The sequence below is a fragment of the Anser brachyrhynchus genome (genome assembly GCF_964034855.1).
Source record: "Anser brachyrhynchus genome assembly, chromosome: 5".
In the NCBI taxonomy this organism is placed as follows: Eukaryota; Metazoa; Chordata; class Aves; order Anseriformes; family Anatidae; genus Anser; species Anser brachyrhynchus.
The window spans coordinates 37,199,319-38,336,307 of record NC_137699.1 but is presented as its reverse complement, the minus strand read 5'-3'; the positions used below and the strand labels follow the sequence as shown (position 1 = coordinate 38,336,307).

The following is a 1,136,989-nucleotide window of genomic DNA, read 5'->3' as shown; positions in this document are numbered from 1 at the left end:
ATGGTCTTGGAGCAGCCCCAGGGATGAGTCCAGCACGGGGTGATGGGAAGGAGCCCAGCCCACGACGAGGCGAAGTCGCGACGGAGGCAGCAGACGGTGTCTGGGCTCCTGGGGAAGGGCAGCGTTAAGCCCCTGGGACTAGGCTGACCCTCCCGGGGCGCATGGTACAGGGCGTGTTTCACACCGTGGTGCAGACGGGGTTCCTCTTCCCTTCCCCTCATGTCTCCTCCTGGCACAATGTTCCCCTTCCAGTCACCCCAAAATCTCTAAGCTGTGTAAGGATGGGGATAAAAAAACAAGGACTGGGCTCTGCCTGCTTGCGGCACCCTGGTTTATCAGTCCCAGGCGGAGGGAGGCCACTTGAGACAGAAAGACCCAGGGCACCTTGCTGGGACAGAGCACCAGAGCTGAGCGGGGCCTTGGCAAACCCTCTGACCCACACCCCGCACCCCTCCGGGTGAAGCTGCAGCCTTGAGGTGCAGCCAGAGAAGAAGGCGAGAGGACCACGAGCTGGAGGGAGCTGCCTCGGTGAGCTGGATGCTCCTCGAAGCTAACACTTGAACCATTTCACCAGGTAACTCCCCGTCCTTGGTGCCGGCGGGTTCCTGCCCCTTGCAGACAGGCAGCAGAGTGGGGGAGAGGAGCCGCGGGAGGGAAGGGAAGAGTTAAGAGAATGGGTCTGCCCTGGGTTTGGGTGTCTGTATACCCTTGGGACGCATCCTGCTCCAAACCCTCCGACGAGGGTCTGTCGGGGCAGCGTTTGCCTCCTCTGGCTTGGGAGCAGAGAGAAGGTGTGATGGGGCCTTGCGTTTATTCACAACAGAGAAACAAGGAGCAACATACAAAGAGTAAGAAGCAAAAAAGTACAGAATCATAACCGTAATAATCATAATAATAATCATAAATACTCAAATCTATCATTCATAGATTGCAATGACAACACTGATAGCTTATTATCATTAGTATTAAGAGTGGTAGGGGGAACAGGACAGCGGGAGGGGGTTCTGTGGGGCACAGTCTCCTAAGGGGCAGACGTAACGGGGATGAAGGTCCAAAGAAAAAAAGAGAAGGGCTGGGAAGGCAGCAGGGGCTGGGGACACTGCTGCCGAGGCTAGGGACGAGCCTGCTCCAACCCAAGCCTCTGGCTCGGTGTTGCCGACCTGGTCTCTGCCCTCCTTCCATCTGTGCTCAGCCTTCAAGCTGCGGGTGGGAAGGGTCCTGCCATGGGGCTCAGCCCCGGGGGCAGGCTGGGGCTGGAGGGAAGGGAGCCATGTCCCTCCTAGCCTAAAGGAAAGCTGAGGGTTGGTCCGGAGGGACCTTTCCTCTCCTCTGCCCTCACTCCTGCCACCGCAAGAGCATCCACCCTCATCGGATCGGGGTGGAGCGCCCGTAAAAAGGCTTGGCCACAAGATGATGGGGCGGGCGACCAGCCCGCACGTCCATCCTCACAGTAACTCTCTGGTTCATGGACAAAGTGGTCCACCAGGCAGAGCCTGATTTAAAAAAACATTGAAGTTAATTGCAAGCCCCTTGGTGACCCTCATGGCTTTGGGTCAGCACTGGCACTAGACGATCAGGCAGAGCTGCCCCTTCAAGGGGTGTTTTCTGGATGCAGCCTTAAAATATTGCACATGAGAGGGCTTCTGGCGCACACACCCAGCATCAAGGGGAAGAATGAATATGAAATACGTCAAAGGAAGGCTGCAGAGGTGGGTGGTGAATGTCTCCTGGCAGCTATGATCTATCTATGAGTCTTAAAAGGTTTCTCTGTGCTCTGGTTTCCGAGGAGAGAGCAGCCCACAGTGCCTAAAGCCTCAAACGCAGCTGAGGAGCATCCAGGGGTACGGCAGGGTGGAGATGACAAAACGCGAATCACATATCTGCTTCTTTGCAGACATTCAGTGTCTCATCTACAGCACTCTCCCCTTCCTCCTTGACTTAGTCCAGCTGCTTTTTTGCTCCTGTAGCACACCACGTCTGCTAACGGGATGAGTTGCTGCTGCCTCCTGTCATCCTCCCACCTGGCCGTGCCAACCTGTCCTCCTTTTCCTATTAAATCACTTGAGAAGTCCCTTACTCCTCCCTTCACCGGCCAAAGCTCCACCTAACGGATTCCTGCCAACAATTTGTCTGACCTGAGCTGGTACTGACCCTCAAGGACCACAGGATGGGCAGGAACTGGGCGATGCAGAGCAGCGAGCAACAGCCCCGCTGTGCTTGGGAAGAGGTGCCACCACCCAGGGCAGCAGGAGGTGATGGGCAGAGAATGACTTCATGTACCTTTTGTGGCCAGGAGGGAGAAATTTTTTAAGTTCCAATGAGAACACAGCACAAATGACGGGCAGAAAGGGTAGATTGTAAATGAGGTTGATGAGGTTGTCATCAGGATGAGGTTGGCAGAGCAGGCAACAACTAGCAGGGTGTGAGGGGCTGAAAACTGAGCAGGCGAAGGCTGAAAAGCCCTGGCACTACCTTTCCAGCATCGTCATTCTCTCAAGCCATCAGGCTAACTTGTGGCCACACGGCCGGGAGGAGGAACGCTCTTTCTACTTACTCCAAGGTTCAGGTCAGCAAGACTGAGCTGGTTTGAGGCGTTTGCTGGAGTCAATGATGGATGGTGGTGTGCTCTCAAGGGAGCTCGGGGGACCAGGCGGGAGCACATAGGGGCTCCCCAGCACAGCCCCATTGAAAAAACAGGAAAAATAAAGCCAAGCTGAGGACAGCAAGGAGCCTCCAGGGAGGCTCACCTCAGCTGTGGACATGCACACAGAGGCAGAGGAGGTCAGGGAGCAGACAGCTGGAGCGAGCTGCCCCTCTGCACGTCATTGCAGCCCCGTGCGCCTCTGGGCTGTGTTCACTTTTAAACCTGAGATTGCTTGTTTTTGTCATGTGTAGCTTGATCTAGAGAGAGAAATGAACAACGAGAGGAGGAACCAGGGGAAGGGAGAAAAAAACTGTGTGGATGCAGAAAAGAAAAATTGCTCAAAGGATGACACAGGACACGGACACGCACAAACGGAGACCCCTGAGGTATTAGCTTTGCAAACTAGCGCGAGACAAGGGAGAAAGCAAAGACAGCCACAGGGAGAGATGTGCTTTGCAGCAGAGGCAGCTCAGTGCCTACAGCTCCAGAAAGCAGCTTCTCAGCAAGCCTGAAGTCGGGCTTTGGAGGGGCAAGGGCTTGGCTCCCCACGGGTATGGGCAGCTGGGAAGGGGGGAAGCACCCGCAAACACATTCCCCGAGAAAAACTCAGCCCAGGAGTTTCAGGGCTGGGGACAGCAGGCAAAACACCCCCACCATGAAATCCCAACCATCAGTGACCTCCCCTCCTGATGCTGCGGTGGCATTGGATGCCTTCCCCTTCCCCGTGCATCCCCAGGGATGCCCAGTGCCCTTCCCTCCATTTCGGGTGACTCCCTCCTCTTCCTCTCCTGCCAGGAAGGGCAGCCCAGGGGAGGGAAGGGGGTGGCAGCTGGGATGGGGACAATGGCTGGGATGGGGACGATGGTCAGGATGGGAACGATGTCTGGGATGGGAACGATGGCCGGGATGGGGATGGGGAGAAGCAAACAGGGACTAAGGAGAGGGGAAGAAGCAGCAGCAGCTTCCAGAAAGGGACATTTTCTGGCTCAGTTTGTGTTGCAAGAAGATTTTACGGCTTGCTTGTTCACTTGTTCATTTCTAGAAAAAGTGCTCAGAAGAGTTTTCTGTCCCCTTTTCGCTGCACCCAGAGGGAATGGGGGAAAATCTTTGTCGTCGACATGAGCTATAGAAGGAGCCACAGGCCTCAGATATTGCTTAGAAACTCGTATTTCAGATTTAAATACCATACACAGTAAAAATAGAGCTGAAAGTACCGCCCCACATTGTCTGCAAATCATTGCCAGAATGAAACAGCTTCAATAAATTAAAAACAAAACAAAAAAATTGAAATATTATTTACGTCTCAATAAAAATCGCAGTAAAACCATTTACCTTTTTTTTTCTTTGTGTGTGTGTGTGTGTTTTCTTTATATTATATATAATATATATTTATATATGTATAGGGCTGCTCTAGTGCAGCATCTTTAGGATACTCAGCCAGAGAAACACGGGGGCGCATGCTTAGTGCACCGGGGTGCAGGGAGGGGGTGGCTGGGGTGCCCCTTCCCCACCTCGACGGAGCGGTGCTGTGCCCTGTCCCCATGGGACCACGTCCCCCCCCCAAGTCAGGAGCAGGCTCTGCTCACCCTCCAGACCCCAAATTGTAATTCCTGCCCCTTCCCTCTTGAATTTTACACCCCAAATTTGAGCACGGGGCTCTGAGGGCTGCTCTCCTGTCACCGCTCCATGTGCAAAAGCCCAGGGTGATGTCCCCAGGGGCTGGGGCAGGGGAGAGGGACCAGGATGGGCATGGGGGGGACACTAAGCATTCACCATGATGTTTCCTGACTGTGGATTCATTCCTCTTTGCTTTCGTTTTGGCATGTGCGCTCCCGAAAATGCACACACGGGTATAAATACTCCCCACCCGCCCTCCCCACATCTCTCCCCATCTTAAATATCCCCCCCCCCCGTTGCTCTCCAAGCACCCGTGATGGGTGTCAGGACACCTCGATGATCTCCATGCTGCCCGAAAAGCTTGACTGTTTGCCTATTTTGCCCAGCTCTTCCCGGGACCTGCCCTCGGACATGGTCTCCTCGAACTCCATCTGGCAGCTCCTCCTCTTGAACTGCTTCTCAGCACCGGCCTCCTCGTGCCAGCTGTGCCTCCCGTCCCGCGCCTCTGCCCGCTGCTTGTCCCTCAGTCTGATCTCGCAGCCCCCCGGCACCCCGTTGCACCCGAACGGGGGATATGGGCTGGCGCTGGTGAACAACGTCCCACCGCTGGTGCTACCGCCGCCACCACCGCCGCCACCACCGGCTGAGTCCGTGCCAAAGTACCAGCCTCCCTCGGAGGACGGGGTGCTGGGGGACTCCAGGTGGGCCCCCCCCCAGGAGCCGTTGGAGGATGGCGGTGGGCCAGGAAGGCTGAGCCTCGGCGGCTGCTGGAGGCTGTCCTCTGTCCCAGGGCTCTTGCGGGCCGTGCCGACGTTGAGGCTGAGCCCATGGGCCGGCGAGCCCGCCGTGTGCCGGTGTTTGCGCCGCTGCCTCACCTTGGCCTCCAGCAGGAGGTCGGGCCCGCTGGGCCGGTCGGGGCTGTCGGGCACCGGGGAGAACTGGCCGTTTGGCCCCGAGGGGCTGTCCAGCTTGCAGAGCTTGGGGGCCTCCCCGGTGCTGGGAGGGCCCGGGGGGTCCTGCCGCAGGCCAGGGGAGTAGGCGGATTTGATGTCCAGGGAGAAGGAGCGTTTCAGGCGGTTGGTGTCCTGGATGCGCTCCGAGGAGAGGTGCAAGCCGTTGAGTCCCTGCTGCAGCGCCGTGGGCGACAAGATCTTGGGAGGCCCACCTTGCCTCTCGGGGTCACTGGGTGGGGGTGCGGAGGTTGTGCTTCTTGGTGCCTCCTCGACCTTCTCTGAGGTAGACGGTGCGGGGTGCCTGCCGCCCTCGGACACCTCGGCTGGGTCCTGCAGAGTCTCTCCTTCGCCCCGGTCACCCTGGGCTTTCAGGGCCTTGAGGAGCTTCAGGCTCCTCTCGTACTCCAGGAGCTGGCCCAGGAAGTTAAAGTTGGGTGAGATCGATGGGCGGCGGTCCTTAACGAACCTGCCAAGAGGTGCAGACAACCCTGGTTGGTGTTTGGTCCTTCAGTGGGTCACCCCTACCCTCTCGGTCTCTTTGGGGCATCATCCAGGACCTTCTACCAGACCGCCCGAAGAAAGGACTTTTGGGGAACCTTTAGCCCTTGGGCCTCGGGATGATCTAGCGTAAAGCTGGCACCGCTCAGACTCTGGGGGTTTTACTCCTCCCCACCTCATTTTACTGCTCCCAACCTTCCCCCATGCATGCACTATGTGAAGGGAAGGTTTGGTTTGGTTTCACCAAGACACAGCCAAGGCAAGACAAAACTTCAGGGAGCTCCCACTCTCTTCTTCTGGGCTGAGATGGCTTTCCTTCCCTGGGCTGAAGCACACCAGCACAACCCCTCCCCGTCCTCCAGGGAACGCTCACCTGTAAGCATCGTCTGACGACATACCCATGGTCTTCATGATGTAGGCGATGGCAATGGTGGCTGACCGGGAGATCCCTGCCAAGCAGTGCACAATCACCTGGCAGCTCGACACCTTGGCCTTGTCTGGAGCAAGGCAGAGGAAACAGAGAGAAAAGTGTTGATGAGGTGAGCAAAATGGCTCTAGCCTCTCTTCCCAGCTCTCAACCCCCCGTGTGTGAAAGGACAAGGGTTGCTGGGAATAAGACCGTGGAGGAGGCCGGAAGAAAAGCCCAGGTTTTGAGGGCCAACTGAAGGGTCTGTAAGCATTATAATGAAAGCTCACCAATGAATTCAATGGATTTATCCAGCCAGGGAAGCAGCTTCTCACAGTAGTTGTCATTGACAGGAATGCGCATGAAGTGACTATCACAGATGAAGTCTGGCTTGGGACAGGAGTTGCTGGCATTGAGGACATAGCTTATCCCGTTCTGCGTCATCAGGTCCTGGTGAGAAAGAGGGGATTGAACAATTGGCTGAGTTCAGCTGCCACAGAGTGCTGCATACCTGTCTCTCCACACACTCCCTGCTGTTACCCATCCCAATATTTTTTCCCCTGTGTCTCCTGCTGCTTCTTGGCCTACCTGAAGCAGCATCAGCCCGTTGATGCTACCTGGCTGATGCTCAGCACAGACTGGAGAAGAAGGATGTGCCCATTTAGATGACACTCAGTGCCCATTTAGATGAAACTCAGTAGATCTTTACTTTGGCCCATTGGCATGACCAAAGAGCCTTGGAAGAGGGTCCTGGAGGGGAAAGCCCAAGCACCCCAGTATGAGAGAAAGAACCAATGAAAACTCTCACTGAAAGCTCAGGAAGTATCAGTTCAGAGAGAGAGGAGGCACCTCACCAGCAGAGTGGGGTGAGTTATCGGTGGCACCCTATGTTAACAAATGTTGACCCATTTCTTTGCTCTTGACCCGTACAGAAACATACCGGGAGTTCTCACAGGTTTGCTAGATGTTCACAGTTCTTCACTAACTCATGCTGAATTCGGCTCAGAAGAGGCTCACATAAACCACTGACTTCAGGCTCTAGCCACCGATAACTCAGAACACACGCTCTTCTCTGGTTCACAGGAGGAACTGACTTTTCCTTCTTTCTGACTCTGGAGTGAACCCAGACCCGTTTTCTGTGACTTTTCTGCTTCAACCACTCAATGGCCACCATCACTTCCCTTGTTTTTGACTCAATAAAATGCCATGGCACAGGCGAGATGTTAGATAATGAGGATCAGACAAAAAATTGCAAGGAGGGGGTGACCCACGGACCACCCCTCAGGGAACTGACTTGTGGGGTGCTGCACCCACACCAAACTCAGTTCCTTCCCTCCTGGGGCAACGCCAGCTTTGCCTGTATGTGTTGCTGACAGAAAATTCATAGCTGTCCTCCCCCTTCCCATCAGATCACTTATCATCTGTATAACCAAGGGCAGATTGCACATAAAAATGGGGAACATCTGTGCCAGCTGCCTGGCCTGCACTACTTCAGGGAAGACCCAGAATTAAACAGGAGGAGGAAAGAAATATGGGGATAAAGGAGTCCTCCCACACGTCAGGGGAGTGCGTGGAGCTGCCACCTGGGACCTCTGCCTTGCGACATGCTGGAGAGGAGAAGCGTCGCCCATGTCACCATCTGCACTTGACCCTGCTCTGCTGCCTATTGACGGAGCATCTTCTGGCCACCTCACTGCCAAGCTGGCAGAAAACACGGCTCCAAAAGATGAACAGAACCCTCTGAGGAGTTGGGGAGGAAAGGAAACCATCAATTTTCTTGCCTAATGTTGGCTCCTCAGGACATTTCGGCTGCGGCTCTCTGGTGGCCAGTCCCTGCCCGCCCCAGCTCGCGGTGGGGCCGTCCCCAGCAGGCTCTGAAGAGCCCAACCTCAGCTCGATGGAGCCAGCCCAGCTCCCAGGCTCACATTCTTGGCATTTTTCTCTTTCATTTCCTTCTGCTCCCTGTATATGATTTCTCTCTCCCTCCTTTCTCTTTCCACCCCCCTCCATTGCCCCGGTCCCTCTCCCTGCTCCTGCCTGGGGTGAGGACGCCTGCCTGGCTCCCTCCTGCCTGCAGTAGGTGCCCAGTGGCATTTTAACTATGATTTCTCCTTTCTTCTCACTGTTACTATTTTTCCTCTAAACAAAATTCCTTCCCTGCCATGCCATCACAGCGCTGCCCTTCCAGCACTGTTAAAAGGGCAGCGTCCCTCTGTTCTTCTCTCTCCCCGTGGCCAAACGTTGCCCACTTTTGGGTCCCCGAACAGAGCCCTCTCCCAGACGTGTCCCCTCAGTGGGGCTGTACCTTGTTCAGGACATCCTTCTGGGAGCCCAGGTAGAGATGCGGCAGGATGCGCGTGGGGCCGACATTGGCCACGGGCAAGCACGGCTGGGAGATGCTCATCGGCAGGATGGCAGCGGGCTTCCCCTCGCAGAGCCCCGGGAAGCAGGACGAGAAGGTGGCAAAGCCTCCTGCAGAGAAAACAGGGACATTGAGCTTGCAGCAGCCAGGCTGGGACCATCAAGACCTGCACCCAGAGGGCTGGGGGTGAAATGGTGATAATCCCTGACAACGAGAGCAGAGCTTTGCAGAGCAAAAAGCCAACAACCATCATTACCCTGGGGACTCCACCACTTTGATAGGCACTCCATTCCAATGCTTGGCCAACCTCTCCATGAAAAATTTCTTCCTCATGCCCCATTAAAACCTCCCCTGGTGCAACTTGAGGCTGTCTTGTACCACCTCCTGCTCTTCATGACTTCATCCAGACAAATGACAAAGACAGAAAGTCCTTGAGGACAATGAGGATCACTTTTGGATAGCAAAACCCACCAAGACAGGATGACTTGCTGAGCTTGTGCTGAGCAAGCCCAAGCCTGGGACTTCTGAGCAGACCACCACATGGGGACCTGCAGGCCATTGCACTCAAGCTGGGAATATCACCCTCACGCAATCTGGCAGCGACACCGCTCACAGATTTCCTGCCTTTCTAATGGCCAAATGCTGGCCTGCTTTGTACAGCGGCGCTAATTAGAAAAGGAAGCCTGAAAAAACGGAGAGGGGGACGCGGCGTAGGTTTTGCCAGAAGGGGAGAAATTTAATTTTTCTTGAACAGATTTCCTTGTCGTTTTTCATGGTCTGACCTTACTGAACGTGACAGCAAGCCTCATCCAATGTACTACACCAAGCAGTGGGTGGCAGCTTGGTGCAATGGAGAGCACCTGGGTTGTATCAGCCCAGGCAGCCTCCCCAGAGGTTTTCCCTGTCACGCAGGTGAGTAGATGCAGCTGGACAGAGGCCAGAGAAGACTTTGGGGTTTGACTGCCTTCAACTGTTATAGGGACCTGGACACCTCTGTGAGATCCTTCTGAAAGTCCCAGCCTCAGGATCCAGCACCACAGGAATCCCTGCCCATCTCTGCAGCTGAACAAGACCTTTTAACAAGCCTTCACTAACGACCTTTCCATTCAGTCTCTCCCCTTGGAGACAGATGAGCCTTGGCACACTCAGTTTACCTTCTCCAGGCCCTTGCAGCATTTCTCTGACCCTCCTGGAGCACCTCCCTGGCTGCTGCTGTGGCGCCCAGGCTCGGGCAGGGTCTGGCCCTGCAGACAACCTACCCGCCACATTTGGGAGGTGAAGGTGATGGAGAGGCCAGAGCAGTGCACGAAATCATGCTCATGCTGTCCTCCATCACAATCTCTTTGCATCTTGCAAGCCACAGCCTCCTCCAGGGGAGCAGCTCCTGTGTCAGCCCCAGGAGAAGATGTCCTCCAACCGACCTCTTCCTCCCTCGCTTATGTCTTCCTGGTGGCTAACACCAGCCGCAGCATCCGAACCTGGCCCAGCCAGGCGGCAAAGAGTTAAAGCACCTTATCATCTTCTCCAGCACTTCCTTTTCCCTGGCTCCCTCCGAAATGACATCACCTCTCAATTGGGGCATTAAATCAGAGCAAAGGAAGGAGGCCCAGCGCAGGTGCAGTGCAGCTCCGGTTACCGCTCGCCCCTGTGCCGCGTCCCCGTGGCCAAGGAGCGTAAATCACCACCCCACACACATTTGGGTGACATCCCCAGCTCGAGCTGCCACACGTGGAGCTGCTGGGGCAGACTGCAGGATGGGGAAGCAGGGGTAGGAAGGTTTGCATGGTGGGGAAGGGGTCTAATGGGATGCACATTTGACTTGCACACAACAACGTGGAGGGTTTGGAAAAGAAATCCAACGTGCTCATGGGGAGCGGGGTGCACGTACAGCCTGAGAACGGTGCCTCCTCTGTTCCCCAGCCTCTCGCCCTCATTCATACCCATCAAGAGCCGCCTGGGGCTGCCTACGGCTTCAAATCCCTCTTCCAAAGCCAGGAGTGGGGTGACATCATAGCTGCAGCAGGCCAGGACATGCTGCCGCTTGCTGGCGTCGCCATCTCCCCCTCGCCCGCCTCTGCCCAGGGAAGCACCAGCAGGGGCACAGGGGCTTGCTGGCCCCAAGCAAACCTCCCCGGGCCGTGCCCCCGTCCCTCCTGTCCTCATTTCCCCCACGCTCACCACCCCGCTGCTGGCAGCTGCTTGGGGGAAACCCTAGAGTCAGGCGCCTGCCGCCAGTCCAACCTCGCCGCGGCTCTCACCCCACCCGCGCCGGCTGCTCCAGCATGCCTCGCATTTTTAGAAAGCGAAGCAGCTCTCCCAAACAATCCCAAAGGCGGTGAGTGTCCCTGGCAGGGCTCCCACCGATACCTGGGCTTTCCCCTCCATAGCCTGGGCCACGGCTTTGTTCGGAGAGAGCAGCAGCGCCCAGAGGTCTTCCTTTCTCTGGGCACGTTGGGAATTAGGCTCAGGAAGGATTTCCAGAGGTGAAGTGGGTGCTTAAGGGTCTCCAGTACCTTCCTGATGCTCCCCTCCAGCCTGGCTTGCTGGTGAGGAGCTGCTTCCAGTGCAGCATGGACACACAGGCTGCTGATGGCTCCTCAGGGCTTCGAAAACAATTCCCAGCAAAAGAAAACAGTGTTTTCTTGGCAAAACTCGGCATTTCTGTGTCTCCTACAGTCACACGTGTCAGGTGGAGGTGAGGGATGGGGACAATAGGACAAGTGGGAGATGTCTGGGTGCAGATGCTCCTGCTGGAGATGAAGGAAGGAGCCAAAAAACAGCATTAGGCAGGTGCTGGGGAAGGCTGGGGGATGAAAACAACCCCCCAGATTTTGGGGGCTCATTCAGCAAAGCCCCTGGAGAAATAACCCTTAGCAGCATCACCCCCAGCCTTGCTCTGCACAGCCCTGGGGATGAGGTGGTCCCTGGTGGCAAACAGAGGAGGGGGAAAACCCCATCTTCCCACTTCCATCCTCCCCTTCACCAGGCTCCCCCCAGGGCACGTCAGTGATGAAACCGGATTTGTTGGGGACCTGCCTGGGACATGGAAGGTGACCAGAAGGTGGGAGAGGCACTGGGGACCCCTCCGCTGCCTTGGCTGTCACCTTCTGGTGGTCTCTGGGGATATCCAGCTCATGTAATGGGCAACGCCACAGACATTGCCCCTCACCTGCAGGTGCCCAGCCCCACGGAGTGTCCCCAGCCCCATGGAGTGTCCCCAGCCCCACAAGTCTTCTCAATACCTCTCAGAGAGCAAGCTCTGCATGTGCAGTGCCCCACTGAGCCTCTGGGACATGTCCTTGCCACCAGCCTCCCGTGCGCACGGCCAGCCTGAAGGCTCCCCATAAGGAAGGGGGAGAGGTGACACGTCACCCCGCTGTGCCACCAGCCTTCATCAGCAAGGAGGAGGGAAGCAGGCACAGCCAGAGCTGCAAAACCCATTAAAGAGGTGCTTTATAGCCCACCCTCGTTGTTCCCTCAACGGGTGTTAAGAAGCTGCGTGAGGCTTCCCGGGCAGGTGCTGGAGCTTTCTCAGCAGCCTGGCACAGCCCCAAGAGCCTGCCAGATAAAAACCCAGCAAGTCCAGGGATGCTGCCATCCCCATGCTGGAGCCACCCCCCCCCCCCCCCCCCCCGCCAGCTTGTCCCCCTTAAACCTCCTGAGAGGAGGCTGAGAGAGGCTGGCCTCTGCCCGGCTCTCATTAAAATGCCTGCGGTGGCTGGCAGCCGCTGCCAGGGCGGCACGTGGCGAGGGGCAGCGGGCACGCGAGCCAGCACGCGTCTCAGCTGCTCCAGCGGCGCCGGCTCCCCCCCGGCCGTGCCGGCTCGGCAGCCGGGCTGCTAAGCTGCTGAGCAGCCCCAGAGGTGGGCAGGGGGCTTCTGGAGAGGGTTTCCAAGAGCTGGGGGCATTAAGGATTTCTGGAGCGACACGGAGGTGGCTGCTCTCCTCCGTGGTTTTTGTTCAGCTGCTGTGACTGCTCCTGAAGGCGAGGACGTACACCTAAAGTGATGCATTAACGTGCTTCATTGGACCGAAGCATGGCAGGGGATGATGAGGACTGGGGGGGGGAATGCAGAACCCCAGCCCTTGACCGCGTTGTGCCCGGCATCTTGGCGGCAGGTTAAATGGAAGGAAGGGTGGTGGCGGGGCCAGGCACTGCACACGTCATCCCCAGAGCTGCTGGGAAAATCCCTCTCTGCAAAACGCCGGCTCCCTGCCTCTCGTGCTGGGTGGGAGCCTGCTCACGCCGGCGGCATGATGCAATGCTGCTTACTGTCACCCTTACTCACCGCACTCCAGGAAGCTCCTGGGTTTTCTCAGAGCTTCCCAATGCTTAGGAAATACTGAGTTTTCCCTCTGCTGTCGTCTTGCTGTTTCCCCCACTGGCAATGACCAGTGCGGTCCCACCGGGTGAAATCCCGGTGTTCTGCAGCCTGGTCAACTCGCCCTCTCCTGGCTGATGCTCTCCTGGCTGCAGCAAGGGATAAACTGCCTCCCTGTTACACCCTCCGTCAGTGCAAAGCAGGCTTTCTGCACTAATCACTGCTAAGCCAAATTCTGCAACGTCCCCCTATGTCTACTCCAGCCAGCCATGAGCAAGGGCCCTCTCCAGCTTTTTCTGCTTCCACCCATCTCCATGCAATGGAGGGAGACACCCCCTGCTCATCCATCTCCCTGCTCACACTGCATCCCCCTGCTTCCTCCTCTCCATCCTGCTCAGCCTTTGTGCCTGGGCTCTGCTTTCACCCTCCCTTCATTTGGCACCGAATTTCATCACCCCCATTGCCAGCTCCTTCTTTCTTTTTCCTTTTTTTTTTTTTTCTTTTTTTTTTTCCCCAAGCGGTTGGGATGAGAGAGCCGATGAATCAGCCCTGTTCCTGATTCACGTGAATTCCCCATTTCCTGAAGCGTCACCCCCAGCAGCTTTGGGGTGACCTCACAGACCGGTCCCAGACCCCCACCCTGCCCGCTCCCACTGCCTGTCCCTCTCCCTGCTCCCAAACGAGTGGAGAACTTCCTTAAAAAAAAGGAAAAATGGCAGAAAGGCAGAAAGGAAGCCCTCCACCCACACAAACACAGACACGCTCCCAGAGCTGCTGGGCTTGATTTTCCTCCGGTGACTGTGTCTGCTTTGGACCAGCCTTACTCGTTCTAAGTAAAGGAAAACGTGTCATTTCCAGGAGTGACTTATTACTAATGACACCATCACTGGGTTATGTGGTTCGTGCCACAAAAACCTGTCAAGCACTTTTAGCAGGCTCCCATTTTAAGTGGTGATGGAGGGGAAGTTTCTTGATTCAACCATTCGGTAATCTAGGTCATCCCAGGCTCGGCGTATTTTTAAGCCGCTCCAGTTAATATCTCCTTCTTCCGCTTGCCCTTCACCCTGGCACTGCAAAACGTTGCCGAGCCCGTCTCCGAAAGCAATCCCTCTGCAGCCGGGCATGCAGCAATCGCGCTAGTGAAGCGAAATGGCTCCGTTGGGCAGCCGCAGCGCCGCAGCGCTGTTTTATTCAATTGCTCCTCGCACACCTCTCTGCCCTCGCCCATCCTCGTCCCCGCGCGCTCCCCTCGCACCGGTGCCCTCCTCCGGGGATGAGGATGCAGCACCCTTGGTGAGCCCTGCCGAGGAGGTGCCGCGGGACAGAGCCTGCCCCGGTGCCCGCGGAGCAGCACCGCGCAGCGCCCGGACGTGGCGCCCGCATCCTGCTCGCCTCCAGCTGCCTCCCAAATGGCTCCTGCCCATCTCCCGTGGCTGGAAGTGCGTGCTCTCGCCCCCTCCGAACGCTCGCCGATCGCCTCCATCTCCCTGCTCGCCGGCCGCCTGCTCTCTTTGTATGGCCAGCCATCGCGCTCCGCTCCCCGTCGGCCACTCTCCGTCCCCCGGGTGAAGCAGGGACAGGCTGCGTGTCCCCCCTCTTCCCCCTCCGTCCCCATCGGAAGGAAAGGAGCCGGCCGGCTGACAAACCTCGCATGTCCCTGCTCTCCTTCATCCTCCGCACCCTTATTTTCAGCTTCATCTGCCCCTCGTGCATGTCTGTCCAGAACTGGTCCTCGGCCGGGGCGAGCATTACGTCCACAGGCATCCAGGCAGCTGGGCTGCGGCTCGCGGGGGCACCTCTTGCCCTAGCAAAACAACAGCTGGCGGGCAAAAAAAACCCTGAAGCCACCTCGCCAAAAAAGCAGCCCCCGCAGCAAAGCACTGAAAGCCTCCCCCCTGCGCCAGTTTTCGGAAAAAAAAAAAAAACACACACAAAAAAAAAACCTAAAAAGATGGGAGTGGGGCTAGGGGGGGGGACGGCTTTGCCCCTTCCCCTGCCTGCTCTGCGCTGGCTCCCTGCGCGTGCGGCTCCCGCTCCAGCCTGAATGAGCTCAGCACATGAGCAGCAGCCCTGCTGATCCATCCACCACGGCGGCTCATAGCTAACGGGTCAGGCATGCAACCGCATTCCTTACTCAGCACACAGACACGCAGGATAACTCAGGGGCTGCGCGCCTGACATATGCTTCGCTCGCTGCTTAAAGGCGCAACAGCTCTTTTCCCTCCTGCCCTGGCCGATGGAAAGGCTGATGGAGAGCGGCAGGATGCGGCCATGCTTCCCCCCCCCCACACCCCCAGCTGCTGCGGGAGGACCTGTGCGTCCCGCTGGATTAGGTCCCGTCGGGTTAATTTGGGGACAGGGGGTTGGAAGGAGGAAGCGCTGGGGCTAGTGACAAAAGGGACATGTCAACAGGGTGGCCGTGCTGCCCCTCGACATCCCTGCGGGACCCCGCAGGTGATGGGCACCCCACGGCTGTGCCCCTTCCCCGTGCTGCGGGCACAACATGGTCCCACGGGGGCAGTCAGCTCTGAACCCCAACACAAGGAAGGAAAATGCTCCCACCTCCGTACCAAGGGGGAAACTGAGGCAGAAAGGTTAAAACTACTTCTCCGGTGTATACCAGGAGATGGAGCAGGGCGCAGCCTGGGACCTGACCGTCAGCTCATCCTTATCCTCAGACCTTGGTGGTGTCTCCACCAAGCGTGGCACCCTCGGTGGACACCAGTCCTGGAGTGGTCTCAAACAGCTGGAGACCCTTGAGCCTCAACAACTGGAGGTGAAAGGTTCTTGCGATGGGTTGCTCATGGCTCCATCCCACCCAGACCTATCTGCCTGGTCCTGGAGGAGCAAGAGCATGGGTTGGAGGAGATGCACCCTCCCGTCCAAAAGTATGAGAGGAGGCATTTATGAATGGCCTTCCCCAGTCGCACTGGGGTCTGTCCCCGCACGGCGACTTCAGAAGCAGGTGAGGGCTGGTGAGTGCTCTGCTCTGCATGTGTACAGGGGGAAAATTACTTACACCCGCTTTTCCCACCTGTGGGACCCCTTAATATGTCTCCTCGCTGCTCCTTGCAAGTTTATGGGTCTGAGCCCAGGCCTCCAGAAAATCATTCAGGATTATAGTAAGCGGAGGAGGCGGGGGGGCACGCATTGTGCCTTTGAAAATCTGCAGCTTTACGGGCTGAAAAAGCCCAGGCTGAGCCATATGTGAGTGACTTCAGTGTTTTTCCTTTGAATGACATCACATGAGATGAGGTCATCGGCATTAACTAAGAGCTCTCCCCTCCCCCCCACCCGCCTTCCCACCCCGCGCGGAGCCAGCCTCCTAACGAGCCAGCCTCCTAACGAGCCTTGTTGTTGTAACAAATACGGTTTGATGATTATCAGATGTGGGGCAGAGGTTGGGGAAAATTTGAAGCATGCTCCAGCAGGACTGGGAGAGAGGGGAGCCGCGTTCCCCCCAAAGCAACACCGGGTGATCGGCTCCTGCCGCAGCTCCCCTGGGTGTGCAGGGTGCCACCACTCTCGGTGGTGGCCCCGTGTATGCCACCCCCGTCCTCGCAGTGGAGGATGCAGAGGGCAATGTGAGATGCTGGTGGGCAGCGTGGACGGCTACCGGTGCTGGAGATGCCTTTGCTACTGCTGGGCCACAGCAGTGGAGGCATTTCTGTCACAATCACCATCACCATCTCCATAGCCAACTCCATCGCCATCTCCATCGCCAACTGCATCGTCATTTCCAAAGTCAACTCCATTGCCATCTCCATCACCATTTCCATCATCATCCCCATCGACAACTCCTTTGCCATCCCCACCACTATTTCCATCGCCATCTCCACCACCATCTCCACCACCATCTCCATCACCATCTCCATCGCCATCTCCATTACCATCTCCACTGGCACCTCTATGCCAGTGGGCAGTTTGGCTCTGACCCATTGCTTTTGGAGCTCTTCTGGGGTGGAAACCATCAACAGACCACGCAGGGGAGGTGATGCAGGAAGCAGGTGGTGAAATCGGGAGTGTCGTCCTCAACCTGACCCCCTAGCAGCCCACAGGCATGTATCTGCCTTCCCTTGCTCCCCTCTGGTTGCCGGTGGGAACTGACTCACTCAGGCTTGCAGAAGCCCAAGGCACAAGTTATTTTGGCATGGGCAGATGCCTTCAGGTTGTGTTTGGACCCAGTTTTCTGCACAGAGCTGCTGGGAGCCCCAGCCAGGGAGCTGAGCATGGCACTTCCAGGAGGAGGTAGTCAACCACGTGGAGATGCCACCTGCAGCCACCTTTCCCCAGGCAGAGCCTTCCTCCCTGTTCCCTCCTGCCTATGGTCTTCTGGGCAGTGGCCAGCGTTTCCTCTCCCCACCCAGCACCAGGACCTTGCCAGAATCGCGATCGCCAGCCTTCACACATGGTAGGCCAGGGCCTCAGGAAAAGGGGAGGCAGGTTTCTCCAAAGGAAGGAAATCATAACTGGGCATGGGTTCCTGCCCATCAGGATCTCCTCCTGGGGAAGTTTCCTTCCTCCCTCCCTCCTGCTTTCCAGAAATGGGAAATTAAATTACACGATGACTTTTGAAGCCTTGGCAACTGGCAGGCTGCTCTTCCACGGCCCCCATCTCCTCCCTCTGCCCCATCCCTCTGTGCCGTTTCGCTCGCCTTTTCTGGGTCCGATTGTTAAAAACGCGGCTGGGGAGGGGGAAGGGAAGCTCCACGGGGTAATTATAGAATCGGGAAAACAAGTTGTCTGACGACAGCGTTGCTAAACAGGGAGGTTTAGAGCATAGGTCTGGAATACAATCAGCTCACACATACGTGACCTGGCTTAACCCCTCCCAGGGATGCAGCCACTGGTTCCTCTGGGGCTGAAACCCTCGCAGACATCTCCTGGCCATGGTGGAGGGGTGGGAAGAGGCCACCTTGCTCCTCTGCAGAGATGCAGGGCCACATCTGGGCTGGGTGGCCAGGGCTGGACACCGGTACCTGCCGGGATGGGGCTGGAGGGCGAGAGTGCGGTGTGGCAGCATCCCAAAGGCAGCCAGCACCGCAGCATCCCTGCCCTGCCCCGGCCACCGCGGTCCCCCACGGATCTCACTCTACGTCCATCCCTCTGAGTATCTGGGCATTTACAGACAGCCTCATACTTCACCTCCATGAGCATCCTCAGCCCTGTGTACCCCACAGAGGCTCTGCTGGAGCCCAAGGACCAAATCCATCAGCTAGCACGGAATAAAGCACTTTCCGCAGCAGGGAGCTGCTCCTGCCACATTTTGTCATCTGAACTAAACTCAAAAGTATGGGTGTTTGGGGTACTTTTTTTCTTTGGATTTTAGACTATGTTTTTCGAGCTCCTTTTCAGGACTGTCCCTACGCAGAAAAAAAAAAAAAAAGAATAAAGAAGTGTGTTTTTTTTTCTCTTTAATCATCTTCCCCCACGTCCTTGTTCCTAGAGTAATTCTAGCCAGCGCTGAGCCCAGTCAGTACTGAGCAGCTCAGCTCTTGCAATGGAAATTCCCTTTTCTTTTTCACTACTTGTTTCATCTGCTCTGAAGTCACCTGGCTTTGGAAGATTCCCTTGAAATTCCCCGATTCTCAAATCTCATAAATAACTGCTCCAGGTTTGCAAATGAGATCAGCCTCCTCCAGATCAAGCCCACTGAATGGTTACAACTCTGTGGCCACTGTTGTCCTTCAGTCTTGATAATGATGATGATGATGATGATGGGAGTGAGCCTTCTCTCCTCTCTGCTCCCCAGCTCCCTGGGGAGGGCAGGGCTTACCCCATAGGAAGAGGAGGGACCTCACCAAAAAGCAGATGGAGTTTCCAGTATAACTCATCCCATCGTGCTCCCAACTCCACCGTCTCCCTGACAGCAAAATTTCCAATTTCCAACTGCTTCTCCCAGTTGAGCCATCTCCCCAACGTTGGGCAAAAATCGGACACCCACAAGCTTTTAGCTCCACTGGAGAGGTTCTTCAAGAGACCTCCTCCAGCAGGGAAGACCAATGGGTTGAAACCAAACGCCACCACTGTTCCTGGCCATGGCACTGCTGGGCTGGAGAAGACCTGGGCCAGGGCCAGCATGGCCAAGGAGCCTGGCGGGAGGAGGATGGAGAGCGGAGGGCTGGGAGGGATTTCTCACTGATGATATTGTTACATTCTTTCCGAATCCTGGGAGTAAACAGCCGCTCCAAATTTAGAAAGAACAGGGCTGGAAAATTTAAACATTCCTTGAAGAATTGGTACAAACGGCGAGGGGGGCGGGGGGCTGAAGATGATCTCACACGCGCTCCCGAGCCAGATGAAAAGCTCATGACTGGAGCTCAGAAAGCAAGCAAGGGGCCTGTTTCAGGTCGGTGCGCGACACTGCATGGATAAAGCACGGATAAACCTGGACCGAAGAGAGCCCACGCAATGCGGTGGGACCGGCACTGCCCCCACCCTCCAGGTGAGCAGCCGAGGGCTCCCCACCAGTTTCCTCCTTGCTCCGTACTGGGACCAGTGGCTGCACGTGGCTAAGCAGCGCAGCAAAGAGCTCCACCATCCCCAGAGCCCTGCTTGGTCCCAGCATCATCCCGAGGAGCATCCCTCGCCCACCGCTTCACTCGGCTGTGGAGGAGGCTGGGGAGATTTGGCTCTGCTTGCTGCCATTCAGCAAGGAGCTGGGGATGCTCAGCACCCGGCAGCTCAGCACCGTGCCGCGGCTCTGGCCGGGCTCCAGCACAAGAGCTGGCATCTCTGGAGCCATCAGTGGCCGATGGAGCCAGACTGCTGCCGCTTCATAAACAGATAATGGCTGTTAATAAAAACAAAGTGGGAGCTCGCAAAGGGAAAAAAAAAAAAAAGCAAAGCAAAAAAAAAAAAAAGGAAAAAAAAAAAGCAAGGGTTTGTGCTGAAATAAACAAAGGTTAAAGAACAGTCAGGCTCCTGAAGGAATAGCAAAGCTGGGCTGGAGGGAGGGAGGGGGCATTACGTAATGCAGGAAAAATGTTGGCTCCATTCAGTTTTCCACCACTTCATGTGATGTCAGGAAAACCATATAAATCAACAGGCTTTCTGCTCCCACGGATGGAGGGCAGCAAGCAGCACTATTTATACTTACACGATTAAAAAAAAAAAATGTAAGGGGGGGGGGGGAGAGATGATGATGATTTGCAAGACTGGGAATAATTGACTCAGATTCCTCCTTCCGAGCCCCCGCTGGAATTGCTGCTCCGGGGTTGTTAACCCTTGAGGAGCCCCTGCCCTCACTCCTGCCACCCCCAGCAACCCGGGCTCTGGCCTCCAGCCTCCACCAACTGTTCTGGGGCAGGTTCATCCGAAAAACGGCGCAGAAACAAGCAAGGGCCAAGCATGAAGTTTGGGGACACTGAGGCATGAAAAACTAAAAACGATGCGCCTAAAGCAAGCTGGTTGGGACTCCTAGGTCCTGACCCTGCTGGGGATGATGTGAGATGGGGACTTGAACGGCTCAGTTTTGAGGGTGATTGGGGTGGGCACACTGGTCTGGGGATGCTCAGGAGTCAGTTCGCAGCACCTTTTAGCATTGGGAACCCCATCTGTGGGGGTAATGAAGGCTTGTAGGTAGCAGATCTAATATTTGTATGCGGAAAAGGAGTGAAGCCAAACTTAAGGTTGATTTTTAGCAACAAAATTTGTGATAATGGTCTAAAACCACAGTATGAAGTGAGGGACAGAGATCAGCTCGTTAGCCCATAAATACATAGTCCGCTTGCACTGGACCCAGAGCAATGAAGAGGTCTCTGGATTCCTCCATGTGCACGTACGTCACACCTGATGCCATGGAGGGGGTGGGGCAGAAAGGGTGGCACTGGGAGCAGCCTGGGCGGGATGAGGTGCCTGGGCCAGGATGGGTCGGGTTGAGGTCGGACCTGATGCCCTGGTGGGGTGCTGGGGTCCTCAGCAAACCCTCCCAGGCTGGCGCACCGTGCTCGCGAGGCAGGGAGGGTCCTGGCAAGGGATTGGGATCCAGCCCCGTGTACACATCCTCTCCTCAGACCTCCCAAGCGCCACAAACCCGGGTCAAAAATAACCCGGCTGCTGCCCACATTACAGGAAGGAGGAAACTGCGTGTGTCAGAAAGCGCACCCAGCCTCCCTCTGGATGCTTTCAGCAGTGTTTTTGAGTCATGATTTCCATATAAAACTCAGCAGCCATGACCCAGTGTGCTACATTTCAGTTCCCCTTTTTTTTTTTTCTCTCCACGCATTAGCAGCCTGTGTTCCCCATTAGCAGGCTCCGGGCCGCGCGGCTCACGACGCCGCGGCACAAGGAGCAGGGGATGCTTTGCCAAAACCTCAGCAATTACCAGCCGGGAACGCGGCTCTTTGAGGACTTCTGCAGGGAAAAGGCAGGGTGGAAGGGAAGGGCTGAGAAACCTGTTAACAGGTTTTAACTGGGGGGGTTTAAAACATCACCTAGCACCTTGTGCAGGCGGATGTGCTCCTGCCTGGGGGTCTTTGGTGCAGCGGCTGGGGAGGATGGAGATGGTAGCCAAAAAATGAGGGTGCTTGTTTGCTTGCATGGGCTGGGCATTGGTGGCAGTGACGGTGACACCATCCTAACAACACACCAGAGTGTGGGTTTTTTTTCAGGTCCACTGCAATGGCTGCTTTCTGACCCATCCCGGTGACCCAGTCTGCCTTCACCTTTTCGGCATCATGCACCAAGCTGTGCCCTTGGTTATGCCACGAAGACCTTGGGCAAGCTCACAGCATCTTCGCCAAGCGGTGGCCTCAGCAGAGCTCCACGCTAATTCTCTTTATCGTGACTTCAAGTAGTCCTTGCTTGCTTTTGAAACCCTCACCCTGTCAGACCTGGGTGCTTTATTCCCATTATTTCTCTGCTCTCCCCATCACAGCTCCAGTTCAAAGCTGGGAGGTGGACAGCCAGCCAGGCAGCTGTCCCAGCTGCCAGGAATTAAAAGCAGCTTTCACTTTCCCTTCAAGGTGATGTGCTCATCACACGCGCTGCATGGCCACAACACCATAAATCCAGAATAATTGCACAAGCACCAAGTGAAATGGTAACCCAGAGCCCCAGACAGCTGTAGGAAGTGGTCTGGATGCACCACGGGGCCCATCACCCTACAACGCTTCTGGTGCCAGCAGCAGCACCATCACCACCACAGTCATCATCACCATTACCACCACCATCATCGTCACCACTGCCTGCCCTCGAGCAGCTCCGTTCCTACCTGTGAGGATGGAGACGCTGTGGAAACAGCTGTCCAGCTTGCCCAGGAGGATGGAGAGGAAACTGTCGGCAGCCAAGCCGGTCACGTCCCGCGTGCTCTGGTCATAGACCACGACGTCCTGGTGCTCCTCTGCCTCCACCTGCAGGGAACGGCAAAAAAACGGGCGCTGGAGAAACTGAGGACTTGCTTCTGCCCATGGAGCATTTCCATCAACCACAGCCAGAGGACTGGTCGGGGTACTACATGGCCGAGACTGCCCCGCAGGTACAAATGGGTATTTCAGCACCAACGCCAGTTGCAGCATCCATGCCAATAGCGAGCAAATCTGAGTGCCTTACCTAAAATCCTGCTCCCGCACAGCGCCCACCATTGGTTTGCCATTATTTATCCAGAAGTCACCCATGCCCCCATCCTCTGCAGTCATCCCATCAGCCGTGCTCATCCACCATCCTGTCCGATGGGCAGGTCCATGCAGGAGAACAAAATGCACGGCTCAGCACACCTGCTGAGCAGCCTGATGGATGGCAAACACGTCCATCACGCTGCGGGAGGAGTGGGCAGTGGCTGGAAAGCCAGGGGGATCCAGCAGCTGGATAATGCCCAGCCCTGCGGGCACAGGGAGTCCTTCTGGTGCAATGCCCTGCCACGTGCTGTGCTCCCATTAAAATGCGAGGGTTGGAGCTGCTGCCTCCCATCGTGGTGATCAGTGCAACCTTTCCCATGCATACCTGATCAGCAGGGACTGAAACCTCGTTAGGAGACTCCTCAAGCTAAGCACCACTCATAGACACTCTCCTCCTTTTGCTCTTGCACTTGCATGCCCTATCTCACCACCCTTGGGTTACTATAGATATTAAAGCAACCACAAACGCAACGCTTGGAATCAATCCCCCCATCCCTTGAGAAGGTTTCCGCAGCAGCCAGAGGTGTGCAGACGTCTTCCCAAGGCAGATCCAGCCCAAGGCACAGCGAAGCAGCAGCTGGGCTGCTTTGACACCCCGCTGCAGGTGCTTCCCTGCTCTGAAACGTGAGCTACATCCCAATAAAACTGCAGCGTGCACGGATTTAGCTGAGGTCATTGTGGCCGCTCACCGCAGGGCTGAGGACAGCCTCGTGCCCTCGGAAGTCACTGCTGCTTTCACGGGGCACTGGGAAGTGAGTTTGGCCATGCAGGTCAGTGGGATGAAGGGAGGGAAGAAAAGGAAGCGTCAAGAGGAGAGGGAGGAGGAAAGGATGGGGGAATTTTAAAATAAGGCATTGAGAATTGCCCAAGGTGCCCTGGGTAAAATCAGCGGCCGTTTCTCTAAGCGTCATCAATATTCTTTACATTATTAATAATAAGCCATGCTGTTTTTATAAGGGTAGCTCAGCGTGGGTGAAACTCCTCACGAGAAGCAGAGGTGACCCAGGGAAGCTACCTGGGGGTGAACCAGCCAAGGACATACCTTTAGGAACATCTCATCCCAAGAAAACCTCTGCTCCTGCCATCCAGTGAGGCACAGCGTCCTGAAAACCCAGCCTGAAGCATCTCCCCAAAAGCAAGGCAAGGAGGGGACTGAGCAGGGGCTCGCACCTCAGCCAGAGGGGCAAGCAGGGGAGATAACAGTTCTGGCCAAGCAGAATTATCCCACAATAGGATTTAGTGTTCCCTCTGCACGGGGAGGCTTTGTTTTGGCCATTACTGCAGGGTTGCTGAGCAACGGCAGATATGTGTGACACGGTTTACATCTTATTAAAGTTATAAGGTTTCACTCAATGTAAATGCCAAACAAGCACTGGCCTTGCGTGGCCCGGCTGCAGAAAATAAATATCCTGCTCGGTGGGGCAAGGGCTGCGGAAATGGGCTGAGAGGAGAGAGAGGCTTGAAGAAAAATACACTTTGCATGGGAAGGGTTCATTTTTCTAGTGGCACATCACACGTGGCAGTGCTGGCATTCCAAGTCCCAAGGGTCAGATGGAGCAGGGACAGCAGGGATTTCATCCAACCCTAGAAACACCTTGGTTGGAAAAGACCTTCAAGATCATCCAGTCCAACCATCGCCATCAAGTCCAACCATCATCATAAAGTCCAACCAACATCATCAAGTCCAACCATCGCCAAGTCCAATCATCAAGTCCCATCCCCAAACATTTCCCTCCTCTGCTGCCCGAGCCCCACCTGTGAACACCTCCATGAGCCACTGCACAAGAAAGGAAGGATGCTGAAGGGCTGCTGGTGGGATGCAGCATTTGGAAAGGATGACACACAGCTTGCCACGAGGCACAGCTGGCCTTGATGGTGCTACTTTGGACTTGATGATCTTGAAAGTCTTTTCCAACCTAGAGGATTCTGCTTCAGGTGTTATGGTCCCACCAAGACACCCATGTCTCTGCCCCCAAGCCTTGCAGGAGCATCCTTGGGGAGCCCATGGGACATTGCTGGGGGGCCCATCACCCCCCCGGAGGTATCTCCCCACGGACATTTTGTCCTGGGCACCGGGTGGTTTGATACACCCCGGTGTTGGCTCTGCCTGCTCCGCGCTCCCCGGCTGCTAAGCGGGGATGATGCCACTTGTGTGAAGTGCTCTGAGCCCTCCAGGTGATCTGGGCTAAGAGTGAAGTATTCTTATTTTCCCAATTACCCCGGACATCGCAGCCACATTTTGTTTCAAAACACGGTGAATCACCCCACTGAAATAACATCGCTTCCATAAACATCAAGAGCAGCCGGGCACATGGCTCAGAACTAAGCCCCAGCTATCCCTTGAGCAAGGCAGCTGCTTCCAGGGCCAGGTTCCTCCAGTAAATAAATAAATGTCCCCACAGCCCCAGTAGAACGTTGTCATGCCTCTAGCTGCTGCTGTAGCCATTCCCAGAGACAGCTGCATTTCAGGAAATGAGAACAGGTCAAGATGTGGGAAGACTTTCCAAAGAGATCTTAAAAAAGTGAGCTTCTCAGCATTTCCCTCCAGAAATCAAAATAAACCCCCAAGCAGGAATTTCCCACAACCTCTTCCCCTGAAACGGCACCAAGGAGCTGAATTATTCCAGCTGATAGCGGGAGAAAGGTTTAAAAACAAAGATGGAACAGGTAGCACAGCACATTTTTGTGCTGAGGGCAACTATTGCTGTAATAACTGGAATTCCTGGGAATAAAATAAAAGCAATCTGTTGGAAAATGGATTACTGCTGCAGTTTCCTAGCCCGGACCATGGGCAGCGATGGAGTTCAGCATCTCTGTGCCCAGCGGGGATGCAGTGCACAAGAGGGCTCGGGGAGAGGTGGCTTAGCTGTGCCCACATTTCCAGGGCAGATGAAAGGCAGATTGCGACGAAAGAAGAAAGGGTGATATATTTTTCCCCATTTCTTCTTTCCCAGCAAAAGGTCCTTGACCAAGACTTGCTGTTATCCCGCAGCATTGCCCCAAAGCAGCGCACCTAGGAGGGTTGCCAGTGGTGCCCTCCCTTCACATTGGGGCGGAAGACTGCCCTGCGTTACCCTCTGCCCAGCCAGGCGACGGGCAAAACATGACTGGTGCCTGGTGGGGGCTGGGATGCGCAGGTCTGGGGTTTTTTGGGCAATGCAAGCGAGGCAGGAGCGCGTTGAGGTGGGCTGCCAGCAGTGCCCCTTCCTTCTGGGCAGCACCGCGGTGCTCCCGGCCGCCTTTGTCTCGGCAGCCCCGGCCGGGAGCAGGAAGCGGGAGGAGGGCGGGAGGCCCGTCAGGAGGAATAATGGGGCTGGACAATCGCGCCACTGATGTCACCCTTCCTGCCATCTGCTCCTAGCGCCAGCCGTGCCCCTGTCCCCCCCTGTCCCCACCACTTTGCTGATCACCCTTTGGCAGGTGCACTGGCGAGCCCTGAAAATAAAGGCTCCCCCTCTCCATGTTGCCCAAAGCAGCACGTTTTTCCCCAGATCCTGACCCGCCTTCTTGCCCCAGGGGATGTGCCCATGTCTCCGTCCTCCCGCTGCCACCGCTCAGCCTCCTGCCACCCACCACATGGGGACAGCGGCACAAAAGGCTTGAACACCCCAAACCACAGCCAGCACCCTGCTTTGTGCCAGCTGAGGATACGGCCGTGACCCCCCCCCTTTTCCCCCCAGCTTCCCGGGGGCAATTGGCTTAACCTCATAAGAACACCCTGAAGCTTAATTAATTCCTGGGCTGAGCGTCCCCAAAACACCCACGGGGTTCGCGTTGCATCCCTGCTTGGTACCCGGAGCACTGCTTAATGACACGGGACCGGGAGGAGGTGACTGCTCCTTGCACGGGGATGCCAGCAGCCCCCAGGTGACCGTGAAGGTTGGGGACAACCTTTAGCAGGGCAGAGCAGGGGCGGGAGCCACCTGTGCTGGCGCAGGAACATCCTTTGGGAGCCGCTGCCGCCCGCTGCGGCATCTCTGCGGCTGCGAGCTGCAGCGCTGCAGGCGGACCTGCATCAGCTGACGTTAACTCTTGGCGCTCCCCATCCTCCTCTTCCTCCCCCCACCCCAAAGTCGCATCGCTTGTGCTGCTGCTGCTGCTGCTGCTGCTGCTCCACGTGACGGCGGCCACTGCAGAGGTGACCCTGGCCGGGAGGAGGGCGGCCGTGCTGCGCCGGCTCCCGGCTCGCCAAAACTGATTATTCTTTGCTTTATTCACTCAGGGGATTGACGAAGGGCTCAAGCCGCTGGGGAATCGTTTCCCGCAATCCCCTCCGAAGTGCCCAGCCCGCAGCATGGCTGGAGCAGCTTGGAGCAAGGCTGGGCCCCCCCTCCCCGGCTCCTTGATCCCGGCAGGGTGATGTCACTGGCAGCCAATGCGGGCCGCGGTGGCTTCGCGGGGTGGCGGGGGGGGGGGACACGCCGCAGATGGCTCCAGCTGGGCCCAGCATTTGATTAATCGCCTGAATTACCCTCGTTTTGCCATAAAATTACGGGGATGGGGGGGGGTGCCGGGGAATGGTAAAAGCAGGAGTGCATCGGCAAAGGAGCAGGCTGCCGTGGGGGTGCAGCACCCCAAAATGCGAGGCAGGGGGAGGCAGGGGGTCCCCTTGCCAAAACCGTGCTGCGGAGGGGATGTGACACTTCGGGGATGCGTGGCGGATGGGGTGACGGGTCCCTGGGGAGCCAGGAGAGGAGAGGGGCCAGGCCACCCTCCCCATGGTCACTGACAGAGGGCAGGACCCTGCCTGAGCCACCGCGGGGGCACCCAGCCCTATTTCGGCCAGCCAGCCGTGGCTCGGAGCCACCTCTATTATTTAACCAGGAGAGATAGAGAGAGGAGCCCGGGAGAGATAATATGCCATGACACCGGATAAGAGCTCCTGGCGTCACAAGGGAGGAGGATTACATGTCCCTGAATGGAGTTAGAGATGACAGAGGGGAGGGGAAGAGTTTTTAGCAAGGGATTAAGCTTACAGCTCCAGGAAGGCTTTGGGGGGCTGTTTGCCAGTGCAGGGCAAGCCCTGAGGCTGACATACCTGTTCGACTGGCCTGGGGAGGGGGGTCCTGCATCACTGGGGTGGGGGCAATGAGCAGGTCCCCGAGGACAGCCCTGTGGGCTTGTGCTCCAGCTCCCAGAGGGGTGGATGGGGTGCCAGAGGGAAGCCGGCAGGTAACGGGGTGCAAGGAGGGAAGAGCGGGTCGCATGAACCAGGCATGGCCGGATGGAAATGCATCCCCCCACCCTGTATCTTTCTACTGGGGGAGAGGTTTCCACAAGGACAGGCGAGGGCCAGATCCCGTACCTTCATCTTGGAGGCGGGCTGGATGAGCTCCGTGATGGAGACCTTGTCCTGCTGGAGCCGCCTCTTGACCAGCTTGGAGCAGCAGATGTTGACGGAGCTGAGGACGTGCCAGGAGTTGTACTCCACGAAGGAGCGGCTGTCGATGACCAGGGTGCCCTCTGCCCCGTTCCTCAGGAGGCTGGCCAGCTTCTTCGGATCCATCACTTTGCGTGGGAGCCTGTCCCCGGCCATACCGGGCCCGTCCCCTCTGCGGTGAGCGGGGGCAAGGGGCGCGAGGGCAGGGCAGGGGCCGGCACCCGTCTCCCCGAGGGGAAGCAGCGGTGGGGCGAGGTGCGAGCAGGGCAGCTCCTGTCCCGGGCTCTTCACGCTGCTAATGCCCAGGGTGCCGACTCATTGTGCTGAACCTGGAGGGAGAGGGAAGGGGGAAAACGGCGGTCAGGTGGCAGGAAAACCAGGTGCTCACCTGGGGCTGAGTCCTTGAGGAGGACCTCAGGAGGGCACAAGGATGCAGACACACTTCCCAGGCATGTCCTCGCATCTGTGGCTCAAGAGCTTCCCAGGCCAAAGGTTTTCTCTTTGTGTTTAATAGCCCTCGGTGGAGCTTTCCTCCAAGAATTTGTCTAATAGCTTCTGGAAGCCATGTCAGATTTAACAGGCAGGGAGCAGCCTTTTTCCTGTTTTTCCCCAAGCCTGCTGGCTCAGGGCTCCTCCAGGGGACCCTGGTCTCTTCCGCTGGGAGAAGCCACCCATGCCTGCTCCGTATTTGCCCTCCCCGTGCACCTCACAACTCGGAAGCCCCTTGGGTCACAGCACCCGCAGAGCCGCTCCTCACACAGGCACCTTTTGGCAGTCCTTATGTTTTAATGGCACACGTCATTGCAGGCCAGTTTTAATGGCATTAGGTTTTAATGCTGCAGCGGCCATTCAGAAAATAAGCAGGGCTATTACCAGGCTCCTCTTGTTCCTGCCAGACGGTGTTTTAGAGCGAACCCACAAGCTGTTGCATGGGAGCTTTAATGCATCTGAATTAGGAGGACTATGACTACCGTGCCTGAAAAGGCTAGCGTAAAGACCTTCATTGGCTTCTGCAGGACTGAGATTTGGTCTGTGGACTGGAGGAGGCTTATGAGGCACCCTGATCAGTGTAAGCCAGCAGTTCTTGGAAGCTCCCACACTGTTAGCCCTTGTGGTGCAGGCCCCAAAGGAGGCCACGGAGATGCCGGTGGAGGGCACGGTACTGCAGCAACAAGGCTACACGGTGCCTGGTGCCGTCCCTCTTGTACAGGGAAAGGTGCTGCATGCCTCAGCCTCATGAGGACTTTTACACCAAGGAAACAAAAGGTCCTTACACCAAGCCCAACACTCATTTCTACTGCACCATATCTCTGTGTGAAATGACAGGGACCTCTGCTCCCCATCACCAGACCTGGAGGACTGAGCCAGCTCGCAGGGAAAGGACACAGGGCTGCAGAATATGAGGATGGGGGCTTCAGCATCCGCAGGTCTCTGGCCCACGACCCTGGCATTAGCAGCCCCGCCACGTCCCTGGACAGCTCCCCAAAGCAGGGGGTAGATGTCCCTGCATCACACGCATGCTGTTTGCACATCTATTCAACTTAAGGGGAAAAAAAAAATCCCCTAAATGCTGCGACAGCGCTGGCCCCTCCTGGCACAAAGTCCTTCACAGCCCCGTTGCACGGCGGCACCGCTGCCCCCGGCCCCACGGCGGGCGGCTCGCGGTCCCCCCTCGCCTCTCCCCTCCCTGCAGCACTCCTCCAGGGGGGGCTTAAAAATTGAAACAGTTCTAATTAGGGGGTGATAGGGGGAGCGAGGCTGGCTCCTGCTGGGATATGACACACCTCATTACGTCGCTGCCGCCTTGCCAGAAGACCCCCTGCTGTACCTTGGCTATAGAGCCAGGGCACTCAGAAAGGATGCAAATTAGCCAGCTTTTCCCCTCCGTCTTTCTTTCACACCCCACTCCCCAAATCGCTTTCTGCTTCCCATCCCCATCAGGACACCAGGCTGCGAATTCTTCTCAGCTCTTCCAATTACATCCAAGAAATAAAAGGGAGCAGAGGGAGGCGACAGACTAAAAGATGGGGATAATGCCGAGGCAGAGGGATAAGAATGAGAGGCTGAAGTGGGAGGAAGGAGTGATCCGATGCATCGGACACGTCGCACAGTATCTGCAAGATAACAGGATATCTGCTCCCCAGATAACGAGTGAGGGTGAACCTTGGGGGGGTCAGACACAATTAGAGGGGCTTGGGAAAGCCAGAAGATCCCTGATCTCCCAACAGGTCTGGGAGAAGCCTGTTTGGAAGAGGCTTTCCACGCACCGAGTTCTGACAGGTGACCGGCAGATCAGGGGGATGAAGTCAGGGAAGGCACAAGAGGTTCCCCACCTCCGCTAACAGCCACCCAAACAACTGCACAGACGTCCGTTTGCTCCAGCACGGCCAGTTAGAGCTCGTGGCAGAGACAGGCGACGCAAGCGAGCCTGCTCTGACATCCAGCTCCAGCAGGGAGATGCAGAGCAAGGCAGGCCCATGCTGCCCCCCCCGCCCCTTCCTGGAGCCTTTCCCGGGGGGGAGATGTCCGACAGAGTGTGGCCATAGGCAGCTGTAACCTTGGTGGTAGACCCAAGATTGAGAAGGAACCGGGTCCTTCCAAGCTTGCACGTCACCCTCTTGTAGGCCAACCCAAATGCAAATGCCAAGGGATTGGGAAGGAGGAGGCACGGACAGGGAGCACCACGAAGTAAGAGGTCTCCTGCCACCCCACCGCGGTGACCGGGGACTTGTCTCCAGCACAGGGGAAAAGGTTAACCTGGGACCTAAATCGGGGTTTCAGAAGCATAGCTGTGTCCCTCGCTTATCAGTTTATTAAAGCCATCTTAATCTTCTTGAGTGTTCCCAAAGAACATTACCATAATCCTTTAATCCCACCTCTCCCTGGAGTGCCTGTAATGAGGGAGATGGGCGCAAGGCTTAGCTGAATGGGGACAGCAAGGCAGGAGGGGCCACGCTGGGTGGAAGGACGGGCAGAGAGCCTAACACACAGCCTGGGCAACCACCGGCACTCTGTCCCTGCTGTTACCTCCACGAACACACGTGCTTTGTGAAGGGTGCCACCAGGAGCTTGGCACAGATGGGTGCTGTGAGCCAGGCTAAGGGCAAACGCCCTCTCCATCCTCTTCTGGTCAGCCAGAAGGAAGAAAACCCCAAACACACCCTGACCTGAGTCTGGCCCTGTGGCAGGACGGACCACGGGAGCTCGGCCCTGCGCAGGTCCAGCAGTCACGAGGGGGAGGCCACTTCCTCAATTACTTCTCTTGCATAAGGCCCCAGCAGAGGTACGTGGTTATGGGATGGGCACGGATCTGGTTTCTCTTGTACCAGAGATGTTAACAGGAAGGCCAGCACATTTCTGAAGCAACCATAAACCTCACCAACCGGTGTGTCTACTCGTCTCACCAAGCTCATAGCTGTGTCCTGGAGATCTCTACCCTCCACCCGTGGTCCAGTTCAGGAGCTGCTCCTAGCTTCCTACTCTTCCACGCTTTCCTCTTCTCCTAGCCCTTTCCCACTTCTTTTCACTGCTGTTTTCCATTTCCATTCAAAATAAATAGGGGCAGAAGTGACCAAAGTGAAGAGGAAAGGGAAAAACACCTCCAGGAGAACAGCCACAGTGCAGACAACAATTCAGCGGTGCTTCCCAGCCTGCAGGGACACGCAGCAAAGGACCTCAGATGCACTGCTGCTCATCTCCCAAGGTATTTTGGAGACCTGGACCTGCTTCTAGCAAAGAAGAACTTGCAAAATGAAGAAGCTGAAGAGCAGAAGTAGGGTAGGGCTGACTGCTGGTGGAGGATGCAGAGGTGCTGCGATCTGCCCCACGAGCCGGCCTGCGCAGAGGTGAAGACATGGGAAGGGTCAAATCTGGCAACGGGGGTGCTGGAAGAAGCACCCACATGCCTGAGCACAGAGCTAAGGGATCAGTGACGCCCTGGGGACAGGCAGCTGCGAGCCCACCAACCTCCCAAGGAGCTGTGGGTGCCCCGTGCCTGGAGGTGCCCAAGGCCAGGCTGGATGGGGCTGGGGGCAGCCTGGGCTGGTGGGAGGTGTCTCTGCCCGTGGCAGGGGGTTGGGACTGGGTGGGCTGTAAGGTCCCTTCCAACCCAAACCCTTCTCAGTCCCATTTCCAGTGTGAAACGTGGCACCTCTGCCAAGCTCTCCACCCTTTCCCCATCCCCATCCCCATTTTTTCCAAGTCCTTCGGCACTTAGCAAGCTCCCCTCGGCAGGCTCGTGCCGTTTGAGGGATTCCTAAATCACGGGCCTACGGCTAATTATTATTATTTCGCAGCAGCAATCAGGGACGCGGGGCTCATTAACAAGTTAGCACCTCTGGTTTCCCTGGAAACCCGCAGCTGCCAGGCAACGGCTGTGGCTCCGGCCCGAGGCGATGCCACCGCGGTGCCTTCGGCTCTGTCCCAGCCCCAGAGGGATGCTCGCTCCGTGTGCCTCCAGCTCAGCGGGACGGGGCACGACCAGCCTTTAGGAAACCCTGGGGTGCCTCCCCTTGCTCCATCCCATCTGCTTCTAAGCTCGGCCCACCCATCGACGCCCTTCTGCTTCGCACAGCGCATCCTGAACGGCGCAGCCGCCTCTCCCTCCTAGCGAGGGGTGCGGGATTTCTCCCACGGAGGGGGATTTGGAGCACGAATGATCCCCTGGGGTGGCAGCGGGACAAAGCCGTGAGGTGCCTGCAGTAGCCGCATTGGAAGTGATGTAACCACTGCCAATCCCTTAGCAGCTGATCAAGATCCCTTTAAAAAGCAGCACAAAAGATTTCTCTGCTGGAGATGGGAAAATGGAGTGTTTTTTTCCTCCTCCTCCTCCAAACGAGGTTAAAAAACACCGCTAACCACATTCACTAAGCCAGACACAAAGTCTGCTTGCCCACGTCTCCCCGGAGAAGCTAAAGGGTGGGGAGGAAGGACATTTCGTGACCCCCAAGGAGCATGGAGACGAGACAGCAGCACTGGGCTGTCCGTCCGTGGCTGCTGCCCTCTTCTCACCCTCCGAGACCCACAGTGGCTTTCCCAGGACAGACCAGCACCACACAGCCTCATCGACACTCATCTCGCTTCCCCATTCTCCACTTCTTACACACCACGGGTGCCTTCTCCCCAGGACAAGAGGCCCTCCCCGGAGGAGAGCCCCCGCACAACCCCTCCGTGCAGAGCAGCTTTGGGAAGGGGCAGCCTCTGCACAGAGGATGCTGGAAGGAAGGAGCTCCTCCATCAGAGGACGTGGCTGAAAGTTGTACCAGCAACCTTGGGTGGGCTTGGGTTCTGCTCCCAGAACGATTTCTGGAGACCTGAGTGCCGCTGGGTCAGGAAAAGCCAATGGGGAAGCACAGCAGGCTAAACTGCCAGAGTCTAGGTGACAAAGCCACCATCTCCTCCTCTTAGACTCGTACTTTTAAGATGATTTATGTGTTTTTCCCCCATAGCATAAGCACAAGCTTCCATTTTAAAGCCTACAACAGCCAAGACTGAAGGTTATCCCTGACCAGCCAGCCATTTGCCCATGCTGAGGACGGAGTGCCCAGGCATGCTGCTTTCTAATACCAAAGCTATCCCATTTCCACCCTCCTCCTGCCAAGCTGAGAGGCGGCCAGGCTCATGCCTCCGAGCCGAAAGCACCTTCCCCTTTGAGCAGCCTGGCACACATCACGGCGGGCTGGAAGGCGGAGGACACGAGGTGTAGGATGAGGGGAACCCAGTCCCAGTGATGCTTTAAGGGCCCTCAATCCCCACCGCCTGATATCCCCACCTTCGCTGCATCTCTGCTGGATAGGGCCAGCAGAGACTGCTCCGTGGGCTTATCTTGGGATCTCCAGTAGCTTGTTTGCCTTTTTGCAATAAGAACAGACCGAGGCAGCCCAGAAAGGTATGCAGCTGGATGCTTCAGGAGGGCTGGTCCGGCTGCCTTGTCCCAGGACAGCAGACACCATAAATACCTGCTGTGTGCAGGGTGGGTTTCCTGGAGAAAGGCTTCCCACTATTTCCCACAACCCCTACATGCTGAGGGGAAGAAAGACAGGGTCAGGCTGTGGTTCTTCAAGGAAGCAGGTCAAAACATCAGCAGCTACGCCACTCTGTGCCCACTGAAACTCTGGCTCTTCTTAGGAGACCCAAAATTCAACCAAAATGCTGATTTTCCGTGGGGTGACACATCCACTAGGGCGGTAACACGTGCTTTGCAAGGCTTTCCTGACCTGGCCCAAGGCTTGCTAAATTTCCTACACGCACACAATAGCTGAATTGTTTGGGATGAATTAGCACTTGTCAGCTGGGGCTCTACGTCTTGTCAAGACACAATGAGAAAGCACCAACTTGGGGTTGAAAAGGATTACCTTCATCAAGAAAAGGCACCCAGGACAGGCAATGACCAAGCTAGCATCCCTACCCCACTCCCTCCTCCTGCCCTGGGGGCTGTGGTTTGTCACCAGCTGGTTTCGTTTGTTTAATCTGAGGTGACATGGGGGTCAGACAAAGGGTTTGGCAGCTCTCCCTCCATCCTCACCACACCAGACAAGCACAAGCCTATTGACCACATTGCCCTGCAGCCCCTACAGCTCCTGGTGCAAGAAGTCCCACAGGCCAGCCTGTTGGGCTGGGCATCACGGCGTTGTGTACCACGGGATTTTCTCAGTTTCAAAAAGAATAAATAAATAAAGTGATGCATCAGGACATAAACCCAAAGCTCCCCCATCCTCCTGCCAGCTTCCACACCAGAAGATCCAACTGATCACTGGTGGGGCTCCCACGACTGTAAGTGTGTGTGAGCACACCCAGCCTTGCCCGCGTAGGGCTGACCCCAGCGAGGTGCCACCAGCTCAGCCCTCCTCACCTTCCCACCTGCCTGGCACGACTCCAGCGGAGCTCGCACTTATCTCTGTATCAGTTACTGCTGAATGAACCCTGCTCAGGTGCCAGACAAAGAGGCAGCCAAGCTCAAAGCAGGAGGGATTGCGAGGATGACACAGAATTACAGGCATCAGCATTCAGCAAGCAAGCGGAGAATGCACCGATCTATTTTTAATGGTACAATGCAAATGCTCGACAAAAGGATGTGTCTAGGGAGATTCTGCCCGGTCAGAGATTTGCATTCTTTTTTTTCCCCCTCATTTTTTTTTCCTTTTTTTCCATCAGCCAACTTCACTCGGCGTGCTGGAGGCGCTTTGTCCCTCTAGCACCCTGCAGAATAATTTGGAGTGCCACCTGGGACATCCCTACAGGGTCCGCTGAGCATTAGATGGGCGTTAGATGGGGATGGCCATTCACTGCTCAGCTTTCCTGCCCCACGTACACGCAGTGAATGTATTTTCCATGGGCCAGCTCGCCTGTCAGCAGTGCTGGCACCCTCTCGGCACCAGCTCTCCGTTCATCAGCCGCCGGTGCCAAGCGAGGCTGGGGATGCGCCCGCCTGATCCCCATGCAAGGCTCGCAGCCAAGCAGCAGGAGATGGCATGAATAACTCCACTCGAGATACAGCTCGAGCAGGACCAGGCTGCCATCACAAGCTCGGAGTCTGGGGTTGTTGGTGGCAAGGTGAAGACAGTTGGGGATGCTGCATTTCAAAAGAAGGAGAGCGAGGGACCCTCGGTGTTTGGATGGCCTGGATTTACCCAGCAGAGGCTGGGTTTCAAGGGGAGGTGTGTAATTGAAGCAGATACAGGTTTAATGCGTGGGGATGGCTTGACTTGCTTGAAGAAAAAAACCTGCAAGCACCTAATAAGCAGTCTGTTCCCACCAGGACTTCTGCTGCATCAGCTGAATTACTGCTTGCTCGCTTTAGACAGCAGTGCTCCTCAAAGAACTAAATCCCCTGCTATATAAAAGAAAAACAAAAAAAACAGGCAGATGAAAAGCTGTGGATGTGGGCACACCGCGCACCTATGTGCCAGCTGAGTAAGGCCGGGAGGCAGGGACAGAGCAGAAGCGCGGCTTTAGCAGCGCGGGAGGACAGGCTATGGGGGCTGGATGCCAGGGCCGTGCTGTCACTGCAATCTCCATACGGGATCAAAGCAGTGGTCTGCCGCGTTTCAGGTCCCCTTGCCATCACCGCCTAACCACAGGCATTTTACAACAGCCTGGGAGCAGCAGGAAGGCAGGCAGCTACGGAACAGTCATAGCATCATTTAGGTTGGAAAAGGCCTCAGGAGCAAACCCAGTCCAACCTCTGTCCCTCAAAGCAGGCCTGACTTCAACACCAGAATGGGTCGTCTTGTCCTTCTGGTCACCAAATGACCCGTTCCCAGTCATCAGCAGGCTCAGAAAGGAGGCTCCCCATAACTCACCCTACAGAAATGCCACCCGGCAAACCTTCTCTGGAAATTGTGAGGGCACCCTGAAGTGCTCCAGAGAAATTCCTGAACGACACGAGGTCTCTGCCCTGAGAAACCCGAAGGCTTGGTTTAAAAGCAAAGTTACAACGAATGCAGGCAAGTCGTGCACATGCACGCCAAGGTGGGCGAATGGGGATCACGAGGGCTTTCCATGCACACCAAGCAGCATGGAATAAATACATGAGAGAAATAGGACAAAAAGAGAGAATCGAGGAAAGGTTTCTAGCCCTGTATACATTGCTGGTATGCTCTTAATTAAATGAAGTCAGTGCAAAGCACATCGCTTATTTCATACAGCACAGCCCCTGCACCACTCCTTGCACTACCAGACTCTGCATGCAGGGAACCAGCTTCCCGTGAGCACCTCCAGGTTCTCACCCAGTCCCTGGGCTCACACTGCACCTATCTGCTGAAATGCCAGTCCTACAAACAAGCACCACTTGGCACTGATGGAAACCAGAGGTCCTGAGCAGCAGCAAAACCCCCGGGAGCGTTCCTTGCAGCACCCACAGGCTCCCTCCATGCAGGGGATTCTCCTCTCCCTGCTCTGCCTGGCTCTGCGGGCAGCCTCAGCCTCCATTTCCCATTGGCACGGTGGGTTTTACAACCCCCCCGTTCCCTCGGCTGTGCTGTAAGCTTGCTCGCCACGCATGCGCAGGGCTCCCCGAGCAAGCTTGAGAAAAATCTTGAGCAGAGAGCTTGTTTAGCTCCTTATCTGATGGACGATCCCAGGCCACTCGCCTGCCTTCCCCAAGCATGTCAGGTGCCTCCTTCCCACTCGGCTTCAGGTGGGACAGGTGTATCTTCAGAGACGAAATTTTAAGGCTTGAAAAACAGGTTTTAAAACCCAGAGGGCAGCAGGATGCCGAGGAGCGCTCGCCAGCTTTCCCCACTGGGTGAGGACGGCGCTGAAGGTCTGGCTGCAGGAGCTCCCTCTGCATAGCAGCAAGGAGAGGAGCAGGGTGAGAAGAGGAACGGGAGCAGGTCCCCGCAGCCAGCTCTCCCAGATGCTGCCATTCATCCCACGGTGGAGGGGAAAAGGACCCACACCTCCTAGGCTGGTCTTCCAGCTGCCCTGCCAGGCAGAGGTGCCGGCATTTGCAAGCTGCTTTTCTTTTATCACCCCAGCAGATTGAGTTTGCTGTAGCTGTTTGAGGATGACGGCGGTGTCCTACAAGCCAGGGCCATAAATTAAGGCTGCAAAGCACTGGAGCACCTCCTTTTCCTGCTCCCATCCCAGATACTGTGAACGTGCTCTGCACCTGCGCACAGCCAGGGCTTTGGGATCCGAGCCTGAACAGAGCTGCGCCACAGAGAAACTAACCTCTGATCCCTACCAGCAGCCTCACTTACGGGCAATGGAACAAAGCAGAAGAGGAAGGCACCTTTAGCATACCCCGTGTTTGTTACGTGGATTAACACAGCTGGTGCAGGGAGAAGGGGTAGCGATGGATGGAGTAGGACCTTGTTCAATCCATCCCCGTGCCGACAGAAGTCATTTGGAGAAATCCTGCTGAGCCGCAGCCCCCTTTGGGGAGGTTTTTTTGGGCAGGAGGTCGCAGGGGGAACCCCGGTTTTCTGTGGGCCACACGCTATGAGAAGCCTTACCCGGCCCTCTCAGGCTTTTGGGCAATCATAATTGCGTTGTGCTGAATTTTAGAGGACAAACTCTCCAAATGCAGGCACCTCAGTGGCTTTCTCGGCAAGGTGCCTGGCACCCAGCAAAAACATGCAGGGCATACAAACCCTGTGCTATATTTGCCATAATCTCCACGCAGTGAGTCTCCCGCTGTGAATGCTTTTGAGGAGCTCGGCCAGCTTGCTCGGGTCTCCCAATCCTAGCTGAAGCTGGATTCCAAAAAGCAGTGCTGGATCCAGGGCTTCCTCCCCTGTTCCCTTACCTTGCGTCAAGGCAGGGACAGCCGCAAGCCAGGGTGGGCTGAAGCTCCGCGTGAAAACCCCTTTGGTGTGCACCGCTGCCATCTCGGCAGCAGCGCTCGCAGACCACCCGCAGCCAGGTTTGTGCTGTTCGAACCAATTCCGAGCGATGCAAGCAGCACAATTCAAGAGCGATTCAGAGGCTCTGCCATTGCAGAGAGGCATCCCAGCATCCAGCTGCTGCTCGGCAGCCCCAAATGTCCCCTCTGGTCCCAGCCGCTCGGGCAGCCCTCCCCAAACACACCCTGCCAGCATGGCTGTGCCCGTCACAGCCGGGGAGAAGACATCCGCATAGCCCTCGTGGCTATTCTAGCCAGAAATCCCCCATCCATCCAGCTATAGGTAGGTGGGTTTTCTTGCTGCAGCAGCTCATTTTGCTTTGGGAGCCATCGCAAGGAAAAACAAAGCAAGCCAAAGCCAACAAAGTCTCTTCTGCAGCGCGGAGCATTCTCCCGGCACAGCTGCCCTCCACCAGCTGACAGAGGCCGAACCTGTATGCGCCAGCCCCCGAGCATCCAGCCCCCGAGCATCCAGCCCCCGAGCATCCAGCCCCCGAGCATCCAGCCCCCGAGCATCCAGCCCCCGAGCATCCAGCCCCAGAGCATCCAGCCCTTTGGAAAACAAAGCTCCCTGCAGCCCCGCTTCTGCCATGCCCTGAGCCTTTCGCCCTCGCGGAGGACCAGACAATACGAGCCAGCCTCAGACACTGCTCCACGGGCAGGCTGCTTTCAAGGTTAACATGGCCCCTGGGCTGCCAGGCACGATCCTCAGCATCGCCTGCTGCTCCCTAGGCTTCTCGACCATTCCCTGAGGGGTCCCTGTCTTTGCACCCCAAGTTAGAGGGGGTCACTTGTCCCTGCTAGCTGCTTGGGACAGGGACGGGCTCTTTGACACATGCTCATGCGGAGCTGCGCTGCCCACCGGGGAGCTGCTGACACCGCTGCAGTGCAAACGACAAATGCATCCGTGCCCTGAAAATCCAAATATCCTTAACAAAACAGCACCGCACCGCGTCCTTCCCTCCACCAAAACCGCAAATTACTGACCTGTGCACAGAGCTCCCCCAATGTGAGCTGAAGCACTGACATCAGCTTTTGCTGTTGCTCAGGAATTTAATTCTGGGGGAGGAGAAAGGGGTGGGGGGCAGAGCAGGAAGGAGAAGGAACTTATTTATCAATAAGGGAAATAATCACGGATCTTGTAAAAACAACCAGCGCTGCACACAGAAACCAACGTTTATCACTATGTGATAACTTGGGGGGAAGGTCAACTGCTCCCCGCACATCAGGGGAGGTCAAGGGGATGATTTCCAAGGGGCAGCTCAACTCGTCAGTCGCTCGGAGCCGCAGCAGCGAAGCAGTGCCGAACCCATGCCGGCTGCGTTTCAAAGCCAAGGACACGGGGTGCCCCTCTGAGCTCCTTCATCCTCCCCAAACCCAAACGCTCCCCCCAGCACCAAGCAGAAACACCTTCCCACCCCATCCCCTCCCACCCCATGCCACCCTAACACCTCCCCACCCACCCCATACCCTTGGGGACACCCACCTCCCCACCTCCCCACCCTCTCCCCCTACAATGCTGCCCCCCAAACCCCCCCAGACTCCCCATTTCGATGCTTTCCGACCTCATTTTTTTTTCCTTGCGCGCAAACACCCCTCCCCGTTTTTCCCCTCCGGGCACCCAGAGGGGATGGAGAGCCCCCCCCCTCCGCCCCGGCCGCCCCCCCCGGCCCGCACTGACCCTGGCGGGGCCAGCCGCGCCGCTCCGCGGGTTTTCCGCTGGCGCGGCCGCTGGCGGTGCCGCGGGGCCCGCATCCCGCACCGGGGCGCGCACCGGGTGCGCACAGCTCCGCGCTGCTCCGCGCCGCTCCGCGCCGCCGGGAATGCGCCGGCGATGAGGTCATGCCTCGGGAGGGAGGGAGGAGGGGGGGGGGGGGAAGGAAAAAAAAAAAAGGAAAAAAAAAAAAAGAAAAAAAAAAGCGTTGACGTCACCCGCAGCCAATCAGCGCGGGAGGAGCTGGGCAGGGTGACGGCAGCCCCGCGGGCGCGGAGAGGCGCGGAGAGGATGCTGAGGGGGGTGCGCGGAGGTGGGGTGCCCCCACCCCCCGAAGTGGAGGGCAGGTGGAGGTGCTTTGAGGGAGGCCGGCCTTCCCGCTGCCGAAATCTGGGTGTTAACATCCACCCCGCAGGCTTTTTCGGGGTCCGGCCTCCGGTCCCCGCTGCCAGCCTCACCCAGCACTCCGCTGGTGGCCACCAAAGGCGGACTCGATGGAGACCAACACAACACGAGGCCGATGGAGGCACGAGGATGGAGGCCGATATGGTGTGAAGGCTTCGGCCTCAGCCCGGCCTCCGTCATCCCACACCTCAGCAGGACGTGGAGGCCACGCGGCCCATGTGCAGGTGGAGGACGGAGCTGGGGGTTTGTCCTTGGACGTGGCCCGGCAGCTCCAGCTTAGCGAGGGATTAGGGTTTAGAAGCTTTGCTGGCGCTTAGGAAATCAAGGGAACCTTCCTCCCTGCTGCTGATACGGATGCCGGGCGTTTTGGAATTAACTCTCTTCTCTCCAAACACACGGTGTCATTTTTTTTTTGTAGAGCACCAAGGGTGTAGAGCCCCAGCTGCTGGGACACACCGTGATGCTAAAAATCTCACTGTCTTCTCTTCTGCTGGCACAAAAATCAGTCCAAAGCGTGTTGGTGGGGAAAATTCTGCAAAACCAGGGTTACTCCACCTCGTGCCTCTAAACTGTGTGGGTTTAGGTCCTGGTAGCATAACTGGTGGGAAGGTGCTGTGCTAGCACGGGGCCTTGCTTCTCTACCTGCTCTGGAGCACTCGTGGGCTAAAAAAAATAAGAAAGACCCCTTTTCAGGGACAAAAGAAGGAAAAAGAAGGGATAGGTTGAGCTGCTAACTCCCGCTGAGATCTGACCTGCAGAGCAAGCAGCAAACAGGAGAGGGGGAGATGTTCCTCCGGCCAGGGGATGGGGGGGACGTGGCTCTCACGGGACGCTCAGGCCCACGGCTGGGCAGCTCTCCCACACCCACTGCTGCTGTGCCGGGCTGGGGGGAGAAAGCAAAACAAATGATTCACGGGCACTAAACCACTGCCAGGATTGCAGGGGCCAGGAGCAGGTGGCGAGGGAGGCTTGCAAAACTTCACCTGACTCCCAAAGCCTCAAGCGAACCCGATTTAGATCCCGACCCCGTCCGACCTGAAAGTCGTGGTTCTGGCTATGCCGAGAAGGGCTCCCCGCTCTCTGCGGTGCTATCAGCGCGGCGTTCAGCCGAGGGCAGGGCTCGTGGGTGCTCATCCACGCTCACCAGACCCTCAGCATCCCTACGTTACACATGGGAAACGAAGCAGGGAGAGCTGGGATGGTGCTGTGATGGTCACACGGGCAGAACAAAGCAGCGTCGTGCTCCCGGCTCCCATGTACCAGATGTGAAGCCATTGTCACCGCCAGGGGCCGGGTCCCCCCTCCCCAGCACGCTCGGAATGAGCAAAAACACTGCAGCCAGTTGCTCGTTGCTCACGGGGAGTGCTTTATTTCGGATAAAAAGCACTTCAAAAAGAATTCGCCCTCTTCGCCTCACTCTGCTTTTTCCTCTTCCCCAGATTTCAGGCGCATCTGAAGATTGATTGCATCCCAGCTACGTGGTTTGAATGCAAGTTGCGCTAGCACACGTAATAGTTTTTGCTAAAACGTTTTCCAAGACCCGTAATTGCCATCGCAGGCCAAGTGAGAAACTAAAAACCGAGAGAAAGAAACTGCTGCCAAACCGACGAGTCCATCAAAAAGGAGAGACTTGTTCACCAACCTGCAATTGCTTTAAATGCACAAATATGTGTATTTTTTACTCTCGGCTGGTGCTCTGTGCCGGGCTATTGGTGCAGCCTGTGAGGAGGAGCGCTGCCTGGGGGAGCCCTGCTCGCTGCCTGCCTCCCGCAAAGCCCCAAATGGTGTCACCGCGCTCTGTACAGTGCGTGAGCAGGAGAAAGCCCCGAGCAGCATCACGAGGCAGCCTCGTTTCTCGCAGGGAGGGCTGCACAGCATATCTCTCTTTCTTGGTTTCCCTGAGAAGAAAAATATCTGCCTGCGCCCGGCGTGGCTCAGCACTTCCAGCTGCAGAGCGTGCATGTAGCAGAAGCAGCGAGCGCGCAGCGGGTTGACTGCAGCAGTGCGAGGCTGGGGGTCTGCACGCCGTGCCGCTCCTCTTCGTGCTGCAGCAGCGCTCCTTCTGCAGCCCTGGCTCTGTGCTGCCAGGCGTTCCTGCCGAAGGGAGAAGGGGAAAGCAGCACAAAGTCGTGCGTTGAGTAAATTCACTTGGCACGGAGCACAGGTCAAAGGCAGGGGATGGGAGGAGCGGGACCTTTGTACCGGGCACGGAGCGAGCACACTGTGGGATGCAAAGCCGGTGGTGGCAGCTAGCTCTCCTAGAGGCTTTGCAGTGACAACCCTTAGCACAGCTGGCCTTTCTCCCTGCAGGCTGAAATGCTGTGGTCATGCACGTGGCTTTGCCCTGGAAAGCGAGGCTGAGTGAGGAATTCACTTTTTGGTGTGCCAGTAGCTGCCTGGGGTCACGCTCACACCTCTAAGGGCAGCAGGAGGGAGAGGACGGGGCCAGGGGAAGGAGAGAGGTGCTAAACGGTTTGGTTTCTGTACAGCCAGGCCTTAAAAAAAGGATCCTTGCCCCATGCTTCTTGGGGGCAAGGCATGGTCTTCCCTCTTTCTTCTCCCACTGCTCCTTGCTGCATATGAACCAGCCCGGCTCAGCGCAGGGGTGAGGGCTCTGTCAGCTCCAGACCCTTTTTCCCTGCCCCTCTGCAGGTTTTTGTTCAGCTGCTCACCAGTTGCTAGGATTTTGTTGTTGTTGTTTCCTACGTCGCTTAAACCGTTTTCACTGATGAGAGCATCTGCTGCCATCTGTGCCTCCCCCTCCTTCCCCGCACCGGTCCGGGCGGCGAGCTGGGTGCCACAGGATCTGTGCAGCCCTATCCTGCCCCGAATACCGGCACAGAGAGTGGGGCAGAGGCAGCTCCATCAGCACCCCACTTCTCCCCCTGCATCTGCAGGTCTGCAGCTCCAGCGGTGCTGCGGTGCCCAGCTCCCATGCCAGACCAGGACCCAGTGGCACTTGGCAAGGCTGCAGCTTAGCAAGGCCCGATGAGACACCTTTGAAAATACAGTGGTGAAGGGACTTTGGGAAGGCCCCCCCTACTGTAATTTGGGTATCGATGCAAAATCGGGGGCTGGCAGCTCTCCCCCTGTGGGACCGCGGAGCTGCTGGGCCGGGCTGGGAGGTCGCTACCCGAATTAGCCGCCAGCGCCGCGCTGCAGCTTGCCCTATTTATCACAGCCAACCCGTGTAGACGTAGGAGAGCCACGGGGTCACGTTTGCTGCCGGGAGGAAATCCAAACCAGTTTAACCCAGCTGGGATTTGCCTGCAAACTGGCTCGGCAGCCTTCGCACGGAGGTGGCATCACCCAGCCTGGGGCTTGCGTAAGCACGGCGGTGTTTGCTCACACGCCAGGGCACCCACACCCCTCTGCTCTGCACGGCCTCGCAAGGTGATTTCGAGAGGTTCCTGGTGCCCAAAGCCACCTTCTTGTCCTCCTCGGCTTGCTGGTGGTGCTGGGCAGCAGGGACCACGGCGGAGCGGTGTGCGGGGGCCCTCTGCCTGCATCCCGCAGCACGGCTGCAGGCGGGCAGGAGCTGCAGCTCCTCGAGCTGCTGGCGGGGCCGTCGGTCTGCAGAGACCACAAAGAGCAGATGTTGGTCCGGGAAGGACCTCGTGATGTGTAAAAATTCAGCTCCGTGTCTCCATCAGCCTCTGCTGATGCTCCGAGGTCCCCCCCGAAGCCGTTTCTTCTCCAGGCTCAGCCTCTCCTCCCATCACCAGCCTTGGCAGCCTTTCCTGAGCCCCCACCAAAAGCCTGTCATGTATGGGGGCCCCAAACCAGGAGCAATATTTTAGACACCACCTAACGATACTGACTAGTGGCAAATAATCCCCACCCCCCCGCCTTCCCGTTTCCCCCCTCTGGAGCTAAAGAAAAAGAAAAAAAAGAAATCCTCATCAACCTGCCAAGCTAAATTTCCTGGAGGAATACAATTAAATCTTCATGTGGCAATGCGACCATCACTCCCGATATCAAATGGCTTCCCAAGCCAAGACGGTTCCTCTCTTCCACCCCCTCCGCTCGGTTTTCGCTCCTGCTGCTGAATGCAACAGAGGCTGCGGCTTCGCAGCCAAAAAAAGGTGCGAGCTGGAGAGCGCCCAGTGAAGTTGTGAGTGGCAGAAGTGAAAAGGCAGAGAAGCAGCCCTTGAAATCCTCCCTTCTGTTATGTTGGGTGGCAGCCTTGGCAAACCCTGAAATTCCAGAATTTTCCTGTACAATTGGGAAAAAAGAAAAAAAAAAAGCGATGAGAGTACCTGTTGTATTTGGCTGCTGCTTTTCTTTCCTTTGTTCCCTCAAAGATTAAAATAAAATAAAATCAGAAAATAAAATAAAATAAAATAAAATAAAATAAAATAAAATAAAATAAAATAAAATAAAATAAAATAAAATAAAATAAAATAAAATAAAATAAAATAAAATAAAATAAAATAAAATAGAGATGCGCCCGATCAATTTGCAGGGTTGCTGTGCACCTCAGCCCCTCCACAGCACACTTCAGCCTTGGCACGGAGATGCCTCGTACAAGGTGGGTGCTGCCAGCAACAAATAATAAACGTGAGGGTTGCTGATAATAGTCCACCCTGTCTGTCCCTGACAGTTTGTGCATGCAGAAATGCTGCGGAGTCAGTGCAGTGTTCCCCCTGGTTCATTAAAGAGGCAGTCCGTCAGGGGAAGATGCTGGCAGCCCATTTGTCACGCCAGTTAAAGGCAGGAGAGGCTGCCTTTGGGTTGCTCCTGATTTTTGCCAGCTCTGATTTTTTATATATATATAATTTTTTATTTTTTTTTTGTGTGTGTTCTGAGCAGGGCGAGAAGTTGGGGCTGGCTCCCCGGAATACCACCCGCAGGGTGGCCACGGGGCGTGCGGGCTCACAGAGGGCGATGCGCTTCCCGGATTTTTGGTAGTTCAGGAGGTGCCTCCCACTTCAGTCCTGCGGTGACATCTAAATCTGCCCCATACATTTTGGGTTTTAGGCCAATTCTTGCCATTCATTTGAGGCATTTTTCTCTTTCTCTTCATGCACAGAGTGGGAGAGGGGAGGACAACCCGAAGAGTCAGCGCAGCAGACCAGACATCAGAGGTATCTTTATTGACCGTCTTACAGAAATACAGCAGCACTCGGTTTGGGGGGGGGGGGGGTGTGACTTCCCCAGAAGGTGCCTTCCTTCTCAGCACTGCTGGGCCATCCCGAGGAGAAATCTGCCCTTTAACACACTGGGGTTCATCTGGAGGCTTTGGGGCTCTCTGGGGACAGTAAGTTATTTCAACTGGCGGGTGAAATTCAACAGAAATGCATCAGAAAAGGAAAATAAAAGGTGTGTGGAAGGGTGGTGGGCGGCCTGATCACACCTGACGTGCTCTGAGCCTTGCCATCCCACTGGCCTCAGTGGTGGGCGGCCTGATCACACCTGACGTGCTCTGAGCCTTGCCATCCCACTGGCCTCAGGGTCTCAGGCACGTTGCTTTCCTCCCACCACCCCGCACCCCAACCATGCCCCCAGCCCTGGCTGCACCCCACAGACCCCCAGGGCCATACTTGCAGCTGCGAGTCACACTCAGCTCTCAGCTCCGCATGCCCTCATCACATAGCTTTATTTGCCATAAAATAAGCTTTTCTTGGTCTGCCTTCCTCCCTGCACTGCTGTACAAGTGAAACCCTTTCCTACAACAGCCCAAATACTGTCTACGGCCAGGAAGAGTAGGCTCAGCTGGGCTGATAAACTCATTTAACTTTTATTTATGTGTTTACTTTTTTTTTTTTTTTATCAAGGTGGAGTTGTTTTATTTTTTTGCGTCCTTGCTACAGGAAACAACTGCAGACACTTCTGGCATAGAGGCATCCTGGCGGTGGCCGCTGCTGCTGGCCTGGCGCTAGTAGTCGGTGAGGGGGTACCGCAGGAAGATGAAGATGAGGATGATGCAGAAGGTGGCGAGGGCTGAGCTGGTGATGTTAAAAAGCCGGGCAGTCTTGGCATCTTCCACTGCCCCGTTTAAGTCATTGAGGAGCTTCTTATCCCGGACCTGAGACAGGAAAAAAAAAAAAAAGAGAAGTAATAGGGAGATGTATTGTGCTACTATGTAATACATGAATTAAAGTACTAAAAAATAATAGTGCATCCCCAGGGAGAGCTGGGTGCTGCCGCATCCTCCTCATCGTGCCATGCCATCCTAGCAGCTCTGGGACTTGCATCATCTGGGCCGTAAGGCTGGTGTCTTGGGGTGTTTGGGTGCCCCCTGCTGCACCAAGGCACCCAGCGTGCAAAGCCGGTGCAGGATCCGACCACAGCTCGAGGGCTGGGCTGGCAGCCCTGGGGTACCAAGCTCCTTCTGCAGCTCTCCTGCAGCTGGGGGCATCTCCACTGTTGACTTCCAGCCCTAAAGCACGGGTGCCATCTTGTTATCCTGCAGGCTGGGACACCCGTGGGCTCGTCTCGGGGTGGGTCTCCAGCTGGGTCAGGAGCTTGCGTGTGTCCACACCTCCTCCGGGCTGCCAGGCAGCAGCAGTGGCACTAGCAGGCAGGGGATGGTGTCACCAGGCAGGGGACGGGGTCACCAGGTAGGGGATAGCACCACCAGGCAGGGGATGGAGATGCCCGGCAGCAGACCCCAGACCAGGGGTGCTGTCCATGCCTTCCTAGCAGGGCTCTGTGCCCCTCTCCAAACCCGCAGCCGGCCCTCGGCAGCTGGAGCCCAGAGGCCGTGGGGTGGAAGGACCAGGGCCTTTTGCCCCTTTTTGCCTTTCCCGCAGCAGGGTGGGAGCATCCTCAGGACTGTGCAGGGCTGTGCCTCGCTGCGTGCTCAGAGGCCCCAGGGCCGTGCTGCTCTCACACCCCGCGCTTGCTGTGGAGCAGGAGCGAGTTGAACGCTAGGTGTCGGTGGCAGGCTGTGAAATCCCGCAGCCAGCCCCAGAGTCCTCCTAGAAACATTGAAAGCCTTTTATCGACCGGGAGCTTTCTGAAAACATCCTGCGATGCATTCAGACCACGTCTCAGCCACTTCTTTTTTTTTTTCTCCCTCCCTCCCGCAGTGCTGTCCTGAAAGCCTGGTGCCGCTTGCCCAGCATGGGGACGGGCAGCAGAGCCCCTCAGTCCCGCTGGGCCGTGCTGCTTCGAGGGACCGAGTCCTCAAGACGGTGCTTCCAGCGATGGAGATGGCCCGAGGGACAGCAGCAAGCCCGTGGCGGCCCCTTTTTGGCAGCCGTGTGTCCAGGATGACTCGCCTTGGGAACATTTCTGGGGATTTCGCATCCTCCTGGAAGCCTGGGGAGATGCTGGGAGACGTGGGGCTCTGCCTTGGGGCAGCAGGCCCTGTGGTGCAGGGCAGCCTCGGGGAACCTTGCTCTGCGTCCTGCCGGGGAACCCAAAGACAAACCCCGCGGAGTGGTGCGGCTGGTGCCTGCTGCTGGCCCCCTTGCTGTGGGACCAGCTCCTCCTACCAGCTCCAGACGAGTGCCAGAGCCCCTGCAGCACACGAGCATAAAGAAGAGGTGTTTCTTGCTCCAAATTGCTCGTGGTCAAAGCCTGGAAGCTGTCTCCTCCCTTCCCAAGGTGGGGACAGGTCCCCAGGGTCACAACCCCTCCTCTCTGAGCCCAGATGTGGTGTTTCCTTAGTCACAGTTACTTTTCTCATTGTCATTTTGACCTTACCACCTTGCCAGAAATTATTAGGGGATTTCGGCCCACGTAATAATAATTTCGGAGAAGGCTCGGGATGCTTATCCTGCACCTGCTGACCTCAGAGCACTGCACGCTCCCCCAGAGCACTGCACGGTGGCTTTCTGGAGACACCGCCAAGGTAGAGCTTAGCTCTGACCCAGCTTGGCAGTTTCTACTTCCCTCCTCCATGTCACCAGCACAAGGTGGCGGTGGCCTTTCCTCCACCCCTGCTCGCCTACCACCTCCCTGCTGCTCACCTTCTCTTCCTCCACCTCCAGCAGGCTGGTCCCCAAGGGCTCTTTCTCTCTGCTCTCCCACCTGCATCCCCTGCCCTTCATCCCCTTGTAGTTTTGCCTTCACCTCCCTCTCCAAGTGCTCTCCTCAGCTCCCACCACCCCGCTTCTCACCTCAGCTCCTTCAACCCCACTCCACGCCTGCACCCACCCACCTCTCTTCCACTGCATGCGATGTGCAAGCCCCCTTTTCCATCCCTGCTGCTTCCCGCTCCCTTTCCACCTCCTTTCCTGCTCCCAGGCTCAGCCCCTCTCATTTTTAGGAGCTGAGAGCTTGCCGGGTGGGTGCAAAGTGCTGCGTCAGCTTCCCGGAGGAGACAAATGGTTTGTTGATAACGAGTCTAAAGAGGCCGTATTTAAGGCAGCCTGGCGCTTAGTATTCAGCCAGCAGCTGGTTGGATGGATGCTTTGGGAAGAGGCTGGTTTGCCTGTAAACCCATTCCCAAGCAGGGCTCTGCTTCCCTCTGCATCAGGAGCTTCTTGCTCCGGAGGGCACCCTCAGGTTTGTTTGCTCTGTGGATTGCCTGGGACCTCTCCAGCCCACGTTTCGCCCTTGTGCCATCCATCACCTGGCTCTTGCCATCAGTTTCTCCCCACCAAAAAACCTTTGCTCCTCCTGAAGAGCGGACTGAGAGCCCGCCTGGGAGGCACTCCCTGCTCCTCGGGGTTAATAAACACCGGGGATTTCTGCCGGTCCGCTTCCACTCGAGAAGGTCAGCGGGCAGCAAGAGGGGGCAGCAAACAGCAGCACCCAAGGCAGGGTGCTGAGGGGCAGGCAAGGAGAGCTCAGGGGGCTGTGCCGGGCCACCCTGCATCTCCTGGTGGCAGGAAAGCTCCAAGAGCAGCTTCACGGGCTGAAGGGGCCGCGAGAGCTTCTCGCTGCCTTGATCTCCTCACAGCCCAAGCGAAGCTCCCTGATCTGCTTCCAGAGTGTGCTGAAACGGGTGGGAAGGCGGCTGCGTGCTGAGGCACCCGCTGGAACACCTCTGGGGCCTGGGGCACAGAGGAGCCCCTGATTTATTAGCAGCATCAGCCTGGCAAGAGCAGGTGACGTTCATGGCAGCGTGCTGTTTGCGATAACAAAAGCAGTCGCTCCTGAGGTCTCTAGATGTGTGAGTTATTTAAGGGAAATGGAAAAGCCCTCACCGGGGAGCCGTGCGGTGCCACCAGCGTACAGACTGCAGCTCGACCAGGAAACCTGGGCTTTGCCAGCCACGGGCTCTGCCTTCAGAGGTCCCAGGGAGGGCTCGGGGAGGGGAAGCCCTATCAGCACCCTGCTCGGGCCCTACGAAGCACAGAAATCCCCCAGGAGCTGGGGTGCAGCTCGCTGCTGCCCCACCGCCCTCGCACCTGGCTGCAGAGGGACCTGCAAAGCCTGGCTGGCTGCAGAAGAGAAAAACAGGCTTCAGGAGAAGTGCCCCTAACATCCCACCTGGTGGGGACAGCGTTACGGGAAGGTCCCCGATGCCTTCCCCAGCACCCCAGGGGCTCCCCAGCCCAAACCTTTTGCTGCCACCTCCGTGTCCCCGTTTCGTCCCAGCCCCGCAGCAGCCTGAGAGGCACCAAGCTCTTGCCAGCCCTCCTGCCGTGTGCCAGCTCTGACCTGTGTCCCCGAGGGACATTTTCCTGGTGTTTTCCCCTCTGGCAAGGAGTCCCAGCCACTGGAGAGCTCTCCGAGCAGAGCAGGACAGCTTCTACATGCTCAGCTCGGCTCCGTGCCATGTCCGTGCGGGGACCACCACGTCCACCCCGCAGTTACCGCTTCCCAAAAGAGCCTGCCACAGCCATCTTCTATTTTTCTCTCCCCGATTCAGGGCAAACTTGCCCATTTCTGTTCCCTTTCACCAGTTATTTATTTTCACACCAGATTTTTATGCCCTCTAGACTTTTTGCATACCGATGCTCTGTCCCAGCGCGATGCTCCAGCCCCGGCTTACTTCTGGGCTCACTTTGGGGTGAATCGATCTGTTTCTGTGGCGAAGCCGCCCTGCACGCTGGCCTCCCACTAAGTGCTGCTGCCAGCAGGCACCAGCTAGCCGCTGTCCCCGAGCTGACACGAGCGGGGCCGCCCCGCAGCCCCCGGGCTCTGTGTGCACATTCGGGTGGTTTGGGGCAGGGCAGGGCAGCCCCGGGCCCTTTCCCATAGCCACCGGGTGCTCTGGTGCCCCAATACCACATCCCGGCCGGGCTGCTCCCCCTGCAGCTTTCCCCTTTTGGGGTTTTTTAACAAGAGAAAGGGCAGGAAGCAACGAGGCAGGGTTACTCTGTGCTTTGCCAACCTGTCCCCCTGCCGCTTGCTGGCAGCTGGGTGATGCTGGCCAGCAGCTTCCCCTCCTGCCCCACGACACGATGCTGCCGGACCGGGGCCCGTCCTGCTGAGCTCTCTGACCCCCCCCAAGAGGGGACCGAGCACATCCAGCACGAGCGGAGCCCCCCTGCAGGGAGCCCCCTGCAGCTTTATGTGCCCCTGGGGACACTGGGGCCGGCCCAAACACCCCTTCCCCACCCAAACCAACACCCCCAGCTCCAACACACGTCCCCATCCCAGCACCCAGAGGGAGCATCCCCTCCCGTTGGTGGCAGGGATGTGAGGGACATCCCAAAGCGCTCCCCCCCCCGGTCCCCGTCCCCCCTCCCCGGGGCGCTCGGCACTCACTTTGAGCGAATAGGCCAGGGCGATGAAGCCGAGGCAGCAGAAGTTGAGGTACACAAAGTTGAAGATGGACCAGAGATAGTAGTCGTTGACCTCGGTGGTGTCGGGGTAGATCTCGATGACGGTGGTGGGGTTGGTCATGGTCTTCTTCTCCACCGAGTGCTTGCACGGGACCGCCGGCCGCAGGCTGTCCCCTTTGCAGCCCTTGCTCTCCATCAGCTGCGCGGCGGACGAAGGGGACAGGACGGGGGACGCCTGCCGGAGAGCCGGGGGCTTGGCGATGCAGGCGAAGCAGCCCTGGGGGGGACCCTGGGGGGGCCGGGGGGGCCAGGCCACCCCCTCGAAGGGGCACGGGGGGCCCAGGGGGGGGTCCTGTGTCCTCTCCGTGGTGGCGGCCGCCGCGGCGTCACCGCGCTCTGCCCTGGCGGAGGGAAAAAGGGGGGTGAGGGGAAGGGGAGACGGGGTGACGGGGTGCGGGGGGCAGAGCGGAGGGGGGGACAGAAAGGGGGGACGTGGGGGGGAGGCGGGAGGCAGAGAGAGGGAGCGGGTGGCGGAGGAGAGAGCGGGCAGAGGAGCGAGGGAGCGGGCAGAGGAGAGGATGGGGAGGGCAGGAGGAAGGGGAGGGGAGAGCAGGGGACCACAGAGCTGTGGCTGCATCTCAGAAAGGGAGAAATTGGTGAGGGGAGAGGGGAAAATTACGGGGCAGCACAGAAAGAAGGGAACAAATCGAGGCACGGGGAAGCGCTCGGGAAGAGTGGGGGGGCGGCGGTGCTGCAGGGAGAGTTGCCAGACAGCCGCGCAGCCCCCCGCTCCTGCCCGCAGCCCTCCAGCTGTCCGGCTGTCTGTCCGTCCGTCCATCCAGGCCTTCTGCTCCCCGTCCCATGCCGGGATGGGAGCGGGTTGCTGGAGGCCGCCGCGGGGCTTTGCCAGGCTGTGCGGCGGAGCTGGCTCGGTGCGGCACAGCAGCCGCGTCCTCCCTGCTCCCCCTCGCTCTCTCCTGCTTTGGTTTTATTATTATTATTACTATTAATTGTTATTATTATTTGCTGAGCCCTCATCTCTGTGGGATTCCTGACGGGGTTGCGTTTCCCAATCCCTTTCACCTGCCAGCAGTTCCCCCCCCCCCCCCTCCCTTTTGGAGAATATCGTGGCCGGAGACGAAGAGGAAGAGGAGGAGGAAGAGGGGGAAGAGGGGACGAGGACAGAGAATGGGGAGGGGGGGGGGGGGTGGGAAGAGGTTACCCGCCCCTCTAAGCCCCCTTGTAGCCGTGCAATTAGGAGAGAGCAGTCCACCTCTCGCCACCCGTCCGTCCGTCCATCCGTCTCCTCGGAAGGCATGGGGAGGAGAGGCAGGGATACTCACGGGGAGGGATGCGGGGAGCCGCAGCATATCCGGCTCAGCACTGCCTCTTCCTCGCTGCTGGAGCCAGGGGAGGAGGGGACGGCAGCGCCGGGGGGGCTCCCCAGCAAGGGGGGGCATGCAGGGGTGGGGTGGGTCAACGGGCAGCACCCCCAAATGTGCTCCATGTGGTAGGGCGACGAGGACGTGGCGTGGCAGAAGCGAGGTGGGGCAAAAAGTGCCATCCGTGCCCTTGTGTGGATGGAGAAGGGATAAATCCTGCAGGCACCGAGCACCTCATGGTGTTGGCTGCGGGATGCAGGGCGCGTGGCCGCATTAGGGGAGGGCGGTGGGGATGCCACGAAGGCCGGAGTCGCCCAGGAGGACCTGGCCATGCCCGGGCTTGGCACGGGATCAGCAAAAGGGTTTCTGCCTCCAGTTGCCAACCGTCCCAGGAGCCAAAACCTGGGGTGCTGAGGCTGCTTCCCCTGGGGATGCAGTGTCGGAGAGCAGCGAGTGTGGTGCAGGGACAGCGTGCAGGACATCGGGAGGACGTGGTGGTGGCACAGGGACACAACATGCCACCCCACAGCCCAGCCCCGTGCAGGTGGATTTGCGGTGGCAGCTAGGGTGCCAGGGAAGGGCGGCAGAGAAATCCCAGAGAAATCCTACAAATGGATTTTTTTTTTTTTTTTGCAGGATTTTGCAAGGCTTGTAAAGAAGCCGGGTAAAATAAAAGTCTACATGAGCATTACCTGCAGGCAAAGGGAAATCCTCTGTAAGTGCTTTAAGCCTACCCTCAAAGTGCTGAGCTAAGAAATAGTAACTGATTCACTTGGCTTTTTGCAACCTGCAGCTGTGCAAAGCATCCTTCCTCCAGGAGGAATGGTGAAACCCCTGGCAGGCAGATTGCTGACTGCCCGAGGAGATGCTGCTGTCCCATGCAAGCAAGGAGAAGGTCCTAAACACCACGCTGCTGTGTGTGTGTGTCAGAGGAGAAACCAGCTGGACAGCCAACATCCTGAGAAGCAGTCCTGGCTGTGAACTTGGGGATAAACCCTTTAAATGAGCGGGATTGCACTGAATTTCAGATTGTACCATTAATTCCCCTCCTAATGGTAATGAATTGCAAGGTCCTGGGTATTGGCTAACCATTCAGGGCCCCAGAATGAAAAGTCAATCTTCAGCACGGTGAAAAATGATCATCAGGGAGCCATGAGGTCCCCCAGAAAATTAGTGTCTTTAACAGTCACTAATGAACTGGAAAATAAGGTAAATGATGAAGGGAAAACATCAGCGGATGGCATTTATTTGGTGTAGTCAAGCCTGGAGAAGGCTGTGGGGACATCAGCGAGGTCAAAGCCAGGTGGCTAAGGGGCAAGACCTCAGCGTGGGTGACTCCCAGCATTGATCAGAAGGAAGGAACAAAGCTTCCTTTCGCTCCGTGATCCCCCGAACCTCAAATTCCATTCATGGCTTTCCCCTGAAGTGTGCAGCGCCACTGGCAGGACTGCCGGCCCGGATGGGGCACAGCCCCACCTGTGTCTCCGGTCCTCCTCCCTCATCGGCTCCTCCACCTGCAAACAACAGGTTTGCATCAGCTGAAGATGAGCCTGTTGTTTATTTGTCTTGCCAGCGTTGTGTACTGCTCCTCTTCTTAGCGTCAGGCAGGGACGGAGGGCGAGGACAGGAGGAGACGTCAAAGAGGGGACCTGGAGGAGGTAGGAGGAGGTGGCAGGGTGGTGCTGGGGAATGTGGCATGTCCTGATGTGAATGGGATGCTTTAAAAAAATGATGTGAAGAATAAATATATATATATATATATAATTCTGCATTATTTGAACACTGCTCCTATTTTCTATGGGTCTTTAAAGTTCACATGTACAAGCCCTCCACCTTAAGGGCTCTGCAACAGAAAGATGTTTCCTGTCCCCAAAATAGTTCTCCTGTAATCGAGCCCCTCAGGACTCATTCCTACCCTCCCTAGGATATTCCTCAGTGGGTTGCTGAGCCTCGGCAGCAGCAAGGTGGTCTGCAGCCTGGGAGGGTGAATCCCATCTCCCTGCTCTCCCTTGATTTCTCTCTCCTGTCCTCTGGTTTCAGTCTGTGCTGCATTCCTTTTCCCCTCCCAAAGGAACCTAAAAATAAACAGATCAAAAAAAAGAGCATAAAAAGGAAAAGTCACCAGTCCCAAACAACGTGCTTAGTCATTCGCAGTTATTAAAATAGTTTCTAAAAGCAACAAATTGCTGTGCCAGCCAGAGGAGCACATTACCTCCACCAACAAGGGGCCCGATCCTTCCTTTCCTCATGGTCTGCGGTGAGGGCAGGTCCCGTGGGAGCAAGCTATCAAGTTGTCAGAGATGGGTTTCTGCAGGGATGTTGCAGTAACCGAGGGGGGGCTGATGAAAACCCGAGCATTGGCTGGGCAAGATAACACAGGGCTGAGGCCGGGCTGCCTGTGGGGTTGTGTGCCCTGCTGGAAAAGCACAGGAGGACAGTCCTGGCTCTTGGCTTCTCCAGCTCTTGGCCAAGATCGAGCCTGTGATTGTTCCTGCTGAGGTGCAACATTCAACACTCACGGTGTGATTAAATGCGTAGGCACAATCCGCATCCTCCTATTTCTATCAGTGACATCTCCACCCCTTGGGCTACTGAGGAACAGCAGACAGCATGATTGGTTTTTGGGACCCAGCTAGCCCCTTTGGGGTTAGATCCATCCCTTTAACATAGGACAATGACTGATTGGGGTATTAAGGCATCCTGGGGGAATAGAGGCTTGGGACTGTCAGTAAGGAAATCAGTTAAGCTCTCCGCATGCTTAGATCTGCGCTCAGAAAATAGGATGGTACTTGGCTGCATCTGCCTTGCTTATGTAGATGATGTTTTTTTTCAGAGCAGGGATTAGCTCTTATCTTGCACCTGGCATATGGGGCCTTCGTTCTGCATTAGAGACTCCAGATCCCATACAGCAGCGCTAGGACTCAAAAATCACTCAGACAAGAGGAAGGGATTTTTGCTGTGTTTTGAAAAAAAAAACACCACGAAACAACCCTGTTTGTCATCCCAGACTCTCGGAGTGTGAACTCCACATCCTAGTGTGTTTCAGGCTGGAATCAGAAACTGGGTTCCTGCTTTGCCCCCTTTAGGGCCACATGTTGTCCCAAGCTCAGCAGGAGCTTGTCCTACCTGGCCCAGACAACCAGGGAACCAACCAGTGGAGTTGTCACATCACCCTACAGATGCTGGGCTGCTTTCATCACTTTGAAACAGAGAACAGCCTCCCAGCATGTTCCCTGGTCAAAGAGAAGGAAAGGATATATAGAAGTCCACCCAAGAGAGGCACCGGACATACTGACCCAACAGAACTGGGGAGGCAGGCCCCTGACATCAAGAAAGGATTTGGCCCCTCCAATTACTCAAGGAAAGACCAGACTGAGTTAAGGGGGAAAATACTGTATTTCCTTTTCAATTTCCTAGGATGAGACAGTAATTCTGACAGCAAATTAGATTAAAAAAAGTCACACAGTTAGAGTTTGGTTTTAAAATGCAGATAAAAGAACAAGGGGAGGAGACCCAGCTCAGTGAAGGCTATGATTTGTACAGCAAACGCAGTCGCATCAAATGAACTGCTCCTCCAGCCTACCCTATGATATGCCACCCCCGACATGGTTTTGGGCCACGCTCCTCCCTCAGGCAGTCACCGTGGCTGAGGACAGACACCAGCCCAGAGCCAGGTTCCCCTGGAGGCTACCCTGTGGGCAGCACGAGGCATTGCACACCCCCCAGGACTGCTGGCACGTTCTGCACTTCCCGCTGGGATCTGATGCGGAACACATCCCAAACCCACCGCCCACACCACATCAGCTCTGATTAACAGGTACCCAGATGCCATCTCACTGTGCTGGATAAATCCTGCAGCTCAGGGATTATTCAGCAGGACCTCGAGGTGCTCAGGGCACTTAATGTGAAGAGTGTGCTCTCTGGAGAAGTGCCAGAATAGCTGTAGATTTTACAGCATCTATCTTTTTTTTCCAGTAGCACGCTGTTCTCAGTCTGCAACAGATGTCCTCAGGCATCCAGATCCAGGGTTACAGGTCTAAGAGCAGGCGAAAGCAAGCTTTGGAAGCAGCAGACATCATACCCAGGGTTACATGGGACAACGGATGCATTAGGAGTGTGCTCAGGTCTGTCCCTACTGCCCATGCCAGACCCCTCCACAGCATGAGCTCTGGTTATAAAGCCAAACCAACCAGCTGCAGCAGGTGGGGACAAGGGACATCTGCAGGCTAGGTCCCCCTAGGAAATCCCTAGCTGGGATTTCACCAGCTGTTCTGTCCAGTCTGGGGTCATCTCTTGTGGTGATCTGGTTCTCTTGCAACCCTCAGCTTTCTCTCACCTCCCTAACCTCAGGACCTGATCCAAAGCACTGGGAAACCAACATGACTACGTTCTCTTCCTCAGCATGGACTGGGAGCCTTGTGAAACTCTGTTCTGTTCTCTGTGACTTAGGACACCCGATCATCTTCACAGCTACTTGTCTCCTTGCTCACCCAATGTATGCCTACTGATGCCAGCCCTGTGAAGCAAGCCGCTCTATACATGCAGATCTTGGATCTTCATAATGAAGGAAGGCATGAACATGAGCGCAGCTTCAGCTCCCACCTCTCCAAAGCAGGAACGCACCTCACTTGGTCTGCAGCACAGAAGGTAAATGAACAGAGCTCTCACTATTAGTTACATGGGAGTGACATACCAGGTACGGGGGTGTTAAACCCTGGGTTTTGGAACCGGGCAGTGGAAGAAGGAGCAAATGCAAGCCCACAGCCTCCATGGCACCCTAGTGCCTGGAAGCCTCGCTGCCTCTGCCAACTGTCTCTCAAGTCTGGGGCAGTTCAAAACACTGAGGATAATGTTTCCAAGTCTCATGTGATTTAAGCTTGTAGATCACTTAGCTGCTTTGGGAAACATTACCTTCAGCTCGCTGGCTCCAGATGAAGTTAAGGAGGAAAAACTGGAAGAAATTCACCAGACCCAAGAGAACTTGGGTCAAGTGGTTTCGCTCAGCCTCCAGAAGAAAGCTGAGCTTTCAGGGACATGAAATCAAGTGACTTTTATTAAATACTACTGTGACCCCCCCCCCTTGTATTCTTACTCCCTGAAGAGTCCCATTGGCTGGAGCCCCCTACAAATCCCTGCCCTGTTAGGTCTAATAGGCTCAAGCCAGGCATGCTCGCATCACATCCCCAGCTCTCGCTAGTGTCATCACAACACAAAAGACACACTAACAGAGCCCCTGGGCTCCAAAACTCAACTCCTGTGCATGCTACATGATCCCCCACTGCTCCAGCCCAGGACATGCTCTCTCAGGACCAAGCCAGCACCAACTCATTGAGAAGAGGTCTAGCGATTGCTTCCTCACCTGTCAGAGGGGTGAGGGACTCCTTCCCCTTCCACTCCCCCACTTCAGTGACAAACCAGAAGTACAACCTAACATGTGGGATAGCTGTCTCCATCCTTCTCCCCCAGTGAAAAACCCCACAGCTCCTCTGCAGGAGCAGGGCCAGCCAGCTGCCTCCCCAGGAGCAAGACCAGTGCTGGGAGACATTGATTCTTAAAGCTGAACAATTTTTCTCAATCTTAAATACCGGGAGATACAACAGTAAGGAGAGGGGCTACTCCAGCTGGCATTATCAACTCAAGATGTCCCAGCACCACTTACTCAGAGGGGGAAAAGTAGCTAGCAGGGCACTAACAATGACTATTTTCCTGATAACTTTAAATCTAGTTCAATTTTTTCTCTTCCACTGACTGGGTTTCTAATCCTGGTAAGCTTTCTCTACAGCTCCTGTGTGTGCAAGTGTGTGTATGGCGGAGGCAGTGGGGGGGGTCAGGCGCTTAGACACATTTGGCAAAGCCAACAGAGTCATTATCACGGTCAAAGACAGTGTAGTAGGGACCAATGAAGACATCCCCCAGGATCCAGAGCGGGCCACCAGGAGGTGGGACGTCCAGGCCTGAAAACCCACTCAGGCAGATGGTCTCTCCTTGTGCAGAAACCTGGGGAGAAGAATGAGAGCTTCAGCCAAAGATCCCCACCTCTCCCCAACCTCAGGAGCTTGGGAATAACACCTACCAACCCCAGCTGCTTTTCAGCTGCACAGCCCAGGATCTGTAGCTTGTGAAAGCTGTGAAATCTAAGAGACACTGCTGAAATTCTGCGCTAGAAGTTGATCCCATATCATCTGATGGCTGACATGCCAGACCAGTAGCCCCTGTGAGAAGGCTAGCCTAATGCTACCAGAACTCAACAGAAAAGGGCAGAGGGTTTGTAGAAAGCTCCATAACTGCCTGCCCTTCTTTCCTCCCCACAACAGAGAGCGCATCGTGCAGGGGATCTTGATCCTGCAGGACCTTACATAGGTTTCCTGGACCCAGCAGCCACTGCCACAACCACAATCTTTCATGCTTTCCCCTCCCTACCATTAAGTGCCTGTTCTGGCTTTGCTTTTGGGTTTTAGATTTCTTGGTTTAGCTCCAAGCAAAGAAGGCAAAAGTTAGGCCTTAGGGAGAAGAACAGGCTGGCAGAATTTGCCCTGGACGCACCTTGAAGACATACTGCTCTCCGGTGAGCTGGTAGGGCTTCCCTCCTAGCGTGAGCGTGACGACAGGCAGAGATGACACCTTCTCACAGGGGATCACATACTGAAATAGAAACAGCAAAGGCTTCAGATGGCAGCTCCCAAGTCCTCAGGAAACAGAACGATCTTCCCCAGGCAGAACCACATCTTTCCCATCCTCCCCAAATACTCATCTCAGGGTGCAGAAAAAGCTTGAGCTGGGGCAAGCACACTGCTCCCACTCCAGGCTCCAAGCAGGGGACAGAGGGTTTTAAGGACAGTTCAGGGCTGTGGGGATGGAGCCATAGGATGCCAGGTTCAGCTCCCAGCTCTGCTGAGTCCCTAGGATCCTTCCTAGGGGCTCCCTGTCCCTCCAGGATTTCAGGGAGGAGAGACGACCTTGGGAGATTAAGTACGACAGTTAAAAACTTGGCAGGGAAGGGCTGTCATTTGCATCAAATGCATTTGTATTAAAGTGCCTCTGGACTCTCATTAACATGAATCCTTGGCCTCAGCCACAACTTGCACCCCTCTCCCCCACCTTCCAGAGGGGTGGCAGAGGTGACCCAAAGCCTCCCAAGGTTCACAAGACCCAGGCCCTGCTATTTGTCTTATCTCCATCCCAAAGGACAGAGGAGTCCCTGCTATGCAGGGAGCTTTTCCAGGAGTACAGGCTGGGATCAGAAACCAGGGGAAGCAGGAGACCAGTGTCTCTAGAAGCACCTGGGTGCAAGACACCCAAAAAGCAGGGAGTTTGCAGATGCCACAATGGCCACAGACTCATGCTGTGCCCCTCCCCAGCCTCACCTGGCCCTTGATGAGTGGTTTCGCACCAATTGCTGTCTGCAGCTCCTTCACTTCCTTGGTGGGGCCGGTGATGAGCGAGGTGCCCGTGTCCACGATGGCCTCACAGCCCCCCTTACACAGAGTCAGCCCATTGGCAACATCCACCCTAGGGAGAGATGCCCAGAGAGGAGACAACCCTTAGAGATGTCCCAGCAAAAGTGGCAGCAAAAGAAGAGCTGAAAAGGGGAAAACTGAGCCTGGGCAGAAGGGACACACATGGAAGGCTGCACCAGATACTTATGGAAGGTCCAGGGGAAGGATGAGCGCTCAGAATTTTGATGCAGCATGTTTGTTTCTCTACCGTGCACAGCCCCTCCGTGCCTCCAATTAAACAGAGGCCTTGCTACATGACTCTGTTTCTGCAGACACCCTGGGACTGCTATCTGCATGCTGGTGCAAGCACCGCAGCTGATGGGCACACGGACAAGCTAAGGGTGATGCATTAGGGGCTCTCAAATCCTGGTGCTTCTCATAAGTTTGTGCTACTGCTAAAAGCAAAGGGTTAACCAGGTGCTGAGACAGCTTGGGGGGTTGTGGGCAAGGGAAGGATTCACATACATTAAAAAGGCAGGAGAGGAGCTGCTTGGCTTCCTTGCCTGCATCACATTTCACAGCAGTGCAGACAGATAAAGCCCTCCAGCCTTGATCTCTGCAGACATTGCCAACACAGCATGGCTTGGGGAAGATGAGAACTAAGACCCTGCGCCAGGAAGGGCAGCAGTCCTTGGGAAAGAGGCACGCACTGATCACAGGCTGCTTCTCAGCTCCCATCACGTGGGAGAGCTCAGAATAGACAGCGGGGCTCGCCGGCCGGCAGCCCGCTCCCCTTCCCCCTGCCTCCAACAATGCATGCTGATTGCTGCGCCGTGCCCTTCAGGCAAGGGCTGCCTTCCTGGGGCCTCATCCTGCTCCTCCGCAGCTGCTGGCAAGCAGCTCAGCAACATTTAACACATGGGAGGCCTTCAGCCCTGCACCAGGCATGAGGAACGCAGGGCTGTCTGCACACACAACAGGACTTACGCATCCATGTGGACCTGCCAGTAGGCTTTGCGTGTGACGTTCACCCAGCTGAAGTCGCCGCTGTAGTATTTGGGGTCAGTGCCCCCAAGCAGCAGCTCGCCGCCTGGCTGAGCTGTGGGGTCTCTGAAAGAAAAACCGAAAAATCACCAACATCAGAGGCAAGGTGAGGAAAACCCCTCCAGGTGTCCCTGAAATACACACCAGGACATTTGGGGGTTTATAGTACTGTGCTCATAGTGTTGGAGAGAGACAACTGGTATTGAACTGTGTTGTATCAGTGTAAGGACAGGTACTCTGAGATAGGCTGAGGTGAGGAAGGGGAAACTGGAATATTTTCCAAAGCACACTGCATAGGTTAACTGTGCCCAACTCTGCTGCAGCCAGCGGCCTCAGAGCCGGATCCTCAAGGTTGCTGTCAGATAAAAGATTGCTGCTGAGCAGATGGGAAGAAATATGGTGATAGGGGAGGGATGGCGCTGGAGCTGCCAAAAGCAGCCCTCTGTCCTCCCCTCTCCAGATCTGCTACTTTTTTGGCTGAAGTGGGTGCTCAGAGTGCCCTGGGGTGGGCAGCACTAGGGGGAAGGCACTACAGAGCTTTCCCAGGGCAGGAAGAAGAATCAGCCCCATCAACAGCGTTTGTATGAGAAGACAAGGCCACGTTGCTTGTGGATTCTGGCTGCAGGCTAGGACTGCATTCAACCCTCTAACTCGTGCTGCTTTAGCTGCACGCAATCTTGTGATCACAACCCTCTTTGTTTTTATTTCCTCTGGAAAGATCCTCCCTCTCTTCATCAGAAGCAGCAATCACGTAGCAGATCTACCCAGCTTTTTGATCAGTAGAATGGCTGCTTTTCTGCTCCTTTTCCTTACTTCACACTGACACAGAAAAGGGTTTGGCCCTCCTGCTCCAACGACTGACTGGCTGACTGACACCTCCCCAACAGTGCTGGCACAGGTGGGGCTTGTCCTGGCAATGGGATGTGGTACAACCAAACCCAACAGTACCTGTTCAGGTAGAAGGAGAAGATGTTTTTCTCAATCAGCTTCTGCTGCATGACGTTATCAAAAAAAGGAGTGACCTTGTCCACAGAGATCCTGGGGAATGCCATGCCCAGGATGCCATCGAACTTGGCAGCAATGAAGGTGATGCCCGGCTGCTTCACGGCCTCCCCAAAGATCTGGTTCTTGATTTTCAAGTTCCCAAGCTGCATGGAGATGGGGACAGAAAAAGAAACATGAAAAAACCTGATCCACAGGACCAGGGTGGAAACGGGGCCTTGCTGAACACAAGCGCAACACACCACCATGCTTTTGCCCTTGCATCTGATGCCCTTGCATCAAAAGCAGACATCCTGGTGCCACTCTGCTTGGTGGGGAGAGTCCACTCTGGTCACCCAGTGGCACCTTGAGTCCCTGCAAAGTCCAGCATGTCCCCACGGGCAGGAACTCTGCTCACTGTCCACCTCAGTCAGCCCTTCCAGCCTCCTGCTGGGTCCTGGCATTGGCCATGCCATTTTGCAGCTCTTCCTCGTTGCACAGATGGCACTGTATCACCTCACATTCCCCTACAGCCCTTCCCTTATTGGCTACTGCATCCTTTCCCCCCAATTTGAGCAGCTCTTGTGCTGCATCATTCCTCAACCTGGGCTTTTTCTAACTCATCTGTGTCCCACCTCCTTGGGTGCCACATCCATACCTAGTTGGGACCACAAGTTCTCCTCACCTCTGCCAGACTCACAACCATCCCAGTATAATAAATATGCTCAGGGTATTACTTTATTTCCAGAAAGATGACCAACTTGCAGAGACCTCCCATGGCAAGGGAAGACCCAGCCCAGAAAGTGAGGTTGGCACAAAAGCAGTAATCAGAGCAAGGTGAATGCAAAGGTTGTGTCTGTCACCAGCCATGAGAAGGACTGATGTTCTCCACTGGAAAGCTGAAACACCTCTCCCCCCTCACTGGGTGCAGATCCCCAGGAAGAAGGAAATTGCAGAAAGCTGTCCTGTTGGCAAAGCCACCCAGCTTCTGGCTCACCACAGGCAATTTTAGCGTCTGTGCTAGGACTCCAGCAATTGGCCCTGTAGTAAACAAGGCTGGACTGAAAAGCTTGGTCTCTCCCACCTGATGGCAGATAACGATCCCTGTAAATGACAAACATCCCCTCAGGGTTTGACAGCCTGTGACCAGGCAGGCAGCACTGGCTTTAATGGCATCTGCAGCTTCGAAAGGGCAATTCAGCCTTGCAATAGCTAAAGCCACACGGCAGGATGTGGTCCAGAACAGCTCACAGTAATACATCCGCTCACAAGTCCTAGAGATCTCAAAAGCTATTTCAAAAGGTTCTGCCTCTTGAAGCTGAAATGCAGAGAGACCACTCTCTACCTAGGGCAGCCACTCAAAGCTGGTCCTGCAGCAGCTCAGAAAGCTCAATAAGGCTTCCACTGAAGGAAAATAGACGATAAGACTGGGTTTGTTTGAAGTCCTCCTCAAGAATGCAGAGAAATTGAAGAGGGAGGCAAATAACAGCCTGGCAGTGAGGTCTCAGCAGGCTTGTTTAAACTCTGCCCATGCTCAGTCCTGAGCAGGACTGAAATCCAAGTGCATAATAAGTGGAGTGCTGGTGCCAGATGACAGATCTGCTGTCTCCATCACTCAGCTGGCTCTCAGCCAGACACAGTGGCCACAAGTTTTTATCAGTTGAAGCATGAGGTGAGCAGTGAAGACAGATGAAGGTGAAGGCACCCAGAGGCACTAAGAGAGGTGGGGAGGGCTCCTCCTGCACCCATGGGCATTACCTCTGCTGTCCTTGAAGGACACCCTAAGGTTGGGCTTCAACCACAGCCAAGACTCCCCGTCAGCAGAGGTCTGACTGGACCTGCTCTTCGTGGGCGGGCAAGCAGAGCAGTGCCATGGAGCATCACTCCTCCACAGAGCTGGAGCTCAGCACCATCTTTGAACAAAAGTCAGGGCTGAGTGGCAGAGGGACTCAGGGCCACCCACCAAGCAGTGCCTTTCAGCAGGGTGGCAGTGCTACCACATGCTTCTGCAGCTCTTTCCACCCATCTGGACAGCAACCCCAAAGGTTGTTTCAAGGTGTCTGCACTTCAGAACTCCACCAGACTGTGAACTTGCCTATGGAAAGGAAAGCAAGGTGCCAGCACTGGAAACATCTTGGCATCCAAGCTGAAGGTCCCTGAACCCACCTTGCTCCCCTGCACCAGAAGAGTGATGCTGCCCAGGACCCGTGCGAGAGGTTTCTTTTGCTCCTGCCCAGACAGAAACCAAATGCTACCAGCCGTGCTGTTTGCCGACAGCCATCCCCACTCCCCCAACAAGCTCAGGCACAAAATCCTTCCTCTGTGCTGCTGGGAAGCAGAGAGCTAATTAGCAGGCAGGCATTAGGGTGATAATTACAGAAAAAAAGCTGCAATTTGCCTTCTGACTCACTTCAGCCCCTGCATTAAGCCGGAAAGTGCCTAAACCAGCCCACACTTTCACAGGACAATAAAGCCTGCTGTTCGCCTCGCTGCCCCGCTCCATGACCGCAGGAGCAACTTCCAGACCTTGTCCCAGAGCACCCAGCCACTCTGCCACCAACCCTGCTGGCAACAGCCAGCAGCACAGGGCCCAAGGCAACATCTCTGCCTGTGTTTTATAAGGCTGGCATAAGAAACCATTACTGCTACTTGCAAAATGTCTTTGTGCAGCAAGAGGCATGGAAAAGCTTGGGCGGAAGGCCATTGTCTTGTTTTTCGCTAAGTTAAACAAAGAATGCAGGAAACAAATTGCACAAGGTGAAACTGAAAGGGTTTCAAACTGGGAGGGCTGCAGGAGGTAGAGAGCAGGCGTGAAAAGCTACTGGTGGCCCCCATGGCTCTCCCTCACAGCCCCCACTGATTTTCAAGATTCAGTGAGCCCATGAAAAATCCTCTCCCCCAGAGATGGACCTGTACCAAAGGTGGTAACTTTCAAGCTGGTGGCAACTTCATATGCAACACACGAGCCACATCCGGTGTTTCAAGGCTAGCTTCAAGTTTTCCTGCTCTAAGGACAAGCTATAGAGTGCTTGCTCCTTGCTTGCCCCCAGCTCCAGGCTCTTCTTTAGCTTGGATGCTTTTCCTCCAATCCTTATGAAATCGGTAAGCCTACACTTTCCAGCTGAAACTAACAAAACCAGAAATACCTAGATTTCTGTGCCTACTCAAAACGCTTGGTCTCCCCACCCTAAACAAACATAGGCTTTTATTATCCCAGCAAGGAGTGCCAAGTAACCTTGGAGCACATGCCATGCACTTTCAGCAGCTGACACACTTGAGTTCACTTGTCCCTGGGAATACCCAGAGTCCCACGGGCAGGGTACCCACCCTTCACAGGGCAGAAAGTTCAGCCTTGTTCACTGAAAAGGAAATTGAGACAAGAAACTACTAGCAAACCAGCTACCACCAGCCAGTCCAGCAAAGAGAACGCCCAAGACATCTGAACATATGAGCACCACTCCACATGGAAAGAGGATGGGGCTGGCTCCACGGTGGCAGAGCCCATTTCTGCTTGGTGTGGCCATCAGCTGCCCACAGGGATGTCTGCTGCCATGACAGCAGCCAGCAGCAAGGTGGGCATCCCCAGCAACCCACAGGGTTGACATGCACTGAGGCTGGGAACTTTCCAGGGTCAGGAAGAAGAGGACAGCCAGAGCACATCTGCAGTACACTGTATGTATGGCTCAGGCTCAGTTCTGCTTTTTCTGACCCTCCGGTTAACCCCTTCCCTGCCTGCCTTTGCTGTAGTCACCTCCTCACTTCAAAGCACTTAAAAACACTGGGCTGAAGCATGCTTGATAGGAGTGGGGCACTCCAGAAGTGAGACCCATTGAAGTCAAACTGCTTTGAGTGCTTTTACCAAAAGCTGGCCGGGGCAGCTGGGAGAAATGCAGCCATTACTCACCGTGACTGTGTCCTGGCTCAGGTATCCTGAGAGGCTCCCTGTCCCATAGTGGATGGCAAACTCCGTGCCGTTCTCCACGTAGGTGCTGGATTTGGAGGCATCGTACTTGTGGTGTAGCACTGCAGCCCGGGAGTGGGAAAGATGGACATATGGCATTAATTCTCCTTTACACATCAAACGAGCGTCAGTCACAAGTGAAAGCCAACCCCAGAAGTAACACTGGAAACACCTGCACTGCTGTTTGCCTTCCCCACACCAGCCACAAAACTTTTGCTCCTCAGTACCCAGCCCCACAACCCGCCTGGGGCACCAGGACAAGCAGAGGCTTAGCAATAAGAAAGCAGGTTTGTCTACAACGAGAAGGTCTGGGGATCAGGCGGGGTGATCTAATTTGGCACTTCAATAGGATTTGGCCACAGCACGTTAAGAGCTTGGAGTGGCTAGTGCATCAGGGCACATCAGGCAGCAGAGAGGCAGATGTCCCCATGGCTGCCCACAACACCATGGAGAGCTGGGGGGCTTCAAACAGTCTGCTCCACACACACAAACATCTTCAGTTTATGGATTTGCGGTTTTTTTTTTTGGCTAAGGCTAGCTAGAATTTTTATACAGTCATTGATTTTCTGCACACAACACAAAATATTTTCTCAGAGAGCTGGGGCTTCCCCCTGCCCAGGGGGCCTGTCCCTGTGAAGGGGGTGGAAACTAACATATCCCTGTTTTGGGGCCTGGCAAGGCATGATAGAGCTGTACAAGGAGGGCACAGGTCCAGGTTTCCTCCCTGCCCTTGACAGCCGCCGGAGGTCACCTCTCCTGCTCACATTTGTTGGCTCCACAGGGTTCTCCACTCTGCTTAAGCTGCACAGCTGGGGGCTTTTAAGGGGCACTTTGCCATAGCCACATTTGACACCTGCATCTGTGGAGGTTTATCACATAGTAACACCACAGAAGAGGAAAAGAGAGAAAGCATGTGATTCCTTAGATGTTCTCATCCCAGAAAAGAGCATCTACCTGGTTCTCATTAATTATAAAATCCATGAACATGTAGGCACATGCTCCATGCAGCAATAAAACAGAAACTAGGACAGTTTCTATCAGATCTGGCAAGAAGCTGTTTTTTTTTCCCCCAGCATTGCGCAATGGGACAACAGTCTATAATTTGGGGAGAAACCCTGCGACCTGTGGAAGTGCTCATTGGTTCCTGGCTGCAGGACTGAGGCTGCTCAGGAAGGCTGGAGCTTGTGCGTGGGTGATGATGAGAGGAGAAGAGAAGCTTTTGGAGACAGGGCGTGAACCGGAGAGACAGGGAGGGCTTGGCACCATCTCAAACCTCTCCTCCCAGTACAGATCCTCCCTCCAGGTGGATCAGCAGGGTCTACCATCTGCACAAGCTACTCTGCACTAGCCAAGCTGTCCCCTCAACAGGCAGGCATGATAACGATGCAAGCCAGGGGCTTTCAGCTAATCATTGGGGTGTGGGATCTGCATTTTGGTCCTGATGTTGATGCCTACATCGTGCATGGAAGGATAAGCCATCCCACTTACAGCAGGCAATGTCCAGCAGGTGACAGTGCACAGACGGCACCCACAGGTTGGAGGAGCCAGTGTCGAAGACCACAGTGAACTTCTGCGGAGGGGTCCCGATGCCAATCTCGCCATAATACTGGGCCTGCAAAAAAGAGAAAGGGGCCTGTGAGCAGAGGTGCCCACTGATAACAGGGCGTGCCCTGCAGAGCTGCTCTGAGCTAGGGAGATAACCGCTGCGGTGGCAAGGGACAGGCACCAGGAGCCCCAGCCAGTACCCGCACACAAGGGCGGTGGGTGTCCTGGTGGTTTGGAGGCTCCCAGGGAACACAAAAGCATGTAACAGCAAGAGGAAAAATCACAGATGTCTCCCAGAGCTTTTTGGAACAAAAATGGGGATTGCTTCTTACGTAAACATTGTCCTCCTCTCACCCATGGCAGTGACATGCTCCATAAGGGAGGCTCCCTCAGATGTTCAAATCTGATTACAGCAGGTGGGAAAAGGATAATCAGGGAGAAGCAGGACAGGCCTTTGTAGGGAACACTTTTAGGGCATGAAGACACAGCAGAAATAGGAAGGTGGGCAGGCAGAAACATGGTTCACAGCAGGGAAGAACAAGACAGGAGGAGGCCAGGGCAAAGCACCTGCATTGTTGAAAAGCCAGAACAGCACAAGCTTGCCGGGAAGCTGCTGTGCTGGCAAGTCTGGGGGAAGAACTGCAAGTCACAAGCAGCTGGGCCTGCCGCAGCCACAGGGGTTTTCAGTGCTGGCTGGTGAGCCCCTGGGGTGTGTGGGAACTGAGTTTTTATCTGGGTGTACTCAGTTAAAGGGGAAAAATCCCAAGACAGGATTATCAGAGCTGCCTGCTCGGAGCTCACCTCCTGAACGGTTAGCCCTTTGGGGTTGCTCCCTGAGTAATTAATAACCCATTGCCATTAACCGCAACAGGGAGCCAGCGCTTGCTTCCACTACCTCTGGAGTCACCCCACCTAAAAATAACCTGCTACAAGTTTCCACTCCGCCACCAACAGCTACCATCAAGGTCAAACCCCTTCCAAGTGACAGGATGTTTAAACTCACAGGCTGCTGCCAAACAAAAATGGCCAAACCATTGCATGGCCAGGCTGCAGTGGCCCCATAAATCCCATACATAGACCTGTTGGGGAACATATGGGGTGGGCAAGGTGTAGCTGTGCCTTTTCTCTAACTAGGAGGGCTCCTCAGGCTTTGCTGGGTGTGCAGGGTCCCAGCAGTCCCTTATCTCATGTCACAGGCTCACTTTGTTGCCAGCAACATTTCAGGATGCCCTACTTCGGCGTGGGAGCTTTCCCATCCCTCCTACACTTAAGACAGCATTTTTGCTGGGCATGCTCTGGGGCAGCACCTGAATTTTTGGCAAGGTTCCCCAGCAGCCCTCACCTGGAGCATCTCCGGCGCGCTAGAGTACAAGGCAAACATCCCAGCTCTGACAGCACGGGGCTCGGCAGCCCCACGCCGTGGTGCAACAGGCTTTCGACATCGCTGGTTAAACACTCGCAGCCCTTCCCCAGCAAGGTGCCCGGTGGGGACAAGGCCAGCCACATGACGAGTGCAAGGAGCAGGGCCAGCACCTTCCCTTTCCCCAGGCAAGGGCTGTGCGTGGGACGCCTGCCCAGGCAGCAGCACCTGCGCCGTGGGGAAAATCTCATCTTTATTACCTGGGTATTATGGGATGGATGATTTTCCATGCAGAAGAGGATGGGGGGGACAGATTTTACACCTCCACGTGACAATGCACAGTGTGGCATTGCCAAAACCAGCCAGAAGAGGCTAGGAACACCAGCAAGCACACAGGCCCCTACTTACAACCATTATACACAGCAATTAGGGAAAAAGGAAAAGAAAATAGGTCACAGGAGCTGCAAACACAGCAGCTCCGTGGCACCAAGCTTATTATTTTTAACTTCTTAATGATGTTAAGCAACTGCAAAAGGCTTGGAGTGGCCCTACAAGTCAAAGCAAGAGGATAAAGCTCTGTGCACAAAGTTTCTCTCCCTCCTTCAGCTTTCGGCAAGGCCAGGCGCCCTGCTGGGGTACTCACATCCATGTAGTTCTTCAGGATCTCCGGTGTGGGCTCAGCCAGGTCAGCAAAGCCCAGCTTAAACTTGAGGAACTGGGTGACAGCATTCATGTCAGGGATCTCACTGCCCACCTCAGTCAGGACACGGCGCATGGAGGGGAATTTGGTCAGGGGGATCCTGCAGGATGAAACAGCTGGTTAACAGGGGCTTCTATAAGGGTGTGATTATGGGATTTACACACTCACACTGCCTCCCTCCCTATAACCCCCTTGGGAACACCACCCAAGTGCAGGGTGCACACACAACACAGGGACCCCCAAGCCCCTACAGCCCTCTCCTCCCTCACCCACCCCAAAACCAGAGGGGAGGTGGGGAGCCCTAAAACCCCACTCACAACCAGATACACGTGGGGGGGGAACCCAAATGGGGGCACCCCCCAGGGGGCAGAAACCCCAATAGCAGCAGCCCCCAGCTCCACTATTCGGATCCCCCAGCACAAGCCCAGGCAGGACCCCGACTCCCATCCCACAACAGCACAAACCAGGGCCCCCACCCCACTCCAACACGAACCAGCACCCCCCGCCCCACGCGTGCCCCCCCCTCACGGGAGCACTCCGCAGCCCTCCGCCCCCTCGCAGCCCCCCTTCCCCCGGCCCCCCGCGGCCCCTCACCGTATGAGGGCGGCGCAGGGCCCCAGCAGGGCGGCGAGGAGCAGCAGCAGCAGGACGCGGGGCCCCATGGCGGCCGCAGCACGGAGCCGTCCCCTCACAGAGCCGCGACGCCCGCCCCACCCCGCCCGCGCCCCCCCCTTTGTAGCCGCGGCCCCGGGCCCGGTCAGCTGACGGGGAGGGGCTGCGCACGTGTCACGTGACGGGGGGGGGGCACAGCCCCGGCCCCCCCCTCGCTGTCTGCTCCCCCCGCCGTGACTCAGCCCGCACGGAAAAGGGGAATAAACACCGGGAGGCTGTCACGAGCGGCCTGATCTTGGTTTTAGTGCTTTTTTTTTTTTTTTCCCCATTTTGTTCTTTTTTTTTTTTTTCCCCCCATTTTTCTATTTTTTTCCCCCAGTTTTTATTTTCCTTCCGTGTTTTTGCTCCTGACCCCCCCCCGTCCCCCAGCACACAGAGCACCCCCTGACACCTTGCACTGGGTCCGCCCATCCCTCCAGGCTGCTTTAATTGTATTTTTTAAAAATATTTTAATTTTACATTATATTCTGATTTATTTTCATTTATTTGTTTTTATTTTCATTTATTAGTTTTTAATTTGTTTTTATTTTATTTTGCTTTTATTTATTTTTAATTTATTTTGCTTTGTTTTGCTTCATTTTGTCATGTTTAGCTTTACTTCATTCCGTTTCATTTTACTTCATTTTGCTTTTTTTTACTTCATCTTATGTTGTTTTACTTAATTTCATTTTACTTTGTTTTAGTTCAGAGGGGGGTTCACGGGGTCCTTTCACGCCCTGGATCACCCACCCAGAAGGAAACCCCCAAAATTTGCGTGTTCCTCCCCAAAACGCCGCCTCCCCCCCGGGTTTTGTGCCGGATGCTCCATCCCCAGCTTGCCCCCATCGCTCCGTGCCACTTTTGGGAAGTGATTTTGGGAAGTGCCCCCCTGGGACCCCTCCTGCTCTCCCTCCCCACCACTGCCGTCCCCAGTTTGGGTCTGTGCCACAAGTGCCACCAAAAGCTTCTCATCCAGGAGCACCCACCGCAGCCCCACACCCAGCTGGCTTAACTTTTTGGGGCACTAAATCACACCATTGCCTCCCCCCCCCGAACAAACAAACAAACAAACAAAAAAAAACTCCGTAAGCTCCTTTTGGAGAAAACAAAAGGGGCCAGGATGGCGTCTCGGGGCCAAAAATAAAACAAAGCTGCTCCCAGCAAATCCTCCCGCGAGCCTGGCCACGAGGTCCCGTTAGTCCGGCCTGGGCGCTGGCCAGGGCCCGCTTCCCTCCTGCCCCGCGGGCACGTGGCCGGGGCGAGCGGCTGACCATGAGTCAGCAGAGCCAGCACCCGTGACTCAGCAAACCCTGCTCGGATAGGATTTGGGGACCTGGGGCTGAGGGTCCCGGTGGCCCCGGTCCCTGTTGCGTGGGTCCCGAGGCAGCGGGAGGTGTCGCGCCTGCCCCCCACGGCCTGCTGCCTGTCACGGGGTGGGTGGGTGAAGGGCCTGATCCTGATCGCTCACAACACAGGGGTGGCACTGGGCTGCAGCCCCTTGGGGCGCTCCCAGCGTCTTGTGACGAGTGGGAGAGGCACAAACCCTCCTGTGGAGCTGGAGGGGAAAGGCGCTGGCGCCCCGCATGCTCCTCTGCATGCGTTTCCCATCCAACCGGCCCGGCCCTGCATCGCGTGGCTGTGGACTGGGGGTACAACGATGCTGGGGCTGCACCAAGTGTTTTTTGGGGTGTCCCCACGGCGTTTAATCCAGCTCCAGGCCTCGGCACCCATGGGTTCAGAGTTGCCACGGCTGCACCCACATGCACCTGTCCCCGGTGTCACTTTGGTGCCACTCAGCATCTCTACGAGGGATGCAAATGTGAAAGGTTTTGCTCCCCCCGCGACGTTTCCCTTCTCGATGCCGTCCGAAAGCGAGCGGTGTGCAGGCACCGCCGCGGGACGTGGGTGGCGGGTGACGCGCCCCTGGCAGCGGGCCACCATTTTGCAACCTTTTGCGATTCCCAAGTCAAATGACTCAGCCCCGGCGCGGGATGGAGGAGCGCCTGCTCCTGCGCACCGGGGTCCCCTCCACAGGTGACACCGGCAAGACCGGGTGGGTCTTGTGCTTTGGGCAGGCGTGGGGCGAAACGGTTAAAAACACCGTGCCTCCACATCAGCGGGTGCCAATGTTAATGGATGCTGCTAATTAGCAGCGCCTGATTCACCAGCCCCAAGCACAGAGAGGAGCCATGGTAACTTTTTCCCGGCACGGTGCCAGGACCTCGCCCGTCCCCAGCGCCATCTCCTAAACCTGTGGGAAACCCACAAAAATTCACTTTTTGACACAAAGGCGAGGGAGAAGGGCTGAGGAAGAACCACCCATGATGGAGCTGGCTGATGTACCCATGTGCCATCGGTGCTGACTGGCTGGGGCTGCTTTGGCTGCAGGGCACACACATTAACACCCTTCTGCTGCCAGCAGGGGCTGCGGTGACCCAGGGGAGATGCTAAGTATGGCTGCCACAGAGCTAGCCTGGGTGGCAGTTGTTCCTTTGGTGTCTTGCTGCAAACCCTAATCCCAGTGGTAGGTGAAGATAGTTCACTAGTGGCCACAGCTCGGAGACTTGAGCTTTTGCATGCCTTCCCTGAGTTATTTCCCCTGAAAAAATGGTTTTATGCAGCAAAATGCTTAGGGAAATGCCTGTCTTCGAGCCCATGAGCGACCCTGGTGCCTTCACCCACGCTGGGCTGCAGCCAAACCTCGCATCTCCTGTCCCCATTTCCTCCATGTCCGTGGCCCTGCCCAAAGCCCCTCCACCCCCGCGGGCGCTCGAGCATCCTTCCCCACCCCTGTCCCACCGCCCCCGCAGCCACCAGCTCCGGGGCCACGCCTGGCACCCACCATGGGGACGCATCCTCTCCTCGGGGCAGGGAGCTCGCTGTATTTGCCTCGCCCCGATTTTTTTTATTTATTTATTTTGGCAGGAGCTGCGTGTATGTACGGGTGACAAGAAGCCCGGCGGGCAGCTGACGGGATGGGTGGCAGCGGCAATGATGGAGTCGATTCATTGCCTCCCACGCCAGGAAGCGATGGGCACCCCATGCGCCCGCATTGCATACCTTGAGCAATGCCCCTGCGGGCACCTGGCGAGAAAAGCTGCCGTGGGACAGAGCCGGGCAGGGGTGCAATCAGCATGGGCACCCCCTGACCCCAGACAGGAAGCCCCAACCCAAATGAGACGTGCCTCCAAGCAGGCATAACGAGGGTTATCCCTCTGATTTTTCTCACCAGCATTATTTTTAATGATTTCCTTTAATTTCTAACCCAGTCAGTCCCCCAAAAGCCCATAGGTTATGCAATTAGAGCACCTTTGTGTGACAAAACACTAAATCCCTTTGGTTTGGGGAGGAGGGTTGGCTTGGAAGGGTGAGGGTCGCTTGGGAGGGATACGGGTGGAAATAAAAGAAAAAGTGGAAGACGCTGTTGATAGCTTTCTCCTTTTCTGGGGGTTTGCGTGGCTGATTGGAGCTACATCAGCATGGAGGGAGCTGAGTCTTTGGCTTAGAGTTAGGGTCCCAGGGGTGTCCCAAGCAGTGTCGGGTCAGTGACTGGGGGGACAGTAACATGAAGCAGCTCTGGCTGGGGCTATGTGGGGTGCCAAAGCACTTGCTGGAAAGCAACAGCCAAAATTAAGTGCAGGAACCTCCTTCTGCACCCCTCTGCACCCCTTGCACCCTTGCAAATGCCTTGGAAAGTCAAGACCCAAGGAATGTCCCAAGCAATGATGATGGCGTTATTGTCCCAACCTTTAATGAATTTATTGCAGGTGTCTGTAAGATGGAAGCAAGAAGTTTCCCCACACGACAGGTGGCTAAGCTGCAGCAGTGCTTGCTGGAGGCTGTTTCTGACGCTCCACCTTCGGAGCAGGGCAGGGAAAGCCACAGGGTGACAAGCCTGAAGCAGCAGCACTTGGTTCTGCGTGAAGCAATCCCCCGAACCCCGTGCTTCCTTCCTTTTTTCCCCATTTTGGGCACATGTTGCCTTGTCACCCCCCTCCTGCCGTGCTGACAGTGCTGGAGGAAGGCACGCGGCCCATTCCCCTTGCCTCAGCACCTCGCGGCCTGCCACCGCTCACGTGCTCCCGTCCCCAGCCGTCTTGACTCAGCTAATCCCCCTCACCCAAGGCATTGACCGAGCCAGCCTCAAATGTAGCTTCATCTCGGGGTGAGGGATTGCCTCATGGCCATTGGCAAAGGTCAGAGCAGCTCAGGGTGGCCGGGATATCTGCGACCACCTGCAGGTCCCCACCGTGAGGTGCCACCAGGCCGGATGCAGGCACTCGGCTGCCAAGCCCCAAAATATCTGACCTCCATACAAGTGGGACGAACATCTGCCCCCGCTTGTTTGGAGCATCCCATAATTAATGTTTGCTCAGTGACTGAGGCTGACAGGTACTTAGCGTTATTAGCAAATCATTAGGAGCTGATGTTGTTGATGTCACTACTTTTAGACATCTCATTTCAGCACCTGGACTTGGCAGAAAGGTTTTTTTTTGGAGGTGGTTCCCTCTGGAAGATCCCCTTGCCGGGGCGAGACCTGCCCCAAAACCGGGACAGTAGGGACCTACATGGGAACACGGCACCCACCCCATATCCCACGATGGGGACAGCTGCCTCACCCACGGTCCCGTGCTCTGGGTGGAGAAAATCCCCTGGGTGGGTGCGTGTGGGAGCTAGCATGGAGCTTTGTGGGGTGGGGGGAAAACTGCTTTAAATTAAAGATTTTGGCATTTTCTGAGGTTTGTGTGTGGATTTTGATGGCCTTTGCTCTGCAAGGAGCTAATCCAAAACCCACTGAAGGTTTCCTGTGCTCACAGCAGCATCAAGCCCAGCCTGACATGCTTACTATCCAGTAAGGCCTGGATAAAAAACCTCCATGTCTGCAAAGCAGCTCCAAGATATTGCACCCCTCTTCCCAAGCACACTCAATCAGGGGCACCAGCAAATCACACCAAGTGTCGTTTACTTATTTATTGGGGGAAAAAGCATTGGTGAGAGTGATGAAACCTTAAAAAAAATCTGATTATTTCTCTCTGTTCTGCCATAAAATTTGCATTTCATTCTTTTTTTTTTTTCTTCTTTTTTTTTTTATTTAAAAAAATGGAAAATTAATGCAGCAAAGAGAACTTGTAGTTTCAGGATGGGCTGGGGACAAGAGTGGTTTTCATGGCTGCTTTTACGTGTTAGATTTGGGGGAATGGTCCTGTTCCCCCACAGCATGGGTGGCAGCAGGGCAGCACAGTGGCCTCTAGTGGCAATCACTGACATCCAGCCCTGGGGAGAGAAACCTCCAAGTGAAGTTTTGGGGCTGTTTTCTGCCTGGTAAAATTAGGAGCAGAGTCATAAAGGGCCAGAGGAGGGGCATCCCTGCATAGGGGTGGCTTTGAACCGGGTAGGCACGGTGGTCCTGGGCTTGCTCAGGACCACATCTGCCCTGAGCAGCTTCACCTGGGGCCCCCACCCACACCCTCCACTCTCAGCCCTATTTAAGCTCAGGCTTTGGCACCCAGGGCTGTTTAGAGGTTTGGGTGATGGTCTGCAGCCCTGAGCCCTGTCCCCCTGCATGGCTTGTGCTGCAGGTGGCCGCCTCTAGTGCCCTCACCTGGAGGAACCCCAGAGCTACATCCGTCTCCTGGATGGACCTATCTTGCAGCCTTGTCCTCATCTCTGGTCCATCTCCTGCTGCTCCAGGAGCTGTGTCCTACAGATCTGGGCCTCCTAAGGGCACTCTCTGTGAGCAATGCCTAAAAGAGGGTATTTGTGCTCTAATACATATGGGGCTACAGTTTGGGCTTTCTTTCCTCAACCTACTCATTGGTTTCTAAAAGCTTATAGGTGCTTTACAGCTTTGGGGTCTATCCTTGTGCTGAATTTGTTGGTCAGAGCTGCATGAGGGGCTTGGTGACGCGTCATTCTTCTTAGGAAGCTGTGCTGAGTGTGTCCACCAAGACAGGGTCTTGGGGGCTTGCTTTGAGCAGAGCTCCTGAGATTAAATCTTGGAGGCTAAGTACCACTGAGCTTTGCATTTTTAGTGCTTACTTCCATGCTTCCTTCCCTACATGTGTGGGGCAGTAGCTTTGTTTATCCTTGTAGAAGAAGGAAGCCCCCAGGCCCTACAAGACAGGTAGGTGGCAGTCCCTGGAGTCACAGCAGAGGTGTCTGTCTTTCCTAGAGAAGCTACATCTTTGGCCTAAAGGACCTTGTCTCAGAAGCATTCAGTCTTGCTTGGTGGTCAGTGCCCTCAGGCAATGCCCTCACGCTGTTTCCCTGAGGTTTGCTTGCTGCAGGTTAATAAGTCTTTCCTATTCCACCAAGCTGGCCTTCAGCTGGACCAGTCCTGAGAGCTGCTGGTCCTTAGTCCATCAGCAGCACGAGGGGACCCAGGCAGAGGGCACCCCCACATCTTGAGCCCCCTGGATGTTATGAAGACCATCATCAAAGAAAATATGGGGCTGGATCTGGGCGAGGATTGGGCCTTTGGGAGCCCCATCCATGAAGAAGGCCTCGTCAATGGCCAGACCCCATTCCCGGAGTGTCTTGATGGCTCGGATGCCCATGTCCCGGCCGCTGCGGGCGGTCACCAGGTAGGTGCGGATGGGGCACTCCTCACGGTTGAACTTCTTGTGTATCTTCCCCAGGTGCATGGCAAAGGCTTTCATGGGACCCTGGAAGCACAGCAAGACACTTGAGAGTGGGTAGGAAGCATCTGTTCAATCCACTTTTTCCCCTTTCAAGGTCTTCTAGGCCTCTGCAGTGCACAGAAATGCCTGTTGGGTGTAGGTTTGGGCAGTGCTGGGACTGGTGCTGTGTACTGGCCACACACATGCCCTGGGGTGCACAGCAGGAAGGTGAGCCTTTTGGTGCTCATGCTAATTCTGAGGGAACCAAGAAGGTGCAGCACCCCTGGGAGAGGGTATCGGCACAGCAAGCTGTCCCAGCCTACAAAAGGCCACAGGAACACTCTGGGTAACCATAGCCCCAAATTTTGGGAGCAGATGCTTGCTTACAGAAGACAGCATGCCAGGTCCATCTCCGGAGGGACTCCAGATCAGCCCCCCCGGGACAGAGCAGTGCTAAATGCAAAGGGAACCCATAAAAATTTGTGCTTTTTTGGCCACCCACAGCAAAGCTCTAGCAGGGGTGATGCTGATGGTGGGCGTGGGGCCTGCAGCCGCCTCGCTCACCTCTCCCATGGGCACGGCCTCCATCGCCCGCTCGTACTGCATCGCTCCCTCCAGGCCCTGCTCCCGGAAGACCTGGTCGGTCTCGTCAGAGAAGAGCACAGCGTCCCCATCGAAGGCCACGCGCAGTGGGGTGCTGGGGGCCTGCACCTCCTGCTGGAAGACGAGCGCTGCCGAGACCCCTGTGGGATGGAACAAGATGGGTTTGGTGGGGGAATGAGGGAACCACCATGTCCTGGGGGCACCTTGTGCATGGGCAGCTCTTCTCCATGCCTCCACGGCCCCATCCAACACTACAAATATCTCCAGAAAAAAAGTCTCCAGAAAAGGCACTGTCTGTTGTTGGGCTCTCCAAGCAAGGAGGGTTTCCATGGAGGTCATCCCGGCCTTTCTAAGGCCGGATTGTTTGGGGAGCACAAGGCAATGCTGCTGATCAGGGACTGGATGGACACTGAGGGCTGCTAGGAGAACTGCTGGGTTGTTGTTAATGCATGGGCAGCACTCCTCCTGGTGCCCGGTCCCTCTGCCAAGCCTGGTGTTAATGCCCAGACTTAGCACTCTGTGCTGTGAGTAATAGGGCCTGGCACCTCCGCTTGATTGGGGTAATTGGCTTAATTACAGGTCTTTTCCTACAAGCTGCTCCCTGCCTGCTCTCATCCATGGGTTGGGGCCCCCAGATGAGACACCTGTTAGAGCAGTGATGATCTTCAGGGAGACTTCAGGATTGGGCTTTGTAGCTGAGGGAAGTCTGGGCTGTGGCTGGCTTGCTCCTGACCTGAAGGACCTTGGCCAGCTGATGTGCTCATACCCAAGCAAATTAACAAGGAGGAGATTAACCCCATTAGAACTGTCAGGGGCTGCATGCACTCAAATCCAGGTCAAGCATGTGCTTACATTTATCATTAAGGTCTCTGCATGTACCAAGAAAGCAAGTTTCCACAGCATCCTCACAAAGCCCTGGAAGTTGATGATGCTCCCTCACTGATCCAGGGAGCAGCATTTTGGGTTAGAAAGGTTTAAATGTTCTGCAGGGAAGGACCAGTGCATAGCAGAGCTGCAGCCAGATTTACACATAAAACATTCTGTTGTGAAGCAGTCTGTAAACCCCTGCTCTTTGAGGGCTACCGGTGGGGACAGAAGGATTCAGGACTACAGTGGTGGCCAGGGTGCCATTCATCCCCTCTCACCCATGACAGAATGAGCTCTGGCACTGCTGCTTGGGAAAAGCGTGGTGTGCTTGGGGAGGTGGGATGGAGGGGGAGACGCACCTCTCCGGAGGGCATTGCAGACGTCTGTCCTGTCAGCTGAGAGGAAGAGCTTGACCCCATGGGACTTCAGGTACTGCGTGGAGTCCTCATCACTGACGAAGCAGAACTTGGAAATCTCTAGGCCTTTGGGTCAGGGAATGTAAGCAAAGTCTGTTACAGGGCTAATTTGTCTTTATGAACCCCTTTCATCTCCCCAGGTTTTTGTGTGCTTTCCCCTGGCCCTGTCTCTGCCCCTGATGCACCACCACTGCCTTATCTGCTCCTCAGCCCCCGTGGGGAGAGGATACCCACCCTCAGGGGTGTGCCCCCTTACCGTAGTGCTTAGCACTGTTAATGATGCGCACACCGCTCTCTGGGCTGTTGTTGGAGAGCAGCAGGATGTCAAAGAGGTCCTCCTCTGCTGGGTTGCTCTCCAGGATCTTCTTGTTCACATACTGCACTGCCTGACAGGAACAGAGGAGACTCTTCTGCAAGGGGCATGACTGTGAGGGTTATTCTGCAATCCTGTGGTTAGTGGCTGGGGGGAGGATGTGAGCAGTGCGGACATTGCGCTGCAGCTGCCACCAATGGCAGGACAAGCATGGGGTGGAGAGCAGCCATCCTGTGCAAAGCACGGCTGGGAGGGCAGGGAGCAGGGCACCAGCAAGGAGGTGGAGATGTGGGACTGGTGAGGAGCACAGGTCTCAGGAGTGTTGTACCTGCACCCTGGGTAGGGTTTGAGACCTACAGCCAGGAAGGCTGAGCCTTCAGCCTGCCCTGTGAGTGCTGACATATGCCCCCAGCCCGGTGCGGGGCTCACCTGGATGAAGGCAAAGGCTGTGCCTGGTGGCAGGGGCCTGTCCTGGTTGGCCTGCTGATGCCTCACGTACTCCTCCTTGCCCTTCTCCAGGTAGAGCTGGTGCTCCTCCTCCAGGTTGAAGATGGCTCTGGTGGTCACCGCAATGACCAGTGCCTTGCTGGGGTCTCTCTGCAGGGGAAAGAGGAAAAGAAGGGTTGGGGGAACACAACGGAGGAGCTTGGGGTGGTGGGGTAAGCATGGGCTAGTGGGGCTGGGCATTGGAGGCATCACCCATGCGTCATGCTTCTTGGCTCTGCTGATGCCAGAGAGCCTTTGAAGGAGAGGTATCAAGCTTGATCTTCATCTTCAGGTCACCGAGGATGGAAGCAAGCAGTTGTGAAACCCCAACCTGTTTGGTAAGCGCAATATGCTCCAAGGACAGCCCACACAGGAGGGGATTGCTTCATCATTTGTGCATCTGTGGGCACAGCACAGCTGTAGTCAACTGCTTGGGCTGAGCTGGGCATGTCCTGGTGTCTTTATTCTTTCTTTATCTCTCTTCTGGAGAGACTGATGAAGTAGAAACTGCTGCTTTCTCCTTGGCCACTCCAAAATTAAGTGTGAGCAAATGCATTAGTCCTGTCCATGCAACTGAGGCACCAACAATTTGGGCCACCACAGTTCCAGGCTGTGGTGTCATCTCCTACAGTGACATTTCAAAATGTACTTGAGACTGAGGATCTGCATTTTGAAACAAGCAACTCTTACCTGTTTCACACTGGGGTTTATAACCGTGCTTTCAGGCTCTGCCATCTTCCAGTTTCAGCATCAAACAAGAGAAAATGTACAATTAAATTGATGCATTATAATACAACCAGTCTAAAGGGGGAAGAATAGAGAAGAAAAATGGCAAAGAGGGTTGAGTATCCTGCCCAAACAAAATGAGCCTGCTTCTGCTGACAACAGCTTTGCTGTGAGAAAACCTGGCCTGAGAGTTCTAATTAAATATAATGGAAGAGTGGCTTTTCAAGCAGTGATCACCTTTCCCCCCCTCCCAAAGAATATTTTTCCCTTGGGAATTTCTGAAGGAGTTTGTGGAGCTCTTTTCTCAGCAAACTTTTTTTCTCAGCAAACTAAATCTTTATGTACCCTAAATGAGGCTTGGGGATTGAGTGAATCTAAAAAGCCTGTAAAAGATCTTACAGGTAGGCTTCTAGCTTGCATTCTTACTGCAATTCTTGCTACTTTTTGTCCGAATAGAGAATTCCTATCCCCGGATAAGCAAATTCACTGCATGAGGAGCTCATTTGCGGGTGTAAAAGGCCTAAGTAAGTCGAGATGTGTGGTGAATGCTTGGGTGCAGGATGCCATAAGCCGCAGGCATATGTGCAGGCAGACCAAAGTCCTGGGGAGTTGTATGGTCTGCCTGTGCCTAGTAGCCAAGGAAGAAATTCCACTTTTGCATGCCCAGGTCCTGTGGTTTCCATAACCACCTTGCTGTACACTTCATCTCTCTGTACTAGTTAGTGCTATAAGTGGACATCGGGATTCAGCCTGTGGGATGGGGCTGGCTCGGGTTCCCACAGGGGTTATTTCCATCCCACAGCTCCTAAAAATATGCTGTGGGGTTTCTCTGGAGAGCAGAGGAGGCAAGGACGGCTCTGCCTGGAAGTGCTGGGAATGGCAAGGGAATTAAAACTTTGTTCCCCCTTTAATGTGCTGCCTGATTAATGGGGTGAGAGGCTGGGCTAGCATAGACCAGAAAGAGCATACAGGGTGAAGAGTCTGGGTCTGCATGGGGAAAATCTCACTGACAAATGTCTTATTGCCGGGGACTTCACCCTCCTTGCTGTCCTGCCATGCTTGCTGCTGGAGGACTTCAGATACTCATCTAGTGGTCCCTTTGGAGGTACGGATGAAAGGACTTCATATATAATCTATATAGGGGCATGCTCTTGCATATGTGCTCCCCCATTTCTCCCTGGGGTGCAAATCCCATCAGCAGGGCTGCTCCCCTAGGAGGTGCTGAGTATCTCTATGCTTCTTCCACTTGCACCCTGCGTGGGGAAGGACCTCATCCTGCCAAGCCCTCAGGGTGACAGCTGCCAGCCTGTCTGACCAGGGAGAATTCCCCTGAAGGGATTTCACCCAGGCAGGAGCGCTTAAAATATGCAATATTTTGGGGCCTCTTTTCTTAAAGCGAAAGTGAAAGAGGTGACAGGAGTCGAGATCCGCTTCGCAGAGGGAGAGCAACCTTTTTAATTTCTGCTCTGTCCCTTGAAACCTGGCAAATCAAGCCTGATTCTCCCCCCTCTCTCTTCCTATAGTAGTTGAAGCGTTGTTTACATACAGCCCTTACACAGACACGTATGTAACACATACACCTACATGTGCACACAGCTCCTGCAAGCACCACACATGCACGCAATGCCATACACACAAATAGTTAAGGCAGATGCTTGCTGGACCCCACAGCTTAGCAAAGAGTGTGCACCGCATACCTCCAGCTGGGAAAGAGTGTCGAGGCTTTGCTAGAGACAAAAGCCCAAACTCACCTCTAGCGCTGCCTCCCTTCCCCGGTGTGGTGTCCAAACCTCTGCCCAGCTTCACCCGAGATGCTGCTGTTGATATCTCCCTGGAGCTGGCAGGAAGCAGGCAGGAGCTGTGCTGGGGCTCAGCCCTGCTGCCGGTGTGCTGGGATTTGTAGGCAGCCCCGTGGGCTGGCTTCGTGCCCAGCCTGGGCGGCATTTCCCGAATCAGCCCCGGACGGCCTCCCGGGGAGCTTTTTTTTCTCAACTTCTGCTTGCAAGCACTGTAATTCAGTTTATTTTTGTAGGTGGGTTATTTGAAATGTGCCTCTGGACCTCTCATTTCCTAGCCCTCGCTTGCATAGCTGTCATGCTTTTGACCAAAAATACAGGAGTACCTCTTCAAGAGTGTGCACAGGGCAGCCTCTTCACATTTGTAATTTTACTGCACCAATTTTGGGTCCTTTTTCCTTTCTTTTCTGAAAGCTGGGGTTATTGCCATGCGTTACCAGATCTCCTCCCACATCACAGGCTGCAAGCAGGGTCCTGCTGCCATGCAGCTGTTTCTCTGAGATGCTTGACTTCAGCAGACAGCCAGCTGAAAGTGCTGGTGATGAGCTCAGCATTCAGCATGTGCGTGTGAACCCCCTTTCCCTGAGTAATTTCATTGGATGTGTTCCCTTTCCCCCCCCTCAGTTTCCTCTGTATGTTTCTCCTGTACATCCTCCAGGTCTGCCAATTCAGGAAAAAAGGTATTTTGGCATCTGTGTGTCCCCTCTCCAAAATCTTGCTGCAGCATCGCTCCTGCAGCATCTCTTGCTCCTGGGGATGATGTTTCTCCATGCAGCAGGATCTCAGGGTGCTTGTGAGCAGGGTTGTGTTGTGGGGGCTAAGGATATCCCTGGCACCTCTCTAGGGTGTGGCAATGCCTCAGTGGCTTCAGGAAAATCCAGAGGGACGGGTGACCCAGCATGGTTTCTGGGGCCTCTCCTTACTTTTTGGGTGTGCTGCTGCTTTTGGGCATCGGGCGCTCATGATATTGCTCCCCACTTCCAACAGCAGCCCTAAATATCTGCAGGGACAAGGCAGTTTTTAGGCTGAATTGACAGCTGGGGAAGAAACGAGGATCAGTTTGAGGGGGAGATGCTGCTGAAATCACTCCTGACCCATCCCCTTGCACTAAGTGCACGGAGCCTCGTGCTGTGCCCCGTCCTGGCACTGCTGCCAGGCTGGCCTGGAGGTTTGGATTTGTCCCCAGCAGCGATGCTGGCCGGCTCGCTGCAGCCAGGAGCGCAGGTTGTGCTTCCTGCTCGGGCAGGGAGTTCCCCGCTGGCTTTTCGCCTGCGTGAGCACCGCTTGGGTCAGCGGCAAGGTGGGGCTGGCCGAGGAGCTCGGTTCCTGGGCTGGCAAAGCAGACTTTCCAGTTTTGGCTGTGCTGTGCGTGGGGAAGTCACCGTCCCTGCTGTGCCCCCAGCCCCGTGCCTGTAGGGAACCCGTCTTGTCCCACAGCATGTCCCTGCCACGTGCCGTGGCTGGACCAGGAGCCCAAGCAGAGGGGAAGGGAGACTGAGGCTGGGAAGGAGACACTGCGGTAAGTTTGGTTTTGGGACCCCGGTCCGCATGGGATGGGGGAGAAGGGCAGGGCTCCCCAAGTCCTTTTGCAGAAGCAGGGATGCTTGGTGCTCCCAGGGGGTGGCTGGGTTGTCCCGATTGTCCCCAAAACGGTGGCTTAGGTCACCTCACAGGGCTGGGCTGGGCTTTTTCCTTTTAACTGGGACTGAAACCAGACAGCATGGGGCTCTGTTGGGAAAAATGTGATGAAACATCTCAACCCATGCGGGGTGGGCATCTGCTTGCCAACGCTGCCACTACCCAAAGCTGGAGCCTCCTGAATAATGAAGGTGCATCACCAGGCTGCTGCTACTTTCTGCATGTGGGGACAGGAGAAAAAGACCACTAAAACTTGATGGGGAGGCTGTGAGCTGAGCGTGAGTTTCCAATGACACCGATGTCCCAGATGGTCCTGGGCAAGTCATTTAACCTGCATCCCGCTGCCCCAGCAGGGATAAAGAGCTCTTCTTCACCCCTCTGCCAGCAAGCAGAAGAGCCCTATTGTCTTAAAAAATAATAAAATAAAATTAAAGAGCATCCCTGTGCAAGGAGCCCTGCAGTGCTGGTGTGGCCAAGGTAAACACATGCATACTTGCCGGCCCTCGTCACCGTACTGGGAGGAACACGCCCCGGGCCACGGTTCCTTAGAGGCTGGCCTCCAGGAGGCTGTGGAGAGTGTTTTCTGGTCCCTTTGGAGGCTTCTAGCATGAGATGTGCTCTTCAGCTGGCTCCTTCAACCCCAAGTCGTAGCAGCCCTGCTGCTGCTCATCATCCAAAGCAGGGAGAGAAGAAAGCCCATCAATTAAAATAATAATAATAAAAAAACAACACCAGTTTTGGTTTAAACGTGAAGCCTGCCCTTAATGCACGTCAGCGTTGCCATGTGCACCAGCCAGGCTGACGCAGTTTCCAAGCTGGCATGGTGGCACTGCTGGCACCCATCGTGTGGCCACCAGCTGCGAGCGGTGGAGCAAACCCCGAGCCCTGCGAGAGGGGAGGGAAGGGCTGCAATGAAGTAAAGGAATTGGCCACAGAGGGGAGATGGGGATTAAATGAAAAAACAGCTCGAGCAGAGACTGTCCTGCCTGTGGAGGCTGCTCTGCTCCATTTCACATCTCATTTCCAAAGCAGCCGAGCCCTAAATGCTTACTCTGGTCTTTATCTTAGGATTTTAATTGTGTTTACTCATTAAATCTCTGCGCCACCAGCAGCACATGTGCTTCTGGAAAGGAAATCCCCACCCTGTTCATTTTGTTTGCCTCCCCAGGTCACCCGCACTTCTCCATGGCCAAGGCATCGAGGATCAGTGGGGCCACAGCCTCCCCACTCCCCGGTAGCCCTGTGGCCACCACGGCTCCGCCGGGCTTCCTCAGTGGCTTCGTTGGCCACATCCCATGTGAGTACAGCTGGGGCTGCTCTTGCCCTACTCCCTTGGGAAGTGTTATCCTAGGGGCCCTGCCTCTGTCCCAGGTTTCATCCCTTCTTCTCCCCCCTTCCAAATCCTTTTTTCCAAAGGGGTGTGAAGCCCACCATGGCCAGGCATGCTGCAGAGCAGCCCCACACCTGCCCAAGAGAGATCCTTGTTACCCGTGTCAGGCATGGTCTCTACCTGCAGCTTCCTAGCGCTGGGCCTTTTCAGAATTTTAGGGTCAAGCCCCCCAAATGCAACTTTGTAATGCTGTAACACCAGGAGGGGAATATAAATGCACTCTGCATGTTTTTGTTTGGTTTTAACTCTTCTGTCCGCCTCGTTGCACCAGTACCCAGATGGGCGCTCATTGCCGTGGCGCTGGCGGTGGCTGTTCTCCTCCTCCTCTTCCTCATCTGCATCATCAGGTGCTGCTGTGCCAAGAAGAAGCCCAAGAAGAAGGAGAAAGTCACCCTGCATGCCCTCAGCAGCTCCACCACAGCCAGCCTTGTGCGTCCTGCTTTCCCCTCTTCCCCACCACCCTCCTAGCAGGGAGGTTTGCCCTGCACTGCCCGTCTCTCCCCCTGGTCCCCAGAGCAGTGGGACTGGTTGTAGATGGGATTTCCTGGGGGGATGGCTCCTTTAAACCTCATCTTTGGAGCATCTTGGTCTGCACAGTGCATTGTGCCTGGACAGACAGCGGGGACGTAAGCACTCAGCCTGGTCCCCATGGGCTGGGAACAGAGCTGGGGGTCCCATCCATGCATGGGGACACACCTGGGCATTCGAGGCCCCACCCTGAGGGTTGTGCTGCTCTCTGCCGCAGGTCCAGCCCGAGATGGAGGACCTGGAGCTGGGCCCGGAGCAGATGGGGCGAGGAAAGCTGCAGTACTCGCTGGAGTACAACTTCCACGCACAGGAGGTGGGGCTGCTGTGAGGCTGGGCTCTTGCATGGTACTTCCGTGGCCCATCAGGACCCAGACATCCATCCCTGCTGTACCTTCTGTCCCTACCCTGCTGGCTTTCACGCTGACATGGCGTGGTGACATCTTCCCTGTGCGCTTGCTTGCTTTTCACCTGTCCCCATCCTCCTCCGCGCGGTGACCTCGTGCGTCGTTCCTTTCAAGCTGAAGGTCGGCGTGAGGCAAGCAGCTGATCTGAAGGCCATGGACAAGGGGGGCACGTCTGACCCTTATGTTATCGTCTACCTGACGTCTGATATGAGGAAGAAGTATGAGACCAAGGTTTACCGCAAGACCCTGAGCCCTGTCTTCAATGAGAGCTTCACTTTCCAGGTAGGATGCCCTGGCTGATGATGGTTCCTTCATCCCATCGGGAGCAGTGCATGGGTGCTGCTCTCCAGGCAGGGAGATACCTTTGCTGTCATTGTGTCTGTCACCCCATCCTGCGTGGGTCCTCCCCTGCAGCTGCCCCAGGCGGAGGTGTCCGAGTCCACGCTGGTGATGCAGATCCATGACTTCAACCGCTTTGCCAAGCACGACACCATCGGCGAGGTCCGCCTGCCACTGGCCAGCGTCAACCTGCAGCATGTCATCGAGCAGTGGAGCGACCTGGCAGTGGCCAGCAAAGTTGAGGTTGGTGGGAAAAGCCCCTGGGAGGGACACGTTGTTGTTTCTCTTGCCAGCCTCTAAGGAGGTAAAGCTTTGGGTCTCGTCCGCCTCGAGAGCACCTCCTGTGCCCGCTACCCCCGCTCATTGCCCATGTCTCCATCAGCAAGAGCAGCTGGGAGACATCTGCTTCTCGCTGCGCTACGTCCCCAGCACCGGCAAGCTGACGGTGCTCATACTGGAAGCCAAGAAGCTGAAACGGATGGACTCCCATGGGCTGGCAGGTTGGCAGGAGCTGCTCGTGCTCACGGCTCCCTACCTGGTGCTAATGATAGCACCGAGAGCTCTCAGGGCTTTGCAGATCTTGGTGTGGAACTGTGTCCTCTCTCTCCTCAGATCCCTTTGTCAAGGTGCATCTCATTCTGAACAGGAAGAAATGGAAGAAGAAGACAACAAGTGTGAAGAAAAACACCTTGACCCCTTACTTCAATGAGGTGTTTGTCTTTGAGGTGCCTTTCAATCAGATTCAGGTGGGTTTCCCTGCAGCACCTATCTCTGAGCAGGTCCCTGGGCAGATGCGGGTCCAACTGATGCTCTTTCTTCTGTCCCCACCAGAACGTGGATGTTGTCATCTCCGTCTGGGACTACGACAGAGTGACCAAGAACGAGCCCATCGGCAAACTCTTCCTGGGCTGCCGGGCCACGGGCAACCAGCTGCGGCACTGGTCCGACATGCTGGCCAACCCGCGCCGGCCCCTGGCCCAGTGGCACAGCCTGCAGCCCGCCGACGTGGTGGACAAAGCCCTGGGGCTGAAGTCCCACCTCAAGCTGCCCCTGGCCACCAGATAGAGGGGGTGAGAGCCCCAAATGGGTTGAGGGCTCTTCTTGGCCAAGAGGGGAGCTGGCTGCTGGTGCAGCTCATGCCCTGGGCAATGCCAGAGCAGGGCAGCTCTGCACCGGGGGGATGCTGGAGGGGATGGTGTGGATGCGGATCCAGCTTGTCCCAGCCCCTCTCAGGCTAGGGGGACAAATACAGAAAGACTCATGGAAAAACAGAGTCCCTTGGCATTTTTGAAGTTTTTAACTTAAATTTTGAGTGTTTTTAACTGAGACCAAGATCTTGAAGCACCCTAAGAGGCTTGCGGGGAGAGGAAGAGGATGGGCTGGTGAGGAAAGCATTGGAGACATGGGACTATTTACTGATTCTGTGATAAGTACACTTTGTGTCCTGGCAAGCGGCTAAAAGAAACAGCAAAATCAGCCCCTAGTTGTCCATACAGCTTCACTCTTAGCCTCTTCCTGGCCTCATTTTGGCCCGTGCTGGGTTGTGCACCCTGAGGTGTGTCCCAGGGGTGGGACTCACCAGCAACCATCCCTATGGACCCTGCAGATGGAGCTGCAGTGCTGGCTCCACCCACCCCATGTGGTCCTACAGAGCCAAGTCCATGGGGTTTTAACCCCAAACCTGGAGGTGCTGCTGGGGTGGGGTGGTGCTGAGCGTGCACCTTGTCCTCTTGCTTTCATGCTTTGAGCACCCTACACTGATGAAGGCTGGGCTGCAGCCCTCATCTCAGTTCAGGGTGGGTTTCACACAGTCCGCTTGTGCCCCCCTGTCCTGCCTCGTGGGGCCTTGAGATACACGGGGGATATGGAAGGAAAGATCCCTGCTGGGACAGGGTGGCTCCTCTGAGCCCCCTGCAGGTGGAAGCTCCCTGCGTTGGCCTAACTCCAAAGCCCAGGAGCCTCCTAGCTCCCCGAATTAGTATTTCAAGGAGCTAATAAGGAAGAGCCTCTTTGCTTCAGATGAGAAGAGTTAAGCCAGATTGGCTCAGATACTGCCTGACCCCTTCCCGTTCCCACCCGAGCACCAGCACACCGGAGGGGATTGCTCCTGCTCTGAAATGAGCTTGGAAAAAACCTTCTCTCTCCTGGCCTTCTGCATCAAAGCAGCCACAGCACGGTGGAGATTTGGGCTTGTATCACCGTATGGGGCCTCGAAAGACAAAAGGAAAGTAATTTGCACCGGGCAGCCTGTGGGAAGCCGTGGGCTCTGGAGGGGGAGAGCCCCAAGCATTAATGAAGAGCCATTAATATTGAAAAGCGGTTAATCTGCAATTATCCCCAGCTCCACAGAGTGACTATGAGAGAGTTAAACAAATACGGTGATGCTGGAGAAGATTATGGAAGCTCTTGATAGAGATTAATGACCTGAGCTTAACTATAAAAAGCCGCCATGTCTGCTGTTTAATAAATGTTACCCGGGCTTCGCTACGGCCGTGGTGAGGGGAGAGATGACAGGGTTGTTTTGGGATGGCTATGACAAGGAGAGGGGGGCTTCTACTGGGAAAACAGCATCAGCTGGCTGCCCTTAAGGAAATGGAGGAGGAAATCAGTCACCTGAGAAATGCTTGCAAAAGGACGCTGGGTGAATTAAACCGTCAGCCTTAAACCAAGCTAGGAGGGGCTGTGCAAAAGGGAGCAGCTCTAGGGGAGATTTTTGGGACAGCTGGGGACCCCAGGCATGAGCACCCAGCTGGGCAGGCTCCGTGCTGCCCCAGGTGAGCCTCGGGGAGGTACAGAGCCACCGGCTGAGGTGTTTGCTCAAGAGGGAAAGGTGCCTGGGTGGGGATAGTATCCACCCAGCTCTGGCTTTTAATGCCCTGCCAGGGCTGCTTTCTAGCTCTGGTGTTGCTTTTCGCTCTCCTTGTATCCCCACCAGCATGTCCCCACGGCCCGCTGTCCCCCTGCCCGCCCCGCGTCTCCTGTCCAAGCGATGTTCCTTGGGGGGCTGAGTGTGGAAATGAGCCTCACGAGCAGGGTGCCCTGGTGGAAGGTGCAATGGGAAGCGCTGTTGGGTGAGAGGGAAACCAGCCTCAGCTCGTGTCTGCGCTGGATTCCCGTGTCTGCATCTAGAGGGCAGGGCAGGTACGTGCTGTGATCTGGGTCTCTGTGTCATCTGTGCTCCCAGCCGGAGCTCTGCCTCCTCACGAGGTCTCCTTCCTCTACAAACGAGCACGGGTGCGGGGCAGAACGGCCTGGTCCTGCACTGCCGGGGCAGAGGGGGTTTTGCTGGTGGGTTTGGGGGAGGAAGGAAGAGATCCGAAGCCAGGAGGCTCAGCCTGTGGGGTGGCAGGTCGGGAGGCTGTGGACCCAAATTATAAAGGAAATAAAATTAGTTATGAGAGGGCAATCACCCTGAGGGGTCAAACCTTGGGAGGGGTGTGGGATCTCCATCCCCGAGGATGTTCACACCTCGACGAGATGCTGCCCCTGGCTCTGAGCAGGACCTCGCCCCGGACCTAACCCCACTGGTGGCCCTGCCCTGGGCTGGGGCTGCAGCAGGCGACCTCCAGGAGTCCCTCCCAAATGAATTATTCTCTCGCTCAGTGATTTTATGATTACTTGTCCCTGTGCTTCAGGAAACCAGCCTGGAGAGCTGCACCAGGCGAATGCTGAGCATTATACATGCTTGTCACCATTCGTCTGCCGTGAGACAAAAATGATTATGGGCTGTCATCGTTCAGCCTGGCTATGTGCTGGCTGTCCTCCAGCCTCAGATTTTTTTTGGCTGGTCTCACAGTTTTTGTGCACTGGAGACTATCTAAGCTTCTCTCACAAGGAGTGTGCACATTTTATAATGATGTTACTTAATGAATATTTATCTCACAATCCTATGGTGAAACTTTGCCATGCAAAGCATTCCTCTTCTGAAACTCCAGAGCTCCTGGGTTTACAGGGCCTTATGCAGGCTGTAGCTTTTTTTCTTTTACAGTGTACATTTTTTATGTGGTTTCAGAGGGAAAGAAAGTTGATTTAAAAATAAATAAATAAATAAAAGTGCCGAGAGCGGGATGCTTCCCGAAACTACATCTCCCAGGCTGCCCCGCTGCTGCTGCTCCCTGGGGTGCGAGACGGGGGTCCCGGCCCCACAGGCGCTGGCATTGTGCCCCTGCCCACGGTAAATCCCCGGGGCTGGGTGTGGGGGGATGTTTTAGGGCAGGGTCCCAAACCGTGCGGGGCGGTTGCTGTGGGGAAGGGGGATTGGAAAGGGCCGGGGGGCACAGGAAGGAGCGGGGGTCTTTGTGCTGGACTGCGAGCGGGGGGAGCGGGCCTGCCGTGGGTGAGGCTGCTGGTTTCTCGGAGGGGCAAGGAGCCTTTTCCTGACCCCCTTCACTTTTTCCCATCCTCTGCCGTTTCCTCATCCCCTTCCCTTCCGGGTGCTTCTGATAGCTGGGTGCTGTGCTGCCGGCACCCTGTTGTGGCTCCTAGTTTGTGCCTCGAGGCAAGCAGGTAATCTGAAGAAAGGGATGGAAGGATCTGTGAGGTGTAAAGGTTTTACGCCCAGATTCTGGGGGACAGCTAGCTTGGCTCACGTGCAAAGGTTTCTCTAAGGTTCTACATTCAAGGGAATTAAAAGACTGAGTGCCGGGACAGCAAATATTTGTGTTAATAAAACTAACCTCTTTGGAGGTGCTGAATAATCACTGTTCTGCTGGCTTCTGTAAGCTGTCACCTTCTCATCCCACTTACAGAAATACTTGCTTTTAAATTGCAGATAATGAAGGTTTTTTAAGTCTCCTATCCCCTGCCCCTCCTCCTATCCCTACTCCCACTCTTTTTCCCACTCTTACTACCTGCTGCTGGGGCTCTGGTATCTGGGGCTACTCCTGCCCCAGCCTGGGCTCACGTTGCTCCTGGATCGCTCATGGCACGGAGGTGTCCCCAGGAGCACTGCCACCACAGGATGACTCCATCCTGAACACCCCAGGGCTGATAACGGGGGTGCAGAGATAACCCCAGCTCCTCAGCAGCTCCTTCTATCTCAGCTTTGTAGGCAGACAGAAAGAAACCCAAACCTCCTGCTTCTCCATATTTCAGGCTTGGCAGCATGGAGCCGCTGGAGAAGCAGCACAAAGACTCTGTGGCTGTCATGCTGGAGGGCACAAAGTGCCCCCCGAAGAAGAAGGGCGTCACGGGTGAGTGGGTGCCTGCCTCCGGTGACTTCTCGCAGGCCGGCAGGGTGGGCATTGCTCAGCTGGGCACTCAGCTGGGTGCGGAGTTTTTCAGCAGTCTGTGCTCATCCCTTCCCTCCCCAGGCCGAATCATGGAGCACCTCCAGAGGACCTTGCAGAGGCCCATCTCCTGGCGGCTGACTTCTCCCATGGCTCTCCCGCAGTGCTGCACAGGTGGGTGAGGCCGCCGAGGGGCTTCACCACTACTGGTTTTCCTAAAATGTGATTTCTTGGCTCACGTGGTGCTTGGGGGAAAAAATAAAAAACACCAAACAATAACAAAACTACATGTAAAAAACAACAGTGGGGTTGAAATGGATAATTTCTAAAGGATCGTAACTGATGTGGCCACTGGTTTGCAGGGCAGTCACTAACCTTGGGGAGGGAAGTGCTTTGCGCTTTATCGGCTTTGTTTTTGATCTCAGTTGCCACTTCTCATTACGTTATTATTTTCACTCTAAAAAAGTATTCTCTCTGCAGCCTCATTTTGGCATGGAGAGCCTGAAAAACATTTTGGTTGCAGAGGCGTGCTGAAACCTTACTCATTTAATCACACGGAGGTCTCGGTCTGCTCTCCAGACACGTCCTGGCTCCTGCTCTGGTCTCTAGCAGGGTCTGAGGTCGTGCAGCCATACAGAGGACCGTGCCCAGGTGTCAGGTCGCTGCAGTAATTCTACCCCGGGGCAGGCTCGGTGGGAATGCCGGATGGATCACCTCCTGGGTACACTAGCGCTGGTCCAAGGGGTTGGCTGTCGGCTTTTCCAAGGGCAGGGGCTAAGGCACCTTCTGCCGAAGTGCACGTGTTGGCAGTGGGAAAAGCTCCAGCGAAGAGTGAGCCCTGAGCTCAAGGCCCCTCGCTTTGGCTCTCAATGTGTCCTCTCCATCGCTGGAGGCAGGTTCAGAGGGCAGATGTCGCTGCTGCTCATGAAAGCCCTTGTGTGTCAGTACTTGTGTGCCTGTGCTGACTTGTTCTGTTCCTCCAGGCTCTTGCCCAAACCTGATGACGAGTAGCAGTGAGGCACGAGGAGAGAAGCCCGGGGAGGAGGTGTCTGCAGCCCCACAGCCTGGCAGGATGCCCCAGTCACCCCGCTGGTCACCGTCAGCAGGAAGGGATGGCCCCAAAAGCACAGCATACCAGGGCTGGAGGAGTGGTCTGGGGGTCCAGGTGGGCACCTGCCGCACACCCGTACCTCTGTGCGGGGCACTGGGGTGGGTGTTTGGGTACTGGGGACGTGCAAGGCCCTCGGGGGCTCTAGTATCTGTGGGTGGGTTGGGGTCCCAATGCCTGCTCACGTCTCCTCGCTCGAGCAGCCGAGAGCTGAGTTTCTGCACTCTCACCGGTCCTTCCCTGTCCTGCAGGTGGAGGAGGCTGACAGCAGAGGACCAGCGCACAGCTTGGGCTCCCCGGTGTTGGTGTCCCTTCCTTGTGCCCTCAGACCTGGTCCCTCCCCTCCTCCTCTCCTGCCTCATCCATTACCCTCTCCTTCTGAGGCCAAGCTTGCCAGCTGCTTCCCCCTCTTCTCACCGCTGTCACAGGGCTCCAAGCCTGGCTCCATCCCTCTGCCCTGCGCTGGCCCCAAGAAAACTCAGAGAGGGAGCTGGAAGAAGAAGAACCTGAATCCCGAAGAGCACCCTGGCCCCAACCCAGAGGAACCTGCATGTTTCCCCTTCGCAGGACCCATCATCGCTCGGATAACTGACTGCATCTACCTGGGGAACCTCAACGCCGCCTACAGCGGGCGGGCGCTGTGCACGAATGGCATTGACAGCATCATCGACGTGAGCTCCCTGCCCAGGGACCGCAGCCTGAGCATCATCCCCTGCACCTGTGGCCGGGCAGGCTTCAGGCACAGCTGGCCACGGCTCAGGGTTGACATCAGGGCTTCCCTGCACGGGGGTCATCACGAAATAGGGCAGCCCTGCTTCCTGGACATCAATGAGTGTATCGAAGCCTCGATGGAGAAAGGGAAGCGTGTCCTCATCCACTGCAGGGATGGTTACTCTTTAGGTCCTACTTGTGTCATCCAGTACCTGATGGTCAAGCACAGCATGGGACTCCTGGCAGCCTACGGGTTTGTGAGGGCACGGTACCCGCTGAACATCCAGGAGCACCATCAGGACCTGCTGGTGGCTTTGGAGATGTCCCTGCAGCCTGGCACCGCCAGCTTGGTGTGCCTGAAGCACTCCCTGTCAAGGAAGGTGGCGTGGAGCTAAAAGGGGCACGGTGGCTGTGCTGTTTGCCAGCAGCCCCGAAGAAGAGGAGACAAAAGGAAAATAACCTGAACCCCATCTCCTGGGGAAAGAGAAAACTGTAGCTGGGGTGTGTGTAGGACAGTGCTGGCACAGGATGCAAAGGTGATGGCTTTGCTTTGCAGCAGCTCCTAGAGGCTGGTGCTGGCAGAAGTAGAGCTTGGGGAGCTCCTGGGGACACGCCAGAGGGAGAGGGGACGTCCTGGGCAGGGTGGGAGCTATGTGCCTTGGTCTGATGTGATCTGGGGAAAAGGCAGTCAGCCACCCCATTCCTCAGTCATCCTGCTGAGCTTTTACCGTGAGCACTACTGCTGTTGGGCTGCTAGTGTTTTTTTTTTCTTCTTTCTGACAATATCATCCTTGGAAACAAGGCTTAATGTCCCCTGGTGTCATGCCAGCCAAGTCACCGCATGGCCCCTGCCCACTTGATGGTACTAGCGTGCTGAAGAGGAGACAACCCAGCTCCTTGGGCATGGGGACTTCTTGAACCCATCACCCCCTGGCTTTGATCTCTCCTCCAAGAGCTGCTGTCTGGTGGGCCAGCAGGGGCGAGGACGTAGTTCTGTGGGGAGCTGAAGAAAATGGCTGCAGACGCTTTGGAAAGAGTAATAAAGAGTTGGTTTAACTTTTTAGGGTCACGCGTGGCTGTCCTGGAGTAAGTACTGAAGGAAAAGTGAAGTGGCTAAGCGGTGCCTCGCTGGGTGACCTCTGCTGCTGAATGTTTGGGGTGGCTGCTGTCTGTTTCCCAAATGCACTCACTGTAGTCTCTGTTCTTTATTTTTTTCTGAGAAGCCGTCTTGAGCTGGGCCAAGCAGACACCCCAGGAGGGCTTGCAGGTATCTCCCAGCTACAGGCCAGCACGAAGTGACACCGAGACTCCTGCCCCATGTCAGGGTTGTGACGATTTCACTACCTGAGCCATCTAGCTCTCCATGTTTGAGGGACTAATCCTGAGCAGACCCGTCCTTGCCCACACAGGACCCCGAAGCAAGACCCCAGCCCCATCTCAAGAACTTGGTCTTCTTTGTCAGCACCTGCAGCACTGCTCGTGTGATGCTACAGGAAGGCTGCAGCAGCAGATTTGCTGCTATTTGTATGATATCTGAGAGGAAAATTTGTCCTGACCGTGTCTGAATCAGCTCAAAATCCCTTGGCTGACAGGGGAGGGAGCGCCTGGTCTGTGGGAGGAGGGCAGGAGCTATTTGGGCTCTTGTCTCCATGGGATCCCCTACACACACACACACAGACAACATGTGCTCTGGATGGGGCTGGTGAATATTTCCAGTGCCATTTCCATCTGCTTCTTGCTTGGGCCGTGGAGATGTGGGTGTGGGGTGCCCCTCAGCAGACTTGGGGTTGCCTTTCTTGCTGGTAGCGTGAGGCTGCTCCCCACGTGCTGCAGCAGATTTTGGGTTTTGTTTTTAAATAAATACGTAGTTGTGTTGAAATATTTCTCACAGGGAGGAGCTGCAAACATTTCCCTGTGTGGTAGTCTAAAAGAAGATGCCAGTGCTGGATGGCTCCCTCAGGGATGGCTCTTCCACACACTGCCACTGTTTGGTTTCTGGGGGGGCGATGCACGATCCGCAGCCTCCTTCCTGCGACGTTCCCCAAGGGCAGGCAGAGCTGCTCCTCTCCCGCGGGGCTGCCTCGTCTGCCCCAGCCAAGGGAGGTGCACCGGGGACTCTTGCACATCATTGGTCTGAGAAGGTCTCCATGCCCTTAAAGAGAAGGTGGATTTTCTGCTGAGCCACCCGAGAAGCCCTTTTATACCTCCTTACTCAGCCAGCTGCTTCGGCTCGCCAGTCAGTCCTGGCCGGCCAGCGGGGCTCTCTGTCTTTCTCCTGCGGATTTGGGTGAGCTGCTTTGCATGTCTCTTACTGACCGGCTTGCTCTTCAAGGGGTGGCGGGGAAGCAGGTTCACTCACCTGAGTTTCGGGGAGGTGAAGGCCGGGTGGGGTGACCTGCTGGGGGGATTAGGGGTGCTGACAAAGCCATCTCCGTCCTCTGCCTGTTGGAGAGGGTCTGGCAGCGGGGAGCCTCCCTCTGTCTTTCCCAGCTGCCTTTTCTTTTTGCTTTCATCCTCACTTGGTTTTGCTCTCTGCCCTAAGCCCCCTAACAATGACTTCCCTGGGACCATAGGATAAAGCATCCTCGGCTGCGGCACCCCGCAACAATCCCCACTCACACCCCTCCGCTCCGTGCAGCCCTTTTCTCCCCCAAAATCACCCTCACCACTGGGAGACCCCCAAAACATGGACTGTCATCCAGACTGGCAGCGCCGTGGGGGTGATTTCAGCCCAGCCTGGCATTGCCTCCTCCCGTCCTTGGTGCTCACAGCACGGGGTGCAGGAACGTCGGCAAAAATAGCTCCTGCTCCTCGTCCACCTGCGGCGGTGGCTGTCGCCCTGCGTCGCCCCGACCTCCCCGAGTCACGGGGCCTGGCACCGGGGCCAGGCTGCCGTCTGAGGAGACAGCTGCAGCTCCTTGTGCAGCTCCCCAGCCATTTTTAGAAGCACTTTTCTCTCCCCCCTCCGCCCCTTCCCAGTAATGTGATGGGCCCGCACATTTTCCAGGATAAAGTTTCCTGGGGGAGCTTGGCCCTGCAGCCTGTACCTCCTCCCTCGGGCACCGACCCCGTTAACGCTTCACCTCCCAGGCCTGCAGATTGCAGTGTTTTGGGGGATTGTCCCTCTGCAAGGGAGCAGCTTCATTTGGGCTTGGCCAATGCTCCTGCGTCCTTCCCTCAGCAGACAAAAGCAGGAAATATTGCCCTGATAGAAAGGGACAATTGCATTTACCGGGAAAAAATGACAGCACGACATTCAAAGGTGCTTTTCCCTCTCTTCCCTAAGATGCTGAGTTGTGCCTGTAAAATTTCCACTTCCAGCAAATACAAAAAATCATCTGATGAAGCTGTTCATACCTTCACCAGCTCAGCAAGAGCTCTCAGCCCTGTGTCCCATTATCTGTGCATGTTTCATCATCCAATGCATATGTGTGCTGGCAGCAGCATCCTCCGACGTCCTTGTCACCTGCGGCTGCTGCCTGGCTCCATTCCCAGTGCCCAAAGCCTTCATGGTCTTTGGGGTATGTCTCCTCCATGAAGCGTGGCAGTGCTGTTTTCCCCATTTGTAGACAGGGAGGTTGAAGCTCAGAATATTTGCATTTAGTTTGCTACAGCCCTATGCGATGAGAACTGTATGACAGAGTCAAGCGGCAGACATAAAATAGTTTTTTCCCCTCTTCCTGCATTGCATAAAGTGGCATCTTGGGGTCCAAGGAAGAATCACCCCTGCAGGGCTCGCTGTCACAATCTGTTTTTCTGGCCTGGCACCATTTGTCCCAGTGCAAATGTGGCCGTGAGCTGGCACGTGCTTGCCTCTCGTCTACAAACCTCAGCCTAGTTCCCCTTGAGATGGGAATTTGGAGAAGTTGGGACATGCGAGCAAACCCCTTCCTCTTTTTCTTTCTTTGTCTCGGGTAATCTTGCTTTGTTTCTCAACCCAAGAAAGCGAACACCAGCATGAATAATTGTAAATTATTTTTTGGTTTTCGTTGCAGGCTCACAACCATCTAAAGCAAGATGTCTGAGTAAGTTCCCATTTTCTCTCTCTACTGTGTCGCTGGCCTTTAAACACTTTCATCCAGCTGCCAGCTTTTTACACTTGTTAAGATTCCTCTGCTTGTTTCCGATTGGGATGCTAACTGCCTTTTCTCCCCTCTCTTCCTCCCTGTCCTTGTCTGCCTGCCCTACCCGACCAGTGAAGAGGTAAGTGCATCCTGCTGGGGCTTTGCCTTCAGCGGTGCTCACCCCTTGCCTTGCAGATCCTCCACCGGGAAGGCAGCTGCAACTCCTCCGCCAGCAGGAGGATGCCGAGGGGTCACTGGGGCAGGGATGGCCTTGAAGTCCGGGGATGGCCGTGGAAACGCAGGGCAAGGGCTTTGTCATGGCAGAAGGAGGGGTTCCTGCACCAGGCTGCCTCCAAGTCAGCACTAGACCCCAAACTCCCCTCAGGTTGCTGCAGGAGCCATAGCAATGAATACCAGGTGCTGGGTCACCCAGCATGGCTCCATAGCTCCTCTGAGCAAGCTGCTCCATCCTCCATCTCCCCACACATCCAAAACAGCACGAGGTAGAGCTTGTCCTCACCTAGAGAAGAGGATTTCAGGGCAGCACACAAACCCTATGCCACGGTGCTGATGTCCAGCAGGTGCTGTGATTGCCCACTAAGCCCAGTGGGAAGGCCAGGAGGGCACTCTTTGCTAAGGTAGCACTTTTCAGATGGAATATAAGGCCTGCGCTTGGAGTCCTCAAGGGCTCTGATCTCCTGTGGCCCATGCCCAGAACCTTATGAGCAAGGTCCTGCTGTCCGTGGTGCATTGCCTCTCTGCACTGGATGCCTTTTATTTGCAGAGCCCTTGGCTTCTGTCAGGAGGGCCTTAGCACCATCTGTACATGCAAAACCTGTCAGATTTGGTTACAGTTCGCTCCACAGATCCTTATCCACTTCCTCCTGTACATAGCAGACTGACACCCAAGCGCTGCTTTCTACTCGCCCACATCTGCACGTCGGATGCAGGGTGCGTTTCCCCTGCCCCGGCCACACGCAGGCTCGCTCTCCTCTGGCTGAAGGGCTGAGGACACAGCTGCAGTGCCGTGGTGGACCGAGGCTGCGGTTTCTTCTCTGAGCAGGAGAACTGCTGATGCTGATCTACTGCACCGCGGGTGCAGAAAGGCAGGAGAGCTCTCCCAGGCTCACCAAATCGTGAGGGTTTCATGCAGCTGAGAGTGCATTGTATTTCTTACCCGGTATCACAGGGAAGATGAAGCTGGTTTGGGGACCAAATATGTGTCAAGCTGCGGGGTTGTATGGGGAAAGGAAACTCATGGGGGAATGTACGCACTGTAACCTTCTTTTCTATCATTTTTCCCTCCCGCAGAAAAAGAGGAGGGCAGCCACTGCCCGGCGGCAGCACCTGAAGGTAGGTGACACTGCTGAGCTGGGCGAGCTGTGTCCTGACTGTCCCATCTCCTACCCTGAGCCAGCTCCCCTTGGCGCTCTCCTGCCTGGGAAAGGCCATGATGCACGACGTGGGGTCCCCTGTGCACTTTTCTGCCCCTTAACAGGGAGCCTTCTGCACAGTGGGACTCTGGTGCTGGGGGAGGCTGGAGCCAGCATCCCCCTGAACTTCTCAGAAGTCCCCCTAAATCCCCACTGCGTGGAGATGTAGGTGGTTTGGCCATGGGGAGCTCCCTTTTGCCCCAACCCCATGCTCACCTTCCTGCTGCTTTGCAGAGTGCTATGCTCCAGCTCGCTGCCACCGAAATAGAAAAAGAAGCAGCTGCTAAGGAAGTGGAAAAGCAAAACTACCTGGCAGAGCATTGCCCTCCTCTGTCCCTCCCAGGATCCATGCAGGAACTTCAGGTAAACACCTCTTTCACCCTTACACCTGCAGGCCACCCTTCACCATCCGGGATCAGATGGTCTTGAATGATGGCCTGGTCCTCCTCCAGCCTTTGGGATTTTCGGAGGCAGAGGGGTCTTTCAGAGACAGAGGAGAAGGAAGAGGTCTGGGGAGACGAACAACCTGCATGTCCTAGTACTCAACATCCCTCTCTGTTTTTCCTCCCAGGAGCTGTGCAAAAAGCTGCATGCCAAGATAGAGTCAGTGGATGAGGAAAGGTACGACACAGAGGTGAAGCTACAGAAGACTACCAAGGAGGTGAGCGTCCCCCGGGGCCATCCCGCAGCTGCCTTGGCAGAGCCTCCGGCTCATCCTTCATTCCTCCCCGTGCCTCTTGCCAGTGCATGAAACTCACACCGGGCTGTCTCTGCCCCTTCTTCTCCTCCCCGCAGCTGGAGGACTTGAGCCAGAAGCTGTTTGACCTGAGGGGCAAGTTCAAGAGGCCACCCTTGCGTCGGGTGCGCATGTCGGCAGATGCCATGCTGCGCGCCCTGCTGGGCTCCAAGCACAAGGTCTGCATGGACCTCCGGGCCAACCTCAAGCAAGTCAAGAAGGAGGACACGGAGAAGGTATCCCTTCCCTCTCCCACACAGGCATCAGCCCCTGATTTTGGGGACTGACGCCTCCTTGTGTGATAGACAAGGTGGGGGGGTGAGGGTCCTTCCTGCTCCATAATTCCTCCTCCAGCTCCCAGTGTAAAAATGTGGCATGTGGCCCCAAAAGACATACAGAAGGGGTGGAATTGGGCTCCTCTAGCTGACATGGGTTTCTCCAGGGGAGATGAAATGTTAGAGAACCTGTGGTGAGGTTTCCATGGCCGGAGGGGTGAAGGGGCTGTGCTTGGGGGATATTTCACCCCGCGGAGCCATCCCACCATGTGCCCATCCCTCCTGCAGGAGAAGGACCTCCGCGATGTGGGCGACTGGAGGAAGAACATCGAGGAGAAGTCTGGCATGGAGGGCAGGAAGAAGATGTTCGAGGCCGGCGAGTCCTAAGCACTGCTCTCTCCACGCCTGCCGTTCCCACCCTCCTCCATCCCCTCCTGACACGGCCATGGCCATGGCCACCTTCCCCTACTCCTGGCCCCAACACGTCCTTGCCACGCATGGAGCCCACTGGCCGGGTGCTGTTTCCCTGGTTTTGTGCAGAGCTGCAGTCTGGAAGCAGCGGTGTAAATAAAGCTTTGGTGGGAGAGGGGGATGTCACCTGCCGTGCTAGGGACGGGGAGGCTCCGTGCTGTGGTGATGGTGGGACCACCCTGGGGATGCTCATCTCCAGCAGGAGGCTGCCTTGGCCTGGTGTGCTCGGTGGGCAGCAGCACGGGATGCTCCTCTGCCACCCTCCTCTTGGCCTCCATCTCGTGGTGATGGGGTAGGACCTGATGGGGCATTTCTTCTATGCTCTGTCCTCTGACCCGTGGCCTGCCCTGTCACAGGAGCTGCCATGCCTGGGCACTGCTTGGGCAGGCAGAGGAGAGGGCTGGAGATTTTGGGGTGGTGAGGAACCATCCGCCAGAGGAAGGAAGCGGGTGAGGCCACAGCATGATACCATCGCCTGCTCTACCTCCTCCTGCTTCTGCTGCTTCCCCAGCGGGGGCCGAGTGGGGGTCAGGAGGTGGTAGCCCTGTGCTGGGTGTTTCTTGGTAGCCTCTTGGTGGCTCTGGTCAGTCCTTGCACCGGTGTTCACGGCTGTGGTGCTGTGCTGTGGCTCCTCTCCGTGTGAGGTGATGGATGGGGGGCAGGAGCTTTAAGCCCAGGCACCGGGGACATGCAGCCTGCATTGGTGGTGCAAAGCAGCCATCCCCAGGGCTGCAGGGCCCAGGAGGGGCAGCAGACGCTCAGCACCCGGAGAGGAGCAGGCTATTGCTATGAGAGGTGTCAAATCCAGACCACCTCCGTGTCATGACGATGGTGCCCCATGCACCACGGGGCGCTGCGGTTCAGGGCTGCAGGATGTCCCCATATGAGCCGTGCCAGCACCAGGGGTGGCCCTGGGGAGCAGCGGGTTGCCCTTCTCCCTGCTGGGGGGGATGTCCATGCTCCTCCCTTTCCCTTCAGTTTTTCTTAGTGCTTCCCTCTTTCGAGGCTGCCGACAGAGGCGAAACCTTAAAATAATCTGAACTTTTTTAAAAAAAATAATAATTTGCCTTCTCCCATCCCCCCTAAACCCACAAAGTTTCCGGCACAGCTCACTTCTGCCCAGCGCAGGAAGAGAGAAGCGGCGGCGGTGGCGGCACCCTCGCGCGCCGTGCCCCCAGCCCCTAGCCGTCCCCGGGGACACTGTGCTGGCCGGGAGGGAGATGTCGGACTCGGAGGAGTGCCACCAGGGTGCAGGAGGAGAGGACCAAGTGGGAGATGAATCCCACCAGGAGAGCGAGAGGTGAAGCCTGGGGACTGGGGAGCCCAGCGGCAATGAATCTGGGAGGATGGGGAGCTGGGAGGGGAGGTGTTGGGGGGAAAGAAGGATAGTGGGGCCAATATGAAGAGGATCCATGGGACATGAAGGTGATCAGATGCCCTGGCAGGGCTTTGGTGAGGCCCTCCAGCTAGGGAGAGCCTTAGATTTCTTAAAGGTCCTACCTATCTCCTTCGAACTTCAAAGCCACTGGGGGGGTTGATCCAGCAGGAAACCTGGACTCCAGCCCCATGCAAGCTCAGCGAGGGGTCTGGCTCCAAGACCTGGGCCTGCGTGGTGCTCCACAGCTGAAATCAGCCCTGTCTTTAAGGTGAATTGGGGCAGACCCTGCTGCAGAATGTGTCCTCTCTGTGTATGCACTGGTGGGTTACTTTGGTGGGAAGGAGATGGGAGGCAGGAGGAATGCCCAGACCCCTCGTAGGAGGGATATCCAGACCCCTTTTTCTCTCACCTGCTGCCTTTGCCGCCGCTTGGAGGACCTTGCTCAGGATCTGTGACACCAGGAGCTAACGTGGCTGTGGGATGGGGCTGGGAGGTGGCGCTGCCTTGGCGGTCTGACTTCTTTTTGTGTCCACTACACCTCTAAACTGAATTAACTTGGACATTTTTCAGGCTGGCTGCTGTCTTTTGTCAGCTTACACATCTCCCCGTTCCTCCGGTCTGCTTTGTTGCTTTATCAACAGATTGTAAAATTTGTACTCTGGTCACTCCACAGCAGGCATTTTTACATAGGGGATAAGGGGAAAAAGACCAGCAGCAGAGACCATACTGCAGCTGTCTGCAATAGGGGGAGGCAGTGATAGTCTTGGCCGAGGAATCCCACAGAAATATTCAGATTTGGATGCAGCCAGGTTCAGGCTGAGCATCCCTGGAGCTTGGGGGTTGCCTGATTTTCTCCTCCAGCTTCAAAGCTCACATTAGCATTTCTCCGCAAGGCTGCTGAAAGGCAGCACACTTCACGTCGAGAGAAAAAAACAGCCCTGAGTGACAAGGAGAGGGGAAAGGTGTGTCATCTCCTATTGCTAACGGCTGCACTGAGTGTTTGGGCTGACACCTGACAGCAATTAGCCCTGGCTGAAGGCTTGACTGGAGGCTTCAAAAAGGTGCTGGAGCCTCAGTGCCTGGCTGCCTGCAGAAACAAAGGGGAAAGCTTTACTGCTGGGGGGTGCTGAGGTGTAATTCCAGGCAGTGCTCATTTGCCTTGCAGGGGAAGGAGCCTTTTTGGGGTGGCCGAGCCCCTTCAATGGGTGCATGTATATTGGCTCAGCCAGGGCCATGCAGCAGGAGTCCCTGGTGGGGCAGGGCTAGGTGTTTCCTTTCTCTGTTTTCTCCTGGAGCTTCAGATAAACAAGATACGAAGGCACCTGTTTTATAACATTGAAACTCTTCTTGAAACTTGCTGATAAAGTGTGTGCATGGATGTTGATTAAAGGTGGTGCAGCCCTTTCCTTTCAGATGAATTTTAATGAAATATTAAATGGATGGAAAAAAATAGAGAACAAAAGTAGTTTTTGGTTTAAGAAAATGGAGAATCGCTTTCCCTCCTGATTTGTGTACTGGTTTCATGTGCAGCTCTGAACTCCTCCTTTTGCTTGCGCTATTTACATGTTTGCCAAGCTCTCAAAATTTCCACCCCCCAAATGGAGGAAGGAAGTGTGTGTTTGCTGCCTGGGGCTACCTCTTCTCTGCCTGTGGTTAACTCAGCTCTCTGCTCTCCTCACCTCAGGCAGGAGCTCTTCTCAAGGCCATCAGTGTATGGATGGGTAGATGGAGTCAGGGCAGTGCACCTAAGACAGCGTGAGGAGTGCTGGAGGAGGGAGCAGTGGGATGGAGCTGCCAGGGAGGCCAGTCCCAAGGCTTTCTGGTGGCAATGTATGAATACATTGGAGATATGGGGGAGGAAAAAAGAAGTTGGGTTTGCTTAATGAGCCTTGAAATCTGCCCAGCGTATATAGAGGAGGAATTTACAGTAGGGAAGGCTTATACTTGTATAACTGTTGAGGCAATCCCAGCCTGGATGCAGTTTACCCCTTGTACCCGTGTGACTGGAGGCATGCTGGCAGAACCTTGCTTGTGCTGGTGTAACACCACCAAAAGCCAGCTGGAGTTACACTTTTCCATGAGCTGCCCTTGCTCTCTGGGGAGGCTCGGGGCCGTGCACCTGACATGAAGCCTGCCCTGCAGGACATGGCCACCTGAGCGCGGCTCACGAAGCAGGTCCAGCTGCAGAGCAAGGGGCTCAGAGATGAGAAGCCAGCTTCTCCCGAGTCCCCTGCCACCTTCCCTGTGGGGCTGCCCTCCCGGGAGCTGCAGGAAGCCCTCAGCAGCCCTTGTATGGTCAGCACCCAGGGAAGGGCTCCACCGTGCCACCAAGCCCCGGGCTTTGCTCGGCCACGTCTGTCCCCAGCTGTCTCAAATTCTCCAGATCCTTAGAGGAGTCTCGAGGGTCCCTGCAAAGATGAGTCTTGTTGCTAAGTATACCCGTGGCTGGAAGGAGGTTGGCCGGGAAAGCTGATATGGGGAGAGCCCTCGGCACATGGGATTCCTTGGGGGAGGGATGGCTGAGCCCCGCACGGGGTGACCGCTCCGAGTTTGACCCAGCTGGGAGCATCGGAGTGAAGAAGAGTAGGGGAACACACAGGGGAGGGCCAGCAGACTCCAGCTGGAGGCTCTAATGAAGCTGGGCAATATTGCAGCATTTCCATATTAGATGTAGGTGCTCTGGCAGGGGCATAAGGGATGAAGAGCTGCCTCTAAATATAGGGATGTATCAGGTGCCTTCGCTGCCCCTTTCTCCTTGCAGGAAACCCTGGCTTGTCTTGCCTATTTTGCAATGTAAAGCTAGGGGTTTAGGGGTGTGAGTGTTAATAGGGGATTGCCCAGGAGCTTTTATTTGATTTTTTTTAACCACTGAAGGATGTGCTAGCCAGCGGGTTAGCTGAGCATGGACTGCCAAAAACAAACAAAAAATACAACTGTGTATTTTAAAACAGTTTAAAAACTCTTGGGGTGAAATCTGGCTCTGAAGCCTGTGGGATTCCCTTCTCTGTGGGTTCTGGAGGCAGCTTGCTGTGGAGCTGGGTGTCCTGGGGCCAATCCAGGAGGTTTTGCCAGCCCCCCTACTGCTGGCTGGTGCTGGAGCCCATGCCATGGGGTCACCCAGCCCCTCCAGCATCCTGTGGCCGCACCCCAGGAGGGGGTGAGCTCTGCTCGGCCTTTGTCCAGCATCACTAAAGCACGTCCCTCCGTGCCACGAGGAGCACCAGGAGTCTGGGCTGAGCTTTGGCCTCCCATAGCTGTGGCTGAGGTTTCTGCTCTCTTAACCCGAGTCTGACATGCTCCTCCCAGGACTGAGGCTTTGGACCCCCTGGGGAGGTGTTTCGGCATCCTTTGAAGGATGCCATTTGCTTGGGAAGGGAAAGAGGTGCCTTAACCATGAGATTTGCCCTCTGTTGGGTGCCAGCTACAGGTAGTTTCTTATCGGACCCGTGTGACACCTGCCAGGCCTTGAGCAGGTGCTTTACACAGCTTGAGTCATCTCCAATGGCACTGCACATACGTTTAGGCACCTGAATTGCTGAGTTCCCAAATCACCTAGCGAGCATGGACCACTGCGGAGATCTGGGTTGAGGCTTAGCAGGTATCCCTGTCCTCGGGCTGCCTGGGTGCTCCGAGGAGGCTCAGCTACCAAGGGGTTAACCAGCTCTGCTTGGCGCCCGTGTGTGCTTTCCTTGCCATGTATCTCTCCTAACACGCACCAGATGTGCGAGGCAGCTGCCGGAGTGCCTTAATCCCAGGTTTCGGCACTCGGGGCTGCCTTTCTCACGGGCAGGTCCGCAGCGGGGTCTCTGGGGGCTCGCAGCACGCGGGCAGGGTGGCTGGCAGCACCCATCCTCATCCTCTGCCGGGCTGGGCATCTTCTGCTATCGGCTGTGTTCAGTCACCTGCGGGGTGTGCTGCTGGCATGGAGGCAGGGCTGGTGCTGACGGTGCAATATTGGGTTGTATGGGATGAGCAGCGGCGTCTGGAGATGGAGCTACGTGGATTTGCCCTGCCGCAGAGGAGCTTCACACCAGCCCCGTGTCTGAGAGCTGTCCAGGGACTACGTGGGCAGAGAAACACGTGGGCTGAATTTATTAACGAACCCAAAGGGAACCCCATTCAGGGACTGGTGACCCACTGGCACCGGGGGGCTGAAAGCTTGCAGCCACCCAGGAGCACCTGGTCTGAGATGTGCAAGAGTTGGTTCACTTGGAGCTGGATTTATTTGGATTTCTCTTGTTATTGCACGGAAATACAGGCCCGATGTTTTGGTTAGCGTGCATCAACACCACCCCACTGTCTGCGGTGAAGCTGTGCCAGTTTGCATCAGCTGGAAGTCTTCGGTTCTTTCCCTTACAAGCTCATTTTGCAAACGAACCCTTTGCTAGGGATTTTTTCTGCATTACCAAGCAACCCCTCTCCCAGCCCTAGGTATCTGTTGCTTGCTGCTGCTAAATAGACACTATGTGCAATTTGTTTTATCAAGCTCCTGCCAGACGGGGTGGAAAATATGATCTCTCCTTCGGTGCATGCGCATGCATGTGCTTTTTTCTGCTGCAAAAGCAGTTTCCTTTCCAACGAAAGGTTGCTCTGGAGCCATTAACATTGACAAACCCTGAGCTATTGACACATCCCAAGCAACCACAACTGCCATCCATTTGTGAAGGGCGAAGTTCCCCCCCCCGCAATAAAATCGGAAGCAATAATTGAACCAGCTGCTGGAACGGTTTCAAAGCAGGCGCCTCCTTGCAGTTGCCACTTACCTTCCGTAAGGGAGCTGACAGCAGCGGGCCCGAGCTCAGCTATGCCCGAGGAAAGTCTCATGCGTTATCCACTGTGTGCTCCCCTGCTCTGAGGGGCTTCTCCTTGCTCAGGCTGGCATTTCTCGCTCCTCTTTTCCTCTCCAGTTGACGTGGTCCTGCATACAGCTTCAGCTTGTGTTTGCCCCAATCCATCTTTCTGGATCCATCCATCTTTAATGGCAGAAAGGCTCCTTTCAGCTCCGTGTGAGGTCTGGCTCTGCAGAATTAATCACCATTTTCCCACTTGGTGGAGGCATGTGCTGGCCTTCAGGCTTTTTGGATGCACCCCAGCACTTTTCCCTGCCCCTCCATGGCGGCTCCCATCTTTTTGCCCGGCTCCAGCAGGGGAGGCATGGATGGATGCTGGCTTTCTGTGAGCTGGGATAAGCTGTCTTCCCGTGAGGCTTGGAAGTGGGAATTGCCAGATGATGCTTGGGGCTTCCTTCCTATCCCTTACCCCACCTAACCCTAGCAGGAGAACCAGCCTGGCAGTGTAAGGCAGGGATTAGTGGCTGCTAGAAGTGCCTGTGTTGCATGGGGCAGCGCCACACCATGGGAGAGTCACTTGGCCACCTCTGCTCTTAATGGTGCTGCCCTGGCTCATGCTTGCACCCCCAGTGCTTGCTGCCCTCCTTCTCCCTTTTTAAACCCATCTTTCATTTTCCTTTTGCGCCCATCTCCCTCGGTCCCCTCATTCCTTTTCCTCATTTGTATTGCTCCTGGAGCATCACACCGTCTCTCACCATGCTTGCAGGCTCCCATATCCCCTCTCACTGGGAGATGAAGCAAAGCCATGGGACTTTGGGCTTATGATCTGCCCATAAAATGCTCCAAGGGGACAGAACAGGATGGGTCGCTCCTCTGTCCTGCATGGGGGTGAGAGGGCAGCGGTGGGATGAGGGATGAGGGCTGCTCCTTCCAGCTCCAGCTCTCTCTCCTTTTTGTTTCTGCTTCTCTGGATGTCATAGGAAGAAAGTCATCGTTGTTCCCGAGCCAAGCTCCTCAGACTCCTGACATGGTGTTTGTTGACTCTTTGGACTCGGCCCACAATCATACGTGCTCCTCCTTGGGAGCCAGACCCCCTGCAGCCCCTGACATCTCTCGCCTGCAGTGCCGCCCCATGTGGCTGCGGGGTGAGCCCGGGGCCAGGCGCCCTGCTGCGGAGCCTTTCCCGAGCGCCTCCTGCCTCCTCTGCCCCGCTGCCCCTTGGGGCATGTGGGCTGGGAGAAAGCCCCTTGCCAGGGCAGCCCCTGCCCGCTGCATCCCCTCCCTGCCTGCCCCTGGGGTCACGCCTTGGCTCGGGAGCATCCTCGTGCCGCTGCCAGGGGCAGCTGCGGGTGCAGGCAGGGCAGGTTGATCCCACCTCCAAGGGCTTGCTCTGCCTTCTGGTGGCACCTTCAGCATGGCTGTACATCCCCTGCTTCACCCCAGGGTGTTTTCTAGTGCCGCCAGACCTGGCAGGTCCTCAGCGCTCCGACCCTGCTCTTCCCTCCCCAGAAATAGCAGCACCCCAGCTAACCGTGCCGACGAGACGCACGGCCCTCTTGACAGCACGCTTCTGGAGCTTGCAACTGGCTGCTCCTGCTGAGAAGGAGATAATGTGCTGCTCTTGGCTGCTAGACGCCCAATTTCCTTGGGATTATCTCTGCCTGCCTGTTCTGGCCTCTGCGCTTGGCTGCCCGAAAATGAGTGCTGACGGAGCGTGCCGAGTGGGAACTGGGGATGGAGGGGACACAGGCAAACCCTCTCCATCAGGCTGTTGGCTGCCTGCACCAGCTGGTGGCCCCTTCTCGCTGAAATGGGGCTCCTGGGAGGCTGGGCAGCTGCTGGTTTCAAAGTGCCCATGGTGAAGAGGTCTGGGAGGTGTCAGGATGGGCAGAGAGGGTTGGGTGGCAGGGAGAAGGCTGCGGGGTTTTGGGCCCTAAAGCCGCCCTTGCTGGGGCAGGGCTTAACCCACGCTGGAGCAGCAGAGGCTGTTCCTGCAAGGGGGTCTGCTCTGGGTGGGATCCCCCCTCTGACATACGGGCATGGCTGCTGGGGACCATGCTGGCCCTACAAAGGGCCAGTCCTCAGCACGGCTGCCTGTTGGAGCCCATGCTGCTGCTTGGCCTGGCTGGTACCGCTTTGCATCGCCGAGTATTTGGGGAAAACTGCTTTGGGTGCATTTCTTTGTTAGCAATGGAGTCTTTTCTCCTAGTTTTTCCTCCCCCCCCACCAGACCATGTGTTATCCTCTGACTGATTTTGCAACCAGCCCTACATAGCAGAGTGGTTGTGTAATTAACGGGAACTGGTGCGGCGCTATCTCCTGGGGACTCCCGCCTCCTTCCCGCAGCAGCCCGGCCCGCCTTGCTCCCTCCTGGCCTCTCACCTCTCCGCTGACCCTGCTGCTGGGAGCAGCCCTGGGAAGCTCCCTGGTGGCTGTCAGCGGCTGTCGGGGTGCTTGGGGCATCCCAGTTCCCATATTGGGGTGCAGGTTTCCTGCGGGGATTTGTGGTGCATGTCTAAGTGCGTGTCACGCACCCCCACCGAAAAGTAATAAAAAAGGAGATGAATTAATTCCTTGTTTTTCTTCCTGTGTCCGCTGTGCTCTTGCCCGCTTCCTGGTGGGACCAGGAGGTTTGCTGCTGCGAAAGGAGGCGTGCAGCTGTGGGGTTGGGGCTGTTCTTGGCGGTGTGGTGGGATGCAGGCTGCTGCACCTGGGCTGGGCGGCGAGCGCGGGAGGAGAGGGGACAGAAGTGCCTCTGTTCTGCGGGATGGTGCTGTGGGACTGCTCTTCCTCCAGCTGCGATGTGGGGGGCTCTTCCTTGCTTCCCTCCTGGTGTTTCCCAGCAGACGGGTCCTGTCCTGAAAAGCAAAGCCCTGAGGTGCGTGTGCCATTCGGAGTGTGGGGGCAGTGGCGATGAAGCCCAGAGGAACATCCTCTGGCTTGAACCTAATTACCCTGTAAGTACTTGCAGGGCTGGGACGTGCTCCTTTTGAGCAACAGAGGCCTTTTGTGGTGACTCTCTTGCATCGTCTCCCCAGCCCCGAGCTCGGAAATAGCAAACGCAGTGTGACAGCGTCAGAGGGGCCACAGAGTGAGGCTGGGATCAGTGTCTGTGCTCACTTGGTTTGTGATCGCTTAGGGGAAGTTTGGTAAATACCTGCAGAAAAAAATAATGAACTGTTTCGAAATGAAGCCGAGGAGAGGCACATCTTTCTGATCTGGGCTCAACGCACTTCCTTTTTATTGAGATTTCTGGGTGTATTTCACGGGCAGCTTCCCCATTTCAAGAAGCACTTCTGCAGAAGTGATTGAAATGTTTAAGTAAGGTGAGAGGGGGCTGAGAGCAGAAGGAAGGTGAGGGTGAGAGCAGGGGGGTCCCCCCTGACAGACATGAGGAGGAGGAGGTGGGCAGGCTGTGCCATGCACACCGCTGCCTGTGGGGCTAACATAGGGCTGGGACTTGGTAGGTGCAGTCCAGGTACCCGCTGCTCTGGTATAGAAGAAACTTCCCCCCAAAGTCACACGTGGGCCAGGGGATGCAGGTGAGGGACTAAAGGCTGATTTTGTTATTTTTTCCAACATAGCTCCCATGATGAGGCAGCATTAAGGCGTGAGCGGTCACCTGTATCTGACGGCTTGGCAGGCGGGCAGGCGGTGTTGGCAGGTGACATCGTTCCCGGTCCTTCACCGGCCACTCACATGCTTCTTTATCCTCCTGAAGTGCTGGTGCTTCGTGAAGGCAAGCCAGGTTATTTTTTGCTCTCCCTCTGGTTGATGCTTGGGGAAACTGAGGCACGGCAGAGTCGGTCACTTGAGCAGGCAAGGAGTGGAGAGTGCAGAAGCAGGGTGCGTGCCCCCTGCTGCCCGATGGCAGCCCCCAAAATCCAGCTGCTAGCCTCATCTCCTGAGAAGAGCTTCCCCTGGCGCCGAGTTTCCCAGTGCTAAAGCCCCTCTGGCATTAACCTGGCTCTGGGTCTGTCTTTGGGCACATGGGGACGGCGGGGAGGTGAGACTTCTCCCGATGTGAACGGAGCGGGGCTGCCTGAGTGCAAGCTGCAACCCGAGGGCACAAACCCAGGCTGGCTTTGTTCCCAATTTTTGTAATAGGGAAAGCAGTGCTGGAGGTAAGGGGGGGAAAGGAAAAAAATGAAAAGGAAAAAAAATGAAAAGAAAAAAAGGAAAAGGAAAAAAAGGAAAAGGAAAAAAAGGAACTGAAAAAAGGGAAAAAAAAGAAAAAAAAGGAAAAAGGGGTAAATGGGGAGGGAGAAGAGCTGGAGAAGACGAACGAGGGAGGGATAGAAGTGAGAGGGAAGCAGCCCGGGGGGGGAGCGCTGGGCTTTGTGCTGCGCTCGCAGGCAGCATCCAGCCTCGCATCCAGCGCTGCTCTCGGCAAGCTTTCTCCCTGACATTTCCAGCAGGCAGAGGAGGAGGAGGTGGAGGTGGAGGAGACAAGAGGGGGTGGGCCGGGGGGGGCTCGCAGAAACAAAAGGAAACCAGCTGCAGAACTTCCTGAAGACGGGGCCGGGGGGAGAAGCGAGGGCGTGCGGCGCCGGGCGGGAGCTGCGGGAAGGGGAGCCGCCAGCCTTGGCCACCATGACCAGCGCGATCCTGAGGAGGAACTCCAGCAAGCAGGGCCTGCAGAACCTCATCAGGTGAGCGCCCACCTGCCCGCGGCCCGGGGGGCCGGGTGGGCGCGGGGCGGGCGGAGGGGACGCCTGTGCCGGGAGCCGTCTCCGCGCCCCTCGAAATCAGCTGGGTTTGGTCCCCAGCCCCGACCGCTCGCGGTGCGCTGGAGGGAAGGCAAATGGATCCCCCCCCCCCCCCCCTTCCCGAGCAATATGAGAAAAGCAGATCTGAACTTACTGATGGCTTTTCCAGGAGCACACAACTGGAATAACTAAGCGCGGCCGGGCTGTGACACTCACCTGAGCCGGCTGCTTTTTTTTTTTTTTTTCCCCCCCCCCCGCCCCCCTAAATGTGCATTGTGCCGTGCCTGCTGTGATGTGCATTCTTAATTCTGCGAGGGGCCAGGTCCTCCCGGGGCTGCGAGCTGGCGCTGTGCCCTTGATTCAATTAATCGCGATAGTGCTTGGAACCTTTCTTCCTTACCGGGGCAGGGAGGAGGATGGCAGCGTTGGGTTTTTTTCCTTTTCTCAGCCCAGGCTGAGCGGAGGAGCATGGCCACATTGTCTGCTGGTGCTGGGATTCCCTCTCATGCGCTCACTCTGGTTTTGAGCCGGGGCTGGAAATACCCCCCCGAGACCAGCAGCAGCTGGTGCTGGGGCAGCTCGCGCTGTCCCTTGCGTCCCTCCCTGGCAGGAGAGACAAGCTGCTCCCCTCTTTATATTTAACTGAGCCCCCGAGCAAGGGGAGGGTGGAATTAGGGAGCGCCGGGCTCACATCCTGTGTGCTGGGCACCTCCAGGCTCCCTCATGCTGCTGCTGGTGGAAGACGGGGCTGGTGGGACAGATGTTCCCAGGCGGTTTGGGATTTCCCTGGTAATGCAGGCTGCGAACCTCACCCTCCAAGTGAATTCCTTGCTGTGTGGGGGAGGTTGGGACCAAGAGCCACCGCACCCCGTCCCTGCCACCTCCTGGTCTGGGCACAGGGGTTGTGGCAGGGAAACTGCTGTCCCCTGGGGTGGGAAAGGGGCATGAGGAGGGAGGCGTGCATGCTTCGTACATGCACAAGGGGCATCCAAAGTTGGCACAGCCCAACCAGAGGTGTTTTCCCCTCTGTAACCGTGTCCCCGAGTTCCTCCTGCTTCAAGTAGGGACTTTTTTGTGTCCCGGAGACGCACAGGGGCTTTTACCAGAGGAACTTTGGGATGGCTTTTGTCGTGAGCGGGGTTTCTATGCTTCATCTGGCTAGGTCTGGCTCTGGGGCTGTGTATTCCAGTCCTGTTTATAGAGGAGGAGGAAGGAGCTAGGGCGTGAAGATGTGCAAGGGATTTAACCCGCTGTTTACGCCCAAATAACTCCACTAACACTCGCAGGAATCAACAGGAGAGCAGGCAGGCTCTGCTCCGCTCACAGCCTGTCTTGCAGCTGTATTTTCTCCCTCTTAAGCTGTCCAGGGAGCTTGTACCCTTGTGCAAGCTCCTTCAGTCTGTGATTGCCTCGAGGCTCCTGGCTTCAAGATACATCCCTGTGAAGATTGTGCTCCTGCTCTGCTTTTATCTGTCCCAAGGTGACCGCAGGCTACGTGGTTATGCTTCATAGGTCTGAAGCTCTTCTGACGTGCAGGAGTGCGTAGCTGACCTGGAGATGAGTACAAAAGGCTGTTTGGAGCATCAGGGATTTCCCTGCGGTGCCAGATGTACCCTTCGCTCCTCCATGCCAAGCATCGTGCTCCCTTCTGAGCCTGGTGCGAGGCTCTCCAGCATCTTTGCTGGGGTGACCTGTTGGCTTGCACTGTGCTCACCAAAATTCGGGAGGACATACCTTTTGTGTTGCTTACAGGGAGCTGTGGGTCTGTCAGGGCTAACCAGGGACTTGCCTTCCCTGAGGCTTGTTTTGGGGTGGGTCGATGTGCTAGAGAGCCAAGTGGGACAAAGTGCTGTGACAGCACCCTGGGAGCATCCTTCACCTCTCGGCAGGCTGGAAAAAAAAATGAACCCGTCCTGTGCCTTGCTTCCTCCCAGGCACAGGGTACGGGTGGCTTTGCAGGGGGTGCTTGGCAGGGATGGGCCGCACAGTGCTATCTGCCTCCCTCCTTCCCCTGCACGTCCCCCCTCAGACGTAATCTCTCTGCTGGGACCTCCCTGGGGAAATATTTGTCCCTTTGTAGCAAGGTAATGGCACCAACCCCTCGTGCTTGCCAGAGACTTTATATTTTTGAAGTCCTCTACAAACACAAGCCTCCCTATCTCGTTATCGCGGTCTGTTCTCCCCTTATCCTTCTAATGAATTCCTATAAATAAGATAGGGATCCAGCGCCTGTCATGTCGATCCATTCAGTTCATTATCAGTTCCTGCCGGAATTTCTCTCCCTCTATTTATCGAGTCTCAAGTGTTTCACAAAAGAAGATGGCTGTTTAATTAACCCACAAATCAGCCTCTTTGTAAATCGGCAGCGGCGGCTGCGCCACTCCCCGAAACTGGGCAATGCGGGCTCCGTGCGTGCAGCGTGCTGGACATGGTCACGATCCCATAGCCACGCTGGGTGTGGGGCAGCTTTAAAATACCCTCAGCTCCTTGAATTTCCATGTATGTCGTGACTGTAATGCTCGGTGCAATGGGAATCCGGGCGTTTGCTTTCCCTTCTGTCCGTGCGTGATGTCTCCTGGAGGTGGCCAGGATGTGTCTCAGCAGGGAAGATGCTGCTCTGGTGTCTATTTCTGCTTGACCTCCAGAGCAAGGAGCTGGCTGGGGCCGAGCTGGGAATGAGGAGCTCAAAGGGCTTGGGAAAGAGCAAGGGCTGGATGGCGCTTGGAAGGGGAAGGAGATTTTTTTGGGGGGGTTGATGCCAGGCCACAGTTCATTGAAAGGGAGGTGGTGGTATCATGGGGGCTATTGCAGCTTCTCTGGGCTCATGTTCACCTCTGTGTTCCCTGGGTAGATGTGGGGAGCAGATCCTTCCCTCTCCATGGCAGTGGCTGAGCCAGCCCCCTGCATACCATGGGGATGCTTTCCCAGCTTTTCCTGGCCCTGGGGCTTGCTTTGCCAGGAGCACCACATCTGCCATGCGGTGTAATGTTCCTTTTCTGGAAGGAAAGAGGAGCTTGGCAGCCCAGCTGATGCTTTTTGCTTCTTTTTAGACCAATTGTGCCTCACTTGTCTCTGGCTTCTCCTCACCCAAAATCAAGTGGATGTTTAGGGCCTGACCTTGAGGTGATGGAATTTTTGGGGAGCTGCAGGGGGTGAAGGTGGGGTGAAGCCCCACCATGCGTATCTGCAGGTGGTTCGGCCAGCAAGGGCCATGGATGGGATGCTGGGGTGCTGTGTGACAACAGACTTCCCACTTCCCGAGGCTTTTTTTCCCCCTTTCTCCCACCTTTCGTGTCTTGGCTAAGAACAAGAGTTGCAATCAGTGTTTTGGGGCAAAACCTGTTGTTTTTTCTCGAAGGCACAGCAGAGGCTGAGGGCTTGTTGAGGGCCCTGGTTCCTGTTGCAGCTCAACTCATCAGCACTAGCCATAAACAAATTGAGCCTCAGCTCTCCCATGGAACTGCACAGCGCGTTCCCACGGCCTCCCTGCTGCCTCCTGTCACTGCTCCGTCAGGAAACTCCCTCCTGCTGCTCTGGGCGGCAGGGCTTCGGGGGAATCGCATCGCCCCGAGGACCCTACAACAAATGCCTTGTGGTCGAACCGGTGGGTCCTCGAGGCTCAGCCCCGCTGTAAGCAGCAGCACGCCTGGTATGAATCTTGCTTGAAATCACAGCTTCAAGCAGGGGCAAAGCATTGTTATCCTCCATCCTTTGCAGCATGAGTGTATAGAGGAGGTAGTCAAGGCAGCGAGGCTGGGGAGGCTTGCTTTCCTCATCGAGAGACAAAAAAAATACACAGGCTTAGTAAGCCAATCTGACCCTCCCTGACAAGCCTGCTTTCTCCTCTGGCGTGCCTCTCCCTTCCAAAAACAGAGCCCAGACTTCTTCCTCTTTAGGCAGACGGCGATTTCTCGAACCTTGCAGCTGAGATAGAGGGAGCGTGAGAAAAGGCCACGGTTCGGGGTCGTACGCGGCACCGATTTCTCACACCTCTTGAGCGCTGCAGCCTGCGCAGGGTGCTGGGAGGGCTCCAGCCCCAGCCCTTTCTCTCCCCCCTCCGCCTCCAAATTCCAGACCGGTGATGTTAATGCATTACCGCACCAGCATATCTGTGTGCTAAGGACCCACGGTCCTGGGGGTGCAATCCATCATCTTGTAAAGGAGTTGTTGGGAGTCTGTCTGCTGTGGTTAAAAACAATTAAAAAATACATAAAAATGGGTTATTAAAGGTGCTGGCCTCAGGCTTGCTCCATCAGGCTTGGAGCGCTGCTGGTGGGATGCTTCCCAGCCCGTGGCATAGGTAGGGGAGGGACCCACTGCTTCTCCGTGGCGTGGCTTTGTGTCCAGGTTTGGGGTGTTGGTGATGAGATGCTGTAACTCCAACAGCAGCATCTATTTCTGCTCTTGTCTTCTGTATGGTCCATCTTTGTGCAGGCTTTTTCCCTCCCAGGGACCTTGCACGCTGGGGCTGGTCCCACCTGCACCTTCTGGGTGGCGCCAGGAATACCTGGCACGTGTGGCTGTGTAGCTGCATATTTTTTACTTTGGGCAGAAAACAGGTATGCTGCTGCGAGGAAAGATCCGGATTCACTTAAGAAAAAAAAAAAAAAGAGTTGCTTTAATTTTCAAGGGGAAGCTAGGTCTCTGCCATGCTGGCTAGGGTTTTCTTCCATTTCTGCTTCATGAAAGCGCAGGCTGTATCTTACTCGGCTCAGATGCCTTGGCGTGTCCTTATCAGCCCCTGCGTGACGCCTTTCCGCACCCCAGCTCCCGCGGGTCAGCGGGGACGGGAGCCGAGCTGCCTGCCGTGATTTACAGGAGTGGGAAGCGCTGAGGCTGCGGGGCTGCGGATGGGGCGGGGAGGTCTGGTATGAGAAAAAGGCTTAGGGTGAAGCATCTATGCATTTTTCGCCTCTCTTCTCCCCTCGCTGCACCCCCTCTCTTGCTCAAACCCTGCAGCCTGGGCTCTGGCCGGAGCGATGCAGCTGAGGAATTACATGAATGTTTGGGAGGGAGAGGCTCGTGCAGCGTCGCAGGCTGCCTTCGGATGACACGGCGATCCTTCAGAGATGGAATCACCATATCCCCCGGGACTGGGCTGAAATAAACTACAGGCTGTGACATCGTAGCTTCTGGTTTTATTTCTTTCCCAGTCCCCTCGTATCGTGCCGATATCCACACCCCCTTCCTTACCCAGGCAGATGGATGATTACCCCCTTTTTGCTATCAAGCCACATTACCTCTAAGCCCCAGAAACATGTCCATCAAGAAACCGAACTGCTGTTTGCCATCTGACTGGGGGATTTCCACATCACAGACATTTGGCCAGCCTGAAAGTGAGCCTTGTGTCACAGAGGCCACTTGTGCTTGCGGTTGATCAGCAGCAGCCCCTTGGAGGGGAGGTCAGGATGCTGCTTGGACCTCTGCTGAGTTCCCAGCATCTTCGTGGCAACCTTGGATGAGCCCTTGGGCTTGGGGTCAGATTTCTGAAGGTGTCTTGGTACGTGGAAATAAACCTGGGTCCTAGGTCTTTGGAAAGGGCAGAGATGCTGAACTCTGTGTTGCTCCTCTGTAGCCTCTTGAGGGTGTCCTCTTCCATTTCAGGTGACAAGGGTGAGCTGTACACTTTGGGACCCCTGCAGTCACGCCTGGATGCTTTACAAACCGCAGATAAATGCGGTATGAAATGAAGCCCAGCAGCTCTACCTGGCAGCAGGATGAACCTGGGGACAGTCCTAGCCCATGTTCAGTTTTATAAGGGTGGGCAGCTTCTGTAGGTGTTTGCCAGATGGTAGTGAAGTAGTTTTGCTTTGAGCATGCCATCCTCTCTCCATGATGGGCCACGGGGCACCGAGGTTGTGGCTGGCCCCGTGACAGGGCAACAGGGGCTGAAATGGATGATGTGGGAAGGGAAAGGGCCCTTGCGTAGGTTTCTGCATCTTCCTCTCCCTTTCCTTGAAATTCAACAGAAGAGGATGATGTGATGGCTGCTGGGGGACGCAGGGCACCTTCTCCCCTTAATGCAGCCCTATTTCTCACACGGGACATTTCCAGAGGTGAAAGCACAGCAGCTTTTGCAGGTGATGGTGGTGTTACCCTTGGCAGCAGTAGGGCTTGCGCCGAGTTGCCCTTTGAGAAGTGTCAGGGGTTGGACATGACTCCTCCTAAATCCCTTTCCCAAAGCCTCTTTCCCCACGAACCCTGGGTATGCGGGGGCAGCCGGCGCGACAGGGGCACCCACCAAAGTCAACAGTGGCCTGGCCTGGGACCTGGCGAGCTCAGGAGACAGGAATGTCGAGTGTGCTGGTGGAGGGTTGCTGGGTTCTGGCACAGGTCTGCAAAGCCTGAAGGCTCCGGGAGGCATTTCGCTTTCCTTTCTGGAATTAGCTTTAGTGCTGAAGGTTGGTTTGGGGCCAGCAAAACTTCCTCTGAGCTGCGAGCCGTGCAAAAGACTCCTCGAGTCTGCAGCATTTCCCTTAAACAGAGCTTGGCTGGTGCCAGAAATTTCCCTCGCCTGTGTATTATCAGCTCCTCGAGTGCCCATGAGGAATGGCCCAGAGGAAATGTGACCTTCCTAGAGATGCTGGCTTGTCTGGAGCAGGCGTTAGTGGCCACGTGGAGCATGGATGCCCGTATCTGTTCTGCAGGGGTTGTTTGGTAGGGCGAATGGAATCAAAACTCCTCCCTGGGCTGGGGGTCCAGCGGGAGGTGAGGTCAAGAGCTGGATCTGAACCTGGCAGCCAGCCCCAGGCAGAGGACTCTGAGCATCCCAGAGGTTTGGCCAGCTGTGGCTGTGTGGCCAGACCTGGACCTGGGTGCTTTGAGCCCGGCCCTAGGTCTGCAGGCTTTCCTCACCTGCCCAGGAAGAGAAATCCCCCTCTACTTAGGCAGTTTGCTTGGGTTGGAGCACACTGTAAATTCACCTTGTGAGCCCAGCACTGTCGGTTTCCTTGTCCCGTGTCAGGTGAAATGACAAGGGCAGCTCTTAGTCCCACCAGCAGCTATGAGCCTGGTTCTTCCCATATCCGCCCAATTTTGGGGAAATGCCATCTGGAGCAGAGCTACGCGCCGCCAGCCTGTCCAGGCCTCCCGAAGCACTGGGTGATGGCTTCTAGAAATGGCAAAGATGGTTGTGTAACAAGGAGAAAAAAACAGGAGGCCATGCCTCCTCGTGAAGAAAACCGAACCGTTTTGAAATGAAATCTTCCCACCTTCTTGCTTTGAGAGGAAATTTCACAGCCAACCCCCTCCGCACAGAGGGGGCTGATGAAGGCATGGGCTTGTCCAAGCTGAGATGGCACGGTCAGTTTGCAGCTCAGCAAACCGCTGTAGCTGACCCGAACGTGAGCACTTCGCCAAGGTTTTGTTTGTTAACTTGTTTGCTTATTTTTCATTGAAAACAAATATTTGTGCTGCTAGGTCAGCTGGAAAGGAGTAATCACTTTCCCTCTCCTTGTTGGCTTGAGCACTGAGCCCCAGAGCATCACTTTCTAAACCTTGCTCTGGTGCCAGCCTGTTTGAGCACAAAAGAGAGCTCTGAATCTGCTGATAAAGTGGTTTTAGGTGTTTGCTGGCATTTCTGAACCCAGGGCGAGGAGGGGCTCGGTGGGGACTTGTTTGTGCCCAAAGGGTATGAGAAGCACCCAGTGTCCTCGTGTCCGAGCCGCGTGCCCTATGGCTGTGGGCACTCGGATGCCAGCTTGCTGTTTGGCATTGGGAGCTGAGACATTCCCCCACCCTGCAGAAAACTGCATCTCCCCGAAACAGTCGCCCCGGCGTTGTCCTTGGCCCGTTCAGAAGATGCAGCGACAGAATAGCGAGCCGGTGAGGTCATGGGGAGAGAATTAGTCACATCCAAGTGGGAAACGCAGAGGGCTGCAGACCAATGCTGGTGTGGGAAGCTGGCGTGATGCAGATGGGACCCCCCCAGGTCACCACAATCCCCTACAACAGCTTTCTGGGGAGTTGGAATTGCATGAAAATCTGGTTTGCTCGGGGAGAAACGTGGGCCTCGCTTCTCGTAAGCGGGGCGATCCAGGCGAGAGGGGGTTAAGGGCCTTTCGGAATCGGAGACTCTCTGGAGCTGTCATACAGGGGAGGGAGATCGTGGCAGAGTTTAATGAATGACTTCATTTAGATATTAAAAAAAAAAAAGCGTGCACACAAAAAAATAAAACAACAACACGGTGGCTTCCTGCCAGGCCCACAGACAAGGGTTTCTATGGGAACAGAGGGGGGAAAACAATAAATATGAGTGGGGGACGAGGAGGGGCAGAGGGGACCTGGCCGCCCCTCGCGTGGCTTCCGGCTCTTTGTTCCCATCGAGGGAGAGGGGCAATGTGGGGGGGAGAGGAAAGTGTGGCCGGAGGCACCTGATGGCATTTAGGAGAAGACCCCACCCAAGATGAGTGAGGCAAGGGCAAGTTTTCTGCTCTCAAGGGGCAACCGTGGCATCCTCACTGTGTTCCCCCCATCACGCTGCCCTGCTCAGGCTGTCAGAGCTGGGCTCAGCTGGAAAATGCCCCACACTCACTCAAGATGGGCCTTTAAAAAAAAAAAATTCCTTTCCATTAGATTTTTGCCCCGGTCCGAATTGACATCGCTGACATTGTGTCCTACCAAATGGGTTTGTTCTACAGGGAGAGCAGCCCCCTGGGGTGCCCGCACCGGGCAGGAGGCTGCAGATCTCCATCCTTGCTGCCGTCTGCACACCTTGTACAGGAGCATCTTGGCAAGCAGGCTCGCAGACATGGGGAGATAGCCCTCCCAGTCTGCTGTGGACCTGGGTGAGTGGGACGGGGTGAGCAGCATCAGGAGTGGGTGCCCCGGCACAGACCTGCCGCTCGCAGGCATCATTTTGCAGTGCCCCGCACCAAGGCTGCTGCCCATAGGCACGATGCTGTCTCTTCCTGTGCATCCCATAACTTGCACACCAGTCTGTTCCAGGCACCCAGTCCTTTCCACCAAGGGTCTGGTGTGCTCCTGGAATTGCTCTCCTTGGAAAAGGAGCACAAAGGCTGCAGCGGGATGGCCACCGTCACAGCCATGCTGGGAGCACTCACCCAGCGAAGCCCCTGGCCCGCACAGAGGGGTGTCTGAGCAGCTCGGGGGGTTATCACCAGTATGTTCAAGCTCTCACAGTGGCACTGAGATGGGTTTCCCTCTGTTTTGGCAAGGCTGACGGCGCAGTGGAGCGTGGAAGACGAGGAGGAAGCAGCCAGAGAGCGGCGGCGGCGGGAGCGGGAGAAGCAGCTGAGGTCCCAGGCAGAGGAAGGCTTCAACGGCACTGGCTCCTGCTCAGAGAGCGCAGGCTCAGCGCAGGAAAACCAGTAAGAAATACCCCCATATATACATCCCGGCAGCAAAACCCTCCAGCCACGGGGTGGGCATCTGTTGTTTGAAGCAGTTTGGGGGCTGGAGGGGCTCCTGAGCAGGTCTGGGGGGATTTAGCCCAGGTTAAACAAGGATCGTGCTTCCAGTTTGGGCAGTGAAAGCCAAATGGCTGAAGGTGTGATGCACAGCCCCTCGGTAGCTCATGGGCTGGGGGCGAGGGCCTCCCCTGGCCGGGTCCCTGCTCTTCCATCGAGGATACTGCACCGGCAGTGGGAGAGCATCTGCAAGAGGGCAGGGTTTGTGATCACAAAGCACCCACCAAAGAGGAGCAACAACTTCATTTCACTAGGAAACCAGTAAAAAAGCACATTTTTTTTTCCCATGAAAAGATTTGTTGTTTTCTTTTTTTTCCTCAGGTATTTTGCAAATTATTCAGGACTTTTGTTGTTGTTGTTCTTGTACAGAAGCTTCAAAATCTTTTATGGCAATGCACCCAGTGATGTTCTGCAGGCAAAACCACTGTGATCTGCCCTAAAAGCAAACAACGTATCTGGAAAGTAATAATTATTATTCACTCTCCCCACCCCCCCAGCCCCGGCCCCTTTCACACAGGGGCTGGAAAACAGTTTGTGGAGGTCTTTGAAGCAGCTGATAAGATGCTCTGATTTACTGGGGGGTGCTGTGAGCGGCCCCAGACACAAAGTGCTGGCAGTGCCTGAATTTAATTGAGTGCCCGAGCGCCTGCCTTAGCCGCACGTGTACCTTTGGTGTCAGTGGGAAGGATGCTGCTGCCTCTCCGGCTGTCCCCTGGTTCCTTCTGCAGCTGCTGACAGCCACCTGGGCTTGCTCAGGCAGCCAGGGTCAGCCTGCTGGCAATCTGCGCTCTCTCCCATATAAACACCGTCCCCTCCTTCCCCTGGAGCTTCCTGCACCGGGACTCACCCCATCTGCATCGCTGCTCTCTTCCCTTCCCCCCATTAAAAAATAAAATAAAAGGAAATAACCAGCAAACTGCTGGGGCTGAGCAGCAGTTTTGGGTGCCCACTCCCTGCTACCCTTCCGGGTGAGCCTGGCGAGGGTGCGTGTTTTTTGGAGAACTTCAGTTCCTGTGGTCAGTTGACTCCTGAATCTCACAGAAATCACAGAATCATAGGAGCTTTGGGGTTGGGAAAGGCCTTCAGGATCATCAGCCTGACCTACTGAGTCCCACCACTAATGACACGTGTCTAAAGCCACAAGGGTTACGGAGAAGGCAAAGCATATCCTGACACCTCCTAAGAGCCCAGAAAGGCAAAGAAAACAATAGTAATAATAAAGGCTTGTTCATGCCTATTGTGCATTTCAAATCTGCGAATTTTAGACTAATCCGTGGGCTCCACACCCTGCTTGCCATTCCCAGGGGATGTGACCACCCTGTGTCCCGTGAAGCCACCTCCTCCAGCTGATGCTTGCTACGTGGGCACCCACCCTGCAGCCCCACCTGGGTGGCAGTTCTTGTTGTGAATGCAAGGAAAGAAATAGGAAAACCCCAACAATCCCCGTGCCCAGCTGGTGCTGGCAGCTGTGTGACCCCAGAGGGCTGCTGCTCCATCTGTCCGTCTGTCTGTCTGTCTGTGGGCCGGGGCTGTGTGCTAGCAGAGGGCTGTCATCACAGCCTGGGAACGCGCTCCCAGGGCCGGAGGGCAGCGGGCTGCAGGATGGACATGTTTCCTCCTCTCTCCTTTCCTATTTAGGAAAGATGGGGGTAGTTTTCCCCTCCAGCACACAGAGCCATTCCCTCTGAGCCGGGAGCAAAGCGGCTTTTGATGCAGTTGGGTTTCAGCCTGGCCCATGGGGGGCTGCTGAGCATGCTGATAGCTTGAACTGCAGCCAGCAGAGAGGGGCTGGGGAGGATGTGAGGTGGAGCAAGGCTGGGCTGTGGTCCCCTGCTCAACCCCGAATCATCAGCATGAGGAATGCCCACCTAGATATTTGGGTGTGCAGCAAGGCAGGGCCCCAGTTTCAAAGCCACGCCTGCAGCACTCATCCTCACCCTTTATTTCATGCCGCTTTCAGATGGGGCAGGACCAGCACTGGTATTTCACAGATGCGGAGCCAGCATCTTGGAAGCACATTTGACTGCTTCAAAGCTCTATGGGAACGTGAGGATCAGCCCAGGACTCGAGCCTGTGCCCAAACGCTGAGTTTTCCTGCCCTCCCAATGCAGCGCTCTGCTCAGGCTGCCTCCTGCTGGTTCCTTTTGCTGGGGGCCGCGTGCAGGCACAGGGCAAGCAGGAACCACACCTGAAACACCTCTGGTCCAAATGAGCTCCAGTGCAGAAGAAAACCATGAGACTTCTTCATTTTGCTGTGCCTCTTATTTCTGCTCACCTGTCCCAGAGACTGGGCAGCAGGGTGCTTCTGCTGGACACACTGAGCTGGCCGGGTCCTTTGTGTCACTTTCATCCTGATTTTCCTCCTTGCTATGTTTCAGCTATGACTTTAAGCCCTCCGGGCCCTCAGAGCTGGAGGAGGATGAGGGGTTCAGCGACTGGTCCCAGAAGCTTGAGCAGCGCAAACAGAGGTGGGTAGGGCAGAGCTGGAGCCACCAACGTCCCCAGGATGAGGTGACCAAGGCCAGGTCCTGCTGTACATGCCAAGACGGGAGGCTGGAGCATTGGTGGGATGGGGACGGACGCTCTCTGCCTGTGATTTGGGCTACCTGGGAGGAAGGGATGCGGGGCTGCCCCGGGCTTTGGGGATGTTTGGCTTCAGCTTCGCGCTCCGAGCAATGGCAGCCAGCCAGGACGCCTGGGCTTGGAGGAGTGACAACAGCGGATCTAAGCCACCTGAGCTGCTGCAGGGGCTGAAATGGCCCCTAACATAATGCAGGCAGCCTAAAAAAGCTGCTCTAAGTTATTGCTGCTTCCTGGCTCATGTCAGCAGAGTGGGTGTCGTGGCCCCAGCCCACCTCGTGCTCGACTCCTCTCTCAGTGGTGGAAAACAGAGCCCAGATGGACGCTTGTGTCCCTGCCCAAGAGCTGAGGGCCAGATCCATCTTCCATCCCTCTCCCCTGGCTGAGCTGAGCAGTGCTCCTGATTAACTCCTGCCCTGGACACCGTGTACCTGCACGTGAACTCTGTGACTCAGCTGCCCCAGCAGCGTAGTTTTATGGGGAACTTTGTCCCGCGATGACACAACCCCTTCTTTACCCGTGGGATTGAAAAAAAAAAAAAGGCATAATATTAATATTTACTGCTGCGCAAACAAATCACCTCTTCCTTTACCCAAACACTGCAAGCTGCACCTACCCCTCCGCAGCCCCATGAGCACCTCCCAGCAGAGCTGATGATCACAGCTGGGGGAGCAATGAGAAATCAGCCCCAGCTGCTTTTCTGCACCCTCCCCTCCCTATTTTTTCCCCCCTTGTAAACAGTTTGTCCCCAGGGAGAGGCTGCTGCTGTTGGCTGGAGGGGGTCTCTGTAAAAGGTGGGCTTCCCAGCTGGTGTCTGTGCCCTATAAAGTCTGTTCAGCTGCTTTGTCTTTTCCTCCTGGGCTATCTGCCTTGCCTGAGGACAGGCTTGGAGTGCAAGTGAAGGTAGGAGGTGTGTCTGGCCAGAATGCCCTGTGCTGAGTCAAGTGGTGCTGCGGGGTTTCCCAAACCTTCTCTTTTTCTTAACTGAATGTGGAGCAAGCCATATTTTTTCCATCTGAAGAATATTTAGGCTCTGGTCCCCAAACAAGGGAGGGGAGATGGTTGTTCTCTGGTGGATGGAGCTAAACAGCTTGTGCATCCCCTGAGGGCTTGTGCAAGCCTGTAGTTTCTTTTGGGGTCAGGTTTCCCGCTTTGCAGGGGAGATCTGTGCCCTAGCCAGCCATACAGGAGGGTGGGAGCTGGATGCCCCTCTGCTGTGGTGCAGTGGGGTCAGGCTCGCTGCCTCCCATACAAAATTGCTCTGTGCAAGAAGCATCCAGTATGCTGTGTTGTGTCTAGTGGCATAAAATTCTTAAAACGAGCTTGCTCTTTAGCTGGAGCTGTTGTTGGCTGAGGCATCTTGGCTAAAAACTAGTCGCCTGGGCTGCAAAACCTTTAGAGCCTGTTTGTTGGTGGTGACCGTGCAGTCGTGGGAGGATGATCAGTAGCGAGCCAGCATACACATCAGCCTTTTTTCCAGAGGGGTCAGCGAGGAGTGCTGGAAGGTGGCTGTTCTGCGAGCTGCCTTCCCAGCTGCAGGGAGGTGGGTGGAAACGCCGAGCTGGAGCCGCTGGCTAGTGAGGCAGGAGCAGTGAGTCACCCTGGGCTCTGGCAGCAGCCTGCTAGCCAGCTCTCTAGCCTGCAACCCAGGCAATTTTCTAAGAAATAGGTGGGAGGAGAAAGCTGGCCTCCAGCCCGGGGCCATAAGATGGCAATAGCACCTTGGCGTGTGTCTGTGAGGGCTCAGGGGTTTAAGTGCTCCTGCTGGCTCTGTGCACTCAGCATGGGCTGCTCTGCTTTGGCAAAATGGGTTGCTCAAACACTGCTGGGTCTCTTCTCTGCAGCCCCTGAGAGCTGTAGGAATCCTCACGTGAAACTGCTATGACTTATTGTTTTATTTACTATTTTTATTTTTTTAACCCCTCTTTGCTTTGGGACTGCTTTGGTTTGCTGGGCTCCCCTTAGGGACGTGAGTAGAGGTGTCATTTATTTGCTTGGGTAAAACTGAGGTTTGGGACTGACACAGATTTACCGCTGCCTGCGAAGGCGCCTGATGGCGTCTGTAGGCTCGTAACAACATGTTGCTTCTTTAACCTCTCCCCCTGCCCCTAGGTCCCCGCGGCAGTCGTATGAAGAAGAGGACAGCGGTGTGAGGGAAGCAGAGGTCAAACTGGAGCAGATCCAGCTGGACCGGGAAAGCCTGGAGGAGACCCAGGAGGAGAATGTGGCTATTAGGGAGGAAGAGAGGCTGTGCCAGGAGGAAGAACATATCCAAGAGCAGCATGAGGAGGAGAGAGTTGAGCAGGAGGTGAGATCAGGAGGAGCTGGGCTCTGATGGGATGGCTGAGGTGGGGAGGGACCCCTGGGTCCATCTGGTCCCAGCCCTGCTCCAACAGGGTGCCCAGGGCCACGTCCACGTGGCTTTGAAGATCCCCAAGGAGGGAAACTCAGCAGCCTCTGGCTAGTCTGTGCCAGGCCTTGCTCCTGTGCCAGCCCATGTAGGTGGTGCTGGCCCGGCACAATGTGGGATGGAGCTGTCATTGCCAAGTTGCCTTTCTGGGGCCTGAGAATTGCAATTTAGAATAAAGACAGATGCTTTCCCTCCTGATGGCCTGAAATGAGAAACTCCTGTTCTCCTATCTCAGTAGTAGTAAGAAACCCTTAACTGATGCAAGGGCCCCTTTTTGCATCATTCTGGAACCTTGAACCTGCAAAAGTCCTCTGAATTTGTTTATTTTTTTCAAATGCACACAAGCCTCTTCCTGGATGTTCCAGAATGAGGTAATGTTAACATAGTTTCTGTGTCACAGTATTCATTTAGTGTAAAGCAGGAAGCCTGGGAGACGGGGGGTGGTGGGAAAAAAATCATTTTTTTGCATTCTAAGCATTTTGACCAGCTCGCTTCCTGGCTTGCTCATTTTCTGCACTCAGGAAAAGAAGAGAAGGAGAAATGAAGAGGAAGAAGCACCAGAAAAACGCCAGAAGGCCCCAAGCCCCACCAGCCTGGAGGAGGAGGAGCTGTGCTCTGACCACACCACAGTGTGCTCCACTAAGGTCTATGTTTGGGACCCCTCTGGCACCTAGTGACAGGGAAAAATGTCCCAGGGCTTATGGCAAAACAGGGTGTGAATTCTGCTACGGGCTGGGGCAAATCACTTCATCTGTTTCCCTCATCTTTGGTTGTTGACCTCCTGCTTTGTCTGCTTATGCTGTTGGAGTCTGTAACTGTGCCTTCCTGTGTATGCTTTGCCAATCAGTGTGAATCTTTAAGTCTTCATTGAGGATGCTAGGGAACAGAGTAAAACAAATAACCAAAGCTTAAAGCAGACCTCTTTAAAAATGACACGTTAACTTAATCAGAAAATAAAATTTCCATTTAAAAAAAAAAAAAGGGAAACTCAAAGCATTGAAGCACTGGAATTTCCCTATCTTACAATAAAATAGAAAATATCACTTAACCATTCTAAAGTTAACTCTCTTAAAGCAATCTGGGATTCCTGATCTCTGAAACACCTTGCCTTGCCCTGTTCCCATCTATGTGAATTGATGCTCTTGTGAAACTTCCATTTCTAATGCCGCTCGAATCGATCTCGTGGCTTGTGTTGCATTTAGCACAAATCCTCAGTTTGGCGTGTGTGCTCTTACATACAATAGACACAGATAAGTGGTTTCTGTAGCAATGGGCTTTTTGTCTCTCTAAGCCCTGGGCTTGCTGATTATTGCTCTTAGGGAAGTGGTGGAGAGCCTGGGTAGCCTATTAACCTGCTGTTGGTGTTATCCTTGCTTTTCTGTTTGGCATTCAGATCTGTGCTGTTTGCTTCTTAGTCAATATTTCCTGGGCAGGGAGGATTGTACGAGCACTTCCTCTTGCAACAGTAAATAGCAGCAAGTGGAAGATTTCATCATCTACAATCATCAGATTCTTGCTGTTTGCAGAGAAACCTTTTAAAATCAATTAAAAAAAAAGAGGAGGAAAAGTGGGTTTCGGTGCAGGCCATGTGATAATGTCAGGTTTGAAAAGCGGGCTGGGGGTGGCCTAGGTGGATACCAAGAGTGGGACCAGTGGGGAAATGTGAGAAGCACTTCAGTGCCTGTTATGTGCTGAAAGTCCTCTCTCTGCAGCCTCCAAACACGCAGCTTCCTGACCTGAGCTTCACTGCTGTTGCTAGGATTAGCCCAGGGAAAGGTTTAGAAATCTAGTTGCTGTTTTTTATATTGGCGATGTCAGAGCTCACCAATACACAAAGCCGAAAATAAAGCTGTTTTGGAAAAAATAAGAGCTTGGGATCTTTTCAAAGGAAGGAGGATCTTTACACCCCAGCTAGCAGAGTTTTATGTGAATCCGAAGAATTGCACAGATTGACCACCAAGAAGGTGTTTTGGCATAGGGTTGCTCAGCAGAGATCCTGGTTATAGGATGAGAACATTCCCAGTGGGCTGGGAGCTCCCCTGCCAGCAGTGGCTGGTGGCGGCCAGGGACAAGTCTGGGACAGCTGGATGTTGGGGTGCAGTATAGCGGGGTGTTTGGGGCTCAGAGGGCTGAAGTGGGTGTGTGGGAGCAAGGTGGAAGCCTTGTACCAGCACCATTTAGCCCCAGGCTGCTTGTGAGCTGAATTTTTGAGGTTGGTAAGTGAGCAAGTGTGGTTTCTTCTGGCCTTTAGAAAGTGATTGGAACTAGAGAAATGCATGGCTCTTGTTGCAAGGAATTGCCCGAATGGGCAGAGGGAGATGGTCCGCAAATAGTCTAGATGGAAACAAGCCTTCCCTCATCTGTCATGCTGAGATCTCCTGTCACCTGCAGCCTGTTCCTAGGCCCCTCTGTGTTTAAGTTGGTGCTTGGTTTTGACCTGTGGATGACTTGCATCTGCACAGCTTCTCTGTGGAAGGGCTGGCCAGGTTTTTCCTGCTGATAAATACTTGTGATCAAGAAGCTGAGACATGGGAAGGGAATCTGAGTGCCCATTTAGATGCTGTTGTGCCCCATGAGGTGCCACCTTGCCTACCAGTGTCCCAGAGGGATGGGCAAGACAATCTTTTGAAGCTGTGGCTTGGAGGCAAGCTTCAATTCCTCCAGCACTGAGCTGAGAAGCAAGCTGGCAGCAAGCGGACAGCCTGAACAGAAGGAGCTGCTGGGATATTTGTCATGCTGCTGTGCTGGAACCCTGCAGGGTGACTCTTCGGTACATCTCTATTAGCAAGGGTTGTGCTATTTATTGGTGGCTGAGCTCTTCGGTATGGGTGTTAAGTGTGTCCTTCCTGTGATAATGTCTTCTGGTTAGTTAAAACTTAGCACTAGTATCTTTGAAGCAAGCACTTAATGCTGCTTTTTACCTGCTGCCTTGGTAGGTGATGTTTCCTGCAGGCAGCATACAGGGTTTGGCTTCTTGTTATCTGGTTGCTGCTCCTTTCTGTAAGAACTACCCTTTGACTTGAAAGTGATTGTCTCCATTCTTGTTTTCTGGGGCACAAAAGAGCTGGGAAGTTTAGCAATACTCTTTTCCTTTATTCCGTGTCTGAAGTGTTTGCTTGCCTTCCTGTCTTAGCCAAAGCGCTCTTGCACAGGAGGCTCTTGTGCAAAGCTCTCTTCCCTGATGGCCTGACCTGAAGGGTTGCCTTGCAGGTGGCTCCATGTGCTGAACTGCCCTGTCTGTGTGCTTCTCTGGTATGGATGAGCTAGTGTCACTCGTGGCTATGCTGCTGTGGTGCTTGGCTCCTCTTCTGCAGCAGTGGCTGGTGATAACTGCAATTTCCCCCTCTCTTTCTGTGCTTGCCACCCGCTTTCCTGGCAAGGAAACCAAGTGCCTGAGAAAGATAAGTCCTCGAGCAGAGGGAGTAAGGAGAAGGGATGCTTGCTGTTTCTGAGCATCATGAGAATGTGGGATTGAGTGCCCCAAATCTGGGGGAGAGAGCAGGGAAGGGGAATGTTTGAAATACGGTCAGCCAAGGTGACCTACATCCACCTGAGGCCCATATAGAAACCTAATATTTGTCTGTTCTCTCCCCCTTTAGATTACGGACAGAACCGAGTCTCTGAACCGCTCGATAAAGAAAAGGTACTTCTAGGGTTGTGCGAGGCTCAGGGTGAAGCAGGTCCCTGTTCTGCTTGGGGGGTGCCAGAGGGCCCTGCTGCCAGGGTGGGCAGGAGCAGGCTGCTCGTGGCCCTCATCTCCTCCCGCCGCCCTGAGGCACCAGGGCATCGCCTCATTCTTCTTCTCCTCTCTCCAGTAACAGCATCAAGAAGAGCCAGCCTCCCCTCCCCGTGTCGAAGATTGATGACAGGCTGGAGCAGTACACGCAAGCCATCGAGGTGAGGTGCTGCGCTCTCTGTCCGTGGCCTACAAGGAGCCCCCCATGCAGTGTGTAGCTCTACCACCGTGTCTCAGCCTCACCTTCTGGGAGGTGGCAACTGAGACTTCTCCCCTTGGATAGGAGCAGCTGTTTCTCCTGTCTGTCTCCTTCCAGAGCATGAAAGCTTCTTTAATGAGCTGCCCTATCCTTGTTTCCTCGTGTTCCCTGTTTGTGGGGTGAGAGCCTCCGGCAGGAACCACCATCATCTCCTTTTAAAGCCCTTCATCCCTGAGAACCTCCAATTAGAGGGGAAAAAACAAAAAACAACATGCTCAGAGCTGTTAAGTTCCCCAGTTGTGATCTCTTTTCATCTCTCTTCTAGACATCCACAAAGGCTCCAAAGCCTGTCCGACAGCCCTCTCTCGATCTTCCCACCACCAGCATGATGGTGGCCAGCACGAAAAGCCTCTGGGAGACTGGAGAGGTTGCAGCTCAGTCTGCTGTGAAGACCCCGGCCTGTAAGGTAAGGCAACTGTGGGATGTGTCGTGCTTTGTGCAGGAGAGAAACTCTGCTAGGGTGCCGAATTGTTCCTCAGTGGTGCAGCTAGGAAAGCCTCTGTGATGCTGGTTGAGGCCCTCCTTTGAAATAGGGGTAAATTCACTGGGGGGGAAACCATACATCTATTCTGCAGGAGATAGGGCTCAACTCCAGTTGTTGAGAGCAATATTGGGTCTATCACTGTGATGATAAATCTTGTAAATTTGGAAAATGCAATGGATATTATGGATTGCTCTTAATAACCTTACTTCTTGGTTGTTGTGAGCAAGGGTGGTTCTGTAACACATGGGTTGTAAGCCTGTGTTTATATGAGTAAAATTCCTTCCGCCCAAAAAAGCCTTGATGTTAACATGTCTTAAATAGTTAACAAACTTAAGAAAATAAACATCTGGGATCTCTGGTCCAGGCTCTTGTTGGAGACAGTGAGAGAGAGGAAAACACAGGATATACAGGGAATAGGAAGAAGTTTTCATAGTCTTGGGTTTTAGCTGCAGCTGCTGTAGGTCAGACAATGTGATACTGTAGCTGTAAAAGGAGGTCAGATACGTGGGGCTGGAGATGTGAACACAGGCACGTCCAGCACCACTGGTGGTGGAGGGTAATGAGAACCTCATCTTCTCAGGATATCGTGGCTGGGGACATCGTGAGTAAAAGAAGCCTTTGGGAACAGAAAGGCAATCCCAAACCTGAGACCAATATCAAGGTAAGTTGGTACCTGTGTGGGGGCAGGAGTCCTTTCCTTTTCACAGCAGGGAAAGGGCTCTTAACTGGGTTGGAAGCACTGAGAAGACAGTGACACATAGAGACAAAGGCTGCCTGTAACTATCAATGCAATTGCATGCATGAGGTCACTGTTAGGAAGAGCTCTTATAGCTCCAGTCCTAGCAAAAATGTGGGCAAAAAATCCACGATAACCAGTAATACTGACGGGTCTTCTGAATGGCTTGTTCTTCTTAGACAATGGGCTGGTAGCTCAAGCCTTCTAAGCTAAAATTGAACTGCAAACATGAGTTACTTAGCTCTTGTTATGCTTTTTAGGCCTGAGAGTAAAGAAAAACATCTGCAGTTAGGCCTAAAGTATTATCAATACTTGTAGATGGATCTGGGGTGTTGTGCCTACTGGTACCTCTGTGGGAAGGGCTATTAAATTCAGCAAGCAGCTGCTGTTCAAACTGTCCAGCCTGAGAGAAGATGGAAGTATGTTGTCTGTTCCTGGATCTGTATTGCTGCCAGTGTGCAGGGAATGAAAATGGCTTTTGCCATGGGTGAAACCAACCCTGTAGAGCACCAGGATCCCTAAGCCCTCTGGGATTACAGACAGCTATCACGTTCCTCTAGCTTTGGTTATTTGAGGGAGAAAGCTGCTGACTCTGGCTATTTCTTTCTCTCCTGTCCAGTCCACTCCTTCTGGCAAGAAGTACAAATTTGTTGCAACAGGCCATGGCCAGTACAAGAAGGTGTTGATAGACGATGCTGCAGAGCAATAGCATGCCTGGAGGACTCCTTAACCAGGTAGGTGGGGTGTGACCTTGCTCTGCACAACCAACTCCTGGTGCTGCTTTGGTGGGACACTTGGGTTATTTCTGCCAGCTAAACTTTGGGCAAGTTGGAAGATAAAATGCAATAACAGCTGGAGCCTTGCTTCTTGGGCAAATGCCTGGCTTTGGGCTGGAAGGAGCACAGCAGGAGCGTGTGCTTTTTTCTGATTTTTCCTGATGCTTCTAGGGAGCTGGGTACCTGTGTTTAACCTGCAAAACAAGTCTCTTAGTTATTTGTTGTTCTGGTGAAGGTGTTTGCCTTTGCAAGCTCAAATGGAGTATCCCTGCTGGATTTATTTACACTCTCTTCTGTTGCAAGGAGAAATACATAGCTGGAGGTCACTGACTGAGCATGGGGACTGATAGTCCTGAGATTCAAATAATTCAAATGATTCTGGGCTTTAATTCCAGTTATTTACTGGGGTGGGGTGGGGGAACTTGCAATGACTTCAGTGACCTCTTGGAACCAGCCCATGGTAGGGTTGTGGTGGGGAGGACATGAACATCTGCTGTGCTGGGTAGACCAACAGAGCAGACTGTCCTTGGGTGTGCAGCAAGCAGGGGGGACAGAGCTGGGATGTGTGACTTCTTGAAATGGTGTTTGCAGCTCAGGAATTCTTGCTCATGTTGTGTTTGGTAATAGATCTCCTGGTGTTATCTTGAGTGGATGATGGTAGAGGGATGTGGCAATAAGGAGGGATGGCACAGAGGGAGGTGATAACTGGCTGGATCCAACCAGGCAGCATCTGGCATTGAATGGAGAGGATGTTGCTGGGGGTGAAAACAAGCTCATTTTTTCCTTCTACTATGAAAAAGAAGCTTTATTTCATAGCCAAGCTTATAAATAGCGCTGTCTGCTACAAAACACCTTTGTTTCTGAGTTCTGCTTGGGGGTTTGCTATTTTTTTTCCGTCTTCAAGGAGCTGACTTCTGAATGTTGCTTTTTTCCCCTACTTTTGTGGTTTTCCCTGCTTTTGTGGTGCCCATTTAGAAGAGAACCTCTCTTGAATGCCAATTTGAGGTGGGCAGTAGTACAAACCCAAGCCTGCCCATAGCTACCTTTTCCTTTATAAGGGAGAAGGAGCCGACAGGACTTGTGTCCTCTACTTGCTTCTCTGCCCATGGCTTCCAGAAACCCATTAAGGTCTCCTCTTTGATCTGTTGTCGTCTTTCTCCTGAAGTCTCTTTTGATGCACCAGGTAGATCCTACTGGGCTTCAATTTTTAACAGCAACATCTTGGCAGGTTTTGTTTGCCCCACCTAGTTTCTGCAAGCAGTTCAAAGGAAGGTGCCCTCAGGTTCGCTTTCTTCCAGCAGCCTTTCTTAAAAGGTTGGTGACTGTCTTGGTAAGTCCTCTAGGATCCATTTGAACAGCCACTGAGCAGCACTGCTGTCCTATGGGCTTACTTGCATAAATGTGGTTTTTTGATTTTTTTTTTTTTCTTCTCTATGAATAGCAAAAGGACTGCAGCAGCTGAAGGATCTTGGCTAGTTGATGTTCTTGAGCTTTTAGCTGGTTATTTTATGTGCTGAGAGGTCCCTGCTCCTCAGATTCTCTTCCCCATGACTATGTTCATCCTTTTTTTCCCTACTGCATGATCCCCTCATGACTTTCTGCTCCCAAACCTTTCTGTTCTACCTGCATATCCCTCACTCAACACTATCTCATCAGCTTCCTAGTCACTTGAGTGCAGGTACAGTTTTTCCTCTACTCTCCTGAGCTGCGGGACCTCTGAGCCAGCTGCCGAGTAAAAGGTTTTCTCTAAGTGGCAATCTGGGCTCTTAGCAACAGCCTGAGGCTGTTTGACATTGACACTGAACTTCATGCCCAGTGGTGCTCCCCTTCCCTCGCTCATGACGGCAGCTCAGGCTGTGATGTGCTGTAAAGGCTCTGAAATAGGAGGTGGTGGAGATCTCCTGTTGCCTCTGGGCATCTGTTCTCCTGTCTGCAATGCTCTTGTGCCAGGGTTTGTCTCTGCAGGGCCCTTTTCTCTCAGGGAGGAAGGACCAAATGTTCAGGAATCAGACTTGCCTACCTCTAATTCCCCGTAGAAGCAGAGGTTCTCCATCCTTGTGCACCGAGGTTGGGCTGCAGATGCAGCCTGGTGGGAAGCCCAGCAGATGTAGGGCACAAGCCTCTCCTCTTTGCCTTGTGTGAGAGCTGCTCATTGTTCTGGATTGTTCTGGGTCACTGGTGATGTAGGATAAAGTGGGTTAAAGCATAGCTGCTTCTGAAATAGTGTTCTCTGTCCCAATACAGTTAATCTCCCAACTCTAATCAATGTTTGTTTTGCCTTTGAATGCAGACTTGTGCATAGGTGTCCATCTATTTGCGCTACAGCAAGGTGCCACTTCATCACTGTGATAAGGTCATCTTTATCTGCCTTTAACGTTAAACATTTTACGTGTTTTAAGCTGTGGTCTGTTTGATTTCTGTTCCTATGTGAATCTTTCTCTATAATCTTGTCTTGCAGCACGTTGAATTATCCTGCAAAGCTGATCTAGGATCCACTTGTGATTACAGAGGTGTTTCCAAACTACCTCTTTTCAGCTTTTTCTTGTGAAACTGGAGGTCAGAGGGAGGAGAAATCTAAGCTTTAGATACCTGGGCTTTTGCTTTCTTCTATTTTTCCTCTTGAAATAAGGAAGAGGATACAAAACAGAGGATAAGACTAGCAGAGCGAAAACTTCACTGAGCTCTCCTGATAGCATCATCACAAAATTGGAAGTCTGCAAAGCAGTAAAAAGGGCTTTTATTCCCCCTCCCCCCCCCCCCCCCCCACGTCTATTTCCAGTGAGGCTTGGGGAAATTGTGCTCAGCTCCATATCCTCTGTATGCGAAGAGAATGTCAAGAGCCCTGTATCCAATTTCCTATAGGGCTAAACATAGCAATCCTATATCAGCTGTGTAGGAACATCCCAGCATATGACAAAGTCCCTTGAGAGACAGAAATAGCTGGTCACCAGCTTTCTTGCTTATAAGCCTGGTGGTGATGGAGATGCAAAGGGGTGGCTATAATGCTGGATAGGACAGTTGTCTCTGTGGATGGCTGGTGTCAGGGAATTTGTTTTAATTAGCTCTTTTTCAGGACATCAGGCACCAGTAAGTTTGCAACTGTCATAATATGGCCCCTGAAAACAAGACTACATGGGCTTAGCAGGATCCCCCAGAAAACAGCACCTTGTTAAATACACCAACTTGGATACTCACATGCTGAAGCAGGCTCTTGCTGATTATCATGAAAACACCAAACCCAGCTGTACTTAAAAAAAAAAAAAGTAAAATACATAGTAGAACTTGATTATTGCAAAGAAGCTGGTCTTCTGTGTGCTGCAACTTACTAGACTGACCTAGAAGGGTGTGAAATGATAATGCCCAATTATTTTTGCAGTGGAACTGCTGTGTGAGAGTAGGATGGATTAGACTTCATGCTGTCCCTTTCTTGTGTCTCAGGTGAAGGGTTGTGTTTCCACCTTGCTTTAGTGTATTGCTGCAGGGTGCAGTGTTTGTAGTAGAGAGGCTAAGGAGGTGTTTGCTCTTAGAGTTCAGTTTCTAAGACTCCCTAGGCAAGATGTGGAGCAATGCAGATTCCTTCATGTCATCTCATCTACCACAACTCTTGTTTCTAGGATTTTTCTTGCTCTTAAGCAGAGTAAAATAAATTTAGATTCCATCCTCCTCCTCTAAAATCCTCCAAAACAGACTTTTTCTACAGGCAATTCCTCCTCTTTGCTGTGTCACCTCTCCCTGCCACATATTACTGCATAGTGTTTGTTGTTGTCTCTTTCTAAACCAAGTGTGCTTATTTTCCTGACTCATGACCTGTGGATGTGGTATGTTAGGCATTTGAGCTTATGTACATGTACAGAATAACCCTTAAACCCTCAGTGTGAGGCTGCTGGCTTGGAGGGGTTTTATTTTATTTTTATTTTTTCCTGATACTAGGCTCTGTCAGGCAGAAAACCTAGCGGTAGGTGCTCTCTTTACTGGTAGGTGCTCTTGTGCTTGGCACCCCACAGGAACCTCCGGAGGATGGCTCTGGTCAAGCAGCTTGCCTTCAGTTGACTGACCACCCCGACGCTGTTCGGTTAAAGCTCCTGGTGTGCTCCTTGGCTGCTTGGGGTCCATACCGGCCCACCTCGAACATGGTGCTGATCCTCGCCATGGGTTTGGCAGCCAGCTCTCTCAGTTTCCGGGCATCGAAGCGTGGTTTGTGTAGAAGGATGGGCAGGCGGCGGGGAAGGAAGAAGCTTGCTTCCTTCTGCGCTTTCTTCTCGTCTGCTTTCTGCTTCTTCTCCTTGTTGACTGTCATCTGGTATAAAATAGCATCCCACATCCTCGTGGCCCTCGATTTAAATGGTCTGATGTCTCGACTGATGACTTCTTGAGAGCTGTCCTTCTTGTTCCCTTCGTCCTGCCCCTGCTTTTCTGGCTCAGGCTCAGGGAAGCTGGGTGTTTCTGGCTGCACCATCAAGTGCTTCCTAAGGCGATGCCAGCCATCAGCCCCAGGTCTTGCTGCTTCCCCTGATGCTACTGCTGGCTCTGTTTTGAGGGGAGGGCTGGTGTTTGGTAAGCTGGGGTCTGGCTGAGGGTGCATGACGTGTTCTGCCTTCATGTCTGCAGACACGGCCCCTGTGCTGTCAGCTCGGGCAGGGCTTGCTGTTTCTGGGTGTGCTGGCCTCCAGGGAGTGCTGGGTGTTGGTGGTTTTAAGCTCTCACCATTTGCCTCGGGCAATTCAGGAGCTCTCTCTGATCCGGGTATTTCTGTGTCACTTCCATGGGCTGTAACTTTATGGGAGTGGGCATCAGAGGTGCTGGGTTTGGGCAAGGGGGCTGTGGTGGGCTCTTGAGGAGAGGCAGGCCTGGGAGTGTGGTTAGGGGGCTCTGCCTCTGCAGCAGCAGGAAGGGGAGGCTCCAGTGTGGGAGCTGGGGCCTTGCTGTCATCAAGTGGTGCAGGTATCTGCCCTGGAGATGGTTCAGGTGCTGGAGAAGATCTTTTTTCTTCAATGCTGGTGGTTGCTTGGGTCTGGCTTGTTGGTGTCTTGGCCCTGGGCGCCTTGACGCTGCGGAAATAAGTGTGCACCTTGGTGATGTAGGTAACCTCTGGTGCCCTTTCTTTGCTGGGTGTGCTGGAAGGAGGAGGCTGGGGGACAATGAGTATCGAAGGGTTTTCTGGGGCAGGAAGGTGGGCATCTGGGCCTCCGGTCTGCTGTGGGGTCTGGGGAGCACCTGGCCTGTGTGGAGGGGGCTCAGCTGGCGGGGTTGTGAACCTGAGGTGCTCAGCGATGCGCCTCTGCTCGGTGACCTTCAGGGCGAAAGGCTTGCCCCTCCGGATCGGGGAGGGGACGCGGTGCTGGGTGACGGGCCTGACGGAGAGGTGGCCTGTGAGGCTGGCACATGCGGGAGCTGCAGCTTTGGGTGTCTCTGTAGGGGGAAGGCTCTCATTGTGCTCCAGGTCAGAGCTGGCCTCGTTCACGGGGGAGAGGCTGGACCGAAAGGACTTGGCTTGCTCTGCAGCTAGCACGGCGTTCTTCTTGGCTGCCTTCTTCAGCAGCTGCTGGAGCCTCAGGTTGTCCTTGCGGGGCTTTGGGAGTGTGGGAGGGGGGGAGAGGTGGTGGTGGGTGGGAGCGGGCTGGACGGAGGATGAGACCGTGATCAGCATTGTCATCTCCTGGAAGGAAGCACAAAGCTTAGGGTAGATGTGGGCTCACCCCTGGGCTAACACTTCCAAGGGTGCAAGTTAGGAATGTCTCATAGTTTTCCAAATTCCAGCTATTAATACTCTGACACCGTGCTGTGTGCAGCAGGGCAGCCATAAACTGCGTGTGTCACTTGAGGCCAAGTCAATACCAGCTTTGATTTCAGCTGGCAGAAGGGCATCCCTGCGAAAGGCAGGATTTAAAAAGCTGTGCTTATCTGGTGGTAAAGTGCCTTGTCGTTGTCGTAATGCTAGCTCTGGTGTTGCCTTTCTGTGTCGAGCTCAGTGGCAGCCTCCTTTATTTGCACTCGTTAGTCTTCAAGACAAAACCTAGCTTTCCCTTTCTGTTAAGGAGCACTGCTGCTGTTGTCCCAGTACAACACATTCTCCAGCAAAACAGAAATAGGCTGTGGTCTGGACAGGGTCTCCTTTCCAGCGGCAATCACACCTGGAACCCCTTCAGCTGAAACTGCTGCTCATGGCAGGATGCACAGCGGCTCTCCCAGCTTTCTGCCACCAGCTCACTGGAGCAGCACTTTGCTGCTGCCACCAATCCCTTTCTGCTGAGCCCTGTGCAGACTCCCTGTGCCGGGGGCAGCAAGGTAAACCTAGTCCCAGTTCTCCTCTTTCTCCTCCTCAGCAAGGCTGGGGAACACCAACCACCAAGCCACAACTATTTGGCAGCTCCCAGAAAGAAATGTGACTCTGCCCTGGCTCTCGCTCAGTGTAGAGTTGCTGAGTTTTGCTGTGAAATGAGGCATAAATCACTGAGCCCCCTAATCCCCAGCGCTGGATGCAGCCGAGCATCCTGAAACGAGGAAGAGGAGATGGGGCGAGGAAGAGGAGACGGGGTGATATCAGGGTTGCCCAGAGGGCTATTGCATGTGCTCTGCTTAGTGGGATTTCAGCCCGAGCATCAATCCAGAGGCAAGGGGTGTAGCATGATACCACAGTGCAGGAGAACTACCCCTAAATAAAGCTCTCAGAAGAGCAGAACGGATATTTGTGCTTGAGCACCTGGCATTGCCGTTGGGCTCATGGAAGCTCGTCCACACTGAGCAGACAGTGTATTTGCCAACTGTTCATGGAGGAGGTGAAAGGAGGATGACTCTTCCAAAGAAAAAAAAAAAAGAATGAGGGAGGGGAAAAAAGGGGAAGAGCAGCACCAAAGAGGTGTCATGTGGGTGAGCTGCCATCCAAAGCAGAAGTTGTGCTGGGCATGGTCTGGGCAGTGCCTAGCAAGTGGTGTGCTGCTCCCAGCTGGTGCGTTTATTTCAGCTGCAGCTATGAGAAACCTCCCAGCATTTTGGCGAGGGGGCTCGAGGGGATTTGGGCGAGCTGGGGTGACAACTGTTGAGCATTCCCAGCAGCTTATCAGCTTTGTGCCTTAGGCACAAGGCTGGGATTAGGACCTGCTCTATTCCAAGAGCTACTCCTGGAAACAAGTGTGTGATGGCCCCCAAAAAAACCACTGAGAGCCCACTCTATCATATACCTGCTGTTTTCCCCAGCACTGTAGGAATGCACTGTTTTTTTTCTGGATCAGAAAGCCAAAAAGCCTCAGTTGGAGAGGACGTACTTGCTGTTCAATGCTATTCTGGTTCTGTTTGCACAGGAATTGAAAACTGCTTGGGTCATTTTTATCTGCTGCAGCGTGAACTAGTACACTTGCCTGATGTTAGGATTGATTGTGGAATGATTTCATCCATCCCAGGTTAATGTGGTCCCACGGACAGCATACATTACAAGATGATCTGTGATCTAGCAGCATTGCTGAGCCAGAATTTTAAGGTTGAACTGCTCAGGCTCATTGTGTTGTGAATACTAAAGAGGTAGGGTGATGAAGTTCCCAATAACTAATCAGCTCCGAGTGCTCTTGTCTTATGGACTGCTGCATCCCAGAAAAATGTGGCTTCCCACAAGGGTAAAAGGGCAGAATCTGGGTCTTGCTGCAAACTGTGCCATATCCTACAGAGGAAGGCATGGGGCAGGGCGGGGAGGGGAAGGTTGTAGAGAAACTTAGGTGTAGTCTGCATGCACCGGGAAAACTCTTCCTCTGTTAGAAGTTAGACTCGTTTGTGCCCTGTGACCTCAGAATCTGTGGTCTGTGCTCTTAAGATCACTCTTGCTCCTGTCTCAGCATCCCTCTGGCTTGGCACCTGCTGTGCTGTGGGTATTAGAGTGCCCTAATGGTTGGTAACGTCCATGGCATGTCTGTGTGTTTGGATAGAGAAGCAGCGAGATGTGATGAGGCAGCAGAAGTAAGCCAGCTCTTAATTTGTTTGCCTCTCCTGTCATGCTTGGCTTTGTCTGAGTCTCCTTCAGAGCTTTGTGCGCTAGGGAGAAATCCTGCAACCAGCAAGGCTTGTGAGCGGCTTCCCCCTGGCTGCACAATGAAGCAAATGCGAAGGGAAAGACAGCTTTGCTTTCTTGCCAGCAGAAAGGACAGAGCTGAAAACCTGGGGATGGAGGGGAAACACTGCTTGAGAAGCTTGGGTGGGCTTGTGATGAGCTGGGAAGAAACAGAGCTGGAAACTGAGTCAAGAGGCTTTTAAAGGGTTAAGCTGGTCTGCTCTTGGTCACCCACCCTGGGACCCCAACTTGGGATCAGAAGGGAGTGTTTCGGAGTGGAGGAGCCATCCATCACTGGCAGACAAGGCATTTGTGTGCCGGGTCCCTCGGCAGTGCCAGCTGTCCCACGCGGAGCAGACCGGGAGCTGCAGGAACCCGATATGGCCACAGATGGTCCTGGGCGGAGCTGCGGCTGCCCGGGGCTGCAGGAACATGCTCCGTGCTCCACTGGCTTTGGGCTTGGAAGGGAACCTGCTAATGGCCTCCTGGGGTGGAGGAGGCTGGTGGGAGTGTGTCCTTCCCTCTGCCTGGGCAGCTGTGACCTCTGCCGGGCATCAGCTGGGGCGGCCAAGCCCTGGATGCAGGGATGCTCAGGGCTGCAGCTCTGCCACCCTGCTCAGCTCCTGCCCTGCTGTGTAGTACAGCTGGCTGCCCTGCAGTGCAGAAGCTTGTATGGGCAGCGAAGTGGTTCACAGGGCTCTGAAAACAAGTGGGAGAAAGCCACCTTCAATTGCTAGACAAAACACAGCCCAGGGTATTACTTCTTGCCCTGCCACAAGTATGCTTAAACTTTTTGTTCTCTTGTCTTACAGCTGAGCTTGGTCCTGGCTCGATGCAATCTTCAATGCCACTATTTCCTTTGCTCCACAGAAGATAATGAAAGGATGTTTCTCTTCTCCTGCCTGATGTCAGTCTGCCTCGGTATAGCCTGACTCTCCTCTTGGGGTGTGAGCAATGCCCTGTGCTGCCTCCGGCTGGGTGCAAGGAACGAGATCAGCTGGCAAAACCTAATCCCTGTTTTAACCTCCTACATGACTCTTTGGCTTTTTTTATTTTTGTTATTGTTAAATCTGGCTCCCCTATGGAGAAAGGAGGCTGTGGCTCTGCTCCCTCTTTCTCACATGCTGGAAGAGGAGGAGCTGCTGTCCTGCCCAGCTGGCAAGGCTCCTGCTGTATGGTGAACCACTTCTGACTCTTGGTGGCTGGGTGCTGGGAGAGAGGGGGGAGCTCACGAGAAACCCAGTGAGAACTGGTGCTTGAAAGGCTTTTGATGGGTGAGGACCCCATGTCACCCCATGGGTGAAGCTTTCCCCCGTTTACAGCACAGCCTCTGCAACATCTGCTTTGAAGATCTTCCATCTGTGTGTATGTCAAATTATATTTGACTTAATCCTTTTTTTAAGATTGTCCTTTAATCACAGTTAAGTAGCCATGCTGCAATGTTCCTGCCACTTTTCCACCTCAACAGTGGCAATAGCAGCTTTGTCTCAAAAAGCTGAGCCTTCTCTCCATGTCTGTCATGGGTGTGAGGTCTCCTTGTCCAGGTGAGGAGCGTTGGTTGCTGGCATCATCTCCCTCCTCTCGGAAAAGGATTTGCTTGAGCCCCCACGTTAGGGAACAAACAACTGAAATCTTTCTTCTGAATGTCAAAGGTGTCAGGCACACTGATAACCTGCACGTTGTCCTCCTGTGGGTGGGCAGGAGATATGGGAAATGACAGCTTCTCTTATGCTGGGGGCCACCAAGGTGAAATGGCATCCTCGCGAGTTGTTGGCAGAGGTCCGGGCTTGCTGTAGATGTGGGGAAAACACGCCCCTGAAGCGTGGCACTCTGATTTCCAGGCCACAGCTCTGTAAGCCAGCTCCTGAGCTCTCCCATGTCTTCATACTTCATGGTGTTAGCATGCCCCTGACCCCTTCTTTAAAGTCTTATTCCTGTCCTCTTCTCACAAAGGCTCTCAACATAACTTTGCAATTTGCTTCTGCCCTCCTGGAGGAAGGGCAGCCTCTCCTCCTGCATCAGTTTGCTTTCTGCTTAAATTCATGGCGTGTCCTGGATTATTTTTTTTGTAAGCATTTAATAAAATTTGAGGAAGATGTTGTAACAATGGTAACTCTGAGGATTTTGTTGATGTAGGAATTCCTGCAGCAAAGCTGGTCTCAAAAAGCCCTGCAACTCCCTGCCTGAGCAGAAATTGGAGGAAAAGAAACATCAGGCTGAGTAACAAGATGAAATGAGCTTGATATATGCTGGAAAAACATGCTTTTCCTAGGCCTGTTCTGTTTAAGGGATTCTTGTCTTGCTGTTTTCCCTATTACTGGGGGGGGTGACAGGCTGGGATGAGTGGTGTTTGGGTGAGAGGTGGAGTGGCATGCAGAAGGCTTTCCAGAGCCATCAGCAAGGAGAAGCAGAAAGCTCAGCTGCCCAGCTAATAGACCTGAGAAATCAGGCTTCAACCAAAGTCACCGGAGAAGTCAGCTATAAAAATCCTCTACAGCCTGCTCACATGGCTGAGATGCAGCCGATGTAGCTGTCTGCGTGGGCGCTCAGCCCTTCAGTGAGCTGCCTGCCCTATCTGCAACCATCTAATGAAAAACCTTTTACGGAGGTGACCTTCTAGGTAATAGCACTTCTGTCATGTAGGGACAGTGCATAGCCTGCACTACCCTTGCCTGTGCTTTCTGAAAGTGTTTAGAGCAGGAAAGGTCCCTGCCTTCACTTCTTTAAGTTTTTTTTTTTTTCCATACAAGAAAGCTTTCTTCTTGCTGTCACCTTGTTGCCTACTGATATCCCCCATCCCCCTCTGTCCTCTGCTTCAGCTCCTCAGGGAGGCAGAAATTTGAGGAGCCATGGCCAGCGTCTGGCCACATCTTCGTTCCTTCCACACATCCTCTGCTGAGCTGTGATTTCCAAGCGAGGCCAGAGCAGTAGCAGTGTGGGGTATGAAGATGTCCCCGCCTGAGGTGAAAGCAGCCCTGTGCGGCCTGCTGGGGTGCAAAGGGCTCACAGCATTTTGTTTTGACTCCATCCTGCAGCTGGCAGGAGGGAAGAACAGCCAGAAACTGATTCTCCTGCCAGTGTGGAGAGTGTGGAAAAGCCCTGGGGTGTGCTTGTGTGAGATCGCTCCCAAATGAAGCTGCAGCAATGTGCTACTTGTCTTGTTCTGCAGCAGGCTTCAGGGCTGCTTTTTTTCAGTTTGCTTTACCAGATGATTCTGCATGAGAGATGGGACTGAAAAGCACTACCCATAACGGTTGCGATGCCTATTTCCTGCAGCATTTGAACTTGGGGAAAGCTTAGCTGATGGAAAACTGAAGTCTCTTTTGGACGTAATGTCTTCATTGTGCTTGTTCTGCCTCGAAACCAGAGGCTTGACTACTTCTGCTTCTCTTTCCAGGTATAAGATAATCATAGGCCGGTTTTATGACTGTCCTTATGAGTATATGCTGTCTAGTTAACAGATCTCTGCTCACCACTTGCTTGCAGCTCTGCATTGGGCTCCCGGTGAGGTGGCGGACACCAGGGTCTAAAGTTTCCTTGAAATGTGCCTGCTCTCTGAAGGAAAGGTCAGGGTCCGAGGCACCTGGGCCTGAATGTCAGAGCTTTACCTCCCACCACCACCTTGGGGAAGGGAAATAAACAAGCCCGAAGAGCAGGGCGTCTATAAATAATGAGGTGGCAGCTGATCGGCTGCGGAAAAAGACTCTGAGGTGGCTTATTCCTATCTCTTGCCAGCTCAACACACTTTCCCTAATGCCTTTTTTTTTTTAAGTAAATAAAGAATGGATCTGACAGTGACAAAATCAATTAGATTTAGCACTTGCTTAAAAATGATGGACCTCCTACAAGGATCCTGATGATGTTAACAAGACAGACCATGGGTGATTTCCCTGTGATTTTTGCATTGGGTCCCCAGAGGGTTTTGGTTGTAGCGGAGCAGTTTGTTTTAGATCATAAATTTCGGAAAGGTGCTGGAAAGCACTTAATCTCTTCATAACTTGAAGTGACAGTGGTTTAGTGATGCTAACAATGTGCACTTTTTGTCCTTCAAAGAAAGACTTGGGGCTTTCAGGAGTGAGGGGAAGAACAGAGGGAGGCTGGAAATACCTCAGGGGAAAATTTAATTGGATTTCTGTGAGTAAGCGCTTTAAAGCATGAAAGCAGCAAAGTGTGAGTGTAATTACTAAACTGAAGGTGCTTGGCTGGGCTGGGAGTCTCGCTTGCCTCCTCTAGGGATGGCCCAAAACAGCAGCTGCAGGCGCTGGTCCTGGCCCTCACCCTGCTGCTTGGGCCTCATCCTTGCAATCAGACTGCCTCCTCCACTTAAGGGTAAATATCCTGAAACCAAGACCCTGGATATGTCTCAGATTGCCCAGCCTCTTTCTTTGTCTTCAGAAAGACATCTAGCCTGGCTTTAGGGCATGCATGGAGGATCTACTGAATCCAACAGGGGTGTCCAAAGCAGACGGAGTGAGCACACCTCCCAGAGCAAACAGCTGAGTGATGGAACAACAGATTGCTGCAAAAATTGGGAATCAACATCACGTGAGGAGAGATGAAATTCAGTACTTACTGATGTGTAACTTTTTTCCATCTGCAATCACTTGCATGTTGGGTGCCTCATGTTTGGTGTACAGGACTAACAGGTCATCATTCCTTCAAGATCATTTCAGGTGCTGTCTTCTTGCAATTTTCAGAGCCCTGTAAGTAAGTTCAAAACATCATATGAAAAGAGTATTTACAGTAGCCAATAAGTACAGGAGGTTTCTCAAAAATAAAATTAGTCCTTTTTGAAAGCATGAAAGGTTTCATTGCCTAAAATAAGCATGAAGATGGGCTATCGAGTAACACCATTGCATGCTTCCAGCTTTGGATCTGCGAAGTTTGGCATCGGAGGCACCAGAGAGGTGAAGGGCAGATGATGGTGATGGTGCCAGGATAGATATTCTAGCAGGATAGCTCCAGGCAGTGAAACCAGTTGGAGGTTTTTCAAGTTTGCTGGTCAGATTCACAGTTTTGCAAAAGTCAGGGTTGCAAAATGCAAATTTGAAGCTGTGCTTTGATTGTTACCGTGCCTGGAGAGGGAGAGCATGAATCGTGGCTATGTCCGCCCTTGATCCTGGCATGATTTGTGCTGTATTAAGGGGTGCAAGCATGGAAAGTGCAGTGCTGGGAGCGGAGGAGAGGTGGTTTGGAGTTGGTGGATTGGGCAGGCAGCAAAGAATTTTGGTTGCAGGACTAGGGGAGCTTTTCTGTCACTTGTATCAGCTGTATCAACACAGATTTGGGGTTAAACCAGTCCTTAAGAGCCACTTTCAACCCTGACACTTCTGCAGGTGTTGAAGGTGCTTGTTGGTGAATAGGATCAAACATCACATGGACTCGGAAAGCTGTGGCCCAGGCTGGCTCCTCTCTTGTTGGAGGTGAGCTCTCCATTTGCATTTTCCATCTCTACCTCTCTAATGAACGGTGAAATCGTGCCTGGCTCTGCTCTGACCCATGGAAGGATTTGGGGTGGATGCTCAGTCCTGTATGCAAATACCCTAATGCACTTAATTCCTCCTTGGCTGACAACTTTAACATCTCAAAACTGCTACTGTCTTTTAGGAATGCTAATGACTTTGTGCATCTCTAACACTGAAAATATTGCTAGGAAAAACAAACAAATGAGAAAACCAATAACAACCAGAGGCAATCCAACTGGAAACTTAGGAAAACAAACAAACAAAACAACAACAAAAATCAACAAAAAACACTTTATGAATAAGAAAACTTAAATAGAATTTAAAAATGCCTAAGGACATGTTGTACCGTGCTCTGCTACTGTCACCACTGAAACCAGATGACCCTAATGAGTGCATTCACAGCAGGCGCCGTATGAACAATGCGCAAGGTTGGTTTGCATTTGCATCTGATGCTGAAGTAAGAGGTCTTTGGATTCATCCCTATTTATTTTGCAAGCCTGCAGAGTTTCCCTCTCTGGCAGGCTTAGAGGGGGGATAAGATGGGGCAGATTCTCCTACTGATGGGGTTTTGCAGAGGGGATGACACGCTGGTGTCCTCTATGGAAGTGTTGGTTGAATCTCTCCCTCCTGATGCTGCAGGGAAAACCGTGGTATCAGGAAGATGGATGCAGACATACATAGGTAGTTTGCTCATTAATATGAGATAGTTTTTTTGCCTTTTATTCTCCTTTTCATACCCTGGAGACATAGAGATGTTATGGAGCTACCATCAGGAGAAGGTGTTGGCAGCCTGCAGCCACCCTCCAGGATTCAGGTAGGTGAACCCATGCCATTGCAAATACTTGTTCCATCTTCTCTTAAGGAAGGCCCTTGTTTTGTGTGAACGCTCATGAGTTCCTGTAGCCTGAAACCTCCCTCACACCACATAAAGATGCTGCCCTCATCCTTGTGCTTTCCTGACTGCTACAGTCACTCCTCCTAGATGAAAGTATCAGGTGGGATTTGGGGGCTGGCCTCTGGATCTCTGCTCTCAGCTCTATCTTCACTTTCGCTTCTCCTGCAGAAACAGATCTGAATGACTTCTCTCTGAGACACTTGGGATGGGGTTTGGGCATGGCTGTGGAAAGGGCTGGGTATTGGAATGGATTCCTCAAGAGTCACGAGCACTGCCCCAAGGCCTTTCTGGCTAGGATAAAGGAGAGACAAGCAACCAAACATCGACTACTGAGATCCCGACCCCAAACACCAAGCATGGGTGTTAGACGAGCCCGGGGGAGCCTGGTCTTTGTTTATTCCCTCTGAGTTGTGTTTCACATTCCCCAGGATCCCGTCATCGCCAGTAAAATGGCAGCGGTCTGCTGAGACTTAAATAGAGGAGGCAATTTTAAAGTTTAAGGCTATTCTGATCTCTGCTTGACCTGCTGCGCAAAACAGGTTACTGGATTTTACCCAGGAACAGAAAATAATTAATTATATATATATATTCTGTCCTTCCTCTGAGGCTACTTACTTAGTCTCTATCTGATCTGCCTTTTTATTGGCAGCTACTTCAATTAAATTGGAAAGTGTTTCATGCATACAGGGCACCTACTGTAACCTTGAGCTGCTGATCAAAGCCCCATGCAGAAATGCTTTCTTGAGGGTGTGAGAAAGAAGAAAGGGAGGAAACCTGGATAAGAATTTAGTTTTCCGTCCCACTTTTCTGACTCCCGTTTCTCACCTGCCTTAAACCATGGTAAAAGGTTGATAATTGCAAGTGTCGCCAACCGGAAAAACAAACTTCTCACCCCTTCCCCAGTCAGATCTACAGGTTTTCCTGGATAACTTTAAGTGCTACAGTGCCTGTGTAAGTGGACAAGTGTGCCAAAAATGGAAAAAAAAATCTAAATATTTTGGTTTGAAAATATTCAGATAGGACTTCAGGGGGGAAAACTAAACCCACCAAAGAAACATTCAGACTGCGAATGATAGAAGCACGCAAGTAAAACCCATTTTCCTCGCAAGCAGTTTCACTTTGGGTAACAACCCATTCTGGATGAACGAACGTGTCCCTGCAAGGTCCTCTGCAGCTGCAGCGTGAGGGTGCAAGTGCAGAACCAGGGGCCAGCTTGGCTTGGGAAGGACCTCGGGAGATCCTCTGGCCAAGCGGGATCAGCTTTGATACTGGATCACTTTGCTCAGGGTCAGCAGCTGGTGAATAAGAGATTAATTTCAGGAGTTAGGTCTCTCCTGTGCAATTACCTGTTTCATAGGAAGGATGTGGCTGACTTTGTTTGCAAACTCTGCAGTCCCTAATGAACGTGCAGCTGCCCATTGACCGATGCGCAAGGAGCACGGGGGCTGGCAGGATTAAGGAAAGATGCAAGCGTTTGGCTGAGCCGTGAGCCTTTCTGAGAGCTGTAAAGTTATCGGGGCTAGTGTGCATGCACGAGCGTGTTGAAGTGTATGAGGGGCCCTGGGATCTCTCCCCCCTCCGAGTGCCTGGGGCCGCTGCAATAGGTCAGCCAACAGCCACAAAAGATGAGAAGGGCTGATTTCAGCTCTCGTGCAAGCGGCCCTGCTATGCTGCATATTCCTGTGGCCTGTCTCAAGTAACCAGCCTGGGTGCTCCTACCTACTCAAAAGAAATGAGATATTTGGGTAGGTTTCCTCATGGAAACTTCTCCAGGTCTCTGTCCCAGCCTCTGGTCCCTACCTGAGGAGGAAAACTGTTTTTTTTGTATCCTCTCCCAGGTGGAGATGCTGTCACTGTAAAAGCACGTCAGGCTGTGGCTTGTGGTCAGCAGATGGATGGATTTGGTGCACTTTGGTTCATGCCTGTGACCTGCTCTGCGTGGCCTCAGTGCTGTCTCCTAGCCTGGGTGCTGCCTCTGGTGGGTGAGAGGGGGTTCTCTAAAGAGAGGTGCTCACTGCACCCTCACCCAGCAACATCAGTAGGTTTGGGTAGAAATGAGGATACAGCTGGACTTGAGCAGTCATTTCTCCCTTGTCGGGTTGATGCTGAGAGTAGGGAACATGAGGCAGGTGGTGGTGGTTTCTTTGCTGGCGTGGCTGCATGGCAGCAGCTCAAAGGCACACGTGCTTTTTGCTGCTGGTGCAGGGAGAAGATGCTCAGAGATGATGTGTGAAGTGCATATCCTGGGGCAGGAGGATCTGCAGTAAACCAAGGCAAAGCTGGCAATAGAAATGTCGTGGGCTGTGGGTGGAACTGGTGTATGGCATCAAGAGGTGAGTAAAGGATGAGGCGTATATAGTTTGTGTGGGTAGCAAGGGGTGTGTGGCTAAGGCGTGAAACAAATGCTGGAGAGGATTATGGTTATGCGCTAAAGCTGATGGAGAGACCCACAAAGGGAAGAAAAGGCAAAGCATTGGAGTGGGCTATGGGGAACAAGCCTTGCTTGTGAGGCAGATGATGGCAAAGCAAAGAAAGGATGTGTGCATCAGACAAGCCACCTTTCCGAGGGATGGCACAGGTCCCCTGCTCCAGTGGGAAGAGAGAGCCAGACCAGCTGGGACTGGAAACACAACGCCCAGCTCAGGGCAGCCTGAACGAGACATGGGACATGGACATGAGTGCTCCCAATGGAGGCAACCCGAGGACAGTACTGAGCAGCCAGGTGGGGGGAAGACAGAGCATGGAAATGCTGCGTTACACCACGATGAGAGTTAGTCTGGAGCAACTTGTCCAGATCAGGAATGGAGCTCAGCACAGACATGTGCATGTGGGAGCTAAGGGGATGCTGCAGGGAGCAATGTTTGCATCTGGTTGATTTTCTGTCAGAGGCAGCAGACTGTCTCCTGCATCTCCATCCCCAGGATGCTGTGCCCTATAAAACAGGGCACCGAGACCAGATGTCTACACATGAGCAATACCATGGAAAGCAAAGAGCTGCAGCAGGTCAAAAGAGCTGGCTACCTGTCTGTCCCTCCTGTAACCTGTGTCAACACCTATTTTGCCCTTTGCATGGCTCTGCCAACACCTGTTGGTGTGGGGCATCTGAGCTGAGATGTCCCATCAGCAGCAAGGACAATCTATGAAGGACAGGCAGGTGAAGGAGGCTGGGGAAGACCTCTGCCAAACAGACCTGAAGGCAAACATAAAAGGGGAAATAGGCAGGGGACTCCCCTCTGGTACATTTCCACTCTGCTGCTCGTTTGGGCAAATACAGTATTTCTTGGAGACGTGCCCAGCCGGTGGAGTGCTGATGAAACCGAGCCAGTGGAAGATGGCAAAAATGCTGAATGATGCCCAAAATGCAGCCTGAAAGCTGCTCTGCTCTGTTGGTACTTTCAGGGAGCTGGGGCTGGGGAGAGAAAAGGCTGTGACGCCTGGTCCGGCCCCGCGTTCCCTGGCACCCAGAGTAGCTCTGCCACCCATCCAGCTCTAGGATGGTGCAAACCTGGCTGCACCGTCCTCTTCCCACCCAGTGAGTAACAAGAGCATCGCCTCAAGCCGGGTTTCAGGAGGCAGGTGAGGGGATAAGCTACCGGCCAGCCAGAAAGCACAAGCTGCAGAAGGGGATTTTTGCTCATGCACGTTACCTGGTGCATGGGAGGCTGCAGCGCCGTGCTCCGCGTCTTTTAAAGCTCTTCTCTACATCCTCGCTGGGGGACCCTTTCCTGCAAGTGGCAGGGAAAGAGTGGACAGGAATCGATCTGCGACCCAGGCCAAAAATATCGCCTGCCCTGCAGCTCCTAAAGGTTTCCTCTGCTCCTACAGGCTGGGAGAAAGGGGGTGCCCGCGCTGCCAGGCACACCGGCGGGCACGCTCTGCAGCATGGGATGCCTGCCAAAGGGGGACGGAGGGAGGGGACGGGGAGATGAAGCCTGCGAGGTCTGGTGAAATGGGAACTGTGATCTGCTGTGATCCTCTGCCGGCACAGCCCTGCAACTGCCGAGGGTGGCTGGGGGGTGAAAGCCTCCCGGGCTCCTCAGCTGCCTGCGTGGGTCCCCCCTCACACCGAAAGGCTCCTGACCAGGAGTTCAGGTGACGGGGGGGCGGGGGGGGTTCAGCCACCTGCGGCTTGCCCTCTCTGAGATGTCCTTACTTAAACAGGGCTTTCTTGTCACACTGAGAAGGGCTCTGAGTGTGGCTCAAGGTTGGGCACGCTGTCTTGCTGTGCTCCTGCTCTGCTCTTGCATCTTAGCAAGAGGTGGCCCCACGCTGCACGCAACACACACACAAATGCCGTGCTGCTGACTTCTTGCACGCCCTTTGGCAACCCGTTTTAAAGAGCATTGGGCAGCAGCAGGTCCCTGAGCTCCAGCACAACATGCAAACACAGCCGACTGCATTTTGAGAGCAGCAGGGGAGATCTCTGCCCGGCCAGGAGAGTGGAGGCAGCTGCTGTGCGTTCATACCAGGGGAAGCAGCGTGCCAGGACCGTGTTTTAAGCAACACCATGGAGCTCCAGAGGCTCCACATTTCGTTTCCTAGCTGCCTTTGCCTCAGATACCCCTCTTCAAGCTTCGCTTGCCTGGTGGCAGTGTAAATATAGAAACACAAGCCCTGCGTTTTTTTTCACCAAACATGTCCCTCCCATTTAAGCATCGTCTGTGCAAGTCCTCCAGCTGCTCCTATACATGGTATGACCTTTTTCCCCCCCCTTCCCCTTGCTCCTCTCCCCTCTCAAGCCCCGCTCCCTTCCCTTCCCTGCCCATCGTGGGGTCCCAGGGCCAATTGGCTCCTCCAGCCGATCGAATGTCACTATAACTTGAGGGCTGCATCACCTTGGGACGCTCGCAGATCCCAGTCCGTGCTGAAGGAAGCTCGGTGCTTCTCTCCTCTCCTCCCAGGTAAGCGGCAGGTTTGAATGGAGGAGGATCGAGGGGAGGGCTGGGGTTTTGTGGGATCTGGGTTCCTGCACGGCTCTGAGCATCTCTGCTGAAGACAAGGCACTTCTCCTTCCTCTATTTGGTTGGGCATCACACAAGGCTACTGTCACCTGTGGAGATTTGGGTGCTGTGGACTTGCAAGGATCACCTGGGGGGGGGGGGAGAGACCCTTCCAAAGCCCAAGGCTGGGGATGAAGTCGTGCCTCTTGGGGTCAAGGAGGCATACATCGTACTCAGGAAAACCCCTGATGGGAAAAAGGGATGGCTATGGTGGGAGGGATGAAGGGCAGGACAACCAGGCAAGGAAGTGTGGGGCTGAGAAACACCGACACAGTAACGGAAAACTGCCCCCCTCCCATAGGAAAAGAAGAAAATTAGGGAAGGAACCCCTCCAGGAGGAAGGGGGTGGGGGATTCATAGGGGCTATGGGATGCTCCCCACGTGTGGCTTCAAACCCCTGTGCATTGCTGGCCTGACCCCCAGTGCAGTGACATGGAGGAGCTGCGGTGTGCTGGGGAGGCTGTAAGCGATGGCCAGGGCTGGCGGCCTGCCGGCACGGGACAAGAAAAGACAGGAGGCATACACCAAGCAGGCTGCTACCTCTTAGTCCACTTCTTTCTCTCAGCCAACCCCACACAGGGATCCGAAAAGACCCAAAAACAGGGTTAAAGGGCACGTTTTGGGGCAAAGAACTGACATTTTGCTTTGTGTTGGTGGAGTGTGTGGTAGCAATTGAGTCCCACTACCCCACTGCAGTGAGAAACGCTTTCTGCTGGAAAATACCAAGCAGTTCAGAAACAAAGGGAGGAGGCAGAGGGATGGAAGAAATATGCCTTTTATATAAATATATATATATATGAATTATATGTGTTGGGCTTGCAGCAGCTCCTGCTAGGAAAGCACAGCCATCTGGGGCTTGGTGCATGGAACCCGTGCCCCACGCCCGATCGCCGCCCCTGCCGGCTCCCACTGCTTTCTTCCTCCCCACTTTCCATAGGGCTCTTGCCAGCTCCCCTCCCTTGTATGGCCGCAGAGCCTGGCTCAGGAGGGGCCAGCCGGTGGGTGGGTAATTTCCAGGGCTGGTCCCAGGGCGCGAGGCAGCCCGTTCCCCCTCTGGGCGGGCGCATTCTCAGCTGCTAAGATGCTTCTTGGGGCGTGAGGTCTCCGCGCCTCCAGCCAAGGACAGAAGTGTTTGAGGTCGAAGGGGACGAGCTGACAACGTGCCCAACATTGTGGCGGCCCCTGGCTATTTGGGGTTGATGAGGAAGAGGGTATTTGCCCCACCAGCCAAGAGGGCATGCAATAAAACTGCCACATCCCTGCCCTTGTTGGAAAGGGAAGTGAGCGTGCGTGGCTTTATTTCATTTCTGGATAGAACCAGGACTTGAGGATCTTCAGCAAATAAAATCAGAAATGAAAGAGTTTGGGGTTTTCAGCTTGAATTAAATGCGGAAAATAACCTTTGCCTTCACCTGAAGGGTGGGAGGAGGCAGGAAGCTTGGGCTGGCAATACCGTGTTTTGATTTCCTCCCGAATGGTGGGCGTTATTAACTAATTGATTTTATTACATCCTTAAACCTCAGTCAAGACCAGACGCCCTTTTTTTTCTGGCACTGTACAAACAAAAGCCAGTTATTGCCTCAAGGTGCTAACAGCCTTAATCTCAGGCTGCGTTTGCTGTGTGTAATGCAATTTCCACCGAAGGGCAATCCTGAGCCAGCTGGAGACTTTCCATTGCCTTCAGTGAACAAAAATAAATAAATAAATAAATTGCTCTTAGTGGATTGCTTTCTTCAGCACCTCTTGGAGGCAAAAATGGTTTTGTTTTATTTGCTTCTTTGATGACAGGATTAGCTATGTGGCCAGTGCAGGAATCGAGGAGCCGTTTTTGCTCTCGGGTGGCCTGGGGTCTTTCTGTTGCTAGCTGGTTTTGCCCTTGGCTTCAAGGCACCATCTGGCTTATTATTGACTCACTTTATCCAGGGCTCTGAAAGCTCCTCTGGGCTGGGGTCGCTGGGTGTCAGAGATTTTGGCATTCTTGCCCAGCTCCTCCAGCAGGCGGGCAGATTCCTTGCAAAACCCCCCTCGCTTTCACCACGCTCGGATTAACAAATATGGAAGGGCGCAGGGGAGCAGCCAACGTGACAACCCTCGGCAAGATGTCCTTAGAGCTAAATTGGAGGCTGGATGAGCTCATTCCAATAGCTGTTAATGGCAAGCCTGATTGCCAAGGCTCCCGTTGGCTTCAGCTGCCCTGCAAAGAGCAGCACGCCCTGCGTTATGTGCCCGCCCCGCACCAGGCAGGCGCTGGGCTCTGCGTGCTCGTGGAGGGCTCTCAGGCTATTTTCTTCTCCAGCACGGAGCAGCATTACTCTTCCTGTCCGGGGGGGGGGGTGTGTGTGAAATCAAGAGTTTAGCCCTGAGCCCTTTAAAAGTCCTCTTGTTTTGGCTTTACCTTGGGAAAGATGAAATCTGGCTTTACAAATTAAGGGCAGAAACCACACGAGGGTTTGGCCACTGCCCCCAGTCTCACAGATTGCGGGTTTTGGAAGGAGGCAGTAGCTGGGCATCTGGAATCTTCCCTTTGTGGGCTTCTGCCAGGACAAGCTCTGCTGTCCCACTGCATAAAACAACATGCTGTCAAGCTTTAGTGCTATTAGCTTGAGCAGTTTTTGGAGGCTGGGATGAGGTGGCAAAGCACTCGTACTGCTAGCCACGAGCAGACAGCGAGTGGAAGCCTTCATACTGAGGATTTGATGATCTAGCTAAAGATGAGGGGAGAGAGACGAGAGGTGTTACATCCAAACAAGCAGCAGAAAAGTCTTTTGCAAAGCCTTCTGCTGCTCACAAACAGGAATCCTGCCTTTCCTCCTGCACGGGGAGGTGTGGGCGATCACAGGTACCCACTTAAAGGCAGCCCCAGACTAAGCGACCACAGGACCCAGACCTCGTGTGTCCTAGCAGGAGATCGACCTCCTGTTTGTAACGTGGTCATTGCTGGCAGAACTCCCCGGGCAATGCTGAGTTACAGAAAAAGGATAAATGAGGAGACTAAAAGCACAGCCTGTTTAGAACGTGGGTTTTTAAAACCTTGCTGGTGCTGACGTGTGGTGTCCAGGGTCACTGCTGGGGAATGGAGAGGATCCCTTATAGGGCAGAGCTGGAGCCTCTGGGATTACTGCCTTCCTCTGAAATAGAAAGCCTCTGAGCTGCAGTTGTTCCTTTTGAACCTAAATCGGTCCACCTGCTCCTTCAAGACATCTCTCATATATCAGCTGAGTAATGAAGTCCTGAAAGTCACGCTTTGGGTTTCCCAGCCAGGAGGAGCCTGGCTTTCTAATTTAAGACCTGCTGCTGGTTTGGAGGAAGTTTGGGGGGCCCTTCCCCACCTCTTCCCCCTGCTCTTGGGGCAGACAAGGCTTTTAGGAGAGCCTTAGCTCTGCGTCGCTGCCATCTCTGGACCTGTTCGAGCTCAGAAATGCAAGCCAAAAAAGTGCCGCGGAGGCATTTATCTCTGCCACGCGCTGCGAGGATGTGTTGTAATAAATACAACTGGTTGTATTGATGTGAATTGCCTCACTATGCATTTGGCCAGTTTTCATCCTGAATTAATCAGCAGACCATTGTTCATTTATTAATCAGCTGTGTAAGCCAGACGCTATTACTTAAGGTACTCAGTGACAGTTTCTGCGTGCTGACAAGTAAATAGTAATCTCTGGGTATATCTGCAGGGATTTTATTTTATTTTATTTAGCTCTGACATGCTTTGGAGCTGGCATCTTCCCACTTGTAGTAGCATAAAAGAAGGAAACATTTCTCTAGGGAACTTGCTTTGGCAGGATTTTGGTCCCGATGATCTCCTGAGGTCCCTTCCAACCCCTACGATTCTGAGATTTCCCTTGTCTTGCTGGAGTGATGGAAATGTCAGCAGGGTGGCAGAGGACATCCTGGCCTCTGCCCGTCTCCCTGAGCTTTGGGGCTTTGGTAACCCAAAGCCAGGTCCAGGCTTCACCCCCTGGGGTCATCTGCGCTAAGCGGCTGAGTTGACGGGGCATGCCTTGCCAGCTGATCTTTTCCTTTTTCCACCTCTCCTTCTCATCTGACCTGGCTGGCAGGGGGCAGCGCTGCTCCGAAAATGGCAGTGTTGGTGGGGGATTGGCTGCTGTGCGGGGAAGCAGGTGCCTGCCTTTTTTTGTCTTCAAATGTCAACCCATCTGCTCCTGCCTTGGCATTTTTTTAGGAGGCTCTCTCACTAATAACACTTTTTTCTTTTTTTCTTTTTCTTCCTCTTCTTCTTTTCATCTTTTGTCTAGAAACTCGCTGCCAACATGTCTGATACCGAGGAAGTGTAAGTAGAGGGAGCCGCCCGCACGTTCATCTGTTCGCTGGGCTCCACGCGGCGCCCGAGGGCATCCCCGTGGGGCTTGGCGGATGGGGACCACCTCCTGCACAGCCCCAAGCCCCCCGGGGCACTGCAGAAGGGCCTTTGGGTGCCACGGGGCCCATCGAAGTTCATCCGACTAGGGAAGTCCTCCTGACACCTCGACCCAGCTCGGCTTGTCCTCGGTAGTCATGGTGCCACATGTGGTAGGGGCTGAATAAAACACGGTGGAGTGGAGGAGACAATTTCTTCCCTTTTTAACAAATCCAGAGAAATGTGGCCAAACTCTTTTGGCACTTATACACCAGGAGGTACAGAGGGAGATTTAGGGCAGTCAGAGGATCAGAGGCATTAAGGACAGACCTGCAGAGGTCGTTTACCCTCCTCTCCTGCTATGAGGAGGAGGCTAAATGGCGTTTTGTCCAGTTAACCCTTACACAAAACAAAACAAAAAATCCAAAGTTGAGATTCAGCACATTTTTGGCCAATCTCAAAATAACACGTCCCTTGCTCAGTCTCTTTTCGCTGTGCCTTGCCCTGCTCTGCAGCCTGCGCCTGCTCCGGGGCTTGGGTTTTGTGCGAGGTGGCGGCAGAGCAGGAGAGGCTGGCAAGGAGGGGTGAGGAACAGGAACTGAGCATAAAGTTAAAGGTGTTACAGCCATGGGATAAACGCCTCTAGGGGTCAGGGAGCCTGCAGCATGGCTGGGCATCCTCACAGGCTTGCCCCGTGCACCAGGGCTGGAGTCCAGCTTCACCAGCCCTGCACAGTGCTGGCTTCTAGGTATCACGGGGTGGTAGGATTATTCCTGGCTGAGGTTCCATTTGCAACCAGGAACATCATTAAAAATAAAAGTTAAACATCCAAAGCAGCTACTTTACTAATCTAAAAACCAGATGACTCTTCCAAGAGCAGGGAGGAAAGAAGAAACAACACAGATTTTAAACAAAATTGCATTGGGTTACTTCAGTATAGTCTGGCCATAATACAGAGTGGAAGAAATATTTATTTAGTCTCAATAACTTTTTTTCCTCTCTCGCAGGGAGCAAGGAGAGGGTAAGTCTGAAATCTGTCTCTAATTGCTTCCACGCCAGTCTGCAGCATTCACTGGCCATGTGCATCTTCTCCTGTCTGCCTGTTGTTGGTCTGCTAACAAAATCTGCTGGCACAGTTAGCCTTGTCTGATGGATAAATAGGTGTCAGTGCACCTACCTCCTTGTGTGTCTGCCTGTCTGCCTACCTGTCACCGGCTTCTGGTATCTGTACGCTATTTGTAGCACCGGGGCTGTCTCTGTGCTGTGGGCAGCCTTTGGGATTTCAGCCCAAAACTGATGTCCTGTTTGCAGGGGACGCTGCCGGTTTTTGTAGGGGCACTGCCATCTGCTGGCAATTTATATTGAAGGTTTCATATACATAATTTCTGTTTTTAAACATAAAAACACAATGCGTACAAGCAATGTATGTAGAAACGAACATATTTTTTCTTTGTTGTTCTTCCTTATGCTCATTTGCCACCTTTCTTTCTAATGTGCTTGTATGCCTGAGCCCCTGTTGCCCAAGAAAATATCCAATATAATATAGTCTTCCTCCCCTTTTATACCTCTTTATTTTTTTCTCTAAGTCATGTGGTTTGCTATTTTTCTTGCTGATTTGGAAGTGGCTGCTCTGAGGGCATCTTGCCCCAAGTCCATGTGAGTGTAAAGGGCTCTGTCGTGGGTGATGTCCTACTGATGTGCCACCCGTCGCAGGCTGTGTGCTGGGCGCTGAGGCTGGTGGTTGATTTGTCTGCCTTTTTTTTCCTCCCCTCTATATCAATGCAGAGGAATACGAAGAAGAAGGTAACAAAACACTTGGAACGTAGTTTATCTTTCCTGGATTCTTGGTCCTGCCTTTCCCTTGTCTGTATTTGACCCTTCTCTTTGGTGCTTGCCGCTAAAGGTGATCTGAAACACTTGATTGATCACCAGTCGAAACAAGAAAACCAGCCAAACTGGGACCACAACCTGCAGAGACTTCACGTTACAGTGAAGCACGGGATTTGTAGGAGCCACAGGGGCTGGTTATAAAGCTGGGAGCTGAAATTTGCAATTGGAGAGTGGGTTGTCTAGCACCAGACAGGGTGCTGAGAGGGTTGGAGAAGGGGAGGCAGGGGACCGGCTGGCAAAGATGAAGTTTTTTTAGCATGCCTTTAGCTGGCAAGCGGTGATTTGACAAGCTGCTGGAGACACAGAGGAGATTTTTGGAAAGATGGAGGATGAAAAGCCCTTCATACCCCTCAGTTTTTTCACCTGAGTTGCTTCAGAGCAGGGAGGGGAAGGATTTGGAGCTGTACCAGTGTCTTTGCTGGGCACCTTTGACATGTTCATGCAAGCGTAGCTCTCACTTGTCGTCCTTTGTTTTCCCAAGGTATCTGGAACTGAAGTGAGGGCCAAGCTCTGGGGTACATCCACAGGAGCTTTGCTTTCTCCCAGGATCTGACCTTAGTGTCTGAGAGACCTTCTAAAGGGCCAGGAAATGAAGCCTTGCCAGGGGGGAGGGATGTTTGCCCACTGAAGGTGTGAGACCAGCTCTGATGTTTCCCCTGTGCAGAAATGTCCCACCTGACCATTTCATATGCAGCAGCAGCTTTTTATTTGCCATGGGTTCCCCCAAATTGCTGCAACCAATTCCCATCATTGGTAATGGGAACAGAGGTGAGAATGTGGGCTTGCTCAGAGTAGTTTCAGCCCTAAGACACACCAGTGTCTCGTGTCTCTGATTCTCCCAGTATTGCTGCCAGGGGCATCGAGGACTCAAAAAAAGCCAAATACATTGCAGAGGTGCCTCCAGGTCTGTAGTGGCCACCTGCCTGGAGGGGCAGAGCCGGGGAGGTGAAGGTGCTGCTCATGCTCCATCCTTCTTCACATCTTGTCAAACATCCAAAGAGCGAGCAAAGGGCGTCATTCCTACAGACAAACCTTCCTAAAAGGAGAAGTGTTTCTTCTTGCCCCTCTCCTTCCTTCTCTGACTGTCTCCTTTTGGGTTTCAAGGATGATATGAAATTAAAAGGCAGGTGGCTATTTTGCTTTTTTTTTTTAAAAAAAAAATAAAATCTGCATGCCCATGTCCTCTGAGTTGTGTCTTCTCATTGCTCTCCACTTTTGCTTGACCTCTGTGTTATCTTCCAAAGCCACCCATCTCCTTTCATATAACTTCTCTCCATCACTTTCTAACAAATTCTCCAGGCCTTAGCTCACTCGATTACCACTTTCTAACAGTTTTCTGTTTTCATTTTCCTGTTTGCTGCTGCTTCTTGTTCCATGACACTTGCCCCCTGAAGCTCAGGAAGAAGGTATGTGACATGGCTTCTGCTTTCTTTCTCTGGGTGCAGAGGAAGAATGTGGGTGAAGAAATCCAGAGCAAACAGTTCACACTTGGTGGCCAGAACTCGGTCCTGAGCCGCAGACATCAATGCAATGACAGCCATTGATGTCACTTATTGAGCTGGTAGGAAATTGGACCCATTTTTGGGTAGAAGATCCATATATAACTACACATCTATAGCATGCATATACATGTGTGAGTTTATATATCTGTATGGAAACAAACATATGATTGTTTGGGCTTACCTTTTCCACTGAACTGTGACTTTCTTGTCACAAAGGTGTTAAATCCCCTCCTTTCACTCCCTAAACTTAGATTTTAAAAAAAGGGATGTGGGGATAGACCCTGCAAAGTTGATATCCATCTCTTGGCATTCAGGAATGAATTTCTGTGACATTTCAAAATCTGATGACTGTTGGCCAAAATTTTTACCCATTCAAGAAACACAGATTTAAAAAAAAAAATAGAATGGAGCAATTTTATTTTTGATTAAAATGTCATCAAAAGACAGCTTTAGGAAATTTCAACCAGCTCTAATAAAGAATGAAGTAGTGGATGACTTTTTAATGTGGTTTTCATTTGTGGTCATATTCTCATATTTCAGTAACATTTATAACCCCATAATATGCCCATAAAAATGTTATTTTTATTTCTCTCTCATCCTGTAATTCCATCATTGTGTATTTCTACCCATAACGGCCTGGGAGCTTGGGAAACCTCAAGAACGTTTAAATAAGATATTTCTTGTTTTAATTTTCTTCTCCCCTTCCCTTCGCTGCCTGCCGTTTCCCACCCACAGAAGAGGTCCAAGAGGAAGGTAGGTGAAAACACTTCTCAGCCCCGCTCTTTCCTGCAGCAGGGCTCAGAGCTGATGCTCGCCTCGTTTTGCAAGGAGGTAGAAGAAAACAAGAGGCAAGAGACGGGTGCTGTGGCAAAGGATTCCTCACCTGACAACATTTGCTTCCCTAAACTGCTGGTTTAGCAGGGTGTCTGCAGAAGTTTGGGGACTCCATTGCGGGTGCCCCATACCTACCTGTATCCATGCGGTTTTGGGGAGGCAGCAGCATGGGAAATGAGGGCACCAGCCCCTCCTGCAGGCCACAGCAGGCTCCCAGGCTGATTTTGAGCCCTGGGTGTTTGTAAGGCCTGCTGTGGGGGTCTGGCTATAAAGGTTTATATCCCATGTCCACTGGTTTCTCCTGAATAGCTTGGTAGATAATAATCAGATGGATTTTAAAACCAAAATCCATCTGGGGTAAGGTATGCTTGTAGCCATGTTGCACAGTACATATGTGATAATATGTAATATTATATATAGTATACTGTATATATTATGAGTTATAGACTATAATATATAATATTATATATAATATAAATAATAACACTGCAGAATGCAGGTGTTATTAATCATACCTATGCAGAGGCTGGCAAGCAACCCCAGCTGGCTCCCCGCATTGCGCACGGTATTTGCAGGGCACAAGAGGGGCTGGAACAGAAACCCACCCATTGCACGTGAGAGGTTTGGGCCTTGGTGCTCCGAGTATGAGGAGCCAAAGGGTGTGTCGATTCCCTTCACATTTGCAAAGTTTTCTGCTATGGGCATATTTGAAACCCCAGTAATCCTGTTTATAGTGGGGGTAGCAGCTGGCAGGTTTTTTGCAGAACACAAGTCCAGAAGGATTTACATTTCTTCTGTCTGTTCGTGCTTTGGTTGCCTGTCTCCATTTCATCTCTGTTTCCCTATTTCATCCCCCCCATGTTTTTTAGACTCCCCTGTTGTGTTCACACACCCTTTAGTCTAACACTTCTCGTTTTCCATCTCATTGCTCTTGCTCCCTGCCGCATCCCAGCTGCCGAAGTTCACGAAGCAGGTACGTGCTGTGACCTTCCTGAATCCTCCCCATCCTCCCCTTAGCACTGGGAGGAATTCGAGGGTGGTGCAAGAGAAGCAAGACGTGGTTACGTGGCGTTGCCTTTGCTTTCCACATTTCCTCCATAACCTCCTCCTTTGTAGGCTAACACATTCCTGCCTGACCAAACCTGACTGCCTGAATGCCCACTTTAAGTTGCAAATCTGCTCTGGTCCGTGTCTCCGGAAGCCAGATGCTGGACCTTCAGTTTTTCCCCCATCTGTGCTTTGGAGGAGCTGTCTGCTGCCGTAGCAAGCTCCCTTTCCGACCAGAGCAGGCAAAGCTCCGGGCACAAGGTCCTGGACATTGGCGTGGGTGCTGCACTGCTGGCACCCCAGGCTCTGCCCTCTCACTCCGTGCACAGTCTGCCATAAAGCCAATCTGCATGATGGCAGAAGGCTGTTACCATGAAACTGAACTCAGAGGAAAAGTCCAGCCTGTACCTGAGCACCCAAGCAATATGTTTTTGTCCATTCATTTCACACAGTGCAGTTATTTTCCACTCACCTACATCTCAAATTCCTGCTCCTCCTGGCCATTAGTGCATCCCTTACTGGGATTAAACTTTTCTCTCCGGCCTGATAGAGTTTTCAACCTGTGCAATATCAGCCTACGTATTAACGTGTCTCTCCCAATGTTCCTTTGCATCCTGTCCTGTGGCACCTCCCACCTAAAGAAGCTCATGAGGAAGGTATGTGAGATGACCCCTGAATCCCCATTGTTCAGAGTAAGCTCTGCTGTGGCCACGAGGTCATAAGGTAGTAAAAGAAGCAGGAGTTAAAGCCAGGCACCTCAGTGTGGAATTGCACTTGCCGCTGTGTTGGTTTTTGTACTCTCTTCCTTCATGTTCTGTTCTGATGTTTGATGTCCTGGTGATGCTACATGGCAATTGCTGCATGAAAAATTAAAAAGAAACTTCTGTAAAGTAGTTTACAGAAGGGAAATGTAAACCTCTTGCAAGGATTGAAAAGCCTCTGCTTTGAGATGGGTTGGGTCTGGCTGTGAGGCTTGTCCTGGTCCTCCATTTGGGGAGGGTCGGGCCTCCGGGCAACCTGCAGGTGTGCCCCGCTGGGTGTGCTGTTCTTACAGCAGCCTCCCCATGTGCCCACGGCTAAGGTTAAAGCCTGCTGTGTAAAGCAACAGGTGATGATTCTGTGTTTTAGCTTTGCAAATGGTTAAAGACGGCTTTCTTCATGTTCGTGCAACGGCGTTTCTAGGCTGCTGTGTCATGGTGGCAAGTGCAGCCGTGTGCCACCAGGAGGGTGCTGGCCTCAGGCTGTAAATCTGCTCCAAGCCTGGGCAGGCAGCAGCCCTGTGAGGGTGCACGCTTCATCCAAAACGGCAGCAGTGTGAGTTTAAGACAAATGCCACTGATATGGCCACTTAAATCAGTTTTATGTTCTTAATACCTCAAACTATCTGCACCCTCCCTTTCAGTAGTGCTTTCTGTATCTGTGTTCATTTTATTTCCCTGCAATATATCCTCAGACTTTTCCTCCCCGCTATTTGGTACGAGTGCAAGGTTGTTCTGATGTCTCTAACGCTCTTGTCTTCCTTTGCATTTTGCTCTGTGACTCTTCCCACCCGCCAAAGCTCATGAGGAAGGTATGTGCCGTCATTTGCAAATCCCCCTAGCTCTGTCCAGAGTGGTAATGTGCGCAGGAGTCCTGGCGGTGGCCGAAGAGGAGAGGATGTGAAAGCATCCTCTGGGCACTTGCCGAGAGCTGCTTCGCTTGGTGATGGGCTGCATCAGTTCCCACTGCTGCTCTCGATGCGGCTCCAGTTGGCCTTCCCTGCTGCATGCAGCACTTTTATTTCCCCCCGTGCTCTGATTTTCCCGGCCAGGCTGTCCGTAGGGGTACCGGTTGGTATGGGGATAATGCTCCCCAAAGTGTCTCCTCCCAGCTGGCCCCAGTGCCACATCCGTCGGCCTCCCACCCCATCACTGCATGGATACAACACCCAGTTTTGCAGAAGCGTGTGCTGACCTGGAGGTGTTTTTTTTGTTTTTTTTTTTTTTTGTTTGTTTGTTTTTTTTTTGTTTTTTTTTTTTTTTTCTGGTTTAATGTGCATTATGCAAATATGGGGATAGCAGGGTTGCAGTTCTGCTTGATTTTACAATGTGCATTAAATCCCAGATCTGGCAAGGCGGTCTGTGCGATTAGCAAAACAGTACAACATGCTTACCTGAGCATCCTCCCACCACCCAAAAACACCTTACCTTTAAACTGCCCTCCCAGCCCTTCCTTGCATGCCCAGCTAGGCTGTGACCCCATGCTCGGTCCCACGGATCGGGGAGCAGAAATGTGCTCGTGCTCTCCTTCCCATCCCCGTGCGTGCTCCACGCACCAGGGTGGAAATCCTGGCTGCTGGGGAAATCAACGCCTGCTCCCCCGAGCCTGCTGGTTTCTGCAGTGGCTGGGATTTCTATGCACATGAATAAGGACAGGTTGCCTAGGCCCTTTTCACACGTTCAAACCTGTGGACCTGATTTAAACACAAGTTATTCTTTATGTCCGCTGATGGTAGTGGTTTATAACATGAGTATACGTCATTCTCCTGCATTTCTCATCTCCCAGCACCCTCTCTCCTTTCTTTCCATGATTTTGATTGACATCCATTTTCCCCTCGACTTCTCTTTTAATCTTATTAATGTTTTTTTATCCCTTTAACCCCTCCACCCTAGCTAAAAAAAAGTGCATTTTTTGGTTTGTTTTTTTAATGATCCTCTCTTTCTTGCTCTAATTCTATTATCTTTCTTTGCATCTCCTTCCCTGCTACTTCCCTCTTAAAGAAGTCCATGAACCAGGTATGTGACTTCTGAATTCCTCTGCGTCAATCTGAAGGGTTATTGTGTGCTGGAAATACAGTTGTTTGGCAATTTCACAGTTGGGTTTTATTCTCAATTGGGACTAAGTGGAAAATTTGCAAACAAAAACCAAAACATTAAAAACAAACAAACAAACAAACAAACAAACAAAAAGAAAATGAAAGCCTTCTTTGGCAGATATTGAAATTTATTTTTATTTGGGTGAAACTAAACATTTTGATCCAACATTTTAGATTTTTTTTTTCTTTCCTCTTGGGAAGAGTTCCAACTTTTGAAATGAAAATTCATTTGGAAATAGTTCTGAAGCATTGGCTTTATGGATAACGTGGACTATATATAGTGCAACACAAGAACAAGAATTTGGAATGAGAGATTGTCACAAGGCAAAAAAAATGAGATAATTTTGCTTCAGAATGTTAATATCAATGCAAGCTTTGGTTGTGAAACTGTTTCAATTTTTTTTATTTTTTTTTTGACCAAAATCTTAGCTGAATTTACATGAGTTTTGAAATATTGAAATGTATTTGGAGCTGTGATTTTGGACACAAAACGATACCAGTAACTCTAATATTATACTCAGGAATTCGAAGATGGTGGAAGGAACTAGATAAAAATACAAAACATTAACGATAAACTGTAACTTGCAGCTTCCTTACACCTTCCATCAATAATACTTTCCTCTGCCCTGTGGTGCATAATAATGAGGATGAGCTAACTGTTGCATGAAAGATGTAATAACGTTTTTGTGAACAAATATTTCCGTGCGTGCACTGTGATGACAGCTGCTGAGTGGCCTCAGAGCCGTCCTCATGCTGAGAGTGGGAACGTTAGGATGTTTATTGTGTGGAAAAGCAGAAATCGAACTCGCAGCACCCTCTGAGCTGTGAAAATGGTTTTGTGCCATTTCGGGCAGCTTTCTTAAATCAGCCATCTCTCAGAGCCGTCCACCCCAGCTGTTCCTCTCCGCAGTCCGCAGAGGGAGACCAACCTCTTGGTTTCGAGCAGAGCAGCACTGCTCCTGCAGCAGGCAGGGATTGATTTGGTGTGACTTAATGCTTCAACACTTCAACACTGCTCGCACAGCTTCTTGCTTCCCATACTGCCCTTCCCACATTAATGATATTAATTCCTCATTACATGTGGCTACATCATCATTCCTGAGCTGGGTTTGCACGAGCTGGAGCTCCTTGCTGCCATCCCAGCTGCCCCGTATGTCTCTGCCCCCTGCATGCCTTCCAAAGTCCTGGGCGTTGGTCTCAAGCTCAGGCACACGTATCGGCTTGAAATTTGTGCAAATTAACAACGAAATCCAATTAACAGTCAAGCCATACCTACAGCCTTTCCGTGCTTTCTTTTCCCTGTAACCATCTGTCTGCAACACGAGCAAAAAGGAAGGTTTATAAAGATGTAAGCAGAAGGAGAGCCTCTCGCAGCTCTTCGTCCTGCCTTGTTATTTAGTTTCTGTGCTGTTAATGCCGTCTTTGTCTAATACATCTCGTGAGTCCCAGCCTGGTCCTGCACAAGGTCAGAGCTATTGCTGTTGTGTTTCTTCCTCTAATTCCTTTACTTTTCTTTGCTTTCCACCTAACCAAATGCACGTGTGTGACATCTAAATTCCTATGTATTAATCTGAAGTGTTCCTGTGCATAGGAATTTGAAGATGTTGAAGAAAACCAGAGTCACAAAGAATCAATCCATTCTTACAATTCCCTAAAATGTATTCTCCCTGTAGGAAACACAGATAACTATTTGTAACTGGGGTGGCACCTTGTAGGAAGCTTAGAAGAGACATTTTAGTGCCCGTGCAAGATTTTAGGGTTGTGACTACACAGCAGCTTTGGGCAGAAAGCATTCAAATTCCTTTCATCTTCCTCTCTCTGGCATCCCCTCCCTGTTTACTTCACACTCCACTGTCACTGTTCTCCTCTTCCCCTCTTATTAACGTCCCCTCCCCATAATCTAGTATGCAAATGACACCCTCTTCAGCCTGGTCTTACCAAAGTTTGAGGTGATCCCCTCCTGAATAACTTCTAATTCTCTTATCTTCCTTTCGGATGCTTTTCCCCTGACACTTCCTACTAAATGAAGCCCCCCCTCCAGGTATGTGATTTAACCTCTAAACTCCCCAGTGTCTGTCTGCTGGGACAGCCTGCATGGAGCCAAATACACGCTGACAGGAGATCATGACCAAGCTGTTAATCAGAGCTTGTGCCTCGCATGCATTTGGGGTTGTGGATTTCTCTCCTTGTTTTGCATTGTTTTAGTTTCTTCTTTGAAAATGTTACTAAAAGCCACGGAACACGTATACTATTGTGAAAGAGCAGATCAGCAGAATGCATCCTTGTGGAATGGGTTAAATCCTGTGCCGTAGTATGTGAAGGAGTATTTTTTCCTACAGCAAAAGCTTCGTTTCAAATCTTGGGGCAGAATTTGACCCATTAACTATACACAGTGAATATAAATACAGTGCAATTTTGCATTATTTTTATGCCTGCTTTGCAAAATATTCAGCAGCGTGTGTACGGCTGAAAAGCAAAATCTGTCCCTCAAATCTGCACTGCTAATCGATTCTTGCTTTGCCAAAACCAGAAGAATGAAATGCAGGCCTGCACAGACTTTTAATCAACATTTTCTTCCTCTGAAGTAATCCATTTGTAAATCTACATTGCAAATGGATGTGAAGACGAGCAATAGATTTATACAGACATCCAGATTGTCTTCAAGGAAGAAAATGCCACGAGCCATAGATCCAGAAAAGAGAACCGAGCTTCTCTAGAAGTTAGCTGCTGCTGCTGCTGAGTTACAGCAGGTATTTCAGGAGGTTTCCAGACCACATCACGTTTATCTCAAATGGCTGGAATGCTGCTGTAGTAAAGGATGGATCCAATGCTTTGAGAGTGCTGACGATGTTCATGTGCATATTTCAAATCGAGGTAGACCTTGGCACATTGTGCTGCCAAGTTGTGCTTTATGCATATAATGCTCCTAAGCTGTTTTATGTATTTATTTATTTATTTAACCATTGCACTATTATCATGAAGCTGCCTGTTTCACCCGACTGAATTCCAATCCCACCCTGTGACTTCTGTTTATATGCTGTTTCAAATGTAATCGATTTATTTCATCTCAGGTTTACTTCTCAACCTCGTTCCCCTCTCCCTTTTTCCTCTCTACCCCTCCTCCCCTTTGGCTCGAAAGCTCTCTTGCTGTGTGAAATAACAGGTTTCTCGTTCTCATTCTCTTATTTTCCATCGCACCTTGTTCCATGACACTTCACACCTGAAGTTCATGAGCCAGGTATGTGATATGACTTCTGATTTACTGTGTGTAGTTGCAACATGAGTGTGCGCGTGTTGAACAGGAGTCCTGGGTTGGTAGAAGAGAACAAAACAAGAGAAACAAATATTAACCACAATGATCAATTGCAGCCCTCTTCTCCTTTAATCTCCATGCTTACTACTACTTTAACCTTACAGCACCTTTAACTCCCTACAGCCTCTCCAGATACCTCTTCTCCTTGCCTTAATTCACTAATTCCTTTATTTTTCCCCCCCTTCACGCATTCCCTGGTCTCTTCCTCAGGCTTCCAAGAGCTTTAAATATCTGTTCTTTTTTCTTCTTCTTCCTATCTCCTGTCTTTCCATCGCTGCTCACACCTCGACACCTGCAGAAGAAGCCCCTGAAGAAGGTACGTGGTGCCTCTAAAGACCCTCACCCTTCTTCTCTTTCAGTGCTGGGGAACCCGTGTTAAAAACACCGACCTTTTTCAAGAGCACAGATAGCACGGGAGGGAAATGGCCTCTCTGGACGGCTTTGGGTGAACATGGAGAAAAGGGTTGTCTGCTAGCCAAATCAAACCTCCAAAATGCACGGGAGCTTCATGAAACAGGCAGGGCACTGCAGATGCTGCAGGTCTCAGCCTCACTGCAGTGCCCTCAGGCTTTTTGTTGTTTGAAGCTTGTGGGTCAGTACGTCCCTTGGGATATATGGTGGTCCTGACTAGATAACAGCCCACAACGTGTGGTTGAGAAGGGCTCAGAACTCCTTCTGTTGTGTGTTCTAGGCTGTTTTCAGAAAGGGCTGACGTAGTTTGTTGTCGTGGACAGACAGAAGTGAGCGACAAAGAGAGAGAAGTGAGAGTCCCTAGCTGATGGCCTAGGGACCTGAATGCTTTGTTCCCACGCACATGAGAGTTTTGCTCTTTGGATACACAAGTCCAGACAGTTTGGGGTTTGGTTATGAGGCTGAATCTGCATCTATTGCTTTGTCCTTAGTTCCACATAACTAAAGCTGCAGCTTTCATAGCAGACGTTCAGGAAAGTCTTCGGAAGGATGGTTAATTTTTATCATGTTCTCATAAAACCTGCTATTGACTCCTTACAGGATGACTTTAGTGATCAGAACTGCAAACTGCAGAATCAGCTAGAAAATCAAAACTTTTGTCAGGTACAAAGCTGAGTTTGGCTTATAACTTGATATGCCCATGTGTGCTGGGCAATGTGGGATGGTGTAAATTATAGGACACACCTTTACGTGCTGCAAACTGGTAGACCTGTAATTCAGCTCTGGACCTACCCAAATTTCATGATTTTGATAGTTCATGATCTGGCATTTTTGTATCAGGATGTTACACTGTTTTAAGTCCACTTGTTTCCAGCTAAAACTTCACAGCTGGCAAATGTACTGCCTCTTATCACTCCTTCATATTGTTGTGTTGCTGTTGTAAGGAGCTAGACACCCTTCTCTTTATGTTCCTCCCCATTATCCCATCTCCAGAGAGCCCCAGGTTCCCAGCGTAGCGGGGAGGGAGTGAGGAGAGTTGCTCTCAGGACAACAGCTCTGGTTGTGTATTGACTACTGTGCTTCTTTTCTTTTGCTTTCATCCTTCAACCTACAGCTGATGAAGAAGGCGGATACTACGATGGTAGCTCGGTGTTGTCGTAGGACAACAGAGTCATCTTTCTAACATCTCACTCTTTTTCTTCGTTTGTTTGTTTTTGCTCCTCACCTCATTTTAAACTCAGGAACTGGGCCAAAACATCTCTGCCGCAAAGAATCGCTCACTGTGTATATCCAGTCACTCCCGGGGGGATCCCTGTCATGTTGAGAAGCCTACACATCCCCACTAGGAGGGCAGATTGTGAAAACCCAGCTCTAGAAGCTTGTTCTTCTTTTTTTGTAGATAGATCCTGTTGTATCATACCTTTCATTAGCAAAATGTCCCTATCCAAATAACCAGGAAAGTCTCTCAAATCCCAGAGGCATGATTAAAAACAGAAGCTGGGCACTGTGTGGACATGCCTTTCCCACCCAGCCTGGAAAGTCATGCTCTCCAGGCTTGAATTTGCAGATATTTAAACTTCTGCTCCAGTCATGCACTTAAAATTGGGCTTAACATGGAGCATCTGAATAAATTTATTCAGACTGATGTGTCGTAATTTTTACATTTTGCTTAAAAGAGTGTGCTCTTCAACACTGGGTCAAATAGGCCCTGGAACACATGGGTGGGAACAAGACTTGTGGAAGGACCGAATCTAAATGTACATGGGGTCAGTTTTGCTCTGGTGTGTGGGCAGATAAATTACTGTCCCTGGGCCAAATCCAAAATCATTTTCAAGGTATAGAAAGCTCTCGTGGACTTTGAAGGCTTTGAGGTAGCTCAGTTGTGTTCAGATGACCCCAACCCCTAGAACACCTGGCCAGCTGTTTCCAAAGACAAAGCCCAACACCCCTTGAAACTACCTTGCTTTTTCTGTATTTTCAGGCTTTTTTTTTTTTTTTGTTTTTGTTTTCTTTTTCAGTTTTAGGGAAATCCTCTGAGGACCTTTCAGAGACCCTGATGCAATTTTCACTTCAGAATGGGATCTTTCCCTCTCTTTCTTTCTCTTGTTTTTCTCTTTCTTTCCTTTTATTTTTTTCAATAGTGTATTGATTTTCAAGGACAGACTGTGAGTTAGAGAAGCTGCTTGTCAGAAGTGGGATGGAGGAGGAGGGTGTTTAGGGATTTCTGGATGAAGCAAAGGCAGGTCAGATGGATTCACAGAAAGGGGAGCATTTGCGGGAATGTCTCACAGACTGGGCAGGAGAAGTGGGTATATTTTTGGTGGTGTGTGTTCTCCAGGAGCCAACCCTTTCGGAAACCAGAAACTAAGAGACTCTCTCTAATTGCCATGTCAGTGAACTTGGATTTCCAGTGGTTCTTGCCTTGTTTTGGCAGGGTTGTATGTGGGGATTTTGTCACAGCCCCATGCTTCATGGGCAGAATGCGCAGAATATCAGTCAAAATCCACCAACAAGAGCAGGAATTTGCTACAACAATTCCTATGCGTCAACAAATTTTGGCCCAGTTCCTTGACTAAGTGTCTTGAAAGATGGGGCATCTCAAAACAAATCACATCCCTGGGCTCCTTTTGGTGCATACAGTATGGACCATGCTGGATCATGCACTGCAAAGGACAGGTTTATTACTCTTCCTTTTTTTTTAATAAATGCTTCTGTTTCTTTGTTATCCTCTTTTCTGGTTTTCTGGAGGTACCTGTAAATATCATAGCTACAATTTCTTTTTCTCAAGAAAACTAACTAATCTTAATTTTATTTTGGCAATTGTTTGTTGGTTTAATTATGTGTAAAATGCTGATTTGTTAGCGGCTGAAGCCAACTTCACCCAGTCATTGTCAGACAGGTGTCAATCCTGGCAGCCAAGGTCAACAAACAAAATCCGTCATTTCCTGTGTTCTTTTTCTCTCTGTGAAGTGTTACTAATTGACAGCTTTAAGTTAAACAGGAGTGTTTCTGAAAATTATCTGGGTATGGCGTGAGGGAAGGGAATCCTGTGTGAATAACATCCCTGGTAGACTGGTTAATCGTGACTACTTTTCCTCTTTCCAGATCTAAAACAAAACAATTCAACTTATATTTTAAGAAGCTCACTGGTTATTTTGAAAAGCAAAACAATTAAAAAAATAACCAGAGAAATATAGAAGTGCATTTTTGCCTAATAGTATTTTTCTTCAGGAGCGATTCATGGTTTCCTTTATATGAGTGCTCTAAAACACTTTTCTAATTACTTGCTGTTTATTTTATTAGCATTACTTTGGCATTTAGAGGCCTCAGCTGAGATATGTTTTGGTAGGCAGTGGTCTTGCAGTAAATGAGGAAAGTGTCTACTTCCAAAATTTCATTACTGAAATTGATATGGGAAAGTGTGAGACAAAGGAAAGCTTGGTTTCTGATCTCTTTTATTCAACTCTCCCATCTTTTCTCTTAATTATTCCAGTTGCCTATTTCCAGTCATCTCCTCCAGTTTTGATTATCCAACATCCTTGCAAGCATCTCCCCTAAATATTTTTCAGTTCCAGTTTTTCTGTTTATTCCCTTATAATATTTGATTTTATTTTATTCTACTCTGTTCCACTCGCTATTCCCAATTTCCTCCATCAGTCCCAAAATAGATGGATGCAAATAAGCACTTGAAAAAATCTAATAGCATTCTGTATCATGATATGGATAACCAGGCTCATGCAGCCGCTCCTGAGGGAGGCTGGTTTTAATTTTCCTTTACTAAGCTGCCTGTTTTTACCAGATTCAATAGGCTGTGAGCTTTTTATTTCAGTTCCTCCCACTGAACCAACACAGGGAGAGTCTTGTACAGCAAAATCCAGCATCTCTGAAAGTTCAAACGTAGCGTGTGGTTATGAAAGTCGACCTGAGTCCCTGTGAGACGGGGCCAGAATAAACACGTAGGTTTAATTCACTTCTGTTTGTGAGACCGACAGTGCTGAACTTAGCGGCATTACACTAGGGCTAACAGCTGAAGTTCAAAAAGCAGAGCAGGGAGGGGGACTGATCGCAAGCACAAATGTTAAGCAAGTAGCTCATAGGGCAGCACATTTCTGAGAGCCATGGAAAGGTCACTTGTGGCAGGGGGACACCTCTGACTGCCGCCGGGCCCAGAGCTGGCAGCCCGTGATGGTTTAGTCTTCCTACCAGGCCATTATACCTTTCCTGGAGATGCGGAGAGCATCACGATTAACATTTACAGGAATTTGACATGTACCTCAGCAGGAGAGGATGCTCACTAAGAGAGGACTGTCTTGGCAGGCTGGGTTTGAGGGCCACCACACCGTACGGAAGAAACATCCTCCCTGTGGCACCAAGATATCTCAGGGTTACGTGCCCTAAGCTATCTTACGAGCCAGTGGGCATAGAGAAAATGTGTGGCATCAGGCTTTTTCCCTCCTGGCCCCCAAGTGAGGCACTTAAGCCAAACCTATTTATCGTTGACGCCACTCTGAATTCAGGTTAACTTCAGCGAGGGAAGTGCTGATTGAAAAAGGCAATGTTTTCTTCCACCCTCCAGCCCAGCTGTCCTCCTTGGAGCTTTGGTCAGGACGGTTTGAGAAAAATAATTCAGCATTTACATGAAACCATTGCCTACCAGATGCTACGTTTGGGATTTTTATACAATCTCTTGATTCTTTTCTGCCTAATTCTGTTTTAAGGGTAAAAAAGACATTCTCTCCTAGCAGAAAGGGTTGTGTGAGTGTGTGTGTTTCTTTTGGAAGTATGTGCGATTTAACCAGTTTCTTTGGGATGTTTCCCCTAAGATTGAATTTCCCTTCCCTCCTTTTACTTTAGCAGCTGGCATGATCTCTGTTGTTCTAACTGTTCTCCCTCTTTTTCCCTTCCTGTTTTGCTCCATGCTTCCAAATACAGAGGAGAAGCCCAGAATAAAGTAAGTATGAAAGGCAGGGGGTTTCAGAACCCTGGGATCGTTTTTATCAGATCTAGCAGAAGCACGTACAGTTTCTGTTAGGCAAATGGCCATTAACCTTTGTGCAACCCTCCCTCGTGCAACATCCAGGCGTTCCTGCATGCCTTTCCAGGCTGTCTGCTCCTGCCAGAGGACGCCTTAGCAGTAGTTACTGGCCAGGGTCTTAAGATCAATTCCTGATGGAGTTGATGAAATTGTCCAAGTCTCACAGCTTTGTATGGAAAGGAGGTGGCTCTGCAGTAAATTCTTTGTGAGAGCCCATGGCTGGGAAGCTGCCCATCCATCCAGGGCTGTGGACAACAGGAAGGATGGCAAATGTTGGGCAGGGCTGGCTAGAGCTTAACGGAGGTTTCCTAAGGACCTTCCTTTCCCACTGCCCTAAATGCCCAGAACTAAGCATGCAGCACTGCACCGACAGCCTTGGGGGCCACCATGTACCTGTGTGGAAGGGAATGACCACAGATTTTGGGAATGGAAAGGGTTTTTAGGGGCATCTCCCCGTCCTGCACAACCTTCCATGAAGTTCACAGGTCCCTAGTGCTTTCTGGAGTAGTTTTCAGTTGACTTGCTGATTCACACCTCTGCATCTCCATTAACATTTCTCCTTGTCAGCATCATTCCCAAGGGCAGATCAGTTCAGAACCTGCTCTTTAAAAAGCTGACTACTTTTTAACAAGAAAATTCTTTTTTTTTTTTTTTTTTCCTTGTCTCTCTGCAGACTAACTGCTCCTAAAATACCCGAGGGTGAGAAAGTAGATTTTGATGTAAGTATTCCTGAGGCTGTGTGTGTTTGTCTGTCCATACCTGTCATACACATGTGGAAACCCACATAACTCCTCCTGTATTAGACATAGCTGAGGACAAAGCCAAGGACAGAAAGATGGCTGCTTTGCTGCCTGTTTTCAGTGAAAGGCTACCCTCTGCTTCCTGAAGCCCTCTGGATATATTTGTTAATAGGATCAAGCTAAAATACTATTTATTTATTTATTTATTTATTTTTCCCTCCTCAAATCTTTGAAGCTAACACATGAAAAACAGAGAAAGAGTTTTAGGAGCTCTCATATCCCCTGTCCCACTACTGTAAATGGTTTGAGACTTACAGGGCAGATTGAAATAAAGCAGGTCTATGCTTAGCTGTTGCTGAGAAACTCTACCTGAAATGACAACAAAAGTTAACAATAAACAGAGATCCAAATGATTTTATAGGAAGCTGATAGAAAAATGAAGAACTTCTGGTGTCAAAAGTCTCCGCAGAAATGTCTGTTGTACCCAAAATGCAGGGATGTTTTCTCAGTAAGATTCATATCCCAGCCCTCAAGCTGAGCTCTGTACCTACAAAGAGGAGGCAGCTAAGCAAAGCCAGGGATAAAATTCAGTGTAGGGAAATAGAAGATGTGGATCCTGCTCCCTGCTGGTCTCCTGACTGTCACTTGGATGAGTCTCTGTCTCTGACCTGCACCAAGAGCCACTTAAGCTAATCCATGGATAACCACAGACACTTCCTGCCTTTGTTTCTGTGCATGAAGGTGGGGTGCTGGGAGTCTCCAGGGCACAGTCCTGGAGCAATATGGGCTTGCCTAAAGCTTTCTCCTGTTCTTCTAGGACATCCAAAAGAAAAGGCAGAACAAAGATCTGATTGAACTGCAGGCCTTGATCGACAGCCACTTTGAAGCCAGGAGAAAGGAAGAGGAAGAGCTGGTTGCCCTCAAGGAGAGAATTGTGAGTTCTTGTACTGCTTGTTCACTGTGCTAGACTGAGAGATCTGGATGAGAAGTTGAATCCATTCATCCAGTCACTTCGGTAGAAAACTGAGTTGTCATGCATAGAAATGATAGTTCATGCCATCCCTAAATGGTTTCTTCCCACCTCTGCCCCCTCTCTCTGCCCAGTTTTACAGCTGGGAATTGCAGGTTAGCCCCATCCTCCATGTCCTGGCAGGGGAGCAAGTGGCTCACTCCCTGCATACCAAAACTCTCGGTGCTGGTGGGGTAATATGGGAGGTAGATGAAGCCACAGTGATGGCTCCATGCCTCTGTCACCACTTCTTGCAGGAGAAGCGCAGAGCTGAAAGAGCAGAGCAACAGAGAATCCGGGCTGAGAAGGAGAAGGAGCGTCAGGCGAGGCTTGCGGTAAGTGTCTTTGTGTTTGTCTCTTTGACTCAGCATCACACTGGAGGAGATCTGATGCTGAGATCTGCATCTCAGAGAAGAAATGACCACCCTCTTAAAGCAAGGGTGGGACATGGGAGTTGCCAGTTCCCCTCAACACCTTATCCGATCACGTTCCCTGCTGTGACTCTGGTTGCTGGAGGAGCTGTGGGTCTCCCCTCGAGTAACGTGTTTCTGTGTGCTGCACTCCACAGGAGGAAAAGGCACGCAGAGAGGAGGAAGATGCCAAGAGAAAGGCTGAGGATGATCTCAAGAAGAAGAAGGCTCTGTCCTCCATGGGTGCCACATACAGCAGCTATCTGGCAAAGGTAAAAAGCATGGATCAGTGGAAGAAATATGAAAGCGCTAAACCACCGTGTTGACAGGGGACTGTCTTACAAGTCAAGAAAAAAGCTTGACTTTCCTTCTTCTGGATCCCTAGTGGCTTGTCTTATATTCTCCATCACTGAATTTACTTCATTCAGCCTGAATGCAGTCTGACATTAATTATGTTCTGAGAACAGGCTGACCAGAAGAGAGGGAAGAAGCAAACAGCTAGAGAGACGAAGAAGAAGGTCCTGGCTGAGAGGCGCAAGCCCTTGAACATCGATCACCTGAATGAAGACAAGCTGAGGTAACATGCCTAAACGCACTCACTGTAATGTAATCCACTGAAATTTGCTCTTACTGTCCTGGGGTTTTCTCTAGTGAAAGAACGAGGGAGAGGAGGGGGCCTTCCTTGAAATTCATCAAGCGACAACATTAAGTTCTGCCTTTCCTTGATCTGGAGAACAGAGGGAAATGGGATGGGGTATTATTGAAATGGCTTGGTAGCCATCTAGCCATGCTGTTGGTATAGCTCCATTAGCCTCTCCTTCTAATTAAGATAAGCCATCTACTGGACTAGGTACAAACTCTAAACCCAGCTCTGAGATAGCTGAACAAACCCTCAGACTGGGATCTGTATTACAACAGCATTCCCATGGTGAGTTAGAGCTGCTAAGGTACTGGTACGGATATCCACTGAGGCTGAAGGCTTGGGGGCCAAGTGATCTGGTGCAGAGCAGTCTTCAGATGACAGCCTGGACTCTACACCCTGGAGTTTACATGTGACTGAAGGACCAGGCTGGCTCACCTTGTCCCTGGAATGGATGAGATTACACAATGGCAGCTGCTCTGCTCATCTCTGGGGCATTCAGCCTTTATTCCTTCTCATCTAATTCCCCTGGACTCTTCCTTTCATTAAGAATTAGGGGGAAAATTAAATCTGTCAGAAATACATTAGTGCGTGGTACACGCAAGAGTGCAAGGCTAAAAGGTTCTCAGGTGAGAAGGTGAGAAACGTGCCCTTGACTAGCTTTCAGAGGTCAGTAGCTTTCAGAGGACAGAAGAGGTTTGCAGGATAACATGTGAACTGCACTGAATAAAATGCAAAAAGTGACGTGAAAACTAGAAAATACAGGATGTGATGTGTTTCTCCTATTGCCTTCTCCCCATAAACACACAGGGACAAGGCTAAGGAACTGTGGGACTGGTTATACCAGCTGGAGACTGAAAAGTATGACTTTACAGAGCAGATCAAGAGGAAAAAATATGAGGTGAGTTAAAAAGCCATTTTTCTAGTGGCACTAGGTCCAAAATGTAAGAATCTCTGAGATTGTTCTGGCAAAAGCCATGCAATGGCAATAAGATTTGGTTCTCAAGCGCACCTTTTGGAATATTTAAGCAGAAGGCACCTGGAACTACAGTTCCCCTAATGTACTTGGTCTGGATTTCACGTTTTAGGCTGAAATTGTATAGACCACTCTCAAGGCTTTCAGTCCTTCATAGAAAGCCAATCCTTATGGAAAATGAACCCACTCAAACACTTCTTGCTCATTCTTGTTTATCTGTAGGTAACCGTGTTACAAAAAAAAAAAAAAAAAAAAAAAATCACACTCTCAATTCGTTCATCTCCATTGCAAAGTAATATTTTTAAACCTATCTTCAACTTCACATTTGAACGTTTTAAGTTTTATTCCTGTCCCAGACAGATTCCCTGTGGACTGAGCTCTCTGGAGTTACTGAAACCTGTCTCCAGACAGGAGCACCTGACTGCAGTGTCATAGGGTAACACAAAGTGGATGGCTTTCCTTCACAGTCACAGTCTGCAATCCTCTACACCAGGTTCCAGTGGCTGAGAAATCCTACTGGATCTCTCTCCGTCTTACTCTCCTTTCAATTCCCAATCCCACAGACACACTGACAGGGAATGAGCAACACCAACGTAACTATCTCAATCTCTCTTAGATTTTAACAATGCGTTGCAGGCTGCAGGAGCTTTCCAAGTTGTAAGTACAATGAACTTGCCTGTGTAACAGCAGCAGCAAAGGCTACCAAATGCATGAGCCTGCCGCATGGTCAGAGGCCAGGTGCCAGAAAGAAACTGGCACTTGGCTCCAAGTGCAGAGGGAAAAGAGAAAATGAATCTTGTACGTCTCCCTTCACTTCCTTTTTCTCTCCCTTTCTGTTCTTTGAAAAGAGATGAAGTGATTTAGGAGAAGAGTCAGGGTCCAACAGGGATGCAGGTAAAGAAATGCAACCCACGCAGGCCACCACTGAAAATAATTCTCTATCCAAATGTCCGGTTGTATTTGCATAGGAGAGCCACCCTGATGCACCTGAGATACATGCAGAAGCTTAGGGATGCACAAGTAGCATCTTGGGCTCCAAGAAAAGAATAATATGGGGTGTGGAAGATTCTCCACCTTGTGGCCACATGCTAACTCAGACCTAAAATACTGGAGAAGGCTAGTTTAAGGATAACATGAGGCACAGCAGGAATTAAGGCAGTGGCAGGGGAGACATACATGCTGTGGCATGAGGCCTCTATAAAGACAAAGAGATTGGTGGCTGATGAAGAGAATCAAGGACACAAAGTGCAAAGAATTGCAACGTAGAAGGAAAATGCACAGCTGAGATGTGAGAAGAAAAATTGGAGAACAAAGGGAAGATGACAGCAGGAAAGGAAAGTGAGGGGAAAGGTAAGTGCAAGCAGCAAAGGGAATGAAGGAGACAAGCAAGGACACAAGGGAGAGACAAAGGAAGGAATTGGGACACGCAGGAATGGAGCTGTTCTTCAGCTCTAGTGTCTGCTGCTCTTTGGTGCTTCCTTGAAGAGTGTGTTATGGTCACTATGGCAAGGTTGTCAGTGAAGGTAAGTCTTAGTCTCTGGGTCAAGCTGAAGACACAGCTGGTTCTCCTCCACACCTGGGAAAAATACTGAGTTGCAATAAACAATTTAAAACTGCTGCAGCAGATAAAACTTCCACGAGTAAGTACAAAAGCAACCGATCTGCTGATCTTTCCTCCTTGTGTTGTCTTGTTCCTGCTAATGTTTCAGTCTCTCGTTTCTGTTTGCCATGGAAAGACATGAGATAGGAAATACCAACTGTTGGGCCAGCCTGGGTGTATGACTTTTTTTTTCTCATTTCGCATGTGGGGAATGTCAAATGCCACTTAAAATATTGAAATGTTGGGTCATCAGTTCTTGGACATGCAGAGGCAGTGGAGAATTTTGAATTACACCAACAGCAGAAGCAAAGCATACGTTCTGGCAAGTGCATTTTCTCACCCAAGGAAAACTAGGTAGAACCTAGGTAGAGCCTTCACTTGGATACAAACAAGAAGGTGAAGGGAAAAAGAACCCTACTTCTTCGGGGCTTGTCTGCTATCTGGAAGTCCTGGGATTTCAGGAGGGAGTCCAGGGCTATGGGTCAGGATTGAGATGCTAAGTCAGGCCACAATATGCAGTGAAAGGTAGGTGTTTGCTTTTCCATGCTTCAGGTTGAAAGCTACAGTTTATCCATGGTAAGCCACATCTTTGCTTCATCTTGTCAGGAGCATAGTGGCTGGAAGTCACCACCAGAGCTTGAGAAGATGTTCAGAGCCCCCACTCCAACCTTTTCCTCTGTGGTTGCTGAAGCTCTCCTTGAATATTGCCATCTTCAGCCCCTTTAAAAGTCTTCCTCTCTTATTAGATGAGTGGCTAGGAAGATGGTGACTGCTGCAAGCTCCTCACCTCCTGCTCTGACAGCCAACAAAGGCACTCTGGCAAAATGTGTGACCTGCATTCTTGAGGTCCCCATCCAAAGTCCACCGAAGCTCTTTAAGCTTACACTTTTCCTAATGTGTAGTAGGGGAAAAGTAAGATGAGGTCAATGCATATGGGGAGATGAGGCCATCCAACAGCTTTCCAGCTGGCCAAGGTGAGAGTCATTTGAGTTCACTTGTCTGCAGTTTGACATGTGAGTTCACAATAAATTAATTCATATGGATTGGGATTCTACTAATAAGGGTTATAAAATTCTAGCTCATCTTTCCCTTGAAATGTGAAATTAGTTCGAAGATTTATTGCCAAGGAGCAACATTTTTCTCCTTCAAGCAAGGGTGAGCTTTTATTTCAAAGGAAGTATAAATTCCTATCGCAGGCACCTGTTTCCAGCTGTTCAGCAGGTAAAACTCTTCTCTCAGTGAGGGAACAAGGTTTCTTTATCTCTAAAAACCCTGGTCATGTATGTTGTTTTCAGATTGTCACCCTCAGGAACCGGATTGATCAGGCTCAGAAACAGTAAGTACCCATATCCCCTCCTAGCTCCTGGCTGGGGATATCTTCTCAGTGTTCAAAGTAGTCACTTCAGCCTCAACACCAACATTTTCTTGCTGCAATGAAATGAGGCTAAAGATAGAAGGGTAACTCCCATCCTGCCTCATGTTGAGAAAATGAAGGGGAAAATGAAGTGAACATAACAGCTAGTAAAGAAAAATTGTGTTTCTTCACACCATGTCTGCAAAATCTCCATCTGCTAATTGCTGGGGTTTTCAAACACCTGACTGAGGTGCTTTGAAAACACAAGGGGAGACAACCCTTGTTTATGAAGGGTAAACAAGTGGTTGCTGAGAATGGTGTGTAACAAGACTAACATCATGTTGTGAGTTCTTTCCACTCATCTCTCTTCTCCCACTTTCCTTCTCCATATGACTTCTATTTAATTAGTTTTTTTTCCAAGTCTTATATCTTTTACTATTCCACATCTTTGCAGTGAACTTGGGTGGTGTCATGGTTTGTATGGGTGTTGCTGCGCTTTTGAGGGGCACTGCCACACCACCCACAACAAGCTGTACCATTAATGCATATTTGTTCCCCCAAAAGACATGGCGCAGTCTTAGTGCAATAGGAGAACATTTGAAAAGGTTGCACTGGGAAGCCCGCAGCTCATGAGATTTCTGCGTATTTGCATTTCTATCCAAAACAGACTGTAGCATTCCAAAGCAACGTCTGCTGATGTGTTATACAAGGATCAAGTGATCCTTTTGCTTCACACTGTTATTAAGTCTCCTTAAGCACATTCTAAAGGTTAGGCATAACATCAAACATCACAGGCGTTTGTGGAGATAAAAGGACTCTGCCTTCGTTTGAGGAGCTATACAGTTCCTCTACTGGATTTCGAACTTGTGGGAAGTCTGCCAAAAAGGGACACTGAGGTGAATTTTAAATAAGCGGAAAACATTCGACCATCTCTAATGCAAAGGGTCAATTTTTCAAATAGATCAAGTCTAACTTGGTCAAAAGGTAAAGTATCCACTATGTGTACGTCTGTGTCACTGTGTTACATCCTCGCATAAACACGGCTAGTGCTCTTGAACAAATGGGGCAGCACTACAAAACCCTCCCCAGATGTGTCTTCGTCATCTTTCTCTGCTCTCTGGAGGAATCAGTGGTTCCAAAGCAGGCCTCCTTGTTGATGGCAAGGCCCCAACATGTCATGCCTGTCCCCCCAACCCCATGCTCTTCTGTGTCAAAGACATGCCTGCAGTTTGCATGCGCTGTTGTTCAAGAAGCAGCCTCTTCATCCTATGTGTGAGATGGAAGGGTTTGGTGGTGTGCTGTGCCAAGGTTTTACCTATGGGAGCCAGTTCAGAATCTAACCTGACTAACTTCACGCCTGGCCCCTCTCTGGCTCCAGGCGTGCCAGTTTCTCAGACAGAAGGTAAGTGGCTTGCATGCAGGATTGCCCTTCTGTGTGCAAGAAGATACTGTTTGGAGAAAGTTTGCTTTGCGTGGGGACTATAGCTGGACTGCTCCCACACATGCTATAAGCAGGATGGGAATACTGATGTGAGGGGTGACCTAAAAAGTCCGCACAGTTTTGGTGACTCTTGCTCTCATGACGCAAGGAAGTAGTCACTCTGGCTGTGCTAGAGCAAAGCAGTTCTTAGTTGTATATAAATTACTGTTCAGCGTTTTGTCCCCACATCCACTTTTTTGACTAGGGCATCTAGGGGACTTGACTAAAGCTCTCTGATGAGGAGGAAGTTTTCTCCAGAAACAGATCTAAATCCTAAAATCCAGATCAGAGCAAATTTGAATTCCGGAAACATCAAATCTGTGCTTGGATAGGTTTGTCACTTAGTTTTGAGATCACACAGACTTGTGTCCTATTAATGCAGGAATCTGGAAGGGTCCACCTTTCAGGAATGCACATCCTAGCCTTTCGCTAAGAGCCTGAGGTGGAACCTCTTTCTACAACATCTGCAATGTTTTTCTCAGGATGTGCTCTATAATGGATGTGCCCAACATGTGAAAAGTAAAAGCTTGATGCTAAGATGAGAGTCAGAAATGAGTAGTGGTCACAGTGGACCAATTCTTTCACACTGACATGTTTTTCTTTCATTTTGTATTGTAGCAGCAAGAAGGCAGGAGCCAAGGGGAAGGTTGGTGGGCGCTGGAAGTAAAGAACCAGGCAGGATGGCCCCTAGAGACGTGCCGAAACACTGCTGGTCTCCTCTTTCTTCCTTCACAAACCACTTGTGTTCCCGTGCCTCAGCGATAACAAAAATTGCAACATCAGCCTGGGTTGGCTATTGCTGCTGCTTTTCTTCCTTTTCTTCCTGGAGGGGTCTGGTGGCTTCCTCAGCCAAAAGGAAGCAAGTTCCCTGTGGAACTGAGGTGACTCCTTGCTGGCATCTTCAATTCCTGCTGAGCGTGTCCTTTACCCTCCTGATACCAGCCCTATGCTGTCCTGTAGATTGCTGTGTACAAATCTCTGGATTTTGTAAATAAAGCGCAACCAGTACCTACTTCAATGACAGCTTTCTGGAATGGTGTTTTGAAATTTTTTTTTTAAATGGCATTTGGGAGTTGGACCTTAGCTATCCTTATTTAATATTTAATGCAGCCCTACAAGTGGAAATGAGGTTTGGCATCATTAACAAAAAAACAGGACTGGAGGCCAGTTTTACAGGCCCCATACAGGCAAATAAGGAAAGCCAACTCTGTTCTGGGGGATCTCATAATCTGTGGGACAGTCTGGATGCCAAAAGTACTTGAAACAAACTTAGAAGTTCGAGTGATGAATGGAATCAAAGAATTGGGTGTAAAGGAATGAATTCACAGGTGGCATAGTTTTCAGTATGCAACATTTCTTAAAAGCAGATGTTACAGCACAACACAGAGCACCGTTAATTCAAATATTACACTAAAATGTTTATTGAAACACCTAACCTACATATAGTATTAAAATCCAATGCGAAGCCTGAATTACTGTTATTTCTATGTAGATGTCAAATGGGGCCAGGGACACAAAATGGCTGCCACCAAACTCAGGCTGTGAGCTGTTGGTTGCATGGGGTCTGCTGTTCACTTTGCTGACCTTAGAAGCCCCTGGTTGGAAAGAAGCCTACTGGAGGCTTCCCATCAGGCTTCCTACCAAACTTCTGGCCTTCCCTGGTGCCAGCTTACACACTCTGGTTCACCAGTCAATGAGGAAAAGAAAATCATGGTGGCGTCCCACCCAACAACATGAAGTCAAGATAGCAGCACAGGCAGTCAGGTGCTCAGAGATGGCTTCCACAGCTCTTGCAGAGCTGCCACCCTGCGCCCCCGACACCTCCTGTCCCTCCCACCCCTGGCTTGTCGCTGTCCCACACTTTGGGGCTGCGTTTCCCGAACTGCCTCAACGACGCCATTTCGCAGCCACGATTCCCACCCCTTGCCCCGTGCCTAGCGCACCCCAAGCACCACATCCCCTCGTGGCGACGGCGAGACCCGGCTGCCCCCTCCAGGGGCCAATGAGGCGGAGACCACCACCCAAAAAAAAAAAAAAATAAAAACACAAAAACCACCCTCGTCGCCCCTCCGCTCCAGCAGAGGGCGAGAGCGGGAGCCCCTCCATGGCGGCGGCGCTTCCGGGCCGGGCCGCGGCCATGGCGGCGGGCGGCAGGCGGGCTGTGTGAGCGGGGCTGGGCGGCCGGGGAGGGACGGGGACGGGGTCGGTGGTCGTCGGGCCGCCGGTCGGTGGTTGACGGGCGTCCTCTCCCCGCAGGTACCCGCTGTTCCAGCTGGGCGGCCCCCAGCTGCGGATCTTCCGCCCCAGCTTCTTCATGCTGGCGGTGCGGCCCGGCGTGCCGCAGCCCGAGGACACGGTGCAGTTCCGCGTCTCCATGGAGTGAGTGCACGGGGAGGGCGGCCGGAGCCTGGCCGCGGGGTGCCCAGGGGTCCTCGCCGCTTCTGGAGCATCCCCCTGCGCCCAAAGGCCCTCCCCGTGGCTGAAGGAAGGGTATTGTGCAGCAGGGAGAGCTTTCAGGGCGCTGGTTTAAGTAGGAGCTGTGCTTGGCTCCTCTCGGGGTGCTGTGAGGCTCTGCCTGCCGCGAGGTGGGGTTAGGAAGAAGGGAGAGGTGGTGGAGGTGACCTGGAGGAAAAGAGGTGGTGTCCAGGTGCTAGTTTTGCAGGACTCCTTCGTCCTGTCTGCTCTGCTTCTACACATAAAGGCCCACATGCCTGCAGCAGGTCCCAAAAACGTTAGAAATTAGGTTCAGAAGCTTAGAACTGATTTTTAGCATGGGCAGTCAGAAAGCTGACCCTGGCTCGCTGAGTACAGCAGATACCTCATGTTTTGACTGCTGAGGTGCCAGAGAATAAAATGTTTAGCATTATTTCAATTTATGGGCTATGAATTGCTGTAACAGCATATGATCTATGTTGGGTTTATACATTTGTGCGGTGAAGCTACCTTGTTTGAAAGGGGAAGATGTATCTATTCCAGACTATCAACTTGTCTATAAATACTGTGGCTCTGTTCTGAACTTAGTTAAGTATTTCTACATTTCTTTCTTTATTTCCCCAAAATGTTTTCTTGTTGCCTAGAATGACAAAAGTGGATATCAAGAATTACCTTGAAAAAATATATAATGTGCCAGTAGCTGCTGTGAGGACCAGAATACAGTATGGTAAGTGCAGTTGAGTAATTCAAAGGGATAAATGCAGTTTACCTTTTCAGCCAGAAGAGGCTTTTCATGTCAAAAGGTCCGGTAGCATTCTACAAACTTTAGTTCCAGGTTTGTTGCTGGTGGCAACTTCCAGCTCAGTTCTTTTTATTATTGTTCCTTAAAACAAGTACATACCACTTTGTATGTACTGCTTCATATTTGAATACTTTAATTAGGTTACAACATAAGTTTATTTTTAAAAACAAAATAATGAATTAAAAAAGTCTTAAAATTTTGACCCGTATCTAACCAATGCCAAATGCTTTGGTAGTTGGTACCATTTCTCCTTGAAGACCGGTGGATGTCTCACTTCAAAAGGAACTACTTCATGTATTTTAATAAAATTAGTAATTAAACTTATTTTTTAAGTTTATGAAATAATAAGAGTTGAGATTACCTAGCATGCCCAGAGAGGAGGTGTTATGGTCTAACTGAAGTCAAAACTTGTAGAGAGAAAAAATTATTCAGTTAGACAAGTACAAAATACCAGAAATACGTCTTGACACACTTTCAGTTTTTCATAACCTGTAGTTACCACATTTCTGCTACAGACTCGTATGCTTCCACTTACTGTGTTTCTTCCTTGCACTACCCTTGTGCAAAAAACCTCACACCACCACCACCACCAAAAGAACCATTAAAAAATCATTCTTAATTGAAGTTATGTTGAACTCAGACTTGGAACAGAGGGACCCATCTCTGATTGAACTAGGCTAGAATTCTACAAAGTCACATTTACGTGTGAATGCCTCCCTTCCCAGAGTTTCTCTGAATGTATTTTGGATGTAGTGCAAAGTCAGGAATATATTTTTACGTCATGCACATTTTTGATCACCAGGCAGTGCATTAATCAAATGGAGAGTGACTTGTTTGATGGGACATCTTTGGTTGGATTTCTCTTTTTCATGTACTAATTCTAGCAAAGGAATTGATTGATGTGTTTATAATGGTAAGAGTAGGGACAAATTTGAAAGGGCATAGGGAAAAAGAGCTGTCATAGTGAAAAATGGAGAATGAAAGAAAAAGCTTCAAGAGAAGGTTGTAAAAGTCAGAGCATATAAAAGAAGAGAAGGAAAACATCATCTGCAATGTGTCTATGTAAAAATAAAATTAAATGAAATCCTAAGAGCAAACACGTTATTTCATACAGCACTGAAAAATAATTGCTTTTGTCCTTAAAACTGTCCAGTCCCTCAGTACTTACAGAAGTGGTGGTAGAATATGTATGGTCAGGGAATAAAAGAGGAAAGGGGCTTAGAACGTCTCATAGTTCAAGAGCTTTAATGTTTGCCTAACATGCAAGGAGTAAATTGAACTTCCCACTCAGTTGTGCCCAGCATACTTGCAGGAAGTGAAGGTGCTTTGATTTTTTGGGGTGTAGAGTGTAATTTTCTGATATATAAAGCGTAGAGCCTGCTCATTAGCTGGGCAGTAAAAATTGACAAGTTTGAAGCTTTTTAGTGGTCATTTTCTCCTTGTCTTTCTGAAGCAGTTAATGTTGGCAGGACAGTTTATTTCTCCTGCCCCCTACTCAGAAGGCTTGCCTCCTTGCTTCTTTGCAAAATTTGTGTTGTGACCATGAAGGCACAACAGCTGTCAGCAGCCCGCGTCTGGTGATGCCTCCTCTCCTTACATGTAAGCAGTTTACCAACTTCAGTACATTTTAGTAATTTTGGTACTGCTGTGTGGTATCTATGTTTGTACTGAAGAAGTAATCATCTTAACAATAAATCAAAACTGGTGAGCCCCCCTCCCCACCCCTCCCCCCTTTCAGCTTTGCCTTGCTTTGGGGTACTTGGAAGTCCTGGAAAGTTAAAAATTGGACTGTTCATTTCTGCAGGTGCGAACAACAAGAAGAACCACAAGAATCAGAGAGTGAAGAAGCCAGATTACAAGGTCGCCTATGTACAGCTGGTGAGTTAATATGGATGCTTGCAGGGAAAGAAGGGGCTGTTTGTCAGCCAAGGTACAAGTAATGCTTGGTGAATTGTCCAATTAGCTGACGGTTTCTTCCACTCCTCTAATGAAGGCATTTTCTTTAATACATTCCAGAACATATAAAGGGATTCACTAATTTAAATGACTTCGTTTGAAAAACAGATTTAAACAAATTGTTAGTTTTCTAGTACCATTTGTGTCTGAGGCCTGTATGTAAGTTAGGGCCTCGTGTCATATGGTGCTGCTTTGTCAGCGAATTTCATGCTGACCCTGTACTCTCTGTGTTGGAAGGTTCATGGCTTGTGTGGTTGATTGCTGAAATGTCCAGTAAGTGAAAGAATATATTGTAAGGGTGGGGAACTTTTTATTAAAGCTCTTTGGATCTCCAAGAAGACTTAAGGCGTATTCCCTGGAGAGCTTTTAGTCATGTCTAACAAGTGTGCTTTGTGGCTAAACTGGGTTCTGAAACGTATATTGGTTGCCCAGTGGAAAAGGTGCTTCATGTTCTTACAAGTTTCTTTCATAACAGGAGCACATTATAGTTCGGTCTTCTCTTGGGCTTACCTGTCTACAAGTAAGAAAGAAATACCACCAGTGATAGAAAAGCCCTTCAGGTACCAAAATTACTTTAAAGGAATGCTATTTATGGTTGTAAAACCAAAAGTTCAAAGTTGCTGTTGGCAACACAAGCTCAATGTTACTCTGTCCCGGGACAAGGAGTCAGTGTGGGGGAACATTGCATGATCTTACAGTATAAAGATTGCGTAAGAATTTGTAAGGACTTGGGGTCAAATTAAAGATGCGTAGACAATGGGAAATCTGATTTATTTTTTTTTAATTTTCGATTTTAAATGAGCTTAGAAAAATTTTCTTTAAGCCCTTTCTAGGGAAGGGAGTGGAAAGAAAAGTGAGGACTCTGTTTTTGTAGACAGCCCTTATTTTTAAAAGAACGATATAAAATACAGTGTTAAGAAGAAGTAACAGTTTTTTATTTAGATGAGGACTAAGCTTGATTCACTGTGCTGAAGTTAAAGAAAACGTCATCTTCACAAGGATTTACATTATGATAGCAAAAAATTGCATGCCTTTTTCAAGGAATAGGCACTGTTTCAGTAGACAAATTCTCCCTGGCGGAAGGAAGGCTATTGCCTGTGCAGTGTTTTTGTCTGCGAAAGTTCAGGTATGACTGACTTATTAAGAACACAGCTGAAGAATTGAATGTCAGGAGTGATTTTGTATTGTACAAGTTGCTTTCTCTGGGTGTTGTTCCTTAGTAGGTGATTGCAGGCACTTTACAATGCCATAGCCTCTTGCTAGTGATGGCTGGTTTTGGAGACTTGTTTCCCAAGATAGAAGCAGGCATGCATCTCTAGTGAACCTTGGTCAGTTCTCAACTTCTATTTTACTACGTTTAATGCAGTCTTGTTTCTGTGTCTGCTGAGTTGCGAAGGGAAGCAGTCCGCAACCCACAGAGAAATTCAGTGGAAAGCCAAATGCTGCTGTTCTATGTAGGAAGCCACTCATTTAAGGCAGTGCCTTTGAATGTTTATTTCAAATCAAACTTCTGAACCTAGAATAGTTGCCATCTCCTTGTGGGTGACTGCAGTGGAATGGAGAATGCACAAAGCCATGTGGTACTGTGGCTGTGGAGTGTTTCTGGTACCTGAGAGAGCAGGTGTCTTTTACTGTGTTGTCCTATCCAGTGATATCATCCTCCATTTCTAAAGAATGCCACGTTTTCATCTCTCCCATGGATGGGGTCAGGGGACTGCATTTTAGTTTTCGTTGTACAGCATCCCAAGTGAGGGAATTCTGACCATTTATATAGATTTTGTCAGTGAAACTTGGTCTGCCTGTTTTCCTTTCACTTCATCCTGTGCCTCTTTGCTCTCTTTTCTCTTACTGTTGCTGTCTGTGAGCTCTAACATTAAGGTTTGTCTTTTTTTTCCCCTCTTTTGTTCTTTGCTTTTCATCACTAGTTCTGTTGTCTCAGACAATGAGCTCCCAGTTCTGTGTTCACACCAGCTTTAAACAGTGGGTGAGGCCAGAAACCCAGTGTTATTTCTGAAACTGAAGGTTTTCCCTTCATTCATGGTGTGATTCAGGCCAAAACAGGCCCCATGCAGTCCATTGTTAATATCTGCCTAATTTAGGAAAGTTTGGTAACCACTGTAAAAACCATTTTTTCATTAGAATTATTTTGCATCTGCCGTGAGTCAGAGTAGCAGGGCTTTCCCACCATTTTTACCAGCTGTGTTTTCCCTCATTAATCCAGTTTCAAGTTAAAACTGCTTATGGCTGGAAAAATAAGTGTGTTTTTGGAAGGTCTTGGGTTGATCTTTCTCTTGCCCACTAGGTGGAAGTATTGCTCTTCCCAGTGCGACTTGGAAGCAGTCCTGGTGTGGTTTACCTGAATGAAATTGAGTGTATTTCTTATGACTAGTTATGCTTGCCTGCTTCATAAAACATCATCTTATGTGTCCCAGCACAACATACGTATCCATAACTTACCACAAGTGTCTCAAAGGTGGAAGGTACGTGAAGTCATAAGCCAATACACCCTTAGGTGTCAGTGCCTCAGCTGCTCCATATGTAAGAATTGTTGTCCTTTCTTTTCCAAATACTATTTCTTGGAGATTCAGAGCTGTTTACTTTATTCTCAGGCTGTAACTGGACAAATACATGACCAGTCCAACCATAATATTTTCACACTAAAAAAATACCTCAAATCATAGAAGGCTGTGGATCAACAATATCTTACCATTCCAGACCCTGCCTGCCTTTTTTCCCCTTCTGGAATGTGGTGAGAAATGTTTAAGTTTGAGGCTTATCAAATACTGCTTTTTAATGCTATTTGATTTTTTAATTAAAAGCAAAAGTATGCATCTTTTCCAAGTAACTAAAATGAAAGTAATAAAGCAGCTTTTCTCTTTACTCAGATAGAATTGTAATTATGCTAATATTACTAAAAAAAAAAAAAAAGCCAGTGGGAAACTTTACAGTTGCATCAACATCAGGGAAATTAAAAAAAACAACATCCCCTCCTCCTCCTTCACTGTTCTCACTCTTTAGCTCAACAGGTGTTAGCACCCGTGGGAGCCCAACTGTAGACAAGCCTCTGGAATCCAGACCTATTTTTAATTAAACCTGTTTTGAGAAATCTAATGGAGATGGCTGTAAAAAGGAGTCTGACCTTGTCAACATTAGGACTAACACCTATTTAGCTGCATGAATGATGGCACCGCTGGGAACATTTTTGCAAATGTTTTCTCCTCAAACCCTGCTTAGCGTGTCCTGTATGTTCATATTAATTAACCCATTTGCACATCAGATGTGACAGCAGTTTTCGTTTGACATGTAATGAATTTAGAGGAAACTTGGATGCCCTGTGCGCTGTGTCATTCCTGTGTGGGTTTTACAGTTGCTTTCTGTGCTGTTCTGCCATGCGTTTTAACATCAGATGTTACCAAGTGCAATAGGAGGAGAATTGTTGAAATGCACTGGATTATTAAACTTAGCTGCATTTGCTGCTACTGCTGGACTGAATCCCGTGCTGTTGGGAGTCCAACATTTTTTTAGTTAACGATACTATAAACATCACTTTTCTCCTAATTCTAAAGGACAGTAGTAAGTGCTTCAATTATCTAAATAATCAGAAGACCTCACAGTTGTTTACATGATCAGTGTTTGCTGCGTCATTCCTACACAATAATATCTTTGCTGACCTTCCATTCCTAAACTTTTCAGAGGACGCAAAGGTCAGAAAGTACAAGTGAGTTTGTGCTGGATAATCCTCCTAGCAATTCTCTGACATGAGGCTCAGCAGTGGAAAGGCTAACACTTGACTTCATAGGCCTAATTGTGGTCACTTAACCTCCCATTAAAATGAATGGAGGCAATTTGTACCACTTCATGTTGTAACTCCTTCTGCAAACTCAGAGAAACAAGGTGCGTTTTCAACCTTTATAACCAAAAGGACTTGACATCTAAGATGAAAATATATGTTTGGTGCTTAGGTCTCTTGTTATCTTGAAGGATTTTAGTATTTAATAAAGGAATCCTCATAAGACTATGTATATAAATCAGCTTTACATTTGGGTAAGGCTGAAACGAGGATTAGATTTGTGCAGGAGTAGAAGTTTAATGGCTCCCATTTCTGTAATCTAAACACTGGACCACACATCTTACTTATACATAACCTTAGAATTTGTAGAAAGAAGGGAGGTCTCTGGGAAGGCCCTAAATTTAGAATACCAACATGTAAAATCATCACAATGACTTTATTTTTAGGTGCTTTAATAATGCTTCTATGACTTCATTGCTCCATTTATTTATTTATCCTTCTTTGTCTAACATTATAAGAGCTCATTTAGATATTAGAGGATATGGAGGGAGAGCTTATCCTGACAAACTCCAGAGGTATCACCTCGCGTTGCGGTACTGCCAGTAAAACAACTTTTTCACCATCCAATTCCAAGACAGACTAAATTATTCGAGCAAAATGGCCTTTTTTTTTTTTTTTTTGCCAGCGTCTGTCTTTTTTACAGTGCTTTCTTTTAGCACAACTGTGAGGTAGGAGGCTATTCTCATCTTCTCCACTTTTCTCTGTGTTTCTGACTAAGGTAACTGTGCTGGCAGAAGTTCTAAACAAAAAACAAATCCTAGTTTTTTTGGAGGCCATTTCAGCTTATGAATTTCGATAAATCAGTGATGAAAGGGGAGACTGGTTAAATGGCTTGCAAAAGGTAAAACACTGAATAAATGTACGGTTTAGGAATAAGAATGCAAAATTTTGCTTTCTAGTTGAATATGCTAGCAGTTCATGCTCTAGCGGTTTGGAAACCAGGTAAAACACACTTATGAACAAAGTAGAAATTCAGTTGTTTGCTTTATTTTGGTTAGGATTTCATTTGAAGGAGGCATTTATTTTAGCTGGCACATGGTTGCTGTAGAGAAGGGAAAACTTTTACAAAGAAAAAAGTCTACTTTAAACAGGACTGCGTAAGGGAGTGATGATCCCTCTATTCCTTTGGTAGGCATTGTTTTAAGAAGGTGGCATATGAGCTAAAACACTGGTAGCCTCTGGCATCACGTTGAAGATGCACCGAATGTAAATATGCCTGGATAGACTCTCAGCCTTTTATGTAAGTTGATGCCTTTTGGTATTTCTGAAATTTTGAAATACCCAAGATGAAAACTAGCTACTGAGCATGCACAACAGCTATTTTTCATACAGCTTTCATCACTCCAGAGTCTTACAGTGCAGTGTTACTGCATAGTATTGTTACTTAAGATTTATCAACCTTCAGTTCTCAGGGTGTAATGTCTTGGCTGTTTCGAATCGTGTCTGGCTGCCAGCCAAAATCAGAATTTCTTCACAAAACAAGAGCTGGAAAAAGCCAACTTGTCTGTGCTGATTTTGATTTATTAAAAGACTCCAGATACAGATTGACATTTTCAGCTCAATATTTGACTTTCACCAGCCTTGAAATGGGAACTGTGAGCACTTTGATAAACAGCTGAAAGGTTTGCCTGGTTTCACTACAGTTTCTGTGCATATCCTTTTTATTTTTTTTCCTCTTTTAAAAATAATAACTGTTTTGCAATGCTTAGTGAATTAACCATGAACGTTGTTAGTATGCTTTAGGGACAGCTTTCCTTCACTCTCCAATAAGAGAAGTGCTTTGGTGCTGGAAGCATACCAGAATGGAAGTGCTGCATAACAAGAACAGCCCCTTACTACACTGTTACCAATATAAATAGTTCTCAAATTTTCAGTGTAGGTGGTATGCCTACCATGTTAGCCTGAATTGTTTTCCAACTTGTTTAACTAAAATGGCTTCCTCTCCAGGATGGATGAGTCCTTAGAATCAGCCTCCTCTGTCCTATGGGTCCCACAGGGCTGAGCGACCTGCCTGCAGTGCAGTTAAAATGCAGTAATTTTTTGTAATGTAAACAAATTCTTTTCCAAATGCTTCAGCGTGCCAAACTCTTGGGCAGCCCTTTGCCTTAAGGGTGCTTGCTGCTGATCCTACTACAGGAAGAGCATCAGTAGGCTATGGCGTTGGGATTGTTCAAGGCCATCAATAAGGCCTGTTGCTGTGCCTCAAAATGGAGCTATGCTTCAGTTGTCATAGGACAGCTATTATAAGCATACGTGGTGGTAATTTAAAGGTACAAAAGAGTTGAAATCCCCGAGTGTATGGTGTGGAAAGGAAAACCATGATTTGTTCCACTTGATCTTATCCAGGCTAGAATCTAGGAAAGCACAATGTACACAGCAGCTCCCTTGTTGTTTTTGTAGTATGGTCAGGCTCTTAGGAAACCCCCAAGAAGTATGCACTACAAAAACAACCGGAGCATTGCTGGGTATGAGTTGATATTTCCTAGATTCTAGTCTGGATAAGCTCAACTGGGATAAGTCATGGTTTTTCTTTCCAAAGTGTATGCTTGAGGTTTAAATTCTTTCACACCTGTAAATGACCCTGTTGAGTGTATATGGCTAAATGGAACATAGCACACATTCAGCTGGGTTAGGGACATGGTGGCAGGGTAGGTTTTTTTTTTTAATTATGTCACATTTCTTATCTCAAAATGCAGTATAGGTAGCCGTGTTGTGGAAGGCTTATTTTATCTCTTTTGCAGAACCATTTTGTAACTGGGCCTCTGGTTCAGTTATCTTTATTGCACAAATAGAAAGAGTGGCTGACCTGAAAAAACTGTTTTAATCTGAAGCAATTACATGCTTTTGTTGAGATTTCTATATGTAGTATTCTGCTAGAGAAGTTAATGTATGATAAGATTTGTAACTATTCTGGAGAATAATTTTAAGAGTTATGAGCTATCAGTTATGAGTTTTATTATGTAGAGTCCCATATGGAATGCAAAGGAATGGAAGGGGCTGATACTGTTGAGTTTAATGAAGTTGTGCTTAGTGCAAACACCACTAAAAAGTAAGTAGATAATGTTAATGGGATAGAACATTTCCACAGAATAATGGTTTCCTGCTGTTAGATAAAAACCAGAGACCAAGCAAATGTTTATTTTCCAAGTGGGAGACATAGATCTGATGATGATGTTATACTAAAATGACTTGTCTGTTAGGCAGAATGACTGATGCAGATGTAATCACTTTAATCTCATCAGTGATGTATTAGACAGATTGTTCCCACTAATTATTTTACACTGCAGACTTTATTCCTGTTGATAAGAGACCTCTGATATCTGTTACTATGTATTCCCATATTACACCCCATAATAACAGCTGCTAGGTATGTTCTTTCTGATCCTTAGACAAGATTTAAACAGCTATAGCTGCGACTCATATCCTAACTATTAACATAATGAATGCTTGCCCTGCCTGCATTTTCTCCGATGGTGTGACTTTAACAAAATCACTTACTTTGCTCATCTTGCTTTTACGGTGTGGCTCCTAACAACATCTCTGAGGTGGTTCAGCATCTTGAAGAGGTGTCCATCTCCCGACCATTCGTTCTGTAAAGAAAGATGCCAGTGTCTTAATTTGCACACAGAAGAGGCTGAAAGTTAGCTTGTGGAGGAGGGTTATATGTGTATCTTGGGGAGAGCAGTGGAAAGAGATCTTGGGAGTTAAGAGACATCATTTTGACCATTTGTTTTCTCTTTAGGGCAAAGGACAAACCTTTCAGTTTCCCAACCTGTTTCCAGAGAAAGAACAAGATGAAGAAGCTCGCTCTTTTGATGACTTCAGGAAGAAATATCTAGAGAAAGAGCAGCAGATCCAGAAGGGTGACCCCAGACGAGGTGGAGTTCCCGATTGGTTTGGACTTTGATGCAACAAGCCAGCTGCCTTTCTGTAGGCTTAGAGGAATTTTGGTCAGCAGAACTTGAACTCTTCTCTTCTTGTAATGACCAAGGGTTTATTCTTGAGCAGCCCTTGCTAGAGTGTTTTTTTTCCTGGCTATTTATGCACTACTACAACAAAATGGCCCTAAAGAAATAAAAAGGTAAAATAAATCTGACTGCATCAGATCTTCCCTGTGAACTTGTGGACCATTTCTGAAATTGGAATTGCTTCTTGTTTCTGAATGAGAGTGTCACTGTGCTTACCTTGTTCCTGCTTCTGCAGGTCATTTGAGTGGAAGTAGGAGGCATTTCGTTTCTCAGGTTAAGTGTGGTTGGCATTGAATGTTACGTAAAAACGTCAGGGTAAGACAGCTGGAGGTGGACAAGAACTTGTAGGTTATTAGACTGTAGGCTCAGGATGTAGGGTTCCCTTATTATCAGTTATGGTGTCTTTTACTATCCTGTGCATTGCCTTCCTTCCAAAGTGACCCCCTTTCCTGGGGATGTGTATGTAGCCTGATTTTACTCCTTTGTTAATGGCCGTGTGGCATTTTGGGGCAGGTTTTATTGGATAGGCTTGTGGCTGGGCATGTGTGTGATCCCCAGAAGCTTCAGGGAATGGACAGACATGGTGCAGTCTCTGCTGGCTGTTGTGCAATGCAGGTAGTTGCCTTCTGTGACTGCTCTGCCCCAGGAACGTTTCAGGGCACAGTTGTGCTAGTATTCCTTCCCCTGCCCACAGCTACCTTGCAGTGCTGGCAAGAGTCCTGTGTAGACACAGTTGTATTGGCATAAAAATGCTTCTGCAAGTGTAGACTGTTTTGTGCTCCGGACTAGTAAAAAGAGTCTTTTTACTTCTGGTGCAACTCCCTTTACTTCCAAGTTGCTGATGCCAGGGCAGTGGTAGAGCTTTTCTAGGCCTTCAGGGCTGCCACGTTTAGGATTTTTGTTTCTTGGCTCCGCAGCTGTTTTTCCTTGCTTTGATGAGGATATTTCCTCTTTGCCTTTGTCAAGGAACGTGCTTTGCCAGTGTGTCAGAAACAGTGGGGGGGGGGGGGGGGGAGGAGGGCTAGGAAGGACTTTGCTGTGGATAGAAGGAAGGATGCGTTTCTGCAGGGCATTGGCCACAGTGCCAGCATGTGCAGGGTTAAACACGCAGCTGAAGTTTCCCTTGCTTCTGAATGCTGCCACTCAATTGGCAGGGTAGTGAATGAGCCATAGCCTTGCCTTGAATGCTTCTACCGGGTGCTCTCCATTATTGTTCTGTGTCTGAACTTCTTGTTTGGACAGCTAGCAAGATGTTTACAAGGAAACAGCTGTTCCCCAGAGAGGCAATCCAAGTAGGATTTTACGCACCCCCTTCTGTTCATTAGTCGCCTCTTTCCCCCTGCTACTTCCCCTCTGCGCGACAGTCCATCTCCTTCTGCGGTTTGTTGCTTACAGCTTCAGTGATTCTCCCACCCCCCTCTTTGTCCAGCTTCCAGGGGGGATCTGCATGATGATCTGTGTAAGTTAGCTGGTGCTTAAACAGAGAGATGCTCTCAGAGAGGAGGGAGATAAGGGAGGATTTGCTACTCCTAGCCTGCCAGCAGAGTTACAATAGTAGATGTGGAAAAATACTGAGTTCCCTGAAAACAGTCTGTGTGTTTGGCATATCTGCAAAGCCAACACTTCCAGAGTTTTGTAGCGACATGTAAAACTCCAGGTTAAATCAGGAGCTGACCTGCAGTTTTAAAGCAGGAGGACTGAACTTGCCTAGATAAAAGGGTTTCTCTCCTGCGGTACACCGCTTTCCCCCCAGACCTCCTTCCTTTATTTTTGTTTTTGTTTTTTAATGAGGTTGTTTTTCAAACTCCCACCTCAGTTTAGAGTAATGGGTCTGGGGCTTTGCTCCGACAGTATAATATTACAGAGTTTGATATTTTTTCATCACTTTCCTTTGTGGTGACTTCCAATGTAGGTAACTCCATCTTCACCATGGTGATGATAAAATGAAAAGAATTCATCTAGTGCTGCCATATATCTTCCTAGCTGGCTGGTCAGCCTTGAGCAAGAAAACAGTCAGGTATGTGATAGTTCTGGATGAATGAGGCCGTGCTCCATGTGGTAGGTGTAACAGCAAGTAATATATTAACCATCAGCCTCTCTGCCTTCCCTGTTGTGGTCCTCAGGAGAGGTTGGAGTCACCAGCTCCTGTACTGGCATTGAGAACCCAAGCTGAGAGGAGTTTATTTGCAGTACCAAATATGCGCTAGGCTGAGTGAGTATCAAAAGTCACAGGGCAGGTCTACCATGCTTTGCTGCTCTGATTTCTCCATGGGTGATTAATGTTTAGCTCATGTTCAAAACAGGTTTCTGACTGGAGTGACACAAAAGGAAAGAAATAGAGAGATGAGTGTACCCGTATCTATATGAAGTTGCTGCAACCAAATTCTGGCAGATATTCAAGCTACTTGAGAGAGAACTTTTGTTACCAGCTACCTCTAAGCTAGTATACCTGTGAAATTAAGGTAAGATTTAAAAAAGAAAATTCAAAGCCCTATTTGCTTTGATGCTCCAGATTTCTATGGAAGCAGGATTATGAAGATGCCAACTCCTTCCAGGCCCTTGTTGGCCAGTATTTTAGAGGAAGTGCCAGTTCTTATTATAATATGGCGCTTCACCGGTCCTGTCCCCCAACCTGTACAGGTAGATTAGAAGATAATGCAGACAATGCTTGAATATGGAGTCAGTGTTTGTGTCACGTACCAGAGAAGCACAGCAGATGAGTGACAAAGTGAGGAGAACAAGGGATCACGTTCTGTAGCTGTGTTGACTGAATCGTGCTCATTCCAGCACATCCCGATGTTTTGGGTGATGCAAGGGTTCGGCAGATCCTGCAAGTAGCCCCGCTTCAGAGGTGTTGAGCTGTCCTTGGCAATGTCCACAGCTGTACCTGCGGGCTGGGGGTTCATATAGATGTATGAGTAACTTCTCCAAGGACCAAAGTAATGACTTGGTTGAAGAGGCTGATGTTCGCTGTGATGCAGGAGAAGCCACGTCCTGCACTTGGCATGCACGGCTCTGCAGCTGCTGGCTGCGGTGACGTGCAAGGGAGGTGCTGAGCGCAGTTTCGTTCCCCTCTGTACGTGTGCAACCCCCCTAAGAGAGCAATGTGCTGGAACAGTCAGCAGATGCGCAGTTGTCTGCGTAGGCCACTCCAGCGGAGAAAGACACCCAGCTATGATGAGGGTTGTCTCAGCAATACCAGTATGCTTCAGAGGGAACATGCAGTTGCTTTTTTGTTTGCTTGTATTTATTATTTTTTAAATCAAACTGAAATGAGTTGCAGAGACATTGACTTCATAAACTGGTTTTATAAATATTACAGTTTTGAAATGAGTTTTCCTTTGTAGCTCCTGCTGAGGTCCTGCTGATAGGTTCTTTGTGGATCATGTTAAGAACATGTGGGTGTGTACAGGTGACAAAATTCCCGTGTCTTCTAACCTCTTGTTACCTCAGCCTTACCATATGACCTCAGAGAGCGCAAATTGATTATTTTCACAGCTAACTTGAAGTAGGAAGACATATAGTGCAGCTCAGCCGGTAAGTCGCAGTTTCATCTTTTGTGTATAAGCACCCCGTGTCAGAAATGGTGTATATCCTGCAGTTCAGTCTTACGCATCATTCCCCCTCTGGTAGGCTGCTGGGTGGCTAAGAGAAGAGAAAAGGCTAAATAAAATAAATGATGGGGAAAAAAGTAAATACAACCTTGTGGTGTATTCCAGGGAAGGGATATTGTAATCTATTTAGCAAATATTCCTGCTCTGTATAATGGAAAGCCACATCGCTGAGAGGGTAAGTGACCCCTCTTTTGAGGGTGAATATGACTGAAAATGGATAATTTAGAGCTTCAGATACCTGCTTCCATACTGGGACTCCCTAAGTATGGATCTGCTGACAGAAAAGTATTCAACAGTCTATTGGGCCCACTGTTGGTAGCACTTCTGAATGAATGGAACAGTGGGAAAATTATGCTTACTTTATCCAAAGTGGTCTTGCTGTGGAAACTGTTCATGGCTGGAAAATTTCTGGTCCATCCAGGTTATCCCAATTATAAAAAAAAAGATTGAAGAAAATAATTTTACTTGTTTTAGTTTTCAGGTTGTAAGAGACTATTGCTTCTTCAGTGCTGGCCTGTTTGTGGAATGGCTTGCAGAGAGCGGGAAGGGCTGGGTAGAGGACATCTGCTTACTGTGTGAAACAGGGCAAGGTACACAAAGCAAGCACTATTTTTGCTAGAAGGACTGAAAGCCATAAAACCGTTATCTTGACAATGCTGCTTTCTACTAAAGTGGAGTTCAAGGACTGCTCGGAGTCCAATTTAAAACAGTTGTCTGAGAATGGCTTTCCAGACATGAGCCTTTGCTTATATGCCAAGGCTCACAGGCACCATGGCTAAAAAGGAACATTGTGATAATCCTTTTTGACCTCCTGAATAACACAGACCATAAAATTTCATGCCGTAGTTTCTGTGCGTAGGCTAGAAGCTTGCGGTTGAATGTTACCTGGAATGGATTTCAGTGCTTGAACTTGACAAGTGTTGCAGGACCAAGTTTCTTGAACAAGCTGGGCCCAAGCAGCCTGAAAGTCAGCAACGTGTTGTCATCTGACCTGTGAATTTCTTAAAGTGGTTGTAATGGGGAAAAATGAGCATTGCTGTTTAGGATTCATGTGTTTGTGGAGAAGAGAGGTAATTTTTATAAATATTATTTCCTTTAAATGTGAAAGGCTTTAGAGTAGCTAAGATGACATCCTTGCCGAGCCATTTCTTTTAGCGACTTATGGCTGTTTAGACAGATTTTAGCTCTTTGTATACAGTATGGCTTATCAAAGTGTGCGCTGATGTTGTGGGCACACCCAGCTTGCAGAACGCAGGAGATACCTCATCTTCATTTATTCTGGGGCCTGAGAACACTGGAACCGGGGCCTGGTGCAAAACTGGTTGTTGTAATTACAAAACATAAGTAATTATCAGTCTCTTAACCTTTCCTGCCTTCAGCTGTTCTAAGGGCAATGAATGGAAAGTAATTACCATTTTGCAGTATTCGCGCCGTCCCCAATTAGGCATTTCATTTTCTTCTGTGGTGACTGGGACTTCAGAAAGCATCTTTAGGCCACACATGGTATTCTAGGTAGGTAGGTCTTGCTTGGGATCTGGCCCTTACTTAATGCTGTCTGTGCTTCATTTTTGCAAAGTTTTGGGCTTAGGAGTCAGACCAATGTCAGTGATTCAGGGTTTGGAAAAGTTCCTTTCCTAAAAAAAAGGCTGGGGAAACTCCCTCTGTTGAAGCGGTGTGGTTTAGAAGCACTTGGACTGTTGTCCATGTGTATGTACCTGGAAATAAAAATGCCTGAGAGGCAAAACGTAATTCAGCGTAGCAAGTAAAGGTGCAGCAAAGGAAGCAAAACAAGTCTTCTAGGAGGGGGATGGCTGTGGGGTTGGCAAGTGGAGGGAGAGGGCAGGGAATTGCTCTGGGTCGGGTGGTGTGTTTGCGATGAGCCTGTGCTGGAAATGGAGAGCTGGTGAAGGCCTCTTAGGTCATGCAGTCCATCTCCTCAGGCAGGCTGCTGCAGACGGGGCTGTGCCAATGCTCGCACACATGGCAAACCCAGTGTGTGGTGTGTCACAACAGCTGTCAGAGACCGGTCGTCATACCCAGAGTCTCTAAACATCCTGTTTATCCCTGCAAGGAGGAACACTTGATTGAAAGATAAATACCAAAAAAAAAAAAACACCCAACAACCAAAACTGGTGCTAGGAACAACATTTGCCCTTGGGCTAACAAACCTGAAAACAAAAGAAAATAAACAGAGGATGGAGGCAAACAGATTTCCACACAAGGCCAGATTCTAAAAGGGATTTAGGAGCTTAGCTTGTTTTGGCATGCCTGAAAAAGAAAAAGCCGTCTGGGTGCCAGGACTCTTCGGGCTCCGTGTGCGTGCGCCTGCATCCAGGGAAGGACGGAGTGGCTGCAGCAGTGCGAGGGGGACTGGAGGAAGCTCTGTGCAGGGTCACCCCCAGGGCATAGCTTGCACATTTTTTTTTTTGAAAAATTAAACATGCCGAAAAAAAATCTCCAAGTTGGCAGTGAGACTTTTTTCTTTCTTTCTTCCCCCTCTGTTTGTTTGTTGTTCATTTGTCGCTGCACGGGAGGTCTGTTTACTTTGCTCAAGAGAATGAGGGACCCAAGAGACGCAGCTCTGCATGCAAAGCTTTTATGGAGGGGCTAGAGGAAGAGGAGGGGAGGAGCTTTCCAGGCCCTTATGAAACAGAGCTGCAAGAGCTTGTGGACCGTTTTGTTTGCTGCTTTGCCCCCATGTTGGGCCTGATACTGCTACTGCTTGTGCAGAAGTAGTTGTGCCGTGGGCTTCCAAGGTGGGCCCCACTGTTAAGGGCTGCTCAGGCAAACCTCGACAGGGGGAGCACGAGGAGGCCTGAGAAGCCCTTGGGCCTGCCTGGCGTTGGTGCTCTGAGCAGTTACCTAACACTACTAATCCCCCCTCTGCCTGCAGGATCCTCTGGTGGGTTGCTTTCAAGCCAGACGTGCAGCTCTCTCCAACCCCCCTCGCCTTTAACCCTTCTGAATGAATTGGGCCTGGAGCTTGAGGTGGCTTCACCTGTGCCATTATTGCTAGAGATAGTGTCCCAACTGCACGAGGGGAGTGGGGATCTGTGTTACTGTTCCCTTCCTTTTGAGTTGGCATCTCAGGGGGTGAGGCAGTTTTGTCTAGCTGCCCTTCCTTGTGTCTTACAAGGCTAGGAGCTCAAACAGCAGGAAGAAAACTAAGGGTGCTGAGCAAGGGAGGTGAATGTCTTTAGGTTAACAACCGGGCATGTCCCTTGGGGTGCTTCTTTCACATGTGTTCTCGTTTCTGAGTGCTGAGAGTGACAGCATGCAGCGGGCAGCTTACTGCAGTGTGCAGTAGAAAGAAATGTGCCTGATGAAAGTGATGGATAATTCAGTTGGAACAGACTTGAGAGCAACACAGCGTTCTGCCATTTGTAGGTTTTTTTTTACCCTTCTTTACCCTTCTGGCTTGTAAGATGCCAGAAACTGATGGGTCTGCCTGTAACCTCAGTCTTGTTCTCAAAGCAGCTCTTTTGTAGCACTGCTTTGTTCTTCTGTACGGCCTTGGTGCACAACAGAAAGGAGAAACTTTGACTGGTAGGAGCTGAGTGCTTTTATCCGTTTCCTGTTGTAACCAATAAGAAAATTGCTCAACAGTCCTGGGACATCTTTCTTTGTTGTAAAGGATCCTTTTCATACTGGGCCACACCATGTTATCTTGCCAACTCTGTTTCCAAATGGAGGGAGAGCTGAGGAACCAGCTGTGACTGTAGTTGAGGAAAGAAAAAAAGACCTCGTGTGGAAAGCGACTGAAAACCCCGTAAGTGCTCATTCTAGAAGTAGAGGGAACGTGATTAGAGATGAGCTATCCAGAAGTACCTCCCTTTGCAATGTATGTGAGTGGGGACTGTCAGAGAAACAAAAAAGAGGGCAAGATAGAAACTGTCACAGAAATATTTTCACTCGACACTGGGTTAGGTTAGTGTTGTGCAATTCCTTGCCACAGAATTTCAGGGCCAAGAACTTTGCTGGATGCCGACACACTCTGGCTGTTTCTGTGGATAACCAAGATATCAAAGAGCTAATGGTAATACTAAAAGAACAAGAGCTTTGGGAAGTCGTCAGTGCCACATGCGTCAAGGCATAAGCTGACTCCAGCAGATGGAGGTGGGGATAGGAAGAGACTTATTTCCTCGGGAAGCAAAATAGCCTGTGAGCTGTCTTTTGCAGGGTTTCTTTTTCTGACCTTTGGGTCAGCCTGCCGCATTGCAGAATCCCAGCCAAGATGGAGCTTGGGAAGGTTGACAAGTTTGGCAGCTGGCTCACCTATGGTACGTCTAAGTTGTGTGTTGGACCCTGTGGGAAGGTGTAGTGCCTTCTGTTGTGAACACCTAGGTTTCCCTCAAAGGAGAGGTCACTTCAGTGGTTTGTGAATCAGAAGAGTCAACTTCACATCCAGACTACTCGGCTGAGTTTGGATCAATTCCTTAACCTCCCTTGCTGCCTTGGTTTACTGTTGCAGAAATTATTTACGGGTAGTCACTTCCCCAGCGTCCCTGCTCTGTCTGTCAGGGAACCACTTAGGGGTCTGCAGTGAAAAGTGCCCCCTCCATTCCCTCTCTGTTTGAGCATGAGGCAGTACACAAAATACCAATAAACTGAGGTTGAGGTGTGGTTTTTCTAGTTTGCTTTTTCTATCTCTCTTTGAACTGTCTGGAACAAGTAGTGTTGGAGCTTTGAACACCTTAGTTGTGGAGACGTGCGGTTCAGTAATAGCTCCTCAATAGACGAGCTGTTTATTTTTATTGCATTTTCTTTTCGCTGCTTTTAATAGCTATAAACAACCTCTGTGCAGGGTGTATCTTGAAACTCGCAACCAGCTGGGTGAGGGGCCTTCGTATCGATTTCAGGCCTGTGGAGAGGAGAGCATAACAGGTCCCTGACTGCTCCAGCCACTTCCTGCCTGCCAAGGAATGCTGGAAACAGAGGTCGTTATTGCACAAGTAATTAAAGGTTCATCAGCCCTACCTCTCTGATTGCTTAAGGCCATTGTAGTAAGGGAGAAATACTCCTGCTTGCCCACTGTTATTTGTTTTCTGCTTGCTCTGTTTTTCTTGGCTTGAAAAGAGGAATTATGAAGACTCTTGAGTAGGATCTGGGAGTGCTGCGGTCTAATGCGTTTGGCTGTGGCCCTGGGCATGTTGTGGAATACGCTAGTACTGAGAAGTGTCATGTCTTCAGGGCCCTTGCTCTTCCTGCTTCTTCCCCAAATGCACACGTGAGAGAAGAGCTTTGATGGTGCTCAAAAAGCAGGCACAGGTTGCCCAGTCCCTGGCCCAGGGTGGGTGAAGAAGCCAGGCTTGGGAATGTCTTTAGAGCAGGGCATCTGGGTGGCCAAAGTGTCTTCTGCCCTCACATAGCAGGATTGTAGTGTAGCTGAGTTGGACTCAAAAATGTGAGATTGGCTTGTTAAGGGAGAGTTTCCTATGGATTTTCTTAGAGCTTCTTTTCTTTTTCTGTGGATTGAACTCTGAGGTTCAGATTTTTGTATATTTTCTCTCCACTACAGACAAGAAATTACTTTCTTTGTCTTTTAAATAGATGCTGAGATTCGCATATGGGCATGGGCCTCAAAAAAAAAAAAAAGTACCAAATATTGTGAGCCTTCGACAGAATCACAAGAGCAGGGCAGACTGAGCCACCCTTCAACCATCTGTCCCTTGAGATCTGGAGAGTCTTTTTTTTCTCTGGGGAGCAGAGGGCACAGGCACGAGAAGTCATGTTGCTGCCCTCCAGTTTTTCTTCCCATGGATCAATGATCACCAGCACCACCAAAGAAGCGAGCCCCCATTGCTCTGACTGTCCTTGTGCCTCAAGATCAGCAGAAGAAACAGCTGAGGAACGAGAAGGAAAAGAGAGCTGGCTTTCAGGCACCTTGGTCTGGTAACGTTGTGAGTCTGGGATTATGGCTGGCACAGGGTGGGCATTTCATTCCCTCCTGGGAGCGTAAAAGGGGGCTGAGATTGGACTGCGCTTCCTGCCTGCACCCCTAAAGCCTCCTTGTTGCTGAAGGCTGCCCCAGAGAGCCTGCAGGGGCTTGGCTGTAGCTCAGGAACAGCTTGAAGGGCACATGTTGGGTAGGCAGATGGAGCGGGTGATGGAGATGATCTGCTGAAGAAGGGGAAGTGCGGAGTGAGAAGGGGAATGACAAAAGGGCAGCCGTGTGGGCGACCCAGTGGGAGCGGAGGAGGGCAATAACTCATCTCAAGAGGAGCAAGAGGCCAGCAGCGAAATTGCCTGGAATAGCTGGCTGAGGCAGAAGAGGGCTGGTGGAATGATGAGGTCTGGCAGACCTGAGGTTATTCTCCATGAGTGTCTGTGGGGGAGTCGAACAGCTTCTCGGTCAGCCTGCAAGGGCTGCTAATCTGCAGCCCCCGTGCCGGTCAGCCCAGGATGCTCCAAGGTATCGCTCTCCCCGCCGCAGAGCAGAGGGGCATCTCCGGAGGTCCCAGGGGCACCGCGTCCCGACACATGAACGCGGCCCCCGACGCAGCAGCCTTACAACAGACACTGCGTAATGGCCTGTTTTGCATTTGTATTTCATTTGCCTCCCATATGGGATCAGTTTTTCCCTTTTCTTTATTTTTTTTAATAGCGTTTTTCCTAGTCATAATAATCAGCGTTTCCCTGCCCCCCCTTCGTTTTACACAGCTGGCTTTGATTGGCTTCAGTCCTGCAGATGCTCCTTCGAACTGAGAAGAAGGGGCAAAGGTTCCCTTCCTTTTCAGCTCGAGGCAGACGGCCTTGCCGGAGCGATGGGGGAGGCCCCCGTGCTCCCGGACCGGTCGGCTCTTCGTTGTGGCCCCAGCCGGCCTCTTGTGCATCTGGTGAGGTTTGCCAAATTGCGAGATAATTTCTCTGCTGAAGGCCTGGAGAAGATCACAAGTCACTGATGGCGTGCATGCCCCTGTGCTGCTTGAAAACAACCGTTCTGGTAAGCGAGAGGGGCAGGATCCCCAAACGCCTCGTGCTCGCAGGCTGTGGGTACAAAGGGCCAGAGTGCATCTGTGAGCTGGTCTGGCGAAGAGACCTCGGAGCGCTCTGGGACTGACTCAGATTTCTGTGTCTGTGTGCCATCAGGCTTACGGCAACTGCAGCCCCACGTGGCTGACTGTGCAAGGTACGTGGTAATCCGTGCAGGGCACGCTTAACTTGTGTAACCCCGCGTAGCACACCACCAGAATCTTTTCCTCTTGGCAAGTGCGCAAGCAGAAAGCACCCTGAGTGCACGAATCGGCATGGGAAAAGAATTGGAGGACGGACAGACAGCCTTTGCTGATTTTTAGGGCGTGAGTCAAGCACAAATTGCGTGGCAGAAAGAAGAAACTTCCCTCAGAGGCCACCTAATGCACAATTGCCCAGTGTGGGGTTTCTAGCAACTTCCTTCAAAGCAGCTTGTGCTGGTCACTGTCGGAGACGGACAGCTCAGTCGCTGGTTGCTCGGCCGCTGTGTTATGGCTATTCCTGCATTCCAGGCACCATCCAAGAGAATGAGACATAGCATTGCACAAGACTGAAAGAAAGTAAATGTTTACAGGCACAACGCACATTTCAGCTTGTTACATGTTCCTGAGCAGTGAAAGAAATGAAACAATAATTAAAACAGGTCCCAAGTCTCAGTGTGTATCTTGGCTCACGGCGTAGTCCTCTTGGAGCGCTGCCTCTGCCTCTCTCTGATCCCAGCCTGAGCAGTACCACTGGGCCCTTGCATCCAGGTCAAGGTCTTTCCAGTTACTCCAAGTACATTGGCTTTCTGAGAACTGCAAAAGCATTTAGGTGAGGTGCCTTTATGGCTTGCAGGAGATTTGGGTGCTTTCACCTTTGACGGGAGCAGGAAATGTCTGCCTTGGGTATCCAAAGTGTCAGTGCAAGGAAAATTACAGATGGATTTATTACCGTGGGAGGGGAGTAGAGAAACTAGAAGAACAGAATGGGAGAGAAGCGGGCCCTTTTAAATAGTTTATTTCCTGAATTATCACTTTTGAATGGTCTAGTTTGGCTCTTTGTGCCTTCAGCGGAGCTCCGAGTGTGATGGAGCAGATGTGGCAATGGACTGTATCGGCACACCTGACAGCTGTGCTGGGAAGCAGGTATGAGCAATGGCCTCTGCTTTCCTGCTCCGAGCACGACATCAGTCCTGGCACGGCTCGGAGGCTGGGATGTCTCCCCGTGGTGAGTCAGTGGGGTGAAGGAGAGAAGAGGGCCTCTGCTGTGCCCCGTTTTTCCAAGGAGAGCAGCGAAGGGCTGTGGAGGTTTAGTTGTGCGTGGAGTGCTCCTCACTTCATCCTTTCTGCTTAGCACAAGGAAATAGAGAGCAGAGAGGTGACTGAAGCACCCCAGCGAATGCTCTATGGGTGGCAGTCCCCATGTATCCCGACCTCCTCCCAGGCTGTGAAGCTGACAGCTTTGCCTCGGCCTTCACACGGAGAGGAGAACTTAGGTCACCCTGAAGGTTAGTTCTTGGCGAGGAAAAAGGCCTCTTTAGTAATGATCAGCCCACTGTGCACGTGGCACAGGAAGACAGACCTCCGTGCATGTGTTACGCTGGTCTGAGATGTAAGCTCGGTATCCACTTATGAGCAATAGCCCGAGCTGCTGACTCACCCCCATCACTTTGCTTGGTTCTCTTGGCTGAGCAGTGAGCTGGCCAGATATTATTCATTCTGCTTGAAATAATAACCGAGAAAGTGTCTATTGGAGGTACAAATGTCTAGGCTTCCTGTAAGGAGCAGAGCAAAATCCAAAAAGCACACAGTAAGTCATGCAGCAGAATGTCTCCAGGAGCACGCCTACGCCACTAGCTAGTGCCCATATATCAGGCAGGGCAAGTGGCCACGGTCATTGCTGAGTCTGCAAATGGGCTGGATTTGTTCTTCAGCTTGTAAAATAAAGGGTAATTTTAAGAGGCAACAGCTACATGGCCTCTTGTCTTATGTGACTGAGTTATTTGAAGTTCTTGTTGTTATGGAGAAATGCTGACTTTTCTATAAGGCAAGTCACAACCTGCTTTATGCAGTGTTCCGTTACACCTTTCTGCTAACCTTGAATAAGCGCCGATTGTTGTAGGGCATGTAGGGAGCCTAGCATGGGAATTAAGGTCCCAAGCCTCAGTCCTGTTACTGGTGTTGGGATGTTGTGCCGTCTTCCTTCTTCCACTGGAGTTTCTGTGGATATAGTACAGAGCAAAACAGATGGGCGTGATGACATTTTTCTAAGAGCTATCAAAAATCTTCCTGTAAAGATTATCTGCTTTGGTCATACTGGGGTAGTAAAGGCTTGTGTTTGTAGAGAGGAAGAGCCAGTTTTTCAGAAGTCTGGTATTTTACAGATTGCTTGACACAAAAGCCATAATTCTGGGATTTGGGTTCCCTTGTTAAGTCCTCATGCTTTCAAATTCTTGGAGCTAATTTTCATTGACAATAGGAACATTCCTTGAAAAATGCTGATGTAATGAAGTACGTGCTACTTGAGATTAAAAGATTTATTCAGTGACTCCTTTTTGAAACTTTTGCGAAGTGTCTTAACATTTTTATGTTTCTCCTACTGCCAACAAAATCACATTGCACCACACGGTTTGCAACATTAGTCAGATTTTGACACTGGCTCACGCAAGAGGCAGTTTTCACAGTAAGGAATCATAAAATGTTAAAGAAATTGCCATTATTTGAAAACTAGACACAGTTCAGTGAAGCAGATGGACTTGCTAACAGTGACTTAGGAGGTCTGTAGCACAGCTGTGTTGACACGGATTATAGACAATCAAAATTGTATATAAAGTGCATGCCATAGCTTTAGTCTTAAGCATATTGCTAACATTTAATGAAGTATGTAACCTTATATGGTTTATGTATTTTTGTACTGTAGCTGCAAGTTATGCTAAGGCCTTGGCTAAACCTTCCCAGAAATCTCGATTGCTATTTGTAATGCAGGAGCACAGACCTAGAGTGCCAATAAGCCTTTGATTGAATCTTGATTAATGTAAATACGTTAAGCCTGTAGGTGCCATTCCAGTCTAGGAAGCTTCTTACAGTTTTTAACCATGTCCGCATCAGAGTTCGAGTCCCTTTGCTTCAGCTAATTTCCAAAGACCAACTGAAGAATGTTTTGGGCTTGTTTGTGAGGGATCAGGGATAGAGACATTTCCTGAAGCCCCTAGCTGGCTTGTTTGCAACACCATCCCAATAAAAATTAAGCCCTCAGACAGAAGGAAAGAAGAAAACAGAATTCTGATATGTTTCACAACTGTCCCCTCTGATCCCAGGAGAAAGGTTGGGTAAGAAATGCTGTGATCTTTCTTACATCTCTGTCTGTCTTCAAAGTTTTCAGCTCATTCCGTTGTACTGGTCGGGGCTCTTGGGTTAGGTGAACAAGTTGCCTAATTGTTTCAGCTCATTGCTTTAACTAATTGGTTCCTTGTCTAGCCAAGCAAGAGAGGGCATGCAGCAGCAGAGCGTGCAGCCAAGCAGAAAATGGGATGTTCTGTGGGAAGGAAGGCATCACAAAGTGTGGTACGTGTCATTGGGATCTGGAGGGGTGGGACAGATCAAAGCACTGAGTTCTTGTCCTGACTCTTCTGGTGCCTGGGAGTGTCTGGTGCCTTTGTACCTGTTCTGCTGTAGACAAGGGAATGTGCTGAACATCCATAGTGACATCCGTGTGGAATGGGACGAGGCTCTCCAGCACAGCACAGCAGCTGCCTTCTTTCAGAGTAAATCTGTGTGACTATAACCACCCTGCTCTACGTCACTGCCAGCACTGGCCAGGAATTCTGCCACGGGGAAAATTGTAACTGCGGTGGCACGTGGTGAGAAAGGATGAGTAATGAAAGGAAACAGCTCACGGCTTTTGTCCTTCCTGCTACGGTAATGCCCTGCAGTGTCTTCTCCTTGAAGATGGCTTCTTCAGAGTTTGCTTGCAAGATAGGTTGCTTATGTCCCCTCCCATTGCCTTTCTGTCTAGACTACAAATAACCATAGGCTGGTGTTGCTACTGCTAACAAAGAGTCTGCCATAACTGACCATGTTACGTGCCAGGTAGCTGTACCGAGTAGCCTGAGGTTACTAGAGGCTTTAAAAGCACTTCAGAAATAGCTGTGGGGAGGTTACCTTTCTTCCTTGGCAAGGCTCTGAGGAGAGACATTTTTTTAATTAGACAAGTTGATATAACTGGATTAAAGAAGCCGTAGAACAGACCCTGACATCCTCTTGATTTGCATGAATGGGCAGATACTTTGGAAGGCCCTGTGCAGACCTCTGTTTTTCCAGAAGGCTTTTAAAAATGTATTTGCTCCAATCTTCATTCCATTTATCCTGACTTTTTTTTCCAACCCTCCTATCACATGTCATTCGGTGTCACTTGGAGTCCAGGAGCCTGGGAGAGTCTGTTTTTGCTGCTTGTCTTGTCAAGAATTCCAGACCAGTCCTGTGCAACGCAAACCTCTCTATTTACAATGGGACCTCTCCAAGGTACGGTTTCCTATCGTCATTTGGCCTAAGTGGGTCACTGTTACACCTACTGCTATAACACTGCTGCAAAACACTTGTAGGCTGATGCCATTACTGCGTGATGACATTTCTCTGGCTGTCCAAATATTTCCTCTGACTTGTATTTTCTGTAACATCATTTTTCTCCTGTTTTCTATGGCTTACTGTACATTTCTTTGGTTTCTTTTTTTTCCCGTTTTCTTCAACTATTCTTGCAACACATGCAAAAAAAAAAGTGCACAACTGTCAAGTATTATTGTAGGGACTCGCTGTGACTACGTAACCATTTTGCTGCAGACATGATGGTTCTCTTCACTTTTCTTTGCAAATAAAGACTATTTAATCAAAGAAGAAATCTTATTAGAAAAAAAAATACTGTCAGCCTTTAAAACATGCAGAGCCTTGATTTGTGGTTCCCATAAAATTGTGTGTCTTCAGCTAGAGTTAAGAAATGAATTATTGCCTTAAGTGTCAGATGAAGTGAAACGTGGAGGAACCTTGTCTGCTTGTAACGCACGTGCTCAGGAGGCTACCAGTGATGTCATATACGCGGCCATGTCCTCGTAGACCAGCTCTTTATTTTTAATTAGAATATTATTTCCTAATCTCGATAAAACAATCCAGGCAGTGCGTTATGATGTGATTACTGTATCTTTCCCTTGGCTGCAGTTGCTGGAGCTCTGGCGCTGTGCATTGAAGGACCACCTGGATTGTTTTACCCTCGCTGGGTTACGCCTGGAGATCCAGCTCGTTGTGGTGCCTGTGGAGGTTGATGTGCGCATTTTTGCATATTGATGCTAATGCAGGCATGTCTGTTTTATTTGTTTTTTGAGGGGAAAAAAAGCACGTGTACCAACAGCCTTAGACTATAGGAAAGCTGGGCTGCTGCAGCTGGCGAAGTGGCCGATCATATGTGGGCTAAAATCCTAGCAGAGCTAGCTCAGTGTGCCTCAGTGGCAAAGTACAGGACAAGCAACAGTGTCTTCAATGCCCTCGTGTGTGTAGCTTGTACCAGGCATCCTTAAAGAGCAGTCATCTCTGGATCAGCTCAATTAACGTCCTGTCTCGTCTCCTCTCATTCCTTTATCTCCACCCCTAGAATGGTAACACAAAAATTAGCAGTGCTGGTTAAGTGAATTGTCCTGCACGTGATCTGTTCTTTGCCTTTTCTTCCTCATTCAATGTAACTTGAGAATTTGATCCGATCTCCTCTGTGGCCTATAAAATCATAATAAGAGCTTTAGTGACGCCTCTATAATTAAAGTTGAATTGAATTTTGCACTTCAAGCATGACTTAAACATTTATTACTTGTGAAAAATTATACCATATCCTCCTCAACTTACGCCAAGCATTCTTTGAGTACCAAATGATATTTCTATGAGATTTCTGCTGTTGTATTTGCAAGTAGGAATTAAAAAAGGATCCACTACACAATCCATGCGTGAAGGGACAAATTTTAAAAACCGTTTGCCTTAAGCTGCTATGAAAATGCATCTCTAGACCTCTTACTGTGGCATCTGTCCACTTCCTGGATTCAGTTCAAAGCTTGTTGACTGTGATGGGAATGCTCCCAGCTACTTCACAAACTTCTGGTTCGGGATTCTTTTGCACTGTCCTTCTAGCTTTCAGCTTTCCTTTGCTGAAAGTAATGAAAACTACTGACACGGAAAGAAGAGAAAAGGTCCTTCTCCCTGAAAATTTCTCTTCCTGGCATGTCCTCGGTCTGTGGTTTGACTATAGGAACAGACGTTGGAGATGAAGCAGTAGGAGAGATGACATTAGCTGGAAACATAAAACTCATTAAAACTGCTCAAGGCTGTAGGTGAGACTTGTAGGTGAGACTCATGTGTGTTTTTTACTATTTATCTTATTGATGAGATTCATCCATGTTTCTCTTCAGGTGTTGCTTTAGTGGTAGGGAGGTGTGAAAGGACTTCCTTGACAGGAATGGGTGGTCCTGGAGGCAGCAGAGAAGCAGGTTATGAAAGCGTCCATGAATTTAGTGTGGCTGAGAAAATGCAGGGTTAATCTGCAGACCTTAAGATGAGCTTCTGTTATTATTCTGATATTATTTCTGTTATTTCACTTTGTTCTCACTGAGTGCTCTTCTTGCATTTGACTTCTCTTTTTCAAAAACTTGTAAATTTTTTTTAGTGATCTGGAAAGTTCTTTTTTTTTTTTAAAGAAAATGGTCTGCAGAATTATCTTCTCTCCTAGGCAAACAAATGTCGTCTTCAGAATAAAACACACATACACAAGAAAATTCCATTGAAGGGGGGGGGGGGGGGGGGGGGAGGGAGAAAAGCATACTTGGCTCGGGCCCCTCTCGGCATTATCTGATATACAGTATTATGTTATCCTTAGATGGTCTGTTATTGTCTTCCTCCTCCTGAGCAACGTGCCAGCAACCATATGTGTGCGAGTGGCTTAGGTTGTGTATTGAGCTCCCTGCTGGCAGGCTGACAGTGTGGTCAAGTGGACAGCGCGCTTGAGTCGGGTGCAGTACCTGGCTCCACAGCAGACCAGCTGTGTAACCTCAGGCGAATTACTTCATGTCTCTCTTCCCTTTCCTGTCCTTTCTCTGTTTAGACTGTGCTCCCTTGGAGCGCGCCTGCCCGGCGTGATGCAGCACCCCGCGGAGATGCCCAAGGTGGCTCCAGCGCTTGGGGGGACATGGTTATGTCAGTGTGAGTCTGCAGCCGAGCCAAGTAGCTCAGGCAGCTGGCCGGGCTTGGCTGTGGGCCATGCTAATGTGGCTATCCTGTTCTTCAGTATAATCTAGCCTCTCTTTTCGGCCCTCCAAAGCACTGGCTGGATGTCCCAGCTTGTGTGGAGTCAGCTCAGGGAACCTCTGGGAGGAACTGGTGCTCCTGTGAGCTGAGCACGAGAACCCACGGTGGCCAGGAGGTGGTAAATGCTCTTCCTGGGCTGTTTGTTTCTCAGCTCAGGCTTCCAGACACAGGTCTGTGCTAGGTGTCACACACCTGGGCCCATCTTTGCTGCATCTGCATGACAGAGAGCAACATCAGAAGGGGGGGCCCTCTTTATCCTTATGGTAACTATAAAACATACCTGAGCTTTCTCTGTCTGCTGTGCAGACTCGAGCAGCTACTTGTACAGAATACAGACAGCCTCTGTCCATAGAATCATAGAATATCCAAGCTGGAAGGGACCTACAGGGATCATCAAGTCCAACTCCTGGGATCTCCTGTTGATGGAGATTGGCACCAGTAATGATGGAACAGCACCAATTGCCCCTAGTCAGACATTGGGTAAAATGCATGTGTTAAGTCACAAAGTGTAGCTAGTGGGTAAGCATTCAAGTCACCTAAAATCTCTTAAAATTATTTTGCCTCTATTTCCGTGGTATCCGTGCAAGGTGATTAACAGACAAGCACATGTTCTTAGTGTTTTGAGATGAGCCTGGGCTGAGTGTCTATCCCTCAGAAGCCATTCCTTTTACTGGTACCAAATCATAATGCTGGGACTTTGCAAACACAAAGTCGTGCATAATAGGTTCTATGTTGGGGAATAATCTCTTTGAAGTAGACTCTCTGCTGTGCAGACCACAGCAAAGCTTCCCCACTTTCAGCTAGCTAAGGACTGTATGAAGTTACATTTATGAGTGCATTTGCTTCTTTGTGGACTCCTGTAAAGCCACGCTTCTCAGACTGGTGAAGTCTTTCCATGGTGGCTGCAGATCTGAATCTGCAAAGGCCTTGCTGGCCTTCCCCAGACATTTTTGTTAGTTTCCTGCTTCAGAGCAGACCCACAGAACAGGCCCAGTAAAATCTCTGCTAATTACTCAGCAATGAAAATATGCTGTTTTTTATGTCAGTAAATTAACTGGAAAGACAATTTGGCATTTTTAACAAATGGTAAAAATGCCCTAGGTACTGGATTGCCTTCACTGGCCTAGCTTGAATGCAGCATTTTCCAGAAAGCAAAGTGAAATCATCCAGTGCTGCTGGTGTATGGTTGTTTTAGTTCAAATGTAACCATTGTCCCCTGCTTTCTGAGAGTTTATGGAAAAAAAAATAAAAATTATAGCACTGTATTTGGGCTACTGCTTTTAAAGCCATACAGCTCCTCGTTGTGATGAGGTAACACAGGTATCTCTGTGCAGGTAAGGATGTGATCTGTGCTTGGGATGTCATCATTATACTGGAAATGCATCCATACCAGCTCGTGCAATATACAAGATATCTGTCTAGTCCAGATCAAGCACAAGTTAGGATTGACATACACACAAAGATGCATTTGTTAAATGGAAGTTATTGTTTTAAAAAAAACTAAAATTTGGTTAAGTCAGTGTGCGATATGATGTGAGCGAATGGTGAGGTAGCTCAGGCCAAACTGACCCTGTTCAAATAGGTTTTTGCCCCAGTTTAACTGAATTCAGATAAAATTATGCATTAAATAATATTTAAATTGGTGGCTAGACCAGCATGTGTGTGTGTGACCAGGTTTGAACCTGGTTGGAAAAGCGATGAAGAAAACATGGTACGATGCAAATTTCCAAAGGTTTTCGACCCCTCTGTTTTTTTGCCTGCTGTGGATTTGCCACGCTGGGCCTTCAGCACCGGTGGCTTTGCTTTGGAGCAAGGGCGGGGGTTGAATTCGGGCTGCAACGTGTGTGTGGGGCTGCGAAGCTGAGCGTTCCCTGCGGCCCAGGGCTGCCAGACAGAGCTGGGAGCGGCGCGGCCCAGTTCAGCGAGGACAGAGACGTTGTGGGCAGGGGAGGTGACCGTTCCTGGTATGCTGGGAATGTGAGGGAAGAGCCCTCTGTGACACAACTCCATCTGCTTTTACTTATTTCTCCCTTTCATATTCCACGGAGTTTTGGTTGCTGCTTGTTGTTCTCGTCGCCTGGGCCTTCCTCTAGGCTTTGTGAGCACCGGAGACGCCCCTCTCTCTGGAGACATTTCACTCCCTCCAGCTGGGAGCGTGGCATGCCCCATCTGCTGCCGCTGTGGAGAGGAACTCACAGGTCCGCCGAGGCCCAGCGTTTCACCCCATCCCCAGGAGGGCAGCCGGCTCTTCAGGGTGTCTGGGGAGGGGAGGTGGCTCCCAAACCCGCAGAGCGCTGCAGTTTGGTCTGCTGTGCCTTCTGCATGGCTCCCAGCGTAACGTCCCTCCACTTGTGTTTCAGGGTTTTCCCCCTGCTCCAAAATCCGGTGAGTCACTTGTGGAAGCCATGGGCTCCTCACTTCTCGTTCCCATTGCATTGTCTGAGGTCCTGTTCGGGCCCCACTGAAACCAGCTCTCTGTCAATGGCAGCCTCTTGCGCTGACGGCAATAGGCGTTGAGTCAGGCGGCTGTGGAGCCGTGCCAGAGCCAGGGACGGTCGGTGGGTGCTTCTCACAAACAGGATTGTCCGCGTGCCTTGGTGAAACAAGAAGAGACCAGTGAGGGGATGGAAACATTTTTGTAGTGAATACTAAAGGTCTTCCCCAGACACCAGCTCCCTCATCTGGGATGAGGAGACCATCCAGGAATGAGGAAGCTCTCACACGTTGCCAGAAGCAGAGCTGAAATGTGAAGAGCGGCCTGTTTCCAATCAAGGTCTCACACGCACTCAGGCCTGGCTGCTCTCGCAGGATGCAGAGCCTGCCTTCCACTGGGACTTCTGGATGGGCTGGGGAAGGCGAAGGCTATCAGTAGCTCATGCTCTTTGCCAGCAGCCGCCAAAAGTTCTTGCTCATGCCGTGGTCTCTACTGAACCACCCTCCCGAAGCTCATGCTGATGACCTTCTGCATGTTTCCGAGGATGAGGTTGTCCAGTACCCAGGAAAGGCAGGTGGGACTTCCACAAATCCAAGGACTGTTGCTGTGTCCTGCCTCCTGAGGAGTTTCTCTTTTAAGATGAACAACCCCAGTTTGTCCAAAGCTCTTGCAGGTTGGGTTTTCTTTGATAGTTCCTGTAGCTTTCATCCTGACTATTTCCAGGTGGCCCACATCTTTTCTGAAGTTCACTGCCCCAAGACTAGATGGGATGCTCTAGATAAGGCCTTTCCATGCTGACCGGAGCAGAAGGGTTGCTCCGTATGGTTTACAGGTTGGTCTCATGTTTGTACAACCTAGCACAATATCCACCCTTTCTTTGTAGTAATAAGCTGTAGCTGACTCATGTCCATCTCAACTCCCTCCATATTTTTCTGAAGGATTGTGGACAGTCCTTATCTCTACTGAATGTGATCCAATTTTTTTCAGACAATTTTCCGATTTTGCCAAGATGAGAATTTAAACCTGTCTTCAGGCAGTCCTTCCCAGCTCCATAGCAGCTGCATATTTTACAAGCATGTGATGTATTTCATGGCCCATGTTGTTAGAGAAAACTTTGAAGAAAGCTGGATTCACAACAAACACAGCGCAACTCCACTGGGTTAATCCCTCCGTTTTGACACTGACCCATTGATATTTAGTGTCCAAGTATTATATTTCCAGTCAGTTTTGCATCTACTCTGTGAGGGTCTGTTTGAGCCCATTTATTTGATGTCTTATGAGGATGTTTTGCATTTGAAGCTTTACAAGTCAAGGCATGTAACATCAACAGCCTCTCTGCTATCCACAAGGTCTGTCACAGAGGGAAGTTAGCTTGGTTGGATGCAAGTTGTTTCTGATTAAATCCATATTAGCTTAAGTCTCTGCTTTGTTATCTTCTGTGCTTACGAATGTTTGTGGTATTTATTCATTTCTTATTTATGTTGCAGACTTTTTTCTGGGAATTGTAGCTAACCTGACTTTTCCTCCTCCTGCAATCCAAAAGCTAGCTTAATTTAGGCACGAAGGTTGCTTTGTTCTCTCTGTTGTGTACCTCAGCCATGCTGACAGGTAATTCCTCATAGTTTCAGCCAATTCTGTAAATCTTCTAAGCTAAAGTTCATCAGGTCATGCTCCTTCCCCATTTTAGGTTGAGATACCCCTCAAGTATTTTGGCTTTAGCTGTGCCTCTTGTGATAACTGCTGCTAGAAGGTTGTGCATGTTTCAGTGTCTCATGGATGAGGAGAAGAGAGTAACGCCTTTGTCTGTGCCCCCAGTGGCTACACATCACCCACGCTCAGTTGCACTCCCATTTTCAGCCCTGGGCAGCTGAAGAACCAAGTGGGTTTTCACGCATAGAAAAGCTGAATCAAAGTCAGTGATAGTGCTTCATGCGTGAGCAGCAGCTGAGCATTTAAAGACACGAGCCTTGGACTTGTGGAGGAGATCAGCTGCATGAAAAATAGCATTGAGACAGTGCAGTGCCGCTCCTTGTAAAAGCACGGAAGTCAGACAGCAATAATGGACTGAAAAACCTCTCGTGGAGAAAGTGTATATAAACAGTGAGTAGCGGCCTCTTCTTCCAGGCTGGAATGTAGTAAGTAAACAAAGGAAAGGCAGGTTAAACAGGCAACCTGCAGCAGTCTTTTAGCTGAATGCACTTGGACATGCTAATGACCCAAGAGGCTGTCTAGGGTTCTTGCTGCAGTCCAGAGAAGGAAGGTGAGTCCAGATAGGGGGGGATGGACCAACAGAGGTGACCTTGATGTCTCTTGTAGTAAAGCTGTAATGGCTTTTCTGAAACTTTCCCCGGGGAAAAGATTGTCCCTGAGAACTTTTTTGAGAGCTGCAGTGGTCAGAGGTCCTGTCCAGCCTGGAGATCATGGTTCATGCAAAGGAAGGGATTGTTAACCACTGGGGCAGCAAAGATCACCTCTTTGAATTGTCTTGCCATCTCAATTTGCCTGCAGTTCCCCCCTGCCTTTGTTACCCAGGTCATGTTAACTGGAGCCAGAGCTTTTATTCAACAAGGGATACTTGCAGGGCCAAAAACTGGATCTAGAAGAGACAAGGATACGTCTACAGAGTTCCAGCTCAAAAGGTTGTCTGGGAGTTTGCACCGCACCCACTCTTTTAGGAGCTGCAATAATATATAGCCTGGCAGGCTGCAAATCAGAGTCCTGCATGGAGAGAATCCTGCCACGCGCTGTCTATTTCTCTTTGTTGATGTAAGGACTTCTGGCTTCCTTCTTGCCTTCTCACACTTTCTTACTCTTCAGGCCAGTTGGTGATTCCTGGCCGCACTCTTTCCGTCTACCGCCACGTCCCAAAGCCATCACTACCTGTGCTGCGGCCAAGCGAAGAGCGGCTCCAGCTGTAAGGTGTAGGGCAGCCTTTCGTGGGCTGCCATCTCACAGAGCTGTTCTTGAGAATTTGAGATCCGTCCACAGTCTCACTTCCAGTTTTTGGCCCAGCTTCAGGCCCCATGGGGAGGGACCAGAAGTGTAGCTGTTGCAAAGCCCCGGGCCAGATAAGCCAATAAAAAGAGATAACAATTTAGGAAAAAAAATAAACAGAAAACAACTCAGTCCCCTGATTCATTTTGCTCTGGGAATCCCCATAGTCTTAGGTTTCTAGGCCTGGCCTTGTTTCCACTTCATCCTCCCTCTCTGAAGAGCCTTTTTGTCCCTAATTGCAACTATAAATAAATCATCATAGCTAGAAGTAGTATTTTTCCAAGTCTACAACTCTAGTGTCCAAGCCCTTCAGTTTCCAGGAATTCACTTCATCTTACCCAGAACTTGGGACAAAGAAGTGAAAACTGCATTCAGCCTTTATAGTGCTAGCTCCAGGCTTGAGAACTTTCCCTCCATCTATTTCTGTCCTAGATCCAGACCCGACCTGCAAAATAAGATGAAGAATTGTGCGTTAACACCAACTTGCCTCCCTGGACCGGCGGGGTTCTTTGGAGCCCTTACTGTGTTCCTTGGTGCCCGAGGGTCAGTAAAGAGAGCCTCCGTGTCCTTGTGCCGCTGGCCGAGCTCTGCTTGGACATTAGCCTTCCCCAGCCCAAGGGAGAGTGGTGGGTAGCTGTTGTGGGCCAGACACAGCCGAGTACCCTCAGACGTGCTGGAAGCTGGGGAGGGGATCAAAACCATTGTGTGTGTGGTGGGCGAGTGGATATGTATCTCCGGGACATGGAATGAGCTGGGCTGGTAGCTTAAAATGAGTGTTTTTGTATTTTTTTTTTCCTGCTGGTGAAATACTTCATTGATAGAAGGAGTTTTCTTGCTTGTGTAAGTCTTTAAGTAAAGGGAGGGGCAAACTGGGAGTGAAAACTGGCTTGTAAGGATAGAGTATTAGTCTTTGTTTCGGTCCAATTCCTTCATTGTCACAGGAACATGTGTGATGGTGGTAGTCATCCTTGTGGATTGTTCTCTAGCTCTTCAGAGATCATTAAACACAATTACAGGAAAAGAGATCTTTGTGAGCTACAGTCAGCTTTTATATGTATTCCACATTTTCTTCAAAACACTTTACCGATGGTGGCTAATTTTAACCATTTGGTTGGCATGAATATAAGCCAGCCCACTTCTGCATACTGATTCCCATTTGTTTTCATGAAATTTGGGTGTCTGCATCCAGAAGGCACCTTTAAATATGCCAACCTCAGACCGCATTTGCTTCGTATGACTTTCTCTCTGCTTAGCGTCTCGGGGTGAAAACCTCCCATTTTGGATAGTGATGGTAAATTCCTAGGGGCCTCCGTGAGGGCTGAATTGCGCACATCTAAGTGCAGAGAGGCTCTGTGTCAAGGAGATGCAGAGCTCTCAGCACGATGCTGCTGCCAGCATCTCGGTTGATCATGGACACGCAGTTGCTCCTCCATAGACCACACCTGGGCCATGTGAGAAGGGGAGTGGGACAACGGGGCTTCCAGAGCCAAAAGAGAAATGTGTTTCAGAAAGGATGGGGCATGGTGGCACAATAAATAGAACAAAACGGGAGTGGCAGAGGCATGGTCTGGGCAGGGGCTAGATGAGCAGAACCTGGAGCAGCTGAATCTAACTTGTGTTTGGGCCTGCAGCTTACTCGTGTTGAGGCAGGGACTTGTTGTCTGTCCTGTAATCATTTGTAAGGTACCTGGCTTTTTGGTGATGGTAGTGTTGTCCATCAAAGGCCTCTGTTTAGAAGGTGCAGGATTTCTAAGCCAACAGAGGCTACGAAAAATAATAGTAATAATAATAATGTCTTTGCCAGCCAGAACTGGTTGGAAAGTGGAAAGTATTGCCCACGATGAATTATGAATGAAAAGAAACATTCCTGTGCTTTGAAATTTCTGCAGGTTTTTTTCCCCCTATCAGAACACTAAAACCTGAAAGAAGTTAAGTGAAAAAGAAATAAATAAGATCTTAAGCGTCTCCTCCCTACAGGAAATGAGCTCCTCCATCTCCCTTTTCTATGAAAATGTATATTTAGAAAATAAACTGTTTTTCTGTTTGAAAATAAAACAAACTATCAAATATAAAAGGTTGACCAGCTCTAGGAAAGTCTGGTCTTGCGCTTAAGGCACTGATCTTGGACCGAGAGACCTGGGTTTAATTTCCACTTCTGCTACAAACTTTTCCTGCGTGACCTTGGGCTAATCCTTTAATCTCGCTTTGCCTCTGTTCCTCATCTGTCAGATGGGGCTCTGACTTCCCCACCTCACAGGGGTGTTATGAGAGTAAACACATCCTCTGTGCCCTGCGCCTCACCTTGCAGGCAGCTCCTCTCCTGGGGAAGCAGGGTGGGAGGGACGTGCCCTCGGCTCCCTCCTCGGCCATCGCAGCGCCGGCAGCTCCTAAGCATCCTTGTGGAGCGAGGAATGAGGGAGAGGAACCGCTAAACATGTGCGAACCATGTGAAGGAGCGATTTCTTGTTTGTCTCTCTTCCCCCCCCACACCCAAGATTTCCCTGTGCTTTTTTTCTGCCCTTCCACCCAGCCTTCACCAAGCGTCCGCAACCTTCTGACAGCGACTGAACCAGCCCCGTGTAGGGCTGGCTGCTTCCTCACTTAGCCTCCATTTGCAGCAATTACCCTCTTTCCTCTCTCGCCAAATGTTTCTCTGAGCCTGAGGCCCAGCTAATTTTTTTCGTTAGCTCTGGTTGCGCTGGGCGGCCCTCCCTTCCATACGGGAAATATAGAGATGCCATTCAGGCACCTCTAATCCCGCTTTCACTGCTGCCCTCGTTAAAACATTCCTTTATTTATTTTAATTTCATTCTCTCCTCCCCGCCACCTTTTCTAAACAACCGCTCGCATTATGCTTTTAATTGCCTTTAGATTTCCCTTGTGTGACTTCTCCGGCGGCCGCAGAGCCGTAGGCAGAGCAGGCAGCGCCGGCAGCCTCGCACGTGCTCTGTGGGCTCGCTGTTGACTCAGTGGCGTGCTGCGAGTGACTCAAGGATCCGCAGGGGTGGAAGGGGGGGACGAGGGGGAAGGCTAGGGCGCACCGCCGTCCCCGCGTGTCGGCGGCGTGCCTTCCTTCTCGAAGGAGTCGAGCCCGAGGCCGCGAAGGGGAGCGGGAGGCCGGGCATCTCTGCCAGCTCTGTCTGCATCATGGCTCCACGAGCACGAGCCCTAATGCGGCATTGTACAGGCATGACTTCATCTGTTTCCATAAGATTGCTTTCTCCCTCTCCCTTTCTTTGGCTGGTAATTGAGAAACGCATGAGCTCACCTCCTAGGAGCGGGAAATGAGAACCGCAAGAGGAAACGAGCTGGAAAGTATACATGGGGCCGGAAAAAAAACAGAGATTAGGTGGGGGGGTCGGAGATGGTATGGAGAAAGAAAGGGATTCCTCTGGCACGGGATCGTGGCCACACAGGGCCCAAGGCCTGAGGGCCTGGCGGTGAGGAGGTTGCTCGCAGGTGGGAGAGGGCACAGGGGATGAGCACAGCTGGGCGCCTGGGGAGGAGGAGTGGTGTTTTACGGGGAGCTGGTCCTTGGATGAGGCTTCCCTGGGCTGGCAGATGTCGTGGTGAGAGCTGCTTGGTCAGGCCATGCTCTGCCCTCGGAGCTTGCTCACGGGCAGGTAAGCACAGTCTGTTGCCCCCTCCGTCTCTTTGTTTCTGGTCTCCGTTTTTACCTAGAACAATCTCTAGCATGAGGAGAGGAAATCCCCTTAGAGGCCGGGGTTCCACCTCGTTTCTTGTGGCTCTCTTGGCTTTTTTGGAGGACATCACTAAAATGAATGATTTACCCTGCCTGAGGAAGGCGCCCCCAATTCATTAGTTTTCAGCCAAACAAAAATTATTGTGCCCGAGACACAAAAGAAGGAAAAGAGGGACGTAAAACGAAAGTTCCTAATTATCTCCAGGAAGCTGGGTGGTCGGGAGTCCTGCGTGCAGCTGGGGATGGATAAAGCTAACGAACCACCGGCGGGACCCATGGGGAATTAGCAACGTGTCCTGATGCCACGTGGCACCCGAGGTGGTCTGGGGGGCTTGCAGCTTTGCAAGGTAGCTCTGTTCTTCAGCTACACAGCGCCGATTTAAGGGTGTAAATGGACACAGGGCACGTGTCACTGGCATGTGCGCTCATCTCTTCTGACCTGTTCCACCTCTCTTTGGTGATTCATTTTTTTAAAAATCTTTTTCTTTGAAGTATTTTAAAGGAACTTGTAGCTGAAGGGAAGTCTGTGCAATGTGTTAGGGCTTAGAAGGTCTGTGCTGGCACAAGTGGGTGCCCCATATACGTTATACTCTATTTATGTTTCCGTTGGATTTTTTTCCTTCTCTTCACCTTTTTTTTTTTTCACAGTTTTTCCTAAGTGAAACACTAATGCAGTAATGTTCAAACCCACAATGTTTGAATGGCCTCTAAATTAGGCAAAACAAGCTTGCCCAACCCTAGTTGAACAGACTGGACTCACTTTCTAATTCATACACACTCTGTTCATTTTGCCCTAATAAATGCATTTCTGTCCTGGACTAGGAACACTGGGGGACCTTGGAAAGTTTGACGTTAGCAGGAGAGGGGCAGGTGACCAGGGGAGAAGAGGAGAGACTGGATCAATGTCCGTGATGCATCCCGATGCATGGTAGGAAAGGCCATATGTCCCACGCAGGTGTTGCACTTGGAGAAACCTGTGCTGGAGATTCAGTAACAGCGAAGTTCCTTGGATGTCACTCTTGTTTTTCAAGGGCTTGCCTTTTCCTGGAGAAATCCAGGAGGTATCTGAATGAGCAGAAGAGAGGTCTGGTGGGGCTTCTGAGAACTTGTTGAAGGTGGGCTAAGTTTTGACCCGATTTCAGGTGTCAGAGCACAGATCTAGTTTGCATTTCAAACATTTCTTGCAGTGCACGTCACTCTGATTCTTACGTGGGGTTTCTGGGGATGCTGAAAATGATGGAAGTGTACAGACTGCTGTTACTTGCTGCTGATCCTAAACATGGGCACCATTGTAATAAGGTTTGTAGCTGTGGCTTGCGGCCGTGGCTGAGATTACGAAGCTTGTATCCCTGACAAGGCTTGACATCCCTGTCCCGGTTTGCACACCTAAACTGACCTACAGATGCCATTAGAGCCATTTACATTTGCCGTTCTGCTTCATGCGGGTTGCTTGGAGTTTGGGAAGGCCTGTGGCCCAGACCCCGCAGTCTTCTCTCCTGCTGTTAGCTTGGGAACGGGCCATGAACAAGACAAATGATTCTGGCAGTGGGAGATCCCTCCTGACTGACATCTAGCCCGGGGAGAGAGCAGACTGCGCATCTGGTGCGCTGGGGAAGCGCCCCGAGTTCATGTACGCACCGAATGACCCGGCCGCCAGCACATTCAGTCCCGGCACGGAGCGTCCGTGAGGTCTGCGCCAGTTTTCTGCCACAGGGAGAACTTACAGGGTTCACCTAACCAAAAGGTTCAGCCCTCGTCATAAGGTAGGGGTTTTCAATTTTTTTAGGGCTCAGCTGCATTAATTGCAGATATCCAGGCCTCCAAGAAGGGAATGGAAAGGCTCTGTCCCCCTGGACTTGGAAAGTTAATGCTGGTGGGTTGATGCTGGGCAGCTTTGTATCCTCTGGTGGCTTTTTTTGGGGACTGTTGATGGAGATAGCAGGTTGGCACGGCCTCAGTGCTGGGCAGGAACAGTAGGTTCACTCTGGTGCTGTTTTCCCCGGTGGCCTCCCAAGGAAGCAAACACAGGTTCAGCGTTGGGTACAGGTCTGTGGTGGAGTCACTGCTCACTTTTACCAGGTCTAGACTAATGGTGAACCTATTTGCCTCCGTCTGGGCTCGTAGTGAACACCCAACCTTTTCCATGAAACACACCAAATGATAGCGTGGCCTAAAATAAATATTTTTTTCTGACTTCCCTGCCTGTTCACCCTGCCTTTTTACCTTCAGGCCGTAGAGTATGAATCAGAACCTGTTTGCCTGGCATTTAAGTCTTTGCTTTTCTGACCAGTGTCTCGTTACCTTTGCTTTTGCCCTGCTTTCCTCTTCTTCCCAGCCCTGCACGTCTCCTTTTTTTTTTTTTTTTTTTGTCAGGCTCTCTGCCTGGAAAAAGCAGGCTGTGCCTTCTCCCTTACACACCTGCCTTCATCTGCGTTGGCCACTTTGGTATTTTAGTTTTTTTTTTCATTGGCCCATCGCACACGTGTTGATCGGCTTCGCAGCTGAGGTCAAGGAATTTCCATGTCGTACTTGGAGAGAGGGTTTCCCCTTCACAGCCTCTGCCTCAAGCAGGCACCAGTTCATGTAGAAATAGCTTGGCCACTCTTGGAAATAGCTCTGTGTGAAATAATATTGTCTTTTTGAGGTCAGGAAAAAAAAATGTTCTTTTATACAGTCATACATACGCTCTTAAAAAGAATTCCACAAAGCTTGGTCTGTTCCCCCCTCTCACACTTTCCCCCCGCCCTACCTTTTTCCTAAAACACTGGAGAATTCAGCCCCAGAGCCCGACGGCACCGAGCATACAGCATGTACTGTGCCTTTGGAAATGCTGGCCGCACATGAAAGCCCTACTTAACGCTGGCCCCCGTGGCTTTATGATGGTGCCTGCGCATATGGTGGTGGCGGGGTTCCCTGCTGGCAGAAGTTTTGGGGGAAGGAGGGCAGGTGGGGTTTGGGGGCTTGGGGGTGTGGAGAGGAGCGGTTTGGGTGGCGGGCAAGGAGAGGGTCGCTGTGCTTCCCGGGCTGGGGATCGGCCGCAAGCAGGCGGCGTGATGGTGGAGGTTGTCCACGTGTTGGTGGCTGTGGGGTTGTTTGGCGGGTTTGTGTCACCGATGGTGTTTTTTTTCTCATTATTTTTGCTGGTTGCGGCACTCTGTGTTTCTTGGGAGCTGGGTAGATGGAGGGAAGAAGGAAAAAGACCTATAGTCTGCTGTCCCTGGCCTGTGCAGCAAGTTCCCTTGAAGGGGAGGGATGGATGAGAGGCACCGCTCTGGTGGCATTATCTCACCCAAGGACCAGGACCATTGCTTGATGTGCACATCCTTGTAAATCCACTGCCACATGTCACTGTGGTGGCATGCCTGGTGGCACATCTTGAGTTCAGGTGTGCCTGTGTGGACATCCACATCACCAGTGAAGCAGAAAGCCCAGTGCCAGCCCCCCACATGAGCTCAGGGAAGCCCTGCCACGAGCATCCCGCAGGCACGCTGATGGGCAGAGGAGCAGACAGCCTTGTGCTCTGTTATATGTGTGGGCAGGGTGGCTGGGGCTAAGTGCTGTGTGGTGTCACGCTTTAATGCTTCCCAGGTGTTCATAGGATCGCCAGGACCACTCTCTATTGCAGCTGGGGAGAACCTGGGGACAGTCCCTGAACACTAAGGAGAAAATTCTCAATTTCAGTGGCCATAAGGGTGTTTATGCCATCCTTGCCTATACGGTTGGTCTTGAAAAGCACGTTTTCTTCCTTTAACCTCTCCCTGCAGCCTTGCTGGTCCCCCTGCCTTTCTTCATTGCCTTTGGTTGCCCATCATCACCTCTTCCTGGCCCCAGGTGTTCAGTGACTGCCCAGGCACATATGTATCGCACACCTTTTGTTTGGTTTCATGGCATGGCAGCAGGGCAAAAGGTGGCAGATCCCTCCCTGGGTGCCAGCTGAAATCAGCCTGGCATCTTGTGGCAGCAAGGTCCACGTGGTGGCTGGGCAAACTGCAAAACACCGGCCACCTTTTCTTCCTGTTTTAATAATATTTTGGGGGATGTCTTAAGCAGACGCTGTTTCTTTCAAAGGAAAACCTTTGCTGCGTTATTTGTTTTGTGCACTTCTAGCATAACCTACTTTGAACCAATGGTACTTTAATCTCTCCTTCTGATGACCTTGGAAACCTCTCTGTGCCTCTAACGATTTTTGGCAACCCCCTCTGGACTCCGTTTCTGCTCTCCCCACTCTGAAATAGGGTGAGCAGCCTTCAGCTCTCTCCTCAAAGTGTGAACACGTCCCTGATTTATGTGGTGGCATTTATAACATTGTTGGTATTGTTCTTTATCCTATTCAACCTAACATTTTGGGGCTCTTTTTTTTTGATGGCCTCTGTGCATGGAGCAGATGTTTTCATTGAGCTGTCCGCAGTGACGCCTAGATCTTTTTCCTGAGTGGTTACAGTTAATTTAAAACCCATCAGTGTATTACCTCAGCAATCCCTTGATGTCACTGGTTAGAAGATCCCAGCTGGCTGCTGCTCTTAATTCTATTGCCTGTCTGTTTCCTATTATTTTTTATTATGCTTACATTTACTTGCATGCTGGGCCAGTTTTTAAAGCGAGGTGGGCAGTCATTTACAAGTGGCTAACGCAGGCTCTCAAATTCTTCTGCTCATGTACACAAATGTAATGTTTGTGCTTAGGTGTTTTCACAGCATATAAATGCTTTTCCCGCAGCAGATACTACTGAGTATTGCCTGCGGAAGAAAACAAACAAACGTGGCATGTGTTTGCACATGCCCGTCTTTGACAGCAAGCTGCAGAGAGACGCGGGTCCCTGCATGAAAGAGCAGCTTGTGTAGCGTGCCCTTCTGCTCTGTGCCAGCGGGCAGCCCGTCCTCAGGATTTATTTGGCCCTGGGCTCTTCTGCGTAAAATCGCGTGGCTGCAATGAACTACCGGCGAAGGGGAGGGATCCCAGGTGCACAGCAGGTGGAAAACGCTTGGCGCAGGCTCGGGCAACATAACGGTGCACTTTGAGGTTTCTGTCCGAGCGGTTTCATTGTTTGTCCTTTGCATGGGTTTGAAGATCTTTAAAATATTGCACGATACTTTCCGACCTGTGAAGTAACCGAAGTGATGCGTGGAGTCCTGCGGAGCTAAAAGCAGCACTCCCAAGGGGTGCTGTGGTCTCTGGGGATGTCACATAGCAGGGAATGGGACACACAGGGACGTTGCACAGGGTTTGCATTAGAAAGCTCCATCCTCCGTCCTGGAAGCTGGTGGAAATTTCGCTCTCGACTCCCAGAAGAGCAGTAGTAAACCGGTGTTAATGAGAGATACTGGGAGCCTGCAGAAAGGAGCCAAATGCTGTAACTCTGCTTAATGACTGGAAACTTTGCGAAGTCCCATCTTGCTTTGAACAGCTTCGCACACAACCTTTGGCAACAGCCATTTTATCTCCTGTTTTGGAAGCCATGTGCCTCAGCTACGCTGCCACTGAGGGCAGAGCTTCAGGAAGATGGGACTGTTTAAACAGGAAAACAGAAAGACAGCTGCAGTATGTCCAGTTTCCTACTGCGAGGAAGATGAAACCAGTCGAATTTTGCTGAACTATGACTCAGTTCAGTCCAGAGATTCCAATACCATGCAGTAAATGTTACAAGCTCCTTTGAGGGAGAAGAAAAACTCCAATTCAAAGGCACGGGGAGGAAGTGCCCAGCAAGAGACAGATGAAATTGCCAGGAATGATGGATGAGGAAAGCCCGGGAGGGTACTGCTGAGCAGGACCTGAGAGCAAAAGAGATGAATGGCCCTCGATGACCAGGGCCCGCCAAAAGCCTTGTGATGTGGGTAAGAACAAAAGCGAGCTCCACTCGGTTCTGCGTGGTGGGGAGGGGATGATGATGTGCTGTTGCCTCACTCAGCAGAGCTCCTGGGTGGGTGACGGATGGTGTTCTCGAAGGACGAAGCCACAGTAGATTCTTCAGTTCCTGAAAGGAAAACTCAGCTGGTTCCTCCCAGCTAAGGACAGGCAGCTTGGCTGGCTGCATCACTGCAGCTCGTGCCAAAAATGATTGGGAGCAGCATGCTACGCCCATTAACCTCGGTGGAGAACCTCGCCCATTAATCTTCAGCTAGAGCAAGAGCAGCACGTCTGATAGGGCAGTGTGCGAAGGAGGTGAGCTGGCCTTGTGAGTACATGTAAGCAAAGCAGTGCCATGGCAGGGCTGTGCGATGCAGCTGAGCGTTCCAGTGGGGCTAAGCAAACCAGAAGCAGAAGCAGATGCAAGGGTTTTTGCAAGCACTTCAGTCCTTAGGGTGCTCCGGCACATTGCTGGGGATTGCAGCAAGTTCTGCTGATTCATAACAGCAACCAAGAAGAGTGGGAAATGCTTTCCCAGTGCACTTACTGCTGGTAAACCTGACAGGAGGGTCTGTGGTGGGTGCCGTGAGGACGAACAGAAGCCTATTACCCGCGCCAAGTCTTGGACGTCAAAAAGCAGGAAATGGGGCAGAAAAAAAAAGCAGGGGAATGCCTCCTGCGACAAAGGGTATAGGATTACAAGGAGGGGGTAGAGAAGGTCAAGGTATTCTGAAGTGTTAGTGATGTGGCAAGAAAGTTGCTGAAGAGCCATACTAGAGAGGTTGAGATACCCCAGCCTTCTGCAAGGAAGGAACAAGAGTGACTGTGCCTGGCAGGTAAAGGAAGGAGGGAGCCTGGCTTTGGCAACAAGCAGGAGGACCAGAGAGCACAGGAACATGCAGCAGAACTCCTCTTGCACTATTTTTACCGTCACTTTTCCCACTTTTTCGCTGCCCAAGGAAAACTGGGCTAAGGTTCCAGTGCCCCACGCCAGCCAGGCTGTCCGTCATCAGGGATAGGGGAGGAACAGATATGCAGTAAGGCCAACTGTATTTGGGAAGATAAAAGGCAGTGCAGAAACTTGGAGTCAGTGCTGACTTGTAACTGCACTGGAGGGAATAAATTGGCTTCCTTGCTGCAAAAAAAGGCCTATAGCAGACCAACCAAACCTTTGCAGGAGATGTCAGACCAGCCCTGGCAGTGATGAGGCTGAACTATGTGGGGTCACACTGCTGAAACTCTTATTCAGGTCTGCAGTGTGTGGTGGGAAGCACTCCTCTTGCTTCCAGTCTGAAGTCTCTGTTGTTACTGGAATAAATCAATAGTCCTTTATCAGCCTTCCCTTTCCCATAAGACGTAACTGATTTTGCTGGGGCAGTTGTTTCACAGATATTACTCTACCAGAGCAAGGTTTCCTCCTCCCCCTGTTAAAACATGGCCTTGTTTCTCTGTGAATCAGCTCTTTCCCAACTTCTTTGTAAACTGCAATTGAGCAAAATATTCCTAGTGCAGAGCTAGACTCCTCATGCATTTTTTTTGGTAGATAACCAAATTCAGAGGCTATTCTTTTCTGGAGCAATCAACACTGTGATATTTATGGCTGTTTTCTTGCTGGACACTGCCCACTCATCCACAGTGGGGTGGCAGCAGCCATTTCCCGTCTGCATCAAAAAGGTAACGTAGTGAAGGATTTGGTGCGCTCGTCGTTGATGCAATTTGCCTTTTTAGGATTTCTTTCTGAACCCAAATCCACAGGAGCCTTTCTTCCTTATGCACCTTTGCCTGCCTACTTTGATGGGGGCCCTCGGCCTCAGAGCCGTGTGTGTGTGCTTAGCAAACGAGGGCTCACAGATGCAATACCACAGGGAACAATGTGAACCAGGAATGTACTAAAGCCAGAGGCATTGTAACCTAGAGCCTAGCTGAACAATGTGGAAGAAATGCTGTCAAATCTGTGTCTGTGGGAGCTATTATATCCCCAGCTAGCCCCCTCCAAAAGTTTGCTCAGCATGCTGACTTTCCAGGAGCTTTCTTAGTGCTTGGAACAAGTTACCTATCTCCTGCCAGAATCGAGAGAGGAACACGACTGGCTGACGAATACCATATGTTCCAGGCTGGCCAAAGGAAACCTAATTGTATTTTGTTTAGCTTGCCTATTTAGCTGGGTTGCTGTAATAAGGCTGGGTAGGTTTTGTGTGTTGTCTGTGTGTCTTTCCAGAGAAACGGGACTGATCTCTTCTTCTACATGGGAACTGTCGTGGGACTGGTCTGTGTTTTGCTCTGGAAGTGCAGGGCACAACCTTTTGCCTCTTGCCTTGCCGTGGAAGAGATCAGGAGAGAGCTGAGTGAAAGGAAGGCAGTTGCCAACAGGAGTGATCAGAAATTGCGGCGCTGAAATCTCATTCTAGGTGGGGAACATCCAGTTCTGAGAATGCAACAGAAACACTTACGCTGACCGAAAGAATCCCCTCGCCCCCCCTTTTATTTTATTTTACCGATTGCTAGTGCATCAGAAAAGCGTGTGTTTGGGAATGGGAGCACAAAACTGGATGCTGAATATCTAAACGTAGATTTGCTGCGTTTAAAATGGCTTGAAATTAGAGCTGCAGCAGGCTGCAGAAGTTAGAAACTGATCCGTGTCCTGAGGTCACCAGGGTAGAATAATGCCCTCAGGGGACGTAGATCTGAGTTTGCAGAAGTCGAGGTCGGACTGATCAGCTCCAAAGTTCAGTTCCTAGAGGCACTGGATCCTGCATGGAGCTGGAAGAGGGCCTGTTTCCTCTCATCCCCTCTGTTCCACTGTGCAACATCACATAGAGCTGGTCACCTCTCCCTGATGTGCTTCGTTGTCCCTAAACAGCCAAAATACTTAGGTATTTGCATCGCCTGCTTGTGCAGCATCTAGCCCAACAAACCTCCACTTAGGGGGGCAGCTCACTGGGCATCGTGATGTTGCATACAACAGCTTTGGCTCACCTAAGGCACGAGCTCATCTTCTCTTTCATGTTGTTGGAGCATGTAGACACATTCTCCCCAGTTTCCTGGGCAGCCTCAGCAGTGGGGTTAACAGTCGTCTGCTGCAAGTTTTGCATCGGCTAGGAAAGAGTTGTAAGTAGTAAGCGTATGCTGTCTTGGCAGGCAAGCAGAAAAGGGTGGGGGCCTTCATTTCTAGCTGAGCAGAAGAGGGGAACCAGAGCTAAAACGCAGCTGTCACTTTAAATGGCTCTCTTTCCTCACCGTCTCTTATTTATCTCATGCCTTCCTGTTTACAGCGTCATTTCCAGCAGCTCCCATTCTGCTCATGTGGAGGTCAGGTCAACAGGAGGCCTACCCTGTTTCTGAACACCAGGTCAGTGCAAGTGTCTCCACCAGATGCCACCCAGGAGAAACAGGCTGTGGGCCGCTGCCCCCTCCGGTACCTTGGTGCTGTCATGCCAGAGCAATGGGTGTGCCAGGTTTAATGGAAGCCAGAATTTGGCACGGCCCTTGACTCACTTCTCTAAGCAAGCCCCCTGCCCTGCCATGTCCTTTCACTCCTGCCATGCTTGTTTATCCGCGGGCTGCCTGCGCCCCGTTCTGCCATGTGCTGTGCTGCCCACACAAGCACACTCAGCTGCGTGCTCAGCGACCCACCTATCGAGATACTCATGCAGCTGAATCACCCTTCGGTGTACACTCATAGCCACGCTCACAGATGGACTCTGATCCTCGTGAGCCAGCCTGAAGTTCTCTTCCAATCTGCCATCCCCGTGTCCTCAAGGCAGGGGGAAGCTCTTCCCTCCTGGATGAAACATAGGCCCTCGCAGCGTGTTTGATCAACCACAACCAAGCCTTGTGTTAGTTCAGGGCTATGGGGAGAAGAGGATGATGCCTGCAGCCCTGTGGTGAGAACTGGTGAATGTCGCCACGTCATTTCTCCAGCCCACACGTGCTCCGAGGTCTGCTATGGAAGGATGCTGGCATGCCGAACGCAGTTGCCTCCTTTTGGTGGGGTGAAAGACTTTCTCAACATCATTTCATGGCTGAATTCCCAGTGCCCTTCCTTGGCCCGTCCCTGCCTGACTCTCATCCTAATGTTTGGGATGGCCACCCTAAGAAATTTTGAGGCCAAGCCCTTGTTGGAGGCCATCTGTCCCACAAATGCGTGTAGGCCTACGCACGGTCCTGCTGATGCTATGATGTGCGCATGTTGGATAAAACGATCCCTGAAATCAGAAACATCTTCAAAATAAAAAAGCCTGAGCATCTCCCATGACTGCCCCATTCAGTCTGCAGCACTTCAGCTCCCCTCCCTCCGTCACTCCGATTCCTCTACCCACGTTGGACCATTTAAGCATTAATGAAGGCCAGATGCATGTTCTGCAAATGCAAGATCGCTGCATTTTGTAGTAGGCTCTGGCTTGGTGCCTCCTTGTCCTTCGAATCCTCAGTACAGCTAATAACAACCAGAGGCAGCCCTCCTCGGTCTGAGGTAGAGCCCACCTCAGCGGTGACGTCTCTGCGACCGCAAAGGATTTCTCGGGGACGTGGAGGGCGACCAGCTTTCGGCTGTCGAGCCCCAGGATCTGGTTTCGTCTCTCACCAGCATTGGCAGGGACGAGCTCGGCATGACTGAGCTGTCCAACAGGGAGGCGGCGAGCTAGGCCAGCGCTAGATTTCTAAGGGAGAAGGAAGGAATTCGGTGTATTTTGGTGCCTGGAAAAATAAGGGATGGATCGTACTAGCAGGAGCTGTCCATGCGGAGAGATAACAGGAGTGCTGGATAACTACTGTAGCTCGAGGTCTCATCAGCAGCTAACCCTCAGGGCAAGGATGGCTGGAAGTGAGACTGTGCCTTGCTTTTGTGCCATCGTCACAGCAACTTGTGCTTCCTTGCACAGAGCTGTTCTTCTTGGCCATCCCTGCTGCATCCAGCAGGTCATTGCAGGGCTCTTTGGCTGTCTACTTGCAGACACATGATGTGTGCCGGGGCTTCTCGAGCTCGACGTGGATGTGTGTGTGCAGGGCTAGAAAGGGACCGCTGGAACCTGCCAAACCGATTGTTGCTGTTTCTTGGAGTGAGAGAGCCCATAAATCAAGTTTTTAGGCTGAAAACTCATTTTTATTCCCTTGGGGAACAGTGTGGGGTTTTGCACATGGTGACTGTTTTCCGTAGAGCATTGTCCCTTTACGGAAAGCTGGGGCTGTTCTGGGAGCTGGTGGGCATACATAACCTACGGCAAGGTGTCGTGTGTTACTCCTCACCGCTCTGCCATGGGCATGGAGAAAGGGCTGGGCCATTACTGTCATGTTCCTGACCCTAATTTGAGTTTGCAGTGATTTCTGGGGAGGCCCTGTAGTTACCTGTGGGGGGTTCATGGTGGATATTTCCATCACCCATCAGTCTCTGGCATTCTGGGTCTTGCGCAGCTCCCTAGCAGTGGGTGGGATTTCTGCAAAAAAAGACCCCCTCACCCCCAAACAGGCCCAGAGTTCTCAGATGTTCAGCACAGACCCTTCTCTCTTTTCCCCTTCTCTCCCCATCTCCTTCAAGCATACCTGTGGGTAGAGGTGGTGTTATTGGAGCAGCCTATTTGACTGCTATAATATTTTCCACTCGGATCCATTGACTTCTATTTCATGTTTTTGTTGGATCGACACCTTTTGAGAGCAGTTAAAGCTGCTTGTATTTGAATACTTGGCGACAGTGTGTCACTCTGCTATCTTTTCTTGATTTCACCTCTAGAAGGCAGCGATGATATGTCTATATGCAGTCACCCAAACGAAGTGTGTGTCTCTGTGGCCCCCTCGGTGGCTTTCCTTTACCAGTAAGTCTCTGTATACTGCCAGATGCACCCTAAAGCAACACAGCATGATTTTATAATGTGTTTAGGGCACATGCATAAAGGAGGTAGGGATTGCCATTTGTTAAGCCCTGCTCTCTTCTAAGGGAGAAGAGGTTTTGCTGCTGTGATTACAGAAGCAAAGTAAGGTCTTTGTTCTAAATGTGTTTCTTTTTTCCTTATCTGTGATGGCCTGGCATAAAATAAAATGAAAAAAAAAAAAAGTCAAAAGAGCTCCTCTGAGAGCTAATCTTCCTGAGTCTTCCTGCTAAACCCACTCACTGTCTTGTTTTGAACCCCCAAAGGTGGCACTGAGCCTGCAGTCCCTTCCTCCCAGGGTCTCTGGTTTGGTCAGGGGGACGTTCAGCTCCTGTGGGTCTGCCCCCCAGAGCTCTGGCCCCATATCCATCACCCTCTGGCTGAGGAAAAAGCAACCTGGGGGCAAACTAGAACTGCCTGACCAGTAGCAAACTAACAGAAAGGATAAATGTAGAACTTGTGATGCAGCTTTTCTCATTAAGATCATTACTTGTGTTTTATTTCCCTTTTTTCCCCCTCTCTGTTGAACCATTGGTATTCATGTAACTTCCAGGACTGAAGAATTTTAAAAGCAATTGACAGATAGATAGGGTTACACCCTCTGCTGTATGGTAGGAAATCATTTCATTTGCCCAGAAATGGAGTCCCTATAGGAAGAGAAAAATAGCTACATGAGCTGAGGTGAGAAAAAGAAAATAAAACCAGATCCAGCGAGGTGGGAATTATCATTTTGTGCTCACTGAACGTTGCCATCTCTTGTTGAATGTCAACATGAAGCTTGTGATGTTTGTGGATTTTATTTGAGACTTGTGGTCTTTATTTGAGCTCCTGGAATCAAGAGGCTGAATGAGATTCTCAGCTTTCTATTTATTTTTATTTTTTTTAGACTAGCATTTCTAGCTCTCTTGATCCTGGAAGAAAACAACTTCACTTGAAAATATGAAGCCTCGAGGGTCCAAATAAGAAAACAGATGAAAAATACTCCAAATACTTTTGGGTTGGTTAAGTCTTATTATTTTGAAGGCTATATCATTCTGTTCTAGGGCCACACACAACATTTTTGAAAGATTAAAACTGGCAACACTCATGCTTTTTATCCAAGGGATTTTACAAAGTGCGTGAATTTTAGTGGCTATTGTGAATGTGGGTGTGGGGGGGTGATATTGCAAGTAGCCCCTTGCAGGCCTGTGGACTTCTTGGGCAAGGCAGCACGCAGTCCCTGCCTCGCAGAGTTCATGAACCAGGCATGATAGGAGTCTGCAGCACTGCTTTCCCCTCTTCTGTTTTCTGTTACCCATCTATAAGGAAGGGAGGGAGTGAATTGCCTGTGAAGTGCGGGAGAGAGGCAGGAATTTAAATCCAATTTGCTGCAGCTCTTCCCGTGACCCACCTACAGAGCAGCACTGCGGCGGTGGGAGAAGCAGCAAGGCGTTTAGCGACACGATGGTACCCTGCCCGTGGGACAGCAAGCCCAGACGGGTGTCGTGTGGGGTAGAGCAAGGGTGAGAAGAGCTCCTGCAAACAGAAAAACAGGGGCTAGGCAACACCAGTCACAGACACTCCCCCTGACCATGGTGGTTGCTGTTGTTGTTTCTGCATTTAAAACAATATGCAAGGAACCATCCAGTATCCTAGGGCTTTTGTTTATCTAGATTTTTACAAGGAAAAAAAAAAGAGAGAAAAAGAAATGAGAGGGGAAACACAAGCATTCCTTCCAACCAGAAAGTCATGAGTTTTGATTCAGTCTAATTACACAAGTGATATTTTTATAACCTCTGTGAAGTCTCCTTGCCTTCTTGGTGTGTCTCCATTGTTTATGTGAAAGTGGCCAGGTAGCCAAGGCAAAGCAACGTTGCGAGAAAAATTCCCTTTGGCCTTGGAATACGCTGCATTCTCTTTTTGGCTTCATAAACAAGCCTGTTTTCCTGCTTTCATACCTCTCAGGTTCTTTTTTTTGTTGCTTCTTCCTCTAAAGCAGAGTTACTCACACTGTGCCCAGCTCTGGGCCCTGCTGGCAGCTTGGTGGCATCCCTTAGGCGTGCACGAAATAACGGCTCCAGGTCTCCAGTGTATGAAATCACTACTGCTCCTCCCTTTTGGTTTGCAATGAGGAAGTGTGACCTGTGGGGTAAGGGGTCCCCAGCCTTGGTTGTGCCCAGAGCGCACACAGATATGTGTAAATGGGATAACTAACGGGCAGGGGTGTCTCTAGGAAGGGAACGCCCAATTTTCTCATTGGTTTTACAGCATTAGGAAGGATCCCTCTGTAGCTTCAGCTGGCAAGTGTTCTGCAGTTGCTGGGCCCTGCTCGGCCTTGGATGAACACAGGCAGTGCTCAGCGTGCTTGCAAACCGGCCTCCTTGCAGTTGTCACAGGTGACGGCTGGCCTTCACATCCCTCTCCTTGTACTGTTATCAGTCTGAAGTGCTGATCCTTTTGGACCCGTTTTATGCTATGTTGACTCAGACTGCAACACTAATTTTCTGCCAGGCCAGATGTGGGATGCTCCTTGCATCCCGCTGCTGAATGCTCTCCCCAGCTCGTGCTGCTGCCCCTTGCTTATGCTGCCCTAGGGCAGTAGGGCACAGCCCGGGCTCTTGGCACTAGGACCCACCTGCAATAAGATCATCAGGATCGTTGTGTCCCCTCTCTGCCTCTCAATCTACCTTTGCAGAGTGCAAGATATTTGAGAGAGGCTTCAAGAACTGGCCTTGACTTTGCTTGCTCACTTACTAATACAGTGCCAATAGCTATCGCAGATGCTTGTTGCCTCATGCTTGTTGCTCTTAAGCTATTTCCTGTTGCGTTATTAAAACAAGAACTCACTCAGAGATGCATTGCCCCTTGGTTAGTCCCTTCCTCAAGTATTTGAGCACCACGGTCACTTTAAAGGGATGCTGCTTGGACCTCCCTGTCCAGGTAACCACCGTGCTGCTGAGAAATTTGGAGAGCCCCAGGGTGAAATAGAAATCCTGTGAATGGGTCTGACTGGTTGCTTTGGGTAGCAGCAGCTCGAAAGCAAGCCTCTCTGCCCCTTCCAGCCTTGGGAGAAATGAGCCGAGCTCCCAGCTGGTGAGCGATTAGCGCCGGGCTCTTGCACGGCGGCCGTCAGCTCCAGTCTGACACTTGTGTGCTCTTCCCACATCGACTGATGTCACTCCGTGTTTATGGTGAGCTGTCATCCATACATCGCATGTTTGGAACAAGCGGTCCTAACTCTCCTCCTGGGTGGTGGTTTGGATGATGTGGAAATAAGTGGATGTTCTCCAAGTGTGATTTTGTCAGGGGACTGCCTGGGGAATGACCCAAAGCTTTTAGCAGAGCCACAGGGAGCGGTGAAGGGTAGGCTCAGGAAAGAGAAAAACACAGAAGAGAAGAGAAAAGAGATTGGTAAAGCTTCAAAGATGGCACTTGGGTTCCTGGGCTTGGACGTGGAGCTGAGGGTGCATGTGAAGGAAGGCAAAGACTCGCTTAGGAATACGGGAGAAGCAGGCTGTTCACCTGGGAGGAGTGCACACCTTGAGGAGTCCACCAACAGGAAGATTCAAGAGAGGCCATGGTGGGAAGAGGTGGAAAGCTGGTATGAGTCAGGGGTGAGGAGAGCCAAATTCGGCACTGCTTTTAAGCAGAGGAAACTCCGCTGACATCTTATAGCTTCAGGCAAGTACCAGCAAAAACATCTGGGCTGGATCTTGATCGGTATAAATCTGCTCGGGGGCCACTGGCTTCAGCAGTGCCACACCGATTTACGCATGTGAAAGGTTCAGCCCTCTGCTTGCTTCCCTGCTTTCAGCCCTGCCTGCTTTTGGGGTCCCATGGAGCACTCTGGCTGAATTTGTGGGGGTCAAGGCAGAGGGTTTCCTGGTAAATGAGAAAAACACTGTCCTTCCATCCCGCTTCATCTGCCTGGGATTTCCGACTGAAAGGCACTGACTAATTCCATCTGGCAGGCTGACCACGCTTCAAAGGCTGCAAATCCTGAGACTTTTAACTTACAAACAAAACCATGCATTAGAAAAAAAAAAAAAAAGAGAGAGAGAGAGAGAGAAAGAAAAAAAAAAAGAAAGACAGCTCTCCCGAGGGACAGTCTCTGCGAAATCCAAAACAAGGTCTCAGCGCCTGCCCTGGTGCTCCGGCTGACGCCAGTGTTTTTTCTGCCCCTTTTAAAAGCGAGCTGGAGCGTTCCTGACTCCTCCGTTCGACACCTCTGGCTCCCTTATTCCCCTCGGTGAGTGGGGCGGGGGGAGGAGGCTGGAAGGGAACGGCCAGAGCAGAGGAGGAAAGAAATGCCTGGTATTGATCCACCAGGGCTGGCCAGACTGCAAGAAATTCCGGTTCGTGAAAAATGTTGCGGTTGAGAACATTTGTTTTCGTTCCACGGTGGGATGAAACCAAGGCTTTCTGGAAGGGAGGGAGAGGAGAGGAGCAGGAGAAGAAAAGTGACCCTTTTTTTATTGTTGTAGGGATGGGACGGCCTCGACAGCCTCCCCGTGGTACGGGTGCCCGCAGCACGGGGCTGGGGTGCCAGCCCTCAGCCGTTAGCCTCCCGCATGGAGGCCGTGTTCCTCCAGGTGGGCAAGGCAGAGGCTGGGGTGAAGCCCCCCTAAAGATAAGGAGAGAGCCCTCCTTCCATCTCTAGCCCGTCATACGCTCATGGCAGGGCGGAACCTGCAGGAGACCTAGGAGACCTCCAGGGCTGTGACCTGCCCCGTGCCACTCGTGGCAGTGCCCGTGCTTTGTGACCTTGCTGAATTTTTGCCTGCTGAACTGGGCAAGGACTCCCCAGCAGGTGTGAGGGGCCAGCGCTGCAGCTGCGGGGAGGTGACGAGGGTCCCCTGCCCTCAGCACTGTGAAGGAGGGAGGCCCTGACCCAGGGTTTGTACAAAGAGGAGTTTGGAGCGATTACAAAAAAATAATGGACTTAGACGTTGCTCTTCCCTTTAAAAATGAGCTCGCTGTCTTTTTGCACAGCCCCTCCGGTCATGGGTAATGGGAATTCCTTGCAGGAAAGAGTAGGAGGAGGTGAAAACCAGAGCAGGACCGGGCCTGGAAGGCTTGAAGGTGTCAAAGAGTAGGACACAGATGTAGCAGACAGCTCTTGTGCCTTCCAGGCAACTCCTGCAGCAGGGTGAAGGAAGATGTGGGTGATTAAACACCATCTTTGGGCATGGTAGTGTGATCTAGCTCTTGTGCATCTCTCCCGAAGTCAGGGAGCGAATCCCATGGGGAATGGGATGGGGCAGTCCTGCCTCCCACCTCCTGCCCGGCCCCTTGGCAGCTCTGCCCCCTTCTGCCCTCAGGAGCTGCCTCGTTTGTTTTCCAGGAGGTAAAAATCCTTTCTGGACGTCAGCAAGCGAACTATGCAGGGAAAAATAGAGGGGAAAAAAAAAAAGTGTCTGCCGTGAGTCAGAGGGCTCCTCCGGGGGGCTGTGGGATTGCGGGGAGAGGTGGAGGAGTGTGGCTGCTATAGGCAGGCCTATGTACCACTAAGCCACAGGCATGAGGTTTTGGAGCTCGCAGGCCTAGGAGCACAATGGGACCTTCATCAGCTCTTTCCAGGGCAGGAGGGCTTGCAATAAAACCTGAAGTGTCTGGTATTTTGATTGTCAAAGGCCACATCTTCCAAAAGGGGAACGCCTCGGAGCAGCCGAGGAAGGTAGAGCCGAGGCTGCCGCGTGGAGGCTGCTAACAGAACAGGCTTATTTCTCCAAAGGGGATTTCCTGGCAACAGCTGCAGCCTATATCCAAAGCTTTTTCATAAAAGAAGAGGCCTGGCCTCTTCATCTTCCCCTGGAATGGCACTGGGGGGCATCCCTTCTTACCGAGGAGGATTTCCTACCAAATGGGACCAACCATGGCTGCTGCATGGAGTAGGCAGGCTGGGAGCAGCTCTTGGGCATCTTCTCCTGAAGATCTGGGCTGTCTCAGCTTGGCAAGGTGTTCGTAATGCCAGCCGGTGCGGTTTGGGAGCATCCGGAAGCGTACAGCATGTTGTGGGCTTCCCAGGTTATGTACAGCTTCTTGTGCTCTGTATCCTGCTGATAATAGACAGGCACTGGTTGTCTCCAGTGAGGACCCAGATGGGACTCACCACCAGGGCTAGGTGTTTACTGTGCTGTCCCTGGTGCCTTCACCATGTGTAAAAGGGCACCAAAGTAGGCTTCCTTGCTCTTTTTTTTCGCATTGCCTTTAGTAGTAGGTCCCCCCTGGCTCGTCCCTGTGGTGCAGATGAGCCAAAGGGTAGGGGAATGTCATTTCCCTGGTCTTACTGTTTTCCTACACAGCTCAAAGCTCACTCTCCTCCCCACACCCAAGTCTGCAGATGCGCATCTCCGTGGGCTGCCCTGGAAGGAGTCGCTGTGATCTGTTTTAACCACTTGACAGCCCCCTCGTTATTTATGGGAAAGCCAGGCCTGGAGCCTGCAGAATGTTACAGTGAGGGATACGTATCTGTGTGTCCTATAGTGCTGGAAGGCTTGGTGGAGTTCCTGCAAAGCTCTTGGCTTCAGAAAGCCGCTTTTCAGGCACATTTTTCCTTGTAACCCAATTCCAAGTTAGCTAGCGACTCCCTTCCTCCCTCACTCTTTCTCCTCAAGAGGGACGGTCATTTTGACAAAAACACACACTTGTCTTCATGCCACATTCCCCTCTTAAAGGGAAAGGGAGGTGACATACTGCACCTTGAAGAGCAAAAGCAAGTCAAGGCAAGGTGGAGTTGCCTCCTTGCATCCTGGGTGAGGTGTAAATAGGACGAGTAATACTCGGAAGTTGTTCAGCATTTCCTAAAACCCCGTGTTCAGTTTCTTATGACTTTGCCAGCCTCTAACCCTTCTTCTTGGTGCTATGCATGTGAATTTTGGGGAGGATGGTGTCAGCTGAAACGGCTCAGCCATTCACAAGAACGAAATAGGGGAAAATAGGTTTGTTTGTTTGTTTGGTTTTGTCTGAGATGAGCTTCCTCCATCCTCTCCAGAGAATGTTCATGTTCAATCATGTTCCAGAGGATGTTCCATGTTCAATCAGTTCATTCAAAACGTAGGTACCCAATGGAGGAGAAATGAATTGCACCCATGACAGAGTTTAGAAAAGTTGGTTGAAGAGGACTCCTCATTCGTAGGGCTAAGGAAGAACCTGCTGCTATTCCTGTGAAGACACGACTGTGTTCAGCCATGTTATATGTTTTAAAGGAAAAAAAAAATAAAAAAATCTTGGTTTGTTTGCGGTGGTGAGTTTGGTAAATCCTCTGTTGGGTCCATTCGAATTGTGATTGTTGCAGTGCTTGTCCCAAAAGCAGGAGGGTGCATTTCATCCATGAACCTTCCCAGCGATGCTCACGGTCCTGTGAAGCCAGAGAGGAGGTTAAAAGGCTGTCTGACCCTCCGCTGATCTTGGTGGCTCCAGTTTGGCTGGTGTCTAGGAGGCAGAGAGGAGATACACAACCAGGTGGCTGGTGGGGCAAGAGACATCGGGCTGCTCGGAAGAGGTTCAAAATTCAGGAAAGACCAAGCACAAGAGGACTGGAAGTTACTTGTGGAGGCAGCAGCGCAGAAGGAAGCAGAACAAGGACAGGCTTTGGGAGACGGGCAGAAAACTTCAGGCTTGGATGGGGACCAGGGAAGAATGATCTGGGTTGTCCTGTGGAAAAAACTGGCTGTGTCACAATGACCATGTTCAGGGGAAGCAGTTACTGCTGCGTGAATGACCTGGATTTTGGCACTGGCAGGGCTTCCAGCTCCTGGCATATAACATCCTTTGTGGGTATAACACTGTATGGAGTGAATGTATTTTTTCATCTGGATTTTTCTCTCTGCTCTATTTCTTGTGCTAACCTTTCCTTGGTGTTTTTTTCTCTGCTGCTTTTTCCAGCCTTTCATGTGCAGATTTGGGCCCAAGAAGGTTTCTGTTGAGCTCCCAAACATATGCTGTTCAAGCGGTTTGAAATATCGAGTGAAATGTGTTCATCTTTCACTAGCTGGAGTAAAGATACAGAAGAAGAAGGTTTCCAGGAAAAATACCCTTACGTCTGAGGAATAGCCTATCATCTGTTTACCAGGACATAGTCGTTTCCTCCTGGCTGCTAGCCACTGAATTGCGTATCCGCATCATGCCTGGATCTTTGTCTCCATGATAATCCAGCAAACGGTTAAAATATAGGGGGCTTCAACAGCAGAAGGTCCGTCCCTGATCTTCTAGCTCAGTGAGACCAAGAACAGTCTGTTTTAAGGTCCAAGGGAGCTTGACTTCCAACACCTGCCTAAGTGCTGTTGTGCTTTCAGTTGCAGAGGAAGTCTTCCCTCCACAGGAGGTATTTCTGGGTGGGATTCTGTAATTCCACAACTGTGGGATTCTCTAATTCATGTGCCCTCTGCAAGAGCTGGGCAGAAAGTGGCCTTGTGCTTCTGCTGGCCTCCGAGTCTGTAACTTGATTTTTGTCTCTATCCGGCACCGCCTTTCAAAGCTGGGCTGATACCACATGTAGCTCTTGGACAACCTCGCCTTTTTACGCACTTGCTGTTCCGTGACCCTCTGGCAGAACCGTCTGCCCCCATTATTCATCCTGACACGGTCTGTAACAGACAGAGCTAACCTGTGGGAGCCAGCTTGCAAATTTCCCTGAGGCTGTCAAAGAAAAAGCTGTGTGCAAGCATAAGCACATGCGTGCAAACACCTTTTCCATGTGTTTTCACATGCTGTGTGTGCACGGGTGTATTTATGCACGCTCATCTGCAAACACACGCGTTTTTTGAATACTTGTTTTGTGTCCTACTGGGTGAAAAGCTGAGAATGGAAAATGCGTCGATAAACATAAGGGAGCTTTTCAGAATGTTTTATTTGACGTTTCAGCTTGCAGCTGCTTTCCAGTGTTAGGACAGGATAGGGAATGGAAGAGGGAAGGTAAATGGGAAAGCAAGGGGAATGGGGAAGAGAAAATGGAAAAGAAGGAAAAAGAGAAAGGGAGGGGGAAAAAAGTGGAGTGGAGAGGGAGAGGAGAGGAAAGTAAAAAGGGAAGGAAGGGAAAAGAAAACGGGAGAAAAGAAATGAAAAAGAAAAAGAAAAGGCCCGGATAGCAATGATCCAGAGCTTGTATACCTTAAAATCTGAGAGGTCCAAGAGTTCTTGACCTGCATTCCCCGTTTCAGAAGCAGAGTGCAATAACACACCATGGTTTGTTTAAAACATGGCAACTCAAATCTAATGTTTCAGAGAAATGTTTCGCAATGGTGCTGAGGAGAGAAAGCTAAAAGATTTAAGCTGTTCCCCGTTACTATCTCCCTCCCTCTGCCTTTTGGCATGCTTGGAATCAAACCCACTCGCTTCTGAAACAGCCAGTAACATTGCTGTTTTGATGGAGTAAGGCTTGAATTAAAACATCAGTAAAAAAAAAAAAATCCTCAAATCCGCTGAGACAGGATGCTGGGATTTATAATACAGCAGGGTTTGCAGGCTGCCTGGCTTGACATCTCCTGTGCAGAGTGATGGGAGCGCGTGCTGCAGAGTGGCTGCAGGGGGACAGTCGTCACGTGGGGCTCCGTCTCGTTCCGAGGGGGTTTGATTTCTGTTTGACTTTTCTTTCCTTTCGTTTCGAAGGAGCAGAGTCAAGTGCTCCAGTGCAGGGTCTGGTGCATTAACGGAATAAACAGTATTGTGGACATGCTGGCAGACTCTCAGTTTGACTTGGCTTCACTGGTCTCCAAAGAGTGATATTATTGGTTATTTATGAGTATTCGGATGACCTTTGAGCAGTGGGGAAAATGTTTATGAATCTAAAAGCTTCACAAACTTTAGCACAAAAGCTTGTTTTGTCCAAAAAAATGTGAACTGTAAGCGACTTCTTCATTATTCAGCTGTGCTTATCCTCCTTCTTTAAAAGCCTTTGGTCATCATTTGAGATGTAGGATCAAACCGTGTAGTGCAGATGAGCAGTGACGTGCCGTGAACAACTAAAAGTGAAAATCCAAGTGGGAAGCACGCGAGGAACTCCAAGAGAGCAGCTGGTTTTGTTCAATGGGCTGGTGAAGGCTGAGTTATTCAAAGAAGTCAAAGGGAGTTAGGTACTGCTGACCCATTATGCTTGTGGACTTCCTCGCCCGCAGGGGTGTACTTTTGAAAGTTGTAGATTCACTTGGGAAAAATTAGGATCCGTTTGTGAACAATTTGTAAGTGGAAGGAAAAAAAAAAAACACAACCAAGCCGGCGGCTGAATTTCCAATCAGTCCTACTGATAATGAATAACTTCTGCAGTTCTGCTTTTTGAAACAAACTTGGTGTTGTCCATTTCGTGGCGTGTCATTTCAGGAAATTGAAAATACATGGGGGAAAAAAAACCCTCATTTGCTTCAGTTTGCAAGTCAAAAATTAATTGTTTTCTGTCTTTATTTTTTTTCCTGTACTTTTTATATTTCTGTTACTGAAGTCTCAGCATGATTTGAGTGCTGTTCCAGGGTCAGTGTTTGCAGCTAGATAAAAGGTTCACCACTAGTGATTGGTGCATCCTACCTGCAAAAAGACTGATCCCTTTTTACATGCTGTCTTAATGTTAAGTCGTGCTCCCTTTGCCCATTGCAGACAAAGCCTAAAAAATGTCACACGGGGGATTTGTAATGTTTAGTGTGTCACTCCCCCAGAGAAAGCCAAGAAATGCTGGCTATTTAACTTCCTTGCACCTGGCTTCAGCTCCCGGAATAAATCAGAGCAGCCTAAAGCTTATTATAAATTACTCCTGCTTCTCGGTGACTCCTGGGGAGTCAGGCAAGGATCAAAGGAGAATACAAACAGCCCAGCCTCAGCTCCTTTCCCTTTTTTTTGCAGCTGATGCTAAGGTTAGGTGTCACTGTGGTGGCTCTGTGCCAGTATGGTTGCTTTTCCTGGGGAAGATCCTTCACCTGTGATGTAAGACAGCCTCGCCTGGCTGTTTCATGCTGCCAGGGGCTTGTTCCAACACTCTGCCTCTACGTTTCTGAAGATGGACTGCAAAGTTCAAACAACGCTAATCCTGTTTAAGGCACTCTGGGGTCCTGTTTGTGGCCCACAGTGTTTAGCAGAGTTTCCTAGGGCAGGATGGATTTGATGCTCGTTATGCCAGTGTATGGCAGGACAGTTCTACTCCCCTGGTGGAGCTGGCTGGTAGGACAGTACCCAGAGGGACAGCAGACCCTGGCTTGATGTTCCTCTTATCAGTGGTGCAATTGCAGTGCTAGTGGAAATTAGGCACAGCCAGGTACCACGAGGATGGATGCAGTGTCCGTGCTCTTAATCATGCATTATGTAGCTAAAAGAAGGGGAAGGAAAGACAGTCTTGGGTGAACATGTCCACTTTGTTATTCTGATGTATGTGCATGAGTGTTCCTCTTCAAAGCCCTGTCCCAAATACTTGTCCCTTTTAGGTGCCAGTGGCCGTAGGGTTTGAGCAACCTGTGACCTGCCATCAGAAAGATGCAAAATAGTTTCTTGGGAAATTCAGGGTTGTCAGTTCCAGGGTAATTTTCCCATGTTTGGTGTTTCTTTTCTCCAATGACTGAACTCTTGGAGTCATGGGATTTATATAAGACCTGTAAGTCTGAGCTGAAGAAAACACACCAAGCCCCACCCTTATACATGCAGTTTGATGGCATAAACCTGAAAACCTCAGAAAAACAGAGGGAAGAGAAAGAAAGGTCTGTCTGTTGGGTTTTTTAATAATAAAAGGCTTGTGATTATTTAAAGCTAGTCTCTCAATATTTTGAGCATGCCTCGTCATCTTTGGGTGCGTGGAGCTGGCAAGGCCAACCAGGCACCTATAAAATGTCTGGAACGCTCCCTAGCACAGCCCTCGCTATAGGCAATTTAATAAAACCTGGGGTATGACTCTCAGCTACCTTTCATAGCAAGGTTCAAAAACCTCTCCAAAAAGACCCCTTTCTGTTACATTCAAGTCGTGCTTTCCACGAGGGACTCTTGCCATGGAGTTATTCATGCACTGCTGTGGTTTGATCTCCCTCTCTTTCAATGCCCCATCCACTGACTTCTGCACGGGTGTCCAAACGAGCTCTAAGAACTAGAGTGAGGAAAACAAACTGGGAACTGATAAAAAGAGGGAAGACCCTGCGTTTCTGGGTGTCTGCAAAAAAAGGGGGACTAGAGGGGGGGAAATGCCATTTCCAGTGTGTCTCAAGGCTTGTCCCACAGGATGAGAAGCTGGTTGGAGGATTTGGTTTGGTTCACAGCTGCTGGGATTTGCTTGTTGGTGCAGAGGGGGAAGAGATGGGGGAAGAGAAGCAGAAAAGGATGGGAAGGAAGAGAGGGAAGGCTGTGATGGTTTTCTGGTGGTGCCCGGGCTCCCCACAGCCTCTGTGGTCGGGCTGCCCCAACTCTCTCAGCCTCTCTCTCAGCCTCTGCCAGCCATGGCTGGACTGTGCCCACAGCATCAGAGCAGATTGCCTGGTACATATTTAAGAAGAGAAGTTTAGATAGATGGAGGTAGTTTAGTTTAATTTCCAGAGATTCTGGACTCTTTATATGTCAGGAAGAACTGTTTCATGATGAGAGTGGTGCTGGAACAGGCTGCCCAGAGGAGCTGTGGATGCTCCATCATGGAAGTGCCCAAGGCCAGGCTGGATGGGGCTTTGAGCAGCCTGGGCTGGTGGGAGGTGTCCCTGCCTGTGGCAGGGGGCTGGACTAGATGATCTTTAAGGTCCCTTCCAACCCAAACCATCCTATAATTCTATGAATTTAGGCTGGATTTGGTACTGTTTGGCACTGCCATTATCGTGCACACAAGTCGCTGCCCCTTCTGGCTACCATCCCCACCTCCACGCCATGGGCACCTACTTCTCTGCTGGTGGCACTCGAGGACTAGGAACCGCAGGCTGAACAAGAAGACACAGCTCCTTCCTCCTCCTCTGTCCATGAGTCTGTCCCCGTGCAGCTGGCATTCGCCTTGGGAGCGTCTCCCTTGTGTTGCTCTACCCCCGTTAGTGACAGGAGAGAACAAACAGCCTTGGGCTGCCAGCGGTGCCTAGGAGCACTGCCAAGTTTCCCTGCTACTTGCCGCTGTCTGCGAGGGAAGTCTCGTGCCACTTGGCTCTCTTGTTCCTCGTTGGCGTGCCATGGTGTTACAAAGAATTCAGAGGCTGTTCTCTGCCTCGCTGGTTCACTGCCGTGCCTTGCAGTGGCAGAGGGTCTGCATTCGGTGGGTTTTGTTCCTCTCCTCTCCCCTGGCAGACGCTGCCGGACAGCTTTCAGAAGTTACACCCTTGCTACAGACTTGTAGCATGGTGGAAATGGCTGTTGTCAAGGTTTTTAGTCTCTCTGACTGTCAAAGCTCTTCCACTGGTAGTTACTCAGGACAGCTGTGGAGGAAACCATCCCTTACTTTCCTTTCAGGCCCTTTGTATTTGTGTATAATAAACATGTTGGCTAACTGGGGCCTGAGAAGCACAACGTGGTAAGTGCTGAACCCAACGAAGCCCACTTAAAGCACTGGCAAGGTCTGGCTGCACCTTTCGGGGTGACTTCCAGGCGCCACATGGATGCCAGTGAAGCTACCTGGGCTTGATGCTGCCGTAGCTGCGGGGGCGCTCGGGCAAAGTCCATTCAAATGTCAGAGGCTGGAACTGAAATCCTGGTGTCCATGAAGAGCTTTCACAGGCCAAGAGGCATCAGGACTTGGGATATGCAAAGGCACGTAGCTCTGCAAGTATGCCCTTCCAGATCACCTTGCATACGGCGCTAGGACACGGGAGGAGAGAGGTTTCTTCCCCAGCAGCTTGGGATTCACATGCGGCAGCTGAGAAAGCGATCTGCCTTGTTTACAGGCAAGGGATTTGTGTATGCATGCATCTGACTACATGCTGGCATCAGTGTGACTGCTCGCCGGGTCCGTCTTTGTGCAACGTGCTTTTCAGGTGTTGTTTTGCTTTTTATTAGAACAAACTGGCAGTGAAGGAGATGGGGATGGTGTGTGATGTGTAACTGGGGCAAGGGAACTGGTGGTAATTCCTTCTTTAATCAAAACCAGCCTCAGGAGAGGCAGAAAAGACCTTGATATACCTCTCTTGCCCGCAGAGTACTCTGCACTGCCCCCTTCTTGGATCAAACCCCAGGTTTTGTCGCAGTCAAAAATGCTTGAAGACTGTTTTCCCCTGCATCTGCCAGGTATCTAGCCTCGTTCTCCACCACTGGGAGCCACGCTGAGGGAAATTTTATCTAGCCCTACCTTTGTTGTTTGACCTGCAGAGCAAGGGATTTGTTATTTGAGGATTTCTCAGGGCGGTTTTCTGCCTGTGAAGTCTCGGGGAATTGCAAGTCAGTTATCTTCAGGCTTTGCAAGCTTCCTGCACGAGCTCCCATCACTAACCTTGGTGCTGCCCAGACCTTTAGATGCTTGTGGCCAGAAGCAGCCAGGAAAGTCACTTGGTCTGATGCAGCGCGGCACTGAGCACAGAGCAAGGCACATCTCCACAGGGGTCACGCAGTCTCTTCCTCTGTTTGTCCTCGGCATCTGCGCAGCGGGGCCAGGCAGAAAAACATCCCTGTCTGGCGTGCTGGGGGAAGGATGCTGTGCTGTGGTAAGGTGAAGGGAGCTGGGGGACATGGCTGGGTAGGGTGCTGCTGCAGAGGGGCTGAGATGACTCTAGGGACAGCAGACAGCTCCCCACTCCAGCATCGGCACAGTGAGGGCTTTTCCCAATGCTGCCTTCTCCTAGGGGTGCGTCTCCCTGCTTCGCCGGCTCATTTCTTAACCTGCTCCCAAAGCCTCTCCCTTTTCCTTTCTCTTCCCCCCACGGCATTGTTTCTCCTCCCCTCCCTGGGAGCCCGTTACAGCTTTAGGAGCCAGTGCAGCGGCCGTGCCTCCGCTCTGCGCTCAGGCGGGCAGGGGCCAGTGCAGGCAGGTGAGCCGGGGAAGGGGGGTAATAGGGTTGTTTAGTCTGGATTACTGAGGATTTTTTTTTCCCCTGGGAGGTAGCTGAAGGCAAAAGGATCTCAGTGGAGAGGGGAAAAGGGGGAGCGACGTGTCTCCTGTTGAGAAGAGCTCCCGTGGGGCTGCCACAGAGCTCTCTGCCTTCCTCGGTCCGTAGCCACTTTGGTGGGAAATGAGGGTTAACAGCACACCCAGGGACAGCACAGGGGGGAACAGCCCATCCCATGGAGTGGAGACACTCATCCAGACCTGCCAGCTTCCTCAAAGGCAGGGCAGGCAGCCTGCTCAGTAAGGACAGCTGGGTGGAGAGAAGCAGAGTCAAGCAGGGCAGAGACAGCGGGGCCGGAGCTTAGGAGGAGAGAAGCAGGCAAGCTGTGAGCTAACCCCAGCTCCACCACTGGCTGCCTGGGGGATATTGGGTAAGTCACCTGTGTGCCTTCCTAGCCTCTCCTCCCTTGCCTGCCAGCAGAGCAAATTCTGCTCCGAGTGTTGCTGGGTGCTTTGGGCTTTTCTGTATGCTGGTCCTTTAGCGCTGGCTTTGGGCTGTGCTGCAAACGCCCCTGCGCCGAGGCTTTTGGCAGCACCACGATGCCGAGAGCGGTAGCAGCACCTGCCTGCCCTCGGTCGTGTCCATGCAATGGTGGGGGGGGGGGCTTCTGGAGGTGCCTGGCCAGGGACGCAGCCCTTGGTGTGCTGGGGGAGAGGAGGAGGCAGTTGGTGCAGACCTTAAAGCAGAGCCTGTGCCCTGAGGTTCGGGGTCACACGGGGACTAATTAGTTCTAATTGGCCAGGGGGTCGCGGTCATTTTCGTGCAGTTTCACCTGCTCCTTGCACCCAAGCTCTGTCCGCATTAAGAGATTAAATACAAGTCCTGGCTCCCTGTCTTGAGCGCTCTGTGCCTGAGCTGCAGCTGGGCGAGGGGAGCGTACAGATGCGGGGTACCACCAGGCTGGCTGCAGGCAGGGCAGCGGCCCGCAGAGGAGAAATGTCTCCTGTGCTCTGTCCTTACTCTCCTTCCTCCACTTCTCTTGCTGGCCACCGCAGGAGCCGGATAAGGAGGCGGATGGACCTTTACTGTGAGTTGGTCTGGCCGTCCTTGTATTGCCACCTTAGCGATGCAGCTGTGAAAGTCCCGAGCATCTTCGACCCTGTTTGCTCCAAATCTCTCAGAGGGAGCCCACAGCCATTGAAGAGTTCTGGCAGCCTGACGTGGAAGTGTGGGTTTTAATACCCAAAGCCGCCCCCCGAGGTGTGTTGCACAACTCCCCTTGCTTTCCCAACGCCCTGCTAGCCCTACCAGTGGTCTCACACGCACGATATCCCCCCTGGCCGAGCAGCTGAGACGAACGGGCCACCCATGGCTGGCTGGAAGAGGCTTCGCAGGTCTGTCTTCCCTCCCCTGAGCTTGCAGCATCCATGCTGACCTTCCCAAGGGTGCTGTGTACGTGTGGGGCTCTGGCTGCCCAGGGACAGAGGTTGGAAGAGGATCATTTGGGGAAGGAAATCCCAGGACTGCAAAGGGTTTGCTGCCCCCCTATGGATTTGACCGGCGCGGCTTGGGCCAGGGCACCAGGGTGGAGGAGGTGGTGGCTGGGGGAGCTCCACCGGCCCCTCGTGTCCTCCTCGTTCAGGCTCTCCCTGTGCTCTCGTGTGGCTGGATAGGTTGGGGTCTGGGCTCCCATTCAACCAATTGCATAAACCCAGCAGAACAACAAGGGTTCCCCAAAGCGGCTCCGTCTGTGTAGGGCGCGTGTTCCTCAGGACTCCTTTGGTCGTGCTGTGCTTTGCCGGAGTTTGTGCCAAACCCAGCCCGGTGGTTTATAAATAACATTTGGGTGGGACAGCTCCATTATTTACCTAGGAGGCAACATTGTCTGGTAGGCAGAGACAAATGGCTGGATGTCTGGGGCGAGGTGTTCTCCTCTCCTCTACCGCTGCATTGTGTAGTACCTCCTGCTGCCTCAGTTTCCCTGCTGGTGAATCAGGAGTAATGAAAAACAGCTCATGATAACTTCTGCAAGGCTTCGTTACTTTAAGGATCTCAGTAAGGACTTTCCTCCAGAGTCCTTGAGCAATATAATTCTAAAGCAGACCAAATATTTGCAGCTCTTGGTTGGTGACCAGACCTTGAGAAGCTATTGACACAGAAATCTGTAGTAAAGGGCATTCTGGAAGACATACGGTGGTGGCACTGATACGTTGCTGGCTCACCCGTTACTCCTTGAAAAAAATATTGCACACTCCATTCCCCTGCATTTTCAACCCTGCTGGCTCAGTCAGTGCTTTTCGTTTCAATGACAGCTCAGTGCCAGGTGTCTTTGCTTCCTGGCTCTGTACATTAATGATTTCTTAACCTACACAAACAACTGTAACACATAAGGAGAGTCACCTCGCATAGTTCTGCTTTTTAAAAAGAAGTCAAACCTTAGAGATTTTCTTCAGCTTTTGGGAATCCGCATTCAAATAATCCTGCACATCACGGACTAGTGTGGGCTAGGAGACATGCAAGCTGTGACAGTCTCATCTGGAACAGCACAAACTTCAGGGGATGTGAAAAAAAAAAGTGGCATCAAAACGCTTCAACCTCTGACTGCAACTGGAAGCAGCATGGTGTGACGGAGCACTGTACTGGCATAAGGATAGCAGCCTCCAAACCTTCCTTTTCTTTCCACATTCCCCATAGGAGGGAATGGTTTAATACCTTGGGCAAAGACTGTCTGATAGGCTGTCAAGTACCACAACTGTGTTTTAATTTGCTCCTTTAGGATGAACAAGAAAATGACCAGAAAACTGGGGTTCAGAAAACTAGGAACTCTCTGCAGGAGAAGATCACCTTTTTGCCATCTGCCTGAGCCATCCCAGGCCCAACAGGGGTGGTGTTCCCAGATGACGTGCTGCACCGAGCAATGCAGGTGTCAGGAACCTCAGCTTGCTGGGGGACTCCTTGGACTTCTCTGATGGGTACTGGAAATGTCCTCCCACCCTAAGCTGAAGGCCTAGAGCCATTGCATTTCAGTCAATGACAAGTTTTATATCAGCTGCCCATTAAAACTTGGAGTTCCATGTTTTTTTTTCTTTCTTTGTTTTTTAAAGGCTAGATCCTTGGTTGGTGTGAATCCCTGTGGTTGCACTGACTGTCTTGCAGCTAAGCTAGGTTTCTTCCATTAGGGAAACCAGCCTGAAGAACTTAAAGGAGCTTGCCTAGAATTCACCCTCTTCTTCCCCGTGTTTTGATGACAGGTTTCAACTCCTATTTCCATGCTGCAGATAGCCAACAAGTCCTGGGCCAGGCAAAACTGGAATTTCTAGGATAGCTCAGATCACAGCTTGACTTGGAGCCAAACTCTCCAGATGTTTGGGGCTTTGGTTTGGGCCATCCAATAACAGAAATACTTACTGAATCTGGAGTGAGCAGCAGTATTTAAGGTGGTTTCCCATCGGACACCTGATGGGCATCTAGTAGGAGACAAGACCAGCCTGCCTCATCCATTGAATCATGCGTTTGGGGGGCCGGACAGGCCCCTCACACAGGACAAAACATTCTCTGTGGAGTAATTTTCTTCCCTCTTTTTTTTTTTTCCTGACACTTTGTTCTTCTTGTTACTGAGGCAGGGAAAAAAAAAAAAAAAGAAGAAAAAAGAAATTCCAGGGTGAGAATAAGGCAGGGAGTAAAATTAACTGAGGAACTTCCAAACAAACGTGTGGGTTACACTTAGGAGAGCTTGCTTTTGTTTACTATTTGTTTTGAATTTCCACTCTTTGCCCTCAGATCAAGCTCCAGAAGAAGGGGGAGTCTGGAATGAGGCCTCAGATGTCTGTGCAGCTCTTAAATGCTGTGAAAGGAACCCTGATGAAAGGCTGTAGCAGCGGGATGGATGGCACCCAAAGAGAGGCGTGTACAACACTTTCGATGGCTTTTTGCTGTAGAATCCTTGTTTCCAGAGAGTTTAACCCCCATTGCGATGGCTGGGAAAGGCAGTCACCAGGGGAAGGCCAGTCTCTGTTAACCTCTTCAGTGCTGTGTTTCCAAATGATAGTTGTCACCTGCATCGCAGGAGAGCCTGCAGGCTGAGACCCAGCGCTCCATACGTCATAGGAGAGAATTACTTCTCATCTAACAGGCATGACAGAAGCAAAGCAAAGTGCAAAAGCTCTCTCACTTTTATTAAGTAAAATCCAGCCTGGGTGATTCCTTAGCAATGAATCGATAAACGTTTCAGCATGCTAATGCTGCAGTTGGAGCTGGCTGTATATGTAAAATTAACCATAATCTTGGTAAGAGCTTTGCTAGGCTGAATGAGGAACTGATGTCTTAAGGCACAAGACAACTCTGAGAAGACTTAGAAATAAACAGCCTGTGTGATTAAAATTTTCTCTTAACTACCACAACCAGAGAATTTTTGCATCCTTTTTGTTTGCAGACTCCTTTTTTTCTGGTCCTGGTGGCTGCTGAAACCAGGTTCCTTGTGGAGATCGCTCCCTGGTTTGAAGCCATGTGGTTGTTCCAATATTCTCTGTCCTGTAAACATCTCCTAGAACATGGCACACCACTTCATCTGTCTCTTGTTAAGCAGAGAATGTGATTATTATTATGCACAGAGTTGTCAAACCAATCTGGTGTCTCCAGACTTCACCAAGGATCAGGCAGTTTCACCAAGATGCCGTCCTCCTCTTGACAGCTTCCATGGAGAAGTCTAAGGAACATTTTAAAAAATAAAGTCAAATATACTGTACACAAGCGAAAGTGCCAAAATGCAGGCGGAGCGCATGTCGGGGAATTATTTACAGTGGCTGAAGTTTGAAATCTATTGAGGCTGAAGTTAAAATATCAGCTGGGATCCCAGCCCAAGTTTGGTCACAAACGGAACGCGTCAAAAAGTGCTCAGGAAATGAGCAGAGGCCCTGCTAAGCAAAGCCAGCTCTTCTGTGGCTGTTTCTTCCCGCCTGGAGCTCCAGCAGAGAAAGAAAAACCCTGCTAAGAGAATTAGAGCAGCTGAAGGGAACAAGTGTCATGTCAGTGCGGTGTCTTCTGGAGAGCCAGGGAGCTGCTGGGCTGGTGTGCTTCGGGCAGCGATGCCCCTGGAAGCTGAGGGTGCGCACAGCAGAGGCGAGGAGGAAGTTTTGCAGCAGACCCAATGTCTATCTCACAGCTACTGTGGCTAGCAATAGGCTCAGAGGGTGTTAAAGCATCAGGGTTGTTTTGCAGCTGGTGTGAATTGGTGGTTCTCCACCAGTTTTGGTAGTTCTGTGGTGGGAGAGGCTTGACGAGGACCTGGCTTGTTGGCGGAGTGCTGCAGAGCACCTCAGGCCTGGTGGGAGGCCCTGAGCACAGACGATGGAGGAACAGGGCTGAGAAGGGCCTGCCATCCCCGTGGCCATGCCTTTGGCACCATGGATGGCGAGTGGTGTGGTTTTATGAAGACCATAGGACCACAGAACAGTCTGGGTTGGAAGGGACCCTTGAATCCCATCCAGTTCCAACCCCTGCTGTGGGCACAGACACCTTTCTTTGGATCAGGATGCTCAAAGCCCCGTCCAACCTGAGTTTGAATGCTTCCAGTGGGGCATCCACAACCTCAATGGGCAACCTGTTCCAGCGTCTCACTGCCCTCAGTGTGAAAAACATCTTCGTTATATCCAACCTAAATCCACATTAAGATGGGGAATGGCCGTACACCAGCGGAGCAGCTTACATCGATATCAACTCCCGGGTGGGAGGATTCTGTAACTACTGCTTGTGTGAGACCATGAAGCGAAGGGAGAAGAGGGTTAGCTCTGTGGAAGCCCATCCTCTGTTAAATTCCTCCCCGTCTTGGTCTGGAATGCTTCCCCTGCCATCTCTCAGCTCTTTGGTGTCTCTCCTGAGACAGGCAACAGCAGCACCGTGTGTTCGTCTCCTGCCGCTGCCCGGGCCTCTCTGCTGTCACTCTGCCCACACGCCCACCTTTCCTTGAGGGGAAGGTGGAGAGTGCTGTGGAGCACAGACCTGCCCTTGCTCCTTGGGGTGAAGCAGAGCAGCTCATCTCACAGACCCCGATAAATGCCGATGCCTTTCAACCTGCCGCTGTCCTACCTCAGAGCTGGATACAGACAGCAAAATCTCAGCCCTACCACAGCTCCTCTGATCCATCCAGCAGCTTTTCTTCTACCGTCCTCACCTGGAGCTTGAGAACACGTGGGAGAACCCCTCTGGAGATTCCTCCCCACCCACGGGCAAGGCGCCCCCCGGGCGGCAGTAGGAGGGAGGCCGTGCGGAGCAATGCTGTGTGATCTGGCGTGGAGCACGGCAAGCTGAACGAAGCCTTTCTCCTCCCCAGGGAGCACTCACATGCTCTGAGCAGCAGCAGCAGCAGTGTGAGGATAACCCCAGCGTGGGCAGGGGGCTGACTCATCTCTCCAGAAGAGGCAACACTGTTTATTAATTACTGCTCCTTTGAAGTGGGAAAATGGAGAAAACCTCTCATGGCCAACGTTGAGATTAACCATCTAATTGTTCTGCTGGTATGTTTGCTTAAGGGGTTTCCTTTGCTCTGTGTGCATTAAGAAATAGTTTCTCATCCTACCGTTGTTGCACCCAGATGATAGTCATTAGCAGTGTACCAGACAGGGCCATTGTATATGCCTTGTTCTGATGCTTTTTTTTTAATTATTTTTTTTATATCCCTGGGTCCATCTCTGCTGAAGTGACTTCAGCGTTGGAGGGAGAATGACAGCTCTTCGGAGCAAAGGCTTTTGTTCCCAGAACACACAGAGGGGCTCTTCATGGACAAAGCAATTCTTTGTCCCTGCCAACAGATTCCCCGGTTGTCTTTTCCATCGCAGGAGATGGTGCCACAGGTGTGGGAGGTGCTCCACATCCTGCCGGGGAACAAGACCCCTCAGGCTGGGCTGCTGGCGCGGGCTGTGTGCCCAGAACCACCGCCTGTCTCGCCAGCTCTGAGCATGCACGTCCCAAATGCTGCTGCCGTGGAGCACGGGGTTTTGGAGGGAGACGGCACACCCAGCCCAACCTGTGAGATTGTCTCCTCTTTACTGTGTGGATGTAAATGGGTTTACACGAGGGCTTAAACTCTGCTGCTGCTCTGTGCCTCCTCCTAGACTTTGCCTGTCTTTGCTTGAACATAGGAGTGGGTTTAAATCTTGGGGTTGGCAGGTGATGCACAGGTGAGCTTCATCTGCAGGATGGGGAAGAAGGGAGAGAAGATTGCTTTGTCTTTGCCTGAATTATCATCTCTGAGTCTGATTATGGGAAACCAGGAGTGCACCTCAGCAAGCTAAACACGAAGGAAAATGGTACGAGTGGAAGACAGCTGGAGCTGGAAATCTTCTGATCCTCCATTCAGGCCAGGTCCCACCAAACGTTCCGTTTCAGGTACAGTTCCTGCAGAAATGTCTCTCAGAACCATATCAAACCATTTTTTACTAGGTCCAACAAACCAGACAAGAACTTTTGAAAGGACAAGTAGCTTAAAGCCAGGGGAGAGTTACTTGCACTCGCTCAGTCTCGCTGCCATTGCTGTTCCTTCCCGTGACACGGCACACGTGGCGAGCCTTGCAAAAGCACATGTTCCCTTAACGCTGCTCACGTGGAAGCTCAGGCAAGTTTTACTGTTTGTCTCCAGACTCTGGAAAGCCTCAGCTGTCCCCCTGCATCATGCACAATGGCAGAAGGGTACTTCTCCTGCCCCGGGCAGCTGCTGCCTTGTAGCCGAAGTGTGGTGACCGGCTCCTGCGCTGCAAGGCTGCGGGCTGCAGCTAGAGGGGGTGAGCAGGCAGAAGATGGTTGCAGCAAAAAGTCCACATCTGAAACTTTTCATTTTGCCCCCGTCTCTTCTCCTTCCCCGGATCTCAGGGCCACCTGCCTTGCTTACAGGTATATGTCCATCCCCAGGAGACTCGTATGTGCCCGTGCATTTCTGATACACGTGCGGGTACAGGTGCTGCACCCGTACACATTTGTGCGTCTGCAGCCGTGCGTGCGCGGTGTGTCTGACCGTTATCATTAGGTGCTGTCGTTATTTGTGGGGACACTGCTGGCTGAGGCTGGAGTGCCCAAAGTACACGTCACAGCAAATGGCCCTCTCTCCCGAGATCTCGCAGTCCAAGTATATGATTAGGAACAACAGATGGATACCACAAACAGACAGGCGGCGTGGGTGGGGGAGGAGCACAAAATACCACCGAGATAATTAGGATGAATGATTAATGACTCGAATGGGGAAGAAGGGGCCAAAATACACTAGCTGAATATTCACTGGTGATGCTTCGCAGGAACCTCAGCAGAGGTGGACACCGACTGTATCCTATTTTGTACTCGCTTGTTATCCAGGCTGCTAAATTCGCCCCCAGCCCGTGTTTGGAGACGTTGGGCTCTAGCATTACACTGTAGCTACACTGTAAGGATGCTGTAACTACAGTGTATTCTGGCTGGAATGCAGCCCCGACCACACTGAAACACTAGTCCTTACAGGAATTTTGATCTCGTAGGATCAGATCCAACACCCACTGGAGTCAGCAAGCTCTTGACCCGTATGGGATTTGGGACAGTCCCAGAATGTTCAAGTGGGCTCCAAACTGGTCTGAACAATCGGGATATGTATTTAAAATGATAAGAAGAAATGCTTTGTATGAAATGCATTTAATGTATTTCTGTTTTCATGTACACATTTTTCCTGTGTGAAATCAGACTGATTTTTTATCTGCTGCGTCTATCTTAACATGTGGTGTATGTTACAGTGGACCAATCAGTTACATGATTAAAATACATGGTAAACAAATTCACAGCATGCTTAGCACTAGCAGTTTCATGTTTTTGTGATGATTTTAACCCCAGTCTTTTCTCTCTTGATCTGTGATTGTGTTGTTTCTTCTTTGTTTTCCCTTGAGACTGCCCAGTGGTGCCCTAAACCAGCTGAATTTGCCTCCTGCAGCTCCTTCCATTGGTTTTAGGGTAGCCGAGTGGCTACCACAGAGGCTAGTCCTTGAGGCTGCTGAGCTTTCTCCCCTCTCAAGCAGGTCGGAGTGATGCTTATAGAAGAGGATGACGTCCTCCCCATGGCAAGGATCAGCACAAGACCTCAGTGCTGCTGGGCTGGCAGCATCCACTAGCATGGCACTCCTCGAAGGGCACATCCCGAAGTAACTGCAGGGAGGCAGGGGGAAGGAGGTGGAAGGTGCCAAGTCAAGGTTTCTTTGTGTTGGGATCACGCAGGGCTCGGTTCTGGCTCTGATCTGTGAAAAAGCTTGCACAGATAGGTGGCCAGGTGGAATTTCAGATCATCCGACTCCGCACTGAAGAGGGCTGTGTGTGCACAACTTCAGGCCGCTCCCCGGGGTGAGCTCAAATAATTACCAAGTCATTTCCAGTAAGTCCCTGCCTCGAAGGCCAGGGTTGCTCTGACAACCACTCTGGGTGGATCATCTGTGGGAGCTGAACCTGGAGCCGAAAGGACAAGCCTTCATTGTCAGAGCTAGGAGCTGCAGTCCCTTCCCGTGACAGCAGTGGCAGCTTGGAAGCGCACCCCTGCACCGCTCGGAAGGATGCACGCCCCACCTGGGCGCTGCACGTCATGCTGCAACACAGCTCACCGGGCTGACGTCCAGCCTGGCATCCACAAACACTGCGTGCGAGCACACCTAGTCAACTGCCAGCTGGATGCAAGGCGAAAGCTGTGTCTGTTCATGGGTGCATGTCTTCGCAGGGAGGTGCTGTGGACCTACCCACCTTGGTGCCCAGGTGCTTGTTGCAGCTCTTACCATGGCTTCTATTTCCATGTTGCTGGGGGTTCACCAGAGCTTGGATTTGTGTGCATGTGATAGACCAAAGGGAAATATTTACAGCTGTTGTCATAGGCATGTGAAGAAATCTTACGCTACTTTTCAAGCCGAGCTTTTCAGACAGCCAGACTCGGCGTGAGGATTCAGAGAAGGATGCTGGCTCTGATGCCAAACTTGTGGTTTTCTCTAACTCATTTTGCAGGGCCTCCTTTTGCTGGCTAGAAAACCTTTGCTTGAAATGCAATTACCCTAATGTAGAGAAGAGAACAGGCATAACCGTACCAGAAGAGAGGAAATTTCCTCACATCTTCCCTTCCCCATAAGCAGTGGCACATTTTCTGGACTTTCCAGATAAAGAGGGAAAGATTTGAGCTGGATCCTCATGTAAAGGTATAGCTGCACAGCCCTACTGCTTTTGGCAGAGCTTAGCCAGTAAATCTTAGATCATAAGAAGAGGTAGGTAGGTATAGGGCCAGGTATAATCTCAGCAGGAGTGCAAACTGTTACAGTTTGTGGAGTCAGTGAAGCAGTATCAGTGGAGAGTCTGACCTTTCGGTGCATCCCTTTGATGGCAGCATGGCAGTGAACTTCCTCCTAAAAACTGCCTTGGTTTTGTTAACTCCTACATTGTTTCTGAACTGCCATCCTTTTTTAAATGTATTTTTGTCCCTCTGACACCTACTGATACCTTTAATCAAGTCTCAGCTTGGAAGAGGCCTGCTGACCATGGTGGGCTATTCCAGGAGTCTGGAGCCAGGATATCTTCTTTCTCCTTTTACAGCTGGAGGTACTAGGAAGAAGTGCTGACTGTGATCATGGTATTGAATTCTGAATGTAAGTCAAGACCATGGAGCTGGGAGAAGTCATTTCCCTTCATCCCTATAAAGAAGGTCCAGCTAACTGAACTTCTGGATGGTGGAAGGGACCTGAGCTGGTGACTGTGCTGGATAAAGGTGCTGTATTCTCTGGTCCACATAGAGCAGCTGCTAGCAGAGGTAGAGCTGCTGTCACTTGCCCTTGTTCATTCAGAGAACCAGCTCTGAAACCCATGTAGAGACCTGGCATGCACCAGAGCTGTGTCTGTTTGCTCAGAAACCCAGAGAGGCTGTAGAGGAGGTGCCCTATCACGTACCACGTAGGCCAGAAACAGCTTGTGTGTCTGGAAGAGATTTGAAGCCTGGAGCTGCAGCTGAGGCCACTTCAGCAGGCGTGCTTGAGCAGAGGGAGGGCACAGGTGTGGTGGAGTTCTCCTAACAAGCAGAAGACTACAAAGGGCAGATGTCCAGCTGGGGGGAAAGGATTTGAGTTTGTGTGTGCCTATGAGGGCAGAATGGAGGAAGGGAGTTGCTAGCGGATGGGAGCTGAAAGTAAAGGTTAGTTTTGGTGAAGCAAAGAAAGAAACAAAAGAGATCTCATAAAAGAAAAGAGTAATTAGTCCCTGCAGGAAGAGAGGTGTAGCTCGTGGTGAGAGCTGAGAAGTGGAGCTTAAGAAGGATCAATGACAGAGATAAACTTGGACAGTATATACAGGAGAATATCTACACTGAAAAGGTATGGAAAGTCAGGTAAATAATCATGTAATGATGGATAAACATCAGTGGGTAGATGGATGGGTAGGAGAAAGAAAATGTTGATGCTGCGAAAGTGTATTTGAGTGGATGATATGTGAGTTGTAAGGTAGCACCTAGTCTGGAGTATGAAGCTGGATTGGTATGTTTGAAAATACCTATGTAAAATATCGTGAGCCTGGTTAACAAGATGTAGGAGCTTCAGTTAATCATCCTGTGTGTGGAAGCGAGCATCTTGGGGGAACTGAAAGAACAGCAAAATGTAAGTATTGTTGAATGTGACCAGCTGCTCAGGAAGGGGCTGGAACATAACTTTGTCTATACATGTAGAAATCTTATTGCATTTCTCTTAAGAAATTGGTAAGGGTAGCAAGGGTCAAAATAGAATGTGTGGTAGCCAAAATAATCTTGGTTATGAGTTTCTAGAAGTGGGGCTCTTCCATAGGCTCCCCAGACTCATTTAGTGTGTTGTAGTGGCTTTGATTTCTCAGGTATAGATCAAAAAACCTCCGGAAAACATTAGTAACAGTGGCTGATGGATTGTTGTTTCAGATGGTACTTCCTACTTCAGTCACTTTTAGCATTACTTCTTCAGAAGAAGAAACCAGCAAGCTGTAGAAGGGCTGGTGATCCTAGTTGGTAAATTTTTAAATGAAACAGCAGGATAAATAAATATATACCTGTAGCTCAGATGTACCTCTGCTGGGTAGGTGTGAAGAGTCTTAAGACCCAAGACTGAAGGATATGCATGGATTTCCTAAACAGTCAAGCAATCAGCTTCTGGAGCTGTTAGTTAACAGCAAAAATCAGTTGTGTTTTTTTGTTTGTTTGTTTTTGTTTGTTTTTTGGTGTGGTGGGGAATCATATGGTGTTAGGCTCATACAATGAGATGGAATTTAATGATCCAAGAGCAAGCTCCTGGTCTCATGGCCCTAAGATGAGATGTTTGCAGCTGTGCAAGTTGTATGGTGAGGATGGAGGCAGTGTTCATACTGCTGTGTATGATGGGGGAGATGAAAGCAGAGATGCACAACTAAAATCCGCTGGGGGGCTTGGCTAAATGTTGCATGCTGCAGTCATTCCCTAGCCTCAGGCAGTGGGGCAAGCTCAGAAGTGTCTCTGACTAGCAGCTGTTTTGTAAATACATGGGGCCTGCAGCTCTACTGTAGCTCTTCTCAAGCCCCTGTTTGTCTCAGTTTGCTGTGTGACTTGGTACCCCACATCTGAGATGGCTGTACGTGCCCCCAACATGCAGCGGCTGTTTGAAGTTGGTCTCATCAGGTCATACGAAGATGAAGGCGCTTCTTACAGAGAGCGCTTTGTTCCCCCTTGGCTCACTGCGGTGGGACTTTCCCTCGGGGAGGGGGTCTAGGAAAGCAGTCCCTGCTGGGGGAATTGGGGGAAGGTGTCTGGCATTTGCGGTATCTTCTGGGTTTTGCTGAGGAAAGTCTTTGCTTCAGTGCGATGCAGAATGCTAGAGGGAGCCATTAGCAAGTCACTTTTTGGGCTTGTGGTCCATGTTGATGTCATTGTTTATTCACATATCAACTCATTTGGGGTGAAGAAAGATCTCACTCATGCGAGTGCAGCATGCTCCGACCAAGGAGCGGTCTGCTATGTGTTTGTGCTGTGTTTGCATTTTAACTTCTTGCACTAATTTTTCTTAAGAGGTTTCTATTCTTCTCTGCTCCATTTCCTCGTTCCTCGAGGAACGGCTTTAATAAAATGCATGACCCAGAGTCAGTCCTAGATAGAGTGACTCTGGCTGCACTCCATGGAGGCCTTCATTCCTCATGGACTGTTAGCGTGGAGCGTGACAAAGATGTCTGTCACAGTGGACTGGTATGCTCCTGGCAGCTGCTGCTGGTGGCTGCCATGGCTTGGATCAAGTGCTTGTTCTGCTGTCTTTGTGCATCTGTGTCTATTGTGAAAGTGTCTTCTGCGTACTTGAGTGACAGTCAAACCGCTCATTAACATGTCCTAAAGAGTTATGGCAAGGGGAAGACATTTCGTGGGAGCATCCATCTTTTGGGGGTTTTCCTGAGCTCAGCTTGTAGCATTGCATCACTTGTGATTGTCTTGTAGCATTATTATATCCCCACATCGATTCATCAGAGTCTCTCTTGGTGTGAGTGCTTGGTTCATGGTCAGCCTTCTGCTGGAAACCGCTTTGAAGGTGGACAGAAAGCATGTGCCAAGTATCCAACTCTATCAGTTATCGCTGATGGGCTGAGAGGGGCTGCTGTGTAATTTTCCTACTGTACCTAAAGCTGTTGTGGATTTCTGGCTTAGCCTTGAGTGAGGAGGGTGTTCTCAAGCACATGCCCTGAGATAGGGCAGGACCTACTGGCTTGAAATATGCACCAAGTTCCTCAGTACCAAGGAACCAAACAGACATCGCAGAAGACATGGGGTGTTCTACCAGCTTGTTCAGCTAACAGCTGGGACTGCATTGCCTACAAGTAGGTTGTGATTATGTCCAATGGCTTGAGGTTTCAAATGAACTTAGCTTTTATGCTGTTGGTCTCCAAAGAGATATGATCATATGCCCTATGTTTTTTTTGGGGGGACAGTGGTCATTCCTAATGCATATCACAGTGCTGAAATCCAGGCATGCTGGTGGGAATTCCAAAACCTGCTGCTTCTCACCAGGTCAGCAGCAAGTCACAGGAGCATGCTTCTGGTCCCCCCTCTTACACACACAGAGTGGTGTTCTCCAAACCAGATTATTTTGGGCATTTTCCTTCCAGGTCACTACAGGCTGCTTTTGATGCAGTTCTCTTCTTGCTTTTCAGCTTTGGCTTTGAATAACATCAAGTTCGCAATTTTCATGGTCTTTGTAGGATGTCACATTACTGCTTGGCCCTTTTTACACTAATAAATAATTTCCTCAATGTTTTTTTCCCCTTAATTGAATTTTACCTGAAAGTTAGCAGTTGAAAAAAGTGGGTGTGTATACTTATACAAGGACAGCAAAAGATATTATCGATAAACTTGCTAACTGTTCTCCTCGTGCTGAGGCTGTGTGAGCAATACTCTGCTTTCAACAATGAGGGTTTGAGTATAAAGTCCCAGAACAGACTGTGTTCTGCCAAAACACTGAAATGTGGAATCTGCTCCTGCCAGTTACTTAAAACATACAATATTTCTTTCTGCGTCTTTGAGCTTTATACTATCACTCATTGTCATGATGTGGGATCTGATTCAATCCCAAATAGCTTGGCAGGTCTGGAATCCCTGGCTTTTCTTCACTCTCAGGTTATAGTGATGCTGCTTGGGGAATGTGCTACATGGAGTAAAAGTCGCCTACTGCCTCCTGTAAATCTGTCTTCAGTTGTGATGAGAGAGATGCTTTCATTTTAAGTTCCTGTTTAATAAAGCTACTCTGTCGTGGTACTACGTGGGACACCGCTGAAAGAGTTAAGCAGCTTTGAGAACTCACTGAGATCTGAATTCTAGGTTGTTCTAAGTCACTAATTCTAGGCCACTAAAAATGGCAATTGTTCTGAATAATCTGATAATGTTCTCTTCATTTGTGTTTCTTTGTTTCAGGGTGTTGTCACTCCTCCATATCTGTCTGGAAGTGAGGTAGTGGAAGGACTTCTGGAATAATTCAAAACTTTTCCTTTGTTCTTTATCCTACATCTTTGGCCCATGTGGGTATATGCTTGAATGCCCAACCCTCTCGGAATGCAATGGGAATTATTCTCCTCTTCCCTCCTCCCACTCACAGAACTTGGGCATCTAAGGCTGGGAATTGAAATTTTACTGAACTTTCTTTTTAGCAGCATACATCTGGGCTCTCAAAATAGGATGAGCAGAACAGGCTGATGTTCTCGGTGCCAGGGAAACATTGTCTCTGGGAAGGAACATAAAGCATGTGGTAAGTGCCACAAGCAGCTAGTAGATCAGATGGTTCCTATGGCATTCTCTTAGGAAATACTTCTCATAACTTGATTCAAAGGAATATGTCTTTGTTACTTGGAGCAATCTGATATCTCTTCTGACCTGTCTGGGTCTTTAAAAGCTCTGATATTCCACCTGTGTGTGAGGGATGGGAGGTTGTTAACCACTTTTGGTTTGTGCAGCATTCAAGCACAGTCAACCCTTTTTCTCTTTAGTTTCTCTCTGAAACCACTGCCTCCACCAGATGTGCCTCAAGTCCTCTGTTTTTATTCCATGTGCCCTTGGGCTTCATGTTGGTCAAAGGTTTCGGAGTTCAAAAGGCAGACCTGTGTCTAGAAAACAAACTTGTTAGCTGGAACCAGGATTTTCCCCTGCCTTAGATCAGTTTTGCACGGTAGTCCCTTGCTATGGATTTATGCTGGAGGACTGGGTTTGGGGAACCTTTTGGCCTTTGCACTCGCATCACTAAGAATTTCCTTGTGGAGTGCTTTCAGGAGACATAACTGCTTTTTGGTGTTCTTACCTGATTGTGCGACTGGAACACAGAGTTTTTGTAGAAGGGGGGAAATATAAGAGGAGCACTCTGATTTACAAGTGCTCTTGGCTCTTCTGGACATGAATTTGGAGTTACTGCATCCAAACACTTCACTGCTTGTCGGTGGAGCAAAGGTAGCTGAACCCCAGCTGTGAGGATGTGTGCATTAGCTTAGCTCCCACCAAAGCCCCTTTCCTCATAGTCCTCTGCAGCTTTGCACTAGGCCGGGAAGATGTTAGAGCTCCTATCTGGTTCCCTTGCTTTATGGGACTGAGAAACTCTGCCACTGATGCTATATGTCAGCTCACTGCAAACCTGAGACTCTTTTTAGCTTTGCTAGATGAAGGAGAAGGCAGTCTACAACCTGCCAAGAGACAGTGTGAGCTGTCTTCAGAGTTTTGACTGTTTCTCCTCACTCAGGAAAACATACAGTATGGACAGACAAGGGGGAGACATGGATCTCATAAAATATATCTCCCCTTTGGCTTGGATTATAATAACAAAATGTCTGAGTCACCACATGGTACATTGATATGAAGCAACTGCCTGCAGAAAAACCAAAGCCATGCATTTTTTGAAAAACGAGGGGGAAAGAAGAAGGAAAAAAAAACATTTATTTTCATTCTTTTGGCTAGCCTAATTTTCTTCTATTTCTCATTAACCTTTAGAAAATAAAGCTAGCTTTCTTGAGGGAAAATAACACTTCTTTGCCTTACCCCACTAGAGCTGCCCTTCAGCAGCCAAATTTAGCTAAAGGCATGCAGTGGTTTCTTGGCCTACTGAGTTAAGTCTTACTTCTGGTCTGCAGGGGACCTGCCTTTAGGTCCCACAAAAGCTATTGCTGAGACTATGGAAAATTGTCCATCGTTTGGGCCGGATGCAAAGCCCCCTGGAGGCCACTGTAGCCACTAGAAATGCTGATGAACTGTGGCATAACCCTCTTGTTCGTGTTGATTGTTGTTCAGATCCCAAGACCATGAAGAGATACCAGATCCCTTCCAAAACAAAAAGTGTGGAGTTCCTCTCTAACCTCAACCTTTGAAGTTGTTTATATAAGCTCTCTGCCCCCTAAGGAGAAGGGGATGGGTATCCCCAGAGGTTCATTTGCCCCAGCTTACACAAAGTGTCCAAGATAACTTCCTTCCATAGGCACTGTAATTTCTCCAGAGGTTATAAAGAAGACTAGCTGACTAGCATCGATGCGTACTTCTGTCAGCTAGAGATAGATATCAGGAATGCCTTACAAATGTGGTGGCTTCTGTAAGTGGTTTCTCTTGTATTTTACAGATCGCAGGTCTCCTTATCTTGGATGTTGACAAACGAATATGGATTTTGAAACTCCGGCTCCTTTATCTCCAGCTAACCACAGATTTGTGTAATGTGTGGCTGGATTTTCATCTTGGGCTATACAAAGTCAGTGGATTAATGCCAGCTGCTCACGCTGAGGCTTCAAGTAGGCTTAAAGCTTTAAAGGAAGCCATTAGAAATGTGAAGTATAACTGAAACTGTATAAAGGAGTGTGTATAAGTCTATAGCTCGTGCTCCAGACTGTCTGTTTAGAGAATTTCTATTCTCACCAGAGCAAAGCAGCATGGTTTTTGACATGTATAACCTGGAAAATTGGGAACATGGTAAGGTGTGCCAAAATGGCACTTCAGTTATATCACTTGACACTAGTACTAAGCAACTGTATTGGCATAGCAAGAACATAGTGGGCCACTTCTGGGGAGGCCCTGGAGGATGCAGTCTAGAACCAAGATGTGACCTCTGTTAGCTTCAAATCTGGCCTTGTCTGGTGGCCGTCAGTGTTACAAAAACAAATGGTCTGTGCATGTGTAGTACTTAATCCTTCAGATGTGTTCCTGAAGTAAATGTCTGCATGGCCAACCGAAGATGTGAAGAAACATTTGGGCTAGCTCATGTACTAGGACCATCAGTCATGTTAATGTAAAACCCTCCCTGAGTCCAGTAGGGCTTTAGAGAGGCAACTATAATGATGGCTGTCCCCATCTTTTCTCAAAGAACAAGGAGCAGAGCTAATTAGGACTCTTTCAGTGAAACAAGTTTTGTCAGGAGTCACAGATCTTCTTTCCTGCAAGGGAAAATTTTGACCTGAAGGATTTTAGAGAGAGGCAAATGGAAAAGGGCTGGCATAAGTTATCCCATCCCATGGGCAGCTCACCAGCCAAGCCTTCTGTGTTTGCTAGGTAACTTTTTCCAGGCTGTGGAATTTCATAAACAGGATTCATCCTATCTGCCTTTCCCCCTCAGGTGTTTGGCAACTAGCCTAGACTAATTGTCTGAAGCCCATCTGTAGTCAGTGGGGTTGTCTCAGTGTGCTTTGTCCCACACAAAAGGATGGGGTGCATCAACCTCTGTTTGTATCTGACTCATTGTATTAAATATTTTATGGAATTTGACTAGTTTACACTAGATACCTAACTTTTGTGCCTTCAAGTAAGATGCATCCCCCTTACTGTGTGCCCAGATCCTATTTAGGGGAAGTTGAGGAAAATGGTGATGGGGGTGGGGGGTCAGGGTTTGTTCTGGGGGGGACGGATGAATGTCAGCTTTCTGTGGGCCAGAAACTTGTCCATGTCTGTGTCTGCATACATACCTAGCTAGCTGAAGAGATGAATGCAGGTGTCATTAGTAATATGTTGTAACAACAACTTTATTGGTCATCAGAGTTGCGGACATATAACAGATGGTATCATGCCTATAAGCCACTAGATGGTGATCTTTATATATATATTAGCCACGTGCCCAGGTAGGTGAAGACACCACTTTTTTTCTATAAAACTTCCCCCTGCCCCCCTCCATCCCAAAGAGACCTTCCAGCAAAGAAGGTGAGTGTGGGCCCACTTGGTTGGGACTGAAGCAATTTGCTCTTACTGTAGGAACAGAGTTGTCATTGAGAAAGCGAGATTGCCTTTGGTCAAGGCTTGGGTGAAGAGGAAACTGGTAATCTTGTTCTTCATCTGCACAGCTGCACCTGTTTGGGGTGGCAGGGCCACCTGAAGCATGCTGGTGCCTGTCTGTGGGGCTCAGCCATTGGGGCTCCCCTCTGCAGGGTCGGGATGGGGATAAGGATGGGGCTGTGGGCTCACAGGTTCAACACCTGGAGGCTTAGTGCGCTCAGATCCCTCATTTCAGCTTGGCTGTGTGGTTACCCTTGCGCAGCAGACAAGTAGCACTGGGTTTGTTTTAATCAAAAGGTAACCACGGCAATATTTGTATTGGAAACCCCACAACGGGGGGGCCTCCGTGCTGATGTTTGTACTTGGATGTGAGGTCCTGGGCAGGTTCTGACGTGGCCTTGGGGTCAGGCTAACGTCAGGTGGGAAGGACCTCCGCAGGCTGTCTGGTTCAAGCCCCTTCAGAGCAGGGCCAAATAAGTTCAGGTTGTTCAGGGCCTTGTCCAGTCCAATTTTGACTCCCCCGGGGATGGAGACCTCAGCCTCCCTGAACTGCCAGTTCTGGTGTTTGGCTAACCATAAATGTAATTTTTTTTCCTAGTATCTAACCAGGTTTTTCCCCTGTTGTAGCTTGCATCATTCAAGCACAAAACTACCTGTGAGTAACACGTGCATGATCAATGGAGGGTGTGTGGCAGCAAACTGGTATCTCAGTACCATCAGCCAGTTATTTCTAGAGGGAATGTTAAGCTGGTGGCCATTACAATTAGGATGCTAAGGATCTCATTCCTCATCAGCCTGTACTTGGAGAGGTTGTTATAGCTCCTGAAATTTTTGCAGGTAGCAGATTTGATGTCCATTTTATTGTACCTTGTGTCGAGGACGGGGTAAGAAGTCCTTGAAGAAGCTGCCAGAGCAGTGGTATCCACACCAAATCTTCATGAGGACTCAGGGCAAAGGGAACTGAGGAAAGCTTTGCAGACAAGATACACATTGCCTCACTTCAGAGGAGCAGCACATGAAGCAGTAAGCACCCCAGGTTTATGGTACTTAACCAACCTGTCCCACCAAGTGCCACCAAGCATGCTGGAGCTCAGCCAGAGCCAGCTGTCGGGCTGCTCGCCCCTGTGAGGGGCCTACAGCTGCTGCTTTCAAGTTTGGGCTGTTTCTGGGAGAGGAGGGTATCACTGGAGCACTTCAGAGGACATGTCAACCTGCAGGATGCCTGACTCCTCCTGGTGGGCAAGGTAGCAGAAAGCTGGATGGGCAACCCAAAGAACAGGCTGGCCTGGTCCTTTTAAGGTACACTGCCTCTCTCCAGAGACTTTCCAAATGCATGTCTGCCAAGGTCCACATATAGACATCTATAAAGGAGGGCTTGTTAGCCTTTCCCTGTTCCAAAAAGCTTGCCTCTCCCTTCCCCATGCGAAGATGACTAACCTCATTCCAGTGAGATCACGGTCAACATGACCAGAGAAGATCGAACATAGCCAGACCTATTCTGGAAGGTGAGGACAGGGCCTCAGCCGGCATCCAGGGCCTGTCTGCACGAGGAGGGCTTCCACATGCTTGTGCAGGCTGGGCCCAAACAGCATCTAGCTTGTGCCCTGTGCTGTAAACACCAAGCACCACCCAGCCGTGACTCTGCATTTTCTCCCATACTGTCAAAGCAAAACGCTCGAGAAAGGCACCAGCTTAGCATGAAACTGCCTTGAGCTGAGCGTGATTCCCAGAGCCAGCCAAAAGCCAAGTGTAGCCCAAATCTGAGTTGTGCCAACCCAGAGAGCATCGGCCACTAGATCTGTCCAGACCTCCCTGCTCCTTGCTCGTTCCTCTTGGTTTTGAGGATGCCAGGAGGTGACAAGGCTGGGACTGTTTCTGGACCCTGTGGGTTTTTCTCCTCTCATCATTCCTGAGGTAAACAGCTGTGCTTTGCCAGCTTGATGAGAAATGCCTGTAGCTGCATTTATGCTGGGGACAATGACTGTGCCTGCTGCAAGCTGTTTTGCTCCCCGGTGGACCCCCGGAGATGACTCCCGAAACCTCTGCCTGCGACCTCAGCCCTTCGCGCGCTCTCCGCCGCTGCCTGATGTGCGCGCGCACACAGCGTGTCTCCGCACACACCCCTCTGTTTTTCTTTCCTTTTTGGCTTCCTCTCGCTGTATTGTTTTAAGTTGGTGGCTGGGCTGGGCGCCAGTTTAAATTTCATCTGACTCTCCTCTCCTCCTCCTCCTCTGCCCCCCTGCTCGTCTCCCCCTCCAACCCCAGAAGTGATACTGTTTACTTTCTCTGCTGCTTTCCCAATGCCTTTGTAGGCACTGCGAGGGATATAATCACCAGCTGTTTGGAGCTTTCTGAAACTCCAGCTTCTTCCTCGGTGCCCCCGGGCTAGCGACCTCGCCATTAGAAATAAAGAAATGCAGCAATGCTCATCTTTAATGACAAGAAAATGCATTTTTCAACATCCTGGGCTGGGGCTCAAACAATCGTGCCTGTTTGTTTCCCTCCCTCATGTGCAGTCACAGGGCTTATATATAGATGGATGGATATCTAGCTGGAAATAATGTATCAAAATAAAAAGAAGTGTTTTTCCCTTTCTTCATTTTGTGGTGCTGCTGGTTTTATTTCCTCGGAGAGGAGGAAGAGCCCACCGTGGAAGTGTCAGCCTCTGAAGGGCACTTTGTCTGCTGGACAAAGCCTCTGCAGCTCCAAGGCGAAGAAAGATTAGAGGATAAAAGTGTTTGCCAGGATCTCGTCTTCCTTTTCTTCTCCTTCCTCTGTGTGTGTGCGTCTCTCCCTTTTGGGGAGGAGGTGAAAGGGAGGTCAAACCGTGCCTACTGACCTCTGCCCCTTGCCCCCTGTGAACCAGGGGGAAGCCTTTGAAGTTGTAAAGTGCCCACAAAAACAGCAAAACCAAACACGCCACTGGCTTTTCCCTCCCCTTGTCCCTGCTGCCAGCTGCCTAATGGAAGGTGACAGTATGGAGGCAGTGAGACGGGGCCTCAGTGTGCAACCCCTCTGCCCTGGCCTGCGCTTAATTGGCACTGGGAAAAGCCCACACAGCTGGCCTGAGCCAGGGGGGCACTGGGGAAGGGCGAAAACGAGCCCCTGCCCCCATCTCTAGGTGTCACTGGGTATCTGCAGGGGATGCCCAGCATCTCTGTGGGTGGCTCCAAGGCGGCCAGCGGAGACCCCCCTTCCTGGCTGGCATGGGGTTGAGATGGCTGGAGCGGGCTGAAGGTCACCAGGGTGGCTGGCGAGAGGTGGCAGAGGTTCTCCGAGTCACTGGTGGCCCTGGTGTGGCTCCTGCTGGCAGCTCGTGGGCCAACACCTGCAGCACCCTAGTGGGGTCCCTCCATCCCTCCTGTAATGTCACAGCTGCAATGGGAGCATCAGAAGTGCTTGCCTCTCCTTCCCTTGAGATGTGGGCTGTTCTGAAAAGCAGCCCCGAAGCCTGCTGCAGGTTAAATTTTATTTATTGTCTCATCTGGCAGTAGCTAGGGCCCCCCAACAGGGTAGGATGTTAGCATTGAAAAGAGGTGGATCTTTTACTTAAGCACTGACAGCATGGTACCTATAGAATTTCTCCTGCTGTCTCTGGGGTTGGCATCGTACCGCTGTCAAGCATAGCTTGTGGTGTTTTGAACACGCTGAAAGGACAAGGAGGTTGTCCTCATTCCTGTGGGAGCTCCTCTGTTGCTGTGGGGCAGAAGGTTGTCCCTGGCTGCGTGGTGGCAGAGCCTCCACCTGCAGGGTGCAGGGCTACGGTCTGATCCTGTTCGCTGCTTCCTTCCAGCAAGCCAGTGCCTTGTGGAAGATGGCAGGCTTCGGCTTGTTTTCTTCGTTTTGTTCGCAGTTTAACAGCTCTTTTCTCTTGGTGTATCTCTGGGGTTGGACACTGCCTTCATTTACACCCTGGGGATTCCTGCCCCCAGGGCTGGAGAGCCCTGGGTCATCCCAGGGCCCCTTGGACAGCAGATGAGCTGTGACTTGGGGTTCAGCTTCATCACTTCATGCACAGGAGAACATCCTGGCTTACCAAAACTGGCCTTCAGCCCCCCAAAAGCCTGACCCTAAACCCCAGAAAACTAGCCCAAGCCGAGCACAAGCAGCCATCCTTCTCAGCTAGCAGGTAGGCTCATGCCGGCCTTGAAAGCAGCGCAGTCGGGAGCTGTGGGGGTGTTTGGGACTTTCTGCTGTCTGTTTCCTGTGTTTAGCATGGTTTTTACACTTGGATGCTGAGCAGGAAATCCCAGCCCAAATGAAGTCAAACCGAGATTTGTCATTGACTTAGAGGAACCTGGGACTTCGCTCCTTATCTACAATGGCAGCATTCATGGATTCATATAGAATAAAACTCCTCTGGCTCTCGTTCTTCCTACACTTCTGAGTGCCCAGATAAGCCCTGTGGGTTCCAGCTGGCATTTCTGATCTCATGTGTCTGGGGCCTGATAAGATGTTACAATGTCCCATGTACAAAATCCCGCTCGGCAGTTTTACCTCTGCTGTTCCTGTGTGGGTTTTTTATGCTTGCAGAGAATGAGGCTTTCCTGGCTAATAACCTGTCAGGAACACAATAGTTAACTATGGCTAAATAACTAATGAGCTGCATGGCGGTGGCAAGTGATGCTCATTGCATCCAAACTGCTTTTTTTTGTAAGTTCAGTTTCGACCAGGACTACCTCAACTGTTTGTATAGCTTTAGTCAACTTTTAGTCTTTCAGTGATCAGTAAATTGTTTTGTTCCCGATTTCCACTTACGGATGCTCTCTGTAGCACCTCTATAGAAGATCTGATTTTATTCTGTCCTAGTTGGCTTTTACTGTCTCTCCCACCAAGAGCAGCACTGTTTTGTATGCATGCCTAGTGATAGTTGGTTATCATTCTTCCATTTTTCATGTGCCAGACTTCACCAGTGTACTAATAAATAAATAAAATGTAGAGCTTGCCCCAGCTCTGTCATTCTGGCATGCGAGGCAGCCTCAGGTTCCCCATCTCAGGTAGCTTCCCTGGGCTCATACCATGCTTGCTACATACAGGAGATGTCAGGGATTTCTGTCATTGTGTAATATTTGCCATTTAGCGCAGCAGCCTGCCTGAGCACTGGGTGGACTAAGAAGAGGGGAAGGCACCTCAGGGCAGTGGTTTGGACCACATAAGTAGAACGGGAGCTAGGTTCCTACCCTCTGGGCTCTGAATCATGTTCAAAAAATGTGTGCCCGTCTCTAGAGCTTGCAGGGAGTCTCAGTTTCTGATGTGGACATCTTAGTGAGGTCCACATGGTGAAATAGTGTGAGCCCCCCCAAGTGTTTGCTTGAACATCCATTAGAGTAAAGCTGTGCTCCCAGTGTCCTCAGGCTCTTCCTCGAGGAGAGCTTCTCAAGGAATGGCTGCTGCTTACTGCGTTTCTGGCAGTCCAACCCAAGGTAGGACTGACTTTGGCAGATATTTTTAGGGAGACCTCTTTTCTGTCTCGTCTTCAAGTTTGGTGTCCTTGTGCGTGTTGAAGAAAACTTTACTGTGTGCGTGTCACTGCTGTAGTTCCTGTGAGTGCCTGCCCGCTGCAGCACTGCTGGGAGCCTGACCTCCAAGCTTCACTGGTCTCTGCCCTGGGTTTGTAGGCGCCTCGGAGAACATCCTTTGTGCTTTAGATCCCTCCCTGCTTGCTGGCCCCTTGAGGAGGGCAGTCAGTGCTGGCTCCCAGGTGGTTCTGCCCATCATGAAGACAGCTCCATCTTCTGCTGTAACTTGGTTTGAGCCCAGCTGAGTAACAGAATGTGTTCCTGGGTTTCTGAAGAGCCTGTGTTGAGTGTTCACCCTCCTGTGACCCAGAATTTGTGGGCTAGGATGCAAAGCATGAAATGGGACTGAATAGCCACATCTTGCTCCATGACCAAAATATCAAAGCTCTTTAATACTTGGCTCTGTCACTGATTTGGCTGGGTCCTCTTAAATAAAACATACTCACCTCTCCCTGTCTCTGTGTGCGTGTCTGCAGTGCAAAACAATGGAACTTTCTTTGCAAAATTCTCTGTGGACTACAGCAATGTAAGGATTTTCCCTTTAAAGAGTTTTCTTTAATATTATTTCTTAGCTTTTCCTGCTGTGTCCATATTAGAAGGTGAGCACTCCTGTGAGTGGGCTAATTCCATGTAAAGAAAATGGACCAGCTCCAGTGTGGCCAGAAGCTTTTTCAACTGTCTTTTTTTAGCAGCTTGTGGTCCCCTCAATACTGCCACTGTGTGGGGCCCCTGGAGCCCAGCACCTTGAGGTTTAACACCCATCTCTGTTGCAGTCCACATGGCTTCACACCGTACATCCTTCAGTTTGCTGCCCTTTTTCCTCCCAGCCATTTAGGCAGCTTTTTGTCAAGCACTGATTTCTTCTTTGTAGCCCCCATAATAAACAGAATTGCCGTAAAAGCTCTGCACTTTTTTTTTTTTCTTTTTCTTTTTGACCCAGCATTAAGTTACAGGATACTCATTTCATCTGAAATCCCCAAACCATCTCCTTTGCATCATCTGATGCAATGATCAATACCTCTTGATTCCAAAAGCCTGTGAATAGTCTCTTCTTTTTTTTTTTTTTGATACCTGTGAAGCTTTTGGGAAATGTAAGACAAGCCCCCAAACCCTTTCTGTTCTTAGCTCCTTCAGGTACATCTAGTGTCCTACAGGTGGTGAGATGCACAGCAATGTGTTCTGAGATCATCCTAAAACATGACGGCCGTGTGTTTGGGCAAGCACTATGCTGAACCATGGTGCAGAGGCGTTTTGTCATGGTATTATTCCAGCAGGTGCTTTTCAGCTGCTTCTTGCTTCCTACTTTAGTGCATATGGTGTCCTGAGAACATAACCGGTGAAATGTTGGCTATGCATAATATGAACACAAGAATTTGTGAACACCAGAGGCTTCATCTTGGTGGGCTAATGTGACCCCAGGCAAACATTTATCTGGTTGTCTGTTTGCCCTGCCAGATACTCCTGCTTTGGTGTAGAGTCTCAGTGCTGTCGTAGGACTGTGTAATTTGTTTTCCTCTAAGCTTGCAGCTGGAACCTAAACCAAAAAAAGCGGATTTATCTCTGCCTTGGATTTTCTCCTGTGAATGACACTGAAATCACCATTGCCAACTTAGAGAAACAGATTTATTAAGCACCAGATCTGTCTTCCTTTTCGTTATCTCTATCACCGTCACGGGATTGGGTTGTAGCCCTGGCAGAGCAAGAGCTTATATTTAGGTATATAGCAGAGGAATTCATGTGTGCTGGGGAAACAGTGCAAGCCCCAGGACCAGAAGGAGCGAGTGCAGTTTGGGGAGGCACCGACGGCACCGTTTCCAATGTCCTTGCTTTTAAAGGGCAGGTTGGCTTCTGCTGCTTGGCGTCTATCAACATGTAACGCGGTCAGCCCCTTCTTTTCTGAAAAGTAGGTTTCCATTTCAGGGGTCTGTTCATCCTGCATCACGCCCCGGGCTCTGCCTCCCTCTCCAGGAGGGCCCTTGGCTGGCCAGAGCCCTGTTGTCGCACAGCCATCCGCACACGGCCTGAAACAAGCCATCAAGGATTATTCCTGGAGTGATTAGGGACAAGTTCTAACAAGCCTTCATAATAATGCAGACTATTTAAAGCTGCTGAGGGCTGGGATCGGATGGCAAAGGGCAGGGTAAATGAAAACAGGGTAATTTCTGGGGCCGTGGACGTGCTAAAACGGGAGGTGGGGAATGCGTCTGTGGGTCTGTGGGGGGAGTTGATTGGAAGGAGGGGAACATTATAATAATAGTTAGCATTTATATAATGCTTCATGTATTTAAAACACTGCACAAACAGTGACCGGAGAGGAGCTGGAATGCACTGCCCAATGCCCAAGGGAGATGTTTTAATTTTTTTTTTGGTATTGATGTAGGGTAGCAAGTAGCGCCAGTCAGGGGAGCAGCAGCGTGGCGTGCCTGCCATGGGAATGGGTGTCACTTATTGCAGCAGGGCCAGAGGGATGCGGGAAGAAATGGGCATGGCTGTGGTGAGTAGAGTTCCCTGGGGGCCAGCGGGGAGGTCTGGCTCTGTCACGCCTTCTCCTTTGCCCTTGTGAAGGTGTGAGAGTGTTAAAGTGCTATCCAGGGCTTCCTTCAAGTGACAGAGCTTTGCCCTTGGTGCATTGTTAGCTTGGCAAAATGTGAACAATTAGGTGCTGTGCCCAGCAGCTGTGACTTTTCTCCCCATGGGGTCAAGACCAGCTTGGAAGAGTTCAAAGTCAGATGGGAAAACACATTTCCCCAGAGCCTTGACACAATGAGGTGAGAACAACTGCCAGTTCAGCTGCTGCCCATCGCAGGCCTACAGGAGAGCAGTGGGGTCCTTACCTGCTCCTTGGAAACCCTTGGTTTGGGGATGCACATCTTCCAGCACCTTGTTCCCTCTGAGCTGATGGAGAGCACATATGGATTGATACAACCAGAGCAGCAGCGGTTTGTGGTAGCTACAAGAGACCTTGCTTGTTCCTGTCTTCGTAGCATTAACTCTGGTTTCTGAGAGGTCCTGGAGCTGCCTGCAGCCCCTTAGGCTTTTGTTAGAGGGTTTTTATCCCGTGGCCGACAGACCCCTGGGGGTGCCTTAGTTCCAGGATGTGTGGGAAGCAGGCATAACCTCTTCAGAAATAAGTGGAGGTTGTGTTTGGTGCGTTACTGAAATGGCAGGGAAGGTGGGATGAATCCTGGCTTCCTTGCTGAATTAAAAATGGGGGATTTTTTTTTCTGCATTGAATGAAGCACTTGAGGTCAATACTTTAACCAACAGGTCTCTATCAGGATAGAATCTGATTTCAAACCAAAAACTCAGTTTTTTTCCGGCAAAACAAAATGGCTTGAGTTTTGCCCATTCTTCTTAATATTCTGTCAGAAAGAACCAAAGCACTAAACCCAGCAGGAGTGTGATGATTGTTTTCATCCCCTCTAAAAAAAAACATTGCTTGCTGAAAGTGTTTCCTTGACACATTTCCTTTTGCATCCATTCTGGGCATCTGAGCACACCACTCTTCATGCAGGATGTATGACTGGGTTCATGGTACACCCTGTTTCCAAGCTGCTGCTTTTATTTTTGATTTTTTCTAAAACAAAATATTAGCCAAAGACTGCAGAAGGAGTTGGGAAATCTGAGCACCCTCTCAGCCCCACTTCCTCCAAAAAAAGGGAGGGGAAAACATCTATTTAACCTTTTGGTTAGAGCTTCCATTTCTAAGGTGCCTGCAGAGTGGAGGTGGTTTGGCTGTGAGGGAGCTGCTCTGGCCCTGAAGGTTCCCGTATCCAACGTGCACGGGTTTACAGCATAGCTTGCGTGTTCTTCCTGAGTAATGTCAGACTGCTATTTTGTGAGATGTTTCATCTTCTAATTCAGGCTGTTCTGCAGCGTTTTGCCATCCCTGCTGACTCTTGATGCAGAAATACCTCCCTCTCCCTGAATGAGAAGGCCTTGGTGGTTCCTGAGAGCTTCATGGGACGGTCCTCCTCATGGGTGTCAAGAGCTGTGTGGAGCACTTCTGCTTTCTTTGGGGTGCTTCTTGCATCCCAAAGGACTACGTGCCTTGCGACTTACACTGCCATTGCTGGCTGTTGGCAGAGATGGGAAGAGCCAACCTGTGCCTTGAGTAAGTTCTTGTGCCGGCACCCTCAGCTGTTACCTGTACAAACTAAATACTTGAGGACGACCTTTTCCTGACTTCCCCTGCGTGCTCCGGTGTATGGTGCCCACCCATACAGCTTGGAAGCCGCACAAGAAGTGCCTTTGTCTTGATGGCAGACTTGGGTCAGGTTGCTAAATGCCGACCCAAGGAGTCATTGAGTCAATGCGAGCACACGCGTGCAGCTCTGGAGCATTTTCCATGCAACGTGGTGAAGTCACTAACAGAAAGTGTCGTGAATCACTGGGGCTACCGGCCGGGGAAGGCCCAGGCTGTGAAATCAACTCAGGTAATCATCTATAACGATGTGGATATAAAACAAATTAATAATGGGAACTGGCATATGCTTTGTACTCGCTTTGCCCCAGCTGGCCCACGAGTGTTTTGCTCGTGCTGATGGTGCTGTTAGGAAGCCACTGCTTTTGAGGAGTAAGTGCATGAGTCTGTGCCCCGTAAGGGAGATGCCAATGACTCTAGCTCCAGGCAGGTAAATAGTGAGCAGCAAGACCTAGTGTTAACTCTGCTCTGTCCCCCTCTCATTCTTCCTCATTTCTTCCTTTTTTTTGCATCAATTTCTTAATCTGTACTCTGTTTTTGTGTCCCTTCTCTTTCACCATTCCCTTACTCCCCCACTTTTCCTCCTCTGTTTCCTCCCCACTTTGTTCTGCACAGAAAATAATTGTGATGGATAGTTTTCTCCTTCGCCAGCCAAAATTCTGCGCTCTCTTCCTGTAAATAGTTCAATATCATCATGAGACAGCATTAATTTGTTAGCATTTTTTTTATTGAATGGGCAGCATATTCTTATGTTTGTTTCTTCTGGGAGATTTTTCTTGGTGTTTTTTAGTGTCTTAGTCTTTTATTAGCGTTTCCTCTTGCCAATATTTTGCTGCGGAGCGCTGCCTGGTCTTACTATGAATGTTTTGGTATGAGGCAAAGAGAATTCATATTTCTGGAAGAATCATTCCCTTGGTATGTGCTTTGGGCAAGACCCTGTCTCCCTGAATACACCAAAGGCAGAAATTCTCATTAATTCCTATGAAGAGGAGGACTGGACCTTGCTTCTGCACCCACAGAGGATTGCCCTACACCGTGTGTGTCCTCGAGGGAGAGGTCTGGCTTGGGCAAGAGAGGGTAAGACGAGACTTGTGCGTGCTGTCTCCGTGGGAGAGGATGCAGCCAAGATGCACGACAGACTTGACTCGCAGTGCTGAAAAGCGTCAGCATCACGAGCTCTAGTCCCCAGTTCCCTTTCAGTAAACTGGCAAAACCTCTCCAAGTTCACTGTCAGGATTGCCAGCCTCAGCGGCGTTCAAAAATCATGAGTCAATTGTCGACAAACCATGACTCTGGATTAAAAGCCACGAGGCTGGAATACGTACCTGTTTTTCTTTTACCACTTTGTGGGCCTGTAACTACCTTCAGGTGTTGCCTTCAAGTTTTCCTGTGCAAGCATAGAGGCTAGGAAACATTTTTATTAATAACAATTATACATTTCACTTTGATTGGGTTATAAATAGTGCAGGGAAGTGATGGGGAATGCAATACCTTGTCTTCAGCTGGTGAAGTCGAGGTCCACAGGCTGTATTTTTGCTGCTCATAAGTGAAAGCAACGATGACTGTGGAGCTGAGGAGGCTGCAGACTGGAGGCTCAAGGCTATGAACGTGCTCTGCTGCTGATTTTTTACCCTGGGTAGCTATGGCAGAGGCAGGTCTGGTAATGAGAGGTTGCAGCCACATGTTACTTGCGGCTCCTCTGCCATCTGCTTTCCCAGAAAAGCAGCTAGTGTGTGGTGGCCGGTGTGCTGAGCTATTGTGCTTCACCTGGCTGCATCTGAGAGCTGTGCGTGCCTGCAGACAGCAAGAACGCTTCTTGCGTGGATAGGATGCATGAAGGAAGGCAGGAGCAGTACAGATCACATCCTAAGAGCATCTCCTGGTAGTGTTTGGAAGGTGCTTTTAAGCAACACTCCCAAAAAGTTCACTTTACTGATTTGACAGTAAAAATGCAAGCAGGGAAAAAATTGGAATTGATCTCAAGGAAATAGAAAAAGTCTCAGAACTTCAGTTTTCAAGATATAAATGAACATGTGGAATTCTTTATTATCCCCCTCACCTTCTCATCTGTTTTTATTCTGTTTTGCCATGAAAAGGGAGGCAACAGAGGAGGAATGAAGAAAAACAAGGCTAAAACCAAAGCTGAAAAAGTTTCTTGTTTTCTGTTTTTTTCTACTGAAAAATTAGAAAAATTTGAGGGAGGGGAGAAGAAAATGCTCATAAATTAATTTTCTTTTGAAGAAAAACCACTTTTTGTTTAAAGAAAAACATTGCTTTGACCAATTCTGTTCTTGTTTGAGCAATTCCACGCATGAAGAAAGAAGTCTGGTTTCAGAATTCAAGTTCTGGATCCATGGTTTGGCTCGGTGCCTTCTTTTTTAAACGCTAGTGTAGGTAAACATATATGAGCTAGAACAGTTCCTGCAGAATAATGAGGCTATTTATTTGGAGTAGCCCTTTCCCTCCACCTCCTTATGACGTGTTTAATTTTCAATGACTAACTGGAATGATGATTAAGACCTCTGGGCAGCAGCCACTTGTCTTCAAGGGTAGTCTAACTTCCATCTCCACCATAAATAGCTATATACAGTTTGCCACATTTCTTCGAAGAAGGTTTTTGGACCGTCTTAACCAGATTTTCCAGGAATCTCTTCTCCCTCACACTTGGAAGGCGTTATTAAGTAGTGCCTTTCTCTTTCCATCCTTGTAACGCGTCCCAAGGGCCCAGATGAAAGGCTAGGTCCAATGATTCACATAAGCATAGCAAAGTAACATCAAAGGGGGGGGGGGGGGGGGGGGGGAAGGGTTGTGACCACGAGACTGTTGGACAATGTGGACTCATTTATGTGCATCTAGCTGTGGTGTCTTCCTAGATTGCTTTGGCTTGGAGGTGAAGGATGAATCCTGCTGTCCGTGAGCCTGGGCTTTCCATGTGGTGCCAGCGTGGTGGGCTGCTCTTCAGGGCACCCAAATTTCAGGGTCAGGGGAAAGAGAAGCTGAAGTACACACGGCTCTTGGGCATATCTGTATGTGATCAAGCCGCTCAGAGGAGCATCTTCTTTTGAGGCCCTCAAATAATTGTCTTCTCCTCAACAATTCTCGACTAATAACGCTTTTCTTTCTGTCCCAGTGGGGTGCACTGTGCCGTTTCTCAACAATGCATGATTTTTTTTTCTATTGAAATAGTATGGGGTTTCAGTTTTTTAAATTAAAAACTGAATGTTTTTGAAAATATTTTTCCCACACGAACATTTCTGGTGACTTGCAAAATCCTTTTCTGTTAAGTGTCAGTAGTAGATTTTTAACCCGTTCTAAGAAACTTCCTCCTGGTAAAAAGGACTAGTGTCCTAAACCCTTTTAGGAACTGCATCTCTCCCCTTCCCTTGCTGAAGAATGGTGATCTCAAAATTCTGTTTCTCCCCTTTTCTCCCCCTGGTGTTCTCCGTGTCTCCATAATTTTTCCCCACCCGTGCACAGTACTAAATGTTGGTAAGAATGATATTTCTGAACATGGGAAGTAACAGAAATGGCACAAATATTTTAGACGGGATTAAAGAAGTGATTTAAGCCAAGCCTGATCTATAAGGATAGGTTTTCTGGAACCGAAAGCTGTCCTGCTCCTGCAGCATTTTCAAGCCCTGGTGTATGATTTAATAGCTTTGTAAGCCCAATGTACAGTTCTACGAGAACTTCCAAACGGATCTCATTTGCTAATAAATTCCAAATTATTCTTGCCGACTCTTGGGTTTCTTCTCTATTAGATTTTATTATAGGACTTTTTACATAATGGGAGAACACAAACAGGAGACTTGGAGCCACAGTTTCAGAGCTCTTTGTTCTGGGGTTGGGAAATCAGTTTCCAGATGTTGACCATGTTGGCAGTTTTTCATTCTTTTTTTCCTTCTCTTTTTCTTTTGTGTGTGTATATGTGTTTGTATGTCTTTCTCTTTTGACCAGGAGTGAGAGAGGGAAATTAAGATGATGAATGAAATAATGAAAATAATAAAATAACAATGGTCAAAATCCCCTTTGTTCGTGAGTCATGACTCAGCTGAGGGCAGCAGCAGGAGTGCTGCTGTGAGTCTGCTCCGATGTCAACAGCAGCCATCACTGTAGGGACACGTTTAGGTACTTCTGGTGGAAGAGGTGGAGTCTGGGGGATGCACAGAGAAGTTTGCTAGGGACTTAGGAGGATTCTTGGGTCCATACTCTCTCCCACGCTCCCATTTCTTTGCGCTGCTCTGGAAAGTCTGCACATCTCCCCAGCTGAGGCTTTTCCCAGCATGGGGTAGTCCACAGATGGCAAAGCTGGCTTCTAAATTAGCTTCCCACAGCACAGAGTGTGGAGGGGGTGGCCCTTCACCCGCTGATGGGGAAGAGAGCCACCCTGAGAACGACTCCCTAAACCAGGGGTGAACCCTTCTTGTGTCGGAGGTGCTCAGGCGATGGAGCAAGTGCTCCAGATGCTCACGTGAGCCAGGCTTGCTCCTTTCTCCCTCCCCTTTCTGTCCTCTTCAAGGGAAAATCCAAAGCTTGCAGTACCCCACAGAAGTAACATTGTGCTCCTGCTGATCCCGATCCCCTTGATCAGCCACTGAAAGGGACCCCCGCTCTGGCTATTGAAGGGTTGGAGATGTCTGCAGGACAGAGCTCGAGCCTTTTGCCAGGGTTGCGTGAGTGAGAACAGTAGGATTAAGATATATTAATGTTGTACGTGCTGTTGCATCCATCCAGGCAATCTAGCCCTAGTGAGTGCCATCATTTCCATTGTTTTGCAGACATCCGTTTCATTCCAGCACGGGGAAGGACACCAAACGAGTTTCTTGTTAGATATCTGCTGGTGGAGCTTTAGCCAGAGATCTCTAGGAGTGAATTCTGAGACAGTGAGGTGAAGAAGAGGGTTTAAGTATGACGAGGAGAGGAAAAGTCACTTTATGTCTCTAATCCTTCCACGTGTGGCGAATGTGGAGTCCCCTTGAACAATTTGGTGTTGACTGTGTAGACAGCCCAGGCAGATGCTGAAGGAAAAGGAGGGAGGGGAAGGGGGATTCAGCTCCTCCAGCTCTAAATGTTTTTTTTGGTTTTTTTTTTTCCTCTCAAATCACCGCTTTCAAGTTGTGGACACATCTGGAAGTAACAGCAAACACGTGTAGACTGTGGTTTTGGAGGAGGGGAGATGGGATTCATATGCAAGGGAGGGTGCCGTCCCTGTCCTGACAGCATGACCTTGGAGGCAATTGGAGACAAACTGGAGGTAGAGGAAGAACTCCCCAGATCAAAGGGGGATCTCCATCCATCTCTGCCATCCCCACTGGAGGAGCTGGGAGGTTATTCTTGAATGTAATGGACATGCACAGAAGTTGTAACACATGACTCGCTCTGGTGGTTATAATGAGATTTGCACCCCCTACTTAGATGACAGATGAGACACAAGGCTCAAGTCGGGTGGGTGATGGATGCTCAAAATAATCCTGACTGTGTCTTTACAGCTGTGGTTGCAGCAAGGATATCCATCATAGCCTGGGAATCATAAACTCTTTTACCTAAACTGGACATTTAAGAGTATGGTCACAAATAAAGTACAGCTCTGAGCCCCTTCACTGGCTGTAAAGACTGTTGAGTCGGAGAGCTCGGGAGGTATCAGGTAGCTCTGATATATCATTAGAGTTTTACTTCAGTCCTTTGCGGTTTTGGGTTTCCAGGGGTGGAATGAGATTTTGGCCATGGACCAGACTGCTGATGTATCTACCTTTACACTAGTTTTATGCTACTATCCATCTTCGTGGTGTGCGAGATGCTTTCAAACTCAACAGTGGGGTAAACCCCACGTTAGAGCCCGTGGAATCTTTTCTCCTGCTTTTGTGGATTTCAAGCTCTCTGTTTTGGGAATAGTTTTGTTATTAGGCTGATTTATTTATTTATTTATTTAAATATTTATCTTATGTTCTCTATAGGCTAATTTATTTCAGGGGGCCTTTTGAAGATTGTTTGGCTTTTTTTTTTTTGGATAGAGGGGGAGTGTGAAGAGGGCATCCCTGTTCTTACAACAGAAAGGTTCACTGAACAAGGAAGTTTTTCCTGGTGTTTTCTACTGATCACCAAATTAGGCTGATAGGATGAGGTGATAAGTGAAACAGAAGATAGTGCTTGGCCTTTCTGTCACAATCTTTTCTCCTGTGCAGGTAAACACTGTCATGTGGTATGACAGACAAGCGCCATAAAACAAAGGAAAAATTCCCAGTGAATGTTTGCCTTGAAACAGCAAGAGTATGCTTTAGGGTTTGGTATCTTAGTGCCTAGGGGAAGAAGGAGGAACCCAATTCTTGCTGTGTCAATGTCTGTGTTTTTTTGAGCGTTCTTTCCTTTTACGTGGCTTCCTCCTGACTTGACAATGCTGCAAGAGAAGTCAAAATAGCAAGAGAAACAGAAGTGGCAGTTCACGAGACCACTGCTGATTTCCAGCTAAGATCTCTGTGCCCAGTATTTCTTACTGCATAGGCACTTCTGAAGAGCCAGTGCCAGCAAACGGGAAACAGTGTGCGTGGAGTTTGGCAATAGGTAGGCAGGGCTGAGTCTGCATTTCCATTTGTAAGGACGAGCTGACTCCTGGAACTGGGCTACTTTGACTTTCAGAAGCTTTTGACAAAATTAAGACCTTGAAAAGCGGCGAGGCAGAGACGGTTTCCTTCTCTTGGTGTTCTTGCTGGTGCGGTAGTCAGAGGAAACAGGGGTGATGCTTGCAGATGTGAGCAGGTAGGAACAACACTTTTGTTGGCAGAAACCAGGAGATAGCTGACCAAAGATATACATGCTGCGTAGGACTCCTCGGAGCTGCAGCTAAAAAGGGATCATCTGCATTTCATTTTTCTCATTTGTATCCAATCAGGACACATTTGCTGAGGATCTGAATGGAGAATAATTTCTCAGAGGAACTACTATTCCCTAAGTCATATAAAACAGGACACACAGTCCGTGTCAGTGAGCAACCCAGCTTGGTCTTTGAGCGTTTTCATGAATCCTTTTTATCTTTGAGTTGAATAGCTCCAATTGCATGGCAAGATGGAATGCCAGAATGAATGAAGAGGAAAAAGGAGAAACAATAACCTAAACCAAGCACTTATATTGAAAACAGGACCCAGGGAGGAACAAGTAACTGCTGGCTGTGTTAGCCATGTCTCTCTCCTGGCATTTTCTTTCATCGCCCATACAATGTAGGAATAAAATGGGAGCACGTTTCAGATTGCAGACAGCATGTTGGCAGATGAGTGGATGTAGGTATCACAGATGACGTGGCCAATCTCAGCCCACAAATGCTACTCCAGGCTCACTTTCACGAGTAGACTTCTGGCAGTTTGGTACAGCAAGGAAAGTGAGTACAACTGTCACTCCAGCAGCAGTGCAGCTGTGCACAGCTTGCGTGGGGTAATTGTCCTAGCCTGCAAATCCTAGATGCTATCAAAGCCCTGCTTTACCCAGCAGAAGAATTAGTGTGTGGTAGCACTGCTTTAAAAAGAGAAAGAATAGAAAGAGAGAGAAAAAAGCCCTAAACCCAAAGAACAACCATCTAATTGTATTTAAAGAGAATCAGATTTGACTTCTGCATGACCAGCTGTGACATCCATCTGCTTTTCTCCTTCACAGCATGTCCAGTGCTGCTGAAGGTATGGGCGAGAAATCCATGTGGTGGTTTAAAATTCAGCATTTGAAATGTGCTTTGAAATGAGAATTCAGCTGGGCAACATCAGTGTGGTTGTAGAAGCATCGTTTCTTTAGCCTCAGTAATGGGAAGACCAAAACCTCAGTACATGTGTTTCAGTAACCAATTGTTATTTAACAACTACTCACAGTCTTATTTAATCCTCGAGTGCTAATAGAGGAGTGGCGACATGGTTGTTTAAAAATACAGTCTTTCATTAAAAATATTTTCTGAGGTTTATTAGTTAACAAACAAATGTATCTAATGGGTCATAAATAATATATCTGGGCAGACAACATAAGAAATAAAAGCAATGCATAGGCCAAATACCACCTCTGGTTATATTGTGTAAGCCAATGGCGAAGATAAGTGTAAATGAGAACAAGACTTAGTCCTATAATTGTAAATATATAGATTCATAGAGAGCTTTGACCACAAGAAAGTGACTGAAGCTGTCAAGCTGCTTGCTCTGTGCCAGATACCTTGGGGCTGAGCTTCACAGCCACTGTGATGTGTTGTTCGGGGAGCGGGCTCAAAGGAAGAAACATACCTCTGTCCTGAAAACCCCTGCCTTGAACCGGGCCAGCTGCCCAAAAGTGCTGTGCTGTATCGCAGCATCTGGCTGCCCCGCCACATTTGTCCCCCTGCGGTTCTTCTTGATCCTTCGCCCCTTTTCTTCCTCCCCTCAACGCCTCGGTTCTCACCCAGGCTTGAACCTACTGGGCTGGGGCTGGGGCCGCCTTTGAACTTGAAAGGCATTCTCCCTGCTGTCGGTGCTGGCGTTTGGTGCACAAGGCACCGCTGGCCTTCACACCAGGCCGGAGCTGCCCGTGGAACATGTTAGCAAACCGTGCATCGTCTGCTTGTTAGCCACTTGAAGTTTGGATCCCCAAAGCCACAACCTTTGCTCGTTTGGCTCAGCACAGTGGTAGGAAAAAATCTGTGGTGCTACTCCCTTGAAGGCTAATGCTGGCAATGAAGGGAAATTCCTGGATTTGAATGCTTGTCTGTTTACTTATTTATTTACTTCTGCATTCAACAGTGGGAAAATATTTTCATCTTCCTCCTTGTCTTGTCAAACCACTTTCTTCATCACAGCAGGCGCTGGCTTGCAAAACTGGCCTGTGATGATTTCTGCTCCGTCTTGGGTGCCTCTCAGTCCTCCGGCAGATGCTGGGAGAAGACCCACGAGGGTTTTGCTGGGAAGAAGCGCACACCCTCATCCTTTGAGGCCTCCCTTCGCAACCAGCTCCTTCCTCCCATCACCTTGGGACACGGGAGCGGTGTTCTGGTCTGCTGCACACCCGCTGCCATGCTGCCAAGGCTGGCGGTGCCTCCCCGAACGGAAAGGGCATGCCCTGCCACCCCGTCTCCTCGGCCTGCCTTGGCTTTATCCTGTCTGTGAACTCCTGACCTTGATTGCTCCCTCTCCTTCCCCGGCTCCCCTCCCTCTTCCAGCTCCAGGACTGTCTCGTGTTTCTTGGAATCCGGCAGCGCGAGGGCTTCTTGTTGATTGGTATAAACAATCCTAAAGGTCACATTTTTTCCCCCCTGTGGAGGGAGAGGGGGTGGGGAGAGGGGTGTCTAAAATAAAAGGCTTCTCTCAAATTAACAACCACAACGATATAAACATGGAAGTCGAAGGGAGCTGTTCACCAGCAACGTGAGCTGTGCCAAAGAAGCCCCTCGGGGCTTTCTTGGGAAAGAAAATGTGGGCACAAGATGCGGCATGCTCTTGCGGCTCGGTGGGAGGGAGAGGTCGGGGTGCCAGGGGACGATGACAATCACGCCTTGCTTGGATGGTGACATCTGATTTGAGTGGCTGTGTTTGTGCCAGGGCTGGTGCTGGTCATCCCGCTAAGCTGGAGGGGAATGCAGAAGTCCTGGCGGCTGGGAGCTGAGCAGGCCTGGTGCCGTGGGACAGCTGGTGGCGGTCCCCTCAGCCACCCTGGACGCCACCCGGTTCCTACGGCAGGTCAGCTGCCCACGTGGACTTCGGTGGAAGTTGGGGCAGGGCCCAGCTGGGGAGAGATTTTGGAAAACCAGCAGAAAGCTAACACAGGTGTTTGGTGGCCAGCTCAGAGCTGACATCGGCCTGGAGGCCGAATCGCAGCCAGAGCTCCGCGTGTCAGGTTTGCTCGCACCATTCGGCAAGTGCCAGAACTGCGGGGAATCGAGCTCTTGACTGCCTTGGTTGTGCCAGGAAACCCTCCATAAATGGGGTCTGCGCTGTGATGGGAGTCCTTTAACCAGCTTAGTTTTATCTTGGAGGCAGTTAAAGCACCAAAGGGCAAGCCCTCTTGTTGTCTAAATAAGTCCAGAGTCTCCAGGGCTTTGTGTTTCGTTCTTCCTAGCCCAGTCCGGCTCAAGGGTTGTTCACCCTCAGTCGCTCTCCTCCAGTACGCCTCCAGCGAGCAGGAGCAAGGTGGGACACAGTGTGGTGGCTGTTGTCGCCTTGCTGAGGCTTCAGAAGACCTTCCATGTCTTCAGCAAGCCCAAGCAAAACCTTGGATCCCAACAAATTTGCGACTTCCAAGTATACACAAGCTCAAGGGGAGAAGTTTATTGTAGAGAAAGCTGTAGAGATTAAGTGCATAGTGATTGCATTCTGCTTCAGAATTTTTTGAATAAAAATTGTTGGAAGAGGACACTGGAGGAAAGTATCAAATACGTTCACTGAATTTTATTCCTCCTAAATACTATCTATTGTGGCTGCTGTTGGAGACAAGATACTGGGTTATGAACTTTCAGCCTGATTTGGTAAGGCCGCTCTTCATTTTCTACACGTCCCTCAGCTTTTGGTGGCCTGATCTCATCTCTGAAGGAGAAAAAAAGACACAACTTCTCGTTGTGTGTGTTAGTGGGCATGTTCACAACCCTGCTGCCTTGGCTGGTGGATGTAGGCACGCTAGGCCAGATGTAATTCCAGCATCCTAGAGCTGAGAAAGGATTTCTGCATATTTTCTTAGCCGGTTTCCTAAAGAAATGAGCTTTATGCAAATGTGCTCTGTGTATGAATTTGTGCTCCTGCTTTGTGTATCTGTCCCTCCATCTCCTTCCTCAGGACTTTTTAGCTGTTTTCAACCTAATATGGGAAATGGGTACAGATCTCAAAAATAATCCAGTTCTTACACATACCATGCAAAATTTAGAGCTGATAAGGAGACATTTGCCATTAGTGGGCATCAATCTTGAGTACTTAGTAACCAAAAGTCACACAGGGATACCATCTTAGGAATATCCCCAGCCATCGGAGAAGCTTCTTGGACACAGCACATAGGTCAGATACTAAGTTCTGTTAGTTTTTTTCTGCTTGTTTTCTTTTTACTACGTTTCTTTATTTGTTCTATTTCTAGGGACCCCTGCTCATCCAGGTTCAAGCCTGGAATGGAAGCAGAGTCTCAGTGACAGCAAGAGAACATTAATTTTTGATTTGTATTGCAATAGGTTTAGATGCCCAAACAGAGATCAGGATCCTGCTGTCTTGGGTGCTTTCCATTTGACAGACCATAATAGACAATCCCTGATAGGAAGTGCTTAAAGCATCAAATGCAGGCTGAGAAGGGAAACTGGGTCACTGGTTCATGCGCCAGGTTAGCAGCCAGGCTCGAGGGCTTGCAGCTCGTTCTCTCCTGAGCAAGCATCTCTGGGGCCATGTGCTTCCAGCTGCCTCTTAAGAACTCCCAAAGGCTGGCCCAGGTTGTACCTGAGCTGGTGGTGATGCTGGAGATAGCCTCCTCCGATGCTGCGGTTAGTGCTTGCAAAATTAGGTGTTGACTGTTTGCCTCCATGGCTAAACCAGGAAATGACTGCTTATGTCCCTCCTCTTGCTTGCCAGAAGTATTAGAAATAATAGTGGTGTTATTAGAAATAATGGCAAATGGTCTATTTCTCTCTTCTGTGGGGCAGGAGAGGAAGGGAAGTGGCAGTTTTGAGAAGATTCGTTTGTGTTTCAAATGGTATGGGTATTTTAACTTTTGTCTGCTTTGTTGGGCTGTTGCTAAAGGGCAACAAACTTCATTCCTCTTGCCAAATGTTGAGCGGCTGAGAGATGAGATCACACTGTCTGAGGGTCATTTGCTGATACATCACCTTTGTTTAAATTCCTAGCATATTATGTTTTCTAACCAGAAAAGTGCCTGAAAGAACTACTGGTGGTCCAGAGTGACTGTGAGCATTGAGTTCGTCTCAACACAGGCCTGAAATCTAGGCAAAATTCCCCAAGTTTTGTTATAGTTTAAGGCCTGATAAGAACTTCAAGGAGGTTCATTGAATACTTAGTGAATGGCTGGGGTGGAAGAGCTCCAAAACAACTAAGAAAGAAATGACTTATTTAATAGCCTGGCCTTCAATGCAGATTATCCCAAACTGTTATTGCTGAAAATGGCAGTTTTATTTAAATAGAACACTTGAAGGAGAATGCTATTTTTCATACTCAATAAACTCATAGGAACTGAAATACTAACCCAAGTCGTATAAGCCACTTCTCAAACTTTGACTTAGTTCCAGCCAAGACTTCTGAAACATGTTTAATGCTTATCTCTTGTTAGATGCTCCAAAGTGAGATACATAAAATCAGATTTTTCCAAGAAAAAAAAAAAGAGGAGGAAAAAAGACCAAAGAATGGTTTTGTGAAGCACTAGTGTCTTTTAACAGATACACACCATGGAGGGCTGGTCTGGAATTTTTCTCCTGATGAAATGTTGACTCTATAGAAGAAAGAAGGAAAAACTTCATGCCTAACTGATATGACCCATTGAATTTTGGGCCATTATTTGAACCTTCAGTTTCTAGCAGTCAGGAGAGCTGGTCATTTCTGTGATCTGTCTTATCTCATCAAATACTTTTTCTTCTTCCTGCCAAACCATAACACTGTGTGATTCTTCCCTAACTTCCACTGCACTAATACTGCCTGAGCAGCAGGGGTACACCTATTTTTGCCACAACTCGGATTGTCACGGATAGGCTTTTCTGCCAGAGTAGAGCGGGAAGCGTGTCAGAGAAGTCTGCATGCATATTTTCATTAGAGATGTCATGCTCGGGGGGAAGTTTGGATCCACAGGATATGGAGGCAAGGCAGCCCACTTCCCCCATGGCAAAGTTTTCTCTTTTTCGGAAAGCGTCCCTCCCCTGTGTCCTGGCAGGACTTGGGTCATGCTCCAAATTCCATCCTGTCCCTCTGCTTCCTGCCCTTTCACCCATCATTAGACTGATAAAACACCCATCTGAAGGCATTGCGGAACTAATTGCCCTGCTATTATTTTGAAAAATAAAAAGTAATATTACAAAAGCTGGTTTTGCTCGCTGCTACTATGGAATGGGAATTTCAAAGGGGCCATATTGATGTAAGCTGCCCAGCATCTCGAGGGTTTCAGTTTCTGAAATCTTTTGTGCTCGGTTGAAAGTCTCAGCTTCAGTCCTTAGATTTTGTTTTTGCATAGGCTGCTATTTAGCAACATGAGAAATGTCATGTTTTTCCCAAGAAAAATGCTCTTCAAGGAACGGGTCACTCAGATTTGGGGTTTTGGATTGATAGCCTCAAGCTGAGAGGTTGGACCGCTGACTTCACAGGAGAAGAGGAAACTGCCCCAGGAACAGATTACCCCCCAGATACAAATGAAAATCTACCCAGCTGTGGATTTTCTGGCATTTTTGAAGCATCTGATGTTGATCACTGTTGGAGGCAGGATATTGGGTGAGAGAGATACAAGTCTGGTTGTTTTTATGTTCCCTTAAGTCCTGGATTCCTTAGGTAGTGCTCTTTTTTGGATCCAGTAGGAAAAGTTTTGTGCGATATTTCTGCTCATAGCCAAACTTGGGAGTGCTTTGATAAGCCAAATTGTCCTGGAATTGTTACTGCGGCTGTGATTGACTATGTGGAGAGGTTTGTATCGATGTCAGCAGTATCAACTGGTCTAAAAAAAGATGCTACCTTTGCCTTCAAACCTTGCCTCGCTTAATAAACCAAGATACTCCTAGGGCAAGCTAAACAACAAATAATGCTGAGCCTGGAAAAAAAAAGCTTGGTGTACATGTTTCAGCTCACATAAGGACACATGTAGTCTTCAAGCTGCTGAACACTGGGTAGGGAGAGAAAGAGGCTGTCCTGATGGTGATATCTGGTAGTCTTGAGTGTAAGGGTGCTGATTTGAGGTGGGGGGACGGGGGGGAGGGGGGGTTAATCAGCAAGGTGTGAATGTAGTAAAGTGCAAAGACATTTGCTGGTTGCGTTTCCTGCATTGACACCTTTCCCCACCTAGCCTGTGTGTGTTCTTAGGATCATGTGTTGGGGGTTGGATAGCTAAAGGTTTGGAGAGGCAACAAATGGGGGAATCTCAAGAAATGATGAAGGGGGTTGAATGTGCTTGTGTTCTACTTCTGGGACCATTGAGAGGAGGTTAGGGAGAGCCTTTTTTCCCTTTTGACTTCTTCCATGCTCTTTGAACACATGGCAGTGTCCCTGTTGCCCTCTTAGCCCGGAATGTATTTCTGAGCCTGCAGTGGGTTAATCTGGAGCCTGGAAGCAGTGTATCTCCAGCAGGACTGCGGAAGTGGCTTGTATTAATCTTCAGATGTTCTACCTAGCCCGTTTGTACATAATTTCAATGTTCTCTCACACTGTGCTCCGGTCTAGACCAACCTGTGGGTAGCAAAGCAGGGCTAGGAGATGATGTACCTGGTGCCCACCCCTTCCAGGTTGTCTCCGGAGCAGCTCCTGCCCATCCCTCGTTGCCTGCCTGCCCCTTGCCACCCTGTCTGTGGCCCTGGCCGGGCTCAGCATGCCAAAGGAGACAAAGCCTCCTCCCACATAGCTTGGGCATAGCTCAGCCGCATTCTTCAATGACTGTTTTTCCCCAGTGACCTTACTCTACAGCTCTGGTGGTCAGTTGGCTGTTATGCTGCGAGCTTGTCCGCATTCCTCCACCCACTCAGGCAAGCTCTGCCCGCCGGGAAGGGGCGGCGAGGCAGGGAGGAATCCACCCGTCTGGGGACTTATTCAAGGGAACCAGAAATGCCAGGCCTTTGGGACTGTTTTGTCCATCACTTCTCCAGCGACGGGGAGGTTGGAGCAGCTGCATGAAGAGGGTCTGACCGCTGCGGTTGCCACACACCCTGCTCTGACAGGCATTCCCAGAGCAAGCCAGCAGGCTCCCCTTGTTGCCACACTGCTGGCTCTTTCTTCATGTCAAGAGGAAACCCCAAGGAAAACAGCCTGGAGAAACCTTCTTCAGAGTGGTTGCCACTTGTCATGTTTGTGGGTGCCTTGCAATAACAGGTTTAGCTCTTCATCTCCTCTTTGAAGGCTGCTAAGCTAAGGTTCTTTAAACACTGTAAATCATGCAGCCTGTCGGTTTTGAGTCTTTTAATTTGGGCCACTTAATGTGCAACTTCTAAAATAACATTTATGAATATATACATGTGTGTGTGTTTGATAGAGACTGGACATGAGCTAGATAGGGAGTTGCAATGCAGCTGATTTTTTGGCTCCAGAGCCAACTCAGATTACAGTTCGTACAGTAAGAAGAGAAGGTTCGAATCCTGCTATTTTATTATTACCATGGTTAGATTAGAAATGTTAAGGATTTGTGAAGAAATGACTAAGTCAGGAAAATTTATGATTCTCATAGCTCGCTCAGCCACTCTGCACATCCTGTATATTTTCTGACATACTTCCAACGGCATAAATATTAATAGAGTAATACTGACATTTAGGGCCTGATCCAAGTCTCATTAAATTCAGTGGAAACACTCCCATTGTCTTCAGTGGAAGATGGATCATGATCTTGAAAAGGAACAAAGGAGGAGAAAATACCAAGTGGGGCTTCGTGGGGCTAAATAATGTTGTTATCAAATCAGAGCTCCTCCGCTTCCTGACTCTGAGCATTTCACTCTGTGACCTTTAACGTTAAATTATTGCCAAAACAGGAAGAAGAAATTAAGGCTTGATAAGGGTTGAGATGGTCACAGATTTTACCAGCCTCACTGATGGAATGTGACAATTTCTTCAATGGGAATGAGTTGGGCGTGAATTGTTCATCAGTCGTTTTGATTTATTCAACCTTTCAGCCCTGTAGTTTGCAGTGGCAGGGATTACTAGAAACTCTGCAGAAGAAATTCCTTCTCCCACTTAGTTTATAACCTCTGCAGGCACATAAAGAGTTACAGAGAGAGGATTAGCTGTTGTAAAATGGCTCCATTTACTTCATTGAAGAGGTAGCCCAGAATCAGCTCTGTGGATACCATGTGAGGATCTATTGCAAAAGCTTTTTTGGCATTGAAATCTCTCTCCTTTTCTAGATCAGAATCTTTTCCCCAAACCTTTCTGTGCAGCAATTAGTTACAGCTGTGTTTTGCAAAGCCACCTAGGGAATTTGGATGTCCAGTTCCCATAAAGTTTAATGTGAATTAGGTTTCCAAATCATTTAGGCAGCTTTGAAAGTTCAGCTGACTTAGAGCTGGAACCTCCTGGTTTTGATGCAGTTCTGCACGTGGAACCCCTGCATCTCTGGATGACAAAAAAGGGAAATTCAAGTTTTTGTCATCACCTTGCAGTGCACAGGACTCAATGGAAGAGAAACTGGAGCTCGTAGCACCTGCAAAAGTCACACTTAGTGAATGTCTGTACTGTCCCAGCCGTGGCCGCTCACAGAACTTCCAGTTCCTCCTCTCGTCTCCTTAGGAGGTTCTTGCCTGATCCATGAAGAACAAGTATATATAGGCAGCCCGTCATCTCTGTTGTTTGAGGGAAAACACAGGGAGAGCAACAACTGGAAGAGCCAAGTGAAATAACTCCAGAACTGCAAGAGTGAAAGTTGGCCTTGCTCTTTGGCTCCACCAGATGATGGATTGAGACAGCTCCTAGCTACCAGCCTCCTACAGAGGTGATACTTTTGCTACCTCCAAAATATGCCTCTAGGGAGGACAGAGGTGGAGAGGAGGGAAGAGACAGGGAAAGCACTTCTGGTGCAATGAGCTGTTGCAGAAGCCTCTTGGAAAGAGATGGTTATTATGCTGCAGACTTCTCAGAAGAGGAACACTTTAGAAATATTTCCTGTAGCCACACCAGGGGTCTACAGATCTTAGCCAACAATCTGGAGCCATGTTGGTAAACAAACACGTAGTGAAAAAAAGGCTCTGAGAGAGAGGTCCAAGGCAACTTAGACAACTAGCTTTCCAGTGCTAATATCCAGTAGCCACAACAGCAATAAACCAAAAAGTGTTCCCTCTTTAAAACGAACAAGCAAGAAACAGAAGTAGATGTTTATGATCAGGTCTGTTGGGAGCCTCCAGCATTGTAAAACTAAAGCTGCAGTGACCTGAGTGAATGTAAAGGTTTTACAGGGCTGCAAGGTATATGTGTGTTTGCAATGCTGTAATATAGAGAAGCCAACTAGAGGACTTGAATCATCCTCCCCACATTTTCTGTTTGAAAGCTAAGTTACCATTTTTATTATTTTTTTGTCCTACTGTTTGCAATATTTGTCTGCCAGGGGAGAGGGTCTTTTTACTTGGTTGCACCTCCACCACCTTAGTCCAGGAGAGTTCCTTGGGTTCCTCAGCTGTCGTGAAATGAGCAGGTGCTGGAGGAAGGAGTGTTAGCACTCAGGGGTGGCTTTCTATCCAGGTATGACCTGACTAAAGGGCTTTTATGCTGCTGGCTGGTCGAATGCAGTGCAACAGAGAAAGCAGAAGTCCTGGTTGCCCATGGTCATTACAAATCTGATGGACTTCATGTAATGATGATGGTTGGATGCTCTAGACCAAATCCTGCTTGCGTCACTCATGTTATCAAACACTGTTTTGCCCTTTAACTCCAATCGAATGCCTTTTTTTGCTCCCTACAAAAAAATAAAATTCAAAAATCTATTTTTCCCAAAGCTTTTTCAAAAAGGATTTTTTTTTCCAGTGTTGCAAAATGATACGGTCCAGATGTCATCAGGTGGGCGCAAGTGCTTGTAAGCCTTAACCTGCTCTGGGAAGAGGAGCAGCGTGGCTTAGGTAAACACGCTTGCCTTGTCTGAGGGACTTGGGTTTTGGTGGCTCTTTGTTCAGCTTTACTTGAAAGGCAAACTCCTTTAGTCCTTCGAAAGCTGGGAGAGAAGAAAGAAGAGGACTGGTCTGACCCAAAGGTTCTCAGTGAAGGCAAGGGCTGCTCTGCCCCATGCAGAAGTGACCCTCATTTCGTGTGCTATGCAGCCCTTTTCCTCCTGCCCGTGCAGTGCTCACATGAAACAAAAGTTCCCCCTCCCCACCCCCCCTTTGCATTGTTTCCTGTCCTCTCGTTTTTTTCTCTTCCTGTCAAATATTTAAGCAGAGATTTCCTTTCTGGTGGTGTGCCAAGCAGCATTCCAGCTCCTTTACTCTGCCCCTTTGAAAATAAAAAGGCTGACCCCCATTTCCATAACCAAGGAAGGGACAGGTAGCCTTTGTTTGTGTTCCAGAGCATGACTGTTTTTCTTAGATTCACACCAAAAGAAGAGAAACGATGCTGTTATTCAGAGAGGAATTAGCCAGTGACCCTGATGAATGCAGCAGCAACAGCAGCGAAATGGGTGGTACAAACTGACCGTTTTTGGGAGATGAACCTTTGGCTTCAGCCAATTTCTTCCCTCGCCCTCTTCCTCTCCCCTCTCTCCCCACAAGATTTCCCTTTTTTCTTGTGTTTGAGGCACGTCAAACCCTGGAATAGCCCTCACAGGCATTAGTCACCAGTGATTAAAATAGCCACTAAGCAGGCAAGAGCCTGCGATGATTTGTGCTAAATTGGGTGTATCTCTGCTTGTAACAAGGGTTGCTAATTTGCAAACCTCCCTTGTTATTATCTTTGTTTTTATTAATAGCACCAAAGGGCTCCAGCTGACATTAAAGTTGTTTTGGTTTTTTTTTTTTTTCATCCCTTGCTGTACAAAAGAGGGGAAGAGAAGAGTTTGTTGTCTAGATGTGTGACACAAAAACTGGGAGAAGTGAAGGACTGTCTGGTCCACACAGCTGGAGCAAGGCGGTGCCATTGGTGGCCACCCAGGAGAGGGAAATGGCAGCCAGGAGAAATGGGCTCAGGTCCTCCTGGGTGGGTGCTATACTGGGGATGAAGGTGGTGCTTCTGGGGAGCAACAGCATGCCAAGACAGAAATCAGCAGAACAAGACAAAAAGGCCACCTTGCTGGGGGTTTTGTGGTGACGAGCTGTACTGGCAAGGTGTGAATTTCACCTTGGTCCAAAGGAGAATCCAAAACAAATTGCAAGTGAGTGCCTGCATTTCCTCACCTGTAAAATGGGCACAATCGCCTGACCTCCCAGGGACCATGTATGTTTTATGGGTCCAATTCCATACATACACATGAGAACGCTCCCAATGACCTAAGCGAAAAGTCCATTTGTTGATGACTGATGTAATGTGACCAAATCCGCTAGTCAAATATGTTGGGTTGCCCTATAATCATTAGTCTCTGTGGTGGTTAAGAGTCTCATTTCTAGCACTTAAAGGAAGCTGAAAGGATTTACCCCATTTTTTAGCCCTTTAACTCCAAAAGCAAAAAAAAAAAAACAAAAAACAAACAACCCAACCCGACCCTGTGGTTTTCATTGCTCGAAGTCTTGGTTTCTGTCCCTGCTGATGGCTCATGGATAATACACGTCTTTGATCCAGAACAGAAATTGGAAATCTTGTAAGAACAACTTAGGTCAGGCTGTGAGAACATCAGAAGGGTTTTTCCCTTTGTGTGTCTGCTTCCAGCTGAGAGGAAGCAACAAAGAATGTGTTTAAAATCAATGGAATTAGTCAAACTTCTTTGACTCATAATAAAGATTTGGATTTTTGGAGATTTTAAGTGAAGTTTTGGCTCCGATTTTGTTTTGTCTGAAGTAGTGCGCATATATCTAACTGTATAATAAACGACAAGACCTAAGCAGGATTGCTGGAGGTCTACATTGCTCTGCAGCGTGCATTGGTCCCGCTGCGCACGCTGGCAGCGACAGGAATGGCTTTGCTGAGCAGCTAACGTGGCTGCAAGGAGAGGGCATGGCTCTGAGTACCGGCTACTAATTTGCATGTTCATGTGCAGTAAATTGAGCTAAGCAGAGCAATCAACCTGCCGTCGCTTTAATGCAGGGGTATGTCATTTGAGGCAGCTGCCACCAGATTATAACTGGAAGCGCTTTGCGTGGGGTCAAGGGGATCCCTGGGTCAGGAAAGCAGATAGTAATGTGTTGAGCACTGAGATGCAACTAGTCACCTTGCCATTGACAAGCCTTGAGTGTGGACTTCAAGCAAAGCATGTTTGGGAGTACACAGTGTGCAGGAAATGTTGTACCAACGCTTGAATGTGGAAAGCAGAGAAAGCTTAGTTATGAGGCTCGGGAAAACTTCGGAGTGGCTATGAATGGCTATGCAGGGGAAGAACTAAGTGAGGGTGAGCTGGGAAAATTAGTCAAAACATCTCTTGTCTTCAGGCAGTTTGTTTTGATTTGCCTGTGAAAAAGTCCTGGGGTAGAGAGAGGACATTTGGCTGCTGGCTCCCTCTGCAAGGAGCATGGAGGTTTGTTTGGGGGTCTGGTGATGCCTGGAGCCGGAGGTGAACAGGGGGTGGCCGAAGGACTCAGGGAGGTTGTCCTTGCCAGGGAGCTAGGCTGCTTTGCTGACACCGAACATCTCGCCTGTTTGCGCTATTGCAGCTTGGCCCATCTCTTTGGGGTTTTATCCTGCCTGGTGGTTTAGTTCTTACTTGATTACTGACAAGCAAGGATGTGAAGAATCTGTGAAGCAGCAAAAATACCTTTTTATTATATATTTCCCAAAAGACAACCTCAAAATATTCTGAGAATCTACCCCAGGGGAAGGAACTCCAAATCTCCTATTAAGATACCACCACAGCACCTCATTTTTGCAAGCTGAGAGCTCTTCTCAGATCCTTCCCAAGCCACGTCCCAGCTCTAGACTTTCTTCCTTGAATACCCTAGATGGGGGAAAAAGGAAAGAAACGAAAAAAAGCCCAGCCCACCTTCCAAATGCTGCTCAGTCTGCGACGATTATATAACATGATTGATAAAGTTGAGGAGTGAGCTGAGGTCAGTGCCTCGGGATGCCGGCTCCCCGTGTGATGAAGGAGCTTTTTGTGTGTGTGTAGAAGTGCATGGGGGAAGAGGCTTGTGTTTGTTTCTTGAAAATCCTCAGATGCTCTCCAAAGAATTCCAAATTTAAAGCAGTGTAAAATGCTCCATCAAACATGTTTTACAATACCTACCTCGCATCCTGTTACGTCTCCCCCAGTGGCTGTTTCTGGGAACTTTTGAACAACCTCCTGATAGCGCTTTTCTTGCTGCTGGGCAGAGGCTTCATGGAAACTGCGGACACTTGTTTTATTGGCCTGTCTGGATGGGGAGCCTTGGAGGAGGCTGCTTCACCCAAGGTCGTGCAAAACGTGTAAAATACATTCTGCCTCCACAAATAAACAAGATAAATAAGTATGGCTGTGCCGTGGAGCGAGGCAGGAATCAATGAAGTGCCTGGGGTGGGGATTTGCTCTCAAATTGAGCAGAGTTGGCAGCATAGCCTGCTTCTAGCTCAGAGATATTTTCTTCAACTCGTTCTTGTTTCTCCATAGTGCCCAGGAGCGGGACCAGGCGCAGTGGAAACCAGAAGAGGGACTTCTGTTCAGATTGGATGGGAAATCGCTCTCGTGGATGGATTCCCTCAGAACCGGTGAGCTCCTAGAGGTAGAGATCGTGCTGCTAGCTTGCATGGAGGCACCACCTCCTGCTCCCTTGCCGATGGTCTGCTCCTTCACGTAGTAAAGGAAGGCAGAGTTGGACGTTCTGCTGGTCTGTTTAGGGCAGCTCCATTGAGTATCAACCATTTATTCACTGCACCTACATTACACCTTATATGAAATACCTAAGTCCAGTTCTTTCAGACTTGGGGAGCTGGATTCCCACTGGTTGATTGGGTCTAGATGTGGTACTGGTGTAGGAAAGTTAAAATGCACCATGCTAGGACATGCACTCAGCATCACTGCACCCCGACAGGAAAATAAACGTCTCAGCTTTGTCTCGGTATTCGGTTTCCAGCAACATCTTGACTCTGCCTTGGCCTTTACACGCAGCACAAACCCATTATCCTGTGGCATTTCTTCCTTTCTACAAATAAACAGAATGGAGGGGAGAGGAAGTATGGCTAACTGCTATAACACTGGGAGCAATAGCACAAAATTAACCATGGCAAAACTGCACTTCAGTCTGAAGGAAGAGTTATGATGTGTAACATTTGAGCCATGGCTAGGACTTGACTGTGGTGGGGCTGTTGTAGTCAGAGAGAGACAGTTCCTGCCTCAAATCCATTTGCAGTCCGGACGGATGACAAGTGAGATATGACAAGTATTATAATCCTTTTTCTTCAGGGGGAGAATTTGGATACAGCCAGGTCCCTGTGCCAGTGAGCAGGCTCTGAACAGTGCAGCTGTTATCCAGGTTGTTTGGGACATTTTCTTGGAGATGCATCCAGTGGGGATATGGAAACTCAGATCTGGCCTTTCAGCACTAAGGCTCACTCCCGGGTTAGCTGGCTGGAGGTTAGAGCCAGGCAGCAATCACCCGAGTTATTTCTGCAATGAGGAATATGTGCAGAGTCAAGCAAAAACCCTCTCAGAAGAAATGAATTACCAGCCAAATATAGATTATTTCGTTTTGAGGGACATCATCCAATCTACTTAAGTTCTCAGTCATTCAGCAACTTTTATTGTATATTAATGCCTATATTTAAAATAACCATGCAAACTAAAAAAACAGCTGGTATGAGGTCCTTGTTGCTGACACACAGTGTTAGACAGGGCATGCCTTTTCTGTTTTCTGAACCACTGAGTGCACAAACATGTCATGTGTAAATATTCCGCTGTGGATTTTAGCCTTTTTTTTTTTTTTTTTTTTTTTTTTGAGTAATAGGCATGGTAGAGACGTAGCAGGGTAATTTTCATAGAGGGACAGTTTCTTTTAAATATGTCTTCTAGCACTGATTCAGTAAAATGTACAAATGCTTATTTGTGGAAGCTTTGATGTGATTTAAGCATCTGCTTAAACTTAAAGGTAAGCATAAGTACTTTGCAAGATAATTTTCTTAATGCCTTGTTTGAGGGTGCAACGGTGAAACTGTGCAATTGTGAAATGTTATGTGCCAAAGAAGTACAGCAGTTAATGACAGCTAAACACAGTTAATTACAAGCCCCAGGTAAGTACAGCAAAACTCGGAGACATGCTAATGGGCATCTTAGAAACCCCATTGAAAAACCATACTGAACAGGTGATAAAATATGGAAAGTTTTTCCTCTGATGAGGCTAAAAAGTGGTGATCTTTATTCTGAAATACTGTAGCAGAAGTACTAATGAGATAAATGTATTTATGCCATGAATAAAACGCCTGATGAAAACTAATACGAGAGACAGAATAACTGATTGAAGTGGGCCAGGATTGTCAGTACGCTCCATCTGCTTTGCATCATTGGGCCGGGCAAAACATCAGAGCATATTGGTGAATCTGGCACACGTCGTGTTATTTTTATGTCATCCTTATTCTTCCATGGCCTGATCCAAGTCCAACTGAAGCCCATAGAAATGAGTGGACTTTCCTTTACATCAGTGAGCTTTGAATTGGTTCCTTCCTCACTTGCTGGTTATGTCAGTAGTCCACAGCGCGTCTCGGCGGCTTTTTCACGGAGCAGTCGATCACAACTGTGCTTTGGATTTTAACACCACATTTCGCCTATCTTGTTGTTGATATATTGTGATGGCTGGAGTCCTGAGATAAAACGAAACGGGGAACATTACATACGGAAAAAAACGCGTACTGATTTAGAAGCTAATGAGAACGTTCCCAGAAGTGCTGAAATTCAATGGGATTTAGAATCCCAGGGACCCTATTATTTTGGAAAATGGGCCATATGCTTTCAAGGCATTTAGGCAGCTCTGAAAACTTCATCCATCATTTCTATGAAGAGCAGCGTAGACCTTATGTAATATTACAGAAGGCAGCCAGAACTGTTGAGAGTAAAACCCGCAAAATGGCCTGATCTTCTATTGTTTCTGAAGGTGTGAATTCCCTTTTTCCTGATGTTAAGTAATTTTTGGGTGTTGTCGTCTTCTGCTAAAAAAAGGAGTCTGCTGTATGCTTCAGAAAGATGTTTATAAATTCCCTGACACGCCTGTCAATCCAGGCATGCCTCCTTACTCCTGTTATGTTTATTTATATACACACGTATAAAAACAATAATCTTACGCTTGATTAATCAAGGTGATTCAGCCCATGCCTCCCACTGTCTTACTTGAACTCCAGTCATATTCCAAAAAACAACCCTAAATATCACCGGGGTTACTCATAAAACATGGTACTGCTCTGCATGAGTAAGACTCTTTGAATCTGGCCTGGAGTAAAGTTACTAATTCTCAGTGAGAAGCAGAGCTAGACAAAGATTGCAAAATATAGTCCATTAATCTGTTCTTGAATTTTTAAACACATTTTTTGGTCTCTGTTCACTCGTGGATCTCTGAGCTAATGAACTTGTTGACAGGAATGTTCACCATAACAACCCATTTACAGCAAATATTGCAAGATCTTTGCACTCTTTCCTTCATTCAAAATAACACCAGTCTCCCTCCCCGAGAAATGACCTTCCTGTTTTAGAGTTTTGTCATTAATGGTGAATATTCACATCGGTAATATGTTTTGTTTGTTTCTCTAAACCCTCCTCCAGCAAGAAAACAGAATTAAAGCACTTGAAGTAGAATTTAACAAAGCTCTAGGACCAAGGATAGACCTTGGAGGTCCGGTACCAAGAGAGAGGATGGCCCGGAGGCTGGAGCGGCAGGGAGAGGGGGAGGCCAGGCCTCGGCCCCACCAAAAGCTTCTTTGAGTAGGAAGTCAGTGGTGCTGTACCTCATGGAGGAGCACTCTACATTGCAGGACACTGAGATGTTAACAGCTTTGAGGACCTCCGATACACCAGGATATGTATAAGAGATGCATAATACTGATAAATCATCTGCTTGTGACCCAGCTATAAAAAAAAAAAAAAAAAAAAGTGTAGAAATGATTTAGTTACAAATTCTTTACCTAAAGATGTCCTTTCGTCTGCTCGTGAATATTTTCTTTGAGGAGATTATTCATGGAGCAAGGTTCTAAAATAAAAATTGAGGAGGATGGAGCAAAGCTGGGCTTTGGTGAATACATCCAAACCCTAGATACATTGCAAACAATCTGAGCCTGTTCCCAAGCAACTCCCAAGTAGAAAATAGGCACAACTGTTCCGAACAGTTCTTTTCTACAAATTGTTTGCCTACCTGTAGGGTGTTTGCCAGAGCCAGGCAGAATTAAGGGGGGTCAACAATGAGTTGTTGACCTCAGCTTGCTTTGGATCTGGCCTGTAATGAGAGCTATAGTCACACCATGCTTCAAATTTCAAGCAGTTTGATGTGGCCTTTTACAGAGAAAAAGAAATGGTTAGAATTTTTATTACAATAAGAAAATGCAATTTTTCATTCTCTCCTCGTTTCAGAAGGTCTGAAGGGATTTTACTCAACTTCCTCTTTTACCTTCAGGCAGAGACCAAATCTGAGAAATTGCAGGCCAATTTTGGAAAGTTCTCAGCATGTGCAAATAGGGGCTCATGATGGGAAGCTGCTGGTCAACACACTTTGTTGTCAGGAGCACTTCTGGGAAGCCACTGCAGACCAGGTGCCCTCCTCAGCCCCGATTCCTCCTGGTTCCTATCTGTCGATCAGAAAAAGTGCCTGACCAAAATGATGGGAGGTTTTGCCCTCTTGGGACCAAGATGGATAGAGATAGATAGGCAAGATCCAGCCTTGTGTAGATGGGAGTTATCTACCAGCTGCTAGAGTGCAATGTTCAGTGGAAAAATGTAATCTTTCTGTTACCCAAAGCATGGCAAGGTGAAACCCAGACTTCCCATTTATTCGGAGGGCTTTGTGGCTGAACTTATCAGCCCCAGACAAAGCTGCAGGGGAGGCTCAGGAAGGAGGAGAGGAATAACATCCGAATTCAGGAGTCCGGTCTTTGGCAAAGTCTTGTGACCTAGGACAGGCCGTAGCCTGGACCTTTGATACAAGACTTGGCAGAGTTGGCATTGATTTGTTTTTGCAGTATTCAGTGTTTGGTGGAGTGCGGTGTCCTTACCAAGAGCAAATGTCAGCCGTATGAGCAACTGAACGCAGTTGGTGTTCTTTTCAAGCCTGATTTAGACACCCATGTTAGACATTTTGGCAAAATACGCAAGCAGTGTGGAAAAAAAGTCCGTAGAACTGGAAAAAAACTGCTGTAAATTCGCTGTTGTTACATCCACTGATTTGGAAAACCCAGCGCGAAGGCGCGATCCCTGAAAAAAATGGCAGAAAATGTCTCGTAGCCGTCAGCAGGCGCTGGAGCTCCCCAGTGGAGGCTGCGTTGGGAGCATGGCGGTGGCCGCGCGCGACTCCCTCGGCCAGGGAAAACAGGGGCACGGCGGCGCTCGGGGAGAGGTGAGCTCTTTGCCATCGGTGTCGGGTGCTGATGCTTCGGTCTCTCGCTTGGCTATAGATACCTAGCCCTAATTCGGGATCCTGCTCTGCTCCAGGCAGAGCTGGAGGAGACAGAAGGCGTGAATGGACAGCCAAGACAGAGCGCAGCCAAGGGACTGGCTTGGCTCTGGAAGGCAAAACGCAAGCTGAGCCATTGGAGCCGGCTGTACACAGATGAGAAGGAAAATGCACAAAGTGATAAATAACTTTGCTCAGGCCGCCAGAAAGGGCTGCCAGAACATTCTCGCTTGGCTATGCTCTGACTTGGCTCGCCCTCCGCCGGCCCCCCTCCTGTGCAGACAAAGAGCCGGGCCAGAGCCACGCATGCATCTCGGGGACGGGGACGGGGACGGCTCGCCCCAGCCCCGGGCTGCCCGGCCACCTCTGCCTGCCCCGCATCCCTCTGTCCCGAGCCCAGCCGGCACCCAGCGGGAAGGCACGGTGGTGGGAGCTGGAGGCCTGCCGCTAGCCTCGCTTCTTGCTGGGGGAGGCCCAGCCTGACTCCCGGCCTTCAGCGTTGGTGAGCCTGACTGCCTCCACTGCCCTGCGGCAACCGGGGCGGCACATCCTCCCGTGGGGCGCACCACTCTTGGTGCCGAACCGGAGGGGAAGGAGAGGTGGATCTTTGCAAGGGTTTATCAGGGGAAAAGACAGACACTCATCTGTCCTTCTCGGTTTCGGCTGGCAGCTCCAGCTTGAGGGAAGCTATTGTTACAGTATTTCCAGTGTCTCATTGCCTTTCTGATCTGTGATGCACGTTGAACATATGTCTTTGTTTAGTTGCCCATTATTTAACCTAGATATCCTACCCCCCCCCCCCAAGAGATTACAGTGAATTCAGGGCATACGAATGGTTTAATTTATCATTTTCCAATATAGATTGTCTTGCACTCGTGTATAGTGAAAATAATTTGTTGTCAAGTTATCCAGTTACCACTTCATTTTATATGCTCCATAATGAGCTATTTGTAATGATCCATATTCGCAAGAAGTCTAAATAACCCAAATATTGCCATCTCACTGTAGATAACTACTAAAGATTTCCAACAGCACTGAATCATACTGATCCCTGGGAGAGCTATGTACACATTTTTATAGAAACAGTTTGCTACCAGAAAATCCCTTCTCAAGAGTACCCGCTTTGCTATTGAAACCCTATAGACTTTGGGAAAACTTCCCATTAAAAAATATGGAAATATATTTCAATTTGAGGGAAAAGTATAATTTTATTGGATTTTTTTTGTTGTTCCAAGTTACGTTTCTTTTCCTTTTTTCCTTCTTACTATCATGTATTCTTTTTCCAATGGGTACATCTTTCCGTGGGATGCTCCTCATGGCAGTATCATCTGAAGCTTACGTGGCATGTTGTTGTGCTAGCCGCAGGTGGTTTTTCCAGTCCATTAAAATGCCTACTGCTCTAATTAGTACGCATTCACCCCAGACTTGTTCCCCCTGCCCCTAAATGCCCAGAGGTTCATATAGTCACCCAAAAGAGATGGGTGCTCAAGGAGGTGGTTCATCCCACCCGAAAAACAAGTGAACCTCACCTGTAGCTGCCTCACCTCGTGGCAGCTGAGGCAAGATATTATTCTCCTACTTAAACAAGGCCCTGAATTAGGCAGAACACTTAGGTACCTGGGGTGACTGAGACTGAACCTGGCTCAGGCACTTCTTTTGTTCATTTGTTTGGCGGCAAACCGTTTCGCTGCAGTGCAAACAGGAGCCTCAAGCCCTGTTCCTGATGCTTTAGCATCTATTTTCTAATCAGTCAGTCTGATGCGGTAGCTGCCCTTGGGGATTTAAAATGTAAGTTATTTCTACTGTTATTTTATGGCATGACTTGGCATGAGGTGGCATACCCATTTGGCTTGGACGAGGCACCAGTGACTTGGCTGGGCTGACAGACTATAGTCGGAGACTAATGACTGGCTGCATACTGCTAGGAGGAACCCCCTGGGGTGTCAGGGGGACTGCTGCCAGCTCTGCTCTGTATTAACATCTTCACTAAGGAGCAGGCGGCTGGGGAAAGAAGGGCAAGGAACGGCGAAAAGCTATGCCTTCGAGCTGCTGAGAAACCAGCCTTTCGAAAATAGCTGGGCTGGGTTGTTTGGGTTGTTCGAATGGGTAAATAACCAGGACCCTGTGCTGTGCCCCAATGAGCTTTATCATTGGAGGTGGACACAAATGTGAGAAGTCGTGAGCGGCATTGAAACTGAGCTGAAATTGTTTGCACGCAGAAATTGTCTTAAGGCACAGGATATTTATAATGTGAGCTGCTAGCTGCAAGTTCTGCGCCTTCCTAAGAGAAATGATGAGCTTAGGTAGAGATATCACTGCCCTCCAGGTTCTCCAAATGCTAAAGTGAGGCTGCAGAATAAAATGGGGTCTCCTACGGTAGTAAAGAGACCATGGGGTTTTTCGGTAGCTGCTTGGAAGCACCTCTGTGGTGGATGAACACCTGAGAAAAAATCCCAAGTGAAAGAAGAGCAAGAGGTTAACACAAGATAAATTCTGAACATGAGACTTCTGGTTTTCTTGCTCTTTTATGACTACTGTATGTCCAAACTTGTAGTAAAAAAAAAAGTAATGCTTCGTACAATTAGAATAACATTGTTTTCCTTCTTTAACCTTGAGTGGGTTTTTGAAGGAATTCAGATAACTCTGGAAAGCACCAGGAACGCTCTATTTTTTTTTTCTTTTGAATATTTCTGAAACCAGAAATGCTTTAAAGGGTTTGACTTTGCAGAATACATCATTATTCAATTCTCTGAAACATGGGTCTGGTTCCTCATCTTTTGAAATTGCTGTTGTCTATTGTGTGGGGTTTTTTGTTTACTTTTTTTCTTCTATTTCTTGGTCAGAGCAGGCGCAGATATTACATTCAAATTATGTAATTTGGTGCTGGAGGGGGACCTGGTCCTCCAAGGGTTGGCTCTGGGAAACCTGGTCAACATTTTTAAAGAGTAGTAAATGGCAATAAAAATGGGCATAGGAGACAAAGCAGAAATCTCCTGTTCTCTAATAAGCTGTGCAGTGCTGGAATGCAGCGCCAGTTCAGGGGTGTCGTAGTTTTTTTGGGCATCGGTGCAGTCAGACAGGAAAGCAAACGCTGGTTGGAAGCATCACCAAGAAGAGCTATGATGAGGAGTCTTGGCTTGATGCAGGAAGCAGTGCAAATCCATGCTGACCCATTGCAATGTGGTAGCCTGGAAATTTGGGCTCTTTTTGTAATTTTGCTCCCTGTTTTTTCTCTGCCTGTGGTCAAGTTGCTCCAGTCCTCCAGAGCCATGGTTACCTCTGCCCTTCATTTGCACTGTCTCACCAGGGAGAGACAGGGTTCCTAAAACTACGTGTTTGCTTAGGGTTGATAGTGTCATAATGATTTCTCCATGACAGATGTGGGGTTAAGGATGCTGTAGTCCCCACTTGCTTCCCAGTACTTCCTTAGGAGGACAAGTTCTGCAGGTGGGATAAAGGAGAGAGCAGTTCTGGGCTATCATCTATCCCCCTGCTCGTATTTTAAAAGCGTGACCTTGCTTTATCTTGACTACATTTACAGGCAGATGTGCAGTTGACACCATCCCTGTTAAAACACATGTGGGTGTAATTGATATATCAAATTGCACTTGTTTAGTGAAATCACTATGAAATAATGCCCTGAGCAATAGATAGCAGGATGAACTGGGGTAGCCCTGAAGTGATGTGAAATAACCATGGCAATGGCTAGGGATTCAGGGCTGTTGCCGTGACTACTAGCCGTCTGACTTGCCGTCGCAGTGCAAGAGCATTCGCCAGGAGAAGACTCATTGCGGAGACTCCCACATGACAGCAGTGCTCTCTGCCAAACCTCCCTCCTCCCCACAGCACCGAAACGAGGCAGACGTCAAACTGTTACTATCGTCGATTCTTGCAGCATGGCCCAACTGGTAAATTAGCTTCTCAGATGTCATTAGAAGGGGTATCTGAAGACATGGTTTTAAGTTTTCCCGTAGGCTGCTTTTTCTCCCCACCAAAAAAAAAGTTTTTTAATGAAAGGATTGGGTGTCCATAAGAGAAAAAAATTCCGCTTTATCTAAAAATCCTTTACATTTTCCAAAAGATAAACTATCCCAAACTGAAGTGTTTTGAGTGAAAGCCTTGGTATATGTTCTGCAAAACAGCACTGTGATGCCTGTTAGGAGTTTGGGTTGAGCCTTCCCCTTCTTTCACATGGATCAGAGCAGGTGATGCGAGGAGCAATCCCAGCACGCCCCAAGACCCAGCAGGGCTATATTCACACCGTCAAAGGGCTCCTCTTGATGTAAGCCCCAGAAAGAAAACGTCCAGTATGCTGTAGTCATTCAGGACTCCTGATGCTTCTGGTCTTTCTCCACTCTTTGTTCAAGACACCTACCAGGAAGGCCGTTAGCAGAAAGGCACTCGTAGCATAACCTGCAAATAAAGCCCTTCAGATGTCCTTGCCTTGGATGTGTCACAGTGAACCCACCTGTATCGCTAGCTACTCTTGAAAATGCAGACTGGGGTATTTCACAGCATATTTGAAAGGACTTGCCTTCCAAGAAGAAAACAGCAATGCTTTGGACAACTGCTTCAAGGATTTCCTTGTGTGATACTTGTAGAGACGAAGTTGAAATGATTTTACATGTGCATCATTGCAGCTATAAAGCCTCACAAAACCTCAGGGTTGCGGTTCTCAGCAGTGACATTTTAGGGATCCGAAAGGAAGGGTAGAACAGCAAAGTGTCTTAGCATCCAAAACTTTGCACCGTGGATGCCAGTGTTGTGCTTTTGCTGTTCTGCTAGTTTGTGAACTGTGTATATACCACTGTAGAGCCCTGAGTCCCAGCACTGGGATGGATAGAGTTTGGAAAGAAATGCCACCAGCTCATGGGCATCTGCAGAGCGGTTGTTGGAAGGAGCAATGGTTTTCAGCCTTCCCCTCTGCTCCTTCCGTGGAGGCTTGTGACGGAGGTGCTCCCTGGCCTGAGCGAGGCTGAAGGGGCTGTCTGGCACGGTGACAGCAACAGCAGAAGGGGGCTGCAAGAAAGCCCCTAGACTAGCAGGTCGTCGGCATCTCTGCACATCTACGTGCAGCTCCGCAGGATGCCCAAAATGGGAGACAAAGGATGGTGAGTAAATTCAGATGACTCACCGAGGTGGGACAGGATGGAGAGGCTAATCCCTGTCAGCTCCTACAGAGCACAAAAAGGCACATCCAAAACAAGCACATCATCACCAACCTCCGAGGAGTCCAGGAGACGTGAGGAGACCTCGATAGCTGGCGTCTCATTCTCAGCATCCTCAGAAGGGATCCTGGGCCGGCCACCTGGAGACAAGCATCTTGGTGCCTGTGAGTATTCGGGGTATGTGAGCGCAAGGGAAATTATTTTGATTCTAAAATAAGATCTTCTCTCCTGCCTATAAGGCCCCACATTGAACTTCGACGCATCGTTGCAACATTATTTCCAACACCAGTTTAACGAGGAAAAAATAGTTCAGGACCCCGCTTCCATCGCGACGTGAGTCAGTGCTGTGTGTACACAACAGCGTGCAGCCTTGGTCACATCCAGCGGGGCATCCGCACCAGCACAGGGGGAGCCAAGAAGACGTGGTAGGAGGACAGAGCTGCCCCCAGTCCTTTAAGCGGCCGCGAGGAGGTGCGAAGGTGGGAGATGCTGAGCCCGAGCTCAGTGCTTGGTCCCAGCACTGGCCCTGCCAGAGAGAGCCGGGATGCAGGGGGTGGTCTCTGCTGCAGCGAAGTGCACGTTATTTGGAGCCGGCAAAGGGGAAAAGGCAGCCTGGGCGTAGATTTGTGGTGTTTTACAGTTGAATCAAAGCGTAACGCAGCTCTCCCCTTGCCCTGCCTCCCCTCCTCCTTTAATGTCCCTTAATACATAAAAATAAAGATCCTTTATGCGAATAAAAGCAGAAGGCGCCTCCCCTAAGCGTGTTTTAAAAAAGCCAAAAATAGTCCCAAAGTCTCAACCAAAAGCGAGCATAGCCAGGATTTCTGTGGAAAATGTCTGTAGCTGGAGGGGGCGGGGGGCAGGGATTCAAACAGGGGCTGCCCGGGTGTTTCACTGTGCCCCCAGCCCTGCTGCCCCCCATGCCCCACCACCCTGCCACAGTGTGGGGCTGGCCCCGCGGGGACTCGGTTGCGGGTCCCCCCCGGGAGGCAGCAGAGCCTCCGCCATGGGCTTCCCTGTCCTTCGTCTGACAGTTCTTGGCAGCTCTGGCGCAACGTGTTGTTAACAGCAGTCCTCCTAATTAATGGGGAACATGTGTGTGTTGCAGAAACCTTTTTTTTTCTTTTTTTTTTTCTCTTATTCTTCTGTTTGGTGGAAATACCGTAAAACTGTTTATATCCACTATAAAAGGGGGGTGGGGGGTGGGGGGGATGTTGAGGGTTACTATCTTCCTAACCCAAAGGTTTCCTTTACCTCAGATCAACCCATTTTGGGAACAGGCACTTCTCTAATCCCTGGGTGTCTTTTCCTAAATGCTTTCACACATCTGCACCCCTCTGTCCTGCATTCCTGCCATACCATCATCTTGTCCTAATGAGAAGTAGCAGCCTTCAGCCCTGCCAAGTTCCTCCTTTTTTTTTTTTTTTAAGACAAAATCCTGTTTATCAAAAAGAATTTCAGAAGTTTGTTGGTTTTTTTTTCCATTCATTAACTTAAATTTTTGCAAAAAAATGAAGAAACTTTTGCTTTCCCAACTGTTTTCCCTTCTTGAGTAATAAGAAAACACATGTTTATATACCATCTGCCACCAGCATGTTGTACAGATGAGCTGGCAGGCTCATATCTTCAGTTCACCTCTAGCTCAAAAATAAGGGTCCCCTGTCACAGGTGATCTGCTAAATCCTCTGCCACAGCCTCAGGTACAAAGACTGGGGGTTGGCTCAGGAGCAAGCACCAGGAGGGGAGAGCAAAGCGGTGCCTACATCTGTCCTCAGCTCGGGCTGAGCACCGAGAGCGTTAACTGAGCCCCGTGCAATGCCAAAGGCTCCATCTCCTTGTGAACATGCTGTTGCCCAGAGGATGTGCTGAGATAATCTGCTCCAAATGAGTCGGACCTGGCAGCCCTGCGTGCTGTGCTCTTATGCAGAGAATATATACCCATGCCATCTCTTGTAGGCACACCTCAACAAGGACCACTTTCAAACCTCCTTGGGTACGTAATGGTGATATGGAACACACCTACAATAATGTGCATGGCTCTTCTTTGAGACCTGAGCTAAACTGGCACCTGCAGGAATCCTTTCACATGGATGAATAAGCCTGAATCTAGCCCCCTTGAAGGGGGAACTCCTGTTCCCATTTTACCAACATTAAAATAGAAGGAGAGAGAGTGATAAAAGTATTGGTGGTGGAGAAAGCCATAATGCACACCAGCGCTTTGAAGTCTCCCACCGCTGGGATGAGGGGAAACTGCTCACATTCTGGATTTCCCCGAGACCTGTAGAGGCTTTCACAGTCTTACGTGCGTGGTTGGCATCTTATCTTCATCCTGTCTCATCTCGTGCTTGCCTTCCTTCCTCTGATACCCTCCAATACTGAACCATCATCCTGCAGCGGGCTCTTCTGCAGCTGTGTAGGTGTGGAAGGCCAAGGGCTCAACAAACAGCACAAGGGCTGCAGAGTTGTGCTTTGGACTTCAGGTTGCATGCATGCATTGGTAACTTGGAAAAAAACACTGGCATATCCTGACGAGTCTGGCAGGAAATGTTATCCTAGCCCAAATCCAGGTTCCCGAATGTGTTTGCTGAAAGTCCTGGGAGACTGGGTATCAACAAAGAGCAGCTGTCCAGTCTCTTCTAGGGAAGGATGATTGTGAACACGGAGCTGGGGAATTACCTACTCCAGAAGAAGTGACTTCTTCCAACTAGTCTTCGAACCTTGACTGCCGTGGGAAGGCTTTTGGAGATGTATAGAATGCATAGGAGGAGGGCAGAATGATGAATAGTGATCAGTATGTTATTTTGGCTTAGGGCAACATTAAATCTTAATTTTTCCAGGAGAATGTTATTTCTGGTGGTTTTGGTGTTTTGCATTAAAGAACAAGCTCTGAAATTCCACAGATAACACATTTTCCTACATTTCCCCCAAAAGGGGGAAAAAGAGAAGGCCATTCGTGAAACATTGTCCTTTGTTTCTTGTGGAAGACAGCAGAAAATTTGAGACCAAAGCATCAAATGTTTCACTTCTCATCAAACGCATGGAAATGTCATTTTTTCCAGGTCTACCAGAGCCGCAAATATGTTCACATAAGCTGATACTACCAGTACAGCTAATGGACCAGATCCACAGCCAGCATTAGTTGGCATTGCCCTGTGGTATACTTGTTACCTTAGCAGCTTGCCAACCGTGGTATCGTTTTCCAGATGATTTGTATGGAACTATGACAATTTATATCCGCTGAGGATCTAGCCAACCCGACTGACACCCACCCGAGAGGACTTGATTTTGCAGAGCTTTCCCCATACCTTATAAACCAACCTGGAGGAATGGCTAAAATGTCCCACCTTTATGTCACCCTTAGCATCCATGCCATTTCTCTCCGTGGCAATGCATTGCCACCTGGTGACTTTGTGACATAGAATCAATAAGGTTGGAAAGACCTCCAAGATCATCTGGTCCAACCGCCCCCCTACTACCAATGTCACCCACTAAACCATGTCCCTAAGCACCATGTCCAGCCTTTCCTTGAACACCCCCAGCATGGCAAAGCTCCATTGCAAGGGAGCAGGCTGGAGAAGCTGCACTGAAGGAGCACGGCAGCAGTGTTCTGTTTTGCAAGACAAACACGGAAAGGAAGACAAGGGAGCAAATGGATGAAATGAGAAGAATCCCTAAGATGAAAGAAGAGATGGGGTCATTTCTGAATGACTATAACAGACCTTGACTGAGGTTACTGATCTGTGACAACCTTGAAATTCTATAGACACTGTTTTTTCCCCACAGCCTGCCAAGACCTTGCTGACACATCCAGCATAAAAAAAGAAGCAGCATACGCTATATCCTGAGAGGTTTCTGGATAATCCTCTTCTAGCATGTTTAATGCTTCAGAGTGCACAAGCAGGGGGTTCCATCTTTTTCTGTTCCTTGAGGAACAAGTTAGTCCTTCTGCCTGCCATTTGGTTTTGTCTTGTCCCTCATTCAGCACTCCCTTCCCCCGGGGCAGCCAGCTTGTATTTGCATATGTCTGTGTACATCTCTAAAAGATATCCCCTTGTTAGAATAACGCACTCTTTTCGGGACACTGGTGTCTAAGCTAACTGTGTTGCCAGCTTCATGTAACACAAACTCCATCTGCTTTTAGACGAGCAAGCCCGTGCTCTGTTGTAGGGCTGGAAATTAGAGTAAGACGAATAAGGATAATGCCCAGAGCCAAGCTGAGGTTCACCCCAAAGGTGGGGAGCCACCCCAAATCCACACATTCAGGACTCTCCCAAGTTTGAGGGGGTATCAGGCTGTGTATGTCAGCTATGTACATGGCTGGCTTCTCATCACCATCCCACCTGGGCCTGCCTGGCTCCTCTGCAGCCCCGCAGGGCTCTGCTGTCCGCCCCAAGCACGCGCGGCCCAGGCTGTGCTCTACTGTTTGTCCCTCCAAGTCTTTGTTCTGGCTTGTTTTGGCCGTGTTTGCAGCTGCACACACTATGTGTTTTTTTTTTTTTTTTTGCTGGATGCTGGCTTTGAACTCCACGTTGCCTTTCGACTTCGATTCTCTTGACAAATGGCTCTGTTAGATCCGTGCCTCCCCATAGCCCCTCTCCGTTTCTTTCCCTCTTGGATCTTTACCACGCTTTGGGCTGCAACCAGGAGCTTTGACAGACATCTTCAAAGCAACCTGTTTTGGTTTTCAGCTTGAGATCGGTTGTAAGTTATTCTGTGGCTAGCCTTCTTTGTGCAATCTCTGATCTAGAGCACATCACTGATATGTTTCTTCTTTGTGGGTAGAGAAAAAGGCATTCCTCTGATTTCTGGCCTGCGGTATCAGTGCTAGCTTTTCTCCCTGCCAAGTAGCACCTCAGGACTAGCAGCTGTCAGACATAAGGCTGTCTGTCTGACTCGTCCTACAGATATCCTATAGCTTTCTAGGTAGAGCATGGAGTACTATAAAAGCTTTCTATATTTTTAGTACTTCATTGCTGGTAAAATATCCAACTGCTTTGTTCAGCCACCAACTATAACTTTTTTTTTTTTTTTCCTATTCTGGTGTTCAGCAACCACCCAACACTTGCACAGGCTTTAGAGAAACCTGCCTCAGATACACCTGATTCCAAGAGGAACAACAGCTCTTCTTTTGAAAATGTAGGTGCAGGGACACATCCCATCTGGACCTGGTTAGGGTGCTGTGGAGGGGTCACACCTGGTATTAATAAAAGGAGAAAGGAGCAGGGAGAAGGGTCTTTGGATACCTGCATGACCTCTAATAAAGGAGGGAGGTAGGGACAGAAGCAGATCTTTTCCAGGAAAAGGCTGAGGGATGGTGCTATGGCAGAGGAGCTTTTCTGAAAGCATCCATGAATCAGTGCTGAAGAAGGCTGTAGTTAGTAGCAGAATGTTGTCTTCTTAAGCTATATGAGTAAAGGGGAGGGGGGATGAGGTCTTCAGAAAGACGTCTGTTTTTTTCAATTAGATGAGAGAAGATATAGAGGGAGGCTGGAATATGTAGAGAATTGGAAGCAGGGGCTCTTCTGTGGTGTCTGATTAGTGTGAGTCTAGGCTTCAGGCTGAGCCACAGCAAGAGATCCGTGGGCAAAATACTTCGGGAGGCTTTTGCAGGGGAGAGCTGAAGTGGCTGATGGCATGAGAGCCTGCAGGAGAATTTGGGGAATAACAGGAGATGTGAGAAAAGTAGGGTGTGTATCTTAATACACTACAGTTAGGAGCTAAGCACTAGGAGGATGCTATTGAGGCACCTGACTGTATCTGCTTGGGGAAGCGGTGCTGGAGCTGGGCTCCCAGTGCTTCTCATCAGCCCAGGGGTAAATTGAGCTGTCTGATTCCCTGCGCTTAGAGGCAAACTTGGCAGATGGGCAGGAAGGTTGAGAATTGCAGCAGCTCTACAAGTTCTGGAGAACAAGTGACCTGGGAGAAGGGAAACTTCTAAGCATCTGAAAACATATGGGATTGCTGGTTCTTCTCCATGAGACCAATCCAAATCTTCTTGGTTTGTAAGCTCTACTTGACCTACCCAAAAAAAGGGGTGGGGAAGGAACTGACCCAAATCCACAGTGCTTCAAGTGGCCATGTAATAGCACATCCCAAATGAGTTCACCATGGGATTGCAGAGGACTTAATAATGTAGAATAGCCCACAATGCTCAAGTGACTCGCTGCCTTTGCTATATCTGTATATCTGTTCAAGCTCACCATGTCGAGTCAGAGAGATTTACCACCAAAAAACTCCAATAAGTTCTGTTTCTTTGAAATATCCCTGCTGCTAGTGAGAGAAGCATGGCCTAGCTTGTGTTCTGCAGTGATCTCAGCCCACTCCACAAGGCTGCGGTAGGACATGCAGGCAGGTGAGCCTCCTTCAAGCCAGCTGAAAACCTTACTGAGCCACAGGTGGTTTAAGGTAGCTCTTCCCAGCAGGAGCTAGGCAGATGATTTGGGGTAGGAGCATAGCCAGGTAAGGTGGATTTCTCACTTTCTCCCACTAGCCAGAGTACAGGAGATGCTGCATTTATTGATCCTGGGCATTGAGGAGGAAGCCACCAAGCTGTCCCCCGCCCCACCCATATCACCAACATCCAGCCTCTTCCCTCGAGGGGCTGCCATGCCGCTGCATTGTCTGTGCTTTTTGGACCTTGACTTTAGTAGAGATGTATTCATACAGCCCAGTGCAAACTGACATCCTAAATTCCCTACCTTCCCCTCTGCCTCCTAACTCCCTTTACCTGTATTTTTTTGGTACATAGCAGAAGCTAATTCATTAGTGTCGTTATCAGAAGCATTGCACCGATGACATTAGTGCAAGCAGTGCAAGTCTTGTTGAAGGCTCGGGGCATTACATACACATGCACGGAGGTAGAGCTGCTCTGATCTACAAGCTCTCGGCTGGGAAAGCAAATTGCTCTCATATGGAGTGCTTTATTTTTACAGCTCAGCCCAGACTCAGCCCTGTCAGCTTGCCTTTTTCCAGTGAACTCTTTGGATGCTCAGCTGAATTAAATTGTCACAGCCGACTCCAGGTTCTTCATTTTCACTAATTACCCAAATTAGCAATTTCCCTCTGACGTCAGCATGGGTGTTGCCTGAGGAGTGACTAAATGAGACCCTCAGGAGTTGGCCTCTCAGAGGTTTTAGGAGGGTTTTTTTTTTGTTGCTGTTTGTTTGTTGTTTTTCTTTTTTCTCTTGCTTTGATGAGGGTGTGAGGAAGGGTTTGATAGAAAACTTTCTAGCCTGGCTCTCTTTGGTTACTTTTTCCATGAAAGGTAACAGATGCTCATTGTGACGTGAATGTAATTTCAATATCTGCAGAGGAGAAATGACGACCGGAGCCATCTGAGCTTAGAGGTTAGTTTATTTCAAATGATTTTGACGTCAATAGGCGACGATATATATAGCAAAATATTTTTCCTCCTTACCACAGGGCCTTTAAAAGGATATCTTTGTTGTGTTAGTTGCCATAGCAGTGACTAGTGTGGATATATATACATATGTGGATGTGTATATACAAGGAGGGATTCCCCAGCCCTGGGGTTGATTGTGTTGGCTTCTGCGTGCTTCTGTGGTTGTATTTCCTCTTCCTTCCCCGACTCCACGCGCTCCAAGGTGCTCCGAGGCACTAAGATGGCTTGTGAAGCATTCCCCAGTTGGGAAAAAGAATATTTTCAGTCAACCATCTCGAAGCGTGGGCCTTATGGCGCTTGGCAGGGCTGGGTTATTTGGCAGTTATCTCTGAAAGCAGGTAGTGAAACCAGGGCAGGGCTCCCGCACCGCTCCCCTGGTGCCTGGGCCATTCGTGTGTGGAGCAGATGACAGAGATTGGCGAGGCAATGTGGCTCCATAAATAAATTAGGAGGCTGTTAGTAAATGTGTTGTTTACTATTTAGATCGCTTCACATGTGCCCGGCTTGTGCTGAAAGGCCTCTGACATATTTAGCTCATCCTCACCTTAGAATAGATTTTATCTCTGTGCTCGTGTTTCAAAACTGCTCCTCCCTTTCAGCAACCTACTAACATACTCCAGAGATCTTCCTGTCGGAGCTTTCTCTCATCTTCCTTCCCTGCCTTTTCCCTCGCTATCTGCCCTGGGCTCTGTGAACAGCGGGAATTTGATCTAGACCTGAAATGGCCCCTGAGCCACAGCCCTTGGGGAGTCAAATGCTCGCAGAGGGCTTCTTGGTCTCCTTTCAGCCACCTTGTCGTCTCAAGCCGAGCCCTCTTCTATCCTCATGCTGTACTGTAGGTGCTATTCTTGCGCTGGCCCCGAAATACTTAATAACACACTGAGCGGAATTATTACATCCATGCCGTGTGCTCTGTCTCTCTGGTGTCTGTAGCACTCCATTCAGCTGCCCTTCTTCCTGCTGGTGCCAGGTAAAGCACCTGGCAAAGTGCAGCCTGCACGAGGGATAGGGAGATGTTCTGTGTGTGCTTTGTTCCCACCTTGTTTTGTAGTGCTGTGCATGCAGGAGACCTGGCCTGTTCAGAGACATGGTGTAGAAAATTTTCTTGTCTCCGGAGCTCATTCCTCCTGGCTATCATCTGCTGCTTCGGTGCAGAGCTCCCTGGTCCATCAGGTACCACCTGTGCACGGGATGATGGTGCCTGCTCTGTTCCACAATTGCAAGCAGGAGCCTGGCTGGGTGCACCAGCAGGACTTGGGTAAGCAGGACAAGGGAAATGGAGCGGTCTGCACACAACTGCCCTTTCCTTCTAATGCTTCCCCATCTTTGTCCAGGTCTCCCTGCCTTCACTCAGCTTGCTGGGGGAGAAAGCTGCGGTGCTCTGGGGGTGGTTCTGGTGTAGAGGTGAAGCTGTCTGGTCCTTTTCTATCTGAATATCGTTTGCTTCGTAAGTGTCAATAAACCTCAGGGCAGTCCTGGGTGTGATGTGGGCTTCCTCCTCACTGCTCCTCAGTAAGAGGGAAGGGTTACTGCTATCTGAGAATACACTGGAGCACATCTTCAGCACTGCTTGCACATCTCGTGTCAAACTGGACCTGACTGGGTGCTGGTGAAGGAAGAGCATGTGTACACAGCTCTGCCCCAGAGAGCAAAGACTGGGAACCTAAACAAGCCAGCTATGTTGTGTTTAAACTCTTGCTTCCCTACAATAGTGTTTTTTCGTTTGTTTTTATTTTCCATATATTGGGCTTTTTTCACTTTTTACCTGTGCTTCTGTATCAATGCAGCCAGCTGAAATTCAGCTTTTTCTCTTTTTTGCCCCTGTTTGTTTGTTGCCAAGTAAGATGCTGGAATGAGAACTTGGCTGGCCATTGTGTTGATGACAAATGAAAGAGAAGCAAACACAGCTTGCTTGTCTGCAGCTACAGTGGTTCAGCAGGGCTGGCAGTAAAGACATGTTATTTGTTGATAAAACACAACGCCAAACTCTGAGAAGGAGCTGAGGTAGCATCTCAGTGTGATTGTCTGCCTGTCCCGCCTGCACCTTCAGAAATCCCAGCTTGTTGTGCTGGCTTAACCTGTAGGAGTTGAAACTGGGCACAGATTCTGGTGGTTAGACTGGGACGAGTGCTCTGCAAGTGGCTGTGAGCACTTGGAAGGGAGTGAGGAGCAAATAATGGCATGCCACTTACAGAGGTGACGTGCATGTGCTTGCACACTCATGCTTGGTCTGCCTAGTATGCATGTGCCCTGGTGTTAGATAATCTTTATATATGTAATGTATGCATGTATATCTATGTAAATGCATGGAAGTGCATTTTAAAAGAGTGAAGGCAGAGTGTCCCGGTGCAGTTGGTGCTCTCTGAGTTTGAATCCCAGCTCCCCCAGTTCCCTGCAGGCTCATCTCTCCAGCATTATACCACTTTTTTTTTTTCCCTTGTCTGACTCCTCTGCTGAGGCTGTGGGCTCTTTGTGCTTCAAGTGTGTGCCTTTGTATTGCTGTCCCCCCCCATTAAACCATGCTTCAGTTGACTGTAGTCCCTTTAGGGCAGGATGTTGGGGTGTTTCTGCTGGGTGATGGGGCCAGGTTGTCCCCTGCAGCACATGCATGTCCCAGGAAGGGATGGCAGAGAGCTGGTCCCGGCTGGGCACACACATGAACGAGGAGGAAGCAGTGTGAGCACACTCAACGATGAAGCTATGAGACTGCAAATGACCCTGAGGGGTGTTGGATGGGAATGAGAGTAACGGTGACAAAATGAGGATGTCCCCATGTGTGGGGTGAATGCAGGGGCCTGCTGAGAAGGGGGTGAGGATCCTCTGTGGAGAAAATGTCTGAGCTCGTGTCTCTGCCATGCTGCTCGTGAAAACAAAGGGAGCTGCTCTAACAAAGCTGTGTGGGAAGGGGTGCTGGAAAGCAGCATGTATCAAATTCTCATAATTACGGTGGTAGCTAGCATAGTAAGAGACAGACCTTGAACCATAAAGCTGGCAGCCTCAATAGCTGCGAGGCACGGGACGGCGAGGAACGTGGAGCCGCAGTGGGGAGACGTGACTTTCTGAGGTTACACGGTGGGGCAGCAGGGTAGCCAAGAACAGTGGCCCGGCTCCCAGGCCACTATCTTAGCAACATGACCACACTCGGCTCAGTAACAGGAGCCACGCTGAGCCTTTGCCAAGAGCCAGCTTGGCTCTGCTCTGAATGGTCACCATTTTTGAGGTTTTTTGGGGGAAAAAATACCAGTTGAACAGTAAATAAACCCATTCTTTTCTAGCTTTACACAGAAGCAGAGGTACTAAAAGCACTAATGCTGGGAAACCAAAAGTATTGTTGGCTTTCTTTGTTGCCCCAAACCTACCAGGAGGCAGAAAATCTTCGTCTTGGCTGGTATCTTTTAAGAGAAATGTTTCTTCTGAAGCTGCTGCCTCTGTTTTTGAAGGATGCCAGGTGCTGGGTGTTCCTCCAAGACTTCTTGAGGTTTGCTCACTACAGACACCATGGTGGGGAAGCAGGACCGTAACAAACCTGGCTTCTCACCTATGTAGAAGGTTGCTTTGATAAGTCAAAGCCCTGCACTAAATAGTCTTCATCTTATCCACTCATGCTTTTGAATTTAGTCATTTGATTTACTGATCATACACAGCAATGACCTCTCCCTTGACAATAAAGTAACTGACCCCCAGTTACTTTCTACATGGCAATAAATAGATTGGTGCAGAGTTTGTGGATGTTAGGGACACTGGTCCAGGCTCAGAACATCAGAGTCCGTTTAATTTCAAGAGCTGGATCTCCGCAAAATGTTCACAGCAAAGCCCCAAACTAGGTGCAATAAACCTAACACCAGCCAAGTTTGCAAACCTGGGCTGAATTGCAGGAAAGCCCTGGGCCAGCTTTTGAAGAAGCCCAGGGCCAGGTTTCCAGTTAGCTTGAAGCCACTTTTTTTTTTTTTAAAAAAAAAAAAGGGCTCCTGATCAGATTTTGATCTTCCTACAGGCTGTGCTTCAAGTGATTCCCACCAGCCAGGATTTGGGCTCGCTGCTGCCAGATCTCAAACCTGCTGGGGCTGCGTGGTGGCAATGTCCAGAGGCAAGTTTCAACCATGCCTGCGCCCTGGTCCACGCAGGGCTGGTGCCCCAGGAACGTGCTTGCAGCCTGGGCAGACAGCTTCCTCTATAGCTCACAGCGGTTTCATTTTCATTGGGTTTCAGCACTTGGCCTTTTGGGCTGAATTTCACGCCAAGTTTTCCAATCCAAGAGGCCCGCAGGCCTTGTGGACATGCAAAACCACCAATGTAACAAAAATTGGTTTAAAATTGATTTAGTTTGAAGAAAAAAAAAATCCAAGCCACCATGTGGAAACATTTAGAAGAGTCAGTTACCAAGTTTAGCTAAATGGAAGTAAATGCATTTAAATATGTCCATATAGAGCACTGGCACTGGAGAAAGTAAATCTATTTACCATGAGTTTTAATTAAACCAGTTGAGCTCTTGTTTTAATAACCAGTGGTGAGTAAAAATTGCCAAAACACTGACATCCCTGCTTAGACTCCCAGCAATGCGCACACTCTGTCACCTTTGTAAACTTTCCTGGACACTTAATTTTTCTTTAAGGCATTGGTGTTTAGGTCCAGAGCCTTGAGACACTTATTAAAATGTCTAAATACTACTGATTTCTAAGAGGATCTAATGCCTTTGAGGATCTTGGCTTGCAGACCTCATTCCTATTAACCTGAGGGGAGGTTTCTACCCTTCTTGGTCAGCTGAATAATTTTGACAGAGCTGTGGGATCCTAAATGACTGAAGCACAGTAGCAATTTATGGTATTTTTGGGGAATTGAAGCGACAGAGTAGCCGAAATCCCAAACTTTTCAGTTCCCTCACAGTGAAGAGGGTTTTGTGCCATGCTGTCACTGGCATTGTGGACTCTTGGAAACCATGTCCATGTGCACCCGCTTGGGGCTGAGTCGCATTTAGTGATGTGAGACCTGTTCAAGTCAAAGTGGCCCATTGGGTTGAGCGAAGGCCCTGAATTTGGCTTGTTTCAGTGTAGTCTGGGTGATTTCCAGCTGAATAAACAGCACTTGCAGTCCCGCAGGGGTCCAGGTAGCTCCATCCTGACAGCAGCACGGAGGAGACTTGCAGCTGATGTTGCTGAGCTCTCGTTGCAGAAATTAGCAGTATCAGGTCTTTGTCCTGCAGTTGTTTTGGTTTGGTTTTGTTGTTGTTTATTTCTGTTTTTTTCCCCTTTGGCACGGTGCTGGTATCCCCTTGTGAGCCTGCTGCGTGTGCCTGGAGCCTCTGCTCCCCGTCTTCCCCTTTCCCATCCGCCTCTGTGTGCAGCCACACGCACAGACACAGCAGCCTCAGAAGTGACGTGATCAAAAGGTTTCAGATGGGCTCTGTGTGTTATGAAATGATTCGAGGCTAAAAGCCCAAAGGGGGAACTCCATCATGAATTCCCCATGTATAACTAATTTGGGAAAAGGGATTAAAGCGGGACAGAGCCTCTCTCTTTTTCTCCCCCTCCTCCATGGCCCCTTTCAGAAAATTAGGGGGCCCCTCTCCAAGGAGAAACTGTTGAAAATTGCACACTGCTTTCCCTTCCCCTTCCTCCTGAACATAGCCAGAACAGCAATATACATTTCTGAGGTTTGGCAGCAGCATCTGAAAGCATGTTTTTTTGCCAGAGAAGGACTGGCTGATGGGGGCTGAAGTGCATGTGGGCTTGGGGGACGCTCAGGGCAGGGAAGGCATGGCACCTGTACCCTCTCCTCCAGCCACCACTATTAGGGATGGTATTCCCACTGTTTTCCTGAGGGTGCCCAATTATTGAGTTTATCTTCATTCCCTGGGCTATATCGTCGGCTGCTGGAACGAGACCCATCGGCTGTGATTTGTGCCTGAACTTCGGTTTCATAACAAATGCGGAGACGGTTGTTCTTGCGACAGACCTCTCTTGGATTGAACAAAACCATGTACGGCCCATGTGCAGTCCATACAGCCGAGAAATACGATGTTAGCTCAGCGAGTCCGGAGCTAGCAAGAATCCTGGTTTATGTTAAACTTCTCCCTGCTAGCATGTCAGGGCTTTTCTCCTCCCCATTCCTGTCTGCCCCCTGTCTGCCATGGCACCGACCCCATTTGCTTGTGAAGAGGAGGACCGCTGCGGTTCTTGTTGCTGCGATGTCTAGGCTCGTATCTTGTGCTCTAGTAGTAATACATGGTTTTTAGTTGAAGTCTAGTGATGTAAGTCTTCTCTTACAACACAGAGAAAGAATTTTCCATTTCATTTCAGAATTTTCATGGAAAGATTGAAAAGGTTTTTTGAGGAAATATGTTTTGCCCAATGAACTTGAAACCCAGAATATTTTCATAGCTCTGAAGCTGAAAAGTTTTTCCTGCATTTCATCCTCTGCTCCTTTTTTCCTTTAAAAGATGAAGGGAGAGTGAAAATGGAGAAGAAAAAAAAAAGGTATTCCCTCCTTTACAAAGATTGCAAAATGTCAACTCATTAATGAAGTTTCGTTTTGAGCATTTTGCTAGAGTTAAAAACAAAAAGGATGTTTTATTAGAAAAGTCTATTAAACAAAAATCCAGACTAGTTCCTGTTACTGAAAGTTTGTTTATGGGCCCAAACCTGTCTTTTCGGTCCATTTTTGAACAGCATCTAGGACATGGAGGTTCCAGGGTATGCCTCAAGCCTCTGGGTGCTGCAGCAATGTGGATAACACACTTCAATGTTTGCTTACAGATATTTCCTTATTGCTTATCACCATAATGCAGGGCATAAATACAGGCATTTAGCTTGCCACCTTCCCTGGCCTGGGATGCAAGGAGGCATTCATTTTGCCCTGTGGCTAAACTTTGCTCAACTTCTTCCGCAAGCCCATGGCAGCAGGGTAGACGGAGCTATTCCCGCTGCTCCTGAAGTTCAAGCCCCCATCAGAGGAGCTGCAGCCATCAGCGTGGGAGAGGAGAGAGGGGCTGCTGTTGTTCGTGTTTGTGCATGGCTGGGTTCCACTTTGGCAGACGGGAGAGACTGCAGTCTGAAAGCCATGGGCTGATAAGTGGCTTTTGAGAGATAAGATATGAAAGACTCTGTAATTCTGGACGAGAGTGTTGAGTAGTTTATATGTGTAAGTCCAGATGTTCAGTAAAAGGAGCTGTTCCAGCCCTTCAGCTGTGTACGTCTGCCTGCACGTGTATGGTCTGGTGTGCTTGTGGCCCTGGGCGAGTGATGGTCCCCAGGAGCAGCAGGCAGGGCACTGGGACTCGGGGGAGCCACGGGGCTAATATTCAGCTGTAGCCTCTTGTATTCTTCACTGACTCCCTCCTCAGTAATGAGCAAGGCAGAAAGTACCTCTCTGCTTGCATCCGATGGAGCTAAGGTGAAAGTAGTCGCTGCAAGGCAAAAAGAGGGATTGTCCCTGCCTCTAGTGTCAGGCTCCAGGGAACACAGTTCGTCCTGGGATTTTGGGATGTAACTTGCTTATCGGTGAAGCTGCACAAGTATACCTATTCCAGAAAGTGCTTTTCTTGCAAAAAGTAGGCTTCTGTCCAGAACAGCTGCACCAGTTAACTGTTCTTAAATGTGAATCATAGCTGAATGAGAGCTGCATTTAGCTAGAAGTGTATCTTATCAGCAGCCTGTGGCTCAAGCATGCAGTCACAGGGTAAGTGCTGTTTTAGGAAGAGGCAGACTAAGGGCCAGGTTCCAGGCATCTGTCAATTGGGGGTAGCTTCCCTAAAATGGATGTAGCTATATTGATTTAAATAGGGTTTAGCCCTGGATGCTCTGCAAGTATGTGAACTATCGATGTCCAGAATTTTTCCAAGCAAGCACATCGTTTTTTATTGTGAGCAAGATCACTGAAGACAGGCGAAGAGATACACAGTTGGATTTTTTTTCTCTAGTCTCCATGAGTTTTGGGCGGATGAGTTGGTTCATTGAACATGAGCTTGCTTAGATGATTTTTGAATAGAAACAGGTGAGCATCTGTACTTAGTGGAGGTGTTTCAGTACCAACTTTTCTTGATCTGTCTGTGTCCCCAGAGATGAATTGTATGTGGGACCCTTTGATGTTTTGGTCATTAAGATCACCAGGTTTCTCAGGTGTGCCCAGGGGAGGTTATTGTGGGCCTGAGGAGTCCAGGTGAGGTGGTGGGGACCCACCTGCAGGGTGGGATGTGTTCCTGGAAGGCCCTTCAGAGCCTCACGTGCTTGTGCCCTCCTCACTGGGAGGATGGTGACCCTGGCAGAGGGGTACAGCTTGTGGTGGTCTTGACTTCAAACTGGGGCACTCTGTGTGCTGGAGATGTGTGCGTTGTGCAGTGGCAAATATTTGCCAGTGGGAAAGGCCCATGAGAGACAAAAAAGACATGGTGGGCTTGTGCTGTCACAGTGTAGGAAAGAGATTTGGCTGGAAAAAGCTCATAGGCTAAGGAGGAGCAATAAACACAGGGTAGAAGAAAGACTTGCATAACTGAAGGGCTCTGTGTTGCTGGCTGCTACTGTGTGTGTCTACGCTTTGAGTGTGCGCACATATGGGTTCAGTGAGGAACGAGCTCAGCAGCTTAGAAAGCCAAGGAAAGCTGGAAAAGGGGCATGTGTCAGGTGTGAAGAAGGCCAAAACTGGACAGAAACTGAGGTGGAGAGATGGAGAGGAGTGGAGCCAGCCGGTGCTTGGTCCAGCTGGAGCTGCAGAAGCCCTCTGTCCCTCCAAGCTGGTGTCTCTGGCAGGTTCCTTGCTAGGGCCTTCACCAGGCCCACGTGGCCAGGAGGCCTAGATGTGGGAAAAGGGCATTGGGAGCTCTGGGTTCTGCACAGCCCTGACCATCTAACATTGTTCCAATCCAACCTCTAAGTGCAACAAGGAAAAGTGCTTAGGCACAGAAGCGGCCTGGCTGTTGGTGGCATGACCAGCTCAAGGTGCTGCATCAGCATGTCCTAGGTATGCCACCTACCTTCCCAAATCCTCCTGTCCCACTGGGGCTTTCAGACATCACCAGCAGCTCCTGCTGGACATGGTTGCAGAGGAACACAAGCACAGTGCTCTTCTGTTCCACATTACAGCCCAGGACCCGCCTCTGTTGCCATTAACACACATTCCTAGCTGTGATTCACAGTGGCATCTCTCTGTGCTTCTTATTCATTACCCAAACATCTTGGCTAGCAGGGGCCTGTTAGTGGCTTTGGCCATTTGGAACAAACGGCGGAATCTTATGGTAAACCCAGAGACACTTTACGGAGGTGTAATATCTTGGTTTTGGTTTCCATCACATTTTTATAGCGCAGAGGCCAAAAACACATCAAAGAAGCAAGTCTGGCAGTGAGCACCAACCCCAAATTCATTACACTCCAATTAGGCTGTTAAGAGGAGATAAAAGAAGCAGCAAAACTCTATGTCCTCCTCAACTGCTGTTTGCTGAGGTTCCTTCTCTCTTTTGTGGTGTGGGTCCCCAGGCATCTGAGTCCACCAGCACCAGCGGTGTTGTGTGCCTGGGGACAGCTGAGGCATCCTTCTCACTAAAGCTGTGATTGGATCAAAGAGCTCTGGCCAGCCCATGTGCAAGAAAAAAGTTTTTTTTGTGCATCTCCCTTCGTTACTGGGCACTTTTTCACCATTTCACTTCATTGTCCTCGTGTGTGGTTCGTAAGGGACTGAGCCGCAAACATGTTTCTCAGATGTAGGTTCCTTGCTGCGAAGTGTGAAGGCCCACACCTTAGGGAGATGATGGGCTTAGGGGCAATGGGTCTGGCCTCTGCAGCGCCCTTTGCTTGGGGGTCTCTGTAGCCCTCTCTTGCTCGGGTTCATTCCTGTAGAAACAGGAACGAAGCTACAATTGCTAAGCAAAAGGTATCGAGAAAGGAAATCAGCAGCTTGGTTGTGACTTGAATATTTGAGGGATACAACACTGCATTTCCGTGACTCCTCTCAGTGGCTTGTTAAAATGGCAAATGTTGAATTTTGTGCCATTACTTCCTGTGCTGCTGAGTGCAGAGGCTAGCAGGAGCAATGAGGCACCCACATAGCAAAAGCATCCACAGTGAAAACTGGTGTTGCAGTTAGCTACTGGCACCAGTAGTTCTAAATGAGTTAATCTTTCCTATATTTACCAACATTTTATTTGTGGTCTAGATGCCTAAATAATTGTTTAGTCTTGTAGAGAGAACCAAAACAGTTTTCCAAACCAACAGACAGGAATCGTATCTTTTAAATGACATTGGATTTGGTTGTTGTTTTTTAAAGTGGTGGCATCTTGAAACGTGTAAACTCCCTACAGTCAGTCAGAAAAATGGGGATTTCCTTCCCTGATCCATTCCCAAACAGCTTCAGGAGTGATCCCTTCTGCTTAGAATACCTGATAAAACCTGCAGAAAATCCTTGACAACTTTCTGGATAACACAGGGTCTATCCTCAAATGGATCTAGCTTTGATGGATAAAGAACACTTCTGCTAGTTGATATGTGCTAGGTGTGCCCTTTCATGGAAAGCAGACAATATTAGGACAGGGTGCTCTGTGGTGCCATCTGGGAAGCCCAGAACTTGGGTAGGATGGGCAGGGAGGTCATGAGTGACCCTTGAGAAGGTGCTGCATGTAAATGGTACATCCAGATAAACTCTGTCCTAGCTGGTGGATGGGGACTGTGCCTGAGCCCCCTGTCAAGGCACGCACCATCTCTTCTCCACGTGACCTCGTGGTCACGGGATGGAAACCTGGGCACATAAGTTGGGTCTCCTCCAGCCGTGTTCTGTCCCGCATGTCTGCAGTCACCGTGACTTCAGGATGCATCACAGCACGAGCCTGCCATGGCGTTCAGCTGCAGCCTCAAAACAGCCAGCTCTGAGTCAAGGGACAGCCTGTTCTTTCTGAGCACTGCATGACAAAAGAGGCAAAGACTCAGCGCATGAATGAAACATGTTGGGTAACAGTTTCTTTAAGGGCTGGGACCACTCACAGTTTGTCACATCTTATTAAACAAAGAAAATAAGTGATCTGTCTCTCTTTCTTGTCCCCTCCCTAACTGTAGCCTTAATGGCTAGAGCTGGCTTTGCCTAATTTTCCCTCATCAAGGTAGTGCTGCCTTTAGGTTGGCCTGAGAGCTCATCTGAAAATGTATAGACCATTCTGTCCTCCCAAGGCATTTACTTGGTCTCACCCATGCTAACAGGTTTTCATTAATCTGAGGGAATTCTCTTTTTTTCCTACTAAAGACCAATGTCTTCTGTCCTCCTGGCTGGAAGTGACAGCCAGAGAGACCCCGCTTCTGCCTGCGGACCTGCACAGCTCTTTCTTCTGCGTGGCTGTAGGTTTGTAGAGGAACCTGGGTCAGCTCCTGGTCACCAAGGAGAGGGAAAACCCCTACCCTGCTACCCCACCCCTCCCTGACCCCAGATAGCAGAGAGCAATCAATGTCTTGGGGGGTGAGCCAGCATCAAGAGGCCCCTCTCAGCTTTTTGCTGGGGAGGAAACGGCTGCGGGCGGGAAGTCTCAAAGGGATCCTTCAGCGCAGCCCGAAAAGAGTTTCCCAAGCTGTTATGTTTACGCTCGCCGCAAAGCCACGGGGGAGGACAACCTTTCAGATGCTTTTGATTCAGCACACTCTGGCACAAACCACGCTCCCTTCATCTGTTTTTTTGCAGGGGAGCATTGGGCTTGGATGCTTCTCCCCAGCATATAGAGCCTGCCGCAGCGCTGTACACGCAGGACTGACCTCTGTGGCAGTGCCAAGGAAGGATAAGGGCACCCCAGAGCCCCTGTCCTGCTCCCTGAGGAAGGAACAGTCCAAAAATGGACTGAATGCTTGCTTGGCAAAGGACAGCACTAATTTGCTTGAGATAAGACAAATATCCCAGGTAGGACAGGAGCAGGCGCCAGCTCACTTGTTCCTGATTGCTGGTTCAGTTATATGAACTAGGAGGAAAGGGAGAAAACGTACCACTCCTCCTTGTCTGTGTCTAGCTGCTGGGATGCAGTCCTGGGTCTCATATTGGATTGGGATCCAAATGCACAGCACTCCTCCCTCATGCCCTCGTCATCATTGTTGTGCAGGGGAAGGAGAGCTGGTGTGAAAGGACACCACAACGTGCACCCTCATGTGGTGTGGGGCATGTCCCCATCACATAGTCACTGTCTGGTTCTCTGAATGCTGCCTGCAGGATAGCCCCATCCATGATACAGTTTTCCCTCCTCCCCCCTTTACAGTTTTTAACTTTGAAGATTTCAACTTCTGTTTTTTAAAAGCTCGTCTCCCTCAAGGGTCCCCCCCTGCTTCACACACGCAAATGATCAATAAAAAGACTTCCAGAAGAAATTTGGTTTTGGCTGGAAATTGCATTCAAAAGCTTTCCCCATGGAGGAAGACAAAAAGATTCCTACAGAAGGTTTTTAACTCTTCTGCCAGTAACTGTCGTTCTTTGGACCCGCTTGAGTGACCCAGCAGCTGGCAGTGCAGCTTCCCGTACTCCCTGCTCAATCTGTGTCACCATTTTCCAGCTAACAGGCATCCAGCGCTCCAAGAAAATGTTGTCAGCTGGGTTAAAGCAATGTCAGGAACTAAGAACAACCCCTTATTGGTAAAGCATTTCGAAATCAGTGCCTCATGTGGTGATAGTCAGGAACTTCTTGATGGTCCCTGGATGCAGCACCTCTTGCACCGCACGTTTCTTGAAGTAGCCATGGCCATAGCTGGGGTGAGAGCTACTGGGTCGTCTCCTGCTGTGCCAACAACAGCCAGAGTTCTAGCCTCAGCAACGCACTTATCAAGCAGGTGGAAGCCTTGTTTCTTCCCATTTGTAATGTCTATGCTAAAATATTTTATTAGTGAAGTCACAGATGTTTATTACCTACTAAATTATCTCCCTCTCCAACAATCTCTGAGGGTTATTACCACAAAGACTTGCACAACAGATGTTAAAAGCCATCAGTTTAAATCAACATATACTTTTATTAAAAACAAAACCGAATGTTTTTTTCTAATCCCTGCATTCCAGTTGCTAAAGCTGAGATAATCTTCTGGAGAAGCTAATGGATATTGTTAATAGCTGGATTGAATTTATAAAGAGCTAGGAGAGAACAAACAGGAGAGCAGAGACAACCTTCAGCAGCAGCAATGAGGGCAATCCATGGTGTTTCACTAGCAGGACCTTCTTTGTGCCAGCTGTTTTATCCAGTCACGATGATGCACAAGATGAAGTTTGATATTTGGAGTTACTCCTCACGTTTCCTTTCTCCTGACTCAGGATCCCAGATTTAAAGGGTTTAGCAACTGTAATGTTGTGAGTGCATGTTTGTTGTCTCAGCTATTTCTCATTCCTTGTCATTCACTACAGAATCCTAGACAGGCTATTGTTTGTAGTCAATTTATTGCAATGTGATACTTCTGTGAAGGTGACTAAAGATCTGACATCTCCAGCCTAAGCTTCCTTTTTTTGCTCACGTGCTTACAAATGGAGCTAAGTCTAAGAATGCATAGTCTAGGCTCCAGTCTCCCTGAAGGGAGACTCATGGCTGAGGATGAAGGATTTGGTTAATTACATGAGTGACATGGGGAGCAAGTGAAAAGGTTTGGATCGTGATCGCATTGAGTATGTCTTGTGGTTACTAATGAGCCCTAAGAAAGTAGCAATACCTTACCAAATTGAAACGCTCTTACTTTACAGCACCACCAGTCATATATGATCCGTGCTGATGTGCATATTGATGGACTTGTTATCAATTTCCACAAAACCTCAGCTTTCAGCTCAGACTTATTTATATATCAGACTTCGTTAGAACATCCCCTGTGAGTTGACAGGTCTCCAGCTGATCTAAATTCAGAAATCAATTCTAGCATGAGAACTTCAGTGGAAAAATGTGTAATAAAACACTTCTTGCGACATTGCATCAGGTACTAGAGAAGGACTTTCTCCAAGAGACTATTTTCCTGATGTGTTTTTTTTTTTTTCTTCCTTCACTTTGGGTAATTCTGTTTTAAGACCTGCCGTGAGTCATGTCCATCGTAGTGGATTAGGAATGGTGCCTTTGGCATGTTTCAGAGTACTCGGTTTGGAAATAACAATGTTATGGTTTCTGCAAACAGTGTAAACTGAAGATGTGCAGAGTGCTCGTTCCTAGAGCTTCAGAGCGCCCCAAGGGATGGAAGGGCCAGCAGACATGTCTCCCAGATTTCAACACGGGGAGGAGGCCATCTGGAACAAGGGTGCTCATCCCACTGCCACCCCAGCGTCCATCCATAACTTTCTCCCTCTCTGGTTGTCCACTGTTTGCACTAGGCATCCAGTCCACCTCTGAAGGACCTCCTTGTGTGCCTTCACCTTCCTTAGATGAAGTAATAGCCAGGAGCCCCTGGCTTCCTCTCCTTTCTTTCCATTCCTTAGCAGCGCAGAGCCTGATGTCACTCTCTCACAGATATGCAGGAGGTTCTCGCTGGGATTTTCCTCCCCAGGATAAACGCATAGTGTTTACTGTCTGTAGCTTTTCCGGTGGTCTCCCAGCCTCCAGCGAGGGGAGTCACGAGGTCTTTCCCCCCCGCCTCACGGTCTGTGGTATCTGTTGTTTTCCGAGTGCTGGAATCTCTGTCCCCGTTACGTAGCCCCAAACCTGACCTTGTCGGAGACCACACACGGGTGTCTCTGGATGAGAGGGGAATGTATGGAATGTTTTTCAATGAGCAGTTTATGAAATTCCTTTGCTATATGTTTCGGAAATTCTTTAAGTTAAAGAGCACAAACATTTCTCCAAGGAAACTGGAGTTTGCAGCAGCTCGAATGCAGGCACTTGTTTTGAAAGACATTCTTCACAAAGAGCAGGGGGGTGGAAAAGATAAAAAGAGGAGGAGATGTAAACAAGGAAGCCTAATTCCCAGCTCCGTATACGCGCAGGCAGGGATAGTGGCGTGGTGGGGCTGGGTGCCTCTGCGGCCTAGCAGCAGGCTGTGTCCTCTCCCTAGGCTTACCAGCCAGCAAACACGATAGAGAGCTGAACTGCCCCTGCGTGTGCTGTGGAGTGCAAGGGCTGAGCCCCACAGGGCCTCATGCTGACCCACTGAAACAGGGGGAAAGATAGGAAACAGAGAGGCCAATGCTGGTTGTGGAGCTGCCCAAGACAGGCAAAAGGCAACACTGAGGGCACAAGGATGTCTTAAATCCGAAGACCTCTCATGAAGAGAAAACATGGCTCCAGGGTTTCTGAGAATGCTTTGTGTGTTTCCATGTTGAAAATAATGAGATCAGGTGTTGAAACAAAGCTTGGCAAGGGGCACCAAAGGACATCTCCCGGTTCTCTCTTGCATGCCAATGCAGTGCAGCAAGGAGGAGAGGGAGGGCTTTGGCCAGGCCCTTCAGAGAGGGGAAATCAGCCCAGCTCTGCCTGGGTGTGTGCTCTAAGCACCGAGCTATTGTACGATAAGGTGGTACCACCTCTTCCTCTGTTTGTATTTTTGGAAGAAAACGGACATGTTGCATATCTGAAGGGCCCTGGTTTTGGTGGGCATGCAACAGGGGAGCCTGGGAAGGGCCAGCGTGGGGTGAAGACAGAGGTGGGCATGGAGCTGCCTGTCTGGGCTGAGGTGCTCTGGGGTGTGCTCCAAAGCAGAATTAGTAATTTTGGAAACTTGGTGGTTTCCAGGGACTGAGGACCTTTGTCTGGGACTTGCATACCTCAGTCCCACTTTAAGTGCATAGGTCCCTTTTTGGATCTGGGCCTAATCTGCTAATTCAAACCCAGCTTGCATGCGTCAGAACTGTAAGCCAATATAGAGTTGGCAGGAAACGGCTTTCCTATCCTGTGAACATTTTCAACAATTTTTTTTAACCGAACCTGGGTTTTAAACTTGGGCCAACAGCCAAAATTTCAAAAATTTCTGCAAAATGAAAAACCCAGGTTTTGATTTTTTTTTCCTCTAGCATCAGCTAAAACATTTGATTTTGATATTGACTTCTTCTTTGTATTTTACTCTTTTACTGCCAGTGGTTTAATTTTAAAAACAAAAGTGGAATTTAAAGCTGGGGGGAGTTGGTTGAAATATGTCCCCCATCAGAAGTCTTGGGTTTGATGGATTGGCATATTCTGATCTGAAAAGCATTTTGTCAGAAACAACCGTGTACCGATTAGCTGCAGCTGTTGGCATCTGATGGCAGTGGTCTGTATTAAATAAGTATGTCAGTGTAATGGGACAGATGAAAAACACAACAGCTGGCACACACGGGCTATCTCACCAGAGTCACCACCTCATAGGCACAGGAGATCATTTTTCTTATTAGGCATGGTTCCTTATCTCCCGCTAAAGGAACGTGTGCAGTGACTTGTAGTATCAGTGTATGAATCATGGTGACGGAGAAGGTTTGGATCTAGGACCTTTCACCACTGCAGACCATTTGAACAATAGATCCATAACAGTATCTTTTAACAAATTGCTTGAAGAAGTCCTCATTCTTTGAAGTTAACGGAAAAAATGGTCTTTGACTTCAGTACGGCCAGGACTTCTTCCATCATAGTTAATCTTGAATTTGAATTTTATTTTTTGCGCCTTCTTTTATGTTGCCCTTTATGCTTGGCGCTAGTTCTTCCCTCCTTGGTTCTGCTCCAAAGACCATTGGAATCAATTGAAGTCATTCCATCAGCCTCAGTGGGCTTTGGAGCAAATCCCTTGCACACTAAACAATCTCTATCTCATCTTTCAAGTACTTCCTGCAAAATATACTTCTTTCACAAAGCTTTTAAGCACGGCAGACCCCATGTAACATTTGTAGTGCTTCATGATAGACTTTCGGACAGTAAATTGTACGTGGGTCGATTAAAGGATAAACAAGATTCATTGATCAGTTTGGCTCCACGTTTGCTCTGTAAGAACATGCAAGAAAATACATTGTTTATTAATACTGAGGACATGTAGCAAAATGTGATGATTCCATTTAGAAACAGGTCTTGTGTGGTAACTCTTTTACTGCCATGTAATATTCTCAAAGTGCTTTGTAGTATCTTTCCACATAGTTAGGAGACAGTTCTGGAAATAGGATATGGAATTATAACAAAAATAAGTGTGTGTGATGGTGATGTGTCTCTTGAATATTTTCTTGATTCCAGATGCTAATAAGTAAAGCATATCTCACAATTTAAAAAATGCTGTGGGCAGAGAAAGCCCAAGAGAAGTCAGATCCATATTCTAACATCATACCAGGTGTCATCTTTCCTTGGCGGATAGCGATCGCCGTTGGCTGGCCATATGGCAGCTCTCACCTGCCCCTGTATGACACTCACACAAGCTGTACAAACAGACCCGTTCAGGCTGTCCCGAGAGAGTTTTCCACCGCCCCTTTTCTGTTCTGCTTGTTTTCTCTCTTCTCTGCCTTTGTCCGTGCTTCATTTCAGGCGTGCTATCTGTGCCCTCTTTGTTCCCTCTCCTGCTTTCTGTCCTTCCCCTCTCCATGATGAACACCAGTACTACAGTAACATTTCCAGACTCAGAAATGCCTTTTGGGTTGCACAGATGATATACAAGTACACAATAATAGACAACACTTGCACTGAAAAGAACAGAAATGGGGAGAAGACACATCAGATGCACAAAGGTACTTGTTTGTGGATGAATAGCCAAACCCACTAAAACCTTTTTTCTTATCCCAAGAGCTAAATTGCATCATCCTCCTTTCTTCTCGGTCCCCCTGTTTTACTGTTACCCAAGTGGTAGCTCACTTTACTGTGCTGGGTAGAAATAGGAATTTAATGGATCCTGACCTCCAGGGCCAGCACCTTGCACCTTCACAGTGTGTTGGGCACATCTGACAGTCCTGCTGATAGCTGGTGGTCAGATCAGGTGGACCATAGCTGCTTGGATGGGCAGCAGGGCAGCCTTCAGGAGCTTGAAAGAGCAGATAGGTTTGGGTTAATTTTTCTTTCATACAAAATTATGGGTATCTGTTGAAGAGAAGGAGGCCATGGGAAAGCACAGAGAGAGGTGTTTTTTGGACTGAGAAGTGAAACCATTAGGAGGATGTGTAGGAATGGGTGGATGCTGCAAAGATGGTGGTGAGCCTGACCAAATGTACAGAAGTAATGGAAGGGGCAGAGAACATGCTGACAGTGTCTGGAACCATGGTGAGATTACGTTCCAAGAACAAAGCAGAACATCCTGGAGTTATTGAAATGAAATATTGCAACTGATCTAACTAGAATTTGCTGGCTTGCAAAACGTTTGGAGGTTTAGCACATCTCTCTTTCTCCACTGAAAAAACATAAGAGATTGAAAAAGAAAAAATACACTGATATCGGAGCATAACATCGTGTTTAAGGTGACAGAAATCTTTGTCACACAGTTCCTACCACGTCAAGCCTGTGGACACTTCAAGAGCAGGAAGTGAATCGAAAGGCTCTGTTCAGAGCCTCTCCTCCCCAGCCTAATCTGCTTTCGGATCCAGACTGCTGTATCCTGAGTACGACTTAAGTCACTGCAGTTGGTTTTGTTGCTTTTCTTTTTTTTTTTTTTTCTCTGTACAGTAAAGTTGTGAAGCTGGAGAGTAGTGACTCCAATCTTTTCCAAAAAAAAACAAAAAAAAAGAGTGAGCAAAACAGGACCCTCAGACTATCTAAGAGTAGTGAACACAACTTCACTTTGAAGCCATCTGTCAAACAGCTGGCTTCAGAAGAAAAATTTACCAGGCAAGAGTGTGGAGGAACTCAGGGTGTTTTTGTTTTTTGGATTTTTTTCTTTTTTCTCTCTTTCATCTGGCTAGGATTAAGTATTTGTTTTTCTCTTCTACATGCATCAACATGCCACCATGGGACTTTATTACTTCATACACAGATGATCAAAAATATGAATAATAAGTTACCAGTGCACAAGTGGAGCCTTAGCTGGGTTGATGTAGAAACTGCTCAGGGCTGAAGCAGAGGTGTGAGGAGCACAGCGCTGACTCCCAGGCAGGGGGGGAAGTCAGATGCTTTCCATTCAAGGGGTAAATGTAAAATTATGGATCATTCCAGAGGTGTGAGGGTAAATTTAGAGAAGACTTAAAGAATAAGGAAGGGAAATTTCACTAGCTGATTAAAGGTTGGCTTATTAAAAAATCATGGGAATCAGGGCTGGAAAAGAAAACATGTTGTATTAAGTCATCTTATCCGGTCCCTGCAACCAACCAGTGTAGGCTTCCTCCCATCGGCTTTCCAAGCAGGTTTAACCCTTAGAGAATAATGACTGACCATTGTTGCAGTACTAAATCAAGTTGGCTTGTGGTTGTTTTGCCCCCTCCCTTTTTTTCTTTTTCCAGCCAGAAAAGGCATCTTTTCCTCTTTCTGAGCCACATCTCCTCTGTCCTTCACACCCTACTGAGAGCCCCTAGACAAATACTCTCTTCTGACTTGAAAAGCAGATCAAAAATGGCAGTATCGGGAAGGGCAGAGATTTAGGAGGAGACTTCAAAGATGGGTGGTCAGAGAAGTTGTTAATCCCTTGGAAGAAAGGTTTCTTTCTTTTCCTGCTCTAAAAAAAAAATCCTTCTTCCTGCCCTCCTACCTGCCTTTGCAAATACTTAGCAAAGATGATGATTTACCAGTTGTTATCTAACTTGGAGCTGTCGGTTTCCTGAGGACAAAGGCCCAGTGCACAATATGACAACAAGGTCTTACATTTAACCGCAAAATCCCTTGACGCTGCAGCGTTCCAGCACAGCAGGCTGGAAAATGTGTTGCAGCTCCATATAAATTGGGGAAAAAAAAAAAAAAAGAAAAAAAGAGGAGAAACGTAATGAATTAAATATGGAAATGAATAATACACTCAAGTACAATCTCCTCTGTGTCGTCTTGGTATTCAATTCCATTTATTTCATGTTGTCCCTGCATGATCGACTTGCAGGGTCACACAGATTTATGTGTAGTGAATGTGGAACTGTTTTGTAGAGATTATCTGGAAGAAAGCTGGAGGCTCAGCCATGGCAAAAGAGAATAGGAAGGGCTTGGGAGGCTTAAGAAACAACAGAAAAGAAAAGGAAAGGATACAAAACTGCCATTTTTTTGATGGGGTAATTGTAAGGGCACCCCAATTGCCATCAAAATCAGTGCCCTTAGATTTTGCCAGACTTAGTTCAGACAAAGGACAGTTGTCATCCCTCAGAGCTGCTTCTTCAGACAAACGGTATTCAACTATTTATGAGGTATCTTCGATCCCAAATCGAAGTTTGGCAACCCAGGAGGGTTTTTCAGGACAGCGTGGAGCTCTTGAGGTGCAGAAGCCTTTAAGCCTCTAGTAATGGAGCTGTCCATCCTCACCCTCTGTGAGTGGCTCTTACTGCTTTGATATAAAGATGTGCAGCTTTTTTTTTTTTTTTTCTCTTTTCCTGATACTCCACTATTTCCAATTTAGACTTCTTTTTCTTTGATCCCTTGGTGAGAATAGACTATGGTGAGCCTCTGTGTTTTTCTCCTCTGGTATATAGATAGATTGCAGAATTTTTCTTGGGAGCTGCTACAAAGTGAATGTTTCATGATGTATATTGATTCAAGAGCAGGTTACCTTAAGATGATGACTTACCATGCATCAGCTGCTCTGGAGTGACTGTCCAGGCACGTGCTCTTAAACTTTAGCAGTCCTGCGTTATCATATCTGTCAAAGTGCTGAAATGTCCATTTGCACCTGACAAACTTGAAATGGCTTGTGATTTTTTTATATTTCTGATGTTAAACTATAGACACAGCTAGGAAATCATATTCTCCTTCAAAGTAGTTCGTTTGTCTGACATCGACTTAAAGTCTTTCTGAATCTTTTTATGTCTCTGGCTAAAAGACTGGAAAGTTTGGTAAGATGTCTTTTCCATACAGAAGTGCCTATATTTAAAAGTATCAAGTCATGTTTTGACTAAACTCAGTTAAAAGCTTTCACTCATTGCATTGCAAGACTTATTATTTCTCACAAGATCGTTTTTGTGTCTTGACTTCGAACTCGAAGACATCCATAAGCTGCCTGAATTGGGGATGCCAAGGCTGAAGATACAATTCTTCTAATGATTTTAATAGTGGCTGACCCAGGGACAAAACCAATTTCCTGTTTCTACTCAATAATTCAATTTTTTATACACCTGAGGATAGTATTAGTTATCAAAACACTGCTCTGAGATCTCATGCTGAGGTGGGCTGTTTTGATGTTCTTTATGCCCTTTGCTCAATATATGCTTTCCAAGAAAGAGGTTTACACCTGGAATGTAGGTCCTTGCCTACAGCCCTTCAAACTTCAGCCAGATTTTCCCCCAGTGGTGTCACCTTTTCTTCCCTGAGGAAGCCTAAGCCAACTAGCCTCTTAGTTTAGATGCCTCCGTTAGGGGCAAGAGATGGGTAGGGTGGGATCTCAGCCTTTATTGCCAGGTGCGATACATTTCATTTACCTACAGTGCAATGCACATGTCGGATTGTGGTAATTCAAGTGGGTAATTCATGTATCCCCCTAATGCAGCCTGTCCTTTTTGTCCCTTACTGTTTTAGTAATCTATACATCATCTGCAAATCCCACTATCATAGATTTTGTATTCTCTAAATTGCTGCTGAAAATTCTAAGCTTTATTAGACTAACAAGTAGTTTACCAAAGCATCTTGCTAATAATGATTCCCATTTATTATGCCTCCCCATTAATAGCTACATTATTTGTAGCTGAGATCTGTCACTGAAATAAATTTTGTTTAGTCTAATACACGCCTATTTCCACACAGTGCAAAGTATTTGTTTCTTAACTAAGATCTCATGGGATATCAAATTATATGCCTTGGAGAAAAACAAATATACTCTGCTAGTGCTGTCACCTTTATCAGATAGACCTTTGTCCAAACAAAGGTAGTAATCTGTGCTTCTCCTGAGTAGCGGAGCAGTTTCACATCTCTATAGGTCTATTTCTGAGAGACATTGAAATTACTGGCAACCAGGATTTAGCAAAAGTCCCATCACAAATCTGTGGAGCTCAGATTTACTGCTTTTACTCCCATCAAGAGATGTTGGCATGCATTTCCTGTTGTTATTGGCCAGCATCTCTGTAGTTGTCCATATCTTGCATTTCAAAGAATGTGACCCTTTCTTTGAGGAGGTATCAGATTTCTTTGAAATCAAAGACTATTCGTCTCTCATGGTCTTGAAAACTTCAGTCCACACTTCAGATGCTTGTAAGTACAACCTGCCACATTCCCCAATTCTGAGGGTTTAGGCTTATTTACTTTCAGATAGCCAATGGAGAATTGGGTTGGCAGTGGATGACCTGGAAGGGCAGCTTCCTCCCTCTATTCAGTGCTGGATGTGTTTTCCCTCCTCTGGACACATTACTGTTCTCCAACGTGATGCACAGGCACTATGGAGTTATCCATGTCTCACACCATGTGTTGCTGCTTCTGGAACCCACCTGCCCATTTTCTCTGGGTTTGCCTTCTTTGCTGTGTCACGTTTAGCTTCTCTTGCTAAGTGCTGTGGAGCAGGGACCTGTGATTTCTCTTTTTGCCTTTTTTTTTTCCCGTCTTTGTAATTGTAAAGGCCTGTAAAGTCACAGACCTCCGTAGCACTGAATAAATAACAAACAATGCTAATACTCTTCATTCCAAAAATGCAGCCTGCAGATTCTTAAGAGCGAGCTTAGTGTCAATGCAATCGCAAAAGTGCACATCATCACCAGATGGGAATCAATGCATGGCATCACTGCTAGAGTCCACATGGTAGCACTTGTCAGTAATTCTCCTCCAGTCTGTCAGCACAGCACTCCATCACACAAATAGGAGGAGCATGCTGTTTGTGTATTTGAACCTCTCTGGGGACACCACTAATATAAAAAGCATTGCCATCAGAGGCATCTACTGCACTTAACGAAAGGAAATACATTTTCCTTCATTCTCTCCTTGAGCGTGTGGAGGCCTGGATTCACAGAGCTGAGCCATGCTCATCTCCTGTGGATAGCAGCACTGCAAGAACTAGTGGCGACTGCGATAACACAGCCTCCTACCCCCTGAAGGCTGGCCTAGGACCAGCCTCTTGCTTCACATTGGCTGCATCTGTACCCAACTGTAATACGGAGTCTGCAAATCCAGGCGCTGAAGCAATGGGATGATGTTGCCCACTCATTGGCCTTTCATGGAGCTCCCACACTCCACCACTTAGAGGAGAAACAACAGCAATGTGTAGCAGCCCGTTCAGTTGCAGCAAGGGTACAAGCCCTTAGCTGGTGATGGGCTTGCAACAACGGGGAGGTGTCCGTGCAGCCCGCGATGGTGGCAGGAGAGCCACTACTTGCTAGTCAGCCATCTTTCTTTGTTCGTTTCCAGTGGGAGCTCTCCACCAGGTGGCAATGTAACACCATGCATTCCGTTGTCTCTTCTGGAAGATGTCCTCTGGTTGGAGTTTCCCTCATCCCAAGAGCGGTGTCCTTGGGTACACACGCTCATCATAGGTGGGAACGCAAGCCCGGCTCAGACTGAGGTGAATGCGGATGATCTGCCTGATGGCTCTCGGCCAAGGGGATATCAAGTCTCCAGAGAGAGAGCAAAGTCCCATTGTGTGGCTTTGCCACTCCTGGTTGGCCATGGGAAAAGACCTGCCATGGCCGTATGGAGTCACCAGGCCAGGAAAAGGGTGGTGGTGCTCTTTAGGGCAAGTGGTAGCCTTTTAAGAGACAGAACCTGTTGTCTTTGTAATGCTAAGTTGTACTTTATTGAACAAATTATCCTGCTGCAGTATATAGGACATCTGTGAAGCACAAGACCACCTTGACATGAATAAACATGCCAGAAGATGTCTGCTTTAGCTTATACCTGTGTCCTATTAATTTAAAAGCAGACAGGAAAGATGTTGGCTGAAAATGAGATGTGATCATCAATAGGTTGCTTTTATCTGTTTAAATCTAGTAGTAATAACAAAAAGTACAAATGAAAGATACATAACATTAGCTTCCTTCTGCACCACAGGCCAGGATTTTGTGAATTATCCCCAGATTTCAGTACCTCCCTTACGGCTTCTGTTCTGTCTCTTACAATAAAGATTTGCTTGCCAACTTCTTTGAGCAGGGGAAGGAAGCCAAGCCAGTCCTGGAAGGGGCTGAGCTGTGTTTGTTGTGCTATGTTTTGGGAAGCCCTCTTCTGATATGTGTCGATGTACTTTGCCCCCTTCAGTCTCTTTATCCTTGTGGGGGGTCTCTGCTTGCCCTTTAGTTGATTCTTTGAGGAACCCTCCCAGAAAATCTAGGGCAGTCGAGGGTGGAAGTGGGAGAATGCTTTAGCAGCTCCTCATCTATTCAGAGCAGGGACTGTGTCTAAAACTGAAGTGTCCTGTTGCCATTATAAAGTTGTGTTGTCTTCTGAAGCACCAGGTATTGGTCGTGGCTGGAAAGAGGAGAGCAGATTAGATGGATCCAATGGACTGATCTGGCATGGTAGGTTTTAAGCTCTTTGAAGCCTATGAGGGCATTTCCATTTCCAAACCACAAATTATTTCCAGAAACTGGGAAACAAGAGGAGGGAAACAAGAGGAAGGAAAGCTTGCACATGGCAAGCTCAACAGAGACAGAAAAAAAACCCTTTGCAATGAAGTCATTGGACAGAAAGTAAACTGCCCACAAGCCCTTTTACCAGAAGAGTTTGGATCGAGAGTCCAGTGAATAGGAGAATTATATGTAACACGTACTATATGAACTGTCAGGGCAATAAAGAGGTATTGTCCATGGGTTGGTCTCAGAACTTCCACTGAACCCTCTAGTGCATGAGTCAGTAACAGAGAAGATTGGCATATGTGGTCCCTGGTCCAGAGCCAGGTTAAAGGAAAGGTGGAACTTTTCACAGAAAATAGTTAAAGCTTTGCTTTATCAGGCTTGCTGTTCACTAAACTTTGCTTAACTTGTGCAATGGTTCCTGGCTCCTCCATATGGCCTTCACCTTTGAATACTATTGATTAACTAGTACCTAGCTTGCAATATGATCTGAGTTCCTCCTACAGCTTTCTCTTCTTTATCTAACGGACTTGGCTATTTTAACCCTTTGACTGGGAACTTGGTCACTTACTTGGTGACCAGTGCCTCTTCTGTACAGCTTTATGTCGAGGAAGCAAGCGAGAGGGACTGAAGATCCTGGGAGAGAAAGCCAAACTGCTGAGGCTCTGAATTCTTTGTGTTGCAGTAGCATCCAGTAGGCGCGCTCTAGCTAGGAAGGGGGCCTGCTGTGCGAGGCACAGGACCAGCATGTAATGAGAGGGCTGCTCCTGCCCTGAAGAACTTGCAGCCTGAATAGAAAACACAAAGAATGGGAGCAAAACTAGAGGCAGAAAGAAAAGAGATGACTTGGCCAAGATGACTGAGCAGTAAATCAGTGGCAGAACTTCGAAGAGTTCCCTTGAGTCCTAATCTGGTGACCTTTCTAGTGGGGCAGGCTGCCTCTGGCTTTTCACTGAAGTGTGCAAAGCATTGGCTTTTGATTTGCAAATAGATTAGAGCATACAGCATTGTATGCCAAAACCTTCAGCACGAAGTTAATGTTGCCTAATGGTGTCTCGTATTGTTCCAGAATGCATAAAGGATTTATCCCGAGCAGGAAATGAGAAATTAATGCAAATTTAAACTTCTGAAAAGTGGGAAGTGTAGAGGTTCATGCTACACTCTGAAAATAACCTTAACTCTGCTCTCTTCCAGCATTGTCACTATATATGTTCAGACACACAGAACCTCATGGAAAAATCAAGAAAAGAGGCACGTGAAAACAAGAAGTAAAGACTAATATTTTTTCTGTCTGAGCATATCCTATCAAGAGCAAGGGAACAGACAGCAGTATGTTCTCTTCAGTTTCTTCATACCCACTTCATATAATTTCATACTTTTTAAAACCAGAAGACCTCACTAGACAGTCTGACCTCTTCTATGCCAACCTGCAAACTTCTGATGCAGCTCTAGTGAGCCAAATGCAGTGAGATTGTCCACAGCATCTTCCACAGAGGCTGAAGTTCAAATCTTGAGTGCAGTAATTTCAGACAGTGAAGCTATTGTCTGGTTGTTTTCAGGGGGTCTTGGCTCCACTCCTCCCCTGCGCAGCCACTACAAAGTTGGCTTGCTAACCTTGGCATGCCTGGGAGAGAGGATGCATTTTGGGATGCTGAGGCATGCTGGTTTAGGAGCGCTTAGAATAGTCCACCTATAAACAGAAAGCAATGTTTGGTTTTATCTATAGCAGGACTGAGATTCCTCTGATACCTGGACAAATTTAATCTAGAGCCTCTTTTACTTTAGGGAAAAGGGGTCTAGCAGTGATGCTCAAAGCACTGAACCCCTGGGTGCACCTCAGCTCCTCTCTCGAAAACACTGCTCCCTTGTCCTCTTACTTATTCAGCGTGTAATCAATTTGGGCAAGGGCTGGTTCTCACTCCTTGCGTGTTACACTTCTGTGTAACATGCTTGAGAGCAATAAGGTAGACTAAGAAAAGCCCTATTCCCTGGTCTTAGTGAGCCTGGGCTGGGAAGGTGAAAAATCCACTTTTCCCATCTGCAGCACACCTAACTCGTTACCCGACGAACAAGGAGGCAAACTCAGGCTCTTGTATTACTTAATAACATTTGATATTAGAGCTGGGTGAAACATTTACAGGGATCCATTTATTAGATGTCTTTTCCCTTTAGGCCTTCATATGCTTTGAGGAACTTCCTAAATTTGCCCACTGTCCAACAACTTGATCGAATCATCCCTTCAGACAAGTTTCAGCCCCAGATTATTAGCGACTTGGGTGCCAACATGATTCACTCATTTTGACTGGATGCTGAAAGTCTTGTGTCCTTCTCTTGTCTGGACGAAGGCGGCTGTTTTTATCTTTCTTAAAAAGAAGAAATGATGACTAGGGGAGAGGAAATAATGTACAATGGATGGCAGTCACGAGTTATTTGTGTAATGAACAATGTCTTTGCAATGCTTCCACGTCACTGGGGCTAAAATCCAGATGCCGAAGGGAAAGTGACTGAAAGGGGACACCCGTGCAGCCTGCGCATCCGGAGCTGGCCCATCTGGTCCTCATCCCTCGCACCTCAGGACTTTTCAGTCATGACATGGTTTTATTGTCTCTGTCCTGTGGTGATGCAACGTCTTATCTCGCGGTGGGAACTGAGGCACAGGCTAGATGAAGCGCCTTGCCCCGTGGTTAGCTAGAGTCAGGCTCCAAGTTTTTTGTAATGTTTTCTTCGCTGCCACTGGGCACATTTCCCTTGGTGACTTGTTCTGTGGGGGAAGAGGAGGTTGCTGAATGGATCCTGATTTCTCTGAGGGACTCTACAACCATTTCTGCTTTGTCTCTGTACTGCTGTTTCCTAGAAGCTGAAAATCTGTCCATTTCCTGATCTTTATGTTCTTCCTTACATACCCGCTACTGGCTACTGTCAGACCCAAAACACTGCGCTACTTGGACATTTGGTCTTATGTAATATGGCATTTATGGTCTTATGAGGTTTTGGAACTTTCCTGTTTTTCATTGTGGTCTCCACTGAGCAGTCAACATGCAAAATGACCCCAGCAAATTTGGCGTTTCTGCCAAATGTGTCTCTTAAACACTTTCTCTTCCATGAAATCCTGCCTTCAGCAGGGCTGGCAGTTGACTGAGCACTCTACCACCCACCCAAAACGTGTCTGCTAGGTACGTGTTGTGAATTCAGCAGAGAGTTGCAAGGCTTGCTAGTGTAATTACGAGTTGTGCAAGTGAAACACGGCAGACTCTGAAATCATCCCGATCGCTTTTGGTGGCCAAAAGGAGCTGCTACAATCAGAGAATCAGATCTTCCATGTTAAAATAGACCTCCAAATTTCTTCTGCTAATTGTTGCTTTGATCCCAGCCACTTGTGATTGTGTTGGAGGGGATATGTGGATACCTCCTCCGCAAGGGTCAGGAGGTAGGTACAGGTCTCTGGCAAAGAAGAGGGCAATGGAGAGGGGAGCAGCAGGCTTTAGAGCTGGGGTGGTATAGCAATGGCCCAGCGACAGGGATGTGGTTTCCAGAACGTCTCCCTCTATTTCTGGCAGAAGATGTCAGGGCCAACGAATCCTGGAAGCTCTCATGTGCAAGTCTGGATATGTTCTGTCTCCGTTTGCCAGCTCTGCTGAAGGAGAAATGACTGCCACACCACTGTCCCATCCCTCGGCAGCTATTTGGCAACCTCCCCTTTACATCAACACTGCAGCTGGCTTGCATGCTATCTGCTGACCATTTTCTTTCTCTCAGCCCTTCTGCCCCAAACGGATCAATTTGTAGAATTTACGAAGTGTCAGATGTCCCGTCGAGAACTGAACACAGATGAAAACCGCTGGAAAGCTGGTGGAAATTGCTCGAAAGCAGCGTTATTTATCCACTGGAAAAGCACGCCATGGCCAGTGGCAGAGCAAGGCTCCTGGCTCCCCTGCTGGCCTCCGAGCCCCTGTCGAATCTGGTGCTTGTCCAACGTCCTTCGGGTGCTTGCCCAATGTCAGCTTGGCCACTCTCGGCTCCCCGCTCTGTGCTGTGTCCCCTTGCTGTTGGACCAGCCAGGATAAGAAAAGAAAGGGTGAATCTCCCTCACTGACTCGTGCATTTTTGCTCAGGTTCAGATCAGAGCACCAATTTTTCCCCAGTCAACCCGCTTGGGACCACCAGTTCCTTGGGGCCAGCCAACATCCCCAAATCCCACCGGTTTCAGGGGCTGGGCAAGGTCAGGAGTTTGTTTTGGTGCATCTCTCACCTTGAAAAGTGTTGCAAAACATGAAGTCGTTGCTAGAACTGGTTGGAAAAATTATTTTACATGTGTTTTTTTTCTGCCACAAAAGGCAAATATATTCAAACTGAAATTGTTTGTGGGAAAGGGGATGGTTTTAACAGATTTTCCAGCTTACGAAAAGGTTACAAGTCTTCTAAAACAATTTTCCTTTTTTTTAATGATTAGAGGTTTGTTGTTTTTTTGTTTTTGTTTTTGTTTTTTTTAACATTGAAATAACATCTCATTTGTAAATTTAAGTTAATTTTTACTAGAAAAGAGATTAAAGAAAGAGAAAAAGGTCCAGGTCAAATATTTGGAAATTATTTTTATCTGTACCAATTTTTGTTTTGCTTTGTTTTTGTTTTTGCCTAGTGGTCTGTGAGCATTTTCAGCATTTCCTTCCAATTTCTTTTTGATGTGGAGAGGAATGTTGCTTGAAATTTCAAAATCTTTTATGAGAAAGGGAAAGTCTTTCCTGCCAAGCTCTAGCTATGGCTAGAGTATGTCTTAAAACACTAACTGTCAAAAGCTGTGATCTGATTTACCAGGGAGGGTTTTCTTATGTTGTCACACCCCTGCATAGCCTCTGAAGAGGGAGTAACAGGGAGCTATTCCTGATGCTTGCCACCTGCGTGAGCTCTTAAACCTCTCTAAAATAAAGCCCATCATATTTTGGAGAGGGAGACGTGCGAGGAGCTCCGAGTCAGCCAGGAGGATTTGTAAACAGAATTATGTGAGATGGGAGTCAGCAAAGAAGAAGAACGCCGTGGAGGAAAAGATTGGGAAATTAAGAGCTAGGGATGGCTCAGTGGGAAGGTCCACGCTGAGCACTTGGCTGTGGCCAGCAGCAAGTGCCCGGGGCATTCTAAAGCAGAGGGTGAGCAGTGCAGAGCCCAGCCTCTGGAGGTTTGCAGCTCAGGGACTTCATGAGCCAGAAGTGGCACCTCTTGTTTGAAGGCACTCTAGCAAATCTGAAAAAACACTGATTGCAGATAAACAGATAAAAAGCTTATGTTTGTGACTTGCTCGGAGTCAAGTGGAGCTGCCTACTGGGGCTACCGGCTGCCTACAATGTCCTGTGGCATGTTGTTTGTTACAGCATCGTCCTGCTTCTCCCTGCCTTTCTCTGATGCCCAGCTTGCCTTCCAGACCAAACATGCCAGCCTCGGTTTTGACTTTTGACTGAAAAAAAAAAAAAGATTATTTTTTTCAAGTAAACATTCACCCTTTCTTCCACCAAAGTTTCAACCAAAATAATCACCAGCTGCAGCTTTTAATCATCCATTTGGCCTCCCTTTTAACCACAGCGGGGTTGAATGGATGAAATTCAGTGTGTCTTTGCCCCGTGAGAACATCATCTGCTCCTTCTGCTCCCATACAGAAACCTCATGGGTGCACCTTGCCCTCGGCAGTATGGTGCAGCTGAGTGACCAGCAGAGGAGAAGGGAGGCTGCAAGTCCAGATAGTTTCCAAGTGACCCCAGAGAAGTGTAGAAATCATGTTGTTAACAGCCATACTTTACGTGGCAGCTATCCAGAGCCATGTAATTAGATGCGAATATTACAGTTGGCTTCGAAACGATATAGAAATTAAAAATTGCTGTCTGTTGGGGAATTAGAGCATCCTTTTACTGGGGGGGGGGGGAAGCAGATTGGTGGTGGGCTCGTTTCATGTTTTTGTGTTCCAGGCAGTTGGCCTGCTTGAGAGGAAGCTATTTATTGATCTCCAACTGCGAGGGTTAATAAATCTCTGCTTGGGCTGGTTCAAACTCTGGCCAGGTCAGTCCAAGGCAGATGATGACTGCTGCTTAACCAGAGGCGAAGCAGCCAGGGGAGGCTGCCCAGGGCTGCTCTGCAGTAAGAACCCGGGGACGTGCGGACCCTTGACCTTCCCTCCGGCCCCTAGCTTTTTGGGGAGTTTAGGATTAATGCATGTGGCGTGGCAGTCCTTTAGTTAGAAGAACTGTCCGTTTTTCCATCCGTTTCCTCCTTATCCGTCCGTGCCACCTTTGGCTGGGGGGGGGGAAATGTCTGCTTGGCAAACAGGCTGGTTTCATTACCCTGTCTCCTCCCCTCGCCTCCTGAAGGACATCTTCATTAGGAGCCTCCTTGTGTGGAAATCAGCTTGCGCTCTAGACAATATGTGAAAGCCCCCTGGAAGGATTTTAGGAGAGGTCACAGACTGGAGTCTGCCTGTCACTGGCCACCCGGGGGTGGCCACCCCACCCACCTCCCTCCCCGGGACTGCCCTTTGATTCCTCACCCCGAGTGGCAAATGCCTCCCCTTCAATAGTCCTAATTTCCAATTGTCTCCATGCGCTTTGGAAGGCTCTCTATCACACCCTGAACAAATATGCCTTTTTTTTTTTATTTGTTCTTCTGCACTCGCTGCTGAATAATCGGTTCTTTCCTCACTGCCATATTTCTGCTCTAATCAAGGACAGATTCTTGTGAAAATAGGTTGGTCTCTTGCCCCCCACCTCCCTCTGTATGTGTTGTTGTGTTGGTTTTTTTTGTTGTTGTTGTTTGTTTTTTTTTTAAATAATTTCCTAGAACTGGTAGATTTGGCTGGCCCTCAGGTCTCTCCTGATGCAGTAGGGTTAAAGGCAGAGCTGAGTGGCCTGTTTGCTCTTGACTTTAACCATTTCATCATTTGCAGAGGAAACCCTTTCCCCTACTCCCCTTCCTTCAAAGGTGTACATGGTATAGGAAGCCCCAGCAAAACCCTACCTACAGTGTCGGGCTCAGGTAGCACTCCCTACCAGCCCTGATCCGATGGGTTGATCCTAAGAGGCGCTGGGCACATCCTACTGGGTGCTGAGCACCCTCAGCTCTCGCTAGTGGTCCCGGGACCTGAAGCATGTTGCATTTCACGGGGGCTCTCAGCCTTCTTCAGGGTCAGGCACCCACCCTGAAGCATCTCCTGCAGCCTGAAGGTCTTGACGGTGAAATCCATCGTTGAGTAAATCACCTTCCCTGGGTTTTGGGGCTCCCTCTCCTCCTGTCGGATGAGAAAAGGATCAATTCTCACCTTGCCACAAGGGTGCTGGGTGCCTGGCAGCCAGACGGCAGGACCAGATGCGGAGGCAGGTGAACTTCTGCAAAACCTGAGGAGGGCACTAGAGAAGTGCAGAAATGGTGAGAGGGGGCCCGGGGAGCCACTGCATGTGGCTGCCATCTGCAGAGCCCCCAACTCCCGGCACTGGGCTTCCCTGGGAGGCCGAGGTAAAGGATGGGGGAGAAAAAAAAAAGTTTTCAGACTTTAATTTTTTTCTTTCTTCGTGCTGTGGAGCAACTAAGGTCTTATCAACACTTCCCTCCCTGTCCGAGCTGTGATTGCTGAGCCTTCCCGTGTACGCACTGGGTGTATGTGTGTATAAAAATATATGGCTGTATAATTAGAACCAGCCAAGAATATTTGGCTGAAATGGTGCTGGAAGGGAGGGAGGGGGGTCAGGGGGCGTCCAAATACACCGATTCATTGGAGCCAGAGCTCTTCATGGGAAGTGTCAGGTTTGATGAATTTCCCATTTAAAAAAAAAAAAAAGAAAAGGAAAGAAAAGAAAAGAAAGAAAAAAGAAAAAAAGAAAAGGTTTTGACATATTTTAAACATTCCAGTGCAGTGTTTTTAAACCATCACCTCCCAGCCTCATTTTTTTTCTGCTCACAGAGGTTTTTGAGATCATTCTGAATCAGGCAGAGCAGGGATTTGAAGCGTGGCCAACATCCTAAACACCAGCAAAACAGCATCAGTCAGTCCTTTTCCCCAAGAAAAGCTTCCTGATAGAACTGGTTGAAGCTGAAATGTTCCACAGGGATGTGTCAACTTTAGCCAAACGGTACATTTGACTAGATGTGGCAGTAGCCACCTCTAATTAAAATGTTTCCATTGTCCCTGGACTTTAATGACTCTTCCCGTCCCCACGATGCACCTCCAGCCCTGCGTTGAAACAGCTCCTTGATCAGGTCCCTCAGCTGAACTTGGTCTTTTATTAGTCTCTGGGTTTCCCTGCGTCTTCCCATCTTCCCAGAAAGGCAGAGATGAGCAAATGTTGGGATGCGTAGGGAAGTCATGCAGCTCAGAGAGGCTTTGGAGAATCCAAACCCACCTGCCTGGAGCATCTAAGCTGTTAATTAGGCCCATGTCCTTTGGGGTTTCAGCCCTAGGGCCACGTGGCCAGTGCAGTTGCCCAAACTATTATTCATGCTTGTCTAGGTAGAAAGCCCTTGTGCTGGAGCCCAGATCCTCAAAGGTTTGGCTTGACTGGGGAGTCAAATGCCTAAATACCTTTGAGGATCGCAGCCTTAGTCACTGTATCCACAGCCAGCTTTAAATCCACTCTGGAGAACTTATAAATGCTTCTTTATGAGCTTTTCAAGCTGGACTCTGACCCTGACTGGCTTCGTCCTGGCGGCGCTAAGTGCCTCAGCCTCCCTCCTTGCTCCCCTTTCCCGGCATGGACGAGCACCGGCGGGGCAGCAGCAGCCCTGGGGCTGCAGCGGGGACCACCAAGGGCAATGCGAGGATGTTCCTGGTGCGGGAGCACCTCTGCTCTTCCTCTAAACCCGTTAGCTCAATGTTGACGTTAGCTGCTGCTTCAGCGGTGTTTCAATGAGTCAGGTGGGATGGGGAGGTTGGCAGTGTGAGCTAGAAGTGGAAAAAAAAGGGGGGGATCTAAAAAGATATATTCATATTTAAATGAGATGGATTTGTATATGTTTCTGTATATTTAAATACTTGTGTTATTCTTATCCTAGAGTTCATATACTTCAAATAAGTTTAAAGCTGAGCTGAAGAGCTGGGGAGAAAGAACCCATTCCTGGTGTCAGTCTATGATGGGTGCCACCTGCCTGGGTGACAGAGGCTTGTCACTGTACCAGCACATGATTTGGGGAGCAGTGGAAGGGATGCTAAACATCAGTTTTCTCTCTTGGGGTTCAGGAAAAGACTTTCCCCAGGGGTCCTGCACCTTTCTACCTACCATCAGGTAGAAGCTACTGCATTAAGCAGAACTCCAGCTTTGATCTAGCTTGAATGTATATCCCTTTTTCCTGTCCTATCCATGTTCCTCTTAAAGCATACTTCCCTTCCCCTCTTTTATATTAAATTACAAATGGCAACCTCTTTGTATATGGTACTGTGATAAATAACAGCAAAACATAACGTAGCACAAAATGATAAATGCAATGTTAAAAGGAACTTACACTATAAAGTATTCAAATGTTGGTGGAGTACTTTGAAGTGTTGATAACATTTTCCCAAACGTGGTGCACTTGGAATCCATGTTTGGATTTCTTGTTTTATATTAGTGACAAACTCAAGCCTAAACCCGGGCAGAGGTCAAAGTATTGGTCTGGGACCATACAAAGCTCGAAGCAAATTGAGGTGATACAGTGCTGAGAAGCCTTCCAGAGAGGCATGCAACAGAACCCCAATACATTGCTTGCATGAACCCCACCAACATCCAAACCTCTGTGATGCTTACAGGGGAGCCTGACGGTATGGATTCTGGTGGCCCTGCCACCCAGGTGGGCTCAGCACAGCTACTGGCGCTACGATGCCAGTGACTTGTGCCGCCATACATCCCCACAAAGCACTATCAGTCCCTGACCTACTTTTGTCTCCAACTCCTTTTAAACAAAACCTTTCCTATTCTTCTTTTTCCAGCTCCTTGCCCTGGTTTTCTGTTTGCTTTCCATGCCATGTCTCTGCATGTGCATTCAGGCCCTATACTCTTTTTATGGACATTTTCTTGTAAATGTTTTTTGGCTGCAACCCACCCTGTTATGCCTCCAAAGGATGCTTGATTGGAAGTCTCTCCAAATCAACAGGAAAATCGACTGCATGCTCCTCTTTTATTCTCTTCTTCAGAGATCCGCTCGGACTCCTGTTCTCCGAGCCAATGCTCAGACCTGCCCCCTCCCAACGGACATTTAGGGGTGCTTTAAGGATGCCCCACATTGATTTTAGGTCCCAGGGAGCCCTGCAAAGTCGAGCACTGTCGAAGTGCATTGAGCCTTATGAAGAACCGCTCCAGTGCTCTCACGCGAGCTCTGCGGGGTTGCTCGCTGGGCTGGGAACGCGCCTGCTCCCGCTCCGTAGCGGGCACGGATGCGGGCGAGCATCCCCTAAAAACCAGCGGAGGCAGCAGCTGCACGCCCTTACACTGCTGCCTCTCATTTATTCACCTGCTTTTGTTTTCCCCCTGTCTACCAGCCGGATTTCCCTCGGACCCGTCTGCGCCGAGCTCTAGGCACCGCGTAGGGGTGGGCTGGGGGTCGAGTTTGCCCGAAGGGCATTGCTTTGTACCTACCAGATGTGCTGAATTTCTCACTCTGCCTCTCTCTGAGCAGCCCCCTGCTTCCTCTTGACCTTGCTGTAATTTAGACTCGCAGCCTTTTGCCAGTCTCTGTAGTTGATTTATTCTCCTGATGTTTAATGTTGGATTTGCCTCTTTGGAGGAAGGTTATAGCCACCTTGGAAATATTTACACAGCAGAACTACTCTTTTCTTTTTTCTTTTTTTCTTTTTTTTTGTTTTTTTTTTTTTTTTTTATTTCTTTTTTTTTTTTTTCTCACTCCTTGAGAGCAAACTAGTGTTATGGTATGTGGCTAGCCTGCCATTCCCCAGCGAACAAATTCTCTACTGGTCAGGTCTCTATGTGAGCATTTGCCTTCTGTCATTAAGCCTTTAAAGATCTTGCCAGCCATTGGTTTGGCATCCAGTCCTTCTCAGCAGGACTGGTTGCCTGTATCCTGTCTTTAGCTAATGCTCTGTCAACCACAGGGGGAAACTCAGCCAACAAGATCTCTATCAGCCTTTCAAGGACCAGCAGTTCTGCCATGTGGACTGGAGTCCTGCACTCTGGCCTGATCTATTTTTTAAAGAGCTCTGCCAGTCAGTAGACCTTGTCAAAAATAATGTTTCCCCTTCTCCTCTCCCTCCTCCCTGGAAAATGTTGATGTCAATGATAAAATGTTTTCATTGACTTTTCCATGGAAATTTACAGGTTTCATCGGAAAGTGAGAGATGTGTTTTCAGCTGTTGAAGATCTTTCACTTTAAGGCTTTTCAGATTTCCAATAGAAGAAAAATAATGAAAAATTTTCAAGGAAGGTCAACAATCACTGTGAATACATGGATTTTGCTGAATGACCTGTTTCCCATCAAGTCTGCTCTTTGCTCACATTCGCTAGTGACAGAATGGTTTTCTTATCACGAAGGTGCTCCTGCAGGATGGCTGTAAGATCTGCTGTGCCGTGCATGCCATCTCCTCTTCTGGGCAGTGTTGGTTACCTCTTGCCACCCCCTCAGGACTTGTTGTTGTCCATTATTGCTGGCTGTCTCATCCAAAATTCCCTTCTTGCTGTATCAAGTCATCTCAAATGGTCACTGCTTCTTCTGTTCACCTCTCCTCTCTGCCTTCCTTCTTCCATCTCTTTGCACTTCACACAGATGAAAGCGGCCTCCCTCCTGGATGGGGTTTCCTGGCTGGCTGATCATCTGCATGGCCTTCAAGCACTGTTTCAGAAGGGGTGTTATCTATCTGGAAGACAGGTGGAATTGCAGGGCTTAACTTCTTCTCAGCAAAGACCTTGATCAGGCTGCCATCTCCTCCTTCCAGTGTGGACTGTGCTCTGGTCATGTAAGCCATGGCTGGATTCTTCACTCTGTTGTGTTTGCGAGACACTGAATGCAGAGGGAACCCTCCATGGCACTTGGGCCCTCAGCTCAGAGAGACCAAGTTCCCCCCTAAAGAGGCTGCACAGACACTTCACTTGCTCTGGAGATGTGCAGCAACCTGTGCCAAAGCCCAGAAGCGAATGCAGGTGACTGGTCTTGCACTCTGACCACAAAGTCATCCGTTCTTGCTCATCCAAGCACATCTGCTCCTGCCTCCCCCTCCCTTCAAGCCCTTGCCCGCTGTTACACTTCCAGTCACAAACACACCCCGGAGCGTGTCCTTTTCTTATCCAGGCCGTGGGCTTCCGACTTCATGGACCAGAACAGGAGGCATTGCATCACCTCCAGCTCCTGAGGCGCTGCACAAGCATGAGGGAAGGTGAGGAGGGCTGATCAGATAAAGCCTGGAACTGCTCCATTAGCGAGACGTGCTCACAAAGCCTCTGGGATCACTGGAATTAAGCTTTAAAATATTCTGAGCAAATATTGTCCTAGACCAGTTCTGAGAATTGCCTTTGTGTGTGTTTGTGTGTGTGTGTGTGTTTTAGCCAGATGCTCTGGCTCAGCCTCCTTGAGCTTGGCAGAGAGCTCTTTCCAGAAACTTGGACCCGTGGCTCCAGCACCTAGTAGCTGCCTCCGAGCTGCTCTCCAGCTCGGCTGGCAGAGGGCAGCCGGTGGTTTTACAGCGCTGGGAGCAGCTGCTACAGCAGGAGAAAGCTTTGGAAACCCAAAAGCCCTCCCTGGACCTTTCGGCTCTGGGAAATGCAGCTCTCCATCTTCCAGATTATTTTGCTTGCCCGGTTCTGGAGGTGCGGGCCTCAAGGAACAAAAAACCTCCTTCATGCTGCTCCTCGGCTCTATGTGCTGTGTGGCTGGTTGTCCCCAGGGCTCCTTGTTGTCCTGGGGCACCTGACCATCAGCTGTCTTCTGGTCTCCAGTACCTCTGAAGTGGCTTGACTCAAGTGGCTACAGGGCCGTAAACCAGATAACAGAGACTGGATGTACCAAAAGTAGAGATGACCAGCGTGTCTTCAGGTCCATGTCCTCTTCCAATCTCACGTGTCCACGTCCCTGTGACTGGCGCTAGTAATTGGCTGCATGCGTTGGTTTTGGGTGGTGTGAACCTTGGGGTGGTTGGTGCTTCACGCCGGCACCTCTCTTGTGCTGTGCGCTGAATCACAGAAGGGTCGGTAGCAGAAGCACAGGAAGACCAGGTCTTCCTTTAGAGAATGCAGTTCTGTTAAAACTCCAAATGTCCTGAAACATTTTTAGGATGAAAAGTCCTACTTTTTATAACCTGGAATAACTTTTAAAAATGTGGAGCATTAGATAGTCTAAAATACAAAGTAAAGATGTTCAACATGTCTTGACCAGATTTGAAATGAAGAATTCTTTTTTCGTAGAGAATTTAGTCATATTTGGGTTTTGTCCTGACTTTGAAGAAAAAGTCCTTCTGATCTTGATTGAGTCCAAATTACAGTGTGAGTCCTCGCTTCTTCTGGTAAAACAATGTCTGGGTCCACTGTGGAACTTAGTGGGAAGATTTTGCTTTAGGACTAAGCCCTATTGCTGCATCGTAACTGCTGTCATTCAGTGTGGTGCGGGTACAAAAGGATCAGTCCCCTGTCTGGAAAACAGGAAACGTGCCGTGTAGCTAATGTGACCTGTCACGCGATAGAGACCAAATCGAGTGTGGTGTTGGTTTGGAAGAGGAACGATCCTGTGCGTAGGGCAGTGCTCCGGGACGTGACATCTGGGGTCTCTGTTGCCTGCAAGCTGTCCCTGTGGCCACAGCCTGATCCCCTGAGACCATCCTTGTTAGATAGCGGTCCCCCACTGCTCTAATTGCCTGGGTAATGGCTTTCAACATGCCATTCATCCCAATTAAACGCGCTATGTACGCAAAGCCCCAGCCTGATGACGAAGGCAGCCAGTGGTGACGAAGGTGACTTGGTAGCAGCTATCAGTTCCTCAACAATAAGGAAACATGCAAGCCCTTTTCCTCTTGGCTCCTATTGCATTATTAATGCCTCAGGGGAGCCAGAAGTGCTACGGCTGGTAGCCTGCAGGGAGCTGGGGAGCTGGTGGGACATGAGATCTGATGGGCTTGGGGATGAAGAGGAGTAAATTCAGCAAGGGTTAGGTGAGGCCAGTGAGTTTTATTTTTGAAGCAGCATGGGGAGAGAAGGAAGAAGGGAAGGAGGAACAGCTGTAAGGACATTTTTGTTGCTGGCTGGTCCAAAGGAATGTGTATAAACAGCTTTAGATGTATGTTCCTGAGCATGCTAAGTATATTTACTGCCTGCTCTAATCGGTCCTGCCTCAAGTTAGCCAGGACTAAGAGTTCCCGTGGGAAGTACGCTTCACTGAGTCAATGCTCTGAAGACTGGCGTTCGCAGTGCAACCTGTGTTAATGATTGTCCCTGCACTGTCCCTTCTCACCGCCTGCTGCTGGAGCGCACGGGGCGAGCGCGGGTTTGGCCGTGCCAGAGGGGCCATCCACAAGCTGGGTTGTTTTATCACATCCGCCAGCTGGGTTGCTTTATCACAAGTACCAGTGCTGGAGCCAGCATCATCAGTGTCAACCTGAGCAAACTGCAGGTGAAGGTTCCCCTGTGTGCAGCACCTTTTCCCAGTGCAAAAACCAAAGGTGTTTTTGCACATGCAAACACCCGTGTGTGCACACCACGTGTTGTTCCCATTGTAACTCATGGCCACTTTTTTTTCTGAAGAGTTCAGCGCAAGCAGCCAGTGAAAGGGAGATAGAAAAAAAACCAGCATAAAACAGTTTCCCACTGCAAAATGTCATTTTGATGAAACTGACATTTTTTGGCAAAGCCAATGTAAATTCCAGTGTTTTGTTTTGTTTGTTAAAAAAAAAAAAAGCACAACAACATAGAAAATGTCCAAATATGTAATATTGACATTTTCAGAACCAAATGTTTTACTACTTCATTCTAGCACATTTCTTAAAATTGAAATTAACTTTTTCATAGACCTACTAAAAGGAGACTACCTGGAAAAGAAGTTCTAAGTTCTTCTAAAGTACTTGGGGTTTCCAAAGCTTTTAGCTTTTTACTCCAGCTTGGGACTTTAGCCTGTTCATCACCTAAGAGGCAATGAGATACCCTCTTTTGAGACACACCTGTTAGCCATTGGCTAACCTGGTTAGTTCTGAAAATGTTTCCAAAGAGCCCTATCCATGGCTTGTGATATTTTGGGCTGTTTTGAGTCTCCTTCCAGCTGAGCCATGCATGTGCCTATAAAATGCATCTTTAGCAGGGTACCGAATATTTGAGGCAAAACAGGCTACAACCCAGGTTGTAACATCATGTCTGAAAGTGAGATAAATCAAAAATATAGTCAGGCTTTGCTGGATTCCTAAGTACTGTTCTCCCTGAAAGTGCTCAAGGGCCAGAAGAGCTGAGGGAGGAAGGAATTTTAGGGTTTTTGCTGCTACTGTAGAAGCACACGGGGTGACGTAGGGATTATGGCTAAGGTGTGGGGCGTTGAGGAGCTGCTTCTGATGTTGTCGGTGGTGTTCTGGGGACAGATTTGGATCATCCAGTTCCTCCCAAGTGTCAGACGTGGCAGATAGGTAATGCAGCACATCTCCCAGGGGAGGCAGGGCAGTACAAGAGCATGGCTGGGGGACTGCTGCTGCCTCGCTTGTTGCCAAACCGTGGAGCCAACAGAAGATGTTGATAAGAAGCACCAGTGTGGCTCTTACTGTTTTTAAGCTCCTGTGCAAATACTGGCTCTAAGTATTGATCCCAAGGGATGCCATTCTCCCCTGTCAATTATATTGCTTTGGAAATACAAAGAAGCTGGGAGGAGTGAAAAGCTAAGCAGCGGGTTGGTTTTGGTGGCCCTGGGAGGCCAGTCTGGGTTCTTTTGCTTCACTGCAGCCCCAGAAGCCCCAACTCCACCCTTTCCCTGGGTGTCCCAGTTAGGAAAAGAAGAGGTAACTACGTGCCAGCTAGTACCTTCTTATCTAGTCACAGTATGTTCCCCGAAGGGAATTTTTGGCCTGGGTTTGTGTGTGTGTGTGTGTTTTTATATGCTTTATTTTTATCTCAGAAAGGATAGACAGTACATTATGTCTTCAGTCCAGGAGGTTACACATTAGATAAGAGACAGGCAGATACAATACAACTGCTCCGTGGAGTTATGTTCCTGAGACAGGCAGCACTGTGAATGTAGCAGGTAAATAAATTGCTTCCATCCCCCCGCATCCAGGCAGTTGATTTTGTGTCAACAAATCCAGATCCAAGCAGAGATGTCAATGTTCATGTTCTGGCAGCCAGAGAATAAAGTCCACGGTGCTCCCTCTGCCTCTGCTCACCCAGTGCCCCATCCCTTCTGCTCCTTCTCCTGCTTGCCCTCGCCCCTACCCGCCCGCCTCCAAGCTGCGGTCCAGCAGTCGCCCCGCACTCCTGCAGGTTGGTGCTGCTGTCACCAGGGCGAGGAGCCCCTGAAACCTCTCCCCTGTGCCTCACATGGGGCGGTGGGGCAGATAAAAGCGCCGCAGCGGTGGTGGTGCTAGCAGCACCGAGCTGGAGCCAGGGGTGCAGCTGGGTCCATGAAGGATGGGTGCCTGTGTGGGTAACAGTGGTGTCAACAGCTTCATGAGAGCACATTAACAGAAGTTGGAAAAGGGATGTTTTTATGGCCAAAAAATAAACAAGATATTTGGGCATTAACAGCTAGCATCAGAGCTGTTCTACCTCTGATCCTCCTTACCCCTTTCTTGAGCATCCCTCCTGGATGCTTCCTGAACTATGTGGGCTACTTAGTGCTGCAGACAGGATACTAAATTGTAAAGGGTGAGCCGCAGTGCGTCGACTCCTTCCTTTCCGTCCTTGAAATAGCAGCAGCAGCAGCAGGCTGCGGTCCCCCAGCATCACCTGGCAGCTCCCACCAGCCCCACAGCCTGCCCCGGGCAATACTGTGGAGCCATTTTGGCTCACCCCACGGCTCTGTGCCCTCCCTCACCGCCCCTAAAGGCTCCGTCCTGCACTGGGAAGATTAACAGCGCTTTGCAGCTCTGCCGTGCTGCGATGGGGATGGTGGTGCCGGGTTTATTTTTTCAGCAGAAACAGATAAAGGTGGCACCAGCTACTACCCCACACCGAAGCTAAATGAGTAAATTTATGATTCTTCTCCTGACAGACGTGACAGGGGGGCTTTTGGATTTTGAGCCCCAGCCTCACAAAGCCTGTGACCCCTGTATCAGCCTGACAATGAGCAATTGTGCCCATGCTGCCCCAGCATCCATCAAACGCAATGATTAAGTGACTTGACTGGCATGGCAGAGATAAAAGTCATTGTAAGTAAACATTGTCACAAGAGTGATGGCTCCCACTTAGAAAATGTTGTCTTAACTCAGGCTTTAGTTTCTGGGTGTTTCCACGATGCTCTCAACGTGCTGTCTGTGGGCTTTACAAATATTACCCGGCCTTTAATGAGTATGCCTTTGTGGTTTACCTGCGAGATAAGGTCTATCTCTTATCCTAATTTCGTAGTGGGGGAAATGAGGTACCAAGAGATTATCAGCAAAGTGTAACCATTCGTTTTAATACCAAGCATGAGTCATCCACATTTTAATTTTCCTCTTTAGCTTCTTTGTAGCCCTTTACACATCCTCAGCATGGTCTTAGCAGGCTCCAGGTCCAGTCCCAAAGGCTGACAACTGCTACACATCCAATCTCTGTTATCTTGCACTTGGCAACTTGAAATGAGGGATAAACAGACCACGTCTCAACTTTCCAACTCCCTAACCTGTCAGTGCTTGATATTGCCTTCTCGGTGTCCGGATGCTTCTGTTCATACCATAGTTGTTCAGGTTATGTTTATGTTCAGCATAAAGCTGGCATCATCACTGATCTGCCCTTTATTTTTGAAGACTCCGGTGGCAAGGCTGATTGGACCATTACACAAGTCTTGCTAGATTTGTAATAACTGAGAATATCAAACAAATCTCAGACCAAAGTATGCCTATGCTTCCCTTCCCCAGAACCCTGCGCCGACTGCTCCAGTGTATCCCCGTAACATGGATGTGGGAACCTTTGTTTCCTCTTTTGGAGTTTATTTGCTGTGAGGAAGCATGTGGGTGCTGCAGCCCAGGTCAGTAAAGTCCACCTGGTTCTTAAAGACTTCTGGTCTGCATCCATCAGAGGCATTATTTGTCTGGCTTTCCCAGGGATCCATATCCTGAAATCTCCTGGGATCAATGTCGACCTTCTCAACATTTCCATCACTTTTTGAAGCTACATCCACACAGTAGGTCAGCTTCTTTCTTCATGTAGGGTTGCCTCCCTCCACCACATCCATCATTAGAAGGGCTTCCTAATGCAGAGGATCTTCTGAAGTACATTGCTGGGACCTCAAGCTTTCCAGAACAAAAATTCATTTGTTGGAAGAGATTGAATCTGAAAAATCTCATCCCAAGAATGATAATTAGAAATTACAGAGTGGATGAATTATGTCAGGAAGAAACCCAGGGCTGGCTTGACCAAGTGCAGTAATATTTAATCGTTTCATAGGACTCAGCCAAACTCGAGGCAAGTTGTATCATCTAAAATCCTGTCTCTCTCTGAGAAAATATACCAGAAAACATACCATCTTTTCTCCCCTCACCAGCAAACATACCTTCCCTCCAGTGCTTGCACCAGGATTCCCAGGGGTTGTATCCCACCTTGTGGGTCTTCTCCTCCTGTCCAGCAGTTGGAGGAACAGCCAAAACTGGCACGGTCTGGAGCAACAAATGACATGTGAAGCCCCAAAGAGCTTGAATAACACCTGCAGGATGCGGCTGCAGGACCAGAGGCAACTGGGCAAGCAACAGCCAACGATTGATTAAGATTTGAAGATCTTTGGAAATTTTGATGGAGAAAACATTTGCCAATTTGCCAATTAGCAACACTAACAATGCACTTTGCCTATGCGACTTTTCCAGCAAGATGGGCACTGGTATCACATAATTGGTGGTGTTTTTGGCACTCTGTCCTGTGCCCTTATATGGAGCATCTTCCACCTCTTATCCCAGTCACTCATGAATTACTCCCTCATTCACCCATGTATTTAGGTGGACAAGAGCACAAATCAGTTGTACCTTGAAAATTAAGCCTTTTGTGTTCAATGTATTTCCACCTATGAGACAAGACACCGATAATGGTTGCAGGTGGATGCTTCCAAAGTGGTTCTCATCTCTTACAACTCCACAAAAGACCCCTACCCACCGTCTTTCAGAGCCTACTGTGTCCAGACCCTGGGCACTGAACAGACATAGTACTTGCAGCAACGCACAAAATATTATATTTCGGTGCACAAATAATAATAATAAAAATCACATCCAGAAAAGTTCCCTGAACATTCCTAAAATAGATTTTCCATCATTTGGGGTTGCATGCAGAACCCTTGCTGATGAGGTCTGGGAATCTGCTGTTAATTTGTTCATTAGGAGGTGTGCCTTCAGCACCTGTGAGTTTTGTGCTCTTTCTCAAACTCTCATGAAATTTCCAATAGCAGCCTTCACCAGGAGGGAATCGCCCTCCTGGGGTGTAGATCCCGTCCATCCCCTAAAATCAGACCTATATGTAAATGTCGCCCTGGGGCTCCCTTCTCCCAAGATGACGCCAATGCACAATTAATTCCCTGCCCAGACCTCCTGGGCTGAATAGGTCCGAACGAGTTTTTACCTATCCATCCCAGGAATGCATCCCCCTGCCTCTGACAGTGCATGTGCGGGGGGCCAGGAGTGCTGGGCAGTGACGTACAGGGAGAAGCAATGCGGCTGCGAGCACCGTGGGGAATGCCAAGGATGCCACAACAGGAAGCGCAGAGACATAACACGGCCAAGTGGGGGAACTGAGGCAGACGGAGCAGGAATGCGATTAAATTACCCCTGCGGGATTTGGCTGAGGCACCAGGGCTCGCTGAGCTCATTCCCCCGTCAGAGGGAGGAAGCGATTCGAGCAGCTCGTGCTGTTTGCATTTTGTTTATCAAGATCGGAGCAAACAGCAGCAGCGAACGGCGTGGTTTGGGGGAAAAGCGGTATTTCAGCTCATTCCCTGGCTTCTCCCCCCTGGCATGGAGCACGCTTAGTGAAGACAGAGGGTGAACACTGAGACTCTGCAGCAAGCACATCCTGCATCCCAGAGCATCCATCTGCAGGTGCTTCACGTCCGAAGGGACTGGTGTATGCCTCCTGTCTTGCGTGTGCTTCGTGCATGCAGCACAAAACCTGTCTGCTGTGGCCAAGGAAGGGGTCCCTCCATTGGGGGTTTGAGTAAGTCATAGGGATGGTGATGGGGCATGGCAAAAGGCTCTTGTACAGGCAGCTGAGCTCCTCCTTGCAGGCTATTTCAGTGTACAAGCTACAGGACCCTTGGCCGGTCTCATTCTTCATTGCAGTCAGGAGTTCTTCAAAGCAGTTTAATTTTTGAAGCCTGAAAATGCCAGTTACCCCAAAGCCAAACTACTGGTGGAAAAAATGCTGAGCTTCAATAGCAGTGAATGCAAACATTCTCAGTTGCTTCAGCTCTGGGGAATCCTGCACCGAAAGTATTTTAGGCTCAGTAATAGTATTATAAACAGAGTGAATGTGGAGTCAAAAAAGATAAAACAAGTTGGGAAAGGTCAACGCTGACACACAACATTTTGTTGCTGTTGATTTTTGCACATATTCATTGTAACTCAGACTTCGATAAAGTTATACGAGTCCTGGGTTTGTCCTGATTCAGGAAAGCAAAACAAACAAAGAAGAAAAAAAAGAAACACCACCATTTCTGGTTCTGGTGATTTTCACAGAATTGAAAAGCTGAGCTTCTCACTTAGTCTGCTGATTATTCTCCAAGCAGCAAGGCTCTTTGCATTGCATTGTAGCAGTGCACACACAGAGACGTGGGGACCGAAGTCTGGCCCCAAGCTGCAGTCGTTTTCCCCCAAGATCCAGCTGCTAAGCAGGCTGAGACCTGTGGGACGAAAACAGGGCATGTTTGCAGATGCCGCTTGAGAAACGCTAGATTTTACGCAAGGCATGAAGATTGTCTCCATGCTGATAAATGTTTTTAAAATGCAGTTGTATTTTGGGGTGTGGGGGGAAAGAGCTTGAGGCTGTTTTCTGTAATAATAAACCCTCTGCATATTCCTTTCTTGGGTTCTGCAGATACCCTCCCAAAGCAAGACCAGCAGTCTGTCAATGCAGCAGGGCTTGCACACTCCTTTTCTTTCTGAGCTCAGTTTGAGATAATTCCTACCGGAACCTTTGCGTTTTAAGTCCAACATCCCCAGTTCCATCAGTTCATGAGGATACGACCATGTCCATCAACAGTGAGCAGATCCAGGGATCACACAAAAGCTTCAAAAGCTTGGAACACAGGAAAACAATTCTGATAGCAACTGATGGGCCAGTGTCTACAGCATCCTTCACAGCAGGAGGCCAGAATCAATAATCAGCAAAACTGCTTTAAGTCCCAGATATATTTTCTTCAAAATACATATTCCCATATTCCTCCTGCCTTTTACCAAGTAGCACGCTATTTATAGTTTAAGCCAAGGTGGATTTTTCCCCTACCTGGCAATGCTGCAAGTCTCACATGGTATCTGAGCAAGCAGTAAGGTTGCTTCCAGTCTTCTATGCAATTCAGAAGTCAGGATGTTTATTTAAAAGTTTCCAGACTATATGGACCGTGTCAGAGCTCTGAACTTTGCTGGAATTTCTGAAACGGTTGATTATGGGTTTCAGCTCACGTCTGAGAGGAGGATTCAGGTGGCTCTTGGTGCATTCATACTCCTTTGCTCGTCCTTCCTGCTTTTAAGCTGTCACCTACCAAAAAGATGCTGAGGTGAGGATTCAGCTGGTGGCCTGTGGTTCCCTCTTGTAACATTGCACAAGCTTGGGAGTGCTGATGTGAGTGAAAACTTGTTTTTGTCAGTACTCAAAGCCACCTGCATGTTACTCCAGGGGCACAGAGGCGGTAGATCCCAACTGGTTAAAGTCATTTCTCTGACCGCAAACTCTGACCCACCCTCCCAATGCCAATTTTTAGTGACAACCCCAAAAGAGCTGCCCAGCTGCTGCCCCAACCCTTATCCCTGGCTATCACTAAGTGTTGGATATTCTGGCTTTTCTTCTTCTTTTTTAGGTCAATGAATCCGACATTCTCTCTGCTTTTGTTACCATATGACAACTAGCATCTCAAACACAATCCAGAGGCATATCAGAGCACCTTTTTTATTTCTTTTATAACCCTCTGAGGATCCTAAACAGACGACTGAGGAATGAAGCTAGGTTTTGGTGCCAATGTGTGCTGTTATATGGATCTTGTGATGTTACAAGATAGGTTTCTTTGAGAAGTGGAGGAAGTTCCATGGATGGTTTTGCTGTGAGCAGCCTTGCTGGTAGTCTTCTGCCCCATGTGGCCATGGCCAGGCAGCCAAAGATGAGACCCTCATGTGCCATGAGTACTGCAAAAACTGCGGGCTCAAAACACGGCCACGGAGGAGATGACTCTCCTGGCTCATTAACTCCCCAAAAGACTTTAGCCAGGGCCAGCTTGCCAGAAAACAACCCCAAACTCAATGACACAGAGACAAGAAGCAGGCTGGTTAGCTATAACCAGAGGACTTAGCTACCTCCCTAACCAATGTCCAACCTTACTAATAGTTAAGCTCTCTTTCTGACTTTGCTTGCTGTTTCTAGCCAATTCAGAGTCTCTGAAGTGAGAGGGTGAGTGAGGAAGGGAGAGAAAAAAAACCCAAAGTCCTGCTTGTATTCCTCCAGACATCTGTTTAAAACAGAACCCCAGGTTACCTCTAAGTGGCACTGGCCTTCCTGCTAAGGGATTTTTATATGAATTCGGAAGTGCAGGAATGAGCAGAGTCCTTAGCCTTGCCTCAAAATGGGTGAATGGTGAATCTGTGCATAACTTCCATCCTTCGTGCCTATGTGGCACCCTTCCCTGCCCTCCATGGTATCTCAGAGCCTCTTATTTATTCCTAGGGTCTCCTGAGGACTTCTTAAAAAATGACATCTTGCCGACTTGCCCCAAACCTCACAAGAAACCGGTGGCAGCACGGGAGATTGAGCTGAGGCTCTCAGATGCCCCACATGTGCCCTGCATGCGGCTGTTGGGTGGCCACAGAGACTTTCTGGAGCTCCCCAAATCTCAGGGCAGCCCTTTGGCCTTGAGCACCTGCCCTTCTTCTAGCACAGGGGAGGAGCAGCCGTACCAGCCCCATGGGCACCCGTGCATGATGCTGCTGGCATCATGGGGGCTTTGCTTGGCCATGGGGCTGCAGGAAGGTATCTTGTGCCCTGTCTCAGCCCTTCATTGAACTGAAAGTGCCGAGAGGGATGCATTTGTTAAACCAAGCATTTTTTCCTGTTGCTGTCAGATGTTGAGTGAGGATTTAGTTCAGGCCACTGCCTCACCATCCCTCTGGCCAATGGTCATGATGTTATGTTTGAACCAGGGACGTGTGAACCTGCTCCAGTAGGTGAAGATCCGTATCCGTTCTTTGCTTGAGACTTGAACCAAACTACACTTGACCCTTCTGTCAAGTTTGTAAAGTTCAGTCAACATTTTTTTCAACTTTCACATTCCTCTGCCCTCTTTGGGATTTGACTGGAGGTAGAGAAACCAAAATACCCTGAGGAATGCTGTCTTGCAGTATGCCTGACCCTGCTGAAACCAGTTTTTCCGATTCTGGTTAACTCTTGCCATTTCCAGGCCAAAGAAGCACTTGGGCAAGGTTCAAACAGGCATCCGGACCAGGAGCTCTCATTCACAGGTGATCAGTCAAAAACATCTCTGATGACTTGGGTGGCACCAGGCCAGTTTGTGCTGACAGAAGATTGTGGCCCCAGCACTCTCCATTGCCTGTCTACACAACGTAGCTGAACGTTCACGTTGCACATTAACCACACACTCACAGTGCTCTTGGCACTGCCGTCAGAGATGAGCTAACGGGGCCCGGAAACCTCACAGGCTAATCCAGAATTAAACCAAGAACCTTTAGGTACGCTCAGGTCTGACCTCAGAACACAGAGGGTCACCACATGCTTCAGGACTCTTTACAGAGTTGTGTGGATTTTCCAGTCCAATTTTCATGTGTTTTTCTCTCTTACAGTCAGATAATCAATTTATCAAAACCTGAGCTTTTGCTAGGATGGGATTATTTTTTTCTTTCTGTCTCTTTGATTCATGAAAGATGCTGGGATCTGTGCTTCACGTTCACATTTTGGGCTGAAGGAAAATATTGGACTTCCAAAGGCTGTCATAGGATGAAATGAATGGTTCCTGCCAACTTCTCTGCCTCTGTCTGAGCCTTCCCGGTGGCCAGGCAGTGTTGTTGTGGCCCCTCAGTAGATGGGACACCTGATGACCCAGCCTCCAGGAAAACCTCGAGGCTTTCTGGGAGTCCATTGCTGAACTGCTGTGCTACTTAATTAACTTTCTGTTTGCCTTTTTTTTTCCTTGCTCTTTTATCAGTCAGGCAGTCACATGGCAGTATGCTGGGAGCTGAAACAGGTGCTCTTCCACAAAGGCATACCACAGAGCATAACTGGGGACTTGTGGGCTATCTTCCCTATTCCTATGTTTTGCTACCATATGCTCATGCAGATGCTGCTGTGCTCCTTGTCTTGCCCTGAGAACCTCCTGAGCCTTGGATGGAGTGAGGGAGGTCTGAGGACATCAGGGCCACCCCAGGGCACAAGTGGCACATGTCCTCACAGCAGCTGAGCAATAAAACCTTACGCGGGAGATAATGAACCTTTTGCAGATAATTAACAACAGCAGTCGGTGACATTTCAGCCAGCCAGGATGGCTTGAGTGGCTCCCACTGCCTAGCCCTGCCATCAAGCAGATCAGGCCCTCCTTGCTCTGCAAGGAAATTAACTGGGGGCAGAAGGAGAAGGGGAGCTGGAAGGTCCTGTGTTTAACTTGTGCTAAGGAAAGATCATCCAATCCACTGAAAAAAAAAAAAAAAGAAAAAAAAAAAGAAAAACAACCAAGAACAGTCATTTCTCCAGCTTCCCAAACAGGTGTTTGCATGATGCTGCAGCTCTTCTCAGAAGCATGCTCCCTGAAGGATGGCAGCGCGGGGACAGGAGGGCGATCTGGTTTCGGGAAGGTTATTGCCTCATCGTGCAGGTGAGGCAAGGGTTCAGGGGCTTGAGCCCTGAACTTGATGGCCCCTCATGTGCACGTCAGAAGTCCTCATCCAGCCTCCAGCCCTCCCCACCGCGGCAGCGTAAAAACAAACCACCCCCAGTCTAATAAAAGGTAGTTGAAGAAAAAAATGCACGTAAGGATTATGCTAACATCTTGTGGTCTGAAGGAGTAAAGGGAGGGCTGGCTGATACTATTTTCATGGTGAGGTGTGTGCACTCGGATGGCTGCAGTGTACAGCAGGATCCTCGTTTTCCCTAGCAAGAGATGAAACATGAATTATGGAATGTGAAAGCAACAATGCCTCAACTGGTACTGAGAGCGCACCACGTGCAATAGTTCTGCTCCAGTCCTTCAGGAAGCTGCTTTGCTTCCTTGCTGGTGTTTCCTGCTTCTCAGGGGAGACAGGGGTTCCCGAGAGGGCCTTTTCCATGTGAGCAGCAGCCATGCCACCTCCACCAGGCTCTGAAACCAGACTGAGATGGTGCGATGCCTGGTCTCACTCACACAAAGCTCCTTGTTTGGGCCTTACCAGCTTGTTCCTGTCTTTTTGAAGGATGATGGAGCAGGGTTGGTTACTTGACTCACTGCACTCTTCCCTGTCTCCTCTCACAGCAGCCCAAGCACCTCCACGGCAGCCTTGGTGCCAGTGAGCAGCAGGAGGGAGTTTATCTCCATGAGCAGGGGCTTGGAACTAGACGATTTTTAAGTTCTCTTCCAACCCAAACCATCCTACAATTCTGTGACCTCCAAGCCACGCTGGCTGGGAGCTGGAGAGCAGTGCTTTCCTTGCAGCAGATAGCATCCATGCTCAGCACCCCACCAGATCAGCGACCCGAAGCAATGCTCTCTCTCCACTCTGGTACCTCTGCCCAGCCGATGGGTTAGTTTAGCTGGTAAAGAATTACTTAAAAAATAGTAAAGTTAACATTACTAATGTGGAGAAACAAAGACCTAGCAAACCAAAATACAACTGGTGCCCAGTTGCCTCTTTATCTGGCTGTGTTTTATTTGCACAAGCTGAAGAACTTCATGGTGCCAGGAGGAATGTGATAGAAGCTCTTTGTCTCATAAATTATTTTCACCCGGTCTTCCCCGGGGAGATAGGGCCTGAGAGCAGGAGCTGGCAGCGTGGGTTCTGCTCCCAGCTTTGGCACTGACCTGCTGCATGACCTTGGACAACTCACTTCACCTCCCCTGAGCTTCTGTTTCCCCTCCTCTCCTTTGTCTGCCTTGTTTATTTGGACTGTCAACTCCTAGAGAAAGGAATTCAGCCTCCCTGGCTGCTTGCGGCTTGCAGAGCACGACGGGAGCCCGACCGGCCTCGCTCCTGGGAGGCACTGCAGTAAAAAATTCATCACGGTGACTGAAAACTAGCATTTAGTAAACAACCGCACGTGAGCTTTTAATTATTGAGTGGCATCCATGGATTAGCAGGGCATCTCCGGCGCTTCACAGCTCGGGGGGCGGCGGCGGTGGCTCCTTCCCCTCACCATGGCCACTCACAAGGCCGTGGCCCTCAGCCTGACGGGCACCGCCATCTGCATGGTGGGAGGAGTGGGAAGCATCTGCCGGGGAAAGGAGAGATTCTTGTTGGAGGTGTCGGAGGAGGTGTCGGAGGAGGCTCCTCGCGGAGTCCTCCCCCTCCTGAACATCTGGACAGATAACAGCTCTTCGCAGAAGGATGCACGGAGCACGGCAGGCCTCCTGGGATGGGCAGGGGAGCGTTCGGCCTGGAGCACAGGGCAGGAGGGCCGCGAGAGGCCATGCGGGCTGTGCGGCCCCTGTCCCCTGCAGGTCGGGTGGGGGCGGATGAAACCAAGCCCACCGAAACCCTACGGGGCTGACACTCCATGGGTGAAGCCAGAAGAGCCTTGCTCCCCACACATAGCCTCTTCCAAACTTTGAAAGCCACATAACCGTGTGGATGGGATAAAAGGCTCATTGTTGCCTCGGAGGCTCTGTAGGTGGCTCCATGCTGGCTTTTCCTCTCAGTGAGTCCCCCCAGTGCTGTCCCTTGGACAAGACGGTGACACAGCAAGGGCACCAGGATGCAGGAACATATTACACATCAGCCCCAGTGATATGGTGGGGTCTGCTGGGAGCAGCACCAGTCCTCCCCACCCCAGCAAAGCATACACAAGCTTCTTCGTTCTCCCCATGCACCAGGTGGCACAAAGCAGGCACAGACACAGAAAGGACTAGCCAAGAGAAGAGACAGCACCTGACCTTAATTCCCTTCTTCCCACCCTAATAGGAGCTTAGGAGAGTCAAGAGAGGGATGAGCAGAGGTGGAAGAGCAACCAGGGGTGAGGAGTCCTGGTGCATTGCCATCAAGGGTGCTTAGAGGTCTGTCTTTTGCCATTGGATCCAGCTTGCTGCACACCACACGAAGCAGGTTAAGGGCAGTGGCTGAGTATTCAAAATAAATACGACAAAGTAAGAGAAAAAATCTGTTTTTCAAAGCTCACAGGTTGCTGTTAAGCAGCTGCTCCTTTCCATGGCAGGCGCTGGTGCTCAGAGACCACTGCAGACAGACAGTTGCCAGGGTCTGAAGGGCGAAATTCCTGCGTCTCAGTCTCCAAATTCCTCAAATAAGTCCCTCCAATTTTTATGTTTTCATAAAGACATGGCCTGCTGCCGGGTGACCTGGAAGAGGCATCGCAGTGCTTTGTCAGCACACTCGCCTCACTGCAGAAGCTAGGGACCAAATTGTCTTATTAATCATTTAGAAAGTGGGGAGGGGAAAAGAAAAGTAAAAATAAAAAACATGGTTCTAGCTAATTGTAAGGGGGAAAAATGAGGTCAGAGTTCATTTTCCTCTCCACTGCCGCTTCACAGTTCACTGGCTGACGAGGAAAAGAAGATAACAAGAGACGGGAGATAGTTCAGGGAACAGCCTCCCTCTCCCAAGGAGAAGTGGGGGAGTTCAGGTTTCTGACACGGATGGAGAGGCGGCCGCAGGGCTTGGTGGAGGGGATGCTGCCAGCTGCTCCAGGAGGGAACGGGGGGTTTTTTGGCACCAGCACATGTGGCGTGCGGGGGAACCATCTCGTTTGGTACCGCCCCATAAACGTACTGACATGGGTGCTCCTTGCAGCTGAGCTGGGAGTTCTCATGCAGAATTTCCATCAGACGCATTCAATGCAAGCTCAGCCTCAGTGGTTATCCTCTCTTTTTCTTTTTTTCTGGTTAAACATCTATATGAAAATATAGATTCAAGGGGAGAGCAGAGTCCCAATACTGTAACACAGGGGCGATGGTGGGGAGAAGCTTGCCAGCCCACCCTTGCCTCCCTCCATCCCCTATGGTCACTCCTGCTACGAGCAGTGAGGGCTGAAGTAAGCGAGACCTCCTCAGGAGCGTGAGATCCAGCACCATTCATTTTATGGGGCCCTCCTGTGAGAGCAAGGGATTTGTTACCCTGACTCCTGCTGGGGAAAGGCTCCCACAGCCAGAATGTGAAATACAATACAGCACGGGCTCTGACATTCAAGCTGGGTTATTTGAGGAGAGTTCGTTACACGGGGCCGACGCAGCACAATCCCAGCAGTAATTATGCGGGCTTGCACCATTCTGACTGGTTAAATGCTAACTCTAGCCTGAAATTACCGAGCTGCAGAGCAAAGTGACTGTGCCGTGGCTGGGTTTAGGGGTGTGGAGGGAAGGAAGGGGGTCAGGAAAAGGAATTGCAACCGGATAATGCTTGTTTAGTGAAGGTCCCTGCATGTAGGACGTGCTAGGATAGCCTTAGGAGGTTTGCTTCTGCAAGCATGAGGAGAGGACTATGGCAGGTGGCTTGGGACCTTCTTCGGCAGTGGCACTCACGGTAATTCCGGTGCTAAGACTAGTGTTAAGCTTTCTGCTAAGGAAAATGAAGTGATAGACGATCAACGCAACGTGCACCAAAATCATTAGGATTGTGTTCACAGGGCAGGAGAGTTTCAAGGGGATGTAAGCAGACAGTGCTAGCGAAGTGTCACAGGAATAATGTCTGGGTTGCTACAGGCAAACGGGGCTGTTGGGATTCACACGGGTAGCTTGCCGGCATTCGGTAGTGTCCTTACCAAGCCTAAAACTCCTGGCTGCAGGTCAGTGCTGGTTTTGAAAAGTCATTTCCACTTCTACCAAGGCAGACTCTCTCAGACAGGGAAGCAATGTCTCACTCTTTGATGGTGAAGGGTCTCTGGGTTACAACTGAATTTCTTCTGTGATGTTTTTAGTAGCACATTGGAAAACAAGGATATGCACGTTGAACACCAAGCACAGCTGCTCAGAAGGAGCAGGAGCCCTTTATAGAGCATCTTCCACCTGAAAGGTGCAGAGGCATCTTGGCAGACACACAGGTAGCCTGCAGAGCCAAAATGCTTCCGAGGAAGTGATGAGCTGAGCTGACTCCTGAACTTGCTCCCTGGCTGGTTGTACACAGGTGTTGGCCAACACCTTGGAAAAGCTCTGGTGAAAGGGAAGTGGAAAGTCCCATGTACAGCTACCATCACTTCTACAACTCGTGATTTCCCAGCACATGCCTCCATCTTCCTGCATCTTTGCTTTTCTTCCCTTCACCCTGAGTTGGGAATGCAATAAGAAGGAAAAAAGAGAAGGAGAGTTGGTCAAAGCACAGACCTGAAGGCTCATTGAGAAGGCTCTGTCTGCGGTGAGATCAAGGCAATGTGCTTGAACAGAGCAGGGATTACAGGCTCCTTGTACCTGCTCTGGATGCCAACAGTTATTCAGCAGGCTGTACTATAAAGGTCGAGCTGGGTGACCAGAAGAGCCTGGGGGTCTGTGTCTGTACCACCCCTCGTGCCATTTGGCCTCAGGACAGCTGTCTGGAATGTGTTGCCAAAAGGTGGGCTCAAAACCAAGGTCCTGAAAGGCTTTTTTTTTCTCAGCTGAGCATGTGCAGAGCAGGCAGAGATCAGAGAGGGCATGTGAGGTGTTGCTGTCTCCCATGAGAGACCAGCCCATCTCCCAAAGGCCACACGCTGGAAGGTGCCCATCGGCTTTGCAGCGCTGGGGGCTGAGCAGGTAACAGGCAGGTGGGTCATTTTGGCCAGACACCAGCTAAATGTGGACGACCCCCAGCACAGCCAGTTCCACCAGGCTCTAAAACACAAAATACCTTCCAAACCATCCTGAAACAGCAAGGCACATGAGAAGGAACAGTGTGTAACTATTTGCGATGCGAGGGCTGAGCAGCACATTATTCACATCTCCAAAGACCACTTCCCCCAGGCCTTCTGGACAGACAGCCCATCCCTGTCCTTCCCAACCCTTTTTTTTGTATTCCCATAATGCAGGATAATTCCCAATTGCTTTTGCCATGCAAGTAACAACATGTCACTTTTTCTTTTCTCCCCCACCCCCCTTTTTTTTTTCTGGCTGGGACATCAATAAGGACCTTTCTGCATTTAGATGTGAAGGAAGAGAAGGAAAACAGTCTTGTTTTCGATAAGGCAGGGTCTCTTCCTCCGTTGCTCAACCGCCCATTTGCACAAGGCTTTCTGGCCCCGCCGTATCACGTTTCCCTGGAGAGTTACCATCGACATGGGGAGGCGAGGCAGTCTTGGAAGGTAGCCTGAGGATAACAGGCGTTATAAAGAGGAATTTTTTTCCCTGCTGTTTTTGTTTGTTTTACCACAGAGGCTCAGAGGAGCTGGCCAAGAGCCTCACACAGCAGGTGCTGCCTGGGAATGCAAGGGGAGCAAAATTCCTACTAAATGGAAGCATTATTTGACACCACCGCCTTTCGCAATCTTTTTCTTTTGTTTCAGACAAACTCCAAGGCCTCCTGGGCTTTGTGGTCAAAGCTGCGTTGGACTCTTCTGCAGGGGAGGAAAGGGAAGTAGTAAGGGTGTCCCCAAACACGCCAAAGACTTGGGTGACAGAGACTGAGCCTTCTGGAAACAATACTGCTGGGTTCCCACAGAAGTAGCAAGAAGGCCAAGAAAAAAAAATAAAATCCCTTTTGGCTCCCTCGCAGCAGTTTTTTATCCATTTTTTAAAAATTATTATTTTTTGAAGAGGAGGTTGAGCCTGCACACCCACACCAAAATGCTTTCAACATTTGGAGACCTCTGAGCCTAGATCCGCAGCAGTGGGTCGCAGCTCTTCTTGGCTATTTCTCCCCCATGGCTGTTGCAAGACTAGAAGAGAAAGCAAGCATGGCCTGGGGGAAGCGAACAAATTCCTCCCTTCACCAGAGGCTTCCCCTGTGGCTGAAACCCTCAGCTCTTCTCTTTCACTTTTGTACACCAGCTCCCCGCCTGTAAAACTGGTAGGAGCCGTGTGGGGATCATATATTAGCAGCATGGGACATGCAACTATTTCATAAGTGGTGGATCTGCAGAAATAGCTAGCAAGGAGGAGGTCAGAATTTTCCAGAAATGACAGGCTTTGCCCCGGACTTCAAGTCCTGTCCGGTTTCACAGGCAGGCTGCCTCTGTCCGAGTGCTCTCCTCCCACCAGCAAAAGCAGGGGCTCAAGCAAAGCCTGTTTTTTCAGAGCCTTGGGTTTGGTTACCCTCAGCTCATGAAATGAACCTACAGGAGAGCCTGGAGACAGCTCGTTTCAGGAAGCTTGTGAGCATGAAATGAAAGCCAGGAGTGCTACAGCACCACGGCTAGGTGCTACCTGTGTTTTTGCCTGCCAGCGTGCACCTGCTGCATCCCTCGCCCGAGCAGCAGCTGTAAACTGTTTCCACCGCCTCTGCTTTCAGGCTGATCGGTCTGTGTGGAGCAGACCACGCTTTCCGCAAGGATACAGTGAGGAGATGGTTGCAGCCCTGAGCCTGGCTCTCCAAATGAGAATATCTGGATGTAAGCACCCCATACAGCTGGCTCGCCTAGGCCAGGTGATGCAGAGCTGCGGGTGCTTCCCAGGCTGACCTCTTAGCGGGGAGCCCAACAGCATCAGCCAAGAGATGCCAACTCAGGTCCGTCCTTTGCCCCCAGAGGCTTGAAGCCACACCTTCTGTTCCTTGGGAGAAAGAAGGGGATTTGAACGGAGGAACCCAATGCAAGTTTGTCAGTGAAATTCTGCAGCACAAGGGTGCTTTCTTGTGTGTCAAAGTCATAAGCTCCTTGGTGGGGAAGGACTCAAAAGTCACTCCCTCCCTTGCTGTCTCAGGCTGGCCACTTTTCCTTTCCATCTTGAGGAAATCCCATTAGAAGTCAGCCTCTGGACATCTGTTACGTGAGGAACGCCAGGGGCTTCCCCTCCAGCTCTGATTGCCACCGGTGTGTATACAAAATAAGCCTGGTAATGCCAAATCCTCCTGGGTGCCTCTGCCCCGCATCACCTATTCGCATCACTCTTCTTGGCACTGCTTGCCATTCATGGATGCAGAAACAGGCAGTCATGAAAAAGCATCTGCCTGTGAATGGAGATGGGAGGAATAAGTGGGTGGCTGCCTATCTAACCACTCTTTGCAAAGCTAGCATAATAAGTTTTACTGGTGAAGTCGGAGTGATTATCTGCATGTCAAAAGGCCAATGATAAATACACATGCTTCAGATGTTAACACCTAATCTAGCTCAAAAGCATCCTTCATCGGAGGTGGTGGAAACCTGTGCCTTGAGGTGGTGGTTACTGGCAGAGGCACGCAGTCATGGCACGTATTCAGGGACAAATGGAGGATATTTTTTCTTGGATTTCATGTACTGTAAAAGATGGAGAAATCAATGTGAGAGAAACATTTGCTTCCTCCCAGCTCTGCTGCTGTTATTTATTAAGCGCATTAAAAATAACGAATCCCAACGGATTCCAATAGATGGAGAGGAGAAAGTCATAGAGTTCAGAAAAATTAAATTGAAACGAGCCTCTTTCAGAAGGCCATTGATGTAGCATTAAAATGTCTGCCCATTCAGAAAGAAGGAAGGATAACACTGGGAAAAAAAAGAAAAAAGGAAAAAAAAAAGAATTAAAAAAAAAAGAAGAAAGAAAAAAAAAGAGAGAAAAAAAGCTTCTGGTGTAAATTGTCAATGGTGAGAAAAGTCTGTCCTTCACACATAGCCAGAAGGACAAATGGTGACAATGATCAAGCCCTTTTGGATCAGGAGTCCCAGAGAATGGTATAGCTGCTGAAAACCAGAAAAGATGCAGAATAAGATTGCACAACTAATTTCAAAGTTGGCACACGTCTTCTTGGTGTGAGAGACAGATCTAGCTCCATCTGCATGTCAGAATAGGATGGGGAGAGAGTAATGCCATACAGTGCGCGTGTACAGAAAGATGGGTGAGCCCTTTGGCAAGGCAAGTCACTACCCTTGTTTCAGCAAGAAATGTCAGTTTGTGTTTCACATCAGCAAATTCAATCAGCAAGTTCAATTTCTGTTCATTTTTAAAATGAAAGTATTCTGAACAATATTTTTTAAAATATCCCAAGTTCTCACAACAACATTTTCTTAAAGGCAAATTTCTGTTTTCTAATATGGAGTGAATGTCCTCTGTGTTACTTAGGAAGAAATAATAACACAAACACTGGTGCAATAAAATAGAATAAAATAGAATAAATGAAATAAAATAAAATAAAAATAAAAATAAAATAAAATAAAATAAAATAAAAATAAAATAGCAAAAACTAGTTGACTAAAGTTGACTAACAAATACTTTAGATAGATTGGTCTTTTGTCTAGATGACGGGCAAAAACCCTTCAAAGTTTGAGGACTGTAGCTTGCCAGGCAATGCTGATCAGTTATAAAGTGGGAGAAGATGAAGAACTGACGGCTAGATGGGAAGCCAAACAAAAATGCATTAGAAACAAGGCACATTTAATTACTGTGAGCTTCTAAATCAAGTAAGGTGGTGAGTCTCCAGCTTTTGATATGTTCATATCCCCTTATCTCAGTATGTCTGGAGCTGGATGTTTTTCTGGAAGATGCAGCAAAACTACTGGGCTCAATACTGGGCTAACTGGCTGCAATTGAATGGCTTTGAAATATAGGAAGTCATACCAGATGTTCTCATGGTTTCTTCTGGCCTTAAACTCTGTGAATCTATGAATGAGTTTCTGAATCTGTGAAATCCCAAATCCTAAGAATACAAACATATGAGTGGAGTTATATTTCTGGCCTCCAGATCAGAAGAAAGATATTGAATGTGCATTGTTGCGATAAATCAAAGAAGCAGCTGAATCTGAGCTGTAATAAAAGTTGACTGCAGATCTTTGTGCAGAAATTGGTCATATGTCATGTGAGGACAAGGTTCAGAGAAGTGATTTCTCAACATCTGCAATGATTGCTTTTTGGAACAGCCCCTTCCAAGCTCCACTGTGGTGGAGATCCTCCTCCAGACTGGGTCCTAAATGCCACACAGGAGCTCGTTTGACAAGTGACGATCAATGAGGCACTGAGCGCTGCTGACCACACTGTAATTGAGATGGGCATCCCTGCCATGAAAACCAGTAGTGAGACATTCAAGCGGAGAGAAAGGGTTTTTGTTTTGCTGGGCTCTTTTCAAGGGAAGCTCATCAAAACTGAGGAAATTGAAATCCATAGTCAGCAAGAAACCAAGCCATGGTATGGGCATGGTCACACCAAGCATCTGTCCAACCGCTCTCCTCCTCTCTCCTTTCCCCCAAAAAAGGAAGAGCCGCAACAACAACAACAACAACATGAATTATGACACTTTTGTATGGTTTAATAGCATTTTTAAGTAATCTGATTTGTTTCAAGATGAAGTCTTGCCTGTGGCCCAGAACCGGATTCAGGCAACCATGAGTTTGAGGCTCACTACTCAAATGCATCCTTGCCAAGCTCTGAGCAGCTCATTTTCCAGACTTTCTCAGCCATGTCTCCGGCTGGAGAAGTCACTGAAGCAGGCAGGAGCCACCCAGGACACCGTAATATGATTTATAAGAGGGTTGGTTGGCCACCACACTGCAAACCTCCCTTCTCCACATATGAGGGTGCTGAAACCTGGTGTGGTGGGCACATCTAGACAGCTGCTTTAAAGCAAACCTGGAACTGGACACCTCGTTCGAATGAAATCACCAGGAAAAAAGCATGCACCAACAAAACCCTCCAGGGAAGCACCCTCGTTATATAACGCCGAGCTACACGCACCCTGCGGAGCGCTGTGTGCCATTTGCAGAGGGCCCGCTGATGCTCCGACGCCACCGCCAATGTCACGCAACGCTGCGTGACAGAACGAGCACGGCAATGTTACCAAGCAGCACGTAATGCCCATGACAGTGGAACTAATGCAGAGGCGATTGCCTTTACATTATTCAACGCTTCCAATTGCTCTCAGTTTTAAGTGGCTATATGATGTAATAATATATAAATACTGTAATAGGGGGGTTATTTATAGCCATCCTCAGTGTCACCGCTGGAAGTATTAATGTGTTTTTCCCACGCTATGTTCATTGACTGCAGTAGAGCAACCCATTTTCAAGGGATTGTGTCAAAAGAGTGTTTAAGCCATTCCTCAGTTGCAGGAACAGGTGAATGGTTAATGTAGCAGGCAAAGTAATCACCTTGTAATATGGGAATCAAAAAAAAAAAAAAAAGGTGAAGGTGATGAGAGGACATGCTTCAAATGGAAAAGGAGGGTTAGAGCGTCTCGAAAGCCAGAAAGAGCTTCCCAGGCTGGAGCCCAAAGGGCTCCCAGAGCAGCACAAGCGTGCAGCTCCCAAATCTCAGTTAATCCATGAGCGTTGAGGGGGGAGCAATTAAACCTTGGGGCTGCATCAAACACGGGAGCAAAGGAGCGAAGGCAGGTTCGGGTCTCAGAAATCTGGAGTGACGCCATTCGCACTGTGGGAGTCGCTCCGGATTTCTAATGGCATTGGCCTTAATTGAGCTGGCATTCCTGTGTGATCCTATTCAACCCTCGGCTTTTCCCCTGCGTGGGGAATGAGCTTTCCCTGCCTGTGAATCCACCAGCACATGTGGCTCATCGATCCTCGCAGAGTGTATCACGGCTCTCCGTTAAACGCTCCGTGAGTGGTGAAGCCATGGGGAGACTTGTAGGGATGTGTCAAAGCTTCTCCACCCAAATTAGGACTTTCCCCATTCACCTTTCGTACGATTTGCTGATCTGAGGACACGAAAACCCGCATGGGTTTTTAGCGTGAGATCGAGCAAGATGTGGGACATGGCTTTTTGTGCAAGAGGACAGCAGGAGGGGCTGTACCTTCCTCTGCGGCACTGGTGTGCTGCAGAGAAGTGCAAGAAACTGCCTTTTTTCCCCGTTTCACAACAAACAGAGCTGCACTGTAAACAGCATTCATCACACAGGGAGTTCCACTTAGAACTGGGTGAACACTAGAAAAATGCTGTTTACAAGTACTCCCATGAATAAAAACCATGAGTTTATTTTGGCAGCAGCAGTGATTCTCCTAGTGATTGCCGCTGGCCAGCGATCAGGCAGGTACAACAACATTTGCTGAAATATTCGCGGGATGGGGTTGTGGTGCAGATACTTGCGCAAATATGAACCATCCGACAAATGCTCGTGCAAATCTGTGTCCATGTGTCTGTGAACAGAGGGGCTTGCACGACAGCTTCGAGAGCTGGTTGTGGGTCTGGGACTGCTTGAATCAAAGTGGAGAAGCAATGCCACGTGGTAGAGGCAAACCGTGGCACACGCTTCAGATCACCAAGAGAGCACAAATTTAAAAAAAGGCAAATATCAAATACTTGAAGTGTGGTCAGGCTGTGTGGTTTACAAGCAACCCCAAGATGTAGAAATGGCTGCAGAAACCATGCGTGCACTTGCTGAATGTCAGCCCCCTTCGTCAAGATCCTGCAGCCTTGCAAGCAGAGGCCCAAGCTCAACAAGGTTTTCTCAGATATGATTAAAATTAGTGAGTGTGTAAATGTCTTGGTGAGGGGGGATTCCAGCTGCATGGCTCATGGCGTTAGGTGAGTGGTCATCCAGCTGCATGTCCTCGGGCCCAACGTGTGAAGCAGAGGGACTGGTACTGAAGGAACGAGGGATGGTGATGGTGTGGAAGGGCAGAGCGATGGCAGAGCTGCCTGGTGGGGAGCTGCACCTATGGACTCACCTTCAGAAGGTGGTAGCCACAGGCAGGGACCCGGGGCAGGGTCTGGGAGGTGAGCACAAACCTGGGGGTCCCTGCGCTAAGGCTTTTAACCCCCGGTCGTGCATCCCCCGACGCAGCCGGAGAGTTAACCGTGTGTTGGCTGCACCCGGTGCAGCAGCATGTGAAAGCAATTGGGATGGCTGGAAAGACTTGGGTTCTGTTTTGTTTGCGTTGTTCATTTCCTACAAATGCAATTACCAAGGGATAAATTAAATTAGGTTGTAACGTTATTTTGAACATCTTTTCTGTTTTGCTTTACTTCAGATTTTCTGAGAGGCCAGTGTTTACAGTTGAAAATACAACTTGGCAGAAGTACAATCAGGAGTGAGCAACACGTACCACAAACAAAACCATTAAGACCGTTTAGTAAATTTTTGTAAAAGACAATCAAGTGTTACGGGACTAATTTCCCACTTGGTCATCATGGTCTTATGTCAACATTAACACCACTGGCTTCAGCTGAGCCCTACAGGCACAAGGCTTGTGTGATGGGCTGGAAAACTGGCCCACTTTATGATTATGTATATCGTATTATTTAAAGGACAAAGAAGCAGCTCCCAGGGGTAAGCACCCTGAAGTCTCTGAAAACAACCCTTTTCCCTGGGAAACCAAAGGCAGAGCAGGTGTTGGAGCCAGGTACCCCCAGCCGTTGCTGGGCACGACACGGCCACCAGCAATGCTCTTTTTTGGCTGGATGTGTAGATCAGGACAGGATGAACACTGGAGAATGGATGGATGAGGAGAGAGAGGTGTGTCATCCTCCCTACGCACATCATCTCCAAGCCACCAATACCTTCTAAATCCTTAATGTTTCTCCAGAATATTTAAAATATTCCTGGCAGACTAGGAACTAATTCCAATGGTTCCCAAACCAGTAATTATATACATATATATATATAATCTATACATATATACTTATATATATATATAAAAGAAAAGGCAGAAGGTGATTTTTACAAGGTTGAGCAGAGGGACATTATTTTTTTCCCTATTTTCAGTTTTTTTAGAAGAGGGATTTTATTGGAAATGCTGCATTGGCCACTAGGATGAGTAAAACTGTTTGAGAGACAAAAAAGTTTGTGAATATTTCAGGGTAATTACTAACAGTTAGTCCCAGAACCAGAGGAGAAAAAATGAAAAAATAGAAGAAAAAAAAAAAAAAGGGTGGGGGAGAAAAAGGAAAAAAAAAGAAAAAGAAAGAAAAGAACTAGAGAGAACAGCTTTCGCCTGTTACTGATTTCCTTTTTGGTTACAGGGGCCATTGTTTGTTTTAATGACAGGAAAAGAGAGCTGTCAGAAGACATTTGCATAGTGCAAATAGGGTCACAAGTCAGAGGGAATGTGTAGATTAGTTAGCATGGAGCAGGCAGCCATCGGTGTGCAAATGCAAGAATGGGATTTTTTTTTTCCTGGAATATAGTGAAAAGCTGATAGTTTTTCCACATGCCATTGAGGAGTTGAGCAAATTTCAGGGAGAAGAGTGTCCCTGCTTCCTCCTTGCAGCGGGGTCGGGCAGGCTCTCGTTAAAGCGTTGCTGTTTGTTTATTTTCATAGCTGCGTGCTTAAGATGCATTCTTTGAAAATGTAGCTGATACGTCTGTTTGTATAGACTGCGCTGCTGGTGAGTTAGACCAGGGGTTTGTGTTCATTTGGGAAAAGAGAAAGAATCCTGGCCATCAGAAATGTTTACTATATCAGGAAATGAATTCACTACTTGAGGGTTCCAGTGGACATAAAACAAAAATTAAAACAAGAGCCTTGTATAAACCCACTTTGTATTGTCTCCTCCATAAACAGCCCCATACGTGACAAAGCTCAGAGCGAGCGAGAGAGGTAGTTTTATTGGGGCATGTGGAGGGAAGTTAATTGCTGTTGTGTTTTGATTTTTTTTGCACATGTTGGTGAGTTCGAAGCGAAATCTGGTCTTCTTTTCTTCCTCCCGTTCCAGGGAGAGCTGAGCCTTCACTGAGAAATAACACTAGGCAAAATGACTTCAAGCTGTCACCATTACACAACCTAAACTTTATTTCTTCATTAATGCATTACAGAGCAAAAAAACAATGAGAGCATTCCTCTGGAATGTGTGTTTACTGAGCACAAAATGATATGTTTACTGAAATAGCAGTTGCTGCCGGGTTACCCAGTGGGAGAGAGCTTTCTCTTTCCGCACCGGTCCGGGACCCCGGTGCCGCTCTGCTCCTCAGCCTCCGGTGCCGGAGACGTCCCCATGCAAGGAGAGGTTTGGGGAGATGTCCCCCACGCTCCCACAGGGAAAAAGCAGTGGCGATGCCGAGCCGGGGCACCTTTCTGCTGGGAAGGAGGAAAGGGGAAAAAGGAGGGAGACTTGGAGTCATCAAATCAGGGAAGAAGCATGAGTCAGAGAAGGGGCTGACCCCAGCATCCCGGGTGGGCAGCGGCACTCATCCTGGCGCAGGAGCAGGAGGATGCTCAGGTGGTGGTGGCACGAGGGTGAGGGATGGGTGCCACCAGCTACCGAAGGCACCCGTAGGAAGGGAAAGGAAGAGAAGGGAAGGGAAGAGTCCGTTTCCCTCCCACCCCCTCCACGTCGCCCCTCCCGAAACCAGGGTGGAGGCAGTGCCCGAGGGCTGGAATTGCAGCTCCTGGGTTCGCAGAAGCAGTGCTGGGGGAAAAATGCCATGGGAGGAAGGGTGGGAGGGCTGGCGGCGTCCTTTGTGGTCACAACAATGAAAACATCATTCCTGACAGCCGGGATGTGATGGGCACGTTGCAAACACCCCAAAGAACAACAGCCAGGGGAGAGAAGAAAGGGAGGCAGAAAAACAAAGGGAAATAAAGCTGGTGATGGAGCTTCCTCCTCGCTCCCCAAAGTCGAAGCAGACCACGTGTCCGTCGGTGCGTGCATGCACACACAGGTGCGCGTGCACGTGTATGCGCACTGATGCATCCAGCCTCTGAAATTCAAAGGAAACAAAGGGTGTTTTTTTTCTCTCTTTATTCCACCAAGATTCAGACAGCAAAAACAGTAATTAAGGAGCTTGTGCTCAGCACAACTGCCAAGCAGACATCAGGTTGGCCACGGCGCTGTTTGGTGTGGATATGGCTCTCCAGTGATTCATAACCAGCCCGATCAGAACAGGGTTTATCGGTGCCCCAACCAACAAAAACACAACTGCAAAGTTTTCTGTTCATTCCCTTCTCCTTTAAAGAGAAATACACACACACACACCGAGGAAAAACAAAACCAGAGAGTGCTTTCTAACCTGGTACAGCATATTACACTAATTAAGGGATGCTGTTACTCATGCATCATTCACAACCCTGCCAAAACTGGGAACAAACAGTCCCTACAATCTGGATAGGACTGTCTGAGCTGAACTTTGCAGAGCTTTCTGATCTGAAAAAGCCCAAGTAGGAAACATCCTTCCCCCCACTAACTCCCGGCAGCTTGCAGTGCTGGGGCAGATGCTGCAGCAATGATGGAGAAGAGGGACGTGGAAATGCAATCAGAGAAATCAAACTGCAGAAATCAAGAAATCAGAGAAATGAAGCAGACGGGCTGGCAGTGACCTGTCTGCTGCGCATGCTTGGGGGGGGGCTCCCAGCAGTGTTAAGCAGCCCATTCTGCCTCTACTTGAGGCAAAAGTGCTATTATGGGAGGCTTCAGACATGCAGTGTACCTCCATGTCCTACCAAAGCGTCCTGCTGGCCAGCATGTAAGGGCTGCACCATGGGTTGTCCCAGCATGGTCATCCCAGCAATGAAAACATACACAGAAAGAAAACATACACAGTTTTCTTAAATTCCTGTCATTAACAAATCTGTCAAAGGAGGTTGAAGCCCCAGATCAGAGATGATGACTCAAGTCTCAAAATCATTCTCCTTTTCTTTCTTATCTGCCATCTTACATTTGGCTGCCTGAAGGCTGATACTTAGTCAGAGACAGTGGGTGCAGGAGTTTATAGCAAGGTAAAATTCCCCGTGGATGGAGAATGGGGCTTGTGTTTGCTCAAGAGCCCCTCCTGCTCTAGGTTTGCAGGTAAACCATAAATGGAAGAGAAAGCTTGGGAAGTCTGCGTGGTTGTCATCTCAGGAAATGTAATAGAAATTGTTTTATGAGGGGAAAAGATCCCGTAAGCGTCTTGCCTCTTCATCAGGCCGCTCAATCCACCAGCTTCAGAATGCTTTTGTCTCTGGTTCCCCTCCCCTGCCACAGGCCCGGTGATGCAGAAGGCATCCTTGTGACACAGGAGGTGACATGACGTGGCCTGGCCTACTGACAGCGGTTCATGGCCGGGACAAGGGTCAGGAGCTGAAGCACTTGGATGTGCTCAGACTGAAAGCCACGTGTGGGGTTTCTGGGGTTGCTCATGGCCGTGTACCGCCACAGCCCTCGTGACGAAGGGTTCCTGCGGTGACCCTGGGGCTGAAGGTGCATCCTGCTGGGCCGGGACCCCTATCCCACCTCGTCAAACGAGCAGAGTGCTGGGTCAGTTTGGGCTGGTTTGCAGATTTATACCTCCCTGAGCCTTACCCCCATTGTGTTCCTGTAACAGGGTTTAGAGAGGCAGCCAGGGAAGCCCATCGAGGTGTCTCCGGACACGGCTGCGAGGGCCCAGGGACACGTGCTATTTGTGTTCATGCCACGGGTGCGTCTCAGCACCGTGCTGAGAAGGATTGACAGGAGTTGCAGAAAGGCTGAGTAAAATTTTCCAAAATACCTAAGCGGAGTAGAAGCCTCCCGTCCTATTTTTAAAATGTGACTAAAGCACGTGAGGCCCAGAGCCTTAAAGGTGCCTCTGCAGAGAGCTTGCCTGGAGCCGGGGGGCGGCAGGCACCTCACCGGGCTCAGCTCCTCCGTCCGTGGTCCCAGCCATGGTTCCTCTGTTTTTTTCTCCCTTCTTTTCTTGATTCAGGTGCCACTGCCAAGAGGTGGCTTGTCTCCAGCCTGGCCAGCTTCCAGGCTGGGTGGCAAGGTGACTTTACCGATGGCTTGTCTGAAGCCACCAGTTTGGCGTGGCCTGAAATATCTCAGGTGGCTTCCACAACACCAAACTGCCACCTGTTTATTGCTGCTGATTATCGTAATGACAAAGGCAGGTGGCTGGGGCAGGCAAAAGGGGACTGGCAAGGAGATGGGAGAAGTCAAAAAGGTCAAAAAGTGGTTATTTTAGCTGCCGGCTTTGTGCGATTTGGGAAGCAAGGGACTGTTTGCGTTAGATGTAGCGTGCATGGGTTTCAGCTGCAACAGCACAGTCTTCCCACTCTATGTTTTTGCAAAACTTTCTGCCTATTTGTAGCACCTCCTGCTGTATTGCTCACACCAGCCCTTGCCCAAGAAAGATACCGGAGCCATACGTCGGAGCCGTATGTCTCATCGGCGCAGCAAGCCTCAAGCAGAAGCTATTGCCAGAGGCAGAAATACTCTCATGGATGCAGCCAGTAGAACAGGTGGAAATTTTCCAAATCGGTTTTTGCAGAGGGAACTTTTTTCCCCGTGAAAAATGTGGAGGGAATGAAGGGAAGGGTTGGTAACAGCTTTTATGGCATGTCCTTCCCCTTCTAACTTCTAATTGTCTTTCCTATCTTATGACACCCTTGCAGAGATCCGGGTCTCTTGCTGATGCCAAGGCAGGAATAGCAAGGAACCAAATACTGTGACCCAAAGCTTCTTCTTGTCAGTGCCCTGGTACAAATAAATGTAGACACCAGGCCATGCTCCTAGAGTTTCTCCTGCAGCACAGGAGCCCTTCTGGCCTCTCTTGAGCCTGTACATGAGTAGGACAAAGCAGAGCCTTGACCTTCGGGGTTGTCTTCTGGCACCAGTCACCTGCCGAGCCCCAGGGGCCACCGCGCATCCCCTGGGCTCCAACAGACTCTTCCCCTCCCGCATGAAGCAGCGCTGGCCCCCGTGCCAGGCAGGCCACAACTGCTCAGATGAGCGCCTTTGATAAATGAACACCCTCCCACTTCCCTGCTGCATGGAGCAGATAGCCGCAAGCCAAGGCCATTACTCAGAGTATCATCAGGTGTGTAGCTGTATCCTGCGCGCTCCGAATTGGCAGGGAGACGGCGATTGGAAGGAAGCTGAAGCCAAAAGGGCTGTGGCACCTGGCCAGCTCCGCCGTCGATTTTAAAGCTGATTCTGCTTTTCCTCCAGCGGAGCAAAACAACCATATTTTTCATTTTGCAAAGGACAAAGCTCAACGGGGCTTTTTGCTTTTTTTTTTTTTCCTTCTTCTTCCTTTTTTTTTTTTTTTTTGCTTTTGCTAGGAATTTATTGAACGATGTTACATTATTCTTCTTGCTGTCAGGAAACAGGCTGACTCCCCTCCCAAGTAGTAAAGTTTGGCTACTGAGCAATCAGGCTGCATGGGGCTTTTTGGCCACTGGTGAGGCTACTGTCTTAGCTGGTGGCCTGTGGATGTCTTTCAAACGCTTGGCATCAAAGACCTTTGGCATCGGAGTTTCCCTATCAATGGGCAGCAAGCGGGTAGCACAGCTCGTGGGCCCAAGGAGAGCAGAACCCCGCAGCTGTGCAATGTCTAATGAAGCATCTGGTTTGCTTTACGCTCTATGTGCACTGCATGTCATCCTGGGAGAGCAGCCCTGAGCCGCTTGGGACGCGGGATGCATGGTCCAGGGCCATCAGGGAAGGTCCCCCTGCACCCAATTCCCTGGGCGAGCTGAGGAATCCAAACCCCTGGTTATCCATCCTCACTGTGCACCTGAGCAATCCACCATCATCTATGCCAAAAACCTGGCACTTGGCCATCCCCAGACATCCTATTCCTGTGCTGGAGCAGGTCTCAATCGGGGGAAACTTCTCTGGCCATGGAGAAATGGGAGAGAGCAAGAGAGCTGCAGTTTCCCCGCTTCGCCGTTCCATTATTCATTGTTAGCCTCCCCTCGGGCCGCCCTGAACAATTTCCTTCCCCTCCCCTCCATGTACACCCTTCAAATGGTTTTAGAATACGGCACTGAAAAATAAAGTTTTTTTTTTTTAAAAAAAAAAAAGAAAACCCAAGGCATTGAAAACATTCAAATATATTGCTCGGCTCTTTCCTCCCTGCACCATTGTCTTAGGAGGGCTGGCGCGGGACCAGACTTCTTTCTTATTACCAATCTTAACTACTCCACTGGGCATCGAAAAATAAAGCCCTATAAAAGTCACTAATTAAATAAGTTCTCCCATCTGACCTAATACAAGCAACATGGGAGGTTGCACGATTTTTATTTTATTTTATTTTCTTCCCCTCTCTTTTGTCAAGCCCACCCTTCTGATGGGGATTCGTTGTTTTGCTGGTAAGGGAGAGGGATTTCAAGGTCACAGAATGAATAAATGATGATAATGCGCGGCCGCAGGGAGGAGCGGGCACAGCAGACACTTGGAGAGCGACCGAGCGAGCGTGGCGGGGGCCCGGGGACTCGGCTGCCTCCCCCGGCCGCATCCTGGGGGGGTGAAATGGGGCTGGGGTCCCCCCTCCCCGCGGTGGCTGCAGAGGCTCTCAGCATCACTGCTGTTGTTCGCCTCGCAGCAAAAAGCATTGGGGCTCCCACTGACACCAGGGCGGCCCCTTCTTCAACAACATCATCGTTATTTAAAGATAATAGTAATAATATCAATAATAATAATATCAATAATAATAATAGCAATAATAATAATAATAATATAATTTTTGCAACTCGCAGTTATCTCACACCCCTCCCCGCCTCTGTGGGGCTCCCCGGCTCTGAACTCCACAGGGTGTGTGCCTACCCGAAAACAGGCAAGACGGAAAATTAGCGGCTGGGTTTCCTGTTATTCTCGCAAATTTCTGATGGGTTCGTGCAGTCAGATATTTCGCTCCCTCCCTTCCCACCACCCAGCCTCCTTGGGCACCCATCTGGGCGAGCCCACAAGTGAGAGGAGTTGGGCGGTCTCAGCCCGCTGCCCCACTGGAGGGCAGGTGATGGGTGCAATCATGTCTCACACTGTCATTCTGCCCCCGATCCCCAGATCATCAGCACTGCTTTATAATAAACCCCTTGTTTTATTTAGGGATGAGCCCTTAAGCACAGCAGCAACCTCAGCAACGCAGTGCTGGGCCATTGCAAGCCCATCCCCGTCCCCATCCCTTGGCTGTTTGGGTCTGCTCCAAATCCAAGTAGAGAGAAAAAGGATGAAAATGCAAAATTCCCAATTCCAGATTGGCTCCCCAACATCTGTGTGCTGTATTCAACACAGCAACCCCAGCGTGGGTTGCTCCATAGCCCTACCCACAAGTCTGAGGCACCTGACAGGTGACAGGTAGCCCTGGATTTCCAGAGAAGATTGCATTTTACATGCTTTTTTTTTTCCTCTTTATTTTCTTTTCTCCCGACTCCTCTGTAATAAGACCGCCTCTTGCTGCAGCATCCCAGGGTTTTCTAATAACAGGAAGCCAGGGAAGCTGCACGCTGCCCGCCCTGGCCCCAGCCGCGTGTGGAAAGAGGTGTGGCTGCCTCCAATTTCGAGGAACAGCACCGTCAGGGGGGGCCTCGCTCTCACCTTCCTTAGTCCTCGGGCTGCTTTTCACCTGCTCCTGCACTATTTTATTTTTTATTTTATTTTGTTTTGTTTTGTTTTGTTTTGTTTTGTTTTGTTTTATTTTATTTTATTTTATTTTATTTTATTTTATTCTTTACATTCTAAATAACCAAAGCGATTGCAACTGAGAACGGACTCCTGCAGAGAAAGAAAACTCAGCGCATCCCTGCCACATTTTGGGACTGATGCAAATGGTTGGAGTGTGCACCATCAGGGGATTTCCCAACTTTCTTCCCCTTTTATTGCCAGGGGAAGGCAGTGCAGGGCATGTACCGAAGTGAAGGCTGGGTCTGCCTGGCTGTAAAAGCTCTCGGCTGCTGCTCCTGCCTCTGCATGCCAGCAGAGCGAGGCAGCACAGACCTCTGGGGACACTCCTGACCGCCCCGATTTAGCTTATTCTAGGCCATGCTGAGAATTATTACCTAGAGGAGTCTGCCTCTCTTCCCTCTTCACCGAGACTAGCTTTTCTTATTTTAGCTTGGTGCTGTGCTTTCCCCCAACAGGGCTCTTCAGGCTGCTCCTGCGCCCTGGCTAGGATGCAGAACCAGCAGCTGAGAGGGGACTGCGGCAGCAATGGTGGCAGCCTTGCCAGGCTGTTTTCCTACTAAAACCTCCCAAAATACAGTCCCTGGAGCAGGGGTCACAAAAAGCCACGCAGCACACGCTGGTCGTGGCTCCATCCTTGTTTGTCCTCTGCAAATTGGCACGATGGCCCAGCAAACCTGAGCAGCAGCACAGAGCAAGCAGGCTGGTGGCTCAATCCATAGAAAGACATCAAACGATTTGGTTTTCAGATTTTCCAGCAAATGCCCTCTGGCTGTTCGCATTATGCGAGTATTCCTGCATACTTGTTTATTAACGAGAACCCCGTGGAAATGACAAACCATAAACAAATGCAGGAGAATGTCCCTAGAACAATTAAATTTGCTTTGCACCAGCTTGTGGCCTGGAAAAACAGCCCTGAATTGGGCTCATGTCAATCTAGTCATGAGACAAATATGTTGTGTGACTTGGCTTAAGTGACCAGGCTCTTAGCTCGCTTTCCACACGGTCGTGAGCGCTTTCAGATAAGTTTCAATGCAGTTGACACATCAAGACAAGTTGCATTATTTTTCTGTGCATCATCTGTACTGTAAAGGCTTCCTACCTCATGTGTCTTGTGTTGCAAGTATGGAGGAGGAAAACATCAGAGATACCTGCCCAGGGCCCTTGGGAGCTGATTTCCAGCAAATAAACTGTGGAGCAAGAGTTTGTCAGGGTGAGATGAGCACAAAAAGCAGCAGTGATGGAGTGAGCTCATCTCCAAGCTCCACAAGACACCTTGGCCAACCTGTTAGCAAGCCTCCTCTCACGTCTTACCATGCAACTGAAGAAGGAAACCTTTAAAATGCACAAGTTCTTTGTACATTAGAAATGAGTTAGGTGTGCACTGTCACTGATTTATTGCCCACACAAGTGGGATTAGGAGAGAGGCCAAGTCTTGAGCTGGAGCACAGGGAGGAGCCACAGAAATGGTAGCAGAATATTGCAGGTGATGCCGAGCTGACACGGGACGTGGTCCTCTCTCTAATAACTTTGTCTGGGCCAATGAAGTCTCTCGTTGTCACATTGCTTTGCAAAAATCCCTGACAGTTCCTATTTTCCTGCAGGCTACTAAGCGGGAAAGACTTTGGTTTTTCCATGGGTAAGAAGTGATGGTAATTACAGGTGTTTGGGGCTGCTCTGGGAAAAGCTCGCCTCCCTGACACACAGGGGACAAGTCACAGTGCTTCTCCGACCAAGCAAGGCTGTGAATCAAAGGCTGCTTTATTGCAGGAACACATTGTTCCAGGGGAAAAATAAAACATCTTCTTCTGAACTGAGTGCAAGGGTCCTGAAAGGACCTTATGTGCCCTTAGTTTTGAAATGCAAGGGAGCCTTCCTGGAAGATGATCTGTGGAGAAAAAAGGGAGGAGCTGGTGTATTTTTTGTTGTTGTTGTTTGTTTGTTTTTTTCCACACATCTCCTCAGTGCTGGAGGGCAGGGGCAGAAATTTCATAAAATGGCAATGTAAAAATCATTTAGTCATTTGCAGACGCCTTTATTGGGAGGCATTGCCTGTTTCCTGCAACGTCTCATGTTTAATGGTCAATGCAATGCAAAAAGCACTTTTAGTGGGAAATCTGGCACCGCATGAGGTGGTAGGAATTAGTGTACGTGGATTAGGAACTGCTTATACAAGGTGCAGTACCTGTGGTCTTTTGGCCAGCCACATCCAGCCATTCACACTGAAAATCTTGGTGGTTTTCATTGCTGAACTCACCTCTGTATGCAGCTGGTGACCTTAGTAGTGATGGTGGTTGTGAGTTAAAGCAATACCACAACCAGAAAGTTGGAGATTTGTGCTTTGGAATAAATAGGGAATTAATTTTTCACTGATGAGTAAAGGTGATGGTAATTTCCACAAAGCTTCAGGTAGTTTCTGCAGGAAAAAAAACAAAAAACAAAAAACAAAAAAAAAAAAAAACAAAAACAAAAAAAAAAACAAAAAAAAAAACCATTGGCTTGTTAAGGATGGCCAGGTTTAATGGATGGCAGAGAAACAAAATGGATTGCAAATGTATTCTAGCTTAGGTTCCAGCAACAAACCTCTAGAAACACTTTGTGTTTCGTTGGTGCTTAGGGACTTTAAAAATTAAAACAACCAAGATCAGAAAGCACACAAATGTGCCACTGTGTACTGCAGAAATGTTAGAAGACATTAATACAGATCACAGAATATATGAGTGTTTTCCTGTAGTCACTCATACCTTAAATATAACAATTCAACTGTGCATTTACATCAAAATAAATCGCCATCGAAGACTTAGTGAAAAGGGCTTATCTTTTTATTTTATTTTAATTATGCTTCTATGGAAATAGCTGCATGTTTCTAGCTTGTTAGGACACTGTCAAGAAGGGAATAACCCATTACGTACTTCATTATTTTCCAGATAGCAGAGAAAATCTCTGAGGAATATTTGAAATGTAAAGGGTATTACAATACCTAAAATCAAATAGCATGAATTTTGATGATGTGTCAGACCTTGCAACTAGTAATGCTAATGTTGATTTTGGAGGAGCATTACTCAAACTGTACCTCTATAGCAAATGACACGAGTATTTCCTTACAAGAAGCTGATCTATTCGTTTTGTAAATAATACGACAATATAAGGTATAGGTGGATTTTATTTTATTTTTTTACCTTTCTTTATTTGCAAAACTAAAGCTTCGGAATTACTCCTGATATTTCATTACGTCAGCCTTCGAGACAGAAGCGTTGAGGCAAATCCCTACATATTCAGAGCTATGAGCAGCATTCAATGAGCTAAAATATGCTTTATGATAGTCTTAAAATCAGAATTGCCAGGTCTAGTATGTGCTGAAATTTATGGGAATGCATTAAAACTACTGCAAACTGCCTCTGACAAGTAATTTGCTCGTAACTCTGGCTTCAGCACACATCATGGCGATGCGGTGCAAGGGGAAGGGACGCTGCTCAGCAGCAAGCAGACCCTGGCTTTCAGTGCCAGGCTTTGGATTTTGATTTCAACAAGGAAAATTATCTTAACCTACTTTATCCATTTTTCTCTGAGAAAGGAACGCAGTTGTTGTTTCCAGAAACTCTCTTGATTTTATAAAATGTTTGAAACTTGAGAAGAGACTGAATATGCTTTGTCTCCATGAGAACTACTTCATCCTGATAGATTTAGTGGAGAATGTGTCTGTGCTCCATGAATCTTCCCCTAAGAAATAGCCGAATGTATTGTTTCCAAATACTAATTCTCTCAACTTCTCAAAATCCCTTGGCACTTATTATATTCATTCCTCGCAAGCAGTAGTGAAAACAAATGTTCTTTGTGTAAACAGACTTTGACAGAATGTGGGAACCTAAATAAATATGGTTATAATATGGCATAAAAATCAACTTCAAATCTGAAGCAAACTGAAATTGCATGTGTAGAGTCTTGTCGTTCAGCTTTGGAAAAATAAATAAATAAATAAATAAAATAAATGAATACTGAAACGTATTAAAATAGGTAAATATCAGCACCAGGGACAATCTGAAGCTCCTAACGGCACCATACGGTTGAAGATGCGAGAACTGAGTAAATATGCAATGTTAAGTAAAGCAATTTCTCCAAAATGTCCTTTTGCCTAAAAGATGATCTCGTATGTGTTGTTTCCCTCCAAGAAAACTGAGCGTCCTCCCGGTGCTGCCAGAGATGTGGGGCGTAGCTGTCCCTTCGGGTGGGCAATGACGTCTTAAGACCGATGGAAACCAAAGATATTTTGAAACATTTACGTGGCTTAGTTAAGTTAGAAAAAAAAAAAAAAGAAAGAAAGAAAGAAAGAAAAGAAAAAAAGCCCTTACTCCAGAAAACACGACTGGCCACAAAGCCTTTCTATGAGATTGGATACCCTGGGTGGTTTTCTGAGGCATGGGTCCAAAGGCCAAAAGAGCAAAACCACCCAAAAAGTGTAATAATTACCCTTCGGGGCAATAGCTGTATGAAATGGAACTTATGAATAAGAAGAAGGAAAACCCATTAAGTAATATTATTGACATGCGTCTGACGTCACCGATAGCCAACCAGCGCTCTCCCCCTGTACTCCGGATTTCTGAAACCATTTCTTAATGGAATAAGGGTTTTTAATTCATAGTGTCTTTCTACAGATGCTTGAGCATGCAGGTTTGCCAGCCATTCACAGTCCCAGCCTGCATGATGTTAATAAATCCAAGATTTAGTTGAAGCACAGTAGTAGTCCACTGTTGTATTAGTATGCAAACAAGTTTCAGCTTCACGCAGTAACGTGAAATTGCCATATATCAGCATTTCTTAAGCACCTGTCCACGGCAGTGCCAAGCCACTCCAAGAATTACAGGGGGAAGAAATGAGAGAGACCATTTTCCATGTGAGATGTACTGCTGCAGCAACAAATATACCTTTTGGTTACATAGTGCAAACAGACTTCGCTGCCAATTTCAGAGGCAAAATAAAGGAAAACAGGGCTCAGACGATGCTACAAGCCTGAAAAATGTGTCTGGACCACATAAGAAAGGCATAAATGGAAGATTTGTGACTCTTGAGGTTTTTAACTTTTAGGGTCCAAACAGCTGCTTTACTTCCTTGTTTTAATAGTAATGCAGCTTGAAGAAGTGAAATCAGAGCCGAGAGAGGATCAGCTGAACAAGGCAGTTGTAGGACCAAAGCTGGGTACCCACTTAAGGGAGGGTGAAAGGGTGGTCATGAAGATGGGGGCAGTCCCAAAGCCAGGCAGTACCTCCCTTCCCAATACCCATGTCTCTTCTCCTCAACTTATCTCAGCAGACACAGCTCCTGGCGAGTCAGGTGTGAAGAAGACATTTTTCTAGAGAAGGCATACCAGCAAGTTGTGCTTCATGCTGTCTGGGCTTAGGGAGAAAGTGAAGTCCTCTCTCTTTGTAGGTACACTGAGGCATGAAGATGCTGATTTCTCTAGAGTTGGTCCTTCCTTTGGATTTTTTTTTTCAGCATTACAACTTCACAGCTTTAATGGTGGTTCTCCTCACTGCTCAGGGCATTGGCCTTAATACACTTTACACTTCCCTACACTTAATATTGGCCTTAATACACTTTAAGGAAGTCGACTCCATTTTTGTGAAGCGACATAATATTTTGATGGGTAAAGAACGGGCAATTCGTACACCCAAATTCAAATATTAATAGTGGCTAAAAAGAAGGACTTTAGAAAGCACCTGGGTGTTAATTGTGTTAATCTTTTGAAGGTGTTCTGAATGCAGCAGCAATTGTCCATCTGCGGGGTGAGCGGCACTTGAGAGATTTTCTGTATGTTGGGATGGATGGTCAATTACTAATGCCATTTCTGAGACCTCGGGTGCCTGCAAATGCTTTTATGCTGTAGTCTTCCTTGTAGGTGTGCTGTACCCATCCTAGCATGTGCCCTGGTGCTTTTTCCAGCTCCCTTTGTTCGCTGAACCAGGCTGCAGTATGCAAAGATGCCCACGAAGGTGAGGAAGGCCAGCTCTGGGGCCACCCACCGGCAGGAGGTGGACTTGTGTATCAGCACAGCTCGCCTGCTGCCACCCCTTTTCATTTCAGACTGAGTCAACCCTCCAGACACCAATGAATGTGCTCTTGTAAACAAACGCCAGGGTTGGTTTGTTTTCTTGGTGCTGCTGCTGTTGGGTGTTTTCTTTCTCGTCCAGCTAAAGCAGCTTTCCCTTCAGAGAGCAAAGCAACACAACCTTTGCAGCCTCTTAAGCAACTTTTAAATGGTCCCTGTTGGGATGGGAGCCTTTGCTTTCCTGGGGAAATTGCAATGCTGAGCACAGCTCAGGACCCCATCCAGTGAGGGTGCCTACTGTAGTGCTTGGGGGGTGCCACTGAGGAAGGCAAAGGTTGCACTGAGGGCAGGAGAGCATTAAAAATACAGGGAGAAGCTCAGAACTCTTCCATGACACTTCCATGTCCCATCCTCCGTGGGACATGGGGAAAGATGTGGCAGAGATTGCCAGCAGAGCCCAGTGTCTCTTTTGCATCCCTCCTCTGTTTGCCTCCTGCAATTATTGTTTTTAATCTTGCTACCTTCAAGCTTGTTTGGCCTTAGCCACACTGACAGCTTCTCCTCATCCTGACTGAACGCTACCAGTTGGCAGCACAGCATAGCCCACCAGCTGGGGTCCCGTTAGCTCTGGAACCTACTGTTGGCTGTTGAGGGATGCAGCGTCCCCTTTCCCTGCCCTTGCCACCAAAGGGAACAGGGTGTCTCTAGCAGCAGCACTGATGTAGGTCTCTGTTGTCCCATTTTCTCTGCTCCTGCCCCCTCTGCCAGGCCTGGTTGCCCAAGAAAAGCCATTAATGTTAGATGCTGGACCATCCTTGCCTTTTGCTCGGGTGGTGGGAGCTGCCCCACTCTCCACGGGGAGGAAACATGACTCTTCCAAAATGCCCCGTTTGCTTGGCCACAGCAGCAAATGGGGAGCAGTGGGACCGTCCCTAAATCAGAGGGGATTCTGCCTCTGCACATCCCAGTTCGGACATTGAACGTTATGAAACCAAGGATGACTAAACTGGTCTCATGGGGATATTTCCTAAGGATGCTGCCAGCCTTCCCGTGGGTGAAGATGCTCCCATGGGTTTGTCATTCTTGTCTTAAGAGGAGCCACTTCAGTGCTGTTAACTGTAAAAAGGCATATTTTCTGAGCTTACCACAATAGCCCAGCCACAAACAGGGAGTTTTGGTAAAGAAAAAATTACACTTCACTTTAGGATCAGCCGGCAAAGTTTCTTTGCCACCAGCTTTTCTCTCTTCTTTTTGTTATTTTCCCCTTGAAGCCGTTGGAGACCAGTAACCCCAGTTCATCCAGCAGGCTCCTTCTCACGATGCATCTAACAAGCTTAAAGCTGTGGGGCCACGCTACATCCCAACACAGCTAGGTTTTGAGGCTTCGAGACACAGAGGAGAGCAGGCTGTGTCCCTTCCCTGAGCCTCACCTCTTCTACCGCTGCAAGACAGAGAAGTTGAAAGTAAAGCCTTTGAGTTACCAGCAATTTCCACTTTGGTGTGTTATTGGCTTTCCTGTAGTGCTTTTATAAGCCTGTTTATAAGACAATAGACAATGGGAGAAGTTGCTGAGGCTCCCAGTGGACACATGTTGACAATAAACCCGTGTAACAGAGGTCAAATGTGTGTTCCCAGAATAGCAGAGGGTAATGCTGCCTGAGGAACACAGCACTGCAAATGAACTGATACAGAAGAGATGTCTTATTGTCCAAGCCATTGAGTCAGCTTGGCCAAAGAAGGCTAATTTTCCAGAAGACCTGATCTCTCTCCTTACAGCAAGGATATGACATGTCTCCTCCACTGGTAATGCTTATGTCTATGCGAAGGTCCCTGTAGTCATAGATGTAAAGCTACTTAAAATGGTTTGACGTGTAAAGAGGCAACACCACCCTGAATGTTGTGTTCTTGACCAGGTGCCCCTGTCGGTGGAAAGCCTTTCTCTCCAAGCGAGACAGAGGAATGAGTCAGACAGCACTTCATGTGGGTGGGGTGGCTCTGCACAGCCATGGGGGGAGGGAAGGAATTATAAAACGCTAAGTCCTATTTTTAGGAAGTTGTAACTTAGCTTTACTTTTCCCTCGCATGAAGTCTCCTTGGGCAGGAAAGCATTTTTAACACATGGTTTGCAAAAAGTTCAAAAATAAAATAAAAATTAATGACCAAGTGGAGTTTTCCTCTTTTGCTGGTCACTTTTCAGCTTCTTGTGGGAACCAAAAAGCATTGAAAACTTCTTTTCCCATGTGTGTTTGCAGATGTGGTGATTGTGCTCTGATGGCTAGAAGATGACATTGACTGATGGAGAAGGACAACCCCACGATCATATGAGCCGAAGGTGAGCTGCTGGCACACAGACCACTTGGGTTGGGGTGTGAAAGCTAGCACACCAAGCTCCCCTTGGTGCTATGGGGGCTGCATTGACTACAAGATGGCATGAACGGCAACGCAAGCATGTTCATAAGCCCTTGGGTTGACAGGAAAATTTGCACAGGCTCCAGAAACATTTTTGCAAACAAAAACTTTCTTGGAAAACCATGTGTATCGCTCCAGTGAAAGTACACCTAGCCCACAAAGCGAACCAAGAAAGGCTGCGAGACAACCCAGGTCCCCTCTGTGCACCATCTCTGCAGCAGCAGAGAGGTGAGCTTGCTATCACGCAATGGCAACAGCTGTCCTGTGTTTAATGCCTATTTTTACTCATGCCTCCACTTTTCCTGGCACGCAAGGAGTGGAAGCAGAGGCACCGCACCCTGGAGCGGTGGGGGATATTATGGCAGGAGCGCGGTGCCAAGGTTAGGGTTAGCTCCAAGACTCCCCTTGATTGGCGTTGCAGCAATTTTATGACCAACTTTGTCATACAAATAGCAAAAGCCCTGGGCCTCCGGTTGAAAGCGGGCGTAGCCTGGGGTGTGGTGGGTGAGAGGGTTGATGGCACCTGGCAGAAACTCTGGATGTCTAGTGCTTCCAGCCAAGCCAGCAATCGGAAGTTTTCCCAACCACAATATTGGTTCTTCTTGGTTACTCAGCTTCTGCAGCCAAATTCTCAGCTCGCCCATCCTGCCCAGTGCATTCACGGCTTCACAGTGACTGGCTCGTTTTGAGCAAAGCTCCTTCAGGGTTTGTTTCGTATTATTTCCAACTGTCTGGCCTAGAATATAGAGGAGCTAAGATAACTGCTAGGTGTCCCTGGAAAGATGCATGTATTCCTGGAAATCCTCTTCTCCCTTCATGAATTCCTTTGCTAGTAGTAGGTTTTGCTTTAGGAATGGAAACTGGGTTTTGCTTTAGGAATGGAAACTGGCAATGAGAATCATGACCAGAACACCACTTTTCCGGTACACCTTGAAGGCCTTGCTCAAGGAACTATTTATTTTGCTCTTTTAAATGATGTTCATGTTGGCTTGATGGACACATTCACTTTCTTGAAATCGTAGAGTGCCCTTCTCCACTGAAGTGCAAAACCATTATGATGCTGTGCAATCTAGTACTACCAGGTAGTGGATGATTCTTCATATCCTTCCTAGTTTCTATATCAAAGTCTTCAAGAGAAGGAAAATTCTAGGAAGAATAGAAAAAGTACCATGTTAGAAACTTACACAAAGCAAACAAGTGAGAGCAGAAAGTAAACAAAATCTGAAAACCTAACTGAAATATTATCTTCATAGCAGATATCCAAATTCATGTTGTCTGAGTTGGAAATAAACTTAAGATATTTCTTCTAAACAGGTAGCAATTAAAATATTTGACAGGTATTTAGAAATTTATAATTAACAGAGTTTGGAATTTCTTTGCAACCATCTTGAAGAGGGGACAAAGTCAACCTTTTATCTTCATCATCAGCCACAAGCAAGCATTACAGTGCACTCATGGGTCTCTCATGTCGTTTCCAAAAGGGGCTGCAGAGACATTTTTATTTCTGGGACGCTGCTATGTGCAGTGGGTGTCCCACCAAAGCCGGTGGTTTAGTTGCCTCATTTGTTATACTGCTCTGTAAATAGGAAAAGCAAAATCTTCCTTGACCGCACCAATGCCTTACAAAGTTTCTCAGGAAAATTTGTAATGCATGAGGCATCAGCAGTCTCCCATATTAGCTTGCAGACTCCAGACATTATGCAACCTGAAGCTTTCCTAATTATGCTGTCCTCAACAATTCCTGCCCACACTTGAACATCCTCACACTCTTACAAGTGCGTGCAAAATCCAGGGTGATTTAACCTTTATGTTATCAGAATGGAATGTTTGATTTGCAGTCATTTAGGGGAAGAATTTAACAGTTTCTGATCTTAGCAAGGCAATTCATTCAAACCAAGGTCGTGGAGCTTTGACATTCAGCCTCTTGTAGAAGAGGCAAAGAGATGTGATGATGGTGGACACCTTGCTGAAAACCACCCTTGCCCATCAGTGCACAAGAGTCAACATAAGGGGGGGGGGGGGGGGGTCACTCATCAGGGACCAGCAACTGCATCATCAGGTGTCTATTTGAATTTTGCTCAAGAAAACACAGTCATTGGCTCGCTCAGCTTTAATGCTCCAAGTGCAAATGTAACTGAGTGAACCGAAATGCCTGTCTCCTAATTTGGTCTACTAAAAATGAGACCGTTTTTGAAGTAGCTTGGTTGATTTGCACCCAACTCTGGCAGATGATTGTCCCAAACTTGCCATAGCCGGTCATGATAAGGGGATGCCCCAACATGTTAGACTCTGCTGCTTCTCTTCCCTTCTCCTCCATTACATGTGGAGCAAGAGGAAGAAGTGAGGAAGAGGACGTAAAAACCTTTCTTGAACTAACCAGGCAGACCAGAAGTATTTCTTGAGAAGTTTTACAGCTGCTTTGAGCCTCCTAACTTCTGACCTAAGCTGGTTCTGCATTGCCTCTCATGGGACTAGCTAAACTTTGGTTTAAGCAGATTCTTCTTCCAGGAAGCTGAGCTGGCAACAGGGATTCCACAGATGGAAGCTGGAATACTTCATGGTCCACGAGCTGCGAGATATTTGGGTGAACTGGTTCCTACTGGTTCTCTTGCTGCTTCCTCCAAACTGTCTTCTCGCCTGCTGTTACTTGCCCTTCAGCTGAAGACACCAGCCCCTCCAGTCTGCACTTACCTGCATCTCACCATCGCCTGTTGGAAGTTGTTATCTTTTTTGCTCTGCTGTCTGAACTGCCTGGGCGGTTGCTTTCTCAGCTACTTTCAGTTCGTTGCCAACCAATCTGGAGGGGCAGCATCCTGCAGCAGGAGAGTGGTTGAAGATAGTAAGTTGTCCAGCTGGCTCACTTGCTTTTGGAAGATGTGTGATCAAGCCGTAAATAGAACCATTTCCTGCGCTTTTCTTCCCAGACTTTATCTTGTTTATTCATGTGAACGGTACCTGGGGAATAGCTGCGTCTGGCCTTGTTTTTAATTTGCCTGTATTTCAGCAGCGTCATGTCATTACATTGGTGCAATACCAGATTTGGAGGAAATTCATCTGGATGACCTGTTCTTGATAGCCCTTTAACTATAGCCAGATGGAGCGTGAGCCGCCTGTGGCCACACATTGCATGGCAAGGAGCACATGTTAGCATGTACAGCCGGGAAGACGTCAGAGCTCTCTTCACAGCACGCTTGATGGATGCTTTTACTCCACAAAGCACGAGCCAGAGCATCCAGCTGAAAAGGTATAGTCTGTTTCTTGGTGGTCTCCAACACCCTGGGCAGGTGAGGAGCTGCTCAGTGCCTCCTTCCTTCCAGAGAGGGATGGGGATGCTGGGGGGAGCACCAAGGAGCCTTGGGTCAAGCAGAAGAGACACAAGCAAAACCCATATACAGCAGCGGGTGTGACCATATGTTCATGGGATTTCCACTCTGCTCTCATGTCCCTGCTCAGTCAATGTGGTTTTGGAAAACTGCATTTCACTGTGTTGATCCCCCGTGTGTCACTCCTAACACTGTAACATGCAGAAACACTTAATAACACACAGGACTACACCATCTGCTTTGTTAGCATCTTCCCTGCAAGGATCTCAAAACACTTAAAACAGGGAAACATTTCTCTGTTTTTACCAAAGGACTATGTAGTGCCAAAGGATAAAGTGATCTTCGCAGGAATGCTTTCAAACCAAGCTTCCTGACTGCTTTTCCAAGGGCTGTTAAAGAATAGCGCTTTCATCCATCAGCCCTCACCAGTTCTGATTCCTGTGGCCGCCAGACTTTTTTCCAGCTTCCCTGTCTCCATGCATCACCAAGGGCCTTCCACTTTAGGACCTGGGAGGGCACTGCCTTAACTCAAGACTTCTTTTGAGGGTTTAGTCCCTTTGCATCACCACCAGCCTCAGGCTGACCCACTTTGGGAGATCTGAGCCGATGCAAGGAGAGGGTGAAGCTTCACCAAATATTTAGCTGGGGCAATCCAAAGAGCCTAAGGACTCTTAGCTTGGGGCTGCCACAGGGCTCACCAGCATCAGGGACCACAGGGATGCCTCCTCCTCTGCCTGAGGTCAGAGACACAGGGTTGGAAATAGGTTGGCTGGTGTCCACGTGGGCTGAGGAGCGAGGAAGATTCTGGACACCTTGTTTCCCATTTCATTACATGGTATGCCATACAACGTTTTTAAAGAAGATCATGCTTTTTCACCGCTCTTTAACAAAGAAAGAGAGAACATGTCCTGCAGCATGGAGGGGGAGATGGGTTTAGCCAATGCTCAGCCCCTCCAGCAATGCGCTTGGCTCAACACCCCTTGCAGCTTTCCGTGAGCTTCCACGCCTGAAGGTCTCCCACAGCTGGGCCCATCGCAGCAGTATGCAGTATGTCCCAGGTGATCGCAGCACAACGAAACTTCACTTTCTAGGATTAAACTCCAGGATTTCTCCACTCCTAAGCGAGTTCCAGCTCTCCAGAGTTAACAGCAGCTTGGCCAGATCCTGCTTTCAATTACATGCAGATGTAAAAGGCAGGGTAAGCACTGTGCTCTGCTATTCCCCCCAGGCCGAGCTGCTTGGTTGAATGCTGGGCCTCCTCACCTGCTGGGAGCTTGGAGGGATCCCCCCAAAACCGTGGGGGTGTCCCTCTCCCCGGCATCACCCTGGGACATCACGCGCCTCCTCACTGTCTGGCTCCTCCACGGCTGGGAAAGGGTTTGGATGCGATTCATTCATTGGAATCAAAACCCAACAAGTACTGGAAGAAAGTTCAAATGTATGCGAAATAGCTTGTCCAAAAAGCTGGCAAAGACAGCTTATTTTTCCTGTCTTACAAGAAGTTATGCAATCAAGTGATTAATTACCCATGGCACGGTCTGAGGGGTGAAAGATTAATATTCCTGGAGACTGCTGCTGTTGACCTTGTGCTATACCCGGGATGGGAATAGCCCAAGCTTCCCAGCAGAATAAACCTTGCCCAATGGCGAGACTATCTCCTCCATAGTTGAGTGAAGAGGTTAAAGTTTTATTTTTCTTCCCAATTCTGTCCCTCTGGCAGGAAATGGTACCATCAAAAGCCTCCCACCCATCTCCTGGATGAAAAGGAAGTTCAAATCTTTTATAATTCAAGGGCTGTGCCTCACACAGCCACAGCCGTGCAGCGGGAGCCCAGCCTCGGACTCATGTGCTGGTGGGAAGTGGCTGAGCAGTGGTGCATGTGTTAACCAGCGGGACACGAGCTGCAAAACCATCTCAGCTGGTTGCACTTAGCCCCAGGGGGCGAACCTCAAATTCAATCCCCATTTCAAATGGCGGTTCTTTGCCTGCTCATTAGTGCACATTGTAATATTATTTCTTTCCTGGGGAAAAAATAGCATTTCCCGGGATGCAGCGGAATTATTAATTCTGCATGCGGTTGCAGTGCTCACTCATTCATTCTGCTCATCACACAGAGCCAAGGGGTACCACATTTCCGAGGCACAGGATGACATGCTTTCTCAGGCCCCGAGCACATTGCTCATCCTACCTGTCTTTAACACAAGTCTGTTTGCAGCAGTGATTTTCTGCCGAAAATCCTGCACCAGCTTGCTGTCAGCAATGTCAGCTTAGAACAAAGGTTATAAGATTTTTTTTTTTAATTGCTTTTCAGTAGTTTTCAGCTTTTCCAGGCTAAGTGTTCAAGAAGAACTTATTTTCCAAGGGAAAGGTGCAGAAAAATTTCAGTCATTTCAGTCAATGAAAGGGTAAGGAATAATGCGTAGCTTTCCTTACATTTAAAACCTTGCCCATTCTATTGTTTAGCTTCTATTCCATTCTTTGGAGCATATCTTAGCATATCCAACCCCTCGTGGGTGACTTCGCAGCCTTAAATACTCTTTACAAGAAAAAAAAAAAAGCTCATTATTCAGTTTTAAGCTATACACAGTATAGGAAGAGGGAGTAGAAGAAAGGGCTTGTGCAATTTTTCTTTCTCAAGTAGTGGTTTCCATCAAAGTGACTTGGCATGTGAAAGTTCCTAGAGAAGGAGAGAACCAAACGTAAGAAAGGAAACCAGGAAAAACGGGGTGGGGGACAAGGGGTTACTTCATGTGCAATAAATAAAACCTCCTGTAATCTTCGGTCTTGTGAAAAGGTCAGCAGGGCTGGTGCCAAATAACTCCTCGCTGCGGGAACACTGGACGGCAGTGAGGCTGTGAGGCCGGTGGGCGCCTCTCTACTGAAGTGAATGGAAAGAACCAGACTGCTAAAATGGTGAGAAGCTGATTTGGGGTCTGAGCGGCTTGGGAACGGCCTGTGTTAGCAGCTTTCAAGTGCTGTAACAGACCTCTGCGTGAGGTGGGGCTCACAGCTCCTTGTGTAGTCATTGTTGGCATTGGCCGTGGGACTTGTGTCTGAGACCAGACTGGAGGAGCTCTGGAACCTCATTTGTTCCTGGGCCTCTTATCACAGCCTTGGGTTCAGAATAGCTCAGGTTGGAAGACACTTCATGAGACCTTATGTTCTTACAGCCCTGTTCAAGCAGGATCAGCTGGATCAGGTCATGCAGGACCCTGTCCTGCTGGGTTTTGAGTATCTCAGGAATGGAGTCTCAGCACCTCTTTGTGCAACGTGTGTTGGGGTTCAACCACCCTCACAGCACAAATAGATGTTTTTAATATTTAAATGGAAGTTCCTTTCTTTCCAGTTGTGCCCACCACCTCTCATCCTGCCACGGAGCATCACTGGGAGGAGTCTGACTCCATCTTTCCTTCCTCCAGTAAGGTATTGATTTATGCATAGGGGTAAGACCATTCCTGAGCCCTTTCTTCTCCAGGTTGAACAGTCTCAGCTCTCTCAGCCTCTCTTCATATGACAGATATTGCAATCTCTTAATGATCTTTCTGGGTCATTGCAGCACATCTATGTTTTTCATTGGGACACCCAAATCTGGACCCAGCTCTCTGGGCCAAGGAGAGGGGAAGGATCACCTCCTTCTACCTGCTGTTAATGCTTTTCCTAATGCAGCCCAGGACGCTCTTGGCCTTCTTTGCCATAGGGACACATTGCTAGTTCACAGTCAGCTCGTTGTCCACCAGGACAGCAAGGTCCATCTGAGCTATTAGAGCTACGCTCCAGTCAGGCAGTTGGCCCCAAGCTCATACTGGTGCCTGGGGTTATTCCTAGCCAGGCGAAGGGCGTTGTGTTTCCCTTTGAACTTTGTGGGGTTCCTCTTGACCCATCCCTCCAGCCTGCCGAGGTCCCTCTGAATGGCACCACCACAGCCATCTGCTCTATTAACCATTCCCAGTGCTGTTCAGCAGTGAATTTGCTGAGGGTGTCCTCAGTTCCATGATCCAAGTTATTAATGAAGATGTCAAACAGTTCTGGCCCCAGTATCAACCCCTGGGGTGCACCACCAGTGAATGGTCTCCAGATGGGCTTCGTGCTACTGATCACAACCATTTGAGCTCAATAGTTCAGCCAGCTTTCAAGCCACCTCACTGCTCATTTATGTCATATATATTTCATCAGTTCCTCTATGAGGATGCTATGGGAGACAGTGTTGAAAGCCTTGTTTTGTTAAAACTGGCATAAACAACATCCACTGCTCTCCCCTCATCCACTGCGTCAGTCAGCTCATTGCAGAAGGCTGGCGTGATGGTCAGGCATGATTTTAGCACACCGAGTTTACCAGAGTGTGAGGTTTTGAGAAATCGGAGAAAGGGAACCGCACCTTTTCTCCCTCAGGCCTTGGTTTTCATAATAGTTGGAGGGAAATTAGCATTTGGGCTTTTGTTGTAACTAAGAATGCCTGTCTCCCTTCTGGAGAGTTATGTATAAAAGGCAGAATTTACTGTAAAAGCTTAGTTACGTGTGCTAGAATTTTAGTCTCTGCTTTGGCGTGAACTTAGAAAAATAATAATCATTTAAAAATAAACCTAGCTATTGTATTTAACCTTGGCCCGTGCAGCCAGTGATATTTTGCGAGACGTTCCAGCTATCCACAGATTCTTTTCACCGAAGCTTCCCTTCAGGAAACAAAATAAATTAATGATACAAACAGGAAGCAGCTGTCTTTTCCTAAATAATAATTAAAATGGGGTCCCCTTAGAGGAGGGGGGAAATAAAGGGGAGGGAAAAGACCTGAAAAACTGTCGGTTTAACTTTGACCAGCCTTCAGAGGACAGGCTTAGAATAGCGACACAAGCTGTGAGGCTGGGAGGACTTATTTTCTTATGAGCCATTTTTGGATGCAAGAAAAGGAAAAGGTCTGTGAGAGGGGCAGATGAGCAAGACAAAGGAATGTTGCTCTCTCAAGGCACATGAGCTCTCCTCCTTCAGTAGTATTCACATGGAAAGAAACATTAATCATCGTAATCATTGACGCTGTTCTTCAGCGGCTTTCATCTTCTATCAGCAATCACTAGGAAATTCCAGGGTGTTCCTGATGTGCTTTTTTTTTTATTATTATTGTCTTTGTCCCAGACTGTTGACTTGACATAGTCACTTCAAATTCCACTTTAAGAAGGAAGAAGGACAAGAGAGCTGGAAACGCTTGGCTCCTTCCAGCCGGCGGGGAGGAGGAGGAGGTGGTGGCGAGGAGCGTGGCACTGGGCAGGGGTCCCGGAGGTGCAGGACCCTTGCCCCAGGGGCTTAGCACCTCTGCCTGCGGGTGACCACAAACATGCATTGGTCACGGGCGAGGAAACCAGGGGAGATAACCAAGGCCAGCGCAAGCCACAGGCAGCCGAAGAGCTAGGACGTTTTATCTTTTGTTAGGACTAGTTGATACAGCGTGGCGGTGCATTTCATAGCAGCATGGAATCACATTTTATTGAAAACCACAGTTTTGAGTTTTGAGCCTCTTGGGAGATAACACCAGTACGTAAATGTACGGCATGGCCCTGAGAAGCCTCGGGATGCTTCCTTGGTGAGTGCTCTACCATTTGCTTGTGTAACCTTTACCTGTGGCACAAGGTGATTTGTGCCACTACACATAATATGAGCATGAATGGAAGGGTTTTATGACTGCAATCTGAGAGCCCATGCAGGAAAACCTGTGCCATAAGGCCTGATGGGTTCGCCAGTGCCACCTCCCAAAACGTAGAGTCAGCGGGATGAACAAGGTTTGTGTTTAATTTGCAAGATTACAGGACTCTACTTGGCAAGAAAAGAGCCTTCTGTCAGCTCCCAAACATACCACCAAGTTGCTAAATGTGGTAGGGATTTACAGGTGAAAAAGGAGATGGCAGAAAAATTGGCGACAAGCTCTGTGACTCCTTCTGGTATTTGAGGGAATCGTCAGAATATCACAGATATTAGTTTCTATATCCTTTAAGTATGGAAACTCCAGGAGGACCTTATGGCGTAGTCTCTTGTCCATGAATCAGTTTTGTACCAATTTTGACTTGAATTTGTCTAGGACTGATTGTTTTAAAATAGAAAGACAATAAGGCATCCAGACCTGAAGAAGATTTTGACACAATCCCTTTCCTTTGCCCTCAGTGCCCCTATTACCTTTTTTCCCCCTTTCTCTCATTATATCTTGTCCTAAAAACTCTAGTTGGCATCCTCTGAGTGAAACGAGCAGTATTGGGTTTTCATTTTGAACTGGGCACAGCAGTCCTATATCTGTAGCACTAAAGGGGGAGTGCTAATCTAGTGGTAAAAATGCAAAGGCTTCTTTTAACAGCACAGGGCTTCGAAGCTTAACAAAGTTTGTGCAGAACTGTCTGAGACGCTTAGCAGCCTTCAGCAGGTCACAGACTTTTTTCCACACGTTTTATCTCGAGTTACCCTGAGATAAGGATGCTGTCTTCACAGTCACCATGGAAATTCCCATCCATGTCCTTTGTGTGAGAGGGAAGCATGTTATGGGTCTCTGAAGGAAAACAAAACATTTAAATGTGATGATTTTGCAATGTGCGTGCATTCCCTACTGGAAGCACGGTTTTGTCCTTGGTTCTATTTTTCTGTTGTCACCCATGCTCTCTGCTGTAATATCCACCAGCAGATAAGGTGTAGAGTTTGCATCCTTCGACCATGAGGTACACTGGATGAATACCACGAGCCAGAGTGTTCTCCTTCTGATAGCCAGGAATCAGTCAGGAGAGCTGATGAATTCTGGACAAGCACAGCAATTAAAACACTTCAAGAACAAAAAAAGGAGGTAATATTTCTCCAATGCCACAGAATCACCTCCAAGGGGTCCCAAGACCCCAAGTTTTGCATGCACTCGCTGCACTACGTGGAGCAAAACCAGCAGGGTTGCTTGTAGTGTTAAACTTGAAGCTAACATGCACGACTTTGCAGGATCCAACCTTGCTGAAATGCAAGAGCAGTAGGCATCCTTCACTTAGCATAACTTACCTTCCCAAAAGAAGACGGAACAGTAGTAAAATTTGGTGAAAATCAATTTTAATTGACATTTAGACTAGCCAAGCACAAAAGAAGGGAGAAAAAAAAAGGAAACATATGTCATTTGAGGCTTCTTGGCTCCTGACAGTACACGTGCCCTCATTTTTAGATCAAACTAAATTAATCTATTAAGGTACAGGAAACCTAATTTCATATCTGACTCTTCTCGAGCAGACACTGGAATACTGAAAAAGGCAGCTAGGTCTTTATCACAATGTACAATTCAAGGGAAGTGAGAGGTATTATTCATGTGGGTGTGACGTGATGGCCGTGCTGATTCATTCTTGCACTCCAAAGCCCTCCCTGTACTTCCTAAACCTTGCAGCACTCAGGGCTGCCTTGACAAGGGTCCTTATTTGGTGAAGAGGGCTACATATTTTGGCCAACCTTTTTTCCTCCCTGCCACAAGTTATTGTTGTGGAAATGGCTCACAGAGGGCTATTTTATTTTTTTTTCTTAAAGATTAGGCTCCCTGCAGCTAAGAATAACTTCCACAGTTATGTGAGCAGCGACAAAAAGTAAAAAAAGAGCATCAACAATGTGAATGTCAGCGGAGGCAAAAATCCCACTCCACCCGTTGCGACAGCAGTCCACTTCTGGAGGTCTTTGGGTGGCGCTTGGCTCATTTTGCAGCTTCCTCAGTGGGACCCACTGTTGGTGTGACAAAAGGGATAGCAAAGCGAGGATAAGCATCCTGCACCAAGTAATGCTTCTGGTACTGCAAACAGGCTGATAATCCAAGGTCGCCAACCCCAGAGAGCTTTGAACATTGACAGAGCTAGGTGTTTTGTTCCATGAGGGATGGCTTGCTGTGAAGTACCCAAAATCTTCAACTGATGAATATTTCAGAAGGTAGCTCTTGGTGTAGCCATGCATGCTTTGCCCTCTAGCTGGAGGAGAGAACAGGATGAAGGAGCTCAGGATATACATCTTTCCTTCTTTTCCTTTCTGTTTTTTTTTTTTTTTTTTTCCAGACAAGGTTTTTTTTGTGTTGTGTTGTGTTTTTTTTTTTCCTAACTTTCAGGGGTCACTGGCATCCTGATAGCTCTTGGTTTTCAGCAGTTTCTCAAAGCCAGAGGGAGAGACCCAGGACAGGAGACATCAAAGGACCAGCTGGAAAGATGCAAAGGGAAGGCTAACAAGGCTGCTCAGTTGTTATTCGGAGACTCATCTTTCAAATACTGTTTTCCAGGGAAGAGAAGGCTGAGAAAGGCTGAGAAAGGCTCTAACCGTTATCGCTACAAATAAACCCTTTAAAACACATACCAAGTAGGATGAATAAAGTCCCAAGTGCTTGTGTTTGCTGGGAAGCCAAAGCAGTTCATCTGAGCTACCTGCTGCCTCGGCAGCTTCAGGATTTTCTTGCACAGGTGGCAATAGGGATTCAGAAACCAAGTGGAAGTGAGCAAAACGATGACTAGAGCAGAATTATAACTTAATGCAAACGTCTAGAGCAGTTTCAGCATTGTCTGCTGGAGTGGGAACAAATGGGACAGCAAGGATGCAAGAGGGGTGGCAACGTCCGAAAGCAATCTTGTTGCCAAACACTTGCTAACATCAGACCCATAGAGTGATGGACTACTCGGGAATGATGCATAAAGCAGGCTTTGCAAATCTTAAACTGTCCAGCAGATTTTTTCTGCCACCAGTCAGCATCTCAGTCAACTGTGACCTGAATAAGGGTGGACTCGGTGCCTGAGCTGCAGTGAATGTGGTGGGTGAGGATGCTTGAAGACAATGACCTTTTGGAGGTGGTCATGCAAGAACAGGATAAAGCCATCCCTCATGAGTATGAAGGTACATAAAGACATAAAAACAGCCACGCTAGGTCAGACCAAAGGTCTATCCAACCTAACATCCGGCATCCATCAGAGCCCATGAGTGGAAGCCTAGGGAGAAGTAAGAACAAGGGCAAACATATACAGTACTTCCCCAGCCTCCAACTATTTTCAGCTCAGGAACTTCCTGAGCCAGATATGGCGTCTATGTATTTAGTAACTCTCAGTGGATTCCTTTTCCGTGAACTCTCCTTGAATCTCCATGTAAACTTCTATCCACAACACCCTTTGGTAAGAAGGTCCCGAGACCTGCTACCTGGTGCATGGAGAGCCATCTCCCTTTGTCGGTTTCTCAGGTAGCTGGCTTCAGGTAGCTCTGCCTGTTCCTGCACAGCACGAGACTGCAAAGGCTGCCCCGTCCCTGCTCCCACGCTGCTCACAGGCCTCTCACCCACCTCCCAGTCATTTCTTCTCCACCCTGAAGATACCTGCTTTACTTGGCATGGAAACCAAGCCATAAGGTGGATCTTATGAAGGCCTTGCACTATTTTTATTCTCAGCCTTGCTTGCCCTCAGAATCCGAAGGGTCTGATTGCATCTCGTAGGCATGAATGAAAGCCTCCAGCTTGCTCAGAGCTGGAGTTCCAGCTCCAAGGCTGCAGGCATCGAGCCTTGGCAGACCTGTGGGGATATAAATAATAGTCTACACTCAGAGCTCAGGGAGGAACAGTTCCTAACCATGCTGTACTCATGCACAAGCCATTCCTGGAAGCCTCTTCGCTTTCCCATCCTCCCTTACACCTCCCTAACTTTGCCAGTAACCCGTACTCCCTTCACTTCCAGAGGTCTTGTGAGGTTATTCATGTCTACAACTTGCTCTTTGCAGGCTAACTCATGGAGTTTCTGGCAGCAAGCAGCAGCTTAGCCTGATTTCTCGTTGTGCTGACATGTAAATCCGTTGCAAGTGCCCAGGGAAACCAGGAGCTGCCGCCTGCCCAGGCCTTGCAGAGCACCTACCAAAAGCCTAGCGTGCTCGCCACGCTGTGTTGGTGTCACTGTGACCTCTGCACAGACCATCTAAAATAACCCCATGCATGCAACCAGGAATAGAAAGAAAGGAAGGATGCATTTTATGTAAATGTAGCCAGAAAGTCTGCAAGATAAATTGCTTGAAGTGGCTCAAAAGACGAAGAAACATGACTCACTTCCAGAAGGAATTATTTCTCTGGGCTGGGCCGAGACAAGCATTGTGTCTCAGGCAGGTTCGTGGTTGCTACTGCGACCAGTACCTTCTGCCTGCCACCTGGATGGACTGGAGGTCCAAGAAACTGTGCAATGGGCACGCACATCAGGTGTGCTTTGCTAGCCCTGAGTGAGCTCTGCAAACAGACGATGCATCTAGTTATATGCAGCGTGGCTTCACACATAGCTTTTGCAGCCAGCATGACTATGCTCTCAGCAGAAAGTAAATCTACGTTTGTCCAGATCAGGAACCTCCCAAGCGGTTCAGAGCAGGAGCATATTTAATTAAACACTCTGCTTCCCATGAAGCCAGTGGGCAGCACTGCAGAGGATGGAGTGAAAGGGCTCAGCACAGGTCCTAGCAAGCTGCCAGCAGAAGTGTCCTCTGCCCTCAGGCCACCAGCCCTCAGCTCCTCGAAGCACGAGGATTTAGTGATGTTTATTGGCACTTCCCTGCAAACGCAGCTACACATACCCTTAGTCATCATGCAGGCAGCATTCTCTTACGAGTGTTTTTCTTTCCCTAGCTTCTTGATGCAATGAGCAACTTCACTGAATTAATCTAAGGCTGTTGACGAAGTCAGGTTGCCCAGGACCATGTCCGGACCCCTGCTAGAAGCTGGTTGTGGCCCATTTCTGAGAGGTCAGAAGCTATCCCAGCTATCGTTCCTTGCAGGTTTCATTGCAGCACTCTTGAATTTCCACGGATGCCAGGAATACAAGTTCACCCGGAAACCATCTTTCCCTTGTAAGCGAGTGCATTTCTGAGCAGGTTTGGTATTTCCCATCTCCAGCTACCACATTTTTTCCACTGACTCCGCAAGCAGCGCCAGGAGCCTCAGCGAGCGCCCAAACCCATCAGCACACCAGGAGGAAGCGCAGGAAGCCGGACACCGAAAACTTCCCCATCCCATTTTGCAGCCGAGGGGTCAGAGCTGCTTTCGCCCCACGTCGCGACGGCCGATTTACTGTCAGCCCCTTGCTGCCCGGACAGGAAGGCGCTCGCAGACCGGCTCCGGCCCTGGCGCCCCCGAGCCCTCCCGCGCCACCTCCCCATGGCCACCTCTTCCTCCGAAGACATGCCGCGGATGCCGGGGCTGGTGGCCGGGTGGCACAAAGCCTGCATTGTCCGCGCTCGCCGCCCGGAGAGGCGATCTAATTGTCTTCCCCGGCTTGCAGCAACAATTTGCTGGCAGCGAGGCTTGTGTCATTATATAACTGGAGATAGCCTGACTTGTAAACAGATCCCCAGAACATGTCCGTCTTGCCTTATTTTGGATAAACAATAAGCTCTGGGCTGGCTGACACCTTGATGCCGTCTGCAAGGGCACGGAAAGCAGCGGCAGAGCTGAGCGAAGCCTTCACAGGGGGCAGCTTGCCAGGGCATTGCCTCCTCCCCATGCACGGCTATAGGAAGTCAGGAGGGGAATTCCAGGAAACCCGGGGCTTTGACAACAGACCTGGAGATCTGCAGTGCTCCTTTAGCACATTTTGATTTCCATGCTCATATTTGTGTGCTTGCCTTTCCCTCTCCTCATTTTCCAACCCTAGTATATGCTACTGGGAAAGGCAAAAGCCATCCTCCCCTACTTCCATCTGTGAGCATTTCTTCCAAGCCAGCAAGGGACCACCTGCTCACAGAGGATGGCGGTGAGTCTGCCTCTTCCCCTCTTTTGGGGACAAACCCCACCGAGGAAACCAAAACCTGGGCCCTGCTGGCCAAGCTTCCACCTGCGCAAAGAGGGAGATGCCCAAAGGCATCTTCTCCTGATGCTCATTGGAGTTTTTGCTGCCTAGGCCTGAAACAGTGAATGAAGAAGGGGCATCAAAAGGAGAAATTAGTTCTCGGGCTGGTGTTTCAACACTTCCTGACTTTCCTCTATAAAGATCAAACAGGTTGAGAGCAAAAGGCTGCTCGAACCTGGTCACAGCCTGCCTGGAGGCCAGTGCCTGCAGCGCTGCCCTCCCTGGGGAAGGACTGAAGCTGAATACCCCAGCACCAAAAGGGGGCTATTTACCTCCTTTAGGCCATCCTCTTACTGCACCTTTCCTGCTAACTCGGCCTTTCCTGTTTTTCTTTTTTCTCCTTGCTTTTCCTGGGCCTCTGGAGCTGTGGGCACCGCATCCCTCCCACAGAAAGAGGGTAGGAAAATACTGGGAGGTTACAGCTCTGTTATAATTTGGCAGCTGCTGGCCCTGCGCGTCCATCTTCCTCTGCTCCTCTCTCCCCCACTGTTAGATTCGATTTCATAAATAAATACCCCGCATATTGACGTCACTGTAGGCCTTGAGAAATAATACTCCTGCAGCTTTCTTTGCTAAGCATGGGGAATGGAGGGCAGAGGGAGGAGGAACAGAAGCAACAACATCTTGGAAGATGAAGTCTTAATATTCTCCTAATCGCCTCCCTTCCTTTGCAGCTCTGCCCCAGCTGTGAAGAAAACAAAGATTGCCGTTATCAGTGTGCCCTTCTGGCTTGGGACAGGATAATCAAGTGTCAAAAATTCCTATTCCAGAAATATTTAGGGAGGGATGATGGGGAGATACTCTGGCCTAGAAGCTGGGGCGTACTCCCGCAGGTGCCCATGCTCCTGTCGTGGAGCTTAAGACAATTGTACCCAAAATGCACATACAGTTCACGGTTTTGGGGTCTGCTTAAGGAGCCGGGGATGTTTCCAGGCATGCCTCACTGTGAATCTGCTTCCCTCACTTCGTTACTGCAGGCTGAGTAGCTGCTTCGTAGACCAAACCGTGACAAGCCAAAAATATGGCCACTGAGTTCATGCCTTCTTCCCAGTTCTACCATCCCACCTTGTTCCTCCCCTGAAACAGGAAATAATTGGCTCTCTTGTTGGTTTATGTTTCTAGAAAAATAAAAACTTTGATATTTCAGCTTATCGTCCATGAACACAAATCTATGAGCTTCTTCAACAGGGTCAATGAGCAGTGCACAAAGAAAGCAAAGCTGGGCTTGAGTTTGCTACCCAGAGGTCCTCACCACAACTCGGGAAACACAGGGCTCTGAAACCCAGGAGAGGTTTGCTGTTGGCAGATACAAGGCAGGGAAAGAGGCTCTCACAGGGCTCCCTGCAAAGGCTGACCTGATCTTAATGAGCAAGTGCATTCCTCAGGGTGAGCACAGCTGGGAGCACAGAAACAAGGCAAGAGGGAGAAAAAGATACCAGGTGCCAGGAGCTTATTGTAACTGATTTGCTTTATTGATAATGCATTACAAATGGGAAGTACAATAGGTGCAGAATCCGGGCAGTCTGAGCCTTGCCTATTGCTGAGTGCAGACAAGTGAAATAATCCGTGATGCATCAACGCCTTGCCCAGGCTTCCCCACAGCCATATAAAACATCAGTGGACAATAACATACAAGAAAATTATTTAAAACAAAAACAAACACAGTTCTTTCCTTCATTTAGTGCAGCTAGGTACATCACCAAAAACAAACAAGCAAACAAACAATGAGCTTTTGAGAGCCAAAGAGTGAAATGGATGAAATTTTTAGGGGATATAGAGGTGGAGGAAGCAGCTTGGAGGCTGAGTCTGTCCTGATGGCACTAGCACTACTCATTGAATGCTAGGAAAACAGCTCAGCTGCTTCTGGATTGAAATAATAACAATAAACAGTACGTGTTGGTTGGTGTTTTGTGTGTGTGTGGTTTTTTTTTTCTCCCTGTATCTACTCATATCCAGATAAAGCCAAGACAGTGATTTATGCACCTTGCAAAGGCTGTGGCCACCTCAATACAGCAAGCTGCACACTCCCTCTTTCCCCATATCTCACCATGTATCCCACTGGAAAAATGCCCTGTGAAGTGTTGCCTCCTGCAGAGCTACCTGCTAACCCTGAGACCAAGGGGGTGACTTTCCCAGTCCTCCCTGGGGCACTCAACAACATTTCAGACTTTTCTGCTGGTGTTTTCCTTTGCCCCCTTGTCTTCTCGTGTGCCAGCAGAGCAGGAGGTTGCTGGGCCACCTGGGATGGATGTGGAGGTTTGCTGGGTGTCTGGACCCACACCAAGCTGTTCCTCCCCAGGGATTTCCAAGCTGTGCCTGCGATTTATCTGCTGACCCACAATAGCAATAGGAGGAACTTGAGCTGAAGTGAAGGTCCCATCTCACCCAGTCTCACCCACCCACGGGTCCTTGCTGGCCAGGATCAGGCTCAGAGCTCCCTGTGGCTGCTTGGATCTCTCCTTGCAAGCCAGTCAGCAGCTCACCGAGCCAAAGAGGGCACATTTTGAACAACTTCCTGGTTATCCAACAAATGGCCCCCAAATCACCACTCTGCTCTGGCCCCATGGCAGGATGAGGTGGAGAGGAGAGGTAAAAATGAGCCACTTTCTCCTGTGCAGGGGCATGATGTGCTCATGCTGCTCTTGCCAGCATCCCTGGCCTCGCTACCTAAACCCCACCATGGTTCTGCATTTTTGTCCCACCGATGCAATGATCCCACTGCAAATGTGGGGATGCATAAGGTGTCAAGCATGTCAACACCCCAGGAAGGAAGAGAACTCAGTACACCCATGCAAGCACCAAAGTCCATAATTTATTTTATTTTGCTCAACAGAGAGGACTTTTAGTGCTTTGCCCAGAACTGAGGCCACTTCCAGCAGCATCAATGTGGTGCTTGGAAACGGTATTAGCATCTTTACAGTGCTCCCAGCCACTTTGCTTTGCTCCCTGGAAGAAGCAAGCAAGAGATATTGCTGAGGTTTAACCTCTTTTTAAAACCATCTCTGAATGCCCAAAGGAAGCAGCCAGCCCCGTATCTGTGCGAAAACCCTCTTGACTAACCATAAAAAAAAAAAAAAAATCTGCTGTTTGGCTTACTGTAAACTTAAAAAAATACTGGTTTAATATATGCATTTTCAAGTGCCTAAATCTTTGACTCTGTTTTCAAGGTGGTAAAGCTTTTCCAACCCAGGTTGTCTGGGGTGGGGGGGTTTGGATCCAGCCAGGTCCCACAACAGGACCGGGATTTTGGCTGTGCCTGTGGGACTGCACAGACGGCATGACATCTGGCTGAATTTGAGGATTTGGGGGATGCCTTGGCACTACTTTGCCCAGCCATCGCTCTACATCAGTGGGAATTACTACCAAGCAGGATATCACAGCATTTTACCTCCTGTTTGCACCGGTGTGTGATGGTTTTAAGTGATGAAAAGCAGCTGAGCGGGACGGCTAAAAATTGAGAGGTGATATCTGCCTCGAGAAAGCAGAGAAAACAGGAAATCTGAATCTAGAAACGTCTTGTGATGAAGGTCCCTTGTCGCTTGGTGTGGCCTTCTCCACACCCAACTCCAACCCCGAGAGCAAAAATAAACCAAAATAAAGGAAAAAGTCAGGCTCCGTATTCTGGATGGATATTTATTTGCTTAACAGATTTTCTTTTCTTTTTTTTTTTTTTTTCATTTTTCTTGTTTTGGTACAAAGCATCCAGGAAAGCTTTTACTTCTCTTTTTAAAAAATAAAAACTAGGTTTCTTTTAAAAAAAGACACATGAAAAGGAAAAAAAAAAAAGTCAATTATTTGCAATTGCTCTGTTTTTATTCTGCCTTCCCCACCCCACCCACTTCCCTTCCCTCCCCCCCACGCCCCCCCCATGATTTGGACCAATTTTCATTCTTTTCCATATATATTTAATAAAATAAATAAAGGATTTTCTTTGTCGTGTATTGCAGTGCCATTTTTTTAAACAAAGGCTTCATGGCTCAACATTGCAAGGTAATAACAAACAAAAGGATTATACATTAAAATCCTCCCCCTCTCGAGACTCCCCCTAGCCCTCCCCTCAAAACCACGAGATAGAATACAATTCAAGTAGTCTTTTTTTTTATGTTTTAAATGTATGGATATATAAGACAAAGCAAGTACAGAACTGGTTAACAGAGTGTCCCCATTTTATTAGCAAGTGAGAGTATATCACAGGGAGATGTAATTGATTCCCCCCTCTTTATGGTTCCTAGACAGATAATATATATTATTTTAAAAACCAACCTATTTTACAGCCCTCTGCCCACCTCTCCAACCCATCTGCTTGTCGAGTCCTGAGCCTCAAAGCCAGAGAGTTGCCTCTCCTCCCTCCCGTCAACCCATCCCAGCCACCCAGCAGGTGGAGGCCACCGTGCTGACGGAGGCCACCGTGCCGGGGGGGAGGCCTGCCCCATGTTGGGGGGGTCCCCATCAGTCCCGGCTGCCATCCTCCGCGGCCCCAGCTCGTTGGGGCAAGGGGAGGAGAGCAAGGGGGTTCTGCGAGAAGGACATGAAGGGCAAGAGGAGGAAAAGGAGATGGTGGGGCTGGCGCTTCGGCAGGGCCTCGGCTCGCGCAAGCAAGCTGCCAGGGTCGGGAGGATGGAGGAGCCGAGCTCCGCGCAGAAGCAGGGCCTGGAGTTGTAACCTGGCAATACCTTCACCATTCAAAGCAGTTTGTCTCTAGAACAGTTCCCTTTTAGACTAAATCGTTGTGTTGTGTTTTGTTTTGTTTTTTTTCTACAAAAAAAAAATAAAGGATGCGTGTAGATGTATTTCTGTGTGTGCGTGCATCTGTGTACATGAGTGACAGCCAACTAGCTCATATGGTCATGACCAAGCTATATTTCAGAAGAGAAAAGAAACACATTTATCACACTTTTCCTAAAACGAAAAGCTAAAATTTCAAGTTCAGTATTCGCTATCTTGTCCTTCCCTCCCCACCCTCCCTTTCTATTTCTGGGTTTTTTCCCTTCCAACTTACTTTAGCACCATAACACATTTTAAACATTACAATCCCTCTTCAGATACTACACAAAATGTCCCATAAAAATAGTGCTTTTTTTGCCAAAAAAGTTATATAATATATTATATATATAAATCAACTAAATCCGTGGCAAATGTGCAATGCAGACGCCTCCTCCATTTAAAGTGAGCATCAGCTCACTTTTTTCTTTTTTTTTTCTCCCCTTTCCTTTTTCTTCTCTCTCTCTTTCTCTCTCTCTCTCTCCTCTTCCTCTCTTTCTCCCGTCAGCGATGATTTCAAAAAGGTGCAAGTCGATTTGGAATCTTGTAATTAAGCACACACACAAAAAATGCAGATGGGTCTCCTCGGAACTTCGTCTCAGTTACGTTTTCTTTTTAAAGGTGCAAAAGAAAGTTATAAAAATTAAGAAAAGTTACCAACGAAAACAAAATAAAAGGAGAAAAAAAAGTGGGGTGGGAATGAGGCAAAAAAGTTACATCCCTCAACATTTCTCCCCATTTGTTTCTGTTTTTCACTTTATTGTCAAGAAAGACACGGAATGGACTCCTCTTCTCGAGAAAAAATAAAAAATAAAAAAAAAAGTTAACTTCATATCCTTTTTCCCTCTTGCTCTTTCTTTTGTCTTCTGGTGTTGGCACCGGGGATGTCACGCAGCGCCCGGCAGCAAAAAAAAGTTCAAGTGCCCAACTGTCCCTTTGCAAGTACAAGGCTTGAAAAATACTGGGTGCGCGGGGGAAACGAGACAGGCCTGGGAAACGAAACAACCCTCCCCCCCACCCCGAAAGGAGGACGCCGCGTGCCGCCGCCACCATCCCCTCCTTGCTTGTGTCAGTTGTTTGGTTGGGGCCAGAGCGGCGTGATGGCGCCCCACCGCCCCGCTCCTCGGCTCGGGGACGGAGGGGCTCGGGGGGGGCCAGGTCTCGCCAGTCTCTCCCCGGGAGATCACAAATGGAGCCGGCCAGTCATGGTTCATTCCTGGGGGCCGGTGGCTTCGGGGGATGCTCGCGGCGCTGGGGGCCGCTGGCTGGGCAAGGAGATGAGGGGGCGATGCAGCACCCTGGCTTCCTCGGCTGCTTGCAGCCCCTCGGCTTGCCACCGGTACCGGCGGGCGCGTAGGATGCCGGGCACCTCCCGCTGCAGCCGCTGGGAGCTCTTCTTCTGCCACACGTCGTACTTGGAGTACTTGGCATGCGAGGGCTTCTGGAGGCTCTCCTGGAGAGGGGAAAAGCAACGTCAGTGTCAGCGTGAGGAACATGGCTGACCCTGCCCATGAGCTCTGTCTGCCCCACCCCACATTACTGGTTTTATGGGGCCCACAGCACAAGAAGGACTCGGGCCTGGTAGAGTGGGTCTGGAGGAGGGCCATGAGAATGATCAGGGGCTGGAGAACCTCTCCTGTGAGGAAAGACTGAGAACATTGGGGCTGTTCAGCCTGGAGAGGGCTCCAGGGGCTCCTTGCTGCAGCCTGTCAATATATAATGAAGCTGGAGAAAGGCTGTAGCAGGGCCTGTGGGGAGAGGAGAAGGGGCAATGGTTTCAGACCAGAAAAGATTGGATATAAGGAAGAATTTCTTCACAACGAGGGTGGTGAGGCACTGGCACAGGTTGCCCAGAGAAGCTGTGGATGCCCCATCCTTGGAGGTGTTCAAAGTTGGGTTGCATGGGGCTTTGGGCAATGTGATCTAGTGAAAGATGTCCCTGCCCATGGCCGGGGGGTTGGACTAGATGCTCCTCAGGGTTCCCGTCCAACACAAACCAATCTGTGATTAAAAGTTTGTTTTCTGCAAGTTATTTGACTCCCCCGTGGCCATAAACTCTTGAAGGCTCTGCACGCTGCCTTGGCTGCAGAAGCAGCGGATCCTAGAGCCAGCAATTGTCCTCTCCCCTCCAAGGCCTTCCTATCTTTTCCTCTCCTTCTTGTTTCAGAGAGACGCCAAACCCGGGGCCGTCCCTACCTTGTTGAGTGCCGGGAGGCCCACGAGGGAGGTGGCGGAGAGGTCGCGCTCAGACTTGACAGACTTGGCGCAGTAGGTTTCCAGCAGAGCCAGGTCGCAGCTCCGAAAGCAGCACTCCTCCACAATGCCGCGGTTGATCCTCCTGTTATTTCGTCCCACTGGCCTACCTGCAAGGGCAGAGGCCTCGGTGTTAGCCATCAATACAGACCAGACCTTGTCACCCTCTAGCCTCTGCCTTGGAGGCATCCCTCCAGCTGTGACCAGACTGGTGACCCCCACCATCATGTCCACCAGCTCCATCACCCCCCAGTCACTGCACGCACGCTTCCAAACCAGCAGCATTTCCCCTAAAACACTCATCTCCTTCAACACGTGCCTACAAAATGCCTGAGCTTCACATGAAGCCTTCCCCAGACAAATGCTCTCAATGCCGATGGGGCTACCCGCGTGCACACGATGCTAATTAAGGGCACTTTCTATTGCTGTAATTTATTCCCTTCCTATTGCTCCTTAGCGAGCCCGGCACGGACGGCAGTCCGGATGCAGACGCCGCACCGATTACCACGAACGTCTGTGATGTTGATCCTGGCAAGCGCGTTTTATTAGAAAGAAGCAGCGCAGCGCTGCGGCTGCCAGCCTCCCTCTGCCGTGTTGACGCTCGGGCAGGTGAAGCGAACCAACGCGGCTAAATTTTACCAGATGGGACAGCTCGGAGACAGCTGCAGAAAGAATACAGGCTCACAACGGCACGCCAAGAATAGCTATTAAACTTAATCTTTTAATAACGGTTCCTCTCCTGTTTCTCCCTGCAGAAGGATGTGAAAGCCAGTGTCCAGCGCGGCAACAACCGAGTGCATCTCGCGCCGGTGTTTAATTACAGCCAAACCACTCCGGGGGGAAGGCTCACACTGGTTTTGCTTTGTGCCTCCCCCTCTTGAAATAGAAGAGAGGAGCAAATTTGGATTTCAGATGCAAAACAAATTTGCTCGGGAACTGCAACTTCCTAAATGTATAGTGGCCCCAAACTAGAGGGTTTTCTCTGTGTTTTCATGTACAGAGTGGCGAGGTGAAGGGCTCAGGTAGAGGGGAGCACAGCCTACTCAGAGGCAGAGCAGCACATGTGAGGTTTGCAGATGGGATCCAGCGGGGCAGACGCTGCTTTGGCCCCATGCATGACCCATGGTCCCCACCACACGCTCCAGATGAAGCAGGCACTCAAATATTTGTACTGTTTAGATCTTATGGGCCTGGCTGATTTCCCTAAGGGGTACCCCACGTGGATGCCCACTCAAAGTGCCCCGGGACAACATGCAAAGCCCAGCAGCTTTCTGCATGTGCAATGCAGCCCCACACATTGCAGTGCAGCCCCCCACATTGCAATGCAGCCATGCACATCCAACGCAGCCCTGCGTGTGCAAAGCAACCCCAAATACACAATGCAGGCACGGATTTGCAGTGCAGCACTGCATGCACAACGCTGGCATGCAAAATGCTATGACCCAACCTCAACACACACCCTGCAATAGCAAAGCCCCTGGCAGCACAGCACCTGCTAGCTGTTAAACTTGCTCCGTTTGCAGTAAGCCCTCTGCTCAACACTGGAGCATCACCACTGTGCTCTGAGGTCGTGAGAGCAAGCGCGGCATCGGGTGCACCGCGATGGGACGGCTGACTCATAACATGCAGCCCACCTTCGGGAGGCAGCTCAAATGTTTCATTTTCCACATTCTTCCCCCTTGCATCACCCCCCTCTTATTTTTTTTCTTTTTCTCTGGGAAAAATTCAGAGATGACCCTTAGCCAGCTATTTGGGAAGGTGAGAAGGATAGCTCAGTCTCAGCCAGGGCTCAGTGAAGGGAGCACTGCTGGGAGTTTGTTTTTCTGTCTTTAAAATGCTCGTGGCCACAAGTATGCTGGATTGGGCCCTCCTTGTATAGGCAGGTGGATGAGTTGGTTGCCTGCTGCCATATACATGACCTCAGTGCAGGCACTCCAGGTGGTGATGCCCAAAGGAGAAGGGGGCCACGTGCATATAGTCTTCGTATGTATATGCAATATATATATGCAATATATATTTAAGCACATATACATATGGACCAGAGCATCTAAACCCATGCAAACACCCCACCATAAAGGGTACTTTTTGGGAGAGCCAGCCCTCAGCTATCCATGCCCCTTGCTTTGCCCACCTTATGGATACATCCCCAGCCCTCAAGCACTGCCCTTCGTGTGTTGCATGAAGTCCCTACATGCTGTTCCCCTTGCTTGCCGCCAGCATCGCGGCGAGGGGCTGGGGGTGCAGATCTCCCATTACATAATTGTCCATGCCCACAGTGCCAAATGCCATCCCCATCCTCTAGGGGAGTGCTGCTGCAGGGAAAACAACAAGAACAACAAAAGCTGGCAAACAACAAGCTGGGATTTAGCCCCAGAAAGCACCTGGAGATTAACAACCAGGGGAAAAGATGCCAGGAAATTTCTAGTTTACAGCGATATGGCCGCTGACCTGGATTAGGAAAAGGGGTTTGTTCCGTACTGCGATTTACGCATGGACTAAAGGTTGATTTTCCTGGCGTTCACCCATCAGTGGCATCTCACTTTAACGTCACCACCAAAGTCAGGGACATAGCAAAGCAGGAGGTGAAGCGCTTCTCCTCCCACGCTCCCCTTCCACTTCCCATTTCGGCAAATGCCACCTTCTCCCAAGGAAACGTACTTCCTCCCGGCCTTCCCAGGGGACTCGGAAAACAGCTATTCTCCCTTTTTCCCCAACCCGTTCTCCACCAAAAGCCTCTGCCAGCTGGTGCTGGGCGGCATCGCGCTATCCCGACGGCGATTGCCAGGCATCCTGATGGGGATTGCTGAGCATCCTAACAGTGTTCCAGGGACAGCCCGGGGGCGGTAGTTGAGTACCTGCAGCTCAGAGGTGGTGGCACCCAGGGTGGGGACATGAGGCTCCCTTCCCCGGCATCACTGCACCGAGGCGCCTCCCCACCCTCAGCTCCCCTCTCCTCCGGTCCATCAGGCGGCAAGCCGAGTGGAAGGGGACTTTGGGTGCAAACAGTACCCGCGCCCCTGACGCAGGAATGTTGGGAGCAACAAGGGGGCCTTTGTGCAGCTCCGGCCCCGTCCCAGTGCCCCCAGCCTGGCCCTCCCCCAGCCCCGGCACCGCGCTTTCCCCCCTGCTTTTTCCTAGTATTATTCGCAGGAGCAGCGGCGCACAAGAATGTGCCCCGTCAGCACAAGCGGCCGCAAAGAGCTAAATTCTTATCAGCTGTTGGAAAGGAGGAAACAGGAGCTGTTGTTTACAGAGAAGTTGGACGCCTCTCCCCCCGCAGCCCCTTCTCCCCTCCCCGCCGGCGGAGCATGACAGCAAATTCGCCACCAGGGCTTCCTCTTGACCTTTTTCTTTTTTTCTCTCTTTTTTTTTTTATTTTTTTTTCCCTCCTTGAGGCCATGCTGCGGGACGGCATCACCTTGCCGACACCTGCGTGCCGGCCCCAAAAGCCTTCAGTCATGGAAGGGGATTGCAGCAGAAAGAGGAGAGCAAGGCAGCGGCTGCAGCTGCAGGCTCCAGCCCCGTTGGAGCTGCTCCTTTGCAGCCCCAGCTCTTGGTGGCATCACTGCTGCAGGTCTCAGGTGCACCAGGGACATGTCAAGTGCTTGCCATGGGACCGGTGGCACTCGTCCCCACGGATGCGCCATGCAAAGTGTTGTCCCTTTCACAAACAGATCAGGTAAAGCAATGTATCTCCAGATGGTTGCTACATCCCTCAAAAAAAGTAGTGGAAATGGTAAAAGCCTGGTAGTGGGATGCCAAATAAAGCCAATGAAGTACCCGAGATAGGGGATTTGGGAGGCAGCTTCAACATCCTCAGTCCAAGCATCTGCCATCACGGTACCTCCATGGGCACCTCTCTGTGCCAATGGACAGACGGACATCATGGTCCTTGGGGTGCACCCTCCTGGGTCCAGGCTGCCTATGTCCCCACCATGGGACACCAGGGGTGTGAAACACTGCTGATGTGCTGGAGCTGGATGCAAACTGCTGCAGCTCAGAGCAGGGAAGGCATGCCTTAGCTAAAATCACCACTGCAGCAGAAAAACTGGTGGATTTTCATGCTATTTCCTTTTTTTTTTTCCCAAGATTACCAGGCAGCTGTTCAAAGCAAGCCCTTTCCAGCACATGGGGTCACCCATATCTGTAGGGTGAGGCCATCAAAGCCATCTACCTCCGGTATGAACCATGCTGTTAACACAGGTTGCTCATCAGGATGCATTTCTGACACCAACAGCAGGCCGAGAAGTGTTCAGGACAATCCCATACCCAGTTTCAGGACATAAACCACGATCATGCAACATAAGCATGCCCTATAGAGCCTACGCAGGGGCAGTAGTGTTAGCCATGAGGATCTAGAAGTGAAGACTAATGTAGGCAGAAGAATCAATCTCTTTATTGGATCAACTGATGGAGTTAGAGGGAAGAAAGAGGTGAACTGGGGATGCCCATGCCCTCGTCAAGTAGAGCTGGTACCCAAATGCGTGTTCAGTGCTGACTGGTCAAAGGCTGAAGAGGTTAAAATATGGGACTGGTGGGGCTTCCTTCATCCCTCGGCACCTGAGCTCTCCAGAAATATTCAACCAGAAGGGAGGGGACAGGTGAAAAATAAAAATAAAAAAGAGTGAGAATCCTCTTGCAATCACCAGACTGGCCACTTGGCACGAAGCTACTTGTCCGCCTTCAAAAGTGTTTTTATTTGGACTGGGAGGCCGGGTTATTCAAGGTGAAAGGAGGTCAATTTGTCTGTAAAACAAAAGCCCCATTCCGTTTCATCCCCAGAGAGGGGGAGGAGGGAATAGAGACACGGGGAGGGAGACGGATGCTCCTCTGTATAGAGAGGGATAGGAAGAGGCGTGAGAGCACGAGAGGAACTTGCCACAGATGGGAGGGAGAAACCTGTGTCCCTTGCCCCAGCTGAGCTCTGGAGTGGGCTCAGTGGTTTTAGAAAATGTGGAGGGCAAGATGAGAGGAAGGGCAGTTATGGTGCAGACCCCCCAGCTGGGCTCAGAGAGAAAGGAACGGTGTCCCCAAAAGCATCGCCACCTGCCCAAAAGCATCTTGTAGGGGACCTGGCTAGTGGAAAAGCCACCTGCAGTGCCACCACCCTTGGGACATCACATGGGCTAAGCCCTGGTGGCAGCTGGACCTGGCAGCCCCCTGCCCAGCCTCTGGATGGGGCAGACCTCAGCCAGGCTCAGCCCAGCCTGGTTGGGCACTGGCACCCAGGATCTTCTCCTGACCATGCAGCACCCCTTTCCCTGCAAAGGCCAGACTGGGAGGAGAGGCTCTCAGCACCACTGTTCCAAAAAACAACTCGCCACATTACTCAAGAGTGACCTTGCACATCGCTTTAATTCATTTTCCGCCAACCAGAGCAGAGGCAAGACTGCCAAGCACATGGTGCCCCGTGCAGCTGCTGTGTGCATCCTTTCCCTGCTGCTTGCCTTCACATCTCTCCTGTAGTTTGTTACAGGGTTCAGTCCCCATCAGGCTGCAGGACAGGGGGTCTTCACTCTCAGGGCCACTATAATGCCATCGTCACGCTGAAGGCACCCTCCCCTGCTCACGTACTGCTGAGCATCCATCGCTACCGCCTTACTCCTCCTCCTCCCCGCTCACCAGCTGAGCTCTTGTGCTGCCCATGTGAACGGTCCAGACCTCCAAAACACCACAAGGGAAAGCGTGCTCCAGGCAACTGTCCTCAAGGTCACTGCATTCTGCAGATGACAGCAACACCACGGTTTTTGGCACTAGCTGTGCTGGAAAAGGGTGCACCATCACTGTCATCAGGAGGTAGTCAGGAGGCCACCAGGAGTATTTGGGGAGCAACCAGAAGCTGTGGATACAGCCTGCCTGGGTTTTAAAAGAATCCAGAGCCCAAGCTCAGCAGAAACCTTCATTATTTTGATGACTTGCTCCCATTACCAGCAAACCAAACACCTATCGCCGCTCCCCAGCGATATCTGACTTCAGCACCCCGTTTCCCCACGGGACCGAGTCCACCAAAACAGTGCTCAGCATCACCTGAGCTTGTCGCTTGTCTCACTCCTCTCCTCGCCATGCACACTGCCATTAGGAAAAGCAACAGGGTGGAGAACCTGTCCTTTCCATCTCACCCCACCTCCCCCAGCACATTCTGCACCTGGCGTGGATGTCCCAGCACTGCACGGCGCGGGCACCGAGCATCCCGCGTGAGCACGTGAAACTTACTGAAGTAGAAGCCCCTGTCCCCGCAGACAAACTGCAGCGTGTCCACCAGCTCCCCGCCGCAGAGAGTCTCCGCTGTGCCGTACGCCGCAGCCGAATCCAACGCGTAGGCCAGGAAGGCCAGCAGCAGCAGCAGCAGCCGCCGGGCCACGCACATCCTCTGCACCTGGGGATGGAGGCACAGCGTTAGCGTGGCACCAGAGACCCCCCCTCTGCCACCACCACCGCCACCCTCATTATTTATTTTTCTTCCCTTATAAATGGGAAATCATTCAAGTGATTGTCAGGAGGTGGCTTGTTTTCGCTTTTGATGAAAGCTTCCCGTGCCCTACCCGAACGCACGCTTCCCCAAAGCCAGAGCGAATGAACTTTTCGCTTTTGAGGAAAGCTGGCTTCTACCGGGGAGTAGTGGCCTTCGCCCCAGGCATCCAAAAGGCACTGCTCAGGCAATCAGGGGGCTGATTGCACAATTCGTGTTTGCCTGGGAGGGACAGGACCAGAAAGACATCCCTCGGGAGCACAGCGGTCCCTGGGGAGACGCGGCTGGGGACCACAGGGGTGTCAGCACAGGGATGCTGTTGCCCCACTGGGTGATGCAACATCCCTGTGTCATCCCTCAGTGACGAGCATCGCTGCATGGCTACAAGCAACGGTGGTGGCCAAGAGCTCAGCTCAAAATGAAGGGGGGAATTGTGTCAAAACAGCAGCCCCCGTGGGCGAGTGCTAAATCTCCAGCAGAGCAGCCCTTCTCTCCACTAACGCTCAGCCGAGGCGCTGGGTTTCACCTCCAGCTTTCATCACCATAGCATCTGAGCAACTCGAGAATAATATCAGTTAATGAATATTACCTCACCCCCGCGGGATGCTCGGAGATGGAGCCGAAGCCCGGGATAGATTAAATGACTCGCCCAAGGTCACAGGGGAAGTCTGCAGCGCAGCCAGGAAATTAGCCCAGGTCCCCAGGGGCCCCACTACAGTCCTGCCAGCAACAAAGCCACCCTTATTACCAATTTCTATGGGCACGGCGTGCCAGTAGTGCTGGAAAGCTGCCGTGCTCATGAGCTGTGAGCTCTTCCGAGCAGCAGGTATCATCACCACAGCATCACCTGTGTTGCTTGAGGCACGGCAGCATCATGCTATAGATGCACTATCTGGTGCTGGGAAGATCTGATACGGTCTGCAGGGTTAAAAAAAAAAAAACTTCTCCTTTGCAAAGCACTGGCTACTGCAAAAGCCGAGCTGCAGGTGCAAGCCTTGCCTGCCTCCAGGTGCAAGCTCTTTTAGGGTGTCCAAGCCCAAAACACTGAGTGGGAAATCCTCCTGAAGCCATGTCGGCCAAAGCCATGAGGATGAGGATGGTCCAAATGCTGTCACCCCTCTGAAGACACCCAGCACAACCCTGTAAGCTCTTCCCTCCCAATTCAACCATCGGGTACCCAACACTCTGCATGTGGCTTCAGTCACCATGGCTTAATCCCTGCCCAACATCACACGTTGAAACCCTCGGAGCCTTCATTTGTACTGCAGAGCCTCCCTCATGCAACAGGTAACAGGAACGATGTGGTGACTGTTTTCCTAAAGGACTAGGGGAGATGCTATGCCCACCAGAGTTTCATCCTTGTAAAACAGGGCTAAATTGGTCATACTGACTGCGAACCCCCAGGCATGTGCATGGGGAGAGGTCAAACATCTCAGGGTGCAGTTTGAACCAGGGCAGAAAACAAGGAAAAATTAGAAAATAATCTCCTGTGCAGATGCAAGGCTCTTTCTTCTTCCCTTCTCCACACCAGTACGTGTGGGACCAGAAAACTGCCCTGGGTGGGTGGAGATGCTCCCTCACCATGGGGCTGCTACGTGAAGGATGCTCCATGCACTCAGGGAACCCCGAGCACCTCTCCGCAGCCTGGTGACAGCCAGGTCACCGGTGGTAGCAAGCCAACAGAGAAAGTCCCCTTGGACCAGCACCAGCGTGATGGGAGCGAGCCTGAAAGCAGGTCTGCAGCAGAGCGGAGCCGCCCTCCTGCGCAAGGCTGCCTGGAGGATTTTTTAAGGATTTGCTGCATGATCAGCTGGAGAGGCGATTTCTGTCCAGCTGCTGGGGATTCGGAGGCCAAGAGGCCACAATGTGCTAAAAAGGCCCGGTTGCCAAATCTCAGAGGAAGGCTCAGGCATCCCTTGCATCCAGGCTTGCGCGGAGCCAACCAAACCACGGTGCCTCTCTTGGGCAACATCTCCCAAAAAACGGATACTGAACCTCCTGTCTGACCTAATTCCTCCTTCAGTCTGGCCTTCATTACAATTTAATATGAACAGAACAACGTAGGAGGGAATTGACAGATGGCCCAGTCTGCAAAATTTGGATTTGGACAGAAATAAATAAATAAATAAATTACAAATCTCGCAGTTTGTGGAGCAGTGCAGCGTCTAAAAGGGCAAGAAAGTTGTCAGCCTAAACGAGTGCTGTGGGATGGGGGGGTGGGGGGTGGAAATCCACATTTTTGCAGCCCAGCCTCCATCACACCACCAAAAAAGCAGGCAGATCGGTGTATTGCTGCTGCAGGAGATGCCCAGTGCTCGTGCAGTGAGCAGCACCCGCTCCCAGAGAGAGCATCCTCATCCCAGCACAGGGGCTGGAGCCAAGGCATCCCTGCATCCCAAAATCCATGCACCCGTGTGCATGGGGAGCACACAGACATCGCCAACAACTGCGAGACGGAGCGTATTGCTGTGTTATTCCTCCTGAGAGCGGAGAGGGATGCACAGACAGCCCTTGGCAGGCACCTTTGGCAGCCAAAATCTCCCCCTGGGTGGAGGAGCTGGGGGGAGGCGCCCAGTGGTACCCGATGGAGAGCAGCCGTCGCGTGCCGTACCTCTGTCACGGGCACCCTGCATCCCTCCTGCCACCCTGGCCACGTGTTCCCTCCCCAAATCCTTATCCCTGGAGGCTCCTGGCTGCAGAAGAGCCTCCACTTTTGTTTAAAGGAGAAAGGATGAGACCTCGGACCCTCATCTTGGAGGAAGCAGGCTTCAAACTACAAAACTTTTGACCATCGAGGTGGATAAAATCCACCCAGGACCAGGGGTTTCGCTGCTCAGCTCTGATCTCTGGGCTTGACAGCAATAAAAAAAAAAAAAAACTCTCGATTCTTGGCACCTGGCTCGCATGACACTTATATGGCTGAGGTTGGCAGCGCTGCATCTATTTTTAGCCATCGCTTTTTTGTCTTCGCCGCTCGTCCCCATCAGCAGCCCCGTGCCGAGGGTCACCTTTCCTCCTGTCCCGCACCCCGCGGCGCTGCAGCAAGGGCTCCCGGAGCTACGGAAAAACCAAGCTCGGAAAGGTGAATGGGGTATTCAGTCCCATTTACTCACCCCACTGGGGAGTATTGCACAAATTTTGGTAGGCGGCCCAGAAACAGTTGATTTACGGCAGAAAAAAAAAAAAAAAAAAAAGGAAATGCAATCTTGCTTAACTCTTCTAAAGACAGCTGGCAGCAGGATCCAGGGAAGGGATTTAAGTCCGATTTAGTAGCCTCACTTAACTCCTTTCTTTATTGTTCCTCTCGCCTTTCTGCCTCCACGGCCGAAACCTGGAGCATAGCAGGGAAAGTTAACAGCAAGTTAAGCTGTTAAATCAGAAATTGTGGTGACTGGAGTTTACTGACAAGTGATATTCCCACAACACATTCAGATTGCTTTATGTCTTGGCAGAGCTGCGTTAACCCTGCCAGTGCCAGGCTGCGGCCCCAGCGCAGATTCCCTCCCCCCCGTGCCCCCCTGACTCCCTCCTTTTGCATCTCTTCACCCCCTTGGACACAGCAGCCTCGAAAAGTGAAGCCAGCCCGAAAACGGAGCCGAGAGGTCAGTCCCAGGACACGAGCAGGAGAGGGTGGGCCACTTCCAGTGCTCGTATGCAATTCTGGAAGCGCACCAGCTCCTCCGTCCCTCTAAAAATAAGACCTCACCTGCTGTGTTTGCTTTATTTAAAAAAAGAAAAGACGTACAGAAGTGCTTTGCTCTGCGAGGCAAGTAGGGCTCGCTCCAAAGCCTATAGGAATCAATGGCGAGACACGCACCGACACCTCTGGGTTGCTTGGTCAAAGCAGCAGCCCTGCAGGCAGGCTGCAAAAAGGATCACCTGTCAGGAGCAGCGCCGGGACACACACGCAGACGCATTTTGGCTCTCCAGTTTCATGCGGCGGTGGGAGGGGACCTGCGGTGTCAAATCTTTTATCCCTTAATGAATTTTCACAGGAGCTGGGATAGCCCCTTTGAAAGGCTGAGTGAACTCGTGTGGGTGTCGACAACGTGGAGCAAGATTTACAGCTCTGACCCGCTCACCCCCACCAAAATTGTCAAGTTGGGTCCAAAACAGTTCAGCAGAGCTCAAATCAGGAGTGTCAGTCAGTTTTATTCCTCCAGATGTCCTTAGCACAAAGTCACCCCTACAGAACCCACAACCCAGGCTCCTCAACTCCACTGTAAATCAAGCCAGGAGGAGGAGAAATAAACCCAACACACTGAACCCTGCTAAGCGAAAGAAGCCACACACACACACACAACCTGACAATAAATAAAAACAAAGAAAACTGAGCCCTCCCAAGCACACCCTGGCATTGGGAAGAAAACTGCAGGCTTCATGTAGGAAGCCTGGACCTGAGGGTTAAAGCAGAGCTTTTCCCGAGGCATCCCCCACCAACCTGATTTTCACGCGCGGTGGCCCCGTGGTGCCGGCGCGAGCCCCGGCGGGCCAGAAGCGCCTGCCGAGGCACCGCTGGCTGGAGGCAAGGCAGCCACATCTGCTGGTACAGTTACGCTAAGTCTGAGTTTCCTCATGTGCCCCAATTCCCCACTGCTCAACAGAGTGCTAAAACCCTTCCAAGTTGCTCTCTTAAAACAATTACTGTAGGGAAAAGCAATTGGGAAGGAAGCAAAAAAAAAAAAAAAATCACACAAAGTCGAAGGCTCGGTGCCAACCATTAACTCTCACTCCATTTTGGCTTCGCTCTCTTGTTTTTCCCTCTCTGTATTTTTATCCCTCCGGGACCCAACACGCCGCGGTGTTCTTTCGGATGAGAGCCCAGCAGCTCCTCGCTGCTCCCCGCCGGGTCCCCGCTCCCAAAGCCCGGGCGCAGAGCGCAGCGCGCCGGGCAGCCAGGGGCCGCCGTGACCTCGCATAGCCCCGGCCCCGCCGCCGGGGCCAGCCCGGCCCACGCACGATCGCGGCTGCCCGCACACGCGCCGTGCTGCCCCCGGCCCCCTCAGCCCACCCGGGACTGCCCCACGCCCCCTCTACGCCGCTCCCCCCCCCCCCCCGCCTTCTCCGCACCCTCTCCGCGCACGCCCCGCGCAAGGGGCGCGCAGGAGCCTCGCAGGGGGATGCGGGCAGCGCTGCGCGCCCCCCACCCACGCAAAAATAATAATAATAATTTTTTTAAAGCAAATAAAAAATAAATAATTATTAAAAAAAAAAAAAGGCGGAAAAACGCCCATCGCCAAAAGGCGCGCGGGTACCCTGGGGGTGCCCGGGGGGTCCCCGCACCGCACCGCACCCCCCGCCGCGCACAGCCCGCAAGTTGGCCGCGGGCAGCCCGGGCTGGGCCGGCTCTCGGGGTCCCTCTAGTGACAAGCGTGGGGAGGGCGGGCAGCGGAGCCGGCACGGCTCGGCTCGGCTCGGCTCGGCGCGGCGCGGCACAAGCATCCCGCGGCACAAGCATCGCGCGGCGTGGCACGGCTGGGCGCGGCGTGGCACGGCTCGGCGCGGCTCGGAGCGGCTCGGAGCGGCGCTTACCTTGGCGCTGCCGCTGCTACTCTCAACTTCTGGCGGCGGCGGGCCGGGGAGGAAGGCAGGCTGCCGGCAGCGCTCATCCGTGTGTGCCCCGGCGCTTGCCATGCTGCTGTCCGGCCCTGGCAGCGATCGCGGCTTTGGCTCGCCTTCCCCGCGCCCTGGCTTGCTCTCCTCGCTTTGCCTTTTTGGTATGTCAAGTCCCTGCTTGAATTTGTCTGGAGGATGTTATTTTGTTACGATTAGGTATTTTGTTATTCTAGAGAGCGAGCGAGCGCTTTCCTTCCTTCTCCTATTTTTTCCTTTTTTTTCTTTTCTTTTTTTTTTTCCTTTTCTTGTTCCTTTTTTTCTTTTGTTATTTTTTCTCCTTGTTCCCCCCTTTTTTTGCCTTTTTTTTTCCTCCTCCTCTTTCTCTCCTCCTGCTTTGGCTGCCCCTTGGGTGGCTCTCACTTTTTGTTGTGGTGGTGTTTACTGACTGCGTCCCCCTGGCCGGGGCGGAGGGGCCGGCTGCCTGGCTGCCCGCTGCTCCCGGCTGGCTGCCCCACGAGCGAGGAGACAGGCAAAGCGCTCCGGCTGCCCCCCTTTTATACCCCCCCAATGGGCATGCTCTGACTTCCCCAGCGAACACCAGCCCGGCCACGCAGCCAATAATGTTGCAGAGCGATCCCTCCCTCTTTCTCCCTCCCTTCTTCGTAACCCTGCGAAGTCCAGCTCGGGGAGCGACGGGAAGTTGCAGCCGCAGGCTTTCCCTGCCCGGGAGGGGTCTTTAGCCCACCCCGGCCGGCCCCCGGCCTGGGGGGGTCCGGGGGCTGCGCGCATCCTCCGCCTCGCCCCGCAGGTGAGGGGAGGAGATGGGGGCCTGCGCCGCCAGCCCCTGCCCGAGGTGCTGGGGCACCCCCTGCGCGCCCCTCCCGCCCTCCAGAGAGCCGAAAATCCCGGGGAGGGGGAGGCAGAGGGAGCAGCAGGATTTGCAGCGCCAGCTTTTGGGTCTCGCTCCAGGTGCGCACGTGGCCATGCCACCCCTCCCACCCCGCGCTGGACCCCAAAACCTCTCCTGAGGGCTCCCCACTGAAGGTGCAGACGTGGGGGTGCTGGCAGCACGGCCACCCCCGGCCTCAAGCCGTGGCCATGCCCTGCATTACACTACCCCCACATCATCAGATGTGAGCCCCCCACTCTGCCCGTGCGCATCCCTGGGGACAACATGGATGGTACCGCTCCGTGGGGCACGGGCGCTCGGGTTTTGCACCCCAAAGGGCACCTCCCGAAATCGGTGGCTGCTCGCTGGGTTGCCCCCGCTCCGCTTGAGCTTGTGCAAGCTGTTGCCTTTAAGCCAAGGGGACTTTTCCCAGGCTTCACCGTGAAGCGGTGCGCGATCCGAACGCGCACCTGTTGCGATCGCCACTCCGGTGGTGCTGCATGGCAGTCATGCCGTGCTGCACCCAGCAAAACTCCCCTTCTCCCAAAAACCTGTCCTGCTGGGGAAGCAGCTGCCTCAGAGGTGGGCTGTAAGGACCCTCCTTGCTTTCCACCAGCAGCAAAGGCAGCGCCGGAGTGCCTGCATCCTCGCCGCTGCCCGGGTGGGCGTCTGCTTGCAGGGATGCACAGCTCAAGTTGCACTGCAAGGCATGCACCCGCCGTGGCGCCGAGAGGGGCAGAGCTGCCCAAAATCGCGCCACAGGTTGTTGCATCTCAAGTGATGTTGGCGTGGTAGGGCAAGGGCTCAGCAGCCCTCACTCTGACATGCGCTAAGGAAACTCTTTTTTAAAGTTTTTTTCAAGTGTGCACCTGTTTCTTTCAAGAATGGGGGCTTGGTGCCTCTCTGGACGTCTGGAATTGCCATAAACATGCCAAAGAAAATGTGAGGTGTGAGCAGGACTGGTCCTTTCCTACTGGGCTCTGGAGGTCCTGCCCTGCCCAGCATCCTGCTCATCTCAGGGCTGTCCCCTGGGCTGTGTCGCTGCATAGCACACCCAGCAGGCAACCTGGGGTCGGGGCAGCAAGCACCGGCACACCTGGGGGAGGGATGTGATGTTGAAAAAGCATCGGTGTGCCCATCGTACTCAAACATAGGCATCAAATCTCAGCTCCTACATCCATAGCTAAGTATGTAAAGTGGCCTGGCTGTCAAAGAGAGTGAGCAGTTGAGGAGCCCCACTGGCACATTCTGGAACTCCAGGCTTCTCCATGGAGAGGCATCTCCATTGGCCTTAGTAGTTTCTCCAAGATGCCCAGGACTTAGAAAATCCATACCATGGGGTCTCGCCTTCTGTCCAGCCTGAACTGCTCATCAGAGCTGGTATCCTTAAGGAAGATCAAGCGCCTCTCCCCACTGCAAGCAGAACCCCATCAAAGGAAAGGAGCCAGTGAGCAGGGGGGTGAGCAGGGCTGTAAGCAGGCTGCGAGTAATAGCTGAAGGAGCCAGCTCCCTTCCCTTCCCCCAGCTCAGCACAAGGACCTCCTGAGAGGAGACAAAAGAAAGCTTGGAGGGGGTTAATCTCCTGAGAAAAACAAGTGATTTTCCAGTAAACAACTGCAATAGCAAACAATGGGGGTGAAAAATAGCGATCATAAAAAAGTCTGCTCTGAGGAAGAGGCGACCCAATAAGAGAGGTGTCCCTCTGGCTGGGGGAAAAAACAAGCCAGCATTTTGGTGCAGCTTCGGCGACAGCAGCAAAATACACCCCACAAGTTGCCAAGTTGGGTCTACTTGTGCTTGTGCCTTTTGATCTTTTAATTGCTTCTTAGTTATCCTTCAGTGCAAATAAATAGTGCATTGTGTCAAGAAAGAGGAGGGGGGCGGGGTAGGGAAGAAAGAGACACAAAAGAAAGAGCTGTCGCCCAGAAGAGAAAAGGAACAGGTTCTTTTCCTCCACCTTTAAAGGAGTGAATATATCTGTATTTGGGGGGGCGAAGGGGGAGAAGGGGATAGGATTAGAAATCAAAGCGAAATTGGAGAGAAGAGCATTAAGCCTCGGGCATCCTTACAGTAGGAAGAAAGGAGGGAGGTGGTAAAACCCTCTGGGAGTTTATTCCGTGAGTTATGAGAGAATCCACGAGTGTAATATTGTTAAAGGTCAGCCTAAACCTAATTTAAACTAGGGCTGTGTGACCTCCGCCCTTCATTTAATACAGTCATAAGGAACATTGCACTGCAGATAGCTGGAACAATAGCTGCCTCCACCCCAAACTCCAGCCCCTGGCATCACCTGCGACGAGGGCCTGCAACGGAGAGCTGGAGGAGGACCTGGAGAGCCAAGGGCATGGCTGAACCTGAGGCAGAAAGAGAGGGAGAGGAGGGCTGCTGGAGCGAAGGGGCTCGGAGCAGCTCGGCTTACAGCCCAGCAGCCCAGGAAGCATCGTGGCTTGGGAACTGGGTAGGGCTGCACCAACGCAATGCCTGAATCTCTTGGGATGTCCAGGGGATGCCCAGGGCTCGTGGGGAGAAGCTCGGCTGCTGGGGCCTGCACAGCCCCCTGACAGCACTGCCCAGCAGAGCTGGTCAAAGTGGCTCCTGGGTGGCCACCAATACGTGGCAGAGCTTTCTGGGAAAAGGGGGAAGGATGGGCCAGCTCCGGCCAGCCTGGACCTTGCGGGCAGAGATGTGAGCCTCAGTGAGGGCAGAGGAATGCAAGCAGCTGTGGAAATGCAGTGGTCATGGGCCAGGGTGGGCGCCAGCGACGTTGCTGGGGAGCCGAGCCTTGCAGACACCTTCAGGGGAGAGGACATTTGCATGGCTTTTCTCTCCCTCTCCACCCATAATCCACAGAGGGGAGAGGTCACCTAATCCCAGCTCAGCCGAGGCTCCCTGTGATGCTCATTTGGTTTATTTCCCAATTATCCTACAAATGAAAGGATGAGCAGGAAGGGGATTTCTCGTCATTTGGGTTGCACGGTTCATGCTCTGTGCCTACAGCTTCACAAAGGCACCCCAATTTGTAAAGCACCTTGCATTTTCATTAGTCACCAGTGAGGACAACCGGGAGAAATCGGACTGTGTTACTGACGTGCCCAACACGTCGGAGCAGGGAAACACAGGTCAGAACATTCACAATGAGAGCAAGGAAGGGTGAGGATGGCCCATGGGTTGGGATCTCCTGTCCTTGAAGGCTGGGAGAAAATGTCATCACTAGTAAGAAGAGACAGTGAACAGGAAGAGTCCTGAATGCAGCTGTTTAATGGCAGAGAAGTAATCTTAGTTGGCCCAGAGCGTTTTTCAGCGGCTTTAAGAAAGTGATACCTTCTGTTCTGTACAACCCAGGAAATTGGCAATAACACAGTGTCCTTGCACACTGCTAAAATATATTGATCCCGGGGCGCACTGAAATGTTTGAACAGGAGAGATTCATTGGCGACAGAGGATGTGATATATGTAAGGTCCCCGCACGAAATTGAAGTCAAAGAACTGGGAGTGGGAGAAATAATTCACCTGGGGCCCTCAGTCAGTGAGGAGCAAACAAGAGAGGAGGCAAGGCAGGTCTGCTCGGGGCTCCTGGTGTCTGCTGCAGGGCAGCTGGATGCGTAGGGGGAACGAAGGGTGGTCTAGGCATCAGCACAGGACCTCGTTTTGGCATCAGCAGGGTGAAAGGGAGGCTCTTGTAGCAACTCCTGCCCTGGTCTGCGGATGCCCTGAAGCACTCGTTGGACTCGGGTGCTTGGGAGGGATGTTGGCAGATGGACGCTAAGGACCCAGACGGTGCTGAGCACTGCAAAACTGGAGTTCTTCAGAGGTAAATTATTGCGTCGTGCCAGAGGAGTTTGTGACAGCGGTTAAAGGCACAGGTGTTTTCACCCGATTTATACAGAGGACAAACTTGCATTTTTGGCAGACTGGACAAGCTTGGTATTCCTATACATCATTTAAAACTCAACGCGCTGTCTGCATCTCGGCCAACGCCAGGAGGTTGGGGGCTGGGTGCAGCAGAGGGTCAGAGCATCCCAGGAAGGGAGAGAAGTGTCTCCTTTCTCCCTACCAGCTGGGGAAGGCCAAACATCTCTTGGTCTTCCCTGGTTGCCAAAGAGGATGCTGGCGTAGCTAAAGGCTTCCCAAAAGGGATGTTTGAGAAGGATGGTATAGGGTAGATAAGAAAAAATGCTTGCCCTCTCCCTAGCATTTCTGTGCAGTGGGAGTCTGGAAGGCTCCAAGTTTTGTCTGATTATTCATGTCAAAAATGTGCAACAAATACAGTAGCAGAGAAGGAAGATGGGTCTGTGCCTATATTAACAGCTAAGCACATCACAATTTCCTGTTTTCCTTTTTTTTTTTCCAAAGCATTTCCATGGAAATGCTCACTGGAATGTCATAGGGAGGAAGAAGTCCAAGCCCCTGAAGGACCAATAGAAGCTCCAGCAGGTACGATTAGCTCTTCCCAGCGCCAGGGGATGAAGTTGGCTCTCCATAGCACTGTGCAAACACGGGGAATTATGTATTTCCTTCTGGGTCTGTCTGCAGAGCAAGTCCATATGCTGTCCTTGCACCGATTGTGCCTTGGTGCAGCTCCTTAGAGAGCTTCCCCTCGGCCTCCCTGAAGGCTTTCAGCTCGGCCACATCCTCCTGCCTTCCCTGCCGGTGCAGCTCCCGTGCTCCCGTATTTCAGACCTGCTTTAGAGGCACGTGCTTTGGCTTCCCCTTCAATGCTCCCCAGAAAACCAGGCGGGGAATATCACCCTCCAGCGGGTTATTTTTCCAGGCGCTCAATGCAGGCGATGGCACTGGGTGCAGATGGTGGCACATTTTAGGGAACAGATGCAGGGCCCTCGTTGACTTTGAAGAGGTGGAGCGGTGCAGATACGTCTCTGTTGTGTAATTAATGGCCTTGGAAAAAAAAAAAAAGGAAAAAAAAAAACAGCCTGTTGGCTAAGCCCGAATACCTCTGAGGGGTTCAGGAATCCCAGCTATGTATCTTTCAGGCGTTTCTTCCTGTTTTTTTTTTTTTTTTTCCCTTTGCATTGCTGCTGTGATTCGGTGCAGGTCTTTGTTTGCAGCTCTCATTGTCTTGGGGCAAAGCATGGGGTGGGAGCATCCCAGGGCCTGGGTTTCCCATTTCAGGGACCCCCATGTCCACTAGCCCCAGCTGGGGCCACCCCACCACTCCTTCAGGCCCAGGGGCTTTTTGGGTAGAGAAATAGGTTGGAGGGGCAGTGAAGACCCCAGAAGGATGTCCTTGGGGTCAGGCTCCCATGGGCAAGTGGCTGTGGATTCAGGGAGAAGGAGCAGCAAGGGGATCATACACGGTTCCCACACCCCAAGTGCAGCCTCCCTCTGCCACCACCATGGGCAAGTCGCTTCGCTTCCCAGCATTTTGCATCCCCATCCATCAGATGGGGGCGAGAATACCTCTGCTTCCCTTTCCCTCTCTCCGTCAGGGGCTGGGACTGCCCTTGCTGAAGCCCACAGCTGGTAGCAGTCGCATGGGAGTTTGCAATAAGGTCCCCATGGCCAGTGACATGGGGGCACCCTGCTCCTACCCCCTCCAGACCCCGTTGCCCACGCCCTGGGTGATGGACACCCTCACGGGGAGGCGAGAGGTGAGCGCTGAGCAGGGCAGGTGATTTGTTTTCCAGCTCAACCAAAACATTCTCCCATAATCCTAACCCAGGAGGGGAGGCAACAGCACTTGGCAAACAAATTTACGCTAAGTGCACTCGGCTGGAAATGTTTATACACTCCGCTGCTGAAAAATACACCCGGCGTGGCGATAGTGCGGCGCGGCGCCGGCGGAGCAGGGGCGGCCGTGGTGGGGATGCTGCGATGAGCCAGGCCCCAGCCAGGGTGGGCTTGGGGCACGCAGAAAGGTGGCGGTGCTGGACGTCACCAGCACGGCCTGGCAGCCTCTGGATAGTGGGTTAAGGGACAGCGGTGTGCCCCTGAAGCTTGGAAGTGAGTGGGGATGGTCTGGGGAGAGCTGGGGGGAGCTTTGGGCACGTGGCAGCAGTTGGGACCACACGTCCCAAAAGCCTCACTGCTGTGGTCTGCTGGTGGCTATTTAACCTCCAAGGGCTTGTTTATAGATGGGGCTAGGATCTCCAAGGAGCATCATGGGGCAAATAGGTATGGTGTGATCCCGCAGGATGGGGGGAAGCTCTTTTGTGGTGCTGGTTGGGCTCCAGCAAGGAGGAAAGGTCTGTGGACAGAAAAGTGAGGGTTTTGTGGAGATGCCAGTGCTCCTGGAGCAGGAGACCTCACAGGGTGCTTACTCTCAGCTAATTGCTGATTACTAGGAGAGTAACCTCCCCCCCAAAACATACATATAGCTTTTACAAAGAGCACACAGTGGGCTTACATAGCACGTGCGTATGCACACATGTATTTTTGGGCTGAGGGGGTAGAGTGTGCTAGGCTAAGTAGGTAGAGCCAAATGGCAGGTGACTCAAATGCCACCCCTATTTCTGGCCCTGCTGTGGTGATGCCACTTGGGGTGACTCACTGGATCTCTCTGTCCCCATCTCTTCATCAGCTGGAGATAACTCCTACTGGGATATGTCGATCCTGGTGCGCTTCAGCATCTGGAAGATCCAAAGAGGAGCGATGCAAAGCACTTAGTGCTATGGTTTAGTGGAGGACTTGTTAAGTGTTAGGACAGAGGTTGGACTAGGTGATCTTGGAGGTCTCTTCCAACCTAGATGATTCTGTGATTCCGTGATTCTGTGAAAGCACAGGCATGATCCCAAACACCTCCATACCTGCTGTGGGGCATGAGCCGGCTTCCCAGGAGAGGGCTGGGAAAGGTCTAAAGAAGTTTATGTTCCCTGGGTGTGTTTATGGAGGTGCAGGCTCTGGACAGGGTGGGCTTTACTTTCCTGCAGCATTGGAGGTGCCAACCCCATCCCCAGCAGCCAGAGCATGTGTGGCCGACATTTTCCCAGCCCTCCATGAAGGCAAAGGGTTAACGGAGCTCCCGAGGCAGGTGGGAGCGCGGGTCAGGCTGGGTGATATTGCAGACATGTTATTTGAAAAGCTAAGAAATTGTGGAATTCCTCACCTAATCCAACTTCCCCACAGTTTAAAGAAAGCTGCGGTGCGAGATATGGCTACATCCAAGGGAGACCCCCCACGAGCCTTTCCCCGCGTGAGCCCCATGTGTATATACACACCGTGAGCCACCTCCGGTCCCGCTGGGCTTCCAGCTGGGGCCAGTTTTCTCCTGGGAAAGCCCAGGAGATGCAGTGCCATGGGGAACCAAGCCCTCCTCTCCAGGGCACCAGCGCTGTGGCCGTAAAATGCACAGAGCCGCGTCCTGCCCAGCGGTCCGAAGAGCTGAGCAGCCATTGGTGGTGTGTTCAATCGAAGCCGGGTTTAGCTGGGAAAAAAAAAAAAAAAAAAAAAAAAGTTAAGGTTTTAATCTGGAAATTTTTACAAATGGAAAAGAGGCAATGACTGAGAACACTTCCAGAAAAGCTTTTTTTTTTTTTCTTTTTTTTTTTCCATGACGTTTCCTATCAGTTCTTTGTAAAAACCTGTTGGATGAATCAGTTGGAAAAAGTGTTGCTTGCCAAAGGCAGGTGTTGGCAAAGAGGCTGGTCCTTTCCCAGGCACTGCTGCTGGGCCGCACTTTGTCCTCCCTTGACCGTGGTGTCCCTCACCTATCCTGAGCCATCCTGGGAGCCTCGGGGGGCACACAAAGATAAATGCGTTTGCTGCTGGGGGCCAGGCTGCCTGGTAGCTGAGGCTTGCTGGGGGGCATTGGGACCACGGTGTGCTCCTCCACCAGCCCCTGGATGTTCTCAGCTCCATGTAACGCAATCAGCAGCTCACTGTTACTGCCTTGTTAGAGGAATAAGCACAATAAAGGATGAGAAACTCAGTCGGTTTCCCCAATAGAGACGAAGAGATGAGCTCACTCTGGGAGTGGCTGGAGGGTTCCCAGGTATTTCGCACCCTACAGAGAGGTTGGCACACCTGAGGCAGGGAGCCCTCAGCCCATCCTCTTGCAGATGTGTCCCTCCAGGGCTGGGATGTGCCGCAGAGCTGCAGGATAGAGGCTGCAGGGCTAAATGTCACTTAACCCCACAAGAACCCCCCTTGATGCCTCAGCCTGCAAGAGCTGAAGGTGGTTCACCCATCTCGAGGAGGTTCATCCATCTCCAGGGGGTTCACCCACCCCTGTGACATTGTGTGCTGTGCTTGTCCCCACACCCTGCCTGGTCCCTCTGCCTTTGTTTGAGCTGAATGTGATGAGGGGTGTGCTGAAGGGTGTCCTTTTTGCGCTGTTTATCCACCAGCTCTCAAGCTTTCCTTCCAGCCCTGCCTTCAGCCCCACCTGGCAGATGCCAAAACTGGGGTCAGGAGCCATACATGACCAGGATGGAGGAAGCAAGTCCTCAGACCTCTTGTGTTAGCCAGAAAATAATCACAACACTTACACAAACAAACATTTGGTGAGACAATACGAAAACCAATGGCAATAATGCCCCTGATTCCCACAGGCCCCAGCTTAGGGCATCCCTAGCTATGGGAGGTGGCTGTGGTGAGCACCGCGAATACCTGAACATGATCACAGAGATTAACCAGAGTAATTACAGGCATGGCAATTGCATCCCTGTTGCAAATCTTCCTCTCTCTTTATTTTTTCCAGGTGGGTTTTGTGCTGAGCCATCCAAGTCCATCAGGTAGATCTTCATGAAGGAGAAGATTTTTTAATTTTTTGGCTCAGAATTGAATTGCTTAGATTTTTTTTCCTTTTGCATTAAAGGCAACCATTTCAAATATGTACAGATCACACGGGTGTTTTTTAGTCAAAACAAGCACAGTAACCACAAGAGGTGCCAGACTGGAACAACCTCTTCTGAACTAATCTAATCCAAAGGAAAGAAAGAAAGAAAGAAAAAAAAAAAAAGATGTTTTCCAGAGATAGACTGAATTCCATTGTCTCTACGTGTGATATAAGGAGAGAGAAAAATCTAGCAACAAATAGCAGGCATCCCCTAAAAGTCCCTTTTAGGGGAATTAACTTACAACCCTGAGTTTCATCATTAGAGGAAGATTTGCCTGAGTCACCAGGGTGTTTCAAGAGCTCCCATCCCAATTCCTGCTGAGCCCCCATCCCAGGTCCTGCCCCAAACCAGAGCCCTGCTGGTGAGGGCAGTATTCCCAGGGGGTCCCCTGCACACCTCAATGCCACTGGGGGCACAAACCCCGCTCTGGTATACGATGCCTGGTTTACAGCCACTTTCTCCCACCCGCCACCGCCCTCACCGTTTCCAGAGACCCACATGAAAGCAGCAACAGCACCGTCGGGGTGTACAAAGTAGGAGATGACTCACTTGAAGCCTTTGCTCCCACCCTCAGGATGCTCTTCCGTACCCAGATAGGGAGCGATCTCCTGGGGAAGGGGGGTGGAATATGTCAGATGGATTTTATTTTTATTTTTTTTTTCTCAAAAGCTTTCATTTAATCTAAACAACTGGCTTGGGATGTTGGTGCTCGGCTTTTAAATGAAGTAATTTTAAAACTAAAGTTTTCTGGGCGTGCTTCTGCCAGGTTCTGGTCTCAGGAGGGAAAACAGAGACAGGGGGAAACCTTGAGCATCAGTGATTGGTATGATGTGGATGAAGACACTGCAGCAGGGGAAGCAGTTTCCACCGAGTTAGAAGGGTTTAAGTGGTGGTTCCTGCCCTTAAGATACTGCAAAGCACAAGAGCATTTCTATTTCCCAAGTGCAGTGGGAGGACCGTGCAGGCTGCAGCATCCCTGCACCCCAAACCTGGCCATCCCTGGGAAGGGGGGCAGGAGGTGGGAATGCTGGACAAGAGAAAGCAAGTGTTGTCATCTCCATGCAAGAGAGAGCTTGAAGACACCTAAAAAGATACCTGCCTTTGGCTTTGTCACGAGCACAGGCTGTGGGGAAGCAGCCTCCCAGCCGCAGCCTTGTTTTTCAGTAGGAGCTGCTACCCCCAAAACCACTTCCCCCATGCTGCTTCTGTGCTCTGCAACCACCCTGCTGCAGTTTGCGACTTTGCCGGGGCAGAAATCGAGGCGTGCAAGCCCAGATCATGGCAGAGAGGGGAAGGAGGGCTCTGCAAGGGAGGCACAGGAGCCAGAGCCAGAGCTGCTGCACTGAGAGTGCTCCCGCAGGAACTCTGTCGGTGCGTGGTGTGAGCCTGGTGTCCACATCTCCCCCAGGCTGCCCAAGGGAGAGAGAGGAGCCATCAGGCAAATGGTTTGCGAGGCAGGTTTATTACACGGTGCAGGGAGGGGTGTCACCCCAGAGTGCCCACCGCCATGGAGGTGGAAGTCTTCTCCTGGACCTGCCCCAGTCATCGCACCTGGCCATCAGGTGTTCTTCAAACAGTTTGCAGAAGGTGTCAGCACATGCGGAGGTCAGTACAGGCTAAGACTGATGGAAACTTTAGAGGGCTGCTTGTATCCAAAATGGATTTGCTGGCAGCTTGGTTGCTGCTTCGGAGCCACCCATAACAAAAAGCCCAAATAAGTCCCTGCCTGATCCCTTTTGCACCAATTTCTTTTTTTCCCTGACTCTCTGAAAGCCTGCCAGGCTGCGGGTGAGACAGCCCCATGCTTTGGAGGAGTCACCCCCATCACAGGCAGGCTGCTGCTCCCCTCAGCTCTCGATGCAAGCAGTGCAAACCTTCTGTGTCGACAGCTGAACTGCCCCACTGGGTAGGTGCCTCTCACCCCATAGAAGCAATCCTGCCCAAGTGGGACTAAGCTCACCTTCCAGCTCCTGTAACACATTTGACCGCTGTGCACCACGAGGACCCTTCCCATGCTACCACCTCGGTTGTGACCAAGTCTCTCTGAACCTTTTTTTTTTGGATAAGTGCAGTGAGCTTCCTTGCTCCCCGGTAGAAAGGCAGGTTTCAGGCAGGTCAGGTCATTCCTGCTGTTCCTTTCTGCTCCTTCCCCGAGCTCCCTTTCATCCTTGATGTGCTTAGCGTTGAAAATGTGGCCCATTGTCTTTTATCAGGCTTTGCAACGGGTGTGTTAATCCACCCGGGGCTGTGCTCACTGTAACTGGAACAAACGTGGTGTCGGCAGGAAAATGCCCCACACACCTGGGGGAGAGATCCCCCGAATGCCCGGTGCTCCACTCTCCCTGCAGAGCCTCGCTCCACAGGCGGTTCCGTGACATTTATCTACTCCCCAGCAGGATCCCCTTGTGGGCTTGCCCTAACTCAATCCCACAGACACCTGGCTTTGTTACACAGCTCTCTAGCTCCTGGTTGGTGCAGAGACGAGTTTCCAAATTGCTCATTTGTGCTTGAGGAGCCTTTGTTTAAAAACCTGGGGGATCCACGTGGTTAGGAGAGGACCAAGCACGAGCCTTTGCCAATGTGCATTTGGGTAACTCATTATAATTCTATTATTGTACGTGAGCGGATAGGTCTCCCCACCACTGAGGCACTTCATGGAGAATAACTTAGACCCTTTTCCTAAAATGAGAGACTGTTACAGATCCAGCCAGCTCTTAAGTCTTTAAATTCACTCGAGTCAGACAAATTGGCCACGTGTTGCTCTGTTTGGCCTAAATTCAAATGAAGCTCTGCCTTAAGACACTGGTGGGCAGTTGTAAAAGCCCAAACACAGACCTAAATTAATGGGTAAGATTTCACCTGATGTCTTGGGGGATGCTCACCCATGTACCCGAGGTCTCTAGGGGGTTTTGTGGCAGATCCGTACCCCAACCTCCCACAGCTGAGCATCACCAGCCCAGACCCAGGGACAACCTTTGTTTCAGCTCCTATTGCTTAGGTCTGAGGTTTATGTATTTTCCTGGTGCTTTCCAAGCTGACACAGTCTGAAACTCTGAGCGCTCCCTCTGCTGGCTAAAATATCATTTCATAATCACTTACTAGGGCTCATTCACACTGGAAAGACATGGGAAGAGAGCAAACCCTCCCCAGGGCAGGTGCATCTTGGGGGACACGCTGCAGCGGGGATACCAGTGCCACTGTCCCTGATGGTGGGGCAGGACAGCACCAACAAAGGGTCCAACCTAGACCCGGCCTGAACCAAAGCTTCCTGACATGATTTCCAAATGCAAAGTGTATAACCCCAAATATCTGCACAATGGAGAACCAAAACAGCACGTTGCATTGCAGGATGGGTGCTGGTGGTCACCTGCCCTTCTTCGCCCTTTCAAGGTCCCAGGATTCGGGCACCTTGTGAGCAGTAGTACGGTGTGGGGAGATGACCCAGCTTTGTTTGACATGTTAGTATTCATATTCAAGATATATATCTATGCTCTGGAAGTCCTTCAGTGCCAGGGTGCGGTGGAAACACCCAGGGTTTTATTTGGGGCTGCTGTTATTGTGGATCTAAGCCTAGGTATGCCCAAAAGGGGATGACTGGCTCAGAACCACATGCCTATCCAGCCCAAAACATTCCATAGATATGTGTAGCATCCAAGGAAATACCAGGCAGGAAAAATTTCCCCAGAGCATATGATTTCTTGCGCTGCAGGGTGGCAAGTGAGCCAGCAGTTAGGGTGCTGGAAGTGCACACTGGAAAATGTGCTGCAGGGAGCACCTTGGCGTCAGGGCCATCCTCGCTTGGTGTTTCACCAAAATATGGGTTTATGCTGGAGCAGAGCTGATGGATTTTGCTTATAAACCTGAATTTCCTCTCTAGTAGAGAAAAAAACACCTTTACATAGAGACCAGAGCAAGAGCAGCAGCAACCCAACTCATCAGGGCTCAAGGTGCCTGCAAGGGCTGGTAGTCCACAGTGCCATCAGCCGTGCAATGTCAGGGCCAGCATCCCCACCAGGAGCAGCCTATGGGGCAATGGCCTTGATGCAACTTCTTGCTCCAACGTCACATACTGAGCCCCAGCAGGTTTTTCTCCAACACCTTGCATCGTCTGTATTCTTTCACCCCATAATTTGTGGGTGTCCCTGGTGCCCATGGCTGCTTGCCGTGTCCCAGGCAGGGATGCGGGCTCCGGATGCAGGCTGCCCTGTGCTCCATCCCCTGGCAGCCTCGGGGACTGCAGGAGGAGGGAAAACCATGGCAGGGATCCTGCTTTAACAGATTCCCAGCATTTTTGTGGTGCCCTATTTTGGTGACAAAGCCACGGGTAATTGCTGCGCTCTGGACAGATATGTGAAACCTCAGGATCTTTTCCAGGTCGTGAGGACTGTGAAGTCCAAGAGGACAGATGAATTCCTCGGGAAAGGCTCCAGAGACCAAAGCCACTTTAGGGAGAAATTGGGATGCAAATAGCCTTTTTGGAGGTGAAGAAGGTGCAGTGATGCAAGGTTAGCCAGGGCCAATGTAAATGGCTTGAAAGTCGCTCCCAGCCCTCCATTCTTAAATGGGATGCACAGCCAGAGCAATGACCCTGAGCATCTCTGCACAGGGTGAGGATTAAGGGGAAGCATCTCAAGAATGATATCTGGGGTCTGCAGTTAAAAGCATGAGGGAAAATCGGGCATGACATCAGCACTCAGTGTCACTTGGTGTCCCCCGGGTGAGGTCATGGATCTCAACAAAGCAGAGGAGATGCTGGAGAAGCGTTTCCCACTTGTTTTTCATTTTTCTTTTTGGGACTGAAATTTGTTATTTCAAGGCAAAGCGTCAGCATTTGGAAAGGCATGGCCACTCTTAGCTTGCAGATATTTTAAAAGTGACCAAAAAAAGCAATTTGACTGCAGTTTTCACAACACAGGTGGTTTTATTAGAAGTGGGTCAACCCTTGAGCTGCTTCACTGTGATTTAACTCACCACTGAAATCAGCAGAAGCCCAAGAGCCAAGAGATCATTTATCAGAGATAATTTTTAAAAATCTCACCCAACAATCAATGCCAAATAGGAAAAGCTGGAAGGTTGGGTGTGCAAATCCTGCCCGCAGGCACATCTGCAGCCTCCAAAGCAGATGAGCTTTCTGATTAGTGGAAAAAAGGGTAAAAAGGGTAGACATTTTTCCATTGAAACTTCCACAGAATGGTTTATCGTCAACATGGGGCGGGTGGTGTCATTTATATTTGATTTTCCGTTTTCTGATTAGAAAAGAGGAAGCCGTGCTGTTTTCCGACAAAAAGTTACATTTCAGAAGTTGGCAGTTCTGTAAAATAGCCTCCCCCACAAAAAAAATCCACCATTAAAAGGCCAAACGACAACAACCTGGAAATCAAAAGCCAAATTTGTTTCCGTTACCCATTTTCTTCCAAAATGGGAAAACATTTCATGGGAAGTTTTAGTGAGAGCAACCAGGCACATCCTGGAAATCCTGGCATTTGCCACGCATAAAAATAAGTTAAATAAAGTCATATTTTGGCCTGTTTTTTCAGGCAAAGAAAGGAGCTCAAGGGAGCCCTGTCCACCTCGCTGAAGCTGGCTAGGGATGGAGGGAAAGGATTAAGGCCCAGATCATTTCCTTGTGCGCTCCTATGGTCTTGCTTAGCTTCCCGTTATTGTCCCAGGTCTGCTCCCGCCTGTGCTGCCCAAGGGGTTTGGGGGGGGATGTGGGACCCAGCCTGGCATCGAGCTCGGAAAATACTGGCCGCCTTCCTTAGGAATCATTCACCCAGAGACAATGAGCTGGCAGCGGCTTTCCAGATCAATTTATAGCTGACCTAAAGCTTTCTTCCTGCGGGGGGTGAAAGGAGAAGGAGAGGTGCTTTTCTTTGGCCAGAATGGGTGTCTTTGGTGAGGTCAAGCTAAATCAGAGTGTATTTAGGTATAATCTAGCTATTTCTTATACTAAACGAATTTGTGAGTTTGCAGGGTGATAGAGAGTGTTCTTCTATCCCGGAAAAGGAAATAATACAGCCAGATTAGCTCCGGGAAAGTGGCAGCCTTGCCTTCCTCTCCAGATAAGCCGGAGCAGCGCAGCCCAGCCTGCCACCCGAAGAGTGCTGCCAGCCACCCGGGCACTGCCCCCGGCCACCATGCACCCACGCTCAGCCCGGATCCGTTCCCATTTCCAAGGGAATTGCTCCCATTTCCTTGAAACCAGAGCCCACATCAGGAAGGGTTCAGGAAAAAGGGGCAACTCTGGGCCTTTCTTTTCTGGGCAGCGTTAACAACACCGCAGCCCAAAGAATTTGTCTTGCAATCCCCTCTGCGGCTCAGCTTTCAATTCTCTATTCAACCAGCATGAATGAAGCGAAGCCTTTATTTGCATTCTCTTCAAATTGCCCTCCACCACTAGCATGAGACCTCTGGAAGTTTGTTGCAAGGAGCAGAGGAGCCAAGATATTTTAGCCGGGCATGATGCCCCACCACTAACGCAAAATAAAAAAATAAAAAAATAAATCACTTCAAAGCAACTGCTGAGTCAGAATAAACGGGGCTTGGATGTTTTCGCTTCCCAAAGATCACAATGCAAAGCCCCGGCGGGAGGAGCAGGGAGGGAGGTCAATGGAAGCGGCATTCCCTGTCCCTGAGTCACTTCTCCTTCAGGAATTCAGATCTGGCATCTCCCCAGCACGTCTGTGAGCAGGGAATTGCCTCCTTCCTAGCAGAGAGGGGCGTTATAAAGAAATCCTGCAGCGAGGGGCACCCCACGCTGTTGCCCATCCTCAGTTTTGGGGGTGAAGGGCTCTCGGCAGCCCAAGCCAGCCAGCAGCATCATGTTTTCAAGCTGTGTGCTCTGGTGCAGAACCTAGGGTTGCCTTCAGGCTTCCTTCCCTGGTGTGGCAGAAAAAAAAAAGGGAAAAAACACCTTTGTTCTCCTTTGGCCTTCACCTCACTGCCACTCTTAAAAAGCAAAGAGCAGGCCCTGTCCAAGCCCTTTATGTTATTTTCAGTTTTGGAAAGCAAGCTGTGCTCAGAAAGATTTTTTATTTGTGATCTTCTCTGGTTTTTAAATTCGTGCAGTATTTTCTCCTGCACCTCCCACCATACATCACACACAGGACAGCTCTTGCTTTGGGGATGAAGGAGCGAAAGACCTGCTGTCTCCTCCTCCCAGGATGCACAAAGGTTGGGGAACAGTGGGGAATGGCCACTGGCTGCCATCACAGGGGGATCACCAGGTGGGCACTCAGTGTATCCAAACCCAATCCCACCCAACATCCGAACCCGCTGAGAAAACATCAGGCAGCATCTTTCAGCTGGTCCTGCCTCATCTTCATATTTCGAAACAATTCCCACTCTGCATTTGCTCAAACCTCCTGCAGTTTTTCAGTGGAAGGAGAAGAGTCCACCCCGGGGTAGCCCAGAGCCTGGTGGTTTAGTGCATGGTCTTGGGCAATCAGGCACAGAGGATGAAATCCCCACAGTGATGCCAGCAGAGCAAGCACCTGCATCTCCCACGGTCCGGCTTGGTGCCCAAACCACCCTTCCTCCCGTCTAATCCAGCCTTGCTAAAACTGGTCCAGTCCTGCGGGAAGTGCTGATGTTGATGAATCAACATTTTCCAGCAAAAAACGTGGCATTTGCAGTTTCCCAACCAGCCCTAATTGAGAGCATTCAGAAAAAAAGCAAACAAACAAGCAAGAAAACCAAACAATGGCAGAGGGCAGGGAACGAGACGGGCATCTCCGACCAGCTGTCCTCGATGGGGCATCGCTTCTGGGGCCCCCACGGCAGCATCCAAAGCTCGTCCTTTTGCAATTTCTTTCTAGGGGAAGATATTTTTGACTTAGCAGAACCATTTGGCAAAAAGGGTGCTTAGAATTTTCTGTGCCTGTTTGTTGTTTTTTTTTTTAAGTGTGCAGGGCATAGGCTCATGCCATGGTCAGGGTCCCCACTACCTATTTTAGATGTGTCTCAATTTATCAGCAGTTTGTAGAGACAAATATTTCACTACAGTGGATAAGTTGTGGTGATTCTTGGCAGGTTTTCTGTCTGTCTGTAGCCAGCGTAGGTTTCTGAGCTTCCAAGCACTGTGTCTGCAGGCAGTTGGAGGCCCCAGGCTCTGGGGTCTGAGCCTCTTGCATAGACAGCTACCATCTGAAATGCAAAGTGTTGGTAGAAAGGAAGGCTCTCTTTTTGTCTTGTCCAGCCAAGTATTTGTGCTAGCAAGTCCCAGCCTTATTGTAGAAGAGCCTCTCTGCTTACCCATCTTCTACAGACCCTGGCTGCTGAGTCCAAGGTCTTGGTCCTAGGTGATGCAGGACAAGTCCAGGTGACTCCACCAAGCCTTGGGTTTTCAGCTGTGGTGGGGAGCAATGCCTCATGAGGAAGACCTTAGATCTGCTTCTCTTGGATGTGCTTTTCCCCCATACCATGCAAGTGGACCCAGCCACAGCTCCTCTTCCCTGCCTCTGGGCTCAAGGTGACTTCTCCCTGGGATGGATGTGCAAAAATTTGGGATTGTGGGTGCAAAAACAGGAGAGAAAGGCACTGGCCCAGCAGCATGTGTTAGCATCTCAATAATACTGCTGCTCTGACTGCCTGGAGGTGCTTTGGTTCTGGCAAATTTCAGGGCTGCTGCAAATATCTTATTAAATGAGAAATGAAAATCATGGTGTGAAGCGATTATTGGCAGCAAGGGAAAGCAGAAGGCAGTCAGGAAGGGCAAGCATCTGGTCCAGGACTGGTACACTCAAAGCACAGCCCTGAGCATCAATAGTGATGGATGCTGCACTGGCGGCAGACAGCTCAGGGAAACTCTTCTTGGCTAAAATCTGTTTTCTGCGACTGATTTGTCAAATACTTGTGAATAACAAGCACATCCCACAGTAAAAACTCCTCCTGGGCCTCTGACAAACAGCATGGAGAACGGGACACACTTTCTAAATTGGTTGTGGCACTCGGCCATGATTTTTCTGGGTACAGTTAATAGGTGACTTAATTCTTTACTTAATCGGGACTGTTTCCGTTACACAGCTGAGGAAGTTCAGTCTCCCGGCTGCCTCTCTATATTTGGACTGCAAACTGCAGGAAGCTGACCAGTGTGATGTTTCCACGCATATTACCCAGTAATGTTTCCCTAGAAAGAAAAGTCTTATTCAAGGCTTTCTGCCCCTTCCTCTTTGTCTGCCCAGGCACCGAGGGTGGGGATGCTCTGTGTACCCCCCTTGGATGCATAACCACTTTGCCTCCCTCACAGCCCCTTCATTTGAATGGCAGAAGCTGAGTGTTAAGTGATAGGTGGCTCTGGGACCTTTTAAAACTGCCTTTTCCAAGCACAGACCACCAACCCTGAAAGTAAATGGTTCGGCCCCTCCCCAGGACATGGACACATGAACCACTGACACAGTAATCATGGACACACAAACCATGGGCACACCAACTATGGACACACCAACCATGGACACACCAACCATGGACACATAGCGCAGCCCATGGACACACAAACTGACACAACAGATCCACAAGGTTTATTCAGTTGCTTTGAAGGTGCAATAGTGTAAGTGCGTGTCTCTGCCAGCCTCTCAGCTAGTTGCAGTAGTTTTCCAGTTGGTAGAGGGAGCATGGGTTTTCACAGCATTGCTCAACAATGCCTCGCTTGACTTTCTGGTATTCCTCATGTTGGAACGGCAGCTCTCCCACCTCGCCATGCAGGGGACCACTCACTGGCAGGGGAGAAAAAGATAAGCCACACATCATTCACCATACGTCAGCCCTGGCTGTTGAGCCCTGTGGAGACCCCTTTTTCAGACACCAGACCTGTAAGTGGAGAGCTGGCTGGGAAGTGGGGAGGCAGTTGCAAGTTTTTCCCCAAGCTGATGTGCTCAGAGCACCTTCAGGCTCTGAGTTTCCTCTCCTAAAGTAATCCCATGGTGCACAAAAGGAACCAAACGGAGTGGGTATTGGCGCTGTGACAGACCCAGGGGTACAGGGACTTTACTGAGGCAAGCACGTGGAGAGGAGGAAAAATCCTGCACCCTCTCTGGGGTGAGCAGCTAGTAAGTAAGCTGATGGTTGGTCTACTCCAAGTCACGAGCTTGAAAACCTGTGGGCGGAGCTGTCCAGAAGTCCAGTGAAAATACAGAAAATGGCAAATAAAACAGTGATTTTTCCTCTAGGAAGAAAAGAGCCCCTAACAGCCAGAAGAAAGTGCCTGGAAAGCGAGACTAAGATGTGGTTTCTAGGGCAGCATGAAAGTATAGCTCGAGACGCAAAATCCCCAAGTCCCCAAAGCGTGATACAATGAATGAGGCACAAGAGTAACAAGAAATCATTATGCTAGCTTGCTAAAGGGAAAACTTAGAAAAGATTTAGCCCAGCATTAAGTAGAAGAGGAAATAGCTAGTCAATGTTTTGTGATTTATCTGTCTTCATCCTTCAAGCCAGCTGCAAGCAGACTGTAAACACAACCAGCTCATGTGACAAAGAGGTGGTGGCTCAGGCAAGAGTCGTAGAAAAAGAGGTAGGAAGTCCTCAGATACTTTCAGACAGGTTGGACATGATGAAATTCTCCATACAATATTTAGGGAATTGGCTAACAAATCTTCTGACCCACTCATAATGGTCTTCAGTACCCATCTCCTCACACTACAGCTGTAGGATGATAGGTCCTGGCCTCTTCTAGGTACCAACATCATGTTCAGGGGCAGCTCTCCAGAGTGCCTCATCCCACCTGCTTGAGACCTTGCACATCTTGCCATTGCGCTTAACTGAATAAACCCAGGCTGTGTTGCTCTGTGCCTTCTGATTTCCATCTTCTGAAAGCAGCCTTTACAAAAGCTGGCTGGGTATGGGACAGGGCTGGTGGTGGCAGGTAGGTGCAGCAGGTGGTGGTGATCTCCTCTGCCCTGGGAGAAGCAGCTGTACTTCCCAGCCATGAGAAGGGCCATGCTCCCTGTGCAGTGCTCCCACTCCCAGCTCCCACCTCTGAAGCCCCACACCTGCACCTCTCAGCGGCCACAACACTGGGGAGAGGCAGCACTTCCAGCAGGTCCCTGCATGGCACACTGCTCCCCACACCATTCCTCAGTGTCATCTCAGGAAAGGGATTAGCAACAGACAGAGAGCAGAGGAGTTGTGTTTTTCAGTGATCTGCCTCTGTTTTGCAATCTGTTTCCAATTTTTCAGTTTAGCTGCTGATAGGAGTCATTTGCTCTCTGCTTGCAGCTCCTCTGACGCTCAGGCTGGATCACAAGTGAACATGAGAAGCACAGGACAGGCTGTTTCCCTGAAGCAAAAAGTTCAGACATAGTGTTTGAGACAAGTTTAGGAGTTTGCAGAGCTCGTTGAAGGCTGGTAGCTTCCAGAGCCAGATCAGAAACGTCTTCCTGGGTAGGAATGAGACCAGCTCGTCTGGGGGCAGGGCAGGTAGCAGGGAGCTGAGTAGCTCTGAGCTGATAAAAGTGTTTCCTGTGTTACCGATTTACAGAACAACTGCTCTGCTGAAACAAAAGGCAAAGCAAGGAAACCAACCTACCGCATTTCTGTGGGGGCTGCAGAATGTCAGTTTTTTGCCTTCTTAATCTGCTGTACAAAATAAGGTAAAGATGGACACTGGCTCCATCACAACCTGCTCTGGCTAATCCATTTACCACCGTGAAATACGAAACAATATAAAGCTGTGGGGGGGCTGCAAGCCTGTTGAAGGGCAAGATTAGTACTCAAAATTACCTTGGAAACTATAGAAACCCTCTGAAAAGAAGGGATACTGCTCAGCAAGAAATGGGGAAGATGCTAGAGGAAGGCAGGAAGGCTGCGTTGCACACCCAGGATGAGGAGTAGGCCGTGGTGGACCACCAGGCAGTGGTCCTTCAGGGACTGAAGATACATCTGACTGGTGGCCAAGGGGGACAATGGTCTCTATCAATCAACAGCACACTGCTGCTTTGGAAAAGACAACCCCTGTGTAAGAATGTGGTGTGGAAAACATGCAATATCGTTCTGCCCGCTTGCTCACTCTGCTTGGCGCTGACCAGGCCTCTCCTGGGGTCCTGTGTGCTTCTCCAGGCATCACCATTAAGTAAGGTTATGGACCAAATGCAGAACAATTTGCGTGACAGAGTTCTAGTATATATGCCCTGGGAAGGCAGTCTGGGGGTGTCAAAGGGTTTTGGCTCAGAGCAGGTTAAAACTAGACATGGAAATAGTCTTTAAATAGTTTGAAAAGCACCCATAAGTGAGTAGACTCTTCCCTTTGTCTGCTATGGAGAAGACAAGAAATAATAGACAGCAAGATACATTCAGGTTAGATATTAGGAAGCAATATTCAAGAAGGAAATCAGTTAAGCACGGGAATGGGCAGTTTCAGAAGACAGAAGGTTTTTATGACAATACTTGACAAGAGTGGGTCAGGAATAGGATGGAGACAAGTGCCCCATCTTGGTGCAGAAGGAGGAACCTTGGGTTCCTTCTGCCTTTATTTTCCACGGTCACTCCCAGGCCAGCGTAACACCCCACACGGGTTGGGATGTTGCTGTTCTCAGCCTCTCTCTTCCAAAAGAGAAGCAGAAAAGTTCGAGCTTTGACTGACAATTCCTTCTGCCTCATAAATCCTCTTCCCCTGCCTGCCCTGCCACCTGCCTTTTTAACCCGAAGATATTTTCATTGGCAATACGATGCTGCTGGTACATCAAAGGTATTCCTGGCATTCCCCATCAAGGACATTCCTGGTGTCACCATCAAAGATAGGTGGCTGCCTTTTGCATCACATAGCATACGGACACAGTCATGGTCAACCTGACTTACCTAGAGGCTGCTCAATGTCCCGTCGGGTTTTGGGGGAGTAGAAGAAACCCCGCTCTCCACACACCAGGTAGAGAGCCTCAACCAAGTGGGAGCCACAGAGGTGCTGGTTGGCAGCCGCGTGGCTGATCCCAGGGCCAGAAAGAGCGAGAAGGGCCAGGAGAGGCAGCGACCGGATCCAGAGAGCCATGGTGAGGAGAATGAGGCCTAGGGGTAAGAAGAAGAGCAGACGCAGGGTGGGCTACAAGGGAGAAATAAGCTGCCATCAACCATCTTATGCCCTTTAGCTCCTTTGGACCTCGTAAAGAGGGAAAGAGAGCTTTATGCATCAGGCTCAGAAAGTCAGAGTAAATGCTGATTACAACCAGAAGTCCATCTCCATCCACCTGCTCTCATCATTCCTGGCCTCCCTGCTGTCTCCTCCTAAACTGCCAAACTAGACCCCAACACCTATATATGGAGTGGCCTTTCATAACACAGCCTTTGTGGGCATTTAAATGTGTAGGGTTAAAATACGTGGGCTTTTTCTAGCCAATGCCTGTGTACACAGGCTCTGAGGCTGCAGTGCAAGCACCGATCTTGGACAGAAGAGCTCTGGAAAAACAGAGCTCAGCCCAGAGTAGGGGCATTTATTTTGGAAGAATCATCTTGCCGAGCCCTGTGGTGCACCTGCCCAGGAGAGCAGAGATCAGCAGACACCTTCAGAGGAGAAACCCATTCTGCCAAGTCAGAAAGGGCTGTTCTTTATGCTGTCCCAAAAACAACACAACATGCTCAAAGATCTGAGGAGACCTCATTTTCCTGGACTAGCAAGCCAGCACTTGTCACCGGCTGCTACATCCACTAAAGAAAACAGCTGCACACCCAGCTAGAAGCTAGACGGGAGGCAATCGGACTTACCTAAAGAAGAGGCAGCAAGCGATAGAGAGAAGTTTGCTCCTGGAGATGAAGACCTTTTGGTGGTAATTTCCCCATTCTTTCCCATATTTATATGCTTTACATTAGCCCAAGTGACACAGGGGCTAGTACAAGCCCCACCTTCTCAGTGACGCTCCCACCTAAATGTTTGCTGCTTGTGCACATTAATTTCCATCAATATGGCATCAACAGGCCTTGAGGTAAGTTAAGACAGAAGCAACAGTTTGCAGTTTCCATCTCATTTCAGCTGACCTGTTTTTGTTTCCCTGAAGCTCTGTGGTGAGCCATCAGCGACCCTTTTAGCGGGAGATAATGGCGCTATTACAGCTGCAATGATTACTAATGACACTAATGCTGGCAATAGGCACTGCTGGCATTGGGGTGGCCAACAGCTGTTTCTGAAATGTAAAATTAAAGGCAAACAGGTTAATATGTTTGATTAATATCCCCTTGGAAAGTATGCAGCGATGGGACCGAGTTGTTGGTGTGACCACGCTGCAGTCAGGTGCCGGAGGAAGGAAAACACATTATTGCACGAAGGCTATCTGAGGTTCATGTTGAGAGACACGTGTCCTCCGCTTGGGCCGGGGGAGGAACAACGCCTGCTTTTCACAGGAGATGGCAGATATTTGTTTTAGCTCAGGTGGGGGGCCCAAATCAGACCTCTTGAATTGTTGTGCTCCATGGTTGAGGGCAGCCAGAGCAGCCACCATGTTTAGTGTGAGCATTGCAGTGTGCCCCTGTTTTCTCATGTTTGTGCAAGTCAAAGCTGGCTCATCTGAGCTGGGCCTGTGATACTGATATATTTTCTGAGTGCACTTGCTGTGGTGGGCTATTGAAATTCAATATCCTGTAGGGGAAATTGGAGGTGGTTAACAGAAACCGGGAGATAGCTGGTCATCTCCACTCTGTCTGGTCCTTCTCAGGGAGACAAATTCTTATGGCCATGACCTCATAAATTCTCTGTCACTTCACTTTTCCTTCAGAAATTAAGTTACAAAAATACATTACATGGTCAGAACTCATCATTGAGAGGGAGAGCTTGGAAAAATGACTTGCATGTTAACCAGCGCAGGGGTGTCTCCTAATAGTAGACCGAAGAAGGGCTCCAGTGGAGTGAAGCCACTGGTTAGTCACGTCTCCAGTCCTGAAGGATGTGATTCCCAAATTCCAGAGGTGGGTTGTGGGAAGGGACCACTCTTTTCCTCTGCATTTCTGGTGATGGTGTGGTGAGTATGAAGAAAACAACAAAGCAGATCTGACTGGTACAGTACTCAGGTAGTGCCCACCGATCTAGCGGAGAGCCTGACACAGCTGAGATGTGTGATCCTTCACGATTCCAGTGTGTCCCAGCTCAGACACCATCTGCCTGAACTCTGTTGCCTGCTTAATTTAGAATACTCCCGATCCTCTGCACACAGTATAATTCAGAAGGAATTTCACCCAAATCAGCGGATAGCATGAGATTTGAACCAGACCCTCAATTTCTTGTGTTGCCAAAGCGATTCCTCCCAATGACTTCCACCTGCATGTAGGAAGTGGACCCCTGTCATGGCTTTGAGAGTGAAGTATCATATGTTTGCTAAAATGACTGTGACTGCAAAAAGGCTGGTGAAAAGTGTTAAATCTCCGGCGAGCACACATAAAGGGGACTCATTTGCTCAAATGGATGCGAGACAAGGTTATCGGTTACATCCCCTGCCATGTGGGTCTTTCATCCTCATGCTAATAAATCCAAGTTGTGATGCTCAACTACAGTTAATAGCATCTCTGCATGATGTGTAACACTATCTCTGTCTCCCTTCCCCTCAAAAAAAGATATTTGATGTACTTGAATGACCTAGTGCTCTATCCCTGAAGAGGGTCTCGGGTTTCAGGGAGACAGGAGTACTCAGACCTTCTCTCTACTAGGAAAAGATGAAGAATTAGTGGCTCCATAGGATAAAACCTGACATTTTATCACCTTGCCTCCAGAGCACTGAGCCCCCACCCAGCATCACACTAAGGGGCAATTTGCAAAGTTACCTAATGAATCCCCTTAGCGGTCATTTTTCTGTGTTCACAACATGCTGCGAGGCCCATTTCTGAAGACACCTCAGCCCAATGGCTGCCTTGGAAAGGCTCTGGAGCTACAGGTTCCCCAGGTTAATCACACATTGAGATTTGTCATTTAGGGTTTTCCTTCTTGCGCTTTTGAATGCTACCTGAGCTCATCCTAACTTGTATTTATTTTATTGATGGTGGGAGTTTGTAAGAAGGCTCCTTTATCCACTATCTTCTGCCTTGTAGGTAGCTTCCCTGTTGGGCTTCCCTGGGGCAGGGCTTACCTTGTTGACGTTAAAAAAAAAAAAAAAAAAAAAGTCTCTTTTGTGCTGGGAGGGCCAAATTATTAGTCTGTTGCTTTTATTACACTTGGCCAACCAAATCCTGAAGGCAGCTTCGAAAAGCTCAGCCCAATTCTACAACATGCTGAAACAGGTGAAGGGCTGCTGATGCCTGAGTGTTCAGAAACCCCTCTTGGCTTGCTATGGTGTGGGTGCAAAATTAAGCTAGAAGATTTATTGGAAGGAAAAAAGATATTGCATTGGCTCAGACTTCAACTTTTCTGCAGAAATTTCCTAGTAGGATTTTTTTTCCCTTCTAAAATATGATAACTTTGATTATTTATTGGAAAGCTTTTTTTTTTTTTTTTTTTAATACCATAAATGGACCTTTGGAATATGAAAAATGCTAGCAGTGATATAAACAGATATGAAATAGATATAAACTGTGGAAAGTTTTGTCTTAGGGTGGGAAAATCCCGTGTCAGCAGCCAATTGAGGGGGGCAAGAGGATCCCATTTCTCGATGGAAAATGTTTTTCTACAGCAAAATCTCAACGCACTCCTCCCAGACTGGACTTCCCCATGATTTCCACATGGTAAAGCAGAGATGGGACAAATATCCATCTGGCTGGATGACCTCCACTCAGCCCCAGCTCCTTAGCTCCACACTGGGCTAACTTGGCTGAAGGGTGGAAGCCTCTAGGTAGAAGTGGGTTGCTTCTGGCTCCTGCCCTTCGTGCTAAACCACCGCTGGACGTGACTTGAAGCCATCTCCCTTGCTCACATCCCCCCAACCCCAGGCAGTTGCATCAGTGGGAACCAGGTTTAGGCAATCCCTGGTGTCATGTAATCAAGTTTTACAGTCTGCTGCCAGCACAATAAAATCTTTACTACTGTAGATGTCTCGCATTTTCGAACCCTGTCCTGCAGAAATAACAAGCCCATTATGGGGGAACTAGTTAACGATTACAAGTTTGTGCAAGCTTTACTGAAAGCAAAGGTCAGCTTTGGAGGTGGACAGGTGCTCAGCAAGGAGCTGGGGTCCCCAAAACACTGGCCACCACTCCTGGGTGGCTTTGCCTTGTCCCTGTTGGTGGCTCCTTTGCAGTCCCCATCTGTAAGGTGAAGGAAAAGGAGGTGAAGGGCAGGGAGAGGAACCTGGCACCGAGGAGGGTGCTTAATTATGTGAATGCTTGCAACCAAATCCTACGATGCCTGCAGAGATACGTGGTGGCCCCATCATGCAGGTGGGGCAGCCGCTGTGGGCTCGGGGGGAGAAGAGGCTGCTATAGCAAAGGGTGAGGCTTATCTGGAGCCACACAATGAGAGATGCCCTTGCTTCAAAGAAACATTGTGCAAGCGGACAAGTGGGCTGCTCACTGGGATAAAAGTAATCCCAGCTCCTTCTATAAACTAATCTGGACAGCCATAATGGTGCAGGGCTCACGAGCTGTCCCCATCTCCCCTCCGGCCATGGGGCCCAAGGGAGATGCTCCTACCAGACTGCAGGTTTCACAATTTTCCAGGTTCTTCCAGGCCAGGGACGTTATCTCACAGCTTAGAGCACAAAGGGTTGATTCACGAAATGGAGGGTGTAACCCAAAGCCTAGTGTAACCAACCAGGCTTTTCCCATTGGCGTCCATCATCTTTGGGTTAACCTTTAACAGCCAAGGGGCTGCAGAAGAACTCAGAGAGGGTTGTGAGTACATCCTCACCTTTGGAGATGCATCTTGCTGGTAGAAGATGCTCCAGGGAGCCGCTCTGAAGCACCAGCAGCTTTCATTAGGAGACAGGAGTTTCCCATCTGTGATGCGGTTTTGAAGTCAGCTTCCTATAACTCAACCCTTCTGCCCACCCCACTATGCACCTCTCAGCAGTGAAACCCTGACTTTAGGCCAGCCTGGGACCCCCACCCAGGCAAAATGGTTTGGCTGCACCTCGCCAAGCCCCCTTGGCCTCTGCAAACCCAAACCTCACACAAGCACAGCCATCTGAGCAAAGCAGACTGAATTTAATGACCTTTAGTGTAAAGCTCTCAGAATCTTCCCAATCCATCTTGGGAAGGTTATATATAGAGATCAAAAACACAGGTACGCTCCTTTTAACCCTGTTAAAATATTACCGGACACAGACTTTTTGAGAAGGTAGAGGTGGAAATAGTTCCTAAGAGCTGCTAATAGTTCCTAGACACAGCTATTAGCAGAACAAATTGGTTTGTTTATCAATGAGGATGAGATGAAATCTGTGGCTATTAATGGCCCAAAAGTAATCCTTCGTGTAGATAGAGAAACATTAGAAGAGGTGATGACACCCTGCTAGAGGACAAGTAATGAAGAGCAAAAGCAGCAAATAAATTCCACAGAGCTGAGAAGGGCTGGATAAACAGCCTGATCAGCACCAATCCAAAAATACACATTTTCAGCACCATTACCACATCTGTCCTTCTTCGTGGATCAGAGTTGGGGAAGTCTGTGAGAGCAACCAAAAAGGATTTTGACTTGGTCCTCAGGAGATGACCATGAGAGGGGCCATGGAGTGCATCAGGGAGTTTTCTCCAGTGTCCACAGCTGTAGGCAGCAAAGTCTCGTGGTGCCACTGCCAGGGCATGCACAACAGACAGCAATAGGCAACACTTGTAAAGCAAAGACATGGACAACCTGGAGAAGCCTTTGATAAAACAGAGAAGGAGGAAAGCTGGTCCTCAGCCACCTTGCTGGAAAGCATGGGCAGGCCACCAGAGAGCAGCAGACATGGCAGAGAGTGATGGATGCTATAACCAGCCAACGCAGCAAGGTGGTAAAAGAGGAAAGAAAAAAAAATGAAGGGATGGTTTTGGATTTGTCCCCTGCTGTAAAGTGGTCCCACAGATTGAAAATAAAGTACCATGTCAGGTACGTCTGTGTTTTCTGCCACTGCTCATTTCTGCAGCTGTGAGTGCACCACAGACATCTGCCATAGCGTCCCTCATGATAAAATCGAGGTCTGTAAGTGATACTGTAAGAGGACATTTAGGGACAGTGTGCTCATTCTCGCACAGCATTTTCTGCTGGGTTTCAGTAGGAAGCTTTGAAACCCCATTTTCTGGAACAAACTTCCTCCTTTCCCCTCACTCCCGCTTTGGGGCTCCCAGCTCTGATGCTATTAATTATCCCCAGCTAAGTGGATCATTTGGAGCACTTAAAGCTACTTTCAGGATTTGGAGGCACACCGGTAACCGGTCCGCGGGTTTGCCTAGGGGTTCCTAGACAAGGAGGTGTAAATCCTACTGATAAGGCTTGTTAGTGTTATGGGGCTGGGGAAGGGGAGGGTTGGAGACAGGCACATGGATCGCCGGGGCTGGGAGGGGTGAGCGGCCCCCTCCTCCTGCGGGGAGCCCCGCGGGCAGCCAGGGTCACGCTGATTTACGGCAGCAGAGGAACCGGGGCCGTTAATTCAAAGATGCCGCTTATCGGTGTTTGGAAAGCAAGCTCCGATCTGTTCGTTAGCGATTTGGCCTTTGCTGTAAATAGAGGGGCCCCTGTGCTTTGCTCTGACATTTTTGTCCTTATTATCTTGTCTCGGCCTCAGAGGGAGGTGGGAGAGTTATTTAAGGCTGACCTTAGTGGAAGGAAAATGAACAACTCCCTCTCCCCACCCTGTTTTTCTCTCTAAAGTCCCGAGTAACAACTGTTGCACTGAGCTATCTGTGTGAGATACTTAATCCTTCACCGTCCCTACAAATATTTTGTAGATCAATTCACCCTGCTGTGCCCAGAGAGCTGACAGAGAAAATAATCACAAAGACACCCAGTAGAACTAATGCCAGGAGTGAAAAATGGATTTTGCTTCATTATCTGTCAGGAAAATCAATGAGAATGGACCGTGACTGCGTCAGGGGCAGGAGCTCACCTCTAAGCATGTCCAGTCTTGCATCCCCATGGCTGACATCGAACTCACACCTGTGTTTTAAATGAGCTCCAGAACCAGTTGCTCTGTCCTAAGAGCATCACCTGTAGGAGCGTGTGATAGAGCAGGGGGATGTATTGTGGATATGGGGTCTGTGTGCTTGAAATTTAGACTTCAGAATTTAGCTTTGTAAGGCTCTCCGTTCAGTGAGATTCAGTCCAAAATATCTCCCAGTCAGTTTTCAAGATATTTCTGATCCTTTCTGATTTTGGCCATGCCATTTCTGATTTTGGCCATGCTGTGAAAGTGTCAAAAGGTTGGCTTTCCTCGAGAAAACTGCATTCCTCCCCCCCCCTCCCGAAAAAAGAAAGAAAAAAGAAATAAATATAATTAACAAGTGTACAAAAAATTAAAATGAATTCTTTACAGTGGAAAGTGCAGTACCTTGTCCAATCTCTGGGGAAAAATAATTGATTTGAGCTGTATTAGGAATACAAATGACAGCTCAGGTCAGCCACAGTCTTATCCAAATCAATTCCCATCTCCGGGGAATGGGGACGTGTGCATACCTGCCACTATAGGAACTGTAAATAATTGAGTTCTTCAGAGCAGTAGCATCACGGCACAAGAAGAAGGATTGGGTCCTGAGAGGGCGGATAGAGGTTCAAGCCCCAGATCTGCCACTTAGACGCTTCTTCCCAAAGCTGTTTAGGCATGTAATTACTTTTCAGGCTCTGTGCCTGGTCTGAGTCTCTCTGATTCTCTGCCTCCTTTTATCTGTCAGCCTCTTACAGGGACAAGAGCACTCCTCTACCTCCCAGGCGTGTAATGAAGATGAATTCATTACAGCTGTAACACTTTAATGAGCGCTATGAAGATACAGGGCATCCTCACAAGTCCTAAATGAGGGAACTCCCCCTCAGACGGTGCTGGGGTGCCTGGATGCATGGTCCAGACCCATGTCAGCAGTGCATTAATCCACCTCTATCGCCTATTCTGGAAAGGATTTAACAGAAAAAGAGCCTGGCTTTCCTGTAAAAGCCAAGCTGGTAGCACTGTATGGAATTTGTTTCCTTAAACATAGGGATTACTCTGGAGTAGGAAATATTTATGTGGCCTTGGGCATCTCCTGTGGACTCCAGGGGCCATTCTGGTCCTTGGGTGCCCTGTGTCCCATCCACTACTCCCATGTGGATGCAGCAAAAAGTCATCTAAAATAGTTCCCATGCTTAAGCAAGCAGGATCCATCCCTAATGGCTTTTAGGAAGGTGTTCAGTATATTTAGGACCAAGGTTGCCTAGCCCGGTCACTTGCAATCCAGACTCTGTTTTATGCCTGGGGAAAACATGAGGATCCCTGCTACCAGAGGGTAAATCAGTTATGTATTTTGTGATCACAGTGGATTATCTTCAGTTTTACCCAGTTCTTTTCCTCGAGCAACTTTTTGCAGTGAGGCACATAAAGCAGTAGTTGCCCATAACTCTGCATCTCCCTCTACAATCTCCTGGAGCTGGGGTCCCCCTTGTCCAACATAAACTTCAAAGAGGGTTGCATTCAGTGAGCTGCACAGAGCGGGCTCTGGCATAGGCAGAGAACTCATTTGCAACCTTCACTAAAGGCATCTTCCCAGTGTTGAAATAAATACTCCACTATTCACATTACTGGAACTAAACAGAAATAGTGGGAAACGCTGGGAGAGAAAGCACGTAGTGAAGGCAAGACCCCTGTTGTGTTACTATTTAAGAAAAGACCTCCCAACTACTGTTCTGTGCATAATTGTGCAATTAGTAATATCCTGGCAAAGAAAGGCTTAGATCAGCTCGTCCACAAACAAGGGATCATTTTCCACCTCTGAGTTCACATTCTACATGAGAGCAAGTTGCAGCCCTCCGGCCCCAGTGGGCCCCAGGCTGTATTTCATGCCCTGCCTGCAGGCTGGATGGCAGGCCTGGAGCTGGGAAGCAGAAGGACACAAGAGCCAAACTCGGGATGCTAGACCAGAAATATATTCTTTATTCTTAATATCATGTCAGCAGCAGCACAATTCCAAAATGAAAAATAAATCTGTGTCGTATTTCTTTATGCAGAGAGACAGAAAGACAGATCCATCCACAGCAGCAGCAGTGACAACAGCAGAGACCGCTCAGCAAGGCACTGGGATGCACTGGGACACACTGGAAGGGTATACTGGGGCCTGGCTCAGAGGAGGGCTTTTGTCCTGTCTTCCTCCCTTGCCTGCCCAGCCCATGCTCCATCTACCATCCCCTCGGCTTTCTCCTGGTCACTTTTTCATAGAGCTCACAGCCACATTTGGTGAGGCCAGGGGGAACAGCATGAAGGCTCCCATAACCCAACCCAAAGGACTTTTGTTTGGCTCTAAGCAGCCACATAATCCTGCACATCCGCTCCACTGTCAGGAAAAGGGAATTCACATCATATTTTGGTGGAGTGTGTGACTGGGGGACACATATGTCCTCACTAAAATCTTGTCTTCGGAGTGTCCTTGCTTAACGCTCCCAAAGCAACTCTAAACTCAGCCAGCCTTGTGCACAATACATAAGGGATACCTTAAGATGAAATTGAAAGCTTGGGAAAATTCTAACAGGACCCAGGGAAAAAAATAAAACTGGGAATAGCAGAGGGCTACAGGAAATCCCAACAATATCAGAGATTACATCATGGGCTGTGGGTGCCTCTCCTGGTGCTGCTCCAGCCCACAGGAAGCCGATGGGTGATACAAGCCAAATGTTCCCTGATACGGGAGAGCAGGGAGCGAGACTCGAGGATACGCCATCCCTGTTAGTGGGGCTGTTATGGGAAGCAGTAACAATAATCTGAGCTGGCTGAGCCAAGGCAACACCAAAATATCAACTGCTCCAGCATGGAAAACATGCTTTTAAAAGGGTCTATCAAATAACTTATAATAACTTTTGTCTTTAGAAAAGGAATACCATCTAGTGGCCCAAGAAGGCAGTAAGGAGATGCAATGGCAATTAGAGAAGCAGATGAATTTAGAAAAAGAGAGAAACTGCAGAAGTGGATAGATTAACATATATAGTGCCGTGTTTCACCCTGGAGCAAGGGAGAGCTCAAAAGGGACCTGATCATAGAAAAAGCAAAGCTAAAATTAGACACTCGTAAAAGCAGATTGGGATGCAAAAATTAAAAATAACTGCTGTATCAGCAGGAAGTGATGGAGAGAACTAGACTGGGAACCATCACAGGAAGATGATTTCAGGGATGATGCAAACAAATGGGAAAAGAAAGAGAAGTTGAGAATAGCAGCATATCCCACAACAACTTTGACTGCCATCCTGGGACTGGCAGGTGCAGCAGAACCAGCTGCTGTAGCTATTACAATGACAGGAGTGACTCCAAGGCAGGTAGCTGCAGATATTAAGCCTCTGAAAGAAAGCCCAGCTGTAGCACTTAGAGAAACTGCTTCAAATTTTGAATTCAATGGGAATTAAGAGGTTGGCTGATAAGAGCATGTATTCAACCAACCTTTACTCAACATACACTGGGCACCTTGATAAGCGCGTTTAACTAACTTGCCCAGCAGACAGGTAGGACAGGGGTGCAAGCAGCAGCATTAGCATTAATCCATGAGCTGGGGAAGATGGAGAGCCTTTAATGAGCTGATGGGAAGTTGCTGGAATATCAGCACGACCTGAGACCATGTGCCCACCCCAGCAGAGCACAGGTCATTCCATCACCCCTGGCAGCCACGATGTTGAGTCAGGCTCCTTGGACAGGGGATGAATTAGGAGAACTAGCGGCAAAAATGCACCCCTGCAATTCACAGCTAACTCCCATACGGCAAAATGCAGGGGAAGAACCAAATTATAGAGCTGCTTTCACATTAAGAAACAAAAAATATACTTTTACTTCCACCCCACAGGGCCGAGCACCTGCCCTGCTGCAAATGCTTGTGTTAGGAAAGCATTTGAATGATAGTCTCCAGAGGACACAGAAAAGAAATTATCTTATCTGGATGATATTCTAGGGAGTGCAGCTACAGAAGAAGAGGTACAAGAAAGAAGTATCTGAGTTTTAAAATTAATAGACCAAACGGGATTTAAAGTCGATTTGAACATGGCACAATTAATGCAATCTCAGGGTAACTGCTGGGGAATTGGAAGTGGTAAAACAAAAGATCAATGCTAGGAAGCTTAGACTTTCTGTGAAATAAAGACTCCCATTACTCAGTCCCAACTCCTAAAAGTGCTGGGAAGATTTAATTTCTTGTGGTGCCATATCCATAACATTGCTAGTACTATCAAAACATTATGAAAATTACAGTAGAAGAATCAGGAATGGAGCTGAAGGAAGGATCATGATGACATTTTACATAAAGTGAAAGAAGCTGCTTGAAAATCTCCTGCACTAGACACCTGGCTGAAGGAAAGTCATTCCTAATAAGAATTTCAGCACGAGCTGATTCTGTGGGAGCAGTACTGTCACAAAAAATAGTGAAGGAAAATGGGTACTAATACCCTATAGGTACCAAAATTTCCCTGGCCATGAGCAAGCCTGGTTTGGGCTGTGATGGTCCTCGAACCTTTCATCGTTTTAGTTGCATACTCTGTTCTTAACCACAAAGAGAAGAAATGGATTAAAATGTGACTGTCCTTTGAAAGGAAACCAGTAATAAACCAACGGTATTGTACACTCATAGGAGTTCTAAGGTTGAACAAGGAGGAAAAATAATTCGGGATACTGCTACTAGTGGAATGAAGGGACAAATAGTAGGGAAACTAGAGCAAGGATCATGCCAAGGAGCAAAAGCACAGGCTGTCATCAAAGTCAGTAAAAGATATAAATCCAGTATGTCTCTACAGGTATCTACCATGTTGATAATGGCATAAGCTCCTGGATGCCTGATAGGGAGAAGGGTGATGGCAAGCAGTGGGACACCCACATAGAGAACTGGAGGTTTATTTTACGAGCCTAGAGGGAGGGTGGGAATCAAATATACATAAAGAATGTTAAAGCACATAAGAAGACTGAAATGAATGCTGAGAAATAATTTAATGAGCAAGCAGATAAATTGATTCCAAGTTTATTTACTGCAGCCCCAACCAGGAATCAGATAGAAGACAAAAAGGAATGAATACTGTGGCCAGCTGAATGACAGCAAATCATCTTAGACTGTCATAATTTTATATAAAGGGTACAGGGTACTCTAAAAAGAGTGCAAGGAATTTTTATTTGGCCCCAAACAAAGCAAGAGATGGAGGACATAAGTAAAAACTGCATAAGGTGTGCAATGATGTAATAGTGAACTAGTAAAAGAAAGCTGCCAACTCTACTGCATTAGCTAACAAAGGATGTTGGCAAATACTACAAATGGATCATGCAGTTAAGCTGTCAAACTAAAGGAAGGTATCAATATCTCTTTGTCACCATTAATATCTTTTCAGGAAGGTTTTGGGTTTTTCCCACTAAAAGGAATACAGCCACTGTAACTGTAAAAATCCTGCTGAAGATTGTCCATAGGTATGGAACAGCAGCTGATGTAGGATGAGATGAAGGAGGGGGTTTTGTAAGTGAAGCAACTCGAGTCCTAATGAGTAACCTGGGGATTAAGCAAAGATTGCCTATTCCCTATCACCTGCAATCCTCCAGACTGATAGAAAGAATGAGCCAGACTATTAAAAATAGACTAAAGATAATTGTAGGACGATGTCCAAAATGATGGGCTGAAAAATTACCCTTGATATTAGTAGAAAAGAAGCAGTGACATATCAGGGACTGGTTTACAACCCTTCCATATTTTGTTTGCCTAGCCTACTCCTTGGTGAACTGTGGCCAAGACTCTGAAACATTAGGGCAAGATGAGAAAGAAATCAAGGCTCAGAGGCAACATGGGAAAACAAGAAAGAAGAATAAAATTCATACATAGATTACGAAGTAAGGGGCCAAGTAATGTATCCAAAATTGGATATAACAAGCTTAGAGACAAAATGGAAGGGGACTTATTATGTTACTAATAGGATAAATCCTCTAAGATACTAAATAGACGAGGGCAATGGTAAATACAAATGGGCTCATGTTTCTCAGATGTCTCACTAAGGGGCCAAATCATTCTGGAATCAGTCATAAACGTGCCAAGAGCACAGACACAGAAAACCGCCCAGCGCCCAGCCTGCTCAGCACTCCCGGCATCATCCCAGCTCTCAGAAACAAGGGGGTGCCGCTCGCTTGTGCTCACACGCGTAACCACAGCAGATCTGTTTATGTGCCTGCATACTACTTGCTGGTGTATGCTTTAAGCTTTGCTTATTTTCTATTTTTGTAGGGCAACAGATTTTACTACAGCCCCACGAGCAAGCAGCAGCTGAGAAAGTCACGGTGCAGTGATGCAAACTCTGAAGTAAGGCGGAGGAGTTGAGGTCTCCGGCAGTTTGCAAGAATTTTTAACTTGGCTCCTCACTCCATATTAACAGCTTTGTTCTTTTTATACATTGCATTAATTAGAGACATTTAACAAGGCAGATAATGATTGTAAAGTGCCTTGGAGAATCAGAGGCGACCACCCTTAGACCTTTACAGATTTGGAGGCCAGATGAGCATCTTTTCTGTGGCATTATAGCTAACCCATGACCTAACCTGCCTTAGCCTTGCTTAGCTTGCTGCAGCTGCTTAATGTAATAGTAATAACTTAAGAACCCAAATTAAAAATTGTTACAGCTCTTAAGGGAACCTTGAGAGTTACAGCTCAAGATCTGAATCCACACAGACTGGGAAATCATAGCTGAAGCTTTGGAAAAATGTTCTAAAATTACAATAACTGAATGAACTCAGTAGTTTTATTAATTTACGGGACAATCCTCGGAGGAGGAACAACTTGAGGAGAAGCAGCTAGACCTAATGCCAAGCTGCCAATTTCTGTAATGCTCTTTTAAGCAAGTGTGTGAGTGCTGGAGGAATTTAGGAAGGGTTCATATAAGAGGGGAAACAGAAAGGAAGGTTTTAATCAGGTGGGAGACAAATTATATGCTGTCAGCAACTAAGTAGTTAAAATTTGGGAGAACTGAGGGTCAAACCTATGTAAATGAAGGCCTGAAATAGGATAAAGTGTAATGAATTGTAAGCTATTATGACAGCTACAGTAGAGATAAACACTGAAGGGTAATGTTACTTTTAAGTGTTGGAGGATACCTGTTCAATAGCCCAATCCTAACCACTAAACCATGAGATTCTTTACAGAAAAAATGATAAAAATCCATGTAAGGCGGACAAGGATTCTGAAAGTTCATACAGAAATGTAACAACTGACGATATGAACAACTACAAGTAATTCCCCCCTCCCCTGTCCCCCCAGCTGTTTAGCTGCCTCCGCGCATCCCAAACTCAGCTCTGATACTGCACAGATGTATAACCTTGGGCCACACTTCTGAGCAAACCACTTGATTATGAGACAGCCTGCGAGAAGATAAGAAGGGCAGAAGCAGGGGGAGGAAAACTGAGAGCTTTGGGTCAAATCAAGCCATTTATATCAGGAGTGAAAGCTAGACGAAACTGGGTTTGAGCATCCTGACCAAGTTACCTTCCTCAGAAATGACAAACAGTAGAGTTGGTTGTGCACCTGAGTGACATCAGGTGACAGAGATATTAGGATATCTAAGAAGAAGGTGATGCTATGTTTGTGTAATACTGGGAAAGCGAAAGCGTGTGAAATTATCCCAAGGGACACAAGTGCAAGAACTGATAAACTCAAGACACCAAGGTTGCTCAAGGCCACCAGCATGCCTGAACATCAACAGCTGTGACTGCTATCTGCTGTAAGCCACAGCAGCTGGGCTCCTGAGCAGCTGTCTGTGATCTGTGTGTCCCCCTTGCTGGTCCCTTCATCAGGGAAATTGCAGCCCAGGTGGGCCTGTCAAGGTGAGAAGTGGGAGGCATTAAGTAGTCAATTGAAGCTGCAGAGCCTGACCCTGTTGATGGGAAAGGGGGCTTACAGGGTCCCAGGTGTGGGAGCTTTTAAAAGAGGGCTTGGAGGTGGTGCTTGTGCTGGGGAGGATGCAGGTAGGTTAGGGCTGCTCTGTGCCGGGCAGGTAGCTCCTGACTTAAGTCACTGGGGAGGTTCAAGGAGGCTCCAATGCTCGCCGCAGCCTCTGTGCAAGCAGCTGAGGGGAGGCTGGAAGCCCAGACTTTAAATTTAATGGAATTGGTTGAGGCAGAAAAGCTTTTAGTGGCATAGTGTTTCCCAAATACAGAGGGCTGCAGGAGGTGGTGGAGACCAGTGGTCCCTTGTGGAGTTGCTTTGGCGCTATAGAGTGGGTTAGTTTATTCTCTCAAATGGCAAAAAAAATAAAAATTAAAATTAAAAAAAAAACTCTTATTTCTTTAATAAAGCTAGCTTTCAATAAAGCAGCTTTCCTCCTTTTCCTTACGCAAGTCTTGACTTCAACTTTGCAGCTTGGTCTGTGCCAAGCCTCTCCCAGCAGTCCCTAAAAAAGCTGCCCCAGAAGCCAGCAGGCTTTGGGTCCATCCCTCTGCCCTCCTTTGAGCTGGCCCTGCATACCAAGGAGACAAACTCTTGGGGTAGCATGGTGACAGGCAGCAGTGCAAATGTGTGGAGAAAACAGGTAGGAGTAATGGCCTGGGAGCTAGGTGAGGGCATTTTGGGGCTGTGAGGGAAGAGGGGCAGGGAGGAGCCCAGTTCTCATATTAACTGATGACATTGAGTGCATTAATCAGCGAGTGCAGCTCATCCCTTACGCTTTCCAGGGAGTGGCGGATGGTCTGGGGACTGTCCAGCAGCTCGATGCTGTGGGTGTAGGGCTCGTATTTCACCGAGAAAGGCCGTTTGATGTGTGCCGCATAGCTCCTGCAAGGAAAGAAAGGGTGCAGAGGGCTTGGCATAAGAAATGAGTCCTGGAGCCTGGCTCCTACCCTCCTCTTCCTCCTCCTTATCACTGTTCACCCAGACAACAACAGGTTAATGCCTCCCTTAGGCAGAATATCTAGGTTAACATGAATTGTTTGGTTTCTCATTTTTCCAGCCTCATAGGGCTGTAGGGTTAGCTGAAATCACTCCTGTTCAGCAAGGGGGGCACTGAGTTTGTGGATTTCCTGGGGTGAAAAGCAAGGGTCTGCACCACGCTGGAGGGTGCACTGCGCTTATTCCCCTGTGGCTATCTCCAGGCACTTTCTACTTTAATTGTCTTTTTCTTTTTCAAAAATGCCAAGGAGATTTAGAGGCTAATTGGAGAGAAAATGTGTGGTATTATAGTATTAGATTCCTAAATCCTTTCTGACATTCGCTTATTTGCTAATCTCTGCACGGGGAGGGGATGACTGGCTGCAGGCCATGCTAAGGGTGGGACTGACAGGAGCAGCTCAGACCTGAGCAAGGGGATGGGAATGGCATCACCTGAGCTGTGTAGCTGAGCAAAGTTGAACTGTTTTGCACCCAAGGTCAACTGAAGCCTGAATCTCAGTGACAAGCTTGACTTTGCCTGATGCACCTCAAGAGCAAGATCTTGATACCTTTTTAAAAGAAGCACATGGCCCAGTGATCGTGAAGCTGATGGTGAAAAGAAATCAAGGGACGCTTCTCATGCTCAGCTCAGAGGCTAGCATGTGTATTCTTGAAGGTAGGCTTGTGTTTTCTCTTTACCTCTTGACATTGAATTGGGCATTTAATTGTGGGTGCTTGTGGCTAAAATCTGGTGCTGAAAAGGTCTGGGAAGATGTGGGGAGGCATGCTGGGGTAGGCGTGCTCGCTGCTGAGGCTTCACTGTTTTGCTCCTGAATTGCTTAGCTTAGGGTACCCTCTTGTGGCTGCTATGTGTCTGCACGAAGAGGGAAACGCATTGCTTTCTCCCATGGTTGTGTGTGCTGTGGGGAAGACTAACCGTGAATTACTGGGATTTAGGGTGAAAACCCCACTGTCTCAGGAGAAGACTGGGGGCCATATAGCCAAAGTTTGCAGGCTGGTGCTTGAGGGGGGCTGCTGTGCTGCAGGAAAGGGAAATGAGTGCAAGTGGAGGGGTTTTCTGCAAACCCACTTAGTTTGCTTCCTGAAAGATGTGGCTTATCTCACCCAGCTTATTAATGCTGTCACCTGCAGTGCTGCCGCTTAGCACAACTGCTTGGACTTCTCATCCCCCCTTCTTCTGCTGACGGTTAGAAACTTGCCTTCTAACACAAATGTTTTCGCCTGACACCTTGGTGAAGTGTTCAGGTCTCTGTGGGTGCCTGGAAGGGTTCTGTGGGTGCATGCCCACCCTGGAGAACTCTGGGAAAAGAGCTTTTCTTGAGGGGTAGTGTTGTTAATCAATCCCATGGTGGTAGCTGCCAGTAATGCAAATAATATGAACATTTTAATATTTTCACCTCATAGGGTAACATCTGTGTGGTCTGTAAAGAGGATTGTTTAAAGTGCCTGTCACTGCCAAAACCTTATAGCCTAATCTTGATGAAGTGGTGTATTTTTCCCTTTTAAATGGAAGGAAATGACTCATGAGCCAACAGTTGGGTGTTTTTTTTAAAGCAGCCTAGTGTGTGTGAGAGGATGGGCTCCCCAGGTGCTTGCTTTGGAGCAGCTGGACTCTGGGTTACATGAGTGGTGCAAGTGAGTGTCATAAAAGCAGAAGTTGAAATAGAGCAATCCCTGCCACATTATTTATGTGAAATACCCCATTTACAGGACCTGCAAAGTCATGCATGTCATGTGGTGCTTAGTCTCAACCTATGTCCTCCCAAAGCTAAGGCAAAACGGTATAGACAGAAGTTTCCTCTGAGAGCTCAATGTGGCAGGACTGAGCTTTCCTCCTGTAATGATGGCTGAGAAAATATTATTCTGATCTGACATCTCTGTGTAGAGCTGCCCTTGCAGCCTCCATCCTGTTTGCAGTCACTTGTGACAGGGAAACCATATTACACTAGTGGGATACTGTGTGGGGTCTGCTAACACATTAACCAGATGAGGAGGCAAAAGCTTCCTTTCCACCTATGGATAAAAATATCCGTGCCATGTAACTTGAGCTACTAATGATGTCTGGGATTTTTCCTGGTTAAATGACAGGTGTAAGTTGTCCTGTGGCTGCTCAGAAAGAAACACTTCTCTGCCTCCTAAACTCAGAGAACAACACTGTTTTGAGCAGCTCTTCACATCTATACTAAAATTTTTACATGACCCAACATGCGTGTTTCATAGGGACACATTGTGATGGGATGCTCCCGTGTGGCTGGCCGGTTCCTCACCTGGCCTTCCTGCAGCAAGGAAGCAGGGGAGGTCCTGGGGGTGCTTTGGGTCTCTGATTTCTGGACCTGCCACTGTTATGTTGCTTGGCCTTCCTGGGAACTGGAGATGGTCTTTAACTCCTTTCTATGAGAACTAGGGAGCTAGGTTTGTCCTTTCTTTCACTCCCTCAGTCCTATCTCCATGAGTACCTCCCCCTCTGACCCACTCCTCCATATCTGAGCCCTCAAGACCAACACTTGGGCAAATCATACCACAGCTGGGCCCTGTGGCAAATTACTACAGGTGAAAAATGAGTGAATGCCTATTTAGGCCTAACTTTTTGAAACACCTAACTTTCTAGAGTGCTTCTGAGACCTTGAACTCAAAGTAGCTGAGGTGCCAAGCCCTGTTTTGATATTCTAGGTTTGTATCCCTGTTTAGGTCTCCCTCAGTGCCCAGTCCTACCTCAGTTTGTTTTTGGCATCGCTGAAGCTCTCAGATACGAAATACACAGGCTGGTAGTTCTGGTCCTGGTAGGGCTGAACAGCAGCAGCATCGGGGTCGAAGTCCCGCACCTCTGGTTCGTCTGACAAGGAGTGCTATGGAGACAGGCAGGAAATGCCAGCATAAAAAGAGGGGAACTGGGGAGGACATGCATGCTAGAGGTGGAGAACAGGTCAGATAAAGTCATTGCAGCTGTGCAGAGGAGGAAGGTGTTTGCAGTATAGGGTCTGGAGGAGAGAGGTAACTTGTTAGGAGACTTACTATGAGCTCCCCGTAAGATGACAGGAGCCCGGCCCCATAGGCTTTGACTATCCCATTCTGTCTGCAGAGCCCAAACTCCACTGTAAACCAGTAAAGCTGTGAAAGAAAAAGAAAAACACATGGGCAACACAGTTCTTCCTCTTCATCTCCCTGTCCCTTCTGAGCCTTTGTGTTGCAGCAAGGGTTTGGGGATGTTTGAAGGAATTGGTGTCTGACGTGGCCACCAAATGCACAGAGGAAAATATCCTGCTGCCATACCCTGCACCAATCCCTGCCAGAGTGCTAAGTGAAACTGCTGCCATGTCAGGACAGACATGGTGTCCTCAGGCTGGTCCCTGCATGCCTGGGCATCGCATGGTGCCCTTGGAGCAGGATGGGTCACCTTGCTGAGGCAGAGCCAGAGGAAGTGGATTTAATTTAATCCCATCCCAAAGGGTACCAGCAGTGCTGTCATTAGAAATATGATGCTTGATGATACTCTGGTGCCTGTGAAAATTGGGTTAATGTGCAAATGAGCTCTGCTGTTTAACTGATCTCTGCTCTACGTGGTCATCGTGAAAGAGGGCTGGGGACCCTAAGCTAACAAATGTGGGCACACCAGGCTGTACCAGTCCCCCCAGTACCATAGACATGCTGGTGGAGAGGTCAGGGCCTCCATGATGCTGAGAGAAAAACTTACAGTTGACAGTTTTTCAATTTCTTCATCAGTTGCTCCCAGAGATGCAAGACCAATGTCCTGGAAAGACAAGGGAAGGGGTAGACCTCAGGATAGATTTGCAGCAATAGGCTGTTGCTGTTGGGAATTCCTGTCTACTTCATAGCCTGCTCTGCAGTTGAGGTCAGGGAATTTGTTCGCATTTTCCAGTGTTCCTGCTGGAACCATTTGTTTGAAATGCTGGTTTTGCACATTATTTTGTGGCCTCTTCCTTCTCCTGCCTAGTGCCTCCTGACCCAGGCATTGTCCAGCTGCCCCCCTGCACTTCCAGGCAAGTACCTCCATGCACTGTTTTTGGGATCCCCTTCCTTTACCACCAGCAAAACACTCCTTGCCCTCTTTTCCTCAAACCCACCTTTTCCTTGATGGTTACCAAAAGGGTGTGAATGAGGCTCTTACAGGTTGCTCAGTTTTTATTGCCTTGAGACAGCAGATATCAGTTCCCTGAACTGCCATGCATCTCCTGTGGGCTTGTTGTGTTCAGGTTAAATGTGCCCAGCTGCTGGTGCAGTAAAAACCCAGGTGAAGTCTGGAGAGGAGCAGCTCTCCTCCAGGCAACATCTTTGGACCCCTTTGCCAGAAGCACGCCACCGAGGTCAGTCTGGTGTCCCACCTAGTGCCTGGTGTTCTCGGGGTGAAGAAGCAGATGGCCACCTTACCTGAGAGAACTGGGCAAACGTCTTGTCGGCCAGCATCGGGACGTGCCCCAGCAGCTCATGACAGCAGTCCCTGCCATTGCCCAGGGGAAGGAGGAAAGCATGATCAGCAGCAGATAGCTTGCCCATTAGGGAAGAGTGAAATGTTCATTGCTGGAGTACTCACGGCTCGGGGGAGTGCATGGGTGAGGACGCGTGGCGGATGTACTGCGTACACTGGAACACACGGAAAGCCAGGCTGGCGAGGAAGTCCCGTGCGGACAGCAGGCCGGCCACGGGCCGGAGCTGGAAGCCGGTCCTCTCTGAAACAGTGCATGTGGCCCTTGTGGTGGGGGTACAGCTCACAGGCTGTGCTCGTATCCTGTGTTTTCAGCACTGAAAGCAAAATCTTCAGTGCTGGAAACTAATGGGCTTCTTCAGTGCCCAGACTGACGTTTGTGCTCCTACTGAGCAGCAACTTCTGCTTGTTAGGGGTCATTGATGGGCTTGGCCTTCAGGTGTAGCCCACCAGGTTTAGCTGCAGCCCCCACATCCTGGGGTCTAACCCTGTCCTCTGGGCCATGCACAAACCTCCACCAGCTCTTCTCCCACGTCTCAGCTCGTGCTCTCCTCCATGTTTAATTTCCCCATCCTTGCTGTCACCACCAATCTGCAGCCCTGGCAGACCTAGAGCTCGGTCCCCTGGGCTTTCCTCTGCTCCATCCCAGGCTTGTACCCACCTTTCAGGAAGCGGGAGACCTCCTCCAGCTGGGGGATGTTGTTCTCATTGTAGCCACAGAATTTCTCCAGTAGATTAAAAGCTTCGAGGTACTCCTTGCAGGCATGGGTTGGATATAGGCTCTTCAGAGTGCTGTACACCTCCTTCCTTCAGGATGAGAGATGACACATTCAGTGGCTTGGCCGCTCATGCCCTCTGGTTATATGCTGCCAAGTGCTCATGCCTCTAGATTTCTTGCCTGTACTTTCTGCACTGCTAAGTCTGTCTCTTTGTATGTCTGTAGGTTTGCACGAATGTGTACACATATTCAAATGAGTCTGCAGTGTCGGTAGTCATGTCTGCACAGACCTACCTGCACTGACCTGAGGGTCAGAAGACCATATACAAGCTAGTAACTGGATATATATTAATATATTCCCTCTAAATTAGTTTCTGAAACTGCACTATGAAGACAGTCAATATAAGGGGGAGGTCACCTTGTTTAGGAGTCAGAGTACCCAGCAGGACTCCAAATTGATCTAACCGGCTCTTTGGTTAAGCTCCTCTGGAGGAAACTCCTGCAGTTTGCGGAGTGAATGTGGTTTTGGTACAGCCCCAGGAGAGAAGGAGACAGAGCATCACTGTTTTAGAGACAGCTTGCTCTCCTGCATGCAGTCCCTACCATCTAAAAAAATAAACTTGCAACATGTTAGTGGCTTTTACAACAAATCATTAAGTAGGATATTTATGCTCCTGGTACTTTTTTTCAAAATATCATACCAGAACAATTTAGGTTTCAATTCCTAGCCTTTGGTGTTGAAGCCACTAAAGGCTGTGGGTTAAACCAGTGCTCACCAGGTAGCGATCTCCTCTGCTGTGTACTCCACGTGAGGGATTGGGTCCCCACTGCAAGGCAAGCACACCATTACTGACAGCAGCAGGGCATGAGGCAGGCTGCTCTCCCCATTGAGAAGGAAGCCCCTTGGAGAAGCTCTGTATGATGTTGATTAATCTTCTTTAAACCAAACCAAGTGACAGGGAGGACAAGCCTCTGGTAATGGGTCATTTGCAACAAACGGGTGCAACAAATACAGACAGAAAAAAGCATTAGTTCAACCAGAGGTTATAAATAAACAAGGGATGAGCAAAAGCTTAGCTGGACTAGGATTTTCCAGCCCAAATGTTTTTTTACTAGAAAAATGGGAAACCTTTTGTGAGAAATTAATTTTGTGTGCCTGAGCTACAGGGAGCTGATGGCTGGGGAAATGAATCAGTGGGTGGGAAATAAAAGCAGATAATAAGGAAAACTAAATGTATTTGAACTGCAGAAAAATGTATTGTCAGTGAGATTAAAGGCAGCAAGAAAAATGAATCTTAGCAATATTATAAATGGGAACTGAAGACTGACACTTGCCTTTTCTACTTCATAATTAACAATTGTATTTCCTAAATCCTTCCATTCTGTATTTAAACATATGAGATATTCACATATGACAGAGATAAAGTATAGTTTCTGTTCCATTCACAGCCTGAAGGGATGTTACACAGCAGACTGTGAATGCTAACCTGCAGACTAGATTCAAGAGAAGGCATACTAAATGTTTGCATTATCTTAGGAGAGCATTTTTCTTGGGTGCCTCAGGGCATCGTTGCTGGCACAGTGACTTTCCATGCATTTAGTATTAGTACAGGACAAAAATATCAATGGGTGTACTCTGGACTTCAAATTTGCAATAAACATGAAACCAAACAGAGCAGTAAGTTGTGCTGGGATACATCAGTTGCATAGGTAGCTGAAAGAAGGGGACCCAGATAATTTCCACAGCCTGCTTTCAGCATGGCTCTCTACAGGAATCTACATTTAAAGTCCTGCTTAGAGAGTGGGACATTACAGTGGAAGTCAGCACTACTGAGTAGGATCTAGGGAATACTTTACAAACCCAACTGAATATTAGAGCTGACTGATGTTGTAGCAAAAATATTGAGAGCTATCACTGCATACGTCAGAACAAAAGTATTAAGTAGGAGTACAAGAGATGGTCTTAATTCTATAGAAGACCATGATGAGGTCATTACTGGAATCTGCTTAATTTATCAGAGGCAGTTAAGAGGCAAACCTCTTAAGATTCTATAAATGCCAGCACAGCAAAAAAAAAAAAAAAAGTCTGATAGCAGAATTCCATCTGGCAGTTGAAAGACTACTAGGTAGTATGTAGAAAGAAGTATGATCCACTGGGTGAAAGCTAAAGCTACCAAAGATCATTTTGCACTTAAAATATTAAACGTTAAATAATTAAAAAAAAAACTTCTTCCATAGCCAGGATAATAAGCCATGGGAACAAATTTTCTAGGCATGTGGTATATTTTTCGGTATGTGAAACTTTGAAGTTGAGACTAGATATTCTGAAAGAGATGCTACGTTTCAAAACGAAGTTAGAGATCTGATGGAATTATGAGCAGCTTTTGTTATGCAGGAGGTGTATTCTGGCTTTATTCATGTATGAATTAAGGACTGCAGACATTTTTAAATTAGGAAGAAACTGAAATGCATGGAGAAAAACACATGAGGAGCTGGCAAGGCTGAATGGAGGACAAAACAAGAAGTCTCATGCAAGTAGCATAAAGAGTTCCCAATAGGCTGCATTGTCATGGTGTTATTTCTATATGGATGCTAGGAAAGACTTACTGCTTATAGTGAAAAGCGATTTCTGCTATTGATTTCCTCCTCTGGCGGTATACTTGGTCAGAGTAGCCCTGGGATGACAAATAGGAACAGAGACATGATTTTTAATCAATTACTAAATTTTTAACCCAATAACATTTATCACTGGCTGGAGCAAATTCTCTTGTGGTGGTGGTTGCACTACAGTTCCGCAACCAGCTGCATCAATGGTTGTTCTTCAGCCCCTTCCTTCTGAGGGATGGCTCAGAATTCAAATGCAAAGATGTGCCTGTGCAGACTAACTCACCGGGTGATCCAGGTCCAAGTCAGGGTCAAATTTAGTGACCAGATGGTGACACTTGTCCAGTTCATAGATCTTTCTGGGAAACCAGTGAACTGTGGGGAAAGAGAAGGAGGAAAAACTGACTGGAAATGGAAGATGGGTATGGGACTCAATGGAGAAGTGTGCAAGGAGGTGACCCTGAGGCAGCTGCCTTTTATATATCAAATATTAATATCAAATATTTTGTAAGTTTCTTACATTTGTCTTCCTTAGTGGTCCTCACATCATCTGCTACCCTCTTGATGGAGCTAATGAAAGTATTGAGGTCAGAGCTGTGGACTTCACAGCGCACAAAATACTCCAATTCAGCGGTCCCTTCACGGGGCTTTCGGCTCAGTCTTGTCTCCAGGTGGTGAATTTTAGCTTCAAATGTCTTGTAGAACAGGGAGAAAGAGAACAAAAACATTAAACAAGTCTGTAACACATGAAACACCTACTGGTACTCTCCAAAGATGTGTGTGTGGGGGGAGGTCCCCATTGTCCTTTTTATTTTTTTAACTGAGGTAAACACTTACCTATTAATTCCATGGGTTTTGTTTCTGGACAGACAATCAGTTGGGCTGGTCAGTGATTTACCAGCAGAAAACTTTCACAGTGGCAGAGGAAATTGGATCAAGAGGGCAAATCGACAGAGCCAAAAGCCAACTCCTATGATCCCCTTTTCCTTCAGTCTCCTAAATTTGGGGGCGCTGATGTAGGAGGGGCAGGCTCAGGCAGGCTTGGGGTGCTGGCCGTGGTGCTGAACCGCAGCTGCCTGGGCCGGCCCATGATGGAGATGGAGGTCCCCGTGCCTACATCACAAATGTTTGACTATCTCACTGCTGCTTAATGCCCCACATCAGAAGAGTCTGGCTTCACTCTTGCCAATAGTTGTTGATATGAAGACGCCTGTGAAACTCATATCTCAATGCTGAAATGATCAAAAGGGTAAGAGAAACTGATTTGTTCTGTTCGTTTATTTTGTAAGGGTTCTTGAGGAGCAGAGGAAGAGTTTGAAGAACATTTGTTCTGCCTACATCCAGCTATATGCTGAGCTCTGTCCAGACTCTAGTACTGTTAATGTGGGGCTCTATCAGAACTGAATTCACTCAAAGAATGAGACAAAACAGTCTATAGTTTTCTGAAGGGCCCTAGTAGGTTTTTTTGGATATTATCTTCAGCTCTGTGAAAACTGTTAGTATAAGCCCAAGTCCCTGCAATGACCCAACCTTTCCAATGTCTCTGGGAGACCTGTGGTAGAAGAAAGGACACAATTTCTTTTGTTAATTAGAGGCAGAAAGATGAGAGGGAACAGATGCAATGCCACAGGTAAATTAAATTTAGGATTGTGTTTTTGAATGTATCTACCAACTACACTATTACATTGTCCCCTCAACAATCAATACCTTTGCATTAATCTGACAGCTGTGATTGCATTACCTATGCTTTGGCTGCATGTAACACATACAGCAGAGTGAAACCAGCTTCCCTGCAGCCTGGTTCATGATGAGGCAAATGTCATTATGCCCATCTGCTTTCATATCTTGTACCTGCATTGCCAGAGGGATCTAGGAAATGAATCTTTCTCTGTTGTGGCTTGACATGCTTGACTTTTTATTATCTTTAAAGCTCTCTCTGTGACAAGCTCAAAGAGCTTTTTTACCAGGAGAGATCTTTATGTAGCAAGTAATTTGCATGAGAAAGAAACAATATTTGGACATAAACTGCCCCTACTTCTTGCTTTACATTTAAAAATTGTTTAAATTATAGATGCACTGTAACAAAATCTACCAACTACAAGAACCTATACTTCCATGTTTCATACCCTCTAAGCGGTGTGTTACATTTGAGATGTTACACTGATGAATCTTTCATGCCTTCTCTGGCAGCTCTGAACTTCTCTTAGGAAGGAGACCCAGCCATGGCAATGCCAAGACTGTTTTCTCATAGGCGTATGTTACAGATTCTTTTGGTCTTAAGACAAGAATCATATGTTGCACAAAAAACTTTTCTCGAAATAGTTTTTGTAGAGAAGATGCAAGATGCTTTGTAATGGTTGAAGATCTGAAGCACTTTTCACAAAAATGTCAGAGGTAGCGCTGCATGCTCTATAGCCAGAATGTCCTCTGATTAAGGGGAAATGCGTATCCCCCAAATATAATTGTTGTGTAGTGGTTGGCTATATGGTGTTGCTTATGGTCTGGTTTTATCCCAGAAATGGTTGCATTTTGTGATGGAGAAAGTGTTTTATAGTAATGTATATCAATATATGAGCTAGCAGCGTGCCTTTGTGACGACCAAGGCCAGCCACATACTGAAGTGTAGTAACAAGACTGTAGAAAACAGGTCAAGGGAAGTGATTCCTCCTCTCTATCTGGGATGAGGGACACTACATCTGGAGTGCTGTGTCTCATAGAAGAAAGGCATTGATGTGCTGTAACAGGTATAGTGGAGGGATGCCAAGGTGTACAGGTGTCTGGAGCACAGTGTTATATGAAGAAAGAGGAAGGGAATTGGATTTGCTCAGGCTTAAAAAGTGAAGGTTCAGGGGAGAGATTGCTGTGTACTAGTACCTGGTGGGAGGGTGTAAAGAAGACAGAGCCAGGGTCATTTTAAAAGTGCATGACAGGAGGACAAGAGGCAATGCACACAAACTGAAAGCAAATTCATTGGGGGGAAAAAAAAAGACAAAAAAACAACAGCACACGGGGGTTTGCAAGGATGCTATGGAATCTCTGCTTTGGTGATACTCAAAATGCAACAAACATGGCCCTGAGCAATCTGCTGCAACCAGACCTGCTCTGAGCAGAAGTTTGGACCAGAGACCCCTGGATGTCCCTTACAACCCACGTGACTGATTAATAGGAACAAATTGTCCTCTCCTCTCTGCTGAAGTTAATGAGATTAAACTACCATAGAAAAAACATAGCTCAGACCCTAAGTTTGCAAAACACTTTTGATCCTTTCTGGATGATAATGCACTATATAAATGTAAATTGTCATGTTTTGGTTCCTGTTCAAATAGCCATGGCTTATCTCAGTCTTTTCATTCGTGGTACTGAGATCCTAGATAACAGAAGATTATATTGCTGGCTAGGGGGAAAATAAAGCTCAACAAGTTAAGAGTTTCCCTTGATGTTAAAGCCATTTACAGGCTGCACCTCTGTGGGGGAACCAACCTTTACCACACAAATCAGAGACTAACAAAGCCTTGACCCAGGTGCTGAGCAGTACTGCAGAAGGGGGACCTACTCTGTAACCATGCAGGGCACACAGCATGTTTTGAATGTGGAATCAGAGCCCTGTGCATGAAGCTGAAGTGCTGAGCAGTAGAGGGGGCTGTCAGTATGCTACAAGCAATGTGGGTGTGGATTGTGGGTGTCAAGTTGTGTGGCTGACTCCAGTAATTAAGCAAAATCCAGCCCAGAGTGTTATAAAAGCACTAAAGTGCAGAGGTAGGGCTCATTCCTAGTGCGAGCATGCTAGGGCATGAGTGAAGCATGACTGTGGGGAGATGATGCAGACAATTAACTTGTAACTTGCAGTAGTCAGACCCAGTCTGAATTGTCTTTGGTAGACTCAAGTGTTATTTCCCACAGAACCGCCATGAAAAGTATAGTGTGTTCCTCAAGGCCAGTGAAACCAGTTAGGGACTCACCTCAAACACCTTGAGTGCTCGGGACAGTGGTGATGTTTTGGCTCCCTTGAGCATGAAGAAGAGGTTCAGCATGGCTCTCCCATCCTTCTCCTCAAAGACAATGGTCTCTGTGGACTCTGCGGCATCAGTGGCTGCGGCTGCAGCCTCTCTTTCCTTCCTGGCATCCTCGATGAGGCTTTGACGTCTACCGATGAACCGTGGAGACTGGAGGCAGAACAGAAAAAAATAACACTTCTAATAGAGCTAGAGGGGATCAGAGGTGACCCCAGTAGCTGGGTGAGATGTGAGCAAGGTGTCTGTACAGGGGAAGATGGGGAAGGTTGTGCTGACTTGCCCAACTTTGCAGAGGAAGGTTTGAGGAGGAGGACCGAGGCATTAGGAGTGAACTCAGGAATGTGGAGCTTTGGGGGAAATCTGTGCAAAATATGCTTGTGGTATGACTAAAGTGGGCTTCTCCCCTCAACTTCCATAGCAAAAGCTTTCAATATTTTTCAAAAACTAAAAATCAGAAACAATCTTGCATGCTTTTCAAGTGTCTGATGAAGTGAAGGGGAGAGGTGTTAGATAAACATGAAGCCATTTGAGAAAAAGACACTGAGGGACAGCTGAAGCCCACAGCTGTGCCCTTGCTGCTTGCACACCCCCAGCTGCACTGAAACACACATCCCACAGCCATTTTCTGATGAAAATATCTGGAAAATAGCTTCTGCTAAACAAGGAATGCCTTACCTATCTTGTGAAATTTTTGAGGTCTTCCTTTGAAAAGCATAGCCTGCTCAGCTACTAAGTCTGTTTTCTCTCTAATTTTCAAAGCCCAACACGATGTTTCCTCTGAAAACCTTCTTGGATGCTTTAAGCTGACATAAACCTGGCTTCAGGGCTACCCTGACATTTGAAATAGCCTGGAAAACACAGCACCTCTAGCCATCAGCCCACGAGCTTCTCCACAGCCCTTTTTTTTTTTTTTTAATAAAGACACCCCTCTGGAATAATATTTGCTGATCCTCAACCACTTTATTCCTTGCAGCACTGAGAAATATTGTCTAACAAATAAGTACATATTGCCACTTGTCTAAATTGGCAGTATTCGTGCCCAAAGAGAGAAGAGATCTAATAAATATCCTGGGCTGTAACTTTAACTTTTAAGAGCTTGCGAATATGTGTTCAGCTTTAAGCGTGTGTTTTACATTGATACCACGCTTAAAGCTAAGCTGCTGTTTGCTTTCAGGTGCCTGCAATAAGCAGGGCAAACAGTCTTGTGCTAGCCCCAGGATCTGCGCTCTGCAGCTATCCAGAATGCTTTAGCTACAGAAGTTTTATTGCATTGTGCCCCAAGGTGCAATATGATTTTTCCTCTGGGATGGAGAGGGGCAGAGGAGGGGAGCCAGACCCGCCCCCCCCCCCCCCCCCCCCCGGCCGTTTAGGCTGTAAATCAGCCTAAAAAAAGGCACTGAAAGGTTTGATGGTGTGAGAACCTGTGTCACTGGCAGGCAGGAGCAGGGGGTCCAGTCTCTGTTGAGGGGTCCTGGGAGCTGCTTAGCTCTACACCAGCATGGTTTGGGTGGGGAAGTTTAAAAAAGAATAGAAAAATATGACCAAGGCTGGATTTTGTTAGGGAGAAGAGCAGCAGGGTGGTGAGGGGTCTGTCTGCCTGCTGCCTGGTTGTGTGCTTTCCCTCTCAACATTGTCTCCACTGCCTCTCACGTTTGTGCTCATCAGGGAAATATCTCCTTTTGGGAGGGGATTTAGGCATTTTTGCATATAAAGTACCCAAACTGATCTGTCGTGGTAAATGCCTTCCATTCTTTGGAAGGTGTTATTATGTAGTATTTCCAAGTTTCCCCACGGAGTAGCTCCCTGCATACCTATCCAGCTACAATAATAAGTTTAATTTTTTTTGTAAAACATTTACCTATCTGGGGCTAGAGTCTGATGTCATTCACTTCGTACAAAGGAGTACTTAGTTTTTACTTTGAAATTGCTGCTGGTCTGAGTGTCCAGCCTGAGAATAACCATTAAAAATACAATGCTCTGAATTAAAGCATTTGGGCTCATTGTTTGCAACAGTCCTGGGCAATCCTTCCTGCACTTTGGCATATAGCTGCCATCTGCTTGAACACTGCAACCAAAGCCCTGCTGCAGCTACAAGGTGTCTTGTAAAAACATATTAGCAGTAGAAAATCTAAATATACAACAGAAAGACTTTCAACAGGGTGAGTTTTATCTCTGGCTGGCACAGCTGATGTGTGAAACACCTTCTGGTGTGGAAGAGTTCTGGGATTGCAAAGCTCAGAGGGGAGACAGATCTGCTGGAGCTGACGTGGTGGTGGGCAGGGGCTGGGTGGCCAATGGCCTGAGGACTCCATGAAGGCTGGGGACGTGCTGTCACATATAAGTGCAGAGCCATGCCCCTCACTTGATACAAACCAGCAGAATAAACCATAGGATCATGGCAATCTCCTAAGCTAGGCAAGAGGGCTTTCGATTTTTTTTTTAATTTGGTTTTTGGCTTTTTTTTTAATTTGGTTTTGCTGTTCTGAGAATCTCTATTCAAAGAAGGGGTGCTGAGGTCTTATGTCTGCTCTGGGCTGGAGGAGGCACTCATCCAGGTGGCTGCGCTCCTGCCTGTGCACCCAGTGAACCTAGATTCCTGCAGCCCCTTGCTCAGTGCCCTGCTTCCCACCAAACACGTTGCAGCAGCCCAGCCTGCCCAATAACCAGGCAGCAGCCAGTGTCTCGAGTACTGATTTGACAAAGCAGCCTGGAATATCCCCATTTTCAAAGAACCATACGAGCATTTGTTATTTTGCCAGGGTGAAAATGGCTGTACGAGACAGAAGCCTTCCCCAGTTTTCATCTATTAGAGAAACAGAGCTTACCTCTTTGTTTGCTAAATGTTTTCCTTCCTTTCTGACATGCCACATGCTCCAAAACATGTTTTGCTACCTCCACCGTGTTTCCTCCCACCATGCATCCCAGGGGTGTCCCCTCCCTGTGCCATTAAGGGCCACCCACAGCCTGGCCATGTCCCTGACCTGCAGGGCTGTCCCATGCCACCAGTCTCCATCCTTTCCCTGGGGTCCCAGCCATTTGGGTTAGGTGGGGATTGTCCCTACAGACTGTCCAAGGGGTTCACCAGAATTTGGTTTTTAAAGGCACATGGCAGCCCAGCGGGATGTTTTCCTCTCTTTTCCCTTACACCTGTAGCTTTGGTGTGTGCAGAAGTATTCCCCGAGGTAAAACCAGGGCCCTAAATCAATCCAGGGAGGAGCATGAATAGAAACAGGGGAAGGATATATTGGGACAGAGCAGCTGCAAACAAGCGGAGCAAATTGCCTGTGCCTTGCACGTAGCCCAAAATAAAAGGCACTCTTTTTCATTAAGCTATAACAGGTGAAATCTGTGCAATTTATTGCCTTGCAATCAGCAAGAGCATTAAAGTTTTCAAATTGCATTACACATTGGTGATACCTTGTTACTCCTGCCTTAGGTCTAGAGGTTTTTTAAGTTGCTTTTGGTTGCAAGGGGGTAGAAGTATGTTCGTTTGAGCTTTCATCCCCCTAAATCTTTGCATTTCACACGTACCAATATGTAGAGAGGAGCATGTGGGTAATTTTCTTCTGCCAGCCTGGAGCCAGGGCTGGGGTAAGCCCCCCACTGACAGCATTGGCCTCTCTATCCCTGCCTGCCACTGCCTACAGCTAGAGGAGAGGCTGCACTGTTCGGGGGGGGGGGGGGGGGGGAAGAAGTGGGGTAGGGTTGTCTTACCATGATGGCCTCGGCTTGCTTGGAGTCCAGCTCTGACACCGCCCTGCGGAAGCCTTTGGCTGCAGAGGTGGAGATGTTGGGGGTTGGCATCTTCGCTCTGCCACGAGCTCTGCTCTCTGCTTTTCAGCTCCTTGCCAGCTTTTTATAGGGCAAGGCTGACGTCAAAGACTTTCAAATCTTCCCCCCACCCCGTCACCCCCCCATCACCACCTCCCTCCTTTCTCCCCCTCGGGCTGAGAGGAGGAGGGGACGTAAAGGAGAGAAACGTTTCTGTCCCATTAAATCTAATTGCCACAAAGATTGCAGACACCCTGCATTCGCAGACCTGCTGCTCCCCCCACTTGTTCCGCTGTGCCCAAAAGATTTCTGCTCCATTTTCCGTCCCCCCACTTCCCTTTCTTCTGGTGGAGTTCGTTCTCGTGCCACATTTCACTGCTGCACATTTACTTCCCCAGCTTGGGCATTGTGTGAAAGGATTTTGATCTGTGAAAGGACAAAATAAAAGGAACAAAGAGATGCAGCCTTTTATTTTCTCCTTGTTTGCTTGTGAGAAAAGCTTCAGAGAGAGAAAAAAAAAAAACACCTGTCAATCCTGCCTTCCCGATGGCTTTGCTCCTTTTGCTGTAATTTTCCAGAGGCCAAATACCCAAATGGCTGAGGACCTCTGGGACTATGGCAGTGGGTGGCACCTCAGGACCTAACCTGAGGATCTTGTTCTGCTGAGTGCAGGAGGGGTCCTTTCCCCCCGTGGGATCCACAGCAGCTCTCTGGCACCAAAGAAATGTTGTCTTGCTCTGTGTGAGCCACCACAGCATTGGGGACAGGCTGTCCAAAGCCCCTGCGGCAGGGAAACCAGTCGGGTTTCCCTGGATGCTTGGTGGCGAGCATGCCTTGGAAGTCGTCTGCTGAGGGCACCTGGCGCCTTCATTGGCGTGGAAGCTGGGTTTGTGCCACCTCCTGCAAACACCAGGGCGCAGATCAGCCCCACCAAGGCAACTGGGGAAGCCCCCAGAGCCTGGAGGGTGGTAGATGCTGGAGCCTGAGTGAGCAGTTGGCAGCAGCTAAAATTTTGGCCCAGTTCTGAGCCAAAATTAATTCTGACTTGGGTCAAGCAGCTTGTCTTGTTACGGGTGCTGAGGACACTGCTGTTGGTTACAGGGGGAACCAGAAGAAGGAGCTGAGCATCCTTCGAGCTCCTCTCCCACAGCAGGGACACCCTGCTGTTAGTGCTTCCTTGTATACCTTGGTAGGTCTCATGAAAATACAAGACTTTAAAGCAAACCCAAACCATATCAGTAAGTTATGAAGACTGGCAGTAAAAAGAAGCAACTACAGAGGAGGCTGCAAAAGTAAAACTGATATATCCTTCATGTTATACATGAACAAAGAGCACCCACTGGGGATTCTGGAGCTCCATTAGTTTGTACATGCTCTACTCCCCCGCAAGGAAGCATATAAAGGAAGTGAGGAGGATGCCTTTTCCAGCCACTGCCTGTTTGCTTTGCTGGAGAAGTTGTCTTATGCAGATTTACAGCCACACCAAGCAATTTCATGCCATCGGGGTGTTAAATGGCTTGGGATGAAGTTGCAAAGATACTAAGGAAAGCCATAGTTAGGCTAAGTACTGAAGAAATGTATGATTAAAACTATTCACAGACTTTTCCACCTTTATAGTATGAAAATTTTACAGTGAAAAGCCTTTCCAAGATTGGGCCAACCTGTTTAGGAAAGAAAAGGGGACTTGGGTAGGAGAGAGTTACAGTACTTGTATTTGAATATTTTTGTCTGGATAAACTCTTTAACTTGCGCAATGCTTTAAAACAACACATTGAATTCAGAATTTCGGTATTTTTGGTTTGTGGTTTTCAGTTCAAATTCAGGAAAACACAGGTTTCAAAATATTTCCTTCATACTGTTTTCTTACCTTAAAATCAGAAAGAACAACCATTTTGATAGACCTTTTATTGTTGGTAACTGACTTAGCTTAAAGGTCTTTTTAGAATAGCATTTGCCAAGGATGATAAACCTAAAATCGGCCATCAAAGCAAGTTCCACTTATTCAAATTTGTAATCAAGCTGCTGAAAGGATAGCCTTAAAATGTCAGTTCATGTGAAGAATTGAGAAAATTGGTGAAGTACTTTAACAAATATGGGAACAGAGCAAGCCAGTCAGCCTTCCTGCAGGCTGCAACATACTCAGATCACATATGAGGGCTCTTCTGACAAACAGGGGCTTTAAAAAGAGCTGATATCAGGGAAGTTTTCAAGACTAATGTACAAATAGATGGGATTACTTTGAATATATTTTCTGATTTTCTTTTGTTTCATTACATATTGTTTCTCTCCTTGTAAAATCCAGCACTCTATCTAAACCCATCAGTTCTTCTACTTAGTTCATCTCAAAGCTCTTGATTTTTAATCCCTCTCCTTTACAGAGATGATAAATTAGGCATGCAACTCTTCTGTAAGCCCTGCTAAGCTGTCTCCCCTTCTCTGTCTGGTGACGAGAGCCCCGCACTGTTTGGAAAAGCTTTCCAGCACAGAGACAAAGTGAAGTCCTGCTCCCTTACTGTGGGAGCTGGAGAGAGCTCTGTGCATCAGCCTGTGGCTGTATGTAATCATAAAACAGCGTGTAATGCAACAGGTCTTGGTATGAGTCGCATGGGGAAGCAGTGGCAAAAGGCAATGACAGCCCAGCCTGCTGGGGGGGCTCTCTGGTGGCCAAGGGATCTGCAAGAGCAGGGTCTGAGGTGCAGAAGTGGCCCCCTGAGGGCCAAAGAAAGGGACCGTGTCTGCCCACGGGAGGGCAAGCTGCCACCTCCCATCACAACCGAAGGACAGCCCTGATGGCCATGTGGGGTGGCCAGGTCCCCCTATTGCTCTTTCTCCCACCCGCCCGCACTCTCTCCCTCTTCACTTCCTTAGCCTGAATAATTACTGTCTGCCACACGAAGCAATTACAGTTAGCCAGCTCCATCAAGAGTTTTTTTTTTTAATTCCTCTTCATTCAACATCCCTGAGTGCCTCAAAGGAGTTTAATAACCCATAATGACACCCTAGACCTCCACATCATTGCAGCTCCCTAGGACTGGGGCAGCAGCAGGAAAAAAAGAAAAAGAAAAAAAAAAGTAATTAAAATCCACATCTCTTGCTTAACTTTGCAGTCTCTTATTATCTAGAAGACGCTGACTTTTGTGCTCATGCTCTGTCACAACAGATGAGCCCAAGGGAAGGGGGGCAGCAAGGGGCAGAGCTGTGTAGCTCCTTGGTAAGGGCTCTGAGATGTTTGCTGCAACCCTGGGAGAAAGGCACTGCTAGATCAGGGGAGGCTTAGCAACTTCAGACCTGCTCCGATGGATGGGTCAGGTGCGGAGTCCTCTGTTTCCCAAGTCACAGAGGTGACCCCTGGGAAATGAAGAGCCCCGTTGCCGGGATTGTTCTTCTGACCGCTGGGTGAATCCCTGGGCAAAATGAAAAACAAAACAAAAAAAAACCAACACTGACATGAAAAAAAAAAAAAGTGGCAAGACCCAGAGGTTTCTGTAGGAGATGGAGTAGGTCTGTGCAACCTCACCCAGCCTCCATGCTGTGGTATTTATCAGTGCATTTTTAAAGGGATGTGTCCAAGGATAGTTCTTCCCCACAGGTGCAAATCCAATGACTTAAGGATTACAGCCAACACCTTCAGCAGTAAGTGCAAACCTCTGTGTCCGTGATTTCACATTTCAGAAGGCCATCTCAGTTTTCAGATAAATCGGAGAATATTCCTATAACACACCAAAAATGCCCCCTCACCCTTGGTTTCGGAGCATAGGGCTGGCTGGTCTCACAACTCCACAGCCAGAGTCAAAATTTGTGCTCATTCTGCGCAAATCTTGCCTCCAAACCCATCAATTCTTCTCTCATTGGTCAAAAATGTAATTGCAATTCTGGGAAAATTTTACAGCAATCAACTTTTCAGAGAAAACAATGCAATTTCAGGCAAAATAGTGAATTATTGGGGAATGGGTTTTCAGAGAGAAGTCAAGCTGCTTGACTCGGCATCTCCCTCTCCCCAGGAACTGGGAGTTTACCCTGAGTTTTAGGGATAAAAACAGCTGCAATCTCCATTTCTGCTTCAGGAAATGGACTGGGAACATGCAAGTGTAAATTCAGAAACCTTGTATTGATGATTCACCCGCCACTGCAGAATCCAAAATAACCATCTTGTCTCGGATCAATAGGGAAGCACTTAGGAGCAATTTTCTCTTTGGAAATGTGGGCAGCAAGCAGACAGTCAGGAGCGGGTGGCGGAATAAAAAGCACCATCTCTTGGAGCGTGCCATCTTGTATGGTTGGAAAACTAATTGCTGACACCTCTGGCCCACTATATTTCAACTCGTAGACAACTTCTTTAACAGGGTCATCAGGGAATTTTACCTTTGTACGGAAAAGTAGCTTCCTACATATATTGCAGCAGGTCTCCTCCTGGATTGCCAGTCCTTGTGATTTTAATTTATGTCTGTGATACCCAATATTTTATTCCCAGCTCCTGGAGTCAGCTTTCATTAAAAAAAAAAAAAAAAAAGGCAGTCCTTTTGAGTGGAAAGACTGAAGAGGGGTCTGGGAGCTCCCAAACAGAGGGGGAAAAAAAGCCCCCCAGAAATTCTAACTATCGTGTGGAGATCTGGCACAGAATTGTTTGAACATTGAGTGTGACAGTGAATTTGCTTTTCTGGAAAAAAAAAATGTTGTACAGGTAAACACCTGTCCTAGAACATCAGAAACATTATGAAAAGAAAAAAAATCAAATGTCCGGCGCTAATTCTATTGCTGCCAACCAGCACAGAAAACCGGGGGCGTGCTTCTGACTGCTCACTGTATGGCCTTGGGCAAGTCTTTTAACTCTACCTTCGCCTCCTGCCTTCAGACTTCAGGATGGTAATTGCTGTAGCTGCCACTCTTTTCAGCACTGCTGCGAATAAACAGTTAATAGTTGCCAGTAGATGTAGAAATTGATTGAAGTATTTGGTTCTAGCCTCCTTTCAGAGGGGTGAGCCCTGAAACAAGGGGATGTAGGGCTATGGGGCCATGTGGCTGGTTCCAAGGCACTCACCTTGCTTGCTGTCCAATCCTCTCCTGTTTCCCACCACAACCCTTCTCCTTTGGCTTCACACTACATATTTTCCAAAGCATTCTGATTTTTCAGAGCTATGCCCTCCAGCTGAAGGCAGATCCATGCCTCTCTGTCACTCTTGGGAACCTTCATCTCCTGGCCTCACCTTCAAGAGCAAGGTCAAAGGAAAGTCATCCTCTGTGATGCCTTCATGGCCAAAAGAGGTTCCAGGGCAGTGGGGAATTTAGCTTGCTTTCAGAAACCTGAGAAATGCCTCCTCTTGCCTGTAGCCTGATTTTCCATCGGTCTTTACCTTGTTCAATACATGTGGAAAAGGGATTGGTGTTACTGCTTATTTTTTTTCCAAGTCCTTTGAAGTCTCAGCACTAAGAGGTCTGCAGTGACCTGGATCCTGCAACTCTTTCTCTAGATGAAAAGAGAAAGGTGAGGGCACACCCTTCTTGCTCATCCACCCATGCCATGCAATAAAACACAATTTATCTAACTCATGGCATCATAAGATCAGTGAAAGGGAAGCAGTGGTGAGGGATCCAAAGCAAGTTCCCATAACCCTTTCCAAGGGCTGGGAATGTTTCACAGCGTGTTGGTGTGGTCCTAGCAACACCAAAATTGATGGTGTGGGAACAAAAAGGACTTTGAGCCATTGCAACCATTCCCCCTGACAAGTAGGACCTGCACTGCAGGGGTACACAGCATGGCTGGGATGTCTCTGCACCCCACATTCACTCTAGGGTCATTCCCAGTTGCTCACCCCTTATTGCTCTAGCTGTGAGGGGAAGGAAATGATGCTGGAAGAAGCCCAGGGTTTTCCATCCACCACTCTCCTGTGTCATGAACATGTCACTTTGGCATAGATAAACCTCCTTCTCCCAGTCCTTTTAGCCCCTTTCTCATCTTCCATAACAGCAGTTGTGGCTCAGCCAGGTGGAGCAGTGCCATGCAGTCCATGCTACTTCCACGTGCACACAAAATTGCCAACTTCTTACTCCCTCTCTCCTCGGGCACCGGAGGATAAAAACCATCTGCCTGTCAGACAAAAGGTCTGATGTGATTTTAGTATTAGGAGTCACACAAAGGGTCTCAGACCTATGAAAATGTCACCGTATTGACTTCATACCAATGTTTATTCATAGTTCTGTTTATAGGCAGAACAGCGTTTTGCATTCAGCCTCATATGGTTGAGATCTATTATGTAGATGCAACCAGTTCTGCATTGGAAATTGGCGCCAGCATTTCACAGTGAAGTCAATGTTTTCCTATTGATTCACATCTACTCCGGATCTTATCTGTTATTCCTAACAGGTAGCCATCAAGTAAATACATGGGAAAATATTTCCCTTTTCTTTTCAGAGGAGGAATGCAAATGCATTACCCATGGCGAGGTTCATGCTTCCCAGCAGGCTTAAGAGGATGACTCATCAAAGCCCTGTGCTTGTCTTCTGGATCTTCAAAGTGTATCAACAGCATTTTATTGATCCATAGTCATGGAAAGTAAAGAAAGAAAAGAGTCAGAGATCTATACTGGTACAATATGCCTGACTTGAGTAATTCTACCGTTAAGCTACTGGGATGACACAGTGGAAAAGCAGGGTCTACAATATGATATTTCCTGTTCTCCCACTTCTAGAACAGTCCTCTACAAATACAGATACTTTAATCTAATGAAGAAGACAATATAAGGATCAGTAGCTGGAAGTTAGGCAAAGAAGACAAGTTCAAGCTAGCAGCAGGAGGCACATTTTTAACAGTGAGGGTGAGCAAAACCCATCAGGGAAGCCCTGTTCCCCTTTGCCTGAAGTTTCCTAACCAGAATGGGATACCTCACCTGAAGACTGTGTCCATCAGACACTGAGACAGAACAGGGTAAGATTAACGGGGCTTGTACCCAGGTGCTACACGGAGGAGATATGGAGGATATATGGCTCTGGTGTCCCAGTGTCCCAGCACCACAAAGCACAACACTGGAGCTGGAGTACCTGCTGGCCCCAGCCAGGAAAGCATGGTAGACCCCTGTTATCTCCTCCCAGAACAGGATGGCCGAGGTCCTTCTACCCTGCACCTAGCAAAGACCTTGCCTTGGAAACCTGACTTTTGTAGTGAGAAAAGACAGGTTAAAAGAAATAAAATCACCACCCCAGCAGAGGAAGTCTTTAGTCTTCTCACATGTACCAGCTGGGAAAATGCATGTTTCTGCATCACGAAATGTGGTGGAAATTACGTGTTTTAAGTGCTCATCCTCTCCCCTTTCCCAGGCTGGTGGGGGCAGTACCTGTCTCAGGAGAGCTAATAGTGCTTTCACTTATTTAATTTACGTCAGGGACGTGCTAGGCTGCAACAAGGCTTGCTTTTAGAAGAGGAAAGGAGCCATAGAACGAATATGAGGCTAGAAAAACCCCAGATCTCCATTTTTCTGTCTCCTCCTCATTCTTACCCCCAAAACAGCTCCAGAATCAAATAAACGCCTTTTGGGGGCAAGCTCACATGCAATTTTCTCCAGCAATCTCCTCTTTCTCATATTGCTGCCTGCCTCTCCCGTCGGTTTGCCTTCACCCGCCTACATCCGACCTACAGTCAGAGAAGCCTGGTCATAGCCTGGAGGGATTTGCCTTGTGCCTTTAGTGGGATCGCACTCGGTTTCCCTTATCAGTCCCTGGTAGGGCCATGTGTTTTGTCTCCGCTCCCCCTCCCTGCAGATGTGTGGTTGAGGGCAACGAAAGACAAGGGGTCCTTGTAAGTGACTTATGATAATTGCAGAGCAGCAACTGCTCTGAAAATCTAAATTCCTCCCTGACATTTCCAGTCTAAAGCTCCCACTGACTCAGCTGCTGCTTGTGATATTTAAACAAGGATTATCTCCTTTTTTATTCTTTTCTTTTTGATAATGGGATGGCAGAAGGTTAGTTTAACACTTTCCTATGGTTTGCTTGGCTGATACAGATCCAGCGCTCTTCAGGACTGTAACCAAATCCCTGCTTCCCAAGTCACTCCTTTGGCATGACTGGGATGAAAGAAAGCTCTCATGATACATAAATAAATAAATCTTTCTCTGGTTTGTCATCTTTTGCAAATATTTCTTCAGCTCGAGTTTATTATACTAGGAACTTTACTAGTTTTGGGTGTAAAAAGACTTTTCCCATTGCCTTCAGCACAACTGTGCCAGGCTTATCCCCTCTGAAACCTCAGGTAATCCATCTTGTGGTACTTTTTTGTATACTAAAAGGGATTTTATTTTGTAGGGATGCTGAGCAGTATCTATACAAATGAACCCTATTGAAAGCTCTGGGCACTTTTTGATGCCTGAGCCCCAAGTGCAGCAGCGCAGGGAGAGAACATGCTAAGCAAATCTGTAATGAGGTCCTCAAGACTGCTCCAAAAAACCTGGCAAATGTCCCTCTCACGCTGACTCCAAATGCCTTCAAATTTTCACTAGCTGGGAGAAATGAAAGGGAAGGCATGGGCAGATAAGAAAACCAGAGCAGAAAGAGGTACAGAAAGCTGAGGGGTGTGTCCTTGGAAAGAGAAAAGGAAAAGCATAGACCGAGGAGGAAAAGAAACCTTCAAGGGAAAGCAGTGCTAACAGCCTCAGTCAGAGAGCTAGGAAATGCATAAAAAGTTACCAATGCAAAAAAACTTTGAATATTTGAGGTTGTGAGCACTTCTTGAGCTGAAGAACCTTCAAAATGCACCATTTCCATCCATCTCCCAGGTAAATGTTGCCTAAGTTATATCCTCTGCCCACGTACTGTTCCAGGACTTGAGCATCCTTGAGGCATTTCTTCTTCCCATGTGTTTGTCATTTGTGTCTAGCTGCTGTCTCTATTTCAGATTTCGCCGCTCTGTGGGAAGGTGACCAAGGCTCTCCATCCATTCAGAAACTACCCGGCTGGCAAGGGACAGCACTGCAAGTGAGTAAAACCCAAGGTCAGACCCTCACATCCCCTATTCCAGCACTTCAAAAGGGCATCCAAGATGTAGAAAGTCAGTCTTCATCAAAACTCAAAACAAGAATCTAGCCCCAAGTCTTGGGTCATCTTGAGCAAGGTCTCCTGCCCTGGAGGATGCCCCAGCGTGGCCACCAGCACCCCAGGACATGCAGGCTCTGGGACAGTGCCGTGAAGCTGCAAGATGCTGCAGCCTCCTTGCTCAGAAAGGTGAGCGGGATCAATGTGCCCAATAACCTGTCATTATGGAGTGAGCTGAGCTGGAGCAGCCCCTCCAGTCCAATGCCATTAGCGAGGCATAATTATTCCTGATATTTGGCCAAGAAATTGCTGAGGATGGGGTGAGGGGGAGCCGAGGGGGGCCGGGATGCAATCCCAGCTCCTCACCCTGGCGCTGGGCATTTTGGAAGTGACTAAGCAAAACCTGAGCATTCCCTCTTGCTTTTCAAAGAGACGGAGGGATTGGGAAGGCAGGAAGGGGACTTTCAGATAGGTTCAGATTGGGGTGAACTGGGCAAATATAAGCAGAGAAGATAGAGGAAAGCCTGGAGAAGGCAGGCACGTGGCTTTGGACTGGACCCGGTGGAGGTTTGGGATGGGAGCAGGCAGCCGTAGCACTGACGTTGGCAGCAGCTGTGTCTTGCCACAGCCCCTATCGCAGCACCGCAGTCAGGCAAAGCAAACACGGCCCTAAATGGAGCCCTCTGGCTGCCCTGCTGATAAGCAGCACACGCTGGTAGCGGAGACAGTTGCCTGTTGTTCCCTGTGACGCAGCTCTGCTTTTCAGCCCTGGCCATGTGTGGAGAAGGTTTCTGCTAAGCCCCTGTTTGATCAGAACTGGCAATGCTCAGACCGCAGCCTTGCTTTTAGATGAGCCAAGGGTTCGGGGCTGGTGCGGCCCCACTGCCCGTTTTGGGTCAGTGTCATCAGTTTGTGTCCCACACCTTGTGGCAGCCCTCAAGGACCTCATCCAGGACAGGGGAGATGCAGTGTCACTCCAGACCTTGGATGGGCAGGCAGTCTGGTCTCCATCTTCACCTCCAAGATGGAAGACACCTTTTATGTTATTCCCACTGGTTTTCTTCTGGAATATTCATATCTGCGGTCCCAAACAGGAACACTGGGCAGACACATGGCCATGATGTCCTTCAGAGGGACCTCAGCAGGCTGGAGAGGTGTGCAGGTGGGAACATCACAAAGCTCAGCAAGTGAAAATGCAAAGTCCTGCCCCTGGGGAGGAATCACCCCATGCACCAGTACGTACTGGGGGCCAACCAGCAGGAAAGAAGCTTTCCGTGGAACCCTGGGGCTGCTGATGGACCTGGCTGGACCCAGCCCCAAGAAGTCTGCTCTGCCTGAGCTCAACCAAGTGATCCCCAGAGACCCTTTCCAACAGCAACCATTCTGCCATTCTGGGCTTGTCAATGGAAAAGATAATAATAACAATAATAAGCTTTTGAAAAAGATCCTCTTGCAAATCCCACCTGAAAAACCTCCAAAACAGAAAGAAGAGGGAAAAAAAAAAGAGAGAGAGAAAGGAAAGGAAGTGTCTCCCATTCTCCAACCAGCCGATGCACTTTTCAATTTCCTAGGGCAACTTTTATATAAAGACCACTTTGTGCTCTTGTCAATAATAGGATGCCTCACTGCCTTCTTTTATTTGCCATAGTACATTGGTGTTATACCCAAATCAGCTGCACAGCTCCTCGCTTGGTGACATCTCCTCAGGTGGGACTTTCCTCCAAGTACCACTGGAGGTGTCTGTGTCTAAAGGTGCCCCAAAACACCCCATTTTGGGGGCAGAGAAGCAGCTCATCCTCCCATCTCCTTCTCAGGTCCCCGATGCCCTCAGGGCAGCAGTGAGCCATGGAGATGGAGCGGTGGCAGGGTTGCAGGGGGCTGAGTGCCTGGCAGCTGCTTGTGACGTGCTGGGTGGCCTTTCACCTCCGCTGGCAGTGACACGGGATGACTCAGGGCTGCAGGCTGAGCCCTGCAACAAGTCACAGCCCGGGAGCCGCTGGAAGTGTTTTATTTCTGCCCGTGTCCCCACTTGCACAGCTGAAAGAAGCAACATTCTCGTATTTCCTTGCACAGCGGTGCCCGGGAGATGTGTGTAAGGCAGTTCTGAACCTGAAACCTCCTTCTGAGGGCCAGGTTGCCTTAAAACAGGATCTAAAGCTGGTCTAGAAACTAACTGTGCCTACTCTGTATGCAAGGCAGATTTAAAGCCCCATTGCCATCTCCGTCCTGCCTTTTGGTCAGTGATGTCAAAGCTCTGTCAAGTCTCAAAGAACTGTAATCAGAGATGTCTCCAGGAAGAAAATAAATATCCAAACCATCCCCTCGGCTCCTTTCTCCACTGTGACTCAGTGTCCACAGGAGGATTTTGTCCTGAAATCGCCTGATTTTGCAAGTCTCCTACACTTTCTGACCTCTCTGAAGGCTTCCCTCTGCCCAAGCACAGGATGCTGGTGGTCAGCCAGGGGTTGAAGTGGGAGGCAGAAAAGCGGAGCTGCTCCCATGGGCAAGCCCCTCATCAGGGTGGATGTCCAAGGAGGATTGCAAAACTTCAACAGCTCTCAGGTTGGCTCCTCTCCTCTCTGCTGCCAATCACTTGGACAAGGAGACGTCCGTAAGGAAGAAGAGGTTTCCTGAAACAAGAAGGGCTTGGAACAGCTCTCCTCCTTTCAGTAAACACTCATTTGTTTAATGGGTGGAGATGGGCACGAGGGAGCCTGAAATCTCATTCCCCTGCCGAATTTCCAGGAAGATGAGCGCGCTGACTCCAGCTGGACGCTGAGCCCCAGCCCTCAGAAGCCTCCTGTCCCTCGTCTGCTCTTGACAACATGCTCTTTTGTCCTCTCTCTCCCTTGTTTTTCCCATTTCATTTGGATCGTGCATCGCCTCAGGGTGGCTGCCGGTAATCTCTGCGGCTGGCCGCCTGCCTCTCCACCAGCCCCACCTGCAGCCCTGGGATATGTCACGACGAGGGACAGGGAACAGCTCCAAAGCCCCACGTGCTGCCTTTCTTCACACTCAGAACCCAGACCACCCAAAAAAGCTTCTGCTTGGACACTTCTCTGTATTAAGTGGGTGATTTTTTGGAAAAGCTGGATGCTTGTGTAACTTTTGAAAAAGTACCTGGCTGCTGTGAAAACCTGTGGTCAAAGGCTTCACTTGAAACTTTCTAAAAGGTCTTAAACCTCCTTTTCCTCTTAATATATTTTTCAAAACTACATCTTCCCTTTTTCTCTATTTTCTCTCTTTTCCTCATAACTGTGTGCAGTTTCCCTTCACCACGTTTCTTTTCAGCATTAACTAGAGACTTTCTGAAGTGGCTCATGGATGTGCTGGCATTTTGCAGGATTTTATTAGGCACCGGTCCACTCCAAAGCATGAAGAGGGCTTGACTGCATCGACTGTCAGGAGGCAGGGAGAGGCGAGGAAAGGGTAATTGAGGGTTTAGACAGCGCTTTGCTCTGCCAGACACCTACCATCAAAAGCAGGTGGGCGTATTGATCGGCCTCTCAAGTGGTCTGCCTCTCCTATTAGCCCTTTCCTGGGCAATGAGCATCGTGTTGAAGAGGTATAGATTTTTGATGCCACTGCAGGCTGCTGGAATTGGGAGGTGCAGGAAAATAAGCAGGTGTGATTTCTTTATGGGAAAAAGACAGGTTTGACGCCCCCAGGAAAGGGTACGTCTCCGTTGCACCAACACCTTAAGGGCAGCAGCACACCCAAGCTGGTCTGGGATAGATGTAGCTGTCCGATGGTGAACCCCTGTCATATAATGTCGTCTTAAGTTAAGGAGCAGCAAATGATAAGCTGAAAGTTTTTCTGTTTGGGGAGATGAGGCGTTAACATGCAAGGAAAAGTTAGCTGCAGTATAACAACCCTGCAAAGCTAGCCCAAAGCAAAGCATCCTCGGTGAAAAGGAGGACGGCAGCCTCTGAGCCCGAAGATATCTGATGCTTTAAGGCTGAAGGAGAGCGGTGGCTCGGGTGGTGCCTGGCCCCGAGATGCTTTTCCCCGGGAGCGCAGCGCTGCGGGCGCGGAGCAGCGGGCGGCGCTGCGGGGCCGTCCTGCTTCTGCCGGAGTATTCTGGTCGCTGAAATGCTCCTCCTGCTGAAATGCTCTTCCTGCTGAAATCGTCCTCTTGCTGAAACGGTCCTTTTGCATCCCGCCTGCCTCACGGGGCGAGGAGGAAGGATCAGCTCTCCAGGGAGGAGAGGGAGCCCGGATAGATGGGCTCCTCAGCTGCCCCCTGCACCTTGCTAATGACAGGCAAAAGAGGAGCCTTGCTCCTCAAAATGATGCTCCATGCAGAGTTAGGACAAAGACAGTGATGGTATCTGGGTGTCCCTGTTAGGAGGCTGAAGCATGGCTGCAGCTGTACTCGCTGTCACCTATGGATGCTGTGCTCACCCCAGCCTGCACCTAAATCACTTACTGACTTACTGCAAGGTTTAAAGACAGCGCTTTTTTTCCCGTGGATTCACACAATGCAAGTCCCCTAGGGCATGCTTTGTGCTTGCAGAATTATTTTCCCTGGGGAAAATAACCCAGTGAATGAATATGGACTCCTGATAGACTTGTGATGTATAACCCGAAGTCCTGGCAGTCTCCTGAGGTTGACAGCGATCTCCAGCTTGTGGCAATCAGCCCCAGACAAGCCCCTGAATGAGGCTGTTTCGACATCTGCCAGTGATTACTGCCCAGGTGAGGCTGGTTGGCCTACGCTTGACCAATAGCAGGAGAACATCCCTCAGGGGCACTTAGAAAATCCGTGCCTGCCATGAGCTGTGCCTGGCATTGCCTTTCTCTCTGGATGCTCCCAGCCCATTGCAAACCACCCCCTTCCCTCCCAGAGAACAAGGCTGGGAACTGGGGCACCAAGGTCCATGGACAGGCAGAAGGGAATGCGTGCACCCCACACTGCCCAAACGCTGTGCTAGGCTCCCAGCTGTGTGGGCCTGGTGTTCATCTGACTGTGCGAGAAAAGAAAGGAAGGAGGAGGAAGGTTGCATGGAGGGGCAAATGCTGCCTGATAGGTAAGAAAGCATGGTGTTATATCTGAGTCCATCCTGAATGGGAGAGGAAAGTGGGGCGTAGGGACGTGTGATAGCACAGGGAGGAGTTCATGTAACAGATTCTTTTGAAGGGCTTATGAGCATTCCTTAATCCTGCCTATTCAATGCACAGGGTACAACTGGCCTGGGCAGCAGCCCTTTTTGTATAAATAACCCTTATTTGCTGGAAGATAAAGGTTTGAAACGAAATATTTTTGTCCACCTTGAGTATAACAGCTAACCCTGAAAACTCATCCTGGATCTCTGCAGCATCTCTTCCTCAGCATCTCTGCATGTACCAGAGCAAGATGCTTGTCCCCACCACCTGCCCATACTTAAAGCAGGTAGGCAGGTGGCATGTGTTCCCATTTGTCTCTGTATATGACTTGATTCAAACAGCAAAAAGCACAGGAGGTATTTTCCTGCCCAACACACACCGCTGGTGTCATTGCTGCTGGAAATGTCTCTTTGGTAGGATCTTGCTGGCTTTTGCAGATGTGCCAGGGCAGCTAAGTACCGCTTCTGGAGATCACTCAAGCAGATGTTGTAGGTAAAAGCATCTTCTCCTTGCCCTTAGGCTTGCTGGGAAGGACTCGTGCTCCCAAGTCAACCCACAGACCTCTGGGCTTCAGGAATTTCTGCTGATAAGGGAGGGATTACACAAGGTCAGAGCCAGCTGAAAGAGCAGAGGGAAGCTGAGGGCTGGATATGTCTTCTTGGGGCTTCTGGTACCTGCTCCCCACTGGACAGAAAATGTGTGTCCCTGAATCCATTTTAGCTTTCTCTTCCATGGCACCACTTCACCCCTCTGTCTGGTGACCTGTTAGAACAGCAAAGATTTAAGGATCTTTAGCTTTTACTTCCCTGAGTCCTAAATCTGAGCTAAATCAGGAGCTGCAAGGACGGTCCTTGACGGCTGCCTTCCTTTTCTTCTCCAAATGCTCTCCCTACTCCATCATGGAAATATGGCTGCAACTGAATGGCAGCTGTGGCTCCAGCTCCCGCAGCCTCTGAAACAGAAGGGAAATGAAGGAAGGATCCATTCTATGGAAAGAAAAAGAGCCCTTCAGCACCTTTTCCAGCCTCTGAATTGTTAAGGATCCAGAGAGATTGCAAGCAGCTCGCAGAACTGCCTGCAGAGCAGCATACACAAAGTTAAAAGAGCAAAACGACAGCGTGGCACTGGAGGGCCTCATAAGCTGGAAGAAATTATTTTATTTATTTTAATGTAGATCCATGAATTTTCAGGATGACACGGAGCAAAGCCTGATTTGCTTGCAGATGGGGTTGTTCCCAAGCACCTATGTCATCTCTATTCCCTCCTCTGCCCCTATTCTTCTCCATCCATCCTGCTGGGCGCAGCACCCTCTGATACAGCGGGGGTGGCGAGGGGTCTTAGCCGCTCCTTGGCTCTGCTGAGAAGTGATATGTGGAGACAGCAGGCAAAAGGGAAATGTCACAGTGTCACCCTCATGGCGCTTGGGGGCACGTCAGCCTGCCTGCCCCCATGCAGGGCACGGCTCACCCAGGGGGGATACAGGCAGCAGGGGGGAGCTGGAGCAAAGGGAGGGACAAATCACAGCTACAGGGCAGGAATATCAGGAGAGTATTTGGGGACAGCCTGTATTTGGAGACATCTCAAAAAGCACCAGAGCAGATTGCAGACTTTGGGGCTTTCCTCCTCCTCCACCCCTTGCCCTGAGCACCAAACAGCCCCAGGACGATGCACCTGTCCTACACCAGTGTCTTTTCTGATGCTGTGCACCTTTGCACCATAAAGCAGTGGAAACATCCTGTTCTCTTGTAAAGAGGCACAATAAATCCCATGGGAGTGCTCCTATCAGTTTTAAGGAAACTCTGTAGCTTGTAAAATGCACGTGCCAAGTGTTTGCTCTTGTCCCAAAAAGCTGCTTTGTTCCCCTGTCTCTCAGCCCCAGGAAGCAGATGCAGTTTCCAAGCTGCTTGCTAACACCAGCTGGCTGCCTGGACACTGCTCTTCCCAAGGGCATCTCTTAGAGGGTGTTCGGAACCCCAAAGAGGTAGTTCCCACTACAGCAGCTTTTAGGTACATTGCCTGATTCGTGGCTCAGTTCATATGTCACAAGCAAAGTGTTCTCCTTCCCCAAAACCTGTAGCAATGTCCTAAACCTCCTAAAACGAGGAGGATTTGGTAACAGCAGACCCACTCCTCCTGCAGTCCCAGGGCTTGCCCAGAGCTCTCTTATGAGTAATAAAACCAAAACCCACTTGCATCCAGCAACATTCAGCCTGCAAGTATCCCCTCCCCTTCTCCAGGGGCCCAGAGTGCCCCTGTGTTAACCTCTCCTGGGTAAGGAGCACCCCCAGGTTTGGAAACTTTAATGTCATAACCTGTTTGTCCTGTTTAAAGTGCAGGGCAGGGCTGGGGAGCTGACAGATCCTGAGTAAGCTCAGCCTCCAGCTACCCTGCATCTTTATGGCTCAGTGAGGGAGAAGAAGAAGGAAAAACAACCCTTAGAGCCTCACATTTTTCTGTCTCAGCTTTTTTTTTTTTTTTTTTCCTTCAAAAAATAGCAGCGTGAGGCTTTGCCTGGGTGTTGGTGTGCGGATGAGGGTCTGGGCTCAGGTAGTGCAACGCAGTGATTCGTTCATCAGAGAGCATCTGAAAGATTTTCCTCCCAGATCTGAGCTTCTGGGAGAAGGCTGCTCGCAGGCGATCCCTCCCTGAGATGAAAAAGCTCCCTCTGTATCTCCAAAATCAGGTTCGCACCTCTCTTGATCCACATCAGCCACTTCTGTGCATGCACGTGATGAGCCACACGGCTGCACTGCGCTCTGGGTACCAAAAATCCCCCCCTTGCCTCATCTGGCTGCTTTGCACCCCCAGTACTTGGCTGGGAAATCTTTGTGCATGGATGTAATGTAGCCCCTAGATAAGAAGTTGAAAAAGAGAGGAATTGCATATTTCTTGTCACCTGTGCTGCATCTAGTATGTGTCTTCTCTGGGGTTTCTATTTGGGGGGTTGATGTGACTTATCACTTGAAAGAAAAATGTATATGGGGTTCTCAAAATAGGATATTTCAAAACTTTCTTAAAAACAGAATTTTCATCTGTTTAAAGCATGAAAGAGTTGGCCAAAATTACTTTGACATAACCTGAGGCCCTACGTATTTGTGATGTATTTATAGAAATAAGTGGTTTATGGTTTGTTCTGTACTTTAATGATGCTAACTCAGTGTTTTGCTCCTGGATGCAATAAATCTTGTGCCAGGCAAAGAGACAAATGCGGCCAGGAGTGGGGCAGCACTGTCTCTTGGAGAGGTGCATTGGCTCTCAAGTGATCCTCTGCCTGCTCCCTGCCCAAGATCCAGCTCAAACCTGGGTTGAATAAGACATCTGAGCAGTTAGGCAGAAGATATTTAAAAAAAAAAAAAAAAAGTAACGACATTTGAAGTGACAGCATGAAGTTACACATTGCCACACCTTGTTTTCACCTCCTCATCCCAGCTCCTTTTGGAAGCATTATTTCAGCCTGGGTACAGGTAGGAAAGTCCTTTGGCAGGCAGGCACACACACAGGGAGGTGAAACTGTATGACTTGGCACCTCCCGGGCAGGCAGCGTGCAAGGCTTGGTGGCTCAACAGTTGCACGACACGTGCCCAAAAACAGTGCCAAGCGCTTTCGCCTTTCGGTAGTTGCAAACAGAAAGCCGAGCAGCCCGGCCACCCGACAGGAAACATCTGCAATCAAGCGATCATAAAGCGAGCCGGCTTGTGTTTTATCCCTTTTTCTTTCTTTCTTTCCTTTTTTTTTTATGACAAAAATAAAACGATAAGTTCACTTTGAAACTCGTTCTTGACTTTAGCGCATACAAACTTAAAACAAACTAGTTTATGGCCCCCCCCCTGCCCCGCGATATCTCTGCTTGCAGGTGGCAGAGGCAGGCTCAGCCTGATAAGATTACTGATACGGAGGGAAACTGCTGCACTGAGCAAATGTGCTCATTAAGCAGGAATCTTAAGAAGTTGGGGATATTTGCCTAATGCCCTTCTCTTCTCCATCGTCCCATGGAGCAGAGGGACCAGAGTGAGAGCCAGGCTCTCCGTGGCTTGGGCTTGGCCAAAATTTGGGGGCATCAGGCGAGCACCAGGATTCTCCAGGCTCCTTGCAATCAGGATGGCAGGTGGGCATCCAAGGGAAACCTAAGCTGGATAAGGGTCCAAAAACACTTCCAGAAACAGTGCTAAGCAATACACCAGGCTGGATTTGGGGCTGCAAGTCTAAGGAGACCACCGCAGCGTGCCGCCAGATTTAGGGTCATCTTTGCTCATGCAGAGCAATAACTTGCTCTGGGGTTAGTGGATGATAAACATCTTAGTCATCATGAGTAAAGATAGGAGAACGAGCCTGCAACAAGTACGGCTCTGTTCCACCTTTATTTGAAGACCAGATGTTAAGCAACCAATTTTTCTTGGCCTTTTTAGTGGTTTAGTGGTTTCATTAGGCATGTTTCACTCTTGCCTTTTTCTTTTCAGGAGGGGATAAAACTGTCACTTTGAAAGGAAATTAGTTCCTCGAACTCATTTCACTCTGTTTTCTGCTTTTTGGCCAAGCATTTTTATATGCCTGGGTTCAGAACTTCCTTGTTCCTTATTTATTGTTAAGTACAAAAATGGTAACTGCCATTTCCAGGGCTGGAAATCGGGGGGATGTAGGCACAAAGTGACTGCCCATGGTGGATGGGCGTCACCTCCCTCCTTGCTCTGCTCCTTCCAACCTCTGATGGAGCAGACAAGATGCCCCAGTGCTTCGGTCTGGGGTTGGTGTTTTGAGTGTCATAGGTAAGACATGAACCTAATGAGCTTAAAGGTCACCACAGAAGGCACAGATTTAGGAAAATCAATGTTCTTACCCAAAGAGGAATTCTGGTGTTGATAGGAGTTTATTTGTCACCCAAAAGCAGTGACATCACTGAGAAATGTCTGGAAATGTTAAGAGGAGCTGTTATTATGTGTTTTATTTACATCCTTGTTTGATTTTATTTCTTAGGTTGGGTCCAAAACTCCTTTGGGAACTTACTGAAGGGTAAGGATAGATCCTCATCTCCACGGCTGCCCCCCTCTCTGTGCAGTGCTTCCTCTCTCCAGGGAGCTTTCTCTCACCACGTCTCATCTTTTGGGCCCTTTGCAATTACTTAGGGCAAAAGATAACATGCAAACACATTCTTAACATTCAAAGCGCTCCGAAATATCAGCTTGCATTACCGCTATACAACAAAGCACAAAGACCACTGATTACAGCCCGTGACACTGTGCGCTGCCCAGCCCCGTGGCTTGCCTGGGGAAGTGATACCAGATGTAAACACAAAGGCGGCATGATCTCCTTTGCATGTTAACTGAGCAGCCAGGGCAATCACGGAGCCAGACACACTGGTTCTCTTTCAGTGAGGATTTGCTCTCAGTACTCATACCAAGAGATGTTTTACCTCTGCGTCCTCCAGACTTGGGTAGCTTCTCTCATACAGGCTCTGGGACTTCTCCTTCTGTTCTTGCCCACGCAATTAAGATGAAGATTTTCCCTGTCACCAGCCTCTCTGGGAAATGCACTGGTCAGTGTGCCACAAAACGCCCATCCACTCCATGGCTTCAGCAAGCAGGGTGGTCTTCACAGATCTCTTACCAAAACACAAGTAGCACCTCGCTACATGACATGCTTGTTTCACAAATGAATTGTGAGGTTACAAGGGGAGGTGTCACCTAATGATGAAGCACAGCCCGGCAAGGATAGCAGGCAAACAGGGAAGGATGTATGGAAACAGCCAGCACAAGTGATGGGTGGGGAGAGGGGCTGGCGGGGCCTGGCGGGGCCAAGGACCAGGCTGAGGTGGGGAGGGGACAGCAGGGTAGGACAGGATAGAAAGTGCAGGGGGGAAAGCATCGCATGGACCAGCTCCTTCCCTCGCTAGAGCCACAGTCGTTGCCCCCACAGACGAGGGCTGGTGGGAGAAGTGTTGTACCCCCCAGCACAGCCCAGCTGTGGCAGCAAGTGTGGCACAGACAGCCCCGCTGTTCTCAGGGGGACATGCTGTGCTGGCCGTAAGCACAGCACCAGTTTGGGCCCTTCCAGAAAACAAACAAAAACCCACCCCAAAGTGAAACTCTCTGACATTCCAGGAATAACAGCTCTGCATCCCTCAGAGCCTAAATTACGCAGGCGGGAGCTCAAGCTGTAACATGCTGGCTGGTTTCTACCCAGCGCTGCGTTTTAGTCAGCTCTCCAAAGCAAACTGAAAGCCCCAGCTCCTCCTCCCGGGGAGATGAACATCCAGCAATAAAGCCGCCCTAAATTACTGCGAGCAGAAGAAGTCTTGCTCAAGGCTGTGCAGTGCCTCGGCAGGGATCCACGTAAAGCAGCCGGCGTGAGAGGACGTGACACGACCTGCCGCAGGAATTGTACTGAAACTCCAAGCGTGTCGGAGCAGGAGAGCATCGGGGCAATGACTGATGAAGATTAGCCTAGATAGCGAGGAGGAATGGCATGTCAAAGGAGGAGGGGGAAGCGATATGGCTACGGGGAAGGAAAGGCAGGGTGGAGCCAGCGGCTGGAGCTGGTGGCCTGCCAAGGTACATATATGTTCATTGAGCAATCCTGTTCCTCCGCTTGCCTGGCAGATAACAAAAGGCGTGCGGGCATCTACGGGAGGGTGGATGAGGAATGCTCCACTAGCAATGAGGGAAGGTCCCCCAGCACAGCCCTCACCAGGCAGGGATCCCCAGTAGCTCCCCAAGACAGGGTTCACTGCAGATGCCTCCAAACAACAGGGAGCTGCCCAGGATGAAGCAAAATTAAATAATAGGAAAGAGTGGTATGCCAGCAGGTGGTGTAGACAAGAAGGGCTTGCATCCACCCATGGTGGGATGGAGGTGGCAGGGCCCCTGGGCGTTGCTGGGGTGCTGAGCACAAGGGAGCTGGATGAGTGCTCGTGCTCGTGCCTATTAGGTTTTGCTCTCCAGCCCACCACCTGCACCGAGCGATGAATAGGATTTCGATTTCATGGCATAGAAGAGAAATTCAGGATCATGCCTCTCTGAACAGCTATGCTCTGCTGAATGGGCAGCTCAGTGCTGCACTTTGGCATGAGAGGTATTACCTCTCCAGAGCTTAAATATCATTGCCCTGCAAGCCAGTGGTATCACTGAAATATCTGACATCTCTCTAGTAGTCCTTCATAGTGGTTCTCCAAGCCACAGATTTCAAAGCTGACTATTGTGTTAGCTTCATACAGAGAGACACAGAGAAGAGAAATGACCTCTCTGGGGTCAGCTGTAATTCCCTACCTGCCTAGAAACCCATCCAACCATTGCATCTTGGTTCACCAGGCTTCAGTGCTCCTCTTCCATCTCATGCCTTTCTCTGTAGGCTGGCTGCTGATACACAGGAGTAAAGCAAAGCTGCTTGAAAATCCATGATAAGTAAGGTAAGAAAAAGGAAAGCCTAGGCAAGGGGGAGGACTACAAGACATGACCTATTGACAATCTGAGATTCACAACCCAGCAAGCTCAAGTGAGGGTTTTATCAAGACCAGCAGGGTCCATCACAATTATTTAGGCTCATCCTCTAGCAACCATCCGAACAGCCAACCCAGACTCATACGGTAGCACATAAAAGATGGTGAAAAAAACCTTTCTCACCTTCATAACTTCTACCTCTCTCCACATGCTCAAACCTTATTTTTAAAGCCCTTCTCCCTAACCCTCATGGCTTAAACAGGTCTTTGCATGGTCCCTAAAGGGACCAAGAGCAAATTAGTCCCAAACAGAAGGGGTTTGGGTGTAACCTTCCTCTCCATCCTCCCAGGGAATCCTGCAGGTGTCTGCAAGATATAATCAGCTCTTAAGAGCACTTAGAAAATAGGAAGTACCTGTACCTCTCCATACAAGTACCCACGGAGCAGATATACTCCTTAGGAGAGGTGTGCAGGGCTATGTGGACTTTGCCACCTTTTGGTGCTGCTGGGAAGTACCAGGATGGCTTTCAAACAGAGAGGGTGTATGAGGCTCAGTCTCTGCCAAAGGAGGGCTAAAATACAAATATGGTGCCTAAAAATTAGGCGTCTGTAGGTTTGCACTGCTCCATCCCTAGAAATATTGTAAATCACTGCTTTGCTGCTGCCTGGGCTTCCAGTACAGGGAGGGTGGCATGCAAAACACGTAGCAGCAGGGCTGCCCTAGACCAAGGGTGTGCCAGTCTGGGAGCCCTCTGATTGTGGAGACAGACTGGTGTGGTCCCTAGTCTCATCACCTGCACCCCCAAGCTCCCAAAAATGAGGAAACAAGGAGAAAGAGGTAGCAGCGTGAGTTGTACTCTGAGAATAAGCCATGACTGATGACAACCTGCATTACTGGGTGCCAAGCCCAGGCTGGATGGGGCCATTTGCATCTGCTGCTTCTCAGCTCAGAGGGGTCCACCCTAAGCTGCATCAGCCATGAGTCACCTCCTGCAGCCAAGAGTCCACTGTCCTTTCACCAAAGTGCTGCCATCTGGGACATCTGAGCAATGCGAAACATTTTTGTACACATGTTGCAGTTCTCGGGGGTGATGGTGGGTGATCCATATGTTACAACATACAGGTACCATTGCACATTTCAGGAACAGCGCCTTGTCTTTGTATGGAACAGCCACTGTTGGATGCAGCTGACACTCAGCATTTGCATGGATTTGGTTAGGTGGCAGACTGGATGTGAGCCTCTCTGTTGAGAAGCAGGAGTGAGGACATCTCATTTGCCTTGCCCTTCTGTTCACTTCCTGGCTTTGTGCAAAGTAAGGTTTTGACTGGTGTGATGAAAGACCCCTTTGGCAAAGCAAGAGCACAGACCAGGGGAAATCACGGTTTTGCAGTTCATGCCATTTCTTTACCGTGGTGTGCAGTGCTCAGGCTCCTTGGTGCATGGCAGGCAGCAGCCCATGCTCTCAGGATCCCTGCCCAGCCACCAGCATTTGCACGTCCTCCTGACCCAAAAGCAAAATGGCAGTGATGACCTGCCAAGAAATAATTGCATGAATTTTCATGAGCCTGGTGTTCTTTCCATTCCTGCCTCTCTCTGTTATTTGACCCCTGGCGAAGAGGCATAAATGAAGATCCCTCAGATACCTCTGTCGTGCTGATGGCTCTATGCTGCCGTTTGGACGCAGAGGAGATCTGATGCTTTCGCACTGATGGGGTGAAATGTGCTCTGTTCCTTGAAGGCTGATGCAAGAGCAGAGCCTCTGAGCTTTCTGTTTTGAAGAGCTCTACAATGCCAAGATAAAGCGGAATTGACCCTCCTCATTGTCAGTGCAAATTATGTGATACCAGTAAAACAGAAACACAGGGAAGACTTTGGCAAGAAGCTATAAGCAGGAGAGAGTCTCCTTTGCTGGGTGGAAAGCACTGAGCATGGGAAATCAGGCGCGCTGCGTGAATACCAGGGCTCTTCTCTTTAGCCCTGCCTGTTTTGACACCATCTCTGTTCTCACTGCCCGAACTTCTGATATCCCCCCACATCTGTTAGCTCCATGTATCCGCTAGGCAGAGAAATAGAGCAGAGCAAGGTGTTAGCAGGTCCCGAAAAAACCTCACCATGAAGGAAACAAAGAGGGAAACTGAAGCTCGTGCACAAATGGGAAAATGTTGAAGGGGAGGGGGAAGCTCTCCCATGGCTGATCAGAGCGGGGCTCACATAACTCAGGCTGCAGATGGAAACCCTTAAATCTGAATTCAGTGGGTGCCTCCAGCACGAGACTTCGGGCAATCAAGGCTCCAAAACATGTATTGCTCAGGCAATGCAAGCAGTGCAGGCACAGTGCCCAGTTCTTGGTGCACAGCTCCCTGCTGGGAAGTGCATATTTTGTGACCACGTTTGAGGCACCTGTTTTGAAAAAGTAGCCCAAGGCCTTTATTTTATAGCTGCCCACAGTGATAAACGCTCCCTCCAACCAGCCGAAGAATGCAGCTGCGAGCAAGCGTGGCTGGCTGCAAGCAGAGCAGCAGCTCATGAGCTCCTCACGGATCTTCAGGTACGTGTCCTAAGGAGAACAATCCTACCAGCCCCATTGGGGAACAGAAAGAGCCAAGGCAAGGGGAGGTGGAATGAAGTCCCAAATGTCTTGCAGTAAATCGGTGTGGCAGGAGGTGCTTTTTGTCTGCAGGCTTCTGCTCCATCAGGGACCTGTGTGCAAGAGGTCTTGGGAGCTACCCTTAGGGCTGGATCCTCCACTGAGCCCCAGGGCAAATATAGGGATCTTTCTGAAGCTATCCCACTGGCTATCCCACTGGGAGGACTTGAGTGCACTTTTAACACAGCTTTATACTTACACACACATACACACACCAAAGTTTCAGAAGCATTTTGAGCACTCAGAAGAGGTTTAAGAGCTGAAGTGAGGACTCAGGTGCTTAAAGTCATGGACAAGTCAATGCTTAAAAATTTAGATTATGATCTAGTAGGTTTCTGAAAAGCTCAGTAGGTGCTCAGCTGCCATAGGGGCTTGAATCAGCCAGCAAATCCAGCCCTCAGTCAGCATTGCTAATACATTATTAGCCAGTATAACGTGTCTGAAGAAACATTTTCATCCATGTTACACTCAGCAAAACGTTACAGCATCAGTACAGCTCCTCTGAAGAGATCCTATAAGGATGTAGGCAACGTGAGAAGCAGAAAATATATCTGTTAGTGTAGGAAAAATATTATTACAGAAGAAAGAAAATAATGGTTTCATGTTGGTGGACTTCTGAGGCAGGGTAGCAAATTTCTCTTCTCTGAATCATTCCCGTGTCAGGTTTGCCAGGACCTCATGTCAGAGAAGTAGTAACCCAATCCATGCTCAGGTTCCTCCTATTTCTTTGATTCGCCCCCCCAATAAACTTTTCACAATCAAAATTCCAGCTGCTTCTCAGAAATGCTCAGAATTTCTGACCTGCAAGTACTTTGTGTTCTGGTTTGAAAGTGTTTCTTATGAGTGAGCTTTGTCCACCTTGGAAGCAGGGGTAAGAATGTGCTCCTCCTGCTCTCCGTGCAGCCTAAACTGAATAATAATTTCAGAGCAGTTATTACAGCAAAATTGCAAGTGCAGAGGAAGTAGGTATTATGAATGTGTAGCTTACATTATTTGAGCTGTCAGTAGGTCTCTCCACTTCTGTTATCCACAGAAAGCTCTCAGGAGAGGTCAAGGTCTGGGCATTTACAGCCCATGGTGTGGCTCAAGGGGCCGCCAGTGGCATGTCCCCAAGGAGGAGTTCATGCCACCACATGCTTGGTTTTCAGCCCACCCTCCTCTGGCTTGGGATGGGATATGTGAAGCTGGGAAACACTTCCAACCTCGGAGAAGAAGCAAGGGACACAGGGACCCTAAAGGTCACATCCCCCCTGGAGACAGTGAGGACTGGGAGGGCCAGTCTAAGAAGTCAGCAACACACATGGTCTCTCCCATCCGACTCTGCTTCCTGGAAGAAGTTTTATTGCCACTGAAATGCTTAAACTCTGTGAAGCCTTTGCCAGCTGGAATAGTCTCTTTGCACCTGTCTTTTTGTTGACACAAATCCCTTCTCTAATAGAGCTAATCACTCCGCTTTGATAAATCTGCCAGGCCCCCGATACGAGCTCCCTTCCAGCCCTCGGCATTAAACAAACAGACCATTGTCTGCACTGGGCCAGCCAGCCTGTTAATGGTTAAACTGGGAGCAGGCAGGCTGGGGGGAAGGCAGCATCACAGGCTGCAAAGGGATGGGTCTGGACATACCCCGTGCTCACCAGTCTGCAGTGGAGCACTGGGTTACTCCCTGAGCTCTGGTGCACCCACATAAACCAGGTTTAAGGTGGGCGATGCCACCACAGACTTCCCTCCCAGGAGGAAGCAATGCAAGGACTGCTCCACAGCAGAAGGCTTTTAACAGTAGCATTTCAGCTCGTGTTGGCAAAACAAGCTTTTTGGCCCGTTAGTCGCCTCCAGCGACACAGGCTGCACATCCTTCTGCGTGTGTGGGATGAGCAAATGCAGAGGTAACGATGTGCCATTTGATGGCACTTGAGCAGTGACTGCAAAATTCGGTCACGCAGCCCAGAGCAGCACACAGGCACTAGGTGCCTGCCCTCCACTGGTATTAGCTGTATCTGTAGGAAGGTCTTTGAACATAATCCCCAGGAAAGCTCTCTAGCAAGTGGTAATCAGCCCCACGGTATTCAGATGAAACCCGTTACCATTCACACCAGCTAACAAACCCATCAGCACCAGCAGATGATTTCTTGATGGCTTTGTTCAGGCTTGCTGGGTGCCTCAGGTGAGCTTTATCCATGTCACCAAGGACACCAGAGGTGCCCCAGGAGGGAGCTCTGCCAGCCTCGGTCATGCTCCCAGCACCAGGTAAGCATTTAGCCCTGTGTCCCCTTATAAAACACCTGCTTTGTGGTCCTGCCAACCTGGAAGGAGCTCATCTCCTGCTGCAGGAACCCTGGTGGCTTCAGCTCAGTCCTGTACTAACCCCCTGAGGTCCCAGCACTCAGTGGTGGCTTCTCACGGCCACTTTATCTTGATGATAAAGCCAGAAGGGGACACAGATGGTCACTGTTTGGGAATGCTGTTCATTCTTGCGAGTGAAGAAACATGGATGCTTCCAGCCCTCCCAGAGCAGTGTGTCGCAGATAATGCCAATTACAGCTACCAAAGTCCTGCTGCCCCTCTCCATCTTTCCCCACCACAATGTTCTGAAGACCCTTTCTTTATATCATAGCCCTGAGGCCTCCTTGGCCAAACAGGCACTGCATCTCCACCCGGCTATGGGTGAGCTGACACTCATGGGGATGGCCAAAGAGCAGGCACAGAGAGAGCCTTGCACTTTGTCCGTGCTGGCAAAGCCTGCAGTGGTCACTGGAGGTGCCAAGCACTTTGCATGGGCGAGTGGTGCCCCCGGGAGGGGTGAGATGGCTCGCAGGAGATTGCCAAAACGGATGATTAGGGACTTGTTCGTGCACAGCCTAATCCTCCTCCACTGCTCGTGTGGGTGCAGGAGCCTTCCAGCTCCTCCGTACCCACCCCAAGAACAGGAAGAAACTTGCACCCGAGGGACTCGGCGGCGCGGGAGAGCCGCAAGGTCAGGAGCCTGGCAGCATCTGACCAGGGATTGCCCACGGTACATGGAGAAAAAACAATAGCGGGATCGGACAGTGATGCAAAACGTCGAGAGCTTGCAACTGCCAAGAGATTTAGAAAGAATGTGCATCCTCAAGGAAGCGAGCAGGAGGAAGGTGAAGTGGGTGCAGCTGGGTTTGACTTCCAGGGCTGCCTTTGCTGTAGCGCCCATGGGCACAATCCTGCGCCCAGCATTGCCTCCCCTCCTGCCTCCTCTGGAAAGGGCCTGGGGAAGAGCACATCCACCTCTCCCTGCATGCACATGTGGCAAGAGAAATGTATTTTTTCTCCTTCCCCAAACAATTAATGTCAATGCGGAGAGGCAGGTGCTCCTGGCGTGATGCCCTCCTTTTTGTTTACAGAACACTCCTTGAAGATTATTTGTGTTGAATTATTTGTGTTGAAATCTTTTGGCTTTTCTCTCTCTCCTTCTCTTTTTTCCCTCTTTATCCCTCCCCCTCATCGTGTTAGCATTCTTCCAGCTGGTTTTTGTGCCCCATGGGCCCTTGGCGAGCAGCCCATACACCGGCGGGGAGCCCCAACGGGCTCAGCCCAGGCTGGGGGCACAGATGATGCTCCTCGGGCATCATCCCCACCTCGCTTTGTGGCTGGTGGGGAGCAGAGTGAACCGGGCCATTGTCCAAGGGCTGCTGCTGACCCTGCCATTTCCATCTGAAAGGCAACATTCATGTGAAAAGCATCGCTTCACATCTTTTCCTCCTCTCCCCTTCCTCCACCCCGCCTCGCACCAGCATCTTCCTCCCCTTCTCTCCCAACTCTCTGCCCCAGGAGGCACCAACATGGCTTTACCAAAAAACGGTCTCAACCCTGCACCAAAAGCTCTTACTGACTTACAAAACTGCTTGCTTCAGTGCACTTTCCTACTCGCGGCTCCCACCAGGCTCCAGCGCGGATGCTCCCGTACTCACTCTGAGTCATCCCTGGGGACCGCGGGGCCACCGCCACAGGCTGGTGGCATTTCTACATGAGTCACCCGGGTGAGACAGATTATAGAGAGCTTTATGGTCATCTTCTCACTGTTTCAAAACAGAAAGCGGCCGAAACAGGTTTGAGGCAGTGTTGGAAGGTTGCAAAAGATTGAGGCAGAAGGCAAAAGTGCACCCTTTTATTTTGTTTTAAAGGGGAAATAAAAGTTTAGCCACGCTGAAATCTGGAGTGAAAAATAAATTAAGATTCCCCCTGATTCCCAGCCCAAATGTCAGCCCATGTGCTGGGGATGGCTCTGCCAGCTCCTGCCTCGGCAGCAGCCCCTGCTCTCCCTTGCAGTGTGGAGAGGAATTTCCAGCAGCTCTCCCTCTGGATGAGCCCGTCACAAAGTGACGCTTGCTGAGCAAGCACCGCTGCCACCCACTTGGAGGGGAGAAGCAACCTTGAACAGCATCTGCATCCATTTGGCTTCACCTTCGGAGTGCTGCGCTGAACTCTTATTCCTCTGAGCTGCTGTGAGCTGGTAAAAAAGGAGGGGATGCTGAGGACAGAGTGCTGCTGCGGCGCGTCTCGGCCAAGTAGTAGTTCTGTGCCTGTAAAACAAGCAAACGAATGGATGTTTAAATTGATCAGTAGGGAGAAACAGCACAGAGCAGAATAAACTGCTGAGGCACTGAGGAACCATGTGGAGAAAGCCCTGCTCCGAATGAGATGCTTGTATGCTTTGCAGTGTATAGCCACCACATGGGCTGTGCAGCTGGGTGTAGTGGCAGCGAAGAGATTTACACTAAATGGTATAACGTTTCCAGCTGGCTCTTCAGCAAAAGGATAGGGGTTTAAATCTTCACCGAGAAATGAGAGGCCCAAAGGCTTTCTATCATTTATGGTCATGTTGTTGTCTCTGCTGCCGTTGGTCCTACTCGAGAGCATAGGTCCAGCTCTGTGTGCTTTGGCAGCCTTTTTCCCCTGCTGAATCAATTCGACATCTCCAGCCGCTCTTTCCCCACCATCATGGTGGAGCTGTGCCTTCGCACAAATGCTGAAAGTCACCCTCAGCAGCCTGCTGCCTCTGCAGACGCCGAGAAGCATCCATGGGTGTGCTGCTTGTCAGGCTGCATTGCTTGTGCCATGTCGCAGCCCAGCACGTGCAGCATCCCTCCTCCTGCCACAGCCATCAGTGCCTGCCCATCCCCTGCTCAGCCTCGCTCCTGCAGGTTCACCCTGCCTTTTGGAAGAGGATGGCGATGCTGGGGAAGGTGCATTACATACAGGTAGGGTGTGCAGTTGCAGTTTTGCATATAGAAGTTGCAGTTACATGCTTGAGGAGCCCTCCTGCAGCTCCTCCATGCCAGCAAGATGCCGTTTCAGTGCTCCCCACCACCATGCAAACGACTGAAGTATTTCAACAGAGGCCTTCTTTTGAAATCAGGAAAAAAAAAAAAAAAAAAAAAGCAAGCAGTTTTAGTTAATCCTTCCCCCTGCGTGTTGTTTGTGTACACGCACGCCTGGCTGGCCATCCACGTGCGTGCACAGGGGATGCTAAACTCCCACCCCCCCAAAATGAAGAACAAAGTGGGGCAGCAAACCAATCCCTCCAGGAACAATTAAAATCTTTTTTTTTTTTTTTTTTTTTTTTTTTTCCCCTAGAAAGGCGGCCTCGCAAAGGACTTTCTAGCTCATCGCCTGGGCCCACGACTTCCTTGTAAGAGGTTGCTGGGCTTGTTGCAACATATTCCAGGTGTGTAAGCGATGCCCTGCCTTGCGCCTTGCACAGCAAAGTGCCCGGGGCTCCGAGCGAGCAGGGAGGAGAAGAGGGAGAGGTGCGGGTGTTCAAATTAAATGAAGCAGAAAGAGAAAGCTGGGACCCGCAGTGCCCAGGGCAGTGCAAATCGAACAGGTCGGACCTGATGGCAGTGTAAGGGAGGCAGCAGGAGGGATCCTCCGGCTTGCGGAGCAGGGCAGGCTGGCCAAGAATCCGAGCTTGGAAAGCTCAGGCAGGGGGACAGGGGGTTATTTGGGGCTGGAGGAGATAAACTTCAAAAGAAAGGGCTAATTCTTCATTGGTGTGGCAAAGGGAGGCAAAAGGGTACGTAGGGCGTGTGTCCATGCCTGTCTGCTCATGCTCTGCTTGCTGCTGGGGTCCGCGGCATCACCCACTGCTCTGGGTGCCCACTTTGCTGGGGCAGGCTCTGTCCCCTCAGGGGACCTGGGGCGCCATGATGGGTCATGAATGAGCGGAGAAACAAAAACCATGCTCCAAGGGCCTGGAGATGCTGGCTGATGTTACACATGGCATCGCCTTCTTTCCTGCCCCAGGAACATCCCCATTGCTAGGAGGCCATCAGAAAACCATGGCACAATCCAAGGAGGGTCACTACCATTCTTTCCAGCTTTAAATTTAAAACAAAACACCAAAAACCACAAAAATTCCCATTTTTAAGAACAATTTTTCAGGATGGCCTCACTACACTAGTTGTCAGAGGGTTTCCAGACCCTTCTTCTAGAGGGACTCAGTGCGTAGGCCAATGATGGTTTCCCCCCAGCTCTGACCTGAAGCCTCAGCTGAAGGGAGCGGAGGAACCACAGGGGACAGAGGTGCTCAGGGGCTGGAGGACCTGTCCTGGGAGAGAGGGTGAAGCAGGGGAGCTTCTAGACAACCCCCCAGGGAGGGCAGCAGCATTGGCAGCAGGACTTGAGTGTCCCTGCACAGGGTGCCAGGCAAGGGCTTGCCTTCATCTGCAGCAGTGATGGACTAGAGGAACCCCCTCTTCTTTAATTAGTGATGCCCAGGAAATTAGAGAGAGACCCCTCTTGTAGAAGGAGCTCTGGGTGGAAGACAGATGGCTCCCAAGCTTTGCAATGGGTCTAGAAGTTCACAGAGTCATTCAGGTCATGACTGTTTGCTGTTCCCTTCTTTTTTTTATTCCCTAATATTTTCCTACTGCTCCTTCTATGTGACCTCTATATCACAACCCAGTGAAACACAACCAGGAGGGAGAGGACTTTGCTTTGAGGAGTGAAACCCTTTGCTACTAATGCCTTTGCCCCAAAAAAAAAAATGGTGACAAGGTAAACCAGAATCCTTTCTGGACCTGGTTTGAGCTCTGTAGGTGTAGGTACAGGAGTCAGCTGATGGTCCCATGGCAGAATTGGTCCAGCATGATCCTCAGGGTGGGATGCAGGGGCACACCTCTGTTCCCTGCTGCTTGAAACCTGCCTGGTGGGGTGCACCCCAGGGCTGAAGGAGCAGCTTGCGGGTGCTTTGTCAGGCTGGGGGATGAAAAGCAGTGCTAACCACGCCGTGTTTTGGTGGGTGAGCTCTGCCCGTGCGTGTGCTCGCTGACCGTGCAGCACAACAACGACTCCGTGCTGCTAATTCAGACCTGTAGGCATTACAGCAGTGTAAACGGTGCCTAGTCATAATAATAATTAATAAACATGCTGAAACAAAAACATTCTCCTCGTTTAATTAACGTTGGTCTTCAGCGGCTTTATCTTGGGGTGAGTGGCTACTTTGTCAGTGCTGTGCCTTCACTCCCCACCTTGACCTCCATGGACACATCTCCTCTGCACAGATGGGAAGGTCTCTTTTTTGCTCAAGCTCTGACCAAATGACTTTGAACCAGCAGTTTGCAGACTGCCTCTCATCTAAGACAAAGGCTACAGAAACAGAAATAGCAGCCGGAGAAGCCCAGTAGCTTTCTTTGCCTTGTTGGGAATGGCATGAGACTGAAGCCAGGGACAAACGCTGGAGCCAGAGGAACACAGAAAGTGCAAAGCTTTGGGGCAAGCAGAAAGAGGCTCGAAAAATAAAGAATGGCTTGGAGAGAGTCTAGCAGTGTCCTGAAGCAATAAGAACACATTTTTACACCATATGTGATTCACACCAGGAGCCCAGTGCTGCAGGATGTAATTGCAGCCTGAGCTCAGGCAGGGTTGGGAGCAGAGAGGGGATCCCTGAGGGCTGCAAAGCATCCCGAGCATAAACCAGGTATCAGCTGGCAGTGTCCAAAAACCTTCAGCTATAAAAAGAGATACACCAGTATTAGGCATGAAGACCTCACCCCGAAGCCACTGCTGGGTTTGGGTGGCACTGAGCAGCCTGCAGGACCTGAAAAGGGTGTCAGTGCCCACCAGACAGGTAAGGAGCCCCCATCCCACCACCCAGCCACCCAGCATGGATGGATTCCCCACCAGGGACATTGCATTGACCATGCCCAATGCTGCGTGGCCATCAGCCAAGCCAAATCAGGCGACTGGAAGCACACAGCGAGCCCCAGCCTTGCTCACAGCTCATTATCAGGGGTTGAAGGCTCAGCCCTTGACCTCCTGCAAGCAGATGGGGATGAAAAGCATCCCGGGCAGGAGCAGGGTGGGCGTTCGCCTTCCCCACACTCTGACCTCCACTGCTTTGAAGAAGAGCATCCGTAATCTTTATGAGGCCTTGGAGATAGGAGCGCTCCAGGCACACGCAAGCCATCTGCTCCCATTTTCCTCTGCTTTCCCATCAAATCCCTCCCCATTGACCTGATCCGAGCTGAAGTCCTTGCCTTCGCAGTAAAGATTTATACAGCTGTACCTCCCAACAGCAAAGCCAGGTAAATTCAAGGTCCTGGGCACCTTCCAAAAGTAACTGGAGGAGAGGAGATGAGGTGGAGGAGAGCAGAAGAATGGCCATGCGTAGATGTGAGGACAAACAGGTGAATGGGGACAGTGTCACTCTAATGCACTGCACCTCCAAGAAGTGCCCTGATCCCCTGTGGGGCTTTAATGCAGGCATATGGACCACAGGGGTCAGAGTGTGCATCAGGCTTTGGGCAAAAGCGTAATTCCCGGGGTCTTGTTGCTGCCAAAGCTAAAAAGTATGTAAATCACTCATAGTGGGCTTTGTGGAAGGCAAAATGGGGAATATATGCTAAAACAGAGGGCTCATAGCACCTAGACGTGGCCTGAACCACTTGGCCTGTAGGTCCAAGCTGGACCCTGGGGTGGCCCCGGAGGGACTTCCCAGCAGAGCTCAGCCTGGGTCAGGCACAGGCAGCACGAAGGGCTTGGGCTTGCTGAAACTGGGCCGGGAAGGGGGTGTTGGGGACCTGCGTGGGGCAGGCAGGGCTGCACCGGCCGTGCCCTCTCGTTCCATCGAGATGCAGGAGATAGGGCTGCGGCTCACGCGGGTGCACTGGGGCCACAAACACGCATGCAGGCTCTTGCAGGCTTCCTGCTGGGGATCTGCCGTCCTCCTGGTGGGTTTGTTTTAATGAGAACTCCTTGTAATCACCCCTGTGAAACTCAGGGTGGGGAGCTGTTACTTATTAACGCCCGCTCTTTCCAGGGAGCATGCAACAGGAGATCTGCTGGGAGAATCAGCCTCAGATGGGCTGCAGCATGCCATGGTGTGGCCGAGGTGTGTGCACACACTTGTGCATGCATGCACACCTGTGCACACTCATCCTCATGCCTAGTCTCAGAAGCCACCGCTTACACATTTCTGCCACCGCATCCCAGGTTTTCTGCTGGTCCTTTAAGCCCTTTGCGCCAGCCTGCAAAGCAGGAATGATAGCAGAGGTGCAAAAGTCCTTTCTGGTGATTAATGCATCATGTGCACAAAGAAGGCCTGTGGTGAACGGAGGCTGGAGCCGGGATTAATTGCATACCTTGAAGTGGAGAGATTTATGTAAGGAAACAGACTTGGCGGGCTGCCCCGCTCCAGGCTGTGTTTACCTGCCTGCGCCTCCACACCTGTCATGCTGCAGCAGCGAAATATTATTTAATAACATTTCAAGGGAGATCTTAATAGCTGGGCTCCCTCCCCGCCTCGCCCCACCTCCACGGGTGCAGCAGTGAAGCTTGGCCTTACTTTTCCAGTGTTATGGTGGGATCTGTGCCTGACCAGCCTGCCGAGGTGCTCGTGATCCCGGGGGTCTCTCCCAGCTGATTAAGCTCCAGTAATTGAAAATACCAGCCCATGGTGGTCTCCACTTGTGCCCATCCCCTAGGGTCATCCCACTGCAAGGTAAGCTGGAGATCTCGGTGCAGGTCTCAGCCCAAAGCACCCAATTTGGCCAGGCAGGGCTTTGCTCCAGGCAGGATCTGAGCTCGTGGGCTCCATGCAGGAACAACCACCTGTATTTATACATGGACAGCACAGCTCCAACTGCTCAACGTGTCCATTCAAATAAGAGACAAATATTTGGTACAGCCCAGTTCAGAAATGCTCGAGGGTGTCTCTTGAAAGGGATTTGGATATTAATTGCAGTCTGTTTGTTGATTTGCATGCTTATCAGCGAGGGACAAGACCAAATAGAGCCCCACAGGTCTCGAATGGGAGCACTTAGGGCTTTTCTTCTTATCGACAAACCCTCTTGGTGATTATAAGCAAATAAGTCAGTGCTAAGGACAGTTGGAGGGGGGAAAAAAAAGTGCTTCCCACCTGCCAGAGCTTAGTCACTCCAGACCAGAGCTTCCCTTCTGGATGGAGACAACACCACGCACCAATTATCCTCAACATTTCCCCCCTGTCTGGAAGGCTCTGGAGCTTGACCTGTGTTTGACATCTGCTCCTGCCCTTGGCTTTAAACAATGCAGGTCTTGAGTAGGCTGAATGCAATAAGGGGCTTGACCTGACTCTTACTGCATTGTGTAATTCTGGTTTTTTTTGTGGTCCTCTCACGCCAAGACAGACCCCAGTGTAGACACAAGTCCCCACCACCCTGCTTGGATACTGATGTTTGCAAGGACTTCAGTCTGGGTTCAGCCATCATCCCCGAATATAAGCACTTGGCAGGGATAAGCCAGCCAGCCTCAAGCCATTAAATGACACTGTACCCAATTAAGAAATCATTGCCATCACTTCTGGAAAGCAAGGACTCTTATTTCATGCCTTGTTGGTGCAGCACAGCCAGGGTGTCCTGATACTACCCAAATGCAAGCACAGCCAGCATGAGGTCAAACGAAGCTCCGTCCTCTCTGCTAATTGCCCCAAGGACTGAAGTTTTCTCTTCCCAGACGAAAACTTTCCACTGACCCAGACTGTCCCAAACCTGGATCCTTTCTGCATTATCGGAGGAAAACATTGTGGGATTTTTTTTTTTTATTTTATTTTTACCCCCACAGGACAAACTTCAAAGGAGCAATGGAGACCTCCCCATTTCCATACGAAAAGAACAGGCGACCTGTTCTCCAGGGCTGCTGCGTGCATCCTGCTTCATTTCACAGATAACTTCAGCAGGGGGCTTCGGAGGGGGACGGGTGGCCGGGGGGGGGGGACAACGTTCCCCAAGGTTAATCGCAAACCGCTCGTCGCAGCAGTGGCTGATTGATGGGCACCATTAATCACTGCCTGGCCGGGCTCGAGGGGACGTGGGAGCTGCGGGGACAGGGAGAGGGTGCCAGGATGGGAACAGTGACACCCAACCCGTGCTGCTGGAAGCACCGAGAGCCTGGGGAGAATGGGTATCACGGGGTGGTTTTGTGGGTGAACAAGTGTATGGCACCTTGCAGCAACGGAGGCAGAAAGGAGCAGGTCTCTCCAGCCCTTGGAAATCCTCCCTGGCTTCCAGCAGGGAGTCAGGATTTTGGATTCTGGCAGGGCCCAGGTTTAGGAAGGGGTGGGTTTGTCTCACAGCCATAAGGCAATTAACAGACTTTCCTTCCTCTTTATGGACTGAAATCTGTTGAGAGTTTCATAGGAACAATGAAGGCAGTAAAAGCCCCACAGGTGAGGTCAGTTGAGGACCTTGTGCATTTACAGGCTGGATACCGGCATGTGCATTTTCTTTCATTCCTGACAACTTCATACACTTTTTCTTTCATTCTGGTCCTAGCTGCTGCTCAGACTTCTGGTCAGGCTCTGCCTGCAGTAATAAAATTTGCATCGTTGTTAACTACCTGGATGCAAATGACAGCAAGGACTTGCAGCAGAGCTTGCTGTGCTGCGATTTAACCTGCTGTGGTACAGGAGCAAGATGTGCTTTCCACTACAGACATATAAGCCTTGCTCAGCTGGCCATGCCAGCAGGCTTGTGATGATGCCATTGCTTCCAACACAGGCTGAAGAGCAGCTCGTGGCCTCAGGAGATGGCTACTTTTTCAGGTTTTGCTCCTGCAGTGTCAAACACAGGATGATTTGGATCCTATATGGCTGCTTGGACATGAAAAACATCCCAGCCAGCTCCCACTGGATGCATTTAGTGTCATTTAAAGATACGGGCTTCATGGCCAGTGGGTGAAGTTGTGGGTTTTTTTGGTTTAATCTATGCTGTAGATCGGGTACAGTGACAGCCAGCAATAAAACAGGGTCCATTTCTGATACTGCCTCATGCATTTCTACAGGCTTGATTCAAAGACCACTGAAAGCTGTGCCAGCCTGGACTTCAGTGAACTTTGGGCTGAATACGTGCTATTTCAGAGTTGGCTTCTTTGGGAGGGGAAGTGCTTCAGCCTCCATGAGCACTCAGGTATATAGGGCAGGAGGCAACTCATCTACCTCTGACCACCTACAACTGGCTACGACTGATGCATCTGCTCACCACGGACCCACCTACAGCAGTCAGGAGGGACGGGCATCACCCAGGGGCAGCTGATCCCATGTGAAATAGTCATCCTAGAGCAAGCAGAATGACCACCTCTGTCTTCATGGGCTATTAAAGATGATGACTAGTTAAATGACTAACTTGAAGTAGACACCACACTCCTAGATGGCCGAAGGGAGATGTTTGTGCTGGATTTTTATCATCTCTTGTCGCACCCAGGAGGGCCTCTTTCACCGGGGGTGGTTGGCTTTGAGATGGGGTTTCTGCTTAGGGGGAAAAAATCATCAGAAAATATGTTTTACTTTGATTTTATGATATCTTTTTCAGTAGCCAAGGCTGTCAGGCTTTTGAACACAGTCATTTTGTTTCCAAATGACTGCCTCTGATCCCTGGGTAGAGCTGTTTAATTCAGGAATTATTCTGAATTAACTTATATGTGTCAGTTACCTCAGCCCAGCAAGACTTCTCTTTTCTCCTGTCCAGGACAGCATTGAGTTCTTTCCCAATGAGGAACTTCTAACAGAAGAGTTTTCCCCCAGAGAGCTTACGAGTTAATCATCAATACCTACCTTGTTTTAAGCCCCTGTTTCAACCTGAATTACATTCCCTATGTAGAACAGCATTAAATAAATAAATAAATAATAATAAAAAGATAAGAGATATAAGTCTCTGTTAAAGTGAGTGCCATCATTGCCAAATTTCTGTGGGGTTGGGCCATTACAGCACGGTGTACATCTCATGGGGGTCTATGGAAAGCTTCTGCTTCAACCTGTGCTTCCACTCACTGGCCTGGGTGAATTGGCATCTTTTATCATCACCGCCTCATTTTTCCTTCTGAATTTTATTCCTGCCTGAGGAAATCTGCGTCTTGAACTAAATCAACAGGGACAAGGGTGGGCTGGGCATCTCGGGCCGGGCGGCTTCTTTTTGTTAAAGGAGGCATGGTCCTTGGGCCTGGAAACATCTCTAAGTCGGGGTTGTTTTGCCATCCTGGGTGCATGTTTCAACGGCAATATTATTGTAAAACAGCTTTGTGTTTACTTTGTGTACAGAAAAGATAAAATCAGCATTTATATGCAAACATGAACCAACAAGGAATTTCAAAATCCTGCCATTTCACTCCTCTGAGAAGGAGAGCCAGGGTTATTGTGTAACCAGAAACATCTGAAAGCAGGGGATTTTCTGGGTCTGAATTCAATTTAGATTATAAGACACTAATTTAGGATCTGACTGTATCACCTTGGGCAGCCAAAATAGGATTTGAAACACGGGGAGACAAGGACTTTGGGGTGGAGAGGTCTCCTCTGTTTTGAACAACCCAGTACATCAAGCACGGGGAGTGAGGGCTTTCACGGGGATTTCACAGTTTAAGGACTGTATCGTGCCCCCATGCTTTTCGGATTGCTCAGGGACGCACATGGGGCTTGGGGTAAAGGTGATGAGGACCTTCCCTCCCAGCCCACGTTGGTTTTTAATTCTTCTCAGGCCGCTCTGTTATAAAGGAGTGAAAAACATCATGCTGGACAGCAAGGACGATGCCATCAGAGCTGGAGCTGCTGTGCTATTTGTAGCTGTGGGGAGATTGTTCCAAAGAAACGCTCCAAATTTTTCTGAAAGAAAATACCTACTGTAAAAACTTCAGGGTGCAGGTGTCTGGGGGGATTTCTTCCCCAGGACACATCCCCAGTGCAGGCTATGACTGAGTGTTTGCTCCTTGCAGGTCCATGTGCCCATGTACGGGTGCCATCTGCCACCCCAGCCCCATACCTGCCTCCGCATCCTCTGCAGGGACAGCTGCTAGTGGCATTTGTACAGGGTGGAAAAGCAGCTATGCTCATATTTGGGGTCAAATCTGCAAAATCTCTCTGCATCCTGCCTCCCCTGGCTTGCTGTGGGACGTTGGGCAGGTTGATCCATGCCTGAGCACGTGCCACCCTCTGATAATGTCCCCGTGCTCGTGTCCTCAGTGCCACCGCTGCATCTCTGGGGCAGGTGGGGGGCAAAAGGGCACTTCTGTCCCAAATCTGCCCCTTCCCCATGGGCACTCTCCCTCAGCCCGTTCCCCGTTGGGTTTAATTACACTGGGACATGGGGATAAATGAGAGGAAGGAGGAAGGAAAGGTCGCCTCGGTGGTGGTCACAAAAGGGGATGTTGTGCCCCCAGGGAGGGAGAGGAAAGGCCTGGGGGGACACGGGGGCACTTTGATGTGGTTTGCATGAAAGAAGGGATGGGGGGAAGAGGGGAGGGGACAACACCAAAACCCGAAAGACAACAAAACCTCTCCCAGCTGGGACACAAGTCAGGATGGTCTCTTTATTTAGATGGATGGAGCCCGGCACAATGCACTGCGGCTGGGGGCCACCCTGCCCCTGTCCCCACCCTCCTTGCCTCTCACTTTCTTCCCTTTTTTCCATTTTCATTCTTTCCTTCATTTCCCTGATCTCTGCCACCAATTTCTATCCCTTTTTCCAAGAAAGAAAGTGGGATTGTATATGATGTGACCTTAATTTAAAGGCAGGAAGGGGGAAGACTGAAGGCAGTAGCAGAGAAAAATGGCCCTCGGAGCAGACAAGGGGATGCTTATGGCAGTAACACCAGGTGAATCCCATCCCTCTGCGCTCTATTAGGAGTATAAATCTGGAGCATTCAAGCTACCCTCATGGCTGGAGTAGTTTGGGGATAAGCATCCCCATGCATCCCCAGACGTCATTGTTGTACTTATGATGGCATAATTCAGGGATCAGATGAAGAGCGGGTCTGACCCTGGCACCTTGAAGGGGCAGCTGCAATGGTGAGCCAAAGCAATCAGCTGACAAGTACCCCATCAGCTGAAGTGGTCACCTCATCTTGCTGGGCTGGAGGAGCACAAGGAAGCAGTTATGCAGTCATACCTCATGCAGAACAGGCACGGAGACATCGGGCATCTGCTCAAAGGAACCAAGAAAAAAAATGTTTCCATCCCTGGAAGTGCTCAAGGCCAGGCTGGGTGGGGCTTTGGGCAACCTGGTCTGGTGGATGGTGTCCTTACCCATGGCAGGGGGCTGGAATTAGATATTTAAGGTCCCTTCCAGTCCAAACCATTCTATAATTGTTGGGGGTAAGGAGACAAATGGTGATGTTTCAAAATTTCCCACAGACTGAAATTTTAAAATAAGTTGACCCAAAGCAGAGCATTTACTTCAGCACACTGCTGTACATTGCAACCATGCGGAACTTTGGAGCTTTCAATAACATGTCAAATACTTTGGAATTAAAAGTTGATCCACTTGAAAAACTCCCCATGGGATCATTTTTTAGTTCTGCACTTAAAAAATATTTCTTAGTATGGATTTATATCCCCCCACACACACACATCAAAAAAAAAGGAAGAAGTCTCCAGTCAAACAATTAATTATAAAATATCAGGGGGAAGCAAGCAGCAACAAATTCCCCACTTAGTTTATTTTCAATAAATAACTTAATCAGCTGTGGCAAACTAATAGCTTCTGTAGTGCTCAGCTCATTTGGAAGTGCATTACTGGTTGTTGCATGGCACATAGTGATGCTACTGACGGAAGGATGCAGTGGTGATGATGCTTCACCGAGTGAAGGCAGACAGTGGTGAGAAGTCAGGCTGAGAAGGCAGCAGGGGGGCGTTCGGTACATTTGTGAGGACCGATCCCTGATCCTATCTCCCCAAAGGCACCAAAAGCAAACAACTTGCGGGCAGTCCCCCACACCAAGTCCATCTCCTCTCCTAGCACCCCAGATACCACCAAGGATCCTGTCCACAGAGCTCAGACCAACCAGCCCTGGGATGTGCAAGACATGAACACCAGCCTTGTTTTCTCCATCTGGCTTTACAGCACAGAGGTTGTTTGTCGTGATTTCTGCTGGACCTGAAAGAGTGCTGAGAAGATTTGGTCCCTTTAACTAGTGGTGTGATTCTCTTTAATGACAAGACTTGCCTGCTGGCAACCATTAGTTCTCTTCAGCATCATAAACAGAGTCAAATTCAGCTTACACCACGTCTGAACTTGGCTTAGGCGCTATTTTTTCTGCCAGTACATCGCTGTTTTCAACTCCAGTCAGCACTGGTTTGAAGTTATTAGTGTCTGGTGGTTGGGGTTTTTTTGGTAGTGTATGCATCCTAAATGAGCTTTGTGGTCTCCCCACTTCAAAAGCCTCTCTGCTCTCACCCCTGTTTACCGGCTGTCCTGCAGCAAGACCAAAGACTGAAGGGTATAAACTATCTCTGTGCTGTCCTATATCCATGCAGCACATCGGGAGGCAGCGTGTAGGACAGCAGCTGGGATGCAGGAAAGGGTTTGGGGGGAGAATCAGGCAAGGAGATGGTGCAGAGCAGCATTAGGGTGCACCCCTCCCAGCCTCCATTCATATCGGACCCAAATGCAGCGCGTCCTGCAAATTCCAAGTTGCTCTAAGCACTTTTCACCCTCTCCATTGCCCACTCTGCTCTGGTGCCAGGTGTCTCCTGGGCCAGAAGCAGGGACAGGGACAGGTGCAAAGCCCCATCAATTGCACACAGGTGCTTCACCAAGGCAAGCAGATGCTTCCACTCCTAATAGTTGGCTCTCATTAAATATAAGCAAGCCGTTGGTAGAGCTAGGTTGATGATAGGTGCTGTAGAGAGGTCTCTGTGTGGGCTATGCTGGTAAGAGAATGGCTGTATTTGTTCTTTTTTCTGCATGGGTTTGTATTTGTTCAGTGGGTTTCACCTGTTTTCACCTGTTCTTTGCATGCATAGTTCTGTTAAGGGGACTGGGGCTCCTTAGTGAAGTCTTGGAGGAATTGTGTGTATGAAACCGGGAAATGGAGAGAAATGGAAAATGTGTTAGGGTATTGCAACATTTCCTCCTAGTGTTTAATATCCTGACAAAAATATATTTTTTTTAATAATAAAAAAAATCAAGTGTTTTACTCTATAGAAAGATATTTGCTGTGTTATAAAAGTGTCAACATCTCACTTACAAATTGGTCATTCTTTTGGCAGTGGCTTTAACAGAGAATTCCCCTTGGGGCTATCTGCTGCTCTGTGTTGGTTTTTCTTCCCCTTTGTAAAAAGTAAGAAACCAAACAACTTAAAAAGCAAGCACAATTTACTGGGTCTGGAGACTGGGTAGCTATTGTGCTGTAGGTTTGAAGTGGTGGGGCTGAGGCCAGGAGATGAAAGGAGATGAAGAAGGAAGAGAAGTGAGACTTCTCCGGCAGCAAGGTAGATGCTTGCAGGCCAAAGCTTAAAGCACTGCCCTGGTTTCTGCAGCCAAAAAAAACATGTTACCAGAAGCTTCTCCTTTTCTGCTGTTTATGCCTCTGATCCTACTAATGTCTACCCACAAAAAGAAGTGTTTATAGGGCTGAGGGTCAAACAGCCCTCACCTGCAGCCCAGCTGTGCTAGGACTTGTGTGGGTCATGGCATTGGTGGTGGTGCCCTGGGACAAGAGGTGGCTACAGGAGGGAGGGGGCAGGCAGTACCCTGCAGAAATAGAGCACTTAATCAATGATCTCCAGGTTGCAGGCTCTCAGGACCAGATGAGAATCTCTATTTAAAATAGAGCAGCAATGCTAGACCCTGGTGCTGGCTTGTCCTTGTTTTCCCTTGCTGAGCTGATGACACTGCTGTCTTTCTGGTCCCCACCCCTTGATAGGCACAGCAGGAGAAAGCAGGAGCAGAAGTGGTCTAGAAAGTGCCTGGACAACACTGGACTTCTGTTCTTGTGCTTGCATCTCAGTGCAGACTTCAACCTTCTCATTACATGAAAATAATGGATTGAAGAAGTTACTTGGATGTATTAGAGACTGAGTAAGAGTGTGTGTCCTCTGATGCAGGTGTTGGAGCAGCAGCCCACTTCCTTGAAGAGCAAGCTCCAGGGGGCTGCTTGAGGTGACCAGTGGAGAGGTGTCCCAGGGGATGCTCTGACAGCGTCCAGCAGAGCTCCTGTGCACATCAGCTGCTCAGAAGGAGCCATGGGTTCGTGGTGTCCCCAGAGCTCACCATTTATTATCCTGCCTAATAGCCTCTTAGGGGCTGCCTTTTCCGTAAGTGCCCAGTATCAGCTTGTGACAACAGCTGCTGCTGTGATCATATCATTAGTCCCATTGCTCCCAGATACAATTTAGGCTACTGCTGCCCTGGTGGTAGTTTTGAGGAATAAAACTGAGCCCTCCTGGCTGATGCCCAAGGTGGGCAAAGTCAGGCCAGCTCTGTCTGCTGCTGACTTTTGGAGGGGCTGCCTTTCTCTTCCCCTAGAACCCTGCCAGCCTCCTGGCGCCCATCCAATCCAGATAAGTGACTGAAATATACTTACTGCTACCTGGCTATCCTGTGCCCTGCATGAAGAGACTGAAATAACCTTGGGGCTAGTCCTAGCACGCTGCTGTCTGCTCACAAACTGTGACAAGCCTAAAAGCCTTGGGACATGGACCAAAGGCTGAAAAGATGAGGGTTTTTCTGGAGGCTGCTCCCTGCAGACAGGAGGGGAGGCAGCAGCCAGCTGATATGCAGAAGCTTGTCTTGCTGCCTGCTGTGCTAGGCTTTGCTCTGCAACAAGGTCTTTACAAGGTGCTAATGAAGAAATTGCTATGAATTGAGCCCAACTGTTGGTCCCTGTCCCCAGGAGGAGCTGTGGTAGCCCTGGTGTTTGCTGAGGGTACCACAAGGTGGTAGGACTGCGGGAAGATATTGATAGTCCTTCTCCAAGGTTGGGTTGTCCTGCTGCATGAGGGCACCCTCATGGGCCCCCCAGCACTTCCTGTGCACAAGGTTTTAAACAGCCTTTGTAGCCCTTTCCTAAGAAATTACTCATTTTTTAAATAGCACACAGACATTTGGAAGAAGGGTGGCCATGGAGCTGGACCTCAGGCTGCCCATGAGGGCAGCATCATTTAAACACAAGCCCTGAAATACTGTAGTTCATTGCAAGGAACTACTTTAACATGTGCTGGGCTTCATGTGCTCTTGGTAATGAGGAAGGCTTCAGCCTGAGCAATTCAAAATGCCAAAGGAAGGGCAGGTGATGGAAAATTGAAGGGTTATTTCAGCCTGGGGAAGGGGCTGCTAATCCTGACACTGTCCTGCAACTTGTTTCTGCTTCATTAGGTGTGTTTGTGGTGTTGGAAGTGCTGGATGGCCTTTTTTTTTCCTTAATTACCAGGGTTCCTCAGCATATTTCTTCTGAATCTCCTGCAGCTCTGTAGCTTAGGGCTGGGTTTGGGTCTTCCGTGGAGTTTCCCTTTCAGGCACCAAATTCCTGGTTAAACCACTGAAGAGAAATGATGTGCTCATTGGAGATGTTCTCCATCCTTGTCCCTGGAGTTTCGGGGAGCTGCTCTGTCAGGCTCCCTGGCAGCCCTGGTTGAAAGCAGCGAGCCTGGGCACCAGAGGTCCCCCTGTGGCATGGAAGGTGGCTCTGCTTACAGGTGACTTGCATGGTCAGAGGGCTACATCTCCAAGTCTTTACTCTGGCAGCACTTCGCGTATATGGAGCAGAAGCTTAGGAGTGTGCCTTTGGGGTCAGAAATCTTCTCAGCTTGGTCCAAGTGGTTTTCAGGTGGCTGCAGCTAAAGACTGCAGGAGTGAGCAGGGCTGGCTGAAAGTACCTGCTGTCTCCACAGCTCTTGGAGACCTCATCCTGCATCTTCCATAGTGCTTTTTAAAAGAGCAGAATGATTCAGTATCCTGCTTTCTGGGGCAGCCTCCTTAGCAGCTTGATCTGAGGACCTGGTAGTGAGCTGTGGCCACCATGGCTGAGGCCAGAAGTCCCTCTGTCCATCTCCTGCTCCCAAAATAGGGGCAGATCCTTCTCCTGCCACCCTTTTCCTTCCCCTCGAGCACTGGAAAGACTCATGACCATCTTGTTATTCACCCCAAGTGAATATTCCTGCACATTCCTGATTTCCCTCTATTTAATTTCTACTGAAATGCTGGCTGACAGTGTTAAGGTAGTTTGATGCTGACTGAGCTCAGTTTTTTTTTCCTCCTAATATTAATATTGCTTAAGTGAAAACTGTCCATGGCTCATTTCTTGCCAATACTGTTACAATTGATGCTCCTTTAATGTTGCTGCAAAAGTATCCTGGGTGATCTGATGAACCTATAACAATGCTGGGAGTAACTTGACTCAGAGCCAAATATTGCTTTTGGAAATAATGAAGTGATCAGTGCTCCTAATGAAGGAAAACAAACACACTGCCAAGCTGTAGTAAAATTGTCTGAACAGATGCCTTCTGCCACAGTGGGACACTTGTGAGGGTAAAGGCAGCAGTCCTGCTTTCTAAATCATGTGCAGAGAATGGTAAGCTCTTTTAGGCTGAGAATAAAGTATGTGGTGATAGATGAGGGGTTTGATGGTTGGACTTGGTGATCTTGAAGGTGTTTTCTAGCCTGAATGATTCAATGTCTGACTAAATTTTTAGAGCTCATCTGTGAGGATGGAGCCCTTCAGCCAACACCAGCGGAAGGTCTCTTGTCACCCACTGGCTCCAAGTGCTTCAAGGTGCTCCAAGTGGAGCAGGTCACTTAAACCCAGGGCCCCATGGGGCAGAACCTCTGGAAGCAATTTATTGAGCACTTCAGTTCCCAGGGCCTTTCCAAGGGATGGCTTCTTGGAGCAACTTTGATAAGGGAATGAACGTGAAGTGCAATAGCCAGTCCTCTGTGCAGCTCTTTGCCTGCAGGCTCCAAAATGCTACCTTGCTGTTAGGGCATGGTTTTTTTTGCTGTTGAGATGGAATAGTGTGGGATACATTTATAGATCTGGATTACAAAGCACCCACTGTAACTGCTGGACTTGGGGCTGCTGAGTGACCATACCCCTCAAAACTTCAGGGCTGGGAGAAATGCTACCTTCCCATTATTCGAGAAGCAGGGAGGTTACATACCAAGTCCCTGCAGAGTAGGTTAACTTTAATAACCCATTCTGGCTTGGCTTTGCTCAGCAAATTGTACAAACCAGCCCATTTTGCTCTGTTCAATTAATAGCATTAACTAGAACTATTTAAGGGCAGTAAGAGCCCCCTGCCACAGGTTTCCATGCCATCACTGCTACATTTTGGTTCACAGCAGCCTTTTTACCTCTGGCTTGCCTCCACTGCAGCAGGTCTTCAGAAGGTCTCCAGCACAGCCTGCAGCTCCTTCTGCATGCCCAGGAGAGGAGCTAGCAGCCCCAAAGCCACGTTGCTGCACACCTGCTTCTCCCCTATACCTCATCTTTGCAAAACCTGCAGCAATGCATGCAGCTGTGCTCAATCTTGAGCAAATTCCCTGCTGCATGTGAAATGTGGCCCAGGGAGCTGTCTGTCTGTCCATCCCCCAGCCTGAGGCAGGAGTTCCCCTAGGCACATCTGGCAAATATATGCATCTTGCAGCCCAGGAACTGTTTATAAATAGATTTTATTTATAAAGTCAATTTACATAAAATAGGATACTCTTTTTAAAAACTGCATATGTACAACTTGAGAAATCCTAGCAAGTGCATACAAAAATGCCTTCAGTACATTTTTTTAAAAAACTTCAGTTTCAGAGAAGTGAACCTTCACACCAGGCAATCTCAGACACTGTTGTAGGACACAAGGTAACTTTACAGTATTTTACTAGTGTTTGGAGGAGAAAAAACACCTTTTATCTAAACCATGTATGTTGCCAAAACATTCTAGCTGGCAGTGTTCAAGAACAAGGGAATAGGACTTGCTAAAAATAGAGCTGTCTCCTCACCCCTTTTCCCTAAGGTTTCTTGTACAAAAATAAGTCTTCATACACCACTGTTCCCATAGGCAGTTCAAGTTGCATATAAAATAGAATCTGACACTATAAAAAAATTCCCTCCCCCTCCAGAAACAAGGAAGCATCAAGTAGGCTTGTTTTTCTTGCTTTTTGCCACTCCACAGGTTGCTCAGGCATCTTTCTCTGGAGAAAGCAGGTGAGCACCTTTTTCCATCGGGTTGCCCTGGAGCGAGGTCGTGAGCATCATTGCACTTCAGCTGGGGGGAGCCTCGGAGCCCAGCAAGGAACACAGCCAGCAGGGTCCCACCATGGCTGGGTGAGAGGATTTGGGGGAAAGAGGTGTTTGGTTTTTTTAGGGGGGGGTGGTGATGCGATGCTGGCTGCTATGGAAGACGGAGGGCCCTGAGGTATATCTGCAAAGAGATTGCAAACCCCACGTTGATCTCTGGAGCATCACCAAGCATGGGTGAAGAAGCAACAGCCCCCCACCCCGAGAAAAAGCAACCCCACCCCCCAAAGCGTGCTCACCTCTCGGCAGCTCAGTAGCTCCCGAGCCAGCTGGTGAAATCCAACAGCTCCCGCTCCTCGGGGCTGAGCTCCCCATCGTAACCACTCTCCTCGGAGGAGCAAGGGGAGGCGGAGGAGTAACCACCGCTGCCGCCACCGCTTTCCCCGACGGCCGCCCGCCCCGTCCGGGGCGGGCGGCCGTCGGGGAAAGCGGTGGCGGCGTCGTGCTCGTCCAGGAGCCGCTGCAAGGCACGGATGTACTCGACAGCGGAGCGCAGGGTCTCCACCTTGCTCATCTTCTTGCTGGCGGCCCCGTGGGGGACGTGCTGGCGGAGGGCGGCGAAGCCCAGGTTGACCAAGCGCACCCGGTTGCGCTCCCGTTCGTTGCGGCGAGCCACGGCCGCCGCGGCCCCCCCGGTGCCCGGGAGGGAGGCGAAAGCCAAGCGGCGCTTGCAGCGCAGCAGCTCCGGGGATGGGGGCCGCCGGCGGCCCCGGGGGGCGGAGGGGTGAGGGGGGAGCGGAGGCAGAGCCCCGCTGTTCATCGCCGTGAGGCCACGGCGGCGGAAAGGGGGAGAAAGTTGGGGTGGGGGGGGGGGAGGTTGGAGTTGAGAGGGGAAGGCGAGGAAAAGTAAATCGAGGGGAATGCAAATGGGGGCGAGGAAAGCGGAGTGAAATGCAAGGAAAAGTGTAGCTAAGTGCGGGGAAAATGCAGGCAGAATGCAAGAGAAAAAAATGCAGAGAAAATGCGGGGGAAACGCAAGAAAAAATGCAAATAAAATGCAAGCAAAATGCGGGGAAAAAGCAAGGAGAAATGCAAATAAAACGCAAGGAAAACCCGCCAGTAAAAATGCAAGAAAAATGAGAGTAAAAATGCAAAAAAAAAATGCGAGCAAAAACGCGAGAAAAATGCAAACGGCCACGCGCGTAAAATGCAAATAAAAACGCAACAAAAAAACCTGCAAATAAAAAAAATGAATTAAAAAAAAAAAAAAAAAAGGAAAAGCAGGGCCAGGAGTAGCCCCGACCGAGGGGGAGCGCGGCGGGGGCAGCACCGTGTTGCCCCCTCCTCCTCCTCCTCCTCCTTCCCGCTGCCGGCTCCGCGGCTGTGCGGCGGGCGCGGCGCCGCCCGGTGCTTATCAACGCCGCCGCTCGCGAGCCCCCGCCGGCCGCACGCGCCCCGCCACGCGCGCCCCCGTGCCGCCCCCCCCTCCCCGCCTCCTCCGCGCGCGCCCGGCGCGTGGCGCCGCCGGCCCCCGGTGCCGTCCCGTTCCCCCCCCCCCGTCTCCATCCCCATCCCCAAACCCCGCCCGTGCGCCGCGCCCCCGGGTGGTGGGTTGGGTTGGGTTTTTTTTTTTTCTTTTTTTTGGGGGGGTGAAGGGGAGGTGTGGGGTTGCTTGGGGGCACGGCGGGGAGGGGCTCTGCCGCTTCTCTGCACCCCTTCCCCCCCAAAAAATTAGTGGCTCTGCAGCGCTCGGTGCGAAGGGGCTGCGGGCGCTGGAGGGTTTTAGGGTTAAGGGGCAACCCCGGGGGTCAAGGCGGCGATAGGGAAATGCGGTGCGTGAGCGGGGCCTGGCTAAAAACATACAAAAAATGCAAACTAAGCCAAAGGGAGAGATGCAGAATTAAGCCCTGCTGCTCTCAGCCCCAGCTTGCATTTCTGGGTGAGGAGCGGGACCCGGGCAGCAGGCGATGCCCACAGCCACGCAGAGCTGCCTCCCCACAGGTAGGTGCAGCAGGGTCTGCTCACGGCGTGCGGCGCGTTTTGCTGCGGGAGGTCCAGGGGAGCTGCTTGCAGGGATAAACGAAGCGGTGTGCAGCGTTCGCAGGGTTTGCTCCAGGCTGCTGCTTGGCTTCTGTCCGTGCAAAGCTGGCTCTGCTCCCCCTGGGGTTTGTGTCACGCTCGCTGGGGGTTTGGGCTGGGCAGAGAGGGCAGTGCTGCAGCAGGGCAGCGTTGCTGGTCTTTTAGTAGCAGGGTGCTCAAAAAAGTCCTTGCTGGTGCAAGCCTTGCTCTCAGGAAAGAGGAAGCTACCTTCTTAGGAGCTGTTCAAGAGAAAACTTTCTGCAACACTCAAGAGTAATAACCGGATTTTCATGGTACAAAAATAACTACAGGGATTTCTTTTATTATTCTTGGTAACACAAAAAGGCACCTGGGAGTGCAGCAGAGCGGGCGCTGGGCTCACCCATGCAGGGAGTCCTCTGTCACACGGAGCTGCTGCGCTTGGTTTCACCTCCACTTCTGCACCTCATCAGAAAGTGACAGAGGCCCGTCACAACAAGGCTGGAGAGGGGAAAATGCGAGCAATAAGTGGCAGGGGGCGACCGAGCATCCTCGGCGAGCAGGTGCATGCCGCCTGGGCTTTTCTTGCAATGGTTTTGCTGGAGGAGGGCTGGAGCTGGTGCTTGGATGTATTGCTGGCACTGCTGGCTCCTGAGCAGCCCCGGGTTGCAATGCGAACGCTACGTGGGGAAGCAAAAAGACTTGAGTTTAAGAAGGGCAGTGGGCTTTAGAGCCATGAATGCGGTTGTTTCGATTTTGGGAGGGGGGGAATGAAAGTTGAGTTTGGTCTGGGAACTGCCTGCCTTCAGCTTATGCTCTTTTTCTTGCTGGTTTGGCTTCTCCCAAGCCAAGCCTTGCTTCCACTCACAGTATGGTCCCACCATGGTCCCATGGTCCATCCTAAGCTTGGCAAAACCCAGTGCCCTCTCCTTCCCTCCTCAAAAAGAGACAGCCACGGGCTTAAAAGTTGGGGTTTCAGCTTGCTGGTGCCCATGTGCCATAGGAATGCTAAACAGGCTGCACAAGGTGTCCTTGTGGTGCCTGGGGGAAGGCAGGCTTTGCATCCCGGGATTCACGCAGACTGGGCACGCTTCAGTGCAGGGAGGCTTCATGCAGGCACATTTTATCTGCACGTGTGCTCACGAGTGCAGCCGTGCTACGGGCACCTGAGAACCTGCCACATTTGGAGCCATTCCCACCTGCTGTTTTGCAGGAGGTTTTGCTTTGCCTGCTGCTGGGCTCCACTGTGAATGACTCGGGCTGCAGTGATGCTGTTGCACTGCTGATGGCCACACCGACAGCGAGAGACCTAGAAAAGTGTAAGGCGAGAAAGTGCCCACACAAACCCAGCCTCTTATCCTAAACTTCTGTTCAGTCCCACAGCAAATCTCGCGGCTCCTTCAGCGCTCACATCTGACAGCATGGGCAGCATTTCCCTCCAGCTCAGAAGAGGTCTGGAGGTTTTTCAGCTCAGCAAAAACACACTCTCAGTTTGTTCCTTTTTTTTTTTTTTTTTTCTCTTTTTTACATCAGTCCTTTCCTTCTGGCTGAGGTGCTGCATACTTCCGACGCCACTACAGCTGGGGATACCCATGCTTGGTTTTGCAGCCCATTGATCTGAAGCTTGCAGCCTGCCGTGAGGACCAAGGAAGAGGGCACCTGGGACACCAGGTACACCCCGACAGTATGTTGAGGCTCGCTCCCCCCTTCCTGTGCTCTGGCTGATAACCAGAGATAAGGGAGGAAGCCACAGACTGGAGCTGTGGTTACCGGTGGTTTTCGCAGCGAGCTGGGAGCGATAAGCTGTGCTCTCGCAAAGGAGAGCAGCTGAGAAAAACTGGCAGCGGAGTGGGAGGGCTGCAGGAAAGACCACACCGATGGCCAGCACATGTGGCAGAAACAGCCGAAAATCCCACCGAGGTACTGGGAACAGGCATCTGCAACCAAACCAGGTAAAAGGTGTGCTTAGACCCGGGTGGTTAAAGCTCCAGCCCTACCAGCTTGGCGAGGCAGGGAACGTGTTTGAGTCTTAGGGCTGGAGACGAAATGAGGCAGAGCATTCTTTAGGGAGAGAAGAGCAGCACCTCAAGGGGGTACGTAGGTGATGATCTGTGTGTTGTGCAGCGAGCTCCGAGGGCGGTGATGGTGCTGCCCTTGAAGCCCCTGCGGGTGCTGCGCCCAGGCCCCCCGAACCCCGCAGGGCTGGCCGGCAGCCCGGCAGAGCTGCTCCACGAGGCCCCTGGGGCTCCGGGCAGGGTTTCTGCGGGGCTGTGGGGACCTCTAGCGTGGGATCCGCCTGTGCACGGGGCTCTCCGCAGCCGGGCGCTGCGGGTGGCGAAGGGAACGGGGCTTTAGGATGAGAACTCCGGCAGGGCAGGGACCCGTCAGCCACAGGGGACCCATCTTTTCGGGGACTGCTCTGGCAGCTCTCGGTGGTGTCTCCAGTGGTGCAACCAAGATGTTTTGCAAGAAAGCTCTTTCTTTCCCGGGCAGCGGAGGAGTAAGAAAAGCATGGCGTGCTTTTTTCCTGTGCGCATGGCTTTGTGCAATGTGCTTTGTCTTGCATCTCTGTTCTGCAAAGCGCATCTTCCTTCCTTTTTCCCCTCCCCTCTTATTTCTCTGTCATTTTACGGTAGCTACTGTTGTGGGATGGTTTTATCTTTTTGCCTCTTCTTTGCCTCATGAGTGGACCGTGGCTGTTTCCCATCACTCCGCTCCATGGTCTAGCTCTGGAGCCAAGGATTATTAAAGCACTCAGTCACCGAGTCTCCCTTTGGGCAGGTTGTTCTTGAGGCATCTTCACAATTTTAATTTCAGGAAAGATACATCCAGCAGGCAGCCGGTTTTGAAGCACAAACCTCTTCTGGAAGGCATCTGTGAAGCTGCCATTGTCACCTTCAATGCTGTATTTTTATGTCCCCTGTTTTCAAAGGGAGAAAAAAGACACTCTGCAAGCCTGTCACCTGTAAGAGCTGTTCCCAGTGATGCCGTGCCACTGCTCCAGGTCCGCAGAAAGGCAAGTTGAGGGGAAACGAATAGGAATTGGGTGATTCTCATGCTGCATGAGACCAGAAGTCACTGGGGCCTGAGGGTCTGTAGCTGTGGGTCCATGGGGCTGCAGTGCAGGGGAGGAGAGCCGAAATGTGCATGTACAGGGTGTTGGGTTGCTTCTGAAGCAGGGCTTATATCTACATATCTGCAAATAACATTTCCCTAACCTTTTTCCCAATAAATAATTTATGCTTTTTTTTTTTCTTTTTTTTTTTTTCTCCAAGAACTTGGCTCTGAGCTGCATGGCAAGCCGTTTTTCTGCCTAGCTTTTTTCCCACCTAGCTGCGTGGCTGCATTTGTGGGCTGCCAGCAGTTTGTTCTGGGCAGGATTTAACAGGGAAGAAGGAAGAGGTGGGGACTACACTTCCCAAGAGGCTCCACTGTGGCCGTGCCTCCCTTCGGTGGCTTTATCAAGAGCTGGAGGGACCAACAGCCAGCTCTCCCTGGGGACAAGCAGCCATGGGGCCAAGGTGTGGGATGAGGACCGCCAAGTGCCAGCTGATGGCCACCAGCCTCTGCATCATGGTAAGTAAGCAACTTTGGGGGAGAGGATCTCCGAAAAACTGGGGTGAGGAGAACAACTGCTTTCACCAGCCCTGCTCGGAAAGGGTCAGCTTTTCCCACGTTCTGTTTTTTGGGTGTGGAGGGGCAAGCAAAGCAAACTGCCTGAGTTATCATTGCGCCCTGCACAGTTATCGCAGGCCACCAGCATCACCGCCCTGCAGCTGATAGACTTCTGCTTTCTCAGGGCTACTGCAGCTGATTCACAACTGGAAGGGGAAAGAAAAGCAGCATGGGTGGCTTTCAGCAAAAAATAAAGATGTTTGCTCCTCTCTTTTGGGGTTTAAAAGAGAGTCCTAGTGTAATTCCACTCGTTTCTGGGAGGTGGTCACCAGGAGATGGGATGTGTGAGGATGTGAAACTGTAGGGCTTTGATGGAAGCATGTGTGATGGTGTTCCCTCCGAGGACCCACAGACCTGCCCCACAAAGAAAAAGCAATTCTAGGGATCCTTTTTAACAGCTTTTTGAAGTAAATTCGAGAGGCGCTTCTTGACATGTCACAAGGAGTTCAGGGGAAAACACACCACCGTTAGAGCTGGTGGGAAGCCATGGACACTTGGGAATGCTTCTCCTGGACGCTTCTGAGTTGTAAAGGCTCACTGCCTTTTCACCTCATGGACCTTTCCAAGCTTCAGAAGAAAACAGAATTAGTTTCTGTATTTAGTACAAAAAGTGGCTTGGAAGGAGTGTAATTAAAGGGCAATACCTTATTTCAGTCCACACCTGAAACTCAAAGTTTGTCCAAATTTAATCTTTTTGAGACTTGTGGCTGTATATGCTCATTCTTCCAAATGAACTAAGGTGTCAAAGGAGGACTGCTACCGAACACGTTCAGAGGAGATGCTACAACGCAGCTGCCGTGGGTGGCTAGAATCACGTTACTGCTGTGTTGGAGGACTCCTTTGGGCTGGTGTTTCTCAGAAATCTGAGCTAGCTGGCATTGCACTAAGCATTTTGCTGGGTGTGGATCGAGATACACAATAACACACAGCATGAGGAAACCATAGGTGCCATAAATTAGGTTATATGCAAGCAGAAAATACTGTGGTTTGGAGGAACTTAACCTCTGAAACTATAATGTCATTTTAGGATTTGTCCTACTATGTGCATTTTGGGGTCTGTGCAGTACTGTTTGGATATCGGGGCTGTCTGCCTGTGGGTAGGACTCGGGAGCATACAGACACATCGTGTGCACTCAGAGGGACCTGCCACCGTGTAAATCCCTTCTTCCAAACCTTCCTTTGCAGCTGCTGGGGCTGTCCATTGCCACGCTGAGCACAGTCACCCACTACGGGCTGCATTTCACCGTCATCAGCGACATCTCCCCTGAGAGCAACTCCTACCGGGTCATCCACCACGCAGGTATGTCGCGGTTGTGCCCCAGCGAGACCTTTGGGGAAGGCAGGATTCAGGGCCTGTAGGATGCTCTAGGGCTAAAGGAGTCCTGCAGGCACTGTTTTTCTCACTGTTTTTGGACCCACACCACATCTCCCCATCTTTTCCCTGTGCTGCAGAGAAAGCCCAGGGGCAGCTCAGCCAGATGTAGGTGGAACCAAAGGCGTGGTGGGACTGGAAGTGCCACGGGAGCACGGGGAGAGGGGCTGCTACAGGGGTTGAGGCTGAATATGATGAAAAATGATGTTGGGAGGAGAATGGGAGAGGAGAAATGCGTGGAAAAACATCCTGGGGGAAAAATGTTTGTTCGTTTCTTTTCCCCTGGTTTAATTTGTGCCCTGGACGGTGCAGAGGTTATAGGGAAAGACTAAATGAAGGAGAAATATAAACTGAGTCTTGGATACAAGGCTAGAGCGAAGAGACGAGAACAGCCTGATACTGCATGCTTAGCCCCTAGTCAGGGCTGCAAAGCACTTGGGTACTGGCTGTGGCCCTGCCTTGGCTGGGAGGAAACCAGCAGGCGAGTGTTGCAGGAGATTAGCGGTGCGCCGAGCCCCGATAGCAGCCGCAGGGCATCTGCTGCTCTTCAGCATCCCCAATTCGGGGGCATCTTTATCAGAGGGCTGAAGTAATTGTCAGCTTGTGGGCATCCTCCCAGGGTGCCTGGCTCTGCTGGAGCTGGGTTTGCTGCTCAGAGGTCTGCAAGACGAGCAAAGCAGCTGGGGAATGATGAGTAAGTTATAAAGCATTCGAGTTCTGCAAAGTGGTCTTCTTACACCACGTTCCCAAAACACACTTTTTGTCCTCTCCCCGAGCAAAAGCATTTCACCATTAGTCCCCTTGAAGTCTTGGTGTCTGACTGCAGATCCCGTGTCCGGTTTCCTTCCAGCTTTCTACATTGGCATCTGCCTCAGCATGACCCTGATCCTCGCAGCCCTGCTGAGCTCAGCCGCCACGGTGCGGGAGTCGCAGTGCCTCACAGCGACGGTGCGTATCCCTCCCGAGGGGCCAGCTGAGAGTGGGAGGCGTGCAGGCACTCACACCTTCTACCTGCTGCACGCACGCAGGGCTAGGACATCCCATTACACCACTCCATGCTGCAAGGGGACATTTTTTATAATGCGGAGACTGGCCTGACCCCGTGGGGCTCCTCCAGCTGAGGATTGCATCCTTATGCACCTTGTTGTTGGTTTTTGGTGGTGGTGGTGTTTTTTTGTTGTTGTTGTTTTGTTTTGTTTTATTCCAAAGCAATTGCAGAGATGATGCACTTTTTGAGCAATGTTTGAGCCTGGACCATATCAACATTAATAAACTGAACTGCAAGCTCTGCTTTGCAGGAAGCCATGCGATTTCGTTAAGTTCTGGGGAGAAAAGCTCCCATTTTGGCTCATGGGTGCCTAGGGGCTGGGGTGACATGCTCCCCACGAGGCTGCTATTTCTCCAGGCTCCTGCTGGCATTGCCCCCGCACCTTCACTTCGGCTCCTGCCGGCTCCGGGCCCCTTTTGGCCGCTGGGGGGGGCCGGGGAGCCGGCGCTGGGCAGGGCGCAGCCGTGCCTGGGTAACAGCCCTGGGAATAGCCGAGGAGCCCTGGGCGGCCAGTTTACCCTCTGGGATTTTTCCTGACTTTGGGACAGGGCTGGAAAAGTGCTCTTGTCCTCCCTGGAGAGCTCTGAAGCACCTCCTGCACCGCTCCTCCTTGTGCAAACAGCTCACCGGTGTGGTATCAATTTGCATCGCAGGGTTTCTATAGGGGAGCTTTTCCCAGACCTCTATGTTGGCATAAACCCCTTTAAAGCTGTTGATAACTTGCAGCAAGGACCATTCTGCATCTGGTTTCCCCACCAGTCCCTGCCCACGTTTGATCTCGGATGTGAAAGCGGGAGATGAAGGCAGAGAGCCAGCCTCCAAGGTCAGATGTGACCGTGGGCAGGAGTGGCACGAGTCAGACCTCTGGGGCTCTGAACAGTCTCCTTCTTCGGGAGGGCTGTGTATGCCGAAGAGGGGCCTCAGTCTTTCTTGTCCTAATGACAACGATGGGTGCAGGGTGGTTAGAAACCAGAATGGGTTGAATCGGCAGCTCGTCTCGTAGCTGCAGCAGCGGCACCAGCCCAGGCAGAAACCTCCGTGCACACACCGATGCTTGCAAGGAAGCTGGTTCCTGGAGAACGACTGAGATCTTAGAGATAAAATATTACTTTCTAAAATCCTGGACTGTTATTCCCAGAGCTCCTCTTCAATGGCGGAGCAGTGACAGGTTTATTGACTCTCCTCCAGCTGCAGTCCTGCTTTTTGGTGATATGCGGTGCACCAGGCAGGCAGCCCTGAATGTAAACATCCTGCAGCTCTCACGGCCTCTGAAGGCCATACTGCTATTGAAGGGGAGGAAAAGGAAGGAAAACTGCAATTTTGGTAGCACTACTTGTACAAAAGGAACTGGCTCTGACAGTGATTAAGGCACCGTGTGATGGTAGCTGGTCAGACAAGGAGGAGTGGGGATGGGGGGGTGGCAGAGAACAACCAGAATATCCCACCTGAAACTCTCACACCTGAACTTTCCAGCCTAAAAACTACTCAAAATAAGTGTTTGGGATGGATCAACTGTTCCAAGCAATTTCTGTGGTGGAAAAGACTCAGTGGACACCCAGTGTAACCCAGCTTCTCACTGAGTGATGTGCCAGCGGGGCCAGCACACAGCACAGGCTGTTTGCTTTACTGCCCCCAGGTGTGTAATTGCAGGCAAGTGCTTTGAGGGTCCTTAATAACCCAGCAGCACACTTCACCATCTTGGTTTTGCTGTGAATTTGTCTCTTCATGGTGCTGTAACACATCTGTGTGACAGCAGTCCCCGGGAGCAGGCAGAGATGCTGCGCTCAGCTGGAGCTGAGGATGGGTTTCTCCTGCAGACAGAGATTGCAGGCAACGCTTACATGGAAAGGCAAGCATGCCACGTGCTGTTAGGTGAACTGGGGCAGGGAGGGAGGGCTGCAATCTGATAGATGCAATCCGAAATTATCTACCCCTTTCCCTGTCCCTAGGCTGTGAGTTATTGCAGGGGGCAGCCTCTCACAGCGGCCACAATGGCACCAAAAAGCAGCCAGAGCAGGGGAGGTCACAGATCTGCTCCTTCCCTGGCTGGGAGGCAGCTTGGCAGAGCTGCCCAGCCTGCCTGGAGCCAGAGCATCCCTCCCTCAGCCCCAATAACTTTCCCTTTGCTCTCCCGAAGCATCAGCAGTGTGCTGCTGGGGATGCTGCTGACTGCGTGGCACAGGGAGGATGCTGAGGCTCAGGGACTGCTTTACCCGAAGGGTAAGTGTGAGAAGGGTGAATTAAAAGTTACGCTCGCCGAGAGATGGCACACCATTTCTGCAGATGCTGCTGAGTCTCTAGGGGCTGAATTGTTCCTTGCAGTGAGGACGGGAATGAGGTCATTCATAAAAGAGGGACTGGTGGCGGAGGATGATAGTGGGGCTGCGTCCTCCTCCAGGGAGTCCCTCCGCACATTGCGTGCAAGCTGAGTGTTGCCTTTTCATTTTTATTTTCTTTTTCCTCCAAATATCTTCTAATATAATCAGAAAGTTGCACTTCTACAAGTGCTTTTGGCCAGGAAAAGGAGAGAGCAGCCTATGATTCATTTATAAGATGCTCTGGGAGCCATGTAATTGCTTTGCACCGGCTGGAGGTCCCCGAGGGGCCGCGTCTCTATTCCCAGAGACACTAGGCAGAAGTAAAGGGAGAGCCGATGCTGAAGGACTGGGGGCTGGAGCTGGGGAAGGGAAGATGAGCAGGCGAATTTGATACTGCTGTTTTTTCTGGCCCCAGAGGGATGTCGTAAGTGCGGGAAGGATGGGAGAGTGAGAGGGAAGAAATCCGGGTGGTGCCACTTGCGTGCTGGGTTTCCCGCTTTCCAGGTTCACGGCAGGTCCTCTTGGTCATGGGAGAGCTTTCCCATTGCTGCTAGTGTTGGTTTTTCATCTACCTTAATTTTCTTTTCTTCTTTTCTTTTTTTCTTTTTTTCTTTTTTTTTTTTCAAGCCTGGTTTTGGTCCTAAATTGGATGAAAACATTGACTCTGCTATGCTGTTTTTTTGAGGGTGGTGTAAAGAGGCAGCAAAATGCCGGGGCTGGTTCCACTGTGGAGCAATCTGAAAAGTCATTCTGCTGGCATGTTCTCATTCATTTCCAGGATTTGAAGTAACGCATTTTCCTTTCTTAAAGTATATGGAGGCTTTTTTTTTTTTCTAAAAGCTTTATTAAAAAAAAAAAAGCCATACTTCTTAAGATAAAGTTACTCTTTTTCCTTCCCTTAAGCTTGAATTTGGTAAAATTTCATGAAATATTTAATCTTCAAGAGATTTCAACTAGGTCATATTATTGAAGTATTCAGCTGGGAAAAAAAAAAAAGAGAAAACAAAACAAGCTATAGTCAGATGGGTAGCTGTCCCCTGATACATGACTCCTTTTTGGAAGAGGGACAGTTTCATGGAAAAGCTTGTAAGGGCAATAATTTACAACTGCTGCTTATTCATCATCACTTGCCATTGCCAGACTAAGCTGTGGATTCATATTTGATGAATCCATTTGGCCTTCAAACATTTTATAGGCACTTTTTATTTTCTTTTTAATGTGAACAAGATCCTTTGGTCCAGCTGTTACAACAGGCACTGATGTTTACATCAGGGTTGGCTTTTTTTTTGGATTGAATTTCTTCAAATAAAGAGAAGGCGCGTCTGACTTCCAGCTCTGTGAGCCTGGGGAAGAAGACAAAAGTCAGGCTGCCTCCTGTGTCATTGCTGTCATTGTTTGGACTCTCCAGGGTCAGTTGCTGGCCTTGGCTGTATTTCTGTCATCCTTTTGTCTAAGCAGGTCAACATGGCCATGCAGCTCTGACGTAGCTGACAGCGCTGAGATGCGGGCCAAGGGAAGGTCCGGCTCCTTTCCCAACACTGGTTGCTCTCCATCCCACTTCTTTATGGACTATTTATGTATGGACTTGTGAGTTTTCCCCTCCTTGAAATCCACAACTGACTTCTAGACGTGGGGGATTGGATCCCTTGAGAGAGGTGCTATTTTTGTGCATGCTCCTGCTTCAGAAGAGGCACAAGTAAATATAATTTTCTCTCTCCTTTTCTGTTATTAAGAGGAATTTGGGCAGATTAGGTTAACTGCTCCACAGGAAGCCGAGTGTTTTTTTTTGGTCAACCCCTTCAAATGGCCGCGCTGTACTCAAAGGGTTCCTGATGGAGAATCACAACACTATTGTGCATCCAATTTCTTACAAGTTATGAAGCATACCAAGAGAAAGCGATGCTTAGCTCTAACTTTATCCAAACTTGCTTGAACAAGCACATTAAATATGTTCCTAGCATGTTTTCACATGGATGTCTTCTCCCCATAACGTAACTGATAACAATTTTCTCTTTATCCTCAGGGTTTTTTCTGCTTTGCTCTGGCCTTCTGCGGGCTGATACCAGCTGCCTGCTGGAGATATGCACGCAGCACAGAGGTAAGCTTCCTCTGCTAGGAAATGCCAGTAGCCTCTCATCAGATGCAGGTTTTGTACCAATTTCTCCTTTAAAAGGGACAGCTGGTGGTAATTAAGCCATCCTCATCAAGGTCTATAGGATGCATGTTGTGTTACATCCCTCCTCTGCAAGAAATAGGTCACTTAGAGGGAGAGAAGGGAATGTGGGGTGCTGGCCCTGGAAATTCTTGGACAGGACAAACGTTTTCACTTGAAGGTAATCTGAAATGCATCTCTTGTTTTAAATAGCTTTGGGTGTTTTCATTTTTTGAAAAATAAGGTGCTTGGCTTTTGAAAAGTTTTTTTTGTTTGTTTGTTTTTTTTTGTCATCTCAAATATTGGGCAGTTTCCAGCCAGCTCTAATTCCTGGTAACTTCACCTGGGAGCCTCAGTTCAAAGGCTGTGGCTGCTTGGCTTGTCTGTCTCTGGTGAGATCCACGAGAAATGTCCAGGAACTGCGCCTGTTAACCAGCAGCAGTGGCACACTGAAATAGCTAGTGTGAAAAACAGCATTTGGGGTTGATGTCATGCTGGGATACGTGGTCTAGAGGAGAAGACTGCACGAGGCTGGATTTTCAGGTCTCTGAATTGTTACCCCAGAGCTCGCTGCTGGTGTGCTGGATGGTGCTGGAGATGAAGGGTGCTGGGGAGATGGAGTTAAGGTACGTGGCAGCAGGATGCTGGCTGCTGGGGAAGCAGAAATGGGGCTTAGTACTTCAGGAAGGCTAGACTTTTAATTCTTCCCTGAGCTGATATCATTTCCTTTCATCTGCTTTACATGTTTACTCCTCTTCCCATTCAGATGAATTTGTAGCTTCTTGGTCTTAATTCCACCCATGCTCAAAAAAAAAAAAAAAAAAGAGAGATTTGGGATTTGGAAAAAAAAACACACTTTTTTTTTTTTTTTTGTGGAGCATAGTTCCACCAAAACCCTAGAGACTTGGTCTGTGCTCAGGCTGCTGCAATTGCACCTCTTTGTGCTCACACTCGACCCACAGAACGCAGCTCGTAGAAACTCCATGTTGTAATGGTTTGGTGTCCTGTGGGGAGGTTAAAATCCTGTCCCTGTGGGGCTGTAAGACCAAAGGGCAACGTCTGGGAAGCAGTAAGGGATAAGCTCCTGCCTCTCTAGAAATCTTGTCCACAGCTGACCAGGAGCTGAAGATCCTCTGCAATAAGGGTCAGACAAAAGGCACTGGATCTCAGAAAGGCAGGAGCACGAAAACCCAGCACGCGTGGAGCAATGCTTTCCAGCTGCCAACAGCCTGTCACTTAGGGATGAGCTGCTGGTCCTTTTGTGTGTGATGTCCTCTGGATTTTTTTTCCTCCATGAATTCGTCCAGCTGCTTTGAAAACATCTGGTGAATACTGATGGCATAGCAGCAGCGTTCATCTCTATTGCAGCACCACCTGTGCCCAAAGGTCCCACACTTACCTGGCTAAAGCAATGTCCATCAGAGCTGAGACATCCATAGCAAACAGTCTTCTTACAGCCTCTGTATAAATTTTCCTTGGTTTCAGGCAAAACTATGAGAATACATTATTTTCACACTAGCATTTTAATATGGAAATAATAATTTGCAATCAACACAAAAGGGAGACCTCAAGCAGGGCATCTCCTTCTTCTGCACAGGTTTCTAATGAGAGCTTTAAACAGAAGCAGTGTTACCAAAGGAGAAGTGGCACCAGAAAGTGTGTCTGGGTGGTCTGTGGAAACTGCAGTATGTGAACAGGCTGTTTAGATATTCTTGCTCCAAAAATGTGAAATAGGCTGTGAAAAGATCACAAGAAAAAGTTGTATATTGAATGAATAAGGGTATGTGCCATTTAACAAAATATTTAGCTGAGTATATTTAAAGAACGATACCAATCAACAAAACACTTAGCTGAAAATATTTAAAGACTTTCTCTGTAAATGTTTTAATCGCTACATCTGTTTTTATTTCAAATCATTATCCTGTTTTTTGCTTTGAGTGCCCTGCCCATAAATGCACCCATGTGTTATGGTTAGCTTTAGTACTCATTTCTGTTTTGCTTAAAACAAAACAAAAAAAATAGTTTTCACAAGACAAAATGTTTTTTGTTTTTGTTTCAAGATGTTTACTTTTCAGATATGGAAAAACAGCAGTATTTCTGACAACAGAAAAAATAAAATACCATTGGAGATCCCCTTGGGTTTCTCTTCTTGCTAAAATGTAAAGAAAAGCAGGGACTAAAAATAAGGAAAGATTTAATTATAGGAACGTCACTTACAAAACACATGGTAATTTGGCTTGGCTTGAAAGATAACTTGTCTCACCAGTGAGGAAGAAAGGCCAGATGTGACTGCCTCCCCAGGACAGACAGTGCAGTGGTATGGACTGCTGAGTGGGGTGGGGGATTCAAAAGGCTTGCAAACTTTCATTATAGAGCAGTTCGCTTGTCTGATTTTCTCAAAGTAAAGAGTGAAACTAAACCAGATGCCCTCACACAGCCTCCTGCATGTTGGTGTTTCCAGAAATAGTGGTAATATGGGGAGAAATCAGTCAAATTCACCAGTATCTTGTAAGTCTGTTGGGATGAGCCCTTTCCTCCTTCTGCAAGTAGGAACTGGGAAGTTTCTTGTCCCCTGATCCACAGCAGATGCTCTCAGTATTTTATTCCACTTGACCCAAAAAATAAATAAAATTAAATAAATAAATAAGTAACCTTTATAGAGCAGAACCATCTTCCTGAAAATCATCCAGCTAGAATGGAAAAGCCCAATCTTCAGCTGAAAAATAGTTTTGATGGTTATTTTCAAGAGGCAGTAGATAGAAGTGTTGTTTGAAAATGATGAAAGCAAGATTCCCTTCTTGCCTTTGACTCTTGAGAGACCTGTTTACAGTACTTCTTGCAGAGAAGCTATGCAGGACAGGAGAAAAAGACAATTCATTTGTAAATATTCACTGTTCTCAGACCTCGGCACTATAAACAAAACATGAATCTTTCTCATTTCCCATTCTCTTCTGCTTTTCAGAGTTTCTATCCCTCCTGATCGAATTCTTTCAGACATCTGTCATGGCTTTTTAATTTCAAGTTACCTACTTTCCAGACAGGCTCAGTGTCACCAGTATTTATTTGTAAAACAGCTTATCCCAGCTGTGCAAAAATCACAAATCTGGGATTTATTGTGCTTTGCCACAAAAACTTGAATCCTTTGTTCAGCACTGTAGTTAGCCTTTGCTCCATTGGCCTGTCTACATGGCCAATAACTGGGTTTTGGGCTTTGGGCTGTCTTCTGAGGGTGCTTCGCGTTCATCTGCCTGCATTAAAGTAGAGAAATTACTGTTGAGAGATAATGTTCCCTTTTCCAATGTATGCCTGTCTGGTAGGTTTGGCCACAAAATGGCGAATGAAATGGGGAAGAACAAATATATCAGAATAATATCTTGGATCCTATACCTGTCTCTCCGATGTGTACAATGCAGCTTAGTTCCTATGAAATCAATAGGGATCAGCAGTAATTAGCAGGCAACGCTGACTGCTGAAGAAAGGAAGACAGTGTCCCTGCTCTGGCCCAGCTCATGAGTAGCAAGGTTGGTGGCAGAGTTATGAGCGAAGAAGCCCCCAAAACACAAAGTTTGTCCAAAATCAGAGCGTTGAACGTGCATCTGACTTTGTCTGCAGCATGTGGCCTTACCCAGCCCCTGCTGTAATAGACAAGGAGGGCTTTTGATGCTTTTGCTAACCAATACAAAACGGGTTTGAGGTTTTGTTCTGGGCTTTGCTGCAGAAAAGGCCAGAGGAGCTTCAACGTCACATCACGTTCTGGTTTTCCCTTTCTCTGCAGCAGCTTAGGACGTGCTCCCAGCAGCCCCACGAGCCTGTTGGGGTCGGGAGGGTGAATCAGTAGAAATAAAATCGCTGCAGCTCAAAAGGAGTTCTGCAGCAGAAGGAGCTTCTTAATTACAGGGGTTTGTTAGCAGGTAAATGTTAGCTTAAAACCAAATATGTTTACGATTTCCTGACTTGCAGGAAAATTTGAAACTAAACATTGGTGCAAATGGTTGTGCCAGGCTTCTCCTGGTTTGGACCAGAGGACCTGTTCCCTTTGCCACAAGGTACCAGAGAAAAAAAAATGCTGGTGTATCCAAAACGTCTCACAGCATCCTGTCCTGAGGGTGGAGTGGCCAGAAGATGACAATATAAGCAGCTGCTTTGTGCCTTCTGCATTGGTGTTTATCTGCCCCGACTTCTGGTGTGCAGGCCCAATTTCCTGAGTCCTTTTTGATGAAAAGGTTGCTTGGCTTTGAACTGGCTGTAATGATGAGGCAGTCTCTTAATTTTCAAGTTGCTGGGTGATTTCAGGAGGAGGTTTCCCCAGCAGCTTTCCCTCCATGTGCACAGAAAGGCGTCAGCCTCTTTGGGTTGTGCTGGACTGCACGTACTCAGAGAGTTTTCCTTGTCCTTGCACATCCATCTCATTTCTGCAGTTACACAAGAAGAGATGAAATGCTTCCAGGTAATTCCTTAAGTAAGGTTGTAGAGGTTCTTCTGGTGGCAAGCAAAATCTTTTTGTTTGTTTTCCCAGGGCGTTTGTTTCTGTCATTTGTACTGGTCTATGTTGGGGTAAACTCTTAGAGGGTCTGGTCTGGGGTGATGGTCTTACCCTAAGGAAATGCTTTAATGCAAGATTAAGTCCATGATTTCTGTTGGACTTAAACACAAGCTGGAGGTGTGTTCAGGTGCTTTCTGAAGCTAGAACCAAAGCACACAGGCAGATTCCTTTCTGAATCAGCAGGGCTGGGACAGGATTGCAGCTGTTCACAGGGGCATTTCAAGAGCCTTTGCAAAAAGCAGGGATTCTGCTGTTAAAACAGTGTGAACAATCTGATGTCTTCCTTGCTCCTGATGTTATTCATATTGCCAGGCACAATCATTTTAACATAAGCACTGAGTTTTTCCTGTCTCTGAAGCATGCAAAATTGGAGTAAATAAATAAATAGGGGGAAAACCCTCCCTCCTTTTTTTTTTTAAATGTCATGAATCTTTCCCAGCGTTTGTGTTCCCATCACGTACAAATGTCCTGCTCCCCCAGCGAGACAGTGCTCTCCTTTGTCTGACGCGACGCTCAGGCACTCGCCCTTTGGCTTTTTATAATTTATCGCTGCCCCGGGTCTGAACCCACACGGCCCTGTTGCCGCTGATTCCTGTGGTACAGCTGGGGCTGCTGTCTCCAGCAGCATCAGCCACAGTGCCTGAGGCCACTCGGATGGTCCTCAGCACCCCAGCACAAAGTGGCACGTCCAACCTTCATGTGGCCATAGGGGATCGGATCTAGTGCTGATACAACTCTCTTTTAAGTTAAAAATATTTTTTTAAAAAGCATTTGTCTATGCTTTTAGTGGGAAAGCAGTCTTGACTGGCACTGGTTTCACGTGCTATGGGCAAGAGATGGTTTGATGATAGTTTTGGGAGGTTCATTGATAGTTGGGTGTAGCATCTGAACTGTGGAAGCATGAAGGAGGAGTATGGGCCCTTGGCAACACACTGGTTTTGCAGTTCTGTTATAAAATACGGACTGAAATACTTGTCTTGCTTTACAAAAATACAAAATCAAGGAAACAAGAGGACCTTGACACACTGAGGCTGGTGTCACTCATTGGAAGTACAGCCTCAGACCTGGAGGATTTAGGGGAAAAAACCCTTTGGTGTTTATTAACTGCCTGACCGGTTTTTGTTTATTTTTTTTAATTTTTATTTTTATTTTTTGGACTTCTCTATGAAGCATCTCATACCCTGCCCCAGGCACAAACTGATGCTCCTGGGTTCATCTGAGAAGCACAGAGGCTGTGGTGCTCCCTTGCCCACTGGCTGGATGCTACGTGCCCTGCTCATCTTGCTGGACTTCTGCTGCTGGTTTGGGCTGTGTGGGTGAGAAAGGAGGAGGAGGTTTGTAAGACAGCAGCTGAAAGGAGAAAGAAATACATGTGTGTGTGTGTATATAAAGGCATATATGTGATCTGCTGTTCTCAGTGACAAGTAGGGAGACCTGGCTTGTGGTTTGGTGCTCAGCTAACTCCAGGCAGCGTTCCTCTATTTAGCGAGCAGAGCTGTAGGAAGGCATGAGTCACTTGTAAATGGGAGCTGGCAGCTGCCGGAGCACTTTGGCCAGCCGTGCTGTTCAAAGCTGGCTTGTGCCCCTGGAGAAACATTGTCTGCATCTGTCTTTTGGGAAGGCAGCACTGAGGCGGGAGGGAAGCAGTGAAACAGGTCAGCACTTTCATCAGCTCCTTGTGCAAATGATTCAAAACAGGAGGTAGTGCCGGAATCAGAGAGAAATAGCTTTGTAAGGCTTTGCTTCTCCTGCTTCGTTATTTCACGATGGCTTTTGCTCCCTTCTCTGTTTGCATAACCCTCAGTGATGTACCAAAAGACAGGGGCTGCCTGTGCCTGTCCCAAAACCTGCAAGAGAAGGAAAGGAAAATCCATGAGTTTAAAAAATAATATTACATTTACAATAATACAAAATTATATATATGTATATATATATATCAGAAGAAAACATGAAAATGACTCGGCTAAAAGTCTCATTTGGATCTCCCTGCTCTCTTTGCATCAGTGGTCTCCAGTGACTGCCGACATCAGAGGGGAGCAGCACCTTCTGATCTTATGCAGGTTTTGGAGGCGGGGGCTCCAAGGCTGCTCTGCTTTCTAGTGCCGGCAGGATTTCTGCAGCTGGGATTGACTGGCTCGAGGAAGCCTGAAGCAGAGGTGAGGAAGGGAGCTGACATGCTGTTAGAGAAGTGTATGTATAGAGGGGCGTTCATTGACATCTCTTGCTTGCAAAGGGATCAGATCTGGATACTGATCTCCTTGTCACACGTATCCATTCCAAGTAGAGTTACAGGGGAAAAAAGTCTCTTTGGTGAATAACGAGGCAAAATCGTGAATTTCTTTCTTGGAGGAAACAAGTGAAATTTATTTTACTTTCTAATAGCCAAGGGCAAGAACAGTAGTGGTTTCAACAGAGTAAATGCCTTCTTGCAATCATAAATTCTGCTTCTTGGGGGGGAATAAAGGATTTAGAAGATGATGAACAATCTCAAAATTCCTTCTTTCTTTTACTTTAAGTGAAAAATGCTATTCTATTAAATCACTTGGAGTCAGTCACATCAATCTCAGTGGTGTTTTTCCATTTGTTGTATCCACTAACTCTATCACCCCTAAATGAATGTTTCATTAAGGAATGCAGACAGAAATGGGAGACAGCAATTATTTGACTAATTTAGAGCTGGAACATTTTGCCAAGCTTCTTCCAGGAAAAGAATTACTGTAAGGTGTGACCTCCATACCACTTAACCTGGAGGTTTTTGTCAAGCCAAAGTCCAGCTGATGCTCCATCTTCAGCTTTCCCTGTTGTTTTTTCTTACTGATGAGCACTGGAGGTACATTCTCCTTCCAAGGGAGACCTTTGCCCAGAAATACCCCTCCAGCAACAGGTCCCAGTGTGCATGCTAACTAGTTTTGAACCATGCAAAAAATCAGCAGCATGTCACTGGGAACAGGAAAATCCATGTGGCCATCGTGGTGCTAATGTGTAGTGGGGGCATAAGACCTCTCAAGAAGAAGCCCAGACAGATTTTCTCTTCTGCAGCTGCATCCATCCATCTATCCATCCATCACATGCAAACTGCTGCCTGAGTTAAGGGATGAGGCACAGCTGTGGCTTTCTTAACGCATTATTGACAGTTTCAGCATAACCACTCAAATTTAATAAGCATCCGGTTGCTTAAATGGGAGAAAAAGCACCCTGATTATTTTTTTTCCTCCAACACCTGGTGCAAGAAACGGGGGGAAAAAAAAGCAGTTATTCTGAGGTGATGGACTGAAAGTTGCCCTTCAGTGGAGTGTGCGATGGGAATCTATTGAGGACGGCGATTTGGTACAGAGCAAAGAAGTATTCGAGTTCTTCACTGTGTTACATCCCAGCTCCCAGGAAACTTTAGGGATGAATTTGTGTGTCGTGAACAAAATAAGCCCTTTTACAAAATGCTAGGTCATGAAACCATCTGGTGACTCTCTTATGCTTTCAGTTTTTAATTTTTGTTACATCATTAGGCATGCATGAGGCTGCATGCCCTTTTGGCCTGGGTAGATGCTTCCATGCATGGCTGGTGTTTCAGAGCTTGGCTGCAGCTCTGAGCACAAATATAACCCCATCTCGGGCAGAAAAGTTGCTAGGATGATGGCTCATTACTGCAACCTTTTGCTGTCTCCTCTTGTTAAACCAGCCCCCTCATATGCTCCATGGCACAGTTTCCTGCACAAAAGGAACAGCCCCTGATATACAGAGATTTAGGACTTTACATCCACCACTGAAATATTTAAACTGGAAAGCTCTCTGCAGTAATCTTTGCAAACAAATTTCTATGTTGCTTGAAGACAGCAACTTTCCCCTCCAGAATCAAATATTTCTAGCAAAAATCAGGAAGATGATGCAGAGGAACTCCAGTCAAATCACTTTAAAAAAAAAAAAAAAAAAAAAAAGCTTTTTACTTTGATGTTCCCTTACTATGATCTGAATAGTGTATTCAGATAATAGCTGGATATAAATGCTAGATGTAATTGCTAGATAGAAGTGCTGAGAACAACTAATCAGCAAATTGTACTCTCAGGCTTGCCTAGACACACATCCTAAAAGGAAATTATTGCTATAAAACATTTTCCATTTAATCCTTTGTGCTTTAACTTCTTGGAGGCTGCTTGGGAAAATGAAAAATCAGTAAATAACGAAGAACCCAGTTCCTAAGTGAGCTCAGAAACACTGTGTAATTTAAGTCTCCAGTAGTCTTAATGTGTCTGGAGATTACACTTCCCTCATCATCATCACCACCACTGCTGTAGTTGAGACGACTGTGAACAGTGTCTGCTGGCGGATTCCTCCCTTGTTGTTTCTTAGGGTAGGAATAGTTTTCTGCCATAGTTTTTTTATGGGAATCTTGTTCCTTCAATCCTCTCCCATTGCCTCCCTTCCTTCAAACAGCCTTGGTGAAAATGCTTGGCATCATTGTGGGGCTCCTAAAATAAGAAGTCTCTTTGGGAATGGCTTTTATCAGATTGCTTTCTGTGAAGTACTGTGCGCAGCTGCACCGCTCACCGCACAGATACTACAGGGGAGAGTACGTGCTATTTACAGCAGACACTGTGTACAATCACAGAATGGTTTGGGTTGGAAGGGACCTTAAAAATCATCTAATTCCAACCCCCTGCCGTGGGCAGGATACCTCCCACCAGCCCAGGCTGCCCCCAGCCCCATCCAGCCTGGCCTTGGGCACCTTTAGGGACGGGGCCTTCACAGCTTCTCTGGGCAGCCTGCGCCAGGGCCTCACCACCCTGAGTAAATAATTTCTTCCTTATATCTAACCCAAATCTACCCTTTTTTAGTTGAAAGCCGTTCCCCCTTGACCTATCACTACACTCCCTAACAAAGAGTCCCTCCCCAGCTCTCCTGTTGCTATTAGTAGTAACGAGGGCCTGGAGTCTGCAGTGGTCTTTGCAGTTGAAATATCACTGGGTGAAGTCTCATCTTACCTGCGGTTTAAGTTGAGTACAGTTGTAAAGTGGTCAGACCTGGCCCAATGCTTGCTGCAGCCAAAGGAGTATTTTTGTGAGGTTTTGGGGAATATGCCCAGCCAAGGCAGAGGGCTTAAAATTACATGTCCCAACGTTTCCTGGCTCAGGTCTCAGCAAACTTTTGATGTTAAACTTATGGATTGCTTTCAAAAGCTGTTTGCTGTTTCAGAGACCCTTGTCCAAAGATAAATCCATGTGAGAGATTAGGGTAAGCAGGAGCCTAATCTTGTGATTGTTTGAACCTGTGCTATCAAGTCACTTGAACCCTCTTGGGGAAAGAAAAAAAAGTAAATAAAATCCGAATGTAGGCCTCTTAAGGGGAAACTCAGCGTCTGGGGGTAATAGTAAATATGAAAAGGCAAAATTGCACATGTAGCACTGTTAACTTCCCTTGATCTGTGTGTATGTAGTTATAACACAGAGTATTTGTATTCCTGCAACCTAGATGGGAGTTGGGATATTCATAAGCAGCTGATAACCTTGTGGGTTAAGAAGCAGGCTGCTCGGCTCCTGTTCCTTCCTCAGCAACACAAGGCCACAAGAGGCTGAAATTTTATTATTTTTCATTATTCTCAATCCAGTTCTTCAGTGGAAATGGAAACTTTTTTACTGAATCCGTTTATTTAATTGCTGCTGCTGGAAAGCTGCTTCATGGCCCACCAGAAGTTAGAAAAGTTTAGATGTTTTGCTTTTTATTGGGGTTTAAGATTTGCTCAGAAGCAGGATGGTGCACACATCCACCAGTAATCTCATTTTACTCCGGTGCCTGCCCTTCCTCCCCACCCGTGTGGGACAGCTCAGTGGTGTGGACCTTGACATTAAGGTCTGATGGACCTTGGCTCAGCGTCTCTGTGCCCTGCCCATCACTGGAGCTCTCTCATTAAAGACACTGGATTGCTCCTGCCTCACCATCTGGTTGCCAAGCATTCCAAGGGATGGAGGCTTTGCTGCAGTTTAAGCAACCCCAGATCTGATGGTGGGATTATGGCTCATCACCTGCTAGCTCTGGTGGACATGCAGGTGCGTGGTCATGTTTAGAAACCTCCAACCCTCCCCATTGCTATTCCTGTCAATAGCTTTGTAATATCTCCTAAGGACATGGTGCTTAAATTTATCCCTGGTGACATGGAGCTGAGTCTGATGCAAGTAATCTCGTAATTTCCTCAGCCTCCTTCTCTCCCCTTCTTTGTCAGTCATTGCCTTTTGGACAACTAGGTGGGACAGAACAATATTGCAGTAATGGCTATAAATCACCTCAAACAGCCCTGCTTTCACTCCGAGATGTTCAGGGGCTGGCATGTGGTGCTGTAATTTTTTTCCCTAGAGTAATTTCTAGTGCAGCCCCTTAAGACTTAACTGAAAAGCCTCTCTGAGTGGTGGCTTTGCTCCAAGAGCCCTCATTCCTCCCCATGCAGCCACCCACTCCACTCTGTCTCGCAGATTGACTTTCTGCTCTGAAAGCCAAGCATTGCCTTCAGACCCACTCAAATTAACGTAGATATGGAAGCAAGGGAAAATGAATGGAAGAAATAGGTGTTTTGTTGTGTTTGGTTTTTATTTTTTATTTTTTTTTTTTACTCCAGGCACTAAATGTAATTGTTGTATTTTTCCATTGAAACCCAAGCAGGAGTGGGCTGGGATTTGTCAAGCTGCGAGTTCTCACACTTTTAGTAAATATTTAGGATTTGATTCACCGCTGAGTCACCCCGTTACTTCTTCTGGCTCAGTTTGGAGGAAATCCTCTGTCACTGGGATGACACTACCCATCTGAGGAGCTCTTGCCTTTGTATTTGAGCATACTCAATACTTGTCCTCGCAGTCCCTTGTCAGAACAAGGAGGTGGTGTCATCCCTGCCTGGCAGGACATGAGGGGACTTGGAGGCACATAGGTCATAGGCACCCCTGTTCTTCTTTGACACTGACTCCCAAACTGGCCAGAAGCTCCAGCCATCAGCAGGTGAGACCTTGACGTGACATGTAGCAGAAAGTGGTACCCTTACAGCATCACAGCTCATGGTGGGACTCGCCGTGTTGTGGGTGCCCCTTGGTGCGTGGTGGGTCGTACAGCAGCTGCTGCTATGTGGCAGCGGTTCAGTAGCTGCATGACTTGTCTCGCTATATACCTGGGAGAGACCTATACAGACATCTGCTTCTATCGCAGGTGGAAGACAGCATGATGGACGTGTACGACCTTGTGTACGAGGAGGTGAGGAGGAACATCTCCAGCTTCAGGAGGCACGAGCTGACTGCCATCCACGAAGCAGTAAGCTATCTTCCAGCCTTCACAGACAGCCTTGCCCTGGAGCATCTTACCTTTGGTTTCAGCAAGCTGTGACTGGTGCCTGGCTATGCTTTGCAAATGCTGTAAAACCGTTTTATCTTGGGAAGCAGAGGCTCCAGCCAGCTATGAAGTCTTTCCCCTTCCCCTTCCCACCTGGATTATCCAAGGGCCACCTACTTGAGCATCTCTCTGGTACAAAATCTTCAAAGTTTTCGTGCCATAGCTGGTACATATTGCCTGTCTCAGCCGGCCCTTTGCTGTGCATCTCCTCCTGCAGCTGGACCTGCTTGGGCAGTGAGCTTGTGGCCTGCAGCAGGGCTGGGTGGGAAGGTCAGGTCTGCTCACTTGTTTCCAGGCTTCTCCCCTACAGCTCCCTCTGTTTTCTTGATTTGTTGTAATAAGCGCTTTCCAAAGCTGCTTTCATCCAGGCATCTCAAAACGCAGAAAAGGGCAAATGTTTCTCATTACTATGACAGCAGTGGCCTTAAAGCCATGACCAGGAGCATCAGTGCTTGCTGCAGAGTTGTGGAGCAGCATGTCCAAAGCCACCCTTGGCAAGGAGAACCACCCATCTTCACCACATGCTTATTTTAGCCGCTTTAATTGATGGAGAAACGGTCCTTGTTGTTTTTATTTTTTTATTTTTCCCAGAGTTTAACTTCCATCACAGCAATTATCGATTGCATGCCTACCTACTTTGTTCCTTTCCTTCCATGAAGCCCTGTCCCTCTCTTCCAGTTCCTGTGCTGTGGGAAGCACTCCCCATTTGGGGACACAGCTGCCGTTGAGCACAAGACATGTCCTCCTGGTCAGGCACAGGCTGCCAGACAGGTAAGCACAAAGCTTCTTCTACCCCACCAGCATCACTGTGATACTATTCACTGGCTGCTTAAAATCTTACTGTTTTTTAAGACTTAAGCCAGAGTTATGGCCTTTTTGTGGTTTGGTTCCTGTAGGTTAGGTTGTTTTTTGTTTCTTTTTTTGTTTTAACCAGAAACGGGAAGGTATCTCTAGGTGCAGTTTGCTTTGCAGCCCAAGAAAGCCTCCAAAATGCTTGTTTTTGCAGCCTGTTGCTTCTCTCCAGCCTTCTCTGTATCTTCTACCTGTGTGGAGATGATGTGATACCACAGGCATGTGTCTGACCTCAAAAAGCTATCGGGCTTGTCTGTGTGGTGCTAGTTTCTGAGACCTAAAAAGTGTTCTGCTAACAGCAAATGTTGAAGGTGCACACAATGACTCTATTTCCCTCTTCTGTGGGCATTAGTCAGGTATTAAAACTTAAAAGGAGAAACTCATAAAGCAGGATAATGTTGTCCAGCAGTAGCTGCACAGTGTAGACTGGATTCCTCTCCTGTGCAGCATTCCAGTGAAGTGATGGAAAAGTCACCAGTACTGGACTGTGTATGCAGTGAAGGTGTAATGCAGTCTTCATACTCCGAGCAAATCTCTTGTATGCTTTTTTCTACGGAAGTAACCAAATCAGCTGGCGTAGCTGAAGCTGCAAGTGTCATACCATACGTTGTCCCTAGGTAAAACAAAACCATGTTGCTACAGCTATGCAGAAATATAGGTGTTACATCAGAGGCTAATGCAGCCCTGTGATGCAGAAGCATGCCTCAACCCCTGGTTTCCAGCCACCTCCTGGAAAAACCAAACTCAAAGCGGGGGCAGGCAGCAGCTCAGAGAAGAGGAAGGGAGATGAAAGCAGACCTGGGCACCATGTGTGGGCGTTTGTTCACCTCTGCTAATGGTTTGAATTTAGCAGGGAGGAGGATGTGAGGATGTGACTTGCAGTTGGGAACCTGCAGCATTTGGTAGCTGCAGTGCATTTGCTCTGGCACTGACGTTGTGGGGCTGTGAGCACTTCTACCTCGCTCTGCAAATCGCTTAATCAAGGGCAGGCTTTTGCATTTCTGAAATGACTCTCTTGGCTAGCACCCACCGAATTTCAGTGGGGTTGCTGGCATGCTTACTGCTCATATATATTAATGCTGGTGACACCTTGCAGTATGGAGCTGTTTGCTAGTACCTTTGGGGAACACAAGCAGCATTATGGCATACTCTGCTTTTCCATCTTATCACTTCACCCCATCCATTTTCCATTGGGGTGGGGAACATTTGTGTATGACCACACTTACCTGTGCATGCACACATCCTCTACACTCCGAAATGCATCATGGTAAGAAAATCATAGGCACATTGTAGTGATGGAAAATATACTGCATGTGTTTGTCTTGCAGTGCAATGTTGCATCCCTGGTGGTCCTTTGGGGACCTGGGAGTTGGACTTGATGATCCTTGTGGGTCCCTTCCAACTCGGATATTCTGTCTATGATCCCTCTCTTTCTACTTGGGATCACAGCAAGTGCTATTAGGGGGACGGATGCCTCCTAAGCTCCTGCTGTGCTGCAAGGGGTGTCTCTCTCTTCCCAGGACTGCCTACGAGAGATCCAGGGCTTCCTGAAGAAGCACATGGACCTTGTCTCCATGCTTCTGGGCATCACCATCTGCTTCACGGTAACTGCACCTATTCCTTCTCGTGTCTGGCTCTGAGAGGCAGGGGAATCACATTCTGAATTAGCCCCAGGATGCTAGGGTTTGGGATGATTTTGGAGATCAGTAGCAGGGAAACAAGTGGTGGTGGACTCCACCTTGGAAATTAGGAAATAAATAGTCTTGGTGAGTAGTTTTTCTGCCCCAAACTCATCACGTCAGCAAGGAATGGGGAGAGTTGTCTGCATTTAATCCTTGCAGATTTTTCGGCGTGTCCTCCCCTGCAAGCTACAGGAGATGTCACCTGGCGTAGGGCTTGCAGGGTGGGTAGGAGGCCCACTAAGCTCCATCTGCCAGGCAGCTCAGTGCCTCTCTGGTGAAGGAAAACCTGAAATGCTGCACAAAAGGACATGCTCGTACTGCAGAAGGCGGTGAGGGTGCTTGCTCGGTGGCTGCGTGGGGACAGTTCATTGAGAGCTGGAGAGTGCCCCTGATTAAAACAAGCCTGCTCCTAGGTCCACCCACTGTAATTACCCCTATACTAGGCCCTGCACGTGTATTGAAACATGCCAGAAAAGAGTACAAGCCTTGTTTCTTAACCATGAAATTAGGTTTGGTCTGCTCTGATATCTCCACACTGCTTCCCAGACAGGGCCAGTTTTCCCAACCTGTGTGTGTTTAGGGATTTTTTCAGTGCTTGTGTCCACCTCGGCACGATATGGGTTAGAAGATTTTTCCCTATCTCAAGAAAAGCCAGAGGAACAAAGATTTTTTTGTACTGCTCGTAGTAAATGTGGAAAGCCATCAGGCAACGGCAGAGGTATATTTCTACTTAGATGGAATTATGTACTTGCAGACAGAATTTTAGCATTAAAGCTTCATTGGATCTTAGTGCAGCTGAGCTCTTGCTCAGAAAATCTTTGGGACATGTAGCTGATGTGTAATGCAAAGCCACATACGGATATTTGGTGTCACTTCCTAATTTTCCTTGGCTGTAGAAGAAATTTCACTACCCAGACAAAAGTAGGAGCACTTCTATATTTTTTCCCTGTAACTTGATGCTATAGCCAGATAATGCAAGAAAGTCTTTGAAGTGTACATTATAGGAAGTCTCACTGCAAGGTTGGCTATTGTGATGGCAGGATGCAAAGGAAAACCTGGTGGCTGGTACAGCTGCTCTCGTGTCCCTGTCCCTCCAGCCAGCACTGCGACGTGCACAGATGTGCCCTCATCGAGCTGCGCTCAGCTTGCACAATAAGGCAAGCTTTCAGAGGGCTTTGCAGCCCTCATTACTCTTCCCCCAGCATCCTCACCTTTGATAAGCTGCCTGTGTAAATCTTGATACGTGACCAGCCACCACTGCTCAGGGTGATGGACCCATCAGAAAGCTGCAGTACAAAGGAAGCATATTGTCCTCGCAGTGTGCACGTGGTGGTCTTTTGATTTTTGTTGATTTTTTTTTTTTTACTCCAAACAAAGCATGGAGTTTTTTTTCTCTGTTATTTATACAAAAGGCTATTATGAGAGATGTATGTTTGCGTGGAGGAATGTTTTGTGGCAGGAGTTTGAAGTCTGAATTTCCTGGCTTCTTCTCACTTTTGGATATTTTTAGCACAGAGTTTGAGCCATGCTGTGCTAATTCCAATCAGATGCTTTAACCACATGTTTTTTTCCCCCCTATCTCATGTTGGAATTGGTGTTCACCATTTTAGTGTAAAACAGCTCCTTCAAGAAAAATTTCATATTTTCATACATAACAAGTTTGGAAGTGCCAAGCAGACTAGCAGGCAACTCTTATAATCCCTTATTCATGCAGAGGGAGCATCATCATTAGTTCAGTATTTAACTGTTTGCCTATTTCATTTATTTCCTTTTAGGTTTACGGGATGGTTCTGACTTCATTCCTCTGGTTCTCCATCCACTTCAGCAACAACCTGGACCGGAAAGGCAAATACATCCTGCGGGCAAGGTAGAAACTCATCTCCTGGGCTTCCCTACCAGGTAGAGCGAGCTCTTGGTACAGGAAGATGCCTGAAGACCTCCCCAAAATCCCCTGGGATGGCACTGTGTGGGGACAGGTGGAGGGATGGGCGTCACTACTGCTCATGTTGCATGTTTCCCCCTCCTGCATCACTCGCCCTTGTGCATTCCTGAGCTGATTGGCCTGGGTGACACTCTGTGGAAGGGCACCTTCACTGAAAATGGATGAGGACCAAGGCGCAACTGGGCTCGGAAATGCAGATCGCCTCGCCAGGTGCAGTGCAGGGTGTAGCTCCACAAGCAGGACACACACACCTTTGGATACATCTAGAAAGGAAAGCCCAGCCAGAATCACAGTGCTAAACCGAACTTTTCTTGCACTGTTCTGTGTGACCCCAAAAGATGTGACATTTCTAGGGTGATAGCTTTGGACCGTAGCCTGGGACTGGTTCACTATCAGAAAATACATGGACACAGTGTGGCACTGCTGAAGGGAAATGTGCTCTCCTAACTGGAACACTGCTTATTATTGACTTTGGGCAGGTTTGGAGTTATCCCTGGAGTATGTAGGTATCCAACCACCACTGATTCTTTTTTTCCCTATATTAAAGTATTGTTGGAGCTTGGGGTGGAAACTGGGGGGGGGAAGCAGTGCCTGTGTTTTGAAACAACCAGCCAGAATAAGGACACATCCCTCTGTTACTCCCCTTTTTGATGTGATATGCATCATTTTTAAAATTGTTAGGATTTGGTCAACCTCCTAGGTGCTGTGCTGATTTCATACCAGCACATTCAACCACACTGCCTTAACTTTGTGTTTCTCTAGCTTCAATGACCTACCACACTGCTGTGGAATACAAAAAGGCTTTGATATTAAACATATACAGGGCTCATGTTTAAATCTGAGAGAAGCGGACTGATCCCCAGCCAGGTCAAACAAGACAATGTCCACTTCCTCTTTACATCTCTTTATCAACAATAAGCAGAAATTTGAAAAGCCTCAACCAGCTGAAGATCTCAGCTTCTCAGCCTTGCTAAAATGATGGCTTCCCGGTGTGCTTTGCCCTCATTGCAAGGAGACAGAGCTGCTTCTGAGCTGAAAACCATTACTGCAATAGATATAGCTGGAAAATCTGCTGTGAACTGTGGCTATGGAATATGTCTGTTTGAACCAACACCAGCTTTCAGCCCTCTCCTTCATTGTGGCTTTTAGCCACAAAAAAAAAGAGTAAGTGGCAATTGGGATTGTCTTGATTGAATAAAATGAGATAATCTCAATGAGATAAAAGAGGAAAGTCCCATGCTGATATTCAGGACTGCTACACACGTGAAAACAGCAGTACAGCCTACAGCATCTTCCCTCACCTGGTTAGCCTTCTAGCATGGTTGCAAATATCTTGCAGTGGAAGGAAAGGCGGTGAGGGAGGAGAGCTGTCGCTCCTAATCCCGCTCCCTTGGCATGAGCGGAGCTTCACCGCTGACTTTGGAAGCAGGATCAAGTTCAAAGTGATCCAAAGTATCACCAGCTACCTCCTGACAGCCACCAACACGCCTCGGTCTAGCAGGGATTTAGAAGTAATATGCTTCGCCTAGCAGCTGCACGTGCAAACATAGCCACTTGCTAGCAGTGGGAAGCGATTCAGATACATGCGTGTGTATATACAATATGTTTTCTGAAGTGCATCGCTCTCCAGAGAGAGACAATCTCCATTGTGAGCTCTGGCTCTTATTGTCCAGGTTACTGCTGCTGTCATTCCTCAGGCCAGCTGGCAGCTCACGTGACTCCTGCTTGCTTCAATAAAAAGGAAATTCTTGCAGAAGGCTGTCATTCCTTCTATTTTTCAGCATGAAGCATACAGTTGCGCTCAGTTGTATAATGGGCTGCTGTCAGTAAGTCTTTCAGTGCTCGGAGGAGATATTCCCCATGCAGCTGGCACTTGCCTTAGCACTGAAGATGGAGATGACCGTGTTGTTCCTCCACAAGGAACCTGCCTGGCAGAGCCACCCATCCTCTGGTGTTTGTCACCATCCTCATCTGCCCCTCAGCCACCTCTGGAGTAATGCAAGCATGGGCAAGGAAAAAAGCCTAAGGATACATTGAAGCAATAAGGAAAGAACAAGGTATTTCTATAAAAGAACTTGCTAAGGTTTCACTTGCCACCTGGCAGAAAGGTTCTTGGTTTTATTTTGGGCTTTGCTTCCCTTTCAAATTCCGGGTAGTCAGGCCTTGTCCACTGCTCTCTGCTGGCTGGACAGCTGATGAAGTTCTGCTGTACCAAAAAAAAAAAACAAAAAAAAAAAAACAAAAAAAACCCAGGAGATTGAGCAAATAATGCAGTTTTACTACGAGGGGCTACCTCATCAACTCTAAAGCCTAGTAGGAAAGATCTCTGTTAAAACTTTACCACCGTGACCACTAACAGCCCACCCCAGGCCTATTTTTAATGTGAAGGGATGATTATGGATGGGAGGAGCGCATGCATGATGAAGAAGCCTGAAAGGCTGCAGTATCCCCTTCCCAAAAACTTCATCAGGAGGAGCAGCAAGTGGCCAGCACTTGCCTGAAGGTGTGAATGAACATTGCCGCTGCTTCCACACCTCTGTAATGACTTCTGCCATGGTGGCAGCAGGGAGGAGAACATGACAAGCACTGAGCCATTGCACAAGGGAAGTAAGTGCCCAGAGAGCAGTCAGTTCTGCCCAACGAGACACAGACTGCAAGTGTGCAATTTCTTGTCCTGGGGGTAGAAGTACCCACTTGGACATCCCTAGCATGGGATGAGGGATAGGAAGGGAGACCAAGGAGCAGGAAAGCAGACACCTTCAATTCCTTGTTTTTAGAAATTGTGGTCAAAACTTACTGCACGGAAGTGCAGCATTATCATTTTGTTCACAGCCGGAAAAATGGCACCATCCAGGAATGCCTTGGTGGAAGCTGTGAGGAGGGCAGGTGTCAAAGGTTTTTTAATAGCTGCACCAACAGCAAGAGAAAAAAAACAACTCTCTGCCCTGCAGTCAGTGTGCTTGCACTTACAAGTCCCGAATTTGCTGCTTGCTATGGGCAAAATTACAGCTCTTGCACAATGAAAGCAAAACCCCAAGAAGCAATTTGTAAGTGCTGCAGAGATTTACCCGGTGCTGAGCAGAGCGAGAGAGTGGTTTTGTCAGGATAAAGCATGGAGCTGAACAGCAGGGATGCAAACCCTGCAACCAAAACACCTGCAGGCCCCGTGAGCCTTCCTGGGGCTGACACGAGGGGAACGTGGTTGTGGTACACACCTCAATGCTCAGACTGCAATAGGAGAGAAATCCCTGGTTATCTAGGCACAGTTGATGCAAAATGAATACATAAATAAACAAACAAATAATAAAGTTAACAGGAGAACAGAGGTGCAAAGTTATCTGTTGAATTGTGCTTCAATTAATTGCCAATTAAGCTCCAGCAATTAGTTTGACTATTGTCAGCTGAGCAATGGCAGCCTGGCCTCTATATATATAAGCTGCCCTATTGACAGCATCAGTTTGCACCAAAATGAAACTTGCCCTTTGTTGTACAACCCTGATTTGCGCCCAGAGCAAGCTATGCTGCTGAGCAAATTCTTCTGAAGCCTTATAATCTGCAAACCTGTGTGGACTTCTCTGCAGTTTGGGTGGTAAGGAAGCCATCTCCTGCCAAGGCAAAACAGTGTTTCTAAGCAGCTCTATTTCTGCTAAACTTATTTAGCAGGAGGGCTCTGCCCAGGCTCTGGCTGTAGCCTTCCCTTAGTTTGTGTGCATCCTTCTAAGGCAAATCCCCCCCTTGCTCTCCTTAGCATCACTAAATGCCACTGTTGTCTAACCCTGAAGCGCACCAGCTTGCTGGCAGACATGTTCATTTTCTTTTTAGCTGCGTTACATCAGCAACAAGCTATTCCAGCCTTTATTCACCTGCTAATGAATTATACATTGATGACACAACAGCAGCTCCCCGCGCTGTGCTGCTGGGCTGGGCTCTCACTCTCCTGCATCACGTCTCGCAGCAAAGCCCAGCTCAGCCCTCTCGGACGTGCTGGGAAAGAAGAGGAAATGTCTGTGCTGGGTTGGGAAACCCGCTTGGGTTTGCTTTCTCTCTCTTGTTCACCGCTGGTGCCTTCTGGAAACAGCTCCTCCACCTGCATCAGAACCAGCCCTGACAGCCGGCAGCACCAGGAGCTTCCCCAGCACCTCCTCCTCTTTGTATAACCTGACCATTGCCACAGATACATTGATGTAAATATTTAAAGACAGCAGAGAGACAGACTGCGTGGACTGGCACTGTTTGTTGAGTTTATTAGAAACAGAAACTTCAGGCACAGCTACAGGTTTCTGCTTGCCTCGTCCCCTGCCCAAAACATAACCCCCTTCCTGCTGCCGTGGGGCTTGGGCTGAATTTGCAGATCAGGAATTTTCCAGTTTGCCTTCAGATGAGGAGGCACCAGGATATCCCCAAAAAGATTTCCTGGAGATGACTCTTTAGCTGCGTGGGTGAGATTCTTGACGTTATTTATTTTTTCTGCTGAAAATATAAGTGCTGGCTGCATCCCTGGTGCTGTGCACCCTTGGCCTTCTGCTCCTTGGCTGGGAAAGCAGATTAAAAAAAATAGGAAGCAAGTCATCTCCCTTGATCTCTGCTTTCACCTCCAGGGTGAGCTCTGCTGTTTCCCCAAATGATCTCCCACTATCCAGAAACTGGATAATGACCTGCAGCTAAATGTCACTAGAGGGGAACTCCCTGAGATGACAGAGCTCCCTGTCACTGCAGACCAGGCCGCCTGCCCTTAGCACCTTGGAAAAACAGGATTGTTGGCTGCCTAGGAAGTCATCCTGATATTACTAGGACTATTAGCCTAAGCAGTCATCCACATGTTATGTGGGACTATTAGCCTCCTGCGGGGTGAATTTCTGTGCAGTACAATTTCTTTGCATGCATCTCTACTTAAAGACTTTTGGTGATGCTGCTTTTTTTGTTTGTTTGTTGTTTGTTTCTTTTTTTTTCCAACATGGCAGGTAAATTGGAAACGTGGGCTATTTCTTTCATACTTGGCACAGAAAATAAGAGGCAGTGATTAACAGCTAACCAGGATACCTCATAAAAAAGCACGTTATTTTATCTCCATGGTGTATAGCTAGACCTTTTTCCATCATCTTTGTGCTGGAGGAGGGCAGAGGGAGGACTGCCAGGTACTTATGCCAAGAGCTCATCCACCCCACGTGCCCGGCACACTGCGTGGCTGGGGACCCCGTGGTCCCCGGAGGATGAGGGACTCCCATCTGTTCCCCCACATCTCCTGCTGGCCCTGGGCAGGTCCTCAGTGTGATGTGTGTAGAGCCAGCATTGATGTTAATTATTTCATGCCCTGATGGCAGGCTTTCTAGCCATGTGCACAAGGTGGGGAGGTGATACCCGACCATCTTTACCGTCACTCTTCTTGTAGCCAAAGGCCACCGCTGCTTTTTGGAAAGCACAACCGGGGTTTTTCTAACACAGAGCTGCTCAAAGAGCTGCTGGGCATCTCCCCTGGAGAAGCTGGCTAGGAGACACAGGGACAGGACTCCTGGCATCCTCGTGGTAAGGGCTGGGAGGCAGCTCAGCCATGCCCTTGCTTTAATGGGCCCTGGTGAGTCACACCATAGGTGTCGGCTGTGCTGAAACCCACAAACTTGACACTGACTTTTAGAAACACTGTCAAAAAGAGGGGAGAGGGAAAAAAAAGCCCAGCAGATGGAGGAAAAACACTGCAAGCATCTCCAGTCTCTGCTGCTTTACTCTGCTCCAAAATGCAATTGTGAAAGCACATTTAAATGGCCACTCTTGGGGGAAGGGGTGGGGTTTTTTGGTCTTTCAGGCCTGTTTTTCTTCACCTCTTTTTAGGCCCTGATTTAAGCTTTCCCCAGTCTTTGTAAGTTAGGTAGCTGCTTCACAGGCTTGCCTTTTGGGTAAACAAATCTGTGTTAGCGTAGTGCCCTGCAGAAAGTCTGACCTTAACCCTCCTCCAAGAGAGGAAAATCCCCAGCCCTACCCGCAGCACCTGCACTCCTTACCCGCATGTGACACATGCACCCATGTGCCCTTACCGTGCACATTAGTTTTACTTTCACAACAGCCTCTTTATAAAGAGCTGGTAACACTGCTGGGAAACTTGGAAATACGTTCTGGTAATTTAAGGTCTGTAGGGCCAGCAGTATGGCACGAGGAATATGCAACATCTGAACTGACATACAGTCTGGGGAAACGCTCTGTTATCTTGGTGCTGTGCCATCTCTGTGGTTTTGTTGCTGAGCTGTTTGGGGAAAAAAAAAAAAGGAAAAAAAAAAAAAGGACTATGTGGACAAAGGTTGAAATTCTTTCCCACTGGTGAGTTATGGAGGGGACTTTGCTGGGGCAGCCAGGCTTGGATGCAGTGGGTGTCAGCCCAGAGCTGGGCGATGGGCGATGTAGGAGATGGGGGCTGTGAACCTCCAGCCTGAGCCAGGGGAAGCACATGCCTCAGGCCTACAAGCAACCCAGAAACAGGACTGCCTTAGCTCTGCCTTAGCTGTTCATTAATACAATTTTTGGAGTGCATGAGAAGTTTTATTCGTTGTTTGCCACTATCCGTATGAAAAAAAATAAAAGGAAGAAAGCAAGAAAAGAAAAGCAACAGTGACACCCCCATGCCCTCCAGGAAACCCAAGCTCCCTGAGGGAAGCTTCAATGCCAACTTTGTGGCAGTGATTGCAGCTGCAGCCGCCAGCTCTCCAGCACCCAGACATGATTTGAGCATCTTTTTTTTCCTTTATAACCTCCAGTGCTCAGTGTGCTGCCACCAAAGGCCTTATCGGTCTGCAGCCGGTTCCTTCCTCTCCCTGCCACAAACTCCACGTTTGTTTTGGGGAAAGTTCACGGTTTGGGCAGAAAAAAAAAGATGTGTTGGGGTCCTGTGCTGTAGCGAGGGAGCGACTTTGGGATCCTGCCGTTATCCTTTGGATCAACGGGCAGGAGTTGCATGGGATTAGGGCTATTGCCACCATCTGATGGATTATTCTGATAATTTGGGCTAGCAGCTAGCTACGTGCCTTGTGAGCCTCTGGCTTCGTTAGTTAGGCCACATGAGTGAATAGGGTTGAGAGACAAAGGGTTTATGAGTCCATGGCAAGCCCACAACAGGGGACATATTCAGCATCAGTGATGGGTGAACCGGACCAGCTTCTGTTCACCCCTGGTCCCCACCTCCACCAAGTGCCGTAGCTGGTCCAGAGGGGTTCAGAAGGGTGTCCCAGCCAAATCATCCACCACGGCAATGGGACAGTTTTGGAACAAATTGACTTAATTTTCAGCATGCATGTGTAGGACACGTGCTTAGCTATCAGGTCAAACCCTGTTGAGGGCGTGTGCTCAGACCCCACCGACAGGCAGCACTCGCTCTGAGGCTGCAGGTTTTAAGCTCAGAAGCTGTTCTCTGAAATGCTTCTGCTACAGGAAAGTGCCCGGGCAGAAATCGGGCATTTTTCCATGCCCAATGCTGCAATCACCTGCTGAGCTGGGTTGCCTCATCCCTTTGGCTGAGAAATCCACTAAGGCAGACAGGTGTTTCTCTGAGCACCTGAAGGCACAAAAACCCATTTCTACTCTTTTTCTATGAAATATTTAGCATGGTAAAGTCCCGACTTTTATCAGAAGTCATCTTATGTTCTGTTTTGGGGAGATTGGTAGCCTGGCCCCAAAGGAAACAGCCACGCCTGCTGCAAACACAACACGGGGAGAGAGCAAGCTGCATCTCTGGGGATTCACAGATGGGCCTGAAGACTAGGAAACTTCAGCACGCTTCTGGTGCACAACTTTATGGTTTTTAACAGAAATCGCTAAGCCGCTGGGTAAGGCAGAGCCAAAATGTCAATGTGTGCCCCAAATCCCTTGGGTGGCGAGCCCTGGCACCCCCCACCCCCCCCCAGGATGGTCAGCAACTGAGCAGATCAGTCGGCTGATGAACTGGGGAGACTTTTCATGCAAGGCTTGGGAAGATGAGTTTTAATGTAGAGGGGATGAAAAAAAAATTTAAAAAGGAAAAAGCATCGGGGAAAAAAAGGTGGTGAAACCATTACGGGGGAAAAAAAAAGTGGGGGGGGAAGCGAGAGGCGGCCCCCCTGCTAAGGGGGGGAGGAGGAGGAGGAGGAGGAGAAGGAGGAGCAGGAGGAAGGAAGGAAGGCAGGGGGCGGTACGGGGGCGGGCTCTCCCCGCCGCGCCGCCGCCGCCCCAGCCCGGCCGCAGAGAGCGAGCCGCCGCCGCAGGAGCCGCCATGGGGGTGGAAGGCTGCACCAAGTGCATCAAATACCTCCTCTTCGTCTTCAACTTCATCTTCTGGGTAAGCCCCGCCGAGGGGGGGGGGCGTCTGCCAAGGGGGCTGCGGCGCGGCTCGGCTGCTTTTAGCCGGGTTTTTTCCATTCCTCCCTCCCCCCGTGCGAAGACCTGCGTGGTCTTGTTTTTTGTTTTTTTTTTTTTTTTGGGGGGGGGGGGGGGAGAATTGGGGGGACCGCATTTATCCTTTTTTTTTAATGCGTGCAAATACATCTAGATATATTTATTTATTTGCGTGCATCTACATATACACCTAGATGGCATTTTTATATATATATATATATACCCACATCTCCACACTCATATGGCATTCATATATGTATATGTTTATATATTTACATACACCCTCCTCAGCATGAGGCTGGGGGGCATTTCTTCCCCCAGACCCCCTGTTGTTCCAGTGGGGTTCCCTTCCACTGCCCCCGGGTGGATGGGTTGAGCCCCCCGCCCTGGAGGTGCTGGAGGGGAGAAGGGGCTTAAAAATAGGGGTGGCTGGGGCTGCCGCTGCCCCTCGATACCCCGCATTCGGTTGGAGCTGGGCGCTGCCTCCCAGGAAGTTATTTGGGGCTGCAGCTGTTTCCCATGGTGGGAAGGCTTGCTTCCCTGGGAAAGTTCCCGAGGAATAATTTGTCCCCAGGGGTGGCTGGACCTGGGCACGGTGGTGGCAGCGGGGTCTCCCGCGTGGGAGGAAGGTCGCCGTCAGGGGGTTTCTGCCCAGTCTTTCCCAATTCTGGGTCAGCAGCCTCGGTTTTTTCTGCCGCATCTCAAATCCGGTCCGAATTCAGGCTCTGCTTCGTCTTTCTCCTCCCGGGGTAGCGCTGACCAAGGGGAGTGGTGACAGCAATGGCATTAATTGGTACCCGATGCTCTGCCAGCTGCAGGATGCCTGCGGGACCGGCCTGCTTTAAACCTCTTCCTCCTCCTGCAGGATGGAGCCTGGCAGCCCCCTCCCTGAAATGCCTGCCCATGTCATTCCTGCCACCTTACGGCGCTTATCCGGGGGCTTTTTCATCCCTTCTGTGCCTCGTTTCCTGCCATTCTTGCTGCTCAAGGATGGATGCAAGGGAGGAGGGGTCTTTCGGGGGGCAGGAAAGGTGCAGGAGGCCTTTGCGTGCGGTTTAGCAAACAACTTACCTTTTATTAAATCAGTGTTTTGCTTCCTTCCTGTTTTCCTTCCCCCTTATGGCTTCTGCTGCGACCTGCCGGCTCCCCGAAATGCTGCCCCAGTGCTCACTTGCCAGCAGCTGGCTCCCTCAGGCTGCCTCCTGTGCAGATGGCGAGCCTGGGCTTCATTAGCGCTAACGATGCTCACTGCCAGGCTCAACAGTGGGTGAACAACAGGTCTGATGGCTTGCAGACCCTTCTGGTTTTAAGCAGAATTCACGGGGTAGCATCTTGCACCCCGCCTGGGGGGCGGATGCTTTGGTCACCACCGTGGCATCAAGACCCTACAAGAACTGGCGTTATAAGGTCAGGAGCAACACCGACATCCCCCGTGGAGGGTGCTCGGGCTTTCTGCAGGGTGGCCATACAGGTATCCCAGCCCTGGGGCATGCCCTAAGCCGAAGGGAGGCATGAGACACGGGATTTTGTGCAAGCTGCTTGGTATGCAAGGGCTGCCGGGCTCCTCGCGCTCATTTGCTTATCGTTTGCTCGGCGCTGAATCGAGGTTGGGCGCTGCTGGCGAAAACAAGTGTGAGGCAGAGCCAGAAGTTTGGCAGGCGCAGGGGCTTCGCCGCTCACTAAAAGGCAGCTGGCTTCGGGAGGAAGAAAGGAAGCAATTCTAAACCTTCGCTGTGTTAACAAATGAGAAAGAAACTCTGATAACTTACTGAAGTGGCCCTGTTGTCTTGCTGGAGTGTAAATAAACCAACATCCCCCGGCTTCCTCCCCCTGGCAGCACGAGGTGGGGGGGGTGGCTGAACAAAGCCGCTGTGTTGAAAAGCAAAAGGAAAAGGCTGCCCCAGCGCCAGCTCCCTGGGGCACCTCGGCAGCCTGCCTGCCTGGGATTTTTCTCTCTTTTTGTGTTATTTTTCTCTCGTGCATGTGTTTTGGGAAGCAGCAGCCAGGTTGGGCTTGGTTGTCCTCTGGAAGGGGCGAGCAGCTGTGCAGTGGTGACTCTCAAGGAGCACGCATACCATTGAGAGACGTGAGGCTTGGTAGGCTGCCCAAAGCTCTGTAAAGCTTTCGGAAGCCCCACTGCACCTCCAGCTCTTTGGTAGAGCCCTTCGGGCCTGTGGCTGGGCTCCTGGTAGAGCTTGGTGCCTGCGTCTTTCGTGGCGGCATCGCTTGGACTGAAGCTGTGGAGGAGGCCAAGGGCAGCACCTGGGGCACCTCACCCGGTTAGCAAAACACAGAGCTGATAAGGGAAAAGGTTTCGTGCACTGCAAACTTGCCCTGAAACCTTGGTTTCAGGAAAAAAAAAAAAAAAAGAAAAAAAAAACTTGAACTGTGCTTCTAGTTTTCCTTGCACAGCTGATTTAAGCACTGGGTTTGGGATACTTTGAGAGATAAAGGTTTTCTGGGGGTAGCTCGGGAGCAAGCTGCCAAACGCAGGTCTTGGGGTTTCGCTGGTGGACCAGGCAGTCCTGGCTCGTTCTTCAGCCTGGAGCTGGCAGGGGCAGGGTGTGTGGTGGGGCAGAGCCATTTCTCCACCACACTCTTGGCAGCAGCTGCACAGACGGCTGGGCTTCGGCTACCCTCCGAAGTGAGTTGAAGCCCACAGAGCCTGGCTGGACTGACCACTGCGGCGAAGCGTCCCTGGAGAGGCTGAAGGAAGCCAGATGGCTATTTTAAAATGTAATTAAACATAACCAAGGAGAAATTGGCTTGCTCCGAGAAGGCTCGCCCAGCCCATTAGCTAATTCGGCCAGTGGCAGCCTTCCAGGTCTGGAGCAGCGCTGGCTGCTGTGCCACGGAGGTGTCTAATTAAAAGAGTTCGGTCCTAATGCCATTTTCCAGGCAACGCACAACTATTTTCTCTTGCTTGTGTTGTCTGTGGTATGGGTAGGGTGCGAAAGAGAAGAGCAGAGGGAACACGAAAGTGAAAAACCACTGTCCTGAGAGCGAGGATCTCAAAGGAACGCATTGTGAGAAGGGATGGAGGAACAGGTATTTTCTCATCTTGTGCAACTCTGGAAAAATCTGTTGGTCATCCTCTGGAGTCTGCATGGCATGCACAAAGGTATCTGGCTTTGGCTTTGAGAGATGGCATCGGGGGGAGGCGGTAAGCCCACGCTTCCTCCTCTCTGGGTGGTGGTGGCGGTTCCGGGGTGACAGTTCTGCCCCCAGGGGGTGACCTCGCTGCCTGGGTGTGCCGAGGAGGGCGGTGGGTGCTTCTGCCGCGAGTTTAAACGAGGTGACGGAAACGAGGCAGAAGGGCTGGTGGTTAGTGTGATGTGCAGTGCTCTGAAGCACTGCTCAGAAATAACTCGGCGGGTTCGTAACAACAGCTCGACTTCTGTTTAGGCTGCAGCCCCACATGCATGCCTGTGCTGGAAACTGCTTTGGTTGTATTAGTCATAGTGTGTCACAGGCTTTTCCAGTGTGGAGTGGGGGTTTTTGTTTTGATTCTTGGTCTCCCTGGGAATTGCACACGGCGTTGCGAACGCCAAGGGCACAGCGCTTTTCCAGCATCTCCTTGCAGTGACTTGGGGTTTGGTGCGTTTGGGCAACGCACAGCCCAGCGTATCTCCACGTGCCTTGGAACGTGGATATTTAATGCCTCTCTTTGTAGGGCAAAGGAAATGTTTTCTTAGTGTGTGGAGGCTCAGGACCCGGATCCAAGCTTTCCTGCTGGTGTCTCCCTGGGATGTGTTTCTGGGCTCACTATCAAGTGAACGCAGCCCTACCATCACCTGCGAAACCTCTGCGTGCCGAAGCTTAGTTAACCGGGTCTTTCAAAGAGACTGATGCTCCGTCATCAGAAATACCTGACTTCATTGCGTGAGCTGCACTGAAATCACCAGGAGGGAGCATCTCTGGCAGCTGAGGGGGTTATTCTGTCTTCCTGGGGTGGTTCTTCTGCCAGCCACCTAACGCTCACCTGTGCAAGAGCATGAAGGCACGCACAGCGCCTTCAGAAACACTTTGATCCTGTGATGAAAGGTGCTGTGCAAGCGCCTTTCACTGTGTTATTAAAAAGGGAAAGCAGTTGTATTACTCTTGTAGTTAAACGCTTGTGTGTGTGGTCAAATTAATTTTAAAGCGGTATCTGAAATTGTTTTTCTTTTCCACCAGGGCACTTAACCCTTGCTGGTAGATGCCGATGTGTAGGGCTGCTTCTGGCTGAGGTGGCTGAAGAGCATCCCGTGGTCTGAGCACCCTGCTGGTGCATTGGACACTGGGTTCCCGCTCTCTTCCTCCTCCTCTTCTTCCTCCTCAGGCTTTATTTGGCACCCTGCCTGCCTCTCCTCCGGGAGCATTTCTTCCAGCTTGTTTTGAGGAGCTGTGCAGTTTTGTTGGGCTGGTAACTATAGGCACCAGCAGAGGATTTAGCCCTGCTCCGTGGCTGTATTAATAGCCGCTGCTGGAAGGTGGCCATGGCTGAGCCGCTCTCAAAGCAGAGTGTGGGCGCAATGGTGCCTTCCTAGCCCTGCGTGTAGAAAATGGGGCTTTCTGCCTCATTTTTGCCTCTGTTTCTAGACAGGCTTTGCCTGCGTGTTTTCTATCGTGTGGCCTGATCTTTGCCAGTCATCAAATGTCACAGTTGCAGAAGATGGCAGAAAGGTCTCGTCTGCCTTTTCCAAGAAAAGTGTTGTTGTGGCTTGCGAGTGCCTGTGTTGAGTTTGACAATGAAGTTTTTACATTTTGTGATCATCTTCAGTCCAACTGCACCTGAATTTGTCTGATTTAAGTCACTTACCCTGCTTTCATCCCCCCAAAATCTTTGAGTCTGATGGGTTGGTGCTCCTGCTCATCCCATGGTCACCCCATCCTCCATGTCACCGAGCAGCACTCAGTACAACTCGGCGTGATCCACAGCACTCATCTCCTTAATGGATGGTTCTGCTATCTCAACATGAGGACCACGGCAGCATCAAACCCACGTTCCTGCAGGCTGCCCTTAGCTTTTGGCATTCAGCTCTTAGCACAGGGGATATTGAGCCCTGAGCTCCTTAAGCACTTCCATGGGTGAATCTCTTCACCTTAGCTGAGAAATTTGGCTTCTGCTCTGTGGGGAGCGAGGTGCGGGGCAGGTACGCCAGCTTGGCGGTGCCCGTCCACACCCTGCATATACGCCTGTGCCCTGCTGCAAACGTGCTCTGCTCTTGGCCCTGGATCCATCTAGGTGTTGCTGCAAAACCTGCAAGGTCCTAGTGCACGTCTTGGCAGGCTGTGTGTGCATGTGGATTGCCTCTTCCGGAGATGGAGTTTCATTAATTTATAAATCTCTGTCTCCTTTACTTTTTGCTTCCGCTCACGCTGGATGCATAAGATGCAGCTACAAAATGGTTCTTCGTTATTTATGCTGCACGTACTGGATAATATGATATCTGCTTTTCCATCTAGAGCCCAATAAGAGCTGGGAGCAAAACGTTCAACCCCAATTTAGCAATTAATTCCTGGCTGCTTGTGCGACGAGACGCTTCAGCCTTGGCAAGCTGCTTCATCCTTCCATGCCCCAGTTCCCAGCACCCAAAGAGGGGGGACCTCTGGTTTTGCATCATCTCGGTCACTTTGCAGCTTGTGTTGGAGAGGAGCCGCGTGGTGCCGGTGCTCAGTGGTTCAGGGAAGCTGCTACAAGCAGGAAAACTTAACATGTCTGATCTTCGACCCAAATCTTAAAACACCCCAAAACAGTGTCAGTGTTGGTGATGTCAGTGCTTTGTTTTCCAGTCTGGGAGGTGGTTTGGAGTCACTGTGGTGAGTCTGTCTGCAAGCAATACGCAGCCTGCCCAGGCTGTGCAAGAGGGACAAAGGCAGCATCGCTGCAAAAACTCCTTCGGTTGTGTTTTTGCTGTGCACCCTGATGCTGGTGGTGACGGAGGGGTGAGGAAAGCGGCGTCCCAGCGGGAGGACCGGCCGCGTCCACGGGAAGCTGTGCTGCTAAAAATACAGCATTGTGAAACTGCCAGCACCTGGACTTCCCTTTTCTTCCTCGGGGTTTGGCTGCAGGATGTCTGCTGCACTTCGGTCAAGGCACACTATAGCTGCAGCCAGAGCTGCTTCCTCCTCCTCTTCCTCCTCCCTGCCAGGAAGCCTGTTTTAGGGGGAGGCGGAGGGAAGGGAGCAGGAGGAAAAGGGGCGGTGGCGGCAGCGGAAGGGACTGAGGAGTGATGCACATCCTGGCATACGCGAGCGTCTGGGGGGCAGCAGGCAGAAGCGGGGTCATCTCGGCTATGGGGTGCCCTACATTCAAGGGGAGAAGAGGGATACTCCTTGCACCCCTAAATCATGGGAATTTCTAGAGGAGGTGTGACGGAGCTGTGAAAGAGGAGTTATCACTGCACGTGGTGTTGCATCCTTATTATGGTGCTCTGCCGGTGATGCCCCATCCCATGGATTGCACCTCTCGGGGTCTGCTCTCCTCCCCGTCGTCCCATGCTGGCTGCCAGCAAGTCTTGCACACGCCCTGGGCGGGCAGGATCCAGCTGGAAAAGCCTGGCTGTCTGGGGAAGAAGCAATAAATCTCGGGAAGCTGGAAAAGAGCAGTAAGGAGGAAACAGCAGAGCCTGCCGCGCCACCTCTTCTGTGCTAGCACACTGTGCCCTTTGGGGTGTGAATCCCAGGGTCAGCTTGCTGTGGGTTTGCAAAGGGGCAGGGGAGGTGGAGGAGGTGTCATTTGCCCTTGGGGGTTGTTTTCTTTGGGGGTTTTAGGGATGTGCCCATGGGAATTTAATTTTTATTTTTAAATAAAGGTGGAGGGAAGCTCAAGTACAGGGAGGAGGGAGACCCTCCATCCGCGTTAGGGGAATTGCAGGCTGGAGGGGTGGTGTTGTGGGAAGCATGTCTGAGAATAATGCAGCATGGGCGTTGCTGAAATTGCAGCTTTTACTATTGCTCTCATGGAAGCAGTCCCCAAAAATGTAAACTGAGGACTGTGAGATGTGTTTGCAATGAGCCTCTGAGACCTCACGCTCTGAAGAGCTGGGCAAGCAAAGAGAAATTCGGTAACCTGCACAGGGTGCTAGGTGCCTAGAGGAAAAAAGGGACATTTAGAAAATAAGGATATGCAACTTGGAGACCAGAAAAGTCCCCAGAGAAACTGGAGCCCCTAGATGCTATTGCAGTACAAAAGCAGAAGGCAGGGTTATCGTGACAAAGGGACGAGGCTTTCTCCTTGTTTTCTTTCCTTTGGAAAATGCCTTCGTTACATTCTGTGCTGCCTGGTGGTGGAAGGATATATGGTTTTCATGGAAAAAGTTACTCAGCATAGCCTAAATCCTGTTTTCATTAGTAAGTGAATGTCGTTTGCTCTTAAGAAACGCAGCTGCTGTTGGATTGAAACTTCCAGCCGAAGGTCCTTGGTGCTCTGTTTAAAAAAAAAAAAAAAAAGCTTTTCTTTCTGGGTTGTTCTCTTTAATGAAAAAAAAAAGTTATTCTGCTGGAAGCCAGGGTTTCTATGGCAATCCAGTGATATTTTTTTTCTTTTCCTTGCTCTCCTTCCCCCCCATCTTGTTTCCTTCCCTGCCGAATTCCCAGCATGGCCAAGTTTCTCTCTGCATTCAGGGGACGGGGTGGACATGTCGGTGAGGGGATGTGTGCCGTTTCACACCTGACGCGCTGCTGTCCAAGTGTGCACACTTGGTGGTGCTGATTCCCAAAAACACTGCAGCGTTACAGCGAGACCCTTCCCCAGCTGAGCGGAAGGATGCTGCATGGCGCTGAGCTTATCGTGAACCTATCGCTTTTTGGGTTTGGTGGTTTGTTTTTTTGTTTATTTTTTGGAATGAAAACAAACCAAAACACCACACATGGCTACGATCTTTTCTTCAGCTCTCCCCGCCCCCACAAGAATCCCAGATCTTTCTTTGGGATCTTTTTTCCCCTGGGAGCCACAGCGAGATCCTTAAGGGGGGCACTGATGAGTTTGGGGACCCTCCCCATCTCCCAAGAGGAGAAGCAGACGTGGGCTCCATTATGTTCTTAAACAATGAACAAGCAGTGCCAGGCTGGATTTGGGGAACTTTCTGCCTTATTTGGAGCTGAGCTGGAGCGCTGGCTGGCTTTCGTGGCTTTTTTTTCTGTTGCGAGGGATGGGAGAACTGTGGGCTGCCCCGAGTGTGACAGGGCTGACAGAGCCCACAAGCGGGGAGGTTGCACTGGTTGCTGGGGCAGGAGCATTAAGGGTCATTACTTTGGAGGCAAAAGGAGAGAAGGGCTGGCAGAACCTCTCCTCCTCACCCTCCCAAATTGCCAGGTGGGGTTGGTGGGGATTTTTTGCTCTGGGAGCCACAAGGTCAGCTTGCCCTGGGCATTTTGCATGGATGGTGTGCACTCGCCCGAGCTCCTGTGGCACCCCAATAAAAAAAAAAAAAAAAACTTGGCTGGGGTTTGCAGAAGTTAGCAAGGAAGAGAAACGCACGCTGACCTCAGGAGGAGCGGAGCTAGGCAAACACAGGGAGCCTTTTTTGGAAATCCCAGTCCACATGTGTTCACTTGGGCTTGCACAGCTGTAGACTTTGCACTTTTGCTCAACAGAATCTGTTTTTTTTATTATTTGTTTGTTTGTTTCTTAATGTGACCTTCAGGCTCACACCTGACCCTGCTCAGACTCTCTTACAAAAAACTTTTGTAACTGCTTCTGTACTTTTCAGTAGTTATCTTCCCATTTCATGTGGGGGCTCTTTTTAAAAACAAATGGCTTGAAGGATTTAGGACGCTTGCATGGGCAGTTAAGCAGACGCTTCCAGCAATTCTTAGCCTTAAGAATTTCAGTCACTTTTTTTTTTAACCTGTGTTTTTATTTTTTCCCCCCTCTCTTTGATGGTTTTAAATGAAAGGGATGTCAGGGATAACACAGCGAGTTCTGCTGGCAGCCTGCTCCTGTCCCCCATTTCCATTCCCTGCCCTCTCCCCTAGAAGAGAAAACACTAAGGAAGCCGTTCATAACATTTTCCATTACCTGAACATAATGTACAAATTTTATTTTTTCCCCAGCTTTCTGGGGAAGGGAACAAGTCCCTTTGCCAAATGCTGCTGAGGACGGGCATTTCCCTGCCTGTCATCAAGTTTGATGGACTGGTTTATAAATCCCTGCGGGTATAGCTAGTTGTATCAGTTTTGCTTTTAAACAAAACCCACGACCCTGTTTGTTCATCGCAGATAAATGAAATCAGGTGGTAACAGCCTGTTGGGAGCAGAGGGTAATGAGGGCTGATCCTGATTTCTGTCGAAAATCCCCTGGGTTGCACACCTTGTGCTTCAGAGGTGAGACTGAGCCTTCCATGGTAGCCGAGTGATAAAACAGCTCCAGCAAGGAAACCACGGGCAGGAGCCGGGAGGCACTGTGCACCTGCTCGGGATGAGGGCTGCTCCTAATGCTGTGCAGGGCGTGTGAGTTGCAGGGCGTACGGCTCAAAGCTCCTGCACGAGAGGTTTGGCTGTGGGTAACGCGTGCTCCCTCTGCTTTCTCCCCAGCTGGCCGGAGGGATCATCCTGGGAGTGGCCCTGTGGCTTCGCCATGACACGCAGACCACCAGCATCCTCTACCTGCAGCTGGGGGACAAGCAGGCCCCCAACACCTTCTACGTCGGTGAGTAGCAGAAAGCAGAACTAAAAATACCCAACGTTTCCCCGATGTTCCCCTACTATGCGGGCCAAGGCCTTGATGAAATGCCAGCTGTGCCTGAAAGGTGGAACCTGAAGTTACGGCAGCTAAAAGTGCAGGGGGACCCTCCTTTCATCACTGGGTAGCGCCTTTTGTTGGTCTCTCCTGGGGAGAGGGTACATGACTGGGGATCAGGGAGGCTTCTTGGAAGTGAGTCTCCTTTCATTTCCCAGCGGGACATGAAATCGCTGAAGGAGTGGCTGGCAGCGGAAAGGAAAACTTGGAGAGCTCGTGACTCATGTTCTCCAGGAGGGGAAGGTGGAATGTCTGGGTATGGTTGAGCGTGATCTTTATTAATTTGACAGCATGCTGGCTTGCGGGAAGATGAAACCCATATTTTGCCCTATTTTCCAGTGATCCCTGGTGGGCGAGGGCGAGTAGCTTTTGCAGGCTGTGGGGCAGGACTCAGGGTGCGAGCAGCCAGGAAGGGGTGAGGGCCAGTCCCTCCTGAGTTCCTTGGATAAGAGGCAGAGAGAGCACATACCTGTATGTCATGGGAAGGAGGAGGTTTGAATCTTTTCCTTTCCACAAATGAAAATTGGTCCCGATGCTGTGCTTTTCCCCCATGGGGTTGAGGGGAGCATCCGTCCTGCGCAGTGGTGTTCCCTTATGCCTGAAAGATCAGTTACTTGCTGAGAAAAGATTTCTTTTAAAAAGATTTTTTTTACATATTTGGGAGCAGGAAGGCCAAAAACCACTCCTCACCAAAGGATGCTGGTGGGGTCAGTCAGGTGGACGGAACCCCTTCTAGCTTTGAGGATATAGGTGTAGGAAACACACAGAGCTGGACCCACCTAACCAATGTCCTTGTCTTGCCTGTAGCTGGAGTTACCTTCCTGGAAGGATTTCTCTGCAATTTGCTCTCCTTGCCCATCAAGCAGCATGCCTGAGCCCTTTTGTCCAGCTGCTCCTGCTGTAAGCAGCAGCAGGTTTTGCACGGCAGCTGCCTGCGCCCCCCTGCCTCATACCCAGAGCTGTATTTAGAGCATTTCCCCTTTGTATGTTTTAAACTTTAAAAAAAAAAAAAAAAAAAAAGAGAGAGAGAGAGAGAAAGAAAAAAAGTTAAACTCCTTCCTTTCCAGGAACTGGTCCAAACATCTCCTTCCTTCTGAGGCCAAACTGATATGTCCCAAAACACATTTCTCCCAAAACCTGGGAGCATCCTTTGCTTTTCAACCCTTTTTTGTTTCGTTTTCGTCCTTGGCCATTGCTATTTAGATGGCAATGAGGAATGCACTGCAGGAGCAGGATGAGTCCCACCACCTCGCTGGCTTCCTGGTGCGTTGGACATCCCAGCCCCGAGGCTTTCTGTCTTTTTTAAGTTACACTCAGCAACAGCTCTGCCCAGATTCCTTCTGGCGGCTGTAATTTCCATGCAGTAATAATAGCAGAATATTTCTTTCAGCTGCTGCCTCTTCTAGCCAGCCCTCTTGAGCCTGAAGTCTGGGATTCCTTTTTTTCCTTTCTTTTCCTCCCCCCCCCACCCGACAACTGACACTCCCTGCAAAGAGGCGCACGCCCTCCTCTTTCTGTCCGCTGTCCAACATCCACATGCACACGATGTTCCCGCTTCGGGAACCTCTCTCTTAAGCCCAGGGCTGGCCTCTGGAGCTGTTTTTTTTTCCCCTTGCAAACTGCTTTTTGGTGCCTGGTGCATCCCAGGATCTGTCGGGAGGCTTTTAACGCCAGCCAGGCTGTGCTGTGGGACGGGGGAAGCAATAAAACCCTCAGAGGAGGCAAACGTGCACAGTGGGGTTTTGTACTTAGGGAGGGGGGAAGCGGCACTTTGCTGGCTCCTGGTTCTTCCTCTGTGTCCTTTCCCCCCCAACAAAAAAAAAAAACAACAGTTAAAGCTGGTTTGTAAAGGCTGCTTCTCCCACGTGTGTGTTGGGGGAGAGGAAAAATAATTAATGTTGCATGCAGGATTGGACAGTGATGGGGAAATAGGAGGAAGGGGATGTGGGGAGAGAGGCAGAGGCCAGGGGCACAAGGCGCGATGCTTATCTGCCTCCAGCCTGCTGCAGGGCTTTGCCTCTGCCCAGAAGTAACCCGGGTTTTCACCACAGCCACCTCTCCTCCTCCAGCTCCCCAGCCCCGGCTGCAGAGCTTGCAGGGGTTTTTCCGGGGATTGCTCACGAGACATCTGATCCTGAGCACTTGTTGAAGCCTCTACTCATGGCATTCCCCATTTGGCCGGGGGAGCTCACGCCACAGCAAAAGGCACGTTAACTGCTTCGGTGCTTCCTGCTTATCCTTCTCCTCGGTTTGGTTGTAGTTGTAAATCCCAAGCCCATCCTGCCTCTCAGCCGTGGATATTGCTGCCTCTGAGCGTATGGAGGCTGTGAGACATGTTGATACCAGGTCAGAAACCATCATTCAAGATAGCTAGCAGTATGGATGAGTTGGATGCTGACAACTGCTTAACTGTTTCTTAGGTATCTATTCATCCACTGCGTAAAGTCCCATGATTTTTTATTATTTTTATTTTTAAAAGTGTGATGCAATGAGCTATGAGAGCCCCCGCCGCCAGATTGTCTCGCCGACCCAAAATAGGAAATCTGCATCCAGCTGCTAATAGCAAGGGATGGAGCAACACGACCCAGTGCTTTGATTATCTTATCCCTGGGAGTGGGGCCAAGCCGCGAGGAAGAGTGCCAAAACATCCAGATTTGGGGTGCGGTTTTCCATGTAGCTTTGGGGGTGGGAAGAGGGTCGGCTTTACTTCTGTTGTAGTTTTTCCCCCTGGCTTTTCACTTTGTTAGGAACTCCTTGGCTGGCTTGCGTCTTGTCCCCGGAGCACAGCAGCACCGGCGCTCCTTGGGAGGGGTGTGAGGATTCGGACAGGCACTCAATAACAGATTAAATTTGGACACGGAGGCTGTTGCTGTCACTCCCTTTCTCCGCCATCCTGCTGGGTATCGCTGCCTCAGTAGAAAGTTGAAAAGCGATGAATTATTTTTTTATATTTGGGGCTCTTTTCCCCTAGCAGCCAGGCTGATTAAGGTGGCAATTCCAGGTCTGGCTCCCAAGTAGCTGCACGTCTGCCCTTGAAGTCATCAGGATGTGATCCCCACCGCTGGTGAGCTTTAATGGGCATCCTCGTCCACAGCATTGCTTTTCACAAGTACCTTCAGGGGGTTGTGCAGGCCTCAGGGGGTCTGATGCTCGCGTTGAAGCATATTTAGCAGCATGCAGGAAGGGATCAGGACACATATCTGAGCTTCCCTGGGGTTTCCCGCTGTCCCTATGGCATGCAAGGATGCTCCTAACCATGGGTTCCAGATGTGGCCAGCAGTGCAGAGCATCCTGGCACGTGCAGAGCATCCTGGCACGTGCAGAGCATCCTGGCACATGCTGAGCAGTGTTACATCATCCAAACAGCATTGGCGAGGCGATCAGCGGGGTGCTGTGCTTTCTGCCCACAGCAGTGGCTTTTTTTCTTAATTACCCTTTTCAATTGGGCAAAATTTTAATTGGGCAAAAAGCAGCCATTTTCAGGGCTTCAGAGATGGGATTTTTGTTGCAGACGAATTCCCATCTTCATCCCCATCCCTCCAGAAACACTAGGCAGCTTGTAAAGTTGGCGCCAACGTACTACAGCAGGGGGTTAAACTCAACAGCAGGCCTTGGGCTAAACTGCTCATGGAAGGACTACAAGAGCCCAAGAGTCCTATTTCTAGGTCCTTGTGCTCTTCTTCAAGGCCCAGTGTGTCAGTGGTTTACCGATGGAAGTGTGAGCCCTGGGCCGGCGTGCGCACTCGGAAGTGGAAACCAAGCACAGTGAGCAAAATGGGCAGTTGCAAAAATAACATGTATGTGGTTGTTTGGTTTTCTCCAGTAGAAGTACGTGCATTTTTTTGTCTCTTGGAAATAAGCCTATTTACAGCTAAGGACAATTTAATTATTTAATCCCCTAAAGAAAAGAAGACTGAAGTTTGCTGGTTCTAGATTTTCCTTTAATCACTGACAGATCAACTTCTTCAGTATTGAAGGAATTCTTTTTAAAGTAGTAGTTTTAGTGCAAAACACTTTGTCAATACTTCCTTTTAAGTATTTGGCTTATAACATTTATCTGACAGTAATTATAACACTGTTTCTGTATTTTTAGCGCAGAATTCAGTTTCTATTAAAAAAGCCACTTACATTTCCCCGTATCCCTTCATTGGGACCAGCTCCTGAGGATCATTTACTCTGCAAGCTAAAATTGGTTATGACTTGGGGCTGCTTCCCTGCTGGCTTTGTAAGTCTTTACTTAAAATTGGTGACAGTGAGTTATTTTGGGTTCAGACCTACCCAACTGCAAAACAACTTGTGTCATCACCTATTTGGGTTAGGTTCAGACAGGCAACCTTGTTGCCTCTAACATGCAGCCTATTCATGCTCCTCAGGCTTCTGAGGGTGCCAAAATAAAGAGCAGAAATGCAGGAGGGGTTGTCCAGGAGCGCAGAAGGATTTAGGTGAGCAAGCTTAGATGCCACTGAGTCCCTGAGGCTGGCAGCGTTGTCCCCTGTGGTGATGGTGGGAGAGTTAAGGTTACTCCAGCCATCGGTTGTTTCCACGGTTGGTCCTGAGCAGGGTCTGTAAAGGGAAGAGCTTTGGTTCCTGCTCAGAAGGGATCCCTGTTAGATCACCGGGGTGCACCAAAGACAGGTGAAGCTCAGAAACTCCTCAGTCCTTCAGATCCACGAGTAGTGATTCTCCTCCCTTGTCCCCTTCCATTGGCTCTGCCATGGGGACCTGTGTCAGCCATAATGTCTTGCTTTCCAGAGCTGCTTAAATGAGTTTTCCTGTGAAAAGCTGCCACATGTTTACTCATATGATGTCCACAGGACATCCTCCAGCAGATGTCCAGAGGTGGTCTAGTTTGGGGCAGCAGAGGATAGCTCTGGACCTTCGGTGCTGTTACCATTGGCCATCGCAGTGCCAGAGGCCTCCTGCCAGCTCGCACATGTGTGCCAATGTTTGGAAGCTGAAATCTCCATCTGACGCTTCCCGTGTAGGCAGAGCAGAAGAAATCTGGCTGTAGCACCTCTGTGGGATCACTTAGGGTATGGGTGTGCACGCATGTGGGCGCTGGTTTGGGTTTTCTCCACTCTTCCCCTTTGCTTTTACAACGAAGGCATGACCTTTGCTTTCTTCCTGCGTTACTCTTCCTCACAAGGGCAGCGTGTACGTCCTTTCGTCTCCACATGTGTGCCACGCGGCCCCTGGAGAGCTTTCCATGCTTTGAGACAGTGGTGCTCCATCTGGAAGGCATTAGCAGCCATGGAGCAGCAGCATTTTTCTTAGGAGAGGGAGCAGAGGGGAAGGAGCTTCCCAGTTGTCACCAGCAAACCCTTTGCTTTTCCCTTCTTTTGCCCTGTTTTCAAGAAAGCGCTGTTGGTCCTGCTGGCACCATGAGACAGGGGTGAGCCTCCAGGGCTGGGAGGACCTGCTGGGCCAATTCCACGGGCAGCTGGACAAAAATGTGCAGGAGACCCACCCTCACGGGCTGCCACATGCGGCCATCCCTTTTCCACCTGGTTGTGGAGGGACTTCCCACTCCCTGCCCTCAGGCTGAAAGGAAGCAGGTCACGGCCAGGACTTTTTGGCTCTGGAGATGGTGTTCTTCCAGAATTGGTGCTGCAGGGTAGGAAGGAATCTCCTTCCCACCTCCAAATGATGGTGCCACATTCAGAATCTCCAGACGAGGCCCCACTGCAGCACTCCCTTTCTCCCTGGGAGGCTCGCAAAGCCCTTGTGTTCACGGAGTCCAGGAGCCGATCTGTCAGAGGATGAAGACAAAAATCTCTTTTTCCTTCCCCACAAAGGCTTTGGGAGCCCTGGCCCTGAAGCTCCATGCAGGAGGAATGCCTCTGCTCTCTTCCCCCCCTTCTCAAAGTGCATCCCCAGTGGGAGTGGCAAGGCTCGGAGAGCCGCGAGGGTTTCCCAGGAAGAATGGTGTGATGCTGGGGATATTTTTTGTTTTGTTTTGTTTTTGTTTTTTTTTATTTGCTTTTCTTTTGGAAACATTGCCATGGTGACCAGTGGGGGAAGAGACTGGCTTGCATTAGCTTAATGAGTTAAAGCTGGCGAGAGAGAGGAGGGAAATGGGGAGGGGGGGGTAGGTGGGAGTGAGGATGCTGTTTGAGAATGCCCCTGCCTGGAGCCACGCAGCCTCTTGTGCAAGGGGAGGGCTGGCTTGTGCTGACCCTCCTCGCTTCAGAGGGATTCTGCTGTGCTTCTTCCTCTTTTTATTTGTTTTTATTATTAATTCTTCTCTGTTTTTTCTATTATTTTTCTTCCTTCCCAGCAGGGACAGGACATGGGTTTTACAACCGTGTGAGTGCCAGCAATGTGGCTTTAACACTGGGGCAAGCAGTGACTTTAACGCTGCCTTTTTCTATCCCATCCCTGCTCCCAGCACTGAGCATCCTGCTTTCTACCTGGCCTGGAGGCATCATCTCCACAAGATGGGACCTAAGCTGGCCTCTTAATTGCTTTTTTCTCCACCCAGCACCATCCAGAGAAAAGTGCTTGGTGGCTCAGTCCCATGTGTCTGAGGTTCAGGTGCTAAAGCTTGAGGAAGTCCCCACCACCCAAAGCAGCATGTGCTGGATGAGTTTTATTCTGCTGCTGCAGCTTTTTTGGTGATTTATGTTCTGATGCTCTGGAGTGGAGAGGTCATATCATGGCTGTGGTGCTGCTGCTTTGAATTAAGATGGGACCCTGAATCTCTTGGTGGTGCCAAGGTGAAACCGAGTCTGGGTGGCCCCATTTCCTGAAGCTTTCCAGTTTTCCTCTCACAGGGAGATAACGGGGGACTCAGAGCCCTGGTTTGTGTGTGGCAGCTTCCTGCTGAGAGCAGTGCCTTGGGGTTCAAGTGGTGCTGTAGGGATGCTCGGGGCGGTGGGACCATGAACACCTCCAAGTGGTTCTCTGGAGTTCCCAGGGTGTATTGTGCTTCGCTCAGAGGGGACGGGATTGCTGCAGGCGTTTTGTATTTTATACCTCTCTGCTTTTATCCTTTGTTTATGATAAACAGCCTTTCTTGTTTTAAAAACCCTGCGGAAGCTGCCATGCAAATGCACAAGCAAGATGCGAAAGGCAGATGGAGGTTTGCTCAGGCACAGTTGTGCCAGCAGAGGCGCGGGCGCTGCTTCTGACCGAGGCATTAAACATTTCCATCCAGGACAGGCTCGCAGGAGTTAATCCGGTCTCTGACACTGCAGCAGTGAGGAGGCTCCGGCTGGGGAAGTCTGGCCTGACATTACAGAGGACAATGCCCCATTCAGGGTGGGCATGACAACTGTCTTGCTCACAGACACCCAAACCGCGCTGTCCATCATCACCACAGGCTGCCAGGAATGAAAGCGAGGATGTGTCAGGCTGCTTTCTGGGAAAGGGCTTGGTCATTCCGGGCTTTCTGTCAGATAGTGGTCCGCTGCCTGGTGACTCCCTCCATCCAGGCTGGAGGGAGAGATGGGCCACCAGCCCCTGTCCGTCGAGGGAAGGGATGGGTGTGGGAAAACACTCGCGACCCAAAGCGTGTGGTTGGGTGTTTTGGTCGTATTTGTTGTTGTTGTTTTTTTTTTTTTCATATGCAGCATGGAAATGTTCATTGTGCAACACCGTATCGTTTGTGTATTTTGTGCTTGGTTTTGAATAAGCCCTGGAGCTGAGTCCCACTGTATTGCCTCCTCATAGGATCTGTTTGTCAGTGAGAAAAGGGGACACCATAAGGGCCATTTGTTTGTGCCCCACACTGAAGCTGGCTTTCATCCCAAAAACCAGACACATGCTCTGAGTGCTGGTCAGGAAGCAGAGTGTGGGACATGGGGCTGGTGGTGTGGTAGTTGTCCATCATGACCTTTAAATGAAGCACTGGAAGGAGCTGGTGGGTGTCTCTTACGCCCATGGGTGTGCACTGGCCGTTGGGTTCTCTGCAGCATTTCAGGTTCCAGCTGTGCTGCATCTGTCTGAAGCCAGGGTGGGCAGCACCAGTGGTGGCTGAGGTGACTTGTCCCCTTGCCCTCGGCCCAGCTTTGTCTGCTCTGTGCTGACCTCATGGGAGGAGAAGTCAGAAGCTGCTGCACTCAGGAATGAGCAAAATTGATTTTGCCAGAGACTTGTGAAGAAGACTCTTCCATGGAGCCACCCAGGGCTGTAAGATGGAAAAAGTTGATGCTGTTTGGGTTGGAAACCTAAAGCCTCAGCATCGCTGGCACAAGTTGAAGGCGTGAGGGCAGTAGCATATTGCAGTGATAGTAAGCCGACTTTTTTTTTTCTTTCTGAGAGACCACTGATCACACATCATTCTTCTCGAAACAGCAGTTTTGTTGCTTCCGAAAACCTCCATCAGGCTCTCTGGTGCTTGGCAGGCGTCCAGCAGCCGGCCTTCACTTTCCAGGATGCATTAATGCCTTCCCATCACCCGCAGCCCCTGCAGGGCCCCCTTTTCCCCCAGCCCGCTGCCTCTCTGCCTGCCTGCCGCAGCCGGTCCCTTCGTGGCCACCGTCACACACCTTGGCATCTCCAGCCCTTGGGAGAAAACTGCTTTGTTCCACCTCAGGCAGGTCCCCGCAGCTTTAGCTGCTGGCCTGGCCTTTCAAAAAAAACTCCCCAGGGGTTTCTCTTGCTCGTTTTTCCCTCTCCTCACACCTTCAAGCAAGGAGCTGTTGTCCTGTCCCTGCTTGGTGACCTTCAGGCAAGGCCCCCTGCCTGTTGGCTGTGTTTTGTTGATGCCAGGTGCCACCGAAGACCCCTTGATAGGCACCAGGAGGTGCCACTCATGCCTTTTTCCCCTTTCGCTTGCAGTATGCAGCAGCTTGCTGTGAGGATGTCGGTGTCACCGGCAGCGAGCACCGTCAGGTTTTGTGAAGAGGGACATCCTGCTGGGTCAGCTCGCCCCATTGTGCCGCGCTTCCCTTGCATCTGGCTTCCTCCCTCCTGCCTCCCACTAAATATAGCCGGGGGCATTGTGCGAGTGCCGGGCGGGTGAGAAGCGCTGTCCCCTCGCCTGGGGACAGGAGGGTCCCAGCAGTCAAGCTGTGCTAGTGGCGTTTCCCTTGCCAAGTGGGGTGGCTTTTGTTTTAAAAAGGGAAGGCTCGGGAGACGAAGTTGACCCTTCCTGAGCTTGCAATATCCGTTAAGGGGGGGTTAAATATGCTGGGGTTATTATCGTGTATCGGGTTTTTAGAGGAAGGTTTATCTTGGCTTAGCTCTGCTCTCACAGAACTCGGTTGTGTCATGCATGCCCGTTAGACTTTACACATAAATTATCAGATGATTGCTTAAAAGCTACAAAGATAAGAAAAACCTTGGGCACGATGGGCACATAAAAAGCAGTTTTGATCTTGTTTGTACTTTAGGTCTGATCCTAAGGGCTGACCGACTGATTAATAACTATAAACATGTTTAGACTCCTAGCAAAATAAAACACTTCGTTGAAGGGATGTCTCTCTCAAGCACTGGGAAGATTTGCTGTATTGCTGTTAGCTTTGAGATGCTTATATATTTATAAGCATAAATATAAAATATCTTCTTATTCAGATTTTGATTTTTTTCTCACTTTGGGTTAAAAATGACTGCGATCTTGCCTGATGTTGAATTATTTCTTTGATTTTTTTTTGCACACATCAAGTTGCTTTGGAACAGAAAGTGGAATTCGCTTACAAAATAGTAGACCCACAATACTTGAGAATGTTAGTTAACTAAAAATACACTAAACATACAAGATACATGAGGAGAAAGCTGTGTTTTTTGGAAAAGGAGACAGTGTAACCGAACTGGTAGCATTGCATGGCTTGGGAGGGAAAGCGTTGTGGCTGTGTACCTGGGCTAAGCGCTTGGTTCCTGAGTGAAAATGGACTTTCGTTCCTCCGTTTTCTGAGCTCTCCCTGCCTGGTTTCCAAACCTTGAGTTAGTCGGGGAGCAAGCTGACGGTGCAAATTTAATAAGTTGAAATAAAAAAAATCTCTGTGGAAGAACCTTTGACAAACAAAGTCTAGATTATATTAACTGGGATGCTTAAGCAGCGCTTTTCCCTTGGTTTTGTGGCTTGTCCGTCTCTGAAAAGTTAGCAGGATAAATATTTGTCTGATGTTTAATCTAAACAAGCCATATGCCTTATTGTTTGTTTAAAAAGATACGTTAACTAATCATTTTTTATCTCCTCTGCTTAAATATTTAAAATAGGATGCCATGGGAACTCCAATAATGCAGCTTTCAGGACACTGTAAAGCCTTTGTCTTCCTTGCTACACCCTCTTCCTATCATTGATCGAGCTCTGTGTGTTTCCTGTGATTTTGGGGGTGGCTGCTTTTTCAAGTTTCAGTATTGCTACCTTCAAGTGCTTTGAGGTTTGACTGGTGTAAGTTGTGTGATTTGCGTTGGCGCCCAGACCAGCCATGAGGTCTTGGCTAGTGCAGAGGGAACACCTGTGGGCAAATTCACCCCAAATGAGCTTACTGATGGTGATAATGTTTATTTTAATGGGAGGAACAATAACAGTGGCCTGAAATAGGGTCTGAACTCAGGTAGTTGTGGACCACTTCCACCAGCCCATCTTGGTTCACACCTGGGGACACCAGCGTCAGCAGAAGAGTAGCAGAGCAGAAAGCAGGGTGAGACGCGGTGGCCTTTTCTGCTGCTGCCACATCCGCAGCCACCTCTGCTACTCTCAGGACTTAATTATGCATACCTGTAATTAGCTATGGAGCCAGCATGCCTGGCCCAGTGATGGGATGCTTCTTTAGGAGGCTCTGCAGTAACGTCTGCCTCTTGTTCTCCCTTGCAGGAATCTACATACTGATTGCGGTTGGTGCTGTCATGATGTTCGTGGGCTTCCTGGGATGCTACGGCGCTATCCAGGAGTCTCAGTGCCTTCTGGGAACGGTAAGGGGCTTAGCACTGTGAGGGCACATGGCCACTGAACCACCTTTTTCTTACCCAACATCCCCTACAGCTTCCCATTTTGGTCTTGGTTTCAAGGCAGTCCGTGGGGAGTTCAACACTTGTATGGAGTCATCTAATATTTTTACCTGTTAGGGCTAGGAAACAGCAGAGATTTTCCACAATATCTTAGTGAGGGTGTTGAGGTAAATCTTGGGAAAACCATTACTGAAGCGCTACAGGCATCCTTGATGGCAGGCAGCAGCTTGGGATTCCTGGCACAGGATGAGCTTAATTGCACAAGCTGCAGCTACACCAAAAGCCTTGGCCTTGGGGGCGAGGGAGACCCAGTTATTTTTAGTAAGTTCTCGCACGTGGTTCGGGTTTAAACCAGATGCCAGGCTCCGTCACCATCACCAGGCTCTGCCAGCCTCAGGGAGAAGCTGGCTGGAAGTGGCCACATTCACGAGCCACCACGTGGGTATCCCCATTCTGCAGGCCCTGGGACAACCCTGTTTTAGGGCTTTCTGTGATTTATTTATTTTTTTAAATTTATTTTGATTTTTTCCTCTCCTCCTCCCGTAGCAGAGTTGTATGCAGAAGAGGAGAGTGCTGGCACGTACATATCTGCTCTTGGACTGTTATTGAGGCATGTCAGAGTTTTTGGCACGTTGTGCTTGAGAAGGCAAGAAATAGCACCAAAAAATAAATAAATCAAAGGGATTAAAAAAATATATAAAATTTGGAGGGACTTTCCAGCACTTGGCTTTGTTGAACTGGAAGATTGTGGTCCAGTGACCTGTGGGTGTGGACTCATTTGGGACGGAGGGAACTGGAGCTTCTTGTTCTGCAGATTGCTTCACCTCTGGTTCCTTCTTTTTCCACATTGGCAAGAAGGAGGGGGGCTCTCGTCAGCTTTAATAAAGCGCTTTGGAATATCATTGGGTGAGAGCTGTGGCAAGAGTTTGCAGGCGTTACCATTGCTGCCGGGAATAGGAGGAGTCTGTGCGCAAATCCAACAGTGATAGTTGTAGCAAGGTCTGACAGCTTTGGATTGTCATTTTTGTTGTTGGTTTTGTTGGTTTTTTTTTTGTTAGCATGAGTTATTACAGACCCTGAATTACCCCTCGCTCCCTCTTGAAGTTGGAAAGAGGATTAGGAGGGCAGATGGCACAAGGTACCTGCAGCTCAGCAGGGGAACCGGCTGCTTCAGCTGCAGTTAGCAGCTCTAGCTGCTGCATGCTGCCCATCTTTGCTCACACCTTGGCTTGCCAAGGGGAGGCTGGAGGTGCCTCCTGATGACACTTTCTGCTGGCCGAGGCTCCCTCCAGGCTCCGAGGACATTTCCAGGCAGCATCCTTAGGGTGCTCCCCAGGAGTGACCGGGACCACCTCCACGCACCTGCCCAAGAACAGCTCTGTGTTTCCATGGTGTAAAGCTGCATCTTCAACATTTTACATCCAGCTCGCAGAAGCATACTTGCAGAAAGATGGATCTCCAAATCTGGGGCGAACAAGCCAAACTTCACTAGAGGGTAACCACTGCAAGAGTGAGCCCTAGTGCTTAACCAGAGTATTACAGTGGCCTCATGCTTATGGTTTAGGGTGATATGGGTCCCAGTCTCCCACGCGAGTTCCTGGGAAACCAGGGACAGATAAGTATTTAAATAGGAGTTGGTTGTTCTAGGACAAAGATGTTTGAAGTCCTTTCCTGCAGGCAGGTCAGGGGTCCTGTTCCCATTGTGCTGATATCCCTTTGCTCTTCTTGAGAGTAAGGCCAGCTTGTAGCATTGTTCTGGAAACTCCTGTTTGCTCTGCTGTGGAAGAAAAGGTCCTGAATGTGCCTTAAACAGACACTGCCCAGAATCTGGGGCTGTTTCCCACCCCATACTGTGATCTTATGTCCTCTCCTGGCTACATTCACCTCTTTTAGGTGTTTATTTCCATGGGGCTTTTCTTAGGAAGAAGCCACTGAGCATGATGTGGTTGCAGAGGTAACGTGTGGAGCATACCTGCCCATGCCTTCCCACTTGGCTATGATGTATGGGCTCTACAGCATCCCATGTCCAGTCTATTGGACCTCCCATCACATTACTGGGATATGAACAGAAGGATGGAGGAAGGCTTGGGGTGGTGGCGGGGAGGAGGAGGAGTGTTGGGGTTGCGCTAACAGGGTGAGGCTGTGGGAAAACATCACTGCTAGTATTTATGCAAAAATCTGCAGTAGCCTTGCAGGGCTGAGAATGCCAAGAGAGCTGGCCATAAATCATACCCTGCAGCTCCTCAGCAGCCGAAATGTGCTTTTAACCCTGTGCTGGCAACTCCTTGTCCTGGAAGCATCTGTGGCAGAGCAGGAAGCTGGGCTGGATGTTCCTGCAGCCACGTCAGGAGGGGCAATTTGTCTTGTGGTGTGCAGGGTATCCTCATGCCTGCGGGTCCCTGTGTGGGAGAGGACTCTGATTGTCCCTTCTTGGCTGTACCGGTAGAAAGTTTGGGCACAGGGTGGCATCTGATGAGTTGTAGGAAAATGTGCTTGGGCAACGTGTGCGTATGAGAGACCTTGCTCTGGTCTCCCCCATCAGAAGTGCTGCTCTGCACCCCTACCTACCTTATCACTTCTTTTTCCTGTAGCCAAGTGTACTAAGCATCCCTCTCCTGATTTGTCTCCACAGTTCTTCACTTGCCTGGTGATCCTGTTCGCCTGCGAAGTTGCGGCTGGAATTTGGGGATTTGTCAACAAAGACCAAGTAAGACGACCCTAAAACCTGTGGTGTGAGGCTGGGAAGCTGGGGCGGGAGTGCACTGGGATCCCTCTGCTTTTACAGTCCCGGACTGAGTCCCGGGAGCTGGGATTTGCTGCGTGACCTGGGCAGGTCACTTAACTCCTCTTGGCTCGGCTGCTAACCTTTAAATGGGAGCACTTGATGGGAATGGCTGCCCCATGCTGTATGTGGTGCGATGTCTGGGATAAAAATAACCCCATCTGGCTCGGGTCTCCTCCTTGCTGCCAGCCGCAGCAGGAGTGGATTCGTGTGTGAAGTTGAGGAGGAAAAGCTACCTGCACACCCGAGATGCCAAGGAGCAAAGCACAGACCTGGCCGTGTGAGAAGGAGGTGTCACCGAGTACCCAGGCTGAAACCAGCAGCTTTGCACCTCTCTTCCCGCTGCCTTCCCTACGTTCGCTCTCACATGTGCAAGATTTCGTCCAAAAACACCAAGCTGTCTGTGTGTGGGAACCGGGGCCATCCTGCAGCAAGCAGAGGGCTGGGCGTCCACCACTTGGTCAGTGCGGGCTTGGGGAAAGAAGGGGAGTTACTTCTGCTCACAGCTACGTTAGGCTCGGTGGTGGAGCAGCAAATGTGTTTACAAAGAAATGTAAGGCAGCTGTTGGAAGTAGGTGGTGGCCGGCTCAGCTTTCACTTGCATTTAGGACACAGATGACCAGCTCGGCTGTGAATGGAAACACCCTTGTAGTGATTCATGGGAGAGCATGACTTCACCAGCATAAACTCTTCCGTGGCTAACCGCATTACTATGCAGGCAGGGTGCTGTTCCCTAGCAACTTCGGTGAGCTAATTAACCTTTGCAGATGTTAGTTTGTGAATCCTGAGGAGCCCAAGATGTGCGATTGAAATGATGCAGAAAAACGAAGGCTGGGTAAGGAGGGAGCCTGTGGTTGTTCCTCTCCATGCCAGGGAGAAGGCACCTGGATATCAGAGCATAAAGCGGAGAAGTGTAGGATTTGCCAGTGTGAAAGGAATGACCTCAGCCACCTAAAATTAATTTTGCATTTTGAAATGAATGGTAGTAGTCAGTTGGCCCCCTCTGCCTTTTCAGCCGCGATGAATGGGCTGTTTGGACATCACTGCTAGCAAGGCAAGCAGCTTGCTGCTCCCCCAGCGTGGCTGAGGGCAGCTTATGAGCACCAGGGGCTAGGAGGGAAGTGCTGGGTGCTCCCAGCCACACAACGTCACTCTCGGGGACACCCAGTGGATAAGGTGGGAAGCCCCCTCGGGTTTACAGCCCTGGCCAATAGTCTGGGGGGACGGTCATCTCCCAATGGAGCAGGCAAAGGATTTTGTTACACAAAATGGCAGGCATTCTTTCCCTGATCCCGCCTTGTCAGAGCTGCTTTAGCTACAGAGTGAAAGGCGAGAAGTACTTTTGTTTTTGTTTTTTTTTTTTTTCCCTTTACCAGAATCAAATGGTTTGATCACAGGGTATTGCCCTCCAAAGCAAACTTTTTTGAGCATGGAGAAATGCTGGGATAATTGATTTGAAATCACACTCCTTTTTGCTGCAGTCTCCTTTTTCGTGTGCTAATCCAGCGTGTGCTGCCAAGAGCAGATGTTCTGGAAAGCGTTTTCCATTTCATACTTTTTCATATTTTTCCTTTGCTTCTTTCACATGTCCTCCTTTCATCTCCCTCCGAAATTATTGGAAAGTGTTAGAGGAGAAGCCACAAGGTCAGCTTCTCTGAAAATCAGGGGTTTGGGGTTTTCTTGTTTGGTTGGTTGGTTGGGTGTTGTTTTTTTGTTGTTGGTGGTGGTTTTTTTTGTTTGTTTGTTTGTTTGTTTTTGGTATTGTGGAGTCTCGATTCCCCATGGGTGTCTGTGGTCTACCAGGCCAGGTGGCAGAGCTGGGGTATGGATGTGGCTTCTCATGCAAGCATTTACAGGATGGGGGTGTCCTGCTCTATGTAGGGACCCAGCAGGACTTTGCCACCCATCCAAAAGCATCAAAACCTCCAGATGCAAATGAGCCATGTAACTAGGCTTCAGTGTGTAATCTCTCCCAGTTTCTTCCTACCCCCTCTAAGCCAGACAGGTTGAGGTGCCCGTATCTACTGATATCCACCCTTTGCTTGCTTGGTTTCCATGCCTATGGTAGTTAAGAACAAGCCGTTTCTGAGTTCCTGGCAGTGCTAACAATCCACACAGTTTGAAGACTATCTCAGATCTCATGGTTCAACCTCCGTGGTTTGGCTGTCTTTGCCTGCTACAGAGAGATCGCAGAGCAGTGAAACAACATTGGGTGGAACCTGCTGACTGGTGAATGAGATTCTTAATGTTTGCTTTTTGTAGCATGCTGTGGCTGGAGGGAGTTGAGCCCTGTGAAAGACAAGCCTTTCTCCGCTCACCTGGGTGAATTAGCAGGGTCTGAACCTGTTAAAAACTTCTTGTCCACCTGCGAGTGCCATTTGAGGGAACCTGCCCTGTTCAGGCACATCCACTGTATGGGTTTCCTTATGCTCCTCTGGCTGAAAGGGACTTTTCGCGGTCTTTCCTAGATAGCCAAAGATGTGAAGCAGTTCTACGACCAAGCGTTCCAGCAGGCGCTCATGGCAGATTCGGACGCGAGCAACGGGAAGGCTGTAGTGAAGACCTTTCACGAAACGGTAAGATGTCGGAGGTCTTGCTGCATGCTCAGGTTAGGCCATACGTGGGCAGCCCAAGCTGGTGAACGGGGTCTGCAGTGCCTCGAATTGCATGCAGTTAACTTCTGCATGGGGTTTGTTGGGGTGTTAACTTCTGTATGGGGTTTGTCGGGGTGAGTGGCAAGGAGCGGCTGCCACTGTGCTTCAGATGCTCCTTCCCAGAGAGGAAGAGGAATTAAGTTGTCCTGGGGCGGGAAGTGAAGACAGCACTGAATTTGTAATTCTTAGGAGTGAACTGGGTGCTGGGTTTTTGCTGCCTGCCTTCTGAGCTCTGTGCAAAAATTCTCCTTGGCATAGGAATTTCTTGCAGCCAGAGGAAATGAGAACATGGGAGGAAGGAGAAGGAAGCGGGGTCAGGAAAACGAATAGGAAAATCAGGGTCTAAAGCATATAATGCTTCATTTAGGTCTTAGCCTGTTAGAGGTAGCTCTTCTTAGGGGTCAGGTAAGAGAGTTCCACCCTCTTAAATATTTTGTCCTTAGCACTGTGCTAGGAAGTCTGTGCTGAGCTTTAATGAAGTTGTTTTTGATCCACCTCAGCACTCCAGATTAAGTAAAACTCAGTGGAAGACAAATGCTGCTCTGAGGAATAATTTGAGACCTCCTCTGCTCAGCAGGAGGCAAACCTCTGGAGGGACTCGTGTTCATTCTCCTCCAGGATACCATACCTGATGTGTCTGGGATCAGTGCAGGAAGCAGCTGCATTGCATGTAAAGAAAAAAATGAAATTGGAAAGTTGTTTCTTCCCCCTCCCCTTCTTTTTCCCCATCCAAGGTGCCTCTTAAGTTTTAAGTGGCTTTTGGAGGTGTTTAATGGCAGGGAGAGCATTGCAAGAGAGCGTGTGCTGTCTGCTAACCTGTTGGTTTGTGGTTTTTCTTTCCTCTTTGTAGCTGGATTGCTGTGGTCCTGATAATGCAATAGGAACTCTCCCTGCACTGTGGAGAGAGGACCTCTGCCCAAAGGCCATACAGAAAGTCTTTGTTCAGGTAGGCTTGGCTGCTCTTCCCCTGGCACATCTCCTGCAAGGGAGCTTGGCTGCCAGGGAACTTTGGGGATTTATTCAGGATTTGGATACCGGGTAGAGATTTCATTTATCTGGGGGTTGTGTAGAGGGCTGTTGGAGGTTCCTGTCAATGCTCCCCTTGCTGTTTCTGCTTGAGGGGCTTACAGAGGGCTGATGTTCCGTGGGAAGTCCTAGAGCCAAGGCCTGGCATGAGCCTGGAAGCATGAGTGGGACCTGGGGGAAAGCAGGAACCTTGGACCTGCCTTTTTGGATGCCCGGGGGGTGTGGGAGGAAAGCAGGTCTGTGACCACGGTGTTTCTCTGCTTCAGAACTTGAGCTGCCACAAAAAGATTGACGAGCTCTTCTCTGGAAAGCTGTACCTGATCGGTATTGCTGCCATCGTGGTCGCCGTGATCATGGTAAGCGTTGCAGCAGGAAGGAATTGGCTATCCAGGACTCAGTGGTATTGGTGATCTGATATCAAAATGGCCTGATCCCTGGAAAAAAAAAAAAAAAAGTCAGCAGCAAAGATGTATCATCTCTGCTTTTGTTTCCGGCATGAGAGTGTTTAGGTGGAGAGGAGGCTGGGGGAAGAGCGGAGGCCGTGAGGTTGTCCTAATCCCTAGCGTGGAGGAGGGGGGAGCTCCCACGTTTTACAGGTCAGCACGTCACCAGTGGCCTTCTGTCTCCTGACAGATCTTCGAAATGATCCTGAGCATGGTGCTGTGCTGCGGCATAAGGAACAGCTCTGTCTACTGAGACTTGAGAGACGGTGAGGGGAAGGGGGGAGCAGGGCAGACGGCGCTGGAGGGGACCCCAAGTGCCACCAAGTGACCAGGAGACATTTCAACAAAAGACAAAGAAACCTATGTATATAAATACTTCCAATATTACCATACAGTACTTATCATTTTTCTTTTGAAGTACTTTTTGTTTTTTAATAAATAAAACTTTCCCATATCCTTGTGGCTGAGTTAGTTACACATCAGTTTTGTGTGATAGGGAAAGCTGCTGTAGCAGGAGATCTAGTCCTTCCTCCCCTTTCCCCACCCCAAAAAAATCAGAAATATCGTTGGTGGAAGATGTACAGAGGGGAAGGCTGCAGCCTGTTCTCAGAAATCTTTGCCTTGGTTTTTACTCTTTTTCAGCACGGACTGTTTATTTTTTTTTTAATATACATATATATATATGTATATACATATATAAAATTTGATGACGAAGCAGGATTTAGCATTTTTTGTTCATTTGTTCTCTTTTCCCACCATCACCCTGATTCCCTGGCTTTTCCAAGCCTGGGAGAGAGGAGAGGAAGCAGCCCCAGTTGTCTTGGTGTGATGTTTCCCAGGGGAGATAGAGGTGGATTGCTCCTATCGGACCTGTTTGCAATACTAAATAAACTCTTAACAGAAGTCACAATTTTTGCATTCTCTGAAGAGTGCAGATTTTTTGCGCTTTTTTTTTTTCCCCTGGGGGTTATAACTTTATAAATTGGCTCATTTCCACCTATTCATAACATTAAGGGTCAGTTGCTGGGGGTGAATTTTAGTCACAATTTTTCAAATATAATCACCTGAAAACAAAGTCACTTTTTTTTTTAACCTTGTTAAATGTTTCTTTATAGACATAATATTTTGGGAGAGACTAGTGTTCTACAAAGTTCCCACTGTTAAGCTGATGCCTAGATACAAATGATATTAGGGGGAAAAAAAAAAAAGAAAAAAAAATGGAAGAAAAGTCCTTAACCTTAACAATCCTACATTTACATATTGCAGGATGACTTTGGGGGATTTCCAGCTGTATACATACATGTTTAAATTTCATCTTTACATCACTCTTCTATTCAGTGAAATTTTCCCTGCTTAAAGCATATCATCACACACTGTAACATTGCTGGGAAAATTTCATAACTTGATTTTGAAAAAAAAAATTGCTTATTTCTTAAGACTTTCCATTTCCAGTGACAATAACAGCAGGAGATGAGCTTATCAAAGCAAGGGCATTCAGGATTTAAGATTGTACCAGTTGAAACGCTTTTTTGTGCCCTGGTAAGCTTCGATTGCCAATTATGTGTACGTGGCCTCTGTTGTATGCCACTCTGTTACTGTGTACATAAGAAGGGAAGAGTGACCCAGGATCTATGTAATAAAAATCAGAGTGTCTCTAAAAAGATGATCTATGTGTATAGTTCTATAGATATATATTTTTAAGCAAAGCCTTTTCCTTAGCCGGAGGGGTACTTGAGCTGGAAATGCTAGCATCTCTCAGCTCTTTGCCATGTTGAAGCAGGGGAGGGGAGGAGTTAAAACCTGCGATCACCTTCCTCACTTCAGGAATATTTCCGTTTCTTAAAGCATTTCACTTTCCCCCTCACCTTCAAGTTGCAATTAAGAGCTCCAACTCGGACAGGGAGAGAGACCCGGGACTATTATGAACTAGCACCTTGTCCATGGCACGTGGGTGCCATGGCCTCTGCCAAAAGGGGACAGGAGATTACTGCACTGAGGCGAGCCGATCTGTGCAGAGGCTTTTCTCCCCTTCCACTCAGCCCTTTTCTGTCCCTACCTTTTAGTATATAGGGCCTTCTAAAAAGTCTATATAGGGGTATATATATGAAATTGTGCTAGGTAAGAGGAGGAAGTGCTTCAACACATCTTTGGTTTGAGTGGGTTGGAGAAAAAATTCAGCCTTAGAAACAGCCTTAAAAGCAACACTGCCCTGAATGTCCACTTTGTGCACATGGAGAATGAGACTTGGTTTGGCAATAGGTAATCCCTTCCCCTGCTCCTCAGCATAGCTCCTTCAGGTCATCTACTCTGTTATGTGGCTATATGTATATGCATCAACCAGCATGTGTGTTTACATATATATGCATCAGGATTGTTAGCATACAGAATGGATGTGTAACTTGCCGCCTTTTTTGTTGACTGTTGATAAATGTGTATAAATATGCCATTAAGCATTTCAATTCTGTTTTCTTTCCTTATACCGTATTTTTGATATTGTTCAGTATTCAGTTGATGCTGCGTAAGTAGCTGAAGCTCTGTTTGAAGACTGACTGGGTCTTCCCTGCAGAGGACTCAGTGCAGATCAGGCACGTCCTTGAATGTTGTAGTTTTGGGGGTCTGCATTGTCCTGTGCAGGATCAACTGGGAGAAAAGTGGTGCTTGGAGAGGGAGCTGGGGCTGTGGGAGGAAGAGCAGAGTGTTTGCTCAGACCATGTGCCACGCTGGCTGCCATTTGCTCTTTGGCTCCTTTCAGAGGAGAGCTCCCTGTGCCACCTCCTGTCCCTGTGGATGCAGGAACCAGAGCTGGACAGGAGGGAAGCGGCCAGGGCTATGAATGTCCTGGGGAGATCTGAAGGAGTTCTGCAGGGAGACAGTAATGCTTGCTTTGGAATTCAGCTGAGGGTCCCCATTTTTGACTGCATAGTCAGTCCCCAAACGGATGATAGATGGAATTGAGGGCTGTAAATACAAACCTTCCCTCTCCAAGGAAGCATATTGCTGGAGCAAGTGGCAGCTGAGAAAATGGCTGCAAGCCTGAGCAGGGAGAAGAGAGGCAGGTGGGGAGAAGCAGAGTGAACTTTCCAGGTCTAAGTTCAAAGACCACATGGAAAGGTCAAACAGAGCCACTGACAGCTTAACTGAATACTTGGGATTTTTTCATACTGTGGAGCATGCCACAAAGCAGTGTGTTTAACTTCTTTCTGCCTTTTTTTTTTAAAGAAACAAAACAAAAATCAATTTAATAAACGTTTCTCATCGTGTGCATAGTGTGATGAAATGCTGCAATTTTACAAACAGTTAACCTTAACACCAGGATGCTTTGTGAACCAGGCTTCAGCAGCATGGGTTTTTCCAGCCTCGGTGAGGGGGGGTGGCAGGCTGGGGACGCATCCAGAATGGTGCTGAGGGACAGCAGAGAGGTTGCTTACCAGCAGCGGTGGCTGCTGCAATTGTGCCCCCCTCAATGGAAGGGGGGCACAGCTGTGGGGGAGCTAATGCGTATTGCAAAATGGGGTGACTGTGTTGAAATTCAGGGGAGAGGCTGTGGTGGCAGTACTGGGCATGCCCAAGGGGCTTCTAAAGTGACCGAAAATAGCCCAAAATGCCCTCAGCTGCCATCCAGCCAGGGTCTGGGCTGTTTTTGTGGCTGGTCTGGTAAGGCCACCGATGCTGCTGCCGCCTGCCCCTCCGCACCATCAGGAGAGAGCCCTGCTGAGAGCGAGGGAGGAGGCCGAGTGCTGTGATCCCACACCCGCCTTTCCTTCTTGCTGTGTCTTGGACTTCTCACTGCGTTTGAAGCACGGCTGTCCCCGACAGCCCCCGGCCATTGCCCGTGCAGAGAGGGAGGGAGAGTGATGTTCAGCTGCTGCGAAGGAAGGCAAGCCCTGCTCCCTGCTCCTGGCAGCTGTGCCTGTGCTACAAGATCATACCCATCTGTTGTTCTTTCACTTGTTTACCTGAATGTTAATGGAGTCGGACATAATGACTTCTGGAAAGAAAGAAAAAAAAAAAGAGATATTTAAAAACAATAATAATAAAAGAAACAAAGCAAAACCTTCCCTTGTAAGTCGATTTTTTAATGATGTGTTGTCAGATCTTGTTTCTTTCCATCGCGTACAGATTTCTGCCATGTCTTCCAAGGGAACAGGGTTGTCTTGCTCTTGTGTCAAAGCAGAATTCAGGCTGCTTTAGGGAATGCAGTCCTTAGCTGACCTTCTAGGTGGTTTCCCATGAATATGATGCTCTTCGCTTCATGCCTTAGAACATTTGGATTGTGGTGCTGTGTTGTTGCTCCAGATGGGTATGAAATTATTCTTACCTCTTCGGAGCTAAGATTAAGCTGATGTGAGTCACTGTCAGACTCAGGCTAGTGTTCAACAGGAAGAAAAGCGATAGTGGAAACAAACTGGCAAAGCACAGCGCATATTTGGCATGCAGGCTGTGTGCCTTGGGACATCAGCCTGGAAGCATAGCTAGAATCTTAACCTTCCCCAGCTAAATGCTGTACCCTGTTTGCACCTCAGGTTTGACTATTAACACTCGTGCTCAGAGCCAGATGAGTTGTATGTGCTGTTGGAGCTGAGATGCTGAGAGGGAAATGGGCAAACCAGGCCCTTTTAAGGTGCTGTTAAGTGAAGACACTGGTTGTGATTGGAGAACAGCAGTCCTGCTGCATAGGAGCATGTGAGGCTGCACAGATAAACCACTGCGAGGGGAAGGGGTTGGTGGAAAGCCTGCTGCCCAGTTGTTCTCATATTACACCAACAGCCATGGCTTAGGCTTTTTTTGGAAAAATGTTTCTTGTCCAGAGGATTGAAGGACTTAGAAAAGCAGGGCCAAGAGCTTCAGCTTCCTAGGAATATTACCATGGATTTTATTTTTTTTTTCAAATAAGAATTTATGCAAACAAAAAAATGCAAGTGTGATTTTTTTCTTAGCTATACCGATTTGGGCTTTTCCCAGTGGAATTCTTTTCTTTCACCCACCACTCCTAGGTGTTTAAAAAAAAAAAAAAACTTTCTAGAGTATTTCTCATGAGAGGTTTTGGAGATGTTTTTGCTTTGGCCAGCTCTATTTCCTAAGCCTATTCTGGGCTGTTTGTGTTGTAAGTAGCAACGTGCCTAATTGTTTCCTACTAAGACAACTGGGACTAACAGCAAAGGTATAAATTGCTGATGTCCATTCTGTACTTAGATGTTGTCTAAGCTCTAAGTATGTTTTGCTATACTCCCACGGGGGAGGAGGAAAAAAAAAAAAAAACAGCCAGCTCTCTCATACGAGAGCTGTTTACAGCAGAGATTGCTGCAGGGGAAAGCACCCTCCCTGTTCTCCAGCTGCCAGCTCCACTTGCCTGGCTCAGTGATGAAGGATGTGCTAGTTGCTATGCTCAGATTCCTGCTCTGAACCACAGTTGCCTTTGCTGGGCATCTGTAGGTGCTGAAGGGGAGAGGCAAACATAATTAACTACATGACTAGCGCTTGATTAAGTGATAAGCACAGGCTAGAATCCCAAAATCCTGTACATACTGAAACAAAGTAAAGGTGCAGTGTTAATTTGTGTATTTTTTGTGTGACCACTCCTCGGTTTCAGCCTGGGGAGCATTGTTATAAAATGACTGAGTCCCAAATAGGATTACAATCAGAGTTTACAATTTATTAAACGAATAGAGGCAAGCAAACAGCGCTGGGTGCGCCGGGAGTCTCTGCTCCACCGGGACGCACACCTGTTACGTAAGGCAGCTGGTTTTTATACTCCTAGGCTAATACATATTTATTACTACTTCTAGAAGAGGCAGGGTTATTATAATTGGTTTCCCAAATCCGAAGTCGCCTGCTTATCAGTCTCTGTTACTTTCTCAGGGGCCGCTCGAACAGGGAGACAGGGAGGCTCATATTTTCCTCCTTATCTCGTGGTCCAGGGAGACAGGGAGACAGGAAGGCTCTTATTCTTCCTCCTTATCTAGTGGTCTCTTGGCCGGCTATCAGAAGTTACTGCACATCCGTGCAAAGTCAGCAGTTTTTCTCCGAAGAAATCCCTTTGTTCTTTTCTCGCCTAAACCCAGGCCTCAATGTTAACCCTTCAAAACCCCTTAGTGGCACGAATTGCTGGACCATTTCTTACAATTCCTCCCTTTTTTTTTTTTTAATCATCAATTCGTGTCTCTCCTTCAACCTTTGTCAGTAACAATTGGATTTCATCAGTCAGTTCTCGGGGTGTCCACTTCTTAAGCATCATTATCGACACGTCACCTTTTCTCTCCACTGAAGTCATCACAAATTGGGTGCTATTTATTACTCGCCGTATCAACAACGTAAAGCAAGGTATCATACAAGGTATAAACAATAATGTCACTATACCACATAAAAATAAAAACAGCATCCTTTTAACCCATGGTTCACCAGGCAACCATGAAAAGAAATCCCAATCCATACCCTTCCAAGTTTGTACTGGGACGTGGGCTAACTTTCTAATTTCCTTTGTTATCTGCTTGACCACTTTTCCATTATCATCAATCTGTAGACAACAATTAGAATCGTTCAGTTTTCCACATACTCCCCCTTCTTCTGCTAGTAAATAGTCTAAGACCATTCTATGTTGGAATATAGCATTTCTCATTTGAGTGGATTGGTCAGCCAAAAGATCCAAGGCTGTCGCTGTTTGATTTGTTACAACCTCGAGGATAGCTTGCAACCTAATTATTCGGTTCAAATTATAAATAGGTTCTCGGGCTCCTGATATCAACTCATTTGGGTTCCAGGTGGCTGGCCCATAATGCTGTATGATTCTTTCAGGAGGCCATTCATCCTTTCCCCATTTTTGGGCACTACCCCCGGTTAAGGAAGTATCTATAGATCGTTTCACTCTGTTCAGGTCATCATATAATCTTATTCCTAAATGATCTCCTTGTGTTTGTGACAATAAAAAGAACAAGGGTCTTATGTACCCCACATAGCATATTCCCGACCAATTTTCAGGTAGCCTCTTGTAAGCATGTTTGCCACACACCCAATAATGTCCCTTTAGGGCCCACGTCCCGTTTGGAAAATGACCATCCCATCCATCTTTACCCTTTGGGGCGTGATAATACAGAGTGTCCTTGTTACCGAGTGGTCCTGTTACAATGTCTGCCCCGTTTGTACTCGTATATGCACGCTTCCAAGCTCCCACGTTGGGTTTCCACTTACAGTCACAATTCAGTTCTCTTTGGCGACCTGTCATATTATAAGCCTTTTTCGCCGTCCAATCTTGAGAGTGTGGGAAGCGCCTTCAATCATGGGGTTGGGCCCGCTTTCAGAGCTTGTGTTACCATTCAACCCTTCAGGGTGATCCAGCTCCTGGAAAAACTAATCACAATTTTATTATGGGTTTAAAAGGTTCTCATGTTATTTTTCTCAGGACAAACTGATCTTGGTGTGGGAGAAGTCCGGTCGAGGCACCCTCACTCGGCGGTCAATACCCATAGGGGTTGCCTCCCTCGGTAGACCATACACGCCGCAGTGGAGGGTCCTACCCCGGTCTTGCCTTCTCCCTTTCCTCCCTTCAGCCTTGTCCTCTTTATCCAGTGCCCTTAATTCATGCAGAACCTCATTGCTGGGATATCAGTTCCTCTTTAGTCTCAGTTTCAGTTCCCCAGGAGTGGACTCAACCCTCCAGGCTTCGGTAGTTATTGGTCCTTTTATTCTGGATGCGTGGGTCCAACCCCTTTCTGCTGTTCTCACAGCTGTTTCAGTAGTAAGTAAAACAAGGTACAGTCCCTCCCATCGGGGGTTCAATGATTCTTCTCTCCAGGTTTTTATTAAGACCTTGTCTCCTGGTTGTATTTTATGAATAGCAAATCCTAAAGGTGGTGTCTGAGTCATCATCCCAATTTCTCTTATCTCCTGTAATCTCCTTCCAATGGTAATTATGTATTTCTGGATACTATGATCCTCAACTACATTGTTCCCTAGGGGCATCCCTTGAGAATAAGGCATACCATATAACATTTCATATGATGATAATCCAGTCTCACTGTGTGGTTTAGTTCTTATGTTTAAAAGTGCCAATGGTAAGCATTTCGTCCAGGGCAGCTGTGTCTCGATCATTAACCTAGCCAATTGTTGTTTTATTGTTTGATTCATCCTTTCTACTTTCCCTAAGCTTTGTGGGTGCCACGGAGTGTGGTATTCCCACTGAATACCTTTCAAGGGGTACATCCTTCAAATCTTTGTGGCTGGCGTATGTTCGATTATTTCCACACAATTGTGTTCCAACGGTCCTTCTTCTGGAACGGTTCCTAGAAATACTGCTGGATATAACAGGTTAGTCGTTTTCAAGGTTATGTCATCTTGTTCAGTTAGGATTGCCTGATATTTCATCATCCGGCTGGGTGATAACCAGTGCCCCCCCCCCTTTGTTCCAAAACGGTTGTTACCATATGTGGTCCAAAAACTTCAATACGTTGAATATCCTTTGTTATTTCATTTTTTGCTCTAAGATCTTGTACAGATCTATACTCGCCATTCGGCTTCTTTACTGGAAAAATTGGAGTATTGTATTCCGATTTACATTCTTCCAGAATCTGATATTTGAGAAATTTGTCAATAATTTTCACCATTCCCGTGCCTAGCTTCTATCTTAAGTGGATATTGTTTGATTCAAACAGGTTTGGCTCCTTCCTTTAATTCCACCTTTACCAGTTGTGCCAGTTTCGACTTCCCTGGTACATCTGTTTCCCGTACTGTTGCTATAACTGCATTTTCTACTTCTCTTGGAATATTAACAAAGGGTTTATCTTTGATCATTAGGATTTGGCCTACTTTGGACTCAGGTACCTTCATTATTAATTCTCCATCCTTAAAGGTTATTGTTGCATCTAATTTGGCTAATAGATCTCGTCCCAAGAGTGGCATCGGGCATTCTGGTACATACTAAAATTCATGGGTTAGTTCCTTACCCCCAAAACGCAAATCAAGGGGTCGTAAGAATGGCCGTTCCTCCTCCTTCCCTGTGGCTCCAATTATTGTAGTTGTCTTAGTTCCTAATCGTCCTTTTAAACTATTTAACACTGAATATGTTGCTCCTATTACATTTACTGACTAACACAGAGAAAGAAGCTCCCATAACCAACAAAAAATTCAAGCCTCTGTCTTCGTTTCCTAGCTTTATTTCAACTAGTGGACCTGCTAGGGTAGATGCCCCAGGTCCCCGTCATTCCTGACTGTTGTAAGTTTGTCCTGCAGCCTAAGACAATTTCTTTCTGATATCAGGGGCCGATTGCCCTGGAAAGAGGCTAGCCAGTTGCCTCTGTTTGTTTGTTTGTTTGTTTGTTTGTTTTTAAGCCAGGTCCATTTTTTTTTTTTTTTTTTCTCATTGCATTTCAAAGTTGGTCCAAAAATTCAAAAATTCCATAAATTCCATAGGGGTTTCTTTTGGACCTTGTTGGAACAGATTCTCAATTCCCAATAGCCAATTTAACCAGATTTTAGTATTTACATAATTTCCGGGGTGATTAGGGTCTCAGTGAGGGGGTCGGTCAGGGGAATGCAATCGTTGACAGTTCCCTGAGCGGTCCCATTGGCAATCTGAGCTCACACAGGAACTCAGGTTGTTTCAAGAGTTAGCTGCTTTTCTGTTTCCACGACAACTCTCTCGGACCCATCACGGTCCCCCTGCCCCAGAGGGCTCACACCGCGATTTAGAGATCTCAGCCTCGGGTTGAGACGGAACTATTAACATTCCTACATCCTCTTTCCCTGCTCATTCAGCATCAAACAGCTCTGTTAAATACTACATGCCACACAACCTTTAACACCTTCAACAATCCTTTTAACACTTCCTTTATCTTTCTCCAGCCTGTACTTTTCTAATGCCAACACCAAAGGCTCAGTCAGGGGCCAACTTAATTCCAAACCTTTTCCCTCCAACATGCTGAAACAACATATCACTATACAACATTTCATCCTATTTTCCTTCTCTCCTCAAAAACATTAATTGCAAGACACTGTTATAGTCGATTGATCCATAAAGTGGCCATTTAGTTTATATAGTGGCCACCATTGATTGCAATACTTAGTGGAAGTCCTCTTGCTTTCTGTGCCCCCATTTCTAACAATATCCTTCCAATGTGCCAATATGCACCCAAGGAGGCTTTTTCTTTTTTAGGACGTCTTTTTTTTTTTTTTTTGGATTTTCCCCTTTTCCTTGATTTCCCATTCCCTTTTATTTATTTATATTAGTTACTGTCCCTTGTTTCAATTTCCACGCAAACCTTTTTATTGCAGGTTTTTACTATCTTTTCCTAATCTTCTTCCCAAATGTCCCAATTCTCTGGGATTAAACTCTTCTTTCCACATACAAACTTCACTATTTCAGATTATTAATGAGCCCCATTCCAATCATAAATCCGCAGGACTTCGGAAAAACACCTGAAGCACTCAGCCTTCTGTCTTCTAGACAAACAATACCACCTTTTTCACAAAATTTACATTTCAACAAGACCGAATTTCAAGCCGAATGCTAATTTTTTCTCATGCACTTTGTTAGTAAGCCTACACAAAACAAGGAATCACTCCTGTGTATCCGTCAAGATGGGGGTTTAAAAGGTATTGAGGCCTAAATAAATTCGCTCTCCCCCTTCTTACCAAATTCCCAGGGCTCAGGCCTGAACCACCAAAGAAGTGACTCTCCGTTCTACCACTTTGATAATGTCAGCCCCTCTCCCCCGATACTTGGGAAACTGACCAAACACCACCGCGAATATACCCAAACTTCTAAACTGTTACTTAGATAATGCTCCCACCTTCCTCCTTGACACAGTCAAAACATTTAAGAACAAAACAGGATTACAAGATGCACCACCGGGGGTGGATTGTTAGGATATAGAGGTGGTAGGTTATCCAATGACTCCCATTCATCATCTTTTTCTTTTTCCTTTTTTTTTTTATTTTTTATTTTTTTGTTCTCTTCTTCGTCAAACTTCTCGTCTGCTTTTAGTGTAAATATTGAGGCTGGAAAAGGACGTGAGATCCTGATCCATAATCCTGCATAATCACTTTCCTCCTGGCTAAAAGGTTCCTTTGAGTTAACATGTAGATTTAAAGCCTGGCAAACCCAGTCTTCAAAAGATCCGAAAATAGGCCAAAAGACATGTGGTCTTAAAGGCTCCTTTGGCCATTCTATCATACAATACTGAATCATTTTTACTTTGCTTTTTCCTTTTCTGGGGCCCCTATCGTTCCAATTTCTAATCATTATCCCTAATGGACTTTCTGGTGGTATGTCTGGTAATTTGCTCCCTTTTCTCTGGTCCCGGGTCTTCGATTTAATCTGACCCATCTAGGAATTTTACTGTGGCAATTCCTACAGCCCTTGGTTGCCTTAGTGAGAGTGTCTTGCAGGGGGTTTAGGACCTATCACCCACCCACGAATCCTATAGGAATCGCTTCGGTCCTTCACCGGCCAAGTCCCTCGCGGGAGATTGGAACCGCGGTTAGAAGACCTCCACAATCGCTTCGGAACTACGTTCCGTCTCAATCACACTCTCACACACACAGGCAACCGAATCCCACCCAACCGAACGGTATACACATTAAATACTTACGACTCCGTCGTCTTCGTTCGGATCTTCGCGCGCAGAATTACGGGCAAAATATAGTGCTGCAGCCGGCAAAGGGAGCTCATAAAAAAAATCTAAATCTTTGCTTGCCCTTATTCAGGTTCAGGATGGTGTTAGCCCCGACCTGACTCGAACAGGAGCCACCAAATGGTGGGGGCGCCCCTCCTAGATCAAGTCAGAATTCAGGAACCAAGACCATCCCGGACGAGCCCCCAATTGTTATAAAATGACTGAGTCCCAAATAGGATTACAATCAGAGTTTACAATTTATTAAACGAATAGAGGCAAGCAAACAGCGCTGGGTGCGCCGGGAGTCTCTGCTCCACCGGGACGCACACCTGTTACGTAAGGCAGCTGGTTTTTATACTCCTAGGCTAATACATATTTATTACTACTTCTAGAAGAGGCAGGGTTATTATAATTGGTTTCCCAAATCCGAAGTCGCCTGCTTATCAGTCTCTGTTACTTTCTCAGGGGCCGCTCGAACAGGGAGACAGGGAGGCTCATATTTTCCTCCTTATCTCGTGGTCCAGGGAGACAGGGAGACAGGAAGGCTCTTATTCTTCCTCCTTATCTAGTGGTCTCTTGGCCGGCTATCAGAAGTTACTGCACATCCGTGCAAAGTCAGCAGTTTTTCTCCGAAGAAATCCCTTTGTTCTTTTCTCGCCTAAACCCAGGCCTCAATGTTAACCCTTCAAAACCCCTTAGTGGCACGAATTGCTGGACCATTTCTTACAGCATTGTGCTATCCTGCACAGGGCATGAGCTCAGCAGGAGGGCGGATGCGTAAAGATGCACTCTTGGTGCAAACATTTCAGCCAACCTCTGGCAGCTTGTCTGATGCAAGCAGCCCGATGCTTTCCCTTCAGAGAGTCCAGGGAACTGAAGCAGAAAGAAAACACCATCCAGCTGCTAAAAATGCTAAAAAAGTGCCCGCATTTTCACACTTGCAAATACAATACAGTGGGCACATAACTTTGCAACCAGGCATGCAAAGGTGGATTGCTTGGCATTTCTCCACTGGGTTTACATTATTAACCAGCTCAAGTGCCAGTGGTTGCAAGTAACATTTCTAATTAGAGTTTAATCACACCTTTTTTTTTTTTTTTCCTTTTTTGTGTGTTTCTTGGCCTGCTTCGCTGATGCATTCCCTCATGTTCAAACACAGCTTTGCTAAGCTCTGAAAAGATGTTGGTGTTAGGCCAAGTGAGAGTGTTCGTGTACATACAACACCCTGCCTGCAGGCTGCAAGTCAACTGGTAAGACTCCCTCCAGCAAGGTTTAGGGGTGTTAAATGCAAAGCCCTGTGTCAGCTACAATGCAGTGTCAGTTAATGAGTTCCTACAGGCCATGTTCTAACAGAAGGTCTGAGGATTTTTAGAGTTTTAAGAGGTTTTTCCAAAATGTTTACTTCAAGGCCCTCAGCTGCTACGAATGACCTCTTTCAGCTCTTCTCTTCTGCTGTTAGCATCAGGCATGCTGTGGCAAATGATAGAAAAAAGACTCAAGATTTAGAAGGGTTTTTTAGTAAAAATATTCTGTAGCTAAATCAAAATGAACAGTGGCTCCCAACTGCATTTGTTTCTTTTTAAAATTTGAAATAATTGCAGAAAGCATTAACTTTGCAGGACTTCACTTCCCGCTCATGCATGCAGTGTCTCTAGCAGGAAAGCGTTTCACATTCTCCCTACAGGTAGGCAATAACTTTGTTATTGTGAAGAATCAGGTTGATACAGACCTTCATGATCTGCCCTCATTAAGAAAACTCCTTTCCACAGGAACTGGTTTTATGTAGTTATCTTAGGGGGAAAAAAAGCACCAACATGGATAAACAGCACTGGACTAAATCCAAACTGCCTGCAGGTGGGCCAAGACCAAAGGAAAGTGCAAGGTAAAAGAGGTAAGCAAAGTTCTATGTAGGAGAGAAGCAGTGTCAAGCACTCACCCCACAGCATTTTGAGGCTATTTATAGGCTTTTCTTCCCTCTGCTTTTACCCGTTCTGGCTTGGTGCAACTGCATTCTCCTGGCAGAGGAGCATGTGGTGTTCACTACTCTGCTTTTGATTTTTGCCTACAGGAAAATGCACCTTTCCTTCCCCACTTCCCCTCAGGAACTCCAGCATCAGCTGAGAATGGCCACACCAGGCTTCCACCCTCATTCTGGGTGCATGTGATGGAGAAAATGCATCTGATTGCTCTGTCTGGCCTGCAGTGCCTGCTGGGGAATCGCCTGCCAGTTTCCTACAGCCCCAAGGAGAGGGGCAGACAGTCTCTGCCAGACACCCACCCCAGTCTCTACGCACAGAAGCAGCAGAAGCCTTTAGTGCATGGGCTGGGGCCAGAGCCTGCCGGTGAGCAGCAGAAACAGTTACCGGATAGAGGCCAATGACAGATTTATTTGCAAGAAAGGAGCACGAGGCTCCCAGTGCTGGGGCTGAGAATGGTTTGCATTTTCACACACAACTCCCCCACAGGGGGATGCGCTGGCTTCCTGCAGAGGCATGGGGCCATCTCTGCAGAGGAGTCCATGTACTGGGCATGGTGTGCTTGCTTGGATGATGGCCCGTGCTGCTGCTCAGATCTGCATCCCAGCCTCCCCACCCCTCTTCAAGCCACCTTAGTTCACACTGGCAAGGGGGAAACGCTTTACCATCTGTTCATCTTCAGTCTGACTCATTATTTTTATTTCAGCTGTCGCCAAGCAATAGCGAAAATCCCAACACACCAGCATAACCACCGGTGCAAACTGTCTTGTTCTCAGTCAGCAGAGAAAAAAGCAGCTCAACCCTGGCTCTCTGCAGTGTCTGATACTCATATTCTGCAAAAAGACAGGAAGGAGAAAAAGGGTACAGACAGCTTCTGAAGTAACCTTGGCCATCAACAGTATCCTGGCAAAAAAAAAAAAAAAAATCCATGTCATACATTGCTTGTCTCCACCTTACAAAAACAGGGCATGCCACCACTTACTGCACATCTTTTTCTTGCCTATTCCTCATTACCCTCCGAGTCTAGCTGCTGGTGCACCCCAACACCCCAGACCACATTACACAGCAGTGGTAGCCTTCATCCATGGTTTATGCTTGGCTTCCCTGTCCAATGTCTTCCTGTGCCTGCTTACTGCCCTCTTCGTATCTGTTCCTGCTCACCTGCCAGAGGACTCTGTTTTCCTCTCATCCTCCCTCCAGCCAGGAACCTATTTGTACCTCTGTGCTTATACTATATATGTATATACATTTAAGGAAAGGCTCACCAAATGGGGAAACACCTCTAGAGCTGCTGTTTTAAAACTACAGTACAGCTCCAGGCAGACGCAAGACATTTTGTGCTAATCTTGCTATTGCTGCCAAATGTATTCCAAAAGGCAGCCTACATTTCATAAATTACTGTAGTTAGCAACACTCCAGAAGGCAAAAGGACATATTTTAAAACTGACAATGCAAATGAAGTGGCTGCAGTTTACATTATGGATGACTCACAGTGAGGCCCCTCTTAAAGGGATTTGGTGAGCTTGTCTCAGACACAGACACAGCATCACCTTTAGCACATCCATCTGCAAATAAACCGGAGATGCAACAGGGTATAGATGACATGGGGGGGGGGGGGACAGCAACATCAGGTGAGGTGAAGTTGCACAATCATTTGGTTTTTTTTGCTGCAAAATGATGGTACAGATGACGGGCTTTGTTTATAAACAAGACTTACTGCAAATCAAAACTTTGCATGTTGATCTCTCAGAGTGGGGTGAGCTGCTGACGCAAAGCCTTCAGAAGCTCATCCCCTCTGCAGTCATTATTTAATTCGGGCATTAATTTAATTCCATTTAATGATGAAGTCCCAGGGACATGCAACGTAGAATGAGACTGGGACCCGGGGAACGGGTGGGGATGAGCCCTGCAAGCTGCTGTAGCACAGCTTAGGGTAAACAAGCTAAGTATTAAAGCCACTTGGGAAGTATATTTCCACTGTAAAAGTAAACTTTTAGCTGAACGAAGGGGAAAAAAATCAGGCAGTGTTGGCCAACACCAATAAAACATTTTCAGGCAGAATTCCACTTCTCAACGCACACACAAAAAATGTTTTCTGGGACAGAAAATGGAAACTTGTTTCTGGCTGGACACTGGTTTTACGCCCCTAGTGACTTGGGGTTTTCCGGATAGAAAATACAAATAATAAAAAAATAAAGCCTGCACTTCCTCTGAAATTCACACTGTTGCCAAGCCCTAGTTTCTGATGAGGAAAAAAAAGCTCTGTTTGATGTGTTCTTTTCACACTTTTTCGCGGCTGCCCCCTTGCCGTGCAGCACAGCGGCGGAGCCACAGCCGCCATTTCGCAGCCCCCACAGCCACGGGGCAGGGGGATGCCCCACAGCCAACCCCGTGCGGCGCCAGCGGCTCCCTATTTCCTCACAGAGTACAAAATGGCGGGCGGCGCCCGGCGCGGTGCACCCTGGGAGCTGTAGTCCTGTCGTGCCGCGGCGCGGGCGGAGCGAGTCGGTGAAGTTTTTGCTCGGGCGCGGGCCCGCAAAATGTCCCCCAGCGCGGACAACACGGGAGACTACAACTCCCAGGATTGAAAAGGAGCGAGGCGGTGAGGAGAGGGGAAGCTCCCTCCCGCTTCCCGCCGCTTTGCCTGCTGGGATTTGTAGTCTCAGCTCCGCGGGCTGCAGCGCTGCTTCGGATCGAAAGGACTCAATGTCCCAGCGCGCCCCGCGCCAGGGCCGGGGCCGCGGCCTGGAGGAGAGGGCCGGCGCTGTGAGGAGGCGGTGGCGGGCCTGTGGTGCTGGGGGTACGGAGTGCTTCCACACCCGTAGGGGCCTGCGAGCCCCCTGGAGCCAGGCCGGGATGGCAGAGCCCGACCGGGAGCTTGCCAGGCAGGGAGCCGCCGTCCTGCCCGAGCCGTGCTGCCTTGGCACCGCCGCAGCGAGCCTGTGAGTCCGTCGGGCGTGCTGCGAGGGGCAGCGTGCTGGCAGGGTTTGCGCAGAACTCGCCTTTCGGGGTACCTGTCCGTGGGAAGGTGCCCGGTTCGCGGCCGTGACTCGCACCGCCGCCTGGAACCGGCCGTTTTAGCCAGTGTAACTTTTTAATGCCTCTCTGGAGTCCTTGCTATTTCTTCTGTCTGTTTTAAAACCAAATGTAAGGATGAAGGGATTTCAGGTGGCGTTTAGGGGTTACACTGAGGGACGTGTTTCCAAAAGCAGCCGTTAATCCCTTTGCCAGAGACAGCTAGGCCTTACACAGACCACGGCACGCCGGCTCTCAAATTTTTTTAGACCTTTCTCCATATTTTAATGCTTCGTGCCAGTCCATCCCTGATTGCGAATATGGCCTTTCCTTGAAGACATCCCTGTGGTATCCTTCGTCTCTTTTCCTGCAGTATTTATTACCTGCAATGCATGACTAGCAGTTTGATATTTTCTCGGCTTTATTTAACACAGTTCATTTACTAATTGTTTACTGCACCTATAAATTCCAGTTTTATTTTTTAAAAACCCCTCTTCTGCTCTACAGAAGAAGGCTTGGCAATGTGCATGTGGAGACTGAGTAAATACAGCGCTGCCTGCCTTATTAGGTTGTGTTGTTCTTTTGCTAAAATCCAGGAATATTTGCACTCTTTTATGCTAGCTTGATTTTGTGTCGGATTTGGAACTTGGTTCTGCAGCTCTGGATGATTCAGGGAGAAGGAATTATTTTCAAAACTCATTTTAAAGCTACATTTCCAGTATCTTGATGGAAATGTTTGTTTTCTAGGATGGAAGTTCTGAGATCTTTGGTGGCTTTAACTGACCCTCAGGAGGGGAAGCTGGCTCAGTCTCAAGAGAAAGTGAGTGACCAACAGACTCCCTAGGTCTGTTTACTGCATCGTTTAAGAAGAACCGATAATTACACAGCTCAGCTTAATCTAATAATGTATGAGAACTATTTCCATAATTCACATTTCTTGGAGCTGAACCGAGGTGTGGGTTTGCCAGCTCTGTTTCTCATTGCTTAGCAATTGGTGGTGTGATCATCGGCCTTCCTGGTTCTTCAGGGTTTCCTTTGAGCAGGTGGCAGAGTGATTTAGCCTGTACTGGAACTCAGGCTGCAGATCTTGGTGTCTTTTTATTGACTGAACGGCTGACTCTTGCTGACCCTTGGTTACACCCTCCCCTTGTTTCCAGTGTGCTAGTGCAAGTATGGCGTCTGCAATTAGTTTTCTTAATTCAGTGGGATTCGTTTCTCAAGCTAGATTACCATGTGATTGCAGGAATCTAGTAATAACATGAGAGTTTAAAGCCAAAGAGGGAGCGGAGCTTTTACTTTGTTGAAAGCCATTGCAAAACTGTAGCAATGGCTTTAAACTGACAACTATAGTGACACTCTACCGGCTTCTCTGCCGCAGACCTCAATCAGCAGTAGTGCTGTTCATAATAAGCACGACATGATTACTGGGGCAAGAGGTAAACTGGCAATAAAGGATTGCAATGGCTAAAAGAAAATGTAAGAGATGTAAGAGATTAGGAGGTGTTTCTGTGGATTTATGCAGTATGAGAAATGCAGGGTGTGATTTAGAGAGGTCACTTCTGTTCAATGGAAGATATGTGAGACTGTTACAGGGTAATCAGATTTGCTCTTCATGTACATCTCTTAGTAATTGGTCCTGCTGTAACCTTTAATGAAATATGGTGTGCAATGCTATTTTTGCTTACTTTGTATTCTTGTACCTACTCTTGTGCACATCTTTAATATTAAGGTGCATTCATTCCATAAATAATGTCTTTATTTCAAGCAAAAGTGCTTAGGAATCCCTGAAGTACAGCTGCTTGTGATATTGTAATAACAATTATTTTGTATGGCCTAGAATGATAGTCATACATGTGATTCTCATTTCACAGTTGTATTTTCATGCTCCTCTGTATTCTAGGTATTAAAGTTGCTGGGCGTTTGGCAGACTGTATTTGCAGCCATTCCATCAAAGCCCTCGGTGGAGCGATAGCCCAAGATGGGAGATCAGGATGCTGGTGAACCCTTCCTGGGAATAGTGGCTGGGGCCACTGACTACGAAGGAGCTCTGCCCTCTGACACAGTGTCGCTCAGCGATTCGGATTCTGATGATTTGGGGCTAGATGAAGCAGAAGTTGATACAGTATCTCCTGAGGAGCCACCTATAGAGGATGGGGATTACGGATCAGGGGACACCCCTGACCCTTCAGACAGCAGTCACAGATCTCCTGTCCAGCCGTTCCATCTGAGGGGCATGAGTTCTACATTCTCACTCCGTAGCCAGAGCATTTTTGACTGTCTGGAAGAGGCCGCCAAATTGTCTGTGCCCTCAATGTCTGAAGATAATGTTGTTGACGGGAGGTTTAAACGTCCTTTACCTCCAACTACTGTGTCAAGTAATGTGGTTCCAGAAAGCCCTGGAAAGTCAACCAGACCAGTGCAGGCTCCCAAAATCTCTCCAGTGGTGCCTGACTACGTGGCACACCCAGAGCGCTGGACCAAATACAGTCTAGATGGAGTTTCAGAGTCTAGTGATAAGACTAACAGGACAGTGGCTATGGAATTTCTAGAGAGCTTGAAGAAAAGAGGAGAGGAACAAAGCTCAGCTGCCCAAGATAGTTACACCCCATACTTCAATCAGGATCCCTCCAGCTGTGGAGCTGGGAGGATTGTATTTACCAAACCAGCAAAAAGGGGTGTTGATGGACTAGAAAAGAAAATAGCAGCCGGGGAGGGAGATAAGAAACACGCAAAAACAGGTCTGAAAGGAAAATCTCTGAAGACTGATGACTTGAGGGATGACGATAAGGTTGAGCAGGGGCACTTAGATGGTGGAAGTAGAAAGGCAGCAGAGGAGGAGGGGTGCCTGATGGTGGGGGACCTGAACACAGAAGGTAAGCTTAGTGCAAGGTTTAGTGGTGCAGCTGAAGAGCCTTTGGTAGAAAAAGTTGGATTCCATTGCAGTAAGAAGAGGAATAGGAAAAATTTCCGACCCAAAGTAGATGATGAAGGGGAGGAGGAAGAGTCCTGAATGATGGAACAAATTGGAAACATCCAAGAAGTTGTATCGTCTTTGGATATGCTTGCTGTTTTTTCTTCTCTACCTATATATATATATATATATATATATCTTTTTTGGGGTCAGGAACCCATGTTACGGTGTTTTGTCTAACGGTTTGCATCATAGCCACCCAGGACATTTTATGTTGTTAGAAATAAAGCTACCAAAAGTGTGTTACAGACTTCTTGTTAGTGAGAAGTCTGTGGGCACAGGATCGTTGCACCCTAGCAGAAACAACTGTGCTTTGTTTGCTTGAGCAGTTCCCTGGGGTTTGCTCTGGAGCTGAAGTTATCATGAAAGAACTGTTAGCTAAAATGCTGCAAGGCATCTTATTTACTCCCAAGATTTCAAGCTGTTCCCAAATCCTGTAGAATCCTGGAACAAAGGTGATGAGCTCCTCATGAGGAGATTTTTAAACAACAAAAGTAAAACCCAGTCTTCCACTAGATTTGATTTCTCCCAGTCTGTGCTGAAGAGGGAAACTTTTTAAAAATATACCCATCATTGCTATTGAGAGTGAAAGAACAACATGCCCACTTGTGAGTTTGGAGGGCCCAGGTGGCAATTGGCAAACAAAGTATTTTTAAGGTGGTCTTAATATTTAACTGCATTGGTACACTGGGGGGGGGGGGGGGCGGGCGGAACAAAAAAAACTGCCTCCTGCAGACAGGTACAACTTGGAAACATCCCAGTGAAGACACACTCTGGACAGCTTCAGTTGTTAGTTAGGCAACATCTTTTCCTCTTAGTGGTATGATGTGATGTGATGATTTTTGGCCTGTATATCTGTTTATCTTTTCCAGGTGGCACTGGTTCCACATTTGTTTGTGTGGATTTGATGGGAATTGGGTATTTGTACCAGAACTGGATACTTTTTTATTCTTTGGGATTCAATAAACTTTTGGTTGTAGCTTGGCTTCTGCATCTCTTTGAAACATACTGATATTAATGAAAATGGGGGAGTTCTAACAAATACTGTGTGTATTTGAGAATTGTTTAGAAACTCTAGAATCTGTAAAGTTACTCTAAACTTAATGTTTCATAAACTTTTCCTCATCTTCTTAAATTTTAGATTCTAAAGCTCAGTTTTTCGACAATTTGGTGATTTTACAATAGAGAGAGAATCACCTGATAGAATGAATACGATCATAATGTCACGTGCAGTAGTTTTTCATATATAATGTTAATAAGTGGATATGTGTGGTTTTTTTCTATAAATAAGGCTGAAAGATTAAACACTTTGAAAGGTTTTATTATTTGAAAGTAATTCAGTTCACTTTGGACTGACTTTTACCAGTATTCTAAGTTAACTAGCCCCAATGTTAATATTTATAACCGTAATGAAAGGTGACTACTTCAGAATTTGTGATATTTTTTTTTCTTGCTAGACTGCAGTTGTTCAAACTCCAAAGGATGGTTGAGGAGACTTCTTCCCCTTGGGTGGGATGTCAGCATCTTGCCAGTAACTGGTAGGCCTGAATCATCTGGGGGGTTGTGTTTGAATAGATGCATTATTTATTAGCAGAAGTAGAAAACGTAAAATGAGTAACGTGCCGTCTTTTGCAATTCACTTCTTAATTTTAAAAGAGATTGTATTTGATCATGAGAATCCAATTCGATGCATGTTAATTAATGGTTCACTGCCAAATACATCAGTTATTCCAGTGCACGTGAATGGGACATAACAAAAATTCCAAGCAGACAGAAATTGGTTTCCAGTGGGTGATGAATGTACCGGTCACAATAAAAACAGGAGCTGTTTCAGAAAGGAAGCTGCTGTGAAGAGTATGGTGTGCTGTGGGTTGTACAGTGTGCATTATTTCCTAACAAAAAACTTAGCTTTGTACACACCCACTGGTTTTGTAACTTCTCCTTTGCCTAGGGTGATGAGCATTTAGCACAGTACCAAAATTCCATCACTGTTAATGTCACCACTAAGGTCTGGGGCACAGCTGAATAAGCTGGAAAAATGCCTATTTTATGAAGACATCATAACGATTAATTTCTGTTAATAAAGACTCATGTTGGAAAGGCATTTTGATCAGATTGGAGATTTTTTTTTCTCATCTCTGTATTGAGATACCTGGCAGTAGAGAAAGTTTCCGTGCAACCTTTATTTATGTTGTATAAGAGCTGTGTTACAATAGACGTGAGGAAATGAAGTTCAGTTGAAGCTTATCAGAGTATGACCACAACCTGTTACTTCCCCCTTCCAACACTGTTTATGTTAGTCCAAAGAAATCTCCCACTACAGGACAGTAGTGAGATCCATTTTATTTGTGTATCTTTTCATACAAAATTAAAGTAAAGCCAGCTAACATTTGTATACTTAAAAGGTACATGCCAGGTAAAGTAATGCAAAAAATGGCCAGCAGTCCAAATTCTCAGTTTCTAGGAAAATTCTTGCTTTATTTTTTTTCTGAGCTTTGAGAGAAAAATGTTGAATAAAATCAGAAAAATGCTTGGCTGTAGATGCGAGGGCAAGGTGTCTCATAGCAGTGAGCTGACAGCAGGTACCGTCTGGCGCTAAAACAAAAAAGCAAGCAGCAGGGGCTGGGGGTCTGACTGTGGGAGGGTCACCTTTTTTGTCTTTGGAAACTGACTGCAAGCTACTGAAGATCTGAGGACCATGTGATGAGTTTCTGGGGACGAGTGAGGAGCGCTTTAAGGAGCAGTTGGAATATCTCAGAAGCCAGACTAGAAAGAGAAGATGGTAAGTAAGTACAATCATTTGAGGGTGATAAGAACTCTAGGAACTGGATGCATTGTAATAGTTCAGTATCCCAGGCCCTTTCTTTCCTGTGGAAACTTTCTTCAAATGCAACTTGTAAATGCAAGCTTGCTTTTTTGGCCCAGGAAGCGGGTAGGGTTTTAGCGAGGAAATGATTACCTTTCAAAAGGGAAACTCCCTTGAAACGAACACAGAAATGTAGACATTGGTGGTGATGAAAGTTTGATTGAGGGTATGTAACTTAGAGAACAAAACACAGACTATATAGAAAATAAGGTGGTAGTCATTGTGGAGGGGAGTATTGGATAAATGACCAAGAAACATCAGGAGGGAAGAAAGTCCAAGAAGTTGAAGAATGCCCAAGAAATCCTCAGCAGTATTAAACGTTAGCAGTGCTTGACATTAGGTGTGAAGATACCATCAAAGGCTTTGAGATTTGGGTCTTAGGCCTTCATGAGAATAGGATTTTATTTCTACAGTAATTCAGTAGGGGAAAAAGTTTAACTCAAAGAAATGAGTAAAATTTAATTATCAATGTACATGATGTCAGCCTCAGATGGATCTGCATGCTCTTCTCTTTCACCCATTTCTGGCAAAGGCACTTCAGTGTTGGCATTCATCAAACCTAATAGGATTGTAAAAAAAAAAAAAAAAAAAAAAATGTTTCTTAAAAGCTTTAGGACAAAGGTTGCATAACAATAATTACTTAGGAAAATTTAAATGTTGAAAATAATCCACAGGAAGATCATACCATAGGTTGTAGTACTTTGTTTGCTCAGTAAATGATAAAAACAGGTTTCTTTTTCAGCTGTGTAAATTTCAGATTGATATACAGTTACAGTTTTAAAATATCTGGGGAACATGCTACAGGATAGTTTGTCTTGGTGGAAAGTTTATAATGAAGCAGTGTATCTATGTGCTTTATAAACTTCTTGCAGAATTAAGTCAAATCTGAAGTTCTAGTCTGAGAAGCTGGTTGCTGAAAGCTGTTGTAGGACAAAGCTGCAGTTAGGATCAAACTGGATTGTTTATCAGTGATCTTCACTGTTTAGTGTATAGGGAAAATTGATAACTCCTTTCATTGCTTTCAGAATATAATAGTTTGCTATGCATGCTGAGTTAGTATGAAATAAAATATCTTTCCAGCCTCGCTTTGCTACATCTAAGTCTACAGTTTGAATTTCATACCTGGTTAAGTATGTTCATAATTCCTCCTGCAGCTGGGTAAATTGCAAGCTATTTATGTTTGTTATGCCAATGGTTTGCTACAGGAACCTCAGACAGATCTCATTCCCCACCTCAACCCCCATTGAAATAAATAAAAAAGGACAAGGAAAATAATTGATGGGATCCAAATTACCTGTACACACCTCCATTTACTAGAGTGCTTTGAGGTCTTGTCATGCCAAGACTTAGCTAGGTTTCCAGCTACTTTTTTTCCCACATAGTACCTGTATGTTCTGTTTAAGGGGTTTTTGATGTTATTTTTGTGTAATGGATAGCTGTTTCAATATCTACCTATTACTAATTAAGAAAAATATCCAAAATATTTATTGAGTCAGATATCCTGCAGTGGCTGAGGCATAGTCTGTTCCTGACTCTAATGTTTTAATCTCCAAACAATGAAGCTCCGGGACGTGGGACAAATTCTTGACTGACACAAATAGCTACAGCTCTGAAGGCAAATGAGTTGCAGTGATTAAAACAAAGCTGGAGGGGTTTTTCTGTTTTATGATTATTGTTATCCATAGTAAATGTTTTGGTTATACTATCTCACTGACTCAAGAAACCCCCAAGATACAGTCCTTTCAAGAAACCAAGTGGCAAATAGGTGTTTTTCTACATCCTTAAAGTTATGTGAGATCATTCTAACTTGCAGTGAATGATGGTCCATTCCCCAAAGCTTTTAAATATATTTTGCAAAAGGTAATTTCTTCAAAGTATTCATACTTCAGAATGTTTGTTGCTTATATTGCAACTTCCTCTAGGCATACTCCTTTGCAATCCTTATGTGGTTCTTATCTTTTTTGTCAATTTTTTAGTTTATTTTTAAATAATAGTTTTATTTTTTTAAATAAAACTAAATTGTCCAGCTGCGTTAATTATTTTTTTTCATGATGATTTTCAATACTTACGTGTATAGTCTGGAGCTGGTTGGTTGCATAAGAGGTTGCTTTTGGTTAAGGCATCTGCCATTGAAGAGATAACAGTTGTACAGTAGCATATCTACAAAATAGGTAGTGATTTCTACATCAGTTAATTTTCATAGTTATCTGTTCTTATCCATTCTTAAATTTGCAGGAAAGACAATGTAGGCAGCAGCATGAAGCAACATCAGAAATACCACGTGACTTTTTTATTAGTTTGTTAAGGATTAGATGAGGTGACTTGGAGGAAGATCAGTATTAAATATCTTCCTTTTTTTGTGAGTATATTGCATTATCTCAATCTAGCACAACCTTATTAAAGCATTTCTTGTGTGTTCCCATTAAACCTGTATTTGGTTTCAACATTGTTCATGGAACAGCGTGACTTTTTTTAGGAAGCCATAGAATGGATAAGAAAAGGGAGGGAAACTGCAATTAAGATAAACAACTTTCAGTGAGGCCAAAATTACACTGAAGAATTCTAGGGACAAAGAAAACAATGAGAGTTTTACTATGTAGCACATGGTAATGCTGAGCATTTTCATACTGCTTAACAAATGTTTATGTTTCACAGATCTGTCACCAAAAGCTCAAGATAGGGTTTCCTTCTATTATTTATTTATTGCGCATTTCTATGCCAGACACTTCCTTTTAAGAAGCTGATATGTAGTATATAACGAAATTAGAAAAACTGATGTCCAAGAAGATTAGTCTCTGTCATATCAGACAGCATATGGGTATTTTCAAAGTTGTCATTTTTAAAGTAAGAAAAGGTTGGATGAAAGAAGAGAATGGAGGGGGGAAGATCAAACATTTGCCTCCAGAGGCAGCCTCAAGGTAAGAAGTGAACACTTCTCAAGTAGGCTAGCAAAATAGAGCAAGAAATGCTGTATTCCACTTTCTTTTTTCTATAAGAGGTTAGAAATGTTTCCTTATGTAGTTATCATTACAGATAAAACAATAAGGAAAATGAAGTCACAATACAGATCCATTTCTCCATCCCTTTATCCCTGAACACGGTACCAAACCACCATCAAATATTACCAGCAGTGATTAAAAATGGCCACACAAAAAATGAAAGAAACATAGTGAAATCCTAAAACTGATATAAATGCCTGCAAAGCTATTACTTACCTGGGATTCTATAACTTTAAGCCGCCTTTCTTGTTCTTTCAACCCACTAAGGTATTTAGACAAGTTATCCACCCTGTGGAAACAAAAATGACGTGCTGAGTGAAAAGGAAAGGCCTCAGATGAAATCCTAAACCACAAAAAACGAGTAACTTACTATGTCTTCGACCCCTTGCTTGCAGTTCTTTGCTGCTGGGATATCCCAGAGCCCCCTAAAAGTTTTATCTTTTTCAAGGGTTCCTGTAAGTATTTACTGAAAAGAGCAGCATTTCTGTCATACCTCTCCCATGCATACCGCCCAAGGGCTCCTCATATATTCATACAGATTAAAGCAGCCGCTCAGTCCCTGCTGCTGTGGAAATTAAGGACTGCAGAAAAGAGCCATAGGTCCAGCTCTGTCTTTCTAGTCCTTTATTAGTCCATCTACGCCGAATGTAAACTGATTCTAGCATGAAAATTTATGCCATAATATTTATTCCATTAACACAGGGCTGATGAGCCACTTGATTTATTTGACGTTTCATTTTCAGACACTGATTTGATGTTCAAATCCATTTTTCCACACAGTCCAAAGGGACCATGTGGAGAACTTGAATATGGTCCCTCCAACTCAAATTGTTCACACATCTTCTACATCCTTTACCTCTTCTTCAATCAGTTTCGTATTCCTAGCATCCAATTCCCCAAAGGCTCCTCAAATCCCTCTCTGCTTTGTCCTAACTACTATTTAAAATTTTCCCTTTAATGAGTCATGTTGCACTCAGGTCTATGTGAAAAGGCTCTTGCTGGATGTATCTGATGTATTTTGGATTTGGTTTAATGCAGAGTTCAGTGAATAGCTTTTGGAGGGTTATGTAAGATTTCAAATACACAGGTAAGTTTGCTGACACCTAAGAGGTAAGATTAGTGGTGGTCATCTGAACCTCTTTCAGTCTCTGCTATATCTGAAATCATGCCCTTTGTTTAGAAGCAATTACATGCTTATTTATTGCTTGATCTAGGCAATTAAGCTATTGCTCATTCTTAGGGCCAAAATCCTGCATTTTGTCAGTGACTTGCTTATGAGAATTAAAGTTAAAACCAAATAATCTAAATTATTATGAATGTAGAGTCTGTTAGATTAGAGGGAGGAGAGTATTTCCCAATAATATACTCAAGTAGGCTGGTCTGGACTCCAGGTATTATGAATTAGATGAATGTTTTGAAAGGCAGAGCACAGAAAAATAAAGTTCTGAAACCTTCTTGTGCTGCATTTTCTAACAACTTTCACACCCACTGTGACTCTATTTGAAATCAGTTTTATTGTAAGAGGAAACACCTGAAACAGGTGTTAAAAGCTTCTTCAAAGAAGGCGGCTTTGTTGTGTGGCTTTTCGCATTGTCTTAGATGTTTTAGTTTTCCCTGTATGTATCTATCTTGTGTCTCACTTAAAGGAGTAAACTTCCAAGTAGTAATTTTGCATTTTAATTCATCAGAATACTAAACCAATTTAGGTGATATTCCTATTGGGAAGATATTCTAGAGAAATATTTAAATGGAGATCCAGTTAATAAAATCTAATTCTAGAGATCATGCCAGGAATTTCTTGTGCAAAACATTAGTCTTATGTCATAAAGCCATAAGTAGTACTTCTGTATCTGCAAGCTCGGATAATTCCAGAGATTTTAAACAGTCATTCGAAAGTCTAAACCTCTTTCTGTTTTGGAAACAACAATTTCACAGGACTTTGATCAATGTTTTGTTTCCAATACTGCTGTATTCCTACAGGGGATGGAAGTACATGCTCTGCAGTACAGTAAAGGAACTGTTCTTCCGTCATTTCTTTATGAATATGATTTTCATTTGAGCTTGACTGCAGGTTTGCCTGGAGCTTACAGGTCTGTAATTGTATGTACTTCAAGAATGTGAAAGACTCTTCTCATTATTGAAGTGATGCTGCCTTGTCATGTTTTTCATGCAATGAAGAACTGCATTCCATTTGGTCTCCTCATATAAGTGTTACAGTACCTGAATATTTATCTCATGCAAATTTGAAGACCTGAAAGGTTCACTTAATATGGGTCATAATAACATACTTATTAGATGTGGCCTTCAGCCTTTCTTCATTGCTTTCTTTCCTTTCTTGTTCAAGGTTTACAAGATAATTTTCTTTTTGCACCAGCTCCCATGTTATGATTTTTTGATCTAGGCCAACTGGAAGATCTCTTTCTATAGGGGGGAAAAAAGATATTAAAAATTATATTTTGCTCCCTTTTTCCCTATATTAGTTTTAAGTAATGAAAGGCTGCTAAGCTAAAGAAAAATCAAATATTGCTTTCCCATTGCAGGAGTGACAAGCTATTAAAATTTATTGTAAAATAAGTACTTTCTACACTTTTTTTTCTTGTGATGGAAGGTCATAGACCTTTTGCAGCTGGATAAGGGTCCTGAGGTTTCTGAAGAATAGCACAGGCCAATTTCAGTGATTCCACTTAAACTCATTTAGGACATTACTGGACTTCTCACATACTGTGGCCCCCAAGTGTTTAATGAACAAAGCTTTACATTCAGATACACTTTATCATCTAAGCTTCTTTATTAGAACAATTATAAATAGGAAAGAAGAACTGCGAAAAATCCCTCCGCCTTAAACTGTAAATCTGTTGGCTGTTGTCATCTTACAAAGCAAACTAACTGGCCAGGCCAACAGAAGAGCTCAATTTCAGAGGTAACTTGAACATACCAGTTTTGTATCTTCCTAAAGTCTGGTAAAAGAGCACACTTGCTGCGTGCTCCAAATACTACCAAGCTTAGGCCCTGATCAGGCAGGTACTTGCTTTCTTGGAGGGGAAGAAGCTTCAGCAGTGTGCCTTGATAGCCAGAAGGAGTGTGTGTGTGACAGGAAGCTTAGTCTAAGGGCTCTGAACATGAACAGTTCTGCTCCAAAGCCCATTATCAGTCTGTGCAAGAGGAGGAAATAGGCTTGTTATCAGACACCATTAAACTAGATATACCAAGTTTGCAATCACTATAGGAAGCCTCTAAATGCCTTCTGTTATTAGTTAAACTTCATCCTCCTTTTTAATGACAGCTTTTAAGGGGACCACCATTTCTCTAAGTGTATTCTCTTTCTCTCTCTCTCTCTCTGTAATCTGTGCATTGGGAAATTCTACTGATCCCAGCAGATTTCGGACTTCATCTGCACTTTCAGGGTTGTCCATTTTTCATTACTAAAATTTAAGAGCAGATAAAATAACTGTTTATGATTTATTCAAATTATACATTGGTTTTTCTTCAGAAATCAAATCCCTTCAACCAGTTTTGTATCATAACTATGTTGCACAGAGAAAGGCGTTGTGGGAAACTGTTTATAGTACAGGCTACATTATAAACCTTAATTTGTCATGTGTATTCTCCTGGCACTTTTTGGTAAAGATAATGAATTATGGCCCATAGCTTATGGAAATCTTACTTGCTCCTCTGTTTGGTTTATGCAGTATACCCTCAAAAGAGCATCAGGGTCTCCAGTTTATAGACATTTGTTAGCTACTTACCCAGATGTTCTTTTTTATGTTCTTTTTTGTTGAAGATTATTCTGAGAACCAGAGTTATGTGGTTAATAATGATAAATGGTGGTGCTAAGGCAGGCCGTCCATGATATTCAACAATCAGGTTGTAGCGCTGAAGCTTCCAGAAGATGTCTGCATTGCCCTGAACAACTTGAAAAGTGTAACTGTAGAGAAAAAATTACAGAACTGTTTTTATCTCAACAAGCATATCATTACAAATACAAAACAGCCCCAAGTTTTCTTTAATAAAAGGAACAGGACGGTCAGCAAGCAGAGTTAATTTAAACTAAAGATTGTGCAAATTTTTAGATATTAAAATAATAACAGTTTCAGTCATCAAATGTTAAAGAAATACTAGTGTATTTTTTTAAAGAAAAGAAAGGTAATTCCAATTCACTCCTGCCACACTGGCAAACGTGGAATGTCAGTTCTTCAAACAAATCAGTCATCATTAATCATGTTGACATTAAGTTTCCCCTTTGTGCAGATTATCTACTGTTAAGTCTGCCAAGTTTACAGCTGCTTTGCACCTGTGGACTTCTACTGCAGCACAGCCAGGGATCCAGACCTTGTTATGCACGTTTAATTGAATTTTTATAGTAAAAGATGCTTCTTTTCTTCTTGTCTTTAATGTGGCTAGAGTAAAGAAGATGACGACTTACATGATCATAAAAGTCTACCTATCAACCCCCAAATAATATTAGGAAAATTGCTGTTGGCCAGTCACTTTGGAACATGCAAGCAATGTAGTAAACTCTGGCATTCAGTTGAACTTTTGCCATCTCTTAAGTCTTAAACTTACTGAAATCGCTCTTACCTGAACATAGCAATCAGGAGGTTCATAAGGAGAACGTTTGTGACTAGTAGGAAGATGACCAACAGAAGTATGACAAGCCAGTTGGCGTAGTTGTTAGGACATGATGGTGAGTTGTCCTTCAGAATCTGCAATGGATTAAGTGTACAGTTCCGGGGAAACACTCGTGATGCTGCAAAGAGGGGTAGAGAAATAAATAGTTTTGACAAATCCTACTACCACACTTATTTCTTAGAGCAGAGACAAAAGTTTTGCATTTTGGTGAGGAAAATCTCTTATGTTCAACAGAGAAGGGCAGGAATTACAAGTTGTTCCTGAAGTTTAAGACACTATTTTATAGTTATTTCAAAGCAACTAAAAACTTAATTGATATGTCTAAACATGTCATCTTTCAAGAACTATTGACATGGATTGTTGCATATGTTTAATACCTTTTTCTGTTAGGTACAAATCAAAGATGATGATACTGATTATTAAAAGGAGATCTCAACTGCATATAAACAGCATAACTTTATTCATAATATTTTGCAATCATTAGAGCTTAAGACCAGTATTGTGGTAGTATGTAACTTTTGCACTGCCTTTTGTTTTTGAGTAGCAAGCAGGAATGTAAATACAAGATGCAAAAGGACAGTTCTTTGGCTGCTTGAACTACTGAGCTAATTCTTGCAGTTGAAACATCGCTTATGTGAACTAATATCCAATGTTGCTGATTTTGTGAAAATGCATGTAATCATATCAATTCAAACTACCTTTGAGTTTTTAGTAAATGTTACCTCCCCATATATGTCTTCACAATCCTCATGACAGTATGCATGTTAGAGGAGAAAAGTAAATTTCTAAATTAAAAAAAAAAAAAGTAATTCCTGAATTTAAACCACTGCTTTGTACCTCTGAGCTTGCAGTCCAGGTTAGTAAGAATGGTGCCACTGCATCAGACTAGCAGTCTAGCTAGCCCTATATCCTCTCTCCAGCTATGGCTATAGCAAGTTCTTACACTAGCCTAGCATACAACAAAACCAGTGGCATTTTGTTGGGATATTTCCTCCAGGTCTGGGAATTTGTGGCTGAAGGACTTGCCCAGGCAGATAATTTGTATTTAATAATGGTGTAGGAGGATTCCTTGATTAATTTCTCCAACTGGTTTCTCAGTCTATGCACAATTATAGCATTCAAAGCATCATACAGCAATTAAATGGCTGACAGTTATGTATGCAAAAAAAAATCTCCTTTTGCTTGTTTCATTTGAAATCATTTACAACTTATGGAGGAAAAGATAACTACTCTCTATTGGTTATACTCATATCATTCATCTAAATCTTCCTACACTGGGCTTAAGAATCATAGGTGTGTTTGTTTTTCAGGAAGTTCTATCATGTAATGAATTAAATCCACAGATTTAAAGTAGCCATATTTACTTGTTTGTTCTCTGTTTTTTTCACCAATAATGCCTTTCCCCACAGTCACAGGTGATCTTATTCGTTAATGCAAAGAGTTATCTGAAAAGTCACTACAGCTGTCACCAGGCACATTACCTTATATTTATCTACACTGAATTTCATTTGATGCTTCATCCCTCAGGAGGGTCTTCCACAACTCTTAGGTGTCAGCTTTAGTCTTTACTACCCAGTACCTTTGTTGCATCAGCAAATATTGCTGCATTCATTAACCATTTCCTTTTCCATATGTTTTATAAAGATGTTGAATAAGGTCAAGAGCATCACAGTACAAGTGACTCCCTTCTGGAATTTGTCCATGTAATGTATTTTTTCCCTGTCATCTAATCTGTTATTTATGTATGTGAGGACACCTTTTGGACTCCCAATGGGAAGAAACAGACACTTCCAAGGGATATTTTATCTGACCTATTTTCAAATGAGATGAATCCTATTCCAGAAATATTTCTTACCAGTTACTTTAGTGGAAGTAAGAGTGACTTCTTGTGCTGTGGATGCTTACACTGTAGGCATTTAAAGCTAAGTGAGATGAATCATACCCCTGCTCTCTTGCCTCATTCTGACTTTAGCTTTTCCAAGGCATATGCCTTTTCTTATTAAGCAGGGTGAATATGGAAGAATGCTTTCTAGTTTGCTGCCTATGGGATTTTTTGGTTTCATCTACATTACTTCAAGTGTAAATCCCACTTCAGTACTGTCACTGACATTCAGAACTGTTATTCTGGCTAAATTCTGTGACACTACATCAGACTTCTTTGGGAGATGACCTATTCTGCATTTTACCTGCTTCTCTATCAGAAATATTGCCTCTAAACCTTTATGTCCAAACATTTCAATGTATTTTGATTATTTTTGTTGTTTTGTTTGAAATGTAGCACATATACAATTACTAGCTTTATTTGATTGGGGCAACTTTAACTCCAGAGTAAATAAATGCTCCAGAGGAATATTTATTCTAAAACACAAGTGTTTGCTTATGGGCAGAGCAGTACTGCTGTAAAACTGTCACATTAAACAACTGCCAAAATATATGGAGATGTTGTTATTACAGTTTACACAAGGGTTGTTTGGATCTAGGTTAAGCTGAGCAGAAATGGATTGAAGTGAAAGAAGGAATGCCAACCTTTTTCAACTGCAAATCCTTGTGTGAATATTGTAGACAGCTTCTCTAAACAGGGCCAACCCCCATGTTCTAATATAGTTTCACACTATATGTTATCTTCATTTGCAAATGCACTATTTATATCATAGTAATGTGAAAGCTTTGGCTAGGGAAATATGCACTCAAAGATGGTAAAGTTAGGGGAGAATTTTTCTCACTGTCTATTTCATCCAGTGGAATCTGGCCAAATATCTGAAGGTAGGGACGATAAAGCACTCTTCTGAATATCCACTCCACTCGGTTGTCATCAGGATGAAGCAGAGCTTGAGTTGTCACACCATAGGCGATGAGCCATACACTCAAGAAAAACAGAAAGAAGAAAACATCCTTCATCTAAAAGAGAAAAGGGGAGGGAGAAAAGGAGGACAAATGACTGATAGCATAATCAAAGAACAGTAGCTTGGTATGAAAACTGTTCAAGTAATTGTTTCTTTACAAGCTTGTTTAGGTTAAAGGAGGTGGAATACAGTTTCATGCACAGGATTTCTCTCTTGACCTTGCTGTTACCACATTGCTCCTGGGCCATAACCAGCATTTTTGTTTGTTAGCTAGTTTAGATAAAGGCATATTTTTAATTTAAAACCTTGCTTTTCAGTCAATTAGTGTTTAAAAATGAAACATTTTATCTTTTAAAGTAATCTGTTTTAAATGCAGATTTTCTGTGAGATCTCACAGTACCATTGAATGTTTAGCTGTGAATTACAAGAAGTCTGCTGCAGCAGTCAATCGTGGATGACAGCACTCATTGATGAATTCTGAACCATGGATAGGGCAGACATTGAAGACTGCAAGGACCAGGTAGCTCCTGTCTTTGGTTTTCAAGCTAAGTAATGCATCTGAGAGATTATTTTCAAGACTTTCTGCTTTTAAACACTGTATTTCTCTACAGAAGCAGAAGTAATTGAATCCAAAAGCACTTACTTAAAAAAATCGAATATGTATTTCAAATGCAGTAATTTTTCCCTGGTGGAAGAGGAACACTTCATCCTCTTCCCATCTAATCTGACAGAGTTCATTAGGGACTGTAGATTCATTTCAGTTAGATAATAGGATTGCACAGTTACTTAAAAGCATAGGCATTTCAGACCTGCAGGAGGTTACTACAAGTTCCATTAAGAATTATAGTACCTAAGGCAGGCAAGACATAGTTCATGTCTCTCTGACTTTCACCCATCTATTTTGTTTTCTGGATGATTTCAAGTTTGTCAGCACTGCAGGACTGCAATAGTGTCACAGTTAAGAGAAAACAACAGTATGTCTGGAAATATTTTTTCCTGACTGTAGTCTGTCTCCCTGTAAACTGGCATTGGACTGCCATTTTAACAGCTAGGAGACTTATTTCAACAATTCTGTATCAAGGTTAAAAAGGACAAAGATGGTAAGACACAATCTTGGCTTACTTCCCTATTTAAGGGAAATGATCTTGCTTGAACCCACCTCATGAACCTTTCAATAAGATATTGTTTACTGAAGTCAATTTCATCGTTCTTTCCCTTGATATAAGGCTCAACACTGAACTACCGAAGCTAAAGTATTGTGTTGGCTTGGATGGCGGGAAGATGAAAGGTCCCGTTTTACAGTTTTGTCTAGGCCGTTTATGTTCTTATTTGCATCTTAATCCGTGTGTTATCTCATATGACTTCAGATGCTAACGAATACATATCACCATATTTGTTCTGGGCCCTGGTTTAGTTTGGTACGCTGCCAGGAAGGGTTGGGAGCTGTAGATCTGCCTGGTTCTCTTAGAGTAAAAGCCTGCTAATGCTGTAAACTAGATAATGTACAAGAACAAATATTTATTTGCCTTTTACCCTTTAGCTACTCAAAGCAAATGTCATGTTAGAGTTTCAGTTATTGCATTTGCAGACAGATCTAAATAGCTTGGTAGTTACGTTTATTCAATGTATAGGCTTGTTTAGACTGTAGAGCTTTTACTGAGCTCTGCTTTGAGTCACAAGTCAAATATTTGTAGAATCTATGATAGCATTTACAATTAGATGAACTCCTATTAATCAGTTACCTTGAGCTAATTGGCCTAGAGGATTAACATGCCTAAATAAAAAGCTGTTTCAATGTTCCAACCTATACCCAAGCACAGTAAATATAGTCCTAATGTCTCATTTCCTGCAGGAGAGTGGTAATAAATAAAAATCTTTCATCATCATCTTCCAACATATGCTTACAAGGTGCTGTTTTCATTGTAGCTTAGAGTTACAAAGTACAAGTAAGAACAACTTCTGTGGGAAACTTGCAACTATCAATTTTCTCAGATTTTTTTTCACACTTCTTGCAAATAATGTAATCTATTTCCCAAAGCACAGCAGAGCCATTCAGTAAATGCCCTACCCTTCTGTAAATGCCCTGTTGTCTGTCTGAGGTCTTTGCTCCAAATGCACACAGCTTGTGAAGTAGGAGTAATAGCAGTGTGTAAGACACAGACACTACTCCTGATTTGCCAGACCAAAGGGTAAATGATTAGCTGAAGTACAAGGATTAGTAAATTGAGGCTAACTTAATACGCTACAGAGCTCTTTGGACGGATCTATTTGAAACTCACTACATCTAATTTTCATGATAAATAAGGCAATATACGCAAAATGACAGGCCTTAAAAATATAAAGACGCATTATAAACTGATTTTCTTTGTAAGGAGAAGATTTCCTGTTCTCCATGTTTTACAAAGTACAAGTATTTATCTGAGAGAGACTGCACACTTACCATCCTTTCCACAATTATGATTTTTGGTCCAAGCTGTTTGTGAATTGCAAAAATGTGTATAAGTCTAAGGGTAAACACCATAAAATCAATGGCAAGTATTGTGCGGCCAGCTTGAAAAGTCGAATTCAGCATCCTGAAGAACAAATGAAACAAAATACCAGATCTTAGCAAGAACTGCTGAGAAGTCTCTTCTCAAATATTACACTTGGTTTCCAGGCATAGTCTAGTTAGGAAAAGGCAAGTGCTTCAGGGTTGTGGTTGGATATGTCACAGTCGTTACAGCTGTAAGAAAAACGTAATATAATATCTATACATTAGTGAGAAGTAACCCAAAGATGGAGAGACACCAACTTCTCTGTCTCAGCTGAAAGGAGACATTAAAACAAAACAAAGCAAAAAAAGTGATTAAAGTGACTAAAAGTAAATGCAAAAAAATGAGAAGCAGAGCTTCTCTGTACAGGTGTTTGAATATACCAATATGCCTTTTGTGGTCTCTGCAGCAACATCTTCAGTTAAACAGAAATTTAGAGGCTTTTATTGCAGAAACTTTCTTCAAAATTTGTAATTGTCATAGCCTGACCTCACACGCACGTGAGACTATCCTGTCAACTGGCATACACAGCCCATGCTCCTGAAGCTGACCACATCACATAAAACAGATATATATACCTGCAGGTTACCCCAATTATGAAAAGGAAGATGGTCACCATATCACATTTATTCCAGTTATCCTCTAGATACAGTTTGAATTTCTTCATTAAATTTGTGTCTTCATCTGTAAAGAAACTCTGAAAAAGAGAAGCGACCATCAGCACTGATCTGTTTCAAGTTTTGCTATTTCATTGTGAGTTTTAACGTTGTTCCTGTTTCCCTTTTGTCTTTCATTGCAGAAAGCAAAAACTTCCCAGTGTAACAGGAAAAAAAGCTTGAAAACATAAGCTCAGTTTACTGTCTTAAAACACACACAAGAAAGAAAAAAGTACAACCTTCTTAATCTTGTGATATTTTAATAAGGTCTGATTCAAGATGTAAGCATTCAGACTGTTAAAGAATTTAACAAATTTCTGGTCAACGTTCAATTTCTAGATAGAGCTATCTAAACAGCATGTACAGATTTGACATTTGTACACTATAATTGTGAGTGCACATTTGATAATCTAGGCAAAGAGCTGTCTTAATAGGCTTTCAGCCTAGCACTCCACTTACAGGTTTATAATGAAATATTCTTTGATCCAAATATTTTCTCTGTGCTTTTCTGTTTATGGCCTTTCAGAATAATTTCAAATAACTTGTAACAAACTGTGAGCTCCTTCACTATCCCCATTGCTTAAACAACAAGCGTCTATTTGTTCTTTCAGAGTAAGTGTTTATAACTGGTTTTTAGTCTGAAGAGGACAGTTTTATGCACCCACAGTTGGCAACACGCTAGCACCATTGTTCACACATTATTTCAGTTGTTGAACTGAGGATATTCCAAGAACAATAATTGGGGGATTAGTGAAGTCTCTTTGTTTTCTTAAACAGGAAAAGCAAAACAAAGAGAGATCTGCTAATGTTTTCAATGTATAAATATTTTCAAACAAACAGAAGTAATCTGAATTCATTAAGTCTTTTTTTTTTTTTTTTTTTTAACAGTCTCCAGCAGGGTAGAAAACTCTGAAAATATGGATATATCTGCTGCACTTCCAGGTGCAGCCTGTAACTTCCAATTTATGTTAACTGTGGTGGGAGGTCCTAGTTCTGGGGAGTGAAACCAGACAGATACTTCATAAAGTGAAGGCCACCTGGCTCTTAGCGGCCCATTTGGCTATTGGCTACAGCTGGAGCAAGCAAGAAAAACAAAGGTGGAGTTATAGGCTTATTAGGTGTAGGAAAAGGTTGCTCTGGGAGGGAGAGGTGGAGTGTTTTGAATAAGGTAAGATTTGTATTTCTTTTCTGTGCAAACCTGCACATGAGAGTTGAAATCTTCAAGTTTGCACAGTTTATGCAGTTTGTAAATCTATTCGAAATATTATCTCAGGGTTTATTGCATTGCTGTTGAGATGCTGAATGTTACTGACCTGTCGGATTTCTTCTAAGACCAGGGTAAAAACCCAGAAGTAAAGTATAATTTCTTTAACAGATGGACCCTCAGGTGGAGGTGGTTTAAAATCCAGTAAAAGGACATAAGTAAACAGAAACAGAAAAGCAAAATACATTATAACATTTCCCATAAATACAGTTACAGGGGCACTCCAGAATTTTTTCCACCGAGTAAACAAGAATGTTGCCCACGCTGTGTTTTCAGAAGGGTTCTGCTTTTCTAATTTACCATTTCCTCTGCAAAACAAAAAGAATATAGGCTTGGTGACAATCTCCTAAAATAAGTTCATGGGAATAGGCTCAGTATTATTCTATATAAAGCTTCTTTTAAGACAGTAACAGGCAGATGCTGGTAGTGGAAGGAGGAAAGCTGTGGAAGTCAAAGCAATCATGTTACCATAGCAGAAATACTTGAAATCAAAGAGAAAAACGAAGATGTATTAGGCTTAAATGTGTATACTTGGTATTTCAGTTTTGTTGCATTAATTTGATTTGCAACTTCAATGTGTTTGTACTACGTGTAGTATGAACATTGTGCAAATTGTCAGGAAGAAGGAGAATTTGGCTAGTTGGTCTTCATCATCCAAAACAATAGGTAAGAAAAGCAAATAGCTAGTGTAAGTTTGCAAGTCAGATCTTATTTTGGTTCTAAACATTTCCTGTAACGGTTGTATACAGAAGTTGTCATTGCTGTGACTACTTGAGATGATTATTCTTTTTGACCTAGACTCAAAAGTGCTGAATCATGCTAAATGTGTTTCTTGACTAGCCTCGATAGAGTCTAAGAGAACTCCTGAAGGAATACTTCAGTTTACATAACTGTCCACACTGGTTTCTTGTCCTTTATGTTTAAATCAAATTGCAAAAAGATCACTAAAGAAGCCTTTTAGTAAAAAGCTGAGTTCATAAATTATTCATAAATGTAGGCTTTGAGTCTTGTGGAGTTCCACACGTATTTTGGTAACTGAAGGGAGATTTGACCTGTACATCTACTGTTGTTTTTGCAGTGTTTTGGAATATGAAGTGTTATCTACTGGCAATGGAAATTACCCTGTACAGAAAATGCATGTTCCTTGTGTTTAGTAGCAATCTGATCTGATCTTAGCATGAGGTTTTGTTTCCACATAAATTGCTCATGTCTGTAAGTTAGAAAGTTAGGGATGTTATTGGATCCTTTAGTTTTCTGAATCTGAGAGGAATGATTCCTAACAAAGGATATGCATGCTAGATTATGCTTCCCCCTGCCTCTCCCCCTCCCCCCCCCCCCCAAAAGGCAAGCAATGACTCTTCACTAGTCTTTCCCTTGACATTCTTGCTAATTATTAAATATACTCGTTATACGGAAAAGTTTCTCATCTCCAGTCTTTTCTGTGTGCCTGATTCTACCCTGCCTTTTGATTTATGATGTAAGAGACATTCCCATGGTAACAGGCTAATATCATAAACAGATAATTGCAGTTTTACTGTAAGATGCTCAGATGCTGAAACAAATCTGGGAGGGAGAGCCCCTTTGTTAAATTAAATCTCTAAGATAACAGCAATTGGAATGCACAACATAATGACCAAGAGTCATAAACCATACCTCACTCAGGATATGAAAGGACTTTATAACATTACTTACAAATAGTCCTAAGAGGCAGATGTTTGTATACCTATTCTACAGGTTAGAGAGGGAGCAAAAAGTCATGATTTTCTTCAATATACCAGCAGTTAAATGCCAGAGCTAAAAATAGAGGCTAATAATTCTGACTTGGTCTAGCACTACATACTGTGGACTGTGTTTCATTAGTACCACTGTCCACATATTTCCGAAGGTCTCTTCAAACCATTGAAAAGCCCATGTTAAATACAAGCAGATGTTTAGCTCCTGTTAGCTATTAAGTGAACTGTGTATTAATCAAAAGTTTTTCTGTCCTGACTTAAGTCCTTGTGGCCTTCCAGGTTTTGCTAAGGAGTGTGCGGTTGAAGTATAGGGTGTGGCTCAGAAGTTCTGAATTGTGGCTGTATGAGAGCCCTTGAGCAACTGCCTCTTTGTGCTTAGTTCCCCATTTCTGTAATGCTTCCCCTAGAACATAAGTCTGTTGTACTTCAGGTTCCTCAGGGCCAGTTGTGTGTCTTTTTTTTTTTTTTTTTTAATGAAGAGGACTAGTATAGCGGGAAGCTGACTACATAAGTTTCCAGGTACTGCTGTTTGCAAGTATTTCTGTTGCTGCCTTTATAGGGAAGTATGCAGTGATGCACTAGAGTTATGCAAGAGTTAGCTGAGAACCTTCTTTCTGCTGAGCTCAGTAATCCTATAGGGGAGTATAGTTCCGAAATCTGATGTATGTCAGCTATTGCCAGCTGAAGGGAATCTCAGGAAATGCATTCTGATTCCCCAGGTATTGACCAGATTCTTAGTTCTGTAAAAATGGCCTGCTCATGAGATATAAAGTTGTCTCCTTAGATATGGTGCTATAACCCTGTTTATCTTCTGTATTCCTTTTACAGAGCAACAGCAATAAGAGGGAGCAGCACTTTTTGAGGAGTAATGACTTTCATGGCCATTCAACTGCTCCTTAGGATCATTAGCTGATCAGTAATCCCCAAGAAGTGTCCGGTACTTTGTAGTCACAAAAATTCTATTAACCGATGGTTTAAAACTTACCTATATTCTTCCTTAGAAAGAAACAAAGTCCTTTCTGTATCTGAACTGTCCAGCTCTCTAAATGGCTCTGGTTCTTTCTTTGACTGCTTTTCCTCGCTGTATGGAAATAAACTCATTAGTTGAAAGACAGTGGTTAGCAATTCTTCGCTACTGAACTGGCATTCCTGCAGAACGGTTTGCATATAGTTATTTTGGACTTGCTCTGCTGAAAAGCTATCAAATATGCATAATCCTTAGCTCTGCAATTTCTTTTTATTTGAAAGCTAAAGTCAGCCACAAGATTCAAAGGAGAAATGATAATCAACATGTTCCAAAAAAATGGAGCGAGATGCTCAGTTTCCTCAAAATAATTAGAAAAGAATTTGAGCAGAAATAGACCCCTCAATCAGTCCTAGAAGACAGTACCCCAATGCTCCATTCCTGGATGCTCTCAGTAGCACTTCAGACAGGAAATGCCAGGAAGCATTAGGGTATGTGTGTCAACTCTTGCATTTCCAGGGAAAGGAGAAATGTCCTCAACAGAACAAATTTGGAAAGGCCTCCTTTGAATAAGAATCTAGTGGGTGGCATCCCTAACTATGGCAGGGGGGTTAGAACTAGGTGATCTTCAAGGTTCGTTCCAACCCTAGCCATTCTATGGTTTAAACCCTTCTATGAAAACTTTGACAGTATTTCACATTAAATTACTTGGATTTGTGAAGCTGGCAACCACTAGTCCTAGAAAAAAAAAAAACATCTTTAGTGATACTAGCAGAATGGAAGTCTTAGGTCAGGAATGGCAAACAGGCTTTCCTCTTTCTTTATAAGTAGTTTAACAGTTAAGCATATGTATTTCTTAATAGCAGGTCATTCCATAATGCCAGTTCTGATGATTTGTATCTCTGACTTTCACAATACTTGGAGGTTTTCCTAAAGTTTCAGTTCTTAGATTCTTATGACTGTGTCTGAGCATCGTGGCTGTTTTTTTTTTCTTTTCTGTTTTGCTTGGTTTGCTTTGGTGATTTTATTTTTTCTTTGAAGAAAGCCTAAGATTCTAGCCTCTTTGCTGTGACAAAAAGCTGAAAACTATGAACTCCAAAGCTGTGCCTGCAGAATACTACAAAGAGATCTTCCAAGATGTTAAATTAGAAAATCTTAATTGGTTTCATATGAGTCCTGTGGTTTTAGGCTTGACTTTTGGTTCCCAAGGCTTGCGGCTGCTAGTTCTGCTTTGTGATGGTTGTTTTTACTGTTAAGATACTGAGGTTTGAACCAGGCATCTTCACATCTAGAAATAGATGGTGCTATATCTGGAGATATCCTCTATATGCTATGTGTTACTGTATATGCTGTACATTCAAGTGGAGCTGACAGAATCCCAACAGGCTTTTCTGTGGACTGTACAAAATAAAGTGATCTAGGTGAAACTGACATTGGCTTTTGAAGTATTAGAATAAACACAGCACTAGCCCAGTACATACAAATAACTCAGTCCCACAGCAAACTAATTTGGTCAAGAGTGGTGCAGTCCTTTTGTTAACCTTCTGAGGTGATATTACTGTATTTATCCTTCACATAAGAAATTTTCAGTTTGGATTTTTTTTTCATGACTTATTTTTCTTCCTTTACTTATCTCTTGCACTCAAATATTTGTTTTTACCTGAATGCTATTAAATTTGTGTAGATCAGGAAAGGACACCAGAATCCACAGATTAACTTCAGTATCTGCGTGCTTGTGGACATGTCTCCCCACCATATTTTTGTTAGGAAGGCCTGAAATTCAATAAAACAAGAAATGGCTTTGGCATCATAGGTGCATCTATGTTCTGTGGATCCTAAGACAAGTAAAGGTTAGGCAATGCTCTGAAAACCTTAAGAGCAGGCACACCTTCAGAGCATATGGGCACTTTGCATGTCCTTCTGCAGTTGTTTTTTAGTATGCCAAGAGTTATGAGAGAACAGTGGAAAGAACTGTAATTCAAGTGGAATAGAAGAACATCTATACTGCTGAGGAAGTGCAAGTCAGCCACTGGGAGCTAAAAGCACCATCACTCTTAATTTAGTTTTGTGTATGTGGATAGAACTCAGGTTCTGGGGGTGAAACTGAACAGTAATTTGATTTAACTTTTATCAATGAGCTTCTCTGAATCTGAATGAGCTCTGTTAAGGAGCTACCTCATATCCTTGAGCAGCATCATTGTGCCTCAGGCAGATTTTAAGTGCTTTCCTGATGGTTTTCTCTGAGCAATGGAGGAAAAAGCACAGGATGAAATGAGGGCTAAACATTGTATTCAGTGCATTGGTCTGGAGGCTAACTGGATAAAAGGGACAAGAGTATTGTTTTGCCAGATATGCAGCATGACATCCTCTTCATCCAGTGCCAGGGAGAGTGAACAGTTCCCTCTCCAAAGAATGTCTCTGATCTGAACATATTTCATGGGGCCATTAGGTTGTTGTACTATCCTCTTTTGTGTCCAACATCATGCTTAAAGGCCCTGGTGGTAGGGGAAGTGTCTGTAGAACTTACCTGGACACCATCATGTGCAAAGAAAGACTTCGCATCTGCTTTTGTAGCCAGCTGAAGGCAGGTGGTTTTGCTCCAGTACTGATTTTTTCTTACCAACAGAGCAAATGCTCTCTCCTCGCTGTTGCGGTAGCATTCACTGAACAGTTCTGCCAAATGAAGGAAATGTAGACAAACGGATCTTGTCATTTAAAAACAAAAAATGTGAGGCAAGAGGGTGATGTATGTAGGGTGCAACATCTGCCAGATGCATCTGTTGCTCTAAAGAGTTCTGCAAGGCTGCAATAGTTAAAAAGTCCAAGAGCTAAGATGAGGTAGATAGGAGAGAGGAACAATCCTGGACACAAGAATAACTCTGAAGAGGGCAGATGTAATGAATTTGCTTTGGTGGGGGAAAAAAATACTGGAATTGTAATTTTAAAATTCCCACTATCTGCAGGAAGGTATGAAGCAAATCTCAGTACTTCCTCACTTCTTTCCATCTGCATACTTCCTTCTCAGCTCTGGGGTGCTCTATTTTTGTTGTTTGATCTCCTGTGGAAAAGTATTTCCTTCTCAGTTTCACAGACATGTCTTGGAAACATCAGTATATCTTATAATCACTCATCTGTAGCTGCCTTGTGTGGAGCTTTAGGCAGCACCGAGTCAAAGCAAATCCCAGAGGAGATCTTCCTACACTTTGAAGAATGAGTTGCCACGCTACTCCCTTTCCCCTGAATAGACTAAACAAAAGGAGCGGCTCAGGTTTGACATGTAGCCAATGAATGCTTTGTTTAAGACACAGATATTTGACATAAAATAGTATTAGACTTGATAGTGCATTGTGGCATAGATCTGTTTCAAGAGAAGCTTGTTCTGGAGCTCAGAAACTCAGATAAATAGTACAGAAAGTCAAGGTTTTCTCGTTAGACAAAATCTGACTTCTTGTCTCATTCTAATTCACTTGATTATCTCAGTACCTTTCCTAGGCCAGCCTACACCTTGTTGTTACACTGTAAGGGCTGGGGAAAGGATCGAGTTCACTTAAAATACGGCGATTTGCGGATTTCTTTTGCAGTTAACATGGTATTTATCATTCTTAAAGAATGTTTGCTCTACATAATATTGATAGTACTATCTGGGCCAGAAATGGAAATTGAGGACCTGATCTCATGGTTACCAAAGCCAAGGAACAGGCTGCTGTGTATTGGATTATGCCCTTTAATTCCATGGCTAAATTGTTGGAGTCCTGTGATTATATGAGTGCTGTAGTTTTTACAGATTCACAGATTCACAGATTTCTCTAGGTTGGAAGAGACCTCAAGATCATCGAGTCCAACCTCCGACCTAACACTAAGTACTCCACTAAACCATATCCCTAAGCTCTACATCTAAACGTCTTTTAAAACCTCCAGGGATGGTGACTCCACCACCTCCCTGGGCAGCCCGTTCCAATGCTTAATAACCCTTTCGGTAAAGAAGTACTTCCTAACATCCAACCTAAAACTCCCCTGTCGCAACTTTAGCCCATTCCCCCTCGTCCTGTCACTAGGCACGTGGGAGAATAGACCAACCCCCACCTCTCTACAGCCTCCTTTCAGGTAACTGTAGAGAGTGATGAGGTCGCCCCTGAGCCTCCTCTTCTCCAGGCTGAACAAGCCCAGCTCCCTCAGCCGCTCCTCGTAAGACTTGTTCTCCAGACCCCTCACAAGCTTGGTCGCCCTTCTCTGGACTCGCTCGAGCACGTCCATGTCCTTCCTGTAGCGAGGGGCCCAAAACTGAACACAGTACTCGAGGTGCGGCCTCACCAGAGCCGAGTACAGGGGCACAATCACTTCCCTCGACCTGCTGGCCACACTGCTTCTTATACAGGCCAGGATGCCGTTGGCCCTCTTGGCCACCTGAGCACACTGCTGGCTCATATTCAGCCGACTATCCACCAATACTCCCAGGTCCTTCTCTGCCAGGCAGCTTTCCAGCCACTCATCTCCCAGCCTGTAGCTCTGCTTGGGGTTGTTGCAGCCCAGGTGCAGGACCCGGCACTTGGCCTTGTTGAACTTCATGCAGTTGACCTCAGCCCATCGCTCCAGCCTATCCAGATCCTCCTGCAGAGCCTTCCTGCCCTCGAGCAGATCGACACACGCACTTAGCTTGGTGTCATCTGCAAACTTACTGAGGGTGCACTGGACGCCCTCATCCAGATCATCAATAAAGATATTAAAGAGGACCGGCCCCAGTACCGAGCCCTGGGGGACTCCACTAGTGACCGGCCTCCAACCAGATTTGACTCCATTCACCACAACTCTCTGGGCCCGGCCATCCAGCCAGTTTCTAACCCAGCGAAGCGTACGCCAGTCCAAGCCCCGAGCAGCCAGTTTCTTGAGGAGAATGTTGTGGGGAACGGTGTCAAAAGCCTTACTGAGGTCAAGGTAGACCACGTCCACAGCCTTTCCCTCATCCACCAAGCGCGTCACTTGGTCATAGAAGGAGATCAGGTTCGTCAAGCAGGACCTGCCTTTCATAAACCCATGCTGACTGGGCCTGATTGCCTGATTTTAAAAATAGTAATGGCCCTGTAAAAGGAGCGTGAAATGTGGTCTGTGTATAAATAATGTATCAATGTCTGCATGAGCCTTCAGGAGCGTGATGTACTAGTTCGAAGGGCAAAGAGTTTCTGGATTTCCACATGCACTGTATTCTAAAGCCCTCTTTTCACAGCAGCATGACCTTTGGGTACAAATTGGACCGATGTCAGAACAGCAGAGAATCTCGTGTGCAAATATCTGTTTTTAAACCAAGCTGAGGAGAGAGGACTTGGCATTCCAGTGCTGTGGATGCCTGAATGCTGGCTGCTGTAGGGTGGAGCGTCTTGTCTGCTCTTAAGCCGATCTGAACCTTGCTTGGACTTTGGCAGTTCAGTTAACCCACTTTTGGGTGAGGTAGTCTCAAATTATTTTAGCAGAGAAGTTATGCCTTCAAATTTGGTGCTCTATTACGTGGCCCATGCGGAGTGAGGTTGATGTTGCAGGGCAACGAGACTGCCATGAGCCCAGAAGTGTTCTGGTTATTCTATCTTGCCTGTCGTTGCAATACACCTTGTACTAAGGTCAGACACTTAAAATACCAATATGCAGCAAGGGAGAAACTTCTTCCATGCATCCCAGCGGTCAGCCTTAGAACACTGATTTTTCCAGAATGAGAATTTGGAGTTTTAGTCCTCCTTCTGTGGTATTTGAATGCTTGATACTGGTTGTGTTAAATTGCTCATGACAGTTGACCTTTTAAAACTTCTTGAGGGTTTTGGTGTGTGTGTTATTTGTTGTTGTTTTTTTCCCCCCTACTTGCTTGTCTTCCAGTGGCCTCTGGAAACTGTTGATGCTGTTAAATAGCTGCCATTACTTACCGACAGCGAGCTGCTCATACTTGGCTTCTTTCATTATACGTGCTACTTCTGTCTTTGTCTCCAGGTGAGACATCTCCCTAAGGATCTTACAGGCTGCCAGAGCTGAAGCTACACCCTCCTGACCCTGTAAAATTGAAAGGTGTTACCAGTCTGAAATTCTCAACTGGGGACGCTTCACTAATGAATAACAAATTCATGCCCGTCTTCCCTTGGAAGAACCTTCCCTAAAATACAGACTTGAAAGTTTAAACTGTCTGCAGAAATTACAGTTTTGATCATATTTGAGAGTCAAAAACCATGCGTTAGTAGTTCTTGTGCCTTATGAAGCTGGTGACACCTGGGTATGTTTGACCTTAGGGGGCCTGATTTGGGGTAGCAGTTGAGGACCTAGAGGAGAAGAGTGGGTTATGGAAATAGAACAAAACACTCTTATACTGTTCAGTTTCCTAGAACATGGCTGTGCTGAGACCCTGCATAAGGACATATGTGAAAGGAGGGAGCACAGCTGGTAGAGGCACAACAGTAACACACAGCAGAGAAATGTGCTTTCTGGTAACAGGGCTCCACAAACACAAGGCCCTCCAAGGCGCAGATGTGTCTGCATGCACATGCTCACTGGCTGAAGAGCTGTGCTGCAGTTTATCTCCCTTCACATGACCCCTCTGGGCCAGATGCAGCTAGCTGGATGCTTGCAGATGGAGCTGTGTCTGGCCTCTGGAGCAGGAGGGGGAAGAAACAGAAACTGTGGCACTGCAGATGTATGAGATGGCCTCAGCTGTGGAAGGGTGCAAAACAGGAGTCAATTATGCCAGTTCAAAGCTCAGTCCCTGGGACTGTGATGCTGTTGTTCCCTACATATCCAGCAAATAAGCTGAAGATGCTCAATCGCACTGTCATCCTGCTAAAGTGCAAAAAATTGACCTGTTATAGAAGGAACAAAATCTGAGACTGACTGGTGAGTCATCAGCAGCAAGGAAGACAAGGGTCAGCTCTGCAGCTGAAGTTAATCAGCAGTTTCAGGCTGTGCTGATTTACACCTGCTGCTGTTCTGTTCTACCTCTCTGTCAGGTCCCCTGGCCCTTGCTGGCATGAGACACGCTGAGATGAAAGGTGCTATAAATGTGCATCCAGTATTTCAGAAGCAAACCTATCTATCATCTGAGCTTCAAGGCTGAGCAAAAAACCACCTCATGTACATGAAATATGACAATACCTCACCTGAAGGAGCTATAGCTCGATGCTTACCATAGCCCAGAAATAGTTTGCCATCTTGTGCCGATTTTGAAGTACTGCCCATACAAACAAATCCCTCCAAGGATTTTTACTTTTCTGGTTCATGTCCAAGGGCCCAGGTAATTGCCTTGTATTTGTTTTATCCTGAAATACATTTTTCAGAAATTAAAACCTGCTTTGCAATTCCATTCCATGCAAATGACATGATCTAAGCAGCCCCTGGCCTTGCCAGCCACTTCATAGTCTTTTGATTTTTATTTTTTTTCTTTCTCCTGTGGGTCTGAGGTAATTAGTTCATTCTGTACTGAATCAAAGGACCCTTGTGTCCCTGGTATAACTCAATATGTGTGAGAATGTTCTGGATGAAACCATGACTCCACTGAAGTCGATGGCAAAGCTCTTATTGACTTTATTAAGGCCAGGGTTTCACCGCTGGTGTGTAATATCATACAAGACAGACCTGTGATTAACTAATCTGAGCTGGCCAAGGTTATATCAGATTCTGCTCAACTGCCACAGAGGATGTGGTTTCAGAGAAAAGGGAACAAAAAGCATTTTATTTAAACAGGAATAAGTCACACCAAGGCCCTGTACATGACAAGAATAGAGCATGTCAGTGCTCTCTTTCTAGTCTTTCCTTTGAGAAACCTCTTCCTCATGCAGGGAGTATTTTAAGCAGAACAGTGCTTATTCCTTTAGTGCTTGATTTAAAAAAAAAAACACAAAAACTCTCCAGAGAAAGTATGGCAACTTATGTCAAGTCCTGAACTTAAAGTATATTTTAAAATTGTCTGTATATCTATTGCGTTAATTAGAAGCAGCCAGAGCGGCGTGTGTTTTTTTTCTAAAACGAGTTTATGCAAGGATATTTTTGAAATCACTTGAACTATGGGGTTCTGTTCAAATTTATATTATTGGTTTGGTTCCCCCCCTCCTTTTTTTTTTTTTGGTCTGTATTGAGCCATTTAATATACTAAATTGCATTGAAATCTAGAACAGAATTTAGTAGGAGCACACTGGTATCCCACTACAGTGATGCTCTTAGTATTGCCAATGTTATTGGGATTGGGCTGCCAGTCACAACCATGGAAAGAAGCTTTTAAGAAGGTGGGGAACAAAAACTGTTAGGCAGTGTGCTCTTGTATCTGACTTGGGTCTTATTTGCATCAGTTGGTTTTAGGTCAGTTACTGCCAAATTCTGCAAAGGTGAGATTGCAGTGGAGAACTTTTATTTCTGTAAGGTGTTACCCCAAATTATCTATTCTTGTGCACAGGGAAAACCTGCCTAGATTCAAACTTGGATAGTTTTTTGTACTACTGATTAATTCAGCAAAGCTTTATTAAAGCAAAAATGATTGGAGTTATGTCTCAAATGACAATTTATCTTGGAGTTTAAAAAGTTCTGAGATTAAACTAGAACTTTGCAAATAACAAAAGTTTTAATTGCTATATTACTCTAGAACTCTGATCTTTACCAAGTTTCCCTGTACTTCTCTGGAAATCAACTTGGATGCATGATTTCAAGTGCTTTGCAAGAACTTTGGTATTTCTGAGTTTCATTCAAAATGAAAAAAAATCTATTGCAAAAATGCAGACATTCCACAGTGGTACTATGCTATCATGCTATCCTTTTTCAAGTATTACTTCAAACAACTGTTCTCATTTCTTGCTGTGTTATGTCACTCAATAATAAGATTATAATGACCTAAAGGCAACCATCATGCACTGCACATTATTGAATATTAGGTCTGCTTCTATATAGTATAAATCCATGAATAGTTTTGCTTACAGAGGTTACCGTTTTCAAGGCTTAACTTAAAAAAAAGCGTGAGTGCAGACCTGGGACTGAAAATTTTAACTCTAGTTCAAGGTACAGTAAAACCCTGCATGGCAGAGGGGGAGAAAGAGGAATTGCAAACTGTTTATCTTAGAAATTCCTTTCTTTTACTCTTTAATCTTGAAATCTAAAAAACTAGACCATTTTTAGCTGTAAGATTAATGAGCTAATAAAAAAAAAAGAGGGAAACCAAAGTTTTCTTCCATTTCCTTCCTTGTCCCATCCCCGAAGCCAAGGAATGGCCAAAACTTTTCAAATTCTAAATTGCAGAGGATCAGATTTATGGTGGAAAGTTGTAACTCACAGATCTCTTCTTGCCTCCGTGTCTGAGATCTTGATAGAAACCTTTGCATGCATCATGGAGAAAATCCTTGAGAACTCTAGAAACTTCACTGAGAGTGAAGAGTGGGTAGGACTCCTGCTGCTGCTGACCTGTGAGCCCTGCCAAGGTCACTTTGCTTTCCTCATGTTTCTTCAGTAGAAGTTTGTAGAGGAGACACTTCTGAGAAATGGAACAGTAGAGTCTCTGCAGACGACTGTATGTCAGGAATTCGGATATGTTGGCCCCATTGTCAATAAATAACTTTACAAATTCTGGTTTGTCATTGATCAGAGCATCCATCATCACTTCCTCCAGGTCACAGGACTAGATTGATTGAAGGAGGAGGAATGGGGGAAAAGAAGGAAGAAAAATTGTGGGTTTAGAGATATTCATGGATGAATAAGGGAAGGAGGTAAAATTTACTGTTAGGAGATGTACATTTTGCCTTACAACAGGTCAGCTGTGGGTATGATGAGAAAGAGGGATAGAACTACGTAGAAAATGTCTATGTAAACATTAATATTAAAACACTAGCACAACTAGCATGCTGTAGGAGTTGTGGTGATGTTCAGGTACCCACTGCACTGGGTATTTACGTAGCAGTTAGAAACAGTGGTTTGCATGCTTAAAGGTCTGTACAGAAAGGGGTGTGGGGGTAAGGGTTCTTGCCCCCAAAGGCTTAAGAAAAAGAACTTGAACACTAAATTATTCACCTGTCTTCCCCCATTATCATCTGGGGAGCAGGACGGGAACCAGAAAGACATCTTAAGCAAGGATGTTATGGCTGCCTAATCTCTTAGTGAGGAATGCAGGTAGTGCTGAAAACTGAGACATTTTTTTGGCAGTATGTTTGTGTCCCACACCCATTGGATTACACGCCGATTGGCCTCTAAGGCAATAAAACCTTGTACCTTCCATTCCACATCACCATTGAATATTTCACTTTTAGCTATGTCCACTCTGTTCCAGGCCACTGCCAACTTCAGTTCATCCAAATATTCCTGGGCCTCCTGACTGTGACTTTTACAGGCTGGAACAAATAAGAAAGACAAATTCAGTACTTTACACTAGTTACATTTAATTCAATATAGTATTGGTAATTTGATTGGCAAAATGAGCTCTTCAGTTATCACGGATTTGTGGGTCACTAAACCAGGAACCCTTCACAGGTGTTTTTTCTCCTAATTTAAGAAATATTAATCTAAAACCTCATATTTTTTGAATATTTTAGTGGCTAAATTCTCTTAAAACATCAAATTAAATTAGTATTTTAAGAAAGACCCTGATCTGCAGAAATTGGGGAGGGTGAGTCTATTGTTTTTGTCTTGTTTTAATTAGCACATGAGGAATAGAATGTCTTTTTCCCCCAAGGCTAAAATTAGGCTAGTCTAACACAAATTGAAAGGGCTGGCAGAGCAAGTAATGTATTTCAGAAGAGACAGTGAAGGTTTTTTATAGAAAAACTTGGTTGTACTTGGTTGTTTCTGGAACTAAGGTAGTTCAAGTCTGCTTGTGTTTTCTGTTGTGTGTGTTGTTTTTTTTTGTTAATGGCTTGTAAATTGAATAACTGTTACAGTATATTTCAGTTCTTCTACTGCCTCTACTACTAAGAGAAGCAAGCAGTGAAATAAAGGACTAATTAAAATAATACTATACAATAAATAGCATGAGAGTAAAAAGCAAACACTAGTTTAATGCTAGGTTCAAGAGCTAAGGTAACTGCCAGTTACTTTGTCAATAAGCAAGCAGAACAACTCTTCATTAGAAATGAAATCTTATCCAATAGCCAACTGAACTTGCTCTGGACAAGAATAAAATATATTTATGGCACAGTGAGGTCAAATAACAAAGTACTACAATTATTGTTCTTACCTTTTACTAAAGCTTTTAAAATGACTGTGTCTAGTTCTGAATCGTCTTGCTCAAAGTTGTGCAGAGTTAGAAGATGTTGGTGTGAAATAATGTTCTGAATCTATTGGGAGTTGAAACAGAAATCATTTAACCCACTGTCTAAACACTAATGTCTAAGAGCCCAGCGTAGACCACATGTACAGCATTTCCCGGAGAACTTGCATTCTAAATGCAAAGCATTTAGTATTTAGTATTTAGCATTAGAGGTTTGGCAAGAAGATGAAAATTATTAGCTTTCCATATAAATAGGTCCTGAGGCAAGGAGGGAGTTGTCCTTTCCAGCATTGCATAGCATGATAGGAGGAACAGAAAAAAGCATTTAAAAGCATGGTCTCTAAAGCTTCTTTGAGTAAAAGTCATAGAATCTGACACATACAGTATTCTCCTTCTGACTCTCTGAGTTTTGTTTCTCATAGTGCAGCTGCACCAGGGCTTTCTGAGCATCTGGCAATCTTGCTTCTTGATGCCCTCCATCTCCTTTTCTTAGTGATCTGACGAAGTTCTCCCTAACGGAATTAGCATGTGGAATTTCAAAGCTAAGAATTACAGTGAGAACTGCAAAGAATATGTAGTGGGTGAGGTTGTGTGGGCTTCATTTGTGTCAGAGGCATACAGTGTTCTTCAATCTTCACATGAAGACAATGTCAAAGTATTTTTTTTGTTTCTTAAACGTTTATCCATAATGTCTTGAGGCACACTCACCGGCCTTAAACCAAAGAGTAAAGAAAATCTATGGATCTCTTTTGTCTTTCTTTTTTAAGAATACATATAACCAACAATAGATAGGATAACTTCTAAACACCCTTTGTTCTTGTTAATTGATTCATGCATGCCCACAATTAGGTTTTCCACTTAACAGCTGTAGATCATGAATTAGGTTTCTTCTGTCACAGCTGCACAAGCTCCACAGCTGTGGAGGATAAATAATGCTTCATGTCCTCCAGAAGGACTCAGGGATTCTTGGGTGCTGGCTGTTACTTGAGGAAATAACTGAGAAAGAACAGAGCCCTTGGTGTTCAGCTGAATCACTAGGACAAAGTAGCTTGTATGATCAACTGACCCCTTGATTTTAGTGTTAGAGAGGTATATGGCATTAGCAACAGAGCAATGGAGTATCCAAAACTTTTGGGGAGTGCATTTTCAATCTGCACTGAATGGACTACTGAAGCTAGGAACGATACGAGAGAGCTTGTGAACATGATGCATGTAATTATCAAATGTTTCATGCAGTTATCAAACATGAGCTCACTGTTGCTGTCCACTGGAGAATGTCCTTCCACAAGAAACTTTCTGCAGGGAATTTCTCCTTAAATTGCTTTTCAACAGCTTCTGGCACGATAAGCTGTGGCTCATTCATGAATGCAGCTAAGATGTCAGCTGTACCTCCAGACCCTGCTAAGATAAGCCAGGGAGCAGAATTTTCCAAACCGATGCAAATCCTCTGTAGTTTAAAAAGTACATTTTTAGAATTCATACACGCAATAAAATGTTATGCAAAGAAGAAAGATTCCTTGCAAACTAGGAATAAATATGTACCTAAATCAGATTCATTCTGGAGTCAGTCCAGACTCCTCTAGACTCTTGAGATTTTTTTTTTTGACTTTGTAGCAGATTGTCCATGTTATAAGTCCCTGATTATAGTGCTTTCCATGACACGTTCTGAGTAGCTAACCATCCGGATTTGGACAGGCAATGCATAAAACCTCTTTGTCCATGACTGGTTGTCTGTTTTTTGTTTTTCCCCTCTCCTCTCCCTAATCCTTCCCTACAGCTGTTTGTAGTTCAGCATGGTCAAGTGCAAGAGGAGTGCTATACAGGAATTCTCAGAAGGCTTTTCTGGCTGCTAAACCTAGCTATACATTCTGAAAACTGTATCTCTTTAAAGGTACAGTAGGGTATTTGTCTTCAGCTGAGAGTATAATCAAAAAAAAAAAAAAGCCATGCTGACATTGACTGCTACAAAGTACTAAAATAAAATATCAGAAAAAGTAAAATAGATATTATAGAGTATCTCCTAGTCAACAGGTTCTGGAAGTTGTGGAAGTGCTCAGAAAAATTCATAACTGATCCTTCACTGAACAGGATATGGGAACGTTAGCAGGCAACTCTCCAGTCTTCTATCATACAAGGTATTTTTGCTCAGGGGAAGTAGGACACTATAATTTGAAAGTGGAATATCTAGAAAACCTGGTCTTGTGTTTCCTTGGAGCTCTGTGACAGTTCTCTCTCTTGCTGAATAATTAATCCTTTTGTATGTCATTTCAAGTAATAGCACAGTATTTCTACTCTACTAAATTTGAAGCTGACTTCTGAGGTTTTGTTCTGGTTTTGAATTTTTTCTTTGCACTGTACTAGCTGGCAGTAGAAGCCTTAATGATCTGCTGGCACCTTTTCAAAATGAAATATTTCTTCCAAACAAATATGGTCAATTTTAACATTAACAGAATTTAGTTCTTAACTGGCGTATAGATCTAAATTTTGACTTTATGTAAAGTGCCAATACATGTATTTGTCATCCAACCATTTTCCAGTAATTTAGTATTTAGCACCATTTTTTTTTCTTAAATTACAAACAGCTTCTTACCTCAAGTGTGCCTGGTCCTCCATTTACCAGTAAGCAAAGCACAGGAATCTCAATGCTACCTGTTCCTGTGAAATACATGGTTTAAAGAAGAAAACAATAAAGAGTTAACAGCTATCACAAGAACTATTGCTTTTCTGCTGTTCCCTTTAAAGTACTTCTATTATGTCCTGTTTCAGTACCTACCAAAACTTGAAACTGCAGGCAACTGCAGAAGCAAGTGGCAAAGGAAGAAAATAACACTATGGCCCAGCAGACAGGGTCCTAGTCTAGGATTCAGGACCAAGGCACATTTGCCATAAACGTTCGCGTGATCCCTGGCAAGTAGTTCAGTTTCTTCACAGCACTGTATGCCTCAGCTGCAAAATATGGATATTGGCACTTCTGTACATCACAGCACTGTTGACTTAAGGTGTTTGTTTACCATATACTCTTTATCACTCTGATTAAACAGCCTAAAATATCATTCAGTACAGTCTAATGTGGTCACTATCAATAATCTTTTATTTTTAGAGTAGTGCTATATTTAAAAGAAATGCCTTTGTAACTTCTTCTATGGCTGCAGGGGAAGAAATGATGAAGGCATCCCTGTTCATCCATTCTTCCACAGGTATCCACTTATTTCTAAATGGCTTATACTGTAAACACCGAACTCAGAATTCTGAAGATGACTATAGATTGGCCTAGGAGAGCTCTATCAGAACAGCAGCATCATGAGATTAATGCCTCTTATAGTTGGAAGATAAAAAGGTATTTGATTCAAATAGTTTTTTGATGTTTCCCTTTGTAGGTCTTCCAGTCTCTGCTATTTGTTGCATCTATTGTGAGATGACTACAAAGATAAGGTAGAACTGAGCAGTAGTTTAGCCATGATTGGCAGGTAACTTCATTTGTTTTAGTGAATGGCATAGTATTGCCATACCTCTTTAAGGTGCTATTCTAGTTTGAAAAGTGACCCGTATGACTACAGAATCCTTGGGAAACATTTGTGGTTTTGAATCTTCTCCATTTAGCATAGATTTAGATGAAATTTACCCTTCTGTGTGTGGTGGTGGGGAATTCTGATGTGATATTGGGGAAGGTGGGAAGTCCTTAATTGCAAAGAATATTCAAAATACAAAAAAATTCCTTTGTATGATTTGTAGATATTTTAATAGGGAAATTCTGCATGACCTTATTAAAGTGTTAGTTCAGAAAGGTTAAATGGGTTTGCTGAACTTAAATGAACGGTATTCATTTTCTTTATAGCAGATCTCATTGAACTCAGTATGTTCCAGTGAAATGTTTGTCAAATGAATCAGCATTTTTGGACAGAAAATTGTTCCACTGAGATTTGTTTGACCATATTGGTTTGCAAGAAGAAAGGGACTATTTTCCGATTGTCAGCACTGCAACCTCTGCCTACCATTACAGTCCACCTGTGGTCTTTCCCAACTGAGTCACAAGATAAGCATTCTTTGGGTGCATTCATGCTCTCAGGTATATCTGTGGTATATATGGTATGACCATACTCTGGGCTATGTGATTGAATACTCCAATGATGCATGAAAATGTGAATAATTGAGCTCTTTCTCCTCTGTTTTAGCTGTGCTAGCACTGCAGGTATTACAGAAACAAAGGAAAGGTGAAAGTAGTTGTATTAAGACTACAACTGAATTATTTCCACAAATTGCAACAGGAGGCCTGCCCAATGCTCAGTTCTCATTATAAACAAAGCTCACGTTGGTTTAGAGGGATGTTAGATGCTATGCTGTTTACCCAGGATAAAATCTTATCCTGAAACAAATATGGCTTAAAATTTTTCAAAATGCTTTGGCAAGTCTTTTCTCCCAGAGTGGGAGCAATTCAAGACTCTGTGTGAGAGGGGATAAAAGTATACAACAATGAACATCCATCTCTTAGAGCCACTGGCTAGGGCACTTAAACCAGGATTTATTTTCCATCTGTTGTGTTTTGAGGCAATATGAGAGATGCTTTGAAGGTCAGCTTTGAGCTATGTTTAAGGAGATGCGATAAATGTCAGGATTTTTGGTTCAAAGAGCAGCTTTTTCAACTTAAGTCAGCTTAGTTCTGTCTCTTACACAATGACAACTGTGTTTACTTGATCTTGTTACCATCTATGTAGATGGTAAAGTGAGAACTGGAGTTGCCTTTGATAAGGCCAGGGACCCACATGTATCCATGTAATGTTGCTATTATTCAAGCTATAGGCTGTTTGTATAGTCTACTTACCACCATACCCAGTGCGCTGTTCTGAAATGTGCTTTTCCAAGGTGAGTCGTAGTTCAGTCGTTCTGTCTGGATCCTCTGGTGTTACATGATCCACCAAAATAAAATGGGAATGGTTGTGGTCCAGTGAATACAGTGGGCCTTGGACGTTATCATCTGATTGGTAATGTACAAGGCTTTCATCCTAGAGATAGGAGAGATGTGAGCATTTTCTGCAAAGCACAGTCTGCATTTCTATGTACTTCATCTCCATTTTTCATGTTGTCTGTGCCATAACAGAGAGCACCACTTTTCATACACTTGAATAGCCTCTATGAAAAGGAAGGAGAAAGGAGTATTTGTTCCTTCTGAAAGGTGCTAGATATGATAGCCTGAAAGCTGACGTCCCTGAAGTACCCCTCTCAGGCTCTGCAAAATATACTGACATTCGTAATCATCTCTAGAAAACAGGCATTTGTGCAGAGGTGCTGAAAGTGCTTGTACAAATGTTTGGGGCCATGAGACTAGATAACTGTGAATGAAGCCTTAATGTCTCAGAGGTCTAAAATCTGGTGGCACAAACAAGGGCAAACCTGTTCATTTCAGTAACATTTTCACCATGCTCAGACCAGTAGATAAGTCAGCCTGCTGACTATATCGATATTGATTTAAACACAGCTTAATTGACACGGTTATGTGAGGTCTCATGGTTATTCTTAATGTGGAAGCTGCATTCTAAAAATGTGACAGAGAACACAGGTACATATAGGGCTTCTTTCCCTCTCAGCAGCTCTGGGAAGAGTAGAAATGTCAGAGGCTGTTCCAGGGGGGAAAAAAAGCAGTAAATTTGCATGTCCTTTACAGCTAGTGCCACAAGTTTCTCTTGCCTCCCTCCTGTTCCTGTCTCGTTAGGGAAAGTTATCTTGAAGCAGTTACTTGCCTTCACGTTTTGTTTAGAGGGAGGATGTGCCTATGTTCTGCTACTGTGTAACATTAAGCCTACTTGCCAGAGAGATTTGGCCTTAGATTGGGACCCCGAGACACAACAATCAACTGAAAAAAACCTCTCAGGGATTTTCCTATTTATTCACTGAAAATGTGGAAGCAATTGTTTAATGCATGCCAGTAACACAAATGATGGAAGGACCCACTGATATCAAGGCTTGTTTTTCACCTCGCTAGTGTGAATTTTTAGCTCTATTTTATACAACAAGCTATTTGTGTTAGTGTCAACTATAAGAAGAACCGTGTTTAGATCAATATCCCTGTCTATAGCTCTTTTTTGTCCTAAAGTTTCTAAGATCTAGAGTGTTCTTGTGTAGAAGCAGTGCCAGAAGTCAGAGGGTCAAGAGCGCTCTCCACCTACTCTTTGACAAAGAATTTGGGCTTTAGTCAAGAGGGAGAAAATCTAATGCAATAAAAAGAACGGTGCACTTGCTTTGTAGCTACTGTTTGGGAAAGATCCAGGTGTGTTTTGATCACTTGGACTTGGAGGGAGGTGAAGCAAATAGTTTGCTCTTGCCAAAGGAACTTTCATAAACAAAATTCCCTGATGAGATTCTTCCCTCTGAGCCACACAAATAGGTTAAAGTCTTCCAGCTGGAGAGTCTCATCTGACAGAGCACATAGATACCTGTCCTTGGCAAAAGGTATGGAAAAGAGAGAAAACCAATGACAATAAAATGCAAATACAGTCTGGCAGTCTCCCTGCTGATAGCTGGTACTTGCCAGCTTATCTGAGAGAAGAACTAGGTGCAAGTTCAAAGGGCTGTGTTTGTTACTTGCTTCTCAGCTTCTGTAGGGAAGTAAAATAAGGACCTTACTGAACACAGAAATTGTCATTGTCACTACACACCTATTTTACTGTTATAATAGTCTGCTTAGGACAGACAGTGCAGTGACAAGAATGTCATTAATTCCATTTTCCACCTCCAAGTCAATTCAGCATCAACTTGGCATTTGCAACAACTCTTGATTTTTTTTTTAGTGTGTATTTGTTTTAGTGTTGTTTTGTGTGTACTTTTTTTTTTTTTTCCTCACAAACTTCAATTGCTTTGATCTGAATTGTGAAGTCTCCAGAACTCTCACCAACTAAACAAAATCTTGTATGGCTAGCACTTTTGGCCTGGCATGTAGAGAAGGTTTTGTGTATTAGACGCCAGTTCAGTGACTGTTCAGGAGAACTGCAAATAATTACGGCTCGGTTTCATACTAGGATATACAGTTTTTACAGTATTTCTGAAATAGCTTGGAATTCTGCGGTAGATGAACAAGGAGAAAAAAAGCTTTTAAAGGCATCCTATGATGTGTGTTGTTCCTCAGGTTCACCCTTTTACCAGCTACTGAGCGAATGTCCAATACTGCCACCTGCTGGATATTTGCAGATTTGCTGCCAAGTTTAATGCACAGGGCATGGAATCAGTGGGGTCTAACGATTCTTCCTGCTCTTTGCTAATGTCTTTCCCTAAAACACCCTTTGAACCCCACTTTTGTTTTTAAGACAGCTCGATGTTTTGCTGCCTACTACTTCCAAACTTTGTAAACGTGAAGCTCACTTCTGAACAATCCTGTCTCACAAGTAGAATAAAGGGAAAAATACCTTTGCGTTCTCCAGAATTTCTCTGTGCTGAATTTTTCCGAGGGAAGTTATTCCTATGGCAATCACTCTTACTTTGGATGAAGCACTAGCCAGTGCATGATCTCGGACTGCTTGCACTAAATGCCTTGTTATTCCAACACGTAAAGCACTGGTAAAAATCCAGGCATCTGAAATTATTTTAATTGTTAGACAATTTCTTTGTAATTGAACAAGTTTGTGTGTCAAATAACATCGTGTGAAGTACTAGATTTAAGGTTTGTTTAGATAATCGGATAAGCTGCAGACAGATTTTGATAGACTGTAAATTTTAGAATTAAGACATACACAGAATGTAAGGCTTTAACAAGGAAAATAGAAAATTATGTGCCCAAGCAAATGTGCTTTACATATCCTGCCATCTTTACTCTAATGTAAATATGCTCATCTAGAGTGCTGCTTCCAGACTGGAGTCACTTACTGTCTAAATATGATCAGCAACATCACTACACGAGGCAGGTCTGCATGAGGAAGGGGCAAAGGGATGGAGAGGAGGAAGTTGTTGGCTTGAAATGAGGATCAGATAGGGAGAGGTAACTGTGCAGTTGCTTGGCTCTTCTGGTAGCAAAAGAGGTTGGGCATATCCTGCCTAATCAGGTCTTTTTCTTCCTCTTATTTTCATGTGTTGGAGAGTGATTTTTTTTCATGAGAGTAGGATTTAGGACAGTATTATTATGATAAGAAACAATTTGGAGACCCCTAATTAAACAGCTAATCAAGCATTTTTTAAAATGTATCATAAAAGACCTGGAGATCTTAAAGTTGTCCAGTCTTAAGTATGGAAGGCAGTTGGAGATTTAAAAAAAAAAAAAAAAAAAAAAAAAAAAAACCAAACAAACAAAAAAATTGTCCAGTACCAAACTATTTTAAAAGTTTTGATGCTTGGTTATTTCATTACAAAAAGCAAAACTGTTAAAATCTTATCTGAACCAGTGAAGCTACACCACGAGCTTGCTGTGAAATGCTTACAGATATTTTCACTTCATTTTGCAGCTGTTTTCACAAAGATACGAGAAAATATATCATCATAAATATTAGCCACTTCTCTTCAGATTTTCATTTTTGTTTAGTTTTGTTTTTAAATGCATTTCCCTACTCTTGTAATTTATGTGAACAGCCAGGGAGAAGGTGAGCTGACTTATTTTCTGCTGTGTTAGACATTTGTGTTAAGCATTAGGAAGGCCCTTTTGTTTAAACTTGAGTCTAAATTTTAAGTCTTTTGTTTCACTAACAAAGTCTGTTAAACTCTTACATTTGCAGAAAACAAATCTTCAAAAAATATAAACAATTGCAACAGGACTTTGACTGGTAACTCAAAAGTAAGAATGGAGAGAACAAGAATTATTTTTGACCAAATTAAGCTATGTTAAGAGTTGTTTTGTTACAACTTAAAAGTTGGACAACATATTTGGTCCTCTCTCTTCAATCTTTCTATTGTCATCTTTGAGAGAATAACCTCAGGTAATTTTACACTTAAGGAATGATTGCCTGGAGTAATTTGGTTTGAAATAGCTTATTTTTGCTATCTGTAATACAATAACTTATTATAATAACATATATAAATAAAAGCTATTTAAATGCAAGTTGTAGGCTGCATTCAGTAAAGCCTTGAACATCTAAAACAATCATGCAAATGGGACCGTTGATGCTAAAAGATCATTAGGTGTGAGAATATAGGAATATAAATTTCTCCTTTAATGCCTAAAGCACTAACCTGTGCTTTGAGCTGCTTTTATGAGTCCTTTTTTTAAGGTGTCCCGTAGCCAAGGCTTCATCTGGAAATTTTCTTCTTCTCCTACTAAAGAGACGACCAAATTGGGAGCAGGTAGCTTCCATTTGTTGAGCATAACTTCGAATATAATTCCAGGATGAATAGTACACGGGACCTTAATAAACTTCAATAAACAAAAAATAATAATAATAGCACAGTAGGATACAGTATTTTTCATGGTGAATGCAAAGGTAAATGTATCAAAAATTAAATGTTTATCAGTACTCCTTGATTATTTGGGAACAAATTATGTGAGCGAGACCTGACAGGAGAACTAAGTAAACTAAGTACCAGGATTAATTTAGCAGGCTTCTGTAAAATTGTCATCTCATTAATCAGGTCAGTTCCATGGGTTCTGCTTTAAAGACTGATATAACATTCTCTCCTTTAATGTTGCTGCTCTTCTTTAACTGCCCTCAGTTCCTCAGCAGTTTAGCAAAGCCAAGAAATCTCTTTAGGCATTACTTGTTTCTGCACTAGCTGAAGTATTTGCCTGACTTCATGTAGGCAGCCCATTTCTTGCTGTGATCTTTTAGATTCTTATTGTGCTACCTCTTGCTATCTATTGCTTCTTCCTGTTCTACATATATTAGCGGAACAGGAGGAGAGAAATTTGAGAGCCTTAAAATACCTCAACAGTATGTTTTAAAAGCTGAAATCCATAGTGATTGATTACTTGGCAGAAAGTGGTTAAAACAGGGAAATGATGCAAAATGAAGGAAGCTGGGCACGAGATTTTATTTTTTTTAAAGGGAAAAGGTGTGAGCAACTGTACCTGTAGCAGGTCTGTGCGAGTCAAGGGATTGAGTTCTCTTTGTTAATAGGTCTCATTTTAAATTACACTAGTATTCATGAAGGTATGGTCCCTTCTTTGATTTCAGCGTGGTGTCTAGCCCTGTGGTATATTGATCCTCACTGTTACAATCTCTACCTTCAATGCTAAGCAAGTAACAGCTGAACAACAGCAACAGTGTAAAAGGGTTAAAAGTCTTCCATACTGTACCTTTCCACGTTTCTTTCCAGAAGCTGTGAAGTCGATTTCTCCTATGCAATATGGCAGTTCTCTTTTGAAAGCTTCCTCTTTGTCGCTGCTGCAGAGCTTGGTTTCAATTTCCTCCATTGAATTTCTAAGTTGATCACCAGGTTGTTCACTGAAATGATTGGAGAACTGGAAAAGAAGTTGATTAAACTGAAGAGGCCACAAAATCCACAAACTCATATCTCGTTGAGTAGTTAACTATTTTACTATTTTAGTATTATGCTTAAATTGGAGGCAATTGTGTTGGATGTATGTACAGGAGGAGGCAGATTCCATACCAAAGCTTTGTAACTTAAGTTGTAAAGAGGCATGGAGGAGTAAGACATCTTGAGTCTCAGCATGTAGAAAGCTGAGTTACAAGGTACAAAATCCCACAATTTGTCCAAAGTCACGTGTGATGTCTTGGAGTCCAAAAGTAAACCTTCTACAAATTCTGCAAGAGAAAAAGAGGTGCCTTGGCCACAAACTATTGCAAGCAATGGTTGAGCTGTGTCAGTGAGTGTCTGAGTCACAGTTTGTTGATGTTATGTATCATGCTACTAGACTGATATTATCCAACATGAACACTAAATAACTAAGCGATGGCATTGTATTCACCTGAAGGTTACCAAGGAGAGTTTTGCTGTCTATCTGCTCTAGGGATAGGATATTTATTCATAAGCCAAAGTATCTAAGATCAGACTGTACTTAACAGCATGCAGTTCAGAAAGGGATGTGGCTTTGTCTATATGTGGCTACAGGAATGATAGCAAGTAATCCATCCTAGAGCAAAGGTCATATGACAGCAGTTGTTCTTCTGCATTACATGATACTGGAAGAAGTCCTCTTGCTTTCCCTAAATTTCCCCCCAAAGTCCAGTTTGACTGGACTGATATATTATGATTTGAAAAATACCGGTTTCAACCTGTCTGCCTTGTTTCTTTTCAAAAACAAAAGCAATGAAATAGCTCTCTCCCCCTGCCCTTTGTCTTCACCTACTTATTCAGTACATTATGTTTAAAAAAAAATCCTTGTGATAGTAAGTCAGAAATGGTAATCAATCCTGCATTAATGAGACCGTATTCATAAAATCTTTATTTCCTGGTCAAAGAGACTTGCTGTCGACTTTAAAAGTAGGTCAAGCTAGCAAATCTCTTGTGTGTCTGTTAGGATGCTCCAGCAGAGGGAGCAAGCCCTCCAGCTGTTCCCTTGGCCTGACAAGTCTGGGAAGCCTGTATCAGGGCTGCCTCACTACTGCAGTCTCTGTATTCTTTTCTGTTTTCCATGAAAAAGTTGTTTGGAGTTGCCCTTTTCTCAGATCTTCCCCTGAAAAGTGGTTATGGACCCCCTCATGATTTCAGTTTTTCCTTTTCAATTATAAACCACATCTTCCCCTCCCCACCCCTCAATTTTTGGACATAGATCCCTGCTTTAAAGATATCGCTCTCATTCTTCTCCCTGACAGCACGCTAGTTGCTTTTTGAGAGAAGGAAGTGTTTGTTCTGAAAACCAGAATATCGGACTTTTCTGGGTAAGAGTCTTACCTAGAAGACCTTTCAGGTTATCGGTAGTGGTAGTCACAACAAAGTCCACCTTTTTTTTTTTTAAGTCTACTTGGTCACTGGAGATGCAGCTTTATCTCCAAAGATCATAGAAGACAGTACTCTGGGGAAAAAAATAGTTAATACAGAGTCATAACAAGACATTTTTAGCAATTCTGAAGTACAGAAATCACTTCCTGGAACTTGCTGACAGAACAAAGGGTTTGATTAGAAACGAGTATTCAGGACTGAATTCATGGGGTACATTTAGTCACTATTCATCGCTGTCCTAGATAGCATGCACATATCTGTAACTGCACCCAGGCAATGAACTCAGAACAGATTTACAAAGCAATCTGACCGTTAATTTGGCCTCTTGGTTAGACCCCAAGTTGTTAATTTTAAGTCTAGTACAAGATTCTAATTTACAAAATTTGACAATGTGGTTATCCATGATTTCTCTTTTGGAACAAAGCATAGAATTACTGAGCCTCATAAGGAATCTTCTTGTATTTGGATAATTAATTTTGCCAGAAACAGCATATCATTTGGTTTTTAGTTTAGCAACAAGTCCGGCTCTGGATGGTAGTAAACAACAGTGAAAGAGACAAAAAATAGATAAGATGCAGAAGCTTTGTTCATAAGCCTTTATAATAAAGACTGAAAAGTGAGGTAGAGACTTGCTGAGACTTGCAGTATGATTGTAGTAACATACAGGTGTAAATGTTCCACCCAATGGTGCTTATGGAGCAAGGAAATTTTGCTTTGGTGTTTAAAGTTGTGGGGAAGATTTTTAAAGGCTATTCTATAGATACTGTGCTAGTGGGAGAATAAAAAAAAAAAGTTCCTTACATTGAATATTGCAAAATCACCAGGAAATAAAAAATGCTGCGTAAGATTTGCAGCTTGGTTCTTGAGCATAAAGGCTGACCCATAGTAAAAGTTCACTTACTCTACAGTTGTTTCAGCTACTGCAGTGTAATCCCTCACTGTTACCGGCAGAATCATAGAACACGGCATGGGTTTGTTCAGTACTGCTCACCCCTCACTTTGCACTGCAGGGGAGCTTCACTATATGCTGATCAGTCAGCACAGAGATTTCATTCTGTCCCTAATATTTGAAAAAATATATATATATATATATATATTCAGAAGAGGACATAATCCAAGAGGAAATGACAGAGCTGACTGTTAAGCAAGCAGACATCTTGCCCATTGTCAATACACGGTTAGTTCCCTTTTGCTTATTAGACAACAAACTATGTAATATAATTACAGGTTTTTTGGAGTGCCTTTCTCCTGGGTTTAATTCTGTCTTATTCTGCTTGGTTTTGGCTTTCACATAAGTCTCTGTAGTGGTTTCAAGGGCTATTGCTTTGAGACTTGAAGCTGTATTAGATTGCAGTTGTGTCAGGTCACAGCAATTGGGTCAAATCTTTCTGGTCAAAGTCATGATGTTCCAGTGAAGTCAGCTTAGCTATGGTCAGCTTGCATCACTGTAACATTACTGAGCGTTAATTGTAAGGGTCTGGTATAAGCCCATGCCTTGGGAAAGAATAGACAGATGTCCAGAAACAGGAGCATAGTCCAAGTACTTTTGAATGAGAGGAAAGGTAGGGAAGGAAGCAAAGAAGAGACAAAGATTATAAGCTCAGCTGGGTGAAGAATCAATGGGGGATGAGCAGTACTTCAGCATTTTTTCCCATACCACATATTATTTTCTGTTGATCTTTTTTCTTAGAAAATTACAATTGATGTTTTTATCCTAACTTTTAAATTGTTTTGCCCTCCATTATCTGTGAGAATGCCACTCACTTAAAGGCACGCAACCGGAGATAGTTAAGTTGTGAAAAAAATGCCACAAAAATCTCACCCACTCCAATCTGTGCATTCATATTTTAAATATGCTTTGTGTGCACATGTATACATCGAGCAATGTTACTTTAGTTCTAGTTCAGACTTAAGTACAGATTTTCTATCTAGGCTGCAGCTAGGTATTAATTTTGTAGGTCAAATTCTGTCCTAGATGTTCCCGTTGACTATAAATACAAAACATCTATGGAAAGAACGTACCTCTAATGATTACCGGATTTGAAATATAACCTAGAAAACTATTTCTAACTAGCAAAGCAAGTTAAGACAATTATGAGGAAAAGACAATTGCCAGTTCCACCTACAGCTGGAAATGTGAGTCAATGTCATGTACACTGAGGATGGCCTGATTAAATCATTCCAGGTGTCAGCCAGTCTCATGAATCATTATTTCTTTAACCTCATAAATGGGAGGTGTTAGAATTGTACCAGTGTACAATGAGTGCTTGTAACAGTGGAGTTTGTGTGTCCTAATGCTCTTAGCCCTCCATTTTAGGCAGTCCTAACTTTTTATTTGGACATTCTAGATTTCTGGGATGTAGGAAATTGGCAGGTACAACTTCAAGGGGGTAATTGTTATGGTTGCAGGGAATCTCTATAAGAGGGATACTTATGGAGATTCTTCCTACGTACATCCCATTTTGGACTGTTCTCCCTCCTATCTTTGCTTCCCTACTCTTCCTCTGTCATGCCTTCTCTCCCCTCGTCTCCTTTTCACTGCTGCTTCATTCCCACTTACCTCCAGTCTTCTGGAGGATCTTTGCAACCACTGTCACTACTACTTAGCCCACGGTGAATGTGCAGCTGTTACTCCATGTGTGGTAACAACAGGACAGATCACTCGTCCCCAGATGGATGACGAGATTGTGGGTCCTTATCATCCTTCCTTTGCTATGCTTATAGATGTTAACTAGGGAGTTGGGCTGTGTCCGTGATGGGAACAGAGGCCAAACTGGAGCCTTCCAAACACATCTTGTGAACATGAGCCCAGTGAATGGATGGCTTGACCTCAATTGTTGTCTTCAAATGTAATCGTTGGATTAAGAGAGTAGGCGTACGGTATTCGTTAGCTCTCAGACTTAACAGTAGTAAGAATTCTCCTTCATACCAGTATGCGGATCAGCAGATTGGGGCACACCCTGACTAAATCACTATTTGACTCCCCCACCTACTCAAGGAGTACATCTGAATATGCAGGTGAAATGATTAAATATAGTAATGCAGCTGGGCCAGTACTGCTGCTCAGCCACAAAGCCCCCTCTTAGCTTCAGTGGCAGATGGAGCAAATCCTTTTTTTTTTGTTTATGCATTTTAGAGGAAGTTTTTGTGGAACAAAAAACTGTGCCAATTACCTGTGCAGTTCATCAGTGCAGGATAAGCTAGCAATCCCAAAGAAAAGTGAATTTTAACTATTGATGAGAAAAAGAGAGGGCTCACAGTAACAATGCAAGTGAGGAATGAGGGGGAAACTGCAACAGAGACAAATACAATGAACTTTATGTGAGCAGGAATGTTCAGCTTCCCATGTGCATGATGGGATACAGTTGGCTAAACTTCAGTCCTATAGGAAAGGACCTAAATGTGTCAGGCAAGACAAGCAAAAGTGAGAAATGCCACGGTGTTCTTGCAAGAGAGAAATACCATGTATGGCGATATCAGCAGGAGAGCCTGTGAGAAATCTGAAGTCACTCAACTGTCCATCAGAACAGCTTCAGCTGTATTGTTGTTTGGTTTGGAGTGCCAGGCTTGAGAAGAGTTACAGAGAAGCTGGAGAAGGTTTGAGCAGGAGCAACAAGAATGAATAGGGACTTCACTTAAAAAAAAATAAAATAAAATTGAACAAATTAGAGTTGCATAACCAAAAGTATAGAAGGGGAGGGATAAAGGGAGCGTAACAGCTTGTCAGGACAAAAAGATGGTAGGAAAGATGTGGTCTTAGTACTTATAGCTAGTATAGAAAGTAATGGGCTCAAGGTAATAATGGTAACATGGCTGTCTGGGGATAAAATAACAGTGTTCAGAGAAAGATTTCCCTGGAAAGTATGAAAACCCTTATACCAGTGGTTAGGGAGCTGGTAAAGCAGTCAGGCCACGGTCCTTGACTGTGATGGGTTCTGTATGTTGTGACCCAAAGAACGTGACCTTAACCTGCGTGTCATTGCAACCCTAAGAGCTGCATGTGTTTGTGGCTCTGATCATTGAGATGCATATATGCTTATGTAACTTTAATAATGGAAATGTTCCTATTGACTGTAGCGCAAGCACTCACTCAAGGAAAGATTGCACCAGTGAGTTTACTGGGTCAGTGCCAGCAAAAGAGTAATTCAATTATTTGCTTCCAGTGATAGCCATATTTTCTACTCCTGTCTTGAACTGAAACATAATAAATATGCAGAACAAAGGAGCAGGGGAACAGAATAAAGAAAACCAGAGAAGTGAAGAGCAAAGAATGCAAAATTCATATTCAAGGAAGTCTTTCAGCATGTGCTCTGAAGATGAATTGGTAGAATCTAATTGGTGTGTATGTTTAAGTGTGAAGAAACAAGAATAGTATTTCAATCAAGGGTAAATGTAATGGAGAAGGGGGATGTAAGACAAGACTGATTAGAAGCCGGGAGGAAAAAAAAATCTGATCATGGCTGTGGAAATATAAATACATAACATGTGAGACCTTTATAGAGACTTTCCTTAGGGAAAATAAATGCATACATATGGGAGAGACTGATGTATATGTGTGTATATGCAATTTTACACATTATCTAGCTTACATTTACATTGCAGCTTTGGAAAATGTTTGTCAGGAATTAGCACATTCAAATTCTGGAAACAATGCAAGAAATGTTTCTGCGTCACAGCATACAAACTAGGATCATCTACTACGATTGCCAAGGAATTGCCAAATCATGAAGGCCTAGGGATGGCCCTGCTTGTGCAGGTGAATTGGACCAGATGACCTCCAGAGGTCCCATCCAACCACAGCCATCCTGTGACTCTGAAATGTACCATTAAAAATTGTAACCAGCTGTCCTGTGGGCTTTATCAAGTCTGTATCAAATAATTTTTTGAGAATTACATAAATAGAAAAAGGAAGCGAAAGAAATTTGACTTATAGCAAGTGCAATTATAATTGTAGTGTAGGACTCTTCTCTCGCTGTTGGACAGGAGGGCTAAGAAAAGCAGTTAAGTGCCAGAGGTGAAAGCTGGAGGGATGCAACAAGTACACAGAAAATAACTTACAGAAAGGTTTGTCTATAATTTAATTAGGACACAGATACAGAGCCTATACTGGGGGTTGACAGCAACTTTGGGAATATGTTCACTAACCATAGATTTTATGAGTGTGCAGACACAGGGTTAGGCCAGAGTAAATATTAACAGAAACAAGAAAATTGAAACAAAATGAGGTGAAGAAGTGAAGCACAGAAGTGACCTAATAAAATACAAGTTTGGGTTAGGTTTTCAGATACATTTATGTGAACTACCCCACTAGAAGCTTTCAAAAACAGTGTTAGTTTTGTTTCTAAGTGAGGCAGCTGTTTAAAGAATGTTATCTGAAGTAACTTGTCTTTACTGAACATGTACGTAGTCAATAATCTGAACAAAATGTCAGAGGAGGAAAAAAATATTTAAAAATCAAGCGATACAAAGATGTGTGGGAAGACAGCCTGATTACTGAACCAGCACAGGTTTTGTTTTAACATGTGCTAGAGTATGTCTCTCAAGCCTGATTCTTCCTGTAACTGCCAAGGCATAAGGATGTGAGGAAAATCAAGTATTTGCAGGAGTCTTCCCATTAGTTTCTAGGAGTGTGACTTGTGGTTTGGACGGGGTTAGCACCAAGCCTTTAACAAATGAATGTGCAAAATGCTAATGCAAATATAGGTACTTTGTCTTTTTGTTTCTGTCTCCATCTGCTTAACATGGTAAAGAGCACCAGAGGCTATTTGAATAATGTACTTTTAGTGAGTTTGCAGAAATTTGCATATGGATGTCTGCCAGTAAATTTCATAGAAGTGGATTTATCTGGGGAGAAAACCAGAGAGGGTGGAGAGGCAATAAAAGGGAAATGAAGACATCAGGGAAGTAAATAATGGAAGGAGCAGATGGAATAGACTAGAGAAAACACACATCAATACTGCTCGATTTAAAATGAAGCGATTGGCTGTCCTTATATAGCACATTGTATAAAGGGCTGGGGGGAGCTTGATGCTAGTTTCAAATACTTCTGGCCCTTCACTGCTCTGTTCCCACAGCATGGCATGCCACTTTGAAGCTGTGCCAACATAACTCTTTGTGTGGCCTCACAGTGAATCTGAGTTCACATAAAAAGAACTAATTTTTGCCAGGTCATTTTTCAGCAAAATTGGTTCACTTATGCGTATACAGCATGACACGCAAACTCCTGAGAATTTGTGAATCCACAGTCGTAGTTCATGCTGGAAGAAAATGTAAGAATATGGGAATGGTTCTGATTCATAACAAATGCCTCGGAAAGGACAATATTCAGATAAGGCAGGCAAAATCATACACGAAAAACTTAGCTGAAGCTGGCATGTACATGGACACTTGACAAATGACTGCTATTGAAAGCAAAGGACACAATGTGTACTATTGAAAACAGAAGGATTAGAAAATAAAAAGGACCACTACTCAGGAACTGGAAAGGCTTGAAATAATCTACTGTGGCTTTGCTCAGATCAGCTAGTATTTTTCATTCCTTAGATCTCTAGTACACTAGACTTGTAGAATTTTCAAAAACTCAGAGTTGTTTCTCTTGAGGCCAACATCTGACTTCATAAAGTCAGCCCTTAGCATTAAGCAAAGACCTAGTCTTTTACAAATTCTACTTTATAAGCTATGCTAAAATAATCTTTACCTTATTTCAAGGTTGTTGTGTGTACAATAAGAGTGTGCAATTTCATGCTTGCAGCCATACATTCTTTTTTGAAAAATGCGATTGTGGAGGGGGGTGGGGAGGAAGGAGGGCAACCAAACCTACATGTTGTTTCCCTGTGTGAGTGCTTTCATCATCACCTATTTATAAGAGTTTATTCAGTGCTTTAGGCAAATTTTGTAAGCTTGAAAGGGAAGTATATTCAAAACGTAGAATTTGTTTTGCATAAACCATATGCAAGGTGTACTTTGAGAATTCCATGCCTTATGAAAATAATTTATTCTGTTTTGTTTCTTAAATACAACAAAACTGTAGACACAATTTTTCTTTTAACATTTTGAACTTGGTGCACTGTGCAAAAATGTTAATGACAAAATTGTTATTTTCCTGTTCAAGTTTTCTCCTTGATAAGACGTGAATCCCTCTCTATCTTTTCAGTTAGCTAAAACACTGAAGTTGCATTTGGATATGATTGTTCGTTTCAGGAGGGCTTGAGCTTTAGAACCTAAGTGCTGCACACTTTGAAATCACACTCACTGAAGGCACCAAGATGTATTTTTACAACCTTTCCTAGAAATTTGGATCTCTCGCAACTCTTATAAGCCCTGGCAGCCTCAACTTTAAAATATATGCCTGTCATCCACTACAATGAAGCCTGTCCTTTTTTTTTTTTCTTATTGATAGTATTTATTTTTAACTCAGGGTGGCAGCAAACTATAGCCAATTTGCTCTTTGGCTGTCTTTCTTAGATTTCTTTTCAGATAGATATAGATCAGGTCCAAATGAATAAGGAGATTATAAAACTGCAAAGCACAGAAGAGAGTGTCTGAAGGTGGATGAAAATGGTTGACCCAGGGCAGTTAAGGATGGCTTCAGTGTACAGGAGAAAGATAGACCTCACTTAGGTGTTTGTGATACTTGAGAATATCTGTGACTACAGTCCCTGCCAGCAGATTAGCAAGAGGCACGTGCTGGCAGGCACAGGGATTCCAGCTCTGTTGAACTTTGTCTGTATTAAAAGTCCCCATTTTTCCCCCATATCTATATTCTTTCCCGATGTCTGTAACGGTTCTGCTGGCAGGTGTACTCACAGCAGTACCCAGTTATAATCACCAGGTAGATATTCAAATGCAGTGAACTCTGTGCTTAACAGAGGTTAACGTGCTGTAGGAGAGAAATAAAATAGTAGATGCTTCCCTTCACTTGATCTTTATACACATACAAAGTGTTACCTCATTTAGTTTTCTTCCTGCTTGCAGGGTCTGCTTTTCATTGAGATGAAAGGTGGATATCAAGGAAAAAAGAATGCTTAAGCCCAAACAAACAAAAAAACCATAAACAACTGTCCTGTCTAAAAGTTTGCTACATAGCAAGTTGTCTGAACCAATTTGTACATCAGAGATTAATTTTACTCTTCTCAGATGACTGTAAATGAGCAATATCCAACTGTAGGTTTCTTCTCTTGGATAGTGATTTTCTTTCTTTGTATTTTATCAAGGTCTGCTTAAATTCATGGTCAAACTAGCCAACAAGACCATTAAACTATATAAACTTACTGGGTCCTCTAGAAATACCTCTTCCACTTCAATAGCCAAAGTTTCTGAGATATATTACACTGGGAGAGCAGGAGTCAGTTTAGTTTTGTCCTGAAAAGAGCAATTATTGAGCAAACTTGCTATTACAGAAGATGGTGGTTTGTTTTTTTTTTTCACTCTTGCATTTCTGCAGTGTATGATACATTGTTAGGGGGTAGTGTTTGTGGTGGTTTGCTTGTTTTTTAAATACCTGTAGATCTAAAGCACTGTGATGGGGAAAAAGAAAAAAGAATCCAAAACACTATCAATCCAGTTTCTATAGATGGATCTCTGCAGAGAAATGTATAGATGCTTGGGTACAGTAAAGAGATGCCATTGCTTTAAGGCCCTGTTTTATTATAGTAGCAATGTAGCTATAGATTTCAAATAATGTTATGCAGGAACAAGTTCTGTAGTGCTCCAATATATTACAACTTTAACTGGACGTTACATTTGCCATAAATATGGCAGGCTCTCATCTGAACAATGGGCTAACTAATATGTTACAGATAAAAGGGATGATGAATTCTTTATCTGTCACAAAAAGAGGTTTAAAAAAAAAAAACAGTTACAAGTAAACTGTATGATCAAGGTACAGCAAAATGCCCCAAATAATTAAATAAAAATAGAAATATGCATATATGGTGTACTGTATGGTGTTGCCTAGGTTTCCTCAGGCAAGCAGATACAAGCTTACATCAGCTGTCCTGTCAAATAAGCTTCTGATTCCAGGAAGGAATCATAATCAGGAACGATTTGATATTTGGTGCTAGATCCATAAGCCGTCTCCTCACAGGTTATGCCACAGCGTGAGCCTATGCAGCGAGGAAGAGCTTAGATTAGCACTTCAGTAGTTACTATGTTGTTGGATACTCATGTTTGAAATATAACAGAATTCGTATTAATATTTCTGCTATAAAGTTGGATTATAACTCTAGCTAGGGTAAAGTTTCTGTAGTCGTGAAAACATGGATCTACATATATAGAAGATTTGACAATGCTATTTATCTTTGTATAAGAAATGAAAAAAATAGATGCACATGCAAATTTGAATTAATTATAGGATGCAAGTACAGAAAAGCTTAAGAAGCCACTTTCTCACTTGCCACAAGTCTCATAAAAATAGCTAAGACCTAGAACTCTAATTGTTATTAGGAACAGAAGTGCAGATTTAAAATGTAGCTGTTGGAACTCTTAACTTCTACAATTACTGTTGATGTGCTCTGTCCTACTCAATGTTGGTTATGGCTGATTTGCCCAGAGAAGCTGTGGATGACCCATTCCTGGAAGTGTTCAAGGCAAGGTTGGATGGGGCTTTTAGCAACCTGGTCTAGTGAGAGATGTCACAGAATCATCTAGGTTGGAAGAGACCTCCAAGATCACCTAGTCCAACCTCTGACCTGACACTAACAAGTCCTCCACTAAACTGTATCACTAAGCTCTAAATCTAAACGTCTTTTAAAGACCTCCAGGGATGGCGACTCAACCACTTCCCTGGGCAGCCTATTCCAATGCCTCACAACCCTTTCAGTAAAGAAGTTCTTCCTAATATCCAACCTAAACCTCCCCTGGCGCAACTTTAGCCCATTCCACCTCATCCTGTCACCAGGCACATGGGAGAACAGCCTCGCTACAACCTCCTTTAAGGTATCTATAGAGTGTGATAAGGTCGCCCCTGAGCCTTCTCTTTTCCAGACTGAACAATCGTAGCTCCCTCAGCTGCTCCTCGTAAGACTTGTTCTCCAGACTCCTCACGAGCTTCGTTGCCCTTCTCTGGACTCGCTCGAGCACCTCCATGTCCTTCTTGTAGCGAGGGGCCCGAAACTGAACACACTACTCCAGGTGCGGCCTCACCTGAGCCGAGTACAGGGGGACAATCACTTCCCTAGACCTGCTGGCCACACTCTTTCCTATGCAAGCCAGGATGCTGTTGGCCTTCTTGGCCACCTGAGCACACTGCTGGCTCATATTCAGCCGACTATCAACCAATACTCCCAGGTCCTTCTCTGCCAGGCAGCTTTCTAACCACTCATCTCTCAGCCTGTAGCACTGCTTGGGGTTGTTGTGCCCCAGCTGCAGGACCCGGCACTTGGCCTTCTTGAACTTCATACAGTTGGCCTCAGCCCATCGGTCCAGCCTATCCAGATCCTCCTGCATAGCCTTCCTACCCTCGAGCAGATCGACACACGCACCTAACTTGATGTTGTCTGCAAACTTACTGAGGGTGCACTCGATCCCCTCATCCAGATCATCGATAAAGATATTAAAGAGAACTGGCCCTAGTACTGAGCCCTGGGGGATTCCACTAGTGACTGGCCTCCAACAGGATTTAACTCCATTCACCATGACTCTTCAGGCCCAGCTACCCAGCCAGTTTCTAACCCAACGAAGTGTAAGCCAGTCCAAGCCAAGAGCAGCCAGTTTCTTGAGGAGAATGCTGTGGGAAACGGTGTCAAAAGCCTTACTGAAGTCAAGGTAGATCACATCCACAGCCTTTCCCTCATCCACCAAGTGTATCACTTTGTCATAGAAGGAAATCGGGTTTGTCAAGCAGGACATGCCTTTCATAAACCCATGCTGACTGGGCCTGATCGTCTGCTTGCCTTGCAAGTGCTGCGTGATGACAATCTAGATAATCTGCTCCATGAGCTTCCCTGGCACTGAGGTCAAACTAACAAGCCTATAGTTTCCCAGGTCTACCTTCCGGCCCTTCTTGTAGATGGGCGTCACATTTGCTAGCTGCCAGTCGACTGGGACCTCCCCTGACAGCCAGTACCGCTGATAAATGATGGAAAGCGGCTTGGCCAGTTCTTCTGCCAGTTCTCTCAGCACCCTTGGGTGGATCCCATCTGGCCCCATCCACTTGCGTACATCTAAGTGCTGTAGCAGGTCGACAACCATTTCCTCGTGGATTGTGAGGGGCATAGTCTGCTCCCCATCCCCTTCCACCAGCTCAGGGTACTTGGTATGTAGAGAACAACTGGTCTTGCTGCTAAAGACTGAGACAAAAAAGGCATTAAGCACCTCAGCCTTTTCCTCATCTCTTGTCACTAAGTTTCCCCCCACATCCAGTAAAGGATGAAGATTCTCCTTAGTCCTCTGCCCATGGCAGGTTTGTGTGTGTAATTAAATGATCTTTAAGGTCCCTTCCAACCCAAACCATACTATGATTCTATGGTTACAATACTGATTTAAAAAAAAAGCATAGTGTAAAATGCAGAATAATATTCAACGTAAAACTGAAGCAGTCTACATATTCATCTGGGGTGATCCTAATTAGCAGACAGTCAATTTATTTCTCCAAAGGTCTTAAAAAGTCTATTTTAAAGGTAAAAGACCTAGTGTTTTTAAAAATTGTGTACCTGATTTTAATTAGATGAGCAGTTCCCTTGAGCTACCTGCTAGAATCAAAAGAATTCCATGAAGTTAAAAAAAAAAAGAGGATGACTTTCACCTTTGTTTATTAATTCTTTTTTAGTTTACTGAGAGATCATGCTTTCCCAGATGAAGAGTTAACGAAGAACAAATTTAACCAAACTCTGGCCTGTCAACATTCCTGCCTGTGTTCCCTGTGATCCCGTCTGAATGCAGGGTCTTCACAGGCAGTTAACTGTGTTTTATCAGAAACCTTCATAAAAAGGGCTTTTTCTAACTAAACTCTGTTACCTAACATTCAGAAAACCAAGTCTGTCCTGCATGCAAGAGGAGAACTGAACAGCACAGTGCACAGGTATGTTAGGTGTATGCTCATGCCCTAAGCTCATGGGGCTGGTAGAAGAATCCCATGGAGCAGAAACCTGCAGAGTAGGACAGCAGAAGGCATGGGTACACCTTTCTACTCTGCTGTCTCAGAAACAGCTGTAGAGTAGAAACCTGCCTACTGTACCAGTTCTGCAGTTTGTTATTATCAGACCAAAAACAGTAGCCAAGAATCAGGTAGATAAAAAGTCTGTGAAGATTTGGAGGCTTGTTCTTAGTGCAAGCTGAAATGTCTAAACAGTGGAGAGGGCAATAGTAAAACAGTGTTGAGGTCTAATTGCAGACCAAAATGAATACAGTATGTTTTTACACCAATAGTAGCTAACTTGCTTTCAAGTACTGAACAGAAAAACAACTGATGGAAAGTGATCTGGATCTTGGATGAAGAAAGACAACAACTAGATTGTGAAATTCCTAATGCAGAAAATCTGGAAGTTTTGCATGTATTTCACTAATCAAAAGGAGGAAAGAGTAGCAACGGCTATTTTAAGTCACTGCTGATTACTCACAGGTGATGAAGGGAAAATAAAATGTTAAGTAACTATCTCTTCTTAGCTGAATCACAATCATCTCTTTTCAAACTTTAAGAAAATCTGCCTTTCTCTCTCGGGGAGAGAGAATCGCTCTAAAGGCTCTAAGTAAATACTAGCAATGTACATAACAACTCTTACAGTGCCTATATAAATTATATAGTATAGCTAGTGATCCTACCTGCTGGCAGTTCTTTGCAGGAGGCATGACTCTCCATCTGTAAAGTTAAAGTCACACTGAGGTGGCTGTTGTTACCAACGCTATTTGATGCTGCTCCCTTTTTCTATGTGGAAAGAGGAAGATGTTACCACATTACCAGGCACACCTGGCCTCCCAAACTTACAACAGTGAAAGTAAACATTGCTAGTATACAATGATAACAACAGCTCTTCTCTGGGATGAAAATTAGCCCTGTCAAACACGGAGATGCAAATAACAAACATTTATCTGTAGCAGTAATGGGACATACAGTTACTAGAAACAGACAACCAGCAGCAATGTACTTTAGATGTGAATATAGTTTCTAAATTAGCTTTTCAAATGATTGCAATAGAATGAATGTTTAGTAGCTGCATCAGTAACTAACCCTCCTTTCTCATTGAAAGGAGTTACATGCCTCATACCTGCTTTCCCCATCTCTAAGAAATCATTAATAAACTTCCCAGAGTGCATGTATGCAGTCTAAGTGCTCTCTTAAAGATTTAGATTTCCAAACAAACACTGTCCATTTATCTTCACAGATAAGTTCAAGTTTTGTTGCACAGCATGTCAGCTTTAATTTTGTGTTCACTTAAGGGAATTATTCTGTATTTAGGGTGTGAATGTTGCATCATTGTGCTTTCTTAGGTAACTTGCCTTTGGGGCTTTCTTGATATACAACAGATCTCACTCAGTATGAATTATTGCAGTTCAGTTCACTATTGTGAAGCTAAGCTACTTTGAACAAGCCAAAGATATGCCCAACCTTTTCAGTTTTTTCATGATCGGTCATGTGTTTATGCAAATACTTTTTGTCCTTGACTACCAAAATAAGTGGTTGGAGTTCTACTTTATATATATATATATATATATATATATATATATATGTATATATAAAAGTATGTATATAAATGTATATTTGCTATTTCAGCATAAGTTGATATATCCATAAACATTCAGTGTCCTCAGTAGAGATTTCGCTATTTTCGCCTTAAATTCACCTTTCATCTGCAAGTCTGGTTTTCTTTGTGCTTTGTTTCTAAAACCTTCAGAAAACATCTCTGATATCCATTTCAGTTTGATTAGAATACAAAATGACCTAAAACCAGTCAGCTATCCAAATTCTACTTGTTCAAGAAAAGAGCAAATTTTGTTTCCCTCGTGCTGATCTGTAATTATTCTGGATTGCTCTAAAATTTCCTTTGTAGGTATATACTTGTCACTATTTTTGTTTTTTAAACCACCATTGTTTCTGTTAATGCTTATATTTCTAGGAATATAATTGTGTTAAATTCCATTACATCAGTCGTAGAAAGTCCTTTATCCTTGATCTTTGTTATAACGGTAACAGTTGCTTGAAGTATAAAAACCTGAAATTAAGTATGACCATAGTCAAGAAATGTTCTTGGAAATATTGTAATATGTTTCTGTGAACAAAATTGTAATATATGGTGTTGAAGGCACTGGCCTTTTTTGTCCAGATTTGACTGACTAAGGAGGAATACTAGGTCTGATACCAAACACTTCATGTACCAGGTAACTTGCAGATAGTAAGACCATCTCAGTCCCTTGTTGACTATTTTTTTTTTTTTTTGCAAGTCTTGTCTTTGTAGAAGTCCTGTATGCTTTTTATATTCTTAAGTAGTGTTTAGGTTTGCCTGACAGAACATCACAGGTTTTTATTTTGTTTGTTTTTTGTTTTGTTTTCCCTTCTGCTCTAAGCGGATGTTTATTATTAGCGTATTTCTTAGAAAGTTTCATTACCTTTTTTGGAGAATTCTGGTAAGTCTTGGTGATTCTGACCAGTCGTTGCACCTGTGCATCCATTTCCCTTTCTGGTAGCTTTCCAGCTTGCATGTCAGTCTGCTAAGAGGGAAATAATGCTCGAGTAGGAATACTCATAACTTATTGTTGTCTTACGGATGTTTGAGACTGGAAGTTTTGTAAGCTTCTGAATGCATCTTTTATACTGCAAATGCATGACACCATTTATTCTACCCTTGCAACTGGCTTGCTCGTTCTGCCAGTTTATGTGCAACGATTTATTATGTACAGTCCTTTGTCTTGGAAGGTGAAACCTCCATTTCAATATTCCTTGAATTGAACAGTTTTCTAACCTAGCATTTGAGTTTGAGTTTGCTGCGTTTTCAACAGAATTCCCCATTTCTCCTTCTTTGATTATTAACTCCAGGCACTGATGTGGTGACAGGTCATGTTTATATTTTCTTTGCATGGTGGTTGGTCTGTAACTTAAAAGATCAGTGTTATCACTTACAAGTAATTAGTTACATGTGGCTGATAAGTCAGGTTATGTCCATTTCTGTGTTCATGTGGTGAAGTTTCACAGAAAGAGCAAATACAGGGAAGAGGATGCATCTCTGTATGGTATTATCAGCAGTTAAAGCATCTATTGAAGTTTGTTTCCATTCAAAACGCATGAGGTCTTGATTTAAAATCATAACGTTGTTAGTTCTGTCTGCACACCGCAACATTTTACAGTGTTTCAGAGCATCCCTACCTTTGTAGTGACTAGTCTTGTTTCTCCTCTTCACCAGCAAATCTGGGTGCTTAATGTACAATGGCATTTATCATCAGAGCTACAAAGGAGGACAGTGCTATTATCCCATTTACAAGTTAAGAACCTCAGGCACAAATAAGAACAATGATACACCTTAGCTCACACGGGAAGTCTGTAGGAGAACTGGGGAGTGAACTCTGGTCATTCAAGTACAAAGTTAGAGACAGTAACTTTCCTCTTTGATAGTGGACTGAAAATACTTCCTTAAACTCAGCAATTACAGGAATTATGCATACAGTGCTCTCTTTGATAATTTCTTATTAAATTGCAAATCTGGGCAGTGTATCAAGTTAAAGTCCAATTTTTTATCCTTTTTTTTCCTTTTGCATTGATGACTACTCATTATCACTGAAAAGAGAGAACCTTTGTGACGTATTTGCAATTGCTTTCTTACTCTTCCTTGCTCTTTTAATTTTATAATGGCATTTCCAGAAATTCTTTCTGAGATTTTCCTGGTCCTGTATTTTATATTAAATTTAGATTGCATTGGTAAATCAGTATTTAACAGTTTATGTAATTCTGCTCTTCCCATCAAACTAAGTTATTAGTAATTTATTGTATTATTAACATGAGAGAATCATTTTACAAGTAGTGTAAAGAGATTCGTTGCTGCTACGCATAATAGTGGGATGGTAAAAACTGGATAGAGGGTTCCTTTATATTGAAAAGGCTCTGGAAAGACAGTACTGAAAAATTGTTACTGCCAGATTCCCGACTGCATCGAATTACCATATTATGACTCAGTTTATAGCAGATAAGTAAATGAGTAGTGTTTTGGTTTTATTGTGTTGAGAGAAGTCATTGAATCACCTTCTCTTTAGAGTATCAGGTCTCTTGTGTTCAAAAATAGGATCATTTCCTTCAGCTACTTTGTTCCATTTCTTCCCTAGATGAAAACATAACACTTAAATGCAGCAACAGAATTGATCATTAATGTGATTGTAATAAGGCAGCTTGTCCCACTGAGAACCAGCTAGCTTTGCAGTAGAAAGAGGCACACACATGCCTATAGCCAATTAAGATTAACTGGGTGCAGCTGAAAGTGGAGACAGAGATACAGTAAGTAAAGAGCTCCTCAGATGAAAGATGAAAAAGGAGATAGAAGCTCCTATGAGCAGTGAAAGGGAGATCTAGAGAAGTAGCTTTCAGGGACTGTGCTCCTCTACCAGGTGGGAGGAGAAAGTAACTGCAAGTAGATGACACTAACTTTTCAGTCTTTGAAGATGCTTTGGGGGTTATGAGGTGAACAGCTCTAGTTCTTGTTGAAGAACAAGAGGGGCTGGGATAGCAGTGCAAAGCAATGTTGCTTGAGATGTCATCTCTGCACAACTATATTCTAGTAGGTCTATACTTCTAGTGACCTTTCAATGCATTTTAACTACAACAATAGATAGACTCTAGCCTGGAGCTCACATGGAGATCAACTGTTAGTCACACAGCTATCTCCAGTCTAAAAGTCTAAACCCAAATCTCTTTCTCTTCTGCAAACTTTGTCTTTCCTTTGACCTATAAACTATAACCACATGTGTTGAGGTTCTAAAAAAAATGCTGGATTTTAAATGCCAGTTTACAAGACAGTATCTCTCTACTTAGAAATACATGTACTGTAAAATGAGCTTACAGGTCAGGTTATTCAATCAATTGCCATACCTGCACAGGACAGAGTGCTCAAGTAAGACTTACTGTGTCAAAGGACGTTCTGATCACCTCTCCTTTTCTTAAAATAAACCTGTAAAAGAAAAGAAAAAAAAAGATAGGAACCGTGGCAAGGTTGTGTAAGCTTGAAGGCAGTAACACATAATTTCCTAACTGTATGAAATAGCTTCCTTATTCTTAGTGTGCCGATTATTTTTCCTTTTTCATAACTTGCTGATTCTTTTCACTTTCAGTTTATTTAGAAGGATCAATTCTCACTATCAAGAAAGTATTGCTGTCTATTATCGGAACTATCTACAAAAATGAGACAAAACACCTGTAGCCTATTTAGTCAGGCCAGGTAAACTTGTTACTGTAGCCACTAGAGGGACCTCCAGGAATAGAATATACAAACATTTGCAAAGGCTATTTTGAAATATTAAGTGTCTTTAAAAAGAAGGGGAAAAAAAAAGCTTTGCAGGTCAATCACATTGTCATTTGATAATAATGAGCTCTGAAATAATAGGAAATGTGAATTAACTAATTATCTCATAGACTTCATCAAGAAAGCATCAAGAAAGTTCATTTATCCTGGTAGGATATGAGTTTGGAGGGTTCTTTCCTCTTCATGGAATTAGAGAGGTCAGAACATCTGCTTACAGAAGACTTGTTATTTAGCAGAAAAGTTGTGCGTTCTTCATTTGAGGGGTACACAGCAAATATAATTATGCTCTTTTCAGAGTTGCTGAGAAGAACTAGGATTTGGATGCGATACAGACAGCCTGCAATCTACAAGCTTAGTTTCTCAGTGGAAGGGATTTTAGCATAGCTTTCAATTTCTTTCAAATTTTAACAGCAGTTTAATAGCCTAATTAACAAATATTGGTGCCTCAGTATGTATGCACATGCTTACTAAACATAGCTATGCTACCACTTGGATTATTGGATCTGTAGTTATCAGTCAGTCTGGGAGATGAGGGGGGTAGTCACATTCCCTTTTATACTTCTGCAGTACTATACAAGAAGTTGTGGTGTACTTAATGTACAAGATTTCGGGCTTTGCAGAGCACAAATGCAGTAAGCTTTATTTTTATCCTTCTACATGAAATCTTGCTAATGTAAGCAACTGTGCTCCTTAGACATTGAAGGTGATGACCCAAATACAAGAACTGCAATTAGCCCAATTAGCAAAAGGTCAAGGATGGGACTAGAATTTGGCATGAAATCACAAGTGGGGAAAAGGTCAAGAGAATTTTTGCAAGACCTTGTATTATGTCACATTGCATTGTTTGGCTTTATCTGTTGGAATGGTACTGGAGAAATGAAATCTCTTATTTGTGAGATGAAAACAACCTGAAATTCCAGTTCGGCAGAGCTGACTGTTGCATAGGTCTCCTGTGACCTATCCACTGAGTTTTATAGTTTGCATTTTGTTTGCATTGAGAGGTTACTTGCTGTGGAAAGGTGTAGTTGTGGGTGAAGAGATATTGCTGGTAACTTTTGTATTGTTCTGTTTTCTTTCTTTGGGGCATTAAAAAGCTATTTGGTGAATTGCTGTTTGAAAAATCTTTGTTTTTGCAATGGAATTTACCATTATTTTCCTTACCTTGCCTGTGTAAACCTTCCACTGAAGTTATTTAGTGAACTACCTGCAATTAAAGGTCAGTCAACTGCAGTTACACTTAGCTGGAAGACAGATAACACCTGACAAAGGTGGGTTGCCAAGTGGGCTCTGCTGAATAATGATTGTCTATCCATGTCATTTCATACATATGAAATAGGATATTATATTACAGATTAAAATGTTTGCAGGCAGGAAGTGTTCCTTGATCAGGAAGAGATTTAGTGATAACTAGTGATGTCTTTACTTGCTTCAGTTGCTAAAAGTGAAACTGCCTGAAATACCAACACATCCTCTTAGTAAACACAGGTCTCCCCGTAAGTAACTATGGAGTTACAGTTTGAGAGGATTTCAGAATTTCAAAAATTCAGTGAATTTATTTGGACCTCACTCAGCAGTGTTATTTGATCCTATTGGTCCTACTTTGTCCAACAAAGATAGGGTTATGACCCTGTCCGAGGAAGAGAATTTTCTCATGATGCAAGATGATGATGTAACGATCCCTTCATTTGAAGAATGGCATTAATCACTCAGCCCTTATATACCTTTGCATACGTAAGAATATGCATACTGTATCCTGTATGGCATTACATGAGTAATCAAATTCCTGCTGAGTCTCACATGCTTCTGAGATTATATCCTGTGTTCCTAAATGGTGAAAATAAATGGTGCAGAATTTTGTCAACCTTGTTAGTTTTCTCTTTTGCAATGATTCTCAGAAGAATAATTTTTCGGTTATGAAAATTACTGAATAATTAACCACATCAAAGAACCAGAAAGAATGGGGCAGCAAAGGCATTCTAAAAAATCACTTACACCTAGAAACTTTTAGTCAAACCTGCAACAATAGGTAGAAGAACAGTCTAATTCTGTAGGAAAAAAAAATAAAAATTTAATGACATGAAACAAAATTCCAATTGGATGGTATTGGCCTTTTGAATGAATATTCATTGGCAAGAATAATTACATCTTCCAAGTATTGCTCAGTCTGATTTGGGAGAGGCAGGGGGGAATGGCACAACTTCTTTTTCTGTTGGAGACAACGAAATTAAATATTTTTGTAAATAGCAGAACTAATCCTGTGGACGAATAGGGCAAATATCAATTTTTTCACACTGATTGGTCCAATTTAAGTTGTAGACTAGTCAGCATTTTACCATGTGTATAACTAAATACACGAAACCAAAAAAAAAAAAAAGCTGTGTGCCATCAGTGTAAATATATGCTCAGATTCTTTCTTGAAACTGTTTTAGGATCTAAAACCTGAGCGCTGGTAGACAGTAACATTCTTTCCCAGAACAGCCCTGATGTGTTTCAAAAAGCTATGAAACAATGTAAATAGAGGTAATAAACGTAGACATAACCGTGCAGTAAGATAGCATTCAAACAGATAATATTAATCAGGATTGTCAACTGCAGGACTAGATAGTCTCCAGACTCCAGATATCTGGTGCGTGCTAGTATCTTCTGCAATGTTTCTTCTCTCTAGTAACCAGATTCCTAAACTTACTGCACCCGCAGTTAAAAATAACCTGGCACTGGAGAGAGAGGGAGAGAGAATTAGAAGCCAGTTTAAACTTTCTGAAGAGGAAGTCATCAGCTGTTTTCTGTCTGTCACATTTGTCTTGAGACTTATACAATAGCAGACTGCATGAGCACCTTTTAAAAGCATCCTTTTTTTGACAGCGATTAGTCTTTTTACGAAGTCATTCATTAATGTGGACACTGACTTACAACTGAACAACTGCTGACCTCTTAGGATGCTCCTACTTTGTTCATTCTTATCTAGAGGAAGAAAAGGTGGTTTTGTCTTTCCAAGTCCTGCTCCATCAGTAAATAGTGAATTTGCCACTGAGGCAAATTCAGTATTTCAAAAGAGACAGGCTATATTGTCCAGTTTTCTGGAAGTGATTTAGTGAGGGTATGGGGGACAGTCTGCCCAACAAGTAGGCTGCTAATGCTTAAGGATGAACACCTCCTGCATCTTTCTGTGTAGTGCTTGTCCTAATTACCAGCACTGTATTGTGGTGCTTTTTAATTGAATGACAAAGACACCTTCCCTAGACGTTCTTATTCCAGTACTTCGTGATGGTTCTACTGTTGAATCAGAGAAAGCCTGGACAGCAGTGGTTAATAGATGTTTATTTTGCAGGTAGAGTAATGACACAGTAGCTGTGCATGTTCCTGATCAAGGAAGCTGGAATAAATTCACCTGAAGGAAAAACTGAGCTGAACTAACCTGAGGATTCTCCCTAGCCATACAGCTAGGTGACCACAAAGCACTAGGGGAGAAGGATAAAGCAGTTACTGTGCTTTATTGTATTTTTATCTTAATGGTCAGACTTTTGGGGCATACTGCAGTTTCAGATGATTTACACTGTCCATATCTGGAGTTTCTACTGGTATGCTATCTAAGTTGTTTGACTAGCAATGCCTGTCATCAGGGAAAATCTGCTGTATGTATACGTAAGAAGCACAAATGCATTTAAGAGCCTGTTAGAAAGACTTTGCTCAAATTTAAAACCTAAAGTTAAGCTGGTATAAAAGTATACCACTTGTATATTTAATAAATTGTGATCAATTTACAAGAACGGTAAATAAGATTACTTAGGCATCCAGTGAAAGATGTGTATAGGTATTCAGAAAAATGTTCTCAATTGTAACTTATTTAGTGAATGAAAACATGTATATCTCCCCACTGAAACGGCTGAGCCACAGTCTTTCCAAGTGTTCAAAAATGAAGCAAATTCTTTTCTCTCTTTATACTTTCCTTACCTCTTCTTTGAATCCATAAGGCTGATGTTCACTTGTTCGACATATCACTATGCTTTCAAGCTTTTCTTTGTGTCAGAGGTCTAAGTACTTATGTTTTGTAGGTTTTAATATGAGTATCTTTAAGTAATGACATGCTCCTGTGAACAGATTTATTTTAAATTAAGATAGAGAATATTTCGAAAGCTACTGGCATACAGTCATTGCTGTATGAAAGTATTTAAACAATCTAGGATTCCATTCTCAGTTCAGAACTAAGTTGCTTTTACCTACATTGCTGGCTGTTTTAAAAACAATCTACTGATCGAACTGTGGCCCCTCAAGGCAATGGAATGCAACAAGGGATTTGCTCTAATTCAAGAAAAATAATCTGAAAATTAAGATGAAAACAACTTCTTCCTCTCTTTGAAGAAAGTTTTTTAACCTGTCCCCCTCTGTAGCTGCGCAGAAATGGGGGAATTTGTATTTAAAAAACAAACCAAACCACCCCCCAAAATAATCTAACAGTAAGCAGGAGGATTTCCGAACATGAGTATGATTAATATCAAGACATGGGTACTTATGAGGGGGGAAAAATGGGAATTGTCATTACTATGTTAACAGCATTCATCTTTAAAATGTTTCAAATTATAATACAGTTTTGGTGATACAATATATAATAATTATTCCCCGGAGTCTCATAATGAATTAGTCATCTATATGACACTTGTATTTAAGCATGCAATTGATTTCAGATATGCCAGACAGATGCTTTATCATTCAGTAAAATGAACTAGATAGAAATCATATAATAAAATGATTTTTAATATATAAAAATTAACTTCATCAATCAGTACACACTGAAAAATGTAGATTTTGATGGATTCCTTGACTCCAGGGAAAAGATGTTCATATATAGCCTAAATATTCATTTTAAACATTATCAAATTGAAGATTCCTTCATTTCTGATGATTATTTGAAAAATTAAGTCAGCACCAAAACAAAATATTATGAAAGTATTTAGGACATGAGAAATGAAGTAGTGAGCTACGGAGCTTTTCGTGTTCTGCATTGAAGACGTTATTGAAATAAACTTTGTCCATTTTGAACAGTTTCTCATTGAACAGAGTAAAAATTAGTTACTAATTTTCTTCCCTACATAGCTATTTAGCTCTAACTTTTGTCTTGAAAGGAGATTGTATGTAACAAAACCCTCTATTATCCTGTGTTCAGATACATTGGATTTTTCTATTCTGTTTTGTTAATCAACAGATAAATAACAACACAATGCCATAATATTTTAGAAGATTTTGGAAACAGTTTATGAAGAACATAATCTGAATGCCTCTTGTTTTGTCGAACTATGAAAATTATTTTGCACCTGGCTCTAGGATAAGGTCCTGAATAACACAGACAATATGTCAGTCTTTAAAGTAGAACACTTGCATAAAGAAACACATTTGTTAACTTTAATACTGTGATTTTATAAGGCCAGTCCTCAAACAGTGAGCCTTCAAGAGTAACAATGACATTCTTTCTTCCGTTAGTCATTTTTCTTGCATACTTTCTGCAAGAACAGCAAATGATTTCTGAATATCTTCTAAGCAAACGACTAACAATCTGACTTGAAGAGTCACACAGATGTTTCTTTTTGGTGCCAAATATATTGTAATCTGAGGTGAGCAAAGTCATTGTCAGTGGGTTTCCTCTGTGGTCAGAACAGAAATGGTGTCTTTACCAAGAAGCAGAGCTTTTTCTGAAGCACTAATAAGATCTTTGAGCTTTTACTCGGGAACAAATCAAATGTTCTCTTCTAGACTGGAAGCCAGATACTAGAAATGGACGAAATTGCAGGCAAGAAACTAAAGAGTCCTTGTTTAGGGGTACACGTTGGGCTGGTCTTTCCTTGGTTCCCTGTATCCCATGGTCAAGGTTGAAGCGCAGGAATAATTCCTGACCTTCAAGGTTTTATCTTCCCATTCAGGCATTAAAGCCACAAAGAAACTGCAGTCACTGGATATGGAAAAGGCAGTTGCAGTTTATAATAAAATAGATTCTCCCTATGTGATTTCTATGTAGAACTTCCTTCTTAAAATGCTTGATGCACGCCTGTCTTCACAGTTCCCGAGGACAGAGAAGACCAGTTAGCTGTAATTTGGATCTATTTTGATCAAATGCATGAAGAGTTTCCTCTGTTGTGCTGTTTTTATTAACTTTGTTCTTCTTGCTCTGATTGAGGGGGGAAAGCCTTTTGTTGGTTTAAAAACAAGTTTTGCAAATTCTTTTTTTTTTTTTTAATACTTCTGTTTTTGCATTCCTAACAAGGGGTCAGATTCTTCACGTATATAAATTAGTGCTTTATAAAGAGCCTACAGTCTTGCTTATTTACACTAGTGAAGGATCTTGCCCAGTTCGCCTACCATGTGTGCAGCTTGACATTTGAATGGAACTACAATTAGCAGGCTTGTTTGTGTTTAACTTTATTTAGCACCTTATCTTCCTGCAACATTCTTGTCCCATACCAGCGTATCAACCATGAACTCAACATAGCTCTTACTAGTTCTGTTCTATTTTGGGCTAGAAGAAAGAAGAAAAAAAGAAAAAAAAAGAAAAAAAATCACAGCACTCCAGATCAGAGAGAACCTTCTTTACCTCTGGGAATAGAAATTGTTAACTAATTGTTACAGCAAAGACTTTTACTACTATAACGAATTAACTCACATTGCTGTTAAGTCTTAACTCACTCCAATGCACAGGAAAGTCATCCAAGCCCTCAGAACAGCATGATATTAATTGCTAAAGATATGTACCCTTCTACAAAACACAATGCTTTGGTTTAGTGTTGGTGAGAGACTCAGCTTGCAGGTGAGGCAATTCTGCAGAACTGTGCTTACTGTTCTATAGCTTGCCTAATTACTCAGCTGTTTGCTCCCTTGTATCACAGTAACATCTAAGAGTGCAAGGCCTGGTGGCCTGACCCTTACTCTTGTTACTTGTATTAAGAACAGCCCCCTGGCAGATGCTAGGTCGAGTCATGTTCAAGTTTGGGACTTTTCTCCTTCCCAGTGCTGAAATTCTGCAAAAAGGGATGAGGCCCTGGAGACTCTGGTGTTTCTAACTGAGGGGTAAGGGGGCACATTCTGGCTCACGTCACTGTGACAGGCCTGTGAAACCCTTTCTGGAGCATGTTGTCCCACAGGGGCTAGGTGGATTGGCAGCAACCCCAACCGCGCGAGGAGAGCTTGGCAGCCACCTTCCTGATCATCACCTCCTTCAGCGCATTGGGCTTCCTGAAAGGAGGATGCCACCTCCGCCCAGCGCTGTCCCCGGGGAGAGGAGCAGATGAAGCAGATCAGCACCGATGAGAGGGGAGAAGGGAGCAGGGGCGGCCCGGGAGGCGCGGGGCGGCCCGCATGAGGTAACGCCAGCTCGCGTCCCCGGGCAGCCGCCGCGCGGCGCCTCCCGCCGGACAGCCCTGGGGCTGCAGGCGGGGCGGGGACGGGCCGGAGCTGGGCTTCCCCTCACCTTTCCCGGCCGGGAGCCGCCCCCGAAAGGGCCGGGCCAGCGGCGGCGGGAGGACGCCCGGAGCTGGCCCGCGGCTCCCCGGAGCAGCGCGGCTCCGGCACTGCCTCAGTCATGTCCTCCAGCTCCCCTCCGGGCGAGAAGAAAAGCCGCAGCCTGGGCCGGCTGTCGCTGCCCAGGAAGGGCAGCATGACGCCCGGTAAGAAGCCCTCGTCGCTAGAGCTGGCCGAGAGCACCCCGAACGCCCACTACGCTCCGCTCCCTGACGGCCAGGGCGGGCAGCAGCCGGCGGGCAGCAGCCCGGTGCCCTCCCGGGAGCGGCCGCCGCGGCTGAGGAGCGAGGTGGTGGTAGTGAGCGCCGACAGCCCGCGGCCCCCCGTCAGCCTCGACCCCCGCGTCTCCATCTACAGCCTCCGCAAGCCGCTGCTGAGCCGCAGCAACATCCAGGGCAGGGTCTACAACTTCTTGGAGCGGCCCACGGGCTGGAAGTGCTTCGTCTACCACTTCACCGTGTGAGTACCCGACCCGCCTGCTCCTCCCGGGGGCTGTTAGCAGGGGTTTTCCTCTCACAGCTGACGCTGCCCGGTGTGGAAATCGGAGCTCTGGGCTTCCAGGAGGCGTCTGCGGGTGCCCCCTTTCCGCCTCCTCACGGCGGCCGGCGCCCCTCACGGCGCTCCGCCGGCCGGACTGAGCCTCTCGCAGGTGCAGTTTAAGAAATCGACCCGGCTTCCTGTCACGCTTTTGTCTACTAAATGTATAACAACCCTAAAAAGTGCCCTGCTGCTGAGGAAGTTTCTCTTGCATTAGGAAAAAGCACTGTATTTCAGCTCAGGTGTGGTCGTTAGGTAGAACAGGTGCTGGCTTCAACAGCCCCTCATGCCCCTCACACCTCAACCTTGGAAAGTTATCTTGGGAGTTGAAATAATTTTTTTATTCCAAGTATGAAAATGAAGCTGGTAATAGCATAATCACTTGGGGTTTTTAGTCATTTTTAGTGCAATCTCTCCTGGTACAGCACTGGGTAGGTGTGTTACTGGTATTGCAGTTGTGCTGGAGGGAGACAAGGGACAGGTGTGCTGAGGTGACGCTCCTCTCCCTTCCCTTTATTTTATTGCTCTTCCTCCTTTTATTGCTCTAACTCCTTGTTCTATTGGGTATGAATGCCCCTGCTGTTATTTTTAGACAGGAAGGAGGATGACATTTGGAGGATGTTTAGAGCTGCTTTGCTGCAAACAAGTTAGAAACCGTTTTGAGTGTTATATTCTCCATGGACCACTGTGTCCACCCTGAGCCAGCAAGCAGCAGGTCTGTCGTTCACAGGGATCTCAGCAAGTAAATCCATGTGAAATTGGTGCTTTTTAATCTAGGTGTTGTGGAAGGTTTGCATGGCCCTCAAGCAGCTTGCGTATCTTAAATGTAGGGAATGAGGTCTGGCAGAATGGTGATACTTGGTTAGGTCTGTTTATTGTATGCATACACACTCCTCTGTAGTAAACACACATTTACTACAACAACTAGAGGCAAAGGCATTTTATGGGCTAAATCTGAAGACCAAAGACTTTGTTAAAATTCAATTTTTAATGTTCCAATCATTGATTGGATTGGTTCTGATTTTAAAATCTAACTCTAAGTGATCACTATTTTTAAAGTAAATTGAGGATCGTGTGTTATTTTCCACATTTCAGGATTCTGGAGTGAGGTAAGTGGTACCAACTTGATTTCAGTGGAGGGAAACCGGCTGTAGTCAGAATGTAAGTGGGAGATGACTGTGCAGCTAGTAAGATAATAGTGGGCTCCACTCTGTTGAATGTTTTGATAATGCCATTAGATGACAAAACAACTAATGGCCATAATTACAAAACATCTAATAGTTGTGGGTGAACAACGTAAAACACTTTCAGGAATAGGAGAATCCCTAATTGATGATTTAATTGGTGATTTAAGCAGCCATCTACTATGGTATTCAACCTTTTTCAGATGTCTCAAATAACATGTAGAACGGACAGTAAACCATGTTGAATATAATATCTAATCTTTAAATGTTAACTCAGTGGTCTTAGGGGGGAAAAAATCCTGAAAGAAACTGTTGGATCCATTTATCTACCTAAGAATCTAGCCTTAATTTTAAATGTTGTATATATACAGCGTGTCATTGCCTGTCTCTCCCCCACTATGCTCCTGTCTGTGGTGTGAGCACTAGTCCCAGTGTTTCCGCTCTTTCCATGAGCTCTTCCGATGCAATGGTGAATGATAGTGGTAGTAAATATACTCAAGCCTCTTACTAAGCATTGTGCATATTCCTTGTCTTAGGACTCTAAAGAAACAGAAGGGAATACTACTACCCTGGTGTGTTTCTTGCAAGGCAATCTGCAAGAACAGTCTTTGCATTTTAGGCAGCTCAACTCAGATTTCCCCCAGTAGAGGGAATTGAGTTTGTACCATCCTCAGTCATTCCAACATCTTCATATTTCTGGGGTAGACAAGCCTGGATTTCCTTGTGTGCTAGTAATGTTTTAGGTTACTGGTCTTTGGTCCATACCCCTCTAGCTCTCTCTTTCTTTCTGAGCTCCCAAAGCAAGTTCCTGGGATGCTTGCTTTCTACTGGACAAAGGAATGCTCTCTGAGTTCTGTCCCTGCCAGCCAGATGCCAAGTATTAGTAGCTTAATAATTGTTACAATGCGAAAGCTTGGTGTTAAAAGTAACGGACAAAGCAAACAGTTGTTCTGATCCAGGGAAGCCATTGTATCTCAACCTGTACTCTGGAGGAGGTGGGGAACCTGATTTTTAAAAAATAAAAAAAATAAAAAATAAAAACAGAGAAGAATTGACAGAACAGATTTTCCTTGGTTTTATCTTATAATCTTTAGAAAAGCAAAGTTGAATGCTGAGCTTTAGTCCACAGAATCTGTGTTGGTATGTTTATTTCATATAGTTTAGATTTCTGTATGGTTTAGGTATGTGGTGGAGCCCTCCATGCACCTGCTGATCCAAAGAATGGAGTCTTGTTATGCACAGCCACAGAGGGTTTCTGTACTAGGTCAGGCCAATGACCTGTTTACTTGTGAATTATTTCTTTCTTAAGGGGGCTGAAATACCTCTTCCAAGGGGCAAAATGTGTGTGTTTTTGTTTTGTTTTCCCTCTTGTTGATGTCTTTAATCTCACAGGTTAATGGGATATTACAGTCACTGATTAAATCAACTGAACTCTGCAAAGGTCTCTTCTGATATTTGACTTATTTGCCCAGACCAAAGAGGAGAAATATCTCGAGTGAGCAGAATAAGAAATTATTTTTTGTACTTCATTTCTACTAGATTTTGATAAGCTATTAAAATAGTTTCTAGGGGAAGAAGGAATGGAGAAATGGCTGTTAATTTACCACTCAAAAAAAAAAAACAACTTAAAAATACTAGTGGAGATGATGGAAACTTTTCTTTTAGCTACATGATATTGTATGGAAGTTCATTTAAGTAGATGAAGTATGTAGTGTGTGTATATGCTTAATTCTACCCAGAATTAAGATTAAGAGCTGAATATTTACATGGATAGCTTCTGCAGATACAACTGGTGGCTGTTTGGAAACTTGGATTTTTTGCATGTCAGAGCTTGCCTTGTGGCACGGTTGTGTTTGTGGCGATGTCCAGCCAGAGCCACCAAACCCCTACCTGCCACAGGTGAGGAAGTCAGTGAGTGCCACTGTTCTCAATGACCTTTGGAGCTAGGGCATCTTATCACTCTTATCTTAGTAGCACACCTTGAGATACTGGCTTTGAGAGGTGAAATGGTCTGTGGTGGTAGCTAATCACATTTTCAGGCAATGTGAAGAGAGGTAATGGGGCAAAGGGAGCTTAAATTCTGTCCTCGTAGTGGCCTGCTGGAATCCTGAGACTGTTTCTGTGTTGGAAGTGGTTGTAAAGCAGAAACCTTCAGATCTTTTTAATAAAGAAGAAAACAGATTTAAGCACATGAGAGAAGATCCTCTTTAAACAGTTTAAACAGTTTCACCCTCTTTAAACAGTTTAAATCAAACATCTTGATGTGTTTGAAGAAACTTTAGTTATGAGCTTTCTGGTGATTTCTCTAGTCTTCTGTGTGGCAAATAACTTCTGGCAATATGTGCTGAGTGTTGACTTCCTGTGCTCTTTGAAGTGTTGGCCATTATCAGAGAGAACAACTCACAAATAGATGGACCATTGGTCTGTTCATGTATGGCAGCTTTTTTGTTGCCATGCAAGATAATCGTCTTCTATCTTATCTTTGCACTGATGTATGTACCCTGTTCAATTTACTTTGCCTTTGTATATGTTAGGCTTAATCAGCTGTGATTGTGATTGAATTTTCTTTGAATCCCAAGGTGTTTACATAAGCCCGGACTGGCTGGCGGTTCGGATTTGGGAGACTGGTCTCCAGAAGCAGACGACAACTCAGAAGTGTGGCTGTGTGTGTACACGTGCAAAGATAAGAAACAGGGGTAGATAGAATATTCCAGTTGCATGTGTATCGGGACTTACAGTAATTGATTATCAAAGCTAATGAAGTGTTTACATAAATGTGTTAGCATACAGTGCTGCGAGGAAGAAACATAACTCCAGCCGAAAATCCCATTTTTGTCATGTTTCCTAATGTACTGCAAGAACATTGGTTCATACTCAGTGTGTAAACTCTTGATGAGTGAAAAAGACCCGTAAAATAATCAGTGTGTGCCCACACAAGAATATAAGTTTTTACGTTGAGTGAGTAAGCTGAGTAAAAGAAGGGGCTAAACATAAAAAAATAGTACATTTTGAACGTGGACACTGGGGTGTTTAGAAAATGTTGTGACTTGAAGACAGACTTCCAGATTATTACCTCTGTTTTAAAAAGGGGAGTCAAATCCTCCAAAATAAGAACGGCTTTTCTAAGCATAAGAAAGAAGAATTTGATCACAGTCACGTTCTTTCTGCTACACTCAAATGGAGGAAGACCCAGGTGTAGCTTTTTTTTCCTTGTCAAGACTGAATTAGTTTAGTTGAAGTCAAATTGGCCCCCTCATTTTGGTGCGGTTGATAGAGAGGCTGTTCCTTGTCATGTGGAGGTTGATGTGAATGAACGTTTATTTTTTATGACTTTGTGTCACCTTTGTGAACAGTCTTCAGTATCTGCACTACTGGAACCCAGAACTCCCTTCCCCTCAAGCCAGATACAGTTGTAATAACAGAAATCTGCTGCTTTGTCACTTGATGTTTTCAAGAGCATGGTGTGTTACAGCTGTGCAGGGGCTTATGTAGATCTTGGAGGTCACACCTGTGCTTAAGGAATGTAACTGGGAAAAATGAAGTGGAAGCAAGGTGATACTTGTAGCTTCTTCCTGCCCTACCCCACAGTCTAGTGGTTTGGTTTGCAGCAGGGCAGACATAGTGCTCTGTGTCTATCAATATTTCTGGTAATGTTTTTGTGTGAAATAAAAGGGATTGGAAAGCCTTTTATTACCTATAAAGGAGGAGAAAGGAGGCAAGAGCTTTTGCCTGGTTTGTTATCTTAACTGGCTGTACGCATAAGACAGTTAAGAGTTGCTGTTGCAGGGTCAACCCTGTTGCCAGTCAGCCATTTACTGACATTTTGGGTCTTGGGCAGATTTCTGTTACAAGGCTATGACATTTCTTCTCATGTTGGGTATCTACCATGGTACTGGAGAAGCAGCAGTCCAGTAAAAGGGTATGATCAGCACCAGTTATACCTTTGGTATCCTATCTAAAATGGCCAGTTCTACAGCACAAGTCTTCAAGCGAGTTGAAAAGTTTCAGTCAGTTGTATTTTAAAGCTTATTAGATAAACAGAGCATGATAATTTCATGCTGTGTGAACACAGTGACAGCTGTAAAACAAATTATTTTTGTTCAGCGCAGGTGTTGTGGAGAAAGAAGGAACTTACAGGCTTTGCACCCTCCTTCCCTGCTGTGTGCCACAGTGCAGGCCCTCAGCTACAACGTTGAATGAAGGTGTTTCTCTGGGACTTGTGTGCTGGAGGCAGTATTTGGGCTGGCTGTGTACTACTTTCCTCTCTTGCCTCGTGCCATGCTTCCCTGTCTGTAACTTGTCTGAAGTCTCGCTTATTTTCCAAGGGCTGTCCTGTGACTGAAAGAATTCTGAGTCTGTACCAAGAAGATCTTAGGAGTGACAGCTTAGCTACAGGTCAGAAGGAGCTCCCGTTTTCCTCTCCCAGAGGGACAGTAGAAGTTATAAGGATAAGAGATGCAGGTAGTAGACTGCATAACTGACTAAAAATTGTGTGTGTGTGGTATCCAAGTTAACTTAGTAATTGATTGTCATCAGAAAAGAAAGCAGAAACCAGATCCTCTTGATGTCACCCACTAGTAGTTACTGCCTGGAAGTCACTAAAACCACTAAAGACTAAGCCACTGTCTTTTCATCATTTGTCACATTAAACGATTGTTGTGTGTGACAGTGCGTTTTGAATATCAAAGGGGGGAAGAAAGTGCAAAGCTGCCGATCTTCTAATTAAAATGTCTTTGAAAGGCACACCGTATCTTTAGTAATAACTAAGAAAAATCCGTTTCTGTTTTGAACTGCATAACACCACATGGGCGGTTACTTGGCCTTGTCACCTTGAGCTGTGGTCTGCAGGCAGACACAGAAGCTGTGAGGCGAGGGAGTTCTCTGGGGACCAACATGACTGTCATTTGTACTGTTGTTTAGGTTTTTGAGTAACTGATGGAAATGGGAAGCTGTAAACTCCTGAATGCTAATGCTTACTGAAGACCAAGTTGTCTGTGATGGAGAAACAACTCTGCAGAATGCATATGTAAAAGTTACAAATTTATAAATTTGGGTAGGCTTTCTTGTAGGTAGGCCTTCTTCTCTCTTTTCCAATATAACATTCCAAGTCCTCCGCTGGAGTTTGTTTTCCTGCAGGAAAAAAATTATTCTAGCTTTAAAAGTTGCATGTGAATGATCTTAGGAAAACCAGTAGGTGCAGTATTCACATTTCTGTATCTGTCAAATGGTTGGTTGGGCGATTCTGGCACACTTCCTTGTCCTGGCTCTTCAAGTGCCAGGAAAAAAAACATGCAAGGCTGTGTAGATAGGCCTCTTTCAAAACCTTCATTGCAGTTGAATCAAGGCTAGAGTTGAGATTCAATTGAAATGAACTAATTAGGCTTAGCTCCAAATGCCTGAGCAGTGGATGTATTACAAACAACAGTGCCAACATATGCTGTCAGAGACTATGCACAGGCGCAGCGATTTGCTGACTTTAAACTCAGCAGTACCTCATTAATTTTGTGTGTTAATAGGTTGTTGAATGTGCTCTGGTGACTGAAAACAAAAGCTGTGCACACTTGCTTATTCAGTTCCAGATGGAAACTACTGTCTTGTGGGGGGCAAGGTGTTTTCTCCTGCTGCCAAGAGGTCCAACACAAGTTTCAAATATGTTGGAAAGTTGCCAGTGGCAAATAAACCTGATGGGAAGGCTGAGTTACAGGGGCTGGGAAGAAGGATGTGTAGTGAGTGTTTTTTGTAAGGTAGTGGCTCTCCTCATGCAGTCATGCTTCATCTGGCATAATGGCCTGAGAACCATTATAATGCCAGTAATGGTAATGAGAGAGCATGTTTGCATGCTTCTACCATGGTAGTAGCTACCTCCTACCTACACAGAGAGAGAACCTTGTAATGGGGGACTGTTCTCTGCTTTGGTAGTCAAATTCACATTTACTGTTGTTTTTTAGACACTGACTTAAAGATGTTCTATGGAAAGCTCTGAAGCTTCTCTAAATCTTTCTTTGGCCACTGGCTTTTGCACACCTGGAGGACTGGAGAGCTGCTTGGTGTGAACTCTTTACGTGTGTCTGGCATGATCAATTTTTGAGGGCACGTGGATTTTCACCTTCCTCTTTTCCACTCTTCGTACTACAGATCAGCCGTCTGAGCTGTTTGCTGTATTCAAGGAGCTGAACAGATCTAAGACAAATCAAGTGCAGGGTTTCTGCATCCTTTTCATTTTCGTCTGCAAGTACTGATCCTGATCTTTGAGTTTCCTATTAGTGTTTTCAATAGGAATATGTCTTGTGCATGTTTTGCTGATGCCAGTAGACTCATGCCATTTTACAATGTTGTCGTATTTGATACAGAAAACTGAAAGGTCTTACTTTTAACTGTAAAATAACTATTTTGTGTGTGCGTCTTTTTCTGCTGGGGTTATTTAAAAAGTAAATGCTTTGTTACATAGCTTCACTTGTGCTTACTTCAAATGATATATACATCATTCTTAGTAAACTAGGATCTTAAAAGGGTATAAAGTATTTATCTTTGTTTATCCTAACAGGTTATGCTCTTCTTTATCATCTATTAGCTTTGCTCTGACTAACTCTTTTTAAAAAAAAAAAAGTGCATTTTCTCTTGCAGTAATAGGAGTGTATAATGCATTTGTTGAAGTAATGTCTGTTCTGATTGTGCAAGAAACAATCATCACACATTTAATTTCACTGTGCAAATAGGTATTTGCTTTCCAGGGGGACCAACTAGTAATGATAAAGGAAGGACCAACTAGTAAAGACAGAAAACTGTATGTGCACACATCTCACAAATTAGGGCTATTAAAAGGACTTGTCAGATGTGAATAGTAGGGTATGTAGAACTCCTGATAAAAATTAGTGTATGTAAAATAACTTTATTTTTTTCTGAAAGCAATAAGCATCTTATAGTGTTAGTGCTGTATGAACTTTTACTTTGTGCATGTGGCTGTTATCTCTGGTCTGTGGTAAATATGTTAAATTGCAGAATTCATATACACAACCACAGGTGAGAGGGTGAGAAAAATTGGGTTATAGATTTCAAATCCAGTGAAGTCACTGGATATAAAACTCTGAAGTCACTGGTCTCTTCTGCAAACGTGCTCCCTGAAGTCTTGGGGATGCATTCAATTTTTTTCACATTTTTATAACAGCATTTTTTCCTTCCGGTGTTAATATTGCATATTTTTTTGTGGATAGGAAAGCAAAATTGGGTCATAGTTTGAGAACAGAATGTAAATCACGATAGGAAGTTTCCATCAGGTGACTTCCCTGTAAGCTCTCCAAAGATATGAAGTTTAATAGCAGAGGCATGGTGCTGGTGGCAAAGATCAAGGCTTTCCTTGTTCTCGTACGACCAAGGCTGCAGGCTGTGGTGAAGGCATCTTCCTTGTGCAAAGAAAGCAGTTGCCTTCCCAAGGGTATTTTTGTTTCTGCAATAGCTATCCCTTTCCCAGCAAAACAACTTTTTCCTAAATAGATCTGCTGGGATTATTCAATCTATTAGTTATTCAGTACTGTCTAGAAGACACTGAAATGTGTTCAAACCTGACAATGAGTGAATAAATAAGTGCATTGCTTTATCCGTAGTGTGAGTAAACTGCATGTGATTATGTGCTGTTATCTTATCAGTGACCCAGAAAGTATTGATAATGCATTATCTTGGCACTTCACACAAAATAAACCTGTACACTTGGTGTTTTCTCTATCAACAGGTCATCCAGCATCCTAGTGCTAAACGGTCCCAGCTCCCTGTTTCAGCTGTATATAAAGTCTGACAGTCAGTGAGCTGTGAGCAGTCCTGTTGTATACCTTCGTTGTTCTGTTCATTCAAGACACCTCTTTGTAGCTTTTAGTTGCTGTTATGACATGATCTTATTTGGTTAACTCTGTATTCTAACCGTAAAAATGAGGAAAATGCTACGAGAATGGTGAGGATGAAAGCAAGGCCTTCAGATTTTGTTAATGCAAGACTGTAGCTGTACTGTCTTAATTTTAGCCCTCGGACATGTCAGTTGCTTGTTGCACTTGGTGAAATTATCTTATGTGATTATCTTGATGACTTCTGTGGCAGTCTCTTTTTGTGGCCTCAGTGTAGCAGCTTCACTTGTCAGTTTTCACTGCAGGGAGTGAGACTGAGAAATTGAGCAGGCTGTGGGAAAATGTGATGAAGACCGTAATCTCTGTAGAAATTTTGAGTGGATAGTGTCTGTGAGAGTGAAGGGACATCAGTGTACTGATTAATAAAGTAGCGTAGATAACATTCAAGCAGGTTTTGTTACTAGCTGTTGGCTTCTGCTGAGGCAGTCTCCTTTTTCTGAGAAAAGCTTGATATCAAAATCCTTCCTCTTCAAGCAGTGTTCATTTCAATCAGCCTCTGTGTGGTCTGTGCCTGTCGTTATTGAAAGGCTATATGCAAACTGCCATCTGATTGTTCTCTTGAGAGATTCTGCTGGAAAACAGCAACTAATCCAGCTATTTCTAAGTGCTCAGGGGAAACCAGTTTATTCCTTTATACAACTTAGCAGTCAGCATGGATTTGGCAAAGTGCAATAATTTGTCAATTTGACTTCAGGCTGTGATGGAATAAAAGGACTTGAGGCTAGGGGAGAAGTAGATATCATATACCTTTTATCAGACTCTTAATACTGCCCTTGTTTACGTATGAGAATGGTTTTCTGGTGGAATTGGCTCTTTACAGATAGGAAATAGAAATTGAGAGTAATGTACTTCTACAAATGTGTGTATCAACTGAAAAAAATTGTCCTGGGGAGAATAAGAGCCCCCAAGAGTTAGAAAGCATGATATCATAACCTGAAGAAAGATGTCTTACTGTAAAGAACAGCAGTAGAAGAGTGTAAGGTGGGTGACTTCAAAAAAAAATCCCTCCAAAAATTAGGTGAAACATAATGGTCTTTATAGCACAATCTGGATTTCTCCTTTAAGGTGAAACTGTCTCAGGGAAGGGATGGTGCTGCAAAGAATTGCATTTTGTGGGAAGGCAGTAGCCTTCCTGGAAGGCTTTAAGCGAAGGCTAGACAAATATTTCTCAGGGTTCATCTAGGCATAGTTGGTCCTGTCCAGGACTCTGCGTTCATACTGGAAAGGAATATGTCCAGGTACTGGGGGTCAGACAATTTCTTCACCTAGTGGCATTTGAGTTCCCGTGCGTTTGGCACAAGTGTGTAACATGGTGGCTTGATGCTCCAGCCGTTCTGTTTCTACCTCTGATGTACGTTTGCACCTTTCAGCCAACTTCAATCCAAAACTCCCTTTCGTTTTTTGGGGAAGGTGTTTAACACGCCTTCATCTCTGCTGTTGATGACATCTCTGTAGGTATTCTTCTGGCCCCTGTGATAGCCAAATTCCTTTGATGCTGGGGACTTTAGGATACACAAGGAACATGTGCTATTTGGGTGCTTCCATTGTTGATCCCACCTATGCACTTGCAGTAAGATGGAGTCAACTTCTGAGACTTCAGTGTTGTGGTAACAAGAACAGGTCCTTTCCCATCCAGTTTGTTCCATCTTGCTACTGAAACCAGCAAAGATCTCTGGGATAAACTGTTGTGCATCAGAAATGTTTAGTTGAATATACCATGTCTGAATTTACAGGCTAATTTAGCAACTAGCAGCTCATGGGGATCTAGCTGATTGTGGGTGGGTTGCTTTTCTCATATAGCTAAGAAAAGTGACAGTTGTGTCAGGGTTTCATAGGATATGTCTCCTTTCAGTACTCTCTTGGCATCTTAATCGTTAGGCAGTGACAGCCTTGTTGCTGAAGGAAATACCTTGCATGCTTTGGGTGTTTTTTAGGAAGTGGATCTGTACCTTCGTCCCACTATGGGGACATCTCGAGAGCATCTTGCATGTTAGAACTAACCTCCACCCAGCAGCATGCATGAAGTTGGGTCTGAATTGTTCACTACTGCTTTCTACTTTGTTGTTGTTGTTAGTTTTGTTTTTCCATCTTAAAGTAGTTCCCCAGCTATTTGAGAACAGCCTAGTTTATTATCCTTGACAGCAATTCTCAGATGCCTGGATCTTGGCCAGAGTTGCCAGAAAGCATTTGCTATGCTTCTGTCATTTGCAGAGTGCACTCGTTCTCTTTCTCCTTTCCCTCCTCACCACGTTTCTGGTCTCTCTCCGTAATGAGAGGTAGACACCCACCTGGGTGTGCTGTTGGATAGGTTCTCCTGTGTCTTAGGGACAAGGAATTTTTTTGCAAGAACTTTCTGGTTTCAGCATGCAAGGAGGTGTCTACCCATCTAGGATCTTAACGGAGCTGAATGATCTCATCCACAAGTGATGGGTGACAGCTATGCCCTTGAAGATCAGTAAGAAGGGTATTCTATGTCTCAGCCTTTGAGCCTTGTTCTACCAGCGGATTGTTTTGAGTAGTGTGCTTTTGCTTCATGATGGTATGTGACTATTATTTTAAGGCTCTTTCGGGCTTTCTGTTTCCATGTCTGAGATATTAACAGTAGCAATTGTGCCTCTGAAAATCAGCTGGTTAATGGGATTGTCAACAGTGGCTCCCCAGCATCAAGAGTTGTGTCATAATAGGTGAACAGCTGACAGAATTGCCCTATCTCCTGCCCAGTCACCAGGATTAATTGATGTGGCCCTTGACTTGCCTTTCATTTTATCAATGAAATCCTTCTTAGGGAGAAGGCAGCAAAAATCTCATCCAGATACTTAATAAAAGAAAAATAAACCTGCTACTCCAGCTGAAGCATGCCAAAATAATTTTTGTTCTGGTTCTTTGCACATTTGGAGATTTAGCTGACAATAAGCTACATGATGCTCCAGTTCGTTTTTTTTATAATACATGCACCTAGGTGCTCTGAGTATTACCAAGTGCTTTGTGAAAACTTTGCAATGTAGATTGAGACCATCATTCTATATTTTCTATAAATGAGAATTTAAAGTATAAGATTATACCCAAGTTTTATCCATTGTGGTGATAGTTCAACTGATCCTAAAAATAAATTGCCATGCCTCCAGTTTGCTTTTATCAATGCTACCTCCTCTGTTAAAAATGATGTTATTAGCTCCTTATGTTTCAATTGCCACTTGCTTAGAAGAAAAATATATATCAATACAGCTTAATTTAAACTTGCTTACTTAATGATCCAAAACCCAGTAATAGGGAGCTTGAGCCAATCCATTAGCTGTGTTGTTTACTGGCTGCACCTGGCTTCTGTACAAATGCAGCTTCAGAAGGGCGGGGGAGGAAGAAAGCCTTGATGTTAGAAAGATACAGCCACGTGTATCTGTGGCTCGCATAGTCCATAATTCCACCCTGCCAGCAAATGCAATGTGCTGGTGCTTCTGTCTGGTTGTTAAAATGAGGTGCTCTGGGTGTTCATTGGAATCTCTCAAACACCACATCTGTTTAAGCAGCCCTAGCTGTCATTGTTTGCACGGTGCCTTGCACACCTCCCAAAAGCTCTAATCCTGTGGTGTGCAGAAGAGACTTTGTCTTCTGCTAGATTTTAGCCACTGTGGCCATGGGAAAATTGTGCAAGTTTAGGACAGGAACTGCAGGCAGAAATTAAATCAAATGGGAGTAAAATGCTCCACAGGCAGTAAATTATTAACCAGGATAAAATTTGGCTGCACCACAGAGATTAGCACCTACCTTGTAAAATAACCAGAAGTACAGGGCCTGTCTTTTGAAGTGTTTTTCCTATATGGTTACGAGAGGCCACAGCAGTGAAAATAATTTCTTTGCTTTTCCCAGTTCTTCCATGTACTTAATGATACATGTAGGGAAGAATGAAGATTTTTTACAGGATAGCTGTAAGGAAAGTGTTGCTGTTGCAGTGTGAGGAAGATAAAATAGCCACGGGAAAGTCAGACAATCAAGGCTTTCATTCCTAAAGTGTAAATGCAATATCTTCACGTTAATGAGCTGAAATCAGTTAAATGCATGGAATGAAATGGAGAAAAATAGCCTGGCCATTAAGGAAGAAGGAATGCCTGTAAGCTTGCTCCTTCCTTGCAATTCCTCTCGAGTCAGCTTTGCTGGCAGCTTAATTTCACTTTGTTTACAGAAGAGGAGAGGAAAAGACAAGCTCTACCAACACCCTGTGGACCTGAATGAAGCAATGAGATTTACTGGCTGTAGCACTCTCCACTTTGTATCTCTAAGAAGTTTGATTCTAGTCCAGCTGGTTTTAAAAGATGTAAACGTCTCTGATGCTCTCTTAACCTGAAATGTGGATTATATTTGAGTTGTGACTGCTAGATCAGGCTGGATAAAGCTTTGGTAAGCAAGGAGGTAGAGGAACATATCTGCAAACCCTGTCCTTGTGACAACTGGCAGGACTTGATTTGGTTCTGGCACAAAAGCTGGATAGCCACAAGGGGCAGGAGTGAGCCTGTGCTAGCAAAGCCTCCAAGGGACAGGCCGGGGGACCAAAAGCTGTGTCTGCACCTGACTGAATAGACTCTGTCTTTAAACTCATGTGCTGAGGTACAGTGAAAGTACAAATAGGCAGCTGTTCTGTGCTCCTCCCGCTCTATTGCACTAGTGCTTTAGAGCAGTCTGCTTTCTGTACCCCAGAAGACGTTAATACAGTTAACAATGGGGGAGTGACCAACACCTGGTCACAGGTAAGGTTCCCTCCTTCATTGCTGGCCCACGAGTAAATGTGAAGTTGTAGGGTGCCTGCTCCAGCTGTAGTGACTGGTACAGACCAACTGCTCTCTTGGACTGGCGTCAAGTCTGAAGTTGTTATTGGCGTTGCTGCAGCTCTGTGAAATCACAGCGGTGTTTGGTTTAATGGGAAGTTGGCACCTCTCTGACAGGTGCTGGAATGTCCCAGTCTGTCCTTGGGGTGCTGTTGGCATCTTTTGCGGCAATAAACCCCCAGTCAACAGTCTTGATCACAGGCAAACACCAGCCAAGTGCACAAAAGCGCTTATCTCCTGTTAGGCCATGCATTTATAAAAAGCAAAGTCATAAAAACCTTCAGCGGCTGGCAATTCTAGAGCTTACTGTTAGAGTTGAAAAGGAGTCCTGAAGAACACAGGCTTCTTATCAATTTTAATTGCTAGGCAGTGGAGAGCTGCTGTTTGTTTAGCGTCATCTGGTATTAGCAACTCTGTTTTACGTTCTGTGTTGGCGATATGTTTCTGGCAAGCAATGGTCTGCTGAATTCAACAGAAATACTTCGTTTTCAGGAAGAGCTCAGGTTGCACAATTGAATTCAACAGGTAAAGAAATGTAAAATGGACTTGCAAGGGAAGATTGATTGGAGGTGCATAATGCAATGTTTAGATGTAGGGTTCTAGTTGTTTTTTTAACTTTATCTAGTTAAATATATTTTGCTAGGAAAGACCTGTTGCTACTTTATTGTAGTAACTTTGCATTGCTGCTGAAACCAAGTTCTGTATTACCTAATCATCCTAGATTACACTTCTAAATACTACATTAATGCTTATGCATTTATTTACAAACAAACTTTGGTAAAAGTTTGTTTGCTGTATGGTTCTCTATATATGCCACAGACTTAAGAAACCAAAATTCACACCCCCTTTAGGGAAATAGGCCAGATGTAAATTAACTATGAGCAATTGCACCTGCGTGTGTAGATGTTTTTGCTCCTGAGGGACATATTTAGTTTTTTTTTGGAAGTCAGCTTGCTGGATTTGGACTGGCATCGAAGTCTATGTGAGTATGCAGCTGCAGCAGTAGAAACTGGTATATGTACAGGTTTTTGAAATACCAAACAAACATTTTAAATGCAGTTAAAAATATTCCTGAACTTCTTTGAAATAAAATAATAATTGGGTCTTAGTTTGAAAATTACTAGAACCACAGCTTTCAAAGAAGCTGGTATGAAAATGAAGTGTAACTTGATGGCAGCCACTGAGGAGGCAGACTGACAGCAGTTAGCTTATCAGGAGTAGCTGCAATGGAAGCCACTTCTCTGATCTCAGCAGTACCCCTTAAATAGCAGCTATGTCCCAGAGTAATCAGCATGGTATGTAGGTGGGATTTTCACACATGGCTGGGGAAGATATGTTGGAACCTCCCTCACTGACTTGAAATGAGAGCTGTGTTCCCTCAGTCTCTCCAGCAGCTTTGGAAGTCTTTAAATGAGGCTTAGCCAGAAATAAGCAGTTCTAGGAGCATGAGTGTGGCTAAAGCTCTTTGTGTTTAATGCTATATGCTTTCTGTTGAGATGGCCAAGGCAACTGGTCGTTTGCAGCTGTCATTTGCCAAAGACGTAGAGGAATTGAGGAAAGTGAAGAAATGGCCATAGCTGTCCTTGTAGCACCTCCCAAAAGTGATAACAAGTGCATCTTTATTTTGATGCCACGCATGAGAAGAGATGCTGTTACCTCTCCTATAAATTTATATGCCTCTTAATGTGCTCTTTCAAAGTCTGACATTTGAGGTAGCATGCAAACATAATTTCTCCATTTCCTTTCTTTGTATGTATATCTGTCTTCACTTGTAGTTCCTTCTTCTTTTTTCCTTCAGCATTTTTGTTTCTGATTTTGCATGTGTGTGTGCCTCACTTCTTAGGGCTCTCATAGAGTAGCTGTGTATTAGATTAGGAAAAAGCAGTAGGGAGAAGCTAGAGCAGTTGTTTACTTTGTTAAACTCTCCACATTTAAAGTGGAAGGAAACTGCTCTTCCTTGTGACTGCCAGTTGCCAGGATTTTTTTTTTCTCCTGCATGAGGAATTTGGTAGGTGAAACTGCCTTGCCTTATGAAATGCTGAACCACTGATGCCTCATTAGTTAGCTTCTTATGAGGAGCACTTCTGCTGGAATAATGTATAGCCAAGTGATTGCTGGCTGGCTACCTGTGCCACTGCTTGCTTAAACAGAAGCAGGAGTTAGAAAGGAGCTATTTTCAAATGGTTACCAGTTCATCTGCTAGTTCAGAGTGCTCTGCAGCACTGCCATGCTGCCCCCTTGGCTTAAATGGATAGGAGAAGAGGAGATTAACAGGTTTGTATTTTTTCACTTCTCATCTGGATTCTTCAGACATTTCCTTGTATTTGTTAGTTGTTATTTTTCTGATACCAAATAGCAAATATTTACACTTTCGAGCGAAGTCTGTCTAAGCATTTACAATTCTAGCCAAGGAATGGATTTACATTTTTGTTTGAAGCAAGCAGTTCCTGTTACTCATAAAAACAGGAGTGGCTTTTTAATAAAGGTGCCGGATCTCTGCTGTGTAATTACTGTACAGGTAACCAGCACAGCAATTCTGTAGTGCTAACAGCTTGGCAACCAAATACTTTCCAAACTGCTTGTAAACTCTAGTGTCCAACTGAAGTCTGAAGAGCCAACTGTATCACTTACTACTTGCCCTGTTTATACATAGGAAAAATATCTAACTCTGAATGTGACGCAAATATCTACATATCCAACTGGGGACTTGCTGGGAGTTCACAAAATGCGTGCTTTGCAGAAGGTATGGTAGTCTTAGCTATGAATAGCTAGGTGTACAGTCTGAAGATGAGCTAGATGAATTTAGGCACCTTTTGAAAGGCACCAAGACTTTACCTTCCCAGGTCTCTTCTGGTATGAGATGGTCTGTAATCTGTTCTGAGCACAGTTGATCTACAGACACTTGTGAGGCTGCTATCATCAAACAAAAGCCATTGCATCTGTTCCTAATAAATGAGTATTCATTCAGAAAGTCCTCAAAGACACTTTGCTATTTGAGAAGCACTTTGATCTGCTTCCTGACTTCTTGACCTGCGTTCTTTCTATGTGGGCCTGCAGGTTTGGTCTGTGATTGTGAGATGTGTCTTAGGGAAAGCAAGAGGAGGTGGAAAGGCGCAGAGAGGTGCAAAAGGAAGACGGGACAGAGCTTTGTGTGATGCTGGCTAAAGCAGTGAAGTTGAACAGAAGTATGTTTTCAGTGTCAGGGTGAAGTTAACCAAACAGGAAGATTATTAAGTGTTGATATCTTTGAAGAGCACTTCAAGCTCTCTCAAAAGTTGTTACTCTTGTGCTACAAATTGGCCAGATAACAAGCTCTCCCCCAGTCCCTTACTGCAGTTTTTCCTGGTTCCTTTACCATCTTGATCTGTTTCCACAGCATGGAAAGCCTGTGTTAGTGTGTGGCTAGAGATTGAAGCAGCAGTGCAAAACCTTGGAAAACCTCCTTGGTATATGGTGAATGGAGTTTTACCTCACCTGAGGATGGCTGGCTGCTGCCTTATGTAATCCTTAAAGCTGTGACACCAGGTGTGTGACCAAGGCTTTTATGAATTCACAATTACCATGAAGTTCCCAAGCAGCTGGCAGGAACCATATCTCTAGTAAGTCTGAGGTTTCAGCAAATAATCAAACCTTAAAAATATATAGAAATGTAATATATCTATATATCAGACTTACCTGGGTAAGCGTATGGTTAAATTCTTGCTAGATGGTATAGAGTATCCTTAACTCAAGTTGAATTCAGTGCTCTAAATTTCTATGCTACCTCACAAACGTTGCACATGCAGACAATTTTCATCTAATTGCAGTGAAACTCTTCTTTATAAGACTGAAGAATCTTCTTCTTCCCTCCTTTCTCCATACACACTGGAAAGCATCCTCAGCCAAAGTACACTTTGCTGTCTGCGTCAGGCTGAACCTTAAAATCCAAAGGAATCTTTTTCCAAATTCTTGAGCTGCCTGAATCAGAACTGTAGTGCAACCTCATGGATTTTGTTGCAGAGACTTGGCCTGAGCTGCCTGTCAGTATAAGAACCAGGTAAGCACCTGTAGTGCTGCTGCCAGCTCCTCCTGTGTGAAAACAGGCTCTGAGACTCTGCGGGAACCTTTCCTTCACTTTGTTTGAAAGAAGATGCCCAGAAGCAAAAGAATGCAATGCGCTTCCTTTGGGGCCAAACAAAAATGTTTGGGGAACCCAGTGTGCATACTCTGTGCTGTGCGCTTGGAGAGAGATGTTTTCCAAATATTTTACTTGAGAATGTCTCAGCTGAGTCAAGGATCAGATCCAGAAATCTGCAGTACTCAAAGCTGTATCCGTTGTGATCCCCAGCATGATCAGGGACCAGGAAACCAGGCTGAGTAACAGTTTAGTTCCTGCTGTGCTTTTAGATGAACAAAACTTGAGGCAGTGATGACAATGAACTTCAGGTTATTTCAGACATGCATACATGCACACTGATGGCGATAACATACTGATGTCTGCTGACACCAGGTTGAGGACTTTGCAGCTTCTCATGCTGCCTGGCCAGCAAGAGGTCTGGGGTGCAGTGGGAGCTGGGAGGGGACAGAGCCAGGACAGCTGACCCAATGGGACCAAAGGGATGTCCCACACCACGGGGCATTTTGCTTGGCGATAAGACGGGGGGAGGTGGCTAGGGGTACACCACTGCTTGGGCACTGGCTGGGCACCAGTTGGCTGATGGTGAGCAATTGTGCTGTTTACTGCTTATTTTAATTCTTTTTTTTTTTTCCTTCTTAAACTCTCCTCATCTTAACCCACAAAGTCTCTCTTTTATATATTTTTTAAAAATCTTTATTTATTCTCTGCCCCATCCAACTCTGGGGGGAAATGAGCAAATGGCTATATGGTGCGTAGCTGTCTGCCTGGTTTAATCATACCACAACCCTATGTAACTTTTTTTTTTAATTAAAAAACAAAACACAACACAACATTAAACCAAAACAAAGGAAAACCAACCCCCAAATACTTGAAAATATTTTAGAAATAAAAAATCTACCCTCCCTGAAAACTTGCCTTTATATTTGCCACTCAGCATTACAGCTGATACAGGAAAGTACCTAAGTGTTATAATTACCACTGACTTCTCTAGTGTATATACTAAATAATTTAGAACATTGTGATATTACCATGTGTTGATTTTTCTTGTCAGGTGGCACCGGGACTTGAAAAAATCATTAATGTTGTTGATTTAAATCTTGACAGTTACAACGTTGAAAGTTACCTGTCATTGTATAACCTTCAGGCTTAATTTATTTTTCCCATGGGGTGATGGGAAGCAGCTATGTTTGGATCTAGTTTCAGGGTCTACAATAGCTGAGGTGACAAAGTTGGAGGGAGGAGGAAAACCATTGAAGTAATCTAGGCTGAATAGCTATTGTTGTGTTTGCTTCGGATATTCAGAGCCAGAATATCCCAGTGAGTCTCTTGTGAAGATAGTCTTGCTGTCTGCAAGAACTGACTTAAAACGTTGAAAAGTATTTTTCTCCAAAGTAATGCAAGACCAGCGTTGAGAGGACTAAATTATGTTTGGCCAACATTTTGTTCCCTTTTTTCAATGCCTGTTTTTCTTTTGGGGAAGGATAGTTTGAAAGAGAAAATGAAAAGCAAACAGAAATGGTAGCAGCCTGTGCCTCATGATCAGACCTCCAAGAACAGCGTGCTCCAAGCTCAAGAAATTGTCAGCTTTTTCCTACGTTACTGAAGCAAGTGACACTTGTAAAAGGAAGATTAATATAAAAAAAGGGCAAGAAAGCATCTTTCCCCCAAACTGTTTCATTTGATGACTGAAATTATAATCAACGTATATCTTAAGACTCCCCAAACCAGGCAAATTAAAAGAATAATTACCAAATAATGATTAATTAAAATCTGAGTTTAGAGTGAGAAACTTTAATTTTCAAAAGAAATGCATGCTAAGGATCACAAATTCAAAGGACAATTATTTAACAGCACGAATAAAGTGAAAAGTCATCCTTCAGTAAGTGACATGCATGTATGCATGTGTTCCTCTCTTTCAAGTACTTTGAGTATGCATTTGAAGTTATATTCTTTTATCTTTCAACTAATGAAGTAAAAACTACCACCAAAACAAAGAAAACAACAAAAAAAAAACCGTCCCCAGGAATGAGTAAAACTACAGAAACTTTGTGTATTTTTTGAATATATTTGGAACAATTTGTTGGAAGAACATGCGTTATCAAACCCTCATGGCTTCCTGAAAGAAGGTTAATGTTAAATGTTTTATTTCTAAGCCTGTCTTATTATTCAAGTCCATTGTTGTTACTTCTCAGCTGTGATGCCTAGAAGAGGACCTGCTGGCACCCAGACATCCCACTGTTCCCTAGCAAATAGTGTTGCTACCTTCTAGTCCTCTGCCTGACTCTCCTCTTTGCTTAGGCTGCTGAGATCTTCAGAGAAGGTGATCCGGGTGTGCTTTTAGGATGTTTAGTTCAGTGGGGTCCTTGTGCTTCCTCATGTCCCCTGTTGTTGCAAGTGATTCATAGTTTATAAGTTTTTTTTTTTTTAAATGAAAGCAGCAACGAGGTGGTGTGTTTGAAAAGCAGCACCTGACAAACAAACTCATCTTCAAAAAGACTCTGCTCTCTCCCACTTGGTTTGGCCTGTCTGTTTTTCAGAATAACCTACTCGTAGCACCTTCTGTTTAGCAGATGTTATGCACAAAAAGTAGCCTTTGTTGTCCATCTTGTGTTGTGTGTTAAACAATATTCCAGAAGGGAGGGGGGGAGACAGCAATGTGTGCCTATAACAGTCACACATTTGAAGTACCTCTGTACTAATTATAAAAATTAAAATAAAATCAGGCAAAAGGTGTCTAAGATAGAACACTTGGCGCTGGCTGCCATTTCTGCAAAAGACTGTGTTAATAAGCTTGGCACTCAATTTTTTATGGGTGTATTTTATTGTTTCTACATGTGCATTTGATTACCCAGAAGACCTTTAGTTTCCTGCTCTCTCAAGGTGGAAAACCACAACAGTTATAACCATCAGTGCAATCTGACATACAAGCAGTGACCTTGGACATGTTGGGCTTGCTTCCTTGCCTTATTTGGGAACTGCTGGTAAAAAGCCATTCAGATAAAACACAAGTTTGAAAGCGGCACCTTAATAACAGGAGCATAGTGGTCTAGGGAAAACAATGTTATGAGTTGCACTTTAAATATTTATAGTTAATGAGTTAATGTTACAAATCTCATGCAGAAGAAACAAAGGCCGTTTGCGTCAAGAGTTTCCATGTTGTGTATTTAAGCAGTGTTAGGAAGAACTCTTGTGTGTGAACAATAGCATGTGATGATAGGACGAGTTGTTCATCTGGTGTGTGCTCATCTAAACTGGATTGTTATTGAGTGCTGTCGATGTACCTGGGAGGAGTAATGATGTGTGCTGTTCAGCAAAGGGACATGCTGTTGTATTATGCTGCTCTGTGGGACTGGAGGGGTGTTTTGGCCATTTTCCCCATATAAATATGGTGTGCCCTTAGCTATTTGCCATTTGCATCTGTAAACCTAAGAGCCTACTACAGCTGTCAGCATTCAGGGGAATAATGCATGGTTGCTGTCATCTTTCTGTTTGTAACTGTGGTTTATCAGTTTGTACTTGAGTCCATTCTTCTTTGAGCCACTAATTAAGCAGTGTCTTTGCAGCTGATTAGTTGAGAAGAACTCCCTTTGAACTGATGCATACTGTTGAGTATTTGGCTATCTATTTGATCTAGAATCAAAAGTGTAATGAAGTTAGTTTAGTTTGAGAGATTGAATAAACACCATAAAGTGAAAGGCACAGCCAAAACTAAGCAAAATTATTTTGATTGCCTGAAGGCTCCAGTAATTTCCCAGATGTACTGGATATTGTTTCTAGAGATACCAAACAATGAACATTTCAAGGAATCTCCTTGGACTATATTTGCATTTTTTTTAACCTGTCTTGAAGACTTCCTAATTCTAAAAAATTCTCTTAGCAAATTAAAATTCAAAATGCACTGCAAACTTCCCAATATCTCTGTTGTACGCTTCCTTTCTGAAAATTGGTAGGATCTCGGGTAGGATTTTGTTGCTGTGCATGGTGGGGCAACTAAAAACATGACAGAGGCAGTCACTGGGAGCCTGCCATTTAAGCGCCTTGGTAGCTTCTGCTGCTAAAGGCGTGTGTTGAACGTTCATGACATGACAGTATACAAGGCTGTATATGGTTTTCTTCTCTGGAAGAATTACTGCTAGATAGGAAATTCCTGATGCAATTTTTAACCACCACGTGCCACCAGATAAATCTGTTTTTATCAGCACACCTGTTCGGGTGCTTTGCAAGGCAAGTTGGTTAAAGCATGTTATGCTGACTTTGTTTTCTTTGGTCTGAAGTGAGGTTTAATTTGTAAATGTATGTTATGTATTTACTTATTTACTCCTAAACTTAAGTGTACCAGCTATTGTGATGGGTTGCCATCAGTAAATGATGCCTTTCTTAAGGGAAAAAAATCCATTTCCTACCAAGTTCATGCAGACTTCTTTTCTGCATTTCTTTTTTCCTGGCCCCTGTGAGGCCTGACAAATACTGTTTCACACAGGAAGAATGGGGGAGTGAGAATTATCACTTCCTGCTGTATTTTCATTGAGCTTCTGGACAAAGGTAGAAGCACCAATGGCTTTATTTTTTATACTGAATCTAATGGACTCATTCCTGCAAGGATTTATCTACTGTTAGAAACAGAAGTCACGTTTCCGGCCTCCAAACCCTATGGAAAAAGATGATTTGAGTCTCAACGTCCTAACAGCATCTTCAGTCTTTCATGCTTGTAGGATTTAGAGTTCTCTGAATGCAGACAGGCTTACTCCAGGCAGGCAGGCAGGGACAGCTGGCCTTCTGAATGGGTGCAGGCTGGGAAGTTGCTCATAGCATTTCTCCAAAGCTCTGCTTCGAAGAGGGTAACTGTTGTAACTTTCTCCCTGAGTTTTTGGGTTCACTGCATCACCCCAGGGATGAAACAACAGGTTTTCATCCTCTTGGAAATAAATAAATGGAGTGAGACTGGTTAGAGAAGGATGAGGGGCTGTCTGTCTGTGTAAGGATGGAAAATTTTTGCTTCGCACTAAAGTCTTCCTCTGAACTGTGTCGAGCCAGGGAAGGATGTTTGAGGGTCTTCTGGGTCAAAGCCCAGGAAACTTGTGAGTCTTTCTTGTTGGTATTTCTTCAGAAAATATGCTGTGAACTTTATATCCTGAAGAGTCAATTTCCAGATGGTTTCAGGCAGATGAATCTTATGATGCAAGGGATTTCCTTTTTCCTGATTGCTCCATTGTTGGCTTCTTGCCCTTGTGTCTGTGGCTCGGTGGAGATAACTTCTGAGGGTAGCTTCCAGTAGTCCATTGAGGGTCCTTTCAATTTGTGTCAGTTTTCGCTGTAGAAGTAGAGCACGACACTGCAAACAGTGATGCAAGCTGTGACTTGGAGCTCTAGCTGTTGCATAGAAAGAAATCTCAGCTGTATGCTTCTGTAGCTGTTCTGAAGATGGGATCAACCTCTCTCCATTTGTCAGGGTCCTTCTGCCACTTCTCCATTACCCTTCAGAGAGGCAAAGTAGCTTCACAGTGCCACAGCCCAACTCTCTCAGCACTGCTGGATGCAACCTGTCTGGTGCCGTACTTTTGTATGGGATGAGCTCTCAAAGCATCCCCAACTTAATCCTGGTTTCCTCCTGGTAGTCTGTGTCCTCCTTGAACTCCGCAAATAATCAGAGAGGCCTGGGAGACCTTGCTGGTGGAGGCTGAGGCAAAGAGGCCAGAGAGTATCTCAGCCATGCCTGTCTCTGCTGCTACTGGATCACACCCTTTGTTGAGAACAAGCCTGCACTTCCCTTGGTTAGTCTTTTACTACCAATGCACTAGTTTGACATTGTGTCCAAGTGTCAACTCCAGCTGAGCCTTGGGAGCTTATGATACCTGGTGTTCATCAGCTGTCTCCCATCCAAACAGTTACTGGGCCTGACCCTATCTAATTTTCACAATGGGAGGGATCAGGCATGTTCAGGGTGATGTGACGATAGACCACAAGAGATAAAACTTCAAGAACATTCTGTGATTTCGGAGAGTAGGGTAATCTCATCTTTTAAAGGAAACGTGATATAAAAATGTAAGCGTACGCCTGCATGTGGCTGTGTTGTGGTTTCCCGTTCAGGCTTTATGCAGTTCCAGCAAACAGCTGTCCTTTGGTTTTTTAGACTGGAAGGACGTAGCTAAGGACAGACAAATTTTGACTTGGGACACTGATTCATGGCACTGATCCATAAATGCTGATTCATGGAACTGAGATGAGTTGACTGTGACAGTATTTGAACTATGATTTTAGAGGTATTCAGTAACATCCTGTAAAGCTTGATCTGCAATGCAATGAATGGTATGACTGAAGTCCTTAGTCCTGCTTTCTTTCTGTCCTTCAACATGCAATGAATCTGAGCCTTGAACTTCGTTCTGAGTAGACGTGACAACAGCTAATTATTCTATATAGTTTCTGTCTGATGGTATATAAACTTGGAATGCTGTATTGTCATACGCTGAAATGACGGTGAGTTGGCCACATTCTCTTTCTGAAGTGTACAGCTACAGGTAAAACTGTATTTGTATGAGAATGGTGTGTTTCAGCCCTTTGTTAATGAAATCCCCAAATATTTAGTAAGCAAAAAGCAGGGCTACAGTGCTGAGCAATCTTCTTTCCAAATAGTGATATGTAATAGCGCTTCTTCCCTGATGTTCAAGCTTGTACCATGGGTTTTATCTTCAACACGGATTCTTAAACCCTCACATATACCTTGAGCGTTTTGTGGTATAAGATGCAAGAGAGATGGGGGGCATCCTATATCCCTTTTGGCACATAAAACTCATCTAAGTTGTTATCCTCTTGCATTTGAGTCACTGCTTTATCTTCAAGAAATGCAGCCTTGCTCTGCTTGTAACCATAAATGATGCTGCTATCAGGTACTTTCATTTTAAGATGATTTTTTCCTGCCACTGTTCTTTTAGTGTTACCAGTGGTCTCTCCCTTTCAGCTTGTCTCAGAGATAAGCTGCGCGACTTTGGTTTTAAGGCCTTCAGCTTATCCCCTCTATTTATCATTTTCTCAATGTCAGCAGGCCAGCTTAGAGAATTATCAACTCTTGCTTTCTGCTTTCATTCCTTTGAGTAAAATTATCAAACAAATACTTTCTCCCCATGCTTTTGAGCAACTCAATGTAAGTCTCCTCCAGCAGCTGCAAAATTCCTACTATTTATACACCTATCTTGTTGCATGTCTTCCTACCCATTCTGACATGCAGTAGTTCAACTGTTCCTGAGGTGAAACCTCAGCCTGTAATCAATGTGTCTGTGGCGTTTGCTGCAGGAAAGGAGAAGGCAGAGATGGGTATTAATGCAGGGCACACCAGGCCATCTTTTTTTTTTTTTTGCCCCTATTTTTTTTCCCCTCTCTTCAGTGTTACCTGATCAAACAACGTGCTCTGTGCCTGCAAACTTGCAATATATAACACACCGTGCCTTTGGTAAAGGGCAGTCTGTAAGAGCAAGGGAAATTGAGTTTTGAGTTCTGGCAATACGTTGGGGTAGAAGTTATGCAGAGCTTTAATGTCTCGGTTTGCAGTGTATTCTTCAAGTACCAGATCTTAATGAATGACTGGGTGATAGCTGGAAAATGAGATGGTGGTAGAAGTTGAGGGGAAAGAACCTAAGCCACTGTGGAATTTCCTTAAAATACTCAGTAGGGAAGGCAATGGATTGGGATATCTTTTAATGTAAACTCATTCACATTGAACCAGACCTAGCTTATCACAGCGTATGTTGTGGAGCACAGAAGAGGTGTCCTCCTGTGCTTATTTTCATCACTTTGGTAGCTCTGGGGCTCCCCGTCACATTAGTATGTGTTCATTTACTTACAGATCTAAGCTGCAAATGGCTTTTCATGAATTGGTTTTCCTCTCTTAATGGACTACATGATTGTTAATGGTGGAAAAAAATATCCTTTTCCAAGCCTGATATCTTTTCTAAAAGATATATAGATTGTGAACTAGACAATATGATAGCATCTTTACATTGTTGCCACATAAAAAGAGTGTTCTGATTTGTAAATTTTCTTAGATAGCAAGTTCATTAATCAGCACAGGTGCTGTGGGGCCAGGTATGCCTTTCTGAAGGTGGAGGAAGGCCAGTTTGGTGTTGAGCTGTGATGAATGAAATGAAATTTCTGAAGGAATAAATTGAAGGTGGGCGTTTTTGTGAGCGGCCCCTAAGTCCGATTTCAGAGTGCAGTGATTTTTAACCAGCATACGTTACTTCTGAGCACGTGGCTTTTAGTTTGCTCTCCTTGTAGAAATCATTCCTAAGTTTCCACAGAGGGCTTGGACACAGCTAACTTTGGAAGTGTATGAGTGATGACATGCAATAAAGCACGTGCAGCACCCTCTTTCTGACCCATTTCACTGGAAACGGTTTGCCTAACATACTTTTTACGATCGTTTGATGCTTTTTAGTCACAGGAGAAAGTTTTCTGAAAAGCTGTGCAGCACTGTAACCGCATGTTTTTTGTCACATGTATATAATATTCAGTGGCTTATGTAGGGAAGGATCAGGATCTCCATTGCAAAACATTTTAATGTTAAAAAAAAAATTCTGCTCTAAAATGAAATGTACATTAAAGAACTCTCACTTGTGTTTGAAATGTGAAATTTCCATTTTTATGGGAAGAAAAGGGCGGGGGGTTCTTACAATTAACATAATTTTGTCTTTTATTGCCTAAGCCAGAAAGAGGGAAGGATAAATAGAAACAACATGCATAGAAAATTTAAGTTTAAATTCTGGTATCCTCTTATGCAACCACAATTTTTGACTGGATTTAGCTTTGTATGTTAACTTATGTTCTTAAATAAAACAGAACATAGATTTTCCTCATTTCATTGAAATGCATCAAATTTCGTTGAAATGCATCAATGCAGATCAAAGAGGAGCTAGGTTTTCAGCTTTGCCTTCGCTGTGTGCACAGAAAACAAGTGCCCACGTTGTCTGAGCTGCTGGGAGAAAGCTTTGCTGCTGCTGCTTTGGGGCCATCTGCTGGAGTTTTACCTCGTTTCTCCCAGGTCTGTGCTACCCCAGAGTTTTTTTCACTGAACTCCCCCCCCCCCCCCCCCCCCCGCTTTTAGGAGTGCTCAAGTTCTGACACTTTCTGTCCCCAAACTGTTACTTTGCTCCTTGCTCTTCATCGTGATAGGGAGCAGCAGCAGTTTGTCTGGCAATGTGATGCCATTATTAGAGGAACTGGTCTCAAAAATGTCTTCCAAATAGGTGATCTTTACTACTTACGAGGGAGCCTGTTTCAGGAAGCTTTCATTACTAGGAGAATGATAATATTAACTGAAGTATGTGTGGCAAAGATGAATGAGAAACATGCTTCTGTGCCAACTTGAGAAAGGCACAAAAACTTAATAGATCACCTTAAAAGTTCAGGGATTGTGGCTTCATATGGGGAAGCTTCTCACTGTTCAAAATAATTGCTCAAATGCTTGACAGGTTATTTTTTGTTAAAGTCTATTGTTGAGGGAGTTCATGACTTCACTGCTCAAACAAATAATTTGTTTGCTGATGTGCCCTCCTCTGGTTTCTTTGCCTGCAGTGCTAGCTTTTTCCAGGCTCAAATGAAGTCATCTTTGGAGCCAGAATTTTACTGAAAATAATATATTTTAATTATAAAATACAATTATCCCATACACCTGCATTAATGATGGATAACATGAATTTGCCTCCTTCTCCCCAGTTGAGAATTGAGATGAACAGAATTTGTTACAAAGTTTCACAGTAGCGTAGTTTTCATTTGGTGTTTGAGTAGTGGGAAACGGCATATAAATGGAAATCTGCAAATGTGAAGATCATAAAGTAGTTGTCTTTATATTCTTTTTTTTTTCAGACCTGTTGTAGTTGTAGTAACTCTTCTGTTTTTAAAAATGATTATTTTACAGTGAATGCAACCTGGACATGAGAACTCGACATTTGATTACTTCTGTACTTAACAGCTGTGGCCAGCAGATGGTCAAAATCTGTTGCCATCTACAATATTTAGCTATGAAACATCTAAAAAACAACAATATCCAAGAAATGTAAAAGCCCGGGGCTTGCAGTGGTAGACAGGGACTTGCATTCTGTGTTTCTTTGTGTGGCAATTACGCACAGGCTGTCTGCAGTAGGGATCTGCCCAAGCAATTGCTTTGAGAAGGAAAAAAAAAAAAAAAAAAGTACCTAGGTGGAACAGAGCTTTCTTAGTCCTTTTTTCTTTTAATTAAGCGTATCCTGTAGGCTGGTCAAGAAATTAATTCTGCTTCATCAGATTATGAAACAACAAATGTTAAGTGCTATGCACATTAGAGATACTTTGTTATTTTCCCGAATCTGCTGCCAAAGACTTTCCAAGTAGAACAATGCTTTTGTTTGTGCTGACGAAGGTGACACTACGTAAAAAAAAGTCTTCTCCAGTGGCACAGGTGCCGTTTCAATAATGTCCCTAATCAAATGATGTCCTTCAGCTTTGAGTTGCGCTGCTGACTTCTCTTCTAATGCTGCTTGGTGTTACTGGTGTTCTTCAGCTTTCTGGACCTTCTGAAGTGCTTTGCATCTTTAAAAGCAGTATTAATTACTGCGGGTTGGGTTTTCACACTGATACACAGGAAGAGTAACCCATCTGTCTCCAGTTGCTGCCGCGGGCTTCATAGCCTGGTCTGAAATTTGGAGCTCTGTGGGACTTAGCCTCTTTTTCAGAGCACAACAACAAAAAATCCGATGAAGTGAAGCCCTGCTTTAGTCTGGAGAAGCCTGTTGCTAAAATCATTTGGAAAAAAGATGCAAATGTTTCTTTAAAGCTGCTGTTTGAAAAGTACAGCCAACTATTTCTGCCCTTTATAATTTCTGTGTTGTGACTTGCAAGATGACTAGTATGTCCTAAGTACCATAATCTTTACCTCTTTAGTTACTTTAAAATTGATCCATTAGGGTGGAGCAAAGGGTCCAGGATCATCTTCTTGACTGTAGTTTTGTAAACTCAGTAGATATTGGGTGATCAAGAGCAATTGGGATCTATAACTAGAGACGCGTGTCAAAAAGGGCTTAGTGCTCTAAGTTGAAAATGTATTCAAAATAATCAGGGCTGGGCTCCTGGATGATGAAATACATGGAAATCTGATCCTTACACGGAAGAATTTTATGGATTACTTGATGCATGTGGACTGTAATGATTTAATTAGGATGCACTTACAGAAGTATCTTCAAAATATTTGGCTGCTTTCAATGGTTTTCATTATAACCATAAAAATCTTCATTTGTTAAAAAGCGAAGCAAACAGTGAGGTGTTACAGACAGCTAATTCAACAGTATGGTGTTCATCCCTGCAGCTTTCATCTCTGTTTCCCCACCCCATAGTGCATGGCCATCAGAATCTACAGGATCTAGTTCTAAATAATAAATTCCTATGATTGAAAACTAAACACAGAAAATTAATAGATATCAGGAAAGTGACAGGCTGCCAGAGCGTGTTTTATTGAATATTATGACTGACAGCCATTTATGCACATGGCAGGATGTGTATTGACTGCAGTGTCACGTAGATGGATGAATTTCACCCTGGAGTTTCTTAGGATTTTGGCTACTGCTGAAATGTTTTTAATATTTAAAATGTCTAGTAGTTTAGGGCCAAGAATAGTATCTCAAAGCATAATTTTGCCATGAGATCATATGTTACTCAAATGGATGTTCTTAATATGTTGGCAGATCATATCAATATATTTTACTGACACTTTCTAAATGTACACTTGAAAAGGCAGCTTAATCTTGAGGGCACTGCACTTTGACAGAAAATCAGCATTTTACATTACCTGGTAGTTTGGCCATGAAACCACGACTTCCCAGGGAGAGCTATTCAAGGCCCGCATCTCATAAAGGCTTGTGCCTCTACTTAACTTTATGTATTACAAATTTATATTTACGGTTATTATTCATTGCAGAGGACCTCATATAAAGTTTAAAAAAAAAAACAACACAGGAACATGTGCAATATGGTTCAGTGCTGTAATACTGCATTTATAAAACTTAAATGAGGTAGGTTTTTTTTGTTTTTGTTTTTTATAGTCCTGAATTTGAGGAAATTTTGGCTTTCCTCCATGCAATTGAAAAAGTTCTTTGGAAAAAATATACAGTATATAAAATACATTATATATTGAAACAAGTTCTTGAATATATATATATATAGTATACAACTTGCATGTGTAATGTCAGACATAATATCATTAACAATTCATTTATTATTCAAGTTAGTGTACTAAATAATTCATTTTTTGCCTTTTTCTGATGTGTGTCACTCTGTTTTCAAAAATCCATTCCATGCTGTTAGCAAACACTTGCTATATACAGGTTGGAAGCCTTAGTAAGACCTTAACTAGTTTTAGGAGCTGTAGTAAAAATCACTTTATGTCCGTGGTAACACTGGAACTGTAAACCATGCTGAGTACTGTCTTCCATGTATTGCACCCTTGCTTCCTGTCATCACTGTCTCGTGATGGTATATCAGAAGCATAAGAAATATTGAGGGATTTTAATATTCTAATCTAAATTTCATAGCTCAGCTCTCACCTGCTGCTTCCCATGAAGATATGTTTTTCATATGGAGTCTCCTGAGCAAAGCCCAAACTGAGCAAGTGTTTCATCAAGTGCTCAATGTCCAGCTGAATTCAGATGAATCAATATGGTAAAAGGTGCCATCATCTTACAGTCTTAAAATGCTGCTGCTTTGGAACAATGCTTTTTAAGTTCAGGGAGACAGAATAGCGTAGCAAAGTTCAGAGGGAGTTTCAATCCAAGGCTTGGTTTTTCAGTTGTCTCTGTTCCTTTGCTTCACGGCTAGACTGGCTAGCCCGAAGACCTGGCCTACATGAGGGCACCGATTTTTGCACTAGTACGGAGGTTGCAGGACAAGTAGCAAAAGTTGGGAATCTTAAGAAAAATAACAGAGAAGTTACCCATTGGAATTCTGAATGTGAGAGCTCATTGACAAGTGAAAAATAATGTTAATACAACTAGCAAAATACTTGCCTGCTCCTGGCAGAGATCAGACGGTGTTGTGCTCCTGAATTCCAAGGGCTGGTGCTAGCTTTCCTCTCCTAAGGCTGTAGCTCGTCTTCAGAGGTACCACAGTGTCACTGTCTCGGGGGTCTTCTGCTTGCTAATGGTTTTTGATCAGCCCTTGCTGCTGATGAAGTTATCTGACTGAGAACTTGAGATTTCATTACAAAATAGTGTTTTTTTCTGCTGCAGCATCAAAAGACGACTCCCAGAAAAATGTAAATGTCTCCTGGTTTTTGGAGCACAAGCATGATATTTGAGCGGTTGAAGTTGGCCATGATGTTAAGTATATACATGCTGATGTATTTTTCTGGTATAACATTACAGGAAGTATGCTTTTTATTGGTGCTGCTTGGGGAAAGCACACTAATATAATATACAAATAAGCATTTTAAACCAAACTGAACATTATGGTTGGCATGTCTTTTAAAATTCCATCTTCAAAAAAGCTTGTGGAAGATGAAAAATAAAATGCATGTCTGGCAGCTTCAGCAGTAAGGTCATTACTGTGAGCACCACAGATCTGTGCATCCAGTTAGTAGTTTATTTTGGTTATGTAGAGTTCCTTGGTGCTGAATAAGAGCCCCTCCTGTAGGGTTCGTTATGTTAAGCATCTCACGCTTTCATTTCATCTTAACTTCTTTGACAAAGAAGTTCTTTGGTAGTTGAGCAGACAAAATTAGAGTCCGATTTTGAAATATGACTTAGGTATCATAGATGTTAAATCCTCTTGTAAAGCCTTAGAACTGATAGTAATTTTCTTGAACAATTTTCTTTTAATATTAATTTGATTTTCTGGGGGGGGAAGAGGACGTTTTTTCTTAATTTTATTCCTGCCTTTTAGTACCCTGCTAGAATTTCAGCCATTTTTTTTTCTGTTTGGTACTTTGTTGGATATGGCTGAAAAAGGCAGAGAAGCTCTAAGCCATGTGAATATTCCATTCAGTGCTTGAGAGTTTGCCTTGTTTTCTTCCATTCTTACCAATTCGTATAGGAAGATGGTATTTAATGTCCTCGACTTGCATGAAAGAGAAGGCAATATTGACTTCTCTGGAAGCATGTCAGCTACAGCTCTAAATAATTAAAGGAGGGGATCATAATTAAGATGGCAGTGAGAGCACTTATCCCAGCTTCAGCTCTTTCTCACGGTATTCATCTTACTTGCCAGCGCCGATGAAAGCCTCTTTCAGATGTGATTGTTTCAGGAGGAAGGGGCACAGAAAGGCGTTTGGGAGGCTAGGAGCAGGCAGGCTGCGGTCACTCAGGTCTGATGCCACTTTGGTGATGCTTGGAATGGATTGAAATAAGTTTCTATCCAGGTCAGCAGCTCCAGGTGTTCCTTCCACATTTGTGTATTTATGTCTGCGGTTTTTTTGGGGTCACTGTCTCACTCTGTTCACAACTAAAGATACGGATGCTGTCAGAAATGTCAGCATCGCCTTCCTATCGTGGAGGATTTTCACTGTGCTAGTGTAGCACTCTGGATGTTTCTTTATAGAACATACAGAGGCACAAGTCCTGATTTGTATCGCAATAAAATTAGCATGCAAGTTTTTGTCCACTAATAAATCAGTTGTACAACACTGTGGGATGCTGTCTGTCTCCTAAAGCAAGGGGATATTTTCCTCTCTTCTGTCTTGTTTTACTACTTTGGGGTAAGGCACCATTCCTGGCTAGGAGCTGGTTACTAAATGAGCAATTCTGAGATGAGAAGGTGACCAGGGCTGGTTTTTTTCTGCAGTATTATACCCTACCCTTTCCTTTCCCAAAGATGCATGCTCTTATATAAAAACATAACATAATTAAAATAATTAAAGGTGGAAAATGTGTAGCCATACTTGCCCCACTGTGTCTTCCCAGAGACCTGCAGCTCCTTACCTAGCTCTTTTTTAGCTGTCTTTTGTTTTCTCACATCTTGTGTGTTTCAGTATCCCCTCATTAGCATGAAAATAAGATACGTTTATTTTAGGAGGCATAGTACAGTGTCCTTTGACCTTTTGATTGGGGAGAGGATGTAATTTATAGCAGTACAGCTGTTGTGAAAGTAATTAGAAAAGGAAGGGCAATACATATAGCTTTTGAAAATGTTCCCTCATGTGAAGTTAACAAAATAACATCAGGATAGCCCAAACATCAGAAGCCAGTTGGAGTAAATGCTGTTGCTTGTTTAAAGAAGTGTTGTGTATTTAAGGAAAGTAAGCTCAAGGGGTTTTTTTTGTTGTTTTTTAAAGTTCAGTGATATTTTATTTCATAAAATGTATTTAATTTAGGGTTGATAACAGCAAAGCAGAGCAAGAGCTTAGGCTTGACAATTTTTCAGAAGCTGGGTTTTGCACAACGTTAGAGAGGTTTTTAGTATTCTTCTATTAATATTTGGATACTAAATGGTTTTAAAACTGCTGCCTTGATTCTGCTGTTACAAGAAAAGTGGAAGTGATCCAGTGGGCCCTCAGACTGACTGTGTAAAGCTCCACCTAGCAAACAAGCTTTACTGGCATCATGGCACTCTGCTTTTAGAGCACACCTCTCCTATCTCCCCTCCTTTCTTACTGAAATGAAAACTTATCCAGAATGGGATGATAAAAAGGAAAGTTCTCTATTGCAGCAAGGACAAACTGTTTGCTTTCAGCTGCGGTGTGCAACTTATCTGTTGTCCTAAGTCCCTGCTTGCAACTCCTGTGTGTTAGGAGGTGCCTAGGTCTGCTTATTGTGCAAAACCCACCTCGACCACAGCCTTTTGCAAGCATCTGAATGGTTGCTTCTCAGGCAAAAGCTTCCTCTGCCTGCCCTCCCTCTGGAAACAGCCAGGCACGTTGTGTGCTGTGTGTACTTTTGCCCAAAAAAGCTTTGCAGGCGTCTGTCCTGGCACCATGCTTCTGGGTGACTTTGAGAGTTCCTTGGCCTCGGGACCATGAGCCGAGTGTACACACTGCTCCTGCCTTGCTTGGTCCTCTGGCCACGCATGTGGCGTGGCCCTTCAAGGTGATGGGTGCTACCTGTTCTCCTGATGGGGCTGCCACCAAAATGACTTGGCTTGCTCAAGAGCTGCAAAGCCGTGGTTCAGCTCTGCTTTGGCTTGAATGCTGGCTTAAAGCCCAATACAGGCTGAATTTGGTATTGTTGTTCATCTTGCAACAGGCAGCGTTATGGCTGTGGGTACTGGGTGTGCAGCAGGGATGTCTTCTGGGGGTGGGTCCTCCTTTGAACAATGGGCTGCTGAAGGACGTGGGTAGACCTGCGTAGGTCAGGGAATGACAGTGTGCAGGGCTGTAAGAGTTTCCTAAAGCCGTGTTAGTGGCCAAAAGAGTAAGGAACAGCTTATTGTCCTTGGAATAGCTCTGAAAATGAATTATTTTCTCTGCTTTGAGCTCTTTTATCGAATGATGAGAATAGCAGAAAATAGTTCACTGTTTCACATAATTCTCACTGTATACTTTTAGCTTTCTTGTAAGAGCACTAATGACCCGTTTTTGTCTTCCTGAGCCGTGGGTTGCTTGTACACAGAACTGCAAAAATGCTTTAGGTTTGTAGTATTCAGTGACATCCTTTCCTAGTTGTGCATCTGCACTTACTCCTCCAGTGGCTCATGGTGCTTTGTTGGTGTTTTCTGCTAATGATCAGACACATCAGATGCTTGTTATGTACTGTCCGAGGAGCACTGCAGAACCTTTTGCAGTCTAGTGGTTCACATCTCGAGTCATGCACTTGTTTTGAATGTAGCATGTTTTTTTTTTTTCCAGCTTCTTACACAGCACCTATCATCTTTTTCCTGTTCAGCCTTGCCTATTCTCGGAGGAACCAATACCTTGTTGCAGGATGCAATAACGTTGCTTTTTGTGGGCAGTTAACCTTTCCTCTTGAAGCACCTTGACATCTGGTTTGCATTTCTACTGCAATCATACTCTTTGCCAAGGCCTTTCCTGCAATAATTCTGGTGTTGTGTCCTAAATGACTTTTGATTCATTGTGTCCTTTGTGCTTTGGTACGCTGCCCGTAACTTAAATTATTTTTACAGACACTAATCTCCCAGAAGAGCCGAGTAAGTGATAGAAACCTTGCTTATTAGCTGTATAGCTAACCTGTTTTTGTTAGTATCAGTCTACCCTGTATTGTATATTATTTATCTTGTACAACAAAAGTGCTTTCTCACACAGGAGCTAGAAGATAGTACTTCGGCAAGGAGTCAAGGAGATGGTTAAAAATTATGCCATTGTTTCCTTCAGGAAGCACCAACTTTACTTTGCTGTGCAGTTGGAACAAATACATATTAACAGGAAACTCCATCTGATAGCCCTAAGCTAACGCAAACAGAGCGTTCACACTTTGTTTGTCTGCTTGAGGTTTTTTGATGGTAAGTGACAGCTGAGAACAGTGATCTGTCTGCTAGCCTGACCTGTGTAGGACATCCGAGAGAGGAAGCGCGCGTTGTACTGGAAGCTGTTGTGTCCAGTTCCTGGAGCGAATCGCGCTTCTCTGCATGAATACAAGTGTGCTTCCCCATTGCTGGGCATCCTCGCATTGCAGAGAGGCTGAAAGATGGGCAGGGGCTGTACCCCTCCTTCCTTCCCCAGCCTCAAAAACAAAGCAAAAAAAGATAAGACAAATCCGTCAGGCAAAAACCATACGAGGAGCCTGGAGGGCCAGGGGGTTAAGCCTGCAGCCAGCCTTGTGTTTTTTTTCTGTTTGTTTGTTACTTGGACTAAAGTCCTTGTTTGCATTCTTGTAGGCTTTTCCATCTCCAGCCACTGTTTGTGAAGGTTGCTGGTCTCTTCTAACTTCTTTCTATGGTGATTTTTTCATATTTTTGCCTGGTTTCATGGATCTAGACTAAAAATTTATGTTTCCATAAGTGAAACAATTCTCTCCTAAGCTAGTTACTTGAACTAGTTAGGTAGCACAGCTAATGCAGGAGTTACACAATTTTCTTTCAAGGATTAGAGAGTTCATAGCCATACTCAGAGAAAACAATATATGTTAATAACAATTACAAAGTCAGCTAAAACTATGAGCAAGGATGAAGTATGGGGCTCCTTCATTTTATTAAGTTACTGTTGGCCAACTACTCTTCTTGAAAACAAGCATAAACCAAACCCCTTTTTTAGTGATGGAGGGCCTCTGATGTCCACTGCTTGCATAACTGAATGCTCTTTTAGTCTTCTATTAGTAGACTGTACTGTGCTCTTATGGTTTTGAGTCCTCACAGAATTAGTGTCTTCCCAGGGTTCAGTTCAGACTTGCTGAAGAGTTCAGCATTCAATCTGTGCATACGGGGTCTTTGTGCACCTTAATGAATTTCATTAAGGATGAAAGTACTCCACACAGTGAAATCCAGATTCTTTTTTAAAAGCAACTTTGTCTGAATATCTCATGTTTAAAAGCACCAGTTGGTATTTGTACATGATGCTGCATCTTGATGGTGATCCCATAAAATAAATTGCTATCCTGTATTTGCTTCCTACCAGTGCAGTTTAAGAACTGGAGTCCTGTCCTCTCCTGCTGTCATCTGTCCTGCGTTTGACAAGTTCTGCCTAGTCCCCTTCTAACTTCTACCTTTTATTAGAATTTTTATCCTTGGTTTTTGTCCTTATTCCCAAAACGTCTTGAGTGAAAGAGCAAGAAAGACCTGGTATCTAGCTGTGAAGAGAAATGACGTGATAGAGATCTGTACGAGTGTTTGCCTAATTGTAACATGGAGCTATCGATGCAGTGTACTGCATGAAGTGGTGGTTATAATTGACTTATAGTAATATAAACCCTTGCAGAACCGATTTTCCTGATGAAAATAAAATAAAGAAAGATTTCTCTGGCCTAGAATGGAATGGGAATGCAGGACAGTGAATGATTCTGTTTTCAGTGTAAAAGCCGGTGACTGAGAGGCAGGTATTGGGATACAGGAGACTGGTGGTGCTCCGGGCACTTCTCCAAGGAATATTCAGTTCATCGCGCTGAATGGAATAGCTCCAGTAAGAGACTGAGAGGTCCACTGCAACACTGCAAGGTTTCAGGGCACTTTCCAGGAATGAGGGGAATAACAGAACAATAATCTGAACCTGAGGGGATTGGCAGTGTGATGTACAGAATGCCAGGTTGTTCTGTGTGCTGATATCTTTGTTCGTCACTGATGTCTTATCTTTGTCCCCTTACGGAGTAGGGGATATCTTAGGAAATCTCACATTTCCGTCATAATGTGAAACATTTCTAGTGCAGATCTCAAGGGAAAGAAAAATTAAAATTTCTTTTCAAGGCGTAATTTTCTGGTTTTCCTCTGTACATAGTTTTTCTGCAAGTGTGTGCCTTATCTGAAGTTGTGCATCTAAGTCCTCATTGCAATAACACTTTCACTGCCCAGAAAGCTGCACAAAATTGTCCTTTTATGATACCATTGACCTTTGTTTTTGCAATCTGAAAAATAATTGTATATCTACACAATAGAGATGAAAATGAACTATGATAGAGCATCATTATTTTGATGAACTAACATGGACTTGGTTATGCAGTAGTGTTATAGTTTCCAAGTTATGGTGATCAAGATAAGAATCTGCCAATATTAATCTGCGCGCTTGTGGTGTTCATTCTCGGTGTTGTTCTGGTTCTTCTAAAGCTGTATGCTTAGCAGAGGTTACATTTTGGTTGCACTGCTTTGTTTACCAGTAAAACCTATCACAGCTAAAAGCTAAATGGCAAGGAGACAGGAGCTCGTGAAGAAGGTTTAGGTAGAATGCTACCAGAAACATAAAAGGATCCCACAGAGGTGGCTTTTTGCTTATAGAATGTTTCTTTTTAATTTCAGTCATTTTCTCCGGTAGACAGGATGCACTAAAACTAGCCATTGACTTCCGCGGGGTGGGGGGTGGGGTGGGAAAGAGCACAGATACTTCATTTATAATCTCAAATAATGCTCCCTTTATCCAAGGGCACTGATAGCTGGGTACCTTCAAGACTTAATAGCTGTAATGCATAAAAGTTGTGTGACAGTAGGAGCAGACTTAAGACAGCTCCTGTGTGCCATTGAAAATGGGAAAACTGGCTGCCTTCCTGGGGGGTTAGAAATCAAGTTGAATTCCTAACATTTTAAATTTTGAATCTCACTTCTCATCTATTAAATGTTCTTGAGGTTTCAACTTAGTTTAGGGCCCAATACCAAGCTTTTCTCTGTTCATGGAAAGACCCCGCCCACTGAGAGTATGTACAAAACACTTCCAACAGCAATAAAATTTGCCCACATTTTAATACTTGTTTTCATTATGATGTTTTCAGGTGTGTGAGACTATTAATCTGGTGAGTAGGTGCTTCCTGTTTGTCTTGTGGACCTTGTTTTTAAATGTTCCAGGTCATATCGCCAGGCGTATTTAATAAAGCTTTATCAGTTCTCCTACTTGTGACATTTGCTAAATGAGTGTTATCTCTCAGTAGGTGGCCTATTGTTCCGTTGATCATTCCGCGTGTTGTATCAAGCCACAAAAAAGACATGGCAGTGTTCTAAAACTAAAGATAAATCCAGGAAAAACAAAGCACCTTGGGGCAGGAGGCTGCACAGTACTGACAGCTACCTGTGTCATGTTTCTGCAGCTTTTGCTGAGGCTGGTGACACAGGCAACAATCTGGACCTGTTCTTAAAGTTGAAATATATCGTGGAATAGTCAGAAAAAAGTAAATCTGCTGCTAGCTCGTAATATATGTTCTGTCTGTATTTGCTATATATTATTAAATGTAGTGCATATACTACTGGCTTGTTTACTCATCAGCTGTGTGATTCTTTCACAGAAATGCTCTAGTTCCTCAAACCTGTTTGAAAGAACAAGCTCTCTAAGTGATCTGGATGGCTACTGCCAAATTTTGTTGTTATACTAATCCACATGCATGTAAATCTACATGCATACTTTGTCATGTGAGTCTGTATACACCTGTGTCTGTGTTTTTCTGCTTAATGATTAGCACAGGATAGAAGCATGTCCCAGGTCTGGGTGCCAGCTTGTATGTACGTGAGCTCGGGGTGTTACTGGAGTGCTGCATGCTGACAGCTCACACGCACTGAGAAAGCCACGTTTCTGTGGCTCCACCAGGTTTGCAGAGCTGGTAAAAGCCGAGCTGAAAAGACAGTCATGGAAACTGGTATGCTGAAGTCATTTGTCCTGTATAGCAGTGCTGGCTCTTTGAGAAGAAGCAGCTTGCTTTCTTGTAGTTTGATGAAAACAGAGTTTGTGAAAGAAAACACATGCTGCTTCGTGCCAGCATCCACACTGTATTAATAGTGGTTTCGTTGACACATCCAGAAGTATGCAATTGATCAGACCCCTGCAAAATGTTTGGGGTTAGCAGAAACATAGCACTGTTAAGTAGGAGTTAACCACAAAGCTGAGTAATTTTGAATGCTGCTGCTGGTGCAGTGACTGTGATCTCCCTGGCTGCAGGCAGATGGTGCTCTGTAACCTGGGATGGGATGTGTGTAAGGCTTCACACTATCGTTTCATCTGCAACACTTGCTTGGCCCCACAATCTGAGCGTTAGATCAGAGCTGATGGAAACCTGAACCCTTCATCGCTCTGCTTCCTTTCCTGGAGATGAGCACATTTGTGCATAGAGGGTAAATGAGCGACGTGTTTCAGGAAATAAAAGATATGTGTCTTCTGAGACTAGGCATATCTTTAAGACCCTGTCGGCTCTGCACGAAGTGTGTGAGCGCAGGCTGGGGTTGCGTTGCATCTGTGGGATGGTTGCAGCCTTCAGACATGCAGCCGGTTTTTAAGCTGGGCATTTTGCAGTGGCTTGTTTCACATAGCATATAAATTGCTCCCTGAAATTGTCCAGCATGTTACCATTGAAAACAGACTTGATGCATATTAGGCTTCGCTTATCCAAAACAAAGCTCTTGTGACTTATCTTTCTGAAATTACGCGGTTGATTAGGGTAGGGCTGATACATCCATCCGCTGTTAAGTTGTCCGATGCTTCTTGGTTGGTTTCAGTTGCCTGTTAGTTTGTTTGATGCTAACAGGTTGGGTGGACAGCGTACATGGCTGGCATCTCTCTCTAAGTGAGTACAGCTTTGGGAAAATATAGCACTAGTGACCACAGTAAAGTGCTATAGACAGTGATAAAGAGTTATTTTTTAAAGAGCTGAAATCAGAACATTTGCTTTGAAAATATAGACCAATTTGGAGCTTTGACCTTTTTTTTCTTTTATTATCATGATTCTTTGCCTTGCCCCCCCCCCCCCCCCCCCCCCGCCCATGAAAATTCACATGTATTTGAATTTTTGGTAATGAAAAAAGAAGGCACGCTTCTTACAGTAGTAGGAGAAACTTCCTGAGGCCTGGCAGTTGCATTTCCCCAGGATGATTTTGAAATCAGGTCTGAGGCAGAGCAGAGGCTGTCCCTGCGGCTGTTGTTTGTGACTGCTCCCTGAGGAGAGGGAAGGTAGCTGTTTAAAACGAATAAATAAAAAGGTGGCAAAGTTTTCCCTTTTTCCTAGTGCCTCACTCCCTTTTTATAGTTCAGAAGTGGAAGAGGAAGCCACTAGCACTGAAACTAAAAAAGCATGAGAGAGAATGTGGAATGGTGCAGGGGTGATGGCAGGTGACTGCTGCAGCAGGGCACGGCTGTGGGGAGGGAGGTGGAAAGCACATAGCTGTGTGTTAAATCCTAGCAGGTATGCACAGGAGGTTTAGAGGGATATCATGCAAAGAACCTCTACTCTCGTATTTCTTATAACTTTACCGGCTTTGTGATTCCTTTGTTTAATCTGCATGGGTATGTATGCGTGCATTCATAAAAAGTATTGTGTGCCCAAAAAGATAATGTGCTTTTTCATTGTTGTGATGAGAACCTGCAGCTGTGTCAATTGGGGCAGAGAACTGTTAGTGAAATCTGAGCTGTTCCTTTTCTCATTTGTTTGTTTTAATGGCAGTTGCTTTGTTTTCCTGTCTTAAATTCCAGCCCCAAAGTTTGTCAAATCATCACTTACACTGCAGCCTACCTCTTCCTCTTCATAGGTGTTTCCTTCAGATCTTGCTGAAGGATGTAGAGCAGGTCTAAAAATTCAGGCCTAAGTTCTCATATCTAAATCACATTTAGTAGATGTGAACAGAAGAAAGCTGCATCAGTATTGCTGCGTCCTTTCTATACCAAATCCAAAATAAGATGATGAGAATGGGATATCCATTATGACCCTTTCAGGGTCCACTGACTGGCTGAAAAGGGTCTTCATATTAAAAATTCACAATAAAAGTAGTCCGTTCACTTAAGTACTGCTGAATATTTCAGTCCTTGGAATTATACAGAAATAGTACCAAACTTGTCAGAAGTAGAATGTGGTTTTCCCTTTGCATTTATGTTAAGTGTAACACCTACCCTGAGTAGGAAGCTAATTCATGGGGTTTGTAGAGATTAGGTTGTTAACAATTTTCTACAGGACTTTGAACCTGTGAAGCGCTGTCCGGATGATGATTCCATCATTGTACTCTTCCAGCCATGAAAAGGAGTCTAGGAGGAATGGGCCAGACTGGTTTGCTAGTTCTCTTCTCTGGGGGTAGTAATAGATGTGTCAGCATCTTCCCTAATGCCAAAGAAGCAATATCTGGCCACAAGTATTTGGTGTGGGATGCTGTGTGTTTGTGGGCGTGAAGGTCTCTTGTGCTGTCAGCCTGGAAAGAGCACAGTAATACATTTCAGGAGTTTTTCCGGAAGGAAAAAAAAAAAAAAAAAGGAAAGAAGTAGCAAGATTGAAACAGATCCATGTGAATGAAAACCCTTAAAATACATAGAATGCTGACTTGGTGGAGTTCTGATGTCAGCCTTCACTTCCTTTAGTAGTAACAAGGGGAAAAAAATTGGCAAACAATTCCCCCTTCGGTTTATCTTGTTACTTAGGCACACAGGCTTTCACCTTTAATCCTTGCTAGATTCTCTGTAGTTGCAGTGAAGTACGGAGATATAGTCTTGGCTTTGGTGCCCTCTTGTGGTGTAATGCATTGGCCTCGTTACACTTTCAACATGTACACTAATATTAATGAGTATGCTGAATATTAATTGTTACTGCTCCAAGCAACAGCGTATGTCACTTAGCTCAAAGTGAATGAGTACTTCTGGGAATGTTAGACTCTGTCCAGAGATTCTCAGCTACCTCTGCCTTAACTGAACCCACTCATGTCCATGTTCCAGTGACTGAGGAAGTCTTATAGGTAGAATGGCTGGACGCTTGGGCAAAATGTGGTACGTTTCAAACATCTGGCTCATCCTTGTGCTCTCCTGCCTCATCGGTACACCTCTTTTCTATTAAGAGGAGCAAAAGTTAGAGATACAAGCTCAAACAAGAAGGCTTTTGAGATAAATCAGACACAGCTATATATTTATACTTTGCCTATGAAAAGGTAAATTTTCTTATGTGTATTTATGTATGTGGTATTTTTATCCTATTAACTTCAGTTTATTATCACTACTTACTGCTTTGAGTTTTGTACCCGATTACTTACAAGCTGCTTCTTCACAATTCTGTAATGCATTCACAATATCCTTTGTATATGCGTACACTACACTTGTGTGTGCTGCATTTTGAAGCAGGCGTTTTATAATGTCAGTCACATTATAATAACACAATATTTTTGCTTTCTTGAGTACTTAGCCTTTCAAAAGATTCACCCAATTAAATTCTTGCTGCTGTGAAAGAAGGTTAAGGCTCCAGGTGGCTTCAGCTGAGCCATGCCAATTTTCAGTCGCTAATGTCCTGTTTTGGTATATACCTCATGAATTCGGATTTATTTATTGTCATTTCTCTTTTGGGGGGTCAGTTGGCTGAGATAAAACCTAGCTGATAATCATTTCAGAGGTCTGTAAGGGGTGGTCAATTTAGTTACTGTTTTTTGCAGCATGCTTCTGTCAAATGCAAAGGATTGGTGCAGAAGGAGTTGCTTGGGCAGGGGAACGAACCTTTCTATTCACTTTCTCTTTCTGCGATGGTTGTTTTGAAATTTTATTTAAAAAATTGAATCAACCCCAAGTTATGTTTCAAATGCTAAATATCAGACTTTGTTTACCTGGGGCTTTCAGGGAAATGGTTGTTATACAAGGTGGTGTGGGCAAAGCGTATTAAGCTCTGGCTTAGTTGGGATTTCTTTTTGCAGTTTGATAGAATTTGCAAGAGCAAAAGGCAAATATTTGAAGCAATTGGTGGGGAAGTGTGTAATTCAGCCATAGAAGCAGTTAGAACAGGCACAAACAAGGAATGCTGTTATCTGGGGTTGGACAAGTCTCAGAGGTAGGTAAATGATAAGTCTCTTGTACAGTTTTAATTTGGTAATTTTCAACCCAAAAACTGTCTGAAGAGACGTAAGCTATGTAAGATGAAGCAGGAGCACCCAGGTTACTAGCTGTGTTTAAGATAATGTAATATCAATGTCATTTCTGTGTGTACAGATAATTAGTGATAGAATAAATATTTGTCCTCCTAGATTTTTATTAGACTCATTACACGTTTATTGTTATTTATATATATATATAAATATAAATTTCTTTTTTACAGTTTCCTTATTGTGCTGATATGCCTTATCTTCAGTGTGCTTTCGACAATTGAACAGTATGCAGCTCTTGCTACGGGGACGTTATTTTGGATGGTATGTATTAACGTGACTGCATGTTTGTTCTTGCTATATTTGTTCAGGAGATCAGAATTTACACATTAAAAGCAACATTTTTTATGGTTTACTTGCCATAAAGTTCTGTTTTTTCCCTAATGAGTCCCAGAAGCACCAGAAGTCATAATAGCATAAAACCCCACTTTTACCATATATATGGTCTATACTGAGGTTGTCTATATTGTGTCCAATGTGCAAGGTTGTTCTAATTAAGCTTGAATCCCTTGCATTGATCAGAGTAATCCGTCATTCAGCCATACCAAAGACTAGATACCTGAACAAAGGGAGAGAAAAAAATTGCAATTTCTTTCTTTTAGCAAAACTCTGATCCAGCTTTCTTTCACAAATGCATAACTGGTATGTTTTTTATTGACTTTGGAGTTAAGACAACTTGTTCTACCTGTCCAATACACTTTTTCTTCAGTAGAGAAAACTTAGTTACCTTTTCTTTGTTTCATTAGTGCTACAGCAGGTATGTATCAAGAAATGTTCCAAGAGTATTGCTGTGCTGCCAATTTAGACTTCATTTGAGAACCTTAGTTTTGAAGTCTGTTAGACGTGATTTTAAGCACAAAAAAATGCTTGATTTGTTGTACCTCAGTGGTAAGTGAGGTCCCCCTGATAAATCATCGATTTCTTTGTATTTGTAAATAAATGACCGTTATTTACTCATGAAAACATTTACTGCATTGAGAAAATAACTAGCAATACAAATGTTTGTTCAAAATAGTTCTTGTAGCTGTGCATCAGTAATATCGTTATATATATCATTAGTGTGAAAAGGCTCACTTAAAACATCAATTATAATAAATTGTTTCAAACTATCTGTTCAATATGTGAAGATTTTAGACTACATTTTGAATATTGTAAGTACAAATGCATATTACGTTAGATTTAGTGTCAAGCACACATCTTTCTATGGAATGTATCTTCATGCTTACTTATACCTTACAAGTTAGTTAAAAATATTGTATATAGTTTAGTTGCCAGCTTAATGGAGTCTACATTTGTATTTCTCCAACCAGTACCTTACTTGTTTTGTGGCGTGCCATTTCCTTTTTGTACTTTTTTTAAGGGCTTTTTTTAACCCTAAGTAGTAGTTGTGGATACTTCTGCTAATTTCTGATTAATTTCACTTGTGATAAAATCTCAGTGAGACACTCATCTTTGTAATGTATTATAATATTTTAGTTGAAACATTGCGTTCTTTGAGTGAAATAACTTCTAGTGGCAACATAGCCAGTGGTGTTGTGTGGTTTTTTCCTTCTCACATGATTTCATGAGCAAAATCATGGAACTCATTTTGTCTGTTCATAGCAGGTACTGTTTTTTTTTTTTTTTTCTTTCTAAGGAGTATGAATCAATGTTCCTGTTCTATATCACTTAAAAACTATGGTGAATTTTTAACATGAAATCCTACTGTTACAGTTTCTTGGAAATTCAGCTGTTGTATGTTTATTCAGTGTTGGCGCATATAGGTATTCTTTTCCTAAAGGATTAACTGTGGTGATTTTCAAGAAACTTAAGACGATTGCCAGTGATCCACTGATTCAAAGCAGTAGATGGGCCAACATGCTCTTTGCTTTATCCAGTCTTGATGGGACTTTCAAAGGAGTTGTGGCACCTTGCAAAACAAAATAAAAACGTCAGAATCTGGTTTCTATTAGCTTCTACCTAGTAAAATTTCCTATACTGTTCTTATTTCAAGGTTTTCATGCTTCAGTGACATAGTCATACAAGATACTATAATTATATGAAAGCAAGGTCTAAAAGGGTTGCTGAGATTATATGTATATATTGGCTCTTTTTTGTTCTGGAGCTGTTTATTATTAAAATATTGCAATATCATCTCCTACTACCAAAGCAGGAAATTGAAGATATGTTATCAATAATTTTAAGTATTTTAAATTGGATCTATTTTTCGTAACAATAAGAGAACTGCAAACTTAACATTGGAAAAATAAACAAGGGTAAGTTGGTGTTCCCATTGGTGTTCCAATTTTAGACAAAAAGTTTACAATTAGCTGTTGAATCTTTCTCTACTTGTCACCACACTTCACAAGGCAAAGAGCCTTGATGAAAGCTATACCTAAATGCAGTTGTAATGGGAGATTAGGAGAGAATTGGCCTTTTGTTAGCTTCCAGAATGCAGTGAAAACTGTTTAAATTTGCATGTGTTTATTTTATCTTTTTTTCACTAGATGGTGCTGTTGGAGGGGTTTGACTACAGTTACTCGTTGGCAATTGCCCAGCGTGAGCTGGAGTCTGAGCCAAGACTCTGAAAGGATCATCATTTTGAAGGGTATATGTACACTTGGCCCATTTAAAAGAGTGGTGCGGGAGAGCTTTTGCCATGACTCATAAAGAGAATGTGGTATATCTCTGTAAAAATTGATTTTGAGACTACAATATTTAAACTATGGAAAAAAGTAATTCTGAGATGTATGTTCCCAGAGAGGCCATATTTTTCTTTTATTTTCATAAGCAAGGATTTTATGGTGCCAGAACACAGCAGAATGCTGTTATCTCAGCATGATCTAAGAAAATCCAAGTGCCTGATCCAAGGGGATTAAATATTCTGCTGAACCAAGGGATATTTAGTGTGCCTGAAAAAGCTATTTTCTTGTAGGAATCTCATTTCAATATTGATTCCAACAAAAAAAAAAAAGTAACAGTATGTTTTTATGATGAAAGTATAAGCTCTTTCCAGCTTTTTGTTTTCTGAGTTCCTTTTCTACTTTAGAGTACGTCTTAGTGAAGAGGTTAAACAGTTTTTAAACATTCAAAAGGCCTTCAGTAAAGAAAAAAGGTAATTTTTCGTGGTTATTTGTCTTATTAGCTTTGAAATAATTCCTACAGCTGAGAGAGAGTGGCACAGAACTGAGGCCTACAAGATATCTAGATTTAATTTCTTGCTTTAATATAAGCTTTTGTTTGAATAGGAGCATTGCTTTTTGTTTGCTGGCATTTTAAGTGCTCTGTATGAAAGAAAGGGAAACATACTTACAGCTCTTGACTCTGAAGGTAGTCTTCACAAAGAACAAATTGTTCAAAATGGTCCCAGCATTTACCTTCTGATTATCTTTGTGGTTTGAGAAGGCCAAGGCTTGCAATCTGGACATTGATAGTTGTTCTTATTTTCATTATTTTGAAAAATTGAATAAAGCATTGCCTGTATAGGTTGCCCAGGTAATAGGCATTACAGGCTGCATCTACCAACTGATGCAGTCTCTCTGAAGAGCAGCTCTGGATGAGAAAGCTCTCAGTTTAAGCAGTGCTTTACATCCATCCTGAACAGGTCTGAGGGATTCAAATCAGATGCTCGTAAAGTGGAAAGAAGATAGTCTGTTAGGGGCAGCTGAACCAATTTAATGAAATGGGTTTAAAAGCAAACAAATAAAGCCAAGCCCCTTGTTATTGTTTGGTGTAGCTGAGTACTGAGAAGCTGAACAACGCCAGGAAGGAGTGAAGAGGTAATATGTAAGGAAAATATGCTAAGACCAGTGAAGGAAAGATGAGCATTTTTTTTTCTTTTACATGTACTGTGAGTCAATTGTAGAGGGGAGGTATAGTTTTCCTTTAAAATCTGTAGAGGGCAGCATTGGACCATGCTGTGCCCCATTTGGGGTAGCTGAATTCAGATATTGGATGGTGTCCTGAAGTAGGTAAAAATATCCTTTTGGAAGAAGTGAACTATTAATAAAGGGATGGTTTTTCACATGGGTTTGGGGAATTTTATACGAGTAATAAACAAAAATAATTCTCCTGGGGGAGAGAGAGGTTGAAGAGAAGGGTTGTATAAATGTTGCCACCAGAGACAACTCTCACCACTTTGTGGCTACAACCACAAAGTTCATGTTGTTTGGCCTGATTTCTCATCATCCGGATAGCTGTAAGGAAAATGTGAGAACAATTAAAGCTTTCAGTGAAATGAATTGGACATACATTTGCATGGAGGAGAAAGAAACAGATACTAAACTTCTAAGCACACCGAAAGATTTCCAGTATGCTTATATGCTTCCAGATAGGCTCTTGCCATCGTCTTCGGTGTTTCCTTTGCAGTGGGGAAAAAAAAATCGTTTGGCTAACCTTCTTTATAGTTACCATTGAAAATTATTTTTAGATTTATATGGTACAAATAACCAGTGATTTATAGAGAAGAAAACACTTCTACATATCTTGCATACATTTCTTCTAGCAGGTTCAAAATGTGCCAGGCTTGAATTCTAATTTTAGTCTGCTACAATGGAGCTTGGATTTGATAAAGATAGGTTTGGATGCAGAAAATTGATTACTTCCATTTCTTCCTGTTGTAAGAACTATGTAAAACAAAAAATATTTTCTTGGCCTTCAGTACCTGGAGTTCTCTGGTGCTGTATCTGAATATAGTCATTTAAAATAAAGCCTGCAACTAAATCACTGTGAGCGAAGGAATCAGAATTTGGCATTTCTCTACCTAACACTTTGGGATGAGATGACTACGAAGCACCAAGCATTAACTGGGTCTCAGTCTCTGAACACAGGCTCTGGAAAGTGTGACCTTCCTCAAGCTTGATGGGGAGCTGGCGACAGATTGCAGGCCAGCATAAACCAATGGTGATGGATTGGTGCTGTCTGCTGGCTACTTGGTGGCCTGCATGATCCGACATGGTGATATCCCTTGCTGGCAGCATGAGGGTATTGGCCAAAATCTGAAATGAACACAGTGCCAAATTATCCTTTTGCTCTGAGTAAGCCTCCCTAGCTTTTCATACACAAATTACAGTAGCCTGAGAGTCTTCAAAAAACACTGCTTTTGTATTGCGTGTAGTATGTTGAAAAATAGGGAGATACATGTTCCAGAGTTGTTGGTAGTTCACCTGTTCCTCAAGAGCTTGTGTTTATTCTCATAAGTCAAGTAGTATGGCCAGGTTTTGTTTATTTTTTTTAGTACATCTACACTCCAATAAAATCTGTTCAAAGGTATGTCTAAGAATATAACATCACTAAAAAAAAAAAAGAATGTTTTATTAATTTTTAAATTTTGTTTGCTTTTGTCAAGCTTTCTACTTCAGGGTTAAAGTTTGTTGAAGCTTTTCTGGGGTGTAAATCCATGTCAAGCTCAGAACATTTGCTTGTTAACTCTAGAAGAAACACGATAAACTTTTTTGCTCAAATTTATACATGTTTTTTGCTACTTAATATTTTAGTAAACAAACAGATGAATACAAATGCCATCTTGAGGGGGGAGAAAAATAGAACTATGAAATACTGGTGCACAGTGCAGCCAAGCAGTGAAAAGAAAGATTTTTAAATTTAGGATTTATCTGGATTAGTGTGTAATGTTTGCAGTGACAGGTGTTTCCTTTATGCCTTGCCCAAATGTCTGGAAAGTAGTTTGTCATTAAGTGCTACATTCAGTGTGTATCTCAATTTCAGTATAACTGGAGGGTCTATGGCTTTGTTAGGTCCTTGTTTTCACATCTGACCTCAGCCAGCTGGAGTCTATTGTTTTAAGCGTAATGTAACAGCTGACATAACATAACGGATATCAAGCTGAAAAGCTGAAACAGTGCAGTGAACTGATGCAGAGGGAGGGGAAAGTTGGGAGGGAGGGAGAGGGGCAAAACTAGCTTCATGATTCAAAGTGGAAACTTGCTGCCTTGTTTTCCCTGGGGGAATTAGCTAGGAAATAATGGGATGAGTCTGAAGTTCTATTAGCAATTGATTACATATGATAGACTACTGAGGCAGGTTTGAGTTTGCCAGCTGTCCCTGGCTGGTGGCTCTTGAATTGCTTTAAGTGGCCCTCAGTAGGCAAAACTGGAACAAACTCTGCAGGTGTGGTGTAATTGTAGTGCAGAACAGCAGCATGTACCAATGTCTTGCGAGAAAGGAGGTTCCCAGAGTTGGAAGAGAGAAAACAACTTAAACAAATGGAATGGATTAAGAATTTTATTTTGCAGTGTTGGATTACGTGGTTTCAATTAACTGGCTCGAAAAAGCAAAAGCAACTGGACTACCTCTTAACTTTCTTAGCTGCTGCTAAAGTAAGCTTATATGAGTTCCTTTTCTAAAAACTTTGTTCTCGACTTGTGAGTTTAGTAGGAAGGCACATCTTTGTGTTGACCACTGATCAGTACTGGAAGGATAAGGCGTAAATGAATGTTCTGTTAGAAACTTGCCTCAGCCGTGAAAAAAGTGACAAATACATGACACTGTCCACAGAACAGGAACAAGAAGGTACAGGGATCTCCCTATTATTTCTTCATATAGCTATACTTAGAGAAGCATCAAAACATATTTCTATTTTTAGCAACAATTAGAAAAAATATCTCTGGCTGGGTTGCATTCATATTGAGTAGAGCATCTGGCAGCTCCACCCTACTGAAAGTTCATTCCATGTTTTTAGGAGGGAAAAAAAAAAAGGCCAGGACTCTATGCTGTAGTTTGTTTTTTTTTTTTGTTTTTTTTTTTTTTTTAAGTATATGGGCATAGGCAACCAAATTAGGTCCTACATTTATAAGTGAAGTTTTTATGGCTCGAGACTTGCAATTATGCAGTATGTTTAACTCTGTGTATATGAGTAGTCATAATGACTTCAGCGGAGCTTCCTGTGCGTATAAATATTAACGGGATCAGGGTGTATTAGGAAAGGTTTCATGAACAGTATCTGCTTGTACTTAGGGATACCCTAGGAAGCACAAGAGTTTGATTTATGTAACTGCAAGCTGTGTTTGTCACACATCTAATGTTTTAAGTTTATTTTTATCTAATTTACTTTTATTTTGATAGTATAAAAAAACATGCAGACTGAAGCATCAGCTCTACCAGGCTTGTCTTGCGCAGAGTTTCTAGGGACCCAACACCAGTAGAGATGTCCTAGAGCTTCTGCATTGCCCAGCAATGCCAAATGTTCATTTCAGGGACCTCTACCTTGGTGTATTGCTAGCATCAGGTATTTCCACCTAACCCATCAAATATCAACACGTTTTCAAAGTGATGGGAAGCCAGGAATTGTTATTAGCTCTCAGAAACAGCAGGACTTCAAAGAACTAACAAAATAAACAAAATGCCTGTTCTCACACCCGGTCTGTGACAGCAAGCTATGTACTTCCTCACTTTGATGGTTTCCCTTATGTTAATGACATTGGGGCTGTCTGATGTGTGCTGAAGTAGACAGAGAATGTCTAGCAGCTGTCCATGGATCCATGTAGCATTTGAGTTTTCAGGTGGGCCTAATTAGTATTTAACTGAGAAAAGTTACTGGTTCTAAAAGCTAGAGGCAGCTATAGTAGCTCTGGTGGTTTCTTTTAGTTGTGGTCCCTGCACTAACCATTCAAGTAGCAAATGTCAGCAGCACCTTTTGTAACAGATACAGCAGCACTGAAATAGTACAAATGATCTCTTAATGCAGCTCTGAGCTAGGAAACTCAGGAAGGGGAGTGAAAAAGAGCTCCAGCCCTTTGCTTGTGTGTTTTTCTTTTAGTTTAATTCCTTGTTTCCACATATGTTTTCCACATATATACTCATATTTAATTTCTTTCCCCTCCAACATCCCTTTAACATCCTTATTGAAGTGCCTTTCACAAACTTTCTTGTTTTTGTCAGCTTGACAGGATGTGTTTACACCTGGAATGCCTGCAAAATCAATTGATTTACTCATCGTTTATCCCTCTGCAGCTATTTCCCATGTAAAGATGAGAAAGGACATCTGCTATAGAGGTAATCTGACTATTCCATGGCTCCCTGCAGCAGAGCAGGTACAGCATATTTAGGAGGCTGTTTCGGTTGTAACGTTGCAGATCAGTTTATACACATTGTATTGTGATTCAAGTGAGTGGCCTCCACCTGGTCTGCAGGCAAGGAGTTTGACACCTACCTTCTAGGAGCTGTTCCAAGCCATTGATTTAGTATATGAAGCTAAGAATGAGTTATATTTAGTGGTAAGGGAAAATGGAGGAGAGAAAATTAAATATTTACCAATCTTACTTCTGTAATGCCTTGCAAACATGAACATACTTAACCTTGCAGCATTCTTGGGAGGTGAGTATTAGCAGTTCTACAAGTAAAATTGGGTGACCCGTAGTTTTTCCACCATAGCTTGGCTCTGTGGGATTAAACCAATGGAGAATTCAGGCTGCACATTCAAGAATGGGTTTCAGCCTGCATAAGCTGGCACTTGCCACCCAAAGAAATGGTTCTGCTGCTCCATTCCTTGTGCCAACACAAGCATTTGTGCAGCTATGTTGTAAGCTGCCTTGGAGAACCGTATGGGTTCAAACTAACCTTTTTTTTGGCCAGATGAGATTGCTGCTTTTGGCAGCAGTGCTGGCTTAAAGTGTTTGTGGAACTACAGTGTAAGATTTCTTAGCTTTTGATAGTTAAAAGCGTGATGGAAACTTTATCTGCAACAAAATTTGCAAGCAGACTTGTGTGCTATCCTTCTGAGAAAAGATATTATTGTTGTTTACATTACAGTCCATTCAAAGGGCCCTGCGTGTAGGATGAAGTATAGCACCTAGTAGAGCGCCCACACACTCTAAAAGATAGTTCCTACCCTTATGGACCTTGCAGTCTAAACAGACAAAGTGGTGAAAAGGTGAGCGGAAGGAAGTATGAATAGCTTCTTGCACAGCCAGGCACTGAAGCAGAGAAAGAATAAACTTACCAGAGTCCCACTTTGGGCCTGCTCCAAGTGTTCAGGTTCTGTGATGGGCCTCAGCAGCCATAACACTGAAGAAAAGACATTTTAAATTTCTTGTCTCATTTCTTAGTTTAGGACCTGTCACTATGAAAGCTTCTTTAATATGACAGCTGAGATTTTGGCCCTGTTTTCACATACTTAAGTCTGTTAGTGCCTTTCTTTTATTGATTTGACTAATTAGTTAAGTAGCTTTTTATGTCTACTTTGCATCTGTTTTGTAGCAGGACAGCAGGATATCAGCCTGACAGCTGATTGTGACAGACTTGATTGAAATTAATTTTATCCTATAGGTTTAGGCATGTCTACTATAATCTAGAGCCAGTTATCGAACTTGAATTGGCAGCTCAGCTGTGTCTACAAACAAAAGCTGTTTTGTTCCAACTCAGCTAGAACAGACAGGGCTGTTTGTAGGGTTGCAGAAGCATGTCTTTCTGGAAGAACTTAAGAAGTAGTCATCTGCTAGCTCTTCACTGCTGCCCCACTGTGGGGTTTTGCTCTGCCTAGAAATGGATTGTGTTGCTTTCACATTCATAGTGCTGCAGTGTATAGTTGACCCAGAAAGCTTTGTTTAACAGCAGAGCTGGTTAAAACCAATTTAGTCACATTGAAGAAGGCGAATGAGCACTTCCACAACTGGTTCAGCTTTGTGGGTGGCAATCTCCAAGATGAGAGGTGCTCTAATGAGGAGTTGGGTGTGGTAATATCTTCAATCTCTGTTACTGTCTTTTAAGTGATTAAGAGCACGTGGTTGCATGCGTCAATATAGCCTAGTCCCATGGGGTATAATTGTACTATTATGTCATCATTATTATTAATACAATAACAGGAACATTTGGGTTTGTATTATTACAGCTATTTTGATAAAGGCAAAAAAAGCTGAAAAGAACATGCATTTGTACAAGAGTACCAGTGTTGAACATGTGTGTAGACTACTCCTGAGATGACAACTTGCCTTATAAATTCCTAGCACACACAAATTAAAAGCTACTTGGACCCTACTGCAATTTTCAGATATTACAACGTTTCTTTTCATACTTAAAAATTTTCATGTGTGTTATGATCCAGCTCATTAGTAAAACATTTAAATATTTAACTGGTAAGCCATATGCCTTTCTGAAGCAGAATTAAAAGGGATGTAAAGAAAAAATTCTTTCCTTACTCCAAACTCCAAGCCAGAAGTGCTATCTCATCAACAAGGAAAAAATACAAGAATATTAGGGCAGTATACTGTCTGTGCTGAAGCCAGTGTCAAACTCTCTACTGATACATTCCCATAAGCACATTTGTGATATTGTAGTAAGGTGTGGAGAATAGATCTAGGGTCTTACAGGCCCTGAAAGCAGAACAAGGTTTGCAGCTGTAATCAAAATGAGTAACAGTTTGTAAGCAAAGCCCCATTTTCTTGTTTAGGTAGTGATATTTCTAAAACTAGGAAACTCCATGTTAAAATGCTGGAAAATTGTTTTAAAGTAGTACATTGAGAGCTGTTTAAAGAGCTGATTCCATTTCAACTGCACTCTGGTTCCTAAGTGTTCAGACACATGGGACTGTTCCAGACAGTTCATTTGTTTCATAGATTATGTGGAGAGACGTTTCTCTTTCTAAAACCAAATCCTATTTTCATCGATATCTTACAACTCTTTGATCTGTATCTAAACTGCTAATCTGTTCTGATTTTGTATCTGAAACTAGCTTTCATTTGGAATATGAGAGTAGTTTTTGTAACACATAGGGGAAGGCATTGTATTTTGGGCAACTTTTCATTGCAGTGTTACTTTGTGCATTTTGGTAGGGAGAGGGAATGAATGCTAATTCAGACAAATCCCCTGGGATTTTAAATCTCCATTAAGTGTCTTCAGGCGACATGCACCTAGATTTTAATATCTTTTTAATATAAGAAATCCTCAGCACCGTGGTTCCTGCAGATTTCCTACAAATGCGTAGATCAAGGCTGGTAGGGTGATCTGGAAAGTAGCAGATGAGAAGTGGGAGATGGTGCTGCTGCCTCTTTGGGCACAGAATGGCGTAGAAATGCAGGAGAGCATTGCAAATAGTTGTAACATTAGGCAACTGTTCATTGTAGAGAGAGCAAGGGACATCAGAAGCATCTTTTTCTGATGAGTATTATCTTAGAGTTGTCTGTTCCTTTTAACAGCTCTTTCTTTGCTCTAATTTTTCATGGCTCATTGACAAAGTTGCTTATAGGTATACTTTTAATGTTTAAAGGAGATGTTTTTTTTCTTAATATTGAACAGAGACATTGAGCTAGAGCTTTTCCCTTACAAAAACTAATTTCTTTAGAGAGCTGGAGCAAAATGATGGGGACTCAGCAGAAGCTTTGTGCAAAGGTGCAAGATGTAGTAGTAGAAATGCAAGGTGTCTTAGTTTAGGAAAGAAGTACATGATCAGATATTTCTTGACATTTCTGTTCTGTCACCTATTGAAACAGTGACTTCTTGAGCATTGCAATTCCTGAGTGGATTGCAGGTGTCACTCATCATGGAATTACATTTTCTGTCATTCCTTCTCCTACCTGGGCTTAAATCGTTACCAACTGAAGCAGTTCACAAGACATGGGGAATTCAAACATTTAAAAAAAAGCCGAAGTCAAGACTTTGGGAGCTTCTCTTCTGTCAGAGTTGCGTGTGCCTTGCTTTGACTTTCTACTTGCATTGTGACCCTTGCCTGCCATCTACAGTAAGACAGAGACTGCTCCAGTGTGCCTCTTTCATGGTGGCAGGGAACATCCTTTTGTTCTCTGGTTTCCTTGAGCTGGGCTGCCCACAACCTACAGCATTCTGTGGCTCCAGGCCAACGCAGAAACATTTGTTGGGTCCAGAGCTGCATATAGATATTGTTGATTAAAAGTTGGAACAAAGTCAGCATGGAAAAGGCTGCTAACGAAGCATGTCAGCTTTTTTGAATTAAAATGTCTTTTAATCACTTTTATATAAATACTGATCCCGGCCTCTATTCCAAGAGGCTTCAGAACCGTAAGTATTGTGTACTTTTTAAAACAAAAACGAAAATTAAACTGGTGTGGGGCATTCTTTAAAAATGCTACTGATTTTCTTCTTTACTCTTAGTCTTGGATATAAGGCTGAAAACAAATAGTAAAATCTTGGAAAATATTTTTGTCTTTTCGTTTTGTTTTATTTCTCAGTAAGATAGTATTCATGTGCCATGGGACTAGAAGGAAAAACAAAGGCATCTGACCAGCACAGCAGAAATGATATACAGAATAAAGAAGACTTTTTATTTGTAATCTTAGTTTTTTCGTCATCTCAGTTCATACCACAGAAAATCAATAACTTTCAGTTGCTTTGGTAAAGTATTATTAAGTAAAAATCAAGCAGTCCTTTTAACAAATGAGTATACCGTAACGTTACTGGGTCTAAGGCTAAAGTTTCAAAGCAACGAGCGTTTTACTTGGATTTATTTAATGTCAGTAGCTTGTCGGGTCTTTGTTTGAATTAGAAGCCATTGTGGGCGGTCAGAAATTGAACTTTATGTAATATAATCTATCTGTCACTTAGTATCAGTTCCCTAACAGTGATGCTAACACATTCAGACTTTAGCATCTGGACCTCGCACTTGAGTTTTCAGCCACTAGGTAGGGTCTAATGTTTCAGTGCTTCCATGTAGTTTCTTCCCAGCTATTTCCCATCTGTGTATGACTGTCCCACTTCCCTAGGGGTCAGTCACTAGTGCTGTTGATGTCACCAAACAAGCCTTTTCCCAAGAGAAATTTTTTTGACTGTATCACTTGTTAAACCGCACTAGACTGGTGAATTCATTGTCTCTTCTTCAAAAGCTAGAAAATGCATAATAAAGCAGAAGGTTGTGGGATTATGCTTGAGCATGTCTCAGAGATCAACATAAAGCGTTTGATTTCAGGGGCTAATTCTAGAACAGTGTGCTTCGGTCTCCTCTCACGTGTTACAAAACAGAGGCTAAAGTTTCTGTGGAACAGTGAGATGTAATTGCAGGAAAGATTAAGAACAAACCTAAGGGTCTGTAGGTGGGTTCTCAAACTCCCTGACAAGTTCAGCTCTTAAAAAAAAGATACGAAACATACTAAAATACACTTAAAATTTGCAGTCTGCTGGCTACCACCTCTAGTACGTTTATGGCTTTTCTGGAAATGTGCCTCTAGGTGCTCCATGCTTTCCTAACTGGGGAAGACCTTGGAGGAAAGCAGGGAAGTCTGTCCTTGAGCAAGAGAGAAAAATTCATAAATTTCCACCCTGAAAGCTTCTCAGGTTGTGCTTCTGTGATCACTGCTATTTGATGAGCTATGTGCACTGCTTGGAAGTTGGTTGTGATTGAGGGCACCTTGGTGCATTGAGCCCAAACATAATGCAGAGAGATAAGTATTGTAGAGAAAAAGCAGAGAAGGAACTGGACTGAGGGATGCTCTTCCTCAAATCTCTGCTTTGTAGGTAGCAAAGTGCCTGCTAAGAGTAATGCCAGAGGTCTGAACAGTCTTAACAAATAGGGTGTTTTTTCTCATATGCTTTCCCTCTGTGTTCTTCTGTGAATTAGTTTCTTTGGTATTATTTCCCGAGTCAGAAAACTCGACAGAGTCAGCCTGGAGCAGTACCTCTTCAGTCTCTTGAGCGAGTAGCAAGGAGGGAATGAAACTTCCCTCAAAACATCTGGCTGTACTGAGCTGTGCTGGTGCATTTGCCTCCAAGGGAAGATGACTGACTCCTGGGGTGGGGCCAGATCAAAGGGAAGGTGCAGGGAAACGGAAATAGTGGTGAGAAAGGATGCCAAAACGTTTAAAATATAGCTGCTGTATCTATCCAGTGGTCTAGCTCCTGTTTGTGGAATAAATTTTATGAAAGATGCACTTATTTATGTTAGCCTGTGATGTGTAGGTCTAGACCAACCGGCATATTTTAAGAAGCTGGGAAAGAAAAGAAAAAAAGACCAAACTATTTTGCTTGCACTTTTTGCTTTAAGGTAATTTAGTCTAAAAAAAACCTTTGAAGTAAAAATAAACATTGTATTTTAAGTAGCTGAAAGCATTTATTATGTTTGCAAAGGCCTTTGCTCTTAGCAGTCTGGTTTGAGGAGGATTTGTTTTTGCCTAGAAGAAACAAAAATACTTGTGCATTTGCTTTTGACTCCTGGAATGCCAGGAGTCCTCTTCTGTGTGAAGCAGGGTTGTACAAAGCATTATATTAATAGGAGCGCAAAGGAGAGAGACACTGGTAGTGGGGTGATCTAGAACAGCTACATGAAAATCTCAATTTCTGTGGCTGCTTTCATGAGTCATGGGTCTCATTTGCTTTGATTTCCTTTCCTCTAGTGCTGCTGTTAGGGTTGGCACTAACAGGGGGGTCTTGATGTCAAACAGGGATTTAGAGAGATGCCCGCAGGAGTCTGAACAGGTAGCTATGACTGCAGGCTGGGAGCCACCCCAGAAGTCTCCTGCACATTTGTCACCAAGTGAAATGTGGAGCACCTTTCTAAGGTCTGAAACATTCAGTGGTCTCTGCACTGTGAAATCTCTATTCACCTGGTAAAATTTATTCAACTGTCAGAGACGCATTTATTATTTGCAATGGAAACCCTGTAAAACATGACAGTTCTTGAAGTCAGATGAAAAGTGGCATTTTCAGCTACATTTCACTTTGATCCTCACTCCATCTCTCCCAGCTACACCATGACTATACATGGACCATAACCAAAAGTATATCTGTAAGTCCAAGACATCGATGGCTGTGGTGCTATTGTTAAGCTCTATTATATACAAAGTCTTCACTTGTAATTTAAAGTGATGAACTTCAGATGCTAATTCCCTATTCATACACACAGAGGATTTAAAATTCAGGTTTGGTACTCACCCTACATATATGTGTGTGCGTGTGTGTATATATACATATATATACACACATAATTAGCACATTTGAAATCAAATTGTTGCCTTCTGTGAAATTTTGGGTTTTGGAGATGTATCCCTGCTGTCTGGTTCAAAGCACCATTACTGACAATTCAGATTAAAGAAATACATTGGCATCTTTCTACACAATAAACATGTAAAAGATTTTTCCTATTACCTGGTGATTTGCAGTTAATGTCAATCTTTGTCCTTCAGTTTAAATACATGAGCCCAGAACAGCCTGTCTGTGCGTGTGCTTTGTTAAATCACATGTAATTCTTGTTCTGCAGCATTCTGTGTTAGTGTTCCTCTTAGCTGAGAAAGGACAGTGAAGAACCATTGAGACTGAGTGTAATACAATATTGTTCTAAGCAGTGGGTCAAAACCAATGAACATAATCAAATGAAAAATGATTACAATTAATTATTGGTTATGCAATTAAGTCAGAGAACACAAAGAGGTGTGAGAAGGGGGTGAACAGATAAACACACCAGAGGTAAAAATATCTCCCAGTGGATTTGACCTCAAAACACAGCCACACAAGTCAGTGAAGTCTAGTCTGATGTGAAATGCTTAATTTTTTGGCTATCAAAATAATAAAGTAAAACTCTTAAATGTGTTCAAATAACTCTTGCAATACCAACACAGGTATGCATGAATTTCTTTACTGTATTCTGAAATATTTATAAGTAAAACTACTTAAATCCTGTTTTATCCACTGAATCTTTAAAAAAAAAAAAAAAAGAAAAAACTCAGGAAAAGTTTGTGTACATGATGGAATTTTGCATACTTATGTTCTTAGAGCTTGATTTCACTCTTTGAATATAAGGTTGTGTTTAAAAGCTACATTATTCTGGCATCTGCCCAGGTTATGATCTTCAGAACTCTTTAGTATAGACTAAAATAAGCAGCAGCAGTAGTAGTTAAACAAATAGGGCACAGTCAAAGCAAATGCTTTGATCAAGTATCGTTGACAAATGTACTGTTATGGAACATTTTAAATAGCACCTTTTATTTCTAGCTTGCTGTAGTGCATGGCGTTTGATGAATCAAAACAGGTGGATTTTATAAGCTACGTATCTCATGTTTTAGAAATTGGTAGGATTAATCAAGGATTAAAGTAGTGCAATGTGCATGTCTTTTAGTAAGTGCATGTAAAAACACATGTTTTGCAATAAATACATCATTTAGTTACATAAGCCATCAATTTAAGGAGCAGACTTGAGAGAAAAGATGCTGTTGTCTAACCTCTCGTATGTACATCGAACGTGGCTTGGATAGCGATTTCAGCTCAGCAGTGTTTATGCCGCCATGAGCGGCTGCACATTGCAACCTACTGGAGGGAAGCATTAAGTGGTGTGTGCAGCTCCAAGCGTTGTACTGAGGGTTGTTCTCTCTTCGTGGTTGTGAGACACTGACATATTGCCTACCCCTTCTATTCCACTTGGAGGGTCCGCAGTGATTGTGATTTAAAACAATGTCTCATTCTGGCAAAGACGTGACCCCTGATTTTAAACAGGGAGCGACCTTTGCCATCACACAAACATGTTAAGCAGCTTTATTAAGGCAAAAATTTAAAGTAATGGTTTGCTTGATACCAACCACTTGGTAGATTGGCACAAAAAGTGACAAGCTAACAGTAACAGCTTTTTGAATATACATTGTGCCACAAAACTTTATGCCTGAAAATCAGAATCTCTCTCCCTGAGTTTTTTCAGGTGTTCAGAATGGGAGCTACATACTATTGAATGTCAAGAAGGAACTATAGGATGCTGTGTTACACTGCGATAGTTCTGTCTTGCAGAGTATTCACATGAGTGTTGCTTCTTTACTTTGAGGTGAGGTGTTGGAGCCTGTCTTCTTCTTTCCATGCCCTGCCTTTTGCCCTGGGTGCCCCTGCTCTGTGTTGCCAGTTAAACTGTGTACGTTCCCAATCCTGTTAAGCCTGGTTTTTCCAGATGAAGATGTTGGACTGTAGCACATATGACTCAATGTGAGGCAGTGGCTCAGGCAGCCCTATTACTTAAATCTGTGAAAAGTGACAGCCATTCAATAAGCACATTGGGGATTCTGTCTTAACGTACAGAGTTCCAATACTTGCTTTTAAAAGGCCCAGTACTGGCAAGTAGGATTTGAAAGTGAAATATTGAAAAAGAAACCTTAGAGCCATGGTCTATGATTTGGTCAATAGTGTCTGTTGAATTTGGTATCAACAAATGCAAAAATGCCTCTCCCCCTGGGGTGCATTGTTCCCATAACAGGGGTGCTAGACAGCCTTCTGCAGTGGCTCCTTTGCTGCTACAGTTAGTTGCAGTTGGTCATTGTTTTAAGCTTCTGTTGGCATCAGTTAATTTGCTGCACTAGATGAGAACTTTATGGCCTACTGTAGAGCTGACATGCACTCGCTTCTACCCCTGCTGTTGGATCTGGCAGAAAATCCATTTACTTCACTCAGGTGCTGCAACGCTCTTTTTTTAGGTTTGTTTGTTTTTTCATTACTTTCAGGAACCCAGGTGCTGCTTTTACTCGAGATTCCAGTGTGAACGCACGTCATCTGGCCTGAGGCTGAGATGCCACAGTTAGGTTCACTGCAGGTTTCCAGGAGTACCTCTTTCCTGCACAGGTTTATGGATGGAGCCATGGGTTTCTCAGCTAAGAGCATAAAGGGAGGTGGGACAAGTGCATGCCTAGTTGCATTTCTGAAATAAAATACAAGTTTCTGAAGGCTCCAAGGGGCGAGTCTCCCTGATACGGGTGAAGAGGTGTCACCTGGCAGGTGTCCTACCACCACCATCTCTCTGGCATAGTTTAGGCTTAAAGAATCTAAATTGCTTTGCAGGTGTGTAAACTTAGCTCCAAGTGCTTACATAATTTTAGAAGATGTGTTGCTAAGCCACTGAAACACTTATGAAAACATTGTCCCAAGATACAATGTACAGTGGTAGCCATTGTGTAGCTATAATAATGAAAAAATGCTGTGCCTTGTGATGCACCCTCAGATTTTCAGGGTCTTGCACCTTCAGGAGAGTTAAGGAATCTGTTCTTTTTTCTGATTTTAAACAAAATGCTTTTTTAATGCTTCTAAAGTATGAGGAAGCACCCAAGAAAATAGAAAGAGATAAAAAAAAAATTGGCTATGGTTGTATTTTATTAAAAAAAAAAAAAGTTTTGTACTGGTGTTGCAGTACAACGTATATGTTGTACAGCTTTAAAGAATGATAGGGATGGTTGTGATCTGAAGTTGAAATACCTTTTCATCGTGGGATTTTTCTTGCAAAATTGCTCTAAAAATAAAACAAAAATCATCCTTTTACTTCTGTGGAGTACAAGTACCGTGACCATGTCAAGGAAGACTAGAGTTCTTCAAAGTTTGCGAACTGCCCCTAACAAAGAAAGCTAACTCCACATTATCCTTGCTGCGGTGTTGTACCTAGGTATTCACTGAAAGCCTTTTTTAGCATGATGCAAACTGCTCTCCTTTCTGTATTGCTTTATATTTTATGAGAGCTTAAGTTGTCTTTAGACTCAAGCATTTGTAAGCCTTTGCTGTGACAAGGCTGTAATAGTAAGTACCTGGAGGTAATGCATAAACTCAGCATGTGCTGGAAAATGGACGCATATATAAGGTCTAAGGAAGTTGGGTTTAAATGAAGAAAGCAGTAAGATGTAATCTTTCTCTCTCAGGAGCCCTGAAAGGAAATCTGGTTGCACTGGCTAATTTAGGGAGAAAACATGAATTTTTGCTGAAGTAGTTTATCCAACTTTTACTTATCCTAGATTTCACCATGTGATTATTGTGGTCTATAACTGCAGCACTGGGGAAAAAAATGGTATGCAAGTTGTCTTTGTTTACACAGCCCCTACGTGCCTAGAAATTCTTCATTGCAGTCCCATCACTTTGTGCAAGCCACAGGGTGGCTGTTAAATTGATTGGTCAAACCTGTAAAATGTTCCTCTGGCAGTTCTAGAGGCTGCCTTTGGTTCTTGCTGTGGAAATTTTCCCCACTTATAAGTTTAAAGTGGAAAAACGTGCACTCGTGTGCCTCACTGCAAAGGAAAGTGTTGGAGGACATCACCCAGTGTGTTGTGGGTTTTCTTCCCTCCAGCTCCCAGTCAGCTCACTTTGGGAACCAGCGATGGCTGTCTGCTCACCTGTAACTGCTGTCCTCTGACTCCTTGCATAACTTTTTATCAGCAGGTTGATGTCTTTCACCTTCAGCTTTGTTTGGAAAAGAAACCTCTGCAAAATGTGTCTGGCGATGCTGACTGGCAGGATTCCTGTGAAAAGCAAGCAGGGAGGAGCCCAACTGCTTTCTCTGTGCACTGCTCCAGGCTGAGCATGACCTTATTGTTATTTCTGGACATGCTGATTCAGCATTACAATGGAGTGCAATATATACAAAATATGAGTGGCTGCATATGTTAGATGAAAAAGTAAACAGGTCAGAGTATGTCCTGAGATGTATATTTATAGCTCATTGACATCAGTAGGAGCTACATACATCTGAGGGCACGCTCAGCCTGTGTGATAAGTGGAAAAAACACATGCCTTAAGCAAAGGAACAGGAGCTGCATATCATACAATTAAGGGAATATTGCTTGTAGCTGTCTCAATATATACCCTACTTATGTTGTATGTATAACCTGAGTGATTAGTGCCTGTTGGGTGTGGATGGGACAAGTTGTACCTTTCTGTAGTTGCTTAAAAGTTACAAATAGGCATGACTGAGTAGTCGAGGGGCATTGAATTAAACATGCTTGAATTAATAGGGTAATGATTGGGGCTGCTCAGAGCTATAAAATAAATACTAGGTAAAGCTCAGTGCTGTGTGGCAACAAGATCGAGCCGTGGGGTTGCAGGAAGTATTCTGAAACAACTCAACTTTGTTGTTAAGTAAGAGAGGTAATCCTAAGAAAGCTCTCTACATAGGCTCCCTGTGCAGTTAACGTTTTAAACCCCCCTTTGGCTTGTTGTTATGACTTCAAAGATACTCTAAAGCCTTAGTTAAATTGATCATTAACTCTGCAAAGTTATAATTAGACATTTGAACTTGGCTCCATTCAAAAAGAAAATGCAAGAATGAAAATCCTAGCCACCATTGTTTCTCTGCAGCTCATCAGCATGGTCAGAGATGGATTAAAGTTCCACAGGAGTTAAAAAGCAATAGGAATTTGAAGCATTAACCAGCCTTGCGGGAAGGATGGGGAGTCATTAATCCACAAAGTTTTCCTTTGAAAGTACAAAGTGAGAATAATGTGGGGAACCTGCAATGGGTTACTAACGGAGATTTAGATTTAAGCTCGTAAAACCATTGAGATAGGAAAGTTGGGCTGGAAGCATGTGTTGGGGAAACCTGCTTTGCCAGTGCAGTTATTGAACACGTTAAACCAAGTGATTGTGTGCTGCCACAGCCCTGTTACGAGCCTGTAAAACGAGCAGAGGAAGCACTGAGAGGCAGCCTTAAACAACAGCAGTGACCCCAAGCAGCGGCTGCGAAGAGTGGAGGTTGGCCACTGTGGATAAATTTTGAGGTCTGGGGCTGGGAGAAGCCCCATCCTATGTCTCCCACTTTTTTCCCTCAGTCTCTCCTGATGGAGCCCGAGTCGAGACAACAGCTGGTAGCCACCGTGCGCCCGGCTGCGTGGTGGATGGGAAAACCCATCTCCATAGAAACAGAGGCGGCATTGCTTGGGCTGCTCCGCTCCTTCAGGGAGTAGTGGCTCAAGACATCTGGTCGGTGTAGCTCGTTCTCTGGGGAAATTAGCTCGTTTCAGATGAGAGTAACCACAGAAACTTTTGACTTCGTTTAACAGTCTGATGCTGAACGTGTGGTAGAACTGACTGGTTCAGCAGTTTTGAAAGTGGAAGATTATCTAATGACTCTTAAGATAAATATTTTTTTTTAAGAAGGGCTGTTGCTTGTGCTCGTTCTCCCACCCCCCCACTCTTCTTTCCTGTGATGGTGTTTCTGCCCCATATGATGGTGATTCTTCCATGTGGGGTGGGTTTTAGGAATTTAAAGGCAGTTTTTTCTTTGTAAATATTTATTTCTTTTGCTTACATGAAGTCTTTTTTTATTATACAGTGAAATTTCTAAGCCTTTTATCTTAGTGGAGCTCAGTGTGGTGTGATACACTGTCTGTTAACACACTATGACTTGTACTCTAGAAAGTTCAATCCCTCCCCCAAATCTTGAGTTGATTAACTCTTAATTCTTCTAAAAAGAAACATTCTGAACTGTTCATACAGCTACAAGTAAACCTTCAAAATAACCTGTTTAAACGTGTAAAAATCTTGAGCTATTTAACATCACTGAAATCAATTAAAGATCATATTTTCATGTATAATACAGGAAAACTCCCTACTGATTTTTGCAGAACAAATTCCAAACCCAGTATGTAGAGGGTGTACTGAGGGATAAGGTACTTGGGTAAAATTTATCTGCTCACACTATCCTATGTGACTACGTAACATTCAGAACTTCGGAGGAAATTGAAGAATGGGATTATTCTTTTTCCATTTGCACATGAGGACATCATTATGTATTCTTCATATGCCACTAAATGAACATGGTGAACGATATCTTTTCTGTAAGCATGTCTGCAAGCAAGTATCTTGTAAGGGGCCCTAGAGCAGCATCCTAAATGTGGGGGGCACAGTTAAATGCTCGCTCTTCCACCCTCCATCTGTTACGAACACCTACTTCTGGAAGTAAATATTTGCACTCTGTTGTTGTGACCATCAGGAACTAGAAAATGAAAAAGCCTGGTGAGGCATAAGTGTGAACCGTACGTCCCCCTTTATGGAAGATGAGCAGAGCTGTCAGCCTGTGAGAAGCCCTACCTGTGATTTCTGTTTGAGTGAGCTTAGTGGAATGAAGCATAATTGGCTGTGCTGGACGACTGCAGTAAATGATCAAATGAAGAATAAGAGCTGCTAGCTGCTGTAGTTTTTATGAGAAGAAGATTGGGAGAATCTGAAGTTTTTATCAGAAATCTGAGAAACACTTATAATAAACAGGAGGATTGAGCTTCTTAGAACACGGCAGGCAAACACAGCAGATGTTCTAGGGCCCCAGGTGGATAATACAGATGCTAATAAAGCAGACAAGCTGAAATCAGTTAATGAAAGAAGCTTAATCAATCAGAGTTGATTGAAGAAGTGACATGATGAACACAGTGGGAATACAGCAGTTTATTCTTTATTGAATGAAGTGTCATTGGTTTGCTTTCTCTGCTAAGTTTATGCTCTGATGAATCAAGAGTTGCATCTCTGTGTGGAAGTAAACTGCTGAAACTAAGTGTCAGATAATTATTTTTTTTTTCCCCAAGCTGTTTCTCTTTCCTACCCCTTCAGTCCCAACCAGGAAAAGGCCATGCGGCAAAGCTAAGAAGTCTGTGCCGGTGGGTGGGTGCTGGTGCTAGAGGGGACATGGAGGTAGTCTGTCTTGTTCTCCTCCTCGTCTTGTGCTTCATGGCAAGTGAACTTTCCTTGGAAGTGGAAAAGAAACCTCTTGGTTTCACTGTATTCAATTTTTTTCTCTGAAAGTGATTTGCATTTAGTTACTTTTTTAAACACAGATTCCAGGAATCAATAGGAAAAATTCTACTTAATCACAGAAAAATGATACCATAATAGGAGAACTTAGGTTGGAAGAGACTTCTGGGGATGATCCGATCCAAATTCCTGCTGGGAACAGGAGCATCTTTCAGTTGTGATCAAGTAGCTCAGGTCCTTATCTAGCTGAGCACTGAGGCTGTGTAGGCCACTCGAGACTGTTCTACTCCAGTGTTTTCTTCAGTTAAAACACATCGGTTCCAGGGGACTCCAGTGATTGTACAAGCACTGGGGTCAAGGATGCTATAGAGCTTTGGGATCTTGGAGTGGGTGATTGTGGGTTGGTTTGCTTTGTTTTTGTGAAGACTAATGGCTTCAATAGAAGTTTCAGCTGAAACTTGCTGTGAGTTTTCCTGAGGCTGGATGTTAGTTAAGATTAGAGAACCATCATGAGAGCGTGTCATGAATAATGTGAAATCTTTTCTCTCAGGCCATGTACAGGGTACTTCATTTCTGCCTGGCCCCAAATTCTCAAAACATTTCCAGGAAGTTCAAATATGCTCTGACACACCTGGCCTTCAGATCAGCTAGTAGGTTCAGGAGTTCTAAGAGGGAAACCGGAGGGAGAAGAGGTGATTGCATGGACCTCCCTAGGGAGACCAGGCCAAAAATAGAAACAGCTAATAAATTTATTTCAAGTGAGAACTGACAGTAAATTTCTATCCTCTTGGAAGTTTATGCCATTGCTCCAGGCTGAGAATACCTTATTGAATAATTCAAAACACTTCTTGACTTTGGGTTTTTATTTTATTTTTTTTATTATTATTTTTGCAGCTAACTTCAGCTGTCTAAAACTACTTAAGTAGAATAAGCCAATCACATGGACTTTCCCTTGGAAAAAGGGAAAAGGATAAATGGAAAAGGATAGGTACACCTGAAAGAGTCACTTGTTACAGCTGAAGGTGCTTTGGACAGTTGAGATGAATTTTCCTCTGCATGTGCCTATTTCTCTCTGTTAATTACAGAAAAAAATGTATGTTTGCCCCATTCAAGTTTTCATTCTCCATCTAGTGATTTTTCTAGCCAGGCAGTTAATAACTTAATCAATACTAATTCTAATGTTGTTTTCCAGCTATGAACATGGTTGAAATGTGTCACATATGGTCGCAGAGGTTTTTTAACACTTTAGCTGGTATTTGGAATATGGTACAACTATATTTCTGATGCCTGGATACATGCTGGCTTTTATGTTTTGCTTTCAAGAAGAATGAATTCTTGATTTTGTGGCCTGGTACCTACACGTATCTTCGGTCTGTTCTAGGGAGTGTAAGGGTGTAATCTTCCCTCTTCAACAAATAGGTTCAATTGTGTTTATTTGTAATAGATTGTAGCTTGCTTCAAGGGTCAACCAATTGACTTGGATGGGAATGTTCAAGAATAACATGATGCGCAGTTAGAAGAGGTGTCAGAAATCAGCTCTATATGATGCAGCATGGGCAGCTTAGTGTTAAAACCCCAAGCCTAAGTCTAATCTTGTGATCCAGATGAAACAAAATGTCAGAAGTATTCCTCCTGCCAAAACTCTGAATAGCTTCTTTTATCATCGAGTCCTATGATCATGTTGGCTCACAATCAGAGTTGCACAATGTACCGAGCAGCGGTAAGAGGTACAACCTGAGCAAAAGAGAAGCTTCTCAGCTCTCAAAGCCGAGTAAATACTTCAGTGGTGTTCCTTTGAGCTGGAGTTCTGACTCATCCTTGTATTTATTTTAACAGTAAAAACAAGTTGAAGACTGGGGGGGAAACTGCTTTCCCTGCTTTAAAGAGTAGAAAGAACTACAGAACAAGAAGTAAAGTTGAAAGGGACCCCTTGGATGTTGTTAAGGATTCCAAAAGTAGTCTTTAATTGCTGCCAGAACTTATGTGGCTGGAATTTCCATGGAAAACATCAGTGCAGTAGCCAGTTAGCAAAACTTGGAGGAGGTATTTGTACACTAACTTGCAATAGACTTTTTTCATTTCAAAGCTTGTTCACCTCGCCCTACTCTTCATGTTAAAAAAAAAAAAAAAAACAACAAAAAACAACTATCCATGTTTAATACTATGCTTAAGATTAGATAGTAAAACACAACTTCTTGTAGCAGTAATAAGAGTTGCACTATATTAACTACTCTGTATTGTGCTGAGAAGTGATTGCTTATTGTACAGTTGTCAGTTTGCTATCTTTCTAATTGAAGATATAATTCCCACAGCCCACAAATCATTTACAAAGTGCTCAAAACAGGGTTTTTGTAGCTTTTTTTAGGCTGATTTAGCACCCAAGATGAACACATTTCCTATCTTCCTAGCATGAAATAACGATAACTGTTATTCAAAAGGTGTGAAACCACAGAAAGTATTTGTAGAGAGTTTATACCACTTCTTGAGTACTGTAAAGCATGCTATTTAAATATGTGCAACATTTTTGGCTTTAAAGTCTGCCATTTGGGACAAGTTGTATGGTTCATGATAACAGAGTTCTCTGATGTAGCATCATAAGGGCAGATTTCTCATAAGGAAATCTCTATTGATGGACTCATTAATACATGCATTCATGTCATCAGCAATGGCCTCCCAAGTGCAATAGCTTATAAATATGCAAATGCCCAGTTATGGGACCCAGCTGTACCATACTTTCATGTCTAGTAGGTTTCCTTTGTCCATCTAGCTGATGAGGAAATGCACAATGTACACAAAACAGTCCCTTATGTGCTTTTCTAGTATACTGTAATTGTTTTTAATTACATCCTAAACAGTACTAGCAATTGACGCTTCTGTACAAAGTTAAATGTGCAGCATGTTATGTGTTCAGGAAAGGGGAAACATGAGGTTGTAATTAAAACCATTTTTAGCAGAGCTGGAAATAGAACCCAGCTCTGAGCATGGCACACCAGTCGCCTTATTCCTGAAGAAGGAGCTCATCAGATGGGTATGTTTGGTTCTGCTGCCATGTAAAACCTCCTTTCAGCAGAGGATTACAGGTCTTTGAGTGTTTTCCATATTTTAGCCACCTTTACTGATGCTTTCAGAAAACTGCAAAGCTGTCTGATTTGCGGTTTGAGTAGCCTCTTCCTCCTTTAATATCTGTAAGTTAGGCTAAAACCTTTGACATTCAATAATTTCTGGAAGCCTTGGCCACTTGAGCTATTTGCTCCTTGTGTAAAAGCACTAAATAAAAAAAGTGTATCCCAAAGTCCTTATATGCTCTATTCTCTATTCGTGTGTTAGTATTTGGTTGTTATGCATCAGGACTTTTTTTTTTTTGGTCTTAGCCCTAGAAAAAGAGTTTAACCTGTAATTATTTACTTTGTGTACTGATAAAATACTATTTTAAAAGAACACTTGCCAGCGGAAAGAACATTTTTTGCATTGTGTTATTGCTGAGAGGTGATAGTGTTGCATATTTCACTTTGGTACATAGAGTGGTGGCTATTGGGTTAGCAATGACAATCACCATCCTTGAATGCACCCTCTGGCTTAGTTTCTGTTAAGACAACAGGTACAAGTGTCTGTTCCCACTAGTTCCTCAGTTGCTGAACGTTTATCTTTTTGGATGGCGTGAGCATCTTCAGTTCCGATGGGTAATCTTAGTTCTGTGGTTTTGCTGTAAGATCTTCGGTGTTCAGACTGAAGGTTTTCTGATACAATCCCATCTAACACAATGGGATCCTAAGAGGACTAAGCAGGACAGATGTATTAAAAACAGCTTTTTGAAACGCTGAGTAGTGAAAACTGTGGGGAAGGTGTGAAGGGAGGAAAGATTTAAAAAAAAAAAAAAAAATTGGGCAACCTCTTGATAGTAATTGCTGTCAGAATTCATCTAGCTGCGGAGTAAGATTGGCATTCATTCACTTCATCACCTAATGTACCAGGAAAAACATTTGGACACTGGGCATTTCCAAAGATGTGTTTAGTTTAACCCCTGATTTAAACAACAGTAAATGTAAGGTCAAACAGAAGCCCCTACAACATCCAGCTATTCCTAAAATAAATCATGAGTCCCCTGGAAGTATACCTCACATAAAGAACAGAGATGCCCCAAACTTTAGAAAACTGAGCACATTATTAATGCAATAATATGAAGCGCAGCTCCACTGCTACCAGTTGTGTGTTCTGAAATATTGATGCACTTAAAATGCATAATCAGTGCTTAAGTTGTGCGTTTTAAAGCAGGCTCTAAATTCATCCTGTGTTGCCCAGTGTTTCAGCACAGGAAGGGCTTTTCCTCTGTCTTTAAACCATGCTTCTTTTGCCCCTTCCTTTAAGCTGCATGCTTTTTTCCCTTTTCAAGTACCCCTCCACAGGAGGATTCTTCTGGTTCGGTGGCTTTTGGTCACTGTAGCAGCTGCCCTCTAGCCCACGTCCTGTGGCAGCGCCTTCAGTTTCTTCTTGCCATGCCCTAGGCCTTGCTTTCATAACGTCTCTCCTTCTCTCCTTTTCCTAACAGCTTTGGAGTACAGAGGTACTGAATTCAGCCAAATATCACTTTTGTATTTTTTTCTAAAATTAATTCCATATAATGCCTATTAGTTTCCTGAGGTATTTGATGTCTTGAGGCTCGGACCAGCTGCCACTGAGAAGGCCGTGGCTTTTTTAAGATATTTTTTTTCTCTCAGCAATGAATAGTGCACTTGTCCTTTATTTGTAGAGGGTGCAGGGGAAAGGTGATAGTGAGTGAAGGGAGTTTCACAGAACTGGAGTTCTCCTTTCCTAACTTTGACTTCTGCAAAGAGCTGCCTCTGTTGCACGATTTATTTATGTTGGACCCAAAACTGATAGAAACATGAATCCGAGTAAAAATACAAGTCTTTGCACATAACGGTAGCTTGGTTAATGGAGTATGCGACTTCAGAGAGATCTGGCTTATATCTTCATTTTGCAAATGTAAGTTTAGTTTGGTCCGTTTGGAACATTATCAAAGCTCTAGGGAGAGTTTGCACTGAATTAATCATGTGCTTTGGTTGGTATAAATTAACCTCCCATTTTGGTATGCTATAATCCTGATGCGCTGAATGATAGCCACAACTGTTTTATGCTCACTGATTGGAACGAGCACAGGAAATTGGCACGAGGAGGAAACTACTTGCCTTCAGTATGTGAAATGTATTTGCCACTCAGCTGAAACGCTGACTTGTTGCCTTCGGTTAGGTTTATTTTGCATGTCAAATAATTCTCCTCTCCTCCTTCACAAATTTTAGAGGCAACTGTAAAATGCTGACTGAATGGGCTATGTACATATGGCATCTGAGAGGTTTTTTATTAGCTTAAACTAGCACATGTGTTTTCCTGTGAGGAGTATTAAGTGCCTGGACTACAGGTTTAGTGTGCAACTGTTTTTGCAGCTGTGTAGAAGAGCATGATGCGTATTCCCTGGAGCAGGCCTGGGAGAGAGCTCAAGTATGCTGAGGCAAACGCAGGTTGTGTTTATGTAAGTGTCAAACAGAAATACAGCACTTGAACTCTTATCAATGCTGAGCGTGATACTGGTGAATGAGCAGCGATTGCCCAGATGTGTAAAAGGAATGCTGGGCTTCTAATTGCAGAAGGTTTGCTTTCAGAACTTGACAGCCCTACCACACAACGCTGTCCTGCCAGCTGGGAAAAAATGAAGATTTTCTTTTTTTTTCCTTCATTATCTGGAGGGGGTCGCAAACAGCAGTAGTCCATTTGAAATGTACTTGTTGTTAAACTGTTAATGAAGAATACAGTCATTGCTCAGACTGGAAATCTCAATTTGGGAGAGTGAATGTTGAAAACATGTTGCTTCAAGAGAAAGAGTGTATCAGGAGCATGTGTGGAGGTAGAAGTAACCGCAGTAGTGTTCTGCTTTCAGTGACCTACTGATTTTCTGGATATGCCTCACTTGCAGAACGCACATTACATCCCAGAGTAGGTCCCACAAAGCCTAAAACCATGAAAAGGAGATGGAAGGGTTGAGTTGAAAATCCTGAAGCCAGACTTGTACAACATGACCATAACTCCCTGCTTGAGGGTAGGGAAGGGCTGGGGAGGGAAACATCCTTAACTTCTCAAGACAGGTAAAAAATCAGAACTTCATCTGAAAACGTTCCTTTTTGGTGTACTCTGTGCCATCTTTTCAAGGAGCAAATTGTCAAAAAAGCTCATAACGTAATCTGGGATTTAGATGTGGGACCCTCATTGTGTCACGGTGTTCATCCACAGAATGGTTTGTGGCAAAAGGTGGTGAGAGCAGTGGTTTTCTCTAATTGGGAATTGAGTGAAGGGCGACACGCAGTCTGCTCAAAGCCAAATGAGAAATCCGTAGCTGGATGGCAAATCGAGCCCTGATCTCCCCCACCTCTGCGGTCTTCCAGACTCCTGTCTAGCCATGGAATGAAGCATTGCTACAGTTTGTGGAGGCGTTTTCTCTGCAGGGGCACTATCTAGAGCCCAAACACGTGAAGAAATCTTAGTGGGTCAGAACGGTGAGGCTGTGGTTGCCTGAAACTACTGGAATTTAAATGTTGCTGTTACCAAAGTTTTTATGCATAGCAGGTGACCACAGCCTGACCATTACATCTTGAAAATGCCAGCTACCCTTACCTTTCCTTTTAAGTAGACAAAATGGAGCTATTGCAGGCTAAGCCAGGCTGATAATGGCCAGATTCTTCCTTCTGTGTTGCTCTACTTTCTGGTAAGAAGTAATATGCAATATTTATTTTTCTCTCTGAAAGGACTAGTGTTGTAATAATGGTAGTGGCAGTCTAAGGTTGTAAGAAAAAGTCTGCTGGAGGACATTAGCTACTCTTGCCCTACCATTTACAGTTTGGAAAAAAAAAACACAAGCAGGTGAGCTTTCATGCATACGGTCTCTTCAAGAGTCCCCCGATGCATTCAGCATTAGCTGCGGAGTGAACATAATTATCAGCACACAACAAGATACTTGACAGGATGAAAATAATCTGCTAGGGGGAAAGTAGCCACTGTGTAAATAGCGTTAATATGAAAGTTTCTCTGTAACACAAAAGTACAGACTCCGTAACTTAGGCTGCTGCTTTAGTTTGCAGCAGTTTCTTTCTATTCCTATTAGCATGTTACATGTACTAACAATTGAGTGTGCATCTCTCTGAACTGTGTGTATGTGTGCTTAAACTTAAGTAGTTGTATAGTTCTTTTGAATTCAAGGAGATATAAAATTAAGCATATGCTGTCCTGGATAGGAGCCAGAGCATATTTCTCTTTGAAGCAGAAGCTCTGATATGAATTTCTTCTAGAGACTCGTATGAACCGTGATTAACAGGTTCATGAAATAAACAAAAAGGAAGTGTGTGTTTGTGGGCTTTTAATCAGTTTTGGACTGGTTAGGATGTTAAAGCTTCCTTTCTGTTGCCAAATCCTGTGGGTTTAAGGTCTAGTTCTTGAGAGTATTTGGGGAGCGAGAACTCCATGTTAAAGCAGGTATCATAAACTAATTGTGCAAGCCCAGCTTAATTTACTTTTGCAAATTCCTGGTGGATATCATCAGCAACCAAGTTCTCAAGCTGAAGACTGCATTATGAAGAGACTTGTGCAGGGATGATGGTGTGGAAAGTTGTTCTAATACACCAGTGCTCTGAGACCATGCTTTAATGTGCAAAATTATACCACCGACATCTAAGGCTTTTTGTAGTCAGTGGAAAAATTTCTCCTGTCTTCGTTTGGATTTGGCTGAAAACTCCAGTGAGAAGAGAGCTAAGGAAATCAATTAAAGACTTTTTAAATGCACCTAAGGGAGTTAGGTACCCAAGTCCTATTGAAATTCAATAGGATTTAGTTGCTTGGAGCCTTTGGAAAATCTCAACCTAAAATTGCAGGCCTGTAGTATTCTTTATTGCTCCCAATGCTATTGTTGTGTGCTTTCAGCACTGATTAAGGGAAAATAGAAAAGCTTCAGCACAGTCAACTTTTCTAACTTCGTCTCGTACTAAGCTTCCCATCTTCAAAACATGAACACTTACGTAAATATTATTTCGTCTTAATTAAAAGCATTAATAAGGGAACTTTAATGATGTCCAATAACTTCTTAGGCTTAATTATAGGCCTCTGAAGATAGAAATGTGATACTAATACCAAGTTCTTTTTGTTTTCCATTGCCTGTTTAATCCTTTGGTGACAAATATGCTAGATAAAGAATTTTAGCAAATGACCATAAGTTTTTTGAAGGGAAGATAAAAGCTCAGTATGAGACATAATATATTCTGGCTTTAAATGCATTGTGTTTTAAAACTTATTATTGCTTTTAACTTCAATATGCACAACTTTTTTTTTTTTTTAAGATCTCTGAAAGTGACTAAGTAGGGAAGATAACCCCTAGTCTTAAATAGCACTTTTGGCAAATGCTATTGCTCAGTGCATATGTATATGAAAAACTATTTACCTTTTTATTTTTGACCTGTACTTCATTAAGTTGGGATTTTTACTGTATTGAGTTTGGTGTCTGTCTTTGTCTGTTTGCCTAGGCCATCTGATTTGGCTATTCTGTGTATCTTAGAAAACACAGTACAGCTTTCAAGAAGAAATCCTGCCTTTCTCAAGAGAACAAAGGGGGGCCTCTCTATACAAAGCGAGTGAGCTTAGAAGAAACAGTTGCCTTCAGTGCTGTAAATTTGCATACCCTGCTCAGGCTATGCACAAGTGCTGTCTGAAGCATTTTGCAAGCCCTGATGTGTCAGGTGAGCATCGAGCTGTAAACTGGACTCCAGCTCTCTCTGCATTAATGTGCAACCTGCAGTGGTGCTGGTTTTGTGAGCGTAAATGCGACCTATCGCTCTACACAAGAGACGGGTTCCTGCTTTTTTGGCCCCTCGTTGGCTGTAGAGGATACACTACAGCCCTGTTTGTAAAGATGTTGTGCCTGTTTTTCTGTTGTGCAATCCAGCTCCTAGGATTCCACAGCCCGTGGCCGGCAGCAAGTGCTGTTTGTCACTTTTCATTAGCATCAGCAGATCTATTGTCCCTTCTTTTGGCTCCTTCAGAAATGTTCTTGTCAAGAGTTGTGAACAAAATGTTTTCTAGTGTCCCTGTTCTGCTCCTGCTGCCACAGATTGAGAGGAGGTTACCAGACCTTCTCTTGGCACAGCATCTTAGCAGAGAGCTTCCATGGCCTTGTCTTAGAAATAGATAGCAGTGCAAGTTTGGCCACAGGAGCCTTATAGCTGAGGTATGCTGGTTGGCATGTAATGCCTTTAAAGCTATGGGAGAACTTACTCCATCTGTGATGGTTTATGACCAGGTACAGCTTTGAGGTCTACAGGCTGGGCATCAGGCTGTGTATGCTCCAAGCAGGTGCTTTCTCAGCCTCCAGATAATTTCCTTAGCTGTTAAATAGCTGTTATGGTGTCCTGCTCTGTTCTATGTCAGGTTTTGTTTTGTTTCATTTTGTTTGTTCAAGCTATTAATCTAGATGTTTAAAAACAACTAAAGCTCAAATCTGCTTTGTTTTCTTCAGCTAAATTTAGGGACTCTGCCCATCTTTTTCAAATTGCTGCTGTACTTCATCTCAGTGTGGATGTTGGATGCCTCTTAATGTTGGATTGTACCTCTTCCTCTCTAAGTGGGCTGGGGACAGCAGAGGAAAAGCTTTTCAAGATGTTTCAGATGCTCATTTTTCTAATACACAGAAAGCCTTGTTTGCTCTAAACAAGGCTGGTGCTTTTAATAGGTCTGACTCTCCAGGCACACAGCTGAAGTCCGATCACTTCATCAGTTAAGTTAGTCTTCTTTGTAAATAGCTTTTTCCTATTGTCCTCTGATGGAAAGGACTTTGTTGTTTGTTTCTGAAGTTCAGCAGGGTGATGGTTAAACTGTCCTTGCCCACAGCAGGGTACACTTTTGCAGTGCAAGTCAAACCTGATACATTAAGGCTGGTCTCTGAGTCCTTCTCTGTGTTCCTGGTGTGAGCTTATTATGAAACCATGATTATTCCATGGGAACTGTGAAGCCAAAACTGTGGAAGTGAGTAGTGAGACACACTGAAAATCTTTTGTGAGTTTCCCAAACTGGATCCCCCCCACTACATACACTGCTTCACCAATGCACCAGGGAGAACACAAGCTCCATTGCTGGTCATTAGGAGAAATATTTTGGTCCCTGGCATATGGTGGTTGGCTACCTGGAGGTCTGTTTAGTTTCACCAAGCACTGTACCACAGTGGGAATGCCCAAGGCTTGTTACACCAGTCCTGTCAAGCTGTCCTGCACAGGGACTGTTCCTCATAGTTGAAAGTGGGATGATGTGTTTATTGGGGTAAGTTGCTCACAGCTGGAGAGTTGCAGACACTGACAGTGTTCTTCAAGAAAAGCTGTCTCCATGTGTACCTCATGCTCATCTTCTCTACCTTCCCATCCAGGGCTCACCTGGTATTTGGCTGTGATGGGATGATGTGGCTGAGAAGGAATGAAGCACATGTCTGTGGGCTGAGCCAGAGGGATGGCAGAAGTGAGGGTGTCATGTATAAATCAATGATTAAAAGGAAAACAAGTCTTTTGGCTCCAGTATGCCCACAGTGTGAAGGGACATGACTTTCACATCTCAGAGTGCTCTTTCTGTCATGTTGGTATAATAATCTTTTTTTTTTTTAATCTCAATATGATGCTTCAGCTCTCACCTTGTAGAAAGGAAATCAGAATTAAGTTGTAAAGGGTTGAGTGGGTCCTTGCACAGTGCCGTTCTTGTGTTTGTGTGTGTTATTTTAAGCAAGAAAACTTTTCTCCTGAGCTTTAATCCCCACCCCCACCAGTGTTCTGCAGGCAATTATTTTCTGTGTATTTTAATTTTTGCCTTGTGTTGAATGTTGCTTTGTTTCTTATTTCACTCATTCTTTACATCCTCTTTGTCTGCTCACTGCTTTATCCCGCCATTTTCCTATACCAGCCTCTGTTTTGTTCCAGGTCTTCATGAAGCCATATTTCATTCTAGTTGATTCATTGTGAGAAGCACAAAAACTTTTATCTGGTGCACTTGGTAGGTATGTGTTAAGTGGGCAGTTAGGAGAAAGTATCTAAGAAACAGTGAGTGGCCCAAATTCATCTGTAGAGCAACTCAGATATGCTGAGATTCTCAGGTGCGAGGCTTTGCTGTTCTCTGCCAGTGTAACTCTCCTATTAAACTGAATTGGCCCTAATTAGCACTGGCATAAATGAACTAAGGATCAGGTTGCCATTCTTCAAGTTAACGTAAAGCTTCACATTAAGCTGCTAGATAGGGAAAGTAGGAAATATCTTGGTAGTTCAGGAAAACATAATTTTCTAATCTATTTTTTCTTTGCCTGTAAGTTTCTGGCTGCTAATATAAATGTGTACTGACAAGAAATTCATCAGCCTCCTCCACCCCCATGGGATTACTTATTCGACTTATGCAATGCAAGATATTAAAAACACTTTTGTCTGTCACACAGCCACGGGCAGGGGAGGGGGAATTTGCCAGTTGCTAATGGATACCTGGCGTTTTTGTGTATGACCATGAAGAACAGCTTGTGCACTTTCACCCCTGATGTTCCCTGAATAACTCAGGTCTCATTTAGGTCAATAAGCCTTTATCAAAACGTCAGGAGTGAAAAATGTGTCTTGGTGTAAGCCGACTGGTCGTTCCCTCCAGTCACTGGAGTCTATAGAACAATCAATGTTCTCTAAGCTTGTCTGCGTGTCATGCAAAGAACTGGATGACAGTAACCATTGACTGCATGTCTGTTGCATTGTCTTTGGGACAGCCCACATTTGCATACTTGCCAGTGTTCTTGTTAGCCAATGAACCATGGAGGGGCTTTAAAAAACATACACACACAGCTTCGATGCAAATTTGCTATGCAGAGAATACATGCTTCTTTAAAACACAAGCCGGGCTTTCAGTTTTTACCTTCTTGCTATAAAAATGAAACTGATCCTGCCAAGCCCATGGTTTCTGGTCAGAGTGCTGACTTGCTTTATTGTGCTAAAACATTAAATTTACTGTGGGTTTGTCTTTTCCTACCAGAATTCTTGTTTTATTTCTGGCAATCTTTCGGGGTATCTGAAGAGTATTGTCTGTGCCAATGCATATGATGTGAGGCCATACACCCATTCCTCCAATTAATTATTTTGAATGAAGGACACTTCTTGCTCCCTGTGCAGTTGCTATTGTCTTTTGTTAAGGGAGTTTTTTAGTACTGATGAAAGAAGATGCATTAGTTTTCTGCATATTGAAGTGTTCTTGGATATGGGAGCTCGTTGACTCTATCTTAGAAATGAATACAATCCCCTGATCGACAAGGACAGCCTCTGATGCTTTGTTTTATAATAACAGTTTAATGGAACCTTGTGTAGTTAGGTCTTAATTTAATGCAGGTTCTTAAATATCTTTAAGTGAAATTAGACAAAGAAGAATTTTGCTGCATTTGAAGCTGCTGCCTTAACACACAGTCCATCCTTAAAGTGCCTGCTGCAGAGGCTGTTTTTTTTATTTTTATTTTTTTAGATTTATGACTTTAGCTCTGACTTTATTGAAAAAAATATTTAATAATACTCTAAATGAGTTATTGATACGTGAAGGTTTCTGACGGATCCTTTCGGCACCAAACTGTAGAAGGGATTCTTGGCTGGGTCAAAGGGTAGGAGCCTTACATTTATTACAACCAACAATCTGGACAGTTTCATTATATGCTGAAAATGTAATTGGAACACAATATAACCGATTGAGATGCTGTTCTGCCGCATCTGACATCTTGCAGAGATTGAGATTTTCAAAACCAAGGAAGGCGGTCCTGGCTAGCATCTTCCTAAATTTGTGTCACAGAGTAACTTCAACACTGTAGTGCCCTGAGATGAGCAGGTTATGCCAGCAGAAGACTGGAGTTTTAGGTCCACTGAAAGAATATAGTGAGGTCTATTGGTGCGTGGCAATTTTTTTCCCTTTTCTTACTGCTTACAGGCCTGTTATTTTACTGACTATTCAGGGCAACGTCCCATGTGTTTTTGAAGCAGATGAAATGACTCCTGTTGGTGTTGTCTGGGCTAGGGTTGCATCTTAGGTGTTTCAGTTAATTTAGAAATTCATAGGTACCTTGAGTCCCATTTGCCAATTGGATATCATGGAAAAACAGCAGTGACCAGTGCAGAAATAGGGGAGACTGGGTAGAATGTTCAGCATCTCTGCTCTTGCTCTTTATATTAAATCACTCTCTGTAATAAGCAGCCCCTTCTCTTTATCTGCATTATCCTATACAGCTGTGATACCTAACATGGTTTCTTATCTTTACTCTTTCTGACCAGTAATAACATGACCAGTTATTAACTGAGTTTACAGATGAGGAAGTGTTGCAGCTCCTTGGCTTTGGGGAAACTATGCTGAATATGCCATGGTCAGCCACTCTAGAAAAGCCAGGTTTATCTGCACGTGAAGTTCCAAGTACAACATAAGTGTACCTCTGTGTATCAACGAGAGTGTCAGATATCTTTGACATTTGTGGCTTTGTATGCATTTCCAAAGTCATACCTTGTTGTCAGTCTGTGGTTAACACCGAGCTCAATAGCAGCACTTCAGGACTAGACTTGTGTTTCTAACTGTCGACAAGAAGGTGGAAGGGGTGCCTGTTGTCTTACTGTGAGTGCACCAGAAATGTTACTTTCAGCCACATGAGATTAAAAGAAGACTGAAAAAGTATAAGTAAATGTGTGGTTAAGCTGATGTGGTCAGTGGAATGTGAAGCACACCTCTTCCCAAAAAGAAATACACTAGAAAAATACTCATCTTCTGCATATAGACTGTGCTTGTTTTCTTTGGCTCAGTAAGGGAACCTTTTGTTTGAATAGAGAGACCGAGTGAATTGTACAGAGTGGTTTTCAGTTCTCGCACGTGTAGATGAGCCAAACTGCATGCAATTAAAGTATTTAAACTTGCTCTTAATTTTTTATTTCTTTGTTTGCCACTTTTACTGTGTTACTTTAAATGATTTTGGTAGGGTTGATAGTTTTTTAACTTCCAAATTTTGTATTTTATTTCTGCATTTCTAATAGATTCTGAAAAAAAGATGAAAGACATAAAATAGAAAAATAATCTGGTTCCCTGTCTATTTCTTTTAGGAAATTGTATTAGTGGTATTCTTTGGAACAGAATACGTAGTTCGGTTGTGGTCAGCAGGATGCCGCAGTAAATATGTCGGAATATGGGGAAGGCTCCGTTTTGCTAGGAAGCCTATTTCAATCATTGGTGAGTACACACAGCTCGCAAAGTTGATGTAAACATCAGGTAAAAGTCATCCTTGAAAGTTCTGAAAAATGAAATTTCTATAGCAATTGAAGCAAAGATTAAGCAAGAGCTCTTGTCATTAGTATTAGCATAGACCTAAAGAATCCAAGAATCCATGGCACTTATTTGGGGGGTGGGGGGTGGGAGGTGGAAAATGTAGCTTGGTTTGTTTTTCCAGAAGAGCAGAGTGTTTTCTTTTCACAAGTGATCTGAAGCTTTGCCAGAAATAAGTCTTGCCCGTAATCCTGTCTCCTGCGACCTTGGGGTCCCAGACACTTATAATAGCTAAACTTTATTTCTTTTGATGATGGAAAGCTTTTTTTTTTTTTTAGCAGTCATTTGAATATTTTAATGAGTTTGTTTTGGATTCTAACTGAACTACACACTGCTTGGTGGAGCATGATAGATGCACTGTAATTACTTTGTGTATTTATTGAATCAAAAACTGGTTTTCAGAGTGATGCCTTTGGAACCAGGCACCTGACTCCCCTTGATTTTCTCTGCAGTTGGTTTCCTAACTGACTTCAGTCATCATAGAAATTATATCCAAGAATTCTAGTTTTATCAAAATCTAGATACGTCAAAACTCTATATTTTTTTTTTTAGAATGCTTGTCCTGCATTTAATAATTTCACTGAAAGAAACACAATAATCCAAAACCATACGGTATTTTTTAACCAATGTTGAGAGAGCTATTTGAAGACCCTTGCCCTGGAGCACTCAAAATATAAATAGAATAAACAAATCAAGTTCTGGAAGAGGGGTATTGTTATAGAAGCACAGTAATCCTTGTTCTGTGACATAGTTTTTTCCACTACTCAGAAACACTATTTGTTGAATAGAGGATATAGTTTTCCTAAACAATCTGCAAGTTTTTGGAATGTAAATTACAAAATTTTGTGCCTGGATATTTATTGTTACAATCATAAAATAGTTTCTTTTCTCTGTGTGTGTGCATAAACAACTGCATCTCAGGTGTGACTGCAACTATAAAACGGCTTTGACCACATCTTTGCACGCTGTTCGCCAATCCATTTCTCTTGAGATGTAGCACAGCAGAGGTTCTGAAACAGCTTCAGATTTATTTCAGCTTGGGAAGCAAAACAAAGTTCACTTTTCCCAGATATGTATCAAGAACTATTTCATTTTCCAAAATATGGAATTGTTTTCCAAAATTAACTAGGCATGAGGCAGACAGATTTAGTATACAGTCCTAAGGCAATGAGTGACTTAAAGTAAACTAGACACACACGAATTCTAATTTTTCTCTACCCTTCAGACCTGGAGAGATTAAATAATAGTAAGTCAGTTGTCTGATAAATCAAATAAAAGCCAAAAACTCTGTCAAGTAATAAAACAGTCTCTAAAACAGCAGAGCATATAAGAAATCCAGCTAATAAGTTATCCAGACTGCTGAGGCTGTTTTGTAGTAACTCATATCACTCATCTAGAATGTGGTCATCTCAGACCCATCCCAGTAAAACCTTTCTATTATATTATACAATTATATTTTCTTTATATGTTACAGCAGAGATATCTTGTTATGTAACTGGAAATCTTCATTTGGGGTCACTGTTCAAAGTGTTAAAGTAATATTGGCCATGGTTCTAGTAACAGCCTTGCAGAAGTATTGCAAGATGCTAATAACTAATTTTGTCAATTGACTTTTATTTTCCAGATTTAATTGTAGTTGTTGCTTCCATGATAGTTCTGTGTGTGGGCTCTAAAGGTCAAGTCTTTGCAACCTCAGCTATCAGGTAATTATATGCAATAAAAGAAAATAATGCTGTCAGTTTGAATAGGGTATCTTTTTTACTTTGTTTACCTCCTGGTGAAAAACAGTCTTTCCTCTGATATTCATGTAACAGAGCAGATCACCAATCACATATGGGTGTGAAATAATAATCCCATGAAGTATAGTGAAAATAAAAATTTGAGTGTGTTGTCTGGTCATAATTTTCTTAGCTCTAGTAATGGATTTATGGTTGGTGGGGGTAGAGGTGCACATATAGGTACCCATCCTCTCCCATGCACCTACATGGGTTCTGTCCAAATCCTGTTTTAGTTTCTTGGCTCAGTTTTACAGCAACTGTCTTTCACACTTTGTCTCTGATGACCTCTTTAAGCTGCTGCTTCATAAAAGGCGTGGGGTTAATTGTTGTGAGCTCCTGATGGACTGAATCCACCTTGTACTCAGGAGGGTCACACCACTTGGTTTTCCTGAATGAGAAAGTACAGGGCAGTGTACTGTGCTCTGTGCACTAGCTGCAACAGTGCTCTAGGGCTGCAGTGACTCTTGTAAAAAATAAAATTAAAAAAATATATATATGTATATAGTTGGACTGTCAAGTTCAAATTGGCCATGATGTGCTTAAAAGGAAAGGATCTGTAGTTAGCTGTTTCTGTATATTGTTCCCCATCCTGGTGAGCAAGTCAAATATAAACTGATGAATGATTTCTAGAGCATTCACAGTTTGTGTCCAAAATCCTGAATTCTTGAGTCACCCTTACCAGTTATGTATACAGAGTCTGCCTCCTCCTTTGCAACCTTCCTGAGCTGTCTTCACAACAAATGATGAAAAATGAGTGAATGCAGTGAGAAGAGACAAGCTGCTAGGTCTACCATAAAATACTATGCATTTCCCTCAAAATGGTCCTTTGAAGACACAGGCTTCCCCTCTCCACCTCTGTTTTTCTCGTGTATTCTTAGCCTCTTTATTAATTTAAAAAATGTGTTCCAGGGGCATCCGTTTCCTGCAGATTTTACGAATGCTGCATGTTGACCGTCAGGGTGGTACATGGAGGCTTCTGGGATCAGTCGTGTTCATACACAGACAAGTAAGTTTGAGTACTCAAAAATGGCATAATAATCGATGCAATTCATTTAACAGAAATTTAAGTCCTTATATTCAGAACAGTGTGTTTGCAGACGTGTTGATGATGTCAAATATATTTAATGTGGAAACAGGCAGTCATTTATTTTATCCAAGTGTGGTTGTTCTGCCCTGTTCAGGGGACAAAAAGTTCCTAAAAGATTAAAAATGTTCACCTGCACTTTGCCCAACTTTTGACTTGTTGGATTTAACCACAGGAATGAGATTTCTAAAAGGGAATCTGAACATTTCTAAAAATTATGCATCTTTTTTCCAAAGTTGTTTTGAATATGGCAGCATTTGAAAAGCTTATCCAACGAATTTTTGATGACCAAAAAGTTAATGTGTCACACTTACAAAGTGAGGAACACGTGGTTGTATTAGGTTCTCTATCCAAAATGTTCATGCTGGACCAAGTCAATAGCTACTGTGTAAATTCTTTCACCACTGAGCTCAGTGGATGCTAACTTACAGCCAACAGTTGGTGTCAGTGTTTAGTAATTGCTGAAATTACATTCTTCTGTTGTAGTTATCTTTTAAAAAATGTCAGTGATAGGTAACTTTTATGTCTCAGCAATATTGTAATGCTGTTATTTTGATCCCGTTTGCAGGAACTGATAACTACACTCTACATTGGATTTCTGGGCCTGATTTTTTCCTCTTATTTTGTGTACCTGGCTGAAAAAGATGCTGTAAATGATTCTGGAGAAACAGAGTTTGGCAGCTATGCAGATGCCCTGTGGTGGGGAGTGGTAAGTATGGCAAGTTCACATGTACTGAAAGTAGTTAACATCCTCAAATATGGAGTATAGTTCAAGCAGGCATGGAGTAAGAACAGCACTTTGAAATGTCCTTTTATTGCAACGGTAAACGTTCTAGTTCTGTAATTCTGTAAAACTAAGAAAATAGTATAGAAGATCAGTGGTTTTATTTGATGTTTATAGTCTTATGCAATCACAAGTGATCAAGTTATGTATACTAGATACAGAAATATCTATTATTTTTTTAACCTGTCTTCCCTTCTGTTATAGTCATTTATTTCTTGCTACTTTTTTCATGGTAGGGTTCAACCTTCTAATATGGTAAGTCTTTCTAAATCAGGGCTATCTTTGTTGTTTTTTTTTAACGGTTATCTATGATTTGCAATTCAGCATGACTAATTCCAGAACAAGGAGTATCTGAGATACTTAAGACTGTTTTGAAGTGATTATATTGCTTTGGAACCAACTTGGTATCTTTCTGTGGCGTTTCTCTGCACTATGTTGACATACCACTACTATTTTAGTAAGCGTTTTAATTTTGTTGCTTCTGCTAGTAACAATTCCCTCTTTCTTTTCTTGCACGGTATGCAAATACTATATTGGCTGCTTTGTTCCGGGATTTCCCATCTGTAATCGTTTCCCTTTCCTCATCCTCTTAAGATTCAAAGAAAGGTATCTTTTTGTAAGCTGTTTTTCCTTATCGTTAGCATTCAAGCAATGGCTTGTTTTTATCTGTTATAATTGGCTTAATAAAATGAACTGTCATCATTAAGTGCTACAGATATTTTAAAATGCATCAGCATCACTAATAATTCCATGCTTGCATTTTCAAAACGTGCTGATCTTCTTAAGTCTTCTTTGGCTGTTTTAAATCAAAATGAACTGATTTCTTTCATTAAAAATGAGACTACTGTGTCTCATGTACAAGTACAGGACTAGTACCTAGAAACTAGTACTGTTTCACCAACAGAACATACCTTCTTGCGAAGTATTTTTGATAAGCCTCTGCGTGTGTGCTTATATCGTCTTCTCTTTACAAACAGTACCACACTATTTCAGGAAGGGAAGATCTATTCATGAGCAAGTCTATTGCAGGTCTCTTGGTGCTGAAATTCATATACAGCATTATATGGATCTGATGTTTTGTGTAGGTTGCTACTAAGATCTGCTGCAGAATTCTGTTCTCTTTCATTCTGCCGTGATTAAATACAGCCCCTTTTAGGATCAGAAAACTTAGTTTGTAGCACAAGGAAGCGGTTAACGACAAGTAGCTTCTTCAAAGCTTTCATGTCATCACGGTGTTTTCATTTTTCAGTACAGGGGACAGATGACTCAGTAATTAACAGTGGCAGATGTAGCTGCATTTAAAAACACATGCTGTCATTGGCGTTAGCATTAAAAATTGAATAAGTGACAGACCAGATTGGTTTACAGAAAATACAGTAAAGCCTTCCATAAAAGCAATGAGATCAGTGAGGATATTGAAATATTCTTCTTTCAGGGAATTGCTGCTCAATAGGTGTGCCAATTATTTTGTCTTTCTAGTTACAATCAACTAAATTAGTCAACAGATTTAATTATGGTCATATTCTTCCTCTGTTATAACTTATTATATTGCAGGATGCCATTTGGACTGTGGTTTTGTACTCAGTGAGTCCCTAAAGTAACTTGTTTAGTATTAAAAATAGAATTTAGTGTCCTTTTTCTGCTCTAAATGTAGGTGCTGTACTTCTGCTTACTGCTGAAAGGATTTAGCAAAACAAAGCTGAAATGAATTCAGTTCCATCCATTTTTGGTGTTTTGATACCATAGTAGTCTTCATGCTTTCTTTTAGGGAAAAGCTCTATTAAGGTTAGGTCAGTATCAGGGAGGTCAGTAAGTGTCAGGATGCTCCCTAATGAGGTTCTTAAACTCATTAAAAACAAAAAGAACTTTGAACTGTTCTTAAAAGTTTCTATTACGTTTTAGTCAAAATTTTCAGAATGGCTTAAGCACCACAAATTCTACTCACTGAAAACCTGTCTCTGTCTGTTTTGAATTGGTTATGCAGAAGGTAATTCTCAATTCCATTCTCAAAGACCTCCACAGATACATGATCTCTGGCATATAGTTGATCTCACTTCTCAAAAAGTGCCCCAGTACTGACTTACCTTAGGTAGCAGAGAACACTTCTAAGGAAAAAGTACTTGATACTGTTTTCACACCCCACTTTTTTTAGTCTACAACATTGCACTTTTTTTTAGTTGTCTCAGTGTATGGCTACCCTGCTAAAAAATGGCAATGGAATATGTGGCATAGTATAACGTAGATCATCTAAAAGGTCTGTGTTACCACAACTAAATTGCATCTGGAACTGGGTACTTTTCTATTGCTTTGCTTTGCTGACTATAGGCATACCCATAGGGTGCATAACTTTTAATTAAATGTTCTTCATTGTCATTGTTGTTATTTATAAATCTATATTGCTGTTCCATTTCCATATGTAAAATGGCCTCCTGGGCTTTATTTGAGTTTCCTTGAGTACTCCAGGCTGTAGCTATTAGCCAGTTCGTGGGCTTCTTGGAAAAACCCGAGGTTACCTTGTGGCATAGAGTAAAGATGTCTGTATTACTGCTGCTTTTAAATGCAGAATATGTTGTATAAACAATTATGCCAATGGCTGCCTGTCTGTATGTCTTTTAAAAGACAAAGGCAAATTTGCAAATAAAGTACAAGTAACATGATCCATCTTTCAACTACCCTGTACAAGTATTCAAATTTACTCTGGTTATGTTGTCCTTCCTGTCCAGGCTTACAGTTTTTAAGACCTACTGTAGGTTCTGGACAATAAAAACAAGAATTGGGAAGGAAAAAAAAAAAAAAAGAGTGAAATGCCCTTACCTAGACTGTCAAAGATGATCTCCAACAGGAAGTGTTACTGGCTCATTGTCTCCATTATTTATTTATTTATTTATTTTTCTTTCTTCCTTGAGCATTAATTCTGTCATGCCTCAGGCAGATGGAGCGGAGCTCTCCTTTTGGTATCCATTAAGTGATACACAATTTCCAACCTTCACATCTGAACAAACATCCTTCAGGAAAACCATTATGTGGATTGTGCTAACGGCCTCTTTGATCATGAGCGCTATTTGCCACAAGCGATTATTGAATATAGCCGTGCGTGGATATTGCACTATGCCCATTCCATTGGACTGGATTGAGCTCTAGGCTGCAAGTATGAGCTTTAACTAAAGAGTTTCTTGTTCCTTTAATTCAGAGATATGTGCTTTCTCACTAAGGACTGAATTCAACAAAACATTGACAAGTTTGCTTGCTTCTAAGCATACATAAAACCCTATTCCTGCTTAAAATTCTACCAACATGTTCTTAATTTAAATTGAAAATCAAAATTGTTCAAAAGTTATGCTGAAAAGTTGCAGAAGATGCTACTTGAAATTAAGCATGTGTTGTAAGAACAAGTTTAATTTATAATAGTTGAACATAAATATTGAAAAGTTGCCGCCTAAACGGGGGGAGGGTGTTAGAACCTTCTCCCTCCAATTAAAAAAAAGCTGTTGAGTATTGCACAGCAACTTGAATGTTGGACAGAAAGAGAGACTTCAATTTTATCCTTTTTGTGCTTTACAAGTCAAGAACACCAACTATAATAGGCCTATTCTTTTTCTTCTAATTTTTGGGTTGAAGTGGTGGTGTTTATGTAGAATTTGTGGAACTCTTCTCATCACTGAGCTTTAATTGCTCCATGAGCAATTCCAAATACATTTTGTTCTAAATTAATAAAGATCTGTGGGGTAGATGTGGATCTCTTAAACTTCTTACTTACAAAGTTCAGATGTAGATATTCTTACAGATAAAGAATAGTCTCAAAACATTTTTTCTTAATTCCCAAAGCCTTAAACTTCTATCAAATGTACCAAGGAGCTAGAAAACAAAAAACCCTTCTGTAAGAATCCAAAAAGTTTAAAGAGAATTGTCTTCTATTTGATGAAACAAAAGTAAATTATTTCTTAAAAAAAAAAAAAAATATGCCAGGACCTGGAAAAAATATAATTAAGGAATTTAGCTTTCAGTTAAAATTCAAAAACAAGTACAGAATGTGGTCCTGTTGAAATAAGTCTCTAGGAGGCTGAAATTAAGTTGGCTGTGATTTCTTCTCTCATGGCTGGAAATATTCTCTTGGGAAAGCATTTGAAAAGTTCCCTCTGAAAATATTTGGCTATCTTGAATATGCTTTGTGTTCTTTTTCTTGTTGTACCTAAATAATGCTCTTTCTTTTTCTTATACTTACTACGTTTTGTGAGGTATAATAATAATAGTACCAACAGAGAGTGGAAAAAAACTGGAGTTTCCACAAACAGTTCAGAGCTTGCAGTCAGTTTGTCTGCGTACATAAATAATTTTCCCCAGCACATCCTTTATCATGACTGAGACGACTTGCTGCTTTGTTTTCTGATGCTTTTTGTGCAGAAACAGTCTCTTGTGCAAGCTCTGGCTGACAGAAACTCTTTACTGTAGATCAGAGAAGTATGTATGCTCAAGCAGGTGAGAGCAAATCCTGTAGGCAGAGCTGGCTGTTCACTTTACATGCTGACTGCTGGTGGCCAGCAGACCTCCTGCTATTCCCCCTTCATCTGATGAGTGAGCAGAGGGGGGCTGGCATCCTGCAGCATCCCACAGAAAGGGAATGGGTATCACTGTATTGTAAAATCTAAACAACTGGCAGTGGATTATCAGGCTAGGATGCAACTGTCAGGCTAGGATAGAAAGCTGCTGGATCTCCTATGAGTTTTACTGCTTGTGTGTGTAACTATAGGTTTACTACTGTGTTCAAGTATAAAATTGTCCATTAATTCCAAGTGAAAGCTATCAAAATGCTTTTGTAATATGTTGTCACTGTATAATTATCTTCTGTAAATAATTTTGATGCACAAATAACAATCTTCTTGGAGGTTTTAAGTCTTTTTGCTAGATAGTTTTCCTACTTTAGTTACCTTTGTGATGAGGTAAGGAGTGATTGTAGGGGGAAGTAAAATAAAAAGTTGTTCAGATAAGCCCTGACTATTCACTAATAATGAACAATTCTCTTTGTTTTGATGCAATAAAGTTTGCCCTATATCTCATCGTCCTTGAGAACTGCTGCCAGGGTGATTGGGATGAATAGCCTATTTTACAAGAGGGAGTGGAAACAGCTTTTGTTTGTGAGGCACAACACTGAGAATGGGATCTTGCGGCATTTGGAGCATGCTGTGTCGCAGGTGGGCGTACTGCAGGATCTGGACAACAGAAGTGTGGAGGGGAATAAACTGAGATCATGAAACAGTGCAACAAAAAAAACGTGGTTGGAAACCCAGCTTTCAGAAATGAAGACAGGAACCTACAAGAATGTCTGTTGCTGTCAGAACCTGTTCCGGGTTCTGTTCCAGAACCTGCCAATAGGAACTGTGGGGGGAAGGCTAATTAATTTCTGAAGGGGGCTGTATTTTCAGGAGTTAATGAATGAAATGGCATAATATGCCTAACTTGAACTAGCCAGAAACAAAGAATACCAACCAGAAAAAAAACCCACAAACAAACAAAAACTTATTCTTACTAAGCTGGTTAAAGCTATAGGCTCTTTTTTTTTTTTTTCAGTGCACAGAAGTGACTTTGCAAATTTTAGGTGAGTTTCACTAACTTTTCCCAATAAGATCTCACAAGTGGAGATGTTTAGTTTGGGCCACCGTTTGGTTAGGAGGCTTAGAGTGGCTAGTAGATTTAGAGGTGATTTTGATGGCTGAAAATGCCACCTTTAGGGGGTATTAGACTAGGCTCCCCAAGTGATGGCTGGGCAGCACTGAAGATCTGTTATTTCAGAGATGTGACATTGAAGTTAATATATTCTGTTTGTTGTGTTCGCCCTTGAGTGTGTAGTTCCATTTTTATTTCATATCCTAAGTTACTGAAGTCTTTCAGTGTCCTTCAGATGTGGTTGTGTCTCACTTACGTATATCAACCACATCAAAAAAGGTGGCGTTTACCTGAAACAATAACTGTATGAAAAAGACTTTGAAATGTCAAGAAAAAAAATAATCCAAAAGTTCCCTTTAAATATTTATAGCAGTGGTGACCAGGAAGTCCTTTCTTCAGTTTTAGATTACAATTTTAAATCTGATGTTTCTAAATGCTTGCCCTGTAGCACATATTTTCTTAACTTGTTCATCTGAAGCATATAACTTGAATCTTTCAGGGCTCTGCGATGTACGTAGAGGTGATTTGCAGCAGCAAGTGAAATTTTTGTTGTGTGAATCAGCTCTTATCTCTAACATCCTTAGATATACAAGGAAGAAAAATATTGTCATTCTTAAAAGATTTCAAAATACTGAAAGATCACTAGGTTGTTTTTTTTGTTTGTTTTTAAGCTTTATACAGATCGCACACTTCATAGTAAAATAAGAGCATAAGTATCTAATCTGTTTACTCTTGTGCTGCCTGGATTTCAGAAAGTTTGAAAGAATCTATATTCAACTTGCATGAATGCAGTTGAATAAAGATGACAAGCAGTAGAAAGGCTTCTTATGTGATCATTACAGAAGAACATTTAAACCATTTAGCAATTTACACTGTACTCCAGTTGCAAAGAAGTCAGGGAACCTGTCAGTGTTTCTGGTGTGTCTCTGGATGTTCTCGTATTGCTTGATTTAGTCAAGATGAGTGTTTAAGTGGGTCAGAAAATTCTCGGTGGTATTTGGTATGCAAAAAAATACCCACTACAATTCATTCTGAGGTTTCAGTGCTATAAACTTAGAAACAAAGTAGTTAAGGTATTTTCTGTAGGATGACTTTCCCTCATTTGCTTTAGTGCTTGGCTTTTTTAATCTTTTAGTTTGTATTTGCTTCTCAGTCCTGTGGTGTCTGCCTCTGAGTCATGCACTCTTGTATCCTGCAGCTAACTACCTAAACTGTCACGAAGTATTCAGTATTTCATCAACAGAGCATCATTACACACCTGATTAGTTTGTACTTATTTTATCCAGATAGCTTTGAATAAAATCCTCATTCATTGCTATTTGTTGTTGCTGTCTAGATATTTTTTTTTGCTTCAAATTTCTTCCTTTAGACTATTGATGCATATGTAATGGGAACAGGATTAATTGTAACACCAAAGCCTGTGGTGATGTACATCAGATCAAAGTTCTGAAATAGTCAGTGGATTAATATGATTTTGCTCCTAATTAAAACAATTAGTTTTCCATGCTGCTTTGCAGTGAAAATTTAATGTGTGAGCTCTTGTATCAATTTAGTTTCATTATGCCAATGTATTTGCCATGCTAGAGTGGAAGTTGAGTCATTATTTCCATCTTGAGATCCTATTTTACAACTGCAAAATTAGTATTGTACTCTTCAGGGGGTTATAATTCGACTATAAAAAATCATTTGGGGTGGAAACTTGGTATATAGGGTTTCAACAACATATATCTTGGTGAAAAAGAAAATATAATTTTGGAATACAATGCATTTGTAGATGGATTAGAGTTATGAGTGTAGAGAAAAATTTTAACTTAAACGCATATTGTGACTTGCAACCCAATTTCCAAAATGTTTTTAAAAATATAGCCCAAACAAACCACACAGAAAATGTTTTTATGTCACTGATGCTTCATATAGACCTATTCAGAAGGGATAGGTGGGGATGGTAGTGGGGGAAGAGAAGGTAAATGCCTCTGAATTTTGTATGAATTCTTCTTCTGTTATAGTTTTGTATGAATGCTTCTGTTATACTCTAGTCAGCTTAAAAGCACTTTTTTTTTTCAATTCTAGTTGATGTATGTATTTAAAAATGGCATTACAACTGTAACACAGAATGGCTGATAAAACTTTTCCATCACGTGGATTTGTAAAGTTTTTCAAAAACTGGGGCATAAAACAGTGGCTTGTCTCATAACCTTTTACGTAAGAAGGTGTTGGAGGCCATCGTATTTGCTAGAATTCATTCCTATTTTTTCCATACCATATTTTATTAGTAGAAAATTGTAATTAGAATTTAAGATTTCTTTCAAACTGACCATCTTGTGTAGGTAAGGAGATAAGACCCATCTCTTCAGTTCCTCATCAGGCCCTGAATTTAGGTGGTATTTCAACAAGAATATCAAGAATATAGGTAAAGGTACATTTGTTCTTAACTTACCTTACTGATTCTTAAAACACTTTTGTATAATAGGAACCAAATTTGGAACTAAGCCACAGTTCAAGAACTTAAATTAATATGAAATGATAATACTTGAATGTTTCCAGTAAAAATAATTTGAAATAAACTTGTAACACCACCACCTCCAACAGCTAGAGCCATCCCTTTGCCAAGTGCCAAACAGACAGAATGATTAATTGCTTAGAAGGTGGACAGTGAAAGAAGATGGCTTGCTTCATGCATTTCTGAGGTGGGAAGTAAACCTACAGTATTTCCCTGTGGTGTCTTATCTTTTAATAGCAGTGGATGATTATTAATATGGCAGATGGTAACACTTTTCCTGGACTACCTGCCCTTCCACTTCCCCAAACCCAAGCTCTCCATCACTTCACCCTTTAACAAACATCTTGCCTCTATAAACGTGCCCTTTCCTTCCCTTCTCTCCACTGTTGATGCTGCCCTGGGCAGTAACTGCCTTTCTGCAGTTGCAGGGGAGGACACTGAGGCAGACGGGTGAGCAGCTGCAGGGCTCAGAAGTGGGTAGCACTTGTGTATTACTCTCTGGGACCGACATCCTCTGCATCCTGGGCAGCTGATGCCCACGCTGTCAGAAATCTGAACAGCCAGCATCTGAGGTGTGCTTCAACTGCTTGAGAGCTTCGTGTGCTTTACATGGTCTGATTTGGTTAGCTTTCTTCAAAGTCACAGATAAAAATCTCTCTAATTTCCAAATTCAGGAATAGCTTGTGACATAGGTGAGTTTAAATTGCTCTCAGATGCCAAATGTATCCCTTCTGCTTGAAACAAATCCATTCCTTCCTTGAGCTCCTGCAAATAATGACTTATTAAGCCTTGTTATGCTATGTCACCATGGTGGTAATCTTTATTTCAGTGAAACCCAAACTCAACAGATGTTTCCTGTATGCATGCATTAAATTATCTGTTCTTGCTCTTGATGTTCTATGCAAGTTAGTGATTCATTAGACTGTTTTAAGGAGCTGTTGCTGTATGGAAATTTTTCTGCTTCTCTTGCTATTTATACCAACATTATTCTGTAGAATACTTCATGTCTGACCCCATTCATATTCCACAGTTACAGTATATATAGTCTTTCTTTGCAACAGCCCTGAAATTCTTCAGCAAACATCCGCTGTCCATAAAGAAAATCAGCAATTCAGAGCTGTTGGCAGCCTCTCCCTAAGGAAAGGGTCTGACATGGGCAGGCAGCCCACATCCCAGTAACTTCGTATACAGTAAAGTTGTCTCAGCCATGAAGACTTAAATTAATGGTGTTACTTTACAAGATTTTAAATACGTATTTTATTGTAATTCAATTTCCTGTGCCTCTTTTGTTCTGTTATAGGTGGGGAGGCAAACCCAGAGAGGAGAACTGCCTCCATTAATATAGCACAGATTGTCATTGGGAGAGTTAGGAATGCGACTCAAGTTTCCTTAAAATAAAGCAATAAAAATGAAATAAATTAAGAAAAACCAACCCGAAACTGCCATGCTAATATTTTCTGTAATGCTCTAAGTATTTTTCTTTACAGGTGACAGTTACAACTATTGGCTACGGGGATAAAGTGCCTCAGACCTGGATTGGAAAGACCATTGCATCTTGTTTTTCAGTGTTCGCAATTTCGTTTTTTGCACTACCTGCGGTAGGTTATTTTGTGCTTTTGCTGGCAATTTGCTGTTGACCCGCTGTTCATCAGAGGAAACTTTCTGTTAATGATCCTTTAAACTTCAGAAGCTAAAAAGCTTCTTTGAGTAGTTTAAAAAAAAAAAAAAAGAAGAGTGTTTATTGCATACAATGCTAGTTTTTCTATACATTTGAGAAGGGGATGTTTAAACCAAAACACTTTTTTGCCTACCTGAGAAGTGCAAAGGAAGTATTTCTCATGCTACATATCTCTGGACTCAGTGATTTAGTGATGTTTTGGCTTCTTATAGCATTCACTCATAGTTTACTCAACTGATTAAGTCCAAGGTGAACTGCAAGGCTCTCATACACACCCTTCCTCTGGCAAAACTGCAGAAAAGGTGTCACTGGCAGAGGCAACAGTAAGCAGTCAGGGCCAGTTATGTTGGCAGCTGATGCAGTTTGCCAAGTTAATGTCTGACCATAGCCAAAGTCTCATTTTCAGAAGTGATTTAGGATTGAGATTTTAAGTGTTTTGGCTCTTTGTTTGCACTGAGGACAACTTCCCAAGTACTTTCTAACAAGAAACAAGGCACCTGAGTACTAAGAGTAAATTCAAAATCAGTGAAAGATGTGCTGTGGTTTGAAAGCCCCAAAATAGTCAGTGCAAAGAGTAGTTAAAGGTATTGCTTTCACAAATTTGGCAATATTTGTGAATTGTTCTGTTAAAATGTTTGTGTGACCTGAATCATGCTGTCAGAAATTTTCTGCAATCTGGTGTGAAAGGGGTGAAAAGGTCTAGATCTATCTAGAATACTCCCTACTGTCAGAATCTTGCTAGCTTTATTTTCAGCAAGCTTTTTACTTCAGTGACACAGTTCTGTCAGCATAGTATAGCTATGGCAGGGAAGTGATGGGGACAGAATGGATAAAAATAATGCTTTTATGCCAGCACATCCACAAAAACTCTTCATGACATGTAACAGCAGCTATTAAAACTACAATTGCTTTTTAAAATTAGTCATTCTGTAAAAGCTGTAGTGCTTTTGAGTGTAGATTTTTAGACTCTCCAACATCAGTTTGCCATTAAAAGTATATTCTGTCTTCCCTCCTCAGTCTGACCTTTCATGTTTGTTCCTTGTTTAGAAGGGAGGTTTAGTAAATGAAATGATCTGCAAGAAAAATGCCAAAGCTGCTTTTTTGGCTGAGTTTTTTTTCCTCAGACTTGAATGCCAGCAAAGATGTTTTATAAATACTCGTACAGTAGCCTCACCTTCACAGCACTGCTTTTATGTTTACCTGTCAGTTTTTCCTAACTGTAGAAATAAAAGAACACCCCCCACCTTTATCACTGTGATTTTATTACTGAGTTAAGCTATTTCTGTGAGTTGGCCCTAAGGGGAAACTTAAGATTTTGAACCTCTAGTGGTAAATAGTTGATACTTAGTAGCTATTGCATACGTCTTGCTCCCATTTTAAGCAGACGAGCAGGCTAAGATCACAGACAGAAGTAATTGTGGCTAAACAAAACTGTTTTGGGTTCATGGTCTAGCAACGATTCTGCGTTTTCCAAATAAGTGATGTTTGATCATTGTTAACTCTTTGATCTTTGCTCAATGATTGTAATAGGAAGGGTCTTTCCTGTTTCTTTCAAAATACTGGATGATTAATACGTTTCTTAGAGGTTGAGCCAAGATCACTGGCTGCCCTGACACCTTGACTACCATATGTAGAAAATGAATTATGCTTTTTTGAGTAGGTGTAGTCATGTAAGCTGATTTATAGAAGATGTGTTCTTATCTCTGTGTTACTAAAATCTTTGTTAAATATGTCTATAGCTATGCACATGACTACATAAATGACTTGCTCTATATGTAATTATGGACTTAAGTTACATTACATTTGGAAGTTGTTTTGGGTTGTACACCATTCAGTGCCATTAGTCCATGCCCCTTGTCCTGAGAATTGATTAGATGGCCTCTTGCTGAACTCACCACAGTCCTGCCTGTGTTGTAATGGTCCTTTTCCTCTTGTCCTCCTATCCCTGCATGGGTTAACATATGGAAATAGGAATTGCCATGCTACAGTTAAAAAGCTTTATTTCTCATAAAAATGAAGTTAAGCACATCAGGTTAATATTTTTCCCTGCTCTATCGTTCCCTTGCACAAGCATTTATGAGACTTCTGGAGGGTATGAAATACTATTTCTGCTTGCTTTTTAGTGTTTGAGCCCAGTAGGCTTAAATAGGCTTTGGATCAGGGCACGACAGCATTCATAGTTTGTTTCAACAAGTAATACTAACTGAGTCTAAAAACTTAACAGTATTAAGTCATTTCCTCTAAGTAATTAGTTGGGTTTTATGATGCAGAATGGGAGTTCATTAATACAACATAATTCGGCAAGCTTATGTGTGCTTTCTTTTCCTCCTTTACAAAGAATAAAAAATCTGTGTTTTCTTTCTTACCACAGGGAATTCTTGGTTCAGGCTTTGCCCTAAAGGTACAGCAGAAACAAAGACAGAAGCATTTCAACCGTCAAATTCCAGCTGCTGCCTCTCTCATACAGGTACCGAGTTCTTGCATTTTGCCTACTATCATTTCTCTCCATTTGTAATTTCTTCAAAACTTGGCAGTATTTTTGGGCCTAATTCACATTTTAAAAAAAAAAAGTATAGGAGTTGCAGATGCAAGTCTCGTAAACAGATTTGGAAATCCCACCTGTAATGTAAACCAATGAGCAGAAACTTCACTCCCAAATCAATGCCAATTCTTTGCTTCAGCTCTTTAAAATGAAAACTGAAGGCTGTCGTGTGGTTATTGGTTAATTTACCTGTGGAAAATATTATAAAATGCTGTGCTTGCGATAGTGAAAAACAGAGAAGAGACTTCATGTGAAATTGTATTTACAAGGAGCAATTTATTTTTTAAAAACACAAATGTCAGATATGCTTCATTTTCCTTGGTACAAATACATTCTTAAAAATCCCAATTTTAGGAGAATTAAGTCAGCGTCTTAAATAGGAAACATCTTGTCTGCAATTTTCAGTGCCATTGTAAGTGACTGGGAAACACAGAGATTCTGCAAAATCAGTCTTTTTGTGTTGGATAACAAAAAGGCAGAAAAATTTTGATCCCCTCAGTTAAAAATATGGTTGCGGATCTGTGTCAGTAAGGTCAATGAGATTTTATCCTTTATTTCAGCAGAGCCAGCATTTCACTCTGGAGGTGTATTAATATTGTTTCATTGCAGGGTTTTTTCCAACTTTTCTTCCATCATGCAGTTTCTGCACATAGCTTTAGAATTACAGGATAAAATTAAAAAAAAAAAGTAGATGTACACCTAAGCCGTATCATTTTTGCGTTCTCATATGACTTATTTCTCCAGCTTCATGAGTGAATGTGGATTTCCAGGTCAGGCTCTTTATAGAAACAGTAGCTAACTGTAAAGTTTATGCTTGAAACTAAACAGTCCCAGAGTTAATATGAAAAAGGTTTAAATTTAAGGCTCTGGTAATAGCTACAGATTAGCCAAAAGTCTTCATTCTCTGTGTTTCATTTGGATTGTATGGTCAGAAAAAGGTATGGTTTTGCAAAGAATGGGTTTTTAGTGTTCCCATCAATCCTTCTGGGAAATCGACCCCAAAATACCAGCAAGTCTGAGATTGCGTCTCTAGAATACCATGCTTGTCTCAATCTGAAATATTGAGGAGTGAAGGGTAGACAATGAGTTGCTGATTACCAGTTATTAATAAGTGACAATTGCAATTTACTAGTGGTTGTGGAGCTCTAGAAGCCCATTTGAATAAGTACTCTACAACTAATTTACAAAAGGATTATATTTAAACCAAGAAGATTATGAAATGGGAACAAGGCAAGGCAACAGCTGAAATTAGTGATAGCTTTTCACTTATTCCTTCTTATTCTCTTCTAGAGGCCAATTGTTATTAACCATGAATTACATGGTGATTGTTTAATCCTTTATTTTCCAGCTGCTGTCTGATTTTTCTTTACCATTCTGCATTGCTTTCTTTCTTTCATCTTGTGTTTTCTGCCCTTTCCCACTTCAGATTTTGTGTGTGTAACTACATAGATATGTGTGTGTTTTTCTGTAGTGTGGAAGTGAGGATCTACCATTTGAATTTAGAGGCTAATTATTAATAATCCCTGATCATATATTTACATTTTAAGAGAGAATGCAGCAGTGTTTTGTTTCTGGTCTCGTTTCCTATCCCTGCTTTTCCTCCTTTTTGTTTTTGAACATAGTACTTTAATCACTAGTCGTTGGGGGAGGTGGAGGATTGCTTTTGATTTTGGGCTCCTGGTTATCTATTAGTGCTGTTCCATCATGTGCTCTCCCACAATCATTTCTTTGTAAGAATATAGCCCTACTGACCATATCACAATTGCTTTTTTTTCCTGACAGCACTCTTGTGGAGGTATGGGGGAATGATTTTTGGTTTTTGAGTAGGGGCCTGAAACACAGGATGCAATAGGCAAAATGCTGAAAGTCATTTAGGGAAACTGTGGAAGAACAAGAAATTCAACCCCAGTCTTTTGAGTCCAGTCTAGAATTCTCTTTTATTATTTGTTGCTAATGCAAACAAAAGTTGCACTTCAAAAGATTGATCTTGTTTTCCGCTTTGCCCAGTTCAGACTCGGTGGTTTCTGTTTACTGAATAAGAATTCTGACCCATGCTGAGTTAATATTTCCATGGGGGAAATCCAAGAACACTTTTAAATAAAGAATGTCTTATATGCTGACTTGGAAGTATGGGTAGCTACAACTCCGATTGCATTAATTGTTCTGTTGCTTACAACTTTTGCCCTAGACTGCATGGAGATGCTATGCAGCTGAAAACCCAGACTCTTCTACATGGAAAATATACATTCGAAAACCTGCCAGAAATTATCATTTGCTGTCACCCAGTCCAAAACCGAAGAAATCTGTGATGGTATCAGTAACTAACATTTCTTTTTATAGTAGTTTCAAACTTTTAAATTGGATTTAATTTGTTTTATGTTCTAGAGGCTCTTTATAGTGTTTATTTTACAGAGTATTACTGGGTTTCAAAGTTTCAATTACAACTCAGTTTGGGAATTTTCAGTAACTATAGGTTTAAAGTATAACTTAATTTGCTTCACTTCCTAAAGGTGACTTTTTTAATGGATTTGGAAAAGAACAATAATGAACTTAGGCATATCAATCAATAACTCAGTGTTATTTGGAAAAGTATAAGCAAAGGAGAAAAAGAAAATGAATATTTCCAAATTGGTTAAAGAACAAACAAACAAACAAACAAAAAAAAAAAACACAACTCTGGTGCTTCTGTCAGCTATTGATTTTATGGCTCTTTAAACTTCTGTGATGAAGACATCTTGCGCCTACATGTGGCAGTATCTTCATATCCACCAATTCTATAACTTAAGATTTTTTGTTGTTGTTAAAATACAGCAAGAAAAAAAAACTTTGCCAGAATCTTTGTTATCTAATACTTCATCCTCTCTATTGGAATAGTAGGGCGGGATAGTTGTGCTCTGGAAAGGAGAGGATGTTTTACAAAAATTTCTCCTAGTATCCCAGATTCATCTGAGTTCTGTAGCACTATAGCTATTTGCTCTTTGCTGAAGGTATGATGTATTGTGTCCACTAAATGGTGAAGATATTCTAGAGTAGTTTGATTTATATAAACCGTTGAGGAGCTAGCAGATTTTTTTACTTCAGTCAGGGGATTGATGTGTGGATGTGTGATGTGATGATGTGTGGAATTCTATTAATTAGACAGTTTTGGGAAATGGGGGGTACTCTTGCAGAGAAATGCACAGTATAGTATAATGAAAGTATTATTGGTCAGGTACTCTTTTAGGTGGTTATAGCTCATTAGGGGCTTCATTATTATTAAAGACAATGAAGATCTTACTAAATGTGGCTTGGTTTGGTAATTTAATATATGTTTGTTTTTTAGGTTAAGAAGAAGAAATTTAAGTTAGACAAGGACAATGGGCCTTCTTCTCCAGATAAGATGCTAACTGTTCCACACATCACTTATGACCATGTGTCTGATGACAGGAAACCTGATTTCAGTTTTGATACATATGAAAATTCTGGTAAGAAATTCTGTTATAAAATGCCAGTTAACTGTATTGGCGATTTACACATAGGCAGTCTTTAATATGTAGGAGAGAAAGGACAAAACTAGTTGTTGTCCTTATTTCTGAAGAAACAGTACTTTGCTTTTTGACTTTGCTGGCTTGTCTGGTTAAGTTTCAACTATTCTTTTAATGAATGTACTCAATTATAGACAAACTAAAATTATTTGTCATTTCTGCCTGCCAGAAGAGCTGCCATCTCAGAGGCTGGTGCTTACAATCCACAATTCTTCATTTTATTGAAGCTATTAGCTGTCAGCTTTTCCATGTGAAATTTACCCAGGACATGTTACTATTGTGCTTGTACCTCAACCAAAAAGGACTGACGTGTCTTGGCCTCTCTGAGCATAGTCTGCTATGTGAAACCATCATGTGCTCTTGCCATCTGCTCATTGGAGTAGGCTGTGAATCAAATTTTGAAAGCAGACGTACTTTAAACAAATGTAGATCCATCTGTATTAACTGTCACTGTACAAATAGGTACAATTTGATAGTCACCTTATTGATGCATTAGTTACAGATGCCTTAGTTATAATGAACTTCCAAAATAACTCTGAGTTTACACTGCTTTTTGGTTGTTTTTTTTGTTTGTTTGTTTTTACAAATGCAATTTTTACTAGGAGTTTTTATTTATGTATGCCAATTGTGTTTATTTGTGTTTGCCAATTCTGACAACAAAAATGAGAGTGAATTTTTAAGGTAAGCTTTATTGATTATAGATGCCTTAAGCACTTTTCTCCTAAAGAAAAAATATTGGCAGACTGGATTAAATTTAATGACCGTTAAAATAAGATTAAAATGTGGGCTGGCACCAGGCATATTTTAATTCAGGCAAAAAGTCTCACCTTCCATGTGCTCTATGGCACATTTCTTTAACATTTCTTGTTCTGTGACATTCATGCTTTTCCATTCTTTCTTGGCTTCTGTTAAGGAATGATTGCGATTTGCATCTGGCGATAGAAATGACCTAACTGTTAGAATGTGGGCAAATAGTAAGTTTACCCTGTGTATCAGGCTTTGAGTACAGATATCTGTCTTCAGCACAATCCAATGAATGATGCTTCAGATGCGTTGATTTGCCAAGTCCTACCTTTTATCTCTAAGCTTCTAAAGGATAATGTGATTTGCAGGCAGCCTACTACTGCCACTTCAAAAATCAGCTCTATAGCTTTCATTAAAAGGATTTTCTCTAATTTCTTCTGACACTTACCTTTTTTCTTTTTTATCTGTGTTCTGCTCTCTCTAAACTGTTACAAGTATACAGGACAAACAGGAATGTTAAAATTGCTTGGTAAGTTGAGGAAAATTTTATTTCTGGCATGCCAGCTTATGACAATGTAACATTTTTTGCAGTGCTTTTTATGTGTGTCTAGTGCTGTATAGTTTCTAAGAAATCTTTTGCAGCCAAGGAGATCTAGACAGACCCAAACTTTACCTTCTCACACTATAATTGCAATCGCACACACAGTTCCAATGCAAAGAGAAAAGTGAGCACTCATAAAATATTTGCTTATGAGTAGATTATCACTTGTTGTTTCTTCATAATTGAGAAAAATTGCTAGTGTATGTATAATCAATACCAAAAGATAATATAAAAGTAATATAAGCTATAATTCATCTAGTAATGAAGTTATATGCTCAGATAACTAAGAATTAATTTCTAAACAAATAGACTGGGATGGAAGAAAAATGTCCAGACTTGACCTCCAAAATTGTGCAGTCTGAAGTAGGTGCATCTGTTCCTGTAAAAATGCTCTGTAGATATTCATGAACAGATGGGGACCCATAAATTAAATAATTTATTTTACTGTTTGTCTGGATTCTGTGATCACTTAAGCAGCCATGTAGTCCTGTGATGTTTCTAATGTGCTTGTTTAGGCACTTTCTTAACAATTGAGTGTTCCCCAAAGACTCTAGGATTTGAGCTAGGTCTAGGCAAAAAAACCCTGTGATTAATGAGAGTGCTGCAAGCCACCTGTAAATTTTCTGCACTGCATCCACTGGAGACAGTAGAGGTTTCTTTTCATTAATCAAGTGTAAGGATCCTCAGACTTGGACTTAAGCACCTGAAAATACAGGGTTCTGTTTCTCATTTGAACCCACATGGATCATAGCTGTAATTAAGGTGGTAAAAGAGCACAAACCAAACTGAATCTCCCTGACTCCCCTGGCCAGTCCTTGGTTCGCCCATTTTCCTGCTTCCATGTTTCTCCTGTGTTCCAAGGGGTGCATCCCCAGTGGGGGTGAGCGTGGTGGAACAAGCTCAGGAGAGGAACAAGAGCCATGAAGCCACCTGTTCTACACAAAACAAGAAACTTCTTCATCTTGGGGAAACATCACAGGAGCTTTGCCAGCCACCATAGTTTCAATTTTCTAGCCAGGCAGAGTAAACTCAGTGGACCTGAGAGTTCACCTAACACTGTTCTGATAGGGACTCAAAGAAATAGAGAAGGAAGTGTATATTTGTAGCAAGTGTGAATAAAATTACATACCTCCTTTCTCCTGGCATCATCAGTTCAGCAAGGACTGAAGAGCATGCCTGATACTGACAGAACACTTGCAAAAATGAGGATTGGGTGGTTTTTTTCTGATTTTTCTCTTTTTTTTTCACTCTGTCACATTTATATTTTGAGTTCTTCTCGTTGCATAAGAAAAAGTCAACACTTCTGAAGAATATCACTCTGTCCCAGTATATGAATACACAGGCATTTTCTCAATTAAATAGTTACTAAAATGACAAGACTAAAAGAACTAAACATAACATAAGTGTTATGTTTTCCTGAGTCTTTCGCAGCATTGACTAATCTTGTTTGCCTGAAACTTTTCCCTTTAAATTCAGCTTGAGGTAGGCACTTGGCTTAAATGATTGAACCTGGCAATTATAAGTGCTTTTTATGGGATGTCAGGTAATTTCTACCTTCAGTGGCAGACTGAAATCTGGCCAGGAGCTACCTACACTGTGGACAGTATGAACCAGACCAAGAGGAGTCCATACAAGGTTGTACACTTTGGAAAGGGAAACACTCGAGGGAGCTGTGAAGTCAGGAAGGAGGAGGCAAACATAAGATTACTTTTTTTCAAAACAGGACTGGCATGTAGGAAGCAATATATTGCATCAACACGGTGAAGAATGTTTGAAGAGGCGCAATGCCTCCCCTAGTGGTGATTTAATATTCTGCTAGTATGAAATAGACGATGGAAGAGTTTCCCAGAAACTCTCTTTGCCAGTACTTTTTTATTTTTAAAGGTGTCATGTACAACTTACTGTATTTTAGGTATGTCTGCATCTCCTCAGCTGCCTGTCTGGAACTTTTTTCTATTTTTTGTTTTTTTTTCTCCCTCTCCTATCTCTGTTTTATGTGTATCTTTACTATGACTCAGATTGTCAGCGCTCCTGGCCATCCTTTTCCACAGACCAGCAATCTTCCAGCGCTCCTTCCTCTCCAGGTAAAGCTGATAATATTTCATTGCTCCATCACCTTTGTTAATTACTAAATCCTTCCACTGCTCTGTGTGGAATTGCCTGTTGTGGCACAGAAAATTATAGTGCTGGTTTTTAAAGAAAGCATAGGCATCTCAGTAGAATTTTGAGTTTGGAAAGTTTTTCAGGTTGTAAACTGCAAATGTTTAATAATAATAAAAAAAATCTGCAGAACAGGGTTATTTTTTTAAGTGCATTAATTAAAATTCAAGTTTTCCATGAAAAATGCTGTAAAGTGCTCTAAATTGTTGACTGTCCTTGCAAAAGGGTAAGTGTAAAGTACTTTGTATTGTTAGCTAAATACTCCAGTACCAGAAAAGCATCTCTATACGTTTCATATTGTATCCAAAATTGTTGTGTTGGTAATATAGAAAACTCATCACTAATTTCTTACTATTGTGGTTATAATCATTGATAAAAAGTTCAGTATTTGTCTTTTAGAGCAGACATTCTGATGTTAGGGGGAGTGTATTCTCTGCCATTTCAAAGTAGTGTCCAGCATTATCAGTTGGATACTCATACCTGCTACCATAGTTGCTACTGCTAGCCGTCAAATATATAGAAAATAAAGTTTGGGGGATCCCTGAATTATGGTAAATATCCCTTGCTGTATCTGTTTTGTTTCTTTTCACTCATTATTATCCATTGAAAACGAATTTCTGAAGTTGCTTCTTGTTTTTTTTTTTAGCCCTTTTAACATACTTTTTTTTTTTTTTAAACAATGCTTTGTTAGAAACAGTCCTCAGGAGTTCAATGGCTATGAATTTTTATGTTGTCTATATTAGATGGTTAGGAAGTTGTTGGTCAATATTACAGTTAGTAGCTGGTCTTTGTACCAGACTGGTAGAGATTATGGCAGGCTTTAGTTTCTTTTCTTCTGCTTCGCTGTTTTTGCAAGTTCTCAGCAATGTTTTTGCCTGGGATACCTGAGGCAGTGTATGTTCCTCGGTGTTCTGCTATAGCTTTGCTTCAAGGCACTCTGTGGAAGGGAACCCCTGACTAACGTCATTTGCTTCCCTAGGCCCTTCCTCACCCTGTGCAAGCAGGTCGAATGGAAGTGTTTTGATGTGGTTGCTCCTTTATACTGAAGCAGCATTTAAGAATGAGAGAGTAAGGAGTATAGGGCTACTCTGGTCACCAGAACAGGCTGTGATCTTGATTATGATCATCTTAGAAAATTTTAAAATAAAAAGAGGGAGGGAGAGAATATGTTTGCCTTTTATTAAGCAGCTTTTCATCTCAGTGCTCCCAGAGAGCTAGTGGGTTGAGGTACAATCTTGATTTCTTGTTACGTGTGAGGAGAACTTACTGGAGTGAAATGGTTGTGTGTTAGGGAATTTCTACAGAATTTTGCTTACTGTTGTTTTTATTCTCTGTGCACGTTTTTATAGTCAAGTATAAATACAATAGTGGTTTTATATACACAGAAATTTTGTGGCTTCTCCGGCAAATGTCGGGACCACGCTCAAAAGAGCACTTAGCGTTCTTAATGTTAGTCTGGCAGAATTTAGGAGCCTGAAATTAAAAATGAAATCTATACCACTCTGCCTAATTTCTTGGATGCATGAAAGTGTTGGTGTAAAAGTAACTAAAAACTTCCAATTTCTGACATTTTGCAAAATAGTCCTCCCACTTAGGACATCCTCCTGGGTGAACTGGACATCTCAACACCTAGTTCATATCTGGGTTGACACTTGAGGCATCCCTGTGCTGAATAGTGAGAGGGACTGGGAACCTGTAGACATCTCACCATGAAAATGCCTAGGCTCCTTGGGGGATCTAGGCCTATTTTCTTGATCCTAGTCACAGTAATTACAGCCCAGAAGCCACTTATATGAACTAAAACATGAAATAGAGATGACATAAAAAGAAACTGATCTTGTCATTGAAGTGCTCACACACTGCTGCTGTAGGATATATACATGGCTGTTTTTACAAAAGTTACTGTACAATAACTTTTATAAGGCATGGAGTTGCCTGTGATATAGATACTCTGAATTCTAGTCTACTAAGAGTATGAACAACAAAAAAGGGAAAAAAAAATCTTTAAGTCCTAAGAAGTTGAAATGCTTCAAGAAGAATTAGTTCTACTTTTCATGAGCTCTGAGCTATATGCCCATTTTTTGTAGTAACTTCTGTTTTCAATATTCTGCTAAAATGTACAATATTTCAGAGATCCAAACAAGCAGTAGATCCTCCTTGAAAAGCCAAATGTTATTGCTTTAACTGTTATCTGCATATTTCCTCACAGTGAAAAAAAGCCCGACGTTTTTAGATGTGAACACAGGACCCTTCATCAGGACCAACAGCTTTGCCGATGAGCTTGACCTGGAGGGTGAAACTCTGTTGACCCCAATAACTCACATCTCACAGTAAGTCAAGGCTATTGAATTGTGCATTAGTTGACTTAGACAAGAGCAGCCAATCCAGGTGGGAGGAGCTGAAATATGGAGCTGATAGGGCTATCTCAGATATTTGCGTCAAACTCTTTTACCTTGAAGTTGGTGTATACTGTTCTGAGTGCCAGTAAATCTTCATGTTGACCTAAAGAAAAAGTTCACTTGGCTGTGACACACAGCTTTAGTTTTGAGCTAATGTCTGTGGGCAGCTGGTGGTTGATAGCCTCAGGATTTTCACATGGAGACAACGTGTGGGAGTACTTGCCTGTTGAGAATTATATTAATCCCTCCACCATTTTCCAGAGGAATAACTGTAAAGTGCAAATTTTGAAATATTTCTTACATGAAACACCAGCCTTTCAATTTCAGCAGCACCTTCTCAAACGGTCATATGATGATCTGCACTGGAAGAAAAGATCTGTTTTGGTCTTTATTACTGCTTTGTTGTATATATATATATAAAAAAAAAAAAGTTCTGAAATAGGCCTGTTTTTATTTTGTGATTTTTTTTTCATTTTACATTTTCCACATATCTTTTATGTTAAAATGTTATCTTCATGTTTTGAGATTATTCTCAAATCCTTAGGAGAATGAAGTTGTAATTGCACTATAGCTTCACAAGGAAAAGTGGCTTGAGAATTGCAAAAGATATTATTTGAATGCCTTAAAAATGTCTATCACTAGTTAATTTGAACTCCTGACAAATTCCTATTATTTGCCATAGCAAGTGCATGGCAGTGTGTGAAAGATTAAGCTCATTCACCCCTCTAGCAGAGGCATGAGAGTGTTTCTTCCCCTTCTATTCCTAGAAATCCTTGGATTTCTGCAGTGAAACCACAGATGAGAATTCTTGGCATACTTAATTTTCTGAGGTACAAAACATGCAGAAATGCCTGCTGCCAATTTTCAGGCCTTCTTTCTATGCGATATAAATAGCAGAGAAGCGCAAACATATTTTTTATAGCCCATATAGAAAGTTTTGTGTTTTTTAATTAAAAAAAGTAAGATGTGGGGAACCTTCCCTGCCCCCAAACAAAAGGACGTGCGTTTTCAGTTGAATCACCTACATGTACATACATTTGTAAGAAGAGATTTTAGGAGACTTTTATTCTGGAAGATTTCTTAGTGGTACAAGTAGGAGCAGGAAGTCATAAATTTCCTCAAGCCTTAGACAAGAACAACGGAGCAGCAAAACCAGATCTAGAAGTTTCTTTGCACAGCTTTTTTTAAATTTCAATTCACTGCAGTATTGCAGGCTTTCTTTAAGAAAAATAAGCCTTGGTGCTAGGAGTTCACATTATCCTTTTTGGATTTGAGGAGCATTCAGTTATTTCTTATTGTCACCTTCATTGATACATTTCATAAAGTAAGGTGCTCCATTATTTTTAAGTCAGATTTTGTAACAATAGAGGTTTTTGAAAGTATGGGCATTTGTGGGAGACCCTAGGATATGTAGATATTGTGTATCAACTGAAAAAATCTTACCGAACTAGCACCCTAGTCTTTTAGTAACATGCATATTTCTCTTTTACTACTTCAGTTTTTTGGTTATAATTTTTGTTCACATTCCTAGATTGCTCTAGGTAATGAGTGATGGGATGGTACAAAACATATCCCCGTATTTGCTTTGAATCAAGTCTATATTGGGAAGAAGAAAGTGCAGACTTTTTTGTTTATTTTGTAAGACTTTTGGTTTTAGATTCATAACTGGATAAAATATTAATTGAAATGTGTTCCTTTGAAGCATGGGTGCCCAAACATTGTAAAGCCTGAGGACTGTTCACGTGGAAGCACGTGTACTTTGTACGCAGTTGATTAAATGCCTGAAACAATGCCAGATAGTTCTATAGATATGAGGGTTTGGCAAAAAGTTAATGAAAACCCTTTGTTTTGCAGTGTCAGTTGGTGTATTTGGCATTCAGCTAACAGACCTTCCCCAAAATTTTGAAATTCAAAAGATCGTAATGCTAGTTTCACTATTGGGTTGCGTAGCCTGCCTACATTTGGGGTGGCTGTCAAGCAAGCTGCTGTGCAGCATTTCACTAGGCACACGTGCTGCTGGTTGATGAAGACCCATCAATTTCCATGAATTATTTGAACAAAGGCTTATTTTTCATACTTAATTTCAAAGTCCCTGGGAACACATTTATAAGCTGGTTATATATGTATTAGTAGGACCTGAATGTCTGCCATGTGGGCATAGAAATAAATATCAAATTTACAACTGAGCAATAGATACATCTGTGCGCAAACCCCTTTACTAACCATTTCTATTACACAGAATATTAGTCAGTTCAGTTCCACGTCAGTGTGCGTATTTAATTCAGGCATGGAAGTTATGCTATGCGTGAGAGAACCCAGGATGAATTATTTTGTTCTGATGTCCCCAGTAGTGAAGGATTTTATTTCCTTAAAGCTATCACATGTACAGTATGATTGCTCCAGATTAGTTGATAAGGAAATAAACAGCCATTGTGCAAGTATTCCCAGGTACTTAACAAAAATACAGCAGCAGCTATGAAAACAAATTAGTAGGGAAAAGTCAAATTGAGTGCAAATAGCTCTAGTTTCAGGTCTTAAAAGCAATCCATGTTCTATCAAAGGAACACAAGCATGAAGACTGTTTCAGGAGGTGAGGCATCCTATAAAGCTCTTCTGCTAAGGATTCTTGAATTTGGTATTAGTAGAACTATTTCCTGGTCAATTATATATTTATTGCAACATACAAATTAGCTTATCCATAAACCATGGAAAGGTAACTCCAGAATAAACATGTATTTTTTGAATTCATAAATACACAAGTATTACGCAGTTATTTGGTGACACAACTGGAAAGTGACTTGTGGTTAACAGTGTGAAGAATATTTCCTTTTGAGAGGTAATGTAAATCTTCCAGCAAAAGTGTGTGTGGGGTACCTTCTGTATTACTGACAGGCAAGCACTTGGTGTCATTGTGGCTTAGAAACGTGTGGCTTAAAAAAGTTTGTTCCTCGCTTGTATTGGGTCATAAAAAGAAAATGCCATCTTTCAGCCATTATGACAAAGGGATTTTAGGCTGCTAGGCCTAAGTTCACTTTAAATTGAATTTCAGTGTGCAAAAAATATTCCTTATTTATATTTTTATATGTAGGTGCATATTCCCATTGGATTTAATGGAACAATTCTTATGCCTAGTAATAATAATGCAGGGTTATGGTGTTTGTTTGTTTTTTTTTTTCCAGGATGTATTCCTTGCTGTATTTTAAACGTGTTTCTGAAATAAATAATGTAGCAATTATAGCCCTATTTTTGTGGAATTAGAAAGGGGAAATCTTTCATGTGGAAAGATTGCTGTAGCAGTTAATCATGTCACTACTACTTTGAGGAAGCAAAAAATACAGAAGCACTTCGAGAGCTGATTTTCAAGCAGGAAATTGATTAGCATATAGAAAAAGAAATTTGCAGCAGGTGCGTGCAGAAATACAGAATAGAATAGTAGAGGATAGGAGAGTTAATTGCACTTAGCCTCATACATGAGGATTTTTATAAACTTAACATGCAGATTCAGGTGGTACAATCTAATTAGCTGTCAGATCTCACCTACAAAATGAACTGTAACAGGTTGAAAAATGCCGTAAACAGTGTATTGTTTTAAGACTTGTCTCTTCACTGATATGTTTAATCGTCTTTGTGGTCTCCTCCATCGTAAAAGTGACACATAAAACTAGATTGTAGCAATACCACACCTCTTTTTTGGACTTCTAACTGCCTGCTTTCTCTCTAATCAGCGTGATCCTCTATTGTCATCTGTTCCCTGTCTCACTTCATTGAGTCTTTTATTCTATTTACATTTTAAAGCAGTGGAAAATCAACGCTACTAGTAGTTAAGCCTCGGTTACCACAAGGTTGTTTCCATGTCTGTGTTCATATAACCATTTAATTTTCAGAACGTTTTTTAATTTTATATTTGGCATTAGCCAAAGATAGTCGAAAGAAGTAAGTCCAACTTTTGAACATGCAAATGGGAAGGAATAGGAGAAAAAATGGATTGAATTGAGCCAAAAAGGGAACAGAAGACAAGAATGAAAACTCTCAATCCAATGTATCTTTACATAATTATTTCTTACCTAGTTAAAGATGGTCTCTTACCTATTTAAAGAGCTCTCTATTCTCTATGAACCTTACAGAGATGCCACTGAATCAAAAATAAATTCAAGTCTGTTATTCATTTCCATAGTTTTCCATTGTTAAGATACAATAGCTCAGTAGCTTGTTTAATCAGTTCTGGTATATAAATGTTTAGTATTTCATTCTGGTTCCTAATAAGCAATTATTTTTTTTTAGGGAAATACTATCTTTAGAATCACAGAATCATCTAGGTTGGAAAAGACCTTTGAGATCACCAAGTCCAACCAAGGACTCCTGGTAGAGTCATTTAGGTGTTGAGTTAGAAGTAAATGACGTTTGCCAATAGTGGAACAACTCTTCTTTGTTAAACAGCACAATAGATGCAATAGTTAAGCAAACAAATTTAGTGCTTTTTAATCAGTTTTAGATCAAGAGGAAATGGTTACAGATGGATCTTCCAGAATGATTGAAATGAATGCTTTTGGACGCTTTGAAAAGTAATAGAAATGATCAAAATAAAGCGTGCTGACAAACACTGAGTGCAGTGTCCATGGTGCTGTAGTTACCACTGGCTTTTCATTGAAATAATGTTTTCTTTCTTGTTTCTTTAAGATTTTTATTATTCTGCCATGTTTTTATTAACAACGTGTAATTGGTTGGCATGAAGTAGAACCACGTTTTCTGGAACAAACAGCGCTGAATGTGTTTTATAACTGTCTCTTTTTTGTTAGATTATCAGTAAGTGGAAGTCTATTTGCTTTGATTTGATAGCTCATATTGTAAAAGATTCCTGCTTTTATCTTCCCCTCCTATGCCAAAATGACCCTGTGAAGTCTGAGCAAATATTTCTTTTTCACTCTCAAGTGGTCAGATCCAATGACTGACTTCTACTGTCACAAGAATTCTGTTTGAAATGCTGCTAACAATGTTTAAACCATGATTTGCATGGGGTCCATTTTATAATTAATGACAGGACATGTCAAGAGCATAGCATTGATAGCAACTGTTTGTAAAAATATTCTTGAGCTAAGACCAGAACTTAATGATCAAACTTCATTGGTTACTGTTCTTTGCATTATTCCATTCATTTACTTTGCTTGCAAAAGGAAAACCTTCAGTGCTTGCTGTATGTTGGGCAGCATTCCTTTTTTATTTGGCATATCTTACTATGTTGTCAAACTCCCTGTTGTCAACTCTCTTGATTTAATATTTTTCTAAAAAGAGGGAGGACTCTTTCCCAGAGTTATTCCCTCTCGTATGGAAAAGCATCATTATATCCTGTGCTTTGGTGATAAATTAACCATAAACTTAGCCATAGAAATCAAGCCTAGAACTCTGTATGTATTGATAATCAGATCTTTCTCATCTGTTCAGCTGCTTTGAGCCACTTGAAGATGTGAAGTGTCCCCAAAGCTGCTTTCACAAGCAATCAAGAATGTCCTTTTCTTGGAAGGAAATCCCATAACGGTGGTAAACGAGACATTGTGATGATTTCAGCATCATCATCCTTTTTTTTTTTTTTTTTTTTTTTTTTTTTTACTGTGGGTCCTATGAGCAAACTTGTCTCTTACAGCAGATGGTTATTCTAGGCCAGTTGTGCTCTTCATACTCTATAAGAATTTGATTTCTGGCTTATGAATATTGCTGTCATTCAGAAGCACTGCCCAAAGAGCTATGACATTCTCACTGTAGCAATGAGCTAATAGTATTGGGATCTTGTATTTTCTTGTGTGGCTGCCTTGATTCACAATTGTTATAAACTTGCCCATCTTGCACTTGAAAAGTGCTGTAGCTACTGCTATGCAAGACAAGTGTGCTACTCTGTTTTCATGTGCTACTGCATCTGTCCTTATGTCTGTTTTTGTTCTCTTGTCCTATTCCTAGACTGGAAGCTCTTTGGGCTGGGGACTGGGGTGTGTGTGTTCGATACCTGATAGGTGGGATCGCAGCACACGACCAGAGCCATGTGCCCTAATGCCATCTGAAGTCTGCTGCAAAGCTGGCTCATCTTGGCAAATCGCGTTTTCCGTGATACAGGCAGGTAATCATAATCTTTGTTTTTACAGATGAATTACCTGAGATACGCTGAAGCTAAGACTTGGGCAAAGCTTCATGGTGTCTTATTTCACCCTCAGCACCATAGGATCTGAGCAACTTCCGACAGTGCAATAAGTAATGTGGCTAACATCTGTCCCGTGTGGTTACTCATTTCTTTTATCTTTAGGGAGAAGGTCTTGTGTACTGTGGTGGGTGGTTGCTTTTTTCATAGATTAGATAGAATGTGTTGTTTACATCTATAGATCTGAAGACCAGAGGGGATAATTAGATCATTTCCTTTGATCTTGTAAAAGATAGGCTGTAGGGCTCCATCAAGTTAAACTCAGCATTGCTGTGATGTGTTTTTAATATTAGCAAAAACACAATTAAAAGAATTGGATTTCATAAGCTTAGAGAGTGAACAGGTGAAAAATTCAGACAGGAACACAGTTTGATATTTCATCCCTGTTCTTATATCTATTTACTAATTGGAGAGGGAGGAGCCATCATATACTGGGGCTGTTATTTACCAGAATATAGTATTGGACAAATATGTTCGGTGTTAAAGGTTACAAGTGTTTATGAAATAATATTCTCAAGATCTTTTCTCCCTTACTACAAATTGTCACTGACAAATTCCAGTACAGTGTAAAATTGCTATTTGGCTATTTTATGTTTCTGACACAGCATAAAAGTAATGTGTTGACTTTTCCTAGTGTACAAACCGTCTAGGCAGAAGCTAAGATAGCTTAGATATTTCTTTTGTGTTGCAGATGAATGTTGCATTCCTTGGTCTCCAAGTGCTGGTTTACATTTTGATTGATGTTAAGTAATTAAACCAGACTCCAGCTGCTTAGTGATTCAGAAGTACAGGGCTCCTATGCTGTAAAAACAACAAGCAACTCCCCACTTACTAACTTTTATCATTGTTTACTTTGGGCACCATACAGAATAAGAAGTGCAAAAATTGGGGGGGGGGGGGGGGGGAAGGGGAGATGATGGTGGGGACACAACACAATAAAAACGTCCCACTTTTATCTAGCATTTTACAAAGTTAAATTTATGATCTTCTTAAGTTAACTCCAGAATTACAATTAAAAGCATAAATGTTTTGTTTCTATTACAAGGATGGATGATAGCTCTGCTTTTTCTTTAGATGTGAGGGATAAAAATTTGAGTAGTTTGTTATTATAGCCTTTGAGGCGGAGGGGGGACACAACAACCCAAAACACCAAAACCCAGCACTTTCAGTGTTAAATAATGATTCCCCAAAAATGGGGTAGAAATTTTTTTTAATGGTTTACTGATTGCACGGTGAATATAATAGTTTTCTCATGGTGTGGTAACAAGCTACTCCTTGTGAAGTTGTAGAATGTAGTACATTAAATAGCAGTCCCATTGGCATATTTTACCTGTGCCCAGCATTATGCCCACACATGTTGTGTGTACTTTGCTAAATCAGTGTGGCCAACGTACCTGGATTTGCCATCACAGGTCTCCAGCAAGGATCTCTGATACCACTACAAGGTTGTAGAAATACCTGTCAATATCGGTTGGCACATACTGATATTGACTTAGTAGACCCCTAAGATGTTATTCCACGTACAGGTACATACTATTAAATGAGCGTTTTTAGCAAAATATTATAATATTGGCCAATATGTTAACATTTGTAAATATTTCTTTTCAGTAGTGAAATGGTGCCTATGGATGAGAGTGTAATTACAGATACCTGTTTCTCTGTTTGGGGCAGACATAGCTGAAAACCAACAAAGCATAACAAGCAAATAGTTTATCTAATGTATTTTTGACCTAATTATCTCATTCCAGGCTGAACTATCAAATCCAGGCATGAAACAGTATGGTATTAAAAGCCAGTAGCACGTGTGACCCAAGGGACCCTTATGTTTTAATACTTGGATAACATTTCCTTTATAATAAGGTCTTGTGAGAACATCTTTCGTAGCAAAGTGAATTACTTAGGAGAAAATGGAAATCAACAGCTGGTTTAAATACTGCTGAGTAATGCAATAGGAGAAACGGTAGTGCACTGCTAAAGGAAAACACCTTTTGGTAACAGTATTGATGTACAAGGAAACAATTTCAAAAGCTGAAAATGAGATGGTGTACCTGTTTGTAATACTGTAATTGTTCAGGAAATTGCATGCTGTAGGTTCTGTGGGCAAAAGTGATCTGAAAATTGCTCAAGCATATTATGAATACAAGTTAATTTTTCCTATGAACTTCATTCCACAGTGTTTTTTTTCACAAGTAAATGCTGCTCCCAGGAGGACCAGGGCCTGATTCAGAATTAATTTAGTATTCACCTTATGTTGTACTTACCTGGAAGTCCTTTTACAGCACTGACACACATTACAGGGTTTCTTCTGCAACTGTTGTTTCTGATCACTAGCGGTGAGGTTTTATCCTAAGCTAAAGAAGTGGTCGGGTAGAGCTGTGCTGTAGCTCTGCCCGTGAGCATGGACACACGGGGTATGTGCCATGCAGAGCCCCCAGCTGTGGCTGCTTGCCCTGGATCAAGAGACCAGGAGGTGAGGTAGCTGTTGATCGCAATGTACTTTCTTCATGCGACTACAAAGACTGAAACTGTGTTTTTGCTCAGGGACTTTGTCATTCCTATATGTAGAACTGCTTTGTTTTAATCATCACAGGAAATTAAAGTAGGAAAAGCTGAAGCATTTTCTTTGTGCTGCAGACGAAATACCTTAAATACCTTACAGTAGCTGTCAGCTTGTTAGAAAGCTACAGCTAAGCACCTGACCTTTTGCTTATGGCTGTGTTTTGGTCTGTGTTTTCCTTAGGTTCTTGTACTGCACCCATTTCTGTGGTTACTGAGCGCCTCTTGGGATAAAAGTAAATACAGATGCTAGTCATTGCTGGGTCTGGTTACTCCTCTACTTCTTTTGCAAGGAGAAGTAATGTTTATCATTTGTTTTTCTATATGTAAAATGCATAAATACAGTGCCTAAATGACGGCAGAGCATGAAGTGGTAACCACTGTCAATCTGGCTTCATGTTCTTTTGGGCTGGAGTCTGCCCCGCAACAAAGTCCCATCTCCTGTGCCACCAAATGTCACCAATACAGAAATGTCACTGTTCCTTAAAAGGGGAGTTACTGCGAGTGGTGGGGGCCCAGGGACTTGGTCTTTTAGGAATCTTGAGCCCACATGAATTATATTCAGTGTGATGCCATGTCCTGCAGAGAGCCGATGAAGTGAGCAGAGTGCAGCAGAAACGTAATAGTCTGTATGTAATTCCTAATTCAAGAGGCTGACAGGCTGCATTTTGTAGATGCAGCATTGTTGGTTGGGATTTTTTTGTTTGAGGGATGGCACTTTCAGGCAGGCTAGATCCATAATAAAGGCTGTGTATGAATGGAAAATACCAGAAGATGCCAAAAATGATTTAGATCCCTACAAAAATTCACTTTGCATGCAGGAATACAAAGGGAGGTGAACTAAGAGGTGTATCAGATGAGGCGCTGCATTTGGAAATCACTTTTGTCTACATCTGACAGTAAGTTTACCGCTTTGACAAGACCTTTAAGATATTGGGAGTAAAATTCACTTGAATTATCCTCATGAACTTTTTTAATGTAGTGCAGCTGTTACTCTGGGAAACATCTGGGAAACTCTACCTTGTAGAGTTCTTTTTTTCTTTTTTAGAATTACAGAAACAATTTAGACCCTGGCCAGAATTTGGTGTGGCTTTGTCTATGACCTTCTCTCAGTTCTTTTAAAAATGTAACCCCCATATATTTTAGATGTGAATTTTTAATGAAAGCATAAAAAATTGTGAACAAATCTTTTGTTTAGATGGGTTTTATTTTTTGTAGAAAAAAGTCTAGCGTTTAAAAATGAGTAAATCATTTTTATTCAATAAGAGAACTCAAGCATTTATTACTATTGTGTACAGAAGAGTATTAACTGAGTTCCTGGCAAGCAGTTTATACTTGTTTTTGCCATACTGGCTTTCTTCATACAGGTTAGCCTCTGCTTAATGACTACTGAGCCCTATCATCTTTAAAAAACAAACAAACAGAAAAACATTCTGCAGTAAGTGGGATCCAGAAGTGCTCATAGACAGCATAACTTTTTTCCAGTTGTCAGTTTTGTGCTGCAGTGGACTTCACTGCCATTAGTCAGCAGTGAATGGTTTTGAAACTCCTGACAATCCATTGTTTTAAAGTTGATTTTAACACAAAATGGAAACTTGTTTCAGGCTCTCCCGCAGATGGTGGGACACAGGGGACATCACCAGCATGGTGTGGAATGTCAATTTTCCTTTTGTTTAGCAATGTGAGCTGTCAACAGTGCTTAGCAGGCCAGAGATGGGTTTGAAAAACCAAAGAAACAAGCTTTGTATGAAATGTTAGAAATTCACCTAGATCTGTAAGTCAAGGGTCAAATTTCCTCCATTGTTGAATGTGGAGTATTCAGGAGCTTTGTGTTGAGAGGTTGCAGAGGTGAAATGCGTCTTTTTCTTCTCCACTTTTACCTCAAGTCCAGAAAGCTAAACTGCCACGTGTATGTAGGGGAGGTTTTGTTTTTTTGTTTTCTTGTGTTGGTTTCCAGAAACCCCAGGATTTAGAAAACCCTGGATTTAGAGCCCTGCTGTGGTTGACAGTACACATACAAATAGCAAAAATGAGTCTTGTCTGAAGATTTTATGCGTTATCTGCTCATTTTCAGGAGGAACAGAAAGACTATAGGCTGAGGCAGAAACCTCTGTTTGAAAGCACTACTCTGTCTTAGCAAAGTAGTGGAAATTTTGGCAAACTAGTCTTATGGCCTGTTCTTCTGTACCCACCTGTTTTTTGAGAAGCATCATGCTCTCTGACACTGAGAAATTCTGGTGCAGCAGCATAGAAGTTAATTCCTCTTCTTTCTTCTCTTTCCTCCCCATACTCTTAGCTGTTTTTTGAATTGTGCAACAATTGTTGGTGGTTCTTAGCTACTTGATAGAATAAGTAATGCAGGGCAGTCAGGAAATATGTTGCGTGATTAAACAGACATTATAAACGTCATCCATGTGAATAAATACACTGAGAAGTTAAAATGCTATTCATTGTTCCACTTGCTGTGTAATTACTTAATACCTCAAAATGTTTAGGCTGTGTGAGTTTCTTTATTTGGAAGAAAAGATAAGGATTTGTGTATGTGCTTTCACCTGGAGGATTTGCACGGTGCTTGGTGATGTATAATGAGGAGATATAACTGGAATGTACCTTACAAGCAATATCTGTGCTTGAGTCCTGAAATGGCTGCTGGGATAATAAGTAATGGAGAGATGCAACCAAAGGATATTTGTTCTTCAGTGAATTTAGTAAGTGTTCTCAATCCATCCACTTTTTGTTTTAGGAACCTAATCTAATCCTGTCTATGTAAAATTTTCAGATACTAATTTGGCATGCCTTCTTATCCACATCCTTTGTCACACTTTAGAATCTTGATCTTTAATATTTTGTTTTAAAAAATGGCTATTTGTAGTTTTCCTCTTTTTAGGCCACCCACATGGGGGCACCTGCAAGGTCTTCAGAGATACTTCCTTTACTCTGCAGGACGCTGAGGTTTCTGTAAGTGTATGTACTGTGTCTCATCCATTCATCATTATTACATCTTAATATAGATCTCAGGTTTGCTAAATTATGTTAAATCACTTCCATATTGAAACACATGAATAATTTTGAATTACCATGTGCTGCAAACAGCAGGATCAGATTATTAGAGCTCTTAATTGTTTGTCTTTTTCTTTGAAAGCTTATGGTGTTTTCCTGTAAATTATGAATTGGCAAATAATATATACTATAGGCTTTTCAGCATAACTCTGAATGGCATATTTAAGGCCCTAAGTACCTCTAGGAACTCTTTTTCTGAGAGAAGTACAGTTTAAAGATATGAACTGCTCAAAAAGCAGTTCAATATAAATCATACCTAATGGAGCTGTAGTCATTATAGCTTGCAGATCCTCTGAGAGAAGTATGAATTACTAAAAATATTTGTGTGGCAGGAGTCTGTTATTTCTTAATGACTTTTGTTACACACACAAGGTGTCACTGTGTCAGAAGGAAGTGAAAGGGGAAAAAGAGGAACGGAGGAAAGGATAAAAGCAAGCCAACTGTCCAAACTGAGAACATGCATGTCTAAGTTAGAAGTTTTTGAGTTCAGCTTCTCTAATTGAACAGGCCATTTGTGTGGAATACAGAATGTAAAATATGCAAGGGGAGAGAAATGAGACTGATGGGTGTGGGGAGTTGTATGTGATGGGGAAAGCATTCAAAGTGCATGAAGCAGTACTTATAGATCTGGCACAAAGACTGACAGAGAAAGATAGCGTTTAGGTAGTTGGAAAGTAAAAATGAGGTTGAGAGCTCTACCTTAATTACCTGCTTACCCTTGTCCCATCTGCACTTCCTCTGGGCAGTTCATTGAAAGGCTAGAACATTACGAACGCCTGAACAAGCACCTTTTGGGAGGGTTGGAAAGGAAGGGGCGAGTCTTGGAGGTGCTGTGGTGAAACGGATTGTGGCAGAAGGAGAGAGGAGAAAAAGAGTAATTGAAGGATGTAAGCCCCAGTGAGCAGGAAGGATAGTTATATCAACAATGGCAGGAGGAGGAAACGGGCTGAGGATAGGAAAGAGAAGGTAGCTGGTCCTGGTGACGCCATTGGATAAATTTGTTCTTGGAATGCAACACCTTTGGTTCTGCTGGCATCGATGTACTTTCAGAGACTCATATTCTTCAAGTTGGCTTTATGGCTTAGTATTTTTCAGAAAATAATTTAGTTGATGCTGCATTCTAGACACCTTGGTAGTCCTATAGGAACTGTGTAGATCTGGATGTGTGTTCAGAAGAAGCAACCTAAAGGAAATACACTTTGTAATTTTTTCTTCCATGTTCCCATTTTTCCAAGATTTAGTGAACCTGAATTCAGTGTTGATGGCCGAAGGGTAAGCAGACTGGTAGTTTGGTTAATAATTCATATAACAACACTTTCTGACTTAGCTTTATCAAAGACCTGTAAATAGGAGAAATAGGAAAAAATGAGGCATTTTCTGTGCCTTTATTGCAACCTGGCTTTTTGAGGTGGAAAGGCTCTCGTCTAGCTTTGTGGCTCACTTTTCTATGACATATGTTCCTCCCTGTCCACAGGGCCTCTCCCTCTTTTATTTCCTTTACACCCCAGTCATAAAACAAGGGAACCAGTTCTTTCCTTGGTTCTTGATGACAAACATCTAATCTAACTCCGACTGTCTGCCATCTGCCAGCATCATCCCCAGACTCCACTGACATTCACCCACTTGGCTTTAAAATAAATAAGTAAAGAATCTGTCCATGTTTCCTTGATGGCGGCAATACCCTATCTGGCCTTAGTCCAAAGCCTTGCTTAGCTCTTCACAGGTGCCACATATGGGTTATTGATGCCTGTATAAAATCCACGTAGCTATCTTTGCCCCTTATGCTGAAGGACAGATTATAACACTTTGTAACATGCTTGAAATAGTCGCTAAGTTTCTGACCAAACGAATAGTATGTTAATGTATGTAAATTATACATGGCACCAAATTCTCATTAGAAAAAACATTACAGCCCTTATAAGCTTGCAAACCGAATGTGTTCAGCAAGGATGTTTTTTGAGAAAATAATGTAAAATATAAGCATATGAGCTGTACGCATGTATGTCCACACTTGCACCTCTGATGTCCTTTATGAATTTTCCCTTTACTGTGTTGCCCACATTGATGGGCTCTGCATTCAGCGTTGCTAGTGAATTACACTGTACATCTTACCTGAAGTTAGCTAACAGTCTTGTTATGTGATTTCATATAATTAATTTTATAGCTGGCCTGTAAGGAAGAAAAAGGAATTGGATAATGCAAACAGCCTTTGAGAGGGGTTGTTGTTAATAAACCTGTCAGTCATTTAGGATTGCATCACTTTGGAAATATGTTCTGCTATTTTCCAAATTTTTTTCTGTCATTCATGCCCTGCATTTTGTTTTGTGACAGCTTCACGAACTGTAGGGCTCTGGTTTCATACTCGAGAAATTAGTTTCATATTTTTTCACCTTGAGGAAAAAGAGAGAGATGTTGAGAGATCCTCATGCTAAAGCAAAGGGATTTAGTTTAACACAAGGGGGCAGTGGTGTTATATATGAAGTTATGCCTACCTTTGAGTTACTCGGCCGGGGGTTAATAGTCAACTCGATGACAAAATTAGTGTAGTAGGGTGACACGAGTGCGTTCTCTTATTTCAGCAGCATTCACTGATGCTCCAAGTAGAAAGGTTGGTAGGATTTTAAGAAGGATTTATTTGTAATTCTGTTTTGAAAAACAACAAAAATGTCTGTTCTGTGTGTATGATGACAAACTGTTTTGTTTTTAAAGGGTGAAAAGTGCATGTGTGTGTACATATAAAAAAGAAGTCCGTGTTCCTTTGTGTGTATATAGATGTATATGATGATGTAGGTCGTGGATACGATAGATGGCTTCAGTACTTTCCACGCTTGCAACCTACAAGCATCTCAGCCAAATGCTAATATCTCCTCAGGGCTTTGGGATGAGAAGAAATCTGAACATAAAATCTCTTCTAAAAACTCTGTATACAAAGGATTTCAGTTGGAAAGTGGACGTGGCTTAAAGAGGGTTGATTCTGTGAGAGGGATCGAGTAGGAGCTCTCTCCATGTTTGTTTTGGATGGGAGGTAGGAGAGCACTCGAGAAGGCTCCTTTCAGACTTGATCTTTCCTCCTTTACATCCCTGCTTGTTGTATTCCTGGAAAGGCCAATAGGTAATGTTCAGTACAACCGGGGAACACTCAGTATGATTTCTGTGCTCAGTTCTCAGTGGGAAGCAGTAAAATACTAAAGGTGTCAGATTAATCAAAGTCTGTTACAGATGTTGGGCTAGTGTTTTACCTGAGTTACAGTCCTCTTGTGGTTTTTGTTTGGAAGATCCAACTACTTTCAACAGAAAACTGAATCTTCTGGATTCGCCTTGTAGATAAGGGTGCATATGTACAGAGTCCCGGAACTATAATCTTAAAGTAAAGTGATTTTAATCCTAATGTGTCATGACACATCGTGAGCAAGTCTTGCAGCATAGCTCTCAAGCACAGTCTTCCAAACAAGTTTTCCAGCATAGGTCTGTGGTCAGAATGGGTCTCTAAGGAGAATGCAGGGAGAAAAAATATGTTAGCAGTTTAGTATGTTATCTAACTCCAAGTTTGGAACCTATTTCCTATTAAGAGAGATCACACATTTAAAAGCTGATAAGCCCAATCTGTAGTTACTTTATGATTCTGCTGCAGAACGAGGCTATCCATAGCATTTTATCACTCTATCATGTCAGAAATCTCTCTGGTTTCTGGAGCTATTAAGAGGAGCCTCTAGGCTGATCAGCTAGATGGGATGAAGCACACTTTAATGGCAGTTGGTAATGTAACCTGGCTCATGTGTATCATGCTCCAGGATGTACTGATCACTGCTGTCGCCAGGACTAGGCAGGTGGTCCTTATAGATTGTACCACCACCATAACTTCAGCTTTCCATATGAAAACTTCTCTGAGAGACAGCACCTCTTTTTTTCCCCTTTCCCCCCTTTTCATGATACTTACATAGCAGGACAGCTGTAAAAGTGGAACTGCTTAACATACATCAGCCATTTTTCCTCTCAGGATACATGAGAAATGTGTTTAAGTTAAGATTTGTAACTGGAAGGTTTTTTCTTTTTAGAATAAATTATTGATAGAAGAAGGGAAAACCCCTGAAAGATGAAAGTGTTATAAATAGTGCTGAAACAGAGCCTTCAACAGGCATCAACAGGGTGTAAGTGACTCAGGTGGGTTATACACCTAAAGTTGCCTTCTCTTAGTGTGTGTCGCTTAAGGTCACTATTATAAAATGTGAGCTTTAACTGAAAAAATATGGTACTTGGGATGCTGTATCTTTAATGGATTCTTTATTACGCCTGACAGCATTTTCTTATATACATTTTTTTGAGCTGAGTATTAGTTTCATCAGCCAGGACATAATTTTCTATCAGGAAAGAAAAGCAATTCATATTATTTCTTCTTCATGAGTTCCCTTATTTTAACCTCCTTAGCCAGGTGGGGCTAGCAAGAAATAAAATATGCAGAAGTTGCATGCACTATTGCATAAATCAACATCTCTTTTGAAAGGAAGCAAGGCAAGTATGATCCTCTTGCCTGAATGTCACCAGTTGCAAGTCCCTGGATACTTCTTAATATCATTGTTCTGCCTTACCTAAACTTCATAGGAGTTAAAAGTCTAAATGATGCTCAGTTTCATGAAATACCTAATTTTGGAGGAGAAGAGGAAGAGGTAAAGCCCTGTGGTTGGTTCCTCTACCGAAGTGAAAGATTTGTCTGCATACAGCCTTATTGTTAGACAAGGCACAATCCATACAGGGAGCCACAAGAAAACAACTTTTGTGAATTCCCCTGTGTTTTGAACTGTTTCTTCTACTAGAGAGAGGATGAAATGATATCTAAACTTGAAAGTTGGAAAATGCCTGTAATTTAACAAAGTGAAGCCCTCCAGTATACGTGTGTACTGCACAAGCAATGAAATTGTTAGGGAGGATTACAATGAAAGGCTGTTTTCTCAACTATATTCACTTAAGAACAGTAGTTATTTTTACTGTAAGCCAGTACCTTTGCAGCTGTTAAATAGTTGACACCTGGTGACAACCCATGCCCTCTCCATCCCCTACCCAGAACAGGAAAGATGCTCTTTCCTGTCCTATGAATCAGCAAAACCACAACGTGACCTAAAGTGAGTTTGACCTAGATGCTGAGACTGATTCGCCAGTGTTTCAAAGAGTACTTTGAGACTGGCTTGAAGAGATTGGAAGCTTATCCTGAAATTTACCATGGGTGGTTTATGTTTTTCCGTTCTTCACAATTAGTTTCAGACTGATTTCATATGATGTTTCTCTGAATGCTTTTTATTCAGGGAATGAACATTTTGTCTGTTCTCAAAGCCTAGCTAGTGAGATTACACTAACTTTGAACTAGGTATTTCCACTTGCAGCATCTTTCTGCTCCCAATGTGAAACTGCATATAGTATATTCGAGGTTGTGGAGGAAAAAGTAAATGTAACAGCTCTATCTGGGGGAGATGAGGAGGAAAATACCACAGCAGTTCTTTGGCAGCGTAAGGCTCAGAGTACCACTCAAAGCAATTCCTTTGGCCAACAGCAGAGTGTTTTACTTATTTCCACGAAAGGACAAAGCAAGTGAGGTGTTGTCCTTATTCTCTGACTTGGCTAGAAGAATTTTATTTTCCTTGAAATTACATCTTATAAGAATTGTGTAGGAGTCCATAACTGATTTTTCTGTAATACTTGTTCCCCTCCCTGTTGCATCTTAACCCTGTTTTTAATGCATTTCTGAGAGGGAAGGCGCTCCTGCATTATGGGCAGGGAGGTAAGCTACAGATATTTTGGGGATACTTTTAAATAACCAATACTAAAAGATGAACCCCAAACTTACAGCTTTTAGATTGAAGGTAAAATCTGAAGACAGAGTTCTGCTTGTTATGAAGACATTGTATACTTTCAGGTTTGAAATGGAGGAAGGAATTGTTGCCTTGCTCTTTTATGTAAAAATTCAAAGAGCTTTTGCATCTGATTTGGGATCTTTCCATTTTCTTAAAGTTTTTACTGTCTCTGGACAAAGATGTTTAAATACAGAAGTAAGTCATTAAAAGTCTTGCTTAAAAATGAAAACCAAATGGAAGCCATATATTTTCTTTATAGTTTTATTAATGACTGTTTTGTTAATGAAGTGTCCAATGAAATATCTTAAAAATAAGCATATAGAAAAACATAAAAGGAGAAAAAGAAGCACATGACATGAAAATTTGCTATTCTTGTATCAGATATTATGATCCACTTTACACTGAAAACAAATGCTACAGATTGTCAGTCAGTGTGACAGAAGTGCAATGTATAGGGCAATTTAATTTCATTCCATTACGTGCTGTGACACCTTAGTTCAAAAAACTACACAATCACATTCCTAATTTTAAAATCAGAATCAGACTAGGATTTTTGTCTTCTGTACAAGTTTCCTAAGGTACAGAGCCCTTATCTGCATACTGAAGGGGTGACTATGTTCTTATGGCTCTTCCTGTAAGATTGTTAAATGACAGATTTTTATCAAATGGAAAAAAAAATGTTTATCAGCTTGTCATTGGAGTTGCCAAATCTGTGGCCAGATCCCTTCTTTTCATTGGAAAGACAAAGTATATAATTTCATAATCTGTCTTGCGGATTTAAGTGACTAAAAAGAATAGCTAAGTCATTTCCATAGGATAAAAGTTGTCAATATCTGAGGGATGAAATTCAAAGTGGTAGCATGTATATTTTCGGAAGTTCAGTTTTAACTTTGGGCACAGGCTCATTTATAATCCTCATTGGACAATGCATTTGTTCTCTTCGACAGTTGAATAAGGGGAAAAGACATGTTGAAAAATGTGTTCCTGTCCTCTTTTTCTGTGTGCTTTTCTCTACATCTGTGCTTAGCAGAATCCCTCAGGGTATCCTGGATTGTATTTACCAGGAAGAAAAGAATACCTGACTAGACTAGCATTACTCCTCATGATTAGTGTGTCATCAATTAACTTATATGACTCAAAAGTGAAGCTTGCCAGTCATTTTAAAGCCTTGGATAATGAAACTCAGGAAGTTTGTTCCTACGGCAACTTTCTTCAAACTTTGTTTAAAATGGTATAAAATAACTTCCTTTAATTGTGGAAATATACTGTTGGCAAAAGGCAAGGGCAAACTATAACTCTTTAAACATTAGAAAACATCAGTCCATCGTGTCTGACAGGTTAGAACTGGTTTCTCGACACATCCAATAGTAGACAAATAGCAACAGTATAATAATTAAAGCTTAATCCATGTAGTCATAAGCTATTATAAGTAATTGCGACTATTGCAGCTTATGAGTTTTGCTTTTCTTATCTTTCAGAGTGGGTTTTTTCCTCCTTGAAAAAGGGGAAATGCCTCAGTGCTTTCGAAGGCCTGGTAGGACAGCTTGACAGTTATGTAAGCAGCTGTCTGCAGAAATTCATTAAATGTCTGATTGTGCATGGCCATGTCTGACCCTTGGTGTTCATGCTGAGCTTTGCCTCCTCCCCCCCCCCTTCTTGTCTCTGGTTGATATTGTGGATATTCATTTACAGGGATATGCAGACTTCTCTGGTCCTCCTCAGAGTGAAGTATGCCATGATCCCTTTAACTTAATAGTCAGGAATTCACATTTTCATGTGAAATGCAAAAGGAATTCAGTCTCTAAATGGTGTGACTTTGCAGAAGAATGAATGTAGTGCTGTACCTGTGTTTGGTACTATTCTGTTCGATTGTTTGAGGTTCTTTTATTTTCTTAAATGATGTAAGAGATCCAGAAAGAGGGGGATTTTTAATCTCCAGCTGTACCAGCTTTTATTTGTGAAATTATTTATTTGTGAAATTTATTTGGTGTTTGCTAGCCTGTTATGCACCCCACTGTGACAGCAAGGGAACAACAAGCAATTCTAACATCAAAATCAGGCATAGATTTTTTGTATTTCAAGGGGTGCTCAACAGCTCATATATTTGGTATTTGTGACCTTGCATCCTGTGCTCATTCTGTTCTGTGTTATATCGCTTTATCTATCTACTGTATTCAGATTTTTAATTTTTCAACATCCTAGTTCTATTAAGTTTTCTTTGTTAATGGAATTTCACTGGGACCTTTGAAACAGATCTCACAGCTCATGTATTTCTAAGTGTTACCTGTATGTTGATTTACATGGTTTATAGGCAAAAGAATCTGAAGATCAGCGTGGAACACTTCCTGGCTTCTGTTATGACTGTGGACTCTTTGTTTATGGTGTTTGGTTTTTTTTTTTTTCCACTTGTTGATGCTGAGAGGTGGCAGTGCTAAGTTATGCCAAGGCTGAAGCCATGAGACTTATGAGGACAAACCATAAGAGTTAGCCAATGATCAGAAAATGTTAGAGCTGCTAAGTGTAGAACATTTTTTTTCAACAAGGTGTGGTGGAACTCAAAGGGGTACCAAAGTTCTAGCAAGTTCAGTCAAAGATGGATCATCGCTTACCATGTTGTTCTAAGGTTTCAGGAAGCTGTCAGGCTGTGCTTTCTGCTGCTTCTGCCATAGTATGTACACTGATATGTTGCTATTACAACAAAATATTATAATACCTTGCATTTTATTAGACAGTAATTCTTGCATTGACCACCCTGTGCTTACCACAGAATGCCAAACTCAATCAGCTGAGTTGGTAATTAAGTCAAAGGAGGAACACACAGCTTTTGAGCAGCTCTCTTCTGAACATGTAGACAGACCCTGATTTAGGTAATTGTTTAAGCAACCACTTTGAGTACTTTCAGAGTCCTAATAGCTTCAATGGAGGTAACATTTTGTTTAACACATAGCATGTGGCTGCATGTGTTGCTGAATCTGATCCAGCTGAGTCCCTGTAAAAGATCAGGGATTAGAACTGAGATTCTCTGATTCTCTTGTTTGGGCTGTGTCTGCCAACTATGAGCCAGGTTGAGTAATCATAGCATTGCCAGCCTCGAAGAGCTCATAAATTGTGAGTTAGGCCATGCAGAATCACAAGACTTAAAGAAGTATTGGCATCTCTTTTTAACCTTTTGTGTTCTTGAGAGCTATGCTACACATCGTTTCAAGCCCTTTTGTAAAGCTACAAATACATTTAAGGAATTGGAGATGTTCATATAAATTCTTGAATTACAGTGTTTAAGTAACACAACAAATACCAAGGGACATTTACAATAAAGTGACAGTGGCTGATAGCACTTTGTCTGAGGTATATGCTCTGAAACTATTATAGGACAAAATGTGGGAAAGATGTTTGCCCTATTACTGTTGCAACCATTTTTCTCTTTATACTTGTGCTCTACAAAGGGAAATGTACTCTGGCTCCTGGGTTTCTTTTAAACTGGTTTAACCAATTAATTTTTTCTGTGATAGCCATCCACACCCACAGATACATGTTGTCCAGAGATGACCTACAGTTTGAAGAAATTAAAGAAATATTGACAGTAATTTCACCCAAGAAGGCAAACATACAAGCAGCTAATGTACTGGTTAAGGAACTGCCACAACCACCTTGAAAAACTGGCATCGGTAGAGTATGAACTTGGCATTGTTACTTGTATAGTTTCAACAGGCAGCTAATGCAACTTGGAAATTATTGTACTATGGGAGTGAGGATTGCCATAGAAGTGTTGCTACTATGATTACATATCTATATCATTTCTGAAACAATCTCCCCAGTTCTCAATAGATATTTCAGGTTTCCCTTGAATATTGTGCTTTCTCTTAATCTGTGTATCACCTTTCTCACTTGCACACACATACAGCCTATGCTGTTGTTTCCTCTTGTCACCCAGAGGAAGAGAACCGGAGTGCTCACTGGTTTTTGAGAGAAAGCCTAGTTCTGGAAGAAAGGGAGAAGGGAGGTAAGTGGTTCAGTCACCATCCCTGGAGGTCTTTAAAAGACATTTAGATTTAGAGCTTAGTGATATGGTTTAGTGGAGGAATTGTTAGTATTAGGTCAGAGGTTGGACTAGGTGATCTTGGAGGTCTCTTCCAACCTAGATGATTCTGTGATTCTGTTCTAGCTTCTTGGAGCATTCTCATCTGTGCACAAAAAAAGACTCAAGGATAGTGAAGAAACTGAGGCATAGGAGAAAATAATAATGAAAAAAATAGAAGAAAACTGTATTATTTTAATGAGTTAAAACAATTTTTACTAGGACTTTGTCTGCTTTGAATGGTACATAACCTTTATGTGAATTTTAAATCCAGAGTATGTGTGTGCTTCACCTATGAGAAATATGTTTAAACCACTAGAGAACTGACAGTGGTTTCTTTATTGCCTGGGATATTTGGGTAAAAGGGATGCACTTTTGCAATGGAGCAGAAGTCAAGGAAAAAGCCAGTACCGACGCCCTTTGAGCTAAGGGAAGCTAGAGAGCATCTGAGCCCAGCACAGAGCAGACACATCAGCCTGCTGTATGTCCGGAGAGGAAACTTCACCCTGACTGCGCGTGTATGTATAAATGTGTGTGCATATTCATGTGCAAATTCATTAATTCAAGTGAGCACTTCCCTTTTTCTACACCATTTATTCCTCTCTGCTTTTAAGCTGATTTGTGTTCCTTAATTGCTCTTGTACTTTTGGCAGCTGAGGTATCTTTTGTGCAGGGAAACCTGACTCCCTTTTCTATCTAATCTAGGCCTTGTTTTGCAGTTTGCTAATATTGTGAACAGATTCTCTGCAGCCACCCTTTTCCCTCCTCCTCCCCCCAGCATTTTATATCTCTGACGTTTTCTGCCAATATCCATTTTCTTTAATCTAAGAAAATTAATATATGCGTCCAATGTGGTTATCCTTTCTTTCTACTCAGCTGCCAATACAAGCAACGTAAGACATGGGTTTTATACTGCTGCCTTAAGTTGTAATTCATTTATTGACAATTTCTGTTTAACATTTACGCCACTATGTGCATTCTCACAGCGGGCATGCTGAGGTCGTCTTACTGGGAAGCACAACGTGCATATCCCAAAGCAAAAGCTTCAGGGAGTTTGCTCCGAAGGCCCACCGAGCGGGCAGCGCCTTTCCCGCCCAAAAGCCGAGGTTTGCTCTGCATTCCAGTGCTGTGCCGGGGGTTTGTCATCTGAGCGCAGACACATGTTCAGTCTAGCAGCTCCTCTTTCAGCCAGTGTTTGAGCAGCGGTTAAAAGAAGATGCACTCATGTGGAAAATCCTGGCAGCAGGCACCGCGGATTGTGTTACAGCAGCTGTCCTCAATGGGCAAGCCGTGATGTTTACAGTGTGTGTTTTTCCATGGAATTTTGTTTGTCTGCTGTATATATACAACACAGGCTATTCTTCTCTGGGTGATGCGTTTTTAGGTACTTTATATACAAAGCATTTTCTGTGGCAATATTTATATATAAGATGTGAATGCAGATGTAAAACAGACTCTGGTTTGAAAACATTCACAATTAAAAAGTTTGCTCTGTAGTAATCCAGATTAATCAGCATCTTTTAAACAAACAAAAAGGGGGGGGGGGGAAGCCTTACAGATGTAAAACATGCGATCATGCTTCAGCATACACATTGAAAAACCTGAGGATGAATGAGAGAGGTGCATTTTAAAAAGAACCTATTTATAAGCACATAAATCAGAAAATTATTTTTCATAGATGTTATTTCTTTTTCTTCTGTGTGAGCTTAGGACCTTGAGGTGGTAATGTAATCTCAGTTGCAAATGGCTTAACTGTTGATAACAACTTTGGATGTCTTGATATAGTTCAAAAAACTCTCTTTGTGTTATTCTTTCCAACATATCAACGTAATGTGGTATCACTTGTTCATAGCTATTTTTAGGGGAATCATCATTTTAGCACCTAGGCCATAATTGGCATAAGTATGCAATGATGATGTCGCTCCTTCTTCAGCCATATTTCTGTTTATTTTGGGGGGAGGAATCTTTTCCTTGTTTTATTTTTCGCTTACTGACATCACGCCAGTGAAATTCAATGGGCCTTGCATTGTTTTCCAAAGCCCTAATTCAGCAAAATGCTTCAATGTATTTTATTCCAAGTGGATGTTAGGAAGCCCTTGGCTTGGGTAGGATTTAAGCACTAGCTTAAGTGCTTTTTGGAGCATCAAGTGATTTGCAGCTTCTGGATATGCTGTTTTCTGTTTTTGTGGTGGTGTGTTGTTTTTTTTGTTTGTTTGTTTTTTTCCCTGGACTCATGCCTGTAACAAATTGGATGTGAATTAAGTCAAAAGCCAATTCTGCATCTGTGTGACATCCCTGGATCCTTCCAAGATCTGCCTGTCCTAATGGCACCATTGTGTAATGCACAGAGGTGTGAGAAAAGAGAACCGCCAGGCAAGCAGCCCCTAATCCTTTTAGATACTTTGTGAATAGGGAAGAGTAGCATAGTGCATGCACAAAATTGAATGGACATCCAGAACCCTGCATATTCTAGCTGAATATATTTTTTCTGATCTCAAGAAATGGCTATCTTATGGATGGGTCACCTAGTGTTTTCCTGTTGTGATAGGAAGTAGATGGAGAGTTGAAGTAGTTCAGCTACTCTTTTTGGAAATAGCATGTCCTGGAAACCATACAGAATAAGGTTTTAAGTAGTATTTGGATGAGCGTGTGCAGTATTTAAACATGGGGTTGTCTTTGATTCCCAGGAGTAGTATTTTTGTATAGCCTCCAGAGATGTAAAAAATCATATCCTGAAGCTTGCAGTCTGGCGTAATTAATGAATATATGGGGGAGGGGGAGGAAAAAAAAAAAGACCAATATTTGAAATAGTGTCCTTTGGCTTTTTAGGAGAGGTCAGTGTTAGTTCTGGGACTTCCGTTCATGTGCTGAGGCATGGCATAGGAACCATCCCTGTGTTACACAGTGAGATGGTCTCCATCTGTAACACCAGGAGCCAGAGATTCTGGCCTTTCCTTGCTTCTGTCTTGTATGTTGGGGAAAAAAGCTCCAGCTTTTAATTGTACTGGATTTGCAGTTGGAAGACTGCAAGTGTCTCGACATCAAACCTTTTTTCATGTCCAAACTGCTATCAAAGACACATATGGCAGCAGGAGGCTCTTACTCCAGCGTGGCTGCAACAAAGTCCAAACCAGCATGACAAGCAAAAGGTGAGCAGGGCTGCAGTTCAGTCTTCCTTAAGCATCAAAAATATCTTCGTTTTACTAGTACCTCACACAGTCAAGCCGTCATAGCTGGTTTCAGCCAAGTCTTCTTTCTCTTTGATCTCTGTGCTGCCTGCTATTATAAGATACTGAATTATCACCTCCTCCCTCGGGCTGTCTCAGGAGTTTACAGATGCAAACTTTCAAATCAAACAGTTTATGTTCAGCTGGTTTCCCCTTACTCCCTACTGTTGCAAACCAGCCAAAGCAAAGTTCACAGAAGGGAAAAACAGTAGTGCAAAACACTTCATAAATTATCACCCATTTCTTTTTCAAACCCTTTCTGAAGTACAGCTATGTTGTTTACTCTTTTATATGGATCTCTGATGAAAGCAAAGCCGCTTTGTGACTTGCATTTTAGGTAGGGCATTTTCATGTTGGCACTGCTAACAGTGCCGGTTGTTTTTGAAGAATTCATGATAATTAATTGGTACGGTATTACTTTCTGTTTACATTTTTGTTTGTGTGCATATGTAGCTCTACCTTGTGCCATCAGCTTTGGCTGAAATGCTAACTCAACAATAGGAACATTGTGTGTGAAATCAGACCTAAATGGAACAGCATATCAACGTTTTCTCCAAATTACTTCCTCCCCCCCCTTTTTTTTCTTGCTTAACTGGAATTATTAAAGATATAACCACAGAGGCCTCTTTTATGAAGTGCAGATCCACGTTGCTGTCAGTTTTCATTGCATTTCTTGAGCATGCTGTGGCCTTGAAAACAATTTCACTATAAATAGTGCAGTTTGAGAGCTTGGTAACAAAAACGTAAGAATCTTTTAATTTTTTTTTCAGAGGGAAAAGTTGCCGCCTTTTCCATTTTTGTCTGGGATTTGAAACAGGCAAAAGTAATAGCTTGAAAGCTTAACTTCCCAAATGTGTCTTCCATTACCAATGACACTTCTAAACATTGTTGCTAAACCCTCTAATCTCCGAGGTTGTGTGAGTGTAGGCAAATGTCAGGGAAGCTGCATAATTTGGCAGTGAAGTCATGCCTGATTCATTGACCGTTATTTATTCCACAATTATTTCTGCAGTTCCTAAAGATGACACTCCTGATGTTAAGTGTTAATGGGAAGTTAGTAGTCTTGGACAAGGAACAAGATGAGCAGCACTACATGCCTGAGCAAAATCTGATGGAAGGCTAGTGTATTTCTATTGACAAGTGCATTAAAACACAGCCCGCCTTTAAAAAATATAAGTAAACTGGCTTAAAGAGCTTTTAAAATACCATGTTTTTACCGATTCATTCTGAAAAATATTGGTGGAAATTACTTTGAATTCCTTTTTGTTTCTTCCCTATTACTGGATATGTTTTTGACTCCCTTTTCTTTGTTTCTTCCTCCTCTCCTCAGCTTTTCCTGTTGTGGTTCATGTGTGAGACTTAATTAGAAGGTGCTCAGGAAATTCAGAGTGTGTGGTGCACGTGGCTGGACGTGCTTCCCTCTCACCTTTCCTGTCCCTCAGTAGTGCGATCTGGGTACTCCTGCCCTTGAACTCTTCTGGGCTGGCAGGCAGAATTTGCGAGCAGCGACAACCTGTGTTGTGGCTTGGGGAAGATGTCAAATGGCAGCTGGAGACTGGTTTGGGAACAACTGCATTTATTTTCATTTGTAACATAATCTGTGCCTCCTCCCCCTCTTTTTCTCCCAGTGTTTTGAACAGAGCACTCAGGGAAAGGAGGGAGAAAAGAAAAGGTTGCCTGACGCTTGTTCACCTTGGTTTTAGTTCAGCAGCATCAGTGGCCTCAGCAGATCGGGCACCTGTGTCTGCTCGGTGCCGCAAGGCAGCAATATGCATTTTGCGTGCGGCATGAGAACGGCCGCGGTAGTACAGGCACGGCTTAATTTCATATTCGGTGATAGCATTCCTTTGGTGTGAGATAGGAGCTGGGTAGTTCCTGGCTGTATTGAAATCAGCAGCAGTTTTGCCAGAAACTTGAGCAGGCCTTAGATTTTTATCCACAAAAAAATAGTTTTCAGTGTTATTTCATTTCCAGCATTTGTATTGAACTGTAACCTTATGAGCAGGGGGGAACTGTCTTCATTTGCCACTTCATACAGCACCCAGATGGCATAATCAAAGCTCAGTGCTTGTTTGAGGATCTCAGTTGCTGCAGCAATAGAAATAATGGCAATCTAAACGGGACCTGTGTGCTGGTGATTATGGTTTTTCAACTGACCCAAAACCAGTGTACAAGGAATTGTAGTACTGACACTGGGACAGAAATTGAACATGGCAGAAAGCAGCCCAGCTGCTGTCATGAGATAACAAACGGTGCTGCAAGAAGGGAGGGGGCTGATCAGCAGGCTAGAAGTGCAGGTAAGCACGAAGGATATGTTTCTCAGAAACCAGCCTGTAGAAAGCTGGATATCAAGATACAGTCCAAAATAAGAAGCTTCATATACTGTCCTTAGAGACATGAAAAATTTTGAACAGATCCACTTTTCTGAATTGCTTCTTGGCATGGTGTAATCCCAGGTAGGGCAGACACATGCTTTGGAGTGCATAGAAGCATCACAACAGGACAGTTTAAAGATACAAGTCCTGTGCAACAAAACATTAATAAAGTAAGCATTTCATGCTAAATTGGAAATGTGCATGAACTAAGAAATAAACAACAGGTTTTATTGTTGATAATTCTGCAAATAAGTTGTGGCAAACAGGTGTGGTAATTTATAGCAGTCAGAGTTCCATTTGCTCTCATGATACCCAATAGTATTCTAAGCTAATGGTAGGTTTAAATTTATAGTTTTTTTTCAGAGGTTCTCTGTAGGAGAGACTTGCTGAATGATGCATGCCTACTAATCATGAACAAAATTACATTAAAAGCCTACATTGCAGCATTAACTGTGCACAGTGTTCATTCTGGTTGATAAGCTGTGCAAAGCTTTCTGGCACTCGAGAATGAAAATGTAAAATTAAACTCTAATTGAAGCAATTTAACACAACTGTCAATTTGGAACATGTGCAAAAGAATCAAGATGATAATGAAAAGAAATTGTTTTAGTATTTCAGTTAAAATCTTAATTTAGCAAAACTTAAAATTTTGGTTTAAGCTTTTAAGAAAAACTTGATTGAAATTTTCTTCAATACCTTTGGAGTGAAAGCTTCAGGATAGGAAGGTTTTGGCTAGTTTTAAGGAGAATACCCATTTTTACTATTCTTTTATGATCTGCTAATGAAAAATATTACGAAGAATATCAAAGTACATTAAACCCTGAGAAGAAGATGGTGGCAAAGTCAAAAACTGCCCTGGACTATTTCCTTGTATTCTTTGACGAACAATGTTTGATGTTTACCATTTGTTTTGTAGTAAAATTATGTTTTGTGGCCTCAGGCAGAGAACTGCACCTGAACTATTTTACTATTTCTTCCTCTTTCCTTGGAGTACAAAGGAATTGTTGAGTCACCTGTCTCCTCCAGTGTCAGACTTTCTACATGTGTAAGAGCTTTTCAAAGTAGTATCCTTGAGTAAAATAAGAACGGACTTTTCATAGTATTAGTTTTTTCAAAATAGAGGTTTCCTCTACGACATTATTACATACTTTTTGCTAGTGTTTAACGCCTTCCTGCTTTCTGGGTAAATTTCTGAAGTGATATGTATATTTTTGTAGGGTACATGAGTATATGCTTAAGGTTATACACATTACAAATCATAATCTCACTGAGCAAACAATTTATGCATCTCCTTAGATGTAATTAAAGATAATGGAATTGCTGATATGCTTATAATTAAATACATTCTTGAATATTTTTATGAACTGGGGCTTTTTTACCCCTTAGTATTGGTATGTTAGTTCTGTAAGCAGAATGAAAGAAGGGATTTGCTCTAAATGTCTGATAACCATGGTAAACCTTTTTCCCTGAAGATTGGTGAACAGTATGTACCTGGTTTAGTAGAGATTAAGGATGTTCTTATTGCAAAGTAGAAACCAGGTTTGTTGGGATTTTGTCGTCTTTTGAAGTTTTCTGAAAACATAAAAATTCAAGCTTAATTTGAATGCTGACTTGAAATCAACCAAAAATATATGATGCTTGTGAAATAATTAACTTTTGACGGTTATTTTAAACCAGTGCATTGCTAGTTTACAGTCTGAGCAGTTCAGAAATAGTGCACTGACCATTGAATCGAAGGCAAGCAAATCAAAGACGCTTTTCCTGTCACACATACTTGTGTTAATCCTACTACAAGAGACCAAACAGAGACACAGTAGGTGTTAAGAGTTGTTGAAAAGTTCGACGTGTGCATGCTCTGTAGGATGCAGTGACTCTAGGGTGCACGCACTTTGAAAGGGTGATGTTGCAGCCTTGCAGAAGAGCTCTGTCCCTTTTGGATCTGTTAAAAGGTGCTGTTGTCTTTGGTAGGAGGAAGGCCGTGGAAAGCTGAAAGGGAAAGCCTGGTAGCCAAAGTGTGGGGGGGTCTTGAATACTTTAATTTTAAATGTTCTCCTGCAATTACATTGTAAACAATTCACACTTCATAGAAATCAAAGAAGAAAACCATTTAGGTTATCTTGCCTAATACTCTTGCCAATGCAGGATTGTGTCCTGCTGTATTTTCTCTGTGGTTTTAGACTGTTTTTATCTGACTCTGTGATGATGCGTTTCCTATAAGACTGTTTCACATTCTAATAGATTTTACTGTTAGGAAGCTTTCTGTTGCTCTGTAAACTAAATTTTTCTCTGTTTGAATTCAGACCATTACTGTGACACACATCTCCAGAGACTTAAACTAAGCAATTCCCATTGCTGTCCTTGGCTGTTTACACTGTTCAGTTACCTGTAAGTCTAATAATTGTGTCGTTAAAGAAACAATGCTACTGGATAACATTTTTCACCCAAGGGAGTTGGGGAGGGGGGACACAACACAGCTGAATGTTCATCAACCTGGTCTTTTTCCATTGTAGTTATGTAAAAGTTTGTGATAAAGTTCAACCCAGTTTTTATATCAGCACTTGTGGTTCAGTTGTGTAGTCTGCATTATACGTTTGGTGTAAAGGTAAGTGTGCACAGTTACAGAAATGCAGAAGACATGTACAAAGCTGCTGGCAGGTTTGTGTGGATTTTCACACACTGGACTGTTTAGTATTGAGGCAGATGTTCAAAAAGAATTGCAGCACCTTTGCGATAGCCTGGTAACTTAGAGCTATAAAACTGACTGACGGGTGTGTTTGCTGTTTGGGGAGGTGTACATGGACTCTGCAGAATCTCCGACCTGTAGGAAGAAGTGTAGAAAACGGGTAAAATGAACAATTGGAGCAGAAACAGTCTGTCGTTGCTACTGCAGTCAAAACAGAGGGTGGGAATTGTCTTCTAGCAGATATCCTCAAATCATCAGCATTGCCATCTACTTGTATATAGCACGCAGGGAGACATGGACAGAGAACAAAGTGCAGTTCCCCAACTATGTTACACTCAGCCTGAGCTTCAGGAGAACGGGAAATGATTCTGTGAGGTCTGATGGATCTGTGTGACGGATCTGAAGTGGGGGACACAAGAGTAGGACTCACAACGTTTGTAGTAACCCCCATTAGTGAGTTTTATTTGCCCATACAAGTTGTATGAAAATATGGTTGGCACTGGCCCAGCAGCTCAACTTTTGGAGGTACTTTGTTGTGTTATACATCATTACTGTAGCGGATAGAGGTTTTTACAGCCACAGTTCATAGCTACTTTCTAAGAGAACACCCCCAGAGTATTGAGCATGTTTGAAAACACATTTCTGGCTTGCTTTGGCTGTGGATGGCCTTTTATAAATACATACCTCTGCCTAATACTGTCCCTATGTTGCATCCCCTTGTTAGAGAGGGGAGAGGTGGTGGTTGTAGAGTCAGAGAGATCTAGGGGCTGCTAAGAGCCATGGAGATGGAAGCTCAGTGTGGTAGTGTCTCCCTACTGCCTCCCTTCTGAGTACTGGCTGAAATGTCCCATCTTAATTAGAAGCTTCCTGGCAGCTGTGGATAACCTTCAAGGTTGCAGTACCTCTTTTTTATTACCCTTGGCTCTCCACTCTGTTATAAACAGCATGTCTCACTACAAAATGAAAAGCTTTGTCTTCCAAAATTAGACTTATAAAAAGTTTATGCTCCATATTCTGAAATGTCTTTGGCTGAACCTTTTGCTTTCCTTTTTGCTCCATGTTTATCCGACACTGTGGAATTGTTGTGCTTGGTTTAGATATTTGACTTTGCAGGAGCAGGTTTATATGCAGACTTTACTTACGTTATCTTTAGATGGAAAAACGTTCAGAAATCTTCTCGCAACTGATCTGTAAGTAGAGAACACTGGCATTGCTGCAATGTACTATATCTGAGGCTAAAGAGCTTCACTGCTATCAGCTCTAGTGTTTGTGTGAGAAGAAGGTTGAATCAGCATTGCAATTAGATGTAGTCTTTACAGTGAGTGAACTGTGGAACTTGCCTTTTCAAGGTGACATTTATGATAGTGATCTCTGAAAGCACTGCTATAGTTAAGCATCTGTAAATACTTTTATTATAAACCCTGATTTTCATAGCTTTATATCTTGACCATAGAAATTTGCCCTCAGCAAGAACTTTGCGCACACAGTCTGCTGTCAACAGAGGAGTCTTAAGTTATGTATTTATTATCATCTTCTCCTTCTTAAATCTAATTCATTTTAATTAGAGATGGGCTTGCACTGCAAAAATCAGATCCAAATCTTAAACTCTTCTCCCCCAGGTTTAGAGGATGTATAGACTTGACACTTATTTTTGGGCCAACCTTTTGTTTAAATTGAGCTGGCAACAGTTAAGCAGTGGAGATAGTGTCAGATCATTCCTACAATCCTATGACTCAAATTTCCTTTTACTATTTTCTTTCAAAGAACAAAATTTTTGTAGGCACTATCCTTCCTTCAATTTAGAATGATGTCTTCAGAAATCCTCCATTTATTTTTGAACATAGTATTTTGGAAAATATTCAAATGGCTTCTAGGTTTTACTCCATTTGGGAGAGAATAAAAAGTGAGAAGGCTGATGTCACACTGGTTTGGCTTCCTGGAAGAACACTAATCTGTACCGATCAGGTTAATAGCTCCCTAACTCCTAGGTCTGGGTAATGGTTTTTAGCTCCAGGTATCTCAAGTAAACTCCTGAGAGCAAAAGCTTTTCCAGGGCAGAGGAGCAATCCAGCAAAATGTGCCTTAGAAAACTAGTCCTGAAGCCGCCCCCATCACTTGTGCTTGTTTCTCTGGCTGTTACAATCTCTAAGTCTCTGCCTTTATTCCAGATTACTTTTGAAATGGAGATAGTGTAAAGAAAGAAATTTTTACTTAGATTGTGCTGGTGATAAAGTCTGTATTTGTGCACTTGTTCCTGCCAGTTTCCTGTCAGCACAAATACTGCCAGGACTTTGTATGGAACAAAGACAGATGAAAATTACTAATATCCCATGTATTGAATAGGTCTCTCCTTACATTTTCTATTAGTGCATAATTGCTTAATTAGTGTATAAAGGGCAGCCTTCCATAAATGTCCAGCCCTGCTTTTAGGTCATCGCAGTTGGCACCTGTGGTATGTGACTGGGATGTCGCACAACTGTGTTTTGATGTGGCCAAACACTTCAGAGAAGAAATCTGAAAGAAATTAAGAAATTTTCCATCACGATTCAGGTTAAAGCAGAGATTACAAGTGCATACGGAGCCAAGAGCCTTGTAAATATTTTGGGCTTGTGTTATTGTTTTATTCCTGAAGGGTTTTAGATTCGTTTTGCAAAATTAAGTGATTGCTTACTCTGATAATCAGTGGTTACCCTCAAAGTAACATTCCAAACCTATTCACTCATGCATAACACCAGCACAGGGTATTTTGTTCTATGTTCTCTTTAACACGTACTTGGTCTGTTCATCCTAAATGTATCAGGGTGATCAACGCATCACATGAGAAAATACTTGAGGGGCATGTGGCTCTTACACTGGGAATACACCACGTTACCAGCAAAAGCAGGAACTGCTGGGACCGTGCAGGATGGCACCATGGTGAGGGAGTTGCAGAGATTCCCCCAGAGGAGAGGTTGTTCCCTGTTTGTGAGCTTATCTCAAAGCTTTTCGTTGTGATGGCTCTCCCCAGTAAGTGATAGCTCATGTGATTCTTGATCACATGAAAATTTCAGGGTATGGTTCACAAGGTCAGGAAGACCTACTGCTTTGAAACTTAGACACTTAAGTGCAGTTTAGGGCCATCAATGGAGCTGCAAGGATTGCATTATTGTTTGTATGTCTTTCTACTACCATGTATTATCCATCTGGCAGTGGGTCATCCAAAGCATTGTTTAAATGTACTTTCAGTTGATAACTAAAAAAATATCAGAAAACATGTAATAGCTATATTAAGGGAAACTAAACCTTTATTATATCATGCTGACAAAATCCAGACCAATTCATTTAAAGCAGGGGAGCTAACCCAGGTTTAAATCAACCTGACAAAAAAAAATGACTTTGGCCCTATGTGTACAGGGAGGGCTCAGCAGATCTCTAATACTGTGTTTGCAAAAAACACTCATAACTTAAAATGATCAGTTGTAAAACGTGTTATTTTGGGATCATTAGGTAGTTTGAAAGTGGTTGATGACTTATTATTCTAGCCCTCGCTTCAACAATATGTGTTCAAGTTTGTTAGTGACATTTTGTTTGTGCTGTGTTCTGCTCCACTTACGTCCTTAGCCATGCTGTATTTTCGTGAATGTTGCAAGCAGCTTTTCTGCCGTGGCTGTAAATCCTTCTTTCCTTGACATTTTTGGTAGCAATAGCCAAGAGGCATACAACAATAGCAATCAGTTTGTTCATTTGTTTGAGTTTGTGCATCTGCCTTAGTTGGTTCACCAGGTGTGTTTGAGGGGTGTCTAGCTGAGGTTACAGAGAGGACTGAGAATTCCTTCAGCTGTACACAAGTACTTGGGGTTGGCTATTGGAGAGAAAAGGTTTGGCAGCAAGTTCATTGGCTCCTGAGTTATGGAGATATGCTCTGTCAACACTGTGTCCAGCGCTCTGCTGAAGCTAAAAAGTACTTCTAGGGGATGCACTCAGAGCTCACAGCGAGCTTTTTTCTTTTGGTGTACTGCTACTTGTTGGGACACAAATCAAGCTTATCATCAGTGTAGTAGGCACAGCTCTGTTAAAGTCAACAGCTTTAAGTAAATTTAGGTCAAGATCTGGATCATTAGCTTTCCTGTCAAACCACCAGCCTCCTCATTGTGTACTGTGTGCTCTTCTAGGGCTGTAGTGGAATTCCCACTACATGTCTAATCATACAGTTGTTTTTTTGTTTGTTTTTTACACGATAAAAAATGTATAAAAACAAGTAACTAAAAGAATAAATAACTAGCTTAGAAAAATGCTACCTTTAACTGATGTATTTCATATGTTGCTTGCGCACAAAGGAATCAAAGTCTTTGGTACAAGAGGGCAGACAGGAGAAAATAGTTCTAGTGATCATCCAAGAGAGCAATCCATATGACAAAGGAAACATAGGAACAGCAAACAGCTTTGCCTGGCCTTTGTATCAAATGCTAATTTTGATGTGATCACGGTAAAATATTGCATGCAGTACCTGTATGCTTGAAATCTGTGCCTTTCTTTAAAGGTGACAGTTGAATCAGATATATACACTAAATAATGTAAACAATGTCTGTGTGATCAAAGAGGACTGGCCTTGAATTTCTAATACTGGGCTAATGTTAAGGGTGGTTTTCTAGTGCCTGTATTACCTGTTCTCGTCACTCATCTTGTTTTAACAGAATGTGTATTGCTCGATTTATTTAGGATTACTCACCACCCTGACTATAATAACATGTATTTTTCTTTCTAGTTTCAAAAATTAATATCAGGTGCATTTGGATTTGTATGCCTTATTTATATGTACATATCTACTGGTTTAGTTCAATTTCCCTTTGTGCAAAGAATCAACAGTTTTGCATTTGTAGGGACAGTCTAAAAGCCTAATGCTAAATGGTAGGGTTAGCCAAAAAAATAAAAAGAGGCACCTTGGAGCTGTGGTGCATTAAATAGTTCAAAAGACACATCGCTTTACAGTATTTTATTATAAATGAACAATAACAGAGCTGAGTATGGATAGCATTCAGTATCTTATCAACTAATTTTTCTTAAACCTCGTTGGATAGCAAAAGCTTATGTTAAAATATTTGCCCTTTTTCTCTTTTTTTTTTCCTCCCCACCACCACCAAGCAGCAATGCAACACAAATTTATTCCTTTGAATGTTTCCTTATTATAATATGCCCTAAAATAAATGTTAAGAGACTGTATTTTGGTGATTAAAATTAATAATAAGTTGCACTTCAGTGTAAAGCATCTTCATTACCAAGATATCCATGCTTTTATCAAATAGAGCTGTTTACCAGCTCTCTCTAGAATGACTTTTACATTGCTAACATGGAGTGAATGTTGACTTTAAGCATCATAGAGAAAAGAAAAAGAGAAACACACTGGAAATTTGTGTCTTTAAGTGCAACTTCATTGTGAAGAACAGCTTCTTAGGCTGTGTTCCTCCAATATGCTGCCAGAGAAGTCAGTGAATTTTAAAGCCACTGTGAGTCTGACGTTAGCAGTACAGGGCCTGCGTTTTACACAAAGGAAAAAAGATCTGTATTGTATGTTCAGTGTACCTCCTCCAGATTGTAACTAGATATAGTTTGTGTTGTTTTTGCTTCTCAGACAGCTGTTCTTGATGTACAGCCAAACAGTGCAATCTCATGTTGCTTGCCGGTTGGACAGAGAGGGGACTTATATTAAGCAATGTTCACTTCACTCACCCAAACACATTTTTGGCAGTAGCTTGTTTTACTGTACCTGAAAGTCGTAAATACAATTTATCTGGTATTTAATTATTTATTTGGGAACACAAGTTCGTGATGGTGACCAGCAAAACAGACTTGAATGGCGGGTGCCTTTTAGGTTTGTTGCCAGCTCCCTCTGTGTTTTGGTGTTCTGCATATAGCCCCTGTTTCCTGTTCAGTGACAACTGCTAAATCGTATATTCAGTGGTGGGAGTGATGATGGTGCACTGTTCATCTCTATCCTATCAAGGTGATTTCCCTTGCTGCTTGGATGCATGTTAAAAATCCTGGGAAGAATGCACAAATGAGCTTTTCAGAACAATAACTTAAATGACACAAATTTCTTCAGCTTCTCCCAGTGGAAGACCTTAAAAATAATTACAATTTATTTTATTTCTCGTAGCCATGAATTTACATTCAACCAAGCACAGAAATTGCCCTCTGATATTTTTTCTTTGCGTACAAGATATGCCAACTAAATGCTACTGGGAGTATTTTTATCCCCAAGGTCTATATTAATCTGTTCTTGCTGAAAGGCGTATTTCTGAAATATTTATCATAAACCTGCAATGCTGTTGTCACATTGTTCCTTTCCTGGAATGATCATTTCTGGGACTTCTGCCAGCATTGTTTCTTCTATTCAAATAGGAAATGTGCTAAGAAGTGTCTGGTGCTCTGACGAATAGCATGACACTTGTTCATCAACCTGACTTCAGTGATTCATAACCCAAACATACAATGCCAGGCAAAATAGGAGTAGCCAGTGTGTGGCCTATTAGATTTACTGACATTATATTTGCAAGTATAATTGTATCTTTACATAAGAAGGGTGGAAAGTTTTATCTTTTTAAACAGGAATCAGATCTTTGAAATACTAAGTTTGTGTTACTTAGTAAGTTCCACAAATAATTAGGTAAAACTTGAAGGAGTCTGAGGCTTTGATTTATAGCTTTAATCAGAAAATATTATAGCATTATTTCTACTGCTGGGTTTGTGCGACTGAGTGAGAAATACCTGTACATATTGACAGGGGGTCTTGAATCTCTTGAACACTATTTCCTTCTGAAAGTATTTAAACCGTAATAAGTGTTTCAAGACTGGATTATTATCTGGTCAAGTTATATCTTGGACTTGCAAACATCACTTATGAACTTCTTGGAGTAAAGTTGGACAGCTATTCTGAAATTGTCAGCTTTGGGTTTTTCTTAATATGTGCTGTAATCTACCTGCAACAGAGCTGATGGGCTGTCTTGAGAAACAGTGATACCTTCTGTGTATCAAATATATATATATATATATAAAACTTCATTTGAGTACAATAGTCAAGTTAAAATTGCATAAAGATGCTTCTAAGGGTAACTAAGTCTTAAATACATCAGCATGCAACATAAATAATAGGAAAAATTAATAAAAATTATTTTGGCCTTTAGGTCATGGGACCATTGAAGATTTTTATGATCAAGGTGAAGTTACTTCTTCAGAGACCTAGGATACTTCTCGATAAGGCTACCATATTCCAAATACTCAAAGCAGGCACAAAATATGTGTACTGGGGGAGAGGTGATGCTTTTCTTGGAGCATGAAGCTCCAAGCCAGTGCATTTGTACCAACTCTCTTGTGGTCTTTATCAAGACCTCCTCCATCACAGAACTCCAGTCCTGTCTTGCCCTGCCCTTGTACAACCCTAGAACTGTACCCTTTCCTTTCACCCCTCTTAGCACAAAGTAATTTATTTATTCTCTCATTTCTTATCAAATCATGCTGGCATCTCAGATCTGTGTCAGACCCCAAGGCTAATTACTAATCTGCCTAAGTTGCAGCTTTTGAAACAGGTCCTCTGGCTTAGGGTTCTCCTGTCCAAGGCTTCTCACAAAAGTTGGTTGCTGTTAGGATACTCCTTCAGAGTATCCTTTATCCCTGTCTGGGCCTCTTCAACTAAATAAAAATCCCCTTGATTTCTCTATATCTCATCAGCTGCAAGCATAGATAATGGGTAATATATATGGGTTACTTCTTAGTTGAAGCTGGCTGATTAAAATTCATTATATAATGAAAAAGTATGAAAATGGCGTCACTGGGCTCCCTAACAGTTTGATTTCTAAATGAAAATATATGCTGTCAACCTTGCAAACTTACCCAGGAATCTGAAAGTCAAGCGTTGCTTTTTGCCTCCTGTGTCACTGCTAGTGATAAGAAATAAATCATCCCTGAGACCTTATTTTGATGCACCACAATACAATTTCAGACAGACTTCAATAATATGGATGTTAATCGTGGTAAATAAACTGTGGTATTAACTCTAACAGTAATAATTATCACTTATTATATTTGTTAGGTTATAGAATCAGCAGAAGGTCTTTATCATCACTTTAAGGAATATAAGAATACACCCCCTTTGCAACAATCCTTTGTGTTTTGGTTTTGGAGTTAGTATTTTGGTTTGGGTTTTGCCCAGCTTTCTCCCGAACTCTTTACTTGGTGGGTATTGCTGCCTGGTAAGGCTACAGGTAAAGCTCAGTCATAAGCTATTGTTAAATCTAAGGGCTAGCATTTTCCAAGAAAAACATTGTAAATTTTATGTTAAAAGGGAAATGTTATTAGACACAGAGTTAATTGAATTGGATTAGCTATGCATCAGCTCTTCAGGCTGAGAGATTCGCTTTCCTGCATGTTGCCTGGGCAGAGATAAACCAGAGAGGTCTGACTGATTCCAGTCTTCCATAAACAGCTATGCATCTTTGTATCAACAGCAGCAAACTAAGATGTAGATGTACATGCAACTGGTGAAGCTGATTTTGGCAGGCTTACCTGTATTTCACTTATAGGGTTATCTGCTTTCACCAGCACTTGTCAATTTTTAACATGGTTGGTAGCTTAACTGAAATCACAATTAGCTATTGGCGTGCATATTGTTGTTACTCTGTTAAGCCTTTGTTTCGCTTATAATTTAGGATAAACCAATTTCCCTGCTTGTCTAATTGTATATTAAACATTGGGGATTATATTTGTTCTAAAACTTAAGTCTCTTTTAATGTTCAGCTTAAGAAAATCAGTTTGGCCTTTTGGTTGTGTTGCCAGCTGTATTTCCTGATCAGTAGCACAAATTTTGATCATAGCTTGCATGACTATATGAAAACACTTGGAGACTTCCAGGGTTTAACATGCTAGTGGACTCTTATGAAATTAACTATAGAAATTAAAACACATTTTTCTGACTCACTGCATTATCTGCCTGTTCAAAAAGAAAAAAACTTTCAGAGTAAATACTTCGATTTATTTAGCCCCTCTTTCCCAGCTTCGTGCTAAGCAATTCAATGGGAAACACGTATTTTTATCTTCAAATTTGTTGAAGTTGTCATTCTATTTAGAGTCAGACAAGCCTGAGGTCTAATGTTACATGAATTTGGTCAATCTGACCCTGAATTCTTGACTGTAAACACCATAAATCTTCCCTGCAATAATTAGTTTCACATTGTAAAGGCCATGCTGTGAAGGGTAATCCCTCATGCAACAAGTTAAGTTTCTAATTTGTTTTCCATAGCACAGTGAATTCCAAAAGCTTTCACCATGTTTCTAGCGAGTCATTTATCAGCTTCATAATAAAGCACAGAAGGGACATCACCGATCATCTGCAACAGAAACAAAGTTGTGTATTTCCTGATAGCAAGAATAGACAGTAGTGCCCTAGTAATGCAGGCTTTAACCTGATTGTTTGCTTTCATCATTCATTTTAGTTTATAAAATTTGAAATTTATAAGTCTTCCTGGCGGGTAATTACAATTTGTAAGCTGAGCCCAGAAATTGAGTTTCCTATTCATTTTCATACAGAAAGTATATCAGACAGCCCTAGTAATATGCCAGTCCCATACTTCTCAATGGAAATACTATTTTGTTGTATTGTGAAAGGCTTTACTATTACAGGGAAACATAACCCCATGACTCAGCTAATACCAAAGTACAGAAGGTGCTGTCTTTTCATTCTCTCATGTAATTTTTTCAGAATTGGTCTGTTATATTTCTTCCTAGTCTAGAGTATAGAATTTTGCAGATCTATGCTTTATAGGGCAATAAAATATTTAGTATAATTCAATTTCAAGTAGGTTTAAGTAATTGGTTTGACAGCAGTAGAATATATCTATAGAATAGAGACCTGAACTCCAGCTTTTAAATCATTGCTAAACTCAGTAGTATTTGAACCTGGTGATAAATCCCATCTTGATTACAGTGAGACTTTTTTTCCCATGTTCCTTTTTTTTTTTTTTCTTTTAGGGCAGGTTTGGGGTCATGCAGTTGATTTAGAGGGAAAATGAATCAGATATTTTCATATAAATCAGATAAAATCAGATAAATGTTGTTTTGCTTCTGTGGTGACACAAGTCATTTCAGCCAAATAGACAAAAAGTCTCTGAAAGACAGCATCAATCATGATATATAGATGTTTTTAGGACAGTTTGGTTGGGTCAAAAAAATCTGTATTTCTGCTTCAGCACATGTGAATCAAGAATTCCAGACTGTAGTCCTATTTTGTCACTCTTGGAGTTTAGCTTGACATTCAGCAGCATGTCAGAAGTGTTTGTAGAAGAATTCAGTGAATGCCAGCCATGAACACAACCATGTAGATCATCTCTGCCGTGAGTAGTGACTTGTTTTCTGTTCTGAGTTTCATTTGGGACTGTCGCTGAACACAGGCCTTGGTACCAGATGCTGTGCTTAAAAAATATACTGTCCTGATGTAACTGGTCTTGGGGATTATTAAAGCTTTAACTGTGTTGTTAAGGTTATTCTTAACCCAGCTTCTCCCTTCTGTGCACTTTTCAAATTGTGTAACTAAAACATATATCATGAAACAGTAAAAGAGAAAAAAACAAGCAAGCAGAAGACCAGCAGGCAAGTTGGATAAGGCAAAGCATCCATAGACAGCGTCCTTGAAAAAATGCTTCATGGATTTTAGAGGAGAACCTGTGAGCAGGCTGTTCTGTAGGTACGGCAAATGCTGAATATCTACAAGTCCTACTGACTTGTGTTGGAAGTCTGGACTAGATCCCAGGTGTCTCAATTTCTGCCTCTGCAAGTAAGGGTTGTTCACCAAAAATTGTAGTGAAATGTTGTGTTCAGTGTTGCAAAGGTAAATAGTGAAATGAATTTCCTTGGATGAATATAAAACCTTTGCCTCAAGCAGAAGGCCTTCCCTTCTGTAATTTCCTGCCTCAGTAGTTAAGTGTGAGCAAGTCTGGTGAGTTCGTGCATGGTCAAGGATTGCTCACCCCTGTGTCCTGTCCACTGCAAGTGTTTTGTAGGGTGGACCAGTATAACTGGTAACTGTTGAACCCCTAATATCTGAGATAATAGGACCTAAAATGTTCTGGTCAACTCAGAAGTAGGGAGCGCTGTACATTTATTTGACTATACAGTGACTTTATTTCTATTGATGTTCATTAATTTAGAGTGAGTATTGGCCATGCTGAACTTTAAGCAGTTTCTTTAGAGCTTTTCTGATGACTCTGCATTATTCATAAGTGTCAGATAAGGTTATTAGCTTAGGCAAAGACCTATTGATCACATCCTTATAAGAGCTGTTACACCAATTTGCCATCTCCCATTCATCCATCCTTGAGGATGGTGCTCAACACTTTGCACATCTTCAAATTCCTTCCTCAGTAGTCAGAAGGCCTGGAGATGTTGTCTCTTAATACCTGCATATACATTCTTCTTCAGAAGCTTTGAAATTTGGGGCTGTATTATTTGAAAATCTACCTAAATCCTTTTGAAACACGTTCCATGTTGAAAAGCCCTGAATAACCTGTTCCACTGATTTACTCTGCGACTGAGACTTCTGTACTAAGGGCTCTTTAGAAACTTGGTGAGGACTTCCCAGAGAAGAAACATCTCTTTTCCTCCTGGTGATGATGACAATCCCCTACTGTTTGCAGAATGTCATTTAAATTACTTAGAGGCTTTTGGCATGCTCAGGGATGACTGTTCATGAAGATTGGCTTCAGCTATAGATTTGGGAAAATTTTCACAGAGAAGTTCAATCGTTAGAACTAGCCAGCAATTTGTTGTGAATTTCTGAGAGGGGAGAGCTGTCAAAAAGTAATCTGGCTCATCTTCAAAAAAGCTTTTACAACACACTCTATTTTGATTTATGGCTCAATTCAAGGAAAAAAAAATGAGAAAAAAGATCTGAGATGGTTAAAATGGTCCTGTCGACATTTTTAAAATAAAAACATCTTTCATGTTGAGGCAGCGCTTTGTAATGAAGTACAAGCTAACCTATCTTGGAATTCGAAAACCAACTTTTCAAGTGCTTTGATTGACCAAAACTGGATCATTGTTCCATTTTTATTTGAAAATCCTCTTTTGATTTTTTTAATTTTTTTTCTGTCTTCTGGGATGGGAACAATTTCAGAAATCATATATGTTTTCACAGAACAAAGACTTTTTTTCACTCAGCTCATGAAAGTCTTCACTAGCTGAGGATCTGCCCCTTACAGTTTGTTAGCCCCTTGAAGTGTTAACCTGATATTCTGTTGAAGTGTGGGTTAGCTGTATCACTTTCAAAGGAAGCAGAGATGTAGGGTCACATTCTGATGTTCCTACTCACACTGAAGTAGCGCCTTGTGCTGCCTGGAAGTCACGCTGATTTCAAAGAAACTGTTTATGGAAGAAAGTCTTAGTCAGCATGAATAAAAACTCTGAAATTTTAAAAACTGGTTAAAATCCTTACGTGCAAATGGTGCGTACCATATGTTTGGACAAGATGCAGAATTCATTGATATTATGCTGCTTTATTTTAAAATCAAAAGTCTCAAGGAAACGTTTTTCTCTCCAATCCCTGCTCAGCCACATGTGTTTGTTTTTTGTTTTTTTTTAGTGTTACTTGGCAAAAGAACAAATCTTCCATTTGAAAGGTTTAGTTTACGTGGAGTTTAACATTATACTGACTTTCACATCGCATTGCATATAGGAGCTAAGCATTTTTTGGCTTCAGTGACAAATGCACGTATTCTAACACTTTACAGGATGTTTTCAAAAAGCTTCTGAGTTACAGCAGTTCTGTTTCAGTGGTGCCTTTACTGAGAGATTGGTCCCTTAGAGAGAAGTAGTCCTCTAAAGAGAGGGCAGCAGGCGAGGTGAAGGTTTATCACTGGTAATTTTGTGTAGATTTTACATTCTACTGATTGCTAAAAGCCAGCAGGCTTCTCATTTGAGAAAAGCTGGTGTAATTGAAATTTTGGGAAAATTTGTGATAATATTTTGGATATTGAGCTTTTTATGCATTGATATATTTTGGATTCTTAAATTCAGCTTGACTGTGATTTGTTAAAATCATGTACAGAGCCTGAGTTTGGAGTATGACTTAGTTCGTCTTATGTTACAATTATAATTTTTTTGGAAACATAGCTGGAACAATTGAATATGCTGTTGTACATCAGCTGTTTATAATCAAAGGAACATGTTTAAAGGAGTTACAGGACCTTTATAAACTATGCGTGCAAATTACTTTTGGAATTGCTTTATTACATTCAGTTGTGACTGCCATTGCTTTGGATAACTGTTCAAATCCATTGTTATGAATTAATTACAACCATAATATAGCCTTTTGATACATTTAACTTCACTTACATCAGCTAATCAAAGGCGCATGCAAGCTACGCTGCCACAGAATGTGAAATAATTAATTTTTAATGTTCTGTATTTCTCTAGTGAGTGTTTTCCTAAAAATAGAATGCAGGCTGTTTAAAAATGGAAGGGGTTTGATTGGACAGAAAATGTACTGGTGTGCTTTTTGCAACAAGAACAACTAGTGAAATATTTGAAATAAATTGGCAAGGATGTGAACTTCTGGTCCATGCTCTTTAGCTCCCTTGGGAGTGTTCTGTTCATTTGTTAATACACACAACACATCGTTTGTATGGAGGATGCCAATTCCTGCTGTGTTTCTCTGCTTTTCTTTCATTTGCATGTAAACATGCAGTACTCAAGTTCTACAAATTCAACTGCTGTGATCCATGGGAAAACTTGCTGCATTTGCATGCATAAATATGCAGGGCTTCTAACAGGAAAGATTCATATTAAAATATGCGCATGCCTACATTTATTTTCACTCACTTAATGGAAGTATCTAATACATAAAATATCCAGGGTGAATGTAGCATGCATGTCTTGCACGTCTGATGTTTATGCCTGAGCATGGAGGAATCAACCAGTAACCATGTTCTGTAAATAACAGCTAGAAAAACACAGTCAAAAGTGAATGGACTTGCAGAGTTAACTGTTAGTAAAAGCACAAGTGGAAGTCAGGTAGCTGTAAATGAATTGAGGCTGGAAAAGGGAGGAAAAATGTGACTACAGGAAAATAAGATTCAGGTGCTGCCCTTCTATACGACTTTGAACAAGAGGAATGGTTGCTTAAATAATAGAAATGCAGATAATCCTTCCCTCTAGTGTTCATTTTATCAGACTCAAGGACACCTAACCATCTGTAGCACCTGTGGTTCCCCAACAAATTTAAGTGGAGTTAGAGAAACCAAGGTGAATCTTTCTGCCAATAACCTGTGGTGGTATTAGCATTCCTTAAATCAAAGTAACAAAGATAGGAACAAATGTATAAACAAATATTTTTTACTGTTTTTAAATATACCCATCTTTCTTATGCTTACCATTCCCTCGCAGAGTTGTAGACCTAACTCCAGACACCACAGTAGAAGTCTAAAAGAAATAGTTGCTTTATTTTCCAGTGCAAAGTACACCAAAACCGTATCTGATTCCTGCCTTTCTATTAATCTTTGTCTGATATTAATCCCAGTGTTGAGGTTGCCACAAGCTAATGAAAAATGATTATGGAGTCACTACAGGGCTTTCAATATCCTTAAAAACCAAGTCAAGTGTGAAGTAGATGAATATAAACTTAGTTCTTTGAGTGTAAGTTTCCCAACTTAAGCTTCTTTTTTTTTAATCAGAACAGTATTTAAAAGCCACAGTATTTAAAAACCACTTTTTAAATAACTTAATTCCAAAATTTTACAGTGCATTTAGAATTTTTCTGTTGTAGATCGCTTCATGGTGAGCTTTGTCCTAGATTGTCTTTCTTTATGTTCTTTCTCTTCTCCAATTTAACCATCAGGTTATGAAATTGTGGTATTTCTTTGTCCTTAGCTATGTATCCTAAATATTATGCTTTGACATGTAGGCAACAGGTTCAGATGATGTATGGAAACAAGTTGGTCAGTTCAAGCTTTGAAAAGGAAAAAGAAAAAAGAACAATATAGGAAAGCAAAATATATTTCATTTCAGCAGTCTCCCAGTCAATGCCACCCAGGTTTAAAGAACTGCCTTGCTTATGAAAGCAAAGGCAAAGCAGAATCAAACAATGGTTCAATTTCATGCCTCATTTCAGTCATTTCAGACATCATTAAACATATTTGGTTTCACCTCATCTTCATCAAGGTCCCAAAAAAGAGACAGGAGCCCTGATTAATGTATATTGCAGTAAAAGAGGAAGAGGGAAACTTCATAAATCATTTTTTTCTGATTTCTTTGCTTTTTTGCCTGACATTGTTCACTTGTTTTTAATTCTTTCTTTACATTTTTTCCTCTTGCTGTTGTAGAGGGCATAGCAAAGTTAAAACCCAGGCAAAAATCAGCTACGCCTTACAGAACTGCCCATCGTTCATTCTTGTGTGGATTACTCTTCTCTAGAGAATTTCCATACTGCCTGACCAACATCTCGGTATTATTTCTGTTTAATTCCTTTACAAAAGGGTCGAAGACCCAAGGCTCAACCTGAGAACCCAGTAAACTTGTTTACTTTATTCACCATTACAGAAAAAAAAAAAAATTAGCACCCTGCTTTATGAGCTCTTTACTGTTCTTCCCATGTATGTGTTTATAGCAAGTGGCCAAAGAGATGAAAATATGTTTATGACACCCTGGTACTGGTGAACTCTTCGGGAAATGTCTGCTGGCTATGATAGAGATTGAATTTTCACTCCCTAGATATTGGATGTGAGAAAGGCGCCGTTCTTGCTTCAGGAAGATTCAGCTGCAGAATGAAGCTCCTCCATCACCGTATGAGACCAGACTTGTGGTCCCCAGGGTGCGGTGTCCTTTCTCAGGAGGTGGCTGGCATTGTGACAGCAGCTGCTTTAGGGGCTTGTGAACATTTTTGCAGTAGTCAGTTGTATGTCTAAAGAAAGTTGGTAACACAGAGGAAGAGAAGAGCGAAAGCTTCACTGGCTGAAGCCTTGCTCATGGCTGCGGGATGTTGGTGTCACATGAGCACCAGCAGTCAGCTTTCTCTCTGCTCAGTGACTTCCAGCGGTGCTTAGAGATGCCTTCTCATCGAGCGAACAGAGGGGGTCAGGGGCCTGCTGCAGCTCTCCCCAGGGCAGGCAGGAGAAGGAGAGGTTGCAAACGCTCTGCTTCTGTGCCTGGAGCCTCTCAGCTGCTAAGGGGCCTGCGCAGGGGGTTTATTGTACCTGCAGGAGTAATAAAGTCTTGGTACCAAATACAGGCTGTGTAAACTACTCTGAAGCATCAAAAAGGCAGTGCCCCCAAAGAGTAGGAGCTTTGTAGTTGGAAAGGGCTTATTTCCTGAGTCACTGGATGTAAAACTTGAGAATTTGGGGTTGTCTTCCTGTAGTTTTCATTTAGTTTGATGTTCGTTTCCCCTCTCCTTTTCTCTCTCCTGGCTCAGCTCATATGATGTTTTTTTCCTCCTGCTGAACACTGTCTCCCTTTCCTGCACCCTTTTTTCTGCCGTTTATGATTCTTGGTTGGTCACATTGCTCGGTCCCATTGCTCATTGTGCTGGATGGCAGGCTGCCTCAGAACTTTGTATGTCGCAGTGCTCTGGAGATTTGAAATCTGTCATGCCTGCTGCAAAGGGGGCCAGTGCCTCTGGCATGTAGAAAAATGAAATGCTAACCTAGGGGAAGTTTGGGTCTCTGGTATTTAAAGGTGATAGCTGAATCATTATTACCTTTACCTGCAGGTTGGGTTTTTTTCCCAATAAAATGCTTTGACATAGTGGTTTTGTGGGTGTTGAATTTTGAAACCTCTGGAGAAACTTTAAGCTAGTTACGTGACAGCAAACTGTTGAACTGAATTGTGCTTTTGTTTACACAAGATCCAGAGGAGTGAGACAAGGACTTCTCTAAGGGACGCTGTATCTAATATCAAAAACGTAAGCTAACCTCGATGATTTACATAAATGCTACAATATGCAATATAAATGAAAGCTAGCATTTTGTATTTTAAGTGCAACCTCTTGGCTGTATCATGTGGAGATTTGAAGCAAGTCTTGCAAAAAATTCTTCAACTCAGCAAGCTCACTCTTAAGCTAACGGCTAATACAGTGCAGAGATCAAAAGGGTTGGTTGAGTTTTTTTTGGAACCTGCACATTGAGATAAGATCTACATGAGACCAAGCTGAATATTTTTCATGTTACATCTGTGGTTTACCAGAAGTGACAGTATCACATAATTAGTGATGTAACGTTTGAAACATTTGGTAAAGTCTCATGTGGATATAATCTTTATGCCTAGTGGAGCTGTTATATATTTGTATAGACTGTAACGTCTTTTCTGTAATGTCTTTATGGCTCATAATTGATTGGAATGATGTCTATTATAATAATTTTAAGCCTAGGGACAAAACTTAATGGACATAAATGAGCTAATATCTCTTCAATTCTGGTTGATTTTGCAGCAATAAAAAAAGCTAAGATCTATCACCTGCTAAGTCACAGGTCTTATTCAAGTAGTCCATTTCTTAATCTCTTAAAATAGCACTATGTGCTCCTTTATTGGTCGTGATAGGTATAAGTTATAATTATCATGATCTAATATTGTATGATAACTAGAAAAATATGAAGGCTTACGAATAGTGAGATGGAAAATGAATTCATAACACTTTTAATTATTTTTCCTTATTTTAGCCTCATGCTGTAGATAGCCCGTAGCACAGTCTGAAGTGCCTGACTTCATATTAAGAACAGAATTGTTGTGCATGCCTTTCTGGGCAATTTCAGGTGTTTGCCATATGGCAAAGAGTAACAAAAGCAATTTCTCTTCTCAGATATTCTTCCACAAAATAATTCCTTCCTAAGTGGGAAAGACCATTCCTTTCCTAAACTGTCTCTCAAGCTACACCAGGCATGGTAAAAGTGCCTTTCTTCCTTGTACTGCAGAATGCAGGTGCATTGACTCTTAATTCAGTATGTGCAACAAACCAGAGATTTGGGTTTGGTTTGTTCTGATTTTGTTGTTTTTCTTTATCCACATCTGTATTTTTAGTGGTTGCATGCCTTCCATATTCTCACTTTGGCAATATCCAGTGATCATTAAAAGGATGCAGGAAGTATTTCTTGTTGGTTCTACTTAGGGTAACGTTTTGTTGGTTGTGATACTAGTTTTGCACATCGGTATTAAGTAATAGTGATGGCAAATTTCAGTGCTTTGTCTGAGTGAGTGGAAGCGATGCATCTTTTTTTAGAAAGTGCTCTTCGTGTACTGATCGAAAGCTCTATCTTAGAAGTAAGTAATAGCAATGTTTGTTGTTAGTTATCATCACTCTGCCTAGCAGCAACCACTTACATGGTATTTTACATGCATCTATTAGTGTACTTCCTTCCCCTGATGGCATCAGGAACCTAGGCTTCTTATTTTGATTCCCTTTCAGAACAGCATTGTGATTGTTTCTATCTGTTTGCTTAATACATGAATCTGTTTGTGTGAAATCAAAGAATGGAGCACACTGAATTCTCCCTCAGTTACTCATTACAATAAACATTTAAAATGTTGGAAAAGTAACATCAATAGGGTTGGCTGTCAGAAGTTGGCTGTGGCATGAAACACATGGGAAAATTCCTGAGGTAGTATTTCTGTTTTTTCTTGAGAGCAGACCATGTTCCATGTTGTGTCTTAATTCTGTAAACTGGAAAATGGAAAAACTACATATATATACATATATATATGTACTACACACACACACACACACACACACACATATATATATATATAAAATTATATGCTGTTGTTATTATTTTTAAGGTGTTTGCTAAAAGTACTGGCAGGTTCCATGCCCTCATTTTGCTGTGTTTTCCCCCCACTTAGCAATGGGGTATGCCATGTACCCTCAATTCTCAGTTATTCTGGGAATAACTCAACAAATTTCAAGAGTTGTTTCCTATACCTGCCACATTTATGCAATAAAAAAAGATGACTGAAGACCCAGTTATGCAAAGACCATGCTTTCTTTAATGCCTCCTTGTTGCAAATTGCTGTTGTCAAAGGGCTGTAACGTTCACTACTTTAGCACTTTCTTTTTTAACCAATGTTATGAATTGTGATATTCAGTGGGACTGCTTGTGATAATAAACACCATGACTGTGTATAATAGATGTTTGCATGCTCCAGCCCTTACAGTTTCTTGCATCAGTTAGTGAGGGTATTTTATATGTGCAAGTGTCAGAGGAATTTAAACATACTCTGTGACTAATACTTTATAGCAAGTCTAGATATAATCAGTAAAATATCAGCAGAGTTGTGTGCAAGCAAGTTTAGGTTAAATATGCCTTTTATTTTTAATTTATTGTATTTACATGGATACGGTCCAGTGCATACAAACTCCAAGTTTTGATCCACTGAGATGAATGTGATAAAAATTGAAGGGTTTTGTGTGTTTTTTCTGGTAATTCAGGAGTTCAGAAAGCGTTTTCCATAAGGGTACTTAACCTGTGGAATGATGTCCCCAGAGCAGTAGTTAAAATCAGTGTGTATTTAAAATTGAGCACTATTTAAAAAAAAAAAAAAGGATAATCTATGTAGAACGATGGCTGAGAGGTAGACAAAAGGGTTCGATTAATTTCATTTTTCCCCAGTCATTTTTTCAGCAAGTTGATGCCAATTTCTGTCCGTGCCTTTCTAAAGGTGCCTAGACCACCTCTGTAGGCTGAATCCTTCAGTCCCTGAGAAACTTGCAAAATGTGTAAATGCAGGTTGTTTGAGCTCCTCTGATGTTTCCTGGAGAAAGTTTAGTTAAAGGCCTTTTATTTTCAAAGTTCCCCACAGTCCAGGCTGAACATACTTGTGAGAACACTTGTGAGATCTCCAGGAAGGGAATCCCTATGGACAGTGCACTCCCGCAGCCGAGCAGGGCATCCCACGAAGAGGCGTGGGCTTACAGAGGGTGGGGAGATGAAATGTTCCTAGGGCTGCCAAATGCCTCTGGATTGTGAAAGAAGCCCTCCCAAGAACAAAGAACTATTCCAAGCCTTACAGATTTTATATTTTGATCTCCATGAAATACATAGGGCTTAAAAAATAAGGTGCCATAAATTCTGAACCTCTTCTGGCACTTTTCTTACCTTGCCCAGGGCATATGAGTACCAGCAAGAAAGCCTGAAGTCACATTGCTCAATGGACTACTGCAAGACAGATGCTTGTATGGTGTGACAATAAACCCCATACAAGAAACCATATTTAAAAAAAAAAAAAGACATTTTAATACAGTGGGTGAAATGTCTGCAGATCTCCTCTTTGTGGGCTAGGATTTCAAGTCAACAAGTTCTATGCTATTTCAAAAAGAAAATAAATAAGAAGAAAAGGCATAATTAGATAACTTGAAGCCACAACGTGTGATTGTGGGCTAACAAGCTTGGAGAAAGCAGCAGAAAGAGAAGATGGTCTTAGGCTGACACGTCAGCAAGGAAGCATCAGTGTGTTAGCAGAGGGAGATTTGTTTGTACTGGGATGTACAGCAAGTCGCGTTCCCATCCTTTCTAATTAAGCGTGGTAACAGCCAGTTGGTTCTGACTGTGGTTTTCAGCTCTGGTTTGAGTTGTCTTGCGCTTTATGATCTTTCCTCTGTATAAGAAGCAATCAAATATTGTATTTTGAATGGCAGCATAGAGCTGGAGGCTTGGTTTCAATGGTCTTTTGCACCTCTGGGACAGGGCAGCAGTTTGAACACGCAGGATGTTGGCAGTTACATTTTTCATTCTCTTGAAAGTGCCAGAGATGGAGTGTTACTAGGCTTGTCACATTTTCTAGCATGCTGAGTTACATGCGAAGAGCAGATATTTCTAAAGTACTGCATTCATGGTTCATTTGGATGAGCAGGCATTTCTAATTTGGCACCAGTCTAATGAAAAGATGCATTCCATTCCAGATTCCAGCAGCTGCAGACTTCATTGACTCCAAAGATAATGCCTTTAGTTTTGGCTGTGGAACTCAAGTGATACATCAGCTAACTGCTTCTAAATCCAGCAGTTGTTACTCTTAGAGGAAAAATAGCAAAAATAAAATAACTATACTTTAAATTCACCCTTATGTTAGTTTTTGTTTGATTTACTGGTAAATTATAGATATACTTTAGTAGATTAAGAATTTATGGCATGTTTTATACACACACACAAAAAAGAAAGCATTTCTGACAGAAGAGGTAATGCAGAGAACTGAGTTAATATATAAAAATGCTAAGCAGTTTTCCTAGTTGTAGGGGGGAGTCTTGTGCTTTCATTTCTGCCTTTGGATTATGAAGGTGAGAATGAAGGCTAGCAGCTGAGGTGGGAATTTAGTTTTATTAGAGATGAGGGGGTAAAAATAATTTATTTTGTCTACTTCCAGACTGACAGAAGAAGCCTATTCCTGAGATAAACGTCCTTTCCCTAGTTTAAATATAGAGCAGAGGAGTTCCCACTTGGGACAGTTTGACATTTACCTTCTGCTTTTTTTGCCTTTTTTTTTTCTTTGCTTGGTCTCTTCATTTTAACCAGCTTGTGACCTTAAAACTGAGTGTTAAGCTTGAGCAAATTAAGTTGAGGGATAAATCCATCAGACTTTCACTGATGGGTGAAATTTAATCAATTGACATCTAATTTTCAGAGATGTGAACATGACAATAGGACAGAACATCAGGGCCTTATTGCGAATTTCAGTGTGTTGCAGCAGCAAGACTTTGTAATACTCACAAGAAACTGATACCTGTTTTTTAGGAAAGAAATTGCAAGGGCAGGGACTTCAAAAAAAAAAAAAAGTGATATTAATGTGACACTAACTTTTAACAGTTTTTGCAGGTCTGATTTTCTTGTATATTCAGCTTGAACTTTAACACCCCTGTATTTTAACCAAATTGTGTTAATTTCTATTTTTCCCCTTTTTTTCTGACAAAGTTTTCAAGCTTTTAAACAGCATTTCCTGACAACAATAGGAAAAAACCTATCGATTATAAAATTGCAATGCGATGGTATAGGGTCATGTAGTGCAGAGCCCTTTCTTCCCCGAAAGCTATGGACTAAGCGCTGGTGGTGTTGGAAGTAGGAGAAGGGACATATGTGTGACTGGGGTGGTGTACTGAGAACAGGCTGGCCTTTACGCAGAGAAGTGAGAATGGGATCTTTCTTGGCTCTCACGTGCTAACAGGTGTGATAGTAAAACTAATGGAGAAGAATCATCAAAGATCAGAATGAACAATATAAGAAACATCTGGGTTTGAACTGCTGTAGTCAGTTGTTGCAGCAGAGTGACCAGTTTGGGTGTTCAAAGTGTAAAATTTGGGAATATTGCCTAGAGCTGCTCAGGAAATGCACAGGATAGGCAGTGATTTCCAAACTGGAGGAGTCAGTGAGGTAATTTAATTTATTTGTAGATACTGAACAAAAAAAAAATCTGATTATTTTAAGTTGTTTTTCCCTGGCACTTTTAGGATTCATATTTAATTGTCTCTTAAATCAGGTTACTTGGTCTTTTTTAATACAAATCTAAGAATATGGGGATTTGCCTATAAGCACCCAGGTTTGAGATCCATGGCTGAAAAAATATGACTTTTATATTCTTTTTAGAATGATAGATGTTATCTCTTTAGATGTTCCAGGCTTCTGGAATAAATGAGTTTTCAGTAGTAGAATGGGCAGAACGAATATAGACAATTCTTTCTGTCTTTTTTTTTTTTTATTTTCAGGTTTTGGTTTTCATCTTGGTTTTTGTTTGTTTGTTTTGTTTTGTTTTCAGGTCCTTTGGCTTGGTCACCACTAAGCCACAGTGGCCTAAGGAAGTCTTGAAGTCAAAATTGCCTAACACTGACTTTTTTTCTGAATACTGCCATAAGAAAATCTTGGCAGTTTATTTAGATATTATCTCTTGGAAATTATTCAAGGCCTAAGTTGAGGAGGTAGTTCTGATTTATAATTACGAGGCAGATAATCTAAATTCATCTTTGTTTTTATAGGCATCCATTCAGAGTAAGTGCTCTGGACTGGAAAAAAGTCAAATCATAAACATAAAATCCAGACCCAGATCTCAGGAATGGAGAGCTATAAATGTACTTTTCTAAAATGCAGAAGGGGCAGTTCTCCTAAGAACCACATTAAGCATCTTTGGTAGTGAACAGATTTCATTAAACTGCAAAAGGTGGTGTTTGGTTTTTGTTTAAAAATGCCGTGTAAACCATTACACTGCATCCTTTTTGAGCACAGAGACAACGACTGAAAAATCTGATAGCTTTTTTTTATACCAAGCATGGATCTGACAGCATTTTGAAATTAGCAGAACGGTAGTGGCATTTTGCTCCGCAGAAGTCTATTTTAATTGAATACTTAGATTGAATAAGTAAATACAGGCTTGCACTTGGTGGAAATCCCCCCAGTTAGTCTTTTCTGTTCTGTTTGCTCAGCACTGCATTCCTAACTGCTTTTTGAAAGTATGTAAGTTGTAATGCTATCTAGAAAAAAAAATGTTTTTTTTTTTTACACTTTATTTACGCAATTCCCCCTTAAATAGTGCTAGTAGTGCTATCATATTTTCCTCAATATTTTCTTGTGTAAGCACTGTTAACCCTTTGGAAGCACTAACACTGTTTTCACATTTAGTAACGAAATATTATATGTGGCTTTTATAACAATTTTATGCTCATTTTTTAGTGTTAGGTTAATACAAAGGCAAAAACTTAAGTACTGATATTCTGGTTCCTCAGGGGAGCATTCACTATTCTTTATCTCATCGCTGAATTCTTTTGTGATTTGAAGTCTTTTAAATATCAAACACTCCCTTTTTTTGGAAGCGGAATGTGAGATCCGAAGATCTGAATTTAAGAAAGGTTGATGTGAATAGTTGCAGCTGAAGTCAATGGAGGCTTGATTCTATCAGCTGTCACATGATGCTAACTGCAGTTGACTGTTCATTTTGGGGAACAAAAATGCAGATACACTGTAAGGTGATACTGGAAAATGCACTGCAAAGACATGCAAGTGGCTCAGCACAGAGGTTTGGTGGATCCTGGTGCTGACTCTGGTAAAATCATCTTGCGTATCTGCACTTGCCCTAGGGTAGATCGGATCGTGGAAATTGAGAGGTATCTTTATTTTGAAAAATCCAGCTTTACACACTTAAAGGTAGGTGATGGTTTTGACTATAAACATGCTGCCTTTCCACTCTTCATCTGCAAAGGGAGGGTGTTGCCATACCAGCTGACTCTCAGAAGTGTTTGGGAGCTAAGTGTATTGATATTTCTATTCACTCATGGAAAGGACCTTGAAGTAATTAATCATTCTGTATTCATCATAGGACTTGGAGAGCGTGAAGCAAAATAGAAGGGGTCACACAATTCATGAGCAGGAGAAAAAGTGCTTGTGGAATGAGTGATCCACTCCAAACTCAGCTTTCCACAGCTGCAACACAAAAGCTGTGAGTGAACATTTAGTTAAAGTCTGGATGATAATGTTAAAGGACAGAAGGCTACTGCCTTTTAGCTTCTGAGTGCATGTCTCAGCAATAAGAGTTCATATAGAATAAAACACCATGCATATATTTCTCCAGCACGTTATTTCATTGTGTACCTGTACCTTCTCAGTTACAAAAAAAAAAAAAAAAAGTTAATTTCTATTTCAGATAAAATTATTTTAATAGTGGTGCTGTTAGGGCTTTTTCTTCCGCTAATATTTATTATCTACTGAAATTCCTAGTCTTATTAAAGCTTATTTTAGGCAAACCATGGACACATTCACAGCTTTAACCACGTGAGTTGACACAATTAATATAAAATTGCAAGTATTTTTAGGAACACGTATCTGTTATAGCGAACACAAAACGGTGATCCAGTTAGACTAAACACTAGCACTATCATGCTGGTTATATTGCATAGGACGGTATAGGTGACTACAAAAGGTGTCATATGAAAATAATTTTATAGTTTGTGTCTTCATGGGGTTGTGGAAAATGTCAATAAAAGCAATGTGTGGAGTCAAGCACTGCTGGCTTGAGCTTCAGTGATGCACTGAAGTGCATCTGCTTTGCCTCTGATATTCCAGTAAGGGGGCTTTTTCTCAGCATAGGCTTCCAATAACACACAGCTGGGTTGTGGTTTGGGGTTTTGGTCTACTGGGTGCTATAGGACTATCAAAATCCCTTTTCATATGTGGTCTGCTTTGAATTCGAACTTTGGTCTCGAGAGGTAAAATCCTAAAGGTCACTAACCCCATGTACCAGCCAGGCCTCACGTCTTAATATTAAGTCCAAGAGTTACAGATATTTGTGAAAATCTTTCAGTAATAATTATACTCTTTGACAGATTTGTACCTTGCTGAAAATGGGATTTTTAGTATGTGCTGTGATTGATTACCCGGTAGTGAGTCTCTCTAACAAGGTGAACAAATTCTTTATTTTATTACCTGAAGCAAAACAGAATGTCTACGCAAACGTTACTTCAGCTCTTGGCTATATTAATTCCATCTCAGGAAAAACGAATTCCAATTTCTTTTGGTTGTCTCTAGGACCTCATTAAAAGCTGGCTCTTTTATGCACAGTCAGCTTCCAACAATAAATGCCGCCATCAAAGATTGGTTGATTCAGAAAACAAAATATTCCCACGTGTTTTTACCTAGTCTATAAAAGAATTGCATTAAGTGATGATGTAACACTCTACAATATATAATATATAACACTGAACAAGGAACATTAAATTTTAAAGAAGTGTAATAGCTTTTTTTTCTTGAAGCAAAAAAATGAAAGCAGCAATTTAAGAAGCAGTACATATACCAGAAAGCGCCTTGTGTTAATTGTGACAGGAGAGAGAATAGGTTGGGGATAACAGAGATGATCTTCAGTTTTTGCTAGCACTTTTTTGCACGTGGAATTATTTAGGAACAACTACTCTTGAATAACTCCATGTGCCGACACTCTTGTTTCTGTTTAGCTTAACAGACTTTGATGGGCTAAATTAAACAGAAAAAAGGCAACGTTATTCTGGAATAAGAGTGTCTACACATGGAGTTATTCAGGAATAGCTGTTCTTGAGCAGTCATTACTAAATAATTCCATGTGTAGACAGTCCTTTAATCTAGCAAGTTCTTAAGTCATTTCTGAAAACGTGACTTAGTTTCCTGTGGTGTTAAGGGACAATCTAAATATTGTATCAAAAATATTGTTTTTAAAGAACATCTAAGTACCAGTTGGTCTTGGAAATTGTAGGCTAGATAAGAGAATACTTTTTTTCATGTTTTGTGTACAAAACAAAAAAAATGTCCAGCAAAATGGCAGTTTTTCAATGCAAGAACTCAAAGAGACTGTTCTCAACAGTTCTGGAGTATCTTTACTAAGAGAGTGGTTTGAGAGAGATGATTATAGCCTTAATGTTTCTAGCCTACTGGTTCTGCATCAGGTTGTATATATATTTAAAAAAAAAAAAAGACAAAAATTCTGAGTTTTATCAGTGACAGAATAATGTTGTAAATTATGCTGTTTCCCTTACAGTGAAGACTCTTTTTTTAATAATGAGGGGATTTTTCTGTGTATTTTCCTATATTTTTTCCTGTATTAAGTAGGTACATGGAAATTCATTACAGTCAGAGTTTCAGTCCAGTGAAACTCAGCACTTACATCCTACCTAACTGCAGACTGTGTTTATCCAATTCAGTTGTGTAAGCTACCAGTGCAAATCTTCATAGCTCATAGGACACTGTGTTCAGCTTCTGTATTTGAAGAGTAATGTTATTGCCTTGAAATCTATTACATAAGAAGACTCAGAATTTAAAACACATTTTGAGAAACCCGCATATTATTTGTTTGTATTCTAGAAAAATGAGCTTCAATAGCCAAATATTCAGAATTTCTCTGTAAAGAGATTTTCTGTAAAGAATGAGAGGTGTGCTGCAGTAATTGGCAACAGGTTAAGATTGCTTAAAAAAAGAATCTGGGTCAGTTACTTTTGTAATCACAAATTTAATTATATAGTGTTGTATATTATTATTGATTAAGAGCAGTGAAACAAATATGCTTGATTCAGATGACAGGAATTTATAAGTACCAAATGCATATGGCATATGAATACTCAGTATGGAACTAGTAACATATTAGTAGCGCTGGTGATGTTGGGCAAGCTGCTATTTCCTGTAGAGGTTTTCCTGGCAGTGTAAGTAAACAAAAGAGGTATGGTCTATTTTTTGTTTTTTTCTCTGGCACACAAATATTCTGTTCTACACAAAAATGTAGATTTTGCTGCATTATTTTCTCCCACTCGCATAAGTCACATTCTTAACTAAAGGCAGCCAAAGTCGCCTTCAATGTAAGTCTTTCTCCTAAACACCAACGTTAAAAAATTATCCTGCTATGAGATCATAGCTGACTTGATTAAAACAAGACTAATGTAGAGCAGAATTGTACCTGCTGTGCCTATCAGTATCCTAGTCTTTTCTGTCTTTATCATAATGGAGCTGGACAAGAAGAGTTTGATTGCAGTTTTCCTCCCATAAACTCAAGTGAACTCTGGTGAGATCAAGATATACAGTATTATTGCAAAGTCATAAATGGGATTTCTCTAGATTCTCCAAATACTTTTTTGCAGGCTACCAATAGGCCCTGTACTGGGCTGAGGTAATTCAGCGTAGGAGAGCTGATGCATAAACAGTAAGGCTGTTGTTTTGCTAATGTCTAAGCACAATTCTTTTATATGTTACTACATAACCACGAGCTATTGAATCAACAGTGGGAGGAAGAGACTTCCAGAAACCACATGCTCCTTTTTTTTTGGCCCCTGAGCATATTAAACACTGGGACATGGTACCCCAGGTACCCAGCTCTTGTTCAACAGCCTTCAGATTCTTTACAATCATGGAATGTTTATTTCCCCACATTAAGGAGCCTGCGCATCTCATAAAACTGGAATTTTGGTTAACCAAGCCAAGAGGCTTGTGTTAGGAATCCCTCATTTCTAACTTCTTTCAAGTGTGTATCAATCACAACAGCCCTACTGCGGGCTTCTCTACTTGGGGAACTGCTTTGTATCCCTTATTTTTGTCATGGTGCTTCCTGAGAGGCAGACATCTGAGCTTTCACCTGCTCTCAGGCCAGAAGTGTTAAGACGTGCAATTTAAAGTCTATTTAAGTTTGGGCTGCATCCCCTTATGTTTGTGCACAGTGCTCTTATAAAATGGCCAAGCAGCTCTTCCAGACCCAGAAGAGGAAGGCACCCACCAAGTGCCCTTACAATAAACAGGATTACATGTAGTTTAATATAGCCCATGAGGGAAAAATCTCTGTTTATCCTCACGTCAGGATTGCATTGGAGGTAATCTCAGGCTTTCATATACTCGTATTAGATCAAAGACGTTGAAAGCATTGTTTTGCACTAGCCCTGATACTAGTACTGGTTCAGAGGCATTTGACTTGGGAATTGCTGCAGCATCCCTTTTCTACTGCAGATAAAGCAGCAAATTGCAGATCAGTGTTGGCCTTGGGGTTGCACCATTCTTTGGATTTAATGCTCTGCTCTGGGGCTCCTTTGGATGAGATTGTGTTTTTGTCTATCTTTAGCTGTCAGGTTCTTGGAGTAACATTTTTTTTTTTCCAAAACAGTAGAGAAGGAAGGGTCTGAGCATCAGCAAAGATTTTCTTGTGGCATCATAGTTCCTGCTTATTTCTCTGTCTTTATTTTAGAAGGACAGAAAGCTGCTGCAGAGTTGTATATCACATATGATAAGCTGGAAACATCGCTCTTAGAGAAAACCATATATACCATCACAAAAAGCACTACATCTGCTAAATTTTGTTATATGAAGTGGAAAAAAATCACACACATACATTCCAGATTTTTTTTAGCGTGAAAGCATGTTAAAAGCTTTGTGACTTAAGAAAGTGAAGTATATATGTGCATTTTGTTAGTATGTCAGACTGGCCCAACCTTTCTGTGTAAACAGGGTTAATGAACCTTGCAAGGCACAGGATTAACAAAAAGAAAAAGGAGCACGGGAGTAGTGAAAAAGGCCTCTACATTAACTGGGGAAATGGCTTGCTCTCCAAGTATGTCCATTTGGCAGCGCTTATGGGCAAGCAACATGTTTCCTCTCTCTTTTTTCTTCATTTCTTTCCTTGTCCCATTCTTTTCAGTCAGCCAGCTATTCGAGAAATTGACTTTATTCATGTGCACAAAAGGCACAGTTTACAGATGCCTCCTGATCCTTTTAGATTATGCATTCAAAAGCAAAGCAAAACTGCAATATATGTTGTGAGTTTAGCATCTTAGGGCTGGCTGTGAGTATATGGGATGCGTACAGCTAGAAAGAGTGAAAGTAGGCCAAGGCTGCTACTGAATGATTTTTCTTCCATAAGTCTTATGGGTAGCCTATGTGACAAGTTGCAGCGTGAACGTATAAAAAGCCAAAATGAAGCCACTACCACAGTCTTTAATAGTTGTTAATGGAAGTTGATCTTTATGAATTGTGGTGCTGCGGGTTTACATACTGTGTAAAAATTAAAACACGTTACGATCTTTAAAATAACCGTACTATCCTACCCCTACCCCTTTCTCTCCCTGCCCCCTATGTTTTACATTTTCTTTCCTCTAAAATAAACCCTTTCTGATTAAGGATCATGTTGAAAACTCAGCAGTTTTTAATCCAGCTCTCTGCAGGCTGCAGTTCATGCTTCATTTAACTGATCGGTTCCACTGCTACATTGCTAGACAAAATCACCAGTTTGAAGAGAGAAGCAATTATAGTAAGTCATAAAAATGGAAGACCCCACATTTTAAGAAACAAAATCCCGTTTAAAAACTCTCCACTTCTCATGCAGATGATTTGGAGGGTGTTCTTGCACATGACCAAATGAATGGTACAGGAATGTATAAACAATCCTGATCAAAACATAGAAGTTCGTGCTTAGCTGTTCAGCATGGACTGTTTAAAAAAAAAAAAGTTCTGTGTGCTTTGAAATAGCAGTATGGATGCCTGTGAAAAGTTTCAGCAAAGTAGCACATAAATGTGTAGATGCTAGTATGAAGTACGGGTGTCAGAGTTGAGCAGTAATTTTTAAAGTGAATCTTGAAGTTAGAATAAAAGGGGCTTCAAATCTGCAGAAGTGATGCATGTTTTTGTGGAGCTCCTATAACTGCATGAACGGATTTGTTGTCTGGAACAACAAATCAGATACCAAGAGGCAATGCTGTTGGAGAACAAATTTCACGTCCTGCTAGTAGAAACAAAAGATTTGGGGGCAGCTGTTGAATCCTAAACCCTGCCATGGACTGTTACATAGGACTTGGTTAACCTGTTCATCTTATCATGCCATGATCATGCAAGAGTCTTTGCTAGTGTGTGTTCTTGACCTAAAACCTCGCCAGTTCAGCGCAGTTGCAGCACATGCTTTGAAGGCTCAGGAAGTAACATCTCTATCTTTAAGAAAATGTTGCATAAGTGACATACCTGTTAGACTGCTCATCATCTCTTTTTATGGATGTATATAGTGGTGCACATGCATTTTTATTTTTTAATAAAAGTGTGGATCAAGCCTACTTGATTTACTGAGCATCTCATATTTCTTTTTCTGCTTTTCATGCTATTTCTTATGTGAATAATTGTGATGGAAAGTGTGCATTAGCTAGCTCTTCCTTTAGCAGAATGCTGTGTCAATGTGAAATGATTGCCAGTGCAAGTTGTCTTCTCTCTCCCATTCTCCCCTCATTCACATTGTTCTGTGCTGCTTCAGTTTCTGTTCTTCACCATTCCTTCTTCTAAGGCTACTGACAGGACTCTCCGACCAGACAAACTCAGAGCTGAAAATATAGTGATTCGAGATGTCTTTTGCAACAGACACCTTGAAATACTGGGTGTAAGTTATTAAAATACAAATCCGCTGTGGCTCAGACATTTCCTCAGTCACTAATACCACAGCACTTATATTTATGCTCCTCTTTTGAATAAGATATTATCGCCTTACCAGAACATATCTTGATACCTCAGACATTTAGGGCATTGTGCAGTGATTTAGTTGCATGAAGCCCATAGTTGCTAATGACACGGAAAAATCCACACCAACCCTTTTCACAGTTATTGTTTACAGATGCTGTGCTGCTGGGCATGCTGTAGAAACTGGAGCTTGATAAAAGTTGCAAGAATTTATCAGATAGCCCTGTCTCAGAAGGATTTTCATTGTCAGATGATTTTTTTTAACGTCAGTCCAATAAGAATCTGCAGTGCTAATACAAAAAGCTAGTCTTTTTGAGATGTTTGGGTGGTGCCCTACAGGCGAAGAATGTATTATACTATTAGAGGCATTTATGGAAAGCATTCCTAAAGCAGTGTGGCGCTTCATAGGTGCGTGGGCATTGCAGCCTGTGTGACCAGCGATGTAAGGTCATCAGATTTATTTTGTGACAGCAATTCCAAGTTCTTTGTCATTACATTGCAGCTGAGTCCACTGTCAGTTGTGCAGACTTTATTTTTTTCTTCTAACATGCAGCTTTCCTTCCCACAGCAGTAAATGTGTTTTTTCATATGGTGTGAGTGAAATTCTGCTTTTAGCTCTACTTGCGTAGATGTACCAAATTCCCTCCTAGGCTGCCCCACTTTATACGACATATTTGTTTCCTATAGGAGCAAAGATGTGTATACTTCTTACTTTTGCTCTGAATTTTTGCTCAAGTTAGCGTATCGCTTTTTTTTTTTCCCAAAGAATCCTACAGTAACAAGATAATATAAAAAGACAGGCTATACAGCTTAGCTGTATGTTAGTCATTACAGCAGACCTAAGGATGAGATCTTCAGGAAGTCAGAATTTGGGCACATCTAATGAAAATTCTCTTCAGTAAGCAGCGCCAGAAAGCTGGAGTAAGGTTGAGTTATTTGTTCAGGTTCTTGAATTGTCTGAAAAAATAATAGCGCTCTCTTCTTAGTGAAAGTGCACTAATTCAAGCTGATGGACAGAATGGTTCCGTTACAGACTGATTCAGGCTTGATGACTTAGAGATCTCTGAATCTCTGCAGGCACAAGGGGTTTGGGGCTATTTGTAGGTTTTTACGCTGTAGGTAGATGACAGCATGACGTAGTTGACTGGACAGGTTCTGTGTTAGCATGTAGCATTTCCTTTAATAGTCACACTACAGTCAGAGATTACTGCTAAATCCAGGAAATATCATTTGGTCATCTAACTAATCCACATATTTTAGGAAGGAGGGGGAGAAAATGCTGTTTTATTTATTTTTTTTTTATAAAAAAGATACCTTAGGTTAATCCATTTTGAATGTCAAGAGGACAAATCTGACAGGAGTCAGAACAGCTCCAGTGGGACTAGCACTACAAGTTACAAAACAGCTAACATCATCCAAGACTAATTTCTTTCCCCTGTTTGTCCTACTGTGGAGGGAGAGTTAAAAGGCAATTCTTGGGGAGTTGAAAGGCTCCATAATAGGGCTCCTCTCTCTAAGGGAGTAAAACTGCTTTGTGGCCTTTGTCTTCAGGCTGCTAATAAACCATCCCATGCTGTGAAGCTTTGAGTTCACTCTTAATTCAACTTCAGCTCACCGTCCATCAGCTTTGGTTTCCCTGTCTTTGTGAGTTGTTTTTTTCTTAAATACATGGTGTATCTAACTTGCATTTGAGCTTTTTCATTCATTGCCTGAATTTATAAATGTACCAGCTTCAGAGCACACTGCTTGGCGGTTTTTGTCAAAGCATATGAAATCAGAAGCATTGCAGTGAGTTTTGATGGTTACTGTTCTCTTTCTGTCTGGGTGCACGTCTCACTCTCTCTTAAAGCATAGAATCATAAAATCATGGAATCATTAAAATTGGAAAAGACCTCCAAGATCATATTTATCCATATGGATCTGTTTCAGACATGGAGTATTCATGGGGACACACTATTCTGTGCGGTTTGGGGTTCAACTGATCTGTCTCCCCCCCCACCCTGCAGTTCCCAGTTACGTGACCAAGCCTTTAATAATGTGTGCCTATTTTTTTCTGCCAGTGCTTTTCTGGATGAGCCTAAAATATAGTACCTGGGATTGTAAGTAAATGCCAAGTGATTGGCATTGGGCAAATTACAGAAGATCAAGCAAAAGATGGGGTTTTTGTTTTTTGATTTGGGGGGTTGTGGGAGAGTATTTAGTTAATTTTTGACATCTGTGAGGTCTGACACTGCAGCTGCAATAGGCCAGCTCCAGCTCGGCCAGGCAAGCAAAGCCCTGTTTACTGCCTTTGGACCTTTGGAATTGGAAAGAGTCTACAGAATGAATCCAGGAGCCATGGACACGGACCTTGTGCAGTCAGTGCACCTTGACTTGCTGTCATGACAGGTGCTGGTATGATGGTGTCTATGGTGTCCAGAGCCAGAGGGACTTAATAAAAGAACATTTGAAAACACAAAGCCAGAGGTTCCACAAAACTCCATTTTTTTGGTGGTTTTATTCTTAAACCGTGGTCTAATCATTTAAGTGCCCATGAAAGTCACATCCTTTCCAAATGAGCTTAAAATAGTTGCAGTTTCTGTTAGAAGTCGTTTGAAATGAAGTGGTGGGGCAGCATATCTCTCTGAGCACTGGTTGCATCTGTGCAGGCAGGCTTCCAGTTAACAACACAGGAAAGAAGTGGGTGAGGGCAGCATAGGCTGAAGTACAAAGCACAACTAATTTAGTAGTGGTCCAAGGCAAAAACTTGCTATTGTGAAGGGTTGGGCATTCTACACTATGGGAACAACAAATTGGTAGGTAGGTCTGGAATGTCCGGCTTGCGGCCTTTTAAGAAGTTTGCACGGAGGGCAGAGGAGCTGGATAGTCAAGGGACTCCTCTGGATGATCTTCCCATCTACTTTTCAAGAATTAATCTATTTTCTGTCTTAATAAAAGTTGGGTTTGATGAGTAGTATGAACCTATAAGCTCTGTGTGGGTTTATGTTTTGATAAGACCTAATCACATACGATCTTGCTGAGTGACAAAGTTGTTGAGATCCCGTATGAATATCTGCTAATGTCCTCTTGAAATTATATATTTAAGAAAGCAAAACAGCATGAAAATGAAGTCAGAAGTCCTGTGTGCATTGCTGATTTTGTCAGTGCCTTGCTGCAAGGTGTCAGGCTAGTGACTTCCTTCCCTCACCCCCAACCCCTGTCTAAGGAGGGGAGAAAACACATAATACTGAGTGGAGGAGCTATTGAGAGCTTAGGATTTGTCAAGTGCTTTCTTAGTTTCTTTGCAAAAGTATGAAAAGCAGTTTATTTCTTGCTATTGATTTTTAGGTAAGTGAATTAGTCTTATATTAGGTATTGGAGGACTTTGTCACAGAAATTTCACTTTGTTTCTGACCTAGTGCTGCTTTCCAATCTATACTAGCATGCAAGTTTACTGAAAGGATGAAGTCTTTGTTGCGTCATAAATATTTTTTAGGAATTGTTATTTCCAGGTGGTTGTGCGTGTGGTTGTCTGTAGAATGGTCTTTACTTCTGGTTCGTGCTTTGTAGCTTAATTCTCACGCAAAATTTAGCAAACCAAAATGCATTTAAGAAGTGAGATTCAGCTAAATTTGCTATGTTGCTAATGAATGGGAAAAAAAGCTAAGTACTCCAAGAACTGGAGGCTCAAATGAGAAGAGGTGATAGAGAATTCCGGGGTTGGGAAAAGGAGGTAAAACAAAGATCAAGGGGGGGAAATGGAAAGGGAAAAGAGGGCAGACAACACAACAGATGGAAGATTAGATTGAGAGTCTTTTATGTTTAGAAAGAATGGAGATGCAGAAGGGGAGATAACATCAAAAAAAACACAGGAGGGGTCATTATATGGAAATAACACGTAGTCTGAAACTAAATAGTTTTTTATGTCAATATGAGAGATCTTTTTAAATGAGAGCATTAAGAATGTAGTTCTGTGCAATATCAGATATTTTTTTCTGTGTTCTTAAAAACCAGAACTTTTTTATTATTGAGTGATATATACAAAAGATTTTTTTCCCTGCAAACCCTAATAAATAAAACCTAACTGTAGTTGGCAAGGAAGGAAATATGACATTTTAAATTGTTGCTATCGGCCACATTCCTACCATCACTCTTTGCTTTTGGGACTGAAAATTAAACTGACCTTCACCAGCTCCTCTAATGCAGCTGAGATGCATGTTGAGAGGGCAAAGGCTTGCACACGTAAATGTGATTTTGTACCCTTGGTTCATGCCAAAAGAAAGTACAATTATTCTCTGCTCAAAAGTCTCAGTGGGAACCCTGGCCATTGTCAGATGGGTGCTTTGTGCACATCTGCTGCATTGCCCAATGCTTGACTTGACTGCTCACCCTTTCATTGAGGATAAACAAGGAAATAGAAACTCCTGCTTGTGTAACTAAAAGGATATGAAAGGATATGTCCTCATTCGAAGCATACTAGCAAAGAGTAGCCTTGAACAAATACAGAGGAACAAAATATATCCATATTGTATCAGGACAGACTGCTACATCACGCATATAGCTGTGGTACCAAGGGTAAATAACTCTTCTTAAGGCTTTTTACAACTTGTACGCTTCAGGGTTTGGATATACAAGTAGATCTCTAAACAAACATGTCAAGTATGATAAGTAATGTGTGCAAAGGGGCTGTCATTCCTGTCCCTATCTGTCTCCTTTAAGTTGCATTCAGTAAGAGACAGTGAAATATTGGAAAATTTGTTTTCCAAACGTTGGGTTTATTCACACAAAATGGAGAAAAATCAACACATTTAAAAGCACTTGGAATTTGTTGTTGTTAAAAGAACTTTTTTTCTTCATCAAATTGGTATTCCAGTAGGTGCAAGTGATGTTACTCCAGGTATATGTCTATTTGTTGTGTGGATGTATTCCTGGTGTAATATTTCTGACAAGAATTCTTATGAAACTGTTTGGGACCACGAATAACTGTAGGTGTGAAATTGTTTAATTGTTCATGCCTCCAAAGCAGTGCTCACAGAAAAAGGGCAGAACTAATTCAAGGAAAAAAAATAAATAAAAAAAAATAAAAAACATGACCAGAGTGGCAGAAAGTTTAGGTAAGGTTGAAAAATGATGTTTTGACCAGCTTGTGCAATCATTACAGCATGGTTTAAAGTTGTAGCAGCCTGAGACAAGCCTGTGAGCTGATACAGCCTCTCACCTTTGCAGTTTTAAATTCAAACCTTCCTTTCTGATTGGAGATCTTAAGTAGTCTAGTCACACCTCAACAAAGCCACAGGAACTGAGGAAAATTTGTATGGTACGTGAAATAATCCATCATGTGGGAGAGGAGAGTGACAGAGCACCTTCAGAAAACCTGCTCGGTTTTTTACTAGACAAAAGGGGAGCAGCACACAAGTTGGAAGCAAAGGCTCATAAAAATGGACCTCAGCTAGGACTTTGCAAGATGAAAGGGAAGCAGATACCCTGCTTGTGTAAGGAAAGGGTAGGTCTGTGTACTATACATGATTGTCAGCAGGCTCCCTTTGTGTTTTTCTGTGCTGTTAGACACTTTCACTTAAACCCCCCTTCATAACATCCATCACACTCTGATATAATCTTTTCCTACCCATTTTCCTACCCAGTGTCCATTTGTCCAGTGTTTCAAGAGATCCCACTTTCTTGGCAGCTAATGTCCTGTAGTCATTTCCCAAAGAGGAGAAACTAAGAAGTGTTCAGTCACACTAAAATGTGTGGGTTTTGACCCTTTCGTGTGAGTATACTGATGCTAATGTGACTTGGCATCGTGAATGAAGCATGTATGCTTGGTGAATAAAGCATGTGTGCTGTTTTCCGTTAAGAATAAACTTTGCTCCATATTTTTCATACACTGCTACTTTAATTCCTCAGAACGATGAAGTCACCCTACTCCCACTGCTGTCAGCTGCCAGCATCCTTTGGTTCTCTCTGGACTCAGGCTCATTCCCATGCGTTCATACCTTCAGTCACTGTCCCTTTTTTTCTCCTGCTGCTACTGACCAAGACTACTATATGACACTCCGTTGGCACACAACACTAATGCCTCCCAATTTAGGCAATTGGCATGCCCATCTGCTTTTATAAGCTCAAGACTTGGTACTTTAAAAAAAAAAATAGGCTAACAATGTCTCTGTGGATAATAGCAAGGGGTCAGATGTTGTATCTGCCAATGCCTTGCAGGTATCTTGGATGCTCTAGAAGTGTATAAAATAGCACTACGTGCCTTTCTTGCATGTAAATTCCATGCCATCAAAGTGATGTGTACTGTGCTACTCCACATTTCATCACGTCATTAGGATGGTTTATCTTGATTACTTCACTGGACACACAGCTTCAAACTTCTGTAGCAGCATCATGTTACTTTCTGTGAACTTTCAGAGCAGAATATTTCTCAACTGTTGGGGAGAAATTAAAACAAACATAAAGACATCATTGCCATCATGAAAGCTGGATGATCTGGTATGTTTTGCATGACGCACTGTTTCTTAAAAAACTTGCTGGATTTAGTCGCTGTCTTGGGCAAACATTTCCATATAAACATACTGGTATAAACAAAAACAAAACAGAGATCCTCAGTCAAGACTTCGAGGGAGTGTGACTTTTTTTTTTCTTATGCTCAGTTTTATGTGGATAACAAGCAGTAGATGAGGAAAAATCTTGTAAAGTTTGAGAGTCGGGGCTCAAAAAAGGGAGTGTTTGAAGTTTGTGGTGGGGCAGTGTCCTGTATGTGTGAGGATGTGAAGAAGCCAAGTAGAAAGCTTCAGAGGTCCAAGTGCTCCTATCCACTGTCTGAACTACATGAGGCATACGGTGTTTTTGTTATAAACACTGGTTTGGGTTAGCTACAGGAAGCAACTGATACTCCTTTTTGAGGATTGTATTCGTTTTCAGTTTTGTTTGACGCATTTGGAATGATCAACCCAGATGATATCACAGACATCAAATTGCACTGGCATACATCCTAAAAGTGATCCTGTTGGAAACTTCCATCGAAGTTTCCATCAGTGGAAAATGTACCCGCAGCAAAATCAGACTTTGTGGGATTGTGATGAGTTTAAGTGTTTCTCTTTTGCTGTCAGGAAACGTAAAATATTGTATATGGGCTGGGTCTCCTGTCCTACCTGTGAGCCTTTTAGATGATATATTTCATTACTTTGTGCAGTGTTTTGCTGATCCACAGCAAGTATTTTCCTCATCATTCTTCTGAAGGAGGGGCAGAGACTTGTTTCGTTATAGGAGACCACTGGATGCTGATGTTAGTATTACAGTCCTTCCCATGAAGAAGGGAGTTCTCCGTGGCTTGTCTGGAGGATGCTCAAGGGATCCTGGGCAAATTCTAGCCAGGAGGCTGCTATTCACCTCACCCTGTGTTCTCTGGCACAAAAGAAAGACCAGTAAGAAACTGATGGAGCTGGGGCTGGAGGCCCTCTTGTGAAGTGTGAGTATGGGAAGGAGAGGACTTCCTTCTTTTCTTTTTCTTTTGCTAGAAAGTTTCTAAAGTTTAAAGCAACTTTTAAGTAAATAGTTGTGCCCTGTTCAGTAGTTCCTTCTACTAGCCAAAATCAAATGCAGGAAATGCCTAATCCAGAAGTGTGACATTGATCCCTAATAGGATCTTTTCTTTTTCAGAATACTTCATTTCTACACCTTTATTTTTCTCTCTAGCATAGCAACAGCTTATCCTTAAGATTTGTCCAACAGAGCTTGTCTCCTGTTGGTTATAGGCCATCATTTTGTATTGTTTTTATCAACAAAACCTACTGTCAACAAAAACAGTATTACTACTGGTAACTAGAATCATAGAATATCCCAAGCTTTAAGGGACCTACAAGGATCATTGAGTCCAACTCTAGCAGCTTCATGTCTTTTGGAGTTTCCATGCAATGACTACTGCAATGATGCTTATGTCATTTTTTTCTAACTCACCCTCTCTTTTTTCTGTTGTGATCAGTGTGTATAGCAGATCAGAAAATGCTGCTTATTTTTCATGCCCACAGTATATCTGGTCAGGCTGATAAAAACAAAAAAAAAAAAAAAGCTGGCTTCCTTGAGCAAATAACTGAAGCAACCAAAAAAACTTCCCAAAACAGCCCTTCTAGTAAGAGCTCCAAAGGGAGTACAGTCCTCATCAGCCTACTACCCCAAGGAGTCTGAACTGCTGTGAGATGATGAGTCTGTTGCTAATTTGAACAGTAGAACAAAACCATTTAGTAAGCTTGGCCTTCAGTTCCCTAGACATGTTTTTTCCTACTTGCATCATCTTAGCTATTAGGTCATGCAAAGAAGCACCCAGGATGCACTGCAGAAATAAAATGCTATGTCAACTCTTTTCTAATAGGAAGTTTGATCTTCCCTGCTTATAGCTGTAGTCTTCAAGAATATCTTGAATTATTTCATTCCCGTGGGAAAGTATGGAGAACTGCAAACAATTTTACATTCCATTGCTACAGGTGGATGGGCTAAGATATTTATTAAAGGGATTTGGCTCCTGTTATCTCAGGAAAGATATTTCTGTAATTCTGAAAGAAGGCTAAGAAATTTTTGTGCAATTGACCTCTAGGTACTCTCTGGCACCAAAAAAAAAAACCAACAACAACAAAAAAAAAAAACACGAGGTTGTGGCTTTTCCTTCACAGTGATAAATAAGAGTTAGATCTTGTGGTCTTCACCTTCTCTGAAACTAGCTGATACCTTTCTCTAATTTTTTTATACTAGTTCAGAAAAGTTGCTGAAGTTTCTGCTTTGGGGTTGGCTGTCACTTGTGAACCACACAAAGTTGTGCAGTTGGGTTGGGGAGAGCTCTGAAGGTTGCAGAGGTGCAGCATGTTATTTCTTTACCTGCGACCTCTGTTTCTAATATTCAGAGCACCTGTCCTGGGAGGCAGGCTGCAGTAGTGAAATACAGTAGTGCAGGCTGTCCTTGTTCACCAATTGTGTTTAAATGCAGGCCTCGTACTGTATCCAAAGATTTGTACTTACCCATTTGAAACAAAGGAGGTGGGCTGTCCCTTGAAGGTTACTGATGTAGAAAAACTCCAAAAACAAACGCCAGGGAAATCAAGGTACCTAGATTTTACTCCAATAAAAGGGTGCTTGCCGCTGTCTTCATTGTCTTGCAGCAATTTGAAAAATGTCCTTGGATATATGTTTGGGAATCATTACTTGTGTTCTCCACTTTTCATGCAAGATTGGAGAGCTAAAGCCTGCTAGTCTACCTCTGGAAAACTGGTGCAGTCCTTGCTATTACAGAATTTTTCTTTCCTATTAAACTTGTCTTGCATTAAAGGTACAAAAGATACTAAGTGGTCCATGAAAAGACAGAGGAACAAAATTATTATTTATAACTTTTTGGAGGTACTTGGCATTGACCCTCATGTAATGCCATTCAGACCTACAGAAAAAAATGTAGTTGGAAACAGTATTACATCAGTGTTCCCTCTAACGGAAAAATCAAAGTCAACAACACTCGCGACATAAACAAGTGGGAAAAATTAAAGCAAAGAACTTTTGAGTGGAAGTTACAGAAACTGTAACATGCAACAAGTTTGAATCAAGTTTTATCATCAAGTTTAGCAATGCGTAGAGGTTAGCTTGTACTTTCAGGGATACAGGTGACTAGCATCTGAGGACAGCATTTAGCTAAGCTAGAAATACATATCAATAAAAAACAGAATAATGGAATTAATACTAAAAAAAAAAAGTATTCATGCTCTAAGGAATACCAATTTGCAGGCAACTGTTGAGCTTCAGAGTATACTAGCTCTTGGGAAATGTTCTGTCAAAACTGTCTGGAAATGGGATTTTTTTTCTTTGAAGCATCTGGCTCTGGCTGACCTGCAGACTGGTTTGGTCCAGAATTACATTCCTCTTTCTAAAACTTAAAACCCATTCACCGCTAACAATAAGAAAAGATTAAAACAGATTTACAAATACGGTAACAGGAAATAACTATATCGATAAAATAATATTGTAAGCTGCTGATACTGTTAATCAAAGCAATTCTACAAATCTTATCTTACAGAAAGGGAATTATGGTTCCATACACCAGACGTTAAGAGCAGAACCAAAGATACTTTGGCTAATGTGGACTTTTGATTGCTGCATTATTTTTTTCTTCACACTTTACTGTGAGAAAATCTTTCTAAACCTTTTCAAATAGCTTTGTGTAACGTTTAATCGCTGAAATAAGATTCATTGTATAAGGATATAGTTGCTGATGTTTAATTCTAATCTGTTATTACCCCGAAACTTTTCTGAAGTCAAAGTTTGAACTCTCCAGAAGTGTTTGTTTGATCTTAGAGAAGATACCGTAGTGATTAATGGTACCGATAAGGTGTTGATTGGTGCTTGGGAGAACCTATTCATAGAAACAATAGACTATTATACTCTACTTTAACTACCATAAAACAATATTTAAGCTTTACTCCTTAGAAACAATAGTTTTATTTATACATCCCTGTCTGTCTCTAAACCAGCATTACAGTTTCAGGCTTCTTATTGTGGTGAAAGTGTACATTAACGTTTTCAGTGCTTGAAAAGTTCAGGTCTATACCAAGGTGCAGAAAAAAAAGCAAATGGAATTTTTCAGCCTGAATTTCATTCTGAAGTTAAGAGTGGGGGGGGGGAAAGTGGAATGGTAGAACTACTAGATATGCTTTGCAAGACATTTGAGAGATGTATTAAGATTTGATACGTTACAGGGTACAATCTTCTTCTTGAGCTAGACTGCGCAAGCTGCCTTTCATTGTTTCATGCTATTGCCAGGGGTAAGAGCACCAGGTGCACCAGATTTCTTACTGATACCAAAATAATCCGAGAAGATCAAATTTACTTTACTTCAAAAAGGCACTAGAGCATCTACTCTTCTCAAAAGTTACTATTTAGAGTCAAAAGCTTGTAACATATAGTAATTTTATATTGTTATTGTTATGCTGTTTTAGCTAGTGACATAGTCCGTGCTCTGAAGACTTTGCAGATTAAGGGAATACTTGGACACTGAATGCCTAAATGGAGCAGAGCATAGTTTTATCATGCTTTGTTCACGCTGCTTCAGTTTAAGAATAAAGAAGCAAGCCTAAAACCCCTCCTTCCCCAGCCAGGATGTTGATGATTGCAGTATAGTAAAACTGGTGTTCAGTAATCTATCCATAGACTCAAGGAGAAAGATGAAATTGCTACATGTAGGATGCAGAACCAACAACTAAAACCCTGTTACCTCACATCTTGTAATTTAGTTCTGGAAACAGATCTTTTCTATTCAAATTAAGTGGTATTCATTTACTTACACATAATAAATTAATATTAATGTTTTAAAGCCAAATCCAGAACAACTACATTTTGCTTTGTCAACACCCCTGTGTGAACTGATGTATGAACAAAAGTATTATTGGTGATGGTGTCCTTTTCATTAGTAAAAAAAATCTGTGTGTGCTAAAATTAGACGTGAGTACACAGTTACATCTTAAACAGCCCATGTACTTAATTCTGTGTTGATCTTGTCTTTAGGCAGAGGTACACCATTGGAGGGAGGAAAGATGATTCTTGATGCCATGTCAGAATACATACTAAAAAGTAAATGGTCTGAGTTATTTAGACTAGAGCAATAATTTGCAGTATGTAATCTCAGTGTCTTTCATCTGATACTTGTCACTTTAAAATTCCAGTAATGTGGTTCAGATACCAGAATGGTAGTCTTTTTCTTTACATTCAACACACACGCCAAGCTCCTGAGGGTTCAGCAGGGTCTAGTTTCTATACTATGGAAGCTGAGCTATGTTTGGCATGTTTTTAAAGTAAGCCTGGATCTAAATAGCCTTTCTCTGTTCATTAGTAGAGCTCATCTTTTAAAGAAGGCTCTGCAGAGAGGAGGGAAATTATCCTTATGAACTGGATGCCGTCAGTTTGGAGAAGGATTCATGAGACATTCTGGTAGCCACCAAGGCTTATGCCAGGCAGTGAGCTCAAGGAATGATAAAATCAGGGTCTAGCTTAAATACTGATCTGTTTGAAGGATGAGGGAAGGCTGTCAGCATAGCATGGAAGACAAACTCAGATATCACAAACTGAAGCCAACTGCAGGGGCTGTGGACATAGAGGAAGACCATATAGTCACAGACCTATTGAAGGTGGATGGGGAAACAAAGGCTAAGAATTGTGGTGCCTATGGGAAGGAAAAGCTGCAGATCTGGGCAAATTGCATGGATTTTCTTCTTTGAAGCAATTATTTGTGGTTTTGAGAGAGGTAAAAACATAGTATGAACAAGAGTGGGGGAAAAAGCAAAGACAACAGACTTGTGTTTCCTCTAGTGTAGATTGATTTTTTGAGCAGCTTTGTATCATGATTTTGTGGGTGTAGGGGGAGAGGGAAGGCTACCAAAAAGGGCATTGTTAAAGTGGAATCTAACTCCAAAGAGGAGGATTGTTTCCTATATGCCAAAAAATGGCAGCTGGACAAAAAAGAAAAGAAAATGTAAATAAGGGTGGACATTTCTATACGTATATATTTGAATTTATTAGCTGCCAACATTGTCAAATAGAAATGGAATTAGATACTTTATATTCCTAGTTATAAGTATTCCACTCCTACTGGAATTCCTCTGGAAGATGGTTTGAGCATTGGTCTGCTTTAATATTTGTTTGTCTTCAGAAAACAGAAAATTGAGTGAAAGCAGATGAGGTATTTCTTCTAGCAGAGAGTGCAAGCATCCTAACAGTATCCATAACCAATGTTACATGAATGATTGCTAAAACCTCATGGTGATGTTTCAGTCTGTCAGTGCCTCTACAAACTATAATATTATTTCAGAGCACTTTGGGGAAGTAACATTGATTTTTACATTTAGAATTAGTGTGTGTATATATATATATATTAAAATCCAGTTTTACTATTGCAGCTTTATAAAAAGCAGTAGCTGTTTCTGTTTCTTTCCACGTGCAGCTGGCTTACCTTGGATGTGTTCAATAAGAGTCCTGTTAAATCCATACTTCTGCCATCTCACGTAGTCAGACTCCAGCTTTATATAGTCATAATACGAAGGCTCCCCTTCATGCCTTTATTTTGTGCATCCTCCTCCTTCCTCTGTGAAACTCCAGTCTTGGAGTTGAGGAGATGAGGATGTCCTTCTACCAGAGCTCCATTCTTGCAAAAATCTGTCATGTCATCCTTACACAGAGGAGCTTTCATAACCAGGAGGGCAATGCAGAACTTCATCTCATCAAGTTCCACCTCACACAGCCTTAAGTATTCTCTGAGTCAGTCATTTTATTTTTTCTTCATCCTGGAGTCCATTTTACTGTATCCTTACCCCTTCACTTCTTTCTGTCTTCCATACTTCCCTGTATTTAAAAAGTGATTAATTAGTTTACAGCTTCAGTTGCAAGTGCATCTAAAGATGCTCTTCTCAAAGTGTTTTGACCAAAGAACTGTATTGCAATCGAGATGATTATGTACACATTAAAGTATATTAAAACAGTATGGAGCTCTGTCCTTAAATCCACACAGATGAACTATATTCAGGTTTCACTGAACGCAAGTTGTTCCTTATATATGTGACCTATCATCACTTGGGCACCTGAAAGAGAGATTGCATCTGTTGCTCCCCTTTGTTTAATTTTACCTTGTTTGCCTGCATTGGAATGGATCTGTGAGAGACTTGGAGGTTGGCTTTTGGGGGGCGGTGTATGCAAATCTTTTTTTGACTTTTAACACATGCTTCCTGTTGGTCGTTTTTGCTGTATATGATCCATCACCATCTTTTTCTTAGAACATATTTCAAAGGTGTTGGAGTGATGTGCTCATTTCCTGTCTTTTTAAGCTCAGGCACATTCTTTTTTATCTCGGGAACTTCATTTAAGTAACCAGGGTCTCTTAAGAGCAGACAATGAAAGGCTCCACCACATTTTCTTGCTAAAGAGGTGGTGTGAGGATGACATCATTCATCTGTGCTAGACACTGACTCATAGGCATCTGACCCCAGGGTGGAACCCAGTTACAGGGGTTAACATGAAGTCATCTGCGGTTGCACAATGCATTTCACAGTTGCTCTTTCTCTCTCCTTTTTTTTAACCATCTGAATAATTGCAGAGTGCACAACATAACGAAGTACAGCAATGAGGCAAACATTGCTTTTGGTGCTTTTCCAGGGCGATTTGCAGACCACAACCAAAAAGAGCAGGAAAATTTTTATGATACAGTATTGGATTTTACATTTGGATGCAGAAATAGCTTTGTCCAGTAGCCAGAAAATGGAAAACAAATTTGTCTTAAAACTGTAGGGCATACAACTGTTTTGCATTGTTGCATTAGTGTTGTTTGCGTTTTTGTTGCATTAATTTTCATTGGGAAATACTAGACCTGTTTTTATATTTGTAGGGTGGTATCCTATGCAAACTTCTGAGGCATCTTTGACGTGTTAGTATCCAAGGCATGTTTTGATTTGTGCTGTGTTTTTTTCCTGACATTTTTTGGCTGTATTTTCAGCCTGTCCACAGTTGCTTTTTTAGAATTCTTTGCTTCATATTCTGGCACAGGATCTGGACTTGTTCTTGTGAAATACGGTCTGCGTGTGCATTTAGGGGCTGAAAGTCACTAGTGATGTAACTTGCAAGAATATCTGTAATATTAAAGAGTTTTAGAAAGAGAATTACCTGTTGGGCTCTCTGGTTTCTTACCCTGTTTGAAACTTGGCTGAATTTGTAGGTAATACCATCAAGATGATGATTGCTTAGGACTGTTTCCAGGATCTCCTCTTCAGTTAGTTAGAACTGTCTTAATGTAGGCACTTTTCCCCTTTTATAGCATTAGAAACAAGCTTTTTCCTGCTTGAAAAAGCTGTGGAGAACGTTAAAGGCAGCTTGGTTTTGCCCACTGCTGAGTGCTGTGTAAGTGTTATAATCAAAAGAGAAACAGTTGGAACAAAACACCGATTAGATTCTGGAAATCTGAATCTTGTAAGCAACTTCACATTCCAGTATAACTTAATATAAAACTGAGCATATAATAACTTACCTAGCAATTCCCACTTAGTCTCTGAAACTTAGCTTATAAACAGGCAAGACAAGTGGGAATTTGTATTTGGAAATTCAGAGATTCTGTTATGGAAGACTTTGTAAGAATGAATGAATTATTAAAATCAGGATTGCTGAGGGAGCAATAACATTTCTACTTTTGAAAAAAAGAATCTGAAAATGATTTAATGGTTTAGAATATGAAAGGCTTCTTCCCTCCCCAAAATCTTAAGAGACCTGTAGGCCACTGCAGTGTCCTCTTCCTGCTTGGAAATGTGTTACATATTTCACTTCATACAGGTAGTTTTTAGTAATATAGTATTTAAGGACAGAGAGAAAACAAACAATATAAGGCTTTTAAGGAAACTGACCCCGTGTAAGTTCAGGGTAGCCTGCTTCTCTCCACTCAGCTGATTCAGCAAAATATTTAATTGTTGAGGTCTGATGCAAATTGCATGCAAATTGCTGACCCTGGAAACACTGTGGGGGCAATCCTTACGTAGGCAGGAACAATTTCTCCAATGTACTACGGCATAAATAGTCTTGGTTTTGACATCAGATGTGCAGATGTTTTTTTCAAATTATACGTTTCTGGTGCAAATGCATTTAATTGAGTGACTTTAAGTCATTGCACAAAAATCTGCTTTGCAAGGAGATTGTCTACAATTACTCCAAGCTAGTCAGTGATTCTTTTAATTAACTTTTGTCTGTGCACTGGAAGGTGTAACTTTTTGTGTGATATGGTTAAGGTGTCTTGAGCTGTATCTTTGAAAGTAACAGACATGCATGTTCAGTTATAACACAAATGAGAAATACCTATACCTATAAGCATGCAGTCAGCTTCTAAACATTCTTTGTCTTTTTCCACCTGATATTATATATTTACATCTTGCTTATGTTCATTAAAATGTAAATGTAGAAATGATTACAATTAATCAGATACGTACACATGCAACCAAAGCTATGATACAAGTATTCGGAGACATCTTTTTGTAGATGAAATTGCTTATCTCTACAGAACTAGTGAAAGGTGGAAATGTTTTCTTTTGGAATAACAGGGAATCATAGCCCCAGTTCCCCACAATATGTTCTTTTAAGGAAGCACAGCAACAAGCAGACTTCTGTTTATGACAGATGGTAAATATATCTGTACCTATCTATATATATTTTCATGCCCAGGAACTGTAAATTTTGTAACCTTCAAAGCACTTTGTTTAGCTGTCCAACAAGAAAATTACCACAGAATAAGGACAGATATTTTGTTTGCGTTTTTATTTCTTTGCTGCTGTATGAGGAAAACATAAGTTGTAGCCCACATCCTCCATTTTTTTTTCTTTTTAAAGATTTCATCTTGGAATTCTTTATTACTGAAATATAAGTTTATAAAGGAGAGCCTGTCAGAGTTTTAACTGCAGCGGTTCCCCTAGTGCTACTGCAATTTTATATGTGCTTCATTATATGTTGTACATAATTTCAGTATATGATGTACACATTCCTAAACATTAAGTATATCCTATGAAATAACGGCACCTCATAAAAAGGGATCATTTTCATACTAATGATATACTTAAGCTGTTCAGAAACTAACTGAACTAGCAACTTATTTCCTGAGGCAGGATTTGGGGATATGTTTAATTTAAATGGGGCAGCCATAGTGAGTTATGAATTGTGAAATGACCACTATGTTTACCGCTTAAGAGGTGCAAAATTGTTAATGGATAGCTGAAGTATCCTTTACCAAGTGAATTCTTGCATGTTGTATGCCTGTATTCTCAACAGTTAGATCCCAAAAGTCATCTGCACATATTCAGGAGCATATTTTATTCAAAACGTCACCCACAGAAAACTTTGTTCAGCCTTTTAAGAACAAAACATTTTTTCCCCCTATTTTAGAAAGTGCTGGGGAAAAAAGTGAGAGGAGCAGGGCAGTGTGTACAAAAACAGCAACAGGAGTTGCTACGTACAGCTATATAGATATATATTTAAATGGCTGAAATGCATTCTTCATTAAAAACTAATGCCTTATTTGGCTTAAGGTAAGACATGACTGTGAAATCACTTCTGAACATTCCTCTAATCTCTTTTTAAATTTCACTTTTTTGACTCCTTGTCTTCCCTTGGCATATTAGAAGATATTCCTACCAAAAGTTAAAGATCATGAAAGGATGGAGATTCATCCTGTGTATTTGTCCATAGTCACGTGTCATTTGTTGCTTCCTATTCTTTTTTCACCTTGAGTTTGTACTGCTAAGGTCTTTACATAGAAAGCTTCAATTTGGGAAACAGTAGTCTCATGCACAAATAATACTGAAGCATTGCATTATCATTGAGTGGTTCTGATAGTGTATATTCGTGTTCCATTTGGCACAGAAAATTAGGTTTCAACTTATGAATCAGGGCTTCCAGTTCCTATGATTTTATTGAGAAATTTCACTATATATGTATATATATATATAGAGATGTTTTATTAAAGGCATAATCCTGAAACCAGGGGCTACAATGAGTGTTCTAGTTTTTATTTCATAAAAGCACTTTTCACTCCACATAGTTGGAAGAAGGTCAGATAATAAGTGTCAGTAGCCCAGCTTTCCATGGCCATCAAAATTCAGGCTTAAAAAAAAAAAGCTATGCATGTCATCAGACTTAAGGCAGGGATAAAAGTTAGGGTTTCTTCTTCACCCGAGTGTTTTTCCTCAACTTTAACTGAATTTGCAGTGACTGGAGGTAAGAGGGCTTGGTCTGAGAGCAAGTTATTTGTTTGACCTTTACCGTGCATTTGAAACAGTTTCTTCATAATGTCCGTGTAATTTATGGGGTGGTGGAAGAGTTAGTTATGAGATAATCTGTTTCTCTGAGATACTGTACGTTGAAGAACTTCTCCTTTTTATGTGAAAGAATAATGGTCCAGAAAATGACTTATAGTGTTGCACCCATGAGATAATATAATGAAATGTAAAATAAATGGTAATAAAATGGTGTTAAATCAAGGAAATTCTCAGTGACAGTTAAACCTAACCCATTAATCAGGTGTGCTCTAGTGATCGCTTTGAATATCAGATTTGCAATCACCAGAACCTGAATTTCCTGCTTTTTTTAAAAAAAAAAAAGTCAACACTCTTTAAGAAGATGCATTTCTTGTGCTTCATTTCCTTGTGACTGATGTACATGTGTGGTTGATATAGACCACATATTTTAAAGATGGTAACTACTTTTTGTTTCATTATTTTATTAAAAAGTTGTTTCTCAATGTCTCTTCTGCGCCACCATCCATTTGTTTAAGTGCTCCAAGACACAATGAGAATTCCTAGCTGGCTTAAAAGACAGTTTTAAATTAGTACTTCTGCTTTCATTTTCCTGTGTTCATTTCCATCATCCATTTCAGCGATGAAACTTGCTTTGCCGTGTATTGCAGTCCAATAATGACTTGCCTGGCCTTGTGCCATAAACAATCAAAATGTCTTGACCTGATTGTAATGCATAAATTGCCATATCTCATTGCAGTGATAAGGATATTTCAGAAGGTCAGGGAGGAGGATGAAGAACAGGAACATACAGTGGAAGAGACGATGTACACTTCAAGGGAAGTGGCTGTATTGTTTTTGATATCAGGCATATATTCTGTATGTTTGACAAAAATAGACACTCATAATTACTGAAAGTTTAATAATATCTTTTTTTTTTTTGATATATTGAGTTGAATTGAGATAATAAGAGAACCTTTTGTTTTCAGAAGTTCTGTATGCCCCTCACAGCCCAAGCCTTTGAACAGAGCATGTACATGGAGGCTGGTCCAGCCCCAAGTAAAGGATTCCCTGACGGACTGGTTGCTACTGTTTAGCCTGAACATTCAAGTCAGATATGAAATGGAAAACTAAACCATCACACACACACGCTCCAAAACTAACTGCATGTGCTAAATAGCAGAGAAATCTTATCAAAGTAAATATCTATTAAATTAATGCCAGTTAAATTGGTTGGACTTGATGATCTTAGAGGTCTTTTCCAACCTAAATGGTTCTGTGGTTCTATGAAAGGGGCTGGACTAACAACTCTAAAGAAAAAAGTCTTCATGTATGCATAGGAGGGATTCAGTGGTTTCTGTTTTTCAATTTGACATGACCTCCACTCGAATCTGGAGGAACCTTCTATAAGAATTAGGAAATGGTGCAGTATCTTTGCCCACTCAGCCCCTTGCTCTTTTTCCTGAGGACTGGAGAAGTTTGCAATTTGTGCGAAATGTGTGCTGGTCCAGTAGGAGCGAGCAGCTTTCAATAACTGAAGAATCTGACTTGCTTAAGTGGTTTTATAAATCCTACCAGCTGTTGAAGTCTGCATCTTTAAGCATGTAAATACTTTTATTTCTAGTCTGGCTGTCAGACTAACAGTTTATTTCATAAACCATCACATAATATGTCTGTTTGACACTTTGAGACAAAATACATGTTAAGTAGATAAATGTAACTCATGCAAACATTGTTTTTGTCTTTTGCCTCGGTAAAGAGGTTTCTCACAGTACTATAAGAGAATACAGGGCCAGGAGCATAGAATGAGATTTCTCAGAAACTCCCATTAACTAAAATCATGCGCATTGAGTTAATGGAATCTTGTCATCACCTGTAAAATTTCTGTCAGCAAACATCTGGGTTAGATTGAACTTCCCAATAAACTGTGTTAAAATTGACAAGGCACAAAAGGGTTTGTATGTGAAGCACTAAGACGAGCTCTAAGATTCTTGGTGTTCTTTAGGTTGTCATCTCTAATAATTAAAATATCCTCCAGAGGGAGATGGTCTCCTTCTGTGGAACTGTACTTTACTTGGGCAATTCTGCATGTTTAAAAAAAAATAAATCACAGCAAAAGTGTCAAAGCCTTTTCTTTGGCGCAAGACAAAGGAACGGAACTTTGTCTTCAGTTTCTGTGAGCATTTAGCGGGCTGAATCCTTGCAAAGAGAGCTGTGTTATCATGAATGTATGTCCCAATTAAAAAGCAGTTAATCTGCTTGGTCTTTTTTCATGCTATAATCTTGTTGTTAATATATAAGTTGTGAGTGAATTGTTGGTTCTGGGTTCTCACTTTGTACAGCATGACGGTAGTGTAGTTCAGTGATGTCGGGGCACAGCCCTCCAGACAAATTATGAGGAGTTACTTTTCATGAGGAACAGACATCTTTCTACTGTATTTTGTTGTATTTTTATGGCCATAGTTAACTCTCAAGAAAAAAAAAAAAGAAATCTTCTGGAGTTCTATCAGAAAATTATGTTGGCAGAGGATAATTAAGGATCTGGTGCTGAAAAGTATGCCTTCTGGGGTGTTTGTTTTCAGCTAATTCAATACAATACCCATTTGGCAGCTTAGGGCTTCCATTCAGAAAGTGTCAACTGGTTCTCAGAGGAGTCTGCTTGCAAGGCTGTGATCTCCTTGAGGTCACCAAGACGTGGTGGGATAGGTTGCAGGGCTGGAGGGCTGCAATGTCTCTGTAGGCTTTTCAGGGAGGCTAAGGCAGGATGGCGAGGTTTGTGTTTGACCAACGTGGGCAGTGCGTTTGTGGGTGTCTGGACAGGCTGCCTGCCAGCAAGGAACAGATGAAGCCTTCTTCGGACAGCTGGAAAATGCCTCACTTTTCCAGGTCCTGGCCCTTGGGAGAGCTTTAATTCTGCAGAATGGGCGATACAACAGGGCCCAGGCAGTCCTAGGGGGTTGTAAAGTGCATTGTTGATACCTTCCCATTGACTCAGCATGGGTGAGACGTGTCTGGAGTGCTGGGCCTGGTTCTGGGCTCCCCAGTGCAAGAGAGATATGGACATAGCAGAGTGATCCAGTGAAAAGTGACAAACATGATGAAGGGGCTGCAGTGTCTGTTGTCTGAGGAGGGGCTGTGGGAGCTGGGCCTGGCCAGGCTGGAGAAGAGAGGGCTCAAAGGTATCTCATCACCATGTCTATGGAGGAAGAGCTGGGAAGATGGAGCCAGACTCAGAAAAAGAACACTTCAGAGTTCATTTCTAAAGCATTTTCTTTTAGCATCCCTATACGCTGTAAAGTTAGTTGAGGATCTTCACTGTTATACTTTGGTTGTGTCTGTTATTGATGTTTTGGGGATACAGTCTTCCTAGTGATTAAGAAATAGTTGTGTGCCTACCTCTCATCATTATTGTCGAGGAGACAGAGGACTGGCTTACCAGGAGGGGGAACAGAGCTAGGATTTAAGGGGATGACTCTGTTCTGGAGAGCACGGTGTCTTGAAAGGACTTGGGTGTGACATTGGAACAGCACTGAAACCTCAAGAGGATGTAGTTGTTAATCCAGTGCAATGGGCAAAATAACTTGTAAAATGAAAACATTCAAATTCATTGAAGTAAAATTCAGTGTTCAAACATTAGTGATGCTTTGTTCCAGGATGTCTTCATTATCACCAAGGAAGGGACTTAGATAGTGAACTGTCTTGTGCTTTTTTGACAAAAATAGATACATTTGATAATCTTTAGAATGAGCTTCTGATTGTCTTGTTGCATTTTGCTTACTTCACATGGAGACAGTCTATATTACCTTTTGAAAAGCAAAATTGTTGATAGCAGAAGGAGGCAAGAAGGTTTCAGTGTTCTGGGGATGCCTAGTCCTGATAAGGTACAAAGCTGATTTATGCAGTTATTTCACGGAAATGAACGAGGTGGTTCTTTTGGCAGGAAGGCAGTTTTTGTCTAAAGGCACAAATCCATTTTTTTCCTCTAGATTTAACTGTTTTGACAGTTGTATTATAAAAGCTAGACGCTGTACACTGTAACTCAAACCACTGCTTTGTGTGCGTTCTATTAATTTTCAAAATCATGGCACCAAAATGACTGATTTCCTCCTTTTAAACACATTTTGTTGTCTAGTTTCACCTTGCTATGTTTCAGTTTTACTTAATTTTCCTGCCATAGTGCTTCTGAACATCTGCCTGAGTTCTTTCAGTTTCTCCACTGCTGGGTCTCTCGGCTCCTGCAGCTGTGGTCTCTGTCTCTTAGCCAGCAGCTCTCAAGAGGTGACAATTAATCCCGCACTGTTTGCCACGTTTATCTGGAAGTCTTTGTCCTTCCCACCTGACCTTCCTTAAAAGACCATGTCTTTCCAGCTTTTTTTCCCCCCAGTTTTGATAGTAGCGGATTGGATTTCTCTAAGTCATCTTGTCTCATTAATCCTCTATTAAAAAGTATTGCATTTCACTTGGGGCTCAGGCCTGCTGCCTAATGCTCCCTGTCTGGGTAGGGCAGGTAATAGGGTATGGAGAATATCTGCCTGTTAGTTTGTTACTTGTTAATGAAGGCAGAAATTTTGTCTTTTTTCCACCCAGTATCTCATAGGTAATTATCCATACTTACGTCATTTTCAGACTACTGCGCTTGACAAACTGAGGTCTTAACAATGAGTTTGAAAAAAAAAAAAAAAAAACCATTTCTAACACTTCTCAAACTATTACTTAAGTAAAACAAAACAAAGCAGATGGCTAGCAATTGTGAATATCAATGTTGCTTTCTTTAAAATGCTCTCAATGAAATGGGAAGTAAGCAGCTTGTGTAAGCATTCCCTGCAAAGTAGAAATAGACTTTTTCCTGCTTTATTGTCTCTGAGGCAGGTGTCTTGAATGGTGGCAATGTCCTCAGAGAGCAGTTGTGATGGCTATTGAGACAGAATCTTCAGTTTACTGTACCCATTCTCAAAAAAAAAAAAAATAATAAAGGGGGGGTGACCAAAAGCCCAGGTAGTTTGCCAGCTGTACAAGGACATAGGAAAAAAACAGGGTACAGCCACTGTGAGTGAAGGGGAAAACACTGGAAAATCTTCAATGGCAGCTCCTGTGTGAGCCACCAGGCTCAGGCTTTATCTGTCTTTATTTTACAGTGTCTGGGGGCCGGGGGCTGTTCTCAGAGATCGCGGCAAGGGCAAGGCTGTTCATTGCTTGTTCCAGTCCTCCTGGTTAGTTCTCCAGATATCTGTTTTCACCACTCCAGTATTTAAAACTCGGTGTGGTTGTATTTTATTTTGCAAATACCAGCTTAGACCAGGAGGATCAGCAATTAAAGCAACAGCAGCTGTCTGGTATAAGCCTGGGAGATATAAACATGCCTGCATACAGAGCCCTTCAAGTAGCTTTTGCCCTCCTCCCTGGCCCCCCATCCTATTTTTCAGATCACTGGATGTCATTTGTGCCTGTGCATGGAACAGGTGTCTCTTGTGAACTCCTTAAATAAACTGAATTTTAGAGAAAGATCCTGATGTCAGTTTACACAGGTGCAGACATCATTCAGGAGAATGCTATTTGCACACAAACACACTACTGTTTACTGTCTGCGCTGCAATCAGAGCAGTGCCAGAAGGGCACTGAAGCAAGATGGAGCACGGTTTGCTTTGCTGCTGCTGCTGTCGATTGATGTGAACTTTCATAAAGTTCCTTCTCACTGGGCATGGAGTCTTTTTTGCTCCAAGAAGCATTGAAAAAAGCTCTTTTAAACAGTGGGTCAGAGAAAAGCAGGAGCCATTTTTAATCATGATGTGTGAAATGACAGAAAATGTGTGTGACTCTTTTCTTGGCTTTGCCTGGTTACTTAGCAGGAACTTTGTTTTTGTTTGGGATTTTTCCCCTCCTTGTATTAAAGCTTACACAGGAGCCTACGATAGGACCAAATCAGGTAACTTGCAGCAAATCTCAGTGTGTGACTGTGCCCAAGAATTATCGTTGCACAGCTCTGCCAAAGCTGAAAAAAAGATGACTATTTCCAGGTACTCCAGGAGGAAAGGAGCGCCAAGGTGGCTCCTTGAGCTGCTCAGAGACTTCTCCAGTCCCCAGTACAGCAACGAGCACACCTTCTGGATTACCTTCTGGATTAAAACTAGGTGAGCAAGTAGGTGCAAAGCTGGCTGTACATAAATCACAACCTGTTCTGTCACAGCTCAGGGTAGCGTTATTAATACACCTTCAGGGACTTTAATTTTCAACAGATTCCCCAGTGTTGCTTATGGTCTGTGTAGCTGCCCAAAGTGCATGGTGCTGGAGCTGCAGGATCCCTACCTGCCCTTGGATCTTTGCAGCACCAGAGCTGTCTGCCACATGCTGGCTGTGGTATGTATGCAAGTGAAAAGAGATGAACGTCTCTGAGATATCTTGTGCTTCATGTACTTACATAAGAGAAACAGTAGGATTCCCAGCATGAACTTTTTCATTTGTGTGTGTGTGTATATCAACTTCTTAGTGAAGGACAGCCACAGAAATGACAGACACTTCTCTGGCAAGAAAGCCCACAAGCTCTTAATATCAGCCAATGCCCATTAATTAGGCCTTCTGACAAAAGGCATGCTTGCCACACCCTTTTACATGCATTGGCCTGTGTAATTTTTTCACTAAGTAGAGCTTTTAGGTATATTTCTTCCATTGAAAATACTGCATTTAAAAAAAAAAAAAAAAACTTTTACAAAAGCAAATTAAGAACAGATGTAGCTGAGCAATACTTTTTAACCCAGGAGTAATAAATGTTTGGAATGGACTGCTGTGAAGGTTATTAAGACTAAAACACTGGGGTCATTCAAAAAAGAGTTCAGAGCATCCAAGGGGATGGAATTGGAGTAGAAAAGAAGTGGATAACTGAACATTATCCACTGCATTCTTGATGATGCATAACACCCTATGCACTTGTTTTATGCTGTAAGGCTTGAAAATCTATCTGTGCTAGTTAAACATATACTAAGGATTATGCCTTGGTAAAAGCTATGGAAAGTTGATTATAATAACAAATGCCAGCAAGCTAGTCTCTGGACTGTATCACTTGGGAGAAGCTGCAGCAGGAGAAGAGCTATTTGACTTTATTCCTTCTCCAATCCCATGGAAGACATAGATGTAACAGCTTGAAACATTTGAAAAGATTGCAATTTCATCATGATTGTGGTTACTGTGGAGAGATTTAATGCAAAGTGAGAAACATAAAATCTTAAGGAAAAAGTAATATTCTAAATGTAGTTTAAGTTCATATTGAACAGTTGTAAAGATAGGAAATGGAAGCTTGATGCTCACAGTTGAGGTGAATGAACAGCAAAAGTACCATGCTCTGTGCTTATATATCTGTTATTCATGGCATATTATCAGATGTTTGTCCAATCAAACAGCTGGTAAAGTCACTCTGTATGAATGCTGCAGGCATTGCTGCAGCTGTACCTTTCTCAACTTTGCCTGTAGGAAAGCCTGTAACTTCACTATAATATTTTATATTATAAAAAGGACAGAACGAACCATTTTTGCTTTTTTTTTTTTTGTCCACGTACAACTACAAGAATAACTCTTAACTGTCCAAACTGTGAGAGCCTAAAGGTTTGCTGTGGAAATGAGAAATTGTGTCCACAAAAATTGTTGGCTCCAAAGGGACATCCACAAATCAGAAGCTGCAAACAGAAGTTTGTTCTTTATCGCTTCTGGGTACGTGGCATGTTGAAGGTGTCTTTTAATCTGGTGGATAAGTACTGCAGTCTAATGTTCAGATTGATGACTGGAGTTATTGCTGATGAGTTTTTAGACCAAGAGAGAATAACAGAATGAAGAACACTGTGACTTAAGTTAGTAAATCCTCTGATAGGATGCTTAGAGGGCTTAATTTTGTACTGTAAATGACAGAGAAGATGGAGACAGAATTTACCTGTTGTACTGACTCCTCAAAAGTAACCGCACCAAGTAATTGCTTATGCAGAGTTTTCAGTTACCCTGCTTATAAATAGCCTTCTGAACAGTAATTACGCCTCACAGCACCGTGTCAGATGGCTCCTTCGACCCCCATTTTTAAGACAGCGAGACTTAGGCATTGAAATATTTTGCTTCTAGTTGAGGTTGGTTTGAGACCCAGCCACAATCTACTGTCTGGTTGCCCTACCTGGACCTGCCTACCAGAGAAGAAATTAAGTAAATATTTCTTTTTGCTCCCACTTGAGAAAATGACATTCACTTTCTAACCTGTGTGCTATTTCTTCTCTGTGGCCCTGTTGAGTACCTGCCATGGATCCAAACACCTGCCATTCTCAGGCACGCCAAGCAGCCCTCCATTACAAACACCATTCATCAGAGCTGCAAGAAGGGCAGCTTGCACCAATGACTGGAATACAATGGGAAGTCTGTAAGCTTCCAACGCCTCGGTGCAGTTGTTGCTGAAGTTGTTGTAAAACAAAGGGTAACTTTCCCTTTCATTGTCTTGCAAGGATCTTGTTGACTACTACAGACCTGAACTTTAACCTTGTAGGCTATTGTTCTCCCAAAATTATAAAATATTTATGAGTGGGGAAAAAGCACAGCCTTTTTTGTTTTCTTACGAGACTCTGACAGCAGAGTAAAGCAATCAAATTTTTATCCTAAATTGTGAGGATTTCTGGGGTGAGGCATTTTGTAGCCAATGGTTGCACTTGTAAAAATAACAAAGAAAAAGCAATAAAGTAAAAGATTTGCAAATCACATGACGCCTCGGCAAGAAGCAAGTATCTTCAGAGGCAACTTTAGTAGAGATAGGGAAGAAAGTCTTACCAATTTGCTGCCTTTCTGCCTTTGTTCCCGCTGCAGGACAGTCCAGTGCCCATATATTAGCGCTGTGTTAGCCCAGGGTGCTTTACACATGTGCCTTGCCATGGTGAAAACAAAGGCTACATGACACGACCTCTTTTCCTGTGCACGTTTTAGCCTGAAGCCATGAGTCCAGCCTGCCTTAACTGATGACAGTCTACCAGGTGCTTTCTGATCTTAATCTCCTGGCTGAGCCATAGCCCTAACGTGGTAAGCTATAAATCTCAGCAGGTCACAGAGAAGGCTGCTGGTGTCATTTCTAATTGACCTCAGGGAAAAGCGACCAGCTTACTTCATAATTTCCTAGGTTTACAGATTCACAGGCTGGCATTTGCAAAGCAACGCTCGTGACTTTTCAGTAATAAATTAAACTGGAAAGCCTACAGCTACAATAATTTACGATCTTTCTGCTGCTCTTATAACACATGTTAATTGGAGGAAAAAAATATTTATAGAAAGTATTCAATGCAGGACTGGGAAGAAAAATAGCATTGGAAAGCCAGTGTTTTCGACTGAGTAAACTCTTTAGTGTAAACATTTTTAGCATTTTCTCTGCAGTAGTAAGAAACAGGGTGCAGCACTGGAGCAGAAAGCCAACAGCTGCCTAACGGCACACTTTGCAGTGTATTCCATGAAGCTTATTTCTGAATTTTATGCTGAGGGTTTGAGCCCTGGGGGCTTGATCTTTGGTTGCACAAATCTGCACGGCTCGAACAGTTCGGGTGAGATGTGGTAGAGCTAATCTAAGGACTGGGTTTATTTTGTTTCTCTCTAGGTGTAATAACGTGAAAGGACGTCAAAGCTCTTTGAATGAGCTCTCGTGACCTCTGCCAGCAAGCCAAGCAGTTGCTTAATGGCTAAAAATGATTTTAGTTGTACCATTCAGATATTTTTTTTCAAAGAGGGAATGCAATTAATCTCAATTAAGGCATATTTAATTAGTACAAAAGCTAAAGAATATTAGGAACAATTTGCTATTGAAATCCTTTATTGAAGCCTTTCCTTTTTTTCCTTCTCAAATTTTCAACACACAAGCATTTAAAATGAGTTCAATGCCATTTTAATGTGGAATAACCAAATATTGTACTCCTTTAAATCTGAACAAAAATTTTGTTCTTAGCAGAAATTCCAGGAATTGACTAAAATTTCAAAATTGTTAACTCTGATTCTTACCAAAATAAATTTCCAGCTGTAACTGCATAACAAAGATCTTAATTTTTGCCCATTTTCCAGCTGTCTTTTGTGTTCAGTTACTGGTTCAGAATCAACCACAATTACATTATTTTCTGATCTTTCCCAAATCCTTTGGAACCTTTTCCAGGAGGCTTCTTGGGAAAGATGTGCTGCACAAACCTTTCAAAAATGAAACAAAGTGATTTTCTACCCATTTTTGAAGAATGAGATACAAGCATACGCATATTACTTTTACCTATCCAGTAAGAATGAAACAATTTGGAAGACTGCCTTTTAACTGCTCTTTTTCCAGTATCAGCTTTAAGTTATCTTTAAAAAGTAATTTAGCACTTTTGAAAAATACAACACTAATTTCCTGATAGACAAATGAACTTTACTATTAGGTTTGTTTTGGAAAGAATGATTCATTTATTCATCTCACTGCTTCTGACTGGTTTTAATTTGTTATTGATTCCTTATGGATTGTTCAAGTCACAAGTTATTTCATAAGAGCTGTGCCACTATTTAACTTGGCATTTCTGACCCAAGCTTAGCTCATACATGAAGCTGTGGATCTAAGACACTTAATCAGCATTTGGTCTGGTCTTGTACTTGTACATTACATTTATATTCCAACATTACTGGAATGGTCTAAGTGAGGCAAAATATAAACACACTGAGCCAGAAAAAAATAAATTTCACCTTTCAGCTGTCTTTCAGCTCTGCCTGGTCACCTGTCTTTTAATAAGTTAATTCCATAACAGACTTCCCAGAGAAGTGCACAGTGGCATGGAACCACTGTATTTGAGCCTGTATTTGAGAATGTGCATCTATGTCATGCTCCAAAGTGTGGTTCCTTCTGAAATTCTGCTCGGAGGCTTTGTCATATCCAGCCTTTGCAATTTGATTTTTTTTTTAAGTTTATTTCCTATATTAATTGTTGCAAATAGATGCTTAATGCTTGTATGCCTACAATGTGATTTTATTTGAATGTCACAGAAGTTCATCCTATGGTGTTTTATAGCCCATGTGAATTCCTTCGTTATGTTCTCTGACACGTGGATGTAGAATATCAAGTAATGATGCAGAAAACAGGAAGACTGTAGCCAGTCACTTTCAGTGACTTTGCCCTTTAATTTAAATTTAATAAGGAGATTTAGCAAACCAGCATGAAGAGGAGAAAATGCAGTCCAGTTGCATGCAAAAACACTAGGAGAAGTTGAGAAATAACGTGTACCTAAGCTTGCAAAATCAGCAGTTAACTCCAAATATATAATAAGGAAAAGGTTCTAAGAGTAAAGTGAATTAATTTGCAGCTCTTTTCCAGGAAAGAAGGCTTTTTGTAATTCCTTAGTGTTTGGTGAATCTCATACATGCATATCTACAAATACCAACAGCTCCATCTCTGTCTCTCTGATAACCCATGCTTCTGCCAAGTATTCTGATTTTAGACCATTTCAAAGGTACTAGGACACCAAAGTAAGTGTATATTTATTTGGATTACCAAAAATAGTCAATTTATTTAAGTACTCGGCTTAGAAACAGGTCACTGTGAGCAGCTTTGTTCCCTGTTTCACAAAAGCTGGAGGCCACCTCCTGGAAACCAGAGTGTCGAGAAGCCCTGGAGCTGCGTCTGGCCCTGCAGCATGGGCAGCTTGCTGTGGCTAAACCCAAGTTAGAAAGGCAGAGGTGTTTCCCCATGAAAAACATGGATGAGTGTTGGGTAAATCACCGACCTGGTAGTACCTAGTGATGTCAAGGGATGCTCAAAGAAGGACCTAAGTTTTTGTGTTATTTTGATAAAAAGATTGTTTTCCTGCAGATAAAAAGGGAGAGAGTTTCTGGCTGTCTCCTTGATATATATTGTCACCCAAACCCACTTGAGCTGCGTGGGCTGAATCCAGGCTAAAGTCCTTGAAGCTTGGCATCATCCCTATAAATGGGCTTAGCTGTACAGACAAAACCAGGTATGGCTAGGTCTGACCTCTCTTGCGAGATTTAAGGGCTGTGAAGGAAATTCCCTCTAAGGCGTAAAAGTAATGACATTTTGATCCCTTGAGAAATGCTGTCGTAACCCTGCCTAGATTCTCACACTGTTTGGATTTTATTTTTAGCTCTGACATTCTTGAAGATTAATAAGCATAATGTTGCTGAAATGACTCTGCCAGTGTAATGTTACCTGAACAAAGTGCTGCGTAGTTGAGTAATGAAGCTGAAACGATAGCTTAGGGAGAAGCACACACTACAAATTGCACAATGTTTTAGAAAAAGGCCTTTTTCAGTTTTGTTATGTCAATGGTCTTTTGACTTATTGCTGTTTCAAGGCACTTGCTAGCTAGTGAGCTGCAGATAAGCATACAATGAAAATTGCATGGAGTTTCTGACTAGGGGGATGGAAAAGTCGAATACAACAGAGAGGTAAATTGCAAATGCACTTCTCTGTTCATTAACGGACCTATCTCTTTAGCATAAGCCCAGCATATATTGACAAGCAAAAAGGCATTTATTGAAGCTATAAGCTGAAACTGATGCAAAAGCAGAAAGCTAGTGTTTATCTGAAGTTCAGAAGACTGAATTCTGATTTCTAATGGTTGTTAGTGAGTAAGTATATAAATCTGGACTGATTCCACCTAAGCAAATGCAGTTACTCTGGACTTAAAATGTTGGAATACTTCAAAAGAAAACTTTTAGCAATAATATGTACTGCAGGAACTGGCAAACATCCATTCATAGTTTTTTTATATCTAACAAGACTTGTAAAAAAAAAAAAAAAAAAAGTGAAAAGTGTCTTAGCACATACATTGTGTAACTTGGTGAAATGATATATTTTCCTATCTACTATTGTTAATATAAAAATGATATCAATTTCTCCTTTAATCTTAATAAGTCATGTGAGATTTTTTGCTACTCTTTTGCATAGGTACACCTTAAAAAAAAATCTAGTTGTGTAAAATTGAACCTGCCAATTATTTCTGAGAAAGTTAACACAAGAGACGTGTTTGTAAATGTTATGAATGGTACTCAATGAAAACTTTGTTTGATTTCACTTATGTTTAGTATAATTTGTTCTGCTCTAGGGCATCCTGAGAATAGGAGATTGTACGCAAATGAATACTGAGTGAAGCAAAGATCATTAAGAGAGGAACTGGGGGGGAACCACACATGCTGGACACAATTATGTGTGTGTGTTATATTATGCTATCTTGGACACATCAGCACTGACTGCTTTGTTCCTAAGAATGACCTTTGATCAAGAGAGACTGCATGTGTCTTTGGTCATTCCCACATCCTAGGCTACTGTAGATGAAGGGAATTTCTGTGGTGTCTTAACTATAATCTCACTGGGAGCTGCCTCATTGTGTGCAAACACTCTGGTAGATGTCTGCCTTGTTGGGAGTTTACAATTGGAGGAAAGGATGGTGGCATTACCTCAAGCATACTAGGCATTGTGCCAGTGTAACTGAGCAGATGGTGACCTGTGGGTCATGGGACTATATTTCTGAGATAGATGGGAAAGGAAATTCTACAGTTTGCAGACCAGATGGAGAGTTCTCACAGAGCTGGCTAGAAGGAGGGTATCCACACGTATGTGTGTGTAAGAGAATGTCAAAGCCAAGGAAACTAGCAAGTGGATATTATTAAATGTAGGAAGAAAAACCTAGCAATGGCAGTTACACAAGAGAGCGTCAAGTAATAAAGGTGTTTTACGTGGCTGTTAAATACAACATTCACAAGTTTCCCCGCTACTTTGCTCTTGTTTTCATTACATAGCATTTGATTTACTCCTATTTAAAATGTCTATAATTAAAACCAAAACGAAACAAAAACTATTGCTTTTATTCAGAAAGATAAGTGATTTACTTTCTCTGTAGTATTCACTTTATCCAGATTTTTCTTTCAAAGTGGGGTATGTTTCCCAATAAATGGCTTTTTTTTATATATATATAAAGACAGCACCATGTGCAGATTTTCTTTGCCTAAAAAGATATTCTCTGTCTGCCAGAATTTACTTCTTTCTCCTATTATTATTTCTTTAAGGCTCTTTGAGGCACTTAGTTGTGTTGCTTGAAGGATGCATGCAAAGCAAAACAGATATTCCTCAGGCAGTAAAGAGAGCTCTGGCTGCCAAGTGTCAACAATCATGTAGATTTAATTTGCAGGTTATTTAGATGTTGAAAAAAATGCTGCTATATTTGCCTGAAAATGTAGGCAATATTCTATCTGAGAAACACTAGCAAGTGCCTGACAGATTTTGTGTGTCATGAAATAATATATGCACTGCTAAAATAAGGAAGAGAGGTTTTTCTCTGAGAAATTTCCTTTCATTCTGTTTTAATGAATCCATGTGCCAGTACATAATCCATAATCCATTCCAGGAAGGAAAATTCAGTTGTAGGGTCTCTTTCTCAGGATGGCAATTACAAGCAAATCAATAAAAAGAACCTCCTCCTGGTCTCTCTGCAGCAATTGTGGCTACAGGAAAGGGCAGTTATTGTGCATTGTTCAGAAGGAAAAATTTAAGACTTGAGCTCTTTTTGCTTTCCACCTTAAATATAACTTACAAAGAAAACCGTTCAAGAGAAGCCCAAGCAACCTTTTAAAGAACGAAGAGCATAAAAGTAACAAATACCCCTAGAAACATAAACTATAGGATCAGACCATAATATTCCGGTTGCTGTTATATTTCATCTTCAATTGAAACAAGTGGCATAAGTGCAAATAGCATTAACTGTGCCATCAAGTAAGTAAAAACTATATAAAATAAAGGAATAGCAGAACTGGTATTTCCAGGGGGAATTACTAAAGATACTGTCTAGAGATTTTTGTTTCCTTCAATTTCCTTGAAGGCTAATATTCACTCAAAATTGGATATATTAGCATCTGTTGTTTGAAAACTTAAATTAACAGTAGTTTTCCATCACTGTTTTCCTTTTTCTCCTAAATTTTAATGGTATCTAACCGTATCCCTCGAAGATGACTGCACCAGAGGGTGATTGATGCAGACACCCTTTAAACTCAACAGAGTGGTTAAAACCTTTGCAGACAGTTGTAGAATGGGAGTCATCTCCATTGGGCTTTGTTTGTACTGTGGAAAGTCAAGAAAAGGTGAAGGGAAATTGGTGTTGCTCCTTCCAAGTGAGTGCTTTAAATATTTGGCAAGTGGTAGAAGGAGCTGATGCTGCCTTTTCAAAGCCAAGCTCTGAGCAAGATTTCACCCAGTAGTCACATCCTTAAACCTGGACACCTCTGGACTAGTCTACCTGAGTATGTGGCCAGGGGGTAGATGCCCACCTCTGGGACAGAATCAGGGCATAGTGACATAATTTTAGGCTTGTAGGTGACGTTTATGGGTAGAAACCGGTATCTAGGTAGTTAAGTTCCTCTGAGGTAAGAAAACACATTACTGTTTGGGACTGAGATGCTTAAAGAGGTGTTAGGTTCCCATCTCTTTGTGCCTGTCTCTCTAATCCCAAGGCCCCAAGCAGTGAAGCACATGCCTAACTTTTAAGCACGAGTGGTCTCGCTAACTTAAATGGGACTACTCATGTACTTATAAGTTAGACATATGTTAAACTGCTTGGTTGAACTGGGGCCCAGATTTCTGCTTTTATGGAAAACTCACATGTGCAAACAGTAATAGCATAATTAATCTCTTTTCATGAAGTGTTGGTTTTATTAATTTTACTTAGGACTTGTTGTGCATAGTACTTTTCATCTTCAAGGCCTTTTACCAACATTAGCACGGGGGTTTAAATTGGGTGTATGGTTGTGGGAATTGCACAGTCTTATATCTGACTTTGCAATTCCGTACCTCCACGTTCTTGGCAGGAGGCTCCTGCCATGCAGCTGGGTTGGCTGAACCAGGAACTTTGGCTCTGTCTCCACTTAGCACCTTGGCAAATTATCTCCCAGGTGGAATTCTGAAGGCTGTAAGTGGTTTCAAAGCTTCTTCCAGATCCAGATTTTCAAGCTAATGAATTCATTCACCACTGAGTGAAGCAGAGGTGGTGACATAGGCTGCATTTTGCATGTTTGGCTCTTATCCCTTCCTTCTCTTCACCGCAAGCTACTCAGAAACAGGAGAACCAGAAATGCATATTGGCCAAAATTTCATTTAAGATACAGGCATAATTCTCACTGGCTTCAGAAACAGTTGACATACAGGCTCAGATCTCAGGTCTGCCTCTATATTAATTCATCACAGCGTTTATTCCAATGTGTAGGATCTCAGCATCTGATGATGGAGGGCCCATTCTGAGCGTGTTTTTGAGGCACAAGAATCATTTGGGGATACAGTGAATAATTATGGTTGATTTAGTTGGTAATGCTGCCATGCGTGGTACTTTACCATATGAAAGGCCTCAATGGCAGAGACTCCTGAGTTTTCTTCAAGAACCAGCAGAAGCCCCATTGTCCTACAGTTTGGTTGACTTGCTTGCTTAGAGTGGGGTTTCTTGTTCCATATATATCACTGGGTGCAAGCCTTGTTATCAGTGTGCCCTTGGTTAAATTTTCTCTCTGTGAATCGGTAGTAGCAGCTTCAGTAGGAAATTCTAGTGTTTGGGTGTTGTGTTGTTTTGTTTTGTTTTCAGGAAGAAAATTTCCTTAAATGATATTTGTTCAGTGTTTTCAGCAAAAGAGCTCCTCCTACTGTTGCAATTTTCTTCTCAAAAGCAGATGATCAAGATATTTACTTCTGTTCCTTTCATAGTAAAAATTCACATTAGCTCATGTTGCAGAAGAGGAATTACTGTCTTATTCTATTTTTCTGTTTTTGAATGGGCTGAAGATAAGTTGCATTTTACACATTGTGAGCCTTTTTTCTGTGGGTGGCTCTATAAAAATACTTGGGTAGGTTGCTGACTTTGATACTGGTCTGCTTACTGAGTAGCGTATTTATTGATGGCTCCCTGGGAAGATACGGGGCTCAGATGAAATATGGGGAAAACACAGTTTTCTGCCCAGCAGCCTTCATAGCCAGAAGTGCTGACACTGTCCAGCACTGATTTTTCCCTTCACCTTTCCTGGAGATAAATGGGATGTTCAACTAGTGCAGTGATCAAGCCAATAAAATGCATTAAATGACTCAAAATGTCATATGAGGTAAGGGAATAATTAGAATGCTGTGTTTATGAACAGGATGATCCTGTAAAAAGATGAACTCTAGGTTATAGGAGGTCTTGGATTTAATGGTGTGCTAGTGTTCATCACTAATGTGTGTGCCACTGTGCTACGCTTAAGCAATATACATGGGAACTCCTGAAAGATGCTCTCCACATAACTAATAAGCCACTACAAATCTCGTAAAGGATCACAACCTTTAAATAAAAGTATTGCCTCATTAGGAATATCAGAAAATAGTGTCTGAATAGAGATGAAAATAGAGCTTGTGACTTAACAGTTGAAATGCAAATCTAATTAGTTTGGCATTTTAAAGTGTTAACAGGGAGCCATAAAAAAGATGGATTTGAACGAAGAAATTTGTTGTAAAGAAAATACTGGATAGTGACAAAAGTCCAGTTTATTAACACTCCATGATGTGGAAACAATGAAAAGGGCATTAATTACTTTACTAGTACCTACTTTGCACCATTGCCCAAAGTAATTGGTTTATTGACCTCTTTGTAAACCTAAATAGTTCTAAAAAAATGATCTCAGTGCTAAAAATAATTTCTGTGGAGGAATGTAGGTCTATTCATTCTGTCATATATTATTTTGAATATAAGCGATGCATTGCTTCAGACATGTCTGACTCTATGTGCAGGGAAGGATTTCTGCGCATTCTGTGTCCTAGAGCCATGTCTGCAGGCGTTATTTTTCAATCAGTGCTAGTGGTTTTATTGTATTTATGTATTTAAGAACCAATTATAAGAAGATATATATTTGGTATGCTCTTCTATTCTCATTTGAATTCCAATTATCTTTATCTGTATACTCTTAATAATTAATCCCTGGAAAGAAGTTCTCCATTTATATATTTTATAAAAACTCCCCTTGGTACTTCCAGACCTCTGCAAGGTAGTACGTGCAGCACTTTGAAAATACATGTTGGCTGTAATTCATTTTGTTTGACAATTGTTCCTTTTTGTAAACGGTGTGACTCTTTCACACTTAGGCTATATATAGGTATAGATTATAGAATGTTTTTTTACTCCATACTATTTATGAATGAATATTTTGAAAATATGGACACAGAAAACAAAATTAAATGTCACCAAGAGACAGATGTATGGAATTGAGTGGAATAACTTCAGATTAAAATTTGGGGTATGCAAAATTGGTGGTTTTTTCTCTTAGGGAAAAAAAGCAGGTATAAGATTTTTAGAATGTCACTGTTTTGCTTGAGAAAGAGCTGAACAAAAATGTTTCAGCTTATTTACATCGACAAATTATATCAGCCTTGAACCACTGAAATGTTTCATGGAAGCTGATGTCAGGTACTACTCACCCATATATATGTTGCCTAGCTCCCAGGAGTTTTCTGAGTCACTGAGTTGTGTGATTGTTGTAGTATCCTATTGTTTTCGTACTTCTTATGTTAATTAACAATTTATGGCTGATGAAGACTTTTTTTTTTAAGTACTAAATTCACTGTAAGAATCTTGTGTATTTCCACTGTTGCAATAATGGACAAGCACGTGAACTTAAATCACTATTTATTTTGGGTATGAGTCAATATGGGCCCAAAAGACAGATGATAAATAGCAAACAAGTCATTTTGGCTTCTGTTTTGTTTGGAATACATTAAGGACAGAAAAGTTCTTCATTAACATCTGGAAGTAGGTGCAACCTCTGTGAAAGTCAATGTAATTGCAGTAGGCAAGTGGTGGAGGAATGCCTGGTCAGTGTGTCCAAAGGGGAAGACAGCTGATACAATGCAGTGTGTAACATTGCTGTAGGCAGGGGTACAGTTAAATCTACAAAGTTAGTGAAATTTGGCTTACTGAAACTTTCAGCTACAGCTGGAGAGCTACAACTGTAGTTCTCAGAATATTATTTTTTCTGGAATATCTTGCACTCAGAATTGGACTTTTTATTTATGGTGTTTTAAACATATTTCAGCAAAGATCATAATTAAGTCTCTATCAAGTAAGTCTATTCATGTGCTTAGATATCTTCCCAAATCATTTTCCCTTCATTCAAGAAGCTTTCAGTTATCTTTCTCTCCCTGTTTACCTGCTGTTTGTTTTTTGTGACTGGACATTGGACTCCCACTTCATGTGTGGATGGGACCATATCATTTCACAGAATGTCACAAGCTGGAAGGATCCTGCAAGGATCTCCAGCTTCCTTCCCTCTATTCTTCCATGTCATTTGATAGCCATTCTTCCTGTGTACCTGAGCAGGGAGACTCTTGCCTTCAGGCATCTGCCTGCATTTTCTGCCTTACAGTACCTGTATAGAGCAATGCCGTAACTTTATCATGAGAAATATGAGTGACCCTCACTTCAGTCAAAGCTTAAAATGTTTAGCTTGTTAGTTGCCTTATTATAATAAATAATCTGTAAATGTGACAGAAGTCCAGTTAAAAGATGGAGTTGATAAGGCTGAAGGATCTCGATTTGCTAGATTTGGAGGATGTTTTCATGTCCCATTTTATCTAATTCATCAGAAGGTACTTGGTGATTCAGGTCTCTTGGGGTGTATCTGCTGAATAGCATCCCATTGTGTTACTTAGATATAGTAAATAAATAGTTTGGTATAAATCTGTAGTACATGAGGTGTGTAATGGGAGAGAATTGTCTGCTTATGTACTTGAAAAGTTACAAGGGAAAAATGTTTTCTTGTATTATTTGATGAGAGGAGTAGGAGAAGCTGCCTGTTTATATTTGCTTGGAGGGGAGGGGAGGTTGCTTAGTTGTTTAAATATTATAAATGTTAGATGGAAACTGTTATCAGTCTTTCTTCACTCCTTTGTGTGTGTGTGTGTGTGGTGGTGGGGGAATAGTCAAAGCTGTTTCAGAGCTAGAATAGCTTTTTTTGGATGTGTAATCTTCAGTCTTTGTGATAGTAGGTGTTAATTTCCATAAGCCTTGTCTTCTGGCTTCTGTCATCAGGGCACTTTAGAATAGAAACAATGCATTTTGTTTTGTATTCAGACCAAACTTTTGGGTAAACTATTTAGATATGATCTTCACATATTCTTTCTTAAAGGGTAGAGAGAGGACTTCATGCAGGAATGTTGCTCTTAACGCAAGTAAATGGGTGTCATGTTTCAGAGGAGCTAAGCACTACATTTTCCTGTTGAGTATTCCTCCAGAAATATTCACACATTGCATTTTATTGCCATTGGAAGGTAAGCTATTCTTGCACAGTATTAAAAAATAAAAATTGCTTTCAGGGGTTTGTGTTTTTTTTAAAAGTAATAGAGGTAGGTGCAGAATTTCCACCATCTGTGCAAAGGATGCATTGAGTCAAGGTTTTTTTAAGTACTTCCAACTCTTCAAATTGGCATCGCAGCATCAGAGCATGACCAGTGTTTCTCCCCCATATTTCTGGTGAAAGTGGTGCATGTTACTGCATTAATTTTTTTTATTTTTTTTTCTCTTCATTTAGCTCAGCTGGTTTTTGGAGGCAGCCTTTTCTGTGCAGAAATTTTTAGAGCATAATAAAGCTTTCATTCATAAAAGGGGAACCTCATGTTTACTTTTTTTTTTTTGGCAGAATTCACCAGTTGCCCACCAGAAAATCTAACATAAAAGCAGACATGTACAGATGAAGTACTTACGTATACCCAGTGTGTGACTGGGTTCCTGGGGAAATTGGTCATATCATGAATTTAGGTAGTTGGCTTCAGTTTGGACCATGTCATAAGGAAGTAAAAGTCTCTCCCATGCAATGCTGACAAGTGATGTATGTGATGTTAATCTGGGTTGCGAGGTGACAGGTGCTTATGCACCACTGCTTCCCAAGTCATTTGGTAGAGAAGCCGTGGGCAAAATACACATAGAAACTGGCCTACATTTCCTTTAAAATGTGTTCCTGAAAAACAATAAGAGGACAAAGAATGAATGAATTAAATAAACAACAGAATTCCTGTTCTTATTTTTGCAGAAGAAATAGGGCTTGCTTTTTTTAGTGCTGTGAATCAACACCTGTTTCAAACATATCACCACTGAAGAATGGAAGACTACTCAGTCGACTTCAAAGGAGATACACCTAACTATAAATAAATAGATCCAATTCCTAGCCCTGGGGATGTTTGAAATCTCAACTTGAACTTTGCAGATCTCAGTGTTTACATAAGCTCCAGAATTTTGAAGTGTTTGCAATCCAGACACATATCCTACTGTTAATTTTTGGATATGCACAAGCTTGGGTTTATCGGCATCAGTTCAGAGGGTAGTCAGGTCATCTTTAATTGTACATGCAGACAAAAAGCAAAACATATTTGAACAAACAAGTTGAATCTGTTTTTTTCATACCTATTAAAATACAGTGTGTAGGAAATAGCCACTAAAAAGGCAGTTGACCGTTCAAAAATTTAAAGAAAGAAAAAGGTATTGCTCTGCACATCTCATTGGAAGAGAGATTCCTCTCTGTCATATTCTTCAGTATTTTTGTTTCTTTATTCACTCTAAAAACTACCATCTATTGATCCTGCTGACTTGTACTGCCTGCCTGGCGTGGTTCCCTGGACCCTTTGGCTGCTGTGGCTCTGAGAAACCTTCACGGTATTTCAGTCCGAGTGTTACATCCATTAGGGAGCACAGCACATCACCTCCTCACACTGAACCATTGGTTTCATAACCTCTTTTCAAGAGATTTGAGGAGCCAACAAAGAGAAGAATTTTTTCTCCATTAATGAGTTTAGAGGTAGTTAAGCTTGTTATGAAGACTTTTAGATGATTTTGTAAATAGTAAGGCTTTAAAACAAAAAGGTCTACAAAGCTGTTCTAGATTCCATCCAACAAAGAGATTGTATCATTCAAAACGTTAATGTTTTTTGTCTCTTCTTCTTCATTTTGGTCAAGCAGTCCCATATAAGTCATCTCAGTGCAGCCATTATTTATAGCTAATAATCTTCTTTAGCTGCCAAACCGAAACTAGATCTCCTTCACTCTCGAGCTGAAAGCGCTTTTCTTTCTACAATGTGCTGGAAATGAGCCAATTTACCGGTTCCATTAACTTAATGAGGTCTGACAGCCTGCAGCAAATTTTCTCATAATCTCTCCTGGATTTAAATTTGGTGCTGCATAAACAACGGAGTATGACCAAGTAGTTGCTTTTTAACTCTATGTATTCTAAGCAAAATTCTTTACTCATCTTAACTACAAGGACAATTTGAGTCTTTCTTTTTCACAGGCAGTATTTTCATCATGCCATCATTATTGCATTTACTGATTAATTTACTTTTTAATCTTAAAAATAATCTGAATGCCAGATTTGTGTTGACCTGTTAAATGTCAGTATTAAAGCTTCAAGTGATTTAAATGCAAGTGATTTCAAGTGTAGTACTGTTGGTGGTGGAAGAGGGATGGTATTTATTTATTTTTATAATACACCTGAATGGTTATATGAGCTGTGAGGTTATGTCATGATTTTCACAGACTAATAAATAATCACTCTTATAAGGTCAACAGTAGTTTTAACACAAGGTTAATCCTTAGCTTCTGTTTCCTAATACTTCCAATGATTACTGTTCATAAAGGCTGTAGTATGTTACCAAATTCACAAGAAACACAATTGCTTGGCAAATTAAGTAGGACGAAAGCAAAATCTTGCTTTCTCTTGCTTGAATTCCACTTTCCTAGCAGTGACAGTGATATGCTGAAGGCAACTGATGGCAAAGCTGAAAAAGCAGGATTGTTACTCATTGCAAGAATAGTGCGTTCTTATTTACTAGTGCATCAGATTGCTGCAATACTGAAAAAACATTTTAAATTTAACAGTGTGGCATTGTGGTAGAAAATTACTAGCAACATACTCCACTTTGAAAATGAGCTTAGAACAAAGGTTTGACCTGACTATAAAGTTACCAGTGGTGTTTGGCTTCACTGTGTTAAAGCCTCCTTTGTAAAGGTTTTACTTACACCAGCACTGCCTGAGAAGCTGTACGTTTTATCTTGAAGTGTTTTGGACACTACAAGACCCCACTACTTTGGGTAGAAGGTATATTGAAGGAATCCTAAGTATGAAAGTAGGTGACAAAGCACCTCAGGCAGAAGTATGCTATCTCATACTGCCTCTTCACTTGGAGAGACTTCATGCATGGACTTGGTGTATTTTGCATATTATCACTATATTTGTAAGTATTAGCATCACAATATAAATAGTCTCAGGCTGAGTATTTGCACATCAACAATTAATTATAATGAAATAGGTGGGATGATTTCAAATCTACTCAGATTGGGTGTGCTTTAGAGGGTTTGGGTTGTGGAGGAGTGTTTCTGATCCAAGCAGAGTGGTTAGTCCACAGTCCTTCCGTTAACACAAGTTCTGCAAACATTTAATCTGTAATACCCACAATTTTCCCCAGAACAATCTTTCAGTAAGCTGTTTACAAGAGTGCAAAAAAAAAAATAAAATGCGTTAGGTTTCCTCCATGCAAAATCTTACAGGATTCTGTAGCTCATATGGGTATTGCCCACAGTGTCAGTGGAAGTATTCATAATGACAAGAGGTGAGGAAAAGGCTGAGGTAGTTAATCCCTTCTTTGCCTCAATCTTTAGTAGTAAAACCAGTTGTTCTCTGGGTACGCAGCCCCCTGAGCTGGTAGGTAGGGACAGGGAGCAGAATGGAGCCCTCATAATCCAAGAGGAAATGATTAGTGACTTGCTGCACCACTTAGATGTACCCAGGTCAGATGGGATCCACCTGAGGGTGCTGAGGGAGCTGGCAGAAGTGCTCACCAAGCTGACTAAGCTGCTTTATGTGATGCCCATCTATAAGAAGGGCCAGAAGGAGAACCAGGGAACTACAGGCCTGTCGGTCTGACCTTGGTGCCAGGGAAGCTCGTGGAGCAGATTATCTAGAGTGCCATCACAAGGCACTTACAGGACAACCACGTGATCGGACCCAGTCAGCATGGGCTTATGAAAGGCAGGTCGTGCTTGATGAAACTGATCTCCTTCTATGACAAGGTGACATGCTCAGTGGGTGAGGGAAAGGCTGTGGATGTCCACCTAGGCTTAGTAAAGCTTTTGACACCATTTCCTACAGTATTCTCCTGGAGAAACTGACTACTCATGGCTTGGATGGGTGTGCGCTTTGTTGGGTTAAAAACTGCTTGGGTGGCTAGGCCCAAAGAGTTGTGGTGAATGGAGTTAAATCCAGCTGGAGGCCAGTCACTAGTGGGGTCCCCCAGGGACACTGGGGCTATTTAGTCTAGAGAAAAGGAGGTTTGGGGAAAACCTTTTTGTTTTCTACAATTACCTTAAAGGGGGTTGTAGCAGGGTGGGGGTTGGTCTCTTCTCCCAAGCAACAAGTGATAGGACAGTAGGGAATGGCCTCAAGTTGTACCAGGGGAGGTGTAGATTGGATATTAGGAAAAACTTCTTCACTGAAGGGGTTGTGAGGCGTTGGAACAGACTGCCCAAGGAAGTAGTGGAGTCACCTTCCCTGGAGGTCTTCAAAAGACATATAGATGTGGTGCTTAGGGACATGGTTTTGTGGTAGGCTTGGCAGTGCTAGGTTAACAGTTGGACTTGATAATCTTTGAGGTCTTTTCCAGCCTAAATGATTCTATGGTTCTCTGTATTCACAGCAAAATAATTACAACTGCATGATTAGGATCTGTTTAGTTAAATTAGAATTACTTTCATTTCTGACTTCTGGAGAGACTCTCTTTCATTTAAATGCATCAAGCTTTCGTGCATGCAACTCAGTGGGAAATGTGAATGACATTTAGGTAACAATGCAGACCAAAGTAGCAGAAGCTAAAAATTCAACACAGCATGATATGGAATGAGCCATGTTTAAATGGAGAGAGCAGTGAAGTCACCTGTATGCAACCTCTAGCTTTAATCCCGTTTCTTCTCAATTTTTCTCAGCTATGCATTTTTCTCTAAATCTCTATTGCTAAAGGGTGGTTTGGGACCTGTTTTTCTGTCTTTAACATAGGTCAACTCCCATGCCTATTTATGGCAAATCTTACCATGTCTATTTTGGGTCATTTTACTGGTTTGAGTCCCAGCTCGTAAAGACAACTGATTTGTAGTTTCACACGAAGAAGTAATTGAAAGAAAAGGCTGAGTGCCCCTAATGCTTTGAATAGTGGAAACTTTTTTTTTTTTTAAGACAGAAATAAATCCCATTGTTTTGAGCCCCCTATGTGTCTGATTCCTGCATGCTGACAGTATGGTAGTTCACAAAAGTTTGCAATTTCATGTTCTTCAGTCTTCCCAACATTTTTTTTCTCTCAGTATGCTTATTCTTGAGTTCCTTGAATATACACAGTTGAGTGTAATGTCAGTTTGTGTATCTTGTTGCTGTTGTTGTTGTGATGCTTTATGCTCCGTTAAGCAAAAATGCATGACACTGTCTCAGGAAAGGATGATTTAGGTGTGTGGAGGGGTATGCAGGGGTTTTGCATCCTGTTGAACCCTTGAACCAGTCTTGTAGCAAGGCTGGGTGTTTCTTGGTGTGTTTCTGAAAATATTTTGTCAGGTTATTCATCCATATTAGCTCCGTTGAATACAAGTTGTTTGAAGTGAAATATTTAAAAAAAAAAAAAAAAAAGTTTTTCAGGTCATACACCCTCGAGGCAGGCAGGTACTGTGAAGTCTGCATGTACATTGACATAGTAAGAGCATGTAGCTGAACAGTTTCACCTATATACCAGTCAACTCTGCTTTGGACTAATGAGCTTAGAGTATATAATTCATTTCTTTTTAACATCAGTGAGCCTAGTGAGGCTGTGTCCCTACAAATGGCCCTGTTTTTATGGAAACAAAGTCATTTTCAGAAAATGCTTTTATTTCTTGCGTGAAACAGCAAATTTAAAGGGAAATTTGAAGAATGGCAAAGCTTAGTTAAGAAAACTACATTAAATGCAAAAGGCAAGCAATAGAATTGTTAATAGGAGACAAAATTAGCAGCTGTAGAAAAATCTATGTTAACTGTCTTTAATAAAGTTATTGCATTCATGTTTTGTCACTGTACTTTAACTGATAACACAAGTGTTGCTATTCATGGGTACAGGAACAATAGGAGAGTTGGAGAATGGGAAAATCCATGTTGTGAGAGCAGGTTCAGTGGTGTGCTTGGCTTGTGCACTTTGGCTGTAAGCATACCTAAGGTCTTTCTTCTCTGCACACCACCACTTAATCTTTTGGTCTTCACCGAATAAAAGGCTCATGAAGTGCCTTTATAAGCAGAGATGCCTGGGTATTTAATGGCTGAATATTGTATATACCTGATCATAAACTGGGAATTGCCTGTTATATGTTTGTGCAAGTATGTGTGTACAATGTTTTCATTGTACTTAACACTAAAATATTTTATTGGTAGGAAATATAGGACTAGAAAAATATTAGTTCACCAGTATGCATCTCTCCTTTTTTTTTTCTCCATGCTCTTGTTCTTTACTGATGTTTCAAAATAAATAAGTAAATAAAAAATTAAAAAAAAAAAAAAGGGGAAGTGTTCAGATAATTTTGAATTTTGTGGGACTCAACTTTTGGCTTTGCCACAGGCTCCCTGTGTAACTTCAGATAAAATGCATTATATACTACGTTTTGACAGGGGTCTGGAAAAATGTTTATGTGAAACAAGAAAGTATTCGATTTCTTATGTTTGCTCAAATAAGAGATTTCAATAAAGATCTATCAAATGAGTCAGGCAGAACTTCTAATGAACACCTAATTTTTGAGGGTTTCATAATGAGATGAGATTACCTTTACCAGCGTCTCTGAGTATCTCTAAGAAATCTCACTTTGACTTTTCAGAGACAGCCTCTGCAGATGTTCAGGCAGCCATTCAGGTGTCTAAAGATAATAGAAGAAATTCCAACCCACTGAGATCGATAGCAGAACTTTTATTGACTTCAGTAGGCCAAGATTTTACCCTGTCACAGATCTGTGCTAATCCTTATAAGAGAACAGCTCTCCTACAAGTGTTAGAGATGAGAAATAATTTAAAAGCATATCCTTTTGTACTGCCTCTCTGCTTTTTATGTTCTCTTCAAGATCTAGTGTGAATGCATGATTGAACACTTGTCTTTTTTTTTTTTTTATGGAAAGGTGTTTATTCATTTGATGTTTCCCAAATAAGGATTGAAGTACTGGCATCGCCAGCATGTGTTGTGATTTTTCCTCTGTAAATATAGATACTACCATGCTGGATACCTTTCTTGAGCTTCCAAGGAGTGGTCAAGCTTCTTTAAGCACATTTTTTTTTAATAACAGAAATCATTGCCATTGTAATTAAAGTCGTGAGAAAAAAAGAGTGGATGTTCTTGTTAAATTCAGAAAAGATAAAAAAAAAAAAAAAAGTATTTTCAGGTTAAAAGTTCTCATGTTCAATCTTCATTGCTAATTATCTACTTAGGTGAGGCTACATTACAAAACCCAAATAACTATATGTTATTATATAATCCACATTTTAATTTAAGGCTGTCATAGTTACAGAGCAGCACATATGAGTAACACATAAGAGTGCAGGTTTTTTGTTCTGGTGGGTTCATGCCATTAATTTTAGGTATCTCACTTAGATTCTCTGAATTACCTGAGCTGGAAAAGCCAGCTGCCCTCTGCTGACTGGAGAGGACACGTGGACTTCTGTCTTCTGGGCCTTTGAGCTAGATGTCTACCTGGTTTGTTTTTAGGTGGAAAATCACTTAGAAGTTTCTACATTGCTCCTGTATATAAAATCATTGCAAAGAGCAACTAACTTGAAAGGGCCTGACCTTACATGCAGTATACAGCCTTCCCGCCATTTTGTATTCCATTTCTTTTTCCCCTCAAAACAACTGCTTTACTGTTCTCCTTAGCTGAAAAAACGTGAACTAAACCTGTAGCTCAATAGAAGCACTCCAGCAGTAATCAATCAAGCAAAGGTATATATATATATATATACACAAATGCAAACACCCACTCGCATAGGGGAAGAAAATAAAGCTAATTTGCTGTTAAAACTGTGAGGATTGTGGTACCGATGATCATTTGTGTGGTGCACCTTTTAACATGAAAGGAAATGAGATTCCATTTTTATCTAGAAATTCATATTTATGAAATTCAAAATAGTAACTAAACATTTCTTTTGAAAACTAAGCAGTTTATTTTAGCCTCACTAGTTATACTTAGTTCTGTAAGTCAGAAAGGTTAAGGGAATGTCCAAATATAGTTTGGATACAGTTTAATTTGTGCTGCAGCTATAATTATTTAAGAAATGCCCGCTATTGTAATCGAAGGTGAACTTTTACAGTGCTTTTCTTTAATATTTTAAAGCACAGGAATGAAAATAAGCTTTGAGACAGCTCTTAGTACTCTGGAAAGCAGTCTCCAGCCCATTTGCACTTTAATTTTATCTGAACGTGAACCTTAAGCTGCAAGAATTCTTAATGACCCTTCAGTTGCTGGTCAGATTCAGGAAAATATTCTAAAATGAAAAATCTTTAGGTTTTTGTGGCCTTTATTTTGGGTCTGACTGCAACTAGATAATTGTCCTAATAACTTTGTGGTAATGCTTCTTAGGAAGCAGCCACTAGAGGCATCAGGACAGCCTGCTGTAGAGGATAAACCATCTCAGGGCATCATATAACGCAGAAGGAAAAATGAACTGTATTGGAAAAAAAACCACAGCAATTTGGTCACCTAATTATACAAATACAAGTAATTTGTTACTCTGTTTCATCAGTATAGTGCATGCACACACACAAATACTGCTCAAAGAGAACGATATTGAAACTAGAAAATGGAGAGAAGAGCACTCTATAGTTTCTAGGCAGGGGCAGTCTAGTTACAAGACAAAAAATACAACTTATTTGGTGTATATTTTGATAGCCCATTCTAGTAAGCAATATCATCTTAGTCTTCTCAATAAAATTAATAGTGGATAAACATTCAGAGATTTGAGTAGAGATTGCATCATATAGAGTCTCTCAGATTCTTCCAGATCTCATGAGTCTTCAAAGTGGGTTGTGAAAGTGTTGTGAGAGAAGAGTTTCTGCTGATTTTTTTTTTTTCCCCTGCTTCTAATTCAAGCTAGAGTTTCTGTGAAAATGTTTCTTATTGTGGCATTTTATCATTGGTGATTTAGGTCTTGACCCCCAAACAGAAGAAATAGTATGAAGAAAAGATAAGGAAGCCTTTCTAAATATGAAAAGTCTTTTTGTTTCTGGTTTGGTCTGATATTATGTGAAATTGATTCTGTTTGAATTAGAGACCAGAATTTTAAATGTATAAGGCAACTCTGAGGCATATGGGTGATCAGTAGGATTTGCCTCACTGTTCTGTAGCTATTTCTCTCTCTGCATCTTTAGGAACTTACTTATTATGTTTAAAAAAATCCAGCATTACTAAGAAGTGTGCTAGAGGCTGAAAGTCTCAGCTGAGGGTTTGGCTGACTGCTTCTGATCCTACCTCTCCTGCAGGTGAGACACTGGGGGCTGAGTTGTACATGTACCTTATCTTGCACCCCAAAAAAGTAAATCATCACAGTCATTTTAATGCCAAACAAGATTTCTCTCTGCTTTCCTAGGTAACATTTGCCATGTGTTTTGTGGTATGATATTAACCTTGATATCGGAATCTCCTGATTCTCAAGGCAAGTAGAACACAAAGGGTGGCAATGCTGAGCCCCCCTTGATTCCACTCCTAGTATATTCCCTTGGGTGTTGTCTATACTGGACGGTAGTAGCTAGCTTAGTTATCACCTAAAACTGCCTAATTCCTACTGGCTGCATTGAGCATATTTAAGCTGATGTTCAGCCCTCATTGAGGAAATTTTGCTTTGCAGAAATGTTGTGAATCTATGAAGTGGGCTGATAATTTTAAGAAAGCACTTGATTGTAAAACGCTTTGTAAACATCATCACATATCTGCACAGGGAGATAGGAATATTAAGCAAAACATTTTTTCTGTGCAGCGGAACTTAAGTTGTAAGGTACACAGACCTGTTAACATCTAGAGTTGGGAGGAATAGTAGCTGCAGAAGAGAAAATAAATAAAATGCTGTTTTCTGTATCTAACTAAGTAGAGAATAACTTCTTTAGGCCAAAAAATACATTGTTGAGCTGCGCATGTGCTTTGGAGCCACAAACAGAAACGGAGCTCACATACCAGAGTAGTTAGTCCCAGCCAGTTTCTGTCTCCAGCATATCAGCTCGTAAAATTTCCCGTCTTTTGCAATAGTAATAACAGCATATTCTGTAACTATTAGGTTGCACAGGAAAACTCACGTGTTTCAGGTCAAATTTTCCACACAAAAAATACAAACCCAGTTAATAAGTACACATCTAGAATTCTGCTCAATATATAAACTATATTTTCTATCTTTAAAGTTTTCTTATATGTACGATTTTTTCAGGTTTCTACTGATCCCTCAATATGCAAAGCAAGTGTGCGAGTTTAGGCACATGTTCTCCCTTCGACTTCAGTAAGGCTACTCATGCATATAGTGTCATCCACCAGCTTTGGTGAGACAGGGGCTGCAGAGTGACTTTTTACATTTAGGCAGAAACTTTTGCACAGAATGCCTTTTAAAGAAGGGTTATGTAGCTAGCCGTGTTGCATACGTAATTTGGTAAATGTGATAAATGTGATTATTTATTTTAGAAACTTTCAAGCTGCAAAGTGCTTCTGCTTCGTACTCCTGCAATTTGTACATTGGGCTAAACATAGAATAGGCCCTATCGTGACCATTATTAAGGTACCTTATAAGATTTTCAAAACTGTATGTCCCAGCCTACGTAGATGGGCTGATAGACATCTTTGGAAGTCCTTTGGTGACATCTGTAGGTGCCTGCATACAAATATGATCTTGGGTTCACAAGAGACAATGACAAGATCTGGATCTGAGCAGCTACGGGACTAAAATGGAGCAAAAGAGGTTGTATTTGAAATTGGACTTTGGATTTAGAAAGCTGTTATGATAATAGGATGAAGGTGAGCAGTTGACGATCTAACCCTACATTTTTCACAAAGTATGAGTTTGCTAAACGTAAGTCTTTGGTTTGAAATTATTAAAAAGAAAATAGGAGAAAAAAAACTGTGGTGACTTCTGTGGTTATTGAAATTTGCAACCATATGTTTTGATGTAGCATGTTGGTCATAAGAAAATTTTGTTAATAGCAGGGGTTCTCTCTTAATCTCTCTTTCCCCCCCAGAAATGTTTCTTTGCAAGTACAATTACATAAAACACTTTTACCAAGCTATTTCAGAAGGACTCACATTTTCTTTTAGGTTGTTTCTCTGATGGTTGTGGCATAAAACTTCAATCACGGCTGAGTTTTTTGAATGCCCCCACAACATGTCTGGTAGCTAAGACTGAATTCATTTTCATGCTGCCTTTTTCTAACGTGCTTAGGTAGCTTCTTCATTAAAAAATTATTTAGATACCCATGTTTGCCACTTTAGAGACATTTTTCCTTTGAATTACGATCTTTCCACTTCAGTACAGAAACACTTGCCACCCTAGCTTTTCACCAAGAGACATGGGCACAAGGACAACTTCACTGAGCTGCAGCAGTACAGGGACAGAGGTTGGATCATCATGGGCAAGTATTATATATGCAGATGAGTGATGCTGCAGTAAGCTTAAAATTCTCCTTTCTCTTCTCCTTTCAACCGTCCTGTGTTGGTTGGTTTAGGGTTTCCTCTAAGATATTGCATGGGTGTAGAGATTTAACATGATGTACCATCATTCTTGATTTCAGCCCTGGCTCGTTTCTGTATTTAATCATACCATTGTGTCGTATATTTGAGCGAATTTCTGGAGGGGTGGGAACTCTGACCCTGACAAGGTATAGACTAATGCCTCTTGGCAATGCTGATATTCCAGCCTATTCTTTTCAAAAGGAAAAAAAAAAAAGAAAAGGGAAAAAAAAAAAGGCAAAAAACCAAAAAGGCTGCATCTTAGGATTCCGGTTGGAACAGGCTATGTTTGGTTTTTTTTTGGGCTAGTGAGCCATGAGAGAGGCTAAAATGGTAGGGAAGTGCTTGGGGATGTTAAAAGACAACAAATAAACCCTCTTTATGACATCTTAATGCTCTTACATATTTCTGAAGAAAAACTACTGCTAATGTGTTAGTGTTAGTTCTATTGCTTGATTAAGTAGTTTATAACCTTATAGTGAGACGACAGGCTGCCAGGTACTTCTTTCCCAGTGAAATACAGCCTGACATTCAAAACCAGAGGCCTGTGTTTGCCAGGTTGCTGTATAAGGGAGATCCTAATCTCAACAAGATAAACTGCTTAAATAAAAGTTGATGAAAGAACAGTCCGAATAGAGGATTACACTCTCGCTGTTTTTACAGTGCTTTGCTTTAGGACAATTCTTTGCTTGTATCCTTGGAGAAGTCAGTCAAAGAGCTGCAGTTTTAGGTGTTCCCAGAGTTTTATTAATCATGATTTTTACCCAGCTAATTTCTGTTCAGTTCTTGCATATTCATTTTGGGCTTGGAAAGAAAATATGGGGAAAGGGTTAAGAGCATGCTTTGCTCTTCATCTGTTTTAAATCCGTAAATGTGAGCCCCTGTGCTGTTTCTAGGTTTCAGATTACTCCCTGTGATTTATAGGAAAAGGCTGTTCTCTGCAAGTTGAAATCCCATGTGTTTCTCTACCATTGTAAAACAACAAATCTTTGAGTATGCTTCCAGTTGCAAAAATTGCAGTTTTGAGCTACATTTGTAACTTTTGTTTTTGTTTTTTCTTTTTCGGTATGATGGCATTGACATGGGAAGTGAGGTCCCCTTGTCCTAATGCTATCCATGCAAGGTTTTACAATGCTTTTCACAGCAGCTTGCACAGACTGTAGCAACACCATTGTGTTTATAGTCTTCTATCACTCTGCTTTTGGATGATACACCCACTAAAAAGTGCAGCTGGAGGCAGACACGTATCGTTCTATATAAATTACATGCAGAGCGCCTACAGAGATGGCAGGCCAAGAGCTGTGATGACCTAGCAGTCCGTGTGCTCCCATTCACTTCATATGTCTCATGGTGTAAATCAGTGCAAAATTTGGCCTCATATTTTTCAGTTGATTTTTGTGGGAGTGAGGTATATATATATACCTTTTTTTTTTTGAGTTGTCTCATCATGTAATCGTGATGTGGTGTGAGTTCAGAATGTAATGCTTACAAACAGCTTCACAGCAGTGACATCCATCTTCCCTTTTCCATTATGAAATGGCAGGAGAATTTACCAATCACTCCTGTGGTAAAAAAACAACATGGAAAACGTTAAGGATTTCTGAAATAGTCTTATCACTAATTTTGGTAATGTAAATATTACTAATAAAGTCAATGGCCTTTTCCTTTCAGATGTTTTTCCTGCTGTAATTCCTGTCTCTGCAACAGGAGAGCTGCTTTATTTTGTCAGTTGGAACCGTGCAATTATTTTCGTTTGCTTTGAACAGCTGAGATGCTCTCTAGGTTTAGCTACTTGGCCTTGGAAGAATAGCATGAAGCTGCAAAGGTGTATAACTGAATCTAACTTCTTGCCTATGATTTATGAAGAAAAACTTTTATTTGTCTCTACTGACCATTATTTTAGAATGCACTGTTACTGAGATGAGGAAAAAAAGTGAAGGAAGTTCTGGCTGAAGTCACAGTGTGAGGTTAAATAAGTAGCAATGCAATGTTGTTTTGACCTATAGATCGCCAGTGAACTGCATCAGTAATGGATCTAATAAAAGCCTATTTCTTTTGTCTCAAAACAAAAGGTTAAATAGGATGTTGTTGTAGTATTACCTGATGTGTCTTAATTAAGATGGGGGATACAGCATGTATTGAATTAGTAAGTTCAAGTCTTATGTAAAGTGGAAATCAATAAGCGAGACTTCTTAATGAGTCCTGATCATACTTTTAATTTTTTTTGCTACTTGTATTCTGCCTTAGACATTTTTACATATGGGTTGTACCTGGTACTTATTCTGAGCAATGCAATTTAAGCTAAATAGAAAAGCCAGTCTCAGACTTGAGTTTGCAGTGGTCTGGCAGCTCCCTAGGATGAATACAACAAAGAGCTACCTTGTAGTGTTAACAACTTGTTGAGCATAATGAAGTAGTGTAACAGAAGCCAGTTTAATATCCAAAGGTTATTGTAAGTTTAATAGGCCAACAACAGAGAAACAAGCAACCATAGGCAATATGGTTATTTCTTTCCAGTATCACTGATTTTAGCCCTGCGGATCCTTGTATAATTCAGAGCCATGCATGACAAGCTCTGAAAAACAAAAAAACAACAGCAAAAAAAAAACTTTTAACCAGATGCTGCAAAATACTAATATTCATGTCTTCCCTTGTGCAGTGAACTACAGCTCTATTGTCTTCTATCTTCAGCTTCTTTGGAAAAAGAGTTTAACTTGTCAGACAATGTCTGGAAGACAATGCTGTATACTATTATTTTCTTATCTGTGATCTCATTTGTGTCTAGTTACTTTTGTTTGGCTTTGAAAACATGTAAAAATAGTTGGGTTCTGCCTCAACAAGATGCAGAGAGTGAAGAGCTGACTGAAGATTTGCTGTGATTTGATAATGGGGAATTCACCAGATTAGGGAAACATAACCAATTCTGACAAAAAGTGGACTGTTTTTTATATTTGTCTTTCATTTGGAACAGGGGTATTTCTCTCCCTTTCAAAAATAGTTTTGTTTTCCTTTGTTTTTTCCATGCATTTTGTGCAACTCTTTATACCCTGTTAAAAGACATAAGTAAAAACAGAATTGCTAAAATATACAGTCAAAACTGTTTAGGATGTACAAGAAATATTATGCTTTTCTCTGATTTGAACACAAACTTTTATACTAAGGGTTATGTTCTTAGCTAGCATCATCGGTAGAACAGAAATGAACTCTCTGATGCTACATCTGTTCATCCCAGCATAGCATTAGTCCAGAAAATGTAGATATCATCTTTATTCTAGTAGCTACAGCTATTTATCTTACTTCTAGAAGTACTGTGTATTTGACCATTTCACCCAAGAGAAGTTGAACAAATTAGAGGCTGGAACTCCAAAATCCTATGCTGTTTAGCTACTCATAATCGTTTTCTGTAGCTGGAAATGAGTTTTTGTTTTGTTTGTCAGGATGTGCTGAGGAACAGAGGGACAGCTGGGGATGGGCTGGGAGGTCAGCATGCTAGAAAACCTAGCATTTAATGATGTGCTTATCTTCCTTATCCCATAGCCAGTCTTCCACTACCACATAAACACTTTGCAGAGAGCTGTTCCTGAAAATTTGGTTGCGAAATGGTTCCACCTTGAGTAACAGCAATATAGTCCTTGTGCAGCAATACAAATATTAGAGAGTTTATACTTCAGATAAGTTATGTAGGTAACCTGGTGAAACTCATGGTCCCTATCAGAAAAACAGCATCCAAAGCCATCTGTACTTTGTGCCATCTCTTGCTGATCACATGGCAGTGGTAACCTGTGTTAATTCTGGGTCAGAAAAGCAAAGCTTCTTCCCCTTTTCAGGCCTACATGTCAATATACATTTTAGAGTGCCTTGATAAGAGCATATTTTAAAGGGCCAGACTGATTAGCTGTATTTTCCAGACACACTCTGAGTCTCAAATTACCATTAATGCCTTATACAAGTCAAGTCAAGTCACTTCAGCTGGTTCTCCCCTTTCCATATTAACCCCCATCTCCCGCTTCCCCAGCACCATCTCCCAGGCCATCCCTGCAGACCTCTGGTCAGCTGCCACCACTACTCATAGTCTCCCAAAGCAGCAGAAAAGTCACAGTGCTGTGCTAAAGCCAGCGTGTGTGCCTTTCGCCTACATATCTTATGTTAAAAAAAAAAAAAAACACCACAAACACTAACACAGCCACAAATACAGTGGGAGAATACAGTATGGGGAGGAGCTTGGTAATGTTAATTCAGCTTAAGCTAATTACCCTGGGGCTATGTTCACATTCAGTAAACAATAACCAAAATGTTTACTGCTTGAAAGTTCACCAGGAGAGTGGATTTGACATTACTTTTACGCAGTATTCTTGCAGAGCAATTTATGATTTTATTGTCACTCAGAGTCCAATGGAAAGTCAGCCTCCGCATTCCCCTAGGTAGGAAACAGTAGTTATATTAGGGAATGCGCAGTTAAGTCAAAGCAGCTCATATTTTTAAAATTCACCACTTCAAATAGCCTATTCTGTATAAATTGTTAATGCAAAAATCCTTATAGAAGTTGTTTGCTGCTGACTTCGAAATATTCAGTGCAGATAAAGTCATATCTGTTCAGGTGCAACTGGCAAACATGAGTGAGAGTTAAGTAGGCATCGATCTTTCATAACTAGATAACTTGTTCACCTGTAATTACTAGAATGCCTTTTCCTATAAGACCAAAGAAGTTTGAAAAATGTATTGTTCCTGCTATTTGTGATTCTCCTTTTTTCTTTTTTTTCCTACCCTGAATATAGTATCTATTATTTCAGCATCCTTTTTGCATTTAAACCTGTGAAGACCCTGGAGAGTGAGCACTAGGGAGATAGCTGCATTCATTTCATTTGTGTTGTTAGTCATTTCTAATTTTGCTTTCTCAAATAGATGGGAAAACTAGAGGGCAAAGCCTAGTAAAAAATGTTTGTCCATTGAAAATAAACACATTCATACATTTGAAAATTTCTGGGAGCATTTATATCAACATTAAGTTTGGCTGAAGCCCATTTAATAAAGCTTTGCTTTTGTAACTGGTTTACTCTTCAAGTCTTGTCGTACTTTTCTGACACTTTGGGGCAGCATTTACTAGTTTGTCCTTAAGGTGATTTTTGTGAATTGCTTATGGGTGAGGGTATTTTTTGAGAGCCCCTGGTAAACACGTAATGATGGCTGCAAAAGTACATCAGAAGTAAGCAGCAGTTGCCAAGCTCTAGCACCAAAAGCAAGAAGTTCGGTAGCTCACATTATTTGAAAGAAGCAGTGATCCTGATTTTGTTCCTGGGTACAGTGTGCAAGCACTTCCTATTACAGGACACACAGCCATGCAATCTAATCCATCCCAACTCATCACATGTAAAATGTTGTCCAATAACAGAGGCTTCCATCAAGCGTAATGTGTAAGGAATGACCGAATGTGTGAAAAGACGAGAATAACCTTGAGCCACAGCAAATTCTATACCAAAAGCCCCTAGAGGACTAACGATGAAAGATTTCATTAGACTTAAATGCACTAATGAAATGGCTTAATGTAGTTACTCTGAATCTCTTCCACCAGATTTTGTTACAAGGACAGATTTTCAGTGCCTGAATGGAAAAAATATTTCAGTTCTCATGCACAACATATTATTAAAATCTGATGTGTTAAAGATAAAGTTCAAGTCTAAATAATGATTAGTGCCAAAAACTTCAGGCCAATCAACTGCAGCCTTCGTTCTTAATACTTTAGCTCTGTCTTAAGTCTGAAATTTAAGAAGACTGCAGAGAATTTAAATATGTTTGAAAACTGAGCTTGACTTCAAATCAGTGTTAGGTTTACTGAGAAGAGGGTATTTTGTAAAGGATATTGTAACTCAGTGACTTTCTCCTACTGAGTTTTCCTTCTGGTTAAACTCATTCTGAAGAGCGTTGTTGACCTTTTCACTCCAATAATATCAGTGTCCTTGTACGTGGGGATGTCTGTGCCAGACATTATGGGCCTGAAAATAATATGTTCTACAAATGAACAAAATACAAGTGTTACAAATAGGAAATTAGCACCACCTTTCCTCTGTCTTGTTGCTTTAATATTTCTGTTAACACTACAGCAATATATGGAATACCTTTCTAAGATGATAAGGGGGACACGCTTATAATGGGATTACTAAGGTTTTGATATCAAATTCAGCAGCATTTTAAGGACAGTAAATATTTCTAATTAGCAGATTTCTTTTTTCTATCTAGTTCTTTACTGAAAGACTTGTGTATTTTAGAACAGGGATGAATCTTACAAAACTTCATTAAAACGAACAAACAAAAAGCTTTTATTTTTCTTAAAATGTGAAACAACCAAATCACGCAACTGTTTACTTCCTGATGTTTGCAGGAAAAAATAAAAAAATCCATTCTTAGAATCTTAGCCTTGGTCCCAAAAGCATTCTTCTGGGGAAGCCCTGCTGATCCCTTAGCAGGAATGAGACAGCAACGTACCTGCACTGCAGACAGATGCTGGCCAAAGCCTGGGACCTTCGCTGTGGCTGTCTGTGAATGCAGGACTGTAGAATGAGTCATACCTTTGGGAGGGTACTGAGGTTTTGGCTGTGTTGTAAAAAATAAATAATATTGCAATACTAATGGCTCTATTACAATAGAAGTTTGGGGCATTTATAAATATATAACTTTCCAACCAAATGTGAATGTCTGTAAAAGTACCTTAAGTTCTTCAGTATGCTTGTTTTCCAAATTATGTGAAATTCCAGTCCAGATTTCTGATGGACTAATGAAGAGATTGGGTTTCCTCCAAATGGCTTGTGGTAGGTTAAGTAACCTAACAACAAAAGAAGGCAGAAAAACTAATGATTTCTAGTCATATTATTCTGTCAGGCTTCCTTTTGTAGTGTGGGTGCTCAACCCATTCCATTTTGCTGCAGGGTCATTTTCTTTGTCCTCATTCCTTTTGCTTCAAGGAGTGCCTGCATCAACAACAGGTTACTTTTCCAGTGCACAAATAAAGCAAACCTCATTTCCAAGTGTCAGAATAGGAATAATTTAAGCTTGCATGAAGCTATTGACCCTACTCCTACCAGGATGGTTTTCTGTTATTGATTTGATGTTATATTCTCCTTAATCATTCTAGATAATCCCTACAGGTTCTGACATTTTTACTGATTCATGGGCAGCTTCAGACCTTAACTGTCTGATTTTAAGTCCACTGGAAATGTTGTGTAGTATGTGCTGTGTTCAAGATCATCTTGATGTCTTATTTATATTGAGGCAGAAGTATATCGGTAGCCAGTGAAAGCTCCTGGCAGTTAGTGGCTGTGCAGTATGTTCTGTATGAGGAGCTGTTGGTCTTGGTCCGAGACAGGACAGTAGATATTTCCGGCCATATGGCTGAAGCCCAAATGAACGTTTGAACTGTAATGTTCTTCCTGCCCCTCCTGTAACTGATCCCAACACTGGCACAGGGGACAGTGCAACGTGTGGTGCTCCCATTGCCTTTCTAGGTTACATCCGTGAAATGGAAAGGATATTTCAGCTGTTTGGGCTGACTTTTACCAACATGAAATTCATGGAAACAAAACTACGAAGTACTACTTGAAAAAAATAAAGTCTTTTTTTAATCTGATTTTTCTTTGGAAAAGCTCATGCTGAGAGGTTGTCTAGCATTGGAAGCTGTAATCTTTAGGTTGATTTTACAGGCATGAAAAGCTACTTAAGCTTATTTTTGAAGGTAATACACTGGAGTTGTTGGAATCACTCAAGTGGTGATTGGCAAATCACTTCAGATGTTGGTTATTGTGAGGTTAATGGGCATGGTGAGAGTCTAAGCCTGATAAATTTTCCCGACAGGAAAACAGCTTCATTAAGCAAAAGGTGAAAGCCTTTCCTGCTGCCCCTGTTACTAATGCACTTACCAAACATACTTTCTACCAAAGTTAGGCAAAACTAAACTTGCAAGAAGTAGGGATTTCATTTGCAGGAGAGCTTAGCTCCCACAGCTAAATTGAAACAGGCAAGCTTTCGCAAGTATCCCAGTAGTCCCTGTCTGAAAAGGAAAATTCTCTGATTCATGATGATCCTCTGATTCATGATGACCCAGCTCTAGCATGGACAAGGAGGTGATGGCACTGCCATCAGAGGCATGGTCTGCACAGACATAATTTTCCAAAGGGTGTATCCTGCTTTCTTTGAGGATCATGCGCCATAAAGGTATGTTGCTTCTGTATCTAGAAGCACTCTCAGATGACGTAATTTCCTGCCATACTCCTTTAAAATAAAATAAAAAGTCTTCATGAAAGTCTCGTTCAGAGGATAACAATGCATTGTGTGGCTGTTTGGCATATAACGACACTGTATGTCCCCCCAGATTGCAGACAGTCATTCTGTAACTAGAATTGAGAGATGTCACGAGTGGCTGAACAAACAAATATCTCCAGTTAATGTTTAAGCTCTCAATTTACTAAAGCATTTGTTACCAGTTTGCAAAAGAGATCAAACAACTGTGAATCATAACCTTGGCTACTAATTAAATCCTTTATTCCCTTCTCTCATTGCAGAAGCATTTAATCTCAGGGAAGCAGGACAGCCTTGTTGGGCAGAATTAGATTTTACAGCATAAGCAGAAACAAGCTTACTGCAAGGTTTCCTATTGCAGTTGGAAATGTAAAGGAACAAAATGAGAATATTAACTTCCATTCCTGGCATCGAAGTTCATGTTAGCACTGAAAAATGATTGATTTAAAATTACTGCATTGGAAAATCATTTTGGTGGTGTAGTATTGTTATTTCACTGAATGGTGAATCTCATTTTTATTATCCTACTGCCTTGCGTACAGATGAGGTTCTGCACCTAGACAGAAGATGAGGGATTTGGTGTACTTTACTAGTGACCGTATGCCCCAAAGAAAAGTGTTTTAGTCAAAAATAATGGACTGTGAAGAACACCCCAGAGGAAATGAGGCATAAAACAAAATACTACAAGCAGTTTTACTCCAATTGAAATGTATTTCTATTTGTCATAAGATGTTGTTGTGTGCATTATGCTGTGTATATCTGCATGAAAGTTACACTGTTATACCTTTACTACCTAACACTGAATTCAGCAGCATTTATCTTTTTGGCTCTAACTCTGTGAAGTAGAACTTAAAAAGATAAATGCTTTATTTCCTTCTGGTTTTGTGGAAGTTGTCCTTGTCGCGAGCAGTGATGCAGCAGGGGCTCTCGGAATAGCGACACCAGTAACTAAGATTGGGCTGACTCAGTTCACCGGGAGTCGATCCAAGAAGGCAGCTGGCCCGGTTAGAAGAAGTGAATTTCCATTCTTATAACGTGAGCATGATGTTGCAGTCAAGTGTGCATGAGAGGGGACCTGGACAGAGTCCTGTGAAAGCCTTCTGTGAGGTATTAATAGGGAAGGGCCTCCCATACAAACTCAAGCACAGATTCAGGGAATGCTGCGTAGTTATTGAGGCACAGTTACTCCTAATGAAGGCACATTGTGGTTGGTGGACCTGTGTTGAAAAGCTTCACGTTATTAGTCTGAAAAGCAATCCTATTTTATGTTATATTTGGAGAAAGTACTTTTTTTCTGTCATTATTAAATTTAAGTAATGTCTGTAGCAAAAAATCTACCTGATAGGACAGTATCTGCAAGTAGAAAATCAGAGTGTTTTGTTTTGTTTTGGCTTTTGTAGTTGGAGAGAGCTATTCTCCCATAAAGAGTGAGTTTTCAGAAAGGCTCCACTTGCTGTATTGCTCACAGGACAGGCAACCACCATTGGCACACACAGAACTTCTCTTTGCTGGGAGAAATTTGTCCTGAGGAGCTACCTGAATACTCACTGATGCTCCAGGCTATATTTAACTAAAGAGGATTGGGTAATAGCATGCTGTAATATACTGAAGACCCAAGCTTGTACAGGACTTAAATACGATTTTTCAATCCTATAGTTGAATATGAACATAGTCAGGTTCAACACAGGGAGAAAATATTGCATAGGGACCTCTTCGTATGCCTACCTATCAGCATTTTTAGTAACAATTTATAATGATAGAACAGCTGGAATATCTAAGTAAGGCCAGCTCTGCTTCGTCTGCTCCTTCCCCTAAGCCATCACTGGAAGTCTACTTGGGAAGAAAATTTAAAATGCCAGAAGTTCACCGCTGAAAAACAAAAACATTGTCATGTCGTTGTCAATATTGTCATTTAAATGTGTGGAGAATAGTAATAGAGTGAGCAAGTAGGATAAGTCTTCAGCACATTTCTTATATATTTGTGGGTTTGTTTTTTTTTTTTTTTTTTACTGTTAAGAAGAAAAAAATTTAATTCTTATAAGCTTTAAAAATAATGAAAAATGCCAAATATCTGTTGCTGTTAACGAACAGATTTCTTTCATATGCTTTATGAAAAATAATTTTCTCATATACTCTGAAAATTTATATGAATAGCAAATTCTTGGTTTTGGATTTTCTTTTTTAATTCTGTTTTTAGTTCGTGTGCACGAAAATGGAGATATATTTGTTTTAAGACACTCTGGATTTCTATATGTACGCTTCCAGTTCAGTTTGGGGATGCATGTCGATGTAGAGGTTGCATTCAGCTACCACAGTATCATTTGTATTGTTTAGCAGTCTACTTGAAAATCTTCTAAGTGATTTTTTAATGGTTTTTGAAATCCAAATTCTTTGAGTGAAGGGGCATATTGCACAAGACTTAGTGAAAAGAAACGAAAGCTGTAATTCTAGAGTGTGTGTAAAAGCTCTGCATGGCTGAATATGCAGAAACTTGACAACTTTTTTATTTTTTTTTTTTGGAAAGGGAACTGGGAAAGACAAGTGGAGGTTTGCTTTGACATAGAGGTTATGTGGACGCCACTTTTTGCTGTGGCATGTGTGCAAACCTAGCATAGAGCAGATAAAATCCTGGATTCTGATAGCATTCTTGGGAGGTGGGGAAGGTCAAAATAGGAGTGTGCTGCACACACGGGACGAATCGCTACTGCTAATGTTACACATCCATGCGTTGGTGGAGCAATTTCTGAAGGCTGCTATTTTACAGTTTGGAAAGAGATGGTCCTTCACCCCACTCACCTGCTTCGTTTTCCCCACAGGCTGCGAGAACATCACCGTGCTGCGATTAAGGTGATTCGTAGGATGCAGTATTTTGTGGCAAAGAAAAAGTTCCAGGTGAGTTGTGAAGAGAGAGCTGCTTTTCTAAATAAGCCCTTTTATTCTCCTATTTTATTTTCTTCTAGAAACTTTAAGAGACAGACACAATTCATTTCAGTAATGGTGAGCTACACCCACTATTCTCTCCCTCCTTGAATAGGGTGGTTGTTTAGGAGCACGCTAGTCAACTGTGGACACACTGGAAATACGCTAAACTCCTGAAATGAGGTCTGAATTAAAATGTTATTTTCTGCTAATGGACTTGACCTCTAACCCTCTGTTATCGCTCTTTCTTGCAGTGCAAGCATTCTCATATGTCTGCATTAATTCCAAACCGTATGTTACTGTTGTGCTGAGTCAGTAGAATTGGAAATTAAAATACTACCTCAGCCTTGTTTCTGTCTCTTTGCTCAATGACAATGAAGTCCTGATAAGAAACTGGGATGGAAATTTGTTAGTGTATCAGAAGGTTTCTGCTTCCTTTTCCCTTGTCCCATCTGCATTGGTAGGAGACTTCCTTCACAGTTTGTGAGATAGTCAGTTCTCTTTACTCCTGTCACCCTCACCAACAAACATTTCCAGTGCATCACTTGCTGGGATATTGCAATACCATGAGCATTTCACAGTAGCTAATTAACCTGGTTGCCTGGTCTGAATAAAAATTTGTGACTGCAAACTTTCTAAGAACATGGTTTTTAAATCAATTTAACTAATCCAGCAAAAACACACGTGTCAATAGCCTTCACCTTGATTTAAACCATGTGAATATATCTATATATATAAGAAATATATTACTTGACTTAAAATGAATTAATAAGGGATAATCCCCGGAGAACAGGCTTCATAGCTGAAAATGCAAAGAAAAGGGGGAGCTTAACTTCCCACATCCATTTTCAGGTATAACCTTGGCACTATTGTGTATAAGAGACTAAAAAGCTTTCTCACCTTTAATCTACACCAAAAAAAGGCTGTGATGGGATGATCCTTTTTCTTTCAAATATTTGAAGGGCACAAAGTTTAGGAGGAAAAAGATGATGGTAATTAATGATCCAAGAAAGCATTGTTTCTGTAAAGCAAAACTTGCTGCTACTTAAAGCCTGCATTCTGACTTCATCGCTGAAATTTAGAACCATTGTCTGAATTCTTTAGTAATTTTCTTCCTTGAATCATTGTATTTTTCCTAAAAATCATTAGCCAAATTATAGTTAAGGTTGCCTTACTGTTTCCCAAATTTCTTTCAGTTGTGGATAATGTATTCATACTGTAACCATTTAGGCTGAAATCTCCCATGACAGGGATTTTCTTGGAGAAAGCACATTCAGAAAGTTTCTGCTAGCAAATTTTACCTGTTATTTTTCTTAGACTGAAGTTAAGAAAGCCACGATGTCCAGACTACTTGGAAATACTTTCTGTAGTCATTTTGTTGAGAAGCTCCTTAATGCCTGATGGTCAGTACTTGTAACTTGGAAAGGGATGTGGCCCATTCCAGTGATGTGTCTGTTGCTATTCAGTGAAAAACAGCCCAAATGTGGCCAGTCGCATTAAACTTTAATTTATTCTCATTCCGCAATCTGATTGTGATCCTTTGGTCTGTGGTAATTACAGAATCATTGCTTTCATAAATTCAGAACATAAAATATTTGCCACAGTATTAACTAAGCTACTTAGAAACAAGAAATCTACACATCATGGATCTACCTCCCAAGTGGTGTTTGTCAAAAACAGATCTGGAAAATGCCTGAACACTGTGTGCAACATTATCCACCTGGCAAGTAAATGAAACTCCCCTGCGGCAGATGACTTGATAGAAGCTGAAAAAGCATTTGACTGAATAGAATGGCACTATTCAGTTCTTGCTTGAAACTTGTTTGTACTCGGTGTCCCATTTGCTAAGCTGGCTTCTCAGTTGCGCTCTCACTTTCTCACCTGCAAAAGACCTCTTCCTGGCCATCTACAAAAACCCTTAACAAGGGTTGTCTCCTAGCCTTCTTTAGTAGTGTTTATGCTTCCTGAGCTATTAACATGAGCTGTTAGTAAGGAGCTAAAAATCTAAGTTAAGCTAAAGTGAAATATCTCAAGTCACTACTGCATTCAAGTGATACACTGCTGTTTCTGTCGGAAGCAGAGTCTTCTAGTACGGAGATATCTGATACTTCTCCATAATTTCTGAATACAAGGTTATGACCGAGTTTAAAAACTCTGAGAGCACCGAAAGCACGGTTTTCAAAAGCAACTAAGTAACCTAATGCACAAAGTCACCTTGAAATTCTAGCCACAAGGTGCTTTTGGAAATCTTTCCCGTAATTAGGAGATAACCCCTGTCATTATTCTTTCCTCCAATGTATGTTGTAAATCTGCTTTGTTCTATTGTATGCACATAAAATAACCATAAGAAATTAAAATGTTTAAACACATGCCAAGTAATGACTATATAGTTTGTACTAACCAGTCCAACACAATACCTGAAACTAAGGTAAAGAAGAATATGCATTCTAAAAACTTAATCTTTCAGATTTCTACATAGCAGCTGTTTTCTGATAGATACTTGCCTTTTAAACATTGTGTTTATGTGAAAAGTAGCTTCCTAACAGAAAATTCAGATTTTTCCTTTACCTGTTGAAAAAAAAAAAAATAAATAATTTCAGTTGAAGTCCATTGGACTATTCATGTTAAAAATGAGCTGGAAGAAGTAACTGCAAGGTCGGCACTTAAAAGCAGAATTTTTTAGACATGCCTCCAAAGCTTTTGGCAGGGAAAGCATAGGAAGAAGGGGAGGAAGAGGAAAATTTTGCAAAATAGGTCTCAGCATGAACCCAGCAAGGTTCTTAAACTATACCAGCTGTTTGCAGGATACACCTGTATGTCTAATTTTGTATAGATACTTTTTTTTTGAAGACCTCAATCAATAACAAGTGGTGATGGCACCACAAGGACAAATGTCAACTAGAAAACAGAGACTTCCCATTTGAAAAAAACGACAACAACAAAACAAACAAATAAATAAATAAATTGAAACTAAACAAGGAAATTTCAAAGGCCATGAGAAGTAATACTGTGTGAAGCATCAAACATGTACATCATTTCCTCTTTAAATGAAGGGGACGGATTTACACTGTGTTTTAACAACCAGGTCTGAATACAGTCCATATGATGTCCTTGTAAGAACCCAGCATAACATTATAAACAATTAATACCTTTTTTATGGATGTGTTTATACTCTTGTAAAGGGGCTGTAACAATTACAAGGTCTGTAGGACTGGTTCAAATTGTGTAGGAACGATCTACTAGTAACCAACATGAGTCCTGTGTGTCAGCAAAGGTGAATGACTCACTGTTAAGAAAGGATTGTGTAGTTCATAGGGAAAAGAGTACTTAGAAATTAATGGTTTTCTAGGCTTTGTTCACTCTTCATACACAAAAGTGAATTTCACATATTAAGTATAAATCAGGTATCTTCATCGCAGTCTAACCTTATAACTGAATTTCAAAAAGCAATTCATCATGGTTAGTTATTTCCATTAGGTAAATTCATGGGTAAGTAACATTTGTCTTCCAATTAGGAAAGCTTCTAAATGTTTTATGACTTACGCACATGGATACAATTGTGTTGTCCACCATATACCCAGAGACCAGGAATTTGATCTGATTTCCCATTGTCATCTTTAAACATTTTTTTTTCTTTCCAGTTCCTTTTTAAAATATGTTTTTAATTTGTGTTGTGCTCTTCACTATGGCAAATATTCTATACATAGCATAAACTAAAAATACAGTTTGGAGTTCCACTGATGACATGAGTAACTGTTGCCTGGTTTGTTGTGATTTCACTGGAAAATCTTGCATTTATGCTCTTATAATTCATCACCTTATGTAATTCGTTTGTCATGGTATGAATCATGAATTGTGTGTGTAATCTTTTCTAATCTCCATACCGGGCTGTAGCAAACAATGTAGTTCAAAGTGTCCTTGCTTCAAAGGATCCCAGACCCATTTTATTTGACTGTTACTGGGTTACATTTACCAGTAATTCCCATTGCAGGGATTCCCCTTTCCCTGGTCCGTCTCTTGGGAAAGTTCTCTCTGAATGCAGCCACAAGGGAACAGCAGTGTGTATTTGTGCACATTTCATATTTGGCATTGGCTTTTGTGACTTGCAAACTTTCATATATGATGGGAGAGCCTGTTTCATGTGGGAAGATTTTTGCCATGAGTATTGGTTAATTAGCAGAGGGAAGAAAGTGGAGAAGAGAAGAAAAGCTGTGGGGCTGGCTTCTACAGTTTTCTTCAACACTCATCCATTACCTACTGCAGTTTTGTTTTCCACTTACAAAACTAACAAACTGTTGTCAACAGCAGCAGCATTTTCTCTTGAAAGACAAGCTTTCACTACCACATAATTACAGAATAATCAGTACTGACTATTAAATACCCTATTGGACTAGAAAATTCAACTTCATTCATAAATTCTGTTTACTCCAGGTTTTCAGTTTTTGTTTTAAAGAGAAAGAAGCAGCCTGGTAAATGGAAAACAGGCAGTAACCTACTTAGTATTTTACTATCAGACTCCTGCTGCAGAGTGCGGGGAAGGCAGGATGAGGTGTGCATGCTTCTTTTCTACTAAACTGCTTTTCTGAACCTGCAGTTTTCAAGCTGATCCTACAGAATAGCCTAGTGGTGATTTATTGCAAAAAAATAATCCAAGACCTTTTTTTATTATTATTATTATTTTAAATACCACCATATTTACAGTACTAGTCCATGGACAAGACTTACAGCTTATGCCATCGTTGGGTCAGGCTTCTTTCTCTGGGGGTGTCAGCTATGACTGAGGTGTGTGTAAGCACTTGGGTTTCCTGGGAGTTCCTCTGTGTGCTCTGTGGTGAAATGGAAGCAATTCTCGTTCCTGGCTAGCCTGCCATCACAGAGTATCTCACAGGCACCCAAGGTTTGCAGTTGGCTTCTGGGAATCTGGCAGACTGAAATGTAATTTGCTTAATGAAGTGATATTTTACTGGAAAAGTAAATATATTGAGAGAGAGTTTTAAAGATGAAGTGTTGAACTCTAGTTTTGTAATAGCAGGTGGAATAAGAGCAAAAAGTGACAGAGACTAACAAAAACTATTATTTTGATGCAGAACACTGATTTTCAGAAGATCCACAGATTTTGAAGCAGCTTAAGGCAATATTAGGAGATAACGGATGTCAAAGTAATTTAATTGTAAGATAGCTTAACTGCCACTTCCAGTCTATCTAATCCTTATCCAGTATTTCATTTACTGAACAGCAAGACAGTATGATAGAGCAGAGATATTAAATTACCTGTTAAATTGGAAATTATTCCCTCAAAAAAAAAAAAAAGAAAGAAAGGAAAAAGAAAAAGAAAAACCACCAAGTTTTTCTTTAAGAGGTGGGAGTGTACTGTAGTGCATTTATATTATAGGAATTTTTCCTGCATTTAACTGAAGACTGCAGTGATGTTTTCAGTCATGTTTTTGGATGACTTCTTCAGCTGATCGAGATAATGTTGAAGGTGGTGAATTCATCAGTTTTTACCAAACCTTGAAAACTTTCTACACAGCATCTATGGATAGCATAGTGAATGAGTCAGAAGTTATCAGTTATTGTTACTTCGTTGTGCCGTGTGACAGTGTTGAATAGGATCTTTAGGAGGAAGTTTCCTTCCACAGGAGTGTGTGAAGGGAGCTGTGAGGTGCCGGCTGAGCGCGGCAGTTGGAAAGGCAGGAAACCCTCAGGAGGCGCAGCGGTGGCATGGCTGAGGGGAGCGCGAGGCTTAGGGGTCCTGGTGGTGCCTGAGGGGCTTCTGCACCCCAACACCCTCAGGCTGTGTGCCCTGCATGCCTGCAGCCTGCTCTGCTCACGGCCTCTTCAACCAACAGCAGCATGTTGAACAATTTTCTGTCAGGTGTGTGGTGGTGAGGAGGTGCAGACATGGCGGCCGCCAGCCAGAAAGTCATGGCCTCTGCTTCTGTTCCTCCGGCAGCCTTGAGAGGCCTTAATGCTGTGGGGTGAGCCTAGGGCTAGTCTCTGAGGTGGAGGGCAAGAGCAAGCACACCTGTGGGAGTTGTGCCACTGTAAATGAGCTGCTCTGCCTGGTGGCCAAGCTTCAGGACAAGGTGAGGAGACAGAAGCGTCTGAGAAGGTGATAGATCAACAGAGCTGTGCTCTGCCCCCTCTGGTATGCACATGCCAACCTAGCATGGCCACTACTGAGGCAGGTCTGGTATCTGATCTGCATCAGGATGAAGGCAGCAAATTGAGAGACAGCAAGCCATGGAACCGTGTTGCTGCACAGAGCTGTGAGAGGAGCCTCTGTCTGCCCTCTCAGCTTCCACCACAGAATAGGTATGTGGCTCTAGGTATGGTAGCTGAGGGATGTGGAAAGATGGTGGAATAGGTAACAAAACAAGTTCTCTACCAACGTCAGATCAAATAAATCCTCATAGCAAGTGCAGCATCAAGACCAGCACTGTGAAGAAACAGCAGTTGTAGCTGTAGTTGACTCCCTCCTGAAGGAAACAGAGGCTCCCACCTGCAGACCAGACTCTCTTTACAAAGGAGTTTGCTGCCTCCCTGGTGCTAGGATCAGAGATGTCACCAGTAAATTTAGGAGTTTAGTGCAGCCTTCGGATTATTACCCACAGCCTTCAGATTATTACCCACTCCTGATCTTTCATGTGGGTGCCAACAATGTCACAACCAGAAGGCTGAGGTCTGTCTGATTTCAGGACCCTCTCTACAACTTCCTGAGGAGGGGAAGTGGAGAGGGAGGTGCTGGTATCTTCTCCCTGGTCACCACTGACAGAATGCATGGAAATGGCACAAAGCTGCGCCAGGGGAGGTTTGGACTAAATATCATTCTTTACTGTGAGGGTGGTCAAACACTGGAGTAGGCTTCCTGCAGAGATGGTTGGTGCCCCATGCCTGTCAGTGTTCAAGAGGCATTTGGACAACACCCTCAATAAAATGCTTTAACTTTTGGTTAGCACTGAATGGTCAGGCAGTTGGACATGGTATAGGACCCTTCCATCTGAAAACCTGAAATTCTATAATTCTATAGTTTTAGGTGTTTCCATTCAGTCTAACCTCTGAAGTTTACACTCTTCTCTTCCCTTGTCTCCTCTTCTCTGTTGATTTAGAGCATCTTTGGTTCTTCTCACATGTAGTTCTGGTACAGATTGGATTCCAGTTTCTAGATGTAGGATTAAGACATCGGTAATTTGTTACCACATTTTGACAATTTCATTCAGTAGCTTTCCAGTTAGCCTCAGTATTTCTTGGTAAAAATGATGGTCTTTGTTTCTAATACTATACAAAAGTGTTTTTATTGCTAATAGGTCAGATTATGATTTTCCCATGTATGGAACACAAATTTCAGACGCAGGGCTTTCTCCCTGGTCATTTCTTGCACCAGTATTTTCCCAGTGGACTTGAAAGCTGAGCCAGGCTTTCTGTAAAAGGAAATCAGCATTTCACCTTCATCCAGGAGTCTGGTTTAAAGTTCCCATGGTATGAGCTGAACTGAGAGCTTAGGCTGAGAATAAGGGCTTGCTCTTGAAAAAAAGTGCTTTACAGGCCAGTGGTTGAAGAGTATGAAACTTATTTCTAGAAAACACTAAGATGACCACAAAGTTCTGAGCAAAGTACCAGAGATCCTTTTTTTGGTCTCAAGTTCAGTAGATGGTCTCTTTAAAGGCATGTAGATCTGCAGTAACAATAATGCAGATGAAATTGGAACTGTCATAATTATTCCATGATAAATATATGATCATGGCAACAATCAAACTATCTCAAAATTTTAAACAGTATTAAATGGGTTTTAAAGAATTTTCTGTTTGCTTTTGAAAAAATGTACACTAACAGAGATCATTTGTATATCCTTGTGGCTTACTGGCATATTTCTGATTTTTATTTTACAGCAAGCTAGAAAGCCCTATGATGTCCGAGATGTTATTGAGCAGTATTCCCAGGGTCATCTGAACCTGATGGTGCGAATCAAGGAGTTACAGAGGAGGTATGACAACTGACAGGGTTATAAGTGCTGTATTGGTATGACTGTGCAAGTTTGCAGAATACAAAAATTGCATTCAAGTAACATTTTGTTTTTACAGATGAAGGAAAAGGCAGATTGCCTTAAAAATCTGATGTCTGTGACTTACTATTTGCATTATACTTGCATGTATTGCCTCAGTCCCAGCTTGCTCTGACTTTAGGCCATAATCCCTTAATGTTATGGGCTGTGTACGTACAGAGTGAAATACCATCACCTGCTGTCATAGAATTGCACTTGAGAGTAAACAAAGAGGCAACAGATGGATGCTGTAAGTATGCTGCAGTAGACCAAAGAAAAGAGGAAACAACGATACAGTTGATGTGGAAAAACAGTGAACGCTATAAAACTTTACAGTGGTTAAAGAAGCTGAATGCCAATCTAAGTTTAATTATTTTTTGTTGTCGTTTTTTAATTTCAAACTATTCTTAATCCAAAGTAACTGCTTCACTTACAGTACAAACCACAACTTTTTTTTTACCTTCATGCTGCTTCTTTGTGAGGAAGTCTCCCCATTCCAGCTAGAAAAGGTGAAGATGCCACTTCAGGCTGATAAAAACTAAAAATGATTCTTTTTTGTTTACAGGTTGGACCAATCCATAGGAAAGCCATCTCTTTTTATCTCCGTCTCAGGTAAATTACTATGAAGGAGGTGTCTACAGTTAATCTGATGAGTAATTTGTGGAAAATACTTGTAAAAGTACTTTTGATTTTGTTGAAAAATTTTCAAAAATTTCAAAAAGATCCAACCTGATGTCATCTGAAGTTTAGACATACAGTAATGTTTAGTTATCAACACTTTTAAATAGGGCTGTTCTTATTTAAATATTTAAAGCAACTATCACTGGAGTTTTCAAAATGTTAACTAATCTCTCTGAGACTCGCTCTATTTTCAGTAAAATGGCATGTTATAGAGTTCCTGTGAAATTAGTAACATTCACACAAAGCTTTGATATTTTTGAAAAGAGAACAGAAAAGGAATGCAAGGTACTGATTTTGTCTGGTGACAAGTCTGGGTAATCAAAACTGTATTAATGTCATTTTCAAACCTACATTTCTCTACAGTATATAGAAAGGAAAAATAGATAAAACATTATCCAAGTGCATTGTTGAAGCAGGCTGTAGATTTTTTTTTGCATAGTGTCAAATTGCTTCTAAAACGCAATTAAAATATGAAGTAAATTGGGAACAGTTTTGTTTTCCTGTGTTAAAGCATATAACAAAGGTTGAAAGTGCCTGCCTTTAACTTAAGAACTTAAGGGTTATTAAAAGCCATGACTTGGGCTAGTGCTATAAAAAAAGAAAAAAAAAGAAAAAGAAATTTACAAAAAAAAAAACACCTGCCTTTAAGAAATAAGCTACCAGCCTGGCAAAGGTATTCAGTTACACTGCGTTGGTGGGCTAGTTATACACACCCTGTTGTGGCTTACTGCTATTTTGTTATAACGCCATTTATTAATTTGAAAATGTTTCTTGTTCAACAGAAAAAAGCAAAGATCGAGGGAATAACACGATTGGTGCCAGGCTGAACAGAGTGGAGGACAAGGTAAGCCTCAGGCTGGCAGTGAATAAAGATATGTTCTGTGATTGAACAGTGCTTTTTTCATAGGATGCAGGAAAAAACTCAGCTTAAAATAGAGTTGAATGCCTGGCTTTTCCAGGTGATGGAGCATAATTTTTGTTGTGGATTACATTTTTGGTTCTTTCTTGCCCTTTTAACAGAGTAAGAAAAAAAAAACATACTTTAATTGATTTTGGTCTCTTTTGGGACTTGCTTGGTTTTTTGATTTTTAATTGTATATGTTACACATGTCTCAATGCTCTACTTCCTTCCTCCACAATAGATAAAAGGTTCTGTTCCTTTAATACTTCAGTATATTACAGTCCCAAGATTTCCCTTTGATCGTGACTCTGTTGTTTATATAACTCCACCTACAATTCCTTGGAGAGCGCGAGAGCAAACCTTGTTCTGTCCTGGTTTTTATTCTCTGTGACAAATGGAGTTTCTCCTTTCAAGTGACATGAAGCCTGAAAAACTCAGACTTGTTCTATAATTGCAAATTAACAGTTAAGTGCCTTGTAACGCCTTATTTCAATGTTCGTTGTTCTTGAAAAATCAGATGATAGGTAGAGGCTATGTCATTGTTTAAAAAAAAAAAAAAAAGTTTGTCCATGTTGGTGTAAAGGAAAGTGGAAATATTTTTAAGTATCTTGAGGAAAACAGCTTTCTTGTACAACTTGCACTGTGTGATAACTTCATGAAGAATTTGTTCTGAAGAAACATCCAGCAAATATTCTGCAAACCAAAAGAGTTATGAGCAAGATTTGCCAATGGATGCAAACTGAACACCCTAATCTGTATTGAATCACTTGTGATGTGTCCATTCCATATGCATTTCTCCTTAAATGCATAGGATAAACTTGAATGATGTTACTCAGAACTGTACTTCTATCTATTGTAAATAAATTGCATTTTAAGGGGAACAGGTGCCCTTTGGTATACAGGGTGACACACAGGGGGAGTGAAGTAGAAAACAGGAGAGCATACTGCATTTTGCACAAAGATGAACCACTGTGCAGTGCTTGCTCGGATCTATGGCCGGTAAGTGTTCTTACAAATGGAAGCTTTCTCCAGAAAGTTTGGATTACATTTATTTATTTTATCTCCTTAATGTCAACTAGAAGTGTGGAACTTGTGAATATGTCTTGTGAATAGTGACAAGGAACAATGACTTTTCAGTTTGGGCAAACAATTCTCAAATGACAGCTAAAATAGATTCTCAGTGCTGTTTGTAAAATCTTCAGTGAGCGTGAGAAAGTTTTGGTGTTGTGCTGGCTCAGAGATAATCTACTCGGGGGTTATTAATTACTCTTTTTACATCCTTACAAGTAAGTACACTGAATTTATGGTGACTGTTTTTTTATGTCTTGTAATGGGACAGTAAAACACTCCCTGTTTAATTTTAGTATAGCTGGGTTAAATTTTAGCCTTGTTTTAAGTAACAGACCCTTCTTTCTTTGTAGTTGCATGAGGTCATTTGTGGTTTCAGAGCTGCATGTTATCTGACCTATACAGCTAGTCCTATCTGCAGGAATTTTATCTGAAAGTAGCTGAAAGGCTAAAAATAGAGAATTTCAGTTGGACTAGGCAAACAACGGTGTACATGACAGCACCCTGGAACTGGTGAAATCACCTTTTTACTGCAGCTGCAGATGGTGGCCAAAGCTAGTTTTTTGGTATTCTTGATCTCCAAGGCTGACTTTCTCTTTTCTGTAAAGTACACAGTACATGGGATGATTTCAACACACAATAAAATCCTTCCCTTGCTGAGTGCTGTATGAAGGGTATGTAAATCAGCTGGTTTTTAAGGTAACTCTCTATTTTAAACACTTAGCTGCATCCCATTTAGTTTTGAAATAGTTTTGAATCTTGGACATCTGAAGGACAGATTATCAACAGTGCAGGCTACTGTGCAGCTTCTAACCACCTTTGTACATTTGAAAAACATCCTTTCAGACATTTTAAAATGAACTGTAGCCTTCTGAAATTCTTTAGATCCTCCTGCAGCAAGGAAGAAATTGTGTGGCACATTATATCCCACAGGAATAAGCTGAGTTCTTCTAATAGATCTTCATCAGCGATTGTCAGTACACTTGCTGCAGCAGAGGGCTGGTGAACAGGTGTCAGAAAGTCTGTATTACACCTTTCTGTGTCTCAGAGTGGTTTATCAGCCATGGGCAGCTCTCCAAGTGCTGCTGGGAGCAGCCTGAACCTCCAGTGCAGCTGGTCCATGCCTCCCTCTTCCTCTGAGCCTCACCAAAAGTACAAGGTTGCACATGAGCCATTTCCAATTGTTGTGCGCAAACACAAAAAGGTTGTGCCAGAAAGCTTCCAGGTGATGCTGTGCTGTTTAGCCTTGAAATCCTTTGCCTCATCAGAAAATCAAAGAAAAGCCAAGTTTCTGAAACTTCTGGGCGCTTCTGTTGATGGGCATCTGCTGTTGGCCCAGGATCTGTTACAAGCACATCACAGAGGCAGAATCCAGTTTCATTTTAGGTCCATTCCTGTAGGCTTTTGTGGAGGTGGATTTTGAGTTGAAAGCTTCTACAAATAAAGTTAATTCTGTCTTCAGGAGTATCTAATCGTGGCTGGGGACATCCTGTCACTCTTTCAAAGCTTTTCTACATGTTGTAGTGAGACAAGCAAACGTGCTCTCAAGGCATATGTACGGCTGGCAGTACACAGGAGACAACACTTGAAAAGGAAGTTTTTAAAATAAAATGTTCAAACACAAGTTATTGACAGGAATTATGATGCTTTATGGCACAAATCTGAACTTCCATGTATTGAAATCAGGAAAAAAAAAAAAAAGTTTTGCCTTCTTTTAAGTTTAGAAACGTGTTTATTTGAGGGGAGGACCTTTAGCAGAAAACCACTTCCATATCCTTTTTCTATTTTTTTTTTGAAACATAAAGCTGTATCACTACTAATACTTTTTAAAATCTTTGGGGAAAATTAGAATCCTGTTAATATACCAGTATGTAGGCTCTATTAATTTTGTGATCTTGTGCACTGAGTAGAACATTGGTCTTGTAATATATATATATATAGTTTGTGATAATATAATTAAAGATTGTTTCCTAATATGTAAATGCCAGGGGGATGAATCAAGGTGGCAGGAACCTTCCTGCAGATTCCTTCCTGTAGAATTTTTTTTATTTTGGCAAGCAGCTGCAAAGGTGTTTTTGTAAGTATAAGTAGAAACTGCACAACCTGATACACCTCAATGAGAAAAATCACAATCCAGTATGTAACCACAGCATACTTAGATTTCACCGCCATTCTCTGTTGCTTAAAAGCCAAGAGGACCAAGTGCTACGTTCTTTAAAGGTGTATTGCCATGGCTGAGCACAGGCAGTTGCAGGCAGTGGTTGTGCCCTTGCCCTGGTCTGTCTGGGCAGCAGCCAGCTGTGGTCCAGAAGGTATGCATCCGCCTTAGTGCAGTGCCCAGACTGGGCTCATAAACCCCACTAAGTAGCAATTGTCCAAGTTCGTGCATGTAGTTGTGCTGATCTCGTCCCTCAGAGAATGTAGCTGAGCAGGATTACAGCAACAAATCAATTTATTTGTGGTGACCAGCCTTCTCTCTTTTTATCCTGAAACATCTGTGAATGGCTGTTCAACCTACCCTCAAGAAACCTGGCCACTGTTGGCTTGCTACCAAAATCAAAATCAAAAACAGTTTTCCAGATATGCACAGCTGTGTGTGCACGCCACTGTTAATCCACATGCAGAGACCACTGCATGCCAGTGGTTTAATATAGGGTGTGCCCAGGAGCTTGATCCAGGAACAAGTCCAAAGTGCACTCGAGAACTGCTGCATGATACATCTCCTCTTTTTTTCTGCTTTAATTTGATCTTGACTAAAACTGACTATAATGCTAACTTTTTAGAATAATCTGCTCCTTTTCAGACTTTTGGTGACCATTAATTTATATGTAGAAGGCCTGGCTTGCACTTTGCAGGTAATCAGGTGGCCTTATTGCTTGGCTGCCCTTGGATAATTCAGTCTTGTACAGGGTCACTGTAGAAAATCATTGAGAATACTCAGTGAGGGCAAAAACATATGGTCTCTGGATTCTTGACAGTCGGTTGTGCCTATGTATCAGATTCCCACAGATGTCAGTAAGTCCTGCCTGTTTACCTTCTGGAGCAGAATAACAGAATTCAGGATAAATATGTGTGCATTATACATATACGTATTTCTGAGCAGTGAAGGTTAAGCTCTATTCTCCGTTAAGTTGTTTTAAAATAGGACTTAACCTTCTGCAATTATTTGGGCACTTTTTAAAACTTGACTTTATAGAACGGTTATACCAATCCAAAGTGATTTTCCAGGTGTCTTTTCTACATGCCCAGAAATGTGCTTGTACCTGACAGTAAGTGCAGTATTAATATCAGCATTAGCGAGGTCACCATTAACATCTTATAATAGTATTTTTGAATTACAGGGAACATTCAGAGTAATACTACCTACTGCTAAATTTTAAGTTGTAGAGATTTTAATGGAAATTTCTGTTTAAACAGAAGGTATGTAGTAGTGAGAGATATGACACCTTTTAATGCAAGTCCAACAATTCTGCAAGACTATTCATTACAAGCATATGCACATTTTGCATGTTCCGTTTTGAAAACATGAACCCTCTTCTTCTGAGTAGTACATATCTATAGAGCAGCATATAGAGGTTCAAACATGCAGTGTAGCACCAAAGAGAGAATCATTTAACTTTTTCATTTTTACTGTATATGCAGATTGCACCACTTTTTAATCAGTTAAAAACAAATCTATTGTGAAAGCATCTACCCTAAAATAGATGCTATTGTGCTTCTTGAGCTGCATACTGGAAATCTGAACTGCTCTAGAAAACCAAAACTGAATGAAAACCAAAACTGTCTGTTCTCTTGTATGTATAATTTGTCTGAGTTCTGGTTGTGCTAATTGAGTTTGCTGTCTTCCATCTATGATCTTTGATTGTTAGATGTATATGTCCCATGTTCAGTAAAACTGTAATTATATGGTATATATTTGATGCGCTTTTCATTGAGTGCTGAGTATGGAACTTTAAAGGAGAGGTAAGTGCAACGCTTTATCTGAGGTGGCTTTCAAAAAGTGCTGGAGACCTGTAACTTGCAACATTTATATATGTCATGTGACATTTTCTTCTGGCTAAATCATTTTCTGTAATTGTTTCACCAAAGCATTGATTCTATCCATAGTTGTATTAGAAAACAGTTGGGCTGACACCTTGTTAAATATGATACAGCTGATCAGAATGGTCATTGATATGTCTAGGTCCAGTTACTGTTTTTTACTGGTTTGGCTCTCTCCTGCAGTCCCTATCGGATCAACTATTGTTCCCCATTGTAAAAGGTTTCATATCTAATTCTCCTATTGATTTGTTCAAAACTATATGAACCGAAGTTACATATTGCAGATGAATTTCACAGTGAATCTGTGTAATCTGCAAGTATTGGGTTGTGTTGGTCATTTGCAACTATTTGAGATGAGCATTTCCGTACAAAAGGAAGTGAAGGTCTTACTCCTTGAATGAATATGAAAACTGAGGGATTAATTGCTCATTACCATTCCAGCACTAAGGGTATGACCCACTATCTTTGTAGAATCTGAGCTCTGGTAATTGTGGTTTGCAGACAAGCTGCAGAGAAGTTAAAATTTAATGCAGCTGCTTACCTCACTTGTTGTCCTGCCCCATGTTGTGGTGTCGGTATATATTAGCATTAGCTGCGAGATTTTGTCCTAGAAACATTTCCTTTTCAGTGCTTTGCAAGTGCTTTGTGGGCTGATGGACTAAAGTGGGCTTTTTTCCTTTTTTTTTTTTTTTTGCGTAGCTTAAGGATGTTCTATTCTACATATTTTCAATCCTAAAACCACACATTAGATAATTTTATATTCTACTTAGGAAAATATTATCTCACCTATTTCCTGTGGGTTCAGAAGTACCAGGTTTCATATTGACAGCTTGTTTACCTAAAAGAATTCTTAGTGTGTGGCTAATCTATCAATTTTCCATGAAATATCTGCTTTACCTAACTTACGATCACCCTTGGTGCTTTTTTTTGTCTACATTTTTATGTCATTATGTAGTCTGTCATAGCAGTTACTGTGCTTCCTGGTGTAACATAAGAATTAGTGCACACTTGAAAGGCAAACTTCTATTAAAATACTTATATATATAGCCGTGACTGATGATAGCATTCATTCACATCAGTATGAAATTGACAGGGAAATTTTGGCTTTATTTTTAATTGAATAATGATGCTGAAAATTGATGATGAAAGAATGAAAAACAACCATCTTCTGATTTTCTGGTCAGTGCTGGATGCCATGGTTAGAGCCTTCAGTGAGCCATAAACTGGAAGGAGACAGTTTTGGAATGGGTCTGGCATGGAAATATTCAGTACTTTACAGGCTGAATGTGTGCTGGGAAGTTCAAGTTTTGAATATTGGCAGATTCCACAATAGATATGTGAGGGATTGGCCTTTCTGATAGCTAGAAATAAAACTAAAACTATGGTTTTGAATGGATATTTTAAAACAGATGCAAAATAGGTAAAAATTGAAACAACCACCACCAATCAGTTACTAATCTTGTACACAGTTCTTGAAGTAATGCGGAAGTAATAGCCTGGGGGATGCAGAGGAATATTAAGAGGCATATGGAAGATTAAGTATCCCTATTAATTTAATCCTTAGTCTTTTTCCAGATGCTGAAGTACAAGCATACGGAAGCAATTTCAGTGCTGGACTTTGTTATGGAGGATGCCCGTTTTCTATAAATTGGACTACAACTAAGCCCATCCTTCATCAATCTAGCTCATTAGGCAGCCTTAAAATTTTAATAGCTTCTCTCTCACCAGTCTGATAATATTTCAGTGGGTAAACAAAGAAAACCCTCTAGATTTCCATCGCCAGTACCTGATGCTATCCATCCCCCCTGCTACAGTGAAATAAAATTCTCAGACATACATGCTAAAAATGAATGCAAAAAACAATTACTTGTTGGATTCACTGCTACCAGAAGTTTTGGTAGCCAGAGTAGAAACAAACTGAGAGAGAGATTAGGCAAAGTCATGGAGAAGGGCTCACTTCAGTATTATTAAACAGGATGTCTGTATGTAAACTCTAGCAAGTGCTTTGAACAGAAGTCAGTGGTGAGCTGGTAAACAAGGAAAAGCATGATTTTATATAAATGTGCTTTCTTACACTCTATTTTTCTTACACCCTGTTTTTAAGACTCTGCTCCAAACCTTCCACTAGAAACAAGATACCTGGGGGAGAGAATACTTAGTATAGCCCCTTTTATGTATTGTTGTACACAGCTGCTTGTTACTGGATTTGGTCACCCATACAGCCCCCTGCAGCTGAATGTTTCTGTACAGGGTCTTAGACCTGATCTGTTTTATGAAGGCCATGCAAGCAGACCCCTGCGTCTACGTAGAGGAGATTCCTGTGACTTTTGCAGCACTATACCTTGAAGATTTTAAGGTCTCTGGAATAGGCTTCACTTGCATTTCTTTGTTAGCATTAATTTAATCTGTTTGAAGATCCTATTGCAGCACAAATGAAAACATTCAATTTCTGCATTCATTTGGAATTGTTCAATATACTCAGAGTTGAGTACTATTCGGATATATATAACCTTATATTATCTATGTGCAGCAACTCTGATATAGTTGCAGACCTGGCCTACAGAGCAATCTTACAGTCTGTCATGATGTTGTATTGTCTGTTTCTGAAGAGTCAGCTCTTAGATCACAGTAAAGGGCTTATATTAAAAACAAAAAGAATAGCATCTAAATATAGAGGCAGCTACGGATGGTGAGACTATTGCATCTTAGTAAGTGCCAGCTCATTATCTCTTTTGCAGGAATTGGGTATGTAGACTCTCATCCCTGTAAAGTAAAGCAAGACAAATATTAAATTTACTCTAGAGAATAGTGACTAGAGAATAGTGACTGAAGGTGGTTCACAAGCAATGGCTAATTAAGCTCCAGTCATTCGGTCACACGAAGTTACCTGTGATACTCCTTTAAATATTTTAATAAAAGTAAAAAAGCAGAAGTAAAATACTATGAAAGAGTAGATTTCCTCTGTCAGTGAGTTGTTGTTGATTTCACCCCAAATTTCAAATGCTTCAGGATGCAGACAGTAGCTGGGAAGCATGATGCTGAAGGCAGAGGGTAAACTTTTACAAATACCCATGAAGTGTTGCATACTTTTTTTTATCTCATGGATTTCTTCCTGGCATGAAGTCTGACTACTGACTTTTGAATTCACGACACTGGCAATGAGTGCATGCTTGTGATCTACTTGCTTATTAAGAGCAGAAATCCTAGAGGAATTGTAGCTAACATGCAGTGTATCCAACAAAATCTAGTAATTCCGGGAAAAAGATGGAGTAATGAAATAATGCATTACCAGTTGATAATCTTTTAATCAACCGTCAGAACAGTTGCTGGCTTTGGGATCAGCTATTTGGGCTTATATTTGCATAGGTATACAAGGGGATGTAAGGCCTGCAAATTGAGATGACTCAGTCTTTTTATTAAACCACATAAAGCCTGTTTTGCCTGGCATTTCAAAGATAAACCCAGTAAGATTTGTAACTTAGGCTCCATCATTCTTGTGTCTAGACTGTTTACATTTGATGTGGAATGTAAATGCACAGGGCATATGCTGAGAGAGAACGAGGACCAGTTGTAAGGAGTAAGTACTCTGTGGAGCAGATCACAGAAAAGGGATCCAAATGAACACACGTGCACCAAGTGCTACACAGAAGACTTCTATTTGTCTTTCGTACAGTTTTAAGGAAAGCAATAACCGTAAAACCATCTCTATTTTTGTTTTGCTTGTGTGTGTTTTCACATTGCAGATAAGCAACCAAAAAGCATCCTAATATGTAAATGGCTAATTTCAGTTTTGATACAGAAGGGTGAACCTCTGCTGAAGTTAGATACGTCAAAGTTGAAATTCTTCCTTGTCAAAGATCTTTTGTTAGAGTGATCTCAGTGGATTAAAATACTTTATTTTCATTTGCAGTTGAATATCAGGGAAGAAAAATGCATGAGGTTGAAAGGACTCTATTCAGGATGTAGTCTTTTCAGGTTGGAGTCTTTTCAGCTCCTGGAAAAACTTCAGAGTGAAGGAAGGTATGCTCCCTTTCCTACAGAGACGCAAAGACCACACCTTCTGTCACCTTACCTGCCCCCCAGTTCTTCAAAATAGAAATTGTTAAATGCAGATATCCTGTGCTGCTTAGATTGTATGAAGAGAAAGTGGAGCCAGCTTTCTGTCTGACTCCTATTCAGGGTGATGAGGGTCAGCAGGAAGATAAGAAGAAAACCAGTTATCAGTAAAAAATAGAATACAAAATGCCTCGTCCAAAGTATATCCCTCCTAGAGCTCATAAACCTAGATTACAATTATAGTTTCCCCAAATCTTCTCTGCTTTTGCATCTTACCCGTGGGCTGGGGCAAAACCACAGTTCATCTTTCAATATCATCTTTGCCAAATCAAGTTTTGCATTATTTCTCTAAAATTCCAGGACAAATATGATCACAGTGACTTTTTACACTTCTTTAAAGTATCCCACTGCTTCAGCAGTTTGAGATGGGCTTTTTGAACCCGTATCACAGGTTCTCTTTCTACCCCCCAGTTAACTGATGCTACACACCTGGTCAGCTCCAGCAGGCAGCCAGCGGCCCAGCCTGACAGTGTGATTGCCCTTGTATGCCATGGGCATAAGAGTCTGATGAGCTACCTCCCTTTAGAATGAACCTTTGTTGTGGTATCTTCATTATATTCATCACAGCATAAGAGCTCCTGCTGTGACAGACTAAACATACAAAATAGAGAAAGGAAGGGAAAAAGAAAATACTGTTTCCCTCTTTTACAGCTAAGGTACAGGAAGCAACTTGCTCAAGAAATCACAGTGGCATCTGTGGCACAGCCAGGAATTTAATTTAAACTGTGTCTGGGACTTCAACCACAAATCAGCATTCCTTTTTGTTTTTGTGTTTAAAAGCCCCTCTAGTTCTGAATAGTTATATTGGCCAGTGTGGTGTTCAACATAATCGTAGTCCATTAATATTAAAACCGTCCAATACTTGAGAACAGCATATATAAACACATAAACCAGACAACCCAGCCAATATAAATGTACTGGGACTGTTTTAGACAGTAGATTTTAAATCATCCAGAAATTAATGTTCTAACATCATTTCCTAGCCACAGAGCCTGGGGTGGAGAGAAAAGAACATGCTTGCATGACACAGAAACTGTCCCACATACAGATAATTATGCATGTAATATTTAAAACTAAACAAATTGTATTAAATGCTAAGTTTACACAGTCAAGCAGAGAGAAACATTCAAGTGAGTTTAAATATTCATGTAAGTTTCTATTTTGAAAGTCTTGAATACAACATTGCTCACTCAACACTGACCCTTCTGCAACATCTGTTAATCTTGGGTTTATTTCAATTTCTTTCTCTTGCTCTTTTAAACAGATGACTCCACTTAAATCAACACTTGGTTTCCATTAGACAGGTAGAAGGTGATTCACTTAGCAACATGTGCATCTTTACCTAGTTAAGTCCTAATAGCCTTAATATATCAAGGAAGCTGGTGTGATTAACAGCACTAAAGGCTTTGTCAGACACTACACCTAATAAATACTGCCCTTTGCCCAGCCCTAGAAAAATAGTGAATAACTAGTTTGTGTTTCCAAACTGGAAATGTGTACAGCCTTATAAATATATTAAAAATCTTTCTACAAAAAAAAAAAAAAGTTTACAATAGAAATTAATTTTACATATACTTATGTGTTCATGCATGTCTATCAATTCAAGCGTGGGTTGGCTCTTTGCCCTGTTTGGGCTTTTGGGCTGTCTTTTTCCTGTGTTATCATTTCATGATGGAGCCACCATTTATGTGTGATTTTCCTTCTGTTCATTTGAGCTTTTTGCAGATTCTTTCACAGTTCTTGGTCTCTGGTTGTCAGAGCTTCTCTGTCCTGGGGTAGTTGGATATGTGAGCCAGTTATGCCACTCTAGTTAATGTTAGCAACAAAGACATCTGACTTGGCTTGGTTATCATGTATGATGGTCCTGCCAAATGAAGCAGTCAAAACAAAACAAACACCACCCCCACCCCCTAGAGTAAAATATATTCAAAATGTCAGCTGGAACAGAGCTGGGTCCTTGCTTCATCACAGCTGAAGTTCTCTGGAAACTTTCTAGTTGTGCCACCACTATCTCTGGTTGCATGCTGTGGTCATCAGGGTGCTGAAGGAAGTCTTCATTCTGCAACTCCTAAGTTTCTAGAAAGTTTCAACCAGAGCAGTTTTACAGGAGAACACCTTAGAAAATAAATGGTCAATAATATATATATATATATATTTACTTCTCAAAATGAGTCATAATCATGAATCATCTACCTATGCATTTGCCTCATATTGCTTTGGCCAAGCTTTGAGGTGAAATAATCAGTCCCACAGAGATGTTTCCAAACGCTCTCAGCAGAAGTGACTGGAGAGGAATACAGTGCCTCTTCACCAAGGCAAAGGAGCAGCAGTTTCTGCTGTAGCCCTAATACCATACTCCTCTATCTAATGCACTGCACTGCAAGCATGCTGGCCCAGGGCCCAGAGACCCATCTAGCAGAATTTGGGTGGCACTGCATCCAAGCATGGGCATGATACTTTGCAAAGGTCCAAATATTTCTGCTTTTAGCTTGGGCAGCACTGGTTCAGCTATCTTTGCAGCATGCTTTTGATTGTTGCCAACTTGACATGATAGTCAGTATGAATAGATCATTCATAGGCTGCTCCAAGACAGTGGTTGAAAAAGCTGGCCTTGAATCTGTGTTCCCTGAATCTCTGTGCTGAGGATTTTCTGAATCTTATGGCAACTAGAAAAAGGCCAGTCGAACATATTTTCTCTTTGCATAGAGAAAGAGGGAGAAGCAGATCAGTTAATGGTGCTACACTTGAGAATCAAAAGAGCAGTGATTCCTACAGACAGGGTTACTTCATTTTGTTTTCTGTGTACTTCCTGCACAATTTCAGTGAAAAATCAACTATGGCTGAGATGCAGATCATCATATCAGATCTGAAACAGAATGAGAGCTTTTGTTGTTGTTTGGTTTGAAATGTTTTTTTTGGTTGTGAGTAGTTGTGGTAGAGCCAGAGCATCCTATCTATACAAGAGAAATAGCTAGTAGTACTCTAAAAAACAGGAAAACACTTCAGAAATTGTTAGAGAAAAATGTGGATTCATCCGTTCGTGTAGCATGATTGCAGTTAGGAAAAAAAAAGGAAAGCAGATTACAAAGATGACTTATTAGAGGTAAACTGGGTTAAATGTAAGTCCAGAAAAATACAGTTGTTGTGTGTATAGTACTGTATTAAAAGTTTTTTGTGACATCTTGAGCACTGTGTCTTCTGGAAGAAGTTATTGCTATGAAGAAACAAACCTTTGAAAAGGCAGGATAAGTTTGCATTGAGATTCCTTTTGGTAGAAAACTTACAAGTCTATCATTAATTCACAATAAAAGTGAGTAATCCAAGTAATTTTGATGTAATAGTTTTTTTGTTGTGTTTTTTTTTTTTAAGTAAACAGACATGCAGAATGTAGAGTCAGAAACACTTTCTTTTTAGGCCACTGGTGGAAAAGTGTGGGAACAATACCAATGTTGTAATTAGCAAAGCATCAAGGAGTCCCTTAGAATAATATAGTACATGTCAGTTTAAGAAACAGATGTCTTTTTTGAAATGATCTGAGAAAGCTAGCACAAATTGAAGGTCATATGTAGATAAGGGCAGAGACTCGCTTGTTAGCCCAAGTGGTCTTTTCCTGTCCAGGAGTATCTTGTCAGTATGGCTTCATGTGGAGTCAGTCTCTTCACAACAGAGCAGTGTGAGACATTCCCCTCTGTTATCAAGGGGATGCTAAATCCTTAGAAAAGACTAAGTGGAGTAATGGAGAAAAAACACAGAATTTCCATGCTGCTCACTGCCTCACATTGCTGATAAACTACTACTGCCAATCCTCAAGATGCTGCTTTTGTCACCAGCAAGGAGTTTTCTTCTCTGCTCACATTGCTGTTTGATATGAGTGCTTTTGAGTATCAGCCTGGACATGTAGTAAGGAAGATGTCAGGGATGAGGTTTAATTGGGCTGAAATTTTATTGACTAAGCTCAACTGGCAATTATTGGGCAATAACTCATGGAGCAGGGGTCATGTATCCTTCCTCTATCATTTCAGTATCCTCCTCTCACTGCTAGAATAGGTCTACCTCACATGAGGTGGAGGAATCTAGGGCCAGAGATTGTCCCTGTGCCATTCTACATAATAATATCTGAATCCATTCTCCAAATGTCTTCAAAAGACATTTTCAGTCCACTTCCAGGGAACCAGGCTTGGTAGAATGCCTACTTGTATTAAATCTGGTGACACCTGTAAACATGCAACAGCTTGAACCTTGCTTCTAACCTGGATCCCAGAGCAGCTGGAGGGAAGTGTAAAAACTGACGCCAACAAATAAAATTCCTTTCCAGTTTCAAAAATATTGTCTGGTGAAGTGTCAGAGCACATCCAAAAGCTACCTGGGTGTTGTCCTGATTCTTGGTGATGCAGAAGGCAATGATGGAAGTGTGAGTGGTCTCTGGCAGGACGATGGATGTGAATGTACATAGTCCATTGCTTGCCTTTAGTAAGCCTTGAGCTCAGAGAACTGTAAGCTTTTCTGCCCCATGTTTTAAATTTAAACCCAAAAGAAAAGGAAGCCCTTTTAAAATGCCAAGACCTGTTTTCTTCTGCTTTACCACAGAAAGTCCCCCTCTCCTTTGAAACCAAGAAGTTTGCAGTTCATAGTGAATAACAATGAGGATTATTGTAAATAATACATTTTACTCCAGTTGTTTTCACCCTCATTTTAAGCTTTCTTTCATTTCATCATAGATTTGTTTTGTACCAAAACGAAGCTGTGAGATGCACACATTGAACAGAAATCAAAGTCGGGCTTTCATCACAGTTCTTAAGCTAATTGGTTGGCTTGCTGCTACAGGCATCTGCAGGCACCTTGTAGTATAGTACAGTAGTGTTATGACTTTGGAGGCCCAGCTATTTTAAATCATAATAGTGACACAGTATGCATGCTTTCTTTCAAAAAGCCTGGGCAAGTCATGCTGTGCTGAGTTTCTTGGCACACCATGTACCTATAATTTTTGTCTCATGTTTTGTAGTGTAAGTATCTGGGCATAGAATCAAAAAGCTCCACTGAATATATAAGATTTTTTTTAAAGAAAAACAAAACAACAAACACACTCTTTGTTTTTAAATTGATAATGTCTCTTTAACAGTTGTAGATGTTTATGAACAAAGGAAGTTTCGGGGGGGGGAGGAAAAGAAACATCATGATTGTGGGGAAGCATTGGGCTTTTAGAATTATTATTATTAATTTTTTTTATAAAACTGTCCAGGTGTTTTGTTAGTGATTTTTTCTATCACGATTTTGGTCCTATGCTAGTATACTTATAGGGGATTGCAGCTACACAGGATGGCTAGAAGTAAGTGATAACCTTTCATGAATAAAATGAATAGCTGCATGTGTGCTGTAATTGTAGTCAATTGAACTGATTTATTCTAGCAAAATTGTCTAGCAGGCACAATTTATTCCAATTGTTCGTGGTGCTGACAGAAGTAAAGTCAAGTTTGGAGGATCCAGTTCTGTTGCTCCCTGTTTCACCCACCAGTATGGTTTCCAGAGTGAATCTGCCTAGTGCCAGCAGACATGGTGGGTGCTCAGCATCACTTTAAAAACCAGTCCCTACCTCTCATCTGGAAAGCAATATAATGCCATGGTGCTTGTGCACAGCTGGAGATAGAGCTGCTTTTCACACTGAGGACACTGGGCATCAGAAGAGTTAAAACAGTGCTTGCTAATTTCTATGGAAACAGAAGAAGTTAAGTTCAACAAGGTTCTTAAACAGTCTGTAAGTCGGGACAATGCCATAAGTAACCTTGTGATAATAGAGTGAAATGGATAAGCACAGATAGTTATATGAGGCTCTATTCAATTACAAACAAGAGATCCAGCTTCAGCTGGAAGGCAACTGAGAGGAACCTCTCTGTTCCTGTTTTCTCTTCATTGTATAGCATTTGTAAATGCTATCTATACTGTTGGGAAGGAGACTAGGGAGGAATATCTCCTGCTAATATGCTGTGTTTTTCTTGTATAAGCTCAGAAAATTGCCTAGGCCTGAGTTTAAAAAGGAAGGTGTGTGTGTTGAGGGGGAGGAGGTTGGCTAATGAGCTTTTCTGTGCACATTTTTGCCAGTGATCTATTGCTGTAATTGGAAAATTATAAAGGAGAACTTTTTGTGCATGCATTACTTGGTCAGCACTAGCTATTTCCAATACACCGATAATCAACTGCTCTAAAACACTGTGTTGAAAGATATTGCAAATTGCTGTGGTCAAAAGTTTCCATGTTTTCCCAAGCGATTTTTTTCTGCACTCCAAGAAATTTGCTCTGCAATGAGGAACAGTATGTTGCATCATTTTTTCTCATCTTATTTTTGTCCTTAAATTTATTCATTCCCTATGACTGCTGATGGTGATGCTTTTGCTGTGTTCTGATTTGACTGGTTCTAACACGGACTTTTTGATATTAACCTTGCTTACCAAAGGCAAGAAGAAGAGAATAGCTTGGTTTTGGTTCATGGTCATAGTCACTAGACCTAGAGCCCTTCCAAGTATGTTCTATTTCTTTGCGAGGCAGAGGGACAAGAGGATTTAATTTCAGAAAATTAGTCTCTGTAGCTAGTGGTAGGGAGGCAGATTGGTTCAAGTTTACAACCTCTTTTTGTTTAGCCTCTGGAACAGTGCCATGGAGTCTCAAGTTTCCTGTATAAAGAGAGATCTGTATTCAGTCAGAAGGTAACCAGGCAAGGTACATGAAGTCCGTAGGGTGAATGGCTCTTTCAACAATGAAATCAGTTTGGGGTCTTTAAGATCCCAGCAGTTCCTTGTCTCAAGACAGTGTTGAGCAGGAAAAATTCCTATAAACTTCAGGGGGACAAAATATTCAACTATGGGGTGGAGGAAAAAAGTAAAATAAAAAACTACTTCAGAAAACGCTAAACAGAAAGAAATTTCCTGCAGATATTACGATCCTTATGAATTTCCTTGGCTCTCAGTGAAACAGAAGAGGTGAGGGCTAGCCACATCTTCATTTCTCTCTCAGCTGAGTCCTGTTCTGGTTGTTTGCATGCGTACACATGGAGAATTGAATCTTATGCAAAACATCTTGATGCACTATTGTTTGGGAAGCAAATGCACCAATGCAACTTGAGTCTGAGGATTAAGGATCTTAAATAATTATTCCTGAGAATATAGGATTCACCTTGTTCCTGTCTTCCTGAAACCGAAGGTGTCACTCTGCAGTTACTAAATCACATTCACATGTTGTTCCAGGGTACAGAAGCTTTGCCTCTGGGAGAAGTAGAAGGCAGGAAGAAAAGGAAAGTGCTCTAATAAACATTGCACTCAAGTAGCAACTTCCAGTTGCTACTTACAGTTGCTACTTGCAGGGAAGCTCTGTATTTTTTTAATCTCTTTCTTGATTTCATAAAATCAATGAGGAAGTGCATCTCCTGTTTTCTCTGCTCATATATCTGTTGGAGCACTGTTGCCTTTTCAATAAGCTTCCAGTTGCATGCTCTTTGATTCTTTGTAGTAATTTACAGAACAAATTCCATCACAAAGAAAATGAAATGCTAGGAATCTGATTTGGGCCATCTTTCCACACTGGTTGGAGAAGTTTGCAAATTGTCTGTAGATGCGTAAGCTTCACTATCAGCAAGTTATAAATGGTTACTGTTCTGTAATGCTATTTTGATGCCTGTGAGTTGAGTGGGAGATGAAGATTCTGGAACTTTTGGGAGTTGTTCCAGGTCTCCTGACAGCCCTGCCAGGGATGATTTACTGATCTCTGCCCCCTCTCCCCCACCCCAGCACAGTTATCTAAACTTTGCCATTTACAGTATGGTTCTGTAAAGTATTAGAAAACCTGATATTTCAGTGTTTCTGAGCACCATACAACTCTTTTGCTGTCAGTTACTATTCAGAAAACATTACCAAATTAATCATGGTTTATTCAGAAAACTCTTGAACGCCCCAGTATTTTTGGAATTTTTGTGGAACCTTGGTTTTGGCAAAATCATAAGGCTAAGGCCTGAATCCATTTTGTTTATTTTTAGACACATAGGTTAGGAAAGGTGCTCTACCATCCCCTTCCAGGCAGCTGAGAAAGACTTTATCAAGACAGCTTCTGCAGAGGAGGTGGGGTGAACCCAAGGCTGCTGCAGCATGTGGTGCTGAGATGGTCCTGGCAATCTCTTGCTTTTGCTCATATTACAAGGTGCTCAGTCCTGAGCTGTATTTTTGCAGGGTATCCAGAGGTGGCAGGTCTTGTAATGAAACCTTCCCACGAGTAAGCATTTCTTGTGTTCTTTTTCTCTCATTTCCTGGTTTTCTACAAGTAAATCTGATGCAAAGATGTTTGAATATTTGTTTTTAGACAAGTGGGATGGAGAACTGCTAGCCTTCAGGGAGATTTTTGCGTCTCTCCTGATCCTGACTGGTATCTGATTTTTATGGAATACTAACAATTTTTGTTCTCGGCTTCAGCTAAGCAAGAAATATGAAATAGGTATAAAGTCTAGTTCACTAAATGTGAGAGGTAATGTCAAGCGGTGTCAAATATTCCTATTCTGCCAACAATGGGCTATTGTTCAGTATCCCAACGCAGGTTAACCACAGTGTTGTTTCTGAGAATCTTTCTGATCTATGATGACATTGCTGGCAACAACCAAAGCTCTCTAGCAGTGTTTTCCACAGTGCTGTGTCAGCAGCTTTATATACACGCACTATATATATTTATATATAAAATATACATATTTATAGCAGAGAAGTCTGACCCGATTCTAGCATTCATCCAGTTTTACTTTGTACTTAAGTGATGTTTATTCAGCAATATGGAAGTTACCTACATTTCTAGTTGTCAGTGTAGGGTATGTCATAATTACGAAACTGTGCTAGTCAGAACAGCCCCGGGAAAAGAATTATATTGATCTTATGTTACAAGTGTCTTGCTAGGAGAAATTCCTTGGAGGGGAAGAGGCATGTAATTGGGTGTCAGGGATGATACAACTTGTCTCAATAAAACACATAAAATGTTATCAGAGAAGCAGCTCTGGATTCACATACATAACAATTATAATACAATTAAGAATACAAATAGTCATCAGAACACTGTTTCTGCTGTTTGAAAGATACATCTTTCCCAAATTAAAAAAAAAAAAGCCTTTCTACCTATTTATAACCAAATTTTCTTTAAAATGTTTGTATCCTGCAGTGTCATTATTGATATTTTCTTGCTACCTTTCCCTCAGTTCCCCCAAGAATTAAAAAAAAAAAAAGAAAAAGAAAAAAAGAAAAAAAACTGCCCTGCCTTGTCTTGTGTATAGTTCCTACTTGATCCGTTTTGTACTCCTATTCTCTTGTTGGGCAAAAATACAGATTAAATACTACATAAATCTGGAAATGGTGAGATGTTTAAGTTCAAATTCTGGCTGAAGATTTTTGTAGCTGTGGTGTTTTGTTGTTTCTTTTCTGACCAGTTTTGGTAGGTCCCCCAGTCTTTGGTTTGTCTAGCTCAAGCAGCAGTTTTGTCTGTGTTCTGAGGCAGTAACATCATCTAATCCTAGCCTCTGGGCTACAGACGTGACAATATGAAGCTATATGCTCTAATACAACAATTTCTAGATGGCAGCCTGTGGGCCATCCACTCATCTCCAGCTAAGATCTGGACAGTCACATAGTTCAGGCTTTTGCTCTTTTCTTCCAGCTTGTGAATGCCTAAAGAAAAAGAAGTCAAAGCACGTAAAGCACATTTATTATTATGTTGGTATTTTATTGTTTCTTGTAAGCAGCCAGTGCAGAGTCAGGAGTCTAATGTTGAGCAGCGACTAACAGGAGGGATATGATGCAAGTGATTGCAGGTGATTGCAAGTGGGAAGACAAACAATGGTGAGGCATTACTGCTATGAACAAAGATGCATGGCCATACCCAGATGATACAGCATTCAAATTCTTCCAGCACCCAAATTCTTCCTTTGGGTGCAAGTGCCACAGCGTACAACACGCAGAACCTAAAAAGCTGACCTTTTCTGCTCTTCTGTCATTTTTGGTGGTGAAGTTGTCCCGCACCTCAGTGGAGTTTTCAAGGGTGTAACTTAATATTGCCTCCTGAAGAAACATTTCCTCCTTAATTTTCCAAAGGTGGTTACAGTTAATATCTAGAAGTGCCTGGATTTGAGGTTCACTTTTTTTCCTCATAAAGAAACTCTTATAACCTCTGAGTAAATAATACAGTTGTTTTGCTGGATAAGGAAAGCACTTGAATAAATGGATTATCATACTGTCTTTCTCTTTGGGCTAGGGTTTTTTGTTCTTGTTTTTAATTTTATTTTGACAGTAAGATTTGGGAAAAGATCTACTGAGTTCTCTGATATTATTGAAGTATTCTTGATCATACATACATCAAATGCAACTGAATAGCTTCAGGAATACAGCTGAATAGCTACAGTAATATTCTTACATAGATCTGTGATGTACCTCGCTTGCAATACAACAGGAGCAGATGTACCCCATGGGGACCATAGGAAACAAGGAAAATTTCTGCAGTAAGGGTTGTGTTAAGAACTGGGCTGTCTCAGAGAATCAATGAATTTACAAGGTGGTATGGCTATACATATCTTTAAATAGGATAGCCAAAATAAGAGGTGTTCCCAGTTCTTTTCTCCCATATTATGCAAAGATAAAACTGTCCTTTATGGATAGCATCAACTGCATGTAAAAACGACCAAGGGAAGCACACCTCAACAGATTGCATCAGTCTGTGGAGGTCAATGCCATGGCAAGTAATGGGAACCAAGATCCTCCTAGCACCTTTAAAGAGCTAGACATTTTTATTTAAATGGGAGAAGGCACTTAAAAATAGCGCTGCAACAAATGCCTTGTGTATTACATGGTGTGCAATGCTTTCTTGGCAGGGGAGACACCCTGTCCAGGATTTCAGCTCAGGATTTCACTAGGCTTCCTTTTTCCTTGCTACTCCTGCAGCAGCCCCGTGCAGGAAGCTTGAGTTGCCTTCTACGGAGCATGGACCGCAGCCATGCTGTCCTCTTCTGAGGAAAAATGCCTCCTACAGAAGACCTGTGCTTCTCATCCTGTCCACAGAGCAGCCCCAGAGCCAGATGCATAAGCCCTTCATTTAAACGCTGCTGTCTGGGGCTTGATAATTGTAGTTTCCATCCAAGGCTATGACAGGCAGTGAGTGGAGTTTGATGGATGCAGATTTTTCTTTCCATTTTCTGCCAGGTTTGATGTCTTCTGCTTTGCAGTCCACAATGAATTTTTCCCAGATTTCTTTTTTTTTTCTTTTTTTCTTCTGAAGCCCCAAGGCCTCAAAGTTCATTTCCTTTACTCTACAACCTTCACTCATGTTTATCATCTCATTTCCTTATCATTACCAGGCTCACCTCTACCATAACTTTCTTCCAGGTGCTTCCCACTCCATTCTAATCCATGTTGGTTTTTTTTTCTTTTGCGCATTTGAGTCATTTTTTTTCTGTGTTGTCTTGGCTCAGATAGGATTAATCGGCAGTAATTGGGTAAGTTTCCTGCACTCACTTGTGGTGTTCTCAGTCTTGGCATAACCTACACCAGTCCTGAATAGCAGGAAAAGAGAAAGTCCTGGGATTTTTGCTGTTTGGGATTATTGGCTAGCAGACTGCTGAGGGATATTTGCTGCTGGAATATCTGTACTAGGAATGTAAAAACTGCCATTTTCCAGACAAGTAAGAATGTGGCTTTCTCATGATTAGCAAGAAAGCACACCCTTTGTCCAAAATGGTGTCTTATCAGTATTCAGAACATGGAAAGCCAGAGCTCTCCTAAAAAGCCAGTTAATATTTTTTAACATCAATTCATTTTTCCTTGACACTGCTCTTAGAACAGTTTATTAATTTGTCTGAGATTTCCCAAAGACTATGAGGCAGATAATCAGCACGAAAAAAATGTGGCCAGAGGGTTATACTTTGGCAGAATTACTAAAGAGTTATCATCTAACAGGAAGCATAGGATAGACTGGTAATGTAGTAGTTACAACCATTCTTATTACCTGAGTGAATGTCTGACCCATTTTACTATTATAAATATACATTTTGATGTTGATTATAAAACCTTTTGCAATTGAACTTATGTCAAACACTAACTGAAGGAGGAAATACAATGACCTTTTAAGGATTTGATTTTATGACTATAGAAAGTGAGTTTTCTTGCCAGTCTTTTAAAGCCCATATTTACTTCTGCCAAAGAAAGGAAAAAAGCCATATTGGTGAACCAGTATTATTTAGCACTGAGCAAGTAATTCTCTACTTTGAGTAAATAGGGCTATAGTTCCAGAAAAGCTCAAAAATTAGGAAGATAGAGTGAAATGAATGAATAATTCTGTACCAAACGTGTATGTATGCATGCATACATATACATACCTGTGTTTTTTTGTTGTTGTTGTTGTTCTGTTTTTTTTAGAAGATTTTCAACATTAACTGTAGTAAAATAAATAAATAAATAAATAATCCATAGCTGCAAGTGCCTCAAATCTGTTCTGGTCCTCTCAGGCTGTGCCAGGCAGCACATGTCAGTAGTGTGTGCTGGAGGCTGTAGGTACTGCGCCTCACTGCAGCCAGACAGATAGTATCTCCAGAGAAGGGGGAGCTAAGGGGAATGTAAAAGCAGAAGGGAAGCAAGGAGATAAAAGAGATAAAGGCAAACTTGCCATGCACTACTGTTGTGGGCACCTTTACAACAATCCATCAAAGTAAAATTGCCAGCCTCTTTGCTGGTACTAATGATGATGTTGCAATACAGTGGCACTTAAAAATCAGTCAGCCATTTCAAACAGTGTTTTCACTCTACCTTGGTGTAAGTCTCATTAATGTCAATAGGGCTACAAGTATGCAAGAGAAAAGGGCAGTAAGTTTCCAGAACTGTCTCTGAAAAACACCAGGAACTGAACCAGCAGTAGCTGATTTAACCCTTAATCTAAAGGAGAGATGCTCTTAAAGAAGACTTTTATGAAAAAATAAAATGCAAGCAAATGGCAGAATTTAACAGAGGTAGAGAGTAGGCATTAGGAGAATACTGAATTGCTTGGCATTTGTTTGCAAGTCTGACTGAACCACAGCTGAACAATTACACACTGGCTTAATTACGCTGCTTTAACCCACTGGACTCTGCTGACCTTCGCTGCAGTGGGTCATTCTCTGGAAGTGCTGGCTAAAGCTGTAGGTTATTTCTAGGTTATTTGCTCATTGTAAAAGCATTTTGTTTGAAAAAGACTGTTACCAAATTTAATGTTGCACACTTGGCTATAATTCAGCAAGGTACTTAAGTGCATGCAATGTTTAAGTATAAATGATTACTGTCCACTTCAGTTGGAAGTACTATTAAGATTTATATTCTGCTTAAGTAGCTTGTTGAACAAAGGTCTTCATGTGTAGTTAGGATTTTTGTTGGTTGTTTTTTGTTTTTGTTTTGTTTGTTTATTTGTTTACTTTTAAAACAACTGTGACTTTATTTTTAAGAGGCTTCCAACTTTTACAAGGACAGTTGAATCATGACTGCCATGGCTTTGTCTCTGTATGTGTAAGTCCTGCTTAGTGCGTGAAAGCACAGGACTGTAACCACATGCCCTAAAATCCACATATGGCTAGAAATTTTTAACTTCCTTATCTCTAGGGATAAGGACTAGACAATTTGCCAGGACAAAAAAAAAGTCAGATTCCCAAAGATCAGATCACTGCAGTGAATTCAGGGCTAAACAACTTCAGAAGCTTGCTGTAGGTGCCAATAAGTTACATATTATAGTGTTGACTGCTGAAAAGCAGCAGTGTCCCATGTGTCCCATTCGTTTATGCAGGACTCATGAGATTTCCTTCCAGCCCTTTACTCCTTTTCAGCAGTCAGCACTGTTGTAGAGGAGTTAGGAAGTCACTGATAAATCTCACATGGCAGTACAGATTAGGGAAAACAGGGTGTGATTAGAGCTGTAAGCGCATTTCAGAAGTCTGCAAGGTCCTTGTGTAATTTCTCTCTTATATTCTGCAGTGAAAAAGTCTTAATCATGTGTTAGTCAAAGGACTGGAAACCCTCACAGTGAAAGTAACTGTGAAGGCTGCTTAGAAAGAAATCAATAACTGAAATAAGAAAGTTGCTGCTGCTTTGGTGTGAAAGGAAGATCAGTTATGAGTACTGGGCAGCGGGAAAGCTCAGAAGACTTGCATGACAAGAGAAGACTCCTTCCCCCTGCTGTTTTTCACAGCAAATCACTTAAATTCACAGCACCTATCTCCCTGTGTCACAGAGAGAGCAGCTAAGTGGTCCCCTGCATTTGCTAGATGTCTACAGCTGTACAGGGGGTAGGATGCAGCTTGTGCTCCTTGCAACCCTGCTGCATTCATCTGGGTGAAGCATCTCTGGACATGGCCTGCAGCAACCCCGGTACGAGTCACCCATCTCTCGCTGCTGTGGGGAGGCCGCTCAGGTAAAGGCTGGGGCTCCGACATGAGGTTTGGCAAGGCCCAAGTCCACCTCCAGGCCTGGTCTTTATTATACAGGTGCATCCAGTTTCTCTCTGTAAAATGTGTAATGGGATGTTTCCTTTGTTCTGCTTCTCGCTTTCTGTGTTTCTTTGAGACCAATTTGTTCTTTGAGACTGGCTCAACAGCATTCAGGGCAAGACTGATAACCCTCTTTGCTCTACTGTCAGCATAGCTGATGACAGATATAGAACTGGGGGAGAGAGGCCAAAAATCTAAGTAAGTACTTCCATACACCTACCGTTCAGTGGTTTGAATCTGGTGGTGGACTCGTGCAGAGGTCTGAGAAACAGAGGAAGACATGGACTGTTACTTGACAGACATCTTCAAAGGCAGGTTGGAACAGGATGTGCCCAAAGGAACATATCAGAAGGCAGGCAGGCTGAGATGGCTGGGAAGGGAGAAGGTGTTGGCACTGCAGGGAAGCACTCAGAATCCAGGAGAGACTTCTTGTCATAGTATTATTTCTTGAAAATGTGTTAATTAACTCACAACCAACCAAACTTTCATATTCTCCAGAAGATTTCCCCATGTTGTGGCAGAAGGTAACAAAAGGATTTCACATTTCAACGTGGATATAAACTTAGGGTTCTGTTTTGCCAGTTTTTTGTCATAAGGAGATGGCAGTTGTCCTCATTGTTGGTAAAAGTAAAATAAAAAGGACTGGTGATTTCTTCAGAAAGGAGATCCTTTCCTTTCACACTTCGAGCATTAAGCAGCTTTCCTTCACGAGGCACAGACAGACTTAGCCAGGCACAACTACAAAAATTGTTACCAGTTCTTTAGATGCTTTCACAGTTGTCATATCCGTGTTGTGTGTGCAAGTGGACATAATACCTGGTGTGATGTTTCTGTTCCCATCTCAGTTCATTCTCACTGCCAGTAGGTCTCTGAATTAAATGCCACTTGCTCAAAGAGACACTCGGGTCATGGTACCTCAGAGTCGTAGCAACTGTATCGAATCCATGGAACTGTTGTAGAATTAAGTCATTTGATTACCTGCAGTTAGTGCCATTTTACAGAAATTATGGCAAAAAAATTTCAGAAGATGAATTTGGGGGTTCAAATGTAAAGTTCACAAAGATGTATTATTTTACAATGAAATCAATATTTTGCTGAAAATAGGAGGTTCCTTCAGCAGTTTCTTCAAAGAGAAACAATGCACAAAGGCTGGGAGTACTAAAAAAAAAAATAAGAAAAAAAAATATTACTGATAGGAAGATGGAAATTCTGCATTTAATGTGATTATATCAATAGCTGTCACTTCTTCCTAAGCCAGACATGACATCTCTTTCCTTTGTTTTCCAATGAAAGCACTCATCTGTGAGCTTGTACATAACCTGGCATTACTCCCAGTTGTTCTCTGGTAATGTTTTGGGTTTTTTTTTTTTTTGTTTTTTTTTTTTCTGAATGGAGTAACTACTTGTCCATAAAGAACAAGTTGTTAAATAAATACTGAGGAGGAGCTATGACATGGAGCATTTTCCACTGAATATTGTTACATATACATTTTCATAGAGCAACCTAATCTTTTATAAATGTCCTACAATCAGAAGAACGGGAATGAAAGTTTAATTAACTCACCTACATTGGCAAAGTCTCCAGGTACACAGGGAATGGGAGTTGCTTCAGGAAGTGAGAATTTCCATTTTTAAACCAAGGCTTAGAAGGGCAGAGCTTCTTTCGTCTTCTCCTCTGAAGTATTTTAGCCCTTCCTTCAGTCACTTTGATTTAAAGGAACTGAAGTACATCCATGATCGCTTTGAGCCCCACTTCAGCTCACATCAAAGTGTGTGGAAAAACTGCCAATTAACTTTAAGGTTGTAGGATCATGACCTTGCTTCTAAGATCAGAAGTCAGAGCACAAGTAGCAAGTTAGGCAATGTCACACTTAAGTACAGTAGCACCTCTATAGCCAGTATACTTCAGCGACCTGTACTCTGCACCAAGTAGAGCTGCATGCTGATTAGAAACATGTAGTTAGTTATGTTGGGAGAATTCTATTTACAGTTTTCATTTTTTTTGTTTTCTACATTTATTTTCAAAAGCTAATTGAGAATTTTGTGCAACGAAGTATTAGCGTGGTGCTTCTTATTTAGCAGAAAAAATACTTTGTAAAAATACATTTGGCAATGTATGTTACATTTGTAAAAGTACTTTGGCTGAAGTGCTTAATTATCACTTGAGTAATCAGTCTAAAATTCTGCTGATTAGACTGTGCTGCCTGCTGCTGGAGTACTGTTTAAAATGTCTCTTGAGGTCAGCTGAGTATACATGGGAGCTACTGCAGTATCTAGCTGCAGTTTGGAGGGCACACACCTTCATTTCACCTCTTTACCAGGGTCCCCACCAGATTAAGAGCCCTATGATGTTCTGTACTTATGGATTTCTGTGCTGTGGGAGTGTTTGGCCAGAGAGAGGTCTACAGGGCATTGCAGGGAATGTATTTCAGCTAAAGAGCATGGTGTATCTGGAAAGATGAGGGTTTTGACCATCTGAACTGCTTTTGCCATGACACACCTCCAGGCGGACATTATGTGATGGCTTGCCAATCTCAGTAGTAGTTTTCTGACAATGTCTGTTTCAGTTTTTCAAATTTTCTTCTTTGAAAAGAAATCATGAGTTGAAACATTGATACTACAGAGCTTCTCTTGGACTTAATTTTGCATTTAGAGGGGGAAAAATGAAATTTTGTGATCTAATTGTTACTCACCAGAAAAACACAAAATCAAAGGAGTGAGAGATGGTGACAGACCAGATCACCCAATGCTGTAGAAGATCGAGATCAAGGAAGAATCAGAGAGAGGCAGTCAGTGAGTGAAATTCTGAGATCTGAATCTGCAAGAGGTCATGTTCTTTGATTTTAATGCTGTGAAGTAGGAGAAATAGGAGCATGTATGCATATTCAACACTTGTAATGAGGTATACCTTTACCATAAAATAAACGTATCAATAGTCTTTTTCCCCAGTCTGAATTTTAGTGAGTGGCTTCATGGACATTTCTTTGCAGGCATGAAAACTGCAAGAGTTCATGGCCACATTTTCAAACTCTTACGCTACTGTCTTGAGTAAGCTACTCTTACCAGACAGATGCTGCATCTGAGGAGGTGCAATACAGCTTTAAAAGATTTGGTCTCTTTAGTGATGTGCGATGCTAACATCAAAAAGTCCTGCACTTGGGCTTGATATGCTTTTCATTAAAACTCCTTGGAGGTCAAATGGTGCCAAATTGGGTCCCAAAGGCACAGAACAGAAGAACTCACTCAAGTTTACACAATACAGAAATGCTTTCTGCATATGGCTTTACACCGAATACTTACTTCGAAATATTTTTCCTCACATAAAAATCGCTGTGGGTTTTTTATGTTTGTTTTGTTGTTGTTGTTGTTGTTTGAAAGCACAGTCACTTCTAAGGAGCTGGGTGATTTATTGTTTGTCCTGTACTTTTCCTTTGCTTTATAGAATATTTAATTAGCAAAGGTCCTTCTGTTACTGCACCTTTTGAAATGAGTTCAGGATCCCTCTGACAGCTGCCATTTTTTATACCCCACTACGATTACCTGCAGCAAATCTCTGCTGCTCAAGCTTGCTTTTCTCTGATCAGACTCAGGCACAAAAGGAGGTGCAGTCTTCCAGCCTAGTCCTTGATTTTTTTTCAAGGAAGCCAGATGGTGTGTGCCACATGTAATTTGTGTCAGAACTAGTTAATACTGAACTGCTGTAGCATTTTTTTCATATATGGTGGATCTCGTCTCATAAGAGTTGATGTATTTCACAGCTGTTTTGGTTAAAGGACAGTAAGAAAGAAGCAGGTACTCAGTCACGGGGACTCAATAAGATAAGACAGCTCTATCCTATGCTAGCACTGTACAGATAGTGTCTACCTCAGTGTGGTTAACGTTAAATTCTGTCTGTAATACCAGCATGGACAATTTTCCTGAGAGATGGAAGGAGATGCTGCTCCTCTCCCCCTCTGGCTCCCTGTGGATGTTCAGTATCTGCATTGTCATCTGGTTAATCACAGCACAGGCATAAAAGTGATTGGTTTCAATTGAACAAAATCTGTGAAATTAAGCTTTGTTTTCATTAAATATATTATGAATGCAGTATGATGGATGAGAATTAATTCCAGTGCAGCTGAAAAGATCATTTTAAAAGACAGAGAACCACAACAAAGCAGAAGCACAGGTGGAATATGTGGTTTGCTTCATGGCTGAAGTCGCATCAAGGCACAGTATATTCTTATGTGACAGCATCCTTTTCAGAGGGAAAAGCAGGAAGATTAAATAGACGGAATGTTGTAATGTGTTTAATCTACTAAAGTAGGTTCCTCTCCTCAGTAAGATGCACTTTGATGAGAAGAATTTTAGATCATTTCAGATGATAGAAGGTGAAATGTTCATGGCAGAGACTACAAAGCAGCAATGTTCCTTTTGCTGGTGCTTAAGCATCAGTATTTATTAGTCATATATTACAGAAAAGTCCATTTTGGTAACATAAATAACTGATTATATGTTTGCAAAAGCAGAGCAAAGTTATAAAATCAAGATGCTGATTGTAGTATTGCTCTGTGGTACACCTAGCATAGCTCAGACTGCAAGTGTGTACATCTCTTAGTTTCAAACTTATCTGCACTTTATTAGCTGAAACATTGCAATTTTTGGAGCAAATTTATATCATCTCAATTACTTAAAACTTTAAGAGCCTGTAGAGTTGTATTGGACTGCTGTATAGGTAAAACAATTTTCTACCAGTTTTGGTGTTATAGTGAAATACAGTACATTAAACTTTGTTGTCCCCTTTCCATCACCCAAACAGAAGCAGTTTCCCACTGTGTTAGGCTATATTTTAAAAAGATGACAATATGAAATGCCTACTTTGAAACATTTTACAAACTCGTAACTTTATAAGGGAGTAGAATAAAGTGAAAGAGCATATTAATAAATAAATAACTGTTGATAGAATCAAAAATGAAGATTTTGTCCCCTAAATCATTATTTCACTATACTGTTGAAGTCAATGGGAATTACCTTGGTGCTTGTGAAAAGTTGACCACATACAGTGTGATGAATTGTTTTGTTATTCATAAAGTTAATGTGTAGGTAACCTCAAATTCTTAATCGCACTTTATTTAATCCCAGCCAACACCTGTAACTTTTATCAGATTGTGAATTCAGTGTTCAGTACACCTTCATTTCCGGACTACCTTTCAGTCTAGTTTGTGCACGTAGGGACTTGAGGGACTGCCTATGAGGTTAATGCTGTAGGTGGTTTGTACAGGATGGGGAGGCTGTACAAATAGGTGTTTTTCTATCATATTGATAGTTCTGAGGTTTGACTGCAATACCATGAAACATCAGGAGCCACTATATAAATGATTCAAAGTCAGTAAATGAACAAAATGCTGTAGTAGATTTTAATTTCACTTTAGAACTATGTAAAACACTCCCACAGAGGAAGTCAGCCACACCTGCATCTACCTGGCAGAATGTGGTGGTGGTCCCCTTTGCAGATAAGCTACCTTTATCTGCATATATTTTTGTAAAGCCTATATATATAAACCATACACGCACGCATTTATATTTATTTCAAGATTTGAATTGAGAACATTTGCGAGAGTTGAAATTAGATCTTGCTTCCAAAAAATCTGTTTTTAAATCTTATGGCTTTGTTATGGTTGCATGTTTTATGTTACATGAATTACGTCCTTTAATGTGAATATCTGGAAGATACATTCGCCATTGGATTTAACTTGCATTTTGGAATGTCCACAGAAAAAGGATCAGCAGAGCAGTAATAAAAAACAGGCATTTACTAAATTTCTTTCTGACACATCTGTGAGCAGTAAAGAGACACAGGGTTTTACCAGCCCCGAACATTCAATCATAAGGGAAACTTTACAAGGGCAGGAACAACAGCACTGTGAAAACATTCCCTGAACTGCCACAAACTCTGTACTTACTACTGAAATCCTTAGATAAATATTGAATGAAATTTCTTATTGCAAGGCATGTCAGAGTAAAACAAACACACTTTCATATCCACTTTTTTCCGCCTCAGAGGTACATCAGGCGACACAAAGGCATGTTAATTGAAGCTGATATTTAAAGGCTTGATTTCCAAGCTCTGAGTTGCTACAGGTGCATCTCTTGTGGTTAATGGTAATGAGGGACTGAGGTCACCAACACAGCAAAAGAACACATCATGAATATACAAAATCTATGTATGTGGCCACATACAGCTTCTGTATTTTTCTCTTTAGTTTAGCATCTCTCAAATGCTGACAAGTTAATTGAAAGATGGGGTCTGTTTTGTGTTTTGACAGTATTAGAAAAGGATGTTTATAAGAGAGGCACTAAAAGATGCAGACATCCCCTTAGTTTGTAAACCTTCAGTTCTAGGCCTAGGTAAGCAGTATTTTCACTTCTTGGGATGAGGAATGTTGTATTTATCTTGGGGTAAATTTTATTTCTCAGGTTTGTTTGTTTGTTTTGTTTCATCAAATTCTCTGACAGGATTTTCAGTATTTCAGAATTTCAGTACATTTTTGTCTGATGCAGCATGAAAATAACATTACAAAAAAGATAAGTGTGTATTGCAATACCAATATGAAAAGGTTTCCTGTTTTTTAGGCACATTAATTCCAACTGCATGTATTCAATCAAATCTGGAGTGAATCTGCACATGGAAGGCTTTCTCTGTTCTTTTGCGTTTGTCTTTGGGAAAGCCAAAGTATAAGAAAATTACCAGAACGTTGATTCTGTGCCCAGAACGTTTAAATTCACTTAATGCCAGGAAAATCAAATATGCACATCAGCAGGATACCAACAGTTGGTCAGATGGTAAAATAGTTAACTGTTTTTACCAGCAAGTCAGGCTTGCCCACACCGGAGAGGTGTGGGGTTTATTTATTTATTTATTTCATTTTATACAAAGATCTTTGGACAATATCTATTCACATACAGTTTCTGAACTCCAGGGCCAAAGGGATTTTAGCAGTGGTATTATTAGACTGGAGGCAAGTCATACAATGGCAGAAAATAAGATCAGAAATAGAAAAGCAATAAATATTGTTCCTGTGCATGGTGACTTGGATTTTTGTAGAACTCCAGGAGTTTTGATTCTCGATAACTGCTGGGAGTGTGCAGGTGGTACAGGGGGCTGAGAACCACCATGCTGCCTCCCGTTATCCCTTATCTCAATTTTGTATAGGATATGCCACTGCTAGACTAAAAGCGAAGCATTGGCCTGGTTCAGGTGTGCCCCAGCAAAATGCTCACTGCAGGCTGAAGGTTGTTTTTGTCCCCGTGGTGCTGGTGTGGTGCTTCAGGTCAGCCTGCTGCTTTCTGTCTGACAGGATGGTGCTTGTAGCAAGACCCTGAACCTGAAGTGGACGGTTAGTAAGAGTGCTAGAAAACAAGTTTCTACTCCAAACTTGCCTCTAGCTTTCAGACTCGTACTTTCCCTTAGCAAACTGATTTTTCAGGGCTCTGGAATAAATGAATTCTACAGGGGATAGTTTATTTAGCATCACGCCTGTCTGCAGCCTACAGTCTCACCAGTGCCTAAATCAGATTTTTGGTGTTAGGGCAACTGCCTCCTGGCTCATCCCTGCTCATTGTGTGTCAAAAGATATAGCAGTCAACTGAGTAATAGCAGTCTGCCTGGGAAATACAATGATTTGAAACGGAATTTTGTATTAACTTAAGAAAAAACTAAGGCTCTAAAGTGAGGTTACGTTTTGTTTGGTTTGGATGAAGACAGCAAATTTAAAACTTTTTTGTTACCATTTCCATATTGAAGTCTGTCAAAGTATCAAAGGCTAATTTTGAAGATTTGTAAGCAATTATGTGGTGATGATATGATAAACAAAAAGCATGACTAAGCTGTGTGGGCAATAAAAGGACGAGGTGAACTCTTCTGTTTGGTTTCCAGGTTGGTCAGAGAGAAGTAATTGCTGTGTTGCCCAAATTAGAAACCAGAACTCTGGTTTTGCTGTGCTTAACCTCAGCTACGCCCATCATGTCCTCACGGTGACCTCTCCATTTGCTTATGAATAATAGCTCATCAAGGAGTGAAGCAACCATTTTATTCCGAATTCTCTAATACAGTGCACATTTACTAACATCAAAGCAACCACTAAAGAAAGCCAGGCAATACTACCAACCACATGGAGAGGTTGTGTTTCTGTTAAAAGTAGCTCCAGGTAATGATGCTGAGTTTTCTCCAGTGAGGATTCTTCTGCTCATGTCTTCTCTGTCCAGAATAATCCTTAGTTCTCAAAGATGTGCAATTTACCTGTGTTATTCTTGTGTGTAACTGAAGAACGTTATTTTTATTCTCTAAAATCATAGCTTGATTCAGTTCTTTCTTGTTTAAAATGGAAGAAAAGGTACTTTATTCTGTACTCTCAGAATCCTTGTTTTCTCGTCTTTAAAAGCAGCCCTGCTGGTGTAGCATGCTGGGCGTGTCATGAAGGGTCTTTAGGTTCTGCTGAAATCAGCAGGAACAAGGGGAGTTAGTCATATTGATAACGTGGGATCATGAACAGTATAGATTTTCGTGGAAGGTGCAGAGACACAAAAGTCCCAGGCAAGTGTTTGTTTGGTTAGCAGGCAGCTGAGTGCCACCTCACTGCCACTGAGGCCTGCATGATGTTGTACTCCAGTGCTGGCTGTGCATGGGAATCTCGAGGCAAACAGTCTCCGTTTTTTCTGTGCAACCAAGGTAATGATATTTTCCTTGCTTTTTAAAGCACTTTCTAGTCTTCAAATGAAAAAAAGCTACCCCCAAAAAACAAAACAACAAAAAAAACTAATAATAAAAAAAGCTAAATACTTACTGCTGCTCGTTCTTTTTAAGCTTTCTTTAAAACTATATAACACCACATTCATTGCAAAGCTTTTGAAGGCCAAGGCCATTTTACATCATGGTAATAGCAAAGAGTGCGTGAATGAGTTTTATTTTTAGATTAAGGGTAGATGGGTGCTGACATCTGTTAGTGTTTACTGAGAACATAAAAAATGAAAGCGACTAAACGTTTTGTAGCACTGAACCTACCTTTGGCAATAGGAAGGCAAAAAGAAACTTTCCAGCTGGTGTGTAGCTCCCACTGAGTACAGGCTGTTTTTAGACTTCTCGAGGATTTGGCTCTAGGAGATTCAGAAATACTGAACATGTTCTCCAAAATTTTTTAGATAAACAGGTAAGTGCTCGAAGACAGTGGCAAAAAGCAATTTAGCAACAGTACAGGAAGACAACTTCAGGCTCCTTGGGTTTTGTTATCCCTAAGGAACTGTGCTTTAGAAAATTGGACTTCAGTATGCATGGCAAAGCCGTGGTCAGGCCCTACTCAATCAGACATTGCTGGCAAAATTCCTGTCTAATTCAGCTACCAAAAATAGGTCACAGAGCTGAACACATAAAAATTCAGGCATATTTTGGAAAAGTACTATAAAAAGTACCTAATATAACATACTATGTATTTACCGATCTATCACTGTTTCTGTTTCAAATCTCTGTCTTCCTGTTTTTTCTACTCTTAGTGTCCCAAGGACCAAGAAAAATCATTTAAAAAAAAAAAACAACTGATAAATATGTTAAAGCTGCACCTTCTTCCCCTGGCATTTCTGGATTCTCTTGCCAATGCAGTTTGCTGTTTGATTTGGGTATTTCTCCATGACCTAGATTTTCTGTTTTGGCAAGCACTAAAAAGGAGGGAAGGCCCATCAAAGTAATGATATAGCAGCTTTACCCACTCTTTTCAGGAATGTTTTTCCAGCCCAGCTGGCAGCTTTGGAGAAGAAGAAAGGCTCAAAGGAGAAGGCTCAGACCTAGTAGTCTTCCAGCCTCTGGTGTGGCCTTGGGAACTGACCTGTTCTATAACAATATTTACTACTTTTTTTTTGAAAATTTGAATTGAAAAAGGAATGTTTATAGGAAAGAACTTTCTTACTCCCTACCTACACATCCTTCTGGCTGGGAGAAACAAAAGGCACCTGTCTGGGAGAGGAGTTGGAGGAAAAGGGAGAGGTGGTGAATTTACAAAGTAATTGCGGCCGTACATAAAGGTAGCCTAGCATTTCATGTCCCCTTTTATAAACATTGTGAGGTTTCTTTTTTAAAAGTATTGAAATGCTGCAATATTTATTTTTTTTTAAACTTGTGTTTGCTTGGGTTCAGCCCATCCTTTGCTGTGCACTGAACTTGCATAAAAGAGCGCTCCCACCTCGGGTGGGGGGATGGCAGGCCAGCCCCTGCCCCACTGCCTCCTAGCTGTCATTCTACCCAGGGGCTGTAATCGCAGGAAATAAAATCAACAGGAATGTTACACTAGTGTGTGTACATACCAGTCGTCCAAGTGACTTATTTATAGTCTGAGCCCTAATGTTTGTTCATTAAACTCTCACAGACCCCCCCTTCCCTTCAAGCTATAAAAGCCTATTTAATACACTCTTTCTCCAAAATCAGCAGCTCTCCAGATCCTGTTATGACAAAAACTCCGGCTCACGCTCCTGCAGCCCGAGCTTTGGTGTTATTAGTTTCCCCAGCATCGCTGTTGGGGATCAGTGCACAGCTCAGGGGCATTGTTTGTTTTTCATGTAAGAAAATACAGTAGCATTTCATAAAATGGATTGAGCTGAGGCGGCACAGTGACGGGTTGTTGGAAGCACTGCAGCAGTGCGGGCTGGAACATCGTTAACCAAGGCACATAATACATCACTGTCCTATTTCACAGCCAGTGAAATGTGAGGAGCAAAATGAAAGGATCTTAAAACGCCATACTTGATTTTTGGTAGTTCTGGTCTAAAGAAACTAAAGCTTCTGGCTTTTGGAAGGCTGGGGAGAGACTAGATGGAGGGGGGGAACAGAAAGGAGAGCCTGAGAGGACAAAGAATCAAAAATGACTCTTGGTTCAGACTTTAAATTGGTAAATTGAGTAGCTCTTGTTGTTGTCAGACAGGTATGGAGGGGTATTTAGGTACCTAACTGCTGTTGAAATCAGATGGAGTCAGACACTTGAATATGTTTCAGAGGTTAGTGTTAGATTTCTAGAGAAGGATTTCGGAGACACTGAACTTCACTTCTCCTTGATACAGCAAATATGTTGGAGGCTTTTGTCTCGAGGTCAGATTTAGCGATGTGCTCCTTCTCTCGTTCAGGCATCCAGCTCCATTTCTTTACCTGTCACCTGCCGAAGCATAGTTGGCTGCTCTGCACTGCTCACTGGGCTGGTGCTCCCTGTTGGGAGCCCAAACCTGGACATTCATTAAGGAGTTTGCAGCCAGGAGACATTCATTAAGGAGTTTGCAGCCCAGTCTTGCAGCACCATGAAACACCATCACCTAGTACTTTGTCTTTTCTTGAAATATAAGCAGTTTTATTTATTTATTTATTTATTTATTTATTTATTTATTCAGTGAAAGGGGGTTAAAATGTTATTACCTGCACAAAGAAAACTCAGTTCATGTTTAGGGAGGGTGTTTTCCTTGACTCTGTTTATTGATAAAATCTTTGCTGCTTTTTGTTCTGCAACAGTGACAGGTAAAATACATTTCAAGTGCAACAAAAATATCTATTTTATGTTAGTAGCAATCCATACTAGAGCATTCCCCTAAGATTTTCTGAAGCTCCTAAATGCCTAAAAGAGCTGCTATTAGTTTAGCACAGGGCTGTGCCAGCCATCTGTCGTGGCTGATATCATTAAATATCAGTGGGGACTTCACATTACAGAACAGGGAGCAAAGCTCTGGCATGGCATAGTCTCCCAGAGGAAACGATGGAAAGCCAGAGGCTGCATCTTTTTGGACCTTTAAAACAGCTCAGACTGAAGTGTTGGAGCTTGTACTGCAGGGCATTATTGCAAACCTACCTACAAAAACAGAGGTGTAAAAGTTTCCTTGTTCTTCGGGGGCAGAAATCAGGATAAAGTCAGTAGGCCTTTAAGAGTAAGCTACCTCTTTGTGACTTCAGAGCACAATATTTTCCCATAATAAATTTGCATTGCAAATGAAACAACTTGAAATATGTGTCTCCAGGAGAAGTAGAAGGAATATACCTTATATGTATTTGCATTTCAATAGCAGCTAAAATATGTGGTGCAGGTCTTCTGGTTGCATCTGGCTCTCTTGGATAATCAGAAGCCCAATGCCCAGAGGAATTGCTTTTGAAGGGAACGGTTCACAGCTGGGTCATGAGATTAGCAGTTTCACAGGGACTGACTGCTGGAAGAATTGCAGTCAGTTTGGGCTCACGGAGTAAAACATTGCGCTGCATGATTATGTTTCTGAATGGTCAGGTTTTGTCTGTTTTACCCAGGTGAATAACATCCTGATGCTGTTCAGTTAAACAGCATTAGTGTCTGTCTTTGAAAATACCATTTTATTTCCTTCGCTACTCTGTGTGCATGCTTTACTGGCGTCTGTTCTGTCTTCCCAACCTCTTCATCTGCAACAGGAATAGCAGCAGGTAAAGGACAATTAACAGCAAAGTACACCACAGAACACATTAGCAATTTGCAGTTACCGTGCAGTGATATCCACTAGCCAGACTTTTGCATTTGTCTGGGGCAATGTCCTGCAGGAACAACAGAGGAAAGGATGATTAAGGTGATAGGCTGTGAAATTATATGTCTACAGTTCACTGGAATTCCTAAAGATGTGTTGAGGCACAGAAGCATAGATTGCCAGCAGGCATGTTCATACACAAAAATACAGAGAATTTTGTTCAGGCATGCCTAAACTCCTTGTGATAATGAAATATTTAAATGCAGTGAGTGTGCTCTGTGCCTGAATCATGCCAATGTTTCATATTCAGAAATGTTTTAGCTTGCTTATTGTTCCTAATTTTTATTTTTATTTTTTTTTAAATAAAAAGATACCAGAAACAAGGAGATGTCCAGACCTTCAGCCCAAATCCTTCCTGTCTCAGCACAAATCATGCCATGGCTTGTTCTTTTCTGTGAAAGAAGTCTGTCTAAAAGTAATAGCTAAAGTGTAATTTTTGTTTACCAATTTCTTGCCAAAATATGTGTTATTCCTTTAAAAATACAAAGCATGTCAAAAACAACATAAATTAGAATTCTGTTTGAATTGTAGCTACTGACATTTAATTATGAGATGCACAGTATGCTCAGAAATGCTGTGAAGTAGTTATTTCTAAGATTTTCCTCAGCATAGCATGACAATGGTTAGTGTACAGATAAACTCACAATGCTGTGCTTCATCTCTGGATGTAATCCATTGCTACTTATTATCTATCTTTATTTTGTTCCTGTACTTGGTTGCTACACAGATTCTTTTACTTTGTCCTCGTTAGTACCCACAAACACATCCTTCATGAACATTGCCAGTGTTCTTTGTTATCAAACACAGATGTGAAGAAACCACCGAGACTTTCTTGATTCTTTTTCAGTCATTGGAAATTTCTTTGTTGTTCTTTTTGGTTCCAGTCCAACTCTGTAGGAGTCAGTGATTGTCTTTCCACCAACTTCATTGGGATTTGGATCTTGTCTTTAATAGTTCCACTAAATTCATTTTATTTTCAGCCTTCAAGTATGTCTTAAAGTTATTTTATTTTAAAATGCATTACTATTTGCCATTTGACCTTCATGTATTTTATGTTTTTGAATGCCTTCTTTATATTCCGTAAATTGCTTCTTGTAAAATTCAGACACTGTTGCAGTCCTTTGCCCAGCCACTCAACCTCTCGCACTCTCACTCTCTTTTTCAGAACTCTGCTTTCACTCAGCTGACAATAATCTACTTATCATTGGTCCTTATGGGTTTTAGTTTTAGGTTTCACTCTGCATACATGTCCCCCCAAGCCAACTCTGCCACCTTTTTCAAGTTCAGCAAATTTTGTCTACTGGACCTCTTTGCAAGTAAATGGCGCAAATTTCTTTCATCAAAATAAATTTAATCAAATCAGGCCATGTATTCACAATGATTTCAGAGAGTGAAATTTAGAGCCTTATTAAATATTAGTTGTGTTTTCCAAGTGACAGGCTAGCAGTTCAAAATAATTTTTTTTACCAGGCCGCCTTCCTTTTCCAGGTTAACATGTGTATGTGGCTCCCCATGTTCCTTTTTGTCATTGTTTTTATTTTTTTTCAATCAGAAGTGTTGTCTTTCTTTTCCAGTATTACAAAACAGAATTTAACCTTTCGAATCTTAAATCTATCACTGCTGTCACTTAACAGCTCTCAGTGCTAGCATGTATTTTTTTCTGATGTACCATCAAATGTGCATTCAATCTTCTGAACTAGACTCCTGGCATTATAAAAGTCACCTTTCTTCATGTACAACAGTGGTATTAGGAGGATTCAGTCATACTGGTGTCCTTGCAAATGTCACCCCTAAATCCTTCTGCCAACCATTATCCTCCAGTTTTCATATCCATAATTTTTCCTGCTGTCTTAGTGATTTTCTTGGACTCAAGAATAGTTAATGGTTATTAAAGCAGCGCCTAATCAACACAGTTAACCTCTGTAAAAACTGTTCTTTCAAGGTCCTTCTTTCAGCAGCTTTAACAAGCCTTGTTGTGTTTTCCTTTTGTCCCTAAGTAGCTGAAAAGGAATTTGATAGTTCTAAACCTCAGTAAAGGGAAGTCCCCCCAGGTTACCAAATACTTCTGCATTGTTCAAAAGCCAGATCTCCTCGGCAGTGCCCAGGAGCACATGCAGAGCAAGAGATGAGGGACGGATGCACCCTCTGATGTAAGAGCAGGAAAAGGCTATTATCCTACCTCACTCATGGCAAATGGTGTCACCTGTACCAGCTCATCTGTGCTGGGAGGGATAGGCAAATGCGTTAACTTGCAGTGTTACGGGGATTTGGCTGTGAAGAATCTGGAAAGGAGCTGTGATACTACGCAGGAGCAGAAAGTACAGGCAGTACCGTGGCAGGGTGTTTAAAAAGAAAAAAAGAAGAGGGAGGAGGGGAGGGAGGAGAAATGAGATCAGCCTTGTTCCCAGTCCTGGTGGACACAGCGCAAAAACCTCAGTTACAATTCGGTTATTTGTTCTCCTAACAGCGTCCTTACTATTGGGAAGAGCTGTGCCCAATCACTCTTCCTTCACGTGGTCAAGACAAGTCCATGAAGCCTTAAGAGGGGGAATTTGGCTGCTGTTACCCAGGCTTTCTCTTCCCTGGGTACAAACAGGGCACGTGATTTCATTCTCCAGTGCTTTCGGTCCTGTATCTTCCTTGAGCAGGAAATTAATACAAAAATGGAAAGTAGTTTGCCATTAACATGGCAGTGATTATCCAAGGGCCAGACTCGGCATCCATTGAAGTCAAAGGGAAAAAAAAATTTCCATCGACTTCCAAGGGCTTTGGCTCAAGGCCTAGGAGAACCTCTTCACATTTCTGAAGATTGCTAGGCTACTGAAAAAATAATGTACATACAGTGCTTCAGTGTACATATGTTGCTTTGATTATTTCATGAATATCACGTGCTTTGATGTTGGAGGCTACATAAAGACCGCCAAAAAAGATCTGTTAACTAATGACTGTGTTTGTGCTGTAGTAGGCAAATGCTGAAACTGAATTTGGCCTTTTTCCCCTGGGACTGAATCCAAATAAATGTCATGAAGTAACTGCACAAACAGCACTCACTGGAAAAAAAAAGGTCTTTGTTTCACTAATAAGATCTTTTAAGGAACAATGGATACAGTTTCTCAGTTTTCTTTATATCTGACAAAATAAAGCAGGCAAGAATTCTATTTTAAGGCTGTTTGAATGAAAGCAATGAAAATTGGTTTGCTTAACAAAGGTAACTTGACTAACTATTTGTTGTGGTTAGGGAGATGTGAGAACTCTATGAATGTTTCTGGAATCCTTAAAAGAATGCATGCAGCGTGGAGGTTTGCTTGTTTGTTTGGCTGGTGAGGGCAGTTAGGCTCCAGCACAGGATTTATGCAGGGCAGATTATACAGGCCAAAATACATACTAGAGCTGCAAAATTGTTAGAGGATGCTGATGTTAAGTAATATACGAGAGTGTGTCTTTCAGTGGGTTGTTACACCATAATTTAGTTTGATTCCAATTGTTGCTGTTTTCTGTTATTTGTTTGTAGCTTTTCTAGTTAAATGTCCTGGAGCTAGGTGCCTCCTAAAGTCAAATTGCTCACGCTGCATACTGGAAGAATTGTTAGGTTTTTACTTGTGGACAGACTTCTCCAAATCCAGCCATGTCCCCAAAGAAGTTTGCTCTTCCCCTGCCAAAGGCTGCCATCCTCCTGTCTACTCTCACAACAATTTGTGTAGGATCTCCTTCATTTGTTTTAAGCAAAATCAACTACATTTGGTTTGCTAGTCATTGGTCTGCACCAAGATGACTGGCTCAGCCTGAAGCCAGCGGTGTAGGAAATGTTCAAGCAAACTGTTCAATGAGCACATCAGTAGGGGTGATGCCTAATGAGGAGAGCAGGGAATGGTGCTGAGCAGCTGAGAGTAGCAAGCTCTTCCAACTCACAGCGGGGGCCCGAAGAGGACATCTGTTCATGGCTTCTGTCTACAGCTCGTTTGTAGGTCTGACCAGAATGCTTCTGGCAAAAAGCAATTCCTTCTGGGGGGAGAGGGGGAAAAAGTGGTCTAAACGTTTTCTACAGGGAAATGTTAATTTAAGAGAAATTCCAACAAAAAGTGAAATGGTACCTCTGGTGAAGGAAATGGGAGTTTTCCATTGAGATCAGTGGAGGTGTGATTTAACATGAAAATACCCATTTCAGGATTTCTCACAGAAAACTGCTTTCTAAATTGCAGATTACAAAGGCGTATTTATTGACTTTTTTTCATGAAATAACCTGGTTTCTCCACCAATTCTAACAGCTACCATCTTAGTGCTAGAAAAAGCAAAGTACATTTTGCTCCCATTCACCCCTATGAAGACTTCAACACAAAATTCTCACAGTAGAATTTGACCCTAAATATTTAAATGGTAAACTGTATTGAAGTGGATGAGTACAGCAGTAGCCACCAGTCTCAGTGCGTAACCAGTAGTGGCAGGTAAGCTCATTTCCACATGGCTCACCTGCTGCAAAGTGTGGGGAGCAAGATGCTTGCTGCCTGTTTTCTGCAGCACAGATTTACGCTTGCTATCAATTCCAAGGCACTCAGTTTGCTGCCCACCACTTTCACTCCTCCTAGCACATGGTGCTTCTGAACACAAAGCCCTGGTGTGAATGCACAGGTGTGTTAGCTAAGTACTCTATATTTCTTGAAATGACTACACTGTGGTGGGGAAGAGTACGTATTTCCTGTCTATACTCAGACCAGAGCACTGTCATTTCTGATTTCTTTGTCCTGCAAATGGAATTTTTAAAAAAAGCTCATAGCACACTTGTTACAACATTAAACTTCAATAAATATCTCTCAGCAGATATTTAATGATAAGTAATTTGACAATCTATTGCTGCAAGACTATCAAGGGAGTTTCAAACAGTATGCAGTAGATCCCTCCTGGAACTGTGGAATTTCTTTCTCTACAATTACTTCTCTGTGTTGCTTAAAAACATTTTTGGAGAAAATTGCATATTCCATATTTAGAGTATGCCATCTCTTGTTTCTTCAGACAGGTGAAAAACATAGACGTTCATGAAGGCATAAATCCTGGGTGTTTAATCTTTACAAAGAAATATAGTAGTTCTTGTACAAGGAGGAAATCATGAAAAAAATCACTAACTACTGAAAAAGCACAGAATATCTCAATATCCCTATTTATATAAAGAGTCAGAAGCTGTTTGCTTTATAGTAAAGAGTACAGGGAACTGATTTTTATCTCCTCCCCTCCAGATTTCAGTAAATAGCAGTCTCAAAGTGAAATTGTCTTCAGCGTTAACTGAGAAATCATGCTGTGATGCCACAGTCATAAGGATGCTTCCAACTTAAGTATTGCACTGCAGAATAAGCAAGAAATATCTTAAGTAGAGCTTGTTAAAAGAGGAAAGAACATAATTTAAGGATCAGTATATAAATACGTTGCAACTCTTTTTTTGAGTCTATATTGCTTTTCCTAAATGTACTAAAACTGTAAAATAATATCAGTGGAAAATTGTAGCAGAATGATTTGTTTTCATAGTTCATTTATAGTTAATTTCCTGTACGAGTAATACAGGGAAAATGATTTAGCTGTGAGTCTAGTGTGAATTCCTTACAAGAAACCAAAAGATAAATAGCTTACTCCCTACTGCCTAAAGGTTTGAGAGCGTGGATGAACTGAATTAATGAAATCTTTGGACTCTTTGTGTGCTCCAGTATGGAAGGCATGACAAGTATTCCTCCGCTGTGCAGTTTATTTTATGTATGTGTTCTCCAAGAAGGCAGTCTGGAGAGAATACAGGACAAGTGATCTCCAGCTTTGAAAACTGCAGTCTGCTTTTAAGCTCTCTTAGGCCCAGCAGAAGGCTGTGGGATTCCTACCCTCTGTACTGGGGAAAAAACATACAGCTAAGACGTTTTGCAATCAGGTGAATGTGGAAAGGGCTATTTGCTGGGCCCTTTCCTTTTCTACAGAGAAAGGTAATGATGTCTTCCATATGGATGAGCTCAGTTGTGTAAATTCATCCTTCTAGTTTCTTTTATTGGAGCCAGAAGGATATTATTGGGGGGGGGGGGGGGCACTCTTGTATCTTAGTGCTTGACTGCTGTTCCGCTCAGATTGTTTTGTGCTTTCTTTGTCCATCTCTCAGCTGTTGCTCAGCTCCAGCATGCTGCCAGCATCCATTTCAGGGAAGGAAGAGAGGCAGGAAGGGGATAGACTTCTCAGCAGATCTTGGCAGGCTCTTTAGTTTGGTGTAATCTGACTCTTGCTTAAAAGAAACAAGTTAAAATATGTATAGGTGTTGCAGGGTGTATATATAAATACCCCACTAAAATATATGTAAAGGGAGGTAGAGAATAATCGACACAGTATATTCCACTCTTTTCTCATCAGCAGACTAATTAGAATAGCGAATACATATCGATGGTTCATGGTTGCTCCCCACTTTTTCTGCCCTCCAGCTGTCTGGTTTTGAATAATAATTTGCATTTCCTCCCAAACCTTTTAGAATATAAAAGATCTGAACCTCCTTGCTCCTGAGCAACTCTTAGTAGACAGGACTGGACTGAGCCTGCTGACCAGCTGCTGTTAGAGCTCTGAAAATCAAATAAATTCAACTCCCACTCATTTGCTTTCATCAGTTACATATGAGATACAATACAGATGGGATGGTCTCAATTATGAAGATCAGAGGAGCTACACAATTAAGCCTGCTTCTCTATTTCATTGATTTCAAAAAGTCAAATACATGTTATGCCTTCTCGTCTAGTTCATAAATCTCTTCAATATTAAAAAATAGAACTGTGAATTTAAATATTTAAATCAAAACAAGAAGTAAGCAAATGCATCATTGTGATAAGCTCCTAAAATTTTGCTGTAGATGTTAACTGTTGTTTTGTATTGTCTATCGAACAAGAGGCTCATATTGGTGACTGATGAAACGTGGTTGAAACTATTGATAAACCAAGATGTGAACTGGTAACATAACCTTGCCATTTGGGTTTGTTCAGTTTTATCCACCCAGAAAACAAGGATCTACCAGGCTGGTATCACAGAGGGGAAGAGTTTAACAGTGCCAACAATTTATTTAAAAGGATGCCTAATGATAAAGTGCATTAAGAGATGTTACTTGATTTCTTGGTGTGGTGGATATTGATTGTTGATCGAAGACAGGAGCCCAGTACTCGCAATCTGATTACAAAGTCATTACAGAAGGACAAGGCTGAATGTTGAATTAAACTCAGTAAAATTAACTGTTTCCTTAGTAATACTTTCAGATGTGGTGATGTGAGTTATTAACATCCAGGTTCATTGTTTAACTGTTAGGGAGATGTTGGCATGGCTCTAGAAGGTGCCGAGAGCTTTAGCTGAGCAGCTGACAACTTTCGCAGAACCCCAGTTGTACCTCTGGAAATCCTCTGTAGCATTGCTGGAAAAACTGCTCTGGACTTGAATGGAGTAGGATCAGTTTCAGGTGCTGTTCGTGTTCTTCACTGTCCCAGGAGTGTGAGAAGGTCAGAGGAACTCTGTGTGAGGCTGGCTGGGGATAGCAGTTAGGTGAGGAACCTGCCTGTGTACCTGCTTTGGTGAACTGATGTCAGAATAGTCAGTGTCTTCAGCCATGTATATGGTCTTCTTAAAGTTATGAAAGTAGTTAGGCTGTGAGTAAGAAGTTCTTAATAGTGGATGTGCAAATAAATGCTGGCTGCTTCTTGATACAAGATCAGATGGCACTGATATTTGTAAATTAATTGAAATATTATGAATTAAGTTACCGATGACTTAGTAGTGAAGATCAAGAAAACTTTGACAGGGTTGCATTTTCAGGCAGCTGGAGAAGGTTATCTTATTTGCACTGTTTCTACACGTAACTGTAAAATGACTACTGCCGAAGTCCATAGCAGCCCTGCTTGTCTGTTTTAGAAATGTAAAACTGACATTTATATTATAGTGGAAAACAGTACTTTAATGACTTCACAGCCAGGGAATACTGTAAGAGCACATGCAGGGACAAAAGTGACCTGTCTGAAATGCTGTGTAGGGATTTCCAGAAGGGTTTGACAAGATCCCTGCTGAAGAAGTTAAATCGTTTCAGAAGGATCCTTTGGATCACCCACAGCTCTGAGAGATAGGAGGCAATGGGTGTGAATAAATGGCTTGCTTGCACCATGGAAGAGAGGTAGTGGTGGTGTATTCCCACAGGGATCTGGGCCTGGAGCTTGAGCTATTCAACATATTTATAAGTGATCTGCACATTGGTGAGCTGACAGGGTTTGCTTGTGATCCAAGACTAATCCAGCTAATGGCAATTAAAAACAATTGTGAGGAGCTGCATGATATTGAGTGGCTAGCAGATGAAATTCAGTGCAAATAAACACAAAGCAAAGTATGTGGAGAGAAACATTCTTTCTATATTCAAGGATTGCTCTGATTTAGCTGGTACCACTCAGGGAAGAGATCAGGAGTATATGCAAACAACCGTTTGCTTCCCAAATGCCCTATGCAGAAAAATTAGGAATGGAACAAAGAATGAAACAATGCTTAATACGTAATAAATATCTTATTAATGTATTACAGAACAAATGTAGATTTCCAAAGCATTGACATGGTGCAAGAACATAAGCCCATCTTTATAAAATGTTTGGATATCTGTGTAGCAGACATGTTAGGGCTTTGAGACGAGATGCATGGCACAGTGCTCTGAGACCAACAACTCTTGTTGAAGGGGCAATGAGGGGTAGTATCTTGGCACACCACCGCGGCAAGACTTGTCAGCAACCTCTATCCAAAAGGGCTTTTAATGAGATTTAGGATTTGTAGTGCTTAATAAATAGTGGTACTTGGGTTCCTGAGCACATCTTAACATGATATTTTAGATGATGCATTTAACTTTCAGGTACTGGTTTTATCTGAACATATACATTGAAGTGTTTGTACACCACATACATTTTCGTTATATATGACATTTAGTGGTGGAACTCAGGTCAGGTTGATGGTTGGACTTGGTCTTGATGGTTTTCCAACACAGATGATTCTGTGCAAGAGGTACTGTACTGAACTGTACAAGAGGTGTTCCTGCTGAGATAGCACTGAGCTAGCGGCCAGCACAGTGCTGTCACTGGCCTTGAATTGCAGCACAGCAAACTGAGATCTGTGTTGTGTTGAGCAGTACCCTGGTCTATTGCTGGAACACCTATAACTTGGAAAATAATGCTATGATTCAATGCAGGTTTTCCTCAGCAGTGCTTCTCAGTAACTTTTCTTTAAATTGAGTTATTTGTTTAGTTGTGACCAAGGACCCCTGGTGTCCTTACTGTCTTTTTGTGTAATTCCACCATTGCAATCACAACTCTGCTTTCAGTTTCTGTCCTCATTTGCGCTTTCCAAAGTATGTCCTAGCCCGCTGGCAACAGCACATTTCAGTGGTAGTTGAAATGGTCCTTGTGTGTGTATGCACAGGAGTACCTGCAGGTATGGGGAGAATGGGATGCAGAACAGAAGCAGCATCTGGGCACTCCTGAGGATTTGTTCAAGCAAGCAGAACACAAACAGGTCCATAACTAGTAGCTACAGGAGTTTATAATATCACTGGTGTGTTTATAGTGTAGCATGGAAGGTGCTATATAAATATCAATTACTCTATTAGTACTAGTAATTACTTTTTATACCCTACATTCGTTTTATGCTCTTCATAAGAAAATGCAACCAATGTAGACTACCTTAACCTTCAAGAGTCTGCATGCAATTCATTCCAAGGGTTAACTGTGCTTGTAGTTTACTGTATTAGTCCCAGTTGTATTTGACATAAAAATGTTTTTATAGCACAACCAAATACCAGCATATTTGCGGTTGCAGTCAGATGTTTTTAACTATATTGGATATAGCCCACAATGGTTTCAGAAGATATTTCCATTGTTTTAGCCAGATTTAGAGAGGCTGGATTAAGCTATGGCACACCAAGCCCAGTGGTGTTTACATATGTCAGTATCAGTCTTAAAGGGCAAAGAATATGATGTTCCATAAACCTTTATACAGAAATAAATACCTCGCAGCAAAAATGTTTGTCTAAGATCAGTTACTATTTCAACTGTAATGACCTGCTTGGAGAAGGTCAGGGGCCAAATTCTTCTCTCATTTACCCTGGCGTAAATCCACCGTAACGTAAGTGTAGAATTTGGGCTCAGGAGAGTGATACTTTGGAGTTAATCTTCCCCTGACCCACAACATTTTAGTGCAGTCCGTTCTGTTTGAGTTGTTAATTTAGCAAACCATTCCATGGATAAGATCCTGATAAACTACGTAACACAAGAAATGAATTCAGTCAGAATTTCAGGGCAGAATGTAGTCCTCAGTAGAGCTTATTTTAATTGTCTCTTTTCAGAAAGACAACTGTGCCAGTGTTGATCTGCCAGAAGGGTTGTTCAGGTTGGAGATGTTACTGTTTAAACTGAATGTATATATTGGTAACTTACTGAAATTCTGGTCCAACTTTACAAGTGTACCAGTCCCCAGAAGTCCTCGGCTCATAACTGCCAATGCAAACAGCCCCCAGCCTTTGTCTGTCTTCTGAATTGTTGAACAAAAGCTCCAGTTTATGTATGTTGCTAATTTTTGCAGTTGAGTTCCAGTTTTAAACTTTATGGACTTTTCCCATGTCGTCTTTAACTTTCAGTTGCAATTGGTACTTCTGATCTTTACTGCTAGCAGGGAACAGCTTGTTAACAAATGATGATTTAATACCAATTTAAACATCAAAAACTGTTGTAGTGGGTATTAGTACTCTAGTAAGATACATTTGTAACTCTTGCTTAGCCTGGCAACCTCCTAACGTTTCACCTGGAGGTGCCAAGACTTCCATCGTGAATGTGAAGACAACTGATCAATTATTTGAAGCACAAATTCATGTTAAGACATGGTCCTGCCTAGAAGATTTTCACATTAAATATTTATTTGAACCCATTTTGTTATACTTGACAATGGGAGACAATAGTCAGAAGAGCCAGCTTTGCCAGCCTTTGACATTGAGTAATACGAATCTGCCTGAATTTCCCCACTCGACCATGCAGTACGTTAGTAGATGGTTTCTGTATTAAAACCTGATGTTTTTTGGATATGCATTGGATTAGCTTCTCTCAAATAACTGTTCCTGTCTAATTTGAACATTACACAAATACAGTAACAAGTGAGAGGACTTTTATTGTAGTTTTAATTCAACACAGAGCACAATATATATAACCATTGAAAACAGAACCACAGCTTGACAGACTCAGATCTGGCTCTTCCCTAATCCTGTGGGCTCTGTGCAAAGCTCTAATGGAAAAATACCCAGGAAAGGATGGGATGAGATGAAATCAAACTGTCTACAGTTCTTTGGAGATACTGCTCCATGTGGAGAGGAACTGGGGTGGAGGGAGTATCTACTGATGCTGAAGAAGTCAAAAGCTTGTCTCTGAGACTTTGGATGGAGTATCAAAACTTCTGTTACCATCCAAAGTTCCATGTTGAAAGCTGCTTTTCAGCTCCCCTCCTCTCATCCTGTGAGCAGGACTTACTTCAGAGCCCTGCTGCCATTTAATGTTCAAGCAACTTTGCAAAAGGAAGGGGATTCTGGAAGTTTATGGTGGTGTTTGCCACCATATAAGCACCAGATGGCTTTCTATCCAGATGTCCTAACAGCTGCTGAAAAGGCACACTGCAGAAAATGATTACTTCCCAGTTACACGCAGTTCCTACATGCAGAAAAGATGTGGAAAGGCATTGGTAGAGATGGGGTAAAGGATGTGTTTTATTTGTTTCGTTTCTCACCTACAGAGAGAAAATTGGGGCTTTTATTGTTGTTCTTTGGGGCCACTAAAGATTATGGAGTTCCTTATTTCTTGTTTTCCAGTCCCCTATTCCTAACCGCCAGGTTGAGCTCAGATGTGGCAGGGAGCCCTGCACATGGAACCAGCTTCTGTACTTCAGTCAGACTAATTTCCACATGCTGCTTTGCAAAATGTGCCTGTCACACTCCTCTGAAAATCACGCTGCTTCCATGCCTTTGATTTCTATTGCTCCCATGATGTGCAAAACTGCAAAACATAGACCAAAAGATAACATCTGTGTACATCCAAACCTAAGTCAATTAAGTCAATGAAAAAAATTCTGTTAACTTCAGTTGGACCAGGATTGTACCCTAATGCCTTTCTAAAGAGAAATGACGGCAAGATTCTGCACCCAAGACCCGATGTTACATGACACTTAGCAGGCAGTGATATATTCCCAAGGAGCTGCAAGGAGTCTTCTGGTTCCCACTCAAGTGAGCCCACATATCTTCCTTTCACTGTAGTGCTCCATGGGAGAAGTTCTGGTTTTACACATTTGTGCATCCAAGGAGATAATATAATGATAGTTATCTCAAAAAAATACAGCCAGCCTTCCCATTTCAAAGTCGGTTGCCTAGAAGTGTATCCTTGTGTACATCCCGAGGTGCTGAGTAGTGCTAGCAGCTTTCCTCTGCAGTCAGGGAGCTTGCTCATGGAGTAAGGTGCTTGAGGTAGAATAAAAGTTCTGGGAAAGGCAACCTTGCCATGGTATGGTCTAGTTGGCACTGAAAGTGTCGTCTTTCTGAATGTAACGGAATGGAATATCTTCAAGGAATGTGTGTTTAGCAGCTAGCTCTATGTGAAATGGGCATGAGAATGGATCGTGGTTCCATTCTGCAGCATGGGTGTGGTTTTGAGACAGGTCCTTGTAATCAAATAGATTCAGTTATATAGTCTTTTTCTTAATTTTATTTATTTATTTACTTATTTTTGGCAGGGGTAGATATCTCCTGCAGCATGATCCAGTCATCCAGTTTATTAGGAGTTAATTATATACAGGAAAAGCAGTTAATCTGGCTGAAGAAGTACAAAGCCCATAGCACATGGAAAATTGTTGTATATGTAAGAGAAGAATGTCCACCTTTAGCACTATGGGTTTTGTTTTTTTTTTTTGCTTTCAGAGTAAGCACTTGGTTTTTTGGAAGTAGCCTGAACAAATAACTAATGACTTTTTTTTTTAAGAAAATACTCAGCTACAATCATACTAGGTTAGAAACTCTGTGCAGGTCTTTTGTTGTTGTTGTTTTGTTTGTTTTTTCCTTCAAAATAAATAAGAATTAGTGCTTGTACAGAAAATGTACTCTGTTCAGTGTGTACAGTGGTTGCTGTTGTTACCCATCATATCGGGTAAAAACAAAACAACAACAAAAAAACACCATTCCAGTGAAAATTCACCCTCTTTAAAAGATTATTTATTTCTCTCTTGCTCTGTTAGGATGTTGATCCAGCTTCAGTTTCTGAATGTCCTAGTAGTGTAAGTACATACGTCTTCTGTCAAGTTCAATTAAGACTAGCTCAGATAGTAGCTGAGTGTTTTTCCATAGTAAATCGTAACTTCTTCAAAACAAATTCTGAAAATGTTCTATGAGTATCACTCTGCCTTTGGTCTTTGTTCCCTCATTAGTGTACAATAGTGTGGCTGTATCTTTTTAAAACAAGTTTTGTTTCATTTTCTCTGCTGTTACTTCAGTTTCATTTTCGAATGTGTGTACTCCCACATCTCCCGTTTCTCAGCACACAGCTGACTGTAGGCAAGAGTTTGCAGTCTCGAGTTTAGAACCAACATTGCTGAAGGAGGCAGTAGGTGAGTGACAAAAAGGAAGGGAAGCGGTAGCAGAAGGCTTTATAACATGAAGATCACCGATTTATTTTGTCTAGACAACTGTATCTTGATAGTTTGATCAGAGTAATAAGGGAACGGTATTGCTACATTGAGCTAAGGTGTAATTATACTGTTTCCAGTGGGTAATTACAACTTATTTATGAACTGCCAAGCCTAAACAATTTGCTTACTGAGATTCCTTTGGCAGAAGAAGTCATGCATGTATTTTTATGGGTCAGGTATATTAACTTCTGCTGTACGATGTAATTATTCTGGACTGTATATTATACTTTCTGCTTATAGGCATTAATAACTCCCGGAATTCAAAAGCAAAACTTCACTGTAGCCGAGCTGAACTCTGCTCTGTGCAGGAGGCAGTTAACACAAATCACAATGTCTCCTGGACTCTTCCACAATAGAAATCCCCCTGCATTGCGTTTGGCACAGTATGTTTCCTCACATGCACTGCTGCTACCTACAGTATGCCCTCCTCTTCTTTTGGGGAAGGGATGTCCCAGCCCTGCCAGGCTAGGGGGTCCCCGGGCACTGGTTCCCAGGGGCTCTCGTTGTCCTCCAGCTACTGAGCGTGATCCATGCAGCCAGTATATGGAAGCAGACAAAGCCTTTTACAGCAAGACTAATGATAAAAGCATCACTTTTGGGGAGCAACCAAAATGGCATGTGGGGCCCGATCTTCAAATTGGTGGAAATCTGTGCAGAGTCCTTACTTTCAGGCACACAAAAGACCTATATAATGTGTCATTCTCTTAGATATTCCAAACAAAACAAAAAAGACAGACCCCAAAACTCTGTCTGCGAGTTCTGGCAACAGCCCAATTACAAGGCATTTGACCATTTAGCCCCAGTTAAGACCTCTTTGAAATCCCTGTCTAACTTCCCATTGCCTGGGTTTTCTCTGAGTCCCCAGCCTCAGCTGTTGATGGAAGATATGGTAAATAACATTGGACACTTGAAAAGCCCAGATTAATTGTATGTAAGCATCATACAGGTCAAGGGAGATTGTGTTTCATGTTATTTACTGATACAGGGCAGCATTACCAGTGGAATTTGTACATCCTATACTCTTAACACACTCGTTCACTTGGCACTCCGTAATGGAAAACATGGAGCAATTACATGCAGACAATGCTGTAATGGAAAATAATTGAAGACAGCCATGGTTTGAGTTTTTGTTTTGTTTTGTTTTTAAAACAATGCATGCCAGGTCCTGCATGCAAGCATCCTCCTCCTCCCCCAAAATAAGTGCAGCCAACACTCGAACCACATATGAAACCACAGTTCTGGGGCTCTAACTTCACAGCCAGCTAGCAATGACCAAAACAACATCTGCTGCAGTTAGAATTGGAGTACTTTTTCATTCCGCTGAGTTCCTTTCTCTGCTCAAATCACCCTCAGTAGAGTTAATTTTGTAACTGCTTTATCTGAGTAAATGGAAAACTTGATGGCTTTCCGAACTTCAGCAAAGGATTTGTGTGAAAATTCATCACACAAAAATGGCTAAAGTGTATGTGAGCATAAGTCTGTGTGTATATAATATAAAGCATTTCTTGTTATGTCTTACACAGTGCTGTAACAGTTCAAGTGAGCTCTTTTAAGTTAGCATATGCTTGACATTCACTTGCTTTTTATGGTTTTGAACATCGGTGTTTACCTCTGCATAAGGGAAGCTGTCAACACAGTACTTCTAATATTAACGTTTCATATATGCCTATTCTTGTTGCTCTTATTGTTATTAATAACAACAATAATATTTGAATTATGGTGGTACCTCAGGGCCTACCCAAATTTTTACTAGGTTTTGACAAAAAAAGAGCTGGAGTCATCCCCTCCCTGACAAAACCTCAGAAGCCAGGCACGGAGCGGAGGGGCAGTGCGCTGCAGCAGATCAGTAGAAGAGCAGAACTGACTGTGCAGATGCCACATGCAATACCCAGTCAGAGAGATCAGAAATAATTGAGTTGGATTGCTTTGGAGAGTCAAATTCATCTGGATGCTCTTGCAGCTGTTGTAGCAGTGTGGCTGAACCTCCAGCACTGGTATTGACCTCAGCTCAGTACCTCAGGCTTTTCAACCGCAGCCAAGAAATAATACAACAGGTCAACAGCTTTTGGGAGTCTTGTATATCCTCTGCTTGACTGGCAGTGAGAGCAGAGAGGTGGTTTTAGCAATGAGAGTGTTTGAAGGGAGGAGGAGCTTGAAACAGAAGGATGAGCCTTAACCCCATATATATTGAGTTAATGAGGAGCTACGCTGATCGCTGCTGAGGATCCGATCACATAATCTTTACTGCAGTAACTGGTACTGAATTGTTCAGTAGGCTTCTGAAAAACACAGGGGACAAGTGTGCTCTGCCAAGCCAAGGCCTGCTGCGGTGCTGCTGCTGGGCTCCCTGCCGCAGCCCGGGGTCCCTGCAGTACCCAGCAAGCTGCCCTCATGCCCGACTTACCTCCACTCCCTTCAGTAGTACTCTGCTTCCAGGGCTTATTCAAAGAAGCCCGTGCAGGTCTGGTTTAGGTTTACCATCCTGAAAAAAAACAGGACTGGCCGCCTCAGGCTTGGAGCATGTGGTATCAGATTCAAATCAGATGTAAGTGGGGCTATACTATATGCAAATAAATCTGTGTGAGTGTAAGCTAGTGTGATTTGTACACCAGAAGCAGACAACAAGGAAATGCAACCAGCATAAATGCGTAATACTAAGCAGTCCCACCTGACTTTATATATATATGTATATATATATCTTTATATGCAGTGTCTTAGCTAATGTGACTATAAGGCACATTCGTGCAGACCCCTTTCCTTTGGTCCCTTCGCAGCACTACTGACAGTCCTCTCTGTAAATTTGGTCCACAGAAGCCCTGAAACCATGGGGCTAACATAAGAAGTTAACAAAATATGGCTTCTCATGTGTTTTACCAATTAAATTGACTAATCACAGAAGTGTATTTCTGGCAGTGTACTAGAACTGAATTTATGGATAAGCAGTGACACATGGTGCTTGATGGTGCTCTTCAGCATCGGGGAAGCTAAGCATTGAGTGGAGAGATGTTCTATATGAGGATCTTTTTTTCAAGAGTTGGTTGATATTGCTACAAAGGCTCCATCTTCTAAAGAGTCAGTGTATACAAACATATAGAATGTTTTAATGCAAAACCTGGGAATTTTCTTTATATTTATTTCAAGTGTGGCAAATTTTGAATATTAGAAGCAGTCTATACTGGAATTTGTAGTATCTATTGTTTTAACTCTGCTTATGCACACAACTCACTTTGGCGTTTTGAAAACTGCGCTGTTAGTGGCAGCCTTGTTCGTGGAAGAGAAGTGAATGTTTATATTCATGTATGTCAGCCTCTCCTTCCATATCTTAGCCATCCACAAAAATACTTCATCATCTTGCAGGGTCCTATGCGATGACTTTCATGCTTATGTTGTTACAAGAAGCTTATGAACACATTCTTCTTCCAGGTGCTGAAAATACAGATTTGTATCAGAACCAGAACAGTCAAAGACCTCTTCTGGCATAAAGAAAGGCCTTAGGTGAGGTAGCTGTTGCTGTAGTTTTTCCACCTGTCTTCCATAAGTAAAAGCTGTGCATTCCCATTAACTCCTTTAGGAAAGAGCCTCAGTGTTGTAAAATGTTGTATGAAGGGCAGTGTCCATCAAGTGAGGGCTGTGGGAATGGAGTGACAAAGTGAAAAGCAAAGTACAGAGGAGCGAGAGCTGAGATGTACTGGATTTTCTTTCTTCTTCTAAGTCATTCGTTGTCATGGTGGAAAAGTTTGTGTCTTTCTCCTTATTGATAAAACATGAGTAATTCCATACTGAGCTCAGAACTTGTGGGAAAGGTACAATATGAAAGGCTTTGTTGCAAAGTGCTGTGTGATTGCTATGCCTTACTCTTACTGATCCTACTGATTCTTTAAGCAGATAAAGAATACTTATGTAGCCATGTGTTAATTAGTTCTCTGTCCAAATCTACTTAAATTATTGGTCCCCTACTGGTAGAAAAAGTATTATGCAACAAGTCTATTGCTCTTCATTGTCACAAGACTGTAGGAATTGTGAGCAAGTAGGCATTAAAAAAGCTTCGAGTCCTCTACTTACATTGCTGTGTATTGGTGGAAATGAGGGCAGGAAATCCAGTCTCCTACAGTGACAGATTAATGAATTATAGCGTAATTTTGAGCCAGTGGATTTATGGATTGTTTTTTTTCTCTTCAAAAGCTGAGTTGCACCAAACTATTGGAGGGAAAAATGCAGCTTTGTCATGCATGTCTAACTGGCACAGATCCAAAGTGCTAATGATGCAGTTTTAAATGCTGCATAAGCTGAAGACACAAACAAGCAATGATGAATTACGTCAGAATGTTTTGGAAATAGTCTAATGTGGAAACTGATCACAGTTTGCAGCTGATTTAGGAGGGGATATGTCCATCTGTCCTCCTCGGCGGAGCAATAAAGGGAGCGATTAGTGAATTGCCAACATGGCAAGGAACAGCCTCCCTGGTGGCGTTGATTTTATGCAGCACTGAGAGGCTCCATGTTTCATGCCCAGAGACTCCGCGTTGAGGATCAGAGGTTATGGGGATGGGAGCGCAGAAGCAGTATGATGTCTTAATTACCCTAAGGAAATAAGCCAAATGTGCTAAACACCAGTGCTGCTCCCCCAACTGCTGTTGGCATCAGTTCCCGAGACACGGGGTGGCCAACCGTCCTGGCTGATATTGGCTGTTCTGGCAACCAGAGCCATCAAGAAAGGGAGAAAAAAAATATTAATGAATTATAGGAGCGAGAAAGCACGACAACTTGAGGGTCTGGTTCTGCAGCTAATATCACCTCACTGTGAACATCAATGACTTCAACAGGATTATTTATGCATTACAAGAGATCCTGGGTGCACATTGGTTGCTATTAAGCATGTGTATATCTACTTACATATATATTTGTATTTTATATAGCTAAATTAAAATGAGCGAGTGTATGGGATTGCTCAAATACATAGAATAGGAAATCTCTGTGCAGTTATCATGAAATTATAATTGTAAACAACAATGTTCCTCAGGTGTCTAAAGATACTTCTGTGCTTGTTAAAGACAGGATCTTTCTTCATTTTTGTCTGCTGGTCCTTCCCACGGGACAAAGCAGTGGCTCTGGCTTTGCAGCTGTCTGAAGCACTTTTCTCTCTGTCCTTCCCTCAACTCATTATTCAGCCCTTCTCAAGGTGTTTGAGGACATAAAGGTGATGGTTGAAACCTGCAGGAACCAGGCGTTTTCAGAGCCTGACCTAGGGCTGTGCTATCCCTTCCTCCAAGAAGCAGAGTAATCCCAAATCTGCCCAGATTTCAATGAAATTTCTTCCCAGAACAACCACCCAAAAAAGACCCAGTTCTCACTCCTCTCACTCACTAGAAATAAGATGTTAACACTTCTGAAGTTCTCTTCAGCAGTGCAATAAGCTTGGAACATTTTAGGCCTGGAAATTATTTACATCATTTCTATGGGAAGCCAAATATATCAGTAAGCACATTGAAAGTTCCTAAAGAGACAGCAGGTTATAGGAAAACTGAGGATGCCGAGCTTCAGAATTAGGCAAATATTTTGAACTCAGTGTGTAATGAATGTGATGCTCTATTATGCAGTTTAAGCTAAGGCATACATTTGTTTGTGATCATTTAGTACAGAGTGGTGAAAATATCCAGTTAAATAATTTTCTTTTACAAGGTAGTGGTTTATATTCTTCTCATAACCACGTTAACAGAGCATATTATATGTTGCTGATATAAATAATTAAAATGTAAAAATATAATTTAAAATGAGAAAAAAAATGGAAGCTGTTGCTTCTTATCTTAGTGCTAAAAGTATCTTTCTGAATATTCTGTGCCATTTGAGTTTAAAAGAAAAGTACTTGTTATTTTTCCCTTAATTAAAAAACATAAAAGATGAGATTGTTTCTCTCCTTCCCTCCCTCCCTTCCTCTCTCTCTCCTTCTTTTCTCTTTCCTTAACTTAACTTCTGATGTAAGGGAAAATGGAGTGGAGAATAAACAACAGCTCTCACTTTTTAGCCTCCCTCCCCCCAAAAGCCAGCCTTATCTGGTTGCACTTTCTTTTGCTTCATGTTGAAAAGCAAGCGTGTGTTCTTTCAGCGCCTGACATGTACCAGTGAAAGTGCTGTTTTCTCTGGAAGTGTTTTCTTTCTGACTTGCCTGTGGTGGGATCCAGCCACAGGACACGGTCTCCCTTGGGGACAGAGGGCATCTCTTGCGTGTCCGCGGGATTTGTGGTGGGCAGAGCTCGGCCCCAGCCCATTCTGACTCAGTGCTGAGCTGTGGCCAAGAAAGGGTTCAAGCCTGCTGTCTCCTTGGCTCTCTCTCTAATCACCAAAGGATGTTTTCTGTCTCCTCTGCCAGTGGGGCGATATTGCGTCTTTAGAGCTCTGAAGTGCCCCGCATCGTAACGAGAGCCGAAGCGTCCAGACAAACTGGAGGTGGTTTTGTGGCCGCCACTGGGTTTGAATTAGAAAACCAGTGAAGGGCTTTTGGATGAGATGTGCATGTCAAAGCGCAATAAAGAAAACAACTGGTCTTAAAAGCTAATCACCGTGCACCGTTGTGATTGGGACTGAAAAATGTTAGCTAATATTTTAAATGTGAGTGAAGGGTCAACAGATGAACCGTATTGTAAACATACATGTCAGCAGGAGGGCAGGGTTGAAGATAAAATTAGAACCATGTGCTTCTCCATTTCTCATAAGGCACCAAGGTCATGACCCCAACGGCTTAAAAGTCCCTCAACAGGGAAAAATATAATAATGTCATATGTCACGCAGGGAGATGCTGTGCTTATTAATTTTGTAAGGTACATACAATTGCTAAGAATAATGTTTTGTACTGTGAAGGAGAGAGTCTCTTTTAAGAACATCTGGTTTTTATCAAATAAAACTACTCTTGAATCAGGTCTTAACACAATACATGGAAATACAGTTAGAACTTACAATGAACTGTAACTAATCCCACAAACTGAAGAATCAGCACAAATCACTGAATACGATATTTAGAGCAAATGAATACAGTCATCTGATAAACTTTGGAACTGCCTTGTTACTGCTATTTATTCAGTCATTGGAGAGCTGTACCCAAGTTAGCATCTACCCCATTTCCACCCTAATGCACGTGGAAGCTATGTTTTGTTTTGTTTGTTTGTTTCCTTTTTCTTTTCCCATTAATAAATTCTAAGTGTTTATTTCTGTGGTGCAATTATGTAGCCATGGTTGGGTTTCAAGTCAGAAAAGGGAACATGGCCAATGGCCCTGATGGTGCACTGACCTCTGTGCCCAACCAAATCCCCTTCAACCACAGCCTGGGACGGCGAGGCAATGTTTTGAAGTAGAAGGCAGCTTTGTGTATATGGCGGGTCCATGGATGGCTTAGTGAAGGCAATGGCAGCATGCTATTACAGAGAGGTAAACCCTCATGTCAGACACACAGAGCTTTAGCAGGTGCTCATGCCCAAGAAATACAGACAAGTGCTGCAGAAATCTTTTAGAAGTGACACTTTTGTTGAATACCAGACATTCATGGGTCTTGTCTCTTAAAAGAAAAAAAAAAAAAGGTGTTTTTTAGCATTTACTGTGCATCTGCTCTTATACAACAGTGTCCTCTAGAGGAGTAAATATGGGACAGAGAGAAAAAGGTCCTGAGTTCTAAGCTCTGTGTTGGGTGATTTTTCACGTGTTGGTCAGAAAATCTCTCCATTGCTTTCTCCTAACACTAAAATGAAACGTATGTGTTTCAAAGCATAGCTCTGATTCTAAATTAGCTGCAGCTTCTCTGGTTCTTTGAAGACACCATAGGTGTATTTTTGTAGTAGAGACACATCACACGGTGTCAGGGTCTTGCTGGCCTTTCCGTTCCTCAGGATACTGCCTTTCCAACCTCATTGTTTTTTCTTCCCAGTCCAGACTTCTCTTCCCTTTTTCTACTCCCTATCACTGTTCCACTTATTGTATTTCTTGCCTGCCAGATCTCTGTCTGTATTATCTCCCTTCGTGTGCATTTCAAAGCTGAGGTCTTGAAACATTTGGGATGAAAATTGCCCTCAGAGGCGCCAAAGTGAGGAAGGAACTGGATGTACTTGCTTAATTTATATGAATCCACGCTAAACCTGTTTTCAGCTGTTTTCTCAAATGCAATTATTGAATACCACCCAAGCCTAAAAGACTTGTCAATTTTTTTCCAGTCTCTGCATTCTAGGCTATGCAAGTCTTTCGTAATAGTTTGTAATGGTATTCAGGAACACAGGGCTGGAAAGAACCACCTTCTGCCTTTGAAGCTAATATCCAACAGTTTCAGCCATGAGAGAGATGCTGGGTTCATGAGAGGGCAGACCTTCCATTCCTGTGATCATAGCACACAAAATACTTCTTATCATCCTCATAAAATGTAGGTTTATAGTGGAAGGTCAAAAGCTATGCTATAATGTGCTGTAGGAACATAATAGGAAGGCATTGCAAATCAGAAGTGTGTACTAAATAAGACTCCTAGGTGACAAAAAAAAAAAGCTGACTAATAACTTTTTCTTCTGAGTAAAGAGGGAAACCCAGTAGGGTACCTGCCAGTATGACCTGAAAGAAAAATCTGTGCTCAGTTTAGTGAGTGCCAGTGGGATGTGCCAACTGGACACTGAAGAGAATGTAATGGGATAGGAGCATCAGTGATTGCATCTGCATCTCTTTCTGCCAACCTCTAGCCATTCAGCAGATGGAGGAAAATAGCAGGAAAAAAAGGGCAGGAGGGTGAATAATTCTTCCTGGTGATCACAAGGTATGAAAACTTGAAGTTTCAAATTAATCAGGCATAAATGCACTACAAACACATTCCCCTTTCAAACTTCCTTGTGTGTACCAATATACTGGATACCTATAGACATGCATCAGAAACATATTCCAGGAATTTTTCTCTATAAATTAAACAGTCCCTTCCATAATCCCCTCAAAATCCATCTTAAGCCATTTAGACATCCTGTCACCACAGGTCTCATGTGGAAGTAGCTTACAGGACTTCAATCTCCAGAGAACCAGAAACCTTTTTTCTCACTTTAGCTACTTTTATTCATGGCAAGTATCTTATACTCTATGTATAAAGGGCCACAGTATCCTTTCTCAGCCTTTGCTTTACAAGGTTGAACAAACCAATTTCTCCTCATTTCCAATCACAGGATGCTTCCTCTCACTTTTAATAATCCCGATTATCCTTATTTATAACACTGATTCTTCTAAAATACAGTGATAGCCCTTAAGATATTTAGAAAAAGGAGATCTGGAAAACTTGAGACTGTGAACATTCAGTAAGTTGCGTGTGCGCATGTTAAAACACAAATGGTGTACTGACACATGTATCTATGCATGGATTTTAAAAGGAGAGAAAAATGCATCAAGGTTTGGGGCTTTGCAGAGCTTTTAGCCAAGTACTTGGGCTGGACAGACCTCTTGGAGGCCACATATTTTAAGTTTAAATAGCAAGATGGAAGATGCAGCACAAAGGCAATCAGAGCAGATCTAAATACAATAAACAACAACCACCTCCTTTTCTGTTCTAAGAATTGTGTAACCTGACCTAGTTACATTTTTAGAAAGTTGGTATGTGCCCCTACATGCATAGCTTCCAGCATAAAGAAACCTTAGAACCAGGCATGTTGTTATCATGTCACTTTTCATATTCAAGTCATCTTAAAGGATTTTATAAATCATAAGGATCTTATTAATATTTTAAACATTGTCAAAAAATGAACTCTATTACCCCACTCTTATTTTTAATTTTGCTTATTTAAGCCTCCTATAAATGCATACAGCTTAAATGCTCATATAGCTGTCAGTGCTTTCCCCTGATTTCATGACCTGTAAATTCTTGGTAGAAAACTATGCTCCAAACCAGTATGTTGTGGAGGATGTAAAATGGTATTTGGGGTGACTTCTCCTGGGTCACTTGTTAAGGCAGTCATCACTTGCTTAAGCTACCAGTCCTGTATTTTAGCACATGACCGTATTTTGTTCCATATGTACTTACCAGCTACCCAGATTCTGGTCCTGTTTCTGCAGTCGCATCTGCACAAACATAGATGTATACATAAACAGACCGTCATTAACTCTAGCAGTGCTTTGAGCAACCGACAGTTCTATAATCTTCATCAAATTTAATAGCCAAAAGAAGAGGCTAACCACGAACCGGCGGTGGTGAAATGCAAACCTTGCCCACCCCACAGAAATAAGAGGGCTCTGTATTCTTGTACTCTACCCCAATCATACTTAGATCTGTTTGAAAGCCAAACCAAATTGTAAATGAATCCAAAACCAAACCACAAATTGGCTTCTGGCATCTTAGATGCTTTTATTTAGGTGCCACCCAGTTATGGAGGCTCCACAAAACCAAGCTGGTATTATTATCATCATTTATTCTATTTCTAAGACTGCTTCTGGCACCATCTGGGGCAATTTGAAGCATAATTAACTGGGTGAAAGGCAATGAAATTTTGTTTGAAAATGGTCTATTATTGTGATCCCATAGCTTCTCTTTCCTGAACAGTGTGTCAACTTCCTGCTTTTTTTCCATCTTCTGACTCTCTTCCGTTTTTTTCTTCAGACACCAATCTACAAAAATTTCTGATGTTCAACCATCCACTCAATAATAAAGTTTGCGGAGAATTAGAAATTGATACTGGTCTGAATGGTGAGGATGTGCACTGAAACTCAGGACAGTTGCGAGGAGTCCCCTGGGAGGAAGAAGCCAACACAACAGCAATGGGCTAGTTTCAGGCAAGACCTTGAGGGCATTTTTTTTGCCAGCTGGGTCTCATGGCAGTGTTTTTATAGCCCCAGTCTGCACCACAGCCTCTGTTTGTGAGGCTGCATGCTTTGTGCATTGTTGCCCACTGAGCGCATCATCTGTTTGCTCTTGCTTGGCAGATGGGAGAGAGATCCCTCTGCTGCGACAGAGATACCTGAGGCACAAGCTATTTGGTGACTGTCATGTGTATGACATTATATGTGAAAAGCCTGGGGAAACTTTCAAATGGCAAATCACAGGAGCGGCAAAGGATGCAATCTGGGAGCAGTGATGTTTTAACTTAGGCAGTGATTCCCTGTTCTTGCCTCTTGTTGAGCTCCAGGTCTGTAGGACCCACTGCCTTAGAGCCAAGTTATTGCCAGCAGCTTTTCCCTGTTCCTACCAGGTTTTGGACAACAAGCTTAGCTCCTAAACTGGAAGAGGCCATGCCCACAGCGTCTAATGGTTGTTTACTCTTGGCCTGGTGACTGTGATATGGCCTAGCATAGCAGTGCAGATGAAACAGAGACGGAGCAACAATAAGTGAGCTTCTGGTTTCATCAGTCAGAACCTCATTCACTGCAGTGGGGAAAGGTTTTGACCCAGGAGGAGGGATTCATGTTGACACTTGGGATGTTTTGCTGTAAATGATGACATCTGATCTATAAGTCTGGACTCTGTAGTGGGGGAAAGGTACCTCTAGAGCATAATGCATACCATCCTAAAATACACATCTAAAATAAATTGCATTAACTAGAAACTAGTTGCCCATTTCTGTCCACTGACTATAAGAAGCATCAGTATGACTAACTCCAAAACACACATCTACATTGATATCTAGAGAAAGATAATTTGCTGTAGAGGTCTGTAAACACATGAAAAAAGTCTCACCATGGTAGTCAGGTAGCAAGCCACCATTTCAGTGTTGTTCCATTACAGACAACAGCACAGTACATACGGTGATATTCAAGAGTGACTCAGGGATTAGGATTGTTTGTGGTTCCTAACCCCTTCATGTGCATGCTGTCCTGTGTCTGAGCGGGAGGAGATGGGAAGGAGGAAGGCATGCTGAATTGTTCTTTATCCTTGTTCTTTTGAGTTGTTTGTTTTCATTTAACACTTATCTTAATTCTGTGCTTCCCCATTTCAAATGCTTGTAATTGAACTTCACAGCTTCCACTAGTGAGTGCCATTCCCTCTCTCCATTCAAAATAAATAAATGTAAAATGTTAATATACTACATGTAACGTGGAGGAAGGCTGTAAATTTGTACTGGAATATCTGTTCGGACATTCATTTTCAACAGTTTTTAGGCAATAGCTTTTAGGTGCCATGGTTTTATAGTGATCAGCATTTGTACAATAGCACATGACTTGTGGAAATAGTGTTTTTTACATTTCTATTTTTGTTTTCCTCAACTTTTTAGAAACTTCGTTTTTTCTGTGACAGAGAAAAAGCTGAGACTGGTTTGCCATCCCCAAGGCTCTAGAAGAGATCAGGATATTTCAGTGAGGCAATGTTTGTGGATTCAGAGAAGCACTTTGTTGTTATCAAACTAACTGCAGTTTGCATCTTAAATTTCATCTGGCTCACGAGAAGTGCTTGTCACAGCACTATCAGGTTCCTGATGGTTCTTTATGTGAGGCAACTCCAGGAAAAAAAACTTTTAGTTCTGAGATCTGTGGAGGCATAAGGGAGGAAGATGCCTCTTGTTCTGTCAATTCTTCACAGCATCATTAGGGGGGATATTGCCAGAATCTGCATCCTTAGCTTCAGTTTCTGCTCTTTGTTGACTTTGCAGTTCTTTAATTGTATATCTTTATTTTAGGTAGGAAACAAATTAAATCGAGGCTTGCAGAGTCTTCTTGTTGCAAAAATTGGAGTTTCGTCTTTTGCACTGCCGTGTTGTCCTAAGGCCTGTGCAAAGGAGTTGTGCTGCTAAAATTTGTTCCGTATTTAAAGGGAGAAAATCTACAAAAGTAGTCTGACATAAAAGAATTTTGTAATGTAGAAGAAGTGATTTAATTTTTATTGTGCGTGTGTCTAAGACTAAGTATAGTCTGCAACTGATTTTTTGCTGGCTGTTGCATGTCCTGTTTTGTGCAGTTTCAAAAGCTCTGGGCTGCTGTCTATCTTGTGCACTGCACCCAGGCTTCGTTGCTGGTAAGCACAGAGGTTGTTGTCTGGGTTTCACTTTCAAACCTCAACGAAACTGAAAAAGTAACCAGGGCTAGATATGAGAGCAAGTTTTGAAGACCTGCAAGTCCTTGCAGCAGATAGAGCTCGGTATGGCATACCTGGTGGTTCACATCGCTTGATAACTACTCAGTACTACTACTACAAAACAAACACTGTGATTAATCATAAGAGAAGTCCGCAGGTCAAAAACCTTGAATGAGCAACTGTAGGAGGCTTCTGAGAACTGCTTCAGTCTGTTGATGTATCTCGCCATAAAATCTTTCCATATTCATATTTGTTTTTTGGCTGAAGAAGTTAAACAGTGGTCTGGCTGCTAGTACAAAGTGTTCTGTCTCCGTTCCCCTCCTGACTTCCTGTATTTCCATGGCTCCAAAGTGAGGGAGGAGTACGGAGACTGAGCAGAATCAAATGCAGGTGGGGATAATGTGCTAACCAGCCAAGACAAACAGCGCTCATTCTGTCTTCTATCTTTTTTTTTTATTTCCCTCCCTGAACTGTCCTACATTTGAAGCTATCAGTCTGTGTTTGTAGCTGCTGGGGTGTTGTGGTGGTACGGCTCACTGCAAGCTCGCATCTCCCAGCTGCCGAGAAACACTGCTGTTGCTTTTACATTTTCTCCCCCAGAAAACTTTTTTTCCTTCTAATGGTTTACTTTAAAGACAAGGAGAAAAAAAAGAAAATTAAAAAAAAAAAAAGGAAAAATTAATGCAGTGAATAATAGATCTGTGCAAAAAAGCCTGGTAACAAAGCCAGGAGAAACTTGGCTTGTGTTCAGCTTTGTTACAAACTCAAAGCCCAGTCCAGGTGTGTGGAAAATTTTGCGACTGTTCTCCAGGCTGCTGAGCAAAGCGGGCCCTCTTTCACTCCAACCAGAGCTGATTTCTGGTGTTGCATGGCAACACAATGAAAATCCATCTCCCTTGTGATTTGTGGGTCAAAACCTCAAACTGAAACTGAAGGACACCTAACCCTCAGCCCACAGACCCAGCCAAAGCAAAAGATTTACACAACAACTGTGTCCCACAGTGGAGAAGTTGATAGATCGCTAACCGTTTTCCCTTTAAGCCCTGATCTTTAATTATAAAAATCTGATTATTCAACTTCTTGTCAGAAAAATATATTGAAATGTCGCACCTGAGATAGTTATATCTTTTACCCCATCTAAACACATCTGGTGAAAAAGTTACACTGTAGAAGGAGAAGCTAAAACTAACCTCATCTTTTGTGAGCTAGTTTGTTCCTCTGGGCAGCACTTTGCCACCTGATCTTTCTCTTGGTCCAGCTCTGCCCTTTCAGGGTCTGTCCTTCTGGTCGCTGACCACACACTGCACAAAGTGGTTTCCCAGAGTCACAGCAGCAGAGGACACAGAAACACAGCTCCTGGAGTGGTGCGTGTGCAGGTAACAAATGGAAATGTACAATTGCTGTCTGTAGACATAAGCTAGTCTCTCAGATATTCTCTAAGGCAGCACAAGGTAACTGCTGTTGCACAGGTTTATCAGGCTTTATCACAAAGGCTGGTTGTTCTTTATTTCTTTATTGCCTCCTTAAATATAAATCACAAACCATAAATTCTGAAAATATAGTGTATAGTGGCAGCTCTCTTGTTTCAGTGTCACAGGATGGAAACCGAGTCACTCGGGCACGGTGCGTGACTGGCAACTCCCGTCTGACATCCTGCCCACCCATCCTCTCCCTGCTCAGGAGCTCTGCAGACCATGGCACCTCATTCCCCCATCAAACAAGATTACAGGAGGCTGAGGTTCACCTTAGAGAAGCAGAAGGCATTAGCAAGTTGTGTTTTTTTCCTCTTGTCCTAGATAGTTCAGAGCCTTGCAGGCAAAATGAAAAGGCCCACAGGCTTCCTTCTCATGTGCTAGGAAAAAAAAAAAAAAAGCCTTCTGCCATAGTTATGTACTCATTGAGAGGTGATAGAGGATTTAACTTCTGCGTGTGCAGAGGAAGGCTTTTGCCAGCACTGAAGCAACACCCAGCTCCCGTGCCAGCACCAAGCCACTCCCCAAAGCCAGCACCCACAGTCTGCTCCTTTCTTGATGGGACTCAGATCCCAGCTGCCTCTGAGGCTGCAGGCAATTATGGAATATCATAGTTCCTCCCCTTTTTTCTCCTAGAGTCTTGTAGATCAAAATCTGTATCTAATGTCTCAGTCCATGAAATACTGCTCAGTGCACAACCAGACATTTTCTGTATTACTAGAGGTGTCCAGGGGCTTTAAAAGTGCACCACAAGTCAAACCCTGGGCAGACGCACAGCCTGAAATGGCAGCAGTTGTACTATGTATGTGGCAGTGTCCTCACACAAAGAGAAGTGTCTTGCTGCCTTCTAGCCAAGTGCCAAAAAAAGCCCTTTCTCATCCTTCTGCTTCAAAAATGTCTAGTGGTAGCCTGGTGTGCTGTAAGTATTGCAATGCTAACCAGCAAAGAGTAGAAAAAAAAATGCTGTTAATGGAGAGTCAAAGATTCTTCTGTAAACTCTTGCTGTTCCTTTGCCACGCTCAGTGTAACATGAGAATGGGCAATCAGTATATGGGGAGACATAAACTTCTCAAGGAGAGCCGCTACCAGAACACATCACTGTGTCCATTTTTTGCGAGCTTCTTCCAATAATTTTGAAGAATGGTTATCAAGTTTTTGTTTTGTTTTGTTTTTAATTGCCTTTTTTTTTTTTTTTTTGCTTATGCTATCCTGGCTTAATACAGTTGTTTCTAAATCTCATTTAACTTTGTTTTGTTTGCTCAATTTGGGAGAGTTTAACTTGTCAGACCTTATTATAATGAGGATCCTCTTTCCTGCTTCACAGTTTAGTGCAGTGGAATTGTAAAAGCTCTAGAGGAAAAGTCAATTAAATAAGCAATGAAAACACTCCTAAGGATATTAAGAGTTTGGATTTTGTTTGCTTTCTGTTTTTGACAAAACCTAATGTCAATACAAATGCTAAGTGACTTGATATTGTTTGGTTTTAAACAATCAGTGGTAATACTGCAGTGTGGGTCTCGCTGGTTGCCTTGGTGCTTTAGCTCAGTCCAGGAGCACACTTCTGAAGCAATCATCTAACAATCCCCATTTATTACGGTCTTGTTTCTGTTGCAGTGCAGTCTCAGAACATGAGAGACTTATGAATGAAACCAAGCTGTAAATATGCTGCAGCAGCACACTTAGCACACTCCCACCCCAACAGGGATTCCCTCCGTGAGACCAGACTAGAGCTAGTCTGAAGTAAACCCACCGCCAAACGTGTATCGTGATGATTACAGCTCCATTCTGCTCAGCTTATCTACCTCAATTGCATTGCATTACTTGCCGATGTAGCTACAGTCATTGTTTCCCAAACTTAATCTCAAAAAAGGTCTTCCCTTATCTTTAATTCATCAAATGGGAATGCAAAGTTTAAAGGATAAGAGGGAGAGTGTGCGCATCTGTGACATGTTTCATGATTATGCCTGATTTAGTTATTATTAGTATCTAACAAAGACAGCTCTCGGTATAGAACCCCTTGGACTCACCTGGCTTATATTCAGTTTCTAACCTTAAATATTTTCCTACTTTGTTCTAGGCAAAGCTATGTAGTCTTATAGCCTGGACTCGTTCCATGTGAGTTTATCTGCCTGTCACCTAAAGCCCCTAGAAACAGGGACCTCTAGAGTGTGTCCCAGAGGCAACATCAGGAATCTAAACCAATCCTGCTTCTGACATAAAGCACTTCTAGGTAGAATGAGTCCAGGCCAGGCCAGCTCCCTATTTATGATGAGACATGAGAGTGAATGTATTAGTCAGAAGGTAAATCTAGCTAGCTGTTAAGCCTACTTGAAACTTTTGAACTACACTTGAACCTCTTAGAAAATACAAAAATTTTAATAAGGTTCTGGAAAAACAGTTGCTAATTGGCCTCTACAAGAATTCTTTTTTTTTTTGGGGGGGGGGGGGGGGGAATATTTTTGTCAACCTGAGTAGAATAAATATATTGTAGAATATAATGGACATCCTTACAATTTCAGTAGTTGTGGCCTCCCATCAGGCTACATCTCAGCTAGTTCCACACAGAAAAGAATGCTGTCACTGTAAGACAGTTCCTTTAACCTCTAACAGGCTGAAACTTCACACACATGCTCCTGCATCTGCTGAGTATTTTTAAAAGTGCACGATATGGAAGGGGTTAAAGTGGATTTGGCCCTTCTTCAGTGAACCAGGCTTAAGAGCAAAACATCAGAGCACAAAGGGTGTCTCAGCCTCTAGCCAGCCGAGTTTACATGGTATACAGGGTCTACTGGAGGAAGGTGCTTTCCCTAGTCCTAGGATTCAGTGTATTTTAGTGCAGCTTTCTGCATAAAGTCACCCGGGTGTTCTGGGTGAATCTCCTTTTGCACAGCATTTTACTGCTGCACACCTCATGGTCTGAGACCGTTGTGTCCTCCGGGATGACAGCGTTGAGCACACCGATCTCCACAGTGCTGGTGAACTTCTCCTGGTATCTCTGTGGAAGATGTACACAGGATAGTTGCAGAGTGGTGAGCTGTGTTAAAGCTCTTGGAAGCTCAGCAAGTGATTTAATGGTTACAGCTGTTTGTCTGCAGAGGGGGTTTGTACAAGTGGAAATGTGCTGACCTGCAATCTGAGACCTATTCCTAGTTCTGCAAGCTCTTCCTATGCAACCTTGGGCAAAGCACTTCTCTGCTTTTCCTCCCTCCTTTATCTGTCTTGTCTATGTATTCTCTCAGGAAGCTCTTAAGAACAGAGACTGTATCTTACTCCATGTTTGTACAGTGCCTAACAGAACAGGGCCCCCGGCTTCCTGAAGTCCCAAAGATGCTGTTGTAATACAAGTAATAAATGTTAAGGAGGTGTAAGAATCTGGCCCAGCTCACCACCATCACCATCTGTTTTTCTATGACAAATTAGTAGTATGAAGGCATGCAGCTGAGTGATTAGAGCTGTGACCGTTCGCTAGACTCCCTAGATCCTGCTCCTGGGTTTGGCACTGCCGTGCTTTGTAACAAGAGCTGCTTAAGAATTTTCCAGCAATGTGCTGTTGGTTTTTCTCCCTTAGAGAGTGTCAAATTAGTAAAAACTGAAAATTGGGGAAAAAAAAATCCAGAATGTGCCAGTTTCAACAAAGCTTTAATAGGAAGATGATTCTCAGGCACAGGTTGGAAGTCCTGGAAAACCAGAAAGAAAATGACCTGCTCCTCCTGTGCCTCTTTAAGGTACCCAGAAGCATTCACATGCCTTGTAGGAGGCAGTGGTTGAAATCTATTGCTCTGGTGGATGTTGTCGCTCCAGTGTTCACAAAGAGGATGCTTTGGCACTCGGTAATGTCATGGTCGCTGAGGCCATCACCTGGGATGCAACAGTCTGGTTCTAGGTTTGGATCACACTGCAGACAGATCTGAACCTGGGTTTCCCCTGTTCCCAGTATTTTCCTTGCCACTGGACTCTGCTGTCCCAAGGAGGAAGGAGTTGAGATTGCCTCTGTGGATTTATGCACATGGATTTACAAGGTTTTGAGGTTGTCACTGGTGGAAAGGGGGAAAATAAATGAGATGTTTTACAGTTTGTACAGATAGTGAAACCATTTCCTATCTAGGTCTTCATGAAAGAGACTTGCATTCCTATTGTATTCATGTATCCTCTAATAACACTGGTGCTTTTAAATAACTTTTGTCATGAACTTTGTGATGTTTGACCAGCATTTTCCATTCTTTGGAGCCAGTACTTCATCTGATCTTGCTAAGAACATGGAAAGGCAGCTTTAAAGAGGTGATCTGTGCCTTCTGTGTCCTGGAGTGTGGGGTTTATATAGAGCAGCCTTCAGGTAGTCGTAATCTAACCTCAGCCACACCATCAGCTAAGGAGCTTTTTGCTCCACAAATAATAATTAGCTTTTGGTCATGCTTCGTCTGCACAGCACTTCCCTTTCATGGGAGAGTGATGTGATTTAATCAGCTGTGCCAGCTTTCCCCGCCACCAAGGACTCTTCTGGAGAAAGGGAGTCCTCCAGCTTAAACATTCTTAAATCTTAAGAATTTGATTAAATACTTGCATTGGAAACTTTAAAATATATTCTGCTTGAGATTGTTCTTGGCTTCTTTTTAGTAATTCCCTGTTATTTGTTGGAAATTAAGTCATCCAATGGACTTAAATAGATTATGGGGAGTCTACATTTAGCCATAAAACTACCACATTTCTGAGTATGAACTTGTCTGAGGTACTGGATGAGGCAACCACTGGCGATGATGCTTGTTGGGTTAATCAAGCCATTGAATTACTAAATTATTTATATTTTCTTATTCTACTTTTCTTGGAAAAGGCTCCCTTGACAAGCAGGTGTTTCTTTCCAAGATCATAATAAGTGCAGAAACACGGGGTAGCTTGGAACTGTCACATTTCCACCAAAAGTATTTCATTACCATTCTGTTTATGTCTACATCCACTTAATGAGATTTCTATAGATCATGAGACCCACTTAGTATGTCCTTAACCCCATAATGATAGGAAGTGGTACTCTAGACTGCCAGACTGATTTCCCTCATGAGGGTTATAATGTTAAAATTTGCTTTCCAAAACTAAGAGCCATCTGTTGCCACGTGGAACTGCCATTGGTTGCTTGAATGAGTCAGTGCCCTGAGTTTTATGACAACTGGAATGACTACTGTGGTTGAAATGAAACTTTCAACTTCAGGTGTTGCAATCACAAAGAAGGCTAGTGTCTGGAGTGAAGTGGAACATGCCATGCAAAAGTGAGGTCATTTCCTACCTCTGATCTGTCATTTCTTCAGAAGCAAAAGGAAGAGGATTTTGCATCTGTTCCTTCATGCCTGGAGGATGGCATTTTTACTACCATTTGACAAAAGACTTAGAATCCTTGAGCGTCAGCAATGCCCAAGTCACTTTAGCCATAGGATTTTGCAAGGTACAGTTTAATAAAAACTGCCACTACTGTACAGATTTACAGTGAGAGGAAAGAAAAATCTTTATTTGTGGGTGAGATATATGTGCCTTCTTTTGAATGATTAGCAGACTGAGATATTTCAGGATGAGGTAAAGAAGACAGGATTTATTTCTTTGTTTGCCTCTCTAGAATCAGGCAATTTTGTGAACCTGTCACTGTAACTCCAGGAAGAAACAGGTGAAAAGTAAAGTAACTGGTCAAGTAATGTAATGTTAACACAGCATTGTTTCTACAGCCCTGAAGCAAGATTTGTAAGGGACAGCTCATCAGGAACAAAATTCTCCAAAACAAGTTACACTGCCTGTCTGTTGTTGTATAATTGAGTGTTGGTATATACTCATATGAGGTGTAGGAAAGCATTTGGTATCTTTGCAAATAAATTTAAGGATGTAGGTCCCCATTTTCCAGTAATGACTTGGAACTATTTCCATGCTGGTATGTTTATAAGGTTAAACTGAAACTCCAAGCAAGAGAAGTCTGGCATCAAACATGACAAAACGAAACTCAGTTTTATCCAAGGGTTTGCTTAGGCTTTTGGTTTGTGACACGGAACATGACTGTTTTGGTAGTGGTTTTGTTTTATAAAGGTGATTCAGTACTGACATTGGCTATTTGACATCAGAAACTCAGTCCACTCGTATTGCTTGATTGCCGAGTCCAGCTTTCTGCAGATTCCAAAAATAAAACCAGACATGAAAGGGACCCCTTTTTTTTTTTTTAAATCCTGTTAAATGCATAAACTTAAGACTTTTCTATGATAAGTAGACACTAACTTTGATAGCTCATTCTTCAAAAATGTATTTCTGCCTGTATTTCAGGCCAATGGAAGTTTTTGTACCCTTTTCCATTCCTCAGTCTCTCTCATAGTCTAACATTCAAGGTGTTTACAATACCAGGAACAGGTATATTGTTGGTTTGTGCATGTCATAGCTCTGAGGGACATGACCTCAATAAGTTTTTCTCTTCTAACATAAGAGGATGGAAAGAGGTAAGAACTTGTATCTTCTCTGAAGTGAACTTTGTGGAGCCATTCCAGTCTTCTGTTAAACAGAGGTGCTGTATTGCAAAAATGTATTCCTGCAGGTCATTTTGTGATTAGTAGGAAGGCTGGAGATTGATGGATTATGGATTTGGCTCAAAATTAATTGAAGTCAAAGGAAAGATCTTCACTGATTTTACTAAATGTTATTTTTAAAGTACGAATTGGTGATAAGCCAATGCTTTGGTTTGAACTTCCCCAGAATTTGAGAAACAGTTGAACGGTTGAATGTAGCTAAGAGCTATGTAGCTCTTAGCTAACAGAATGTAGCTAAGAGCTGTGAGTAAAGTTTCACTCTAAAGCCCCAACTTCAAGATATTTCTTTGCTGCTCAGCTCCAGGGCTCCAGTTTGCTTTAGAATCTCTGGTGTAAAAACTGTGTGAGATTTTACAGTGCTAAGTTCTAACTTTAGAGTGAGAATTTGAAGGATGTATCACCGTGAATTTCCTTCAGGCGAAAAAGGGATAGAAGCACAAAGCATCTGTAGGTTGTATTTCTCAGTTAACATGGTATATAATTATGTGAATTTTCCATATGAATAGCCAGCTATTGTTACGTAAGTCACATAAAATGAAAATAGCCTCTTCAAACTATGGTGCTTTTCCCACCAGTGTTCTTACTGTGTAACTAGTCATGCAGGGTTTCAAAGCCTTGTCTACTACTGTCCTAGCGCTTGTTTTCCTTGTGAGCGATAGTAGCTGACATGGCTGGAAATGCGATCTTGTAAAAGGAACAGAGGTTACTTCAAGGTAATCTCCATTTTAAAACAAGTTCCACCCAGCAATTGCATAGCTTTTCTTATAAGTGATAATATTGCCTTTTTAGCTTAATTTGGGTTTATTGATGACAGAGCCTTACACTCTTGAAAGTTGAATAATTGAAAAATAGCTAATTCTCCAGTTTCTCTTGGCAAATAATTCACATTTCTTTATATACCTTTGCCAGTAATCTAGACCATTCACCCAGTGTTGCTCCAGAGGTGCTGAATTGTGTCACATCCAGAACAAATTCATACTGTACCAAGTAGAAGTCACGAGCTTTTTATTTGATGGATAAGTCTTTCAGTGTCCTCAGCAGTGTGAAGACAAAATAATTTCCCCAAAGCATAGAATCTGCAAAATTTAGAAGTGTAGACTTGTTAATATGTCTAACATATGTAATATTTATTAATACGTATTAAATGAAGATACACAAGATCTTTGTTAAAAGTTTTTGTTCAGGTTTTGAGCATGTTGAACAAGTCTTTCCTAGAAATGAAGAGAAAGGCTTTATGGGATCTTTGAGACTCGTAACTTACATGCTAATTTGTAAAGTTTGAGGGGGTGGAGTTTCTTGTGCATTTTAGAAGCATCATCTTTGTTTATCTAATAGCTATTTCATCTGTGCAGCTGTCTAAAGTTATTGGTTTCAAATATTGGGGTTTTCGAAGTATGAAAATAGAAAATGATATGTTTTGTCATTTCTGAATGTGAAACAAGTATTTCTTAGTACATATGCATGTATGCTGACATAAACATATGTTAAAACATACCTTTAAAGGCTAATACTGACTCACTATCATGCATTAACTCCAGTCTTTCTTATGGAATATGCTATATTGAGACACAAATACAGATGATTGCCAAGTCTGTGCTAAGGCTGACACAAAGCACAAACCATAAGGTGAAATTTTCTTCAGAGCTTCAAATCTTTTTTCACTGAGCTCCCAAGCTGCCAGAGAGTACCTCTGCCATTCCCTACTAAAATCCAATTAACTATGGGGAATCCGTGGGTGATTCTTTCAAGCTTTCAACTGTCTTTGTAATAGCCATCACAAACCGGGTAAACTAAACATGATGAAAATGTTGGTTTTCTTCCTACTTCTTATTGTCAATGCTAGCATAAATCAGCTTCACTGTAAGAAACAAACAAACAAAACCAGAAGTAAATACAGTGGTAATTGTGAACATTTGTAACATGAGTTATGGACGTGGGATGCCAGAATCTTTAAAGGGTATGTTTTTACAGTACAGAATTTTAAACAGCAGGACTGAGTAACAGTAGAAAAATCGTGTGACTTTTCTTGAATGATGTTAAAAGCATTACTCAACCTATCCCTTTCCAAGTAAGTCAGAGTGACTTCTTCAGAAATTCAGTATGGTTTTTTTAAGCATTTTGTTATTGTTGAATTGTAAGGACCTAAAAATTTTGTTGGTGTAAGCTGTTTTAACACCATTTATTCAGTGGTAGCGGTAATTTATCTCAGATGAAAATCTAGCCTAAAATCTTTAGTGTTTTGTTTTCAGTTAGGTTGCACCATATTAATTATTGCTGTCAAATAATATTAAGATGTGTTTAGGCTGTTGCCATCTAAATTTCAGCTATTACAACTGCATTTTTCTTATGTTAAAAGAAACAATTTCACCCTGTATCAATTCATGAAAGTATCTGTTGCTGAAGTTTCCAACTCAACAGCTTTGATGTTTCATCCTTCTAGCAAAAGGCAGTTATATATATATATATGTATGTATATATATATATATGAGACAAGGTATGATTGGGTCTTTGTAATAATCTAAGGAGTAGATGATACAAGCTTGTGTAAGTGATGAACCAAAGGCAAGGGGACAAGCAGGAAGGAGATAGACCAGAATGGTCTTGAAAATGAATACAAGTGCCATATGCTCAGTATGCATCTACTCCTTAGATTATTACAAAGACCCAATCATACCTTGTCTCATATATATATATATACATACATATATATATATATAACTGCTCAAAGCTGGTCTCAATAGATACTTAATAAAGGTATTATGCTTATATGTGCTTTTCAGATAAAACTGAAAGATAAAACTTTTCAGATAAAACTCAACCAATGTCCCTCAGTGCCACATCCTCACACCTCTTAAATACCTCCAGGGCTGGGGACTCCACCACCTCCCTGTGCAGCCTATTCTAAAGCCTGACCACCCCTTCCATGAAGAAATTCTTCCTGATGTCCTCTGGTGCATATTCACACAGCATTTCCATGCAACATTTTTTCTTTGGCTTCTTAAGCTTCTTGAGGTTTAGTGTTGTTGAGAGCAGATCTGCTGTTTCCCAAGAAAGATTACGAGTTACTGCATTTGTAGGGAACTCAGTTCAAAAGAGGGCTAGGGTAGACATTGACACATAGACTTCATACTTGTGATATTAACTTTTAAGAAAGGATTTGAAATGGAAAATGTGTGTCTCTGCAAGCATCTTGTAATTATTCACTTATGATTGAGAAGGGGTTTTCCTCTAGGTCTTTTAACTAAGATGAAAGTAAATCTACCTTTGGTTTGAGCTATCACTTAGAACCAGAATGATTTCTGAACTTGTCTCTGTGTCCTTTAGAAATTATATACAATCATGTATGCGCCTGTTACCTTGCTTAATATAGGTACTCAGTGCAACGTTTTCTGCCTATGTAGTGTTTTCAGAAAGTTTTCATTTCCTTCCGTAAGTGTTTTAAGATGACAACTCAATTGCCATTAACTTCATGGGAAGCTGGATTAAGCCCTGCAAAATGGTCAGAGTTCTTTGATAAAAGGAAAAATAAATATATGGTCAGGAAAGTTGAAGATGTAAGTGGAGGGGGAAGCTGGCTCAGGCTTGTACAAGGTTATTACCTTCTGTATGGTTTCAGGAAAAGATTAGCTGGAGGCTGTTACTTATCTGAATAACTCCCTTCATAAAGTCTAGCCGTTAGCTATGTGAGCAGGGAGCTTACAATGTTATTTCCCAGTGTTGTATTTAGTTAATGCAAAATGTACACTGTCCAAGCACTGGTTTACAAAGTGGCTTGTTCATGACATGCAAGTATGTAGAAGATAGTATTTGGTGTGAAATACATGAGTGCTGTTTGGAGTAGTGTACATTGTCTAAGCCTCAGCGCTCTGCCATTGTATCAGTCACTTCTCTGCTCCTGGAATAACAGCAGATTCTGACTGCCTAGTCCTGTGCCATGATTGAATAAGAATCTGTTTACTGAAGAATTTGTACAGCTGTAAAATTAAGCAGAACACATGTCCAGAGAAGTGAACAGCACATCATAAATAAAGAACAGTTTATTCAAAATCTCTCTGGCAGCTGATGAACCTATCAGGCACAGGAGGGCTTTCAGAACAGGAAATTTCTGTGAAGGACAGAAGCTAGTTTGGGATCCCTGATTTATCATTGCATGTCGTGTAAAAACAGCAGTGTGCTGACACATCTGCAGAGCTCAGTATTTGAAGCTTGTACAATTTGTAGTACAAAACTTAAAAAAAAAAAAAAAAGTAAAAAAAATTGCTCTCTGTTTGAGCTCTGCTGGCCTCTGAATCACATCTAGGTAATGGAGAAGTCCACTGACCCACAAGGTGTCGCAGGAGGGAGGTCTGGTCTGAAGCCAGGACACTGGGCTGTATGTGGAAACAAAAGCAATCTTCCCTACCCTTAACAAATGTTTGTCAGCTGCAAACTGTCCAACCTGTGCATTGGGTCAACAAGAAGAGACCAGGATATAATTCCTCTCCCGTGTCCATTAGGGAGGTTGTGAGGAGGAAGCTGGCATCAGCAGTAGCACAAACTGAAGCATTCCATTGGCTCCTACAGTGCCAAAGGTTTGTGTTATCATCGCCATCTGTGTTTGTGGCAAAAGATCTGTGTACATCAGATGTCGAAAAATCCCCTCAAGTTGTTTGTGGCTATTGCCTAAAGCCATGAGAATGCTTCTGTTTTTGGGGGGGTGTTTTTTTTTTCTTCGTTGAAAAAAATATGGAAGTTAAAATTGCTTGTTATTTTGAAGAAAATGAAAGCAAAACCTTTTCAGAAGGAAAGTACGAGTTGCCAGACGTCCCCAGAATATTGGGAGAGACTTTGCAGAGGAATGTATCAAGTTTCTTAATGATGTGGTAGATGCTTTCATCTACATGGGCCCCTATCTCAGCCTGCCTGATTTTCCTTAAGTTGCTGATCTGTAGAAGTAATTGATTAATTTGACCAGGTGAGAGAAGTATCCTTAAAGCAGATTCCCTTATTAAAATGCTCCCTACCTTATGAGGAAAGCTGGAGACTACTGATACCCCTTTGTAACCAGGTAGGAAGGCAAAACTGGGCCCTTAGAGGGGAGGGAAACCCTAACAGTTTCCCTTTCCTTTTTGAAGTTAGTACAGGCAGGCTTGACCTGGAAATATAATCTAGTCAATTCAAGCTTCTCCCTTGTATTTTAGCACAACTTTTCAATTCAGAGCTCTATGTCCAGAGTTCAACTGAACATCAGCTTTTCTGTTGACACCTAAGCCAGGGAAACTTGCTCTAAGACTCCAAACTCCTTTATAGTTGAAGGCTTGTCAAGGAAGAACATTTTGGTGAAGGCTGCCTAGCGCTGGGTTCAGACAAGCACTCGGATGGTAAAAAGGCCTCCACTGCCATTAGGAAACCAGCTGTCCTATCCAGATGAGAACAGAATACAGACTGGTTTAAGTGTTGAGATTAGCAGCATGAGTGTTTTGGAGTTTAGATACATTTTTTTTCCTCTGAAAGATGGCTAAAGTAGCGTATGAACAGATCCTGTGCTTGTTATGAAAGGATTAGGTCCAGCTTTTTTATAGAGCAAACTCAAACAAGACCGATCTATTTTGTTCATCTTTCATAAAAAGATTAAGGAGGCTGATTTATTATGTATTACAGTAGTCACACACTAGAAAATTCTTTCCAAAGCGAAGTTGTTGGTTTTTTTGTTAATTAAAAAAATAAATAAATCTGTAAGCAGGAATGGACAGGAACTGCTACGTTCCTAGGCTGATCCAGTGTGAACACGTTAGGCTTCAGTTTAAAGGTGGCTGGCAACCTTTTGGCAGGAATATTATTTATTTAATTAATTGGTGTAGAAAGAACAGTTGGGATTGTTTTCCCTCTCTCTTTGCACTAAAGAGCTTTTGCCTCTTGGACGCTCCATCACTTCTTACATACTGCCTTTGCAACCTACTCCCTTTTTGCCTACGTATGATACTTCTTCAATTTGGTGAACCAAGATGAATTAGCAGCAAGCTGCCTCTCTCTGACTCTTAAGATTCTTCAGCAGATCCCATGGTTTTATTGCTGGGCCATCAAGAGTTTTTTTGATTAAAACTTCTCTGTGCTAGTTTCTGGCCAGCAGCAGTTTCCCTAGCTCCTTAAGTTTTGGACACAACAGCGTGGTCAGCAGTGATTGCCAGAGAGGCTGAGACACCCCGAAAATTCAGTGTGGAGATAAAAGCCCTTTGGGGAAGTGCAGGGGGCGGGGATGAGGGAATTATAGGGTCAAGGGTTTTGTCAAACATTATAAAACCTGGAAGTCCACGTGTACTGAATGTATTGATCAACGCTGAGGTACAGGAGGTGCTTTTTTTCAAGAGTTATCACATTCCTAATGGACAACAGGAGCAGAAGGAAAAGCTCAGAGGGGTAGGCACGGTGAGCAGAAGTAAATCATTATGCTGTTTTTTTTCTTATCAGTTCTGCAACTTAAAACTACCCTGAAGAGACATGTTTTGACAGAGCTCTTCACACTTTCAAACAAAAGAGCTTTTCTCTCTCCCTCTCTCCCTTCCTTTCCCCTGACCCTCCCCACAATCTCAATGTATGGCTGGAGAAAAATGATTGCAGTCATTGTCTGGCAACAACAATCGCAGATTCTTTTCTGGAAACAAGTTGGGTCAGGTTCACGAGTGTGCACAGAAAGAAAGAAAAAGAAAGCTCCCTGGCCAGATAAATAACTCACTTTTGGAAGATGCTTCACCAGTGTTCCTGCTGTTATATAACAACCTCAGCCAAGATCCAACTATTTCATATTTGCTTAAGCAACAGAGTCATACAGTGAAAACATTACTGTGCTGTGTTAGTTGTTTAGTCATTGGTACTCGGAGAGGTGATACGCTAACAGAAGTATGCAGTAACAACCATCTAAAATGTGATGTTTTATTGGCTTTGCAGTAAATAAGGTGAAGGTACTAACTAATTTCTGCTCCTAATTTAATTCATGTTGCAAACATGAAAATGAGGACAGAAGTAATTTCTCATTGCCTGGATATTCTCGCTGACCCTATGCATGTTTACATATAGACAAAAGAAACCAAATTTCTGCCATAGATTGATGGGGGGAAAGAAAACAACTATCGTTTTGTCTCAGTATCATGACAAAGGTTTGTAATGTAACTTAACGTGAGTATAAAATTTGGTGCTGGTTAGAGCAATAAAGTAATTAGATGTTAAAAGGAGCAAATATAGTGTAATGGTTAAAAGCCTAGGAGTGGGAATCAGGCCAGCTGGGGTTCTGCTTCCATTCAAGCATGCTGTGCAACTTGGAGTAAGTCAATAAACCTTGCAGGGCTTCAATTCGACCATCTGTAGAATGGGAATAATAAAAATATTATTCCCTGTCTCCCCAAACTGCAGTAAGCCATCGAGATGAGTATTGAGTCAGAGCGCTGTGAGTTGAGAAAAGACAGATTTAAACTTTCCCAAAGTTCAGAAGTTTGGTTCCAGTTCACTTCTGTTTGGGAGGCTTAACTCCACGTTTGCAATTGTAAATCTGTTTTCCTCCCACCTATGTAGCTGGTAGGCTTCTCTTGGCCCGGTGTCACCACTCAGCCAACAAAATGCATTTATGTCCACGACAGTGTCATTTTGAGCCAAGGAAGTATGTTACACTTTGGAAACTGGGGCAACAGGGAGAAGTGTGTGCAGCTGAGGATGAAAAGCTGAAGTGAAACCAAGGGACTAGTAGTTAAATTCTTTACATATTTCAGGGACCTCTCTCTCAAACAGTTCACTCAAGATCCTGCTAAACCAAATCTCAAGAGCCCAAGCTGTATACTGCTAATTATTACAGCATCTTTCTTCTTAAAGTTGTTTTGCAACTCTCGGATGGAATGTGCTCTAGAGCCCAGACATCACCAAGACTTATCTTTGTGCTTAACTCAGTGCACCCTGAGAAATACCGACGAGGTGGTATATGTGGTTACTCTCCTGCATCTTGGTTAGGGTTTAAATGTACACAGTAAGGCGACAGCTGGGACACAAGAAACCCTTAGCCTTACTAAATTATCTTTGAACTGTTTTTAACTATAAATTGTTTTTCCTTTTAACTTAATCTCTCATTGTGGGTCGTAGTTAGAAACAGAAGTGCTGAAATACAAGTCCAGGCTTCCTGGTATATTTAGCTCAACACTGGAGTCTTCAGACTCCCAGATAAGTTCCAGAGATGATTCCAACTGTTTGTTTGTTTATTGAAAGTAGTTTCCAGATCTCTGAGTAGTTCAGAAGGTGAAACAATCAATTAAATATGCCCATGTGCATGCACACATGCACAGAATACCCCCAACGTGGTAAAGGGGGCAGAATGTTTAAAAGGCAACAGGAGCCCAATTCAGTAAAGCTGCAAAGACCACAACAGTTTTGACATCCAGCCTCTTCATATTCTAAAATTGAAATTTCTCACATCTTTTTTATATTATATGCAAGCCAGAAAGCCAATAAAAGAGTAGCAAAATCCTTTGTCAGAGTAAAATGTACATGTTCTCAGAATATGAATTCTTTAGTTTTGCACTCAAAATTGTTTGTAAAAAGAGATATACAAATATAAAATGTTTTACTTTTTCCTGGCTTTGGGGGCTAGCAGTGAGATTTTTTTCACTCAGCCCTCACTACAAGTCTGCTGTATGGGCAGGGCTTACAGTGTGTTGTAAACAGCAGGTTTAAATCAAGGCTAAACTAGTCCTCTTGGTCCAGTCAAAGCCACAGGGTGCTTGAAACTCCAATCTATAGCAATATTGGAAACAAACTACTGCACAGTAGATTTTAAAGACTATTTTTTTCATATTACTCTTTGATACAAATTCATTTTCTTTTAGCTACACAACAGGGCAAAAAACAGGAGACAAAACAAAAGAAGAAGGAAAAAATCCTTTCAGTTACAGAATGACCTTTTCATAGTCTGAAGTTCATGATGCTGCAAAATAGTGAATTTAAAGAAATTTTAAATTACTAAGTTGGGAAAGATTGTTTCTTTATATGCCCTGAAATTCTTTACTTCTTAACAGAGCTTTAAGAGTTGACAAATATTTTGTTTTACACTTGGCAACATGGCAGCCTCAGCCCTGAAAATCATTGTTTTAGCTACCTCAAGGCAATTTTAAAGTTCTAAAATGACTTAAAAGATTTTTTTTCCTGATCAAATATGAAAAGGTTTAATCCTTAGTTTGTGCATGCGTGTTCTGTAACACTCAGTAAAATCTTTGGGAATTCTCCATGTAGTAAGTTTCCCATGAAATTCTGAAAGCAGAGTTTTGCTTTTCTTATCTTATTGTCAAATGATTAAATATATATATATATATATATATATTTTTTCCCCTTTAAAGGAGTAGGAGTTTAACACCCAGTCATCTGTGTGCCACAAGAGTCAGGAAATATTAAGGCTCACAGTTTACTAAAAGACATTATCTTTTCTGCTTTAGATTGACAAGACTTAACGATCATCTGATTGACTGTTTATTTTTCAGTATACGTCTTGGTCACTGACAGAGCTCCGTACATCCTCTGTATTACTGTGGCAGGGCTCCAAGGCAGGATTTGGCTATCAGTTTATTCACTAAATTTTTCATTCAAAATCCCTCTTGAGCTTTTCAGTATGGCTCAAATAAATTATTAGTTGGCTTAGAGTGCTGGCCGTAAATGTTTGGGCCTTTATTTGAGCATTAAAAAAGGCCTGGGAACCGTTTCAGGGAAAGTATTATTAACAAATTCTATGTGATAAAAATCTACTATTTGTTTTGGTTTTCAACCAGGCTTTTTTATTTGGGGGGAAAGGCAGGGAGGAGGTTGGTGGCAATGAGAACCATTCACATCAGAAACAATGTCATAATTGCACAGAGTGGAGAGCCTGTCTAGAAACCAGGATTTCGAACATGGTGTATAAACCCCTTTAGCCAAGGAGGGAGATTCCCAGGGATGGCGGAGGAGCACCTACAGCAGCCAGGCAGGTGGCCTGGGGAGAGGTTCATGTAGAAAGCAAAGGTACAAGTTTTGTTAAAGCATCTCAGAATCAGCAGGCATGCCCTCCTTTCCAGGAAATAATTGTTATCCATACCGACTGCTTAAAGGCAAATTTGAAAGCGTTGCTTTGAAGTGGGCAGAGCATCCTGAGCAAGATTCACTCAAAGGACAATGGTCCCGGAGTTTTCCAGAACTGCCCTGCATTTCCCTTGCAGCAGTCACCAGCACCTTCCTGGTCTGTGTTAAATTACCTCTACACGGTGTTTCTGCTGATGTGTTAATCTAGTCAGGTGTGGTTGTGAGTCAGCATCAGCAAGGCCGGTTGTGTTGTGGAGCTGAGTGTTATTCCACGCAGGCTACAGACCTTGCTGCATTTCCTCTTGAGCTGGGATATTCTTGGTAAACTCTTGGTAAGCCAGAGTTTGATACAGTCCCCAAGAGACAATCAGGGCTAAGATTTTTGACCCACATCTCATAAAACCACATGACCGGCTCATACTGTTTTCTTTCCCCTCTGTATTTTCCCTGGTAATCAGATCAATATGTACAGGACTGGCTTAACAAATTGGGCTATAGGATCAAGATGGTTTCTTACATCACCAAAACTGAACAACCCAGCAGTTTAATGGAAAATTTTCACCTCTGATAATTGGATGGATTTCTGTTTCCTATCCATTTCCACAACTAGAAGACCTGGAGAGGCTTTTTTTTTTATCAAAGATTGAAAAAGTAGACTAGCATTGACGCTAATTGACTGTTCAGACTGAAGCATCTCCAGGGCCTTAATGCTCCTGGGGCTAATCCTAAAGTAAATATGTTGTTGATAGAAAAAGTTATTATTATTATTCTCAACTGTGCTCCTGCTCCATTTAAAGTCTATGGCAAAGGTCTCTCAGTTTTAGAGGACACCCATCCTGCCGTATCTTCACACAGTGATCCCAAAGGAGAGCCTGCTGTGGAGAGCTGACGGGCAGGGCTTGCTCCCTGCTCACCTCAGGCAAAGCCAAAGCTACGAGATGTGCTGCAGTCGCCCGAGGATTGCACTTGGGTTCTTGGCAGTCCCCTGGTTTTGCAGCACTAGCAGTTGCAGTTCTGTACAGAGAAAAACAATTTGCCTCTCCAGGGATTTCTGCTGGAAAGAGCTGGTTAGAGCCACTTACAGAAACAGGAAATTCTTCAGTTTTGTAAATGATTTTAAAACTGATAGCCCTAATGACAGGCATTTCTTTGGGGGCCAGCTCCAAAGTGCCTCCCAAGTGAGCAGGCACTTGTGTCAATATCTCGGGAGCAGCGTGCGAACGGCCAGTAGAGGCTGCACAGTGTCGAGTTTTGTCGTGGGGGGGATTTTTATTCAGAAAGGAAGAAGGCCTAAACACCCCATCTCATAGTTTAGATAGAACTGGCAAAAATAGCATTTTGGACAAAAATGGAAGTCCCGTGAGAAACTTCTGTTTTGTCACATGTGAGCAACACTGCTCTGACAGCATCTTCATTAAATCCTTTTTTGCGATCATTGATTTAGACTTTTCCATTGTGTTAAGCATTTTAATCCCAGGACATTGAAATGCTGCATTTAGACTGTTTTGTAGTCTTTTATTCCTTTTAGGCACATTGGGATTGTGGCATGGTTTTTCCTTCCTTTTTTAAAATGAAATATTTCAGTATTATCAACATTCATTATGAAGCTAAAACCATTTACGTGTTTCCAAATTAAAGTAGTTTGGAATTTCCACTTGAAATATGTCAAAAAGAAATTGTGATATGCCATAATTTCCCATGCAACAGAACTTCTGTTTATTGACAGAGGCAAGTAATGACGGTCCTCTTTTCTGGTAACCAAAAATGTGGTATTGAAGCCAAGTAATGAAGCATGTTTTGTCTCCCATGTAAACATCTTTTGGGATTTATTATGTGTACTCACCTGCTTGTTCTTGGGCATTGGGAGTGCTTCAGATCCTTACTAAATCTTAATGAGACATTTCCCATTATAAGACTTTGTTTTAGTTGTGTATAATTTTAACTATCTGACCTGGTGTTTTCCATTTTGGATATCTCAGACTGAAGGTTTAGGGAATGTTTCAGCTGAAAAGCTTTAGCCATTCCAAGAAGAAAGTTAGGAGGTAACACTATTTGCCCACGTTATTGTGATTATCTTTTAATCTTGTTTTTAATCTTGTTTAATCTTGTTTCCTTGAGGTGCCTGTCTACATCCACATTTTGGAGTGAAGACTTGCAATTTGTCTGCAAGTTGTCGAAATTTCAGGTTCATTTATTCTTTAAAAAAAAATAACCTTTTGGCTAAAGAAAGAACCTCTAAAATCACACATTCTCAGTGAATAATAATGTAAAAATAAATAAAACAAGTTGGTGTTATAATATTTGTCTTCTGAAGGGAAAGTAATATAATAATATGTTGTTCTTTCCTTCTTTAATAAAACATATACTATAAATGCTCTTTTTCCTTTTTTTGTTGAGAACTTGTGAACTGCAGGTCAGATGTTTAGAGAAATCTATTAAGTGATTATTTACTTTTTTTTTTTTTTGAAGCGCAACAGTTTGTTGTTTCTGTGACTGTTTGCACAGGGAACTCTGCAGAGAAATAACAGAATCTAGACTTCCTTCCCGAAACAGGAAATCAAAATATAGGAGGTTTTTTCCTATGTTTGATTTTTCTAAAGCTTCAGGCAGCAAAGCCACCGGTCAGTATTGCTGTGGAATGTGTATACTTGCTATACAAGACGTTCTCCCCCTGCGCGCCCAAAAGCAGAACATGGCTCTAATGTTTGAGCTTGCAAATATAGATTTGAGTACAGCCTTGTAGTTAGTAAGCACAGGGTTAATGAAGGAAGATTATGTTGATTTGAACTTGAAAACTTTGGTTCAATTCCTAGCTTTTGCCCCAGATATTTTTTGTGTGAGCACAGGCAAGACATTTAATCCCTCTGTATCTCGGTTCCATATGTATAAAACAGGAATGAAAATACGAGCTTTGTCCCACCCCTGTTCTATCTCATCTATTTCACTCACGCATTTTTCAAGGCAATGGCAGTGCCTCTCTGTGCGCATGCAGCCCATGGCCCATCAGGGCTCTGACCTCAGGCAGGGCCCTGAGGCACTGGCAGGGAGCCACAATATCGCAGCAGATGGGGCTAGAGCCATCACAGATGCTGCTGCCTGAATGCTACTGGTGGAGCCCATGGCAGCTATTTTCACCTGAGACCAAACTCAGCAGTTTGGCACCGTGACTGGGTTTGCCATTAGGTATGCTGGGCTTTACAGCTTGGAGCCATGCTTGTATTTAGGGCTAGTTTTTGTCCATCTTTGGAGGGTTTACTCTGCAACTGGTACTATTTTAGAGCTGGTTCATTATGGTATCTACCCTGCTGCAAACAAAGTTTAGAAAACTGAAAAGAAGGTTTCTTTAATTAACCGAAAACCAGAGCCCATAGTCTACTTGATATGAAAAATAGACCAAGTTGTAGTGGTATTCGTAGCCTGCTGGAATGGTCGGTTGTTTTGGAAAAAAAAATGTTTTTAGAGGAGACTTGCCAAGAAACTGTTCTCTCAGGAAATGATAAATGGCAGTTTTGAGACTTAAGTGGCCTGTACTGTATGTATGTGTCTTGGTAACTGCTGACTCAATCATGTGTGCTCCTGATGGCTCCCACATTCGCAGCATAGGGAATTTACAGTCCTAATTCACAAACTCATTATTGTCCTGCAGTTCAGGACTTTTACACATGGTCTCAGGATTGTTTTATCTAAAACCAATGCAAACATACATGTTTTTAATTACACTTCAGATAACCATTTGGTTATTATTAATTTTACAGTGTATGCTAAAATCCTTGCAGTTTGTGTTCCAAAAGTAGTTTCTTGGAATACATTCTGCCAGGTTGGGCTTTTTTTTTTTTTTTTTTTTCCCTGCAGTATGTTTTCTATGAAGCTATGCAGGTTTTGGAAATTTAAATAACAGAGAAATGAAAAAATGGTGAGACTTTGCATGGCAGGGATATTTGTTAAAAGAGTGAAAGAAAATGCTGTCACTACATTGCTGGGAAGGAGGGTCTGCTTGAAGCAACACACATTCAGTAATGCAAGTTGGTTGCCATTACAATGGGGATACGTTGTGTGCAAATGCATAAGCCTTTGGAGTGTCCTCTTCTAAATGCTAACAGTGATCCTCATTTTCATGCCATTTATATTACCTTAATCCTGTTGACATCAATAAATTTACTCCTCATTTACTCTGGGGTGAAAGAGAAGCAAATTGGGACTATTGTCTGTGTAGGAGACATTGTTGCAAAACATGTCTCATTCCCCAGTCACAATGGAGGGAGAGTTTCATGGGATACACAGAGCTCAGGGGATTTTTCCTCTAATGTTGCCTAATGAATCTGTCTGAAAAGGGCCATGCAAATGGCAGAAAAATTTTGCATATACATGTCCGTGAAAATCTACACTGTGCTTGTCAATTTGCAAGATGAAGTAGGGATTTAAGAATTTGGAGATGATTTGATATAAAGTGAATCAAATGATCTTGTTAGAATTCCTAGGCACCTCATAAAGAATTGGCGTATTTGGTTATTTGCATCCTTGAAAACCTTTTCAGCATTCACGCGGGAGGCAGTTGTGAAAATGCAGAAAGCTTCAAAGAGCCTTTGCTCCTGTTCTTTGTTGTTCCTGAACAAATTCGTCTCCCGCTCCCTGTTTAATTACCCAGCTGTATGGTGCTGTCGATGCAGAGAGGCTGAAACAGCTCCATGGAGAACCCTGCCCATGCCATCTGCCATTCACTGAGTGCCCCTCTCCTGGGTCGGAAGTGATGTTACTTTTATATGGAGGAAAGCACGAAACCTTGGAGTGCATTAAATTGAAGCAAGCACCTATCCAAAGTAACTTTCTGCTCAGCAATTTGCCCGTGAGAAATGTGAATTTTAATTGCTGCCTGTCCAATTAGAAGAGGCATGTGAAATGCAGGTATTGCTGCCCCCTCTGACCGGTTACATGCTGGTTTTCAGATCATATAAAATCGATTCTTCAAGTTTTGTATAATGTTATTCCTGAGATCTTTTTTCTGGATAGCAGAAAGTCAAGAAATAGCAGTAAGAGCAGCCTAGAAGCAGGCTTATCTGTCAAGTTGGTGACAGCATTCTTGTATGTATTCGTAGCTTGAAAAGCCAAACAGTGTACGGCACATGTGTACTCATTTGTACATATTGCATGAAGGTTTCTGAATAGAAATGACAGGCAGAAGAGTAATGAAGGATGTCAGGTGTGGCCCGGTAAGCAGTGATGAACAGGTGTAAGTGCAGACCCTGAGCCAAAGGCAGGCAAGAATTAACACTGCCTTCCTGAGCTCGAGGAAGCACCAGCACTGATGAGCATCACTGAAAAGCGAGCAGGGACTGTCTGGGGAGAACTGCAGTGGCTGTCGATGACTTCAAATGGGAGCTACATCAGTGAAAAAAGTATGAATGCCAACCCTGGTGTTTGAGTTCCGGCATAATTTTATGTTCATAAATAGCATCTATGGATCACGAAGTGAATAAAATGAAATTATTTGTCATTTCTCACATTTGCAAGTTTTGCTGTGTCAGGCACTACTATATACAATGAGAGATGAAAAAACGTAGTTTATATAAAACTCAGAACATAGCTTAAATCTAAAAATAATGTTAAACTTCACATTTCAGTAATTGTATCTGATTATTTCCTCTATTCATCCAGACCTTCTAGACTGTCTTATTGTGCCCAGCAGTGGGGTATTGCAGTCTTTCACCTTTAGAGAGTTCAGAGATTGAGTATATTTCCAGGTTTGCCTGGCCCTGCAGCACCAGAACAACAGCTCCAGCAATGTAATGATGTCCGTCTCCTGGGGTGGCTGATTTAAAACCTTTGCCATGAGCAATGACCCCCGAGTGAGTGAAGTGTATAATTAGTACAGGTGTTCACTGTACGAACAATAGCAGTTATAGGCTCTGGAACTGTCTGCAAAGATTGAGTTTGTGTCATTTTCTACACATGGAAAGTTTCTTTGTCCAGCATGGATACACAAGCCCTAAATTAACCGTAGAATTATAAATAGACCATGGTTACAATACATAAGGAGAGAAACCTCATTTTGACCTCTTGTATTGTGTAGTCGCTGTTATGGACAGAAAGCTACAGACTCAGCCGTGACTGGCAGTTCATTTACTGCCTCTGCAGAAGATCAACAGCAGAACAGAGAATGGGCAGGAGTTGTAAAGAGTTGTACCTAGCCTACTCTGCAAAATAAACCTGTGTTACATGGAGTCACAGCACACAGAATTATCGAACCCAAGTGATGAGACAGTTAAAGGCTCAAAAATTGGGTTCACATATACTTCCTCACAAATACATCGGGCTTCATCACAGAAAGGCTTGCTTGGGAGCAGAGGGCACTTCGGTAAAGGAGGTGTCAAGCAGCTCTCAGCACTGCTTCGCAAATGAGCTTGAGAAAGTTTGAGCTATGTGAAATACTCATGTTGAAATGTTTCCCTGGAAAATGACACTTACTCCTAGGCCTTGCGACCGTTCCATATAGAGGAACGGCCTTGAACCACTGTGACTGAAACTGGCTTCGTTAGCCAGAGGGTTATTTTGCTATTGTATTCGTGGCTCTGTTGTGCTGCAGTGAGGGGGAAGGATCAAGATAAAGTGATATTTGTGATGATGTGTCTGTATGTCTGCACATCATCTGCAGGCCGTGGATTTATGAGTTTTTCAGTCAGTAGTACTGTTATATAAATAATGCATATCAGAGAGCTGGTCACACATGGTCTTCTCACTTGCAGCTGTACACTGCAAGTTCTGGCTGAGCCAGAGAGGAATAAGTGCAACCAGACCCCCTCCGCCTTCTCTGTAAATCAGCTTCTAAAAGGCAGCATCAGACACTGGCATCGTTGTGACAGTCTGGTCCCACGCAGAAAGATGTCCTGGCATGGCTACTGTGGGGTTTTCAGGCGCTGTGGATGCTGTTCCTGGTTCTCAGTTGTCATCTTCTGCAGGACTTCATGCAAGTCATTTCACCTTCTGTTGTTTCCATTTCCTCAGTTGTGAGGAGTGTGTATTGTAAAGCCTTCTGAGGCTTTATGGAAATAGAAGCACTTGGTATGTTTATCATTTTTATTATTCCCATTGTCGCTCAGCATCTATCTTAAAACTTAGATATAATTTGAGAAGATTATCTCTTGATTTGAAAAGACTATTGCTTTTAAAGACTATAAATCAACAGTGCAGGAACTATAAAGTAAGGAAGAGCAACTTACACCTGAAAGGAACTGTGCTGCTTGAGGCTGAATTAAACTCCTTTCACTTTTCAGAGCAGATGTGTCAGAGCTAAAATTGTTAGCTGCATCACACAAAGTCATTCATGAAAGTGGATGAAAATATCTTAGTTGAATCAGAATAATGTTAGCATTTTAATCTGTAAAGTCCTTAGTAGGTACTAACCTTTTTTCAGGGGTTAGGGGTGAACAAAATTCTCCAGTGACTAGCTGATTACTCTGTTGGATGGGAAAAAAAGATACTACTTAGAGACTAGCAGAAGAAAGAAAACAAATAACTCTGTAGTAACTTCTTTCACTCTTTCAGAGAAAATATGCAGAGGGAAAAGAAATGCCTGTAGCTAAACCAATTTGTGCGGCAATACTCAGATCTTCCAAGTGCAGCAGGGTCTGGCTTCTGGGAACACAAATGATCGATCTCTGGGAGGAACAGGCTGCAGCTTGCTTCAGAAAGCAGGGCATTGATTCTCTGATGTTCCCTTCCCAGTGTGCCACATCTAGTGAGGGCCTTCCTGACTGATGCCCGAGCCCAAGTTGGTGCCTCTGTGGTGATGAAGATGAAATACTTTAGATGAGAATTAGTGATGTTTCTCATCCCTAGTAGTCATTGAAGGCTGTTGTATGTTGTCATCAAACTGCTACTCTTTCTTTCCTATCTGTGAACGCTGTGGGGTGTTACTGGGTGCTGTGGAACAGATGCTGCCTTCCATCTCAGAGAAGGTACATTTTGTTATTGATCTAACAGGGGCTAGTACAGCCCTTAATAGCAGGGCTTGAGGGCAGCTATGAATTCATGCTCTTCCTTTGTGCAACTGATAACAGTTCTGGTGGGGGGGAGTAGAGAAGAGAAACGTCACAAAACTTTATGTGCAAGACTGTCACCACCTCTGCCTGAAGGATTTTCCAGTATTTCATCATGTCTAGACTATATGTACAGTGTTATCTTGTGCAGAAGTCTCCTCTATCATAGGATAAAATTACAAAGCCCAAATCCTTTTTGTTTTGAACAGTAATTATCATCATTATCTTAAGAATGAATAATCCAGGCTACTGCCTATGAACCAGAAGAATAGCAAGAGATGGATGCACATCTAACATCTGGAGCTGGGCAGATCATTTAATCTGCAAGCCTGTCATGATGATTAATCAGCTAGGAAAGACTGTGAGCCTTTTGCTTCGACCACTGAGCTGTTGCTTATACTGCCAATAGATCCACTTTTTGAGTCATGGTTTACCAGTCCAAATAAATGCCCGGTCTGGCTATATTCCTAGAAGAAGCTATTGACAAGGAAAAGCACTAAGGATTTTTTGTTATCTTTGTCATCCATTACATTTTTCAAACATGTTATTTTATCAGAAATGTTTGTTTACTTTTGAAGTCATTATAGCTTAAAATGTTATGGAGAAGAGCCTTGATATTTTAACTGACTCAATACCGGAGGGAAACCTGCAGTTGAACCAATTTGGAAAGTTAACCCATGCAGCACTTGTCACTGGCAGTAGCCAAGCGATCTGTCTCTCCATTTTCAAAATGAGTTGAGCTCCTGAAGTATTAGGAGATTGGCTTAAAGACATAGGGTTGTATTTAAGGAAAAAAAAAAAGAAGAAAAAAAAAAGGAAAAACTGTTTTTTGAGACCTTGATGTACATTTAAGACCTGTTTTCAAGGTTTTCCCTGCAATAAGTCTGATTTAAAGCTAGCTCTGGAAATTGAAGCTGATACTCTTGCATAACTGGTTAGCTCCAGAACTTGGGATTGGAAGAAAAATGTCCAATGCTACAAAACGCAGAACAAAATAATCACTTAATTTCCCCCAAATTCAATTGGCAGAGCTGTTGAACTCCTGCAGGCATGGGTAATGACTCTGTATGACCCATGAAATTTGAGTGAAAACCCTTCTTCATTAGCAGTTGGTTGCCTTTGTTGGAGTTTTGCTTCTGGTATCCGTACTAGTGTGCCTTTATGAATAATGCCATGGCAGCCAACAGGCAGTTCCTTTTCCTTTTAAACGTGGGTTTCCACTGGTAAATATATTAGGTTCTAGTTCACTGGCTGGTTATTTGCTGGCTTGTGATTGATTGCTTCTGCCTCAGCTTCTTGAAGTGGTCAGGAAACAAATGAAATGCAGCTTTTGGGTGTCCGAGGCACTAGACTTTGGAGGGTGCAGAGCACCTGCATCTTCTCTGGATTTCAGTGGTGTTGCTGGATGCTTAGCTTTTCCACAAAACGAAAGCTTTATTATTTTTCAAGCATTCTGAAGGAGATTTTTCCAAGGGTATGATTTCAGCAGAAGTGAATGGAAGTTAGAAAGGGAGGGGAGTGGAGTGAGCTCACAGACATTTTTATCACTGATAAACTTCACCTCTGATCTTTGTGCAGGCCTCTGGGAAAGAAAAGTGCCTTTGGATTGTTTGTGGTTTTCTTTCGTTGTGCTGCGTTTTCCCACTGCAATGTTCTGTCTGTGTGTTTGTAACGCTTAATGCAACAGTGAAAATACAAGACAGCCTCCTTTCTGAGGAACTAACTCAGGCATATGGCCCCGGTTTTTTGTGTTCAGAATGGGTGCAAACTTGCCACCTTATTTATCACTAGAATTTCTAACCTGCGAATGCCATGGCCCATAAATGACTCCTCCATAATAATATTTATCAAAGTATTTCTGGTCTAATTATTCATGCTGAGCTTGTTCTCTAAAAATTTCTCTTGAAAGAATCTTTTTAAAGATTTTTCTTTTGAAAACAAATTCATGACCACATCAAACAGAGATTCATGTTGCCGTTGGTTTAATTACCAGCAGCAGCCCTCAGGGAATCTCAAAACTCGCTGTTATTATAATTGCTTCTCTCTCTTTCACTCCCCCACTCGTTTTTCCCGACCATTTTTGATTGCTGCAGAAGTCATCGTATGGTTATTAATTTTGTAAGCTCATTTTAGGTACAAAGAAGTTTTATTTCTTTTCTGCCCATATAATAACTATCAAATCACAAATAATGAGTAGATTGCAGATGCTAAAAAAAGAACTGGCTAAAAAACTTTTTTGAAAAAACGATTGAAGTGATCTTGTTCTTTAACATTTCAAGTAAAAAGCAGACTGTTGTGCCATTCCCTACTCATGCTGTCCCATCCATTTGTGATATTTGCCATCCAATAGAATCTCCCACACAGAACTCTCAAGGCATGCTGCAAACTATTAACGATGCTTCATTTCATGCAACCCCATTTCCCCCCACCCTGTGCACAGTTTCCGAAAGGGAAGCCTCAGGCAGGTGCCATCATCATCTGTGCCTGTAGCACCTACAATCCTTTCCTCCCGCTCCCTGCTGCATAACGTCCATTGTCCTTTCTGCCCATTCCTTGCCCTGCTCTGGTGGTATTCACCCCTACCTTTAGGAGACACGTTCGGTCAGACAAAGCATGTGAACCACTGCAGTGGGTTCAGGTACCCCAGCAACTGTGGAAGTAAAGCCAGCCAACAGTTCTGAAGACGACCCTTGATTTTCAGGTGCTTGGCATGAGGTGTATCAAGGGACCTAATGCCAGCAGAAACAGATTCCTCATTCTGGCCAAACTCGGGCACACCACACCTTACTACCCGTGCCATTTCCTTGAAGCAAGAAAGGAGCGAGAAGAATTTTCGAAGTGGTAGTGGTGACATGCAGCAGCACAGCACTGCGCTGCAGTAATTCGTGCTAACTCCCATTTTCAAGCTTTGCATAGACTGAGCTTCGTTGTTCTCATTTCCTTTAGCTTACTGACAGTAAACAAAGTTGTGGTGAATTAACTGAACTTGTTCTTGTCTGCCTGCTTTGGGCAGGGAAGTAGGGCTGATGTGGCTGTGCCATAGCTGAGGTATACGTTTAGTTTCCACTGTGAGACAGAATTTGTGTCTGCTCTAAGATCCATAACCTGTGGGTGAGTCTCACTTTCTATTCCAACTGGAAAACGCTGTGCACCTCATCTGGCTTTATTACCTTTGAAAAGGAGTGTGGATGCCTCATTTGCGTGAAGCGAGAAACATTAACATAAGCAGTGCTGACCTAACTCAATGTGATGCATGGCATATTTGCTTTAAAAAGAACTGCAGCCTCAAATGTGTTTTGAATTAGGAAAAGTGTTTTAGAGAGAGAAAGCAAAAAAGGAACCATTTCTTAGCAGGCATCTGAAAAATAACAGTTCAGAGGAAGGAGGAAAAATGTATTTCTAACACTGGGGGATTATGAGCGTATATCTTATTCTTTGTTTTTTAAAAATAAAATCTTGGCAACTTCAGTGCATACTATGATGATCCAGAACTAGAACAGCTACTCAATGGTGAAATTATCAGCAGTACTCCGGCAAGAGGTTATTAGTCATAGTCCCAGTATCATACGAGAGCAAGAGCCAAGGATTCAAGAAACAAAACATTCCCCTTTGGAGAGAGGTCAAGATTAGTCAGTTTTGTTTTGTATAACTGGTGATGGTGGTAGGGGGGGTTGGTTTGGTTTGGTTTGGGGGTTATTTTTCTGTGGAGAAGAGCTTTGGACATATTTTTATGTTAGTTTGGTCTTTTACTTTTTTTGAACCCTGACGTGTTGTTAATATGCCACTGTTCCACATTTGAAACAGGAATCTACAGCTAGGAGAAAGCTGTTGTCTGATAGCCAAATTCCTGACAACAAAAATATGGAGTGATATTCAGAGGCTGTACTGCCGTGATTAAACCCAGCAAAGAGAGTCCTCCGGAGGCAAGTACCACAGGGAGTTTTCTTCACATCTGTGGAACTGAAGCATCTGAAAAATAAATGCCTGTTAGCTACACAGCATCTTTCTTTCCCCTGAAGATAGGTATTGGGGTGCTCAGCCAGAAGGGCACAGTGTAGGAACATCTTGGTGAACACAAAGGTGATTGGGAGTCAGAAAGCAATCAGTTCTACAAACTTCTTTCTCGTTAGAGAACTGAAAAGTGCTTTGAGATGTGAAGATCTGCCTAGGACAGGAAAGATGATATTTAAGGTTTTATTAGAGCTCTTCCTTCCAAGTTAAAGATGTTTAGCAAATCCGCTGCCTGGCATTAACTTCACTGTCTCAGTTTTCCCCACTTTGTGATAACAATAACAGTAGCTATCTACTGCAGCATGGTGCTGTATAGATAGGCTAAGGTTCTCAGGGCTTTGGATATAAGATGCGCTAATTACTGCCATTTATTCTATAACTGTATCCAAACTATTGCATAAAGATAAGTTGTTGGGGTTTTTCAGGTTTTGAGTTTTTTTGTTTGTTTGTTTGTTTGTTTTCAGTTTTGTTTTGACCAATACTTTCCTTAATTTTCTTGTTATCTTGAGCCTATTCAACATCCTCCATAAAGCTGGATTTCCATTTAAGCATACTTTGGGAAACTGTTTAGGGTGATGGTGCTAGATGGATGCCCAGTCATTTTTGTGGATACATAAACTCTCATATTTTTGATATCTTCGGTTGTCTTTTAAGGAAAGAATCCCTCTGTTCTTGCCAACTTGTATCTTATTTTTAAATGAAAATGGAAGAAAATTGTGACTGGCAAAAGAGATGTCATTTCCTGAAGGTGAGGCAATAGTAAATGACGATAAAGAAATTCTTGAAAAATCCAAAGTATTCTATTAATAGGATAGGGGGATTTTATCTTCTTCATTAGCTTCTGATAAAAGTTATATTTAGAGACAAGACCCTTCAGTTTCCTGGGTTCATACAAGCAAAGAAAAACATTTCAAAGTCCCTTGTTCATCTACAGCTCATGTTCTGATACTCAATTAGAGTAAAGGGTTAAAAAATAATCTCTGACCTTTGTAATATTTTAGTTTTAAAAAAAAGGCTGTATCCTGAGGCTGTGCTGGGCCAAAGACTGTAGATTTTGGACACTGTCCTAACTTGAAAATTTCCATGTGTTTTAAGTCTTGTCTCATTTATCTACAACAAGAGTTGACCACAAATGTTAATTGCTTGGCTATAGCCCTCTGGATGCCAGATAGATCTGTGAGTGTTGCACACATCTGGGCACGCGTTCAGTGCTGCGAGGCCAGCGGGGCTGGCTGGGGAGTTTGGGGAGTGATTAGCAATCAGAGGGACTTCTTAGCCCAAATCTACACCTAGAGCTAAAGAAAGATTCTCAGGAAGAGCTGGTTTCCAGTAGTTTGGGTGTTTTAAATAAGCCAAATATTTTTGCAAGAAGTTGTTAATAGCAACCACAAAAGCGCTGAACCACAGCCACCATTTCCAGCTCTCTTTTCTCAAGCAGCAGCAGTTCACAGTCTCCACTTCTTGCCATCTTCACAGCCACTTCCATCTTGCTCCTTGTTTCTGTCTCGACTAGCAGCATTTTAGGTCATCCAACCTTGCCTTTTTTTTTTTTTTTTTAACCCTTGGGCTTTGAATCCTCTCTGTTTTTAAAATAACCACTGCCCCAGAATCTTTGCACCATTTGAGGTCTTGTACTCTGTAGCCATCCGTGGCCAAGTATACTTTGCTCTTCCGTGACTAATTCTTCCTTTTGGCAGTGTCCTACCCACCTCCTTAGTAGAAGTAGTATATATTCATTTTACCTTGCTTCCCTTAGTCAAGCAGCAAGTTATATCCAGGTAATTTTATGAAGGTGACATGAAACAGCATCTGTCCTTTTATTGTTGCCCCTTGTTTCTTTGTAGGTCTTAACAGTTTCTCTCATACCTGACATTTTGCCAGCTGCAAATCCAGAAGCATTTATTTGCATCAAGATTACATACATGAGTTGTGTGTAAGTGATTAGAAATAGACAAAGATAGCTGTGAAGGCTGCTGTTTTATTGCATAATATCTTCTTCAACTACTGCTGTCGCTGAAGGCTGTATCTTAATTTTCATCTGAGGGAAAAATGGCAGTATCATAAAAGAGACAGTTACAAAACATGCAGCCAATATTCTGTGCTAGGTAATATGTAAGCCGTATTTTGTACAAATCACACATTCCTGTTACACAGTATTTAAGTGACTTGTTCATATCACAGTTTTTGACCTGTCAGGACATGTCTCTTATTATTGGCAGTTTCAAATAGAATTCAAGAGAGACTTCTAATATGAAAAATAGTATTATGGTTGTAATTATACTCCTCTAAAAATCATGAAAATCCACGTGAAAGAAATTGAACCGAGCAAATAGCTAGCCAGAGGTGTCAAATTTCCAGACACTTTGAGGATGTTTTTAGGAAAATATATTTTTCTTTAGGGAAAAGGACATGTGGACTTCTCTTCAGTACAAGGACCTAATTATCAAAATTGCTTTCCCAATTCTAATTAAAAGAAAGAATGCATAGATTAACCCTCTGATTTTTCCTATTTCCTATTGCTTGAGGATCTGTTACCCTAAAGCTTGTACTCTACATTCAAGACAAAATTCTTCAAAAGAACAATAATTACTCTAAAATGCCACAAAGTTATAGTCACTAATCAAATGTCCACATGTTGGTGTTAGCAGTGCTACCAATTTGTTTTACTTTCCAACATAATTCAGAAAAATGTGACAGCTGAATTTCTATACAGTGCCTCAAGAATGTACTGTGTCAAGTCAAGCCCCTTGTTAACAGCAATTCACTCTGGTTTCAAGGTAACTCCTGGAGAATCAGAGGCAATGCCTGGTTTGTATATCCCAGTTGTTTCTGAGCTCTGGCCCAGACTCAGTGGCTCAGAAGTTTCTTCCCAGCCCCAGCTCACCACTCCACTGAAAGCACAGAGCAGCACACATTGGTTAATAGAGAATTAGCAGCTACTTAGGGGTTGCAACTACTAAAAAGTAAGCTTTTTCTTATGCTTTTAAGAAATGTGGGAGAAAAAAAAATACTATAAAAACACAGAGTAAGGAGACCAGCAACAGTCTCAGTTTACTGAAGAAAAAAATGAAAGAAAGAAAAAAGAAAAAAAAAGCTGTTAGTATCTCAAAGGGAAGAAACTGGCACTGACAGCTTTATACAAGACAGCTGATTTTAGGATACAGTGTGTAACAAGTGCCTTTCTTTCCAAAGATGCTTTCTTCTCAAAGTTGTCTGTTTTACTTGTCAGTTAAGACAGTGGTTGCAGTGTTAATATAATATTTTCATTGACTAGTCATGTGCAGCCCACAAAACCTGCTAATTTGGTTCCTCAGAAGCTCAGCCTTTATATTTTTCTAGCCAGGAGTAATGTTATATTAGAAGAGAGTGTTTTCTCACCAGCTCCACTTCCTCTATCCTTCCCCCAGACACCACACACATACTCCCTTCTTTGGACAACTCTCAAGAGAAAGTACAGACAGTCTGGAGAACAAATCTTCCTTCATGCAGATTACATTCTCCTATAAACACCTCAGCGACTGGTATATAACCTCCAGCAAGAATGCTGCCTAATCTCTGGCAACAAAATAAACACATCTAAGCCAGAAGCTCTGATAAGGGGATTCTCAAGCATCTGCAATCTTGGGTGCTGTAAATGGAAGAATGACTGTTTCCAATATTTTTGAAAACATCATGTACCTGAAGAAAGAAATTTTCTTTAATAATACTGAAATTGTTGGTCTCTCCTTCCTCTATTATAGTTATAGAGAAAAGTTTAAAGTAAATCCTCTGTGAAGATTCCTATACATATCCCTGAACTTTTCTGAAAAGCCACTCCTAATACTGTTCCTGTCCACAGGACCGTGAAACCTCTAAAGCATTAACTTTTAGAAATATTTTGATACTAAAACGTGTAGGGACTTAGCAACAAGGGGAGCCAGGGAAGCTGCTCTCTGAAGCTTCCTCAGATATTCTCAAGAACATTACTTGAATAGGATAGATGCCACTAAAGAAAAACATGATTTATAACCGCACCTTACGAAGAGGTGTTAGGTTGAAGAGCTCACTCTCCATTTGCTAAAGTACTGGTTAATACCAATACATTCCTTCATGTCATTGCCATTAACATGTATCATAAGGTCTGGAATATTTTTTGCCTCTTACATTTTCTCTGACTGAGTCATTAGTATGCCTGAAGATGGCTTTGTTAACAGAAAGGATTTTTGGTGTGTTTTTTCTGAAAGTTAAAGCTAGCTCATTAGCAAGTACAGTACTGAATAGCAAACATGGAAGAGATTCTTTTCAAAACCACCTATGAGAGGATACACAGGTGAAGAGAGCATGACTTTCTTTTCATTAAAGTCTCTCACACTGCAGAGCAATAGGGTCCTCCTCATTAAGAGGCCATCAGTGGTGATAAATATTTGAAGATCTCCCCAGTCATTTTGAGTTATTTTGAAAAAGTACCTTCAAGAGTTGCTTCAAGAGAGCTAAAAAGCTGCACTCTCAGGAATTAACACCACTCAAGTTAATTCAGGGTAGCAGAATCGTGAGTCTAATGTTTGAAAAGTAGCTGAAAATTTTCTTTATCACATTTTCATTCAGGCAAGCATAGCCTGCATTCTGTTTTTCTTCTTGTCCTTTAGGAGCTTCACACTCCTCTTTCCCTATTAAGAACAAGCAGGGTCCCCCAGAATCCAGAGTGAGCATGGTGCATAAACTGTGCTGATAAAAAATTTCTTGATTTAGTTCAAATTATTTGTTTAATCAGTCAACTGCGTTAAGAATATAAGTAGTTATGAACAACCTTATAGTCCAAAGGGACTATGACTTTTACCCTTAATAATATATTTTTTTAATGTCCAAGTTTTACTTATGAAATTTCCAAGTCAGGGCATTAGAAACCCAGAATGAAGGGCAGATGAGACAGCTTTAATCAACAGCTTTAACCACTCCAGATCATGGAGCAGTGCTTGGTTTAACTTCTTGGTAATTTGTAATTAACTGTGGTCTTTGTGGCCAAAATTGCCAATCGCCGATAATTTGTCCTTGGCCTGCTCCCCTACCTTGAATATCGATGGCTGAAAATACTGTCCCTCTTGGCTCCATGATTCCAGCTCCCCTTGCCCCTTCCCAGTAAACCCCTATGACAAGTTTTGGGAGCAGGTCTCCAGAATGCCACTCTTTAGTTCTCCTTCACAGTGCTGCGTGAAGGAGATTCTCTTCCAGCTGTCCCTGGAGCCATCCAGACTTCCTCTTTTTTTTTTTTTTTTTTTTTTTGGGGGGGGGGAGGGGGCGGAAGTAAGGAAACAAGTTCATTGTGGCCTTTGGTATCCTGAATCATACCATAGATTTGCTATGAATGCTTAAAATGTAGCAAGAATGGTCTCTGCCTTGTTCCTTAACACCTCCTGGAATGTCTTTGATACCTTTGTAAAAGTTGGCATGTCATTTTATACCCAGTTGTAGCTGTTTCCTGAAAACACAACCTAAGAGGGTCCTGTGGCTCGCAGGAGCTGTGTCATTGCCTCTAGTCTATTGGTACGGGATATCAGTGTAGTCATACGCCTCTGTGACTTCTTTAGGGATAGAAAAAATTGCTGTGTAAGATAGCTACATTTGTTCATGATGTGCCATTTAAAACCTGTGCTTTAGTCTTTCTGTCTTTACAAAGAACTATTTGTTAGGTTTCTTTTTTTTCAGTGCACTGCATGGATGGCATTTTTTTATTCATTTCTAAGAGCTCGCTTCAAAGCTTGTTTTAATCTGCTTCTTTCCATCTGTGCTCAGTCTATAGCCCTTGGATCCTTTTAGAAAATTGATTTTGGAGGATGGAAAACTAGTTTTCATACAATATTTCAGTAAGACTTTGGAATAACTGTGGTGTGTAATTTCTGAAGAGTTTCAAGCACTGCTTGCTCTCCCCAACAACTACAAAATACAAAGGAAATGATTTGCATATAAAGAATTTGATCATACAAGCATCATACTTCTAATGAAGCATAAATCAGCTAGAAAGAGCTTACTTAGTTTTTCATAAAAGAAACAGTCCTAGTTATTTTCCTATGTAATTAACACTGTTTGCTGTTTTAAGTGGAGGGATCAGAGTTGTCCAAAGCAGTTAAGATTATAGCCACATCAGCACTTTTTCTGTTTGCTTTACTTTTATTCATTCTGGCATCATGGCTAATTTCTAATCAGGTAAATGTGTTTGAAATTATGATTCAGGGAAGATGATACACTTATCCAAGCAGCATGTTAAGTGCATAAACCTAGTTTAATGAAAAAGGTATTGCACACTGCAACATTTTTCTAGTGGTTATAATTATCTCTGCAGCAAACAAGTGAAGAGTATATATCAGGATGTGTATTTGGATGACGACAGGCAGATTGGGATTGCTAAGAAACAAGGCTGTTACCAGCAAGCTACTTATTCTTGCACATCAGAGGCCTGCGGTAACAGTAGAAGTTGCCTTCTGGTAGCTTCTAACTCTCTTTAAAATGTCTCCTGCTTTAAGCAGAGGACCCACTTTGGCAGAATTGACATCGTCCCATTGCTGTCTCATTTGCAAACATAATCTTTTCTGATACAGCCCCAAGAGGCATGAGCAAAGCAATGTACAAATCCAGAGCGCACTGAAGTCACTGGAAGTATATGATTGCCAGAAACTACCACAGACTTCAGAGCATCTTGGAGCAAGCCCATAACGGGCACAGAACTTCCTGGCAAATAGCTTTGCTTATTGGATAGCAAAACTGATCAAACAACAACTAAACACAACCAGCTACCTGTACCTCTCTGCACAAATGGCTTTAGAGACCTACACCAATAAGCAGGAAAATGGAAGGTGAAGGTCATTCCTTTTTATCTCATATGGCTCAGCTCAATAGTAATTAGCTTCTGCCTCTGCTTCTGTGGGCCTCCTGCACTCCACAGCTGCTGCAGCCAAACCTTATTCCATAGAAAAAAATTAGACAATTATCTCAGGGAATTTATTTCCCAGCAAGAGTATTCACATCTCACTTCTCTCCAGTACTTCATCACCAAGACACACAGCTGTTGAAGGACTATCCAGATCTCAGTCCAATCTACTGTCATGTTCAATAGCTCATCACTGCAAGAGTTTCATAAATGCACATTTTCCAGATATATCCTCAGTCTGTGTTTCCTCTGGTAATCCCTGCCTGGAATCACAAATTTAAAAATGTATCTATAAGAATCCCCTAGTTATTTAGAATAATTAGCGAAAAGACATTTCTTGTTAGAGGAGAAGTTGTCCTTCGGACTCTGAAGATAGCTGTTTGTCTGCAGTCTTCCACTACAGTCTTCCAGTACAGCTGTCTCAGAAAGCAAGCAATGCCTGGGCAGCGGGTGGTGGAGGAACGAAATGCTTTGGCAAGCTTCGCTGCCCCTGATTCATACTGTCATGCTTGGAACATCATGAATTTGCCATCCAGGATAGGCACCATTAGCGCAAAGCGTGCCTTTTTTAAGGGAGTGAACAGTGATGAAATGAAAACCTGATGATCTGCTCCATTTTCCATCTGTATTTCCTTCTAGAAATCTTGAACTTATGTGTTCTTCAGCTTCCTCATTTGAAGAATCTCATCTTTCAACAGCCATTTCCATCCAGAATTACTAGTGTTTCATGTACCATCTAGGGTGCTTTGCCTAATGTTTTCAAAACCAGCTGCAAAGTATAAATCTCTGGCACCTCATATTTTTAAATTACTGTATCTGCTTCCCTACCAGTTGTACAAAGTGTTTGAAAAAAACAGCATTTTCTCTACGGTAGAAAAACATTTTAGTCTCTGCTGAAATCCTCCAGGTTTGTTGATGTTCTGCTCAGCCTTACTGTCTTTTACTATCCTGTGTGATACTTGGATGAATGCCAGGCACATATAAATTGCTCCCACTCATACTCTTTCTGGCGGTTTTATGTGCCTTTCACTACTTTCTAGCAGATATTTGAGGCGGCAATTTATTCCCATCACGTTTTTTCTGCTTACTTTCTTTTCCCTTTTTAAAACCTATTACCTCTTCTTGCCTAGAGGTTTACTTAGTGTTTTAGGATCCCTGTGGATGGGTCTGAGACTCTAATGACAAAATTGTGGCTTTTTCTTTATGCTTATAGCAGGGAGTGGGAGGCCACAAGGCAGACTCTCACTGCCCAGTTTCAGAGCCTCTTGCCATCCAGGAAGGACAGGCATCTTTCCTTGAGGAATGTTTGCCTGCTTGCCGTGCTGATGGCATGAATTTGAATTCCCCAAATCATAGCTGTAAGCGCCTGTCTTCCTCCCCAGGACATCTGGCTCAGTATGTTGGAGTCAGAGCAGAGAGGTTTCCCATGCCAGATAAAAGGGATGGTACACATTACTTCTTGACTGCAAAATGCAAGAAACCAGAGACTGAAATCATGTTGCTCCTAGAAACATTTGGTTCTTGATTTTCCTCTGAGTACCACAAATGTACTCCAAGCTTGGTCTAGGTTTTGGACATCTCCATAACCTAGTCTCTCTTAGGTATGCTGATTTTTCATTATATTTTTTCCTACAGAGTAGAAGAGCAGAGAAAGCAAAAAAGAGGAATTAAATAATGTAAAGAGTATCTGTCTAAAGGCAGAAGAAAAAGAGCATTATGGATCCGGTCCGAACCTTCCTCTGCAGGTCCCCAGCTTTAAAATAAGCTTTAATCCATCTTAGAAGAGTTTCTGACTTGTTGTAAATCATGTAATTCAAATGGCAATCCTAGTGAACGCTGTGTCATTGGAGCAGAGACAGAATGAAACTAAATCATGTCCTACTCCCTCCCCTTGCCACAGAATGCAGCTGTTATGCACTTGCATCAGCAAAAATATCCGTGGGGCATTTTGTGGCCTGAGTTGGTAATTGGACCTAAATGTAACAAAGAGAGCATCAGTCAGTCCTAGTTTACTCTGGATTAGATCACTGCAAGTGGGGTGGATGTTTACTATAGCATATTGGTATTATTAAGGCATATAAGCATGTTAGTAGTTTATAATGTTTTAAAAATATATGGAGACAATAATGACAACAGCAACAAAAACACAGAAGCTCAGTTCTGGGACTGAGTTCCCTATCCAAGTTCATCTCTTTAAAAGCCCACCTGTCATGCATTCATCCAGGTATAAAACAACTGTCAAAGCACATCCCAGAGATGAGAATTAACAGGCCTCTCCTCATCCAACACTGACCAGTTGCATTAAATTTCTAATGCTGTGGAACTGTGGATCTCTGGTGTCTTCCCGGAGGTTATTGTCATGCTAATTAAGAAAAGTGTCATTTTAATATCACATTTGTATCACGTGGCTTGTTGCAATTTTCTCACACGCTGACACTAAACAAACCTTCCCTATGCCCTCGTAGGTTACACAGATGGACCAGAAACTGAACCTCATTACAGATATGCTGCATCATCTGGTTTCCAGTCAGCAGGGGGATCAAGGGAACAACAGATCATCTCAGAGAGGCAACAACGTTAATTCAGATCTCTTTCTCCCTAATAACACCCTACCGACCTATGAGCAACTGACAGTACCAAGAAGAAACGAAGATGATATATCCTGATATGGTATAAGTCTGGATTGGGCTCTTCCCACCTTTCTCCTTTAAATGGGACTGAATGCTGAGAATCTGGAAGGAATTAAGTTTATCCGCCACCCAACAAAGCACGTGACTGCTGTGTATATACACCACTAGTCTCAAACACACTCTTCTAAAAGCCGCTCATAGTAGCCTAAGGACTGCCAGGCTGTGTTCTACCAGGCAAAACTTACAGAAACCTCCACATTTATTTTGTTCATCAACAAAAATGATCACAACTCATTATTGCTCCTGAAGACCAAAACAATGTAAAGAGAGGCAAAATTGCAAGGATTTAGGGATCCTTTAATAATAATAATAGTAATAATAATATTCTAATAATACTTGAACTTAGATGGAAAATGTGCATTTTGTTTATGAATCTGCAGATAGCAATATATTTCTACTACTAATGTTTTTAAAACAAAGTAGGATAACTTATGTTGTTTTTATTGTATAAACATACCACTAACATTCTAGAGAATGACAAACCACATGCTGAATGATTTTCTTTTGCTGTTTTATTTTAACATTGCTATATAAACATTATCAGATAATGACCAGATTTTTTTAATCTGTTTTTCTTCAGGGAGGAACTAATCCTTAATCTGGAACAATACTATTTATAGTGGAAAGTACTATAGATTTTTTAAGATATCAGTTTTTCATGGGGAGACTATAAAGTATTATATAGAAAAAATGATTCTGCTTTCTAGGAAATTGTTGCCAAAGAATTTATATATAAATAGAAAACAGAGTGGTCTGAATGTACTTGTCCTGAAATAGCTTTTTAAAAAGAAGGCCCACTTCTTCTTAAATCTACTCTTTTTTTAGCTTACACTATCCAAAAATAGTACAGCAGTCTGAAGTGACTGGACTTGCAGGTCAAGTGCTTTAGCTGGCCACTTACTGAGCATCCATAATTCTTGCAGGACTTGAGGCCCCAGTTCAGGAAAGCATCTCTCATCCAGACAGCATACATGACAATTTGAATAGTTTCCTGAATAATAGCTTAAGAAAATTGATTCCCTTCCAGAGTCATTTGGTATTTAAAAGTGCTAGCTCTAATGCAGAGGACACAGGGCCTCACCTACAAACCACGTTACCCCATGTTATAGTTGCAGTAAGAACAGCAGAGTTTGGCTTGGTGTGATTTTGCACATGCACAACCTGAACAGGATTGGAGATTTGATTACTAAGGCTGAAATTCAACCCTCACAGATAGCCAGCACCTGTACCATACCCACCCTTCTTTGAAAGCAGAACATTTTTAAGGTTGACAGTGTCAGAAAACTGAGGATGACAGCACAGCTAATTAGTCCAGCGTGGTGATGGTAGCCCATACTGCTGGCAAAGGAAGGGGGAGACATGGACAGGTTAATCAGGTCTTGCACTCTGAGCATCATACACATCTAGGGCACCTCACTGCAGAGACTGTACCGACAGTAGTCCCCTCCCAGCTGGGGACACCAGGTGCCAGCAAGAGCTCTCTAAGCCTCACCATGCAGGTGGAAAGGAAAGGAGCTGCAATGAAAGCCTGCAGCGAGGAACCAGGGCTCCATGCTGAACAAATCTCTGCGGCAAGGCACAGCTCATCAGAGCTTTGCGCTGTCCCAGCCTGCCTCGCAGGCAGGCGCAGCCAGATCTCCTGCCCCACCCCAGGGATGTCTCAGCTGCTGCAACTTTAGCAAAGTGAGAAGTCTGTAAGTTGTGTTTCAATCTAGCAATGTATGTAAAAATGTAAGATTTCAGTGTTTGTTTGAAAGCAAGCAGACTTAAAAAACAACAACAAACTATTGGAAAACTGATGTCCTAAAGCATCATAATTTTACACAGCAGTTCCCATTATAAACCTTTGTTATATACAAGCAGTCCGAATTGAGATTTCAGGGAACCATCTCATAGTACTGCTTATATGCTGGACTTTGTTTTAAACATTTCATCTCTTTCACTTGGACTGCAGAGAAAAGTATACTGTATTTAATTAACTTCAAGTTATAATTATCTGGTCTTGCTGCTGTACAATAGAAAAATGTTAAGGGTATAGACATTTACAGACATAAACAGGAATTGTACCTGGGCATTATGTTTTATAGAAAATCAAAATTGTTGTGATGATTTTGAATATTTTTTCAATGAAATTCACTGTGTAATTTCAGCTTATCAATCAGCCTATTAATTTCCTAATAAAATACAGGACAAGAGTACCCTGTCTTCTGTTTTTTCTAAAATCCAGAAATTTGATACATGTAGGAAAGTTGCTGGCTTTTCTTTTTTTCTCTTAGTACAGTGTATGGAAGTCTCAGTTGCAGCACAGGACTGGAAACTTCTGCTGATTTTTTACTAGAGAAATAAAAAAAAAGCAGGACTTAATCAGCTGGGGTGGCCCTGGGGAAAAAAGATGTATCTTTTAGCATTTGCTTAAAGCATCCAGGTCTATGCCTTTCTAGAAGCATTGTGATAACCAGCAAATACATCCATTCCGATCTGTTTGTTCTCAAGATCATATCTACATTTTCTGTTTGTCATTTGATCTGAGTGATAACAGTATTTCACAGTAAACATCTCGTGTAAGAGATAATTCCCTTGTGTTGGCATGTCAGTTTGTCTCTATCCTTTTGAACATCTCCATCACCAGTATCCTCAGAATAATCAGGTTTTAAAGTCCTCCTGATAGCAGGTTGCTATGAGGCCTGATTCCACATCTGGGTCCAGCTGATCCTTTCAGAAAGAGCTCCAGCTCTGAAACCTGTGACTTCAAATCCCATAATCCACCTTGCCCTTAGAGAAGATCCATTCTCTAGGCTGTCTTAAACTGAGCCATCAGAATTCATCACGCAGCTGCCCAGAGGTAGCCATCCCCAGCTGCTCACCAGAGACAGGTCTTACCTCTCTGCTCTGAGGAACAGACTAGATTTGTCTCATCTGCTGGGGCTTCGTACCTGGAAGACTTCTCCTGAAAGTAAGTACTTCAACATCTTTCTTCCACTGCTATCTATCCTTTGTTGTGGAATAAGGGTAGCAGGAAGATGAGCTGAGCAGCTCGATGCCTTCACTGTCTGAAGTAGCTGTCAAGCAGTATCTTGCTGTTGAAACCTCATTTGCTGGTGTCTGCTGTTCACATAAATTGTTCAGAGCATTTTTTTAAAGTGGGTTGGAAATGTTTGCAAATTGTGTGAAGAAGGCCAAAGGAAACTGTAAGGTAGGCAAAGCCTTGACTTTATGATTCTCTACCCTGTTTTTGTAATCTCTGTTAAAACAAAGAATTGCCTGAGGCTGCAGAAAGAGTCTCCCTCTGTACAGCTCAATAGCAGTTTGGATTACAAGATTGGTGTAACCCCAATCCCTACCTAAAAAGTAAATCTCAGCCCCAAAAAAATCTGCCTAAAGCCTGTCAGCTGGCTTCGCTTCCCCAGCCTGCCAGGCTGCGGTGGGTCAGGCTGCTGCAGCAGACCAGAGGGTAGGAAGCCAGGGAAGAAAAGAGGAGAAGGTGGGACTGCCCAGCTGAAGCTGATGGTGGAAACACACCAGTGGTCCCCAGCAGACGCAGATGACTGTGCAAGTTTGCCAAAAATAAGATTAATGGGAGGAAAGATGGGGGCTTGTGCAGGGAGGAGGTTTAGAGAGAAACAAAAGCATGGGCTCCTGGTCTGAGCTGCATTGGGCTTGAAGAGAGAGAAGTGCTGTGCCTGGCATTAGCATTAATCCATGGTGTGACCTCTGGGCAAGTCCCTTCACCTGTTGGGCCACATTTGTTTCCCCATCTCTTCCGCTCAGCCCACTTGTCTGTTCAGACCACAAATTCCTCGGGACAGGGACTGCCTCTTCCTGTATGTCTGCTCCTTGCCTAGCACAAAGGGACTTTAGTGACCACAGTTATATAAATGTAATATATATGAAAAGCCATTATTATTCTGAGCCTATGCAGTTTCAGAGCTGGAAGCACTTGCTGCCACACTGACAACTATCAGGTATTGCTTTTCAGATTCCCTTTCACAAAGTATCTTACAAAAGAAGAGAAGTCTGGACGTTTCACTCTTCTATTTTAAAGTAGGTTTGTTTCAAATAATGTAATGGGCCAGCATTATGCTCTAATGCTACAGAAATAATTTGATGTCAGCAGACAAAATGGCCATTCTACTGCAGCAAGTTAGCAGCAGTTGTGGCTAGCAGACACCTCTGTGCTGATTTATCATCAGTTCTGAGGAAGGTGGAAATATTCCAGGGCTTCCCCCACCCACTGAGCTAGAAAGGTTTGGGCAAGAAACAAATTGCTCCTTGAATTATAAAAAAAAAAAAAGAAAAAAATACAGAAAGATTTTCTTTTCTGTGAGTTTAAAAGAGAAAAGGTAAAAACAGTTTTAAGCTAATCCTCACATTCCCTGCTGAGATGGGTATTACTGTTCTCGTTTCACTGATGGGATGGTGGTTTGGGAAGAGGAGGGGCAGGGAAGAAGAAAAGGAAAAAGATTAAAGGTCTGATGCAACTCCCATTTACGTCCCACTCCTGCACCAATCTACTTGTGTGCTTCATTTACAAGCAGGAGTTGGGCTGTTGCCTTCGGTGGGACTGCTCAGTCCATGCAGATTGATGTAAGCCTTTGCAAGTTCAAAATCTGTTAAAGGCGGCTTTCCGTAGGTTTAGTGGAAACTGGAATTGGTTGTATCTGCAGTATTGCTTTCCTTGTGGTCACAAAGACATCTGAATTGACAAGTTTGTTTCGTGTTTCTGTTTTCAAAGCATTGGCTTATACTACTCTCATGTTTCTCTCGTGTTTTCAAACCATGACAATATTAGAGGTATTTCTTTCTACTTTGCTGATAAGAAATTTCCTTACCTACCACTTGTGAACACGCATAATAAAACGATTTTACACAAAAGGAAATACATTTTTAAATGCCCTGAAATTTCATTTTAAATAACTTGTATAACAGTTTGGCTCTTGGGCTCCCTAGCCAGTGGCAGCTATGATGAGGAAACATGAAGGGAAGCAATATTGAAACTAATAGAAAGAAATAGTTGGTACCCAAGTGTGTGTGGGACCCGTCACTACAGGATTGCCCTGGTGCTCAGCAATACTTAGCCAAGTTCCAGCAAGGATTGAGTCCTGTGAGCAAGAAGTTGCTGAGTACAAATAGAAACTAACAAGTATTTCTGTGAACACTGGCTTTTTTGTGTCTTGTCTGTGGGATGACTTTGATGTCTAAGAAGTGCAAATTTCAGCTGAAACTTTCTTTTGCGGTTGCGATGTTTAGCGGGTCTGTTTCCTGTGTCATTCCCCTGGTGCCTGATGAGATGTGAATTCACGCTCAGCCTTTCCAAGGCCAGGACGTTTAGAACAGGCAGTGGCGGGGCCCCCTCTCTTCTGCCTCAATGCCTATTTTCACAAAACTTACAAGAACTTAATTATTTTGCAGACCTCTACCCTTCTGTCAAGTTTAGTTGAACTAGGCCGACAGGTTCAAAAGTTATTCGGGGGAGGCAAAACAAACACAGTGTGAGTGCATTAACCTTGTTTCCACGGGAACTGGGCTAAAAGTTCCCCCCTCCCTAAAGCAGAGATTCCGAACAGATACAACCCCCAGCCCTGGGGCACGAGAGCATCTCTGACTCCTGGGGTTAGGAGGAGACCTGCAGAAGACTCGTTCCCAGGAGCCACCACCTCTGGAAGGCTTTGTGCACCTTGCCTTCGGGGCAGCTACAGAAAGATGCTGGAAAACAGTGATATTTTTACAAGACAGCACGGCAAGTCTCACATTGCTCCGAACGACAGCGACCTAAAAGCTAATATGACAAAATGGTTGGCACCACAACAAAGAAAATGCAGGTGCCGAATAGGCGTATTATTAAACATGTCCATGCACATTATTGTAATGCAGCGTGTTGTCCGGTGAAAAGATGCCTACATGGCTGGCGAGGGAGCACTGCCAGGGAAGGGCTGGCCCCAGAGAAACAGCATTGTCCAAATCAGGCAGAAAGTTCACATAACTCCCACATTGGCTGGCAACTGCTGCCTACAGGGAACAGCTTACCAGCCCGACGTGAGGCATTATGCTCTCTGCCCGTGGATTTGCACCTAAGAAGAACCGATGCATAAAGCCGATCTCAAAATCATCTTGGAGCTCCGTTTTCTTCAAAACTAGCATTGCTCTGGCGAACTGCCCAGGGATTTAGACTCAGCTAATCCAGGCTTGGCTCTCCATGGCAGACACCCGTGGAACAAAGAAAAGAAAGCTTCCACGACCCTGTCAAGTTTCTGGTAAATCACTCGGCCAGGTGCAGAAAGTGGGATAGGCGGTCGCCAGTGAGATTTCTTGGATCAGAGAGAGGCAAATCCCCAGAGGGGGGGAAAAGAAAAAGCTTTGGAGGTTTTCTTGCCATAATTTACCAAGTATATGTGTAGCGCTCCGAGCATGCGGTGCCTGTGCATTTCACACAACCCTTAAAGCACACTGAAATGCTGAAATGCATTGCTGCTGCTCTCCGTGCTCCGTAGTTCACCCTGCTAATGTGTGTTCCCTGCCAGAGCCAGCAAGGGCTTCTGCTGTGTGCTGATTTTTTGGTTTGTCACTGGACAGTTTTTGATCATTTTTGTTAATTGCAATGAAGAAAATATTATTGTTGATGTTATTCTTTTTAATAACTCATTCTTTTTATTCTAGTCCATTTAAGTAGGGGATTACTTGGAGACATATCAGCTCCTTCGTGTGATTTTTTTTATTTAGAAATTTAGACACTGGCAGTCTTGTAGGAAAAAATAAAAAGCAAAAGAGCAAAACAAATCCAACTTTCAGTCATGCTGTGTGTTATAGCCTTAAGAGTATATTGATCGTTAATTCATAAAGATGAATGCATTAGATAGAGTTGTTACAAGCACTACCAGTGCTGTAAGAACTAGAACCATGTATGAAATATTAGGATTACATGCAGTTTGTGAGATGCTATCATCTATAACTGCCATTGAAACATTGCGTAATAATTTGTTAGACCTAACGATTGCCTAACCAGGTTATTACCTGAGCTATCTGTAACCTAAATATAAAATGTGATTCATATTTTACTCCTTTTCCATCTTTGGCCCTTATTCTGCATGTAAATTTTCTGCTTTGCGTCCATGCTTTCTACTTGATTTCCCTAGAGATTTCCATCTAAATTGATCCAAACATTTCCTCTCCTTCATGTTCATCTGATGTGGGTCTGATGGGCAGAGAAGGATGCGCACAGGTGAGAGCCACTGGCCTGAGGACTGATCCCACAGCACGAGGGTTTTTTTGCAAGCCATAATACCATTTTGAATCATAGTTCATCTTTTAAAATCCAAATGACAGAACATGCGCTTAACCTGACCTTCTCTGCAAGTGCTGCATACTGGAAATTAAATGCCAAAGGCTGGCTACCTGCTGCAGGACCCAATGGCTGCTCCCTGCACCGAGACCCCTGGGCACTGCTGCGGCCATAGGGCAGCTTGGTGGCTTCGTATGCAAGTTGGAGGCTGCCATGGGGCAGAAGGCCCAAGCAGGAGAGCAGAAAGGTGAGCCCCCAGGCAGGGGCTGGCCCGGAGTGCAGGTCTGTCACTGAGCAAAAGTACTGCCCCAGGCATACACGGTTCATTCACGCTTCTTGCAACTTTTTTTACTACTTTTTTACTAACCAACTTTTACTACCCTCTCTTCATCTTCTTGCACTGAAGCCCTAAGGCTTAATACACCCTTAATGTACTCTGACATGTCCCGAAACTTAATTTCCATCTGATTCTCCCAGATCCCAACCCGTCTGGAAGTCAGCGAGCCTTTCTTCGGCAGCAGGCTCACGCGATGTTTTCTTATGCCCACACCTACTTCTGCCTCACCTAACAGACGTCTTAGTCACTGCTGCTTGGCATCATGCAAGCTGTGATTAATATTTCCTTCCTACACCAGTCATGCAGGCTGCGATTTTCATTTTGGCTTTTTGTTTTCCTCCTTCCCCCCTTCCCACTCCCGACAGAGGCGGAGAACAATTCCTGGAAAGGAAGACTTCTTTCCCCCGCATTGCACAAACATTCGTGCGCAACTTCGGGGAGGAGAGAGGGGACTTTTGAGGGCATATGGTTAGAAGCGTTTGGGGGTTTTCAGATGGTGAATGACCGATGAGGTCTCAAAGGGGTTTTATTTATAAATGATAGACTCCTGAGAGAGAAATAATTGCTGCTCTCCCAGGCGTAAAAAAGCAATTCACCTGACATAAAACCCAGGGATAAAATTAGCTTAATGAAAGTGAGATATGGCAACTGTATTAAGCTTTTTATTTTCTTTTTTCCTGAATGGTGAATCATTTTAATTTTGTTTTCCCGTCCTTTCTTGGAAAGAGAAAAAAAAAAAAAAAAGAAAAAGCAAAGTGCCTTGGGTCTGAAAGAACAGATGGTGCCCTGCTCAGCCCTCCGACCAACTCTGCAGCGTGCATTCCTTTACTCTGTCCTCTCAGATAACTGAGTTATACAGCACACGACCATCTGGTGTATGACACATCTTGTGTCCCCCAAACAATGCCCCGGCAAACCTCTTCAGGGGAGAGGTTAGTTTCTAGGGTAACAGCAGCATGTGCAGCTCCGCGCCTTATTGAGATTCAGGCCTCCTCACTTGTCCCTATTCTTCTCCTTCCTATTGTTGTCACTTGAGCTTTTGCTGCTTGGTTACTCAGAGACTGACAATATCCATGAGTATTTTGTCCCCAGCCCAGAAACTATTGTCTCCAAATTTTGTTTCATTATTTATGTTTTCAATGTCCAATGGTTGGCTGAAGCATCTGCTGTAGAGTGATAAGGCAAGTGCCTATTTAGGAGGATTGGGCTGCTGCCTGACAACAATGCTTTGAATTATTTAGGTTGTGGTTGGACAAGCCTTTGCAAAAGCCAGGATATCCATGAAGCGCTGAGGTGACTTTATTTATTTGTCTACTTCATTTTTTTTTAGGTACTTGCATCTTTTAAGCCAGCTGAAAAAGCTTAAAGCCTTCATAGATAAAATAATTTCTTGAAGAAGTAGGTCTGCTCATTGACTGCAAGTCTCTGGATTTTTCCTTGCTAGGAACTATAAAAAAAGAAAAAAGAAAACCACTGGCTTTGCTTTGCTTTCCTTTCAGACTTCTAGGGGGGTTCTACTGAAGGGATTTTGTTTTTTGAGTGCTGATATTCTCTGCTTATTTAAGGAGCCAAAGTCTGGGCTGTAACCATGATCAAGCATAGGAATTATGCATAGTACCCTGAAATTCAGCTCTAGCACTGTAATTCAGAAAGTTTCATCAGCAAACAGAAGTAGCAAATAGATGTCTTCTCCACCAATGAAAGATGCATGTCACTCAGAACCCTTTACTCTGTCACAGAACAGTCGGACTAGCAGTGCTAGGTAGTTGTAATTGCCACAAATTGCCAAAATCCCACAAAATTCTTCATGTATCTGCATGGAGTAGACTGCTCATTCAAAGAAACTGAAAATACTTGTTTAAAAACCTGTAAGATGAAGCATGAGGTTTTAAAAAGTATTAAAACACGCAATTAAGGCAATGTCAGTGACCTCTAAGCACAGATATGCTGAACATCAAGCCCAAGTGCTTTCGTCAGCCAAGGTATGAGTAAGTTCTAAAAGATATTGCATCCTATCTCTCAGGTGAAGGTCAAATATTAGAAAGCCATTAATAACAGTTAAGAGGGCTTTTGTGTATATGTATCAAATACTAACAGCATCTATATCCTTCAAAACATCATGGTAAGTTTGTAATAATGTCAAATCTGATTCAATATTTTCAGTCATTCATAGCAGACTGGAGATTATACTTTTGAAGTGACACTTGTAAAATGAATATATGACCTAAAGACAATGTTTTGAAAGATTTGCCTAACACATTTCAGATCTACCACTGGGATAAGCAGAAATAGGGTGTGTGGTTTTCTCAACAGGAATCCACTCCTGACACCTTGTTTGGTAGACCTCTGAGCTGGTGGCAGAAAATCACAATGAGAGGTAACCCTGAGCAGCACTGCCAAAGGAGGGGATTTTGGTCAGAGCATAACAGAGGGGAAAAAAAAAATCTACCTAGTTTGGAAGTCTGCACGTTCTCTGGTGAATATAAAGGCAATATCTAAAGGGAATTTCACTTCTCTTTAAGCAAAAGCTATAGCTCCAGAGAAGAGGAGGTCTTGCAGGGAAAGGTACTGCTTTGCAAGGTCTGGGTAGTCCTGGAGTGTATAATGATGGGCTGTCAGGATCGCGAAACCCAGAGGATTGTGTATGTCACACAAGGTGCTTTTCCCGTATTAATTTCTAGGATCTTTTTACAGGGAAGGTGAAGTAAAGTGAAGTAATGTTTCCTATGAAAAACTGACTAATTCTTCCTCTCTCCCCACTCTCCACTCAAAGGGGGCTGGGTAGTAAACCCCACCAGATGTAGTTTTTGCCACAAGCTGTCTTCCTGTCCTGAGGACCGCAGATCTGACTAGCAAGCTGCAGCCCTGAGCTCCCTCTGCATTTCTTCAGTATGTGAAAACAACTGAAAGTGAACCTGAGCTGGCAGTCCTTCCTGAAAAAGGTGTTCCTGGTCTGAGAAGAGGAGAGGTATTTCTTTAGGAATTGTGGAAGCAGGGTGCAGTACCAAGACTTCATCTGGAATGCTGTGTAGTGGTCTGGTTACTTGAGCTGGAGCAATCTGTTTCTGAAAGCAGAATGGAGCCAAAGGAAGGTAACCAGAGCAGTCAGGTGACTTGAGAGCCTGTATTAGGAGTTTCTCTGTCTAGCCTGGCAAAGCAAAAGGTTAAGGTTGCTCTCCGTAAGAACATACAGGAAGAAGTGCTATTTCACCTGCAGGACAATGCTACCACAAGACAAATATGTACATCACCCATGAATATATTCACAAAGGTTTCTAACCATCAGAGAAGAGGCATTGTGCAACATCACCCTAGTGTAAATGCTGGGGGCCAAAATGCCGTGCCAGCTGTAAGATGTCACTTCTTTAATCTGTGATTGCCTGCAAAGGCAGGGAATTTTTCTGCTTGACTCAAGACATCCTGCAGCTCCTGGTTGCATGGGTTTTAAGGGCCGAAGAGCCCATTAGACTGGCTGGCTTGAACTTCTGTATGACGCAGGCCGTAGATCTCACCCAGTAACTCTCCCCTGAGCCAAGCAATTTGTCTGACTTAGGCATTATCTTACAAAAAGTCATTCAGTCTTGGCATGAAGACACCAGGATCCACTCCTTTCCCTGAAGTTTGTTATAGCCTTAATTCCTCCGCTATTAAAATGGCAAACTTTTCTTTTTTGGGTTCACCCAAACTTGTTCACCAGTATCTTTGATTCTTATTAGGTTTTCCATGGACAAATAACAAGCCTTCTACAGTAGGAAATGATCTTGCCCTAACCAAGGCTGCAATAAGCCTGGTTGTGAGAGAAGACAAGGGTAATACATGAACTGATCCAGCAAAGTTGAAGTTTTCAGTCATTCCTTCTATGCTGTTCCTTCCATTTTTAGTCATCCTCCTGATGCTGTACCTTTATATTTTAGAACCTTGTTTGAAAGTGATAAAATTACCTCAGTGCTGTGTTGCAGCAGAATCACAGATTTGCGATTTCATGCAGTTTAGTGGTAAGGTTTTGTGACCTTCAGATATTCTTCTTGTGCATTGTGTGAGCAGAGGAAAGGGATAGACAGAGAGGGAGAAACCGCGCCACCTTCAGAGAAGCCAGCTGCCCAGGGTATCTGCAGGCAGTGAACAGAGGAGCCCAGCTACCACAGTCAGTCCTCACATACAGCATCACCAAGTGTATTCAAAACTATTTTTTAAATGGCTAGGAAAGGAAAATAAAGGAAATGCAGGACAGTAAGGCACACAGTTTGGCTCCTGAATGAGAATGGCTGTCTCTACATCTCTGAAGAAAAATAAAATGGGAGCTCTGCTTTCTTTTTTTGACTGGCGTTGATTTGTAAAGTTTTGCTTTTTTGAGTTCCTGCCCTGTTTTAGTGGCTGAGGCTGGCATAAGCTTCATCATCTGAGAAAACAAGGAGTGTGGATGATGGATGGATGGAAGGAAGGAAGGAAGGAAAGAAGGAAGGAAGGAAGGAAGGAAGGGTGTGCCTGTAGCATCCAGAAGGACGGTTAACTCTTTCTCTCTCTCTCTCTCTCTCTCTCTCTATATATATATATATATATATATATAGTTTGTCATTGTTTAAAGAAATGTGAAGCCAAACAGGCAGAAGCAGAAGTGGCACCTGCAGTATGGAAAGGAATCACAGAACTCACTTTGTTTCTGGAAGAAACATTCTGGACCATGCTATTCTTCCTCTGTCCAGACCTCTGAGACCCAGATGAAGCCAACCAGTTGTTCACAGCATCTGCTTCTGTTGAGAGCACTGCAAATAGCTTCTCAGCAAAGAGATTTCTCTTTGGAAAGGATCATTGAACAGACAGAAAGACAAATTAAATTAGGAAGCATAAAGCAGAATGCCATGAGCAGAAGGCAAAAGGATACACTGACATTGGCGTGTGAATCAGATCGCTTGCAAAGAAGACAAGTGTACTTGTTTTTTTCAGGAATGTCTGAGTATTTTTATACTTTCAGGAAAAAATGATGGCACAGTCTGTTTAGAGGCAATGGGAAGGAAAAAGCAAAACAAAACAAGTGGGGCCATGAGACATGGTGCGATTTGCATCTAAATACGTTTTAGCGATAAGAACATGTTCAGAGGAAAGCACAGTATTGCCAGTTCACGAGACTTACTTTCTGATATCTTTGTGGGAACCAAATGAATTGCAAAACATCTGCAAGGTCCAAAGTGTCAATTATGCCTTTATGTACATGGAGGAAATGTCACATGATTGAGGCAGTCATTGGACATGGTCAATTGTAAGTTTTTATCCTCTGCTTAGCCTTAAAGCCTCACTCAACAGTCCCCTTAGACAAAGGCACTGTCAGAGAGGGAGATGGATCAGTTTGGCCACTCATAGGAGTCGCTTATCAGCACAGAAAGTGTCCCCGGCCTCGGACAGCTCTGACATTTTGTTTGCATATCCTGCTTCGCTGGTGCTTCTAAATGTCTGCTTCAAGATCTGTGCATCAAGAAGTAGCCAGGCGAACAACTGAACACAAAGCCCAGACACCAGCTAGGATTTGGAAAAGTAACCACGCAAGCGAGTGGGTTTCACAACTTTCTCTCAGACCAGACCTACATTTTGTAGTCAGCTTTCTTCTCCAACTCACAAGTGACAAGCTTTTAAAAAAATGCCAGCTTCGCAGAAGCATCTTACAGGAATGTATAAAACTAAGTCATGCATCATTCAAGGATTGCAGGAGCTGCCAAACCAGAAGAATGGTTTTGAAAGGCCCATATGTGTAACTGTGAATGCCAAATATCTTCATTTTAATGGCTTGCGTGTTACAGTTTATATTGAGCACTTCGACAAGTCCCAACAATATTCCTTCCGAATTTGCAAACTTGCATTACTTCTCAAGGAAACTTTTAAATCCAGCAACATTTGTACTATACAATTTGTGCGTGTTTTACTGCAGTCAACATCTGCGGCCAAACAGCATCCCTAGTCTGTAAAACTGCACAGAAATGCCACTGGCACCATTTCCAGCTGCACTCTGGGCTGGGGTCCCATCTCCAGTTTCCACTATCTTTCATCACTCTCCAGCCAGTGCTAGCCGTGTGCCAGACTTCATGCTTGGGTCCTTCGAAGCCCATACGGATGCTATCAGGACCTGTGTGCAGCACTCTTCTGCAAGAAGGGGGCCCTGGGTGGAATTTTTGTGGCAGTTAATTATGGATGTTTCCAGAGAGAGCCATCAGAGGACGTTCCAAAATTTAGCAATTTCTCCAAAGCCCCCTCTCTAGGTTTGTGGAACAGAACTCCAGCAGCTTGAACAGCACGAGCCTCCGCACCGCCACAGCTGCAACCGGCGTCCTCTCATTCCTGCATTACACAACCCCTCATGCCAACTGCTGGCACTGGTGAGGGCTGTTGGGCTTGATATGGCCCCCTTCACATTAAGAGAGGCTTCAGCTGGGCTTGTGATTATTATTAGATGTAATTATTACAGTATTGCATCACCATGGATGCTCACGTAAAGTATGACATCTGCATATGTGTCTGGATTCACTTGGAGAGAGTGTCCCACCAGGTGCAATGCCATTGGCAAGATGCAAGCTGGGTAAGAAAATGAGCAGTAAATGGGAGAAAGGGAGAGGGACAGGGCGGAAAGTGTTTAATAACTAAAATTTTATGGCTATGTATGCTTCTGCTGCTGGACTGTGGTGTTATTGTCAGTGCTCACACTGTATAACGCAGCCAGAGTAAAATAACAGAAGTTAAACGATGTCATTTGCATGCAGTCTGCTCTGTCCTTCAGGTTTTTTTTTCTTCACTGAGTGGTCTCCATACCAGCCCTAGCATTCATACGCAGCTCATACTCAAGCTCACAGAAATCCTGATGCACAGCTTGGCCGCTGCCAAACCAAAACAAAAAACAAAACAAAAAAGTCCAGGAAGCCTGCTGCAGAGCTCAAGACCAACTTGTCGCAGCGTAAACGGGGCCTTGATTACAGCACATCCGGAAACAGCAGCTCGCTCACGTGGAAACGGAGCCAAGCCAGGGCACTCACGTCAAAATAACCCTTTATAACAGCCGAAGTGGAAATATGGGTCACAACCCTTTAGGTGAACGATCCAAGCAGAGAGAGAAATGAGCAGAAAGCAAGACGTGCAGGAGGAGTGTCTGTCATTGTTTTGGAAAGCGTGCAGCCAAAACTGTAAATTGCGTTATATGCTAAAGATAAAATCTCTTCTGAATTGTGGAAGCCTTCACATCTCTTTAACTCAGATTTCTATTTCTATGCATATATAGCTGTTGTCCTCCCACCACTGCCCACTTTGTGCCTCTCCCACTGCTGGGCTGCAGAGGATTTCCTGTCCTGCAGACCAAAGAGCTGGAAACTGTTTACACATGCACGTGCCCACGTGAAAACAAGGCAGTTAGGCGCTTGTTCTGCCTAAAATACCAGCAGAGTGCCTGGCTGTGATTAATATGGGGGGAAAAAAAAAAGGTATTAAAATTTCACTCTGGTTGTGTCTGGTTGTCATAACCAACAAGTCACGACAAGGTAACCCATCTGCGTAAATACAAAAACAACTGAAAAAAGGATGGGGTTTGCTCTGTTGTGAGACCAAAAGTTGCCTAGTAACCAAAATGAAGGTATGTATTTAAAGCTGTTGGATAAGCCTACCAATACAGGTATTCCAGGAAAGGATGAAGTGTGTTTCACAATTCCAGGAATGGAAGGGAGTTTTATGAAGTGAACAGACATGCATCACGTGCACAGCGAGATAAACCCACTGGACAGCTCTGCAGCGCAGCATGGATTTGGATGGCTTACGTCAGGCATGAATTTGGCTGCGCATTTTGTAGGGGGGCGCAGGGGAAGATCATTCCAGCAGTACAGTGCTTGAAGAGAAGATTCCTGGAAACCATTTTCAAGCTGAATTTTTGGGCAGCAGTTTCACTGTGCCAGCAAAGCCTTTGTAAGTAAGGGCTCTGCAAAGAGAACATTTAATACAGAGCAAAACCCCACAGCTGATGAGAGAGGTTGTGGGGAATCAGTAGTTACGGTGAACAAATCAGGCTCCAGCCTGCAACAATCTCACTGTATAAAAGCAGTAATTGCCAGGAGAGGTCAGGCTGCTGTCCTTCATCCACTGCCTCTGCAGCAGACAATGGCACATGTTTAGGAAAATAGCCATAGAAAACAAAGCAACAGACCTATCTGGAGAATAAGCTATCTGTAAGAATTTCTTATTTCTATGCTGGTTACAAGCAGCTTGTTATATGTGGATTTGTAAAATACATTCAGCAAAGGCTTACATAGAAGGCTGGGTCCCACCTATAATAAAATGTGTTGCCTTTTACCAAGCATATGGGAAAACACCAGACACTAGGACTATCCGATGATGGTTTCCTGTTCCTCTGGACTTATTTTGAGGGTATTGGTGGCTCTTACAGCTTTACTCTACCTGAAAAGTCAGGATTGAAAGCTACTGAACATGTTGGTCATTCCTGTTAGATAACAACCAAATGGAAAGGACTGTTTCTCTTCCATCTCCCCTGTGCATCCACTAGAAGAGAAGCACACATTTGCTGGTCACACGTAAAATAAAAAGGTGCTTTCTGCTATCGTTGTAATGAGGATTCATCGAGATCACACGCGTGCACAGTTCCTCACAGCCTGTTTTACCTCCTGTTGAAAGTGATGAAGGTCTTGTAACTGGGTTCAGTGGGAGCTCAGCTGTGCTTAGTGCTCTTCTGATTACAAAAATGGTAGGATTATGGTTAATGTCTCCTTGGAAACTGGCCTGCCACACCAATTCACTGCTAGATATTATGCTACAGCTTGAAATGAATGGTATTTAGGCTATGAGCAGCAAAGATACAGATGTTTAAAATGGCAGCAGTGACATTACCTGTGATCCTATGATTATCTTGTGATTTGTTTCTAAGAGTCACAGCTTTTGAAGCCATTAGAATAGGTGAAAGTCTTAGTTTTTTGTTACAGAAAGTAGCTTATTAGCTCTGTTTTGGGAAAAAAAAAAGAGAAAAAAAGCTGGGAAGTGTGATCAGATTGCAGAACATTTTGAAGGCCAGCAATAACTCTATCACGTGCACCTGGCACGTAATTGACTTCAGCTTGCAGCCTATGAGTGCTGCTGTGCCATTTGCTAGATTTGGGATGCTCACAGACGAGGTATGGCCAGCAATTTGAGAAAAGCAGCCTCATGAATAAAGCTCTCTACCTGAGCCTCCGCTGGCCCTGCTTGCTTCGCTCTGAGAGGAGCCTTGGAAAAAGACCCTGTCCTAGGTGAATGACAATGCACTCAGATTCTCCCAAGGAAACTGAGGATGGAGGGACATCTGGCTAGGGTGTGGTGATGTCATTGTTTTAAACTTTCTGTATTTACCTATAGGGAGTCTGCAAACCAACTCATCAGTTTCTCTTTCTAATTAAGCAGGTAAGAGCTTAAAATGGTATTTTCCTTACATTATATTTCGGAGTTGTTAGCTAAGTAGATTTGTTCCTAGCTGAGAAACAGTCCTTGTACCAGGCAAAAATCACAAATGAAAAGCATCATGCTCTGAGCCCTCAAAGAAGCACTGCCATGCCTGACGTTACCAACAAGTGCACAGCTAGGTTTTAACCTGGTGTTCTGCGCAGGGGAACTGTGCTCTGAGCTGGTTGGCAGGCACACCAGTGTTACAAGCTACTACTGATGGTGAAATGCTGCGTGTGCTAGGAACAGTCTCAGCAGCTGCAGGGCTAAGGGTGGCCATCCCTCAGGAAGGAGACAAGCTGGGATCTGGCCAGTTCCCTGGCACATCCTCCTTCACAGTGCAGTCACTTGCTCCCCAGTCTCTCTGTTCACAACCTCTGTGCTTCTCCTCCTGGTTGGGCCTCCCCTTTGCTTTGAGACTGCTGCCTCTTCAACAGCTCCGTTCACTGCTATTTCATTTGCTTTCCTTTTTTCTCCATTTCCATATTTAGCAGCACAAAAACAACTTAAGTTTTCCATACCTAATCAGCAATGTTTCAATGAACCTAGCCTGGACCCTCTTGAAGATGGATTTTTTGGCAAGAACAAAGTACCAGCCAACTGAAAACCAGGACTAGTTGAGAGAAACTCCATGAGGCACCCAAATTTTCTAGATGCTGCCACAATACTGCCCTTTATTTCTTCAATACCTTTATTAAGCCTTCCTTCTTTACATTCCTAGCATTGGCCTCACTAGTTTTCTGATATTTTTTAGATCTTCTATAGGCTTATTCAAGTAGTTTTTACCAGTGGTTCATTTCTGTCTCCCATTTAAATACTACTCCAATCCTTTTTTTTTCCCCTGCACTTACAACTCTGAGATTCTGTATGTTTTGCTGCTTTTTTCTTTTACTAAAACTAAATACTCATCATAAAAATAGTACATTTTGATTTTGTATAGTGGTAGATTTTGCTCCTGGAACAACTCTGCCACCTCTCTTTGGCCAAATTACATGTACATCAACTCTTATTAATAAAACATTATCTAAAATGACATCTACAGTATTTAAAATCTATTCAAAAATCAAAATTGAAATGCTTTAATTTTACTATTACTTCCTGGCTTTTGTGTGTGTGGTTTTTTTTTGTTGTTGTTGTTGTTTTTAAGCATTATACTCATTTTAAAATCACTTCAGGTGTTTTCTTTGTGCAATAAAACTAAAGCAGTACATGCTCAACTAAAAAAATCATCAAGGTTATTCATTATGTTCTCTTTGTTATCACTGGAGATTTAAACATGCCACATAATTGTGGCCAATTAAAACACTCACTGATTTCAATTCTAATTGCAGCAGTCTGGGCTTGGAGGAAGTTGAGATGGGTGGAACAGGTGGGATGACGACATGGGGAAAGATTTCAGTTTATTCTTACATGAAATAAATACATATTTTAGTGAAATAGAAATCAAACAAAGAAATCGAAGCTTCTAGCCCTACTGCATGGATAAGCATCTTAGGTATGAAGTGGGTCAGCATCCTTTCATTATTGCTTTCTTCAGCCTGATGATACAGATGAAACTCACAGTTCTGAAAATGCACCTGAGGTCTAGCTGGATGTTGCACAGAATTAATAAAATGAAAAAGTGACTCTGCAGTGCTGCCTTGAAAATACAATACTGGATACCAGCTGTTCCAGCAGTAGACAACTTGGTTGAAAAGTCCCACTGCTGTGAGAAGGGGAGCAGCTCAGACATCTGAATTTTCCCACTCTGGTATCATCTGCTATTCCCCTTTAGCATCTTGTAAGTGTTGCTAGCATTAGCTGTGCTGGGCCCAGCACTGATGTTGGAGGTGGATCTCACCAGGGTTGGACAAGTGCCTCCTCTACCCCTGGTGGGTAGTTCTGGTCCACGTGTTTCAGAAATTGACTTATTTGTTGTCATTTTTCAACTGATGATTTTTTCTATGCTGGAGATCAACAACATTTTTTTTTCTTGCTCCACTCTGCTTTTCCAGGTGGATGCTGTGCATGGAATGCCTGAATCCCAGACAGCCTCTGTGTGCGTGTTGTGGCGCAGATTTTGGAAGATGTTCCCCCCTCCTGCAAACCTGGGGCAGTGACCCCCATCCTGTCCCACCCTTGGGTGCTGCTCTTGCCCCCTTGGTGCTGAACTGGTGCCAGTGAGGATTTTGGTCCTTCCTGTGTCTGCTTTCGGTGGTGTACACCCCATGCTGTGCAGAGCATTTCTGGGGCAGTCTGGGGCAGCGCCGAGGGGCTCTGGTGCAGTGGAACCAGCAGAGGTAACACACATGACACAGTGCTGTTGTGGCGCTTTTCCCCACCGGCAGTGGTTTGGGTGGATTTGGGCAGTTTTGGGCAAATGAAGGAGTCAGATCTCTTCCCATTTCACAACCTGCTAGGTTTAGCCCTTCCTGCTGGCTTTAATCAGCACAAACACAAGTTTGCATCACTTCACGTTGCAATGTGATGTGGGCAGTTCCTATTGCAGGGCTGAAGCCTCCCCTTTGCACGAAGAAAAGGCTGGTTTCTGTACCTAGGCGTCCAGCACCCAGAAAGGACCAAGCGCTTTGTAGGCAGAGCCCACCCCAGAGCTGGTGCTCCAGGACCCCAGCCTCACAGGGTGGTGGGAAACCGCTCCACCTGCCCTGGGAGCCCCTGACCTGGGGGAGCCTGCAGGAGGAGGGAGACCTCCAGGCAGCAGCACAGGTAAGTGATGTGACATTGGGTTGTCCATTGTCCTTGATTATGTTCCTCACCCATCCTCATGCCTCATCTAATCTGCGGTACAACGGGGGGAAATGGCAATTCCAGATGCCCCTAAGCTCCTCTTAAAAGCTCTCCTCTGGCTGGTCCCTGCAAAGGACTGTGCTACCTGTGGGAGAGTTAGTAGTGGATGTCTACCACCTTGCCTCTGCTTTCAAGCTTCTACCAGCAAAAGCTCTAGAGCTGTCTAATATACTCTTGAGCAAATAACCAAGACAAGCAATAACAAAGATGATGGCAAAGGAAAAGAGCAGGTGTTGGAAGGGCCTGGATGTTTTTTGAAGAGGATTAAGATGAATCAAGCTTGGATCTGCAGAGACTTCCCCTTCCCACCCCCGACAAGCCCAAAACACTCCCTGCCCTGTGAGCACTTCCTGCTCACTACTTCTGTTTACGTAGTGCTTTTTCTGACCTCTCCAAGACTTTGCTTACAGCTGGCAGCTCTAAGGCTCTTCCCATTCCCATGCCTTCTCCACCTATATGCTTGTTCTGAATGTGGAGGATGGAGGGAAGAAGCACTTGGAAGACAGTAAAAGGAACAGTGTCCAAATGACAGAAGTCCCAAGGTGTTCATCAAGGTGGCAATAGCTTCTAACGTGGGAGCACAGATCTCTTCTGCCACTACTCACTTGTGAGCATCATCACATCAGATGAAGTTTAAGGGAAGTAATATGGAGGGGAAAGGAAGTCGCTTGTATTGTTTCTTCCCCTCCTGCCTACTCCTAGAAACCTGGGGTTCTTTGGAGGCTGACATGAGGCAAACCTGAAACAGGCTCATCCCGGAGGAGCCTGCAGTGGTATCCTGGGTTGGATCCTCCTGGTGCAGCTGAAGCACATTACATATCCAGCCAGGAATGGCTGGTGGTCCTGTCTGCACTCCCTGTTGTGGCTGGGGCCACCAGCATAAGAGGACTTGCAGCCCCAATGGAAACCTGTTCCAGCAAGCTGTGTGCATTAACCTCCTGCCCTGATTCACCAGAAAGGCAGCAAGATGCATTCTGGGACCTCTAGGCTGTACTATTGAAGCAGATGGGATGACTTCTGGGCCAACTCTAATCCACATTCTCCTCCTTTAGAGTTTGCCAGTGGATGGGGTTGGTTCAGGACACAAAGGGAGCAATTATTTACAGCAATGGACTTTTCAAGGCCAGGATACCGAAGCGGGCACCAAGGAAGGGCGCTCCATCGTGTCAGCAGCCTATGTTGGCATGGGTGCACCCCATCTGTGGAGCAGCAAAACTCAGTCTTGCTTGCACGGACCAAGAGCTTCAGCTGGTTCTGCCCATAGCTTGTTGCTTAACCCAGGTAAAGCAATGAACCACACAAACCCAGATATGGCATATGCACGTGCACAGATATATACATAAACATGTAACATCTTTGTACCAACATAATCAAAATAGACTCTTGTGTATGTTTGAGTGCTTCTGCTTTGGTTATTATCCAACCAAACATCTTTGCTGGAAAACTTCCCAGGTTTTATTTTATTTTGCTATAGAGGAGACAGCTTTACCTCTGCCTAAGTTTCCAAATATCTCCTGTGTCAGCTTTACCTTACCTCCTTGTGAAGATCCCAGTGTTTAACAGGATGCAGGAATTTGTCATTCTGTCTGTAATGCCTTCAAGACACACAGTCTGCTGTAGGCTACAGTACAGACTGGCACCTTACCTAAGAGATGGGTCTGTAACACCTGAGAGAGCTTTCTTTGTCTTGATGCTGGCATGTTTTGGTTTGGTTTTTAATCCTATTCATATCTGACGTGAGTTCTGCTAATGGCTGCAGCTCTCAGATCCTTGTTTGATAACAGGTTTTGAAGTGGTTGTTGCTCGTACATCAAGCGTGAGGGCAGAGGGAGGAGCTGAGCCATTGCCTTAGTTAGGCGGCCCGCTTGGCCAGGCGTGGCTGCTGTGTTGTTCAATAACTCTTACCATGTCTTTTCCAATTGCTACATACTTTTTAACCCGTTCCTTCAGAGCACTTTTCCACAAAGCCAGATCTTTATTTTCAGGAATCCCATCGTGTGCCTGGGCTGTAGCACCTAGCTTTTCCCCTCCCTCTGAAAGATAAACCTCATCCCCACCACCTAACAAAGCCCCTTGGTGGGAAACCACAAAAAGAGTCATGGGTGGCAAATGCAAGGTCAGGATGTGAAGTCGGATGGTGTGCCAGATGCCCAACCGGGACGCAGCCAGGTGCGAAGTGCTCTTACCGTATGGAAAGCACTGTCTGCTCTGCTCCTGCTCCATTCCTGTTCCGCTCCTGCTCCACCCAATGCACGGGCAGGAGCTGTGGGAGCTGGCCCCAGGCATCGCAGGAGGGGATGGATGGCGGCTGCTGCTGCTCATGGCTTCGAGAGCGGCACAGAAAGGACCTAAGAAAGAAGGCGGAGGGGGGAGAAAAAAAAAAAAGAGCTTATGCTTGGATGTCTAGGGCCATCTGCCACCACAAAAAGTACAATACTGGATTCTTGAAATGTAAAAATAGATCTCAAAAGAGACATGTTTTAATGAACTGAGCACAAAGAAACATGGTCGAAATAAACTGCAAACAGAAGCAAGGTTCAAGGATCTGTTTGTTAAATGAACACCCAAAGCCAGAATATGTTTTTAGTGCTGGAGAATGCTGGCTGGCTGGTTTCGGCTGCAGCCTGCGCTCTCTTTGGGATGCATGTGGGAGCAGGAGCCGGTGAATGGCGGCCCTTGTTTGTCCTCTCTTGAGGAATCTAATTATGTATCAATTGATTTCAAAGCCCACAACAGTAACTCTCTAGCAAACACTCGCTCCGAGACATTGTTCTGATTTTCGCCCGGTCATAATTTATTCACCTCCGGTTTCAGGGAGGTGGCAGTCCCCTCCCGACCCTCCCTTATCCACCGCTCCCTCTCCTTGCGGCTCACCCAGCAACAACCCCCCCCCCCGCCCCGGGGGGGGTCCGAAACACCACACGGCCGGGGGGCTGCCAGCGATCACCTGGCGCTGGAGGACGCCGCCTCCGCGCCCCCTCCCCAAGCTCCTGCCGCTCCCCCAGCTGCCGGGGGTCCCCTCACGCACCGTGCGTGTGCCCCGCGTCCTCCCCGGCCCCTCACGGGGGGCAGGGCCCCGCGGAACCAGGCGGTGGGGGTCCCCCCTCCGTCCCACCCCCGTCCCCTCACCGCCGGCCACGAGCCTCCTGTCAGCGCCCTCCCGTCAGGCAGCGCCCGCCGGCGGGAGCGGCCGCGAGCCCCGGGGAGCGGCACGGGGGGGGCGGGGGGCGCGCGCCTCTTCCCGCGCGCGGGCGCGACCCCCGCGCCCCTGCCCGCGCGCGGGACCGTGCACACCTGCGCGGAGGTGCGCGGGCAGAAACGCGCGCCGTTGTTGTTTTTTTTTTTTCTTTTTCTTTTTTTTTTTTTTTGCAAAAGCAACTCCAGGAGCAAACGCGCGCACACGCATGTATGATTGCACTTACAGATGCGCATGCACGCGCGCATATATGCATGCTCAAATATGTACGCGCAAATGCATGCACAAACGCGCGCAAATGCATGCGTACGCATACACGCGCACAAACACACACACGCACGCACAAACATACACAAAGACACGTACACGCACAGTCATGCATGCACAAATACATGCACAAGCACGCACATACAAATGCATGCACACATACACACGCACAAGCACACACATGTACGCAGCCGTGCACATGCCCTCCCCCCCCCCGTCCCCCCCCAGCAGTCCCCTCCGGCTCTGCACAGCCCCGGCGCTGTCCCCCCCGTACCTGCCGGTGGCCGGGGGCTGCAGCTGAGCCCACGCAGCGGGCGGGTTACAATGGGGCTGGCCCCGGGGGGAGCCTCATAAAAGGAACACGTTTCAGCTACAAGCTTCCCCCAGCTGGCCCCCGACTTCACTCCTCGTTCCCTCTATGGAGAAGGGATGGGGGGGTGAACTAGGTTTTTGGTTTTGTTTTTTTTTTTTTTTCGGGCCCAACCCGAAATCCTCTAGTTTCCCCAGTTTAAAGGGAAGAGTCCCGGGGGGGATGACAAAAGCTCCAGCCCTGACAGTTTCCCATTGCATCTTGGCCCATTGCATCCTTGGTTATCCCTTTCCCCAAGAGAGAAAACCGATTAATTTTTGCAATACACCTTCAAACGACCCTATCCCCCCTCCCCCGGACTTCACTAAGCAGCATCTGGAAGCGAATCCATCCCCAAATGTGTGTGTCCCCTCCCCCGGCACAGCAGCGCTGGGGGCCGTGCCCCCCCAGCCGCTATTTAGCGCCTATTACAGCGGGGGGACACGGGCAAGGTGCGGGTTTAAATGCAGCCGCCCCCCCCCCCCCCCCCAAACGCAGACAATTTTGATGAGTGGGTTTTTGTCCGGATGGTTTGTAATGGTGCCTGTTTTGGGGTGTCCCGGGGGGTCCGGGAAGCTTTAATTCGCTCACAAAGGCTCATTTGCAGGTCAATGCCATGGCACACTCGCCTCTCCCCTTTGCCTAAATCTCCTTTTGTTCCCCATCGCCTGCTCCTCATGCCAGATGGCCGCGGAAAATGCTAATTTTCTCTCCCTCTCTCCTTTTTTTTTTTTTTTTTTTTTTTGCATTTAATTGCGGCCCTTTGCAGATGGGGGCCGCGGAGTGTGTGCTTCATTCAAATGAGGTTTGCTTTTTGGTTTCCAGGCACGTTTCTAAAAGTCCGATCCGAGTCAGGCAGGGATTAGTTTGACAGGGAAGTGATCAGATTAAAATCCCTGCCTGAGCTCGGCTTCCCCGCTCCCTCCCTTCGCAGCCGTTCTCCATCCTGCCAGCCAAAAATGGGAAAATTTTGAAAAAAATGGGGGAAGAAAGGGCAAAGCCTTCTTCTCCTTGAGTGATTTGGGGTGAAATCAGCCCAAATCCAGGCAGGAAAATCAGTCTTCCTGGGGAGATGGGAAAATGAGCTTTTCTCGCCATGAGTAGGTTGGTAAACCTGGATTGGGGCTGAAAATCATAGGATTGGTCACATTGGAAAAGCCCTTAAAGATCATCGAGTCCAAGTGTCCACCTGACCCGAGTGCCACCACTAAGCCGTGTCCCTTAGCACCCGCTCTTTTGGGATTTTCCTCCCCAAAACCCAGTGTTGATGTGGATGGGATGCGGGTGCCACCGGTGGCCTGGTGACTGAGAGGGCACTGGGCAGGACAGGACCAGGACCGGACACAGCAGCCCCCCCACGCCTGCAGGGGAAGAGGGAGGTGTATGTTAAGACATATTAGGGTTATAAAAGTCTTAAAAGCTGCTTGACAGTACAGAGAGACAAACTTATTGCACAGATTATCATTTTGTGCTCATTCACAGGTCTACACTTTATTTTTTCTTTATGGTTAGTCTGTTAGAGCAAGATGCTAACTGTTCCCTTGCTGACTTCGAAGCAAATTAGCTGACTGCTTTGCCTTAATTACCCTTGCTTATCTGGCTTAATTAAAGCCAGCCCACAAATGCTGACCCAGGTGTTCCGTGTGCTGGCAAACTGCAGGCACCTGGAGCTGCTCTGGAGCAAGGGGCTGCTCTCAGGTATTATAAATATATAAATATGTGTGTATGCACACACTCAGGATTTTTAAGTTTTTGAGTTTTGGATAATATATATAGTGGGTTTTTTGGTGCTTAAGAAAAATACCTGTTAAACCAAGGATTACCCATTATGATTTACTTGTTCCTTAAGAGAGAGACTTCAGGCATCAGCTCTGGGACTGTGGGGTGAGAAGGAGCTCTGTGATGCCTTTTTTACCAGGTAGGATCTGAGTAAGGATCTGAGTAACTGTGTGTGTGTGCACAGATCTCTTTTTGCCTCTGTCACTGCTGGGGAATCGCAGCTCCGGACTGACCTGAGCTGGTGTAAGTGAACAACTGCATTGCACTGGGTGTTGGTGCTTGACAACTTGTGGTGAGTAGGTGGAAACAGCCATTCTCCTTGGGATGACTAGCAAAAAATAAAAGCACGTTTACTGTGGACAAAGACTTAACCCTAGTATCCCTTAGATCTTTAGTAATTATTTCTCTCTCCCGATTTTTTTTTCCACCACTTTTAAATTCAAGTTGGGGAGGGGCAAATCCCATATATTCTGGCTTTCTGTTTAAGTTAGATTTGTTTCTCTAAGAATTCAAGAACATTTATTTGCTTAAAGGCTTGCCAGTAAAAAGGCCCCAGGTCTAATCCCCTTTCTGCTACACAGCACTGAAACTTAGGAAACTCTTTGCCTATTGACTTCTTCACGTGGAAACCGATCCGCTGAAAGCAAAAAGAAACCATTTCTTGGAGCGGGGGGAGAAAACCTCTGAAAGTCTGTTTTGAAGAAGTCGTCGTCCTTGGCCTGTGTAGTAGCAGCAGAAGCAAAGGCTTTTTGATCCTCAGATTTGTAAACTTGTAGACATAATAATGCCATTTCTCTAGTGTTAGCAGGTGTCCTGTCTGGAAGTTGCTGCCTCAGCCTCCAGCAGAGCTGGGAATTAGAAAATTGTCTGTCTTTCCTGAACCGTGAAGTGCTGCTCTTAAATAAAGGCCAGGTCAGATGTTAAAGGGACATTCTTGTCTTCTGAAGCCGAAATAATCTACAGTCACATCGAGAAATGAAGGCATCCTCCTCCCAAAATGGTCAACCTCTTTATCTCCCATTATATTCCCCAGGGTCAAGAAAAACTCTGTCCATGCGGATGTTTTGCAGTATTTTTCCTCAGCCTGTACTCATCCCGCCTCTGTACAGCTGAATTTTAGGGGAATAGAGTACCTGGGGAAAGTTTTATTCTTTTTTCTCTCTTTTTTTCCCCCATTATCCTTCCTGTGTCTCTGACAGAACAGTTCAGTGAATACAGATCAAGCTTCAAATATAAATTGTTTTCTCTCTCCTCATTAATAGATCTCAGATGAAGCCTTTTTTTTTTCCCTTTTTTATTTGGTAAGATTAACAGGCTAAAGAGAATTTTGCAGCAAGTCCTCAAAAATCTTGCAGGTAGGAATAAAACACAATCCCCCTAGCACATCTTTTAATTTGCAGCTAATTCCCTCTGATAAGGTGCCTTTGCACTGTTTTATGGGTGTTGGTAACAGTGGTTTTATGGAAGTTATTCCCAAATATCTCTCCGTATTGCCCCAAAGACATGGTTGCTGCTGCCTGGAAGTGTTACACCAGACAGCAAGCACAAACTGCAGCTTTTATTTTATTCACACTGTAAAAAGGCTGCTTCTTGAAGTGCCCCAGCTTGGGAGCGATGCTGATAGGGAGAAGAGCTTCCTGCTTGCTGCCAGGGTTTGCCCCACTACGCACTGGAAGGGGGGCGTGAAATTTGGCAGAGGGGTGGGCTTTGTGTCAGGGACATGCCTTTTGCCACCCCCGTGCAAATTAAATACGTGTTTTTTCCCTCCAGTGCTGTCAAACCCTCCAATACTCAGTAACCTGCTGTGCTCCTTGGGCTCAGGCACCCAGCTGGGATTCAGATCTGGCTCTGCCATTGATTTTTGTGGGTGATTTGGGGAAAAATCACTTTATGGCTTTGTTTCAGATTCCAGACTATGGAAGAGAGCCAGTGCTCACTGCTCACCCCAATGCTTGTAGGAGCTTTAAGGTGAGCATTGCTGGGTGCATCCCTAGCTTTTGGCACACAAAGCCTAGACTTGCACTGCCACAGGCTTCACCAATAACATGCCTCCAGCACCATGCCTCCTGGATTCATTTTAACTGGTTGAAAGCATTTTAAACTGGCCAGACTGGTGGCATTGCTAAGGTCTGACATCAGGTGTAAAATGCAAAGCAGAAAATTCTGGCTGAAAGCTTCAAAAGGTTTGGTCTTGGCACAAAATATGGGCATCCCTCTTTGGAAGAATATGTATCCTGGCTTGTTTGGTTACTGAAACAAAAATGGGTTTAGCCTAAAGATGTGCGTGTGTGGGGGAAGACCCCCAGGAGTTCACAGACGATTTTGGTATTCCCTTTGGGAGAGAGCAAAACTTGCAAGCTGTTGCCCAAAGCTTTGGGGACCCGCAGCCAGTGGATGGGATGCTGTGCAGCCCAAGCAGAGCTGAAGCCCTGCTAACTAGAGCCACCTTTGAAAACTTCTTGAATGAAAGTCCGAGGGAAAACAGGCTTTGCGAAACCAATTACCCCCGAGTGTATGAAAACAACTTAATTCATGCCCATTGTTTTCCAGAGTGAACTGCTGTAGGACTCGTTTCCCAGTGTGTCTCAAGCTGCCTAATGTGACCCAAGCAGGGGCTTCCCTGGGGTTTTTAATGTAAAAATGGGACTGGGTGGTGTTGGTGAATTTGTTGTGGGGGCCATTTTTGGGTTGATTTTTTTCGAGATGAAAGGCTTGCATGTGTGTTGTCACAGAGTGGCACGCAGGCATGGCTGCACACTCCTGTCCCTCTTGTCCAGTAACACTCCAAAATATCTGGGATCAAAGCATCTTCCTTCTTGGAAAAACTTCTTTGCCTCACATCATGGCTGGGCACAGAAGAGCTCCGAGGGTGACTGTAGTGGAAAGGCTGGTGGGAGCCAGGGTCTGGCGTCACGGTTCTGCATATGCGTGATTTTGGGAAATCTTCCCAATCCCCACCTCAAGAGTCGGCGGGGATGGGGGGCAAGCTGTGGCAGAGTGAAAAGCCTTGTCAAAGCTCATGTAGTGATTTTTGAGTGTTAAAGACTGGAGGAAAAAAAAAAGGCATTGAATGTTTTTAGGTTCCTTTTCTTAGGTGGCACCTGAGAAATGCTCTGAGGTTTGTGCTGCAGAGCAGGGCTGAACTTTGAACGTGGCGTTTTCTGCCACATATGACACAAGAGGATGGGTGAACGATGCGCAGGGCTGCAGGAAGGGAAACCAGGAACGGCGAGGACCAGGGAAGACCTTGGCTCTGCCCCCTTGTGTCTGTGCATGATGATAAAATCTTTTTAATTAAATGATCGCACTGAGTGCACAGGGTGAACAGTGCTCGCTTAATGAGCAGTTGCTCAGTTTGGCTTTTTCTCTCTGTTCAATGGACAGTGCTGGGTCTTATTAACTGTGCACTGTTCAAGCCCTGACCAAAGACATTAATAATTTCCCTGTTGGATTTATTTGGTTCAGCTCGCTGTAGTATTAGAGTGCTTTTCAAACATGAATGGATTAATATATAAGCCATGAGTGCTGTTATCTGTATTTAATGATGGGGAACCAACGAAAAGAGAGATGGAAGCTAATAATTGAGTGCTGGTCTGAGACGCTCCATAGCCAACCATTTCTAAGCACTCCTCTTCATCTAGCCAAAAACACATGCAGAGCCTAAACCAGCCTTAGCCCTGCTTCTGCTCCACCTGTATCCCCTTACCCCAACCCACATGCTGCACGGTGCTGTCCCTGCATCCCCACAGCTTGGGTCCCCATGACACCATGGGTGCAGATGTGAGGCTGCACGACTGCTGGCTGCCAATCTTCCTGGAGCAGAGGCTTGGCCATGCTGACAGGGGATAGGGCTCCAAAACTCTGTTTGTCCTGTGCCTATGAGTTAGAGCTACTTTTCCTCTCGTAGCCAGGCCCGTTTCAGGGGTTTTATGGCCTCTGCAGCTCTTCAAACTGCTTAGCATCTTCCTTTCTGCTCTGTTCACAAAGTGTTAACTAGAAAAACAGAATTATATCTTTTAATCTTACAAAGAGACTTTGGGATTGTGTTTGGGTCTGATTTGTTCCGAAAACATGTACAGAAGAACAGTTCTGAGGGGGTATGGGCTGTTGGCAGGGAGGCACGTATACACGTATACCTATATGCATGCACTACTTCTTTCTGGTTCTCTGCTTAAATATGGTCAATTCAATTTCTTCTCCCCACGTGTATACTCTGCTCAGATCTACTAAGCAAACACAACCAGTTGTAAGTGAATTGAGCATTTAGTGGATCTATTTTATTTCTATACTCAAATGTAGGAAATTATGCTTTAAAAATGACCATTTTCCCCTGTCCTGTTACCTACACCTCGTGCTCATTAGAGACAAATATTTGCTCAAGAAGTGGAAAGCAGCTTTTTTGTTTATTCTAAGTGATAATAGAACAAGTTTTGGCCTGGAAAGAAAAGTCGTGGCTAGGCAGGAGAATGATTCCCAGCGTCAACCATATGTTGCATTCATCTAACTGAAGTGGCTTAATTACTGGTAGATGTTGCTGCACTCATAAAGATAGCGCTAAGCTTTCTGCCAAGGTTGTTTGCTTATAATTGCATTTCCTGGGGGCAAAGGGGGTCCAAAAGACTTTCTCCTGATGAGCTTCCCTTTCAGTCTTCTGCTTAGGTAGGCACCACAGGGTTTGCATCGGGAGATGCTTGCCTGAAACAAAGCTCTAGAGGTCTCGCAGCATTAAAGCTCCTGTCTTGGAAGTGCAGCAGCCGTTTCCCAAATGTGCAGCTCTCCTCCACGGGAGAGGGAGCAGTGGTTTGGGGTAGGTTATTCCTCTGAGAGCATAGCTGGCTTCAGCCTAGGATGGAAGCAGCTCAGATATTGACCTGTCTTTTTGTAGCTGCGATGAGCTGTAAGATCGCTCCTTCTAGACCCTTGATATCGTGCATCCTTTCCAAAAAATATTCCTGTCGTGAAATCCAAAGTGGGATTTGGGATTTCTCGCTGAGGGGTAAGCGGGCTGGCTGTAACAACGGGCAGCCTCCCTCTGTTTCTGCCTATGTATTCTCATGATAAAGGGCACTTTAAAGCCCTTCTGACAATGAATGAGTCCTAGTTAAATATTTCAAGAACTTCTTTACATGGTTTCCTCTGATGCATGTACTGTTGAGACATCTGTCTTCAGTACTAATAAAGTAGTCTAGATTTAAAATGAACTTCATTGGATTGCTTTGAAACTATAGGCACATATGGTTCATAATTAGCTGGATATCTCTTATAGTTAAATGATTTTTCCCCTCTCTCTCTCTCTCTCTGTCGCCCATTCGCATCAATAATAGAAGCAAACAAAGTTCCAATTGTTCCCTGTTGCGGGACATTATGTGCCTGAATAAATGGATGTTGGCTGTGTCTACATGGATTTGCCATATGGCTACAAAGGCCGAAAGAATAGGGGCAGTGTGCTTTGTGCTGGGGCGAGGCAGGCTGGGTGGAGCAGGGTGCGGGGTGGCCGCACACCTTCCTGCCCCGCATCCCGCGGGGCTGGGCTCGGGCACAGGAGCTCCTCGCCTGGCCCGACAGCCCCCTGCCCGCTCTGCTGGGATGCTCCGGGGACACCTTGGCACAGCTCCTGCGGCCGAGGTATTTGGGAGCTCGGAGTGGGGATTTTGTCATTGCAGAAAGTCCTATTATGAGTGGGGGGGCTGGGACAATGGAGGTCCCAAAGGCACCTGCTTTCATGAAAGCGAGAGAAAAGCCCATAAATCCTGGAGGATCCAGCTGCCTCACTCCGGGTATTGTTGGCTTTCAGAAGGAAAGGGAAAAGCTATTTTTCTTTTCAAAGAGGGGGGAAAATCGTATTGAGGCAGCGGCCACTGATGCGGGCGCGTAAAATAATCCCGTTCTGATTAAGCGATCACGAAGCTGGAGGTAATCAATGTTACTTTTACAGCCAGGAGCGTTTTGCGGCCGTGACGGGGGGGCAGAGGCAAGCACTGCAGGGGCCAGGGAGCGCCGATGCGGGTAAACCCTCGGCCGCCTTCTCCTGGCTGCCCCCCTCTCGCCCCCCCCCCAGATCCGTGAAATAGCATCATCGCGCAGCTCCTAGGGCTTAAAAGGGACAAATCCAGCCAGCCACTCCCCTCCTCCGCTCTCCAGCACCACCTGTGGCCAGGATTGGGCCCCCTGCAGGTGGCTGCCCCCCCCACCTCCCCAGCACAGGCTCAGGGCGTTTGCCCGGGGTGCCCCCTGTGAGCTGCACAGGGGTGCGTGGCCGTGCCAGCACTGGGTGCTGTACTCATGTATTTTGCCTCGTGGCTGTTCTGCTCCCCCCATTTATAGCTGGAATTGCAGGATTTTCCTCAAAATTAATGCTGGGCTTGGACCAGAAGGATGGGGAAGCTTTACCCTGCAGTAATGTAGGGTGGGGGCATGCAGGTTGCAAGGGTCCCCCCATACAGAGCCTGCTGAGGGGCTGTCCCCACCCCTCATTACCCCCACTTAGTGTGGGGCAGCCCCAAAGCCTGGAGGGGTCTTGGGCCCACCTTCGGCAAGAGGAGAAGGGAAAAACAAAGCGTAGAAAGGCTGAATTTGGGGCTTCCATGGGTGTGTGTTCCCTACCTCACTTTAACTCCAGCAGCACTCACACACATGTGGTCACAAGCCACCAAGCCCTTTCCTCCAGCAACTGGGGGCAGCTTTGCACTGCACAGGGGGGTGTGGATGCAGCCACAGTGCATGGAGCAACACGGGCTTAGGCCTCAGTGATCACAGCCACCTCCCCAGCTCCCTGGGACATCTGCACAACACACACCAAGCAGCATTGCAAGGGTTTCCTGGATTTTTTTTATTATTATTATTATTTGAAGTTGTGGCATTATTTGCAATGGCAGTGGTACAAACCGGCTCAGGAACCATTGAAACAGATTTGTCTTCAAGTAAATTCTAAAAAATGTTTTGATTCATAACTACATCTTGCGAATGCAAAAAAAAAAAACTATAAAAATAAATTTACATTTTGTAAATAACAAAAGCAAATATAGTGCCCTTTGGCTTAACCAAAAGAAAAAAAAAGACTATTGGATGTCAATCAGTTATCCACATTTCTGACATAAATAGAAAATATAAGTTAGTATAACTCTTAAAAAACGTTTTTGTACAAATATACACTTGCTTTTTTCTTTTTTTCCTCCACCTTTTCCTTTTTTTTTTCTTGCACTGAGAGATCAGCAGAGATTAAACATTTCATATAAATGACTTTTAAAGCTTTACACTTCTGGCCAGTGTACTCACATTAGGCATAATACATTTCTATATAGAACGTAATACATTGCACAGTTGTACGGTAACACTGCTCCGTGCGCGGCCGGGCGCTGCGCCTGTGGCTCCGGCTCCGCTCCGGTTTTGCTCCGGCTCCGCTCCGGGGCCCGGGCCGGGCGGGGGGGCCCCGGTTGGCCGTGCCTGGGGGGGCGCCTCGCCCCCGGGGCTGCGCGCCTCTCCCGTGGGTGCCGTAGTGCAAAAATCTAGGGGGGGCGGGGAAAAAAATAAAAAATTATGATGGGATACGTAAATTAATAGGAAGCCCCCTACCCGAGCATCATCCTCCCTCCGAGTGCTCCTCACCTGGCTCACCGGAGCCGCTTGCGGGGGGTCTGCTCAGCCGGCACGGCGGCGGGGGGGGACGCGCAGCCGGGGGGGCGCTCGGCCGCTGCCTTGGGCTGCGCCGGCCGTTTCCTCCTGGCGAAGAAATCTGGAGGGGGGGGACGACGAGAGAGGGGGCGTCAGCGAGGCGGAGAGGGTGCACGGGGGGGGGGGGGCGAAAAGGGGGGGGGAGGACCCAACTCCCCGCTCCCCCCGTCGGGGCACGCACCTGTGATGCGGGCGGCGGCGCCGCTCCGTCGGGCGGCGCGGCGGCGAGGAGCGGGGGGCGCGGCGCGGTTCTCCCGGCTCAGCCGCCCCCCCGGAGCCCCCTTGCCGGCGGCGGGGGGCGACGGTGCCGGGGGAGCCCGGCGTAGGGGGACCCGACGGCGCCCCACCTGCAGGGTCTCCCGGTAGAAAGCGGGCACGGCGCCGCCTTCCACCTCCTCCCAGCGCAGGCGGCCGGGCGCGGGGGGCAGCGGGGTGTCGGTGTGGAAGTTGTAGTCCCAGCGGCGTTGGTCGGCCTCGCCCATCTCCCGCAGGCGGCTCCGCAGCTCCCGGCCCAGCTCCTCGTGGTCCACCGGCCCGAAGAGGCTCCTGCAGACGGCGCTGCGGTCATGGCCGGCCAGCAGCGCCCGTCGGGCCGCCAGGCGCTCCAGGGCCGGGGGGCCGGAGAGATGCACGTCGGCCATGGGTGGGTGGAGGGGGGGGTGCGTGGCTGGCTGGCTGCGTGAGGGCCCCCCGCCGCTCCTCCTCGCCGCCAGTCCCGTCGCGTCCCGCAGCCTTGCCTCCCCGCCTCTGAGCCCCTTCCCCCGGCCGCCCCGCTTTTAAACCCCGCTCCCCTCGAGGCCGAGCAAAACACCCATTAGCAGCACGGCGTTTCCCTGCCAGCAGCCCGCCGCGATTGGCGGCAGCCCCCCCGCCGCCCCCCCGGCCCCCGACGGCAGCCCTCCTGCCCGCGCCCTCCATTGGCTGCGCCGGGCAGCGCCGCTCCGCCGCCGGCCGCATTGGCCCGGCCCGGCCCGGCCCCGCCGCATCGGGCCGGGGGGGGCGGCCCCGGCGCTGGCCCGGCCCCGGGGGGGCGGCCGCGGAGCTCCCCGCCCGCCGCCGCCTTTGTCTGCCGCCGGCCGCAGCTCCGCCGACGCCTCCCCGGCGATTTTCGGGCTTGTTTTTATCCCCTCCCTCCCGCCTTGCCAGCCCGGAGGTGGGGTGTGTGTGTCTGTGGCATCATCGTTATGTTTTAGCCTTTTTACTTCTTTTTTTTTTTTTTTTTCCCCGAGGGGACGTTTTGCAGCATCCGTAGGGCGCGCGGGGGGAGGACAGCGGGACCGCTGCCGGCTCGGGGTTTTTATTACGCTGCTGCAAAACAAAGCGGGATGCTTGCAGATCTCAAAACAAGCTGAGGGCTATTTTTAAAAATAGGACTGCTCGGCTGCATGGAAGTAATAAGTCGCAGCCTCGCTGAATAGAAATACATGAAAACCACAGCATTTTCCTCTCCTAACTTTTAAACCCACATAATACATGTTTGTTCACTGCAGATGAACTAATCTCGCTATTGTGTTGCCACGGATCAGCTGGCTTGCGCTTCACATTTTCTGCAGGTCACTGCAGTCATTGCCTTTTGTTGTTTTGGGATGGGGGAGCGCAAAATGAAGGGGGGGGTGGAGGGAGCATGATCAGACATGGTGCCAAGACTGGGCCCAGAGCACCATCATCAGAGGCTCGGTACCATGGTGAGCTTCTCTGCGAGCAAGGAGGGAAGATATGTACACAAGATGCCCTTTGCCCCCTCTGCGAGCAAGGAGGGAAGATAAGTACCCAAGATGCCCTTTGCCCCTCCGCACTGTTTTCCCCGTGTCTGTGGCCACTGCCAACCACATCTTCAGCCCCACTCCCAAGGAGTGGCAGGGCCCAGTGATGCCCCCACTTTGGGACTCGTGAGGTCCCTAGTATGGGACCTGTGGGGAGGGTCTTTCAGCACCCAGGCTTTGAGATGTCACAATGAGCTTGGTCTCCCAACATCATTTCTGATGTCTGTGGGGGTGGGAGGGCTCTCAGACAGAGGTCTGTAGGTCTGTAGCTTTGCAGTGGTGAAGACACCACAAATGTGTTCAGGGTGCAGGTCCCCTGGCCGTGCTTTGGTTTGCAGGTCAGGCCCCAGGTCACTCATTTCACAACTGGGTAGCACAGGTGCTTTAGAACAGGTGAAGACTTTTATCCATTTTAAGATAGCTGTTTGGGTGTGGTGTTCTCAACAGGTACTCTTGGTTTCTTGTGTGAGGCAGACCGATGTGGAAATACCACCACAGTGTCCTTCCTGAAGTGGCCCCCAGGAGGTCTCCTGGCCCAAAGGATGTCACCCGAGCAGCTCCCAAGAAATCCCTCGTGGTGACTCTGTGTCTGAATGGGTGGTAGGTGAGCGTGGGTCAGTGAGGGTTAGGCCAGGGCGAGAAGAGAAGGCAAGGAGCCATGCTGGTGTGATAGGGGAGCGCATTGGCCATGGCGCCACATCCACCTCTCCCCACCCCAAGGGGCAGGTTGTGTTTAGAAATAAACTGTGTAGAATGGGAAACCTGCTGAAAAAAGTACCTTCTTTTCAAGTTGGAGCAAAATGGCGGTGGTCGAGTCCCTGCAGACAGGAGCTCTTTGTGAGGAGCCCTTGCTAACCTGCTGTGGTCCTCCTGGCCGCCTTTCCTGTTTTCGGCCTCCTTGGTTTTATGCATTCCTGCAACAGAGGCTGAGTGAGCAAACTTCCCTGCTATTTGCAAGATGTGGGAGTACACTCTGAAAACCTTCGTCTCAGGCCTTCCAAAGCATTTTCGGAGGTTAGCCAATATTTACGTAGCGCTCGAGGGATGCGAGGAGCTCTGCTTTTAGCAGGAAAGCATTTGCAGGGGTTGCCACGGGTGGGAGGCCACTTTGCCTTCCAGCTCACCTGGGAGGTAAAGCAGCTCATGTTCAAGGTTTTAGTGTCTGATGGGGTTATTTTAGCTCATCTTCCTCATTCCTGGTGCTCTCCATCTCTTTGACATGTTTTTTTTTTTTTTTTTTTTGTGTGTGTCTGGTAATACTACATTGATGGTGACAATGTGGGGGACTTTTTGCTCGCAGTTGCCATTTCTGGTAGTGTCCAAGCTTGTCTTCTGCATGGAAGGTAAGCATCCAGCTCGTGTGAGGAGGGAGCACTGTCTGCACAGAGATGTGGTGTTAATTTAGTGAGTTTGTGAACTTTAAGGCCAGAGGAATATGGTATGAGCCACTAGATGAGCAGTTTGCCCAACATGAGCCTCAAAGCCTTACCCAAGGGCCCATTCACTTCTTTGGAAATTCCCGCTCCAGTGCAGAGCGGAGGAGTCATCGTTATGCTTAGAACAATGCCCTGTAAGAATGAAGCATTTTTGCTCAAAAAGACCGATTAGCTCTGCATACCCAGAACCATATCTGCTGATGTTGGAGAAAACAATGACTTGAGCATGTATTCCTGCTGGCTGCTCTGTTTCAGAGGGTGAGGGGAGGGAAGGCGAGCTCCTTTATGGCTTGTGTATCATTGTAGGGATTGTGACTGCAGGAGGTTTATTACGTTTGTTCCTGTTTGGAAGGAGTCCAGGGTGGCCATCAGAGCGAGGGCCGAGGTCGCTGCCTTGGCAGATAGGGGAGGAAAGGTCCTCACACTGCAAAGTGAGCAAGAAGCAAGTGAGCACATTCAGTAATGTTAAGGTGTTAGTAAGGTAACAAAACAGAGAGCCCTTGCACTGTCATTCTGGCAGGGATGGTGGTCATAGAACTGCAGTTTAACTTCTTCGCAGTAGAGGGGTGGTGGAGGCAAACACATCCCCATGACACTCCTCCATCTGCTGGAGTCTCAGCATCTCCTGCATGAACGGTCCAGTTCTCGAAGTGCTGCCAGACAAACAGACCCAGGTTCTGGGTTCAAGCCTTCTATTTTGGTCCCATCTCAGTTCCCTAAACAGGGCTTTGTCCTATACACCTAGCAACATTTAACTCAGAATTAATTTAGTGCAGTCTAAATGCACTCGCCTCACTTCAGGACATGTTGTATTTGATAATTGTTTTAGCAGATATGTAGAACAATAAACGCTAGTACTTTATCTCCCATGCAGTTCTCTTTTACTGTGCATGTGATCACGCGTGGTTTGCAGTTTTGCGTTTATACCAGTGGCAATTTTGTGTGGTACTTTGGAGTCCTGCTTATATAAGCCACAACTAAAGTTCAAGCCAGTGCAGGCTGTCAAGGCTTTTGCTTGGGGCTCTTTCACCATCTAAGTGACCTTTCAAATTATTAAAGCCCACGTACATTCAGAACAGCAATAAAAAGTCAAGTTATCTGATTTGATAGCCAGGCAAAAACATGCTAGTTCAGGGGTTAAAATGTGGGAGGATAATCTGAACAAAACCCTGAAAAAATGCTGGTGGGTTTTCTTCAGTTTAGATTGCTGTATATTCCTTGTTGAATTTTCAAAATCAGTCAAAAACTCAAATCTCAGAAAAGCGCTTTATTTCATTTAATTTCACTTAATCCCCCCCCCCCCCTTTTTTTTTTATTTCTTCTTGGCTCTGAGAAGAAGCTAGCCTTGCTGTGCTGCTGCCCCTTTGCTTTTCATAGTGGATCCACGGTAATACTATTCTCAGAATAGCTTTTTGGGTCTCTTCCAACTTGGGCTATTCTATGCTTCTATAGGTTGTTTCTAATTCCTGTACTGGGAGAGAGTCCATTACCCCAGTTTTATTTTCAATGTACTGTTTTTTAGGTGAACACTGCGTCGATGCTGGCAGTTGTGCAATGACTGCTGAAGGAGATCGCTTGTGGCCTCAGCTCCTGCAGGAAGTACCTGATCCAAAAAAACAAGCCCAGGAAGAGCAGGAAGCACACCAGGAGTATCCTCAGATGGATCCCAGCCACACCTAAAGGAAACAAAACCTACATTTAAAAAAATAAAAATAAAAAAATCCCAGCCCTGGAAGATGCAGCCTGACCGTGCCCGGGCTGGCCCCGATACGCGGGGCAATGGTGCCCTCTAATGTCGGCCGGGCCCGGTGGAGCCGCCCGCTGCCCCCCGGACGTGCCAGGTGCCTGGGTGGGCTGCCTCGGGTGGGCTCTGGCAGGGGGTACAGGTCTTAAATCCGTCCAGGGTGTGCAGAACTGCCAGGGTACCAAAATGCATGGCAGCCGAATTCACCCGCCTCTAGGTTTTGCAGGTTATTCCGAGCCCATTTGACTCCTTGGCAAGACCTCTGGATGGGAGAATGCCTTCAGTTCAAGCTGTGAAAATGAGGTTAAGGTGCACGTTATCCCGCTCCCCAGGCTGGGTTCCCTCTTGTTTGCCGCTCCCTCCGATCCCCGCGATGGGCTGTGAGATAGCTTACGATGACGCAGCGAGGTGAGATAATTCCCCCCACCCCCCAGCCTCCCATATGCAATTCTTTAATTAATTTATCTCCTCGCCCACAGCTTTACATTTGCGTTCAGCATAGTAACTTTCTGAAGACGCGGCGCTGAAGCTTTCCCTAATCTCAAGAAGTGATCATTTTGTAATCTGCCTCGTGGACTCCTGGCATTAATGTGGCTGCAGGCTCTGAACAAGGACCAAGCACAACACAGCCGGCGGTGAACCTGCAAGGGAGCGAGTCGTTGGGCTCCCAGGGGGGCGTCCATCACGTTCCTCCTGCAGCCAGTCTAACTGTATGGAGGCTGCCCTGCCTGCAGTACGGTATGTGTTCAGATAGGGCAGGGAGTTAATTGTAGCTGGCATAGCACTATAAACATGCTTATGTCATGTTGTAATTGGCTCTTGGTGAAACAGCTTCACAAAGGTGCAATCAAAGGCAGGCTTTTGCCCCGATGCTAGCAGGTATCTCGCTGTCCTCCAGCAGGCAGCTTTGCCAGCATGAGCATTACGATTCTCTTGGTCATGTCACACAGTAACATATTCTGCATGGAGTCTCTCCATGTTGTTTAAAGTCAAAGACAGAATCTTATCTCCAACACAAGCATGGCATCTGTCCTGGGAAGAGCATAAGCAAGCCCTGGTTATTTATAAATAAGCATGTGCCCTGCACAGCAAAGTCTGTGCGTACGGTGGCACATGGCGGCATTTCAGACTGACGTGGTACAAATACTTCCAGCATGAACCGCGTTCTCAAACGTTGTCATGACTGAGTGAGTCAGAAACAAATGTTTGCTAACAGCAAAAGCAGCAGAGGAGCTGGATGCAAAAGACTGAAGGAAAAAATCCCAACAGCAAATTTAATCTAGGTTCTTTCCTCTTGGTGCATCACAAGGACTGAGCCAGTCCATGGTTTCTGAGGGTGCTTACAGTGAGGGGGATGCAGTGGTGGCTTCATTTGTGCAGAGTTGGATGGATTTTTGGCAAATGATTTATTGCTGAGGCTCAGGAGGAGTATAATCCTTCATGCTGTCCTGGCTGTGCTGGGCAGAGAGGAGTGGAAATGATTAAATCCTTCTTGTTTCATCTTGACTGTAAGGAGAAGAGAGTCTGGGCAGCGTTGCAGAGGAGATTGGTGTCACTTTGAAGAGGAGTCTCCAGCACCTGGTCAACACAGGAAGGCAGTGGGAATTTCCTCCTAGCACCCTCCCTTACGGGGACTTACAGAGATAATCCCACTGCTGTCTGCTCGGGCATTAGGAAAACAAGCTGGCCGCTTGTTGCAGCAGCACCTTTTTTCTCTGTTTCAAATACCTGAGTATTGGCAAAATGCTCTGGTCCCATCACTGCTTTGGCAGGGCTGGTGCTGAACCAGCTTGGATTGCAAATTTGCAGGGTTTGCTTCATTTCTGGGAAAGGCCTATGATGGGTCCTAGTTTTAGTGCACGGAGACTTTGATGTTGGGAATCGTGTGCTCTGGAAAATAACTGTGTGAAGCAGAGGGCATAGCTCCAGGTGAGCTGCTCTTGTACTATTCCAGCCCTCTCCAACAGCATGTAAAGTTTACTTTGATTCTGCACAGATAGGAAAATCTCTTTCAGCGGGCCTAGTGCTGTTTCAAACTTCTGAAGAAGTTCTGAAGAACTGCCGTAAGCAATGAGCCCAAAGTCATGCTGATTTCTTTTTGTGTTGGGCAAATTCAAGCTGAGGGAGGGTGGGAAGGCCAGGAGGAAACAGTGAATGGTCTCCAAAGTCTTCCTGTGGTTTGAACCGAAATGTAGTGGGGAAACCATACCTCTTGTCTCCCTAGCTAAAATCAAGATTGCGAGCGTTATCCCCAGGCAGAGCTGGCTACAGCTTCTGTCCCTGGTACAGGTGATGTGAGCCTGGCTGGCAAAATACAAACACTGCTGGTGTCTGGCCACCTCGGGAGGTGTCACCACCTCTGAGCTGCTGGTAAATCCAGCCCTGCATGTTTACGGATAGCCCTCCTCCTTTGTCCCGCCTCGTCCGTGTGTGTGCAGTGAATATCTGCACCATAGGGTTGTCCAACCCACAGAGCAGAAGGAGCTGGGCATGGGGCAGCCACGCCCTTTTCTCCACATCCCAAGGAGGCTCCACGGAGGTCTGGAGACCTCATGGAGAAACCAGCAAGGAGAATGGGAGGGGATGCACATCTCCCCTGGCCCACGAGCAGATAGGGGTTTTTCTGGGAATGTAGCACAGACCCTCCTCTGTGCAGGGAAACCGTGGTCGGGATGTGCAAGGTTTTACAGACACATGCTTTGCAGCTCTCTAATTGCCTTGTGCAGAAACATACATTAGCAGGAACATTAAATACACATCCGTGTTTTGTTTGTGCTGGGTATAGCTTAGTTGGACGGCTAACCAACAGAGAGATTTTTGTTACATTGTGTTGCTGGTGGTCTCTCAAATGCCTGAGAGTTATAAATCAGGCAATTGTTTGATTCTGACACAGGAAAATGTTTTGGTAAATGCAGGAGGCTCAAGACTAGCTGAAAATGTCTCAGGCTCCCATTGTTTGCAGAATGTAATGTGTGCAGAGGAAATCTACAGCATTCCTGTGACAAACCGCAACAAGAAGCTTCATACAGCCCAAATCATTTACAATTCTCATATAAATTATAATGGCTTAAATGTTATTTAAATGATAAACAGCTTTTGCATTCCAGACATTGCTGTGATTCCAGAAGGTGGCTGTATAATACCAGTTGAATGAAACATTGCATATTGAGGGCTGAACGTGAGGCTTTATTTGCCCGTATCCGTTTTTGTCACATCTAGCATGTTCTTTGGATAAGGACCTTGGACTCCCAAAGCACTGTGTGTATCTTGGAGCGTGGGGCTCCATCCATTACCCAGCAGCAAGCTGTCTGGAGGTCGGTCACGCCGACGTGCCCGTAGGCTGAAGACACAACTGCAGAGACAGCAGAAGTGTCCATCGCTCCTGGCCATCCCCAAGGGCACCGCTGGGGGACATCACCCCTTGTCCAGGAGGGACAGAGCCATCGAGAGACCCCATGGGCTGCAGTACTCACCCGGCCGAGGATTTCAGTGTAGGAGGAGTCTTTTTTCTTGCTGTTTCCTCAGTGCCTCAGTATGACAGACTGCTGGAGGCTGGTGGCATTTGCTATGTTTTGAGGCTTTCACTTTCAGGAGTAGGTCGGTGGCTGCTCTCCAGATTCGCCCAGCACCCCTTCTCTTTAGGAGCAGCTGACTGAAACTCGAGGGCTCTCCATTCCCCCAGGAGGGATTTGGGGACAGAGGTGGGCCATGGCAGCACCTGGGAGAAGACTGTCCCAGCAAGGTCCTGCTGGAGCTGGTAAGACTGGATGGGTGCAAAGAGCTGAGAGTTTTCATCCTATTTGGTCATGTTATTCTTGGTGTGACTCTCCTGAATTCAGGCCGCGGTATTTTTTCCAAAACCCTTCTACAATTGACACAGTCTCTACCCCATGCACATGTTTGGATGTCAGATTCCAGCATTCAGAAATGTTCTCTTCTGGTTTAATTTATCCAGAGTATGAGAGAGGCAGTTTCTACTGCCCTGTGGTTAAGCAGCAGGACTGGCGTCCAAAGGATGATCGAATCTGATTCCAGCCTCTTCCACAGACTTCCTCTGTGATTTCAGACCAGCCATCACACCCTGCTGGCTGTTACTGTCCCATCTGTAAGGCGAGGAGGATCCAATTCTTTTCCCTCATCCAAGTCTGGAGCTCTTTTTGTGTTTGCAGGGCACCAGACGGGGCCTTGGTATTAGATGGAGCTTTGGGGCTTTACCATTAAAAAGTCAGTAATAACCAGCCCTATTTCAGATAAAATGTGATCTGCAGTTTAATATGCTAAGTAACAAAGACTTTACCAAAAGAATGAACAATGGGCTTTTTCCATTTTACAAAATAATTTGCCAGGCAGAACAAGCACACTAGCATTTTTATAAAAACAAATTATAAATAATTGCTTTTTTGCAATTTAATACACACATAGAAAGAGCCAAAAGAGTTCTGCAGCCACTGGGAATCTGATTTCATTGCCGATTTGGACTGTCTCCGTAGTTTTTATGAAAATCCCTGAAGACTATGCTATTTTGCTATTTTGTAAACTAAACATGGCTTTTTTTTTTTTTTTTTTGCTGGCCATGTGGATTCTTTTTCCGTTCATTAGCAAGCTGCCTTTTTTTTGTGTGTGTGTGAACACAATTAAACAAAAGAATAAATCAGTCAACAAACATGGGACATAATTCTGGCTGTCCTGGGCCATATACACTCTTATTTGCTCAACAGTATAAATCTTTCATCAGACTACAGATGAGCCCATTGCGCTTGGGGACGGGGAAGGGAGGGATGTCCCGATGTGCTGACTGACACCAGCCCGTGGAGCATCTTGGGTTCCCGTTAGGAGAGCATTTCTTGACCAAAAGCATCGTGGTCTCCTTCCTGGGCTGCTCCTACAGTGCAGGTGGGCTCACAGGTATTTGGGAATTGCTTCAGGGGACTGGTTCCTTTTCCTCTCCCATACTTTGGACATGATGGTTCCCAGGGGGTTGTGTTTCCATAAGGGTTGTTTTTTTTTTTGTTCTGGAGGAGAATTTGACTCATCCCACTCTTTTTTTGTTTTGTTTTGTTTTTTCTTCTCATAGAGGGAGAGCTCACATCGACAGAGGATTTGATGCCTGAGAGATGCCTATCACTGCTGGCCAGCACTTCTGTGGCCCTTAAAGGCTCTTTTGAGGCTGTAAATCTTGTTCTGACAGCTAAATCCCACCCAGAGCACTTCGTGTTGTTCCAGGTCATATTAACCTTCCTCTGTCAGAAAACTCAATCTGACAAAAGGATCCAGGACACATTTCCTCATGATTTACCCTTTTTCAACCAATATTTTCAACTGCTGGTGTTGCTGTGGGTGGGTTTCCCCTCTCCATGTACTTTTAGCTGGCCTTTCTTCCCATCTCCAGTGATTTGAGAAAGATTTCTGCCCAAGTAACATAAACACTAGGTCTTTACTATTTTTTAAAAGATGTTCTCAGATTTCTCACTCTATTTTTCCACAGATCACCAGATAAATAGGCCTCAGGAAAGATATACCAGGGAGGGCAACTATAAATACTCCAAAATGTTGAGAATAAGTGTCAAGACTTAATGCATAGCTAATAGCCTAATCTGCAGTTTAATCACAAGACATTTACATTTATCTCCTCACTTGCTTTCAGCGCAGTCTCCCTGGGATATCTGTCCATTTAAAGTTTATTTATGCTACCCAAGAAAATTCATCTGCTATTCATAAGGTATTCCTCCCCATTTTTAAAATTAAAATTTTTTCTTTAAATACGACTCATCAGTGGCTGAGTGCTACACGGGGTGTAGTCCACCGCTGATCCAGAAAGTGCCTTTACCTTAAAATGCAACGCCAGCCTACACCACCCATTATATCATTATCATTACAGATACAGATGAGCTGGCCCCCTGGGCAGGATGAGGCTCATCTGTGGAGGGAGAAGGCATTTGATGGAGGGCGGTTGCATGTGCAAGTCATTGCTTTAGTGGGATCTGTTTTCAGTTGTTGCTGAGACAAACTTACCAGTCAAAATATTGCAGCTTTTCAAGTCCAAGTCAGCAACGTTTCCTGTAAGCAGTGTTTTACATTGTATTTGCATGAGTTGCTTTTGTGATTGTCTCAAAACCTCGGTAAAGAGAGCTCTGTCATTAATTTTACTCTTCTATTCAATGCTGGCGATTCGTACATTGTGCCTGTGCAGCGCAAACCAGGAAGTTTTATTTGACAATGTTGCTGCTGTGCTGCAGGAAACCCAAAGAGCAGAAAAAGCCATTGTTTTGTGCTTAGATGTACTCAATGCCAGGCACCAATCCTTTACTAAATTGGGATGCACTCTGGGTAACCTTCCTTCTTCAGTAACAGATATGACTCCTAAGCTGCCCTGAGCTGGGTCTGCTCGAGTGGTCACAGTGGTATAGGAGTGTCACTCCTTAAAAGTGCTTTTTCACTCTTGCTCCAAATGTGTTTGCAGAAGGTTGTTCCTGGGCAGCCTCCAGCACTATGGCACCAGCCCCTGGTGAAACATTAATCTCTTGGCCTTCCCATCACTCACTGGGAGTCAGAGCCCAACAGCCTGCCCCAAATCACCGGGCTCTGTGGAGTAAGAAGCTGTACCCAGACATCTCACAGCTCCCTCTCCCTGGGCTTAGCTAGACACCTGGCAGCCCTGAGAACTGCTCTACGTGCAAGCCAGCAGAGGTATGTATTTGTCTCTGGATTCAGCCTTTGTGGTGAGTTGAGCCTCCGTTTCCACACAGAGGTGCTCCTCAACAAGCAGCTGGCTGATGTGCTCAGTGATGGAGCCTCAAACCAGAGGGTCTGCAAGAAATGTGAGAGCTGGACTGACCAAAGCCTTAAGAATTTCAAGAAGTCGAGCATTCACTTGTGTATGTGCTACAGAAAAACAGAGCTGAGCCAGTGTGTTTAAGCAGGACAGTGGACAAGATCTCCTGAGGTCCCTTCCCAGCAACAGCCCCATGATTCTACAAATTCAGGGTGCTGGGATCTCTGTTTTCTGTTCCTCTTTAAAATACAGATAATGCTCAACCAGACCTCCAGGCTTCAGCAAGTAAGCAAACAAATAAAACCCCAAGCAGACAAGCAAGGAAACAAACAAATAAAACCCTAAGCACTCAAGCAAGCAAGCAAATAAACATAACCCCCAAAGGACAAATGAGTCTTGTTTGTTTGTTTTAATTTTCCAGTTTGCAGTCAGCCTCCTAATTAGTGTGGATTTAATACATTTTTAAAAATATATTTATGTTTTGGTTTTGGCTAGTAATTTGTAGTCTGAGTGGAGTCATATGTGAACATTTTCTAGCTCAGGCTCTCTATAAATTTTCACCACCTGGTGCAGTAGGGAGAAAAGGTTCAGCTGGAGATCCTGGTGAAAACAACTGGAGCTGCATGTAAGACTGGTGTTTAGTTAGGATCTATGTAAATGTATTGCTGGAAGCACGAGGACTTGGAGACAGCCACTCTGCTGTGAGCTTCACTTGCAACCTCCAGAAATTAAACGTAAGTGCTTTCCATGAAGGATAAAACCAGTCATCTCTTCTGAGCCACCAGAGACAATGGAAGTGAGAGAAGCGAAGGAGTTAAAGAGCTGAAGGGTTTGTCACATGGTCTCACTTGGGGCAATGTCCACTTTTACCCTGCTGGGATTCTCAAGCTAGTCTTTGCTGTGATGGTCCTCTGAGCAATGCCCACCTGGGACAAGGCTGAAGAATGAGATCAGTGGCTCAATGAGTGGCTGCTTTTGATCCTGCCTAAGAAGTAAATGAGAGAAAGGGGGGTGAAAAAAAGAAAGAAAATCCCTGCCAAGCTGACTCAGCATATTTCACACTGTTAAGCTTTGAACTGTAAACACAGCATTTGCACCTTTTGTATACTCCACGTTCCCAGCCAGGACGCACCTTGGTGCCCCTTTTCAGCCCAGCAGCCTGCAGTAAGTCACCCCGTGAGTACTGCGTGTGAAAAAGCCAGCTCGGGGTGTGAGGAGAAAGCCTGGAGGATGAAGAGTGAGACACAGGGGGAGAGCAACCACATGGGAGAGCTCAAGAGGGGACGAGTGATCCTTGTCGCCTACCTGATAGCAACCATAGAGCTGACCTTCTTGTTCATGCAGCTTGGAGTCTTGCCTGTGAGTATGGGTTGCTGGGTTTTATGGCATTTCTTACCTTCAATGACAATTGTGAAATCTTCTAGCAAAGCCAGAAGGGACTTTTCTAGAAGAAAAAAGAGAGTAAAGTGTACTCCTATCTAGCAGGCAAGCTGTGACTGCGCTCAGGGTGTGCAGCTGCTTTATTGTACTGCAGCAGCACTTTGAGCCCTTTCCCAGTCTGAGGGCCCTGCTTGAGGCTGATGTCTCCTGCCTGTTCTTGCTAGGATGGGACCTGGGAGTGGTGAGAGACCCAATAAGCTGTCAGGAGAGCTCAGAGGTAGGTTTTCTGACAGCATTATATTCTCACCACAGGGCAAACTGCCAGCAGTGAGGAGTGAGCATGGCTTGAAACAGTAGGAGCTCTTGGACGTGGCTGAGCTGAGCAGAAGGATAGGAGAAGGGGTGGAGGGGCAGAAGCTGTGGGCGGTGCTGGGTGGGCAAATGAGAGCATCAGCATCTCCTGTGGGTAGCAGAGGTGCTGCCAGAACCACAGAGGAGGGAGCAGCAATGGTCAAAATATGGCTTGTTGGAAAGGAGTGCTGGCAGACACAAGTGCAGTCCCCATCTCTCCAGGCCCTGTATTTTATGTGTCTTTTTTCCGTGCTCATCCACTTTCTGGTGTTTCTTTCCAATCTGTGAGTTCCTGGATCCATGACACAGCTGTCTGTCCTTGTCTCTGGTCAGCCCATGCTTTCTGGGACATCTCTGCTGCGTTTGTGCCTCCAGAGGCGAACTGCTCTCTCCTCCTGGGACAAAACCAACCCCATGGTGTCCTGAGCCTGTAGGCTGGGAGTGTTTATTTGTGGTGGCTCTTCAGGGTTTGCATCTCTTTTCTTTCCGTGGGCATCCCATGCAGACTAAAGGCCACATTTTTGCCCATATGTTGCTTGCTTTGTTAAACAACATCTCCAAGACCTAGGTGCTGGGTCTGCAGGCAAGAGAAGGCTGGTTACTGCCTACCTCATCCCTGTGTGCAGAGCCTGAATGGTAAAGGGCCTGCCTCAGGTTCAGCTGTGTTGGACCACAAGTGTAAAAAGTGATTCAGATCTGTCACCTGGTTCTAAACTGATGGTTTTGATCACATCCTGCTTATTTTCATCAGCAGATGATGTGGGCCAGAGGCTTTGTATTTATTCAGAAGCCTGAGACAATAAAGGTTGCATCTGTAGGTATGGAGAGCTGAAGGAAGCAATGGTTTGAAGCCATAGTCTTCTACGTGCAGAAATGAAGCTCTTTTTTCAGAAACATAATATACTTCATTTTCCCTGATCCATTTTTTTTCTTTTCAAGTACTTGGCAAAGAGCCTGGGTTTGGATTCGGTGGGGTTTGGCTACCTCCAGACAACCTTTGGTGTCCTCCAGCTCGTGGGAGGTCCCATTTTCGGAAGGTAAGGGAGAACAATTATCATGACCCTTTTTGTGGCTGAAAAAGGTCAGACTTTTTTTATATTTTAATCATAAAAACATTTAGTTCTGGTTCATGGTCCTGTTGATGTGTTTGAAGACTTCATAAATGAACAATGGGAAAATAAATACTGTAAGTAGAAATACCACAATGTCGAAGCAACCTTTATATTAACTTAGCTATGTTTTAATGGCACACATTTAAGTGTAACAATATACTGGGAACAAGCTTAAGCCATCAGACTCCTCAGAGCCCAGGTCCTAATGGCTTAATCCTGCAAGCATTTTATAAGCATGTGTAACCTTAGAAATGTCCTGTGACTGGGAAACTTAGGGAAAAAAGGTATTTATTCTTGTTAAGTAGAGCTGTCAATGAAAAGACTGAGGATCATGTTATTTCTAAGGCTGAATCTCACTGAATCTACATTAGGGTGTAATACAGAGCTAAAATTCCTCAGAGTTTGGGTGAATTTTTAAGAACTGATCTATCTACAAGCTCATCTACAGAAATAGGAAAAGAGTGGGAAAAGACTCAGGTTTTCTGCCTACGTCATGGGACATTTGCTCCTGTTCTTAATGAAAAGTGAATGGCAAGAAAAATCCTAGAGTGGCAGGGGAGTCTATTCCCCAAAAGCAGAAAACTTGAACTAGCAGTGTGATCCAGTGATGGGGAAACTAAAATGAGACTGAGAAAAATCTAGCTTTTCTCCTTAGTTCTGCTGCCAATCAGCAAGTGATACATGGATATGGTGCTAGTATGTGCCTTGGTTTCCCTTCGTGGGATTTTACCTTTGTGATTGACTTGGGTTGTGAACTCTGCTGTGTCCTCTAGTAGGCAGTGTGTAGCATCTCAAGGACCTGACCTCTCAAAGCCTTTTGATGATACCACAATACCTGTTTTAATACTTGAATGCCCATACATAATACTTGAATACTTGAATGTTACTTCTTTTAATATAGAAAACTAGAGAGCAGCATTTATGTTCTGGACCTGAGATATCTGATATCTGTTTTTTTCCTCTGTGCATGTCACTCACTAATGTTCAAAAAAGACACTGAAGGGAATGGGAAAAGGCAAAGAAAAATCTATGTGTGCCTGGCTTCCTGCTGGTACAGGTGCGGCTCAAGGTGTATGTTGCCAGATTGAAGCCAAAATTTGTGACGTACGTTTGAGATGTAAAGGATTTTCCTACATGTGAGACTGCTTTGTCCTCGATGTGAAAGTAGATAAAGAGAAAATAGGATGGATAAGAAATAGAAAAATGTGGAGTTTAGGTCAGTTCTTGTACATCTTGCCTGATGCTGCCAAATAGCCATGATATGATGAAGCACTGAAATTACCCTTTAAAAACAAAACCATAAAAGCCTTGGACTATCCAGTAGATTGAGGTCTGTAGGTTACAGATGGCTATTATAAGCTTCCCTGGGTTTAATGTAAGTAGAAGTTCTGACCTGAGCCTCCTCCTTAACATGAGTCCCTCTAATTACTTATGCTTAACTCTGTTTGCAGACCAATCTTGGCATTTTTTGTTTCTTTTAGTGGAAGCACCACTAATCGCTAGGCAAGGTAACACTGATCTGATAACTGTGATATGCAAGTTCAGTTAGGGGAAGGGAAAAATATAAATGAAAAACTTAATCTAGGGTGTGTTTTATAGTAATCTTAGTCCTAGTTGCTAAGAACCATTCCTATAGTACTCCTGGACATGATCTAAATTAGCTTTTTAAAATACCTTTAAAGTAAACCAAGGACTTGAATAGAACCTGAACAAAAACCTGATTTGACTGTTTTGTTATTTCTGTTTTGTTTTGTCTTCCTTAAATTGAAGCAAAACTGATCTACTGTTGTGAAGTCTTTATTAAACCTAAATAAGAAACTATCCATTTTTCTTCAAGGATGCTCTGAACATCCTCTGGAAACAAACCAGGACAACTTCAATCTCCATTGAACCTGGACCGAAAAAAAATAGCTGACTTGATTCCCTGGTCTCAAAATCCTCAGAGCTGAAAAATAAAATTTGAGGGCACTATGTGCTCTGAAATGATAATATTGAGTGTGTTAACTGTACACCTTCTGAGCTGCTGCACCTGCCTCTGCTTGTCAGGTCTTCAGCAGGCCTGAGATAAAACACATTGAGCTGGGCTCTGATTACCCAGACTGCCTCTGGGAGCTGAGCATCCCTGGAAATCCCATCAGTGCCTCTTGCAGGGTCAGTGAGTGAGACCAGAGTGGCTGTGCAATCCCACCTGGGTGGGTGGACCTGCCCCATCCCACTTCTGACAACCTCGCACTGTTTCTGTACTAGGTTTGCAGATCAGTTTGGTACCCGAGCTGCCTTAATTCTCTCCTGTGCCTCTGGAAGTGTCTTCTTCCTGCTCCTGTCCATCTCCACCAGTGTCCCCATCCTCTTCCTCTCCAGGCTGCCGGCTGTGTTCATGCATGGGCTACCAGGTAAGGTCGGGCAGGGCTAAGGGACTTTCCAAATTGCTTTTATTGCCTGGTTCCCCGCTTTGTGCTCATGTTGCTGGAAGTCAGCAGCATGAAGGAACATTAATGTGTTGAGGCTGAAACAAAGAGGACATGAAGCAGCACTTGTACTGGTTATGGAAAGCAGGGCTGGCTGCCTGTATTCCCAGTCTGGTCTTCTGACTGATCTCAAGCAAACTGCTTGGACGTCACCACTTGGGCACAGGCATCGAATGCTTGCTGGCAGCAGCACTATACCAAACTTCTCAGCTGCCTTCTTGCAACCAGGACGTTTTGTAGGAGACCTTTTCCCTTTCTCCTGCTAAAGTGAGCATATATACCACATAGTCGGTGATACGTGGTTACAAAAACGGCTTTTACTTCCTACAAAGCTGTTCTGATTTAGACTGACTTCCCTAGATGTCTCTGTTAAAAACCACACCACCACCTTTAGCTACTGAAGTCCATGCAGCTCATACAAGAAGATTCATGTTGGTAGGGTGTCAGCCTCTTATCGCCACTCATGAAGTGGTTTTGGTTGTCATTTCCTGCAAATACGGACTCAATTAATTCCTTTCACTGGTGTGCATGAGCACAGGGTTGCAAGGACAGTTTTGTGGCAGGCACTGCTTCTGCGGCCCTTCTGCTCAGAGCCCACAGCAGGCTTCTTTCAAGGTATTTGTTTCCTTGCAGGTGCTCAGAAGGTTATTACAGACCTGACAGCTCCTTCCCAGCGTGCTGATGCTCTGGGGAAGCTGGGTCTTTGCTTTGGAATAGGAATCATAATCGGCTCTGCCCTGGGAGGGATCCTCTCCACCAAATTTGGGTGAGTGATCTGCTCATTTGTTGTTGGCCTTGCTGCAGCCATTGAGGGAGCAGTGAAAGGATATTTTGCTCTTTTCACCCCTTACCAGTTTTTGATGATACTGTTCTTTGAATGAAGCAGTGTGCTGTGTTCTTGTGCCGGGCAAGGGTCTGGTATGATTCAGAGTGTCCAGAAGGCTTCTCTAACTCTTACTAGCAGCTCTTCACTAATTTTTAGGGCCAATAAGGCAAAGAACGTTCCAAACCTGACCCCTGCTGTAAGCTGTCTTTGTGTCCCACTGTGCCAGAGCCTCAGGGAGGACTAGTAGCATTACACCTGTGCTGGATAATGCAGTTGTAGACCCTCTCTTGCCATGTTGTTGGCGGTAGAGATTCACATCAGAACTCAATGTTTTGCTTTCCATACCACCACAGAGAACTACTTGCTGCAAAGCAGTGCACACTTCATAACCTGCTCCTAAGAAATAATGTTGTACAACTGAGGAGTGGAAATCTGATGCAGTGTGAAACTCCTGCTGACACTGATGTGCTTGGAGGGATGCTGAATATAGAGCAAGACCTTGGGGAAGGGGAAAGCAAGGTCATGACACTGAGGGAAAGAGATTGAGGAGGTCTAGCCCTGAGACAGCAGGGTTAGGGAACGAAGCAATTCCTGAAAGAAATTCCTGATTTTACTGAATTTATTGGTCTCTGTTCATTACTGGTAGAGGAAGCTCAAAGCGAACAGTGCATCAGGGAAATACATGTGGCTGCAATCTTAATACATGTGGCTGCAATCTTCCTGGGAGAGATCCCGTGTTTCTGTGAAGGTGCTGGGGGAAGGAAGCCCTTGAGAACTTCTGAGTATTGTGCTCTACATTTCTTATGAACCTTAGCTTCTGTAGTTTTAGGTTAGCATGGAAATATTTTCTTTTTCAACCGCTGCGAGCATTATAGCTGCTCTTCAGTGTAGGCTAGAGGGTTAAAAAATAATAAGCTTCCCCCGATTATTTATTTATTGTTCTCCAGGTATCATTCTCGTCCTGGGAGCAATCTCTGTGGTCCTGGCAGGGTGCAGTGCCCGCTAGGTGGCACCGTTGGCTTGTCCCCCAGCTCTGCCTGCAGCCGCCTCCTCCCTGAGCTGCACCCTGATGCGATTTCATTTACATCCCATCTTCGTGAGCTTCAGGCACTTAAGTCACATGGCAACACTTTATTATTGTTATTATTCAGGCCACGAGCCCTTTTGTAGTGCCATAAGCGCTGTAAAATGTATATAGGAATGTCACCTGGGCATTTTGTGTAAGTGCAAGCGGCTACGGTGTTGGGAATTGTGCACAGAGCTCTGAACCCTGTTGTGTATCCACATGCCCTCATGCCTAGTGATGCTGCTTTGCATCTCACACCTCTGTAAAGGTGGATTAAATAAGGGACTTTAACCTTACTGTGTTAAAGAGCAGCTCCTGAAAACTCTGCTGCCTCTGCCTTGGTAGAACCACAGAAACTGCTGCAGACAAAATTTCAGGAGTTTTCTTCCTTCTCCTTGGGTTATTTCCCATGCAACCAGTGGAGGGCAGCTTCAGCTTGCAGTTTGTGCATGGCTGATGGAGCATCCCATCACAAGGATTTTGTGGCTGCTGTTCCTGCCATCGCATAGCAGGACTGGGGAATGCAGTCTGTCAGTCTTCTCCATGAGGATCTGTGCATCCCACTGGGAGGACCATAGGACTTCCCATGTAAAAGAGGCAAACCCGCACCAGTGTGCTGGTGGGGCCATTTTGGCACCCCCCAACGTCCAGAGGGTTGGTGTGGGTTTGTAAAAAGCGGCTTAAAGATGAAGGACTGCTCCAAGGAAGCCGTCCTGGGTGTGGGGTAGTCACCTTCTCCATTGCAGAGTCCTGCCTTTTCCCTGACCTTGTGCTTAGCTCCTCCACCAGACTTCTGTGCAAAGATTATAGGTGCAATCCACTGATGTTTTTTTAAAGTATGTTGGCTAAGATCTGTGGTAAGCATAAACTCAGCCCTGTGTGCTTCTCCCCCAACAAGCTGGCAAGCTCTGTGCCATAAAACAGCCCTTGGAGCATCACTGGTGGCCTCTGGCTGTGTCTGAGACCTTGACCTGGAGGGAAAGGAGTGGGCGTCCCGTTAGGGACATACCCAAAGATCTTTCGTCCTGTAGCTGCATCCCACAGACTGGTTATTAATCATCCCACCCTGTTTCCCACACTGGTACAGGAAGGCTACGGAGCTGCGTAATCGCTTCCCTTTTCCATAGAAAAGTGACCCAATCTGCTTCCTTTGAAAATAAACATTTCTGCCGTCTCATGGAAGAGCAAAGCTGGAGATTTCTGTCCACTCGGCATTCTTCGCCCTCCCTCGCTACAAAGTTGGCCAGCTTTCCCAGTCTGTTGACAGCATTATTCATATGTTAGTAGCAGTTTGTATACAAAAGAAGGGGTAGAAGTCAGTCTCAGTTCCTCAGCTGATGTCATTTTGGTATTATTCTGCTGTATTGTATTTACCATTGATATACTTGACCTAAAAAGCTGGTCTGTTATTGTTTTCTTTGCTAGGATAATATTTATCAACCCTTATTTATTGAGGGAGTCCCAAGAAGGAAGTTGAATGACTCGTTCTGACTTGTGTAGGACTTTTTGGATGTCGAATTCGGACATCCATTTCTAAGCTGTGGCCACCAGCTCCAGCCCTTCCTCTTCTCTGAAGTACTCTGCTTCTCCCCATGTTTTCCAAAACTTTGAGTGAAGCTATAGCAAAGCAATCATCGGTGAAATGTGGCTTTGGTTTGTGCAAATCGAACAGCCAGCTGTCTTCACCCTACTGAACTTAATTTTTGGAGCCCTTACTCTTAATATGTGGCCCAGTCCTCTCACGTCTGAACAGCGCACGCAGCTGTGGAGAACAAGCTCTTTGTGGGCAGCACCATGGTCAGGCAAATTTAAACCACCTGAGGATCAGGTATAAGCCAATTAGCTAAGATTACAGCTGCTTGTGATAATTGTCTGGAAAGTGTTTTCATGTTTATGTGCTTTCTTAATTGATGTTTTGTGGTCATTGGACAGTTGGATCAGGGTTGTGGATGTAAATACCTAGCTTGAAACTGGCTCCTGTAGTTCAACTGAGGTCTCCAGGTTGCTGGTGAGTCTGCAAACTCTGTCACAGCCCATCCACAAAAGGGGACTTGGAAAAGTAGCTCTGTTTTGTGCTGTGTAAGGGTTTCCCCATTGTCAGGCACTTACTGGGAAGCTGTTGGGGACCACAGGCTGCAGGTGGGTGTGCACCATGGGAGAGGTGGTGCTCTGGGCTGGTAGCAGGCTTTTGCCCCAGTGCTGTGGGTAAAGAGTGAAAGCAGAGGGCTGGATTAGTTTTCAAAAGTGGAAAGATGAGCCTAAGGTAGTTAATTACAGAGATCTCATCCTTTCTTCTGGGACTATGATTAATTGCATTTGGCTTCTTTCTTCTTTCTTTCTAACAAGGACGTACAGAAGCTTTGCTGAATGACCCAAGATTTGTTTGCTTTCTATGGACAAGGAGAGGTTTCTTCATTTTAGTGACTCAGCTTTAGGCTTAAATCTCTTGGAGTAATTGTTCTTTTGAACTTGGGATTTTCCTGGCCAAACCCCTTTGGTCTCTTATTTAATATTATTACAACAGGCTTTGGGGATGTTTTTTTCTTTTTCTTTTTTCTTCCTGGCTGTACTATTATCCTTCCTCCTCAAGGGGAAAAGAAGGAGCTTGTTTGCCTGGAGTAGGGGATTGCATTTCTTTTCAATAACCCATTTGAACCATGTCCTCTGGCAGGGAATTTCTCATTGCTTAGCGGCCGAGTGGAAAAACTGTGGGTGTTGAAAGGGCTGAAGGTTGGGAGCTGGGAAGGCGGCAAAGGGTGAGAGGGTTGCACTCTACTCCTGGACAAAGCGAGGCATTCTGATGCCTGGAGCCATTCCTGCTCCCTTCCAGAAGAAACTGTGGTATTTCTCTGCCTGGGATGATGTCGATCGGTGGCGCTGGCACAGGCATTGCTTTGTCCTTTGTGTCAAGGGACTTTGGGAAGAAGGAGGTGGCATCCACTTGCCAGTAAGCTGTCCCCAAGCTGCAGTGTGGTCTGTCACCATCAGTCAGGCTCTGAGGTTCTGTAGGAGAGATGGGGAGGGAATAACAAATTGAGATGCTTGTCATGGAGCTGACAGATTAGGGAAGGTGCAGAGAACCTCAGAAAAACAAACAACAAAAAAAAAAAACACAGGAGATTCAAGCTATTTCTTCTCATTTACTTTGCATGGCAACTGTTCTGGTTTTGGAAGCCACAGGCACAAAGATGGTCTGTAAGGTTTATGTTAACCATCTCTGGATAGAGGATTATGCACCTCATCCCTCCACAAAGTGTTGGGTCAAAGTTGAGGTCTAGACCACTTCTGTTTGACATCCCCTACAGCTGAGCTTTCTAGGTCTGATGACTTGTTTAACCTATTCTTGAACCTGAGGAATGCCTCAGTGCACTTTGTGTGAGTTTACCCAATCTTGGACCTTTACAATGGAGACAGGTGCACCTAAATTTGCTGTTCAGGCTCTAAGTGGCTGATGGAGAGTCACAGGCACTCCTATGGTATGATTTACCTCATTATGAAGCAGGCCCAAAGCAGCTCAGGGGACCTGTCTGTCGTGCAAGCTTTCTGTTTAACTTTTGTGTCACAAAAATCGAGCTCTGGTCATGATCACTATGCCAGAGTCTGATGTTGCATTGTGAACATGTTGGAAGCCACCAGGATGCAGGCCCTGAGCAGTTCCTCTTGTCCCTGCTGCTTTGTTGCAGCAGACAGGCCTGCAGCAAGCTCATCCCTGGCCCTTCCTGCCTGCAGACCTCTGTCTGACACTTTCTACAACCTCTAGGTCACCGATTGTAGGTGTAGGTCTGCTGGCTTTCACTTATTTACCCATTTTAAGACCACACCATGCCCTCCTTCCCCCTTTGCAGGCAGTAGGTAGGCTTGGCTTCCTTCCAAGGCCTGGTCTGAACTTCAGCAGGAGGAGGTCGGCTGATGGGGCTGAGAGCTCCTCTTTGGTCTTTCGCCCGTAGGTGGGGCCCTTTCCCAAGGGAGGAGAAGTGGGGTTCAAGGCAGGAGCCAGCAGCTCATGGTGGGGAGAGCTCATGCCTTATGGCTGCCCTCAAGGGCTACGGGGCTTGGGTTGAGCTAACTGGATGCTTGCATGGCAGCCCCTTCCCTAGTCTCATTAGGAACTGCCCATTTTTCTTTGAAAACCTTATTCCCCTTTAGTGTGTGTGTGGTTTTTTTGTTGTTGTTGTTTCATTGCAGGGGTTGGGGGACTCTGAGATGGCTTGCAGTGGGATGTCCTCCTGCACCCTCCTTCCTCCTGGGTGTCTTGGGTTAACTGCTTCCCCTTCTCAGGGAGCTATGCTAAAAGGGCAAATGTGCCTCATTCATTAAAAATTAATTAAAGGGAGAAAGTGTCCAGAACTTCCTCGTGTGGCTGGTCTGTGCAGCCTGGATGGAGAGGTGAGGTTTGGGGGCTGTTGGGGTGTTCCTCGCACCAGAGCTGTGGGAAGAGGAACCCCTGGTGTGTCTTGCAGGTCAGCGGTTACCCCAGCAGACAAAGCACCGAGAAATAAAAATGTGGGGGGAAATATTTGTACCTGTTCCCTTCTCCAGCTTTCATGGCAGCTTGTGTGCTGGGGGAGGATGCCCTGCCTTGCCTCCCCACGCCCGCAGTCAGAAAGCAAGGGGGTGGTGGCTGAGCGAAACCTTGTTTTGTGCGCCTGGTGGCTAGATCGCGATCAAAAGCGCGTGTGTTTGCCAAGCTACCTCTGCTGAACTTATTGCGGATGCTTGAACGCCGCTCCCTCGGCCCAAGCTCTGGGTTTCTGAGTTGTTAGCTGGCTTTCTGCGAGGCTGTGTCAAGGCGGTGGTTGATTGCTCTTGCCGAGCCTGGTTTGACATCCCAAATGATAAGCGTTTAAAAAAATAGGAAACCCAAAACAATGGGATTCTTTGGAAAGGCACAAGGTATTTTGGGCTTGGCCTCCTCAGCAGAGGCAGTGCGGAGGGCAGAAGGTGACCCTCATCATGCTGGCCGTACAATAAGGCAGTGTCTGCTCATGACTCACTGGAGCTTCATCTGCTCTTCCCACTCCTGGAATATTTCATGACCAGGCAGCAAATCCAGCAATACCACTAGGGATTGAAATCCAGGGAAATACTGTTTTCTTTGTTAACACAAAATAGAAAGCACTGAAAAGGCTGTGGTTAAGTCCCTCAAGTGGGATTTGGGACTTGGCTCTGCTGCAGTTTTCCTGTGATGCAAGTAAGTCGTTCCGTCCCTCTGTGGTGGTGTTCATTGAGCATAAAATGGGGGCAATATGATGCTTTTTCCTTCCCTCTCCTAATACATTTACTATACTGCTGTTTAGATTATATAGTCTTTGGGATGCAGACATTCCCTGTCACGAGTTGTATGCATGCAAAGATCTACAACCTTGGGAGACTGCAGCCAGTTTTTCCTGGATGTATCCTCTTCTGCCCCTGGTGTCCTGAGCAGGCAGAGGTTTAGAGAGCACAACTCACATCCTGTTTTGGTGGGCTTGTTTCTTGTTTCTTTTTCTTTTTTTTTTTTTTAACACTTCTGATAAGCAATAAGGGCCAGCATTTTGCTGTTTCAGGAAAAAAAAGAAGAGCTCAGCCAGCCATACAGCTCAGAGTGGGGTAGGGTCCACCAGAGGAGGGGGCTGAAGTGCAGGGCTGAGCCCAGCAAGAGTGGAGGGACCTGGAGGCCAACTTGGGATGGTGAAACCTTTCCCAAAGTCATGCATGCACATGTTATATGGACAGCTCTCTCCTTTATGTCTCCTAATCCTATAGATTCAAAGGATCACGCTTATGTTTAATTCTGATTTGCTTCAGTGAATGAACCCAGCCCTGCGGTGGGAGAGTCTGGGGAGCTCAGAGCAGGAAGGATGTGGTGCTTGTGTGGGAAGGATGATTGGACAGGGGAGGGAGGAAAGGTTGGGATGAATGGGAATGTGTAGGTCTGGCATAGGAAGGCTGGGCTGGGAGGAATTACGTCTTGGGGGCAGTAACCTCTGGCTTGAGAAGATGGGGGATGAAGTCTGTGGGGAAAGGCTGAGAGCTTTTAGATTTAGCAGGGCCTCTGGAGCAGCAAGGGGCTGGGTTTGGAAGGAAGTAGCACTTCTAGAATGGACCTTCATTTGTGGTGGAGGGAAGAAGGGGAACACCCTCACTGCTTTCCCCTCCTTTCCTGCTGTCTGAAATAAGGCTGCTGTATGGGATGGCCAGAAAAGCCCCCCTTTTGGAGAATTTGGGGTTGGGAGTTAAACCCTCCCCTCAGGCATCCTTGCCAGATGGATGAGGCAAGCAGGAGGCTGGCAGCAGGATGGGAAGGGGGCAACGCCTGCTTGTGATGGGGCGCTGGTCCACTGCGGGTGAAGGTCAGGCTGCTGGGATAAGGATGCTCAGAGGAAAATAAAAATGCTGTGACCCGCACATGAACTATACCAGCTTCCGTGGCCCCACCCAGGGCTTTCATTTCATTGCAGGCTCTAAATGAAACCCTGCTCACAGCCACTCCACCAGCCTGCAGAGTCAAAGGTATGTGAAGCATCCCAGCACTGAGCGCAGCCAGAGGGCAAAGGAGTTTCTGAATGGCCACCTCCAGGCTCACCCCAGCTTGCTGGGGCTTGTCTCCTCAACCTGACAAATTGTGCATTATCACAGCCAGGGGAGAAGGCATCTCTAGCATCAGGGAGAAGTGCTCTCTGCAGTGGTTATTACCACAACAGGCTTGTGGTCGCCAGGTCTGTGTCTGGGTGGCCAGGGACCATGAGGTTCCTTGCTCCTGCTGGTTCCTCAGCAAGACCCAAATCCTCTTGAGACCCTCCTGCACTTAGCAGCCACCTCTTAAATCAGCCCCAAGTAGCTTGTCTCACTGCCTTTCTTGCTCAGGAGGTGGCCTGCATGGCCTAGAAGACTTATGGAACCTATACGTTCATTAGGAGGATTAGTTTTGCCTGCAACCATTCTCCAAAGCAGAGCCACAATGATCAGGCTTTGCAGAAATGACAGTGACTATCTTTCAGCCTCCCACTTGGGCATGGCTAAGATGGATTTTCAGAAGACAGGAATTCATAGCTTTCAGAAATCTGGTCCGTTCAATGCAGTTTAGGTTCAGGTTGTAAAAGCATTTTTGAGTATTTGAGGCAGTATCTAGGCTTTTTGTTTGCTTGTTATTACAGAAAGTATTGTCCCAGTTTTAATTTATTTTTCTTGGTGGTGAAGGTTTTATACATTTAATCCTTTGTGGTCTGTATGCAGTATTAACTCTGTCTCACTAAATATTTCTCTATTCCCTGATATCCTAGGCTGAAACTTTTAGATAAATTACTTCTTAAAATTTTGCTCTAAACCCTACTGAAGTCTGCATTGTCTGTATTTTTATGGAATTTGATTCATTTTTATTTTTTTTTACCCTGGGGTAAGTGATCTGGGACTTATTGAAGTCATTGGAAGTGTTTCCTTTGAGTCTGGTTTTAAATCAAGCTCTGGATAGAGAAATTTGTAGAGGAAGGAATGAAATGTCCAAAAACCTAAAAGATTTCTGCAGGATGTTTCTTAAAAGAAAAAAAAAGAAAAAAAAAAAAACAACTTGGAAAAATCATCTTGGGAACATGAGAGAGTGGGACTAAAGATAGTAATGGTTATTAAAGCTGAGAAGGATAAAAGGTTCATGCATCAGATATTTAAGCTTGCTTCCCACAGAAGCTTAGAAAAGCTCTTAGCTCTTTTCTGATATAAAGCTGTATAACAAATTATCTGCAGTCTGTTGGTTGTAGGTTGGATTTCTTCCCCTCCCCTTTCTGACTAGACAGAAAAAAATGGTTTTCAGATGATAGAGAATTCTGGATATTTCCCAGTCTTCCAGGAATTACTGTTCCTGGTGGAAAGAAACTTACTTCTAGATGAGTCTTTTGATGTTTAGAAAAGACATTTTGAAGCCATTTAGTGAAGAACTCCTGTAGAGTAATCCAAGGATGCTGCAATAGCACCCTGTATTTGCATTGGTGGTTGGTGACAGCAGGCTCAAGCCTCACGCTACACCCACGTGTGTTCTTGTTGCATGTGATTACACGGTCTGGGACATCTAATTGCCTGATTGTAATCTGTCTGTCATACCAAAAGTTGCATCATTTTGCCTGGGCGCTGTGTGGCAAGCACTCCCCAGATGGAGTCTCCTGGCCTTTAAGGGTCCATGATTTTAAGACTTTAAGATTTTAAGATTTTTAAGACTCCTTTAAGGGTCCATGATTTTTTTCTCATACTTTTGTATGAAGCCTGATTCCTTAAGTTGTTATATGTTTTTGAGATGGGGTTTGGCTGTGGCAGGGAAGAATTTGCAATAGCTGGAGAAGTACATCTGTGATGTGAAACTGCTCTGAGTAGCAGCAGAGTGAATTTTTCCAAAAGGGCTCCAGAAGTTGAGCACTGCCTTGACTATTGCAACACTGAGTGAGGGAGAATCCCAATCCCATCTCTCCTTCTCCAGCTGTGCTGATTCATCCAATGTAGGTGAGAGGCTGGGAGCCTAGTAAAAAAAAAATATATATATATATATAATTCCCATGCCCTTGCAGTATATTGCATGCCTTGCCCTTACCTCAACCTAGTAAGACCCAAAGTCAGATGATGAAGGGGGAAAAAAAATACTACGATTTAATAATTACCAAGAATAGTCCAGCCAGGAGATAAGACTTTGCAAGTCCACAGGTCTGTGTGGATGCTGCAGTGAGCTCAGGCAGCAGTGGTGCTGTGGGAGATGTAAAGCACAGGAATGTAAATGGCATGCTATAAAGGGGCAATGAAACAATTCGATGGCACACCCGGGCACTTTGTAATTGCTGGTGTCGATCTATTTCTGGACTTTGGAAGTGAGCCATCCAAAAGCAAATGTTTAGTCAGCCCTGCAAGCTGCCCGTAGTGCGTGACATGTGGTGACAGGGTGGTTTAATGGGGATGGAGCCGATCATTTCTTTGCCAAACAGGATTATGCTATGAAGAAAATATATGATGGAAAGAGATGGAAGGTGTGGATGAAGTTCAGCATCTCTCCATCCTAGAAAGCTGAGATGTAAGGGGGAGGAGGCAGAAAGAGACCAGTCTGCCATTTCTGAAAGGCTTTATGAGGGGCATGGAGAGGTTTTTACTACCGTGGACATGATGCCTTTCAAAGCAAGCCCTGATTCTGAGGTTTTGGCACAAAACTGAGGGTTACTGTCAACTTTTGGCTCACAGATGTGAATGCGGTCCACTAGTGTTTGGCTGGGGCAGGTTTCTTGGTGTGGGACTGGGCAAGAGGGACATAAGGTGACAACTTGGCCAAAATCTGGGTGGAGGCAGAAAGCTGGATCTTAAAGCTTTGGCTGCTGGAGACCTGCGCAATGGTGGAGTCCGGGGGCTGGGGTTTAGCTCAGTGGGGAGACGAGCAAGTTGCAAAATATGGATCTGAGTTCAGGTTACAATTCTGCTCCCCAGGGCTCTTCCAGGTGTTCAAGTACAAACTTCTGGCTCAGGCCCATCTCTAATTAGGCATATTCTTTAAAAGTATTTTCCTTCCTCGGCTCCTGTACTCTTGGCTTGTCTCCACTAGCCCTCTCTCCTGCGCTGGAGCACAGTTTGCTGGGTGTATTAATTGAACTGTTTACACACCTGGCTTCCTGCAAGAATAGACACCCAGCTCCTGCTTTTGAAAAGCCTAGCCCAGAGGCTGTAAACAGGAATTGTGCTATGTCTGGAAAAGCTGAACTGCTGCTTATCTCCACTCCCCGGGGCTGTGGGAGCAGCAGCAGCTGCAGACGTGGGTCAGTCGAGCTTGGAAACTGGCTTGCACACTCTTCCCACCGGTCCTGTCCTCCCCCTGGCCCAGGTCCCCCTGCAGCTCAGGAGCCGCCTTCTCTGCAGAGCTATTCCCTTTGCTTGTGTCAGGGGCAGGAGAGGACCCAACTGGCTTTTGGAGCAGCTCACATGCTTATTTTGCCTCGCGTATGAAATCTGGGGGCATCATCCTGGGGTAAAGTCCTGTGCAGGACTGTGGGTGGGACTTGTGTTTCTGTCCAAGCTCCCTAAAAGCAGGGGTGGGTTCCTCACCCCTTATACTATCTGAAGAGGGACATCTCACATAACTCTGTGTAGCTCAAAGAATGGCTGTGGAAAGAGCAGGCTGGAGATGCTTGTGTTGTCTGGATCAGGTGAAATGGTTCCATGTGGTCCATTTAAGCTTTGAATAAATGAGTGTAAAAAGGTTCTGTTGCACAGCTTTGATTTCAAAGTGTATGGGGAGGGGAAAGGCAGCACAAAATCAGCTGGTTGGTGCTGTCAAGGATTTTTTTCTTCTGAGTCAGGTAGTGTTGGAAGACCCCATAGATGTTGAAATGGACTTTCTCACTGCTGGGGAGTCCCCCTTCACACTGGTGTACACTCTATTCAACCTTAAAACACTATGATTTTGTGGATGTGCTATTAGCTATTTTACTGGGTAGCTACGAGTTTTATTTTGCTCTTTTGTTATTATTATTATTTTTGGTGAACATTTCCTCAGCTTCATCTGGGAAATAACAGTTTGTCTCTGGGCAAGCCCCTGAGTGCTGAATGCCAGGGTTGGGGCACCATGCTGTTAGGTCTGTAGGGTACAGAGCGTGATGCTGATGTGCTGGGTGTTGGCATGGTTAGCTTTCTGTGCTTCTTGAGGCTCTCAGCGCACTGTTGGTAAGGGGCCCTAGAGGTTTCCCCGCAGGGCAGGTCCTGTGCTGCTCCTTGGGAAGGGACATGCAGATGCCCAGGCTGGGAACAGGGAAGAGGAAATCCAATACAGTGTAGGGCCAAATTTGCTATCCAAATTCCAGTCCAGCTTGGAACTGGAATTGCTGTTCCCGAAGCACTGAGCTGGGATTTCTCCAGCAAGCCTCCAAAGGGGCCTCAAAGTGGGGGACAAAAGATGCTGTGATAACAGCTCTTGGGTGCTTGTGCCATGGGGGAACGCCAGCAGCTCAGGTGCAGCTCCTGATTGCCCAACAAGCAGTGACTTTGTTGTTGAACTTTGCTGGCGCTGATTCCTGCTTGGCTGCTGACTTTTGGTTTTGTGCCATAAGTGAGTGTTAGAGCTGCGAGGGCTGGGAAATATCAGCTATGGAAAGGGGCCCTGGAGGACAGATGACGGTGGCAGGTGCTTTCGTCCAGGTTTACGTCAAAACCTTCTGTGGAGGAAGAGAAGAGGGCTTATTATATCCCCCTGTCACCCTTTCCTCCTGCGTAACCGTGCTCGTCTGCCAAAAAAATAAAAAAAAAAAAAAAAAAAGGAAAGAAAAAGGAAAAAAAAAACAGGTCTTTTTCTAGAAATCCGTGGCTAGCTGGATCCAGCATGAAGCAGCATGACCATTCGTCCTGTGCTCTGCGCTCCTGCTAATGGTATCAAATCAAGCAGGAAATTATTTTTGGAGTAGTGGAGCATGTTGAAACCCAGCAGAAGGCAGCTGTTTGCGTAACCAGAGTTTTGGGAGAGCTGTCTCGCTCGTTGCCAAGCGCTTGACTTCCTATGCTGGTGAGAAACGGTTTCCCTGCTCCCTGGGGCTTCAGAGGCTGGGCTTGGTCCAGCTTCCATAGCGCAGGATGTTCCCAGCTGCTTTTCCATGGGGGTGAACCTAACTGCTTTGGGCTCCTCGCATCACCACCCAGCCCTCTGTGTCAAAACTAATGACCTGCAAAATAAAGGGTTTTGTCCGGACTCCAAAGGCACTGACTCTCAGCTGGGTTTCCAGCACTGGTCCCATGCCCCAGAGGTACCTGTAGCTCTTAGGCTGCCTTCCCAAGGGTGTATCCTGGTTCCTCTGGCTGTGCTTCACAGAATCATGCAGAACCACAGGATGGTTGAAGTGGGATGAGACCCCTGGGTCCATCTGGCCCAACCCCTGCTCAAGCAGGGCCACCCAGAGCAGTGTGCCTAGCACCATGTCCAGGTGGCTTTTGGAGGTCACCCACACCATAAAGAGGTTCCTATGTTCAGACAGAACCTCTCATGTTCCAGTTTGTTCCCATTGCCTCTGGTCCTGGCACCACTGACAAGAGCCTGGCTCTGTCCCCTGTGCGCTGTCCCCTCAGGTACTTACAAACACCATAAGATGCCCCTGAGCAGCCTCATCCTCAGGCTGACCAGGCCCAGCTCTCCCAGCCTCTCCTCACAGCAGAGGAGCTTCAGGCCCTGTGTTGGGCTCTTTCCGGTAAGCCCAGGTCTCACTTCAGCATCTCCATTCTGTGTCCTGTTCCTGCAGCTCCCAAGGGTTTTATTTTTGAAACAGGGATGGTGTTGCTGCCCAGCCATAATAGGGTCTTTCTAGGTGCTCAAAAAACCAAGCTGCCACTTTCCACACTGGCCTCATCGCTTGACTTTCTGCGTTAAAGCCTCTCAGTGCTGCTATCACAGGGAATTGACACCCTGCTGCTTTTTCGCTTTCCAAATATAATGTTTTGTACCCTTTTTTCCACTGCTATGATCTGGTGCCTTACATCTCGGAGGTGGCTCCAGCTATGCACTGATGGAGCTCCTATGCAAACAGATTCATCACCCCAAGCTCTGCTCTCAACCCCTCATCCCAGAGCTGAGAAGATCCTTCAATTCTACCAAGTCTTTGAGACAGTAAATGGCTTCATACATGCCATTCATAAGCATTTTCTGGGTGTGACTGGCATCTGGGCTGAGCTGTGTCATCCATCCGGGAGGCTGCCCCCCCGGAGCAGTCCTGCTAAGAAAAAAAAGAAAGAATACTCATGGGGCTATGTGGTATACACATAATTTCCGTTGTCCACTGCTTTCTGAGTTGGTTGTTAGCTGATGTCTGGAATGATAAGAACATTTATTGGATGGCTTTTCTCATCCTGGTCCCAGCTAGTGATGCTAGTGCAGATGAGGCTGAAGTTCCTGTCCCCAGAATGAGATGCTTTGGCACGGAAGGGAAGGACCGAGTCAGTGCTGGGAGATTTCGAAAGTCGCCGTAGGGGTATAAAGGCTTTTTTGTTTGCAGACCTCTTATGTCATTACCCGGCCATGCAAATGCTGCCCCAGAAGAAAGACTTTTTCACATTACTGCCTTGTTCTGGAAAATTCCCTCCCTGATTATTCATGACTGCCGACTCCTTCGTCCATATGCCCTTTTCCTGACTGCCGTGGAGTGGGAAGAAACTCCCTGACATGGGAAAAGAGAGGAAGAAGTCCGGTGCGTATAAACTGAGTCAGTCTACAGTATTTACAGCTTTCCAATTGGATAATTAAATTCTCATTCAGCCCAGTTATAATTAGAAAAGTTGCCTGTCCTCCACAGGGCTGGAGTTTGTTAGCATTGTATGACTGTAAGTCAGCAACAAGACACCAGGGCATCGTCTGGAGCTGTGCTGAGCTCCCTGGGGTGCTGAGCTACTCAGTGAAATAGGTTTGAAAAAATACAAAAAGCCATTGCCTCACTGTATAGTAACCTTACAATGTAATTGCTTGATGATTTCTGGGCAATTTGGTAATAGGTTATGGAGCCTTTTATTTCTGCCTATCCCATTCATTCATGTCTAAGATTGCAGTAGTTGAATATTTCCTTGTCTAGGGTTGTTAAGTGTGTAATGCTTTCAGTCACTAGCGGAAAAAACTTTGCTCCTAACCTCTGGTCCTGTAAGGGGCAAGGCAAAGATAACTCTGTCTGCAAATCCAGTTATTTTCCCTTTGCCACTTAATTGCTTCCTGTGGTATCGTTATGCCCTGCGCTGTCAGTTTTGGTTGGTTTGGCTTGGAAGGGAGATGGGATGGGTTGGTGCTCCCTTGGAGACCTCTCAGGTGCCAATCCATACTGAGCATGCTCTTTGCTCTGCCTTTCACCTCTGCTCTCTTCATTGTGCTAAGCTGGCTTAAACTGCCCTGAAAGTCCTTGTTTTCTGCCCAAACTCAGCCATTGTGGCTCCTGAGTGGGAGGGGCACATCTGGGGTCCCGTCCATCCCACCACCATGCCTGGTTGGGGTTTGTGGGAGATTTTTTCTTAAAACTCCAAGCTTGCCCTTCTACCCTTCTACATTGGGGGGGGGGGGGGGGGAAGAGTATTGAAGAAGAAACAGTGGAAACACCGAGTTTGGTGGTTGCTCAAATAACTAGTCCCTCATACTTTTCCTGCTCCCGAGTCATCTTGTGGTCTACAGAGCTTCAGCCCACAGTTCTCAGGACCTAAGCTGAGTATTTATTGACTTGGTACCCCAAAAGGGAGTCACATTTCCTGGCAATAAAACACTGTCACGTTTAAAACCACTAAGTAGGTCCTGCTTCTTCAGGTGAACACAGGAGTCATGTGTGAAGTGGTGCCTTTATTTCTCCGCTGATATTTTCTCAGCGGGTAGCTGTAGGGAACAGTTCAACTTCTTTTGTCGCCTTATCTCTGGGAATAATTTCAGTTCCGTTTCAGTGGCATTGCTGTGAAGCGCAGGACTAAAAAGGGTTTTATTGTCTCTTTGAACTGCGTTTTGCTTTGAGGAATGAGGATATAATTGTAACATAGGCAGGCTGGGCCAAGAGGCAGGAGGACAAACTAAGCATGTCGAGGCTTGTCCTGCCCGATCTTTCCCAATTTCATAATTTTTTTTTTCCCCTCCTTGCGGCTAGCACTCATGATTTGGAATTTTCCATCTAATAGCCCAGGGGCTTACACACTCTTAGCTGAAGGAGCTCTGGTCGGCTGGATGTGCTGTTTCTTTTGATGACAGCCAAGACCAGGATTTGCCGCTTGATCCATCAATTCTTTGCCATCCATGTCTGCAGGAGGAGTGCAGAGGGATTTTCAGGCATCATATTTTTTCCCATATGCTCAGGGGGCTTTCACTATCCTCTTTCCTTTTTTGGGTCATGTTTGGATTCTCCAAGTAATAAATCTGAGGGATGAATTAAAAGCAAATGTTAACTGAAAAAGAACATTCCTAAAGCCTTCAAATGCTCTAGTGTTTTCCTTTTGGGAAATTTCATTATTAGTGTAGTGTAAATACGGTGTTTGTTGCCTGTATTTTTAAATACAGCAAGTTGCGCTCAGTTTGCGTCATTTAGCAAAAACCTGCCTTCATCTGAGGGCAGGTTAACAACTAGCCTTGATGTGAAGCAGGGATTAAAGACAAAGCTGTTGGTACTGAGCCCACACCATTTCAATTCCTCATCTGCTGCTATCTGATGACTTAGTGAAGAGGAATGAATTTCAAGTCCTTTCCTGCTGCTATTTCATATCTCTACTCTATGGCTTGGCTCTTTGTGCCGAGTGCTGCCATTTTGATGGGTTTTGGCAGCCATCCTATCTACGCTGCTGATATTGGGACTGATCCTGCATGTGAGAGATCTGTTTTTTAGTGCTTTTTTCCACCACGATCTTTCCAGGACTTTGCAGAGGCACTTTTGGGTGCTTCATGTCCCTGTCTGTATGTAAGGGGCATTTGCACTATCACCCATGGGGATGTTATGAAGACAAATTGTGAGTTTTTCAGCTGCTGTTATCAGGTCCATCTCCATATACGAGAGAAGAAAACTTCTCATAAAGACTGTTACAAGGAGCGATGCAGATCTAGGTCTGGAGATCTCTGTACTTCCACCACCCCAGATGTGCATCTAACAGGCTAGTGCTTGGCAGCACTTTGAAGTCCATGTTTTTTCTTTGCTGAAAATGAAATGAAATGGTATCATTCTTCTTCACTGTTTACTGGCAAGAAAAAAATAGTAACAATAACCTCAAAGTAAATTTCCTCATCGATCAACCAGTTTATGCAGACCTATTTGGTGCAAAGAGCCAGCTTCTGAAAGGTTCCAGAATATTGCAAGCACCAGTCTTAAATAATTGTCACTGCAAATCACTGAAGGACACGGCCCCTCATTACCTTCAGCTGCCTGATTGTAGTATCTACCCTCATAAAACACAGGTGTAACCCTAGGTGTCCTGCCAAAGAAGTGTGTGGCCTCTGGCTCACGTAACAACAGATATCTGGAAACGTAAGTCTTTCAGATACAGCAAAACCAAGCATGCCATTGCTTTGCTCATTGAAGCTACAAAAATGTTTTATCAGAAGTTTCCAAACTCCTCTGCAGACAGCTGGCTGTTCACACAAGTGCTCACTCCTCCTTGTTTCCAGCTGCTAATTTGCAGTTAAACACACCTACAAATACTCTGCCAGCAACTTTCCATGCAAGTCCTTCAGGTAGCTTGCAGTTGCTGTCATTTGATGGTGAAGGTGGCAGGATCCTGCTGTGAGTGCATGGCTTGGTGGAGAGGCTGCCCATGAGGCTGCCTAAGATGTGGTTCCTGACAACTGCTGCAGTAAATAAGAGTTCAGCATAATGCAGCTGATACTAATTGGCATCCCCGTAGGTGGTCTCAGTAGTGGGGCCAAGATTAAATGTGGTGCAGAGAATGAATGAAGCCCTTCTCCCTAAGGGGAGTGCCTCTGACTGAGAGCTAAGGTGTGTTAGCTCGAAATGCAGCCGCTGCACTGGGGCTGCGGATAAAGGATGTTCTTGTTCAGGGCTTTGGCACTGCTGAAATACACTTAACTATGCGAGGTGGAGAGAAGACCCTGCAATTATGTTTGACTGCTCTGAAGGACTTTAAATCTGTTTTCGATTAGTTGCTCCAAAAAGCACAACCAAGTTCAGTTAACATTTAATGTGCTTTTTAGCTCAAATCAATTATTTTCTACTATGCCAACAAAGCAGCTGAAAAGAGATCATTTTGTGCCATTCCTTGACTAGTATTTGTCCTACAAGCAGTGAAGAGAGGCAAGCTACCTGCAGATACTCAAACCTGCTAATGTGAAACACAGAGCAACCTCCTGTTGTCTTATATTTAACATGCAGAAACCATCATCGTTATGGGATGAAGGAAACAAAACACTTAATTGGGAGAGTTTGGTAAATATAGTAACAGTGAGACCACTCATGGTGCTTAAGCATATGAAGCCTGCCCAAGCAAGTAAACTGCACCTTTAATTAATGGTTTCACCCTTCTGGTTATTGAAATGGAATGACTCACTCATTTTAATCAGATGCCTCCTTCTGGGATCAAACTGTTCACGAAATCAAATCACCACATCCCTAAGGGTCTGTCTTTGCTGGGAAAAGGGTTCTTTTCAAGGGGCCTGTTGTGCAACCAAAGAGGTTGGGGCAGATTGCAGGAAATGCTTCTGATGTGCATTTTATTTGTAACTTCTGGATTTAGTGTTCCAACATAATTCCCCACACAAAATGAGTCCTAATGCATCTTATTTCTGTCTCATTATGAGGTCTTACTGGACAAAAGGTGCTGGAGCCCTTGATGTAGCACGGCAAGACTTTTCACACATTGAGGTAGAAGGTGTTGGCTGCGACAACTTGTTCCAAGGCAAGAACAGTCTGTGCCGTACCTCTGCTAGGCTAAGGCATTTACAGTTACTTACCTCCAGGTAAAGAAGTAATTTGTTTTGCCAGGGATTACGTAGCTTTAAAATGTCCTTCACATGAATGTGGTCCTGGGAAGAGACCAAATTTAAGTGTCAGACTTGGCTCATCAATGACTTCACTATTTACCTCGCTAGCTTTTGGGTGTGGAGGGAGCTCTTCATTTCGCATGGCACGAGAACTGCTGTCTAGGACCATCACTGTGGCTTCTCCAGTGCCTCGCTTGCAAAAGGGGCTGGCAGGGGAAGAGGTTCCAGACCTCCAGCACGTTGATGTTGGGCCATATCCAAGCGTTGGCGGAGTAGGTAGTTAGTTACCTGCGGCATCGGGCTGTCTGCACACAGCCCTGCTTTCTACTTGCCTGTGCTGGAGTCGTGAGAAGGCAGGCTTATGGCTGTTATTGAGGAAAGCCAGAGCATCTGGCGTGGGTGGCTGGTTTTGGAAGGTGAGAGAAGTCCTCTCAGAAGTACCCATCGCCACCCGTCTCCCTGAGTGTTGGAAAAGACAGTGATACCTGGCTCCCCGGGGCTCTCTTCTTGCTTGTTTTCCAGCCAAACCCTACCCCTTCCCCTCACAGGAACTACCCAGCCTCCACCCCTCATCCTTGGGCAGCAAAATCCAGCTTTGCCCACGCTTTGCTCTGAGCCAGCTCTGAGTAAGTGCATCACGATTACTGAGAAGCAGCAACCCCAGCTGGTGCCAAACTTGCAGATCCTCCAAAGCCACTGCCGTGAGCAGAGACCTGATGTGCTGGGAGTGCGGTCCAGGTTACTACAGCAAACCCTCAACAGTTTCCTGCCCAGCTGAGTCTTTTGGAGTCTGAAGCATTGTAACCTCATAAAAGCTAGCAAGAGCTTGAAGTCATTCACAGATTATTTCACCACCTACGGTATTCTATGAAGTCAGACATGCTGTAACATATGATTAACGATGTGTTCAGGGGTGAGTCACTGGGTAGTCTAGCAAGCGCTGCTCACCTTCTAACCAGTCTGTATGTGGGAGTCCTTACCCAGCGACACACCCAAACCCAGCGTTTTAATAATTTACCACATTCTGAGCTCGGAAGAGCAGCTTATGGAATTTTTTTTTTTTTAAAAAAGGTATTAGTTTACCACCCATTAGGGAACAAACCCCCACCATGAAGAAGAAATCAGGGTAGGGGGAACTCAGAAATGTCTTATTATTTTGTATGGTTGGTGTATCCAAGAATCTCGTACTCCAGGTATTGAGTAAGTGGAGACTTCCACTCTACCTATGAAGGAAATGAAGAGTTGCCTAAGATCACAAATGTAAAGGTGTTTTGGTACTGCATGTGTACCATTTACTTCAAAGTTTAACCAGGAGTCAGCTGTGTGCAGTGTAGTTTAAATAAAGTTGGTGGAAATGTTACCACTTCAAGTGGGGTTCCTGTCCTGCTGTTTCCCCTTGAAGTGCCCTCAGTCTTATGTTTCCACCCAAGCTCTACTGCTACACCTTTTTTAGCATCAGGAGGCCAGCTATATATCCCCAAGTAAGTGTCTAACAAGATATTCCTGGAAATGAGAAGCCTGTCCTGTAGATTGGCAAGAAAAAGTCTGGGAAAAATCCATGCTTGAGAGATGGGGGGATTGAGTCTTTGTGTTACGTTAAACAGTCACTTGATAAGATGCATGAACTTTTCTTGGCTTGCAATGTAGAATTATCCTTTCCTTCCTGAGTGTCCCAAGCGCAGCGTGAGAGTTATGGTTAATCTTATTCTCTGGAATAATTAAGGGTTGTAAAAAAAAAAAAAAAAAAAAAAAAAAAACACTTTTTTTTCCCTATGGAATGAGCAAAGATGAGCCTGTCTGGTTGTGAGATGGTAGTGGGAAATATGAACTTGATTCCTGTTGAGAGGAGGATATTGCACTTGCATCCCAGTGTGACCCGCTACCCTTTCTCTGATAAAAATCATAGTAAGATGCCTAGGGAAGAAGAATAGTGGGAAAAACTTGTGTGATATTTCACCGATTACTTTTCCAGCCTCCAACTATTTTCAGCTCAGGGGATTTCCTGACATGAATGAATGTGGTTTGTGACTCTTTAATAACTTTCAGTGGATTGTTCTTCCAACTACCCATCCAGTCTCTCCCTGAGCCTGTTTAAATCTTTTCCTTCCACTACATCAGTAGCAACAAACTCCACTGACCTTCTATATGTGGTGGAAAGAATTGGGCCTTTTTCTGTGTTTTGAACCAGGCTCCCAACAGATTAATCTGATACTTTCCAGCCCTTTTGCTGGGAGATACCACATCAGTCACTTCCTAACCCCCTGCTCCATGGCCCTCACAAGTTTCTGGGCCATTATTACACATTCCTTGAATACCGTCTCTGCAGAGTGAAGGCTCTCAATCTGCTTACTTGTCACTAGTGTGAAGTCCTGGCTGCACTCCTCTGGGCCCCTCCTACTTCTAAGGTACCTATTTGAGAAGAGGGGAGAAGTGTTGTGTGCACCATTCAAAGTGCCAGTGAAAAAGGGATTTATACAGTGATATAACGAGGTACTCTTCTCTGGCTCACTGTTTCTTTCACAGCAATCCCGAAACGATTAGTCAAGTGCTGAGCTGAGTTTTGTTAAATTGCCTATGGTAGTCCAAAGGTCTCACTCCTGAGCAGCGCTAAACACTTCAGAAACCATCATTTAATTCCTGGATTTAAGACTTGTTTTCCCTGTCTGCATCACTTGATGTTGTTTAAGCTGCACTGACTTCAGCTGCCGTTTTATTGCCCAACCCCTCAGTCCTGCAAGGGCCACATGCAGTTCCCCACTGACTACTCTTTCCCCCAGTCCCCTGCATATCCTCAGCAAACTTCCTTACCTCACTGCTGTTCCAGATGGTTCACAGCTAGATCGAGCAACACAAGTCCCAGCCGCACAGGTGGGATGTGTCTGTTGTGAGAACTGACCATTTACACCAACTTGCTGATTCCTATCTTGACCTGCCTCAGCTCATCCAGTATTAGCCCTGCTGGGATTGAAGCCAGGTGTTGCAAGCCCCCATTCAATCAGTGCAACTCATCCCTGGTCTTTGTCTCGACTCCTTCATTTCTAGACATACAGGATGATACTATGGAGCAAGCAATGCCTTAGTCACCCAGCGGGCTATAGTCCCCTGTAGGGAGAAGCTGATTTCCCCCATTTTTTATAAATGAGTGTAAACGTGGAGGTGTTTGGTGCACAGAGAGGCAGTGGGACTGTGCAACAGGCAAAAGCAGCAACGGCACATACAAGTGCAAGCTTTGACTTAGCCAAGCGAGTATTTTGAAACAGTGTATTTTACCAGAAAACAGCACACAAACGTAAATGACACCTGAAATTGATGTTGGATTATGGACTAAGCACGCAAATCCACCCACATCTTATTCAGGCGTGACTGATATGCCTCTCCTGGCTGAGTTCTTCAGAAGGGCACCGCCTGGGATCCAGCAGCCGGTGGGCTGGTGCCAACAGGGTGCTCTGGCTGCTGGAAATTTGCCTCCTGCCCCAGGTATCCTGGGATCTGCCGTGCCTGCACTGGGGCTGGATGTCCCTTAAGGGACGTTGAGGCATAGGTAGCTCTGATGACTTTCGGGATGTGAACTCGTGGCTCCCATCCTGGTGTCCCCAGCACATGGCAGCTCCAACATCTCTGCCATTGCCTCTTTTTTCCTTTCCTGCCACCCAGTTTTTCCAGTTGTGGCTGCTGCTGGAAGCGAGCAGTTGAATGAGCACTTGTTGGTGTCCTTGCCCTGTGAGGGGCTGTGCTGAGGGTGTGAACGTGAAGCTTCACCATCCTCTTGGCCTGCCGCAGTAAGGTCAAGTTCACTGGAGTACAGAAGAGCCTCTTGCTCCCCGAAGAGCAGCAGCCTGCTGCTGCTGCTGCTCATCTAAAAAACACAGGGGGCGGGGAGGGGTTGCAAAAAGAGGGCATCCTGGTCATGGTTTCCAGTTGCGTCAGGGCTGTGAGCTCCCTCGCTTTCCTGCTGATGCATGTGTGGATACAGTTATCCGCTCCCATTTCATGTTCTGTCTCTAGAGAAATCACAGGCTCCAAGTGAAAAATGGAAAAATTGTAACCAAGGAGTCCTGCTGAGGAGATGCAGAGAAATACAGGTGATCTGTCCCAGATGATTTGTGCTACCTCTTGCGAAGTACTGCTGTCTGCCTGACCACCAGGAACCACAAGAAAAAAGGGCATCTTCCTCTGGCACATCCCTTGGGGGCTATGTTTGTTCCTGCTTGGGATGTAATGTTTCTTCAGCTAGCATCATTCTTTGCTCTTCACTTCATATGCTGTTCACTTCACATTCTGTTTTCACATGGGCATTTGCTTGAGCCGAAGGGCCCACAGGGGTAAGACTCATGCTGTGGTTATTCATGCCTCTGTATTACTGTACCGTGTGTTTCCCCAGGCTGTGCAAGTCAGGCTATCTCTGTACAGTTGCACGACAGTCCTGAGAAATATATGAAATGTTTTGAGGCTCAGTATTTCTGATTGAAGGTTTTGTGTGTGTTTGTTTTTTAAGAAGCACAAACATGGTCTTTGGTGAAATTTTGTACTTGTTTTTTGGTCTTCGGGAGGAGACAAGATGGACAAGACCACTATAGGTCGAAGATGAAATACATCAAGCAAGCATTGTCAAGACAGCAAAACAAAGTTCCTCAAGCTAACCCATCGCTGAGTTACCATGAGTTATGAACTAAACTTCTGCATCTCTAAGTTAGCAGTGTTTCTCACTGATGGAGGGCTGGCCACTGCTCATTTTCTTGGGGATGCAAAGCTGTTTACTGGAGAGCATGGTTTGGCATCACGGTTTTACCTGAGGGGATTTTTTTTCCTTTCTTTTTTTCTTTTTTTTGTCTTTATTTTCTTTTCAAACCACCAGCTGCTTTTCTTCCATAGCTGCCCCTCTCGAAGGGTGTGAGTGGATGAGTGGAGAGTGTGGCCGGACTGCAATCAAAGAAATATTTTGAGAGCCCTTTCAGAGCTCGTTAAGGAATCTGGGCTGGCTATGAATGCAAGCTTTATGCAGCATTGTTTTGAAGTAGGAGTGAGTCACTAAAAAACAATCTGCACTCTCTCCATGTTCAACTTTGACTTTATTAAGAAAAAGAGAAAGAAAACAAACACAATCCCATTCACTGCAGAAATACACATTGATCCTTTAATCCTCAGGGAAGCGTCGGGAACTGCTTCCTCCTCTAAAGAATCGCTGTATTGACGCAACATTTAACTGTGCAATTACACACGCACATTTTCTCCTGTGCTTTGCATGCAGAGCAGGGCTCTGTGGCTGGAATGCTAATCAGAAAGTGATTGATGCTATCTCACTGCACACACAGCCCCAGTGCAGCCTCCCAGCCAGCCGGCAGCAGCCCTTTGGTTTTGTTACAGCCAAAGGTACTTTCACCAAGAACTGCTGCACAGCTACTAGGAAATGCTCTGTGCATGTGTTCGTATGTACGTACATATACGAATGTATATATACCCGTGCATACTTGTTTGCTTCCCAAGATCCTCATTGAATTTGATGATCTCTAAGGTCCCTTCCAACCCAAATCATTCTATGACTCTATTGCTGGCTATAAAGCCCACCAAGTTTTTCTGATACTTCATGTGCGACCTGTTTGGACTTCAGGGGCATGCAGTACTTGGTGAGAAAGCGTTAGCTGTGAAAAAGATGCACCTTTTTCCTGCTTGTTTCCCTCATTTTCCCTCATTGCTGGAGTTGGGGATACTGAAATCAGCCTGCTATCTGGGTGATGCACAATGAAATAAAAAGCATGGTGTGTGCTAGGATTTACAGCTATCTGGCTGTAAATGCAGAGGCTGGTTGAGCCTTAGATGGGAAGAAATTCAGCCCTCTTCCAGCCAGCTTTGAATGTTAATATTTTTGCTGGGTTTAATCTCTTTGCCATTATTTTATTATTAATGGTTTCATCATCAATTCTACTTTCCCACCAGCGTTAGGGATGGATTTTCCATATGGAAAATCCTATTTGTCATCCTATTTGTTATCAGTGACCACAAGCTAGAAAGTGAGTCTTGAAATAGCAAGTGGGGCTGTCTCCCCAGGGGCTTGTACAGTGTCCAGGGGTGCCCTTGATTCTCTTCCTCCTCTTTTGGGTCCCTCCTTTCAGGGATGTGTTTTTAATGTGTCCACCACACTGGCTTAAAGGCTTCAGGAAAATGATAAAATAAAATTTAAAAAAAAAATGCTTTTGTTATGTCGTTGAGCAGCATTTGGCTGATGTTATGAGCTCCTGAACTCCCAGTCCCTCTGTTCATGTTCTCATTGTATGTTTCTGAAAGCTTAAGTCAGGGCTAGTAGCGGCTGCTTCTGTTAGTGCAGCAAAAAACAGTCCTTTAGTTTAATTGTATTAGTTCTACCCGCATCCTTTCTTGTGCCTGTTGCTCAGAAAATCTGTTTCTGGTTTTAGCAGGATGCATGCTGGCTGGTGTGCTGGGACAAGAGGGAAGGCAGGAAGGGGAAGAGGATGGGGAGAGGTCCCACAGGAGCAACCTGCTTAATGTGTCTCATTTGTCTTACTAGCACCACTGTATCCCTTCCTGGCACATGTGCCTTCCTGATAAGCCAAATAAGCAGAAGAAAGAGCTGTTCCTCAGAGCTGCCATGGGGTGTGAGTCCTGCCCTGCAATCTTGCTGCTTGTGGGACTCCTCACCACCACCACCACCTCTGTCCCACCCCACCTGTGCAGGGTGCAGCTCCACTCCCAGCAGCATCCATGGATGCAGGCTGTGTTTTTTCCTAGTACAGGGAAGTATCAGCCTCTGGTCTAGATCCACCTAGAGTCTCTGTGTCTCTAGGTGCTGATAAAATCACAGGATATGGCACAGGAGGTGCCACCATGCGAGGCCAAGGCCTATGCCAACTAGATTTTTCTTTAAAAAGCTCAGAAGAGGTCATGGCTTGAATAGCCCTGGAGGTTATTTTCCCTTCTGTCTTCCCCTGGGCTTCTGAGGCCCCTGAGAGGAGTAAAGGCAGAGTCTGACCCTGTTCCTGATGGCAAAGAGGTGGCCAGGTGTCTATATTAATATAAAGACCAAATTTGACACTTTACTCCTTGAAATGCATAAGGAATGGACCCTTCCTCTCCAGAGCTTGTTGAAGGGGTGAAGCTTCCAAGTGAATAATTCACGTGTTCTAACGGAAATATCAGAAGAAAAAAAAAGGGGCGGGGGGGGGGGGAGAGAAAAAGAGAGTGAATGGCCTTCTGTGTCGATACAGCAGTTTTATGACCACTGGTTTCATTTTGTATTTCTTAAGCAAGCAAACAAACAGTTGGTTTCCAGGACACGGGTGCATTATCTCCAATTCCAGAGTTTGTCCCTGCCACACAGGACCAGCCTAGCCTGAGGGTGTACCCTCATTACCATCAAGAAATGCTAATAATGCTTAATATGTGGAAAAACATGAAGCACTTACAGAAGGCTGTGGTCATGAAAAGGGATTTTCAGATGAGTTTGAATGCTTCAGGCTTTTCCGGGAAATGTGTTTTTGAGATCTATATTTTACTGGATTCCCCTGAATTCAGAGTCCAGCTGTACAGAATTCCATAAATCCATGAAGGCAAGCCCAGGTTTTTCCAAATGTGTAAAATTTCAAGGTTCTCCTCTCCCTTTCAGAGCAATGAATTATCAGTTGTTTGCTTTCAGCGGAGTACATTAATTAATTACTGGTTTTATAGGGGGATCCTTCACTCATTGCTGGCACTTGCTGTGGTTCTTCTTGGATCTAAAGAGTAAAACATGTTTGTGTTGGCATCTAGGAGTCTGGAAAACCTCAGGAAAAAATAAGACTGGAAAAATAAACGTTTTTTTCTGTCTAACAAAAATTTTTGTGATTTTTTTTCCCCACAGAATGAAAGTTTGAAATACAGAAATAAAATTATAACTATATATATAGAGAGAGAGAGAGCCAGCTGGAGCTGCTTCTTTTGAATGTTTTATCTTTTCTATTTTCTTAATAAAGATCCTTTATGTTGCAATGCAAACTACAAATTCCAGACTGCTTGGATAAAAATTTGGGTCGAAAAAGTTGATTTCAGTAGTTTGTGAACTGTTCGGCAGATAATTTTAGATCCGAAAAAGGCAATCTGCTGCACTAAAAATAAAAAGTAACAATCCTATAAATGACTAATTTTGTGGTCCAGGGTAATTAGCAGAACAGCTTGGCAGATGGAATGCAGCAGGTCTAAATTACTGCACTAAGTCCATTAGCAGGAAGATATTATCTAACTTTGTTGTTATTAATGATAATTAATTAATTAAAATATTCATCTGGGAGTTTTGCTGTTGCTATTAACAGGAATGCATGTGTGTGTATATATATATATATATATATTTGCTCTTTAATGTTTTTCTCATTTGTTTGCATCCCAATCCTTGGCTATCTTGCTCTGGGACTTTAATAATAACCCCGTTACAGTCTAGAAATTACTCAGACCGCACCTCTGCTTAGCATGGAGGAAGCTTGAGGCTTTTACAATTTGTGCTGCTGGTTGTTCCATGAAAAACATAGGCCGTGGTCTGACAAGGAAAGCAGCAGTAAAAAGCCAGGCAAGAAGCAGCCCTTTATCAGCAGGCACACAGGAAGCACTGCTGTGCATCTTGCAGGTCTTTTTGGAGTCCCATTTGATGAGGTGAGGGCACGTTTGTCTCCAAGTCTGCATGGGCTCGCATGGCTCCAAAATGTTCTCTGATGAATCCAGGTGTTGCTTTGCTAAGATCCAATGTGCTTAAATTTTGATGCCCCAGAGAGAGCATGATGGTCAGGTCGTCTTGTCCCCTCCGTGACACCGGTCTTTGTCAGCCAGGGATTCCCACCCCAAATCTGCATCCTGCTGTAGGCTTTCGGCACACATTTCTCAAAGAATTCCCCTTTGACTAACAGGATTGTCATGATGGAGAAGACTTAATGAGCTGTTTTAGTGGATAATTGCTCTCGCTGTTAAACACAAACCATACTTTTTCCTTTGTTTTCAGCTCGAGTCTCCTGAGATTCAGTCTTCCAGCCCTGGACTTTGTTCCAGCTGTGTTTGCTGAAGTTAAAGCCCTTCAGAGTCTAGTCTTCCCATGTGCCCTTAAAGACTAAGAGGAGTCATTTCCCGTTCTTGTCTTTTAAGAGGATAGTGATAATTTAGGACTTCTTATTGACTCTATTGACTTTTACTAGTTTGTGTTTGGGTTTTTTAGATAACTTACAATTCACTACAGCTAATAATTGTTGTTAACTGGGTCTACATGTAAGGATGTGGCCCCACATCTGTTAAAGATACTAAATTTGGGCCTCTGGTGTACAGTCAAAGTTTTGTCGATTGATCTGTTATATTTAGTGGCTCTTTTTCAGGTGGTGATGTACCTCTGGTGTTTTCGGATCTGATTGTACTCTGAGCTTTGTTCTACCATCCATAATCATCCCGAGTACTTTCTTCACTCCTTAACTTCATTTGATTTCACTGAGAAGTTTCAAGCAGTGAGATAATACTTTGATGAATGAAATTGGGGATTAGATGGGGATTAGATGGATCCTAAAAAGCATTTACTCTCGCTTTCCGTGGGAAGATTTCTAAGCTGCATTAAACCAAGAGGGGCTCTTTTCCCCTAATACTCATGGATTTGTATTATACCATGTAATTAACAAGATTAATATTAACATTAATATCTTGATGTCAGTATTTAGGTGAAATGTCATACTGTGGTCATATCTAAGGCCCCCAGGAAAGCATGGGAGCTCTGATAGCCTTCTACATTGTAACTTCAAGGGGGTTGTTCCTCATCCAAGTAAAAGCAGACATGTGCCCAAAACCTCGCAGGATGGAGGTACAACTGTCTTCTGTTTATGATAACTACCCACTTACCTGTATTTCTGTCTGTTTGCAGCATTTTTGCTCCTATATATATCGGGCTGGTGGGAAGTCTCATCAACACCATGATAGCAATGGTTTGGATCCCTTCACCAGCTAAATCAAAGTCAGAACATGGTGAGGCAGAGCACAGTAAGTATTTACTGCTTCTGATAAATAGCACATAAGTAGGGACAGGGGATTGACTTGATGGCAGGACTGTGCTGAAGGATTTGGGGTTGCATTTATGGGCAAAAAGGTGCACCTCTTTGCTCACACGTCCTCATCCTCTTCATGCCTGTGAGAAAGTACTTACCAAGAGATGAGCTTGAGTCAGATGAGAAGGATTTAGGAATGCTGAAGATGCAATCATCTAATTTATTTTGCATATGAACTGTCCAGAGTTTCAGCTCAGCTTTCCAGATCCCAAAGCTTTACCTCCAAATTCAGTTCTATACCAGAGTTAACTCTTGCACTGATGTTTACCCAGATGATACTACTCCAGTTAGGGTTTTTCCTCTGCATTCCCAGAAAGCATCACTCAGAAAGCCATTGCCTACACTGAGCAGAGCACTGTAACAAGCAACAAGTAATCACCCTGAGTTTCTTGTTCCCTGTGTTTAACTTGTATAAATATAATATTATCCAATATGTCATCTTCCGTAGGCACATCACAGTCTGGCAGCGTGTTCAGCATCAGAGAAATCCTACACCTGATGAAGTTTCCGGGAGTAATGGAAATTTTCTTAGTCAAGGTCTTTTCTGGATTTCCCATAGGTAAATCTCACCCATTACCCATGGTTGTTGATGTATTTAAAATAAGAAGATACACGCGGTAGACCAGGCTGGTCTCAAGTTACTGAAACCACGACGCGTGTGATCGCAGAGGAGTAAGGATTCGGCTCGTACCTCAGTGCTGCATATTTCCAGATGCTCTCAGCTACATAGGGTCAAAAACCTGGAATTAATGGAAAACAGACTGCTTGTCACAGGCCAATTTTTTGACTTTTGGCAAATCACTTAATCACTCTGCCTAATCCCCTGGCTGTAAAGGGATGGTTTTCTCCTCTTGTCTGCCATTTCTATTGAGGCTGGAACCTCTTCAGAGCAGAGGCAGATCATCTGTACCCTGCCAGAAACACTGAGGTCTCTCCTGATTTTACTTAATGATTTTAAGGGGAGGGAATTATGCGTACCCTAACTTTTCCCAGCAATTTAAAGATATTGCTGGACAAGAAACTGTGGTCAGACAGGCTGTTAATTTTTGGCTGTGTGCCAGGGAGCTGCTAGCTTTTTTTTTCCTTCCCTTGCACCTATGTGACAATCCTTGTTCTTCTCTTTGAATATTCTGTGCATTTTTCTCATGCCGTGTTCATAACCCACTGCTATCTCAAACATACCGCAGACAGGCCTGTTCCCCTGCTCCCTTTGAGTCAGTAGCAGTCTTGGCACATTCCATTAAATTCTGATTTGTAAACTGTAAATTCAGTGTACAAATAGAAGTAGGTTTGGCCATGGAGAGTGGCTAAATCAGAAGGGGACAGCATTTCTGGGAATGACCAGGTTCCTCTGTTAGCCTTGCAAAGTCCGACTGGAGCTGCAGAATAACTTGCAGGGAACAAAAGGATTCCTGATTTTTTTTTTCCTTTTCTTTCAGTGTCTACTTGGCATTAGCAGAGACAAATAATGCTAATTGGTCCTATCCCCAGTGCTGGAGATGGAATAGTATCTCCGTGGATTGGTGGCTTGCCCTAAGAGTGCATCTCTTAGGTTCTTATGAAACTAAGCTTTAAAACTGTGTTTAAATAGTGTTTATAAAATGACAGTGTTTCCCAGAACGAGATCGCCAAGTGATGTTTAAGAGGATATTCTTTTTCCAATTTTGGCTCATTTCTCAGCTCAAAGTAGCATTCTTTTCTCTGTTTAAAAACACTACACTGAGACCACATCCATTTGCAATCTGCAATGTAGTTTCCTGTGCACTGTCCTTTTTCTAACAGGCGGGCAAGATGCGCTTTGGTTTAGTCATCGCTGCTGAAATGCAAATGCCTCTGTGTTGTAGAAGACATTCTTTTCCTGTACACAGCAAAAATACATACTAAAACATAATAAACATCTCCTGCCTCAACTGCAAGGGAACTCGTAGGGAAACAGGATGGAAAGTGAAGTTGAGATTTAAGGCAGGACATGGGCCAAGTGTCACTGAGATGGGTAGGAGTGTTTCAGGGGAGCAGGAATGGGATCACTGGAGGCATTCTTGCTGCAAGCAGAGCACTACGGCCAGGAGTGATTAAAATCCTAGTGACTTTGCGGGTCTCTCTTCAGGCCACTGGCCATAGGGTTGCAGCCGAAAGGGAATTTGTCCATCACCTCCTCCTCGGCTGCTCATGGCTGGAGGCTGAGCTCCTGTTGGCCTCATTCACCTTTCCTCTCCCTGCTGCAACTGTATAATTAATTAGATCATTCAAATTACAGACCTTTCTCTATTTACTTTGTAAACAAGTTTGTGATATACACAGGAGAAAATCTTCTGTTCCTTATGGATCTCATTGTTGTCCAAAATTAGCTTGTATGAGAGAGAAAGAGCCTTCCCAAGAGGGCTGCAAGGTTGGGAACCTCCTCCCTGATTTGCATAAAAGCAGAGACCAGCTCAATGCCTCCTCTGGGAGGAGAGCTGCTGAGGGATGGAGGGGCAGCAGGTCTTTCCAGCACGGCCAAGTTGCCTGCTCAGCTGACCTGGGAAAAGCAAGCATCATTTCGTTGCGGTAGATAAGAGACAGAAAGCCAAACATGTGGATAGAAATGTCAAACATACCTCTTGCTGCTCAGGGATCACCAGGGCTTTGAAAATACTGATAATTAGCTGCTTGTGTGAATCTTTGATTTTTGGGAAGCCTGCTTTCTTCTCACAAAGGCAACCCCTGCAGTCCCCCTGCTACCACCTTGCCATGTAAGGCCAGTATGCCCTCCCAGAGCCAGAGGCTGCATTTATAAATTCCCAGTCTTTATCTTTTTTTTTTTAATTATTTTTAAATGCATTTCACACCCCCGTATCTCCTTGGTGCTCTGCCTCACATTTATCGAGTTTCACAAGCCACTTACCTGCCTTCTGCTGCATGACCATCATTATTCATTGTTCTGGTGCAAGGTTTTCTAAGGAATTCACCCCTTGTTTAGCCCCGTCTTTCCCAAGAAGGTGAAGTTTCTGAGACCCCCTTCGTCACTGAAAGAAGGGAGGACAAGGAGGGGCTCCCTTGTCTGGGCAGTTGTAAGTAACCACGCAGGCATGGGCATGATACCTGTCTGAAGAAAGAGATGTTTGCATCTCCGTGCAATGTGTAAGGCTAAAGAAGGAGAGCAGCTAGCCCCCTGCACAGAAAGAAATGAGCTTGTTTGGAGCAGAAAGATCCAAATCCACCTAAACTCAGCAAGGGACTTCAAAGGGGAGCTTAGCTGCAAGAGCGGGCGCGTTGTACCAGGAAGAAGCGTCAGGTATGTGGGAAGGCCGAATCCCTCCTAGGTGGTACCGCAGCAGGGCAGCTGCACGAAGGCAGTCGCGCCCGCCCCAAGCCAATCTCCCCGCGAGTAAAACCAAGTGTGGTTTTTCTTTCATTTCTTCACGTGTGTCTTTTATAAACATGTGTAACTCTGTTGTCTGTTTTGGATGCTGGGAGTAAATGCTGTGATTTGCATGTTACCCTAAACTGGCTGGGGCTGAGAGGCATTTCAAAGCAATTGAGTACTGACAGGCGCTCCCCACCGAGGGGTGTGGCAAAGCCATAAATCTTCACATGCACCCAGCACCTTCTCCAAACCTCTGGGGACCAACACCAGCCAGGCAGTAAGGGAGGAGGAGTTGTCCCCAGAAAGCTCTGGGGCTCAGGAAAGCTTTGTGGCAGGGCCTGGGGTGGGAGGGTGTTGGTTCCTCACGAGCTGGGGAGCTCAGAGTGAGGCCTTCCTTGATGAAGATGCACCACTGGTACCAGCAGTGCTGTGCTGTTGGACACAGGGGAATTGGGCTGATTTGTTCAGGTGTGAGCCCTCCCATCCAAAAGCAGAGCCTGGGGCAGGTCAGATCATGACATCATGTAAGTGACTGTTTCCCCATCGTCTCACCAGCACCCAAAGCCCTTGGTTTGAGTTTTCCAGTTGGGTGAATTTCACAGGAAAAGTGCGGTCCCTGTCTGAATGGGACCCATAAGGAAAACCCGTTGTGTTGTCCGCCGGTGATGGGTGGATGTGGTTGCACTTGGGGTGAATGTGCTGCACTGCAGTCAGCAGTTTGGGACAGCTCTCCTCATGCTTCCAGGAAATGTGAGCAGGATCCTTTCTGCGCTGCGGGGTACGTGACTCACCTTGCCAGGCCACAAGGCCTCATCCCAGCCCTCACCCATTTCCTCCTGGCCTCTGCTTTCCTACCATGAAGCAGAAGACTTCAGCTCCCAACTTACTGAGTCTTTGCAACTCGGAGGATCTTCCAAGGGCAGGGATGGACCCCTGGAGGTCACCAGCTTTTTCCTCCTCTCCCCATCAGCATCAGACAGTTAGATGGGGGGGACATTTACACAGAGAGTGTCCCAATTTCCTCCTGTCTTTGTCGCCCGAGGTACACAAGATGTTAGGGAGGCAGCAGTCTCACATCTTACACCAGTTCTTTAGCAGGCTCTGTCCCAATATTTTTAATTTCATGGCTCTGTGTGTATGGTGGAGTGTGCGTACACGTCTGTATTTGTGTATGTTTGGCAGGGAAGGGAAATGCACCCTACTGCAATTTTAGGTGAGATTGAGCAGGCATTTTCTGCTGTGCTCTCCAGAAATTGCCTTAACTGAAGAGCTGCCCCGGTGCCTACTGTTCCTGTCCGTACGTCCCTGACTATTTGTGGTGATACCACTATCGTGCCATGAGAGAGCTTCCACGTGCTGCTGAAATCACCGTTGGGGTGTGCAGCGAAACCTCCATGTTTGGTCTGATGTCACCAGGTTGTTTCCCAAGCAGCATTGCCAATGGTGGAAAGCTGAAGTTAGGCAAAAGGGAGGAGGAATCCAATCAGATTATTCTCTGGTTACAGTCTTGTCTGAACAAAGGTTTTCTTGCTGCCTTAATGGTTAGTCTGGCTTGGGTGATAAAAATATTTACCAGTTTATTATAAACAGCTGAATCTACAGCCTACGTAGTCACATTATTTAAAGATGAAAGTAAGCGGGATAAAAAGTGAACATTTAAAGACTAAATTGCTATACTGACTTTGAGTAGGATTCTGCTCATGTTTATATCCAGTCCCTGTAACCCCAGGGAGAGCTACTGACTCATGCTGGAGGTGACTGGGAGCAGGGACTGGGCCGTTACAGGCACTGGAGTTGTACTGATATATACTTTTCATTATCCCTCCCTCTAGGTTTGTTCCTGATTATGTTTTCCATCATCTCAATGGATTTCTTTGGCTTGGAAGCAGTGGAGTCTGGCTACCTGATGTCATATTTTGGTGTCCTTCAAATGGTAAGTGAAGTGGAAGCCCCCCTCTTGCCACACTAATGTCTAATGTGCACCTTGCTCCCTTTTTCACTCATGTTCTCCCAAATCCAGACATGATATTGAAGTGAAGAGCACAAATGTACTCCTAGCTCTGCTGGTGTTACTTGACTTCAAAAAATAAAAATGTCTCCAGATTTATTCTATTTCTTGGAATGGAAAGAAAGCAAAGCGAGGAGCGTCTTGATTTTTTTTTCTCTCTTGTCCCTTCCTGCAGGCTTGGAATTAGATGATCTTTAAGGTCCCTTCCAACACATACCCTTCTGTGATTCTTGCAAATCTTTAAGCTGTGGAGCTAAAATTTCCAACAAGTGACACGTCATCCTGGTTTTTGTAACAAAACGTACATTGAAGTTAACGTGCCTTGATTATAAGGTTTTCAGTGGTGCAGGGTAGCTCGTTTACATTTGCTTAGTAGCACCCTGTGAATTTATGTAGGTAGATAGTCTTACTGGTATTTTCACAGATGCCTTCAGTGTAGAAGAAGGACTAGTTTCTGCTGTGTGGAAACAAGCACAGCAAGCTTACGCTTTCAATAAAATAAAATAAAATAAAATAAAAATATATATGGGCAATGGAACGTGGTTGTGAGACTAATAAAATGGGCAAAATGGAAAAGTCAGCTGAATTAGGCCATAGCAGGACCAAAAATAATGGTGCTGCATTATTTGGAGGAAGAGGCTAATAACTGTGCAGACAGAGCAACAGATGGTTACAAGCCAGCCGGAAGGTAGAGATGCAAGTTAAGCAATATCCTGAAGGAGGGTGGTCTTGTTATTAAAAAAAAAAAAAAAAAAGAAACGCCTTCCTTTCCTGGACATTGCCGCAGAGTTCCTGTGGGATTTGGAGGAGCTTCCCATCTGTGAAATGGCTATTTTAGTTCCTTCCCTTGTGAGCTGGATCTGGCATAGTGTTGCCAGTCGCTTGGGCTCTGCCCTGTTCTCATAACGTGATAGAGCAGCCAGAGAGCATGGCTGTGCATCAGTGAGCAGAGTAAAACATCTGGATTTGAGGAGCTGGTGCCTTCACCATGTGTGTTTTGGGAGGGTGGCATTTGACTTGCTGTGTCTCGGTCCCATGTGTTCAACACCTGCTGTCAGCTGGATGCATGCTTCCGTTCAGCTGTGTTGGAAAGGAAAACAGCTCTGCTGCTCCACAGCAAGGAAAGAGTGTGTGTGGCAAGTGGGGTGACCAGCAGCTGCTTGCCAAAGCACGTCTGACCCAAACTCCAGTGCTGATGGAGGCTTACTCTGCACTTCTCTTTGTGCGCTGCCTCCTACAGCAGTACCTCCAGGATTGATTCAGGTTTAGGGGGGCCGAGTCGCCTTCTGATGTCCTCTTCCCTCTTTGAATGTAGAAGGACACACCAATAACTCTTAACATAGACGTGTCAGCTAAATCCCTAATATATGTCTACACGGAAATCAAATTTGGGATTGCAGCATGGAAATGGTTCTTGTTTCAAGCTGGCTGCTGTGGGTTACGATACCACCAAAGGTGAAAATGGTGCAGTCTGGGAAGGAGTGGCGTTGTGTTGCTCAACGGAGCTGGGACGGTGCTGCTTGGTGTGGGATATCTGTCTGTCTTCATGCTATTGTTTCCCAGGTTAGTTTGGCTGAAACTGCTGTAGTTAAGGTTACCTGCACTGCCGTGCCAGTGCACCCTACGGTCCTGAGGGGTGTGGGACCTGCTGCTTTCACTCTGCTTCCTAGCAAATAACCAGATGGCAGCGCTAGCCAAGGCTCTGACCCTTCCCACAGTCTGGGTTTCATCCCAACCATACCCATTACCGTGCTGGAATCCAGCAGTGGCCTCCGGGCTCAGGTGCAGTATCTGCTTTGCTGGGGAGGCTTTGCCTTGGGGCGTTTGGCACAGAAACTGGCTTTTGTCAGCCAGGCAGCTTGCTTTCATCTATCCATGCAGTTTCTGTCTGTTTTGCTACACATGTTCAACAGCGCATGACTTCGGACAGCAGAAATGCAGGAGGAGGGAAGTGGTCGTAGCGTATGAAGGAACTTCTTTTCCTTGTGGTGCTGTGTTGGGGTTTGTAGTCCAAACACCAGAAAAAGAAAGAGAAAAATGCTTTTTTTTTTTTTTTTAAAGCACAGGACCTCTGAATCCTGATGGCAGCAAAGACATCTTGCAAAGCACTGCCTGCTGCTTTGTTGCTTGTTCTTTCCACTTTGTAGCTGGCAGTTACCAGCTCCACTCTAGTTTTCACAGGACCAGATCCTCAGTTGGTCCAAATCTATGATGCTTTCACCATCTGCCTTTAAAGCTACTGTAAGACATGAGATTTGTGTCCTAACTCTCAAATCAGGACCCTGGCTGCACTGGCCCAAAGGTATCTCTTGTAGATAGTGGCCGAGTTAATACTTTACAACTGCTTTCTGTCGAGTTTCCTCCAGTGGAAGATGTGCACAGGAGATGTAACGTGTGCCAGCTCCATCCCGCTGAGCTCATGGGCCTTCATCGTCCCTCAGCTGGCATTTCAGGCACGTCTGTTTCTGTTGTACAGTGAATTGATACTGCTGGAGATATAAATGCAGATTAAGGTGCAAGCAAATTCCACCAGTCTAGATGGGTGAATGGTGATTAATATCTGCTGACTGGCTTCCCCACTTCACTTGCTAAATTATAGCTTTATTCATAACAAATATAACGTCCTTTTCAATGAATTTCATCAAGCAGGTCCTCAGCTTTGATTTCTCATTCCTTAGTTTGCCTTTCTCTAAAATACTGCAGGGGTTTTCTCCCTGACTTGCTCTAAGCCTCCCTGTTAGAGATCCCCCTCTCATTTGCATTCCTCCTGGGCCTGAAAATGGGCCACATTTAAGAACTTTTATAGGTGGGAGTGGACGTCATAGAACCAAAGGGGGAAATAAAAATCAAGCTGCATCCTGTTTACTCTAAACATCCTTGTAGACATTGAAAACAGTGCTCAGGGGTCTGTTCTGCAGGGCAGGAGGGCAAGGCCGTGGTCTCCTGTACATGTACAGTACACACTGCCTGTGCTAAGAGGTTTCAGGCGTGCACAGATTTCGGCGTTTTGACGTCAAGCAAGACCTTGTCCAACTGTTCCCCAAAAGTCATACACCAACAAATGGCATTGCCTGGTCTGCCAATTCCTGGCAAGTCCAGTAACATTATTGCAGTTTCTATTTTTTCTATATATTTTTTTCCATTTAATTTTCAAAGCTAACACAAAGGGATGTCACAGCCCCCTTTCCCAGCCTGGTAAGCAATACCAAGGCAATTCAAATACTGATAGTCTCTTCCTGCTTTCCTCTCCTGCCCCGAGGTTGTTACGCTCCAATTGCTTAACTTCATTTTTCAGCTTCTCAGCCTCATTTAACCTCCTGTGGTGACAAGCAGCCACCACACTGTCAACATCTGTGCTTCTCATCATTCAAGTCAACTACAGAGTGTGTAGAGAGGAGATTTGGAGTGGTTTTGAGTCAGTCAGATAAGCTTTGAGTCAGATAGGCAACTCAAGAACTTTGCCGTGGACATCTCAAACACCTCTCTGCACAGGGGGATCAGCGCAGAAACGCCAACCACATCTCTGCATCCCATCTCTGTGGGATGGTCAGGGAGACCTGAGTGGCCCAAAGTAATACATCTGCTGACATTATTGTTGTAGAAGTACCAACAGGTGTACTTGTCCATGGGAAAGAGGCTTCCAGGCTCTTGGGATGAAGCACTAGGAGCTGGTGTAAATTTGCTGCTCCAGACGCTGCCCCTGCCCTGCTCTTCATCCTGGACAGGTCACCTTAGCTCTTCTCCAGCAGACTTGACACTAACATTCCCTTGTGAAGCACTCCAACTTGCAAGGTTAAATAGCCTTGTGTGGGAAGTCCACTGGCTCCTTGCTGGATTGCATTTTCCAATAATAAAATAGTTAAAGGGTAATTAAATATATATATATATTTATGCATTTATTTATGACTGCTAGGAAGAGATCATCAGCTGCACCTGCTTGCAGTTAGGCAAAGAGCATCATCTGATAGCAGAGGATACGGAGCAGGCACAGTGAGGGTGGGAAGGGGACAGACGGATGGAAAATAGCAAGGGGAGGATAATTCATGCAATGCAGGCTCCGCACCCTGACAGCGTGGGGCTGGCTGATGGGCTGGGGTGGTGCCAGAGCAAGTCCGGGAGGAGGAGTCTGATGGGAGATAACGAAATGAGGATGGGAAGGCAGAGAGCGGGAGGGGCACAAAACCTCACATTGCAGAAATCCCCTTGCTTGTGATGTGTTTGAATCATTTTCATCTGATTGCTGGTGGGTATCCAGTGAGAGGTCTGGGAGCCCATCAGGGATGCTGTACCTCTTGTCCTCGGCACTGTGATTCCAGAGCCCTCACATCTCAGAGGCCATGTGAATGAAATTTCCCTCCTATTGAATGTCTAGGAGTGTGGGATGCTATTCATTCTCCCTCCAGAGGATAATTAATTTCATAATCATATGAAAATTAAAATAACTTAACTTTGCATAATGGGCAAAAGCAGGCCTAGGATCCAGCTCTTTTTGGAGTGGGGAGTGTGATGGCATGGAGGACTTCAGGCGTAGTATGTGCTTGGAAAATGCTGCCGGAGGATTAAGGCAGGGGAAATACCTGGAGTCCCTGGTTCGTATCTGGTCACATCTGATGCTTAGATTTCCAGACATGGGAGGGGGCAGGGGGAGCTCTCCTTAAGAACTTTTTCTCTGAAAACAAAGCAAAACACACAAAAGAAAAACTCTGGGTGGGACAAAGGGGTAGGTATTTATTACCCCGAGGACCAAGAAATCATAAGACATCTGTTCTAGTTACTGCGTTTAGTTGGCATTGTTGTACAAACTCCACCTCTAGCTGTGCAGCTTCTGGAGGGACAAGTTCGTACTGAGTGATTCTGGAAAGATGAGAGAGATTCCTGGAGGAACGATTTACATTGCCTATCATCTTATCACCAGCCTGTCCCTCTTGCTTTTTTATTTCTCTGTGCAGCAAAAGGGATGATTAAAGAGCTGGGGATTTAATTACAGCCAGGTTCGCCTAGGGGGAAAACCCACTTGGTGAGAGGACCTTGCAACAACAAACAGAAAGTTCTCCAGTTTCCTCGCTTTGAAGGATTTAAACCTGTGGCGGGGGGTGGAGGGGGGAAAGCCAACCAGTAGGCTGGAGTTTGCAAAACACACGCTCGTCTCTCCCCTGTGAGGCCAAGTGCTGCTTCAGCAGTTCGGTCCTTACTGTCAGCTCTCCTTGCAGCCCCAACACCCTTGTGCTCTTCTGCAAGACCTGAACAAATTCTCCAATGCTTTCTGGCATTGTCGTATCTATAAAACAACCTCCTTCCCCTCCCACCCATACTAGTGCAGGGTTTTGCACTACCTTCAGCCTGTCAAGAAATGTCCAGCACTGTTTGATGCCCCAGCCTGTGTCTACCCCTGGTCCCAGCCCTTACGTGGGCTGTGCCTGCCTCCATGAGCTTCTCACGTCTTCTCCTTTCCAGGTGTTTGTTTAAATGGGTGTCTTCTTGCTGGGCTCTTTTTTCAGCGGGTGCTTGTGAAGGAGTTTGTAGGAACAGCCTCATGTCCAACGGCCACAGGTGGGCATGAAGGATCAGCCAGGTATCTGTATGACTTGGACTTTTTCCATGTCACTACTTGAGGATCCTGGTCTGGCTCCACAGCAGCTCCACACAGCAAGGAAACTGCTTTGCCGTTAAAAAGTCAGGCAAAAAATAACGCTTTAGACCTTTAAACAGCAAAAGCCTTTTCCATGCTGTAAGGGACTTGGGAGAGTTGGTGGTGAGGTCTACAAGATGTGTCACTGGCTCTCCCAAGCGAACGGGAGCTCCAGCAGATACAGTAATAGTGGGGGTGGTTTTCTACATCATCATCTGAACTAATGGAAGGAATCATGAGTACGAATCCAATGTAAGGACAAAGAGAGAGAGATTTGGCTGTTCTGCATTTATCAGGAGACTTATTTGCCTTGTAAGAAGGAGGGGGGAGGAAAAAGAAAAAGCAGTGTTGGTTTTTCCTGCGACATGTGTACACAGCCACGGGCAGTGCCTGTTATTTCACTTGCAAACAATTTCCTCTCCCTTTTGTTTATTGATGACAGAACACATTCCAGCCAGGTACACTGTCTCTGCCCCAGCACTTCAAAGGAGGTCAGGTTACAAAGGCAAGCACCATCCAGCAGATTAAATGTGGGAGGGGAAGGCCCATGAGATCTCAAGTGGAGGCTGCATGCAAGGAAAAAGCCTCGAACATGCCAGCAGGAATAAAAATGAATCCCACTGCTGCCTTTTCGGTGCTGACCAAGCTTATCCATGGGAGCGAGGAAGCCCAAACTGTCCCAGGTGCCCCCGCTACTGCCTACGTCCATACTAACAGCACTGCAAGGGCAGCACGTCACCCAAACCCTCCACGAGATCGTGCACACCAACCTTTTGGTTTCCTCCATCCCAAATGTGCCCATGCTGCTGCTCGAGCAAATCGGGCACCTGCATGCCCATGAAAAATTGTAGGTGGCATTTTGGCAGGTGTGCTTGGCACAAGGATGTCATCACTGGGTGGTGCAGATCCGTCTGTCCCCATTTTTCTAGACTTTTCTTCCTCTAAGCCTCTTTCTAGGGATTTTACAAGCTTATCTATGACTCAGGAAAGCTCTCTGCTGGAAGTAATGAGTTGTCAGGTCTCATTTCTGGCCGTAAGCAGGTCCTGAGCTCCAAAAATATTATCCTTCACCTAAATCAAGATGCTGGTGTTAGAAAGGGTGAGGTGATGACTCAAGATGAGGGGCCTTTGTGGCTTATGGCTGAATCAGCAACAACAACGCTGGGAGGGAGACCAGCAGCAAAAGCCAATGGGGCCCAGTAACCAGTGGGGAGGCTGGGGTATGTATAACCCAGGGATGTCCACATGGCCTGGGATGGAAAGCAGGTGACGTGGGCTGATGCTTGCCGCTCCCATGGTGATCTGAGTAGGCTTCTCTGGAAATCACTGATGATATCCCCCCATGACTCAAGGATGGGCAGGGACAGGGCTGCGCCTGCACGGTGAATCCCGATTAAATACACCATTCAAGTCCAGGCAAATTGAGAAACCTTTCCTCCAGTGGCTCAGAGGAGCCGAACTAGGGTTTGGGTGATGCCACCACCATGTCAAGTCACGCCGAGGGAAGGCAGTCCTGTGACTCAGCACAGCCCTGGCGGGAGGGATCGGCAGGCTGGAAGGCGTTAATGACGGTTCTTCTTCATTTTCGGAGTGCTCAGCTTAATGAAGCATGACTCAGCAGCTCCTCCACCCATCCCGCGCAGGAGCTACCAGGGCTGGCCTCATCCTCCTCCCGCCCGGCCCATGTCCGTGGCGGGCGTGAAGCCGCAATGACTCAGGTCACCCCATCGTTTGTCCCAGCATCGCACTGCACTGTCCCCAATGCCACCAGGCAGGTGAGCCGCACAGGGCTCGTGCCTCCGCCACGTATATGAGCCCAGCGCCTGAGCCCTGCCCAAGGGTGGCACAGGGACAGGGTCAGGGTCAGGGACAGGGACAGGGAAGAGGCAGAAGCATGAACTGGGAAACCAAATTTCTGCATGGCAATATGCCCCCTCACGCCAAAAATTGTGCTCTGAAGGACAGCAAAGGGATAATTTTGATTTTTTTCCATTAAGTTGTAGCTTGTTGGAGAAATACTTAAACTAGTTATCACTCTTTATGAAAACTTCACCTTATTTTCACTCTATGTCTATTTACGTTTTACTGTTTGATTTTATTTTTGCAATTAAATTGTTGTGTTTTTTTTTTTTGGACTATTTGTTGTACATTAACATTTCTTTTAAATAACATCCTTTTTTATTTATCCTGCACTGATTTCCTTTCAGTGGATTTAGGGTTTCTCCCTTAGGATTAGCACAGTAAGGCTGACAGCAGCACAGCCGTGGCCCAAGTCAAATCCGAGCACCAAGGTTTTCTTTAGGCTGCACCAAAATTGAAACGAAGCCATCACAGAAAACAAAGTGTTTTGCACTAAAGCTCTTCTTTCAAGTCAGAGGGGCTTTCATTCAGATCAAACAAACCCTTCTGAAGTGGGGGAAGCTCAGTAGATCCCTATCTGTCCCTCCCCTGGAGCCCCGTCAGCCAGGATGAGCTCTTCCACCCTCTGTCCTCTCCTGCCCACTCTGTCCAGTGCCAAGTGCGCCAGATGCTGAGCAGAGAAATGAAAGTGGGCACCTTTGCTCTCTGAAGCACTGTAAAAGACAAACATGCCCTGGGATTTACATTTTCTGCTCCTCCTTCCATCCCCCTCTCCCCCAGTTTTTGCTTAAAAACTATAAAACCAATTCCTTGCCCCTTGTGCCTGTGCATACTGCTGGGGCTGGGGATTAGCATCGCTGTTGTCCTTATTTCCTGTATAAAAATGATGAACTGCCCAAATAATACATTTATAGTTTAAAATAATGGCAAGATAAGGTACAGGAGAGGAGGTGTTTTCCACCTCTGCATAAATATGTACTGTTTTGCTTTGGAAGAGCTTGCCAAAAATGAAGAATTTAACAGTAATTGTATTTCACAAATAAAATAAAATAAAATAAAATAAAATAAAGTAAAGTAAAATAAAATAAATAAAATCCCAAGTTAAAAATTTGTATCTCCACGTGCCTTTCGATGGTTTCAATCACCGTTGCTGACCGGGCAGTGACAGCAAATTCACAGAAGCACCACTCCTTAGAGAGATCTTCTTCTGACAGGGTGGATTTATCACTAGGATGCAAAATGCTCAAAAACATGGATTGTGTCTTGAGGCCATTTACTGTGACAGCAAAGACCCTTTACCCCCCCCCCCCCCAAAAAAAAAAAAAGCAACAAGGAAATAACTCATTTGCTCCCTTTCAGTTGCCCTCTCAGCTTGTTCCCATTGATTTAAACTGGATTAACGTTGCTTGTGTGCTTCTCCCCCAGGTTGTGCAAGGTCTGGTGGTTGGGAAGCTCAGCAAACACTGCACGGAGAGGACCCTGCTCAGGCTTGGCGTCCTCGTCTTCGCCGGCGTGGGCCTGGGCATGGTAAGGTTTGCTGTAAAATCATCCACGGTGCCTTTCAATAACGTGGCAGGCAGGGGCCCGGCTGCCACCACTGCTGCTGGCAGTGCCACCGCTGGCTCTGCTGGGCAGTGCTCAGGGGGGACCAGCAGTCCTGGGCCTCTCTGCAAACATGGCTGTGCTCAGCAACGATAAAGAGTGCTGTGAGTAATGGTTACAGGGATTAGCAGAATAATAATCCGGCACAGAAATTCGTAAATCCATCCTGAGTCACTGGATTTGCATAGAGGTCCTGCCTTCCGTCCTCAAGCCGCTGCGTTTCCTGAACAGCCCAGAAAGTAAATGCAGATTATGGGGAGAAAAAACATTGCAGTCGTACCCTGCGGTGAGACAGAGAAGGACTTTTTTTCTCATCTTTCCGGGCCTTTGTTTTGCCTAATTCCCCCAAGATTAGAGCATTTGGAGAAGGAAGCAGCAAGAAAATAATTCAGCTCCTCGGTTTGGGGATAAGCGGCGTCACCCATCGCCAGTTGTATTGGTGTGGGCGAGAGTCGATGCCAACCCCAAATGTCAATCGGGAAATCGTGCTGACGTGGGCAGCTCTGCCGATAATCACGTTCACTCAGATAAGCCAGCTCTGCCCAGGGCGGTGGGATGCTTGGGAAGGGTCTGCCTGGTCCCTGCCCACTGGCATTGTGCCTTTTCAGCTGGTGGTGGTGTGCCCCATAAAGTGTGGCCCAGGGGTGGTTTTAAGGGTCTCACCACTCGGGTTTGGTCTTGGGTGGGAGCAATTAGGTGGGGTCAAGGTGGAGCTGGCCCACCTTGAGATGTGAGGACCAGTAGATGGGAGCAGGGCATGGTGCCGCTGATTTTGGGTCTACAGGGCTCAGGCAGAGGGCCTATGGTGGAGTAAAGGGCTTTGGTGCACCAGTGTCTCACTGGGATGGAGGGCTGGCAGCTGCTGAAAGTACAGGAGAAAGCCTCGACAGCAGAGCAGACTGGAGGCACTCACTCAGCCAACTTTGTTGGATCTGGTGTATGTGTCTGAAACCTATCCAAAACCAGTGTGGATGGGACACACAAGCTCACTGGGCAGCAATGACAGAGCAGCAAGGGGGTGATTTGGGGAGGGTAATTCCCATTTTCCTCTGGAGAGACAGCAGCGCAGGGGCCACAGGGCTGACGTGGCTGCACGGGGAGGGGAAAGCGGGGAAGGGAAATGGTTGGTTTGAGAGCTGGCAGTTACACCATGCCTGGAGGGCTGTGGACGTCCTGACAGCATGGCCCAGGGACAAGGGTCAGTGATGACTTCCCACAAGAGCTATTCATAGGCAAATGCAGCAGCCGTCCTTGTTGGGCACACAGTCCTTATTAAAAAGCGCTCTGTTGGGTGGTTTGCTGCAAAAATATCTGTCTCTGGGGTGGCTTTTTGTTTCAGGCAGGTCCCAAGCACAAGGATGACAACAAATCCCCAAAGAGAGGCAGTGAGGAAAAGCAGCTATCTGTCCATACAAGAACCTCCAAAACCCACTCCCTTGCCATGAGGCGGGCTGAAGGGATTTCAGATGGGGGCCGCCGATGGCCGCAGACAGCCGGGAAGAGGCTGAAGGATGCTTGGCAGCAGCAGAGGGAAGGGGTGGGCTGGGAGCCCTGCAGTCACACCTGGAAGAGGGAGAGCAGGGTAGGGTGTCTGGCATGCAGATGCTGGCAGTGCTGCGAGCCGAGTGTGTGGGCAGGGGCGTAGGAGGTCTTGGCGGTGTCGACGGGGAAGTTTTTTCGCTTTGTCTCAAGGCATGGCTGTGCCCCATCCTGCCTCCTCCCCTCTGGTTCCCAGGCGCTGGGTTTTGAGCTGAAACTCCTGGGTCTGCCTTCCTCGCCTTGAAAATGGCCTCGGATCTGGCCGGGTGGAAAAGGTTGCTGTCTGCTGGGCTGCAGATGAGTAGCGGACACCAAGCTCCACCTGACCCCATCCCGTCAAAGCCCCAAGGCAGCAAGGAGACGTTCCCCAAGGTCTATGCACAGCTGCGAGTCTGCTCTTTCCTGGCCATTTCCTTCACCCTCCAGCCCCTGAAGACACTCCTTCAAGGCAGGGGAGTGTTACAGCTGTTTTTTCCTACAACCGCCGTGTTGTCCCGCAATGACATTTGCCCTGGCAAGGAATTATTCTCCCCCTGTCTGAATGTTTATGTACCAAATACCTGTTCCTCTGACTTTGTTCACCAGTTCCTTAAGCAGGAATGCCTAGTTCTTAACTAAAATGTAGGCAAAGAGCCCCTCCAAGGAGAGAAACCTGGCCGTGTACAAGTCTAGAGGGGAACTATGAATAAACCTCAGTATTTCCAAGTCATTAGTTAGCGATGGCTCTGGGCTTCTCCATCTTCTGTAGCCAAGAGGCACAGACCAGTTTTTATGAGTGAGAACCCCAGAGAATGAAACCTCTGGCTGGGCCGGTGACTGTTCCAGCCACAACAACACACCTCGAGATGAGGCTGAGGGCAGGAGACTGGCAAGGGAGGGGGAATTTCCTTTCCATGCCCCAGAGAAATATATTTATTTGACCAGCAGGGCTGAGAGCCGCTCTAGCCCCATCGCTGAGGGATCCTCACCGCTTTTGTTTAAGCCTTAAACAGCTGGAGGGATGTTTCCACTAAGAATATGTGCAATAACAAAATCATTACTCTCCTTAATTATGCTCGCTAATGTGCGCTTATGGCCAGAAGACCTATTCCAGATTACTGAATTTGGTGAATTTATTAGCGAGGAAGCAGGAGAACAGGATTAGAAATCCCAAAGGTACAGCATTACATAATGCACCGGGTTCATTCATTTTGGCAAGCTTAGTTTGGTTTTAATTAGTTATGATAATGAACCAAAGTGCCTTCTCTAGGCTGTTTTGTATAAGTAATGGAGGCTTCCTGAAATACACCACATGCATCTGCTGCTGAACATTTCCTTAGGACTTGGACAAGGGACAGAAGACCGGGGGGAGGGTGTGGGGACGTCACTAATTCCCAGACACTAAAAATACCCGCGGCAGGGCTGGAAAACGTGCTGCCGGATTACAGGGTATCGCCTGCTACTTGTGCTGCATGCTTGGAATAATTCCCTGCACACAAATGCTGGGAGACGGAAGACCCTGAAATGGCCAAAGCCACATTGTCATAAATCAGTTGGGGCTCTCACAATTTACCTAAATGTCACAGGTTTGGCTCGTGATGTTTTTCTGTATAGTTTCTTGCTGCAAAGTTGCTTTTTTGTGCTCTCTAATGATCCGTGGTCCCTTGTGTCTTGTCTCTTAGGCTTTGATGAGGACTGTATGGCATTACTGCATCATTGCCTTGCCGCTGGTGTTTGCCTTCACCATGCTGGGCACCATCACCGACAGCATCCTCACCAAGGCTGTCCCCTCCTCCGACACCGGTAAGGCTCATCAGAGAGAGCAGACAGGTCCTTTTCCATGCCCTTTGCTCTTTTTTTGGGGCCCATCAGGTGCTTCCCAGCTCAGGCTCCAGCTCACCACAGTGGATGCCCGTTTCCCCAGCAAATCTGGCTGCAGCAGTTGTATGTGGTGGGTGTCAGTGGAGGGGTGAGTGAGTACCGGTGGTACTAGCACAGGATGAGTCAGAGCAGTGTTGAACAAACATCCCACGGCCGGTGCACCCAGTCCTACCCTACCTGCTGCCATCAGGCTCCAGGGTGCTGTCGGCTCTGGACCTTCAGTCCCCTTTGCCCTACACAAGGTGAAGTCCGTGGCCTGATATACCTCACTCTTTCAGCAGCTGTTTCCCCAGAAAGCTGACACCATCCCCAGCACCACCATCCCTAATCCCCCACTCAGCACCAATCCATGTGCTTTGCTTCCAGCCCCATGCGGTCATTGCCCTGTCTCCATTTTTGGCCATATCTCTGCATAGAGTTACTTTATTTCTCTGTACAAGGGGTCTGAAATGCAGCCGTAGAAGCAGAAATCTTCACATCTGCAATTTTTCTTCAGTTGACTGAGGAAATATGGCTGTGTTGCTGCCATGGGAGCCTTGCTGAGTTTGCCCCATGATGGAGCAGCGTTAACCTGCTACAGTGTATTCCACTCATGGTCTTTCACAGTTTGCTCCCGGAGCTCTGACCACCAGGTACTCAAGAGTTCCTCTGCTTTAGCTGAGCCCTTCTGGGCCACCAGCCTTCACACTTCAGCTTCACTTGCAGCTGTCTGAGCAGATACCTTCCCACAGAACCCTACTGAGAATTGGCTTTAGAGTCTGCACAGCCCATTAGTGAAGTTTATAAAGCACTTTTAAGATGCTTCTGGATGAAGAGCTTTTCTAAACGTCACTCCAGAAGTTTATTTGTAGAGCTGAAGACCGCCTCTACTACAAATGCTGGGAGCCCACGATTTCCAAGCGCGATGTTTCTACCTGGGAGAAGTTCCTAGACCATGCAGAGGCGAGGTCTCAGATGCCCCAACCCCTCTGCATGACCAGGAAGGAAATCTGCTGCTTCACGACTTGGAGCAACATTCAGCGAGGAGGGAGAGTAGTGGAGGAAGGGCACCAAAGGCCTTTGGGGCATAAAGTAAAGCTGGAATTCATCCAGGCTCTGCTCAAAGGGGCTTTGTAAGGAAAAACAGAGCATTGCTCGGCTCTTAAAGCCCGGAGGCTAGCATCGGTCAGAGGGGAAAATGGGTTTAGTTGCCTCACCCTGGTCCCCGCTTGCGTATGTTGTTACGACAGGACAGGATGGATGATCTCTGCACAGAAAGGCAGGATGGAGACAGCCCATGGGGTGGCAGGAGAATGTCTGGGGACCCTGGGATATGTGCTCTAATGTGCCCATCCATTCTGGGCTGATGCCATGTCAAGTGCTCCTACAAATTACAGGCTCAAAACTGTGCACGAGGAGGAGGCATGCTGCCGGAATGGAAGATCACAGCAGTGGTGGAAAACTGTGTCTTCGCCAGCCCTTCCTGCCCCTCACCCTTACAACAGTGCTTTCCCTCACGGTGTTTCCCAGGGAGGAGGCATCTGCTAGTCTCGTGCTTGTTTTGGGCGCATCCCCAGTGAAGGCAGGAATGCCTGACACAGCAGAGCCACGTCCTCGCGAGCTGCCTCTCCGCGGCAGCTGTGGCTGTGACGGCGTGGGTGTCTCTCAGAGCAATGCGGCTATTAAGATGCCTGCCATCCGTCGCAGGCCGTGGGTGGCACCACACGAGGGCTGCTCCACCCGTACAGCAGCTCGAGTGTGGCTCCTTCCTCTGCCAGCTTGAAACTGGCTCTGCAGTGAGAGCATTTTGGTGGTGTGCTAGGAATCGCCGCTTCCCCAAGGGCGTGTAAATCTGGGGATTCTCCTAACGGAAAAGCCTCTCTTTCATTCCCTGGGGTCAGCCCCTGCTGTTTTTACCTGGGACTGGCAGAGGCTAGGGGGACTTTGCTTTTGGCCAAAGGGAGGCCATGTGAGGAGCTGGAGGTTGGGGTGAGCTGAGGATGGGGTGTTGCAGGACGATTGTCTGTCCACCCTGGCTAGACACTGAGTCACCCATCCTTGCCTCCTAGCTTGGCGTTTCTGCAAGGAAACAGAGACCAGGCGGTGGCTGGAGGATGGCCCCATCCCTTGCACCCACCACCCTGCTTTCAGGCCCCATCTCAGGCCACTCCTCCTGAGGCTGACGAGTTCCAGTGAAGGCAACGGTGTGGAAATGATTTCATTCATTTCCCTTTGATTTTTTTTCCCCTCCCCATCTTCAAAGGCAGGAAGGGAAAATGTTGCACCACGTGCATGTGCCATTCAGCTGGCCGCGCGAGCTGGTGGGAGTGCAGCCCCAAGCCAAGGCGGGCTCGCATCGGCACAAGCACTCCTTGTCCCCCCGAGAATGGAGGTCTTGTTCCTGCCTAAAGGAGGGGGGAGGTAGGAAGGAAGTGAAGCAGAGCATCACTGCTTCACGGGCCTGTGTTTCACAATTTTATTTGCACATCAGGCGCAAAGCCCTAGAAGGAGAGCTTGCAATGAGGCTCGGCCCCCCCAGTCCCCCCCAAGCTTTGCCTTGCTGGTTCGGAGGCGGCCGCTCGTGGTGCCCTGATCATTAAATGAGGCCACGCTATTGCCCCGCGGGCACCAGGCTGATCCGAGCCAGCACTGTCATCTGAAGGCGGTGACAGGATGTGAGCTGGAAAGGAGTGAGCTGGGAGGAGGGACACGGCCCCGAAACCTGTGGGAGGAGAGGCTGGGAGAAGGTCTGGGGTGGGAGGTGACTGCACTGGCCAGGTCTGGCCACATGGGAAGGGGTAGCGATGCCAGGTATGGGAAAAAGCAGGGGAAAAGCTAGTGAAGGAGGAAAAAAAGGGGGAGGAAAGGTACAGAAAGATGAGATCACTGTGATAAAGAAGGTGGCAAGCAAGCATGGGTTTTGGCAGAGCTGAACAAAGTGATGCAGACATGGTTTTTGCTGGCGTGGTGACTCGTCACGGTTAAAGGTCTGATGTTAACTGAGATCTATCACGTGTGCAGCGTGGAAATGGAGCGAGGGTTGAGATTTACAGTGTCCCAAAGCTCCAGGGCATCCGACACGAGGGATCTAATTTAAGCCCATTAAATAGAAATTATCTTTCTCAGCAGTGTGTTACAGAAGTGCAGAGGGAGAGCCCAGCCTTTTGAGAGGATGGATTTCAGCTCAAAAAAAAAAAAAAAAAAAGGAAAGGAAAAAAGTGCCTCCTCAATCATAAGAGCCAGTTTGGCAATTGCAAGTAGTAATTAGTTTAATTCAAATACCTAGAGGGAAAAAAATAATTGCAAAACCTGCCCAGAAAGTTTGGTGGTTGTGGGATTGTTCCCATTGGCAAAGGGTCAGGTTAAGGTCCCACCCATCGCCGTGGTGTTCCCATGTGCAGGAGGAGCTCAGCAGCTCTTCCAGGGAGACTTCCTTCTCCGCGCACCATGACTACGCCCTCGGTTCAGGCTCATTGCACAAGTATTTTAAGCATTTTTGATAAAAGCGCAGCAGTCCCAGTGCAGCATTACACCAACACCTGGCTGCCCACCCTCCCTCTGAGCTGGGGTGGGGGGGTCAGTCCTCCATGGTCACCCACTGCTCTAAGCCATGCTAGATATCACACTGGTGTCCACATCTTGCAAGCAGGACAGCATCCTCCCCTTGCCTAGGTGTTGCTGGCATGGTGTGGTGATGGTTCAGTTCATGTCTTGGTGGAAAATTGATGCCAACAGCCCACTAATCACACTGGGGTTAAGAGAAATAATTTAAAACAACATTTCAGAGCAGAGCATAAGTTTCTTGCACAGCTTGCCCTCCCGCCCAGTGGTGTGGGCTAATAATTTCCTGGCTGGATGGGCATTGTCTGCTCCCCTGAGTGTGAGTGCCATCCCGCATGAGGACCGCATGGCCAAGAGCCCGGCGGGTGCAGGGGACCGTGGTTGCATCCTGTGAGATGTCCTGGCGGAAAAACCTGCCTTTGCCCAAGTGGAGGTGCTTCCCCTTCCCCTGGGCTCCTGTTAACCATGCAAATGTGGGAGCTGTTGGAAGGAGAACCGGCCGAGCCGGGTGAAAGGCTCCCATTTCCATCCAAATTGAAACATCCGCTCTGTTCGCAAGGGTGTGGGGGGGGTAATCTCAAGGGGGTTCGGTCTCTAGCTGTGCTTTTAGCTATTTAGTCTTAAAGACATAGTTCAACCTAAGTTTCTTGCTCCTGATAAGCTCTCAAGAGCAGTATTATGCAAGAGAAGAAATGGTGATTGCTGCTTGGTGGGATGGGAGCCTCTCGGGTACCCACTGCTGCTAATCATGATATCAGAAGACGGCGTGCTTCGTTTTGGAAGGCGTCAATGTGCTCTTAGAAGCGACATCTCCGTCCCCAACCTGTGCTGTATTTGGCAGCCTGATTGAGTTCAGGAGCATCTTCTAGTGCCCAAAGCATCCTTGGACCCTGGCTAAGGTGGCAGTGAGCTTCGGCTTGCCTTTCAGGCAGCATTATGACCATCTGCATCACAGTGTCAAAGAGCTGAGCTGGCTCTGGTGGAAACTCGTCCCCATGCCTCCAGGAGGCCTTAGACTTAATGAACCCTAATTGGACTTCTATAAATGAATGCGAGAGATTATTTGAAGCAATTTCCTACCACTGCGGGGGGAAGGCCAGCAGGGACAAAGGGGCTCCCACACACCTCCTTCCCAAAACTCGCCCTCGCCCTGACGTGTGCCTGTCTCTGCCGTCTCTCCTAGGTACCATGCTGGGAATCTGCGCGTCGGTCCAGCCCCTGACACGGACGGTGGGCCCAACCATCGGCGGTGTGTTGTACAAACGATTCGGCGTCCACTCCTTCGGCTATTTGCAGCTAATTGTCAATATTGGGTTGTTTGTTTACCTCTTAAAGAGTAAAATCCCGCTGAGAGAGCAGAAAGCCCACTGATTCAGATGCACCAAAGCTGCCCCCTTACTCTTCCCATAGCAATAAAGAAGACAGTGGCATTGTGCTTTCTTTTTGAGGCCACAAATGTGGAATAAAGCACTTTCAACTGCTCCTTGTGTTTCTTCACCCTTGGCACAACAAAGACCTGACATCAAGGCCATCTGCCCCAGTGGGCAGACCAGCTTGCAATAGCAGGGGGCTGCATGCCCCGCAAGCTGCCTCTGCCACTGCAAACAGTCAGCAGCAGCTCCCGAGCCCCAGCTGCTCTAAGTCAGCATTCCTGCGTTGGATTCACGGAAACTGAGGGGATTAACAGCCAGCCCCTCTGCTCGGCTTGGGCTTTTTTTCTTCCCTCAATACTAACAAAGAAAATGGGGGTAGAATGCACCCACATTTGAGCAGCAGTGCGTTATCACTCTACTAACCATGCCTCTGGTGTTCTTGTGTTAGAGGGGATCCAGAGCTAAAGGCTTTCAGATGCTGTGGCCAGGTGTTTGCTATGTCCACTGTTAAAGCCTGGGAAGCCACGACGGTGCATGAGGCTGCTGGGCACAGCTGCCAGCAGGGCATGAGGAGGATGCCTGGCCCTGCTGTGGCCCTGACCCTCCTCCCAGGGTGACTTTTATTCCCTGTACTGAGCCTGTCTTGCTTTTACTACAGGCTGCTTGTAATTAAATAGCTTCCTCTACTATAAACTCTCCTACAAGAATTTCCTGATACTGGGGGAGGGGGGAAAATTATCCAAATGAAGTGATCAACTTTGGAGCATTAGTAGGGAATACTTCACTAGTGATTATTGAGCCTCACGAGATAAATCTTCAATAATTTTGTCCCCAATATATATATATATATATATATATATATATATAAAAGAACTGCTGCTTGGTCTATGGGCTCTGTAGGAAAAGACCATCTTACTCCTTCCCAGGCAATTTAACTTGATCTAGGCACCACGTCACTGCAGGCAGATAAGAGGAGATGAGTTTGGCTTGCTGTGTTGCAAAGGTGAGCAATCCTCCAGAGCTCTGGCACTGCATTAGGCTGAAATCAATAATCCAGGTCACTGCCCCAGCCCAGCAGGAAGCTATGAGGCAGCAGGGGGAAGGCAAAGGGCATTAGTAGTAGGCAGAAGCACTTTATAGTTGCAGGGAGCTCTTGCGCCGTCTTTAGCTGCCATTACTCAATTACATGGGAAAATGCTTCCAAAAGAGCCTTTACTGAGCACGTGGAAGGCTTTTGTATTTCCACCGCTGGCCAGCGCTGGCCCTCAACATGCTTTCCCTCCCTGTTCTCAGATACAGATGGGTTACCTCGAGTTCCTCCACCTCCCACTGCCCAGTCCAGGCCACCAAAATGGTGCTCACCCACTCCTTTCAAGCCACTGCCCGCGCCACAGATACACATCCACAAAAGAAGTTACTGCACCACAGACTATAGTAATAAAAAGTGAACATTTCAAGTAATTTATTTGGAATGGACATATTAATGCAAAAGCAATATTAAGACGAATAACTGCCAAAAGACATTCATCAAAATAAATACAAATATAGATAGTACAAATAATTTAAATTGTGTTTAACACCACCAGTCAGTGTTGAATCTTCCTTGCGTCTCATAAATACAAGATAATCGTTTGCGAAGTCGTGCCACTCAACACACGTGGACGCCTGGCTAGAAGTCCTGTATGGAAGTCTTTGGTTTTTCTTTTTCAAAATGCATCTCAGGCAGAGCTTGGGGCTCTTTGCTCAGCAGTCTCAACAGGCTTGGAGAAAACCAAGCTGCTTCCAGCTATCTTCTTCGCTTTCCTTCATTGGTACCCTGTCCCATTTCAGTCCAAGACACTTGCTCTGGTATATCATCCAGCGGCATGCTCTAAGGGCAGCGAGAGAAAGCAGGTTAGTGAAACGCACCGGGTGGTGGAAATAGAAAAATAAAGAGCTCCCAAGTGGGAGGCAGCGTCCAGCCCTCATCGCATGCTTGGGGGTTTCCATAGGGAATTCTGCGTGAAAGCATCGTCGAGTGCCATTTCTGCCCCGGCAGTCCCTCGCCGCCCGCACCCACCCGAAATACCCGGCCTGGGGGGACCCGGCGATGCGGGCGACCCCTTGGCAGCCGGACGGAGCACAGGGGGCTCGGGCTCACCTGGGGCCGTGCCGGGCTGTGCCAGGCGGCGGGCGGGGGGCTCAGGGCGCCCGGGCCAGCCGCCGCTCCTGGGTGCCCGCCGCCTGCTCCATCTCCTGGCGGCTCTTGAAGTCCTGGATGGCCCGCTTGTTCTGGAAGTCGATGAGGGCCATGGTAATGGAGGCGTTCCAGCAGCTCTGGTCCGGGCACCGAAAGTCAATCTCCTTGCGGTCCTTGGTGACGATGGTGAAGTAGATGTACTTGCCCGTGCGCTCCACGCAGTCCACCTTGAGGATGGAGCCGAAGCCCAGCTCCTTGCCCTTGGCCCGCTTGTGCCCGTCGGGGAAGAGGCTGAGGCTGTCCTTGGTGAGCACCACCAGCTTCTTCTTCCACAGCTGAAAAAGGCTGTCGCTGCGCTTCTCCAGCTCGCCCTCGCGGATCACCTCGGCTTGCATCTTCATCCTTTCCCCTTGCTTTTCTCCTTCTTCCCTCCCTCCCTTCCTCCGCGGCGGCTGCGGCTCCTCCAGCTGCGGCTCCGGCTGGGGCTGTGGCGACGATGAGCGATCCGTGCCGCTCAGGACCGATTTATTGCAATGAATCAGCGCCGGCCGCCTTCCGGTGCCTCCCCCGGGGAGCCCGGCCCGCCGCCCCCTCGCCGCTCCGCCTCCCGCCCGCCCCCCCGGGGCCGCGCTGCTGCGAAGGGGGAGCCTTGCGGAGACCCCACCACGCGTGGGTGCCCACCCCGGCTCAGCCGAGCCCCCAGTCCCTTGTTTTTTGCATCGTCCTCTGCAATCGCCGCCTTCGCCCCTTCATTTCACCCGCCCCCCCACTATGCTAAACCCACCCCCCCACACACTCGGGATGGCTGCGTGGTTTGCCAGCCCCCAGCCCCACGGGGCAGGGAGTGAAGCTGGGGATTTAGGAGACGATCAGCCGGCAGCAGAAGCAAGCCCACCGTCCCTTCCCCTAGCACCCCACGAGTTTTTGCCACCCTCTTTACACCCCACACTGCTTCGCCCAAGCCAGCGTTGCAGCAAGCAGCAGCCTGGGTGGCTCACTTCCGTGGGGTTTGTGGCTGCCTTCTGCAAGGGAAAGGGTCTAGGGTGGCATTTTCCAGACAAATGCCACTCCAGCCTGTAAAACAGCAAAGTTCCTGCACAAAAGACCCCATAAAGAGCAAGGGATCTCAGCTAGGTAGGAGCAGAGCTGGATCCTAAGCTGAAATTTTATTATTATTTTAAGTAGGGCTCCCAAACTCACCGGGGAGGGGTCTTTGAGCGGAGGAAATGGGACACCACTTCAAACAGAGACGAAACAGAAAAGGCAGCAAGCCGGGAGCGTACAAGGAACATCTGAAGGAAGGCTCCCAGTTTGGAAAGCTACAGGATGTGGCATGTTTGCGCACACCTTGCTTCAAAAGGTCCAGAAAAATTAAAAAAAAAATAAAATTAAAATTAAAAAATTTGCTTTTAAATGAAGCTCACATCTGTGGTGCGGGGTCAGCAGCCCACTTTGGTGTTCGTCTTCCTGCTTTGGCTAGAACCTAAGTGATCTTCTGCACTCATCCATCACATCAAAAAATCAGAGCCTTAGCTGTCACAGCCTCCAGCTTGTCTGAGCACTGACCAACTCAGAACACTGCCAGAAAAGAAAAATAAAAAAAAAGGGAAAAAAATTGCTCACGGTGTAGAGAAAGGTTCTTGCAGCACTGGGACCCTGGTTTCCAATTTATGGCCACTATAAGAACTCTCCCCTTTTTATTAGCATGGGCTTGCTAAGTGGATAACCACATAAAAGGAAAGCCCAGTGCATTAAAATACCTTAATTCTATGTCTTTGGCATTGTGACCATGCAAAAACTGCATAAAGCAGGTTTTAACGCTTGTTTGCCCTTACCAAGGCAGAGAGCAAAGCAAAGGTGACTCCAACTGACCCCAAACCAGGCAGCAAAATACAATCACAGAAGATTTCCTATGGGAGCATGTGTGAGGGAAGAACTGAGAGCTTCAGACAGCTCAGAGCATCCTGGCCTGGGAAAAAAAGCTCCCACAGCTTGCACTGAAGCAGCACAGCCCCAGCCCTAGCGTGTGCTGCAGTGGCTGGTCTTTGTGTAGGAAAAAGCAAAAAGCCTATTGCTTTGCTTGGGAGAAAGAAAAGAAATGTGCATATTGACTCCTTTTAAAATAATACAGGTTAATAAATTAAGTGAGGAGCTCACAGGGAGTTTACAGTGGAGTGCTCACTTCATCTTCAGTGCCTGGGGAGAGAGTAAGAAATACAAGGCAAGCGTGATCTTCCCAAGTGTCACGGAGCAGCTTGTGTACATGTGGGTCTCCCTACTCTTAGAATAAAATAAAAATAAATAAAAATAAATAAAAACAAATAAAATAAATAAAAACAAATAAAAATAAATAAAAATAAATCAGTGGGCAGTGCTAAGCACTGGGGAGGTGGTGGGGGATGCAGCAAGGCAGGCAGCATGGGCAGCTCCAGGGCAGTGCATCAGCGTTCACACGCCGGAGCCTATTTCTGCGTGCCCATCTCCCACTTTCAGCGTTCAGCTACCACCCTTTGCATCACCCTAAAGCAACTTCTGTTCTGGTAAGAACATTTTCAAAGCCAACATGGCACAGAGGTATGGCTTCAGCCCTCTCCCAAGTGACGGGAGGTTTGCTGGCCCTGCCATCGCGTGTGTTTCTTAATTCAGTGCATGCTCCAGACCATGGATTTTGCTCATTGTTTCAGACTTTGGGGTTTTATGTGCCCCCCCACTGGCCTGTGTGCCCATTGGCCTGATGGCTCCCTCTGTGTTCAAGGCATGGGGCTCATGCTGAGGAAAAATGAAAAAAAAAAAGGGGGGGGGGCTTAATGATTTATCACCTCTGCAGCTCTCCCCACGCACCCTTTTATGGGGTCTTGAGTGGGTTGTAGCGATGTACCCAGCCTGCCCAGGTCAGGATCTGCCCTCAAACACATCAGCCCTTACTCATGCTCTGCAGGGTATCAGCATTTCCACAGCTGTCATGCTGTCATTCCTGTTGCCACTTAACTGTAGTCCCAGAGATGTGCACATCCCTGGCCTAGCGAGGGACCACCAATTCAGCCGGCGTTACATCTCAGCAGCAGAAGGAAGTGGAGAAACGAGGCCATATGACTTTTTTTTTTTAATTATAATGATTTCCTTTTATTTAAACATGACATCTGTAGGGGGAAAAGAGCCTGTTTACAGGCTTGAGTTTGTAATCCTGCCAGCTGAAGTCAATTAGTAATGGAGAAGCATATGCTCTCACATCATAAACTGCTGCCCTCCAAGTTTTATTATTTCTAGGAGCGTAGCTCTATCCACAGGCTCCTATAGCTTAGTGAGCACCAGGTCCCCTGATAACTTGCATTAAAAAATAAAAAATAAGCTGCAAACTGGGGGTCTGGGTTACTACTGCAGAACAGTTGTGAGGAGCAGCATTTCTTCATGCTTTTCACATTTTTTTCATTTGCTCATTTTTTCACATGTTCATATTCCTTACCATATATATATATATACGTTCAATGAGAACATTCCGCAAGATACCCATGAAGGTCTTGCTTACAGTTTCTTATCATCCTCTCCCTTCACAAACCTGGGACCACCAGCCACCCCAGCCCACCCCGGCGAAGTGCTGGGCACTGCTCCCTCTGTGGGGAGGACCCTGGAGGGGTCTCAGCGAGGCAGATGGAGGCCACCAAGGCTGCTTGTTTAATGATTGCAACAAACGAAACACAGCAGGGCTGGAGCTTTTCAGCTGGTTTGGGGGCTAATTTAAACAAGGGCAGTAGAGGAAGCATCTTTGCTCAATCTGTGAGAAGAATTTATCATGCTGTACGCAAGCCATGTATTAATCAGCAATATCACGTAGCCCCCGTTGCTCAATTTACTAATATTTATCTGACTAAGACTCTTTTTTCCTAAGCAGCTTGAAAATGTTTCGTCCAACTGACTCAGTGCGTTACCACTGCATGTTGTAAACTGCCATGAAACAATCATGAGGGGCTGGGGAAAAAAAAAAAAACAAACAAAAAAACCCAGTCATTTCCAGTAATCTGGTCCTTCACTGGGCTCCCAGGGATGCAGCCAAATAAGGGTGCTCCAAGTCCAACTTACATAGGCACTGCGGGTCAGGGTAGTGGTTAAAAATGTGTGTGTTTGTGTTTATTTCTCCCCAGCAGTCATCTTCCTGGACGTGACCCTATGTGGAGCACGTTCTCAGCTCCTGGACATCACGTAGGTGTTTAGTCTGGTTACAAAGGCAAAAAAAAGTCCCCCAAAGAGCCTTACGTTCTCCAGTCTCTTGAGCATTGGTCATGTTGTTTGGGTCCCACCACCTAAGAGATGTATCTATGAGTCTCATCTCAAGCCCATGTGGGACCTGGATTAGGCCTGGTCTCCAGATCACAACTACCTTGAGATGTTAACCTGCATTTTGGGGGAGGACCCAGCCCCATGGACTGGCTGCCGGGGATGGGTTGTGACTCAGTACTTCCCAGTAAATGAGGATTTTGGCTGAGGGCGTGGGAACACCAGTGGCTTTCCAAGTGTTGACCTGAAATACACGGTATTTACTGGCCCCTCGGAGTGCCACGGATATTTGCTCATGTCTAATGAGCTCAGGAGATGGTTTAGGCTACAGCTCATGATTTTAAAATGATGTGATATTCCCAAACCCCATCCTGGCAATATAAATATTTGGGAGATCTATATTTTGCAGCAACAGTGATAAATGTCTGAGATCTCGGCCCTGATTGATGCTGACATGCTCATAGCATATTAAGTCTACAGCAGTTACAAATCATGGCATTCGGGTTGAAATGGCCCGTTGTGCTTGCATCTAGTCTTTTATTACCCTGTGCTACAACACTAGCATTTACTGGAGATTACGAAGAGACGGGCCTCATAGTAGTAAGAAGGCAAATTGAAGGTCACTGCTACCGGCAGCCTGCCCTTTCTACTTTCAGTGATAAGAAAAGTGCCTTTGAACCATCTCTTCCCTTTTTTATCTACCTGTAGAGATGCTTCTTGTAGGAAATCCCCCTGGGAAGAGCTTCAGCTCTGATATTTTCTCTGGTGTTTCTCACTCTGCCTCTTGTCACACACAGTGCTACGTCCCAGCCCTTTTACTGGGTGACGCTGGTGCTCCTGCTGCGGGCTCTGCCCGCAGGCTCCAGCTGTGGGCATCAGCCCTCCTGAGGCCGTCACCTGGCCATGGTTTGGGAGGAGAGGTGCTGGGGCTGACAGAGCAGCACATAGGTGCGTCCTCAGATGCATGTGTGTGAGCAGGGAGGTGAAGGACATCCCCCACATTCGCTGTTGCATGAGTTGTTGCATTGACTATCAGGAGTTTATTCTCTGGTGTAGTGACAATTGTGAAAGTGCCAAACCCTTTGGCCAAGCAAAGCCACTTGGAAATGGCCCTGAGTGTGTCCCACTTCCCCACGGTGTCCCTGTTGTGTCACCCGCAGACCCCCTCCACCATGCTGAAGTTATACAGGCATGACAAACATCATCGCAGCCCAGAAAACCCCATGATGGAGATGAGGACAGAGTGAGACGTGCTCCTGGAGGCACTTCCAACAGGTCCAGTGCTGAGGAATGTGTACAAGCGGGATGTCCCCACCACCCCCCCCCGTCACATCCGAGCACAGCGCGTGCTCCAGGTCCCCCCCCCAGCTGTTCTGCCTGTGAATGAACGAGCTCCGTGCTTGGCGCATCCTCCCAGACATGCTTTTTGCTTTTCTCCATTTTTTTTGTTTTGTTTTGTTTTTGAACCAACAGTGAATAAACTTTAAGAGTAAACACTGAAATGCATCACAAGCTCGCCAAACCAAAACATCGGCAAGCCCGGGGCAGGGGGGACGATGATGAGGTCACTTTACTGTCAAGATTTAGGCCATTTCCCGTCTCCAGCCAGGCTGGGGAGTGATCACAAACAAAACCCTCAAGCACATCGTTCCCAGCAGAGGCCAGGGGAGTGGGGGATGGGAGAGCTAACGTTCACCACCATGACCTTCACCTGCTGCCTCTTCCCTACTGCTCCTCCTGGACCCAGGCCCATGGCCAGCACTTCGCCAGTGTGGCCTGTGGTGGCTGAGGATGCTGTGGTGAACCTCATATGGTGAAGTGTAGTCCCTCTCTCTACATATATATTTATATTTATATATATATATATATATGCACTTTATATGTGTTTTCTATGCATCAGCCTCAGGAGCTTCAAGGAAACCCAAAAACCATGGGAGAAAAAGGAGAAGGGGCATCAGCAATGTGCATTTCTCCAGTTTTTTTGACTTTCCCAAAGCTCACCTGCTGCTGATTTATGTCCCTGCTCCAGACACCAGTGGGGTGGGAATGGGGTGGGTTCAACAGCCCCGAGCAGCAGCAGTTGGTGTGCATAAGCCCCAGGTGCTACCCAGTTTGCACCCATCGTTTGCCTTCGGCGTCATAAGAGGGGGAGAACGGCAGCCGCCCATCACTCCAGTTAACCGTTCCTAATGGGGCCACCTCATAAAAGCTGGACTTGCTTTTCCTTCCCATCGGTTACTCAGATCCTCTCATGTTTGAATGCCCGGCCCCACCTTGGCAAATATTTGAAGGAGGTAGCTCAGGGCATGTCACAGCCCTGAGTCCCGGGGACGTCCTGATGTAACTCGTACTGGGCTCAGGGCTGGGGCTGGAGAAAGTAAGCGATGAGCTTCGGGATGACGTTGTGCTCCTCCTCACAGTCCCCGTGCCACCCAGCTGAGTCACGAGGTGGGAAAGGGAAAATGTAACTCATAAAATGTTGAGGAACAGTGGTTTTGTTTTTTTCTCTCATCTTTGGTGGCAAAGAGAAGCGAGCTGGCAGAAACGTCTGTGTGTTTTGTGCTGACTTTTGGAGCCAAGCACAAGCCCAGTGACCTGGGTAGCATGGGGCAGGGAGCCTTGTCTGGGCTTTGCTTGCCAGGGAAGAACTGAAAATAAGCAGCCAGGGCAGGCAGCAGCTGTGCTGGTGGCAGAGTCTGGCCCTGGCCATCTGCCACCTCTCAGTCTGGTCAAAGTTCCTGTGGGGTAGGGACCGCAGCCCCGGTGGGATGGGCAGGGAGGGGATCCATCACCTGGCCCCGAAGCAAGTGAGCTTTAAACACAGAAACTGTGCAATATCCTAGAAATCCCTCAGTGCTGCACAGTCCAACGCACTGGGCCAAATGTCGTAAAAGCTTAGCTATTAATCCCAAATTAGCAGCTTCTTTTAGAAGAGATTTCCTTTAGGGCAGCACACGTAGGGTAGAACTGAGCTGGCTTTACTGCCCTGCGGTGGGTTCAGTCCCAGCTTTTCGGGAGATGCTGTAACCAGAGGGGTTCCTACGGCAAGGATAAAATGCTGCTAATACCTCATTTATAATAATCAATAATTAATAGAATTATTATGCTTATTAATTATGTCATTAATATACCACTCTTAAATTATTGTTGTTGTTATTATTATTGAATGTTGCAACTATTGAGAATTTTTTCAGGTCAGAGAGCAAGGCCAAACACTCCGGTCCCACTGGCTGGCCAGCCTTCGGAGCGGGGAAAAAAAACCTCCGGATGGAGCAAAAGGAGTTAAGGCTCTTGGCAGGCGGCGGGGATGACTCAGGCATTCTTTCAGCCTTAGTGGGGCAGGAGTCAAAGTCACAGAACTGGACGGATTTCCCATAATTGGACAACCTTCGCCAGAAATGAACACTCAGGCTTGCATCAGCAGTGGCGAAGGCTGCGGCAGGGGTGCGGGTGGGACACAGGGCTAAAAAGTGATGGCTTTCCATGCGAGTACCTGCATGGGCAGGACAAGGTGGTTTGGGCAGGGACTGAGCCTGGGCACACCTCCATGACCATGTGTGCTGGCTTATCCTGCTTTGAGATGGCCAAAAAGGAGTAAATGGACAGTGAGAGCAAACCATCCCTGTGTCAGACATAATGCCAAATGAGGTTGGCAGTTCTGACACTAAACCCAGCCGGCCCAGGGTAGGACGTTTCATGGCCAAGGCCTCATAAGATGCTCAAGAGCGAAGCTATGTGAAAGTAGGAGGAGAAAGGTCTCACTTCAATGTGCCCATCTCCTTCCATCTTCTCCCCCACCCATGATGGATGGAGGGCCCATTGGTTGCCCCGCAGCTGCCAGGATAACTCATCCCCTAATTCCGGCCTTCCCTCCTGGCCGGGCGTTGTCTGCTACCTGTGACAATGTCCAAAGGCGCTCTGTGGAGCTTCACCACCCAAGGCTTGTCTAACCAGCCTATCAATCAGCGCCATTCAGCTCATGGCACCACCAGGAATCATCATCAAGGTCCGTGCTCGGTCAGTGATGAGGGAGAGCAGCAGTCACCCTGTGGTCACACCACCCTGGGACCTGGGCTTTTCGGGTCTGGCCGCCCCATGAGCACATTTCTTTGCAGTGTAACAAACCCACGGCCTGGCCTTGCCTTCTTGCACAGCCCAGAGCTGATAAGGGAGGGAGCGTGCCCCTTATCTGTGGTGACTCACAGCCGCACTTCCCCTCCGCTTGCACTTCAAAGGCTGGCTGCCTCCTGGATGGGAAAACTGCTAAGTGTTGACCAAGGCCAGGAGGAGCTCAGCCACACCTGCTCTCAGAAATCCCCTTTTCTCAGGGACCACAGCCTCTGCTCAGCCTCTTATCGCCCACCACCACTCAGAGCCTCGATCCCCTGCAGGACATTTTGCCTCAGCCCTGCTCATAAGTGAGTGGTGATTACTTTGGTATGATTATTCTGGAAAAATGAATCCGTTCATATTGATACCTGCTGTGGTCCCACAGGGCACTGTGTTGCCATGGAGGAGAAACAGCCTCCCACAGGCAGTGTGTGCCCTGTGAGTCACTGCGGCCACACCGTGATGGGAGGGGGGCTGTTGCAGCCCAAGAAAAATGTCCCTGATCTAACAACATCTTCATCCACAACATTATTTCCAGGGCAGAGACTGCTTCCAGGACACGTCCTCTCCCAGAAGTCATGTATTTTTATATACATGCTCAGAGGGCAGCACCATGGGAGCCCAGGACTGGGTCACCAGCATGGTAGCCACACGTGCTGAGAACATCAGGCACCCCATGGTGACGGAGGTGCCCATTTCTCTGGGCGATGCCCAGCAGATCGATGGGCTGTAGGGCACAGGGAAAACCTGTGATCCAGCCATAGCTGTAGAAGATGCTGGAGAAGACCTCAGGTTGCACACAAGAGGCTGCAATCGACAAACGCTGTGGGCACTGAGGCGGGGGAAGCTTTTCTGGAGAGGTGGTGGCAGGCGGAGAGGAAAGCAGGGGAGGTTTTATCCGCCCCAGCCTTCCAAGGGTGGAGGCTGCTGGCTTGGTGTTGGCTGCTGGAGCCAGCCCAGCTCTCACATGTTGCTTCCATTCAGGCTTTCTTTGAAAAAAAAAAAAAAAAAAAAAAAAAAGCAGGTTTCACTTCTCCTCGGTCAGAGGAAAGCAGCTCACTCGCCCATCTGGCACGCGGCTGGGGCGGCCGATCAGCAGAACTGGCGTGACTCAGCCCTCCCACGCACAGCCTGCGATACGGCCCCGGATATATTTGCCGAGCAGGTGAATCAATCATTGCACAGAAAGTCCTTGGACCTTGCTTCCTTTCCTTCCCTTTTTTTTTTTTTTTTTTACACGTGACTGTCCCTGGCTCCCTCTTTGGGGCTGGTGCGAGCCAGCCCAGCGAGCCACCTCCTCTCCGCTCCGTGCCTGCGCTATCGGCACTGGGGAGATGGCTCCCACCTTTATATCAGTGCCAGTTGGTGCCTGGGGGCCCCAATGAGCTCAGCACCCTGCAGCATGTGGGCACACACCCCTGGGAGCTGCCAGCCCGGGAATAAAATAAAATAAATAAAATAATATATATAAATAATAAATTAAAAAATAAAATAAATACAAATATTTTGGAGCTCTTAATGGTGGGCCTGCTATGCTCTCAGGCCCCCACCTCCCCACCAGGAGCCCCCCCATGTTTCATACAGGAGATGTTTCTGGGTTGTGCTGTGTGTGTGGAGGGCTTGCTTTGCCTTCAGAGGGTTTTTCGGTTCTGATTTTTTTTTTTCCCAAAGCTCTTCTCTGCCCCTTTGATGTGCTGCTTCCAACACCACAGAAGCCATTTGCAGCTTGCCTGGGGGTGCCGGAGCTGGATCTGAGAGCCCCAGCAGCATGGCCAGGGGGCAGACAGCTTCTATCTGCTCCTGCCAGCCCCCCCAAGCCCTCCGGAGGCTCACACCAAAGGGCTGGGTTTGACTCCCCCCCCCCCCCCCCCCCCTCCAAATGTCCCACCGCACACCCTGGCATCACCATGGGGCCACACTCACAGGGGGCCAGTCCCCCCTCTCCCCGCCCCACTGCCCCCTTTAATTAAAAATTGAAATCACGTAATTGCCTCTTCATTAAAGCCAATTAAAGCCCGGCTGACGAGGGAGGTAGGCGGCACATTTTGCAACTCGCCGCGGAGATGAGAGAGCGTGCAGCGCAATTACGGCGTCTGTTTGCTTTGCCTCCATCCGACGGCCTCATCAGGGCTCACTTTGAAAGCAGGCTCTGGGTTGGGAAGGTGCTGGCAAACCCCCGTGCACTGGTCAGGCCGGTTGGTGGGAAAAGGAGCCTGGGCGGTCTCCTCCTCCTCCTCTTCCTCCTCCCCATCCTCCTCCTCCTGCCCCAGCAGCTCCCTGCACTGCATGAGGAGGAGGGATGTGGGTGGATGGAGAGCAAGGCTTTGGGGCAGCATTGTCAACATTGCCCGCATTGGGCTACTGCCATCCCAGCCACATCCTCATCCTCAAGCAGTGAGCACCACTTCTAATTAACACTTGGCCTCGCTAATAGGGAGGTGGGAGAGGAGAGTGCTGCCCACCACCAGCACCTGGGGGGTGCCGCCTGCACCTCTGCCTTTTGCTCTCCATACCTAGGCTCTAAAGCTACTGCCAGCTCCTGGGGGAGGCCAGGAGAGCCCAGGCAGGCTCAGTGCCCATGCTGCTCGGTTATGAAAACTGTGCTCACCCCGTGCTGGTGACCCCTGTGTAGGGGCCTTCTCCGGGCCTCACAAGAGGAGGCAACGCATTGCCCCCAGCATGGCCCGGGGCGGTGGGAGGGAGGGCTCCGTCACCTGTTTTCCTCAGGCAGGAGCTCCCGATAACAGCCCAGCCGCCTCCACAACCACAAGACTTTCCAGCCTGGTGAGCTCTACCAAGCCGGCAGCTGCAGACAAATGCACCCGAAACCCTGTGCTGCTGCTGCCGGAGAGCCCAGCTCTGTGATTTCCCCTCTTAATGCCAGCTGCAAAACGCCTGGGCAAGCAATCCTTGCTAGCACTTCATTGCACACACTGCGCTTGCCTGTATTTTGACCTGAACGGCACTTATTAACCTCTTTTTTTTTTTTTTTTTTGGTTATAATAATAGTCCAGAGACCTTTGTAGGCAATCTTTCTTCAAAGATCTCTTTTTTTTTGATCTTTTCATAGGCTAAGCAACAATTCATCCTATATAAATCTGGGATTGAAAGGACATAATTTGTTGTTCCCTGCTTTTTTTGAAGCGGTAAGAGATGAAACAGCTCAGCGGAATGTCAGCACTGGTTATATCTTAATTGGTTTTTCTCTGCATCAAAATGCCTTGAACTATTCACTTGTGTGCAGCAGCACTACATGACCTTTAGAGCGAGTGCTCTGACTCTCCAAACAAGTTATAGCCCATCTCCCACCTTAGGTGTTTTCATTGTCAGTGGCTCTGACACTAATTTTGTACCCATCCCTCTTCTTTCTGTCCAGGCAAATCAAAGACTTCCAAAAGGGCCTTAAGCCAGGAGTGTAGAAAGGAAAAAGGAAGACTGCATAATTGGGTGAAATTAA

At 45.6% G+C, this 1,136,989-nt stretch overlaps 24 protein-coding genes and 12 long non-coding RNA genes across 84 annotated transcripts; 22 read left to right on the top strand and 14 right to left on the bottom strand.

Annotated features, from left to right (window-relative positions):
* Window positions 1–3,795: 3,795 nt before the first annotated feature.
* On the bottom strand, window positions 3,796–39,993 carry DUSP8 (dual specificity phosphatase 8). Of its 3 annotated transcripts, none has more exons than XM_080594193.1 (7): window positions 39,826–39,993; window positions 27,725–28,128; window positions 22,017–22,155; window positions 8,424–8,590; window positions 6,409–6,568; window positions 6,086–6,209; window positions 3,796–5,680 (listed from the first exon to the last, which is right to left on the bottom strand). In XM_080594193.1, the coding sequence occupies exons 2-7, from the start codon at window positions 27,953–27,955 to the stop codon at window positions 4,585–4,587; spliced, it is 1,917 nt and encodes a 638-aa protein (XP_080450319.1). In that variant the 5' UTR covers window positions 27,956–28,128; window positions 39,826–39,993; the 3' UTR covers window positions 3,796–4,584. The 3 variants fall into 3 exon arrangements, with proteins under 3 accessions (XP_080450319.1, XP_080450320.1, XP_080450318.1); XM_080594194.1 differs by lacking the exon at window positions 39,826–39,993 and adding an exon at window positions 39,132–39,543; XM_080594192.1 differs by lacking the exons at window positions 22,017–22,155; window positions 27,725–28,128; window positions 39,826–39,993 and adding an exon at window positions 14,449–16,061.
* Window positions 39,994–45,340: 5,347 nt separating this feature from the next.
* IFITM10 (interferon induced transmembrane protein 10) lies at window positions 45,341–53,495 on the bottom strand. Of its 2 annotated transcripts, none has more exons than XM_080596091.1 (4): window positions 52,235–53,495; window positions 50,875–51,292; window positions 45,679–46,291; window positions 45,341–45,619 (listed from the first exon to the last, which is right to left on the bottom strand). In XM_080596091.1, exons 1-3 carry the CDS (start codon window positions 52,753–52,755, stop codon window positions 46,142–46,144), a joined length of 1,089 nt encoding a protein of 362 aa, XP_080452217.1. In that variant the 5' UTR covers window positions 52,756–53,495; the 3' UTR covers window positions 45,341–45,619; window positions 45,679–46,141. The 2 variants fall into 2 exon arrangements, with proteins under 2 accessions (XP_080452217.1, XP_080452218.1); XM_080596092.1 differs by having other exon boundaries at window positions 52,165–52,259.
* Window positions 53,496–55,650: 2,155 nt separating this feature from the next.
* Window positions 55,651–70,067, bottom strand: CTSD (cathepsin D). The gene is made up of 9 exons (XM_080596088.1): window positions 69,895–70,067; window positions 69,244–69,400; window positions 67,184–67,307; window positions 65,639–65,757; window positions 61,702–61,901; window positions 60,697–60,819; window positions 59,638–59,782; window positions 58,817–58,915; window positions 55,651–58,270 (listed from the first exon to the last, which is right to left on the bottom strand). The coding sequence occupies exons 1-9, from the start codon at window positions 69,960–69,962 to the stop codon at window positions 58,109–58,111; spliced, it is 1,197 nt and encodes a 398-aa protein (XP_080452214.1). The 5' UTR covers window positions 69,963–70,067; the 3' UTR covers window positions 55,651–58,108.
* Window positions 70,068–70,133: 66 nt separating this feature from the next.
* On the top strand, window positions 70,134–75,039 carry LOC308196704. Its single transcript, XR_013952353.1, has 2 exons — window positions 70,134–72,004; window positions 72,877–75,039. It is a non-coding gene; the product is annotated as an uncharacterized lncRNA (long non-coding RNA).
* LOC308196697 (cytosolic 5'-nucleotidase 1A-like) lies at window positions 75,012–82,382 on the bottom strand. 2 transcript variants are annotated; one of them, XM_080596097.1, is made up of 7 exons: window positions 81,734–82,382; window positions 79,947–80,057; window positions 79,200–79,367; window positions 78,714–78,843; window positions 78,401–78,523; window positions 77,136–77,314; window positions 75,012–76,616 (listed from the first exon to the last, which is right to left on the bottom strand). In XM_080596097.1, the coding sequence occupies exons 2-7, from the start codon at window positions 79,989–79,991 to the stop codon at window positions 76,314–76,316; spliced, it is 948 nt and encodes a 315-aa protein (XP_080452223.1). In that variant the 5' UTR covers window positions 79,992–80,057; window positions 81,734–82,382; the 3' UTR covers window positions 75,012–76,313. The 2 variants fall into 2 exon arrangements, with proteins under 2 accessions (XP_080452223.1, XP_080452222.1); XM_080596096.1 differs by having other exon boundaries at window positions 79,947–79,991; window positions 81,734–82,379.
* On the top strand, window positions 76,590–78,261 carry LOC308196706. The gene is made up of 2 exons (XR_013952357.1): window positions 76,590–76,646; window positions 77,190–78,261. It is a non-coding gene; the product is annotated as an uncharacterized lncRNA (long non-coding RNA).
* A 461-nt stretch (window positions 82,383–82,843) lies between the features above and the next one.
* On the top strand, window positions 82,844–87,341 carry SYT8 (synaptotagmin 8). 2 transcript variants are annotated; one of them, XM_080596089.1, is made up of 9 exons: window positions 82,844–83,297; window positions 84,585–84,713; window positions 85,078–85,235; window positions 85,552–85,647; window positions 85,853–86,020; window positions 86,153–86,320; window positions 86,460–86,577; window positions 86,690–86,823; window positions 86,909–87,339. In XM_080596089.1, the coding sequence occupies exons 2-9, from the start codon at window positions 84,602–84,604 to the stop codon at window positions 87,140–87,142; spliced, it is 1,188 nt and encodes a 395-aa protein (XP_080452215.1). In that variant the 5' UTR covers window positions 82,844–83,297; window positions 84,585–84,601; the 3' UTR covers window positions 87,143–87,339. The 2 variants fall into 2 exon arrangements, with proteins under 2 accessions (XP_080452215.1, XP_080452216.1); XM_080596090.1 differs by lacking the exon at window positions 82,844–83,297 and adding an exon at window positions 83,370–83,694 and having other exon boundaries at window positions 86,909–87,341.
* Window positions 87,342–88,713: 1,372 nt separating this feature from the next.
* On the top strand, window positions 88,714–94,883 carry LOC308196692 (uncharacterized protein). Of its 6 annotated transcripts, none has more exons than XM_080596087.1 (6): window positions 88,714–88,851; window positions 89,013–89,218; window positions 91,172–91,269; window positions 91,390–91,479; window positions 92,289–92,470; window positions 92,842–94,883. In XM_080596087.1, the coding sequence occupies exons 2-6, from the start codon at window positions 89,067–89,069 to the stop codon at window positions 93,517–93,519; spliced, it is 1,200 nt and encodes a 399-aa protein (XP_080452213.1). In that variant the 5' UTR covers window positions 88,714–88,851; window positions 89,013–89,066; the 3' UTR covers window positions 93,520–94,883. The 6 variants fall into 6 exon arrangements, with proteins under 6 accessions (XP_080452213.1, XP_080452208.1, XP_080452212.1 ...); XM_080596082.1 differs by having other exon boundaries at window positions 88,716–88,851; window positions 92,665–94,883; XM_080596084.1 differs by lacking the exon at window positions 88,714–88,851 and adding an exon at window positions 90,090–90,251 and having other exon boundaries at window positions 89,088–89,218; window positions 92,665–94,883.
* Window positions 94,884–97,006: 2,123 nt separating this feature from the next.
* Window positions 97,007–100,216, top strand: TNNI2 (troponin I2, fast skeletal type). Of its 4 annotated transcripts, none has more exons than XM_080596103.1 (6): window positions 97,007–97,149; window positions 98,500–98,541; window positions 98,856–98,984; window positions 99,193–99,282; window positions 99,417–99,593; window positions 99,921–100,216. In XM_080596103.1, the coding sequence occupies exons 3-6, from the start codon at window positions 98,862–98,864 to the stop codon at window positions 100,017–100,019; spliced, it is 489 nt and encodes a 162-aa protein (XP_080452229.1). In that variant the 5' UTR covers window positions 97,007–97,149; window positions 98,500–98,541; window positions 98,856–98,861; the 3' UTR covers window positions 100,020–100,216. The 4 variants fall into 4 exon arrangements, with proteins under 4 accessions (XP_080452229.1, XP_080452228.1, XP_080452227.1 ...); XM_080596102.1 differs by lacking the exon at window positions 97,007–97,149 and adding an exon at window positions 97,237–97,327; XM_080596101.1 differs by lacking the exon at window positions 97,007–97,149 and adding an exon at window positions 98,014–98,368.
* Window positions 100,217–101,215: 999 nt separating this feature from the next.
* LSP1 (lymphocyte specific protein 1) lies at window positions 101,216–141,531 on the top strand. Of its 3 annotated transcripts, none has more exons than XM_080596093.1 (11): window positions 101,217–101,403; window positions 120,157–120,309; window positions 122,787–122,876; window positions 125,101–125,296; window positions 125,920–126,042; window positions 128,998–129,041; window positions 129,214–129,295; window positions 129,659–129,799; window positions 130,458–130,538; window positions 131,233–131,347; window positions 140,237–141,531. In XM_080596093.1, the coding sequence occupies exons 1-10, from the start codon at window positions 101,324–101,326 to the stop codon at window positions 131,320–131,322; spliced, it is 1,080 nt and encodes a 359-aa protein (XP_080452219.1). In that variant the 5' UTR covers window positions 101,217–101,323; the 3' UTR covers window positions 131,323–131,347; window positions 140,237–141,531. The 3 variants fall into 3 exon arrangements, with proteins under 3 accessions (XP_080452221.1, XP_080452219.1, XP_080452220.1); XM_080596094.1 differs by lacking the exon at window positions 101,217–101,403 and adding an exon at window positions 110,596–110,923; XM_080596095.1 differs by lacking the exon at window positions 122,787–122,876 and having other exon boundaries at window positions 101,216–101,403.
* Window positions 135,265–150,463, bottom strand: PRR33 (proline rich 33). 2 transcript variants are annotated; one of them, XM_080596071.1, is made up of 3 exons: window positions 149,432–150,463; window positions 143,998–144,125; window positions 135,265–137,045 (listed from the first exon to the last, which is right to left on the bottom strand). In XM_080596071.1, the coding sequence occupies exons 2-3, from the start codon at window positions 144,016–144,018 to the stop codon at window positions 135,432–135,434; spliced, it is 1,635 nt and encodes a 544-aa protein (XP_080452197.1). In that variant the 5' UTR covers window positions 144,019–144,125; window positions 149,432–150,463; the 3' UTR covers window positions 135,265–135,431. The 2 variants fall into 2 exon arrangements, with proteins under 2 accessions (XP_080452197.1, XP_080452198.1); XM_080596072.1 differs by lacking the exon at window positions 149,432–150,463 and having other exon boundaries at window positions 143,998–146,811.
* Window positions 150,464–159,271: 8,808 nt separating this feature from the next.
* On the top strand, window positions 159,272–181,251 carry TNNT3 (troponin T3, fast skeletal type). The gene is made up of 9 exons (XM_080596100.1): window positions 159,272–159,348; window positions 172,698–172,743; window positions 173,582–173,698; window positions 174,031–174,108; window positions 174,342–174,455; window positions 174,651–174,760; window positions 175,634–175,724; window positions 178,695–178,735; window positions 180,852–181,251. Exons 1-9 carry the CDS (start codon window positions 159,338–159,340, stop codon window positions 180,898–180,900), a joined length of 657 nt encoding a protein of 218 aa, XP_080452226.1. The 5' UTR covers window positions 159,272–159,337; the 3' UTR covers window positions 180,901–181,251.
* A 1,005-nt stretch (window positions 181,252–182,256) lies between these two features.
* On the top strand, window positions 182,257–193,380 carry MRPL23 (mitochondrial ribosomal protein L23). The gene is made up of 5 exons (XM_080596105.1): window positions 182,257–182,396; window positions 182,490–182,612; window positions 183,311–183,393; window positions 185,273–185,346; window positions 193,017–193,380. Exons 1-5 carry the CDS (start codon window positions 182,338–182,340, stop codon window positions 193,179–193,181), a joined length of 504 nt encoding a protein of 167 aa, XP_080452231.1. The 5' UTR covers window positions 182,257–182,337; the 3' UTR covers window positions 193,182–193,380.
* Window positions 193,381–193,523: 143 nt separating this feature from the next.
* Window positions 193,524–374,292, top strand: LOC308196703 (uncharacterized protein). The gene is made up of 6 exons (XM_080596106.1): window positions 193,524–196,779; window positions 197,331–197,446; window positions 207,287–207,373; window positions 208,232–208,330; window positions 296,604–296,701; window positions 369,489–374,292. The coding sequence occupies exons 3-6, from the start codon at window positions 207,303–207,305 to the stop codon at window positions 369,647–369,649; spliced, it is 429 nt and encodes a 142-aa protein (XP_080452232.1). The 5' UTR covers window positions 193,524–196,779; window positions 197,331–197,446; window positions 207,287–207,302; the 3' UTR covers window positions 369,650–374,292.
* LOC308196705 lies at window positions 217,128–269,131 on the top strand. Of its 3 annotated transcripts, XR_013952354.1 has the most exons (5): window positions 217,128–226,103; window positions 229,389–229,465; window positions 239,844–246,523; window positions 250,646–258,204; window positions 266,421–269,131. It is a non-coding gene; the product is annotated as an uncharacterized lncRNA (long non-coding RNA). The 3 variants fall into 3 exon arrangements; XR_013952355.1 differs by lacking the exons at window positions 229,389–229,465; window positions 239,844–246,523 and having other exon boundaries at window positions 217,131–226,103; window positions 266,421–269,111; XR_013952356.1 differs by lacking the exons at window positions 217,128–226,103; window positions 229,389–229,465; window positions 239,844–246,523 and adding an exon at window positions 232,991–236,205 and having other exon boundaries at window positions 266,421–269,111.
* LOC308196707 lies at window positions 312,761–321,559 on the top strand. Its single transcript, XR_013952358.1, has 3 exons — window positions 312,761–314,089; window positions 315,197–315,403; window positions 318,140–321,559. It is a non-coding gene; the product is annotated as an uncharacterized lncRNA (long non-coding RNA).
* Window positions 374,293–409,410: 35,118 nt separating the features above from the next.
* On the bottom strand, window positions 409,411–427,514 carry IGF2 (insulin like growth factor 2). 2 transcript variants are annotated; one of them, XM_080596098.1, is made up of 4 exons: window positions 426,973–427,514; window positions 421,185–421,347; window positions 414,915–415,081; window positions 409,411–414,171 (listed from the first exon to the last, which is right to left on the bottom strand). In XM_080596098.1, the coding sequence occupies exons 1-4, from the start codon at window positions 427,072–427,074 to the stop codon at window positions 413,929–413,931; spliced, it is 675 nt and encodes a 224-aa protein (XP_080452224.1). In that variant the 5' UTR covers window positions 427,075–427,514; the 3' UTR covers window positions 409,411–413,928. The 2 variants fall into 2 exon arrangements, with proteins under 2 accessions (XP_080452224.1, XP_080452225.1); XM_080596099.1 differs by lacking the exon at window positions 426,973–427,514 and adding an exon at window positions 425,882–426,357.
* An 18,673-nt stretch (window positions 427,515–446,187) lies between these two features.
* INS (insulin) lies at window positions 446,188–452,580 on the bottom strand. The gene is made up of 3 exons (XM_080595344.1): window positions 450,370–452,580; window positions 449,473–449,676; window positions 446,188–446,393 (listed from the first exon to the last, which is right to left on the bottom strand). The coding sequence occupies exons 1-3, from the start codon at window positions 450,452–450,454 to the stop codon at window positions 446,257–446,259; spliced, it is 426 nt and encodes a 141-aa protein (XP_080451470.1). The 5' UTR covers window positions 450,455–452,580; the 3' UTR covers window positions 446,188–446,256.
* Window positions 452,581–464,499: 11,919 nt separating this feature from the next.
* LOC308196747 lies at window positions 464,500–499,100 on the top strand. Its single transcript, XR_013952374.1, has 3 exons — window positions 464,500–464,627; window positions 466,023–466,201; window positions 489,978–499,100. It is a non-coding gene; the product is annotated as an uncharacterized lncRNA (long non-coding RNA).
* On the bottom strand, window positions 464,621–481,226 carry TH (tyrosine hydroxylase). Its single transcript, XM_080596248.1, has 13 exons — window positions 481,037–481,226; window positions 477,269–477,472; window positions 473,830–474,004; window positions 473,596–473,684; window positions 473,313–473,380; window positions 471,482–471,532; window positions 470,649–470,794; window positions 470,096–470,231; window positions 469,933–470,002; window positions 469,238–469,294; window positions 468,559–468,654; window positions 468,259–468,392; window positions 464,621–465,432 (listed from the first exon to the last, which is right to left on the bottom strand). Exons 1-13 carry the CDS (start codon window positions 481,124–481,126, stop codon window positions 465,273–465,275), a joined length of 1,476 nt encoding a protein of 491 aa, XP_080452374.1. The 5' UTR covers window positions 481,127–481,226; the 3' UTR covers window positions 464,621–465,272.
* An 8,360-nt stretch (window positions 499,101–507,460) lies between the features above and the next one.
* On the top strand, window positions 507,461–508,111 carry LOC308196356. Its single transcript, XR_013952166.1, has 2 exons — window positions 507,461–507,541; window positions 507,625–508,111. It is a non-coding gene; the product is annotated as an uncharacterized lncRNA (long non-coding RNA).
* Window positions 508,112–527,142: 19,031 nt separating this feature from the next.
* Window positions 527,143–558,490, top strand: TSPAN32 (tetraspanin 32). Of its 8 annotated transcripts, none has more exons than XM_080593571.1 (11): window positions 527,143–527,824; window positions 531,329–531,747; window positions 532,728–532,811; window positions 533,071–533,371; window positions 534,656–534,770; window positions 535,693–535,790; window positions 540,232–540,306; window positions 552,083–552,184; window positions 552,941–553,033; window positions 554,635–554,718; window positions 556,572–558,490. In XM_080593571.1, the coding sequence occupies exons 4-11, from the start codon at window positions 533,306–533,308 to the stop codon at window positions 556,665–556,667; spliced, it is 729 nt and encodes a 242-aa protein (XP_080449697.1). In that variant the 5' UTR covers window positions 527,143–527,824; window positions 531,329–531,747; window positions 532,728–532,811; window positions 533,071–533,305; the 3' UTR covers window positions 556,668–558,490. The 8 variants fall into 8 exon arrangements, with proteins under 8 accessions (XP_080449697.1, XP_080449699.1, XP_080449696.1 ...); XM_080593573.1 differs by lacking the exon at window positions 527,143–527,824 and adding an exon at window positions 529,417–529,738 and having other exon boundaries at window positions 531,404–531,747; XM_080593570.1 differs by lacking the exon at window positions 527,143–527,824 and adding an exon at window positions 529,417–529,738.
* ASCL2 (achaete-scute family bHLH transcription factor 2) lies at window positions 527,163–529,211 on the bottom strand. The gene is made up of 2 exons (XM_080593578.1): window positions 528,037–529,211; window positions 527,163–527,921 (listed from the first exon to the last, which is right to left on the bottom strand). The coding sequence occupies exon 1, from the start codon at window positions 528,555–528,557 to the stop codon at window positions 528,048–528,050; it is 510 nt and encodes a 169-aa protein (XP_080449704.1). The 5' UTR covers window positions 528,558–529,211; the 3' UTR covers window positions 527,163–527,921; window positions 528,037–528,047.
* A 6,366-nt stretch (window positions 558,491–564,856) lies between the features above and the next one.
* On the top strand, window positions 564,857–596,668 carry CD81 (CD81 molecule). The gene is made up of 8 exons (XM_080593577.1): window positions 564,857–565,034; window positions 574,610–574,724; window positions 585,577–585,674; window positions 588,343–588,417; window positions 590,961–591,068; window positions 591,997–592,092; window positions 592,439–592,528; window positions 592,806–596,668. Exons 1-8 carry the CDS (start codon window positions 564,969–564,971, stop codon window positions 592,866–592,868), a joined length of 711 nt encoding a protein of 236 aa, XP_080449703.1. The 5' UTR covers window positions 564,857–564,968; the 3' UTR covers window positions 592,869–596,668.
* Window positions 565,045–572,143, top strand: LOC308195705. Its single transcript, XR_013951751.1, has 2 exons — window positions 565,045–568,211; window positions 568,764–572,143. It is a non-coding gene; the product is annotated as an uncharacterized lncRNA (long non-coding RNA).
* Window positions 596,669–598,684: 2,016 nt separating the features above from the next.
* LOC308196351 lies at window positions 598,685–604,943 on the bottom strand. 2 transcript variants are annotated; one of them, XR_013952154.1, is made up of 3 exons: window positions 604,198–604,943; window positions 600,796–600,903; window positions 598,685–599,959 (listed from the first exon to the last, which is right to left on the bottom strand). It is a non-coding gene; the product is annotated as an uncharacterized lncRNA (long non-coding RNA). The 2 variants fall into 2 exon arrangements; XR_013952153.1 differs by having other exon boundaries at window positions 598,685–600,903.
* A 3,713-nt stretch (window positions 604,944–608,656) lies between these two features.
* Window positions 608,657–613,162, top strand: TSSC4 (tumor suppressing subtransferable candidate 4). 2 transcript variants are annotated; one of them, XM_080595237.1, is made up of 3 exons: window positions 608,657–609,139; window positions 609,960–610,032; window positions 611,113–613,162. In XM_080595237.1, exon 3 carries the CDS (start codon window positions 611,191–611,193, stop codon window positions 612,220–612,222), a length of 1,032 nt encoding a protein of 343 aa, XP_080451363.1. In that variant the 5' UTR covers window positions 608,657–609,139; window positions 609,960–610,032; window positions 611,113–611,190; the 3' UTR covers window positions 612,223–613,162. The 2 variants fall into 2 exon arrangements, with proteins under 2 accessions (XP_080451363.1, XP_080451364.1); XM_080595238.1 differs by lacking the exon at window positions 609,960–610,032 and having other exon boundaries at window positions 608,658–609,139.
* On the bottom strand, window positions 612,278–668,593 carry TRPM5 (transient receptor potential cation channel subfamily M member 5). Of its 2 annotated transcripts, XM_080595224.1 has the most exons (26): window positions 668,442–668,593; window positions 655,635–655,755; window positions 654,076–654,240; window positions 653,016–653,196; window positions 651,266–651,432; window positions 648,691–648,871; window positions 646,462–646,526; window positions 645,127–645,318; window positions 643,839–643,938; window positions 642,878–642,996; window positions 641,949–642,290; window positions 639,820–639,951; window positions 638,575–638,698; window positions 635,196–635,341; window positions 634,329–634,441; window positions 632,690–632,785; window positions 630,021–630,279; window positions 628,630–628,748; window positions 627,961–628,093; window positions 625,401–625,575; window positions 622,627–622,795; window positions 621,795–621,973; window positions 620,337–620,469; window positions 618,265–618,337; window positions 617,119–617,209; window positions 612,278–615,608 (listed from the first exon to the last, which is right to left on the bottom strand). In XM_080595224.1, the coding sequence occupies exons 3-26, from the start codon at window positions 654,190–654,192 to the stop codon at window positions 615,508–615,510; spliced, it is 3,507 nt and encodes a 1,168-aa protein (XP_080451350.1). In that variant the 5' UTR covers window positions 654,193–654,240; window positions 655,635–655,755; window positions 668,442–668,593; the 3' UTR covers window positions 612,278–615,507. The 2 variants fall into 2 exon arrangements, with proteins under 2 accessions (XP_080451350.1, XP_080451351.1); XM_080595225.1 differs by lacking the exon at window positions 645,127–645,318 and having other exon boundaries at window positions 668,442–668,592.
* Window positions 613,310–1,022,914, top strand: KCNQ1 (potassium voltage-gated channel subfamily Q member 1). Of its 12 annotated transcripts, none has more exons than XR_013952150.1 (19): window positions 680,254–681,079; window positions 724,736–724,826; window positions 761,075–761,201; window positions 762,919–762,997; window positions 763,982–764,078; window positions 764,725–764,865; window positions 774,589–774,699; window positions 777,151–777,246; window positions 779,510–779,632; window positions 780,644–780,785; window positions 782,092–782,118; window positions 784,209–784,274; window positions 786,560–786,680; window positions 908,276–908,351; window positions 916,268–916,362; window positions 916,985–917,031; window positions 917,883–917,944; window positions 918,243–919,000; window positions 1,020,492–1,020,631. XR_013952150.1 is itself a non-coding variant. In XM_080595232.1 (18 exons), exons 1-18 carry the CDS (start codon window positions 613,666–613,668, stop codon window positions 1,020,690–1,020,692), a joined length of 1,758 nt encoding a protein of 585 aa, XP_080451358.1. In that variant the 5' UTR covers window positions 613,310–613,665; the 3' UTR covers window positions 1,020,693–1,022,914. The 12 variants fall into 12 exon arrangements, 9 of the variants coding, with proteins under 9 accessions (XP_080451358.1, XP_080451354.1, XP_080451360.1 ...); XR_013952151.1 differs by lacking the exon at window positions 918,243–919,000 and adding an exon at window positions 1,010,919–1,011,037 and having other exon boundaries at window positions 680,255–681,079; XM_080595232.1 differs by lacking the exons at window positions 680,254–681,079; window positions 918,243–919,000 and adding an exon at window positions 613,310–613,721 and having other exon boundaries at window positions 1,020,492–1,022,914.
* Window positions 936,098–1,044,877, bottom strand: LOC308196352. Of its 6 annotated transcripts, XR_013952157.1 has the most exons (5): window positions 1,043,699–1,043,847; window positions 1,042,756–1,042,917; window positions 978,024–978,061; window positions 943,296–966,324; window positions 936,098–942,890 (listed from the first exon to the last, which is right to left on the bottom strand). It is a non-coding gene; the product is annotated as an uncharacterized lncRNA (long non-coding RNA). The 6 variants fall into 6 exon arrangements; XR_013952155.1 differs by lacking the exon at window positions 1,043,699–1,043,847 and adding an exon at window positions 1,044,307–1,044,877 and having other exon boundaries at window positions 936,098–966,324; XR_013952156.1 differs by having other exon boundaries at window positions 936,098–966,324.
* An 11-nt stretch (window positions 1,044,878–1,044,888) lies between these two features.
* On the top strand, window positions 1,044,889–1,053,185 carry LOC308196355. 2 transcript variants are annotated; one of them, XR_013952164.1, is made up of 4 exons: window positions 1,044,889–1,046,265; window positions 1,046,345–1,046,403; window positions 1,048,066–1,048,128; window positions 1,048,711–1,053,185. It is a non-coding gene; the product is annotated as an uncharacterized lncRNA (long non-coding RNA). The 2 variants fall into 2 exon arrangements; XR_013952165.1 differs by having other exon boundaries at window positions 1,046,345–1,046,452.
* CDKN1C (cyclin dependent kinase inhibitor 1C) lies at window positions 1,052,966–1,054,788 on the bottom strand. The gene is made up of 3 exons (XM_080595239.1): window positions 1,054,013–1,054,788; window positions 1,053,766–1,053,892; window positions 1,052,966–1,053,665 (listed from the first exon to the last, which is right to left on the bottom strand). The coding sequence occupies exons 1-2, from the start codon at window positions 1,054,470–1,054,472 to the stop codon at window positions 1,053,771–1,053,773; spliced, it is 582 nt and encodes a 193-aa protein (XP_080451365.1). The 5' UTR covers window positions 1,054,473–1,054,788; the 3' UTR covers window positions 1,052,966–1,053,665; window positions 1,053,766–1,053,770.
* A 3,765-nt stretch (window positions 1,054,789–1,058,553) lies between these two features.
* On the top strand, window positions 1,058,554–1,123,067 carry SLC67A1 (solute carrier family 67 member 1). The gene is made up of 11 exons (XM_080595236.1): window positions 1,058,554–1,059,512; window positions 1,063,849–1,066,905; window positions 1,068,217–1,068,314; window positions 1,070,637–1,070,782; window positions 1,071,491–1,071,623; window positions 1,100,034–1,100,149; window positions 1,100,663–1,100,773; window positions 1,105,393–1,105,493; window positions 1,114,483–1,114,584; window positions 1,117,860–1,117,980; window positions 1,122,782–1,123,067. Exons 2-11 carry the CDS (start codon window positions 1,066,777–1,066,779, stop codon window positions 1,122,967–1,122,969), a joined length of 1,245 nt encoding a protein of 414 aa, XP_080451362.1. The 5' UTR covers window positions 1,058,554–1,059,512; window positions 1,063,849–1,066,776; the 3' UTR covers window positions 1,122,970–1,123,067.
* LOC308196354 lies at window positions 1,074,708–1,091,528 on the top strand. 3 transcript variants are annotated; one of them, XR_013952162.1, is made up of 3 exons: window positions 1,074,738–1,074,757; window positions 1,079,190–1,079,241; window positions 1,088,085–1,091,528. It is a non-coding gene; the product is annotated as an uncharacterized lncRNA (long non-coding RNA). The 3 variants fall into 3 exon arrangements; XR_013952161.1 differs by lacking the exon at window positions 1,079,190–1,079,241 and having other exon boundaries at window positions 1,074,708–1,074,757; XR_013952163.1 differs by lacking the exon at window positions 1,074,738–1,074,757 and having other exon boundaries at window positions 1,074,810–1,079,241.
* Window positions 1,123,068–1,124,409: 1,342 nt separating the features above from the next.
* Window positions 1,124,410–1,125,677, bottom strand: PHLDA2 (pleckstrin homology like domain family A member 2). The gene is made up of 2 exons (XM_080595240.1): window positions 1,125,112–1,125,677; window positions 1,124,410–1,124,841 (listed from the first exon to the last, which is right to left on the bottom strand). Exon 1 carries the CDS (start codon window positions 1,125,549–1,125,551, stop codon window positions 1,125,153–1,125,155), a length of 399 nt encoding a protein of 132 aa, XP_080451366.1. The 5' UTR covers window positions 1,125,552–1,125,677; the 3' UTR covers window positions 1,124,410–1,124,841; window positions 1,125,112–1,125,152.
* Window positions 1,125,678–1,132,513: 6,836 nt separating this feature from the next.
* Window positions 1,132,514–1,135,401, top strand: LOC308196343. The gene is made up of 2 exons (XR_013952149.1): window positions 1,132,514–1,133,840; window positions 1,134,071–1,135,401. It is a non-coding gene; the product is annotated as an uncharacterized lncRNA (long non-coding RNA).
* Window positions 1,135,402–1,136,989: the final 1,588 nt, after the last annotated feature.

Bases quoted from the DNA above. Each gene is read 5' to 3' on its own strand.
- LOC308196703 (XM_080596106.1), top strand. From the start codon at position 207,303: ATGCAGCAGCAGAGCGTGCAGCCAAGCAGAAAATGGGATGTTCTGTGG. The intron at 207,374-208,231 runs GTACGTGTCATT...CTTGGAGTCCAG, and splicing joins GGAAGGCATCACAAAGTGTG to GAGCCTGGGAGAGTCTGTTT. The intron at 208,331-296,603 runs GTACGGTTTCCT...GTTTCTCCATAG, and splicing joins TACAATGGGACCTCTCCAAG to TGCCCAGGAGCGGGACCAGG.
- IFITM10 (XM_080596091.1), bottom strand. From the start codon at position 52,755: ATGTCCTGCACGCTGTCCCTGCACCACACTCGCTGCTCTCCGACACTG. The intron at 51,293-52,234 runs GTGAGTATCCCT...TCCCTCCGCCAG, and splicing joins GGCTCCCCGCATCCCTCCCC to GGCAGAGCGCGGTGACGCCG. The intron at 46,292-50,874 runs GTGAGTGCCGAG...TTCCTGTCTCAG, and splicing joins CCCTGGCCTATTCGCTCAAA to GTCCGGGATAAGAAGCTCCT.
- DUSP8 (XM_080594192.1), bottom strand. From the start codon at position 14,884: ATGGATCAGCAGGGCTGCTGCTCATGTGCTGAGCTCATTCAGGCTGGA. The intron at 6,569-8,423 runs GTACAGCCCCAC...CTTTCTCACCAG, and splicing joins AGAAGGATGTCCTGAACAAG to GACCTGATGACGCAGAACGG. The intron at 5,681-6,085 runs GTGAGCGTTCCC...ACCTCTTGGCAG, and splicing joins TCGTCAGACGATGCTTACAG to GTTCGTTAAGGACCGCCGCC.
- CD81 (XM_080593577.1), top strand. From the start codon at position 564,969: ATGGGGGTGGAAGGCTGCACCAAGTGCATCAAATACCTCCTCTTCGTC. The intron at 574,725-585,576 runs GTGAGTAGCAGA...TCTCCCTTGCAG, and splicing joins CCCCAACACCTTCTACGTCG to GAATCTACATACTGATTGCG. The intron at 585,675-588,342 runs GTAAGGGGCTTA...TTGTCTCCACAG, and splicing joins CTCAGTGCCTTCTGGGAACG to TTCTTCACTTGCCTGGTGAT.
- ASCL2 (XM_080593578.1), bottom strand. From the start codon at position 528,557: ATGAACAGCGGGGCTCTGCCTCCGCTCCCCCCTCACCCCTCCGCCCCC.
- TSPAN32 (XM_080593569.1), top strand. From the start codon at position 537,666: ATGCTGCGCTCAGCTGGAGCTGAGGATGGGTTTCTCCTGCAGACAGAG. The intron at 537,740-538,027 runs GCAAGCATGCCA...GCTCTCCCGAAG, and splicing joins GGCAACGCTTACATGGAAAG to CATCAGCAGTGTGCTGCTGG. The intron at 552,185-552,940 runs GTAAGCTATCTT...CCTCTCTTCCAG, and splicing joins TGACTGCCATCCACGAAGCA to TTCCTGTGCTGTGGGAAGCA.
- TH (XM_080596248.1), bottom strand. From the start codon at position 481,126: ATGCCAACCCCCAACATCTCCACCTCTGCAGCCAAAGGCTTCCGCAGG. The intron at 477,473-481,036 runs GTAAGACAACCC...TTCTGCCTCCAG, and splicing joins AGCAAGCCGAGGCCATCATG to TCTCCACGGTTCATCGGTAG. The intron at 468,393-468,558 runs GTAAGTCTCCTA...CTGTCTCCATAG, and splicing joins CATCTTACGGGGAGCTCATA to CACTCCTTGTCAGACGAACC.
- KCNQ1 (XM_080595226.1), top strand. From the start codon at position 680,682: ATGTCCTCCAGCTCCCCTCCGGGCGAGAAGAAAAGCCGCAGCCTGGGC. The intron at 761,202-762,918 runs GTGAGTACACAC...TTTATTTTCCAG, and splicing joins GAAGCCTATTTCAATCATTG to ATTTAATTGTAGTTGTTGCT. The intron at 764,866-774,588 runs GTAAGTATGGCA...TTTTCTTTACAG, and splicing joins ATGCCCTGTGGTGGGGAGTG to GTGACAGTTACAACTATTGG.
- SLC67A1 (XM_080595236.1), top strand. From the start codon at position 1,066,777: ATGAAGAGTGAGACACAGGGGGAGAGCAACCACATGGGAGAGCTCAAG. The intron at 1,105,494-1,114,482 runs GTAAGTGAAGTG...CTTCTCCCCCAG, and splicing joins ATTTTGGTGTCCTTCAAATG to GTTGTGCAAGGTCTGGTGGT. The intron at 1,117,981-1,122,781 runs GTAAGGCTCATC...CGTCTCTCCTAG, and splicing joins TGTCCCCTCCTCCGACACCG to GTACCATGCTGGGAATCTGC.
- TNNI2 (XM_080596101.1), top strand. From the start codon at position 98,336: ATGCAGCTGAGAGTGCATTGTATTTCTTACCCG. The intron at 98,369-98,499 runs GTATCACAGGGA...TCCCTCCCGCAG, and splicing joins TGCATTGTATTTCTTACCCG to AAAAAGAGGAGGGCAGCCAC. The intron at 99,594-99,920 runs GTATCCCTTCCC...TCCCTCCTGCAG, and splicing joins AGAAGGAGGACACGGAGAAG to GAGAAGGACCTCCGCGATGT.
- SYT8 (XM_080596090.1), top strand. From the start codon at position 84,602: ATGGCCAAGGCATCGAGGATCAGTGGGGCCACAGCCTCCCCACTCCCC. The intron at 86,021-86,152 runs GTAGGATGCCCT...CCTCCCCTGCAG, and splicing joins ATGAGAGCTTCACTTTCCAG to CTGCCCCAGGCGGAGGTGTC. The intron at 86,578-86,689 runs GTTGGCAGGAGC...CTCTCTCCTCAG, and splicing joins GGACTCCCATGGGCTGGCAG to ATCCCTTTGTCAAGGTGCAT.
- PHLDA2 (XM_080595240.1), bottom strand. From the start codon at position 1,125,551: ATGAAGATGCAAGCCGAGGTGATCCGCGAGGGCGAGCTGGAGAAGCGC.
- IGF2 (XM_080596098.1), bottom strand. From the start codon at position 427,074: ATGGCAAGCGCCGGGGCACACACGGATGAGCGCTGCCGGCAGCCTGCC. The intron at 421,348-426,972 runs GTAAGCGCCGCT...CTCCATCCCCAG, and splicing joins GTAGCAGCGGCAGCGCCAAG to GTGCAGAGGATGTGCGTGGC. The intron at 415,082-421,184 runs GTAAGTTTCACG...CTGCCCTTGCAG, and splicing joins GGACAGGGGCTTCTACTTCA to GTAGGCCAGTGGGACGAAAT.
- MRPL23 (XM_080596105.1), top strand. From the start codon at position 182,338: ATGGCGGCGGCGCTTCCGGGCCGGGCCGCGGCCATGGCGGCGGGCGGC. The intron at 182,397-182,489 runs GTGAGCGGGGCT...CTCTCCCCGCAG, and splicing joins GCGGGCGGCAGGCGGGCTGT to GTACCCGCTGTTCCAGCTGG. The intron at 183,394-185,272 runs GTAAGTGCAGTT...TCATTTCTGCAG, and splicing joins GAGGACCAGAATACAGTATG to GTGCGAACAACAAGAAGAAC.
- TNNT3 (XM_080596100.1), top strand. The intron at 174,456-174,650 runs GTAAAAAGCATG...TTCTGAGAACAG, and splicing joins ACAGCAGCTATCTGGCAAAG to GCTGACCAGAAGAGAGGGAA. The intron at 175,725-178,694 runs GTGAGTTAAAAA...TGTTGTTTTCAG, and splicing joins TCAAGAGGAAAAAATATGAG to ATTGTCACCCTCAGGAACCG.
- CTSD (XM_080596088.1), bottom strand. From the start codon at position 69,962: ATGGGGCCCCGCGTCCTGCTGCTGCTGCTCCTCGCCGCCCTGCTGGGG. The intron at 69,401-69,894 runs GTGAGGGGCCGC...TTCATCCTGCAG, and splicing joins CCCTGCGCCGCCCTCATACG to GATCCCCCTGACCAAATTCC. The intron at 58,916-59,637 runs GTGAGGCTGGGG...TTTCTATTTCAG, and splicing joins AACCACTCATCAAGGGCCAG to TATGTGATCCCCTGTGAGAA.
- LOC308196697 (XM_080596097.1), bottom strand. From the start codon at position 79,991: ATGGCAGAGCCTGAAAGCACGGTTATAAACCCCAGTGTGAAACAG. The intron at 78,524-78,713 runs GTAAGGGGGCAC...CCTGACCCAAAG, and splicing joins TAACAGTGCTAAGCACTACG to GCCTAGAGATTTCCAAGTTC. The intron at 77,315-78,400 runs GTGCGTCTCCCC...TCCATCCCACAG, and splicing joins CTGCAATGCCCTCCGGAGAG to GGGTCTCGGCAGCGCTCGTC.
- LSP1 (XM_080596093.1), top strand. From the start codon at position 101,324: ATGTCGGACTCGGAGGAGTGCCACCAGGGTGCAGGAGGAGAGGACCAA. The intron at 120,310-122,786 runs GTAAGAAATACC...GCTATGTTTCAG, and splicing joins GGCTCAGCGCAGGAAAACCA to CTATGACTTTAAGCCCTCCG. The intron at 129,800-130,457 runs GTAAGGCAACTG...TCATCTTCTCAG, and splicing joins TGAAGACCCCGGCCTGTAAG to GATATCGTGGCTGGGGACAT.
- INS (XM_080595344.1), bottom strand. From the start codon at position 450,454: ATGGGAAAGAATGGGGAAATTACCACCAAAAGGTCTTCATCTCCAGGA. The intron at 449,677-450,369 runs GTAAGTCCGATT...TCTTACCCCTAG, and splicing joins GCTTGCTGCCTCTTCTTTAG to GCCTCATTCTCCTCACCATG. The intron at 446,394-449,472 runs GTAAGTCAGGTT...CTCCCCTGCCAG, and splicing joins GGACATTGAGCAGCCTCTAG to TGAGTGGTCCCCTGCATGGC.
- TRPM5 (XM_080595224.1), bottom strand. From the start codon at position 654,192: ATGGAGGAAATTGAAACCAAGCTCTGCAGCAGCGACAAAGAGGAAGCT. The intron at 651,433-653,015 runs GTTAGTGCTTTA...AAATAATTTCAG, and splicing joins AAAAGCAGCTCAAAGCACAG to ATGCCTGGATTTTTACCAGT. The intron at 621,974-622,626 runs GTAAGAGCGATT...TTTTCTCTACAG, and splicing joins CTCCTGATTGCTATGTTCAG to TTACACTTTTCAAGTTGTTC.
- CDKN1C (XM_080595239.1), bottom strand. From the start codon at position 1,054,472: ATGGCCGACGTGCATCTCTCCGGCCCCCCGGCCCTGGAGCGCCTGGCG. The intron at 1,053,893-1,054,012 runs GTGCGTGCCCCG...CCCCCCCTCCAG, and splicing joins CGCCGCCGCCCGCATCACAG to ATTTCTTCGCCAGGAGGAAA.
- PRR33 (XM_080596071.1), bottom strand. From the start codon at position 144,018: ATGGAAAAAAGTTACACATCA. The intron at 137,046-143,997 runs GTAAGTACTGAA...GCTTCCTTCCAG, and splicing joins TGGAAAAAAGTTACACATCA to GAGATGACAATGCTGATCAC.
- LOC308196692 (XM_080596082.1), top strand. From the start codon at position 89,067: ATGTTCCTTGGGGGGCTGAGTGTGGAAATGAGCCTCACGAGCAGGGTG. The intron at 91,270-91,389 runs GTGAGTGGGTGC...TTCCCTCCCCAG, and splicing joins GAAGAAGAAGGGCGTCACGG to GCCGAATCATGGAGCACCTC. The intron at 92,471-92,664 runs GTGGGCACCTGC...CCTGTCCTGCAG, and splicing joins GGAGTGGTCTGGGGGTCCAG to GTGGAGGAGGCTGACAGCAG.
- TSSC4 (XM_080595237.1), top strand. From the start codon at position 611,191: ATGGGAGATCAGGATGCTGGTGAACCCTTCCTGGGAATAGTGGCTGGG.